Here is a 1153433-nt window from a genome sequence, read left to right as displayed (position 1 = left end):
AGGACGTTGTCGGATAAAATCCAACAAAGGACCATGTGGTCCACAAGGGATCTGATCTGAGTATCGGTACTCAACCAGAAGAAGAAAGAATGCAAGGAGACCGAATTATAGAAACAACTGACTAATTCAAAGCTCAAATGTAAAGGAATTAGGATTTCCAAAATCGAGGGATCAGTAGCAGATGCTCTGATCAAAGACAAGTAAGTTGAATAGACATAGATCGACAATCAATCAAGGTTTGATTTGTCGAACACCAGCTCATGTCCGGGGTGACATCTAAGCCGATGGGAAGAATTCTAATTGTGATTGAGGATTGCATTCACAAACATATCAAATCAAATGTTCAAAATGACAATGGCAAAAGATACTACTGAATATTTCCAGACATATGGAAGGTATCCATAATGCAAGCAAACAAGTATTTGCAGAGCAATAGTGGGAGAGGATCATCGGAAGATCGGTTAGTATTTCAAAGTATCTTGTGAATCACTTGATCAACTAGGAATGAACAAATCCTCGATAAGTGTGAGGAATTATCCATATATGTATTTATGTGGCAAAGAATCGCAAGGCAACGACGCAGGGGATTCTCACAAGTCGGAGAATAATTCAATGTATCTTGTAATAACAAGAGCAACTGGGAATGGTTGTATGAACGACAAGTGTAAGAAGTTATCCGTAAGGATATATCGAGGTAGGGAAGTGCAAAAGCGACGAGCACAAAAGTCTCGGGAAATACTGAAGGGTATCTTCTTCGGAATCTTCGGGTGAAGCAGGCCATCATCTGGAATGAAAGGGCTCTCCGGGAGAAAATATTTATGAGAACCTAGACTTAAAGTTAACAAAATCATTTAACCCGAATAGAAGAGAGGTCAGAGTCCCAGAGTATGGACGAGGAGTAAAAGATCCTAATACCACCCAATGGCAACGTGGGCCCATAATCCACACAACCATGTTAGTAAAATAGTTTTTCATTGACTAGACTCGACTTCGGACAAGGAGTTGGAAAGGGGGTTCCTACAGGCGGTCGGCTCCGATACCAACTTGTGACGCCCCCTATTCGACCGTACACTAATCATACACGCAAATGTGTACGATCAAGATCAGGGACTCACGGGAAGATATCACAACACAACTCTAGACACAAATTAAAATAATACAAGCTTTATATTACAAGCCAGGGGCCTCGAGGGCTCGAATACAAGCTCGATACACAAGCATCAACGGAAGCAACAATATCTGAGTACATACATAAGTTAAACAAGACTGCCTTAAGAAGGCAAGCACAAACATCAACGATCGAAGAGGCAAGTCCTCCTGTCTGGGACCTCCTAACTACTGCTGGTCGTCGGTGGTCTCCAAGTAGTAGCAGACGTCAGCGGTGGCATCTGGCTCCTAGGATCCACCATCTGGTTGCAACAACCGGAAAGAAGGAAGAAGGGGGAAAAGGGGTAGCAATGGAACCGTGAGTACTCATCCAAAGTACTCGCAAGCATCAGATCTATACTAAGTATGCATTGGTATCAAATGGAAGGGTTGTATCTGTGGACTGAACTGCAGAATGCCAGAATAGAGGGGAAGGCCTAGCATATCGAAGACTAGCATCTTCAAGTAGCTCCAAGCATCTTGCAACATGTAGAAGAGTAAAGAATAGCCGTTTATAAATAACAAACATGTTGTAGCATTAATGCCCAGAGATCCTTCCTCGACTCCCTGCGAGAAAACAATCCTGGAGCCACATATCTCAAGTATCCATTTCTAGTTGTAAAATATCAGGATATAAGTCTGAACGTCCGTTACCGCGGACATGGCTATTAATAGATAATCTTCCCTGCAGGGGTGCACCATGTTTTCCAACACGCTTGATTACTCTGGTCGGACACACTTTTCCTGGTCAATGCCCGGCCTCGGAAGATCAACACGCCGTAGCCCTACCTAGGCTCAGCAGATAGGTCCCCGCCGGTCTACATCCTAAGGACTCCGGGGTCTGGGCCCATCGCCCGTTGCACTCCGGGTCGTTGCGAGCGGGGTAGACCAGGCACCACCTCTGGGGTGCCGGCCCAGCTGTGCCGCAATGCTGAACTGGACGTCTGACAAAGCTTCGGCTGATACTACGACGTCGAGGCCCATAACTATTCTCGCGTGGTGGTTAGTGCGTAAAGGCCAGAGGCCAACTCAGAACAAATACCCAAACCATAGTGTATTATTAACTTGCGGAGACGAGAAGAGACTCACGATCGATGTGACCCCGTCGCCCCGTCTCGTGGACTTACGGCAAGGGCCCAGAATGCCCGGCCATGCCATGTAATTATCTTGCGGGTGCTATCCGGACCCGCCCGACTTTCACAAAGGTCACAAGTAAAGTCAAGGTAACCGTGTGTCCAAACATCAAGGGGAAAACCCGAGGAATCACCCTCGATGGATTCCACTTGATGTAATCGTCAAGGTGAATGTAAGAGCAACCACCCTCGAGGTTCACACTCGAGGGGTTGCATGACAGAGTCATGTCGGGAGTGGTAAAGGAGGAATCACCCTCGATGACCATGAAAGAATAGCTACACTGCGTTATGAGGTATCACCCTCGGCACTCGATAGTAGCTCTGCAGAGTCGAGCAACAAAAGGGGTGTGATGTGATATAATGTGTCGTGCTCTGGTCATCGATCACGTTGATCGAGTCATCGATGATGAAGCAGGGGCAACAAGGACAAGGTGGGGGTCATTGATTGATCACTAACCAACCTACACTAAGCAGTTTAGGATAAGCAGGTAAGGTACAACAGCAGGTAAAAAAGCAGGCTATGCATCAGAATAGGAGCAATCAATTACAATAGAAAAATCTAATGCAAGCACGATAGAATGGAATGCGCGACATCGAGATGATCAAAGGGGGGGCTTGCCTGGAAGCTCCGCTGAAAGGGAAGAAGGGTCGTCGTCGATGTAGTCGATCACAATGGTATCAGCAGTGGTCTCAGGGTCTACCAGAGAGAAGAGGGGGAAGAAAGAATAAATACAGAGCAAACAAGTTCAATACTATGCATCACAAGATAATAAGCAGCGTTAGGGGTGTTCTAACGCAGTGCTACACTATACTTGCGAAGGGGGATAACATCCGGGAAAGTTTTCCCGAAGTTTGGCATTTTCGCACAGATGAATCGGATGGGGACGGTTGCATGTTCGCTATGTTAGGGATGTGTGACAGATGAACGGAGGGCGTATCCGGATTCGTCTCGCTTTTTTGAGCAACTTTCATGTATAAAGTATTTTCATCCGAGCTACAGATTTATTTATATGACTTTCTAAAGTTTTAGCAATTTTCAGGATTTATGATTAATTCTAAAACGGAGTTATTGCACCAGCATGACGTCATCATGACGTCAACGGTCAACACTGACCGTTGACTAGTCAAACAAGGTAGTGGGGCACGTCTGTCATTGACCCAGCTTAACTAATTAGGTTTAACTTAACTAACCTAGTTAATTAAGCTAATTAAGTATAGTTAATTAAATTAATTAATTATATATATATATATATATATATATATATATTTATACACATTTTTTTGTTTTAACAGGGCGGCCCCATTTGTCATTGGCCCATAGGCCAAGCGGGGCGGGCGGATAACGGGCGCGGGCACCGGCCTGACCGGGCACTAGCCCAGGCCAGCAGCGGCTGGGCACGGTCAGCGCGGCCGCGGGCGAGCGAAGGCCTGGGGCGGGCGCTCGGGACATGGCCAGGGCGAGGCTAGGGCGACGAGGTGGGCGCGAGGAAGGGGACGGCCAGGGGCGGCGGAGTGGCGAGCGACAGCGAGGCGGGGCCTCATCAGGGTGCCGCGACATGGAGAGCGACGACGCCTGGCAGCGGGGCAGCAGCAGCATGCAACGGCGGAGTGCGGTGGAAGTAGCAGGCAGTGGCCACCGGGTAGCAGAAGCAGCGCAGCAGTATGAGGGAGAGCAGCAGCAGCAGAAGGCCACAGCGGGCGGGCGGCGCGGCGCGGTCGCGGCAACTGCGAGGGCGAGCAAAAGGCAGGGGCCGATGCACGCGGGCGTGGTGACGCGCGTGTGGCGGGTCGGCGAGCGCCGTGCAGGGCGGCGTTGGAGCAGTAGCAGCGCTGGGCGGAGGCGAGCCGGGCTGCAGCGGTGAGCCCTCGCGAAGGCCAGCAGGCGGACGCGGGTCTGCGTAGACGCCGGAGCTGCAGAACACGGTCAGGGCGGAGGGGACGGCCAGCGAGCGTCGGCGTTGCGGGGCAGCGGGGTGCGACGCGGGCGACCGCAACATGGAGGCCTCAGGATCGATCCCAGAGGCTCGTCCGAGTTGAAATGGGGCGTGCACGTGCCACCCTTGCGTCCAGGAGCACGACAACAGGCAACGGGTGCGAGCTAGGCTTCGGTGGCCGCGGCGGCGAAGCAAATGACGGCGACAACTTCAGGCGTGACGGGGACCGAGCAAGAAGGGGCGAGGCAGCTAGCTAACAGAGTGAAAAGAGGTGGAGCTCACCTAGGAGGCACAAGGGGCCCCGGCGAAAGCTTAGTAGTAGTAGGGCAGCCGGGATCGGAGGAGATCGCCGACGGGCAGAGGAAGAAGATGACGATGATGCGCTCGTTGTTGGGGATCCCAACTCAACCTGGTGGGCGTAGACGACATAGCAGACGGTGCCTGTTCTTCTGGACAAGGTCCTAGGGCCTGAGGTCTACGGTGGGCACATCGACGACGGCCATGGTGACGGTGGCGCGGTCGCTGTGGATTTGGAAGAGAGAGAGAGCGACCAGGGAGGAGGAGAGGGGAGAAACTATCTTAGGGAGTAAGGAGGGGCTGGCGAGTCCAAGGGGGCTCGTGTTGGGGAGCGCAGTAATTTCAAAAAAAATTCCTATGCACACACAGGATCATGGTGATGCATAGCAACGAGAGGGGAGAGTGTTGTCCACGTACCCTCGTAGATCGAAAGCGGAAGCGTTAGCACAACGCGGTTGATGTAGTCGTACGTCTTCACGATCCCACCGATCAAGTACCGAACGCACGGCACCTCCGAGTTCAGCACACGTTCAGCCCGATGGCGTCCCTCGAACTCCGATCCAGGCAAGTGTTGAGGGAGAGTTTCGTCAGCACGACGGTGTGGTGACGATGATGATGTTCTACCGACGCAGGGCTTCGCCTAAGCACCGCTACAGTATTATCGAGGTGGACTATGGTGGAGGGGGGCACCGCACACGGCTAAAAGATCAAACGATCAATTGTTGTGTCTCTAGGGTGCTCCCTGCCCCCGTATATAAAGGAGCAAGGGGGGAGGTGCGGCCGGCCAGGAGGGGTGCGCCAGGTGGAGTCCTACTCCCACCGGGAGTAGGACTCCCTCCCTTTTCCTAGTTGGATTAGGAATGGAGGGGAAAGAGGAGGGAGAGAGGAAGGAAAGGGGGGGGGGGGCGCCGCCCCCTCTCCTTGTCCTATTCGGACTAGCGGGGGAGGGGCGCGCGGCCCTGCCCTGCCCGCCTCTCCTCTTCTCCACAAAGGCCCACTATGGCCCATTAAGCCCCCGGGGGGTTCTGGTAACCCCTCGGTACTCCGGTAAAATCCCGATTTCACCCAGAACACTTCCGATATCCAAATATAGGCTTCCAATATATCAATCTTCATGTCTCGACCATTTCAAGACTCCTCATCATGTCCGTCATCACATCCGGGACTCCGAACAACCTTCGATACATCAAAAAATAAACTCATAATATAACTGTCATCAAAACGTTAAGCGTGCGGACCCTACGGGTTTGAGAACTATGTAGACATGACCGAGACATGTCTCCGGTCAATAACCAATAGCGGAACCTGGATGCTCATATTGGCTCCCACATATTCTACGAAGATCTTTATCGGTCAGACCGCATAACAACATATGTTTTTCCCTTTGTCATCGGTATGTTACTTTCCCGAGATTCGATCGTCGGTATCTCAATACCTAGTTCAATCTCGTTACCGACAAGTCTCTTTACTCGTTCCGTAATACATCATCCCACAACTAACTCATTAGTTGCAATGCTTGCAAGGCTTAAGTGATGTGCATTACCGAGAGGGCCCAGAGATACCTCTCCGACAATCGGAGTGACAAATCCTAATCTCGAAATACGCCAACCCAACAAGTACCTTCGGGGACACCTGTAGAGCACCTTTATAATCACCCAGTTACGTTGTGACGTTTGGTAGCACACAAAGTGTTCCTCCGGTAAATGGGAGTTGCATAATCTCATAGTCATAGGAACATGTATAAGTTATGAAGAAAGCAATAGCAACATACTAAACGATCAAGTGCTAAGCTAACGGAATGGGTCAAGTCAATCACATCATTCTCCTAATGATGTGATCCCGTTAATCAAATGACAACTCATGTCTATGGCTAGGAAACATAACCATCTTTGATCAACGAGCTAGTCAAGTAGAGGCATACTAGTGACACTCTGTTTGTCTATGTATTCACACAAGTATTATGTTTCCGGTTAATACAATTCTAGCATGAATAATAAACATTTATCATGAAATAAGGAAATAAATAATAACTTTATTATTGCCTCTAGGGCATATTTCCTTCAGTCTCCCACTTGCACTAGAGTCAATAATCTAGATCACATCGCCATGTGATTTAACATCAATAGTTCACATCACCATGTGATTAACACCCATAGTTCACATCGTCATGTGACCAACACCCAAAGGGTTTACTAGAGTCAATAATCTAGTTCACATCGCTATGTGATTAACACCCAAAGAGTACTAAGGTGTGATCATGTTTTGCTTGTGAGAGAAGTTTAGTCAACGGGTCTGCCATATTCAGATCCGTATGTATTTTGCAAATTTCTATGTCTACAATGCTCTGCACGGAGCTACTTTAGCTAATTGCTCCCACTTTCAATATGTATCCAGATGAAGACTTAGAGTTATCTGGATCAGTGCCAAAACTTGTATCGACGTAACCCTTTTACGACGAACCTGTTGTCACTTCCATAATCGAGAAACATATCCTTATTGCACTAAGGATAATTTTGACCGCTGTCCAGTGACCTACTCCTAGATCACTATTGTACTCCCTTGCCAAAATCAGTGTAGGGTATACAATAGATCTGGTACATAGCATGGCATACTTTATAGAACCTATGGCGAGGCATAGGGAATGACTTTCATTTTCTTTCTATCTTCTGTCGTGGTCGGGCTTTCAGTCTTACTCAATTTCACACCTTGTAACACAGGCAAGAACTCTTTCTTTGACTATTCCATTTTGAACTACTTCAAAATCTTGTCAAGGTATGTACTCATTGAAAAAACTTATCAAGCGTTTTGATCTATCTCTATAGATCTTGATGCTCAATATGTAAGCAGCTTCACCGAGGTATTTCTTTGAAAAACTCCTTTCAAACACTCCTTTATGATTTGCAGAATAATTCTACATTATTTCCGATCAACAATATGTCATTCACATATACTTATCAGAAATGTTGTAGTGCTCCCACTCACTTTCTTGTAAATACAGGCTTCACCGCAAGTTTGTATAAAACTATATGCTTTGATCAACTCGTCAAAGCATATATTCCAACTCCGAGATGCTTGCACCAGTCCATAGATGGATCGCTAGAGCTTGCACATTTTGTTAACACCTTTATGATCGATAAAAACTTCTGGTTGCATCATATACAACTCTTCTTTAATAAATCCATTAAGGAATGCAGTTTTGTTTATCCATTTGCTAGATTTCATAAAATGCGGCAACTGCTAACATGATTCGGACAGACTTAAGCATTGATACGAGTGAGAAACTCTCATCGTAGTCAACACCTTGAACTTGTCGAAAACCTTTTGCGACAATTCTAGCTTTGTAGATAGTAACACTACTATCAGCGTCCGTCTTCCTCTTGAAGATCCATTTAATCTTAATGGCTCGCCTATCATTTGGGCAAGTCAATCAAAGTCCATAATTTGTTCCCATACATGGATCCCATCTCAGATTTCATGGCCTCAAACCATTTCGCGGAATCTGGGCTCATCATCGCTTCCTCATAGTTCGTAGGTTCGTCATGGTCAGGTAACATGACCTCCAGAATATGATTACCGTACCACTCTGGTGCGGATCTCACTCTGGTTGACCTACGAGGTTCGGTAGTAACTTGATCTGAAGTTACATGATCATCATCATTAGCTTCCTCACTAATTGGTGTAGGAGTCACAGGAACAGATTTCTGTGATGAACTACTTTCCAATAAGGGAGCAGGTACAGTTACCTCATCAAGTTCTACTTTCCTCCCACTCACTTCTTTCGAGAAAAACTCCTTCTCTAGAAAGGACCCATTCTCAGCAACGAATATCTTGCCTATGGATTTGTGATAGAAGGTGTACCCAACATTTTCTTTTGGGTATCCTATGAAGACGCACTTCTCCGATTTGGGTTTGAGCTTATCAGGTTGAAACTTTTTCACATAAGCATTGCAACCTCAATCTTTAAGAAATGACAGCTTAGGTTTTTTGCCAAACCATAGTTCTTACGGTGTCGTCTCAACGGATTTAGATGGTGCCGTATTTAACGTGAATGCAGCTGTCTCTAATGCATAACCCCAAATGATAGTGGTAGATTGGTAAGAGACATCATAGATCGCACCATATCTAATAAAGTACGGTTATGACGTTCGGACACACCATTACACTGAGGTGTTCCAGGTGGCGTGAGTAGTGAAACTATTTCACATTGTTTTAACTGAAGGCCAAACTCGTAACTCAAATATTTCATCTCTGCGATCTTATCGTAGAAACTTTTATTTTCTTGTTACGATGATTCTCCACTTCACTCTAAAATTCTTTGAACTTTTCAAATGTTTTAGACTTGTGTTTCATCAAGTAGATATACCCATATCTGCTCAAATCATCTGTGAAGGTCAGAAAATAACGATACTTGCCGCGAGCCTTAACACTCATCGGACCGCATACATCAGTATGTATTATTTCCAATAAGTTAGTTGCTCGCTCCATTGTTCTGGAGAACGGAGTCTTAGTCATCTTGCCCATGAGGCATGGTTCACAAGCATCAAGTGATTCATAATCAAGTGATTCCAAAAGTCCATCAGCATGGAGTTTCTTCATGCGCTTTACACCAATATGACCTAAACGGCAGTGCCACAAATAAGTTGCACTATCATTACTAACTTTGCATCTTTTGGCTTCAATATTATGAAAATTTGTATCACCACGATCGAGATCCAACAAACCATTTTCATTGGGCGTATGACCATAGAAGGTTTTATTCATGTAAACAGAACAACAATTATTCTCCAACATACATGAATAACCGTTTTGCAATAAACATGATCCAATCATATTCATGCTCAACGTAAACACCAAATAACACTTATTTAGGTTCAACACTAATCCTGAAAGTTATATGGATTGTGCGATGATGATCACATCAATCTTGGAACTACTTCCAACACACATCATCACTTCATCCTTAACTAGTCTCTATTCATTTTGCAACTCCTGTTTTAAGTTACTACTCTTAGCAACTAAACCAGTATCAAATACTGAGGGGTTGCTATAAACACTAGTAAAGTACACATCAATAACATGTATATCAAATATGCTTTTGTTCACTTTGCCATCCTTCTTATCCGCCAATTATTTGGGGTAGTTCTGCTTCCAATGACCAGTCCTTTTGCAGTAGAAGCACTCAGTCTCAGGCTTAGGTCCAAACTTGGGCTTCTTCACTTGAGCAGCAACTTGCTTGCTGTTCTACATGAAGTTCCCTTTCTTTCCCTTTGCCCTTTTCTTGAAACTAGTGGTCTTGTTAATCATCAACACTTGATGCTCTTTCTTGATTTCTGATTTCATCATCATGAAAAGCTCGGGAATCGTCTACGTTATCCCTTGCATACTATAGTTCATCACGAAGTTCTACTAACTTGGTGATGGTGACTAGAGAATTCTGTCAATCACTATCTTATCTGGAAGATTAACTCCCACTTGATTCAAGCGATTGTAGTACCCAGACAATCTGAGCACATGCTCACTGCTTGAGCTATTCTCCTCCATTTTTTAGCTATAGAACTTGTTGGAGACTTCATATCTCTCAACTCGGGTATTTGCTTGAAATATTAACTTCAACTCCTGGAACATCTCATATGGTCCATGATGTTCAAAACATCTTTGAAGCCCGATTCTAAGCTGTTAAGCATGGTGCACTAAACTATCAAGTAGTCATGACATTGAGCTAGCCAAACGTTCATAATGTCTGCATCTGCTCCTGCAATAGGTCTGTCACCTAGCGGTGCATCAAGGACATAATTCTTCTGTGTAGCAATGAGGATCAACCTCAGATCACGGATCCAATCCACATCATTGCTACTAACATCTTTCAACTTAGTTTTCTCTAGGAACATATAAAATTTAAACGGGGAGCAACATCGCGAGCTATTGATCTACAACATAGATATGCTAATACTACCATGACTAAGTTCATGATAAATTAAAGTTCAATTAATCATATTACTTAAGAACTCCCACTTAGATAGACATCCCTCTAATCCTCTAAGTGATCACGTGATCCATATCAACTAAACCATGTCCGATCATCACGTGAGATGGAGTAGTTTCAATGGTGAACATCATTTATGTTGATCAAATCTACTATATGATTCACGCTCGACCTTTCGGTCTCAGTGTTCCGAGGCCATATCTGTTATATGCTAGGCTGGTCAAGTTTAACCTCAGTAGTCCGCGTGTGCAACTGTTTTGCACCCGTTGTATTTGAATGTAGAGCCTATCACACCCGATTATCACGCGGTGTCTCAGCACGAAGAACTTTCGCAACGGTGCATACTCAGGGAGAACAGTTATACCTTGAAATTTAGTGAGAGATCATCTTATAAAGCTACCGCCGAACTAAGCAAAATAAGATGTATAAAAGATAAACATCACATGCAATCATAATATGTGACATGATATGGCCATCATCATCTTGTGCCTTTGATCTCCATCTCCAAAGCATGGTCATGATCTCCATCATCTTGATCTATATCAATGTGTCGTCACATGGTCGTCTCGCCAACTATTGCTCTTGCAACTATTGCTATCGCATAGCGATAAAGTAAAGCAATTATTTGGCGCTTGCATCTTATGCAATAAAGAGACAACCATAAAGCTTTTGCCAGTTGCCGATAACTTCAACAAAACATGATCATCTCATACAACAACTTATATCTCATCACGTCCTGACCATATCACATCACAACATGCCCTGCAAAAACAAGTTAGACGTCCTCTACTTTGTTGTTGCAAATTTTACGTGGCTGCTACGGGCTTAGCAAGAACCGTTCTTACCTACACATCAAAACCACAACAATAGTTTGTCAAGTTGGTGTTGTTTTAACCTTCGCAAGGACCGGGCGTAGCCACACTCGGTTCAACTAAAGTTGGAGAAACTGACACCCGCCAGCCACCTGTGTGCAAAGCACGTCGGTAGAACCAGTCTCGCGTAAGCGTACGTGTAGTGTCGGTCCGGGCCGCTTCATCCAACAGTACCGCTGAACCAAAGTATGACATGCTGGTAAGCAGTATGACTTGTATCGCCCACAACTCACTTGTGTTCTACTCGTGCACATAACATCAACGCATAAAACCTGGCTCGGATGCCACTGTTGGGGAACGCAGTAATTTCAAAAAAATTCCTACGCACACGCAGGATCATGGTGATGCATAGCAACGAGAGGGGAGAGTGTTGTCCACGTACCCTCGTAGACTGAAAGCGGAAGCGTTAGCACAACGCGGTTGATGTAGTCGTACGTCTTCACGATCCCACCGATCAAGTACCGAACGCATGACACCTCCTTGTTCAGCACACGTTCAGCCCGATGACGTCCCTCGAACTCCGATCCAGCCGAGTGTTGAGGGAGAGTTTTGTCAGCACGACGGCGTGGTGACGACGATGATGTTCTATCGACGCAGGCCTTCGCCTAAGCACCGCTACAGTATTATCGAGGTGGACTATGGTGGAGGGGGGCACCGCACACGGCTAAAAGATCAAACGATCAATTGTTGTGTCTCTAGGGTGCCCCTGCCCCCGTATATAAAGGATCAAGGGGGAAGGTGCGGCCGGCCAGGAGGGGCGCGCCAGGTGGAGTCCTACTCCCACCGGGAGTAGGACTCCCTCCCTTTTCCTAGTTGGATTAGGAGTGGAGGGGAAAGAGGAGGGAGAGAGGAAGGAAAGGGGGGGGGGCGCCGCCCCCCTCTCCTTGTCCTATTCGGACTAGAGGGGAGGGGCGCGCGGCCCTGCCCTGGCCGCCTCTCCTCTTATCCACAAAGGCCCACTATGGCCCATTAAGCCCCCGGGGGGGTTCCGGTAACTCCTCGGTACTCCGGTAAAATCCCGATTTCACCCGGAACACTTCCGATATCCAAATATAGGCTTCCAATATATCAATCTTCATGTCTCGACCATTTCGAGACTCCTCGTCATGTCCGTGATCACATCCGAGACTACAAACAACCTTCGGTACATCAAAACATATAAACTCATAATATAACTATCATCGAAACGTTACGCGTGCGGACCCTATGGGTTCGAGAACTATGTAGACATGACCGAGACACGTCTCTGGTCAATAACCAATAGCGGAACCTGGATGCTCATATTGGCTCCGACATATTCTACGAAGATCTTTATCGGTCAGACCGCATAACAACATACGTTGTTCCCTTTGTCATCGGTATGTTACTTGCCCGAGATTCGATCGTCGGTATCTCAATACCTAGTTCAATATCGTTACCGGCAAGTCTCTTTACTCGTTCCGTAATACATCATCCCACAACTAACTCATTAGTTGCAATGCTTGCAAGGTTTAAGTGATGTGCATTACTGAGAGGGCCCAGAGATACCTCTCCGACAATCGGAGTGACAAATCCTAATCTCGAAATACGCCAACCCAACAAGTACCTTCGGAGACACCTGTAGAGCATCTTTATAATCACCCAGTTACGTTGTGACGTTTGGTAGCACACAAAGTGTTCCTCCGGTAAACGGGAGTTGCATAATCTCATAGTCATAGGAACATGTATAAGTCATGAAGAAAGCAATAGCAACATACTAAACGATCAAGTGCTAAGCTAACGGAATGGGTCAAGTCAATCACATCATTCTCCTAATGATGTGATCCCGTTAATCAAATGACAACTCATGTCTATGGCTAGGAAACATAACCATCTTTGATCAACGAGCTAGTCAAGTAGAGGCATACTAGTGACACTCTGTTTGTCTATGTATTCACACAAGTATTATGTTTCCGGTTAATACAATTCTAGCACGAATAATAAACATTTATCATGAAATAAGGAAATAAATAATAACTTTATTATTGCCTCTAGGGCATATTTCCTTCAGCTCGTCCTTATCTAGGCACTGCCGCGGTGCGGGAACGGCGTGCCGGTCGGGCGGCAACCACGGGCGCGGGTGCTCGGTCGCCCGCACAGTGAATACAACGCGGGAGGGGGAGCTGAGTTGCTGGGCCGGCTGGGGGAATAAGGCCCAGGGGCAGGGGGCGTGTCTCTTTTCCCCCTTTTCATTTCTTTAGGTTTTTCCTTTTAAAACCTCTGTTTCTTTTACTTTAGCTAGAAAAAATAGTTTTACTAAATATAAAATTGGCTCCACAAATAGAGTTGCAAAATAACCCTCTGTCACAAAAAGTTTAAGGCCGAAAGTAGTTGTCTAACTATTTTTAGAAATTGAAAAGGCCAATTTTAAATGCTGCTCGATCACTAAATAATTTCCAGGGGCACTTTCGGAATCCAAAAGAGGTTGGTTCCAACAGGTAAAATATCCAGGGATTATTGGCCACACTTTGAACATTTTAGTTTTCATGTTTGGCAAATTTGAATTTTTGACTTTAAATTTTGAGTTTGAATTTGAATCATGATTTGGATCAAGTGAGGATTAGCAACAGTAATGTGATCACATGGCACCATTAGCGGGGGATTACTGTAGCTTAATTATCTGGGCGTCACACCAGAGGATCCCGAGGATGATTCTACGAGGAGTTCGGCTTCGAGGAGTACTTAGGAGGTCCCAGGCAGGACGCCGACGCCTCTTTCGATCTATATCCCAGTTTGTGCTAGCCATCTTATGGCACCCTGTTTAACTGAATGTCTGTACTCAGATGTTTTTGCTTCCACTGACTCGTTTATGTTCGAGCACTCGTATTTGAGCCCTCGAGGCCCCTGGCTTGTAATATGAGGCTTGTATGACTTATTTGTTTTTTATAGTTGTGTTGTGATATCTTCCCGTGAGTCCCTGATCTTGATCATACATGTTTGCGTGTATGATTAGTGTATGATCAAATTGGGGGCGTCGCAGGAGCCTTGTTGGCATGTCCACATACTCAACCATCTTATAGTCTTCTATGATTGCTAACACTCACCTAATACACATGAGCAAAAAGTTTCAACCGGACACATAGAAAGACATGGGCATATAGTTTTTGCCACCCAACATACTCACCTCAAGGGTGATGTCAACAATAATAACTCATGCTACCCACATCCAACTGGATATACGTGCCTAGATCTTTCCTCACCACATGATGCTTGCCAAAAGATAAAATAAAAAGGAATAGAGAGAAATACTTTGACTCTTGCATAAAAGTAAATACATGAAAGTAAAAGGTAGGCCCTTCACAGAGGGAAGCAGAGGTTGCCATGCACTTATTTGTTTGTATGCTTAATCTCTTAATGCAAAAGAATGTCATGTTATATTGCCCGTTATGATAGAACCTTTATTATGCAGTCTGTCGCTTTTATTCTTTGCCATCACAAGTTCGTACAACGCTCAATTTTCTCTTAAACTAAATGATCCAACACTTTTAGAAGTAATTTTTATTGCCTTATTGCACCGATGACAATTTACTTGAAGGATCTTACCCAATCCTTAGGTAGGTATGGTGGACTCCCAAAATAAGATTTGGGTTTAAGGGTTTTTGGATGCATAGGTAGTATCTCTACTTAGTGTGGATTTTTGGCTAGCAAAGATAGGGGCAAGCACCACATGTTAAAGGATCTATGCCAATATAACTTCTATGTGAATATGAATAAACATAAATCATTATGTTGTCTTCCTTGTCCAACGTCAACAATTTTGACATATAATAATTTGATGGGACCTCACAATCACAAAAGATGTCCAAGATATTGTATTTGCATGTGAATCTTCTCTTCCCTTATTAATTCTTTCATGAATTGCATCATTGACCAATGCTATGTTTGTAAATCTCGAATAATTTTTTTGTACTTATACTCTTCCTTATGTGATGTCATTACTTACCATAATATTAACATATGATCTTTTTCATTTATTTCCTTTCTTTTTATTGAAACATGAAAGTAAAGAAAGCAAAACTCAAACTAAACTTTATTATATATCTCGCACACGATTAAAAGGATAGATCACTAAACAAACTCTCAAAAAGAAAGGATCGAACTAAACTTTTATTCATCTAAAGCAAAAGATAGTTATGGATCGAAGTAAGATAAGTAAAGGCAAAGGATAGTGGAGGTGATATGATACCGGGGCACCTCCCCCAAGCCAAGGGGAGTGCCCATACCCAATACCGGGGCACCTCGTCGGGCCTCTCCCCCTCGCCCAGGCTCGTTGCCGCGCGCCCCTGCCCTGCACGCCCGCGCCGTCCGCGCCCGTGGCCTCCTTCCCCGCGTCGTGCCTGGACCGCGCACCTCGCCCACCTTCTCCCGCTCCGTCCTGCGCCCTGGCCGTGCGCGCTCACGCACCATCCCCCGCTCACGCCCGGCGCATCCCACGGGCGCCCCGCCCGACGCTCCCTGGCCTCCACGCCCGCCCCTGACCGCGTCCACCCCCTGCTGCTGCTCCTCTGCCGCTCGCGGGCCTGCTCGTCGCCGGCCCCGCACTCCGTCCCCTTGCCCTGCAGCACCTGCACGCCCCGCTCTCCCACCGCCCACCGCTGGGCGCAACTCCGGCCGGCCGGCTCACAGCGCCCGCTGGTTGCAGCCAGATGCGCTCCGCCCCCCGCGCCCCTGGGCGAGCGCCGTGACGAGCGCCCACGCGCCTGCATCCACCGCCCGGTGCCCGCTAAGGCCCCCAGGGCCCTATGACAAACGGGGCCCAGCCCAGAACGGTTTTATAAAAAAAGGTATTTAAAATAAATAAATAATAATAATAAATAAAATAATAGTTAATTAATTAATTAATTAAAGAATTAACTAACTTAATTAATTTTGTATTAGTTTAAACTAATCATTTTAGTTAACTAGTTAAGCCTAAATAATTAAACTAAACCCTGATTAACCTAAACAGTGTATGACAAGTGGGTCCCACTGAACCCACACGTCAGTTTGACCAGTCAACACCTCTGTTGACTGCTGACGTCATGATGATGTCAGCAAACACTATTCTGGGTAATGTTGAATTAAATTAATTAAATAAATTCTTAAATTGATTTAAAACTTTACAAAATCATATAAAATAAACCGTAGCTCGGATGGAAAAACTTTGTACATGAAAGTTGCTCAGAACGACGAGGCGAATCCGGATACACAGCTCGTTCGTCAGCCACGCGTCCCTAGCATAGCGAACCTGCAACATTTCACCTCTGGTTCATCTGTCCGAAAACGCGAAACACCGGGAATACTTTCCCGGATGTTTCCCCCCTTCGCCGGTATCACCTACTACCGCGATTGGGCACACCTAGCATCACGCTTTGTCATGTCATGCATTGTCATGCATTTGTTTGCATTGTATTTATTGTTTCTTCCCCCTCTTCTCCCGTTAGACACCGAGACTGCCGCCGCCGCCGCTGCCCCGTTTGACTACGTTGTTGACGACCCCTCCTTCTCGGCTGAGCTTCCAGGCAAGCCCCCCCTTGATCACCAGAAATCACCTATTCTTCTCTATACTGCTTGCATGAGAGTAGTGTAGCATGTTACTGCTTTCCGTTAATCCTATCCTGATGCATAGCCTGTTCTTGCTATTACCCTTGTTATCCTTACCTGCAATCCTACATGCTTAGTATAGGATGCTAGTATTCCATCTGTGGCCCTACATTCTTGTCCGTCTTCCATGCTATACTATCGGGCCGTGATCACTCGGGAGGTGATCACGGGTATATACTTATATACTATACATGATACATGTGGTGACTAAAGTCGGGTCGGCTTGTAGGAGTACCCGCGAGTGGATCTTTGTGGCGGAGCGACAGGGCAGGTTGAGACCACCTAGGCGAGAGGTGGGCCTGGCCCTGGTCGGCGTTCACGGTTACTTTAAAATAATACGCTTAACGAGTTCTTGGTATTTGATCTGAGTCTGGCCATTTCGTCTATACGCACTAACCAAGTACGTGGGAACAGTTATGGGCACTCAGCGTCGTGGTATCAGCCGAAGCCTTCGTGATATCAGCGACTGAGCGGCGCACGTTGGATTGGACTGGAACGCCTGCTAGGCTAGGTCTGCTTCCGGCCGCGTACGCAACATGCGAGTGAGCAATGGGCGATGGCCCAGACCCCTGCGCGCATAGGATTTAGACCGGCGTGCTGACCTCTCTGTTGTGCCTAGGTGGGGCTGCGACGTGTTGATCCGCGGCCGGGCATGACCCAGAAAAGTGTGTCCGGCCAAATGGGATCGAGCGTGTTGGGTTATGTGGTGCACCCCTGTAGGGAAGTTTATCTATTCGAATAGCCGTGTCCCTCGGTAAAAGGACGACTCGGAGTTGTACCTTGACCTTATGACAACGAGAACCGGATACTTAATAAAACACACCCTTCCAAGTGCGAGATACAACCCGGTGATCGCTCTCTCACAGGTCGACGAGGAGAGGATCGTCAGGTAGGATTATGCTATGCGATGATACTTGGTTAACTTACCATCTACTCTCTTCTACATGCTGCAAGATGGAGGTGGCCAGAAGCGTAGTCTTCGACAGGATTAGCTATCCCCCTCTTATTCTGGCATTCTGCAGTTCAGTCCGCCGATATGGCCCTTTACACATATACCCATGCATATGTAGCGTAGCTCCTTGCTTGCGAGTACTTTGGATGAGTACTCACGGTTGCTTTTCTCCCTCTTTTCCCCCTTTCCCTTCTACCTGGTTGTCGCAACCAGATGCCGGAGCCCAGGAACCAGACGCCACCGTCGACAACGACTCCTACTACACTGGAGGTGCCTACTACTACGTGCAGGCCACTGACGACGACCAGGAGTAGTTTAGGAGGATCCCAGGCAGGAGGCCTGCGCCTCTTTCGATCTGTATCCCAGTTTGTGCTAGCCTTCTTAAAGCAAACTTGTTTCACTTATGTCTGTACTCAGATATTGTTGCTTCCGCTGACTCGTCTATGATTGAGCACTTGTATTCGAGCCCTCGAGGCCCTGGCTTGTATTATGATGCTTGTATGACTTATTTATGTTTTAGAGTTGTGTTGTGATATCTTCCCGTGAGTCCCTGATCTTGATCGTACACGTTTGCGTGCATGATTAGTGTACGATTGAATCGGGGGCGTCACAAGTTGGTATCAGAGCCGACTGCCTGTAGGAATCCCCCTTCCAAACTCCTTGGCCGAAGTTGAGTCTAGACATTGCAAAACTTTTACTAACATGGCTGTGTGTCTTACGGACCCACGTCGCCATTGGGTGGTATTAGGATCTTTTACTCCTCGTCTATACTCTGGGACTCTGATCTCTCTCCTATTCGGGTTAAATGATCTTGCTAACTCTAACTCTAGGTTCTCGTAAATACTTTCTCCCGGAGAGCCTCTCGGTACGAACGATCGCTTGCTGCACCAGAAGATTTCGAAGACACCCTACGATGTTCTCTCGAGACTATGTGCCATCCCTTTTACAATTCCCTACCACCGATGTATCCTTATGGATAACTACCTACATTTGTCATTCATACATTCAACCCCAGTTGATCTTGTTATTACAAGATACACCGAAATTCTCTCTATTGTTCCGAGAATGCTTTGTGCCTACCGCCTTGCAGTTCTTTGCCACCTGAATACCCCTACGAGTAATTTCTCGCACTTATCGAGTATCCACTCATCGCCAGATGATTCATGTATTTCACAAAATTCTTTGAAATACCATTCGGTATTCCGAAAATCCTGAGCAGCCTATTGCTCCTGAAATTCTTGCTTGCTTGCGTTATGGTTAATACCATAAATATCGTAATCTTATTGGCATCCCTCGTCATTTTCATTTTGAGTCTGTTGATTCAATATGTTGCGAATGCTTGCAATCCTCAACCAGATCATAGGATTCATCCTTCCGGCTCAGACGTCATTTTAAACATGAGCTGGATCTCGACCAATCAAATTGTCGTCGATTGTATCCCTAAGCCTACTCAACTTATCCATCCTTAATCAGAGCGTTTGCTTCTGATCCCTTGAATTGGAAATCTTAATTCCTTTGCATTTGAGCTTTGAATTAGTCAATTATTTCTTTAATCCGATGCCCTTTCGTTCCTTCTTCCTCTGATAGAGTTCCGATACTCGCATCAGCTTCGTTGTAGACCACACGACCCCCTTGTTGGATTATTATCCGACTGTGTCCTTCCTATTCAATAACCTTATGAGCCTTTCCATGGGTATATAATGCCTTTGGTAATTTGTATCCTCTGCTTTGATAACCATACTGTACTTTCGAGCATGTACTATTTACTCCGAAGTTTGTGGTATATGTTCCTAAGATGCCCCGATGGGTTGAACCAGCGCCTTCCCTAATCTGTGTGAACCCGAAAGATTTCACGGGTCATACTTATCTGGTATTGCACCAGGTAAAACTTTCAACAACTAATGTCATTTTCTAAATATGAGAGGTGAATGGAAGGTTATGCATTGAGGAAGTGGGAGTCGACCTTGAACCTTTGTGTTCATGTCCATGGACACGATGTAGATCCTAACATGAAAGCTTCTTGTAATAATAACTATTTCCTTGAGATAATATGCTTTGGTATCGGTGAATTGATCCTTTGAAATTGTGCTCCCGACCATATGTTCTTCTTTGATCCCATTTCTCGCGCAAGTTTAAGCACTTGTCTTCTGGGGATCAATACCCCGGTCCAACCTCTACTTTGATCTGTCGTCGAGTATTACCCCCTGGTATCTCGAGATTATTACGAAACTGCATAACTTCTTATGAGTTCTTCATCAAGTACTACATTCTCACTGATTCAATTTTTCACGGGCTCTGAGTTATTAAACACTCAAAGACACCGACAACTGAATCGAGTTCGCGTTGTGATTCAGCAAGTATTAGAACTCTTCATTGCTTACAAATTTAATAATCGATCACATCATTCCTAGCCTAATTGGCTATACCATTATCGTGCCAAATTTTAAATGTGCTACCTGGTCCTTCTTCCCGGAGCACAAATTTTCGACGATGAGCTAAGCTTACGTCGATCTTCCTCGTCATATCAGTTCAACTTGAACAACAAGCTTGATTTCAAGTTTGTGTCCTACCCATGGTTCCAATAACCTTTCGCTTCATCATTCCTTTAACTTGATGTCATCGCCTATCGATTACATTTTCTTGAAATCTCTCGACAAATGTGTCTTGAACCTCATCAGCATTCTAAGCTCTTCCAGAATATCAGTCGAATTCTTGATGAGAAATACCATCCTTGCCCTCGATGATTTGTATTATCATCGACCACTTTATTGCCTTCCCACCAACACAAGCTTGTTCGTGTTTGGTGTTATACCTTGAGTTCCTTGCTATCCAGCAATTGTTCTTCTTTACCTTGGAACATTACCATCTCTTATGTCATCAATGTTGTGGGAATTACACCACCTCTTAAGAATTCGTGATACAGTGATGCTTCTCGCCGTCACCATTCTTTTCTTGGTCCCCGTGTTGAGTGAACTATGTTGTGCAAATTTAATATCTCTAGCAACCCTATTGCTTCAGAGTTATTGGACAATAATTCCAATTTAGTGTGTTGGTTGCTCAATCGCCATTCCGATGTTGGGCGTGCAACCCAGCCCATATTTCGGGTGCACCTTTCAACCCATGTTTAATTGTGTATGTTTTCCTCCAGCATACATCATTAAGTCATTTGATCTGGCTAATGTTATCTCCTTGTTCACATAGTTGTGGAAATCCATCCTTTTTGGAAATGTCAATGGATTGTCGCTGAGTCAATCAGTCACCTCCTCACCTCTCCTTGATTTAATGATGAACTCTTGTTACGGAACTCACTTCCATGGTTTAATCCCCGAGAATCTTACAATGTCGCCTCGACAATTTGTGTTGCGCCTTTCTTCTCAGGCATCCTGAGTCTGAGGTATCCTGACGCCCATCGGATCTGAACCTCGGTCAGATGTGATGGTTTGGACATATTTCCAAGAGTTATAACATTGGTCTTTAACCCGATAAGGTGATGTCATCCTAACACACCTGCCCGGAGGGCCTTTTGTTATAGTTCTTCCTTTTAGCAATGTTAACCATTCTTCCATGAGCAATTGAAAGACTTATTCTATAAGTTGTTCATGATGAATCCATTGAGTATCCAAAGTCCGACCTTTGCTTGAAGAACATGTCAATGCTATCCCGAAGCATGTCTGTGGTACTCTGATTTTCAACATGAACATTTGAAGCCCAATGCTAAATGTTTCTTGCTCAATTATCCAAACACCGTTGTTTGGGTAATGTCATGAACTTCCTCTCCCCTTACCTAAATGATTTTCTACGTTAAATCCTGTCATGGATATCATGCTCTGTTTGTCCTTGGGAAGGATATACCCCAGAAATATGTGTGTATACACATTTTCCTTTCCATTGTTCTGTTTAAACCGGACAATCACTTTTCCTTTCCATTGGTTTGTGTAAACCTTCTTGTGGTCTATGTAATATCAGCAGTAATATTTCCCTGCTTATGTAAACACCTCGTTGTACCACTCTGTCAGTAAGACCCTGTTACTTTTGTTGATGACATTCTGGTAACCACCGATGGACGAGAACTTTGCCTATTGGTCCGCCTCGTTTCAACGAGCAGGAAATGGTTCTCTTTGTCCCTCGCCCTTGGTACCGATGTTGTTGCCGACATAACTGACAGGCTATCCTCTGACTTGCCTTGCTTACATGATCGTGCAAGATGTCAACGCCGTTTCTACCTTTAACCCACATGGTGGGCCCATAACCCACAGTTTCACAGGATCGTAACCTGACTCTTCTGTACATCCCAGTTACCGAAATTATTCCTCGCACTTGGCTTCGTAGGTAATTCACAAGCCACCTTCCTTGACATGATCTATTCTAGTTTTAGCCGCAATACTTATTTCGATGCTCTGAAACCCTTTCACCTTTTGATTAGGCATCGAACGATTGCCTACCCGTTAGAACTTCTCATGGTACCTTCTTATTTTGCTCTCGATATTTTCTTAAGTTTCAAATCGAGAGTTACTTTCCGCCACCTTGCCTGCTGTTATCAACCAGATAAGCAACATTGTAGCGGTCCGTTTTTCCAAAGTTACCCCTTGTCGTACGTACGATGGAGTTTCCGAAGAAAGAATGCCGACTTCACCATGATGACCTGAAGCAGAGAAATAAAGACATCAACGAAAGGGATTAACTTCTTCAAGAAGAGCAGCCAAGACCGAGAAGATCCGTTAGCATTTTGTAACCAGACTTTTCCCCCTTACTCTACCTCTTAAATCTCGGGATGAGATTTCTTGTAGTGGAGGAGAATTGTGACGCCCGGATAGTTAAGCTACAGTAAACCTCTGCTAATGAGGCCACGTCACCACAATTACTGTTGTTAGTTTCACGATGATTCAACCTCGTTCGAATTCGAGGTTTACTGTAGCTTAACTATCCGGGCGTCACAACGACGTAGCAGACAGTGCCTGTTCTTCTGGACAAGGTCCTAGGGCCCGAGGTCTATGGTGGGCACATGAATCGACGACGGCCATGGTGACGGTGGCGCGGTCGCTGTGGATCTGGAAGAGAGAGAGAGCAACCAGGGAGGAGGAGAGGGGAGAAACTATCTTAGGGAGTAAGGAGGGGCTGACGAGTCCAAGGGGGCTCGTCCTTATCTAGGCACTGCCGCGGTGCGGGAACGGCGAGCCGGTCGGGCGGCGACCACGGGCGCGGGTGCTCGATCGCCCGCACAGTGAATACGACGCAGGAGGGGGAGCTGAGTCGCTGGGCCGGCTGGGGGAATAAGGCCCATGGGCAGGGGGGCGTGTCTCTTTTCCCCTTTTTCATTTCTTTAGGTTTTTCCTTTTAAAACCTCTGTTTCTTTTACTTTAGCTAGAAAAAATAGTTTTACTAAATATAAAATTGGCTCCACAAATAGAGTTGCAAAATAACCCTCTGTCACAAAAAGTTTAAGGCCGAAAGTAGTTGTCTAACTATTTTTAGAAATTGAAAAGGCCAATTTTAAATGCTGCTCGATCACTAAATAATTTCCAGGGGCACTTTCGGAATCCAAAAGAGGTTGGTTCCAACAGGTAAAATATCCAGGGATTATTGGCCACACTTTGAACATTTTAGTTTTCATGTTTGGCAAATTTGAATTTTTGACTTTAAATTTTGAGTTTGAATTTGAATCATGATTTGGATCAAGTGAGGATTAGCAAAAGTAATGTGATGACATGGCACCATTAGCGGGGGATTACTGTAGCTTAATTATCTGGGCGTCACACCAGAGGATCCCGAGGATGATTCTACGTGGAGTTCGGCTTCAAGGAGTACTTAGGAGGTCCCAGGCAGGACGCCGACGCCTCTTTTGATCTGTATCCCAGTTTGTGCTAGCCATCTTATGGCACCCTGTTTAACTAAATGTCTGTACTCAGATGTTTTTGCTTCCGCTGACTTGTTTATGTTCGAGCACTCGTATTTGAGCCCTCGAGGCCCCTGGCTTGTAATATGAGGCTTGTATGACTTATTTGTTTTTTATAGTTGTGTTTTGATATCTTCCCGTGAGTCCCTGATCTTGATCGTACATGTTTGCATGTATGATTAGTGTACGATCGAATCGGGGGCGTCGCAGGAGCCTTGTTGGCAAGTCCACATACTCAACCATCTTATAGTCTTCTATGAATGCTAACACTCACCTAATACACATGAGCAAAAAGTTTCAACCGGACACATAGAAAGATAGGGGCTTATAGTTTTTGCCACCCAACATACTCACCTCAAGGGTGATGTCAACAATAATAACTCATGCTACCCACATCCAACTGGATATATGTGCCTAGATCTTTCCTCACCACATGATGCTTGCCAAAAGATAAAATAAAAAGGAATAGAGAGAAATACTTTGACTCTTGCATAAAAGTAAATACATGAGAGTAAAAGGTAGGCCCTTCACATAGGGAAGCAGAGGTTGCCATGCGCTTATTTGTTTGTGTGCTTAATCTCTTAATGCAAAAGAATCTCATGTTATATTGCCCGTTATGGTAGCAACCTTTATTATGCAGTCTGTTGCTTTTATTCTTTGCCATCACAAGTTCGTACAACGCTCAATTTTCTCTTAAACTAAATGATCCAACACTTTTAGAAGTAATTTTTATTTCCTTATTGCACCGATGACAATTTACTTGAAGGATCTTACTCAATCCTTAGGTAGGTATGGTGGACTCTCAAAATAAGATTTGGGTTTAAGGGTTTTTTGATGCACAGGTAGTATCTCTACTTAGTGCGGATTCTTGGATAGCAAAGATAGGGGCAAGCACCACATGTTAAAGGATCTATGACAATATAACTTCTATGTGAATATGAATAAACATAAATCATTATGTTGTCTTCCTTGTCTAACGTCAACAATTTTGGCATATAATAATTTGATGGGACCTCACAATCACAAAAGATGTCCAAGATAGTGTATTTGCATGTGAATCTTCTCTTCCCTTATTAATTCTTTCATGAATTGCATCATTGACCAATGCTATGTTTGTAAATCTCGAATAATTTTTTTGTACTTATACTCTTCCTTATGTGATGTCATTACTTACCATAAGATTAACATATGATCTTTTTCATTTATTTCCTTTCTTTTTATTGAAACATGAAAGTAAAGAAAGCAAAACTCAAACTAAACTTTATTATATATATCGCACACGATTAAAAGGATCGATCACTAAAAAAACTCTCAAAAAGAAAGGATCGAACTAAACTTTTATTCATCTAAAGCAAAAGATAGTTATGGATCAAAGTAAGATAAGTAAAGGCAAAGGATAGTGGAGGTGATATGATACCGGGGCACCTCCCCCAAGCCAAGGGGAGTGCCCATACCCAATACTCAATTTTCCTTTGGTGATGAAGAAGGAGGTGGTGGTGATGAAGTAGCGATCTTATCCTTCATGATCAAAAGGATTCTCCAATCTACGGATAACGCTCTGGAGGGCGATAATATGATCGTGCAATAGAATATTTTCAGGAGTGAGATATTTATTTTGCACGCGAACCAACTCAATGATCCGAAAGGCTTCAATCTCAATAGGGGTAAGATGAGCATAGTAAGGTTTAAGTATATCTTCTTCTTCCTCCTCGGCCGGCAGGGCTTGCTCGACCACCGATGCTTGATCTCCGATGGCCTCCTTGCTCTTGCCCCCTTCGAGATGTTCTTCGAGTTCCTCTCTCTCCATCTCGATCTTCATCAACCAAGCATCCTCTTCTACTTTGTTGGGGGAGGGAGATGACATGATACTTGGCTTAACAGATCTGACCGAAAACAGCAAGAAAATAAAACATAAGATTTCTCCGTGATACGATGGTCAATAGGTTCGGGGGGGGGGGGGGTATATAAATATTTTTTTTATCTTGGGAAACAAGCAAACGGAAGAAAAACGGAGTCCGTAAGGTACCCGAGGTGGGCACAACCCACCTGGGCACGCCTGGCAAGCCTGCCAGGCACGCCCTGGTGTCTTGTGCCCACTAGGGTCACCTTCTGATGTCTACTACTCAACCTTCTTCTTGTAGACGTTGCTGGGCCTCCAAGTGCAGAGGTTTGTAGGACAGTAGCAAATTTCCCTCAAGTGGATGACCTAAGGTTTATCAATCCGTGGGAGGCGTAGGATGAAGATGGTCTCTCTCAAACAACTCTGCAACCAAATAGCAAAGAGTCTCTTGTGTCCCCAACACACCCAATACAATGGTAAATTGTATAGGTGCACTAGTTCGGCGAAGAGATGGTGATACAAGTGATATATGGATGGTAGATATAGGTTTTTGTAATCTGAAAATACAAAAACAGCAAGGTAAAAAGTAATAAAAGTGAGCAGAAACGGTATTGCAATGCGCTGAAACAAGGCCTAGGGTTCATACTTTCACTAGTGAAAGTTCTCTCAACAATAATAACATAATTGGATCATATAACTATCCCTCAATATGCAACAAAGAGTCACTCCAAAGTCACTAATAGCGGAGAACAAGCGAAGAGATTATTCTAGGGTACGAAACCACCTCAAAGTTATCCTTTCTGATCGATCTATTCAAGAGTCCGTAGTAAAATAACATGAAGCTATTCTTTCCGTTCGATCTATCCTAGAGTTCGTACTAGAATAACACCTTAAGACACAAATCAACCAAAACCCTAATGTCACCTAGATACTCCAATGTCACCTCAAGTATCCGTGGGTATGATTATACGATATGCATCACACAATCTCTGATTCATCTATTCAACCAACACAAAGAACTTCAAAGAGTGCCCCAAAGTTTCTACCGGAGAGTCAAGACGAAAACGTGTGCCAACCCCTATGCATAAGTTCACAAGGTCACGGAACTCGCAAGTTGATCACCAAAACATACATCAAGCGGATCACGTGAATATCCCATTGTCACCATAGATAAGCACATGCAAGACATACATCAAGTGTTCTCAAATCCTTAAACACTTAATCCAACAAGATAACTTCAAAGGGAAAACTCAATCCATTACAAGAGAGTAGAGGGGGAGAAACATCATAAGATCCAACTATAATAGCAAAGCTCGCGATACATCAAGATCGTGCCGAATCAAGAACACGAGAGAGAGAGAGAGATCAAACACATAGCTACTGGTATATACCCTCAGCCCCGAGGGTGAACTACTCCCTCCTTGTCATGGAGAGCGCCGGGATGATGAAGATGGCCACCGGTGAGGGATCCCCCCTCCGGCAGGGTGCCGGAGCAGGATCCCGATTGGTTTTTGGTGGCTACAGAGGCTTGCGGCGGCGGAACTCCCGATCTAGGTTATGTTCTGGAAGTTTGGGTATATATAAGAGGTGTTGGCGTCGGGAACAAGTCAGGGGGGGTCCATGAGGCGGCCACGAGGTAGGGGGGCGCACCCAGAGGGTAGGGCGCGTCCCCACCCTCGTGGTGGCCTCGGGACTCTTCTGGTCCATCTCCGGTACTCCGTGGGCTTCTTCTGGTCCAAAAACAATCTCCGTGAAATTTCAGGTCAATTGGACTCCGTTTGGTATCCCTTTTCTGTGATACTCAAAAACAAGGAAAAATAGAAACTGGCACTGGGCTCTGGGTTAATAGGTTAGTCCCAAAAATCATATAAAATAGCATATAAATGCATATAAAACATCCTAGATGGATAATATAATAGCATGGAACAATCAAAAATTATAGATACGTTGGAGACGTATCAAGCATCCCCAAGCTTAATTCATGCTCGTCCTCGAGTAGGTAAATGATAAAAACAGAATTTTTGATGTGGAATGCTACCTAACATAATTTTCAATGTAATTTTCTCTATTGTGGCATGAATATTCAGATCCAAAAGATTCAAGACAAAAGTTTAATATTGACATAAAAATAATAATACTTCAAGCATACTAACCAAGCAATTATGTCTTCTCAAAATAACGTAGTCAAAGAAAGCTCATCCCTACAAAATCATATAGTTTGGCCATGCTTCATTTTCGTCACACAAAATGCTCCCATCCTGCACAACACCGATGACAAGCCAAGCAATTGTTTCATACTTTAGTATTCTCAAACTTTTTCAACTTTCACGCAATATATGAGCGCGAGCCATGGACATAGCACTATGGGTGGAATAGAATATGATGATGGAGGTTGTGTGGAGAAGACAAAAAAGGAGAAAGTCTCACATCAACGCGGCAAATCAACGGGCTATGGAGATGCCCATCAATTGATGTCAATGCGAGGAGTAGGGATTGCGTGTAATCCATGAACTCAACATTAATCCATGCGAGGAGTAGGGATAGCAATGATGGAAGGGTGAGAGTGCGTATAATCCATGGACTCAACATTAATCATAAAGAACTCACATACTTATTGCAAAAATCTACAAGTCATCAAAACCAAGCACTACGCGCATGCTCCTAGGGGGATAGATTGGTAGGAAAAGACCATCGCTTGTCCCCGACCGCCACTCATAAGGAAGGCAATCAAAGAACACCTTATGCTTCAAATTTGTCACACAACGATTACCATACGTGCATGCTACGGGACTTGCAAACCTCAACACAAGTATTTCTCAATTTCACAATTACTCAACTAGCACGACTCTAATATCACCATCTTTATATCTCAAAACAATTATCAAGTATCAAACTTCTCATAGTATTTAATGCACTGTATATGAAAGTTTTTATTATACCCATCTTGGATGCCTATCATATTAGGAATAGTTTCATAACCAAAGCAAATTACCATGATGTTTAGGACTCTCAAAATAATATAAGTAAAGCATGAGAGTTCATCTATTTCTTCAAAATAAAACCACCGCCGTGCTCTAAAAGGATATAAGTGAAGCAATAGAGCAAATGACAAACTACTCCGAAAGATATAAGTGAAGATCAATGAGTAGTTGAATAATTATGTAACTATGTGAAGAATCTCTAACATTTAAGAATTTCAGATCTTTGGATATTATTCAAATAGCAAGCAAAACAAAAGAAAATAAAATGACGCTCCAAGCAAAACACATATCATGTGGTGAATAAAAATGTAGCTCCAAGTAAAGTTACCGATGAACGAAGACGAAAGAGGGGATGCCATCCGGGCATCCCCAAGCTTAGGCTCTTGGTTGTCCTTGAATATTACCTTGGGGTGCCTTGGGAATCCCCAAGCTTAGGCTCTTGCCACTCCTTATTCCATAGTTCATCGAATCTTTACCCAAAACTTGAAAACTTCACAACACAAAACTCAACAGAAAACTCGTAAGCTCCGTTAGTATAAGAAAATAAATCACCACTTAGGTACTGTTGTGAACTCATTCTAAATTCATATTCGTGTAATATCTACTGTATTACAACTTCTCTATGGTTCATACCCTCCGATACTACTCATAGATTCATCAAAATAAGCAAACAATACAATGAGAACAGAATCTGTCAAAAACAGAACAGTCTTAGTAATCTGATTTGTTCGAATACTTCTACATCTCCAAAAATTCTGAAATAAATTGGTAAACGTGAGGAATTTGTATATTAATCATCTGCAAAAAGAATCAACCTAAAATCGCTCTCCAGTCAAAAATGGCAGCTAATCTCGTGAGCGCAAAAGTTCCTGTTTTTTTACAGCAAGGTCGCATAGATTTCACCCAAGTCTTCCCAAAGGTTCTACTTGGCACAAACACTAATTAAAACATAAAACCACATATAAACAGAGGATAGATGAATTGTTTATTAATAAACAGGAGCAAAAAGCAAAGAACAAAAATAAAATTGGGTTGCCTCCCAACAAGCGCTAACGTTTAACGCCCCTAGCTAGGCATGATGATTTCAATGATGCTCACATAAAAGATAAGAATTGTAACATAAAGAGAGCATCATGAAGAATATGAATAGCACATTTAAGTCTAACCCACTTCCTATGCATAGGGATTTTGTGAGCAAACAACTTATGGGAACAATAATCAACTAGCATAGGAAGGCAAAACAAGCATAACTTCAAAACTTTTAACACATAGAGAGGAAACTTGATATTGTTGCAATTCCTACAAGCATATATTCCTCCCTTACAATAATTTTCAGTAGCATCCTGAATAAATTCAACAATATAACCATCACATAAAGCATTCTTTTCATGATCTACAACCATAGAATTTTTATTACTCTCCACATAAGCAAATTTCTTCTCATAAATAGTAGTGGAAGCAAATTCAACAAAATAACTATCAAGTGAGGCATAATCCACTTGAAAATTAAAAGCATGATGACAAGTTTCATAGTTATCATTGTTCTTTATAGCATACATGTCATCACAATAATCATCATAGATAGCAACTTTGTTTTCATAATCAATTGGAACCTCTTCCGAAGTAGTGGATTCATCACTAAATATAGTCATGACCTCTCCAAATCCACTTTCACAATTATCACAATAATATTCAAAATCCTCCAAAATAGTGGGATCATTGCTTCCTAAAATTTACACTCTTCCAAACCCACTTTCATCAATATAATCATCATAAATAGGAGGCATGCTTTCATCATAATAAATTTGATCGTCAAAACTTGGGAGGTTAAACATATCATCTTCGTAAAACATAGCATCCCCAAGCTTGGGACAATCATTAATCGCAGCAAATAAATTCTCAAACTTGTCATTCTCATCAAACATGGCATCCCAAAGCTTGGTCCTTTTCATATCATAATCATAATCACTCTCATCATTAATAGTGTGGATAGCACCAATAGTATAGCAATTATCATCATCACAATGAGTAATAGGAGCAACATCATTTGCGAGGGATACCTTTTTATCTTTGCTTCTCCGTCTTTTCTTTTTCTTCTTCACATCATGTGTGGGTTTAATCCTCTTTTTGGAGCTCCTTATTAATGAGATTGGTTGAATAGAAAGCTCCTCCTCGTTACCTGATTCATCATAAGAAAGAATAGGAGGATATTGGGAAATCTCTTCCCTTTCTTTAGTATTCTCTTCATCTTCTATTTGTTTTCTTGTCTTTATGTAATTGGCAATATAAGGATTTTCAATGCAATTCACCGCACAATACATATAAATTTCCTCTAGATCAAAATCAAGAACTTTATCAAGGACAAATTCTGGCATATCCTTAGTTATACGTTTCATTTCTTCATAACCCATAAGCAAACTAAGTTCATTATGATGTGCAAGGGAAATCAAGTCATCACAATTTTGGGACCAAGAGGCCCCTTGCTGGTTCGACAGGGGGTGACGCGTTGCACAAAGAGCAGACGAGCGTGGGGCAGTGCGACAGGGATCACACAAGCAATTTACCCAGGTTCTGGCCGCCGTGAGGCGTAAAACTCTACTCCTACTTTGGTGGATTGATGGGGGAAACGATGGTGGTGGAGCGTAGTACATGATACGTCTCCAACGTATCTATAATTTTTGATTGTTCCATGATATTATATTATCAATCTTGGATGTTTTATAATAATTTTATAGTCATTTTATATCATTTTTTGGTACTAACCTATTGACATAGTGCCAAGTGCCAGTTGCTGTTTTCTGCATGTTTTTTACATCGCAGGAAATCAATACCAAACGGAGTCCAAATGCAACGAAACTACACGGAGATTTTTTTGGACCAGAAGACACCTAATGGGCCCTGGCTGTGCCTGGGGGTGCTCCGAGGAGAGCACAACCCACCAGGGCGTGCCTGGAGGCCCTGGCGCGCCCTGGTGGGTTGTGCCCACCTCGGGTGCCCCCGGACCGCCACTTTGCTCTATAAATACCCCAATATGCCCAAAACCCTAGGGGAGTCGACGAAATATTCATCCAGCCGCCGCAGAGTCCAGAACCACCAGATCCAATCTAGACACCATCTCGGATGGGGTTCCCCACCTTCATTGGTGCCTCTCCAATGATGCGTGAGTAGTTCTTTGTAGACCTTCGGGTCCGTAGTTAGTAGCTATATGGCTTCCTCTCTCTGTCTCTGAATTCTCAATACAATGGTCTCTTGGAGATCCATATGATGTAACTCTTTTGCGGTGTGTTTGTTGGGATCGATGAACTTTGAGTTTATGATCAGATCTATCTTTTTATATCCATGAAAGTTATTTGAGTTTCTTTTATCTCTTATATGCATGATTTCTTATAGCCTCGTATTTCTTCTCTGATATTTGGGTTTTGTTTGGCCAACTTGATCTATTTATCTTGCAATGGGAAGAGGTGCTTCGTAGTGGGTTCGATCTTACGGTGCTTGATCCCAGTGACAGAAAGGGAGCTGGCACGTATATATCATTCCTACTAAGGATAAAACGATGGGGTCTATCTCTACATAGATAGATCTTGTCTACATCATGTCATTGTTCTTATTGCATTACTCCGTTTCTCCATGAACTTAATACACTAGATGCATGCTGGATAGCGGTTGATGTGTGGAGTAATAGTAGTAGATGCAGGCAGGAGTCGGTCTACTAATCTTGGACGTGATGCTTGTGTAATGATCATTGCCTGTATATCGTCATGATTATTTTATGTTCTATCAATTGCACAATAGTAATTTGTTCACCCACCTTTGCTATTTTTCTCGAGAGAAGCCACTAGTGAAACCTACGACCCCTGGGTCTCTTTCTCATATTATTTGCCTTTGCAATCTATTTTCCTTTGCATTTATTTTCAGATCTATTAAACTAAAAATACCTTGCTGCAATTTATTCTTATTTATTTTATTTGGCGTTCGATCTATCAATCTACTACAATTTATCTCACATTGCATATCTTGAGGCACCGTACCCGGAAGGGATGGACAACCCCTTTAACATGTCGGGTTGCGAGGATTTGTTATCTGTGTGTAGGGGCTGTTTACGTTGTGTTGCTTGGTTCTCCTACTGGTTCGATAACCTTGGTTTCACATCTGAGGGAAATACCTACCGCTGCTGTGCTGCATCATCCCTTCCTCTTTGGGAAAAAACCGACGTAGTTTCAAGCCGCATCAAAAGGAATTTTTGGCGCCGTTGCCGGGGAGGAGCCTCAACATATACCAGGTTCCTAATCACAAATCTCATCTCCTTGCAATTTACATTATTTGTCATTTGCCTCTCGTTTTCCTCTCCCCCACTTCACAAAAAAAATTCATTTTATTCGCCTCTCTTATTCCGTTCGTCGTTTTCTTGTCGGATCTGTTTTTGTGTGCAATTTTGTTTGTCGTTATCATCGTCATGGATAGTTCTTCCTCTATTGCGTGCACTCCCGAGAACGAAGTTCTCAACTTTAAACAAAGGGGAGGAGAAAATTTGAAAGCTGCTTGGTATAGAATTTGCAATGCTCATAATAGATCTATCCAAAAGCAATCTACTGTTGTTCTTCTTCGTTGTTTTTATGTGGGCATCACCACTTGGTATAGATTCGTCCTTGATACGATTACCGGTGGAAATTTCTTGATGTGTCCCTCTCTTGATGCTTTTAATGCTATGGGAAATTTAGTAGGGTCACCACCTCTTATGATTAACGAAACAACTCTGACTCTTGAGCATGTCATGGAAAGATTAAATGCTATTGAAAAGAAATTGCTTACTGAAGAGCATATTGAAAATTTGGATAAAAAGATGCATAATTTTGCCACTAAAATTGGGACAAAAGCGGGGGAAGTTTTTAAGTTGTTAAAAGAAAAGGGAACTATAATTCATGAAAGAATTGAAGAGAGCCCGTCTTGGATTGATAAACTGGAAGAAATCTTTAGTAATTTGAGTACGGCCTTTGCTTCCGCTAAAATTGTTGAGAGAACTCCCGTAAAACTTGGCAAAACTACCCAAAACACTAAGAGCAAGGGTGCAACTTCTAGTAAAGAGGATCTTAAGATGATTAGTATCCACCCGGATTTTGTTGAAGTTATAAAAATCCCTTTGGCAAGAATGAATTCTTTAAATTTGTTCCTAGGAGTATTGTTATTGAAAATCTCTATGCTAAATCTCTAAAGGATTCTAAGTGTTTAATTGAAGAGTTGAACAAAGATGACAAAACTTAGATCCTTGCTTTATGCCTAGCTAAGGGCGTAAAACTATAGCGCTTGTTGGCAGGCAACCCAATGAACAAAATTTATTTTTCCTTTTTGCTTTCTGTTCTTGAGTGTTAGCACAATTATGCTATTGTTATGATTGTGTTTTTGTGTGTTTTAATTAGTGTTTATGCCAAGTAGAACCTATAGGATCTTCTTGGGTGATAGTTGTTTGTTCTTGTTGAAAAACAAAAACTTTTGCGCTCACAAAAACAATTCTCATTTTTTACCAGAGCGTGATAAAATGCCAATTATTTTGTACAAGATTAATATACAAATTTCTCAGGTCGTCCTATTTTTTCAGAAATTTTGGAGTTCCAGAACTTTTCGAAATAGTCAGATTGCTACAGACTGTTCTATTTTGACATATTCTGTTTTCTTTGCGTTGTGTGCTTATTTTGATTGCTCTATGGTTTTCTTTGATGAGCTTTTGCCATAGAAAAGTTGGAATACAGTAGATATAATGCAAAAATAAAATATGGATTGGTTTGCTACAATACTTATAGTAGTGATTTGCTTTCTTTTACTAACGGATCTCACGAAGGTTTTGTTGAGTTTTGTGTGATTGAAGTTTTCAAGTTTTGGGTTATCTTATGATGGATGAAGGAATAAGGAGTAAGAAGATCCTAAGCTTGGGGATTCCCTGGAATCCCAAGCTATTATCCAAAAGAGAACAAGCAACTAAGCTTGGGGATGCCCTGAGTGGCATCCCCTCTTTCTTCTAACGACCATCGGTATTTTACTCGAAGCTATATTTTTATTCGTCACATACTATGTGTTTTGCTTGGAGCGTCTTGTATGATATGAGTCTTTGCTTGTTTTATTTTGTGTTTTAAGTCTTGATTCCTTGCTGGACACACCTATTTGAGAGAGCCAAAATTATGTCATGACTTGTTAGAATTGCTCTCTATGCTTCACTTAAATTTTTATGAGCTATGGACTTGCTCTAGTGCTTCACTTATATCTTTTTGAGCATGGTGTGCTTTAGTATTTTTGAAGAAATGCTCTCTTGCTTCACTTAGATTTATTTGAGAGTTAGTAAAATTTTCAAGAAGTTCTCTCTTGCTTCACTTAAATTAATTTGAGAGAAAGAAAGAAATATTATGCTCATGATCTTCACTTATATTTGTTTAAGCTTATCAAAAGCAACACATAAAAATTAGTCCCAAAGTGATAGATATCCAAGAAGGATATAATAAAAACTTTCATGAAGATCATTGGACAAAATAAACTTGATTCTTAGTAATAGTTTTGAGATATGATGATGTGATATGTGAGTTATGTTGATGAGTAATTATTCTTTAGTAAGAATATTGTTGTTAAGGTTTGTGATTCTCTATGCAAGCAGAAAGGTCAATAATTATGCAATGAAATTATATCCTACTTGTGGTGCATTATTCGGTGTTAATTATGCTTAATGCTCGCTTATGAAATTATCTGTTTCTTGGTTGGTCGCTTCTCAATCTTTTGCTATCCTTCATTTTGCACTAAGTATCACTACAAAAAAATACACTTCCGTGATGATACGTGTTTGTCACAGTAGGTCACGTTTTCTGTCATGCATGTACATCCATGACGATTTAATGACAAAATCAAGATAGTCATACCTGTGCTGTCGTAGAAGTGTTCCATGACATTACCAAAATTATCATCACGGAAGTGTCCACTTCCATGACGATAAATCGCGCATCATAGAAGTGCTTTCGTCAAGGGTGACCGACACGTGGCATCGACCATAACGGGTCACCGTTAAGCTATTGGGTCCGGTTTTGGATCCGATAACCCGTTAACAGCCTGGACCAATCGGGATTTTCCACGTGTAAAATTCTCATTGGCCGGAGGAAACAAGTGTTTGCTCCTCGGTGGGCCAGATGTCGTCCGTCCATTGGAGGAGACATGCCTATGACACGTCGACACGTGGCAGGGCCCAATGGAGGACCATATAGGTTAAAAAGGCAGGCCCAGTCAAAGGCCCGTAGTACTTACTCAGGTACTAGTAGGCCAGCCCAATAACGACCTGTTTAATAAAGGCCCATTTACATCCTGAAGCCAGATCTCGCCCGTTAATTGTTCGCCAAATATTTGGGCCCAATTACGGCCCAGTGACTTTTGGCCTATTAGAGGCCCGATGTAGACATGGGCCCATTTTAGCCCGGTGTGTCTTTCGGCCTGGGAATGGCCCGTGCTGCCCATGGGCCATATATGGTGTGACGCGACATCCGGCCCACTAACGCCCCATGATAAAGGTGGCAACAGTTCAGCCCAACGTGACTTTGGGCTTGTTAAAGGCCTATCGTATAATTCGGCCCATTGATGCCTGTACTAAGCTTTCGGCCTCTTAAAGGCCCATGATATCAGTGGGCCAACTAAGGCCCGAGATATGTTTCGACCTGGTAACGGCCCGTCATATAAGTGGGCCAAAAAAGGCCCGGTCTACATTTCAGCCTGCTAAAGGCCCGTCGACGACTAGTGAAAATTGAGGCCCAACATGAATTTCGGCCTGCTAAAGGCCCATGGTTTCTTCTAGGCCATAACAGACCAGCAGAATTTAGCCTATTAATGGCCCAATGTTACATGGGCCAAACTAAGCGTTGGGTCCACAAAAGGCCCAACTAAAATTTGGGCCGAATATAGGCCGGAGTAAGTTGTGGGCCTGGCGCAAAGTGTGAAGTCCCCAATGGCCATTCGGGCCCAAGAAAGATGCACGCCGACCCGATTGTGGCCCGCTAAAAACCAGGCCCGTTAGAGGCGAATGTTTCGGCCCGGTCGACTACATCAGATTTTTTTCAGATAGCGAATGATGGCAGCAACTAGTAGGAATAAGAACAAACTTAATCTATACAATAAAGAAATTACGACATAGTAACTTAGAATAAACCTACACTATACAATAAAGGATTTATGGTATATTACATCCACCGGGCATCGAAGTTCGCCACCAGTGATCATAAAGCGCAACGAAGAAGCAGATTACAAAAACTGGGCACCATCGTAGCATAACAAAATAATACTGAACCGAGACCACTTCCAAGACAGTTCAAGAAAGGTTAGCCTTGAGCGGGAACTGCTGCACAAGTTGCTGAGCAAGGCTGTGAGACCGGCCTAGTATGTCGGTCATAGCTTCCAGGTGTAGCTGTTTAGCAATGAGGTTCTCATTAGTGTTCTCCGCAATCTTTCTTAGAGATAGGACTTCAAGTCGAAGTTGAGTTGCAGAATGCCTTTCTGCTAAAACATGGCACTGAAGAAGTCGAACTGATTCAGACAGCGAATTCTGTGAGCTTGTCTGACTACTAGTCTCAAGTAACTTGAACACTGCATCAAGACAAGACTTTGGGGTTGTCTCGCTATCTTCAGGATGTTTTGCCTTCTTTGCTGCAATATATGTTTGGTTTGTCTCACAGCCTTCAGTAGACTTGTGCACGCCATCAGGCATATCACCCTGAAATAAGCAGAGAGATGGCAGGTTTTGCACGTGTATAAACAGATATGATAACTGTGCTGATATAATTTCAAATTAGAAAATAAAGAGTAAGTTCAAAATATCAATAGCATGATTTGGCATTGTTCATAATGCGGGGAGCTTCACCACACTACTGGATTACAATGTCAACATAACAAGCATAGATGAAGGGCAAAGACAATCATTTTATCTATTTTGGTTAATGTGCATGGCATGTTGTTCATATCATCAGCCACATCAGTAAGATAAAACAGGAGATGACAAGGTGCAAACGTGGGCTGCTTCACCACAAACTGGATTATGGATCCACAAAAACAACATACATATAGGGAGTATTGAGTAATGTGCATGATATGAATAAGGAATTTGGTTTTACAAGTAAAACTTGGAACTTACGGTTGTTGCGAACATGCATTTTGATAGAAACAACAAACTAAACAGCAGTAAACGATAGGGAGTATGAGCAAATTAAACAGCAGTTGAGGATAAAGGCTTTAGAAGGACTGACTTACATTAACAGTTAACACCGGCTTTATAATTCCCTTCTCCGTGTCAAGGGAAGGATAACTCAAGAATTTCAGCACAGAATCTTCTTCATAAGCATTGCATGTACTCTACATTTTGTAGAGAGTAATTACAGATATGATAATACGGGAAGGGATAGAGGACAATGAAGATAAGATGCATATTGATGCTACATAATCAACTACCAATCCCTAGAAGTACAAGCGTTACAGGACAAAATGTACTGACAAGAGCAATGGGCTACACTTCTACACTGGCATTGTCTATGTATTCAACATTTTGGTAAGATTAAATATAGATATGATATTTTTTAGTAAATGGCGGGTGAGGGAGATAAGATGCAGGATGCTACACAATGAACCAATCCCTCTCTCCATAATACAAGAGTGTTTTGAACACTGGTGTACTGTATAAAACGTTCTTATATTATGGGACGGAGGGAGTAGCTATTAATGTAAGTACAGTCATAGAGGATGTTCAGTCCTTATAGGAGGACTGCAGAGCTAAACCTCTTCAAAAGCATTGGGTTGATTCTAAATTTATCTAAGAGTCCATACGGATCTTATAATGTCCACCAAATGGACGATAACGAGGCTAACATGTTCAGTGATGCTACATAATCAAACAGCTATGAAAGTAAGTATGGTCATACAGGGCAAGAGGTACTCACAAGAGCAATGCAGTGTGCAGTATAGTTGCGAGATTCTGTGGTCCCCTGAGAAATGAATATTCTTCTGCTAATAGTTTTCGTACAAATGAGACGTTAAGGCAAATGCAGAAATGTAGTTCAAATAGTGATGTGATATCATAGACAGTACCTTACGCTGCAGACGAGACCAATGTGTAACAAGATTATCCCAGTCACTGTTTGATAAATGTAGCACCGGACTGTACAGAAACTTCATTTAGAGGCTTGCCATCGAAGTGCGCTTGCCTCAGGTAGGAATGATACTTCATCAACGAGTGCTTGAAAAGTGCAACCAACCCTTGCTCGTCTTGACAATCCAGTTTGGTCCTCGCGTATTTAAAAGAATGAAATCTTGTGTCTTCTGTCAGCAGAAACATATGCAGTAATTACCACGAATAACATTAGTACATTACTTACGCGTAAGTTGCGGAGGAAGACTGGAAAATGTTCTGTTTCTGCTGTATAATCTTTCCATGAAGGAAAGATGCGCACAATTCCTGACAACAATATAAGCTTCATCTTCTAAACTGGGAAGAAATGGAACAGGGGTCCTATTTGCTACAATTGTGGCTCTCTCTGTTTCGGAAAGGGATTTGGCAACTGGATTTGGTGTACTCTTTGCTGGAATGGGGGTTTTGCGTCGTAGAGCTGGTGCTATGTCAATTGGCATCATCATACTATTTGCTGCAGTTGAGGTCTGCTGAGTTGGGGCATCAGAAATGACGAGTGTAGTAGGGCTAGAGTCTACTAGAGTTGGGGTGTTTTGTGGGTCAGGTGATATTGCAACTACACCTAATGGGCTATTTGATTTATAAGGTGTCACTACCTTTTCCAAATACTTTGCTCATGCTCCTCCGTGATCAGCAATCGCCCTCTTCCTTTTGAACGTCTGATACACAAGAACAACATTTGAATGGATAAATATGGTATGATGACAGATGGAATATGTACTGAAAATGGATAGGCAGGGCGTATTCACATACACGATGTGTAAACTAAGCTAATGGCAGTGCAACAAAGTAGAAGCAATGCAAAGCATCAGTTGCAAGATATGTGCGACCAATATAACCTTGGAAAGTTAGAGCAAGCACCTTGATGGGTGAATAAGATAGGGCATCTACCTTTGACTCCTCCACTAGGGAGCTACATTGACTTAGGTCTCCCTCTAGCTCAGAATCACTGTTAGGATCATATTTTGAGCATGAATCTGTAGGTGGAGAGCGTTTGCATTGCATTGCAACCAGACTCAATTTCAGTCCCTTAATGCCAAGTTTGACAGCCATGGCATTGTTCTGCTCTATTCTTTTCATGCACGCAAGCTCATAATCATTATGATGCTGTTCAGGATCTGAGATTCATGAAAACATAAAAAGTAGTCAGATTATCTATGGAATGCATTGCGGATTCAACTAGAAGAGTGTCTCCCTATAAACCCCTGCATATGCAAAGTTCACCCCCAACCATGCTGAACAAACCACACACAGAAATACAAACCTCTTATGTCTCTATAACAGGCAGACACACATTTCAAAACTGAAGTAGGAACATTAGAATCATATCAAATTTGTATTTGAACAATTAAACTAAGGAATTATCAGTGGCATAATGTTTAGCTTCAAGGGTGGAGTGCTGGTACTGCGACACAAAGCAAGTAGGCAGATTGTATTCCATGTAAAAGATCGTAGTCTATGTAAAAGCTAGAATGACACTTTCTTTCTATACAATGCAGTGTTCGTTGCCCACACATGATGGAAGAGATCACACAGAGAAATACTATTCACTCATGTCTACGGTTCTAGTATTTTGAAATAGGGTGGTCGACCCTAAAAGAATATTGACAACAAATATGACAAGGCAAGAATAGATGTAGTGAGTCAATCATTTACTTTTGAGCTTACTAGGACAAGTATGCATAATTGTAACTGCAGTAAGAGACCGTCCAAAATCCGAATCAAGAAGTTCGTCTAGCACTTATTGTTTGCAACTAATCGACATGAATAATTGGGTATCATATCGAATGAGTAAGAAAGACAAGTAAAATTGTCAACAAACCTAGCCTGCAGTAGTAATCTGGGTCAATGTCACTACGACCAACAATCCAAAATGACTAGTGTCTGTTCCTAGGGCCAGAATTTTAAAACCCTGGTACTAAAGATTATTGAAATACATCTGAACCACTAAGTGTAGGTAGCAATCAGCACACAACAAACCCTAATGACAGTCCTGCCTAATGAGTAATCAATCAATTAGAAAATGGGTGATGAGGAGTGGCTGCTGAGCGTTGAGGACGTATCTCAGGATAAATTGGCTTGGCTTAGTGGGTGCTGCACACCTGAGCCCTGAACGGACTGGGAAGGTAGGCACGGCGGCGCGCCCGGGCAGCGGTGACGCTGTTGGGCGAGCGGCTCCTGACCTCCTGTTAGTCCGACGTCTCCTCCTAGAGTCATGCCGTCTGGGGAAGGCAACTCGTCGGCGAGGCAGGCGGCTAGAGGCGAGTAGAGATCAGAAGCGCGCAGCAGAACAGAGGGGAAGCGGGCCTGGGCCGACCCAAAATCCCACGGTGGGTCGTGGCCCACCGTGGGCACCCTGTAGAGATACTCATCCGAGCGGAGAACATGCATTTTCGAAACTAAATTAGGAACATTTAGCTGACCAATTAAATATGTTTTAATAATATATCAGATTCGTATTTGAACAACTAAGCTTGTTTAGCTTGATGGGTGGAGCAGTGCTATTATGACAGGAAGCACGTATGCTGATCGTATAGTGATCATAAAAGGGGGAAACCCTAAGCATTTTTTTGAGCAAAAGAGGGTTTCCCCTCCGATTTCTATTAAAGAAACCACCACGGAACCAACATGATCAATTAAACCCTAAGCATGATCAATTAAACCCTATTATGACTGTGCCATGACAGATTAAAAGCTGCAAACCAGGGAAATGTTAGCATCCATTGTTTGCTTCGAACTAAGAACTAAATTCTAGCTGAAAAGAAAGTATAGTAACCAAGTTACGATCTATTTTCTGGTTGAGATCAAAAAGTTGAGGAGATATGAAGTACCACCTCTCTTGCGGCGACGTGTAGGCATCGGGGGTGCGATGGCTGTCAGTGGCGTTGAAGTAGATCTGCGACGGTAGACGGGTGCATCGGGGGATAAGTCCCGTTGCGGTGGAAGAGAAGGTCGTGTGAGCGGCCCCGGCAAAGAGGACGACGGCGCCGATGAACCGAGAGGACATGATGCAAGGCTCTTGGTCCGTCGCCGTGTATGAGAAACGTCCATCTCTAGCAGTGGACAACACGGTCTTGGTAGGCGCTCTGACATGGTTGAGGACGGTGGCGATGGATGGGGTGGCGGACGGCGGAGGCTGGTGTGGGGATGGTGTTCTAGCGTGGATGGTGTATGAATGGGAAAATAGAGGGAGAGGTACATCGAACCATGTTTTTGGGACGTGCCTGTCTGAAATATGGGAAAGTTATGAACTTAGCCCCCGTTTAAAATTTGGACATCTCGTCGGTTGGGGATAGGACGGTAATCTCGCATCTCGTCAATATTTGCCCAGAGCGATTTCGGGCGAGGAGAGGGTGTTTTGGCGCCCATGGTTGGCGCACACGGTGTATGAACGGGGCTGACAGGTAGGGCGGTTGTGTTACGTCTGAGTGAAGTTACAAACCTGCCCCTATTGAAAATATTTGCCTACATCGATTTCGGCCGAGTCCAATTTGTTTTGCCTCCCACCATGTATGAATGGGGAAATGGAGGGAGAAACAGAGGTCTTTCAGACGAGCTTGAATCAAGTGTGTTTTGCCGCCCATATTTGGTGCCCACCGTGTTGGAATAGACTCAGAGGCGGTCGTGTCACGTCTAATTGAAGTTACTAACCTACCCCTATTGAGAGCAGTGAAATCGGGCCAATGGATTGTCCGTGTAGGGGGTAGACAGTAATTTCCATCTCCCAAACACTGGCTTCGGGCAGCCGACGTGGGAGTGGACATTTTGCCGCTTCTTTCGAATTTTGGGACAATAAGCATCCATGTTTACGCTGGCAACTAAATTCGAATCCATTTTGTATTCCTATACGAATCTTTATAAATCATTCTATGTGTTTTTATATATCTTCAAAAGCACGACAAAGATGTATTCCACTGTCATATATGAATATGATATACAAATGCCGATACTCGAATTCAGAAGCTAGAATCCAGTTTAAGGTGAATTCGAATATTTGAACACTTTATGTCCAACTCAAATGTCACACGCAGCATAATGTGTACTCCCATTTAGATATGTACACAAGCTATGTATCAAGATTCAAATACCGAGTCAATCAACCAATAATGTACAAAACTAACAGACATATAAACACTTATAGAGTATATGGATCAATAATATCAACTAACATACATAAGCCAGGCCGTTGTACTTTTTTTACTAGAAGAGCATCATTTTTTTAGCGAAGCTAGTACAACATCTTGGCCCTTTTCGATGGGTGCCACTTATGGTCCATCTATACTACTATTATTGTTGAATGCACATTCAGCCCGATTGGCATATTTGTAGGTCTGGCACAACAATCAAAATGAAATGTCTCAGGTGCGTGCAAGGTTTGGATCTACGGTCCACTTCGTCCCCAACTCCGGCTCCAAGGAATTCTTCCTTGAAGTTTCCTTCTCCTCGGCCTCTTTTCCCCTCTCGGTGGATTCGGTTGGTTTGGCTCTTCAGTCTTGTATTGGAGGGCTTGGTCAGGGTTTCAATGTTATTCGCTTGGGTGATCGTCATTTCCGGTTCTCTGTGGCATCTAATCGAGTGGGACATTTCATCTTTGGGCTACGGGACCGTATTTGGCCGGACTTTATTTGTCATTTTCATTTGCATCGTGGTATGAACAAGTGCCCAAGGATTCATTCATGGCATACGCATACTGAGTTGACTGGTTTGGCTTCTTCACCTGGTCCGGCGATCAAATCTAAATGGTTATCATCCCAACAAAATATGAATATGGATCCTGCATCTATTCCAGTGTTTCAGAAACTGGGTTTGATCCCGCCGCCGACGGATTTGCATTCCGGCGAGCCCCCGACCGTGCTTTCTTTTGGTAGTTTTCGGGCTCCGGTTTCTCAGGATAATTTTCGGTTTGGATCCATATCCGTACCTATTCCCTCCGATATTCCGGCCAAGTTACCTTCTTTTCGAGGTGAGTGGTTTGTTCGGGGTTTATGGGATTCCATTCTGGATGATATTCTTTATTCCATTTTGGATGGATGGCAGGCAGGTTATGATAATGACAGTGTTCAGCAAATGGTACAAATATCTTCAGTTCCCACCAAAGATTATATATACAAGCGGCTTAAGCTTTGTTCTTTATGTGATCGGCTTGGTCATGTTGCTGATTGTTGCACTGAGTTTTTTTATCAGCCTTGTGGGGATGTTTCTGTGCGTGCTTCCTGTGCTCCTCCACGTAATAAGCCCAACTTTCATATGCCATGCAAGGTGGGCCCGGACCCTCTAGGTCATCCATGCAATGCGTGTTCTGCATTGGATCACATGACTAGCCTTTGTCCTGGGCTTCGTCGCTGCCCGTTCTGCCACCGCTTGGGTCATCTGGCCCGTAAGCCCAGCTATTGCCATGCTTTACCTCATTTGGTTTGGGCACAAAAATCTTTACCAGTAACAAAATCTGAGAGGATCCTGCCTCGGGGTGAGCTGGAAGCGTCTGTGTTTGGTAATTCTATGGTTGTTGGTATGGCCCGTGTGGCGAGGGATATGCGGGCCCGTTGGATTTGGAAACAGAAACAGAAAATCCCACGCTCCTCGGAAGTGGCCACCGCTCAACGCTTGACGATACGTCTCCCTGGTCAAGGTGTTGTCACTTCAGCCTGCCAAAAACCCCAATCGCGACAGCCGGCGTCCTCGAGCTCACCACCCCAGCCTTCATTGCCCCTGCTCCCACCGAGTTCTTGCTGTCCGTCATCGGCGATTCCCCTCTCGGCGGATTCCACACCTCTGACAGCTCCAGCTATGGCGACTTTCCAGTGCGCCCGTTCGCCTTCGCCCCGGTTGGATCGACCTTCGATCGTGGCCCTGCTCATCGCGTTCAGCGCCATGTCATGGTGGTCGATGATCCGCTCCTCAACCATGACAGGTATGCCATTGTTTCCGTCCATCCTCCAGTCCCTGATCATCAAAAGGAGCTCTGGTTGGCCGAGGTCTGTCGCATCATTACTGGGGATCTAGAGTATGATTTGGTGGATGATTTTATTTACCCATTAGGAATTGGCTGTGTGGTTTTTGCGAATATGGAGAGTCGGGATGCTGCAATTAGGGAGGGACCTCACGCTCTGTCTGAGGATTCTACTTTTTCTCTGGTACCTCACGATGAAGGTCTCAATATGCGCATGCCTGCTTTTGAATATGAGGTCTGGGTTATGTTCCTAGCTTTCCCTATGGATTACCAGACTGAGCACTATATCCACAAGGCCGTTTCTAACTTTGGAAAGCTCCTTGTGTGGCCACGTCCGGGTTTCAACAAAGCTCGAGTTCTGGTTAAATGCCATATCAAAGATGTGGCTGAAGTGCCACATAGTTTGTTAGTTACCAGGGTTGGTTTGCTGCCAGGGCTTGCTCGATCCTGGTCTGTACCAGTGTATGTTCTGAATGGCAGGAATACTATTCCTAATTTGGTTGGCAATGAGGATGCTCCTCCGCTTCTGAATGCATTACCCCACCCTTATGAGCTTCCCTACTACACCCTCATGCAGCAAGCACGAATTGATGAGATGGCTGCACAAGAGGCTCTGAATGAAGCAGCATGGCACGCCCCAGAACCGGCCCAGGTGCAACTCCAGGATAATGGTTGGCCTTTGTGGCTCGTGATTCCTCCACCGTACACAGGGTTCAGCTTCAGAACATTCTTCCAGTACCATGGACCGTCTCTGATGGATGGGGTGGATCCCGAAATCAATATCCAGGATAATCTGTCGGATGTTTGGTCTTCTGACTTAGAGTTTCAAGCGGTGGAAGCACTGGCGGATGGTTTTGTGCTCGGGAATCCTACTGCACGCCTTGCGTTTGTCAGAGCTGGAGGAAACTCAGCTAGTTTCTTTGTGACTGTCGACCATGATCTGTTGCTCTGGATGGGAGGGATGCTTAAACGCATATATACGCCAGCTCTAGCCTTTCAGACTTCTGAGGCTGTTATGTTTCCTCTCAATCCTTTCAAGTTTCTGCAGAACCAGTTGAATGTTGCTGTATCTACCTGGCTGGAGGGCATAGTCCCAGAGCATGATGTTCTGACAGAGGTGTTTAGTTCAATCTTTCAGATGGGGGCTGCCATCATCCCGTCGTCTTGGCTGCAGGAGGCCACTGAATGCCGATCTTCAGCGTTTGATTCTGCGTGGGGAAGGGCGGCTTGTTCTCCTGGTCTTAAGGAGATTTCAAGACTTGCCCCCCACGATGCAGCGTTACATCCAGTGATCTTGTCTGTTCAAGAGTCGGCTCTTCAGGTGATTGCTTCTTCTTCTCTTTATAATGCACCTCAGTCCCGCAATGTGCTTGTGCCCCTTGACACTACTACTGTCAGAAGAAGTACTCGTTCTACTAAGTATGATGGTTTCAAGATCAACCAAGTCTCTGACATCAAACGCTCTAAGTCACGGGTGAAACCACGTGAAACTTCTTTTATCACAGCTGTTTCTTTGGCTGCTGCCCCCGTGCAGGTTCGGTCTGATGATTGCCCCCCTCCTATGATGATTGAAGATCTTCCACAGATGGGCAAACGCTGCGGGATGGCGCAGGAGGCTCTTTCCCCCGAGAAGCTGCTGGATGATCAGCGCTCGTCCACGGGTGCCGGAGACTGAACTTCTGCGGGTTCATGAATAAATCTTGGAATGTTTTGTCGTGGAACATCCGGGGCATCAACTCTGATGCTAAAACTCTGGCGCTCCGAAATACTATTGACACTAGTGGTTGCTCTGTGATTTGTATCCAGGAAACAAAGCGTGAATCTTTTGATCTGGCGTTTATTAAAACTTTCTGCCCTAAGCGGTTTGATAAATTTGTGTTTGCTCCATCTGTGGGTGCCTCGGGTGGTCTTATTATTATCTGGAATAGCTCCGTGTTTGTGGGCACCCCTTGGTACGTCGATTCGTTTGCTGTGGGTGTTTCTTTTGTTGCTACACAGTCCAATGACTCGTGGAAATTGATCAATGTCTACGGTCCATGTTCTGGTCAGCGTCGGGTGGATTTTACTAATTGGTTATTTGACCTACACATACCTGATGATGAGAACTGGTTGATCCTCGGGGATTTCAATTTTATTCGTTCCACGAATAACAGAAACAAACCTGGGGGCGACGCTGCGGACATGTTGCTTTTTAATGAAATCATTAGAGCGCAGTCTCTGATGGAGTTACCTATGAAGGGTCGAACATACACCTGGAGTAATATGCAAGACGATCCCTTACTTGAACAGCTTGACTGGTTCTTCTCGTCCTCTTGCTGGACCACTTCGTTTCCAAATACAATGGTCTTGCCACTAGGAAAACCGGTATCAGACCATATTCCCTGTGTGGTTACAATTGAGTCCTCTATTCCCAAGTCCAAACTCTTCCGTTTTGAGAACTTTTGGATTAACCATTCTGGATCTATGGAGGTGGTGGCCGCTTCCTGGTCCAAGGCATGCCATGCACCGAACGCTGCCGCCCGCATTTGTAAAAGGCTGAAAACTCTGAGGTATGATCTCAAGAGATGGAGCCGGGATATCTCAAAGCTGAAAATCATCATTCAAAACTGTAATGAAGCTTTAGTTACGATGGATAATCTCGAGGAGAAAAGACCTCTATTCATGCAGGAATCTAACTTCCGGAGAATTTTGAAATCTCACTTGCAGACATTGTTGCAGTTTCAGAATGAATATTGGAGGAAAAGATGCACGATCAGATTCTTCAGATTTGCGGATGAAAATACCAAACTCTTTCAATCACTGGCCACGGAGAGATACATACATAATTCTATCGCCATGCTTCGTGATGGCGATGTGGAAATACATGACCATGCTGGCAAGGAAGGGGTATTGTTCAGAACCTATAAGGAACGGTTGGGCTCCTCTAAACCCACTCACATGCGCTTTGATCTTTCCAGAATCATCCGTCGGATTGAGGGACTGGAGCACTTGTCGGCACCTTTTTCCAATGAAGAGATTGACACTGTTATTAAGGAAATGCCTAGTGATCGGGCTCCAGGTCCTGATGGTTTTAATGGTTGCTTCCTTAAGAGCTGCTGGTCGATCATCAAGTCAGACTTCTATGAGTTGTGCCATGCATTTCATGCCGGAGGGCTAGATATAACCAGTATTAGTGAGGGGTATATCACATTGATCCCAAAGAACTCCTCTCCAGAAACTGCAAATGATTATAGACCAATTACTTTGTTGAATTGTTGTCTGAAAATCATCACTAAGATATTGGCAAATCGGCTACAAAAAGTCATCCTCAAGATCATTCACAGAAATCAGTACGGTTTTCTCAAAGGGAGGACTATCCAGGATTGCTTAGCGTGGTCGTTTGAATACATACATCAATGCCATACTTCAGCAAGGGAAAACATCCTCCTTAAGCTACACTTTGCCAAGGCGTTTGACACTATTGAGCACGCCCCCATGATGGAAATTATGAAACACATGGGTTTTGATGACAAATGGCTTGGATGGATGAACACGATCTTTGGTTCGGGGGTTTCTTCGGTACTTCTTAATGGAGTCCCTGGTCGAAAATTCAACTGTAAATGTGGAGTGCGCCAGGGGGACCCTCTCTCACCATTGATCTTTGTCCTTGCGGCTGATCTCCTCCAAGCAGCAGTTAATGATGCTTTTGTTCGTGGGCTGCTTGATCTTCCTCTCACTCGTGACAGGGCGGGTGATTTCCCGGTTGTCCAATACGCTGATGACACGATTTTAGTTATGCAGGCATGTCCCGTGCAGGCTGCTCGTATGAAAGCTATCCTAGAAGATTATGCCACTTCCATTGGACTGAAGATCAATTTTCAGAAATCAACTCTCATACCCATTAACATTGATCACCGACATGCTTGTGAACTGGCTGGGGTTTTTGGTTGCTCTGTTGGTTCCATGCCCTTCACATACCTCGGCCTGCCAATGGGCACAACGAGGCCCAGTGTCCTTGATCTTATGCCACTGGTTCATGCAGTTGAACGGAAGACATCCACTGCTCTGTCACTGATGTCATCTGGAGCTAAACTAACCTTGGTCAATTCAGTGGTGACTTCGATGCTGATATACGCAATGTGCACGATCAAGATACACCCAAAGGTGATTGAACATCTGGATAAGCTGCGTAGACATTGCCTCTGGGCTAAAAACTCTGACGACGGGATCAAAAATAACTCTCTTGCGGCCTGGGAGCTGGTCTGCCGCCCAAAACGCTGCGGAGGCCTTGGTGTTATTGATCTTAAAACACAGAATGCAGCCCTCCTCCTAAAGTATCTTTTCAAATTCCATAATCATGAAGATGTTCCCTGGTAGAGCTTGTTTGGGATGCCTACTACAGAAACAAGATACCGCATGCATCTGAGGCGGTTGGTTCTTTCTCGTGGAGAGACGTGATGCAACTCAGTGGGATATTCCGAGGGATCACTAAAGTCACCCCGGGGAATGGCTCTAGTGCTCTGTTCTGGAAAGATGCTTGGTTTGATGGTACTCAAGGCTCCCCGCTAATGGATATATACCCACGAGCCTTTTCATTTTGTTTGAATGAGGACGATTCCATTGCTAAGGTTCTTGTTGCAACTGACCCATCCACGATTTTTAGTCTACCTCTCTCGACCCAGGCGAGAGAAGAAATCAAAGAGATCCAGGAGGGATTGCCGCAAAATCGACTGGCCGTCGATAACAGCGATGTCTGGGAATGCTTGCTCGGGCGTTTTTCATCCAAGAAGTTCTATAATCACTGCTACAAACAGGTGGTGGCAGACGAGGCGTTTGGATGGCTCTGGAAAGCTAAAAGCCCGATCAAATTCAAGATGTTTGGATGGCTACTCCTAGTTGATCGCCTGAATACCAGGAATATGCTCAAACGCAGACACTTTGTTGTGATGGGGGGCAACTATGCATGCATGTTGTGTCAAAACCCTCCAGAGGAAACGGTGGAACATCTGTTCTTCAACTGCCCCTTTAGCCAACGCTGCTGGGATGTGGTTGGAGTGACATGGCCGACAGCTGATAACAGACTGGCTCTTCTGCATGGAGGTAGGGGTAGTTGGAGACAACCCCTCTTCATGGATATCTTTCTCCTGGCTGCTTGGAGTCTTTGGATGGAGAGAAACAATCAACACTTTAGAGGGATTCAGCACTCTCATGGAGCATGGCTAGCTAGATTCAAGCATCTCTTGGAGCTGCTAACACATAACTGCCGGGAGGATCTTCATCCTTTCCTGTCTAATTACATTGTAAACTTGGGCCACTAAGACCGTGGATAGCTAGCATGGCCGGGGGGGCTCAAAACCCTTTTGTAATACATATGTAATTGTTCCTTTGTGAGTAATACAAAGTCAGTGGGAGCCTCTCCCACTGTCGCTCTTCCTCAAAAAAAAAATTAATACAGACTTGTGCTCAAATAAAGTTACAAACCAAAAAACAAAAAACAATTATTACATGATCTCTAAAACAAATGGTTTGATCGACTACATGAACAAACAACACAAAGGTTATTCAACAATGGAAAGAACATTTCACCTATGATTTACCAAGTGGGAATTTAATTTCCTTTTTTCCTTCAGGACCTTAACAATGCAGTCAGTCTCAGCTTGCTTCGTTTTGAAATCCACCAAATATTTAATGGTTGTCTTGAGTACTGCTTGTGATTGTGTTGTTTGCTTCCTCAACATGTCAACTTCATCTCTTAGTGCAGAAGCAGAATCTCTTTCTACCACTAGTTTAGCCTCTAGAGCATCAGCAGTTGGCAATTCATGATGCACGATTGGGCCGGTGCCACTGTTGTGGGATGATACAACGTCCATGGGGACCTCGCTCTTTGATCTTGGGCTAACCTGTTTTGCCATTAAAGTTCCGATTGGATTCCGAAAAGTTGAAGTTAGCAAAACATCTCAACTAGGAGTTATAACATCAAACCAGTTAAACAAACAAGGAATTGTAGAGTTTCAATTGGATGCTGAAAAGTAGTTATTAACATCATTGTAACTGGTTGTTACAGCAGCAAAGCAGTTAAACAAACAAGTTTTACAAAAGGTACCTGTTGTGGCATTGGAGTTTCTCTTGGATCCTAAAAAGTTGAGTAGCCGGTAACGTGATTAGAGCAACCAGTTGCAGCAGCAAAGCAGTTAAACAAACAAGTTTTGCAAAAGGTAACTGTTGTGGCACTGGAGTTTCTCTTGGATCCTGAAAAGTTGAGTAGCCAATAACGTGATTAGAGCAACCGGTTGCAGCAGCAAAGCAGTTAAACAAACAAGCTTTGCAAATGGAACCTGTTGTGGCATTGGAGTTTCTCTTGGATCCTGAAAAGTTGAGTAGTCAGTAACTTGATTAGAGCAACAAGTTACAGCAGCAAAGCTGTTACACAAATATTTTTTGAAAATGTACCTGCTGTGCAATTGGACTTCCAATTGGATCCTGAAAACTTGAAGTTGGTAAGATGATTACAGCAACAAGTTACAGTAGCAAACCAGGTAAACAAGGAAGTTTCTGAAAACATACCTGTTGTGCCATCGGAGTTTCAGTTGGATCCTGCAAACTTGAATGTTAGCAATCAATAAATAAAGTTTTGCAAGAGCCATAAGAAACTAACATCAAACTAGTAAAACTAACCAGTTTTGGCAACGTATTTAAGTACACATGAACTAGTAAAAGTAACAAGTTCTTGGCAACGTATTAAAGTAACAAGTCGGTACCGTTACCAGCAACACAGACATCTATAAATTTCTTTGATGTAAGCAAAATGATTCCAACACATATATAAATCAAAAAGAAGGTGTCCCTCATATAAACCCGACAGTTGCCTATCTATGAACATGCAAACATTACTAGTGCTACAAGTGATAACAACAAACCATTTAAACAAGCAGGGTATCAGAACATAAATTGCACGTGAATTCTGCTGCACCCTAGAAGTACATATGACCAGCTATCTACGTGCTTAAGTAGCTATTTAAGTTCAGGCAATCAGGTAATTCTTAACAGTAAGTACCAAACACATAAATAGGCGCAGTCTATAATAGGATTAATATGCTATGGCATTATGTAATCAGTAGCAAACTAAATTAAGCCAAGCAATGTAATTGAAAATTTTGCAATAAATGGCTAACTAAAATTCCGAGAAGCAGGTAACTGAACTTACGCTAGCTCTTTGTACAGGCACACTGCAACTTCTTTTTTGCTTACAAGGTTCTACGAAGGAGTCCATGGCATCAATTGCTTGGATACGCAGTCCCAATACTTTTTCCCACACTGCATTGGTAAGTCGAATGGTTAATCTGGTAAGATGGTGTGTCCTTGATATGTTATATGAGGACGTGTAGTCAGACTAGTTGTAGCCACACACATCACACTGGCTTTTACTGTATATTTCATGCGATTACATATGGCATATCCAGATCTAAGCAATCTACAATAGGATGAAAAGACTGGCATCCTTCACATTATTGGCGAACTCAGTTCATAGAAACAAGAAATTCAACCATTCTGTCGGTAAATCAAAAGCGCCACTGGAATATTTTTCACTACCCCAATCATACACGCTAAAAGGGGCGACACCACTGTAGGGGCTGGTATGGGCGGCCGCCTCGGGTGGCTGGAATGTGTGCACCTAGTTTGAGTCATCTAGGTTGGCCCAGGCTAGTTTTGTTCGTCCCAACGCACGAGCAGGTGTCAGTGTACAAAAGTAGGGGCACTCCTTTGTACCCCTTTACTTGTGCACGGGCAGTCGGAGCTGCGCGCCACAGCCACACTAGGCAGGGCAGAGGAGGGTAGCCGGAGAGAAGCCAAAGCCCAAGGCAACGCCAAGACCAGAAACACCAAAGAGCAAGAGGGCGAGGTGGACTCCCCCGGCAAGGCCCTTGCCGGGGCGGCCTCCGCGGCCCCGGCAAGAGCCTTGCCGAGGCAACTTGGCCGATGCCAACAGAGCGAGCCACCCTTGTGCCCACGGGTTCCGACCCAACCAACTATGTTGGGACCAGGGCTCGGGAGGCACCTCCGTGGTGGCATGCAGATCTTTGTCAAGATCATAAACATATGAGATCAGATGGGGACCAGAAGACGGCGACCCTCGGCGGGATCCCAGCCGAGGGAATCCGCAAGACCCCCGGCAAGCGCCTTGTCGAGGACGACTGCAACGCCACGGCAAGACCCTTGCCGGGCCCCCGACAAGGCCCTTGTCGAGGGTGTCAGCGGGGCCACAGCCAGGCCCGTGTCGACCAAGACTCCACCGCCGTCCCCAAGCAGCTGCTAGCTCAACCAGCTGGGCAGGCACCTGCGTGGCGATGGGTGGCCTCTACGCCAACTCAGCAAGCACCTGCGTGGTGGCATGCAGATCTTCGTGAAGACCCTACCACCGTGCCACCTCAGCTGCCTGCCTGCCTACATGGCGCCGCATGCATCGCTGGCCTGGGCGCGTGTCGAAGCAAGGCGAGGCGGCAACGGACGGGACGGGCCTTGTTCCCCTCCCCGATAAAGCTAAGGGACACCTAAGCGATGCATTAAATGCGTCTTGTCCTGTAATACGGGCGATAAGCTCGCAGCACTGTAGACCTTTCCACCTCCTGTGTCCACTGTGGCAGCCCCTTTCAACTATAAAAGGAGGCCCATGGCATACTAGAGGGGGATTCGGCTCTTTTGGGCAAGTTACACCCCGTAGCTAGCTCAAGAACACAAGGACACTCAAATACATCCACCAAAGCAGGACTAGGTTATTACGCATCCTCGCGGCCCGAACCTGGGTAAACGATCTGTGTGCTTCCTGTTAGACCTGCTCTTCTCACGACCCCGCGCCCCGCCAACCGTAGTAGGGATTCTTGTGATCCCATAGGTGTTGTTTTCCACCGACAGCAGGCAATGTAAAAAATGAAGAAAAACGTTTCAATTTGGATGGGCCAATAACGTAAGTACAAGGCAGGCCCTATAGCAGGATCGCGGCCCAAACGAGCGCCTCCCATATTGATCGACAGCAGGAAAAATCCCAATTCCTTCGCTCCAGCCTCTAGTCTGGTTCGCTCCTAACCTAGCCGCCGCTGGACAGACCGACACAGCACTTCCTCGCGCCCTTGTTGGAGGGCGGTCGCCGGGCTTCAAGCGAATGGAAGGACAAGAAGATGAAGATCCAACCCTGGGTGTAGCCTGCGTGGGAGGCAGCGGCGGCAGCACGGGCATGGCATCAAGCTTGCGCAAACGAATAGTCGCAGCTTGCAAGAGCAGCATGCGCAACGAGAAGGTACATCACATCCCTGATTATATCTAATTCAACTATTCAATTTCTGGCCAATAGTTAAACCTAACGGTGTTGTAAAACTGCTTGTATGTAGGGAATCTATGAGAAAATGAAATCAATTTCTACTTATTATATAACTCCCCCAATCAATACTGAACTGACTGAATGTGATGTATCTAATCAAGTTTCCGGTGCAAACATACAAGCTCATGTTGTTCTTGAGCCTGAAGTGTCTAATGAACAGACTGCTAATAAAGGATTTGATGCAAACATTTTACATGCTCCTGGTGATGAACATCTAGTGTCTAATGAGGGATCTAATGCAAGCATTTTGCAAGCTCCCATTGAAGGATTTAGTGTCTAATGATGATCTGCTATGTTGAGAGAGACATAGAGATTTGCAGGCATTGATGACAAGCAAACTATAGTACATTTTCATGGCTTGAGGAAACGTCGAGGCCATCTACCAAAAAGTCCCCGTATCATGACAGCCTAGCATAAATACTTTTCTAATCTGTTGTTTGAAACTATTGCATACTTGTGCAGGATAGATATATTGATATGCAGTTTGTGCACTGGTTATAGGTGCAATTACACTTCGATATTTTCAGCCAGAGAACGAATAATTCAAGCAGGTACAGACCATGTTAGTAGTCCTTGTACACCATGTTGCATTTTGTGTTTTTTTGGTGCTTGCATCATTTAGTGTTTTATAATCTGGACTACTTTTGGATCATTAGCTGGTTTTTAAAGTGCATGTAGCTTCACACTTCTCAAGTTATGTTGATTTCTGGAGTGCAAGTGCCTTCGTATTTTTTAAGTTAAATGTTCGCCCCTGGTAACTTGAATTCGTGGATCCGCCACTGCACACAAATCATACACGCAGGCCAGTAAAAATTAAATGAAATGCAGGGACTTACGCTAGCTTGTTGTACAGGCTCACTGCAGCTCTACTTGCGCTTGGGATGTTCCATGTACAAGTCCATGTTACCACTTGCTTGGATGTGCAGGCCTTGTGCTCCTTGCATCCCCCTCTGCATTTTTGACACGGCGAATCGCTGATCAAATAAGAGGAATCGACCTTGCTGTTGTACCGGAGGACAGATACTTACAAGGTTATACGGGTGTGCAGGATGTGTACTAGGTCCCGTAGCGCCGTAATGCTTTGCTAAAAAATGGTTTTGCTTGTTTCAGGTGATATCTCCAGAAGAAACAAGAGCTAAAGTCAGAGTTGCATAGGCATGTAAGCTACGAGAGTAGCGAAAGGATATCCAAACATCGTCGGAACAGTGCACAAGGGAGTGATGTGTGGATACCTAGTTCGGGTCGGCATTTGGGCATGCTCGCCTAGCTAGAGTGCGGGTCACCTCAGAGCCGTTGAGGGTGATGCGCTGGCGTTGGCTGGCCGCGCACGGATGCATATCTTGAGTGGCAGCAGAGCGCTAAGATGCAGTGGACGAGACCGTTGGTGAAGCCCCAACGGCCTCGGGGGCCGGAGGTGCGACGAAGTGCTCGGTGAAGTAGCCCCGGTGAGGTGGGAGACGGCGTCGGTGAAGCGCACCTCGATAACCCACAAGTATAGGGGATCATTTGTAGCCTTCTTCGATAAATAAGAGTGTCGAACCCAACGAGGAGCTAAAGGTAGAACAAATGTTCCCTCAAGTTCTATCGACCACCGATACAACTCTACACACGCTTGGCGTTTGCTTTACCTAGAACAAGTATGAAAGTAGAAGTACTTTGTAGGTGTGATAGGATAAGTTTGCAAGATAATAAAGAGCACGTAAATAAAATCTAGGGGATGTTTAGATAAAGACACAACTAAGTTAGATTTAGTAGAGAGCTTTTGTCAACAAGAAAGTTATTTCTCCCTAGGCAATCGATAACAAGTACCGGTAATCATTCTTGTAATTTTATATGAGGGAGAGGCATGAGCTAACATACTTTCTCTACTTGGATCATATGCACTTATGATTGGAACTCTAGCAAGCATACTCAACTATTAAAGATCATTAAGGTCGTGAATCCCAACCATACCATTAAGTATCAAGTCCTCCTTATTCACATACGTCATACCCCACCTACTCGGGTTTAAGTTTCTGTCACTCTCGCAACCCACCATAAGTGAACGATGAACATATTGCAACAACCTACAGCGGGGGCCCCTCAAGTTTGCACGAGAATGGAGGGCACCATAGGACAACACCATAAATAAAATATACAATCATACCAACCAAGATCACGATTAACCCACAGGACAAAACGGATCTACTCAAACATCATAGGATAACCATAGATCATTGGGAACTAATATATGGCGTTGAGCACCATTTTTAAGTAGATATTAGAGCGGGGGGAAGAGGTGTTACACCGCTTCATAGAGGGGGAGAAAGTTGGTGTGGACGGTAGCAAGATTGTTGATGTAGATCGTTGTCTCGATCGTTGCCCCGGCGCCACTCCGGCGCCACCGGGAGAGAGGGGGAGAGAGCCCCTCCTTCTTCTTCTTCCTTGGCCTCCCCCCTAGATGGGAGGAGAGTTCCCCCTTTGGTTCATGGACTCCATGGCCGGGGAGGGGCGGGAGCCCCTCCGATATTGGATCTCCCTCTCTGTCCTCTTCTGTTTCGCGTCCCCAGATCTGGCCGAAAACCGTTTCTTATATTCCCGGAGATCCGTAACTCCGATTGCGCTGAGATTTTAACACGATTTTTTCCGGGATATAAACTTCCTTGCGCCCGAAGTAGAGCTCCAACCGACGTTCGAGGAGGGCACAACCCACCACCATGCGCTAGGGGCCTCTGGCGCGCCCTGGTGTCTTGTGGGCTGTGTGGGCCTCCGTTTGCGGTGATTCCAACTCCCAAAAATCACATATATTGCAAAATAATTCTCCGTGAAATTTTATTTCATTTGGACTTTGTTTGATATGGATACTCTACGATACAAAAAACATGCAGAAAACAGGAACTGGAACTAGGCACTGGATCAATAGGTTAGTCCAATAAATCATATAAAAAGTTGCCAAAAGTATGTGAAAGTGGTATAATATTGGCATGAAACAATAAAAAATTACAGATACGACGGAGACGTATCAGCATCCCCAAGCTTAATTCCTGCTCGTCCTCGAGCAGGTAAATGATAAAAAAGATAATTTTTGATGTGGAATGCTACCTAACATAAACTTGATCATATATCTAATCATGGCATGAATATTAAGACATAAGTGATCCAAAGCAATAGTCTATAATTTGACATAAAGACATCAATACTCAGGCATCCCAACAAACAATCATGTCTTTCAAAATATCAATGCTAAAGAAAGTTATACCTACAAAATCATATAGTTTTGTCATGCTCTGTCTTCTTAATACAAAGTATTTATCATGCACAACCCCGATGACAAGCCGAGCAATTGGTTCATACTTTTTAACGTGCTTCAGCTTTTTCAACCCTCACGCAATACATGAGCGCAAGCCATGGATATGGCACTACAGGTGGAATAGAGTATGATTATAGGGGTAAACATAAAGAAGACAAAAAGTAAGAAAGTCTCACATCGACACGGCTAACCAACGGGCTATGATGATGCCCATCAATTGATATCAACGTGACGAGTAGGGATGCCATGCAACGAATGCACTAAGAGCTATAAGTGTATGAAAGCTCAATAAGAAAACTAAGTGGGTGTGCATCTAATCCTATAATGAAAAATCCCCACTAGTATATGAAAGTGACAACATAGGAGACTCTTCATATGAAAAACATGGTGCTACTTTGAAGCACAAGTGTGGTAAAGGGTACTAACAATGCCCCATCTCTCTTTGTTTTCTTCTTTTTCTTTCTTTCTTTTTTTTCTTTTCTTTTTTCTTTTTTCTACTTTTTAATTTTTTTAATTTTTATATTTTTCTCTCATTGTCCGGAGTCTCATCCTGACTTGTGGGGGAATCATAGTCTCCATCATCCTTTCCTCACCGGGGGGATCATCACACTTCTATTTACTTATAACTCAAAATAAATAAAAATTACAACTCGATACCTATGACAAAATATGACTCTATATGAATGCCTCTGGCAATGTACCAGGATGTGCAAGGATCAAGCGTAACATGTATGGAAAATGATGAACAGTGGCTGAGCCACAACTACTATGTCAGCTATATGATCATGCAAAGCAATATGACAATGAATGCTCAAGTCATCAAATGGAACCGGTGTCGGCGTTCTGGGAACGGGGGTCCCCAGACTTGCCTGCCTGCGGCCCACGGCGTAGCTAAGCCAGCAGGCCGTTCGGCCCACCTTCATCAACGGGGCATCCAAGACCCTCGCGAGGGTCCAAGCCTCACGAGGCGGACGACGCAAGACCTCCTCAGGAGTGGCCTAGCCAGGCAGGCTCACAAGGAGCGGAGATATCAAGGCGGGGCAAAACCTAACGAGGCTCTCGTGACATGAGCCGTGACGACCGACACCAGGCGGGCGCCAGCGAGCGCAGCGTCCTTGTTTCCTCTTTGGTGCTAAGGAGGCCAGCGCAGGCGAGGAGTACCGAGGCATCAGGCAAAGGTTGCTATATTGGTGCAATGAGACCAAGACCAGGAGGACGGCAAGACGGAGGTCATCGTGGAGCCCAAGATGGCGTCACCACCAGAGCCTTTCGCAGGGGAAGACCACTTTTGTCAGGATAGCTTGTACTAGCTGTCCCCCTTTAAATTTGCCCGCCGTTGTTGGCTCCCTTCCCGCTCAATATATGGGAAGAGGACCAGGGCCTATATAAGTAGAACTAGCCACCACAGTAGGGGCAGCTCATCTTAGCTTGATCCAATCTAATCGAGAGCCTACCCTAGCCACAAGAACACCTCAACCTCAGGAGGCTGTTCTTCCCTTGTACTGTTCATCATCAGCCCTAGAGGCAATCCACCACCACCACACTGGAGTAGGGTATTACACCACAACGGTGGCCCGAACCAGTATAAACCTCGTGTCTCTCTATGTTGTGAGTTCGTCGAGTTCGTCCGCGAGATCTTAGTGAGCTAGGGCGTAGATCGGTAGGAGGGAAAGACTTCGCGCGCACCCCAGTGTTTGAACCTTAAGGGTTTGCCGGAACCCCACATCCGACATTTGGCGCGCCAGGTAGGGGTGCGCCGTAGCTTCCCTTCCATCAGTTCGTCGCTCCGTCGCTCCGTCGTCTCCATGGCAGACGCTCGCCGTGCTCGGGCTGAGCGTCGGGCTGCCCTCATCGCCCGCGTCGCTCAGACGGCTCCTGTCGGCGGGCCACCTCGTCGTTCTCCGTCTACCGCCGCCAACGCTGCCACCGGCCCAGCGGGGAACGAGGAACAGGCATCCTTCGGTGCAGCAGGACGGCCGCACCGCCACTCTGTCACTGACCCCGGCCGGTTCTTCCTCTCACGCGCGCCGCACTCTCATGGAGGCGCGGGCCACGCTCCTTGCGGCGAATGAACTCCTGCGCTACCGCCCCGTCGACGACCTCTACGAGGAATGGCTCGATCGCGTCGCCGAGCTCGTCCGCGCCGCAGGGGGCTCCCCGGCGCTGTCCCTCTCTCTACCTCCCCCACAACCAGCCACGGGCTACGAGGCTCATGGCATGCCTCCACCACCACTGGCTCAAGACGGTGCCTTGGCACCAAGGCGCGCGGCGTGATCCACCACGCCCGGTGCCCACGCGCGAAGAGAGAAGCTGCCAGGAAATCCCTCGGCCGCGAGAAGCTGCACCCACGCTTCCCGCGCTGCCTCGTCAAGACTGCGCGCCGCCCGCAGCGGGGCCGCGCGGACCTCGCCAAGACCAAGCTCCACCTCCGAAGCGGGCCCCAGCAACCACGGCTGGTTGCCGCGCCTTCACCCCCGAGTTGCAAAGCGTCGCCTGGCCAGGCAAGTTCAAGCCGGATCTGCCTCCTCGCTACGACGGCACCGCCGACCCTGCGGAATTCCTGTAGCTCTACAAGCTGAGCATCGAAGCAGCCAACGGCGATGAGAAAGTCATGGCGAGCTGGTTTCCCATGGCTCTCAAGGATGGAGCTCGCTCCTGGCTCCTGAACCTGCAGCACGGCTCGATCTCCTCTTGGGACGAGATGCGCGACCGCTTCGTCGGCAACTTCCAGGGCACTCGCGACCGCCCGCCGGCCGCGGGTGACCTGCGCCACATCAAGCAACAACCAGCAGAGACCCTCCAGAAGTACATCCAGTGCTTCAACAACACCCGCCTCAAGATCCCCAATGTCACAGACGAGGCCATCATCTCCGCATTCTCTGACGGCGTCCGTGACGTCAAGATGAAGGAAGAGCTCGCTATCCATGAGGAGCTCTGCACCTCTCAGGAGCTGTTCGACCTGGCGACCAAGTGCACAAGAGCTGAGGAGGGGCACCTCTCTCTTCTTGAGCCGCCAGCTGCGGGTGCTGAAGAGAAGAAGGCCAAGGCCAAGGACGTGAAGCGCAAGGAGGCAGCTGTGCTCGCCGCAGAGCCCGACACCAAGCAGGGCAGAGATCAGCCCGAGTCTTCCAAGAACAGCCGACCATTCTGCGCCTTCCACAACCTGAACACCCACAACACCAGCGACTCTCAAGAGCTCAGAGCCATACGAGAAGGACGCTTCGGTCGATGCCCCGAGCGGAGCGACCGGGGCTACGGCCGCGGAGGAGGACATGGAGGCAGACGCTGGGACGACCGTGGCCCGCGCCAGGCATGGCGCGACAGGCCTCGCGAGGACCGCTGGCAGGACCAACCTCGCAAGGGTGCCTGGATGGACCCGCCTCGTGAGGATCGCCCCCAAGGCAACGCCGGTCTTCCCCCACTACCACCACCAAGGAGGAACGACGACCACCACCAGGACGAGGGGGCTGGGGGCTTCCAGGAGCCGCGTGCAATCGCGTGCATCTTGGGTGGCGCCCAGGCCCCAGCCTCTCAGCGCATCTTCAAACAGTTCGCTCACGAGGTGAACGCGGTGCTCCCCAAGCTCGAGGCCACACACCCGCTCAAGTGGTCCCAGTGCGCCACTTTCAACCCGGCAGATCAGCTCAAGTGCGCGGCCACCGCCGGTGCCCTCCCGATGTTGTGTTCCCCAGTTATCAGCAATGTGCAGGTTACCAAGACCCTCATCGACGGTGGCGCAGGGCTCAACGTCCTGTCTGTCGACACGTTCGACAACCTCCAAGTGCCATATGAGCAGCTCCAGCCTACCAAGCCCATTCTCAGGAGTGACCGACGGTTCCACCACACCGATAGGGCAGGTCCGCCCACCTGTCACCTTCGGAGAGCGCAAGAACTACCGCACCTAGCTCATCGACTTCGACATCGCGCACATCCGCTTGCCGTACAATGCCATCCTCGGGTATCCAGCCCTGGCCAAGTTCATGGCAGTCACCCATCATGGCTACAACGTCCTCAAGATGCCAGGAAGCGGAGGAATCATCATGGTCCCATGTGAAGAGAGGGATGCGGTGTGCTCCCTCGAGCCCGCCTTCCAAGATGCAGCAATCGACGACCCCGACAGCCGAAGTGAAGGCCCTCCGGAGGCCATCCCAAAGAAGAAGCAGCTGCGCCGCGCAGGACCTCAGGAGGATGGCGTCGCGGCAGGAGCCTCATCAGGATCAGCGTCCGTCCCAGGGGCGCCTACCTCCATCGCATAGGAAGGCGCGCCCGGTGCCCTCCTCAGGCAGGGCTCGGTGGCTCCCTTCTGGAGGGCCTCAGACCTTGCCAACCTCATGAGGGAGGCGCTTGGGCACCACTTGGAAGCGTGCTTCGTGGCACATGTTCCTCAGGAGAGCACGGGGCAAGGAGTGCCCACCACTCAGGAGTTCATCACCAAGGCCACCCAGGAACTGCAAGACGCAAGAGCCATGCGCGGCGACAGCCGCTCACGAGGCGCAGCTCCCCATCCTGGCGAGGATACTGGGCTGCGTGTCTACATCGACGTCCCAGGGCTCAACAGGGCCGCAACTCAGGAGCGCTTCTGGCCTTCACGTGTGGGCCGCTACGAGGGTCCGCCACACAGCTACGTTCGCATGCCCTTCGGCTTGCTGAGCGTGGCGTCAGCCTATCAGCGCAACATGCAGCGTGTCCTGGCGGCTCAGGAGGCCAGGTACCATGCCGTCCTGGAGGAGATGGAGACGGTCTTCAGGGAACCTCCCAAGCCCCCAGAGCATCCCGAGGCTCAGGGCTCTGGTGGCTCATGAGGAGTCATTCTTCAATGCACGCCTTCAGCTGGACCAACTCTACTTCGTCTACAGAACCAGGTGACATCTTCCAAGCTCGTTCAGCTGGGAGCGCCCCTCGAGCTGCATTATTCCCAGGCCGCGCGGGTCCGTCCCTGCGGCATGTATCCCTTTTGCTCATGTCTTTAGCTTACCTCGCTGGGGGCGCCCCTCGGGCTGCATCATCCCCAAGCCGCTCGGGCCGGACCCGGTGGCATGTATCTTCCTGCATTTATCCAAGTTGATCTGCTTTCCATGCTTAACCTGCCTACGGCTATCGCCTGCTCGATCGCCACCCGCCGCGGGTCCATTCACCCCGTGCAATCCGCTTGCGCGTTAAAAGGGGGGCTCCTGAGCATCGCGACTCAGGAGGTCTTACTGGCTCTCCAGCCCTCACCCCCTGGCCTTGACCATGACATCGTGACCTGGCATACCAGCGGCGGCTGAGCTCGCTCGAGGGCCGGGACCTGAGGACGTAGAGTGCTTGCATCTAACCGCCTTACAGGAACACACAGTCACCAAGACTCAAGACCAGGCGCAACCCGCCTTGAGGTAGGGCCTCGTGAGTCCCGCGCTGGCTCACGAGTGCGCAGATACACCTCGCAGCCCTACCGTGCAAGCCACGTGTCAGGGCGGGGCTGTACACGCCCTGGGGGCTCCTCCCGGAGGGGGGACCCCATCCCACGCACAAGTGGAAGCACCATGCTCCGCGCTGGTTGTCGACACTGCCGAGGAGCGGTTATGCCCATGCACAAGCGGAAGCACTATGCTCCGCGCTGGTGATAAACAACTGAGGGCGGCCCCACGGTCATACCAACCTCAGGGAGCCCAGAGCTCAGCGTCCAGCCTCACCGGAGAGCCACGCGAGGGGGCTGGACACGGGGGCTGCGCTCGGGTCACGCCCAAGCGCACGCCACCCAACCAGGTCTCCCGGACCTGGGCGTCGCGCGCCCCTCCTGAGGCCTCGACGAGGGTAGGTATGGAAAGTGTTTGCACGTCAAGGGGGACTCCTCAGCATCGCGACTCAGGAGCCTAACTGGTCACGTAGCCCCTCACTCCTTGGTCCGTCCTGGTCTCCGGTCGGCCCAATGGCAGTTGAGGTATGCGCGGGGCCGGGCTCTGCCGACATAGAACATTAATCTATCCTCGCGAACTCTCCCTATAAGCTGTTTGCGCGTCAAGGGGGACTCCTGAGCATCGCGACTCAGGAGCCTAACTTGTCACGTAGCCCCTCACTCCTTGGTCCGTCCTGGTCTCCGGTCGGCCCAATGGCGGTTGAGGTATGCGCGGGGCCGGGCTCTGCCGACACAGAACGCAAAGCAAATAGGAAGGAAATCGCAAAATCTCAAAGCAAATATTAGAAGCACATTGTCCTCACAATACCAAATGAAAGTCTAAACGCCTCCACGAGGCCTGATACATGTTGCAGGAACGAAACGGGAGGAATAGCCGCAGGTCACCCCTGGACGTCGCCATCGCCTGCGGAAGGAGCTCCCCCGTGGACAACGATGTTCCCACCTTCACCACCAGCCGCAGGATCGGCGGCGTCGCCGGACAGAGGAGCGGAGACAAAGCCGCGGAACTTCTTTAGCAAGGCCTCCACTTGACCTTGTACAGCTGCGGCGGCGGCTTCGAAGTGATCTTCCGCCACAGGCTCCAGTAGCTCGTCAAGACGAGCATTGGGGTCGCGAAGGTGCAGATGGCTAAAAACGCGAGTCAGTGCAGCCGAAGACAGGACGCGAGCTTCCGCCTTCGCCATGAGACCAAGGCCGTCAACGACTTCCTCTAGCGCCTCCACCAAGAGAGGAAGCAGCTGGGCGGGGCCGTCCTCATCAGTGGCCAGCGACTTCTCCAGGCCGTGCTCGTAGAGCGTCTTCAGCGCCCACAAGATCTCTTCTCGAGATCGGCGAAGGCCACGCGGTCTTCGGCCAGGACTCGCGCCTTGGCATCAAGATCGGCCTCCCTCGCCGTCGCCTTCCGCTCCAGTTCTTCCAACCGGTTGCGCTCGGCGGCCTGCGTCCTCCCCAACTCCGCCAGCTCGGCATCACCATTCTTGACGGCGTCCTCCCGGGCGTTCATCTCCTCCTCCTTTGCTTGGCGGCAGCGTGCTTCTTCGGCATGCTTGTCGCGCAGGCTCTGCAACTCGTCCTCCAGCACCTGGCAGCGATCACGGGCGGCCTTGGCGTCTTTCAACGCCGCCTCGCGATCGGCTGCGGCGTTGGTGGCACTCTGCTAATCCTTCTCAGAAGCTGCAGCGGCCTGGCCCAGCGCCGCGTGAACAGCCAAGTCGGAGTGGAGCCAGCCTGAGGCCAGCTCCAAGCGCCCGGCCACAAGGAGTGGGCATGCGCTCAGGAGATCCGCCTGCAGCTGGGTCATCTCCGAAAGAGCACGTTCCAGAGCAGCAGCGGGAGCAGAGGAACCAGGGAGCGGAGGTGCAGTAGTAGGAGGAAGCTACATCGTCACTCGGGCCTGGGAGATCACGGGTTCTAGAGCAGCTGGGACTTCATCAGCCGCGCCAAGCGCCGACACCTCCGGAGCCAGCGGGGCCATGGGGGCTGATTCCACGCGGCGATGCTCCTATTGGCCTCGCGAGGATGACCGGGCTGGGGAGATGCGGGCGTTGCTGCCTCCTTTCTCCGCGGAGGGAGGCAGGCCATCGTATCCTCTTTCCTCTTCTTCGCCGAAGACGTCGGCCTGATCAACCAAGGGCGAGCATCAGGAAATGACAAGAACAAGAGGGGACAAGATGAAACTCAAGGCACTTACCGATCCATCATGACGTATTCCACCTTCCGCTTGGGGAGCTTGAAGCCCGAAAGTTGTGGAGGCCGGGAAATAGGCGCACGGATCCCGGGGGCAGAGGACGGCGCAGTAGGAGGGCTGGAGGTAGCTTCAGGCGGCGTCGAGACGGGGGCAGCATCCCGAGGGACCAGCGACGACCTACCCCTCGTCGGGATGAGGGACTGCTCCCTCTCCCCTTGGCGGGCGTCGGCCTCGGCATCGTTAGGAAGGGCGCGGAGAATCTCGGCCTTGTTCAGAGAAGTCTCCCCCACCTCTTCCAGAGTCTTCTCCGAGTCCACCTCCTCTTCCCCTTCCCCGCAGGACTCGTCGGAGGACACCTCCACTGGTTTCTGTGCCACAGGGGCTCCCGGAAGCGCCGGCGGCACCAGCCCACGCGCGTCAAAGGTTGGCCTGGAGGCGACGAATTCCTCCCGGTCTCGGCGTTGGAACAGGGGAACGAAGGCGCTTGGCGGGTACTCCTGGTTGTCCCCAACTATGAGGCGCAGAACAGCGACCAGTTCATCCTCAGGCAGGGCCCCCGGCCTCAGGCGGGCCTTGTTTCCCTCTTCTTCAAGCTCCCACAGGGGGCATGCGCGCGCCTGGAGCGGGGCGATTCGCAGCGTCAAGAACTCCCTCAGGAGCATGACCCATGTCACCTTGGCCGCCCTCGCATTGCCCGACTTCAAGTCGGTCACCATCTGCCCCAACACTAACGATGCCCGCTCATCGGCAAGCTCTGCCTTGGGCCATTCCCCGTTGGAAGAGGGCGCCGCTGTTGGCAACGCCAGACGCGGATCGGCGCGCTTGGCGTCCATCATGACCCATTTGGATCGAATGTTGTCGGCCCTCTTCCCGGTGCTTGAGATCGAATTGGCCTTGCCGGCTGCGACAAAGTTAGCGCATCCGGAGATGTGACCCTTGCTGACATGAAGGAAGAAGAAATGGCGCAGTAATGCCACGGACGGCATCACGCCCAGGTACGCCTCATAGTAGTAGGCGAAGATGGACAGGAGGAGGACAGAGTTGGGATGGAGATGCAACGCCTGCAGACCGTAGTGGTCAAGGACTTCATAAAAGAAATCAAAGAAGGGAGGAACCAACCCGACGGCAACGCTGCTTGAGAAGAAGGGGAAGAAGGTGCTTCCCTCAGGCTCCGGCACGTCGGAGGCAAGCCGGAGCTCGGTCTCCCCCCACTCATTGCTCTCACCCGCTGTCAGCAGGCGCATGGAGGCGAGGCTCTTCTCCGTGACGGAGGGCGCCTCAAGGGCCGGCTCGTACTAGGCCGGTGCTGGGGAAGTCTTGACCTTGCGCGGCGCCATGGATTGCGGATGCAGAGTGAGATAGGAGCGGACCTGAAGGTGGCGGTGACGAGGAGCAAGAAAGGGGATCTGGAGCGGGGCGATGAAGAAGCAATGAAGGCAAGAACTACCCGCGCCGGCCTTTTGTCAGGTCAAGCAGTTGCCGAGGCAGCATGGGGAAGCGGAGACTCCCACGTCCGATCAACCGCCATGCGTCAACCGAGGCCACAGGCTTTTGGGGCCCGCGGTGCTCCGAACTTGACCCTTGGCTTCGCCGCGAAGCCAAGACCGAGCGCACATTGGGCCCGGGGGCTACTGACGGTGTTCTGGGAACGGGGGTCCCCAGACTTGCCTGCCTACGGCCCACGGCGTGGCTAAGCCAGTAGGCCGTACGGCCCATCTTCATCAACGGGGCATCCAAGACCCTCGCGAGGGTCCAAGCCTCGCGAGGCGGACGACACAAGACCTCCTCAGTTGTGGCCTAGCCAGGCAGGCTCACGAGGAGCAGAGATATCAAGGCGGGGCAAAACCTCACGAGGCTCTCGTGACGTGAGCCGTGACGATCGACACCAGGCGGGCGCCAGCGCGCGCAGCGTCCTTGTTTCTTCTTTGGTGCTAAGGAGGCCAGCGCAGGCGAGGAGTACCGAGGCATCAGGGAAAGGTTGCTATATTGGTGCAACGAGACCAAGACTAGGAGGACGGCAAGACAGAGGTCATCGTGGAGCCCTAGACGGCGTCACCACCAGAGCATTTCGCAGGCGAAGACCACTTTTGTCAGGATAGCTTGTACTAGTTGTCCCCCTTTAAATTTGCCCGCCGTTGTTGGCTCCCTTCCCGCTCAATATTTGGGAAGAGGACCAGGGCCTATATAAGTAGAACTAGCCACCACAGGAGGGGCAGCTCATCTTAGCTTGATCCAATCTGATCGAGAGCCTACCCTAGCCACAAGAACAGCTCAACCTTAGGAGGCTGTTCTTCCCTTGTACTGTTCATCATCAGCCCTAGAGGCAATCCACCACCACCACACTAGAGTAGGGTATTACACCACAACGGTGGCCTGAACCAGTATAAACCTCGTGTCTCTCTGTGTTGTGAGTTCGTCGAGTTCGTCCGCGAGATCTTAGTGAGCTAGGGCGTAGATCGGTAGGAGGGAAAGACTTCGCGCGCACCCCAGTGTTCGAAAATTAAGGTTTTGCCAGAACCCCACATCTGGCAAGCAGTGGAAGTTGCATGGCAATTTATCTCGGAATGGCCATGGAAAAGTCAGAATAGGTAGGTATGGCGGCCGTTTTGAGGAAGATATAATAAGGCTTTTGTGTGATAGAGGGTATCATATCACGGGGTTTGGATGCACCTGCGAAGTTTGCACCGACTCTCGATGTGAGAAAGGGCAATGCACGGTACCGCAGAGGCTAGCAAATTGCGAAAAGGTAAGAGTGCGTATAATCCATGGACTCACATTAGTCATAAAGAACTCATATACTTATTGCAAAAGTTTATTAGCCATCAAAGCAAAGTACTACTACGCATGCCCCTAGGGGGATAGATTGGTAGGAAAAGACCATCACTTGTCCCCGACCGCAACTCATAAGGAAGACAATCAATAATAAATGATGCTCCAACTTCATAGCATAACGAGAGACTATACGTGCATGCTTCTTACTAACCACAACCATTTACTAGTACCTCCCACATATTCCATCTCTATATCGCAAACCTATTGCAAGGAATCAAACATATCATATTCAGTGATCCATAAGTTTTATGTAGGATTTTATGACTAACCATGCAAATGACCAATTCCTTTTGACTCTCTAAATAGATATAAGTGAAGAAAGATAGTTTAATTCTTTCTATAAAAGACCATGCATGCTCTAATAAATATAAGTGAAGCAAAAGAGCATTCTTCAAATAACGGTTTTCTATGTCAAGAGAAACAGGCAATCCAAACTTCAAATGATATAAGTGAAGCACATGAAGCATTCTACAAGGCCATACTCAAAAGATATAAGTGAAGTGCAATGAGCCTTGTATAAATGAACCATGGACTATCTCATACCAGCATGGTGCATAAAAGAAAAAGGGAAAAATAAAAACAAAAGACGCTCCAAGATTTGCACATATCACATGAAGGAAACGAAACCGAAAACATACCGATACTTGTTGAAGAAAGATGGGATGCCTTCCGGGGCATCCCCAAGCTTAGACACTTGAGTCTCCTTGAATATTTACTTGGGGTGCCTTGGGCATCCCCAAGCTTGAGCTCTCGCCTCTCCTCCTTCTCCTTATATCGAGACCTCCTCGATCTTTGATCACTTCATCCACACAAAACTCAACAGAAAGTTCGGTAAGATCCGTTAGTATAATAAAGCAATTCACTACTCTAAGTACTGTTGCAAACTAATTCATATTTAGTTTTTGCATTGTAGCTACTGTAATATAACTTTTTCATGGCTTAATCCACTAATAGAATCAATAGTTTCATCAAAACAAGCAAAACAATGCATCAAAAACAGAATCTGTCTTAAACAGGATAGTCTGTAGTAATCTGAACATTCACCATACTTAAGGTAGTCCAAAAATTCTGAAACAATTAGGAAAAATAAACAGTTTGTATCGAAATACAGTGCAAAAGGTTTCAGAACCGTTTGACATAAAATCGCGCACTACAGCTAAAGTTTCTGTTTTGCACCGCACAAACCAACAAGCAATCTAAACATCCTAAAGGCAAACCTTGGCACATTATTTTTATAATACAATGGAATTGTACAAGGGGATAATTATTTTTGTGAGAATCTTCATTAAAAGCTCTACATTGTTTCCATGAGCATGACCACGAGTGTTCAAGGTCGACCCTCACTTCTCCAATGCATAACTTCCCATCGCTTCTCTTTTGTGAAAAGTTTTAAGTTCCCCTCTATATTTTTTCTGTTTTTAAACTTTATAAAAGCACTCAACAGAAATAAATGACTCTCTAAAACTTCCGGGTTGTCTCCCTGGTAGCACTTTCTTTAAAGACATTAAGCTAGGCATAAAGTGCTCAAGTAATGAATCCACCCGGATCCCAAGGTATATCAAAGCCAATTTTAATTAACAATGATTTAGCATTTAGTAGTGAGCACAAAGCAACATATATCAAGAAATGACGAAGTCTAACTCTCTTCATATGCATCGGCATGTCATACAAGAATAATTCATGAACATCAAGTAAAGGCCAATACATAGCATAAGCAGTTTCTTGCAATTTTTTCTTGTTGGAAACATAAAGAGGCAGAGATATAGTTCCTCTCTCATAATAATTGCAAGTAGGAGCGGCAAGCACATGCATATTACATTCATCAAAATTATCATGTGCAACGGTAAAAGGCAACCCATCAACATAATCCTTAATAAGAGCAAACTTCTCCAATATAGTGTAGTTTGGAGAATTCGAAAAGATAATAGGACTATCATGCGTGGGTGCAATAGCAACAATTTCATTCTTAACATAAGGAACTATATCAAGTTCATCTCCATAAGCATCATTCATATTGGAATCATGGCCACAAGCATAGCAAGCATCATCAAACAAGGATATTTCAAATGAATCAATGGGATCATAGCAATTATCATGGCAATCATCCTTCGGTAAGCACGAAGGGAAATTAAATAATGTATGAGTTGAAGAGTTACTCTCATTAGAAGGTGGGCATGGGTAGCTAATCCGATCTTCCTCCTTTTGTTCTTCGCTCTCCTCATCATCTTTTTCATCCAATGAGCTCACAGTTTCATCAATTACTTCTTCCATAGACTCCTGCAAAATATTAGTCTCTTCTTGGACAGCGGAGACTTTCTCAATAAATACATCAATGTCGGAATTGTATTTATAATTATCATAGCAATATTTAAGGATGGCAAAATTTTCAGGTCTATAAACATCATCATCAAAAGCTTCGTATTTTTCAAACCAAGATTCAATTTCATAAGCACCCTTAAAAGCAACAAATTCTACTATTCATTCCACATCATAATAATCATATATACCATTAGCATAAGAAGCCAAGGTTTCATTATCATTAAATTCACATGAAAAGGGAAGATGTGGAGCATTCATCCTAGAGCAACAAGTAAAATCATATCTCAAGCATAGCTCCCGAGCATACCAATGCAACATATGAATTTGATCCCATAAAAATTTCCCTTTATGAGTCAAGCGATAATCCCTAAAGTATTCACGTTGATCCAATGTTACTCCCATTATATAGTTGAATGGGGTTTTCTCAGGATTATCAAAGTAGTGCATAATATCTTTCACATAACAAGCATCGAGGGTTTTAGGAGGTTCCCCCTCTCCATGAGTAGCAAGTACAACTAAATTTTTTGGTGTTTCGTGTTCCATATCCATAACTAAAGATAGATACTTAGAACAGGAAATAAAAACTACTTAGTGATAAAGCAAACAAGCACACACGAGAATATTCACCCCACACTATTGCTCCCCGGCAACGGCGCCAGAAAAAGGTCTCGATAACCCACAATTATAGGGGATCGTTTGTAGCCTTCTTCGATAAATAAGAGTGTCGAACCCAACGAGGAGCTAAAGGTAGAACAAATATTCCCTCAAGTTCTATCGACCATCGATACAACTCTATGCACGCTTGACGTTTGCTTTACCTAGAACAAGTATGAAACTAGAAGTACTTTGTAGGTGTGATAGGATAAGTTTGCAAGATAATAAAGAGCACGTAAATAAAATCTAGTGGCTGTTTAGATAAAGACAAAACTAAGTTAGTTTTAATAGAGAGCTTTTGTCAACAAGAAAGTTATTTGTCCCTAGGCAATCGATAACAAGTACCGGTAATCATTCTTGTAATTTTATATGAGGGAGAGGCATGAGCTAACATACTTTCTCTACTTGGATCACATGCACTTATGATTGGAACTCTAGCAAGCATCCGCAACTACTAAAGATCATTAAGGTCGTGAAACCCAACTATAGCATTAAGTATCAAGTCCTCTTTATTCCCATACGTCATACCCCACCTACTCGGGTTTAAGTTTCTGTCACTCTCGCAACCCACCATAAGGGAACCACAAACATATTGCAACACCCAACAGCGGGGGCCCCTCACATTTGCGCGAGAACGGAGGGCACCGCAGGAGAGCACCATAAATAAAATATACAATCATACCAACCAAGGTCACGATTAACCCACAGGACAAAACGGATCTACTCAAACATCATAGGATAACCATAGATCATTGGGAAATAATATATGGGGTTGAGTACCATCTTTAAGTAGAGATTGCAGCGGGGGGAAGAGGTGTTATGCCGCTGCATAGAGGGGGAGAAAGTTGGTGTGGACGGTAGCAAGATTGTTGATGTAGATCGCCGTCCTGATCGTTGCCCCGGCGCCACACCGGCGCCACCAGGAGATCGGGGCGGAGAGCCTCCCTCCTTCTTCTTCTTCCTTGGCCTCCCCCCTAGATGGGAGGAGAGTTCCCCCTCTGGTCCATGGCCTCCATGGCCGTGGAGGGACGGGAGCCACTCTGAGATTGGATCTCCCTCTCTGTCCTCTTCTGCTTCGCGTCCCCAGACCTGGCCGAAAACCGTTTCTTATATTCCCGGAGATCCGTAACTCCGATTGCGCTGAGATGTTAACACAATTTTTTTCTGGATATAAGCTTCCTTGCGCCCGAAGTAGAGCTCCAACCAACGGTTGAGGAGGGCACAACCCTCCACCACGCGCCAGGGGCCTCTGGCGCGCCCTGGTGTCTTGTGGGCTGTGTGGGCCTCCATTTGCGGTGATTCCAACTCCCAAAAATCACATATATTCCAAAATAATTCTCCATGAAATTTTATTGCATTTGGACTTCGTTTGGTATGGATACTCTACGATACAAAAAACATGCAGAAAACAGGAACTGGCACTGGGCGCTGGATCAATAGGTTACTCCAATAAATCATATAAAAAGTTGCCAAAAGTATGTGAAAGTGGTATAATATTGGCATGAAACAATAAAAAATTATAGATACGATGGAGACGTATCACACCTGATGCAGTGGAAGTCGGTGTCTGTGAGGCACGTCGGTTGCGGCGGCAGACATTATCGGTGGACCACCCGGTGCGGTGGACGATGGCGTAGATGAGGTAGCTCCGGTGCGGTGGTGAAGCTTGACCGTCGTCTTCGTCGTCGTCGTCTGGCACAGAGGTGGGGAAAGAGACGAGACGAGGGGCGATTTGAAATTTGCTTGGGTTGGCGGCGAATCAGGGATTTGAGCAATCTGGGCACGGAAGGGGGGATGGAGAAGGGAGATTTTGCAGGGCTGGAATTGGGGCCGCCAGATATTTCAATCCGAAACTTGGAAGCGCGAACTTATTTTGTTGTCGTTCTTTTCTTGGGGGGAGGGGGAGGGAGGGGGTGGGTGGCTGGGTGCTAAGCGTCCGTACGACACAAGAGACCACCATGACACGACCCTGGTCTCCCTGGTGCGCCTTGCTACCTCTTCAGCACTGCGTTGGTTTTCCCTTGAAGAGGAAAGGGTGATGCAGCAAAGTAGCGTAAGTATTTCCCTCAATTTTTGAGAACCAAGGTATCAATCCAGTAGGAGGCCACGCACGAGTCTCTCGCATCTACACAAACAAATAAATCCTTGCAACCAACGCAATAAAAGGGGTTGTCAATCCCTTCACGGTCACTTACGAGAGTGAGATCTGATAGATATGATAAGATAATATTTTTGGTATTTTGATGATAAAGATGCAAAGTAGAGAAAACAAAATAAAAACGGCGCCAGAAATAGCTTGTTGTCGGGAGATTAAATATGATGGAAAATAGACCCGGGGGCCATAGGTTTCACTAGAGGCTTCTCTCAGGAGCATAAGTATTACGGTGGGTAAACAAATTATTGTTGAGCAATTGACAGAATTGAGCATAGTTATGAGAATATCTAGGTATGATCATGTATATAGGCATCACGTCCGAGACAAGTAGACCGACTCCTGCCTGCATCTACTACTATTACTCCACACATCGACAGCTATCCAGCATGCATCTAGAGTATTAAGTTCATAAGAACTGAGTAACGCTTTAAGCAAGATGACATGATGTAGAGGGATAAACTCATGCAATATGATATAAAACCTATCTTGTTATCCTCGATGGCAACAATAAAATACGTGCCTTGCTGCCCCTACTGTCACTGGGAAAGGACACTGCAAGATTGAACCCAAAGCTAAGCACTTCTCCTATTGCAAGAAAGATCAATCTAGTAGGCCAAACCAAACTGATAATTCGAAGAGACTTGCAAAGATAACCAATCATACATAAAAGAACTCAGAGAAGATTCAAATATTGTTCATAGATAAACTTGATCAAAAACCCACAATTCATCGGTCTCAACAAACACACCGCAAAAGAAGATTACATCGAATAGGTCTCCACGAGAGAGGGGGAGAACAATGTATTGAGATCCAAAAAGAGAGAAGAAGCCATCTAGCTAATAACTATGGACCCGCAGGTCTAAGGTAATATACTCACACATCATCGGAGAGGCTATGGTGTTGATGTAGAAGCCCTCCATGATCAATGCCCCCTCCGGCAGAGCTCCGGAAAAGGCCCCAAGATGGGATCTCACGGGTACAGAAGGTTGCGGCGGTGGAATTAGGTTTTTGGCTCCGTATCTGGTAGTTTGGGGGTACGTAGGTATATATAGGAGGAAGAAGTACGTCGGTGGAGCAACGTGGGGCCCACGAGGGTGGAGGGCGCGCCCTGGGGGGTAGGCGCGCCCCCTACCTCGTGCCTTCCTGGTAGCTTTCTTGACGTAGGGTCTAAGTCCTCTGGATCACGTTCGTTCCGAAAATCACGTTCCCGAAGGTTTCATTCCGTTTGGACTCCGTTTGATATTCTTTTTCTGCGAAACTCTGAAATAGGCAAAAAACAACAATTCTGGGCTGGGCCTCCGGTTAATAGGTTAGTCCCAAAAATAATATAAAAGTGTATAATAAAGCCCAATTATGTCCAAAACAGAATATAATATAGCATGGAACAATCAAAAAATATAGATACGTTGGAGACGTATCAAGCATCCCCAAGATTAATTCCTGCTCGTCCTCGAGTAGGTAAATGATAAAAACAGAATTTTTGATGTGGAATGCTACTTGGCATAATTTCAATGTAATTCTCCTAATTCTGGTATGAATATTCAGATCCGAAAGACTCAAGATAAAAGTTCAATATTGACATAAAAGTAATAATACTTCAAGCATACTAACTAAGCAATTATGTCCTCTCAAAATAACATGGCCAAAGAAAGTTCATCCCTACAAAATCATATAGTTTAGTCATGCTCCATTTTCGTCACACAAGAATGCTCTCATCATGCACAACCCCGATGACAAGCCAAGCAATTGTTTCATACTTTAGTAATCTCAAACTTTTTCAACCTTCACGCAATACATGAACGTGAGCCATGGATATAGCACTATGGGTGGAATAGAATATAATGATGGGGGTTATGTGGAGAAGACAAAAAAGGAGAAAGTCTCACATCAACGCGGCTAATCAATGAGCTATGGAGATGCCCATCGATTGATGTTAATGCAAGGAGTAGGGATTGCCATGCAACGGATGCACTAGAGCTATAAATGCATGAAAGCTCAACAAAAGAAACTAAGTGGGTGTGCATCCAACTTGCTTGCTCACAAAGACCTAGGGCATTTGAGGAAGCCCATTGTTGGAATATACAAGCCAAGTTCTATAATCAAAAATTCCCACTAGTATATGAAAGTGACAAAACAAGAGACTCTCTATCATGAAGATTATGGTGCTACTTTGAAGCACAAGTGTGGTAAAAAGGATAGTAACATTGTCCCTTCTCTCTTTTTCTCTCATTTTTTTGATCTTTTTTTCCTCACTTGGGACAATGCTCTAGAAAATGATGATCATCACACTTCTATTTATTTACAACTCAATGATTACAACTCGATACTAGAACAAAGTATGACTCTATATGAATGCCTCCGGCGGTGTACCGGGATATGCAATGAATCAAGAGTGACATGTATGAAAGAATTATGAATGGTGGCTTTGCCAAAAATACTATGTCAACTACATGATCATGCAAAGCAATATGACAATGATGAACTTGTCATGATAAACGGAACGGTGGAAAGTTGCATGGCAATATATCTCGGAATGGCTATGGAAATGCCATAATAGGTAGGTATGGTGGTTGTTTTGAGGAACATATAAGGAGTTTTATGTGTGAAAGAGTGTATCATATCACGGGGTTTGGATGCACCGGCGAACTTTGAACCAACTCTCAATGTGAGAAAGGGCAATGCACGGTACCGAAGAGGCTAGCAATGATGGAAAGGTGAGAGTGCGTATAATCCATGGACTCAACATTAGTCATAAAGAACTCACATACTTATTGCAAAAATCTACAATTCATCAAAAACCAAGCACTACGTGCATGCTCCTAGGGGGATAGATTGGTAGGAAAAGACCATCGCTCGTCCCCGACCGCCACTCATAAGGAGGACAATCAAAGAACACCTCATGTTTCAAATTTGTTACATAACGTTTACCATACGTGCATGCTACGGGACTTGCAAACTTCAACACAAGTATTTCTCAAATTCACAACTACTCAACTAGCACAACTTTAATATCACTACCTCCATATCTCAAAACAATCATCAAGCATCAAACTTCTCTTAGTATTCAACACACTCATAAGAAAGTTTTTACTAGTCTTGAATACCTAGCATATTAGGATTATTTAAGAAAATTACCATGCTGTTTAAGACTCTCAAAATAATATAAGTGAAGTGTGAGAGAATAATAGTTTCTATAAAACAAAACCACCACCGTGCTCTAAAAGATATAAGTGAAGCACTAGAGCAAAAACTATATAGCTCAAAAGATATAAACGAAGCGCATAGAGTATTCTAATAAATTCCGAATCATGTGTGTCTCTCTCAAAAGGTGTGTACAGCAAAGATGATTGTGGTAAACTAAAAAGCAAAGACTCAAATCATACAAGACGCTCCAACCAAAACACATATCATGTGGTGAATAAAAATATAGCTCCAAGTAAGTTACCGATGGAAGTAGACAAAAGAGGGGATGCCTTCCGGGGCATCCCCAAGATTTGGCTTTTTGGTGTCCTTAGATTATCTTGGGGTGCCATGGGCATCCCCAAGCTTAGGATCTTTCCACTCCTTGTTCCATAATCCATCAAATCTTTTACCCAAAACTTGAAAACTTCACAACACAAAACATAACAGAAAATCTCGTGAGTTCCGTTAGCGAAAGAAAACAAAACACCACTTCAAGGTACTGTAATGAACTCATTCTTTATTTATATTGGTGTTAAATCTACTGTATTCCAACTTCTCTATGGTTTATAAACTATTTTACTAGCCATAGATTCATCAAAATAAGCAAACAACACACGAAAAACAGAATCTGTCAAAAACAGAACAGTCTGTAGTAATCTGTAACTAACGCAAACTTCTGGAACTCCAAAAATTCAGCCAAAATAGGAAGACCTAGAAAATTTGTTTATTGATCAGCAGGAATTGGAATCAATATTTTATCACGTTCTGGTGATTTTTAACAATTATTTTCATGAACAGAAAGTTTCTGCAATTTTCAGCAAGATCAAATAACTATCATCCAAGAAGATCCTATAGGTTTAACTTGGCACAAACACTAATTAAAACATAAAAACACATCTAACCAGAGGCTATATCAAATATTTATTCCTAAACAGAAGCAAAAAGCAAAAAACTAAAAATAAATTGGGTTGCCTCCCAACAAGCGCTATCGTTTAACGCCCCTAGCTAGGCATAAAAGCAAGGATAGAACTAGGTATTGCCATCTTTGGTAGGCAATCCATAAGTGGCTCTCATGATAGATTCATATGGTAATTTTATTTTCTTTCTAGGAAAATGTTCCATGCCTTTCCTTAACTGAAATTGGAATCTAATATTTCCTTCCTTCATATCAATAATTGCACCAATCATTCTAAGGAAAGGTCTACCAAGAATAATAGGACATGAAGGATTGCAATCTATGTCAAGAACAATAAAATCTACGGGCACATAATTCCTATTTGCAACAATAAGAACATCATTAATTCTTCCCATAGGTTTCTTAATGGTGGAATCCGCAAGGTGCAAGTTTAAAGAGCAATCATCAAAATCACGGAAACCTAGCAAATCCCACAACTTAGCACGCATCCTAGCGGTTCTTTCTTTGCACTCATCAATGGAAATTCTCATGGCTTTGAGAGACTCATTGATATCATGCTTAGGTGGAATAGATCTAAGTTTTAAAGAATCAACATCAAGAGAAATTCTATCAACGTTCCTAGCCAATTCATCAACTTTAAGCAATTTTTCTTAGAGCAAAGCATTGAAATTCTTTTGCGAATTCATAAGCTCCTTAACACTAGTCTCAAATTCAGAAGGCATCTTATCAAAATTTCCATAAGAATTGTTGTAGGAATTACCATAATTATTAGAGGAATTACTAGGGTATGGCCTAGGATTAAAGTTTCCTCTATACGCGTTGTTACCAAAATTATTCCTACCAACAAAATTCACATCCATAGATTCATTATTATTCTCAATCAAAGTTGACAAAGGCATATCATTAGGATCAGAATAAACACTTTTAGTAGCAAATAATTTCATAAGTGCATCCATCTTTCCACTCAAAACATTAATTTCTTCTACCGCATGCAATTTTTTATTAGTAGATCTTTCAGTGTGCCATTGAGAATAATTAACCATAATATTATCTAGGAGTTTAGTAGCTTCTCCTAAACTGATTACCATAAAAGTGCCTCCCGCGGCCGAATCTAAAAGATTTCTAGAAGCAAAATTCAACCCGGCATCAAAATTTTGTATGATCATCCATAAATTCAAACCATGTGTAGGACAATTACGTATCATTAATTTCATCCTCTCCCAAGCTTGTGCAACATGTTCATGATCAAGTTGCTTAAAATTCATAATATCGTTTCTAAGAGAGATGATCTTAGCGGGAGGAAAATACTTAGAGATAAAAGCATCTTTGCACTTATTCCAAGAATCAATACTATTTTAGGCAAAGACGAAAACCGAGCTTTAGCACGATCTCTAAGCGAAAAAGGAAATAGCTTAAATTTAACAATATCATTATCCACATCTTTCTTCTTTTGCATATCGCACAAATCAACGAAGCTATTTAGATGGGTAGCGGCATCTTCACTAGGAAGGCCAACGAATTGATCTTTCATGACAAGATTAAACAAAGCAGCATTGCTTTCACAAGATTCAGTATCGGTAAGAGGAGCAATCGGAGTGCTAAGAAAATCATTGTTGTTGGTATTGGTGAAGTCACACAATTTAGTATTGTCTGGAGCCATAGTGACAAACAAGCAATCCAACACACGAGCAAACAAGAAGCAAGCGAAAAAGAGGCGAACGGAAAAGAGGGGGCGAATAAAACAGCAAGGGTGAAGTGGGGGAGAGGAAAACGAGAGGCAAATGGCGAATAATGTAATGCGGGAGATAAGGGTTTGTGATGGTTACTTGGTATGTTGACTTTTGCGTAGACTCCCCGGCAACGACGCCAGAAATCCTTCTTGCTACGTCTTGAGCACTGCGTTGGTTTTCCCTTGAAGAGGAAAGGGTGATGCAGCAAAGTAGCGTAAGTATTTCCCTCAGTTTTGAGAACCAAGGTATCAATCCAGTAGGAGGCCACGCACGAGTCCCTCGCACCTACACAAACTAATAAATCGTCGCAACCAACACAATAAAGGGGTTGTCAATCCCTTCATGGTCACTTACGAGAGTGAGATCTGATAGATATGATAAAATAATATTTTTGGTATTTTTATGATAACGATGCAAAGTAAAGAAAACAAAATAAAAACGGCGCCAGAAATAGCTTGTTGTAGGGAGATTAAATATGATGGAAAATAGACCCGGGGGCCATAGGTTTCACCAGTGGCTTCTCTCAAGAGCATAAGTATTACGGTGGGTAAACAAATTACTGTTGAGCAATTGACAGAATTGAGCATAGTTATGAGAATATCTTGGTATGATCATGTATATAGGCATCACGTCCGAGACAAGTAGACCGACTCCTGCCTGCATCTACTACTATTACTCCACACATCGACCGCTATCCAGCATGCATCTAGAGTATTAAGTTCATAAGAACATAGTAACGCTTTAAGCAAGATGACATGATGTAGAGGGATAAACTCATGCAATATGATATAAACCCCATCTTGTTATCCTTGATGGCAACAATACAATACGTGCCTTTCTGCCCCTACTGTCACTCGGAAACGACACCGCAAGATTGAACACAAAGCTAAGCACTTCTCCTATTGCAAGAAAGATCAATCTAGTAGGCCAAACCAAACTGATAATTCGAAGAGACTTGTAAAGATAACCAATCATACTTTAAAGAATTCAGAGAAGATTCAAATATTGTTCATAGATAAACTTGATCATAAACCCACAATTCATCGATCTCAACAAACACACCGCAAAAGAAGATTACATCGAATAGATCTCCACGAGAGAGGGGGAGAACATTGTATTGAGATCCAAAAAGAGAGAAGAAGCCATCTAGCTAATAACTATGGACCCGAAGGTCTGAGGTAAACTACTCACACATCATCGGAGAGGCTATGGTGTTGATGTAGAAGCCCTCCGTGATCAATGCCCCCTCCGGCGGAGCTCCGGAAAAGGCCCCAAGATGGGATCTCACGGGTACGGAAGGTTGCGGCGGTGGAATTAGGTTTTTGGCTTCGTATCTGGTAGTTTGGGGGTACGTAGGTATATATAGGAGGAAGAAGTACGTCGGTGGAGCAACGTGGGGCCCACGAGGGTGGAGGGCGCGCCCTGGGGGGTAGGCGTGCCCCCCTACCTCGTGCCTTCCTTGTAGCTTTCTTGACGTAGGGTCCAAGTCCTCTGGATCACGTTCGTTCCGAAAATCACGTTCCCGAAGGTTTCATTCCGTTTGGACTCCATTTGATATTCTTTTTCTGCGAAACTCTGAAATAGACAAAAAACAACAATTCTGGGCTGGGCCTCCGGTTAATAGGTTAGTCCCAAAAATAATATAAAAGTGTATAATAAAGCCCAATAATGTCCAAAACAGAATATAATATAGCATGGAACAATCAAAAATTATAGATACGTTGGAGACGTATCACGCCTACATTTGAGAATGCAAACGAATCTTCTTTCATTTGCAAACGAATCTGTATGTATTACCATGCCCGTGTTTTCCTTGCAAATAATTAGTCATTCGAAACGAGATACTATAAATTAATTAATGAGGACTTATTTGAAAAAAATTTGAAACGGTATCCATGCTAACGTGGATTAGAGTGTGTGTCACATAATTAGTTATTTGAATTAGAGTGTGTGTCACATAGCAATCTCCAATTCTAACGTGGATTTTGCCGGTATCCACGCTACTTTTTTAATACAAATTCATATGTATATGATGAACACCATGGTAGTGAGAAAACTTTGGATGGATTCAAACATATGACCTACAAAATAGCACAAAAAACGAGTCAATGTCAACTTATCCAAACCTAGTATGGCACGAATTTGAAATAATTACCCATATGCATGGTCCTCAGTTCAAACCTTACAGTGTACACCGAATTGAAACATCGATATTAAGTCTCGTACTATCTACATTCAAATGTTATTTTTAGCCCCACCCCCCTCGGCACACACGCTACATACTTCATGTATCGGTCAATCTTCCTCTCCTAACCACCTTAGGAAGCTACCGGTTTCCGACACACGTTCATTCTTTCTCTCCATGTTTCGATCTCTAACTCTCTCAACTACACAACCCCCTTTTTCCACTCTGTTACCAAATGTATTTACCTCACACACCCGCCATTGCACCCCATGACGAGTTCTCTCTCTCCCTCCCACCCTCTCTCGCTAGATACATGCATTGCCTATCTAGCCCCCAACCTCTCGTGCGCATGCACACACATTGTCTATCTAGGTCACTCCCTCGAGACTGTCTCACTCTTTCTTCTGGACGACAGGCCACACTCGCTCAATCTCGCTCTCTTTATCTGAGTCTCGATTAACCTCTTTTTCTTTCACACACAAATGATATATCTCCCTGTTCGGGCCTCGATTGACACACTCTATACTCTCTCATGCAGATTGTCTATCTAGGTCAGTCCATCCAAGCCCCCCACTCTTTCAACCTCATGGCGGGCTACGCTCGCTCAATCTCTCACTCTCTCTCTCTCTCTCTCTCTCTCTCTCTCTCGCTCGCTCTCTCCCTCTCTCTCTCTCGCTCGCTCGCTCTCTCCCTCTCTCTCTCTCTCTGTACGTCTCGATTGACCTCGCTCTTTCTCGGACACAAACGATATATCTCCATGTTTGAGCCCAATTCGACATATTCATATTGTATACTCTCTCATGCACATTGTCTATCTAGATCACTCTCTCCAACCCGTCTCACTCTTTCGATCGCACGACGACTCACACTCGCTCAATCTCTCTCCATTTATATATGTAATCGACTGACCTTGCTTCCTCCCACGCACAAAATATATCTACATGTATGTGACCGGATCATCTTTCAAGCTCTATCTTACAGCCCTCACCCTTCCCAAAAGCTCAATCCGACAATATCTCTCCAGAGCATATATATCTCTTCAATGAATGTCGGACCACACTCACTTTGTCTCTCTATCTATATGTCTCCCGATTGACCTCGCTTTCTCAAGCCATATCTTCCACACATTGAAGCTACCTCTCCATCCCTCGCAAAGCCGGAGCTATTTACATTGCTAGGGGGACTCCAACCTTGGATTAATTTGTGTAGGCATTTATTCCGGTGGGTTTAGATTATATTTCCATAGCATTCGGCCCACAACTACTCCGGAAACCGTTGCAACCCCCTCACCTCCACCAATTGATTTCCCTCTAGCTCGGTCATCGCTCTCTCACATGTCCTTTCTCGCCTTCAACGTCGCACCATGGTATTATTGCAAAAAACTCTATTGTTCTCTTTAATTATTACAAATAAGCTACAAAACTATACACCGATAGTCCACCTGGAATGGAACAAAGTTCGACCCACAAATTAAAGTGCTACAAACTACACACCGAGGGGCCCACCTGTCATAAAACAAATTTGGACCCATATACAAATTAAAAAATAAAGGACGAGGATCGAGCATGCGCCAGGGCCTTCAAGCCGCACGTCAATAGGCAACATACGTAGAACAACAATGTTTGTTGTACCCCCCCTTTGTTGTAATTGTTGGAGATCGTTGCAGAAATTAAAAAAATTCTACGCATCACCAAGAACAATCTATGGAGTCTTTTAGCAACGAGATGGAAAAGAGTGCATCTACATACCCTTGTAGATCATGAGCGGAAGCGTTCAAGTGAACGGGGTTGATGGAGTCGTACTCGTCGTGATCCAGATCACCGAGGACCGAGCGCCGAACGGACGGCACCTCCGCGATCAACACACGTACGGTTGGGGAAAACGTCTCCTCCTTCTTGATCCAGCAAGGGGAGGGAGAGGTTGATGGAGATCCAGCAGCACGACGGCATGGTGGTGGAAGCAGCGGGGATCTCGGCAGGGCTTCGCCAAGCTCAGCGAGAGGGAGAGGTGTCACGGGAGGGAGAGGGAGGCGCCAGGTGCTTGGGGTGCTGCTCCCATGCGCCTCCCCACTATATATTGGGGTGGAGGGGGCTGGTTTCTTGCCCTCCAAGTCCATTGGGGCGTTGGCAAAGGTGGGGGAAAGAAATCCCATCATTTCCCTTCCCCACCGATTGTTATCCCCCTTTTTTAGGGATCTTGATCTTATCCCTTCGGGATATGATCTTATTCCTTCTAAGGTGGGATCTTGGTGCGCCTTGACCAGGGGTGTGGGGCCTTTCCCCCACTACCCACGTTCATGTGGGTCCCCCCATGCAGGTGGGCCCCACTTCGGAACCTTCTAGAACCTTCCCGGTACAATACTGAAAAATCCCGAACATTTTCCGGTGGCCAAAATAGGACTTCCGATATATAAATCTTTACCTCCGGACCATTCCGGAACTCCTCGTGACGTCCGGGATCTCATCCGGGACTCCGAACAACTTTCGGTTAACCGCATACTAATATCTCTACAACTCTAGCGTCACCGAACCTTAAGTGTGTAGACCCTACGGGTTCGGGAGACATGCAGACATGACCGAGACGACTCTCCGGTCAATAACCAACAGCGGGATCTGGATACCCATGTTGGCTCCCACATGTTCCACGATGATCTCATCGGATGAACCACGATGTCGAGGATTCAATCAATCCCGTATACAATTCCCTTTGTCAATCGGTACGTTACTTGCCCGAGATTCGATCGTCGGTATCCCAATACCTTGTTCAATCTCGTTACCGGCAAGTCACTTTACTCGTACCGTAATGCATGATCCCGTGACCAAACACTTGGTCACATTGAGCTCATTATGATGATGCATTACCGAGTGGGCCCAGAGATACCTCTCCGTCATACGGAGTGACAAATCCCAGTCTCGATTCGTGCCAACCCAACAGACACTTTCGGAGATACCCGTAGTGCAACCTCTATAGCCACCCAGTTACGTTGTGACGTTTGGCACACCCAAAGCACTCCTATGGTATCCTGGAGTTGCACAATCTCATGGTCTAAGGAAATGATACTTGACATTTGGAAAAGCTCTAGCAAACGAACTACACGATCTTGTGCTATGCTTTGGATTGGGTCTTGTCCATCACATCATTCTCCTAATGATGTGATCCCGTTATCAATGACATCCAATGTCCATAGTCAGGAAACCATGACTATCTGTTGATCAACGAGCTAGTCAACTAGAGGCTCACTAGGGATGTGTTGTGGTCTATGTATTCACACATGTATTACGATTTCCGGATAACACAATTATAGCATGAACAATAGACAATTATCATGAACAAGGAAATATAATAATAACCATTTTATTATTGCCTCTAGGGCATATTTCCAACAGTCTCCCACTTGCACTAGAGTCAATAATCTAGTTACATTGTGATGAATCGAACACCCATAGAGTTCTGGTGTTGATCATGTTTTGCTCTAGGGAGAGGTTTAGTCAACGGATCTGCTACATTCAGGTCCGTATGTACTTTACAAATATCTATGTCTCCATTTTGAACATTTTCACGAATGGAGTTGAAGCGACGCTTGATATGCCTGGTCTTCCTGTGAAACCTGGGCTCCTTGGCAAGGGCAATAGCTCCAGTGTTGTCACAGAAGAGAGTCATCGGGCCCGACGCATTGGGAATAACTCCTAGGTCGGTAATGAACTCCTTCACCCAGATTGCTTCTTATGCTGCCTCTGAGGCCGCCATGTATTCCGCTTCACATGTAGATCCCGCCACAACGCTTTGCTTGCAACTGCACCAGCTTACTGCCCCACCATTCAAAATATACACGTATCCGGTTTGTGACTTAGAGTCATCCAGATCTGTGTCAAAACTAGCATCGATGTAACCCTTTACGATGAGCTCTTCGTCACCTCCATAAACGAGAAACATATCCTTAGTCCTCTTCAGGTACTTCAGGATATTCTTGACTGCTGTCCAGTGTTCCATGCCGGGATTACTTTGGTACCTTCCTACCAAACTTACGGCAAGGTTTACATCAGGTCTGGTACACAGCATGGCATACATAATAGACCCTATGGCCGAGGCATAGGGGACGACACTCATCTTTTCTCTATCTTCTGCCGTGGTCGGGCGTTGAGCCGTGCTCAATTGCACACCTTGCAATACAGGCAAGAACCCCTTCTTGGACTGATCCATATTGAACTTCTTCAATATCTTGTCAAGGTACGTACTTTGTGAAAGACCAATGAGGCGTCTTGATCTATCTCTATAGATCTTGATGCCTAATATATAAGCAGCTTCTCCAAGGTCCTTCATTGAAAAACACTTGTTCAAGTAGGCCTTTATGCTTCCCAAGAATTCTATATCATTTCCCATCAACAGTATGTCATCCACATATAATATGAGAAATGATATAGAGCTCCCACTCACTTTGTTGTAAACACAGGCTTCTCCATAAGTCTGTGTAAACCCAAACGCTTTGATCATCTCATCAAATCGAATGTTCCAACTCCGAGATGCTTGCACCAGCCCATAGATGGAGCGCTGGAGCTTGCATACCTTGTTAGCCTTCTTAGGATCGACAAAACCTTCCGGCCGCATCATATACAATTCTTCCTTAAGAAAGCCGTTAAGGAATGCCGTTTTGACGTCCATTTGCCATATCTCATAATTATAGTATGCGGCAATTGCTAACATGATTCGGACGGACTTCAGCTTCGCTACGGGTGAGAAAGTCTCATCGTAGTCAACCCCTTGAACTTGTCGATAACCCTTAGCGACAAGTCGAGCTTTATAGATGGTAACATTACCATCCGCGTCTGTCTTCTTCTTAAAGATCCATTTGTTTTCTATCGCTCGCCGATCATCGGGCAAGTCTGTCAAAGTCCACACTTTGTTTTCATACATGGATCCTATCTCGGATTGCATGGCTTCAAGCCATTTGTCAGAATCTGGGCCCGCCATTGCTTCTTCATAGTTCGAAGGTTCACCGTTGTCTAACAACATGATTTCCAAGACAGGGTTGCTGTACCACTCTGGCGCGGAACGTGTCCTTGTGGACCTACGAAGTTCAGTAGGAGCTTGATCCGAAGTACCTTGATCATCATCATCATTAACTTCCTCTCTAGTCGGTGCAGGCACCACATGAACATCTTCCTGAGCTGCGCTACTTTCCGATTCAAGAGGTAGTACTTCATCAAGTTCCACTTTCCTCCCGCTTACTTCTTTCGAGAGAAACTCTTTCTCCAGAAAGGACCCGTTCTTGGCAACAAAGATCTTGCCTTCGGATCTGAGGTAGAAGGTATACCCAATGGTTTCCTTAGGGTATCCTATGAAGACGCATTTTTCCGACTTGGGTTCGAGCTTTTCAGGTTGAAGTTTCTTGACATAAGCATCGCATCCCCAAACTTTTAGAAACGACAGCTTAGGTTTCTTCCCAAACCATAATTCATACGGTGTCGTCTCAACGGATTTCGACGGAGCCCTATTTAAAGTGAATGCGGCAGTCTCTAAAGCATAGCCCCAAAATGAGAGCGGTAGATCGGTAAGAGACATCATAGATCGCACCATATCCAATAGAGTGCGATTACAACGTTCGGACACACCATTTCGCTGAGGTGTTCCAGGCGGCGTGAGTTGTGAAACTATTCCACATTTCCTTAAGTGTGTGCCAAATTCGTGACTCAAATATTCCCCTCCATGATCTGATCGTAAGAACTTTATTTTTCTGTCACGTTGATTCTCAACCTCACTCTGAAATTCCTTGAACTTTTCAAAGGTCTCAGACTTGTGTTTCATTAGGTAGACATACCCATATCTACTCAAGTCATCAGTGAGAGTGAGAACATAACGATAGCCACCGCAAGCCTCAACACTCATTGGACCGCACACATCAGTATGTATGATTTCCAATAAGTTGGTTGCTCGCTCCATTTTTCCGGAGAACGGAGTCTTGGTCATCTTACCCATGAGGCATGGTTCGCACGTGTCAAATGATTCGTAATCAAGAGACTCCAAAAGTCCATCTGCATGGAGCTTCTTCATGCGTTTGACACCAATGTGACCAAGACGGCAGTGCCACAAGTATGTGGGACTATCATTATCAACCTTACATCTTTTGGTATTCACACTATGAATATGTGTAACACTACGTTCGAGATTCATTAAGAATAAACCATTAACCAGCGGGGCATGACCATAAAACATATCTCTCATATAAATAGAACAACCATTATTCTCGGATTTAAATGAGTAGCCATCTCGAATTAAACGAGATCCTGATACAATGTTCATGCTCAAAGCTGGCACTAAATAAAAATTATTGAGGTTTAAAACTAATCCTGTAGGTAAATGTAGAGGTAGCGTGCCGACGGCGATCACATCGACCTTGGAACCATTCCCGACGCGCATCGTCACCTCGTCCTTTGCCAGTCTCCGTTTATTCCGCAGCTCCTGCTTTGAGTTACAAATATGAGCAACCGCACCGGTATCAAATACCCAGGAGCTACTACGAGTGCTGGTAAGGAACACATCAATAACATGTATATCACATATACCTTTGCTGTTGCCGGCCTTCTTGTCCGCCAAGTACTTGGGGCAGTTCCACTTCCAGTGACCACTTCCCTTGCAATAAAAGCACTCAGTCTCAGGCTTGGGTCCATTCTTTGGCTTCTTCCCGGCAACTGGCTTACCGGGCGCGACAACTCCCTTGCCGTCCTTCTTGAAGTTCTTCTTACCCTTGCCTTTCTTGAACTTAGTGGTTTTATTCACCATCAACACTTGATGTTCCTTTTTGATCTCCACCTCCGCTGATTTCAGCATTGAATATACGGGGACAGGCTCACGTATATGATAGTGTCGCTAGCATCCATATGACAGAGAACCCGGGCCGACATGACTAGTCGTGAACCCAAAGTGGCACTAACTTACGGGGACAGGCCTACATGAATCAACATCGAGCATGTCGGTCAGCAGCGTGCGAATCCGGGCTGTAGCACTGGGCTAACAGGACTCCGGATGTCACCGCGTGACATTTCCCCGAAGGGACAGACACAGGAACGAAGTGAATCACATGCCGGCCAGTCAAGTCTTTCGGAGCAGTAGTGCTGGCCTAGCAGGACTCCGGTGAACCGGGCTGTAGCGGACTACTATGGCTCATGGAAGCGCAAGACTACATTTCCCCATAAGAGAGGCTACCAAGGATAAACAACTAGGTTGTCGGATCCCACACATACCAAGCATTTCAATCATACACACAATATGCTCGATATGTGCAAACACAACATGGCATCACAACAAGACTCTACTACTCAGAGTATTTATTCATTAGGCTCCGAGGAGTGAGATATTACAAACATGGGTCTCATGACCCAACATTCAGAGCATAAAAGTCAAAGCACATGCGGAAGCTTAACATGTCTGAGTACAGACATCTACAAATGGAAAAGGCTGAGAAGCCTGACAATCTACAAGACCCTCCCAAGGGTACAAGATCGTAGCTGAGGTAACAAGCTAAACGTCGAAGTCCACGCGGAACTACTAGCGAGACTGAAATCTCTCTGCAAAACATAAAATAAGCAAACGTGAGTACAAATGTACCCAGCAAGACTTACATCAGAACTAACTACATATGCATCGGTATCAACTAAGGGGTGGTGGAGTGTAACTGCAGCAAGCCAGCTTTGACTCAGTGGCTATCCTGAACTACGACTGCCAGTAACTCTTTGAGGTGGCGCACACGAGTCCACATATTCACCATACCAATACACCACTATGGATCCGCTCCCGTCTCCCTACGAGAACGCCATCCATAGCACTCATGCTTATCTTGCGCATTTTAGAGTATCCACTTTCACTTGTCTATGAACTGTACAGGCAACCCAGAAGTCCTTTTCTGCGGACACGGCTATTCGAATAGATGATGTTAACCCTGTAGGGGTGTACTTCTTCACACACGCTCTCACCACTTACCACCATGTACACGTCGTGTACCTCGGCAACCTTCAAGCAGAAGCCTGGCGAGGGAGTCGGCCATGACCTGACTAACCACACAAGTCTCTCGTCCAGGTTTATCGCCTATTCGGGTTCCATCCGCAAGGAGATCCGGCCGGGGTGTCGCTCACGGCCCCAAACGATGTGTGCAGGGTTCCCAAGCCCACCTCGACGGATGGATCTACGCTTGGTACACCGTGCCACGGTGCCTAGTCTGTCCCAAGCCCACCTGTACCGGGTGCCACTTGGTAGACTACTAACACTACCTACAAACACCAGAAACTAGTTGCAACTCCTGGACAGAGATCAAGTTGATTAATAAGTTGAGAGGGGCACTTAAGCATTCCAATGTGTGGTAGTAACTGTTCATGGATCACAAACACAGAACTCAGTTCGTGAGGACGGCTGCAATGAGACAACCCACCTTGTACTCCTACATGGCCTCTCACCGCTACCTTTACCAAATCGTGTTCATCACTTAGCTCTCAACAGTAGGACATGTTCACCACATTCCAATCCATCCCCGATGAATCAGACCTGACACAACTCTAAGCAATAGCAGGCATGACAAACAAGCATGAATGAGTAGGCATAATAGGGCTCAAACAACTCCTACTCATGCTAGTGGGTTTCATCTATTTACTGTGGCAATGACAAGTCATGCAGAGGAAAGGGGTTCAACTACCGCAGCATGTAACATTTGAATCGTTGTTGTCCTAATGCAGTAAAAGAGAGCAGAAGCGAGAGAGTGGGTTTGTATCGGAATGAACAAGGGGGTTTTGCTTGCCTGGCACTTCTGAAGATATTATAGTTCTTCATCGGTGTCATCGAACTCATCGTCGGAATCACGGCTATCAAGAGGGGACAATTACCGGCAACAGAGAGGAAACACAATCAATGCAATGCAACAATATGATGCATGGTCGTGACATGTCAAGAATGTTATGATTTACATTAATGCATCTAACAACAGTTTAAATGAAGTCCATATGAACTAAGGGTTCATATGCAAACTCCACATTTAGCATTTAAAATGTCATTATCATGTTTTCACCTATACAGCAGGTATAACTTAGTTTGACATGCATGAAAGTGATACAGATGGATAGATTGCATTTTTCTGATAATTTTTCATATATAATTTGTTTCATTTGGAGTTATGAGTTAATTTCTATGAATTTTAGAAGTTTTGGGCATTTTCTGGAATTTCCTATACAAGAATAAATCCAGTAAATGCTTTATCGCGTCAGCAGTGCGTCAGGGTGACGTCATCAGGTCAACGGGGGCGGTCCAGGTCAAACCTGACCTGTGGGCCCCGCGTGCCAGTGTCATAACTAACTTAACATAGTTAGTTAGTGTTAGGTTAAGCACTAATCTAGGTTAATTAGCGCTAAACTAACCTAGCTAATAATTAAGAAGGGCGGCCCACACGTCAGTGGGTCAGGGGGAAGTCAAACCCCGGTCAAGCAGAGTCAAACCTGCCGGACTTGGTCCATGGCTCGTCGCCGGTGAAGCCCAAGACGGCGGAGGGGCTCGGAATTTGCCCACGGTCGACCAAATCGACCGTGGTTTGGTCCTGCGCGTAGCTGGGGCTCGCGCGCATCTGGTAGGCCAAGCAGGAGGAGCTGGGGTGGTCTGAGTCGATGGCGGCGAGCATGAATGCGGCGGCCGGAGTTCGGGTCTCGGCGGTTTCGGTGTTGCGAAGCACGGCAGGAGCAGCTGGAGGGGGTTTTGGGCTTCTAGCGTTGCGCTGAGCACGGCTATGTGCTCGGTTGCAGCTCTATGTGACAGTGGCCACGGCGGCGACATGGCCAGCGGAGCCGAGCTCTCGGCCGCGACGGGCAACGGTGTTAGCGGGAGGGAAAAAACCAGGAGAGAGGGGGGGAATCGATGCAGAAGCTCACAGCGGATCGAACAGAGGGTTTGGCGAGCTCGGGAAGAGGCTGGAGCGAGCGGGGCGGCGAGGGAGATCTCCGGCGACTGACGGCAAAGATGAAGATGATGGAGTCGCTTCGGGCGTCCCGCGGGCGTGTGGTTCGTCTTGGAGCTCCGTGGAGTCGGGCGGAGCCTTTGGGCATGGCGGAAGGGTGAGGGGGTGGCTCTGGGCATGGTGGCAGCGAACGGCGGCGGCGGTCGCTCTCGGGTGAGCTCGGGGAAGAGCAGAGGAGGGGGAGGGGGTCCAGGGAGAGAGCAAGGGGGTCGAGAGGGAGTGCGTGGCACTCGGGGCTGGCTCCAAAAGCGGCGGAAGCAGGAGCAGGCGTGGCGAGCTCGGCGGTGTCGCGGTGTCCCTCCTCTGCCTACTGGCAGAGGTAGGCGATGACTGGCACCAGGCCAGTGGGCTGGGCCGTGCTGGGCCAGGCCAGGTAAGCGCCAGGTAAGACTCCTTTTTCATTTCTGTTTTCTGTTTTCTTTTTCTGTTATTTGTTTTGATTTAGTTTTAAGCACTAAACCATTTTGCTTTCTTCTGATAATTTTGCAGGGACTAAAAGGATTATCCCAAAGCCCCTCACAATTTCTCAGAATTATTGGACACATATTCGATATATAGCAAATATAAATCCAATGCAAATAGTTATTGCATTAGCTTCAAATGCCCAAAATAAATATTTATGAGCTCCTAAAAATATTGGTTTGAATTTTAATTCTGGCCAATATTTTCATAGAGAAACATGAACATTTTCTTGGACCTATTTGAAGCAATTTTTATCTTGGTCTTTTTCAGAAATGATTTCTGAGGCTTTTACATGTCCCCATTTCAAATTCATTGAAATTTAAACATGATGCACACATGACTAGCTAGCCTAGAGCAAACCAGAACTAGGGATGTGACAACTCACCCCCACTAAACAAGAATCTCGTCCCGAGATTCAAGCGTAGGGTAAGAGGAAGAGGGGACACAAAAGCTAACACAATCTTCACGATCCAATACCCTCATCGAAGATGTTGGCTCATTGCTTCAAATTGATCTTGTCGTCTTTGCTTTCGGGATCTTCATCCAACATGATGACGACAGAAAAAACTCTATAGGAATCGATCTTCTTAAAGATCGAGCAACTCACGATCAACTCACGGAATGAGATGTTGAACATCTCTCGAGCCAAGACACGGAACCTACATCCAGAGGGAAGAAGTGAAACAGAGAATGAAGATTCAAGTTGATAAGCACAATTCCACGCTGAATAAGACGGTGCATGGTTTCAAAATAACGAGGAGTTGTCTGCCATCATTCCATAACGGGGCACCTTAGGGAGGGTGGCTCATAGAAATATTCCCTTATGTGGCAAAAAGAATTACTTTTGATTCAGAGATCATTGAAACTCTTCATACCAGCGCAAGGCAATTTACAAATGATCGTTTGAAAGAATTCAAAAGAATGGCACACTCAATTTGGAAAGGAAACTATGGTTATAGAACAACTCGGCAAATGGAAGGAACATTCCAGTTGATACCAAGGATATAACCTAGTGACTGAGCGTGCTTTCAAGAACTTGAGCATTTCCATATTCATCAAGGTTTTACCAACATCCGTGCCGAGGATCCTGGCAACACATCATACTACCACGATGAACGGTGATGGAGGATGCAGGTGCAAAGGAGGACAACACTTTCTCAGATTTTTCCTTAGCAATGCCAAAGAAGCAAATCTGGATGATCTACCGAGAGACATTTAGCACTCCGCTTATAATGTTCTCCTTGATGTTCTAGCTACCACGGTTATGCAAAAAAAACATCAACATGGCCATCAAGTAAAGGTTAGACTTCGGAGGCAAAAATATCCATAAGGAACAACTTGTGGGATAAGTCATATGAAATCCTCATGGGAAGTGACCAAACGGCTTAATCAAGATACTACAATAATGGTGCTTCCAGCTAGGTGCGTCCACTTCACTGGAACCTATATCATAGTTCTTGGAAGAAGTTCCAACCATCATATCTGCCTGAGATTCAGATCTGGTTGGTGTCAGGATATTCCAGACTCATCAAGTCCAGAAAGAAAAATGAAAGTTTGCAACACAAATCGACAAGATGACGTTGCGAGATTCTTGGGGAGTGAACTACGATAGCAAGCTCCAAAACATGAGCTGGTTCTGCTACACACCTGCGAACGCGCTGCCCAAGACAAGCATGACCACGTAGTAGTCTTACAACAAAACGCTACCGAGTTCTGGTAGGGAACCATCATTGAGGATAACAAAATCTTGTGCATGAACTAGTATTAGCACAACAAACTCATTTTCCTTGAACAAATCAATCAGTGGCTTGGTGTGCTAGGGAATACATATGGAGTGGAGGTAATTAATCTACCAAACCATAGAATACATTCGCACATGCATAACTGACTTGGGATGGTACCAGAGGAAACAAAAACAATCTTTCTCGAATTCACGGCGGCAACTTGCATCTAATGCACATGAATTAGAGTAAGTCACTTCTTTCATCCAACATATGCTTCATGAACAGAACACGAAGACAATGCTTATAAAGTTTCCAATACTAGCTGGATGTTCAACACGAGTCATGGAGAAGGTAGCAGTGTTGCTGATGGGCTCAACAACAATTCATCCAGGTTTCCATGGAGATGGAATTCCATAATTATGTGAACAAGTGATAGCATTGGTCAGACCCAAAAGATATAATGGTGTATGCTCGAGGGATCAACCACGAGTAAGACAACATTATGAACATCGTTGGTTCTGATTTGATTTGATGATAGCCCATACTCAAATCAAAGTCTTGATACGACAATAGGTCCAACAACTGATCACAGGGACCAATCGATGAAGGTATCATCTATCTTCAACACACGCAAATATATCCCTTGAAATGAACTAAGCTGGCAAGCTTTTATCTTCCAACTCTCCAAGTTGTTGTTTAGCTTGACCAACTAGCTCAGGGGTATCCAACACGGATTCTTGGAGAAGGGGTGGTTTATAAGAAAACCAACTTGATCACGAATTCAACATAGCGGTCAGGTGACAACCTGGTGATACTTCCGAGAAGATATTCGGAAAATCATGTACCACCGATATGTTGCTAAGCTCGAGAACAATCTTGCTTTTCAGGGCAAGACGATATGACCGAATAAGCAAGGACTAACACTATCCTAACTCATTGATCGAAAAGTGCACCGGAAATAAGGACTGGGTAGCACGATCAACCTTAGGATGTGATTCAGTAACCAACACACTAAGGATGAAATTATTGTCCTTTAACTACCAAGCAACGGAGTTGCTAGGAGTATTGATTTCACGCACCACGATTCACTTGTCGGTGTTCCGGTTACAGAACACGGGACCGAGAAATGAATGATGATGGCGAGGAGTATCACTGCGTCAAGAATTCACAAAAGGTGGTGCAATTCCTACGATATTCTCGACATAAAGGGGTAATACTCGAAGGTAGAACAGAACAAAAGCTGGTTAGGCATTTGATCTGCGGAATACAACTACTTTGACCCAATCCCAAAGATGGACGAGGTACTGGAGTTTGTTTCTCCTAGTCATTCCGGATTAGAATGGCTTGACAGACCACAAGAATAATAGGCATCGATAACACAAATGCACAATTACTCCTGACTATCAATTGATAGACGAGGGCCAGCAAATAACTAAAGAGGGACAACCCAAAGGAACATATGTTTTTCTGAGTTGTGGATGCATGGATTAGTATGTCAAACAAATTCAACATATTTCTTCCGGATAACCCATGCAGAGGAGGAAGGACTGGCAGAGTCACAATATGAATGGAGTACTCCTCAAGAGCACTCTAGTTGTGATCTTTCGGTTCCACGAGGAACTTCTTCCATAAGCAGTTCATGATATTTGGAAGAAGGATATACCATGAACCTCGAGGACTATCGCAAAGGTTACTAATATCCTAAGGGAACTAGCAAACACTACCTACACGAATTAAGTAGAGTGAATCTTGGGTCAAGAACCCAGGAGTAGAATACCTACTACTAAATGGCATCACGAGATGCTTTCGAGAATGGTGGCCAGAATCATCACACCGGGAACACAAAACATGGCTAGATTACTAGGTGACTCCCTAAAACACCTAGGGTCATAATAATAGCTCCAACATATATACCGAGGCAATAGAGTGCCTCAACGCACCGGTAGTGTGCTTAATCTGGCCCAAAGGGACGCAAAAACAGAGGGAAAGGATTTTGCAAATGCATCAGATTGTTTAGAAACCTGGGATGACTCGGACAACATAACGGCTGTAAATGCTCAAAAAGATTCGAGACATCCTGCAAAAATGGTGGCATAACCATTCAGAATCACAATATCAAGGTTCCGAGATCAACTGTCAACACATGGAAGTAGTAGAAACTGAACTGAGGCTTCAGACCAACAATCCTACGAGTCTACGGATTAGTAACACGTGATCCTGATAGAAAGATGAGAAGACTAGTTCTTAATCCCCGTAGAAGAGAAGAGGATGACTCAGATCAGAAGGCTATAAGGTAAAGGAGTAGAAAGAGCCTTACGTTCCCTTCCACAATCAATTCCCTTATATAACTAAAGCATTTCTAGATTCAACTTCGACCAGTTTGGCTTGGTAATCCTACAGGCAGTCAGGCTCTGATACCAAAGCTGTCAGGACCCAGATTCCAAGTCACATCAATCTAGCCGGTAACACCTCATATCACTTTGCGGCCTCACGCACGGAATTCCCACGGGTGTCGCCTTACCATGGCCCGGGACCGTTTGCGTCTTTTGGCTCACGTATATGATAGTGTCGCTAGCATCCATATGACAGAGAACCCGGGCCGACATGACTAGTCGTGAACCCAAAGTGGCACTAACTTACGGGGACAGGCATACATGAATCAACATCGAGCATGTCGGTCAGCAGCGTGCGAATCCGGGTTGTAGCACTGGGCTAACAGGACTCCGGATGTCACCGCGTGACATTTCCCCGAAGGGACAGACACAGGAACGAAGTGAATCACATGCCGGCCAGTTAAGTGTTCCGGAGCAGTAGTGCTGGGCTAGCAGGACTCCGGTGAACCGGGCTGTAGCGGACTACTATGGCTCATGGAAGCGCAAGACTACATTTCCCCATAAGAGAGGCTACCAAGGATAAACAACTAGGTTGTCGGATCCAACACATACCAAGCATTTCAATCATACACACAATATGCTCGATATGTGCAAACACAACATGGCGTCACAACAAGACTCTATGACTCAGAGTATTTATTCATTAGGCTCCGAGGAGTGAGATATTACAAACATGGGTCTCATGACCCAACATTCAGAGCATACAAGTCAAAGCACATGCGGAAGCTTAACATGTCTGAGTACAGACATCTACAAATGGAAAAGGCTGAGAAGCTTGACAATCTACAAGACCCTCCCAAGGGTACAAGATCGTAGCTGAGGTAACAAGCTAAACGTCGAAGTCCACGCGGAACTACTAGCGAGACTGAAATCTCTCTGCAAAACATAAAATAAGCAAACGTGAGTACAAATATACCCAGCAAGACTTACATCAGAACTAACTACATATGCATCGGTATCAACTAAGGGGTGGTGGAGTTTAACTGCAGCAAGCCAGCTTTGACTCAGTGGCTATCCTGAACTACGACTGCCAGTAACTCTTTGAGGTGGCGCACACGAGTCCACATATTCACCATACCAATACACCACTATGGATCCGCTCCCGTCTCCCTACGAGAACGCCATCCATAGCACTCACGCTTATCTTGCGCATTTTAGAGTATCCACTTTCACTTGTCTATGAACTGTACAGGCAACCCAGAAGTCCTTTTCCACGGACACGGCTATTCGAATAGATGATGTTAACCCTGCAGGGGTGTACTTCTTCACACATGCTCTCACCACTTACCACCATGTACACGTCGTGTACCTCGGCAACCTTCAAGCGGAAGCCTGGCGAGGGAGTCGGCCACGACCTGACTAACCACACAAGTCTCTCTTCGAGGTTTATTGCCTATTCGGGTTCCATCCGCAAGGAGATCCGGCCGGGGTGTCGCTCACGGCCCCAAACGATGTGTGCAGGGTTCCCAAGCCCACCTCGACGGATGGATCTACGCTTGGTACACCGTGCCACGGTGCCTAGTCTGTTCCAAGCCCACTTGTACCGGGTGCCACTTGGTAGACTACTAACACTACCTACAAACACCAGAAACTAGTTGCAACTCCTGGACAGAGATCAAGTTGATTAATAATCGAGAGGGGCACTTAAGCATTCCAATGTGTGGTAGTAACTGTTCATGGATCACAAACACAGAACTCAGTTCCTGAGGACGGCTGCAATGAGACAACCCACCATGTACTCCTACATGGCCTCTCACCGCTACCTTTACCAAATCGTGTTCATACACTTAGCTCTCAACAGTAGGACATGTTCACCACATTCCAATCCATCCCCGATGAATCAGACCTGACACAACTCTAAGCAATAGCAGGCATGACAAACAAGCATGAATGAGTAGGCACAATAGCGCTCAAACAACTCCTACTCATGCTAGTGGGTTTCATCTATTTACTGTGGCAATGACAGGTCATGCAGAGGAAAGGGGTTCAACTACCGCAGCATGTAACAGTTGAATCGTTGTTGTCCTAATGCAGTAAAAGAGAGCAGAAGCGAGAGAGTGGGTTTGTATCGAAATGAACAAGGGGGTTTTGCTTGCCTGGCACTTCTGAAGATATTATAGTTCTTCATCGGTGTCATCGAACTCATTGTCGGAATCACGGCTATCGAGAGGGGACAATTACCGGCAACAGAGAGGAAACACAATCAATGCAATGCAACAATATGATGCACGGTCGTGACATGTCAAGAATGTTATGATTTACATTAATGCATCTAACAACAGTTTAAATGAAGTCCATATGAACTAAGGGTTCATATGCAAACTCCACATTTAGCATTTAAAATGTCATTATCATGTTTTCACCTATACAGCAGGTATAACTTAGTTTGACATGCATGAAAGTGATACAGATGGATAGATTGCATTTTTCTGATAATTTTTCATATATAATTTGTTTCATTTGGAGTTACGAATTAATTTCCATGAATTTTAGAAGTTTTGGGCATTTTCTGGAATGTCCTATACAAGAATAAATCCAGTAAATGCTTTATCGCGTCAGCAGTGCGTCAGGGTGACGTCATCAGGTCAATGGGGGCGGTCCAGGTCAAACCTGACCTGTGGGCCCCGCGTGTCAGTGTCATAACTAACTTAACAGAGTTACTTAGTGTTAGGTTAAGCACTAATCTAGGTTAATTAGCGCTAAACTAACCTAGCTAATAATTAACAAGGGCGGCCCACACGTCAGTGGGTCAGGGGGGAGTCAAACCCCGGTCAAGCAGGGTCAAACCCGCCGAACTTGGTCCACGGCTCCTCGCCGGTGAAGCCCGAGACGGCGGAGGGGCTCGGAATTTGCCCATGGTCGACCAAATCGACCACGGTTTGGTCCTACGCGTAGCTGGGGCTCGCGCGCATCTGGTAGGCCAAGCGGGAGGAGCTGGGGTGGTCTGAGTCGACGGCGGCGAGCACGAATGCGGCGGTCGGAGTTCGGGTCTCGGCGGTTTCGGTGTTGCGAAGCACGACAGGAGCAGTTGGAGGGGGTTTTGTGCTTCTGGCGTTGCGCTGAGCACGGCTATGTGCTCGGTTGCAGCTGGCACGGCGGCGACATGGCTGGCGGAGCCGAGCTCTCGGCCGGGATGGGCAACGGTGTTAGCGGGAGGGAAAAAACCAGGAGAGAGGGGGGAATCGATGCAGAAGCTCACAGCGGATCGAACGGAGGGGTTGGCGAGCTCAGGAAGAGGCTGGAGCGAGCGGGGCGGCGAGGGAGATCTCCGGCGGCCGAGGGCGAAGATGAAGATGATGGAGTCGCTTCGGGCGTCCCGCGGGCGTGTGGTTCATCTTGGAGCTCCGTGGAGTCGGGGCGGAGCCTTTGGGCATGGCGGAAGGGTGAGGGGGTGGCTGTGGGCACGGTGGCAGCGAACGGCGGCGGCGGTCGCTCTCGGGTGAGCTCGGGGAAGAGCAGAGGAGGGGGAGGGGGTCCAGGGAGAGAGCGAGGGGGTCGAGAGGGAGTGCGTGGCACTCGGGGCTGGCTCCAAAAGCGGCGGAAGCAGGAGGAGGCATGGCGAGCTCGGCGGTGTCGCGGTGTCCCTCCTCTGCCTACTGGCAGAGGTAGGCGATGACTGGCACCAGGCCAGTGGGCTGGGCCGTGCTGGGCCAGGCCAGGTAAGCGCCAGGTAAGACTCCTTTTTCATTTCTGTTTTCTGTTTTCTTTTTCTGTTATTTGTTTTGATTTAGTTTTAAGCACTAAACCATTTTGCTTTCTTCTGATAATTTTGCAGGGACTAAAAGGATTATCCCAAAGCCCCTCACAATTTCTCAGAATTATTGGACACATATTCGATATATAGCAAATATAAATCCAATGCAAATAGTTATTGCATTAGCTTCAAATGCCCAAAATAAATATTTATGAGCTCCTAAAAATATTGGTTTGAATTTTAATTCTGGCCAATATTTTCATAGAGAAACATGAACATTTTCTTGGACCTATTTGAAGCAATTTTTATCTTGGTCTTTTTCAGAAATGATTTCTGAGGCTTTCACATGTCCCCATTTCAAATTCATTGAAATTTAAACATGATGCACACATGACTAGCTAGCCTAGAGCAAACCAGAACTAGGGATGTGACAACCAAATAAGAAGCAAAAGATGATAAACATCACATGCAATCAAATAGTGACATGATATGGCCAGTATCATATTGCTCCTTTGATCTCCATCTTCGGGGCGCCATGATCATCTTCGTCACCGGCATGACACCATGATCTCCATCATCATGATCTCCATCATCGTGTCTTCATGAAGTTGTCACGCAAATGATTACTTCTACTTCTATGGCTAACGTGTTTAGCAATAAAGTAAAGTAATTTACATGGCGTTATTCAATGACACGCAGGTCATACAAAAATAAAGACAACTCCAATGGCTCCTGCCGGTTGTCATACTCATCGACATGCAAGTCGTAATTCCTATTACAAGAACATGATCAATCTCATACATCACATATATTTCATTCATCACATCCTTTTGGCCATATCACATCACAAGGCATATGCTGCAAAAACAAGTTAGACGTCCTCTAATTGTTGTTGCATCTTTTTACGTGGCTTCTATAGGTTTCTAGCAAGAACGTTTCTTACCTACGTAAAACCACAATGTGATATGCCAATTTCTATTTACCCTTCATAAGGACCCTTTTCATCGAATCCCGTGACCAAACACTTGGTCACATTGAGCTCATTATGATGATGCATTACCGAGTGGGCCCAGAGATACCTCTCCGTCATACGGAGTGACAAATCCCAGTCTCGATTCGTGCCAACCCAACAGACACTTTCGGAGATACCCGTAGTGCACCTTTATAGCCACCCAGTTACGTTGTGATGTTTGGCACACCCAAAGCACTCCTATGGTATCCGGGAGTTGCACAATCTCATGGTCTAAGGAAATGATACTTGACATTTGGGAAAGCTCTAGCAAACGAACTACACGATCTTGTGCTATGCTTAGGATTGGGTCTTGTCCATCACATCATTCTCCTAATGATGTGATCCCGTTATCAATGACATCCAATGTCCATAGTCAGGAAACCATGACTATCTGTTGATCAACGAGCTAGTCAACTAGAGGCTCCCTAGGGACATGTTGTGGTCTATGTATTCACACATGTATTACGATTTCCGGATAACACAATTATAGCATGAACAATAGACAATTATCATGAACAAGGAAATATAATAATAACCATTTTATTATTGCCTCTAGGGCATATTTCCAACAGATATAATGTTTTTATATTACCACAATGTATTTAATAGATAATGAAGTAATATTATTTTTAGTACATTAGTGGGACCGGCCACATAGCATGTACTATTCACCTTCACTTACTGGTGGGTTCCATGTGTGCTCTCTCTCTCTCCTCCCCTTCTGCGTTTAGACGCACGGGCAAACACGAAGAACTCGCGGGCGATTTTGCAGTTGACCATATCTGGACGTGTTCACAAGTTACGGCACCAGTTTCACGTACTAGTAGTACTAGTCAATGTGTACGTGCAATGCACGTTAATTTGGAAGTATATTAAGTGCATGCGGATATTAAGTAGGATATTATTTGCGTGTTGTTATGTGATTAGCACTATTTTTGGCATGAAATTAACTGCACACTAAACGTGTTGAGCGCTCAACATTGAAGCAGTCTAGGTCGTTGGATGAGAAGGAATACATGTGGATTGATGATGTTTTATATTTAATTTGATACGGCTCTAGCAGAACATTCAATCGATCAAACCATAGATTTCATTCAGTTTGACTCCGACTTTACATCATACGATGATCGATCTAAAATAAACGGAAATGATAAACGTTTGGATTTTAAGCATGGCAATCCGAACGTTTTTCATGGAAAATTTAGATTATGCGGCAGCGGGGGCGTCTTGCAGTGGGAAGCGACTCCTCTGCCGTCCTCTGTGTGTCGTCGGGCCACTGACCGACGGCGACAGCGGCATCTTGCGTCGTTGTTGGCATACTCCTGGATGTTGGCCCTAGCTTCAAGGAAGGCCACAATGCTCTAGACTTCAGTCTCCAGGAGCAAGTCAACTGGTGGGAGGAGGCGACTGGCGTTGCTGCAAGGAAGCGGTCGACGGCGGCCATCCATGCCGCTGAGGGGGGCACTGGCACCCGCGCAGGGAAAGGCGCTGGCAACGGCGCGGCAGAGACATTCGTGTGCACGGGCACCGGCACGGGCGCGCATGTCAGTGCACGCACGGGCGCATGAGCGGGCAGGTGCACGGGCGTGCGCGTCAGTGCACGCGTAGGCGCATGTGCTGGTAGGTGCACAGGCGCGTGAAAGTCGGTGGGGACCTCGTGGAACCCCGTGGCATCAAGCTCGGTGACAATGTGTGGCTCCCAGCCCATCAATGCCACAGGGATGGGCGCTGGCGCAGTTGGGGCGACGGGAGCCAGAACGGGAGCGGGGACAGGCGCGGCGTCTTCCTGCAAGGCCGGTTCAAGCTCGTCCCAAAGCACCTTATGTTCTTGAGACTTCGGCTGGGTGTCTTCCTCGGGAAACTGGAAGACTAAGGGCAGACCATCTTGGTGCGGCATGGCGTATGGGTAGGTCAGGCTGGTTGGAGGTAGACGACAGGAGAATCGGAGAGGAAGAGAGAAGATTGTAGCGATACCTGGTAATGCGGGGTTGACTTGAACTGCGGCGCTGGCGACATTAAAAGTGGGAGCAGTTAGGACGAAGGTGGGCGGCGGAGCCTGGTCAAAGAACTCGCCTCCCGGTGAGCCTGTGCAGCGGTCTGCTCGCATGCCTCCCAGTCAGCCGGCGCAACGGTCTGCTCGCACGCCTCCCGTTGACTCACACGCTTGCTCGGACAGCACCTGCCGATGAGAAGCAGGACTTGTGGCGGCACGTAAACGCCTTCGGTTTAAATAGTGAAAGCGTACGCCTTAACGTGACAGGTCTTTGTTCCAAAATACCTTGGCTCTTCATTGGTGCAACTTCTCATAAGCAGCTTGTCTCAAATTGAAGAAAAAAATTACCTAGGAATATTTGATGCTCAGTTTCATGAATTTCTGGTCACTTTTGGATTTTCTGAAATTTAAAATCCAGGATTCGAAACAATATCATAACTTGCATCACACAATAAATTTTCAAGCGATACATCTTTCCTGTTGTATTTCTTAAGAAAGGATTTGGTCAAACATTTTGCTTAGTTAGACTTCAGACAAGTTATATATGTAGAGTAAAAGGATAATCCCTCCGTACTAGTGCATTGCCTGATATATTAACTCAAGTAGTAGACACGAACAAACGGGCTCAATTCTGTGCTCATCCTGGTGTAGTACTCCTATAGTACTACTAGGCAATGCAGTTGACGGGTGACCTTGGGTAGCGGCAATCGAGGGAATTGAACCGTGCTGGACATGGTAGGTAACGTTGTTTAGTTACTAAAGCATCCCTCCATTGTTCATCAGTAGTCATTATGGACCGGGGACATGAGGGGAATTTCCTAGGGCTGGAATTCTGGCCGCCAGATATTTCGACTCGAAACGCGGAGGCTTGACTGGTTGGGGTTGGCGACTGTGCGTACCTCACAGCCACCAGAAGGACCCGAGCCGGTTTTTTTTAGGATCAACATGAGCCAAGGTCTGGCTGGTACGCCGTTGGGTCCTACCATTCGAGAATATAGTGATCTCAACATGGTAATTGATTTATGATGAGTTCTTGAATTAGAGTGAGTTTGTGATATTGTGATCTCAACGTGGATTTCACATTTCATTGTATCCCAAGTAAGTTTTTCATTGCAAATTCAAATTGAAAAGATGAATGGTATGGTGGTGAGAAAACTTTGTATGTATCTAGCATATGACCATACACACACACACACACGAACACAACAACAATCCAATAAGTATAGTGCATCTATTTTTCCAAGCCATGCATGTATGACACAAATTCAAAATTACTCCTTCTATTCCTAAATATTAGTCTTTTAGAGATTTCAACAAGTGACTACATACGGAGCAAAATGAGTGAATCTACACTCTAAAATATGTCTATATACATCTGTATGTGGCAGTCCATTTGAAATCTCTAAAAAGACTAATATTTAGGAATGAACGGAGTAAAATGTAAGACATGCATGGTCCTCAATTCAATATTTAAAATGAACAGGAAACTGAAACATGAATATTAAGTCTAGTACTACAGTATATGCAAATGTTGTGTTTAGGCGGAGCTATGTAGATTGTTGGGGGTTAACCCCTCGACCTTAGATAAAATTGTGAAGCTGTGTTTAGGATTGTTTAGATTATATTTGTCCCCACCCTCCCAACACCGATTGGTTCTGCACCCCCTCCTCCCTGGGAGAATCTCATGTGTCCCCACACCTTAGATGCTATATGCTGATACGAGTTGCTTGGAGCTTGTAGATCTGAGATATAGCAGCTCACTGGATGTCTTAATAATTTTACAGGAAACCTTAATGAGTTTGAGAATTGCATACAATTTGTAGAAAAACTACTCAGATGCCCTTGGATCCCATATCCAACGACCTTGAAGTTCGTATCACCGTATCATCTAAGATGAAGGAGGACATCATATTCTCCTGTATGTAAGAATGTAATGTGCTACGAAACCTTAGATGCTTTGGTGATACAAGCTCTTCGGAGCCGTTGGATTTGTGACGCAACAACTCCTCGGTGGTTTGAATGTTCTTTTGCAAAAAAGCCCCCAAAGAGTTCGGCCACTGCTTACAAGCACAAAGACTGCTCAGATGCCATTGGATCTCAGATCAAACGACCTCGAAGCTCGTATCACCGTAGCATCCAAGCGGTGAGAGCACCTGATGTTTTCTCGCACGGGAGAATATGAGGTGCTCCCGCACCGTATATTCTATGGTGATACGAGTTCACGGAGATCTAACGGCTAACAATAGGAGGTCTGAATGTTTTTTGCAATATACGCCTGAGAGAGTTTGGGAATTGCGCAGAAAGTACAAGTACTACGCATGTGGCATATGATCACAGATCATACGACCTAGATGCTCGTATCACCGTAGCGGCTAATTAAGCTACGGGGAGCACCTAATATGAGCAACGGGGAGCTGTTGGATCCAAGATGCAGCGGCACACACAAGGCCTGAATGTTATATTTGCAAAAGAAACCCTTGGAGAGTTTGGAAATTGCGCATAATTACAAAGACTACTCCCAAGCCATTGGATCTCAGTGCCAACGATGTAAAAACTCGTATCACCATAGCATCTAAGCTGCGAGGTGGATGTGATATTCTATGACGTTGTCAATTTTGTTCGTAAACTTGCAAAATATGTGTAACTCGTGTCGTTACTTGTCTAACCGTGCAAAGTGTTTGTTCAAAAAAACCATCCTACACTGAAATATCGGAACAACACACGGGGGTCCCACTTGTCATTGATCAAATTTGGACCTAAAACTAAAAAATCTGAAATACGAGATTCGAACTGGCAACCTGGACTACAAAGCGTAAGTCAATAGCCTGAAACAACAACGGTTGTTGGCTTTGTCCCATAACTTGATTTTATACAGTATTACGTTGAGTAGAGTAGAGGGAGTGGCTCGTCAACACGTGCATAACCGTTGACTGACTTACTGGTGGGTCCCAGGTCTGCGATCTCTCTCTCCTCACCTTTAGACGCACAGACACACACGAAGAGCGGCACTAGCTTCCCGTGGTGTTATTGTAACAAAAAAAAGCTTGGAAAAATAGAAGAATCGCCTAGAACAAGAGACGTTGTGGCTGGTCGAGACGGAGCTAACCACATCTATCCTCTGTGCCACCTTAGCATGATGAAGCTGTGTGGCTAGTGGGGTGTTTTCGACCAACTGGCTAGGTCCCGAGGTCGAACCATAGGTACTACTACGTCTGATATAGTATATTTTTACATGCACATTTTTCCTCTGTGTCGAGATGTGGCACACCCTACCGCGCAGTTTCCGGGTCCTCCCGGGTGGTGCACGCATATATTCTTCCTTGCCAAGACGTGGGATGCCCTACCGTGCATTTTCTGGGTCCTCCTCGGTCGTAGCACCAAAGCAAGTAAATGAGTCGTCAAATCATGAAAGACCACCTTTTCCGCCGAGTACATCAGTGAAGCACGGTGGCTAGCTAGTTGGGCTAGTGCGACCGATTAGCTAGGCCGCCGCCACATTTGTTTTTTCACCCCTTTTTTATCTCCTTGCCGGCAGGTAAATTTAAATATCCACCGCAGCGTTGCTCTGGTGTTTGGGTGTGGCAGGCGCGACAGGATTTTCATTTTTTTGATTGATGGGAGCAGGCGCGGCAGCAATTTAGTCACGATGACTCCGCCTGTAAACCCGCTGCCCACAAATGTGAAAATTCGTCGACTGGTGTTTTCCCATGGTGAAAACCAAAAGATTCACCCCGCTCCTCGGCTGGCTCCCTCCGCCTTCCCGTAGATTGCATTGCCTTTCAGCCGTTTCGCCCCCTTTGCTTCCTCTCCCCATTGTTTCTACCTGGTGCCATGGCAGCACATCAGATCAAGGAGTCTGAGGTGAGGCGCCTGACACAGCAGCTCCAGGCCAAGGATGCAGAGCTCAGGGCCAAGGACGTGGAGCTCTGTGAGCTCAAGGAGGATAGGAGTGCCATGCTCCTCAGTTATGTGTGGGAGTTCATGGAGCTTAAAAAGCGGCACGGGTCCACCACAAAGATGCTCGAGGCGTCGGCGGCGTTGCTACAGAAAGCGGGAGATACGATAGGCCGTCAGGGGAGCCGGCTGGAGCGCGAGTGGGCCGATCGTGATGAGGTCCAGGATAGCCTCAGCCACTTGGTGGACCAAGTTGCCACACATGTGTTGTGGCTGCGCGGTGCCTACCGTCGTGCCAGCGTGACCATGCCGGCCGTCGGGCTAAACCCATTCGACCACCCCGTCGATTTCAACGAGCTGCGGCTTCCTGACCCGGTCTCCTTCACCTATATCTCCGAGGAGCTAAGCCGCCTCCGCGCGATGGTGGGGCCGGAGCTGGACAAGGAGGGGTTGCGGGCTGCCTTCGCCATTGCCGGGCGAATCCTCTCAGGGATCCGTCACCGGAATCCATTCGTGCCATTGGACGCCGTCTTTGACGAGCTGGCTCCTGGAACCGGGAGCGGGCTCTGCGGGCGGTCGCACCCTGCATCACCAACGTCGTGCGCCTCAAGAAGCAGATGGACTTTGGTGGTGTTTAGGCGTCCTCTGCATGGGCATGTCCATGTCTCGTCGCAACATGACCATTCGATCAAACTCAGACGGTGCAAATCGGTCACTGTAGCACAAAGCGTGTGGGTGTGTTTGGTTGCATTCTCATCTCAATATAGTTGTTCCCTCTTCGTGTATTTGTGTTAACCTACTAGTGTGGACTCATGCACCCTTCATGCACTCTGCCAAACACCCAAAAGTGGGTCGAGAAGGGAACTTTTGCTCCCATCCCGTGCACCCTTCATACACCCTGCCTAACACTGATTCGTGCTTCATATGGTTCATGTTTCATGGAGTACTGTAGCACCGTACTCTCCGTGCGCTGTAGACCTAGTTCTGTTAACATTGATCTCACCGTTCATTCTCGACCGGACAGTCGAAAAAGCGGTACTATGTTACATTACTGTTCATATAGTTGACATGCGCACAACATCATTTGTTATAGTCATATCTTACTACACTAGCAACAAGATTATTTAGCACTGACGTATGAACCACTGCACATGCCTAGTAGTAGGAGCACTGTGTATGTTCAAGTGGCTGCCGTGTTTCGCACTTCTCTGTCGTAAGAGTGGAAACGCTTGCTGTAATCATTTTTTTCTTCAGAAAAATAGTGGACACGATCTACCATGCGGATCCTCCTCGACGGTCGTTGGGAACCTTGCTACTCACTTTCGCCGACCTGTGGGACAGCCATCATCGGGGTCCACCAGCCATGCACTAAATTACTCCGTAGTAGAGAGCCCAACTGCACGGTAGACTACCCCGATCGAAGCGCCTCAGTAATGCCCAGTGAGCCGTGAAATCACAAAACCCCCTCCTTTCCAGCAGTAAGTTGGACGAATGAAGCAACCATCATTTCACTCTTCTCTCTCAGCTTCCTCTCTTGAAGAAAACCCCCACTCGCTTCTCCCTCATCTTGTTCCTCATTTCTTTAAGAAAACCCCGACCTGCTTCTGCCATTGTTCTTCTCTCCCAAAGAAGGAAAGGTGAGCGCATCAATGGTGTTGATTATGGCCAAGGCCCAGTCTTGCAACCCCGAGACTGATCCTATAACTCCCTCTTTGTTCTTCTTTTGGGTTTGTGATTATGGTTTCTTTTCTTTTATTTCTATTTGACAGTTTCTTGATGGACGCTGGAGCACCGGCCGAAGTGATGTCTATGGCTCTAGCCAAAACTGTCGAGGCTCATGGTATGAAGAAGCGCAAGCACCCCGCCGAGACTACCGCAGACAAGCTCAAAGCCATCGCCCTGTCCAAGCCCCCTCTCCAGGATCCCTCATTAAGCAAGTCCAGGTAATATCTATTCTTGACATTCTTTTTCTCGATCTTGATCGTGTTTTTTCATCTAACACGCAGTACTAGTACTAGTAGTACAACTTTCTGGGTGATCTTGCATGTGATTTTTGTGTGCCAAATGACGTTTCTAAATTCCTCTTTTGACCAAAACATGCGAGAGGTTGACACTGATTTCTTATAGACCACTTTCAACTACTTTATGAACATCAATGCTACCTTTGAAGACGGTATATTTGCCTCAGTAACTTGTGTTATGGATATTGCATGTAATCCCTCTGCTCTCATGCCTTTGAAGACATGTTCTAGTATCTTTGTTCACTTATTTCTGTGCGTATATGTAGTCATATATGGAGTAAAATATCGAACATCATCTTATATTTCTGAACGGAGGTAGTAATAAAATATCTGGTTTCTGTTCGAATTAGAACCAGGTCCGCGGTGGAGATGAAGTTCTCAAAGTCATGCCGTGTGAACTGGAAGACCTGAGGATGAGTTCTACTGCTAAACTATCCAGCGGTTGTGTCCTTGTCGCCACGTGTCCTGAACTAGTGTTTTCCTGTAGCATTGTTGTCAGGCGTGTTCTCGAGGCTGTACTTGACCACAACAATTTCCTGGCTATGCCTTCGATAACGAAGGATGTGGTTCTAGTAAAGCTTCCCGACAAATCTGATGCGGCATGTCTTCATCGTCATGTTTATGAGTGGAAAGACCACTCTGTTAGGTTCTCCAAGGTTGACGAGATGGTGATGGTGCAGGTAGACATCTCTCATGAAGTCCATGGCCTAGTCAGTTGTGCGGGGTTCATCCCGTAGGTCGGTGGCAAGAAATAGTTTGCAGAGTTTAATTAGTGCAACTTTGCTTGTCTGTAGTAAGTACTATTGTTCAGTACTTGATTTGTGTTTGTGAACCCTGCATAGTTTAGTACTGCCATTTTTGATGTGTGGTGAGTCATGACAATAGTCTATGTTAATGTCTGTCCACTCAATTCAGCCTGTATACTTTGAAGTATCCAGATCTTCTTTTTTGTGAGGACAGTTTATCAATTATGGTTACACTCCAATATCTGTATGCATTGCAGGGTTTATCGCACCCACCAGGATTTCCAGTCCCATGGATGTTCGGTCCATACGATTTGTCATGACCTTTGGACTGTCATGCTTGTGGGAGTAGGCGGGGGCCCTGCATGCACGCGTAGTTGGACGGTCAATCTTCTGTTTAGTTCTTCAACATAGTGATTTCCTGGTAAGGATTCACTCGTGTCACATCAAGTAAATCTTATTGATTTACTGTCTAAATCTTATTGATTTAATGTCATGTTTTCTTTCTTTTGCTGCAATTTTACGATGCAGGTTTTGTCATGTGACATTCCTCACAGAATAAACCATTTGGTTTGCTCTACGATGGCTATTTTTGCAGGTTTCACTTCTTATGTCGTGTCAGTAACGAAGGCACTGTCCATCACTTATATTAATAGAAAAAATTGGATCAGTCTGTTGTCTGAGTACAAGCTGAATTCCTATGATGAACTGCAGTTTGGTTTAACAAACACGCCACAATTAGTCCTTCTCGCATTTAAGAGAAATGAAGAAAAATACTGGATAACGGTCACGGAGCCTAATCAAGTTAGAAAGTTGATCATAGCAGACCAAACACGATCGCCGCTGTCTCGCACATCGGTACCACCTTCAGCAACAGATCGAGCACCGGCAGTTGCTCTAGCACTGACAGCGGCAGCAGCTCAATCTGATCTAGCTGAGGATTGGGCACTGACCGCGTCAGCAGATCAGGCTAATCTACCAGAGGATCGGGCATCAACACCGGCACCAGCTTCACAAGGAGCACCATCTCCGGCAGTAGCAGCGGCACTACCAGTCGCACCGGCACGGGCACCAGCAATGGCCTCGGCACCTGCACCAACACTTGCACTTGTATCTGCTCCGGCCCGTGCAGCGGCAACAAAACTAGCAGTTGCATCGGCAACATACTGGGCTGCCGGTCGCACTTCATATACCAAAGTCCTTAAAAACCGACATGTCCACCTTCTTGGTAAGCATTGGCTGCCCAAGTGCTTCGTTCTTTTTTCTTTCCATGTTGTTTCACATGATTCACTGTGTTGATCTAACTATTTGTGTATGTCTTCTTGTTTGCAAACAGAGAATTCCTAGAGCAATGAGGGAGTTGTTCAACAATCCAGGCGACCGTGGCCAAGTTTCTCTTACCATGCGCAGCCTTGGTGTGAATGCACCTGCTCAATATACCGTAAGTACAAAGGATGGTCACATGATGATTGATGCTAAAGGATGGTCAAGGTTCAAATCAAAATCATAACTTGCGATAGGGGATGATGTCAAAATCGAACTTTCTCGGCAAGGAGAGCTGGTCCAAATCAACTTTGAAATTCTTCAGTAGCAGCACGCAACTACTGAACTGATCTATCCTCTGAGAGATTTTTGATGTAATAATCCGGCATGGTGAAACAAGTGTCCTGTGCGTATAAGTAGTACGACAGTATTATTTATCACATGGTATATAGTTGATAGAATTGCAACTCTGATTGCTGGTTAGGAACGGTCGTTCGATTTCATTCAAACAGGTGCCGTGCTTTATTTAATTTTGTGTATTCGCCTTGCGACAGCATCTAAAACCAGCATCGTGATCGCTTGCAATATGAAAAGCGCTGAGGTAGAACACATGGGCCCCCAAACATGCAGGCCCACCGGCCTGTGGCCCAAAGTCCAGAACCGTGAGGCGGTCTGAGTATTATATTCTCAGCTGAACCCCCATAATGCCCGTGCGTTGCACGTAACATCAAGATGCATTTGTATGAGTATTCTATCTTGTGAGAGAAAAGGATGAACAAGGGAAGGCCTTATTTGCAAATATGGAGAGGTGTGTGGGTACCTTTTTGCAAAATTTCCATAGTTTCATTCCTATCCGTTAGATATAAATCAGACGGCCTATATTGCAGGATGGCAGGCACACCATCATCACCAACTCGTCTATACTGTGTTAAAAAACTCTGTTTTTATAATTATATATGTTATATATATATTCCCCTTGATTTTTCTTATGTATAAAGTTGTGATATAGAAGATTTTTATATTTCTTTACAGAGGGAGTATCTCTCTGTCAAAAATATATTTATGTGTAACTAGTTACTCCTGTCTTTCTACTTCCTTTCGCTGATATGTGGGGCATCTGGCAACAAGGTCCACGTGCCATATGCACCAAATTAGAGTGCACAGCTGCACAGTAGACACACCCCGGTCGTAGCGCCGCAGTAATGCCCAATGATCCGTCAAATCACAAAAAAACCCACCTTTCCAGCTTTAGCAATAAGCTGGACGGACGAAGCGGCAATATTTCACTGGGCCTGAATCCCCTTCTCCCTCGTCTTCTTGTTCAGAGAAAACCCCCGCTCGGCAATTGCATAGGGTTTTCTCATGGAGAACCTGGTACGAATTCTTCATCCATCCCCGATAAATCCAAGTCCCTTGGTCGCGGGTAATCCTAGGATGGCAGCCGCCGCCGTTGATGCATTTTTCTTCCTACTGAATCTAGTGTGTTTCATTTGCAGTGCCCAAAGTGCGAGGACCCTACAGGTTTCTGCGCCCTCGGGGAGACGCCACACTTGTTCCTTCTCATCCTAACACAGGATTTTAATACGCGCACAGTATGTTCATAGAATCCTCTTTCCTATCTGGGAGGGTGGGGTTTTTTGAACATGTTGTCAACTAATTTGGAAATTTGGATTGCTATATATGCATCAAAGGCACTAGTACCATGGTCAACACTGACGTGAAGGAGGAAATTATTTGTAGATTTGGATAGGGAATACATTGCGTTCTCATATTATTTTTCCAGTAGTGCATTCCTTGCTCTACCAGAACACATGTACTCAAGATGATTGGCCTTGCCATAACTGAATACACCAGTTAAATGGTCACAGTGAAGACAAGCCATGGATATAAGTTCCGAGTTGGGTTCATGAACCAAGAAGATCACTGCTTTTTTTATGGCCGAACTTGGATAAACTTTCTCAAGTGTTACAGACTGAAAGTTGGCGCATGAATTTTGATGGAAATAGCAGAACCTGGTCTCATCTTCACTGCGATCTTCCACCCCGACGTCGTTCCAATTGTTAATCCATGTTAGTTTTGTATCTGGTTCTTGCTTGTTGCCTCGATTACTTCTTAATCCACCTATTATGTATAATTAATAACAATTTAACTTTAGAAGTAGCAACGAATCTCTCACGAAGATGCTACTTCTAACTAATATTTTCTTATAATTAGTGGCACGTGTATGTTTTTTCAAGGTTAAGCAGGTAACTCGTTTGTTATTCTGTAAGAACTCGACTGTTACTGATGGCACTGAAGTTGAATGGGATGAAATCCACAAGTTCCTGCACTTTATTGATCGTCTTGAGGTCCTTGTGGGGCGTTTCAATGGTGGAAGGGCACATGGGATATGTGTACCACTGCTGCACTCGTTGAACAGGTCCAACTGTGTCGAGAAACTTATGGTACGAGCTGTTTTCTGTTATATATGTTGTTCATAAACTCTTGCTTATACACAGTTTTACAGCTATGAGCTTCTTGAAACAGAAACTGCCCAGTTCTATTGTTCCTATACAGATGCCTGACCATGGTCGGGTTAGACTTGCGCTTTGTCACGGCATGATGTTTATGTCGACCTACTCCTTCCCCTTGGAGGTGAAAATATACTTATTCATGGGTGGTCTCAAATAATGATGGCCCGTCCATCTTGGAGAATAGGACAGATGATTATGTTCCTGCTTTTCCATGGCTCTAAAGCAAATATACTGTTTATTGACCACATTGCGAGATGAAGCCGCTTTCAGAAGGTTGTGGATGCGCGGGGTGGCGTATGGGCCTTGTCCTGGGGCTTGGCGGCCTCACCCTTGGTTAACTGTAGGCAAAGTAGCACTATTCGAGGCGTGTATTGTACGGTTGAACCTGTATAAGTACTCATACTGCTTTCAGCTATGGTTGTTAAGTGCCCCTACTAGTTTCAGTTAAGGTTGTTAAGTACTCCTGCTGCTTTTACATTCTGTCGTGTTTCTTCTGTCCTGTTTCCGCCTCCCACGGCTGGCTGCGCCTCAGTGCACGCATCGCCGCCCCACCGTCTCCTAAATCGTTAACGCCGATGTCCAATGCCTCACCATCGTCCTCCGCGCACTTTGGTGCGCTCGCCGCGGCGCCGCCCTCTCGCGTTGTCAACATGGTCAACAAACAACAGGAATTGGCAGAGGACTGTACGTGGAGAGGATGACAGTAGGGGCCCACCATGTCCATGGCCGGACGCAAGGAAGTTCCTCATTTTTTTGTTATATATACTCCATTATTAGCGTATGGAAAAAGAAAATGCTTCCTCCTAGTGGTTTCCTGACATCTGGGACCCACGACATTGTCAGCGTATATAGTCAATAGACAAGAGAACAACACAAGATCGGCTGACACCTGGGACGTAGCTGCTCGAGCAGTATTTTTTTGTTATTGTTGAGACGAAGCAGTGTTTCAACTGGGCTGTGGCCCGTCTAGCCCAGGCTTATATTTTATGTTCACCATATGACCAGCCCAACTATTTTTTCTTTGTGAAAATGAGCCCACTTTATTTTTTTTGAAGAATACCCAATCCAGGCCTACTTATTTTTCTACGCCCTGATGGGCTGCAACTCTTTCCACACGCCAACAAATCTTGAAACTAATATGAAATGTGTTGTAAATATAAAAACAGATGACAAATTGGCAATTACTTTATAATTTTTGATTTTTTTTCACATTTTCAGATTCCTATTTCACTGGGCTTTAACCTAATTTAAATCTATCTTCAAAGTACTTTAAATCTGGCTCGACATTTTGGTATTAAAAATAGTTTGGAATGCAAAATTTTGTTTAAATTTTTAACCCTGTCCCTGGCCAACAAAAAAACGGACTACAATAAATTGCATAAGAAGTTGCAATGAGCTATATATAAATTATTAAAAATAGGGAATGGTCTGACTTGTGGGCCTATTAAGTTGACACGTATGCAATTTTTTTACTTATTATATACGTCAACAAACGATTCTAGCAGACGTAACCGTTGGATGTCAATCCAACGGCCATCGTGTTTCTTCAATCTCTGATCTTCTTGCTCCAACCGCCAAATCCAGCGTCGGCGGGACCGCCTGCTCCCGCCTCCCGTGGCCGGCTGTGCTGCCGCGTAGTCCTCACTGCCCCCTACTACTCCCACCGCTGGCCAGGCCATCCCTCTACTCATCCACATCCCTCCACTGTTGTGGCTTCGCCGCCTCCGGGTCATTCCCTTCTTGGGTCTCGCCGTCGTCCATCGCGCTGGTGTTCTCGGCATGGTGTGGTCAACGTTGTCAACAAACGACAACACCGGAAGAGGGATGTACATGGAGAGGCTGACAGTTGGGACCCACATGGTCCATGGCCGCACGCAAGAAAGTACCTCCTTATTACGCCAAAAGAATGAATACTCCCGCTGACAGGTCAGACCCACCAGCTATATCTTCGCACGCAAGGAAGTGCCTCCTTATTACGCACAAAAAATGAATACTCCCCCTGCTAGCTAGGACCCACCATAGTGGGAGGCTGACTTGTGGGCCTACTAAGTTGACGCAAACTGAGGGCTTTGTCAACTTAGTCAACAAACGATTCTATCACCAGTGACCATTGGATTGTTAACATCCAATAGTCGTCCTGCTTCTTCAACCTCTGATTTTCTTGCTCCAGCCGTCCAAACCACCGCGTGCTCTTGCCTCCCGTGGCCGGCTGTGCTACCACGAAGGCCTCACCGCCTCCTAATACTCCCACCGCTGGCCAAGCCGTCCAAACCACCGCGTGCTCTTGCCTCCCGTGGCCGGCTGTGCTACCACGGAGGCCTCACCACCTCCTAATACTCCCACCGCTGGCCAAGCCATCCACTCACCCACACCCCTGTTATTCTGCGACGACGGCAGCCTCACACCGAAGCCGAACCAGTGAACCATCGTACTCCTCTCCGCGTGGGCATCGACTGCCGCGTCTTCCCTGGCTCCGTGTCGTCCCCTTCCTAGGCCTCGCCATCGTCCACCGCCTTGGTGCTCTCAGCGCGGCGTGGTCAATGTGGTCAAGGAACGACTTCCATCGGAACAGTACTATACGTGGAGAGGCTGACAACTGGGTCCATGGCCGCACCAAAGAAGTGCCTCCTCATTACGCGCAAAATAATGATTCCTCCACCTGACAGCAGGCACCCACCGGACGGGCCATCGTATTTCGTGAAAAAATGTTTCCCCCTGACCGTTGGGACCCACCAGCTACATCTTCATACGCAAGGAAGTCTGTCCATATTACGTGCAAAAAAATGATTCGCCCCCTGACTGCTGGGACCCACCAGCTACATCTTCGCACGCAAGGAAGTGCCTGACAGTCAGGACCCACCTGGTCGAAGCGTACGTAGCATTGTCATTCTGGTCATGAACGTGTACGTACATATGATCGGTCTGTCTGCAGGCTGCAGGGATTAACCGTGGCCGTGTAAGGAAGGGCACGTGTCGTAGTAGAGGCGCGCACGTAGCATGTACACGTACGTACAACTAGGGTGCAAGAAAGTAAATACAGCCGCGTACGTACATACAAGTGGGGTCTCGAATGCCTACTCACGCATACGTATGGCCAGGGCTCGTGTACATGGCTGGGTCGGAACGGAGAAACTGCGTCATCGTCGTGTTCATGGGGAGGCAACGGAATGCGTCGTGTTCATCGAGAGGCAACGGAATACGGCGTGTTCATCGGGAGCCAACCGGCTTGGACGGAACAGCCGATCGAAACGAGGCCTGGCGTCCGTAAAATGGAGGAAACGGCCTCGTGTTCAACCGGCCACAGTCGAAACGGGATCCTGTTCATCGGGAGGGGTCTGGTGTACCGCAAACGGAGGAAACAGATTTCTCTTGGACCTCCTACGGTCGAAACGAGGGTCCTGTTGATCAGAAGGGGTGTGGCGTACCGCAAAACAGAGGAAACGAACTTGTGTTGGAGTGATACAGTCGAAACGGGGGTCCTGTTCATCGGGAGGGGTGTGGCGTACCGCAAAACGGGACTCCATGGGATACTATTCATCTCCACCATCGACCTCCTCCAGCCTCCACGTGCTACCCTTCATCCACCGTCGACCTCCTCCGGCCTCCACCTGCGACTGTTCATCCATGGGCTCCTGTTCATCCAGCCTCCACCGCTCCTCCACCGGCTACTGTTCAACCAGCCCTCTCCACGGGGTCCTGTTGAACCACCCCTCCATGGGCTACTGTTCATCCAGCCCTCCACCGGCTACTGTTCAACCAGCCCTCCACCGAATCCTGTTCATCCAGCCCTCCACGGGGTCCTGTTCATCCACCCCCAACCGGCTCGACCGATCGGGCTCCTGTTCATGTAGCGGCAACGGCCTCTACTACCACAGGGTCCTGTTCATCCACCCCCCCACCGGGAACTTTTCATCCAACCCCTCAACAACGCTGACTGTTCATCAAGAGGCAGCAGGTTTGATCGGCTTCAGTTAGCAGCAGTAGCGAAGGAATCGCTCGATCGGGTTCAGTTAATAGCCATCGATCGATCGCTCGGGTTTAGTAACGCGTAGCCTGTAGTGCAATCGCTCGGTTTCAGTAGGCGAACGCCTCGCTCGGGTTCAGTTAGAGCCCAACGCCTCACACCCATGCGCGTACGTGTACGAGAGAAACGCGCAGACCTCCGTGCATCGCTCGGCTCCGACGACCCACCGTAACCGGGAACTCCCTAATATTTTCCTTGCCTCGCTTCTACCATGGTTTTTTCCGTCATGGACGGCCCAAAGAATGTCATGCAGCTGCGTCTCCGGCCCGCCCAGGACGAAAAGCCCATTTTCGGTCATGATTTTTTGTCATAGAAGTAGGAGCCCACCACATCTATGATGATACCGGGTTTTGTCACAATTATCGTCATAGAAGTGTCATCAGCATGACACAATTTTTTTCCGTTCGGCCCAAAATGTCACGGATGTGTCTTTTTTTTTGTATTGTATGATCTCTACTTGTGCATCCAGAAACCTTTAAACCAGTTTTGCCACATGAGTCCACTATATCTACCTATATGCGGTATTCTTTTGCCATTCTTAGCAAATTTGTATGAGCCATCTCTAATTTTCAAAATGAACTTCTCTTTTGTGTGTTCGTTTTGCTCGCGGAGCGGTGATGGGTGGCTAATATTTTCCATGCTAGATGTGTTATTCTCACGATGAGTGTTTATTCACTGGTCTTTGCACAAGAGTAAGGCAAAGGTATTAGGGATGCCCAGTCCCGAGATGAAAAATTAATTTACTTTATGTTGTCAAATAATAAATTCCTTGGAAAGTGTTGGTATGGAGGGCAACCGTGGATACGGCTAGCCATGGAAAGTGAAAGTATGGTTGAAAAAGGAATAAACTTTATTTTCTGTTTGGGAACTGCCTATGATATATCTAGCATGGAAAGTGTTGGGAACTCTAAGTCGTTTTCATTGGTGGGAAGGATACACCTCCCAAAATGTTTTTATCTCTAAATTTTCCGCTTTGAGCTCTGGCACCTCTAAAAATCCCTACTTCCCTCTACGAAGGGCCTTTCTTTTACTTTATGCAATTTTTATTTTTGAATTTGAGTCTCCATCTTCTCTTATAACAGCACCAACTGGGAGGCAATATGATCATACTTGAGTATTGGGTGTAGCTAATATGCGAGTGTGTTTCATGAATGGATCAATGATTGAGCATGATGGGCTAGGGATAACTTATTTTAGCGTTGATATTTTGAAAGACACGGTTGCTTGTTGATATGCTTGAGTATTTAAATTATCATGTCAAAACTAGACTATTGCTTTGAACAATATAAAAGTCCAAATGTCCATGCTATAAAGAAAAGAATTATGATATGACATGATAGGCAGCATTCCACATCAAAAATTCAGTTTTTATCACTTAGCTACTCGAGGTCGAGTAGGAGTTAAGCTTGGGAATGCTGATACATCTCCAATGTATCTATAATTTTTGATTGTTCCATGCTGTTATATTATAAATCTTGGATGTTTTATAATCATTTTATATCATTTTTTGGTACTAACCTATTGACATAGTGCCAAGTGTCAGTTGCTATTTTCTGCATGTTTTTTACATCGCAGGAAATCAATACCAAATGGAGTCCAAATGCAACGAAACTTCACGGAGATTTTTTTGGACCAGAAGACACCTAATGGGCCCTGGCTGCGCCCAGGGGTGCTCCAAGGAAAGCACAACCCACCAGGGCACGCCTGGAGGCCCAGGCGCACCCTGGTGGGTCGTGCCCACCTCGGGTGCCCCCTGGACCGCCTCTTTGCTCTATAAATACCCCAATATTCCCAAAACCCTAGGGGAGTCGATGAAATATTTGTCCAGCCGCCGCAGAGTCTAGAACCACCAGATCCAATCTAGACACCATCTCGGATGGGGTTCACCACCTCCATTAGTGCCTCTCCAATGATGCGTGAGTAGTTCTTTGTAGACCTTCGGGTCCATAGTTAGTATCTAGATGGCTTCCTCTCTCTCTCTCTCTCTGAATTCTCATTACAATGGTCTCTTGGAGATCCATATGATGTAACTCTTTTGCGGTGTGTTTGTTGGGATCGATGAACTTTGAGTTTATGATCAGATCTATCTTTTTATATCCATGAAAGTAATTCGAGTTTCTTTGATCTCTTATATGCATGATTGCTTATAGCCTCGTATTTCTTCTCCGATATTTGGGTTTTGTTTGGCCAACTTGATCTAATTATCTTGCAATGGGAAGAGGTGCTTTGTAGTGGGTTCGATCTTACGGTGCTTGATCCCAGTGACAGAAAGGGAACCGACACGTATGTATCGTTGCTACTATGGATAAAACTATGGGGTCTGTCTCTACATAGATAGATCTTGTCTACATCATGTCATCGTTCTTAATGCATTACTCCGTTTCTACATGAACTTAATACACTAGATGCATGCTTGATAGCGGTCGATGTGTGGAGTAACAGTATTAGATGCAGGCAGGAATCAGTCTACTAATCTTGGACGTGATGCCTATGTAATGATCATTGCTTGGTGTCGGGTGGTTGGTGCGACATATGCCAAGGGATGGCTTATCATTGTGGGAGCCAATAAAACGTCGCCGGTGCCCGGAAACGGGATGAGGCGAAGACATGCACGCCGGCGAATCTTACCCAGGTTCGGGGCTCTCCGTGGAGATAACACCCCTAGTCCTGCTCTGCGGGGTCTCCGCATGATCACTAGATCGATAAAAGGTAGCTACAATCGCTCCTAGAGCTGTTGAGATCAAGGGAGAAGAAGAACAAGGCTAGCTCTTGCTTCTCTCTATCTATGGTGTGTGTGCTATCTTAGAAGGCAACTCTATGTTCAGAGGCCAACTATGCTTAGGTGTGAACCCTTTGCATGGGTGCTCCGGGGGGTTTATATACGCCTACCCCCCGGGGGTACAATGGTAACCCGACTGGGAGCTGGTCCCAGCCATCAGTGTCTACGCTCGCCGGCTTCTCCGCCGGCTGCTGGGTCCCGCCGGCTGCCGGCTGCTTGGTCGACAGGCCGGCCCCACCGCCTAGGGTCTTGTCGGCGGCTGCTTACTGTAGCCTCGCCTGTGATGACGAGGGCTTTGTCGAGGTAAGCGTGGCTACAGTGGGCCGCCTCGGGGGCTATCACTGTAGCCTTACCTCGTCTTGTCTTCTTAATGGGGCTCCCGCTTCGAGGAAGGGAGTAGCCGGCTTCTAGAGGCCGGCTATGCTCTTGGCCGACTGGGAAAGGTCGGGCCGCCTTCACGCCTCTCTCTGGCTAAAGGGGCCCGTAGTCCTTGGGCCGTACGGGAGTTGGTCGTGGTTGACGTCAAGGCTAGCATGGCTACAGTGCCGAGCCGCACGGGAGACGGCCGTCCCGTACGGCCTCCTGTAGCCACGCCCGCCTCGGGCTTCGGGGGTAGTGGGCCGCACTGTGGCCACACCCTGTCATGTCGTCGTTATGTGGGAACAGCTTTGGTGGTTGTGGTCTCGGCCGGCTGCTAGGAGCCGGCGTCCTTCTTGGCCGGCTTCTTGGAGTCGGCCACCCCGTAGTCGTCCTGGGGAGAGGTTGCTCGAGGCTGGGTCGCCTTCCGGGAGTCGGCTTCAGGGGTAACCGGCCAGGGAAGGCGGCCCAAATGCTTGGAATGCTTGAAGGCCCAAAGGCCCGATAATTTTTCTGAAGAACCAGGGGTAGTCGGTTAGGCTACCTGTGGCCATTTACTCCGACAGTAGTCCCCGAAGCTGATGGGGCTTCAAGGTGGAGTAGGGGTTGAGAAGCTCGATCAGCTTGCTATCTTGACAAGCCGGCAGCAGGGAGCCGGCCTTGGTCCGGCGCGCTGCCTGAGTCGAAATCTTCTGGAGTCGGAGGGTGGGAACCCGCAGGCACGTGCACCGGGCCGCGGGCTGGCCACGGGCCGTCGTCGAACCACGTGGCCGGAAAGCCTGCCAGCCCACGCGCGTGACGGGACGTCGCCGCGGGGAGGGGGCCCGCCACGTCCGCGCCCCGGCCCAGGCGCGGATCCTTTGTATCCCGAAACCGCCCGCACGTTCCGTGCGGCAGTTTCGGCTCGCATTTATGCGCAATAATCGCGAGACGTGGGGGGAGTGGGCGCAGTTAATCCCACGTCTCCCCCCCACGTCCGGCCTCTTCGGCCTCGTGAGGCTATAAGTAGGGGGAGGTGGAGGGCGGCAGGCCCTCGCACGCTCCTCCTACTTCCACCGTCTTCTTCCCTCGCTCGTTCTTGCGACAGCGCCTCGCCGCCGCGCTCTTCCACCGCACGCTCCTCCGCCGCCGTGCTAGCTCTCTCCATGCCTCCCCACGTAGAGCAGCTTGGCGGGGATTGGGACGGCTCCATCGTCCATGACGACCATGTCGACTTCCTCCGCGACACGCGGCGGCTGCCCGGCGCGGACAAAGTGGAGTCCGCCTCGCGCCGGCGAAGAAAATCTCGCCGAGGCCGCAGGAGGGCGAGCGGGTGGTCTTCCGCTCGCACTTCTTGCGCGGCTTCGGCCTGCCAGTGAGCGCCTTCTTCCGCTCCTGGCTCGAATTCTATCAGCTCCAGCCGCACCATCTCACCCCCAACGCGGTGGTGCTGCTGTCTGCCTTCGTCACCCTGTGCGAGGGCTATCTCGGCGTCCTCCCCACCCTTGAGCTCTGGGGGGAGCTTTTCCAGTCGAAGCTGGGCACGCGTAGCAAGGGCGTGCCGGCTCATACTGGCGCCTTCATCGCGTCGCGGAGATCGGGCGCCGACAACCCCTTCCCCGTCATTACGCTAATCCAATCGGTGAAGAAGTGGCAGAAGTCGTACTTCTACGTGCGGAACATCGCTCCACGGGGCGACTACATCAACCTGCCGGCTTACGTAGCCGGCCCACCGGCGGGCAGGCTGCCCCAGTGGTCCTTCCGGGCTGTGACGCTGTCGCAGGCAGGAAACGCCGCCATCGCCCGACTGCGGGTGATGGTCCCGTCGGAGGGCCTGATGGGGCCCGACCTCCTGGCCGCGTTCGTCACGCGCCGGGTTCTTCCGCTCCAGAGCCGGCCTCATCTGATCTGTCAGATGAGCGGCCAGCTCGATCCGAGCCGAATGTGCACCAAGGAGATGCCGCGCCATGAGGTCGCCTACATGGTGAACTACCTCTCCAACTGCCAACTCTCTGAAGAGTGGCAATTCGGCAAGGAGCCATATAGCCGTGCCAATCCTCCGCCTACGGTACGCTCCCCTTGTCTCTTTTTCTCTCTCTCTCTCAGCCTTGTTGCCGAGTTCCTCTGGGCCGACTCTAACTTAGTCGGCTTGTTCTTTTGACAGAGTCCTCTGCTTCGGCCGGCCGGCGGGACAGACGTGGAGCGCCGCTTCGTCCCCGACCGGACCGAACACGACCTGGAGGACCCCGACCTGGGGGCGGTCCATATGGACGACGCCATTGAGCCGGCCGGTGGCCAAGCCGGCGGCGAAGCAGGCGGCTCCGGGTTCACTGCTACCTTCGACGACTGGCCGGACGATGATGAAGCCGAAGCCGTCCCGCGCCGCCAGCCGGCATCCGGACTCGGCGCGGGCTCCTTCGGCGCGCAGCCTGCTCGGGGTGGAGGCCAGAAGCGTCGCGCCGCCCAGGGCTAGTTCGGCAGCCGAACGAAGAAGCCTAGGGGCGGGGCGGCAGCCACCAGGCGGGAAGAGGCAGCCGCGAAGGCGGCTCGCTTTCGCAAAGTGGTGAAGCAGCCGCAGACCGTGTCGGCGTAAGTTCTCTTTCTCTATGTGCTCTCTTTCTTTCTTTTCTTTCTTTCTTTCTTTGGTGGTTCTTGAACTCTCGTCCTTTTCTTCGACGATCAGAGCTCCGTTGTCACTTGAGCGGGCGGCTGCCGGCTCCGTCGTCGAGTCGCCAGGGGGCTCTGGGAGCACCACCCGCCGCGTGGACCCCCGCGCCGCCCTCCAGGAGGCGACGGAAAGGAACACGCGGGAGGTGCGGGAGGAGCAGGAGGCACGGGAGGCGGAGGCACGGAAGGCAGCCGCTGCCCAGGCGGCTCGGGAGGAAGAGGCGGCGAAGGCACTCGCCGAGGCCGCAGCCAGGGCCCAGGCTGAGGCTGAGGCCGCGGCGGCGGCAGGGGAGGCTTTGATGGTCACCCCCCTGCGCGCCATGGCGCCTGGGGACATGGAGCCCTCGCCAGGGGGAGCCAGCGGCTCCCCGCCGGGGCCGGGAGGAAGCGGCGACGACGTCGTCATTTTGGAGAAGGGGCCGGAGCCGACCCAGCCAACTGGGGCGGCCCAAGGCGGCCGGCCTGATTCGCCGCATGCACAGTCGGCGGAGGGCGAGCCGGCCGCGGGGGCTGAGGTGGCGGTCCGGGTTCCGCCAAGCCGGCGTGCGGGGAAGGCCGCGTCGGAGCCGCAGAAGGCTGCGTCGGAGCCACAGCCGGCCGTGGGCTCCAGCTCGTCGGCCCGAGACGCGGGGGCGGCCACCGCTACCTCGGGGTTGACGCCAGGCGGAGGGACAGCCGTAGTGAACGTGGCTGCACAAGACGTCCGGACCCGGCTCCAAAGCCAAGCCGCGGCGCTGAGGCAGTTCACCGACGAATTCCTCGCAACGCGGGCAGCCATCCGGGTTAGTATTCCCGTCTTGTTTCTTCTCGAACTTGATTTCTTCCCTTGATCTTGATTTCTTTCATGGGGGCGCGTCAGCGCACCCACTGGGTGTAGTCCCCGAGTTCCGAGTCGGCTGCTGAGCAGGCGGCTTGGAACTTCTTGGAGGATTTGCCTTTGCTGTTTTTGTTCTTACTTTGGTCTTCTGTCCATCTTGCAGGACTACCACAACCTTCGAGCAGCCGCCTTCAACTCCCAGGCTCGGGAGCTGACTCAGAAGACTGCCGACCTTACTGAGAGCCGAGGTACGTGGCTTGATCTTTATCTCATGTGGGGGCGCGTCAGCGCACCCACTGGGTGTAGACCCCGAGATTCGGGCCGACTGCTGAGCAGTCGGCTCGGATCTTCCTTGACGATTTCTTATTGTTCTTCTTCTTCTTCCGTTCCTGCAGCGGCCAACGCCGGTCTGAGGGCACAGCTGGGGGAGTCCCAGACTGCTCTTCGTGCCAAGGATGCCGAGCTCGCCGCCTTGGTGCAGGAGCGCGACCGCCTGGTCAAGAAGCTGGCCGACCAGGAGGATGGCCACAAGGCGGCGCTGAAGGCTGCGCAGGATCGCGAAGCCACCCTCCAGGTCGAGTTCGAGACGGAGGCGGCCGGCTGGGCAGAGGCCAGGCAGACTCTGGTCTCCGGCTATGGCCAGATCGAGGATCTGGTTGACGGTAAGCCGTCTACCTCTTCGTCCTTTCTTGCCATCTGCCACTTTGGCTTCTTTTTCTGATTTTGGTGTTCTTCTCTTCCTTTCTTCTTCGCGCAGAGTATTTCCCTGGCTACTCAACTGCCGCCAACCAGGCCATTGAGGCGCGTCGCCAAGCGAAGAGGCAAGCCGGCTTCGAGATCTCGCCAACCGCCGGCCGCTCGCTGGAGGAACAGCTCCTGGCGATCCAGGCTCGCATCCAGCCGGCTCACCTGCTGCTCCGCCGGCTTCAGCGTGCCGGGTCACAGGTCTTGGCCGCCCTCTAGCCCGGCCAAGTGGTCCCTCGCACCCCCATTCGGACCGCCGACTGGCTGGAGGTCGCAGTCGGCCGCTTCGAGGCTTGGAAGGCGTCGGCGGCTCGCTCCGGTGCCAGGCGGGCGCTGGAGTTCGTCAAGGCCTGGTATCCCGGCCTGAACCTGGACCAGCTGGCTACCTGGCGGCAGCAAGCCGACACGGAGCTGGAGCCGGCGCGGCCGGCCATCATTCGGCGGGCTTCGGCGATCGCCGACTACACCGACACCAACGTCTTCGCCCCCGAGGTGGACGACAATGGAGTCGCCCAGCCGGAAGAGTGGTTCGGGCTGGACCCGGCGCATGGTGAGGACTCGGCGGAGGAGATCGACTCCAGCGATGAGGGCGAAGAGGAGGAGGAGGAGGGTGAAGACGCCGAGCCGGCTGGTGGAGTAGCCGGCCAGCCTCAGCCTGACCGCGCCTCCAGCACTACGTCGCGCGCGAGTGCGTCTCCTGCCGCAGGAGGTGGTCAAGCCGGGACCAGCTAGGCGGCCACTCCTTCAGCCGGCGAGGCCGCCTTCACCGACCAGCTCGGCCTTCATGTCGCGCCCTAGTCTTCTTTCTTTTGTTTTCCTGTCTTGTTACTTTTGAACAATGTTTGGTTAAGTCTGCACAATTCCACCCACTGGGTGTATTCAAATTTAAGTCTGTCGCCAGCCTGTTGGCGGCTTTCATGTATATAACGTATGCAATTGGCCTTTCCTTGTACTTTTGGTTCTTTGTCCTTCTGCTTTTTCCTTTGCCGCCCTCCCTTGGTTGCCGCCTCCCCAGTCAAACAGTTGCTCTGCAATCTGTAGCTGGGGAGTGCCTGGCCGATTGGGGAGGGGGAAGTACTTTAGCTCTGCTGGACTAAAGCTAAGTTTTTTAGGAAGCCGGCCAGCCGGCTGCTTTGACAGCCGGCAGGCATATTTGGAGGCCGTCTCTTTGCTATATAGGTTAGTTGTTCTTTAGCCATTTTTCGTGTGGGCGTCCTTTCTGTCTTCTCTCTTGCTAGTCAGACAGTCAGTTCTTTGAGCTGCGACTTTCAACAAGAGAGGACTTGGGAGCCGGCGCACTACTTTGCTGACTTCAGGAAGAACTTTCAATATAGCTCAAGGCGGCCAGTCCCCGGGCCGACTAGTCGAACCCGGTGCCGGGCAAGAATTCGAAATGTAATAATACATTCATGGATATGACACTCGTCATTCATAGATAAATAAAAGGCAGTCCCCGAGTACTGTTCGGGGGGCCTGTTGGTTTGTACTTAATACAAAAAGGGTAGCGTGATACATACTGCTTTTTAGCTGTAAAATCGTCTTAGGAGGTTTGCGTTCCATGGTTGCTCCGACTCCTTGCCGGAGTCGTCTCTCTTGCGTGCTCTTGGTTTTTGCACGTCGATCAAGTAGTAGGAGTCGTTGCCGAGTGCCTTGCTGACGACGAAAGGGCCTTCCCAAGGGGCCGAGAGCTTGTGCTGGCCGGCTGTTCGCTGGATCAGCCGGAGCACAAGGTCGCCCTCTTGGAAGGATCTTGGCTTGACCTTGCGGTTGTAGTAGCAGCGCAGCCCTTGCTGGTAGATGGCGGACTGGCTGAGGGCTAATAGCCGGCCTTCTTCCAGTAGGTCGACGCCGTCTTCTCTTGCTTCTTTGGCTTCCTCCTCCGTGTACATGGTGATCCGAGGCGAGTCGAACTCGATGTCTGTTGGGATGACAGCCTCGGCACCGTACACAAGGAAGAATGGAGTGAAGCCGGTTGACTTGTTGGGTGTAGTGCGCAGACTCCAGAGGACAGCCGGCAGCTCTTCGAGCCAGCAGCCGGCCGATCGCTCCAGTGGTACAACCAGTCGCGGCTTGATGCCGGAGAGGATGAGTCCATTTGCTCGCTCGACCTGGCCGTTTGACTGCGGGTGGGCAACGGACGCTAAGTCCAGTCGGATGCCCTGCGTCGCGCAGAAACGTGCCAGTGCACCTTTGGCGAAGTTTGTGCCGTGTCCCCGGGCCGGGTGCGACTACGGCAGTCCCCGGGCCAGTCGTCGAAGTCCCCGTGCCGCCTGCGGGATTTCTCGAGTCGGATCCGGCTGTTTCTGGCGCAGGCGGTACAAAGATGGAATCCGACTCTGGAGACGGCTTGATGGACGGCTTGAGGAGGTGCTGGAGGGAGACGCCAGTCGGTATGGCTTGTCGGGTGGAGCCGATCCGTGCTAGGGCATCTGCTTGGTCGTTGTCGGCCCTTGGCACGTGAAGGAACTCGCACCCTTCGAAGTATCCGCTCATCTGTTGGACGAGGAAACGGTAGCTCGCCATGTTCGCGTCCTTGGCATCCCAGTCGCCAGATGATTGCTGAACCACCAAGTCTGAGTCGCCGTAGCACAGGATCCGGCGTATGCCGAGTTCTTTGGCTAGCCGGAGCCCATGTACGAGCGCCTCGTACTCGGCGACATTGTTGGAGGCGGCGAAGTGGATCTGCAGCGTGTACTTGAGCTTGTCTCCTTTTGGGAGAGGTGAGGACGATGCCGGCTCCCAAGCCGGTGCGCATCTTGGACCCGTCAAAGTGCATCCGCCAATGGGTGGAGTCGGGAGCCGGCGGTAAGTACTGGGTCTCGGCCCAGTCGACGAGGAAGTCGGCCAATGCTTGTGACTTGATGGCGGTGCGGGGTTGATAGAAAATCGTGTAGGGCGCCAAGGCAATGGCCCATTTGGCCACCCGGCCGGATGCATCCCGGCTGCCTATGATCTCGGCGAGCGGGGCAGTGCACACGACCGTGATGGGGTGCTCTTGGAAGTAGGGCTTCAATTTCTTGGGAGCGAAGTACACCCCATAGCACATCTTCTGGTAGTGCAGGTAGTTTTGCTTTGAGATGGATAGTACTTCGCTGAGATAGTAGACCGGCCTCTGGACTAGCTGAGCTCGGCCTTCCTCCGGGCGCTGGACCACAACAACAGTGCTGACGACTCGGCTTGTCGCGGCGATGTAGAGGAGCATGGGCTCCTTCTCAGTTGGTGCAGCCAAGACAGGCGGAGTGGTCAACATTTTCTTCAACTCATGGAAGGCTTGGTCGGCTTGACCATTCCACTCAAAGTGAGTGGACTTCTTCATGAGTCGGTATAGGGGGAGAGCCTTCTCTCCTAGTCGGCTGATAAAACGATTCAGTGAGGCTAAGCAGCCAGTGAACTTCTGCACATCTCGCAGCTTGGTGGGAATCTCCATCCTCTCGATGGCCTTGATCTTGACGGGGTTGCACTCAATGCCGCGTTCGGAGAACAGGAAGCCTAGCAGCTGGCCGGCTGGCACTCCAAACACGCACTTCTCGGGGTTGAGCTTGATCTGGAATCGGCGCAAGTTGGCGAATGTTTCTTTCAGGTCTTCCAGCAAGGTACCGCGCTTCTCTGTCTTCACCACAATGTCGTCTACGTAGACGTGGGCATTTCTGCCGAGTTGTTTCAAGAGACATTTCTGCATGCAACGCTGAAAAGTGGCACCGGCATTTCTCAAGCCGAATGTCATTGTCAGGTAGCAGAAAGCTCCAAAGGGTGTGATGAAGGCAGTCTTCAGGCGGTCAGCCGGGTCCAACTTGATCTGGTGATACCCTGAGTATGCATCCAAAAAACTTAACAGCTCGCATCCGGCTGTGGAGTCTATCACTTGGTCAATCCGCGGCAGAGCAGATGGATCCTTTGGGCAGGCCTTGTTCAGACTAGTGTAGTCTATACACATACGCCACTTGTTATTCTTCTTCAGAACCAGAACTGGGTTGGCAAGCCACTCTGGAAAGAACACTTCCATGATAAAGCCGGCGGCAAGGAGCCGGGCTATCTCTTCTCCCACAATTCTTCGCTTCTCTTCTGATAGTCGGCGGAGGGGTTGCTTGACTGGCTTCGCATGTTCTCGGCGAAATCCTTCGGGACACCCGGCATGTCCTTTGGGGACCATGCAAAGATGTCTCGATTCTCACGGAGGAAGTCGACGAGCTCGCCTTCCTATATACTGTCCAAGTTCGCCCCAATCACAGCGAACCTCTCCAGGTTCTCCGGGTCCAGAGGTATCTTCTTCGTCTCTTTGGCAGGCTGGAAGGAGCCCTGCGCATCGCAATCCTTGGGGTTGGGGGACAAGGCTGGCTGCTTGCCGGCCATGGCCACAACCCGCTCCAACATCTTCTTCTCTTCTGCCACCACGAGGGACTCGGCTAGCCGGCTGCTGGCCATGGCACACTCGATGGACTTCTTGTAGTCGCCGGCTACCGTGATGATCCCCTTCGAGCTCGGCATCTTCATCTTCAGGTAGGCGTAGTGGGGCACAGCCATGAACTTGGCCAAAGCAGGTCGGCCAAGCAGTGCATGATAGGGGCTCTCCAAATCCACCACCTCGAACCATATTGCTTCCCGGCGAAAATGATCTTTGTCTCCGAAGAGAACATCCATTTTGATCTTGCCGATTGGAGAGCAAGATAGGCCGGGTATGATACCATGGAAGACGGTGCGGCTTGGCATGAGCTGCTTCGCTTTGATGTTCAGCTTGTCCATGGTATCGCGGTACAGTATGTTGATACTGCTTCCGCCGTCTATCAGGACGCGGGAAAATCTGGCAGCTCGCCTCTCCGTCGCGAGGGTGACGTCCAAGACCATCGCATAGGAGCCAGGCGAAGGCATCACCTCTGGGTGGTCGGCCTGGCTCCAGCTGATTGGCTTTTCCGACCAGTGCATGAACTCGGCGGTGCTAGAGGAGACTGCATTCACTTCTTGGTGCTGTCGGCGTCCGCTGCGCTTGTCGTCGGCTTGACTTGTGAAGACGACGTAGGCGGCGTGCTCTTCGGGGAATTCGTCTTGGATGGTCCCAACCGCCGGCCGAGCCGCCGGCTGCTGGGGAGCTGGAGGCGGCAGTCCGGGAGGCGGAGGCGGCACCATCCCTTCGCCCTTGGTGATGCGGGTGAGCCAGTGGCATTTCCGGGTTGTGTGGTTGGACGGCTTCGCGCCACTGTGGAACTTGCAAGGGGCGTCGAGTGCTTGCTCGTAGGAGAAAGACGGTTGACAGGGCGGCCGGCCACCCTTCTTCTTGGGAGCGGGCCGCTCTTCGGGCTGCTCGTCTTCAACTGTGGCCACCTGCCGACTGGAGGAAGTCGGCATGGGGCCCTTGCGCTTGTGGTCGTTCTGGTAGGGGCGCCGGTTAGGGTCGCCAGCCGGCGTCTTGGGAGCCAGAGCAATTACTTTCCCCGAGGCGTCCACTCGGAGCTCGGTCTTCATGGAGGAGTCGGCAGTGGCGTACTTGTCAGCGATGACCAGTAGCTCGTCGAGGGTAGCCGGCTCGTCGCAGAGGAGTCGGTGCTTGAGGAGGGTGCCCTCTCGGCACCCGACAGTGAAGTACTCGATGGCCTGGACCTCATGCACTCCCTCGCAGGAGTTGCGGAGCTCGGCCCATCGCGTGAGGTAGTCGCGGGTCGACTCATTGGGCCCCTGGACGCAGAGGGAGAGCTGGCGAGGCTTGGGAGGCCGCTTGTAGGTGCTGGTGAAGTTGCGGACGAAAACTTCGGTGAAGTCCAGCCAACTGTTGATGCTGTAGGGCTTGAGGCTGTTGAGCCATGTGCGTGCCGTGCCTTGAAGCATCAGGGGGACGTACTTCACGGCGACGCGCCGATTACCGTTGGCGATGCTGACGGCCGTGGAGTAGTCGATGAGCCAATCTTCCGGCTTCACTGAGCCGTTGTACTTGGGCGTGTCTCTGGGGAGCGAGAACCCTTTGGGGAAGGGCTCGTCGCGGATGCGGGGGCCAAAGCATGGCGGGCCGACATCGTCTTCTTCTTCTAACGCCAAGGATCGAGCAAGGCGGTCGATCCTGTGGTGGGCGTCGTTCTCGCCGACTCCTTCTCGGCGGCCGAGTCGGTCGCCAAGAGTCGGATGTATGACAGGCGGCGGAGTGAGGCGTCTTTCTCTTCGAGGCGGGGGAGGACGCAGGTTTCCTTGGTGCTCCACAGCTCGAGGGCGGCCCTCTGCGTCGCGCTCGATGGTGATGCGAGTCCGGCTGCGGCTGGCAGCCGGCTCCTTGTCTTTCTTCTGGCGAGCGGGACGTCGCGGCGTGTTCCCGGCGCGGGGGATGACTATCAGCACGGCCGCCGGCTTCGTACCGTTCTACAGCCGCATCGATCAGCTGCTGGATCCGTCTTGTCATGTAGGGGAGCTCATCGGCTCCCAGCCCATTGAGCTGCTCTGCAGCCGCCTGAGCGGCTCGCAGATTCTCGAGTGGGGTGGCGTAGACGGGGCGATCTGCGCCCAGCATGCTGGCAACGGCCGCGCCGCGCTTCTGGACGAAGCCGGCTCGGCTTGGGCCGCTAGGCGGCGGCGTGCCGAAGGCGGCGCGGTCGACTTCGCGCTGGTGGGCCTCGGTGAGGCGTCTCATCGAGGCTATCTTTTGGCCCTCCGCGATGAGGGCAAGGCGGTGTGCCTCCAGGGTCTCGGCGTCGGCGTCGGCCGGGATGGGGGCGGAGAGGTTGTGCATCGCCGCTTGCTGAGCGTCGCGGGCGTTCTCGCCCGAGTTGGAGACGTGGCTGATGACCAGCACTTCGGTGACAGCGCTGCTGCCGCTGTCAGCTCGAGGGAGGGGGTCGTCGAAGACCACCACGTCGGAGGGGTAGGCGTCGAGCGACGCGGTTTCGGAGTCGATGAGCATCGGGTCGGTGGAGCCGACCGACTCCACATCTGCAGTAGGCTTGCTGGAGACGTGAAGCTGGTCGAGGTGGCTGACGAGGCGGCTCTCGGGGTAGTCGGTGCCTGCGTCGGACACAGGCTCGTCGGAGAGGCGAGTCTCACCGAGCAGATCGGCGAGGCGGCTCGCTGCGCAGGCGTCGTCGACGCCTTGCAGCGCGTCGAGGCAAACGCCATCGGGCGCAGTAGGCTGGCTGCGCTCGCGGGGGAGGAAGAGGGTTCCCGTCCAGAACAGGTCTCCGGACGACGGTGCACCTGGCCTCACGGTGGGCGCCAAATGTCGGGTGGTTGGTGCGACATATGCCAAGGGATGGCTTATCATTGTGGGAGCCAATAAAACGTCGCCGGTGCCCGGAAATGGGATGAGGCGAAGACATGCACGCCGGCGAATCTTACCCAGGTTCGGGGCTCTCCGTGGAGATAACACCCCTAGTCCTGCTCTGCGGGGTCTCCGCATGATCACTAGATCGATAAAAGGTAGCTACAATCGCTCCTAGAGCTGTTGAGATCAAGGGAGAAGAAGAACAAGGCTAGCTCTTGCTTCTCTCTATCTATGGTGTGTGTGATATCTTAGAAGGCAACTCTATGTTCAAAGGCCAACTATGCTTAGGTGCGAACCCTTTGCATGGGTGCTCCGGGGGGTTTATATAGGCCTACCCCCCGGGGGTACAATGGTAACCCGACTGGGAGCTGGTCCCAGCCGTCAGTGTCTACGCTCGCCGGCTTCTCCGCCGGCTGCTGGGTCCCGCCGGCTGGTGGGTCCCGCCGGCTGCCGGCTGCTTGGTCGACAGGCCGGCCCCACCGCCTAGGGTCTTGTCGGCGGCTGCTTACTGTAGCCTCGCCTGTGATGACGAGGGCTTTGTCGAGGTAAGCGTGGCTACAGTGGGCCGCCTCGGGGGCTATCACTGTAGCCTTACCTCGTCTTGTCTTCTTAATGGGGCTCCCGCTTCGAGGAAGGGAGTAGCCGGCTTCTGGAGGCCGGCTATGCTCTTGGCCGACTGGGAAAGGTCGGGCCGCCTTCACGCCTCTCTCTGGCTGAAGGGGCCCGCAGTCCTTGGGCCGTACGGGAGTTGGTCGTGGATGACGTCAAGGCTAGCATGGCTACAGTGCCGAGCCGCACGGGAGATGGCCGTCCCGTACGGCCTCTTGTAGCCACGCCCGCCTCGGGCTTCGGGGGTAGTGGGCCGCACTGTGGCCACACCCTGTCGTGTCATCGTTATGTGGGAACAGCTTTGGTGGTTGTGGTCTCGGCCGGCTGCTAGGAGCCGGCGTCCTTCTTGGCCGGCTTCTTGGAGTCGGCCACCCCATAGTCGTCCTGGGGAGAGGTTGCTCGAGGCTGGGTCGCCTTCCGGGAGTCGGCTTCAGGGGTAACCGGCCAGGGAAGGCGGCCCAAATGCTTGGAATGCTTGAAGGCCCAAAGGCCCGATAATTTTTCTGAAGAACCAGGGGTAGTCGGTTAGGCTACCTGTGGCCATTTACTCCGACACTTGGATATCGTCATGATTATTTGAAGTTCTATCAATTGCCCAACAATAATTTTTTCACCCACCGTTTGCTATTTTTCTCGAGAGAAGCCACTAGTGAAACCTACGCCCCCCGGGTCTCTTTGTCATATTATTTGCCTTTGCGATCTATTTTCCTTTGCATTTATTTTCAGATCTATTAAACTAAAAATACAAAAATACCTTGCTGCAATTTATTCTTATTTATTTTATTTCACGTTCAATCTATCAATCTACTACAATTTATCTCACGTCCGTTTGCCTATCTTGAGGCGCCGTACCCGGAAGGGATTGACAACCCCTTTAACACGTCAGGTTGCGAGGATTTGTTATCTGTGTGCAGGGGATGTTTACGTTGTGTTGGTTGGTTCTCCTACTGGTTTGATAACCTTGGTTTCACATCTGAGGGAAATACCTACCGATGTTGTGTTGCATCATCCCTTCCTCTTTGGGGAAATACATCTGCCCAGCAGGGGTTACCTTTAGGCAGCAACGACTACGCGCGTATGGGGGTGTGAGATATCCAACCTTCTAACCTATTCTACGGTTGCCATGGGCCTCCTTTTATAGATCAAGGGGTCACCACAATGGCAAAGTAGTCATTATGCACTGATATGATAGCAAACAGTGCTATCATACCTAACTCTGCGGGCTGACAAGGTGCATTAAATGCACCGCTTAGTGTCACATCACTAGTTGCCCGGCAAGGCCTGTCGGGCTATCTTGCCAGCTCCGCGCCTGCTTGCTTAACACGTCGCAGGACGGGTGTATCTGTGGGTTTTTCCTGTAAGGAGAGGCAGCCATGTGGCGAATGACTGCCACTCAGTAACTCTGCGGCTTGACACCGCACTGATCGACGACGTGGGTCGTGATGGAGTGGTTGGTGAGGTGGTTTGGCTTCCGTGAGCCCCGGCAGGCCCTGCCGGGGTGCTTTAGTCGTCTGCTTCTAGGGGTGGCCTTGCCCCTTGCCGGGCTCGCCTGCCCGACAAGGGTGGCCTTTCTCTTGGCGATATCCTGCTTCTCTGGTTCGATCTTGGTCTCTTTGATCTGCATGCTGGTCCTTCGAATCTCATGGCTCCTTGAATTCTGACTTGGGCTGGTGCTTCTATCTTGTTCTCGTGCTTGTGCACAGTCTGGGCAACAGACCCAGGGTGTGTTGCACCGACAGATGCCCCCGGGCCTGCCCCGAGTGCGCTGTCGAGCGTCGTCAGGGTAGGGCCAAATAGGTGCACAGGCAGGGTTGCTGAAGAGGCTAGTCTCTTGAAGTCTTCCTTGCTTCTTCATTAGCCATGATTCCGGGCCAGTTTCTGGTTTTCCCGCGCGTTGCGTAAATCCAATAGTGGTGGGGCCGCTCCAGTAATGGCCCGTGAATAATTTTAACGCATGGGGTAGAAACTGCCAATTCACTCTTCCCACCACGCCCTTATCTTTGGCCACGTATGCTGCATGCATCGCGTGGGGTAGGTAATGGAGGCGCGTGGCGTGGGAGAGCATCAAGGTGAGGGCCCGGTCGTCTTGACTTGGTGGAGGAGGACGGTGGCCGCCCGTTGATGGAGCAGCTGCCCCCCCCTGCCCTGCCTATAAAAGGAGGGGCGGAGGAGAGCGCAGTCATCCAACCTCGCATCCATTCTCCTGTGTTTCCTGCTTCTGTTGGCCATGTTGAAGAGAAGAGCCTGGGGCCAGCCCCCGGGCTCTTGGTCGGGGCCAATGTTGCCACACGCTGGTGCTCACGCTTGGGGAGTGAGCCTGGTCCTTGCTGTGGCGAACTTCTTGGTTCCTTCGAAGCTCGATCGGGAGGCGGGGCTGGAGATCGTTGGTAAACCCAGCACTACCCCTCCCGAAGGTCTTGGGGCTGATGTAGGAGAGAGGCACCCCTTCCTGCCTGCCAAGGAGGGGAGCGGTGCGCCTTGAGCCCCTTGGCCGTTTTGGCCGCTCGCCGTCTTCCCGTGGAGAGCGCCGGACTGGCATCTTGGCCTTTTCCCGGAACGGTGCTGACGGAGACGAAGCCTGGGGAGAAGGAGAAGACGGGAGGCAGGCCGTCCAGTAGGAGCACAACTACATCGGCGCGTTCATGTCATACTGGTGACCCACTGCCCATCTGCCTGGCTCTTCCCCCCTTTTCTCGGCGCCGTCATCACCGTTTCTTCTGGCCGCCGGGAATAGGCTTGTCCCCTGGTGCTCCTACTTCCCTTTGGGGTCTTCTGACTGGGCCCCGGCGTCTTCCTCTGCCGGTGCCTGTGTTGGAGCCCCCCTTCCGGTCCTGGAAGCGGTGACCAGCGAGCCATCGAGGCACTCCGCACATCTTCCTCCTTTGCAGCCTTGCCACTCCCGATCTTGTCAGGCTGGGATTGCCAGTCCCTGACAAGGATTGGGGTGGCGTTTTGCCGGCGCGTTGCCCGTCCTCTTCTCTTGCCACCACAGTACCTGGGATAAGAGGGATATCGAGAGGAGTTTACGGAGCACTTATCTTTTTTCAATCTTAAACCTGTAGGCACTCGTCAAATTTTAATTCAAATAATGTAATCAGTCGAGTCCGTGTTTGTGTTCTGTAATGCTTGTACTTGTATTAGCATATGAATGAAAAAGATGAACTTTGCCGGGAACTCGTTCATGTGTATGTCCATGCAGAGGTGAGATGCCTCTTTAATGTAAATAATCGAGTTTTTCCCGGCAGGCTATCCTGCCGGCGCCCTCTTTATCTGCCAGAGAGTTGCGTCTGCCAGGGAATAGACAGAGGGGCCAGCCCCCCGCCAACTTCTTTTTCCCAAAGGCTACTACGACCACCCTGGCCGAAGCAACGTCTGAGCCATGGATGGGAGCACCTAAGTCTCAAAAGAGTGGCGAGGCTTTCTCATGCTCAAGTTGTAGCTTGTAGAACACTAACGGACAGGAGGTAGAACTTATCTGGTTGGCTTGCCGGGGATCACTATGTCGAGCAATCTTCTCAACTCCTTGTCGAGGCCAAGTTCACGGCAGGAACCTGCAGCTTCATGCAGATGAGAATGAATGCAAGATGCGATCCTATCTATATGCATATGCAAATGCTCATGAAATGCATATGCAGTGATCTTGGTGTGCTCATGCATGCATGAAATCTTAGTTGGGGCCCCCTACAACGCTTCTTTATTTTCTCTTGCATGGTGTCATCGCCCCGGCTTTGTACAAGGGGTTACATGCAACTGAGGCAAGACATGTACAAAAGGGTGTCTGCCGGGCAGGGCCCGACAGCCGCGCCTTACGGGTAGAACTTGCGGAGATGCTCAATATTCCATGAGTTTTGCAACTGAGTGACATCTCTGGTCTCCAGACGGGCTGCGCCAGGTCTAGTGACTCGTACTACCCGGTAAGGGCCTTCCTACTACGGTGACAACTTGTGTGTACCCTTGGCGGACTGAACGCGCCTAAGGACAAGGTCACCTTCCTCAAAACACCAGGTATGAACCCTGCGGCTATGATAGCAATGCAGGGCCTGCTGGTAGCATGCAGCACGCGTAGTAGCCCGGAGACGGTTATCCTCGAGTAGCACAATGTCGTCACGCCGGTGCTGATCTTGCGCTACTTCATCGTAGGAAAGCAATCGAGGCGACCCGTAAATGAGTTTCATGGGGATAACTGCTTTTGCCCCATAGACCAGGGAGAAGGGAGTCTTCCCGGTAGCTCGGTTTGGTGTCGTTCTGAGGGACCAGAGAACTATCGACAGCTCCTCGATCCATTGCCTGTCGTGCTTCTGCAGCGTATCAAAAGTTCTTGTCTTGAGGCCATGCAGCACTTCAGCGTTTGCCCTCTCAGGTTGTCCATTGCTCCGGGGGTGTGCCACAGAGGCCAGTGAGATCTTGCATACAAGGGCATGAACATAATGCATGAAGGCGCGACTCATGATCTGGGTGCCGTTGTCAGTGATGATCCTTACCGGAACTCCAAAACGACACACCAATTCTTTCAACAACTTGATAGCTGACTGAGCAGTCACCTCTCTCACGGCAGTCACTTCCGGCCACTTTGTAAACTTGTCGATGGCAACGAACAGGAATTCAGAGCCCGCGATTGCTCGGGGGAAGGGGCCAAGGATATCGAGCCCCCAAACCAAAAATGGCCATGAGAGAGGGATTGTTTGAAGAGCTTGGGCAGGCAGGTGTGTTTTCTTGGAATGGAACTGGCAGGCTGCACATGTCGTGACTAGCTCGACCGCATCTTGGAGGGCAGTGGGCCAATAGAATCCTTGCCAGAATGCTTTCCCAACTGCCCTTGATCCAATGTGGGAGCCGCACATTCCTCTGTGAATCTCAGCCAGCAGTTCCTTTCCTTCTTCCCGGCAGACACACTTCAATTTCACAGTGTTGAGCCGTCTTCTGTGCCGAGTCTCATCGACAAACTGATACATACTGGCCCTCCAGGCTACTTTTTCAGCTTTATCTTGGTTGCCGGGAAGCTCTCTGGTTTGGAGGAAGTGGACAATGTGCCTTGCCCAAGTTGGAGCCTGGGGCTCGGCAACGAGGACTAGCGGCATCTCCTTTGCTGCGGGAGCACCAGCCTCGTTTGCGGGGTTCATAGACCCGGCTGGAGGGGGTGGTCTGGCTGGCTGTGAGGAGTTGTTTCCAGCAGGGAATCTGCTGGGAGCAGACGGCTCTACCAGGAGAGGCTTACCGTAGTCCAACTTTCTCCTCTTCCGGGTCATTGTTGCGGGGGATACGGAGGGCTGAGGGAGATGGAGAACAAAAGTTCCTGGTTCCACAGGAAGCTTCCATGCATCACACTTTGACAGATGATCAGCTATGTTGTTTTCCGCACGGGGTATGTGCTCTGTTTGCAATCCGTCAAAGTGCTCCTCCAATCTCCTCACTTCCCCGATGTATGCCTCCATCAATGGACTTTGGTCATCCTTGTTGACTTGTCTGACCACAAGTTGTGAATCTCCTCTAATGATCAGCTTCTTGATTCCCAATTCTGCTGCAATCCTGAGCCCGCCAAGGAGTCCTTCATACTTAGTTGTATTGTTGGTTGCCTCTTCCCGGGAAAAATGCATTTGGACGACGTACTTCAAGTGCTCCCCGGAGGGGGCAACAAGAAGCACACCAGCTCCTGCACCTTGTAGGGAAAAGGCACCAACAAAATACATAATCCATTCTTGAGGTGATTCCTTGGCGGGGATGGCTGTCTCTGTCACTTCCTCATCAGGGGTTGGCGTCCATTCTGCAATAAACTCAGCCAATGCCCTGCTCTGAATAGTTGATGTGCTCTAAAACTTCAAACAAAAGCTGGACAACTCCAAAGCACACTCCACTATTCTGCCGGTAGCCTCAGGGTTTCACAGTATCCTTTGCAACGGAAAATGAGTAACAACCGTTATCTCATGGGCTTGGAAGTAGTGGCGAAGTTTCCTTGAGGCCATAACGAGGCCAAAGATCAACAGGGAGCTGACGAAGTAAACTGGGCGCTGCACCACTCTCTTCCTTGCTGCGTCCTTGGGGTTGCTATCGTTGTCGTGCTCATCGCTGTCATGACTCTTCTCTGACTATGCCGACCTCTGCTCACTTTCTGCGTCATCCACTTCCCGCTGCGCTAACAAGGCCGCACTGACCACTTGGTTGGTTGCCGCCAAGTATAGCAACAACGGCCCCTGGGGTTTGGGAGCAACCAAGGAAGGCACAGAAAACAAGTAGGCCTTCAACTCTTGCAAAGCTGCCTATGCTTCTGGGTCCACTTCTTAGGGCCGGCCTTCTTCAAAATCTTGAAGAATGCCAGGGCGCGCTCGACAGACTTGGAGATAAACCTGCTTAGCGCGGCAACACATCCTGTCAGGCGCCTCACATCCTTAACTGTCCTTGGTGCTTGGATCTGCTCTATGGCTTTGATTTTGTCGGGGTTGGCTTTGATCCCATGATTGGATACAAAGAACCCAAGTAACTTGCCAGAGGGAACACCAAATACACACTTCTCCGAGTTGAGCTTCAGATTGATCTTGCGCAGATTATCAAATGTCTCCTTCAAATCCTGAATAAGGGTGGCCTTATCCTTGGTCTTGACCACGATATCATCCATATAAGCCTCTATGTTTCTGTGTAGTTGTGGCTCAAAACCAATCTGGATTGCCCTTGCAAAAGTGTACCCGACACTCTTCAATCCTAATGGCATGCGGACAAAGCAGTACGTACCACATGGAGTGATGAATGACGTCTTCTCCTCATCTTCCTTGGACATTAAGATGTGGTGATACCCGGAGTATGCATCCAGGAAGGAGAGCAAATCACAACCTAAAGTGGAGTCCACAATCTGGTCGATGCGCGGCAACGGAAATGGGTCCTTCGGGCAAGCCTTGTTGAGATCTATGAAATCTATGCAAAGCCTCCATTTCCCATTAGCCTTCCGGACTACCATCGGATTTGCCAACCACGTGGGATGCAGTACTCCTCTGACCAAACCAGCTGCCTCAAGTTTCTTGATCTCTTCTGCAATGAACTGCTGTCTCTCCAAGGCCTGCTTCCGAACTTTCTGCTTGACAGGTCGGGCATGTGGGCAGACAGCAAGGTGGTGCTCAATTACCTCCCTGGGAACACTGGGGATATCAGATGGTTGCCAGGAAAACACATCGATATTCGCCCACTGGAAGGCAACGAGCGCGCTTTCCTATTTGTCATCGAGGGTGGCGCTGATAGTGAAAGTACCATCAACGCCAGCCAGCCCTACCGGGACCTTCTTCACTTGGGGTGCGACAACCTTGGATCTCTTGCTGTTAGAACACTCCGTCATGTCGTCAATGGGTGTTGTGCACTCGGTGGGGGCACGCTTCTCGGATTCTTTGCCGGAGTGCCTACAACCTCTCTTCTTTCCTTTGCTTTCCTTGGCGGGATCTGCCGCTGCCTTTGTCGCGACCGCGTCCCAGTACATCTTGTCCACACAAATAATTGCATTCTTCTCATCTGATGGAATAGTGATGACCCCCAATGGCCCAGGCATCTTCAAGGTGTTGTAGGCATAGTGGGATGCCGCCATGAACTTAGCCAAGGCTGGGCGTCCAAGAATCCCATTGTACGGCAGGGGGAGATCAACCACATCAAACACAATCTTCTCAGTCCGGTAGTTCAATTCTCCCCCAAACGTTACCGGCAATGTGATCTTTCCCTTGGGATGGCTCCTGCCGGGATTAACTCCTTGAAACCTGCCGGTAACCTCTAGCTCATCTTCTCCTATCTGAAGCTTGCTGATGACTGCCGGGGAAATCATATTCAACTCGGCCCCACCGTCCACCAACATCTTTGTGACCTTGAGGTTGCGGATTGTTGGGGAGACCAACAACGGCAAACATCCTACCACAGTAGTACAACTAGGATGGTCTTCCTCATCGAAGATGATGGCCGTACGGGACCATTTGAGCGGCTTCCGGGCCTCTGGCGCTGGTTCCACGGCATTGACCTCTCGTGCCCACTGTTTAAGCTGGCGGTGAGAAGTGTGCAAAGATGCACCTCCGTCAATGCACAGGGCGTCTGTGGCTGTCTGAAACTCTTGCTCACTGGTTTCCTCTTCATCCCCTCCATCACTCTCATCATCACAGGTTTCCTTTCCTCGTCCTTTGGCGGGCTTTCCATGGTTCTGGAAGGGTTTGCCGGGGCGGTTTGCTTCACTACCTTAGCCCTTACCACCAGCGACATTCTGACCTTTCTCCTTATCATGCTTCTCATACTCTGCTTTCTGTTTCTTGACAAGCTGCTCGACTTGATAGCACTCTTGAAGGTTGTGGCCCTTGGTCTGATGAATCTTGCAGTACGGCCCATCACCTTTCCCGGATTTCTCGGTAGCCACAGCCTCACGGCAGTCAGCGCACATGACAACTGCTTTGCCGGGGCCCCCAGCTTTGGCCTTCTTGCCGGTACTAGGCGTACCAGATCCTTTAACAGTCATCACTGCCTTATCTCTTCGCTTCTTACTGCGCTTCTTGCTCTTCTTTTGACTGGTTGATTCATCATCATCTTCTGAATCAACATTGATGCAATCTTCCTCTCCGGGCAACCTCCTTCCCTCCTCCATCCGAGCGCACTTATCCACTAATGTGTAAAGCTCATTCATAGTCTTGGGCAACTGCGCGTTCATCTTGGAACGAATACGGCGGTTGCGCACATTGGACTGGAAGGCAACCATCACGGCTGTAGGATGGATATTGGGGATAGTACTATTAACCTTGCTAAATCTTTGTAAATACTTACGGAGGGTTTCTCCTTCCTTCTGCTAGAGAAGCTGCAAATTGTTGGGCCTGCCGGGTTCCTGATGACCGCGAGTGAAGGCGCCAATGAACTCGTGGCACGGGTTAGCCCACGATGAAATGGAGTTCTCCGGCAGGTGCATCGGGCAAGACCTCACATTGGACTTGACAGCCAAAGGGAAGTAGTTGGCGAACACTTTCTCATATCTTCCCCCGGCAGCCTAAACAGCGATGGTGTAGATGCTCAGGAACTCTGCCGGGTTCAGCCTCCCGTCATACTTCTCAGGTATCTCTAGCTTGATCGTGCGAACGGATGGCCAACGAACTTGCCGCAGCTCTAGCGTAAAGGCAGGGCAGCCAACCTCGAAAGGTAGGCACCCACCAACACCAAGCACAGGTTCGTCGACGTTGAGGCCGTCGCACCTTTCGGTCCGGCGGAGGTCGTCGCGGCGTTGCTCGATGACGACGCGTGCGTCTCCTCTCCGCCCATCCTCCGGGGCTCGACGTTGGCCTGGACATACTTGATGGTCAAAAGAGGCCATCGAGACGTCGTCGTGATCTTGATTTTGTTGCGCTCGCACTGGCTGCCGTGGTGGGGACTGCACCGTGGGGATGGCCCCTTCCATACGGTCAGCGGCACGAGTTGTCGTTGTCGCTTGGGGAGGTTGTGGCGGGCCAGCTTGCCGTGAGCCCCCAGTTTCAGTGAAACCGAGCAGTCTTTGGATGGTGGCACGCCATTCATCCATCTGGTCGGCCGCTGGCGGAAACCTCAGCAGGAGCTGAGCTCGCGCCATGGCCTCTGAGGCTGTACTTGGCATGGATGTCGATGAAGTTGATCGTACCATCGCGCGGCTCCTAATGGTGCCGCCGCCGGCAGGACTGTGCCCCCGCTGTCGCTGCGGGGCGACCATCTGGGTGTGGTGTAGCGAAGGCGCTTGAGGGCCAGTGGCTTCGTCGGGCGCAGCGGCCTGGTCGGCCCGTCCCGGGGGAGGTGCACGCACCATGACCGCACCCGTGGTGGGGGCGGCCGGAGGGCGGCAGTTCGCCCCGGTCAGAGCGCCGTTGCTGTGGTTGTGCTCGCCGGCGGGAGAGAGGGGCGCAGATGGAGTAACCTCCTCGCCCATACCATGGGGAGCGTGGCCGTCAGGGTGTTGCTGATGCTGCTCTCCTCCGGCGGCTCCCACTCCTGCGTCAGCTGCAAGGGAAGTGGTAACGGTGCCACTTGCTCCGACCACATCCCCAGCAGTGTTCGCGTCCCCGCGCGCCTGCGCTCCCCCCGCAGCGTGAGAGTCCGCAGGCGGCGGAGCCTTCGAGGTGGACAGGTGAGCAGGAGGGCCGGGTTTCTTCTTGGGCGCCATGATCGATGGCATCATCGAGGACGAAGATGGTGATGAAGTCGACGCGCTGCGCACGCCTTCAGATTCGCACAAGCGAGCCCCCTACGTGGTGCGCCAATGATGTCGCGGGAAACCATGGCCACCTATGGGACAAAGAGGCCCCTTGCTGGTTCGGCAGGGGGGCGATGCGTTGCTCAAAGAGCAGACGAGCATGGGGCAGCGCGACAGGGATCACACAAACAATTTACCCAGGTTTGGGCCGCCGTGAGGTGTAAAACCCTACTCCTGCTTTGGTGGATTGATGGTGGAAAAGGTGGTGGTGGAGCGTAGTACACCTGCCCGGCAGGGGTTTCCTTTAGGTAGCAGTGACTATGCGTGTATGGGGGTGTGAGTTATCCAACCTTCTAACCTATTCTACGGTTGCCATGGGCCTCCTTTTATAGATCAAGGGGTCACCACAATGGCAAAGTAGTCATTATGCACTGATATGATAGCAAATAGTGCTATCATACCTAACTCTGCAGGCTGACAGGACGCATTAAATGCACCGCTTAGTATCACATCACTGGTTGCCCAGCAAGGCTTGCCCAGCTCCACCCCTGCTTGCTTGACACATCACAGGACGGGTGTCATCTGTGGGTTTTTCCTGTAAGGAGAGGCGGCCATGTGGCGAATGACTGCCACTCAGTAACTTTGCGGCTTAACACCTCACTAATCGACAACGTGGGTCGTGATGGAGTGGTTGGTGAGGTGGTTTGGCTTCCATGAGCCCCGGCAGGCCCTGTCGGGGTGCTTCAGTCGTCTGCTTCTGGGGGTGGCCTTTCCCCTTGCCGGGCTCGCCTGCCCGGTAAGGGCGGCCTTTCTTTTGGCGATATCCTGCTTCTCTAGTTCGATCTTGGTCTCTCTGATCTGCATGTATCTTGTTCTCGTGTCTGTGCACAGTCTGGGCAACAGACCCAGGGTTTGTTGCACCGACACAGAGAGTGGGACTAATGCCCTTTAAATCATCAAGGGTATACCCAATAGCAGCTTGGTGCTTCTTCAGAACTTTTAATAATCTTTCATCTTCATGTTCTGAAAGGTTAGCACTAATAATAACAGGATATATCTTCTTCTCATCAAGATAAGAATATTTGAAAGTGTCTGGCAATTGTTTTAATTCAAACACGGGATCACCTTTAGGTGGAGGAGGACCTCCTAGAGTTTCAATAGGCAAATTGTGTTTAAGCAGAGGACGTTGTTCAAAGAAAATCTTATCTATTTCATTTCTTTTATGCATATGCATATCATTCTCATGGTCTAGCAAATATTGTTCTTGTGGATCAGTAGGAGGCACAACAATAGAAGCAAGACCAATTATTTCATCCTTACTAGGCAATTCTTTCTTATGATGTTTTCTACTAAACTTAGAAAAATTAAATTCATGAGACTCATCACCAAAACTAACACCGACAGTTCGTTTCTCACAATCTATTTTAGCATTAACGGTGTTCAAGAAAGGTCTACCAAAGATAATGGAACAAAAGTCATGTTGTGGGGAACCAAGAACAAGAAAATCAGTAGGGTTTTTATTTTCACACACAAGACTTCAACATCTCTAACAATCCCAAGTGATGTGATGGTGTCTCTATTAGCAAGTTTAATAGTAACATCTATGTCTTCTATTTCTGTGGGTGTTATATCATTCATAATTTCTTGATATAAGGTAAAAGGAATAGCACTCATGCTAGCACCTATGTCACATAAACCATGATAACAGTGATCTCCTATTTTAACTGAGACAACATGCATTGTAACTCCCACGATGCGGCTATATCTCCCACGTGTCGAGGCACGACTTAGAGGCATAACCGCATTGTAGGTATTGTCGCAAGAAGGGTCATCTTCACACAATCCCATGTAATGAACAAGAATGGGATAACGAGAGTTGGCTTACAATCGCCACTTCACACAATACATAAATTAATTCATACATCATCCAAAATCCACACATAGACCGACTACGGTCAAATCAAATGAAAATAAGATAACCCCAAATGCTAGATCCCCGATCGTCCCAACTGGGCTCCACTACTGATCATCAGGAAACGAAACATAGTAACGACCACGTTCCTCGTCGAACTCCCACTTGAGCTCGGTTGCATCATCTGCACTGGTATCGACGGCACCTGCAACTGTTTTGGTAGAATCTGTGAGTCACGAGGACTCAGCAATATCACACCCACGAGATCAAGACTATTTAAGCTTGTAGGAAAGGATGGGGTAATGAGCTGGAGCTGCAGCAAGCACTAAGCATATATGGTGGCTAACATACGCAAATGAGAGCGAGAAGAGAAGCAACGCAACGGTCGCGAAGCTAGAAATGATCAAGAAGTGATCCTGAAACTACTTACGTTCATTCATAACTCAAACCGTGTTCACTTCCCGGACTCCGCCGAAAAGAGACCATCACGGCTACACACACAGTTGATGTATTTTAATTTAAGTCAAGTGTCAAGTTCTCTACAACCGGACATTAACAAATTCCCATCTGCCTCATAACCGCGGGCACGGCTTTTGAAAGATAATACCCTGCAGGGGTGTCCCAACTTAGCCCATTATAAGCTCTCACAATCAACGAAGGATAATCCTTCTCCCGGGAAGACCCGATCAGTCTCGGAATCCCAGTTTACAAGACATCTCGACAATGGTAAAACAAGACCAGCAAAGCCGCCCGATGTGCCGACAAATCCCGATAGGAGCTGCACATATATCGTTCTCAGGGCACACTGGATAAGTCAAGCTACAAGTAAAACCAGCCCTCAAGTTGCCCCGAGGTGGCCCCGCAGGTTGCTTGGTTCGGACCAACACTCGAAGGAGCACTGGCCCGGGAGGGTTAAATAAAGATGACCCTCGGGCTCGCGAAAACCAAAGGGAAAAAGGCTTAGGTAGGCAAATGTAAAACCAAGGTTGGGCCTTGCTGGAAGAGTTTTATTCAGGGCGAACTGTCAAGGGGGTCCCATAAATCACCCAACCGCGTAAGGAACGCAAACTCAAGGAACATAATCCCGGTATGACGGAAACTAGGGCGGCAAGAGTGGAACAAAACACCATGCATAAGGCCGAGCCTTCCACCCTTTACCAAATATATAGATGCATTAATTAAATAAGAGATATTGTGATATTCCAAAATATCCATGTTCCAACATGGAACCAACTTCAACTTCACCTGCAACTAGCAACGCTATAAGAAGGGCTGAGCAAAAGCGGTAACTTAGCCAAACAACGGTTTGCTAGGAAAGGATGGTTAGAGGCTTGACATGGAAATATGGGAGGCATGATATAGCAAGTGGTAGGTAGCGCAGCATAGCAAAAGAGCGAACAACTAGCAAAGCAAAGATAGAAGTGATTTCGAGGGTATGGTCATCTTGCCTGCAAGGTTCTCAGAGTTGTCGAAAGTTTGATCCTCGTAAGCGTACTCAACAGGTTCCTCATTCACGAACTCGTCTCCCGTCTCTACCCACAGCAAGAACACAAGCAATGGAACCACAATCAATCATGGTGCAATGCAGAAGCAACATGATGCAATACATGCATGATATGCGAGATGTGATATGCGATGCATATGCGTGCTCCGGAAGAAAAAGGATGAACAAAGCATCCACTTGGCAAACCAAGTATGCCACTGGAAAGATGAGATGATTTCGATCGAAATCGATATAAAGATCACCGGAAACGGATGCACGGTTTGCAAATGGCGAGCAAAACAAGAATGACACGATTCTGCGATTAACAGCATGATAGCACTTATAATACATCAAGTAGCTAAGCTACAGCACCCCAACATAGCAACAAAGCATATGGCAGTGATCTACAGGAGATTCTTGACAAAAGATGAACACTGAGCTATGGCTAGATCACAATATAACAGGTTCAAACAAGCATGGCAAAAGTGCAAAAGATATCAGCTTCACACACGGTGAAAATACTGAACATGGCTGAAACAGCATCAGGTAGCAATGTTCAGAGCAAGCCAAACACATGCTACATGAACTTATCATAGCAAAACAAGGAATGTAATGAATCTACTAAAAGCATAGAACAAAAGTACCTTACTGACCATGAGCCAAAAAGGCACAGAAGATATGATGGCACCCATGTAAACATAGCAAGTTTCGTTAACAGGTTTCAGACTTAGCAGAAAACAGAGCATGGCATTAACAGAATTATGAAGGCATCTTTGCGAGCATGACAAAACAAGCATACCTACAGCAAGATGGCATGTTTATGAAGCTAACCATGGCAAGAACAAATTCATAGCATGTATGGATCAACTACAACAACCTTGGCGAAATTGAATATCATGTTAACAATCTCCCAGGAATATTTTATAGCAAAAGTAGAGCAAGATTGAGACATGCTAGGGCACTCCATAATTGTAAACAGGGGCATCGATGGATAGAGCACAACTATATCTACAAAACATCCTTACTCAACATACTCAAAATAAGCATAGAACTCACTCTAGCCACATGGATACATGGCAACAAAATAACAACATGTAAAAGACTTGGCAAAATCCTAAGTCCCTGAAAACAGAAACATCACGAAGCCAAGTTTGCATGCTTGTGCTAGTCACCACATAGATCACAAAAATACATGGCATACACCTCTGTAAAGATGGCATGGAATAGATCAAAACACCTGTAGAGCTCATGCCCATAAGATGCACACATCAAATGCAACAAAAATAACAAAACATCAAGTTCTGATAAATAACAGCAGTAAACATCATATAGCACTCTTGCACCAGAGATTTGGGCATCAAGATGAACTCAAACGAGCATGGTACAATGGAACAAAATGAAGAGCATCTCGTGGTGAACATTTCGATATAACATGCACGCAAAAAGGAGCAGTATGCAATGAGATATGTCATGATGAACAGAGCAACATAAAGTGATATTTTCGGGACTTAGAGGATTTCGGGGTCAACCTCGATCTAGGGTTTCGTGGCACGCGAACCAAGGCAGCGGAGGAGAGGAAGACGGCGGACGGAGCTCGGTGCCGGCGAGGTCGGGGGAGGCGGGGTCCGGCGAGGAGGGACCGGACGCCGCCGGCGAGGACGGGCGGCGCGACGCGGGATCCGCGGAGAGGCGCGGCGGCGGCGGTCGCGGGCGACGGGGAGGCAACGACTCGGGCGGCGCGCGGAGGAACGTGGCGGCTCGGCGAGCTGCTCCGGCGGCGGGGAGGCGCGACGGAGGCGGGGCGGTCGCGGGCACGGCGGCGGAGGAGCGCGGGACGGGCGGCGGGGCGCTCTCAGGAGCGGGCGACGGCGTACGGTCCCCGCGGGCCCTGGCGGCGGAGGAGAGAGAGGGGCCGGCGGCGGTGACGTGGCGATGCGGGTTGGCTGGGGCGACGGCGCGGACGTGTCCGGCGGCGGGGTGGACGCGTCCGGCGGGGGAGGAGGAAGAGGCTAGGGTTAGACCGCGAATTTGGAGGAGGGTGCACATATTTATAGGTAGAGGGAGCTAGGAGACTCCAAATGGAGTGCGGTTTTCGCCCTCACGATCGTGACCGAACGACCGAGAGCATGGAGGGGACTTATATGGGTTATTGGGCTGATTTGGAGGGGTGTTTGGCTGCAACACACAAAAGGCCTTTGCGGTTACCCGATTAACCGTTGGAGCATCAAACGACCTCCAAATGGAACGAAACTTGACAGGTGGTCTACCGGTGGTGTACCAAGGCCACTTGGCAAACCTCAGTCCATTCCGAGAACTTTTAACACCCGCTCACGAAAAGAGACAAGAGGGTGCGGCGGTGCGTGTGGGAGTGTCGGATTGCAAAACGGACAACGGGGAAAATACTCGGATGCATGAGACGAACACGTATGCAAATGAGATGCACATGATGAGATGGTATGAGATGCATGACATGAAAAAAATGCAAAACGAAAGACAAAACCCGACCATGAAGGGAATATCATAACACATAGCCGAAAATGGCAAGAGTTGGAGTTACAAATATGGAAAGTTACATCCGGGGTGTTACATGCATGCCAACAACAGGTCTATGTTTATCCTTTATTCGGGACGTGGCTGGATGGAGTTGAGTCAAAAACCATGAAACATATACGTGTAGGAGTATGTGCTTTATTATGGGTTATATGGAACAACAGGAACGATTTGGTTTTTAACAGAACAACACATATTCATTTCTTGCAGGTTATTTTTTGTGCCACTACACTGATCCTTATGTGGTTTCTACTCGCTCCGACGGATGTTAGGGAGCGTATGGTTACCGGTTCTATCCATTGGGAGACGGTAGCACGGGCTATCTTCAACTGGTTTGGATGGCGATCATGTAAAAGGATAGGTGTTTAGTTTCCTATCTATCTTTTTTCCGCCGGTTGTGGCTATCTCGTTTTCATGCTTTTGCTCTTTGTGAGCCTTTTTTTTATTTGAGACTTGGAGACTTTGTTGAACACTTTGCTTATTAATAAGATGGCCGCATGCATCACTCTGATGCAGAGGGCGGGGGATAACCTCCTTTTCAAATAAACAACAGGTCTATGTTTATCCTTTTCATCGGGTTTGGCAATTCTAGCAGCTTCATCACAGAAATAAATAACATGCCCATCTAAATTTTCAACCAGGAGATCTTTAGCCATAGCAACACTAGGTTCTACCTGTTATTTGTTTAGCAGGTTTGGAAGTTCTAATATAACTTTTGTTGACCACAATTGAAACTTTAGCATGTTCCTTTATCCTAACATGGAAAGGTGGTTTTTCAATATAAGCAGTAGGAACAACTAGATCAACATTACAAATAATAGTTCCATCTTTAGCTATTACTGGTTCTTTAATTTCTTCTTTAATAGGTGGGTGATATTTGACCACTTCTCCTTAGGGAGATCAACATGAATAGCAAAAGATTCACAAAAGGAGGCTAATATCTCAGAGTCAAGTCCATATTTAGTGCTTTTTGAAAAGCATCAGTATTCATAAAAGATTTAACACAATTATACTTAATCTTATTACCTGACTCTTTACCTTTGTCGAGTTCCCAATCTTCAGAGTTGCATTTAATTCTTTCTAAAAGATCCCACCAGAAATCCATAGTCTTCTTCATAAAGGAACCAGTACAAGAAGTATCAAGCATGGATCGATCATCATGAGAAAGCCGAGCATAAAAATTCAGAATGATAATTTCTCTTGAGAGCTCATGATTGGGGAATCAATATGACATTGACTTAAGACTCCCCCATGCTAGAGCGATGCTTTCTCCTTCACGAGGCCAAAAATTTATATGTAATTCCGATCACGATGAACTAGATGCATAGGATAATTTTTTGGTGGAACTCCAATTTCCATCGATTCCAATTCCAAGATCCAATATCATCACATAGCCTATACCATGCCAATGCTTTTCCCTTCGAAGATAAAGGGAAAACCTTCTTCTTAGCTTCATCTCCGGGTAAACCTACAAGCTTAAACAATCCACGAATTTATTCCACATATATCAAGTGCATATCAGGATTAGCTAGCAGTTGTTCTATCATACCCAAAGGAATTTCATAACCAATATTTTCAGTAGGTGCAGTAGGTTGAGGGGTGACTAATTGTGGTTCCGGTCGAGGTGAAGATACCCTGAACAAACCCCTCAAAGGATTGTTTTCCATAGTAACAAGTGATAGTATATTTCAACACGTAGTAATAATTTTTCCTTACCAAGAGCGCTTCACTCCCCGGCAACGGTGCCATAATAGAGCGTTGATGACCCACAAGTATAGGGGATCAATCGTAGTCCTTTCAATAAGTAAGAATGTCGAACCCAACGAGGAGCAGAAGGAAATGACAAGTGGTTTTTAGCAAGATAATGTCTGCAAGCACTGAAATTATAAGTAACGAGTAGTTTGATAGCAAGATAATTTGTGACGAGCAAGTAACGATAATAGTAACAAAAGTGAAGCAAGGTAGCCCAATCCTTTTGAGGCAAAGGACAGGCCAACAAGGTCATGTATGGTAAGCAAAGTGTTCTTGAGGGTACACGGGAATTTCATCTAGTCACTATCATCATGTTGGTTTGATTTGTGTTCGCTACTATGATAATTTGATATGTGGTTGGACCGGTGCTTAGGTGCTGTTCTTACTTGAAAAAACCTCCTACTTATGATTAACCCCCTCGCAAGCATCCGCAACTACGATAAAAGTATTAAGAATAAATTCTAACCATAGCATTAAACTTTTGGATCCAAATCAGTCCCATATGAAATAGCGCATAAACTAGGGTTTAAGCTTCGGTCACTCTCGCAACCCATCATGTAATAACTACTCCACAATTCATTCCCTTAGGCCCAAATGTGGTGAAGTGTCATGTAGTCGACGTTCACATGACACCACTAAGGGAATCACAACATACATACCACCAAAATATCGAACACATATAAGATTCAACATGATTACTTGTAACAAGATTTCTACTGTGACCTCAAGAACAAAAGTAACTCCTCACAAATGATAATAATGCTCAAGATCAGAGGGGTATTAAATATCATAATGGATCTGAACATATAATCCTCCACCAAATAAACCATATAGTAATCAACTACAAGATGCAATCAACACTACTAGTCACCCACAAGTACCAATCCATAATTCCGGTACAAAGATTGAACACAAGAGATGAACTAGGGTTTGAGAGGAAATGGTGATGTTGAAGATGTTGATGGAGATTGCCCTCGCCAAGATGGGAGAGTTGTTGGTGATGATGATTTCCCCCTCCGGGAGGGAAGTTCCCCCAGCGGAATCGCTCCGCCGGAGGCAAAAGTGCTCCTGCCCAAGTTCTGCCTCGAGACGGCGGCGCTTCGTCCGGAAAGTCCTCTCCTTATTTTTGCTAGGTCAAAATGACTTATATACCAGAAGAGGGGCACTAGAGGGGGCCGAGGAGGGCACAACCCACCAGGGCGTGCCTGGGCTCCCTGGCGCGCCCAGGTGGGTTGTGCCCACCTGGTGGCCCCCTCTGGTACTTATTGGCTCCAATATTTCTTATGTATTCCATAAAAATTCCCCGTAAAGTTTCAACTCATTTGGAGTTGTGCAGAATAGGTAGCCTGACATAGCTTTTTCAGTTCCACATTTCCAGCTGCCGGAATTCTCCCCCTTTGTGTGTACCTTGCATATTATGAGAGAAAAGTCGTTAGAAATACTCCAAAAAGCAATATTATAAATGAAAACAATCTAAATAATAGTAGGTAAACATAATGCAAAATGGACGTATCAAGCCACCATACCTACCTATTATGGCATTTCCATAGCCATTCTGAGATATATTGCCGTGCAACTTCCACCGTTCCGTTTTATTATGACACACATCAACATTGTCATATTGCTTTTCATGATCATATAGTTGACATAGTATTTGTGGCTTGGCCACCGTTCATATTTTTTATACATGTCCCGTTAGATCATTGCACATCCCGGTACACCGCCGGAGGCATTCATATAGAGTCATATCTTTGTTCTAGTATCGAGTTGTAATTCCTGAGTTGTAAGTAAATAAAAGTGTGATGATCATCATTATTAGAGAATGGTCCCATGTGAGGAAAGGATGATGGAGACTATGATTCCCCCACAAGTAGGGATGAGACTCCGGACGAAAATAAAAAAGAGGCCAAAGAGCCCAAAAAAAGAGGCCAGAGAGCCCAAAACACAAAAAATAGGGAAAACGAAAAAATGAGAGAAAAAGAGAGACATGACATTGTTACTATCCTTTTCCACACTTGTGCTTCAAAGTAGCACCATGTTCTTCATGATAGAGAGTCTCCTATTTTGTCACTTTCATATATTAGTACTGGGAAATTTTCAATATAGAACTTGGCTTGTATATTCCAATGATGGGCTTCCTCAAATGCTCGAGGTCTTCATGAGCAAGCAAGATGGATGCACACCCACTCAGTTTTCTTTTGAGCTTTCATACACTTATAGATCTAGTGCATCCGTTGCATGGCAAACCCAACTCCTTGCATTAACATCAATTGATGGGCATCTCCATAGCCCGTTGATTAGCCTCATCAATGTGAGACTTTCCCATTTTTTGTCTTGTCCACACAACCTCCAACATCATATTCTATTCCACCAATAGTGCTATATCCATGGCTCACGCTCATGTATTGCGTGAGAGTTGAAAAAGCTAAGTGCGTTCAAAAGTATGAATCAATTACTTGTCTTGTCATCAGGGTTGTGCATGATAAACACTTTGTGTCAAGAAGATGGATCATGACAAGACTATATGATTTTGTAGGGATAACTTTCTTTCGCCATTATATTTTGAAAAGACATGATTGCTTTTTAGTATGCTTGAAGTATTATTTTTTTATGTCAAATTAAATTTTGTTTTGAATATTACGGATTTGAGTATTCATGCCACGTAAAGAAAGATTACATGATAAACATGTTAGGTAGCATTCCACATCAAAAATTCTGTTTTTATCATTTACCTACTTGTTGAGGATATAAACCTTAGAGCCACCCGCCTGGAGGGGCCGGGTTACTCATAATGGTCATCGCCTGAAGCCCGGCGCCAAGCTTGAAGACGGCGGGCCAAAGATGGGCTTAAGACCCGGAGATGGCTTAAGGCCCGTAGTTACAAACCGCCATTATGGTAGAACTTGTAGTGTAAGGCAAGAATAGTTGAGAGTCCGAGCCGGACACTCTTATGAGCCGGCCGGGACTCTGAGAGCTGCTGGGTGTCAACCTCCCTATATAAAGGGACAACCCGGCGGCGGTTTAGGGACAAGAAAGATCTCGCCGAGAGCCAGGCATAGCAGTTAAGCTCCCTGGTTATCGAAACCCTAATCAATACCACCTCAACTGGACGTAGGCTTTTACCTTCACCGTAAGGGGCCGAACCAGTATAACCCTCGCGTTCCTTGTCCCGTTTAACCCCTTCAAGCTTCCTAGCTGCGATGGCTCCATGACTAAGTCCTAGCACGAGGACATCTGCCATGACGATTCCACGACAGTTGGCGCCCACCGTGGGGCCAGCGCACGGTGGATTTGAGTTCTTGAAGGGCAGCTTCGAAAAGCTCAAGGGATACGCTGTGGGCCGGATGACCAAGAGTCGTCGCGGCAAGCTCTACATCGATGATGCAAACTGGGGCCCCGACGCCGGCTCAATTGAGTACGGGTACCGGGTTCCCTTCGGCGGAATTCATGTCTTCATTGGCAAGATTGGCGAGCCGGGCCCTGAGTCGGATCTCTGCACCGATCTCATCGAGATGGCTCAGCGTGCACGACCCGCCCGGGCCCTACCTGCCTTGAAGCATGCTTTTGTGAGATGTATCCATGGAGGGCTCTCTGATGGATCTGGATCTGGTGATGAGACGGCCGCCGGCTCTGACGGCGAATCGTCCACAGATGAGTCAGACTCGTTGTATCAAATTCAAGATGGCAGGCTCAGGGATTGTTCCGATGGTGACAGTATTCCGGACCCTTTTGAGCCGCCGAGCCGGGTTGGAATCTTCATGGCCGGTGCACAGCCTGTTCAAAACCCTACTGCCGGGTCAGGAAACCCGGTGCCCTCGCCGGCTCAGGTGCTGATGGATCTCACTGACAAGATGACGGCCCTGTTGACCGCCACGGTTGACCCGGCAGATCAGGCTCAGCATGACGCGGAGGTGGCGCAGTTAAAGTTAGATCTAGTAAAAGCCAAGGAGGATCTGGCGGCGGAAGGGATCAGGATGGCTGCGGAGAGGGCGGCTCTCGACGCCCAGACTCAGTTGATTCAGGCGCAGTCCTTCCGGCTCACGATGGATCAGAACGCGTCCAATGAGGTCATGAGAAGGAGGCATCAAAAGGCCCAATCTCGACTCCCTCCGGTCTACGATCCTCGAAACCTCTTCAACACGCCAGGTGCAGGGTCTAGTAACCCGCCGGGGATCATAGTGCCCGGGTCTGGGACCCCTGTTCAGCCACAAGTGATGGGGCCTTCCCGGGTGAACCCTGCCCCGCCTCAGTATGTGCCAATACCACCGGGTCATTATGCTAACCCGCTGGAGAACATGGTCGCCGCAGCAGCACGGCTGGCGGCTCTCCCAATTGACGGCGACTCTCCAACGGCTATTGAGACCCGCCGGGTCAGAGAACTCCTTCAGACAGCGCTGGCGCAGCAAGAGGCGTACTCTTCCAGCCGGGACAGGATCCACTCAACCCCTCGTCCAGGCCAGAGCCCGAGTTATAGCAGACACATGGTTTCAGCGACCGGCTCAAGTAATCTCCGACGCCATGACCCGCCCCCTGGCCATGGCCCGGCTCATAACGGAGCCTTTCACGCAACAGACCAAGACAGAGCGCGGCAAGAGGCGGAGCAGGTGCCTCAGTTGACGGCTTACCAAACACCCCCGGCTTATCCGACGACTTCTGTCGACGTGGGAATCCCTACGAGGACTGGAGGTGTCCCTTGTTTAGTGCCCGCTCTCCGCAATGAGCGTCTACCCAAGGACTTCAAGGGGCCTAGGAAGGTGCCTAATTACACGGTTGATTTACAACCCGGAGCCTGGATTGAGAGTTATGAGATGGCCATGGAATTGCTGGAGGTCAGCGAAGCGGCAATGGCCAAGTACTTCACCATGATGCTAGATGGGACTGCCCGCACTTGGTTCAAAGGGCTACCACCGAATTCCATCGGGTCTTGGGCTGAGCTGAAAGCCCGTTTCATCCAAAACTTCAAAGATACCTGTAGGCAGTCCATGTCAATTGTGGATTTGACTAACTGTAAACAGCAGGAGGGCGAGTCTACGAAACATTGGGTTCGCCGGGTCAAAGAGATAATACATTCCTCTGATAAGATGGATGCCGGCTCTGCAGTTTTAATGTTGGAACAGAGTTGTCGCTTCCTGCCCCTGAAGATGAAACTCGGGCGGCTCAAGCGTGATTGTAATGATATGGGTACGCTGATGGCGGCTCTCGTCAAGTATGCCGACTTTGATAGTACCAAGGACCCCGCTTCAGATGATGAAAGGACAGGGAAGGGAAAGAAGAACGGCAATGGCAAGGGTCCTCAGCATAACCCGGGGAACCAAGGAGGTGGCAAGCGTAAGGCCGACGGCAGCGTGGAGTTCGTGGCCAACGCCAGCTCACAAGGTAATAACCAGCGACGCAAGGGGAGGCCACCTCCCCGAGCTGGCGGGTCAGGCCCGACGCTGGAGCAGCTGTTGAATGGCCTTGTCCAAGGCATGGTTCTAGGGAGAAGCCAGCTACTCATCTATGGAAGGATTGCGCGATCATGAAATCCTTTAAGAATTCCAATGCCTTTAATGGCAACCATAGCCCGGGCGGCGGCTCAGGCGCTGGCGGTTTTCATGGCCCGGGCGGCGGCTCAAATTCTAATCCTCAGAACGGTCAAGGGGGCTTTAATCAGCAGTCTGGCCAGGGTCATCAACAGCAGCAGGGGGTTATCAGACCAATCTAAAGCAGCTTAACGGTGGACCGTATCACGTATTTACACCAGTCTGTGTAAGCGAGATCAGAAGCTTCATAAGAGAGCTCTGAATGCTATTGAGCCGGCGGTTCCACGCTATTTAAGATGGTCTGAGCAGCCTATTGTGTGGAGTAGGGAGGATCACCCTCCCCGGATTGATAATCCGGGTCACATGGCCTTGGTGGTGGCTCCTCAGGTGGGAGGATATAAGTTCACTAAGGTGCTCATGGATGGAGGCAGCAGTATCAACATCCTCTATTATGAGACTTTCCGTCGTATGGGGTTGATTGATAAGAACCTCAGCCAGTCAAACACTATTTTCCATGGTGTGGTGCCTGGTAAGTCGGCTTATCCAGTTGGCAAGATCGAGTTGGAAGTGGCCTTTGGAGACGAGTACAACTACAGGGTGGAAAAATTGACCTTTGAAGTGGTCAAGATAAGAAGTCCATATCATGCCATATTTGGGCGGCCGGCTTACACCAAGTTGATGGCACGGCCGTGTTACGTGTATTTACAGCTCAAGATGCCGGGTCACAATGGGACCATTACGGTTCATGGCAGCCGGAAGGTGGCCTTGGAGTGTGAGGAAGGTGATGCAGCTTATGCAGAATCTGTTTGTGCAACAGAGGAGTTGAAATTTTACAAGGACAATGTTGACCCAACAGATATGACCTCTCTGAAAAAACCGAATACGGAGCATGAGCCGGCAATGAAATTTAAGTCGGCTGATGAGACTAAACTTGTTGATTTCGTTCCAGGTGATTCATCTCAGCAGTTTAGCATCAGTGCCAATCTGGATCCAAAATAGGAAAGCGCGCTCATCGAGTTCATCCGTGAGAATAGGGACATTTTTGCATGGAAACCTTCTGACATGCCAGGTGTACCTAGAGAACTCGCTGAGCACACTCTCAATGTTGATCCAAAATTTAAGCCGGTCAGGCAGTTCCTTCGGCGGTTTAATGAAGAGAGGCGGAAAGCCATTGGTGAAGAGGTGGCCCGGCTCTTGGCGGCCGGGTTTATTGTTGAAGTCTTTCACCCAGAGAGGTTAGCTAACCCGGTGCTCGTGCTCAAGAAAAACGGCACCTGGCGGATGTGTGTGGACTAGACGGACTTAAACAAGGCATGTCCGGCTGATCCTTTTGCGCTTCCCCGTATTGATCAAATCATTGATGCTACGGCGGGTTGCGAGCGCTTAAGTTTCTTGGATGCTTATTCTGGATATCATAAGATTAAAATGGCAGTTAAGGACCAGGAGAAGACGGCGTTCATCACTCCCTTTGGAGCCTTCTGCTATGTGTCTATGCCTTTTGGACTCAAGAGTGCACAGGCGACTTACCAGCGTTGCGTGCAGAACTGTCTTCATAACCAGATTGGCCGCAATGTTCATGCCTATGTGGATGATATTGTGGTTAAGTCCAGGGAGAAGGAAACCTTGATAGATGATCTGAGGGAAACCTTTGATAATCTCCGGGTCTACAAGATGATGCTTAACCCGGCCAAGTGTGTTTTTGGTGTTCCTGCAGGCAAGCTATTGGGTTTCTTGGTTTCTAACAGAGGCATTGAAGCTAACCCGGAGAAGATCAAGGCAATCACCTCTCTGGCTAAGCCGGTGTGTATAAATGACGCCCAGCGCCTGGCGGGTCGTATCGCTGCTTTAAGCCGGTTTATAAGCCGTTTGGGTGAGAAGGCCATGCCATTATACCAGTTGATGAAGAAAACTGATGACTTTGTCTGGAATGATGCAGCTAATATTGCTTTTGAGGATTTGAAGAGGCAGCTGGCAGAGCCCCCGGTCCTTGCTGCTCCGGTTGACAAGGAGCCTTTATTGCTGTATGTAGCTGCTAACACACGGGCCGTCAGTGTGGCTGTGGTGGTGGAGCGCAAGGAAGAGGGTAAGGAGCACCCGGTTCAGCGGCCGGTTTATTACGTCAACGAACTGCTCATAGAGTCTAAACAGCGGTATCCACATTGGCAGAAGCTTGTTTATGGCGTATTCATGGCAAGCCGGAAGCTAAAGCACTATTTTCAGGGTCACCCTATCATTGTGGTTAGTTTTGCCCCTCTTGGAGACATCATCCAAAACAGAGAAGCTACAGGGAGAGTGGCTAAGTGGGCTATAGAACTTGGGCCTCATGGTCTAAAATACGTGCCACGCACTGCGGTTAAATCTCAAGCTTTGGTGGATTTCATCAACGATTGGACAGAGCTACAAGTGCCCGAGGAAAAGCCGGATAATACGTATTGGACTATTCACTTCGACGGGTCCAGGCAATTGGAGGGCTCGGGGGCTGGAGTTGTATTGGCTTCCCCTAAAGGTGACAAGTTTCATTATGTGCTACGATTGATGTTTCCTTGCACTAACAATGCGGCGGAGTATGAGGCCTTGCTCCATGGTCTTCGGATGGCTAAGGAGATGAGCTTGAGCCGGGTAAGGTGCTTCGGCGACTCAGACTTAGTGGCTCAACAAGTATCAGGCAAGTGGGATTCCAAGGACCCTCTCATGGCTGCTTATCGCCGTGAAGTTGATGCCATTGCTGGGCACTTTCAGGGTTACCAAGTAGAGCACATCGATCGCAGGAAGAACGAGGCGGCTGATGCTTTAAGCCGGCTGGGCTCTCAGCGAAAACCGGTGCCGCCTAATACTTTCCTGGACGTCTTGCATAACCCTTCTGTTAAGTTGCCTACAGAGGAAGACCTGGCTGTCCCTGACCCGGAGGCACAATTGGTGGCGGCTCTCCACATCATCCCGGACTGGACAGTGCCCTATCTGGCTTACATGACCTGGGGAGATTTGCCTGAGGATGAAACTTTGGCCAGACAAATAACCCGGCGGTCTAAGTCAATGGTTGTTATCAGTGGTGAGCAGCATCGCCGTAGTGTTACGGGAGCGTTCCAGCGTTGTGTCTCCCCTGAGGAAGGTCAAGAGATCTTGCGTGAGATTCATGAAGGGGATTGTGGCCATCATGCCGGCTCAAAATCCCTTGTGGCCAAGGCTTTTCGTCATGGTTTTTACTGGCTGACGGCTCATGCTGATGCGGAGGACTTGGTCAGTAAATGTGATGGTTGCCAAAGGTTCTCACGACGGGCTCATGTGCCGGCTCAGGAGCTGAGGATGATACCAATCACTTGGTCGTTTGCGGTCTGGGGGCTTGATATGGTTGGGCCTTTTAAAAGGTCCAAGGACAAGAAGACCCACCTCTTGGTGGCAGTTGACAAATTCACAAAGTGGGTTGAAGCCGAACCAGTTAGCAAGTGTGACGCAGCCACGGTGGTTCAGTTCATGAAAAGGGTGATATTTCGCTTTGGCTTTCCACACAGCATTATAACTGACAATGGTACCAATCTGTCCAAGGGCGCCATGGAGGAGTTTTGTCAACGAGAGCATATTCGACTTGATGTTTCATCAGTGGCTCACCCTCAATCCAATGGTCAAGCTGAGAGAGCCAATCAGGAGATTCTGAAAGGCATCAAGCCCCGGCTTTTGGTCCCTTTGCAACGGACGCCGGGTTGTTGGGTGGAGGAGTTACCCTTCGTGTTATGGAGCATCAATACTACTCCTAACAGGTCTACGGGTTACACGCCTTTCTTCATGGTTTATGGAGCGGAAGCAGTCCTCCCCAGTGACATCCGTCATGACTCGCCTCGAGTGGCGGCTTATGTTGAGGCGGATAATGAACAGGCGCGCCAAGATGCTCTTGACTTGTTGGACGAACAGCGTGATATGGCAGCAGCTCGCTCAGCGATTTACCAACAAGACCTGCGCCGTTATCACAGTCGCCGGGTTAAATCCCGGGTCTTCCAGGAAGGTGATCTGGTGCTCTGGCTCATCCAAGATCAAACAGATGCACACAAACTATCCCCGCCTTGGGAAGGACCCTTTGTGGTCAGCAAGAACTTGCACAACGGGTCATACTACCTTATTGATGTTCGGGAGCATAAAGATTCACGTAAGTCGGAGGAAGAGACCCGTCGGCCGTGGAACATAGCCCAGCTTCGGCCTTATTATACTTGAGCCACCGGCTCTCATAATGTACATATTTCTATAGCCATGTATATATTATGATAAGCAATAAAGCAGGACCTCTGTCCTTTTTTCTCCTCCAAAAGGTAACTGTGTTGTTTCCATTACAAGATCACATGGTAACTTGGAGGTGGATCCGGCTTATGATCGTATTCGAATCTAGCCGTACGCAATAAAGTCACTTGGGGGCTTCCTGTTCAAACATAGGTCGTATTCGAACCAAAGAGAACATAGCTGTCGATACCCATTTGATTGGCAAAGTGCCGAGCTCATTGGGGAGTTTTCTTTGATCATATTTGAATCATAGCTCAACCCCCTTTGGGAACTGACGTGGATCGTATTCGAATCAGCGTCGTTAAACAACTCCTAAGGTCATTTTGGGGCTTCCTGTTCAAACATGGGTCGTATTCGAACCAAAGAGAACATAGCTGTCGGTACCCTCTTGATCGGCATCGCCAAACCCACTGGGGGATATATGATCGCATTCGAATCTTAGCTTAACCCCTTTGGGACGGGTCTCTGGTCGTATTCGAACCGGAAGCCCCTGAGTTTTGATTTTCTGATTTACAACGAGTTCTTCTGATTGTATCAACAGTGTACACGGCGGTTCTTATTCCGCCGGCTTAACTTTGATTCACAGTGCTAGTCGAACCCAATCGGCGTTATCAAGACTGGTAAACTAGAATTGAGGTACCAACCTTATTACCCGGGTAATATAAACCGGAAGTGTACTTGAAGGCCGGTAAGTGTGTTATTACGGTTATATCAAGGACATAATTGAGGACCAGTCTTTTGTGACTTAGATTCATATTCCGGGTTATATGTATGAGACTATGATTCTCAGTGCGGTAAGCCGCCTAGAGACTTGTGATTTTTTTTCTATGCAGGACAGTTAAAGACAGCTATTTGAGCTTAAGGAAAATGAATGACCAGTTATGACCCGGAAAAATATAAGGAGGCAACTTCAATGGAGTTACGCATTCAACACATGCACGATGGCACGACAAAGTTAAAATGTTGGTCCTACTCTATTACAAGACTCTCAGAGTCCAAAAGAATGAAGCATTGTTTAACAAGCCGCGTAAAGAATCAAGATGCTTGCCGGGTCGATGCTTCCGGCTCATCCCTCTCCGCTCCTCCAGCTGTTCCCAAGACCTGGAAGGTTGATGATTTCCAGTCAATGCCGCTCAAAGCTTCAAATTGAGCTTCCTCGTCAATTAACCCGGCTGGGTCAATTTTCGGGGCAAAGGTGTGCTTACGAGTCGGCGGACTAAGCTGATGGCTTCGTAACGCGGAGTGGGGATCCTCTGATTCGCTGCGTCGTAGCCCGGCTGGTACTTGGTCAGACCAGTGTCGTTCCCAATCAGGGTGGCCACCGGGCGCACGATCTTCACACAGGCAGCAAAGTCCTTTTGGTCGAAAGGGGTGCCGTCTTCCTTCAAGCTGGGGTAGCCAAGTGCAATGTCAGCCGGGTCTAGCTCTGGAAGGAAAGCCTTGGCCCGGCTCAGAGCAGCTATGGCTCCGGCTCTTGCAGAGGCCCGTCGCAGCTCTTGGACACGCTGAGGAAGAACGGCCAGCTGGCGAAGTACTTCCGCCAGGTGAGTCAGAACCTCATTGGATAGGGCCACCACGGCCAAAGCGCGCTATGACCCGGTGTAGAGTTGCTCCACCAGAGTGTACACGGCCTTCAACTTGGTCAGCACATTTTGATTGAGGTTGGCGCTTCTTGGACCTGTTTAACAAAGTAAGATAAGCCACTGGCAATGATGGGAGTTATGAGACATAAAGACTGTAAACTTGCTCAAAGCCGGCAGAAGGACTTACTGATGATTGCGGCAACCATTTGTGACACATGGCGTTTTAAGCCGGAGAGTTCGGCGGTTCTCTCCGACAGAGCCTTCTCCGCCTGTTCGACCCGGCTTACAAGAGCAGCCTTCTCTTCGGCCCAAGTCTTCCTTTCAGCTTCAAACTTTTTCTTCAGCGTCTCTTGAGCAGCAATGCTAGATTCAAATTTGGCGTTGGCCTTCCGGGTCTTAGTTTCCTGAGTCTTCAGGCGGCTCTTCAGATCAGAGATATCAGCCTCAAACTTCTTGCAAGTAGTCTGCACAATTTCCGGGTTATAGTATGAACAGTTATCATGCAATTTTAAAGTCCCAAGCACTTTCCAAGCAAAGACACTTGGCACTTGGGGGCTAATGCATGTTGAAAGTTTCTGTCTACAAAATTACCGTTTCATGAGAGTAAGCCGGAAGATAAGTCTACAACATATTCTATCATAAGTAGTAGACTTGGGGGCTAGAGTATGGTAAAGATAACTATGCAGTAAGCAATAGAGTGGTACCTCAGACTTTTGCTGTATCTGATTCACCATGTCGATCTCCAAGTCCCGGCTGTTGTGCACCTGACCGACATAGCCAGAGACGATCTCTCCGATGCTCAAGTTAGGATAGTTGGTGAGGTCCAGCTTGGCCCGGCGGCGCTCTAGCAACTCTTCCTTGGCGGAGCACTTGGCCAGCGCAGTGGGTCTCCCTGGCTCAACAAACTCCGTCCGGGTGATTACCACGTCCGGGTCATCGGCCGGCTGAGCCGGGCTGGAGGTCTCCGGATTAGCAGAAGTTTATGTGATTGGCTCGTCGGTTGGAGCGGTGGCTTTAGGAGCAGAGGCAACTGGCGGCTCTTGAGCTGAAACCTCCGGCTCAGTCACGACCGGCTCTTCGACCGGCTTATTCTTCTTTGCTCTTTTACTGAGCTTTGCTTGAGCGCTGAAAGGACAAAACAGTTAGTACAGAGGTATGAGTAAAGATAAGCACAAACAAGAGATGATCATCATTACCCGGGTATGGTCTTGAAAGCGGGTAGGTTCGATTGCATAGATTCGCCAGAGGAGGGTGAAGTTTCCTGATAATTCGAGTCAGAAGAATTGAGCAGTTGACGTATAACACCCGCCAAAGGATGAAAAGGATATAAGTGGGAGATAACCTCGGTCCGGCGTTTCCTTGATGCCTCAGGTAAGCTGGAGGAGAGGTCAGCATCCTTGTTGGTCTGGGTGTGCCACCGGCTTTCATGAATCTGTTGCTTCAAAAGAAATTGAGGATCTTGATAAGCTAAAGGATGTGAAAATCTTACTTTCCGGGTTACTCTTCGGACTTTCAGCCTTGGCAAGGGCTCCGAGTCGGAGGAAAGTGTCATTACCTCTTCAATCACCGGGTTACTTGCTCCGGTGTCATCCTGCTGCTGAACAGTATTGATAAGGTGGATAGAAATAAACAAGAAATATAACAAGAGCTTACAGGTTCGGGGGTTACCTCTGACTCGGAGCTATCGCTTAGTTGAAGCAGCTCTGAAGTAGTAGGCCTGCTTCCCTTCTTGTGGGGAGCGGCTCTCCTGGCGGGTTTCTTAGCCTTCTTGGCCTTCTTGGCCGCCTCATGGTCATACTTGACCTTCCAGAATTTATCGTCAGCCTGAAAAATACAATGAAGATTTCTTAAGGTTCAGATGAAAAAATATCTAAAGGAGAAAATAAGATGTTCAGATCGGCGGCTTACCGCTGGGGCCGGGTTGGTCTTGCAGAAGGGGCTTAAGCCGGTCCTCCCGCAGTCTGCCAAGCTCTCATTCAAGAGGGCCTTGGTCATATCTTCAACAACGTCTTCAGGAAGATCGTTGCGGCTATGTCGCAGGGGGTCATCTTTCCGGCCCGTGTAATCACACATTAAGCCGGGGCGGCGGCTTAAGGGGATCACCCACCATGAGATCCAAACCCGGACCAGATCAATGCCGTTGAGGCCGTTGCCCAGGAGAGCCTTGATCTTGTTGATGGTGGGGATCAGAGGTTGACGCTCCGCCTGAGATAGTTTGTCGGGCAGAGGGTGGTTTGGTTCCAGACGCGCGGCACGAAAGCCGGGCAGAGGGCTCTCGTCAGCCGGAGACGTGTCCTGGCAGTAAAACCACGTCTGGTTCCAGTCCTTTGGATGGCTGGGCGGCTCAGCGTAAGGAAAGAGGCAGTCTCTCCGGCGTTGGATGGAGATTCCACCAAGTTCCAGGCTTGGTCCGTTGGCGCACTCATTCTGGCGGTTCAAATAGAATAGCTCTCTAAAGAGCAGAAGGCTGGGCTCTTCTCCAAGGTAGACTTCGCAGAACACTTGGAAGTTGCATATATTGGACACAGAGTTGGGTCCTATGTCTTGTGGCCGCAGATCAAAGAGACTCAGCACATCTCTAAAGAACTTTGAGCCGGGCGGTGCGAAGCCCCGGCTCATGTGATCCGCAAATATTACCACCTCCCCGTCCCTTGGCTGTGGTCTCTCCTCTGATGGGTCAGGGGCGCGGTAAGACATGACATCCTTCTTGGGCAGGTAACCCATTTTCACAAAGTCTGCTAGGGTTTCATCAGTGACGTTGGACCTCATCCAGTTGCACGTGATGGGTGCTTTGGGAGGCATGGTGAAAGTCGGAAGCCTATGATAAAAGGAAATGTCCGGTTTAATTATAAGCCGGAGGAAATTTACAGTTTAATGTTTAAAGTGGCGGCTTATGATGGGGCCTAATGACATATAGCTAAGTGCATCGGGTTATCTAAGCCGCTGCAGGTATTGAGAGTAATTCAATTGTCTACAGCTTTATCATAAATGAGCCGGAAAATTTTACGGCGCGTGGCTTCTTTGAGCCGGAAATGTAAGCCGCCATAGCTCAGCAGTTGCAGTTTTTTACTAAGTGTGGTGAAAACAAGTTTCACAGATCGCAGTGAATATTTTGGATCAAAATGGTCGACTAAAAGGAAAAGTTTCTAGACCTCAAACAGAGGCAGAAGAAGTTCATAAGTTTGAACGGACCCTTTATGCAATGAGAAGGGATCTATGTACATTGGAAATGGGCGTGAAACAACTACCGCAACAGTTCTATAGTCCAAATATCAAGAAAGGTGGTAAAAATGAAATCTACCAAGAACTTGCAAGGAATGGCGACGAACACGGGAAGGACAGCAAGAACCCTAACGCGGATCTATTCTACGGAGTAACAAGGACTTACAGGTACTGGAGAGTTGCGGAGGTCGCCGCCGTTTATCTGGTCACGTCAGGTTGATGCAGCGGCCTGAGTCGGTGAAGACAGGAAGACCCGCGGTGGCGGCGGCGCTGGAGCTCGAGCGGAGAACAGTGGCGAGAGGAAGAAGACGAGTGGCTGGAGGCTCATCGGGCCGGGCTATTTATAAGGAGAAGCTCATAAGTGGGCGCGAGAAACGAGGAGGCCACGACGTGGTTATCTCGCCATAAAAACGCCTCGATTTTCGGGACGGCAGTTAAAGATAAGATCCGTTCCGGATATGGTGGAGTAAAAAATGGACTTAATGGAAGATGATGTCACGGCGGGTTACCCGGAATCCGGAAGATGACGTCACGGCGGGTTATAGCCTTTACACAGTTGTAAGCCGGAGATTTTCTATCGAAAGGATTGAAGATTGACATGAGCGGGCTCAAATCAATCTGGGGCCTAATGTTGAGGATATAAACCTTAGAGTCACCCGCCTGGAGGGGCCGGGTTACTCATAATGGTCATCGCCTGAAGCCCGGCGCCAAGCTTGAAGACGGTGGGCCAAAGATGGGCTTAAGACCCGGAGATGGCTTTAGGCCCGTAGTTACAAACCGCCATTATGGTAGAACTTGTAGTGTAAGGCAAGAATCGTTGAGAGTCCGAGCCGGACACTCTTATGAGCCGGCCGGGACTCTGAGAGCTGCTGGGCGTCAACCTCCCTATATAAAGGGACGACCCGGCAGCGGTTTAGGGACAAGAAAGATCTCGCCGAGAGCCAGGCATAGCAGTTAAGCTCCCTGGTTATCGAAACCCTAATCAATACCACCTCAACTGGACGTAGGCTTTTACCTTCACCGTAAGGGGCCGAACCAGTATAACCCTTGCGTTCCTTGTCCCGTTTAACCCCTTCAAGCTTCCTAGCTGCAATGGCTCCACGACTAAGTCCTAGCTCGAGGACATCTGCCGTGACGATTCTACGACACTACTCGAGTACGAGAAGGAATTAAGCCTGGGATGCTTGATGCGTCTCCAACGTATCTATAATTTTTTATTGTTCAATGCTATTATATTATCAATCTTGGATGTTTTATATGCATTCTATGCTATTTTATATCATTTTTTGGGACTAACCTATTAACTTAGTGCCAAGTGCAAGTTGATGTTTTTTCCTTGTTTTTGTCTTTACAGAAAACCAATACCGAACGGAGTCCAAACGGAATGAAACTTTTTGACGATGTTGCTTGGACCACAAGACACCCTAGAAGATTCGGGGGGAGGCCAGATGGGCCATGAGGTAGCGACAAGCTCGGAGGGTGTGCCCTATGGGGGACCCCAATCTTGTGGGCCCTCCATGGCTCCTCTAGCCCTAATTCGTCTTCTATAAATATGTAAATATTCCCCGTAGACTAGAGGGCACACCAAATATACTTTTCCACTGTAGCAAGTTCCAGAACCTCGAGATCCCATGTAGAGGCCTTTTCGGGTACTCTGCCTGAGGGGGATTCAACCATAGAGGGCTTCTACATCAACCTTGCTACCCTTCCGATGATGTGTGAGTAGTTTACCATGGACCTGCGGGTCCATAGCTAGTAGCTAGATGGCTTCTTCTCTCTCTTTGATCTTCAATACAATGTTCTCCTCGATGTTCTTGGAGATCTATTCGATGTAATCTTCTATTGCGATGCGTTTGTTGAGATCCGATGAATTGTGGGTTTATGATCAGATTATCTATGAATATTATATGAGTCTTCTTTGAACTCTTTTATGCATGATTAGGATAGCTTTGTATTTCTCTCCGATCTATTAATTTGATTTGGCCAACTAGATTGATTTTTCTTGCAATGGGAGAGGTGCTTTGTATTGGGTTCAATCTTGCAGTGATCAATCCCAGTGACAGAAAGGGACATGACATGTATCCTCTTGTTGCCATTACGGAGAAAAAGATGGGATTTGTTCATATTGTTTGGATCTATTCCTCTACATCATGTCATCTTGCTTAAGGAGTTACTCCGTTCTTGTTAACTTAATACAGTAGATGCATGTTGGATAGCGGTCGATGTGTGGAGTAATAGTTGTAGATGCAGGAAGGAGTCGGTCTACTTGTCAGGGGTGTGATGCCTATATTCGTGATTTTTGCCTTAGATATCGTCATAATTATTCGCTTTTCTATCAATTGCTCGATAGTAATTTGTTTACCTACCGTATGCTTTCTTTCAAGATAGAAGCCTCTAGTGAAAACTATGGCCCCGGGTCTATTTTTATCATAATATTTTTAGATCTATTAAATAAAAATACAAAAATACCCTGCTGCAATTTATTTATCTTTACTTTATTTTGCACTTTTACTTATGTTTTATATCAATCACTATCAGATCTCATCCTTGCAAGTAACCGTGAAGGGATTGGCAACCCCTTTATCACGTTGGGTGCAAGTATTTGTTTGTTTGTGTAGGTGCAACCATTGGTGACTTGTGTGTTCCTCCTACTGGATTGGTACCTTGATTCTCAACTGAGGGAAATACTTATGCATCACCCTTTCCTCTTCAAGGGAAAAACCAACTCAAGCTCAAGAATTAGCACCCCGCCAGGGCTCGATGCGGTGTTGAAGCTTAGACACTGTCGATCGCAGCTCCGCCACTGTGAGGAGAGAGAGTCACTAATGGTGATCCCGAGATAGGACGTCGGGAAGGTCCCAAGTTGGCAATTAAGCTGATCGGTCATACTCTAGCGCTGAGAGGGGGAGTAACCCATCACCATCACCTCCCTCTTGTCGAAGTTTATCGTGAGACCCGACATCTGCTGGAAGCAGAGTAGCAGGAACTTCACATGAGCAATGTCTGCCTTGTATCCTTCGACCATGATTATGGTGTTGTCGGCGTAATGAAGGAAGGAGACCCCCCTCCCACAAGATGCGGAACAACCCCACATATGTGGCCTGCGGCTTTGGCCCTATCTGGTGTCTTTATTCAAATAATAATAATAATATCTCCAATAGCAGCTCTCTATAATAGAGTGAAAAATCTAAGAGTAAAATTTAGGACATGAAAATGTTGATTTTAAAATGTTCATCTTCAACAACAGTTCTAAAATCGGGTACAATTGATCTAACAATTGCCCAAGTTTAGGATAGCCGTGTCACATTTTCTCTCTCCATGATTTACATACATATTGCAAGAAATAATATTAAACTCATCTGAATTTAAAAGAAATAGTACAAACATAATAACAAATTCATCATCCACAAGATCAAATTCAACAAAAATTGTTCGTCACACATGACATGAAATATAAAGATAAAACAAGTCATCTTGTTGCCCATACCATGCCCACCACTCCTCCATGAGATTTCTTAACACATTCATGCGTATCGGAATCTCTAATGACATGCTACACCTCAAGAAAGTGACTAAATTAGTTTTGCCTTCTAGACGGCCGCACCGGTGATCCCTTGAGATCATGGAAGGTGTAATGTAACAAAGTATCTCTTGTTCCCAAAAGCTAGACGGTCCTCGCACAACAACAAATTGGGCTTGTAAAATCCCAAAAGCACTTTCACATCTTACCTAGTTGTCGCCGTGGGAATCCTGGATTATGGGGTCCTCGGGCGTCCGGGCTATGTAGCATGGGCCGGACTGATGGGCCGTGAAGATACAAGATAGAAGGCCTTCCCTCATATCCGGACGGGGCTCTCCTTTGTGTGGATGGCAAGCTTGACGTCCGGATGTGTAGTTTCCTTTCTGTGTAAACCGACTCTGTACAACCCTAGGCCCCTCCGGTGTCTATATAAACCGGAGGGTTTAGTCCATAGAGGCTATCACAAATCATATAGACTAGACATCTAGGGCTTAGCCATTACGATCTCGAGGTAGATCAACTCTTGTAACCCCTATACTCATCAAAGTCAATCAAGCAGGAAGTAGGGTATTACCTCCATCAAGAGGGCCCGAACCTGGGTAAACATCGTGTCCCCTTTGTCTCCTGTTACCTTCGATCCTCAGACGCACAGTTCGGGACCTCCTACCCGAGATCGGCCAGTTTTGACACCGACAGTAACACCCCAATACTCAAGCTATAATGATCTCTTACTAATGATGTCGTGCCATCATGTTTTACTAAGCCAAATTGCCACTTGATAAAAATCAAAGTCAAATTCAAATCTAAATTGCAAGTCAAATCATTATTTCTTCAAACAGCTAAAAGAAAATGTTTACAATATGTCATAAAATCCCCAAGTATTTGTAAAGATAATATAAACTCCATTTGGATGCCCAAATTGTCCATGGCAATTATTTTATTGGACGAGCAGCATTAAATTGAGCCAATTCATTATAAACAAATAGTTATTCATTTCAAAATAAATTGAAACTGGGTGGGCTAGCTCAAAATGTTGCCTAGTATTTATGCGCAAAGTTTCATGTGTGACAAAATTAATATAGTTTGAAAATAAAGTGTGAAACAAAGACTAAATAAGAAATAAAAAATAAAAAACAGAAAGGCCTAACTAACTACTGTGCACCTGGGCCCTAGTGGCCACAATGCACGGCCGGCACACCTAAACCTTCCCCTACCTCCCGCTACAGGAGCAGGGAGGGCGTGGCAGCCATCTCGCGGCCATGGCCTCTCCCCGACCACGCGCTAGCCATCTGCTGGTCCTGCTGGGTGGATAAGCTCGGCCCTCTCTCCCGCTGCAAACTCTAGCCCCCATCCCCCTCACTCTTGTCGTCCTCGATGTTTTCGTCTTCCTCGAATGCAACAGTCACCACACATTCGTCTTCCTCGTGCTCGAAAGCCACCCGCACCTCAAGGAGATGTCCAGGAGGACCGTCGTGATGGAAATATGCCCTAGAGGCAATAATAAAGTTGTTATTATTATATTTCTTTATTCATGATAAAGGTTTATTATTCATGCTAGAATTGTATTGACCAGAAACTTAAATACATGTGTGAAAACATAAACAAATATCATGTCCCTAGTGAGCCTCTACTAGACTACACTACTGCAGGATGGTCCAAACGCGACACTACGATCAGAGACCCTTCGACGAAACTGTGTGCGATGCATCAATCACAAACGGGGATGTAAAAATGTTAAAAAGATGCAAAACATTTGCGATGGCGGTGACATCAAACACGGTTCAGATTTTAGTTGCATGTGCGAAGCGTGGCAAACAGTTAATCTAGAAGAACTGTTTGCGATTAGACATAACAACAGAAACGGGCAGCCATATCAATGTGTGTGCGATATACGACATAAAGTTCACTTCGATGAACTATTTGCTATTAGGGAATGCAACAGAAACGGTTCAACTGAACAAGATGTGTGTGATACGCGGCAAACAGGTCCGTAATCAAAAATGTGTGTGAAGACCAATAATAACACATACGATTGCTACTAATAAGCCGTGTGATTTGCTCTATCTACAAAATAATAACATATATATATAACTGAAATAAACATCCAATTACATAAGTGACTTTACAGATCATTCGCACACACCTTAAAAAACAATTATATGCATTCTAAACTAGGAGAAACGATCGTCTAGTCATCTACTTGTTGTGACGCTCCCGCCACTGTTCAGTGGCTCGATCCCTCGTCTGGGGCAGAAGAAGACACTCCCTCATGTCAACGATCTGCATGTACATCTCATAGCTTGTATACACATCCTTGGCCGCGTACTTGATGTGTTGTTCATCCAGTCTCTCATGCCAGACACTGTGCTAGGCGTTCTTGTCCTTCTTGCTCTCATCCTTCATCTTCATGTAGTAGGGGTCGATGATGGTGGAGGCGAGGTCAACCAAGGAGTTCTGTTTGTTGCGGTCGCTGCCCCAGACCTTATAGTGGTCCTGGATGTTGACAAGATTCTGGCATTTCAAGCCCGAAACCTTGAGCGCTTTTAGATCGTTGGTGGTGTACACCATAGCGAAACTCTGGTCAGAGCTGTTGATAAACCTGGAGAAACGCTCACAAGGCCTTGTGGCCAGGTGGTAGTGGTAGACGAGGACGTCATGTCGCATGCACAACTGGGCGACGACAACCTTCTGATCGTGCCTACCGCAACCGATGGTGTACTCGAGGTTGAAGCCGACCACTTGGTACTTGTCCTCGGCAAGCAACTGCTCCATAGTTTGGATGGAGCTCTCCACCGAGATCATCTCATTCGTGTACACCACCGAGAGGGCCTTCCCCCTCACATGGGTGTCCACTATGTGATGCATGGTGAACTGCCCGCCGTTGTCGTCATCGGCCACTAGGAGCGTCATTGGAACCGCTGGATGTCCTCTCTGTATGTGTCGTCATGGGTGTGCTTATTGTGTCGTGTGGCGCGAGAGATGAAGGTAAATGGTCGCAGGAATAAATGGGGGCCGGGCAGCCTGGATTCTCGGCACATCCGCATGACAGTTTTTGCAGCGGGTAACTGCATCGTGGCGCCGCGCCCGGCGCAACCGCATGCGCACGAACATGCATGATCGTGCGCCAGCCCCAAACATTGGCAGTGCGCGTGGAGGGATGAGGGCAGAGCGCCCGGAGGGACGCGAGAGCTGCGCACGCGTGGCGGGATGTGAGCAGAGCATGCCACGGCTGCCTCAACCGCCGGCAAACACACGCATAGAGCAGTTGAACACACATGAAATGGTCGTCTACAAGCCGGCTGACAGTTGTGTCACTGCGTAGAGAGCGGTCGTGTGCTACTACCGCCATCTTGGTCTATTAGGCCCCTTTATATTCTATGCCATATTTTGACCTTAAATTTAACCAACAAAATGTTAATGCATGTTACAAAAATTATATAATTGGAAACTATGTTCAAATACAAATCGAACGATATAAACTTTGGCGACATGCATTCGTATTTTATTAGTTAAATCTCTAGTCAAAATTTGGCACAAAAATACATAGACGACTTATAAACCAGGAAGGGGGTAGTAGGTAATTTAATCGCAAACATTTTTATTTTATTAACCGTATGTGTACGTGTCCTTTCCTCCTCCTCTCGCACGTCTTGGCACCCCGCTGTTGTAGACGGCTTAGAGCACAAGCTTGAGCAGCGCACGGGGGCGTTCTTTTGGCCAAACGGTGGTGAGCCCCTTCCCGCGCAAGCTTCCTGCTCGAGTCGGTGAAATCCCCCATAATCCCAATGCTTACCAGCCTACTATAGAAACCCTCACGGCCGGCGAGTCCCGCGTCGCATTTTCCCCTCCCTCCCTATAGCTTATCTTGTCTGCTTCTCCCACAATCGCCAATGGAACCGGTCCGTCGTCATCGCTTATCCACTCCTCGGTCATCAGAGGACAGCTCCAGCTAGGAGGCTACACCGCGGTGGCGGCGCAGTCCCCGCCATAGTGTAGTGCGCGTGGTGTCCCTGTTGGGTGTGCACAGAACACCCACCATACGCTCCGCTTCCGCTGCCCGTCGGCAGCTGTTGCCAGCTGCCATTGCCGCCACCCCACCGTCTGCCGCCGTGGCCGCCACACCAACTTTGAAAGCCAGGGCCATCGCCTGCTCCGCCACCATGGCCCGAAGGCGGGAGGTGGCCGTTGTGGCCGCCACCCCACTACCGGCCACCATGGCCATCACCCGCTCCGCCGCCGCGGCCTGAAGGCGGGAGGTGGTGGCCGTGGCCGTGTGACACCCTGGTTTTTGCCCTTTTTCTTTTTCTGAGTTTTATTGCTTTTTGAATTGAATTTGGGTTTTTGAATCAACTCATTTGGACTTCATCACTTGGGCATTTCTTTGATTTTCACCCAAGTGACTCATCTCACCTCCAAACCCATCCCTTGCTCTCTGCTATACCCAAATATAACATTCAGAATATTTTTCTTAAAATAAAAATATTCATTTTCTCTCTGAAATCACACTTCAGTCACTTTTGCTCCAAAGCAACCCTCATTTTTCTTGCCCACAAAAATCTGAGAAAATTCCTGAATATTCTTTGGTCTTGCCCACAAAAAGCTGAGAAAATTCCTGAATATTCTTTGGACCTTGGCACACCTCCTTGTGCGAAAAAAAATCATTGTTATTTGGAATATTTTTGCTACATAAATCTTTTATATTCTGGTCAGAACATGCATGTTGTGAAGGAAGTGCATTTTCCCTTGATGCAATGAAGCTGAAATTTTTAGGGACTCGTTACCCTCCTAAGTAACCCTTAGATACCAAAGTCAGCTCTTTAATCTCTCTAGATTTTTCTCTATTAAGCTCCAAAGTTTCTGTCCAGGAACTTGCCAAGAAGCTACAGCCTCACCAAGTCGGCCTGGCTTTAACTTGGGTGCTTGGATCGACCTAGCTTTGCGAAGACAACACCCCAAACATGAATTTAATGCTCAGCGCATCGTGTAGCCGGAGTCCACGCGAGGACAAGGCCCCTGGCATGTGTTCGACGCGCTCTACGTCGCGCCAGTGGATCTGTTTCGCTCGTGCCCGCGTCGGAGCTCGCCTCAGCCTGCCGCACCATGCCACCACCCTCGTCTCATCGCCCTTGACCCCTCCTCGCTGCTCGCCGACGCTGGAGTTTGCCGCGGCGAGCACGGGCACGACGAGGCCAAGTGCACAGTGTGCCCGTGCCCCTGTGCTCGTCTCCACCCGCGTCTTGTGCTCGTCCGCGTCCTCCCACAGTGGTCGCGTGAGCTATGGAGTCTTCCCCCCTCCCACTGATGCTCCTCGTCGCGTCCCGGAGACTCCAGAGAGCTCGCCGGAGCCCGCGACCCCACCTCGGCTCCCCTATATATTGAGCCCCTCCCACGCCCCTCTGAGCATCTAACTGCACTCCTCTACATCCACAACTCCTCCTAGATAGGGCTTAAGATTAATTTTCATAAATCAGCACTTGTGCCGATCAACTTGGACCCCGCGACTAGATCGGATATGGCGGGGATTTTTGGTTGTTCAGTTGGGCAGATGTCGTTCACGTATCTAGGGCTGCCTATGGGGACCACCCATCCCACTATGTCCGACCTGATGCCCATGGTCATATCGGTGCAGAGAAGAATGCCAGTTGCAGCCTCCCTGCTGGATTATGGCTCCAAGTTGACGTTACTAAATTCAGTGGTGACCTCGCTGGCTGTGCATGCAATGTGCTCGATCAAGATGAACCCCAAGATCATTGAACACCTTGGTAAGCTCCGCAGATCTTGCCTTTGGGTGAAGAAAACTGACGATGGGCTTAAGGTTAACTCGCTGGCGGAATGGGACCTAGTGTGCAAACCAAAACACAGAGGAGGGTTGCGGATAATAAACCTCAAAATTCAGAACCAGGGGCTCCTCTTGAAACAACTCCACAAATTTTACAATAGGAAGGATATCCATTGGGTGAACCTAGCTTGGAGAACATACTACGATGATCGAATCCCTCATGCAACTGACCCATGTGGCTCATTCCGGCAGAGAGATCTCATGCAATTATCTGACATTTACAGAGGGGTTACAAAAGCCACAGTAACTGTAGGGGACACGTTCCTCTTTTGGAAAGATGATTGGAAGGATACGCTATTTCAAGATAGATTCCCACGTGCCTTCTCTTTTTCCAAAGAACTAGACGTATCTGTTAAGCATTTGTTGTCTTCTGAGAGGCTGGGGGACGTGTTCCACCTGCCCCTCTCAGTAGAAGCTCGTCAGGAAGTGCTTGTCTTGCAGCAGATGACCTCTGATGTTGCCCTTGTTGAAGGAGTGGATGCCTGGAAATGTGTTTGGAACGGGAACGGTTTTCAAACAACCAAATACTATGATCATTGCTTCAGGCAGATGCAGGTGGATGAGGCCTTTGGGTGGATTTGGAAAACTAAGTGCACGATGCAGTGGAAGGTGTTCGTGTGGCTTCTTCTGGCTGATCGGCTAAATACCAGAAACATGTTGAGGAGGAGACACTATGAAATTCAGAATAATGACTACACCTGTCTGCTGCGCTAGAACCTGCCGTAAGAAGATGTCGTGCATCTTTTCTTGAACTGTCCTTTCAGTCAGAGATGTTGGGATGCCGTGGGGATCCATTGGCCAGATGATGATTACAGACTGAGGTTGATACACGCAGGCAGAGACTCGTGGAATCGGCCCATGTTCATGGAGGTTTTCACGGTGCCCGCGTGGGGGATTTGGAAGGAAAGGAATGACAAACACTTTAGAGGGATCCAGCCGGCATTTGAGACTTGGAAGGCTAGGTTCAAGAAGGACTTCTCTATGCTAGTCCATAGGGCTAAACAGATGTTTGCCCCCTACATTCTGTCCTTGGTAGCTAATCTGTAATCTTTGCTTACACCTTTCCCCCCTATAATCTTTAACTCCCCCCTCCTCCTTCACAATGTAGCTTGTGTAATAAGGACTGACCGGACTATTCTGACACGCTAACCTTTTAATATAAAGTCAGTGGGAACCTCTCCCACTGTCATCAGTTCTCAAAACTCCTCCAAGATAGCCACGGCCCGGCAGGGCAGGCCTCTAGCCGCCATTCCCCTCCCGAGCTCGCCGGCGATCCCCTCCCTCGGCCATCCACCTCTCCAGTGCCCCTTGAGCTGACCCACTCTTCTAGAGCCTCCCTAGTAGCCCTTTGGTGCAAGAGAAACCCCCTAGAGCCCTTTGATTCTCTCATCCTCGCTGTCTTCTTCATCTCTGACGAGCCTCGTCCGCAGCCGCCGCTGTAGACGCTCATTTTGGTCAACTCTGTCCACCTCCTGCCTTGGCACGGGTACGAGCATGTGCGCCAGGACCCCCTCTCTCATTCCCTCCCTACCTCGACGGCCGCCGTTCCCTCCTCGCCGGAGAGAGCCCTAGCGACAAGCCTCCATTCCCTGTTTCTCTTCCCCTCTCTCAAAACCCGACGGGAGGGGCCCACTGTCAGCCTCTCCACTCGTGCCAGAAGCGGTACGAGTGGAGGCATATTCGCTAGAACAAGCCTTCGACGTCACCCCCTCTCTGATTTTTTGAAAAATCAAATTTAAATTCAGAAAATTTACTAAACTTTGACCAGCTATTACTCCTATTCTATAAGTCCAAATGACATGATACTTTTTGCATTGGCTTTCTGTTGAAGTTCTCTATCAGCATGCAAAAGATGATATTTTTGCTTGCTGTAATTGTTTTCTGGTGAATTAAACAGTGTTATGTGACATTTTATTTTTGCTATTTAATTCTTTTCAGAAGGAAATTATTGCCTTGAAGATCACCAGAAGGAGTGTGACCCTTCTCTGCACTAAGGCAAGCCATCACAAATATTTGCAAGAATGACATTTCAATAACTATGATTTCACTTGAATATGATTATTTTAAATGCATATAGAAACTCCATATAAAATCATTTGATGCTAGTTGCAAATTCTTGCTATGCTTGCTCTGTTATCAGTAGCATGATATTTGAATAATCAAGTTTATGTAGTAGAGTAAAGTGAAGTTATGCTTGATCTAGTCCATATCGATATTATTATGAAAATGGTGCATTGTTCGTTCATTGCATTTTCATGGCATACTATGACTCGGTGAAATTATTTGCAATTTGAAGCCTGATAAAAACCAACTTGAACATGTTGTGATCGAGTCATGGTGCCACCGAATCGATCTTCCCAGTGCAACCACATTAGCCTTTATGGGGAGGCCCTTTCTCGTTCTATTGTTATGCCTCTCATCGGTGCCTCCAACTAGGGAAGGTTATGCGCTGGCGCTACCCTAGCCCGGTTGGCAGGTATAACCTTGTGTGCCCATAGTTATTTTGGTACCATGTCCCGGTTTGGGACGATTGTTTTGCCACGACGGTGGCCGTTGGATGTTCGGAGTGGCATCGGGGCCACCCATGACTTAGCCCAAAGGGGAGTTGGTCGGAGTGGCCGGGAGAGTGTCATGGCAGTAGATTGGTTCTGCCGGAACGCTGTTGGTCCACCCGAATGGGAGTCCGAGGCCATGGGTTCCGTGGTGTGGTTACAGTGTGCTAACCTGTGCAGAGTGTATTTAATCTATCAATAGTCGCGTCCTCGGTTATGGGCACAAGTTCGTAGTAGGTCAGTGGATCAACAAAAATATTGGTGAAGCTGCTGAGACCATCGAGATGGTTTCGATTGTGATCCGGAGGTGATCACCTTGGTATGATGAGGTTCATGGTTATGAGGTAATCGAGATGGTAAGCGGGTCTGAAAGGCCCTGTTATGAGCACGGTCACTTCATGAGTAGCATGTCAAATCTTGCAATAAACTTGCTTAAATATCATTGTTGTTGTTTGCCATTGTTGCTTTGTTTGTGTGAGCTTGCAAGTACATTCAATCACTACAAAAAATACACTTCCGTGATGATACGTGTTTGTCACAGTAGGTCGCGCTTTTTGTCATGCATGTACATCCATGACAAATTTATGACAGAATCAAGATAGTCATACCTGTGCTGTCGTAGAAGTGTTCCATGACATTACCAAAATTATCATCACGGAAGTGTCCACTTCCATGACGATAAATCGCGCGTCACAGAAGTGCTTTCGTCAAGGGTGACCAACACGTGGCATCCACCGTAACGGAATGCCGTTAAGCTATCGGGTCCGGTTTTGGATCCGATAACCCGTTAACAGCCACGACCAATGGGGATTTTCCACGGGTAAAATCATCATTGGCTGGAGGAAACACGTGTCGGCTCACCGTTGGGACAGATGTCATCCACTCATTGGACCCAAAGCGCCTATGATACGTTGACACGTGGCACGGCCCAACAGAGGCCCATTCCTGTGAAAAGGATGGCCCGTTTGACTTGGTCAAAAGGTGGCGGGCCGGCCCAGGGCAAGCCTGTTAACGGCTTGTTCGTATATAGCCCATTTACAGCCCGCTAGCCGAGGGCCCGTTTACGGCCTAACCGAATTAGGCCCAGTAGCGTCATCTGGGCCGTCCAATATAATTCCAGCCCATTTTAACTTCCAGCCCATGTATGGCCCATGACGTCTTTCGGCCCAGATGAGGCCCTTATTACTCTCGGCCCATTAACGGCCCGTGGTAAAACTGGCCCGTAATGAACAGTGTATCACTTTATACCCATTAACGGACCGTGGTGAAACTGGCCCGTAATGAACAGTGTATCACTTTATACCCATTAACGACCCATTATTCCGTTGGGCCGTTTCCAGCCCATGTTATCTTTCGGCCTTCTCACGGCCCATTTATTCTTGGGCTCATTTCCAGCATTCGGTTACTTACGGCCCGTTACTGTCATTTTCTGCTTGTGGGCCAAATTCAGCCCGTGCTTACAGTCGGCCCGTTTGTGGCCCGTTAATATGTTGGGCCGTTTTCATAGCGTCATCAAATACGGCCGATTAACGATGGCCCATTATGGTCGGCCCATGAACAGATGATTCCAACTCTAGCCCGTTTACGGCCATAAAGCGGTATGTTATTGGCCCATGTTTGGGCAATCGATCATACGGCCCATAGAAGGCCCATTGATAATACGGCTCGTAGAAGGCCCATTGATGATACGGCCCGTAGAAGGCCCATTGTTTCTACGCCCCGTAGAAGGCCCGTTGTTTCTACGGCCCGTAGAAGGCCCAGTGTCACTACAGTAAATATGTAGCCCATGGTTATTGTGGCCTAGTTTAAAAAAAAGGTTATTGCGGCCACTAGCAAACCGGGGAAAAAGAACAGCACTGACTACAAGCAAACAAATAAACAGGACAACAAGGAAATAAATAAGCAAGCAACTTATGCTAGGCTATCACGGCTATTACACATATTACATCTGCTGGGCATCAAAGTTCGCCACCAGTGCAAATATAGGGAACAAAGCAGCATATCATATACACTGGTTGTCAAAGTTGGCGACCAGTGCAAATAAATGCCGTAGCAAAACATGTCCAGAACTGAAACCACTTCGGAAGATCTCAAGAAACAATATCCTGGGTACCCATAATGCTGGCAAGATGCTTAGCAAGCCTATTAACTTTCTCTTGTTTGGCGCTTAAATCCTCCAGCGCTTGCTGTTGCACCAGAAAGTATGCATCTGAATTCTGCAGGGACTTCCTCAGTCCTTCAGCTTCCTGTCGCAACACATCTGATCGATGTCTTTCAACTTGAAGCTGAGACTCAAGAAGACGAACTGATTCACACAGCGACAAAGAGCTTGTGCCAGCAGTAGTGGCCAGTAACTCGAACACTACATCAAGACAGGACTTCTGGGTTCTCTCACTATCATCAATGTAGTTTTTATCAGCTTTCTTGGAGACCAACAGGGATGTCTCACTATCTTGAACCTTATTTGCATTACTTCCTTCACCATTGCATAACGGGGTACTGTTCTCCAATATTTTGTCCGCATTCTAAAAGAGAAACAAGCAGACACATCACAGGTTTACCATGTTGTATATGAAACTCATTTTGGTAAATCAGTTCAGTAGTAAAGTGCACAGGATAACAGCATGAAACAAACATATATCTATGTACCATGGTCACTTTATGGTCTATATCATTCTAGTTTTTGTTGCCAAATCAAGATAGAGACACAGTTCAAATAATATTTGTTCAATACAAAGTAGAATAGACAGAATATAAGTGTGGGAAACTATAGAGACACTTGTAATGTGCATGACATGAGAACATAACTGTTTATTCAATTGAAACTGAAATCAATATAGAGCAAGTTACAACAGCAAACTAGTTAAAGAAACAAGTTTAAAACATACCTGTTGTGCCATTGGAGTTTCAATTCCATCCTTCAAATTTGAAAATAGTTGGTCCGATTAAATACAGTGATGCAAGAGCAAAGGAGTATGAACCATAGCTACAGAACCTGACCTGAGAACAATTCTTCTTCTCATTTAAGCGTTGAGTTGGGATTCAGAGTGGTGGTCCTCATGCTTTGGGCACTGAAGTTCCCTTACTAACTGCTCGTGTTTGGGTGCTCTGTGGTGGAGACGGTACTATCTGCTGGGGTTGGGGTTAGAAGGGGTGTAGCTGGTTCTTTGGCCAACTGGGTAGGGGTACAATCTGCGAGAGTCTGGGTTATGTGTGGTGGGGCTGGTTCTTCGGCAAGTACAACCGTGGTTCTATCTGCATCAACTGGTAGCACTATCTTTTCTAAAGACCGTGTTGTTACTCCCTTAGATACTGCCATCACCCTCTCCAATTCAAATGGCTGATAAACAAGAAAAGTAATTGAATGTACATACATTGTATGATAGACAGGTGCAATGGATAGTGGGGAATAAAAGAGGGCATGAAATAATTCACATTTATGTTGTCTAACCAAACAGGATAGCATGACACAATTTCACATATATGATGGCTAACTAAACAGGATAGCATTATACAGTTTCACATTATGATGGCTAACTAAAAAAGATGGAAAGACATAGTTCAAAATATGATGACTATGTAAACAGGATGACATGATATAACTATATAATGTGTTCACTAAATAGGTTGGCATGCCATAATTCACATACATGCCGCCTATGGAAACATGATAGCATGATATAATTCCTGGATAGAATGACATAATTCAAAATATGATGACTGTAAACACTAAACAGGATGAGATGATATAACTATATGATGTCTTTATTAAATGGGTTGCCATGCCATAATTCAGATAGATGTTGTGTATGTAAACATAATGGCATGATATAATTCAAATATATGATTTATATAGTAAGCAAGTAAGAAGATGGCAATCCATATATGATGTAAAAACTAAGCAATGCAAGACAACATGCATGACATGGGTAATATAACCCTGCCAAGTTTGAGCATAGACCTCAGGGGGAAATAGGACTGGTCATCAGTCTCTAAATCCTCCTCTGAGGAGCTCTGTGTATCCAGCAAGATGTGTGCTTCAGCAGGTAGCATTGTCTGCTCTGAATACCTTGTTTTCACTCCAGATACTTCCATCACCGCTTCAAATGGCTGATGCACAGGAAGAGTAGTTGAATATACAAACGTTGTCGACAAATGGAACACGTAATACAAAAAATGATAGCATGATATAATTCACATACATGATGATTGGCTCAACAGCATGGCATTGCATAATTCACATATATAATGCCTTTGTAACAAGATAGCATTGCATAATTCACATATATAATGTCTTGCAACAAGATGGCAATGCATAATTCACATATATGGTAATTAGACACTAAACAGGTGGCATTCACACAAAGCATATTTAAACTAATCAAATGGCATCGCAATGCAAGACACCATACGCACGATATGAGCAACATAACCCTGCCAAGTTAATTAGAGCATACACCTCGGGGGGGAATAGGACTGGTCATCTGTCTCTGAATCCTCCTCTGAGGAGCTATCCGTAACCAGCGAGATATGCGCTTCGTCAGATAGCATAGTCTGCTCTGAAGACCTTGTTTTCACTCCAGAATTTTCCATCACCGTGTCAAATGGCTGATGCACACGAAGAGTAGTTGAATGTACTAACATTGTTGACAAATGTAATACGTAACAGAAAAAAAGGATGGCCTGATATAATTCACATATAAGATGACTGGCTAAGCAGGATGGCATTGCAAAATTCACATATATGATGCCTGGCTAAACAAGATGGCATTGCATAATTCACATAAACGATGAATAAACTAAACAGATGGCATTCACACAAAGCGTGTCTAAACTAAGCAGTTGACATATTTGATGTATAAAGTAAGCAATGCAAGGCACCATATGCATGATATAACCAACATCAGCATGGCAAGTTAGAGCGAAGACCTCATGGGGTAAATAGGAGTGGTCTTCTACTTCTGAATCCCCCTCAGAACAGTTATCTTCCTCTTGATTACGATCCGAAATGGGTGGAGGGGAGGCTGCCTTTGCGCCCACCATGGAGCGACATCTGCATGAAATTTTATTACCACGCAAGGCTCGTCTCTTTTTCTCTACATGTTCAGTTCCATTGTGTACAATAACTGACATGCATAGGAATAAACATAGTGAGATTATGTAAGGAGTGCATGCACACATCCAGAGTGATGGTAGCAAACTGTGGATAGACCCAAAACCAATGATAGCAGGCAGGTAATAGCTTTAGTTAAAAAATACAGATAATGGCTCCTTTAATGTTTGTTTGCACCCAACATGAAGCTCATAGTAGACACCCGAGATTAACCAGATAGTAGACAGATAGTACTGATTGCTGCCCCAATATGTACCCCCCAACCATTTAAAAACTCAAGTTTCAGCATAAGTTTGGACCTGACTCGGAGTCTAATAGGTGAACGCGACGATAAAGTAGCATGTCATCATATTAAGCGATGCATAACGTAAGCAGACACGGAAGAGTGCGACCTCTCTTGCGGACCCGTGTAGTCCTCAAGGTCATCTGCTCAGTTGATGATGGTAATGCAGTTGTCGTGGCTGCCGGCGGCAGGGAAGAAGATCTGAGGCGGCGAAAGACAGTCTGGAGAGCGGATCCCTGCTGTGGTGAACCCTTCCGTCGTTGGAGTAGCTGAGCTGGGGTGGAACACAGCACCGCAGGAGCAGGACAAACCACACAAGGTTTTCTTTGACACATATCTGTAACAGAAGTAATTGTGTAAGGGCTTGTTTGAATTTGAGGATTCTAAAAATGCAGGGATAGGAAATAGATAGGAATAGGATAGGAATGCACGTGCAAAACAGAGAATTTAAAAACACAGGATTTCTGCCAATCTGGGTGTTTGGTTCACAAGAATTGGAAGATCATAGGATGCAAAGAAGCATGGTGAGATTAAGTCAAACCACAAGAAGTGTACAACCTCTTTGGGGAAGCCATGTCGATCTCAGCGTGATTGGGTTGGCCGGTGAGGATGCTCCGGCTGACTTGGCTGTCGGAGGAGGGGAAGAAGATCTTAGGCGCCTGGAGATGGAGCCCGAGGTACTCCTCCGCTGTGATGGAGGGTTTCGTTGTTGGAGCAGCTCCGGTGAGTTGTATGACGCCGAGGCTGAAGCAGGACAAGAGAGACAACGTTAACCTGAGTGGAATTCTAATAGCATCTCCAATAGATGACGTAAAATACATAACCACAAAGTGCTAGATGTATACATCAGCCGCTCATCTCTGAACTTAACTGTCGAAACTTAATTTAACTGTCGAAACTGAACTTAATTGTCGAAACTAAATTTGGCTGTCGAAACTGAATTTTACTGTCGAAACTGAGCGCACTAGAGGTGAGGCTACACGTCAGTCGACTGACTTTTTCATCTCTGGTCAGTCGATTTTGCAGCCATTGGATACGAAATCAAGGGCCTGCAGTTCATCTTCAACCTCCACCCCCCTGAGCCGCCAGCCACCACCGGCCAAACAGCTGCCCCCGCCGCCCGCAGCCGGCAGTGCGCCACCCCGCCCGCCCCGAAAACACTCCCCACCGCCGGTCCACCGCTGCACCAGCCATCCCTCTAGCCCCCCCCCCCCGTGCCGAGCTTTTTCTCCGGCGATCCCCATGCCACCGCCCCACCACCGCCGGCAACCACCGTCCCCACCCTGAACCCTAAGATAGATAGTGGGATACTTCTCCGGCGACCCCCCCTCCCCGCCGTGGCTGGTTCTTCCTTAACTCCGGCGAGCCCCCGCACCCCCTGAAAATTGACTCACCCAAAAGTCGATTCAGTCGACTGAAGTGTAGCTAAATTGGAGCAGCATCGCAAGTAAGAGCAAGAGCGAGAGCAGCAGCGCGAGCAAGAGCAAGAGCAGACCAGGCAGGGGACCGAGAGCAAGAGCAGAGCAGCAGCGCGAGCGAGAGCTAAAGCAGCAGCAGCTCCTACTGATGGGGACGTCGCCGCCGAGGGAGCGACGCCGTGGAGGAAGTGGCCGGTGACGCCGCGCTGGATGGAGCCGCGCCGTGTCGGCTCGGGACCGAGCGCCGACAGCACCGTGAGATTGAATCAAGAAGAAAATGCGGCGATTAGTGTACAACCTCTTTGGTGGCGCCGATTAGGCCGCAGCTTCATCCGAGGAAACGGTGATGCTAATGCTCTTCCGGTGGTGCAGGTGAAGACGGCGGTGTGGGAATGGAGGTGGCGCGAAAGACGAGGGAAACGTCGGGGCAGCTCCTTGGAGGTGGAGGACGGGGTGGCTGAACCGGCGGGACGACCAGATCGACGACGGATCCTCATCCGGTACGGTGGATGAGGTACGTCGAGGTGTTGCTGTGGATGACGTTGTCGGGGAAGAGGCTCCGGCTAGGTGGCGGACGGAGAAGGGTGTGTGGCTTCGCGGGTTTTCCCGACCTCGGTGTACGAATGGGTGGGCGGATGGGATGGGAGTGGGGAACCATGGCTTAGGGACGCGCTTGTCCGAAATGTGGGGTAAGTTAAGAAAGTACCCCCACCAATTTGAGGCGGTTCTTTCGATTCAGGGGTATCACAGGCATTTCGCGTGTCGGGATTTCACAGGAGGTGGGAGTTTTCGCGCGCGTTGTAATTTTGGAATAGCAAGGCGCGGGTTGAGATGGAGGGAGTTGTCAGAGCACAACGAGACAAAGATATATCTTAAATATTTCGGGCTAACAAGGCGCAGGTTGAAGAGGCGGGAGTTTCGCAGCATGATAGACAAAGACGCTAGCTTGAAATTTCGGCATAACAAGGCGCGACTTGAAATTTCAGGAGATTAAGCTAACGTGTACCCAAAAGAAAAAAAGACAATTTAGACTAGTATGATATACTACGTACAATGTGTTTAACACGCACAACACACACACAGACACCATTTAGACTAGTAAGGTACACGTGCATTGCACGCATGAGATTTGGCAACCAAATTATGAATAAATACCACATTATAGCATGTAAGCTTTGAGTCATATATGCATGATGTAGATGTTCGTTTAATTCTTATAGTTCATTTCATTCAAAATCATCTAGTTTTTATAAGAAAGCTAATCTATTTTAAGATTCATGGAATTGTGCGTTGTAAGGCATAAAGTAAAAACAAATCATGTAGAAAAACATTTGGGCAATTATGATACGGAAGATTCTAGAATAAAGAAGAAGTGCTTGTATTTTGAGGTTTGTGCATTATGCTTAAGTTCAACCATAGAGTCTTCTAGATTGTACATGTGGCAAAATCTGGTGGAATCTAGATGATATCCAACGGCCAGTAGTGCTCAAATTTGCCAGCTCTGCACCATCGGATTGGCCTCATCCAACGACCATCTTTCAAAGTTAAAGTTATCCGCACACTATATAAAAAATATAAAATATATATATATATATGTGGGTATAGATATAGATATGTGATGCGAAAGCCACCCATCATCTCCAATTAGAATAGTGTGTCCATGCACGGATGCAATGTGGCCAAACGATGTCTGCCATCGGTATCTCAAATTCAAACCAGTCTGACCTTGTTCAATGTGTATACATTACAACATGCTCATCTCCAAACCACACTGCGCAGATCTCCGTTATATTCATGCATGCTTGGGTTTCAAACATCATGATCTCTTATTCAAATATTTGAATTCAACTTTACATTGATTATGACCTCACCTAGTCTTTTACACCCACACATTGGTCTTCTCTTTATAATTGTACCACTAACTTTCTCTCGTGCATGCATGCACACACACTACCAGTCGGCATTATCCATCGCACACATGCAATCTTTTTCTTCAGGTCGGTCTCCCATGAAGGTACACACACACACACACATCCCCCTCTCCATCATATCGGGCATTCTTTATCTCTCACGTGCATGCGCAACGATCGATGTTCTATGTGTGTGTGTATATAGCTAGGTCTTTCATAATTTTCCACATAAACCGATCGATCTATATATCTAGTGAGGTCTCACCCTCTTTCCCACGTCCACATCGATCAATCTATACCTCTCTATATAGGATTACATATATAGCTAATACACCCACATTAATTATATATCCAACGCCCCCCTCTCATCATCCATGCCTTCCGCTTCATCTCTCAGACGCGCGCACAATGGCGAAGACAGGGGCAGCAAGGGCCCTGCCCCCCCTAACATCACTATATATCGAGGCTAATATGAATGTGATCATTAGACAATTGCTGGTAAAAATGGTGTAAGTTGATGAATTGGCCCTCCTCGTAAAGGATTAGCAATGCTTGGCCCCCTAGCTCATGGGACATTTTTCATGGCTCCACCACTGCGCGCAACAGCACACGTTCTCACCCTCTCTCTCTAAATATCGATCTCGCAGTCGTGCACTCCTTCATGGTCTCCCTCCACTCGGCCCCTCACACCATCTTCTAGCCCCCCACCGGATTTTGCCACATGTACAATCTAGCAGACTCCATGGTTGAACATAAGCATAATGCACAAATCTCAAAACAACAGAGGTTCTCCTTTGTTCTAGAATCTTCTGTATCATAACTGCCCAAACTTTTTTTCTAGTTGAATTGCCATTATTTGTTTTTACTTTATGCTTTACAACGCAGAATTCCATGAATCATAAAATAGATTAAGGGCTTCTTTGATTCAAAGGATTCTCGAAGGAATTTTGGAGGATTCTAATCCTTAGGAATTTTTCCTATCTTGGGTGTTTGATTCGTAGGATTGTAAACCATAGGAAGTTTTCCATATGGTTCATTTGCACTATATTTCATAGGAAACATCCCATCCACTCAAACCTCTTTGAAAGAATTCTGCGTTTTTTCTATGCACAATCAAACACTCATACCATCCTGTAGGATTCAAGACGAGATTCCACTCTAACCCCATGTTCTTCCTATTCCCGCGTTTTGGAAATCATACGAATCAAAGAGGACCTAGGTTTTTTATAAAAACTAATTGATTTTGAATGAGATGAACTATAAGAATTAAACGAAGGTCTACATCAGGCATATATGACTCAGAGCTTACATGCTACAGTGTGGTATTTATTCATAATTTGGTTGCAAAATCTGACGCGTGCAATGCACGTGTACCTTACTAGTACTTCGAGTATGTGCAAAACACAATGGCACGCTACACAGTGTCTCCCTTACAGTTCATGAAGCCACGTGGCACATGTGGAGGCGTTGTCTGATGACCCACAAGTGTAGGGGATCTATCGTAGTCCTTTCGATAAGTAAGAGTGTCGAACCCAACGAGGAGCAGAAGGAAATGATAAGCGGTTTTCAGCAAGGTATTCTCTACAAGCACTGAAATTATAGGTAATAGATAGTTTTGTGATAAGATAATTTGTAACGAGCAACAAGTAAAAAAAGTAAATAAAGTGCAGCAAGGTGGCCCAATCCTTTGTGTAGCAAAGGAAAAGCCTGGACAATTTCTTTTATAAAGGAAAGCGCTCCCGAGGACACATGGGAATTATCGTCAAGCTAGTTTTCATCACGTTCATATGATTCGCGTTCGGTACTTTGATAATTTGATATGTGGGTGGACCGGTGCTTGGGTGCTGTCCTTACTTGGACAAGCATCCCACTTATGATTAACTCCTATTGCAAGCATCCACAACTACAAAAGAAGTATTAAGGTAAACCTAACCATAGCATGAAACATATGGATCCAAATCAGCCCCTTACGAAGCAACGCATAAACTAGGGTTTAAGCTTCTGTCACTCTAGCAACCCATCATCTACTTATTACTTCCCAATGCCTTCCTCTAGGCCCAAACAATGGTTAAGTGTCATGTAGTCAACGTTCACACAACACCACTAGAGGGGAGACAACATACATCTCATCAAAATATCGAACGAATACCAAATTCACATGACTACTAATAGCAAGACTTCTCCCATGTCCTCAGGAACAAACATAACTACTCACAAAGCATATTCATGTTCATAATCAGAGGAGTATTAATATGCATATAGGATCTGAACATATGATCTTCCACCAAATAAACCAACTAGCATCAACTACAAGGAGTAATCAACACTACTAGCAACCTACAAGTACCAATCCCAGACTTAGAGACAAGAATTGGATACATGAGATGAACTAGGGTTTGAGAGGAGATGGTGCTGGTGAAGATGTTGATGGAGATTGGCCCCCTCCCGATGAGAGGAGCGTTGGTGATGACGATGGCGATGATTTCCCCCTCCCGGAGGGAAGTGTCCCCAGCAGAATAGCTCCGCCGGAGCCCTAGATTGGTTCCGCCAAGGTTCCGCCTCGTGGCGGCGGAGTCTCGTCCCAAAAGCTTGCTTATGATTTTTTCAGACGTAAGACTTCATATAGCAGAAGATGGGCACCGGAGGGCCACCAGGGGGCCCACGATGCAGGGGGGCACGCCCAGGGGGTAGGGCGCGCCCCCCACCCTCGTGGCCAGGGTGTGGGCCCCCTCTGGTATTTTCTTCGCTCAGTATTTTTTATTATTTCCAAAAACAACTTCCGTGGAGTTTTAGGACTTTTGGAGTTGTGCAGAATAGGTCTCTAATATTTGCTCCTTTTCCAGCCCAGAATTCCAGCTGCCGGCATTCTCCCTCCTTATGTAAACCTTGTAAAATTAGAGAGAATAGGCATAAGTATTGTGACATAATGTGTAATAACAGCCCATAATGCAATAAATATCGATATAAAAGCATGATGCAAAATGGACATATCAACTCCCCCAAGCTTAGACATCGCTTGTCCTCAAGCAGAAGCCGATAACGATAAATATGTCCACATGTTTAGAGGTAGAGGTGTCGATAAAATAAAATACGGACATGAGGGCATCATGATCAGTCTTATAACAGCAACATATATGGATATTGTCATATTATTTCTTATGCTCAAGTAATAATCTATTCACAATGTCAAGTATGAATCAGAAACTTCATTGAGAACCAACAAACTATAATCTCAGTCATTGAAGCAATTGCAATTTATCATAACATCAGAAAGAGTCTATGTCAGAGCTTTTCAGCTAGTCCACATACTCAACTATCATTTAGTCTTTCACAATTGCTAACACTCACGCAATACTTGTGGTTATGGAGTTTTAATTGGACACGGAGAAAGATAGGGGCTTATAGTTTCGCCTGCAAACCTTTTACCTCAAGGGTAATGTCAACAATAATAGTTCATGCTAACTTACATCCAATTGGATATATATATCAGGATCTTTCCAACACACTGTGCTTGCCAAAGGATAAAATGTAAAAAGGAAAGGTGAAGATCACCATGACTCTTTCATAAGGTAGAAGATAAAAGTAAAAGATAGGCCCTTCGCAGAGGGAAGCAGAGGTTGTCATGCGCTTTCAAAGTTGGATGCACAAAATCTTAATGCGAAAGAACGTCACTTTATATTGCCACTTGTGATATGGACCTTTATTATGCAGTCCGTCGCTTTTATTTCTTCCACATCACAAGATCGTATAAAGCTTATTTCCTCCACACTAATCAATCATACATATTTAGAGAGCAATTTTTATTGCTTGCACCGATGAAAACTTACTTGAAGGATCTTACTCAATCCATAGGTAGATATGGTGGACTCTCATGGCAAAACTGGGTTTAAGGGTATTTGGAAGCACAAGTAGTATCTCTACTTGGTGCAAATAATTTGGCTAGCATGAGGGGGAAAGGCAAGGTCAACATGTTGGATGATCCATGACAATATACTTTATTTCAGATATAAGAAAACATAACCCATTACGTTGTCTTCCTTGTCCAACATCAACTCTTTAGCATGTCATATTTTAATGAGTGCTCACAATCATAAAAGATGTCCAAGATAGTATATTTATATGTGAAACCTCTCTTTCTTTATTACTTCCTATTAATTGCAACGATGACCAAAACCATGTTTGTCAACTCTCAACAACTTTTAATCATCATACTCTTTCTATGTGAAGTCATTACTCTCCATAAGATCAATATGATCTCTTTTTATTTCTTTTTATTCTTTCTTTTTCTTTTATTCCCTCAAGATCATAGCAAAATAATCAAGCCCTTGACTCAACACTAATCTTTATTATATAGCTCACGGACTCGATTACATAAAGGGATCATAAAGAAAAACTCAAAGCTAGATCATACTAAAACTTTATTCTACTAGATCAAGATATTACTAAAAGGATCGAACTGAGAAAAACGGTAAAGATAGAGATGTGATGGTGATACGATACCGGGGCACCTCCCCCAAGCTTGGCAGTTGCCAAGGGGAGTGCCCCTACCCATGTGATTATGTCCCCTTTGTTGGTGAACAAGATGGAGGTGATGATGGATAGTCACACATCGAGCGTAAGAGGTCCTCCAGCTTGCGGATAATGCCCTTGAGTGCGGTGATATGCTCCTTCAACAAAATATTTTCACGTGTGAGATACTTGTTTTGTATACGAGCTAACTCAATCATCTTGAAAGCTTTGATCTCAGTTGGGGTAAGAAGATTGTGATCAAGTTGAAGGATGCCTTCTGTTGCCGGAGCTTAGTCCTCTGTGGCCTTCTTGATCCCTTCATCTTTATTGATCTCCATGGGTTCTTCCCTCTTCAACTCTATCTTCATTAGCCAAGCATCGTTGTCACCATTGTTGGAGGAGGGGGACGACATGATGCCTGGCCTTGGCAACCCTGACAGAAAACAGCTCGAAACAAGAACAGAGGATAATTGCGTGATACGGTGGTCAAAACCTTCGGGAGATTATATAATGAATTTTTACCGACCAAAATACGTATCATGCAAGAAAACGGAGTCCAGAGAGCGCACGAGGTGCCCACGAGGCAGGGGGCGCGCCCAGGGAGGTAGGGCGCGCCCTCCACCCTCGTGGAGGCCTCGTGTCCTTCCCGGACTGCTTCTTATTTTTCTATTTTTCTAAATATTCCAAAATGGAGAAAAATGCCATTAGAAATATTTTGGAGTTGGTTTACTTACCGTACCACATACCTATTCATTTTCGGAGACTGAAACGTTCTGGAAAGTGTCCCTTATGTATTCCTCTGGGGTTACGGTTTCGATAACATTAGTTTCAACATTTATAGGATTACCTGAGATATAATGTTTAATTCTTTGACCATTCACCACCTTCGGATTTATGCCTTCGAAGTTGTTGATTTTTATGGCACCGGAACGATAGACCTCCTCGATAATGTAAGGACCTTCCCATTTAGAGAGAAGTTTTCCTGCAAAAAAACTTAAACAAGAGTTGTATAACAATACATAATCACCTACATTAAACTCACGCTTTTGTATTCTTTTTTCATGCCATCTTTTAACTTTTTCTTTAAACAATTTGGCATTCTCATTGGCTTGGGTTCTCCATTCATCAAGTGAGCTAATGTCAAATAACCTCTTCTCACCGGCAAGTTTTAAATCATAGTTGAGCTCTTTAATAGCCCAATATGCCTTATGTTCTAGTTCGAGAGGTAAGTGACATGCTTTTCCATAACCATTTTATAAGGAGACATACCCATAGGATTTTTATATGCAGTTCTATCGGCCCATAATGCATCATCAAGTTTCTTGGACCAATTCTTTCTAGATCTATTAACAGTCTTTTGCAAAACTAATTTGAGTTCTCTATTCCTCAATTCTACTTGACCACTAGACTACGGATGATAAGGAGATGCAATTCTATGATTAACATCATATTTAGCAAGCATTTTACGGAAATCACCATGAATAAAATGTGAACCACCATCAGTCATTAAATATCTAGGGACTCCAAACCTCGGAAAAATAACTTCTTTAAGCTTCTTAATAGAGGTGTTATGATCAACACTACTAGGTGGAATAGCTTCTACCCACTTAGCAACGTAATCAACAGCAACTAAAATATGAGTATACCCATTAGAGGCAGGAAACGGTCCCATATAATCAAAGCCCCAAACATCAAATGGTTCAATAACAAGTGAATAATTCATAGGCATTTCCTGACGTCTACTAATATTACCAATTCTTTAACATTCATCACAAGATAAGACAAACTTACGGGCATCCTTGAAGAGAGTAGGCCAATAAAAACCGGATTGCAATACCTTATGTGCAGTACGATCTCCAGCATGCTGTCCTCCATAAGACTCGGAGTGACACTTGCGTAGGATCTGTTCCTATTCATGCTCAGGTACACAACATCTAATGACACCATCTACTCCTTCTTTATAAAGATGTGGGTCATCCCAAAAGTAATGTCTCAAATCATAGAAAAACTTTTTCTTTTGTTGGTATGTGAAACTAGGTGGTATAAACTTAGCAACAATGTAATTAGCATAATCAGCATACCATGGAGTAGTACGAGAAGCATTTATGACATTTAGTTGTTCATCAGGAAAGCTATCATCAATAGGTAGTGGGTCATCAAGAACATTCTCTAACCTAGACAAGTTGCCTGCAACGGGGTTCTCAGCTCCTTTTCCATCAATAAAATGCAAATCAAATTCTTGTAGCAAGAGAACCCATCTAATAAGTCTAGGTTTAGCATCTTTCTTTTCCATAAGATATTTAATAGCAGCGTGATCAGTGTGAATAGTTACTTTAGAATCAATAATATAAGGTCTAAACTTATCACAAGCAAATACAACTGCTAAGAATTCTTTTTCAGTAGTGGCATAATTTCTCTGGGCATTGTCTAGAGTTTTACTGGCATATTGAATAACATTTAATTTCTTATCAACTCTTTGCCCTAGAACAGCACCTACTTCATAATCACTAGCATCACACATGATTTCAAAGGGTAAATTCCAATCAGGTGGCTGAACAATAGGTGCAGAAATCAATGCTTTCTTAAGTATTTCAAATGCTTCTACACAATCATCATCAAAGACAAATTGTATATCTTTTTGTAATAAATTAGTCAGAGGTCGAGAAATTTTTGAGAAGTACTTAATGAACCTCCTATAAAATTCGGCGTGGCCAAGGAAGCTTCTTATACCTTTGATGTCCTTGGGACATGGCATCTTTTCAATAGCATCAACTTTAGCTTTATCAACTTCAATACCTCTTTCAGAAATTTTATGCCCCAAGACAATGCCTTCATTAACCATAAAGTGGCACTTCTCCCAATTCAAGACAAGATTAGTTTCTTCACATCTCTGCAAAACTCGATCAAGGTTGCTCAAGCAATCATCAAAAGAGGATCCATAGATGGAGAAATCGTCCATGAAAACCTCACAAATCTTTTCACAAAAATCAGAGAATATAGCCATCATGCATCTTTGAAAGGTAGCAGGTGCATTACATAAACCAAAAGGCATACGTCTATAAGCAAAAGTACCGAAAGGACAAGTAAATGTGGTCTTAGCTCGATCATCAGCTGACACAGGTATTTGAGAGAAACTAGAATAACCATCTAGAAAGCAAAAATGTGTGTGTTTGGATAATCTTTCTAGCATTTGATCAATGAATGGCAAGGGGTAATGATCTTTTTAGTAGCTTTATTTAATTTGCGGAAATCAATTACCATCCTATAACCTGTAATTATTCTTTGCGGAATCAATTCATCTTTATCATTAGGAATGACAGTAATACCTCCCTTCTTAAGAACACAATGGACAGGACTTACCCACTGACTATCAGCAACGGGATAAATTATACCTGCCTCAAGGAGCTTTAGTATTTCCTTTCTTACCACTTCTTTCATCTTAGGATTCAGGCGTCGTTGGTGATCAATAACTGGTTTGGCATCTTTCTCCAAATTTATTTTATGTTGACATAGAGTGGGACTAATGCCCTTAAGATCATCAAGAGTATATCCAATAGCAGCACGGTGCTTCTTTAGAGTTTTCAATAATTTTTCTTCCTCCTTCTCTGAAAGGTTAGCACTAATAATAACAGGATATATCTTCTTTTCATCAAGATAAGCATATTTAAGAGTATCAGGCACTAGTTTAAGCTCAAACACGGGATCACCCTTAGGTGGAGGAGGATCCCCTAGGATTTCAACAGGCAAATTGTGTTTCAGAATAGGTCCCTGTTTAAAGAACACTTCATCTATTTCCCTTCTTTCATTCATAAACATATCATTTTCATGGTCTAGCAAATATTGTTCTAAAGGATCACTAGGAGGTACGGCAATAGAAGCAAGACCCTTAATTTCAAGGCAATTCCTCTTCACGGTGCTGTCTACGAAATTTAGAAAAGTTGAACTCATGAGACATATCATCCGAACCAACAGTAACAACATCCTTTTTGCAGTCTATCTTAGCATTAACAGTGTTCAAGAAGGGTCTACCAAATATAATGGGACAAAAGCTATCTTGTGGGGAACCAAGAATAAGAAAATCAGCAAGATATTTAGTTTTCCCACACAAGACTTCAACATCTCTAACAATTCCAATTGGTGATATAGTATCTCTATTGGCAAGCTTAATTGTGACATCAGTTTCTTCTAACTCAGCAGGTGCAATATCATGCATAATTTCTTTGTATAAGTCAATAGGTATTGCACTGGCACTGGCACTAGCACCCATGTCACATAAGCCATGATAACAATGATCTCCTATTTTAACAGAAATAACAGGCATGCCTACCACAGGTCTATGTTTATCTTTAGCACAAGGTTTAGCAATTCTAGCAGTTTCATCACAGAAATAAATAACATGCCCATCAATATTATCAGCCAAGAGATCTTTAATAATAGCAATATTAGGTTCAACTTTAACTTGCTTAGGAGGTGTATAAGTTCTAATATTGCTTTTACGAACCACAGTTGAAGCTTTAGCATGATCCTTTATTCTAACAGGGAAGGGTGGTTTCTCAACATAAGCAGTAGGAACAATAGGATCATTATAAGTGATAGTCTTTTCTTCAACTTTAATAGGTGCAACTACTTTTACTTCTATGGGAGGATGATATTTAAACTACTTCTCCTTAGGGAGATCAACGTGAGCAGCAAAAGATTCACAAAAAGAAGCTACTATCTCAGAGTCAAGTCCATATTTAGTGCTGAATTTACGGAAAACATTGGTCTCCATAAAAGATTTAACACAATCAAACTTAGGTGTTATACCTGACTCCTTACCTTCATCGAGGTCCCAATCTTCAGAGTTGCTTTTAATTCTTTCCAATAAATCCCATTTGAATTCAATAGTCTTCATCATAAAAGAGCCAGCACAAGAAGTATCGAGCATGGTGCGATTGTTGTCAGAAAGCCGAGCATAAATTTTTTGAATAATCATTTCTCTTGAGAGGTCATGATTAGGGCATGAATATAACATTGACTTAAGCCTCCCCCAAGCTTGAGCGATGCTTTCTCCTTCGCGAGGCCAAAAATTATATATATATTTACGATCACGATGAACAAGATGCATAGGGTAAAACTTCTGATGAAATTCCAATTTCAATCGTTTGTAGTTCCATGATCCCATATCATCACATAGCCTATACCATGTCAATGCATCTCCCTTCAAAGATAAAGGGAAGACCTTCTTCTTGATAACATCATCCGGCATACCTGCAAGCTTAAATAATCCACAAACTTCATCCACATATATTAGGTGCTCATCAGGATGTAACGTTCCATCTCCTGCAGAAGGATTAGCTAGCAGTTTTTCTATCATACCCGAAGGAATTTCAAAGTAGACATTTTCATTTTCAGTAGGTTCTGTAGGTTGAGGAGCAACTCTTTGCTCTACTGGTCGGGGTGAAGACACCCCGAACAAGCCCCTCAGAGGATTACTTTCCACAGTAACAAGTGACAGTAAATTTCAGCACACTATATAAATTTTTCCTTACCAAATTCCACCTACCAAAGGCGCTTCACTCCCCGGCAACGGCGCCAGAAAAGAGTCTTGATGACCCACAAGTGTAGGGGATCTATCGTAGTCCTTTTGATAAGTAAGAGTGTCAAACCCAGCGAGGAGCAGAAGGAAATGATAAGCGGTTTTCAGCAAGGTATTCTCTGCAAGCACTGAAATTATAGGTAACAGATAGTTTTGTGATAAGATAATTTGTAACGAGCAACAAGTAACAAAAGTAAATAAAGTGCAGCAAGGTGGCACAATCCTTTGTGTAGCAAAGGACAAGCCTGGACAATTTCTTATATAAAGGAAAGCGCTCCTGAGGACACATGGGAATTATCATCAAGCTAGTTTTCATCACGTTCATATGATTCGCGTTCGATACTTTGATAATTTGATATGTGGGTGGACTGGTGCTTGGGTGCTGTCCTTACTTGGACAAGCATCCCACTTATGATTAACTCCTATTGCAAGCATCCGCAACTACAAAAGAAGTATTAAGGTAAACCTAACCATAGCATGAAACATATGGATCCAAATCAGCCCCTTACGAAGCAACGCATAAACTAGGGTTTAAGCTTCTGTCTCTCTAGCAACCCATCATCTACTTATTACTTCCCAATGCCTTCCTCTAGGCCCAAACAATGGTGAAGAGTCATGTAGTCGACGTTCACATAACACCACTAGAGGAGAGACAACATACATCTCATCAAAATATCGAACGAATACCAAATTCACATGACTACTAATAGCAAGACTTCTCCCATGTCCTCAGGAACAAACGTAACTACTCACAAAGCATATTCATGTTCATAATCAGAGGAGTATTAATATGCCTATAGGATCTGAACATATGTCTTCCACCAAATAAACCAACTAGCATCAACTACAAGGAGTACTCAACACTACTAGCAACCTACAAGTACCAATCCCAGACTTAGAGACAAGAATTGGATACAAGAGATGAACTAGGGTTTGAGAGGAGATGGTGCTGGTGAAGATGTTGATGGAGATTGGCCCCCTCCCGATGAGAGGAGCGTTGGTGATGATGATGGTGATGATTTCCCCCTCCCGGAGGGAAGTGTCCCCGGCAGAACAGCTCCGCCGGAGCCCTAGATTGGTTCCGCCAAGGTTCCGCCTCGTGGCAGCGGAGTCTCGTCCTGAAAGCTTGCTTATGATTTTTTTCGGACGAAAGACTTCATATAGCAAAAGATGGGCACCGGAGGGCCACCAGGGGGCCCACGAGGCAGGGCGCGCGCCCAGGGGGTAGGGCACGCCCCCCACCCTCGTGGCCAGGGTGTGGGCCCCCTTTGGTATTTTCTTCGCTCAGTATTTTTTATTATTTCCAAAAACAACTTCCGTGGAGTTTCAGGACTTTTGGAGTTGTGCATAATACGTCTGTAATATTTCCTCCTTTTCCAGCCCAGAATTCCAGCTGTCGACATTCTCCCTCCTTATGTAAACCTTGTAAAATGAGAGAATAGGCATAAGTATTGTGACATAATGTGTAATAACAGCCCATAATGCAATAAATATCGATATAAAAGCATGATGCAAAATGGACGTATCATTGTCGCGACATCCTTGTGTGGATTGATCACAGTGACGTGCTGCTGGTTCCAGAAGAATGTACTCGTCCTCCCTGAGCCGCACTGGTGGTACATGCACGAAGCGAAGATGTGCACGCATGCCACGCACTCACTCATTCCCTCGCACGCACACGCGGGTACACGGGCGGATGCAATTCTGTACAAAAATCCACCCCATGTGATAATTTGACGCGTGTAAAGTCCTTCACTTCATTGATGGTCAATTAATACAACGCATGCAAATTGAGTGGACATGAGGGCGGAAGAAAGACATTACTACTCCACTGCGCATGTGAGTAGTTAAATCATGGGTTGCTAGTAGTACTTCCATTGGTCTCCTTCGTATTTTGTGCCAATTTTTGATAGTAACATAATATTTACGCATCTGAGCAGTGTAGTCTACTTGAAACTTATGTTCCACTAAACTCATCGGGGGCCGTTTCGGGCCTCGAAACCAAAAACCATCAATTAATCTTTACCTTGTTCCCATCACATTCGAAAGTACTAGTGCTACAATTAAGTGCAAGCCTGCTCACACCTACCAGTACGTACCAAACCTGAACATGTTCCCACTATGCAGGTTTTAGTACTAGTGCTAGTACTTAGGTTATAAAAAGAGGAACTACCTAACCGAAAATTACTCTACCTTCCTCCTCATAAGTCCTCCTTCTTCGTCCGTCCTTGCCATGGCCGGTGTGTAGAGCTCTAGGTTGAGAACTACTCGTAACAAGGGAGGGGCAACCAAGGCTGCGAAAAAAAGAGTGGGCTCGTCGCCACGCAGAGACCTCGAGAGATCTCTCACGGGCAGGCAATGGCTCCCATGAGCGCCCTAGACGCGGAGGAGAACATGCCGAGCTGGCGGCACTGGAGTCGTTTTCCCTCGACGGCATGCCCGATCAGCTCAATAAGCACCTCAATAAGTAGAAGGAGTTCATCCACGGCTTGATGGAGCTGCTAAAGGAGAGCCTCGACGACATGCCCGCTGAGCTCAATGAGCAGGGGGAGTTGACCGCCGGCTTGGTGATGCTGCTGAAGAAGAGCATTGCCTCGGAGAAGAAGGCGACCGGCGAAATCCTGCAACTTCAGGAGGACAATGCGAAGCTCTGCCACGAGCTCGACCTGCTGAAGGAGGAGAATGCTGGCTGGAAGAAGCTGCATGAGAATAGTAGTTCCTCGATGAAGATGTTGCAGGCCCTCGTCATGGAACAGAAGGAGGAGTTGGCGAAGCTCCGCATCGAGCACCCGACTGCTGTGAAGGTACGTAATGCAGCCGTGGAACAGATGATGAAGTCTCGCGTCGAGAAATCCCGCGTCATGGACACAGTGATGAAGATGGCGGAGGAGACGCGCAAGGAGATGGAGGTCGTGGAGGCGATGAAGAAGCAGTTATGACTCCGTGGCCAGCAACCCTTCATGTAGTGAGAGCAGCGCCCCAGACTTGTGTGTGCGTCTTCCTTCTTTTTTGGGTGTGATAATCCTCCTTCTTCTTTTGCTCCTGTGTTTCTTATTTTGCTTCGGGTGTTTCGCCGCACGTGTCACCTTCTCTGCGAGGCATGAATAGAACAATGCTAAAAATGAGATGACTAGCAAATTAGATCATTCTTTATCGCCAATAGAACAATGCCTCTTGCTAGTAATATATAATAAGAGTAGAGAGTAGAGGATATGGCACTGGGCTGCCGTGTTTCGTGCTCCTCCGTCGTGCTCTAGTGGAAAACTTGAGTATACCGCACGGTTCTTTGCTCCTCCTCAGGTCGTCGGCACATTTATACGAGCAGTCAAATCACAAGGCCCCGCCTTCCAGCAGTAACGAGTCGTCAAATCACAAAGGACCTCGCCTCTCGTGAAAAGGACCAAGCTAGACTGCCCCGCCCTCTAGCCTTTTAAAAAATGTATACATTTGTACAGTAGTAGTTTCGATGGATTGCGCCATGGAGCAAAACTAACAAGATGTAATTAAAGAAAAAAGGTGGTACATATAGAGAGCGCTCGTCACCAAATTATGCATATACTATATGACACTACCCACTATGAAGGTACTAGTAACATAGACTAGTAACTAGTCTATGCTACTCTCCACTATGACCAGCCAACGTCGAGGCGCGGATACCAACGAGGGCCTGATTGTGTCTATACTTGGACAACTCACCCGACTGCATGCGCACCAGGCAGACGAAGCTCGTGTCGTGTTGGTGCCGTGTGCAGCCCGCACATTAACCAAAACCTCGCGCCTCCATCTTAGCCTCCGCGTTTTAAACTTCTCAATCTCAAGGCCAAGGAGCAACGTGAAACCTATGATAGAGCCAATCGGGTGGTTGAGAAAACTACAATTCGTAGCTACAGATGCGTGTGTGAGAGAGGACGAGTGCGTGCGTGCACCTCTTCTCAGAGTACAAGTGTATGTGGGTGGCATCGACCTAGGGAGCAGTGATGGTGCGTGCGAGAAGTCCCGAGAGATAGGTGTAATGCGTCTGAAAAAAAGACTAGTATATAGCTCGCCACGAGGCTATTCCTATCGAACGCCAAGCGTAAGATATGTATCCGACGGTGCCAGTTTTTGCACGTACACAGCAGTAGAAAAAGAACTAGTACCATGGCATATGCTACACCACGGCCGAGAAAACGTGCCTACATTATGCCATCCAGGAATAGTGCCGCACTTCGAAACTAGAACCGTCAATAAATTTTGAGCGCGTCTCGTCACATTCCAAATTACTACTACTACCACGCTATATTTAATTGCAAACCAGTTCACACCGATCACAACCTAAACGGTTTCCCACTTAGGAGCGTACTAGTAGTACTCGGTTATAAATACTACTATGCTAAGATGACTGCACATTCCTCCTCAACTCCTCATCCACAAAAAACAATCAAGTCAATCAAGCCATGGCCAGCGTGAGTTCTGGATCGAGAGATTTCCACCAGGGAGAGGTGAGCATGGAAGAGGAAGCACGAGAGATGTCCCGGCTCGCCGCGAAAGCAGCCGACATGTCCAGCCGCGCAGCAGTAGCAGCACAGAGGTCCCGCCGCGCCGTCGATGTAGCAGACTGGTCCGACCACCCCGCGGAAGCAGCAGAGATGTCCCGCCGCACCGCTAAAGCAGCATGGAGGTCCAGCCACGCCGCGGCGGCCTGGGAAAATTTCTCGCGGGCAGGCGAGGACTCTTACAGGCGCATGCGTGCGATGGTCCATAGCCAGATGGATCAGATCTCCAGCCGGGCGAGGTTGCAGGACGAGGCTACCGCGTCATCCGGCAACTAGGGGAGGGCAATGCGAAGCTCCGGGGCGAGCGCGACCTGCTGAGGGCGAAGATCGCCGGAAGGGCGAATCAGGCGGAGGAGACCGCTGCTTGTTGCAGACGACGGGCGTCATCGTCAAGAAACTTATGGACGAGATTGCCATGCTCCGCAACGAGCGCAACAGGCTGGTGGAGGAATCCGTGGATGCTGCCAAGCAGCGTATTAAGGACATGAAACTGATGAAAGAGATCATCGCCCGCCGCGAGAACTAGTCTCCGCGACTTGCAGCGCATAAAGAAAGTAGAGATCAGCGAGCCAGATCGTTGTATGCGTCTTCCTTCTTCTTTTGCCCTTGTGTATTTCGGGCGTAGCCGCATGTGGCTTTTTTAATTATCTTCCAAATTATGTAAGACAATTATTATCCACCCTCGTTGTCCTTATATATATTCATCAGTCTTGCTATAAGTCGCAGTAGATGCTATATAGGTCCGTCGGATCTTACATCAAGATCCGTGAAAATTTTTCTTTTCAGATTTTCTTTTTTCTCTCTTAAATCTCAGTCGAGTGAGACATTGCCACGCCATCAAACAGAGGCTCGGGCGCCATTAATGGAGACCTTGGGAGAGAGGTGGACGGCAAATGGAAGTCAAAGGGCTCTCCTCCCGATAAGCACGCGCAGGGGTCTGATCGCACGCCTCCCGTACTCAAATAGCTACCCTGCATGGCGCCTCCTTGCTAATAAAAAAAGGGGACGCGTGGCGGCACGTAAATGGTAAATAGAACGCCCACGGTTTCAATAATACTTGTGTTTCCGATTGTAACGTGACAGCACTTGTTCCAAAATGACTTTGTTGATTGTTAATGTGTGCGCCTTCGCAAATCGGACAGCAAAATTACCACAGCATGTTGGTGCCATGTCATGACACCAAGCCAAGTGTCATGATTTTCATGCGTGTTTCGGATTTACAGGAATTAAAAAACCAAGTTCCAGCCGAGCCATGACGCCCAGATGTTTGAATTTCATTCCCATTTCTGGCATGGGACCTAGAAATTTACCCGAGGACACACATGTGATTTTTCAACCAGCTTTGGTGCACTGGAGCATGTGCTTGTATTTAAATTTTGAATTATGCACACAAACGTGACACGTTCCCTCTCAGAACCACGAGCCTTCTTGAGAGAAGCTCCGGTTTGCAAAAAGCTTATACTAAAACTTGTTCCTATTCTGCAATTTTTTTACCACGGCATGGTAGTACCATGACATGACACCATGCCAAGTTTCATGATTTTCAGGCGTGTTTTGGATTTACAAGAATTTTAAAACCAAGCTTCTCAATGTTCTCGGCTGAACCACGATGCCCAGATGTTTGAATTTCATTCCCATTTCTTGCATGGGACCTAGAAATTCACCCGAGGACACACATGTGATTTTTCAGTCAACTTTGGTGCACGGGAGCATGTGCTTGTAGTTCAAATTTTAATTATGCACATTAAATGACCAGAAACTCAATTAATGTATAAAAAGGCCAAACGAACCCTGAATAATTCCAAACTTTAACAGGGCACTCATATAGTTCTATGTTGCCTCTTTAAAGAAAATCTGGGGGGAGGCAGGGTATATTGTTTCGCACACAAAGGTATAAAGAAATAAAGAAATTAGCATACCTATTTAATTCTTGGGTTCTTATTATTTATGCCACTAGTTGTGTATCACTACTCAGTTTTGCCATTAGAAGTTACAACTACTCAAAAAATGCCATCGATCTGTGAGATGCGTGCTCAAAAATGCAATTAGACATCTAAAAAATGCCATCGTTAAGTTAGATGTTTGCTCAGAAATGCCATTAGACATTGTTATTTTCACGTCAAACCTGTTGACCATGTTACATGACAAAAATAAGACGATTCTCACAATGATAAGTTAATGGTGTCCAGCACAACACACCCATCAAATAAAACTAAGCACCCTAGAATTCTTTGACAAAACTAAGCACCCTGAAATTCTTTGACAACTAAACTGCTGGCTATATGATGTTGGCCATATATATTGTACGTATATAATGTCAAGAAACGAGTGGTAGTACTATACCAACTAAAAGATGAAATGTGCGAAATATAACGAGAACAAACATAACATAGTTCTGCTGGGGGCTCAGCACAACACACCCCTCAAATAAAACTAAGCACACCAGAAATTAAACTAAGCAACTAATCCGGTAGACACTGCATTAGAACCACCATGAGCAACGACACTGCCACCTTACTCGGAGTCCTCGTCCACGTCCTCGACTTCGTCCGTGTCCCTCTTCCTCTTGAGCGATACTTCTTTGCTTGAACCGCACACTTGGCTCTTGCTCTTCATCCAACCCTTGTAGATATGTAAACAAAGGTAGCCATCCATTGTAGCATAGTGGATGTGGTCTATATCTAGTACATTCCAGTGCCATGCATGACGATGAAACGTGTACGGAGGTTTCTCTAGTTTACCGTACGAAGGATGAACCATGGCTGCTGCCAGGGTCAGCATTGAAGGCTGAGAGGAGGACACTAGGCTTGCCTTCTGGAGATCGAAGGGCTGGCCTACAACGAGGCCTATCCGACCCAGGATTTCCTTGTCATTCCTAAAGTCTACAGTAACGAATTTGACTCGGCCGCCCTTGAGGAACTTCTTAAATTCCTCGCACTCAATGTCGGCATGGCATATGTGGTAGACCAAGCATAAGTCATGCACGCAAACCTGGATCACGGCGGGCTTCTTCTTCTCTGCCTCCTTTAGTTTCTTCTCGCTTCCCAGGACTGTGGTGTACTCAACATCTAGCCCAGCGACCCACTCATCATTTGAGTTTCCGAACATGCGTTTGAAGCGAGCAAGGCATTCTTTCACCGTTGCAGAAGAACGGGTGTAGATGACGTCGAACTCATCGCCGGTGATGGTTCTAACCTTGTACTCACCGCCGATCATGGAGATTTGGGACGCCATGGATTTGGGAGGAGGGTTAGGATTAGTGGAACTGCCGTTATGTGAAAGGACGGGATGACTAGGAGTGGTTTATCGATTGTAAAAATGTCGAGTGGGGGGCGCGTGCGAATGGCAGGGTAGTGGCTTGCCTGGTGGATAAATGGATTCATGCACAGTACTATGGGGGCCCAATTAGATGTCATGTCTACTCGACGCCCAATTAAATGGCTTTCGATGGCATGTCAAGCATTGGGAAAATTACAGGTGATACAAAGCTTTCCATTCTCCCATGATACGGGCTTCCGAGAGCCCTTGGATCTGAGATCGAACGGTTGCATGGCGTGATTCTAGACCTATGGGTGAATATCCTATCCTGGAGGGTTATTCTGCAAATTTTCAGCAACTTAGCATGCGACCGTTCGATCTCAGATCCAAGGGCTACCAGCAGCCCGTATCATGGTCGCGCCTACCACGACCGTCGCCTCGCTCGTGCGGTCGCGCCCTTGGAGATTTAACACAGTGCGTTAGGCTATCTGATGTTGGCATGTCATACATAGTCATCACTTAGTCACTCATACAACAAGGTTAGCTATAAGGTTGGCTATAAGAGTATTTTTTTGTTTACTTCTCTCTATCTCTTTCTTCGTAGTATTTATTGTATTTGCCAAGGAGTGACCTCTTCCAATGAAATGCTATGGGCATTAAATGGCTTAGATGAGGTGCTATGGGCATTAAATGGCTTAGCAACTCAAGTCCCCAATGCATAGGTGCTTAGTTTTTTGTTGCTAAGTTTGCTTCATCTAGGTACACGCACTTATCACCGTTTCTTCCTGGGGTCACCAAACTAGTCTCTCTCTTCTTAATTAACTTGCCACATCAGACTTTATGCCTATGTGGCAGGCTTAGCACCTATAGGATCAAGTACCATAGTGGGCTATAAGCCCGCTTTACATGGCATTTTTGCATATGTGGGGTGAAGAGGCAAGGAAAAAGTGGAGGAGTGGGCTCTCAAGCAAGAGCCAGCCTCTACATGGTGGAGCGTCGGAAGAGGCACCTGTATGGAGGTGGTCAGGAATCGGGAGACTCACGCCGGTCGTAGCGCCGCAGTTAAAATGATAATGGCAAGTCAAATCACCGGGCCCCACCTATCTAGAAGTAACTCGCTGTCAAATCACATAGCCCTACGTTTGTAGCAGCCTACTCCCTCATCTTCTCGCGTCTCTGTCCAACCGACTAGGCGGAACTGCCCCGCCTACCGCATGGGAAAAGCCCCGCCCTCGACTTTTAAATAGTACAGTATACTAATTTTGTATCCATGGATTGCGCCATGGAGCAAAGCCTCAAGAAAACGGCGGTACACATGTATGGAGTATACAGCACGCCCGTCGCGTTCGCGTCGCACCCTAGATGGTCGGTCGGTCTGGCACGCCGCTCTCCGAATGGAACGCGCGTCATATTGCGTTTGCACACACATGTGGGACCGCAATTGAGAACCGACCATAGGCACACTCCCCGGCCCCACAATCGGGTGAGTTAATAGAAGAGAGAGATGAGCGATAGTACTACTAGAGAAGTGTTGTAGGGGTACATACGTTGGTATCTGGACGATCCCTGCAAGACACGGAAGATCAGTTCGTCCATGCATGTGACCAGACTCCAGCAGACATGCCTAGATTGGCTATCGTCTACATATCGTGCAGGCTGTGTTGTACAGGGCGGTAGTTCTGGCGAGAAATCTTTAAAAAAGGTTTCTTGTCATCTTGCAAAATTAGGTGTCATGTGCTTCAGATCACTGCGAGGGTTAAACAGCGACAACTGAGTTGGGCTAGTGATTGGGGGCACATGCACGAAGACTACTCGGCTGCCATCTAGGTCAAGCCGGCTATGTTAATTAGGACATCTATCGACGGACCCCTTTTCTATGAGTTTATCTTTAATTTGAGCTTTGATCCTCGTCTAGTTTGTCCGTCGGGATTCATCTTGTCTCCTTTGGGCAGTGAGGTTATGATTTCTTGTCATGTGGCATTTTTTCGTGTTATATGTTATAATCCGGTGCTTCAGATCAAAATGACGACAACTGCGCCTCCGGGGCACATGCATGAAGACTTCTCGACAGTCATTGCCGAGGTCAAGCCGGCTCCGGCCGGTAGACAAAAGAAAACTAGTACTCCACTATATAGGCAGGAGCCTCCGCGCTTGCTTGCTAGTGTTGCTCTCTTCACACTATCTCGTCCTCTCCAGATCTAAACACGACAGCGGTGGCCACACTCTCTCTCTCTACTCATCGCTGGTCACAGATCCAGCCAGATCTTCTCCGCCGGGGAAGATGAGAAGGTGCAACGTTCACGCGGTCGTCCTTGGCGACGGCTCTTACCCACTGCCGGCGCATCCCGATCAGCGTGCCTTGTCGTTCTCTCCCAAGCATCGCTGGCGAGGGAGGGCCTCCCACCCCTTCTTCCTTGCTGCCGTAGTGTGGGCAGATTCGGCCTCCTACCGCCCACCTAACGACATCCCGGTGACCCTCAGGTATAACTTCCTTCGAAACCGGCCTTGCTCTACTTCCCGAGCTCCTGTGCATTTGTATCTTTTACTATTTCTCAGGCCCCCTCGTGTAGATAGGATCGATCGGCTATTCGAAAACCACCTAATTTTTTACTGTTAAGAGGTAAAACTAGTTCATGCACTCGAATCTAGTAGTACTTGGTTCAAACAAGGAAGAAAGGGGGTGGGGTGGGGGAAGATTTGTTACCTGAATCTAGGACTTGGTCGAAAGAGGAAATAATGGGGGCGAAAAGTAGCAGAGACTGGCTATCCAACTGGTCTCTAGGTCTAATAGGGAAATAAAGGGAACGCAGTACAAACTCAATATAAACCCGATCTATTGGTTGAAAAAGGAAAGAAAGTGGGGACTGGGGGACAAGTCAACAGAGTAAGTCCAGCACTATATTTGCTAGCCTCACACAGTATAAGGTGGCTATATACCGAACAAAAATGGGACCAACCCAGATATCCTCTTCTGATGTTTGTTGCCCCGAGCCGCTCTTATGTAATGCCACTGGTAAAATGTAGCATTCGCACTGTTAAAAGTAAGGACACGTTAAACCAATGTTGTTTTCAATGTAATGCCTCCAGTAATATGAATCAATGGCACTTTTTTCATGTCCTGCTAAATTTCCCATTAAGATAAGTTGTTTCTTTTCCTTAGAGATGCAACTGTCCTGGTCCGCCTACTCTCCAGGAGCTTCATGACCAACCTTGATGTTGCTCAATTTATTGCAACTAATGAAGAAGAAGCTTTGTGGGTTTTGTTTTCTGATGGAAATGGAACCGGCGCTGGAGCCCTTTTCTTAAAAGAAGAAGAAGAACCTGCTAGCTCATCGGACATTGCTTTAGTTTAGGTGAACTGCACCAAAAGGTTCCATGAATTGAATCATCCATGTTGGTGACTGGTGTCATCCCTTCTACAATGGCGTTGACTGCAGACATGGTTCCCATCACGAGGTATGTTCCTTTTTGGCCTGACCGTTTGCCAAAGATCCTGCATGTTGATCCTGCTCTTGTGCTACTGTTTTGGCACTGCCATGATAAAGCAGTAATGTTATTATTTTGCACCTTAATCTAGTGGCACTATTAATTTGAGGCAATGTTTTGGCACCGCTAATGCCACTGTTTTTTTATATATCGAAAGAGGGGGTTCCCTCCGATTTCATTAAAGAAACCCAACCATAGAGAACCATTATCCGACAACATCTCAGTGTAAACAGGCAGTTATGCAACTACTACTAGAACGGACTAAGTACTAGCAGGAGAAAAGTTCGCCACATAAGCTAGGCAGGTAGGGGGACGCAACACCAGCTCGACCAAGTTTGGATTACAACCCAAATGCTACCACGGAAACATCAGGGGGAAGATAGGGACTGAAAGAGGCAACTTCAGCATCCCAGTCTAAGCACCCCCGGCCTTCATCCTTGCGACGCACAGTACACCTCGTTTGCCACCTGCTCGACCCTAGTGTCACTGATAAAATGAAGTAATAATACAGTTAAAATAGAGCGAGTGTCCTCTCTATCATTTCATTTCCAATGTAGATAAAGAAAGTGCTTCTCTTTGTTAATGTATGTTTCATCAACTAGTCCCATTATTAATGTTTAAGCGTTTCTGCAAACTGGGGTGCTTAATTTTAGTTGATCTGCACAAAATAGAGATTTGAATGTCTCAAGGCCCCTCCTTGTACTACCGCTGTACACTGATGTTCATCACTGGCAGAAGGTGTATCGGGGAGACTTGGGTCGATTTCCAGTATGATGTAATATTTTCTTCTTTTTATTAGTGTATGTTTCATCAACTAGTGCCTCTATAATGTAATCACACCTTTTCATTATCTGTGCAAACAGGGTTATTCAGCTGCATTTTGGTGGAACTGCACAAATGTACGGATGGAACCGGCATATATGCAGAGTGCGAGGTGCCAAGTAAAAATTACCGACACCAACCCTGCTCCATCTAAGCATTGGCATACACCACCATCAGTGGGATGTGTGGCGCTCACTGTGGACGGATCTTTCTCGGCAGCAAATCCTCTAACTAAATACTAGTAGCTTAGACTTAAAAAATACTAGTAGCTTATATTGGCAGTTTTCTAGGGGTGTACTCTTTTCTGAAAGAAGCACCAATCTATTTTTCTTTATTTGTACACAGTATCACAACTTTGACCCAAAGGTCTAGAGCTATTTTAGGGTGATTGGCGTAGTACTCGGAGACTGATTATAAGCATGATTTTTATTAGTTGTCACACTGATTATAAGCATGAGCAGATGGAAGATTAGGTTAGTGCGAAGCTTACCTTAAACCCTATCGATGTCGTTGAAACAAGGCGAGCGTCGAGGGAACCGTGGAGAACGGCGGGGAAGCGACGTCGCGCCATCCGGCCACCTCTTGTGGTGGGAGAACGAATACTCATGTGGCTCCGGCTGGCTCTGCACCCTCACGAACGGCACACCGTACTCGATTCGTTATCCTTTGGGTGCTCGACCTTCGACCTCTACGCCCACCACCTCCGCCTGACTTTCGCCTCGGGCGAATCTGTCTGCTCCATCGCCTAGAGGAGATACTCGATGAACTCGAAGGACTGCGGCGTGACTGCCGCAAAGGAGTATATCGCCGCCCTCATCGCCGTCGTCTCGCTCTTTCGCATACATTGCCAAATGGCCCTCACCGTCCTCGAAATCTCCCACTCATTGTCAAACCAAGTAAGGATCTCCTTCAACCTGGCTAACTTTGCCTGGTCGCCGTCGGCGATCTGCCTGATTTGCTGCTGCATCCCCTCCATAGATGTCCTTCTGAGTGGTCCGGTGCTAGCTTTGGAAGATGGGAGGAGAGACGGCGGTCTTGCAATAGAGAAGAGGGAGAGGCGAGACGGTGGTTTTGGAATGGAGATGATGGAGAGGAGAGGGGGTGGTTTTGAAATGGAGAAGAGGGAGAGGCGAGACGGTGGTTTTGGAATGGAGATGATGGAGAGGAGAGGTTCCCCTGCCTTTCGGTTGCTGACAGGTGGGCCCCGCGCTTGGTGGGACCATGTGTCAGTGTCTCAATGGCAGGATGGGCTACGTCAGGGGATCCTCGTCCGAGGAGAGAGGAGGTGGTTTTTCAATGGAGAAGAGGGAGAGGCGAGATGGTGGTTTCGGACTGGAGATGATGGAGAGGAGAGGAGGTGGTTTTGCAATGGAGAAGAGGGAGAGGAGCGTGCGGCAACGATTTAGGATTGGACGAGAGGGCCGGCGCGCTATGACTGGATCAAAATCAAAATCAATTTACCCTTCAATTTGAAAGTACATTCAGATACGAACCAAACGTTACAACTTTTGGTGACATGCATTCACATTTTGCTTGTCAAATACAGTACGTGGTCAAACTTTGACCCAAAATACGCAAAACAAAAAAAATACTTCCAAGACCAGCGCTGCTCTTCCGCTCTTCTCCTCTTAAACCACCGCCGCTCCTCTCCTGTTCCAATCTAAATCCAGCGCCGCTCCTCTCCTCTTCCATTTCATCTCCTGTTCCAATCCAAAACCAGTGTCGCTCCTCTCCCGTTCTAAACCAAAACCAGTGCTGCTCCTCTCCTCTTCCATTAAAAATCCACCGCCGGCGAGTGAAGGTGCTGTGGAGAAGTAGATCGATGGAGGAGTACAACCGATACGTGAGGATCGCAGACGGCGACCCTGTGAAGCTAGCTAGGATGTTGGAGATACAGTCTTGGTTTCACAACAAGTACCAACTAGCGGCGACGGCGACATCCATGGCCAAATATCTGCAACAGAGCGAAAAGGCGGCGATACTCCCGGAGGGAGTCACGTGGGAATACATAGAGCTACTCCTCTGGGCCATGGAGCAAACGGATTCACCGAATTCGATCATGAGGGAGCAGTGGTGGGAGTATCGATCCCAGATGGAGCATCCACCAGAGATTGAAGGATCAAGCATCTACAGGGTGCCGTTTGTGAGGGTGTCATGCCAGAGCGAGCCGGTGGAGTCTTCGTCGACCGAACCCAACTGCAAGAGGAGAAAAACAGTTGGCCCGACGACGCATCCCCGCCATCCTCTCCCTCGCCGTTCACATCGTCTCACGGGGCGGCTGTATGCCGCGGAGGAATAGGAGGGATTGCCCCCCCCCCCCAGACCAATAGTCGGGCAGGTTGTGAATTGTCAGGAGGAGCTTAGGGTTGTTAGTATTTGCAGGTTGTGAATTGTGTTTTGTGTTGTGTATTTTGAGAGTACGTTCAGATATGAATGTCTTTTGAATTTCAGATTTGCAGTATTGAGCATATTAAGTATTTTATGAATTCTAGAGATCTATTTTTAGCACTTAAAAAAATGTAGTTTCATAGGAGTATAAAAGTGCAGACAATGTGATTCTCAGAGAAGAAACTGCAAGTTTCAGTTTCAGATAAGAAACTCCAAGTTCAGTTTCAGATAAGAAACTGCAACTTTCAGAGGCAGAGCATTTATATTAACACGGCCTTTTCAAACAGTGTTAACATCATGCTGGAAGTTTTATTCATGGTCGAAACTAGAACTACCAGCCAGTTAACATCATGCTGATCAACATTCATGCATAGCACATCTTCATATGATGCACATTCAAAAAGATATGCTATTTTGAAGATGCCCTCACAATGTCGAGTGTGCGAAAAACAGAGAAAACGAGGGACGCCGCTGTCTGCCGTTGTGAACATGCTGAACAAACGAGAGGAATCTGGAGAGTACTGTACGTGGAGAGGCGGACAGTCGGGACCCACCAGGTCTATGGCCGTACGCAAGCAAGTGCCTCATCGAAAAAATACTTCCTCCTAATGCTATACTGACGTTGGGGCCCACGGGTTTGTCAACATAGTTACAATTTTTTTAGGTGCTTCAACATAGTTACGATAGGAGATAAATTCGCAACGAAGCCGGGGAGCTGGCAGGTATCATTTATTATCACTAGGGCAGCAAGTATCAGCTGGGTTTTGGGCTGCCCCGTCTAGGCTTTCTTTTTTAACATGCGCAGCCCACGACCTCGGATGGGAGGTCCATATGCCTGTTTGTATTTTATTGAGGACCGTCATGTATCGACCGGCCTAGGGACCTCCCATCCGAGGTTTTATTTTTCCGGAAACATCAGCAGCCCAATTTATTTATTTTTTGAAGAAAACGCAGAGGTCTGTTCTATTTTTCTATATAAGAATAGGAACGCCTGGTCCAACTTATGTTTCCCTTCTAACTATATTATATATATTTAAATTATTTTATATGTTATTATATATTATTGTTATTGTCATCATATATTTAACAGATACTTACATATGTAAGAAAACAATATCCCACATCTTATTAACTTATAAAAATAATTTCTTAACAATAAAATCCTGGATTTTTTTTGGCAACGAAAATCCTGGTGATTGTGTACAAAAGCTTGGTAAGATTTAAGGACCAATGTAATAATAAATCACTTATTATTTATATATATATATATCAAAATGCTCAGCCCCTGTTTATTTTTTGATAACATTGTTGCGCCCACCCCAACATTATAATTAGAATAAGCCCAGCAAAATCGTGTATTTTGAGAAAGTGCAAATGGCCTGTAATTTTTTAGGAAAAACATAAATGGGCCGTATGGACGCTACATTATTTGTTCACCCAGCCCAGCTAATGGACTGTAGTTCAAAAAAAGAGATCAAATGGACTGTAAATTCTACCCCGCAAAAAAAGACTGTAAATTCTGAAAAATGGGTTGAATACGTGCCACATTTTTGAAGCCTGAAATGTGGGCCAATAGGTCGAAGCCAATGCAAGTCGTTGTCAACTTAGTCAACAAATGATTTTGACATCGTTAGCCGTTGGATTTACATCCAACGACCGGCATCCAACTTCAATCTCTCGTCTTCTTCCTCCAGCGCTGCCGGGACCACCTGCTCCTGCCTCCTGCTGCTAGCAGCTCTGCTTAGCACGCTTCGCTATGAAGCGCTACTCCACCGTTGGCTAGGCCATCCCTCCACACCTCCTGTTCTTCTCCACCGACTGTCGAACCACACCGCACCAGAACCAGTTAACCCTCGTGCACCTCTCCATCTGCGACTCTACTCCCGCGTCTTCCCATCTCCGGCTCGTTGCTGTCCGGGGCCTCGCCGTCGTCCACCACCTTGGATGCGCTCGGCGCGGCCTGGTCAACATGGTCAACGAACGACACCATCGGAAGTAGACTGTGCGTGGAGAGGCTGACAGCTGGGTCCACAGCCGCACGCAAGGAAATGCCTCCTTATTACGCGCAAAATAATGATTCCTCTACCTGACAGTTGGGACCCACCGAAAGGGCCTCTGTATTTCACGAAAAATGTTCCCACCGCTGACAGGTCGGACCCACCAGCTATATCTTCACACGCAAGGAAGTGCCTCCTTATTACGCACAAAAAAATGAATACCCCCTGCTAGCTGGGACCCACAGTAATGGGAGGCTGACTTGTGGGCCAACTAAGTTGACGGGGACGGAGGGCTTTGTCAACTTAGTCAATATGCACGATTCTAGCTCCAGTGACCGTACGATGTCCATCCAACGGCCGTAGTGCTTCTTCAACCTCTGGTCTTCTTGCTCCAGCCGCCCAAACCAGCGCCGGTCGTGCCTCGTGCTCCTGCCTCCCGTGGCCGGCTGCGATGTGGCGGAGGCCTCACCACCCCCTACTACTCCCACCGCTGGCCAGGCCATCCCTCTACTCACCCACACCCCCTGTTATTCTATGGCGATGGCAGCCTCACACCGCAGTGAACCAATGAACCCTCGTACTCCTCTACACGTGGGCATCCACTGCCGCGTCTTCCCCGGCTCCACGCCGTCTCCTTCCCAGGCCTCGCCGTCGTCCACCGCCCTGGTGCTCTCGGCGTAGCGTGGTTAACGTGGTCAAGGAACGGCTTCCATCGGACGTGGACTGAACGTGGAGAGGCTGACAGCTGGGTCCACGGTCGCAGCAAGGAAGTGCCTCCTTATTACGCGCAAAATAATTATTCCTCCACCTGATAGCGGGGACTCACCAGACGGGCCACCGTATTTCACGAAAAAAACGTTTCCCCCTGACTGCTGGGACCCACCAGCTACATCTTCGCATGCAAGGAAGTGCGTCCGAGCAAAAAAACGATTCGCCACCCTGACTACTGGGACCCACCAGCTACATCTTCGCACGCAAGGAAGTGCATGATAGTCGGGACCCACCTGGTCGAAGCGTACGTAGCGTTGTCATTCTGGTCGCGGACGTGTACGTACATACTGGTCGATGTAGAGGCGCGCACGTGTCATAGTAGAGGCGCGCACGTAGCATGTACACGTACGTACAGCGACCAGTGTGCAAGAAAGAAAATACGGCCACATACGTACATACGGGCAGGGTCTCGAACGCCTACTCGCGCATACGTACGGCCAGGGCTCATGTACATGGCTGGGTCGGAATGGAGAAACAACGTCGTCATCGTGTTCATGGGGAGCCAACCGGCTGGGTCGGAACGGAATGCGTCGTCGTGTTCATCGGGAGGGCTTGGACGGAACAACCGATGGAAACGAGGCCTGGCATACCGCAGAACGGAGGAAACGGCCTTGTGTTCGACCGGCCACGTTCGAAACGGGATCCTGTTCATCGGGAGGGGTCTGGCGTACCGCAAAACGGAGGAAACGGACCTCCTACGGTCGAAACGGGGGTCCTGTTGATCGGGAGGGGTGTGGCGTACCGCAAAACGGAGGAAACGGACTTGTGTTGGAGCGCTACGGTCGAAACGGGGGTCTTGTTCATCGGGAGGGGTGTGGCGTACCACAAAACGGGACTCCACGGGATACTGTTCATCTCCACCGTCGACCCCCTCCAGCCTCCGCGGGCTACTGTTCATCCACCGTCGACCTCCTCCAGCCTCCACCTACGACTGTTCATCCACGGGCTCCTGTTCATCCAGCCTCCACCGCGCGCTACTCCACCGGCTACTGTTCAACCAGCCCTCTCCACGGGCTCCTGTTCAACCACCCCACCACGGGCTACTATTCATCCAGCCCTCCACCGTCTACTGTTCATCCTGCCCTCCACGGGGTGGTCCTGTTCATCCTGCCCTCCACGGGGTCCTGTTCATCCAGCCCCAACCGGCTCGAACGATCAGGGTCCTGTTCATCCAGAGGCAACGCCACGGGGTCCTGTTCATCCATCCCCACCGGGAACTGTTCATCCAAAGCCCCCCAGCAATGCTCACCGTTCATCAAGAGGCAGCATCGATCGGCTTCAGTTAGCAGCAGTAGCGAAGGAATTGCTCGATCGGGTTCAGTTAACAGCCATCGATCGATCACTCAGGTTCAGTAATGCGGTAGCCTGCAGTGCAATCGCTCGGGTTTAGTTAGAGCCCGATGCCTCGCTTGGGTTCAATTAGAGCCCAACGCCTTGCACCCACGCGCGTGCGTGTACGAGAGAAACGCGCATCGCTCGGCCCCGACCACCCACCGTAACCGGGAACACCCTGATATTTTCCTCGCCCTTGCTTCTACCACAGTTTTTTCCGTCATGGACGGCCCAAAGAATGTCATGCAGCTGCGTCTCCGGCCCGCCCAGGACGAAAAGCCCATTTTTTGTCATGATTTTTTGTCATAGAAGTAGGACCCCACCACATCTATGATGATACCGTGTTTTGTCATAATTATTGTCATAGAAGTGTCATAAGTATGACAGAAAAAAATTTCGTTCAGCCCAAAATGTCACGGATGTGTGTTTTTTTGTAGTGAATGTACTGACCTGGCGTGTCATGCCAGTTTCAGGAGAAATCATACCAGAGTTGGAGTTGCATCTCGCAATACAGTCTAGATCGTGTCCACATTAGTGTCCCTGTGAGATGGAGTCCTTCTACGTCGTCGTTCCGCTGCCTCGTAGTCTTATCGTGATGTCGAGGCCCCTGCTCATGTCTACTAAATAATGTACATATGTTCAGTAGCACCGAGTGTGCCGCTTGGCCACGCGACTTGATGTAATATCAAACCCTATGTTCCGCTAGTATCAATAAAGCGGTTGTATTTCTGTACCAATATTTTGTGTGTTGCGAGAAGACTTGATCTCTGGGCTGGTAATGCAAGGCAAACCGGTCGCTCTGAGCCGGGGTGCCACAGGCCGCCACCGCATCGCCGACCGCCGTGGCCGAAGCCCGTCGTCGACCGCCGGGGTCATCGCCCCCTCCGCCATCGCTGCTCGAAGGCGCGAGGCGGAGATGGAGGCCTGCATGTGTGTTAGCGACCTTGCGTGCTACATCAAGTTCTTGCGGGAGGAGGAGGAGGAGCTCGTCGAGCTCGCAAAGAGCCTTACCGCTGCCGTGGCCGCAGCAGACGCTGCTGTAGAGGCGAGGAATCCAGAGATCTACAAGGAGAACCACCTCTTTGAGAGGGGTCGTCTGGAGAGGCAGAGGGCGTATGAGGTGAGCATCGCTGAAGGTGCAGCAGTGGCAGGCACCGTATTGCAGTTGTCCAGCTCGTCGGTAGGCTCCTCCTCCTCTGTCTTTTACTGAGCGTGCTCGGCAGAGGAGAGGCTGCCGGAAGTAGTACAAAGCCCCTCCGTAGTAGTAGTATTAGGGGCTATTTTTTCAGTTCATCTGACTATAGATGTGGTGAAATTGTACAACGTACTTAAAATTAGCTAGTATATATAGTTGAACTAGCTATTTCGGTACGTGGTTGGCAACAGTTGAGGAAAAGTTTGGTCGGTTCAGCTGTCGAGTTGTACTGTTTGTATAAAGAACGACTGCTTAATTTATGAATGAAATTTATGCTTAGTTACTGAATTTTAGTTCAAAAAATTAGATAGTGCTAGTGATTTTTAGGTGCATATTTTTACAAATCGCGGTGTTACAAGGTTGACAAATGGCAATGTTACTACAGCAACAAATGTCAATCTTTCCAGTTTGACAAATGGCAATATACCCAATATGACAGATGCAAATCTCACCAAATTGTCTGTATGTGGTTGCACACGGGTCATCCAAAACAACCGTTTGCGTTGAAGGGATGTACAAATCCTGCTCGGCACATTTTCTCTTGGCTTAGCGCCGAAGTCTGGCTTCACATACCGTATTCCATCTGAACCATTTGCGTTGAAGAGATGCACAAATCCTGCGCTGCAAATTTTCCCTTGACTTACTGGGGAAGACCATAGCTCTCACTTTGCATACGAGTGTTCAATCCAAAACGTTTGCGATCAAGCGCTGCACAAATCCTGCTCGGCACATTTTCCCTTGGATTCCCGGGCAAGCTGTCGGTTTGCATACCAGTGTTCTAACTAAAACGTTTGCGATGAGTGTTTTATATTTAAAAACCATTGACGTTTTTTTTAAGAAAATCGTTTGATAAATCTGTACATTAAGAGAGAAAAATGCATGTTCGTTCAAACCATATCTTTCATTCAGTCACACTGCGAGTTTATATTCATATGGTCGAGATACAGTATTAAACCCAAAAAAACTATTTCCGGCGACGACAGAGGCGGTGTGCCGCGCCGGCGTTGTCATTGCCGTCCTCCGAGATGCCGTTGTTGAAGTCTTCAAGGCAGCACAGAATGATCTTCACTTGGAAATCAAACATCATGTCGTCGCGCGATCGACGGGCGGGGCGCGGCAGGACGGCAACTGGTGGCGCTGTGAGGTAGCGGTTGACAGCGGCGTCCCATGCCGCTGGGGGGCGCACGGGCACGGGCGTAGCGGGTGCAGGAAAACGCATGGGGACCGGCGCCGCGATGGGTGGAGGGGCGCACGGGCACGAGCACGGGCACTGGTGCTGACATATACACGAGCTCGCGCTGGTCCGCGGATACCTTGTTGATGCCCGCGGCTTCCAGCTTTGCGATAGTGCTCGGCGACCAGCCCGTCAATGCTACGGGGACGGTCGCTGGCACGAGCGCGGGGATGGGAGCTGGGACGAGCGCGGGGGCAAGAACCGCCATGGCCAGCTCGTTCAGGGCCATGTCCATGAGGCCCCATTCCTCCTTATTTTCTATCTCCTCCGGCTCGAAGTCGACTTCACCAAACTTGAAGACTAGTGGAAGATGATCATTCTACGCCATGGCGTTGGTGGAGGTCCGTGGGAGGGAGGGGAATGGGAGGCGCACAGCCGCCCGTATTAAACAGCGGCTCGGGCGCCATTAATGGAGAGGATGCGAGCAAGGCGAGCGGCCATGGAAGTCAAAGGGCTCGCTTCCAAGTGAGCCTGCGCAGCGTACAACTCGCACGCTTCCCGGTGAGCCTGTGCATTGGAGGACAGCTTGCACACCTCTCGGTCAGCCTGGGCACCGGACTGCGCTCGCACTCCTCCCGTTCAATCACGATAGTCCCAGTTTCGTTGTTTGCTTCTTTCCGGTTGTGATTCTTCTCGATAGTCTCGGTTTCGTTGCGATTGTGAGGACACGTTTGACTACGCTTGGTTCGTCTTCTTCATGGACTCGTTCTTCTTCCTAGCGGGATTTCAAGCAAGATGACCGTCACCTTGGATCTCACTACTATCTTTGCTATGCGCTCGAAATGCGGTTGTGCCCCAATCATGAGTTCATCACATGATTGGGATAGAATCGCATCTTGGTCGCTACAAGTTGGTATCAGAGCCTTACCGACCTTAGGAGCCCCTTGGATTGATCGAAAAAAAATCTATTTTGAGTGTAGTTATATATTGGTGAGTAGGAATTCTTTTTACTCCTTATCCCATCGTCGCTCTGGTGAGGACTCGTGACATATGTGTTTTGGATCCATCACTCTCCTTTTTCACTCAATTTTTTTAGGATCATGTGGGTATTGTGGAATCGGTCCGATATCATTGTGATGGGAATTCTGTTCTTGGTGACTCCTGACATTTAGGGGTTGTGGCAGTGTCCCGGGGAGTTGAGCTCCAAGGTGTTTTCGTCACAGTGCTTATCGTTTCAGTTCCGGAATACCAGAGGTAACCGACATCGAAAATGCTTCTATACTCTTTGTGGTTAGAGTAGTTTGACGACACCCAGTACTGGGGAGAGCGATCAGATGTATTGCCACAACTAGTATATCGGATGTTTTCGAAGGTCTGACATACACGATTTCCGAGGTTTTCTTGGTTATCTGTTGATGGATGGATACAGTTGGAGTGTAGGATTTGTTAGTTGTGTGAGATACTTGTGCCTCCCTATATCCCCAACACCATATTGCATAACTATAAAGTTTCGGGAGTTAATAGTGGGAATTCAAGTAGTTACCTAGGATTTCTTTTCCACAGATGTATGATTTGAGATTGGGGTCCAACGTCTAGTGGTTCGTTTTTCACGATTGATTTACAGTGGTCGCGAGGCATCTTAAAGAATCCTTGGCTATGCTGATTCGGGGATGTCTCACTTGTCATTCATGATGCCTGCTATACGTCATGCCCATGGGGCCTCATCGCGAACACTTTGGGCGAAATCTCTATCATATGTTTGTTTCCGGCTTATTTCCTAAGCCAATCCTTTGTTTTGTTTTGAGTTGTTGTATTCGAGTTGCTTCAATGTCATGTGTTGATTCCATACCTTCCCTAAGCGTTGTTCTCATATTTCTATGTGGATGCTAATCCTTCTTGTTTATCGAGATTGTCATGTCAGTTCTTTTCCAACCGGTTTGCTTCTCGTCAAGACGATCCTATCATTTTCCCCATTCGCAAGATCAATTCTCAGTTTTCACAATGTTGTTCATTTCACCCGTCCCAAATTGTCTTCTTCTTTTCCCACCACCCACCCTTTTTCTTCATGCACTCAGAGATCTCAAATCAAGTATCCATTTTATTCATGTGAAGTCCTTTCATTGTTTCCCTCTATGTTCTTACCCGCTGATTCTGATGAAGATGCCAAGGAAGCCACAAGTCCATCATTCTTCGTTCTCTTTCTTTTCCGGTGGACTAAATTCAAGCTTTGTTGTTGATCATATCTCTTCCTTTTGTTTCGCATGTTTTCCCCATGTTGGAATTTCTTCTCCAAGGCTCTCTTATTTTTACCTCCATGCTCATATCCGGAGTGTAGAGATATCTCAGAAGATTCGCATTTTCATTTTTAATCCGTTCAAGCTATTTTGAGGTTGTCATCTCATTCGAGTCATTTAATTCAACCGATGCAATCTCTCTTTTAAAATCGTTCAACGGTGTTTTCTTCTGAGTGGGCCCTAACCCACAAGTCTTTTCCTAGGATCTTACCTGACTCTTCTAATTTTTCCGGAGTTCTTCTCAAATTATTTTTCAAAGTTTGACGTAAGAATGAATTATCATCAGTCATATTCCTTCTCCAAGATTGCTTGCAAAACATTTTCATTGTTGGTTCAACATTTCTATTCTTCATTGTTTCTGAGTGTCTCATCAATTGTCATGGTGGTTCTCATCATCATTCTCAACATTTGATGACCGAAGAAGTATTTTTCCTAAATCTTGGTCCGTTCTCTTGAAGATTCGTGGTTCTAGCTTCATGCCATCCTCTCAAATCGTTTCCATTCGTGAGAATTCTTTTCATACCCATCCGAAGCATTTCATGAGTTCTTTCCATTTTATTCCTATGAAGGCCATCATTTCAGATTTATTCGTTCTCAACGTTCAGCTCTCATTCCCCAGTTGTTCCGGTGCATCGTTCAAGTATTCTCTAGTCAGCTCGTGATCTATTTGTTCTCATGTATCTAAATTCCGTCAAGTATCTTTATTCGTTTTCTAATTCGTCCCGGTGAATTGTGCCTTTGCTACGTTCTTTTTCAATTCTTACGATGGTTCTCTCAAGATTTCTCTTCCTTCGTTACCGTACCAATTCATTCGTTGTTTCCAAATCCTACCGGTGGTTCGTTGAAGATTTTCCCAACTTTGCGCTATATCTCTCCTTAATCCTTCTCCACGAGAATAAGTAGTATGCCAAATCCATTGCGTGTCTTCAATTTAAGTTGATGAAGGATAAACATACAGTAAATCTTATTCTTGTTTCCTCGAGGTGATTCAATTCTTCACTTCCGGAGTTCATTCATGATATCAATTTCTCGGTTTTAAGTTGTTCATCTTTTCTTTCCGGAGTTCCAAGCTATCTCGGTTATCTCGTCATGAAGCTCCATCCAAGTCATTTCAAGGCTTCAATCTTATTCTTTTCAAACCTTCACTTCGTTCGCATCCTTTCATTTTCAGAGTTCTTTGAAGAGATTATTCATGGTGATTCCTTAAGGATTTAATTTGTTCTCGAAGTGTTCGTCAAGATCCTTGTTGGAGGACCTCAAGTATTCTTCATCCTGCATTTCAAAGTGCAATTCTTTCTACTTTATCTTTTGAGGTGGTGTTATGTCATTCTTGATAATTTCTCTTCATGTTTCATGATTCCCAAGTTGTCAGGAATGAGATATTTTAAAACCATCATTTTCTCCTCGTTCATGAGATCTTTCAACCCATCAATCTCTTCATTGGAGTTGTCTTGGTATAGATGTCACCTAAGGCCTTCCCTAAGGAATGTTGCTAATTATGGTGCCTATCGATAAAACAAGTTTTCTCCTATCCTCTCGGCAAAAGAAGTGTTCATCTCTTTGTTGATCTCAAGCAAGCAATTGTTCCCGTTAGTGGCAAAATTTCACCTCTAGTTTTGAGGTGTTTTCATAAGCACACAAGGAGTATATCATTTGATTGTTGATTCTTCAGCAACTCCGTTCAATCCTTCTTTTTAAGGATGCTCTCTCGAATTCTTTTGAGGTAGAACATGTTATTTTCTTCTCCGTTCCTTTCATTCCATTCTTTCATTTCTTCCGGAGGCTTTGTGATGGTGCTCACTTTGTCCCATCATCGCGTTTTGCCAAGATCATGTTCTTTTCTTTGCTTATCCATTTAACCGGAGTGTTGTGTCATCTCTTCAATTTCTTTTCATCTTATCAAGTTTTGCTCCTCTTCTCAACCAGAGTGGTTTCAATTCATCCTTGCCCTTGTGTTCTTTTCATGTCTTTGCAACCTTAAGGTTCGTGGTTTCAATCGTTTGTCAAAGAAGCAACTTAGTTTTACCTCTTCTCTTCCTCTTTCGTTTGTCATCCCTAGATCTCGGGGCGAGATCTCTTGTAAGTGGATGAGAGTTGTAACGACCCGAGACCGACGCTCTAGACGACTTCCATGTTTTTCGTTGTTGTCATCTATTTCATTTGCTTGTTGCATTTCATCATCGCATCATGTGCATTGCATCTGCATGTTTTCATAAAGCTGGCATCCGTTCGTAGTTGTCGCGTCCCCCTTGGCTTCGTTGACCGTTCCGAGACCAACCACACTTGCAACCTTGTTCTTTGTTTTCTCTCTTGCATAAACCGGAGTCTCTCAGTGTAACGCCCCAAGACCGATGCTCCGGATGCCTTCCTTGTATTCCGAGATTCGTCGTGTGATTTGTTTTGTTCGTTGCATTCATCTTTGCATCATGTGCATTGCATCATGTCATCATGCAACCCTTAGTAAAACTCAACTAAATAAATTGCATAGATTGTTGATCTATTTAAATCAAGGGAATTCACATGGTGAAATTCTCTTTAAAACATACCAAAGTCTCCTACTATTATTAGGGAGCTATATAAAACATTCCGTTAATTTGGAATTAATCATAACACACGTGCAAAAATAACCCCATGCCTTTTCTGCTTCGAGTTGATCTCCAAACCTTGCCAATAATTCTTTCTCCATTTCTTGAGGCTCCTCCAAAAGTCTCAACATTTTCGGACACTCCTAAAACCTCGTCCTAGTTCAAACCATTTGAATTAAATTCAAATGAGTTTCAATTCAAACTTCACACGTGTGCTCTTTCCTATTTTTCTTGGATCAAGATCATTTTTATGAGTCCGAGCAAAAATACCCTCCTGCTGAAGCTCCACCCCTAACCTCTCTTTCTTTTCTTTCTTATCTCTGTTTTGTTTTTATTTTCTTTAGAGTGAGAGAGAGAGAAGAGAGCCTAGCAGCCAGGCCGGCTTGCTTCCCCGCAGTCCATTTGGCCCGAGGCCCAGCCGCACCTAAAACCCTAACCCTCTCCCCTCGCTCGATCCCCATCTCTCCCTCTCGATCCCGCAGCTCCGCCAGCCACTTGTCCCGATCGGGATCATCCCCGATCCCCTTTGCCTGCTCCTCCGCTCGCCGATCCGCCCGAGCGCTCTGTCCCCGCCGTCGCTCCCTCCCTGCCAGGCCTCACCGGAGCTGCTCGCCGGACTCCGCCGCTCCGCCGCTGTAGGAGCCAGCAGCTGCAGCCGCCGAGGCGCTGCCTCCCCTGCTCGAGTACCCGAGGCCTCGCGAGCCTCCCGCTCGCCCGCATCTGCCTCTCCACCCTGCTCTCCTCGCTCGCCTCCTCGTCTACCCGGCGCCGCCGCCTCGCCAGCTCCGCCGCTGGATCTCGCCTCCGTCAGAGCCGGCAGCAACAACAGCTGCACCCTCCCGAAGGCCTCCTTCCTCTGCCCGCGAGCCTTGCTGACCACTTCGTCCTCCGCCACCTGGCGACCCCCTGCATCCACCTCCAGCAGCTCTCCCTCAAACTCCTCTCCATCTCCGCCTCTACCGACTCCGTCCAGGGAGCTCCGCCGCTCGCCTGACCATGGTATCCACCTCCTGTTCATGCTGCATCGCCTCGCACGCGGGCACTTCTCTGCCACGAGTGCTCTCGACGGAGATCTTTGTGCTGCTACGTTTTGGACACGCCAAGTCCCTCGAAGACCACGGATGCCTAGTACGACTACACGACCGGAACCCAAGTTCCACGACGACCTTGTACCACTGCCGTCACAAGAACCCAAGTACTACGACGTCGACGACCCGCAAGTTCGACTACACGATGATGCGTCAAGTACCTCCACCACGTCTCCGGAATCGCGAAGGACGCCAAGTACCTCGACCCGTGTACAACTACCGTCACCCCCGAAAACATCGGATGCGTCAAGTTCCTTTTCAAAACGTGAACCACTACCATTGTCGTGTACGACTACTTCCCACGATGAGCCGTGAACAACTACATTCTATCGAACCCGAACCATCCCGAATGCACGCTTCAAAGGTATAATGACGAAACGATCGCGCGTGAACAAACGCATGTGTGATGTATGAGATGCTCGTGTTTGCACCGTGTCCGAGTTGCCATTGCTTGGTCCTCCTCGTTTGGCATGCGTCGACTCGTGGGAAACCGGTAATCGGGATCACCCCACCATCTCTAGCATGTTCCGCACACTTGCTTCTTTTGGACCGATATCTCAATGAGTTGTCGGAACCGGAACGTTGTTGTGGCATCGTTTTCGTTATCGTCGCCGTGGCACCCTTTCGTTCTGCCATGGTGACCTAATGCTTCATAACATGCTCATGTCAACATTCTCATAATTTGCATAAAATTTGCGTATGCCATCAGCATCTTGATAACAACATTTCAAATGCTCAAAATTGTTGCTTGCTTTAAAATTGCTAAATGACATATGGGGATTTTTTGGAATTGTTGTTTGTTGTTCCGGCCTCATTTAAACTTGCCTAGATAGATAGTCTTACTATGCTTCACCTCTTGCCATGTTTAACAACATTTAATATTGTTAGGTACATAAACGGGAGAGAACTAAATAATTAAATGTGATGTTTCTTCGATATGCAACTCGTTGCATATTGAGTTTCAATTAATTTGTAGCATTGTTTGTTGCACTTTGCCATGCCATGCCTCATTTAAACCGGACATGCATCATACTTGATAGTGCATCATGCCATGTTTATGTAATGGTTGTTTACTATATTTTTTGCTTCTTTCCGGTTGTCCTTCTTTTTGATAGTTTCTGTTTCGTTGCGATTGTGAGGATCAGTTCGACTACGTTGGCTTCGTCTACTCCGGGATTTCAAGCAAGATGACCGTCACCTTGGATCTCACTACTATCTTTTTTATGCTAGTTTTCTCGATGCTATCGCTATGTCGCGCTACCTACCACTTGTTTATCAAGCCTCCCAAATTGCCATGATAGCCCCTAACCTTTTTACCCTTCCCAGCAAACTGTTGTTTGGCTATGTTACCGCTTTGCTCAGCCCCTCTTATAGCGTTGCTAGTTTCAGGTGCAGTTGCAGGTTGTTCCATGTTGGGACATGGATGTTATGAATATCTTGGGATATCACAATATCTCTTATTTAATTAATGCACATATATACTTGGTAGAGGGTGGAAGGCTCGACCTAATGCCTGGTGTTTTGTTCCACTCTTGCCGCCCTAGTTTTCGTCATACCGGTGTTATGTTCCTTGATTTTTGCGTCCGTAACACGATGAGGGATATGGGACCCTCTCGACGATTCGCTTTGAATAAAACTCTTCCAGCAAGGCCCAACATTGGTTTTAACATTTGCCATAATAATACTTGAACCTAATAATTAATTGGCATAGGGCGTCGCGAACCCGAGGATTTTCTACATACAGGGCGGGGCCAGCGCTAATGGTGTTGGTCTCAAACAGAGCCACTTGCGGTGCCACCCCTTCACCCGGGGTTTTCGGTTGCTGTACGTAGTGCTCATCCGGTCGTGGCCTGAGACGAGATACGCGCGGCTACTATCAGGGTGTCGGCACGCCAGGAGGTCTTGCTAGACTTGTTTTACCATTATCAAAATGTCTTGTGCACCGGGATTCCGAGTCTGATAGGGTGTCCCGCGATGGAGGATTGTCTCTGCGGATCGTGAGCTTGTCATGGGCTAAGTTGGGACACCCCTGCAGGGTTTAAACTTTTGAAAGCCGTGCCCGCGGTTATGTGGCAGATGGGAATTTGTTAATATCCGGTTGTAGGGTACTTGAAGTAAACTCAATTAAAATACACCAACTGCGTTGCGTAACCATGATTGTCTCTTTTCGGGGAAGTTTGAGAGGAGAACACGGTTGTGTTATGTTTGGACGTAAGTAGTTCAGGATCACTTCTTGATCATTACTAGTTGGCCACCGTTTGCGTAGATTCTCATCTTACTCTTGTATTCGTAAGTTAGCCACCATAATTGCTTAGTCGCTGCTGCAACCTCACCACTTATCCTCTCCATACCCATTAAGTTTTGCTAGTTTTGATACCCATGGTAATGGGATTGCTGAGTCCTCGTGGCTCATAGATTACTACACCAACAGTTGCAGGTACAGGTAATGCGATGTCCATGACACGAGAGCGACGTTTATTGTTTTGGAGTTCTTGTTTCGCTTCTTCGTTCGAGGGATAGGTTCCTGGTCGGCAGCCTAGGCTAGCAGGGTGGATGTCGTTTGAGCTTTTGTTTGTGTTTCACCCATAGTCGGATGTTGATCTATGTATGATGTATTGATGTATTCTTGCGGCATTTGTATGCCTTGTATGTATCCCCATCTATTATGTAATGGTTTGATGTAATGATATCCACCTTGCAAAAGCGTGTCAATATGCGGTTCTATCCTTGGTGGGACATTCAAGTCTCTTTAGGATAGTGTCGCATATTGGGCGTGACAAGTTGGTATCAGAGCCTCGACCGACCATAGGAGCCCCCTTGATTGATCGCTGGCGTTGTTGATTGAAGAACAAAACTTTTTGAGTCTTAGGAATATATATATATCGGAGAGTAGGATTTCATTTTACTCCTCAACCCCTTCGTCGCTCTGGTGAGGACTCCTGATGTAGATGTTTTAACATTCCTCTCCCCAATTTTCACTAAAAAATCTTTTAGGATCACGCGGGTATCTTGGAGTCGTTTCGATAATTTTGTGACGAGAACATTGTTCTTTGTGCCTCCTGTCATTTAGGGGTTGTGGCAGTGTCCCGGGGAGTTGAGCTCCGAGGTGTTGTCGTCACAATTTTATTGTTGCAGTTCCGGTATACCTGAGCTTTTGCCGACATCGAAAATCTCTTATATGCAGTTAGTGGTGAGATACCTTGACGTCACCCAGTACTGGGGCGGGAGTTCGGGAGTATTGCCACAACTCGTATATCGGATGCTTTTCGAAGGTCGAGGCACACGATTTCCGGAGTTTTCTTGGTTATGTTTTGACGAATGGATACAGTTGATGTGTAGGGCTTGTTAGTTATGTGATATATATTGTGCCTCCCTGTATCCCCAACACCAGATTGCATAACCAGAAAGTTTTGGGAGTTAATAGGTGGGAATTCAAGTATCACGTAGGATATCTTTCCAACAGACACATGATACGTTATGGGATCTATCATATGTTTGTTTCCGGCTTATTCTGCAAGCCAAATCCTTTGTTTTGTTTTGAGTTGTGGTATTCGAGTTGCTGTGATGTCAAGTGTTGATTCCATACTTGTCCTAAGAGGTGTTCCCATGTTTCTATGGGAATACTAATCCTTTTGATCATGCAGAATGGTCATGCCAATTCTTTTCCAACCGGCGTGATTCTCTTCAAGTTAAGTCGACCCCTTCCACATTTGCAGGATCAATTATCAGTTTTCTCAACGGTGTTCGTTCCATCCATCCAAGTTGTCTTTGTTTTCCCACCCTCCCACCCTTTTTCTTCAAGGACTCAGAGATATCAAATCAACTATCCATTTTATTCATGTGAAGTCTCTTCATTCTTTTCAATCAATGTTCTTACCCGCTGGTTCTCATGAAGATGCTTTACTAGTTCATCATTCTTCGTTCTCATTTTCTTCCCCGGTGGAGTTAATTCAAGATTCGGTGTTGAGCATATTCCTTTCATTTGTCTAATGTTTTCCCAAGTTGGTGCACCTCTCAATCATTCACCACTCGCTATTCATTTGTTCCGGAGTGCTGAAGATATATCAGAAGATTCACGTTTCCGTTGCTAATCCATTCAAGCTATTTCGAGGTTGTTATCTTATTCAAGCCATTTAATTCAACCGGTGCAATCTCCCTTTCAAGTAATCGTCCAACGGTGTTTCTCTTGAGTGGGCCCTAACCCACAGGTCTTTTCCCAGGATCTTACCTGTCGGGAATATACCCCGCGGTATGACCCGGCCGGGTATATGACTTGGCTGGGACTTGGCGTTTCATTGGTAAGCCGCCGGAGGATTGGCGACTCACGAGTCTAGCGGCTCACTAGTCTGACGACTCACGAGCCTGGCGACTCACTAATGGCCCCGACGGCGGGTCAGATAGAGGACTAGGCCCAGAAGGCCGGCTCATGTTATGGTGGGCCGGCTGAGGAAAGGCATAAGGAATATTCTCCTACAAAAGAAGCAAGACTAGGACTCCACTTGTAATAGAGTAATCCTAATCCTACTAGGACTAGTCATGTAAACCGCCCCTTCAACATATATAAGGAGGGGCAGGGCACCCCAAGAGGGACAGAAAATAATCGTTAAGGCTAGACACAACTAAAGGAGAACCGGTTTATGCGGCGTCTCCCTCATGAGCATAATGAGACCTAGCCAAAAACAACATGTAGGGCTATTACTGGATGATGTTTCCCGGGGCCCGAAGCTGTCTAAATCCTTGTCTTGTGTGTTGATCCGCCTCGCGTCTCTCGATTCCGACCAACCCCTTCAAGCTACCATGTAGATGTGTTGGCCTCACAACTAAGTCCTCACACTAGGACATCTGCCATGACAAATCCACGATAGTTGGCGCCTACCGCGGGGCTCGCGCACGGTGGTGATGAGTTCAGAGAGATTTTTTCTCAGGGATCGAGAAGTTCATAATTTTCCGGATGAAGAAAAACTGGCTTAGAAAGATTTGCATCAGCTTTGAGTTTACCAGTCCAAAATAGCAGTCAGATCTAATGCCCGTATGAGGTTTTGAGTACAAGAGAAATTAGGGCTACAATCACCGAGGATCCGATGATCCGTCGAAACTGAAGACGTCAATATTCGCTACGATCGCCGACGTAAGTGACAGGGGAGTCAAACCAATTATGACCCGGCCTCTAAATCGCCGCCAAAAGAGCTGATTACTGTTGAGATTAATTCTGTAAAAGGGAAATCTCCCCTTGCCCAACGGCCAAGCGGTTGCATCGCGCGGACGCCTGTGTCCCGGCAACCGATGCTTCTCTCTGAAACCGACGCCTTCTCTGGATCGTCGTGTCTCTCCAGGAGATATATAAGTGTCCTGTAAACCATCGTGAAGGGATTCGATCATTCTGATTCAAAATACGTTATCACGCACGTAGAACAGCCAGCGAGAGCAAAAGAAACATCAGAGAAAGGAGAAGAGAGGGAGCACTCGCCGCCGTTTTCTACGGGGACAATCCGATGGAAGAGGAATTATGCCTTGTGGACAGTGGTGCCACAAACTCCATACTGAGGGAGATGAAATATTTCCAAACTCTGAAAAAGACGAATGGAGATATTCTAACTATCGCTGGACGCGATACTGTGTTTGTTGGTACTGGACGTGCCATATTCACCCTCCCAAGTGGTACATATGTGACAATTGAGGATGCTTTACTATATCCCGATTCTGCACGTACCCTGATCAGTTATCGAGATATCCGTAAAAATGGTTTTCATATTGAAACCCATGAAGACAACAAAGAGGAGTATCTACTCTTTACTAAAGATGACAGATATGGCAAAAAGGTACATGAGAAAATTCCTTCTCTATCGCCTGGTTTGTACTATACGTACATCAAACCCGTGGAACATGTTGCATCCAAAGTAATTTTTCAGAATGTTAACGCATTCCAAACCTGGCATGATCGCCTAGGCCATCCTGGAATAGGGATGACGAGAAAAATTACTAGCAATTCCATTGGTCATAATTTGCTTGAGTCAAAATTTCCTCAATCTTCTGATTTTGTGTGCACATCTTGTGCCACGGGAAAGCTAATTTTGAGGCCCTCACACCTCAAAATACAAGCTAAACCACTTCAGTTCCTTGAACGTATTCAAGGAGACATTTGTGGTCCCATTCAGCCATTATCTGGACCTTTCCGGTATTTCATGGTTCTGATTAACGCATCTACACGATGGTCACATGTGTGTCTTCTATCCACACGAAACCATGCATTTGCCAAGATAATGAGGCAAGTCATTAAGTTGCAAGCCCATTATCCTGAAAGTCGAATTAAATCAATTCGAATGGACAATGCTGCAGAATTCTCCTCACGTGCTTTCAATGATTATTGCATGGCTTTGGGGATTGAAGTTCAGCACTCTATTCCATATGTCCATACACAAAATGGTTTGGCTGAAGCATTGATTAAGAGGATCAAACTCATTGCAAGACCTTTGTTGACGAATTGCAACTTGCCAACCTCTTGTTGAGGTCACGCTGTTTTACACGCTGCTGACTTGATACAATTGAGGCCAACTGCATATCACAGTTCTTCCCCTCTGGAATTGGTACGTGGAAATCCTCCAAGCATTTCCCATCTGCGTAAGTTCGGATGTGCTGCATACATCCCGATCTCACCACCACAGCGGACATCTATGGGCCCACACAGGAAGTTGGGGATCTATGTGGGGTACAAATCACCGTCGATTATCAAGTACCTGGAACCCCTGACTGGGGATCTGTTCACAGCCCATCACGCTGATTGCATATTTAATGAGGAACATTTTCCGGCATTAGGGGGAGATTTCAAGTACCAGAAAGAATGCCCGGAAATTGATTGGAATGCTCATGCCATTTCATCCTCTGATCCACGTACCCAAGAGACCGAACTTCAAGTTCAGAAGATCATTAATTTGCAACATCTTGCAAATAATCTGCCAGATTCATTTACTGATTTGAAAGGTGTTACAAAATCCTTAAACCCGGCCAGAAACGCGCCAGAAAGAGTGGAGGTACCAATAAAAACCACTCAACTCCCTATTCCTAAAAAGAGGGGGAGTAGTACGGCCTCTGACCCGGAGCATGCTTCTAGCAAGCAGCAAAGGAAATCAAGGAGAAAAACCTCGGAGTTAGTAAATGTAGGTCAACTCAACGTTGACAAACACCTGATGGGTAGTATACACCCAGTGGAAGGGCAACCTCCACAACCCAGTTCCAGTATGCACAAACTGACTGGGAGATCGGAACACTCGATCGTATTGGGAAATCACGAAGAGTCACTAGGGGTGCAGGAAATTTCCATCAACTATGTTGATTCTGGAGAATCATTTGACCGTAAGACTACGACTGTCGACATATATTTTGCTGAAAAGATTGCAGATACCCTTCTCACTGATCATGATCCAAGGTCTATCGTTGAGTGCCAAAAGCGCTCCGACTGGCCTAAATGGAAGGATGCAATCCAAGCAGAAATTGCCTCGCTTAACAAAAGAAAGGTATTCACTGAAGCAATACCTACACCTCCCAGTGTTTTCCCTGTGGGATTCAAATGGGTTTTTCTCCGGAAACGGAATGAGAACAATGAGGTGGTGAGATATAAAGCAAGGCTCATAGCACAAGGTTTCACGCAAAAACCCGGCATTGATTTCACTGAAACATATTCTCCAGTAATGAGTGCAACCACTTTCCGATATCTTATATCATTGGCAGTGCAAAATCGTCTATCTATGCAGTTGATGGACGTCGTGACCGCATACCTTTACGGGTCAGTAGATTCGGACATATATATGAAGGTTCCTGATGGAATCTCTGTCCCGAATAAAAATGCAAAACGCAACATGTATTGTGTAAAGCTGAATAAGTCATTATATGGCTTAAGGCAGTCGGGACGGATGTGGTACAACCGACTCAGTGAGTTCCTTCTTCAGAAAGGTTACTCCAATAGTGTTGATTGCCCATGTGTTTTCATCAAGAAGTCCTCTATAGGATTTTGCATCATTTCTGTGTATGTTGACGATCTCAACATCATCGGCAGCACACCAGACATTGATGAAGCACGCAATCACCTAGATGGAATTTGAGATGAAGGATTTGGGTAAAACCAAATTTTGCTTAGGTATTCAACTTGAGCATCTTCCCTCAGGAATCATGGTACACCAATCTGCCTATATCCAGAAAATATTGGAGAAATTCAATATGGACAAATCCTATCCATCTAAAACTCCCATGGTGGTTCGATCTCTAGACATAGAGAAAGATCCGTTCAGACCAAGGGATGATGGAGAAGAGGTGTTGGGACCTGAAGTTCCATACCTTAGTGTTGTTGGAGCGCTTATGTATCTTGCAAATTGCACAAGACCTGATATTGCATTTGCAGTGAATCTACTTGCTAGACATACCGCAGCTCCCACCAAACGTCATTGGTCTGGAGTGAAGAATATCTTTCGATATCTCCAAGGCACAAAGGATCTTGGCCTATTTTTCCAGTTCCAGAAAAATCAGGACTCTGATATGATTGGATATGCAGATGCCGGTTATTTGTCTAATCCCCATAATGCCAGATCTCAGACCGGCTTCGTGTTCCTACATGGTGGCACTGCTATATCATGGAAGTCTTCGAAACAGACTCTGGTGGCAACATCTACCAATCATTCTGAAATAATTTCATTATTTGAAGCAACATGCGAATGTGTATGGCTTCGCAGAATGATAAACCACATACAACAGTCATGTGGAATGGGTTCGATAAAATCACCTACCATTATCTATGAAGATAATGCGGCCTGTGTTGCGCAGATGCAAACAGGATACATCAAGAGTAATATCACCAAGCATATTTCTCCTAAATGGTTTTTTCCCCATAATCTTCAGAAAAGCGGGGAAATAAGCATTCTGCAAGTCAAATCATGCGACAACCTTGCTGATTTATTTACCAAGTCTCTGCCAAATTCTACATTCCAGAAATGTGTTCATGGAATTGGTATGCGAAGACTTAGGGACTTGCAAGTGTCAGGGGGAGTCTCTTCTTGAGATATCCTCATTTTAATGACATCACATTATGCTATATTTCTTTGTGAGTATATGTTTCAGGATCTCATCACATATTTTATGAAGAACTTTTGAAGGAGAATCTTTTGAGATGATAGAGCTTCCCGGGAAATCGTGAAGATGATTCTACATGGTCAAGCGTAGATTAGGGGGAGTGTTGAGATTAATTCTGTAAAAGGGAAATCTCCCCTTGCCCAACGGCCAAGCGGTTGCATCGCGCGGACGCCTGTGTCCCGGCAACCGACGCTTCTCTCTAAAACCAACGCCTTCTCTGAATCGTCGTGTCTCTCCAAAAGATATATAAGCGTCCTGTAAACCATCGTGAAGGGATTCGATCATTTTGATTCAAAACAATTGAGTCACACGTGGAGATCAAAGGCTACAGCTGGCTCTTCATGACATCAAGACAAAAACAAACAAAAAGAAGGGAAAGAGAAGGTTAGCAACGTAAGTCAAGGAGCGAAGACAAAAAAAATTATTTCCAAGGCTAGCCACGACCCGTGGCTGGCCGGGACTCCACCTCGGCCTCCAACGCTCCAATACGTCTCTGCTGAGACGCCGTCTTCGTCGGGTCTGAGCCGCCCCGGCCGCCGTCGTTTTGGTCTGGTTCCTCCTTGGCGGTGGCTGAGCTATTGCCGACTTACCGCCCCTGCCTCACCAAGCTGCTGTTCTCCGTCCCGGCCAGACGTCCTTGCATCAGCAAATCGCCGCTGCCCCTCCGGCCGGCTCCGGCCTCTGCCACCGCGGCCGCCTCCACGCGTCTGCAAAGCCCGGCGCCTCGTGCCCCCACCGCCATCTCACCCCTATGTTTAGCCGCCAGGACACCGCGGCCTTGAGCTGCCACTTCAAGCCGTCGCGCCCGGCCTCCGTGGTAAGCCGCCCTCGTCGGTGCGGCGCTCGCCTCTACATCACTCGGCGTCTCTGTGCGCCGCGACCTCACGAGCCGCCCGGCCTCGCGACCACCTCGGTTGTGGCCTCGCGCCTCCGCCTCGAGCGCAACCCTGCTGTTCCCCTTGCCGGTGCGCCGAGCTGCTTGTCGCTGAGCCGCCGGCCGCCTCTACCGCTCCGCTCCGAGTCACCCGGGCTCGCCACAGCCATGACCTCCTCCTCCGGCCATGCCTTGAGCCGCCGGCCGCCTCGAGTTGCCTTCGTGAGCTGCCGTCATGAGCTGCCCCTATGGCTTGTTTCCCACTCGCCGCCTTATCCAATCACCGTCGCGCCTCGCGGGAGAGTCGCCGGCCATCCCTGCTCAGCCTCACATTGACCAGCTCCGCGGCCTCAAGTCGCCATCACCGTGAGCTGTTGCTAAAGAGTGTTGAGGCGCCGCCGGAGAGCCGCTGGCCAGCCGCCGCAGGGCCGCCGCCCCGGTCTGCCTTCAAAATCAAACTGTGCCACAACGTCCTCATCTCCGCCTCTAGTGAGCCGCCTGCGCTGCTGTCGTGCTCACCTCCGCCTTGTGGGACACCTCCACTCTAAGCCCCCGTCATGCTCCTACCTCGACCCGCTCAACTTACCACTGCCACGCCTCCAGCCGTTGCGGCCTTGCGACGCCGCCTCCTGCCTGCGAGCCGGAGTCGCTACCTCGCCGCTTCAAGTCGGCCCTGTCCTCGGGCGGCTGTCATCCTGTTGTGTCGTGCCCTCGCCCGTCGTCGCTGCGAGGCGCCTGATTCTTTGCGTGATATGGCTCTCTTTCAGACAAGACACTGACATGGCAGGTGCGATCTTCATGTGCAACACCAGCGCAAAGGAGCAGTTCTTTGGATCGGACGATTTCAGACTTGCTTTTTTTGTTGACAATGTCAAACAAGGGATGCTCCTTTTTCTCTTTGACTACAACGAGCACAAGTTGTACGGGGTGTTTGAGGCCGCCTCTGATGATGGATAGGATATTACTGACATGATTTTAAGCGGGATGTTTCAGAAGCGACCACAACCTCACCCTCGCATCCACGGCTCGCCACGACGGCTTGTCTCTGCGGCCAGGGCTCCACCTTGTCAACTCGCCTCGATGGCTCGCTTCTGCACCGGCTTACCTGCGCAAACCACCCTGGTCTCACCGTCGCGAAGATCCGCTGTCGCCGAATCGTCACCTCCAACCTTGTCAAAATTGCGTCGTTTCCGCGGCCTTGTTTGGAACCAAAAAGGGAAGGCAGAAGCAGATATGAGAGAAGAAGAGAAAACCTACTACGTGCATGGATTATGCGTCTAGAATGCTAATCACATGCATATATTATTCACTTTCCATGCACTCCAGTACCTCACACACGGTTCAATCTATAACTTTATATTATCCAGTGATGCATAGCGTGGTTCCCTAGATAAAACAGAGGAAGCCAGAGGAGACGTACTGATCCAGCATTATCCAGTGCGAGTGTCCGTGTTCGCCCGACAAAAACATCAGGTGTTATTCTTTCTAACTATTTTATCAGTATATATTTTGTTTAAGAACAATTGTTCTGGTTTGTGGTATTCTTTTGCAGGACCATTATTCATCACAAATGTGTCGTAAAGGGGCGTGCTCCAATATTATTTTTGCACTAGCGCGTTCGTGATGCTGGACGGATACGTGCACAAGTCGCCATCCCCGCTACATCAACACACGCGACTGATTCATTATCCGTGCCCACGGCTGACTCGCCCGCGCCTGTGCTGTTTCCAACGCTACGGCCGATTTTCTTATCCGCATCGGCTTACAATGCTGCGGTTAACTCGCTCGTCCGCACCGGCTTACAACGCCGCGACCGACTCATCTGTTTGATCCCACGGCCGACTCGTCCATGGTTGATTTCAGCTTCACCATGGTGATCATCAACTCCGCGGTGGATAACTTTTGGCCTAACATATCAGGGATTGTTATATCACTGAGCTGTTGAATGGCTCATACCGGTTTACATCACGGTCAAATATGGAGAATCTCAAGCCAACTCCTCGAGCCGTCTTAAGACTCGGGGGCTACAATGATATGACTCAGCAAGCCTTGCTAGTTTCAGCAAATTCAAGACTCCAGTACATTGAAGGGGAAGATAACCCGGTCCCGGAGGCTGCTGCCATATTGATGAAAATTTAAAGGCTGTCAGAAAATTTCCGGCTCAAAATGAAGATTCCGGTTTAAAATCCGGCTCAAGAGACATCTCTCTCCCATAAAGCTTTGAAGCTCTCAATATCCGGTTTAACATCCAGTTCAAAAAGAATCCATCTCTCGTGGGTTCGAGTTTTCAGGAAAAATTAAAGGTTGCCAAAGAGAATTTGCTACCATGATGCGCGGTTCAAATATGGGTATCCTGCCTTATTGGCTTGTCACATTGTATAATCACTTCCGCGGCTTAACACCCGGTTTACCGGGACCAAAGAGAGTTTGTTGCACAGCACAACTCAAACATAGGTACCCGACGAGCACAGCTCACAAATAAGTCACTTGGGGGCTTCCTGTTCAAACTAGGTGTATTCACCAAAGAGAACATAGCGTTACTACCCTCTTGACCGAATATGTCACTTGGGGGCTTCCTGTTCGAACATAGGTGTGTTCACCAAAGAGAACATAGCGTTACTACCCTCTTGACAGGGTTATTTTGTTCAAACATAGGTGTATTCACCAAAGAGGACATAACCCTTTCGGGTCATCCTACCTGTATACCAGCTGCTTCTTCATCAGGTAATCCTGATTGACCCACCGTACTCTTAATGATCAATCTTTTAAGGTGTATTCACCAAAGATCCTGAATTTGTTAAGGTTAAAATGCCGGTTTGTCATGTGAGAGCACGGCTTACAGATAGTCAGGATAGACCCAGGCTTATAAGCCGCCTTCCTTGAAACTTGGATAAATCGGCCTATGATGCACGATGCTACTCCGACCCCGCGTACTCCTGATAAGTCTATCTTTTAATAAGACCTGAACTTACCTGGGTTCAAATGTCGATTGGGTCATGTGAGAGCCGGCTCACGAAAAGCGCGTACCTTCAAGTGGCCATCAGGCTAGTTTCATTGAAGAAGAAACTTTGGCTTGGCGGCCTGCAAAAGCCTCGAATTTTTTGATTTTTTATTTTGGCTTTATATCATCCCTTTTTTCTTACCATATGGTTTTTAACAAGTCGGGCCAAACAACCCTGATTATGTCTCATATTTGGGATATTATCCCATACCCTGGTTATGGACTTCTATGGTCACCAGGGGAGTTATACTGGGCATCATGACCCGCCCTGCGGTAAACCGCCAGGGCACTTATGATCTGTTTGTGTGCAGGAACCGGTTTTCAAACCGGGTTATATTATTCAAATCTTTAATAGCCAACATGGCTGGATTTTTATTATGGTTATCAATAACCAATATTATGATTGAGGTTTTCAAAGTCGCTTCAGCGCAATGGCTATTATTTTATCAATGGATATAATTTATTCTACAATGAAAGGAATTGTCCCAAGTCGCTGCGGGCTTACGACCCGGCACTTGGGGGCTACATTATTCAAATTGAAATTACATCAAATATGCATGTCCCATGTCACTGCCAGCATGCACCATGACACTTGGGGGCTAATGCATAGTCATTTTTACCGGCCTTATCGAAGACCCGGCTCATCACATCATAATGAGCCGGCCCTTGGGGGCTACCAGTTGCTCCTGTCAAAAATTTAAGGTACACAAACTTTAATCCATTATATTGAAAGGTTTATTGCTCAGTTGGTAGAGTACAAAGCTCTTAACCTTGTGGACGTGGGTTCGAGCCCCATGGTGGGGGTTACGTCATATGAAGTTATTTTCAATGAAGTATATATATAATGTCCGGGCTCAGTATTATCTTACTGAGCCGGCCCTTGGGGGCTACACGTTGTTGTTCAAGTCTACATGATCATATATACAAAGTCCCTGGTCATTATTGCATAATGACCCGGCCCTTGGGGGCTACACTGGTTGAAGTTTTTATGAGCATAAGGCAATTACAAGTCCCAGGCTGCTGCAAGCATGACAACCCGGCACTTGGGGGCTACATATGTGGAATATTCAGTTTTGACTAGTGATTGAGATGAACAACCTGGATTTTTCAAGGTTGCAACATTTATATTGAAGCAAGTCTTAAGATGTTACTACGCTCCCTTCTTAAGACTTGGGGGCTACAAGTGATATGAATATAAGGGAGAAATATTTTCAAATTCTCAGTTTTGAGCAAACCAGATTGACCTGGTGTCTGCAACAGTTATGACCCGGCGTCGGCAATCATTATGACCCGGTGCTATCAATATTTACAAACCGGATATTTTGGCAATGATAAACCGGCAAGTTCTACATCTTCAAGCCGGCTGAAAATCAGATGAGTATTTCAAGACCAATATTTTTATTAAAGATTGGGAGCTGAATCAAATGAATTGGTTTTCACAATATTTTTCCGTGAGAAACCAATGTCAGTAAATTGATTATGAAGCTGGCCTATTGACCTGGATTTTCTAGAAGAAGGAAATGACAAGGACTTAAGGATGATCAGGTGCCGGCTTACAAGAATATTTAACCCGGAGCACAACCTGTCAAATTTGTTCTTGAGTTATTTTGCAGGATCAGTTTAACATGGATAAATCCAAATTAAACTGGGGGCTAATGTCGGGGATATACCCCGTGGTATGACCCGGCTGGGACTTGGCGTTTCATTGGTAACCCGCCGGAGGATTGGCGACTCACGAGTCTGGCGGCTCACTGGTCTGACGACTCACAAGGCTGGCGACTCACTGATGGCCCCGACGGCGGGTCAGATAGAGGACTAGGCCCAAGGCCCAGAAGGCCGGCTCATGTTATGGTGGGCCGGCTTAAGAGGAAAGGCATAAGGAATATTCTCCTACAAAGGAAGCAAGACTAGGACTCCACTTGTAATAGAGTAATCCTAATCCTACTAGGACTAGTCATGTAAACCGCCCCTTCAACATATATAAGGAGGGGCAGGGCACCCCAAGAGGGACAGAGAATAATCGTTAAGGCTAGACACAACTAGAGGAAAACCGGTTTATGCGGCGTCTCCCTCATGAGCATAATGAGACCTAGCCACAAACAACATGTAGGGCTATTACCGGATGATGTTTCCCGGGGCCCGAAGCTGTCTAAATCCTTGTCTTGTGTGTTGATCCGCCTCGTGTCTCTCGATTCCGATTCCGACCAACCCCTTCAAGCTACCACGTAGATGCGTTGGCCTCACAACTAAGTCCTCACACTAGGACATCTATCGTGACAAATCCACGACATTGCCCGACTCTTCAAATTTATCCGGAGTGATTCCCAATTCTTTTCAAAAGTATGACGTAAGAATGAATTGTCATCAGTCATATGTCTTTCTCCAAGATCTTTCACATTCTTTTCATCGTTGGTTCAACCTTATTATTCTTCATTCCTGAGTACCTCAATAATTCATGGTTGTGGTTCTCGTCATCATTATCACATTTGAAGACCGAAGAAGAGTTTCTCTTAAATCTTGTCCGTTCTCTTGAAGATTCGTGGTTCTAGCTTGATGCCATCTTCATAACTGATCCGACCATGAGAAATTCTTTTCATGCCATCCGGAGCATTTCAGGAGTTGTTTTCATTTCTTGATCATCCAAAGGCCATCATTTCAGAAGATTTCTTCGTTCTAAGTTTCCAGCTTTGTTCTCCAATTATTCTAAATTGATGTCTCGTCATTCATTCTCCATTTCTTCCAGTGCTTCGTGCAAGTATTCTTTACTCAGCTCATGGTCGCTTCATTCTCCTGTATCTAAATTTCCCCAAGTATCTTTGTTCGTTTTCTAATTCTTCCCGGTGAATTGTGCCTTTGCTACGTTCATTTTCAATTCTACGGCGCTTTGTTCAGGATTCCTCTTCCTTCGTTATCATATTAATTAATTCGTTCTTTCCAAATCATACCGGTGATTCGTTGAAGACCTTCCCAAGTTTGCGCTATATCTCTCTTCAATCTTTCCAATGAGAATAAGTAGTATGCCAAATCCATTGCTTGTCATCAATTCAAATTGATGAAGGAAACACATAACATTATTCTTATTCTTGTTTCATCCAAGTGATTTAATCTTTTCTTCCGGAGTTTGTTCATGATGAGTAAATTCTATATTCCAAGTGATCCATCTTTCTTTCCGGAGTTGCAACGCTTCGTGGTTATATTGTCATGGAGCTCCATCTGAATCATTGCAAGGCTTCTACCGGAGTTCTTTTCAACTTTCCTTTTGTTTGATTATTCTTTTATTACCGGAGTTCTCACGAAGGCTCAAAAAGGTGGTTCATCAAGGATTCCTTTCATTCTTCAATTGTTCATCAAGATTTCTCTCAAAGTTAAGATCCGCTAAGCTATACTCTAAAATAAACATGGTGTTCAACACATGTCTTGTTTTGAGGAGTTCAAGTATTCTTCATCTTGCATCCAGAAATGCAATTCTTTCGACCTTATCATTTGCGGTGGTGTTATGCCATTGTTGACAATTTCCCTTCGTGTTTCAAGGTTCACAAGTTGTTAAGAGTGAGATATTTAAAACCATCATTTTCTCTTCATTCAGGAGATCTTTTGCAACCTGTCAATCCCTCCATTGGAGTTATCTTGGTAAAGAATTCACCTAAAGCCTTCCCTAAGGAATGTTGCTAATTATGGTGCTTATTAATAATCCAAGTTTCCTCTTATTCTCGCGGTGAAGGAAGTTTTTCCATCTCTACGTTCATCTCAGCTAATCAATCTTTTGGTAGTGGTTGGTTGTCACCTCATAATTTTGAGATGTCTCCATAAGCCCCAAGGATGATATCCTTTCGTATTGATCTTCCAACAACTCCGTTCAATCCTTTTTTTAAGGTTGTTCTCTTAAATTCATTTCAGGTAGAACATGTTGTTTTCTTCTCCGTTCTTTTGATTCCATTCTTACATTTGTTCCAGAGGCATTGTGATGTTACTCTCTTCGACCCATCATCTCATTTTGTAAACATCATGTTCTTTTCCATGCTTATCCGTTTAGCAGGAGTGTTGTGTCCTCTGCTCAAGTTCTTTTCATCTTATCAAGTCTTGTATCTCTTTTCAACTGCAGTGCTGTTTGAATTTGTTTTTCCTTGTTCCTTGTTTATCTCGTTTCAACTAGAGTGGTTTCAATTGCTTCTTGTCCATTGTGCTCATCATTCATAGCTTTGCAACCTCCAAGGTTCACATGGTGTTCCTTGTTTCTCTTTCTACCGGAGTGCTCTCAGCTTGGTTCAACTCTGTTGTGTTCTTTCTTTCAAGTTTTCAATCTCTCCACGTTTTTTTGGTTTCACTCGTTTGTCAAAGAAGCAACTTGTTTTACCTCTTCCTCTTCCGTTTCTCCCCGGTACCTTCCTTAGATCTCGGGTCGAGATCTCTTGTAAGTGGAGGAGAGTTGTAACACCCCAAGACCGATGCTCCAGATGCCTTCCTTGTATTCCGAGATTCGTCGTGTGATTTTTTTGTTCGTTGCATTCATCTTTGCATCATGTGTATTGCATCATGTCATCATGCAACCCGTTTTAAAACTCAACTAAATAAATTGCATAGATCGTTGATCTATTTAAATCGAGGGAATTCACATGGTGAAATTATCTTTAAAACATACCAAAGTCTCCTACTATTATTAGGGAGCTATATAAAACATTCTGTTAATTTGGAATGAAAAAAGTCCATTTTACTCCCCTGAACAAAGTGGGTGGTTCGCTTTACCCCCTGATCTTTATTTTGACTCCTTCTACACCCCAAACAAAACCAAACCGGACATAAAACCCCCGCGGCTGGTTTGTCTCCATGCGATGCTGATGTGGCACAGTCAAAGGGCGGTTTTGACCGTGGTGGGGCCTACTTGTCAGGTTGACTGTAATAGACCTGCCGTTCCCCGTTGCGTTCTGGATCAGAAATCCCTTTCTTCTTCTCCCCCATGTCGCCGTCGATGGCTCCCTCGGGGCGGCGCTAAACTCCGACCAGCAACGGTGGTCGGAGTGTTGGTGGTGGCGGCGGCGGCGGTGCAACCCGTGAATCTTCCCCGACCTGTTCCTTCTCCCACGACCGCTATCCTCCCCCGTCCTCAAACCCTAAGTCAACGGCTCTGTCGATGCGGCGGCAGCTGCTGTGGTCTGTCTGATTTCACGGCGGCGCAGACGAACTGAGGTGAGTCCCATCCCTCCAATCCCCTTCCCTTGGTGTACTTGCTCTGCTCTAGCTAGCTGCTGTATGTAGGTTCTAATTGAAGATTGGATGTTGTTTTAATCTGTAGGCTAAGCAATGGATAATCTAGATTGGCTAGGCATCCATTTTTTACAATGGCCAATTTGAGAAGTCAAACAAGCAATTGTCATATGTTGGTGGTAATATAGAGCTCACATATGTTGAGAGGTACAATATATCCTTAGCTACTATCAGGGAGCAGTTAGCAGATATAAAGATGGCATACCATGGTGAAGAGCTAACATAAAAGCACAGGCTTTACTGGTTCTTTCCTGGAAAAAATGTTAGAGATGGGCTGAGACGACTGGACACTGATAGAAATGTGTTCTTCATGGATAGGTGTATTACAGATTGTGGGGTTGTGGATGTGTATGTGAATTATGAAGATGATGTTGATGAAGATGGACAGAACAGTGTGTCTGATATTGGAGAGAAAGAGGAAGAGGAAACTAATGCTGCAATTGAAGAAGAGAAGACAGAAGAGAAGAGTGACAGTGATTGGGAAGATGAGCATGACAATTGCTCTGCTGAGGATGACCTGGAGCACAGTTCAGAGGAAGATGGGGATGAGCCTGAGAAGACTGAGTATGCTGTACAGGATGAATTGCAACCTGAAACTGGAAATGTTCCTTCAGTAGATGTTGCACCAGATGAAATAAGTGATGAATGTGAAGATCTTGATTGGTGCCCTAAAGATGAAGACAGTTCAGGTGAAGATGATGAGGCAGAGGAGCCCAGAAAGCATGCTAAGGAAGTGCTCAGAAAGATCAGAATGAAGTTGCCACTTGATGAAGAGAAGGAAGTGAAAGAAAGTACAACACAGTTAATTCCTTTTGATGAAATGGATGAAGGAAATGACACTCCATACATGGATTCCAGTGAGGAATACAGTTATGATGAGGATGAGCATGGAAATTCAGTTAGGATGAAATCTAGATTTCCAAGATTTGATAGCAAGGCTGCAATTCCAATATTTAGTTTGGGCATGACATTTAGGGGAAGAAGTCAGTTCAAGAGGGCACTGGTGAAGTATGGCCTTGCTATGAAGAGGCATATTTGCTTTGTAAAAGATGAAGCTGGTAGGATTAGGGCAAAATGTTCTTGGCCTAAGTGTCCTTGGTTGATTTATGGTGCAAAGAGGAGCTCAAATGATTGGTTTCAAGTCATAACACTTGTTGACAACCACATATGCCCATAGAGGAGAGACAACAGATTGGTTACTGCATCTAGAATTGCAGACAAATATGAGAGAATTATGAAGGCAAATCCAGGATGGAAAGTGAAATGTATTAAGGCCACTGTCAGATTAGAGATGTTTGCAGATGTGCATGTTTCCAAGATAAAGAAAGCAAAAGCAATAGTCAGAAAGAGAGTTAGAGAAGCAATGCATGAAGAAAATGCTAGGGTGTTTGATTATCAGCTAGAAATATTGAGGAGCAATCCAGGAAGCACTGTGGCAGTTGTGCTTAATCCAAAAGAAACTGCACCAGTTTTTCAGAGATTGTATGTGTGCTTTCAGGCTTGCAAGAGAGGTTTCATAGAAGGGTATAGGAAAGTAGTGGGTTTGGATGGCTTCTTCTTTAAGGGGGCTCAAAGTGGAGAGCTACTTTGTGCTCTTAGAAGAGATGCAAATGGGCAAATGTATCCCATTGCTTGGGCAGCAGTTGAGGTGGAAAATAAGGACTCCTGGTTCTGGTTTATGGCATTGTTAAATAAAGACTTGGAGATTTCAAATCAAGGTGAAGGCTGGGTGTTTATATCAGATCAGCAGAAAGATCCAATCAATGCAATTTCAAAGGTTGTACCAAGAGCTGAACACAGAAATTGTGCTAGGCACATTTATGCTAACTGGAAGAAAAAACATAGGGACCAGAAATACCAGAAGAGATTTTGGGCTTGTGCAAAGTCTTCTAACAGAGTTCAGTTCAATTTAATCAGGGCAAAGCTTGCTCAGCTCACACCAGAAGGAGCAAGAGACATGATGCAATCTGGGCCTGAACATTGGTGTAGAGCATGGTTCAAAGAAGGATCATTCTGTGATTCAGTCGACAACAATATGTGTGAAAGTTTTAACAATTGGATAGTGGAATATAGAGGTCTTCCTATCATCAGTATGTTTGAAGCAATCAGAGCAAAGGTGACTGTAAGGATTCAAGTTAATAGAGCTATGCCTGCCAATTGGAATGGAACAATTTGTCCCAAAATCCTCAAAAAGGTGAACAAGTTGATACAACTTACTGAGAAGTGTGAGACAATATGGAATGGAAAAGATGGATATGAGGTAAAGTTAGGACAGCATGGATTCAAAGTTGACTTGCAAGCAGGGACATGTTCTTGTAGATACTGGCAATTGTCAGGAATTCCATGTGTTCATGCTCTAGCAGCTTCACAGTGTGGCCCTGATGACATTGATTCACTTATTGCACCTTGCTACAGAATTGAAGCTTACAATAGGACATATGAACATGTCATGATGCCAATGGAGGGCATGCCTAGCTGGCCAATAGCTGACAGGCCTAGACCTTTAGTTCCAAGCTATGTGCAAATGCCTGGGAGGCCCAGGACAGAGAGAATAAGAGGTGAAGATGAGCCTCCTAAGCATGCACACAAACTCTCCAAGATTGGAACTAAGATCAAGTGTAGTTTATGTGGAAATCCTGGGCACAACATGAGGAAATGCAATACTAACCCCAACAAGGGAAAGTACAAGAATAGGAAGAGGAAAAAAGAAACAAAGGTGTGTAATGATTTTTACATGTGTTTGATTTCTATTCATTTCTATATGTTTTGTACTTGTGAAATTGTAGCAATGTGAAATACCTAACAATTGTTACTTCTGTGTGTTTTGTAGGAAAATCCTCCAAGGACATCTCAAAGAGTAGAAAATGAAACTGCTACAGCCCAGTCTTCACAGCAGGCAGCTCAAGCATCACAGCAAGCTGCAGGAGGGAGAGCCCAGTCTTCACAGCAAGCTACAGGAGGGACAGCACAGCCTAGGAGGGGAAGGCCTCCAAAGCAAGCAAAAATAGCACCTGGTGCTAGTTCTAGTCAGAGAAGGAGGAGATTTACCAGGGTTAGCATGTTTGATGAACTGAGGGGTTAAGAAGGACAATTTATGTTGTTTAGAACCTTCAAAGTGTTAGTAGGTTGCTGGTGACGTGCTACTTGCATGAACTTGTGTTTGATGAACTTGTGTTTGTTACTATTAAGCTGCAGAACTTGTGTTTCATGAACTTGTGTTTGTTACTGTTAAGCTGCATAATTTGTGTTCAGTTGCAAAATGCTACTGTTTACTATGTTCTCTGTTGAAAGAAATTTCCTTTCGATAGAAGCTTGGCAAAATATGTTCTCTTCTGGCACAAACAAAGAAGCTCACGATTGTACCATTTCACAAGACAGCATAGTAGCAGCACATTACACAAATAGAAATTTCACACAAATATTTGGCACAATTTTGGCACAAATTCAGTACACACCAAGCAGTACAGTTGCTTCACCACAACAACCAGCACAAAGTTGAACTGAAGACACAGTACAACACTATAGATTCTTAACACATAGTACAACAAACCAAGTGCCAAAGTGCCAAATAATAGGATACAAACTCAAACTCCTTCAACACCGTCAGTGCCATCGATCTTGCCCAGCACAGTCTTGAAGATATGCTTGCGAGTCAGGTCCTCGCCTTCTGCTGGCAGCCACTCATCAGGCAGTCCTTGAGCAAGCAGAGGACCACGATCGACAACCTCCTTCATGTGGCAAATGACAGGATACAGTAAGCTGTTCTTCTTCCTCGGCGACGACGGTCCGTAGTCACCCAATTCAAATTGCATTGCTTCATGCTCATCCATGGACTCGGGTGGCTTGTTTGTCAGCTTCGACTCAGGTATCTCCACTGTCACCACCTTGCCAACAAACGAAGGGTCACGAAGCCACGCCATTACCTCAAGCTCGCGGCGGCTTGCCGGCGGCAGGATCTCGATCAGCTCGCCACCCAGCTGCTTGAGAACATATTTCACGGACGCCGTCGTCCAGGCCTGGTTAGGGAGGCCTTCAAAGTCGAGCTTGCTCTTGTACTTCAGAGCACCTGGCTGAGCACGAACCATTCTACACCAACGCGAAAACTGAATCCAACGCCGGCAACACTTGATCTTCATTGACGACAAGAGCACCTCAGAGCACTTCTCCTCCGTCGAGAACGTCAGCCACAGGTCGTGTGGTGGGCACGCGACCTCGATGACCACCTCGGACGGCACCACCCCGCAATGCTGCCGCAAGGTCGCCAGCATGGCTGCCGGCGTCACTGCCTGCTTGCCGTCTCCGACCGCAGTTGCCAGAAGCACGTACCGCCCGAAGCGCAGCTCCAACGCATCCATGGCCGAAGTGCCGGAGATCAGGACATGGCTCGCCTCTCGACGGAGCTCTGGCTCTCCCCGCCGCCACACCTCCTGCGGGAACCGCCGTTCTAGCAAGCTACGGCTCGCCGGGGCTGCTGCAACGACCGGGGCCGCGCCTCCACCGTCGGCGGTGCTCACGGCGTCCGGTGACACGGTGCTGGAGCTCACGCTGCCGCCGCCCATGGAGAATAGGGTTAGGGATTTGGACTAGGAAGTGGGGGATTTCTGATCCAGATCGCAACGGGGAACGACAGCTCTATAACAGTCCTACCTGACAAGTAGGCCCCACCGCGGTCAAAACCGCCCTTTGACTATGCCACATCAGCATCGCATGGAGACAAACCAGTCGGGGGTGTGGGGGGGGGGGTTGTCCGGTTTGGTTTTGTTTGGGGTGTAGAAGGAGCCAAAATAAAGATCAGGGGGTAAAGCGAACCACCCACTTTGTTCAGGGGAGTAAAATGGAATTTTTTCTATTTAATATTGTAAAATCAATTACCATTCTGTAACCAATGACAATTCTTTGTGGAATAAGTTCATTTTTATCATTAGGAACAACAGTAATACCTCCCTTCTTAGGGACACAATGAACGGGACTTACCCATCTACTATCAGCTATGAGATAAATTATACCTGCTTCAAGAAGCTTTAATATTTCAGTTCTTACCACTTATTTCATCTTAGGATTCAAATGTCGTTGGTGATCAACAACGGGTTTAGCACCAGGTTCCATATTAATCATGTGCTGACAGAGAGTGGGACTAATGCCTTTAAGATCATTAAGAGTATACTCAATAGCAGCTCGATGCTTCTTCAGAATTTTCAATAATCTTTCTTCTTCATGTTTTGAGAGGTTAGCACTAATAATAACATGATATATCTTTTTCTCATCAAGATAAGCATATTTCAAAGTGTCTGGAAATTGTTTTAATTCAAACACATGATCACCCTTAGGTAGAGGAGGACCTCCTAGAGTTTCAGTAGGTAAATTGTGTTTGAGTAGAGGTCATTGTTCAAAAAAAATTATCTATTTCATTTCTTTCATGCATATGCATACCATTTTCAATGGTCTAGCAAATATTGTTCTAGTGGATTAGTAGGAGGCACGACAATAGAAGCAAGACCAATTATTTCACCCTTACTAGGTAATTCTTTCTTATGAGGTTGTCTACTAAAATTGGAGAAATTAAACTCATGAGACTCATCACCAAAACTAACACCGATAGTTTGTTTCTCACAATCTATTTTAGCATTAATGGTGTTCAAGAAAGGTCTACCAAAAATAATGTGACAAAAATCATCTTGTGGGGAGCTAAGAACTAGAAAATCAGTAGGATATTTTATTTTCCCACACAAGACTTCAACATCTCTAAGAATCCCAATTCGTGTGATGGTGTCTCTGTTAGCAAGTTTAATAGTAACATCTATGTCTTCTATAGCACTCACACTAGCACCCAAGTCACATAAACCATGATAACATGATCTCTTATTTAGACTGAGACAACAGGCATGCCAACAACAGGTCTATGTTTATCTTTTTCATCGGGTTTAGCAATTCTAGCAGTTTTATCATAGAATTAAATAACATGCCCATCAATATTTTCTACTAGGATATCTTTAACATAGCAACACTAGGTTCTACTTTGATTTGTTCTGAAGGTCTAAGTGCTTTGATATTACTTTTGCGAACCACAGTTGAAACCTTAGCATGCTCCTTTATCCTAACAGGGAAAGGTGTTTTTTTCAATATAAGCAGTAGGCACAACTGGATCAACATTGTAAATGATAGTTTCGTCTATGTCCACTACAGGTTCTTTAATTTCTTATTTAATAGGTGGATGATATTTATACCACTTCTTCTTAGGGAGATCAGCATGAGTAGCAAATGATTCACAAAAAGAGGCTACTATGTGAGAGTCAAGTCCATATTTAGTGCTAAACTTGTGAAGGGCATCGGTATTCATAAAAGATTTAACACAATCAAACTTAAGCTTAATTCCTGACTCTTTACCTTCGTCGAGTTCCCAATCTTCAGAGTTGCTTTTAATTCTCTCGAAAATATCCCACCTGAATTCAATAGTCTTCTTCATAAAAGAACCAGCACAAGAAGTATCGAGCATGGATCGGTCCTCATGAGAAAGCCGATCATAAAAATTATGAATGATAATTTCTCTTGAGAGCTCATGATTGGGGAATGAATATAACATTGACTTAAGCCTCCTTTGAGCTAGAGCGATACTTTCTCCTTCACGAGGCCAGAAATTATATATATAATTCCGATCACGATGAAGTAGATGCATAGGATAATTTTTTGGGTGAAATTCCAATTTCAATCGATTTCAATTCCAAGATCCAATATCATCGCATAGCCTATACCATATCAATGCTTTTCCCTTCAAAGATAAAGAGAAAACCTTCTTCTTAGCTTCATCTCCGGGTAAACCCCTGCAAGCTTAAATAATCCACAAATTTCATCCACATATATCAAGTGCATATCAGGATGTTCAGTTCCATCTCCTGCATAAGGATTAGCTAGCAGTTGTTCTATCATACCCGAAGGAATTTCATAACCAATATTTTCAGTAGGTGCAGTAGGTTGAGGGGCAACTAATTGTTGTTTCGGTCGAGGTGAAGATACCCCGAACAAACCCCTCAAAGGATGGTTCTCAATAGTAACAAGTAACAATAAATTTCAGCACATAGTAATATGTTTTCCTTACCAAGAGCACTTCACTCCCCAGGAATGGCGCCAGAAGAGAGTCTTGATGACCCACAAGTATAGAGGATCAATTGTAGTCCTTTCGATAAGTAAGAGTGTCAAACCCAACCAGGAGAAGAAGAAAATGACAAGTGGTTTTCAGCAAGGTATTTTCTGCACGCAATGAAATTGTCGGTAAGGGATATGTTGATAGAAAGATAATTTGTAACGAGCAAGTAACGGTAACCTTTAAATAAAGTGCGGCAACGTAGCCCAATCCTTTTATGGCAAATGACAGGCCAAAATGGTCTCTTATAATAAGCAAAGCGTTCTTGAGGGTAGACGGGAATTTCATCGAGTCACTTTCATCCTGTTGGTTTGATTCGTGTTTGCTACTTTGATAATTTGATATGTGGGTGAACCGGTGCTTAGGTGTTGTTCTTACTTGAACAAGCCTCCTACTTATGATTAACCCCCTCGCAAGCATCCGCAACTACGAGAGAAGTATTAAGATAAAATCTAACCATAGCATAAAATATTTTGATCCAAAGCAGTCCCTTACGAAATAGAGCATAAACTAGGGTTCAAGCTTCTGTCACTCTAGCAACCCATCATCTAATAACTACTCCACAATGCATTCCCTTAGACCTAAATATGGTGAAGTGCCATGTAGTTGACGTTCGCATGACACCACTAAGGTAATCACCACATACATATCATCAAAATATTGAACACATATCAACTTCACATGATTACTTGCAACAAGATTTCTCCCGTGACCTCAAGAACAAAAGTAACTACTCACAAATGACAATCATGCTCAAGATCAGAGGGATATTAAATAGCATAATTGATCTGAACATATAATCTTCCACCAAATAAACCATATAGTAATCAACTACAAGATATAATCAACACTACTAGTCACCCACAGGTACCAATCTGAGGTTCTGGTACAAAGATTGAACACAAGAGATGAACTAGGGTTTGAGAGGAGATGGTGTTGTTGAAGATGTTGATGGAGATTTCCCTCCCAAAGATGAGAGGGTTGTTGGTGATGACGACGGCTTCGATTTCTCCCTCCAGGAGGGAAGTTCCCCCGGCGGAATTGCTCTGCCGGAGGGCAAAAGTGCTCCTGCCCAAGTTCCGCCTCGAGACGCCGGTGCTCCATCCTGGAAGTCCTATCCTTATTATTTATAGGTCAAAGTGACCTATATACCAGAAGATGGGCACTAGAGGTGGGCCATGCTGAGCAAAACCCTCCAGGGCGCGCCTGGGGGCCCAGGCACGCCCTGGTGTCTTGTGCTCACTAGGTGGGACCCCTTCAGTAGTTATTTGCTCTAGTATTTTTTATATATTCCAAAAAAATTCTCCGTAAATTTTCAGCTCATTTGGAGATGCGCGGAATAGGTAACTCTGATGTAGCTTTTTCGGATCCATAATTCCAGCTGCCAGCATTCTCCCTCTTTGTGTAAACCTTGCATATTATGAGAGAAAAGGCATTAGAATTACTCCATAAAGCACTATTATGCATAAAAAGATTATAAATAACAGTACGAAAATATGATGCAAAATGGACGTATCAGGAAGCAGAGATTTGTAGAGGTGCCAAAGCTCATAGCTAAAATTGAGAGCTATAATTATTTTGAGAGGCATGCTTTTGCTGTCAACGAAAACAACCGAGAATTCACAATATCTTCCATGCTAGCCAAATTATAGGCGGTTCCCAAACAGAAAATGATACGTCTCCAACATATCTATAATTTTTGATTGTTCCATGCTATTATATTATCAATCTTAGATGTTTTATATACATTTACTAGCAACTTTATACCATTTTGGGACTAACCTATTGACATAGTGCCCAGTGCAGTTGTTGTTTTGTGCTTGTTTTTTACTTTGCAGAATATCAATACCAAATGAAGTCCAAGCCACGAAACTTTTTGGTGATTTTTTTGGCTAGAAGACACCCAGGAAGCTTCTAGAGGGCACGAGAGGACGCTCATGGGGCCCACTAGGCACCAGGGTGCGCAGGGGCCTCAGGCACGCCTGGTGGGTAGTGGGGCCCACTAGCACCATCTTGACCTACCTCCAACTCTATAAATACTCTAAAATCCCAAAAATACTAAGGGAGTCGACGAAATACTTTTTCCGCCACCGCAAGTTCCTGAACCACGAGATCCAATCTAGAGGCTTTTTCGGACACTCTGTAGGAAGGGACAACGATCACGGAGGGGTTTTCATCATCCTTGTTGCCCCTCCGATGATGTGTGAGTAGTTTACCAGAGACCTACGGGTCCATAGTTACTAGCTAGATGGCTTCTTCTCTCTTTTCGATCTTTAATACAATGTTCTCCTTGATGTTCTTGGAGATCTATTTGATGTAACTCCTTTTTGCGGTGTGTTTGTTGGGATCCGATGAATTGTGAGTTTATGATTAGATCAATCGATGAATATAATTTGAGTCTTCTCTGAACTCTTTTATGCATGATTGGTATGACCTTGTATTTCTTCTCTGATTTATTGGTTTGGTTTTGCCAAGTAGATTTATTTATCTTGCCATGGGAAGAGGTTCTTTGTGATGGGTTCGATCTTGCGGTGCTCAATCTCAGTGACAAAAATAGACATGGCATACATGTATCATTGCTATTAAGGGTAACAAGATGGGGTTTATTCGTACATGAGTTTCTCTTGTCTACATCATGTCATCGTTCTTATTGCATTACTCCATTTTTCTATGAACTTAATACACTAGATGCATGCTAGATATCGGTCGATGTGTGGAGTAATAGTAGTAGATGCAGGCATAAGTCGATCTACTAATCTTGGACATGATGCCTATATACATGATCATTGCCTTGGATATCTTCATAATTATTTTCTTTTCTATCAATTGCCCAACAGTAATTTGTTTACCCACCGTATGCTATTTTCTCCAGAGAAGCCTCTAGTGAAAACTATGGCCCCCGGGTCTATTTCCTATCATATATTAAACTAAAAATACCTTGCTGCAATTTTTCTTTATTTATTTTATTTTGTATTTTTGTCAGTTCTATTTGTCAAAACATGTACAATTTAATCTATCCAAATACCATTGAGGGATTGACAACCCCTTTACCCATTGGGTTGGAAGTATTTGTTGTTTGTGTGCAGGTGCTGTTTACATAGTGTTGCTTGGTTCTCCTACTGGATTGATAACCTTGGTTTCATAACTGAGGGAAATACCTACCTCTTTTGTGCCGCATCATCCTCTCCTCTTTGGGGAAATACCAACGCGGATCACAAGTAGCAGGAAAGAATTTCTGGCACCATTGCCGGGGAGACATAATCAACATCTATCAAGTACCTACGCATAAACTCTCATCTCCTTGCAACTACTTTATTTGCCATTTGCCTCTCATTTTCATCTCCCCCCTTCTAAAACGTTTTTGAAAAAATACAAAAATATTTTTTGTTTGCCTTTTTCGTGTTTGGTCCTTTTTGTTTGCCTTGACATTATGTCTAGTATAACTATCCCTCCTTTGTCACCGGATTTTGATGTTCTATTCTTCAAACAGAAACAAGGAGAAAATTTGAAAGATGCCTGGTATAGATTGATGGAATCTTACCGTGTTTGCAACATAAAAGGGGATAGAACAATTTTGCTTCGTAAGTTTTACGTGGGACTAGCTATGACTCATAGACAACTCTTGGACTTTGCTACAAAAGGGAATTTTATTGATTGTGACGCCAACACTGCCTACAAAATAATACAGGGATTATTGGGGGTTCCACCACCACCAAAAGGATTTTCTTTCACTCAAGAAGGGATCAAATATTAGACAAATTAGGTGATATGCAGAAAAATATGGTTGAGTTTTAGAAGTCTGACGAACCCCTTAGAAATATTTGTGGAAACCTCAACCGCATGAATACTTTGATTACTCTATGTAATAAGCGATTGGATATTTTAGATCTTAAAATGACTTCTTTTCCTGAGAATAATGGGAAGCGTAAAGAACCTCCCGGGTTTGAGAAAACTCTTACAAATATTGCAAAAACCAAAGAAGACAATACTTGAATCTACGCATTATACCTAGCTAGGGGCGTAAAACAATAGCGCTTGTTGGGAGGCAACCCAATAGTTATCTTTTAAATTTTTGTTTCTTTTCTATTTTTAAGAAATACACAATTTTGCTTATGTTATTATTCAGATTTTTATGTTTTAATTAGTGTTTGTGCCAAGTAATGCCTTTAGGATGGCTTGGGTGATAGTTGATTTGATTCGGTTGGAAACCAGTAACTTTTACGTCCAGTAGCAGAATTGTTAAAAATCACTGGAGTGATGAAAAATTCTGATTTTTTTACACAAGATTGATATACAAATTTCCTATGCTGTCCTAATGTTTCAGAATTTTTGGAGTTACATAAGTATGGTTAAAGTACAGATTACTATAGACTGTTCTGTTTTTGACAGATTCTGTTTTCGTTGCATTGTGTGGTTATTTTGATGAATCTATGGATTGTATCGGGGGGTATAAGGCATGGTAAAGTTAGAATATAGTAGGTATAATGCAATAATAAAATATGAATGGGTTTGCAATAGTACTTAAAATGGTGATTTGCTTTATTATACTAACGGATCTCACGAAGGTTTTGTTAAGTTTTGTGTGATTGATGTTCTTAAGTTTTGGGTAAGATCACGATGGATGAAGGAATAAGGAGTGGCAAGAGCCTAAGGTTCGGGATGCCTCTGTAATGCCCGGATAATTAGCTACAGTGAACCCCTGCTAATTATGCCATGTCATCATGATTCACTAAGCCAGAAGGCCACCTGTCCAAAAATCAAGTTTAAATTCAAATTTAAACCATAGTAAAATAAATTATTTCTTCAACCAGTAAAACTAAAATGTTCATGATACTTCAAATAATGCACTGATATTTTTACGAAGAACCCACACTTGAGAGAATTTCTAAAATGCCCCTAACTAATTTTAGAATGCACCAACAACATATAAAGTGGTCCAATTAAATGCAAACATAATTATAAACTTTTCCAGCTGGCCTCAAACTTTTTGAGCAACCTCAGATTTCCAAAGAATTAATGTACCAAGTTTAATATTTAGTAAAAATCATTTGGACACTCATTTAATTAGAAAATAGTGGCTAAATTGAAATAACAGAAAATATATAAACTGAAATGTAAGTGGAAGCTTACCTGTTGAATTGGGCCTTAAGTCAACAGTGCAGGCCCAGCCCAACTTCCACCGGTTGCCTTCAACCACTGTTCACAGAGGGTGCGCTGGCCATCGTGCGCCCGTCCACGCCGCGGATCGGCCACGTGCCGGCCATCCACCACCTCCCCAACGATCTACAAGTACCTCTCGCCCCCTCGGCCGAACCCTAGCTACTCACCCTCTCCCTCGTGTCGTAGCTCTTGCCCCCGCACACGCCCGAGCCCCCGCCGCCACACACGTTGTCGATCTAGTATCCAGCGCTGCGCCAACTTGTCCAAGAGCCTCGCCGTCCACGTCTACTTCGCCTAGTACTCTGAATTGAGTGGGGACGCACCACATCGTCGCCTTCTTCGCCATCTTCTCCGCCACGGCCGTCGCCGTTCGTCGTCGGATTCGCCGCGTTCTGGCCACCCCGCGCTCCCTAACCTCGTCCACGAGCTCTGTGGTGAGCTCCTCTTCTGATTCCCCTCGATCTCGGCTTCGACCCATTACTTTTACGCCGCTGCATGCCATGGTTGGATCTCGCCCGAGCTTCCGCGTACACGTGCGTGTTGTTCCTGCTGCCGCTTGCTCCTGCCGACACCCGCCATTGTGCACCTCCTGCTCCTGCCCTTGCCCGTGCTCGCCTGCCTGCGACGCCCTGGCCCGCTTGCTCCTGTTGCTGATGTGCTGCTGCTAGCTCCCGCGGCTTGCTACTACTGCTATGTTGCCGCTGCTCCTTGCTAGCTGTCGCTGTTGCTGCCTGCTTGATGCGTTGCTGCTGCTGCTACCGCGCACGCCCGCAGCCGCATCCGCCCACTTCCAGCCGCTCCAATTCATGCCGCTGCTGGCCGTAACCACTGCGCGTTGTGCGTGCGTGAGCCAACCATGTACGGCTGGCCGTGCTACTGCCCAGCGTGGCTTGCCATATTGATTAGGATTAGGATAAATTAATTAAGGGGCTAATTTAGTCTAGGCCAAGTGGGGTTCCTGTAATTAGTTAGTTTTTTTAATTGATTAGTTAGCCTATAGCTTATGACATGGGGGACCCACTGCTAAATACCCTTTTAAATATAACATGTGTACTGACATGTGGGTCCCTCCTAGATAAATCAATTTAGTTAAAACAAATAACTGCTAGTCAATGACACCTGGACCCCACCTGCCCTGTTGACTGGGTCAACTCAGTCAACAGGTCCCACATCTCAGCCTCGATAGCCCTGCTGTATACACTTCAGTGTGTACACATAGCATTTTGCTATTATTTTCGATTTAATAAGAAATTCCAGAAAATACCCAAAACTTTGAAAAATCATATAAAATTAACCGTAACTCGGATTAAAATACTTTGTACATGAAAGTTGCTCAAAAAAGCGAGACGAATCCGGATATGCCCTTCGTTCGTCTGTCACACGTCCCTAGTATAGCGAACATGCAACCGTCCCCCTCCGATTCATCTGTCCGAAAATGCCAAACTTCGTGAAAACTTTCCTGGATGATATCCCTCTTCGTCGGTATCGTGTAGCACTACGATAGGTCACCCGTAGCACCGCTTATCGTCATTTCATGCATCTGTGTGCTTTGTATTTACAATTTCCCCCCCCCTCTTCTTCTCAGGTAGACCCCGAGATCGCTGCCGATGCCACTGTGATCGACTACGTCGACGACGACCCCTTCTTCCCTTTCAGCGGAGCTTCCAGGTAAGCCCCCTTTGATCATCCCGATATCGCCCATTCCATTCTTTCATGCTTGAATTAGATTTTGCCACTAAAACTGATTGCTCCTATTCTGATGCCCAGCATGCTTTTGTACCTACTATTGTTACCTACCTGCTTATCCTAAATTGCTTAGTATAGGTCGGTTGGTGATCCATCAGTGGCCCCCACCTTGTCCTTGTCGCCCTTGCTTCTTAATCAACGACTCTATCAGCGTGGCCGACGACTAGAGACCGACACATCACTTCACCCCCTTAGTTGTACGACTCTGCATAGTTACTATCGAGTGCCGAGGGTGATACCTCCTAACACACTCCTGATGATAACTCTGTAGTGTAGCTATTCGGTCATGGTCATTGAGGGTGATTCCTCCTTCACCACTCCCGATATGACTCTATCGTGTAGCCCCTCAAGTGTGAACCTTGAGGGTGATTCCTCCTACGTTCACCTTGATGATTACATCGAGTGGAATCCACCGATGGTGATTCCTCGGGGTTCCCCCCTTGATTCTTGGACACACCGTTACCTTGACTTTACTTGAGGCCTTTTGTTAAAGTCGGGCAGGCCCGGAGAGCACCCGCAAGATGTTATGGTGGCAGCTGGCTATTTAGCAGTATCACCCAAGAGGGGGTGGTAGCTCCGGACTTGTCCTGACAGCCGTCACTTCTTTTAATAATGCACTAATAGGTTTAGGTATTTGTTCTGAGTTGGCCACTGGCCTTTACGCACTAACCATCATGCGGGAATAGTTATGGGCCTTGACGTCGTAGTATCAGCCAAAGCTTTGTCAGACGTCCAGTTCAGCATTGCGGCACGGTCGGCTCGTGCTGGCCATCCGAGGCGGTGCTGGTATCCACCCTGCTCGGAATGACCCGGAGTGCAAGGGACGATGGGCCCAAGACCTCGGAGTGCTTAGGATGTAGACCGGCGGGGACCTCTCTGCTGAGCCTAGGTAGGGCTGCGAGTGTTGATCTTTCGAGGCCGGGCATTGATCCAGAAAAGTGTGTCCGGCCAGAGTAATCAAGCGTGTTGGGTAACATGGTGCACCCCTGCAGGAAAGATTATCTATTCAAATAGCCATGTCCACGGTAACGGACGTTCAGACTTGTATCCTGATCTATTACAACTAGAAACGGATACTTGAGATATGTGATGGATATGTTGGCTCCAGGATTGCTTTCTCTCAAGGAGTCGAGGAAGGATCTCTGGGCGTTAATATTACAACATGTTTGTTAAATATAAACTGCTATTCTATACTCTTTTGAATGTTGTAAGATGCTTGGAGATGCTTGAAGATGCTAGTCTTCGATAGGTTAGGCCTTTCCCTCTATTCTGTCATTTCTGCAGTTCATTTCACAGGTACAACCCTTCCATTTGATACCAATGCATACTTAGTATAGATCTGATGCTTGTGAGTACTTTGGATGAGTACTCACGGCTGCTTTGCTACCCCTTTTCCCCCTTCTTTTCTCTTTCCGGTTGTTGCAACCAGATGGTGGATCCCAAGAGCTAGATGCCACCCCCGACGACTACTACACTACCGGAGGGTGCTTACTACTACGTGGTGTTGGGAAACTTAGCATGCAATTTTAAAAAAATTCCTACTATCCCGCAAGATCTATCTAGGAGATGCATAGCAACGAGACGGGGAGAGTGTGTCCACGTACCCTCGTAGACCGAAAGTGGAAGCGTTAGATTAACGCGGTTGATGTAGTCGAACGTGTTCACGGTCCAACCGATCTAAGTACCGAACGTACGACACCTCTGTGTTCAGCACACGTTCAGCTCGATGACGTCCCTCGAGCTCTTGATCCAGAAGAGGGTCGAGGGAGAGTTCCGTCAGCACGACGGTGTGGCGATGGTGATGTGATCCGTGCAGGGCTGCTCCTAAGCACTACGACGCTATGATCAGAGGAGTAAACTGTGGAGGGGGGCACCACACATGGCTAAGAGAACTCTTGGTGTGACTTTGGGGTTCCCCCTGCCCTCGTCTATAAAGGAGGGGGGAGAAAGGCCGGCAGCCAGGAGGGGCGCGCCATGGGGGGAGTCCTACTTGGACTCCTAGTAAAAGTAGGATTCGCCCCCTCCTTTTCCTTTATACATCGGAGAGAATAGGAAGGAGAGGGAGAGGGAAAGGGAAGGGGGGTGTCGCCCCCTCCCCCTTGTCCTATTCGGACTCCCTAAGAGGGGGGCACGCGGCCACCCCCGTGGGCTTCCCTCTCTCTCCCTTAGGCCCATGTTGGCCCAACACTTCCCCGGGGGTTCCGGTAACCCCTTGGTACTCCGGTAAAATATCCGAATCACTCGGAACCATTCCGATGTCCGAATACAGCCTTCCAATATATGAATCATTACCTGTCGACCATTTTGAGACTCCTCGTCATGTCTGTGATCTCATCTGGTACTCCGAACAAACTTCGGTCACCAAAACACATAAACTCATAATACAAATTGTCATCGAATGTTAAGCGTGCGGACCCTACGGGTTCGAGAACTATGTAGACATGACCGAGACACATCTCTGGTCAATAACCAATAGCGGAATCTGGATGCTCATATTGGCTCCTACATATTCTACGAAGATCTTTATCGGTCAAACCGCATAACAACATACGTCATTCCCATTTTCATCGGTATGTTACTTGCCCGAGATTCGATCGTGGTATCTTCATACCTAGTTCAATCTCATTACCGGCAAGTCCCTTAACTCGTTCTGTAATGCATCATGTCGTAAATAACTCATTAGTCACATTACTTGCAAGGCTTATCGTGATGTGCATTACCGAGAGGGCCCATAGATACCTCTCCGATACACGGAGTGACAAATCATAATCTTGATCTATGCCAACTTAACAAACACCTTTGGAGACACCTGTAGAGAATCTTTATAATTACCTAGTTACGTTGTGACGTTTGATAGCACACAAGGTATTCCTCCGGTATTCGGGAGTTGCATAATCTCATAGTCAAAGGAATATGTATAAGTCATGAAGAAAGCAATAGCAATAAAACTAAACAATCATAATGCTAAGCTAATGGATGGGTCTTGTCCATCACATCATTCTCTAATGATGTGATCCCATTCATCAAATGACAACACATGTCTATGGTCAGGAAACTTAACCATCTTTGATTAACGAGCTAGTCAAGTAGAGGCATACTAGGGACACTCTGTTTTGTCTATGTATTCACACATGTAGTAAGTTTCCGGTTAATACAATTCTAGCATGAATAATAAACATTTATAATGATATTAGGAAATATAAATAACAACTTTATTATTGCCTCTAGGGCATATTTACTTTAGTAAGGTACACATCAATAACATGTATATCAAATATACTTTTCACTTTGCCATCCTTCTTATCCACAAAATACTTGGGGCAGTTCCGCTTCCAATGACCAGTCCCTTTGCAGTAGAAGCACTCAGTCTCAGCCTTAGGTCCAGACTTGGGCTTCTTCACTTGAGCAGCAACTTGCTTGTCATCTCTAAAGCATAACCCCAAAACGATAGCGGTAAATCAGTAAGAGACCTCATAGATCGCACCTTATCTAATAAAGTACGGTTACGACATTCGGAAACACCATTACGCTGTGGTGTTCCAGGTGGCGTGAGTGGCGAAACTATTCCACATTGTTTCAAATGAAGACCAAACTCATAACTTAAATATTCACCTCCACGATCAGATCATAGAAATTTTATTTTCTTGTTACGATGATTTTCCACTTCACTCTGAAATTCTTTGGACTTTTCAAATGTCTCAGATTTATGTTTCATTAAGTAGATATACCCATATCTGCTTAAATCATTTGTGAAGGTCAGAAAATAATGATACCCGCCGCGAGCCTCAACACTTATCGGACCTCATACATTAGTATGTATTATTTCCAATAAGTCAGTTGCTCACTCCATTGTGCCGGAGAACGGAGTCTTAGTCATCCTGCCCACGAGGCATGGTTCGCAAGCATCAAGTGATTCATAATCAAGTGAGTCCAAAAGTCCGCCAGCATGGAGTTTCTTCATGCAGTTTACACCAATATGACCTAAACGACAGTGCCACAAATAAGTTGCACTATCATTATTAACTTTGCATCTTTTGGCTTCAACATTATGAATATGTGTATCACTACAATCGAGATTCAATAAAAATAGACCACTCATCAAGGGTGCATGACCATAAAAGATATTACTCATATGAATAGAACAACCATTATTCTCTGATTTAAATGAATAATAGTCTTGCATCAAACAAGATCCAGATATAATGTTCACGCTCAACGCTAGCATCAAATAACAATTATTCAGGTCTAAACCTAACCCCGAAGGTAGATGTAGAGGTAGCGTGCCGACGGCGATCACATCGACTTTGGAACCATTTCCCATGCGCATCGTCACCTCGTCCTTAGCCAATCTTCGTTTAATCTGTAGCCCCTGTTTCGAGTTGCAAATATGAGCAACAAAGCCAGTATCAAATACCCAGGCGCTACTACGAGCAGTAGTAAGGTAAACATCAATAACATGTATATCAAATATACCTTTCACTTTGCCATCCTTCTTATCCGCCAAATACTTGGGGCAGTTCCACTTTCAGTGACCAGTCCCTTTGCAGTAGAAGCACTCAGTTTCAGGCTTAGGTCTAGACTTGGGCTTCTTCCCTTGAGCAACAACTTGCTTGCTGTTCTTCTTGAAGTTCCCCTTCTTCCCTTTGCCCTTTTTCTTGAAACTAGTGGTCTTGTTAACCATCAACACTTGATGCTCCTTCTTGATTTCTACCTCCGCAGCCTTTAGCATCGCGCAGAGCTCGGGAATTGTCTTTTCCATCCCTTGCATATTATAGTTCATCATGAAGACTTTATAGCTTGGTGGTAGTGATTGAAGAACTCTGTCAATGACACTATTATCAGAAAGATTAACTCCCAGCTGAGTTAAGTGGTTATGGTACCCAGACATTTTGAGTATATGCTCACTGACAGAACTATTCTCCTCCATCTTGGAGCTATAGAACTTGTTGGAGACTTTATATCTCTCAACTCGGGCATTTTCTTGAAATATTAAATTCAACTCCTGGAACATCTCATATGCTCCATGACGTTCAAAACGTCTTTGAAGTCCCGATTCTAAGCTGTAAAGCATGGCACACTGAACTATCGAGTAGTCATCAGCTTTGCTCTGCTAGATGTTCATAACGTCCGGAGTTGCTGCTGCAGCGGGTCTTGCACCTAGCGGTGCTTCCAGGACATAATTCTTCTGTGCCGCAATGAGGATAATCCTCAAGTTATGGACCCAGTCCGTGTAGTTGCTACCATCATCTTTCAACTTAGCTTTCTCTAGGAACGCATTAAAATTCAAGAGAACGGTAGCACAGGCCATTGATCTACAACAACATAGACATGCAAAAACTATCAGGTACTAAGTTCATGATAAATTAAGGTTCACTTAATCATATTACTTAAGAACTCCCACTTAGATAGACATCCCTCTAGTCATCTAAATGCTAGGCTCGTCAAGTTTAACCCGAGTATTCTGCATGTGCAAAACTGGCTTACACCCGTTGTATGTGAACGTAGAGCTTATCACACCCGATCATCACGTGGTGTGTCGGCACAACAAACTGTAGCAACGGTGCATACTCAAGGAGAACACTTATACCTTGAAATTTAGTGAGGGATCATCTTATAATGCTACCACCGTACTAAGCAACATAAGATGCATAAAGGACAAACATCACATGTAATCAAAATATGTGACATGATATGACCATCATCATCTTGTGCCTTTGATCTCCATCTTCAAAGCACCGTCATGATCTCCATCGTCACCGGCTTGACACCTTGATCTCCATCGTAGCGTCGTTGTCGTCTCGCCAACTATTGCTTCCACGACTATCGCTATCGCTTAATGATAAAGTAGAGCAATTACATGGCGATTGCCTTTCCTACAATAAAGTGACAACCATAAGGCTCCTGCCAGTTGCCGATAACTTCTACAAAACATGATCATCTCATACAACAATTTATATCTCATCGCGTCTTGACCATATCACATCACAGCATGCCATGCAAAAACAAGTTAGATGTCCTCTACTTTGTTGTTGCAAGTTTTACGTGGCTGCTACGGGCTTCTAGCAAGAACCGTTCTTACCTACGCATCAAAACCACAACGATTTTTCGTCAAGTGTGCTGTTTTAACCTTCAAGAAGGACCGGCCGTAGTCAAACGCGATTCAACTAAAGTTGGAGAAACAAACACCCGCCAGCCACCTGTGTGCGAAGCACATCGGTAGAACCAGCCTCATGAACGCGGTCATGTAATGTCGGTCCAGGCCGCTTCATCCAACAATACCGCCGAATCAAAGTAAGACGTTGGTGGCAAGCAGTATGACTATTATCGCCCACAACTCTTTGTGTTCTACTCGTGCATATCATCTACGCATAGACCTGGCTCGGATGCCACTGTTGGGAAATGTAGCATGCAAATTCAAAAAAATTCCTACGATCACGCAAGATTTATCTAGGAGATGCATAGCAACGAGACGGGGAGAGTGTGTCCACGTACCCTCGTAGACCGAAAGCGGAAGCGTTAGATTAACGCGGTTGATTTAGTCGAACGTCTTCACGATCCAACCGATCCAAGTACCGAATGTACGGCACCTCCGTGTTCAGCACACGTTCAGCTCAATGACGTCCCTCGAGCTCTTGATCTAGTAGAGGGTCGAGGGAGAGTTCTGTTAGCATGACGGCGTGGCGACGGTGATGGTGATGTGATCCGCGCAGGGCTTTGCCTAAGCACTACGACGCTATGACCGGAGCAGTAAACTGTGGAGAGGGGCACCTCACACGGCTAAGAGAACTCTTGGTGTGCCTTTGGGGTGCCCCCTGCCCACGTATATAAAGGAGGGGAGAGAGGCCGGCGGCCAGGAGGGGCGCGCCATGGGGGGAGTCCTACTTGGACTCCTAGTCCAAGTAGGATTCGCCCCGCCCCCCTTTTCCTTTCTCCACCAGAAGGAATAGGAAGGAGAGGGAGAGGGAAAGGGAAGGGGGGCGTTGCCCCCTCCTCCTCCTCCTATTCGGACTCCCTAGGAGGGGGCGCGTGGCCACCACCCGCGGGCTTCCCTCTCTCTCCCTTAGGCCCGTGTTGGCCCAACACTTCCCCGGGGGGTTCCGGTAACCCCTCGGTACTCTGGTAAAATACCCGAATCACTCGGAACCATTCCGATTGAAGGAAATATGCCCTAGAGGCAATAATAAAGTTGTTATTTGTAGTTCCTTATATCATGATAAATGTTTATTATTCATGCTAGAATTGTATTAACCGGAAACTTAGTACTTGTGTGGATACATGGACAAACAGAGTGTCACTAGTATGCCTCTACTTGACTAGCTCGTTGAATCAAAGATGGTTAAGTTTCCTAACCATAGACATGAGTTGTCATTTGATTAACGGGATCACATCATTAGAGAATGATGTGATTGACTTGACCCATTCCGTTAGCTTAGCACATGATCGTTTAGTATGTTGCTATTGCTTTCTTCATGACTTATACATGTTCCTGTGACTATGAGATTATGAAACTCCCGAATACCGGAGGAACACTTTGTGTGCTACCAAACATCACAACGTAACTGGGTGATTATAAAGGTGCTCTACAGGTGTCTCCGATGGTGTTTGTTGAGTTGGCGTAGATCGAGATTAGGATTTGTCACTCCGATTGTCGGAGAGGTATCTCTGGGCCCTCTCGGTAATGCACATCACTATAAGCCTTGCAAGCAATGTGACTAACGAGTAAAGAGACTTGCCGGTAATGAGATTGAACTAGGTATTGAGATACCGACGACCGAATCTCGGACAAGTAACATACCGATGACAAAGGGAACAATGATGTTGTTATGCGGTTTGACCAATAAAGATCTTCGTAGAATATGTGGGAGCCAACATGAACATCCAGGTCCCGCTATTGGTTATTGACCGGAGATGAGTCTTGGTCATGTCTACATAGTTCTCGAACCCGTAGGGTCCGCACGCTTAACGTTCGGTGACGATCGCTATTATGAGTTTATGTGTTTTGAGGTACCGAAGGTAGTTCAGAGTCCCGGATGTGATCACATACATGACGAGGAGTCTCTAAATGGTCGAGACATAAAGATTGGTATATTGGACGACTATATTCGGACACCGGAAGTGTTCCGGGTGATTTCGGAGAAAACCGGAGTGCCGGAGGGGTTACCGGTAACCCCGGGGGAACTAATGGGCCAACATGGGCCTTGTAAGAGAGAGAGGAGGGGGGCCTTAGGGCTGGCCGCGACCCCCCCCCCCCTCGAGGAGTCCGAATTGGACAAGGAGGGGGTGGCGCCCCCTCTTTCCCTCCCTCTCTCCCTCTCCTTCCTTCCCCCTCCTAGTAGGACTAGGAAAGGAGGAATCCTACTCCTACTAGGAGGAGGATTCCTCCTCCCTTGGCGCGCCCCCTAGGGCCGGCCGGCCTCCTCCTCCCCTCCTTTATATACGGGGGAGGGTGCACCCCATAGACACACAAGTTGATCACTGATCTCTTAGCCGTGTGCGGTGCCCCCTTCCACCATAATCCACCTCGGTCATATCGTTGAAGTGCTTAGGCGAAGCCCTGCGCCGGTAGCTTCATCATCATCGTTATCACACCATCGTGCTGACGAAGCTCTCCCTCGAAACTTAGCTGGATCGAGAGCTCGTGGGACGTCACCGAGCCGAATGTGTGCAGATCACGGAGGTGCCGTACTTTTGGTAATAGGATCGGTCGGATCATGAAGACGTACGACTACATCAACCGCGTTGTCATAACGCTTCCGCTTACGGTCTACGAGGGTACGTGGACTACACTCTTCCCTTGTTGCTATGCATCACGATGATAGATCTTGCGTGTGCGTAAGATTTTTTTGGAAATTACTGCGTTCTCCAACAGTGGTATCAGAGCCAGATCTATGCGTAGATGTTATATGCACGAATAGAACACAAGTGTGTTGTGGGCAATAATAGTCATACTGCTTACCAGCATGTCATACTTTGATTCGGCGGTATTGTTGGATGAAGCGGCCTAGACCGATATTACGCGTATGCTTACACGAGACTGGTTCTACCGACGTACTTTGAAGACAGGTGGCTGGCAGGTGTCAGTTTCTCCAACTTTAGTTGAATCGAGTGTGGCTACGCCGGGTCCTTGTTGAAGTTAAAACAACACATACTTGACAAAAAATCGTGGTGGTTTTGATGCGTAGGTAAGAATGGTTCTTGCTCAGCGAGTAGCAGCCACGTAAAACTTGCAACAACAAAGTAGAGGACGTGTGTCGGATTTTGGGTTCCGGCAAAACCCTTGAGGTTTGAACTCTGGGGTGCGCATGAAGATCTCTCATCCCCCTAGCTCACGCCCTCACCGCGATCTCAAAGCTCAGCGTGTCGAACCCACAGAACAAGAGACACAAGGTTTATACTGGTTCGGGCCACTGATGTGGTGTAATACCCTACTCTAGTGTGGTGTATTGGATTGCCTCTCGGGCTGAGGAAGAACTAGTACAAGGGAAGAGCAGCCTCCTGAGGAGAGGTGTTAGCTCGGTGAGCTTGTGTGGTTGAGGATGATCTGAATGGCCCAAGATCCCTTGCCCCCCTAGTGTGGTGGCTAGTCCTATTTATAGAGGCCCTGGTCCTCTTCCCAAATGTAGGCAGGAAGGGATCCAACAACGGCCAAATTTGAAGGGAGACAACAAGTACATATTATCCTGACTAAAGGTGGTCTTCACCTGCCAAAGGCTCTGATGGTGACGCCGTCTTGGGCTCCATGGTGACCTCCGTCCTGCCGTCCTGCTGGTCTTGGTCTCGTTGCACCGATATGGAAATCTTTGCCTGATGCCTCGGGACTCCTCACCTGCGCTTGCCTCTTTAGCACCAAAGAGGAAACAAGGACACTGCGCACGCTGGCGCCCGCCTGGCCTTGGTCGTCATGGCTTGCATCACAGAAACCTCGCGAGGTGCCCCTCACCTTCATCTCTCCGCCGCTCGCGAGCCAGCCTAGTGAGGCTGCCCCCGAGGAGGTCTTGCGGCATCCGCCTCGCGAGGCTTGGCCCCTCACGAGGGTCTTGAGTGTTTGCTGATGAAGATGGGCCGTACAGGACCGCTGGAGGAGCCACGCCGTGGGCCGTAGGCAGGCAAGTCTAGGGACCCCCATTCTCAGGACGCCGACAGTAGCCCCCGGGCCCAAGGCGCGCTCGGACTTGGCTTCAAGGCGAAGCCAAGGGGTAAGTGTGGAGCACCGCGGGCCCCAACAGCCTGCGGCCTTGGTTGACGCATGGCGATTGATGGGACGTGGGCGTCTCCGGTTCCCCATGCTGCCTCGGCAACTGCCAGGCTGACAAAAGACTGGCGCGAGCTGCATTTGCCTTCATTGATTTCCTTCGTCTTGCTGCAAATCCCCTTTATTGCCCTTCGCTTCCAGATACCCCAGATCTACCCAGGTCCTCCTTCAAGCCTGCCGCCAATGGCGCCCAAGAAGGCTCGGACCACTCCCCCGCCGTCCTAGTACGAGCCCAGGCTCGACGCGCCGTGCGTGTCGGAGAACAACCTTGCCGCCATGCTCCTGATGACGGCGGAGGGTGACCAGAAGAGGAAGACTGCACTCCGGGTCGGTTCCACCGAGCCGGAGGCCTCTGGCAGCACTTTCTACCCCTTCTTCATGAGCAGCATCATCGCCGGGTTGGTTCCTCCCTTCTCCGACTTCTTCTACTCCGTCCTCAGCCACTACAAGATCCACGCTCTCCATCTTCGTTCCAACTCCATCGTCCTCCTGTCGATCTTTGCCTTCTACTGCGAGGCGTATGTTGGAGTGATGCCGTCCGTGGCGCTGCTGCGCCACTTCTTCTTCCTCCGGATCAAGGAGGGCTACCGCTCTGGGTGTGTTGGCTTCGTCGCGGCCAACAAGACCAACGCCATCTCGAAGGCTGGGAAGAAGGCAGAGGGCTTTAGGAGCAAGTGGGCATGTCTTCTGGCGAGTCTCACGAGGAGGAAGAGGTGGAAGAAGAGGAGGAGGAGGAGCGCGACTCGGAGGCGACCCGCGAAGGGGCGGGAGAGACCTCCCCTTTGCACAAGGCCGACATCCTCCGCACCCTGCCTGATGATGATGATGAGGCTAATGTCCCCCTGGAAAGGAGGGAGCTGCACGCGGCAGGTGGCTCCTCGAGGTCCAAGGTTAGTCCCCAGAGGAGGTCGCCGGTTGAGATTCCGACGAGAGGAAGGTCGGCGCTGATCTCCCGAGATGACGCCCCTGCTCTGCCGCTGCCCGGAGCTGCTTCCGGCTTACCTGCTGCCCCCTCTTCTGTGCTTGGAGCCCTCGCGCCCGCGCCCCAGGCTGCGAGGCTCTCAGGTTTCAAGCTCAGGAAGCAGAGGGACTACACCGTGGTGGACTAGTAAGTATTCTTGTCCTGCCTTGTTCTTGCTTCTACTGCTGATTCTTGGCGATTTTCCGTTGCTCAATTAGGCCGATGCCCGCGGTGAAGAAGAGGAAGGAGGAAGCGGTGATACTGCTCGGGGCCAAATCGCCTGCGGCGGCCGCACCCTCCTCCGCAGGGAAGGGCAGTGACAGTGCTCGCGCTTCCCCAACCCGATCGTCCTCACGAGACTTGGGGGAGCGTCCTCTGGAGGAGGCAGCCCCCATAGCCCTGCTGGCTCCAGAGGTGCTGGTGTCCGGCTCGGTTGCCAGGGCCTCCAGAGCTCTGGAGCCCCCAGCCTCCCAGGCCATGGTGACGATGTTGCCTCCTCCTTCTCCTGCCGCGCATCTGACCCCGGATCCTTCCGCCTCCCCTGACATCTTGGAGCGCGCTCTTTCTGCGCTAACCCTGCTGCAGGAGGATCTTCAAGGCGCCGACCGTCGCCTGGTGGCCGGGCGACTGGAGCTGATCTCTGGCTGGCTTCACTCCGATGTGTCCGTCCAGGCGGCATTGAGCCGGGTTGCAGCGGACTCCGAGAGGGACACGCAGGCCATCGCCCAAGCTGCAGCTGCCCGCGAGGTGGCGCTGAAGGATGCCGGGGCCGCCCAGGATCGCTGCCGGTTGCTGGAGGCCGAACTGAAGACCATGCGTAGTGAGGGTGCGGACGAAACTCGGGGCCGCAAGGCGGAGGAGGAGAAGATGAAGGCCTGGGAGGACGCCGTCAGGGGTCGCGACGCCGAGCTAGAGCAGTTGGCGAAGGCACAGGCTTCGGAGCGCAGCCGGTTGGAGAAGCTGGAGCAGAAGGTGGAGGCGGAGAAGGCCGAGCTGGAAGCCAAGGCGAAGGTCTTGGCTGAAGACCGCGCGGCCTTCAAGTCCCTCGAGGAGAGGTCCCGCGTGGCGCTGCGGGCACTCTACGAGAAGGGCTTGGAGGAGCCGCTGGCTACAGACGACGAGGGCCCTACCCAGCTGCTTCCTCATCTGGTCGCGGCGCTTGAGGAAGTCGTGGGCGGTATCGGCCCCTTGGTGGAGGGAGAGGCCCGCACTCTTTCCTCGGCCGCACTGACGCGCATCTTCAGCCACCTCCATCTTCGCGATCCTACCGCCAACCTCGACGAGCTGCTGGAGCCTGTGGACGACGAGCGTTGCGCAGCTGCCGCCGAAGCCATGAAGGATCAGATGGAGGCTTTGCTGAAGAGGTTCCGCGCCTTCGATCCCGCACCCTCGACTGGCGGTGCTGCTGAACCTGCAACTCTGGTGGGCGGTGAAGGTGAGAGCAACGCTGCCGTGGAAGAAGCATCCCTTGCAGGTGACTACGGCGTCCGGGGATGACGAGATGACTTGCTGGCGGCTCCTTTCCTATTTAGCTTCTGCAATATGCACCGTGCCTCGTGGAGGCGTTTAAACTTGCGTTTGGTACTGGGAGAACAATATGTCTTGAAATATTTGTTTGAGATTTTGCGATTTCCTTCCCATTTGCTTCATGTTCTACGTCGGCAGGGCCCGACCCCGCGCATACCTCAGCCGCCGTTGGGTCGTCTGGATCGCCAGGACGAGACCAAGGGGTGAGGGGCTACGTGGCCAGTTAGGCTTCTGAGTCGCGATGCCCAGGAGTCCCCCTTGACGCGCAAATAGCTTACAGAAAGGAGATGCATGAGTAGGCCTAGCGTTCTACGTCGGCAGGGCCCGGCCCCGCGCGTACCTCAGCCGCCATTGGGTCGTCCGGATCGCCAGGACGACACCAAGGGGTGAGGGGCTACGCGGCCAGTTAGGCTCCTGAGTCACGATGCTCAGGATTCCCCCTTGACGCTCAAATGACCTTCATACCTTTTTTCTCGCTGAGGCTCCGCTCGGGAGGGCGCGCGACGACTAGGCCCGAGGGACCTGGAGGGGTGGCGTAAGCTTGGGCGTGACCCGAACGTAGCCCTCATGCCCAACCCCCTTGCGCGACTCTCCCGAGGGGAGGTGTTGCGATGAGGCCAGACACTGAGCTCGGAGGCTCCCTGAGGTTGATACGGCCATGGGGCCGCCCTCAGTTGTTTATCACCAGCGCGGAGCGTAGCGCTTCCGCACTTGCACGGGCATAACCGGTCCTCGGCCGTGTCGACTGCTAGCACGGAGCATGGTGCTTCCACTGGTTCGTGGGTGAGGGCTCCCTCTGAGTGGAGCCCCCAGGGCGTGTACAGCCCCGCCCTGACACGTGCCTTGCATGGCAGGGCTAGACAAGGTGTGTCTGGGCACTCGCGAGCCAGCGCGGGACTCACGAGGCCCTACGTCAAGGCGGGTTGCGCTTGGTCTTGGTTCTTGTTGACTGTGGTGGTCCTGCGAGATGGTCAGGCAACCTGCGCTGAATGAATCTCCTGTGGTTATCACACGAGAAGGCCAAGCACCAACGACCCCAGGAGGTGACGTGAACGGGGCCGGGCCGCCAGACAGAGCTCAGCCGTTGGATTTATCGACGCCGCAGGGACGGACCCGAGCATAGACGCCGTGCCTAGCCTTCTTAAGCGAAAGATCCTGAAGAAAGACGATCGGCGCGCGGCTCCCGTGGTGGGTGACAATCAAGCAGGTGATAACCATAAATAAATCATGCATGGGAAGCGAACTAGCTTAGATAGATGCAAGAACGGTATATGCCACTGGGACGGACCCGAGCGGCTTGGGGATGATGCAGCCCGAGGGGCGCCCCCAGCAGAGTAAGCTAAAGACGTAAAAAGGATACATGCCGCAGGGACCGGCCCGCCCGGCCTGGGAATGATGCAGCCAGGGGGGCGCTCCCAGCTAAATAAACTTGGAAAATGTCACCTGGTTCCATTGTCGAAGGGGTGTCGGGGTAGCTGAAGATGCGCGGCAAAGGGGCCGCCCCTCATGAGCCGCCAGGGCCCTGAGCCTCGGGAGGCTCTAGGGGCTCAGGTGGTTTCTTGAGGACGGTCTCCATCTCCGCTAGGACTGCGTGGTGCCTGGCTTCCTGAGCTGCCAGGACGCTCCGAAGGTTGCGCTGGAAGGCAGCTGCCACGCTCGGCAGGCCGAATGGCATGTGAACATAGCTATCAGGTGGGCCCTCGCAACGCCCAACGTGCGAACGCCAGAAGCTCTCCTGAGATGCGGCCCGGTTGAGCCCTGGGATATCGATGTAGACGTGCAGCCCGCCATCCTTGCCTGGATGGGGAGCTGCGCCAAGTGGGCGGTGGTCGCCACGCATGCATGGCTCTTGCATCCTGCAGCTCCTGAGTGGTCTTGGCGATGAACTCCTGAGCGTCGGGCGCTCCTCGCCCGGTGTCTTCCTGAGGGAAACGTGCCGCAAAGCATGCCTCCACGTGGTGCTCGAGCGCCTTCCTCGTGATGTCGGCTAGGTCTGAGGCCCTCCAGAAGAGAGCCCTGCCCGATGAAGGCGCCGGGCACGCCTTCCTATGCGAGGGAGGGAGGCGCCCCAGGTGCGGCCGCTGATCCTAATGCGGCATCGCTAGAGGCGCCGCTCCCCTGAGGCCTTGTACGGAGTAGCTGCTTCTTCTTCTTGGGGATGGCCTCTGGAGGGTACTGCGCGCCATCGTTGTCGAGGTCTTCGATTGCTGTGGCTTGGAAGGCGCGCTCGAGGGAGCACACCGCATCTCTTTCTTCGCAGGGGACTGTGATGATCCCGCCGCTTCCTGGCATCTTGAGGACGTTGTAGCCGTGGTGGGTCACTGCCATGAACTTGGCCAGGGACGGATACCCGAGGATGGCATTGTACGGTAGACGGATGTGGGCGATGTCGAAGTCGATGAGCTCGGTGCGGTAGTTGTCGCGCTGTCCGAAGGTGACAGGGAGGCGGACATGCCCTATCAAGGTGGTGGAGCTGTCGGTCACTCCTGAGAAGGGCTTGGTGGGCTGTAGCCGGGCGTACGGCACTTGGAGGCTGTCAAATGTCTCGACGGACAGGACGTTAAGCCCTGCGCCGCTGGCGATGAGGGTCTTGGTGACTTGCACGTTGCTGATGATGGGTGAGCAAAGCATCGGGAGGGCGCCAGGAGTAGCCGCGCACTTGAGCTGGTCCGCCGAGCTGAAAGTAATGGCGCACTTCGACACCTGAGCGGGCGCATGGCCTCGAGCCTGGGTGTAACGCCCCGGATCCGATGCGCCAGGTGTCTTCCAGTTATTCGCCGTCATTGTCATGTCAGCTGCTTGCGTGTTGCATTTGGCCATGTCATCATCTGGATTGCATCTTCATGTTTTTCAAAATTTGCATCCGGTCTTTTTCCGCGTTGTCCGTTTCGCGATCCGACACTCTCACACGCGCCCGTTGTGCCTCTCAGATCTCGTTTCGTGAGTGGCATTTAAACGTTCTCGGAATGGGATGAAACTTGGCGTGCAATGTTGTTATAGAGTAGGTAGACCGCCTGTCAATTTTCGTCGCATTCGGAGGTCGTTTGATGTCCCAACGGTTAACCGCGTAGCCCGAAACCCCTCTCTCTTTGCAGCCCAGCACCCCTTCACCACAGCCCATTAGCCCATCCAAACCCCCTCCATGCTCTCGGTCGTTGGATCGTGATCGTGTGGGCGAAAACCGCTCCCCATTTGGACTCTCCTAGCTCTCTCTACCTATAAATGTGCCTCTCCCCCGAAATTCTCACAGTTCAAACCCTAGCCTAGGTCCCTCCGCGCCGCCGGACACGTCCGGGCGCCACCGGACAGATCCTGTCGCCGCGGCCCGCGAGGCCCGAAGCCGGCCCGCCGAGCCCGCGCTCCTCGCCGCCACCGCCCGAGCGAGCCCGCGCCGCTCCGCCTCCAGCGCCGCCGCCTGGTCCTCGCCGCCGACCGACCTCCGCCGCCCGGCGCCTGAGCCACCGCGCGCCGCCCGCAGCTCGCCGACCACCGCTCGCCGCCCCGTCGCCGCCCCTGCCGCGACCGCCGCCGCCTCCTCCCGCCACCGCTCGCCGTCATCTCGCCCGCCGGCGCTGCCCGCAGCAGTCGTGCAGCTGCCCCGCCGCCTGCAATTCGCTGCCGCCTCGTCGCGGATCCGGTCGGGCCGGACCGGATCCGGTCGTCCCCACGCCTCCCTGTCGTCTCCCTGTCGCCGGAGCTTCGCTGGAGATCGTCGGAGCTCGGATCCGGTGGATCGGGACGAGATCCACCGGGATATCATCCAAACGCCACGTCCCCGTCCTGCACCACTCCGTCCCGCTCGACCTCGTCTCGTTGACTTTTCAGAGGGTATATTTTCGTCCAAGTCCCCAGGATTTTATCTCATATGCACCTCTTTGACATGCCATATCTCCATGCATGTAGCTCCGATTCATGCATATAATATATCAAAATGTTCATCATGTGATGCTCTTCATATTTTTGTACTATGACGTGCTTTTCTGAGTTTATCTTTATGCCCTAATCATTGTTGCAAGAATGCTATATGATGTTAACCTGCTGAGACTGTTTTAACTTGCTGTTTTGTCATTTTCTTTGCGTTTTGTGTGTGCATCCTCTGAGCTTGATGTCTACATGTTTTAGGAGCATATTCATGCCATCTTTTTAGTGGTGCAATGCACGTATTTTTTTGTGCCTTGTGGTGAGTGCAACAAGCTTGTGAATTGGGCTACTTGCTGTTACTGCTTTGCTATGCTGAATCTGTCATACCATGTTACTATGTTTGCTTGATGCTACCAATTAATCCATGCATAATATGGAGATTCTTAGTTTACATGTTTTGTTGTCCATGTTATGCTCTATATTTCCATGCCTTTTGATGCCTCATATATATCCTGTAGTATATGGTTTCATTGCCATGAACATGCCTAAATGATGTTCCAGTTTTCTGTTAACTTCATGATGCCATGTTATGAGCTCGATATTGATTAATCTATACCTCTTTTGGAGTTTCTCCAATTACATTATTTTAAGTATGCTATGAGTACTCTGTTCACATGCCATGGTTTTTAATTTTGGATGTCATATGACCTCTGTTCCAAGCTTGTCAACATACTATGCTGATGTTGCTGTTTTTCACTTGCTGAAACTGTTATCATTTGCAATCTTGCCATGCCCTTTTGAGCATGTTCTTGTGGTTTTTAGAGATAGCTCAATGTTCCTTTTTTGTAATTCTTCACCTGTACATCAATTACATGCCATTTGTTTTCATGTTTGGGTGCTGTAGCATATTGTTTTGATGCTTGCATTATACCTAGTTGCTGTTTTGGACAGTTTGTCCTTCAAACTTGTTTTGTGTGTATGTGTTGAACCGTTGCTCCGTTTTGAGTGTGCTCTATATGAAACTTGTTTAGCTTCGCATGTAGTTTCATGTTACCTTCTTGCATCCATGTTTGGAATGTGTTTGCTTGATGTTTGAATGCATTTTGCTTCAATGCCATACTTAACTTGTTTTGTTCATATCTTCTAGGCCGTAGCTCCGAATTAAATGAACTTTATATGTAACTTGACTAGAAAACCATGTAGATCATCTTAATGCATTTTAAATTGATGTTTAACAACTTCAACATTGTGTTCTAATCAGACCTGGACCAATTTCGAAATTTGCATATGAGGACTTACCGGAATTGTTATATGATGTTTCTGACCTCATTTAAACTTGCTTTGATGTGTTGCTCTTGTATGCATCATCTCTTGCCATGAGTAGCTTCATATAGCCTTGTCATGCATCATACTTGGTTGAGCATCATGTCTTGTTATGTGTTGAGTGTTTACCGTGTGTTTGCTTCTTTCCGGTTGTGCTTCTTCTCGATAGTTCCTGTTTCGTTGCGATCGTGAGGATTCGTTCGACTACGCTTGGTTTGTCTTCGTGGCTTCGTCTCCTTCATGGACTCGTTCTTCTTCCTAGCAGGATTTCAGGCAAGATGACCGTCACCTTGGACCTCATTACTATCATTGCTATGCTAGTTGCCTCGATGCTATCGCTATGCCGCGTTACCTACCACTTCCTTATCAAGCCTCCCTAATTGCCATGAACCTCTAACCTTTGTCACCCTTCCTAGCAAACTGTTATTTGGCTATGTTACCGCTTTTGCTCAGCCCCTCTTATAGCGTTGCTAGTTGCAGGTGAAGATGAAGATTGCTCCATGTTGGATTATGTTTATGTTGGGATATCACAATATCTCTTATATTATTAATGCATCTATATACTTGGTAAAGGGTGGAAGGCTCGGCCTTATGCCTGGTGTTTTGTTCGACTCTTGCCGCCCTAGTTTCCGTCATATCGGTATTATGTTCCTTGATTTTGCGTCCCTAACACTGTGAGGGGTATGGGACCCTCTTGACAGTTCGCTTTGAATAAAACTCTTCCAGCAAGGCCCAACATTGGTTTTCCATTTGCCTACCACCTATACCTTTCCCTTGGGTTCTGCAGACTCAAGGGTCATCTTTATTTTAGCCCCCCCCCAGGCCATTGCTCCTCTGAGTGCTGGTCCGAACCGAGTAGACTGCGGGGCCACCTCAGGGAAACTTGAGGGCTGGTTTTACTCGTAGGATGTCTCATCCGGATGTGCCCTGAGAACAAGATATGTGCAGCTCCTATCGGGATTTGTCGGCACGTTCGGGCGGTCTTGCTGGTTTTGTTTTACCATTATCGAAATGTCTTGTGCACTGGGATCCCAAGTTCGATCGGAAATCCCGCGATGGAGGATTGTCTCCGCGGATCGTGAGCTTATAATGGGCTAAGTTGGGACACCCCTGCAGGTTATAAACTTTCGAGAGCCGTGCCTGCGGTTATGTGGCAGATGATAATTTGTTAATATCCGGTTGTAATAAACTTGAAGTAAACCCTTCTAAAATACACCAACCGCGTGCGTAACCGTGATTGTCTCTTTTCGTGGTTGATCGAGAGGAGAACATGGTTTTTGGGTTATGTTTGACGTAAGTAGGAGTTCAGGATCACTTCTTGATCATTTCTAGTTGACGACCGCTTGCTCAGCTCCTCTTCTCGCTCTTGTTTCGTAACTTAGCCACCATACTTTGCTTAGCCGCTGCTGCAACCTCACCACTTTACCCCTTTCTTACCCATAAGCTTTGCTAGTCTTGATACCCATGATAATGGGATTGCTGAGTCCTCCTGGCTCACATTTTACTACAACAATAGTTGCAGGTACATGTTATGCGATGCTCATGACGCGAGAGCGATGTTTGCCTGTGTTGGAGTTCTTCTTCTTCATCGATCTTGGGTTAGGTTCCTGGTCGGCAGCCTGGGATAGCAGGGTGGATGTTGTTTGAGTTTCTGTTTATGTTTCATCCGTAGTCGGATGTTTTTCCCATGTATGATGTTGATGTATTCTTGGGGCGTTTGTGCCTTATGTATGTATCCCCAACTATTATGTAATGGTATGATGTAATGATATCCACCTTGCAAAAGCGTTTCAATATGCGGGTCTATCCTTGGTGGGACCTTCGAGTTCCTCTCGGATAGGGTCGCATATTGGGCGTGACACTGGGAAGGGCCGCGTTCACCTCGCGAGCAAACTGCTTGAAGATACGCTGAGATGTTGGGGCCTGAGCTCCACCCAAGATGCAGGCGATAGCACAAGGTTCCTGGAAGCCCCCAGCCCCCTCATCCTGATGGTGGTCGTCGTTCCTTCTTGGTGGTGGCGCCACATGAGGAAGACCGACATTGCCCTGAGGGCGGTCCTGCGAGGCTGATCCCTCCAAGCGCCCTCACGAGGCTGGTCCTGCCAGCGGTCCTCGCAAGGCCGGTCACGCCACTCCTGGCGGGGGCCTCGACATCCTCCGCCTCGTCCTCCTCCTCGACCGTAGCCCCGGTCGTTGCGCTCGGGGCGTTGACCGAAGCGTCCATCTCGAATGGCTCTGAGCTCTTGACAGTCATTAGTGTTGTGGTTGTGTACGTTGTGGAAGGCGCAGAACGGTCGGCTGCTCTTGGACGACTCGGGATTGTCCCGGCCACGCTTTGTGTCTGGCTCTGCCATGAGCACGGCCACCCCCTTGCACTTCACGTCCTTGGCCTTGTCTTTCTTCTCCTCTAGGTTGGTAGAAAGGAGCTCGAGGAGGGAAAGGCGCCCTTCCTTATCTCTTGCGTACTTGGTCGCCATGTTGAACAGCTCCAGAGCCGTGAAAGGAGGAGCTCGCCATCCACGAGGAGTTAATCATCTTGACGTTGCGGACGCCATCAGCAAATGCCGAAATGATGGCCTCGTCTGTCACCTTGGGGATCTTGAGACGAATGCTGTTGAAGCACCGGATGTACTTCTGCAGGGTCTCTCCTGGCTGTTGCTTGATGCGGCGCAGGTCACCCGCGGCCGGAGGACGGTCACGAGTGCCCTGTAAGTTGGTGATGAAGCGGTCGACATCTCGTCCCACGAGGAGATCAAGCCCGGGGGCAGGTTCGGGAGCCACGAGCGAGCACCATCCTTGAGAGCCATGGGGAACCAGTTCACCATGACTTTCTCGTCGCCGTTGGCCGCCTCAATGCTCAGTTCGTAGAGCTGCAAGAACTCAGCAGGGTCGGGGTGCCGTCGTAGCGAGGAGGCAGGTCTGGCTTGAACTTGCCCGGCCATACGACGCTACGCAGCTCCGGAGTGAAGACGCGGCAACCTGTTGTGGCCACCGGGGCCCTTTGCTGATGTGGAGCCTGCCCCTGATATCCGCGCGCTGCCACTGCAGGCGGCACACAGTCTTGTCGCGGTGGCGCTGGGAGCACAGTAGCATTTTCTTGCGGCCGGGGAACTTCTTGGCAGCTTCCTTCTTCTCGCGCGGGCGCCCGGCGCAGTGGGTCACGCCGGGGGGCCGCGTGCCTTGGCGCCAGAGCGCCATCTTGATGTGGAGGTGGTGGAGGTGCTCTATGAGCTACGTCGCCCGCGGTTGACGGAGGGCGAGGCAGTGAGAGGGACAGTGCGGGAGAGCCCCCAGCAACACTGACGAGCTCGGCGATGCGGTCCAACCAGTCCTCGTAGAGATCGTCGACCGGGCGGAAGCGCAGGAGCTCGCGTGCCATGAGCAGTGCGGCCTGCGCCTCCGTGGGCGCGCGACGAGTGTGAGACGATGAGCCGGCTGGGGTTAGCGACGGAGTGGCGGTGCGGCCGTCCCGCCGCACGGAAGGGTGCAGCGAGGACGCTTGTTGCTCATTTCCCGCCGGGCCGGTGGCGGCGTTGGCAGCGGGCGACAGAGAACGACGGGGAGGTCTGCCGACAGGGGCCGTCTGAGCGACGCGGGCGGCGAGGGCGGCCCGGTGCTCGACGCGCGTCCACCATGGATGCGGTGGGACGGTGGAACGCGGATTAAGCGAAGATTGGCTAAGGACGAGCTGACGATGCGCGTGGGAAATGGTTCCAAAGTCGATGTGATCGCAGTCGGCACGCTACCTCTACATCTACCTTCGGGATTAGTTTTAGACCTGAATAATTGTTATTTGGTGCCAACGTTGAGCATGAACATTATATTTGGATCTTGTTTGATGCGAGACGGTTATTCATTTAAATCTGAGAATAATGGTTGTTCTATTTATATGAGTAATATCTTTTATGGTCATGCACCCTTGAAGAGTGGTCTATTTTTGTTAAATCTCGATAGTAGTGACACACATATTCATAATATTGAAGCCAAAAGATGCAGAGTTGATAATGATAGTGCAACTTATTTGTGGCACTGCCGTTTGGGTCATATTGGTGTAAAGCGCATGAAGAAACTCCATTCTGATGGACTTTTGGAATCACTTGATTATGAATCACTTGGTACTTGGGAACCATGCCTCATGGGCAAGATGACTAAAACGCCATTCTTCAGAACAATAGAGCGAGCAACAGATTTGTTGGAAAATCATACACACTGATGTATGTGGTCTGATGAATATTGAGGCTCGCGGAGGGTATCGTTATTTTCTCACCTTCACAGATGATTTGAGCAGATATGGGTATATCTACTTGATGAAACATAGGTCTGAAACATTTGAAAAGTTCAAAGAATTTCAGAGTGAAGTGGAAAATCATCGTAACAAGAAAATAAAGTTTCTACGATCTGATCATGGAGGAGAATATTTGAGTTACGAGTTTGGTCTTTACTTGAAACAATGTGGAATAGTTTCGCAACTCACGCCACTTGGAACACCACAACATAATGGTGTGTCCAAACGTCGTAGTCGTACTTTACTGGATAGGGTGCGATCTATGATGTCTCTTACTGATTTACTGCTATCGTTTTGGGGTTATGCTTTAGAGACAGTTGCATTCACGTTAAATAGGGGACCATCTAAATCCGTTGAGACGACACCTTATGAACTGTGGTTTGGCAAGAAACCCAAGTTGTTGTTTCTTAAAGTTTGGGGTTGCGATGCTTATGTGAAAAAGCTTCAACCTGTTAAGCTCGAACCCAAATCGGAGAAATGTGTCTTCATAGGATACCCAAATGAGACTGTTGGGTACACCTTCTATCACAGATCCGAAGGCAAGACATTCGTTGCTAAGAATGGATCCTTTCTAGAGAAGGAGTTTCTCTCGAAAGAAGTGAGTGGGAGGAAAGTAGAACTTGATGAGGTAACTGTACCTGCTCCCTTATTGGGAAGTAGTTCATCACAGAAATCTATTCATGTGACTCCTACAGCAATTAGTGAGGAAGCTAATGATGATGATCATGTAACTTCAGATCAATTTACTACCGAACCTCGTAGGTCAACTAGAGTAAGATCCGCACCTGAGTGGTACGGTAATCCAATTCTGGAGGTCATGTTACTTGACCATGACGAACCTACGAACTATGAGGAAGCGATGATGAGCCCATATTCCGGGAAATGGCTTGAGGCCATGAAATCTGAGATGGGATCCATGTATGAGAACAAAGTGGGGACTTTGGTTGACTTGCCCGATGATCGGCAAGCCATCGAGAATAAATGGATCTTCAAGAAGAAGATTGACGCTGACGGTAATGTTACTGTCTACAAAGCCCTGATTGTTGCGAAAGGTTTTCGACAAGTTCAAGGAGTTGACTACGATGAGACATTCTCACCCGTAGCGATGCTTAAGTACGTCAGAATCATGTTAGCAATTGCTGCATTTTATGATTATGAAATTTGGCAAATGGATGTAAAGACTGCATTCCTGAATGGATTTTTGGAAGAAGAGTTCTACATGATGCAACCTGAAGGTTTTATCGATCCAAAGGATGCTAACAAAGTGTGCAAGCTCCAGCGATCCATTTAGGGATTGGTGCAAGAATCTTGGAGTTGGAATAAACGTTTTGATAGTGTGATCAAAGCATATGGTTTTATACATACTTTTGGAGAAGCCTGTATTTACAAGAAAGTGAGTGGGAGCTCTGTAGCATTTCTAATATTATATGTAGATGACATATTGTTGATTGGAACTGATATAGAATTTCTAGATAGCATAAAAGGATACTTGAACAAGAGTTTTTCAATGAAAGACCTCGGTGAAGCTGCTTATATATTGGGCATCAAGATCTATAGAGATAAATCAAGACGCTTGACTGGACTTTCACAAAGCACATACCTTCATAAAGTTTTGAAGAAGTTCAAAATGGACCAAGCTAAGAAAGGGTTCTTGCCTGTGTTACAAGGTGTGAAGTTGAGTCAGACTCAATGCCCGACCATTGCAGAAGATAGAGAGAAAATGGAAGTCAGTCCCTATGCTTCAGCCATAGGTTCTATCATGTATGCAATGCTGTGTACCAGACCTGATGTGTGCCTTGCTATTAGTTTAGCAGGGAGGTACCAAAGTAATCCAATAGTGGATCACTAGACAGCGATCAAGAACATCCTGAAATACCTGAAAAGGACTAAGCATATGTTTCTCGTTTATGGAGGTGACAAAGATCTCATCGTAAATGGTTACGTCGATGCAAGCTTTGACACTGATCCAGATGACTCTAAGTCACAAACCAGATATGTATTTATATTGAACGATGGAGCTGTCAGTTGGTGCAGTTCTAAGCAAAGCGTCGTGGTGGGATCTACCGTTGAAGCGGAGTACATAGCTGCTTCGAAAGCAGCAAATGAAGGAGTCTGGATGAAGGAGTTCATATCTGATCTAGGTGTCATACCTAGTGCATCGGGTCCAATGAAAATCTTTTGTGACAATACTGGTGCAATTGCCTTGGCAAAGGAATCCAGATTTCAAAAGAGAACCAAGCACATCAAGAGACGCTTCAATTCCATCCGCGATCAAGTCAAGGAGGGAGACATAGAGATTTTCAAGATACATACGGATCTGAATGTTGCAGACCCGTTGACTAAGCCTCTCTCACGAGCAAAACATGATCAACACCAAGACTCCATGGGTGTTAGAATCATTACTGTCTAATCTAGATTATTGACTCTAGTGCAAGTGGGAGACTGAAGGAAATATGCCCTAGAGGCAATAATAAAGTTGTTATTTATATTTCCTTGTATCATGATAAATGTTATTATTCATGCTAGAATTGTATTAACTGGAAACTTAGTACATGTGTGGATACATAGACAAACAGAGTGTCCCTAGTATGCCTCTACTTGACTAGCTCGTTGAATCAAAGATGGTTAAGTTTCCTAGCCATAGACATGAGTTGTCATTTGATTAACGGGATCACATCATTAGAGAATGATGTGATTGACTTGACCCATTCCGTTAGCTTAGCACTTGATCGTTTAGTATGTTGCTATTGCTTTCTTCATGACTTATACATGTTCCTATGACTATGAGATTATGCAACTCCGGAATACCGGAGGAACACTTTGTGTGCTACCAAACGTCACAACGTAACTGGATGATTATAAAGGTGCTCTACAGGTGTCTCCGATGGTGTTTGTTGAGTTGGCATAGATCGAGATTAGGATTTGTCGCTCCGATTGTCGGAGAGGTATCTTTGGGCCCTCTCGGTAATGCACATCACTATAAGCCTTGCAAGCACTGTGACTAATGAGTTGCGGGATGATGCATTACTGAACGAGCAAAGAGACTTGCCAGTAACAAGATTGAACTAGGTATTGAGATACCGACGATCGAATCTCGGACAAGTAACATACCGATGACAAAGGGAACAACGTATGTTGTTATGCGGTTTGACCAATAAAGATCTTCGTAGAATATGTGGGAGCCAATATGAACATCCAGGTTCCGCTATTGGTTATTGACCGGAGATGAGTTTCGGTCATGTCTACATAGTTCTCGAACCCGTAGGGTCCGCACGCTTAACGTTCGGTGACGATCGGTATTATGAGTTTATGTGTTTTGATGTACCGAAGGTAGTTCGGAGTCTCGGATGTGATCACAGACATGACGAGGAGTCTCGAAATGGTCGAGACATAAAGATTGATATATTGGATGACTATATTCGGACACCGGAAGTGTTCCGGGTGATTTCGGAGAAAACCGGAGTGGCGGAGGGGTTACCGGAAACCCCGGGGGAACTAATGGGCCAACATGGGCCTCGTGAGAGAGAGGAGGGGGCCTTAGGGCTGCCCCCCCCCCCTTGAGGAGTCCGAATTGGACAAGGAGGGGGGCGGCGCCCCCTCTTTCCCTCCCTCTCTCCCTCTCCTTCCTCCCCCCTCCTAGTAGGACTAGGAAAGGAGGAATCCTACTCCTACTAGGAGGAGGATTCCTCCTCCCTTGGTGCGCCCCCTAGGGCCGGCCGGCCTCCTCCTCCCCTCCTTTATATATGGGGGAGGGGGGCACCCCATAGACACAGAGTTGATCATTGATCTCTTAGCCGTGTGCGGTGCCCCCCTCCACCATAATCCACCTCAGTCATATCGTTGCAGTGCTTAGGCGAAGCCCTGCACCGGTAGCTTCATCATCACCGTCATCACGTCGTTGTGCTAACGAAGCTCTCCCTCGACACTCAGCTGGATCGAGAGCTCGTGGGACGTCACCGAGCCGAACGTGTGCAGATCGCGGAGGTGCCATACTTTTGGTACCAGGATAGGTTGGATCGTGAAGACGTACGACTACATCAACCGTGTTGTCAAAATGCGTCCGCTTACGGTCTACGAGGGTACGTGGACTACACTCTTCCCTCTCATTGCTATGCATCACCATGATAGATCCTGCGTGTGCTTAGGAATTTTTTTCAATTTACTGCGTTCTCCAATACCGATGTCCAATACAACCTTCCAATATATAAATCTTTCTCGACCATTTTAAGACTCCTCGTCATGTCCGTGATCTCATCCGGGACTCCGAATAAACTTCGGTCACCAAAACACATAACTCATAATACAAATTGTCATCAAACGTTAAGCGTGCGGACCCTACGGGTTCGAGAACTATGTAGACATGACCGAGACACATCCCCGGTCAATAACCAATAGCGGAACCTGGATGCTCATATTGGCTCCTAAATATTCTACGAAGATCTTTATCTGTCAAACTGCGTAACAACATACATCATTCCCTTTGTCATCGGTATGTTACTTGCCCGAGATTCAATCATCGGTATCATCATACCTAGTTCATTCTCGTTACCGGCAAGTCTCTTTACTCGTTTCGTAATGCATCATCCCGTAACTAACTCGTTAGTCACATTGCTTGCAAGGCTTATCGTGATGTGCATTACCGAGAGGGACCAAAGATACCTCTCCGATACACGGTGTGACAAATCCTAATCTTGATCTATGCCAACTCAACAAACACCATCAGAGACACGTGTAGAGCATCTTTATAATCACCCAGTTACGTTGTGACGTTTGATAGCACATAAGGTGTTCCTCCGGTATTCGGGAGTTGCATAATCTCATAGTCAGAGGAATATATATAAGTCATGAAGAAAGCAATAGCAATAAAACTAAAGATCATAATGCTAAGCTAACGGATGGGTCTAGTCCATCACATCATTCTCTAATGATGTGATCCCGTTCATCAAATGACAAAACATGTCTATGGTCAGGAAACTTAACCATCTTTGGTTAACGAGCTAGCCAAGTAGAGGCATACTAGGGACACTCTGTTTTGTCTATGTATTCACACATGTACTAAGTTTCTATTTAATACAATTCTAGCATGAATAATAAACATTTATCATGATATAAGGAATTATAAATAACAACTTTATTATTGCCTCTATGGCATATTTCCTTCACGTGGAGACCGCCGACAACCAGGGGTAGTCAGGGGGTCCCAGGCAGGAGGCCTTGCCTCTTCAATCGTTGATATTTGTGCTAGCCTTCTTAAGGCATCCTTGTTAAACTTATGTTTGTACTAAGATATTATTGCTTCCGCTAACTCTTGTGCTTTCGACCTTTGGTATTTGAGCCCTCGACGCCCCTGGCTTGTAATATGAAGCTTGTATTATTTTTTATTTGTGTTTAAAGTTGTGTTGTGATATCTTCCCGTGAGTCCCTGATCTTAATCGTACACGTTTGCGTGTATGATTAGTGTACGATCGAATCGGGGGCTCCACAAGTTGGTATCAGAGTCGACTGCCTATAGGAAGCCCCTTTCCAACTCCTTGGCCGAAGGTGAGTCTAGTCTTTGAAAAAACTGATTTGCTAACATGGCCGTGTGGCTTACGGGCCCACGTCACCATTGGGTGGTATTAGGATCTTTTACTCCTCGTCTATACTCTGGGACTCTGATGTCTCTTCTATTCGGGTTAAATGATTTTGCTAAATCTAACATTAGGATCAAGTGATCACATCCACCTGGCGATTTGTGTTATGCCTTTCTCGAATTGAGGTCCAAGATCTGCTTCACATTGTCCATTGACCGTAGGATCCTCATATCGAGGGCAAATCCCTCGCAGCAGTGTTTTCCCCCGACGCTGATGTAGCCTTTGCTATGTCTCGTTGTGGTATCCCTCCGTCGCGTGCATGCGTGCCGCCTAGTATGGTTAGGGTGTTTCTCTTGTCCGAATTCATACGAACAACATGTAATTGGCCTCACATATGTATCTGTATGTATTCAATGACTACTACTTTGTACATACTGCGCCTTTGCTAATTGTTCAATTTACCTCATGAATGACTCCTTAGACTCGATCCACCCCTTGCTAAACTACCCCTATTGCATTAAGCAGGATGGTTAGACCCGATGGCCGTGACCGCCTGAATACATGGCCGGAATGATACATCAGTTTGATGCTGAATCACCAGTTTATGGTAGGAGTCATGTCTCAGTTCCCTCGTCCCAATATGAATCAGCAACCAACCCCAGTAACTCTGCAAGACTTTGCGCGTCTCAACCTTATCATCTACCGCAGGTCAACTCAGCCCTTTGATGCTGATGATTGGCCCCGTGACTTCACTTTTGAGTTGGAGTCTGCTGATGTAGCCCCTGCCAACTATGTCAACTTCGCGGCTTGTTATCTGAAAGGTCCCGCTGCTCAATGGTGCGACAGCCATAGCGTTCCTTACCTTTTGTAACCGCCATCACTTGGCCGGAATTCCAAGCTGCATTCCGCGGGCCAATGTCGCCATGGTTAGTCACAACGTCCCCGTTAAAATTGAAGGGCTGGAATTCCATGTTTTTTCCATTGTTTTGAAGTCTTCTATACATTGACCTCATTCTGCGCATGGAATGGTTGAAAACACATATCGCTTCTATCATTTGCACCACTAAAACCGTCCATCTACTACATCCTTCAAGTGAGATAGTAATATACCATGCTCATGTTGTTCTAAAGCATGGATTTATTCCTTGAATGCGTTAAATGCTTCTCCTCTTGTGAGAATTGAAAACGCTCCAGTCCTTTGTGAATTCCAAGATGTCTTTCCAGAAGAACTACCCATTCCATGACCTTGAACTTGCTGCAGTTAAGTTTGCACTAAAGTTATGGCGACATTTCCTTCTTGGTAATCGTCGCGAGACCTCCACCAATCATCAAAGTCTGAAGTAATTATTTACTTAGCTAGATCTGGATCTCCGTCAGCAGCGAGGTATGAAAGAAATTGCAGACTATGACTACGTTATTTCTTATACCCCTGGCAAGGCTAATGTTATGGCCGATGCCCTGAGTCGCAAGTGTTAATTGCAACAACCGCATAGCTTGTAAAGCTTGACCCTACAAGATGATCTCACTTTTAGAGAGCATCCAGTCTGCGTTCTTGATCAAGCTGAACGTCGCACCCGTCAGAAGGCTATCAAATTTCTTAAAGTCCAGTGGTCAAATCATTCTGAAGAAGAAGCCAATTGGGAACGCGAGGATCGTCTTCGTGATGAATACCCTGCTTTGTTTCTGTCCACCTTCTAAAATCTCAGGACAAGATTTCTTGTAGTGTAGGAGATTTGTAATGCCCGGATAATTAGCTACAGTGAACCCCTGCTAATTATGCCATGTCATCATGATTCACTAAGCCAAAATGCCACCTGTCCAAAAATCAAGTTCAAATTCAAATTTAAACTATAGTCAAATAAATTATTTCTTCAACCAGTAAAACTAAAATGTCCATAATATTTCAAATAATGCACTGATATTTTTCATCAAGAATCCCCAGTTGAGAGAATTTATAAAATGCCCCTAACTAATTTTAGAATGCACCAACAAGATATAAAGTGGTCCAATTAAATGCAAACATAATTATAAACTTTTCCAGCTGGCCTCAATCTTTTTGAGCAACCTCATAATATTCCAAAGAATTAATGTACCAAGTTTAATATTTAGCAAAAATCATTTGTACACTCATTTAATTAGAAAACAGTGGCTAAAATTGAAATAACAGAAAAAATATAAAAAGAAATGTAAGTGGAAGCTTACCTGTTGAACTGGACTACTAGGGAAAACCTTATACACAGAATCTTAGCAGCAGCGCGGTACAGAAACATGCGCTACTGCTAATTATCAGTAGCGCGGGAGCAAAAGAGGCGCTACTGCTACCAAGTTAGCAGTAGCGCGGGAGCAAAAGAACCACGCTGCTTCTAAAATCCACCGACAGTTCCCGCCACCCTAGGTTTAGCAGTAGTGCTGTCGGATTTCGGGTTCCGGCAAAACCCTTGAGGTTCGAACACTGGGGTGCGCACGAAGATCTCTCTCTCTCCCTAGATCGCTCTCGCTACAATCGCAAGGCCTAGCTCGACGAACCCAAAGGACGAGAGACACAAGAGTTTATACTGGTTCGGGCCACCGATGTGGTGTAATACCCTACTCCAGTGTGGTGTGGTGGATTGCCTCTTGGGCTGAGGATAAACAGTTACAAGGGAAGAACAGCCTCCTGAGGAGAGGTGTTCTTGTGCTTGGTGAGCTTGTGTGGTAAAGGATGATCTGAATGATCCGTCCCCTCCTATGGTGGTGGCTAGTCCTATTTATAGAGGCCCTGGTCCTCTCCTGAAATATTGAGCGAGAAGGGATCCAACAACGGCGAAATTCGAAGGTAGACAACTAGCACAAGTTATCCTGACTAAAGGTGGTCTTCGCCTGTCAAAGGCTCTAGTGGTGACGCCGTCTTTGGCTCCACAGTAACCTCCGTCCTATCGTCCTACTGGTCTTGGTCTCGTTGCACCGATACGGAAACCTTTGCGTGATGCCTCGGGACTCCTCTCCTGCGCTTGCCTCTTTAGCACCAAAGAGGAAATGAGGACACTTGGCGCGCTGGCGCCCGCCTGGCTCCAGTCGTCATGGCTTGCATCACAGGAACCTCGCGAGGTGTCCCTTGCCTTGATCTCTCCGCCCCTCGTGGCCCAGCCTGGTGAGGCCGTCCCGAGGAGGTCTTGTGTCGTCCGCCTCGCGAGGCTTGGCCCCTCGCGAGGGTCTTGAGTGTTTGCTGGTGAAGATGGGCCGTATAGGGCAGCTGGTAGAGCCACGCCATGGGCCGCGGGCAGGCAATTCTAGGGACCCCCGTTCCCAGGACGCCGATAGTAGCCCCTGGGCCCAAGGCGCACTCCGACTTGGCTTCGAGGCGAAGCCAAAGGGCAAGTTCGGAGCGCCGCGGGCCCCCAACAGCCTGCGGCCCCGCTTGATGCGTGGTGATTGATTGGACGTGGGCGTCTCCGCTTCCCCACGCTGCCTCGGCAACTGCCCGACTTGACGAGTCCCTGCTGCATGCAGAGAAACATCATCATTACCTGTGATCATGGGGATCGCCGGTTGGCCTTCTCCCGCTATAAGTGAGGAGGGGGCAGAGCCCCCGTTGCTCATCTCTTCCTGCTTCACTCGCTTCTTCTTCCTTGCTTCATTTCTAGTAGCGACCCCCATGGCGCCTACGAAGAGGTTCTTAGCCGCAGAGAAGGGGAAGGCCCGCCAAGAGGGGAAAGACTCTTCGCCGCCCAAGCGTGGGCACAGCCGTCCCTGTAAGCACACCGCGACCCCCGCCGTGGCCCCTCATGGCCGCGGCGGCGCCTCTTCTCATGGTGGGACTCGCCTAGATCGTGGCAGCCCCGTCGATGAAGGGAGGCGCGCCATGGTCGCACGGCCTCCCCGGCCGTGCTTTCACTTGGCGGAGGTGCTGCCGGAGTTCGTCGTGTGATCGAAGAACCCGGCCGGCACCTGGCTTCAGTTCCCGCGCTTCTTCACCGGCGAGCTAGCGGCCACAGGTCCAGACGGGCTCTGGCTGCAGGCGGACGACTGCTGCAGCAAAGCTTCGTGGGTCGCGGTCGAGGTCTCCGTCACAGGCAACACAGCCCTGGCCCGCGGCTGGCAAATGTTTGCCCGCACGCGCGGCCTGGGCAGGCGGTGCACCCTCCACTTCAAATATGACGGCAACGCGACCCTCTACGTGAGGGCGTTCGGAGAAGACGGCCACCGCGTCGGGTGCTGCCCCGAGGACAGCGACGGCGATGAGGTGCTTGGCCTTGGCGACGGTCGAGACGAGGGTAAGGATGGTCTTTCCTTCGGTGCTGGCCGCTGCTCGCCCAGCTACGACGATTCTCCCTCCGGCGACAGCTCCAGCTGCGGCAGCTACGACCAGCCGCCACGCCGCCGCGCCCGCTTCGAGGGTGGTGGTGGGTCGTCTCGTCGCCGCGCCCCAGTGAAGCGCGAGGAGGGGTCCGGCTGAGCTTAGGAGAGCGCCATGGGTCCATCCTCGCGGGCTACTGCAAGGGCATGCGCCGCTTTTGTTTCGTTCTTCTTTTTCTTCCTGCATTAAGAGAGAGACAAGTATGGGGCCCCGTAGGGGCGTGCAACGAACCATGGTTTCCAAGTTGCTATGCTATGTTTATTGTTCTTGTGTCGCATTGCAGCATTAACGTTTTATGTAGGCGCGTAGAAATAACTTAGCTTGACACGGTCGAACTAGTCTTCGCTTCGTGAAGCGCGCATTTCCCAAAACCTGGCGAGGCCTCCTTGGCCTGGGAGGCGTCTAGGAACTGCAAAAATTTGTTAGGAAACTTTTATTCTTCCGAGCCCTGGTCGCAGGTGCCGCTGGCCACAATCCAGCGCTTCGCATCGCGGTGCCCGAGGGGCACGGATTGAGAGAAGAGCACCAGCTTACGAGCTCGAACGAGGGTGCCTCGCGAAAAACAGGAAAACCCTCACGAGGGCACCTGTCCAGCCCCCTCGCGAGGCATGCGAGAGAGAGTATAGGTCGGAGCAAGGAACCGAAAGCAGAAACGGAGGCAAAAGGCAATGGAACCAAACCGGCAAGGAACATCAGAAAGAAATTTTTCATTAAAGAGGGGCAAGCGAACTATGGAAAGCAAATGAAAAGCCGCGTCGGGAACCTAGTCTAGTCTTCTTGTCTTCTCACCAGCGCGGAGCTAAGTGCTGCCACTAGGACGTGGGAGGGAGCCCCCGAGGCCCGAGGGCGGCACTCCTGAGACTCCGGGGCGTGTACAGCCCCACTCATTATTATGTGAGAGTGTCACGAGTGGAGACCTTCCCAGGCACTGGGCCTTCTTCACGGGCGCCGGGCCTTTCTTCATGGGTAGAACTTCCGGAGGTGCTGGATGTTCCAGGTGTTCTGGATATGTACCCCGTCCTGCGTCTCCAGGCGCGCGGTGCCAGGCCTGGGGACGTGGGCGACCCTAAACGGGCCCTCCCACATGGGCGAGAGCTTGTGCAGCCCTTCGCTGGAAAGCACCCGCCTTAGGACGAGGTCGCCCACCTCGAGCATCCTGGAGCGGACGCTGCGACAGTGATACCACCGCAGCGCCTACTGGTATCTTGCCGCCCGGAGCGTGGCTTCACGGCGGCGTTGCTCCCCCAGCACGAGGTCCATCCCCCGCATGGCGTCCTGTTGTGCCTCATCAAATGCCAGGACCCACGCGGAGCGATGCTTGACCTCGTGAGGGAGAACTGCTTCTGCTCCATAGACGAGGAAGAACGGGGTCTCGCCTGTTGGCTTGGTGGCGGTAGTGCGGATCGACCACAGCACTGACTGGAGCTCATCGTGCTAGCCCCTGCTGCAGGCCTCGAGCTTCTTCTTGAAGGTCCTGGTCTTGAGGCCTCTCAGGACCTCCGCGTTGGCGCGTTCGGCCTAACCATTGCTCCTGGGGTGTGCCACCGAAGCGTAGCAGATCTGCGTTCCAAGGTTAGCACAATATGTCTTGAAGAGATTGCTAGTGAACTGCGAGCAGTTATCGGTGATGATGCGGTTGGGGACCCCAAACCGGCTCACGAGACCGTTGATGAACTTGACCACGGATCCGGCCGGGATGGTGCGAACGGCTTCTACCTCCGCCCACTTGATGAACTTGTCGATGGCGACGTAGAGGTAGCGGTAGCCCCCGGGCGCTCAAGGGAACGGGCCCAAGATATCCAGCCCCCAGACTGTGAATGGCCACGAGAGTGGGATGGTCTGGAGGTCCTGAGCTGGTTGATGGATCTGCTTGGCGTGGAATTGACAGGCCTCACAGGACTTCACTAGCTCAGTCGCGTCGCTGAGCACCGTAGGCCAGTAGAACCCGCTTCGGAACACCTTGCCGATGAGGGTTCGTGACGACGAGTGGTGCCCGTAGTCCCTGCCGTGTATGTCAACTAGCAGCTCTTTCCCCTATTCCCTGGAGATACAACGCAGGGAAACGTCATTCGGCTGCTTCCTGTAAAACTCACCGTCCTGTATGCAGTACGCCGTGGCCTGCCGAGCCACGCGCTCCGCATCCTCCTCCTTCTCCGGCAGCGTCCCTTGTGTCAGGTATTCCTTGAACTCCTTGGTCCAGCACCCATCCTGAGGCTCGAGCGCTAAGAGCAGGCGTGCCCCTGAGGTCGGGCCGCAGGCCGGGGCTCCCGAGGCAGGTGGTTGGGGGAGCTCCTCCCGAGGCAGCGCCGGCCTTGAAAGTGGTGGTGTTGCGGATGGCTTGAAGAGCTGCTCCTCGAAGACGCCAGGCTCTTGGGGGTAGCCGCTTGGATGCTCTCTTGGCGATGTCATCGGCTTCCTTGTTGGTGCCACGGGGCACGCGCTGCAATTCCAGGCCCAAGAACTGCTTTTCCATTTTGCGTATCTCCGCGAGGTATGCCTCCATGTGCTCGTCCCTCGGCTCGTATACCTTGTTGGAGAAGTTGACGAGAAGCTGCAAGTCGCCCTTGATGGTGAGGCGCTTCGCCCCCAGGGCCACCGCAGCCTTAAGGCCAGCTATGAGGCCTTCGTACTCTGCTATGTTGTTGGAGACCTTCTGTAACGCCCACGATGCGGCTATATCTCCCACGTGTCGAGGCACGACTTAGAGGCATAACCGCATTGTGGTTTTATCGCAAGAAGGGTCATCTTCACACAATCCCATGTAATGAACAAGAATGGGATAACGAGAGTTGGTTTATAATCGCCACTTCACACAATACATAAATATAATTCATACATCATCCAAAATCCACACATATAGACCGACTACGGTCAAATCCAAATGAAAATAAGATAACCCCAAATGCTAGATCCCCGTTCATCCCAACTGGGCTCCACTACTGATCATCAGGAAAAGAAACATAGTAACGACCACCTTCCTCATCGAACTCCCACTTGAGCTCGGTTGCGTCATCTGCACTGGCATCGTCGGCACCTGCAACTGTTTAGGTAGAATCTGTGAGTCACGAGGACTCAGCAATCTCACACCCGCGAGATCAAGACTATTTAAGCTTATAGGAAAGGATGGTGTAATGAGGTGGAGCTGCAGCAAGCACTAAGCATATATGATGGCTAACATACGCAAATGAGAGCGAGAAGAGAAGCAGCGGAACGGTCGTCAACTAGTAATGACCAAGAAGTGATCCTGAACTCCTACTTACGTCAAACATAACCCAGAAACCGTGTTCACTTCCCGGACTCCGCCGAGAAGAGACCATCACGGCTACACACGTGGTTGATGTATTTTAATTAAGTCAAGTGACAAGTTCTCTACAACCGACATTAACAAATTCCCATCTGCCTCATAACCGCGGGCACGGCTTTCGAAAGATAATACCCTGCAGGGGTGTCCCAACTTAGCCCATTATAAGCACTCACAGTCAACGAAGGATAAACCTTCTCCTAGGACGACCCGATCAGTCTCGGAATCCCGGTTTACAAGCCATTTCGACAATGGTAAAACAAGACCAGCAAAGCCACCCGAATGTGCCGACAAATCCCGATAGGAGCTGCACATATCTCGTTCTCAGGGCACACCGGATTGTCCAAGCTTCCGATAGGCGAGCCCAGAGTTGCCCCTGGTGGCCACCGGCGACTGACAGGTTGGGCCAATTCTCAGAGGAGCACTGGCCCGGGGGTTTAAATAAAGATGACCCTCGGGCTCGCGAAAACCCAAGGGAAAAGGCTTAGGTGGCAAATGTAAAACCAAAGTTGGGCCTTGCTGGAGGAGTTTTATTCAAGGCGAACTGTCAAGGGGGTCCCATAAATCACCCAACCGCGTAAGGAACGCAAACTCAAGGAACATAATACCGGTATGACGGAAACTAGGACGGCAAGAGTGGAACAAAACACCAGGCATAAGGCCGAGCCTTCCACCCTTTACCAAATATATAGATGCATTAATTAAATAAGAGATATTGTGATATTCCAAAATATCCATGTTCCAACATGGAACCAACTTCAACTTCACCTGCAACTAGCAACGCTATAAGAAGGGCTGAGCAAAAGCGGTAACTTAGCCGAACAACGGTTTGCTAGGAAAGGATGGTTAGAGGCTTGACATGGCAATATGGGAGGCATGATATAGCAAGTGATAGGTAGCGCAGCATGGCAAATAGAGCGAACAACTAGCAAAGCAAAGATAGAAGTGATTTCGAGGGTATGGTCATCTTGCCTGCAAGGTTCTCAGAGTTGTCGAAAGCTCGATCCTCGTAAGCGTACTCAACAGGTTCCTCGTTCACGAACTCGTCTCCCGGCTCTACCTAAGACAAGAACACAAGCAAACGGAACCACAATCAATCACGGGAAATGCACAAGCAACATGATGCAAAACATGCATGATATGCGAGATGTGATATGCGATGCATATGCGTGCTCCGGAAAAAAAATGATGAACAAGACAGTAACTTGGCAAACCAAGCATGCCACTGGAAAGATGAGATGATTTCGGTCGAAATCGATATAAAGATCACCGGAAATGGATGCACGGTTTCCAAATGGCAAGCAAAACAAGAATGACACGAATCTGTGATTAACAGCATGATAGCACTTAGAATGCAACAAGTAACAATGCTACAGCACTCCAACATAGCAACAAATCACATGGCAGTAATCTACAGAAGATGCTTGACAAAAGATGAACACTGAGCTATGGTAGATCACAACATAACAAGCTCAAACAAGCATGGCAAAAGTGCAAAAGATATCAGGTTCACAGACTTGGTGAAATTACTGGACATGCCTGAAACAGCATCAGGTAGCAATGTTCAGAGCACGAAATCAACATGCTACAGGAACTTTACATACCAAAATAATGCATGGAAGTAATCTACTAAATGTATATGACAAAAGTCCCTTACTGACCATAAGCCAAAAAGTACCAGAAGATATGATGGCAACCATGTAAACATAGCAAGTTTCGTTAACAGGTTTCAGACTTAGCAGAAAACAGAGCATGGCAGAAACAGACATGATGAGGGCATCTTTGTGAGCTTGATTCATTCAACACAAAGCAATGCATGACGAAACAAGCATACCTACAGCAAGATGGCATGTGTATGAAGCTATCCATGGCAAGAGCAATTACATAGCATGAAAGGAACAACTACAACAAGCTTGGCAAAATTGAATATCATGTTAACAATCTGCCAGAAATATTTTATAGCCAAAGTAGAGCAAGATTGAGTCATGCTATGGCACTCCATAATTGCAAACAAGGGCATGAATGGATCAAATGCAACAATATTTACAAAAAATCCTTACTGAACATCACCAAAATAAGCATGGATCTCTCTGTAGACATATAGTACATAGCAACAAAATAACAGCAGTCACAGACTTGGTAAAATTACCAAGTCCATGAAAACAGAAACATTACAAAGCCTAGTTTGCATGCTTGTGCTAGTCACCACAGAGATCACAAAAATACATGGTATACACCTCTGTAAAGATGGCATGGCATACATCAAAACACTTGTAGAGCTCATACCCATAAGATGCACAGATTAAATGAAACAAAATTAACAAATCCTAAAGTTCTGATAAGTAACAGCAGTTAACAGCAACTAGCATTCTTGCACCAGATATTTGGGCATCAAGATGGACTCAAATGAACATGTCATCATGGAACAAAATGAAGAGCATCACGAGACGAACATTTTGATATATTACACGCATGAAACGGAGCTATATGCAAAGAGTTATGATGCGATGAACAAGAGCATGTCATGTAAGAATCTGGGACTTGGAGAAATCGGGGGAGGAGAGAAAGTCAACCCTGTGGTCGAACGGATCTGGATCGGGGCTGGAGCACGCCGAGCTGCTCGCCGGAGCTCGGGGCGGAGCCGGCCGGAGGAGCGCCGGGGGACGCCGGGGTCGGCGGGGATGGCGGCGGGAGGAGGCGGCGAGGACGGCGCCGGGGCACGCCGGCGCGCGGGTGCCGGCGGGCGCGGGAGATGCGGCGGCGCGGGCTCGCCGGAGACGACGACGCCGGAGAGGGCGCGGGAGGCCAGCGCGGCTGGAGGGAGGAAGGAGGCGGGGCGCGGGCGGAGCCGGCTCGGGCCGCGGGGGCCGGTTGCGGGCTTCCCGGGCCGCGGCGGCGCGGCGTACGGGGCGCCACGTGTCGCCCTCTGAGTGGCTGGGGCGGCGGCGCCGATGTGTCCGGCCCTGGGCGGACACGTCCGGCGGCGCGGAGAAGCGGGTTAGGGTTTCGGGGATCCGGAATTTTGGAGGGGGGAGGTGTCTATATAGCTAGAGGGAGATAGGAGAGTCCAAATGAGGCACGGTTTTCGCCCACACGATCGTGATCGAACGACCTAGAGCATGTAAGAGACTTAGAGGGGTTTTGGGCTGTTTGGAGGGGGGTTTTGCTACAACACACAAAAGGAACTTGTGGTTACCCGGTTAACCGTTGGAGCACCAAACGACCTCCAAATGGAACGAAACTTGACAGGTGTTCTACCGGTGGTATACCAAGGCCACTTGACAAGACTCGGTCCATTCCGAGAACGTTCAACACCCGCTCACGAAAAGAAAACAAGAGGGGTGCGCCGGAGGAGGTGGGAGTGCCGGATTGCAAAACGGACAACGGGGAAAATGCTCGGATGCAAGAGACGAACACGTATGCAAATGCAATGCACATGATGACATGATATGAGATGCATGACATGAACAAAATGCAAAACGAAAAACAAAACCCGATCACGAAGGGAATATCATAACACATAGCCGAAGATGGCAAGAGTTGGAGTTACAAATATGGAAAGTTACATCCGGGGTGTTACAACACTCCACCACTACGAGAGGATCTCGTCCCGAGATCTAGGACTGAAAGAACTCTGGATATTCGGAACGAAGGTGGTCCTCACATTCCCAGGTGGCTTCTCGGTCGGAATGGTGCGACCACTTCACTTTCAGGAATTTGATTCACTTGTTGCGAGTCTTGCGCTCAGTTTCTTCAAGAATAGCAACGGGGTGCTCATGATAAGACAAATCTTCTTGGAGGTCAATCTCTTCAAAGTTGATGGTGTGCTCAGGAGTCTTGAAGCACTTGCGAAGCTGTGACATGTGGAACACATCGTGCACGTTCGCGAAGTTGGATGGAAGCTCAAGTTGATAGGCGAGGTTGCCTCTTTTGCCAATGATCTTGAAAGGACCCACGTATCTAGGTGCAAGCTTCCCTTTGATACCGAAGCGACGAGTGCCTTTCATTGGAGAGACGCGAAGGTAGACATGGTCTCCGATCTCGAAAGCCAAATCACGATGCTTACTATCATAGTAACTCTTCTGGCGCGATTGCGCGGCTTTGAGATTTTCACGGATGACTTTACACATTTCTTCAGCTTCTGTGATTAAGTCATTGCCAAGAAGTTGGCGTTCACCAGTCTCTGACCAATTGAGAGGAGTACGGCACTTTCTGCCATAGAGAATCTCGAATGGGGCCTTGCCCGAACTCGCTTGGAAACTGTTGTTGTAGGAGAATTCGGCATATGGAAGACAATCTTCCCATTTCATGCCAAAGGAAATGACACAAGCCCTGAGCATATCTTCAAGAATTTGATTGACTCGCTCGACTTGGCCACTAGTTTGAGGATGGAAAGCTGTGCTGAAGTGAATGTTGGTGCCCATGGCCTTCTGGAAGGAGTCCCAGAACTTAGAAGTGAAGATGATTCCATGATCTGAAGAAATCAATTGTGGAATGTCGTGCAATGAGACAATCCTGGAGGTGTATAGCTCTGCCAACTGAGCTGTTGTGATAGATTCTTTGATTGGAAGAAAATGAGCCACTTTAGAAAGCTTGTCAATGACAACGAAGATAGCATCATTTCCACGCTTGGACTTTGGAAATCCAGTCACGAAGTCCATTTCGATATGATCAAACTTACATTCTGGGATAGCAAGAGGTTGGAGGAGACCAGCTGGTCGTTGGTGTTCTGCTTTCACTCTTCGACAGACATCACATTCATTCACGAATTGAGCAATTTCTCGCTTCATTCGAGTCCACCAATACGACTGCTTGAGGTCATGGTACATCTTCGTACATCCAGGATGAATGGAAAGAAGAGAATTGTGCGCCTCGTTCATAATGACTTTCCTTAGATCACCTTTAGGAACCACAATCCGGTCCTCGAAGAATAAAGTGTCTCTGTCATCAATGCGATGCACTTGTATTTGGAAAGACCCTTCTCGATACCACGTTTCACCTTCTTCACCATGGCATCAAGAAGTTGTGCCTCACGAATTTGGTCTTCCAAAGTAGGAGAGACTATGAGGTTGGCAAGAAAGCCTTGAGGAACAACTTGGAGATTCAGCTTGCGGAAAGCTTCACAAAGATCCGGTTGGAATGGCTTGAGAATTAAGCTGTTGCAATAAGCCTTCCTGCCCAAAGCATCTGCAATGACATTGGCTTTGCCTGGAGTATATTCAATACTCGGATTGTACTCTTGAATCATTTCGACCCATCGAGTCTGCCTGAGGTTGAGGTTGGGCTGAGTGAAGATGTACTTGAGACTCTTGTGATCGGTGAATATGTCCACTTGTCTTCCCAACAAGAGATGTCCCCATGTTATTAATGCATGGACAACTGCCGCCAACTCAAGATCGTGAGTGGGGTAGTTCTTTTCGTTGGGCTTCAACTGACGAGAGGTATAGGCCACAACTTTCTTCTCTTGTATTAACACAGCACCGAGACCTTGAAGAGAAGCATCACAGAAAACTTCGAATGGCTTGGATTCGTCAAGAGGAGTTAAGACAGGAGCTGTGATGATTTTCTCTTTGAGAGTGTTGAAAGCAACGTCACGCTCAGGAGACCAGACATACTTCACATGCTTCTGGAGGAGGTTGGAAAGAGGCTTTGCAATCTTAGAGAAATTCTCAACGAATCTTCGGCAATAGCTTGCAAGACCAAGAAAACTGCGGAGCTGCTTGACATTCTGAGGAGGTTCCCAATTCACAATTGCAGACACCTTCTCGGGATTAACAGCGATGCCCTTGGCGGAGATGATATGACCAAGGTAAAGAACTTCATCGAGCCAAAACTCACATTTGGAAAACTTCGCATAAAATTGATACTCTCTGAGCTTGTCGAGCACCAATCGCAAATGTTTGGCATGATCCTTCTTATTCTTGGAGAAGACCAAGATATCATCGAGATACACCAGTACGAATTCATTGGTATAGGTGTTGAAGATGAAATTCATCATTCGAGAGAATGTTGGAGGAGCATTAACAAGGCCGAAAGACATGACAATATATTCATAAGAACCAAAGCTTGTTCTGAATGTTGTCTTGGGAATATCTTCTTCACGAATGCGAATCTGATGATAACCCATACGAAGGTCAAGCTTGGAGAATACTTTAGCACCTTTGAGTTGCTTGAATAGCTCATTGATGTTGGGAAGTGGATACTTGTTCTTGATTGTCTTCTTGTTCAATGGACGGTAGTCGACACAAAGTCGTTCCATGCCATCCTTCCTCTGGACAAAAAGAACACCACAACCCCATGGAGATGAACTCGGTCTGATCAAACCCAGGCGCTCTTGTTCATCGAGCTGTTTCTTCAATTCCTTCAGCTCCTTGGGTCCAAGCTTGTATGGACGCTTGCAAACGGGTTCAGTGCCCGGCTCAAGATCGATAACGAACTCAACTGGCCGGTGAGGAGCCATACCCGGAAGCTCTTCTGGAAAGACATCTTGGTACTCACAAACGACTGGAATTTGAGAGATGGCATTCAACTCGCCCTTCTCATTGAGAGAAAATAACCGAATGGTTTCATCACGAGCGGCATAAATAATCACATCCTCAGAAGAGTGTGTCAATTGAATTTCCCTGGCAGCACAATCAAGTTGAGCCTTGTGCTTAGAAAGCTAGCCCATCCCGAGAATTAGATCAATATCCGAGTCACCAAGAACAATTGGACAAGACAGAAATTTATAGTTCCCCATCTTGATGGAAACATCCAGAACCATGTAGCTTGCGTTCATGCATTTGCCCGGAGAGACAACTACTAACGTTCTAGGCAAATCTTGAAAAACCAACTCATGCTTGGATGCAAATGGTCTTGAGATGAAAGAAAGCGATGCACCAGTATCAAAAAGAACTTTTGCAGGAATATCATTAACTGAGAGATTACCCATTATCACATCAGTAGAATCCTCCGCTTGAGCTGCATTCATCATGTTGACCTTTGCAAACTTTGGATTATGCTTGACCACTGCATTGCTGGAAGATCTCACAGGAGGAGGAGGCGGAAGGCGCCTTTGGTTGAAGCACTTGTTAGCATAGTGACCTTTCTGCTGACACTTGTTGCAAGTCACCTCTGAGAGTGGACGATGATAAGGAGCATTCGACTTTGGAGCTTGATTCTGAGACTTGTTCTGATAGCCAGGGTTGGATAAGTGGGAAGATCCATGGCCACCTTTGTTCTTCTGCTGGTAAGGCTGACAAAACGGAGGAGGAGGAGGCAACCAGAACTTCTGTTGCTTAGCAGCCACTAGTGAGGAAGAAGAAGACTGAACTGCGTCTCTCACTCTCTTCTTAGAAGCCTCACACTTGAGCTGAGCAGCCTCTTGCTTCAGTGCCATGTTATGGAATTGATCAAACTGAGTAGGCTCAACAAGAACGAGAGCTAACTGCAGATCCTCTCTTAGGCCACCTCTGAAGTGATAGATCATGCTCTTTTCATCAGGAACGTCTTGTTTAGCGAAGCGAGTAAGTTTCTGAAACTGGATGTTGTATTGATACACGGACATGTTGCCTTGCTTGAGATTGCGGAACTCCTCACGCTTGCTCTCAACAACACTTTGTGGAATGTGGTGCGCTTTGAAGTCCCGACAGAAGTTAGTCCAAGTGATCACACGACCTCCTTTGGAATCTTTGTATTGTTGATACCAATCAGCAGCTTGGTCCTTGACCTGAAAAGAAGCGAACTTGACATAGTCCTCAGGCCTGACATTGCTACATTCAAAATGCTTGTTGATGTCCACGAGCCAATCATCGGCATCTGTGGCCCGGCACAGTAGCTGAAAGACTTGGGCTGATTTGCGAGAAACAGGTTGAGGGTAGCAAAGTGAGGTTGATTGTTGCCTTGACCTTGATTTCCTTGATTGCCTTGCCCTTGGGTGCGTTCTTGCAAGAGTTGCAGAATCATCTAAGCATTGGCGTTGGTGGCTGCCATGATAGCTTGCCATGCCTCCAGAGGCGGAGGTGGTGGCGGAGGGTTCACCTGACTCCCATCATTGCGTTCCGGATTCTGACGCGTTGGCGGAGCCATCCTGAAGAGGGTGACATCCGTTAGCATCTTGATAGACAAATAGTCAAGTTGAATCAACGAATAGAAATTGCAACATATAGTCTTCACAATAAACATTCGAACGAGGATGAACGAATGAATTCCATAGTAAAACATCACACTTCCATTAAGTTGAGAAGCCACTTAGAAAAAGGTATGGAATCAACATTTTCCTTCGAAGCAACTCGAATACCACAAATCAAAACAAAACAAAGTATTGGCTTGCAGAATAAGCCGGAACAAACATATGATAGAGATTTCGTCCGAAGTTTTCGTGGTGGGGCCCACACAGGCTTGATCGTACAACACCATCATGTACAAGGCAGTGCACATGACATACGAAGCGTCCCCGAGTTGGCATAGCCAAGGACTCTTTAAGACACTACGAGACCACTGTAAAACCAACCGTGGAAAGGCGGACCACTAGACGTCGAACCCCAATCTCATATCATGCGTCTGTCGGAAAGATATCCTAGGAGCTACTTGAATTCCCACTTATAAACTCCCGAAACTTTCTGGTTATGCAATCTGGTGTTGGGGATACAGGGGACACAAAATATATCACCCAAACTAGCAATCCCTAGATCCAGTTGTATCCATCCGTCAACACATAACCAAGAAACCTTCGGAAATCATTTACCTCAACCTTCGAAAAGCATCCGTTATACGAGTTATGGCAATACTCCTGAACTCCCGCCCCAGTACTGGGTGGCGTCGAGGTGATCTCACCAACAACTACATAAAAGAGATTTCTATGTCGGCGAAACTCAGGTATTCCAGAACTGCAACGATAAAATTGTGACGACAACACCTCGGAGCTCAACTCCCCGGGACACTGCCACAACCCCTAAATGTCAGGAGGCAAAACAACAATGTTCTCGTCACAAAACCATCGGAATGATTCCAAGATACCCGCGTGATCCTAAAAAAAATTTAGTGAAATTTGAGAAGAGAAGAGTCAAAACTTCTACGTTAGGAGGCCTCACCAGAGCGACGAAGGGACTGAGGAGTAAAAAGAATCCTACTCTCCGATATATATAATCCTAAGACTCAAAACATTTTTGTTCTAGACTCAACAACGCCAGCAATTCGATCAAGCAGGGGGCTCCTAAGTCGGGGATGGCTCTGATTACCAACTTGTAACGCCCACGATGCGGCTATATCTCCCACGTGTCGAGGCACGACTTAGAGGCATAACCGCATTGTGGTTTTATCGCAAGAAGGGTCATCTTCACACAATCCCATGTAATGAACAAGAATGGGATAACGAGAGTTGGCTTACAATCGCCACTTCACACAACACATAAACATAATTCATACATCATCCAAAATCCACACATATAGACCGACTACAGTCAAATCCAAATGAAAATAAGATAACCCCAAATGCTAGATCCCCGATTGTCCCAACTGGGCTCCACTACTGATCATCAGGAAAAGAAACATAGTAACGACCACGTTCCTCATCAAACTCCCACTTGAGCTCGGTTGCGTCATCTGCACTGGCATCGTCGGCACCTGCAACTGTTTAGGTAGAATCTGTGAGTCACGAGGACTCAGCAATCTCACACCCGCGAGATCAAGACTATTTAAGCTTATAGGAAAGGATGGTGTAATGAGGTGGAGCTGCAGCAAGCACTAAGCATATATGATGGCTAACATACGCAAATGAGAGCGAGAAGAGAAGCAGCGGAACGGTCGTCAACTAGTAATGACCAAGAAGTGATCCTGAACTCCTACTTATGTCAAACATAACCCAGAAACCGTGTTCACTTCCCGGACTCCGCCGAGAAGAGACCATCACGGCTACACACGCGATTGATGTATTTTAATTAAGTCAAGTGACAAGTTCTCTACAACCGGACATTAACAAATTCTCATCTGCCTCATAACCGTGGGCATGGCTTTCGAAAGATAATACCCTGCAGGGGTGTCCCAACTTAGCCCATTATAAGCTCTCACGGTCAACGAAGGATAAACCTTCTCCCAGGACGACCCGATCAGTCTCGGAATCCCGGTTTACAAGACATTTCGATAATGGTAAAACAAGACCAGCAAAGCCACACGAATGTGCCGACAAATCCCGATAGGAGCTGCACATATCTCGTTCTTAGGTCACCGGATTGTCCAAGCTTCCGATAGGCAAGCCCAGAGTTGCCCCTGGTGGCCACCGGCGACTGACAGGTTGGGCCAATACTCAGAGGAGCACTGGCCCGGGGGTTTAAATAAAGATGACCCTCGGGCTCGCGAAAACCCAAGGGAAAAGGCTTAGGTGGCAAATGGTAAAACCAAAGTTGGGCCTTGCTGGAGGAGTTTTATTCAAGGCGAACTGTCAAGGGGGTCCCATAAATCACCCAACCGCGTAAGGAACGCAAACTCAAGGAACATAATACCGGTATGACGGAAACTAGGACGGCAAGAGTGGAACAAAACACCAGGCATAAGGCCGAGCCTTCCACCCTTTACCAAATATATAGATGCATTAATTAAATAAGAGATATTGTGATATTCCAAAATATCCATGTTCCAACATGGAACCAACTTCAACTTCACCTGCAACTAGCAACGCTATAAGAAGGGCTGAGCAAAAGCGGTAACTTAGCCGAACAACGGTTTGCTAGGAAAGGATGGTTAGAGGCTTGACATGGCAATATGGGAGGCATGATATAGCAAGTGATAGGTAGCGCAGCATGGCAAATAGAGCGAACAACTAGCAAAGCAAAGATAGAAGTGATTTCGAGGGTATGGTCATCTTGCCTGCAAGGTTCTCAGAGTTGTCGAAAGCTCGATCCTCGTAAGCGTACTCAACAGGTTCCTCGTTCACGAACTCGTCTCCCGGCTCTACCTAAGACAAGAACACAAGCAAACGGAACCACAATCAATCACGGGAAATGCACAAGCAACATGATGCAAAACATGCATGATATGCGAGATGTGATATGCGATGCATATGCGTGCTCCGGAAAAAAAATGATGAACAAGACAGTAACTTGGCAAACCAAGCATGCCACTGGAAAGATGAGATGATTTCGGTCGAAATCGATATAAAGATCACCGGAAACGGATGCACGGTTTCCAAATGGCAAGCAAAACAAGAATGACACGAATCTGTGATTAACAGCATGATAGCACTTAGAATGCAACAAGTAACAATGCTACAGCACTCCAACATAGCAACAAATCACATGGCAGTAATCTACAGAAGATGCTTGACAAAAGATGAACACTGAGCTACGGTAGATCACAACATAACAAGCTCAAACAAGCATGGCAAAAGTGCAAAAGATATCAGGTTCACAGACTTGGTGAAATTACTGGACATGCCTGAAACAGCATCAGGTAGCAATGTTCAGAGCACGAAATCAACATGCTACAGGAACTTTACATACCAAAATAATGCATGGAAGTAATCTACTAAATGTATATGACAAAAGTCCCTTACTGACCATAAGCCAAAAAGTACCAGAAGATATGATGGCAACCATGTAAACATAACAAGTTTCGTTAACAGGTTTCAGACTTAGCAGAAAACAGAGCATGGCAGAAACAGACATTATTAGGGCATCTTTGTGAGCTTGATTCATTCAACACAAAGCAATGCATGACGAAACGAGCATACCTACCGCAAGATGGCATGTGTATGAAGCTATCCATGGCAAGAGCAATTACATAGCATGAAAGGAACAACTACAACAAGCTTGGCAAAATTGAATATCATGTTAACAATCTGCCAGAAATATTTTATAGCCAAAGTAGAGCAAGATTGAGTCATGCTATGGCACTCCATAATTTCAAACAAGGGCATGAATGGATCAAATGCAACAATATCTACAAAAACTCCTTACTGAACATCACCAAAATAAGCATGGATCTCTCTGTAGACATATAGTACATAGCAACAAAATAACAGCAGTCACAGACTTAGTAAAATTACCAAGTCCCTGAAAACAGAAACATTACAAAGCCTAGTTTGCATGCTTGTGCTAGTCACTACAGAGATCATAAAAATACATGGCATACACCTCTGTAAAGATGGCATGGCATACATCAAAACACTTGTAGAGCTCATGCCCATAAGATGCACAGATTAAATGAAACAAAATTAACAAATCGTCAAGTTCTGATAAGTAACAGCAGTTAACAGCAACTAGCACTCTTGCACCAGAGATTTGGGCATCAAGATGGACTCAAATGAACATGTCATAATGGAACAAAATTAAGAGCATCACGTGACGAACATTTTGACATATTACACGCACGAAACGGAGCTATATGCAAAGAGTTATGATGCAATGAACAAGAGCTTGTCATGTAAGAATCTGGGACTTGGAGAAATCGGGGGAGGAGAGAAAGTCAACCCTGTGGTCGAACGGATCTGGATCGGGGCTGGAGCTCGCTGAGCTGCTCGCCGGAGCTCAGGGCGGAGCCGGCCGGAGGAGCGCCGAGGGACGCCGGGGTCGGCGGGGATGGCGGCGGGAGGAGGCGACGAGGACGGCGCCGGGGCACGCCGGCGCGGGGCGCGCGGGTGCCGGCGGGCGCGGGAGATGCGGCGGCGCGGGCTCGCCGGAGACGACGACGCTGGCGAGGGCGCGGGAGGCCGGCGCGGCTGGAGGGAGGAAGGAGGCGGGGCGCGGGCGGAGCCGGCTCGGGCCGCGGGGGTCGGTTGCGGGCTTCCCGGGCCGCGGCGGCGCGGCGTACGGGGCGCCACGTGTCGCCCTCTGAGTGGCTAGGGGCGGCGGCGCTGATGTGTCCGGCCCCGGGCGGACACGTCCGGCGGCGCGGAGAAGCGGGTTAGGGTTTCGGGGATCCGGAATTTTGGAGGGGGGAGGTGTTTATATGGCTAGAGGGAGCTAGGAGAGTCCAAATGAGGCACGGTTTTCGCCCACACGATCGTGATCGAACGACCTAGAGCATGGAAGAGACTTAGAGGGGTTTTGGGCTGTTTGGAGGGGGTTTTTGCTGCAACACACAAAAGGAACTTGTGGTTACCCGGTTAACCGTTGGAGCACCAAACGACCTCCAAATGGAACGAAACTTGACAGGTGGTATACCAAGGCCACTTGACAAGACTCGGTCCTTTCCGAGAACGTTCAACACCCGCTCACGAAAAGAAAACAAGAGGGGTGCGCCGGAGGAGGTGGGAGTGCCGGATTGCAAAACGGACAACGGGGAAAATGCTCGGATGCAAGAGACGAACACGTATGCAAATGCAATGCACATAATGACATGATATGAGATGCATGACATGAACAAAATGCAAAACGAAAAACAAAACCTGACCACGAAGGGAATATCATAACACATAGCCGAAGATGGCAAGAGTTGGAGTTACAAATATGGAAAGTTACATCCGGGGTGTTACACCTTCTCACCCTGCTGGAAGCAGAGCTGCACAACGTAGTAGAGCTTGTCCTGAGTGAGCGAGATGAGCACTGCTCCAGCCCCTGCGCCCTGGCGCGCAAATGCACCATCAAAATACATCACCCAGCCGTCTGGCGCTTCGCTTCCTGGCGAGAGGGACCGATCCTCGCCTGCCTCAAGCTCCGGGGCATCTGTCCATTCTGCCACGAAGTCGGCGAGCACGGCTCCCTTGATGACCCTGGTTGTGCTGAACTCCAGCTGGAACACCTGCAGCTCAATGTTCCACTCGGTGACTCTTCCAGCAGCATTAGGGCTCCTGAGTACCCTCTCTACAGTGGGTATGCCGAGACGACCTTGATTTGGTGACCTTGAAAGTAGTGTCGTAGCTTACGTGAGGCCAGCAAGAGTGCGAGCAAGAGCTTCTGAGGCATGGGGTATCGTGCCCTTGCATCTCGCAGTACCGTGCTGACGAAGTACACCGGGTGCTTGACGAGGGCGGGCGCGTCAACGGGACCCGCGTATGTCGGAGGTTGTTGCACCTCCTGAGGTGATGGGACCTCCGCAGCTTGGTTGCCCATTGGGGTCTCGGCGGGCCTACGGTCGCCATCCTACTGAGCTGGGTCACCCGTTGGCGTTGCTGCAGCCCCCGCGGTCTCCTTCGGATCTTGCGCCACCCCATCGGGGGGTGCGGTTCGGCGCGACGCGTCCTTGGCCTGACGCTCTTCCCAAACTGCTACCAAAGCTGCACTGGCTGAATAAGGAGTGGCAGCGAGGTGAAGCACCAGGGGCTCGAGAGGACGGGGCGCCACCATCACTAGAGGGCTGGTCAGATATCTCTTGAGATCTTGAAACGCTTGATCAGCCTCCGTAGTCCACTTGAACGGGCCCTTCTTCTTCATCAGCTTGAAGAACGGTAGGGCGCGCTCTCCCTGCTTGGAGATGAAGCGTCCCAGCGAAGTCACGCAGCCAGCAAGCTTCTGCATCTCCTTGAGGGTTTGTGGTGGGCTCATGTCTTCAATCGCCTTGACCTTCTCTGGGTTGGCCTCGATCCCCCTGTGGGACACGAGGAAGCCCAGCAGTTTGCCGGAGGGGACACCAAATACGCACTTTTCTGGGTTGAGCCGCAAGTCCACCTGGCGCAGGCTCGTGAAGGTCTCCTCCAGGTCCTGAATCAAAGTTCTCACCTCCCGAGACTTCACCACAATGTCATCGACGTAGGCTTCAGCGTTCCTCCCGAGCTGCTGGCCCAGGGCGATGTGCATCAGTCGTTGGAAGGTCGCGCCCGCGTTGCGTAGCCCAAACGGCATGCAAGTGTAGCAGTACACCCCGCAAGGGGTCAGGAAGGCCATCTTATCCACATCCTCTTCTGCCATCTTGATATGGTGATAGCCTGAAAACGCATCCAGGAAGCACAGCAAGTCGCACTTGGCGGTGGAGTCAACGATCTGGTCGATGCACGGAAGCGGGAACGGATCTTGGGGACAGGCTTTGTTGAGGTTGGTGAAGTCGACACACATGCGCTCCTTCCCTCCTTTCTTAGGCACAACGATAGGGCTCACCAGCCACTCGGGGTACCAAACCTCGCGAATGACTCCTGCTGCCTCCAGCTTGCGGGTTTCCTGGACGATGAAGGACTGCTTCTCCGTGGACTGTCGCCGTGCCTTCTGCTTCACAGGGCGCACATTGGGGCACACCCTTAAGTGATGCTCGATCACCCCTCTTGGGACCCCTACCAGCTAATTGGGCTCCCAGGCAAATACTTCCTTGTTTGCGCGCAAGAACTTTACCAATGCTTCCTCTTGATCTGAGTCGAGGTTGGCACCTATGGTGAAGGTGGCTCCAGAAGACCCATCTTCCTCGACTGGCACCTGCTTGGTTTCCGCCCGATCTTGAGTGAACAACTACTTCTCCTTGGCCGGCGCGGCCTCCTTAACTCCAGAGGTGGCCTCGTCGGCCAGGCGAGCCGTCATGGCGGCTTTGAGGGCAAGCTTGAGCGCCACCAGAGCCTCCTTGGTATCTCCAACTACGGTCAGGACGCCCTTGCTCCCGGGCATCTTCATGAGGTTGTAGGCCGGATGGGTCGCCGCCATAAACTAAGCCAGAGCTGCGTACCCAAGGATGGCGTTGTACGGAAGGCCGATGCGGGTGATGTCAAAGTCAATCAGCTCCGTGCGGTAGTTGTCACGGGTGCCAAAGGTCACGGGAAGACGGATCTGCCCCAGGGGACTGGATGAGCCGCCGCTGACCCCGGAGAAGGGCTTGCTAGGGCGGAGCCGCTCGAGTGGTACGTGAAGGAGGCTAAAAGCCTCCACAGAGAGCACATTGAAGCCAGCGCCGCCGTTGATGAGGGTCTTGGTAACGGCCACGCTGCAGATGGTGGGTGTGCAAAGCATTGGGAGCAAGCCCGAGCCGACGGTGGTGACGGGGTGATCTCCCGAGTCGAAGGTCAGGTCGGCCTTGGGCGCCACCCAACCTGGGGGAGCCCCCTGCCGCGTGGAGGCGGCGCCGATCTGGCGAAAGAACGGCTTGGCGTGACGGTCTGAGGGCGGCGCTTGTGAGCCGCCGAGGAGGGCCGCGATAGCGCGGGGCGCTGGTACCACGAAGCGCTCAGCGAAGAGGTTGCGCAGCTCCTCCCAAGATGTCACCGTAGATCCTGGGAGGTTGAGCAGCCAGGTGCGTGGTGCCCCAGTGAGGGCCATGGGAAGCCAGTTGGCCATGACCTTGTCGTCGCCCCTGGCCTTCAAGACAGCCCCTTCATATGCCAACAGGAAAGCCGACGGGTCTGTCGCGCCATCGTAGCGCGGCGGCATCTCTAGCTTGAACTTGGGTGGCCACTGCACCCGCCACAAGGCGGGGGCCAAGGCTCGGAGCTCCCTGGCCCTGCCGTGGGCATCTGTCATCGCAGCCGGAAGAGCAGTGCCGGCCATGGGGGCGAAGCGCGGTGATGGTGAAGCACAGATCGATGGAAGGAAAGCTTCGGCGCACCCCTACCTGGCGCGCCAAATGCCGGATTTCGGGTTCCGGCAAAACCCTTGAGGTTCAAACACTTGGGTGTGCACGAATATCTCTCTCTCCCTAGATCGCTCTCGCTACAATCGCAAGGCCTAGCTCGATGAACCCAAAGGACGAGAGACACAAGAGGTTATACTGGTTCGGGCCACCGATGTGGTGTAATACCCTACTCCAGTGTGGTGTGGTGGATTGCCTCTTGGGCTGAGGATAAACAGTTACAAGGGAAGAAGAGCCTCCTGAGGAGAGGTGTTCTTGTGCTTGGTGAGCCTGTGTGGTAGAGGATGATCTGAATGATCCGTCCCCTCCTATGGTGGTGGCTAGTCCTATTTATTGAGGCCCTGGTCCTCTCCCCAAATATTGAGTGGGAAGGGATCCAACAACGGTCAAATTCGAAGGGAGACAACTAGTACAAGTTATCCTGACTAAAGGTAGTCTTCGCGTGTCAAAGGCTCTGGTGGTGACGCCGTCTTGGGCTCCACAGTGACCTCCGTCCTGTCGTCCTGCTGGTCTTGGTCTCGTTGCACCGATATGGAAACCATTGCCTGATGCCACGGGACTCCTCACCTGCGCTTGCCTCTTTAGCACCAAAGAGGAAACGAGGACACTGCGCGCTGGCACCCACCTGGCTCCAGTCGTCATGGCTTGCGTCACAGGAACCTCGCGAGGTGTCCCTTGCCTTGATCTCTCCGCCCCTCGCGAGCCAGCCTGGTGAGGCCGTCCTGTGGAGGTCTTGTGTCGTCCGCCTCGCGAGGGTCTTGAGTGTTTGCTGGTGAAGATGTGCCGTACAGGGCCACTGGTAGAGCCCCATCGTGGGGCGCGGACAGGCAAGTCTGGGGACCCCCGTTCCTAGGACGCCGACAAGTGCGCTCGAGATAACCGCGCTACTGATAAAGTAATAGTAGTAGCGCGCTTTTTTTGGCTGACGGTACCGGTAATTTTGAAACTGGCCACATGGCAGGCCCTGCTTAGCAGTAGCGCGTGTGCCAGAAGCGCGCTGCTGCTATTACTTTAGCAGTAGCGCGGTTTATCACCCGCGCTACTGCTAAGCCGCAACACATACCACCTTTTTCCCTCCCCTCCCCCTCCCTCTCTCCCCCTCCCTCATCCTCTCTTCCTCACTTTCCCCACCTCCCACCTCCTCTCTCCTTCACTTTGCTTCTTCCTCACTACTTCTCCCCCCATTACTCTCCTTCTTCTACCTACCTTTCTCTCCCTTTATTACTCCTAGCTAACTACACCACCTCCATTAATTCATCTCCTTTCTCTTTTTCCTTCCCACTCCACTAGTTGAAGTTGTCTCCTCCCAAATTAGCTAGCTAGGTAGATGTAGCATTTAGTGAAGTGACCTATGTACCCCCTAACTAGATCTAGCTTTGTCAAGAAGAGCTTTGTCCACTTTTGATCTCCCTATTACATCATCATCTCCACCGTGCTCGATCTCGAGATAGGTGATTAAAAATTCATGCTTTTGCAAGAATGGAAATATGTGTATGTGTGCTATATGATAATCGGGCGATATGATGGGAATTGTGTGTGTGGCATTAATTGACGCCGAATTGTGTGCTTGTGAGTTGCCTATGTTTTGCCGAAATGTCGATTTATTTCTGTTTCGGCGAATTCCGGGCAAACTCTAGATCTATATGTCCTATTTTTAGGGAAGGTCATGCTGAATTTTTGTATGACTTTGATGCATGCACACATTTTTATAATCAATTTGTTTATTATTACTGTGTAGGCATTCATGATGGTCAGTGGAATGATGGTGGACAGGTGGTTGTGGTCGGCGGTGCAGGACATGAAAGAAAATAATCTGACAGAGGTTTTATGTCCGTGTCGAAGATGCAAAGGAATTGTTTAGCTCGACCCCTATGACGATGGTGATGTCGAAGCGCGCCTGCTCATGACTGGTTTCATGGATGGCTATACTCGGTGGATAATTGAAGATGAGGATGATGATGTTGAGGACGCCGATGGGGCAGGCAATGATGACACGGGGCAAGACGAAGAGATGATCGATAATGGCGGCGGGGAAGAGGCCGGACATGGCGGCGGAGAAGGGGTCGGACATGGTGGAGGAGAAGGGGCCGGACATGGCGGTGGAGAAGGGGCCGAACATGGCGGCGGAGAGAACATGGACTCCACGCCGCAGAGTTCGTCGGTACTAAGTTCAAGCGTGCGGGACCCTCATGTTCAAGCACTGCTTCGCAAGGAGACGACTACTGAGAGAGCTGCTTCTAGAGAGCAGGCTAAGCTGCAGCAACTGGTGGTAGACTCGAACACTCCATTGTATGATGGTTGCGATCCTGAGGTGACCCGCTTGAGTTTCACGCTCCAACTCCTGAAGACGAAGCCTAAAAACAAATGGACCGACACTAGCCTCGATGAGCATCAGAAGTACCTAAAGGATGTTCTTCCCGCGGGGAATCTATGTCCTACAAGTGTGGATGAGTCCAAGAAGATCGTGTGCCCTCTCGATCTGCCACACGTTAGATACCATGCATGCATCAACGATTGCATAATTTATCGGAAGGAGCACGCGGAAAAAACAAGTTGTCCGGTGTGCAATGCTTCTCGATACAAGAAGGCCGGGAAGAAATGTCCCCAGAAAGTTGTATGGTACTTACCGATCACTCCCCGTCTCCAACGGTATTTCGTAGATCCCAACGAAGCAAAGCTCATGCGCTGGCACGCAGAGGGGAAGAAGCCCGACGATGGTGATGATCCGAAGCTGAGACACGTCAAGGATGGAAGCCAGTGGAGAGCGTTGAACGGCTTCTATCAGTATTTCGAATGTGATGCAAGGAACATCGTGCTCGGCGCGTGTATCGATGGCATGAATCCGTTTGGCAACTAGAACACCAACCATAGCACATGGCCCATGTTTGTATGGATGTACAACCTCCCCCATGGTTGTGCATGAAGTCGAAGTACATTCACATGAGCATGCTGATTCAAGGGCCGAAACAACCAGGAAATAATATTAATCTGTATCTAGGGCTACTTCAAGAGGAGTTAGACACGTTATGGAAAACACCGTCCAAGACATGGGACGCCAGCAAAGGCGAGTATTTCTACATGAGAGCCACATTGATCACGACGGTGCACGACTATCTCGGTTACGGATATGTCGCAGGCCAGGTGTGCCATGGATACTGCGGATGCACGCGGTGCATGGATGATACAATGTCTCAGCAGCTAACGTCAAGGAAAGATGGCGGGTCTGGGAAAATCGTGTACATGGGGCATCGAAGATGGCTCGATGAGGACGACCCGTGGAGAAACCATGGAGATCTATTCAATGGTCACGCTGAGCATCGAGGACCTCCACGTAAGCGGCGCGGTGCCGAAATCGATGAGCTGTTGAAAAACTGGGAACAGTGCCCCGCGCCGGGAAAGACGATGAAAAAGGCGCCGAAGCCGCTGCTGAAGGTATGGAAGACGAGGTCTGTGTTCTGGGAATTGGAGTACTGGCACAAACTCGACACACCTCATTGCCTTGATCAAATGCATATCTGTAAGAATGTCCTTGAGAGCTTGCTCGCGGCACTGATGAACATGCCGGATAAGACCAAGGATGGGCCAAAGGCAAGAAAAGATTTGCAAGATTTGAATATCAGGGAAGATCTGCACATGCCACCCCATAAAAAGTCAAACGAGACAGAGACGGAGATAGAGGCGCGGGAGAAGAAGGGCAAAAAAGTAAAGGAAGAGGATTATTGCCCCCTTCTTGCTTCACCTTAAGTCTGGCTCAGATCGATCAATTCTTTAAGTGCCTTACCGGAGTCAAAGTTAGTTCCGGTTACTGTGGCAAGATAAGCAGATATCTAGACACGCAGAAGAAAAGGTTCAGCGGGATGAAGTCCCATGACTGTCATGTGATGATGACGCGGATACTACCTGTTGCCCTAAGAGGGATAATAAAGAAGCATGTCCATGACACTCTTATTGGTCTCTGCAACTTTTTCGACGTCATCTCTCAAAAGTCGATCAATGTGAAGCAGCTCCGAAGGCTATAGGAAGAGATCATTGTGATACTGAATGAGCTTGAGATGTACTTCCCGCCCACATTCTTTGACGTCATGGTGCATCTGTGTGTCCATATTGCGGATGACATAATAGACCTGGGGTCATCATTCCTGCACAACATGATGCCATTTGAGAGGATGAATGGGTTCATCAAAGGATTCGTTCATAACATGTCCGTCTGGATGGAAGCATCGTCCAGGGCTATCTGACACAAGAGTGCATCTCTTTCTGTGAGAATTTTCTATATGGCGCAGACCAGTCGCCTGGTGTTGGTGTTGGTTTGCTCGTTAAGAAGCACGATGGGAGGCTCGAAGGAGAAGGTCACTCCAACGGTCGCAGGGAACTGCACGTGGCATACTCAGATCGACAGAACGACTTTGATAGAGCAAACTTGGTAGTGCTACAACACCTAGACGAGGTAGATCCTTTCGTGGCACTGCACAAAGAAATTATCGCAAAGAAGCATTGTGACCGGGGGGTATGCAGGACGGACGCCGAAGTTACTAGAGAGCACAACTCCACTTTCCTGCATTGGTTCAAAGAGCATATTATTGCTAATCCCCCGGAAGAGGGCTCTAAGGACGGATTGCTCATATACGCCTTAGCACATGGCCCCTCGTCCAACCTTAACACCTATCAGGCATACGATATCAACGGATACACGTTCTACACGGAGGCCAAAGATATAGACAGTGATGATCAGAACTCTAGGGTGACGATGGAATCCATGACCGGCAGCGAGAACGACGCAACTGAGAGATTTTACGAAAGGGTCGAGGAGATATGGGAGCTTGACTACTCTAGACTGCACCATGTGACGATGTTCCATGTCAGATGGGCTAAGAATGTCAAAAGAGAAAACCAGTATTTCACTACCATGACTATACCCAACGCCAAGAACTCTACCGTGAACGCTATCGCAAAAAACGAGCCATGGGTACATGCTAAGCACGTGACACAATGCTTCTTCATAACCGACCCGTGCAATCCCAGCCGTGTTGTCGTGAGGAGTGGCAAAAGGAACATCATTGGAATGGATGGAGTCGCCAACGAGGAAGACTACGACTAGTACGGCAACCCAATGAGGGAAGATGGCGATGATGATGAAGTATACGTCAAAATAAGAATCAGTATTACATTACCTAAGAAAGATCGTACAACATGGAAAAGGAAATGTCACAATGAGGGGCTCAATTATTCTTCAACGAACAAGAAGGGAAAGAAGCTCCCTCAAAAACAAAAACGGCAACGCTGAGGAACTGTATGTTATCGGTCAAATGATGTAATATATATGTTCCTATTTTGTGTACACACTTAGCCATTATGCATGGGTCAAATGATGTAATATATATGTTCCTATTTTGTATACATACTTAACCGTCAAATGATGCAATATATATCGCCTTAGTTATATACATTGTATCACCTTCCCTTTCTTCACTGCTCTTGGAAAAAAAGGAAAAGAAAAGCGAGAGAAAATAAAGGAAAAGAAAACAGAAGAAACAAACATGAAAACTGCTATAGGTACTGGGTATAGCAGTAGCGCTTTTCGAAAAAAGAGCTACAGCTAGTTGCTACCTCTAGAGCATGCGTTGGTTTTCCCTTGAAGAGGAAAGGGTGATGCAGCAAAGTAGTGTAAGTATTTCCCTTAGTTTTTGAGAACCAAGCTATCAATCCAGTAGGAGACTACACACAAATTGCCTAGTACCCGCACAAACAATCAAGAACCTTGCAACCAATGCGATAAAGGGGTTGTCAATCCCTTCACGGCCACTTGCAAACGTGAGATCTGATAAAGATAATAAGATAAATATTTTTGGTATTTTTGTTGTATAGATTGGAAAGTAAAGATTGCAAAATAAACGGCGACACAAATTGGCAAGTTCACGGGAAACTAATATGATGTAACATAGACCCGAGGGCCATATGTTTCACTAGTGGCTTCTCTCATGATAGCATATATTACGGTGGGTGAACAAATTACTGCCGAGCAATTGATAGAAAAGCGCATAGTTATGAGAATATCTAGGCATGATCATGAACATAGGCATCACGTTCGTGTCAAGTAGACCGAAACGATTCTGCATCTAATACTACTACTCCACACATCGACCGCTATCCAACATGCATCGAGAGTATTTAGTTCATAAGAATAGAGTAACGCATTAGGCAAGATGACATGATGTAGAGGGATAAACTCAAGCAATATCATATAAACCCCATCTTTTTATCCTCGATGGCAACAATACAATGCGTGCCTTGCTGCCCCTGCTGTCACTGGGAAAGGACACTGAAAGATTGAACCCAAAGCTAAGCACCTCTCCCATTGCAAGAAAGATCAATCTAGTAGGCCAAACTAAACCGATAATTCGAACAGACTTGCAAAGATATCAAATCATGCATATAGGAATTCAGAGAAGAACCAAATATTGTTCATAGATAATCTTGATCATAAACCCACAATTCATCGAATCTCGGCAAACACACCACAAAAAGTATTACATCGAATAGATCTCCAAGAACATCGAGGAGAACTTTATATTGAGAACCAAAGAGAGAGAAGAAGCCATCTAGCTAATAACTATGGACCCGAAGGTCTGTGGTAAACTACTCACACATCATCAGAGAGGCTATGGTGTTGATGTAGAAGCCCTCCATGATCGAATCCCCCTCTGGCAGATCGCCGGAAAAGGCCCCAAGATGGGATCTCATGGGTACAGAAGGTTGCGGCGGTGGAAAGTGGTTTCGTGGCTCTCCTGGATGTTTTTAGGGTATAAGAGTATATATAGGCGAAATAAGTAGGTCGGCGGAGCTACGAGGGGCCCACAAGGGTGGGGGCGCGCCTACCCCCTGGGTGCGCCCTCCTGCCTCGTGGCCGCCTCATTGCGTCTCTGACTTCCACTCCAAGTCTCCTGGATTGCGTTTGTTCCAAGAAAGATCCTCGAGAAGGTTTTGTTCCATTTGGATTCCGTTTGATATTCCTTTTCTGCGAAACACTGAAATAGGCAAAAAAATTGCAACTGGCACTGGGCCTCTGGTTAATAGGTTAGTCCCAAAAATAATATAAAAGATCATATTAAAGCCCATTAAACATCCAAAACAGATAATATAATAGCATGGAACGATCAAAAACTATAGATACGTTGGAGACGTATCAGCATCCCCAAGCTTAATTCTTGCTTGTCCTTGAGTAGGTAAATGATAAAAATAGAATTTTTTATGTGGAATGCTACCTAACATAATTTTCAATGTAATTTTCTTTATTGTTGCATGAATGTTCAGATCCGAAAGATTCAAGACAAAAGTTTAATATTGACATAAAAATAATAATACTTTAAGAATAATAACCAAGCAATTATGTCTTCTCAAAATAACATAGCCAAACAAAGCTCATCCCTATAAAATCATATAGTTTGGCCATGCTTCATTTTCGTCACACAAAATGCTCGCGTCATGCACAACCCCGATGACAAGCCAAGCAATTGTTTCATACTTTAGTATTCTCAAACTTTTTCAACTTTCACGCAATATATGAGCGCGAGCCATGGACATAGCACTATGGGTTGAATAGAATATGATGATGGAGGTTGTGTGGAGAAGACAAAAAAGGAGAAATTCCCACAACAACGCGGCTAATCAACGGGCTATGGAGATGCCCATCAATTGATGTCAATGCGAGGAGTAGGGATTGCCATGCAACGGATGCACTAGAGCTATAAATGTATGAAAGCTCAACAAAAGAAACTAATTGGGTGTGCATCCAAATCGCTTGCTCACGAAGACCTAGGGCATTTTGAGGAAGCCCATCATTGGAATATACAAGCCAAGTTCTATAATGAAAAATTCCCACTAGTATATGAAAGTGACAACATAAGAGACTCTCTATCGTGAAGATCATGGTGCTACTTTGAAGCACAAGTGTGGACAAAGGATAGTAACATTGTCCCTTCTCTCTTTTTCTCTCATCATTTTTTGGTGGGCTTCTTTGGCCTCTTTTTTTAGTTGGGCTTCTTTGGCTTCTTTTTTTCGTCCGGAGTCTCATCCCGACTTATGGGGGAATAATAGTCTCCATCATCCTTTCCTCACATGGGACAATGCTCTAATAATGAAGATCATCACACTTTTATTTACTTACAACTCAAGAATTACAACTTGATACTTAGAACAAAATATGACTCTATGTGAATGCCTCCGGCAGTGTAGCGGGATATGCAATGAATAAAGAGTGACATGTATGAAAAATGAATGGTGGCCTTGCCACAAATACGATGTCAACTACATGATCATGCAAGGCAATATGACAATGATGAAGCGTGTCATAATAAATGGAACAGTGGAAAGTTGCATGGCAATATATCTCGGAATGGCTATGGAATTGCCATAATAGGTAGGTATGGTGGCTGTTTTGAGGAAGATATAAGGAGGCTTATGTGTGATAGAGTGTATCATATCACGGGGTTTGGATGCACCGGCAAAGTTTGCACCAACTCTCGAGATGAGAAAGGGCAATGCACGGTACCGAAGAGGCTAGCAATGAAGGAAGGGTGAGAGTGCGTATAATCCATGGACTCAACATTAGTCATAAATAACTCACATACTTATTGCAAAAATCTACAAGTCATCAAACCCAAAGCACTACGTGCATGCTCCTAGGGGGATAGATTGGTAGGAAAAGACCACCGCTCGTCCCCGACCGCCACTCATAAGGAAAGCAATCAAACAACACCTCATGCTTCAAATTTGTCACACAACGGTTACCATACGTGCCTTCTACGGGACTTGCAAACCCCAACACAAGTATTTCTCAATTCCACAATTACCCAACTAGCATGACTATAACATTACCACCTTTATATCTCAAAACAACTATCAAGTATCAAACTTATCATAGTATTTAATGCACTCTATATGAAAGTTTTTATTATACCCATCTTGGATGCCTATCATATTAGGACTAATTTTATAGCCAAAGCAAATTACCATGCTGTTCTAAAAGACTCTCAAAACAATATAAGTGAAGCATGAGAGATCAATAATTTCTATAAAATAAAACCACCACCGTGCTCTAAAAAGATATAAGTGAAGCACATAGAGTATTCTAATAAATTCTGATTCATGTGTGTCTCTCCAAAAGGTGTGTAAAGAAAGGATGATTGTGGTAAGATAAAAAGCAATGACTCAAATCATACAAGACGCTCCAAGCAAAACACATATCATGTGGTGAATAAAAATATAGCCTCAAGTAAAGTTACCGATAGACGAAGACGAAAGAGGGGATGCCTTCCGGGGCATCCCCAAGATTAGGCTTTTGGTTGTCCTTGAATTTTACCTTGTGGTGCCTTGGGCATCCCCAAGATTAGGCTCTTGCCACTCCTTATTCCAAAATCCATCAAATCTTTACCCAAAAACTTGCAAACTTCACAACACAAAACTTAAATAGAAAATCTCATGAGCTCCGTTAGTGTAAGAAAACAAACCACCACTTTAAGGTACTGTAATGAACTCATTATTTATTTATATTGGTGTTAAGCCTACTGTATTCCAACTTATCTATGGTTCATACCCCCCGATACTAGCCATATCTTCATCAAAATAAACAAACAACACACGAAAAACAGAATCTGTCAAAAAACAGAACAGTCTGTAGTAATCTGTATCAAATGAATACTTCTGGAACTCCACAAATTCTGAAATAATTTGGTGGACGTGAGTAATTTATCTATTAATCATCTGCAAAAAGAATCAACCTAAAAGCACTCTCCAGTAAAAAAATGGCAGCTAATCTCGTGAGCGCTAAAGTTTCTGTTTTTTACAGCAAGATCGCAAAGACTTCACCCAAGTCTTACCAAAGGTTCTACTTGGCACAAACACTAATTAAAACATAAAACCACATCTAAACAAAGGATAGATGAATTATTTATTACTAAACAGGAACAAAAAGCAAGGAACAAAAAAATAAAATTGGGTTGCCTCCCAACAAGCGTTATCGTTTAACGCCCCTAGCCAGGCATTGATAATTTCGATGATGCTCACATGAAAGACAAGAATTGAAGCACAAAGAGAGCATCATATAGCATATGAAAAACACATCTAATTATAACATACTTCCTATGCATAAGCATCTTATAGGCAAATAAATTATCAAGGCAAGCAAAAACTAGCATATGCAAGAAAGAAGTGAGAAACAATAACAATCTCAACATAACGAGAGGTAATTTAGTAACATGAAAATTTCTACAACCATATTTTCCTCTCTCATAATAATTACGTGTGGGGTCATATTCAAATTCAACAATATATCTCTCACATAAAATTTTCTCTACATGATCCACATGCATGCAAAGTTGACACTCTTCCAAAATAGTGGGAATATCATTAACTGAAGTCATGACCTCTCCAAACCCACTTTTATCAAAAACTTCATAAGATTGAAAATTATCCAAATATGTGGGATCTAAAGTTGACACTCTTCCAAACCCACTTTCAGTATTATTGCAAACATTATTATCAATCTCATATTCATCATGGGGCTTAAGTAAATTTTCAAGATTGTAAGAAGAATCACCCCAATGATGATCATTGCAACAAGTAGTGGACATAGCAAAACTAGCATCCCCAAGCGTAGGGTTTTGCATATTATTAGCACAATTTACATCAATAGAATTTATAATAAAATCATTGCAATCATGCTTTTTATTCAAATATCTATCGTGAATCGCTTCATAAAGAACTTCATCACAATTTTCAGATTCACGAATTTCAAGCAAAACCTCATAAAGATAATCTAGTGCACTCAACTCACTAGCAATAGGTTCATCATAATTGGATCTCTTAAAGAGATTAGCAAGTGGATGAGGATCCATAAACATTTAGCAAGCGAAGATGCAAGCAAAAAGAAGGTACATGGTAACATAAGATCGAATGGAAGGAGGGCGAAGAAAAGGCAAAGGTTTTCGAAAATCGTTTTAGAAGTGGGGGAGAGGAAAACGAGAGGTGAATGGCAAATAATGTAATGCGAGGGATAAGAGTTTGTGATGGGTACTTGGTATGTCTTGACTTGAGCGTAGATCTCCTTGGCAACGGCGCCAGAAATCCTTCTTGCTACATGTTGAGCATGCGTTGGTTTTCCCTTGAAGAGGAAAGGGTGATGCAGCAAAGTAGTGTAAGTATTTCCCTCGGTTTTTGAGAACCAAGGTATCAATCCAGTAGGAGACTACACGCAAATCGCCTAGTACCTGAATAAACAATCAAGAACCTTGCAACCAACGCGATAAAGGGGTGGTCAATCCCTTCATGACCACTTGCAAAAGTGAGATCTGATAAAGATAATAAGATAAATATTTTTTGTATTTTTGTTGTATAGATTGGAAAGTAAAGATTGCAAAATAAACGGCGACAGAAATTGCCAAGTTGACGGAAAACTAATATGATGTAAAATAGACCCGGGGGCCATAGGTTTCACTAGTGGCTTCTCTCATGATAGCATATATTACGGTGGGTGAAATTACTGCAGAGCAATTGATAGAAAACCGCACAGTTATGAAAATATCTAGGCATGATCATGAACATAGGGATCACGTCCTTGTCAAGTAGACCGAAACGATTCTGCATCTACTACTATTACTCCACACATCGACCGCTATCTAGCATGCATCTGGAGTATTAAGTTCATAAGAACAGAGTAACGCATTAGGCAAGATTACATTATGTAGAGGGATAAACTCAAGCAATATGATATAAACCCCATATTTTTATCCTTGATGGCAACAATACAATACGTGCCTTGCTGCCCGTGCTGTAACTTGGAAAGGACACCGCAAGATTGAACCCAAAGCTAAGCACTTCTCCCATTGCAAGAAAGATCAATCTAGTAAGCCAAACTAAACCGATAATTCGAAGAGACTTGCAAAGATATCAAATCATGCATATAAGAATTCAGAGAAGAACCAAATAATGTTCATACATAATCTTGATCATAAACCCACAATTCATCGGATCTCGGCAAACACACCGCAAAAAGTATTACATTGAATAGATCTCCAAGAACATCGAGGAGAACTTTGTATTGAGAACCGAAGAGAGCGAAGAAGCCATCTAGCTAAAAACTATGGACCCGATGGTCTGTGGTAAACTACTCACACATCATCGGAGAGGCTATGGTGTTGATGTATAAGCCCTCCGTGATCGAATCCCCCTCCGGCAGATCACCGAAAAAGGACCCAAGATGGGATCTCACGGGTACATAAGGTTGTGGTAGTGGAAAAGTGGTTTCGTGGCTCTCCTGGATGTTTTCAGGGTATAAGAGTATATATATGCGAAAGAAGTAGGTCGGTGGAGCTACGAGGGGCCCACGAGGGTGGGGGCGCGCCTACCGCCCTGGGCGCGCCCTCCTGGCTCATGGCCGCCTCGTTGCGTCTCTGACTTCCAGTCCAACTCTCCTGGATTGCGTTTGTTCCCAGAAAGATCCTCGCGAAGGTTTCGTTCCGTTTGGATTCCGTTTGATATTCCTTTTCTGCGAAACACTGAAATAGGAAAAAAAAACAACTGGCACTGGGCCTCCGGTTAATAGGTTAGTCCCAAAAATAATATAAAAGAGCATATTAAATCCCATTAAACATCCAAAACATATAATATAATAGCATGGAACGATAAAAAATTATAGATACATTGGAGACGTATCACTAGTCAAGGTAGTAGTAGCGCTTTCCATATAAAACCGCTATAGCTACCTGTAATAGCAGTAGCGCTGTCTGCGTAAAAGCACTATAGCTAACTTAGCTATGGCACGTTTGTTCTAAACGCGCTACTGCTATGTCGACTTAACCCCCAAAATCCTCACTCTCTCTGCTTCTTCCCTCCTCTTTTCCCCTAAATTCCCACTCTCTCTTCCCCCGTGTCGTCGCCATCGGAGCCCTGCCCCAGGTGCTCGCCCTGACCCCGACGTCGCCCCCGACCCCGGCCCCGACCCCTACGCGCCACGCCTCCCTCCTCTGTTTCCTTCCCTCCCAACCTCGGCAGTCGTCGGGCCTGCCTCCTCGCCCCTGCACCATCTGTAAGCCCCCCACCGCTCCTCCTCTCTCTTTTAGCTAGGGTTCTTCGGTTAATTTACTTAGGTTTTAGTTAGGGCAGTAGGTTAATTAGGTTATCTATTTAGTTATGAATTTAGCTAGGTTTTTATGAACCATAGGTTTCTAAATAGGACAGAAATTTAGGGTTAAGCAAGTGTAGTTAAAAGAAAAGGCAGAATTGATTATATAGGTTTCTTGCATTTTTTAGTTTAAGTAATTGTTGCTATTTAAATTTTATAGTGCTAGTTATTTAATTAGAATTAGTATTAAAAGACATAATTAGTTTAAGCAATTGTCCAAATCAACATCCCTTGTTAAAGCAAATTTAGGTAGGCTGAATTTACTTTCAAATATTGTGAAGAAAAATGACTTCTTGCATTTTTCTTCAAGTTCTATATTTTTCTTGCTTTTATATGCAAATTTGAAGTGGACATGTGATGTTTTGGACATGTCATATTTGGAATTTGGACATGTGATGTTTTGGACATGTCATATTTGGAAAATGATGATTATGTGCATGGTAAATGATCCGAGTGGCCTATGTTACGCCGGAATGTTGATTCATTTCCATTTCGGTGAATTTCAGGCGCTTGATATGTCCATTTTTTTAGCAAAGGCCATGCCGAAATTTTCCGTGAATTTTGGCATGACTTGTGCTAGACAGTAGGCATATCGAGTGCTGGGAGTTGCTGGGAAATGGCATCCCGGCAAACATAGATCTTTTTTATGTTATTTCTCATTTTTTCATAGTTTTAGAATTAAACGAGGAGACTTAATCATAGGAAACATGTCGAACAACGAAGAAACTGGTCCTTCTGACCAAGATGCAGATGAGATGGATTATGAGGCTGAACAAGAGTACCTCGACTTTTTGTCTGCTAAGCAAAGTCAAGGTTTGCAGGTCATCCTCGATGATGGTACTGACGCCGACATCGACACCGACGGCCCCGACACTGATGGCGGCGCCGAGACCGGTGGGGAAGATACCAGCGGGGAAGGTACTGGCACCGATGCCACTACCGAAAAGAAGAAGCAGAAGAAGCAGAGGATACGAAAACCTAACAAACTCGGCATTGGATGACTGGTGATCACAAAGATGGCACCTCGCAAGTTTGAGCCATTAGAGCCGAAAGAACCTTGCAAGTGCTATGGGAACCAAGTAGGATGCATCCTACGGGAATGCGCAAGCATCAATGACGATGACTTAAGGAGTAAAGAACATTTGAGGCAGTTGTTCCTGACGAAGTTGCACAAGAGATTCAAGTTCCCCGACTGGGATGATAACATAGAACAACCGTGGGACGATCCGAAGATGAAAAAGATTAACAATCATGCCATGGGCATGTTCAACAATGATTTGGCCTCCTCGAAAGGCAGGGTGCAACGAGCTATTGAGGTTGAGGAACCCTTGTCCAAGATTCTGGAGGAAATCCGACACTTACGGAAGAGGAGTTCGAAAAGTTCAAGGACACTTGCACTACCGAGGCAGCCAAGGCTAAGGCTGCGAAATTCAAGAGCCTTCAGCAAAGGAACAAGGGGAAGCATCGCCTCAGAACCCGTGGCTACCTCAGTAAAAGGCCTATATGGGATAAGGAGGACACGGAACATAAAGCCGCGGGTCTCCCAGACCCCTTCGCGAAGTTCACCAACCCCTTGGAGCATGACTACATCAGGGCCTGCTACTAAGTGGGACAAGGAAAAGAAGGTTTTTTACACGGACCAGATCACAAGGAGATTGATGAGACTACTGGTAATTATTCTTTTACCACCTTATATTTCGCTCCAGATCAAGTCGAATACACATTCGTAAACGGTTCACATTCCTTCTGCAGGAGAAGCAACACCAGCTTGCAGCCGATGAGGCCCAAGTGGGACACCCCTCTCAACCGGGCCTTGAACGAACTTAAGGGACTCCCTTTGGGACAGCGGCCGCAATATGGATGTGTGCACGGCACCGGAGACGGCGCCACGTGGAAGGTGTTTTACAACGAGGGCCTGGAGGCCAAGAAGCAGAAAAGGAAGTTTAGTCAGGCGGACATCGACGAGAAGGTGAAGCTTGCGTTCAAGAAAAAAGCAGCTGAGGACGCGAAAAAAATAGCCGAGGAGAAAAATGAGTTGCTACAGCAGGCAGTCAATGCAGCTGTAACTGCCTGCAGAAATGATTTTGCTACTAACTTGGTCCCGGCTATCATCAACTGGACGAAGGAAAATCCAGACAAGACGGTACATGATTTCCCGTTGCCCAATTTCGTCACGAGCAACTCCGTGAACAACACCACCGCATCATCACCTGCTCACGCAACCGGGCCTGCTCTCGCACCCGCACCCGCTCATAGCTGCCCGTCCTCAGTCTCTGTCACGCTAGGCGGGCCTTCGTCTTTGGCTGAGCTCGACGCCCTCACGGTAATTACATGTCGCACGAACATATATATATCTAGAATATTCCATTTCCATTGCCTTTTGGATGTTTTACGCCACAGACATGTGTTTGCAGGCCGACGAAACCCCGTGCACCGTACTCTACTTGATCAAAGGCCAGAAGGTGGACATGGGAAAGGGGGTGATAACGAAGCCCTTGGAACTCACGTTCCACAACCAGCCGATGCCCGCTGGGCACTTCAGGGTTACCTTGTCGAGTGTGACATCGGGGCACGAGGATTTGCCTCCTCCAGTACGCCTAGGGGGAGAGGACGACGAGACCCCACCACGGATTGGAAGCTGCAAGGGTTGGTTGCTACTATGGCCCAGGAATCTTCTTTGTCTGGAGCCGGCCGAGAGCACACCAATAACCACACATCAACAAGCATGTATGGAGACCACCACCCCGCCTACGCAATTACCAGCTGTTGTGGTGCCGGGTGAGAGTGGCGGACGATGTGATGAAGGGGGTCCAATAGTACTGGCTGATGTAATCGGTCCCGTAGAACAGAGAATGGATGATGAGATGGAGGAGACGGAGGACCGAATGGGTTTCTGCTGGGGAACGTAGTATTACAAAAAAAATCCTACGATCACGTAAGATCTATCTAGGAGAAGCATAGCAACGAGCGGGGAGAGTGTGTCCACGTACCCTCGTAGACCAAAAGGGGAAGCGTTTAGTAACGTGGTTGATGTAGTCTAACGTCTTCGCGATCCAACCGATCCAAGTACCGAACGCACGTCACCTCCGTGATCTACACACGTTCAGCTCAGTGACGTCCCTCGAACTCTTGATCCAGTTGAGGCCGAGGGAGAGTTTCGTCAGCACGACGGCGTGGTGACGGTGATGATGAAGTTACCGGCGCAGGGCTTCGCCTAAGCACTACAACGATATGACCGAGGTGTAAAACTGTGGAGGGGGGCACCGCAAACGGCTAAAGATCAACTTGTGTGTCTATGGGGTGCCCCCTCCCCCGGATATAAAGGAGGGAGGGAGGAGGTCGGCCAGCCCTAGAGGGCGCGCCCAAGGAGGGGAGTCCTACTAGGACTTCAAGTCCTAGTAGGATTCCACCAAGAGGAGGAAGGAAGGAGAGGGGGAGGGAATAGGAAAGAGGGGCGCCGCCCCCTTCCCTTGTCCTATTCGGACTCGAAGGGCGGGTGCGCGGCCTGGCCTGGCTGCCCTCCTCTCTCTCCAGTAGGGCCCATGGTGGCCCATTAGTTCCCCCGGGGGGTTCCGGTAACCCCTTCGGCACTCCGGTTTTACCCGAAACAATCCAGAACACTTCCAGTGTCCGAATAACATGGTCCAATATATCAATCTTTATGTCTCGACCATTTCGAGACTCCTCGTCATGTCCTTGATCTCATTCGGTACTCCAAACAAACTTCGGTCACCAAAACACATAAACTCATAATACAAATTGTCATCGAACGTTAAGCGTGCGGACCCTACGGGTTCGAGAACTATGTAGACATGAACGAGACACATCTCTGGTCAATAAGCAATAGCGGAACCTGGATGCTCATATTGGCTCCTACATATTCTATGAAGATCTTTATCGGTCAAACCGCATAACAACATACGTTGTTCCCTTTGTCATCGGTATGTTACTTGCCCGAGATTCGATCGTCGGTATCACCATACCTAGTTCAATCTCGTTACCGGCAAGTCTCTTTACTCATTCCGTAATGCATCATCCCGCAACTAACTCATCAGTCACATTGCTTGCAATGCTTATAGTGATGTGCATTACCGAGAGGGCCCAGAGATACCTCTCCGACAATCGGAGTGACAAATCCTAATCTCGATCTATGCCAACTCAACAAACACCATCGGAGACACCTGTAGAGCATCTTTATAATCACCCAGTTACTTGTGACGTTTGATAGCACACTAAGTGTTCCTCCGGTATTCGGGAGTTGCATAATCTCATAGTCATAGGAACATGTATAAGTCATGAGGAAAGCAATGGCAATAAACTAAATGATCATAGTGCTAAGCTAACGGATGGGTATTGTCCATCACATCATTCTCTAATGATGTGATCCCGTTCATCAAATGACAACATATGTCTATGGCTAGGAAACTTAACCATCTTTGATTAACGAGCTAGTCTAGTAGAGGCATACTAGAGACACTCTGTTTGTCTATGTATTCACACATGTACTAAGTTTCCGGTTAATACAATTCTAGCATGAATAATAAACATTTATCATGATATAAGGAAATATAAATAACAACTTTATTATTGCCTCTAGGGCATATTTCCTTCAGTTTCCTCATTACAAGTGCGTACGATGGTGACTTAGATATGATGAGTCAGCCATATGAGGAATCGGGCTATCAGCATGCTGATGAGGATATGGATGATCTGCCTGGGCAGGAACGTCCTAGCGGGTATTGCAAGAAGTCTCTCTTCATGAAATCCTCACAGGACACGCCTGAAGATGCCAACTCAACACAGGCTCAACTAGCCGGGGGTCGTACAGTGCTTAGCTCGGCAACACTGGGGCAGGGGTTAAGGAAGGGTCTAGAAGGTGTGCCCAAGAAAAAGGAGAGGAAGAGACCGGGAAATATAGCTGCCTCCAAACAAGCTAGAGTACATAGCAGCCAGACGGTGGATTTTGAAGAGCATGTACCCGTCAAAGCTGCGGCCATGATCCATGTCACGGGCGATCCGATGCTACCGCCGAAACTGCTAAAGGCACTATTGGGGGATCTCAGGAGACTGCACGACCATGTGCTGCCGACTGAGAAAAGCCTGCTAGCCTCGAAGGATCCAGGATATCCGACATAAGTGGCTCGTCTGCCTGAGGGGAAGTGCTATGTCGACACACGGCCCGCGGAGGTGTTCTTCCTATAGTTTGACCATATCTTCGAGATGTTTCTGACAAGGCGGCTCAATTTTACAATCGTCCGCCTTTTTGCGCTACATATGAGCTCCGTCATGAAGAGAGAAGAAGTCTCGCAAATCTGTATGGCGGATCCGTACTACATGCATGAGTCTTTCTTGAGTCTAGGCAACTTTGAGCGTGAAATTGCTAGGGAGTACCTCCAAAACTTCATGGTACAGAATAAGGACCAGGAAATTGTCCTCCGGCCTTATCATCCAAAGTAAGCCAGTTCCGGACAACCCTTTCGTACATTTCAATCATTCCTTCTCGCTCATATGGAGAATAATTTGAGGTGTCTTTTTCCCCGCAGCAACGGGTGCGCCGTCCTTATCGTTCTTTACCCGCGAGTCTCCCACGCTGTGTATTTCGACCCTACCAGAGACTACGAGAAGAAGGACTACACCCACATAATGAATATTCTAGATGATGCTCTCCAAGGCTTCAGCATTAGGGGTGGCTACCTGCAGATCAGGAAACAAAGGAACAAGAAGTTGGGTTTCTCGCATAAAACTAACTTCTGCTGCATCCATGTCCCAAAACCAAGCAAGAAAGATGGATTCTACCTCCATCTCATGATTGAGTTCAGCATGGATCACCAAAAGCTTCGCATGACAAGCAGAAACGAGGATCATATCCGCAAGTGGGTAGAATCTCATGGAGAAGCGGATTATAAACTTAGAGATGACTTCTTTCGCATCCAAAGGGACATCGCAACGACCATCATGAAAGAAGTCGTCGATGAGAAGGGGATGTTCCACCACGGCCCTATATCGCAAGCTGACGTACGAACTCGCATAGGCATGCAACGTCATGACCTCACGCCGTTCAAGAAGCTAGGGTCCATCCTTGATGATATGGAAGGATGGAACTTCTAGTGATTTACAGTGCCGATGATGATGATATGTGTCGGTTGAACTTGTATACTTACTGTAGCAATGAAACTTTGTGATGTCCACGGTCCCTGCCGAACTTGCGTAACGCTACTTTGTTAGTTTGGGTACGATGACATGCGTACCTCTAGTTAATTAGGTTGCGTACTATATGTTGCATCTAGTTGCATAACCCTTTCTTTTCTTGTTGCTCTAGTGTATTTTGTTGCATATGATCGTACATTCTCATGATGAAGATGCATCTCTAACAGATACCTAGATTCTTGATGGCGAAGAAGGAGTGCTATGTCGTGTACAAAGGGAAGGTTCCGGGAGTGTACGACGAGTGGTCTGAGTGTCAGGCGCAAGTGGACGGGGTCTCGGGCGCCAGCCATAAAGGCTTCAAAAGCAGACAAGAAGCAGAAGCTAGTTACTTGAGGTTCACGCTAGCACGAGAGAGGACTAATAACCGCCGCCTCATGCACTGCATAGTTCCGCTATCACTCATAGTGATAGCACTTCTCGCGTATGTCATTTTTAGATGGATGACGATGTAGTTGCAAGTATTCGAGACTTGCATGTATCGCTATTTTCAAGATGATGACGAGAGAACACTTTGTGTTGGATGACGATTATGATGATGACATGATTTGATGAGACTATTTGTATGTATATAATATGATTACATTTGTCTGTGTATGATATGTTAGAGATTATTGTATAAAGCCCTAAACAAAATTCAGCAGCAGAAAAAAAATCAAAAAATAATAACAGTAGCGCGGGGTATGGCTTTAGCAGTAGCGCTCTTTCTTAAAGGGCGCTACAGCTATTAGCAGCAGCGCGTGTTACATACAGACGCTGCTGCTATACCTAGATAGCAGCAGCGCGAGTTGAACCGCGCTACTGATAAGCATTAGCTGTAGCACCGTATCAGTACGCGGCCACCTGCGCTACTGATACGCATTTAACCCGCGTTACTGCTGGGCTTTTCCCTATTAGTGGGGCTTAAGTCAACGGTGCAGGCCCAGCCCAACTTCCACTGGTTGCCTTCAACCTCTGTTCACAGAGGGCGCGCTGGCCGTCCTGCGCCCGTCCACGCCGTGGATCGGCCACGTGCCGGCCATCCACCACCTCCCCGATGACCTGCAAGTACCTCTCGACCCCCTCGGCCGAACCCTAGCTGCTCCCCCTCTTCCTCGCACCGTAGCTCTTGCCCCCGCACACGCCCCAGCCCCCATCGCCACACACGTTGTCGATCTCATGCTCCGGAGTCGTCCCGCGCCATGCTAAGTTGTCCAAGATCCTTGTCGTCAATGTCTCCTTCGCCTGGTAATCTGAATCGAGTGAGGACGCACTGCATCATAGCCTTCTTCGCCGTCTTCTCTGCCATGACCATCGCCGTTCGTCGTCGGATTCGCCGCCTTCTGGCCACCCCGTGCTCCCTAACCTCGTCCATGATCTCTGTTGTGAGCTCATGTTCCAATTCCCCTCGATCTCGGCTTTGACCTGTTACTTTTGCGCCGTTGTACGCCATGGTTGGATCTCGCCCGAGCTTCTGCGTACACGTGCGTGTTGCTTCTGCTGCTGCTTGCTCCTGCCGACACCCGCCATTGCGCACCTCCTGTTGCTACCCTTGCCCGTGCTAGCCTACCTCTGGCGGCCTGGTCCGCTTGCTCCTGTTGCTGATGTGCTGCAGCTAGCCCCCGCGGGTTTTTTTTTGAAAAGGGGGGACTCCCCAGCCTCTGCATCAGAACGATGCATACGGCCACATAGATAAATAAATAAAGTTGTTCAACAAGGTCATAAAGTCTGAAAGCAAAGTAACGGTGAGCTCACAAAGAGCCACAAATGCCAGAAACACAAGGCCCAAAAGCCACAACCGGCTGGCAAAACAAAGATAGGTAAACTAACTGCCTATCCTATTACATGACCGTCATCCAAACCGGTTGAAGATATCCCGCGCTACCATCTCCCACCGGGCAGATCCAGTAACCAAACGCTCCCTGGCCTCCATCAGAGTGAGTAAGGACCACATACGGATCAACGCAGTAGCTCGGAATACAACCTGCAAAAAATGAATATTCGTTTTCTGTTAAAGGTCAAATCATTTATGCAATTCCAAATTGCCCACAACAAAGCACATACTCCTACATGAATGTGTCTGGCTGTTTCAGACTCTATCCCAACAAGCCACGTTCCAAATAACGTACTGACCGAATTCGGAGGAGTAATGTTAAAGGCAATATGCACCGTGTGCCACAAGACCTTTGCCAAAGGGCAGTCAAAGAAGAGGTGTTTGATGGTTTCGTCCCGGCCACAAAAACTACACCTAGTAGATCCTGTCCAGTTGCGCTTAGCCAAATTATCCTTTGTTAGAATGACTTGTTTATGCACAAACCACATAAACACTTTAATTTTCAAAGGAACTTTGACTTTCCAAACCTCTATGGAACTAGGGATAACACTTGAGTTTATGACATCGATATACATCGACTTGACAGAGAACTCACCAGACCTAGTAAGCTTCCAACACAACTTATCGGGTTGGTGAGATAACTGAACCTCCATCAGTCTACTCACCAAGTGAAGCCATGCTTCCCACCGGTCGCCCACAAGCGCCCTCCTAAACTGAATATTAAGGGGAATGGACTGCAAAATCGTGGCAACAAGAGCATCACGTCGTTGAGTAATACGATACAGGGACGGATACTGAAGCGCCAACGGTGCTTCACCAAGCCAAGTATCCTCCCAGAAGCGAGTGGTACTACCATTACCGACTATAAACTTAGTTCTATTAAAGAAGGCAACTTTGACTCTCATAAGCCCCTTCCAAAACGGCGAGTCTGTGGGTCTCACTGTCACCTGGGACAACGTCTTGGACTGCAGATACTTACTTCGAACAATCTGCGCCCACGTGGCCTCGGTGTCAACTGAAAGTTTATACAGCCACTTGCTGAGAAGACATCTGTTTTTGACTTCAAGATTCTCAATACCAAGGCCCCCCTGGTCCTTTGGTCAACAGATGATATCCCATTTGGCTAGTCGGTATTTTCTCTTGGTTTCATCACTCTGCCAGAAGAACCGGGATCGATAGAAGTCCAGACTTTTCCTAACACCAACTGGGACTTCGAAAAAAGATAAGAGAAACATAGGCATACTCGTGAGCACCGAATTAATAAGTATTAGTCGGCCTCCATAAGACATGAGTTTGCCCTTCCAGCAACTTAGTTTCTTCTCAAACCAGTCTTCGATGCTCTTCCATTCTCTGTTTGTCAGCTTACGATGGTGAATGGGTATACCTAAGTAGGTGAAATGTAACACCCCCAATTCGCATCCAAACAATTGCCTATAAGCCTCTTGTTCCTCATTGGCTCTACCAAAGCAGAACAACTCGCTTTTATGAAAATTGATCTTCAGTCCGGTCAATTGTTCAAATAAGCATAACACCAGCTTCATATTTCTCGCTTTCACCAAGTCGTGCTCCATAAAGATGATTGTATCATCAGCGTACTGCAGGATGGATACACCTCCATCAACTAGATGAGGCACCAATCCACCCACCTGACCAGCCTCCTTGGCCCTTCCTATCAGAATTGCCAACATGTCAACCACAATGTTGAACAGAGTAGGAGACATTGGATCACCTTGTCTCAGGCCCTTGTGTGTCTGGAAATAATCCAATGTCATCATTCACTTTAATTCCAACACTCCCTTTTTGCGTGAAGGATTCTACCTGGCATCGCCAAGCTTCATCAAAACCCTTCATGCGTAAGGCCTGCTGAAGGAAAGGCCATTTGACTTTGTCGTACGCTTTCTCGAAATCCACCTTGAAAATAACTCCGTCTAGCTTTTTCATGTGGATCTCATGGAGCGTTTCATGAAGGACCACAACCCCTTCCAAGATGTTCCTGTCCGGCATGAAAGCAGTTTGGGTAGGCTGCACCACAGCATGCGCGATCTGTGTGAGCCTATTAGTCCCGACCTTGGTGAAAATTTTGAAACTAACATTGAGAAGACAGATTGGCCTGAATTGCTCAATTCTCACAGCCTCTGTTTTCTTAGGAAGAAGGGTTATTGTTCCAAAATTCAGTTGGAAAAGCTGAAGCTGCACAGAGAAGAGATCATTGAACAAGGGCAACAGATCCCCCTTAATGATGTGCCAGCACTTCTTATAGAACTCAGCCGGAAATCCATCAGGGCCGGGAGCCTTATTATTTTTCATTTGCGATATAGCCTCGAAAACTTCTTTCTCAGTGAACGGGGCCGCCAAAATATCGTTCTCCACTGCTGTTAGTTGAGGAACAACCTCAATCCTGGACTCATCCAGAGACACACAGTTATCCTCTGGGGGTCCAAACAGCCGCTTGTAATACTCGGTAATGTATGATTTTAGGTTTTCCTGTCCTAAAATCGTTCCTTCATCTTGTTCAAGCTGGAAGATCCTCTTCTTTCTGTGTTTACCATTAGCGATCATGTGAAAGAATTGAGTGTTCCCATCCCCCTGGACTACTCGCCGGACCTTGGCCCGCAACGCCCACTTCAATTCCTCCTCTCGAAGAAGCTCTTTCAGCCTCATCTCTGCGTCAAGCTTGGCATGAAGCTCCGAGGATGGCAGAACAGTGGTTTCTACTTTTACATCTAAGGACTGAATAAGGTTAAGGAGCCTTTCCTTTTCGACCTTATAGATCCCACTAAGATGCTTAGCCCACCCACGCAGAAAACTTCTCAAATGCCTGATCTTATTCTGCCAGCGCTCAAGCGCAGACTTACCTCCGGAATCCTTAGCCCACTCTCTGGCTACGAGATCAAAGAAGCCGTCTCGCTCAAACCAAGCAAGCTCAAAAGAGAACGTATTCTTATTTCCCACGTGGGTGGCCTCACCAGAGTCAACAAATAACGGCGTGTGGTTAGAAATTCCACGGGAAAGGGCCTGAACAGTTACAAAGGGAAACTTCTGTTCCCATTCAACGCTAGCCAACACGCGATCCAACTTTTCAAACATCGATTTGGCATCGCGTTAGCCCAAGTGAATTTTCTTCTTGAAAGCTCAATCTCTCTCAGATCCAAGCTTTCAATGATAGTATTAAACATGAACGACCATCTGCCGTCAAAGTTGTCATTGTTCTTCTCCTCACGCCTTCTAATGATATTGAAATCACCCCCCCCCCCCACTAGGATAGGGAGCTGCTCAGAGCCACAAATCCTAACCAGATCAGCCAAGAACTCAGGCTTAAGTTCAGGTTGTGCGGCCCCATATACTGCCACCAAAGCCCAATTGAACCCATCGGCCTTTGACCGCACCCGAAACTTGACTGCAAAATCTCCCATAACCACACTTCGAACCTCGAGCAAATCGCATCGAACTCCGAGTAAGATCCCACCCGATCTCCCAAACAGTGCCAGTCAAAATCAATACCTCTCGACAAGGTATTTAGAAATTGTGGCGCAAAATTATCTCTACCAGTTTCCGATAAAGCGATAAAATCTAATCTATGCTCTAGAGACGCCTCCGCCAGAAACCTTCTTTTAGCCAAGTCTTTCAGACCTCTGCTATTCCAAAAGATTCCTTTCATAATTCATCATGGAATTTTTTTTGTCGTACGGATCCTTGCACTCCTACGCACTGCGGACACCGGATAAACCTTCCACTTCCACTTGCGTTTGGTGATATTCTGACTCTGCAACCGGTCCTCACAACCAGTCTCAGCAGGTCTCGCGACATCAATCACCACTGTATCATCCTCCTCCTCCGACTCAGGCATGGGAGGAGTAAGATCCGCACAAAAGTTATCGAACACTCTGACCCCCAACGCATCAAACTCTAAATCACTCATGGGCTTAACCGCTACTAAGTTGCGAATCATCTCTAAAGCCCGCTCAGCCTCTAAATCCAGGAGGCCATTAACAGAATTTGAAATTTCAGTAACATTACTACCTAGTGAAACTCCTAACTGATTTGCATTATCGACAATCTCATCATTAGAAAAATGCAAAATGGAATAAGAGGTATTGACCGACATACCAGTAGTGACCTCAACGTCATGAAGCTTGGCCGCCCTCATAGCGCACCGCTGCTGAATGTCGTCCACCTCTGGATGATTCTAGAAACGGCAGCTCAACCGTCGTCCCTCAGAAATCGGATCCGGAATCCCTCCAAACGCAATGACCTCCTCTCGAGAAATCCTGCTCGAGGTGTGGCCTCCTGCCTCACCCCGAACACAGAGCTGGTCAGCCTCCACGGATGCTCTCGCGTCAATGCCAGGACGCGGAGAGGCCCTCGCCAACGCCAGAGAAGTCGGACGCGCCCCACAGGGCGGAGACGGCAGCGCACCGGGGGAAGGAAGTGCATGGGCCACCTGCCCGAACTCCCCCCCCCAGCACCGGAGGGGCGGCCACCATAGGCGCCCCAAGAGAGTAAGGCCCCGAGGCCTCCTGCCCCGAGCCCCCTCTCGAAGGCGATGCCGCAACCTGCAGAGCAGACCAAGCGGCGGGAGAAGGGGGATCCGAGCCCACCTGCATCGGGCCCCCTCCCAAAGGTGAGACCGCCACCGTCGAGGCCTCGTCTAGCCCTGACGGAAGGGAGGACACGGGGGCCACCTGCCCCGAGTCCCCAACAGAAGGCTGAACCGCCCCCTCCAACACCTGCACCTCGACAGTAGAGGAGAGAATCGAGGCCGCTTGCCCCGGGATTCCTCCTGAAGACAGCGCCTCAAGCACCGGATCTAGTACCTGATGAGAGACACTGTGCTGAGCACGTGAGGTAGTGGCCACTTGCCCACGCACCTCCTCCTCTCCCCTGACCGAGACCGTCGAAGCCCGAGGAACGGGACTCACAGCATCCTCAAAAACCAAAGCAGGTAACGCGAGCTCAACAGCCTCATCCGAATCCACTCGATCACTCCACAACCTCGGTGGTGCACACGCAGTCTCGAAAGCCCCAAATCTCAGAGTCGTCGTAGGCACCGACGATAGTGGAGCCGCCCCATCCTCGAACGTCGTAGACCCGGACCCCGGTCCCTTGGACAACTGTCGTCCCGTATCATCGACCGTAGTCTCCTTAGCTCCCGCGCTGTCATCACCCTCGTGCATATCCACGTCAGTCCCGTTAGCCCCCTCGGCCAACAGGGTCTCGTCCTCAAACTCAATCAGAAGGTCAAAAACCTTTCCACGATAAGTCCACTTGACAACCTCAGGCACATACTCAATATTCAAAATACTAACCAGTATACGAGCAATCCCGTGAGCTCTGGTGAAAGCCATATCCACACGCTCAGGCTTCCCCACCATGATTCCCAAGCTAGCCACGACCCTAGCATCCTGCATCGGCTTGGAAGGGGACCCGGAAAAACGCAACCATGCCTGAGTAAGTGGCTTGCCCTGAGGCTCCACCTGCTTCCACTCATGGAACTCAAGGATGCAATCTGTGCCCGGCACTTTGCACATCCCAAAACTCAGAAGCCTCTGCAGATCCTCCACCGAAGGAAACTCAACCCGAACCATCTTATCAGCGAGACTGACAAGCTCCCACTGAAAGTCCCCAGGGGCCAACTCCCGGAGCCTCTGCACAATCTGAGTCTCGGAGACCTCTCCTTTGGTCACCTTAACAATCCCAGTAGTCATGCTCTGGGCCTCATCAGGAACCTCCCTCTCATTAGGAGATTCAAAGAACGTGAGTTTAGCACAATACACTCCATACATCATGAGAGATGGTGCCTGATCTCGCAGAAGTGGGCAATCCCCCGAATCATGTTCTGGCTTACCACAAGTGTCACATAACATAGCTATACACTCAGCAATAAAATGACCCTTGTCACCACAACGATAACACATCATTTTCTCTTTCTTGCGCGCCCACTTGGACGCCCTATCAGCGTCAGCCCTGTCCGGCATATCCACGGACACATCACCCATAGTCTCATTCTCTGGAACGTGAACACTAGCGAGAGCCGTCACAACCTCCATAGCCTGACCGGTCAACACTGGCTCCTCGGTACTCCCGCCAACGGTCGTCTGCTCGACAACCACGGTGGGCGGAGGTTGTCATGGGCGGTATAGACCACCACGACCGCGATGACCGCCACGATGACCGCGGAAACCACCCCGCTGCCGATGATCCGGGCCAGATGCCCCCTCGACAAAACCACCGGTAGGACCCAAAAAGGCCTCTCTGCAGATCCGTCGCTCCGCCAAGCATAGCCACGACCTCCACCCGTGGACGAAGAACCCCGGCGCTGCCCAGATCCATAGGCATTATAACCGTCATCCCCCCATTGACCCCTGGGCATAGCTGAAGCACCACCAATGGCATTGCTCTGCGGGGGCGGCGCCTGCGACAACACCGGCGCAGCCTGATGAGGCGTCCGAGCAACAAAGTGCGGAGGCGGAGCCGGCCGCGGTTGCAAGCCCGTCGTCGGCGCGGGAGGCCTAGGAGGCGCTACACCGCGGCCCGCAGCAGCCCCACCGGCCACCGGGCGGGGACCGAGGACCGGCCCTCCACGTCCGGCCGAGGGCACGACCACCGGAGATGTCGCCGGCGGCCGGGCAGCGGGCAGACCGCCAGCGCCGCGACTCGCCGCAGCATTAGGCGCTCCACCAGAGACTCCAGCTCCCCGGCCAGCCGTAGTCACGCCGCCACGCCTAGCGCCGACTGCCGGCGATGGCGCAAGGCCCCTGCCGCTACCCGGGCCTGGCGGCGGCGCCCCTCCAGCGCGGCCTACCCCACTCAGTTTTGCCGGCCTCTTCCCCGGCGGCGGAGCACCTCCAGGCCCCGCCATGGCCCCTAGTGGCAAGTTACGGCGAGCCCGGCCACTCCCCGCAGAACGAAGACGCGGCGTTTGTCTAACGAAAGCCCTAGGGCACGGCGCAGGAGACAATGACGACGATCTGGACGTGCATGCCTCGATGCCCTGGGTTACGAGCAAAACCGGTTCCTGCTGGGCCTCATACCCAGTGGACCCCAGCCCACTCAAACCCACCGGCCCAACACCACAACGCAACACGTCTCGGCCCAGGAGCGAATTCAAACGCTCCTGGCGAGCCGCCCCGATCCGGATCGCCATGACCGCCGGCGGTGCAGCTGCGGTCACCTCCGGCGCCGATCGAGGCCCTGCCCGGCGAGCATTCTTTCTCCTCTTCACAGTAGTCCAAGATTCCAGCCGAATCAGATCGAAAACGGTTAAATTCGGTAGAAGTACCTTAGGCAAGGGACCCTTCCACGGCCAGATCGCCGTCGCCGCCGTTCTCCGGTGAACCACCCGGCGCAGCATCTCCTTGGTTTCTCCCGCATGAAGCCCGACCCTAGCCAGATCCTCGAGGGGCAGGACCTTGTCGACGGTGGAAGCGACCTCATCTTCTTCATAACCTGCACCCAAGAACTCACACAACAGGTCGGAGGGCGTCAGAGTAGGCGGAGATGACGGCGCCGCATCCGCTTCCTCATCCCCCTCGTCCTCGTCTGCGTCGGCAAGGGCCCAAAACCGGCTCCCCACCTGCCGCCGCTCGCCGGAGGGAGCAGACCGCGACCCCGCCGGGATCCCGGCGGCCGCACTCCCCGTCTTCGTTGTGTTCGTCAAATCAACAATGTCCGCCACCGGGATCTGATTAACCTGCACACAATGACCAACGACAACATCATAGTTATCCAAGGAAAATCGAAGCCCTACCTCGATTTGATCGCCGTCCAGGAGATGATCGCTGGCCAACACATCGTTTTCCATATCCAACAGAGCCATCCATCGCGACGATGGTGAGAAACGAAGACGCCCCACGATCCAAGTGTCGGGATCCGTCTCATCAGAAAATTGAACCTGCCACTGCCGCAGCCTCGGCAGTTCTCCTGTGATCCCACCATCCGTCCTGACGCCGGGATCCGCTCCCGCTGCTACCGCTCGACCCGCCCCTCCACCCGACGGCGCCGCTGCATGAGTAGTTGAGGGAGAGTGCGCCGACGATGTCAGGATAGAGGGGGGATCCGCCGCGCTAGATTTCCGTGATGAGCCGCAGGCCGCACCGGCGCCGGCCTCGACGGACGACCGCGTTTCGTCTGGCGGCCTCATGACCTGATTTTAATTGCTACCTGCAGAGAACTGATCAGTAGGATGATGGAGCCTATGATGCTGCTGCGCTACATTGCCACTGCTCCTTGCTAGCTGTCACTGTTGCTGCCTGCTTGCTGCATCACTGTTGCTGCCTGCTTGCTGCATCACTGCTGCTGCTGCCTCGCACGCCCGCAGCCGCCTCCGCCCGCTGCCAGCCGCTCCAGTTCACGCCGCTGCTGGCTGTAGCCACCGCGCGTTGCTGCCCAGCGTGGCTTGCCATGTTGATTAGGACTAGGATAAATTAATTAAGGGGCTAATTTAGTCTAGGCCAAGTGGGGTCCCTGTAATTTGTTAGTTTTATTAATTGATTAGCTAGCCTTATGACGTGAGGGACCCACTGCTAAATAGCCCTTTAAATATAACATGTGTACTGACATGTGGGTCCCTCCTACATAAATCAATTTAGTTAAAACAAATAAGTGCTAGTCAATGACACCAGGACCCCACCTGCCCTGTTGATTGGGCCAACTCAGTCAATAGGTCCCACATGTCAGCCTCGGTAGCCCCTGCTGTGTACACTTCAGTGTGTATACATAGCTTTTTGCTATTATTTCTGATTTAATAAGAAATTCTAGAAAATACCAAAAACTTTGAAAAATCATATAAAATTAACCATAATTGAGATTAAAATACTTTGTACATGAAAGTTGCTCAGAAAAGTGAAAGGGATCCGGATATGCCCTCCGTTCGTCTGTCACACGTACCTAGCATAGTGAACATGCAACCGTCCCCGTCCTATTCATCTGTCCAAAAATGCCAAACTTCGGGAGAACTTTCCCGGATGTTATCCCTCTTCGCTGGTATCGTGTAGCACTACGATATGTCACCCCTAGTACCGCTTATCGTCATGCCATGCATCTGTGTGCTTCGTATTTACTATTGCGTCCCCCTCTTCTTCTCCGGTAGACCTCCAGACCACTGCTGATAACGATGTGGACTACGTTGACGACGGCCCCTTCTTCCCTTTCAGCGGAGATTGCAGGCAAGCCCCCCTTTGATCATCCCGATATCGCCCATTCCATTCTCTTATGCTTGCATTAGATTTTGCTACTGTAATTGATTGCTCCTATTCTGATGCATAGCCTGCTTTTGTACCTGCTATTGTTACCTACCTGCTTATCCTAAATTGCTTAGTATAGGTCGGTTGGTGATCCATCAGTGACCCCCACCTTGTCCTTGTTGCCCCTGCTTCATCATCGACGACTCTATCAACGTGATCAACGATAAGAGACCGACACGTCACTTCACCCCCTTAGTTGTACGACTCTGCATAGTTACTATCGAGTGCCGAGGGTGATACCTCATAACGCACTCCTGATGATAACTTTGTAGTGTAGCTATTCGGTCATGGTCATCGAGGTTGATTCCTCCTTCACCACTCCCGACATGACTCAGTTGTGCAGCCCCTCAAGTGTGAACCTCGAGGGTGATTCCTCCTACGTTCACCTTGATGATTACATCAAGTGGAATCCACCGAGGGTGATTCCTCGGGATTTCCCCCTTGATGTGTGGACACACGGTTACCTTGACTTTACTTGAGGCCATTTGTTAAAGTCAGGCAGGCCTGGAGAGCACCCGCAAGATGTTACGGTGGTGGCTGGCTATTTAGCGGTATCACCCAAGAGGGGGTGGTAGCTCCGGACTTGTCCCGACAGCTGTCACTTCTTTTAATAATGCACTAACAGGTTTAGGTATTTGTTCTGAGTTGGCCACTGGCCTTTAACCACTAACCACCACGCGAGAATAGTTATGGGCCTCGACGTCGTAGTATCAGCCGAAGCTTTGTAAGATGTCGAATTCAGCATTACGGCACGGTCGGATCATGCTGGCCATCCGAGGCGGTGCTGGTATCCACCCTGCTCGCAACGACCCAGAGTGCAATGGGCGATGGGCCCAAGACCTCAGAGTGCTTAGGATGTAGACCGGCGGGGACCTCTCTACTGAGCTAGGTAGGGCTGCGACATGTTGATCTTTCGAGGCCGGGCATTGACCCAGAAAAGTGTGTCCGGCCAGAGTAATCAAACGTGTTGGGTAACGTGGTGCATCCCTGCAGGGAAGATTATCTATTTGAATAGCCGTGTCCACGGTAACGGACGTTCAGACTTGTATCCTGATCTATTACAACTAGAAATGGATACTTGAGATACGTGATGGATATGTTGGCTCCGGGATTGCTTTCTCGTAGGGAGTCGAGGAAGGATCTCTGGGCATTAATATTCCAACATGTTTGTTAAATATAAAATGCTATTCTATACTCTTCTGAATGCTGCAAGATGCTTGGAGCTTCTTGAAGATGCTAGTCTTCGATAGGCTAGGCCTTTCCCTCTATTCTGGCATTTCTACAGTTCAGTCCACAAATACAACCCTTTCATTTGATACCAATGCATACTTACTATAGATCTGATGCTTGCGGGTACTTTGGATGAGTACTCGCGGTTTCTTTGCTACCCCTTTTCCCCCTTCTTTCTTCTTTCCGGTTGTTGCAACCAGATGGTGGATCCTAGGAGTCAGATGCCACCCTAGATGACTACTACTACTACCCGGTGGGTGCTTACTACTACGTGGAGACCGCTAACGACCAGGAGTAGTTAGGAGGTCCCAGGCAGGAGGCCTTGCCTCTTTGATCATTGATGTTTGTGCTAGCCTTCTTAAGGCATCCTTGTTTAACTTATGTTTGTACTCTGATATTATTGCTTCCGCTGACTCTTGTGCTCTCGAGCTTTGGTACTCGAGCCCTCGAGGCCCCTGGCTTGTAATATGAAGCTTGTATTATTTTTCATTTGTGTTTAGAGTTGTGTTGTGATATCTTGATCGTACACGTTTGCGTGTCTGATTAGTGTATGATCGAATCGGGGGCGTTACACCTTGCACCCCAAGGAAATATTCAAGGACTCCTAAGAAACTAAGTTAGGTGATGCCCCGGAAGGCATCCCCTCTTTATTGTAACAACCATCGATAATTTTACTTGGAGCTATATTTTTATTCGTCACATACCATGAGTTTTGCTTGGAGCGTCTTGTATTATATGAGTCTTTGCTTGCTTTGCTTTTTAGTTTTTCATAATCATCCTTGCTGCATACACCTATTTGAGAGAGCCATAATGATGCTATGATATGTTAGAATTTCTCTATGTGCTTCACTTAAATTTTCTGAGCTAGGGAATTGCTCTAGTACTTCACTTATATCTTTTTTAGCATGGTGGTGGTTTAATTTTTGAAGAAATGCTCCCATGCTTCACTCAGATTATTTGGAGAGTTATTAAATTTTGAAGAAATGCTCTCATGTTTTACTTAGATTATTTTGAGAGTTGAGAAAAGGAATTATTTTGAAGAAATTTATGCTCTCGTGCTTCACTTAACTTTGTCTGAGAGCTTGTTAGTAGCAATGGTAATATATGAATTTAGTCCCAAAGTGATAGATATTTAAGGGGGGTATAATAAGAACTTTCATGAAGATCATTGGATATTATAAACTTGATTCCTTGTAATAGTTTTGAGATATGGAGATAGTAATATGTGAGTCATGTTGGTGAGTAATTATGTTCTAGTAAGAATATTGGTGTTAAGGTTTGTGATTCCCTATGCAAGCATGAAAGTCATTAGTTATGCAATGAAGTTACACCGTACTTGTGGTGCATTATTCAATGTTAGTTATTTGTAATGCTCGTTTATGCTTGTTTTTGTTTCTTGGTTGGACGCTTCTCAATCTATTTGCTAGCCTTCATTTGTATTAAGGAGGAATACTGCTTGTGCATCCAACTCCTTAAACCCAAAGTTGTGCCAAATGAGTCCACCATACCTACCTATGTATGGTATTTCCATGCCGTTGCAAGTAAATTTGTATGTGCCAACTCAAATTTTCAAAATAAATTTCCTTTTCGTGTGCCCATACCGCTCATGAAGTGGCGAAGGGTGGCCAATATTTTCTATGCTAGCTATGTCATTCTCAAGATGACTGTTTATTCACTTGTCATTGCACGAGAGTGTGGTAGGTAATAGGGATGCCCAGTACCTAAATGAATTTTTTTATTTATATGTTGTCAATAATAAATTCCTTGGAAAGTGTTGGTATGGAAGGCGCCCGTGGATATAGCTAGCCAAGGATTGTGAAAGAATGGTGGAAAAGGAAATAAACTTTATTTTATGTTTGGTAATCGCCTACGATTTATCTAGCATGAAGATATTGGGAATTCTCGGTCGTTTTCGTTGACAGGAAAAGCATGCCTCTCAAAATGATTTTATCTCTCAATTGAAGCTATGAGCACTAGCACCTCTACAAATCTCTGCTCCCCTCTGCGAAGGGCCTATCTATTTACTTTTATGCAATTTTTATTTTTATTGAGTCTCCATCTTCTCTTATAAAGCACCAACTAGGGAACACTATAATCATACTTGTGCATTGCATGTAGCTAATATTTGAGTGTGTTTCATGAATGGATCAATGATTGAGCATGATGGGCTAGGGATAGCTTTCGTTAGCGTTCATATTTTGAAAGACATGGTTGCTTGTTGATATGCTTGAGTATTGATGTCCTCATGTCAAATTAAAGACTATTGCTTTGAATCATCTAAAGTCCTAATTTCCATGATACAAAAGAAAAGAGTATGCGATGAACATGATAGGCAGCATTCAACATCAAAAATTCTACTTTTATCTTTTACCTACAAGAGGACTAGCAAGAATTAAGCTTGGGGATGCTTGCTACGTCTCCAACGTATCTATAATTTTTGACTGTTCCATTCTGTTATATTATCAATCTTGTATGTTTTATATACATTTACTAGCAACGTTATATCATTTTTTGGGACTAACCTATTGATATAGTGCCCAGTGCCAGTTGATGTTTTTTGCTTGTTTTTTACTTTGCAGAATATCAATACCAACCGAAGTCAAAATGCCACAAAACTTTTTGGAGATTTTTTTCTGGCAAGAAGACTCCCAGGAAGCTTTTGGAGGACACGGAAGGACGCTCATGGGGCCCAATAGGCACCAGGGCGCCCAGGAGCCTCATGCGCGCCCTGGTGGGTAGTGGGGCCCACGAGCACCGTCTTGACGTACCTCTGACTCTATAAATATTCTAAAATCCCAAAAACCCTAAAGGAGTCGACGAAATACTTTTTCCACCGCCGCAAGTTCCAGAACCACAAGATCCAATCTACAGGCCTTATCCGACACTCTACCGAAGAGGGCAACGGTCACAGAGGGGTTCTTCATCATCCTTGTTGCCCCTCTGATGATGCGTGAGTAGTTTACCATAGACTTACGAGTCTGTAGTTAGAAGCTAGATGGGTTCTTCTCTCTTTTTGATCTTCAATACAATGTTCTCCTCGATGTACTTGGAGATCTATTGGATGTAACTCTTTTTTGCGGTGTGTTTACTGGGTTCCGATGAATTGTGAGTTTATGATCAGATCTATCCATGAATATTATTTGAGTGTTCTCTGAACTCTTTTATGCATGATTGTTATAGCCTCATATTTCTTCTCCGTTTTATTGGTTTGGTTTGGCTAACTTATCTTGCCATGGGAAGGGGTGCTTTTGTGATGGGTTTGATCTTGCGATGCTCAATCTCAGTGACAGAAAGAGACATGACACACATGTATTATTGCTATTAAGGGTAACAAGATGGGGTTTATTCATACTGAGTTTCTCTTGTCTACATCATGTCACCGTTCTTACTGTATTACTCTGTTTTTCCATGAACTTAATACACTAGATGTATGCTGGATATAGTTCGATGTGTGGAGTAATAGTAGTAGATGCAGGCAGGAGTCGGTCTACTAATGTTGGACGTGAGACCTATATACATGATCATTTCCTTGGATGTCGTCATAATTATGTGCTTTTCTATCAATTTCCCAACATTAGTTTGTTTACCCACCATATGCTCTTTTCTCGAGAGAAGCCTCTAGTGAAAACTATGGCCCCCGGTCTATTTCCTATCATATATTAAACCAAAAATACCTTGCTGCAATTTTTCTTTATTTATTTTATATTGTATTTTTGTCAGATGTGTTTATCAATCTCTATACAATTTAATCTGTCTCAATACCGTTGAGGGATTGACAACCCCTTTACGCGTTGGGTTGCAAGTATTTGTTGTTTGTGTGCAGGTGTTGTTTACATAGTGTTGCTTGGTTCTCCTACTGGATTTATAACGTTGGTTTCATAACTGAGGGAAATACTTACCTCTATTATGCTGCATCATCCTCTCCTCTTCGGGGAAATACGAACGCGGATCACAAGTAGCAAAAAGTAAAGTTTATTTCCTTTCCACCATTCTTTTACAATTCATGGCTAGCCGCATACCAACACTTTCCAAGGAATTTATTATCATATTATTTTTTTTCATTTCGGGACTGGGTATCCCTATTATCTGCCACACTCTCGTGCAATGACAAGTGAATAAACACTCATTGTGAGAATGAAATACCTAGCATGGAAAATATTGGCCACCCCCTGCCGCTTCATGAGCGGTACAGGAGCACAAAACGGGAATTCATTTTGAAAATTAGAGTTGTCACATAGAAATTTACTTGGAATGACATGGAAATACCGCTTATAGGTAGGTATGGTGGACTCATTTGGCCCAACTTTGGGTTGAAGGAGTTGGATGCACAAGCAGTATTCCCGCTTAGTACAAGTGTAGGCTAGCAAATAGATTGAGAAGCAACCAACCAAAAAACGAGAATGTTCATAAACGATCATTGAACATAATTAACACCGAATAATGCACCACAAGTAGGATATAATTTCATTGCATAACTATTAACTTTACATGCATGCATAGGGAATCACAAACCTTAACACCAATATTCTTACTAAAGCATAATTACTCACCAACATGACTCACATATTACTATCTCCATATCGCAAAACTATTGCAAGGAATCAAATTAATAGTATCCGATGATCTTCATGAAAGTTTTTATTATATCCCCCCTTGGATATCCATCACTTTGGGACCAAATTCATATCTCGTGCAAATTACCATTACTATTCTTACCTCCAAAAAAGACCTAAGTGAAGCACGAGAGCATAGATATTTCTTCAAAAAATCAACTCCCAAAATAATATAAGTGAAGCAAGAGAGTTTATTTCTGTAAAATATAACCACCGCCGTGCTCAAAAAGATATAGGTGAAGCACTAGAGCAACTGCCTAGCTCAAAAGATTTAAGTGAAGCACATAGGATATTCTAGCAAATCATGATATGCGTGTGGCTCTCTCAAATAAATGTGTCCAGCAAGGATGATTGTGACAAACTAAAAGGAAAACAAAGCAAAGACTCATATAATACAAGAAGCTGCAAGCAAAACTCATGATACGTGACGAATAAAAATATAGCTCCATGTAAAATTACCGATGGTCGTTAGAAGAAAGAGGGGATGCATTCCGGGGCATCCCCAAGCTTAGTTTCTTGGGGTCCTTGAATATTACTGAGGCACCCCCAAGCTTAGGCTCTTGCCACTCCTTATTCCTTCATCCATCGCGATCTCACAAAAAACTTGAAAACTTCAATCACACAATACTTAACAAAACCTCGTGCGATCCGTTAGTATAATAAAGCAAATCACCACTTTAGGTACTGTTGCAAACCCATTCATATTTTGTTATCGCATTATACCTACTGTATTCTAACTTTACCATGGCTTATACCCCCGATATAATCCATAGATTCATCAAAATAAGCACACAATGCAACGGAAACAGAATCTTTCAAAAACAGAACAATTTGTAGTAATCTGAACTTTGACCATACGTCTATAACCCCAAAAATTCTGAAACATTAGTACAACATGGGAAATTTTTATATCAATCATGTGTAAAAAATTCAGAATTTTTCTTCCAGTGAATTTAAACAATTCCGCTACTAGACGTAATAGTTCCTGTTAATGCATAGAATCAAAGCAACTATCACCCAAGTCATCCCAAAGGCTTTACTTGGCACAATCACTAATTAAAACACTAAAACACAATCATAACAACAACATAATTGTATATTTATTGAAAAACAGAAAGGAAAACAAAAAATTAAAAGATAACTATTTGGTTGCCTCCCAACAAGCACTATTGTTTTATGCCCCTAGCTAGGCGTAATGCATAGTTTCAAGTATTGTCATCTTTGTTCTTCTTTCCATAGATGTGTTTTCATCGAGAGGTTTTTCAAATATAACATTAGCAAGTTGCCCGTCTGCCAATCCCTCAACGGTTATGAGCAAGATTAAAAGATATCGTTTTTGATAGATAGATCTGACAAAAATACAAAACAAAAATAAATAAATGAAAATTGTAGCGAGGTATTTTCGATTTCAATATATGATAGGAAATAGACCCGGGGGCCATAGTTTTCACTAGATGCTTCTCTCGAGAAAATAGCATACGATGGGTAAACAAATTACTGTTGAGCAATTGATAGAAAAGCAAATAATTATGATGATATCCAAGGCAATGATCATACATATGCATCACGTCCAAGATTAGTAGACCAAAATGATTCTACATCTACTACTATTACTCCACACATCGACCGCTATCCACCATGCATCTAGTGTATTAAGTTCATGGAAAAACGGAGTAATGCTTTAAGCAAGATGACATGATGTAGACAAGATAAATTCACGTATGAAATAAATCCCATCTTTCTACCTTAATAGAAATAATACATGCATGTCATGTCTCCTTATGTCACTGAGATTGAGCACCGCAACATCGAACCCATCACAAAGCCCCTCTTCCCATGGCAAGATAAATCAATCTAGTTGGCCAAACCAAACCAATAAATTGGAGAATAAATACGAAGCAATATTAATCATGCATAAAAGAGTAAGAGAAAACGCAAATAATATTCATGGATAGATCTGATCATAAACTCCCAATTCATCGGATCTCAACAAACACACCGCAAAAGAAGAATTACATCGGCTAGAACTCCAAGAGCATTAAGGAGAACATTGTATTGAAGAACATCAAGGGTGAAGAAGCCATCTAGCTACTAACTACGGACCCATAGGTCTATGATAAACTACTCACGCATCAACGGAGTGGCAACAAGGATGATGAAGAACACCTCCGTGATCGTCCCCCCCCCCTCTGGCAGAGTGCCGGAAAAGGCCTCTAGATTGGATCTCATGGTTCTGGAACTTGCGGCGGAGGGAAAAGTTGTTGGAAATATGCCCTAGAGGCAATAATAAATGGTTATTATTATATTTCCTTGTTCATGATAATTGTCTATTGTTCATGCTATAATTGTGTTATCCGGAAATCGTAATACATGTGTGAATACATAGACCACAACGTGTCCCTAGTAAGCCTCTAGTTGACTAGCTCGTTGATCAACAAATAGTCATGCTTTCCTGACTATGGACATTGGATGTCATTGATAACGGGATCACATCATTAGGAGAATGATGTGATGGACAAGACCCAATCCTAAGCGTAGCATAAAAGATCGTGTAGTTCGTTTGCTAGAGCTTTTCCAGTGTCAAGTATCATTTCCTTAGACCATGAGATCGTGCAACTCCCGGATACCGTAGGAGTGCTTTGGGTGTACCAAACGTCACAACGTAACTGGGTGACTATAAAGGTGCACTACGGGTATCTCCGAAAGTGTCTCTTGAGTTGGCACGGGTCGAGACTGGGATTTGTCACTCCGTATGACGGAGAGGTATCTCTTGGGCCCACTCGGTAATGCATCATCATAATGAGCTCAATGTGACTAAGGAGTTAGCCACGGGATCATGCATTACAGTACGAGTAAAGTGACTTGCCGGTAACGAGATTGAACAAGGTATTGGGATACCGACGATCGAATCTCGGGCAAGTAACGTACCGATTGACAAAGGGAATTGTATACGGGATTGATTGAATCCTCGACATCGTGGTTCATCCGATGAGATCATCGTGGAACATGTGGGAACCAACATGGGTATCCAGATTCCGTTGTTGGTTATTGACCGGAGAGGCGTCTCGGTCATGTCTGCATGTCTCCCGAACCCGTAGGGTCTACACACTTAAGGTTCGGTGACGCTAGGGTTGTAGAGATATTAGTATGCGGAAACCAGAAAGTTGTTCGGAGTCCCGGATGAGATCCCGGACGTCACGAGGAGTTCCGGAATGGTCCGGAGGTGAAGAATTATATATAGGAAGTCCAGTTTCGGCCACCGGGAAAGTTTCGGGGGTTATCGGTATTGTACCGGGACCACCGGAAGGGTCCCGGGGGTCCACCGGGTGGGGCCACCTATCCCGGAGGGCCCCATGGGCTGAAGTGGGAAGGGAACCAGCCCTTAGTGGGCTGGGGCGCCCCCCTTGGGCCTCCCCCTGCGCCTAGGGTTGGAAACCCTAGGGGTGGGGGCGCCCCACTTGCCTTGGGGGGCAAGCCACCCCCTTGGCCGCCGCCCCCCCTCAGATGGGATCTCCAGGGTGGCCGGCGCCCCCCCCCCCCCCAGGACCCCTATAAATAGTGGGGGGAGGGAGGGCAGCAACACACCAGCCCCTGGCGCCTCCCTCTCCCCCTGCAACACCTCTCCCTCCCGCTTGCGCTTAGCGAAGCCCTGCCGGGATCCCCGCTACTTCCACCACCACGCCGTCGTGCTGCTGGATCTCCATCAACCTCTCCTTCCCCCTTGCTGGATCAAGAAGGAGGAGACATCGCTGCTCCGTACGTGTGTTGAACGCGGAGGTGCCGTCCGTTCGGCACTCGGTCATCGGTGATTTGGATCACGGCGAGTACGACTCCATCAACTCCGTTCACTTGAACGCTTCTGCTCGCGATCTACAAGGGTATGTAGATGCACTGCTTTCCCCTCGTTGCTAGTATACTCCATAGATGGATCTTGGTGATGCGTAGAAAATTTTAAAATTCTGCTACAATCCCCAAAAAAAGTATTTTGCGGACTCCCCTAAGGGTTTTGGGATTCTAGAGTATTTATATAGGCGGAGGTAGGTCCAAATGATGCTCGTGGGCCCCACTACCGACCAGGGCGCGCAAGAGGCCCCTGGCATGCCCTGGTGCCTAGTGGGCCCCTCTTCAATCTTCTGGTTCCCTGCCGAAGCTTCCAGGGTGTCTTATCGCCAGAAAAAAAATCTCCAAAAAGTGTCGTAGCATTTGGACTTCATTTGGAACTGATATTTTGCAAAGTAAAAACAAGCAAAGACAACAACTGATACTGGGCACCAAGTTAATAGGTTAGTCCCAAAAAATGATATAACGTTGCTTGTAATTGTATATAGAACATCCTAGATTGATAATATAATAGCTTGGAACAATAAAAAAATTATAGATACGTTGGAGACGTATCACACAACAATACAATACCACTAGCAAGATGTCAGGATAAAATAGGACAGTACCCGTGTGTGATCCTTCTTCATGTCCTTCTTCTTATTCTTCTTCTTCCTCTTCTTCTTCTTCTTCTTCCACTTCTCCTTCTTCCTCTTCTTGCTCTGTTTCTCTTTCTCCTCACCAATTTGTGAAACCAAGTACATGATTGGCCTTCAATGTCAGATTTGGTTTTGTTAGTGAGGGAGTAGAAGTCTACTAGTAAACTATAGCATTATTTTCTCATGGCAGTTGCAAAATAGAGGTGAACACATGCATTAAATATCATTCTTACCTAAGGGAAGGTTAGGGCACCAATATGGAGGATGAAGATTGGAACACAGATCTCCATTTGTGCAGTTCCACTGAAATCAACCAATGGTTCCTGTGTGACACTCCAGTTAAACTGCACAAAAATCACTTCTTTCAGTAAGTGTTTTGTGTACTGCACCAAAAGGTCGCAATAGCAACGAGGTGAAATGGATATTCCTGTTTGCACAAAAAGCTACAAAGGAAAAAGTCAAAGTCTCAAACAATAACTGGCAAAAACAATTGGTTGAACTTGTCATGACTTATAACAGAGGCATGGCTTCATTTTACCAGGGGCATTAGATTAAGAACAACCAAATAGTTGCTATAAGGGCATGGGACAGTGGGTGCACCAGTAGTCCAGCACCATGTACCTAACCGGGGCATAAAGTGGTGATTCAGAGTTCGTTGCCCCGAGAAACAAACATCCAAGCAACATATCTAGGTTGGTCTCATTTTTGTTCACTTTAGACACCTATTCATATGGGTGGATAACAAATCTAGTCCTGGTCATACTAGTGTGTTTCGCCTTTATTTCCGTTTTCGACCAAGAGACCGGTTGAATGGCCAGTCTGTACTACTTTCATCCTCTTTCTTTTCTGTTTGTGCCAAGTCCTATGTTCATACTACATCTTTTCCCCTTCCTTTCCTATTTCAACCAAGTACAAGATTCGACTCCATGAAGTAGCTTTACCTCTAACAATAGAAAAAAATTAGGTGGCATTGGACAATCCGATCAAGCCTAGCTACATGGGGGGCTGAGAGTTAGAAAATGATGCACATGCAGTGACATAGCGAGCTGGGGAAGTAGAGCTACGTGTGATGCCCCCGATTCAATCGTACACTAATCATACATGCGAATGTGTACTCTCAAGATCAGGGACTCACGGGAAGATATCACAACACAACTCTAGACAAAAATTAAAGTCATACAAGCTTTATATTACAAGCCATGGGTCTCGAGGGCTCGAATACATATGCTCGATCATAGACGAGTCAGTGGAAGAAACAATATTTGAGTACAGACATAAAGTTAACCAACTTCCCATAAGATGGCTAGCACAAACATGGATGCAGATCGAAGAGGCACATGCCCCCTGCCTGGGATCCTCCTAAACTACTCCTGGCCGTCGATGGCCTGCAGATAGTAGTAAGCACCCTCGGAGTAGTGGTAGTCATCGTTGGTAGCGTCTGACTCCTGGGCTCCAACATCTGGTTGCAGCAGCCGAGAAGAATGGAAAAAGGAGCGAAAAGAGGGAGCAAAGCAACCATGAGTACTCATCCAAAGTACTCGCAAGCAAGGATCAACACTACATATGCAATGGTATCAATGAAAGGGGTAGTATCTATGGACTAAATTGCAGAATGTCAGAATAAAGGGGGAGATGCTTGTCCTACCCAAGACTACGCTTCTGGCAGCATCCATCTTGAAGCATATAGAAGGGACACTACACCACTACACTGATATAAGGACACAAAAACTGCCGGGAGAAGGCACTTATAAGGGCAGACAAACTGCCGGGACAGTGTTTCTCCCGGCAGATAGAACTGCCACGAGAACGGCTGCCGGGGATTACTTGTCCCGGCAGATAAATTTCTCCCGGCAGTTTCTCTGCCTTGGCTCATGCATTTGCCAGCAGTCCATTTCTCCCGGCAGATTGGTTGGGGCACATGAAACTACAATTACCAACAGTTCTATGGCTTGCAAAAGCATGTTCACCTGGCAGTTATTATGCCAGGACTCTGATTTCACTACCAAACTGTTATAGGAAGCCCTAATGCAATACACTTCGTTATGTTCAAGCACTCAGGCAGATCACACAATTTATACATACACTTTAAAGTAACATATAGGCCTCATCGAAAACCTTAAACTTCATTTAATAAACATAACAACCATACATATACAGGTTGTGCCACAAAAGGAGCACATATATGTTTCTAGGTGTGCCTCACAACAAAAATATAAGTGGTGCCTCAAGGAGAGAAGTATATATGTTTCTAGGTGTGTCACCCAACCAAAAAGAGCATATAGTGGCTGCTTATGTGCCAAAACAACCACCAAGATGAGCAGAACCTGCCAATGTCACCAGGTTCAACAAACAAGGCACATTACATAATCACTCCACCAACTTAATTGTAGGTCTTGCAAACATTCAGCAGCTTGTAGGTCATCCAAGCCTTCAGAAGTTTGTAGATCATGCAAATCCTCAGAAGCTTGTAGATCACCCATACCTCCATCAACCAGTGTATCTTTGGTAAACCTGCAGCAGACCGGAAACTCAAAACAGAGCTCTCATAGCACAATAAAGCTATTGTAACATAAACATGCAGCTAGTACTTGAAGGACAAGATAGCCCAATAAAAATGCAATCTTTACATCATACAAGGACAAGTGTTCTAAGACCTTTGTTTGCCTTGCTATTGGGTGTTGGCTGAAGCAGCGCACGCTGTGAACCTATTCAGTACGTGGAGTTTGAATCAAGGCTATTGTTGTACAAAGCTCGTTCATTGGAGATGAAAAGGATTTGAATCAGGCTAGTAACAAAACAGTAAAAAATGATATTTCTGTCGTTCCAAACTTGTTTATAGTAACCTAAAGGTTGAGGTTATGACCTACCCATGAAGAAAAGCACCCAACTTGTTGGGCTTACAAATAAGCCACCAACAATAAAAGCGCTCGTTCAAATAATGTAATTGTAACAGGATAAAATGTTTGCAACGGTCACCTTTGGCAAAATTGCTACTGGATTAAAATGGATGTAGGCTATTTCATTTCTCCTCTGTATTCTCATTTTGCCTAATTTTGTTGTTTACTAAAATGACCTAAAATGGATGCAGACTAAAATGGACTAAAATGGATGCAGACTAAAATGTAAGTAGCTAGCTAACTGGGATGCTTGCTACAAGTACGTACTAATCATCTCCTTTTTTAAGTTATGCATGCAGCCTCATCTTAACAACCATGTACATACTAATCTAGTAGCTCCAGCATGTATGCGCTACTACTAGTACACACATGCTGTTGTTTTAGTGTGTAGCTATTTTTCTTTACACCTCACAGCAAACATCAAATCGTTTTGGTTTCTTTGGGAGTTGCACCTGCAAGTATTCTATACGGCACATGAATACAGGTTCAGGAGACCCAAGGGCTTAACAGAGTACAAGAAGTTCAGGTTGGATATATGCCTTACAAAGTGTACTCTCTGTCTCCATTCAAACTTCTCCTCCGAGCATGTTGTAGCCTTTGCTCAGCTGCTAGTGACTACTTGTCCTGAAATAATACATGAACATATAAGAATCAATGCTTCATGTTATTCTTATGAAATAGTAACTTATATGGAGTAAAAACTAGATTGGAGAGAAGGGAACTGTAGAAAACCAACATATTATACTCCCTCCATCCCATAATGTAAGACGTTTTTTGACACTACTTACATTATGGGACGGAGGGAGTAACATTTAAACTCTAGAAGAGTAGTCCACTTTCAATCTGTCTTTGCAGCAAAATGAAAGGAGGCATAAATAAGTTCTCTAGCTAGTTGTTTTCTTCCACGTAGTAGTATGTGTGTGTGATGACAGTCGAACTAGATGATCAATGGGGATAAACAGCACCAATACAAATACATTTTTGTCCAAAGCTTGCTTGTAGTACTCCTAAAGTGTTTTACTGATTTAGTATTAAGTTGTAGCATCCACTTATTTAGCACCGTCAGGTTATTGAACTTCCTATACTAATAAAACTTACTAGAACGTGTGTGCAGTCATTTAGAAGTATCCACTGCCATTGTGCATAGATCATTTTAGAAGTTTTGACTGACAGAGAACATATCTACAGTCCTTTATGTACAATCTAAACTGAAACTGCAAACATTCCCTACTGCTTCCTACCAAGATGTCTGAAGATTAAAACGATAAAATGTATTGAAGAACTATTCTTGCCATGAGTGTGGCAAATCACGAGCATTATGAATTCCTGGAACAAACCTAACACTGCTAGAACCAGTCCCCAATCCTTTCACTGATAGCGCCTGCATCAATTTGGAAGCAAAATAAAGAGGCAGCAATAAGAAAGACTTGGAGCCCAATAGTAATTCGGTGGAAGGGAGGGAAAATCTGCAGCAAGGAGAAGATAAATCATCAATATCTCGTGAGTTCTCATCGAACAGAAAAGAAGAGTTTCACAACCTTTGTAAGGAAAAGCATACCTGCATCGCGTTTCCACCATGACAGATCTGAGCACCATGATGTATTAGCGTAGTGGGGAGCAGGCACCGCGCTCGCCGTCGGTGTGGTAGGAGACGTGGTGGGGAGCCCGACCACGCTCGTCCGCGTGGAGGGTCGCGGAGAAAAGGAGCGCGATGGCGTGGGCTGGCACGGCGAACTTGAGACAACAGGCCCGGAGTTCGTAGCGGGATCTCGTGCTGGGGATCAAGGCGACGTCGACCTCGACGCACCGGCGCCGTCGACCAGTCCTAGGGCGGTGCCGTGGGCGGTGCCGTGGGGAGCGAGGCGACGTTGACCACGCACACCAGATCCGTGTGGACGGAGTCGAGGTCGATCTCGACGCACCGGCGGCATCGATCTCAGTGGGGGTCGCCACATCGGCGGAGGGGGTCGGCGGTGGAGGGCGTAGTTGAGGACAGAGGGGCTCTCGGCTGCGGCGGCGGTGGAGGAGAGATGGCTCTCGACTCTGGAGGGTTCGATTTGGGGAAGTACTGGGCGGCGGCTATAACTCTTTTTTTTTTGAGCGAAAAAAAATAAGTCTACCGCTTTTTCTCCCGCGCCAGCGCGCGTTTGGGCCCAATTATGTTGGTCTCGCGCCATGGACAGCCCGGCAGACCGTGGGCCGTGATTTAGTTGTGCCGGCAGATTTGATGACCTGAAATGTGGACGACATTTCCGGCAGTGCAAGTGCCCTTGCTACTAAGGATCTCCCGGCAGTTCTTCTACCCTTAAGTACTTCTGCCGGCAGTATCTAGATTCCCGACAGATGGTTTGCCCTTATTCTAGTATTTCTCCCGGCAGTAATTGCCCCCAATCAAGTGTTGTGGTGTAGTGGGAGCAGCTGGTAAGTTAACCAAGTATCATCGCATAGCATATACCTACCCGACGATCCTCTCCTCGTCACCTTGTGAGAGAGCGATCACCGGGTTGTATCTGGAACTTATCTAGGTGTGTTTTATTAAGTATCCGATTTTCTCTGTAAGAGGTCGGAATACAACTCCAAGTCATCCTGTTACCGTGGACACGACTATTCAAATAGATAAACTTCCCTGCAGGGGTGCACCACATTGCCCAACACGCTTGACCCCTCTGGCCGGACACACTTTCCTGGGTGATGTACGACCTCAGAAGATCAACACGTGGCAGCCCTACCTAGGCCCAACAGAGAGGTCAACACGCCGATCTAAATCCTAAGCGCGCAGGGGTCTTGGGCCCATCGCCCGTTGCACTCCTGCACGTTGCAAGGGCGGCCAGGATCAGTCCTGGCAACCTCCATTACAAAGGCGATTGCTTTATGCGGACCACCCGGGCGCGCGCCGGTTAGTCGCTGACGTCTAGAAAGCTTCGGCTGATACAATGACGTCGAGTGCCCATAACTGTCCCCGCGTAGTTGTTTAGTGCGTATAAGCCAAAAGACCAACTCAATTAAAATTCCCAATCTCATCAAGCTTGTTATTTTGAAGTCACTGCGGACAATGACCAGGGACCAAGCCCATCTCTCTCCTGGGTGGTCTCAACCTGCCCTGTCGCTCCGCCATAAAGATCCACTCAGTGGGTCATCGAAAAACATGCCCTTTCAGCCCCCAGTCCGTGAATCACTCGCGGGTACTCTACGAGCCGACCCGAATCTAATCACAACATGTATCATGTATGATATGTATATATGTATATACCCGTGATTAACACCCGACGTTTTCGCGGCCCGATAGTATAGCATGGCAGACAGACAAGAGTGTAGGGGCACTGATGGAATACTAGCATCCTATACTAAGCATTTAAGATTGCAGGTAAGGTATCAACAGTAGTAGCAAAGACAGACTATGCAACAGCATAGGATCAATGCGATGAAATAGTAACACTACTCTAATGCAAGCAGTACAGAGAAATAATAGGTGATATCGTGATGATCAAAGGGGATTTGCATGCTTGGAAGCTTTGCGGAGAAGGATGGTTCGTCGGGAGTGTAGTCGACGTCGGGAGCAGCGGCGTCAGTCTCGAAGTCTATCGGAGAGAATAGGGGGAAGAAACAATGAATACAATGGAAACAGATGCATGAGGATGCCTGACATGCCAATAAGCGGTGCTAGGTATGCCCTAACGCAGTACTAGGCGATACTGGCAAAGGGGGAAAACATCCGGGAAGGTTACCCTGTGTTTGGCATTTTCGGACAGGTGAATCGAAGGGGGACGAGTCCATGTTCTCTATGCTAGGGACGTGTGGTAGACGAACAGAGTGCGTATTCGGAATCGTCACATTTTTGTGAGCAACTTTCATGTACAAAATATTTTCATCCGAGTTACGGTTTATTTTATATTAATTTTAAAAAATTTAATTCATTTTCTAGAATTAACAGATTTAATTTAATCAAAATCCGTTTATTGCAACATCATGATGTCAGCCTACCATCAGTGGTCAACATTGACCGCTCACTGGTCAAACTGACGTGCGGGGCCGGTCTATCATAGTCACACAAACGTAATTAACAAATTAATTAGTTAACTAGTTAATTAGGTTAATTAATTTTAATTAGTTTAAATAAACAGAATTAATTAAGTTAATTAATTCACAAATTAATTAATTAATTTACTTATTATTATTTTTAAATTACTATTTTTCTAGGGGCGAGCCCCATGTGTCATTGGCATAGACGGGCGGGGCCCAGTTGTCAAAGGCCCTAGGGGCCTTACACTACTGCAGGATGCTGCTAACGCGACACTACTGTAACGCCCCGAGATCGACGCTCCAGATGCCTTCCTTGTTTTGCGAGTCAGTTGTGTTTTTTATTTGTTTGTTGCATCTCATCATGGCATCATCCGCATTGCATCGGCACTCGTTGCCGTCATTGTTTTTAAAAACTTGCATCCGCTCATAGTTGCCGCGTCCCCCCTTGCTTTCGTTGACCGTTTCGAGACCAACCACACTTGCAACGTTGCTCCTCGTTTTCTCTCTTGTATTCTCCGGGGCCTTTTGTCAGACACTTTGTCTTTGTCGACCCCTCTCAGACCATCCCTCGCGCGCGTCCGGAAATTGTCCCGAACCCGACCCGGGTTGTTGTTATCAATGGGTCCGGATCATCCCCTAACATCCCTAAAATATCTCCGTTTTCTTTGTTGGACTCCCCAACTTATTTATCTCGACCGTTTGATTTTAATCGAAGGGTCCGATTAGCCCCTAACCTAATCCGTGATGTATATATTCGTCCACCCCTAGTCCATTTTGGCAAACCCTAAATTTTAGGAGGATTGTCCCTCGCCGCCGCCACTTAACCAAATCCTTCTCGGGATCCTTCCCCGACCAACCACCGCAGCCTCCTCCCTCTGCCTCGCGCGTCCGATCTAGAGGAGTGGAGTTCCTCCTCTGCTCGATCTCCCCTGTGACCAAGTCCATCGATCCCCCCTCCAACCTCCTGCCCAAGCACCCAACCAGCAGCTCCTCCTGTGCCCGACGCCCACTATCCCCGCCTCCTGGATCCTCCCGTCCTCGAGCTCCATCCTCTTGATCCATGGCACCTCTGCGTCGAGACGCCCGAGTTCCTCGCCTGCTGTCCGGCGGAACGAGCAGGAGCTCGTCCATGGCTCCTCCTTCTGCTTCCCCTGTCGCAGGGCTACATCGCCCCTACTCATCTTCATCTCGCGCACCGCGTCGCCGCTCCTCCTCCGCAGCCCCGAGCACCCCCGCAAGCAGCAGCACTTCCCGCGTCTCCGGCGAGCAGGTGCCACCTCCAGCAGCAGCCGCGCCCTTCACCTCCTGCCTGCGCCCCGTCAACCGCGCCAAGTCCCTCCTCGTGGCGTCGATCCAGGAGGATTGACCTCGCCAGGCCTCGCTCGCTCACCTTTGCGCCTCTGATGACTGGCCTCGTCGTCGCCGGCAACCCCAGGCAGGCCCGGTCGCGCCCATGCCATCTCCCTCGCCGTCTCTTTCTTCTTCACTTCCCCGTTTTTCTTCTCTGAATTTCCCTCTGTCTTCGTTCTTCAGACTACAGCCGACGTCGTGGACAAGCGCCACTCGCCAGCACGTTGACCAGCGCGCCTCTAGATCCGCGCCAAGGCCCAGCGTCGCCAGCAGCCTCCCAGATCCAGCGCGCTCGGCCAGCCCCGCCGGCCTGCTCCACCGCGCCCTCCCGCGGGCCGCCTTCCCGAACCGGGCCGAAGCCCATAGTGAGGCACCCCCAACGCCTCTTTTTTTTTTACTGTTGGGTCTGCTCCAGTTTCAGTTTCGGCCAGCTCATGTTTATTTCAGCGTCTGCGAATTTGTCTATTTATCCAGAGTATTGCAGTTTTACAGGAAAAAACCCTCAAACATCATGCATATAATAACTCTTTAACAGTGCATCATATGTAAATAATTTATACATGTAAAACGCTTAGAATTTTATCTAGTTTCATGATATGCTGCTTGCACCCATGTTTAAAATGTTTAATATGTTGTTTGTTTTAATTTTGCATAAATGCCATGTTAAAATGATTTATTTCATAACTAATTAACCGTAGATCCGAATTTAATAAATTATATATGTGAATGGGGTAGTAAATGCCTAGATTAACAGGGTGCATTTTATTTTGCTCTTTAACAACATTAAAATTGTGTTTAGGGCAGAACAGTACCAAATCTAAAATATGGATATGAGGATTTTCCGGAATTGTTGTTTCTTGTTTCCGGCCTCACTTAAACTTGCCTAAATAGTTAGTTCAATTATGCTTCACCTCTTGCCATGTTTAATAACATTTAATATTGTTGGGTACATAAACAAGAGCGAACTAAATAACTTGAATGTGGTGTTTCGTCAATATGCAACTCGTTGCATATTGAGCTCCATTTAATTTGTAGTATTGTTTATGCACTTTGCCATGCCATGCCTCATTAAACCGGACATGCATCATACTTGGTTGTGCATCATGCCATGTGTATGTGATGGTTGTTTACTATGTTGTTTGCTTCTTTCCGGTTTGCTTCTCTCGTTAGCTTCGGTTTCGTTCCGGAGTTGTGAGGATTCGTTCGACTACATCCGTTTGTCTTCTTCATGGACTCATTCTTCTTCCTTGCAGGATCTCAGGCAAGATGATCATACCCTCGAAATCACTTCTATCTTTGCTTGCTAGTTGTCCGTTCTATTGCTATGTCGCGCTCCCTACCACTTGCTATATCATGCCTCCCATATTGCCATGTCAAGCCTCTAACCCACCTTTCCTAGCAAACCGTTGTTTGGCTATGTTACCGCTTTTGCTCAGCCCCTCTTATAGCGTTGCTAGTTGCAGGTGAAGATGAAGATTGCTCCATGTTGGTTTTATGTTGGGATATCACAATATCTCTTATTTATTTAATGCATCTATATACTTGGTAAAGGGTGGAAGGCTCGGCCTTATGCCTGGTGTTTCGTTACACTCTTGCCGCCCTAGTTTCCGTCATACCGGTGTTATGTTCCTTGATTTTGCGTCCCTTACGCGGTTGGGTGATTTATGGGACCCCCTTGACAGTTCGCTTTGAATAAAACTCCTCCAGCAAGGCCCAACCTTGGTTTTACATTTGCCTCACCTAGCCTTTTTCCCTTGGGTTTCCGGAGCCCGAGGGTCATCTTTATTTTAGCCCCCCGGGCCAATGCTCCTTCGAGTGCCGGTCCAAACCGAGCGATGTCCGGCGCCCCCTGGGCAACCAGGGTCTATGCCAACCCGACATCTTGCCCATCCGGTGTGCCCTGAGAACGAGATATGTGCAACTCCTATCGGGATTTGTCGGCACATTCGGGTGGCTTTGCTGGTCTTGTTTTACCATTGTCGAAATGTCTTGTAAACCGAGATTCCGAGACTGATCGGGTCGTTCCGGGAGAAGGTTCATCCTTCGTTGACCGTGAGAGCTTATAATGGGCTAAGTTGGGACACCCCTGCAGGGTATTATCTTTCGAAAGCCGTGCCCGCGGTTATGAGGCAGATGGGAATTTGTTAATGTCCGGTTGTAAAGAACTTGTCACTTGACCCAATTAAAATACATCAACCGTGTGAGTAGCCGTGATGGTCTCTTCTCGGCGGAGTCCGGGAAGTGAACACGGTTTGTGTTATGCATGAACGTAAGTAGTTTCAGGATCACTTCTTGATCATTTCTAGCTTCGCGACTGTTCCGCTGCTTCTCTTCTCGCTCTCATTTGCGTATCTTAGCCACCATATATGCTTAGTCGCTGCTGCAACCTCACCACCTTACCCTTTCCTACCCTTAAGCTTAAATAGTCTTGATCTCGCGGGTGTGAGATTGCTGAGTCCTCGTGACTCACAGATACTTCCAAAACAGTTGCAGGTGCCGATGATACCAGTGCAGATGACGCAACCGAGCTCAAGTGGGAGTTCGACGAGGAACTTGGTCGTTACTTTGTTTCTTTTCCTGTTGATCAGTAGCGGAGCCCAGTTGGGACGATCGGGGATCTAGCAGTTGGGTTGTCTTCTTTTCTTTTGGCTTTGACCGTAGTCGGTCTATGTGTGTATCTTGTTTGATGTATGAATTCATTTATGTATTGTGTGAAGTGGCGATTGTAAGCCAACTCTTTATCCCATTCTTGTTCATTACATGGGATTGTGTGAAGATGACCCTTCTTGCGACAAAACCACAATGCGGTTATGCCTCTAAGTCGTGCCTCGACACGTGGGAGATATAGCCGCATCGTGGGCGTTACAAGTTGGTAATCAGAGCCATCCCCGACTTAGGAGCCCCCTGCTTGATCGAATCGCTGGCGTTGTTGAGTCTAGAACAAAAATGTTTTGAGTCTTAGGATTATATATATCGGAGAGTAGGATTCTTTTTACTCCTCAGTCCCTTCGTCGCTCTGGTGAGGTCTCCTGACGTAGAAGTTTAGACTTTTCTCTCCTCAAATTTCATGATTTTTTTTAGGATCACGCGGGTATCTTGGAATTGTTCTGATGGTTTTGTGACGAGAACATTGTTCTTGGTGCCTCCTGACATTTAGGGGTTGTGGCAGTGTCCCGGGGAGTTGAGCTCCGAGGTGTTGTCGTCACAATTTTATCATTGCAGTTCTGGAATACCTGAGTTTCGCCGACATCGAAAATCTCTTTTATGCAGTTGTTGGTGAGATCACCTCAACGCTACCCAGTACTGGGGCGGGAATTCGGGAGTATTGCCATAACTCGTATAACGGATGCTTTTCGAAGGTTGAGGTAAACGATTTCCGAAGATTTCTTCGTTATGTGTTGACGGATGGATACAGCTGGATCTAGGTATTGTTAGTTTGGGTGATATATTTTGTGTCCCCTGTATCCCCAACACCTGATTGCATAACCAGAAAGCTTCGGGAGTTTATAAGTGGGAATTCAAGTAGCTCCTAGGATATCTTTCCGACAGATGCATGTTATGAGATTGGGGTTCGACGTCTAGTGGTCCGCCTTTCCACGGTTGGTTTTACAGTGGTCTCGTGTGTCTTAAAGAGTCCTTGGCTATGCCGACTCGGGGACGCTTCGTATGTCATGTGCACTGCCTTGCACATGATGGTGCTGTACGATCGAGCCCGTGTGGGCCCCACCACGAAAACTTCGGACGAAATCTCTATCATATGTTTGTTCCGGCTTATTCTGCGAGCCAATCCTTTGTTTTGTTTTAATTTGTGGTAGTCGAGTTGCTTCGATGTCAAGTGTTGATTCCATACCTTATCCTAAGCGGTGTTCTCATATTTCTATGTGTATGATAATCCTTCTTGATTATCGAGATTGTCATACCAATTCTTTCCAACCGACGTGCTCTTTTTCAAGTGGATCCGATCATTTCAACATTCGCGAGATCAATTCTCAGTTCTTTGCAACGGTGTTTGCTTCATCCGTCCCAAGTTGTCTTTGTTTTCCCGCCCTCCCACCCTTTTCTTCAAGGAATCAGATTTCTTAATCAAGTATCCATTTTATTCATGTGAAGCCCCTTCATTCTTTTCAATCAATGTTCTTACCCGGTGGTTCTCATGAAGATGTTCTTCAAGTTTATCATTCTTCATTCTTTTTATTCTCCGGTAGACTAAATTCAAGCCTTCAATGTTGGTCACATTCCTTTCCTTGTTTCAAATGCTTTCCCATGCCGGTATATCTCTTAATCATTCCCCGCTTGCTATTCAATTGTTCCGGAGTGCTGAAGATATCTCAGGAGATTCGTGTTTTCATTCAAGATCCGTTCAAGCTAATTCGAGGTTGTTATCTCATTCAAGCCATTTAATTCAACCGGCGCAATCTATTTTTTAAAAAATTGTTCAACGGTTTCTTTTGAGTGGACCCTAACCCACAGGTCTTTTCCCAGGATCTTACCTGACTCTTCTAATTCTTTTCGGAGTTATTCTCAAATTCATTGCAAAGTTTGACGTAAGAATGAATTATCATCAGTCAAATGTCTTTCTCCAAGATCTTTCAAATTCTTTCATCGTTGGTTCAACCTTCTATTCTTCATTCCGGAGTGCCAACAATTCATGGGCGTGTTTCTCATCGTCATTCTCAACATTTGAAGACCGAAGAAGAGTTTCTCTCAAATCTTGCTCCATTCTCTTCAAGATTCATGGTTCTAGCTTGATGCCATCCTCTCATAATTGTTTTTGATTGTGAGAATTCTTTTCACCCATCCGGAGCATTTCAGGAGTCTTTTCAGTTTGATTCTCCGAAGGCCATCATTTCAGAAGATTTCTTCGTTCTAAGTTTTCAGCCTCGTTCTCCAATTATTCTAAATTGATGTCTCTTCGTTCATCTCCATATTCTTCCGGAGCATCGTTCAAATATCCTCTAATCAGTTCATGATCTTTTCGTTCTCATGTGTCTAAATTCTGTCAAGTATCTTTATTCGTTTTCTAATTCTTCCCGATGAATTGCGCCTTTGCTACTTTAATTTCCAATTCTTACGGTGGTTCGTTCAAGATTTCTATTCCTTCGTTATCATATCAATTCATTCGTTGTTTCCAAATCCTACCGGTGGTTCCATCAAGACCTTCCCAAGTTTGCGCCATATCTATCTTAATCCTTTCTACGAGAATAAGTAGTATGCCAAATCCGTTGCTTGTCATCAATTTAATTGGTGAAGGATGAGCATAATGTAATTCTTATTCTTGTTTCCTCCAAGTGATTAATTCCTTCTTCCGGAGTTCGTTCATGATATCAAATTTTCGGTTCCAAGTTGTTCATCTTTTCTTTCCGGAGCTCCAAGTTATTTCAATTATATCATTTCAAAGCTTCATCTAATCATTGCAAGGCTTCTCCCGGAGTTCTTTTCAATTTTCCCTTTCGTTTGATCATTCTTTTATTATCGGAGTTCTTCATGGAGGATCAACATGGTGGCTCATCAAGGATTCGCTTCATTCTTCAATTGTTCTTCAAGATTTCTCTCGAAGTTATGATCCGCCAAGCTATACTTTAAAATAAACATGGTGTTCAACACATGTTTTGTTTTGTGGAGTCCAAGCATTCTTCATCTTGCATTCGGAAGTAGAATTCGTTCTACCTTATCATTTGAGGTGGTGTTATGTCATTCTTGATAGTTTGAGTTCGCGTTTCAGGATTCACATGTTGTCAAGAATGAGATATTTTAAATCCACCAATCTCTTCATTGGATTTATCTTGTGTCATGTTTCACCTAAAGCTTTCCCTATGGATTTTTGCTATTTATGGTGCTCATAAATGACCCAAGTTCTTCATTTATCCTCCCAGCGAAATAAGTTTCTCGTCTCCTTGTTCATATCAATCCAATCTATTGTTTTTCCGTTAGTGGCAGAATTTCACCTCAAGTTTTTGAGATGTTTTCCTTAAGCCCACAACAAGCTTGTTCTTTTCGTTGTTGATTTTTCCAACAACTCCGTTCAATCCTACTTCGTAAGGATGCTCTTTAAAATTCATTTATGGTAGGAGATGTTGGTTTCATTCTTCGTTCTATTCACTCCAACTATCTAACTATCATGAATTGTTCCGGAGGCAATGTGTTGTTAATTTCATCGAGTATCCTCTCATCTTGACAAGATCATGTTAAATTCGTTCCATTTACAGTCGGAGTGCTGTCCAAATTATATCACTCTTATTCCTTCTCTATCTTGCTTTAACCGGAGTGTTGTCGTAATTGATCTTTATCGTTCCTTATACATCTCGTTTCAACCGGAGTGCTTGCATGTACTTCTTGTCCATCGTAACCATTTTTGTTTGTCTTTCAACCTACAAGGTTCTTGTAATGTTCTTTGTTCCTCTTGCCGAACGGAGTGTTTTAAATTTTGTTCACCTCCGTCGTGTCATTTCTACAAGCTTTGCGACCTCTCAAGGTTCTTTGGTTTCACTCGTTTGTCAAGAAGCAATTTGTTTTACCTCTTCCCTTTCCGTTTCTCTCCGGTGCCATCCTAGATCTCGGGACGAGATCCTCTTGTAGTGGTGGAGTGTTGTAACGCCCCGAGACCAACGCTCCAGATGCCTTCCTTGTTTTGTGAGTTAGTTGTGTTTTTTATTTGTTTGTTGCATCTCATCATGGCATCATCCGCATTGCATCGGCACTCGTTGCCGTCGTTGTTTTTAAAATCTTGCATCCGCTCATAGTTGCCGCGTCCCCCCTTGCTTTCGTTGACCGTTTCGAGACCAACCACACTTGCAACGTAGCTCCTCGTTTTCTCTCTTGTATTCTCCGGGCCCTTTTGTCAAACACTTTGTCTTTGTCGACCCCTCTCAGACCATCCCTCGCACGCGTCCGAAAATTGTCCCGAACCCGACCCGGGTTGTTGTTACCGATGGGTCCGGATCATCCCCTAACATCCCTAAAATATCTCCGTTTTCTTTGTTGGACTCCCCAACCTATTTATCTCGACCGTTTGATTTTAATCGAAGGGTCCGATTAGCCCCTAACCTAATCCGTGATGTATATATTCGTCCACCCCTAGTCCATTTTGGCAAACCCTAAATTTTAGGAGGATTGTCCCTCGCCGCCGCCACTTAACCAAATCCTTCTCGGGATCCTTCCCCGACCAACCACCGCAGCCTCCTCCCTCTGCCTCGCGCGTCCGATCTAGAGGAGTGGAGTTCCCCTCTGCTCGATCTCCCCTGTGACCAAGTCCATCGATCCCCCCTCCAACCTCCTACCCAAGCACCCAACCAGCAGCTCCTCCTCTGCCCGACGCCCACTATCCCCGCCTCCTGGATCCTCCCGTCCTCGAGCTCCATCCTCTCGATCCATGGCACCTCTGTGTCGAGACGCCCGAGTTCCTCGCCTGCTGTCCGCCGGAACAAGCAGGAGCTCGTCCATGGCGCCTCCTTCTGCTTCCCCTGTCGCAGGGCTACATCGCCCTGCTCATCTTCATCTCGCGCACCACGTCACCGCTCCTCCTCCGCAGCCCCGAGCACCCCCGCAAGCAGCAGCAGTTCCCCCGTCTCCGGCGAGCAGGTGCCACCTCCAGCAGCAGCCGCGCCGTTCACCTCCTGCCTGCGCCCCGTCAACCGCGCCAAGTCCCTCCTCGCGCTGCGCCCCGTCTTCCTCCTCGTTGCGTCGATCCAGGAGGATCGACCTCGCCAGGCCTCGCTCGCTCGCCTTCGCGCCTCCGATGACTGGCCTCGTCGTCGCCGGCAACCCCAGGCAGGCCCCGTCGCGCCCCTGCCATCTCCCTCGTCGTCTCTTTCTTGTTCACTTCCCCGTTTTTCTTCTCTAAATTTCCCTCTGTCTTCGTTCTTCAGACTACAGCCGACGTCGTGGACAAGCGCCACTCGCCAGCGCGTTGACCAGCGCGCCTCCAGATCCGCGCCAAGGCCCAGCGTTGCCAGCAGCCTCTCAGATCCAGCGCGCCCGGCCAGCCCCGCCTGCCTGCTCTACCGCGCCCTCCCGCGGGCCGCCTTCCCGAACCGGGCCGAAGCCCATAGTGAGGCACCTCCAGCGCCTCTTGTTTTTTACTGTTGGGTCTGCTCCAGTTTTAGTTTCGGCCCGCTCATGTTTTTTTCAGCGTCTTCGAATTTGTCTATTTATCCAGAGTATTGCAGTTTTACAGAAAAAAACCCTCAAACATCATGCATATAATAACTCTTTAACAGTGCATCATATGTAAATAATTTATACATGTAAAATGCTTAGAATTTTATCTAGTTTCATAATATGCTGCTTGCACCCATGTTTAAAATGTTTAAAATGCTGTTTGTTTTAATTTTGCTTAAATGCCATGTTAAAATGATTTATTTTAGAACTAATTAACCGTAGATCCGAATTTAATAAATTATATATGTAAATGGGGTAGAAAAATGCCTAGATTAACAGGGTGCATTTTATTTTGCTCTTTAACAACAATAAAATTGTGTTTAGGGAAGAACAGTACCAAATCTAAAATATGGACATGAGGATTTTCCGGAATTGTTGTTTCTTGTTTCTGGCCTCACTTAAACTTGCCTAAATAGTTAGTTCAATTATGCTTCACCTCTTGCCATGTTTAATAACATTTAATATTGTTGGGTACATAAACAAGAGCAAACTAAATAACTTGAATGTGGTGTTTCATCAATATGCAACTCATTGCATATTGAGCTCCATTTAATTTGTAGTATTGTTTATGCACTTTGCCATGCCATGCCTCATTAAATCGGACATGCATCATACTTGGTTGTGCATCATGCCATGTGTATGTGATGGTTGTTTACTATGTTGTTTGCTTCTTTCCGGTTTGCTTCTCTCGTTAGCTTTGGTTTCGTTCCGGAGTTGTGAGGATTCGTTCGACTACATCCGTTTGTCTTCTTCATGGACTCGTTCTTCTTCCTTGCGGGATCTCAGGCAAGATGATCATACCCTCGAAATCACTTCTATCTTTGCTTGCTAGTTGTCCATTGTATTGCTATGTCGCGCTCCCTACCACTTGCTATATCATGCCTCCCATATTGCCATGTCAAGCCTCTAACCCACCTTTCCTAGCAAACCGTTGTTTGGCTATGTTACCGCTTTTGCTCAGCCCCTCTTATAGCGTTGCTAGTTGCAGGTGAAGATGAAGATTGCTCCATGTTGGTTTTATGTTGGGATATCACAATATCTCTTATTTATTTAATGCATCTATATACTTGGTAAATGGTGGAAGGCTCGGCCTTATGCCTGGTGTTTTGTTCCACTCTTGCCGCCCTAGTTTCCGTGATACCGGTGTTATGTTCCTTGATTTTGCGTCCCTTACGCGGTTGGGTGATTTATGGGACCCCCTTGACAGTTCGCTTTGAATAAAACTCCTCCAGCAAGGCCCAACCTTGGTTTTACATTTGCCTCACCTAGCCTTTTTCCCTTGGGTTTCCGGAGCCCGAGGGTCATCTTTATTTTATCCCCCCGGGCCAATGCTCCTTCGAGTGCCGGTCCAAACCGAGCGATGTCCGGCGCCCCCTGGGCAACCAGGGTCTATGCCAACCCGACATCTTGCCCATCCGGTGTGCCCTGAGAACGAGATATGTGCAACTCCTATCGGGATTTGTCGGCACATTCGGGTGGCTTTGCTGGTCTTGTTTTACCATTGTCGAAATGTCTTGTAAACCGGGATTCCGAGACTGATCGGGTCGTTCCGGGAGAAGGTTCATCCTTCGTTGACCGTGAGAGCTTATAATGGGCTAAGTTGGGACACCCCTGCAGGGTATTATCTTTCGAAAGCCGTGCCCGCGGTTATGAGGCAGATGGGAATTTGTTAATGTCCGGTTGTAAAGAACTTGTCACTTGACCCAATTAAAATACATCAACCGTGTGAGTAGCCGTGATGGTCTCTTCTCGGCGGAGTCCGGGAAGTGAACACGGTTTGTGTTATGCATGAACGTAAGTAGTTTTAGGATCACTTCTTGATCATTTCTAGCGTCGCGACTGTTCCGCTGCTTCTCTTCTCGCTCTCATTTGCGTATCTTAGCCACCATATATGCTTAGTCGCTGCTGCAACCTCACCACCTTACCCTTTCCTACCCTTAAGCTTAAATAGTCTTGATCTCGCGGGTGTGAGATTGCTGAGTCCTCGTGACTCACAGATACTTCCAAAACAGTTGCAGGTGCCGATGATACCAGTGCAGATGACGCAACCGAGCTCAAGTGGGAGTTCGACGAGGAACTTGGTTGTTACTTTGTTTCTTTTCCTGTTGATCAGTAGCGGAGCCCAGTTGGGACGATCGGGGATCTAGCAGTTGGGTTGTCTTCTTTTCTTTTGGCTTTGACCGTAGTCGGTCTATGTGTGTATCTTGTTTGATGTATGAATTCATTGATGTATTGTGTGAAGTGGCGATTGTAAGCCAACTCTTTATCCCATTCTTGTTCATTACATGGGATTGTGTGAAGATGACCCTTCTTGCGACAAAACCACAATGCGGTTATGCCTCTAAGTCGTGCCTCGACACGTGGGTGATATAGCTGCATCATGGGCGTTACAACTACAATCAGAGACCCTTCGACGAAATTGTGTGCGATGCCATAATCGCAAACGGTGGTGTAAAATAACCATCAAAAAAGGTGCAAAACGTTTGCGATGGAGGATGTATCAAACACGGTTCACATATTAGTTGCGTGTGCGAAGCAGGGCATGCGGTTCAGCTCAATTAACTGTTTGCGGTGACGAGGAACAAAAGAAACGGGCAGCCAGATGAAGGTGTGTGCGATGTACATCATACGGTTCACTCGGATGAACTGTTTGTGATTAGGCAACACAAAAGAAGCGGTCAGCCCGATCAAGGTGTGTGCGATGTACAGCATACGGTTCACTTGGATGAACTGTTTGTGATTAGGCAAGAGAACAGAAACGGTTCAATATAACAAGATGTGTGTGATATGCGGCAAACAGGTCTGTAATCAGAAATGTGTGCGAAGACCGATAATAACACAGACGATTGCTTCTAATAAGACGTATGTGATATGCTCTATCTACGCAACATCTATTGGCCGTTGTGGGACGGGCGGTCATCCGGATACGCCATAAGGATGCGAAGAGGGATTCCTATCAGCAAGGACTAGCTGTTCCACCAGTAGCTCCTGTAAGAAAACTATCACGTTAAGTGTGCTCAGGCTAGAGCAGCCATCAGATGGGTAACTGGATGGGAAGTTGTGTTGATGTTAAATTAACTGATAGGATGACCGAAATGACCCATTCCCTCAGCTAATTTAACATCGAGGTCCTTGTTTTTTCTTTTATTTTATTTTTTAACACATGTTAAAGAAGGTCTACTGCATTACTTTTTGACAATGTGCGATACGTGGCATACAGTTGATCCATCCGACCTGTTTGTGATGGAATAGGCTGTGTGTGTTGTGGGTAGACGCTTGCTAGTATTCAACCGTTCGGGATTGATGAATTCATCACCGACGGGTTCCCTAGTGTGGTCCGTGTTCATCTGATCATCATCTACTTCTTGTGCTAGCTCGATGTTCCTTATTCTATGCTAAGTTTCCATTAATTGATGGTGTTATGAACACCCCACAGTTTCCCGCCATTTCCTCACCTGTTTCCCACCACCCTGCTATAATGCGCATAGGGGGCGTGCGACGCACGAAGGCGACAAGCGTAGCCTGTAGCACATCCACCTTTTCCAAGCATGCCAACCCACCAAAGCGCCGCCTCTGCCATCAACCTCGTCGACGAGGAAAACGAGCAGGCGCCACGCCCGTTCGAGGCCGAGGCGCTCCCCGGCAACGCGATGGATGATGCCGTGATGCGCGTCATCGCCAGGGTTGAGCAGACCTTTGGCGGATGGCGCTTGAGCGCCACGGATCAAGATAGGCATGTCAGTGCCGACAGGCTGTAGCTCGCCGCACAACATGATCGATGGCGCGCCGCAGAGCAAGCTAGGCGCATCCGCACCGATAGGCTTCGGCTCGCCGCATGGCAAGACCGTTGGAGCGCCACAGAGCGAGAGGCGCGGCGCGCCGCACAGCAAGAGCGGATCCATCGGCGCTTGCCTGCTGTCGACACGGCGTCGCAGCTGGGTACACGTCCCATCAGTACCCCCATTCCTCGCCAGGAGTGGGCAAAGGCCCTCAGCGCCGTACTTGCACCAGAGGCCGGCCGCGCCGTACTTGCACCGGACGCCCGCCGTGCCGTTCGCATGGTTGCCGCCATTCGCCTTGTCCGCGGCCCGCTGGATGCCAACGCGCTGGTCCATAGGCTCGACCATCTCCTTGGCCCAGGTGTACACCTGGGTGCAGTAGAGGAACATGGCCGTCGCATCCTCGAGCTGGTGATCTCCGATGAAATAGCCAACTTGGAGCTCGAGATCGCGCTCCAGATGTACCGCGAGCGTGTCGACCACTTGGACGAATGGCTGCATGAGTTCAGGCAGAGCCAGGAGCTACCCTAGGCAAGGGCTGCTAGTCATGGTCTCATGGACGCGTTTTATTTTGAAAAGTCGTTTCGACGTGGATAGTGTATTCACAACAATCATAGTATTGCTCTGTTTCAATGTGTGTACTCTGTTTTCCATTCTTATATGTTCTATTTCAATGTGTGTGTATACGCTTTCCATTATGTATATGTGGATGATAACAACTAGATTCAAATTAGTATACAAAAACAGATAGAAAATGGAATTCATAATATATATATATATATTAATTGTTCATTAGATCATCAAAGAATATATATATATAATATCATCACATATACATGATGATACTTATACAATGCATAAAATTGAAATCGAACAATACTAAAACTAATAATCCTTCCTGGGGCCAGTATTCCGGCAGCCCCTCGCCAACACCTCCCTAGTGCGCGGCGTCTTCGCAGTGCGGAGGCAGTACTCCGACTCCTCCGCCTCGCAGCGCTTGACGTACCGATTTGCCTCTTGTTGGCGGATGCGCGCGGCCGATCTTGCCATTTCGTTGGGTGCCCACTGGAGCTCCTCGTCGGTGGCACGCTGGAGCTTATCGGCCCACCTCCACGCAGCGATGAGGCTCCCAGCGCCCATGACCTTCCTCGCGAAGGACCCGTCTTCGTACACCTCCTCGGCACGACGACGCGCCCGCCCCCAAAGCTCCGCCGGCTCCTTTTTCCAGGCAGCATCACGGGCTTCACAGGCCGCCTGGTACATGGCTTCCTCCTCTGCCATCTCCTTCTTGAACGCCACTTGCCTGGCTTTCTCAGGTGGCGGCAGCGACTTCCACACACAAAGATTGTACTGTCCCCAAAACCAATCCAAAGTTGGGGGGTCCGGCACAACCTCGTCAGGCAGCGTGTAGGGGTCCTCGTCGCTGCTAATCGAGTGAGCGTCCTCGGGGTGCGGCGACTCCCTGTCGGCGCATGGGCAGACCGGCGGCGCCATGGTAGAGATTTGAGAGAGAGAGAGAGAGAGGGCAAGAGAGGGGAGGATGTAGATGAGAATGCAGGCGGGACGATGTGAGCAAGGTAGTATCTAGTTCGACGGGGACAGTACACACGCAGGTTGCTGGAATTTACGATTACTGTAGTTTGAATTACACACAATTTCCCGCAGCAAAATCCGTGTGTGAACATAATAGCTAACGGTTTCCAATACAGAACCGTGCCTGATTAATGATCCCCGCCAGTCACCTACCAAACCTCGAGCCGCAAGATAGAGTGCCAATCGTGTGGGGGCCGGTTGTCTTGCTAGATCTTTACATTTTCTTTTTTGAACACCAGATATTTACATCGTCTGATGATTTTTTAACTCGCAAACAAGTACCCAAAAATATGATTTTTCAAACCGTTATGGTTAGGCGTTGCATGTAGATGTAGTTCAAATTTGAATTACGGTCATTAAATGGTTAGAAAATCACTTAAATGTCTTTAAAAGGTCAAATGACCCCTGAAATTTTCCAAATTTTCACATGACAGTTGTATTAGTGCATGTTAAACGTAGGTAAAAATTTGAAGGCCGTAAGAGGAAGCTATCTCCCATTCGTCATCAAACATGCCTTGTTCCCTCTCGGAACCACGAACCTTCTAGCGAGTTGCTCTGGTTTGTGAGGGGTGGGTGTCCAAACGTTCTTCAAACATGCCAACTTCTTTACCACATCATCTTGGTGGCATGACATTAAATCAAGCAAGGTTTCATGTTTTTCTGATCATTTTTTTATTTTTTGGAATTAAAATGCCGTGTCACTCCATGCATACGTATGCATGTGGCCATGCCTTGAGACCAATATGTCTGAAAATCCCTTCTAATTTACTGCACATGGAATTAACTCGCACACAAGTACACAAACATATGATTTTTCTAACCGTTATGGTTAGGCGTTGCATGTAGATGTAGTTGAAATTTGAATTACGGTCATTAAATGGTTAGAAAATCACTTAAATGTCTTTAAAAGGTCAAATGACCCCTAAAATTTTCCAAATTTTCACATGACAGTTGTATTAGTGCACGTTAAATGTAGGAAAAAATTTGAAGGACGTAAGAGGAAGCTATCTCCCGTTCGTCATCAAACATGCATTGTTCCCTCTCGGAACCATGAACCTTCTAGTGCGTTGCTCTGGTTTGTGAGGGGTGTGTGTCCAAACGTTTGTCAAACATGCCAATTTCTTTACCACATCATCTTGGTGGCATGACATTAAATCAAGCAAGGTTTCATGTTTTTCTGATCATTTTTTTTATTTTTTGGAATTAAAATGCCATGTCACTCCATGCATACGTATGCATGTGCCCATGCCTTGAGACCAATATGTTTGAAAATTCCTTCTAATTTACTGCACATGGAATTAACTCGCACACAAGTACACAAACATATGATTATTCAAAGCGTTATGGTTAGGCGTTTCTTGTAGATGTAGTTCAAATTTGAATTACGGTCACTAAATGGTTAGAAAATCACTTAAATGTCTTTAAAAGGTCAAATGACCCCTGAAATTTTCCAAATTTTCACATGACAGTTGTATTAGTGCACGTTAAACGTAGGAAAAAATTTGAAGGACGTAAGAGGAAGCTATCTCCCGTTTGTCATCAAACATGCATTGTTCCCTCTCGGAACCATGAACCTTCTAGCGAGTTGCTCTGGTTTGTGAGGGGTGTGTGTCCAAACGTTTGTCAAACATGCCAATTTCTTTACCACATCATCTTGGTGGCATGACATTAAATCAAGCAAGGTTTCATGTTTTTCTGATCATTTTTTTTATTTTTTGGAATTAAAATGCCATGTCACTCCATGCATACGTATGCATGTGCCCATGCCTTGAGACCAATATGTTTGAAAATTCCTTCTAATTTACTGCACATGGAATTAACACGCACACAAGTACACAAACATATGATTATTCAAAGCGTTATGGTTAGGCGTTTCTTGTAGATGTAGTTCAGATTTGAATTACGGTCACTAAATGGTTAGAAAATCACTTAAATGTCTTTAAAAGGTCAAATGACCCCTGAAATTTTCCAAATTTTCACATGACAATTGTATTAGTGCACGTTAAACGTAGGAAAAAATTTGAAGGACGTAAGAGGAAGCTATCTCCCGTTCGACATCAAACATGCATTGTTCCCTCTCGAAACCACGAACCTTCTAGCGAGTTGCTTCGGTTTGTGAGGGGTGTGTGTCCAAACATTCGTCAAACATGCCAATTTCTTTACCACATCATCTTGCTGGCATGACATTAAATCAAGCAAGGTTTCATGTTTTTCTGATCATTTTTTTATTTTTTTGAATTAAAATGCCATGTCACTCCATGCATACGTATGCATGTGCCCATGCCTTGAGACCAATATGTTTGCAAATTCCGACTAATTTACTGCACATGGAATTAACTCATACACAAGTACACACAAATATGATTTTGCAAACCGTTATGGTTAGGCGTTGCATGTAGATTTAGTTCAAATTTGAATTAGGGTCATTAAATGGTTAGAAAATCACTTAAATGTCTTTAAAAGGTTAAATGACCCCTGAAAAATTCCAAATTTTCACATGACAGTTGTATTAGTGCATGTTAAACATAGAAAAAAATTTGAAGGTCGTAAGAGGAAGCTATCTCCATTCGTCATCAAACATGCATTGTTCCCTCTCGGAACCACGAACCTTCTAGCGAGTTGCTCCGGTTTGTGAGGGGTGTGTGTCCAAACGTTCATCAAACATGTCAATTTCTTTACCACATCATCTTGGTGGCATGACATTAAATCAAGCAAGGTTTCATGTTTTTCTGATCATTTTTTTTAATTTTTTGGAATTAAAATGCCGTGTCACTCCATGCATACGTATGCATGTGCCCATGTCGTGAGACCGATATGTTTGAAAATTCCTTCTAATTTACTGCACATGGAATTAACCCGCACACAAGTACACAGATATGATTTTTCAAACTGTTTTGGTTAGGCGTTGCATGTAGATGTAGTTCAAATTTGAATTACGGTCATTAAATTGTTAGAAAATCACTTAAATATCTTAAAAAGGTCAAATGACCCTTGAAGTTTTCCAAAATTTGACATGCAGTTGTATTAGTACTACAAAATTTCTCGTTCATTTAAAACACCATCTGTTGGCACTTTACTCCAAATTCGTCTTTCACAGCTAATAAAAAATATCTACAACATCACACACAGTTGTTTTCTAGGAACCATTTGCAATGAAAATATCTGGGTCTATTTAAGTCTCCCTCCTTAAGCTTCGCCGGCTCGTCTGCTCTAGTGCCGGCCATCCATGAATCCCGATCCCCATTCCCGCACCCCATTCTTGCAAAGATGACGCCATGGAAACGCTTCGTGAAGGCGCGTACGATGGCCGCGTCCCCCCGGGCGCCGCCGCCTGCGCCGAGAGTGGGGCCGCCTACGCCGAGAGTGCCGCCGCATCCACATTGAGCGCGGCCGCTTCTGCCGAGAGGGCGTCTGCGACAGTCGACAGGGCAGCTGCAGCAGCCGAGACGGCTGCAGCTGCTGCTGCGACGACGGCTGCAAACGCTGAGAGCGCTCGAGCTGCCGTCCGTGCCGCTGATGTCGCCCTGGCCCGGGTCGAGGCCATCCACGCCAAGATCAAGGATGCAGACGCCAAGATATTCTAGGCCACCTCGGACTCCAGCATGAAACCCACGTCTGAAAAGGCGGCGGTGGCCACGGAGCACCAGCTTCCTCATCAGGTCGCCGAGCGCGAGCTGGAGACGCAGGAGGCGCCGGAGATCGAGGAGCGACGGGAGGAGGAGTTGTGCGTGGCTGAGGTCGAGGTAGAGAAGAGTCTGTCCGTCCAGGAATCGGCGGTGGAGTACCAACTGTTGGGGAATGTAGTAATTTCAAAAAAATTCCTACGCACACGCAAGATCATGGTGATGCATAGCAACGAGAGGGGAGAGTGTTGTCCACGTACCCTCGTAGACCGACAGCGGAAGCGTTATCACAACGCGGTTGATGTAGTCGTACGTCTTCACGATCCGACCGATCAAGTACCGAACGTACGGCACCTCCGAGTTCTACACACGTTCAGCTCGATGACGTCCCTCGAACTCCGATCCAGCCGAGTGTTGAGGGAGAGTTTCGTCAGCACGACGGCGTGGTGACGATGATGATGTTCCACCGACGCAGGGCTTCACCTAAGCTCCGCAACGGTATTATCGAGGTGTAATCTGGTGGAGGGGGCACCGCACACGGCTAAGAGATCTCAGGATCAATTGTTGTGTCTCTGGGGTGCCCCCCTGCCCCCGTATATAAAGGAGCAAGGGGGAGGCAGCCGGCCAAGGGGAGAGGCGCGCCATAGGGGGGAGTCCTACTCCCACCGGGAGTAGGACTCCTCCTTTCCTTGTGGGAGTAGGAGAAGGGAAGGGGGAAGGAGAAAGAAGGAAGGGTGCGCCCCCCTTCCCTAGTCCAATTCGGACCAGACCATGGGGAGGGGTGCGGCCACCTTTTGAGGCCTTTCTCTCCTTTCCCGTATGGCCCATTAAGGCCCAATACGAATTCCCGTAACTCTCCGGTACTCCGAAAAATACCCGAATCACTCGGAACCTTTCCGAAGTCCGAATATAGTCATCCAATATATCGATTTTTACGTCTCGACCATTTCGAGACTCCTCGTCATATCCCCAATCTCAATCGGGACTCCGGACTCCTTCGGTACATCAAAACTCAATAAAACTGTCATCGTAACGTTAAGCGTGCGGACCCTACGGGTTCGAGAACTATGTAGACATGACCGAGACACGTCTCCGGTCAATAACCAATAGCGGGACCTGGATGCCCATATTGGCTCCCACATATTCTACGAAGATCTTTATCGGTCAGACCGCATAACAACATACGTTGTTCCCTTTGTCACCGGTATGTTACTTGCCCGAGATTTGATCGTCGGTATCTCGATACCTAGTTCAATCTCGTTACCGGCAAGTCTCTTTACTCGTTCCGTAACACATCATCCCGCAACTAACTCATTAGTCACAATGCTTGCAAGGCTTATAGTGATGTGCATTACCGAGTGGGCCCAGAGATACCTCTCCGACAATTGGAGTGACAAATCCTAATCTTGAAATACGCCAACCCAACAAGTACCTTTGGAGACACCTGTAGAGCACCTTTATAATCACCCATTTACGTTGTGACGTTTGGTAGCACACAAAGTGTTCCTCCGGTAAACGGGAGTTGCATAATCTCATAGTCATAGGAACATGTATAAGTCATGAAGAAAGCAATAGCAACATACTAAACGATCAAGTGCTAAGCTAACGGAATGGGTCAAGTCAATCACGTCATTCTCCTAATGAGGTGATCTCGTTAATCAAATGACAACTTATGTCTATGGCTAGGAAACATAACCATCTTTGATTAACGAGCTAGTCAAGTAGAGGCATACTAGTGACACTCTGTTTGTCTATATATTCACACATGTATTATGTTTCCGGTTAATACAATTCTAGCATGAATAATAAACATTTATCATGATATAAGGAAATAAATAATAACTTTATTATTGCCTCCAGGGCATATTTCCTTCAGTCTCCCACTTGCACTAGAGTCAATAATCTAGTTCACATCGCTATTTGATTTAACATCAATAGTTCACATCACCATGTGATTAACACCCATAGTTCACATCGTCATGTGACGAACACCCAAAGTGTTTACTAGAGTCAGTAATCTAGTTCACATCGCAATGTGATTAACACCCAAAGAGTACTAAGGTGTGATCATGTTTTGCTTGTGAGATAATTTTAGTCAACGGGTCTGTCACATTCAGATCCGTAAGTATATTGCAAATTTCTATGTCTACAATGCTCTGCACGGTGCTACTCTAGCTAATTGCTCCCACTTTCAATATGTATCTAGACCGAGACTTAGAGTCATCTAGATTAGTGTCAAAAACTTGTATCGACGTAACCTTTTACGATGAACCTTTTGTCACTTCCATAATCGAGAAACATCCTTATTCCAGTAAGGATAATTTTGACCGCTGTCCAGTGATCTACTCCTAGATCACTATTGTACTCCCTTGCCAAAATCAGTGTAGGGTATACAATAGATCTGGTACACAGCATGGCATACATTATAGAATCCTATGGCCGAGGCATAGGGAATGACTTTCATTCTTTTCCTATCTTCTGCCGTGGTCGGGCTTTGAGTCTTACTCAATTTCACACCTTGTAACACAGGCAAGAAACTCTTTCTTTGACTGTTCCATTTTGAACCACTTCAAAATCTTGTTAAGGTATGTACTCATTGAAAAAACTTATCAAGCGTCTTGATCTATCTCTATAGATCTTGATGCTCAATATGTAAGCAGCTTCACCGAGGTCTTTCTTTGAAAAACTCCTTTCAAACACTCCTTTATGCTTTGCAGAATAATTCTACATTATTTCCGATCAACAATATGTCATTCACATATACTTATCAGAAATGCTGTAGTGCTCCCACTCACTTTCTTGTAAATACAGGCTTCACCGCAAGTCTGTATAAAACTATATCCTTTGATCAACTTATCAAAGCGTATATTCCAACTCCGAGATGCTTGCACCAGTCCATAGATGGATCGCTGGAGCTTGCATATTTTGTTAGCACCTTTAGGATTGACGAAACCTTCTGGTTGCATCATATACAACTCTTCTTTAATAAATCCATTAAGGAATGTAGTTTTGTTTATCCATTTGTCATATTTCATAAAATGCGGCAATTGCTAACATGATTCAGACAGACTTAAGCATAGATACGAGTGAGAAACTCTCATCGTAGTCAACACCTTGAACTTGTCGAAAAACCTTTTTGCGACAATTCTAGCTTTGTAGATAGTAACACTACTATCATCGTCCGTCTTCCTCTTGGCGATCCATTTATTCTCAATTGCTTGCCGATCATCGAGCAAGTCAACCAAAGTCCACACTTTGTTCTCATACATGGATCTCATCTCAGATTTCATGGCCTCAAGCCATTTTGCGGAATCTGGGCTCACCATCGCTTCTTCATAGTTCGTAGGTTTGTCATGGTTTAGTAACATAACCTCCAGAACAGGATTACCGTACCACTCTGGTGCGGATCTTACTCTGGTTGACCTACAAGGTTTAGTAACAACTTGATCTGAAGTTTCATGATCATCATCATTAACTTCCTCACTAATTGGTGTAGGAGTCACAGGAACAGATTTCTGTGATGAACTACTTTCCAATAAGGGAGCAGGTACAGTTACCTCATCAAGTTCTACTTTCCTCCCACTCACTTCTTTCGAGAGAAACTCCTTCTCTAGAAAGGATCCATACTAAGCAACGAATGTCTTGCCTTCGGATCTGTGATAGAAGGTGTACCCAACTGTCTCCTTTGGGTATCCTATGAAGACACATTTCTCCGATTTGGGTTTGAGCTTATCAGAATGAAACTTTTTCACATAAGCATCGCAACCCCAAACTTTAAGAAACGACAACTTTGGTTTCTTGCCAAACCACAGTTCATAAGGCGTCGTCTCAACGGATTTTGATGGTGCCCTATTTAACGTGAATGTAGCTGTCTCTAATGCATAACCCCAAAACGATAGTGGTAAATTGGTAAGAGACATCACAGATTGCACTATATCCAATAAAGTATGGTTATGACGTTCGGACACACCATTACACTGTGGTGTTCCAGGTGGCGTGAGTAGTGAAACTATTTCACATTGTTTTAACTGAAGGCCAAACTCGTAACTCAAATATTTTACCTCTGCGATCATATCGTAGAAACTTTTATTTTCTTGTTACGATGATTCTCCACTTCACTCTGAAATTCTTTGAACTTTTCAAATGTTTCAGACTTTGTGTTTCATCAAGTAGATATACCCATATCTGCTCAAATCATCTGTGAAGGTCAGAAAATAATGATACCTGCTACGAGCCTCAATATTCATCGGACCACATAGATCTGTATGTATGATTTCCAACAAATCTGTTGCTCTCTCCATAGTTCCGGAGAACGGCGTTTCAGTCATCTTGCCCATGAGGCACGGTTCGCAAGCATCAAGTGATTCATAATCAAGTGATTCCAAAATCCCATCAGTATGGAGTTTCTTCATGCGCTTTACACCAATATGACCTAAACGGCAGTACCACAAATAAGTTGCACTATCATTATTAACTTTGCATCTTTTGGCTTCAATATTATGAATATGTGTATCACTACGATCGAGATCCAACAAACCATTTTTCGTTGGTGTGTATGACCATAAAGGTTTTATTCATGTAAACAGAACAACAATTGTTCTCTAACTTAAATGAATAACCGTATTGCAATAAACATGATCAAATCATATTCATGCTCAACGCAAACACCAAATAACACTTATTTAGTTTCAACACTAATCCCGAAAGTACAGGGAGTGTGCGATGATGATCATATCAATCTTGGAACTACTTCCAACACACATCGTCACCTCGCCTTTTACTAGTCTCTGTTTATTCTGCAACTCCCGTTTTGAGTTACTACTCTTAGCAACTAAACCAGTATCAATTACCGAGGGGTTGCTATAAACACTAGTAAAGTACACATCAATAATCTGTATATCAAATATACCTTTGTTCACTTTTACTAGTCTCTGTTTATTCTGCAACTCCCGTTTCGAGTTACTACTCTTAGCAACTGAACCAGTATCAATTACCGAGGGGTTGCTATAAACACTAGTAAAGTACACATCAATAATCTGTATATCAAATATACCTTTGTTCACTTTGCCATCCTTCTTATCCACCAAATAGTTGGGGTAGTTCCGCTTCCAGTGACCAGTCCCTTTGCAGTAGAAGCACTTAGTCTCAGGCTTAGGACCAGACTTAGGCTTCTTCACTTGAGCAGCAACTTGCTTGCCGTTCTTTTTGAAGTTCCCCTTCTTCCCTTTGCCCTTTTCTTGAAACTAGTGGTCTCATCAACCATCAACACTTGAAGTGGTCTCGTCAACCATCAACACTTGATGTTTTTCTTGATTTCTACCTTCATCGATTTCAGCATCACGAAGAGCTCGGGAATTACTTTCGTCATCCCTTGCATACCATAGTTCATCACGAAGTTCTACTAACTTGGTGATGGTGACTAGAGAATTCTGTCAATCACTATTTTATCTGGAAGATAAACTCCCACTTGATTCAAGCAATTGTAGTACCCAGACAATCTGAGCACATGCTCACTAGTTGAGCGATTCTCCTCCATCTTTTTGCTATAGAACTTGTTGGAGATTTCATATCTCTCAACTTGGGTATTTGCTTGAAATATTAACTTCAACTCCTAGAACATCTCATATGGTCCATGACGTTCAAAACGTCTTTGAAGTCTCGATTCTAAGCCGTTAAGCATGGTGCACTAAACTATCAAGTAGTCATCATATTGAGCTAGCCAAACGTTCATAACGTCTGCATCTGCTCCTGCAATAGGTCTGTCACCTAGCGGTGCATCAAGGACATAATTTTTCTGTGCAACAATGAGGATAATCCTCAGATCACGGATCCAATCCGCATCTTTGCTACTAACATCTTTCAACATAATTTTTCTCTAGGAACATATCAAAAATAAACACAGGGAAGCAACAATGCAAGCTATTGATCTATAACATAATTTGCAAAATACTATTAGGACTAAGTTCATGATAAATTTAAGTTCAATTAATCATATTACTTAAGAACTCCCACTTAGATAGACATCCCTCTAATCTTCTAAGTGATCACGTGATCCATGTCAACTAAACCATGTCCGATCATCACGTGAGATGGAGTAGTTTCAATGGTGAACATCACTATGTTGATCATATCTACTATATGATTCACGCTCGACCTTTCGGTCTCCTTGTTCCGAGGCCATATCTGTTATATGCTAGGCTCGTCAAGTTTGACCTGAGTATTCCGCGTGTGCAACTGTTTTGCACCCGTTGTATTTGAACGTAGAGCCTATCACACCCGATCATCACGTGGTGTCTCAGCACGAAGAACTTTTGCAATGGTGCATACTCAGGGAGAACACTTATACTTTGATAATTTAGTGAAGGATCATCTTATAATGCTACCGTCAAACAAAGCAAGATAAGATGCATAAAGGATTAACATCACATGCAATCAATATAAGTGATATGATATGGCCATCATCATCTTGTGCTTGTGATCTCCATCTCCGAAGCACCGTGCTTGTGATCTCCATCTCCGAAGCACCGTCATGATCACCATCGTCACCGGCGCGACACCTTGATCTCCATCGTAGCATCGTTGTCGTCTCGCCAACTTATTGCTTTTACGACTATCGCTATCGCTTAGTGATAAAGTAAAACTATTACATGGCGATTGCATCTCATACAATAAAGCGACAACCATATGGCTCCTGCCAGTTGCCGATAACTTGGTTACAAAACATGATCATCTCATACAACACATTATATCACATCATGTCTTGACCATATCACATCACAACATGCCCTGCAAAAACAAGTTAGACGTCCTCTACTTTGTTGTTGCATATTTTACGTGGCTGCTACGGGCTTTAGCAAGAACCGTTCTTACCTACGCATCAAAAACCACAACGATAGTTTGTCAAGTTGGTGCTGTTTTAACCTTCGCAAGGACCGGGCGTAGTCACACTCGGTTCAACTAAAGTGAGAGAGACAGACACCCGCCAGTCACCTTTAAGCAACGAGTGCTCCGAACGGTGAAACCAGTCTCGCGTAAGCGTACGCGTAATGTCAGTCCGGGTCGCTTCATCTCACAATACCGCTGAACCAAAGTATGACATGCTGGTAAGCAGTATGACTTATATCGCCCACAACTCACTTGTGTTCTACTCGTGCATAGCATCAACGCATAAAACCAGGCTCGGATGCCACTGTTGGGGAACGTAGTAATTTCAAAAAATTTCCTACGCACACGCAAGATCATGGTGATGCATAGCAACGAGAGGGGAGAGTGTTGTCCACGTACCCTCGTAGACCGACAGCGGAAGCGTTATCACAACGCGGTTGATGTAGTCGTACGTCTTCACGATCCGACCGATCAAGTACCGAACGTACGGCACGTCCGAGTTCTACACACGTTCAGCTCGATGACGTCCCTCGAACTCCGATCCAGCCGAGTGTTGAGGGAGAGTTTCGTCAGCACGACGGCGTGGTGACGATGATGATGTTCCACTGACGCAGGGCTTCGCCTAAGCTCCGCAACGGTATTATCGAAGTGTAATTTGGTGGAGGGGGCACCGCACACGGCTAAGAGATCTCAAGGATCAATTGTTGTGTCTCTGGGGTGCCCCCTGCCCCCGTATATAAAGGAGCAAGGGGGACCATTTCGAGGCGCGCCATAGGGGGGAGTCCTACTCCCACCGGGAGTAGGACTCCTCCTTTCCTTGTGGGAGTAGGAGAAGGGAAGGGGGAAGGAGAAAGAAGGAAGGGTGCGCCCCCCTTCACTAGTCCAATTCGGACCAGACCATGGGGAGGGGTGCGGCCACCTTTTGAGGCCTTTATCTCCTTTCCCGTATGGCCCATTAAGGCCCAATACGAATTCCCGTAACTCTCCGGTACTCCAAAAAATACCTGAATCACTTGGAACCTTTCCGAAGTCCGAATATAGTCGTCCAATATATCGATTTTTACGTCTCGACCATTTCGAGACTCCTCGTCATATCCCCGATCTCATCCGGGACTCCGAACTCCTTCGGTACATCAAAACTCAATAAAACTGTCATCGTAACGTTAAGCGTGTGGACCCTACGGGTTCGAGAACTATGTAGACATGACCGAGACACGTCTCCGGTCAATAACCAATAGCGGGACCTGGATGCCCATATTGGCTCCCACATATTCTACGAAGATCTTTATCGGTCAGACCGCATAACAATATACGTTGTTCCCTTTGTCACCGGTATGTTACTTGCCCGAGATTTGATCGTCGGTATCTCGATACCTAGTTCAATCTCGTTACCGGCAAGTCTCTTTACTCGTTCCGTAACACATCATCCCTCAACTAACTCATTAGTCACAATGCTTGCAAGGCTTATAGTGATGTGCATTACCGAGTGGGCCCAGAGATACCTCTCCGACAATTGGAGTGACAAATCCTAATCTTGAAATACGCCAACCCAACAAGTACCTTTGGAGACACCTGTAGAGCACCTTTATAATCACCCATTTACGTTGTGACGTTTGGTAGCACACAAAGTGTTCCTCCGGTAAACGGGAGTTGCATAATCTCATAGTCATAGGAACATGTATAAGTCATGAAGAAAGCAATAGCAACATACTAAACGATCAAGTGCTAAGCTAACGGAATGGGTCAAGTCAATCACGTCATTCTCCTAATGAGGTGATCTTGTTAATCAAATGACAACTTATGTCTATGGCTAGGAAACATAACCATCTTTGATTAACGAGCTAGTCAAGTAGAGGCATACTAGTGACACTCTGTTTGACTATATATTCACACATGTATTATGTTTCCGGTTAATACAATTCTAGCATGAATAATTAACATTTATCATGATATAAGGAAATAAATAATAACTTTATTATTGCCTCTAGGGCATATTTCCTTCACCAACGCGAGCTCTGACGCAGCCACTACTACGATTACTACAACCTTGAGGGCGGCGCCGTGGACGAGGACAAGGACGAGGACGCGGTCGACTTTAGCAGGGGGGACGCGGAGTCCACCAACGGCGGCATGTCGCCAGGACAAGTCATCGACCTCTCATCTCACACCGGCGATGCTTAGGCCGGCGCGGCGGCAGATTTGTCAAAATTATTCGTACTTAGGCTTTGTTTTTAATGCTGGCCTTTTGTTAGAGAAATGTTTAGGTTAACTGGCTCTGTTTAATTACTAAAATTGCTCGATTCAGTAAGTGTGGTCTGTTTGCTGTACGCTCTTTGTGTGCCCAAATTAGCAAGTGATGTTAAATTATGCAATGACGTACCCGGGGAAATTTCCACCAAAATTTGAATTATCAAACTCATCCCATGCACGTAAAGCAGAAGAATCGTTTGCGATGCACACAATCGTTCAAACTGAATAGTCCGGTGGCACTGCGCACGTTCAAAGTGAATGTGCCCATGCCTTGCGACCAAAATTTGAATTATCAAACTCATCCCATGCGCGTAAAGCAAAAGAATCATTTGCGACACACAGAATCGTTCAAAGTGAATGGTCCGGCGGCACCGCGCGCAAAGTTTCCCTCCACATTTCCAAAATTTTGGCCTACCACCAAAATATCTACCCCCGCCCCCTTCCCCCCTTCCCCACCCCCTTTTCTCCCCGACCACAAGTCACATTTTCCCTGTTTCCTCCTTCCTTCCTTCCTTCCTTGGTAAGCTATAGCTAGCCGCTTCCTCGCTCTCGCCGTCTCGCATCCTACCGCCGGGGGCGCCATGGTCTTCTTCAAAGACCTCTCCAGCGGTTCCTCCTCCGACGACTACTCCTTCACCACCCAGGTATGCCTCTCTTCTCTCTCTCTCGGGCTATGACTTGGAATGAAGGATTTTTACCCGGCGGGCGATTTGAGTCATTTCTTCCTCTTGTAGCTCCCTAGGACCATCAGTGGCAACGAATGGAGCGGGGTGGCTGAAGATCTATCTGCCTGTTGTCACCATCAATCTCCATGCGTGAAGCTAGTTGCGTTTGATTCTGTGCACAGTGGGAGGAAGTTTCTGGCATGTGCAGAGAAGGTTAGACCCTCTTTCGTTGTTACACATCATTTGTTAGATGTGATTGAGACATTGTCACGGTCCCAACCCATTCATACCACACCTTCAACCAAACGCATCCTAAGACAGTGTCACAGTTTGTACCTAGTATCTTAAATTGTTTCCATCTCATCAGCGGTGCCATTAGAAAATTATTTGGCACCGCTTCAGCAGTTTGTGCAGCCAACTTTGGCCCACACATCCGAGCAGCCAAGCAGTAAAATACTAAATCTTTATTGCACAAAGGAACTGGGCATCGGAGCAAGTACGTGCTCCGGAGTCCGGGTCCCTGATATTTTTTTTTGCTGCATCGGCTTGCCAGTGCAGGGCACCGTTCCGAGATGTAGCAACAATTGTCTTTACCCCAGTTTTGGCATACATAGTGGACGACCTTAGTGCTATTAGTTCTATGTTACTAAATTTGTGCATGTCACTGGTGCGCGTCGGTCCTAAACAAACGGCTTTTACCCCTTTCCGCGACGGCATATGGAACCATCTCCAAGTTTGTGTGGGCGATACGGGGGTCCTTCCCACACGACCCAGAAACCGTCGGGGATAGGGAGCCTTGATGCATACAGTTGTCCCTGTATAACCGTTTCCGATGTCTCGAATATCCCAAACGCTTCATCCTTGCTACTCGTTTGTGCTCGCATCGCCATCGCAGTCGGAGTTTTGTGGTTCTGCCTAAAACCAGGCAGATTCCAAGCACGGGAGTTTTCTAGGCAGATTCTAGGCACGGGAGTTTTACGATGTCTGGCACATCACAAACAGTTCATGATTATAAACCGTGTACGATAGGTAGACAATCACACACGTTTAGTTTTCCCGCACCGTATGTGATAGTGTCTGACATCACACACGCTTTGCAAACGGCAACTGTGTGCATGCTTGCACATGTTTCCTCTCTGTGAACCGTCTCGGATTATGGTGTATATCGCAAATGTTTGTGTTTTACCAACCGTGTGTGCCGTAATGACCTGCACAACGTAATTTCGCCATAATTTAATTGCTGCTATTTAAAATTGTACCTAATTTAAACTTGAAAGTAGGCTATAGCTTTATTCATATCCATCAGGTTCAAACAACCAATGCATTATTTGATTCACAGGTACATATGTTTAAGAATTACAGAAGCACAAAATAAAGAATGATGTACCAGGGTTCTATACTTGTACTATTACAGATGGTAAAGAAAGAGGCGACAGACATTCCAGTTGCCGAACAAGGTGAAGCGGAATGGCCCTATTGTGCTCTCCTAGATGCAGAAGGCATGCAGGACTCTAGTCCAACCCCTTGTGATGGCCGGCCGCCAATCATGTAGTTTGAGAGGTAATCTTGAGTAAACTTCTTCAGGATCCATTGCAAAAGAAAAAAAGATTCAGATATTGTCATCTAACACAACTCATTACGGCAGTAAAAAGAAGGCTACAGGGTTCTTACTTACCATCCTACAGTTCATTGTTGTCTTGCATAAAGTGTAAACAAATAGGTCGATTGACATCTTTTGACCCATTTTAGTAACAACCTTTATCAGTTTCCTCACTTGATGCTGGTTCATGAATGTCTCATTGCCCCGTACGCAGAAAGGGTCGAAGTGTGGATCTTTGGCAATGATATATGTACCTAAATGCACCAAGTTAATATTAGAAGCTAAACAACAATTGAAAAATGATGTAGTACAACACTCCATCCATCCCATTATATAAGATTTTATTACATGTATATCTAGACATCATCAGAACATTAAGGTAACACTCTTCCTTGTTGCTATGTAGCCTGGGATTGCATATTTAGTCATTCAGTACAATGCATGTTGCTAAACAACAATTGAAAAACGAAAAGGCATGTTAACTGCAATATCCTTAACAGCAACCAAATATCGCAATTTCGTAGTGGTATTGTTGAAACTATTATTGATGAAATTGAACTGCACGACAAATAGTTGCACATATAGAGCATCACATTGTGAAGAACTGAAAAAACAAGTCATAAGGACATCTCTAGGCGATCTTAAAAAGTTAAAGGAATAAAACCCTTAGTGGATATATATATATATATACACCAACAATTTTTGGCCTTTTCTAGTCGATCCCCTAAACTTAAGGTTGTAAACTTCAATTTGATCAAGTTCAAAGCTGGTTCAACCGAAAGTAGCATGCGTTCAAACATAAACATAGATAGTTTTGCATAACCGAACATAAAACATAACTTTAAACTAAGCTAAACTACTTTCGGTCGAAGTAGAGGTCGAGCCAATCCTTCCTCTTCATGTATGGTGTGCCGCGGGCCGGGTCCGGGCCAATACCGTCGTCGGGGTCGTTGGCGAAGGCACTCCTCCACTCGTCGACGTCGATCTCCTCGTCCTCGGGTCCCACCTCGACGCCCTCTGCGCCGCCATCGCCGCCGCCTTCGACCTTGTCATCAGAGGAGAGCGCGATAACCTTGCCGCCCTCCGCGCCACCGTACTCGCCGCCTTTGACCTAGTCATCGGAGGAGAGCGTGATAACCTCGCTGCCCTCCGCGCCGCCTCCATGAGCTCCGGGTGCTGCCGGTGGAGCTCTTGCATGTAGGCCTCGTCGGCGGCCTCGGCCTCGAGACGCTCCCACGCCTCGCGGTCCTCCCGCGCCATAGCCGAGCTCACCACCCTGGCTCCGGCGGAACAAGGTGGATCGGACGTGTGCCGAAGGGGAAACTGAGCCTAGCCGCCGCGCCGTGGTAGCGGACCTGCCTGCGGTCGTACTCCATGGCCGCGAGCTCGGCCGTGTGGAAGCTACTGAGCCACCGGTGGGTGTGGGTCTCTCGATCTGTAATCTCGATGACCCACGTCCCCCACCGCCGCTGCCGGACCTTGAGGTAGGACTTCGTGGGCTGCCGGGTCCGGGAGAGGACGGGGAAGTCCTCGAACCGGCATAGGGGCGCGGCGGCGGGCAGATCGGGGGACCAGCGACGGCGGATCGGGCCGGCGGAGGACGACGGGGACACCTCGGCGGCCACCTTGCCGGCGTCAGGTGAAAAGGCCGCGATAAACCTCTTTTTGGCCATTGGCTACTCGAGCTCCCCGGCACACAGGCAGAGGTTGAGGATAGAGGCGCCAGCGATGGCGGCGACCTACCAATGGTTTCGAGGGTTGTGTGTGTCTGTGTGAGCGGAGGTTGTGTTTGAGGAAATATTGCGGCAACTGAAAATTTTACTAGGTGGGAGTAACAAGGCGGGGCTACTAAAAATTTGGATCAAGGGCGAGCAGATATTTTTGGGATTGCGAGGGATGCAGAGGCGGGAGTGAAATGTCAGGGCTACTGAAAATTTGAATCAAGGGACTGAAGCAGAGCGGGAGTAACAGACATCCCACACGGTCCGCACATACTAACCGTGTGCTATCAAACATTAAAACCTTCCAGGCGGTAGATATTTTCGAGATTGCGAGGGATGCAGAGGCGGGAGTTTTGGGGGAGCGAGCTAGTGTGCTTGACACACCGGCTGTGGAATTTAGCCGACACACCTTCTCGCGTAAGCCATAGGCGTACTATACACCGACGGTGCTCGAAGATATTTTGTACTACATCTCACACAGTTGGTGAGAATAAACTATGTGGGATCTACTTGATTTGAATTACAAAATGGGGTCACAACGGCAATGGACGGTGTTTGAATTGCCAGACCTTTTATCTGCAGTGAACATGCAACTGTATGTGTGTCGTAAAATAATTGGAATTATTCAGGGTTCGTTTGGACATTTCATACATTAAACTGGTTTTCTAGCCATTTCAGGTGAACAATTGAAAATTAAACTACATGCACATGCTCCGGTGCATACAAATTGGTTGAAAAATCAAATCTGTGTCCTTCAGTGCATGCTTAGGTCCCATGGAAGAAATGGGAATGAATTTTTCGGGGTTCATTTGGCCTTTTTATACATTAACTGGGTTTTCTAGGCATTTTATGTGCATAATTGAAATCTGAACTACAAGCACATGCTCCAATGCACTAAAGTTGGTTGAAAAATCACATGTGTGTCCTTGGGTGAATTTCTAGGTCCCATGCAAGAGATGGGAATGAATTTCAAATAGCAAGGCATTGTTGATTGCCGGCAAAACGTTGAGATACCTGGTTTTTAAATTCTAGTAAATCCAAAACTCGTCTGAAATTCATGAAACTTGGCATGCTATCATGGAACGGCATCAACATGCTGTGGTGAAAATTTTGTCCCATTTGGGGCAGGTTTGGGTATAAGCTTCTCACAACAAGCATGATGATTTCGATAGGGAACGTACCACCTTTGGGGATGGGACGATATCCGTTGCCTCTTATTGCTTTCAAAAAAATTCTAGTGTCACTATAGAACAACAGGAGTGTTGTGTTCAATCTTGGAATTTTTCGGGGTTCGTTTGGCCTTTTTTATACATTAACTGGGTTTTCTAGGCATTTTATGTGCATAATTCAAATTTGAACTACAAGCACATGCTCCAATGCACTAAAGTTGGTTGAAAAATCACATGTGTGTCCTTGGGTGAATTTCTAGGTCCCATGCAAGAGATGGAATGAAATTCAAACACCATGGCACTGTTGATTGCCGGCAAAACATTGAGATGCCTAGTTTTTAGATTCTAGTAAATCCAAAACTCGTCTGAAATTCATGAAACTTGGCATGCTATCATTGAGCGGCATCAACATGTCGTGGTGAAAATTTTGTCCCATTTGGGGCAGGTTCGGGTATAAGCCTCTCACGAACCAGAGCTTCTCACAACAAGCATGATGGTTTCGATAGGGAACATACCACCTTTGGTGACGGGATGATATCCATTGCCTCTTATTGCTTTCAAAAAATTTCTAGTGTCAACACAGAACAATAGGAGTGTTGTGTTCAATCTTGGAATTTTTCAGGGTTCGTTTGGTCTTTTTTATACATTAACTGGGTTTTCTAGGCATTTTATGTGCATAATTCAAATTTGAACTACAAGCACATGCTCCAATGAACTAAAGTTGGTTGAAAATCACATGTGTGTCCTTGGGTGAATTTCTAGGTCCCATGCAAGAGATGGGAATGAAATTCAAACACCAGGGCACTGTTGATTGCCGACAAAACGTTGAGATGCTGGTTTTTAAATTCTTGTAAATCCAAAACTCGTATGAAATTCATGAAACTTGTCATGCTGTCATGGAGCGGCATCAACATGCCGTGGTAAAAAATTTGTCCCATTTGGGGCAGGTTCGGGTATAAGCTTCTCACAAACCAGAGCTTCTCACAATAAGCATGATGGTTTCGATAGGGAACGTCCCACCTTTGGGGACGAAACGATATCCATTGCCTCTTATTGCTTTCAAAAAATTTCTAGTGTCAACATAGAACAACAGGAGTGTTGTGTCAATTTTTGTGATTTTCGGGGTTCGTTTGGACATTTTTATGCATTAACTAGGTTTTCTAGGCATTTTATGTGCATAATTTAAATTTGAACTACAAGAACATGCTCCAATGCACTAAGGTTGGTTGAAAAATCTAATCTATATCCTTGGGTGAATATATAGGTCCCATGCAAGAGATGGGAATGAAATTCAAACACCAGGGCACTGTTGATTGCCGGCAAAATGTTGAGATGCATGGTTTTTAAATTCTAGTAAATCCAAAACTCGTCTGAAATTTATGAAACTTGGCATGCTATCATGGAGCGGCATCAACATGCCGTGTTAAAAAAATTGTCCCATTTGGGGCGGGTTCGGGTATAAGCTTCTCACAAACCAAAGCTTCTCACAACAAGCATGATGGTTTCGATAGGGAACGTACCACCTTTGGTGACGGGATGATATCCGTTGCCTCTTATTGCTTTCCAAAAATTTCTAGTGTCAACAATAGGAGTGTTGTGTTCAATCTTGGAATTTTTCGGGGTTCGTTTGGTCTTTTTTATACATTAACTGGGTTTTCTAGGCATTTTATGTGCATAATTCAAATTTGAACTACAAGCACATGCTCCAATGAACTAAAGTTGGTTGAAAAATCACATGTGTGTCCTTGGGTGAATTTCTAGGTCCCATGCAAGAGATGGGAATGAAATTCAAACACCAAGGCACTGTTGATTGCCGGCAAAACGTTGAGATGCCTGGTTTTTAAATTCTTGTAAATGTATGAAATTCATGAAACTTGGCATGCTGTCATGGAGCGGCATCAACATGCCGTGGTAAAAAATTTGTCCCATTTGGGGCAGGTTCGGGTATAAGCTTCTCACAAACCAGAGCTTCTCACAACAAGCATGATGGTTTCGATAGGGAACGTCCCACCTTTGGGGACGAAATGATATCCATTGCCTCTTATTGCTTTCAAAAAATTTCTAGTGTCAACATAGAACAACAGGAGTGTTGTGTCAATTTTTGTGATTTTTCGGGGTTCGTTTGGACATTTTTATGCATTAACTGGGTTTTCTAGGCATTTTATGTGCAAATTTAAATTTGAACTACAAGCACATGCTCCAATGCACTAAGGTTGGTTGAAAAATCTAATCTGTATCCTTGGGTGAATATATAGGTCCCATGCAAGAGATGGGAATGAAATTCAAACACCAGGGCACTGTTGATTGCCGGAAAAATGTTGAGATGCATGGTTTTTAAATTCTAGTAAATCCAAAACTCGTCTGAAATTCATGAAACTTGGCATGCTATCATGGAGCGGCATCAACATGCCGTGTTAAAAAATTTGTCCCATTTGGGGCGGGTTCGGGTATATGCTTCTCACAAACCAGAGCTTCTCACAACAAGCATGATGGTTTCGGTAGGGAACGTCCCACCTCTGGGGACGAAACGATATCCATTGCCTCTTATTGCTTTAAAAAAAATTCTCGTGTCAACATAGAACAACAGGAGTGTTGTGTCAGTTTTTGGGATTTTTCGGGGTTCGTTTGGACATTTTTATGCATTAACTGAGTTTTCAATGCATTTATTTGCATAATTCAAATTTGAACTACATGGACATGCTCCAGTGCATATAAATTGGTTGAAAAATCAAATATGTGTCATTGGGTGCATGCTTAGGTCCCATGCATGAAATGGGAATGAATTTCAGACACCAGGGCACCGTTGATTGCCGGCAAAACATTGAGATGCCTCGTTTTTAAATTCTAGTAAATCCAAAACTCGTCTGAAATTCATGAAACTTGGCATGATTACATGGAGCGGCATCAACATGCCATGGTAAAAAAAGTTCTCGTTCGGGGCAGGTTTGGGTATATGCTTCTCACAAACCAGAGCTTCTCACAACAAGCATCATGGTTTCGGTAGGGAACGTCCCACCTTTGGGGACGAAACGATATCCACTGCCTCTTATTGCTTCCAAAAAATTTCTCGTGTCAACATAGAACAACAGGAGTGTTGTGTCAATTTTTGTGATTTTTTGGGGTTCTTTTGGACATTTTATGCATTAACTGAGTTTTCAATGCATTTATGTGCATAATTCAAATTTGAACTACATGCACATGCTCCAGTGCATATAAATTGGTTGAAGAATCAAATCTGTGTCCTTGGGTGCATGCTGAGGTCCCATGCAAGAAATGGGAATAAATTTCAAACACCAGGGCACCGTTGATTGCCGACAAAACATTGAGATGCCTGGTTTTTAAATTCTAGTAAATCCAAAACTCGTCGGAAATTCATGAAACTTGGCATGCTATCATGGAATGGCACCCGACATGATGCGGTATTCTTCGTGTCCATTTTGAGAGAAGGCGCACTCGAATAATGACAGCCAACAAAGGCTTTTTGAAAAAATAGCTGCCACATTAATATCTCAAACATTTCTATAATTCAAACCGTGTGCGTTCTGTTAACCATTCATGTGAGGCCACGTGCCTTGGTTTTAATGGATGTAGGAGGTGCCGTGCGGACAGCTGCTTGACCTTGACTGAACGGGAGGTGTGCGAGCGCAGTCTGGTGCGCAGGCTGACCGAGAGGCGTGCAAGCTGTCCTCCAATGCGAAGGCTCACCGGGAAGCGTGCGAGCTGTACGCTGCGTAGGCTCACTGGGAAGCGAGCCCTTTGACTTCCATGGCCGCCCGCCTTCCTCTCCATTAATGGCGCCCGAGCCGCTGTTTAATACGGGTGGCCTTACTGTTCGCCTCCCATTCCCCTCCCCCCCCGCAGACCTCCACCACCATGGCGCAGAATGATCATTTGCCACTAGTCTTCAAGTTTGGTGAAGTCGACTCCGAGCCGGAGGAGATAGAAAATAAGGAGGAATGGGGCCTCATGGACATGCCCTAGAACGAGCTGGCCGCGGCGGTTGCTGCCCCCGCTCCCGTCTCAGCTCCCTTCCCCGCGCCCGCGCCAGCGACCATCCCCGTAGCATTGACGGGCTGGTCGCCAAGCACTATCGAGAGCTAGAAGCCGCAGGCGTCAGCGAGGTCTTCGCGGACCCGCGTGAGCTCATGTACATGCCAGCGCCAGCGCCCGTGCCCGTGCACGCCCCTCCACCCACCGCGGCGCCGGCCCCGTGCGTTTGGCTGCACCTGCCGCGCTCGTGCGCGCCCTTCCACCCACCGCGGCGCCGGTCCCCATGTGCTTGGCTGCACCCGCCGCACCCGTGCCCGTGCTCGTGCGTGCCTCCCCCTCTGCGGCATGGGACGCTGCCGTCGAGCGCTACCTCTCAGCGGCACCAGTTGCCGTCCTCCCGCGCCCCGCCTATCGATCGCACGACGACATGATGTTTGATTTACAAGTGAAGAACATTTTCTGCTGCCTTGAAGACTTCAACAACGGCGTCCTGGAGGACGATAACGACAACGACGTCGCGGCACGCTGCCTCCGCCGCCGCCGGGAATAGTTTTTTTTGGGGTTTAATACTTTATCTCGAATTCTCGGTCATATGAATATAAATTCGCAGTGTGACTGAATGGAAGATATGGTTTGAACGAACTTGCGTTTTTCTCTCTTTATGTACAGACTTATCAAACGATTTTCTTTTGAAAAAATGTCAATGGTTTTTAAATATAAAACACTCATCACAAACGTTTTAGTTAGAACACCCGTATGCAAACCTACAGCTTCCCCAGGAAGCCAAGGGAAAATGTGCCGAGCAGGATTTCTGCATCCCTTCAACGCAAATGGTTGTTTTGCATGACCCGTGTGCAACCACGTACATGCAATTGGGTAAGATTTGCATATCTGTCATTTTGGGTATGTTGCCATTTCTCAAACTGGAAAGATTGACATTTGTTTATCTAGTAACATTGCCATTTGTCAACCTTGTAACACTGCGATTTGTCAAAATACGCAGCTACAAATCACTAGCACTATCTAATTTTTGCAACTAAAATCACTAGCACTGTTCATATGGACACCACTAGCAGGCATGCATTCATGGACGCATATGCAAATGTACCATTGATTACATACAACAAGTCATCAACCCACAACGACAACGAGGATACATGTTGGATTATAGATCATTTCCAACAAAACATTCTAGTAAAGTTTTTCCCACACAACAAATAACAAAGCGATGAAATGAACTTCAGCTCAACCACTCCTCGGCGTTGGAAACGCTTGCTTTGAACCAGAAGTGATTCTCTGGGAAGGGCCAGCTACTGTCCATCTCGAGACCAACGCATGACTGATCATCGAGGCTGAAGCGGCCTATGCCAGGACCCATATTGGGACGGTAGGGAAGCATAGTAATGTCCGAGGTATAGATACAGTTGCTTCTCATAAATGGTAGTAACGTTGTGTCAATAGCAGCTGGATCGCCTTCCACCATCATTGGATAGTTTTGTCCAAGGAAGAGCGAGTTTCCTCCAAGACTTTCAATACTGAACCAGGGAGAAGGTGTTGGCGCTAGTACACTAGTATCCATCCCGAATACCCTGCAACGGATGTTGGAATAGGTCCGAAGAGTGCGGCCATACGAGACAACACCTGCTTCCTTAGTAACATCAGCAGTGCCCCGTATATAGACAAGAAGAGGTGATCCATCAGAATAAGTTGCCAGGCGCCACTGACTATATGGGTCCTGCTCGTCCTCATGCTCGTGAATAAAATTTTCAAGTATAGGTGGTGGAATGTTCACAGGACCTTGGAAACACAAGAAGGTTAATTAGTAAAGGGAAACTAGCTAACCCGCATGCATGTGGATGAAACAATTATAATTATGGTGGAAGACAAACGTACCAAAATCATAAGGATTCCATGCAAAAATAGTGCCACGAGTGGTGGCAGCAAACACAAGACCCTCATATTGAATTGCATCACAGTACTCATCCGTGTATAGAAACTGATTTTTGAGCAATATCCATCGAGTCGAACCATGAACTGTTTGTGATTAGGCATCAACTTACACAAGGCGAGGCTTCCCCCGTCCCCGCGCCAGTCAGCAGGGTCACGGCAAAGAAGATAGGGGAGATCAAACCGCTCCTGGACCCTTGGGTTCCTTGTAATGATGTTATTAGTTGAGTCGAGAATGGTCTTGAACGAACCTGCCATGCTAGCCAAGGTGATGACGTCGCACCGATCAATGAGTTCCTCCACCGCGTCATCATTCAGATCGGGGCAAGAATAACGGGGTCGTTTCTGACTTGTTCCCTCCATGGAGAAGACGATCAAACAATGGCAGAAGGAAGGGTGAAGGCAAATGGAAGAGGGAGGAAGAGCTAGCGTGCGACAGCAGTTCCAAATCGAGAGGGAAAGGCGAAGAGTCGGTGGACGGTTGCCACGGTACACGAAGAGGCGCCTGGGGAGCGAACGATTGCCACACAGGTCACACACTGACGACAAGGACCGAGTGAACCGCATGCAATCCCATCGCACAACACACACGTCTTGTTAAGTTGAACTGTTTCTGTTCTCTTGTGTCAACGCAATGTGATAGTCTGGCTTATTAGGGATGATAGACTACTCATATCAATAAGGAATTCCTTCTTTTTCGGGATCCCATTCGGATAGAACTCCAAAGTTAAGCGTGCTCAGCTTGGAGTAGTTTCAGGATGGGTGACCGACCGGGAAGTTGCTCCCGGGTGCGCATGAGTGAGGACAAAGTGCACAGAAAAGACTAGTATTGATCTGTGGGGCCAGTCTAGATCCTGCTAGGAGTAACGACCACCGGCGGGTGTGTCCGGGGCGTTACAAGTTGGTATCAGAGCCGAACCTCGTGGTTACATGGATGTTTGCGAACAGGTGCGCCGTCATGTTGTGCATGACGTTTGTGACCCGTCGTGGCACACGGCATGGCACATGTGTCGGACTGGAAGCACAGTCGTATGTGCCAAGAGGGAACGTTCCTGTGGCCCGACGAGGACGTCGGTTCCTCTGAGTGGGGGTGTATGTGATAGCCTGGCTTATTAGGGATGATAGACTACTCATATCAATAAGGAATTCCTTCTTTTCCGGGAGCCCATTCGGACAGAACTCCAAAGTTAAGCGTGCTCAGCTTGGAGTAGTTTCAGGATGGGTGACCGACCGGGAAGTTGCTCCCGTGTGCGCATGAGTGAGGACAAAGTGCACAGAAAATACTAGTATTGATCTGTGGGGCCAGTCTAGATCCTGCTAGGAGTAACGACCACCCGCGGGTGTGTCCGGGGCGTTACACGCAAACAGTTCATCTGAGTGAACCGCATGTTGTATATCACACACACCTTGATCTGGCTGGTCGTTTCTTTTGTGTTGCCTAATCACAAACAGTTCATCTGAGTGAACCGTATGCTGTATATCGCACACACCTTCATCTAGCTACCCGTTTCTTTTGTGTTGCCTAATCACAAACAGTTCATCCGAGTGAACAGTATGCTATGTATCGCACACGCCTTCATTTGGCTGCCCATTTCTTTTGTTCCTCCTCATTGCAAACAGTTAATTGAACTAAACTGTATGCCCTTCATCGCACACGCAACTAAAATCTGAACCGTGTTTGATGCATCCTCCATCGCAAACGTTTTCACCTTTTTTGAGGGTTTTCATACACCACCTTTTGCGATTATTGCATCGCACACAGTTTCTCGAAGGGTCTCTGATCGTAGTGTCGCGTTAGCAGCATCCTGCAGTACACACTTGTCAGTATCAATTTGCTGTCATCCAAACACTGTTGCTATGTTGTTGCAGTTATATTTACCTTCCTCATAAAATGTTCAATTTGTTATTTATTGTACATGAGTAAGAACTTGTAGCGTCGTTGTATTTAATTATAGCTTCTGATGTTCCAGAATTTGGTTGTTGTCTCAGTACCAATTATTTCATTTGCACATTGATCTTTTTGAGAAGATATGTCATAATTAACATGTTTCTTCAGTTTTTCATAATAAGCATTGGTGATTTTCTATGTTGCTACAAACCCATTTCGCCTACAATTGTTATTGATCTAGTTTTAAATATTATAGGATGAATGGAAGTGTTCTTACTTGGAGTGGGTTGATCAAGAGTGGCCACAGTCTTTGAGGATGTGCCTAGCGAAGCTCTGGAGCATGTATGAGGAAGAGAACACATGTAGGCTTAGAGAAAGTCTTGTCAACGCTGAAGCATATTTCAAGATGCAGGATAAAATGTTGAAGGTGGAGAATGAGCTCAGATTTGTTAAATCAGACTATGCTAAGATGGTGTTGGTGAAGGAGGAGGCACTTTCCCAGTTGGCCCATGCAAAACGGGTTCTTACTGAACTGAAAGCAGAGGTGGATAAGACAAGCCTGGATGATCTCGATTAGGGAAATGAATATATTGTTCTTATGAAGTTGAACTAGCTATATGTTGTACTGTGATGTTTTCATGTAGCTACCGTACTGTGATGTTATAATATATTTATGTGCCTGATATAAAATTGGCAAACAACTGTTCGATATGAAATGTGAATTTGTGTAATACTGGAATTATTAATTGTAAACTAATAAACCTGCTAAGTGTGTTATGGACCTTTGCAAACGGTTCTAGCAGTAAAAGCGCTTGCGATGGATAGCCCAATGCCACACAGTTTTCTTCATCAAATTGTGTGTGATATAGTTGATAAAAGCAATCAGTTAACCAAGGCAGACCGTGTGTGATAATTACACCTTTCACACACGAGCCTACACATAAAACTGTGTGGGATGTACGTACGAAGGCAAACGTTTTCCCTGGATTGACTGTGTGGGATGTAGATAAGAACGGAAACGTATTCCTTGGATTGACTGTGTGTGATATACATACGAACGGAAATGTTTTTCCGGGATTCACCGTGTGGGATGTACATACCTATGGAAATGATTTTCTCGGATTACCATGTGGGGTGCACATACCTACGGAAATGATTTTGTCGGATTTCCGTGTGGGATGTACATACCTACGGAAATGATTGGGTTTCGATGCCTCGCCCGATCGCACACGGCCCCAGCCTGGGTCCCAGGAGGGCCTATCCCCGACGATTTCTGGGTCATGTGGGAAAGACACCCTATCGCACACACTCACTTGGCGACGGTTCCAAATGCCGTCGCGGAAAGGGGTTAAAAACCGTTTGTTTAGGACCGACGCGCACCAGTGTTAGTGGGCACGGGCTACGGACCCTGGGGTCTCAGACGCCAGAGCGGAGGCCGAGCCCGGACGGAAGCCAGCGAGGGGCTGTGGCGGAGGTGGCCAGCAGGGCCGCGGCGGGCACGGCAGCACGGGGCGGGGTCGGCGGTAGGTAGGCGGAGGCAGAGCGGGAGGGACCCAAACGGCACCGCAGGGCAGCGTTGAGCGACGGGGAGGTTCGGTGGTAGCGGTGGCGGGCTCGATGGGGCATCAGCGCGGGCAGCAGAGGCCAACGGCGACAGAGCAGAGGCGGTCAGCGAGCGTGGTCACCACAGGGTAGGCGAGCAACGGAGGCGCGGCGAGCAGAGGCAGCCGGGAACGCGGGCGCGCACAGTCAACGCACCGGTAACACGGGGCGCTGGCGCAGGTGTTGGTGTGGCCAGGAGAGCGGGGAGGAGTAGGGCCGGCCGGTGCGGGGGCGGGGCTACGGCCAGGGCACGGCCTGCAGTGAACAACAGTGGCAGCGCTGCAACAGCTGCAGTAACACGGGCGAGCGACCAAGCGAGTAGGGGCGCGGGTAGCTGCAAAGGAGTGCGTCCATGTGCGGGCACTCACGAGGTGTGGGCGCGGGGCACGGCGAGTATTGAGCGAGTGCGCCAGGCAGGGCGCATAGGCGCGGCGATGCGTCAACACGGGGAAATCAGAGGAGAAATGAGATCCTCACAACCATTGCCGGTGTATGCCAGTGAGGCTCGGGGGAGGCATTGGGGAGGAGACGGGGAGGCGGTCCTGCGAACGGCGACGATGGGGTCGGTGCGGTGAATGGCGTCGGCGAGGACGAGGCGGCGACGACGATGTCGGCGAGCAGCGCGGCCCAATCCAGATCTAGAACGGTATCGGGGGAGTGGGGGGAATGCGGTTAGGGTTTCTAGGGGGTCCGCCCGTGGGGGGGTTATAGGTGCCGAGGGGGCTGGCCTGGTGGGCGGCCTGGCTGGAGGTGGCTAGCGGGGCCAAGGCCATCGGGAAGGGGAGGCTTTTAGTTTTATTTTGTTTTGTTTTTATCTTATTGTTTTATTATAGTTTCTCTTTTATTTTAGTTTTATAAATTATAATATAATTTCCTAAATTAGTGCTGCAACATAATCCACTGCCACAAAAAGTTTTATCCCAAAATAAATAGTTTGGTATTTTATAAAATACAGAAGGAATTTAACTAATGGTTTTAGCTACTATTTGTCTTTGCTTATTGCATTTAGACATTTTTATAAAAATGTGGTTTCTCCAGCATTATGACCTATGAATTATTTTTCATGTTTAGAACCTTTTAGTTTTAATGTTTGAAAACTTTTATTGTTTGACTTGATTTTAAATTTGAAATTTGAATTGGTTTCAACGTGCCATTAACAATAGTAATTGTGCTGACGTGGAATCATTGGTAGAGGGTTACTGTAGCTTAATATCCGGCGTTACAATTCTCCTCCACTACAAGAAATCTCATCCCGATATTTAAGAGGGGGCGGGGGGTAAGGGGGAAAGGATTTGGTTACGAAATTCTAACGAGTCTTCTTGTTCTTTTCGCTCTCATCGAAGAGGGTGATTCTTCTCGTTGATTTCTTCATCTCTCTACTTCAGGTTATCTTGATGAAGTCGGCATTCTTTCTTCAGGGTCTTCATCGTATTTATGAATAGGTAAGGGGCAGCTTGACAGCGAAAGGATACTATAAGGGTTAATCATCTGGGGGTTATCCCATGAATGAGCACATGATTATCTCTCGAGTTGAACAAATAAAACATGTCGAGAGGATAGTAAGAAGGTACAATAAGAAGTTTCAAATGGATAGACAATCATTCAACGTCTGAAATAAAGTGTGAAATGGTTCTAGAGCAACGAGAATAAGTATTGCGTCTGATACCAGAATAGATCAATAGGAAGGTGGCCCATGAATTACATACGAAATCAAGCGCGAGGAATAACTTTGGCAACAGGGCTGTACAAGAGAGTCGGGTTTTGATCCTATGGAACTGTGGGTTATGGGCCCACCATGTGGGTTAAAAGTAGAAGGAGCGGTGACATCTTGCATGGTCATGATAGCAAGGCATGTTAGAGGGTAGCCTGTTAGTTATGTTGGCAACAACGTCGGTACCAAGGGCGAGGGACGAAGAGAACCATTTTCCTGCTCGTTGAATGAGGCAGACCAATAGGCAAAGTTCTCGTCCATTAGTGGCTACCATAATGTCATCAACAATAGTAACAGGGTCTTACTGACAGAACTGTACACCGAGGTGTTTACATAAGCAGGAGAATATTACTGCTTAGATCATATAGATCACAAGAAAGGTTAAACCATACAATGGAAAGGAAAATATGATTATGAGATTAAACAGAACAATGGAAAGGATAATGTGTTTAAACACATATTTTAGGGGTATATACTTCCCAAGGATAAGCACAGCATGATATCCATGACAGGATAGAAAGTAGAAAACCATTTAGGTAAGGGGAGAGGAATTTCATGACATTACCCAAACAATGGTGTTTGAATAATTGATAAAGACAATTTAGCATTGTACTTCAAATGTTCTCATTGATGATCGGAGTACCACATACATTCTTCGAGATAGCATTGACATGGTCATCAAGTAAAGGTCAGACTTTGGATACACAAAGGATCCATCAGGAACAACTTATAGAATAAGTCTTACAATTTCCACATGGACGAATGGCTAACCTTGCTAAAAGGACACCATAACAATTGGTCCTCCGGCTAGGTGTGCTAGGCATGACATCACCATACTAGGTTATATAAAGACCATTGTTATGACACTTTGAAAATGTTCCAACCATCATATCTGACCGAGATTCAGATGTGTTTGGTGTCAGGATACCTCAAACTTAGGATGCCTGAGAAGAAAAGGTGTGACACAAATTGACGAGATGACATTGTAAGATTCTCGGGTGATGAACTATGGAAACGAGTTCCGAAACAAGAGTTCATCATTAAACCAAGGATAGGATGAGCGGGTGGTTGATGGACTCAGCGACAATCCATCGAGATAGCCAAAAATATGGATTTTCACAATTATGTCAACAAGGAGATAACATTTGTCAGGTTAAATGATATAATGATGTATGCTCGAGGAAAACATCCACAATCAAACATTGGTTGAAAGGTGCACCCGAAATATGGGCTTAGGTAGGATGATCAATGTTAGAATGGTTATTCAATAACCAATAGTGTAAGAATGAACTGTCGACCATAAACTTCGAAGCAATAAGGTTGCTAGAAGTACAGAATCCAAGCAGCACAGTTCACTTGTTGGTATCTCGGTTAGTATCAACATGAGGACCAAGAAAGAATGGTGATGGTGAGAAGTATCATTATAATAAGAATTCTTAAGAGGTGGAGCAATCCTCGCGACATGCTTTACATAAAAGACAATAATAGTTCAAGGTAGAACATAGCATAAGCTGGATAGCAAGGAGCTCCATATCATGAACAAGTTTGTGCTGGAGGGAAGGCAATAAGGTTGTTGATGCTCACACCAATCAGTGAGGGGCAAGGATGGAATTTCTCATCATGAATTCGGTTGATATCATGGAATAGGCAAAATATTGCTAATGATTATGACACCTTTTGTCGTGAGGTTTCATGAAGATGTAATCAATCAACAACGACATCAAGCAGAAGGAATGATGAAGCGAAAGGTTATTGGAACCATGGATAAGACACAAACTTGGAATCAAGCTTGCTATTCAAGGCGAAATGATATGACGAGGAAGATCGACATAAGATTAGCTCACCTTTGAAAATTGTGCTCCGGGAAGAAGGACTAGGTTGCATGGCTACAGTTAGCACGATAATGATGTAGCTGACTAGAGTAGAAATGACATGATCGAGTAGAAACTCGTAAGTAAAGAAGATTACTAAGAGTTGTTGAATCGCAGCGCGAACTTGATTCAGTTATCGGCGTCCTCGAGTGTTTAACAACTCAGAACCCGGGAAAAATTGGAATAAGTGAGAATGTATTACTTGGAGAAGACTCATAATAAGAAACATGGTTTGGTGATATTATCAAGATACTACAGGGTAATACTCAAAAGTAGGACAGAATAAAGATTGGACAGGGGTATTGATCTGCAGAAGACAAGTACTTTAATTTGTCCGAGAAAATGGATCAAAGAAGATCAATATGGTCGGAATCACAATTGCAAAAGACCAGATCCTAGATATAAGATGAACTTATACCAAGGGAATAATTAATATAAGAGAAGCTTCCATGATATGATCTACATCGTGTCCAGGGCATGAACACCAAGTTCAAGGTCGACTCCCACTTCTCCAATGCATAACCATTCGTTCACTGCTCTATTAAAAATGATTTGAGTGTGGAAACCTACCCGGTGAATTACTAGAGTATGACCCGTGAAAACTTTCGTGCTCACAAAGATTAAGGAAGGCATATGTTCAACCCATCGGGGCATCTTAGAAACATATACCACAAGCTTTGAGAGTAAATGTCACCAACTCAAAAGTAGAGCATGGTTGGCCAAATCAGAGAACAGGATTTACGAATGGCGTTATGTATCAGGGAAATAACTTCTCGAGGTTTTTGTCTACGTAGGACACTATCGGATGATAAATCCAATAAAGGATCTGAAAGTCCCTAACGGAGCTGATGTGAGCATCGGCACACAACCAAAGGAAGAAACAGTGCAAAGGCATTGGATTATAGAAACAACTGACTAATTCAAAGCTCAAATGCAAAGGAATTATGATTTCAAAATCAAGGGATTAGAAGCAAACGCTCTGATTAAGGATGGATAAGTTGAGTAGGCTTAGGGGTATAATTGATGGCAATTTGATTGGTCGAGCTCCAGCTCATGTTTAAAATGACGTCTGAGCCGGAAGGATGAATTCTAGGACCTGATTGACGATTGCTAGCATTCGCAACATATTGAATTAAGGGACATTAAATGATAGTGACAGACAATGTCAACGGAGATTACAAGAAATATGGGATTAACCATAATGTAGGAAGGCAAGAAATTCAGGAGCAATAGGCTACTGAGGATTTTCAAAAATTCAAATTGTATTTTGAAGAATTTTGCGAAACAGATGAACAACTAGGAATGAACAAATCCTCGAAAAGTGTGAGGAATTATTCATAGGGGTATTCATGCAACAAAGATCTGTAAGGCAGTGGCACAAGGGATTCTTAAAAGTTGGAGAATAATTCGATGTATCTTGTAATAACAAGAGCAGCTGGGAATAAAAGTAAGAATGACAAGTGTATGTATTTATCCATAGGGATATATAGATGGTAGGGAATTGCAAAAGTAACGGGCACAAAGTCTCGAGAGAAGATCGGAGAGTATCTTCGAAATCTTCCGGTGCACCAAGCAATCATCTGGAGTGAGGGGCTCTCCGGGAGGAAGTAGTTATGAGAACCTAGAGTCAGAGTTAGTAAAATCATTTAACCTGAATAGAAGAGAGATCAGAGTCCCAGAGTATAGGTCGAGGAGTAAAAGATCCTAATACCACCCAATGGCGACGTGGGCCCATAAGCCGCACAGCCATGTTAGTAAAAGTTTTGCAATGACTAGACTCATCAAGCATGTGATTTTGAAATCACCGTGGAAAACAACCTGGGACCAGGCCCACCTCTCTCCTGGGTGGTCTCAACCTGCCCTGTCGCTCCGCCAGAAAGATCCACTCAGAGGGCCGTCGGGAAACATGTCCTTTCAGCCCCCAGCCCATGAATCACTCGTCAGTACTCTATGATCCGACCTGACTTTAATCACAACATGTAACATGTATGATATGTATATATATATACCCATGATCAACACCTGACATGAACACAACCCGATAGTATAGCATGGCAGGCGGACAAGAATGTAATGCCACTGTTGGAATACTACCATCCTATACTAAGCAAATCAACAGTAGTAGCAAAGATAGGCTATGCAGCAGTATATGATTAAACCGATGAAACAGTAACACTACTCTAATGCAAGCAGTAGAGAGAAAGAATAGGTGCTATTGGGATGATCAAAGGGGGTTTGCTTGCCTGTAAGCTCTGCAAAGAAGGACGGTACGTCAGGAGTGTAGTCGACGTCGAGAGTAGCAGCATCAGTCTTGAAGTCTACCGGAGAGAAGAGGGGAAGAAACAATGAATACAATGCAAACAGATGCATGACATGGAAATAAGCGGTGCTAGGCCCTAATGCGGTACATGGAGATACTAGCGAAGGGGGAAAACATCCAGGAAAGTATTCCCGTTGTTTGGCATTTTCGGACAGGTGTAACGGAGGGGGACAGTCCCATGTTCGCTATACTAGGGACGTTTGGTAGACGAACGGAGTCCGTATTCGAAATCGTCACGTTTTTCTGAGCAACTTTCATGTACAAAGTATTTTCGTCTGAGATACAATTTTTTATATATTAATTTTCAATGTTTTAATTCATTTTCTGGAATTAACAGATTTAGTTTAATCAAAATCCATTTATTGCAAAAGCATGACATCAGCAGTCAACATTGACCGTTGACTGGTCAAATTGACGTGCGGGACCGGTCTTTCATAGTCATAGTAACCTAATTAACAAATTAATTAGTTTAACTAGTTAATTAGGTTAATTAAATTTAATTAGTTTAATTAAAGAAATTTAATTTAGTTAATTAATTCACTAATTAATTAATTAGTATTATTTTTAATTATTATTTTTGTTTCCAGGGGCTGGGCCCAGTTGTCAACGGTCCTAGGGACCTTAGTGGGCATGCGGGCGCCCGAGCGGAGGCAGAGCCCGGGAGGCGGCCAGCAAGGGGCGGCGGCGGCGGCGGGTATCAGCGCGGGGCAGGGCCGGCGGCAGGGAGGGAGAGGCCGAGCGGGACAGACCCGAACGACACCGCGACGGGGGGTGGGGGTTCTGTGGCAGCGGTGGCGGGCCCGGCGGGCGTCGGCGCGGGCGGCAAAGGCCATCGGCGGCGGAGCAGAGGCGTTTGATACATCTCCGACGTATCTATAATTTTTGATTGTTCCATGCTATTATATTATCTGTTTTGGATGTTTTATATGCATTAATATGCTATTTTGTATTTTTTGGGACTAACCTATTAACCTAGAGCCCAGTGCCAGTTTATGTTTTTCCTTGTTTTCGAGTTTTACAGAAAAGGAATATCAAACAGAGTCCAAATGGAATAAAACTTTACGATGATTTTTCTTGCACCAGAAGACATCCACGGAGCTTGGAGAGGGGGTCAGAAGATGCCCAAGGAGGCCACAAGCCTGCTAGGCACGCCCTAGGGGGGCGCCATGAGGGCTTGCGGGACCTCAGTACTCCTCCAACCCTAATTCTTGCACTATAAATTCCCAAACCACCGGAAGCGTCCACCAAAATACTTTTCCGCCGCCGCAAGCCTCTATTCCCATGAGATCCCACACTGGTACAACGAGGTGCTATACACACGATTTTTAACCCCTTTCGACGACGGCATTTGGAACCGTCGCTAAGTGAGTGTGGGCGATAGGGGGGTCCTTCCCACATGACACAGAAACCGTCGGGGATATGGAGCCATGATCCAGAGGCCTTGCAAAATGTAATCGTGTGCGATGCAGCACACACTAAATTCTTTCACACATGTGGGATTGGTGATTAAACGTTTCTAATGACACAGTGAAAGCAAACAGTGTGTCGTAATTGACCGTTTGGGAAACAGTATGTAAGGCACACGGGCCAACATATGAACTGTGTGCGATATGTGCCCCATGGCACATGAGTTTTCTCCGGAACCTGTCTGCCATACAAGATTCCATCACACATGTTTCCCAACAATTACCGTGTGCGATAATATTCTATCACAAACGGTTCAGGAGCCCCTTCACACACATACAACTGCTGCAGACCGTTTGTGATTTGTTGTGTATCACCGACGGTAGCGGCAAGAGTGACGTGTGCTTTTCGTTCGGGATCCCACACTGTCGGTGCAACAAACCCTGGTTCTGTTGCCCTAACAGTGTACAGACACGGGATCAAGATTGGAGCACCAACCCAAGTCAGAGTACAAGGAACCAAGAGCTTCGAAGGACCAACATGCAGATCAGAGGGACCAAGATCAAGCCAGAGAAGCAAGACGTCATCAAGAGAAAGGCCTCCTTTGCGGGGCAGGGGAGCCTGGCAAGGGGCGAGGCCACCCCCAGAAGCAGACAACCAAGGAGCCCCGGCATGGCCTACCGGGACTCACGGAGGTAAAACCGCCTCACCAACCACTCCATCACGACCCACGTCGTCGATCAGTGCGGTGTCAAGCCGCAGTGTGACTAAGTGGCAGCCATTCACCACATAGCAGCCTCAACCTACAGGAAAAACCCACAGATGACACCCGTCCTGTGACGTGTCAAGCAAGCAGGCGTGGAGCTGGCAAGTTAGCCCGGCAAGCTTTGCCGGGCAACCAACAATGTGATGTTGAGCGGTGCACTTGATGCGCCCTGTCAGCCCGCAGAGTTAGGTATGATAACACTGTTGCTATCTTATCAGTGTGTAAAGACTCCTTTGCCATTGTGCTAACCCCTTCATCTATAAAAGGAGGCCCATGGCAACCGTATATAGGGTTAGAAGGTTGGCTAACTCACACCCCCGTACGCGCGTAGCCACTGCGGCCCTGAGGCAAGCCTTGCCGGGCAAGTGTACTACGCTCCACCACCACCTTTCCACCATCAGTCCACCAAAGCAGGAGTAGGGTTTTACGCCTCACAGTGGCCCGAACCTGGGTAAAACCGCTCGCGTGATCTCTGCCGTGCTGCCCCACGCTCGTCTGCTCTTTGTGCAACATGACTCCCCCTACCGAACCAGCAAGGGGCTCCTGGCCCCATAGGTGGCAGTGGATTTCCCGTGACATCTTTGGCACGCCAGGTAGGGGGTTCGCTTGCGCGAACCTGAAGGCGTGTGCAGTGCGTCATCTTCATCACCTCTTTGTCTTCGACGATGCCATCGACCATGGCGCCCAAGAAAAAACCCGGTTCTTCGGTTCTGCCGCTCGCGGCCTCTACTGCTGCGGGAGGCGCGGAGACACGCGAGGATGCGGATGCTGCTAGGGATGCGGTCGGAGCAGGCGGCCCCGTCACCACGCCCCCCGTGGCCGACGCCGGAGCAGGAGAAACCGGAGAAGAGCAGCATTAGCAACACCCCAACGGCCATGGTCCCCAAGGTATGGGTGAAGGGGTCACTCCATCTGCGCCCATTTCTCCCACCGAATGGCACAGCTGTAGCAACGGCGCTCGAACCGGGGCGGATCTCCGCCCTCCGGCCATCCCACCACGGGTGCGGCCACAGCGCGTGCACCTCCCCCTGGACGGGTCGACCAAGCCGCTCCTCCCGACGGAGCCGCTGGCCCTCGAGCGCCTTCGCCGCACCACATCCAGGTGGTCGCCCCGCAGCAGCAGCGGGGGCGCAGTGCCGCCGCCGCTGGCACCGTCAGGAGCCGAGCAACGGTGCGATCGACTTCATCCACACCCATGCCAAGTACGGCTTCGGAGGCCATGGTGCGGGCTCAGCTGTTGCTGAGGTTTCCCCCAGCGGCCGAACAGATGGATAAATGGCGTGCCACCATCCAAAGTCTGCTCGGTTTCGCCGAAGCTGGGGGCTCACGGTGAGCTGACCCGCCGCGGCCTCCCCAAGCGACAGCAACGACTCGTGCTGCTGACCATACGGGGGAAGCCGTCCCCACGGTGCAATCCCCGCCACGGCAGCCAGCGCGAGTGCAACAGAATCAAGACCCCGACGACGTCTCGATGGCCTCTTCTAAACCTCGAGCACGTCCAGGCCAACGACGAGCCCTGGAGGATGGGCGAAGGGGAGACACGCGCATCGTTGTTGAGCAATGCCGCGATGACCCCCGCCGGACCGATGGGTACGACGGCCCCGACATCGACGAGCCCGCGCTCGGTATTGGCGGGTGCCTACCTTTCGAGGTTGGCTGCCCCGCCTTTACTCGAGAGCCACGGCAAGTCCGTTGACCGTTCGTTTGCATGTTCAAGCCAGAGATACCTGAGAAGTACGACGGAGGCTGAACCCGGCGGAGTTCCTGATCATCTACACTATCGCTGTTCAGGCTGCCGAGGGAAGAGATGAGAAGGTGTTCGCCAACTACTTTCCTTTGGCCCACAAGTCCAATGTGAGGTCTTGGCTGATGCACCTACCGGAGAACTCCATTTCATCGTGGGCAAACCTGTGCCGTGAGTTCATCATCGCCTTCACCGGTGGCCATCAAGAGCTGGGCCGACCCAGCGACTTGCAGCTTCTCCAACAGAAGGAAGGAGAAACCCTCCGTAAGTATTTACAGAGATTCAGCAAAGTTCATTGAAATATCCCAAATATCCATCCGGCAGCCGTAATAGCCGCCTTCCAGTCCAATGTGCGCAACCGTCGGATCCGTTCCAAAGTGAACGTGTGGTTGCCCAAGACTGTGAAGGAGCTTTACACGTTGGTGGATAAGTGTGCTCGGATGGAGGAGGGAAGGAAGTTGCTCGGAGAGGAAGATTGCACCAATGTTGATTCAGAGTATGAGGAAAAATCAACCAGTCAGAAGAAGAGTAAGAAGCGCAGTAAGAAGCGGAGAGATAAGGCAGTGATGACTATTGAAGGATCTGGTGCGCCTAGTACCGGCAAGAAGGCCAAAGCTGAGGCCCCCAGCAAGGAAGCTGCCGTGTGCACTGACTGCCGGGAAGCCGCTGCTGCTGAGAAAGTCGGGAAAGGTGATGGGCCGTACTGCAAGATTCATCGGACCAAGGGCCATGACCTTCAAGAGTGTTATCAGGTTGAGCAGCTTGTTAAGAGATAGAAAGCAGAGTATGAGAAGTGTGATAAGGAAAAGGGTCAGAATGTTGCTGGCGGTATGGGCCGAGGTGGTGAAGTAAATCGCCCCGGCAAACCCTTTCAGAACCAAGGAAAGCCCGCCAGAGGTCGAGAGAAGGAAACCTATGATGATGAGAGTGATGGAGGAGATGAAGAGGAAACCAGTGAGCAAGAATTTCAGAAGGCCACAGATGCCCTGTGCATTGACGAAGGTGCATCTCTACACACGTCTCACCGCCAGCTCAAGCAGTGGGCACGAGAGGTCAATGTCGTGGAACCAGCGCCAGAGGCCCGGAAGCCGCTCAAATGGCCCCGTACGCCCATCATCTTTGACGAAGAGGATCATCCTAGCCGTACCACTATGGTAGGGTGTTTGCCATTGTTGGTCTCCCCAACAATTTGCAACCTCAAGGTCACAAAGATGCTGGTGGACGGTGGGGCCGGGATGAATCTGATTTCCCCAGCAGTTATCAGCAAGCTTCAGATAGCAGAGGAAGAGCTAGAGGTTACATGCATGTTTCAAGGAGTTAATCCCGGCAGGAGTCATCCTAAGGGAAAGATCACGTTGCCGGTAACGTTTGTGGGAGACCTGAACTGCCGGACTGAGAGGATTGTGTTTGATATGGTTGATCTCCCGTGCCGTAGAATGGGATTGTTGGACACCTGGCTCTGGCTAAATTCATGGCGGCATCCCACTATGCCTACAACACCTTGAAGATGCCTGGGCCACTGGGGGTCCTCACCATCCCATCAGATGAGAAGGATGCCATCATTTGTGTGGACAAGATGTACCGGGACGCAGTCGCGACAGAGGCAGCAGCAGCTCCCTCTAAGGAAGGCAAAGGAAAGAAAAGGGATTCTAGGGCCTCAGGCAATGAGTCTGGGAAGCGTGCCCCTACTGAGTGCACGACACCCGTTGGCGAGGTGCCGGAGTGTTCCAATAGCATGAGATCCAAGATTGCTGCACCCCAAGTGAAGAAGGTCCCGGTAGGGTTGGCTGGCGTTGATGGTACTTTCACTATCAGCGCCACCCTCGATGAGAAATAGGAAAGCGCGCTCATTGCCATCCTGCGGGCGAATATCGATGTGTTTGCCTGTCAACCATCTGATATCCCCGGTGTTCCCAGGGAGGTAATCGAGCACCACCTTGCTGTCTGCCCACATGCCAGACTTGTCAAGCAGATAGTCCGGAAGAAGGCCTTGGAGGGGCAGCCGTTCATTACATAAGAGATCAAGAAACTTGAGGCAGCTGGTTTGCTCAGAGGAGTGCTGCATCCCACATGGTTGGCAAATCCAGTGGTAGTCCGGAAGGCTAACGGTAAGTGGAGGCTTTGCATAGATTTCACAGATCTCAACAAGGCTTGCCCGAAAGACCCGTTTCCCTTGCCACGTATCGATCAGATTGTGGACTCCACTTCAGGTTGTGATTTGCTCTCCTTACTAGATGCATATTCTTGGTATCACCAGATCTTTATGTCCAAGAAAGATGAAGATAAGACGTCGTTCATCAGTCCATGTGGTACGTACTGCTTTGTCCGCATGCCATTCGGATTAAAGAGTGCCGGGTCCACTTTTGCTAGGGCAGTCCAAATTGGTTTTGAGCCATAGCTGCACAGAAACATAGAAGCTTATATGGATGACATGGTTGTCAAGACCAAGGATAGAGCCACCCTTATCCAGGATTTGGAGGAGACATTGGCTAATCTATGCAAGATCAATTTGAAGCTCAACCCGGAGAAGTGTGTATTTGGTGTTCCCTCAGGCAAGTTGCTTGGGTTCTTTGTATCCCATCGCGGGATCGAAGCCAACCCTGACAAGATCAAGGCCATCGAGCGAATCCAAGCGCCAAGGACAGTTAAGGATGTGAGGCGTCTGACAGGATGTGTTGCCGCGCTAAGGAGATTCATCTCCAAGTCTGCCGAGCACGCCCTGTCGTTCTTCAAAATTTTAAAGAAGACAGGGCCTATGAAGTGGACCCCAGAAGCAGATGCGGCTTTACAAGAGTTGAAGGCCTACTTGTCCTCTGTGCCTACCTTGGTTGCTCCCAAACCCGAGGAATCATTGCTGCCGTACTTAGCGGCAACCAACCAAGTGGTCAGTGCAGCCATGGTAGCACAGCGAGAAGTGGATGAGGCAGAGAGTGAGCAGAGACCGTCAGAGTCAGAGAAGGACCAGGACAGCAGTGAGCATGGCAAAAGAGCAACCCCAAGGATGCGGCAAGGAAGAAAGTGGTGCAGCACCCAGTGTACTTCGCCAGCTCCTTGTTACAGGGGCTAGATCGAGGTACTCTGGCGTGCAAAAGTTGATTTTTTGTCTCATCATGGCCTTAAGGAAACTGCGCCACTACTTCCAAGCCCACGAGATCACGATTGTCACTCGTTTCCCGTTGCAAAGGATACTCCGAAACCCTAAGGCTACCGGCAGAATAGTGGAGTGGGCTTTGTAGTTATCCAGCTTTGGTTTGAAGTTGGAGAGCACATCAACTATTCAGAGCAGGGCATTGGCAGAGTTTATTGCAGAATGGACGCCAACCCCTAATGAGGAAGTGACAGAGATAGTTATCCCCGGCAAGGAATCGCCCCGAGAATGGATTATGTATTTTGATGGTGCATTTTCCCTACAAGGTGCAGGACCTGGCGTGCTTCTTATTGCCCCCTCCGGGGAGCACTTGAAGTACGTCGTCCAAATGCATTTTGCCTGGGAAGAAGCAACCAACAATATAGCAGAGTATGAAGGGCTCCTTGCCGGGCTCAGGATTGCAGCTGAATTGGGAATGAAGAGGCCGATCATTCGAGGAGATTCATAGCTTGTGGTGAGACAAGTCAACAAGGATTACCAAAGTCCATTGATGGAGGCATACGTCGAGGAAGTGAGGAGATTGGAGGGACACTTTGACGGATTGCAAACATAGCACGTACCCCATGCAGAAAACAGCATAGCTGATCATCTGTCAAAGTGTGCTGCGCAGAAGCTTCCTGTGGAACCAGGAACTTTTGTTCTCCATCTCACTCAGCCCTCCGTATCCCGAGCAAAAATGGCCCGGAAAAGGAGAAAGTTGGACACCGGTAAGCCTCTCCCGATAGAGTCATCCGCTCCTGGCAGAGACCCTCCCAGAAACAACTCCTCGCAGCCTATTGGATCACACCCTCCAGCAGGGCCCATGGACCCCGCGGACGAGGCATGTGCTCCCGCAGCAGAGGAGGTGCAGCAGAGGTGCTCCAACTTGGGCATGGCACATTGTCCACTTCCTCCAAACCGGAGAGCTTCCCGGCGACCAAGATGAAGCTGAAAAAGTAGCTCTGAGGGCCAGTATGTATCAGTTTGGCGATGGCACTTTGTACAGAAGGAGGTCCAATGGTGTGAAATTGAAGTGTGTCTGCTGGGAAGAAGGAAAGGAACTGCTGACTGAGATTCACAAAGGCATGTGCGGCTCCCACATTGGATCAAGGGCATTAGTTGGGAAAGCATTCCGACAAGGATTCTATTGGCCCACAGCCCTCCAAGATGCAGTCGAGCTAGTCACGAAATGTCAATCCTGCCAGTTCCATTCCAAGAAAACCCACCTGCCTGCCCAAGATCTTCAAACAATTCATCTATCATGGCCATTTTCAGTATGGGGGCTCGATATCCTCGGCCCCTTCCCCCGAGCAATCGAGGGCTTTGAATTCTTGTTCGTTGCTATCGACAAGTTTACAAAGTGGCCGGAAGTGACTGCCATGAGAAAGGTGACTGCTCAGTTGGCTATCAAGTTCTTGAAAGATCTGGTGTGTCGTTTTGGAGTTCTGGCAAGGATCATTACCGATAACGGGACCCAGTTAACGAGCCGCGCCTTCATGCAATATGTTCATGCCCTCGGATGCAAGATCTCATTCGCCTCTATGGCACACCCCTGGAGCAATGGACAAGCTGAGAGGGCGAACACTGAAGTGCTGCGTGGGCTCAAGACAAGAACCTTTGATACGCTGCAGAAGCACGGCAGGCGGTGGATCGAGGAGCTGCCGGTAGTTCTCTCATCCCTTAGAACGACACCAAACCGAGCTCCCGGGCAGACTCCCTTCTCCCTGGTCTACGGGGCAGAAGCAGTTATCCCCACGGAACTCATTTACGGGTCGCCTCAAGTGCTTTCCTATGATGAAGTAGCACAAGATTAGCACCGGCGTGACGACGTTGTGCTACTCGAGGAGAACTGTCTCCGGCCTGCTACACGTGATGCACGCTATCAGCAAGCCCTGCATCGCTACCATAGCCGCAGGGTTCATGCCCGGTGTTTTGAGGAAGGTCATCTTGTCCTTAGGCGCGTTCACTCTGCTAAGGGTACAAACAAGTTGTCACCAGAGTGGGAAGGCCCTTACCGGGTAGTACGAGTCTCCAGACCTGGCGCAGTCTGTCTGGAGACCGGAGATGACACTCAGTTGCAAAACTCATGGAATATTGAGCATCTCCACAAGTTCTACCCGTAAGGCGCGGCTGTCGGGCCCTGCCCGGCAGCCACCCTTTTGTACAGGCCTTGTCGCAGCTACATGTAACCCCTTGTACAAAGTCGGGGCGATGACCCCGTGCAAGATAAAATAAAGAAGCACTGTGGGGGGGCCTCGACCAAGATTGCATGTATGCATAAGCATTTCATGAGCATTTGCACATGCATATAGATAGGACCACATCCTGCATTCATTCTCATCTGCATGAAAGCTGCAGGTTCCAGCCGTGAACTTCGCTTCGACAAGGAGTTGAGAATACTGCCTGGCGCTGCGATCCCCGGCCAGCCAAACTGATAAGTTTTACCTCCTGTCTGTTAGTGTTCTGTAATCTATACTTGTGCATTAGAAAGCCTCGCCACTCTTTTGAGACTTAGGTGCTCCCATCCCTGACTCGAATGTTGCTTCGAACAAGATGGTTGTAGTGACCTTTGGTAGAAAGAAGTTGGCGGGGGGCTGGCCACTTTGTCTGTTCCCCGGCAGATGTGATTCTCTGGCAGACAAAAAGGGTGCCGACAGGATAGCTTGCTGGGAAAACTCGTTTATTTACATTAAAGAGGCATCTCACCTCTGCATGGATATACACATGCATGGGTTCCCGGCAAGGTTCATCATTTTCATTAATATGCTGATACAAGTACAAGCATTACAAAACACAAACAGGGACTTGAGAGATTACATTAATTGAATTAAAATTTGGCAAGTGCCTATAGATTTAAGATTGAAAAAAGATAAGTGCTTCGTAAACTCCTCTCCCTGTCCCTCTTATCCCAGGTAGTACGGTGGGAAGAGAAGAGGACGGGCGACAGGTCGGCACAACATCACCCTGATCCTTGTTAGGAACTGAGAAGTGGAGCCTGACAAGATCGGGAGTGGTGAGGTTGTGAAGGAGGAAGATGTGCGGAGCACCTCGATGGCCCCCTGGTCACTGCTTCCAGGACCAAACGGGGAGCTCCAGCACATGCACCGGCAGAAGAAGACGCCGGGGCCCAGCCAGAAGACTCCTGAGGGAAGCGGAAGCACCAGGGGGACAAGCCTTTTCCCGGCAGCCGAAAGAAATGGTGATGACGGCGCCGGGAAAAGGGTGAAAGGGCGAGACAAATGGGCAGCAGGTCACCAGTATGAGATGAACACGTCGATGCAGTCGTGCTCCTACTAGTCGGCCTGCCTCCCACCTTCTCCTTCTCCCCTAGCTTCGTCTTCCTCAACACCATTCCAGGGGAAGGCCGAGACTCCTGTCCGGCGCCTTCCTCAGGAAGATGGCGAGCGCCTGACACGACCAGGGGCTCGTGGCACGCCGCTCCCCACCTTGGCGGGCAGGAAGGCGCGCCTCTCATCGGCATCAGCCCAAAGATTTCCGGGAGGGGCAGTGCTCGGATTACCAATGATCTCCAGCCCCGCCTCCCGGCCGACCCTTGAAGGAACCAAGAAATTCACCACAGCAAGGACCAGGCTCACTCCCCGAGCGTCTGCACCAGCATGTGGCAACATTAGCCGCAACCTAGAGCCCAGGGGCTGGCCCCAGGCTCTTCTCTTCGACATAACCAGCATAAGCTGAAGACAGAGGAGGAAGAATGCGAAGATGGGTGACTCCGTCCTCCTCCACCCTTCCTTTTATAGGCGAACCAATGAGGGGAGCCGCTCCCTCAACAGGCGGCCACCATCCTCCTCCACCAATTCAAGACGGCCGGGCCCTCTCCTTGATGCTCTCCCATGCCACGCGCCTCCGTTACCTACCCCGCGTGATGCATGCAACATACGTGGCCAGAGATAAGGCCATGGTGGGAAGAGTGAATTGGCAGTTTCTACCCCGTGCGTTAAAATCATTCACGGGCCATTACTGAAGTGGATCCACAACTATTGGCTTTACACGACACGCGGAGAAACCGAGAACTGGCCCGGAATCAAGGCAACTGAAGAAGCAAAGAAGACCTCAAGAGACCAGCTTTTTCAGCAACCCCGCTGTGCACTTTTTAGGCCCTACCCCGACGACACTCAACACCGCGTTCGGGGAAGGCCCGTGGGCTTCTGTCGGTGCAACAAACCCTGGGTCTGTTGCCCTAACTATGCACATGCACGGGATCAAGATTGGAGCACCAACCCAAGTCAGAGTACAAGGAACCAAGAGCATCGAAGGACCAACATGCAGATCAGAGGGACTAAGGTCAAGCTAGAGAAGCAAGATGCCATCAAGAGAAAGGCCTCCTTTTTCGGGAAGGCGAGCCCGGCAAGGGGCAAGGCCACCCCCAGAAGCAGACAACCAAGGCGTCCCGGCAGGGCCTGCCGGGACTCACAGAGGCAAAACCGCCTCACCAAGCACTCCACCACGACCCACATCATCGATCAGTGCGGTGTCAAGCTGCAGATTGACTAAGTGGCAGCCATTCGCCACATGGCAGCCTCTCCCTACAGGAAAAACCCACAGATGACACCCGTCCTGCGACGTGTCAAGCCAACAGGCGTGGAGCTGGCAATATAGCTCGACAAGCCTTGTCGGGCAACCAACGATGTGACATTGAGCGGTGCATTTAATGCGCCCTGTCAGCCCATAGAGTTAGGTATGATATTATTGTTGCTATTTTATCAGTGCATAAAGACTACTTTGCCATTGTGGTAACCCCTTGATCTATAAAAGGAGGCCCATGGCAACCGTAGACAGGGTTAGAAGGTTGGATGACTCACACCCCCGTATGCGCGTAGCCACTGCCACCCTGAGGCAACCCTTGCCGGGCAAGTGTACTACGCTCCACCACCACCTTTCCACCATCAATCCACCAAAGCAGGAGTAGGGTTTTACGCCTCACGGCGGCCCGAACCTGGGTAAAACTGTCCGTGTGTGTAACGCCCCGAGACCGACGCTTCAGAAGACTTCCATATTTTTGTGATCACCATGGGTTTCTTTTGTGCTTGCTCTTTTATTTTTTTGCTTTGCATCATGTCATCATGCCATCACGTCATTAATCTTTGCATCAAAACTCAACTAAATAAATTGCATGGATCTTCGATCTATTTAAATCGAGGGAAGGGTGACTTCTCTTTAGAACATATCCTCCCAATATTAGGGAGCTATATTAAAAATATTCCATTAACTTTGGAATCACCATAACACACTTGCAATTTAATTCTCATGCCTTTTTGCTTCATGTTTGTTCTCCAAACTTTTGCCATAAATTCTTATCTCTTTTATCGAAGCTCCGCCTAAATTCTCAACATTTTTGGGCCTTCCAAACCTCCTCTTCCTATTCACCCATTTGAATTAAATTCAAATGTTTTTGAATCTAAACCTTGCATCCATGCCCACTCCTATTTTCTTGGATTAAACTCATTTTTCTGAGTCTGAGAAAATTATCCGCGTGCCCAACTTCTTCCCCTAACCTCTCTTTCTTTTCTTTTCTTATCGCTGTTTTGTTTTATTTTCTTTAGAGTGTGAGAGAGAAGAGAGTCCAGCAGCCAGCCGCTCCATTTGGCCCAAGGCCCATTTGCACCGAGGCCCAGCCCGCGCTCTCTCTAACCCTAGCCGCCAGAGATCGAGCCCATCTCTCCCTCTCGTCCTCCCACAGCGCCGCCTCCCGATCCCCTCACCCTCTTCCTCTCGTCCTCTCCCTTGCACCGGCCGCCCGCAGCAACCTCCTCCCTCTCGCCGCCTCGCAGCCTTCCGCCGACGCCCTCTCGCCATCACCACAGCACCTCGTCTCCCTCCTCGAGCCAGAGGAGGAGCCCCGCACCCGTTTCCCCAGCGCCGACCTCCTCCTCGCTCCCATGGCGTCGCCGCCCGTCAAGCTCCACCGCCGGCGCCCCGAGTCCTCCGCTCCGCCGTGCCTCCTCCCCTCTGCAGGCCCCACCTCCATGGCCGCCGCGCCTCCCTCTGCAGCACCAGGCCGGAGCCCCATCGGCCTCCTCGCCGCCGTCGCGCCCCTTCCATCTCCAGCCACTCCTCTGCAGCTCCTTCCTCCACCACCGCGTCTTGGCCCTGCCCTCGCCGCGCCCTGCTCCCTTCTGCAGGTGTTGCTCCGCCCTGAGCTGCGGTGCGACTAACTCCGGCGGCCCCGTCGCTTCTGCGGGCGAGCGCCGCGCGCTCAACTTCCTGCTTCGCCTGTCCTCTGCCCCGCCTCCATCGCCGGCGACCACGACCAGCACCCTCTCGTCGGTGAACCTCCGCCGCACGCTTCCCTCCGTCCTGGCCATCACCTCCCCGACGCCCTTGCTGCTGCTGCTAGACCACCGTCGCCTCCTTGCTGCTGGCATCCCGAGGCCTTGTGATGTTTTGTGTTGCTTCGTTTTGGTTGCCCCAAGATTCTCTCCGACAAGTGTACAGCTATCCGGTGATGCGCCAAGTACCCCTTGGATCGTCAAGTTCGACTACACGAAACCGCCAAGTACCACTACGATTGCCATGTACATCTACGAACGCCAAGCCCGGAACAACAAGTACCCCGACAACGTGGGTAACTCTAGCGTCGACCCCGTGGACGTCAAGTACCTCTACCGACGACCCCGAACATTTACGAAAACGTGTACCACTACCGTCGCCGTGTACCACCACTTCCATGATGACCCCGTGAACTACTACTTCCACTTCGAACGCGTTCCGCCCTGAATGCACGCTTCGAAGGGATAACCGCCGAGACGACGCCCGTGAACGAATGTTTGTGATGTATGAGTTGCTCGTGTTCGAACCGTGTCCCAGTTGTCGCTTGCGCGTTCCTCGTTTCCTTGCCACCGTCTTGTGGGACACCCGGTAACCGGGATCACCCCACCATCTTGCATGACACGCTCACGCCACACTTCCTTTTGCACCGGTATCTCCGTGAACTACCGGAACCGATATGTTGCCGTGGCATCATTTTCGGATTCGTTGCCGTGGCACCCTTTTTCGTTCCACCACGGTAACAAATGCTTCATAACATGCTCTTGTCCACGTTTTATAAAATTGCTTAAACTTGCATATGTCTTTCGCATCATGATAACAACATTTAAATGTTTAAAATTGTGTTTGCATTTAAATTGCTAAATGACATGAGGATTTTCCGGAATTATTGTTTGTTGTTCCGGCCTCATTTAAACTTGCCTAAATAGGTAGTTTCCATATGCTTCACCTCTTGCCATGGTTAATAACATTTAATATTGTTGGGTCCATAAACGAGAGAGAACTAAATAATTAAATGTGGTGTTTCTTCAATATGCAACTCGTTGCATATTGAGCTCCACTTAACTTGTAGTATTGTTTGTTGCACTTTGCCATGCCATGCATATTTAAACCGGACATGCATCATACTTGTTTGTGCATCATGCCATGTGTATGTGGTGGTTGTTTACTATGTTGTTTGTTTCTTTTCGGGTTGCTTCTCTCGTTAGCTTCGGTTTCTTTCCGGAGTTGTGAGGATTCGTTCGACTACGTCCGTTTGTCTTCTTCATGGACTCGTTCTTCTTCCTTGCGGGATCTCAGGCAAGATGACCACCCCTCGAAATCACTTCTATCTTTGCTTGCTAGTTGTTCGCTCTATTGCTATGTCGCGCTACCTACCACTTGCTTATCAAGCCTCCCAAATTGCCATGAACCTCTAACCGTTGTCACCCTTCCTGGCAAACCGTTGTTTGGCTATGTTACCGCTTTGCTCAGCCCCTCTTATAGCGTTTCTAGCTGCAGGTGAAGATGAAGATTGCTCCATGTTGGATTATGTTTATGTCGGGATATCACAATATCTCTTATTTAATTAATGCATCTACATATTTGGTAAAGGGTGGAAGGCTCGGCCTTGTGCCTGGTGTTTTGTTCCACTCTTGCCGTCCTAGTTTTCGTCATACCGGTGTTATGTTCCTTGATTTTGCGTTCCTTACGCGGTTGGGTGATTTATGGGACCCCCTTGACAGTTCGCTTTGAATAAAACTCCTCCAGCAAGGCCCAACCTTGGTTTTACCATTCGCCTACCTAAGCCTTTTTCCCTTGGGTTCTGCAGACTCAAGGGTCATCTTTATTTTAAACCCCCGGGCCAGTGCTCCTCTGAGTGTTGGTCCAACCCGTCAGTCGCCGGTGGCCACCAGGGGCAACTCTGGGCTGGCCTACCGGAAGCTTGGACAATCCGGTGTACCCTGAGAACGAGATATGTGCAGCTCCTATCGGGATTTGTCGGCACATTCGGGCGGCTTTGCTGGTCTTGTTTTACCATTGTCTAAATGTCTTGTAACCGGGATTCCGAGACTGATCGGGTCTTCCCGGGAGAAGGAATATCCTTCGTTGATCGTGAGAGCTTATAATGGGCTAAGTTGGGACACCCTTGCAGGGTATTATCTTTCGAAAGCCGTGCCCGCGGTTATGAGGCAGATGGGAAATTTGTTAATATCCGGTTGTAGAGAATTTGACACTTGACCTTAATTAAAATACATCAACCGCGTGTGTAGCCGTGATGGTCTTTTCTCGGCGGAGTCCGGGAAGTGAACACGGTTTCTGGGTTATGTTTGACGTAAGTAGGAGTTCAGGATCACTTCTTGATCATTGCTAGTTCACGTCCGTTCCTCTGCTTCTCTTCTCGCTCTTGTTTGCGTATGTTAGCCACCATATATGCTTAGTCGCTGCTGCAACCTCACCACCTACCCCATTCTTTCCTATAAGCTTAAATAGTCTTGATCTCGCGGGTGTGAGATTGCTGAGTCCTCGTGACTCACAGATACTTCCAAACAGTTGCAGGTGCCGATGAGACCAGTGCAGGTGGCGCAGCTGAGCTCAAGTGGGAGCTCGATGAAGATCTTGTTCATTACTATGTTTCTTTTCATGTTGATCAGTAGTGGTGCCCAGTTGGGACGATCGGGGATCTAGCAGTTGGGTTGTCTTCTTTTCTTTTGGTTCCGTAGTCGGACCTATGTGTGTATCTCTGAATGATGTATGTTTTATTTATGTATTGTGTGAAGTGGCGATTGTAAGCCAACTCTTTATCCCATTCTTGCTCATTACATGGGATTGTGTGAAGATGACCCTTCTTGCGACAAAACCACTATGCGGTTATGCCTCTAAGTCGTGCCTCGACACGTGGGAGATATAGCCGCATCGTGGGCGTTACAGTGTGATCTCTGGCAAGCTGCCCCACACTCGTCTGCTCTTTGTGCAACGCGACTCCCCCCTGCCAAACCAGCAAGGCGCCTCCTGGCCCCATCGGTGGCCGTGGATTTCCCGTGGCACACACGTTTCCTGAAAAATTTACAACAGAGATTGTATTTTACATTGGGCATGGTTTACTCCGAGCTCTCGTGTGCGATAATGTGATATCACAAAGGTTTCTGGAGACCCTACGCACACGTAGTAGCGCTGCAAATCATTTGCGATCTGCTGTGTATCACCGACGGTTCCGCTACAATTGACGTATGCTTTCCAATGTGGATCGCACACACTCATTTAGTTGTACCGTGTGCGGAGCAATTGCCAGGTTAAACCAAAAATATCCCATTTTGAATTGGCATGCAAAAAGCAAATTCGCCACAATATTCAATTGAACAAATAGTGTCCACATGAAGAACATTCACCAGATTTGGCAACAATTGCAATTGAACATATGGTAGCTAAATTCCAATGATTTGTCGACACACATATGCATTATAAAATTAATCACAGTGTATGAAATACGAAGACCTCATCCGATGGAAAACAATGGATCCATGCGCATATGTTTAGCGGCTAACTCTTACTCAATGTTTCAGGAGAACGCATGCTCAAATCTTCATTATCACCAGTGGGATTGATGTAGTGATTCAGGAATAAGTCACTGATATATATCTCAGAACCATCAGCAATTTACCAGCGGGGAGCGGTTCAGGGGTCCCCGGTTCTAAGATAGACTTACTGGTACTAATTTGCGAGGATCTTCACAACTATCAGCAGATTTGCAGATGGAGATCATCTGTCTGCAAACATACTATCCACAAAGGTTGGTCCCTGCTTGTTGCTGAGGACACTGAAATTTTTGTACATAATTAGTCATGTATTTGTCCTGTTAGGAACAACCTAACTGGTGTTAGATGTATTTTTTTCTTTGGACAGAAATAGAAAGAGGTTTATTTAGAAGCTTGAAAATTTGACTAGGGTAGGAAAAGGTATTTGCAGACTATTGGATAAATTTTCCGAAAATAACGGATTTCGGTGTATTATGGAGAAACGATCTCGTGCTGGAGAGGTAGTTCCCTTTTGAACAGGTTCCCCGGTTTAGTTTTCCACAATGCGAGCACACTGCAAATGAAGATGAATTTTGACAACGTCATTATTGAACCAAATATGAATGCAAATTAATTTCAACATCAAAGAATTTAATACCTATCCATGAATTGCTGAAGATGCGTCAGATCCTGAGCATTTGTTGACTCTCTGAAAGAATCCATGTAGTAAACTGTGTTCTTGTTTGAAACAATGAATACCAATATCCAGTGATTGGTACATATTAAGAAAGCCATGAACTTATGAATTATATCGAAATCTGAAAGACAATTAGTGTATGCGTGGTTGTTTACTTGACTTACCGTTCATGATATGGACAGAGAAATGATTCTGCATGGGACGTGTTTTCGAAGATATGGAAGGCCGTGTTAATGATCCATGACATCTAATGTTGTGCCATTTGCTAATGTAGGATCTATGAAATACACACTGTCCCTTTTTATTCTCTACGCGTTCAATCCCCTGAGAGGAATAAAATGCAGTTAGCTATTTATTATTTACAACCTTGTATGGAGAAGTTGATCAGAGTTTGTTAAGTACTTACAAAAGGCATCTAACAAGAGTGGCATCGAGCTCGTTGAAGTTGAAGAAGAGCTGTAAGTCCTCAAAACTCACATTGATGGAACCAGCATCGTGTCGGAAATGATCTCTGTTGTAGTGGACTAGCAGACCATGATGACCTGCTGACATTTGATCCATGCAATATTCATGTAACTCGCGGAAAATGGAGCTGCACTCATCAAAGTATTCACCAACAAGAAATGGCTGGCCATGGACGTAATTGCGTGCTTCAAGTACGTCTGCTTTACTTTTAGCAAGCTGCAAATCTATTTCTTCATCGTCCATGCCGCCAGAAATAATATTACTCCCTGATTCAAACGCATGCTGTTAATTTGGTTCTAGGCGATGAGTGGTTCAAGTAAGAGGCAATCGTTCCCTTTCCTCTTCGCTCTCCCGCCGCGATTCCTCATGGGTGCAGCCTTTTTGTCCGCTTCCTTCTTGGTACTTGAAGCATTTCTGGCAAAACGTCTGGTTGGTTGCAAGGTAGACTGCCGAGCAGACGGTAAAGCTTCGACAGACTGCTTAGCAGATGGTTTGTCTATGCCGGACCGCTGAGCTGGCGGTGTTGCTGTGATGGACTGCTGGGCTGTAGGAGCAGAGGCATCAGACTGCTGACCATGCGTTGAAGCTATGTCGGGTTTCTGTGCAGGTGGTGCCAACTTGTCGGTGTGCTGAGGAGGTCCTGCCAATGCATTGGTTTGCTGAGCAGGAAGTGCTGACACATTGGTATGCTGATCACGCGGCTGCGGACCGACGACTGATGAGCAGTCGGTTCTGGACCTACAGACTGCTTAGCAGGCAGTTCGGAAGCATCAGACTGCTCAGCAGTCCGTTCCACCAGGTTGGTCTGCTGAGCATGTGCTGCAGCTGGGTCTCCCCCGCTGCTTCAGCAGCCGGCATCTGAATTGGTGGTGCTTCTTCAGCAGTTGTAGGCCTTGCCACTGGCTGCTCTGGGCGGAGGATGACATGGCCTGTACGCCACAAAGTCGGGCCAGCTGATCATAGGTTGACGCATCAGCCATCGGATTACGAGTATTAGGTTCTTTGGGGGAAGCACGCGAGAGCTGCTGTTGCAAGAAGAGTGTCACCGGTTGAGGGGCGACATTGGTTGCTCTTGGCGGGGCTTCAGGGATCTCATCGATGAACTCTATTTCCTTTCGTGGCCACTAGATGTGATGTAATAGTGTTTCTCCCATGGTCCTTTGCTCATCAAAGTCTCCTAGGATATTCTCCAGGAAAAATTCATTGAATCCAGGCTTTACTTCAGTCACGTAGCACTTCACACAGCCCGCCTTCAATGGCACATTGTCCAACAACAGGCCCTCTTCCAAGAATGGTGGGAAAACCCAGATTGTTGCACATTTTAATGTACCTTCATAATGTGTAAGCACGCCCTTCAGGCTGTCTTTCATTCAAGATAGATCAGATATAGCATCATCATGAGCAGCTGCAGTCTCAGTGTCGCTGGGGTCAGCTGATGCACAGCTACTCTTGTGCGGTGTTGTCGCGCAATAAGCAGCATCCTCCATGCCCGCCTCCCCTCCCATCTACTGGCTATCTGTCAGTGTTAGAGTCTTCTGCATCATCATTGACTCCTGAATATCCTTTCAAACAGTCGGATATATGTCCTTCCTCAACCTTTCATACAATTCATTCTACTTCATTTCACTCCTAGCCTTTTTCATGTTGAGCCTCTCTTCTTTGCTGAGTGTGAAGCCCTCTTGTGCGGGACATTAACACCTATACCCCTTGCACGGCCAGGGGGATCTCTTGTTTCCAGAGCATCGGACAGAATGTCACATGGCCCTGAGTTCCTGTAGAACCTTCCAGGGATCTTGGAAGCCTTTAACATCACTTGATACAATTCTTCATCACGTGAGTTTTCAAATTAATAAGTTCCATCATCATGCCTCCTTGCATGTGCCCGCAAGTAGTCTCTGGCGCGTTCGCCCCTGATTTCACTAAAGGCTGGTTTCCCACCCGCCTCTACTGCTTCTTTGTCCTCCTTGTCCCATATCGGTTTCATGCCATAGTATCCTGCCACACCCATACGGTGGGGGTGTGTGTTCTTCTTCTGAAGTTCCGATTGCTTGGCACTCCTTTTGAATTCTGCCCAGTCTGCTTTTGTAATTTGGGGGTATGCGGGGATTGGGTCCTTGCCTTCACTCAAGTACTTCTTATACAACATGTGCCTCTAGTTTCTACAAGCATCCCTAGCCTTCTTTAGTGCAGCGTGTTCCACCTGCATTATCCACTGCTCTGGAATGTTGAAGTGATCCATGATCTCCTGGACTATCCTTTTCCATGTTTTTGTGTCAGCCTTCCAAAACCCCGGTAGATTAATGTTGAGCCTTGCCCTACCAACAAATCCACACACACTCATGAACCTCATGCGTTCTTTATCTGGATTAGTCGGAGCCCAAAACTTTGAATCAATTTCAGTTACTTCATATACACCTTAAGGCTGGTGTGTGGGCTTCCTTGGAGCGTTCCTTCGTGTCCTGACCGGAATGGTAATTGTTGTAGCCCTATCCCGTACAAGATTACTTGATCCCTCACCATCTGCTGAAGACCTAGGGTTGTCGGAATCAGATGAAGATACATCGCCTGAAGCATGAGTGTTGTCGCTACTATTCAGCATCTACAGAGAACACATGCGAAACTCAGCAAAGGAGGATAAGCATAAAACTAACAACTTGCTATCAAGCTGTCTAAACATGTCATGTAATAATTTAGAAAATGTACGGCTTATTAGTTAAGTTTGTGTGACTCGGGTGTCGGGGGGAAACGACACCTACGGGATCACGTAGAATCCCTTTTGCTACGGTTGGCGGGCGCAGGCTATGGAAAGAGCGGGATTAGAAGATCGATGCAGGGGGATTATCCAGGCTCGGGCCGCAAGTGATGCGTAATACCCTACTCCTGCTGGTTTATGTTTATCTGTTGTTCTTGGACTAGCTACAAAGCGTGCAGGGTCCAAAAAGTCCGAATCCTCTCTCAGTATGCCGCGGTCCTCCTTTTATAGTCGAAGGGGCTGCCACAGTGGCACACAGGAGGTGGAAAGCTATAAAGTGGTCGAGTCTATCTCCTGGCACCATAGGACAATGCATTTAATGTGCTGCCGATGTGCCCTTCTTGCTTTATCGGGGACGGCGAGGAAGCTCGTCCCAGCTGTCGCCGCCTCGCCTGGCTTCGACGTGCGTCCGAGTTGACAAGGCGTGTAGTGCCATGCTGGCTGGCTGGCTGCTGAGTTGGTGCGGTGGCAGAGTCTTCACGAAGATCTGCATGCCACCACGCAGGTGCTTGCTGAGTTGGCCTGGAGGCCACACGTCGCCACGCAGGTGCTCTCCTAGTTGGTGGGCTGGCAGCTGTGTGGGAACGGCGGTGGAGTCTTGGCGGGTGGGGGCCTGGCTGTGGCCCCGTGGATGTCTTCGGCAAGAGTCTTCCCGGGGCCCCAGCAAGGGTCTTCCCACGGCGTCGTGGGCGTCCCCGGCAAGGGTCTTGCCGGGGGCCGGGGAGTCTCGTGGGTATCCTCGGCAAGGATCTTGCCAAGGATCTTCGTCTTCTGATTCTCATCTAGTCTTGTATGTTCTTGGTCTTCACAAAGATCTGCATGCCACCATGGAGGCGCCTCCTGAGCCTTGGTTCCAGTGTGGGTGATGGCGTCGGAACTCTTAGGCTCAAGGGTGGCGGCTCTGCTGGTGCTGGGCAAGTTGCCCCGGAAAGGTTCTTGCCAGGGCTGTGGAGGCCGCCCCGGCAAGTTGCCCCGGAAAGGGCCTTGCCGGGGGAGTTCACCTCGCCCTTCTGCTCTTCGTGTCTCTAGCTTGGCATTGCTCTTGTTGTCTTGTGTGTTTGCTTCCGTCCTCTGCCCCGCTAAGTGTGGCCGCAGGCGCGGCTCCAACTACCTGTGCACAAGTGAAGTGGTATAAAATAGGACCCCTACTTTTGTACACCGACAGGAGCCCCCGGGCCTGGGCCACACATAAGCGCGATGTGTTGTGGGGCTAGGCCCAAAATGGTGCGCGGGCATGCAGGACCGAGTTTTACTGCAGTAACTCCCTCGCCAGTAGCGCTTCCCCAAGACCCGCGTTGAATGCGCGACATGGGGGTCGTGTGTGACATGGGGGTCATGCATGGGGCGGTTGCTGCCCTCATGCGTCACATCATGGTAAATGGTAAAGAGGCGGCCCGCGCCTTCCCCATAAAAAGGAAAAACCGCAGGCGCGCTGCCCATTTACCCTCTGCGCCTCTTCCAATCTCAGAACCGCCGTTCCCCTCTTCTTCCTCCGGTGAAAGATTCGAAGATCTTGCCTCTGCTTGCTGCCGCTGCGCCCCCATTGCTCTTGATCCTTCGCCCTCTCCTAGCCGCCATGGCACCAAAAACCAGCAAGGGCAAGGGAGCGGCCAAGGATGCCAGGGAGAAGGAGGCGCCGGAGAGCGAGTTGGTGGTGCGGCGGACGCAGCTCGCCTATTTCCCTTCGACGGTCGATGCGGTCCACCTCAAGAACTTATTCTTGCCCCTGTGGGGGAGGAAGACGACGGGGCACCCTGCCACGCGCGTCGTCCCCGCCGATTTCGCTAAGGTCGGCCCACATCGTACCCTTCTTCGTCGATTTCTTCTCTTGCAGGCTCTGCCCCCCTTTCTCTGACTTCTTCAACGGCGTCATGCACACATACGGCTTCCATCATCTGGATCTCACGCTGAATGCCGTGGCGTGCATGGCTCTCTTTGCCCACCTCTGCGAGGGCTTTGCCGGGGTGCTCCCCAGCACGACTCTCTCCCGCCACTACATCTCCCCTCGCCTCTAGCCAGGGGGCGCCATCTCTGGCTGCATTACCTGGATTCCGACGACCCAGGAGAAGGGAACGTATCCGGAGGGAGCCCAGAAGGAGAGGTGGGAGGAGTGGCGGAGCCGCTGGTGCTGGATCGAGGAGAAGGACCCGCATGAGTTCTGCCGGGATCGTTAGAGCCCGCCGACCCGCCGCAGGGACTGGAGCGACTTCGACGCCAACGACGAGAAGCTCACGGTCGCCACCACCAGGATCCATCGCCTCACCATGGCCGGGCTCACCCTCGAGATGATCAGGGCCGACTTCATCCGTCGCCGAATCGCCCGGCTGCACAACAAGGGGAGGCCGGCTTGGGATTTCTGGAACGCGGCCGACATCATGAGGCTCCGACCTGGCCTGAAGCACAACTTCACGATGATGGGGCATGCACATTTCTGTCAAAGGCTCTTCCAGCTCGACGTGGATAGTGACGGCAGGGCTGAGAGGACCGGCAGGGCCGCGAAGGCCGGCAAGGCCGTCAAGGGGCCCCTGTTTGGGTTTCCGGCAGGAGTGGTCCCACTGAGCAACAACTCTCGCCAGTACGCCATCATCACCATGATGCCGGACTTCAACGCGCATGGCCTTGACCCGGCCTGGGCCGAGCCGCCAGCAGAGAAGGTGCAGGAGTTCTTAGACACCTTGTCAAAGAGCTATGTCCGTGATGAGCCGCTGCTCATCCAGGACACCACCAAGGTGGAGTTGGACTACATCGCCGCCAGGGCAGCGAAGGTGGCACTTGCCAGGGAGGCCGGCAGCGTTGGTGCCGTGGAGGACGAGGCCGACGCGGCCGCGGAGGAGACGGAGCTCGCCCAGTGGGCGGAGTCTGCCGGGGAGGCCAGCAGCGCCAATGTCGAGGCCCCCCTTGTTGAAGACGCGGGCGACGAGTCGTCTGAAGAGGAGGTCGAGGTGAACGACCCCCCCAGTCATGGGGAGGCAGCGCGTCCTGCGGCGGGCCAGTTCTGGTGAGCCGGTCCGGCCCGGCAGGACCACGCAGCGGCAGCCGCCCCAGGAGCAGCTCGTGCGCGAGACGAGGGAGATGAAGGCCGCGGCAGTGAAGAAGGCGGCGAAGGCCGCGGTGGCGAAGAGGACGGTGACTGCTTCCTCCTCGTCCAAGCGGCACCGGTCCCCATCCCCTTCCCCTTCAGACAGCACCTTGGAGGCCGAGTTCGACCTTAGATCTTTTAGCCCGGCGAGGAAGAGGAAGCTAGTGGAGGAGAAGGTGGAGGAAGAGTAAGTATTTCGCCCCCCACATCATCTCCTGACTTTACTCCTGTGTTATCCTCCTTTGATTTGATGTTATCTTCACAGGGATGTGGAGACCCTGGCCGAGAGGGTGGCGAAGAGGGCCAAGGCCTCGACGGGCGACAAGCCCTCGGCTGGTACTTCGCGTACGCCATTGCAGGTGGAGAGCAGCCCGGACAGCAGCCCCGGCGCAGCCCCCGCTTCAGCCCCCAGCGTAAGCTCATCACTCACTCCTCCACTGATGAACATTGGGGTGTGAATCCTTGATGCTGACCTTGCCGGGTTCGCAGGAGAAGAACGGAAGCAGGAGGAGCTGCCGAGGGCCACCCCCAACACGGCGCCCCCTCGACTACGCCGCCCCGAGGGTCATCCCCGGCAAGGGCATCCACCATCGAGCCCACGCATATGGAGGAGGAGGAGGCGAACCTGGGTGCCGGGGGTTCTCCCCGGCAATGAATGCTAGCGGGGAGGGCGCCACTTCTTCCCAGCGCGGTGTGGGTAAGTCGTTTGTTTCCCGTCCCTGTTCTTTCTTCTTCTTTTTGAACCTCGACCTTGGCTCCGCCTCATTCCCCTTCTTGGTATCCAGACCCGTCCTCGACGGACTGGGAGGACACTGATACCATCATCGAGGAGGTCGCCAGGGACGCCGAGGCCGAGGCCGACAAGATCACCGCCTAGGAGGTCGCCAAGACCGACGCTAAGGATGCCGCCAAGGGGCCTGCCGGGGAGGCCGGCAAGGCCGCTGCCGAGGAGGCCGACAAGGGGCCTGCCGGAGAGGCCGGCAAGGCCGCTGTCAAGGAGGGGGTGGTTGACGACCAACCTTCCTCCTCTGCTGCCTCTGGCTCGGGCAAGTACTTGAAGGTGGGCGACGACCTGTTCGTCCACCTCCCAGGAACGACAAGCACCAGGGCGCCAACCGAGGGGGAGGTGTTCGACGACGAGGCGCTCGCCTCCGCTGGGCTTCAGGTTGTTGACGAACCGAGCGCCGGCGGTGATGGTTCCGAAGAGGAGCAGCTGCGTCGGGCATGAGTGCCAACTTCTAGAAGCTCCAGGCGCTTCACCGTGCCCGCCTAGACAAGGCAAAATGCAGGATGGCGGCGGTGGACAAGGCGGAGGCGGATCTTGAGGAGCGTGTCGCCGAGACGCAGGCCTGGTTCTGCCAGGCCCACGATGAACTGAAGGTCGCCCATGATTTGCTGGCTGAGCGCAAACATGAGCTTGTCCTGAAATAGGCTGACGTCGAGAAGGCCCAGGAGGCGGCGAAGGAACAGGCCGCCAAGGACGAGGCCGCTCGGCACCAGCACCAGGCCGAGCTAAACTCCCAGGAGGAGGACCTTGCCGCCCGTGAGGAGGCGCTCGCCGCCACACTCCGCGACAAGGATGAGCAGGTCGAGAAGCTCGTCGTGCAGCGGACCCAGGAGTTGGAGCAGAGGCACAAGGGGGCGCTCAATGCTCAAGCCCTGGTCCATGCCGGCAAGGTGAAGGAGCTGGAGGTGGAGCGGGATTGGCTGAAGAAGCAGGTCCTAGAGCTGACGGAGGAGAAGGAAGCGGCCAACAGCGCTTTGGCGAAGGCGCAGGCCACAGTCCTCGGCAAGGCCGAGCTACTCTCCAAGGCCAACGACTCCATCATTGACCTGAAGCTGAAGCTGGAGGGCCTTGAGGGGACGCTTTCGGAGGTCAGGGCTCGGGAAGAGACCCTGACCAAGGACCTAGAGGAGGAGAGGCAGCTGCGGAGGAACGATGCCGCCGAACACAAGGAGTACGCGGAGGGCATAAACCGCTGGGTTAGCCGCCTCGCCGACGTCGCCGGCAGGATCACCACGAAGCTGGCCGCCATGGGGATGCTGAATGTTAGGTACTCCCCGGAGCTGAACGTGAGTCCCAACACCAAACTGACCCTGTTCTTCGAGGGCGTTCTTGGAGCCCTGGAGCAGCTCCGCTCTAACCGGGCAACTTATCTGGCCAACGAGTCCCGGAGGCTCTGCCGGGGCTCCCTGACCAAGGTGCTCACCATGGTGGCCTTCTGGAACCCCACCATCAACTTTGCCAACGCGTTGGAGAGCTTGCCGGAGGAGGCAGACCTTGCGGTGCTCAAGGAGCGTATCAAGGCCATCATCGACTGCGTCGATGGAGTTGAGAGGGTGGAGGGCCAGCGCCGGGACTAGGCACCCCGTTTCTCGTTGCCGCCGCGAGTTCAAGACCAAGACAATTTTATCTTAAGTTAGAACGGCAGCAATTATTTGATGTAATATAACTCTGCAGTACTTCAATATCACGCATGCTATCTTCCCGTTAGATCTTTCCTTGTATGTTTGCACCCTACGCTTGGTGAGATAAGGCTTCCGACGCGTAAACCCATATCGTGGTGCTTTGAGGACGGATCCTTATCACCCTGCCGGGAGGGCGCTCACTGCCGGGCAAACCACCTTCCGTTCTCGGCGCGGCTGCCTGAACTGTCGAGTGGACTCGAGACAGAGACAAGGGCATTGCTAATAGCGGGTAGTCCACCTTGCCGTTCTCAACGCGGCCGCATGAACTGTCGAGCGGACTCAAGACAGAGACAAGGGCGTTGCCAATAGCGGAAGGGTCCCATTGCGTGCAGGTTTCCCATACAAGGAACGAGATCTTTCGAGGAAGACAGACTTATATAAATGAAATTAACCAAAATTTTGCATGACTTAGCTTTTCGGGGCCACATGGATGGCTGTCGAAGCTGCGGACGGCACCAGAGGGCGGCTGATCGACGTCGTCCTCTCCCTTCGAGCCATCCCCACAAAAGATTCGACGCGTTGGCTCCAAAACTAGATTTCCACAACTTGCGCCCCTACCTGGCGTGCCAAAGATGTCAGGGGGAAACGACACCTACGGGATCACGTAGAATCCCTTTTGCTACGGCTGGCGGGCGCGGGGTTGTGGAAAGAGCGGGATTAGAAGATCGACGCAGGGGGATTATCTAGGTTCGGGCCGCAAGTGATGCATAATACCCTACTCCTACTGGTTTATGTTTATCTGTTGTTCTTGGACTAGCTACAAAGCGTGCAGGGTCCAAAAAGTTCGAATCCTCTCTCAGTACGCCACGGGCCTCCTTTTATAGTCAAAGGGGCTGCCACAGTGGCACACAGGAGGTGGAAAGCTATACAGTGGTCCAGTCTATCTCCTGGCACCATAGGACAAACACATTTAATGCACTGCCAACGTGCCCTTCTTGCTCTATCGGGGACGGCGAGGAAGCTCGTCCCGGCTGTTGCCGCCTCGCCTGGCTTCGACGCGCGTCCGAGTTGACGAGGCGTGTAGTGCCACGCTGGATGGCTGGCTGCTGAGTTGGTGCGGTGGCAGAGTCTTCACGAAGATTTGCATGCCACCACGCAGGTGCTTGCTGAGTTGGCTTGGAGGCCGTACGTCGCCACGCAGGTGGTCGCCTAGTTGGTGGGCTGGCAGCTGTGTGGGAATGGCGGTGGAGTCTTGGCGGGTGGGGGCCTGGCTGTGGTCCCGTGGATGTATTCGGCAAGAGTCTTGTCGGGGCCCCAGCAAGGGTCTTGCCGCGGCATTGTGGGCGTCCCCGGCAAGGGTCTTGCCGGGGGGTCTCGTGGGTATCCTCGGCAAGGATCTTGCCGAGGATCTTCATCTTCTGATTCTCATCTAGTCTTGTATGTTCTTGGCCTTCACAAAGATCTGCATGCCATCATGGAGACGCCTCCTGAGCCTTGGATCCAATGTGGGTGATGGCGTCGGAACTCTGAGGCTCAAGGGTGGCGGCTCTGCTGGTGCGGGGCAAGTTGCCCCACCAAGGTTCTTGCCGGGGCTGTGGAGGCCGCCCCGGAAAGGGCCTTGCCAGGGGAGTTCACCTCGCCCTTCTGCTCTTCGTGTCTCTGGCTTGGCGTTGCTCTGATTGTCTTGTTTCTTTGCTTCCTTCCTCTGCCCCACTAAGTGTGGCCGTAGGCGCGGCTCCAACTGCCCGTGCACAGGTGAAGGGGTATAAAATAGGACCCCTAATTTTGTACACCGACATCGGGCACCCGCGATTTGTAAATCGGTAGTAACTTATTGGAACAAATACAACTTATATGTACAAGTTAGGAAGGTAGATAATGAACATATATACGCTCTCCGTTATTTTATAGCCAATTTGGGAACATACATAACGAAATAGGAAGAGGGATTGTGAAGAAATATGCCTCAGCGTGATGTAGTGCGGTAACTAACAGGTTTCTTAATGCAAGCCCGGCCGGACCACAGGAGAGGCGAGGGTTACAGAATTGATATGCTCGAGGCTGGCTGGCGAGCACACGACGATGGCAAGGCTCGGGAAGCCGCGTGTTGGGAACGACAGTGGAGCTAGGCTTGACGCCAAAAAGCGGACACACGGCCGGGGTGAGCACGCCGGTGCCGGAGAGGGTTCTGCGGTGGATCTAGGGGAGGGGGGAGCTGGCGATGGAGATTGGGTGGACTAGTTGAGTTAAACGCGGGCGGGCGGTGGGGGGTGTTGGTGGCCTAGGTGAAAAGGGTGAAAAACGGCACGCAGAAATGCATATGCAAACCGTTGCCTCTAAGCACTCGTGTGCACAAAGAGAATAGTTCGTTTTAAATGAAGACGTACTACTTTTGAAATGGAGACGTGAGTTCATCGTTTCGCCTCTAAATTTTTCCCACGTTAAGCAATAACCATTATACCACGGGTTTGATTTGCATTTCAGGTCTCGTGTGATATATTTAAGACATTTTTTGGCATTTACCATGCATTTGGCATATAAATCAAATCCCTAGCCGGACTGCATTTCCTGTCAAAAGGGATGAGAACTGTCGTTCGATCTGGGAGCGTCCAACGGTGTAGACGTACGATCCATGGGGTTCGGGTTCTGGCCAATCAGAACGCACGACTCAGATCGCACACATAGCAAGGTGGGGGGGGGCATCGGCCATGGTTTGGTAGGCACACGGCTTTCGTGAGTGAACCGTGTGCTATTTGAAAATATTTGCATGAACTAACAACATATTTTTGTTTGAATGAAAACAAGAGTTCATTGTTTCGCCTCCAAATTGTTTTCCATGGTAAGAAATCACCGTTGTGTCATTGTGGCTCGATTTTATCGTGCATTTGAGGTATCGTTTGCTATATTTGAGTCGTTTTCTATAGTCGCAACTACACGTGGGTGCTAGCTAGCAAGATCATTTATGTGTAACTTTGGTGTTTTCATTCATTGTTCGAGAAATGGGAAAAAATTAAAAGAGTTCGGCCGCAGGGTGCGGCCAGAGGCGTAAGCCTTGTCGGTATTCTAATTACAGGAAATGCATATAGAGTCCGGAAATAATGAAAATCGCTGTGTCACCGTGGCGTGATCTCAGGATCACATGGAATTTTTTTGGTAAAGATGGCACAAGTTTTGATGCTCACACTTTCCAAATTGGAGCATCTCACAAGAACGATCATAGTTTCCAAAAGGAGACGTGGCACTTCGGACTCCAATCGTCAGTGACTACATCGATCCGCCTTGAATTGTTTCATGGTAAACAATCACGTATATACCCTAGGTTTGATTTTCTGGCCCATTTCAGGTCTCGTTGCTATATTTAAGTATTGTTGTGCACTTACCTTGCATTTAGTGCATATAATTAAATTCAAAACTGTTCTATGACTACATCTGGGTGTTAGTTAGCAAAGAAGGTGTACAAATCATTTGTGCGTCGCTTTGCGAGTTTTCATCTGTTTGTCCGAGAAGTGGGGAGAAGTTTCAAACATTTCAGCCACGAGGTGCGGCCACTGGCGTAGGCCTAGTTGGTATTTTAATTACAGGAAATTCATGGAGTCTGGACATCATCAAAATCGATGTGTGCCCATGGCATGCTCTCACGACCCCGTGGAAAAAAATTTGGTAAAGTTTGGCACAAGTTTTGATGATCGCTCCTTCCAAACCGGAGCATCTCACATGAAGGATCATGGTTTCCAAAAGGAGACGTGTCAATTCAAACTCCAGTGGCCGATGACTTCATCGTTTGGGCTCTTAAAAATTTCCACGCTACAAAATCAGCATTATACCACGGGTTTGATTTTCTGGCGCATTTCAGGTATCGTTAGCTATATTTAAGACATTTTTTGAGTTTAACGTGCATTTTGTGCATAAAAATAAAATTGCAACCGGGACTGCATGTGCTATCAAAAGGGATGAGGATTGCCATTCAATCTGGGAGCATCCAACAGTGCAAACGTACGTCCGTTGGGTTTGGGATCTGGCCAATCAGAAAGCACGACTCAGATCGCGCGTGGGGTTTGGTCGGCACACGGCTTTCATGAACGAGCCGTGTGCTATTCACAAACCAGATTGCATATTTTTGTTCACACATACTGTAGTGAGATCAATTGAGTGTGCTACCTCTATGATATAATAATAATAATAATAATAATTTCATATTCATTGCCTGAGCTGACAGCATATCAAGGTCAACATATTAACGGTTCTTACATCAATAGAAAACTGGACATAACTCACAAATTCAGTACACGCGACAGTTCTAAATTGAATGAATTAAGTTGCAGGGTAGGCATAAATACTAGTCTTACGGCTTAATTCCCATGTACATGGGGGGACTGGGATCATTACGTTGACCCCGAATGAACTTGGATTTTCTGATGATTTTACGCTTCTCTGTTACACGGGTGCGTGATCCCTTGGCTGGCAACTCAGCAAATTCATCATACTCGTCCTCATCGGCAACATCCTCGACACCCAGTACCCTCCTCTTCCCATGCATCACTACATGTCAGTTCTTACACAAGGGGTCTTCCGCAAAGAAAATCTGGGTGGCATCGCTGGCAAGAAGGAACGAGTCCGCGTGATATGCCATCGTTGTCCTGTTAACACTGGTCTTCCTGTAATCATCGACCTTTACATGACCAAGAGGGATCCATGCACACCTGAATAATGCCACCTTAACTTTCATATAGTCAAGCTCCCAAATCTCTTTGATGGTTCCATAGTATACCCTTTTATCAGCTTCATCTACAGTCATGCATTCTATTCGAGCAGAGCTGTTCTGATATGAGGTCTTCTCATCATGTTCCTTAGTGTAGAACGTGTATCCATTTATGTCATATGTTGCTACATCAACACCGTAGGTGAAAGCTTTTGTGCCAACCACGTAGCAATGTCATCGATGGATCCTTGTGCCAAACGATTCTTCAGCCATTCAACATAGTTCTTAGTGTCTTAACTGACAACAAATAGGTGAAGAACTGTGTTGCTTCTTTTTTACTGAAACTGTAACTCTGGCGAGCTTTGATGAATTTGTCATCATCTTCTGGTTCACTCTTGCATTTTGATTAATCAGCAAGCATATCGAGCCGTGAACCGTTACCATCCTTTGTTTAACCTTTAATCTTGAGCAAAGTACCAAGGATGCTCTCACATACGTTCTTCTCTATGTGCATGATATTGATGCAGTGACGTACACGTAGAATCTCCCAGTAAGGTAATTTCCAGAACACCGATTTGTTCTTAAACACTTGACCCTTGGGTGTTTGTTTCACCGTCAAAGCGTACTTCTTTCCAAGCACAACATTAATTTGTTTAGCCATGTTGTGGACCACCTTCCCATCATAGGGTCTTGGGCCCACATGTACCTCTGCCGTACCATCATATTTAGCTTTCGTCTTTCGGTATGGGTGACTTCTCCGTAAGAACCTAAGATGACGCAAATACACGGTTTTGCGCGTGTTGGGAAGAAATCTGCTAGTTGTCCTATCCATGCATGTGACACATAATACATCTCCCTTTGTTTTGTGCCCTGATGTGTTGCCTAATGCCGGCATATCTTGAATCGTGTGCACCAGCATCTCATGTAGATCGAAAATCTCCTTTCTATAAGCATCATAACATTTTACAGTAGGCGCATATATCCACACTGCCAGCAGTTCTTCTACTAGTAGCTGAAAGTAAATGCCGATGTCATTTCCAGGTTGCTTCAGGCCTTGGATAATCATTGACATCATAATGTATTTTTTCTTCATACACAACCAAGGAGCTAGGTTATATATGCACAGAAGCACCAGCCATGTGTTGTGATTGGTGTTCCTATCGCCAAAAGGATTCATCCCGTCAGTACACTCCCCGAGCCATATACTTCTAGGATCCTTGGCAAAGTCTTGAAACTTGTTGTCGATTAATTCCCATTGAGCCCATCTTTCGGGTGCCTCATATACTTATCCGTAATTCGCTCATCATGATGCCACCACAACCTCTTTGCCTCTCTATGGTTTGCAAACAAACGCCTCAACCTTGGAATTAAAGGCAAGTACCAAACAACCTTGAACGAGATTCTTGTCTTGATCTCGTCGTTCAATTTGTACTTGTCCTTTGCTCTCCTGCGCTTGTATCGTGCGTGCTTCCATGTGGGACATGCACGCAAATCTTTGTACTCACCACGGTACAATATACAATCATTCACACAAGCGTGTATCTTCTGTACTTCTAGTTCCAATGGGCAAACAATTTTCTTTGCTTCATTCGTTCTTCTAGGGAGCACATTATCCTCCGGAAGAATTTCTTTGAAAAGACCTAACATCTCTATGAAGCCCTTGTTTGATAGACCGTTTGCTGCTTTAAATCTGAGAAGCGCCAAGGTGGCACTCAACTTGGAATATTTCTTTTTGCAACCCGGATACAATTCTTTCTTGGAGTCTGCATCAATGGTTGGCAGATCCTAGTACCCAATCATATCCTTTTTTGGGCCCTCGAAATCTGCAATCATAGCAGCAAAATCTGGCATATCGAGATCGTCGTCATCTGCGTCGACGTCTTGGTTTTCCAGTGGGTGTTTCGGCTTTCCGGTGTCCATTGGTAGCTTGACGCCTCTGCCCCGATGTTAGATACAACATCCATGTGACACTGATCGGGGTTTGGTATCTCACAGCCATGTGTATCTTCATCCGTGACCTCCTCTTCATCATGTTTGGTCGAATGTGTATATCCATCAATGAATCCCCGAGAGACTAAGTGCCACTGGAAATCTGCAACTTCACGTGACTTTGTATTGGCACAATCAGTACATGGACACAGGATGTAATCCGCATCACCAATTCTCCTCTTTGTACTTTCAGCAAAATTCATGAACTCTGTCACGCCACTGATAAAATCTGCGGTTCTTCGATTCTTCATCCATCGAGATCGTTCCATCTCCGCCACACGAATGGTAATTAAAAACATAACAACAAGATTAATACACGGATTAACTGCTGCCCAAAGATGCGTGCATAAATCACAAGGTTTTATTTTCATAATTACCGAGGGCCCTCCATAGTGTTATCCAGACGTGCAATGACAAAAATTATTGGCCAATCAATTTACACACAGAGTACTAGTACAATACTACCCTTAGGAATTGAATACCTTAATTAAGCCACTCATGAAAAGAATACCTTAATTAATTAGCGCGTGGCGACCTCCGCCCAGAAGACAGAGAAGCGCGAAGCGGCGGCATGCCTAGATAGCAGGGTCGAGGAGCAACGCTTAGTGCGGCTGGTGCCTGAAGTTCGACCTCCACTATCCCGCCATCGACTGCGATGGATGTGCTCAAATCACGCCGCCACCGACCTCAATGGTTGAGCTCCTCCTATCTCCCGCCGCAAACCGAGGATTGACCTCCTATGACGCCGCCACTGCCCACTGATCCAGGATTGACCTCTTCTTCGGTAGCCGCTGCCTAGCCCGCCGCCGTCATCTCTATATGCGGAGCGGCTGTTTTATTTTTTGATGGATATCCGCAGAGCGGCTATTTACACAGTATCGCTGTAAGTCAATTATATGTATAGGGTAGTACATCACATACGGTTATGCAACGGCAACGGTGTCTCATCTACGTTGTCTTCTCACACAGTTTGGTGCGGAAATTGTGTGTGAAGTTGTAATACCAAACAGAAACAACATGTATAAACAGTGTGTCGTATCAACATATAGTGCCATAAGTAGTTCCTGACGGTTAGCTTATCTCCACGGTTTCCCCATTTCCCCCAAATCCCTAGATAGCCTCCAAATTCCCTTGCGTGGTACTGACATTGGGGGAATGCGGACGAGTGGTGCTGATAGTTTCGGTGCGGCTACTCCTACCCGTATCGCCGCCACGATGGTGGTCGACGCCGAGCATTTGCCTAAGGTCATCAGAAGGCAGGTGTACTACGGATCCGAATCGTCCTGTCAAGTTCCAATCTACCCCGATCTTTTTTAGCATGTCCAAATTATGTAGTTCCTTGCCGAATCTGTCCTGAATGAGCCCCCCCACCAGGAAAGTGACCTACCACCGGATCCGGAGCATGACTCCAGACTCCCGCAACACGAGTTCGACTCCGAGTTTTGCGCCACTGAGAATGTTGGGAAACGTAGCATGCAATTTCAACAAAATTCCTATGCTCACGCAAGATTTATCTAGGAGATGCATAGCAAGGAGAGGGGGATAGTGTGTCCACGTACCCTCATAGACCGAAAGTGGAAGCGTTTGTTATCACAGTTGATGTAGTCGAACTTCTTCTTGTTCCGACCGATCAAGCACCGAACATACGGCACCTCCGAGTTCTGCACACGTTCAGCTCGATGACGTCCCTCGAACTCTTGATCCAGCAAAGTGTCAAGGGAGAGTTCCTTCAGCACGATGGTGTGGTGACGGTGATGGTGAAGTAATCCGTGCAGGGCTTTGCCTAAGCACTACGTGAATATGACCGGAGGCGTAAACTGTGGAGGGGGGCGCCGCACATGGCTAACAATTGTTGGTGTGTGTTCTAGGCGCCCCCTCCCTATGTATATTTGGGTGGGAGGGGGAGGGGAACAGCCCTAGGGTGCCCCAAGTAGGAGGAATCCTACTTGGGGGCCTAGTCCAATTCGGCCCCGCCCCTTACCATGTTTTCCGGAGGGAGAAGGAAGGAGGAGGGGGAGAGAAGGAAGGGGTGGATGAATCCCTCCCCTTCCTTTCTCTCTTCCCCCTTTCCTTCCCCTTCCTATTCGGCCTACATGGGGGCGCAGCAGCCCATGCAGGCTGCTGCCTTTCCCATTTTGGCCCAATAGGCCCATATCTTTGCCGGGGGGTGCCCGAAACCCCTTCCGGTGACCCGATATGTACCCGGTACCCCCGGAACACTTCCGGTGTCCGAATATCATCGTCCTATATATGAATCTTTACCTCTCGACCATTTCGAGAATCCTCGTCATGTCCATGATCTCATCCGGGACTCCGAACAACATTTGGTCACCAAATTACATAACTCATATAATACAAAATCCTCGTCGAACGTTAAGCGTGCGGACCCTACGGGTTTGAGAACTATGTAGACATGACCGAGAAACCTCTCCGGTCAATAACCAACAGCGGAGCCTGGATGCTCATATTTTTTCCTACATATTCTATGAAGATCTTTCTCGGTCGTACCATAATGACAACACACGTTATTCCCTTTGTCATCGGTATGTTACTTGCTCGAGATTCGATCGTTGATATCTCCATACCTAGTTCAATCTCATTACCGGCAAGTCTCTTTACTTGTTCCATAAAAACTCATTAGTCACATTGCTTTCAAGGCTTATTATGATGTACGTTACCGAGAGGGCGGAGAGATACCTCTCCGATACTTGCTGTGACAAATCCTAATCTCGATCTATGCCAACCCAACAAACACCTTCGAAGATACCTGTAGAGCATCTTTATAATCATCCAGTTACGTTGTGACATTTGATAGCACACAAGGTATTCCTCCGGTATCCGGAAGTTGCATAATCTCATAGTCAAAGGAATATGTATATGCCTTGAAGAAAGCAATAGCAATAAAACTTAACGATCATTATGATAAGCTAACGGATGGGTCTTGTCCATCACATCATTCTCCTAATGATGTGATCCCGTTCATCAAATCACAACACATGTCTATGGTTAGGAAACTTAACCATCTTTGATTAACGAGCTACTCTAGTAGAGGCTTATTAGGGACACTTTGTTTTGTCTATGTATCCACACAAGTATCAAGTTTTCGGTTAATACAATTCTAGCATGAATAATAAACATTTATCATGGTATAAGGAAATATAAATAACAACTTTATTATTGCCTCTAGGGCATATTTCTTTCAGAGAAGTACCAAAAGCTGAGTTGTGTGCACGGGCACACTCCTGCTCGACATGTATGCACGGAGGAATTGGACATTGGCAGGCGGTTTCTCGGTTGCCCCTTAGAGCTTAGTGCTAAGTTCATCATTTTACTTGAGTTAATGCCACCGCTCATCCTGAATACTATTTAACATTGACAGGGATATGAGGCGTGTGCCTTTGTTAATTGGCTGGATGAAGAATGGCATGGCAGGGCTCGGAATGTTATCAGCAAGCTCGTAGAAGATAACGTAAAGCTGAAGAAGAAATTGGCTGATCTGGAATGTACAATCAGTACAATGAAGCAAGAAAGAATCAATCACAGGGAACAGATGAAAGCAAGAGACAAGAAGGAACTAGCATGTGTAGTTGTGGTTGTAACATTAACCATGTTCTATGCGCTATTTGCAATGATGATTAGGGGTTTTGTTTGACAGTATTGCTAAAACACATCTAGATGTGCTCTAAGTAATGCACATCTAGGTCCTATGCCATTGATGTTACACAGAGATTCGTGCAGATATTTTCCTTTGTCTTTTTTTTCTTTTCCTTTGTAGTTTGATTATTACTGGCTTTATCAATAAGAAGAGCTCAATGTATTGCTTGCCAACTGTCCTACTCCGTTCGTACCGATACCGGTGCATAATCCCAAAACTCGTTCCTTGTTTTTGTCCTGATAAAAGAAATCAGCCAACAGGAGTCCTGCGCAACCCCGGGCATGCTTGCATGAGGGACATGCACGCAAATCTTTTCACCACGATACAATATACAATCATTCACTCAAGCGTGTATTTTCTGTACTTCTAGTTCCAACGGGCAAACAATTTTCTTTGCTTCATTCGTGCTTCTGGGGAGCACATTATCTTCCGGAAGAATTTCTTTGAAAAGACCTAACATCTTTGTGAAGCCCTTGTTTGATAGATCGTTTGCTGCTTTAAATCTGAGAAGCGCCAGGGTGGCACTCAACTTGGAATATTTCTTTTTGCAACCTAGATACAATTCTTTCTTGGAGTCCGCATCAATGGTTGGCAGATCCTTGTGCCCAATCATATCCTTTTTGGGGCCGTCCAAATCTGCAATCGTAGCAGCAAAATCTGGCATATCAAGATCATTGTCATCTGCGTTGATGTCTTGGTTTTCCAGTGGGCGTTTCGGCTTTCCGGTGTTCCATTGGTAGCTTGATGCCTCTGCCCTGATGTTAGATTCAACATCCATGTGGCACTAATCGGGGTTTGGCATCTCGCAGCCCTGGGTATCTTCACCCAAAGATGTGTGCATAAATCACAAGGTTTTATTTTCATAATTACTGAGGGCGCTCAATATTGTTATCCGGACGTGCAATGACAAAAATTAATGGCCAGTCAATTTACACACAGAGTACTAGTACATCACTACTATTAGGAATTGAATACCTTAATTAAGCCACTCACGAAAAGAATACCTTAATTAATTAGCCGCGCGGCGACCTCCACCCAGCAGAAAGAGAAGCGCGATGCGGCGGCACGCCAAGACAGCAGGGTCGAGGAGCAAAGCTTAGTGCGGCTGCCGCCTGAAGTTCGACCTCCACTATCCCGCCATCGACCGTGATGGATGTGCTCGAATCACGCCGCCACCAACCTCGATGGTTGAGCTCCTCCTACCTCCCACTGCAGACCGAGGATTGACCTCCTATGACGCCGACACCGCCCATCGACCAAGGATTGACCTCTTGTCCGGTAGTCACTGGCTAGGCCGCCTCCGCCATCTCTATATGCAGAGCGGCTGTTTTATTTTTTGATGGATATCCGTAGAGTGGTTGTGTACACGGTATCACTGTAACTCAATTATATGTAGAGGGTAGTACATCACATACGGTTATGTAACGACAACCGTGTCTCACCTACGTTGTCTTCTCACACGGTTTGGTGCGGAAATCGTGTGTGAAGTTGTAATACCTAACACAAATGACATGTATAATCAGTGTGCCGTATACAACATATAGTTCCATAAGTAGTTCCCAACCGTTAGCTTATCCCCACAGTTTCCCCATTTCCCCCAAATCCCTAGATAGCCTCCAAATTCCCTCGCGTGGCGCTGATATTGGGGAATGCGGATCAGTGGTGTTGATGGTTTCGGTGTGGCTGCTCCTGCTCATATCGCCGCCACGACGGCGGTCACCGCCGAACACTTGCCTAAGGTCATCAAAAGGCAGGTGTACTACGGATCCGAATCGTCCTGTCATGTTCCAATCTATCCTGATCTTTTTTAGCATGTCCTAATTAAGTAGCTCCTTGTTGAATCCGTCCTGAATGACCCCCCCACCAGGAAAGCGATCTGCCGCCGGATCCGGAGCATGACTCCAGACTCCCGCAACACGAGTTCGACTCCCAAGTTTTGCACCACCGAGAAGTACCAAAAGCTGAGTTGTGTGCACGGGCACACTCCCACTCTACGTGTATGCACAGAGGGATTCGACATTGGTAGGCGGTTTCTCAGTTGCCCCTTAGAGGTTAGTGCTAAGTTCATCATTGTACTTGAGTTAATGCCACCGCTCATCCTGAATACTATTTAACATTGGCAGGGATATGAGGCTTGTGCCTTTGTTAACTGGCTGGATGAAGAATGGCCTGGCAGGGCTTGGAGTGTTATCACCAAGCTCGCAGAAGATAACGTAAAGCTGAAGAAGAAACTAGCTGATTTGGAATGTACAATCAGTAAGATGAAGCAAGAAAGAATCAATCACAGGCAACAGATGAAAGCCAGAGACAAGAAGGAACTAGCATGTGTAGTTGTGGTTGTCGCATTAGCCATGTTCTATGCGCTGCTTGCAATGATGATTAGGGGTTTTGTTTGACAGTATTGCTAAAGCACATCTAAATGTGCTCTAAGTAATGCACATCTAGATCCTATTCCATTGATGTTACGCAAACATTCGTGCAGATATTTTCCTTTGTCTTGTTTTCTTTTCCTTTGTAGTTTGATTATTACTGGCTTTATCAATAATAGGAGCTCAGTGTATTGCTTGCCAACTGTCCTACCCCGTTCGTACCGGTACCGGTGCATAATCCCAAAACTCGTTCCTTGTTTTTGTCCTAAAAAAAGAAATCAGCCAATAGGAGTCCTGCGCAAACCCGGTAATATGGCGCGACTGGGTACAAATAATTGCGGTTGATTATATCACTGGTTAGATAATACGTCAACCCCCACTTCAATTGGCATTTTATCTTCTATGCATACCCCGCTTAAGTGTCCACCGTCTTCATCGTCCCCGGCAGGCCGTGCTACAGACTTGCACACACTCTGGAATCTCGCTTTCTTGCGGTTTTTATACGACCGTAGCCATGTCGAGCAATAGCGAGGACAACAGTTCGGCCACCAGCCTGGCGCCCGATGATAGGTCAACATCCGAATCATCATGCTCGTCTTCCATGAGTCCAGCGTCGAGCCCAGACCTTGATTATATCTGGATCATGGAAGGGACGCCGCCTCAGAAGTTGTCAGACGACAACCAGACTGACGAGGAGCCATCGGAGGACAAAGAAGAGGACGGCGATGATGATGAGGAGGAATGGTCGAACGAGGAGGAGGACGGAGACGACAGCAATGGCGGCGATGAAAAGCCAACGGTGGAAGCGTCCTCGTGAAGATGATGCCGCGGGGCCATCCAACAACAACAACAAGAAGAAGGACTAAATTAAGCAGACTGTATATATCTCTATTTCCGTTCGCTCATTTTAATTTGTTATCTCTGTTTATCCTGTCAATCTCATCGCAGACGGTTAGTAATACGTATTAGATAGAGATCTTCTATATTATCACCCACAGGTTGGTTTGTTGAACTGTGTGCCCTGACGAGCACACAATTCACAAAAAAAGACTGTATGGGCTGTCTATAATGATCGCACACAATTCTGATTACCGACCTATTTGCCTGGTATCACACACATCTTGTTACCCCGAATCGATTGTGTTCACCTTGATCATCGCAAACAGTTCATCAGAGCGAAATGTATGTCGTATATCGCACACACCTTGATTTGGCTGCCCGTTTCTGTTGTTCTGTCTCATCGCAAAGAGTCCGTATGGATCAACCATATGCCCCGCATCACACACACAACTAAAATCTGAACCATGTTTGATGTATCATTCATCGCAAATGTTTTGCATATTTTTTGACAGTTTTTCGACATCACCATTTGCGATTAATGCATTGCACACAGTTTCGTCAAAGGGTCTCTGATCGTAGTGTCGCATTAGCAGCATCATGCAGTACTGCCATCTTGGGGCCTTTTCCGGGATCCTGCCATAGTGGGATTCGATCATGGAGGGCATCTACATCAAACCTACTGCCCTTCCGATGAAGTGTGAGTAGTTTACCAAAGACTTACCGGTCCATAGCTAGTAGCTAGATGGCTTCTTCTCTCTCTTTGATCTTCAATACAATGTTCTCCTCGATGTTCTTGGAGTTCTATCCGATGCAATATTCTTTTGCGGTGTGTTTGTCGAGATCCGATGCAATATATTTTGAGATCTATAAAACAAAAAACCCAAAAATACCTTGCTGCAATTTATTTATATTTAATTTAGTTTGCCTTTTTATTTATCTTTTATGCCTATCTCTATTAGATCTCACTCTTGTTCGAGACCGTGAAGGGATTGACAACCCCTTTTTCGTGTTGAGTGCAACTGTTTGTTGGTTTGTGCAGGTGCAAAGATTGGAGACTTGCTTGTGCCTCCTACTGGATTGATACCTTGGTTCCTAAATGAGGGAAATACTTATCTCTACTTTGCTGCATCACCCTTTCCACTTCAAGGAAAAAATAAACGCAAGCTCAAGAAGTAGCAGGAAGAATTTCTGGCGCCGTTGCCGGGGAGGTTCTACATCAAGCCTACCAAGTACCCGTCATAAACTCTCATCTCTCCATTACATTATTTTCCATTTGCCTCTCATTTTCCTCTCCGTCACTTCTAATACGTTCTCATAGAAACACAAAAATATTTGCCTTTTTATTCGCCCTTCTTTCATTCATCTTTTCGTTTTCTTTCTATTTGCTTGTGTGCTAGATTGGTTTCTCGCCACCATGTCTGAATCTGGGGAGGTTATCATTGAAAATTTTGGGGATCTTGCTAGCATAAATCTTGAGGAAAAACTTGGGTCTTGTTCTTTAGATCGTGAAACTAAAACTCCCCCAAATTATAAGGCAAAAACTTTTCATGTGGGAGACGGTAATATTATTGGGAATAGTGTTATTCAAGAATTATTTGATTGTCCGGGAGCTATGCCTCTTAATAAGAGATCTATCCTTCTTGATACAAATTGTTATGCGGATGCTATTGCCGTGCTTATTGATAAATTAGAAAGAAAATTCGTGCACATCCACCCCGCTTTGCAAAAGATATTTTATGAACTTCCCAATATTCATCATCCTAAGCCTAAAAAGATTGCCACTATCATTCTTGTGCGGGAATTTGATTTCATAATACAAGAAGCTAGGGAAAATTTTATTTTCTACAATAAAGATATTGAACATCCTCCAATTGAATAAATTCTCCATGATAAAGAAACTTTGCGTAGCTTGGAATCTAGAGATTATCGGTCTTACAGTGACAATCTTAGAAGGAGAGTTCCTTACTCAGAAATTACTCAAGCCCTTTACCTTGATACTTATGATAAATTTGATTGGGTAACTCAAGGAATTTATGTAGTATTTAATGATGATTGGTTGGAAGAGATGACTAAGGAACCCATTAAAAACGAGATACGTATTTTATATGATGATATTTATGGTGATGATCCAAACTATGGGTTTATGAATGTCAAAGTCACTACTCAAAGTGCTTTTCATGAATTAAGTTCACCTACTAGAAGGGAAAGAAAAGAAGGAGTTGCATGACAATACCTAGATCTATGTTTTATGCCTAGCTAGCAGCGTTAAACAATAGCGCTTGCTGGGAGGCAACCCAATTTTATTTTTGTGCTTTTGTTTTTGGTTCTGTTTTTTTAGTAAATACACATTATTACCTCTGTAGTAGTTGTGTTTTGGAGTTTGAACTAGTGTTTGAGCCAAGCAAGACCTTTGGGATGGTCTATGGTGATAGTTGATTTGATCTTGCTGAAAAACAGAAACTTTTGCGCTCATCGCCAGAATTTTAAAAACACACAAAGCATGGTTTTGATCTGGATTTTTGACACAAGATTGATATACAAATTGTCCAGATTGTCCTAATTTTTCAGAATTTTTTGAGTTACAGAAGTATACAAAGTTTTCCGATTGCTACAGACAGTTGTGTTTTTGACAGATTCTATTTTCTATGTGTTGTTTGCTTATTTTGATGAATCTATGATTAGTATTGGGGGGTTTGAACCATGGAGAAGTTGAAATATAGTAGAAATTACACCAATATAAATTTAGAATGAGTTCACAACAGTACCTAAAGTGGTGATTTATTTTATTATACTAACGGATCTCATGAGTTTTCTGTTGAGTTTTGTGTTGTGAAGTTCTCAAGTTTTGGGTAAAGATTTAATGGACTATGGAATAAGGAGTGGCAATAGCCTAAGCTTGGGGATGTCCAAGGCACCCCAAGGTAATATTCAAGGACAACCAAGCATCTAAGCTTGGGGATGCCCCGGATGGCATCCCCTCTTTCGTCCTCGTTCATCGGTAAATTTACTTGTGGCTATATTTTTATTCACCACATGATATGTGTTTTGCTTGGAGTGTCTTGTTATGATATGATGTTTGCTTTTTAGTTTGCCACAATCATCGTTGTTGTACACATCTTTTGAGAGGGACACGCATGAATCGTGAATTTATTAGAATACTCTATGTGCTTCACTTATATTTTTGAGCTAGGCAATTTGCTCTAGTGCTTCACTTATATCTTTTTAGAGCACGGCGGTGGTTTTATTTTATAGAAATTGCTGAACTCTCATGATTCAGTTATATTATTTTGAGAGTCTCTAAACAGCATGGTAGTTTGCTTAGGTTGTGAATTTAGTCCTAATATGATGGGGCATGCAAGAGGGATATAATAAAAACTTTCATATAAAGAGCATTGAATACTATGAGAAGTTTGATTCCTTATAATTGTTTTGAGATATAAATATGGTGATATTAGAGTCATGCTAGGGAGTAATATTGGATTGTTAGAAATACTTGTGTTAAAGTTTGTGATTCCCGTAGCATGCACGTATGGTGAACTGCTATGTGATGAAGTCGGAGCATGATTTATTTTTTTATCGTCTTCCTTATGAGTGGCGGTCGGGGATGAGCAATGGTCTTTTCCTACCAATCTACCCCCTAGGAGCATGTTGTAGTACTTTGTTTTGATAGCTAATAATTTTTTGCAATAAGTATGTGAGTTCTTTATGACTAATGTTGAGTCCATGGATTATACACACTCTTCCACCTTTGCTAGCCTCTCTAGTACCGCGCAACTCTCACCGGTGCATTACACCCACCATATACCTTCCTCAAAGCAGCAACCATACCTACCTATTATGGCATTTCCATAGCCATTCTGAGATATATTGCCATGCAACTTCCACCGTTTTGTTTTATTATGACACAAACCATCATTTTCATATTGCTTTGCATGATCATGTAGTTGGCATAGTATTTGCGGCTAGGCCACCGTTCATATTTTTTATACATGTCACTCTTGATCATTGCACATCCCGGTACACCGCCGGAGGCATTCATATAGAGTCATATTTTGTTCTAGCATCGAGTTATAATTCTTGAGTTGTAAGTACATAAAAGTGTGATGATCATCTTTATTAGAGCATTATCCCATGTGAGGAAGGGATGATGGAAGCTATGATTCCCTCACAAGTTGGGATGAGTCTCCGGACATTATAAAAAATAGAAGAGGCCAAAGAAGCCCATAAAAAATAAAAGAGGCCAAAGAAGACCAAACAAAAAAATGAGAGAAAGAGAGAGAAGGGACAATGCTACTATCCTTTTTCCACACTTGTGCTTCAAAGTAGCACCATGATCTTCATGATAGAGAGTCTCCTATTTTGTCACTTTCATATACTAGTGGGAATTTTTCATTATAAGAACTTGGCTTGTATATTCCAATGATGGGCTTCCTCAAATTGCCCTAGGTCTTCGTGAGCAAGCAAGTTGGATGCACACCCACTTACACTACAAAAAAAGACACATCCATGACATTCTGGGCCGAACGAAAAAAAATTCTGTCATACTTATGACACTTCTATGACGATAATTGTGACAAAATCCGGTATCATCATAGATGTGGTGGGGTCCTACTTCTATGACAAAAAATCATGACAGAAAATGGGCTTTTTGTCCTTGGCAGGCCGAAGACGCAGCTGCATGACATTCTTTTGGCCGTCCATGATAGAAAAACCGTGGTAGAAGCGAGGGGAGGAAAACATCGGGGAGTTCCCGGTTACGATGGGTGGTCGGGGGCCGAGCGATGCGCGTTTCTCTCGTATATGTACGCGCGTGTGTGCGAGGCGTTGGGCTCTAACTGAACCCGAGCGAGGCGTTGGGCTCTAACTGAACCCGAGCGATTGCACTGCAGGCTACGCGTTACTGAACCCGAGCGATCGATCGATCCCTTGATGTTAACTGAACCCGAGTGATTCCTTCGCTACTGCTGTTAACTGAAGCCGATCGAACACTGCTGCCTCCTTCCCTTGATGAGCAGTGAGCGTTGTTGAGGGGGTTTGGATGAACAGTTCCCAGTGGGGGTTGGATGAACAGGACCCCGTGGTAGTAGAGGCCATTGCCGCTGGATGAACAGTACCTCGATTGATCGTGCCGGTGGATGAACAGGACCCCGTGGAGGGCTGGATGAACAGGACCCTGTGGAGGGCTAGTTGAACAGTAGCCGGTGGAGGGCTAGTTGAACAGTAGCCGGTGGAGGGCTGGATGAACAGTAGCTCATGGAGGGGTGGTTGAACAGGACCCTGTGGAGAGGGCTGGCTGAACAGTAGCCGGTGGAAGAGCGGTGGAGGCTGGATGAACAGGAGCCCGTGGAGGCAGTCGACGGTGGATGAACAGTAGCCCATGGAGGCAGTCGACGGTGGAGATGAACAGCATCCCGTGGAGTCCCGTTTTGCGGTACGCCACACCCCTCCCGATGAACAGGAACCCCATTTCGACCGTAGCACTCCAACACAAGTCTGTTTCCTCCGTTTTGCAGTACGCCACACCCCTCCCGAACAACAGGACCCCGTTTCGACCGTAGGAGGTCCGTTTCCTCCTTTTTGTGGTACGCCAGACCCCCTCCCGATGAACAACATCCCGTTTCGACCGTTGCCGGTCTAACACAAGGCCATTTCCTCCATTCTGCGGTATGCCAGGCCTCGTTTCCATCGATTGTTCCGTCCAAGCCGGTTGGCTCCCGATGAACACGACGACGCATTCCGTTCCGACCCAGCCGGTTGCCTCCCCATGAACACGACGATGGCGCAGCTTCTCCGTTCCGACCTAGCCATATACACGAGCCCTGTCCGTACGTATGCGCGAGTAGGCGTTCGAGACCCCGCCCGTATGTACGTACATGGCCGTATTTTCTTTTTTGCACCCTGGCCGTTGTACGTACGTGTACATGCTACGTGCGCGCCTCTACTATGACACGTGCGTGCCTCTACATTAACTACGTACATGTTTGCGACCAGAATGACAATGCTATGTACACTTCGACCAGGTGGGTCCCGACTGTCAGGCACTTCCTTCCGTGCGAAGCTGTAGCTGGTGGGTCCCAGCAGTCAGTGGCAAATATTTTTTTGCCTGTAATATGGACGCACTTCCTTGTGTGCGAAGATATAGCTGGTGGGTCCCAGCAGTCAGGGGGAAATTTTTTTTGCGAAATACGGTGGGCCCGTCCGGTGGGTCCCTGCTGTCAGGTGGAGGAATCATTATTTTCCGCGTAATAAGGAGGCACTTCCTTGCTACGGCCGTGGACCCAGCTGTCAGCCTCTCCACGTACTGTACTCTTCCGATGGAAGTCATTCATTGACCACATTGACCACGCCGCGCCGAGAGCACCAGGGCGACGGATGACGGTGAGGCCTAGGAAGGGGACGACGCGGAGCCGGGGAAGACGCGGCAGTGGATGCCCAAGCGGAGGGGAGTTCGTGGGTTGACTGCTTCAGCTGCTGTGTGAGGCCGTCGTCGCCGGAGAATAACAGGAGGTGTGGGTGAGTATAGAGGGATGGCATGGCTAGCGGTGGAAGCACAGGCGGACACGAGAGGCAGGAGCAGGCGGCACCGCTGACGCTTGTTTAAGTGGCTGGAGCAAGAAGACCAGAGGCCGTTGGATGGACATCGTACGGTCACTGGAGCTAGAATCGTTCATATTGACTAAGTTGACAAAGCCCTCCGTCCCCGTCATCTTAGTAGGCCCACAAGTCAACCTCCCACTATGGTGGGTCCCAGCTAGCAGGGGGCGTATTCATTTTTTGTGCGTAATAATGAGGCACTTCCTTGCGTGCGAAGATATAGCTGGTGGGTCCGACCTGTCAGCGGGGGAACGTTTTTTCGCAAAATATAGAGGCCCTTCCGGTGGGTCCCAGCTGTCAGGTGGAGGAATCATTATTTTGCGCGTAATAAGGAGGCATTTCCTTGCATGCGGCTGTGGACCCAGCTGTCAGCCTCTCCAGGTACAGTCCACTTCCGATGCATGTAATTCGTTGACCACGCCGCACCGAGAGCACAAGGGCAGTGGACGATGGTGAGGCCTAGGAAGGGAAACAACACGGAGCCAGGGAAAACACGGCAGTTGTTTCCAACGCAGAGGGGAGCGCGAGGGTTTACTGGTTCGTCTGCCGTCACCGGAGAATAACAACAGGTGTGGGTGAGTAGAGGGATGGATAGGCCGGCGATGGGAGAACGATGGGGCGGTGAGGCCTGCGTGGCAGCATAGCCGGCCGCGGAAGGAGGGAGCAGGCAGTCCCGCCGACGCTTGTTTGAGCGGCTGGAGCAGGAATAGTAAAGATTGAAGAAGCACGACGACCGTTGGATGGACATCCAATAGTCACTGCTCTTGTGTGTTGACTAAGTTGACACGGCGTTGCGTGTGCGTCAACCGTACTTTTTAGGAAAGCATACGCGCCAACCTGTAGTAGGCGCACAAGTCAGCCTCAAATCTGTGGAAAACAGCATACAACCCATCTGCCATTATTTCTAATAATTTACAGCCCATTTGCCAATTCCTAAGAATTTTTTTGGAGCCCATCTTCTTATTTTTTTTGAGCATATGGAACCCATCTTCTTTTTGTTAGCATTACACCCCATATTGTGGCCACGGTTAAAAATTATATGAAATTTTGCATATTTCGGTGCGGTCAACTGTTTTTAATCCCGAAATATCGAGTCACATTCAAATTATTTTGAAAAATAATTTATATAAATCCAAACAATTGTCCATGCATAAAAATCAATAGAATTTAAAATCTTGTAATTAAGAAAATTGAAACTAATTCCCGGTTTGATGTGTTTTAAAAATGTACAACCCATTTCTGGGCAAACCGAATGAAACTCTCCTCGTCTTGAAAGATTTGCAGCCCAACAGGGCTGATAAAGCAAGTAGGCCTCATTTGGGTATTTCTTAAAAAAAAATAGAACTGGGCTAGCCATTTTCAGCAAGAAAAAAACACAACTGGGCTCATGATGTGGTAAACATAAATAAAACCCTGGCTAGACGGGCCACAGCCCCCGCACAGCCCCGTTGTTACCCCGATCCGGTGCTAAAACTTGTATAAATAACAACTGCTTCTTCCAAAAAAAGTAAATAACAACTGCGCGACCTGCTGGCTCCCTGGTGTCAGCCGCTCATTGTGTAATTCTCTTGTTTATTGACTATGTTGACAATGGCGTGAGCCCCAGATGTCCAACCATTAGGAGGAACCATTTTTTTGGGCTTATAATAACGAGGCACTTTCTTGCGTACTGCCATGACGCTGGTGGGTCCCTACTGTCATCCTCTCCATGTACAGTCATATCCTTGTTCCTTTCGGTTGTTGACGGCATTGACAACGCAAGAGGGCGGCGCACCGCGCACCGCGAGCGAACCAAGGCCGAGGACGACGGTGAGGCCTCAGATGGAACAAACAAGAGCCGTGGATGATGCGCCGGTCCAGTCGCAGGGGGAGGGGAGTACGCGGGTTGACTGGTTCGGGTGCGGGTGCGTGTTGGGGCTGACGTCGCTGGAGAATAACATGACGTGTGGGGGAATAGAGGGAGGGACTGGCCAACGTTGGAGGGTACGGTAGGGCGGAGGAGGCGCAGCCAGCCATGGGAGGCAGGAGCAGGCGGAGCTGACGGGGTGGTTTGTTTTGGGCGGCTGGAGGAAGAAGACTAGAGATAGAAGATACACGACAGATGTTGGACGTCAATCCAACAGCTGGTAGGCAGAATCGTTTGTTGACTAGCAATTAAGTCGACACCACCTTGGATAGGGTATTTCCTCATGGGTCCCAAATGTCAGAATCCAAATCTTTCGTGGTCATGTAGCCTTTCCTATGAAAATTTACAACCCATTTGTTGTGCTAGTTCGAAATAAGTTTGTGGGTGCTGGTGGGGGCTAATCACTTGGCTTGTGTAATGCACAGTGAGCTCAAGCAGCCGGCGAGAGTGATGTTATTTCCCTTGGTTGGGATTTGTTACAATGTTTGACTCTGAATTAAACGAATGGCAAGCCATTTGCCTTGTTTCAAAGAAAATATGACAGTCACAGCCGAGTTGAAAAGGGCAAGAACATCTAACTCCGGCTTACAAACTGTACAAAAGACGAGGGTTAATCGTTCATTAGGTTTAGACAATACCCAGGTTGAAAAGGGCAACAACATCTAACTCCAGCACTGTTTTCGGCAGTCACAGTCAAATGGATCGGTCAGGTCCATAGAATGAACATCCTGGGTCATAAAATTTACTGGATTATGACCACAATATGTTGTAAATAGAAGCCCGACACGTTCAGAAGCTCTTTTTCCCACCTGAAACTCCTTTTCTTGCTCTTCGACATACCCATCCATCAAAACCATGCTGCTGATAAACTTTAGCCTGATGGACAATAGTAACCTCGCATTCAGTAGGAAGAATGTGACAAATCTAGTGTTTGCATGGTTGGCTACATATCGTTCTAGCGTTATTGTCTTCAATCGAATGTCATGAGAAGTGAGAAAATCCTGGTGCTTACAAATCCACTGATTGGTTATAACTTTCTTACCCTGTCCTGTTGCCAAAATAGACATGAAGATTGAAAACAGTTAAGGTCTAAAAAAAGAGTGTGGAAAGAGCAACAGCTGAACGGTTAATTCTAGTACACTATATGCAGGCCTCCAATGTGCGTGAAATTATCACCTTTATCTACAACTTCTCCAGACATGGAAAGCATTGCAGCAAGCCAATAATCTTGTTTAGATCAAAACTATTCATTTGGATATATAAGATCTTCACAGAATCCAGCACCATTGATAGGCTATCCATGGAGAAACTCTTCATTGAGCATAGAACATAATATTAGTACAAAATGTGTACTCCGAGATGATATATAACTTATGCTCAGAAATTTAAATGCAGCTTATGGTTACAAGTGTAGATGATAATATAAAGTACCTGAATAACTGTGGAGCCAAACACCATCTTGAAATGAGCACAAAGACCATGTATTACACCCAAGGTCTCCAGTTTAGGTGCAGAGAGGATGGTTATTTGCGACGGTGAATAACTAGAATCGAGGATCAACCTTTGAAGTGAAGGGGCATCTTGGATGATGAGCTGCCTTCCGTCAAAAGAAATTCCAATTCTTACAAGGTTAGGCGACTTTATTTGGAGACAACCGATTCTAACTGTGAAAACAAGCACCAAGCACTCCAGGGCAGGACAACTGGAGTGGATGATGCTGTGCAATGAGGCCTCCGATATACGAACCCGCACAAGTGAAAGTTTCTTGAGAAATGGGAGTCAAAGGTTTAGTACCAGATTGTCTGGTAGGTCACACAACGCAAAGGTGGCGGTGTGGAGAGAGGAGGAAAACCGTGAGATGGACATCGGTGCTGAGGGCACAAGTAGATGGCTCTGGTAGGTGATTTCTAGGGGAATAGTAGAACTCAAGCAGCTGTAGTTCTGTGAATTCAGGGGATTTCATCCAGGCGTCCATCATGCAGGGCATGGTATGTTTGCTCAGGTAGCATGACGGGATGCAGAGGCTTTGAACGGAGCACTGGTGGGAGGAAATGATGGCTCTGGGGATTTCAAAATCATTGAAGAGAGATAGCTGACGACAGTCGAGATTAAGGGGCACGGCGCACCATAGAGGGCGCCACCGAATTGAGAGGACTTGGGTGCGGCATCAATCCTTGGTGGGGAGAAGCAAAATGATCTCCCCAAGGACGGCGTCCGGGAGATCGCTGATGCGGTCCACCCGAGATTCTACGGGTTCCTGGGATCCGATGGGGACGGGGTCGCCGCTTCTCCCCGCACTGTCGGGTGCGGGATCTACAACAGGCGTCATCGCTGGCGGGAGCCTCATCTTCTTGGCGCTGGGGTCAGCCGACTCCATTTTCCTCGAGGGCGTCGCGTCGCACTCACAGATTTTAGCAGAGTAACAAATGACGAGCCTAGTTGTAGTGCGAGTGAAGAAGAAGGGGAGCTGGGGTTTTTCTGTAGTAGTGAGGATGAAGGGGAGCTGGGGTTTTCTGTAGGAGTGAGGTGAGGAATTTGGGGGTACGAGTGGAGCGAGCTGACATGAAGTGGGTGGGAGTGAGGAAGAAGAGCACCCAGGTTTTTTTCGGGGGCGGTGTGCTGGGTGTGGGTAGCGCATCTCATTAAGTAAATATATGGGCTTTTGAATTGATTTTATTATTTACTAGGGTGGATGGGCTGTTTTGTCTTGGGCCTAGAAAAACAATTAGTACTAGTACAGTGGAGACACTTCTCCCTCTACTGAATGCCATTTTACTTTTGTTCATCGACATGCGGGCCATACCCCGCGCGGGCCCAAATTGCATCCACCAAATTAGAAGGCAGTATGCAGGCGGAGAGTCACCCCATTCGTAGCGCGGTAGTAACAAGCCGTCGTATCACAAAACCCCACCTCCCCGCAGTCTAAGTTTGACGGACGAAGCAACCATCATTTCACTCTTTGCTGAATCCCCTTCTCCCTCACCGTCTTCAAGAAAGCCAACACTCGCATCTGCCACTGTTCTTCTCTCCCAACGAAGGGAAGGTAAGCGGATCCGTGATATTGGTATATTTTCGTTCAGAGAAAAAAGGAACTTTTGCAAAGCAGTAACCGATCTCACTCTTTTTTTTGCTTCATTGTCATTGCGATTGTGTTTTCCTTTCAGTGGTCTCCTAGTATTCCTCAGTTTCATGATGGACCAAGGAGAACCATGCAAAGATCTGCCGATATTGGAGAAAATGCGGGAGGCTGATCCCCATGAGACAGAGAGCTCCAAGAATATGGAGACAGCCACCGAGCCGACCCCAGATACGCTCACGGCCACTACTGAGATGGTCAGCTCCCCGTTTGAGGTTACAGCCCCCGTGGCACTGCAGGAGCAGTTTTTCCCCTTCGAGGATGTGTCCCCCCCGCTAAGCTGCCCAAGGTGATTTTCTTCTTTGCCAATTTCGATTGTGGTTTTTCATCTAAGTATGTGGTGATGAATAATGCAAAATTTTATTAGCTTCGATGTCATGCTATACATAGTGGTTTAAATAACTTGTGTTTCTTATACTAGAAAGTAATTCAGAATTTGTTTCTGTTTCAATTAGAGCCCTGATGCAGACAAAGATTGTGTGGTTGTACATGTCACTCGCTATGAGGCGGATGACCTGAATATACGCACTGGAAAAACAGAGTTCTTAGGCTATTGGATCCTGGAAACCATTTGCGCTTATACCAATGACGAGTTGTATTCCACCCTCACTATTGTCAGGCGTGTTATCCAGGGTGTACTGATGCACAAGAAGTTCAAAGCTACTCCTTCGTTTGTGAGGCATATTGTTCTTGTCAAGCTTACGCAGGAAGATGATGTGGCATGCCTCCACAAACAAGTTAATGAGTGGCAAGGCCACAAGGTTATCTTCATGAAGGTTCACATGATTGAGCTGCTGCGGGACGTCGTCGATGATGTTCATGGCAAGGTTCGTCTTGTGCCCAGCCCAAATTAGACCGAGGCATGAAATAGTTGCCCGAGCTAGTGTTTAATACTAGTTTGGATTGTGTCTACTTATCCGAACCTTGCCTATTATCGAGCCCTCTGGGGATAGTACTCTATTTGAATCCGTCTATGGGAACTGCTGCTACTTTTGTGTGTCCGTGAATCATGTGAGAACCATCGTAATTGTTGCCGAAACAGATGCGTCCTCACTAGTTTATTCATGAATATGGCATGGTAAGACGTAAGTTGTCATGGTTTGTCATACGAGCAATGTGTGTTTGATGAAATAGATTACTCGTTCGAGAAATGTGCGCCAACGTATACATAAGTACTTGTAAACACTGTTGGTGCTACCCCACTTGTAAGCAGTTGTGCAAAACACGGCACATTGGCTCAGCTCGCTTCAACACTAGGCTATCGACCAGCTAACAATCAATAATCTGATGTCTGACATGTAAGCAACTACGTATCTTGTTACAGTGGTTCATGCAGTTAACTGAGGCCAAAATGTAAATTCCAAACGTTCACACGCTAGTCCAGCGTTCATGTGGAACACTCACATTAAACTCGGCTTCATAAAAAACTTGAAAAGCATAAGTTAGGCAAGTTTATACATCTCAATGATTCATAGAACATAACAAACATATAACTAGTTCACAGCAAAAGACAAAGTTGTGAGAAGGTTTACAAATCAGAAAAAATCAAGCAAGGCTTCTCTGAGCAAAGGGCCTCCCTAGGTAGGCTTAAATTTCCTGGAGTTCACCCTGGTTTTTCCTGGAGTTCACTCTAGAATGCTGAACTGAACCCTGTAGTGTACTGACCAGCTGAAATTCTTGTGCATTCCACTAAATTTAAGCACCACTATTTGCAGAAATAAGCAGACCACAATGCCTCTTGTCCGCGCACCTGTCCCAAAAACCTCCGTGCAGCCGTGCCAGCTAGTCCTCGGTCCATGGATGAACCGGAAGAAAGTGCATTCTAGACTAGGATGCAGTTGTTTTCACTCGTCCCTGCACTGCAATCAGGAAGCAAAACGTACGAATCAGCTTCTTTTAGATTGCGTTGGTCATTCTACCTAGTTAGAACCAATGTAGGAATACCTGGAACACTGGTGGTTAGAGGACGGCAGCTAGGAATAGCCATCTCATTTTGTGCAGTTGTACTAAAACTAAGGTGTGTACTTTTGATTGTGCAGATAAAAACGGTATGGAGGCAGACATCCCTGTTTGCGCAAATACGAAATAAGGTTATTTAAACAGTGACAGATATTTGCAGTGGCATATGATTAACAGCAGCATCTATTGTGTTATAATTGGCACTAGACTGACAGTATGAAAGTGCCCTTAAGTAAGTAGCATCACATCACATCAACACTGCCACTAAATTAACATGCAGAACAATAGCATTAGTATTACTGTCATGAGAGTAGCACATGGTCAGTAAATGTGCAATCAAATTTGTGCAGTTCCACTGGGATGAAGCAATGTTAGCGGTGTGAGATTTAAGTGTAACAGCAACAACACAATTCATGGGAAATAAAGCAAGACGGAAGCACTTCATAAAATGGTGGTGGCATTGCTTCAATTTATCGACGACACTAGACCATTACTTATAGTGACATTAGGTGGCATTGCTTAATGCTTCATGTGATTTTACATTAATGGTAGCGATATGGGCATAGGGACATCAGGGGCATAAAGTGGCGAGGCAGATGTGGTTGCCGAGAGCGGCAAACACTCAGGTAGCATGTCTACATTTGTCCCATTTTTTGTCTCCTCGGCGACATTTTCCTATGTGAGCACATGAAATCTAGACCCGCACATTCTCATTTGCGTTGTCCCCCAACACCCCTCACTTTATTTCCTTTTTCAATCAAGAGACGGGTTGTCGGTGTACAAAAGTAGGGGTCCCTTTTTGTACTCCTTTACTTGTGCGCGGGCAGTCGCAGCCACACGACCGTAGCCATGCTTGGCGGGGCAGAGGAAGCAAAGACTACCAGAGCCGTGCTCAAGACCAGAACCATGAAGAGCTGAGGGGCGAGGTGAAACTCCCCCGGCAAGGTCCTCGCCTGGGCGGCCTTCACGGCCCCGGCAAGAGCGTTGCCGGGGCAACTTGCCCAACACCAACGGGGCCGCCAACCTTGAGCCTGAGAGTTCCGACGTCATCAACCACATTGGAACAAAGGCTCGGGAGGCGCCTCCATGGTGGCATGCAGATCTTTGTGAAGACCAAGAACATACAATACTAGATGAGTACCCGAAGACGGAGACCCCTGGCAAGAACCTTGCCGGGGACACCTACGAGCCCTCGGCAAGACCCTTGCCGGGGACATCTGCGGGGCCGCAGCTAGGCCCCCACCTGCCAAGGCTCCACCGCCGTTCCAACACAGCAATCAACCCGCCAACATGGCAAGCGCCTGTGTGGTGACGTCCTGCGTCTAGGCCAACTCAGCAAGCATCTGCGTGGTGGCATGCAGATCTTCGTGAAGACTCTGCCACCGCGCCACCTCGGCAGCCAGCCAGCCAAAGTGGTGCTGCGCGCCTAGTCTGCCTGGACGCGCGTCAGGGTGAGGCGAAGCGGCGACGGATGGGACGGGCTTCGTTACCACCCCCGATAAAGCAAGAGGACACCTTAGTAGCGCATTTAATGCGTTTTGTCCTGTGATGTCAGACGATAAACTAGACTACTGTACAACTTTCCACCTGTGTGCCACTGTGGCAGTCCCGTTTGACTATAAAAGGAGGCCCGCGGCGTACTAAGAGAGGATTCAGACTTTTTGGACCCTGCATGCTTTGTAGCTAGTCCAAGAACACCAGATAAACACAAGCCAGCAGGAGTAGGGTATTACGCATCACCTGCGGCCCGAACCTGGATAAATCTCTCGTGTTAATCTCTTAAACCCGCTCTTTCCACAGCCCCGCGCCCGCCGTCCGTAGAAGGGATTCCCCATGATCCCATAGGTGTCGTTTCCACCGAGATCCTTGGCGCGCCAGGTAGGGGCTGCAAGCTGTGAAAATCCGGTTTTGGAGCAAACCTATCGACTCCTTCGCCGCGGTGGCCTGAGAAGAGAAGGCAGCATCAATCAGCCGCACTCTTGTGCCGTTCGCAGCAACAACGATCACCTGCGTGGCCGCAAAAAGCTAAGTCACGCAAAACCTTGATTAATTCCCTTTTTCTTTTATAAAGCTATTTTCCTCGAAAGATCTTGCTCTTTGTAGGGAAAACCTGCACGCGATGGGACCCTCCTGCTATTGGCAATGCCCTTGTTTTGTTTCGAGTCCGCTCAACAGTTTGAGTGGCCGCGTTGAGATCGGCAGGGTGGCCTTTCCGCTATTGGCAATGCCCTTGTCCTGTTTCGAGTTCGCTCAACAGTTCAAGCGGCCGTGCTGAGAGCGGTAAGGTGGTTTTCCCGGCAGGCCGCTAAGGATCCGTCCTCAAAGCGTTGCGACTTGGGTTTACGCACCGGCAACCCAGTCCAACTAAGCGTAGGGCGTAGATACCAAGAAAGATCAAACAGGAAAATAGCATGCATTGTTTAAAAAAGAACTGCAGAGTTATATTACATCAATTATTGCTACGGTTCTAACTTAGATGAAATTGTCTTGGTCATGAACCCGCAACTACGATGAGAAACGGGGCGCCTAGTCCCGGCGATGGCCCTCCACCCTCTGGACTCCGTCGACGCAGCTGATGATGGGCTCGATACGCTCCTCAAGCGCCGCGAGGTCCACGTCCTCCAGCAAGCTTTCCAGCGCGGCGGCGAAGTTGACGTTGGGGTTCCAGTACGCCACCTTGGTGAGGACCTTGGTCAGGGCGCCCCGGTAGAGCTTCCGGGCCTCGTTGGCCAGAGAGGCCGCTCGGTTGGAACGGAGCTGCTCCAGGGCTCCAAGAACGCCCTCGAAGAACAGAGTTAGCTTGGCATTGGGACTCACATTCGGCTCCTGGGTCTACCTGACATTCGGCATCCCCATGGCGGCCAGCTTCGTGGTGATCTTGCCGGCGACGTCGACAAGGCAGCTGATCGAACGGTTTATACCCTTCGCGTACTCCTCATGTTCGGTGGCAGCATTCCTCCGCAACTGCCTCTCGTCCTACCGGACCTTGTTCAAGGTCTCCTCACGAGCCTCGGCCTCCGAAAGCTTCCCCTCCAGGCCATCCAGCTTCAACTTCAGATCGTTGACGGAGTCGTTGGCCTCAGAGAGCAGCTTGGCCTTGTCGGAGACTGTGGCCTGGGCATCCGCCAAAGAACGGTTGGCTGTGTCCCTCTCCTTCGTCAGCTCCGAGGCCACCTTCTTCAGCTCCTCCTGCTCCAGCTCCAGCTTCTTCACCCTGTCGACGTGGACCAGGGCCTGAGCATTGAGGGCCTCCTTGTGCCTCTGCTCCAGCTCCTGGGTCCACTGCACGACGAGCTTCTCGACCTCCTCATCCTTGCCATGGAGTGTGGCGGCGAGTGCCTCCTCACGGGCGGCAAGGTCCTCCTCCTGGGAGTTCAGTTGAGCCTGGTGCTGGTGCCGAGCGGCCTCGTCCTTGGCGGCCTGTTCCTTCGCCGCCTCCTGGGCCTTCTCAACATCAGCTTGCTTTAGGATGAGCTCCTGTTTGCGCTCAGCTAACAAATCCTGGGCAACCTTCAGTTCTTCGTGGGCCTTGCGGAACCAGGCCTGCGTCTCGGCGACGCGGTCCTCAAGATCCGCCTCCGCCTTATCCGCCTCCACCATCCTGGATTTCGCCTTGTCTAGGAGGGCACGATGGAGCGCTTGGAGCTTCTGGAAGTTGACGCTCATTGTCGGTGTCAAAACCGGCGAATATTGGGTAGGGGGTCCCGAACTGTGCATCTAAGGTCGATGGTGACAGGAGACAGGGGACACGATGTTTACCCAGGTTTGGGCCCTCTCTATGGAGGTAATACCCTACTTCCTGCTTGATTGATCTCGATGAATATGAGTATTACAAGAGTTGATCTACCACAAAATCGTAATGGCTAAAACCCTAAAAATCTGGCAAGTATGATTATGTGTTGCCTCTATGGACTAAACCCTCCGGTTTATATAGACACCGGAGGGGACTAGGGTTGTACAAAGTCGGTTCAGAGAAAGGAATCTTCATATCCGAAGACCAAGCTTCCCATCCACGCCAAGGAGAGTCCCATACGGACACGGGAGAGAGTCTTCTGTCTTGTATCTTCATGGCCCATCAGTCCGGACCATGTCCAACAGGTCGGACGCCCGAGGACCCCTTAATCTAGGACTCCCTCAGTAGCCCCTGAACCAGGCTTCAATGACGAGGTGTCCGGCGCGCAGATTGTCTTCGGCATTGCAAGGTGGGTTCCTCCTCCGATTAATCCAAATCATCCTTCAAACACCGAAAACGTGTCCGGCTCTGCAAAACAAGTACCACACACAACCATAGAGAGTATAGTATTTCACGAGTCCAATCTGCTGACAACTTTCATAGCGTGACATCACGTCCCTGCCTGGTCATTATTTCGAACCATTTTTTAGCCTCCCGCTCCATATGTCGAGATGCGTTTTTATTGGCACGTCTAGTGAAAGTAGAGATCGTGTCCCCTTATTGCGGGATTCTCATCAATACGGGCATGAGTAACCCAACCGTTCTGTTGGCATGATCCCTTGGAAATAGGCAGGCTTTAATGCCTATGAGGAGACGTTTGATATTTATCGCCTTTATAAAGGGGCACAGACCCGTCTTTCTCCTCTACGCCTACCCCTTCCTCAACCTTTCCAACCTCGAGTTCCAGCACCCATGTTTCAACTTAATTGCGCCAAGCCTTCCAGCCATGTCTGGACCCAGCCCTCAAGGCCGGTGGGTGGCCTCCTCTATTACAGAGGAGGATATCGCGAAGGTCCGGGCGGCAAGATACCTGACCCCGGAAATCCTCCATAGGCTCCCTGCTAAAGGGCAGGTTATTCCTACTCCCAGATCCGGCGAGAGGGTCGTATTCATCTCCCACTTCCTCCGGGGGCTAGGGTTCGCTCTCCATCCCTTCGTTCACGGACTCATGTTTTATTACGGGCTAGATTTTCACGATCTAGCTCCAGACTCCTTTCTTCACATCTCAGTGTTCATTGTCATGTGCGAGGTCTTTCTCCGCATTCCCCCACACTTCGGCTTATGGCTCAAGACCTTTAATGTGAAGCCGAAGGTAATCGAGGGGAAGAAAGCGGTGTGCGATGGTGCTACGGTGAGCAAGCTCACCAATACTCCTTGGCCAAAAGGCTCTTTCACGGAAACTTCCAACCTATGGCATCGGGAGTGGTTTTACATCATTGAACCCCATGGTACCAAGTGGGCAGCTACACCTGCATTCTGATCTGGCCCTCCACTACGGCTTGCATCATGGATTAATAAGGGGCTGGACTAGGGATCAATTGATGAAGTGCAGACGCTACAAAGCCGCATCCGGAGCCCCCTCGAAAAGGACATCGGCCTTATCAATGTAACCCAGGTAATGCTAATCCGCTGGGTCCTGCTGTGCCAGCGACGGCCCCTCCGCATGTGGGAGTTCAATCCGGAAGGACCACAGAGCCTTCAGCACTTCTTCGGCACGACGCACAGAGGAATGTCGAAGTTATTCTTTGGGACACGAAAACAGTGGCCGGATACCACCGAAGAAATCGGCCTCGACTGCAACCATCCGGATACCTCGGTAAGCACTCGACTCTCGGACACAACTTAGTTAAATATCCCGTAATAATGTACCGAGAAAAAAATCTTCGAACAGGGCTGGATAAAGAAGGCAGAACGAATTAGGTGTTCAGCCCCTCTTTCCGAAGACTCGGCTGATCCTATGTTAACAAGGATGCTGGATCTGGCGCCACATCAAGTGCCGGCGAAGGCGGACAAGGAGGAGAGCAAGAAGGCCAAAGGTGGCCTCCATTCTAAAGGTACACCAGACGCTATGTTCGGGGAAATTGGAACTCCCTCTTCCGAAGACAAAAGAGAAGGAGAAGCTAACATCCCTTCCCCCCATGGGAAGAAAAGGACCGCCTCCGAAGATTTGGAGGTAAAGGCTCCTAAGCGAGGGAAGATGTCCCTGTCAGGTGGTTCGGGCTCGGAAGACGATGTTGTCGCGCAGTTCCTCCGTAAGGACAAGCCCTTAGCCGAATCGTAAGTGAACAAGGGTGTGCTAAACATATCCCTTTCCTTTCTGGTTACAAGGGTAACCTCTAGAATATATGTTTGCAGTCCGGCATGCAGTCTTCCTCAACAGTCTTCCTCCTCAGGGGATCTTCTTCCGGAGATGATGGAAAGCGAGATGCCCCCACAGACCTTCTCGCCCAATAGGGTGGATGACTTCGAGGTGTCGTCCCGGAGGATCTCTTCCGATCAACAAGTGGTGCGAGGGACAATGAAGACCACGCCCGAAGGTGATACTTCGGTAGTCCAGGGTCCGGGGCGTGCGGCTCCTTCGGGGACCAACAATAAAGGCCCTGGATTATCCGGTTTATAGCCGGAGATGACTCTAGGGTCGAGTTAACATATCCCTTCGAAGGGAGTCTGTACTCCCGCAGCCACTTCCAGGAATCCGGAGGCGCCGGATACATTGATGGACAAGTTGCAACATGCGTCCATCTCACAGGAACAACGTACCTTAATGGGTACGGTAGTCAGGAGGATTCTATCTGCGAGAAGCGGGTTGAATGAAGCCTTCACGGGCCTGCTAAGAGGCTTCGAGGTATGTGATGCAATATCTTCAATTGCATTGTACGTGCAAAATGCACCTGTGTATAGATAGTAGCCCCTGAGACTCTGGTTGGCGTCCAAAGGGAGGCGATCAGAGGATCAAAAAGATATGCCCAGGAAATAATCCAATTAACTGGAACATAGGCTGTTACATCCATGGTGACTGCCCATGCTACAGAGGTTGCAGGTCTGAAGCAGAAACTTTATGTGGCAGATGACGACATCACGTTAATTAATAGGCGGCTCGACGAGGCGCGAGGTATGTTTTGCGGCAGTCAGTATATATATGTATAGTAACATGAGCACGAAGCTGAGAATTATATACTAAGATATGCATATCTGCAGATAGTGTTGCCGCGGTTGAGACCCTTCGGGCTGAGCTCCCCTGGGCCAAGGAGCAAGACAGGATGAGTAGTGCGGCTGCCGAGAAGGCAGCTGCTGAGTTAAAGGCCGAACAGGCTGCTCGGCGCCAGTGCGAGGAGAGAATATCTACCATGGCGCACGAGCTAAAGGATGCCACTGTCCGATGCGAATTCCTCGATAAAGATAACAAAGCCAAAACGGTCGATCTCGACAAGGCCTTACAAGAGGCAAGAGAAGCACGGTCTGTCGGCGTTCTGGGAACGGGGGTCCCCAGATTTGCCTACCTGCGGCCCATGGCGTGGCTCTACGAGCGGGCCCGTACGACCCATCTTCACCAACCAGCTTTCAAGACCCTCGTGAGGGGCCAAGCCTCGCGAGGCGGATGACACAAGACCTCCTCGGGAGTGGCCTCACCAGGCTAGCTCGCGAGGGGCGGAGAGATCAAGGCAAGGCAAACCTCGCGAGGTTCTCGTGACGTGAGCCATGACGATCGAGACCAGGCAGGCGCCAGGCGGGCGCCAGCATGCGCAGTGTCCTTGTTTCCTCTTTGGTGCTAAGGGGCAAGCGCAGGTGAGGATTACCGAGGCGTCAAGCAAAGGTTTCCCTATCGGTGCAACGAGACCAAGACCAGCAGGACGGCAGGACGGAGGTCACCGTGGAGCCCAAGGCGGCGTCACCACCAGAGCCTTTGGCAGGCGAAGACTACTTTTGTCAGGATAAGCTGTACTAGTTGTCCCCTTTCAAATTGGCCATTGTGGGATCCCTTCCCCTCAATATTTGGGAAGAGGACCGGGGCCTCTATAAATAGGACTAGCCACCACAGTAGGAGAGAAAGGAAGAGAGCAATGCCCACACACCCTCAAGTTCATCAAGCACAAGAGCACCTCTCCTCAGGAGGCTGTTCTTCCCATTGTACTGTTCATCCTCAGCCCAAGAGGCAATCCACCACCACCACACTGGAGTAGGGTATTACACCACAACGGTGGCCCGAACCAGTATAAATCTTGTGTCCCTTGTGTTGCAAGTTCGTCGAGCTAGCCTAGAGTTCGCGAAGCGTGTGAGGGCGTAACTTGTGAGGGAGAGATCTTCGCGCGCACCCCAGAGTTCGAACCTTAAGCGTTTTGACGGAACCCGAGATCCGACATTTGGCGCGCCAGGTAGGGGTGCGCCGGAGTTTTCCTTCCGCGATCCGTGTCCTATCGCTTCGTCGCATCAATGGCGGACGCCCGCTGAGCCCGCGCTGAGCACAGGGCCGCCCTTGCCACCCGCGTCGCCCAGATGGCTCCCGTCGGCGGGCCACCTCGTCGTTCTCCGTCATCTGCCGTCAACGCCGCCACCGGCCCGATGGGAAACAAGCAGCAAGCCTCCTCGCTGCACCCCTCGGTGCGGCGGGACGGCCGCACCGCCGCTCCATCGCTGACCCCGGCCGGCTCATCGTGTCATGCCCGTCGCGCTCCCATGGACGCGCAAGCCGCACTGTGCATGGGGCATGAACTCCTACGCTACCTCCCCATCGACGACCTCTACGAGGACTGGCTGGACCGCATCGCCGAGCTTGTCAGCGCCGCAGGGGGCTCCCCCGCACCGTCCCTCTCGCTGCCTCGTCCGCCGCCAGCTACGGGCGACGTAGCTCACGGAGCACCTCCACCACCAGCTACGGGCGACGTAGCTCACGGAGCACCTCCACCACCTCTGCACCAAGACGGCGCCCTGGCGCCAAGGCGCGCGGCTCTGCAGCGCGACCCACCACCGCCCGGCGCCCTTGCGCGAAGAAGGAAGCTACCAAGAAGTCCCTCGCCCGCGAGAGAACGCTCCACCGCTCCCCGCACCACCACGTCAGGATTGCTTGCTGCGACAGGGCCCTGCGCCGCTTGCCGTGGCGGCGCGCGGGTGCCAAGACCAAGCTCCACCTCCAAGACGGGCCCCGATGACCACGGCCTATTGCCGCGCCTTCACCTCCGAGCTGCGTAGCGTCGCCTGGCTGGGCAAGTTCAAGCCAGACCTGCCTCCACGCTACGATGGCACCCCCGACCCCGCGGAGTTCCTGCAGCTCTACGAGCTGAGCATCGAGGCGGCCAACGGCGACGAGAAAGTCATGGCGAACTGGTTCCCCATGGCGCTCAAAGACGGCGCTCGTTCGTGGCTCCTGAACCTCCCTCCAGGCTTGATCTCCTCCTGGGACGAGATGCGCGACCGCTTCGTCGCCAACTTCCAGGGCACTCGTGACCGCCCTCCGGCCGCGGGTGATCTGCGCCGTGTCAAGCAACAACTAGGAGAGACCCTCCATAAGTACATCCAGCGCTTCAACAACATTCGTCTCAAGATCCCCAAGGTGACGGATGAGGCCATCATCTCGGCATTCTCTGACGGCGTCTGCGACATCAAGATGAAGGAGGAGCTCGCCATCCACGAGGAGCTGTGCACATCCCTGGAGCTGTTCAACCTGGCAACCAAGTGTGCAGGGGCTGAGGAAGAGCGCCTTTCCCATCTCGAGCTCCCAGCTACTGACCTGGAGGAGAAGAAAGCCAAGGCCAAGGATGTGAAGCGCAAGGGAGCAGCCGTGCTCGCAGCAGAGCCGGACTCGAAGCGCGGCAGGGACCAGCCCGAGTCATCCAAGAGCAGCCGACCGTTCTGCGCCTTCCACAACGTGCACAGCCACAACACCAACGATTGTCAGGAGCTCAGGGCCATTCGCGATGGACGCTTCGGTCGACGCCCCGAGCGCAATGACCGGGGCTACGACCGAGGAGGAGGACGTGGAAGAGGATGCTGGGACGACTGTGGCCCACGCCAGGAGTGGCGTGACCGGCCTCGTGAGGACCGCTGGCCGGATCAGCCTCGCGAGGGCACCTGGAGGGATCAGCCTCGCGAGGACCGTCCTCAGGGCAATGTTGGGCTTCCTCCGCTGCCGCCACCGCCAAGCAGGAACGACGACCACCATCAAGACGAGGGGGTTGGGGGCTTCCAGGAGCCGCGTGCTATCGCCTGCATCTTGGGCGGGGCTCAAGCCCCAGCCTCACAGCGAATCTTCAAGCAGTTTGCCCGCGAGGTGAACGCAGTCATCCCCAAGCTCGAGGCCACACGCCCGCTCAGGTGGTCCAAGTGCGCCATCACTTTCAGTTCGGCAGATCAGCATAAGTGTGCGGCCACTGCTGGCGTTCTCTCGATGCTTTGTTTGCCATCATCAGCAATGTACAAGTCACCAAGACCCTCATCGACGGCGGCGCAGGGCTCAACGTCTTGTCCGTCGACACGTTCGACAACCTGCAAGTGCCCTACGACCAGCTTCGGCCTACCAAGCCTTTCTCATGAGTGACCGACGGTTCCACCACACCGATAGGGCAGGTCCGCCTCCCTGTCACCTTCGAAGAATGCAACAACTACCGCACGGAGCTCATCGACATAGCGCACATCCGTCTGCCATACAATGCCATCCTCAGGTATCCAGCCCTGGCAAAGTTAATGGCGGTGACGCACCACGGCTACAACGTCCTCAAGATGCCAGGGAGCGGCGGGATCATCAGAGTCCCCTGCGAAGAAAGAGATGCGGTGTGCTCCCTCGAGCGCGCCTTCCAAGCAGCGTCAATCAAAGATCCCGACAACAGCGCAGCTCGATACCCTCCTGAGGCTGTCCCCAAGAAGAAGAAGCAACTACTCCGTGCAGGACCTCAGGAGGGTGGCGTCGCGAAAGGTACCTCGTCAGGATCAGCGCCCGCGCCTGGGGCGCCTCCCTCCCTCGCATAGGAAGGCGCGCCCGGCGCCCTCCTTGGGTAGGGCTCGGGGGCTCTCTTCTGGAGGGTCTCAGACCTTGCCAACGTCACGAGGGAGGCGCTCGGGCACCACTCAGAGGCGTGCTTCGCGGCACGTCTCCCTCAGGAGGACACCAGGCGAGGAGCGCCCACCGCTCAGGAGTTCATTACCAAGACCACTCAGAAACCGCAGGACGCAAGAGCCATGTGCGGCGACCGCCGCTCACCGGGCACAGCTCCCCATCTAGGTGAGGATGTCGGGCTGCGCATCTGCATCGACGTCCCAGGGCTCAACCGGGCCGCGTCTCAGGAGCTCTTCTGGCCTTTGCGCGTGGGACGGTGCGAGGGCCTGCCGCACAACTACGTTCGCATGCCCTTCAGCCTGCCGAGCGTGGCATCCACCTATCAGCGCAACCTGTGGCGTGTCTTGGCGTCCCAGGAGGCCAGGCACCACGCCGTCTTGACGGAGATGGAGGCGGTCCTCAAGGAACCGCCTGGACCCCCAGAGCGTCCCGAGGCTCAGGGCCCCGGCGGCTCGTGAGGAGCAACCCCTTCTCCGCGTACCTTCAGCTGCCTCAACATCCCTTCATCAATAGAACCAGGTGACATTTTCCAAGTTTATTTAGCTGGGAGCGCCCCTCGGGCTGAATCATTCCCAGGCCGCGTGGGTCCGTCCCTGTGGCATGTATCCCTTTTTATGTCTTTAGCTTACCTTGTTGGGGGCGCCCCTCGGGCTGCATCATACCCAAGCCGCTCGGGCCTGACCTAGTGGCATGTATCTTCCCTGCATTTACTTGAGCCAGTTTGTTTCCATGCTTAATCTATCTATGACTATCACATGCTCGATTGTCACCCACCGCGGGAGCCGCGCGCCGGTCGTCTTTCTTCAGGACCCTTCGTGTGAGAGGGTTAGGCACGGCGTCTGTGCTCGGGCCCGTCCTTGCAGCGTCGATAAATCCAATGGCTGAGCTCTATCTAGCGGGCCGGCCCCGTTCACGTCACCTCCTGGGGCCGTTGGTGCTTGGCCTTCTCACAAGATAACCTCAGGAGATTCGTTCGGCGCAGGTTGTCTCACCACCTCGCAGGACCAACACAGCGAACAAGAACCAAGACCAGGCGCAACCCGCCTTGAGGTAGGGCCTCGTGAGTCCCGCGCTGGCTCATGAGTGCCCAGACACACCTCGTCTAGCCCTGCCGTGCAAGCCACGTGTCAGGGCGGGGCTATACACGCCCCGGGGGCTCTCCGCAGTAGGGAGTCCCCTCCCACATACCAGTGGAAGCACCATGCTCCGCGCTGGCCGTCGACACTGCCGAGGAGCGGCTATTCCCGTGCAAGTGCGGAAGCGCTATGCTCCGCGCTGGTGATAAACAACTGAGGGCGGCCCCACGGCCACATCAACCTCAGGGAGCCCCTGAGCTCAGTGCCCGGCCTCACCGCAACACCTCCCCTCGGGAAAGTCGCACGAGGGGGCAGGGCACAGGGGCTGCGCTCGGGTCACACCCAAGCGTACGCCACCCAACCAGGTCCACCGGACCTGGTCGTCGTGCGCCCCTCCCGAGCCGAGCCTCGGCGAGGTCAAAGGTATGAAGGTTGTTTGCACGTCAAGGGGGACTCCTGAGCATTGCGACTCAGGAGCCTAACTGGTCGCGTAGCCCCTCACTCCTTGGGTCCGTCCTGGTCTCTGGTCGGCCCAACGGCGGTTGAGGTATGCGCGGGGCCGGGCTCTGCCGACGTAGTACACTAAACCTATCCTCGCGTCACCTTCCTATAAGCTGTTCGCGCGTCAAGGGGACTCCTGAGCATCGCGACTCAGGAGCCTAACTGGTCACGTAGCCCCTCACTCCTTGGTTCCGTCCTGGTCTCCGGTCGGCCCAACGGCGGTTGACGTATGCGCGGGCCCGGGCTCTGCCGACGTAGAACGTAAAGCAAATAGGAAGAAAATCGCAAAATCTCAAAAAAAAATATTACAAGACATATTGTTCTCCCAAATATCAAGCACAAGTCTAAACGCCTCCACGAGGCATGATGCATGTTGCAGGAATAAAATAGGAAAGTAGTCGCAGGTCATCCCTGGACACCGCCGTCGCCCACAAGAGGTGCTCCTCTGATGTAGGGCGGAACCCTAGGGGCCGATCTTTCACGTTTGGAGAGGATCCCTACGAGGAACACGAAGAACGCGCAGAAGAACGGAGAGAAATCACAAGGGGAAACACTCAAGAACAAGTCCAATCACACATCCACTAGACAATCAAACACACAAGATCCACAAGGTACATGAACAACAAAGAGAAAGATACAAGGTAAGGTTCATCTCCACGAGGAGGTCTTGAAGGGGGCCACCCAAGAGGGGGTCTTGATCGATATAAACCGCAGGATCTTCTCACATGGAGGTCTTGAACTCCATGGGAGTGGTGGTCTCTCTCTCTCAAGAGTAGAGTGGTACAAGGAGCAAAGCTCTCTATCAAATGAGCTATCACTTTGCTAAACCTAAAATGGAGGAGGGGGATGAGTATATATAGTAGTAGCCACGAAGGGGTAAGTGAGGGGCGAATGGGTACATAGGCCTTGGCCCGAGTCTCTGCGCGCAGGCAGGGCCGGAAGTTCCGGGGACGGCCGGAAGGTCCGGGCGCCGGAGGTTCCGGGCGAAGGTCCGGGCAGGGTCCGGGCTATCCAGAGAGTTGGCACACTCTTGGACGGCTTCGGTGCAGCAGGGCCGGAAGCTCTGGAATGGCCGGAGGTTCCGGTGGCCGGAAGTTCCGGGCAGCGGCCGGAAGTTCCTGGCTTTCCAGAAGCTTGTCCATGCTTCTTCTTCCTTCTCTTCCACGCTTCCCTCGCGGATGGTGTAGGTGATCCTTGGCGCTTGCACTCCTCCTCGTCATCCGTGAAGCTCCGACAATACCTATGCATGCACACGAGTGGAGTGTCAAGTAGTATACCATCCTCGAAGTGGTCAAGCGAGCACGCGTAAAGGAGATGATTCACCTTTGTGTATGTGAAGTAGATGTCGCACGTGTCACTTGCCGAATGAACTCTTGACATGGTGATGTCCGTAGGAGGCTCCGCATCATCCCCTCCCCCTTGGGAAAGATCCGACCTCGGATCGAAATCCAAATCACCATGGGAAAGAGATGGCGTCGCCGTGTAGGAGTGGTCGATCACCAAGTTCTCATCATCTTGAAGCTCGAAATGGCCACTCTCCAATGTCGCACCGTCTTGGGATTCCTTCAAAAGGAGCAAAGACAACAAACACTTGGAAAAACAAATGTGGTTAGCGTTAGTGCAAAACCAAGCATTCGAGGGGTGATGCACCAAACAAGTGTCGTCATCATGCAAAGCATATGGTGTGACAAGGGATTGTGTCATGGCATGTAAGCATATGAATTGAGCACAAGCAAAGATATCATGGGGACAAGTTTGCAAATGTGAGGTAGTGATGCAAATGTGTGTGACAAGAGAAAAAGTATCTACCTCATGGTGATAGCAGTCATGGGCAAAGCGCTCAATGAAAGGTCTATGGTTGGCATAGGAATCATTCACAACACCAAATAAAGTGAAGTGTCTAAACACATGGGTCAAGTGCAAGACAATCCAAGCATAACTTGCATAGGGTGTAGTGAACATAGTATGGCACTCAACACAATATAAGGAGCAATTGTTCATCATGTGTGAGGCAATCAAGGCAAGCATGTAGCAATCAATGGGACATGGCATATGTGAAGGAGTGACATTGTTGCAACCAAACATGAGATAGGAACAAGTAATCCAAGAATTGGATGCAACACACAAGGTATATATGTCATGAGGCATGGAAATGTGGAAATGGCAAGTCGAAGCAAGATCTCTAACATGTGCGCAATCAAGTGGTCCAAGATGAACAATAAGTCTCATGGTGCAAGCAACACAAGTAGTATGATCCATAATATCCATGCTCATGGTTTGGGGGTTCTCAAAAGAGAAGGATATCACCTTGAAAGCATGTCCTTGTGCATTCTTCGCAATGCCAAAACACAAGCAAGTGCGATGTAGAATCGTCGTGGTAGAAGGTGGTTCGCTCTCAAGAGCTCGAATTGTCAACTCACGTGAAGTGGAAGTCGACACGAAGTCCAAGTATCCTACACATGCACACAATAAAACAAAGAACGTATGCGCATGGTAGATAAACACATCATCCATCATGATGGTTCTCTTCTCTTGCACATAACCATTAGAAGCACAAGTGCATGAATAATAAGATGCAACAATGGCTATATTCATGACACTAGGTATATGGTGCAAAGAAGGAAGACAAGCATGCTTCACAAGAACTATGTCAAAATCTCCAAATATATGTGAGAATGCTATGGGGGCAAACTCATTATCAAGACTAAAGGCATAGTTGCGCTCAATAAATGGCAAATCATTTAGCATGAGGGAGGCAACATATGGAGAGATATGACAAGAAGCAATAACAATCATGTGCAAAGCATGTAGATGGTTGTCATCAACCACATGAAGTGAGCAAGTATGAATCATCGGTGATGCAACAAGGTAAGAAATCATAGTAATCAAGTCATGCAAACTAGTGGAGCGAAGATGCAACACACTAGAGGAAATCATGGCAATCATGTCATGTGAGCAATTAATGGGCATAGGCAATGCACATGACATATCGCAAGCACGAACACAAAGCAAGATCAAAGCATGATCATAAGCATTGGGCACAAAGTAAACATGGCAAGAACAAGCAATATCTCAAGCTTGAAAATACACATACAAGTACGAGAATCAATCATCATGTGTAATGCAAAGCATGGGTCACAAATGCATGGCAAAGGCATAGTAATGATCATATCATGCAAAGTGAACATGGCAAGATGGGCATAGAATATGTAATTGACAATAACCCATAACCATGTGAGGGTGATGTAGAAGAAATGCTCGAAGTTTTCGCGTGAAGAGAGCGGTGGGAAAGACAATCCATGGTATCCCAAGTCATCATTGCTCTCTAGAGCTCGTTTTGTCAACTCATGGGATTGTGAGGTTGACAAATGTTCATGGGTACCTACACAACAAATGCACAAGCGAAAGAAATTGTGTGTGTGGTAAATGTACACATCATCCATCATGATGTGTATGTGCATGTGTGAGTTAGCACAAGATAAGCATCGCTCAAAGAAATTTGATGCATGGTATAAGAACATGTCATCCATCATGAAAGAATAGTTATTATGCATGACACGATGGGGATGCAAATTGAGCATACAATTATATGGCACATCAATAGCATTTTCATTCATGGGAAACATATTGTGCACACAAGTATTGGGATCATGCAATGGATAGGATGGATCAAAATCTCCTAAAATGTATGAGGAAACTATGGGGGTCTCCTTATGAGAAATACTGGAAACATCATATGGAGAAAATGGACAACATCCAAAACAATGCATATCCGAAGCTAGTTGGTCATGGCATGGCATATGAGATAAATGATGCAAAGGGAGCATATCAATATCATGACAAGAAAAACAAATGCCAATAACCATGGGCTTGTCATCTATGCCATATGTGCAAATTGGGTTTGTTTTAATGGCATATGCATAGTCACTAACATGAGATTGCAAATATGACATATGATTGATCTCATGCAGAGCATATGACAAGTCAAGCGGATTGTCAAACATGATGTGACCTAGAGAATTGTCACAAGAAATCCTATGTAACACGGCATCACAACTAATAGACTCCACATGGTAATCATCAAACTCATCATAAATGGGCAAATCATCACATGGGGAGGTCGCACTAGCATGAGGCATGGTAATAGGTTGATCAACATCATGCAAGCAATCAAAGTCAAGAATGTCCACTAGTGGGACTAGAGCATCACCTTCACCTATGTTACCTTTTTCATTCCACTCATGTAGTGTAGGTGAGGTGGGAAAGACCAAATGGTGGTCATCTTCATCTTGATGGAACCATGTGGGGGTGCATCATATTCCACCATGGTCATCGTCTTGTCCAAAGGAAGGACGTAGTCGTCGCGAATCGGCGCGTCATCATATATGGGACCTAGCACCAAATGAGAAGACACAATAGAGGTAGAGGTTAAGTTGTTAGAAATCGAAATGGTCTCACATGCCCTATCAACTATCACACTCTCTCTATGTGGTGGTTCACTCACTCCCTCAAAATAGGTGCACTCAAAGTCACATATGGTGGAGTCACTCATCTCACTCAAGTGGTGGGGGTTGTGACTCTCCTCACATGGGAATTGGGTCAACTCGTCATATATGGGGATAGTGGTGAGGTCACTCTCACTCTCAATATGGTGGCACAAGTCACTCAAGTCATCATACGTCACCGTGGTCGAAGTGAAATACTCAACCATCTCGTCACCGTCGCCGTGGATGAAGGCCGAAGATGGCACATCATCACTCTCGCCTCCTAAGATGGAAGCATCATCCTTGCTCGCCACCTTGTCGCTCGCCTCCAAAGCTTGGTCCTTGAGGGTCTCCGTAGTCGTACTCGTCGCCGCACCTTCTTGAAAAAGAGTCGAAGTAGACTCGGCACCATCAATGCCACAAAGAGGGATGGCGGTGAAGTCGAACTTGGGATCATCGTCTTGGAGCTCATCGGGCTTGGACATCTTGGTGGTACTAGCCTCATGCTCGTCGTCTAGGAGCTTGGTCTTCGAGAAGTGTTCTTGGGGTGGAGAAGCCTTGGCCTTCATGAGTTCTTGTTCCGCCTTGAGAGCACCAATGTAGTAGTCGTCGAGGTACTTGTATTTCTCGAGGAAGATAGTCTTGGAGATGTCGTTGTTCAATCCCATCATGAAGTGGAACTTCATTGACATGTGGTCGTCCATGCCGGCTCGTCGCAAGGCATGCTTCAACTCCTTGAAGTACTCGTCGATGGACTTGGATCCTTCGATGGTGTTCTCCAATTGGCGTATAAGTTGTTCCGTGTAGGTTGGAGGCACGAACTCTCGCCGCAAAGCTTTCTTCTTCTTGGGCCAACTCATGTCGTAGCTCTCCGAAGGTGTGTGAAGCCACCATGTGTACGCGTAGTCGTGGAAGTTCCTTGTGGCACACTTCACTTGATCTTCGGGACGAATTTGATGTAGCTTGAGGTAGTCGTCCATGAGGTGCTCCCACTCGAGATACTCCTCGGGTTCTTGAGTTCCATAGAAAGGAATCTCGTGGTCGGTGTCGAGGTCATAGTAGCTCGTGGAAGTCACGGACTTGAGCTTGGGGAGCTTCTCTTGAGAATAGTCTTGAGGTGCTTGTTGGCGAAGATGCCGTATGTCCGTAGGCAAAGATGCCTTCAAGTCGCTTGGAGAAGATGCCAAGGGAGATGGTGAAGTCGTTGAGCGGTTGTTGGTGTTGAGATCTTGACCTTCACGTTCTTGTCGGTATTGGTGTCGATGCCGATGTGATCTTGTCGGAGATGGTAGCTCGGAAGCATGTGCACTAGAGCGTCTTCTCAAAGATGAGGAAGATCTCTTGTAGGACTTGATGAGGGCTTTGATCTCCTCCATTTGAGCTTGCATCTTGGCGTCGTTGGAGTTGTTCGTGGCATCAAACTCGTCGTTGTTGTTGTAGACCGAAGGGGAAATGCCTTGCCTATCCATCACAAGACTCGAGTAGAGGTGAGTAGGAAATGAGATAAACAATACCAAGTTACCTTTTCCCAAAGTTGAGGATGTATCCCGTTTCACTCAATGTGGGATGAAAGAATAGTGGAATTGGTACCGGACTTGTTCACTCACACCTATCAATGTAAAGCTTATGGAGTAGCTTGGTGAGGATAGTGGCACAAAAATTTAATGCAAAATGTTAGCAAGAGTCAATAATGTTGAAAGAGATTCACAAATTCGCAAGTGAAGCAAGTAGACTAATAGCAATGAATGGCACACGGAAACGCACACACGGATAGATAAATGGGGCTGTGCAACCAAGCAAAGAGCTCAAAATGTGGAATCCACCAAAACGCTCGTGTTGCACAACTCAAGAGAGACGCTAGCATGATTGCTCAATAGGCGGATATGACACTTGTGCACAACCTATAAGATGCAAAATGGATAAACTTTCTATCCCAAGTATGCTATATATGTATGGTTCCCGGTGTTTGATCCAAGATGATCGGATATGATAATCTTATGCAATGTGGTATGATGCTATGGCTCTTGCTTACAAACTTCTTTGCTTTCTTTGTTTGTGCTTAAAAGCTTATTCTTTTTTTTATATATGCCCACTTTTGCTCAATGCACAAACCAAGATAGCAATTGTATATATGCGGGAACAATCTTGTGACACAAAGGATGATATGATACCAAGATGACACCATATAATGATATGGTATATATGCAATGGAAGGTGTAGATCAAAGATCACTAATGTGCACAAGTAACGTTGCCGGCAATACTCAAATGGCTAGTCTCGATAGGGAAGGGACGCAAAATGGGCTAGGGTTTATCAATGCAATTGCAAGGAGAATGTACAATGATTGGATACCACTATAACAAGATGATATAGAGGTTACCGTCAATGGCGATGATGAGTGGCGGTGTTCTTGTTGTAGACACCAAGATGATGGATACCCGTCCCTAATTAGCCGAAACACCTTAGGAAACGGAAAAACCGCGAACTCAAAATCTCAAATGTCAAATGTCAAAATGGTGGTAGCAGGAATGCGGTGGTGGTTGCGGAAGTATTGGTGGAAACCCGGTCAAAATGGTTAAGGTGGCGGAAGAGTATGATGGGCTATACACGGTGTCGGAGTTGATAGCACGGTCCCTAAGTAGCCGAAACACCTTAGGAGACACAACTCACAACACAAACAAAATTGGGTTAAGTTGGGGTTGCGGAAGTGTATGATGGGCAAGCCTATGCGGAAGTTATGGTGGTGGTTGATGAAGAAGCAACCGTCCTTAAGTAGCCTAAACAGCTTAGGAGACTCAAGTCACTACTCAAACAACCTCAAATGCTAAGGGGAACAAAATTGGTTAGGTTGTGGAAGGCTATGGTGGTCTTGCGGATGATGTGGTAAACTTTCTGCTTAGCCCAAAAGTTCCGGGGTAAGGACGGAAGTTTCGGGGGACGGAAGTTCCGGCGGAGTCCGAAAGTTCCGGGGTCGTGGAATTTCTTCCGGGACGAACCCTAAATTCTAGATCTGAGAACGGGGCGGAAAAACTCGATTTCCAAGGTCAAAATTGGGGAGATTTCGTGGATGGAAAGGGGAAAAAAGATGGGGAAAAGCTAGATCCACTTGAAACACAACGAATCCATGGATCAAAATCAACAAAACATCATCCAAACCAACAAATCACAAAAAAATTTGGGGGCTATTTTTGGTGGGGATTTTTGAATTTAGGACGAAATCAAGCAAAAGAAGGCTACAAAACGGTGGGGGAGGCTCCAAATTCATGATCAACGTGGCTCATGATACCAAGACGATGTGGAGTGGAACTCCATACGGCCGATCTTTCATGAAAGGAGCAAATCCCTCGAAGAACACGATGAACACGGGGAAGACCTATTATGGACACCGACGAAAATCAAGCAAAATATTACAAGACATATTGTTCTCCCAAATATCAAGCACAAGTCTAAACGCCTCCACGAGGCATGATGCATGTTGCAGGAATAAAATAAGAAACTAGCCGCAGGTCATCCCTGGACACCGCCGTCGCCCACAAGAGGTGCTCCTCTGATGTAGGGCGGAACCCTAGGGGCCGATCTTTCACGTTTGGAGAGGATCCCTACGAGGAACACGAAGAATGCACGGAAGAATAGAGAGAAATCGCAAGGGGAAACACTCAAGAACAAGTCCAATCACACATCCACTAGACAATCAAACACACAAGATCCACAAGGTACATGAACAACAAAGGGAAAGATATAAGGTAAGGTTCATCTCCATGAGGAGGTCTTGAAGGGGGCCGCCCAAGAGGGGGTCTTGATCGATATATCCCGCAGGATCTTCTCACATGGAGGTCTTGAACTGCATGGGAGTGGTGCCCTCTCTCTCTCTCAAGAGTAGAGTGGTACAAGGAGCAAAGCTCTCTATCAAATGAGCTATCACTTTTCTAACCCTAAAATGGAGGAGGGGGATGAGTATATATAGTAGTAGCCACGAAGGGGTAAGTGAGGGGCGAATGGGTACATGGGCCTTGGCCCCAGTCTCTGCGCGCAGGTAGGGCCGGAAGTTCCGGGGATGGCCGGAAGGTCCGGGCGCCGGAGGTTCCGGGCGAAGGTCCGGGCAGGGTCCGGGCTATCCAGAGAGTTGGCACACTCTTGCACGGCTTCGGTGCAGCAGGGCCGGAAGCTCCTAAATGGCCGGAGGTTCCGGTGGCCGGAAGTTCCGGGCTTTCCAGAAGCTTGTCCACGCTTCTTCTTCCTTCTCTTCCACGCTTCCCTCGCGGATGGTGTAGGTGATCCTTGGCGCTTGCACTCCTCCTTGTCATCCATGAAGCTCCGACAATACCTATGCATGCACACGAGTGGAGTCTCAAGTAGTATACCATCCTCAAAGGGGGCGAGCACGCGTAAAGGAGATGATTCACCTTTGTGTATGTGAAGTAGATGTCGCACGTGTCACTTGCCGAATGAACTCTTGACATGGTGATGTCTGTAGGATGCTCCACATCATCCTCCCTTGGCGGCGTCGCCTTCACCTGTACCGCCAGTCGGAGCCGCAGGGTTGGTAGCACCGCCGGTCGAAGGCGCGAGAGCGAAGCCGCGAAACTTCTTCAGCAGGGCCTCCACCTGGCCCTTCATGGCTGCGGCAGCGGCCGCACAACGCTCCTCGTCCACAGGCTCCAGCAGCTCGTCAAGACGAGCGCTGGGGTCGCGAAGGTGCAGATGGCTGAAGACACGCGTCAGCGCAGCTGAAGAAAGGACACGAGCCTCTGCCTCTGCCATGGGACCGATGCCGTCCACAACTTCCTCAAGCGCCTTCACCAAGTAGGGAAGCAGCTGGGCGGGGCCGTCCTCATTGGTGGTCAGCAGCCTCTTCAAGCCCTTCTCATAGAGTGACTTCAGGGCCTCGTGAGACCTATCCTCGAGTAGCGCGAAGGCCGCGCGGTCTTCAGCCAGAACCTTCGCCTTCGCGCCAAGTTCGGCTTCCCCCGCCTTCACCTTTCATTCCAGCTCCTCCAGTCAGTAGCGCTCAAGGGGTTGCACCTTTGCTAACTGCTCCAGCTCGGCGTTGAGACCCTTGACGGTGTCCTCCCAGGCCTTCATCTTCTCCTCCTCCGCCTGACGGCCACGAGCTTCCTCTGCGCATTCGCTGTGCAGGGTCTTCAGCTCGGCCTCCAGTGCCTGTCAGCGACTCTTGACGGCCACGACGTCCTTCAGCGCCGCCTCGCGAGTGGCCGCTGCCTGGGCGGCGGCCTGCCTCTCCTTCTCAGAGGTCGCCACGGCCTGGCTTAGCGCCGCTCGAACAGACACGTTGGAGCGGAGCCAGCCAGAAACTAGTTCCAAACACCCGGCCACCAGGAGGGGGTCGGCGCCTTGAAGATCTTCTCGCAGCTGGGCCATCTCCAAAAGGGCGCGCTCTCAAACATCAGGAGAAGATGAAGGACCCGGAAGCACTGACGCAGCAGGAGGAGGCGACGTCGTCACCAGGGCCTGGGAGACCAAGGGCTCCTGAGCCTTCGGGACCTCAGCAGTCGAGCCGGACATCAGCACTTCCGGAGCCAGTGGGGCCTCGGGGGCTGACTCCTCCGGACGATGCCCCTCCAGGCTTCACGAGGACGACCGGGCCGGAGAGGTGTGAGTGTTGTCGCTTCCTTTCTTCGCGGTGGGGGGTGCGGCCACTGCGGATGGTTCAGCCCCACGCGTGGCCACTGCATCCTCCTTCCTCTTCTTCGTCACAGGCGTCGGCCTGATCGCACAGCGAAGAAACATCAAGAATCAGCAGCATAATCAAGAACAAGGCAAAGCACGAGCACTTACTGCTCCACCGCGGCGTAGTCCACCCTCCGCTTGGTGAGCTTGAAGCCCGAGAGCCTCGAGGCTTGAGGCACGGGCGTGCAGGCTCCAGTAGTAGAAGCTGGGGCAGCGGAGGGCCAGAAGCGGCACCAGGCGGCGCCAGAACAGAAGTAGCATCCCGGAAGATCAGCACCGATCAGCCCCTCGTTGGGATTGCCGGCGTCTCTCCCCTCTCCTGGCGGGCATCGGACTCATCGTCGTCAGGAAGGGTGCAGAGGATGTCAGCTTTGCTCAAGGGGGGAGGTATCCCCCGTCCCTTCAGGGGTCACCTCCGAGTCTTCCTCCTCCTCTTCTTCCTCCCCGCGGGACTCATCAGAAGACAGCTCCACCGGCTTTGGCGCCGCAGGGGCCCCGGTAGGCGCCGGCGGCACCAGCCCACACCCGTCAAAAGTCGGCCTGGAAGCCACGACCTGTGCCCCGTCCTCGCGGCGAAACAAGGGGGTGAAGATGCTCGGCGGGTACTCCTGGTCGTCCCCAACCAAGAGGCGAAGAACCACGCCAGATCTTTGTCGGACAAGGCTTTCGGGCTCAAGCGAACCTTGTCCTTTTCATCCCCAAGATCCCACAAGGGGCGCGTGCGAGCCTGAAGCGGGGCTACGCGCAGCATTAGGAATTCCCTTAGAAGCATTGCCCCTGTCACCTTTGTCGCCTTCGCATTGCCCGGCTTCAGGTCGGTCACTGCTCCAGCACCAATGTCGCCCGCTCATCGGTGAGCTTCGTGCAAGACCACCCCTTGTCGGACTGGGGCATCTCCGTCGGCAGCGTCAGGCGTGGGTGGACGCACTTAGCGTCCATCATGCCCACTTGCTCCGGAAGCCGTTGGCTTTCTTCCCCGTCTTCGAGATCGAGTTGGCCTTACCGGCCGCGATGAAGTTGGCACACCCGGAGGTGTGACCCTCGCTGATGCGGAGGAAGAAGAAGTGGCGCAGAAGAGCCACAGACGGCATCACGCCGAGGTACGCCTCGCAGTAGTAGGCAAAGATCGACAAGAGAAGGATGGAGTTGGGATGAAGATCCAGCGCCTACAGCCCATAGTGGCTGAGGACCTCATAGAAGAAGTCAGAGAAGGGGGGAACCAGCCCTGCAACAACGCTGCTCATGTAGAAGGGGAAGAAGGTGCTCCCCTCGGGCTCCGGCACGTCGGATGCAACCCGGAGCTCCGCCTTTCCCCTCTCGTTGCTCTCCCCCGGCGTCAACAAGCGTGTGGCGGCGAGGTTCTTCTCCGAGACGTTGGGCGCGTCGAGAGCTGGCTTGTACCAAGCCGGCAACGAGGTAGACTTGGCCTTGCGAGGCGCCATTGGTCGCCGATGCGGTGGAAGATGGAAGCAGATCTGGAGATTTCAGAAGCAGGGCGCAAGAAAGGGGATCTGAGCGAGGCAAAAGGAAGCAGTGAAGGCAAGCGCTATCTATGCCAGCCTTTTGACAGTCGGGTAGTTGACGAGGCAGCATGGGGAAGCGGAGACGCCCACGTCAAATCAACCGCCACGCATCGACCAAGGCTGCAGGCTATAGGGGCCCGCGACGCTCCGCACTTGCCCTTTGGCTTCGCCTTGAAGCCAAGCCCGAGCGCGCCTTGGGCCCGGGGGCTACTGTCGGCGTTCTGGGAACGGGGGTCCCCAGACTTGCCCGCTTGCGGCCCACGGCGTGGTTCTGTGAGCGGGCCCGTATGGCCCATCTTCATCAACCAGCTTTCAAGACCCTCGTGAGGAGCCAAGCCTCGCGAGGCGGACGACACAAGACCTCCTCGCGAGCGGCCTCACCAGGCTGGCTCGCGAGGGGCGGAGAGATCAAGGCAAGGCAAACCTCGCGAGGTTCTCGTGACGTGAGCCATGGAGATCGAGACCAGGCGGGCGCCAGCACGGGCAGTGTCCTTGTTTCCTCTTTGGTGCTAAGGGGGCAAGCGCAGGCGAGGAGTACCGAGGCGTCAAGCAAAGGTTTCCCTATCGGTGCAACGAGACCAAGACTAGCAGGACGGCAGGACGGAGGTCATCATGGAGCCGAAGGCGGCGTCACCACCAGAGCCTTTGGCAGGCGAAGACTACTTTTGTCAGGACAAGCTGTACTAGCTGTCCCCTTTCAAATTGGCCATTGTGGGATCCCTTCCCACTCAATATTTGGGAAGAGGACCGGGGCCTCTATAAATAGGACTAGCCACCACAGTAGGAGAGAAAGGAAGAGAGAAATCCCCACACACCCTTAAGTTCACCAAGCATAAGAGCACCTCTCCTCAGGAGGCTGTTCTTCCCATTGTACTGTTTATCCTCAGCCCAAGAGGCAATCCACCACCACCACACTAGAGTAGGGTATTACACCACACGGTGGCCCGAACGAGTATAAATCTTGTGTCCCTTGTGTTGCAAGTTCGTCGAGCTAGCCTAGAGATCGCGAAGCGTGTGAGGGCGTAACTTGTGAGGGAGAGATCTAGTTTGAACCTTAAGGGTTTTGACGAAACCCGAGATCCGACAAGGTCCGAGTCTAGAGCGGCTCGTAGGAGATCCGGCAAGCTGGGGAGATAGCAGCTGGTAAGCCCTTCCTATTATAGACTAAATTCGGTGATCCGAAGTATGCCCCACTTAATCAAATGTGGAGTTCTCCAGACGCATTCTTGGATTTGCCAAAGAGTGTCTCTGATGCGGTGCAGTTTTACGAAGCGCAAGAAGGACATGCAACAGAGAAACTTTTTTGGTTGCAATTCAGCATGCCAAAGCGTCCGCTATTGCTGAAAGAACAGATGGCCCAGTGGGCCGAGCTCCACAAGATATCCGGATCTGCCATGAAGGACATCGTGGTCCGGCTGTGGCCGATTGAGCCAATTCTGAATAGTTATTTCAGTTTGGTGCAGCGACTTGTTGATGCGGTGCCGTGTATCGACGCCATTAAGCGGTCAACGTGCATTGAAGGTGCACGGATGGCCCTTGCCCACATTCAAGACATACTGGGCGAAGATGAAGGCCACCAATATTGCAGCAAAGAGCCCACCCAGGGGCAAGGACCATCACACGCCGGAACTTTATTTTGAGGATGTCCTAGAGGGCGCCCGCTTGATAGAGGGCCAGTGCTCGAAGGATATGATATTCGAGTGAATGTTCCGAAATTGTAAAAACAATATTATGATATATTATAGGTTATGCTTTTTTGCCTGAAATTTTTGATTCCTCCTGTGCGGCCTTTTTTTGTATAATCTGAAAGTTTACCAGTCGTCGGCTTCGGTCCCCTCGCGTATAATACGGGGGTGTTCGGAAAAGCATGTGATCACTCTTGACCCAACGTCTTGGTCCATGAATGAGGTGTCAATGCAGCAAACTAGGCAATCGAACTATAGGGCTTTAAAACATTCACTTAGCCATAGGAGTTTGACGGTGGGTCTACGATATAGCCCCTGGTATGTACGCGGTTATCCAAATACGGTGCGTTACATAGGTGACCAGAAGAATGGTCCTTCGTGTAATACGGAAGGAATATCGAAAGATTCTAATAAGTCATCAAGTGGTTGACCAGCTCTCGCCGCATCATGATAGTTAGTTTTTGGCTTTCTCTACTGAGGCACTCGACCAGATGAACCGGAAACGCAATCGTAGTAGTTCTCCCTTTACTACCTTAGACGATTGGACGGAACGTAAGGTAGTAAGCATAGGATCCGGGCAACCCAACTATTGACCAAAGGCATGATTCGGAGCTGATGCATATAAGGCCAAGCTCGTGACGCCGAAGTGTGCTATAAAGCTGTGTCGGACTTGTTAGCAACTCATATGTTGCCATATTGAGCCCCTGGCAATTCGTGCCGAGGTGCGTGCGTGAAACAACCGCAGAAGCAAAATTCAGTTCTTAGAAAAAGCAAATACTGAATACGGACTATGTTCACTAGAATCTGATTGACACGTCAAACGCGATCTTGCAGATTATAACTCCACTACCCGGGCTCTTTAACATGCCAGGGTCAAAGGCTGAGGAAAAAGGCACTTTACAGGTTTGAAATAAAGAGTGCGGTCTACAAAAATCATTTGGACCTCCTGTCGCACGTCTGCGCTGCCTTGCCTCGGTGAAAGGACTCCTTTGCATGTGGGGACCCCGACTCATAAGTCGTGGTCACCGAAGGCACGTGTACAGTGATCCCAGAGGTCAACGCTCACTGAACACACAGAAGTTGTATAACAAGAGTCTTACATCCATTCATACCGTCTTACATAAATTATGACCATTATGGTCAAGTCTTGAGTATCACTTTGCAGCGGAAATCTTTGTGGATAACTTGGAACCATGCCATCTGCCTTAACCCTACAGGCATTCTGACTGGGAAGCGTCCTAGCTCGCATGTTCGTCACCGGAGTATTCTTCATCATATCCTATTCTTTCATGCCTGGCCAATAAAATAACTAGTGGCAAGCCAATGAGTACTTTGAATGTACTCGCAAGTAACCCATGTTTTGGTTCAAGATACAACAATGCATGATATAGGTAAATTTTGCAGAAAGCTAGTTTTGTTGTGCTATGACATGTTCAACAATTGGTAAAACATGCATCATACGAATTCAAGTAACCATAGGGACTGGTTACAGATATCAACATAAATGGAGTGGGCATCAACCCAACTCAATCATGTCAAGTCCTTTGACTTGACCCAAGTAGTTCTTCCCACTTATCCAAACACACACACTGGTTTGTAAACATGTGGACGTAACCCAAGAGCGGTTATCCGACTGTCCTTGACCGTGGACACGGCTATTCGAATAGTTTTACACTCTGCAGAGGTTGCACACTTTACCCACAAGATCCGGGGAACTTCCGTGTCATCCACGACCCACGGTACCTCAAGTACCCGGGGTAAGCACCCGATCACTATCTTTCCCTAGACGACACTAACATAGAGTCCACTCGATTGGTAGTAACCCCCGTGCCCAACATTTCACATACCACAAGCACGGGGTACCAACGGTGTGTCCGGTGCCCTGTGAAAACAGTCATGGCCGCCCTACCTGGCACGCCCCCGTCCCGAGAGAGCGCAACAACGACTCTCCCGTCACTAGTAATGCGGGCTCCAAGCTAGTATCGGCCTAGGTAATCAATAATGCCCTTTCCCATATAAGGGTAGAGTGGTTGCGCATAGAAGGTTGGACTTAAACCAATCCATTTTGAAAACAACACACACACTTGCCTCGGTACACAACTCCGTCATCAAGTGGTTACCCAACTCATTATCTCCCTCTGGCATAAGTGGCACCCGACAGGGTTTTCGAAAAGTCTTTTGAAAGTACTCTGGCCCCTTCACCATGCATATTCCCGTCCCATTTTCATAGCCATGACTATAGCATCCTATCTACTCCCTCCGGCATAACCCTCATAGGAAGGTAGGGTCATGCACAATGCAAGTACCAACAAGGAAGTAACGGAGGCAACCCATCAAAGTGGATACCGCCACATCATGATTTCGTTGCAATAACAATATGGTGCTATATGAGAAGCATAAAAAAAGGGTTTCATAGACATGGTCAAAGGGCTGCTTGCCTGGTTCATCACAGCCTTCAAGTCTTCTGGTCCATCTTCGAGTATTTTGTCTATTTCGTCAACTAACGTCGAAAACAATCATTGTAAGCAACACAACAAGGCAGAAAATAAAAGTGCTCTAAAAATATGAATTTGACTTTTCTATGATACCTTTGGTCATATGAGGAATGACCAAAGTGGTTTCATTGGGATTTGATCAGTGGATATCTCTGAACATTTCAACATGATGGAATCAAGGGATTTGTGGATTTGCAAGGAAGTGCACAGAAATATTATTTTGAAAAATGAGAAAAGGCACCCATTGAACAAAGAATGATTTTAGAAGCATCTAGGAGTTGGTTTCACTGGATTTGGAGTTCAATTGATTTTCCTATGAATTTGCAAAGTTGACAAATATGAAGAAATGGCTCATTATTTTGTGTGGTACAGAAAGTATTAAGAAAAATGTTCATAAACTAAGTTATGAACTTACAAGCATCTAGGAATTTGAATCATGGCATTTGGATCAAATCTGAGCCCTTTGTGATTTTCTAAAGTTTATGACAGAAATGGAAAAGTAGGATTTCATAAACATTTGTGAAGGAAATGTTTCTGGAAAAATGTGCAAATAGCACCATGTGATAGATAATGAATTTATAAACTACTAGAAATTTGAATCACCAAATTTGCAGGTAATATGAATATTTGGGAGATTTTACAAGTTTTTGGAAAAAAGAAAAAGACAAACGAAGGGGGGTTTATACCTATATTGCGCACTGGTGTAGCATAGGGCCGCGGCGCACTGGGCCGGCCCAGTGGCTCGGCTGCACACGCACAAGCGGCCATGTCGAAGGCGGGTTTGCGGTGGTGCGCGTCCGCTCGAGGAAAGCGAGCCCGGCCGAAGCCGTTTCCATTTAAACGGGCGGGGCCCGCCCGGTAGGTCGCTGACCCGCGGGGCCCAGTGCTCAGGCCGTCTCCTTCCTCCCGCTCTAACAGAGCAGAGGCAGGGGAGGCGAGGCCGAGCGGCGCCGGCGCTCTCCCCGATGGCACCGACCACCCTCGGCGGCGCCCAGCATACTAGCAGGCTCAGGAGGTCACTCCGCACCCGCCGAGCTACGCCATGACCGCAGGGGAGGCCGGGCGCGAACGCACCATCGGCCTTGGCGGGTGAGGTCGACAGCAACGGTGGGCACGGCGCTACGGTCACCGGGAGAAGGTCAAGGAGCGTGGGGGGAGGACCGCGGTGATGCTGGAGATGCTCTAGTGGAGTCTAAAGGGAAGGGGAGAGGCCACGGGGCGCGAATTTAGGAGGAGGCCGATGACATGGCTCCGCCCATGGAGATGGTTGGAGGGCACGAGGAGAGGGATAGCTGGGTCTGGGCGACATACGGGAGGGAGAGAGGGCGAAGGGGATCGAGAGGGAGGCCTGGGCGGCCTTATGTGGTGGGGCCACGGCTCACCGCGGACGCGGCCTACGGGCTCCCGCAGAAATGGCCGCGGTGGCCACGGGAGGAGGCTCGGGGCTGTCTGCGGCGCTCGTGGACGTGGTCCAAGTCGGGGGAGAAGGAAAGGGGGAGCGGGGCATGCTTCCGGAGGGTCCCGAGCTCGTGCGCCCATTGGCCGAGCCGGGTGGCATCGGGCACGGCAGCAGGGGGCGAGAGAGAGGGGGAGAGGAGGGGGACAACACGACTGTCGTGGTGTAGACGTCGAGGGCCTCGACTGGCGCGCTGGGGCGGCCCGAGGTGGTGGGGGAGCGCGCCGTCAACGGTCGGGTGCTCTGCCAGGCGCTCCAGAGCGCGCAAGTGGCCGGCATCCGCAGCTTTTCCGCGCGCACTCGCGCGTCCACTTGTGTCTAGTGGCTGCATGGGGGAGTAAACAATGTGGCAAGGGCATTGGATGCCTTGGGGAGCCAGTAGAGGAGGGGAGGGGTGGAGGGAGAGTGAAAATGCTGTTGTCTTGAGAAGAAAAGTGGATCCCTGCCCCCCTTCATCATTGCCTCTCGGGCAGGGAAGCACACCAGAGCTAGAGGGGGACTAGGAGAGGTTGTGGGAAGAGTTTCAGCTCATGGAGATTAGTGGAAGGGGTTGAAACATGGAGTTTTAAATTTTGTCAGAAGGTGTTTGATGGTGGTTGGGCAAGAAAATGCATTCTCCTTGTCATGCAAATCTATTCTCCTTGATGCACCACTTGGTGTAGTGTCATCATTTGAGGATTTGAACATGTCCACAAAAATTCAGATCAAAAGGACACACTTGGCAATGTAGAGTTGTTCAAATTTGGTTCTGGACAGAAAGGGTTTTAGAACACCTTGATCATGATATCCTTCTCTCCAACTTGTGCCATTTGGTCTAGATGCATTATTACTCCATTTGAGCATGTGCACCAAGTTTGAGAGAATGTGGACATGTTTGGCAGTGCAAAGTTGTTCAAACTTGGAAAAGGACAGAAATGGTTTTGGGAGGGTTTGGTGGGTCTATATTGTTCTCCAGGACATGAGACTTTGTAGGATCCTCAAGTAGGTCATTTTGGACATGATGGAATTTTCCTGTATTTAATGGAGAATATTTCCTTTGTAAACATTTCAAAAGCTTGAAATGTCCAGAAAGGGTATTTGAGGGGTTTGACCAATAATTTGAAAATGACCATGTGCTGAAACTCTTATATATGGAAAATATATGTCCACTAAGTTTCCCTGATTTTTCTCAAATATTTTTGAAGCTTTAAGATAATTTTAACCTATTAAAGGCCATTTCTGGCCTTAAGAAAAGCCTTTAAATAAAATAGGAAAAGAACTTTTAAAATAATATTTTTGTGGTTTTCTGGAGTCTTATATCTAATAGGAGTCAAATATAATTTTTGAAAGATTTTTCATGCCCTAAATTAAGTACTTGTAGTTCAAGTTTCAATTCAGGGGTTTTTGGGAAACCTAATTTAGAAAATACTTTTTGGCCAAAATATTTTTGTAAGAAATTATTTTTATGTCCTATACACATGGCATGATCATTGGGCAAGGTTTTGGATCAAGGAGAAGGGGATAAGAGTTGGAGGATTTATTTGATTTTTAGAGCACTTGCAACCAACACACAAAAATCAAATCAAGCAAAGTCCAAAGCACACAAAAGTTTTTGTTAAACCATATTTTATTATGATTATTAGCTTAAGTGTAGTGGCATGAAAATCAGGGTGTGACAGACCTACCCCCCTTACAAGAATCTCGTCCCCGAGATTCCCAAACTAGGCGTGGAAAGGAATATGGAAACTTGGATATGGGGTAGTCTTCACGTCCCCATACTGCTTCTGCTTCTGAATGGTGCTCCATTGAACCTTGAAGTACTCTATGGCGTGGCTTCATGTATAACGTTCTGATTGATCCAGGTTGCTAATGGGTTTCTTGCAGTAGTTAGTTCGGGCTAGAGGTCGATGGCTCGGTGATCGATGTCCTTGTAGAGATCTGGCTAGTTAGGAAGTTGGAAATACTTCCAGAGTTGTGTCGTGTGGAGAAACTTGTGCATAGTGGGTAACTCCGGTGGTAGCTCCAGCTGGTAGCCGTCTACTCTTCGTCTTGCGGTGATCTTGGAGGGGGTCGATAATCTTGGTGTGAGCTTCTCTTGACATAAAAATGCTTGGTTCTCTTGAGAGGAGTGGCTCGTAGATACACATGGTCTTCGATGCAGAAGTTTAGTTCTTGGTGACGGTGGTTGGTATAGTTCTTCCTTCTTGACATGGCGATCTTCCAATGTCTTCTAACTAGCTGAACAACTCTTCTTCCATTTCTGGGTAGACAAGTATGTCGCTAAAGACGATAACCAACTTGTCCAAGTACTCCATGAAGACTTGCCCACAGGGTTCATAAAGTGGGTTAGGGTACAGGTGGTGGTCGTGGTTGTGTGTTGGCCAAGGCCTTCTTGATCTAGAGCCAAAGCCCGTGGTCATGGTCCTACCATGTTGTGGCTTGGTAGGGCTTAAGGATTTCAAGGATTCTAGTGTGCGAGTGAACATTTATCATCTTATCCTTAAGCACGATTTCTGAGAGGCCAATTGTTCTATCTAGTCCTTTAAACAAATAACCTTATACCACCGAAAGCACCAACTCTTGTAGGTCAGCTCCAATCATCACTCATGCTATTATTATTCTCAGGACTTCCGAGAGGAGGTTTAACAGGATCATACATGTCTACGATCCCCAAACTCGTATGTATGTCTACCCCTAAAAATCCATGGGTAGAGCATACAAGCTTCCAAGCTGGAATAAAACACAACAATCCAAGTGCTCATCCTATTCTTCCAAGTTCCATGTTAGTGTATCTCTATCCTAAGGAAACACGTCGTATGCCACTCCAAAATCTTGTTTCCTTCCTATGAATCAACTCCAACAACCCGTTAACTTCCATTAATCACTACATAATCCATTAATTCTACAAATCCAATGTCTATGGTGTTCCACATGATCTCCTAAAGTCCCTATAATCCCCAAATACTTGAAAGGGTTGTCTCTACTATAGTAAGTCCACCAATTTCCATTATCATGGTCAAGTAAACTCCAAGATCAAGATTATATCAGCTCCGACAATTAATTCAATCTCCTAGTTTATTGTCCACCTAGAAACATGGTATCATGATTGAGATCATCAATCTGAATCCAATTTTTCTCCAAACCACGTAGACATACTCAGCATCTATACTCAACTAGGATCACCTACTTAAATCCAAACCTCATGTCCAACGAGAATTCCTACGTGCTTCCCCAAAGTCATTATCGTAATGCCAACTATCTCCTATCAATATCCCCTGGCTAAGTCAAATCCTCATACTTCCAAGAATTCAGCTTGCGTCTTAATTGTCCCACTAAATCCAATTTTATCCAGGGGTAATGAAAGCTATGCTACTCTATAATCATGATCCCACCAAGTTCATCTACCGACATGAAAGCCTTATAATCCACCGAAGAGTCTCAAATAATTCCTCAAGGTCTCTGATATAAACTCATCAAGTCATTTGTCCTCTATTCCTATATCCTCAAATTGGTCTTCCCTATGGCATCGTTAGTTTGGTGCTATCTTAAGATGATAACATGCTCGTTCACTATGTCCACTAGTCCCATAATGAACCCAGTGTTGTGCAGGGTTACGGAGGCTTAACTGGTTCTCTTGCAATTTGGGGCTTTAGCACATGGTCAAGGATTCGAACTGGGGCATCTCGCGAAGTCTCGTAGGGTATAGGGATAGGTTTCTAGTCTTGAGGTTTAAACATACGGAGTTGTACTTGGACGAGGAGGCGGTAGCAAAATTCTTTAGTACTGGTTGGTCGCCGAGGTGGGATCCTTGGTATTTCTTGTCTTGCCGGTCTTCAGTTGAGGAGAGAGAAGAGAGGGAGAAGTATCATAGAGGAGGGGAATGCCTAAAGGGGGTTCTGTAGTGCAAGTGCAAACAAACATGTGCAAAAAGGGCCAAACAAAAGAAACAAGGTAAGGAAGGTGATATAGTCGTGTACTTGTTGCCTAGGGCAAAAGTGCGACTTATATCAAAACACAAACAATAAAAACAAGCAACACACAATCATGGTTCTATTCGAACCATCATACGGACTCGACTGTGCATAGGGGGTACGCGACTCATCCTACCCTAGGGGTTCTCGGACTCAGTAGTCGTGCCTTGTGCCTCGTGCAGTCTTCTGAGTTTTCCTCAGGTGTTTCTACGTCTCTTATTTTGACGAAACGATCTGGGTTGAGCCTAAAGAATCTTCAACAATCTCTCACCTGATGAGCTGATGGGGTGGAGGTGGTTTCTCGTAGTTGGCATTAACTCAGTCTTCTGTTGTCTTCTTAATATTGACGATCCCTTTTGCCTTCTAAGGCGTCGAGGGTACTAGGTAGGTAATCCTTTATGCAACGACATTAACAAGGCATAGTAGAGGTCCAACCTGTCGGTTACGTTGATGACAGCATCGACACCAAGAGCGGGGGATGAAGAGAACCGTTTTCCTGCTCACTATAGCGAGGCGGACCAAGTGGCAAGGTTCTCATCCACCGGTGGTTGCCGATACAACAACGATAAGGACAGGGTTGCTCTATTAGCAATGTATATCATTATTGTGCATATCTTATGCCCTGTTCATCGCAAGACTAGGTTGCATCATCCTGGGGCAGTGTCGAGGGTGTCACCATCTTCTGGGTCTTGATGTCCTCATTCCTCGAGGTATCTTCTGTTGGTATCGTCTTGTCGTGGTGTCGCCAAACTTGTGCTCAGAAGATGTGGGTGAATGTTTTGGCAAGGTATCTTCCTACTAGATTACCCACGAGAATTATAAGCAATCTAGTGGTCGGGGGCATAAGGGTACTAGCAACCATTTTTTAAGGGGAAGAGATCAATAAGGAAAATATACCATTGTTTTTGAAAAACTGAGAAGGGAAGATAAGTATAGATAGTTTTGAAAACTAGTAATAGTTTTGGAAATAGTTTTACCCTAACTAACGACCATGCTAACTAAGGCTTCCTACAGTCAGGATGGCTCTGATACCAGCTCTGTGGGGACCCCGACTCATAAGTCGTGATCACCGAATGCACGTGTACAGTGTTCCCAGAGATCAATGCTCACTGAACACACAGAAGTTGTATAACAAGAGTCTTACATGCATTCATACCGTCTTACATAAATTATGACCATTATGGTCAAGTCTTGAGTATCACTTCGCAGCGGAAATCTTCGTCGATAACTTGGACCCATGCCATCTGCCTTAACCCTACAGGCATTCTGAATGGGAAGCGTCCTAGCTCGCATGTTCGTCACCGGAGTATTCTTCATCATATCCTGTTCTTTCATGCCTGGCCAATAAAGTAACCAGTGGCAAGCCAATGAGTACTTTGAATGTACTCGCAAGCAACCCATGTTTTGGTTCAAGATACAACAATGCATGATATAGGTAAATTTTGCAGAAAGCTAGTTTTTTTGTGCTATGACATATTCAACAATTGGTAAAACATGCATCATACAAATTCAAGTGACCATAGGGACTGGTTACAGATATCAACATAAATGGAGTGGGCATCAACCCAACTCAATCATGTCAAGTCCTTTGACTTGACCCAAGTAGTTCGTCCCACTTATCCAAACACACACACTGGTTTGTAAACATGTGGACGTAGCCCAAGAGCGGTTACCCCACTGTCCTTGACCGTGGACACGGGTATTCGAATAGTTTTACACTTTGCAGAGGTTGCACACTTTACCCACAAGATCCGGGGAACTTCCGTGTCATCCACGACCCGCGGTACCTCAAGTACCCGGGGTAAGAACCCGATCACTATCTTTCCCTAGACGACACTAACATAGAGTCCACTCAATTGGTAGTAACCCCCGTGCCCAACATTTCACATCTTAAAATTGTGGAGCCTCGCTCCCATATTCATCACATACCACAAGCACGGGGTACCAACGGTGTGTCCGGTGCCCTGTGAAAACAGTCATGGCTGCCCTACCTGGCATGACCCCGTCCCAAGAGAGCGCAACAATGACTCTCCCGTCACTAGTAATGCGGGCTCCAAGCTAGTATCGGCCTAGGTAATCAATAATGCCCTTTCCCATATAAGGGCAGAGTGGTTGCGCATGTAAGGTTGGAATAACGGTCGCAACTTAAACCAATCCGTTTTGAAAACAACACACACACTTGCCTCGGTACACCACTCCGTCATCAAGTGGTTACCCAACTCATTATCTCCCTCGGGCATAAGTGGCACCCGACAGGGTTTTCAAAAAGCCTTTTGAAAGTACTCTGGCCCGTTCACCATGCATATTCCTGTCCCATTTGCGTAGCCACGACTATAGCATCCTATCTACTCCCTCCGGCGTAACCCTCATAGGAAGGTAGGGTCATGCACAATGCAGGTATCAACAAGGAAGTAACGAAGGCACCCCTTCAAAGTGGTTACCGCCACATCATGATTCCGTTGCAACAACAATATGGTGCTATATGACATGCATAAAAAAAAGGGTTTCATAGACATGTTCAAAGGGCTGCTTGCCTGGTTCATCAGAGTCTTCAAGTCTTCTGGTCCGTCTCCGAGTATTTCGTCAACTAACGTTGGAAACAATCATTGTAAGCAACACAACAAGGCAGAAAATAAAAGTGCTCTAAAAATATGAATTTGACTTTTCTATGATACCTTTGGTCATATGAGGAATGACCAAAGTGGTTTCATTGGGATTTGATCAATGAACATCTCTGAACATTTCAACATGATGGAATCAAGGGATTTGTGGATTTGCAAGAAGTGCACAGAAATATTATTTTGAAAAATGAGCAAAGGCACCCATTGAACAAAGAATGATTTTAGAAGCAACTAGGAGTTGGTTTCACTGGATTTGGAGTCCAATTGATTTTCCTATGAATTTGCAAAGTTGACAAATATGAAGAAATGGCTCATTATTTTTTGTGGTACAGAAAGTATTAAGAAAAATGTTCATAAACTAAGTTATGAACTTACAAGCATCTAGGATTTTGAATCATGGCATTTGGATCAAATCTGAGCCCTCTGTGATTTTCTAAAGTTTATGACAGAAATGGAAAAGTAGGATTTCATAAACATTTGTGAAGGAAATGTTTCTGGAAAAATGTGCAAATAGCACCATGTGATAGATAATGAATTTATAAACTACTAGAAATTTGAATCACCAATTTTGCAGGTAATATGAATATTTGGGAGATTTTACAAGTTTCTGGAAAAAAGAAAAAGACAAAGGAAGGGGGTTTATACCTATATTGCGCATTGGGTGCAGCATAGGGCCGCGGCGCACGGGCCCGGCCCAGCGGCTCGGCTGCACACGCACAAGCGGCCATGTCGAAGGCGGGTTTGCGGTGGTGCGCGTCCGCTCGAGGAAAGCGAGCCCGGTTGAAGCCGTTTCCACTTAAACGGGCGGGGCCCGCCCGCTAGGTCGCTGACGCGCGAGGCCCAGTGTTCAGGTCGTCTCCTTCCTCCCGCTCTAACAGAGCAGAGGCAGGGGAGGCGAGGCCGAGCGGCGCCGGCGTTCTCCCCGACGGCACCGACCACCCCCGACGGCGACCAGCATACTGGCGGGCTCAGGAAGTCACTCCGCACCCGCCGAGCTACGCCATGACCGCAGGGGAGGCCGGGCGCGAACGCACCATCGACCGTGGCGGGGGAGGTCGACGGCAACGGTGGGCACGACGCTACGGTCACCGGGAGAAGGTCAAGGAGCGCGGGGGAAAGACCGCAGTGATGCTGGAGGTGCTCTAGTGGAGTCTAAAGGGGAGGGGAGAGGCCACGTGGCGTGAATTTAGGAGGAGGCCGACGACATGGCTCCGACCATGGAGGTGGTTGGAGGGCACGAGGAGAGGGATGGCCGGGTCTGGGCGACGTACGGGAGGGAGAGAGGGCGAAGGGGATCTAGAGGGAGGCCTGGGCGGCCTTATGTGGCGGGGCCACGGCTCACCATGGACACGACCTACGAGCACCCGCGGAAATGGCCGCGGTGGCCACGGGAGGAGGCTCGGGGCTGTCTGCGGCGCTCGTGGGCGTGGTCCAAGTCGGGGGAGAAGGAAAGGGGGAGCGGGGCATGCTTCCGGAGGGTCCTGAGCTCGTGCGCCCATTGGCCGAGCCGGGTGGCATCGGGCACGGCAGCAGGGGGCGAGAGAGAGGGGGAGAGGAGGGGGACAGCACGGCTGTCGTGGTGTAGACGTCGAGGGACTCGACTGGCGCGCTGGGGCGGCCCGAGGTGGTGGGGGAGCGCGCCGTCAACGGTCGGGTGCTCTGCCAGGCGCTCCAGAGCGCGCAAGTGGCCGGCATCCGCAGCTTTTCCGCGCGCACTCGCGCGTCCACTTGTGTCTAGTGGCTGCATGGGGGAGTAAACAATGTGGCAAGGGCATTGGATGCCTTGGGGAGCCAGTAGAGGAGGGGAGGGGTGGAGGGAGAGTGAAAATGCTGTTGTCTTGAGAAGAAAAGTGGATCCCTGCCCCCCTTCATCATTGCCTCTCGGGCAGGGAAGCACACCAGAGGTAGAGGGGGACTACGAGAGGTTGTGGGAGAGTTTCAGCTCATGGAGATTAGTGGAAGGGGTTGAAACATGGAGTTTTAAATTTTGTCACAAGGTGTTTGATGGTGGTTTGGGCAAGCAAATGCATTCTCCTTGCCATCATATTTACCAAGAGTGAGTGGCACCACATAATAGTAGTGACCACCAGTTTTGAGGTCAAATGGAGAAAGTGGCCAATGCAACTTTTGTAAACCCTAGAAATCAGCAGAAATGGCTTTACCAAGATTTAGTCATGCAAATATATTCTCCTTGATGCACCACTTGGTGTAGTGTCATCATTTGAGGATTTGAACATGTCCACAAAAATTCAGATCAAAAGGACACACTTGGCAATGTAGAGTTGTTCAAATTTGGTTCTGGACAGAAAGGGTTTTAGAACACCTTGATCATGATATCCTTCTCTCCAACTTGTGCCATTTGGTCTAGATTCATTATTAATCCATTTGAGCATGTGCACCAAGTTTGAGAGAATTTGGACATGTTTGGCTGTGCAAAGTTGTTCAAACTTGGAAAAGGACATAAATGGTTTTGAGAGGGTTTGGTGGGGCTATATTGTTCTCCATGACATGAGACTTTGTAGGATCCTCAAGTAGGTCATTTTGGACATGATAAAGTTTTCCTGTATTTAATGGAGAATATTTCCTTTGTAAACATTTCAAAAGCTTGAAATGTCCAGAAAGGGTATTTGAGGGGTTTGACAAGTAATTTGAACACGACCATGTGTTGAAACTCTTATATATGAAAAATATATGTCCACTGAGTTTCCCTGATTTTTCTCAAATATTTTTGAAGCTTTAAGATAATCTTTGCCTATTAAAGACCATTTCTGGCCTTAAGAAAATGCCTTTAAATAAAATAGGAAAATAACTTTTAAAATAATATTTTTTTGTGGTTTTCGGGAGTCTTATATCTAATAGGAGTCAAATATAATTTTTGAAAGATTTTTCATGCCCTAAATTAAGTACTTGTAGTTCAAGTCTCAATTCAGGGGTTTTTGGAAAACCTAATTTAGAAAATACTTTTTGGCCAAAGTATTTTTGTAAGAAATTATTTTTATGTCCTATACACATGGCATGATCATTGGGCAAGGTTTTGGATCAAGGAGAAGGGGTATAAGAGTTGGAGGATTTATTTGATTTTTAGAGCACTTGCAACCAACACACAAAATCAAATCAAGCAAAGTCCAAAGCACACAAAAGTTTTTGTTAAACCATGTTTTATTATGATTATTAGCTTAAGTGTAGTGGCATGAAAATCAGGGTGTGACATTGCAGGAATAGCCTTTGGTTATCTATACGAAGCCGAACTCAGAAAGAGTCCGCAAGATGACCAGGCTTTGAATCACCTGTGGTAAAAGATAAAAAATAGTTAGAAAAAGGGGAAAAGGCTATGCGAGTGCGGACCGTATTGGAGGCCTGTCCGTATTGTGCTTCCGCCGATGACCAGGGTATTTTAAGTGCATAATTATGTATGCGCGGTACAAACTTCGCGGCTATATGAGGCGAACGACGGAGGCCGAACTGGTAATCCAGCTCTGAGATTGATAAGTCCTGTTTAATAGAGACCGGCGGCTTGATGGCCGATGAGATACGCGGCTTGATGAGGCATCTCTGTGCTTCGGTTGCAGTAGCCGTAGTATGCTCCTCTATACGGAGGGAGCGTTCCGTATTTCCGTTTACCGTGATGACGCCACGTGGACCGGGCATCTTAAGCTTTAGATAGGCGTAGTGTGGGACCGCATTAAAACGAGCAAAATCGGTACGCCCAAGCAGTGCTTGGTAGCTATTGCGGAACGGGACGATATCGAAGGTCAAGCCTTCACTTCAAAAGTTGTTCAGCGAGCCAAAAAAACTTCCAATGTAATTGAGCCCGTGCAGTGAGCTTCTATGCCGGGTACTACTCCCTTGAAGGTAGTTGTGGTGGGCTTGATTCTTGAGGGATGAATGCCATCTTGCGGACAGTGTCTTGGTAGAGTAGATTAAGGCTACTGCTGCCGTCCATAAGGACTTTCGTGAGATGGAACCCATCGATAATTGGGTCGAGGAGAGCTGTCGATCCTTCATGACAGGTACTGGCTGGATGGTCCCTGCGATCAAAAGTGATCGGGCAGGCCGCCCATTGGCTAAATTTTGGGGTGACCGGCTCTATGGCGTAGGCGTCCCGTAGTGCGCGCTTGCGCTCCCCTGTAGGGATGTGCATCACGTATACCATGTTTACTGTTGTTACTTTGGGGGGAAATTGCTTCTGACCCATGGTGTGCAGTTGGCAAGTCTCTTCGTCGTCGCTGTCATTGGGCGGCCCCTTCCCCTTGTGTTCGGCATTAAGCTTGTCGGCTTGTTTAAAGACCCAACAACCTCTGTTGGTATGATTAGCCGGTTTATCAGGGGTGACATGAATCTGGCAGGGCCGATCCAGTATCTTGTCTAAATTGGATGGTCCGTCTTTGTTTGCCTTGAATGGCTTTTTCTGTTGACCGGGTTTGGGGCCACTAAATCCGGCATTGACCGCCGTGTCTTGCGTTCCTTCATTGTTATTTCGACGCTTTTGTTTATTGCGTCGTGGCTTGCCGTTGCCGTCTCGAACTTCGGAAGTGCCCGGATCACTAGTGTTGTTGCTTCTACGAGCGAGCTAGCTGTCTTCTCCCGCGCAAAAGTGGGTCATCAGAGCGGTAAGGGCTGCCATGGATTTTGGTTCTTCTTGACTGAGGTGGTGGGCGAGCCACTCATCTCGGACGCTATGTTTAAAGGCCGCGAGGGCTTCGGCGTCCGGACAATCGACAATTTGGTTCTTTTTAATTAAGAACCTAGTCCAGAGCTTCCTGGCTGACTCTCCGGGCTGTTGGACTATGTGACTTAGGTCATCGGCATCCGGAGGTCGGACGTATGTACCTTGGAAGTTATCGCGGAAGGCGTCTTCCAGGTCCTCCCAGCTGCCAATGGAGCTTTCAGGCAGGCTGTTCAACCAGTGCCAAGCTGGTCCCTTGAGTTTTAGCGGGAGGTATTTGATGGCATGAAGATCATCACCGCGGGCCTATGAATATGGAGAAGAAAATCTTCGATCCATACCGCGGGGTCTGTTGTCCCATCATATGATTCAATGTTCACGGGTTCAAACCCTCTTGGGAATTCGTGCTCCATTACTTCATCAGTGAAGCAAAGGGGGTGTGCGGCGCCTCTATATCGGGCCACGTCGCGACGTAGCTCAGATGGAGTCCGTCAGCGGTTTTCGGCCGGGGCGTGATTATGCTTGTCACATCCGGCTAGATAGCCGTCGTCGCCTGTCGGGGCATGCCCCCGCGATCCATAGATCGATCTGGTTTGTCCTGCTCTACTATCCAGGTCCTGCCGCAGGTCATATGTGTATCCCCGAGCTGTTTTATCTCTGCCTTTACGGCGAGGTAGTACGGGCTGGTGTTCGGCTTGAGTTGCCGCTTTATCCGGCCACGTGGTGGTTGATCAGCCGCATTACGCGCTGACGGTATGGGCTTAAGTGCCTCGTCATCAAATTGAGGTAGCAATTTGCGCTTCGAGTAACTTTTGGTTGGGCGCTCGAGGCCGTATTCCTCGGCTGCGAGGACATTAGTCCATCTATCATTGAGCAGATCTTGATTAGCTTGAAGCTGTTGCTGCTTCTTTTTCAGGCTCCTTGAAGTGGCTATTAGCCGACGCTTAAAGCACTCCTACTTGAGAGGTTCCTCAGGTACGATGAAGTCTTCGTCACCGAGGCTCACCTCATCCTTGGAGAGTGGAAGATAATTACTGTCCTCCGAGTCTTCGTTTATGGCCTGTTCATCAGGGCTAACTTTCCCATCTTCCCGATCGTCCTGTTCGGAAGTTGGCTCTACGGGGTCTTCTCTATCTTCGGCATCATCCGGAGTGTTGTTGTCTCCTGTGCCGGTATTGCTGTCTTTTCCACGGCGTGATTTAGAGCAGCGCCGCTGACGTCGGTGCTTTGGCAGTATCTCAGGAGGTTTATCCTCAACTGGATCTTCCTTACCATCGCTGCTATTCTCTTTGGGTGTATCCACCATGTACACGTCATCCGAAGAGGTGGCCGTGCAGCGTCCGGTAAACGGCGGGTTTTGGGCCTCCTCTTCTCCGGCATCGTCGTCCATACCGTCGATGTCTTCGGAGCCGTAATCGAGCATGTCGGTCAAGTCTTCGACAGTGGCTATAAAGTGGGTGGTGGGTGGGACGTAAAATTCCCTCCTCTCAGCCCCTAGTCCGGGCTGGGCATAGTTCGGACGTTGCTCCTCTGTAATGACAAGGGATCGCATTAAGTCCAGAGCCTTGCTTAAAGGAGAGGTTTGATCAGAGAGAAAAGAGTCTGTGGAGTACGGCGGGAGGGAGGCTCCCTGGCCGAACTCACATGATGCTAGTCCTGAGAATTCAAACCCAGTATCCGGGGAAGAGTCCAGCTTCACGATGGATGCCAGTGACACTACTTCCTCCGGCTCTCCCGTACAGGGGTTAGTGGACGCAGATAGTCCGGCAAGCTCAGGGAGCCCGTCTTCGGACCTGGCGATACACTCCGGATCTAAGGCCAGAACGGAGGTTGGGGGCACGAATCTTTGGAAGATCAAGTCTCCTCGGATATCAGCGACATAGTCCAGATTTCCAAAACCAATCTGGTGGCCTGGGGCGTAGCTGTCGATCTGCTCTAGATGGCCAAGCGAGTTGGCCCGCAGTGTGAAGCCACCGAACACAAAGATCTGGCCGGGGAGGAAAACCTCCCCCAGGGAAGCATTGTTGTAGATGATTGATGAAGCCATCGAACCTTCTGGTGACGATGCGGCGGAGCTCCCAATGAAAGCACCAATGGTCGGTGTCAAAACCGGCGGATCTCGGGTAGGGGGTCCCGAACTGTGCGTCTAAGGTCGATGGTAACAGGAGACAGGGGACACGATGTTTACCCAGGTTCGGGCCCTCTCTATGGAGGTAATACCCTACTTCCTGCTTGATTGATCTCGATGAATATGAGTATTACAAGAGTTGATCTACCACAAGATCGTAATGGCTGAAACCCTAAAAGTCTAGCCAATATGATTATGTGTTGCCTCTACGGACTAAACCCTCCGGTTTATATAGACACCAGAGGGGACTAGGGTTGTACAAAGTCGGTTACAGAGAAAGGAATCTTCATATCCAAACCCCAAGCTTGCCATCCACACCAAGGAGAGTCCCATCCGGACACGGGAGAGAGTCTTCTGTCTTGTATCTTCATGGCCCATCAGTCCGGCCCATGTCCAACAGGTCGGACTCCCGAGGACCCCTTAATCCAGGACTCCCTCACTCATGGCCCGAAGAAGCTGCTCCTGTTGGGAACCACCACCGCCCGCGCTCGGTTCGTCAACAACCTGAAGCCCGGCGGAGGCGAGCGCCTCCTCATCAAACACCCCCCTCGGTTGGCGCCCTGGTGCTCGCCGTTCCTGGGAGGTGGACGAATAGGTCGTCGCCCACCTTCAAGTACTTGCCCGAGCCAGAGGCATCAGAGGAGGAAGGTTGGTCGTCAACCACCCTCTCCTCGGCAGCGGCCTTGCCGGCCTCCTCGGCAGTGGCCTTGCTGGCCTCCCCGGCAGGCCCCTTGGCGGATCCTCAGCGGCAGTCTTGGCGGCCTCCTCGACGGCGATCTTGTCGGCCTCAGCCTCGGCGGCCCTGGTGACCTCCTCGATGACGGTGTCAATGTCCTCCCGGTCCGCCGAGGAAGGGTCTGGATACCAAGAAGGGGAATGAGCCGGGGCCACGGTCAAAGTTCAAAAAGAAGAGAAAAAAACAGGGACGGGAAGCAAACGACTTACCCACACCAGGCTGGAAAGAAGTGGCGACCTCCCCGCCAGTGTTCGTTGCCGGGGCAGAACCACCGGCGCCCAACCTCGCCTCCTCCTCCTCCGTACGCGTGGGCTCAGTGGTGGATGCCCTTGCCGGGGACGCCCCTTTGGGCAGCATAGTCGAGGGGGCGGCGTGTTGGGAGTGGCCCTCAGCGGCTCCTCCTGCTGCCATTCTCCTCCTACAAAACCCGGCAAGTTCAGCATCAAGATTTCACACCCCAATGTTCATCAATGAAGGAGTGAGTGATGAGCTCATGCCGGGGGCTGAAGCGAGGGCTGCGTCGGGGGCTGCTGTCCGGGCTGCTCTCCGCCAATACCGGCGTACACAGAGTACCCGCCGGGGGCTTGTCTCCCATCGAGGCCTTGGCCCTCTTCGCCACCCTCTGGGCCAGCGTCTCCGTGTCCTGTGAAGACCACACCAAATCAAAGGAGGATAACGCAGGCGTAAGGTCAGGAGATGGCGGGGGCGAAATACTTACTCGCTCTCCACTGGCTTCCTCTTCCTCTTCGGGCTAAAAGATCCGAGTTTGAATTCGGCCTCCAGGGTGCTGTCCGAGGGAGAGGGAGAAGGGGATGGGGTCCGGCGCCGCTTGGACGAGGAGGAGGCAGTCACTGTCTTCTACGCTACCGCGGCCTTCACCGCCTTCCTCGCTGCTGCGGCCTTCATCGCCCTCATCTGGCGCACAAGCTGCTCCTGAGCCAGTTGCCGCTGCGCGGTCTTGCTGGGCCGGACCGGCTCGCCGGAGCTGGCCCGCCGTAGGACGCGTTTCTTCCCCACGGACGGAGGGTCATCTGCTTCGGCTTCCTCTTCGGGCGACTCGTCGCCCGCGTCTTCAATAAGGGGGGCCCCGGTGCTGGCGCCGCTGGCCTCCCCGGCAGACTCCGCACACTGGGCAAGCTCCTTCTCCTTCGCGGCCGCGTCGGTCTCGTCCTCCACGGCGCTGGCGCTGCCGGCCTCCTTGGCAAGCGCTGCCTCTGCCGCCCTGGCGGCGATGTAGTCCAGCTCCTCCTTGGTAGTGTCGCGATTGAGCTCCGGCTCGTCGCGGATAGCTCTCTGACAAGTTGTCGAAGAACTCCTACACCTTCTCGGCTGGCGGCTCGACCCAGGCCGGGTCGAGGCCGTGCGCATTGAAGTCCGGCATCATGGCGATGATAGCGGACTGACGAGAGTTGTTGCTCAGCGGGACCACTCCCGCCGGCAACCCAAACAGGGGCCCCTTGACGGCTTTGCTGGACTTCGCGGCCCTACCGGTCCTCTCAGCCCAGCCGTCGTTGCCCACATTAAGCTGGAAGAGCCTCTGGCAAAAATGGGCATGCCCCATCACCGTGAAGTTATGCTTCAGGCCAGGGCGGAGCCTCATGACATCAGCCGCATTCCTGAAGTCCCAGGCCGGCCTCCCTTTGTTGTGCAGTGGGGCGATTCGGCGACGGATGAAATTCGCCCCAATCGTCTCGAGGGTGAGCCCGGACGTGGTGAGGCGATGGATCCTGGTGGTGGCGACCAAGAGCTTCTTGTCGTCGGTGTCGAGGTCGCTCCAGTCCCTGCGGCGGGTCGGCGGGCTCAGACGAACTCGGTAGAACTCCAGCGGATCCTCCTCCTTGATCCAGAGCCACCGACCCCACCACTCGTCCCACCTCTCCTTCTGGGCACCCTCTGGGTACATGCCCTTCTCCTGGGTCCTCGGGGTCCAGGTGACGCACCCGAAAATGGCGTCCCCTTGCGGGATGGGGGGATAGAAGTAGTGGCGGAAGAGCGCCGTGCTGGGGAGTACTTCGGCAAAACCCTCGCAGAGATGGGCGGAGAGGGCCATGCACGCCACGGCATTCGGCGTAAAGTCGAGAAGGTGAAAGCCGTAGGTGTGCATGATGTCATTGAAGAAATCAGAGAAAGGGGGGCAGAGCCCGCAAGAAAAGTAATCGATGAAGGGATACCGATTTGGGCCGGCCTTGGCGAAATCGGCAGGGATGATGTGCGTGGTAAGGTGCCCCGTCATCTCCCTCCCCCACAATGGCTTGAAGTAATCCCTGAGGTGGACCGTGTCCACTATCAACGGGAAGTAAGCGTGCTGCATCCGAAGCACCACCAGCTCGTCCTCCAGCGCCTCCTTTCCCCGGCGTCCTTGGCCGCTCCCTTGCCCTTGTTGGTTTTGGGTGCCATGGCGGGGGGAGAACCAAGAGCAATGGGGGCGGCGCGGCGGCAAGCAGAGGGGAGAGCTTTGAATCTTTTGCCTGAGGAAGAAGAGGGGAATGGCGGTTCCGAGATTGGAAAAGGCACAGAGGGTAAATGAGGAGCGCGCCTACGGTTTTTCCTTTTTATGAGGAAGGCGCAGGCCGCCCATTTACCATTATGTGACGCAGGCGTGCTGCAACCGCCCCATGCATGATCCCCATGTCACGCATTCAACGCGGGTCGTGGGGAAGCGCAACGAGCGAGGGAGTTACTGCAGTAAAAACTCCGCCACACGCGCGCCCGCACACCGTTCTGGGCCTGGCTCAATCACGCCCCGTGCTTATATGTGGCCCAGGCCCGGGGGCTCCTGTCGGTTTACAAAAGTAGGGGTCCCTTTTTGTACCCCTTTACTTGTGCGTGAGGAGTCGCAGCCACACACCCGCAGCCACACTTGGTGGGGCAGAGGAGGCAATGACTACCAGAGCCGTGCTCAAGACCAAAATCATGAAGAGCTGAGGGGCGAGGTGAAACTCCCCCGGCAAGGTCCTTGCCGGGGAGGCTTTCACGGCCCCGGCAAGAGCCTTGCCGGGGCAACTTGCCCAACACCAACGGGGCCGCCACCCTTGAGCCTAAGAGTTCTGACGTCATCAACCACATTGGAACCAAGGCTCGGGAGGCGCCTCCATGGTGGCATGCAGATCTCTGTGAAGACCAAGAACATACAATACTAGATGAGGACCAGAAGACGGAGACCTCCGGCAAGACCCTTGCTAGGGACATCTGCGGGGATGCAGCCAGGCCCCCACCTGCCAAGGTCCACCGCCGTTCCAACACAGCAATCAACCCGCCAACAAGGCAAGCGCCTACGTGGCGACGTGCAGCGTCCGGGCCAACTCAGCAAGCATCTGCGTGGTGGCATGCAGATCTTCGTGAAGATTCTGTCACTGCGCCAACTCAGCAGCCAGCCAGCCAGCATGGCGCTGCGCGCCTAGTCAGCCTGGACGCGCGTCAGGGCGAGGCGAAGCGGCGACGGATGGGACGGGCTTCGTTACCACCCCCGATAAAGCAAGAGGACACCTAAGTAGCGCATTTAATGTGTTTTGTCCTGTGATGTCAGGCGATAAACTCGACTACTGTACAACTTTCCACCTCCTGTGTGCCACTGTGGCAGCCCATTTTGAATTAAAAGGAGGCCCGCAGCGTACTGAGAGAGGATTCAGACTTTTTGGACCCTGCACGCTTTGGAGCTAGTCCAAGAACACCAGATAAACACAAGCCAGCAGGAGTAGGGTATTACGCATCACCAGTTGTAACGCCCACGATGCGGCTATATCTCTCACGTGTCGAGGCACGACTTAGAGGCATAACCGCATTGTAGGTTTTGTCGCAAGAAGGGTCATCTTCACACAATCCCATGTAATGAACAAGAATGGGATAAAGAGAGTTGGCTTAGAATCGCCACTTCACACAATTCATAAATAAATTCATACATCATTCTAGACACACATAGACCGACTACGGTCAAAACCAAATGAAAAGAAGATAACCCCAAATGCTAGATCCCCGATCGTACCAACTGGGCACCACTACTGATCATCAGGAAATGAAACATAGTAATGACCAAGATCCTCGTCGAACTCCCACTTGAGTTCGGTTGCGTCACCTGCACTAGTATCGTCGGCACCTGCAACTGTTTTGGTAGAATCTGTGAGTCACGAGGACTCAGCAATCTCACACCCGCGAGATCAAGACTATTTAAGCTTATGGGTAGGAAAGGGGTAATGAGTTGGAGCTGCAGCAAGCACTAAGCAAATATGGTGGCTACCATACGCAAATAAAAGCGAGAATAGAAACAACGCAACGGTCGTGAAGCTAGAAGTGATCAAGAAGTGATCCTGAAACTACTTACGCACAACCATAACACAAGTACCGTGATCACTTCCCGGACTCCGCCGAGAAGAGACCATCATGGCTACACACGCGGTTGATATATTTTAATTAAGTCAAGTGTCAAGTTCTCTACAACCGGACATTAACAAATTCCCATCTGCCACATAACCACGGGCACGGCTCTCGAAAGTTTATACCCTGCAGGGGTGTCCCAACTTAGCCCATCACAAGCTCTCACGGTCAACGAAGGATATTCCTTCTACCGGGAAGACCCGATCAGGCTCGGAATCCCGGTTACAAGACGTTTCGACAATGGTAAAACAAGACCAGCAAAGCCGCCCGATGTGCCGACAAATCCCGATAGGAGTCGCACATATCTCGTTCTCAGGGCACACTGGATGAGCACTCCGTACAACTAAAACCAGACCTCAAGTTTCCCCGAGGAGGCGCTGCAAAGGACTCTAGTTCGGACCAACACTTAGAGGAGCACTGTCCCGGGGGGTAAATAAAGATGACCCTCGGGCTCGCGAAAACCCAAGGGAAAAGGCTTAGGTAGGCAAATGTAAAACCAAGGTTGGGCCTTGCTGGAGGAGTCTTATTCAAAGCGAACTATCAAGGGGGTCCCATAAATCCCCAACCGCGTAAGGAACGCAAAATCAAGGAACATAACACCGGTATGACGGAAACTAGGGCGGCAAGAGTGGAACAAAACACCAGGCATAAGGCCGAGTCTTCCACCCTTTACCAAGTATATAGATGCATTAATTAAATAAGAGATATTGTGATATCCCAAAATATCCATGTTCCAACATGGAACCAACTTCATCTTCGCCTGCAACTAGCAACGCTATAGGAGGGGCTGAGCAAAAGCGGTAACATAGCCAAACAACGGTTTGCTAGGAGGGTGGGTTAGAGGCTTGAAATGGCAATATGGGAGGCATGATAAACAAGTGGTCAGTAGCGCGACATAGCGATAGAGCGAACAACTAGGAAGCAAAGATAGAAGTGATTTCGAGGGTATGGTCATCTTGCCTGAAATCCCGCTAGGAAGAAGAACGAGTCCATGAAGAAGACAAACGGATGTAGTCGAACGAATCCTCACAATCGCAACATAACCGGAACTATCAAGGAGAAGCGCAACCGGAAAGAAGCAAGCAACATAGTAAACAATCATCACATAAACATGGCATGATGCACAATCAAGTATGGTGCATGTCCGATTTAATGAGCATGGCATGGAAAAGTGCAACAAACAACACTACAAATTAAGTGGAGCTCAATATGCAACGAGTTGCATATTAATGAGACACCACATCAATTATTTAGTTCTCTCTCGGTTATGTACCCAACAATATTAAATGTTATTAAACATGGCAAGGGGTGAAGCATAAGTAAACTAACTATTTAGGCAAGTTTAAATGAGGCCGGAACAACAAACAACAATTCCGGAAAATCCCCATATGCATATTTTGAATTTGCTACTGTTCTGCCCTAAAACATATTTTAATGTTGTTAAACAGCAAAATAAAGTGCACCATGTTAATCTAGGCATTTTTCTACCCCATTAACATATAAAGTTTATTAAATTTGGAGCTACGGTTATTTAGTTATGAAATAAATCATTTAGCATGGCATTTGAGCAAAATAATAGCAAACAACAAGTTATACATTTTAAACATGCATAAAAGTTGAATATTATGAAACTAGACAAAATTCTAAGCATTTTACATATTAAGTTTGTTCAATTTGGATGCGCGGTTGGTGAGATATTAAATGCATGATGTCCAAGGGTTTTTCTGTAAAACTAACAACTCTGGATAATTGATAAAATCGCAGGCAGGGAAAAAAACATGCACTGGGCTGAATCTGGATGGGCCAATAGTGTACAGGAGAGTGGCTGGAGGGGCTGCTCACCCATGGGCTTCGGCCCAGTCGGTGGAAGAGGCGCTGGGCCTTGGCGAGAGGAGGCAGGGCGCGGTCAACGGGCGCTGCTGGAGCTGGGCTTCGCGTGAGGCAGAGGAGGGGTCAACGTGCGGCAGCGCATTTCCTCGTTCGATGCATGGTAGCAGGGCGATGGCGAGGCAGAGGACGCCGGCTGGCGATGCACTGGTGGTGCTGGAGGTGGCCGGAGGAAGCGGATCTGGGCGGCGAGATAGTAGACCGGCGGCGACGGCTGCTGCCGAAGGGGATCAAGGCGGCATGGTCCTCCACTGCTTGATGCAGAGGCTGGCGCGGGACTAGAAGCAGCAGACGAACAAGGGCGCAGCAACGGGACTTGCAGCTGCGGGTCTTGGCGCGGACGACGAGGCACCTGATTCGGCGGGGTTAAAGTCGGCAGGGTCGACGGGGAAGCACGAGTGTCCATGGCCGGAGTTGGACTCCTGTGTGAAGAAAAACACGAGGAAGCGATGGCGCTTAGAGAAAAGGGAAGGAAGAGAAGGGGTGCAGGGAGGAAGGAGGCGGTACGGGCCTGCGGGAGGTGGTCGCCGGCGGCGAGGTTCGCTGGAGCTGCGGGTCACGAGGAGGAGGAGCGCTCGGGCACCGTTGCTTCTTGGGGTGGAGCGCCGGGCATCTCCCGTGCGGTGGTTTGGGCGGAGGAGACAAAGGGGAGCAAGGCCGTGGCATCGATCCAACCTGGATCAAGCGCCGGCTGGCTGCGGGAGAGCTCGAGGTCGGGCATGCGGCTGTGCGCGGGAGGCTGAGAATGGAGCGGCGCGGAGAATAAGCGAGGTGGTCGGAGGCTGCGATTGGTGGGCTGGATCAGGAGGGGATCCTGAGGAAGAAGGGACTGGAGGAGTGGCGGCGGCGCGATGGGATCGATGGGACAAGGCACCAAGGATCTAGGGTTGGACCTATATATATATATAGCAGGGGATTAGGTTAGGGGCTACCTAGTCCCTCCGATCGAAATCAGACGGTCGAGAAAAATAGGCTATGGGCGTCCAACTGAGAGACCGAAGATATTTAGGAATGTTTGGGGATGATCCGGACGCACTGGTCATGACCGCCCGGATCGAGTTCGGGGAAGTTTCGGACGAGCAAGCGAGGGGTTTGAGCACTGAGCAAAGAGATTAAGCGGCTAGACAAGAGGGACTCGAAAAACCCGGTTGGTCTCGGAACGGACAATGGAGAGACGCGGCAACTGCAAACGAACTAAGAGTTTTAAGAAAACATGCAGATGCAATGCGGATGATGCAATGATGAATGCAACAAATAAATAAATCACACGGCGACAACGAAATACATGGAAGTCTTCTGGAGCATCGGTCTCGGGGCGTCACACCAGCGGCCCGAACCTGGATAAATCTCTCGTGTTGATCTCTTAAACCCGCTCTTTCCACAGCCCCGCGCCCGCCAACTGTAGAAGGGATTCCCCGTGATCCCATAGGTGTCCACGTTCCACCGACATAGGTCCACTTCCCCCCACCCTTCGCCATCCACCATGCTTTCATCGCCTTTTCAAACAATAGACCAGTTGGGTAGCCAGTATCTACTACTTTCCCATGTTTCCTCTTAGAACCAAGTCCTAGATTCATGCTACAGCTTTCCCACTTTCTTCCCTGTTTGAACCAACTCTTAGATTCAACTATATGAACTACATTTACCTCTAATAATAGTAAAAGTCTAGGTGGCTTTGGAACAGCCAACGGAAGTAGAAAAAGATCCACACGCAGCCACATGGGGCGCTGGGGCAGTAGAGCAAGGTAGGTTTCGAAGGAATATATACCTGAGGGTCGTCGGCATGTGGCAAACACAGCGACGGGAGGCCGCATCTTGGCCACAATACCGCAGGGAGGAAGAAGGGGTCGGAGGCCCTCCCGAGCCGGCGCTCTGTCAGGGAGAACGGCACGGCCGCCGATCGGGATGCGTGGGCAGCCGTTGGTCTCCTCCCTCACCGCCGACGACAGCGTGAACGATGCACCTACACCCCTGCCACGGTCGAGGTGGTCCGGCCGGATTTGTGACCAGCCATGAGCAAAGAGAGTGTGTGGCCACCTATGTCTTGCTTAGATCTGGAGAGCATGAGAGAGTGAAAGGGAGGAACCCTAGTAAAGCAAGCACTAAGGATCCTGCTTATATATATAGTGGAGTGATTTTGTTGTACCAGCTTCAAAAAAATGCGCTCCTACGTGTACCCGCGAGTGGGTGTGAGAGAACTAGTGCGTGCATGCACTGCTTCTTTTCGTGAGGGTACAATATACTATGCCCAAAGAACGTTTGCCACAAGAGTAATAGTATAAGTGTGTGACGTGTGAGCTAAAATGAAAGGTGCGCGACATCTTTTTTTTTTGAAGTTCTGAGGGTAGGGTGTGATGAGCACATATGTGTGTGACGTCTACCTGCAGATAGATGGTCGGTGCGAGAGGACTCAGGAGAGTCGTGACTCGTGAGGGTGCGTGTGTGTGTGAGAGAGAGGGGGCACGTATCAATGCAATGCATGTGTCGTAAATCATTATCCGACAAACGTTCGCCACAAGCCATTTCCTGACGAACGTCGTAAGAACCATTAGATCGGCATCCGACAGTGTCAGTTTTGCCATGTCATTTAACAGAGCAGTCACTCCTCCTACACACAAATCTTCCACGTGAGTGTTAGCAACTGTCGTATGCTCCTTCCCCCGTTCCAAAATGCAGTGCATATAGCTTTATTGAAAATTCGAACATCGCAAACTTATACCGAGTTTTCATGTACCAAAATGCACATATAGAATACCCAGTATATATAATTTCATTCATCTTTGAGAGGTAACTATAAAGATGGGGGAGGAGTCTACAAAGAAAGACCGTCGTATCACCTGCAGCAATTTCAACCATCCTTTGGTGTGGAGGAATATCATAGGAAATCTATATGATATGATTTTTATAGGATTTTTTCCTTTAGAGCGAATTGGTTCATAGGAATAGATTCATATACTCCACATTTCAAAGGAAATAAACATGATATCATTTTTATAGCTTTAGAGCCACTTTGTTCATATGAATGGATTCCTATACTCCCATAATTTCAAAGGAAAATAAACATTAGCGTATATTCAATAGAAAATTTCCTATGATGTGAACCAAATGACATCTCTTTTCTAATCCCTCCTCATAGGAATTGAGATACATGTCATCTCTAGATTCAATAGAAAAGTTCCTATGATGTGAACCAAATGACATCTCTTTTCCAATCCCTACTCATGGGAATTGAGATACATGTCATCTCTTTCCCTACAACTTCCATGTATACATCTTCTATTCCTAAATAGCTAATACAACCCACTAGTAGCTTTTTTCCTAGACATGCAAGTATGGCACAAGAACACATCATGCATGCAAGTCATAAATCACATTGTTTTTTCTACTCTATGCATGCAAGCACCACATCATCAATTTGTGCATGTTACTCATAAGTTATTTCCTGCATTAAATTTTGCATTCACAATGTATGTGCTGGTCACGTGCACACATATGTAGTTCACATTCACATTTTTGTTAGAAATGTCATTCTTTTAACTGCAATTCATTTTTTCTCTTTGTACTCCCTCCGTCTAGGTGTGTAAGTCATCTTCCGAAAACCAAATAATCCCAAGACGCTTCGGCACGGTACATTAACTCCCTCCTCGTTTCTTGTTTCGTGACATATCAACCAATTAGAGATGTGGGCCGTGCATGCTTTCCCAAAACACAAGCACTTCTCCTTTGTTCTGCCCAAACTTTTTTTTTCTAAATGACTTGCCATTATTTGTTTTTGACTTTATGTTTTACAATGCACAATCCCATGAATCTTAACCTTTTTATAAAACTAATTGATTTTGAATGAGATTAACTATAAGAACTAAATGAACATCTACATCATGCATATATGACTCAAAGCTTTACATGCTATAGTGTGTATTTATTCATAATTTGGTTTCCAAATCTCATGCGTTCAATGCATGTGTACCTTACTAGTTTTAGGTAGAGGAGCAAATTTCACGCGGCCGCGGGTATATCAAAATGCAGGGCCCATGCATCATTGCCTTTCGGTCGAACCTACGTCCACAATTTTTTGTACGTATATCTCCACTGGTCCCCGAACCCAAAATGCTGCCTCGTTAAGGCGTCGACTCGAACTCAATCCCTATCCCGTTTACTTTGACGTGGCCCCGCACGCCGTAGTACTCCTACAAACCCTACAGCCGCACGCATCATCGGTTTTGTTCAAGAGGACGAGGGAGAAGCGGATTTGTAGTGGAGGCGCTTTCAAAAAAATGGATTTGTAGTGGAGGCCCCTACCCTAGGGTGCCCTAGGTAGCTGTCGCACGCATCATTAGTTTGCTCTTTTCTTTATGCTCTTGCACCCTAGAGTGAAATGATGGTTGCTTCGTCCGTCCAGCTTAATGCGGGAAAGGTTGGGCTTTGTGATTTGACCCCTCATCGCTCATTTACTACTACTGCGGCGCTACGACCGGGGTGCCTCCAAGTCCAACCGCTGCTCCGAACTGTAATTTGGTGCATTGCACGTGGAACAAGACGGTGGATGAACCACATGTCGGCCAAAGGGGTCCTGTTAAGTGTGTCACCATTTCGTGTGTGGACTGACCCTGCTTGAGGCCTCATTCGGTTTGGAGGATTTTCGTAGGAATAGCATAGGAACAAGGATTCCGGAGGAAATTTCCTATATATGCATTCGGTTTATAGGAAATGCGTATAGGAATTTCGTAAAAATACTACTCATTTCTTGTGTTTTTGGAGGAAACTACACATCCACTCAAAGCACATTTTGCGCGTAGGAACGAGGCCAGTCAATTCCTTAGGATGGCAAGTGTCATCCTATCAAATTCCTATACTACTCCTAATTCCTACATTCTGATTTCCTCCAAACCGAATGAGCCCTAAGTTGCTATGCCAACACGACAGGAGCAGCCTACCACTTGGTTTTGCTCCTTGGTGAATCCCGACTATATTGATCTAACTAGCAATGTGCCCGTGCGTTACAATGGATCCAAAATAGAATAATACATGTTCACAAACTTGAAAGAAAAACACTATAGTTTGGTGTATATATCACTAAAAGTATAATCGTATTAGGTTTCACTCAAAATATATTACTTGTGGCTGTTTTGATGAGGTGGGGGAGGGATGTGGTTGGTTTCAAGATACTAAGGGGTTTCTGCAAATTGGAGCAGAGGAGTGGGGTCTTGTTGCAAAAATGCCACGACTTACATCATAGTCATTAGATGCAGATCTGATGGTCAGAAATGACGGATGGCAGACACACCATCATCACCAACTGAGTCTTTTATAGGAGTAGAGAAAAGATACGTACTGTACTACCCTCTCCGTCTCGGTTTATAGGGCACGCATGTAGTTCTCGGTCATCCATTTGACTAACTAAATATGAGTTACTATGTCACAAAAAGTATATCATTCGATTCTTAAGCGGATGTAGTTTCTAAACATATACTGTTCATCACATATATAGCCAGTTAAATTCTCAACCTAGAATGACGTGCATGCCCTGTAAGCCGATACTGAGGAAGTAGTAAAAATGAGGTGATTTTACCGAGTGATGGGCGGGGGAGCATGGCTTGTCATGCGGTCCCATGTGTCATGATGTACCAAGGCAATGCGCGTGTCCCTCTTGAGGCAGAACAATGGCAGAAGCAATACGACGTGGTTTTCTTGAAGGAGATGATGGCGAAGCGAAGTGTGAAATAATGGTTGCTTCGTCCGTCTGGGAAGGTGCGGCATTGTGATTTGACGTCTCATTGCTCATTACTACTACTGGGGTGGTACGACTGGGGTGCGTCCCCCTGCTGTTCTGCATTGTTATTTGGTGGATGACACGTCGATCCGGTTGCTATATGTCCCACATGTCGGCGAGACGAAGTACAGAATTCATGAAAGTGAGCATCAACGGAGGAGTACAAGACACGGCTTGGTTTTTGCTGCTTCGCGCGATCCATCGATACAAACCCGGACTAAAAAAAGGCGAGGGCGAGTCTTTTCCCGCGCGGCAGGCAGGGGAGTTTGGCATAGTCTGTTCGAGGCAACGAGGCAGAAAGGGAAACAAGCAAATAAAGGTTGAGCGACTAAGTTTCGGGAAAATCTGATTTTACGGAGTACGTACCCACTATGGAGGTAGTGTACTACTTACTACTCCCTCCTTTCCGGTTTATAGGGCTCGTCTAAAAAAAATTGTTTTTCCATTTTATAAGTCTCAATTCTACTAGTAGTAGTAGTACCATCACATGTTGGATTTCGAGGTGCGTTAAATCACCCGATGCAAGCATTGTCAAGAGAAAACTCACCAATGCATATAGAAGTTCATGGAAATTTTGTGCTATGCATGCATTCGTTCAAATTAATGCCTAGGTAAACATAACTTCTTGATAAAAACAAGCGTACATTACTTGTGCAAACTATGAAATTAATTCCACCACTCACCGCCTACCTTGGTTGGAGAGATTTTGAAATTGAGCCATAAACTGGAAAGGAGATAGTAGTAACATAGCCTAGGGTAGCTTGCTGCACCACGGACTCCAAGGAAATTGTTGTAGTAGTACTACTCCTATTACTACTCCCAGGAAATTGAGCCATAAACTAGAAAGGAGGGAGTACTACTAAAAGACATATATTCCAAACAATATGATAATCTCTCTAACCAAGGTAGGGATGAGGAGTAAACGGAGGGAGTAGTAAAAATTTCTCCTGGTCCTGCGAGCCACTGCGCGCGCGGGCGAGGGAGCGGGCGTAGGCGTAGTAAGCAAGCTTCACCTCGTCCTGCGAGGCACCGCGCCCGTGGGCGGGGGAGACGGCGTAGTAAGCAAGCTTCTCCTTGTTCTGCGAGTTGACGGGACACATCAAAAGTAATACTTGCGCATAGAGCATCTTGAGTATACAGAACCTTGCCTCTAAGGTAGGCCCCATATGACGCGTCAAGTCGCAATTTGTTTGTTCACCCGTGGTAGATGGTCCTCCATCAAGTGGACAACCAGGACACGTGTCAAATTACCATGTGGGCTGCCTTTTCGTACAGAAATGAGCTCCACCGTGTACCCGCGCGGGTGTGGCTGGGAAGGAGACGGGAGTACGTGCGTCGTGCGTGCACCTCTTCTCTTCGTGCACGTCCCCCACCTACGTGGGTGTGTGTGAGGGAGATACAAACCTAGACATAATGCGCTGTCCATCCCCATGCCTCCGCCTAGTCCAACCACCAGTCACCACCACGCCCCACTCCTCCTCACCTTATCTCCATCTTTCTCGAGATATCATTTTTTTGATGAAATTCTCAAGATACCATTTTTCCAATAAAATTCTCAAGATATCATTAGTTTTTACACATGGGATTAGTCCTGCATGGGTCAATCACAACAGGTGTTTTGTAAAAGAATGCATCTTGATGTTATGTGCAATGCACGGGCATCTTGCTAGCCCATGAAAACAACACATGGCAAAATTGCACGGTGAACGAGGGATTTGAATCTGCTGGGAGGGGCTGTTTGGATTTTGCCCGGGGTAGCCAAAATATTGGCGACCCTTTTGTCCACCGGTGCCTTTGCCACCGATGAACGAGGAATGGCTCGGGTGCTCATGCATCCTCCAGTGCGCACGTTGGAGACGAGCTTGCACGAGCTGTGCTTTTTTGTCCCATCATGCCGCCCAAGCCGGCCGCAGACCGACCGGCGACCCGCATATTACACCATCCAACCGTAGCCGCACACATTCTGACAGCAACTCGACCAACCGGACGAAATTCATGCAAACACGGCGATATTTCTCATAAACAATGACAGAATTCATATAAAATACCAGATTTTCATACAAACATGACAGATTTCATTACATTTAAATCAACTAAGCGGTGCTAGTTCTGGACAGCACAGGTATATAATACCTGGCCTAAATGGTCGCCCGCCGATCCATTTGTGTTCCTCATGTCCGGCAGCACGATCACCGGGCTGCCGGGAGCCCCGGAGGTATATGCTTCAGCGCATAGGACGTCTCGCTTCCCTGCTGTCCAACTAATATGGTTGGCTGATGCCCAAGATGATGGTGGAAGGGGGCTTCTCCGCTTCCGTGGAGCCCATGCGGGGTCGATGAAGGTCCTCGCAACAAAAGGATCCGGCAAGACACCTGCTGTGTACACCGACGTCGCCTCCGCGGTGGCCTTCATGGGACCCAAGCGGCGGCGGCCGCCCGTGTTCTACTTCTCCTTGATGATGGCGGCGGATGCGGAGGCGCTGGCCACCGACTCGTCGCTCTCCACGCACCCGGCTTCTGTCTCTGCTTGCATGGCGCGGCCGCCGGCATGGGAGTCTCGGCCACAGAAACGGGAGATGCGGTCGAAGACACGGGAGGCGCGGTATGAGGCGGCAGCGTGGACGGCAACGACAACGCCCGTGCGCCGCTCCTTGTCGAGCTGGCCTAGAGCGGCGAGTTGCTGAACCGCGCACCGGCTTGGGGCGGCAACTGGCTCCGTCGGGCGAGGGGAGGGAGGTGGATCGGCGAGCTGCATAGCTCGTATCCGGCGGGCTCGGCGGGCCACTGAGCCGGCTTGGATGCGCGATAACTACTCTTCGTAAGCCATTGTAAGAGTGGACAAAATGGTGAAGGAGGAGATAGGGGACCGGCGGGTGGTGCGATTCTTGGCTGGCGTTTGGCCTCGTTTAAATAGGAGATTAAATGGACGACGGAAGGGACGAGCTCGGCCAGCGTTGCGTTTAATGCTGGCCCGGTCATGAACGGACGTGTGTCCAAAGTGGGTTTCTCGGCTTCCACACGGGTTTCATGGAGGCATTTGAATGTGGCAAGGAGGCGTGTTCAGCCGGGCGTGCATCGAGTGGCGCCCTCGACTCTAACATATGACACCGCGTCGTTCTTCCACTGACGTGTGGGCTCTTTGGGTACATGGCCTGCATGCTAGTGACCCAACGCAGGAAGCACATGGCAGAGGAACTTTTGGTGGGCCAGGGCGGTTAGAAGCGGGCATTTAACAAACCGATGATTGTTCATTGAGTGTGACGTCATCTATTTCATCTAGATAAGCCTACTATATAATGTAAGAGAATTTTAAAATTTTCATATATACGTTGATAGCCCGTTCGATATGTTGTGATTCATAAAGACCGCTGCAAACATCAATGTTCTGCTTATCATAGATAAGATTGATTAAACCTTGCAAAAAAAGGATTAGCTTGATTAATACCCATAACAATCCATGTCCTTAACAAAGGGTGCATGCACGTATAGGTTGAGCGTGTGTCTTGCGTCGTGTGCAGTGTGCATGCAGGCGTGTGAGTGTTGCGTGCGTGCATGTGTACGTTTCAGTGTTGCATGCATGTGTGCGTACGTGCGTGTCTTCGTGAGTGCATGTGTACGTGTCAGTGTTGCATGCCTACATGCGTGCGTGTGTTTGTTATGTCTACGTGTCAGTGTTGCACGCTTGCAAGCGTGTGTGTGTTCGTGCGAGTGTTGCGTGCGTGCATGTGTACGTGCGGGGTGAGGCTACAGGTCAGTCGATCATCTCCGGTGAGTAGATTTTCCAGTCGTTGGATAAGAAATCAAGGGCCTACAGTTTATTTTCAACCTCCACCCCCTGAGTCGCCAGCCACCGCCGGCCGAACCGACGGCCGCCGCCGCCCGCGGCCGGCCCATGCGGCCACGCCGCCCCGCCCGCCCCGAAACCACTCCCCACCGCCGGTTCGCCGCCGCCTGGGCCATCCCCACGCCACCCCCCCCCCCCCGAGCCGAGCTTTTTCTCCGGCGATCCCCACGCCACCGCCCAATCACCGCGCCCCCACCGCCGGCGACTGCCAACCAGAGGTCTCACGACTTCGAATCCCCACCGACCACTAATTTATTACCATTTTTGTCCTTCATATACGCGCTGATGGGTGGGCCCTATGGTAATGTGCGCTGCTGAATGTGGACCCTTTTGACTGGTCAATTGATCGTGTCATCAACAAATTACGGAGCTGTATGGTGAGCCGATGACCGTATGATCACCCTAAAATGTATTTTATTAACACAGTACAGACTCAAACTACCATTTCTTTCTTTCATATATGCGCTGACAGGTGGGCCCCACGGTTACACGCCCCGATGGTGCAACACTAGTTGTGCCACGTGGAACGTTTGACTGGTCAATTGATTGTGTCATCAACAAAATACGGAGTTGTACGGGTGAGCCAGTGACCGTATAATCATGACATGTTGTCTTTTAACATGGTACAGATGCAAGCGCTCATATATAGGCGCAAGCACTCACCGCTATAAGCGCACACACGCAGACCCTACCCCTATGAGCACCTTCAAGAGAGTGAGCCAGCATATGATCTTGAGATTTTACGAAGTCACCATAGGTGCCTCGTAGTCGAGTGGAACGTCTCCTCCCACTGAACGCACATCGCCGGAAAAATACTGAAATTAACCCAGGATAAATGCGAGCACCAGGACTTTAACCCTGCTGGGCTCGAGAAACCACTGTCCTCCTAGCCATCCAACCACAGGTTGGTTAGCACCACAAAATGTATGTGCTGACCGTGATGAGCATATTCTGAAGTCCAGTGACCATATCGTGCTTTCTCTTCAAATACAATGACCGTAAGTGTCGTCAACAAAATATGGAGCACGCATCAAATACAATGTCTGTCAGTGTCATCAACAAAATACGGAGACTTATCGTGAGCTAGATAGCGTATGATCACCACGAGAATATATACAGTGACCGTAATGAGCATATTCTGAAGTCCACCGGTCGTATAGTGCTTTCGCTTGAAATACAGTGACCGTCACGCGTGAATGTGTCATGGGCATGCATACTGTTAGAGGACCGAGAGATAGTTTGTGTGCGTACGTGAAAGTGGTGTAGAAAGAGGGGGTGTCCGGTGGAGACAAGGAGAGATATGCCCTTCGTTTATCTTTCCCATGACTAATATTTTAGGAGAAAATATAAACATTCACAATGCAGAACAAATATTTTTGGATGCACCATGCAATTAACTTTCATGCATGTATAACATTGTACTATTGTATATGCTTATTTTCTTTGTGGCCGATTGCGTGTGTGGTGTGGTGGGCACATCATTTCTAGTTGGGGTGGGCACATCATTTCTAGTTGTGGTGGGGGAACATGAGGACTCATGGGTCGGTTCCATCCTGCGCCACATAGGTTGGACCGAGACGCATTATACGAAGACCCATGTGGTGGACTCGGCGTACAACACGAAGCTACCAGAGTCGTGGAGGACTCTATCCCCGCTGGTGATAAGCCGACTATATATGATTTGTAACCCTAGGCCCCTAGTATGTTATAGAAGCCTCGGGGCTAGTTCATCGATGTATACACACACGCACAATGCCTGGTATTCACGTGTACTTTGTACACACCCCTATCACTAATATACAGTACCAGGAGTAGGCTTTTTCCTCAACTGCAAGGGTCTGAACCTGGGTAAAACTTTGCCTCGTATTACCATCCAGCCTAACAGTCAGGGATATCCTACCGAATGATCTGATGGAATCATATCTGCCAACTACTAAGAGAGAGGTGTGTCTGGGGGGGGCAATGTGTGCGAGAGAGGCCTAAAGATAATGTGCGTGCGGGAGACACGTAGGCACATATATGTGCATATAGAGGGGTAGTAGAGACCGTGCGTGTGTATATATGCACGTGAGAGAAATAGTGTTTTCCAACTGAGATTAGTGAAAAGAGTGGTACATAGTAGTCAGAGAGAGAGAGAGAGAGAGAGAGAGAGAGAGATAGAGGGAGTGTGTGCGTGAGGCACCCTGCCACCCCGGGAGAGATTGTGAGCATGTGTGAAAGAGAAATGCCGATGTATATAAAGTGTGTGCACTTATGCGGTAGATAGAGAGATATATAGCACTTTTGTGAGAACGGGCCGAGGCATAGTGCATCTACGTGTAAAAGGCGGTTCTACGCATTAAATTAAAATATAAATGGCATTATTATTTTTCGGTGAGATCATAATTTTGCAATTTGCGTATGAACGAAAATCGGTCTATCAGACACCCATACTCTATTGAATTATAACATGTGCATGTGTTTATTTCATATTATCGATCCATAGAGTGAGAGCGGTTTGAAATACAGGCAGTGCATTGCTTTTGCAATTCATATATAAACATTAATTAGTGCACCCCATGTTGTTAGTGTGAAGCACTTTATACATTTGTCACTTACATGGATACATTCAAAATTGCTAACTACGAAATAGAATACATGTTGAATTCAACATAAAGGGGGTTTCGAAGATTCGAATTCATAGGAAGTGCATTCATCTATTTGAACCCGAGATAATGGCATTTTTAAATCAGATCTAAAAGGGGGCATCAATCTTTGTTGTGCGTTTGAACATGTTATATATTCATACGCATGTCTAACTATATTTTTTGCAACCAAGGAGATTATATCTGGAACCATGCATGAACTGAGGTAAGTTGCATATTTTTTAATATATACTAATGTATAATGTATATTCAAATGTACCCCCTCCATTCTAAAATAATCGTAGTTTTAGGATTTTCAAGAGTAAATATTTGTGAAGTTTGACAAATCCTGAAAGTTCAATTCAAGAGAACCGAAAACGTTAATGCTTCTGCTCCCAAATATTGAACGAAGCGCCAAATAAGCCTCTGGTCACCCGAAACCGCGCGAGACTAATGTTTGGTGGTAGGAAATTACTGTCCTGACTCTGGCACGTGTATCCTATCGGCCCAATGTCCAAAGGTCTAAACCGGGGTAGGTTTGTAAATTCACCAAGACGACAGTCTCAACCACCTCAGAGAAGCATTCATACGCCGTGGGCACCTAAACACCAATGCGCTCGGTCGAAATCTATCCCGACTACCATTTGGGACACCTGAGATTACTGTCCTACCCCCAACCCGCAATATGTCCGAAATTTTAGATGGGGGCAAAGTTTGTAACTTTCCCCAAATTTCAAACAAGCGCGTCCCAAACCGAAAAATGTTCACCCTTAGTTCCCCCTCCCTCCGTTTCCCCATTCATACTCCGTGGGCACCAAAACGCCCTCTCCACCAACCGCGAAACCCCAGCCTCCTCTGTCCTCCACCCCATCGCGCCCAATCCACCGCCGCCCTCCTCCATCACGCCGGAGCCGGTACCCCGACGTCGTCGTCCAACGCAACCACAACGCCCTGAAGGACTTAGCAGCTGAAGCCGAGACAGAGCTGCCTCCACGACGCCGACGCCGACGTGCGCCATACCCGAACCACTTTGAGCACGTCGTACTGTGCCTCACCGCTGCCGCTCCACTGTCGCAACCGTCCACGACACCGGAGCTGTTCCCGCTACGCCGTCGTTCGCCGCCTTAGATCTAGTTCCCTGCCGCCGACAGACGGCCACCGCACCACACTCAACAACTTGGCCATGGGTTCTTCCAAGGCTCCACCGTCCTCCACAACTTCTCTTTTCCAGCGAACCACAAGAAGATCATTGGAAAAACAGAAGGAGGACACAGCACTGCCAGCAGAAAGAGGTACTCCTCTTCCCTTATTCATGCAAATCTTACATCTCTGCTCACACCGTATTCATCCCACGAAAGAAACTAGTTGAGTGCTTCGTACTGCATCTTCTTCGTGATACTAAATGCACAAGGTTTCCTCCCATTTACTATTTCACCTTTGCTAGAGGTCAGTAGCCTGCCTGGATTTCAATTCAGGGTCAGTCGAACCGCAATCAAAAGAAGCAGCACCCGCTTAGGCGCGCGGAGAACCTAGTCCGCATGTTCGTCGGGGAAGCGGCGCATCGGTGTCTATCATAGGGGTGTGGGGTGCAGGACCTGCTTGCGCCCGATCTGGAGGTCGGCGGGGCTTGAAAGGATGGCCGGGGGCGGTGCCAAGCACGGTGGCACGGTGAGGTCGAGGGGAGGGCGGAGGCAGGGGACTGGGCTGGTGGTCGCTGGCGTTTCGCGGAAGTTCATAACACTGACTGGCTGGAAGTAGATGAAGGCGATCTGCCCGTTCTTTGTACATCGGACCCTGCAGAAAAAATGGACTGACCTATTTGTTTTCAGTCCACTATTATTTTCATAGGACCACACCTTGTGGTGTGCTGGAGGAGCATCTACATTTCCCAGCCATCCCTGTGCTCATATTTCAAAATCCTAGAATCTAGTAATTTCGTGTGCCATGCATGTTGTAGATCTATCATATGTCTCCTGTCATTTATTTCTCACCGACCTGCTATCTGCTACCTTTACATTGTACTACTTGTGCACACACTTCTCCCATACTCACACTATTGTTTTTTTATGCATGGGTATTTCAGACTCTGACGCAGTGTTGATGAATACAAAAAAGAAAAGACAGAAGTCGTTCTAGTGTAATTCGAAGATAAGCACTAAGCATCCCAGCGCTCTAAAGGGTGCAGTGCCAGCAGATGGAGACAGTAAACGTAGCTGTGCAGTTGATGATCTCAATTGCCACACACAACCATCCCAGGTGCTTGCTTTAACTTCGCGCTGTCAAATGTGGTTTCATGTTGCATATGGTGTCTAGCTTGTATTGCTTCCAATTTGGTTAAATTGTACCAGCTTACTTTACACATTATACCTTTGATAATGGCATGCCTTCCTGTTTTTGATACATACTACATATGTCTATTAACCATGTTCGTACATCTAACTAATGCTCTTTTGTATCCCTGGTCAATCACTTATGACAAGACAGTCACCCAGTGGGTTACTGTGAGACGCGCTACTCGTTTAAAGAGTGCAGTGTCATCCTCCCCACAGGACTCTCAAGAAACGGCAAGGCTAAATGAAGATAGTCAACGTAGCTCTCTAGTTGATGACCGCAATTCCCCCACACCACCATCGCAGGTGCTTGCTCTTACTTGGCAGTGTGATATGTGGTTGCATGTTGCATATGGTGTCTACCTTGTAATGCTTCTAATTAGGGTAAATTGCATCTGCTTAGTTAACACATTATACATGTGAATATGACATGCGTTCCTGTTTTTGGTACATATTACGTCTTTCTATTAACCATGTTCTTAATCAAACTACTTTTCTTGTGTATCCCTCATCAATCACTTCTGACGAGACACCTTCAAGTTGATAGTGTAATATTGGTTGCATCTTGCATATCATTTCAAACATGTATTGCCTCTAATTTGTTGAAGTGCCACTTATAATGAGACACATCTAACTTGGCAGAGTGATTTTGGTTGGATCTTTCATATGGTATCTAGATTGCATTGCTTCCAATTTGTTGAAATTCCTTCTGCTTAGCGTTTTTCGTACATATTCCATCCTCCTACAATGTGGTTGCCATACATAAAAGTTGTGTTCGTCAGTATCATGCATCAACGAAATTGGAAGTGCGAATTTCATTCATTTTTCTTGTGTGTTTACTTGACAAGGCAAAATCTAAAAGGACGAAGGCACAGAATGATGTGGTAATCTGGAGCAACCGAAACAGATGATCTCTGCAGATTCTCCTGCTACTCCTACTGCAGTGCAAGTTCCAAATCTCATCTCCCCTACTCCACAACCCCAGGTGCTTGCTCTAACATGGCAGTGTGATATCTGGTTGCATGTTGCATATGGTGCCTAGCTTGTATTGCTCCTAATTTTTTAAATTGCATCTCCTTAGCTTACACATTATACATGCAGATATAACACGCCTAGAAAAAAATAGGCACATCTAGAATACCAAATGCACATCATTGGATACATAATGAGTTGTATTTTCAGATTGCACATGTTTGGTATTGTAGATGTAGACAGTTTTCTCTATACACTTGGTCAAAGTTCAGAAAGTTTGACTTTCAGAAAAAATCCATAAGCACTACATTGTGGAACGGAGGGAGTATTGCTTCTAATTTGTTCAAATACATTTGTTAGGCCACCCTTTTAATTTGGCAGAGTGATACTGGTTTCATCTTTCATATTTCTAGCTTGCATTGCTTCTAACTCGTTCAAACACCTTGTGCTTAGTTTACACTTTATACGTCATTCATGTCAATATGTCATGACGTCCTGTTTTTCATACATATTCCATCCTCCTATCATGCGTCTGTCTTAGATGAAAGTAGTGCTCGTCAGTATCATGCATCAATGAGTTCTGAAGAGCAAATTTTATTCTTTTTTCTTGTGGGTTTGACTTGACAAGGCAAAATCAAAAAAAGAGGAAGGAAAAGAGTAAGGAAGGTGATGATGGTGGTCCTCTGCAGCAACGTAAATGGAGCATCTGTACGGATTCTCCTTGTACTGCTAGTGCGTTACAAGTTCCAAGTCTCCGCTCCCCTACTCCACCATCCAAGGTGCTTGCTCTAACTTGGCAGTGTGATATTTGGTTGCATGTTGCATATGGTGTCTAGCTTGTATTGCTCCTAATTAGTGTAAAACTACATCTGCTTAGCTTACACATGATACGTGTGAATATGACACGCTTTCCTGTTTTTGGTACATGCTATATCTGTCTATCACACCATGTTCTTACATGAAACTACTCTTCTTGTGTATCACGCGTCAGTCACATATGGTGGGACACCTTTAAGTTGGCAGTGTGATATTGGTTTGCATCTGGAATATGATTTCTAGCATGTAGTGCTTCTAGTTTGATGAACGCCACCTATGACGAGACAGTTTTAACTTGGCAGAGTGATATTGATTGCACCTTCCATATGGTATCTAGCTTGCAGTGCTTCTAATTTGTTGAAGTGCCTTCTGCTTAGTTACCACATCATAGGTGTGAATACGTCAAGCCGTCCAGTTTTTCGTACATATTCCATCCTCGTATCATGACTTTGCCTTTCATCAGAGTAGTGTTCGTTAGTATCATGCATGAATGAGTTCTGAAGAGCGAATTTTATTCCTTTTTCTTGTCGGTTTGACGTCACAATGCAAAATCATTAAAGCGGAAGGAAATTGGTAAGGCATTGGATGATGGTGGTCCTTCCGAGCAACTGAAACGGAGGGTCTCTACAGATTCTACTCCACCATCCTCCCAACAAGATTCGCAAGACAACGCAAGGCTAGACAGTCAACGCAGCTGTGTAGATGATGAGGACATCTCCCCTACTCCACCATCACAGGTGCTTGTTCTAACTTGGCACTATTATATGTGGTTGCATGTTGCGTATGATGTCTAGCTTGTATTGCTTCTAACTTTGTTGAATTGCATCTGCTTACTTTACACATAATGCCTGTGAATATGACATATGTTCCTGTTTCTAGAACATACGTGTAGATGATGAGCATATCTCCCCTACTCCACCATCACAGGTGCTTGCTCTAACTTCGAACTGTTATATGTGGTTGCGTGTTCCATATGATGTCTAGTTTGTATTGCTTCTGATTTTCTTGAATTGCATCTGCGTAGCTTACAACTTATACCTGCAATGATCACTTACCCATAAGACACATTTAACTTGGGAGTGTGATGTAGGCTGCATCTTGCATTGTCTTCTAGCTTGTACTACTTCTAATTTCTTGAAATGGCACTTACGACGAGACACTTTTTACCTGATAGTGATATTGGTTGCATGTTCATATGTTGCCTAGCTTTCATTTATTCTAATTTTGTTGAAATGCCTTCTGCTTACTGTTTTTCATACATATTCCATCCTCCTATCGTACGTCTGAATATGCAATGTTGTCTTTTTTGTATATATTCCATCCTCCTATCCTGCGCTTGCCTTACATCAAAGTAGTGTTCGTCTGTATCATGCATCAACCAGTTATGCAGAGCTAATTTTATTCATCTTCTTTTGGTTTTGACTTCATAAGGCAATATCAGAAAATAGGAAGGAAAAGAGTAAGTTAGGGGATGTTGGTGGTCCTCCGGACCAACGCAAACAGAGACTCTCTAGATTTGCCACTACTACTGCTAATGAAGTTGAAGTCCCAAGTCTACATGATGAGTTCATCTCCCATACTCCACCATCGCAGGTGCTTGCTCCAAGTTGACAGTGTGATAATTGGTTTCATGTTGCATACGTTGTCTAGCCTGTATTTCTTCTATTTTGATTAAATTGCACCTGCTGAGTTTATACATTATACATGTGCATATGACATGGCTTTCTGTGTCTAGAATACACTGCATCTATCAATCATACCATGTTCTACATCAAAGTATTACTGTTGTGTATCCCGCATCAGTCACTCATGATTGGACGCTTTTAACATGGTAGTTTGATAGTGGTTGAATCTTGCATTGATTTCTACGTTGTACTGCTTCTAATTTTTCGAAATGCCACTTATGACAAGACACTTTTAACTAGGCAGAGTGATATTGGTTGCATCTTTCATATGGTTTCTAGCTTGCATTACTTCTATTTTCTTGAAAATCCTTCTGCTTAGTTTACAGATCGTAGTTGTGAATATGTCACGCCGTCCTATTTTTCTTACATATTCCATCGTCATACGGTTGTCTTACATCAAAGTATTGCTTGTCTGTATCATGCATCAATGAGTTCTGAAGAGTGATTTTATTCTTTTGTGTTGTGAGTATGCCTTGACATGGCAAAGTCAAAAAAGAGCAAGAAAAAGAATATAGTAGGGAATGGTGTTACTCGTCGGGTGAAAGGGAAAAGGATCTGCCCTTGAGATTCTGCTGGTACTAAATAGTGCAGTAGAAGGTCCAAGTCCACCGGCTAAATCTACAAACACAGTATCACCTGCTCCACCAGCTACAGCATCTGCTTCAACTGTACCAGCATCTCAACGAGTTACTCGTTCGTTTGCTCCGGAACTGGCCAGTTCCCAAGCTGCATTCACACCTAACACTACTTCTGAAGCACTGCTGACACAATAGGACTTGGCAAGATCAGATGAACCTCATGAGCATAACCACCAAGACGGTACCTGACCGAGTCAAGTTGCAGTTGCATGCTCCTTTATATGTACTCTCATAGTTTGATGTGCACTAACACTTTCCATATTCGTTGTTGAACTAGCAACACGGCGCAAGCGGAAACAGACATCAGGGATAATGCTTGACAGATCAACAAAATCTAAAGGAGGAAGAATGGAGATCCATTTTGAGGCAGGTTTACAAAGGCCACGTGATGCTACAGAGTCAGCCAAGTTAGTATCAGAGGCAGCCATTGCCGTTAGGTGTCATGCATGTATCCTCCCAACGTGGATCCAGTACAGGAATGAGAAAGACAATACCCAGTTTAACACCTTCTTGACCATTTATCCGTAAGTAATGTTATTCATCGCAATTTGTAATATTTTCTTGCTCTGTGCCATACTTTCTAGCTTCCTCCTAATAAGACTCACATTCTTTTTTCAACAGATGAGGTTCAAGTTGGATCTGAAAGATGATGCAACTAAACAAGCATGCACTCATGTTTTTCAGTCTGCTCTGCGACAGTATCAGTACCACCTTAGAAAATCTCACTTTGAAGGCAAGGCTAACAATGAAATCGCCCAAACATCTCCAGTGGAATATATTACAGATGAAGACTGGACAACCCTTGTTAAACACTGGTCTGATCCAAAGTATCAGGTAGGGCATATGTATTTGATCAGACCACATATTGAACTTGTATTTATGTATGTGCCTTACAAGTGTATCTTCTTCTAGGCTAACTGTTTGAAGAACAAGACCAACCGTTCTAAAGTGAAATTCCAACAGACAACAGGATCATGTAGCTATATTGCACACTGTGAGGCTCTTGTAAATAGCTGCTACTTCCTTCTTTTTTCTGTGCCATATTATCGTATCTATATTGACTTGTTCCAAATACAGAGGAAAACCCATGTGGACCAAAAAGAACCTAAACCGAATGCAGTGCAGATCTTCAAGGATTGCCACACCAGCAAGATGAAGGGCATGAGCACACCAGTTCAGGCCGTTGTTGTAAGTCCTTACTCCTCCTACCTTTGAACTGATTGGTACTATGATGTGTTCATTTAACTGCTTCGTTTGCAACCAATGTCAGTTACTCTGTTCACTTTTATACATAGTTGTCTTAACGTATCATTTCACCTTACATGGTTTAAAAGAGATGAAGGATATTCTTTTGGTCTTGATCTGTAATCTAGTTGTGACATTCACATGCGCACACAATGATACAATAGTCTGTTTGTTTTATATCTGTTTTCCCATGATATGAATGATGTCTCTTTATCCTACTTTAAACCATGTTTCTTTATCCTTAGATGTCAACGAATGTGAGCAAATAGACAATACAGTAGGCATGCTACATGGACATATGTTCTGAAAGTGATTTTATTATGTAGTTGGCACTACAATACATGCTAATGTATTACGGTAGTTCACCAAAATAAGTTATGTATAAACATGAAACCTACTTTGTTTGTTTTTGTCTCATTAGTAACTTATCTGGTACACTAATCTACAAGTTCAAACTTTCAGCAAGCTATGGAACAAATGATTGAACAGCGACAACCACCTGAAGGTGACGAGGCTACCACAGGCACAATGTGTCACCTCTTGCTGCAGTGCGTCAGTATGTCTCCACTAACAGTGCAAAAAGCACCTTCCTGCGTAATTATGGGTTGGTTGTCAAGGTAACCTCGTCCAAATCGCCTACTAACCAAAATCTTCCGGCTAGACAGAGTGATATATCTGTGCTCCAAACACAAGTCCAATCCCTAATGGATGTTAACGGGCCAGAAGTGACAATGGGCCGCAATGATGACAAGTTTAGGACGGGCGGTTGACGGGCTGATTTAACACTAGCCGTACGGGCCTTAACTCAGAATGTTGGGCCTTGAGCTGGGCCGGCCCATTATGGTCTGCAAAATCTTGTGGGCCTTTAGCTGGGCCGGCCCATTATGTCCTGCTAAATCTTATGGGCCTTTAGTTGGGCCGGCCCATTTAATCTTTATGGGCCACTTTTGGGCCGGTCCACATGTCAACATATCATAGGCGCATCTCGCCCATTGGATGAGTGACACTTGTGCCAACGCAGAGCTGACACGAGTTTCCTCCGGCCAATGAGAATTTTACACGTGGAAAATCGGCATTGGTCGTTGCTGTTAGCGAGTTATCGGATCCAAAACCAGACCCGATAGCTTAACGGCATCCCGTTACGGTGGATGCCACATGTCGGTCACCCTTGACGAAAGCACTTCTATGACGCGCGATTTATCGTCATGGAAGTGGACACTTCCATGATTATAATTTTGGTAACGTCATGGAACACTTCTATGACAGCACAGGCATGACTATCTTGATTTTGTCATAAAATTGTCATGGATGTACATGCATGACAGAAAACATGACCTACTGTGACAAACACGTATCATCACGGAAGTGTCTTTTTTTTGTAGTGTTAGTTTCTTTTTGAGCTTTCATACACTTATAGCTCTAGTGCATCCGTCGCCTGGCAATCCCTACTCACTCACATTGATATCTATTGATGGGCATCTCCATAGCCCGTTAATACGCCTAGTTGATGTGAGACTTTCTCCTTCTTTTTGTATTCTCCACAACCAATATATTCTATTCCACCTATAGTGCTATATCCATGTCTCACGTTCATGTATTGCGTGAAAGTTGAAAAAGTTTGAGAACACCAGAAGTATGAAACAATTGCTTGGCTTGTCATCAGGGTTGTGCATGAAGAAATACTTTGTGTGATGAAGATGGAGCATGGCCAGACTATATGATTTGGTAGGGATAACTTTCTTTGGCCATGTTATTTTGCGAAGACATGATTGCTTTATCAGTATGCTTGAAGTATTATTGTTTTTATGTCAATATTAAACTTTTGTTTTGAATCTTATGGATCTGAATATTCATGACACAATGAAGAAGATTACATGGATAAATATGTTAGGTAGCATTCCACATCAAAAATTCTATTTTTATCATTTACCTACTCGAGGACGAGCAGGAATTAAGCTTGGGGATGCTTGATACGTCTCCAATGTACCTATAATATTTTATTGTTCCATGCTATTATATTATCTCTTTTGGATGTTTTATATGCATTAATATACTATTTTATATTATTTTTGGGACTAACCTATTAACATAGAGCCCAGTGCCAGTTTCTGTTTTTCCTTTGTTTTTGAGTTTTACAGAAAAGGAATATCAAACGGAGTCCAAACGGAATAAAACTTTACAATGATTTTTCTTGGACCAGAAGACATCCACAGAGCTTGGAGAGGGGGTTAGAAGATGGCCGAGGAGGCCACAAGGCTAGCAGGCACGCCCTTAGGGGGCGCTCAGAGGGCTTGTGGGCCCCTTGGGACTCCTCCAACCCTAATTCTTGCACTATAAATTCCCAAATATTCCCAAACCACTGGAAGCGTCCACCAAAATACTTTTCCGCCACCACAAGCCTCTGTTCCTGTGAGATCCCATCTTGGGGCCTTTTACGGCATCCTGTCGGAGGGGGATTCGATCATGGAGGGCATCTACATTAACCCTATTGGCCTTCCGATGAAGCGTGAGTAGTTTACCACAGACTTACGGGTCCATAGCTAGTATCTTGATGGCTTCTTCTCTCTCTTTGATCTTCAATACAATGTTCTCCTCGATGTACTTGGAGTTCTATCCGATGTAGTATTCTTTTGTAGTGTGTTTGTCGAGATCCGATGAATTGTGGATTTATGATTAGATTATCTATGAATATTATTTGAGTCTTTTCTGAACTGTTCCATGCAGGATTAAATATCTTTGTATTTCTCTTTGAATTATCTGTTTGGTCTGGCCAACTAGATTGGTATTTCTTGCAATGGAAGAGGTGCTTAGTTTTGGGTTCAATCTTGCGGTGTCCTCACCCAGTGACATAGTAGGGGTAGCGAGGCACGTATTGTATTGTTGCCATCAAGGGTAAAAAGATGGGGTTTTCATCATATTGCTTGAGTTTATCCCTCTACATCATGTCATATTACTTAAGGCATTACTTCGTTCTTATGAGCTTAATACTCTAGATACATGCTGGATAGCAGTCGATGTGTGGAGTAATAGTAGTAGATACATGCAGGAGTCGGTCTACTTGACACGGACATGATGCCTATATTCATAATCATTGCCTTGGATATCATCATAACTTTGTGCTTTTCTATCAATTGCTCGACAGTAATTTGTTTACCCACCGTATGTTTTCTTTCAAGAGAGAAGCCTCTAGTGAAACCTATGGGCCCCAGGTCTATTTTCCATCATATATTTTCAGCTCTGTAAACCAAAAACCCCAAAAATACCTTGCTGCAATTTATTTATATTTACTTTAGTTTGCCTTTTTATTTATCTTTTATACCTATCTCTATTATATATCACTCTTTTTCGAGACCGTGAAGGGATTGACAACCCCTTTTTCGCGTTGCGTGCAAGTGTTTGTTAGTTTGTGTAGGTGCATAGATTGGAGACTTGCTTGTGCCTCCTACTGCATTCATACCTTGGTTCTTAACTGAAGGAAATACTTATCTCTACTTTGTTGCATCACCCTTTCCTCTTCAAGGAAAAAATTAACGTAACCTCAAGAAGTAGCAACGGTAGGCGAGCGAGGTCACCGCGGGGCAAGGCGGAGGCGAGCTGGGGAGCGGTGAGAAGCGGCAGCTAGGACCGCGGGCGCGCATGGCGAACACGCCGGTGATGGGGGCATGGGTGCAGGTGTTCGTGAAGACAGGTGAGTGGGGAGGAGAAGGGGCGGCCGGCGCGGGGGCGGGGCTACGGCCCGCGGTGACCAGCAACGGAAGCGCTGCAACAGCCGCAGCAGCACGGGCGAGCGGCCAAGCGAGCAGGGGCGCAGGCAGCTCCAAAGGCGTGTGGCCACGGGCGGGCACACACGATGTGTGGGCGTGGGCCACGGTGAGTAGCGAGCGACCGCGACGGGCGGGGCGTTTAGCCGCGGCAATGCATCAGCACAGGGGAAAATTAGACGGGGTAGGGGGAGAAACGGGGTCCTCACCCCCACTGCCGGTGTACGCCAGCGAGGAGACGGGGAGGCGGTCTGACAAACGGCGACGATGGGGCCGGGTGCGACTACGTCAACGAGCGGGCGCGGCCCGATCCAGATGTAGAACAGAATCGGGGGAGTGGGGGGAATGCAGTTAGGGTTTCGGGGGGATTAGCCCGTGGGGGGTTACAGGTGGGGAGGGGGCCAGCCTGGTGGGCGTCCTAGCTGGCAGTGGCCAGCTAGGCCAAGGCCCATCGGGGAGGGGAGGATTTTATTTTTATTTTGTTTTGTTTTTATCTTATTGTTATATTTTAGTTTCTTTTTTCTAGTTTTATAAATTATAATGTATTTTCCTAAACTAGCGTTGCAACATAACCCACTGCCACAAAAAGTTTTCACCCAAAATAAAATAGTTTAGTATTTTATAAAATACAAAAGGCATTTAACTTTTGGTTTTAGCTACTATTTTAGTTAGCTTAATGCATTTAAACATTTTATAAAAATGTGGTTTCTCCACCGTTATTACCAATCAATTATTTGTCACATTTAGAACCTTTTAGTTTTAATGTTTGAATTTTTTTATTGTTTGACTTGATTTTAAATTTGAATTTTGAATCAGTTTTTGAATCAACACGAGATTGACAATAGTAATCGTGGTGACATGGCATCATTAGTAGAGGGTTACTATAGCTTAATTATCCGGAAGATATACCTGAAGGTCGACGGGGCTTGGCTAGGTGAGGGTGGGAGGCCGGATCCTCCCACACTACAGAAGTGATGAATTGGCCGGAGGACCTCCCACGCCAGCGCTCGACCAGAGATAATGGTGCAGCCAGCAGTGGGTCTCCTCCCTTGCTATCTACGATGGCCTAAATGCTGCCCCACCTCCCCTTCCCCGGCGGAGGGGATGCATCCAGATCTGTAATAAACAGTGTGGATAGAAAGACTGTGTGACCACCACTATCTTGTTTAGATCTGGAGAGGATGAGAGTGTGTGAATAGAGCAACCCTAGCAAGCAAGCGCGGAGGGTCCTACCTATATATATATACATATAGTGGAGTAGTTTTCTTTGTTCACTCCATCAAAACAATAATTTAAAATTGTGTGCACGCCAGGTCGCCAATTTTTTGATTTGTTGATTGTTTTTTGAGGTAGCTACTCGCTTATTCCAAGTGGCGTGCAGGGGTGGATTAACGAGATTCTCAACTTGTTAAGTTCGTGCTCGTTAAGGCTCGGCTCCTTAAGCTCGATAAGATTAACGAGCAAAAAACCCTGTGTCGGTGTCAAAACCGGCAGATCTCGGATAGGGGGTCCCAAACTGTGTGTCATGGATCGATGGGTAATAGGAGACAGGGGACACGATGTTTACCCAGGTTCGGGCCCTCTTAATGGAGGTAATACCCTACTTCGTGCTTGATTGATCTTGATGAATATAGAGATTACAAGAGTTGACCTACCTCGAGATCATATGTTGTGGTCTAAAACCTAAGGGTATGATGAATAATGTCATCCTGATCTATCCTCCTCCTCTCGACTAGCCCGGCCTCGGCTTATATAATGTACTAGAGGCCTAGGATAACAAGAGTTCTAGTCAAATACATTGGTGGAGAGGAGTCCTTGTCTTGATCATCAAGTCTTGTGGAATACTCCTTGTATGCGGCATGTCCTGCCTGAAGTTGCCCATGAGTAAACCGCCATGGGGGTGCTCGGCCCGATCCACCTGATCGGGAGACGACGTGGTGAGTACCCCCTAGTCCAGGACACTGTCACCCTGCTCGGCTCGGTTCGTTTGAAGCTCGTTAAGCCTTCGAGTGCTCGTTAACAATTTTGTCACGTAAGCTGAAATATGTGTTGTGTTGTTCCTAACGAGCTACTCGTGAAACTTGTTAGCTTGTTTGTTAAGCTTGTTAAGATTAACGAGCTGAAATTTATGATTGACTTTGTTCATTAAGAAGCGATCCACGAGCATAACAAGCCGAACTATCGAGCGCTCATTAAGCTCACGAGCTGCGAGCTTTTGGTCCAGCCCTAGCGGTGTGCCAGGTCACACTTTGTATCGTTCACGTCTGGTACTCGACCCTCCATGAAGTAAACAACCACCGCCTCATAAAATTTGTGAACAAGCCCATGGCTCAAATTATCGGAAACATGTTGCACCAACATGCAATATTATTTATATTTTCTATGTGGGGGTATAGTTAATCCTCAGAAAAATGTGGGAGTGCAGTTTTTATGGAGTACTACTATTGCTAGCTCCTGCTTTGTTGTCCAAATTATTTCTATGACTAGCCGCTCTATTACATTGCTTCATTGACATGCAGGACATCATGCTACAGCCGAGACTCACCAGTGACCCCGGTGTGGCTTTCATGACCCGTCATATCACAAAACCCACACCTTTCGTAATAGTGGTAAAGTGTCCTGGTAAGTTGGACGGACGAAGCAATCATCATTTCATTGGAACGCTTGTTGAATCCCTTTCTACCCTATCTTGAAGAAAACCACACTCCAAGATACTCACTTTTGCCATTTTCTTTCTGTATCGATGAAGGAGAGGTGGGCGAATCAGTGATGCTACTCTATTTTAATTCCAAGAATCTTCTTTTTGCAAAGCACCAACCGATTCTCACTGCCTATTCTTTTCCCGTTTTCATTGTGATTGTGGTTTCCTTTCGGTTGCTTTTTGTTTGTCAATTTATTGATGGATCCTGGAGCACTGGGCAAGAGTTGCCTTCGGACAACCCACTTGAGATAGAGATCTCCAGGAAGCAAGCATCACCAACGAGTTGGTGATGTTGGTGGGCCAACCAATGGAGACGAAGAACTCCAAGAAATAAGCACTAGCCAAAGAGTTGATGACATTGGCGGACGAACTCCTGAACATAGAAAGCTGGAAGAACAACAAGGGCCCCACGGTGCCTACCTTAGAAACTCTAATGGCCTCCTATGAGAGGCTAAAGGCTAGGTTTGAGGAGATTGTTTCCGTTGAGAAGCAATATCTCCCTGGCAAGGCGATGGCACCCTTCGAGGAGATGGCCCCTGGAGGGATGGGATCCCCTGGTGAGTTGCACAAGGTAAAAAATGGCTTACCATAGTTGTGGTTTTTGATTATTTGCAATGTGCTTGCTAATATGTTAGGGTTGTGCAGGTGCTGGTGGACGTCCTTGATGATTCCTGTGTCGCGGTTCATCTTGTGGACATTGCCCCAGAGATCGATTCCCATGCCACTGTCCATCTTGTGGACATTGCCCCAGATATCGATGACAAGAAATGGTTGGTCGCGCTAGTCTTTCAACATAGTTTGCACTGTGTTTAATTACCAGAATGATGTGTGTTACCAAACCATCTTAGGGCTAGTGCATTGTCTTGTGTGGGCGGTACTTGCTAGTTTTATTTAATAATGAATCATGCAAACCCTCTCTGAGTTATGGAAACAGATGTATCCTCACCAGCTTTTGATGTAATATAAGGCATGCCTAGACGTAGGTTTGAAATGTTTATCATATAAGTAGGGCTTGTTTGACGATTCTTGGTGTCAAACCTCGACTAATTCCGCGCTGTGTTAGTAGGCTAGCTACTGTGCGAGCTATAGTACTTGCAAACACTCACAGAAGAGAAACGTTGGGGCTGATCAACCTATTGTACGCTTATAGGTCTGGCCATCGATCAACCAATAGTCCAATCCTAAAATTGGTGGCTTAGCGATCGATCATACAATAGTCCATAATTATACATTAATGTACAGACACGATGCGATGCGTTCCAAGTTCAACATTCACATCAAATTCAAAGAGCTGGTACACGGATACATTTACATTAATAGCAAGCATTCGAAACAAAATTAACACATACTTGTAACATGCATGAATGTGTAATTTTTTTTCTGGAAGCGTGAATGTGTAGTTGATGTCGTACTTTCAGAGTTGCTAAAAAGAGTGTCTGTACGTGTGCTAGAGATGGGTTGTGGGATGGAGACAGATCTAGAGAGAGAGAAAGATCCTCCATTTCTTTTTAGTCGTCAATAAAATCATAGTAGTACAGAGCCGTACAAATCGTAGAACATTGGCATACAAAAACTTCCAAACGGTGCATTTTGTAATAAATTTCTATCAAATCAACTCTGTAAGCAGTATAACTATGACTGTATTAAAACATGGCTCACCTCACATTATCACTACATTTTTTTAGTCCTTGCGCGGCGGCCAGCCGATCTCTTCTCCCTCCCTGTCTCTCTCTTCTTAGCCGATGCATCGCGGGCGATTAGATTTTGGATATCATCGGTTTATTAGATTGTAGTCCCACATGTCAGTGAAATTGCAAGACAATGTGTGTCCCCTTTGGTGAGTGGTGTGCCAGACCGACTGTGGGGGGTGCAATGCGAACGCGACAAGCGTGCTTAAGTGTGCCGCCTTTTCCTTTTGAACTTCCAAAGTGTAACATTTTGTACTCTTTTCTTTCACTTGTTTGTCTGATCGATCGATAGAAACCCAGAACAAAATGATGAGGGCAGGGCTTTCCGTGCATTAGGCGGGCTAGTTTGGCCTAGTCGGTTTGAGTGATGACGTGCTACAGTGTCATCTAGTCTTCACGTGTGGTAGCTATTGCTCGTATAGTAGTTTCTTGAAGAAGCGGATTCAATGAAGTGATGATGGTTCCTTCGTCTGAGCAACTTACAGTGGGAAAGGTTGGGCCTGCGATTTGATGGTTCATTAGTCATTATTACTGCAGCGCTATGACCGGGGTGAGTCTCCGCGGCAGTTCTGCGTGATGCACTCTAATTTTGGTGCATGGCAAGTGGACCAGGATGGTTGACGTCCCACATGTCGGCGAATGAAAGTATTCTTTCTGTTATCAAGGACGAGCAAGGAAACCGGGCGGTATAGTATCAATTCTCTTTTATACTATTCATTTTTTATTTTTGATGAGAGCTGTTGTCTCCACTGATACGTCTCCAACATATCTATAAGTTTTTATTGCTCCATGCTATTATATATTCTGTTTTGGATGTTTAATGGGCTTTATGATACACTTTTATATTATTTTTGGGACTAACCTATTAACCCAAGGCCCAGTGCAAATTGCTGTTTTTTTGGCTATTCCAGTGATTCGCACAAAAGGAATATCAACCGGAGTCCAAACGGAATGAAACCTTCGGGAGAGTTATTTTTGGAACAAATGTGATCCAGAGGACTTGGAGTGGACGTCAAGAAATCACCGAGGAGGCCACGAGGAAGGGGGGCGCGCCGTCCACCCTCGTGGGCCCCTCGAGGCTCACCGACCTACTTCTTCCTCCTATATATACCTACGTACCCCGAAACCATCGAGGAGCACCACGAAAACCTAATTCCACCGCCGCAACCTTCTGTACCCATGAGATCCCATCTTGGGGCCTTTTCCGGCGCTCCACCGGAGGGGGCATCGATCATGGAGGGCTTCTACATCAACACCATAGCCTCTCCGATGATGTGTGAGTAGTTTACCTCAGACCTTCGGGTCCATAGTTATTAGCTAGATGGCTTCTTCTCTATCTTTGGATCTCATACAAAGTTCTCCTCGATCTTCTTGGGTATCTATTCGATGTAACTCTTTTTGCGGTGTGTTTGTCGAGATCCGATGAATTGTGGGTTTATGATCAAGATTATCTATGAACAATATTTGAATCTTCTCTGAATTCTTTTATGTATGATTTGTTATCTTTGCAAGTCTCTTTGAATTATCAGTTTGGTTTGGCCTACTAGATTGATCTTTCTTGCAATGGGAGAAGTGCTTAGCTTTGGGTTCAATCATGCGGTGCTCAATCCCAGTGACAGTAGGGGAAACGACATGTATTGTATTGTTTCCATCGAGGATAAAAAGATGGGGTTTATATCATATTGCTTGAGTTTATCCCTCTACATCATGTCATCTTACCTAATGCGTTACTCTGTTCTTATGAACTTAATATTCTAGATGCATGCTGGATAGCGGTCGATGTGTGGAGTAATAGTAGTAGATGCAGGCAGGAGTCGGTCTACTTGTCGCAGACGTGATGCCTATATACATGATCATGCCTAGATATTCTCATAATTATGCACTATTCTATCAATTGCTCGGCAGTAATTTGTTCACCCACCGTAATACTTATGCTATCTTGAGAGAAGCCACTAGTGAAACCTATGGCCCCGGGGTCTATTCTCCATCATATTAATCTCCCGACAACTAGCTATTTCTGGCACCGTTTATTTTGCAATCTTTACTTTTAATCTTTATCATAAAAATACCAAAAATATTATCTTATCATCTCTATCAGATCTCACTTTTGCAAGTGGCCGTGAAGGGATTAACAACCCCTTTATCGCGTTGGTTGCAAGGTTCTTATTTGTTTGTGTAGGTACGAGGGACTTGCGTGTGGCCTCCTACTGGATTGGTACCTTGGTTCTCAAAAACTGAGGGAAATACTTACGCTACTTTGCTGCATCACCCTTTCCTCTTCAAGGGAAAACCAACGCATGCTCAAGAGGTAGCAAGAAGGATTTCTGGCGCCGTTGCCGAGGAGTCCCCACACAAGTCAAGACATACCAAGTACCCATCACAAACTCTTATCCCTCGCATTACATTATTTGCCATTTGCCTCTCGTTTTCCTCTCCCCCACTTCACCCTTGCCGTTTTATTCACCTTCTTCTGTTCGTCTTTTCGTTTGCTTTGATGTCTTACTTGGCTCGTTTGCTCGTTTGGTTGGAATAGTTGTTTATTTATTGCTAAACAGAGAACCTAAGATTTATGGATCCTCATCCGCTTGCTAATATTTTTAAGTGATCCAATTATTATGAACCAATTGCTAGTGAGTTTTGTGCACTAGATTATCTTTATAAGGTTTTGCTTGAAATCCGTGAATCTGAAAATTGTGATGAAGTGCTTTATGAAGTGATTCACAGTAGATCTTTGAATAAAAATCATGATTGCAATGATGTTATTATAAATTCTATTAATTTCAATTGTGTTAATGATATGCAAAACCCTAAGCTTGGGGATGCTAAGTTTCCTATGTCTACTACTTGTTGCAATGATCATGATTTCGGTGATTCTTCTTATGATCTAGAAAATTTATTTAAGCCCCATGATGAATATGAGATTGATAATAATGTTTGAAATAGTATTGAAAGTGGTTTTGGAAGAGTGTCAACTTTAGATCCCACATATTTGGATAATGTTCAATCTTATGAAGTTTTTGATAAAAGTGGGTTTGGAGAGGTCATGACTTTAGTTTATGTTATTCCCACTATTTTGGAAGAGTGTCAACTTTGCATGCATGTGGATCATCTATAGAATATGTTATGTGATAGCTATATTGTTGAATTTGAATATGATCTTACATGTAATTATTATAAGAGAGGAAAATATGGTTGTAGAAGTTTTCATGTTACTAAATTACCTCTCTTCATGTTGAGATTGCTATCGTCACTTTCCTCTTCCTTGCATATGCTAGTTTTTGCTTGCCTTGAAATTTTTTTTGCTTATAATATGCCTATGCATAGGAAGTATGTTAGACTTACATGTTCTTGTCACGTGTTTTATGATGCTCTCTTTGCGCTACAATTCTTGTCTTTCATGTGAGCATCATTAAAATTATCAATGCCTAGCTAAAAGGCTTTAAAGAAAAGCGCTTGTTGGGAGACAACTCAATATTTTTCCTTGCTGTTATTTAATAAATAATCCATCTAGCTTCTGTTTAGATGTGGTTTTATGTTTTAATTAGTGTTTGTGCCAAGTAGAACCTTTGGGAAGACTTGGGGAAAGTCTTTTTGATCTTGCTGTAAAAAACAGAAACTTTGGCGCTCACGAGATTAGCTACAACTGTTTAATGGAGAGCGCTATTTAGTTAATTATTTTTGCAGATGATTAATAGATAAATTCTTCACGTCCAAAAATTTATTTTAGAATTTTTGGAGTTACAGAAGTTTGCGTTAGTCACAGATTACTACAGACTGTTCTGTTTTTGACAGATTCTGTTTTTCGTGTGTTGTTTGCTTACTTTGATGAATCTATGGCTAGTAATGGAGCTTATGAACCATAGAAAATTTGGAATACATTAGTTTTAACACCAATATAAATAAAGAATGAGTTCATTACAGTACCTTGAAGTGGTGTTTTGTTTTCTTTCGCTAACGGAGCTCACGAGATTTTCTGTTAAGTTTTGTGTTGTGAAGTTTTCAAGTTTTGGGTAAAGATTTGATGGATTATGGAACAAGAAGTGGCAAGAGCCTAAGCTTGGGGATACCCAAGGCACCCCAAGGTAAAATCCAAGGACACCAAAAATTCTAAGATTGGGGATGCCCCGGAAGGCATCCCCTCTTCTGTCTTCGTCCATCGGTAACTTTACTTGGAGCTATATTTTTATTCACCACATGATATGTGTTTTGCTTGGAGCGTCTTGTATGATTTGAGTCTTTGATTTTTAGTTCACCACAATCATCCTTGCTGTACACACCTTTTGAGAGAGACACACATTATTTGGAATTTATTAGAATTCTCTATGTGCTTCACTTATATCTTTGGAGCTAAACAATTTTGCTCTAGTGCTTCACTTATATCTTTTAGAGCACGGTGATGGTTATATTTTATAGAAATTATTGATCTCTCATGCTTCACTTATATTATTTTGAGAGTCCTTTAGAACAGCATGGTAATTTGCTTTGGTTATAAAATTAGTCCTAATATGATAGGCATCGAAGATAAAAACTATAAAGTGCGTTGAATACTAAGAGAAGTTTGATACTTGATAATTGTTTTGAGATATGAAGATGGTGATATTAGAGAAAATGCTAGTTGAGTAGTTGTGAATTTGAGAAATACTTGTTCTAAAGTTTGTGATTCCCGTAACATGCACGTATGGTGAACCGTTATGTGATGAAGTCAGAGCATGATTTATTTATTAATTGTCTTCCTTATGAGTGGCGGTCGGGGACGAGCGATGGTCTTTTCCTACCAATCTATCCCCCTAGGAGCATGCGCGTAGTACTTTGTTTCGATAACTAATAGATTTTTGCAATAAGTATGTGAGTTCTTTATGACTAATGTTGAGTCCATGGATTATACGCACTCTCAACCTTCCACCATTGCTAGCCTCTCTAATACCGCGCACCTTTCGCCGGTATCATATACCGACCATATATCTTCCTCAAAACAGCCACCATACCTACCTATTATGGCATTTACATAGCCATACCGAGATATATTGCCATGCAACTTACCACCATTCCATTTATTATGACACGCTTCATCACTGTCATATTGCTTTGCATGATCATGTAGTTGACATCGTATTTGTGGCAAAGCCACCTTTATAATTCTTTCATACATGTCACTCTTGATTCATTGCATATCCCGGTACACCGCCGGAGGCATTCACATAGAGTCATATTTGTTCTAAGTATCGAGTTGTAATTCTTGAGTTGTAAGTAAATAAAAGTGTGATGATCATCATTATTAGAGCATTGTCCCATGTGAGGAAAGGATGATGGAGACTATGATTCCCCCATAAGTCGGGATGAGACTCCGGACGAAAAAAAAGAGAAAAAACAAAGTGGCCATAAAAAAAGGAGAGAAGGCCCAATAAAAAAAGAATGAGAGAAAAAGAGAGAAGGGACAATGTTACTATCCTTTTTCCACACTTGTGCTTCAAAGTAGCACCATGATCTTCATGATAGAGAGTCTCCGATGTTGTCACTTTCATATACTAGTGGAATTTTACATTATAGAACTTGGCTTGTATACTCCAATGATGGGCTTCCTCAAAATGCCCTAGGTCTTCGTGAGCAAGCGAGTTGGATGCACACCCACTTAGTTTCTTTTGTTGAGCTTTCATACACTTGTAGCTCTAGTGCATCCGTTGCATGGCAATCCCTACTGACTCACATTGATATCTATTGATGGGCATCTCCATAGCCCATTGATACGCCTAGTTGATGTGAGACTATCTTCTCCTTTTTATCTTCTCCACAACCACCATTCAATTCCACGTATAGTGCTATGTCCATGGCTCACGCTCATGTATTGCGTGAAAATTGAAAAGGTTTGAGAACATCAAAAGTATGAAACAATTGCTTGGCTTGTCATCGGGGTTGTGCATGATTTAAATACTTTGTGTGGTGAAGATAGAGCATAGCTAGACTATGTGATTTTGTAGGGATAACTTTCTTTGGCCATGTTATTTTGAGAAGACATGATTGCTTTGTTAGTATGCTTGAAGTATTATTATTTTCATCTCAATATTAAACTTTTATTTTGAATCTTTCAGATCTGAACATTCATGCCTCAATAAAGAGAAATTACATTGAAGAATATGCTAAGTAGCATTCCACATCAAAAAATTTGTTTTTATCATTTACCTACTCGAGGACGAGCAGGAATTAAGCTTGGGGATGCTTGATACGTCTCCAACGTATCTATAATTTTTGATTGCTCCATGCTATTATATATTCTGTTTTGGATGTTTAATGGGCTTTATTATACACTTTTATATTATTTTTGGGACTAACCTATTAACCCAAGGCCCAGTGCAAATTGTTGTTTTTTTGCCTATTTCAGTGTTTCGCAGAAAAGGAATATCAAACGGAGTCCAAACAGAATGATACCTTCGGGAGAGTTATTTTTGGAACAAACGTGATCTAGAGGACTTGGAGTGGACGTCAAGAAATCATCAAGGAGGCCACGAGGCAGGGGGCGCGCCTACCCCCCTGGGCGTGCCCTCCACCCTCGTGGGCCCCTCGGGGCTCCACCGACCTACTTCTTCCTCCTATATATACCTACGTACCCCGAAACCATCGAGGAGCACCACGAAAACCTAATTCCACCGCCGCAACCTTCTGTACCCGTGAGATCCCATCTTGGGGCCTTTTCCGGCGCTCCGCCCGAGGGGGCATCGATCACGGAGGGCTTCTACATCAACACCATAGCCTCTCCGATGATGTGTGAGTAGTTTACCTCAGACCTTCGGGTCCATAGTTATTAGCTAGATGGCTTCTTCTCTCTCTTCGGATCTCAATACAAAGTTCTCATCGATCTTCTTGGAGATCTATTCGATGTAACTCTTTTTGCAGTGTGTTTGTCGAGATCCGATGAATTGTGGGTTTATGATCAAGATTATCTATGAACAATATTTGAATCTTCTCTGATTTCATTTATGTATGATTGGTTATCTTTGCAAGTCTCTTTGAATTATCAGTTTGGTTTGGCCTACTAGATTGATCTTTCTTGCAATGGGAGAAGTTCTTAGCTTTGGGTTCAATCATGCGGTGCTCGATCCCAGTGACAGTAGGGGAAACGACACGTATTGTATTGTTGCCATCGAGGATAAAAAGATGGGGTTTATATCATATTGCTTGAGTTTATCCCTCTACATCATGTCATCTTACCTAATGCGTTACTCTATTCTTATGAACTTAATACTCTAGATGCATGCTGGATAGCGGTCGATGTGTGGAGTAATAATAGTAGATGCAGGCAGGAGTCAGTCTACTTGTCGCGGACGTGATGCCTATATACATGATCATGCCTAGATATTCTCATAATTATGCACTATTCTATCAATTGCTCGGCAGTAATTTGTTCACCCACCGTAATACTTATGCTATCATGAGAGAAGCCACTAATGAAACCTATGGCCCCCGGGTCTATTATCCGTCATATTAATCTCCCAACAACTAGCTATTTCTGGCACCGTTTATTTTGCAATCTTTACTTTTAATCTTTATCATTAAAATACCAAAAATATTATCTTATCACCTCTATCAGATCTCACTTTTGCAAGTGGCTGTGAAGGGATTGACAACCCCTTTATCGCGTTGGTTGCAAGGTTCTTATTTGTTTGTGTAGGTACGAGGTACTTACATGTGGCCTCCTACTGGATTGATACCTTGTTTCTCAAAAACTGAGGGAAATACTTACGCTACTTTGCTGCATCACCCTTTCCTCTTCAAGGGAAAACCAACGCATGCTCAAGAGGTAGCATCCACTCTTACCATGGAGGAGAATGAAACACGACAGCCTAGTGAACTTCGCATGTGCACTAGTTCATAGTACTACCTCCGTCCTGGTTTATTGGGCCCGTTAGTATTGTTTGTCAAACTTTGACCATTGATTTGACTAACAAAATGATAATGCATATCACCAAAAATTATATCGTTGGATTCGTATTTGAACATAGTTTCCAATGATATTATTCTTTGTAACATGCATGAATAATTTGTTAGTTAAATGTAAGGTCAAAATTTAACACAAAATGCGAAGGGGACCGATAAACCAGTATGAAGGTAGTACTTGGCTTAGCGATTGATCATAAAATAGTCCACAATTATACATTAATGTATAGACGCGATGCATTCCAAGTTCAACATTCACATCAAACTTAAAGAGCTGCTTCATGGATACATTCACATTAGGGCATCTCTAACGGCAACCCACAAAAATCCTCCCGCATCTGTCCGCGGACACGGATGTGGGAGGCAGCCATCCAATGCTAGCCACATACAGTTTCAAAACAACTCAAACCAACCGGACAAAATTCATGCAAACCTGGCCGAATTTCATGCAAACCAGACTGGATTTCACACAAAACGGACGCAAACAGTTACATTTTGGAAATATTTTAACTAAAAACTTAGAACCATGTGCATGTATGATCGCGCCGAGCTCCACTCCCACGACACTGGTACACTACACTAGGCTTTTGGTTCGAATATGACTCCTTTTCCACTTTCAACGAATAGAGAAATCTCTGCTAGGCTAGCAGTGGGTAACCAACATAGTGCCCCATTCATTCCATGACATGCAATCAATTCTCCTCGGATTCCAATCCAATCTCCCAATCAGTGAGAAATAGACGGTCGGATGAGATCTCGAATATTATCCCTACCTAGCCAGGCTAGGGTGGCCTAAGATAAAGAAGAAACCAGGCACGCCACCAACTGTACAAGCCGGCGACGCACCGGCAGTGGCCTTCCTTGGACCCAAGCGGCGACGGCCTCCCATGTGCTAATTTCCCTCGAAGTAGCCAGCGGATGTGGACGTGGATGCGCTGGCCACCAACTCATCAATCTCCTCCGTGCACCCGACTTCTTTCTCTGTTTGCATGGTGCGGCTACGCGCGCGTCGACGCCGAATGGCGCGGTCATAGGCACTAGAGGGGTGATACGAATCGACGTTGTCCATGCCCATGCCGCCGTGCCCCCATCCGTGCCGGCATGGAGCAACTCTCCACTCCTCAACGAGCTAGCTTGGAGCGGCGAGTTGCTGAACCACGCGCCGGATTGGGGCGGTAACTTGCTCCGTCGGCCTAGGAGAGGGAGGTGGAGCAGCGAGCTGTCTCAGTCATATCCGGCGGGCTCGGCGGGCCATGCAGCCAGCTTTTTTGCCTGAGCCATCTTTAATGTGAAGCGCCGCGCTCTACAACAGCATGAATGCAGGCAACTGGCGCCAACAGGAGCGCACGCCAGAGGGCCGGGTTTTTGGTGGGCCAGGGTGGTCAGAACCGGGCTTGGGAGCTGTCCGGACTCCCGCATGGCCCACCTCACATTATCACCATATTCTTGGAGTCCGTGCATGGCAGGCAGCCGATCTCTTCTCCCTCCCCGTCTCTCTCTTCTTATTCGATGCTTGGCAGGCGATTAGATTTTGTCTATCGTTGGTTTATTCAATTGCAGTCCCACATGTTAGTAAAAATACAAGACAACGTGTGTCCCCTTTGGTGAGCGGCGTGCTAAACCGACTGTGGGGGGTGCGACGCGAACCTGATAGGCGTGCTTAAGTGTGCTGCCTTTTCCTTTTGAACTTGCAAAGTGTAACATTTTCTACTATTTTCTTTCGCTTGTTCATGGGATCGATCGATAGAAATCCAGAACAAAATGACGAGGGCAGGGCTTTCCCGCGCGCTAGGCGGGCTAGTTTGTCCTAGTCGATTTGAATGATATGACGTGCTACAGTGTGGTCCAGTCTTCGCGTGTGGTAGCAGTATTGCTGGTACAATAGTTTTTTGAAGAAACTCATTCAACGAAGTCACGATGGTTCCTCTGTTCGAGCAACTGACAGTGCGAAAGGTCGGGCCTGCGATTTTATGGCTCATTAGCTATTATTACTGCGACGCTACAACCAAGGTGAGTCTCTACTGTAGTTTTGTGTGATGCACTCTAATTTTGCTGCATAGCAAGTGGACCAGGATGGTCGATGTCCCACATGTCGGCGAACGAAAGTATTCTTGCCGATATCGATGGCGAGCAAGGAAAACGGGCAATATAGTGTCACTGCTCTTTTATACTACTACTAGAAAAATGTCATGCATTGCAATGGGATATAATATTCTAGTACGCTAGCTTCTGATTACCTGTCAATAATAATGCAATTGTGTAAATAAATGTTCATCAAGTTCTGTCTGTGAATTACCTTATATTTTGATTAGAAGTTTGGTACGTAAATTAAAGTGGAATTGGTTAAGATGGTAAGTAAATTAAGGTGATTGATTATCATATACATGGAAGGTTGGATGAAGGGTGGTGGGAAGAAAGGTGAAATGGTAACCTTACGTTCTTTTTAAGTCGTAGAGGTAGAGATAAGTAGTAGAGATTCATGTTTTAGCTTTGTTGAAAGCTAGCGTCTCCACTCTTACGGCGGAGGAGTGTGAAACACGGCAGCCCAACGAACTTGGCATGTGCACTAGTTCATACTATTTTTTCTACACTTGATGACTTGAAAAAAAAATTAAGCAAGGTGATGACTCCAAGATTGCTCAACACACCTCCTGCTTGGTGTGAAGTTGTTCATATAGCAGACTTGTCTTAAGACCGCATGTAGCCTAGAAAGCAAGATATGGTGATAAATGGCTGCTTGGCATGTGCTGTATGTCCTAGATGTTAGCTTATTAACGAGAACATGAACAACGTGGTAGAGAGCATCTCCACTTCTTCCATTTCTATGTAAGCAAGCGTCTCCACTCTTACGAGGGGGGCGTGTGAAGCATAGCAACAACGTGATATGACCATCCAATTTTTCTTTAAGGGCAATTTCACTGTGTAGTTCGAGAGTCGGAGACCACACATAGTACTCCCTCCATTGGCAAGCCGTCGGCATCGTGCACGGAAGGAGGCATCGATTTCACTGTGGGTAGTTGTCCCCAATGAAAACTGAGTACTATCCAAGTGTATTCATGTGCACCCAAATAGCATCACGAGGGTCGAACAAGCCGTGTCCATCTGCTGTACCTGGCATCTCAAACCTGGTCACATGATAAGGGTCTGATCATGATAGATCATGGCACCTTGTTGCCCTTTAATTGTACCATGTGTAACGACTTCTAAGATTGTACATCCCAAGTGGGAGTTGTCAGTTACAAGGTTCCACATGAGACTGAATGCCCCATGAACATCCACGATTTGCAATCTAATTTTGATCAAGGGATAACTATTCCCTGCAAAATAATGGACCAATGTTAGGGATTACAGCATGATGGTTAGGGCATCTCCCATGTTGACCCACAAATTTACACCGGCATCTGTCCTCGGACACTTATGCTGGAGGATGCCATCCAATGCTGCCCGCATACCTTTTGACAACTATATGAACTAACCGGATGAAATTTATGAAAAGAAAGCAAATTTCATATAAACTGGATGAAATTCATTACATTTCAAAAAAAATCCTATAAACCGGATGAAATTCATTACATTTTTCACACAAACCGTACTAAAACCTACTCTAAACCTAATTTGAATGATCGCGGGCTATCGACCACCATGTCTGGCCATGAGCCCTGAGAACTGATGCTCCAACTATTGCCTTCACCTCCTACTCATCTGCCTTGGCACTCTCCAGCTTCGCCTCCATAGCCTCCTCCTCTGGAGCACAAGGTTCTGAAGATTTCTGCCTCCACGTCACCGTCAATGGCTAATCGGCCGCCAATGTTGAGCCCACCAGGCTTGGCGTCAACGGAGGGGTCGAGCGGTGGCCTTCCAGGGACCAGAGAAGCACTGACCTACCATGCACTACTTTTTCTCGCTAAAGGCAGCGGCCGGGCAGATGTGTCAGCTTCGTGGTCGTGGCGGTGGACGGTGGCCGTGGGGGAGCCGTCGATGTCCTTCGTCTGCTCCTGCGACAGTACGTCCAAGAGCTTTGGAGCGTGCTCGGGGCGGAGCCGGCGATGTCCTTGGTCTGCTCTGACGATCGTATGTCTCAGAGAGCTTTGGAGCGCGAGGAGGCCATGGTTGGAGTGGTGCTGACTGGAGGAGAATGACTGTGGGTCTGTGGCTATGGCCGGGGCTGAAGTTAATATAGCGAGTGAATGGCAATGAGCCACCGCAGACGGACGGACAGGTGGCGTCGGAGTAGGTTCATTGACAGTCGCGTGTCATTAATGTGGGCGTTGATGGACAGATGGTCGTGGTCTCGTTAGAACACAAAGCAGTCTATTGCACCAGGACAACGCAGGTGGCGCTCTCTTAGCCGTTGCGCTGCTGCAATGCCGGCGCCAGTGAGAGGTCGCGTCGGGCGTGAATGCGGCATTGACGTTCTGGAGCGGCGCTGACCATTGCTACTTGTGAGCTGCGTTGGGATTTCCTCAAAGATGAGAGGACAACGCAGTACAGTAGAGATAAGTATTTTCCTCAGTTAAGAACCAAGGTTATCAATCCAGTAGGAGAACCAAGCAACACCTCGTCAGTAGTACCTACACGCAAAATAACAAATACTTGCACCCAATGCGAACAAGGGGTTGTCAATCCGTTGGTGGTTAATTGCAAGGATCAAATCTCATAGTGATAGATAGATAGATAAAACACAAAAGAAAATAAAGTAAACAAAATTGCAGCAAAGTACTTTGGGATTTTAATTTATGATAAAAGCAAAAATTGGGGGCCATAGTTTTCACTGGAGCCTTCTCTCATGAAAGTAGCATACAGTGGGTAAACAAATTACTGTTGGGAAATTGATAGAAAAGCGAATAATCATGAAAATATCCAAGGCAAGGACCATGTATATAGGCATCACGTCTGTGACACCCCCGATGTCAGTGTCAAAACCGGCGGATCTCGGGTAGGGGGTCCCGAACTTTGCATCTAAGGTCGATGGTAACAGGAGATGGGGGACACGATGTTTACCCAGGTTCGGGCCCTCTTGATGGAGGTAATACCCTACTTCCTGCTTGATTGATCTTGATGAATATGAGGATTACAAGAGTTGATCTACCACGAGATCGTAATGGCTAAACCCTAGATGTCTAGCCTGTATGATTGTGATTGCCTCTACGGACTAAACCCTCCGGTTTATATAGACACCGGAGGGGCCTAGGGTTGTACAGAGTCGGTTTACAGAGGAAGGAATCTTCATATCTGAACGCCAAGCTTGCCTTTCATGCAAAGGAGAGTCCCATATGGACACGGGAGGAAGTGTTCTACCTTGTATCTTCATGGCCCATCAGTCCGGCCCATGTTACACAGGCTGGACGCCCGGAGGACCCATTAATCCAGGACACCCTTAGTAGCCCCCGAACCAGACTTCAATGATGATGTGCCAGCGCGCTGATAGTCTTCGGCATTGCAAGGCGGGTTCTTCCTCCGAATACTTTGAAGCGTCCGATCCAGAGTTATACTGGGCCTTCCATTTAATGTCATACCCATTGGCTTCTGCGCCTCCATTGCTTCGGCTTCCACGTGTTGAGCGAACACGATAGGACAGAGTATTTTTTCATATAACACCTTGGTCATGTAAGAAAGGCGTATATTTAAGCGGATTGGATCTCATATGCCATCTCACACCAGACGGAAAATCCTTAGAGCTTTCTAGGAGAAACCACTCCAGCATGGCTAGCGTTCCCCGTTCTTCTTCCCGCCCCCATGGCTCTGAAAAAGGCGATTGGGAGAAATTTTCAGTATCCCATGACCAGCTGAGTAAGCTTCAAACGTAGGGATTCCTTCCCCCTGCGGATCTAGTCCCCGTCCGGGCAGGATTAACCTCTTTTACAGGCGAAGCCCTGGCGGAAAATTTCCCTAATCCAGCCAGGGGGGAGCGAGTGTGCTTCATATCCTACTTAATAAGAGGCGTCGGGTTTCCAATCCACCCTTTCCTCTGAGGTCTCCTGGAGTACTACGGCCTCCAACTGCACAACCTCACTCCGGCCTCCATCCTGCATATCGCTTGTTTTGTCGCTCTTTGCGAGCTATTCCTGGGCTGCGAGGCCCACTTTGATTTATGGAGAAAACTTTTCTTCCTCGTCCCTTGTACCCAAAAGGGATCCATATTCGAGGTGAGTGGCGCCGAGATATGGTGCATAGCCGGGACCGGATACTTATCCGGCATGCCGAAGAAGGCATCCGAAGAGTGGCCCTCGGAGTGGTTTTATATTGAAGATGTCGCTCTCCCCGACCCAGTCCAAATGGGCCTTCCCGAATTTTCCAGCGCTCCATTGAGGAAACGCCACAGCTGGCGTCCTCGGAGCCTCGAGGAGAAAGACAGCGCAGAAGTCCAACAATTAATGGGCAAGATAAGGACACTTGCCCAGTCCGAATTATCAATAATCGAGGTAATGGCAACTTCCATAGCGCGAGGCGTTCAGCCACTCCAAGTCAGGGGGCTCCTATGTGGCACTACAATGGGGAAGATGACGCCTCACGCTGCGGATGAAAAGGTCTAGATTCCCTCACCGCCCTGACCGCAATATTGACCGATCTGTACAAAGGGGAGAAAGAGGAGTTCACTCGTCTTACGCGCCGAGAGGGATTCTCGATGTACAATCCTCCTAGTTGGGTGAGTTTTAATCCCACCACTTTATTCAATCATCTCCCGAGTCATGTTTAACCGACATTAACCCGTCCGTCAAATAGGAATGGTGGAGGGCCGTCGCGGGGATCCATAGCCCCACTCCACAGCTGGAGGACCATAACCGGGACCTCGATACCGGATTCGAAGAAGATCCGGACATATTCGTAGAGCTCCAGGAAGGTGTCTTCTACCAGGCGAGCTATGATGGCACATAAGTGGCCATCACGGCCAATTATCCCGGCCTCCTTCCTGCCTCATATGTAAGTAATTAGGAGACATCTCCTCCGAAAGAGCTTCCTCAATATGCCTCACCCACCGCACTGTCCCATGCTCCAAAGGGGAGGCGCTCGGCACACCATGCTGCACCAGAGGCGTCTCGTAAGAGAGCAGCGACCACGCCGAGCGGGTCTTCGAAGAGGAAGGAAAACGACAACACGACCAAGCCCTCGTCAAAGAGGTATGGCTTTAAATATGCCCCTTGGCAGTCACATTGAACTGTGACATTGTCCGCTGTGTTTTATCAGGAAGAGTATTCGTCGGACTATGTCCGGGGATCCTGCTGGCCGCGCCTCCACCAGTCAGGTTCTAGACCCTGCCTTTAGGGCAGGGGCTGACACGGGAGTGACGCCGGATTGTCCTCCTTCAGAGGATTCGGAGGATGTATCTGTCACGAACTCTGAAGTGGAGCGCGCCATGAATCATCGGCGCCGGAGGGCCGCTCTTCGCGACCCCGGCACCCCTGCTTTACAAAAGAGGCATTCAATGCCTTCAGCTCGGCTGATGCATACATCCGAGCTGCTCGGGATGTGCTTGCCAGAGCCATGAACCAACATTTGAAAGATATGTGGGTAAGTATGCATCATACAGATCTGGTAATCATATACCAGTAGCCCCCGAGACTTGAAGCAGTTGATACAACTGATTTAAGGATCATTGTATAATCATGTACTCACGGAGAAGAACAACCTGATGTCACAAGAGCTGGAGAAGTGTCGGACCCAGCTAGCTGCGGTTACCGCCGAACTGGAGAAATCCAAGGAGGCACCGCCTGGTAATGTTCCCCTCCATCCAGAAAAATATAATCATATACCAGTAATGTTAATATTGTTGTATTTCCCATGGCAGGATCGTTAGATTAACTAAAAGAGGAACTGGAGGCCGCGCAGGCGGGTAAACAACGGGCCGAAAAGCAACTGGCCGCTGGCGAATGTGTGTTGACATGGACCAGGGATGATAAGAACAAGCTGCAGGATTCCAACACCCTGCTGGGCGAAGAGTTAAAAACGTACGAGCCCAGCTCACTGACGCCGTAAAGGAAAATAGGAGGCTACGAGGCGGTATATTTACTATGCTTTTGAACTTACCTCTATGTAATTCAGCAAAGAAATGAGCTGACAGGTTTATGTCTGAAGGTATGCTAACTGGCTGTCCCGAAGAGGAGATGTCCGGATCTCAAGGCGATCTACTGCAAGAGTTGTCCCAAGTGCACGAGCGAGCTCGGCAAGCAATGCGGAGCGTTGCTAAGGCTTTGTGGCCATCTGCCTCCCCTCGAGGAAGTATGGAGGAGCTTGTGAAGCTATTCAAAGGAGCTTGGCAGCATTTTCGATTATGGAAGATATCGTCCTGCCGAGAAGGTGCGCGAGAAGCCTGGGCCATGGTGAAAACACGGTACACCAAGCTTGATCCGAATCATATGGCCCGGGTCGGACCTCGGGGGTCAGATGGACAAGAAATTCTAGTTAGTTTGGTATATGACCAAGTAAAGATAGCCGCCAAGTTTTCCCAACTGGATTGTAAGCTAGACAGCCTGTTAGACGGCATAGAGGAAGAAGTTTTTGAGTCCAAGTGACTATGTACTTCGATTGAAAAATTTGTCCCTAGCTGGATTGTTAAACGATTGTCATGGCAGCCATTTTCACTTCGACCTCTGGACCCGAGGGTGCGGAGTGTTTTCGAATACCGGAGCGGCAATATAGACCGGGGTATGCGGGAAACCAGGCGTAGGGGTCATAGTTGCTTGAACAGACAAGTTGTATCGGCTAGCTATGTTATATTACTTGTTGATTGTAAGAAACATCTTCCAGGGAGAATAGTTCCGTTAAGGGTTCCTTTCCCTGGGTGAACATGCGTTAGTATGCATGTCTGAACTGTGATTGAAAAATCACAGTATACGTAACATCTGGGGGTTCATAGTGTAATGAGGGTAAAACATCTTTAGTCCGCCGACCGAATATTCCCTTAAGAACGCTAGCTTTCGGCTTCACCCAGTCTGAGGTACAAGTCCGGATGACCCGGCTGTAACAATCGCAGAGGTGCTCCCTTTATGCCCCAGCCGAACAAACGGGAACGTAGGGCATAAGCATAGGAGCCAGGCAACCCAGCTTGGCAAAAACTTAAGTCATAACGATGCATATAATGGTGAAGAAAAGGTACATATGAGGAAAGGACACATATGTGGTGAGCTTGATGCTCGGAAAATAATAATAAGCTTCTGTAAAAGAAGCCTCCAGGTATTATGGGCGTATACATTTAAGGATGTGTACGTCATAGGTGTGCGGTTTGGCCGCACAAGAGCTATAGAGCTAGATAAAAATTAAAGAGAGAAAAAATGGAAACAAAGGGAGAAGAAGACGAACAAAGAGTACGGCTCTAGGCGTAGAATCTTCGGAGTCTGGCGGCATTCCACGGGTTCAGCTCTAAGCGATTGTCCGATCCATCACGCAGGCGGTACGCTCCTCCAGTGAGAACTTCATCGATGATGTAGGGACCCTCCCACTTGGGCTTGAGTTTGTCCTGCCGATCAAGCTCGCCCTCTCTCTCTCTTCATACATGCGCACTCGAGGTGAGTCATGAATGATGTCGCAGGGCAAAACGGCCTCTGCGCCATACACCATGAAGAATGGTGTGTATCCAGTAGTGCGATTGGGCGTGGTCTGCAGCCCCCAGAGTACGGAGTCGAGCTCCTCAACCCAGTGCTTGTTTGCTTCTTTCAAAGACCACACTAGTCTGGGCTTAATACCGCTCATGATAAGACCATTAGCTCGTTCGACTTGACCGTTTGTTTGTGGGTGATAGACGGAGGCGTAATTGAGCTTAACGCCCAGGTTAGCACACCAGGTTTTCACTTCATCGGTTGTAAAATTGGAGCTGTTATCGGTGATGATGTTGTGTGGGACACCATAATGGTGCATGACACCGGATATAAAGTCTATCACTGGTCCGGCTTCGGCCGTTTTAACTGGCTTGGCCTCTATCCACTTGGTGAATTTATCTACCATGACCAGCAGATAGTTTTTCTTATGGCTTCCTCCTTTAAGGGGTCCGACCATATCAAACCCCCAGACCGCAAAAGGCCAAGTAATGTGGATTGTTTGTAGAGCGGTAGGCGGCATATGGCTTTGATTGGCGAAAAGCTGGCATCCGACACAATGTTGGACAAGGTCCTGTGCATCTGCTCGGGCCGTCGGCCAAAAGAAACCTGTATAGAAGGCTTTACTTACAAGGGCCCGAGCCGCGGCGTGGTGACCGCCGAGACCAGCATGGATTTCGGCCAGGAGCTGCCGTCCCTCTTCTTCGGAGATACATCTTTGAAGGACTCCGGTAGCGCTTTTCTTGTAGAGCTCTCCGTCATGGACCTTGTAGGCTTTCGAGCGCCGAACAATGCAGCGAGCCTCATTCTGATCCTCAGGGAGCTCTCGCCTATTAAGGTAGGCCAAGAAGGATTCGGTCCATGGGGCAATTACTGCCATTATTAGATGGGCCGATGATGTTATTTCGGTGGCTGAGCCCCCGGTGATATCAGTATTGTGTTCAGAATCTGGGGGTATAATCGGATCTGGACTGGTGTTGCTGCTCTCACCCTGCCACGCCACGGATGGCTTGAAGAGCCTTTCCAGAAAGATGTTAGGTGGGACGGGGTCACGCTTTGCTCCCATGCGAGCAAGGACATCCACCGCTTGATTACTTTCTTGAGCCACATGATGAAACTTGAGTCCCTCGAACCGAGCTGATATTTTGAGTATGGCGTTACGATAGGCCGCCATCTTCGCATCTTTGGCGTCGAAGTCTCCATTTATTTGGGATATTGCGAGATTTGAATCCCCGCGCACGTCTAGGCGTTGTATGCCCATGGAGGCAGCCATCCGAAGACCGTGCAATAAGGCCTCGTATTCGGCTACATTGTTGGAATCTGTGTGTAATATTTGGAGTACGTACTGGACTGTGTCTCCAGTGGGAGACGTTAAGACAACGCCCGCTCCTAAGCCGGCCAGCATTTTAGAGCCATCTAAGTGCATTACCCAGATGGAATATGTACTGTACTCTTTAGGGAGTTCGGCCTCTGTCCATTCGGCGACGAAGTCGGCCAATACTTGGGGCTCGGCGTGGCTTGTATGTTATGTCGAATGGTAGGAGCTCAATGGCCCACTTGGCAACCAGACGCGTAGCGTCGCGGTTGTTTATTATGTCATTCAGTGGTACTTTGGAAGCCACCATGATCGAGCACTCTTGGAAGTAGTGTCGTAGCTTCCAGGATGCCATGAAGACCGCATATGCTATCTTTTGGTAATGAGGCTACCGGGATTTGCATGGTGTGAGGACAGCGGATACGTAGTATACCGGTTTCTGAAGTGGGAATTTGTGTCCGTCCTCCTCTCGCTCAATGACGAGCACCGCGCTCACCACCTGGTGTGTTGCAGATATGTATAATAACATCGGTTCGCCGACGTTCGGCGCGGCCAGGATTGGGTTGCTCGCTAAAAGAGCCTTTATTTCTTCCAGTCCGGCCGTTGCCACATCCGTCCACTCAAAGTGGTCGGTGCGTCGGAGAAGGCGATAAAGTGGCAATGCTTTTTCTCCTAATCTGGAGATAAAGCGGCTTAAAGATGCCACGCATCTGGCTAGTTTTTGGACCTACTTAAGGTCTGTTGGTGTAGCCAATTGTGACAAAGCTCGGATTTTGGCTGGATTTGCCTTAATTCCTCTATTGGAAACGATGAAGCCCAGTAGTTTTCCAGCGGAAACGCCAAAAACACACTTTTCCGGATTGAGCTTGATGTCATATGTACGGAGGTTGTCGAATGTGAGATGCAGGTCGTCTATTAATGACTCGATGTGCCTAGTCTTGATGACGACGTCATCCACATATGCTTCAACTATCTTGCCGATTTGTTTCTCCAGGCATGTTTGGATCATGCGTTGGTAGGTGGCGCCGGCGTTTTTAAGCCCAAAGGGCATAGTGTTGAAGCAGAAAGGTCCGTATGGGGTAATGAATGCCGTTGCGGCTTGATCGGACTCCTTCATTTTGATTTGATCGTATCCGGAGTATGCGTAGAGGAAACACAGTGAGTTGTGTCCTGTGGTAGCATCAATAATCTGATCGATGCGGGGGAGGGGGAAGGGATCCTTAGGGCAGGCCTTGTTGAGGTCTTTGAAATCGACGCACAAGCGCCAGGATTTATCCTTCTTTGGCACCATCACCAGGTTTGCTAGCCAGTCTGGGTGTTTTATTTCTCTGATGAATCCGGCCTCGATTAACTTGGCTAGCTCCTCCCCCATAGCTTGTCGTTTGGGTTCAGAAAAGCGCCGTAGTGTTTGCTTGACCGGCTTATATCCCTTCAATATATTGAGGCTGTGTTCGGCCAACCTGCGTGGGATTCCTGGCATATCAGAAGGGTGCCAGGTGAATATGTTCCAGTTCTCGCGCAGGAACACTCGTAGTGCGGCATCAACCGTTGGGTCTAGCTGTGCCCCAATGGAAGCTGTCTTCTTGGGGTCCGTCGGGTGGACTTGAAATTTGACTATTTCGTCTGCTGGTTTGAAGGAGGTGGATTTGGGCCGGTTTTCAAGGATTACGCTGTCCCTATCCACCATGGAGCGTAGTGCGGTTAATTCTTCGGCCGCGAGGGCCTCGGACAGTGCCTCGAGGGCCAGGGATGGGGTTTTGTTTTTGGCGCGGAGGGCTATGTCCGGATCAGTGGCGAGAATGGTAATACCGGCCCGGGCATCCTGAGCTTCATATACCCATAATGAGGTATAGATTGAAAGCGTGTGAATGCATCTCGCCCCAACAGGGCGTGATATCCACTGTTGAAAGGGGCCACTTGGAAGGTTATCTCTTCGGACCGATAGTTCTCCGGCGTGCCGAATACTACGTCAAGTGTAATTTTCCCCGCGCATCGCGCCTCCCGGCTGGGAATGATTCCTCGGAAGGTCGTATTACTTTGCTCGATGCGGCTCCTGTCTATTTCCATTTTATTGAGTGTGTCCTTGTAGATGAGGTTTAGCCCGCTGGCGCCGACCATGATCACTTTAGTGAGCCAAAAGCCATCCACAATTGGATTGAGGACCAAGGCAGCTGGTGCCCGGACTGACCGGAATTTTGGTTCGTCACTGGCATTGAAAGTTATGGCCGTGTCGTTCCAGCGGTTTATTGTTGCGACTTGGCAAACTTCGGTGAGGTCATGGAGTGCCCTCTTGCGTCGATTGTTTGAAGCGGAAGTCTCGAAGACCATCAATACTTTGAGTTCGTCGTCTTTCGGGGGGCGTTGCTCTGAGGTGTTTCTAGTGAGGATATCCTCGCCGCTCTTGGCCACTTGCCGGAGTATCCAACATGCTCTAAGGCTGTGGGTTGGTACGGTATCCGGTGTCGTGTGTATTTTGCATGGCCTATCGAGCCATCCTTCCAGAACGATTCCGCGTACCGTAGTGGGCTTAGTTTTCTTCACTATGGGGTCGGGCGCCCCGCGAGGGTGCATCCTTTTTGCTCGCCAGAGGGGTTGAGTGGAGACCGGTGGTTCCCAGCAAGTTGTCTGAGTTTTCCAGGCGCTTTCCATTGCGCAGTACTTCTGTACTATGGTTGCCAAGTCAGCGAAGTGTAATACGTGACGGCGGTTGATGGCGTTGAAGATTCCTTCGTCCGTGCAATTATTGCAGAATACTGAAATTGCGTCCTCATCACGGCAATCTTTAATCTTGTCTTTGACAAAGAGGAATCTAGCCCAAATGTGACGGACTGTTTCCTGAGACTGCTGTCGTACGTACATGAGGTCGCATATATCCGGAGGGCCGGAATTGCTTGGCGAATATTGCTTGTGGTGGGTGGGTGGCTTTAAATCCGATCCCTGGCCCAAATTGGAGTCCGGAGTTTGAAAAACTTACGAGCTTTTTAGTTCGGGCTCCGAGATGTTAAATGATTTTCCAGGCCCAACTCCCGATTCCGGGTTCGGAGGACTAGGAGTGTCGTTCCACAGACAGGTATCCGGCTCTTCGAGATCGGAAATCCGAACATAGCTCGTCTTCAGCATAGAGGAAGAGTTGTTGTTTTTCTCCTCTACGACCGCTATCTGATGGGTGATTGGCGGAGATTTGATTTCTCTATGATCGGGTTTAAGCCCAATCTAATCATAGTCTCTAGCGACCCCCATGGCGGTGATGCCATCCAGAAGTTCATTTAAAGACGACAACTCCGCTGGATCCATCCGTTTGGAGTATTCAGAGTCAACACGGAGGCGATTTTCGATGACCTGAGAAGTTATCATCGGCCTAACGGCAAAACGGGCGGTCATGGTAAAGTCGCCCAGCCGGAGGGTTTGGCCTGAGGCCAGGGCACCTCCGGAGGGGATACTGTCCTTGATAACAAGGTGAGCCATCAATCCTGTCTTCGACGTCACAGCGGAACTCTCAATGAAAGCACCAATGTCGGTGTCAAAACCGGCGGATCTCGGGTAGGGGGTCCCGAACTGTGCGTCTAAGGTCGATGGTAACAGGAGACGGGGGACACGATGTTTACCCAGGTTCGGGCCCTCTTGATGGAGGTAATACCCTACTTCCTGCTTGATTGATCTTGATGAATATGAGGATTACAAGAGTTGATCTACCACGAGATCGTAATGGCTAAACCCTAGATGTCTAGCTTGTATGATTGTGATTGCCTCTACGGACTAAACCCTCCGGTTTATATAGACACCGGAGGGGCCTAGGGTTGTACAGAGTCGGTTTACAGAGGAAGTAACCTTCATATCCGAACGCCAAGCTTGCCTTTCACGCAAAGGAGAGTCCCATCTAGACACGGGAGGAAGTCTTCTACCTTGTATCTTCATGGCCCATCAGTCCGGCCCACATTACACAGGTCGGACGCCCGAGGACCCCTTAATACAGGACTCCCTCACCCGACTCAATCGTACACTAATCATACACGCATACATGTACGATCAAGATCAGGGACTCGCGAGAAGATATCACAACACAACTCTAAACACAAATAAAAGTCATACAAACATCATATTACAAGCCAGGGGCCTCGAGGGCTCGAATACATAAGCTCGATCGTAAACGAGTCAGCAGAAGCAAAAATATCTGAGTACAGATGTAAGTTAAACAAGGTGCCATAAGATGGCTAGCACAAACTGGGATACAGATCAAAGAGGTGCATGCCTCCTACCTGGGATCCTCCTAACTACTCCTGGTCGTCGGCGGCCTGAACGTAGTAGTAGGCACCCTCGGTGTAGTAGGGGTCGTCGAAGGCGGCGTCTGGCTCTGGGGCTCCAACATTTGGTTGTGACATCTGAGAAGAATGGAAAAGGGGGGAAAGAGGGAGAAAAGCAACTGTGAGTACTCATCCAAAGTACTCGCAAAGAAGGATCTACACTATCAAAGAAATGGGTAGTATCTGTGGACAGAACTGCAGAATGCCAAAATAAGAGGGGGATAGCTGGTCCTATCGAAGACTATGCTTCTGGCAGCCTCCATCTTGAAGCATGTAGAAGAGAGTAGCTGGTAAGTTAACCAAGTATCAACATATAGCACAATCCTACCCGGCGATCCACTCCTCATCACCCTATGAGAGAGCGATGACAGGGTTGTATCTGGCACTTGAAAGGGTGTGTTTTGTTAAGTATCATGTTCTAGTTCTCATAAGATCGAAGTACAACTCTGAGAAGTCATGTTACCATCGACATGGCTACTCGAAGAGATGAATCTTCCCTGCAGGGGTGCACCACATTACCCAACACGCTCGATCCCTCTGGTCAGACACACTTTCCTAGGTCATGTCCAGCCTCGGAAGATCAAAACGTCGCAGCCCTACCTAGGCCTAACAGATAAGTCAGCATGCCGGTCTAAATCCTAAGCACGCAGAGGTCTTGGGCCCATCGCCCTTTGCACTCCATCACGTTGCGAGGGCAGCCGGTGAGTAGACCTAGCAACCTCCATTACAAAGGAAGTTGCGCTACGTGGTCCAACCCGGCGCGCGCCGCTCAGTCGCTGACGTCTAGGAGGCTTCGGCTGATACTACGATGTCGAGTGCCCATAACTGTTCCCGCGTGGTGGTTAGTGCGTATAGGCCAGTGGCCAACTCAGATCAAATACCCAATCTCCTTAAGCTTGTTACTTTGAAGTAACTGTGGACGCCGACCAGGACCAGGCCTACCTGTCTCCTAGGTGGTCACAACCTGCCTTGTCGCTGTGCCACAAAGTAACACTCGGGGGACCGTCGGGAACCCAGGCCCACCACTACCTGGATGGAACCACCTGCCCCTTTAGCCCACACATCGGAATCACTTGCGGGAACTCTACGAGCCGACCAAACATTAGTCACATCATGTAACCTGTATAGTATGTATGTATGTATGTATGTATGTATGTATGTATGTATGTATGTATGTATGTATGTATGTTTGTATGTATGTATGTATGTATGTATGTATGTATGTATGTATGTATGTATGTACCCGTGATCACCTCCCGAAGTGACCACGGCCCGATAATATAGCATGGCAGACAGACAAGAATGTAGGGCCACTGATGGAATACTAGCATCCTATACTAAGCATTTAGGATTGTAGGTAAAGGTAACAACAGTAGCAACAATGACAGGCTATCCAACAGAATAGGAGTTATCGAATCAACAACAGTAGCAAAGCTAATGCAAGAATAAGAGAGAAGAGAGTGGGCGATATCTGGTTGATCAAGGGGGGTTTGCTTGCCTGGAAGCTCTGTTGCACCGCAAGAAAGGTCGTGTCGACGCAGTCGATCACAGTGGAACTGGCAGCGGTATTAGTCCTCGTGTCTATCGGAGAGAAGACGGGGGAAGAAACAACAAATATAAAGCAAACATCGCACCACAAAGCATAGCATGGCAATACGCGGTGCTAGAGGTGACCCAATGTGGTAGTAGGTGCTACTGGCGAAGGGGGGAAACATCCGGGAAAGTATCCCCGATTTTTGGCATTTTCGGACAGGGGGCGGTTGCATGTTCACTATGCTAGGGACGTGTGGCCGATGAATGGAATGCGTATCTGTATTCGTCTCGTTTTTCTGAGCAACTTTCATGTATAAAGTATTTTCATCCGAGTTACAGAGTATTTTATATTAATTTTCAAAGTTTAAATCATTTTCTGAATTTATTTTAATTCGAAATTAAATCAGAAAAAGCTAATTGTACCCAAAAGTATACCCAGCCAGAGGCTGGCTGGTGGGGCCAGGGGGCAAGTGGACCCAGTCAACAATTTGACTATTGACTGGTCAGAACTGGCAGACGGGGCCCAGGTGTCATGGACTAACTTTTTAAGTGTCTTTTGTCATCTAGTTGTTTACAAGATGGGACCCGTATGTCATAGTCACAGTTTATCTAAACATAACTAATTAGTCTAATTAGGAGAACAGGTTAATTGAGTTAATTTATTTAAATTAATTAATTAATTTTTTATATTAATGTTAGTTTAATTTTATTTTATTTTATCTGGGGCGGGCCCAGCTGTCAGTGGCCAGAGGCCAAACGGGGCGGGTGGTAGCGAGCGAATGGGCGGAGGGCGCTGCAGGCACCCGACCTGGGCGAGGGCCGGCGGGCATGGATGGGCGCCGGCGCAGTGCCGGCGCCGTGGCCGGAGAAGCACGGGGCCAGCAGAGCGGAGGCGAGGCGCGCGACAGCGCAAGCAACCGTGGGGCCGCGAGCGGCGGCAGCCGCAGCTGCAGGCAGTGCTTGGGCGGCACGGTCGCAGGATGGATGGGAGGAGCACCGAGCGGTGTCGGAGCAGGGCGCGGACTGCGAGCACGCGAAGGGCAGCAACGAGCGGAGGCTAGGCGAGCGGGGCACGGGCGGTAGTTCGCGGCGTGGTCGTGTGCGCGTGGGGGAAGGGCGAGTAGCAGGCCGCGAGTGCGGGTGCAACAAGCAGCAGCAGGCGGGGCCGCGCACAGCAAGGTGCGATGGAGGGCAGGGGCGTCGAACGTAGGTAGGGTTGAGCTTCAGGGGAGGAGCACGCAGGCGACATCAAGCCTGGAGGAGGTGAGGCCAGGGCGGGCGGTAAGATGTCAACAGGGACGGCGTCCGGCGGCGGCTACGGGCGGTGCACAACGACGGGAGCAGGGGAGAAGGGAGGGAAACGGACGGCGGAGCTCACGGGACCCTGTAGGCATGCAATAGTGAGCTCGGGGAGGCGCGACGGCGACGTTTTCCGACAACGGTGGCATCGGGGCGGGGTCGGAGAGGCGATGGTCGACGATGGCCATGCCATCGGTGCGAGGCAGGGCAACGGTGGCGACGCGGTGAGGGGAAGAGAGGAGCGACACGGGGGAGCTAGGGTTTCAGGGGCGAGGGGGTTAACTTGTAGGCATCGGCGACGGCGGGATGGCCGATGCATGGCCGGTGCCATGGTAGATGGCCTCCATAATCCCCTCGCCCTCCTATAGCGAGGAGGCGGATAAGTTAGGTGGGTTGGGCCTGTTTTAGTTCAATTGGCCAAGGTGCCAGTAGGTTTAGGTCTCTTGTTTTCTCTTTATTTTCCCTTTTTCTTTTTCTGTTTACTTATTTCCTACTATTTTATATCAACTTGAGCCAACAAATGATTTTAGTTAAATGTACAATTTAGCACCATAATATTAGGTAAGGTTGTGAGTTATCACTAGTAGTGGCAATTTAGTTTGAAAAGCATTCATATTTATTTTAATTTGAAAGTCTATATAACTACTGCTGGAGTAGTTTTAGAAATGCTTATGGGCCTTTGAACATTTTGTAAAATGTTGTTTCCTACATGACAATTAGTTAGTGAATATCTGTAGCCCAACCTACATTTTAGTTTGGTAGTTTGGAGAAATATTATTTTTGACTTTATTTTAAATTTTGAATTTGAACTCAGTTTGTATCAATGTGAGATTAGCAACGGTAATAGTGGTGACATGGCATCATTAGCAGAGGATTACTATAGCTTAATTATCCGAGCATCACAATTTTCCTCCACTACAAGGAATCTCGTCCCGAGATTTTAAGGGGGTGGAGCAAGGGGGAAAGACTAGGTTGCGAAATTCTAACGATTCTTCTCGGTCTTGGTTGCTCTTCTCGAAGAGGTCGACCCACTACTTTGATGACTTCATTCCTATGTTTCAGGTCCTCATGATGAAGTCGGCATCCTTTCTTTGGGAACTCCGTCGTACTTACGAATAGGAAAGGGGCAGCTCTACAAGGATAGAATGTTATAAGGGAAAATCATCTGGGGTTATCCCAAGAATGAACACATGAGTATCTCTCGAGTTGAACAAATGAAACACATCAAGAGCAAAGTAAGAAGGTACCATAAGAAGTTTCAAGCGGATAGACAATCATCGTTGCCTGAAACAGAGTGTGAAAGGGGTTCAGAGTAATAGGAATAAGTATTGTGTTTAATACCAGATTTGAAGATCACATAGAAGGTGGCTCGTGAATTACAAATGAAGCCAAGCACGAGGAATAACTTTGGAAACAGGGGGTGTACAGGAGAGTCAGGTTTCGATCCTGTGGAACTGTGGGTTATGGGTCGACCATGTGGTTTAAAAAGTAGGAAGGGCGCTACCATCTTGCACAATCATGATAGCAAGGCATGTCAGAGAATAGACCGTCAGTTATGTTGGCAACAACGTTGGTACCAAGGGCGAGGGACGAAGATAACCACAATAGGCAAAGTTCTCGTCCATCGGGTCATCAACAATAGTAACAGGGTCTTACTGATGGAGTGGTACAACGAGGTGCTTACCTAACCAGGGAACTATCACTGCTCAGTTAAGTCAGATTACGAGAAAGGTTAATCAAAATAATGGAAAGGAAAAGTGATTAGTATACTAATCAGAACAATGGAAAGGAAAATGTGGTGATACCCGAATATCAAGGGTATATCTTTCCCATCCATGATAGGGCAGCAAGTAGACGACCAATTAGGTAAAGGGGCAAGGAATTTCATGATGTTACCCATACAACGGTGTTTGGATAACCAATTAAGAAACATTTAGCATTGTGCTTCAAATGTTCTTATTGATGACTGGAGTACCACCAACATGCTTCGAGATAGCATTGACATGGTCTTCAAGCAAAGGTCAGACTTTGGATACACAAAGGATCCATTAGGAACAACTTACAGATTAAGTCTTCCAATTTCAGCAAGGATAAGATGAGAATGTGGCCGATGGGCTCAGCAACAATTCTTTGGGATTTCCATGAACAAGGATTTCATAATTATGTGAACAAGGTGATAGCATTGGGCATCCTAAGGTGTGAAATGGAGTATGTTCGGGGAGAACATCCACAATAGACTCGGTATCATGATCAATGTTAGAATGGCGATTCAAAACCAATAGACTAAGAATGAAATTATCGCCCGTTGGCTCCAAGCAATAGGGTTGCTAAAAGTTTTGAATTTCACACATCATAGTTTATTTGTCGGTATTCCGGTTAGAACAACACAGTGACCAAGAAATGAATGGAGACGGCGATAAGTATTACTATATCAAGAATTATTAAGAGGTGGTGAAAGTCTAACAACATTCTTGACATAACAGATGATAATACTCCAATGTAGAACATAACATAAGTTGGATAGCAAGGAGCTCAAGGTACAACACAAAACAAGAACAAGTTTTGTGTTGGAGGGAAAGCAAGAATGTTCTCGATGGTAACACAATTCCTCGAGGGGCAAGGATGGTATTCCCCATCATGAATTAGATTGATATCATGTAAGAGCACAGAATGTTGATGATGATCACGACACATTTGTCGAGAGGTTTTATGAAGATGTAACAGATCATCGACGACATAAAGCAAAAGGACTGATGCAGCGAAAGATTATTGGAACCACAGATATGACACAAACTCGAAATCAAGTTTGTTGTTCCAGTGAAATGATAAGACGAAGAAATCGACGTAATCTTAGCTCATCGTCGAAAGTTGTGCTCCGGGAAGAAGGACCAGGTAGCATAGTTAAAATTTATCACGATAATGGTATGTAGCCGAACCGGCTAGGAATGACGTGATGGAGTATTAAACTCGTAAGTAACAAAAACTACTTAACAGTTATCAAGTCGACGCGCGGAATTGTTTCACTTATCGGTGTTCTCGAGTGACCAATAACTCAGAACCCGGGGGAAAATTGGAATTGGCGAGAATAGTAGTTGATGAAGGATTCATAAGAAGTTATGTAGTTCCGTGATATCCTCGAGATACCATAGCGTATACTCGAAGGTAGAGCGGCATAGAGGTTGGATAGGTGTATTGTTCTGCAGAAGACAAGTACTTTAACTAGTCCATGAAATAAATTCAAAGAAAATCAATATGGTCGGAACCGTGATTGCAATAGACCAAATCCCAGATATAATATGAACTTACACCAAGGGGATAATTAATATTACCATAAGCTTTCATGATAAGTTCCACATCGGGTCCATGGGCATTAACACAAGTTCAAGGTCGACTCCCCTTTCTCCATAGCACAACCTTACACTCACTTCTTGTTTCAAGAATGGCATTAGTGTTGAAAGTTTTATCTGGTGAAATACCAGATGAGTACAACCCGTGAAATCTTTCGGGTTCACAAAAGATTAGGGAAGGCATAGCTTCAACCCGTTGGGGAATCTTAGGAACATATACCGCAAACTTTTATGAGTAATTGACACAAGCTCGAAAGTAGAGCATGGTTGTCCCAGCAGAGGATACAATTTACCAAAGGCATTATGTATCAGGGAAAGAACTTCTCAAGGTTTTTGCATACGGAGGACACTGTCGGATGATGATTCAACAAAGGATCAGACGATCCATAATGGAGCTGATGTGATCATCGGTGCAGAACTAGAGGAAGAAACAAATGCAAAGGCATTGGATCATAGAAACAACTGACTAATTCAAAGTTCAAATGCAAAGGAATTATGACTTCCAATTCAAGGGATCAGAAGCAAACACTCTGATTAAGGATGGATAAGTTTAGTAGGCTTAGGGGTACAATCGATGGCAATTTACTTGGTCGAGATCCAGCTCATCTTTAAAATGACGTCTGAGCCGGAAGGATGAATTCTAGGACCTGATTGAGGATTGCGAGCATTCGCAAAATAACGAACCAGCGGACTCTAAATGATAATGACAACGGATGTTAATAAGATTACTAGACTTATGGAATTATCCATAATGCAAGCAAGCAAGAATTTATAGAGAAATAGGCTGCTGAGGATTTTCAGAAGATTGAATGGTATTTTGAAGACTTTGTGAAACACATGAACAACTGGGGAGGAGCGGATACTCGGTAAGTGCGAGGAATTATCCGTAGGGGTATTATGTAATAATAAGATCATCGGGGAATGATTGTATGAATCACAAGTGTACGTGGTCATCCATAGGGGTTTTTTGATGGAAGGGAATTGTGAAACCGACAGGCACAAAGTCTCGAGAGAACCTCAGAGAGTATCTTCGGAATCTTCTGGCGCACCAAGCAATTATCTGGAGTGAGGGGCTCTCCGGGAAGAAGTAGTTACGAGAACCTAGAGTCGGAGTGAGTAAAACCATTTAACCCGAGAAGAAGAGAGATTAGAGTCCCAGAGTATAGACAAGGAATAAAAGATCCTAATACCACCCGATTGTGGTGTGGGCCCATAAGCCACCCGGCAATTTTAGTAAAAAAGTTTTCCAAAGGCTAGACTCAACTTCGGCCAAGGAGTTGGAAAGGGGATTCCTACAGGCAGTCGGCTCTGATACCAACTTGTGATGCCCCCGATTCAATCGTACACTAATCATACACGCAAACGTGTACGATCAAGATCAGGGACTCACGGGAAGATATCACAACACAACTCTAAACACAAATGTAAGTCATACAAACTTCATATTACAAGCCAGGGGCCTCGAGGGCTTGAATACATAAGCTCGATCATAAACGAGTCAGCGGAAGCAACAATATCTGAGTACAAACATAAGTTAAACAAGGTGCCATAAGATGGCTAGCACAAACTAAGATACAAATCGAAGAGGCGCAGACCTCCTGCCTGGGATCCTCCTAACTACTGTTGGTCGTCGGCGGCCTGAACATAGTAGTAGGCACCCTCGGTGTAGTAGGGGCCGTCGAAGGAGGCGTCTAGCTCCGGGGCTCCAACATCTGGTTGCTACATCCGAGAAGAATGGAAAAGGGGGAAAAGTGGGAGAAAAGCAACCGTGAGTACTCATCCAAAGTACTCGCAAGCAAGGATCTACACTACATATGCATCGGTATCAATGAAATGGGTAGTATCTATGGACTGAACTGCAGAATGCCAGAATAAGAGGTGGATAGCTAGTCCTATCGATGACTACACTTCTGGCAGCCTCCATCTTGAAGCATGTAGAAGAGAGTAGCTGGTAAGTTAACCAAGTATCAACATATAGCATAATCCTACCCGGCGATCCTCTCCTTGTCCCCCTATGAGAGCGCGATCACAGGGTTGTATCTGGCACTTGAAAGGGTGTGCTTTATTAAGTATCCGGTTCTACTTGTCATAAGGTCGAAGTACAACTCCGAGTTGTCCTGTTACCGTGGACACAACTATTCGAATAGATCAATCTTCCTTGAAGGGGTGCACCACAATACCCAACACGCTCGATCCCTCTGGTCGGACACACTTTCCTGGGTCATGCCCGGCCTCGGAAGATCAACACGTCGCAGCCCTACCTAGGCCTAACAGAAAGGTCAGCACGCCGGTCTAAATCCTAAGCGCGCAGGGGTCTTGGGCCCATCGCCCTTTGCACTCCTGCACGTTGCGAGGGCGGCTGGGGAGCAGACCTAGCAACCTCCATTACAAAGGAAGTTGCGTTACGCGGTCCAACCCGGCGCGCACCGCTCAGTCACTAATGTCTAGGAGGCTTCGGCTGATTACGACGTCGAGTGTCCATCACTGTTCCCGCGTGGTGGTTAGTGCGTATAGGCCAGTGGCCAACTCAGATCAAATACCCAATCTCGCTAAGCGTGTTATTTTGCAGTAACCGCGAACGCCGACCAGGACCAGGCCCACATGTCTCCTAGGTGGTCACAACATGCCTTGTCGCTCCAACACAAAGTACCACTCGGGGGGAAGAAACAATAAATATAAAGCAAACATTGCACCACAAAGCATAACATGGCAATACGCGGTGCTAGAGGTGACCTAACGCGATAGTAGGTGCTACTGGCGAAGGGGGAAACATCCGTATTCGTCTCATTTTTTTGAGCAACTTTCATGTACAAAGTATTTTCATCCGAGTTACGGATTATTTTATATTAATTTTCAAAGCTTAAATCATTTTCTAAATTTATTTTAATTAAAAATTAAATCAGAAAAAGCTAATTGTACCCAAAAGTATAGCCAGCCAGGGCTGGCTGGTGGGGCCAGGGGGCAAGTGGACCCAGTCAACAGTTTGACTATTGACTGGTCAGAACTAGCAAACGGGGCCCAGGTGTCATAGACTAATTGTTTTAAGTGTCTGTTGTCATCTAGTTGTTTACAAGGTGGGACCCGTATGTCATGTCATAGTTTATCTAAACAGAACTAATTAGTCTAATTAGGTAATCAGGTTAATTGAGTTAATTAATTTAATTTATTAATTCACTAATTAATTTTTATATTAATGTTAGTTTAATTTAATTTTTTTGGGGGCGGGCCCAGCAGTGAGTGGCCAGAGGCCAAACGGGGCGGGTGCTAGCGAGCGAATGGGCGAAGGCGCTGCAGGCGCCCGACCCAGGCGAGGGCCGTCGGGCACGGATGGGCGCCGGTGCCGGAGGTGGCCGGAGAAGCACGGGGCCAGCAGAGCGGGGGCGAGGAGCGCGGCAGCGCGAGCAATAGTGGGGCAGCGGTGGGCGACACGGTCGCGGGATGGACAGGAGGAGCGCCGAGCAGCGTCAGAGCGGGGCGTGGACGGCAAGCACGCGGAGGCTAGGCGAGCGGGGCGCTGGCGGTAGTTTGCGGCGCGGTCGTGTGCGCGTGGGAAGGGCGAGCGGCTGGCCGTGGGCGCGGGTGCAACAGGCAGCAGCGGGCGACATCGAGCCTGGCAGAGGTGAGGCCAGGGCGGGCGGTGAGATTTCGACAGGGACAGCGTCCAGCGGCGGCTACGGGTGGTGCACAGCGACGGGGGCATGGGAGAAGGGAGGGAAATGGGCAGCGGAGCTCACCGGGCCCTGTAGGTGTGCAATAGTGAGCTCGGGGAGGTGCGACGGCCACGCTTTCCGGCGATAGTGGCGTCGGGGCGGGGTCGGAGAGGCGGTTGTCGACGATGGCCACCCCGTCGGCGCGAGGCAGGGCAACGGCGGCGAGGCAGTGAGGGGAGGAGAGGAGCGATGTGGGGGGAGCTAGGGTTTCAGGGGCGAGGGGGTCAACTTGTAGGAGTCGGCGACGGCGGGATGGCCGACGCGTGGCCGGTGCCATGGTAGATGGTCTCCACAATCCCCCGCTGCTCCTGTAGCGCGGAGGGGGATGAGTTAGGTGGGTTGGGCCTGTTTTAGTTAAATGGGCCAAGGTGCTAGTAGGTTTAGGTCTCTTGTTTTCTCTTTATTTTTCCTTTTTCTTTTTATGTTTATTTATTTCCTACTGTTTTATATTAACTTGAGCTAACAAATGATTTTAGTTAAATTAATGTACAATTTAGCGCCATAATATTAGGTAAGGTTTTGAGTTAGCACTAGTAGTGGCAATTTAGTTTGAAAAGTATTCATATTTATTTTAATTTGAAAGTCCATATAACTGCTGCTGGAGTAGTTTTAAAAATGCTTAGGGGCTTTTAATATATTTTTAAATGTTGTTTCCTACATGACAATTAGTTAGTGAACTGCAGCCCAACCTACATTTTAGTTTGGTAGTTTGGAGAATTATTATTTTTGACTTTATTTTAAATTTTGAATTTGAACTCAGTTTGAATCAACGTGAGATTAGCAACGGTAACAGTGGTGACATGGCAACATTAGCAGAGGATTATTGTAGCTTAATTATCGAGACGCACAACGTCCGAGAGAAGTAGATCGACTCCAGCATGCATCTACTGCTATTCCTCCACACATGAACCGCTATCCAGCATGCATCTAGAGTATTAAGTTCATAAAGAACGGAGTAACACCTTAAGCAAGATGACATGATGTAGAAAAAGTAAACTGATGCATGAATAAACCTCATCTTTTTATCTTTAATGGCAACAATACAAATACGTGTATTGTCCCTTTCTTCACTGGTATATAGGTCACCGCAAGATTGAACCCATTATAAAGCACCTCTCTCATTGCAAGAAAAATCGATCTAGTTGGCCAAACAAAATCAATAGATCGGAGAGAAATACAAAGCTATAATAATCATTCATAAAGAAGTTAAGAGAAGACTCAAATAATATTCATCGATAATCTGATCATAAAATCACAGTTCATTGGACACCAACAAGCACCCCGCAAAAAGTGATTACATCAAATAAAACTCCAAGAACATCGAGGAGAACATTGTATTGAAGATCAAAGAGAGAGAAGAAGCCATCTAGCTACTAGCTGTGGACCCGTGGGTCTGTGGTAAGCTACTCACACATCATCGAAAGGGAAGCGAGGTTGATGTAGAGCCCCTTCGTGGTGGATTCCCCCTCCGGCATAGTACCGGATAAGGCCTCCAGATGGGATCTCTTGAGAACAGAAGTTTGCGGCGGCGGAAAAAGTATTTTGGGTGGCTCTCTGTTGGTTTCCTGATTTTAGAGAACTTATAGAGGCGGAATTAGCTCAAAAGCATGCTCGTTGGCCTAACAAGCCACCAGGGCGCGCCTACCCCCTAGGCGTGCCCTGATGCCTCGTGGTCCACTCCTTCATCTTCCGGCCCCCTCCCGAAGCTTCCAGGGTCTCCTATATCCCGAAAAAATATCCAAAAAGTTTCGTGGCAATTGGACTTCGTTTGGTACTGATATTCTGGAAAACCAAAAACAGGCAAAAAAACAGCAACTGACACTTGGCACTAAGTTAATAGGTTAGTCCCAAAAAATGATATATAATGACATATAATTGATGCGGCTTGAACTACGTCGGTGTTTCCCCAAAGAGGAAGGGATGATGCAGCACAACTACGGTAGGTATTTCCCTCAGTGATGAGGCCAAGGTTATCGAACCAGTAGGAGAACCACGCAACACTACGTAAACGGTACCTGCACACAAAGAACAAATACTTGCAACCCGACGTAAAAGAGGGGTTATCAATCCCTCACGGGTAAAAAGATAGATAAAATTGTAGTAGATTGGATAAATAGATCTCACGGGAACGTGAGATAAAATAAATAACAATTAATTGCAGCAAGGTATTTCTGGATTTTTGGATTAATAGATCTGAAAATAAAAGCGAATAAAAATAGATCTCGAAGGCAAATATGATAAAGAAGAGACCCGGGGGACGTAGATTTCACTAGTAGCTTCTCTCGAGAAAAATAGCATACGGCTGGTAAACAAATTACTGTTGGGCAATTGATAGAACATCAAATAATCATGACGATATCCAGGCAATGATCATTATATAGGAATCATGTCCAAGATTAGTAGACCGACTCCTGCCTGCATCTACTACTATTACTCCACAGATCGACCGCTATCCAGCATGCATCTAATGTATTAAGTTCATGGAGAAACATAGTAGTGCAATAAGAACGATGATGTGATGTAGACAAGATCTATTCATGTAGGAATAGACCCCATCTTCTTATCCTTAATAGCAACAATACATACGTGTCATTTCCCTTTCTGTCATTGGGATTGAGCACCGTAAGATCGAACCCATCACAAAGCACCTCTTCCCATGGCAAGAAAAATCGATCTGGTCGGCCTAACTAAACCAAAGGTTCGAAGAAGAAATACGAGTCTATAAGTAATCATGCATATAAGAGATCGAAATACTCAAATACTTTCAGGGATAAAAACATAGATCTAATCATAAACTCAAAGTTCATCGGATCCCAACAAGCACACCGCAAAAAGAGTTACATCAAATAGATCTCCAAGAGACCATTGTATTGAGAATCAAAAGAGAGAGAGAGAGGAAGCCATCTAGCTACTAACTACGGACCCGTAGGTTGAAAATGAACTACTCACGCATCATTGGAGAGGCACCAATGAGGATGATGAACCCCTCCGTGATGGTGTCTCGATTGGATCTGTGGTTTCTGGAACTTGCGGCAGCTGGAATTGATTTTCGTCGAATCCCCTAGGGTTTCTGAAATATTAGGCACCAATGAGCAAAGAGGCGGTGCGGGAGGCCACCAAGGTGGGCACAACCCACCAGGGCATTCCTGGGCCCCCAGGCGCACCCAGGTGGGTAGTGCTCCCCTCGGAGCCCGCCTATGGTACTTATTTGGCCCATCCTGTGTCTTCTGGCCCAGAAAAATTCTCCCAAAAGTTTCACTGTGTCTGGACTCCGTTTGCTATTGATTTTGTGCAAAGTAAAAAAACAAGAAAAAACAGCAACTGGCACTGGGCACTATGTCAATTCGTTAGTCCCAAAAAATGATATAAAGTTGCTATAAAATGATTGTAAAACATCCAAGAATGATAATATAACAGCATGGAACAATCAAAAATTATAGATACGTTGGAGATGTATCAGCATCCCCAAGCTTAATTCCTGCTCGTCCTCGAGTAGGTAAAAGATAAAAACATAATTTTTTATGTGGAATGCTGCCTAACATGTTCATCACATATTCTTTTCTTTGTAGCATGGATATTTGGACTTTTTATATGATTCGAAGAAATAGTCTAGTTTTGACATGAAGATTTCAATACTCAAGCATATCAACAAGCAACCATGTCTTTCAAAATATCAACACCACAGTAAGTTATCCCTAGCCCATTATGCTCAATCATTGATCCATTCATGAAACACACTTGTGTATTAGCTACACCCAAAGCTCAAGTACGATCATAGTGCCCCATAGTTGGTGCTTTATAAGAGAAGATGGAGAGGGAAGTTGGGATTTGTAGAGGTGCCAGAGCTCAAAGTGAGAAAGATAGAGATAAAACATTTTGGGTGGCATGCTTTTCCTGTCAACGAAAACGATCGAGTAGTTCCCAATACTTTCCATGCTAGATATATCATAGGCGATTCCCAAACAGAAAATAAATTCTATTCCTTTTTCCACCATACTTCAACATTCCACGGCTAACTGAATCCACAGGTGCCGTCCATACCAACACTTTCCAAGGAATTTATTATTTGACAACATAAAGTAAATTCATTTTTCATTTCGGGACTGGGCATCCCTAATACCTTTATCGTACTCTCATGCAATGACAAGTGAATAAACACTCATCTTGAGAATAACATATCTAGCATGGAAAAATATCAGCCACCCCCTACCGTTTTCTGAGCGGTACGATCTCACAAAAGAGAAATTTATTTTGAAGATTAGAGATGGCACATACAAATTTGCTTAGAACGGCAAAAGAATACCGCATATAGGTGGGTATAGTGGACTCATATGGCAGAACTAGTTTAAGGACTTTGGATGCACAAGTAGTGATCATACTTAGTGCAAATGAAGGCTAGCAAAAGATTGAGAAGGATCCAACCAAGAAACGAAAAATCTCATAAGCGAGCATTAAGCATAACTAACACCGAATAAGGCACCATAAGTAGGATGTAACTTCATTGCATAACTATTGACTTTCGTGCTTGCATAGGGAATCACAAACCTTAACACCAATATTCTTACTAAAGCATAATTACTCATCAACATGACTCACATAATTATATCATCATATCGCAAAACTATTACAAGGAATCAAGTTTATTTTGTCCAATGATCTTCAAGAAAGTTTTTATTATACCCCTCTTGAATATCCATCACTTTGGGACTAATTTCATATGTTGCTTTTGATAGCTCAAACAAATCTAAGTGAAGAACATGAGCATAAAAATTTTCTTCTCTCAAAATAATTTAAGTGAAGCATGAGAGAATTTCTTAAATTTTTTACTAACTCTCAAATAAATCTAAGTTAAGCATAAGAGCATTTCTCCGAAAATACTAAAACACACCATGCTCAAAAAGATATAAGTGAAGCACGAGAGCAATTCCATACCTCATAAAGATTTAAGTGAAGCATAGAGAGCAATTCTAACAAGTCATAGCATAATTTTGGCTCTCTCACATAGGTGTGTCCACCAAAGATACTTCACTAAAAGCAGAACAAGCAAAGACTCATATCATACAAGACGCTCCAAGCAACACTACTAGATATCCCAATATAGCCGAGGGTTGAATCCCCGTTGGATATTGAAGTTCACCCTCGGCTAAGACTATAACTGATGGTAGACCGTCGGCAATCTCCCGTCGGTGATGCTTGGTCGGCCATTACTACCATAGCCGACGTTTGATGTCGCTTGAAGCTACATCGGTATTTCCCCAAAGAGGAAGGGATGATGCAGCATGGCGGCAGTAGGTATTTCCCTCAGATATGAAACCAAGGTTATTGAACAAGTAGGAGAACCAAGCAACACAATGTAAACAGCCCCTGCACACAAATAACAACACCTCGCAACCCGACATGTTAAAGGGATTGTCAATCCCTTTCGGGGTACGGCGCCAGAAATTGCGTGTTGACGGGAGAAAGTTGTAATGGATTGAATAAATAGATCGGAAATAAAATAAAGTGCAGCAAAGTATTTTTGTTTTTTTTTTGGTTTAATAGATCTGAATAAAAAGTGCAAATAAAATAGATCGCAAAGCAAATATATGAGAAAGTAGACCCGGGGGCCGTAGGTTTCACTAGTGGCTTCTCTCGAGAAAGATAGCAAACGGTGGGTAAACGAATTACCGTTGGGAAATTGATAGAACCTCAAATAATTATGACGATATCCAGGCAATGATCATTACATAGGCATCACGTCCAAGATTAGTAGACCGATTCCTGCCTGCATCAACTACTATTACTCCATACATCGACCGCTATCCAGCATGCATTTAGTGTATTAAGTTCATGGAAAAACAGAGTAATCTAATAAGAACGATGACATGATGTAGACAAGATCCGTTTATCTATGGCGGTAGATATAGATCCCGTCTTTTTATCCTTAGTAGCAACGATACATACGTGTCGGTTCCCTTTCTGTCACTGGGATCAAGCACCGTAAGATCGAATCCACTACCGGGCACCTCTTCCCATTGCAAGATAAATAGATCAAGTTGGCCAAACAAAACCCAAATATTGGAGAAGGAATACGAGGCTATAAGAGATCATGCATATAAGATATCAAAGAAACTCAAATAACTTTCATGGATATAAAAAGATATGACTGATCATAAACTCAAAGTTCATCAGATCCCAACAAACACACCGCAAAAAGAGTTACATCATATGGATCTCCAAGAGACCATTGTATTGAGAATTCAGCGAGAGAGAGAAAGCCATCTATGTACTAACTACGGACCCAAAGGTCTACAAAGAACTACTCACGCATCATCGGAGAGGCACCAATGGAGGTGGTGAACCCCATCCGAGATGGTGTCTAGATTGGATCTGGTGGTTCTGGACTCTGCGATGGCTGGATGAATATTTCGTCGACGCTTCTAGGGTTCTGGTATTTTTGGGGTATTTATAGAGCAAAGAGGCGGTCCGGGGGGCACCCGAGGAGGGCACAACCCACCAGGGCGCACCTGGGCCTCCTGGCGCGCCCTGGTGGGTTGTGCCCCCCCTCGGGGCATGCCCCAGGTGCAACCAGGGCCCATTGCCTTCTTCTGGCCCATAAAAAATCATCGTGGAGTTTCGTGGCATTTGGACTTCATCTGATATTGATTTCCTGCGATGTAAAAAACATGGAAAAAACAACAACTGGCACTTGGCACTATGTCAATAGGTTAGTACCAAAAAATGATATAAAATGATTATAAAACATCCAAGATTGATAATAAAACAGCATGGAACAATCAAAAATTATAGATACGTTGGAGACGTATCAGCATCCCCAAGCTTAACTCCTACTCGTCCTCGAGTAGGTAAGTGATAAAAAGAGAATTTTTGATGTGGAGTGTTGTTCATCATGTCATATCATATTATTTTCTTTATAGCATGGACATTTGGACTTTTATGCGATTCAAAGCAATAGTCTAGTTTTGACATAATAATTTAGATACTCAAGCATATCAACAAGCATCCATGTCTTTCAAAATATCAATGCTAAAACAAGTTATCCCTAGCCCATCATGCTCAAACATTGATCCATTCATGAAACACACTCGAATATTAACTACACCCAATACTTAAGTACGATCATATTGCCTTCTAGTTGGTGCTTTTTATGAGAGAAGATGGAGACTCAAATTTCAAAACAAAAATTGCATAAAGTAAAAGAAAGGCCCTTCGCAGAGGGAAGTAGGGATTTGTAGAGGTGCCAGAGCTCAAAGCTAAAAATTTAGAGATAAAAACATTTTGGGAGGTGTATCCATCCCACCAACGACTCAGAGTTCCGAACACTTTCCATGCTAGATATGCCATAGGCGGTTCCCAAATAGAAAATAAAGTTTATTCCTTTTTCCACCATACTTTCACTTTCCATGGCTAACCGTATCCACGGGTGCCCTCCATACCAACACTTTTCAAGGAATTTATTATTTGACAACATAAAGTAAAATCATTTTTGCATTTTGGGACTGGGCATCCCTAAGACCTTTGCCTTACTCTCGTGCAATGACAAGTGAATAAACACTCATCTCGAGAATAACACATCCAGCATGGAAAATACTAGCCACCCGTTATTGTTCTGCGAGCGAAACAAACACACAAAAGAGAAGTTTATTTTGAAAATTAGAGATGGCACATGCAAATTTGCTTAGAACGGCAAAAGAATACCGCATATAGGTAGATATAGTGGACTCATGTGGCAAAACTGCTTTAAAGGATTTTGGATGCACAAGTAGAGATCATACTTGGTGCAAAATGAAGGCTAGCAAAAAGATTGAGAAGCGACCAACCAACAAACGAATAATCTCATAAGCAAGCATTAATCATAATTAACATCAAATAATGCACCACAAGTAGGATATAATTTTCATTGCATGATTATTGACTTTCGTGCATGCATAGGGAATCACAAACCTTAACACCAATATTCTTACTAGAGCACAATTACTCATCAACATAACTCACATAACTCACATATCACATCATCATATCTCAAAACTATTACTAAGAATCAGGTTTATCTTGTCCAATGATCTTCATGACATTTTTTTCTTTATCCTTCGTGGATATCTATCACTTTGGGACTAATTTTCATGTGTTGCTTTTCATAAGCTCAAACAAATATAAGTGAAGATCATGAGCATAACAAATTTTATTTATCTCAAAATAATTTATGTGAAGCAAGAGAGAATTTCTTCAAAAATAACAAAGCACACTGTGCTCCAAAAGATATAAGTGAAGCACTAGAGCAAGTCCTAGCTCATAAAAGATTTAAGTGAAGCATAGAGAGCAAATCTAACAAGTCATGATATAATTTTGGCTCTCTCAAATAGGTGTGTCCAGAAAGGATTGATGACTTAAAACACAAAATAAAACAAGCAAAGACACATATCATACAAGAAGCTCCAAGCAAAACACATATCATGTGACGAATAAAAATATAGCCTCGAGTAAAATACCGATAGTTGTTGGAAGAAAGCGGGGATGCCACTCGGGGTCATCCCCAAGCTTAGTTGGTTGCTCATTCTTGGATAATAGCTTGGGATGCCGGGGCATCCCCAAGCTTAGGCTCTTAAATCGTTCCTTCATCCATCGTAAGATAACCCAAAACTTGAAAACTTCAATCACACAAAACTCAACAAAACCTTCGTGAGATCCGTTAGTAGAAGAAAGCAAACCACTACTATAAGTGTTGTATCAAACCAATTCATTTTTTGTTTTTGTATTATATCTACTGTATACCAACTTTTCTATGGCAAAAACTCATCAAAGAAAACCATAGAGCCATCAAAATAAGCACACAACACAAAGAAAACAGAATCTGTCAAAACAGAACAGTCTGTAGTAATCTGACTTTTGCGAATACTTCTGGAACTCCAAAAATTCTACCAAATTAGGACGACCAGGGTAATTTGTATATTAATCTTCTACAAAATTAATCAGGGCAAAAGCTCTTTTCTGTGATTTATGAAAATTATTTTTGTGAGCACAAAGTTTCTGTCTTTTTCAGCAAGATCAAACCACTATCACCCAAGAAGATCCTAAAGGCTTTGCCTGGCACAAACACTAATTAAAACACAAAGAAAACAATCATAACAGTAGCATAATTGTGCTAACACTCAAAAAAAGAAAGCAAAAAGCAAAAATAAATTTTATTCATTGGGTTGCCTCCCAACAAGCGCTATAGTTTTACACCCTTAGCTAGGCATAAAGCAAGGATCTAAGTTTTGTCATCTTTGATTTGAGATCCATAAGATGCCCTCATGATTGATTCATAAGGTGGCCTAATTTTTGTTCTAGGAAATTTTTCCATACCTTTCCTCAAAGGAAATTGGAAATTAATATTGCCTTCTTTCATATCAATCACGGCACCGATGGTGCGTAAAAACGGTCTACCAAGAATAATTGGACAAGATGGATCGCAGTCAATATCAAGAACAATAAAATCTATGGGAACATAATTCCTATTTGCAAGAATAAGAACATCATTAATTCTTCCCATAGGCTTTTTAATAGTAGAATCTGCCAAGTGCAAATTCAAGGAACATTCTTCAAGATTGGTAAGACCAAGCACATCACATAAAGATTTCGGAACTGTAGAAACACTAGCAAACAAGTCACACAAGGCAAAACACTCATAATTTTTAATCTTGACTTTGATAGTAGTTTCCCATTCATCATGCAATTTTCTAGGAATTGATACTTCTAATTCCAACTTTTCTTCCAAAGCTTTCATCATAGAATCAACAATATGTTTAGTAAAAGCTTTGTTTTGTTCATAAGCATGGGGTGAATTTAGCATGGATTGCAACAAAGAAATACACTCAATCAAAGAGCAACTATCATAATTAAAGTCTTTGTAATCCAAAATAGTGGGTGCATCACTAGCTAAAGTTTTGACCTCACCAAACCCACTTTTATCAATTTTCTCAACAAGATTTCACCGTCCGAAATATTGGGACGCCTTCTACCAAAAGTTGACTCTTCACCAATCCCTTTTTCATCATTCTTAACTTTAATAAACAAGGAGTCAATAGAATAAACACCGATCATTTTAAGATCTTCATCATCTTTGCAAGAATAATCACTAGAAAAAGCTTTCTCTAAAAATTCTCTTTTAGCTCTAAGCATAGCAAATCTTTTCTTACTTTCATCCATAGAAACATAAAGATCTTTAATTGATTCATCTACTTTAGGCACAAAAAATTTCATCTTAAGATTTTCCACATCATGAGCAATTCTATCAACACTTCTAGACAAATCATCTATCTTATTCAACTTTTCTTCTATGGAAGTGTTGAAAACTCTTTGTGTGTTGATAAATTCTTTAATATTATTCTCAAGATCAGAGGTATTCCTATTATTATTGTATGATTGATTTCCATAGGAATTACCATAATTATTAGAGGAATTACGAGGAAAAGGCCTAGGATTAAAATTACCTCTATAAGCATTGTTGTTGAAATTATTTCGAGAGATAAAATTCACATCTATGGCATCACTATTTTGCTCAATCAAAGTAGACAAAGGCGTATCATTAAAATCAATAGGAGCACTTTTACTAGCAACCAATTTCATAAGAGCATCAACTTTTTCACTCAAAGTAGAAATTTCTTCAACCGAATTAACTTTTTTACTAGTAGGAGCTCTTTCGGTATGCCATTGTGAATAATTTGCCATGATATTATCAAGAAATTTGGTGGCTTCACCCAAGTAATTTCCATAAAAGTACCACCCGCGGTGGAATCTAAAAGATTATGAGAAACAAAATTCAACCCCGCATAAAAAATTTGTATGATCATCAAAGATTTAACCCATGAGTTGGGCAATTCCTTAGCATCATTTTCATCCTTTCCCGAGATTGTGCAACATGCTCATGTTCAAGTTGCTTGAAATTCATGATCTGGGTTCAATGGGAAATAATTTTTGCGGGAGGAAAATATTTAGTGATAAAAGCATCTTTGCAATTATTCCAATAATCGATACTATTGTGAGGCAAAGAAGAGAACCAAAATTTTGCAGAATCACGCAAAGAGAACGGAAATAATTTCATCTTGACCACATCATTGTCCACATCTTTTTTTGTTTTGCATATCGCATAATTCCACGAACGTATTAAGATGGTTCGCGGCATCCTCATTAGGAGTACCGGAAAATTGGTCTTTCATAACAAGATTCAACAAAGCAGTACTAATATCACAAGTCTCCGCACTAGTGGCGGGAGGAGCAAATGGAGTGCCAATAAAATCATTGTTGTTGATATTTGACAAATCACATAACTTGGTGTTCTCTTGAGCCATGATGACCACACAACAAGATCGCACTCAAAAACAGATCCGGTAAGAAAACGGCGAACAGAAAAAGAGAGGCGAATAGAACGGCAAATTTTTGTGAAGTGGGGGAGAGGAAAACGAGAGGCAAATGGAAAATAATGTAAATTGCAAGGAGATGAGATTTGTGATTAGGAATCTGGTTATGTTGAAGATCTTCCCCGAAAACGGCGCCAGAAATTCCTTTTGATGTCGCTTGAAGCTACGTTGGTATTTCCCCAAAGAGGAAGGGATCATGCAGCATAGGGGCGGTAGGTATTTCCCTCATATATGAAACCAAGGTTATCGAACCAGTAGGAGAACCAAGCAACACAACATAAACAGCCCCCGCACACAAATAACAACACCTCGCAACCCGACGTGTTAAAGGGGTTGTCAATCCCTTTCGGGGTACGGCGCCAGAAATTGCGTGTTGACGGGAGAAAGTTGTAATGGATTGAATAAATAGATCGCAAATAAAATAAAGTGCAGCAAAGTATTTTTGTTTTTTTGGTTTAATATATCTGAATGAAAAGTGCAATAAAATAGATCCCAAAGCAAATATATGAGAAAGAAGACCCGGGGGCCGTAGGTTTCACTAGTGGCTTCTCTCGAGAAAGATAGCAAACGGTGGGTAAACGAATTACTGTTGGACAATTGATAGAACCTCAAATAATTATGACGATATCCAGGCAATGATCATTACAGAGGCATCACGTCCAAGATTAGTAGACCGACTCCTGCCTGCATCTACTACTATTACTCCACACATCGACCGCTATCCATTATACTTCTAGTGTATTAAGTTCATGGAAAAATGGGGTAATGCAATAAGAATAATGACATGATGTAGACAAGATCCGTTTATCTATGGCGGTAGATATAGATCCCATCTTTTTATCCTTTGTAGCAATGATACTTACGTGTCGGTTCCCTTTCTGTCACTGGGTCAAGCACCGTAAGATCGAACCCACTACCGGGCACCTCTTCCCATTGCAAGACAAGTAGATCAAGTTGGCCAAACAAAACCCAACTATTAGAGAAGAAATACGAGGCTATAAGAGATCATGCATATAAGAGATCAAAGAAACTAAAATAACTTTCATGGATATAAAAAGATATGACTGATCATAAACTCAAAGTTCATCAGATCCCAACAAACACACTGCAAAAAGAGTTACATCATATGGATCTCCAAGAGACCATTGTATTGAGAATTCAGCGAGAGAGAGAAAGCCATCTAGCTACTAACTACGGACCCGAAGGTCTATAAAGAACTACTCACGCATCATCGGAGAGGCACCAATGGAGGTGGTGAACCCCATCCGAGATGGTGTCCAGATTGGATCTGGTAGTTCTGGACTCTGCGGCGGCTGGATAAATATTTTTCGTCGACGCTTCTAGGGTTCTGGTATTTTTGGGGTATTTATAGAGCAAAGAGGCGGTCCGGGGGGCACCCGAGGTGGGCACAACCCACCATGCGTGCCCTGGTGGGTTGTGCCCCCCTCGGGGCACCACCCAGGTGCAAGCAGGGCCCATTGCCTTCCTTCTGGCCCATAATAAATCATCGTGGAGTTTCCTGGCATTTGGACTTCATCTGATATTGATTTCCTGTGATGTAAAAAACATGGAAAAAACAACAACTGGCACTTGGCACTATGTCAATAGGTTAGTACCAAAAAATGATATCAAATGACTATAAAATGATTATAAAACATCCAAGATTGATAATAAAACAGCATGGAACAATAAAAAATTATAGATACGTTGGAGACGTATCAACGGTACTCTCGGTTATCAATATTGCCAACGGTGATAAGCCGACGGTGACCTGTCGACCATGTCTTGGTCAAGGGCCGCCCCACCATTACTCGACAACACTTATAGCCGATCGTTCACCGTCGTCTATGCATTTCTCGACGGCTTTTCTCTCCCGTCGGCTTTAACAATTCCCGACGGTCCATCTGCCCCATCGGATGTAGTCATAGTTGAGAGGGTGCCTATCCCCATTGGAATTAATAATGGGTTGCCGTGTGTATACACCATCGAACATTGTTATGGCCGTGTGATCAACCAAGACTGTCAATTAGTATAATTACCGATAGTTTGACAATCATCGAAGGTTGTCTAATTTAGTCATGCTGGAATTACAAGTCCATATTATAATACTTGCATTTCAAAATTCTTTCACAAGCTGCAAATCTCACAATCACAAGATTACTTCAGAATTGCTTGCATTCGACCCAAATGACAAAAGATGAATTATATTTTGCACAATCTCATAATATATCACAAGCACAGGAAGAGTTGCGTCCAAATCACATTTTAACTCCAATGAGCCTTAAAAAACGAAATAGTAACTATAACAGACAGTATTAAGGAAAAAATAGACAGACACTTACTAATAGCGTGAGTTTATACCCCTTGCTACTGCTACTTACTAGTAGCGCAGGTTTACAACCCCGCTACTACTAAGTTGATAGTAGTAGCGCGGGTTTATAACCCGGGCTACTACTAAGTGATTTTCACCGTGCCCCCTCGGGACCAGTCGTAGTAGTAGCGCGGGTTATAAACCCACGCTACTAGTACTAAATTGATAGTAGTAGCGCGGGTTATAAACCCCACGCTACTACTATTACTATGTAGTCTCTTTGCCGCCGCCTCTCACCCCTCCTCCGCCTTTGTCTCTCTGTTTCTCCTCCACTCCCCACAATTCCCCCAACCAAACACTTCCCTCCTCTCTCCTCAAGTCGCGCTGGCCGCCTCCCTGCCGCTGCCGCCGACGGAGAAAGCAAGCGCCGTCCCCTCCGCCAGCCCCTGCCGCCGGTCGAGAGGCGACAAAATATCGGAGCATGTACTCGCGGCGGAGGCTGCTCTCGCTCCGGCAGCACACTCGCCTCGCCCCGGTAGGTCATCTCGCCCCCGCGCCGCCTTCGAGGAACTTCAGCCTGCCCCGCGCGGCCGTCGGCGCGGCCTCCACCTCAGGTGAGCGCTTCCCCGTGCCTCCACCTCAGGTGAGCCCCTCCCTGTAACATGTTCCGTCCAATTTTTCCCCAGAAGTTTCTCGCAGTATAACTGCAATTGGTCAACGCAGTTAGTAGTCATTATGCCTCCAACTGCAATGCATGTGGCATTTGTGAATCGTGAAATGGTTGCTTTGCTGGCTTGCGATTAGTCTAGTCTATGCAGCAGGTGCACGCTCTGAGCTCGCTAGCAAGGTGTTTGCGACAATGCCTCTAGGAAAGTTGAAATGTCAATTTGTTCAGCCAATGTAGAATTCTACCCCCTCCATTCCTAAATATTTGTCTTTTAGAGATTTCAAATGGACTACCACATTCGGATGTATATAGACATGTTTTAGAGTGTAGATTCACTCATTTTGCTCCGTATATAGTCACTTGTTAAAATCTCTAGAAAGACAAATATTTAGAAACGGAGGGAGTATGTTCCACAGGATACGAAGGAGCCTATGGGCCTTAAAACTTTGCTCATTAAATTGAAAAGAAAACATTATACTATTCGTACACAAACAAAACATCTATGGGTGGGGATGTTGTCATTGCGCGATTAAATTGAAAAGAAAATGCTCTGATCAGATTAGCATATACGGTGTGCTTCATGCATCCAAGAGACCAAGGCGTCTTCTCTTCTCTATGGAGAGAAGCCGATTTGCATTGACGGCTAATGATGATTCTTTGTGTTCCATAGTTTAAAAGGCAACCATTTTGCACTGGATAACCAAGTATTCTGCCAGGGTTAAATTTAATTAAGAATGCTGTTCTGCACTTCTGCTTATTGTACGCTCCTCATTTTGCCCATTTTATTTCCTTAGGCAATGTACTCTGATTCAGCCAGGACATCACACGACCTTGCTCTGTTTCTTCTCAGGTCCAGCCTGATTCGAGCTTCCTGGACAGCCACAAGGCATGCCATGGCTGCCATTGAGCAGAATGCCCCTGGTGGCCGCAGCGGCGACAGAGTGCCGTCTCAGCGGACAAGGGAGTATCAAGCGAGACATCATCATCAACCCGAGCGAAGGTCACAGGTGCCGCGTGCTCCGACATGGCAACCTACTGGCGCGCTACACACTGCAGGCAGTGGGAGGGCCGAGGAGACCCACCCTCCTGCACGAGGATGCTCCAAGGAAATTCAACCAAGCCTCTGAGCTCTTTGATCCCAAGGCCTTCTTCCGAAGCTACTTGGTCTGCCGCGACACCATCCATCAGATGCTCGCGCAGACGCTGTTCCTCAGGCGAGCGCTTCCCCGTGCCTCCACTCTCCACCTCTCAGGGGATCCCCACGCCAGGTCTGTAGAGTTCAGTTTGGCGGTGGAATACCTGTAGCATGGTGGACCTGTTAGATCGTGTGATGCGCTCTGGGTAGCGTTACTGAGTGGATGTAGTGTGAGATTGCGATGATGCTGCCTTCAATTGGTTGTGCGGATGTACTAAGAGATTTGGCCATTTGAATTGAGTTCTGATTTTAAATCTGTCTTGCGGGTATTGTTCCTATTGCAACTAAGGCTGTTACTACTCATGTTTGCTATCATGACCATTAACAAGATGAGTGAAATGAATGATTTTCTCTCACAGATTCTAGTGATGGTCACTTCAGTTTTAAGGGTTCAACATGTGCCGCTATACTGATTGGGCAAGCAGGTCTGCTCTCTGCATATGCAGCCTCCTCCATTTGATTTAATGAAATAAATATCATATTTGGTACCATGGCAATCCTAATTCCAGTCTTGTTACAGCTGTTGTTCTTGGCCTGAGCAGCAACTCTGCATTGGCTCAGGATGATTTGGTTGCTCCAGCAGCTACAAGTGAGCAAGCTGATGTAAATGTTACTGGCCTACGTCGTATAGAAGATGATTTAGTGATCTCAAATGATCACACTATCAAATGGTGAATGTGCACCGATAAAGCATGGGAGTTTTCCCTGCAAGCAAGTATCTCATTATCCTTACCTTCATCTGAACCACACTTTGGCATTATCCTTTTGAGAAAAAACTTACTACATTATAGTTTACTCCTCTTTTCAAACATAATTCTCTTTTTATATGTGTTGCCCGAAAATGACACAAAATTCAACCACAATCATGTTCATGCATCATAACCTAGAAAGAACAACTCTTGCCTTTAGTCCTCTGATGATGATGACATTTTTCTAAAGATTAATGGTCTAAAAACATCAAACACCATCAACATCTTAGCTTGAGAACTTCACTCGGTTGAGTTACTCGTAATATGCTCATCACCATATATATTGCTCCCACCATTGTGGCTACCTCCAGCATTGTGTCACTCTACAAGTCATCAAACTAGTTGTGAGATACATGAACATAGGGATCACAAGGTACGACCAATGAAAATAATCTGAAGGTGATGGCAACACAAGTCACACAAGTATGCAAATGAAAATATATTGTTGTAATAATGACAACAGATAGAAGTACCACCGCCACTCGACTTTGATTTTGACAGAGATTCTCATAGCACAGAAGTTAGGAATGACACCACAACACCAGCAGATTGTAATATGAACGAGATGCACTTAGGTATTTAACAAGTGCAACTTCTCGAGGCAAAATATGTCTCCTAATCTGATATGAAACTGGGACAGGCAAAAACTACATATGAAATTTGTGACATGGAAAGAAGAAAGTACAGTGATCTTTTTATATATATAATGTCCGGACATAATTTCAGGGGACATGTGAAAATAAAAAGAGAGATCGTTGCTTATTTAAATATTGATGTTCTCATTTTGCTCTGAACCACTGGTTTTACTTAACAGACAATCTGCACTACATACAGAAGAATACTAAGGCATAAAAGTGGCAACATATCTTAAGGAAACAAGAATCCTAAACATAGAATAGCACACTGTTTGGTTACCACGATTAAGAAAATCTATTTAGAAAAGGGCAATACCAAGATAAGCAAAAGATGCATACCTTTGCACGTAATGATATCACATTTTTTAAGCCATCTTTTCTGGTCACTCAAGCAAAAATAAAGTAATTGTTGTGTCATCACTAGTATACAAGTGCAGGTTGAATACATACTGTTAAGTGTTAACAAGTGTATGCTCTTTCACGAAAAACAAACAAACAAGTGTATGCTCCCCCCTTTCCCATCTCTTCAATCCTAGTGCTTTGTCATTTACCTCAGCAGCCAGAGGCTTGTCCTGACACAATATTGAACAGATAAGAGTACACTGTTTCATGTTATTATTAAGGGGAACTAAATAAATGTGTAACGACTAAATTAAAGCACGCTATTCACGCAAAACACCTGTGCCAATTCTCATGGTACTAGTCTTAAAGCTGTGTCTTAGTGCATGTCTGAAGTCAAATGCTTGCTAATTTTAGTCGTGGTTTTCATTGTTTGGACCATGACATTGTGTAGTAGTAGAAAGGATCAACACAATGGTCTGTTACATAACACAAGACATCAAGCCGCATATGAAATGGTTCGACATGGCAAACAAACTCCACAAAATGAAAGCAAACACTGAGCACTGCACTTATCATGTCCTTCACTGGGCATGCACAGGAGTCATGAACCGTAGATAGAACAATAACCTGAAGAATAGTTAAGTGGCACAACCATCAGTTAATCTCAGGCAATGGCACCCTTATCTGCATGTATAGTATAAGTGAATACTAATAATCTAGTAATTATTGTAAGGTTACAAGACAATTTGGAAAGCTGCTTTTTGTACAACTGTCTTAGTTCCACAAGGAATTGGAACATTTCCTCTTTGCATAAAGTATGAATTTTGGAATCATGGAACAGAAATCGATGCTTCGTAGTCGAGATAACCAAAATGGATAATCTATAACAGGCAACGCAAGATTGTTTCAACACATCTACATTAGTTCTGCTGAAAAAAAAAAAGAATAATCAAATAAACCATTATCAGGAAATTCGTGGAAGATGCAACCATTCTCTCACGAAATTAGTGCATCATGACATTGACACTTTCAAATGGTCTCCTACTACACCTCGTATTATTTTAGACCAAGTGTATCTCTTAGAAACTCACAAACATGCATTTACACGGAAGTATATTAGAGAGAACACACCCGTAATCTTGATGATATAGATATAGTACCATTGAGGCGATGCTTCTAACCTAAACTCTCCCCCGATTCTGCAATGCAGTGCTCAAGACAGTATACAGAATAGTAGATTTGTTTACAAAATTGGCAACAGAAGTTATAGCTGATATACATCTACCTGTATCAAACGTGGATGGTATCAACTTGCTGCATTTAATGTCAAGAAATTTAGTCCACCTGGTGTTGCTGTACGTTGCAAAAGCAGGGGGCGTTAAGCAGAGTGAGGGCGGCCCAGGTGGGGGATTGTGTCTGGTGCCGCTCTGCTGCAGTGACACGGAGCGCGCCTATCAGCACCAGCGAGGTGTCGAGCAGGGGACGGAACCGCCATGTCTATCTGCTAAAGGAAAAGGAATAGGACGTACATTCCTCATCAGCCTGCTGTGAGATCCTTGCAGCGTATGAGGCGCAGAGTCTCGACGTATACCTCCACGTTGTCCCAGTCGGAGATCTGGTTAATGTGAGACAATGTCCACCGCTGATTGGACCAGCGGTCCGAGAGCTTGGCGGTGAAGAACCCGCTCTGCGCAACGAGTATATTGCGGTGCATGAGAGCATCCATGGAGCTGAGCATGAGACGCATGTCGGAGGAGTCGAGGATAGAGGGTAGTGGCGACGCTTGGATGTGGGATTCAGAGACTTGAATCAGGGTAGGTGTTGCAGGGATCTAAGAGAGGGGGTTCTAGAGCGGTTGGAGGAGAGAGGAGGAAGGCGACGATGATAGGTGAGAGGAGCAGCGGTGTTGTCTCGAGAGGGCGGCAGGTCGAGGCGGAGGTGGAGGCGGAGGTGGATCTGGGAGGCAGTGCTGTCTCATGGAGCAGTTTCGATCTGGGAGAGCTGGTGCCGGGACCGGGAGGGTTGAGGCGGAGGTTTTCTTTTCTTTAGGGACGGTTGGCCAAGGAATATCCCGTGACACTCTTTAAAAAAATATCTTTCTTTTTCACGGGAAGCGACTCAAAAAAATCTATAAGGCCCGCGCGTGATTTGCGAACATTTTCACTTATATTTTATTTTTGCAAATTTCATCGAAAAATGAATAGTATAATCCGGTGAGACACATTCCTTTTTAGTGTTTATTCTATACTCTCTTCATTATAATGAATAAGACGCATATGGATTTCGAAATTCAACTTTGATCTTAGATGAAATCAATACTGTCTATTTTGTGACTTCAAATTATGTCACTGAAAACCTCTTTTGAATATAAATTCCACGGTATATAATTTTTGTCACATATAACACACATTTATGCGTGGTGCCTTATTAAAAGTTCTCGAACTTAGATGACCCTAGCTTAGACTCACTTGTGCCAAAGCGAATGTCGAGCTTACTAAACATGACCATAGATTTATGAAGCAATGTGTTGATAATAAAGAATACATACATAACAACAACACTATTTACTTTCCTGATTAGACATTCTAAACAACAACTCATTATTACAAAGCTTGTGGTGAGGAGTTCATGACACTCTTTACATGTAGAACTTTATTGAGTATATCAAACCATGTCACAAAGTGTTGACTGATATTTTTGTTCCTGTCATGTGGTTTACTCCTTGATTCTTAGGATGATCACCAGAAAAAAGTAATAAACTTTTTGTAAATAATGCTCATGAAATTGAAGTACACCTAAAAAGTAGATTGTACCACGGAAGTCCATCAATGTTGTCAATAGAATTGACAACCTTTGTATGTTGAGATAAGTCTTATCGCAAAATCATCATAAATAGCTTAATGCACATGTTTTAATAATTTATCTAACAGTATTTTATAGGTATCTTAATTCCTTTGACATTATTGGAGTAGCACTCCCTCAACATGACATAAGGGTTTGAACCATAGAAAGGCATAATGTTTTTGCATCGGAATTGCTCTATTGCATACATATCATTATTTTGGAAAAACAGCTCACTTTTATTCTTTTGGGCCATTTGTTCGTTTAGAAAATCTTATTTGTATTATTAGGTTTCTCACATACTTCAATTTTTAATTTTGGAATACAGAATTCATGCTTACTACAATTCAAGATATTAATTAGTATTTTAGAAAAGCATGTAGATCGGTGTCCTTCTAGACCGTGAAGCTGTATTTAATAACAATGTGGAGGTACCAAGTTATAGAAGGAATCATAACTAACAAGTAGCAAATTAGTCCTTGGTTTATACAAAGAGGACCCTATAACAATGATGTTGACCATTGAAATATATAACCGAGAGTAAAAAGTTAACCGTCAGTTATTGCTTTCCCCCGTCGGGTATTTTCTCAAATAACCTAGAGTCACACTAGTACCGTTGGTTATTATCACTCGTAGGTGAGAGTTTTGCTTTCACCGTCGGATATTAAATTTCACTGTCGGGCATGACATGTAATCCCCTTGGGTGTAGAAAAACCGTCGGACATTGAAGTGAACCGTCGGGTATTACATGTAATAGTCGACGGTGTAGCAAGAACTGGCGGGCATTGCATGTAATAGACGACGGTGTAGCAAAAACCGTCATGCATTACAATGAACCGTCGGACATAAAATTGGATACCCGAGGGTGGGATTTTTACCGTCGGGCAATCTATTATCCCGTCGGTTATTAGCAGTAATATTTGTGAGTTGACAATAACCGTCGGCCATTGCCACTACCGTCGGCTATTACCATAATATTCGACGGCCCGTCGGCTATTACATTTCGCCGTCGGAAATATGGGGATTTCATGATATGTGATGAATAAAAATATAGCTCCAAGTAAAATACCGATGGTCATTAGAATGTGGCATCCCCAAGCTTAGTTGCTTGCTTCTCTTTTAGATAATGGCTTGGGATGCCATGGGCATCCCCAAGCTTAGGCTCTTCTTACTCCATATTCCTTCATCCATCGTGATATCACCCAAAAAATGAAAACTTCAATCACACCAAACTGAACAAAAACCTTCCTGAGATCCATTAGTATAACAAAGCAAATCACTACTATATATACTGTTGCAAACCTATTCATATTTTATTTTTGCATTATATCTACTGTGTTCCAACTTTGCTATGGCTCATACCCCTCGATAGAGTCCATAGATTCATCAAAATAAGCACACAACGCAAAGAAAACAGAATCTGTCAAAAACAGAATAGTCTGTAGCAATCTGAAAACTTCGAATACTTCTGTAACTCCAAAAATTCTGAAACATTAGGACAATGTGGGAAATTTGTATACCAATCTTGTGTAAAAAATAAAGAATTTTTCGTCCCTTCTATGATTTTGAAAAATTATCTTACTGGACGCAAAAGTTTGTGTTTTCCAAGCTATTCGGGCCCGCGGCGCACCGCACTTGACCCTTTCCTTCGCCTCGAAGCCAAGTCCGAGCGCGCCTTGGGCCCGGGGGCTACTGTCGGCGTCCTGGGAACGGGGGTACCCAGACTTGCCTGCCCGCGGCCCAGGGCGTGCTCGTCCAGCGGCCTGGTACGGCCCATCTTCATCAACAACCACTCAAGACACTCGCGAGGGGCCAAGCCTCGCGAGGCGGACAATGCAAGACCTCCTCAAGGGCGTCCTCCCTAGGCTGGCTCCCAAGGAGCGGAGATATCTATGCAAGGGGCACCTCGCGAGGCTCGCATGACGTGAGCCATGACGACCAAGGCCAGGCGTGCGCCAGCGGGCGCAGAGTACTCGTTGCCTCTTTGGTGCTAAAGGGGCAAGCGCAGGCGAGGAGTCCCGAGGCATCATGAAAAGGTTTCCATATTGGTGCAACCAGACCAAGACCAGCAGGACGGCAGGACGAAGGTCACCGCGGAGCCCACGACGGCGTCACCACCAGAGCCTTTGGCAGGCGAAGACCACCTTCTGTTAGGATAACTTGTACTAGTTTTCCCCCTTCAAATTGGTCGTTGTGGGATCCCTTCCCGCTAATATTTGGGAAGAGGACCCGGGCCTCTATAAATAGGACTGGCCACCACCATAGGAGGCAACTCATCTTGGACTGGATCCATTCCACCAAGGCCACCACACATGCTCACCAAGCACAAGAACACCTCTCCTTAGGAGGTTGTTCATCCCTTGTACTATTCATCATCAGCCTACAAGGCAATCCACCACACCACACTGGAGTAGGGTATTACACCACAACGGTGGCCCGAACCAGTATAAACCCTCGTGTCTCTTGTTCTTTGGGTTCGTCGAGTTAAGCCTTGAGATCATTGCGAGAGCGAGCTAGAGAGAGAAAGATCTTCGTGCGCACCCCAGTGTTCGAACCTCAAGGGTTTGCCGGAACCCAGAATTCGACAGTAGTTTGCGAAAGTACTCAACTAATGTGGCACTTGAATTTTTTTCTACGATCAACATACACCCTCCAATGTCCGCCGCTGAAGCACTTCCTTCCTATTCTGCCGCGCGGTGGCCTCGGCGTCGATAACCCGCTGCTGAAGAGGGAGCAGCTCGGCGCGGGCGGAAGCTAGTTCAGCCTGCACCGAGGCCAGGGTGGTTGCGGCGGCCTCCTCTCGCTGGTCCGCCTCAGCCAGCTTAGACTTGAGGGCGACAGTCCTGCCCGCAGCCTCGTCTTCGACGCGCTTCAGCTTCAGGTCATACCTACCCTCAAGATCCGCGCGAGCCTCGGCCACCCGGCGATCGACCTCCTCCTGGGCCCTGGCCTCGCGCGCGCCAACAACGTCCTCCACTTGGGTAACCTGACGCTCCCTCGTCTCCAGTCGCTCAAGCTCAAGGCTACGCTCCACAGCTTCCAGCGCCAACGCCTCCTCGCGCTTTCGGATCTCTTCCTCTTCGGCAGGCGTCCCCCTCAACGACACGAGGACGGCTCTGCGTGCCTCCACTTGCTGCTCCAAGGAGGCGCACCAGGCTTGGAGCTCCCACGCACGCTTCTCCGCGGCCTCGCGACGGCGGTCTGCTTCGCGGGCCTCTTCCTGAGCTCGGGAGCAGGACTCTCGCGAGTCTGCGAGGGAAGCCTCGGCCTTCGCGTTATCAAGCTCGCGCTGCTGGCGCCCGAGGTTGATAGCCACCTTCAGCTTATACCGCTCCTCCGCCAACCGAAGATCCTCGGCCATGAGGCGCGCATCCACATTCACAAGCTCTTCACCGAGCCGGTTCATTGCGCCCAACGCCTCCCGAAAGAGCTCGTGGTGGACGACGCTCCCTCCTTGCGCTGACTTGAGCACGCTGCTGAGTCCGTCCTCCGCCACGGGGGCCGCAGAGGAGGCCTGAAGCGGCTCACCCCCTCTCAGCAAGGGGCTGGGGGCTGGCACCCACCTGGTTGCTGGCTAGGCCTCACGAGAGGCCCGAGCAAACGGAGACCTGCCACCTGAAGAGGATCCCAGGACCGAAGCCAACCAGCCGCCGTCAACGATCAGGTAACGGGCCCTTGGCACACTGGTCACACCCCAAACAAGGCCGCCAAGAGAAGGCAGCATAGGCATGAGCTCAAGGCCCCCGGTAGGCGGCCTGGCCGCCCGGGCTGGTCCCGCTCCGGGGGCAGCGTGTGAGCTCGCAACGCTTGAACCTGGCGAAGGAAGCAAAGCGAGAGGAGGTTGCTTCTCAGGAGACTCCGCGGCCTTGGCGGAAGGGATCCTGGGGAACCAACCGTCAAAAAGGGAAGCGGCACGCAAGGGATGATAGAGATAAGGTACTTACTCATCGATGGCGATATACTTCCTTCGCTTCAATGCCCCAAAGACGCCGCTGCTACAGCTTGGGGATCCCTTCCTCTTGCGGAGCTCCTCAAAGTCCACACGAAGCCGGCCGAAGCGTTGTACGTGGTGACCATCCCGAGGCACAACTTGGGAAGCACCCCAGGAGGCCTCAGGAGCGCCAAGCTGGGGAGAACTATCGGGCTCCGCCTCGCGATGACCTGCTGATGCCTCGGGAGCTCCGACCTCAGGAGCAGCGGGCTGCATCGCCCCTTCAGCTGACGGCCCGACGTGGGAATCACAGGTTCCCGAGGATGACGCCTCGGAAGCCTCAGGCAGCATTGACGCATCTGCACCAGTGCCCCCGGCCTCCGACAGTGCTTGCCCCCCAGCGTCCACTCTTGCGGCAAGATCGGGGCTGGTGGCAAGGAGAGGGACCATGATGATGGGGTTCTCACGGGGCCCCACAAGGCCGACTGGGCGCAGTCCCCACTCATCGAAGGAAGGCATGTGCTCCACGAATTGCACCTTGTTCAAGCAGCGGTACAGAAGACAACTCTTCCCTGGCAAGTCGTCAGGCAACGGGACGCCTGTCAGGACCTCGAGCACCGTTCGCCGCGCCTCAAGGGGGAGCCCGGATTCCTAAAGTCTCATGTGGTCGTTGCTGCTGAGCAAGGCCCACATCGGTCGAGAGTGTCGCTGAAGTGGAGCGACTCGGCGCCGGACGAACTCCCGCACCATCATAGGCGCAGTCACACTGCGGTCCTTCGGCCTCTTCAACCTGAGCCGGATGGGGACAAGGCAAGGATCGGCGAGCCTCTGGTGGCACCAACCGGAGTTGGGAATGGCGGGCGCCGACGAAGAAGAGAGCAGGGGGTTGCGCACTCCGACATCAACAAATACCCACCGCGTCCGAAACTCACTCGTGGATGGCGGAAGCTCAAAGTCAATCCCCGCGCCGGCCGTCGCCGCCACGGCCTGGAAGCTCAGGCATCCCGAGGTCTGTCGGGGATCAGTCAGGTGCAACGAGAAGAAGTGGCGGAGAAGTGCCACGGAAGGAGCAATGCCCACCATGGCCTCGCAAACAAAGGCGAAGACGGTGAGAAGGGTCACGGATTGAGGATCGAGGTGCAGCATGTGGATCTGGTAATGGGCAAGCACTGCGTTGAAGAAGGCAGAAAAAGGAGGAACCAGGTCGGCCCAGAGGGCGTCGATGAAGAATGGGACCTCGGTGGCCGTCCTATCGACGCGAGCTCGAGACGCAGGCCAGACCACCGTTTTCCCCCACTCATTGAAGCTGGAGGCGAGCATGGGGCGCACCTTGTCCATGGCTTCTTGGTTGAGCACCAGCGACCTGCCAACGGCGGGCTCAATGGCCGGATGTAGTACAGCAGAGGACAGGGGCTCCTTCCCTTTCTCCATCTGATCCAACGCCATGGCGATGGGAGAGATGAGCTCAGATCGGATTGGAGGGAGGAGGTGAGCTTCGGGGAAGCGGAAGAATTGGGGGAGCGCGTCGAAACAAGGGAAGGAAACCGTGTAGACTGCGGTGGCCGCCTAGCCAGGCAGGTATCAAGGCAGCGTGGGGAAGTGGAGACGCCCACGTCCAATCAGCCGCCACACGTCGACCAAGGCCGCAGGCTGTTGGGGCCCGTGGCGCTCTGCACTTGCCCTTTGGCTTCACCTCGAAGCCAAGTCTGAGCGCGCCTTGGGCCCGGGGGCTACTGTCGGTGTCCTGGGAACGGGGGGCCCCAGACTTGCCTGCCTGTGGCCCACGGCGTGGCTCTGCGAGCGGGCCGTACGACCCATCTTCACCAACAAGCTTTCAAGACCCTCGCGAGGGGCCAAGCCTTGCGAGGCGGACAACACAATACCTCCTCGAGAGTGGCCTCACCAGGCTGGCTCGCGAGGGGCGGAGAGATCAAGGCAAGGCAAACCTCGCGAGGTTCCAGTGACGTGAGCCATGACGAGTGAGACCAGGCGGGTTCCAGGCGGGCGCCAGTGCGCATAGTGTCCTTGTTTCCTCTTTGGTGCTAAGGGGGCAAGCACAGGCGAGGAGTACCGAGGCATCAAGCAAAGGTTTCCCTATCGGTGCAACGAGACCAAAACAAGCAGGACGGCAGGACGGAGGTCACCGTGGAGCCCAAGACGGCGTCACCACCAGAACCTTTGGTAGGCGAAGACTGCTTTTGTCAGGATAAGCTGTACTAGTTGTCCCCTTTCAAACTGGCCGTTGTGGGATCCCTTCCCGCTCAATATTTGGGAAGAGGACTAGGGCCTCTATATATAGGACTAGCCACCACCATAGGAGGCAACTGATTCAGATCGGATCCTCACCCACACAAGTTCACCAAGCACAAGAACACCTCTCTTCAGGAGGCTGTTCTTCCCCTTGTACTGTTCATCCTCAGCCCAAGAGGCAATCCACCACCACACACTGGAGTAGGGTATTACACCACAACGGTGGCCTGAACCAGTATAAATCTTGTGTCCCTTGTGTTGCGAGTTCGTCGAGCTAGCCTAGAGATCGCGAAGCGAGAGAGGGCGTGATCTGCGAGGGGGAGATCTTCGTGCGCACCCCAGAGTTTGAACCTTAAGGGTTTTGCTGGAACCCGAGATCTGACAGGCAAGAACCCTTTATTTGACTGATCCATTTTGAACTTCTTCAAAAGTTTATCAAGGTATGTGCTTTGTGAGTCCAATTAAGCGTCTTGATCTATCTCTATAGATCTTGATGCCTAATATATATAAGCAGCTTCGCCGAGGTCTTTCATTGAAAAACTCTTATTCAAGTATCCTTTTATGCTATCCAGAAATTCTATATCATTTCCAATCAACAATATGTCATCCACTTATAATATTAGAAATGCTACAGAGCTCCCACTCACTTTCTTGTAAATACGGGCTTCTTCGAAAGTCTGTATAAAACTATATGCTTTGATCACCTCATCAAAGCGTATATTCTAACTCCGAGATGCTTGCACCAGCCCATAAATGGATCACTAGAGCTTGCACACTTTGTTAGCACCTTTAGGGTTGACTAAACCTTCTGGTTGCATCATATACCATTCTTCGCTGAGAAATCCATTAAGGAATGCAGTTTTGACGTCCATTTGCCAGATTTCATAATCATAAAATGTGGCAATTGCTAACATGATTCGGAGATACTTAAGCATCGCTACGGGTGAGAAGGTCTCATCGTAGTCAACTCCTTGAACTTGTCGAAAACCTTTCATGACAAGTCGAGCTTTATAGACAGTAACATTACCATCAGCGGCAGTCTTCTTCTTGAAGATCCATTATTCTCTATGGCTTGCCGATCATCGGCCAAGTCAACCAAAGTCCACACTTTGTTCTCATACATGGATCCCATCTCAGATTTCATGGCCTCAATCCATTTTGCAGAATCTGGGCTCATCACCGCTTCCTCATAGTTCGTAGGTTCATCATGGTCTAGTAACATGACTTCCAGAACAGGATTACCATACCACTCTGGTGCGGAGCGTGCTCTGGTTAACCTACAAGGTTCAGTAGTAACTTAATCTGAAGTTTCATGATCATTATCATTAGCTTCCTCTCTAGTTGGTGTAGGCATCACTGGAACTGATTTCTATGATGAGCTACTTTCCAATTCGAGAGAAGGTACAATTACCTCATCAAGTTCTACTTTCCTCCCACTCACTCTTTCGAGAGAAACTCCTTCTCTAGAAAGGATCCATTCTTAGCAACAAAGATCTTGCACGGATTTGTGATAGAAGGTGTACCCAGCAGTTTCTTTTGGGTATCCTATGAAGACGCACTTCTCAGATTTGGGTTTGAGCTTATTAGGCTGAAGCTTTTTCACATAAGCATCACAACCCCAAACTTTAAGAAATGACAGCTTAGGTTTCTTGCCAAACCACAGTTCATACGGTGTCGTCTCAATGGATTTAGATGGTGCCCTATTTAAAGTGAATGCAGCTGTCTCTAATGCATAACCCCAAAATGATAGTGGTAAATCGGTAAGAGACATCATAGATTGCACCATATCTAATAAAGTACGGTTACAACGTTCGGACGCACCATTACGCTGTGGTGTTCCGGGTGGCGTGAGTTGTGAAACTATTCCACATTCTTTTAAATGAAGGCCAAACTCGTAACTCAAATATTTGCCTCCGCAATCAGATCATAGAAACTTTATTTTCTTGTTACGATGATTCTTCACTTCACTCTGAAATTCTTTGAACTTTTCAAATGTTTCAGACTCGTGTTTCATTAAGTAGATATACCTATATCTGCTCAAATCATCTGTGAAGGTCAGAAAATAACGATACCCGCCGCGAGCCTTAACACTCATCGGACCGCATACATCGGTATGTATTATTTCCAATAAGTCAGTAGCTCACTCCATTGTTCCCGAGAATGGAGTTTTAGTCATCTTTCCCATGAGGCATGGTTCGCAAGCATCAAATGATTCATAATCAAGTGATTCCAAAAGTCCATCCGCGTGGAGTTTCTTCATGCGCTTTACACCAATATGACCTAAACGGCAGTGCCACAAATATGTTGCACTATCATTATCAACTTTGCATCTTTTGGCATCAATATTATGAATATGTGTATCACCATGATCGATATTCAACAAAAATAGACCACTCTTCAAGGGTGCACGACCATAAAAGATATTACTCATATAAATAGAACAACCATTATTCTCTGATTTAAATGAATAACCATCTCGCATCAAACAAGATCCAGATATAGTGTTCATGCTCAAGGCTGGCACGAAATAACAATTATTCAGGTCTAAAACTAATCGCGAAGGTATATGTAGAGGTAGCGTGCCGACGGTGATCACATCGACCTTGGAACCATTCCCGACGCGCACCGTCACCTCGTCCTTAGCCAATCTTTGCTTAATCTGTAATCACTGTTTCGAGTTGCAAATATGAGTAATAGAACGAGTATCAAATACCCATGCGCTACTATGAGCATTATTAAGGTACACATGAATATGTATATCAAATATACCTTTGTTCACTTTGCCATCCTTCTTATCCGCCAAATACTTGGGGCAGTTCCGCTTCCAGTGACCAGTCCCTTTGCAGTAGAAGCACTCAGTTTCAGGCTTGGGTCCAGACTTGGGCTTCTTCCCGGGAGTGACAACTTGCTTGCCATTCTTCTTGAAGTTCCCCTTCTTTCCCTTGCCCTTTTTCTTGAAACTAGTGGTCTTGTTAACCATCAACACTTGATGCTCTTTCTTGATTTCTACCTCCGCTACTTTAAGCATAGCGAAGAGCTCGGGAATTATCTTATCCATCCCTTGCATATTATAGTTCATCACAAAGCCTTTGTAACTTGGTGGCAGTGATTGAAGAACTCCGTCAATAACACTATCATCCAGAACATGAACTCCCAGCTGAGTCAAGTGGTTATGACACCCAGACATTCTGAGTATGTGTTCACTGACAGAACTGCTCTCCTCCATCTTGCAGCTATAGAACTTGTTGGAGACCTCATATCTCTCAACTCGGGCATTTGCTTGAAATATTAACTTCAATTCTTGGAACATCTCATATGGTCCATGATGTTCAAAATGTCTTTGAAGTCCCGATTCTAAGCCGTAGAGCATGGCACACTGAACTATAGAGTAGTCATCAGACCGCGTCTGCCAGACGTTCAAAGCGTCTACATTAGCGGGAGGGGGCTTGTCACCTAGCAGTGCATCAAGGACATAATTCTTCTATGCAGCAATGAGGATAGTCCTCAAGTTACGGACCCAGTCCATGTAGTTGCTACCATCTTCTTTCAACTTAGCTTTCTCTTGGAACGCATTAAAATTCAAGAGAAGGGTAGCACGGGCCATTGATCTACAACATAGATATGCAAAAGCTATCAGGACTAACTTCATGATAAATTAAGTTCAATTAATCATATTACTTAAGAACTCCCAGTTAGATAGACATCCCTCGAGTCATCTAAATGATCACGTGATCCATATCAACTAAACCATGTCTGATCATCATGTGAGATGGAGTAGTTTTCAATGGTGAACATCTCTATGTTGATCATATCTACTATATGATTCATGTTCGACCTTTCGGTCTCTGGTGTTCCGAGGCCATATCTGTACATGCTAGGCTCGTCAAGTTTAACCCGAGTATTCCGCATGTGCAAAACTGTCTTGCACCCATTGTATGTGAACGTAGAGCTTATCACACCCGATCATCACGTGGTGTCTCAGCAAGACGAACTGTCGCAACGGTGCATACTCAGGGAGAACACTTATATCTTGAAATTTTAGTAAGGGATCATCTTATAATGCTACCGCCGTACTAAGCAAAATAAGATGCATAAAATATAAACATCACATGCAATCAAAATATGTGACATGATATGGCCATCATCATCTTGTGCCTTTGATCTCCATCTCCAAAGCACCGTCATGATCTCCATCGTCACCGGCTTGACACCTTGATCTCCATCGTAGCGTCGTGGTCGTCGCGCCAATTATTGCTCCTACAACTATTACTAACGCATAGTGATAAAGTAAAGCAATTACATGGCGTTTGCATTTCATACAATAAAGCGACAACCATAAGGCTCCTGCCAGTTGCCGACAACTTTTACAAAACATGATCATCTCATACAATAATGTATATCACATCATGTCTTGACCATATCACATCACAACATGCCCTGCAAAAACAAGTTAGACGTCCTCTACTTTGTTCTTGCAAGTTTTATGTGGCCGCTACTTGTTTCTAGCAAGAACCGTTCTTACCTACGAATCAAAACCACAACGGTGATTTATCAAGTTTGCTGTTTTAACCTTCAACAAGGACCGGCCACAGTCAAATTCGATTCAACTAAAGTTGGAGAAACAGACACCTGCCAAGCACCTTTATGCAAAATTAGTTGCATGTCTGTCGGTGGAACCGGTCTCATGAACGTGGTCATGTAAGGTTGGTCCGGGCCGCTTCATCCAACAATACCGCCGAATCAAAATAAGACATTGATCACCGCCCACAACTCTTTGTGTTCTACTCGTGCATATCATCTACGCATAGACCTGGCTCGGATGCCACTGTTGGGAAACGTAGCATGCAATTTCAAGAAATTTCCTCCGCTCACGCAAGATCTATCTAGGAGATGCATAACAACGAGAGGGGGAGAGTGTGTCCACGTACCCTCGTAGACCGAAAGCAGAAGCGTTTGTTAACGCGGTTGATGTAGTCGAACTTCTTCTCGTTCCGACCGATCAAGCACCGAACGTACAACTCCTCCGAGTTCTGCACACGTTCAGCTCGATGACATCCCTCGAACTCTTAATCCAGCAATGTGTCGAGGCAGAGTTCCGTCAGCAAGACGGCGTGGTGATGGTGATGGTGAAGTAATCTGCATATTAAAGAAACTTTGCGTAGCTTGGAATCTAGAGATTATCGGTCTTACAGTGACAACCTTAGAAGGAGAGTTCCTTACTCAGAAATTACTCAAGCCCTTTACCTTGATAATTATGATAAATTTGGTTGGGTAACTCGGGGAATTTATGTAGTATTTAATGATGATTTGTTGGAAGAGATGACTAAGGAACCCATTAAAAACGAGATACGTATTTTATATGACGATATTTATGGTGATGATCCAGACTATGGGTTTATGAATGTCAAAATCACTACTCAAAGTCATTTTCATGAATTAAGTTCACCTACTAGAAGGGAAAGAAAAGAAAAGAGAGTTTTGCTAAGAAAAGTTTTGGAAGATTTGATTAAGAAGGAGTTGCATGACAATACCCAGATCTATGTTTTATGCCTAGCTAGGGGCGTTAAATAATAGCGCTTGTTGGGAGGCAACCCATTTTTATTTTTGTGCTTTTGTTTTTGGTTCTATTTTTTTTAATAAATACACATTATTACCTCTGTAGTAATTGTGTTTTGTTGTTTAATTACCAGAATGATGCGTGTTATACCTTCGGGATGGTCTATGGTGATAGTTGATTTTATCTTGCTGAAAAACAGAAACTTTTGCCCTCATCGCCAGAATTTTAAAACTCACAAAGCATGATTTTGATCTGGATTTTTTACACAAGATTGATTTACAAATTGTCCAGATTGTCCTAATTTTTCAGAATTTTTTGAGTTAGAGAAGTATACGAAGTTTTCCGATTGGTACAGACAGTTCTGTTTTTTACATATTCTGTTTTCTATGTGTTGTTTGCTTCTTTTGATGAATCTATGAGTAGCATCGGGGGGTATGAACTATGGAGAAGTTGAAATATAGTAGACATTACACCAATATAAATTTAGAATGAGTTCACAACAGTACCCAAAGTGGTGATTTATTTTATTATACTAACAGAACTCATGAGTTTTCTGTTGAGTTTTGTGTTGTGAAGTTCTCAAGTTTTGGGATTTGATGGACTATGGAATAAGGAGTGGCAAGAGCCTAAGCTTGGGGATGTCCAAGGCACCCCAAGGTAATATTCAAGGACAACAAAGCATCTAAGCTTGGGGATGCCCCAGATGGCATCCCCTCTTTCGTCCTTGTTCATCGGTAAATTTACTTGAGGCTATATTTTTATTCAGCACATGATATGTGTTTTGCTTGGAGTGTCTTGTATGATATGATCTTTGCTTTTTAGTTTGCCACAATCATCCTTGCTGTACACACCTTTTGAGAGGGACACGCATGAATCGTGAATTTATTAGAATACTCCATGTGCTTCACTTATATTTTTGAGCTAGGCAATTTGCTCTAGTGCTTCACTTATATCTTTTTAGAGCACGGCGGTGGTTTTATTTTATAGAAATTGCTGAACTCTCATGATTCAGTTATATTATTTTGAGAGTCTCTAAACAGCATGGTAATTTGCTTAGGTTGTGAATTTAGTCCTAATATGATGGGGCATCCAAGAGGGATATAATAAAAAATTCATATAATGAGCATTGAATACTATGAGAAGTTTGATTCCTTATGATTGTTTTGAGATATAAAGATGGTGATATTAGAGTCATGCTAGGGAGTAATTTTGGATTGTTAGAAATACCTGTGTTAAAGTTTGTGATTCCCGTAGCATGCACGTATGGTGAACCGCTATGTGATGAAGTCGGAGCATGATTTATTTTTTGATTGTCTTCCTTATGAGTGGCGGCCGGGGACAAGCGATGGTCTTTTCCTACCAATCTATCCCCCTAGGAGCATGTTGTACTACTTTGTTTCGATAGCTAATAATTTTTTGCAATAAGTATGTGAGTTCTTTATGACTAATGTTGAGTCCATGGATTATACGCACTCTCACCCTTCTACCTTTGCTAGCCTCTCTAGTACCGTGCAACTCTCACCGGTGCAGTACACCCACCATATACCTTCCTCAAAGCAGCAACCATACCTACCTATCATGCCATTTCCATAGCCATTCCGAGATATATTGCCATGCAACTTCCACCGTTTTGTTTTATTATGACAGACACCATTATTGTCATATTGCTTTGCATGATCATGTAGTTGGCATAATATTTGTGGCAAGGCCACCATTCATATTTTTTATACATATCACTCTTGATCATTGCACATCCCGGTACACCGCCGGAGGCATTCATATAGAGTCATATTTTGTTCTAGCATAGAGTTATAATTCTTGAGTTGTAAGTAAATAAAAGTGTAATGATCATCATTATTAGAGCATTGTCCCATGTGAGGAAAGGATGATGGAAGCTATGATTCCCTCACAAGTTGGGATGAGTCTCCAGACTTTATAAAAAATAAAATAGGCCAAAGAAGCCCATAAAAAGTAAAAGAGGTCAAAGAAGCCCAAACAAAAAAAATGAGAGAAAGAGAGAGAAGGAACAATGCTACTATCCTTTTTCCACACTTGTGCTTCAAAGTAGCACCATGATCTTCATGATAGAGAGTATCCTATTTTGTCACTTTCATATACTAGTGGGATTTTTTCATTATAAGAACTTGGCTTGTATATTCCAATGATGGGCTTCCTCAAATTGCCCTAGTTCTTTGTGAGCAAGCAAGTTGGATGCACACCCACTTAGTTTCTTTTTGAGCTTTCATACACTTATAGTTCTAGTGCATCTGTTGCCTGGCAATCCCTACTCACTCACATTGATATCTATTGGTGGGCATCTCCATAGCCCATTAATACGCCTAGTTGATGTGAGACTTTCTCCTTCTTTTTGTCTTCTCCACAACCACTATATTCTGTTCCACCTATAGTGCTATATCCCTGGCTCACGCTCATGTATTGCGTGAAAGTTGAAAAAGTTTGAGAACACCAAAGTATGAAACAATTGCTTGGCTTGTCATCGGGGTTGTGCATGATGAAATACTTTGTGTGATGAAGATGGAGCATAGCCAGACTATAGGATTTTGTAGGGATAAATTTCTTTGGCCATGTTATTTTGCGAAGACATGATTGCTTTATTAGTATGCTTGAAGTATTATTGTTTTTATGTAAATATTAAACTTTTGTTTTGAATCTTATGGATCTGAATATTCATGCCACAATGAAGAATATTACATGGATAAATATGTTAGGTAGCATTCCACATCAAAAAATTCTATTTTTATCATTTACCTACTCGAGGACGAGCAGGAATTAAGCTTGAGGATGCTAGATACGTCTCCAACGTACCTATAATTTTTTATTATTCCAAGCTATTATATTATCTATTTTGGATGTTTTATATGCATTAATATACTATTTTATATTATTTTTGGGCTAACCTGTTAACCTAGAGCCCAGTGTCAGTTTCTGTTTTTTCTTTGTTTTTGAGTTTTACAGAAAAGGAATATCAAACGGTGTCCAAACGGAATAAAACTTTACGATGATTTTTCTTGGACCAGAAGACATCCACAGAGCTTGGAAAGGGGGTCAGAAGATGGTTGAGGAGGCCACAAGGCTAGCAGGCACGCCCTAGGGGGGGCGTTCTGAGGGCTTGTGGGCCTCTTGGGACTCCTCCAACCCTAATTCTTGCACTATAAATTCCCAAATATTCCCAGCCCACCAGAAGTGTCCACCAAAATGCTTTTCCACCGCCGCAAGCCTCTGTTCCCTTGAGATCCCATCTTGGGGCCTTTTTCGGCATCCTGCTGGAGGGGGACTCGATCACAGAGGGCATCTACGTGAACCCTATTGCCCTTCCGATGAAGCGTGAGAAGTTTACCATAGACTTACGGGTCCATAGCTAGTAGCTTGATGGCTTATTCTCTCTCTTTGATCTTCAATACAATGTTCTCCTCGATGTTCTTGGAGTTCTATCTGATGTAATATTCTTTTGAAGTGTGTTTGTCGAGATTCGATGAATTATGGATTTATGATCAGATTATGTATGAATATTATTTGAGTCTTTTCTGAACTCTTCTATGCATGATTAAATATCTTTTTATTTCTCTTCGAATTATCGGTATGGTCTGGCCAACTAGATTGGTATTTCTTGCAATGGAAGAGGTGCTTAGTTTTGGGTTCAATCTTGCGGTGTCCTCACTAGTGACATAGAAGGGGTAGCGAGGCACGTATTGTATTGTTGCCATCAAGGGTAAAAAGATGGGGTTTTCATCATATTTCTTGAGTTTATCCCTATACATCATGTGATATTACTTAAGGCGTTACTTCATTCTTATGAGCTTAATACTCTAGCTACATGCTGGATAGCAGTCGATGTGTGGAGTAATAGTAGTAGATACAGGCAGGAGTCGGTCTACTTGACACAGACGTGATGCCTATATTCATAATCATAGCCTTGGATATCGTCATAACTGTGCACTTTTCTATCAATTGCTCGACAGTAATTTGTTTACCCACCGTATGTTTTCTTTCAAAAGAGAAGCCTCTAGTGAAACCTATGGCCCCGGGTCTATTTTCCATCATATATTTTCATATCTGTAAACCAAAAAACCCAAAAATACCTTGCTGGAATTTATTTATATTTACTTTAGTTTGCCTTTTTATTTATCTTTTATACCTATCTCTATTAGATATCACTCTTGTTCGAGACCGTGAAGGGATTGACAACCCCTTTTTCGCGTTGAGTGCAAGTGTTTGTTAGTTTGTGCAGGTGCATAGATTGGAGACTTGCTTGTGCCTCCTACTGCATTGATACCTTTGTTCTTAACCGAGGGAAATACTTATCTCTACTTTGCTGCATCACCCTTTCCTCTTCAAGGAAAAAATCAACGCGAGCTCAAGAAGTAGCAGCGGTCGGCGAGCGTGGTCGCCGCGGGGCAAGGCGGAGGCGAGCTGGGGAGCGCGGTGAGAAGCGGCAGTCAGGACCGTGGGCGCGCACGGCGAACACGCTGATGGCAGGAGGCACGGGTGCAGGTGTTTGTGAAGACAGGTGAGTGGGGAGGAGTAGGGGCGGCCGGCGCGGGGGCGGGGCTACGACCATGGCACGGCCCGCGACGAGCAGCAGCGGAAGCGCTGCAACAGCGGTAGCAGCACGGGCGAGCGGCCAAGTGAGCAGGGGCGCGAGCAGCTCCAAAGGCGTGTGGCCACGGGCGGGCACACACGAGGTGTGGGCGTGGGCCATGGCGAGTAGCAAGCGACCGCGACGGGCGGGGCGCTTAGGCGCGATGATGCATCAGCACAGGGGGAAATTAGAGTGGGTAGGGGAGAAACGGGGTCCTCACCCCCGTTCTCGGTGTACGCCGGCGAAGAGACGGGGAGGCGGTCTGGCAAACAACGACGATGGGGTCGGGCACGACTACGTCGGCGAGCGGGCGCGTCCTGTTCCTGATCTAGAACGGAATCGGGGGAGTGGGGGAATGCAGTTAGGGTTTCGAGGGGATTTGCCCGTGGGGGGTTATAGGTGGGGAGGGGGCTGGCCTGGTGGGCGTCCTGGGGAGGGGAGGCTTTGTTTTTATTTTGTTTTGTTTTTATCTTATTGTTTTATTTTAGTTTCTTTTTTCTAGTTTTATAAATTATAATGTAATTTCCTAAATTAGCGTTGCAACATACCCACTGCCACAACAAGTTTTCACCAAAAATAAAATAGTTTAGTATTTTATAAAATACAAAAGGCATTTAACTTTTGGTTTTAGCTACTATTTTAGTTAGCTTAATGCATTTAAACATTTTATAAAAATGTGGTTTCTCCACTATTATTACCTATGAATTATTTGACACATTTAGAACCTTATATTTTTAATGTTTGAATCTTTTTTATTGTTTGACTTTGAAAGATCGTGGATGTCGCCTAGAGGGGGGGGGTGAATAGGCGTTTTAAAATAATTACGGTTTAGGCTTGACCAAATGCGGAATAAACCTAGCGGTTAATTTGACAAGCACAAAACCTACAACAACTAGGCTCACCTATGTGCACCAACAACTTATGCTAAGCAAGATGAACAACTAAGTGATGGCAAGATGTATGACAAGAAACAATATGGCTATCACAAAGTAAAGTGCATAAGTAAGGGTTCGGGTAAGAGATAACCGAGGCACGCGGAGACGACGATGTATCCCGAAGTTCACACCCTTGCGGATGCTAATCTCCGTTTGGAGCGGTGTGGAGGCACAATGCTACCCAAGAAGCCACTAGGGCCACCGTAATCTCCTCACGCCCTCGCACAATGCAAGATGCCGTGATTCCACTAAGGGACCCTTGAGGGCGGTCACCGAACCCATACAAATGGCAACCCTTGGGGGCGGTCACCGAACCCGTACACTTTGGCAACCCTTGGGGGCGGTCACCGGTACCCGTCAAATTGCTCGGGGCGATCTCCACAACCTAATTGGAGACCCCGACGCTTGCCCGGAGCTTTACACCACAATGATTGAGCTCCGAACACCGCCAACCGTCTAGGGCGCCCAAGCACCCAAGAGGAACAAGCTCAAGGGCACCAAGCACCCAAGAGTAATAAGCTTCTCAACTTGTAACTTCCACGTATCACCGTGGAGAACTCAAACCGATGCACCAAATGCAATGGCAAGGGCACACGGAGTGCCCAAGTCCTTCTCTCTCAAATCCCACCGAAGCAACTAATGCTAGGGAGGAAAATGAGAGGAAGAACAAGAAGGAGAACACCAAGAACTCCAAGATCTAGATCCAAGGGGTTCCCCTCACATAGAGGAGAAAGTGATTGGTGGAAATGTGGATCTAGATCTCCTCTCTCTTTTCCCTCAAAAACTAGCAAGAATCCATGGAGGGATTGAGAGTTAGCAAGCTCGAAGAAGGTCAACAATGGGGGAAGAACACGAGCTCAAAAGATAAGGTTCATTGGGGAAGAAGACCCCCTTTTATAGAAGGGAAAAAATCCAACCGTTATGTGCTCAGCCCACACACGAGCGGTACTACCGCTCCACGAGCGGTACTACCGCTCTGGCGGAAGAAGCAGGGAAAAGGAGCAACCAAACATGAACCTTGGGGCGGTAGTACCGCTTATAAGCGGTACTACCGCGCACCCCAGCGGTACTACCGCTGGAGGAGCAGAACACGGGACCAAAAATGCAGTAGCGGTACTACCGCCCGACCGGAGCGGTACTACCGCTTACAGGCGGTACTACTGCCCATCGGGGCGGTACTACCGCTTATAGGAGGAACTGCCGTGCAACTACTGCAAAACTCGACACGAAAAATGCAAGACCCAAAATCGAGGCGGTACCAGCGCGGAACCGTAGCCGTACTACCGCTTATGGCCATAGGAGGTACTACCGCTTTGGACAGCGGTACTACCGCTTGGGGCGATAAGCGGTACTGCCGCTCTGGCCGCGGTACTACCGCAGGGAGAAAACCAGAACTGCCATAACTTCTTCATATGAGCTCCGAATTGAGCAAACTCAAGCTTGTTGGATTGAGAAAGACGAGTAGCATCAAAACAGCGGAGTGAAACCTCCAACCGAGAAGAACTGGCATAACCTTCCAACATCGAAAACATCATAGAAAAACTACCGCTTATGGCCATAGGAGGTACTATCGCTCTGGCCCGCGGTACTACTGCTTGGACCAAACAGAACTGCCAAAACTTCTTCATATGAGCTCCGAATTGAGCAAACTCAAACTTGTTGGATACAAGACGACGAGTAGCATCAAAACAGCGACTGGTTATAGTAAGAAGAGGCAGGGGAGGTATGCCAACAAATAGAGGAGTGAAACCTCCAACCGAGAAGAACCGGCATAACCTCCAACATCGAAAACATCATAGAAGATGCGAGTGAACTCCGTTTTCGATGAACTCGAGCTTGTCATCAAGATGACCATAAGCTCCAAAACTCACAAAGAGAAGAACCAAACAAGAACCAACAAAGATGATGCAAGGATGCAATGGGTTGAGCTCTCTATGAACGATACGATCAAGCTACTCATCAAGAGCCCCCCTTGATAGTACGGCAATCGATCCTATAACCCGGTCTCCCAACTACTATCATGAGACCGGTAAAATAGAACACCTATCAAGAGCAAACCTTTGCCTTGCACATTGTCCACTTGAGCTAGATGATGACGATCTTGACTCCCTCAAGTTGGACCACCTTTCTTGGTTGTGTTGGCTCGATGAAGACTAGTTGATTGCTCCCCCATACTCCACTATGGGTGAGCCACTCTTCCGCACATCTTCACAAGTCCATTGTCACCACAATGGATGGCAAGCTTCAAGTATTTGATCTCTTCATGATGCTTCACTTGAACTTGCACACCGCAACATCTTCACAAGTCCATTGTCGCCACAATGGACGGCAAGCTTCAAGCATTTGATCTCTTCATGATGCTTCACTTGAACTTGCACACCGCGACCTAACCCCACAAAGAACTCTCACGAAGATCATGGGTTAGTACACAAAGCGTAATCGACAATGCTTACCACACCATCGGATCGCTTGATCCCTCTCGGTACATCTTGTGCGCTTTGTGTGTTGATCAACTTGATTCACTCTTGACTTAGTCTTGATCAACCTTGACTCTTTTCAACTCTCTTCATTTGGATGATGTCTTGAAAATATACATGAATGATCACACAATCTTCTTCTCCAAGAAATGCCTATGGAAATGCCTATGGACAAATCCTTCAAATATAACTCAAGGCAACCATTAGTCCATAGAGATTGTCATCAATTACCTAAACCAAACATGGGGGCACCGCATGTTCTTTCAGACTTGATTTTAAATTTTAATTTCGAATCAGTTTTTGAATCAACGCGAGATTAACAATTGTAATCATGGTGATGTGGCATCATTAGTAGAGGGTTACTGTAGCTTAATTATGTGGAAGATATACCTGAAGGTCATGGGGGCTTGGCTAGGTGAGGGTGGGACGCCGGATCCGCCCACACTACAGAAGTGACGAATTGATCGGAGGACCTCCCAACAGCGCTCGACCAGAGATAATGGTGCATCCAGCAGTGGGTCTCCTCCCTCGCCGTCTACGACGGCCTAAATACTGCCCCACCTCCCCTTCCCCGGCGAAGGGGATGCATCTGGATCTATAACCAACTGTGAGGATAGAAAGACTGTGTGACCACCGCTATCTTGTTTAGATCTAGAGAGGATGAGAGTGTGTGGATAGAGCAACCCTAGCAAGCAAGCGCGGAGGTTCCTACCTATATATATATACATACAGTGGAGTAGTTTTCTTTTTTCACTCCATCAAAACAATAATTTAAAATTGTGTGCGCGCCAGGTCGCCGTTTTTTGAGTTGTTGATTGTTTTTTGAGGTAGCTACTCAATTATTCCAAGTGGTGTGCAGGGGTGGATTAACGAGCTTCTCAACTTGTTAAGTTCATGCTCGTTAAGGCTCGGGTCGTTAAGCTTGGTAAGATTAGCGAGCAAAAAACCCTGCTCGGCTCAGTTCGTTTGAAGCTTGTTAAGCCTTTGAGTGCTCATTAACAATTTTGTCACGTAAGATGAAATATGTGTTGTGTTGTTCCTAACGAGCTCTCGTGAAACTTGTTAGCTTGTTTGTTAAGCTTGTTAAGCTTAACGAACTGAAAATGATTGACTTTGTTCATTAAGAAGTGATCCACGAGCATAACAAGCCGAACTATGGAGCGCTCATTAAGCTCGCGAGCTGCGACCTTTTGTTCCAGCCCTAGCGGTGTGCCAGGTCGCACTTTGTATCGTTCACGTCTGGTACTCGACCCTCCATTAAGTAAAGAACCACTGCCTCATAAAATTTGTGAACAAGCCCATGGCTCAAATTATCGGAAACGTGTTGCACCAACATGCAATATTATTTATATTTCTATGTGGGAGTATAGTTAATCCTCAAAAAAATGTGGGAGTGCAGTTTTTATGGAGTACTACTATTGAAAGCTCCTCCTTTGTTGTCCAAACTGTTTCTATGACTAGCCGGTCTATTACATTGTTTCATGGTGATGCGGGACATAAGGAATCTGGGCCCGCGTGCCATCCACCAAATCACAACAAAGTGCTACAGTCGAGACTCACCAGTGACCCCGGTGTGGCTGTCATGACCCGTCATATAACAAAACCCACACCTTTACTAAGAGTGGTAAAGTGTCCTGGCAAGTTGGACAGACGAAGCAACCATCATTTCACTGGAACGCTTGTTGAAGCCCTTTCTACCCTATCTTGAAGAAAACCACACTCCAGGATACTCACTTTTGCCATTTTCCTTCTGTACCGATGAAGGATAGGTGGGCGAATCAGTGATGCTACTCTATTTTAATTCCAAGAATCTTCTTTTTGCAAAGCACCAACCGATTCTCACTGCCTATTATTTTCCCGTTTTCATTGTGATTCTCGTTTCCTTTCGATTGCTTTTTGTTTGTCAATTTATTGATGGATCTTGCAGCATAGGGCAAAGAGTTGCCGGTGGACAACCCACTTGAGACAGAGATCTCCAGGAAGCGAGCATCACCAACGAGTTGGTGATGTGGGCGGGCCAACCCATGGAGACGAAGAACTCCAAGAAAAAAGCACTAGCTAAAGAGTTGATGATGTTGGCAGACGAACTCCTGAACATAGAAAGCTGGAAGAACAGCAAGGGCCCCACGGTGCCTACCTTAGAAACTCTAAAGGTCTCCTTTGAGAGGCTCAAGGACGGGTTAGAGGAGATAGTTGCCGTTGAGAAGCAGTATTTCCCCGGCAAGGCGATGACACCCTTCGAACGGTGCATAGTTGTTGCAATGTGCTGCACAAGGTAAAAAATGGCTTACCATAGTTGTGGTTTTTGATTATTTGCAATGTGCTTGCTAATATGTTAGGGTTGTGCAGGTGCTGGTGGACGTCCTTGATGATTCCAATGTCGCGGTTCATCTTGTGGACATTGCCCCAGAGATCGATTCCCATGCCACTGTCCATCCTGTGGACATTGCCCCAGAGATCGATGACAAGAAATGGTTGGTCGCGCTAATCTTTCAACATAGTTTGCACTGTGTTTAATTATGATGCGTGTTATCAAACAATCTTAGGGCTAGCGCATTGTCTTGTGTGGGCGGTACTTGCTAGTTTTGTTTAATAATGAATCATGCAAACCCTCTTCGAGTTATGGAAATAGATGTATCCTCACTAACTTTTGATGTAATATATGGCATGCCTAGACGTAAGTTTGAACTATTTATCATATAAGCAGGGTTTGTTTGATCATTCTTGGTGTGAAACCTCGACTAATTCCGCGCTGTGTTAGTACGCTAGCTACTGTGCAAGCCATAGTACTTGCAAACACTCAAAGAAGAGAAACGTTGGGGCTGATCAACCTATTGTACGCTTATAGGTCTGGCCGTCGATCACCCAATAGACCAATCCTAAAATTGTTGTCTTAGTGATCGATCAAACAATAGTCCACAGTTATACATTAATGTACAGACACGATGCGATGCGCTCCAAGTTCAACATTCACATCAAACTCAAAGAGCTGGTACACGGATACATTTACATTAATAGCTAGCATTCGAAACAAAATTGACATGTACTTGTAACATGCATGAATGTGTATTTTTTTTCTGGAAACGTGAATGTGTAGTTGCTGTTGTACATTCAGAGTTGCTAAAAAGAGAGTGTGTACGTGTGCTAGATATGGGTTGTGGGATGGAGACAGATCTAGAGAGAGAGAAAGACCCTCCATTTATTTTTAGTCGTCAATAAAATCATAGTAGTACAGATACGTACAAGTCGTAGAACATTGGCGTACAAAAACTTTCAAACGGTGCATTTGGTAATACATTTATGTGAAATCAAACTATGACTGTATTAAAACATGGCACACCTCACATTATCACTACATTTTTGAGTCCTTGCGCGGCGGCTAGCCGATCGCTTCTCCCTCCCTATCTCTCTCTTCTTAGCCGACGCTCGGTGGTTGATTAGATTTTGGCTATCATCGGTTTATTAGATTGTACTCCCACATGTCGGTGAAAATGCAAGACAATGCGTGTCCCCTTTGGTGAGTGGTGTGCCAGACCGACTGTGGAGGGTGCAATGCGAACGCGACAGGCGTGCTTAAGTGTGCCGCCTTTTCCTTTTGAACTTGCAAAGTGTAACATTTTGTACTCTTTTCTTTCACATGTTTGTGTGATCGATCGATAGAAACCCAAAACAAAATGACGAGGGCAGGGCTTCCGCGCATTAGGCGGGCTAGTTTGGCCTAGTCGGTTTGAGTGATGACGTGCTACAGTGTCGTCTAGTCTTCACGTGTGGTAGCAGTATTGCTCGTACAGTAGTTTCTTAAAGAAGCGGATTCAATGAAGTGATGATGGTTCCTTTGTTCGAGCAACTTACAATGGGAAAGGTTGGGCCTGCGATTTGACGGTTCATTAGTAATTATTACTGTAGCGCTATGACCTGGGTGAGTCTCCCCTGCAATTCTGCATGATGCGCTCTAATTTTGGTGCATGGCAAGTGGACCAGGATGGTCGACGTCCCACATGTCTGCGAATGAAAGTATTCTTTCCGTTATCAAGGACGAGCAAGGAAATCGGGCGGTATAGTATCAATTCTCTTTTATACTATTCATTTTTTATTTTTGATGAGAGCTGATTTCTCCACTCTTACCATGGAGGGGTATGAAACACGACACCCTAGTGAACTTGGCATGTGCACTAGTTCATAGTACTACCTCCGTCCTGGTTTATTGGGCCCCTTAGTATTTTGTGTCAAACTTTGACCATTGATTTAACTAACAAAATGATAATGCATATCACCAAAAATTATATCGTTGGATTCGTATTTGAACATAGTATCCAATGATATTATTCTTTGTAACATGCATGAATAATTTATTAGTTAAATGTAAGGTCAAAATTTAACACAAAATGCGAAGGGGACCAATAAACCAGTACGGAGGTAGTACTTGGCTTAGCGGTTGATCATAAAATAGTCCACAGTTATACATTAATGTATAGATGCAATGCATTCCAAGTTCAACATTCACATCAAACTTAAAGAGTTGGTTCATGGATACATTCACATTAGGGCATCTCTAACGGCAACCCACAAAAATCCTCCCGCATCTGTCCGCGGACACGGATGCGGGAGGCAGCTAGCCAACGCTAGCCACATACAGTTTCAAAACAACTCGAACCAACCGGACAAAATTGGTGCAAACATGGCCGAATTTCATGCAAACCCGACCGGATTTCATACAAACCGGACGCAAACAGTTACATTTTGGAAATATTTTAACTAAAAAATTAAAACCATGTGCACGTATGATCGCGCGGAGCTCCACTCCCACGACCCGAATACACTACACTAGGCTTTCAGTCCAAATATGACTCCTTTTCCACTTTCAACAAATAGAGAAATCTCCGCTAGGCTAGCAGTGGGTAACCAACATAGTGCCCCATTCATTCCATGACATCCAATCAGTTCTCCTCGGATTCCGACCCAATCAGTGAGAAATAGACGGTCGAATGAGATCTTGAATATTTTCCCTACCTAGCCAGGCTAGGGTGGCCTAAGATAAAGAAGAAACCAAGCACGTCACTAGCTATACAAGCCGGCGACGAGCCAGTAGTGGCCTTCCTTGGACCCAAACGGCGGCGGCCTCCCATGTTCTAATTTCCCTCGAAGTAGCCAGTGGACATGGACGTGGATGCGCTGGCCACCAACTCATCAGTCTCCTCCGTGCACCCGACTTCCTTCTATGTTTGCATGGTGCGGCTACGCGCGCGTCGACGCCGAATGGCGCAGTCGTAGGCACTGGAGGGGTGGTACGAATCGACATCATCCATGCCCATGCAACCGTGCCCCCTCCGTGCCGGCCTGGAGCAACTCTCCACTCCTCAACGAGCTGGCTTGGAGCGGCGAGTTGCTGAACCACGCGTCGGATTGGGGCGGTAACTTGCTCCGTCGGCCTAGGGGAGGGAGGTGGAGCTGCGAGCTGCCTCAGTCATATCCAGCGGGCTCGGCGGGCAATGCAGCCTGTTTTTATGCCTGAGCCATCTTTAATGTGAAGCGGCGTGCTCTACAGCGGCAGAATGCGGGCAGCTGGCACCAGGCGGGAGCGCACGCGGGAGGGGGCGGGTTTTTGGTGGGCCAGGGTGGTCAGAACCGGGCTTGGGAGCGGTCCGGACTCCCGCATGGCCCACCTCACATTATCACCATATTCTTGGAGTCCGTGCGCGGCGGGCAGCTGATCTCTTCTCCCTCCCCGTCTCTCTCTTCTTAGCCGACGCATGGCAGGCGATTATATTTTGCTATCATTGGTTTATTCAATTGCAGTCCCACATGTCAGTGAAAATGCAAGACAACGCATATCCCCCTTTGGTGAGCGGCGTGCTAGACCGACTCTGGGGGTGCGACGTGAACCTGATAGGCGTGCTTAAGTGTGCTGCCTTTTCCTTTTGAACTTGCAAAGTGTAACATCTTCTACTATTTTCTTTGGCTTGTGAAACGCCCACGATGCGGCTATATCTCCCACGTGTCGAGGCACGACTTAGAGGCATAACCGCATTGTGGTTTTGTCGCAAGAAGGGTCATCTTCACACAATCCCATGTAATGAACAAGAATGGGATAAAGAGTTGGCTTACAATCGCCACTTCACACAATACATAAATATAATCCATACATCATCCAAAATACACACATAGACCGTTTACGGTCAAGATCCAAATGAAAATAAGATAACCCCAAATGCTAGATCCCCGATCGTCCCAACTGGGCTTCACTACTGATCATCAGGAAAAGACACATAGTAACGACCACGTTCCTCGTCGAACTCCCACTTGAGATCGACCCCATCATCTGCACTGGCATCGTCGGCACCTGCAACTGTTTTGGTAGAATCTGTGAGTCATGAGGACTCAGCAATCTCACACCCGCGAGATCAAGACTATTTAAGCTTATAGGAAAGGATGGTGTAATGAGGTGGAGCTGCAGCAGGCAATAAGCATATATGGTGGCTAACATACGCAAAAGAGAGCGAGAAGAGAAGCAACGGAACGGTCGTCATCTAGCAATGACCAAGAAGTGATCCTGAACTCCTACTTACGTCATTCATAACTCCAACCGTGTTCACTTCCCGGACTCCGCCGAGAAGAGACCATCACGGCTACACACACGGTTGATGTATTTTAATTGGGTCAAGTGACAAGTTCTCTACAACCGGACATTAACAAATTCCCATCTGCCTCATAACCGCGGGCACGGCTTTCGAAAGGTAATACCCTGCAGGGGTGTCCCAACTTAGCCCATCATAAGTTCTCACGGTCAACGAAGGATAAACCTTCTCCCGGAAAGACCCGATCAGTCTCGGAATCCCGGTTTACAAGACATTTCGACAATGGTAAAACAAGACCAGCAAAGCCATCCGAATGTGCCGACAAATCCCGATAGGAGCTGCACATATCTCGTTCTCAGGGCACACCGAATTGTCCAAGCTTCCGGTAGGCCAGACCAGAGTTGCCCCTGGTGGCCACCGGCGACTGACAGGTTGGACCAATACTCAGAGGAGCACTGGCCCGGGGGTTTAAATAAAGATGACCCTCGGGCTCGCGAAAACCCAGGGGAAAAGGCTTAGGTGGCAAATGGTAAAACCAAAGTTGGGCCTTGCTGGAGGAGTTTTATTCAAGGCGAACTGTCAAGGGGGTCTCATAAATCACCCGACCGCGTAAGGAACGCAAACTCAAGGAACATAACACCGGCATGACAGAAACTAGGGCGGCAAGAGTGGAACAAAACACTAGGCATAAGGCTGAGCCTTCCACCCTTTACCAAAATATATAGATGCATTAATATAATAAGAGATATTGTGATATCCCAACATATCCATGTTCCAACATGGAACAAACTTCAACTTCACCTGCAACTAGCAACGCTATAAGAAGGGCTGAGCAAAAGCGGTAACATAGCCAAACAACGGTTTGCTAGGAAAGGATGGTTAGAGGCTGACATGGCAATATGGGAGGCATGATATAGCAAGTGATAGGTAGCGCAGCATGGCAATAGAACGAACAACTAGCAAAGCAAAGATAGAAGTGATTTCGAGGGGTGGTCATCTTGCCTGCAAGGTTCTCAGAGTTGTCGAAAGCTTGATCCTCGTAAGCGTACTCAACAGGTTCCTCGTTCACGAACTCGTCTCCCGGCTCTACCCAAGACAAGAGCAAAAGCCACGGAACCACAATCAATCACGAGAAATGCACGAGCAACATGATGCAACACATGTATGATATGCAAGATATGATATGCGGTGCGTATGCATGCTCCGGGAGGAAAATGATGAACAAGGCAGTAACTTGGCAAACCAAGCATGCCACTGGAAAGATGAGATGATTTCGGTCGAAATCGATATAAAGATCACCGGAAACGGATGCACGGTTTGCAAATGGCAAGCAAAACAAGAACGACACGAATCTGCGATTAACAGCATGATAGCACTTAAAATGCAACAAACAACAATACTACAACACTCAAACATAGCAACAAAGCATATGGCAGTAATCTACAGGAGATGCTTGACAAAATATGAACAGTGAGCTATGGCTACATCACAACATATCAAGCTCAAACAAGCATGACAAAAGTGCAAACGATAACAGGTTCACAGACTCGGTGAAATTACTGGACATGTCTGAAACAGCATTAGGTAGCAATATTCAGAGCACGAAATCAACATGCTACAGGAACTTAACATGGAAAAACAAGGCATGACAGTATTCTACTAAATGCATATGACAAAAGTCCCTTACTGACCATAAGCCAAAAAGGACCAGAAGATATGATGGCAACCACGTAAACATAGCAAGTTTCGTTAACAGGTTTTAGACTTAGCAGAAAACAGAGCATGGCAGAAACAATAATATGAAGGCATCTTGGTGAGCTTGATGCACTCACCACAAAGCAATAAATGACATAACAAGCATACCTGTAGCAAGATGGCATGTTTATGAAGCTATCCATGACAAGAACAAGAGCATAGCATGTATGGATCAACTACAATAAGCTTGGCAAAAATGAATATCATGTTAAGAATCTGCCAGAAATAGTTTATAGCAAAAGTAGAGCAAGATTGAGTCATGCTATGGCACGCCATAATTGCATACAAGGGCAGGAATGGATCAATTACAACAATATCTACAAAACATCCTTACTTCACATCTCCAAACTATGCATGGATCTCTCTGTAGCATCAAGTTTACATGGCAACAAAATAAAAGCAGACAAGGACTTAGAGAAAACAGTGTCCCTGAAATCAGAAACATTACGGGGCCTAGTTTGCATGCTTGTGCTAGTCACCACAGAGATCACAAAAATACATGGTATACACCACTGTAAAGATGGCATGGCATACAACAAAACACATGTAGAGCTCATGCCCATAAGATGCACAGATTAAAAGATACAAAATAACAAATCTCCAAGTTCTGCTAAGAACCAGAAGATAACAGCAACTAGCACTCTTCCAACAGAGATTTGGGCATCAAGATGGCCTCAAATGAACATGGTGCAATTGAACAAAATGTAGAGCATCACGAGGCGAACAATTTGACATATTACACGCGCGAAATGGAGCTATATGCAGAGAGTTATGCCATGATGAACAGGTGCACATGCTGTAAAATATTGAGGACTTGGAAATATTTTCGGGGTTCGGGGAAAGTCAACGCACTGGAGCTTCGTCCAGATCCGATCGGGGAGCTCGGGGACGCCGGAGTTACTCGCCGGTGAAGGGAAGGAGGAGGGCGCGGCGCACTACAGAGAGAGAGAGATCTGAGAGAGAGACCAGAGGGAGAGGAGAGGAAGGAGGAGAAGGGCGCGACGCACTGCTCACCGGCGTGGAGCGGGCGGCGACGGGCGGCCGGCGGCGGCGACCGCGGCGGAGGGCGAGCGGCGGCGCGGGGCGAGGAGGAGGCGTGGCGGAGGCGCGGGCTCGCGCGGGCGCGTCGGGCCGCGGGGGCCGGCCCCGGGCCTCGGCGGGCCACGGCGTGGCTGCCACGTGGCGGGCGCTGGTTCGCTGCGGTTTCGTCCGGCGGCGGCTGGACGCGTCCGGCCGCGGAGAGAAGTGGGTTAGGGTTTCGTCTGCGAAAGTATACGGGAGGTCTCACATATTTATAGATAGAGGGAGCTAGGAGAGTCCAAATGAGGTGCGGTTTTCGCCCACGCGATCGTGATCGAACGACCTAGAGCATGGAAGAGAGTTTGGTGGGTTTTGGGCTGGTTTTGAGGGGGGTTTTGCTGCAACACACAGAAGGCATCTGCGGTTACCCGGTTAACCGTTGGAGTACCAAACGACCTCCAAATGGAACGAAACTTGACCGGTGGTCTCCCGGTAGTATACCAAGGCCACTTGACATGCCTCGGTCCATTTCGAGAAAGTTTGACACCCGCTCACGAAAGAAAACAAGAGGGGTGCACCGGAGGAGGTGGGAGCGCCGGATTGCAAAACGGACAACGGGGAAAATGCTCGGATGCATGAGACGAACACGTATGCAAATGCAATGCACATGATGACATGATATGAAATGCATGACATGAACAAAATGCAAAATGAAAGACAAAACCCAACCACAGAGGGAATATCATAACACATAGCCGAAAATGGCAAGAGTTGGAGTTACAAATATGGAAAGTTACATCCGGGGTGTTACAGCTTGTTCATGGGATTGATAGATAGAAATCAAGAACAAAATGACGAGGGTGGGGCTTTCCCGCGCCTTAGGTGGGCTAGTTTTTCCTAGTCGATTTGAGTGATATGACATGCTACAGTGTCGTCCAGTCTTCGCGTGTGGTAGTAGTATTGCTGGTACAATAGTTTTTTGAAGAAACTCATTCAATGAAGTCACGATGGTTCCTCTGTCTGAGCAACTTACAGTGCGAAAGGTTGGGCCTGCGATTTTATGGCTCATTAGCCATTATTACTGCCGCGCTACGACCAGGGTGAGTCTCTATTGTAGTTCTGCGTGATGCACTCTAATTTTGCCGCATAGCAAGTGGACCAGGATGGTCGATGTCCCACATGTCGGCGAACGAAAGTATTCTTTCCGATATCGATGGAGAGCAAGGAAACCGGGCAGTATAGTGTCACTGCTCTCTTATACTACTACTAGAACAATGTCATGCATTGCAATGGGATATAATATTCTAGTACGCTAGCTTCTGATTACCTGTCAATAATAATGCAATTGTGTAAATAAATGTTCATCAAGTTCTGACTGTGAATTACCTTATATTTTGATTAGTAGTTTGGTACATAAATTAAAGTGGAATTGGTTAAGAAGGTAAGTAAATTAAGGTGATTGATTATCATATACATGGAAGGTTGGACGAAGGGGTGGTGGGAAGAAAGGTGAAATGGTAACCTTACGTTCTTTTTAAGTAGTAGAGATAGAGATAAGTAGTGGAGATTCATTTTTTAGCTTTGTTGAAAGCTAGGGTCTCCACTCTTACGGCGGAGGAGTGCAAAACACGACAGCCCAATGAATTTGGCATGTACATTGTTTCATACTATTTTTTCTCCACTTGATGACTTGAAGATTTTTTGAAGCAAGGTGATGAGTCGAAGATTTCTCAACACGCCTCCTGCTTGGTGTGAAGTTGTTCATACAGCAGACTTGTCTTAAGACCGCATGTAGCCTAGATATCAAGATATGGCGATAAATTGCTACTTGGCATGTGCTGGATGTCCTAGATGTCAACTTATTAACGAGAACATGAACAACGTGGTAGAGAGCATCTCCACTTCTTCCATTTCTATGTAAGCAAGCGTCTCCACTCTTGAGAGGGGCGTGTGAAGCATAGCAACAACGTGATATGACCATCCAGTTTTTCTTTATGGGCAATTTCACTGTGTAGTTCGATGGTCGGAGACCACACGTAGTACTCCCTCCATGCGTAACGACTTCTAAGATTGTTGCCCTTTAATGGTACCATGCGTAACGACTTCTAAGATTGTACGTCCCAAGTGGGAGTCATCAGTTACAAGGTTCCACGTGAGACTGAATGCCCCATGAACATCCACGATTTGCAATCTGATTTTGATCGAGGGATAACTATTCCCTGCAAAATAATGGAGCAATGTTAGGGATTATAGCATGATGGTTAGGGCATCTCCAATGCTGACCCACAAATTTAGACCGGCATCTGTCCTCGGACACTGATGCTGGACGATGCCATCCAATGTTGCCCGCATACCTTTCGACAACTATGTGAACTAACCGGATGAAATTTATGCAAACAAAGCAAATTTCATATAAACTGGATGAAATTCATTACATTTCGAAAACTTTTCATATAAACTGGATGAAATTCATTACATTTTTCACACAAACTGTACTAAAACCTACTCTAGACCTAATTTGAATGATCGTCGGCGATCGACCACCATGTCCGGCCATGAGCCCTGAGAACTGACGCTCCGACTATTGCCTTCGCCTCCTCCTCATTTCGCCTTGGCGCTCTCTAGCTTCGCCTCCATAGCCTCCTCCTCTCGAGCACAAGGTTCTGAAGATTTCTACCTCCACGTCACCGTCAACAGCTAATCGGCCACCAACATTGAGCCCACCAGGCTTGGCGTCGACGGAGGGGACGAGCGGTGGCCTTCCAGGGACCAGAGCGGCGCTGACCTACCATGCACTACTCTTCCTCGCTGGAGGCGGCGGCTGCGCAGATGTGTCGGCCTCGTGGTCATGGCAGTGGAGGGCGGCCGTGGGGGAGCCGACGATGTCCTTCGTCTGCTCCTGCGACAGTACGTCCAAGAGAGCTTTGGAGTGTGCTCGGGGCGGAGCCGGCAATGTCCTTGGTCTACTCCGACGACCGTATGTCTTAGAGAGCTTTGGAGCGCGAGGAGGCCATGGTTGGAGTGGTGCTGACCGGAGAAAGGGACCGGAGGAGAATGGCTGTGGGTTTGTGGCTATGGCCGGGGCTGAAGTTAATATAGCGAGCGAATGGCAATGAGCCGCGCAGACGGACGGACAGGTGGCGTCGGAGTAGGTTCGTCGATAGTCGCGTGTCATTAATGTGGGCGGCGATGGATGGATGGTCGTGGTGTCGTTAGAACACGAAGCAGTCTCTTGCACCAGGACAACGTGGGTGGCGCTCTCTCAGTCGTTGCGATTCTGCAATGCCGACGCTAGTGAGAGGTCGCGTCGGGCGTGAATGCGGCATTGACGTTCTGGAGCGGCACTGACCATTGCTACTTGTGAGCTGTGTTGGGATTTCCTCAAAGAGGAGAAGACGATGCAGTACAGTAGAGATACGTATATTTCTCAGTTAAGAACCAAGGTTATCAATCCAGTAGGAGAACCAAGCAACACCTCGTTAGCAGTACCTACACACAAAATAACAAATACTTGCACCCAATGCGAACAAGGGGTTGCCAATCCCTTGGTGGTTAATTGCAAGGATCAAATCTCATAGATAGATAGATAGATAGATAGATAGATAAAACACAAAATAAAATAAAGTGAAGAAAATTGTAGCAAAGTACTTTGGGATTTTAGTTTATGATAAAAGCAAGAATTGAGGGCCATAGTTTTCACTAGAGCGTTCTCTCATGAAAATAGCATACGGTGGGTAAACAAATTATTGTTAGGCAATTGATAAAAAAGCAAATAATCAAGAAAATATCGAAGGCAAGGACCATGTATATACGCATCACGTCTGTGACGCCCCCGATTCAATCGTACACTAATCCTACACGCAAACGTGTACGATCAAGATCAGGGACTTTTGGGAAGATATCACAACACAACTCTAAACACAAATAAAAGTCATACAAACTTCATATTACAAGGAAGGGGACTCGAGGGCTTGAATACATAAGCTCGATCATAAACGAGTCAGCGGAAGCAAAAATATCTGAGTACAGACGTAAGTTAAACAAGGTGCCATAAGATGGATAGCACAAACTGGGATACACATCGAAGAGGTGCATGCCTCCTGCCTGGGATCCTCCTAACTACTCCTGGTCGCCGGCGGCCTTAACGTAGTAGTAGGCACCCTCGATGTAGTAGGGGTTGTCGAAGGCAGCGTCTCGCTTCGGGGCTCCAGCATCTGTTGTGACATCCGAGAAGATTGGAAAAGGGGGAAAAGAGGGAGCAAAGAAACCGTGAGTACTCATCCAAAGTACTCGCAAGGAAGGATCTACACTAAATATGCATCGGTATCAATGAAATGGGTAGTATCTGTGGAGGGAACTACAGAATGCCAAAATAAGAGGGGGATAGCTAGTCCTATCGAAGACTACGCTTCTAGCAGCCTCCATCTTGAAGTATGTAGAAGAGTGTAGCTGGTAAGTTAACCAAGTATCAACATAAAGCACAATCCTACCCGTCGATCCTCTCCTCGTCGCCCTATGAGAGACCGATCACAGGGTTGTATCTGGCACTTGAAAGGGTGTCTTTTATTAAGTATCCTGTTGTAGTTGTCATAAGGTCGAAGTACAACTCCAAGTCGTCCTGTTACCGTGGGCACGGCTATTCGAATAGATGAATCTTCCCTGGAGGGGTGCACCACATTACCCAACACGGTCGATCCCTCTGGTCGGACACACTTTCCTGGGTCATGCCCGGCCTCGGAAGATCAACACGTCGCAGCCCTACCTAGGCCTAATAGAGTGGTCAGCATGCCGGTCTAAATCCTAAGCACGCAGAGGTCTTGGGCCCATCGCCCTTTAAACTCCTGAACGTTGCGATGGCGGCCGGTGAGTAGACCTAGCAACCTCCATTACAAAGGAAGTTGCGTTACATGGTCCAACCCGGCGCGCGCCGCTCAGTCGCTGACGCCTAGGAGGCTTCGGCTGACACTACGACGTCGAGTGCCCATAACTGTTCCCGCGTGGTGGTTAGTGCGTATAGGCCAGTGGCCAACTCAGATCAAATACCCAATCTCGTTAAGCTTGTTATTTTGAAGTAACCGCAGATGCCGACCAGGACCAGGCCCACCTGTCTCCCAGGTGGTCACAACCTGCCCTGTCACTCCGCCACAAAGTAACACTCGGGGGACCGTCGGGAACCCAGGCCCACCACTACCTGGATGGAACCACCTGCCCCTTCAGCCCCCACATCGGAATCACTTGCGGGAACTCTACGAGCCGACCCGACTTTAGTCACATCATGTAACCTGTATAGTATGTATGTATATATGTTTGTATATACCCGTGATCACCTCCCGAAGTGACCACGGCCCGATAATATAGCATAGTAGACGGACAAGCATGTAGGGCCACTGATGGAATACTAGCATCCTACACTAAGCATTTAGGATTGTAGGTAAAGGTAACGACAGTAGCAACAATGACAGGCTATCCAACAGAATAGGAGTTATCGAATCAACAACAGTAGCAAACCTAATGCAAGAATAAGAGAGAAGAGAGTGGGCGATCTCTGGTTGATCAAGGGGGGTTTTCTTTCCTGGAAGCCCTATTGCACAGGAAGAAAGGTCATCGTCGACGCAGTCGATCACAGTGGCACCGACAGCGGTATTGGTCCGCATGTCTATCGGAGAGAAGAGGGGGGACGAAACAATAAATATAAAACAAACATCGCACCACAAAGCATAGCATGGCAATACACGGTGCTACAGGTGACCCAACATGGTAGTAGGTGCTACTGGCGAAGGAGGGAAACATCCGGGAAAGTATGCCCGATTTTTGGCATTTTCGGACAGTCAAACCGGAGGGCGCGGTTGCATGTTCGCTATGCTAGGGGCGTGTGGCCTATGAACGGACTGCATATTCATAATCGTCTCGTTTTTCTGAGCAACTTTCGTGTACAAAGTATTTTCATCCGAGTTACGGATTATTTTATATTAAATTTCAAAGTTTAAATCATTTTCTGGATTTATTTTAATTCGAAATTAAATCAGAAAAAGCTAATTGTACCCAAAAGTATACCCAGCCAAAGGCTGGCTGGTGGGGCCAGGGGGCAAGTGGATCCAGTCAACAGTTTGACTATTGACTCGTCAGAACTGGCAGACGGGGCCCAGGTGTCATAGACTAATTTTTAAGTGTCTTTTGTCATCTAGTTGTTTACAAGGTGGGACCCGTATGTCATAGTCACAGTTTATCTAAACAGAACTAATTAGTCTAATTAGGAGATCAGGTTAATTGAGTTAATTAATTTAAATTAATTAATTAATTTTTATATTAATGTTAGTTTAATTTAATTTTATTTTATTTTTTCTGGGGGCGTGCCAAGCAGTCAGTGGCCAGAGGCCAAACGGGGCGGGCGCTAGCGAGCGAATGGGCAAAGGGCGCTGCAGGCGCCCGACCCGGGTGAGTGCCGGCGCGGCGCCGGCACCGTGGCCGGAGAAGCATGGGGCCAGCGGAGCGGAGGCGAGGCGCGCGGCAGCGCAAGCAACAGTGGGGCCGCGAGCGGCAGCAGCCGCAGCTGCAGGCAGCACGTGGGCGACACGGCCGCGGGATGGATGGGGGGAGCGCCGTGCAGTGTCGGAGCGGGACGTAGACGACAAGCACACGAAGGGCAGCAGCTAGCGGGGCACGGGCGGTATATCGCGGCGCGGTCGTGTGCGCGTGGGGTAAGAGCGAGTAGCAGGCCGTGAGCGCGGGTGCAACAGGCTGCAGCGGGCGGGGCCGCGCACAGCAAGGTGCGATGCAGGGTAGGGGCGTTGTCTGTAGGTAGGGGGTGGGCCGCAGGAGAGGAGCATGCGGGCAACACTAAGCCTGGCAGAGGTGAGGCCAGGGCGGGCGGTGAGATGTCGACAGGGACGGCGTCCGGTGGCGGCTACGGGCGGTGCAGAGGGAAACGGACGGCCGACGTACGTTTGCAATAGTGAGCTCGGGGAGGCGCGACGGCGACGTTTTTCGACGACGGTGGCGTCAAGGCGGGGTCGGCGAGGCGATGGTCGACGATGGCCATGCCATCGGTGCGAGGCAGGGCAACGGCTGTGAGGCAGTGAGGGGAAGAGAGGAGCGACGCCGGGGGAGCTACGGTTTCAGGGGCGAGGGGGTTAACTTGTAGGCGTCGACGATGGCGGGATGTCCAACGCATGGCCGGTGCCATGGTAGATGCCCTCCATGATCCCGCCGCCCTCCTGTAGCGAGGAGGGGGATGAGTTAGGTGGGTTGGGCCTGTTTTAGTTCAATGGTCCAAGGTGCCAGTAGGTTTAGGCCTCTTGTTTTCTCTTTATTTTTCCTTTTTCTTTTTCTCTTTATTTATTTCCAACTGTTTTATATTAACTTTAACTAACAAATATTTTAGTTAAATTTACAATTTAGCACCATAATATTAGGTAAGGTTTTGAGTTAGCAGTAGTAGTGGCAATTTAGTTATAAAAGCATTCATATTTATTTTAATTTGAAAGTCCATATAACTGCTACTGGAGTAGTTTTAAAAATGCTTAGGGGCCTTTGAATATAAAATGTTGTTTCCTACATGACAATTAGTTAGTGAATATCTGCAGCCCAATCTACATTTTAGTTTGGTAGTTTGGAGAAATATTATTTTTGACTATTTTAAATTTTGAATTTGAACTCAGTTTGAATCAACGTGAGATTAGCAACGGTAACAGCGGTGACATGGCATCATTAGGAGAGGATTACTGTAGCTTAATTATCCGAGCATCACAACTCTCCTCCACTACTAGAAATCTCGTCTCGAGATTTTAAGGGGCTGGAGCAAGGGGGAAAGACTAGGTTGCGAAATTCTAACGATTCTTCTCGGTCTTGGTTGCTCTTCTCGAAGAGGTCGACACACTACTTTGATGTCTTCATTCCTCTGTTTCAGGTCCTCATGATGAAGTCGGGATCCTTTCTTCAGGAACTCCATCGTACTTACGAATAGGAAGGGGGCAGCTCTACAAGGATAGAATGTTATAAGGGAAAATCATCTGGGGTTATCCCAAGAATGAACACATGAGTATCTCTCGAGTTGAACAAATGAAACACATCGAGAGCAAAGTAAGAAGGTACCTGTCGGCGTTCTGGGAACAGGGCTCCCCAGACTTGCCTGCCTGCGGCCCACGGCGTGGCTCCTCCAGCGGCCTGGTACGGCCCAACTTCACCAGAAAACACTCAAGACCCTCGCGAGGGGCCAAGCCTCGCGAGGCGGACGACACAAGACCTCCTCAGGGGCGGCCTCACTAGGCTGGCTCGCGAGGAGTGGAGAGATCAAGGCGAGGGGCACCTCGTGAGGTTCCCGTGACGTGAGCCGTGATGACCAAGGCCAGGCGAGCGCCAGCGGGTGCAGAGTACACGTTGCCTCTTTGGTGCTAAAGGGGCAAGCGTAGGCGAGGAGTCCCGAGGCATCAGGCAAAGGTTTCCATATCGGTGCAACGAGACCAGGGCCAGCAGGACGGAGGTCATCGCGGAGCCCACGACGGTGTCACCACCAGAGCCTTTAGCAGGCGAAGACCACCTTTTGTCAGGATAGCTTGTACTAGTTGTCCCCCTTCAAATTGGCCGTTGTGGGATCCCTTCCCGCCTAACATTTGGGGAGAGGACCCGGGCCTCTATAAATAGGACTAGCCACCACCACAGGAGGCAACTGATCCGGGACGGATCATTCAGATCACCCTCGACCACACAAGCTCATCGAGTCAAGAACACCTCTCCTTAGGAGGTTGTTCTTCCCTTGTACTTGTTCATCCTCAGCCTACAAGGCAATCCACCACACCACACTGGAGTAGGGTATTACACCACATCGGTGGCCCGAACTAGTATAAACTCTTGTGTCCCTTGTTCTTCGAGTTCGGCGTGCTGAGCTTTGAGATCGTGCTGAGTGAGCGAGCCAGGGGGTGGGAGAGATCTTCGTGCGCAACCAGAGTTCAAACCTTAAGGGTTTTGCCGGAACTCGAAATCCGACAGTACCATAAGAAGTTTCATGCGGATACAAAATCGTCGTTACCTGAAACAGAGTGTGAAAGGGGTTCAGAGCAATGGGAATAAGTATTGTGTTTAATACCAGATTTGAAGATCACACAGAAGGTGGCTCGTGAATTACATACGAAGCCAAGCACGAGGAATAACTTTGGAAACAGGGGGTGTACAGGAGAGTCAGGTTTCGATCCTATGGAACTGTGGGTTATGGGCCGACCATGTGGGTTAAAAAGTAGGAAGGGCACTGCCATCTTGCACAATCATGATAGCAAGGCATGTCAGAGAATAGACCGTCAGTTATGTTGGCAACAACGTTGGTACCAAGGGCGAGGGACGAAGAGAACCACAATAGGCAAAGTTCTCGTCCATCAGTGATTACCGGAATGTCATCAACAATAGTAACAGGGTCTTACTGACAGAGTGGTACAACGAGGTGCTTACGTAAGATGGGAACTATCACTGCTCAGTTAAGTCGGATTATAAGAAAGGTTAATCAAAATAATGGAAAAGAAAAGTGATTAGTATACTAATCAGAATAATGAAAAGGAAAATGTGGTGATAACCGAATATCACGGGTATATCTTTCCCATCCATGATAGGGCAGCAAGTAGACAACCAATTAGGTAAAGGGGCAAGGAATTTCATGATGTTACCCATACAACGGTGTTTGGATAACCAATTAAGAAACAATTAGTATTGTGCTTCAAATGTTCTTATTGATGACCGGAGTACCACCGACATGCTTCGAGATAGCATTGACATGGTCTTCAAGCAAAGGTCAGACTTTGGATACACAAAGGATCCATTAGGAACAACTTATAGATTAAGTCTTACAATTTCAGCAAGGAAAATATGAGAATGTGGCCGATAGGCTCAGCAACAATTCTTTGGGATTTCCATAAACAAGGATTTCATAATTATGTGAACAAGGTGATAGCATTGGGCATCCCAAGGTGTGATATGGAGTATGTTCGGGGAGAACATCCACAATTAAACATTGATCGAAAAGTGCAACTGGAAATATGGACTCAGTAGCATGATCAATGTTAGAATGGCGATTCCAAACCAATAGACTAAGAATGAAACTATCGCCCGTTGGCTCCAAGCAATAGGGTTGCTAGAAGTTTTGAATTTCACACATCATAGTTTATTTGTCGGTATTCCAGTTAGAACAACACGGTGACCAAGAAATGAATGGAGATGGGGATACATATTACTATATTAAGAATTACTAAAAGGTGGTGAAATTCTAACAACATTCTTCACATAACTGATGATAATACTCCAAGGTAGAACATAACATAAGTTGGATAGCAAGGAGCTCAAGGTACAACACAAAACAAGAACAAGTTTTGTGTTGGAGGGAAAGCAAGAATGTTCTCGATGGTAACACAAATCCTCGAGGGGCAAGGATGGTATTTCCCATCATGAATTAGATTGATATCCTGGAAGAGCTCAGAATGTTGATGATGATCACGACACATTTGTCGAGAGGTTTCATGAAGATGTAATCGATCATCGATGACATAAAGCAAAAGGACTGATGCAGCGAAAGATTATTGGAACCACAGATACGACACAAACTCGAAATCAAGTTTGTTGTTCGAGTGAAACGATAAGACGAGGAAATCAACGTAAGCTTAGCTCATCGTCGAAAGTTGTGCTCCGGGAAGAAGGACCAGGTAGCATAGTTAAAATTTATCACGATAATGGTATATAGCCAAACCGGCTAGGAATGACGTGATGGAGTATTAAACACGTAAGTAACAAAAATTACTTAACAGTTATTGAGTCGGAGCGCGGAATTGATTCACTTATCGGTGTTCTCGAGTGAACAATAACTTAGAACCCGGGGGAAAATTGGAATCGGCGAGAATAATAGTTGATGAAGAACTCATAAGAAGTTATGTAGTTCTGTGATATCCTCGAGATACCATAGGGTATACACGAAGGTAGATCGGAATAGAGGTTGGATAGGCGAATTGTTCTGCACAAGACAAGTACTTTAACTAGTCCGAGAAATAAATTCAAAGAAAATCAATATGGTCGAAACCATGATTGCAAAAGACCAAATCCCAGATATAAGACGAACTTACACCAACAGGATAATTAATATTACCAGAAGCTTTCATGATAAGTTCCACATTGGGTCCATGGGCATGAACAAAAGTTCAAGGTCGAATCCCCTTTCTCCAAAGCACAACCTTACATTCACTTCATGTTTCGAGAATGGCATTGGTGTTGAAAGTTTTATCTGGTGAAATACCAGATGAGTACAACCCGTGAAATCTTTCGGGTTCACACAGATTAGGGAAGGCATAGGTTCCACCCATCGGGTAATCTTAGGAACATATACCGCAAACTTTTAGGAGTAATTAACACAAGGTCAAAAGTAGAGCATGGTTGTCAAAGCAGAGGATACAATTTACCAAAGGCATTATGTATCAGGGAAAGAACTTCTCGAGATTTTTGCATACGGAGGACACTGTCGGATGATGATTCAACAAAGGATCAGACGATCCATAATGGAGCTGATGTGATCATCGGTGTAGAACCAGAGGAAGAAACAAATGCAAAGGCATTGGATCATAGAAACAACTGACTAATTCAAAGTTCAAATGCAAAGGAATTATGACTTCCAATTCAAGGGATTAGAAGCACACACTCTGATTAAGGATGAATAAGTTGAGTAGGCTTAGGGGTACAATCGATGGCAATTTGATTGGTCAAGATCTAGCTCATCTTTAAAATGACCTCTGAGCCAGAAGGATGAATTCTAGGACCTGATTGAGGATTGCGAGCATTCGCAACATAACGGACCAGCGGACTCTAAATGAAAATTTCAATGGATTACAATAAGATTACTAGACTTATGGGATTATCCATAATGCAAGCAAGCAAGAATTTCAAGAGCAATAGGCTGCTGAGGATTTTCATAAGATCGAATGGTATTTTGAAGACTTTTGCAAAACACATGAACAACTGGGGATGAGCGGATACTCGGTAAGTGCGAGGAATTATCCGTAGGGGTATTCTGTAATAATAAGATCATCGGGGAATGATTGTATGAATCACAAGTGTACGTGGTCATCCATAGGGGTTTTCGATGGAAGGGAATTGCGAAAGCGACAGGCACAAATTCTCGAGAGAACCTCAAAGAGTATCTTCAGAATCTTCTGCCGCACCAAGCAATCATCTGGAGTGAGGGGCTCTCCGGGAAGAAGTAGTTACAAGAACCTAGAGTCAGAGTGAGTAAAACCATTTAACCCAGGAAGTAGAGAGATGAGAGTCCCAGAGTATAGACAAGGAATAAAAGATCCCAATACCACCCGATTGTGATGTGGGCCCGTATGCCACACGACAATGTTAGTAAAAAGTTTTCCAAAGGCTAGACTCAACTTCGGCCAAGGAGTTGGAAAGGGGATTCCTACAGGCAGTCGGCTCTGATACCAACTTGTGACGCCCCCGATTCAATCATACACTAATCATACCTGCAAACGTGTATGATCAAGATCAGGAACTCACGGGAAGCTATCAACACAACTCTAAACACAAATAAAAGTCATACAAACTTCATATTACAAGCCAGGGGCCTCGAGGGCTCGAATACATAAGCTCGATCATAAATGAGTCAGCGGAAGCAACAATATCTGAGTACAGACATAAGTTAAACAAGTTGCCATAAGATGGCTAGCACAAACTGGGATACGGATTGAAGAGGCGCAGACCTCCTGCCTGGGATCCTCCTAACTACTCCTGGTCATTGGTGGCCTGAATGTGGTAGTAGGCACCCTCGGTGTAGTAGGGGTCGTCGAAGGCGGTGTCTAGCTCCGGGGCTCCAGCATCTAGTTGCGACATCTGAGAAGAATGGAAAAGGGGGAAAAGTGGGAGCAAAGCAACCGTGAGTACTCATCCAAAGTACTTGCAAGCAAGGATCTACACTACATATGCATCGGTATCAATGAAATGGATAGTATCTGTGGACTGAACTGCAGAATGCCAGAATAAGAGGTGGATAGCTAGTCCTATCGAAGACTACACTTCTGGTAGCCTCCATCTTGAAGCATGTAGAAGAGACTAGTTGGTAAGTTAACCAAGTATCAATGTATAGCATAATCCTACCCGGTGATCCTCTCCTCGTCGCCCTGTGAGAGCGCGATCACCGGGTTGTATCTGGCACTTGAAAGGGTGTGCTTTATTAAGTATCCGGTTCTAGTTGTCATAAGATCGAAGTACAACTCCGAGTCGTCTTATTACCGTGGACACAACTATTCAAATAGATCAATCTTCCTTGTAGGGGTGCACTACATTACCCAACATGCTCGATCCCTCTGGACGGACACACTTTCCTGGGTCATGCCCGGCCTCGGAAGATCAACACATCGCAGCCCTACCTAGGCCTAACATAGAGGTCAGCACGCCGATCTAAATCCTAAGCGCGCAGGGATATTGGGCCCATCGCCCTTTGCACTCCTGCACATTGCGAGGGCGGCCGGTGAGCAGACCTAGCAACCTCCATTACAAAGGAAGTTGTGTTACGCAGTCCAACCCGGCGCGCGCCGCTCAATCGCTGACGTCTAGGAGGCTTTGGCTGATTACGACGTCGAGTGCCCATAACTGTTCCCACGAGGTGGTTAGTTCGTATAGGCCAGTGGCCAACTCAGATCAAATACCCAATCTCGTTAACTTTGTTATTTTTAAGTAACCATGGACGCCGACAAGGACCAGGCCCACCTGTCTCCTAGGTGGTCACAACCTGCCCTTTCGCTCCAACACAAAGTAACACTCGGGGGCCGTCGGGAACCTAGGCCCACCACTACCTGGATGGAACCACCTGCCCCTTCTGCCCCCACATCAAAATCACTTGCGGGTACTCTACGAGCCGACCCGACTTTAATCACGTCATGTAACCTGTATAGTATGTATGTATGTATGTATGTATATACCCGTGATCACCTCCCCAAGTGACCATGACCCGATAATATAGCATAGCGGACGGACAAGAATGTAGGGCCATTGATGGAATAATAGCATCCTATACTAAGCATTTAGGATTGCAGGTAAAGGTAACAACAGTAGAAACAATGGCAGGCTATGCAACAGCATAAGAGCTACCGAATGAACAACATTAGCAAACTTAATTCAAGAATGAGAGAGAAGAGAGTGGGCGATATCTGGTTGATCAAGGGGGGTTTCCTTGCCTGGAAGCTCTGTTGCATAGGAAGAAAGGTCGTCGTCGACGAATTCGATCATAGTGGGACCGGCAGCGGTATCGGTCCTGGTGTCTATCAGAGAGAAGAGGGGGGAAGAAAGAATAAATATAAAGCAAACATCGCATCACAAAGCATAACATGGCAATACGCCGTGCTAGAGGTGACCTAACGCGGTATTAGGTGCTACTCGCGAAGGGGGGAAACATCCGGGAAAGTATCCCCGGTTTTTGGCATTTTCGGATAGTGGAACCGGAGGGGGGCGGTTGCATGTTCGATATGCTAGGGACGTGTGGCCGATGATGGACTGCGTATCTGTATTCTTCTCATTTTTCTGAGCAACATTCATGTACAAAGTATTTTCATCCGAGTTACAATTTATTTTATATTAATTTCAAAGCTTAAATCATTTTCTAAATTTTAATTCAAAATTAAATCAGAAAAAGCTAATTGTACCCAAAAGTATACCCAGCCAGAGGCTGGCTGGTGGGGCTAGTGGACCCAGTCAATAGTTTGACTATTGACTGGTCAGAACTAGCAGACGGGGCCCAGGTGTCATAGACTAATTGTTTTAAGTGTCTTTTGTCATCTAGTTGTTTACAAGGTGGGACCCGTATGTCATAGTCACGGTTTATATAAACAGAACTAAGTAGTCTAATTAGGTGATCAGGTTAATTGCGTTAATTAATTCGCTAATTAATTTTTATATTAATGTTAGTTTAATTTTATTTTATTTTTCTGGAGGCGGGCCCAGCAGTCAGTGGCCAAAGGCCAAACGGGGCGGGCGCTAGCGAGCGAATGGGCGAAGGGCGCTGCAGGCGCCCGACCTAGGCGAGGGCCGGCGGGCGCGGATGGGCGCCGGTGCCGGAGGTGGCCGGGGAAGCACGGGGCCAGCGGAGCAGAGACGAGCGCGCGACAGCGCGAGCAACAGTGGGGCAGCAAGCGGTGGTAGGCATAGCTGCAGGCTGCGCGTGGGCGGCACGATCGCGGGAAGGACGGGAGTAGCGCCGAGCGGCGTCGGAGCGGGGCGCGGACGGCAAGCACGCGGAGGGCGGCAGCAGGCGGAGGCTAGGCGAGCAGGGTGCTGGCGGTAGTTTGCGGCATGGTCGTGTGCGCGTGGGGGAAGGGCGAGCGGCTGGCTGCGGGCGCGGGTGCAATAGGCAGCAGCGGGTGGGGCCGCGCACAGCGAGGCGTGATGCAGGGCAGGGCGTCGACCGTAGGCAGGGGGTGGACTGCAGGGGAGGAGCACGCGGGCGACATCAAGCCTGTTAGAGGAGAGGCCAGGGCGAGCCGTAAGATGTCGACAGGGACAGCGTCCGGTGGCGGCTACGGCTGGTGCAGGGGAGAAGGGAGGGAAACGGACGGCGGAGCTCACCGGGCCCTGTAGGTGTGCAATAGTGAGCTCGGGGAGGCACGACGGCGACGTTTTCCGGCGACAGTGGCGTCGCGCGGGGTCGGAGAGGCGGTGGTTGACGATGGCCACCCCGTGAGTGCGAGGCAGGGCAACAGCGGTGAGGCATTGAGGGGAGGAGAGGAGCGACATGGGGGAGCTAGGGTTTCAGGGGCGAGGGGGTCAACTTGTAGGCGTCGGCGACGGCGGGATGGCCGACGCGTGGCCGGTGCCATGGTAGATGGCCTCCACGATCCCCCCGCCGCTCCTGTAGCGAGGAGGGGGATGAGTTAGGTGGGTTGGGCCTGTTTTAGTTAAATGGGCCAAGGTGCCAGTAGGTTTAGGTCTCTTGTTTTCTCTTCAGTTTTCCTTTTTCTTTTTGTGTTTATTTATTTCCTACTATTTTATATTAACTTGAGCTAACAAATGATTTTAGTTAAATGTACAATTTAGCGCCATAATATTAGGTAAGATTTTGAGTTAGCCCTAGTAGTGGCAATTTATTTTGAAAAGCATTCATATTTATTTTAATTTGAAAGTCCATATAACTGCTGTTGGAGTAGTTTTAAAAATGCTTAGGGGCTTTTAATATTTTTTTAAATGTTGTTTCCTACACGACAATTAGTTAGTGAATATCTGCAGCCCAACCTACATTTTAGTTTGGTAGTTTGGAGAAATATTATTTTTGACTTTATTTTAAATTTTGAATTTGAACTCAGTTTGAATCAACGTGAGATTAGCAACAGTAACAGTGGTGACATGGCATCATTAGCAGATGATTATTGTAGCTTAATTATCCAGGCGTCACAACGTCCGAGAGAAGTAGATCGACTCCAGCGTGCATCTACGGCTATTACTCCACACATGGACCGCTATCCAGCATGCTTCTAGAGTATTAAGTTCATAAAAATGGATTAACGCCTTAAGCAAGATGACATGATGTAGACAAAGTAAACTGATGCATGAATAATCCTCATCTTTTTATCCTTAATGGCAACAATACAAATACTTGTATTGTCCCTTTCTGTCACTAGGATATAGGTCACCACAAGATTGAACCCATTATAAAGCACCTCTCTCATTGCAAGAAAAATCAATCTAGTTGGCCAAACAAAATCAATAGATCGGAGAGAAATACAAAGCTATAATAATCATTCATAAAAAAGTTAAGAGAAGACTCAAATAATATTCATGGATAATCTGATCATAAAATCACAGTTCATCGGACACCAACAAACATACCGCAAAAAGTGATTACATCGAATAGAACTCCAAGAACATCGAGGAGAACATTGTATTGAAGATCAAAGAGAGAGAAGAAGCCATCTAGCTACTAGCTGTGGACCCATAGGTCTGTGGTAAACTACTCACACATCATCGAAAGGGCAGCAAGGTTGATGTAGAGCCCCTCGGTGGTGGATTCCCCCTCCGGCAGAGTACCGGATAAGGCCTCCAAATGGGATCTCTCGAGAACAGAAGTTTGCGGCGGTGGAAAAAGTATCTTTGGTGGCTTTCTGTTGGTTTCCTGATTTTAGAGAACTTATAGAGGCGGAATAAGGTCAAACAGATGCTCGTGGGCCTAACAAACCACCAGGGCGGGCGCGCCCTGGTGCCTCGTGGGCCAGTCCTTCATCTTCCGCCCCCCTCCCAAAGCTTCCAGGGTCTCTTATATCCGGAAAAAATCTCCAAGAAGTTTCATGGCAATTGGACTTCGTTTGGTACTGATATTCTGGAAAACCAAAAACAGGCAAAAAAACAGCAACTAACACTTGGCACTAAGTTAATAGGTTAGTCCCATAAAATGATATATAATGACATATAATTGATGCGGCTTGAACTACGTCGGTGTTTCCCCAAAGAGGAAGGGATGATGCAACACAACTATGGTAGGTATTTCCCTCAGTGATGAGACCAAGGTTATCGAACCAGTAGGAGAACCACGCAACACTACGTAAACGGTACTTGCACACAAAGAATAAATACTTGCAACCCGACGTAAAAGAGGGGTTGTCAATCCCTCACGGGTAAAAAGATAGATAAAATTGTAGTAGCTTAGATAAATAGATCTCATGGGAACGCGAGATAAAATAAATAACAATAAATTGCTGCAAGGTATGTTTATATTTCTGGATTAATAGATCTGAAAACAAAAGCGAATAAAAATAGATCTCGAAGGCAATTATGATAAAGAAGAGATCCGAGGGCCGTAGATTTCACTAGTGGCTTCTCTGGAGAAAAAAAGCATACGGCGGGTAAACAAATTACTGTTGGGCAATTGATAGAACTTCAAATAATCATGACGATATCCATGCAATGATCATTATATAGGAATCACGTCCAAGATTAGTAGACCGACTCCTGCCTGCATCTACTACTATTACTCCATAGATCGACCGCTATCTAGCATGCATCTAGTGTATTAAGTTCATGGAGAAACGTAGTAATGCAATAAGAACGATGATGTGATATAGACAAGATCTATTCATGTAAGAATAGACCCCATCTTGTTATCCTTAAGCAACGATACATACGTGTCATTTCCCTTCCTGTCACTGGGATTGAGCACCGTAAGATCGAACCCATCACAAAGCACCTCTTCCCATGGCAAGAAAAATCAATCTGGTCAGCCTAACTAAACCAAAGATTCAAAGAAGAAATACGAGTCTATAAGTAATCATGCATATAAGAGATCAAAATACTCAAATACTTTCATGGATAAAAACATAGATCTGATCATAAACTGAAAGTTCATCGGATCCCAACAAACACACCGCAAAAAGAGTTACATCAAATAGATCTCCAAGAGACCATTGTATTGAGAATCAAAAGAGAGAGAGGAAGCCATCTAGCTACTAACTACGGACCCGTAGGTCAAAAATGAACTACTCACGAATCATTGGAGAGGCACCAATGAGGATGATGACCCCCCCCCCCCCCCCCCGTGATGGTGTCGAGATTGGATCTATGGTTTCTAGAACTTGCGGCTGCTGGAATTGATTTTTGTCAACTCCCCTAGGGTTTCTGGAATATTGGGGTATTTATAGAGCAAAGAGGTGGTGCGGGAGGCCACCAAGGTGGGCACAACCCACTAGGGCGCCTGGGCCCCCAGGCGCGCCCAGGTGGGTTATGCTCCCCTCGGAGCCCCCTTATGGTACTTATTTGGCCCATCCCGTGTCTTCTGGCCCAGAAAAATTCTCCAAAAAGTTTCGCTGTGTCTAGACTCCATTTGCTATTGATTTTGTGCGAAGTAAAAAACAAGCAAAAAATAGCAACTGGCACTGGGCACTATGTCAATTCGTTAGTCTCAAAAAATGATATAAAGTTGCTATAAAATGATTGTAAAACATCCAAGAATGATAATATAAGAGCATGGAACAATCAAAAAATTATAGATACGTTGGAGACGTATGAGCATCCCCAAGCTTAATTTCTGCTCGTCCTCGAGTAGGTAAAAGTAAAAAACAAATTTTTTGATGTGGAATGCTGCCTGACATGTTCATCACATGTTCTTTTCTTTGTAGCATGGACATTTGGACTTTTTTATGATTCAAAGAAATAGTCTAGTTTTGACATGAAGATTTCAATACTCAAGCATATCAACAAGCAAGCATGTCTTTCAAAATATAAACACTAAAGCAAGTTATCCCTAGACCATTATGCTCAATCATTGATCCATTCATGAAACACACTCGCGTATTAGCTACACCCAATGCTCAAGTATGATCATAGTGCCCCTTAGTTTGTGCTTTATAAGAGAAGATGGAGACTCAAAATAAAAATTGCATAAGGTAAATAGAAAGGTACTTTGCAGAGGGAAGTATGGATTTGTAGAGGTGCCAGAGCTCAAAGCGAAAAAGATAGAGATAAAACATTTTAGGTGGCATGATTTTCCTGTCAACAAAAATGATTGAGTAGTTCCCAATACTTTCAATGCTAGATATATCATAGGCAGTTCCCAAATGGAAAATAAAGTTTATTTCTTTTTCCGCCATACTTTCACATTCCACGGCTAACTGAATCCACGGGTGCCGTCCATACCAACACTTTCCAAGGAATTTATTATTAGACAACATAAAGTAAATTCGTTTTTCATTTCGGGACTGGGCATCCCTAATACCATTGCCGTACTCTCATGCAATGACAAGTGAATAAACACTCATCTTGAGAATAACATATCTAGCATGGAAAAATATCAACCACCCCCTAACGTTTCATGAGCGGTACGAGCTCACAAAAGAGAAATTTATTTTGAAAATTAGAGATGGCACATAGAAATTTGCTTAGAATGGCAAAAGAATACCGCATATAGGTAGGTATAGTGGACTCATAAGCAAAACTGGTTTAAGGATTTTGGATGCACAAGTAGTGAGAATACTTAGTGCAAATGAAGGCTAGCAAAAGATTGAGAAGGATCCAACCAAGAAACGAAAAATCTCATAAGCGAGCATTAAGCATAACTAACACTGAATAATGCACCATAAGTAGGATGTAACTTCATTGCATAACTATTGACTTTCGTGCCTGCATAGGGAATCACAAACCTTAACACCAATATTCTTACTAAAGCATAATTACTCATCAACATGACTCACATATTATATCATCATATCACAAAACTATTACAAGGAATCAAGTTTATTTTGTCCAACGATTTTCAAGAAAGCTTTTATTATATCCCTCTTGAATATCTATCACTTTGGGACTAATTTCATATGTAGCTTTTGAGAGCTCAAACAAATCTAAGTGAAGAACATGAGCATAAAAATTTTCTTCTCTCAAAATAATTTAAGTGAAGCATGAGAGAATTTCTTAATTTTTTTACTAACTCTCAAATAAATCTAATTGAAACATAAGAGCATTTCTCCGAAAATACTAAAGCACACCGTGCTCAAAAAGATATAAGTGAAGCACGAGAGCAATTCCATAGCTCATAAAGATTTAAGTGAAGTATAGAGAGCAATTCTAACGAGTCATAGCATAATTTTGGCTCTCGCACATAGGTGTGTCCAGAAAGGATACTTGACTAAAAGCAAAACAAGCAAAGACTCATATCATACAAGACGCTCCAAGCAACACTACTAGATATACCAATGTAGCCGAGGGTTGAATCCCCGTCGGATATTAGAGTTCACCCTCGGTTAAGACTATAACCGACGGTAGACCATCGGCAATCTCCCGTCGGTGATGCTCGGTCGGCCATTACTACGATAGCCGATGGTACTCTCGGTTATCAATATTGCTAACGGTGATAAGCTGACGGTGACCTGTCGACCATGTCTTGGTCAAGGGCCGCCCCACCATTACTCGACGACACTTATAGCCGACCGTTCACCGTCGTCTATGCATTTCTCGACGGATTTTCTCTCCCGTCGGCTTTAGCAATGCCCGACGGTCCATCTGCCCCATCGAATGTAGTCATAGTTGAGAGGGTTCCTATCCCAATCGGAATTAATAATGGGTTACCGTGTGTATACACCATCAAACATTGTTATAGCAGTGTGATCAACCAAGACCATCAATTAGTATAATTACTGATAGTTTGACAATCATTGAAGGTTGTCTAATTTAGTCATGCTAGACTTACAAGTCCATATTATAAAACTTGCATTTCAAAATTCTTTCACAAGCTACATATCTCACAATCACAAGATTACTTCAGAATTGCTTGCATTCGACCCAAATGACAAAAGATGAATTATATTTTGCACAATCTCATAATATATCACAAGCACAAGAAGAGTTGCATCCAAATCACATTTTAACTCCAATGATCCTTAACAAAATGAAATAGTAACTATAACAGAATGTTCTTAACATTTTTCTAAAGAATAATGGTCCAAAAACATCGAACACCATCAACATCTTAGCTTGAGAACATCACCCGGTTCACTACAAAAAAATACACTTCCGTGATGATACGTGTTTGTCATAGTAGGTCACGTTTTCTGTCATGCATGTACATCCATGACGATTTTATGACAGAATCAAGATAGTCATACCTGTGTTGTCGTAGAATTGTTCGATGACATTACCAAAATTATCATCACGGAAATGTCCACTTCCATGACGATAAATCGCGCGTCATAGAAGTGCTTGCGTCAAGGGTGACCGACACGTGGCATCCACCGTAACGGCTCGCCGTTAAGCTATCGGGTCCGGTTTTGGATCCGATAACCCGTTAACAGCCGGGACCAATGGGAAATTTACACATGTAAAATTCTGATTGGCCGGAGGAAACACGTGTCAGCTCGTCAGTGGGTCAGATAGGCGCCTATGATATGTCGACACGTGCGATGGCCCACCACTGGCCCATTTAGCTTACAAAGGCCGGCCCGTTTAACTTGGTCAAAAGTTAGCGGGCTGGCCCATGAAAAGCCTGTTAACGGTCTCTTCTCAAATAGCCCATTTTACAGCCCGATAACTCACGGCCCGTTAGGGCCTACCCGAAATTGGCCCAACAACGTCATGTGGGCCGTCGAATATAACACCAGCCCGTTTCACTTTCGGCCCATGTATGGCCCACGACGTCTTTCGGGCCATATGAGGCCTTCGTATCTTTAGGCCCTTTAGAGGCCCACAGTGACTCTAGGCCATAATGAATAGTAAATTTCTTTGTACCCGTTAATGGCCCATGATTCACATGGGCCGTTTCCAGCCCGTATTAGCTTTCGGCCTACTGACGGCCCATACGTTCTTGGGCTCCTTTCCGGCCCTCGATTACTTCTGGCACGTTACTGGCATGTTCCCCTAATGGGCCAAATTCGTCATGTGGCAAGAGTCGGCCCGTTACTGGCCTGTTAACCCATTGCGCCGTTTCCAGCCCATCCTATATTCTGGCCCATTAACGACCCGTTATGCCTGTGACAGAATTAAGCCTTTGTTGTCCTCCGGCCTGTTAACGGCCTGTTACCGTGCTGAGCCGATTCCAATTGCGCCCGTTTATGGCCCATGTAGACCCATTTATCCGACGGCCCGAGGCCCACCGATTCTAAGGCCCTGTTGGAGGCCCATTTATCGAGCCCGTAGGAGGCCCATGGATCCTACGGCCCGTAGCAGGGTCAAGGTTACCACGGTCCGTATATGGCGCATGGTTGTTGCGGCCCCTAGCAAACCAGGGAAAAAGAAGACTAAGAAATAAATAAGCCTGAAACTAACGCTAGGCTATTAAGGCGATTGCACAGATTACATCCACTGGGCATCAAAGATTGCCACCAGTGCAAATATAGGGAACACCCTACAGTATACAAAAATGGCTTGCTGTTACCTTCAGCCGGTGGCTGCACGTTAAGAACAAATTTTGTATTGCAACTAAACAAATTACAACTATAAAACAAAAGGAAGGTTGGCATAAAAATTAACAGTCTGGCAGATAAATGCACCACCAGAAGTTCAGAAGCTCGGTTCATTTGACCTGACTATTATGTTTTCATGTTGTATTGTCCGATGGAGCACCATAACCTTCGCCTTCATTTCTCCTAGGCTCCTCAACAACATAGCAAATTTCTGATAGTCTGGTTTCAAAACCATGCATATCTTGATGACATCGAACAATGTCTGTCCTTGTTTCACAAAGGGTCTCTGTTAGGGAATGGAGCAGATATAACATTGTTTTGAGCTTGCATATCTTGATCATGAGGTAGTTTGGACGAGATTGCCTTAAGAACCAACCCAGTATTATGCAGGAACGTGCTTTTGGCACTGTTAGCGGACAGGTACTGACCCACTGCATCAAGAGCTGACATTGCGGTTATAGTTGCCTCGCCACCTTCACAAGGTGGCGGTTCCACCATTTTTTCCATAGCTTGCTGAAAAGTTGAGTTTTTACATTAGTAGTACCAGAACTGAAGATATTAAGGAGGCAGCAAAACCAAACCAAATAGCTTTGGTCTATATACAGAACTTATTCTGGTGAACCCATGTAAAATATTAGTTGTATTTTACCGCAAAGTACATAATAAAACCAGGTTCCAAACATATGACCATGTACCATGGCTAATGTATTGTCTATTTCTTCACATTGTATTGACAGCTAAGGACAAAGAGACAAAGTTTATAATACGGTAAGCATAGTATGACATCATTCATATCACAAAACAACTGGGAACAGACAAACAGGCAATTGTAACATTGTGTGGGCAAGTCCAGCACGAAACTAGATTACAGGTCAAGATCAAAGGAACATCACTCCTCTCTTTTAAACCTTGTAATGTGCAATGATATGCTAAGACAATTGTGTATAAAATTGAAAAGAGTAATAGACATTGGCTGCAAACCATGCAGTTCAAGGCACGAGTCAGAGTAAGTAGTAGTTAAAAGTCATGAGGATTAAGGACTTACAACAACGGCTTTGACTGGTGTAGTCATGCCCTTCGTCTTGCTGGTGTGACAGTCCTTGAAGATTTCCACAACATTTGGTTCAGGTACATTTTGGTTCTTGCGGGCTTTCCTCTGCATTTTGAACAAGTCAGTATAGATCGGATAATATGGTACAGCGAAAAGAGTGAAACAACAGCTAATTACAAGAGCCTCACAGTGTGCAATATAGCTACGAGGTCCTATCGTCTGTTGGAATTTCACTTTCGTACGGTTGGCCTTGTTCTTTGAAAAGTTCATCTACAAGAAGATATATTTGTGTGGCACATGCGTAAATAGGACTTCAGCATGTGATTTGATCACATATATATAATGTACCTGATACTTCGGATCAGACCAATGTTTAACGAGGCCTCTCCAGTCTTCATCCGATATATTTTCCACTAGAGATGTTTGGGCAAGTTCACTGTTAGCCTTGCCTTCAAAGTGAGTTTTCCTCAAGTTATACCGATACTGTCGCAGAGCAGACTTGAAAACATGGGTGCAAGCTTGTCTGGTTGCATCATCTGGGCTATCCAACTTGAACCTCATCTATTGAAAATTATGGGAGTCTCATTATCAGAAACCTAGAAAGTATGGGACAGAGCAAGACAATGTTACTAGTTTCCATACATAACCATACTTACAGATAAATTGTCGAGGAAGGTGTTGAACTGGGTTTCATCTTTGTCATTCCTGTACTGAATCCATCTTGGGAGGACACGTACATGACACCTAACGGCAACCGCTGCCTCTGATACTAACTTGGCTGACTCTGTAGCTTCACGTGGCCTTTTTAAACCTGCCTCAAAATGGGTCTCCATTCTTCCTCCTCTAGATTTAGTTAACCTATCGAGCATTATCCCTGATGTTTGTTTCCTCTTGCGCCTAGGTGCTAGTCCAAGAACGAACATAGGAAGTGTTAGTGTATATCAAACTATGAGACTACATATAAAGAAGCATGCAACTGTTACTTGACTCCAGCAACTACCTTCTTCCTGTTGAAGCTCACAAAGTTCATCTGATCTTACCAACTCATGTTGTGTCAAGAGTGCTTCGGAAGTAGTGTCAGGTGGCATGGGAGCTTGGGAACGTGCTGCTAGCTGAATTGACCAACGAGTAAATCGTGCAGCTGGTGGTACTATGGGAGGTTTTGCAACAACTAGGGATGTCTCTGCTTGTTTGGTGGAAGCTATTTGTTTCTGTTTAGCTTGTTCTACAGCTTGTGTAGCACGGGATACCCTGTTTGTACAATTTTCCACTGGACTTTGACCTTCTATTGCACCATCAGCATCAGCAGAATCTGCAGGATTCTTCTGCTTCCCTTTCCCTGTCAATCTGTGTTGCTTCCTCTTTCTCTGTGCCATGTTAAGTCAAGCCGACAAGAAAAAGAATAACAATTTAGTTCTTCAGAACAAATTGATGCGTGATACAGACGAACTGAACTTTGATGTTAGACAACCACATGATAGGAGGATGTAATATGTATGAAAAACAGGACGGCATGAGATAACCAAAACTATGATGTGTAAACTATGCAGAAGACATTTCACTAAATTAGAAGCAATGCAATGGAAGGTAGACACCATATGAAAGATGCTACAAATATCGCTCTACCAAGTTAACAGTGTCTCATCACAAATGGCGTTTAAACAAATGTGAAGTAGTACAAGAAATAAATCATATGCAAGATGCAAACAACATCACACTACCAAGTTAAAGGTCTCTTGTCATTAGTGCAATTGCATATTCACATCATTGCATATTCACAACTTATGATGTGTAAACTAAGGAGAAGGCATTTCAACAAATTAGAAGCAATGAAAGCTAGACACCATATGAAAGATGCAACGAATATCACTCTACCAAGTTAAAACCGTCTCGTCATAAGTGCCATTTCAACAAATTAGAAGTAGTACAAGCTAGAAAAGAATGCGAGATGTAACCTATATCACACTCCCAAGTCAAACGTGTCTCATGATAAGTGATTGTTACACGTTACACAACATTAGTACTTTGATGTAAGAACATGGTGTGATAGACAGATATTGTATGTTCTAGAAACAGGAACACGTGTCTTATTCACAAGTATAATGTGTGAAGTAAGTAGATGGAATTCAACAAAATTAGAAGCAATACAAGCTAGACATCATACATAACATGCAAACCACATATAACAGTGCCAAGTTAGAGGGAGCACCTATGATGGTGCACTAGGGGAGACGTGCTCATCATCAACACAGCTACGTTGAGTGTCTATGCATGTGTTGTCTTGGAAATCATCTTGGGGGGATGGAGGAGTAGAATCTATAGAGGCCCTCGGTTTGGAAGGAGCACCTTCACTACTGGAATCAGCTAATTTGCCATCTGCCACCTCTTTGCTGTCTGCTAGCTGACGCCAAAGAAGCTCTTTGCCATCAGCTACCCAGAAGCTGACGGCAAAGAAGTGGCAGACGGCAAAGAAGCTCTTTGCCATCTGCGGGCTCTTTGCCGTCCGCCAGCGGACGGCAAAGATTCTTTGCCGTCAGCTGGCGGACGGCAAAGAGAGAGGTGGCCCCCACCCCCCGCCCGTTTTGGGGAAAACTTAACGCCCCACCTCTTTGCCGTCTGCCAGCGGACGGCAAAGAGGCAAAAGGGCGGACGGCAAATAGTGGCGGACGGCAAAGAGGAGACTACCTAACGGCCCGTACCCCCCCCCGCCCGTTATTCTCTGTTCTCTCCCTCTCTCTCCTCGCCGACGCGCACTACATCCCACCACACATCCCACCCCACATCCCACCCCACCGCCACCGCCCGCCGCGCGCCGCGCGCCGCCGCCCCCAGCACTCGCCGCCGCCCGGCGCCCCGGCCCCACCGCCCCGGGGCCCCGCCGCCCCGTCGCCACAGGCCGCCCCGCACCTCTCCTCCACCGGCCACCTCCTCCACCGCCCCGCCCCCCTCCTCCACCGGCGACCTCCTCCACCGGCCCTGCCTCAGGTGAGCTCTACCCCTTTTTTCCTTTTTTTCTGTTTTTTTAGTTTTAGGTTTAGTTTTAGTTTAGTTTTAGGGCCGTAAACAACACACTAAAAAAAGTTCGTACATAAAGTAGTTCGTACATAAATAGTAAAAAAACTACTCGGCGTCGCTATCTAGGTCAATCACGGCCGGGCCGTTGCCGCCGTCATCGTCGCTGCTGGACCGGTTCGCGACGTCGTCCCAGTCCACCGGGACGTCGTCCGAATCCTCTTCCTCCTCCGCCGCCGGCGCCTGCTGCCACTCCTGCTGCCACTCCGGCGGCGCCATCACCGCCTGCTGCGCCGCCATCGCCGCCTGCAGCGCCGCCTCCTCCTGGGCCTCCAGCGCCGCCTGCTGCGCCGCCATCGCCGCCTCCTCCTGGGCCTCCAGCGCCGCCGCCGCGGCGGCCTCCTCCGCTGACTGCGCCAGGATCGCGAGGAGCCCGGGCGTGTCCTCCGGGTCGCCGTCCTGCTGGAGCGCCGCCTGCTCCGGCGGGATCACAACCTCGGCCGGGGCTGCTGGGGCGGGGGTGGGAGCGGGTGCCCTGCGCGGCTGGGAGGGCCCAGCTCCACGAGAGAGATCGCCGACAGGGAGCCCTCGGGCGGCGCACTTGAAGGCGCCGATGACGTCGTCGAACCGCTTGCCCTTCCAAAAATGGCGGCGGCCCTTCCGGTTGTAGCGTCCCCCGGGGTGCGCGCGAAGCTCTGCCGGCGTCGCTGGTACGCCCTGCGTCGGGAATCCGTCCGCGGGATCCTCCACGGCCGCGGCAGCTTCGCCGCCGCCGGCACGTAGATGCCGAACCGAGCGAGGTCCTCCGTCTGCCCCAACGTGAGGCTCGACGGCCAGTGGCCGCCCGGTGCCGCGCCGTCGGAGTCCGAGTCGCTGGACGCCATCCCGCGAAGAGAACGCCGGTGTGAAGAGGGAGAGGAGGGGGGCGGGGCGGTGGAGGAGGTGGCCGGTGTGACCAAACTCGCCGCGCAGGGCGGGTTTTATAGCGCCGGGATTTAATGCGGCAGGGAGGCGCCGGGCCGCGGAAGACGACAGGGCGGCGGGCGGAAGACGAGATGGCCGCGCGGAAGACGAGAGGGCGGCGGGCGGAAGACGAGATGGCCGCGCGGAAGACGAGACGGCGGCGCGCGGAAGACGAGAGGGCGGCGCGCGGAAGACGAGATGGCGGCGTTGACCGCGAGGCATCGGGGAACGCGGGGCAGGCGAGGCGGCAGCCGGCAGCGCGGCACCGGGAAGCGGGGGGGGGGGGGGGGCACGCGGGGCAGTCGAGGCGGCAACGGGCAGGGGGGCAGGCGGCAGCGCCTCAGCGAGGGCGACCGACGCGACGCGACGCGGCGGCCGAGGCGGAAGTGGCGCCGCAGGCCGAGGCGGAAGCGGGGGCGGCCGATGCGGCGGGCAAGGCGGAAGCGGACGGCAAAGGCACTAGAAAGTTTGCCGTCCGCGGCGGACGGCAAAGGCCTGCCGTTAGCCACTTAACGGACTGAGAGCACAATTATTGCCGTCTGCTCTCGTTGCCGTCCGCGGCAGACGGCAAAGGTCCTTTGCCGTCAGCCGCCAGGAAGCACACGGCAAAGCAGCTGTTTACCGTAGCCTACTTTGCCGGAGCCTTTTGCCGTCCGCGGCTGACGGCAAAGGCCTTTGCCGTCCGCCGTTCATGCCTTTGCCGTCCGCCGTGGCAGACGGCAAAATAGCTGATTCCTGTAGTCAAGTAAAACCGACAAGAAATAGCTGATTCTGATGACGGCAAAGCTTTATCCGCTGCCTTGCTAACTTCCTTCGGCTTTATTGATTTTGAATTGTCAAGTAAAACCGACAAGAAAAAGCAATAAAATTCACTCTTCAGAACTCATTCATGCATGATACTGACAAATCACTACTTTGATGTAAGGCAAACACATGATAGCAAGATGGAATAATACGAAAAACAGGACGGCATGGCATATTCACAATTGTTTGTGTAAACTAAGCAGAAACCATTTCAACAAATAAGAAGCAATGCAAGCTAGACACCACATGAAAGATGCAACCAATATGGCTTTGCCAAGTTAAAAGCGTCCCATCATAAATGGAATTTCAACAAATTAGAAGCAGTGCATGCTATAAATCATATGAAAGAAGCAACTAATATCACACTGCATATACTAAAGGTGTCTCGTCATATTGATTGATGCGGGATACAAAAAAACAATAGTTTCATGTAAGGACATGCTTAATAGACAGATGTACTATGTACTAAAAACAGGAAGGCATGTCACATTAACAGGTATAATGTATAAACTAAGCAGAATAGCACATGCAATTTAACCAGATTGGAAGAATTACAATCTAGACACCATATGCAACATGCAACCACATATCACGCTGCCAAGTTAGAGCAAGCACCTGCGATGCTAGTGTAGGGGAAATGCGGTAATAAACTATAGAGCTACGTTCACTATCTTCATCTAGCCTTGCTGTTTCTTGAGAATCATGTGGGGAGGATGACGCTGCATTCTTTAAATGAGGATCTTTTCTCACAGTAGTCCACTGACCTGACTGCCTCATCATAAGTGATTGATGAGGGATACACAAGAACATTAGTTTGATGTAAGAACATGGTTAATAGACAGATGTACTAGTATGTAGCAAAAACAAGAAGGCATGTCATATTCAAAGGTATAGGGTGTAAGCTAAGCAGATGCAATTTAACAAAATTGGAAGCAATACAAGCTAGACATCCGGCTGGAGTGGTGAGCATGATCATCTAGGACCTGAGAGCCTAGTGGGAGGCGGGCTGCTTCGCCACCATCTTGGCTTTTTAGTTGGCTTCCAGGTGATGCATGTTTGTGCTGGGCTTGTCACTGGTTCGGCCAGTGCCCTGACTAGCTATTTGACTTCTGGTGCTCCCGGGATGGTGGTTCATGTAAAAATATCTTTCCTTATCTTAATAAAGACCGACTCCGGCCTTTTGAATACAAGCTAGACACCATATGCAACATGCAACCACATATGACACCGCGAAGTTAAAGCATGCACCTGGGATAGTGGTTCATTGGGAGCGAGATTGTCAACTCCAGAGCTACGTTTACCATCTCCATCTGCTGACACTACACCCTTTAAAGTGCTGAAACATGTCTGGCCTACCCGCGTACAAAGCTGGAGCGACTTCTCTCTTTTCTTTTCTGCATCTGTGAAGGCAGAGTTTGAAATACCCTTGCATAAAAACACAATAGTGAGAGTATGGGTGAAGTGTGTGCATAACTAGTGCACTGTAAAAGTAGCAGATAGCAGGTGGCTGAAAAATAAATGACAGGAGACATATGATAGCTCTGAAACATTGCATGGCAAACAAAATTAGATTCTACTCCGTATGATTTTGTAATATATGAGCACAGGAAATGCAGGTACTCCTCCAGCACACCACCACATGTGGTCCTATCAAGATAACAGTCGACTGAAAATAAATAGGCCAGTCGATTTTGTTATGAACCATCCGATCTATAAGGAATGGGCAGATGGCCTTCGTCTACCTCCCGCCAGTCATTGTTGACGATCTTTCTCGAACCGCCAGCGACCACCGGCCCAGACCCCTGCCTCCACTACCCCGCCCTCCCCTCGACCTCACACCACCGCCGTGCTTGGCAATGCCCTCAGGTCGTCCCTTTAAACCCGGCCGACCTCCAGATCAGGTGCCAGCAGCTCTAGGCCCCACACGCCCCTAAGATAAACACTGAGGCGCTGCTTCCCCGACGTAATAGGCGGACTAGCGCCTGTTACGCCGGGGAATGCTTCCGTTAATTGGGAATCAAGTGACTAGGAATTGAAATCCAGGGGGGCGACGGACCTCTAGCTAAGGTGAAATAGTATATGAGGAGAAACCTTGTGCATCGCGAGTTACTAGGAACATCTAGTATCAAGAAGAAGCGGTCAACTAGTGTCTTCTGTGGGATGAATACCGTGCAAGCAGACACGTAAGATTTGCACAAATAAGGGAAGAGGAGTACCATTTCTGGTTGCCAGTGTGGTCGCCTCCATATGTCGCGCCGATCTTCTTCTTTTTTCCGGGGAAACTGATGTTTTGGAGGAGGGTGCAGGCTTGGACGATCCCATGGCCAAATTGTTGACTGTGTTGCTGTGGCCGTAGTCGGCGGAGGGGAAGCAGATCCGAGGCGGCGAAGGACGGCGTAGAAAGAACAGCTCCGGTGCGATGGACGGTGGCGAAGTTGGAGCGGCAGCGGTGAGGCGCACGACAGTGTGGTTGAACTGACTCGGGTACGGGCGGCTCGGCCTCGGCTTCAACTACTAGCCGTGGATGGCGTTGGGGTTGAGGTTGCGGTGGACGATGACGTCGGGGTATCGGCTCCGGCGTGACGGAGGAGGGCGGCGGTTGATGGGTGGGATGGGGTGGCGGACGGAGGACGCCGGGGTTTCGCGGCTCGTGGAGAGGTAGTTTTGGCACCCACAGAGTAGGAATGGGGAATCAGACGGGCGGGGGGCGGGGGGAGCTAAGGGAGAACCATGCTTTGGTCTGGGACGCGCTTGTTTTTGGCTTTTTTGAACAGATGGGACGCGCTTGTTTGAAATTTGGGGAAACTACAAACTTTGCCCCCCTCTTATATTTCGGATCTACTGCGGGTCGGGGGTAGGATGGTAATCCCAGGTGTCCCAAATAGTGGGCGGGAGCGATTTCGGCCGCGCGCTTGTGTGCTTAGGCGGCCATTGTGTATGAATGTTTTTCTGAGGCGGTTGCGTGGCATCTAGATGAAGCTACAAACCTACCCCGGTTTAGACCTTTGGACGTCGGGCCGGTAGGTTTCACGGGTCGGAGTTAGAAAAGTAATTTCTTTCTACTACCAAACATTGGTCTCACGCGGTTTCGGGCGAGTAGAGGCTCTTCTGGTGCTTTGTTCAAAATTTTCAAACAGAAGCATTCACGTTTAGAGTACTCTTGAACTTTGAGGATTGACCTAAATAGACAACGTTAAATTTGACCTTGTATGTTTGAAAACCTCATTAAATTATCTGCTTCTTTTTGAAATTTTGACACTTGAAAATCCTATAACTAGGATTATTTTGGAATGGAGGAGCTAAATTTGAATCTATTTTGTACATGACTATATATGCTATTATGTACAAAATCAGAGCAAAGATTGGTGCCCCGATAATTTAGGTATGATTTACAAATACCATGATATCGAATTCAAATAATTGACTGGACTTCATGTTGAATTTGATTTTTTAAACCACCTTAAGTTGAATTCAAATGTATGCTAGTTCATAGCTAGCTATTTATAATGTTCATTGTGTAACTTTCGTATGTATAATGTGCTTTACACACACGACATGAACTATACTCACATTTATATTCGATTGCTAAAGCGATGCATTGTCTGGAGTTCAAAATACTAACTATGTGGATCAATTATTTCGAATAATTACATAGACATGCTCAAATTCGATAGAATCTAGATGTCTGATGGATCAATGACCATTCCTTACGCAAATTGCAAATATCATGATCCCATCCTAATATTTGGATACAATTTATATCTTTAATCAATGTGTACATCAGTCTTTTACGTGTAGTTTCACTCTCCATCGGTGGTCTCTCACACATGCTCACACACTCTCTCCCGAGGTGTCTTTCTCACAGACATGCTCTTGATATAACCCTCCCTCCCTCTCATAACCATTTACGACTATTTTCACTAACCTTTATCATAAGCTCTTCCTCTCACAAGCATACACGCGCACAATCCCCATCGACCCTTTCTATATACATAGACCTGCCTACGTGTCTCATGTATGCACATTATATCTTTAGGCCCGTCTCTCACGCATTGTCTCACACCTCTCTTCCTAATCGACGAGTATGATTCTAGCAGAGCATTCTGTAGGATGCCCCTTAAAGTTAGTTTGGATGAATAGTAATATCAGAGATAAGGGGTTACCTTAGTCCAAGAACCTAGGGTTACAAATCCTAGCCGGCTTTGTCAGTGGACACAGAGTCCTTCACAATTCTGCTATCTTTGTCTTGTGCGACTAGTCATTCATGGGTCTCCCTAAATGCGTCACGGGCCGACCAATGTGGTGCAAGACGGAACCAAACCAAGGGCCTCACCTCGACCCACCGGACCTCACGCGGTGACACACCCTCTGCCCCCAGGTCTCGTTATCTTCTCACACCCACACATGCCAACACAGGCACCACACAAAAAACAATTCTCCTCGTGCCTCTATCCCCTCCCCCTTGCATATACACAATCAAGGGAATCTCTCGCCGTGACATCATATTCGTCTCTCTCTCTCTAGACCTCTCTCATTTCTCGTGCTATCTCTCCCACGCCCACTCCCCCCGCCGACCCCTCTATCCATGCCTCTCTCGAATACGTAATACACGCACATACCTCTCTAGGCCCTGCCAAATACATCAACTACACATTCAGACATGTTACATCACGTACCCCATTGATCTAAAAAGCCCTCTCTTCACGTTTATTTCGCATACAACATTCCTTTTGAATAAAGTGTGGCTAATTTTTTAGATTTTCTAAATATATACAACATTACAAAGTTAATTTGCATTGCATGGTGCCCACAATAATATTTATTGCGCATTGTGAATTTTTATATTTTTACTATATATGAAGTTAGTCATAATAAAGAGAAACGAATAGCATCTCTCTCTCCATCGCATACACCCCCTCTACGCCCCTTTCATGTACGCACACAAACTATCTCCAGGTCCTCGAAAAGTAAGCCCCCAACACATTCACGCATGTTTCATCTTTCTCTCGCGATATATAAAGTGACGGTCATTGTATTTGAAGCGAAAGCACGATACGTACATTGGACTTCAGAATCCACTCAATATGGTCACCATTTACGTTTTGTGGTTATTATACAGTCACGGGCTCACCGTACAACTCTGTATTTGCTCAAGACATGACTAGTTGACCAGTTAAACGCTCCACGTGGCACCTCTAGTGTTGCAACACATTATCTCACTACCATTGGGCCCACATGTCGGCTTGTATCTACTCTACATCTACATCTACACTTTTATAAAAAACAGAGTTGGTGACGATGGTGTGCCTGCCATCCTGCAATATAGGCTGTCCGATTTATATCTGACGGATAGGAAGGAAACTATGGCAATTTTGGAAAAAGGTACCCACACACCTCTCCACATTTGTAAATAAGGCCTTCCCTCGTTCATCCTTCTCTCTCACAAGATAAACTAGTCATACAAATGCATCTTGATGTTACGTGCAATGCACGGGCATCTTGCTAGTAAGAATGAAAACAAACGACAAAAAAATATTGGATGTTGGTTTGAAGTCATGACCGCGGGCATAGCGGACAAGGTGGCCTTGTATTGGTATGCTGATCCATCTGTTTTAACACACATGAGCTGGTGTGGTGATTATACACACACCCACGCATGCACACGAACTGCATGCACGCAACACTCACACGAACACATGCAGCCACGCACGCACGCAACACTCGCACGTACACACACAGCCACACACGCATGCAACACTCACACGCACACACGCACACATGCATGCATGCACACACCACACGACCAACACACACTCTCACACTCAAGTGCTCAACCTACACGTGCATGCGCACACATCAGGCCCTGACAGACACATACACAACCAGGTGATTCCTGCGCACGGGTTGGAGTCTTGTCGCGCCTGTGTAAATTTGTGTTTATATGACCTTTTTCCTATGCGAACTGACAGCTGGGACCCACAAGGAACGTGGTCAATTTAACTAGTCAACATGGTGCCACACAGACTATTTGGCCGGTCAACAGAGTGCAATTCGATGCTGAACGGTGAGCAAGTGACCGCATAATCACTTCAAAACGTATATAGTGACCTTAATGAGTGTATTCTGAAGTTCGGTAACCGTATTACGCTTTCTCTCTGTAGGCCCTCCAAAACTACATCTCTACACGTTCTCGCATGTTACATCTAACAACTATGCAATACAGCACTACTACTACACTCTAACACAATAAATCATATGTGTTTTTAGTTTCACTAGATATCATATTGTTACTTAATTATTCAGTTTGCATACATTAAAATTGCCTTTGAAATGTATGGCCAGTATCAACTACCGCACGGGAAAAATCCCGCCCTTTCCTGTTTAATCGGGTTTGTATCGATGGATCGTGCGAAACAGCAAAACTATAGTACTATACAGTACAAGTGACAGTTCACTGGGCCGCTGTGTCGTGTACTCCTCCGTCGTAAGAGTGGAGCGCTTGCTTTCATAAATGTTCTAGTCCCTTTCGCCGACATGTGGGACATCAAGCTATCGGGTCCACGTGCCATACCGAAATATAGTGCAGAGCAGCAGGGGTTCAGCTTTGTGAAGCACCCAGTCATGGCGCCGGCGTAGTAATGAGCAATGAGGCATCAAATCACAAAGCTTAACCTTTCCCGCAGTTAAGTTGGAGGGACGAAGTAATAATAATGCTATAAAAAAAGAAGTTGGAGGGACAAAGCAACCATCATTTCACTCGTTGCTGAATCCGCTTCTCCTGTTGTTCTGCCTCATGTGGGACGCGGATCGGCTTGGTAAAGCACTGACACCTGGGACCGTATGTTAACAAACCGCCAGGCCAACGTCCTCTAAAAATAAGAAACCTCCCCCACCACCCGCGCGATACTAATCTTGATTCTATAATTTTTTAGATCAATATAATTGATATTTGTATAGATAGCACACAGGAGCAAGACCAAGTGGTACAGTTAAGGGCATCCACAATGTGTAGCCAAATGTGAAAATAGCTTTTGTCATCGATGGGAACCATTGTGGACGGTGCTGCCAAAGCCAAAAAGATGGAACCGAAGCTCCCTGATTGATTGATTGATTGATTGATTGAAGGAATAGAAAAATGCAACGTCTCTCCTCTTTCTCCTGTGCTTGGACGCATGTACAATATAGAGCACAAAGTCTACTCCCGTGTCCCTTCTATCACAAATCACAAAGCACGGACGAAGCAACCATCATTTCACTCTTCGCTGACTCCGCTTCTCCATCGTCTTCTTCGAGAAACCACCTCACTACACTAAACTGAACGGACGATGCTATAGTGTACTAGTAGTACTTGTACATTTACGCGTCCTTTGGTTCAATGGACTTCCTGGATGCAAATAAGGCGGTTGTCTCGGCTTGCAGGCGACACTTGCGAATGACTTACCGTGGTCTCCCTCAATGGTGTTCTCCGTCGAGCGCACTTCGCCAAACCACAACGTTCGAGATATCGTCGACGTCACCACAATGGGGAAGGAAGTCAAATAGTTACTACCTCCATTTTTTTGTACACAAGGCTAGTATATCAAAATTACAATTTTCAAAAGGCCACTAACACTAATCGAGGCAAAATTGATGGGGTTTGCCTCGTACTAGCAACCAAGGACATTAATATACCCTTGCATGCATGCGGAAGTGAGAAGATTGGTTTGCATGGCGCTGCATTAATCAAGCGATGAGGAGTGAGATGGTTAGCTCTTTGGGCTTTGGAGAAAAAAATACGCATTAATTGACACGTCAAACGAGGATTTGTATCGATTAATCCCGCGAAGGAAAACCCCGCCTTTCTTGTTTAACACTAGTACTCCTAGTACGTACGTACTTATCATGTTTGGGTCTAGGCCTTGCATTGCCATACTTCGCCACACATTTTTGCCAAGCTCGCCTAATGTTTTCAAAATGAAAAGGAGGTACACTTGCGCACGGCTATAGCGGTAGCACCGCACCCTCACACGGTCGCTCTTGCACGTCGTGGTCGCACCGCACCCTCACACAGTCGCTCCTGCACGCCGCAAACCCAACCAAGGGAACGCACCTTCACTGACATGTGCTACCACTGACAGATAATTTTTGTTCATACATTATGTTTATCCAAACGCATGTTGGGGAGGATTCGTACGGCCCGTGCCGTGGTCTGTTGGGGATGAAGAAGAGGTGAGGAAGAAGGGTTAGGAGACGTAGGATATTCATCCAACCGCCTGAAATGGTAGACCGACCCAAATGATGAAAGTCAGGCGACGTGCATAACAATATATGTTTTTACACAGCAAAAGATCCCTAAAAACAACAACATAAAGAAAAACTATCACTGCTCATGGAACGAGACAACCTCGTCGTCTTTGGCTGCCGGCGCGAACCAGCCGTAGCTGCCGACGTGTGTCTCCGCACCGTGGCTGTCCTCGGCCTCCAGCTACTCGTTCACGCGGAGCGTGCGGGCACTCTGCACGGACGAGAGCACCACCCGATTCAAGTCGAGGACGTCGGTTCCGCCTGCAGGAGGGCCTCGATGGCAGCGGCATTCGCGCGCTCCGCGTTGAGTTGAGCCTCCGCCGCCCGGTTCAAGTCGAGGATGTCCGGTTCCGCCTGTAGGAGGGCTTCGATGGCAGCGGCATCCGCGCATTCCGCATCGAGTTGAGCCTCCGCCACCTGGTTCAAGTCCAGGACGTCCAGTTCCGCCTTCAGGAGGGCCTCGATGGCAGCGGCATTCGCGCGCTCCGCGTCGAGTTGAGCCTCCGCCGCCCGGTTCACATCCACGACATCCAGTTCCGCCTGCAGGAGCGCCTCGATGGAAGCGGCATGCACGCGCTCCGCGTCGAGTTGAGCCTCTGCCTCCCGGTCCTCCTTTAGTATCGCCAAGTTGAACCGCTGGTCCGCCTGCACCATGGGGGGCCCGGACGCTGACACGAAGTCGACGTCCATCATCTCGTACCCATCGGGGGCCTTCTGCGCCGCGACCTCCACCATGAACATTGGATCGGCTTCCTCCTCCTCGTAGCTTGGCTGCAGAGAACTCGGGGATTGGCCCGCTGCAAAGCGGACTTGGGAAAAGAGGTCTGTGGCACCGACCGCCGCCGCGATTTCTGCGCGGTGCTCCAGCGTCAGCATCTTGTAGTACGTGATCTTGCGGCGCACCTTGGCCTTCCGGCGAACTAGGGGACGCTTGATGAGGGCTAGAGGATAGAAAGGTGGGGGAATGGGCTGGAGAGGAGGTGTGGTTTTGGGGCAGTGGCTGGCATAGGCCGAGCAGCGAAGGTTCTGGTGTGAATAGTGGTTCCGGTGACAACCGGTCAATCGGTTTTGACTTTACATTGCCCTTGTCGCGTTCGCGTTGCACCCCAGCACGCTGGACCCTCCACGTCATTCACCGAATGGAGCGCGCTTTGTCTTGCATTTTCGATCACTTGTGGGACCGCAGTTGAGAGCAAACTGACATCCCTCCACCGCCCGCGTCATCTAAACTACCACTCCCTCCGTTTTATGCGGAGTAAAAAAACAGAGGGAGTATACTACGGATGAGGATCCCCTGACGTGGCCGAACCCATTGAGTAACTGACATGCGGGGCCTAGCAAGCATGGGGTCCGCCAGTAAGTGACCGAAAGGGAGGGTAAGGAAGGGATACCTATGTCAAAGGATCCACTTCCACTACTACTTCCTTCTTCCATCTACAGGGCCTAATGCATTTTTCGAGGCTAACTTTGACCAAATGTTAGAGTAATAATATATGACATGCAACTTACACAAAGCATACAGTCAAATTCGTATGTGAAAGGAGCTTCCAATGATATAATTTTCACATTATACATCTCATGTACTATTAATCTTGTCAATACTCAAAGGCGGTTTTGAAGAACGCATTAGAGCATGGTTAATAATATAGCCAGCCGATGGCTATAATGAACTGCCATGTCATCTATAGCCATCATCTATATGCACTCATACAATAGTGTGGGCTATAAGGTTGGCTATTTCCCGCAAAAAAATAATATATAAGGTTGGCTATTGTATTATTACTTTTTCGCATCTCCTCTCTATCTCTTTCTTCATATTTATTGTATTTACCTAGGAATGCGTATATAGCTAGGCTCTTGCATGAGAGCTCACTCCCCTTACTTTTTCACATATCTCTCCATCACATAGGCAAAAGTGCCATGTAAGTTGGCTCTTAGAATGGCTATTAGGTTGGCTCTAAGCATTTAATATTTGCATGAGCATGGTATATGATGGGAAGAGAGTTGCATTATACTATTTTTCTTGATCTATGTGTTATAGCCGGGCTGTAGAATATAAGAGCCCGCTTCACTCTCTCTCCTCTCTTCTCACTCCTCCAAGTAGGATTTTAATGGCATGACAAGTTTTATAGCCTGCAGACTAGGCCTTATTAGACTTGTTCTTAGGCCCTATATAAATGGATGCAGGGAGTACTATGAGCATTGCATACTCTACTGCAGATGTTGTCAGTACTCCACTAGTACTATTGGACAGGGAGCTTAAAAAAAGTTACTATTGGACTGGCTATACGTGGCGAAATCCTAGTAGGAAGAGCATGCGCGAGAACAAGCACATTCGCGTGGTTGAAAACAAATTGGAAACCATCTCTTTTTGAATACAAATCTAGGAGTACGTACAAATCTAACAATATTGATTGGGAGTTGTTGAATGTTGATACTTTTTTCTGTAAGTTTGATCAAAGTAAAGATACTTTGACTACACATAAAACTTATATGTAAACTAGAAAGGATCGGAGGGAGTATATTGTCCGTTCAAAAGCGAAACGAACATTGAATACCCTTTATATATGATTTGCGGATGCTATGATCACCGGTTCAAAATTTTGAATCCGCCTTAGGTATCACACATGCACCCACTTGTTTTCTCTCGATTTCATCTCGGGGTCTGGAGATCGATTGAAAGAGGACTAGGGTGGGTACAATACGTTCGTTTCGCTTATGAACGTACAATATACCCCCTCTGATCCCCACAGACCCCCCTGCGCGGGTCATTTCTATCATAGAAACAGACCAAACCTTTATCTCCTTGCACGACACACAATTGATCTCTCAACATCAATCGATCTCGTCAAGATGTGTCGGGGCATGAACCGAATGGGATGTCAAAACTAAGACGGGAAGTGACACGTAGTGGAGGCAAAGTGAAACTAAACGAACCGTTTGTTTGTATGCATGTCGGACAAATTACAACATTGGAAATACAAGCATGGTCTAGGCCCACATGCGAATGATACTCGGCGGAATGTTCAAATGACGCATGCGGGAGGATGGACTCGACCGGAGGGTGGCATGATTGATGGAGAAGAGGGTTGGAGAGGAATGAGAAATAAGCAATGCCGCATGATTATACTTGAACGACTCAAATAAACAATAAGTTGTCTCGTTTTCCCTTCCGTCTTGGTCACGGAGTAAGATACTCCCTCTGTTTTTATTTACACTGCATATTAGGTTTGACTGAAGTCAAACTTCATAAAATTTGACCAAGTTTATAGAAAACTAGCAAGATGCCCATGCCTTGCACGGAACATCAAGATCTTTTGGGAGAAAAGGATGAACGAGGGAAGGCCTTATCTGCAAATGTGGAGAGGAGTACGGGTAAATTGTCATAGTTTCCTTCCTATCCGTTAGATCTAAATCGGACGGCCTATATTGCAGGATGGCAGGCACACCATCATCACCAACTCTGCTTTTTTATGTACACTAGCAAGATGCTCGTGCGTTGCACGGAACATCAAGATGCATTTGTATGAGCAGTTTATCTTATGGGAGAAAAGGATGAATGAGGGAAGGCCTTATTTGCAAATGTGGAGAGGGGTGTGGGTATCTTTTTGCAAAATTGCCATAGTTTCCTTCCTATCCGTCAGATATAAATCAGACGGAATCTTATAAAAAACAGAGTTGGTGATTATGGTCTGCCTGCCATCCTATAATATAGGCCGTCCGATTTATATCTGATGGATAGGAAGGAAACTATGGCAATTTTGCAAAAAGGTACCCACACACCTCTCCACAATTGCAAATAAGGCCTTCCCTCGTTTATCCTTTTCTCTCACAAGATAAACTAGTCATACAAATGCATCTTGATGTTACGTGCAACGCACGGGCATCTTGCTAGTAAGAGTAGAAATATGAACATTTACAATAGCAAATATATATGATGTGAAAGTATATTCAATAATGAATCTAATGGTATTTATTTGTTATTGTATATGTTATTATTTTTGTGTATGAACTTTGTCAAAGTATACAATGTTTGACTTTGAGCAAAGCTAAAATGCGGAGTAAATAAAAATAGAGGGAGCACGAAGGGACTAGTATAGTTACTACTGCCGGAACATGGTAAGTTGGACCCCTAAATTCGGGCATGGACTGGGCACACCTCAATTATTCTTTCAAACAGTCGGACACCTACATTTTGCACACCATCCGGCTACTTAATGAAGTGTTACGCTTCACTACTTGAAAAGCAAAAGGGTGGTACCGTACCCAAAACCACCACACTTGGGGCTAGGGTAACAACTTGGTACTGTACCACATTTGAACCAGGGCACAAAAACCATCTGTTCTGCGCCTAATGCGCAACGCGGAGCACTGACGCTCGAATATGGCCGGGAAAACAGGGAAACCGACATGTGGGGCACTCCTGTCAGGACGACGTGGTGCAAAGTAGTCCAATGGAAGACCTGGCCCACGACCTCCTCGCCACCGGCAACCGTTCATGTGGGTCATGGGGGCTAGCAACGTGGCGCAGCTCCAGCACCGCCTCTAGACAGGGCGACCGCGGTGAGCGACATGCTCATTATCGCTGGACATGGTCGGTTTCAGTGCGCCGAGGGTGGCGTTAGCGCTGTGGCACGACCAGCAGATCAACACCCGGCTCGTCGAGGATGCACGGGTCGACGAAGTGCGCGCGGGCCGCGACGCGTCCGCGGAGTGGTGTAGCGCCGCCAACTGCATCCCCAGGACCTGAGACCATGCTGGGTCGTCTTGCTTTTTCAATGACATGTGGGGTCGCATGTGAGCAAAGGGCATCTCCAACGTTGCCACGACCGCAACTGACTACCCTGGGACACCAAAAACCGTCGTCCCTCGCGCGGCCGCGTGGTGCGTTCCTAGCTGGAGCCAGCTGCCCGCAATCATGCCGTCTGTGCGTATGCCGTCGTTAAGAGGCTCGGTGCCCGAGGAACAAACTCCGACGACTTAATGACGCACCTGGACGCTTTGGCCTCACTGGAATGCACTACTTAAAGCGGCAATGCCCAGCTAACCTCCACACCTTAGCGCATCGTCCTGCTACCTGGCACGACATCTGCCATGACCGCGAGCGCGAACGCTCTGCGGGAGAGCTTTGTCTTCGGGGATGAAGCTCGAGGTCGCCGCCCTCGCTCAAGTCGCCACTCGCGACGCAATAGAGGAGTAGCCGGACGCGTACGCACAAGTGGTGGCCACGATGGCGGTCAACGACGGGAGCACCGTCAGCCATGCGTCCTACTTGCCGCCGTCCAACGTCCGGCACCGCCGAGGTCGAGGACTCCTCCGAGGATGAGTTGAGCATGGGAGGCGGCAGAGCATGGTGTGCCAACTAGACGGTCCATCTCCCGTGTTCTACTCTTCCTCGCCGGAGACCGCACCTTCGTCTTGAACCCTGCCCCCATACAAGGAGATCGCAGATGGAGGACGTCGGTCACCGCTGTAGAATAGGTTTAGGGTCGGGTTTCTTTTATTTTTCTGTCCTATAAAAGTTCGAAATGTAATGAAAATCTGCCGTGTTTGCATTAATCTCGGCCGGTGTATATGAACTTTCACAATTATATAGTACATTGTAGGAGTACTAGCAAGATGCCCATGCGTTGCACAGAACATCAAGATCTTCTGGGAGGAAAGGATGAACGAGGGAAGGCCTTATCTACAAATGTGGAGAGGAGTGCGGGTAAATTGTCATAGTTTCCTTCCAATCTGTTAGATATAGATCGGACGGCCTATATTGCAGGATGGCAGGCACACCATCATCACCGAGTCTGCTTTTTATTGAACCGAGACAAAGCTAACATGCGAAGTAAATAATCACATAGGGTCTACATACACAATTTATCTTAGGCACTCCAATAGTAAGTCCACTACACATTCATGCATTTCACATCTTTCTACATCTAAGGGAACCTATGAAAGGGTTAACGTAAATTGCCTCTCTCTCTCTCCTCCCTGATTTTCATGGTGGTGGGCCCCTCCCTCCCCCCAATCTACAATCAACAGCTCACACGTTTCACATTAAGTTAATTATGTAACTGGGATTACGTAGGTGTAGCATTACTCATAAAAAAACCAACTAAGCCAACCTCCCAGCATATCGCGCGGGAAAAGACCCGGCCGCGTCATTTTAGTCGGGATTACCGGATTACTAGTAGTAGTATCGATGGATCGCGTGAAGCACCGAGTTTTTTTTGAGGGGGCGAAGCACCTAGTTTAAAAGGAAAAAAGGCAGTACACTCACAGTACCCCTGTCGCAGTCGCATTGCACCCCACACATGTTCGGTCCTGCACACGGCTCACGCAAACGGAACGCGCTTCGGCTTGCCTCTTCACTGTCATGTGGGACTGCACTTAGAGAAACCGACCATGCACCAAACTCCCCCCGCCCACCGCGCAAAATCCCCCCCCCCCCAAAATTCCCCCCAAATCCCAAATTCAACCGCCCTTCGGCCAACTAGCCAATAATATTCCCCAAACCCCCTCCCCCCATGCCCCTCCACTCCATTCGCTTCGCCAAAGCTGCCCTCCCCGCCGCGCCGATACGTCGGCGCCGCGGTTCGTCGAGGGGACGCACGACGATCCTCTCGCTCCCACAGTACGCTCTCGTAGACTGCCGTCCTCAAGTCACGCCGCCACCGCTGGTGACGTTCTTGTGGAGGCGCACGGCGGTCAGCGCCGCCTCCACTGGTGACGTTCGTGTGGAGACGCACGGCGGTCAACTTCTCCCACGGTACGCGTATTCTAGACTGAGGCCCCGTGCATGTCGGTGTAGCGCTGAATGTTAGCAGATAGGCGTTCTTCATCTCACTGTTTGTCGAAGTAGTTTACAGTCAATATGCTCTGCTTAAGAAGCTTCCTTGCCCTGTTCTGCACTCAATTTGCTTAGCTGAGATGGCATGCCAAGCCCGATTAGTTGCTAAAATATCCTGCCATATATTTATTGTGACGTAGATTGCCATGGTCTAGTAGCCAATCTGTTAGGTGAAATAGCTCTACACCATTTTATACTTAAGCTTTGTTGCTGTGATGGCCTTCGATAGTTTGATGGTTGTTTGCTTGACTTCATTGACTGCAGAAACAGCCTGCCATAATTTAGCACTCAAATCTGTTTGCTGAATTAGCAGTAAATATATTTTGTTACTTAGATCTGCTCGTCCAAATATCTTGCCATAGCTTTAGACATCGTCCTAGGTATTTTTTTTGGACTTCATAAAAAAGCATATATGTTTTTCCGGTAATATCTAGTAGAAGAACTAATTTGTATGTCTAACAGATGGACAGGACTTGGTTAACTTATGCTCGAAGATTCTACGTTGCATATGTCGAGGGGGTTGAAAACTTCATGAACTTTATCAGAGCTGAGTATGGTGGTCCGAAATCAGATGTGCTCTGCCCGTGTAGCAGTTGTATGAATTCAGTTACAAGACCCCAGTCAACCGTGCAAAATCATCTACACTTGTATGGGCTGTCCGTCACATATACTAGGTGGGTCCATCATGGTGAAGCTGTGAACGTCAATGTTACTGACTACGTGGAAGCAGCAGATCACCATCTTGATCTGCCTGATGCTCAGGCGGAAGAGGAGGAGGTGGTGGTGGTGGCGGAGCCAGTGAGTTTGACCAACATTGAAACAATGCTATGAAATGCTCGTGCATTTCGTGAACTTTCACCTGCAGAAGAAAAACGATGGGCCCGCATGTTGGAACAATGCAACGTGGCTGTCACCCCAGGAAATAAGTTGTCAGTATTCTCAGCTATGGTCACCTTTCTTTAGGTGAAGACATCTGAGCGGATGACCAACAAATCATTCGATGTGATGTTGGTTGCTTTCCGCAAAGCTTTCCCAGATGCGTCTAAGCTGCCACACACCAACAGTAAAATGAAGAATTTCCTTCGTGCAGTTGGAATTGGATATGATATGATCCATGTTTGTAAGAATAATTGTGTTCTGTTCCGGAAGGATCCCGAAATACAAATCATCAAGATGGAAAGATGGCGATGCTATGAAGAGGATTCCTCATAATGTTCTGAGACATTTTCCAATTACACCAAGATTGCAGAGGTTGTTTCATGATGCTGAAACAAGAGAGGATGTACTGTAGCATTCTAGGAACCAGGAGTACAGAGATCAGAATGTAATGATCCATGCATCACATGGTAGTGAGTGGAAAGGCTTCAATCAGAAACCCAAAAAGTTTGCTGCTGACCTGAGAAATATTAGACTTGGCTTAGCTTCAGATGGATTTAACCCATTTGACCACCAGAGCGCCACATATAGCATGTGGCCAGTGCTTGTTATCCCTTACAACATGCCTCCAAATGTCTGCACCAAATAATCAAACTACATGATGGCCTTGCTCATCCCAGGTCCAAAAAGTCCTGGAAAGGATTTTGATTTATTCATGGAGCCTCTTGTGGAGGAACTTTAACAGCTATGGAGGGGCGTTCAAACTCAAGACCTATATAGCAGGCCACTAGCTGATTTCTTTCTACGTGATGTTATAATTTGGTGCATCCATGATTATCTGGCTTTGGGCACTATGTCAGGGCGAACGACACATGGTTACCATGCATGTGTTCGCTGTGATAGGAATCCCCTATCATACGCAATACTTAGCAAGATCTGTTACATTGGACACCATCGTTTCCTTGCCAAGGACAAGCCGCGTCCTACCAAATACCGAAGATATGTGTCAATGCAAAGCATGAAAACCGTGATGCACCAAAGAGGCTCACCGCCGATGAGTTGCAAGTGGAATTAGAGAAGGTCAGGCATATTACACCAGGAAACCATCCTGGTAATGGTAGCGGGAAAAGGAAGCATGGCAGGGCAGAAGAGAGATTATTGTTTACCCGCAGGTCCACTTTGTGGGAATTGGAGTACTGGAAAGATTTTGTGTCTGCGGCATAATCTTGATGTGATGAACATTGAGAAAAATATATGTGACAGCATTATCGGCACACTTCATAATATTGAAGGCAAAACGAAAGATACCTTAAAATCTAGGATTGATTTGACACACCTCGGTATCAGAAAGGATTTGCAGGTGGAAGATGAAGGTAAACCACGGGATATGGCACCAGCCGTGTACGTCTTGGACAAGGTAAAAAGAAAAGAATTATGCGAGGTCCTGTCATGTGTGAGATTCCCACATGGATTTGCTTCCAACCCTGAAAGGAGAGTCAGTGCAGATGGAAACAAGGTACAAGGGTTGAAAACTCATGATTGCCACGTCCTACTTCAAAGGGTTTTACCTGTTATCCTTAGAGGATTGGGCCGCCCTGACTTATACAGAGCAATTGCAGAGTTGGGACAATTCTTCAGGAACTCTGCAGTAGAAATATCAGGGTAGATGCTTTGGAGCATCTTAGAGACATTATACCAACTATCCTATGCGACCTTGAGAAGATACATCCTCCAGCCTTCTTTGATGTGATGGTGCATTTGGCTGTTCATCTACCTGATGAGGCACTACTTAGAGGTCCAGTACAGTATGGCTGGATGTACCCTATTGAAAGGCAGCTAGGCACTTTCAAGGGCTATGTTAGGAACAGAGCTAGACCCGAGGGTTCCATTGCAGAGGCCTACATTGCTACAGAAGCGTTGACATTCTGCTCAAAATACATTGAAACAGCTGATCAGCTTAGCAAAGAGGTGGGTGAAGACAATCCAGGGCTCAATGTTTTTGATTATTCTATTCCAGTTACAGGGAAGAGTCGAAAAGAGGACAAACCTAAAGATTTGGACAAAATGGTTTGGTATGTGTTGAATAATTGTCCTGAGATACTACCTTATATCAAGTAAGTGCTAAGTACTACAGCTTATAGATCGTAATCTACTAAACTTGTAGTACATTCTTATATATTTAGATGTTTGATGCGATCACTATGTTGTGCAGCATATACAAAAAGGAGTTACTGCCGCAAAATCCAAGAAACATTGACAAACTAGTTATGGCAGGATTGGCGAAATGGTTCAAGAGCCATGTAAGCTTTTGAATTGCGCTGTCTATTTTTTTAATATATTGAGTACATAAGATGATCAGCTTGTCTATTTTCTAACCATAGGTTAAGAAGATGCGAGAGGATGGGCAGGCAGTTGATGATGCCCTTTACGCACTAGCAATGGGTCCTGATACTCGGGTAAGACATTATGAATCTTGCGTTATTGGAGATGTGCGCTACAACACCCTTGCACGCGACGAAGGCAGGAAGACACAAAACAGTGCCATCATGAGAACGGATACGTATGACAGAGAGACAACTGAAATATATGCTAACATAACAGACATTGTTCAGTTGCAGTATATCTCCAGTTTCGAGGATCATCGGTGTGTGGTTCTGTTGTGCTGTCGTTGGTATAACCTGTTTTCCAGGATCGCAAAACCTAGAGTTGATGATTATTTCAAATCCATCAATGTCAAGGCGGCGTACCAGACCAACGAGCCTTTTATTTTGGCAAATCAAGCAACACATATATTTTTCTTGGAAGACACATTTGCACATAGCAATGACTGGAGAGTATTGCAAAGGTTTGAGCAAAGGAATTCGTTTAATGAAGTTGCACAACAAGATGATGCTTACACTGCTCCTGATGTACAAGATTCCACAGATGTTCCTAATATCTTTGAGAACCATCACGTCAATGAAGTTGGCGAAAAGATTGCCTGTCATGATGTGGACATACAAGAGTTGATCAAGAAGAAGCCAACGTTCGAGGACATTGAGGATGAAGAAGAAGATGACACTCTGGGGAATTACGATTCAGACTGATACACATGGCGAAGATGTTGACGCTGCTACTACGGATGATGATTAGATTTCTTTCATCGTATTTGCCTGTCAGAAGACGTTTTTTTATCTACTATGTGAAATTGTGTTTGCTATGACAACTGAAACCTAATGAATGTGTTGTTTATTATTTTGCTATGAGAACATCACTTGTTGTGTATGTTCATTTCTGTTTGGTGATTGTATGACGACTAAAACATGATGACATTGTTGTTTACTTGTACTCATATTTGGCTGTGAAACTTGAATTTGATGACATAGTTTGTTGTTGGACTGCAATTTGCTCGACGTCTTCGAATGGGAACAAAGCTGACCCGACAGGGCCTCTCCTAATTTATTTATTTATTACCAAAAGGGCCTAGGTATTTATTTATTTATGAGCAAAAGGGGATACCCCCGATTTCTGTTAATAGAAATCATTAGATGTTCACAACACTACGCGCAGCCTGCTACACAGGTTTCATTCATTACTAGTTTCAGCAAAGTGCTCATGTCATAGCCACTGAATACATCACGAGTGCTACATACACTACAAATAAAGACACAATCATCCTACAGAGCACATCGATTTTGCCCATTATCTTCACAAGCTCTTTCATCTCCTCATTGTTGTCAAGGCCGTTCACTAGCTGTTGCTTGGCCATGATCAAAGGAACGACATCTTTAACCTTCTGCTCTGCATCTTCCTCTTCCGTCGTTCCTTCAGTTACTTGTCCAACACCCTGCTGGTATTGGGATTCCTCGGCTAATCAAATAATCAGCGTATTTGCGTTCCCCCACATCAGCAACTTCCCAGAAATACAAATCACGCTAATCTTCCCTTTTCTGCACGAATCAAATTGGAAGATCATCAACCAAACTATTAAAAAAATCAGCAACTGAAAGCAGTAGAACAACACTTAAACATATTATTTCCCCATGATTCGGGCATTTGTAGAAGACTCGGCCAGGGTTGAGGATTGTGGTTGAGACGCGACGAATGACTCTGCATGATTTGCAGCAGTGGCACCACACCAACGGCAGCGGGTTGCGATGAGCAACCGGCTGCGGTGCGTGTGCCGGCAGGGGTGTGATGAGACCCACAGGCGATGGTACGGGTGGTGACATGGCGCATATCTGGTTGTTGCCTACTGAAGAGCAGGTGGACAAGCAGCCAGCGGACATGGTTTCTGCGGCCAGAGCTTCTGATGCTAGGCAGAGTAAGTAGAGAAGAGGAGAAGTGAACGTTGGATACGTCAGTTTCATTACTTGCAGAGTAGCATAGCACCATATATAACATAGTCTTTGTTTGGATTCGAACCAGCTACAGGAGCACGTCTCTCTTTTTTCTAAAACTCAGCAACGTCTCTCTACTGGTACACTAGATTGTTCTGTAGGCCTTCTCAAGTCTTTGATTTTCTTTCTTTTATTTTGTGAGGAAGGAAGGAGGACAAAATTGAGAGTTCCTGGGACTTGAACCCAAGACCTCTCGGTTGAAAACCAAGGGTGCTAGTCACTTATGTGGCGAACGTTCCCTGGGAGGAGGACGGCACACGAACGCATTTTCCTCGCAGTTTTAGTTGTGATGCAAGATCGAATGGTCGCAGTTTCGGTAATGTTATCAGGCGAACAAGCTCAGTTTTTCTTTTCTTCCTATATATACAAAAGTATGCTACTTGGTGTCAGCTTAGTCAACAAACGATTGTGCCAACCTTGACCGTTGGGTTGACATTCAACGTCTGTCGTGTTTCTTCAACCTCTTCTTCCTCCAGCCACCAAAGCCAAACCAGCGCCGGCGGGACCGCCTGCTCCTGCCTCCCACAGCTAGCTGTGCTGCCGCGCACGCATCGGGGCGACATCGCACCCTAAAACTCTGCGCATCTTCCCTGGCTCCTGTTCATTCCCGTCCGAGGCCTCACCATCATCCTCTGCCTTGGTTCGCTCGCCGCGGTGCCGCCCTCCAGTGCTGTCAACATGGTCAACAACCGAGAGGAATAAGGAGATGACTGTACATGGTGAGGATGACAGTAGGGACCCAGCAGCGTGCGCAGTAATTTTGTTTTTTCGGGACGGAGAAGGGTATCAACTGGGTTGTTCGGGAGTTGTGGCCCGTCTAGCACATGACCAGCCCAGTTTGTTTTTCCTTTCTGAAAATGGCTAGCCTAGCTATCAGAGTAACCAATGTAGGCCTACTTGCTTTTCTACGCCCTGCTTGGCCGGAAATCTTTCAAGACCAGGAGGGATGCATTTTGCCCAGAAAATGGGCTATAAGTAATAAGAAATGGGCTATAAAATGAAAAAATATAGCAAACAGGCAATTAGTTCCAAAATACTTTTTTATTTCCGATTTTAATATTTTAAATTTCATTGTTTTTGTGCGGGTAAAATTTCATTGGATTTAAATTAAGTTATGTTTAGTTTTTAAATTAATTTGAATCTGGCTAGAAATTTCGGGCTGTATGATGTTTGGGACAAATTTGGAGGCTGACTTGTGGGTCTACTAGGTTGACGTGTACGAAAGGCTTTGTCAACTTAGTCCACAAATGATTCTAGCAGCAGTGACTGTTGGATGTTAATCCAACGGCCGTGCTGCTTCTTCAATATCTGATCTTCTTGCTCCAGGCGCCCAAACCAGCAGCGGTGGGACTGCCTGCTCCCGCTCCCGTGGCTGGCTGTGCTGCCGCACAGGCCGCACCGCCCCACCCTACTCCATTGCTGGCCAGGCCATTCCTCTACTCACCCACACCTCCTGTTATTTTCCGGTGACGGCAGCCGGACCAGTAAACCCTCGTACTCCCCACCGCCTAGGCAACCACTGCCGAGTCTTCCCCGGCTCCGTGTCGTTCCCTTCCTAGGCCTCGCCGTCGTCAATCGCCCTGGTGCTCTCTGCGCGCCATGGTCAACGTGGTCAATGAACGGCATCCATCGGCGTGGACTATGCGTGGAGAGGCTGACAGATGGGTCCATGGCCCCACACAAGGAAATGCCTCCTTATTACGTGCAAAATAATGATTCCTCCATCTGACAGCTGGGACCCACCGGAAGGGCCTCTGTATTTTGCGAAAAAAACATTCCCCCCGCAGACAGGTCGGACCCACCAGCTATATCTTCCCACGCAAGGAAGTGCCTCCTTATTACGCACAAAAAATGAATACTCCCCCTGCTAGCTGGGACCCAGCATAGTGGGAGGCTGACATGTGGGCCTACTAAGTTGACGGGGATTGAGGGCTTTGTCAACTTAGTCAATATGAACGATTCTAGCTCAAGTGACCGTACGATGTCCATCCAATGGCCGTAGTGCTTCTTCAACCTTTGGTCTTCTTGCTCCAGCCGCCCAAAGCAGCGCCGGTTGTGCCGCCTGCTCCTGCCTCTCGTGGACGGCTGTGCTGCCGCAGAGGCCTCACCTCCCCCTAGTACTCCCACCGCTGGCCAGGCCCTGCAGCGAGGGCAGCCTCACACCGCAGCCGAACCAGTGAACCCTCGTACTCCTCTCCGCATGGGCATCCACTGCCACGTCTTTCCTGAATCCGCGTCGTCCCCTTCCTAGGCCTCGCTGTCGTCAACCGCCTTGGTGCTCTTGGTGCGGCGTGGTCAATCTGGTCAACGACCGACTTCCATCGGAAGAGTACTGTACGTGGAGAGTCTAACAGCTGGGTCCATGGCCGCACACAAGGAAATGCCTCCTTATTACGCACAAAATAATGATTCCTCCACCTGACAGCAGGGACCCACCGGATGGGCCACCGTATTTCGTGAAAAAATGTTTCCCCCCTGACTGCTGGGACCCACCAGCTACATCTTCGCACACCAGGAAGTGCGTCCATATTACGGGCAAAAAAATGATTCGCCCCCTGACTGCTGGGACCCACCAGCTACATCTTCGCACGCAAGGAAGTGCCTGACAGTCGGGACCCACCTAGTCAAAGCGTGCATAGCGTTGTCATTCTGGTCCCGAACGTGTACGTACATATGATCGGTCTGTCTGCAGGCTGCATCTATGAACCGTGGCCATGTAAGGAAGGGCACGTGTCGTAGTAGAGGCGCGCACGTAGCATGTACACGCACGTGCAACGGCCAGGGTGCAAGAAAGTAAATACGACCACGTACGTACATACGGGTAGGGTCTCGAACGCCTACTTGCGCATACGTATGGCCAGGTCTCGTGTACATGGCTGGGTCGGAATGGAGAAACTACATCGCCCTCGTGTTCATGAGGAGGCAACGGAATGCGTCGTGTTCATCGGGAGGCAACGGAACGCATATTGTTCATCGGGGGCCAACCGGCTTGGACGGAACAGCCAATGGAAACGAGGCCTGGCGTACCGCAGAACAGAGGAAACGGCCTTGTGTTCGACCGGCCACGGCCGAAATGGGATCCTTTTCATCGGAAGGGGTAGGCGTACCGCAAAATGGAGGAAACAGACCCCCTACAGTTGAAACGGGGTCCTGATGATCCGGAAGGGTCTGGAGTACCGCAAAACGGAGGAAACAGACTTCTGTTGGAGCGCTACGATCGAAACGGGGGTCCTATTTATCGGGAGGGGTGTGGCGTACCGCAAAACGGGACTCTGTGGGATACTGTTCATCTCCACCGTTGACTGCCTCCACGGGCTACTGTTCATCCATCGTCGACCTCCTCCAGCCTCCACCTGCGACTGTTCATCCACGGGCTCCTGTTCATCCAGCCTCTACCGCGCACTCCTCCACCGACTACTGCTCAACCAGCTCTCTCCACGGGGTCCTGTTCAACCACCCCTCCACAGGCTACTGTTCATCCAGCCCTCCACCGGCTACTGTTCAACCAGCCCTCCACGGGGTCCTGTTCATCCAGCCCTCCACAGGGTCCTGTTCATCCACCCCCAATCGGCTCGATCGATCGGGGTCCTGTTCATCCAGCGGCAACGGCCTCTACTACCACGGGGTCCTGTTCATCCAACCCCCCACCGGGAACTGTTCATCCAAACCCCCCAACAACGCTCACTGTTCATCTAGAGACAGCATCGATCGGCTTCAGTTAGGAGTAGTAGCGAAGGAATCACTCAGGTTCAGTTAACAGCAAGGGATCGATCGATCGCTCGGGTTCAGTAACACGTAGCCTGCAGTGCAATCGCTCGGGTTTAGTGAGAGCCCAATGCCTCACTCGGGTTCAGTTAGAGCGCAACGCCTCGCACACACGTGCGTACGTACGAGAGAAACGCGCATCGCTCAGCCCCCGACCACCCACCATAACCGGGAACTCCCCCGATATTTTCCTCGCCCTTGCTTCTACCACGGTTTTTTCCATCACGGACGGCCCAAAGAATGTCATGCAGCTGCGTCTTCGGCCCGCCCAGGACGAAAAGCCCATTTTCTATCATGATTTTTTGTCATACAAGTAGGAGCCCACCACATCTATGATGATACCTGGTTTTGTCACAATTATCGTCATAGAAGTGTCATAAGCATGACATAAATTTTTTTCGTTCGGCCCAAAATGTCACGGATATGTCTTATTTTGTAGTGGTTGAGTCACTCGTATTATACTCATCACCATAGATATCGCTCCAACCATTGTGGCGACCTCCAGCATTGCGTCACTCTCTACAATTCATCAAACCAGTTGTGAGATACATGAAAACAGGGATCACAAGGTACGACCAATGAAAATAATCTGATGGTGATGGCAACACAAGTGACACAAGTATGCAAATGAGAATATATCGTTGTAATAAGGACAATAGATAGAAGTACCACCGCCACTCGACTTTGATTTTGACAGAGATTCACACAGCACAGAAGTTGGGAATGACACCACAACACCAACAGATTATAATATGAACAAGATGCACTTAAGTATTTAACAAGTGCAACTTCTCGAGGCAAAATATGTCCCCTAATCTGATATGAAACTGGGACAGGAAAAAACCGCATATGAAATTTGTGACATGGAAAGAAGAAAGTACAGTGATCTTTATATATATATATAATGTCCGGACATAATTTCAGGGGCGTGTGAAACTAAAAAGAGATATCATTGCTTATTTAAATTTTGATGTTCTCATGTTGTTCTGAACCCCTGGTTTTACTTAACAGATAATCTGCACTACACAGAGAAGAATACTAAGGCATAAAAAGTGGCAACATATCTTAAGGAAACAAGAATCCTAAACATAGAATAGCACACTGTTTGGTTACCACGATTAAGAAAATCTATTTACAAAAGGGCAATACCAAGATAAGCAAAAGATGCGTACCTCTGCACGTAATGATATCACATTTTTAAGCCATCTTTTCTTGTCACTAGAGCAAAAATAAAGTAATTGTTGTATCATCACCAGTATACAAGTTCAGGTTGAATACATACTGTTACGTGTTAACACTGTATGCTCTTTCACAAAAACCAAACAAACAAGTGTATGCTCCCCCCTTTCCCATCACTTCAATCCTAGTGCTTTGTAATTTACCTCAGCAGCCAGAGGATTGTCCTGACACAATATTGAACAGATAAGAGTACACTATTTCATGTTATTATTAATGGGTGCTAAATAAATGTGTAACGACTAAATTAAAGCACGCGAAACAGCAGTGCCAATTCTCATGGTACTAGTCTTAAAGTTGTGTCCTAGTGCATGTCTGAAGTCAAATGCTTGCTAATTTCAGTCATGGTTTTCATTGTTTGGACCATGACATTGTGTACTAGAAAGGACCAAGACAATGGTCCATTACTGTAACACCCATTATGCGGCTATATCTCCCACGTGTCGAGGCACGACTTGGAGGCATAACCGCATGGTGGTTTTGTCGCAAGAAGGGTCATCTTCACACAATCCCATGTAATGAACAAGAATGGGATAAAGAGAGGGTTGGCATACAATCGCCACTTCACACAATGATCAGTTAATTCATACATCAATCAGAGTACACACATAGTCCGACTACGGACAAATACAAATGAAAAGGAAGACAACCCCAAATGCTAGATCCCCGATCGTCCCAACTGGGCACCACTACTGATCATCAGGAAACGAAACATAGTAACGACCAAGGTCCTCGACGAACTCCCACTTGAGCTCGGTTGCGTCACCTGCACTGGTATCATCGGCACCTGCAACTGTTTTGGTAGTATTTGTGAGCCACGAGGACTCAACAATCTCAAAACGCGCGAGTTCAAGACTATTTAAGCTTATGGTTAGGATGGGGTAATGAGGTGGAGCTGCAGCAAGCACTAAGCAAATATGGTGGCTAACATACACAAATAAGAGCGAGAAGAGAAGCGAAGCAACGGTCGAGAAGCTAGAAGTGATCAAGAAGTGATCCTGAAACTACTTACATTCATACATAAGCCAAATCGTGTTAACTTCCCGGACTCCCCCGAAAAGAGACCATCATGGCTACACACGCGGTTGATGCATTTTAATTAAGTCAAGTGTCAAGTTCTCTACAACCGGACATTAACAAATTCCCATCTGCCACATAACCACGGGCACGGCTTTCGAAAGTTTATACCCTGCACGGGTGTCCCAACTTAGCCCATCACAAGCTCTCACGGTCAACAAAGGATATTCCTTCTCCCGGGAAGACCGGATCAGACTCGAAATCCCGGTTACAAGACATTTCGGCAATGGTAAAACAGGACCAGCAAGACCACCCGAATGTGCCGACAAATCTAGATAGGAGCTGCACATATCTCGTTCTCAGGGCAAACTGGATGAGCGAAGCATACACGTATAACCAGCCCTCGAGTTTCCCCAAGGTGGCCCCTCATGGTGCTCTAGTTTGGACCAACACTCAGAGGAGCACTGGCCCCGGGGGGCTAAAATAAAGATGACCCTCGGGCTCCGGAAACCCAAGGGAAAAAGGCTTATGTGAGGCAAATGTAAAACCAAGGTTGGGCCTTGCTGGAGGAGTTTTATTCAAAGCGAACTGTTAAGGGGTCCCATCACCCCAACCGCGTATGGAATGCAAAATCAAGGAACATAACACCGGTATGACGGAAACTAGGGCGGCAAGAGTGGAACAAAACACCAGGCATAAGGCCGAGCCTTCCACCCTTTACCAAGTATATAGATGCATTAATTAAATAAGAGATATTGTGATATCCCAAAATCATCATGTTCCAACATGGAGCAATCTTCAACTTCACCTGCAACTAACAACGCTATAAGAGGGGCTGAGCAAAGCGGTAACATAGCCAAACAACGGTTTGCTAGGAAGGTGGGTTAGAGGCTTGACATGGCAATATGGGAGGCATGATAAACAAGTGGCACATAGCGCGACATAGCGATAGAACGAACAACTAGCAAGCAAAGATAGAAGTGATATCGAGGGTAATGATTATCTTGCCTGAAATCCCACTAGGAAGAAGAAGGAGTCCATGAAGAAGACAAACGGACGTAGTCAAACGAATCCTCACAACCCCAGAACGAAACCGAAGCTAACGAGAGAAGCAAATAGGAAAGAAGCAAACAACAGGGTAAACACACAAGCATAAACATGGCATGATGCACAACCAAGGATGATGCATGTCCGGTTTAAATATGCATGTCATGGCAAAGTGCAACAAACAACACTACAAATTAAGTGGAGCTCAATATGCAACGAGTTGCATATTGACGAAACACCACATTCGAGTTATTTAGTTCGCTCTCGTTTAGGTACACAACAATATTAAATGTTGTTCAACATGGCAAGAGCTAAAACATAAGTAAACTAACTATTTAGGCAAGTTTAAATGAGGCCGGAAACAACAATCCGGAAAATCCTCATGTCCATATTTTGAATTTGCTATTGTTCTGCCCTAAACCATATTTTAATGTTGTTAAACAGTAAAACAAAGTGCACCAAGTTAATCTATGCATTTTTCTAGACAAATTACATATATAAATTATTTACATATGATGCATGATTAATTAGTTATTAGATGCATGAACACTAGGGGTTTTTCTGCAAAATTGCACTCTCTGGATAAATAGCTAAAACGTCCAGAACGAAAAAAGAAACGATGCGGGCCGAATCTGGAGCACTGCTGGGCTGAATCTGGAACAGGGCAGCGGCTGGGAGGCTCACCATGGGCTCTTGGCCCGGTCGGTGGCGGTGGCCCAATAGGGGCTGGCTGGCTTGAGGCCAAGGGCGCGGTCAACGCTCGACCAAAACGGTTGCGCTTGATCCCGAACTGATGCTTAAAGCAGGGGAAGAAGGGGCCGACAACGAGGGACTTGGACGACGGCGGTGGACTTGGCGCGATCCCGGCGACGCGGACGAGATGAGGAGCGGAGGCGGTCTGCACTGGGCCTTGGCGACGCGCGGGTGAAGGAGGCAGGAGATCGAGCGGGCGAGGTCAGCGCTCATCCTCCTCCTCGCGACGTGATGCAGAGGCAGGGCGATGCGATCAACGGGCGTGACCGGATCGAGCACTCCTCGATGCACAGGCGGGAAGCAGAGGAATCGCCGGCGGCGGCGGCTTCGTCTCTCTCGGAAGCGGAGCTGCATGGACGGGCGGCCATGGCTGCATTTGAAGAGAGGGAGGGACATGTGTGAGGACAGAGAGACAGAGAAAGAAAGGGAAGGGTCAGCGGCGTGGATCTCACCGGAGGGCGCACGGGCGGAGAGGTGGAGACCCGGCGAAGTGGCTGTGGAGGTCGAGGCAGGGGCGAGGTCGAACTCAAAGCAGAGGAGGTCGTAGGCGGGCGACGCAGCAGAGGGGCTTGACGCGGGGTCTTGGGGCTCCGGCGAGGTGGCGAGGTTCAGAAATGACGGGGATGACCGGCTGAGTTGCTGCTCCGGTTGGCGTGGCAGCGAGGCAAGGGAGCTCATGCTCCTGGGCGACGGGAGGCTCGGGGCATAAGCAGGGGAGGCTGGGCTTGGAGGCGAAGCGCTCGATCCACTCGGGATCGAGATGCTCGGGTGGCTGCGCGGAAAACCAGGGATCTATTCGGAGGCTGCAGGCTTCGGTGGTGGGCTCGGCGAGGCGATCGAGGGAGATCAGGCGAGGGGATCCCGAGGAAGAGGGTGGCGGCGGAAGGGAATAGGTGGATGGGACAGGTTAGGACTAGGGTCAGGCTGTTTATATAGCAGGTGGGATTAGGTTAGGGGGTATTCGGTCCGTCCGATCATAATCGGGCGGTCGAGAATAAATAGGCTAGGGAGTCCAAATAAGAAAACGGAGATGTTTTATAGATGTTTGGGGATGATCCGGATCCAATGGTCACGACTGAGCGGTTCGGGTTCGGGACAGCTTGACGCGCACACAAGGGGGTTAGGCGATCACGGTCAAGAGGGAAGCGAAAACCCGAGGGACTCGGAACCGTCAATGAAGGCAGGGGGACACGGCAACTACGAATGGATGCAAGCTTTATGAAAACATACAAATGCAATGCGCATGATGCTATGAGATGAGATGCAACAAACAAATAAATAACACAGCTGACTCGCAAAACTAGGGAGGCATCTGGAGCGTCGGTCTCAGGGCGTTACAACACTCCACCACTACAAGAGGATCTCGTCCCGAGATCTAGGATGGCACCGGGGAGAAATGGAAGAGGAATAGGTAAAATAAAGTTGCTTCTTTGACCGACGAGTGAAACCAAAGAACCTTGAGAGGTTGAACAAACTGAAAGAGAGAATACAAAGGGAGATGAACGAGATTGAAAACACTCTGTTAGACACGAGGAACAAGCAACATTATGAGAACCTTGTAGGCTGAAAGACATAAGAAAAGGGTTACAATGGACAAGAAGTACATGCAAGCACTCCGGTTGAAAAGAGATGCAAGACTTTATAAGATGAAAAGAACTTGAGCAGAGGACACAACACTCATGCTAAACGGATAAGCAAGGAAAAGAACATGATATTTACAAAATGAGATGATGGGTCGAAGTGAGTAACATCACAAAGCCTCCGGAAGAAATAAATAATAGAAGATAGATCCTTGGAATAAAAGAATGGAGAAGAAAATGACAACTTCTGCCACAAATGAGCTTGGAAAGCACCCTTCCAAGAAGGTTATAATGGGGTTGTTGGAAAACCAACAACGAAACGAATAAGCTTGTAGTGGACTTATGGAAAACAACTCAAAATTATGAGATGAAGACCAGCCACTAACGGAATCAATTAATTGCTTGAGAGCAACACGGAGATGAAAACTCTTTCACCGAGAAGAGAAGGAGAAACTTGGATCATTGATGAGCACCACATATAGCAACATTCCCAATGGAAGGCTTTAGGTGAAATCTAACCCAAGATAAGTCCAAGGAAGAAAATGATGGGTTTAAATATCTCATTCTTGAGAACTTGTGAATCATGAAACATGAAAGGAAATTGTGAAGAATGACATATCACAATTTCAAAACATAAGGTAGAAAGAATTGCACTTCGGAATGCAAGATGAAGAATGCTAGAACTCCTCAAAACAAAACATGTGTTGAGCACCATGTTTATCTTTGAGTATAGCTTGGCGGATCATAACTTCGAGAGAAATATTGAAGAACAATTGAAGAATGAAAAGAATCCTTGACGAACCAGCGTGTAGAGCCTCCATGAAGAACTCCGGTAATAAAAGGATGATAAAAAGAAAGAGAAGTTGAAAACACAAAGTGAAGCCTTGCGATGATTTAGATGGAGCTTTGTGACGAGATAAAGCGGAAAACTTGAAACTCCGGAAAAGAAAAGGATGAAGCACCTCGAACTGAGAAATGTGACATGATGAACAACTCTGGAAAGAAGAAACTAGAACACTTGGACATAATAAGAATTACATTATGCATATCCTTCACCAATTTAACTTGATGACAAGCAACGGATTTGGCATACTACTTATTCTCGTAGAAAGGATTAAGAGAGATACAATGTAAACTTGAGAAGGTCTTCAACGATCCGCCGGTAGGATTGGAAAGAACGAATGAATTGATATGATAACCAAGGAAGAGAACTCTTGAACGAACCATCGTAAGAATTGAAAAAGAACGAAGAAAAGATAAAGAAACACCGGGAAGAATTATAAAAAGAACAAAGATACTTGAGAGAATTTAGATACAAGTGAACTAAGACATCACGAGCTGATTAGAGAATACTTGAATGATGCACCGGTAAGATGTCGGTGTGGAATGACACCTATGGGGTCACAACAATCCCTACTACGGTTGTCGGGGCGCGGGGTTGCGAGAAGAGCAGGGCTAGTAGACAGCACAAGGATCGTTTACCCAGGTTCGGGCCGCGAGGATGCGTAAAACCCTAGTCCTGCTTTGGTGGGTGTATTTCAGAGAGTTCTCGAGCTCTCGAACTAGCTGTGGTCAGTGCGTGGTTCGAAAGAGCTGAATCCTTCTCCAGTATGCCATGGGCCTCCTTTTATAGTCGAAAGGGGCTGCCACAGTGGCACACAAGAGGTGGAAAGGCATACGGCGCCCTGATCTTATCGCTCGTATTACAGGACAAGACGCATTTAATGCATAGCTTAGGTGTCCCCTTGCTTTATTGGGGACGGGGGCGAGGCCCGTCCCGTCCGTCGCCGCTCCTCCTCGCTTTGACACGCGCCCTGGCCAGTGAGGCACGTGGTGCCATGTAGGCAGGAAGGCAGCTGAGGTGGCGCAGTGGCGGAGCCTTCACAAAGATCTGGATGCGGCCACGCAGGCGCTCGATGAGTTGGCCTGGGAGCTGCATGTTGCCACGCAGGTGCCCGCCCAGCTGGTTGGGCTGGCAGCTGCATGTGAACAGCGGTGGAAGCTTGGTTGGCGTGGGCCTGGCGGTGGCCCTACTGGCATCCTTGGTGAGGGCCTTGCCGGGTGGCCCGGCAAGGGTCTTGCTGTGTGGCCCGGCAAGGGTCTTGCCGTGGCGCGCTGTCGTCCCCGACAAGGGCCTTGCCGGGGGTCTGGTGGCCTTCCTCGGCAAGGATCTTGCCGAGGATCGTCGTCTTCTAATCCTCATCTGATCTTGAATATGTCTTCACAAAGATCTGCATGCCATCACGGAGGTGGCCCCCGAGCCCTGGCCCCATGTGGATGATGGCATTGGGGACCGTGGGCTCAAGGGTGGCTCGCTCTATTGGTGTGGGGCGAGCTGCCCCGGCAAGGGTCTTGCGGGGGCTGCTGAGGCTGCCCCGGCAAGGGTCTTTCCGGGGGAACCTGCTTCGTCCCTCTGCTCTTTGTGGTCTTGGCCTTGGCGTTGCTCTGATTGTCTTGGGCTTCGGTCTTACCTTGGCTCACCTCCCCTGTTCTGCTTGGTGTGACCGCGGGCGCGGCTCCGACTGCCCGTGCACAGGTAAAGGGGTACAAAAACGCACCCCTCTTTTTGTACACCGACAGGAGCCCCCGGGCCTAGGCCACACATAAGCGCGACATGTTGTTGGGCCAGGCCCAAAAAACGGTGCGTGGGCAGGCGGGGCGGTTTTTACCGCGGTAAAACTTTTCACGCGCTGCGCTTCCCACGACCCGCGCGCGCGGCACGGCATGGAGGGGTGTGCGTGACGTGGGCGGCATGCGTGGGGCGGTTTCTGCACGCATGCGTCACATCGCAGTAAAGAGGCGACTCGCGCCTTCCCCGTAAGAAGAGGGAGGCGTGGAGGCGCGGCTCATTTACTGAATGGGGCCGGGTCGCGGTCTTCAAGGCGTCCACACCCCACAATCACGGGGTGGGGAGAGGTCGCTTCGCCCGTCCCCTCGGTTCTGCACACCCGCCACGCGTCCTTCATGCACCTGGGGTGGCAAGCGGTGGAGGCGGGAAACCGGGCCATCGCTGGTTGGGGCAGCGGGTCGGTCCCGTTTCTTTGCGCCTCCTGTGGCTGGATTGGTCGAGCGGGGCGGCCGAGCCCCGACCACGCCCCTTTATAAGGGGGGGAAGGGGGATGGCATCCCGCACTCTCCTATCTTCTATCTCCTCTCGCTTCTGCTTCTTCCTTTCACTCATCATCGAAAAAGGGAATCCTGGTCCCTCGACGGTGGCGGCGAGGGTCGCCACTCGACAGCGTGTCCCCCCTCCTCCTGAGCCCGCGGTGGTAGAGCCGGCCGCGAGGGGAAGGGGGAGGGGGCGAGGTCGGGGCAGAGGTCGTAGTGCTCGGGGAAGAGGAGGACCGGGCGGCGCGCCGGCCTCGCCCCCCGCCAATGATGCCTTTTCCGATAGAAGGCCATGTTGGAGACCAGCCCCGTGAATTCTTCATCAGGCTGCGCCGGCCTCCGCGTCGCTGTCTTCGTCTTCCCGCCCCGTTCGCTCGGGAGATGGAGCGTGACCCGCCACAATCCCTCAGACTGCACATGAGGGGTTGTGGGAATGGGGGAACGCGGGTCAACGTCGACTTCCCGGCTCCTCAGGTGATGTACCTCCGCCGCGGATGGAAGACGTTCGCCCGCATCCACAGCCTGACGGGGGGGCTTGTCCTCCACTTCAAATTAATGGAGGACGGCCTGCTCTCCGTCAAGGTCTTCGGAGACTTCGGGACTCGCCTGAAGTACTGCGTGGAGAGCTCCTCGGACGGAGATTCTGATGATGGAAGCTCTTCCTCGAGCGAAAGTGATGAGGAGGACAGCGAGGCAGATGACGGGGACGAGTCCGACTAGGCGTCGGACGCCCCGCGCCTGGGCGGGTGCGGCAACAGCAGCATCTACACCTGGCCGCTCCTCCGGCAGAGTTTTGTCGGGGGTGGGGCCAGCTCCTTGAACTTCTCGGGGCCGTCTCCTTGGGCGGCTGGCGTCAGGAGGATGCGGAAGTGGAAGAGGGCAGGCGTCAAGGTCGTCAACTCGGAGTACGCGGGCACCGACGCCTTCATCGCGTATTGCCGGTCCTGCCGCCTCGTCTTCTAGCTCCTTTCCCGGCACCGTCATCACCGGCCCACCCGTGGGCGGCCGCCGAGGTGTTCTCTTGGTGCTTTCTGCTGCTTGTAGCTCGCCTAGGCGCCCCTTTTGCCCTCTCGCCTCCTTGACCTGCCTCCTGAGGAGAGGGACAAGAAAAGGATTACGGGCATCTTATCTCTTTTTTAGTTTGTAAGCCTGCGGGCCTTTGTTAAATTTAGAACTTGTAATCCCCTTGCTCATGTTTTTCATTCCGTACGATCTGTACCTGTATGGGATGTTTTTAATGAAAAGGGATGCTTGCCGGGTTTTTCGTTTGTGGGTAAATCCCGCGACAAGGAGCGAATCCTTGTTATTGTTTAAGATAAACGTTTTTCGCCCGGCAACAGGCCTTGCCGTCCCCCCACTCCACTCGACCGTTCTCACGCTCTTGGCGGAGGCAGGGATGAAGTGGGCTTTAGGCTCCTCGTTCTACCTCCTTGCCGCCGTGGCTACAACCAAATCCGGACCCAGGAAATAATCCTTAGGTATAGGAAAAAGGGGAGCACGACAGCCTAGAGATAAAAACGAGGTTTCACATGCCCCAGTCCGGTTCCGAAATGCATGACAGAGGATAAAAGACTTATCTGGATCTGCAGCCCCCGGCAATCTCGTCTTGCCGCGGTTGGATCCTTGTGCTTGCAGCCCCCGGCAACTCTGGTTTGCCGGGGTCGGGACGCCGGTCCGTTTTCTTTCTTCCAAGTAGCTCGGCAGAAGTGCTCATGTGCCCTGCGAACCAAAGGAGGACAGAAGAGAAACAGATAGACGCGCACTCGACCTCTAAGCTAGGGGTTAGTCGCTTCTGAGCACTATCAACCCTAACCAAGGAAGAGACTCGACCTAGCATGCATGCTATGACTTAGGGCGCCAGCGCTTCATTTATTTATGCTCAGGGTCTGCGCCTGGCTTTGTACGAAGGGTTACATGCCTTGCCGGCAAAGCTTGTACAAAAGGTGGCTTGCCGGGAGGCCCGGCAAGCCGCGCCTTATGGGTAAAACTTGCGAAGATGCTCGATGTTCCAGGAGTTGCTCACTGGGACGGCATCTTCGGTCTCCAGGCGGACTGCGCTGGGCCTGGTGACTCGTATTACCCGATAAGGGCATTCCCACTTCGGTGTCAACTTGTTGGCATTCTTGGCCGACTAAACACGCCGAAGAACAAGGTCGCCTTCCTCAAGGCTTCGGGCATGAACCTTGCGGCTATGGTAGTGGCACAATGCTTGCTGGTAGCGCGCTGCTCTCACAGCCGCCCGAAGACGATCTTCCTCAAGGAGCATCGCGTCATCTTGGCGCAACTGCTCTTGCTCAAGCTCATCATAAGCGAGCACTCGAGGTGACCCGTATATGAGCTTCGTGGGGAGAACTGCTTCTGCCCCGTAGACCAGGGCAAAAGGTGTCTGGCTGGTGGCTTGATTTGGCGTCGTCCTGATCGACCAAAGAACCGCCAGCAATTCATCAATCCAGCGCCTTCCGCTCTTGCGCAGCTTGTCAAAAGTCTTTGTCCTTAGGCCTCACAACACTTCAGCATTCGCCCTCTCCGCTTGGCCATTGCTCCGTGGGTGTGCCACGGAAGCAAAACAGACCTTGCTGCCGAGGTCTTGAATGTATTGCATGAAGGTGTGGCTCGTGAACTGCGTGCCGTTGTCGGTGATGACTCTATTTGGCACACCAAAACGGCAGAGCAGTCCTTTGAAAAACATGACAGCTGACTGAGCAGTCACCTTTCTCACTGCTTCCACCTCCGGCCACTTTGTGAACTTGTCGATTGCAACATACAAGTACTCAAAGCCCCCGAAAACGCGGGGGAAAGGGCCCAGTATGTCGAGCCCCCAGACCGAGATTGGCCAGGAGAGAGGGATTGTTTGAAGGGCTTGGGCTGGTTGATGAAGCTTCTTTGAATGGAACTGACACGCTTCACACTTGGTTACTAGTGCCGTCGCATCCTGGTGGGCGGTGGGCCAAAAAAACCTTGTCGGAACGCCTTCCCGGCAAGGGCCCTTGACCCTATGTGGGAGCCACATATGCCTCCATGTATCTCCGCCTACAGCTCCAGTCCTTCCTCCTGGGGGATGCACTTCAATTTCACGTCGTTCGGTCTTCTTCTGTAAAGGACGTCATCGACGAACTGGTACAGGGCGGACCGACGAGCTACTTTCTCCGCTTCTTCCTGCTCCTCAGGAAGCTCCCCTGTTTGGAGGAATCGGACGGTATGCTGCGCCCATGCCGGAGCCCGGGGCTCGGCGGCAAGGACCAAAGGCATTTCTTCCGCCGTGGGAGCGGCTGTCTCTACGGCTAGGGCTTGACGCCCTGCCGGAGGTAGCTGCTCTTGGGCAGGCTCAGCGTCTGCGGCGGCACCCTTGCCGGCAGCCCCAGAGGGCTCGGTAGGAAAGTACTTGCCGGGACCCGACTTCCTTCACTTGTTCTGCCCCGTTGATGGTCTGACGGATGGTTGACTTAGCCGGAGCAAGAAGGTTCCCGGTTCCACAGGTAGCTTGAATGCGGCATGCTTTGACAGGTAATCGGCGGTGTCGTTCTCCATTCGGGGGACGTGCTCCGCTTGGATACCGTCAAAGTGCTCCTCCAGCTTCCTCACTTCATCTACGTAGGCTTCCATCAATGGTCTTTGGTAATCCTTATTGACCTGCCTGACAACAAGCTACGAGTCACCCCTGACGATGAGCTTCTTAACCCCGAGGTCCGCCGCGATCCTGAGACCGGCAAGCAATCCCTCGTACTCAGCAGTGTTGTTGGTGGACATCTCTCGGGGAAAGTGCATCTGGATCACGTACTTGAGGTGCTCCCAGGTAGGTGCGACGAGCAGCACACTGGCACCGGCGCCTTGCAGCGAGAAAGCCCCATCAAAGTACATGATCTAGTCGCGATCTTCCTCCTTGCCGGGGAGAGTGGTCTCCTGGATTTCTTCGTCAGGCGTTGAGGTCCATTCTGCAATGAACTCCGCCAAGACTCTACTCTGAATTGTCGAGGTACTTTCAAACTTCAAACCGAAACTTGACAACTCCAAGGCCCACTCCACAATCCTCCCGGTTGCATCTGGGTTATCCAGTATCCATTGCAAAGGGAGGCGGGTTACGACTGTGATCTCGTGGGCTTGGAAGTAATGACGCAGCTTCCTCGAGGCCATAAGGAGGCCGAAGAGCAATTTCTGCACACCGGAGTACCTCGATCTAGCTCCCTGCAAGAGGGAGGTGACAAAGTAAACCGGGTGCTGCATCATCTTCTTCTTCTACACCACCTCACTTGACTGCGCGGGCACTGCCTCGGTGGCATCAGACTCTGCCGGGGGCCTCGCCTTGCCAGCACCAGGCCCTGCCGGGGGAATCTTGGGCTTGCCATCCACTGGTTCTGCCGCCGTCACTGCCTCCTTGTTGACCTCCCTCTGTGCCACTAGCGCGGTGCTGACCACTTGATTCGTCGCCGCCAGATACAGCAGCAACGGCTCTTGTGGTTTGGCGCAACCAGTATTGGTGTGGAGGAAAGGTATTTCTTCAGATCATGCAATGCTGCCTCGGCTTCTGGGGTCCATTCCATTGGGCCTGCCTTCTTCAAGATTTTGAAGAAAGGAAGGGCACGCTCGGCGGACTTGGAGATGAATTGGCTCATGGCGGCAACGCAGCCGGTGAGCCGACGCACATCCTTGATCCGCTTGGGCGCCTCAATCTGCTCAATAGCCTTGATTTTGTCTGGGTTTGCCTCGATTCCGCGCTGCGACACAAAGAACCCGAGAAGCTTGCCGGATGGAACGCTGAAGACACACTTCGCAGGTTTCAGCTTGAGGTTGATCTTGCGAAGGTTGGCAAATGTCTCTTCCAGATCTTGCACAAGAGTTGGCCCGTCCTTGGTTTTGACCACTATGTCATCCATGTAGGCCTCCATATTTCTATGGAGCCGAGGTTCAAAACCAATTTGGACTGCTCTTGGAAATGTTGAGCTAGCGCTCTTCAACCCGAAAGGCATCCGTAAAAAGCAATACGTACCACATGGGGTGATGAATGATGTCTTTTCTTCATCCTCTCTTGTCATGAAGATCTGGTGGTAGCCCGAGTAGGCGTCGAGGAATGACAACAGGTCACACCCGGCCGTGGAGTCAACAATCTGGTCGATGCGCGGCAACGGGAAGGGGTCCTTAGGACAAGCCTTATTGATATCTGTGTAATCAATACACAGCCTCCACTTCCCATTCGCTTGCGCACCACCACCGGATTGGCCAACCACGTCGGGTGGAGCACTCCCCTCACCAAACCTGCCGCTTCCAACTTCCTGATCTCCTCCGTGATGAACTCCTGCCTCTCCAGAGCCTGGTTTCTGACCTTCTGCTGGACGGGCCGCGCATGGGGGCAGACAGCTAGGTGGTGCTTAATTACCTCCCTGGGAACACCGGGGATGTCGGATGCTTGCCATGCAAACACGTCGATATTCGCCCGCAGGAAGGTGACGAGCGTGCCTTCCTATTTGCTGCCGAGGGTGGAGCCTGTGGTGAAGGCCCCTCTCGTGCCATCCTCCCTGGCGGACACCTTCTTGGTTTGCGGTGGCTCGACTCTGGATCTCTTGCTCTTGTCGGTAGAGCTCTCTGGCACGTCCTCGACGGCAGCACAACACTCCGAAGAGGTGCGCTTGCCGGAGTGGGTGCGAGAGGTCTTGCCGGGCTTCTTCCTCCCTCCCGGGGCTTCAGCGGCAGGAGCAGGTGCCTTGGCGGCAGCTGCTGCAACTGCCTACCGGTAGAGTTGGTCGGCGCAAATCAGCGCGTCCTTCTTGTCGGAGGGGACGAAGATGATGGTCAACGGCCCGGGCATCTTTAGCATGTTGTAGGCGTAGTGTGACGCCGCCATGAACTTGGCTAGTGCCGGGCGGCCGAGGATCCCGTTGTAGGGCAAGGGGATCTCGGCCACGTCGAAGACGATCCTCTCCGTCCTAGAGGCAATAATAAAATGGTTATTATTGTATTTCCTTGTTCATGATAATTGTCTGTTTTTCATGCTATAATTGTATTAACTGGAAACCGTAATACATGTGTGAATACATAGACCACAACATGTCCCTAGTAAGCCTCTAGTTGACTAGCTCGTTGATCAATAGATGGTTATGGTTTCCTGACCATGGACATTGGATGTCATTGATAACAGGATAACATCATTAGGAGAATGATGTGATGGACAAGACCCAATCCTAAGCATAGCACAAGATCGTGTAGTTTGTTTGCTAGAGCTTTTCTAATGTCAAGTATCATTTCCTTAGACCATGAGATTGTGCAACTCCCGGATACCGTAGGAATGCTTTGGGTGTACCAAACGTCACAACATAACTGGGTGGCTATAAAGGTGCACTACAGGTATCTCCGAAAGTGTCTGTTGGGTTGGCACGAATCGAGACTGGGATTTGTCACTCCGTATGACGGAGAGGTATCTCTGGGCCCACTCAGTAATGCATCATCATAATGAGCTCAATGTGACCAAGTGTTTGGTCATGGGATCATGCATTACGGTACGAGTAAAGTGACTTGCCGGTAACGAGATTGAACAAGGTATTGGGATACCGACGATCGAATCTCGGGCAAGTAACGTACCGATTGACAAAGGGAATTGTATACGGGATTGATTGAATCCTCGACATCGTGGTTCATCCGATGAGATCATCGTGGAACATGTGGGAGCCAACATGGGTATCCAGATCCCGCTGTTGGTTATTGACCGGAGAGTCGTCTCGGTCATGTCTGCATGTCTCCCGAACCCGTAGGGTCTACACACTTAAGGTTCGGTGACGCTAGGGTTGTAGAGATATTAGTATGCGGAGATCCGAAAGTCGTTCGGAGTCCTAGGTGAGATCCCGGACGTCACGAGGAGTTCCAAAATGGTCCGGAGGTAAAGATTTATATATGGGAAGTCCTATTTTGGCCACCGGAAAATGTTCGGGATTTTTCGGTATTGTACCGGGAAGGTTCTAGAAGGTTCCGAAGTGGGGCCCACCTGCATGGGGGGACCCACATGAACGTGGGTAGTGGGGGCAAGGCCCCACACCCCTGGTCAAGGCGCACCAAGATCCCACCTTAGAAGGAATAAGATCATATCCCGAAGGGATAAGATCAAGATCCCTAAAAAAGGGGGATAACAATCGGTGGGGAAGGGAAATGATGGGATTTCTTTCCCCCACCTTTTCCAACGCCCCAATGGACTTGGAGGGCAAGAAACCAGCCCCCTCCACCCCTATATATAGTGGGGAGGCGCATGGGAGCAGCACCCCAAGCCCTGGCGCCTCCCTCCCTCCCGTGACACCTCTTCCTCCCCGCTTGCGCTTGGCGAAGCCCTGGCGGGATCCCGCTACTTCCACCACCACGCCGTTGTGCTGCTGGATCTCCATCAACTTCTCCTCCCCCCCTAGCTGGATCAAGAAGGAGGAGACGTCCCCGCTCCGTACGTGTGTTGAACACGGAGGTGCCGTCCGTTCGGCGCTAGGATCATCGGTGATTTGGATCACGACGAGTACGACTCCATCAACCCCGTTCTCTTGAACGCTTCCGCTCGCGATCTACAAGGGTATGTAGATGCACTCCTCCCCTCTCATTTCTAGCATCTCCTAGATTGATCTTGGTGACACGTAGGAAAATTTTGAATTTCTGCTACGTTCCCCAACAGTGGCATCATGAGCCAGGTCTATGCGTAGATTCTATGCACGAGTAGAACACAAAGTAGTTGTGGGCGATGATTTGTTCAATTTGCTTGCCGTTACTAGTCTTATCTTGATTCAGCGGCATTGTGGGATGAAGCGGCCCGGACCGACCTTACACGTACTCTTACGTGAGACAGGTTCCACCGACTGACATGCACTTGATGCATAAGGTGGCTAGCGGGTGTCTATCTCTCCCACTTTAGTTGGATCAGATTCGATGAAAAGGGTCCTTATGAAGGGTAAATAGCAATTGGCATATCACCGTTGTGGCTTTTGCGTAGGTAAGAAACGTTCTTGCTAGAAACCCATAGCAGCCACGTAAAACATGCAACAACAATTAGAAGACGTCTAACTTGTTTTTGCAGGGTATGATATGTGATGTGATATGGCCAAAAGGATGTGATGAATTATATATGTGATGTATGAGATTGATCATGTTCTTGTAATAGGAATCACGACTTGCATGGCGATGAGTATGATAACCGGCAGGAGCCATAGGAGTTGTCTTAATTTATTGTATGACCTGCGTGTCAATGAAAACACCATGTAATTACTTTACTTTATTGCTAACCGTTAGCCATAGTAGTAGAGGTAATAGTTGGCGAGACAACTTCATGAAGACACGATGATGGAGATCATGATGATGGAGATCATGGTGTCATGCCGGTGACGAAGGTGATCATGCCGTGCCTCGAAGATGGAGATCAAAGGTGCAAGATGATATTGGCCATATCATGTCACTTTATGATTTGCATGTGATGTTTGTCATGTTTACATCTTATTTGCTTAGAACGACGGTAGCATAAATAAGATGATCCCTCACTAAAATTTCAAGAGATGTGTTCCCCCTAACTGTGCACCGTTGCGAAGGTTCGTTGTTTCGAAGCACCACGTGATGATCGGGTGTGATAGATTCTAACGTTCGCATACAACGGGTGTTGACGAGCCTAGCATGTATAGACATGGCCTCGGAACACAAGCAAAACACTTAGGTTGACTTGACGAGCCTAGCATGTACAAACATGGCCTCGGAACACAAGAGACCGAAAGGTCGAACATGAGTCGTATAGTAGATACGATCAACATGGAGATGTTCACCGATGATGACTAGTCCGTCTCACGTGATGATCGGACACGGCCTAGTCGATTCGGATCATGCATCACTTAGATGACTAGAGGGATGTCTATCTAAGTGGGAGTTCATTAAATAATCAAATGAACTTAATTATCATGAACATAGTCAAAAGGTCTCTGCAAATAATGTCGTAGCTTACGCTTTAGTTCTACTAAGATATGTTCCTAGAGAAAATTTAGTTGAAAGTTGATAGTAGCAATTATGCGGACTGGGTCCGTAAACTGAGGATTGTCCTCACTGCTGCACAGAAGGCTTATGTCCTTAATGCACCGCTCGGTGTGCTGAACCTCGAGCGTCGTTTGTGGATGTTGCGAACATCTGACATACACATTTTGATGACTACGTGATAGTTCAGTGCGTAATGTTGAACGGTTTAAAATTGTGGCACCAAAGACGGTTTTGAAACGTCGCAGAACATATGAGATGTTCCAAAGACTGAAATTGGGATTTCAGACTAGTGCCCATGTCAAGAGGTATGAGACCTCTGACAAGTTTCTTAAGCCTGCAAACTAAGGGAAAAAAGCTCAATCGTTGAGCATGTGCTCAGATTGTCTGAGTACTACAATCACTTGAATCGAGTGGGAATTAATCTTCTAGATGAGATAGTGATGGTTCTCCATAGTCACTGCCACCAAGCTATTAGAGCTTCGTGATGAACTATAACATATCAGGGATAGACATGATGATCCTTGAGCAACTCGCGATGTTTGACACCGCGAAAGTAGAAATCAAGTAGGAGCATCAATTGTTGATGGTTAGTAAAACCACTAGTTTCTAGAAGGGCAAGGGCAAGAAGGGATACTTCATGAAACGGCAAATCAGTTGCTGCTCTAATGAAGAAACCCAAGGTTGAACCCAAACCCGAGACTAAGTGCTTCTGAAATGAGGGGAACGGTCACTGAAGCAGAACTACCCTAGATACTTCGTAGATGAGAAGGCTGGCAAGGTCGACAGAAGATATTGGATATACATTATATTAATGTGTACTTTACTAGTACTCCTAGTAGCACCAGGGTATTAGATACCGGTTCGGTTGCTAAGTGTTAGTAACTCGAAATAAAAGCTGCGGAATAAACGGAGACTAGCTAAAGGTGAGATGACGATATGTGTTGGAAGTGTTTCCAAGGTTGATGTGATCAAGCATCGCATGCTCCCTCTACCATCGAGATTGGGGTTAAACCTGAATAATTGTTATTTGGTGTTTGCGTTGAGCATAGACATGATTGGATTATGTTTATCGCAATACGGATATTCATTAAAGGAGAATAATGGTTACTCTGTCTATTTGAATAATACCTTCAATGGTCTTGCACCTAAAATGAATGGTTTATTGAATCTCGATCATAGTGATACACATGTTCATGCCAAAAGATATAAGATAGTAATGATAGTACCACATACTTGTGGCACTGCCACTTGAGTCATATTGGTATAAAACGCATGAAGAAGCTCCATGTTGATGGATCTTTGGACTCACTCGTTTTTGAAAAGATTGAGACATGCGAACCATGTCTATTAGTATATATGCATGAAGAAAGTCCATACAGATGGATCATTTGGACTCACTTGATTTTGAATCACTTGAGACATGCAAATCATACCACATGGGCAAGATGACTGAAAGGCCTCGTTTTCAGTAAGATGGAACAAGAGAGCAACTTGTTGGAAGTAATACATTTGATGTGTGCAGTCCAATGAGTGCTGAGGCATGCAGTGGATATCGTTATGTTCTTACTTCACAGATGATTTGAGTAGATGCTGAGAATATTTACTTGATGAAACACAAGTCTGAATTATTGAAAGGTTCAAGTAATTTCAGAGTGAAGTTGAAGATCGTCGTGACAAGAGGATAAAATGTTTGTGATATGATCATAGAGATGAATATCTGAGTTACGAGTTTGGCACACAATTAAGAAATTGTGGAAATTGTTTCACGACTAATACCGCCTGGAACACCATATTGTGATGGTGTGTCCGAACATCATAACTGCACCCTATTGGATATGGTGCATACCATGATGTCTCTTATCGAATTACAACTATCGTTTATGGGTTAGGCATTAGAGACAACCGCATTCACTTTAAATAGGGCACCACGCAATTCCGTTGAGACAACACCGTATGAACTATGGTTTAGAGAAACCTAAGTTGTCGTCTCTTAAAAGTTTGGGGCTGCGACGCTTATGTGAAAAAGTTTCAGGCTGATAAGCTCAAACCCAAAGCGGATAAATGCATCTTCATAGAATACCCAAAACAGTTGGGTATACCTCCTATTTTAGATCTGGAAGCAAAAGTGATTGTTTCTAGAAACGGGACCTTTCTCGAGGAAAAGTTTCTCTCGAAAGAATTGAGTGGGAGGATGGTGGAGACTTGATGAGGTCATTGAACCGTCACTTCAACTAATGTGTAGCAGGGCACAGGAAGTTGTTCCTATGGCACCTACACCAATTGAAGTGGAAGCTTATGATAGTGATCATGAAACTTCAGATCAAGTCACTACCAAACCTCATAGGACGACAAGGATGCGTACTACTTCAGAGTGGTACGTAATCCTATCTTGGAAGTCATGTTGCTAGACAACAATGAACCTACGAGCTATGGAGAAGCGATGGTGGGCCCAGATTCTGACGAATGGCTTGAGGCCATAAAATCCGAGAGGATCCATGTATGAAAATAAAGTATAGACTTTGAAAGAACTACTTGATGGTCGTAAGGCTGTTGGGTACAGATGGATTTTAAAGGGAAGACAGACAATGATGGTAAGTGTCACCATTAAGAAAGCTCGACTTGTCGTTAAGATGTTTTCCGGCAAGTTCAAGGAGTTGACTGCGATGAGACTTTCTCACTCGTAGCGATGCTAAGAGTCTGTTAGAATTATATTAGCAGTTACTGCATTATTTATGAAATCTTGCAGATAGGATGTCAAAACATTGTTTCCTCGACGATTTTATTGAGGAAAGGTTGTATGTGATACAACCAGAAGGTTTTGTCAATCCTGAAAGATGCTAACAAGTATGCAAAGCTCCAGCAATCCTTCTAAGGATTGGAGTAAGCATCTCGGAGTTGGAATGAACGCTTTGATGAGATGATCAAAGATTTTGGGTTTATACAAGGTTCATGAGAAACTTGTATTTCCAAAGAAGTGAGTGGGAGCACTATAGAATTTTTGATGAGTATATGTTGTTAACATATTGTTGATCAGAAATGATGTAGAATTTATGGAAAGCATCCAGGGTTATTTGAAAAGTGTTTTTAATGGAAAACCTGGATTAAGCTACTTGAACATTGAGCATCAAGATCTATAAGGATAGATCAAAAACGCTTAATAGTACTTTCAAATGAATACATACCGTGACAAGATTTTGAAGGAGTTCAAAATAGATCAGCAAAGAAGGAGTTCTTGGCTGTGTTACAAGGTGTGAGTATTGAGTAAGACTCAAGACCTGACCACGGCAGAAGAGAGAGAAAGGACGAAGGTCGTCCCCTATGCTTTAGACGTAGGCTCTACAGTATGCTATGCTGTGTACCGCACCTGAAGTGTGCCTTGCCATGAGTTAGTCAAGGGGTACAATAGTGATCCGGGAATGGATCACATGACAGCGGTCGAACTTATCCTTAGTATCTAGTGGACTAAGGAATTTTCTCGATTATGGAGGTGGTAAAACAGTTCATCGTAAAGGGTTACGTCGATGCAAACTTTGACACTAATCCGGATGACTCTGAGTAGTAAACCGGATTCGTATAGTAGAGCAGTTATTTGGAATAGCTCCAAATAGCGCATGGTAGCTACATCTACAAGATAACATAGAGATTTGTAAAGCACACACGGATCTGAATGTTGCAGACCCGTTGACTAAAACCTCTCTCGTAAGCATAACATGATCAAACCCTAGAACTCATTGAGTGTTAATCACATGGTGATGTGGACTAGATTATTGACTCTAGTGAACTTTGAGTGTTAATCACATGGTGATGTGAACTAGATTATTGACTCTAGTGCAAGTGGGAAACTGTTGGAAATATGCCCTAGAGGCAATAATAAAATGGTTATTATTGTATTTCCTTGTTCATGATAATTGTCTGTTGTTCATGCTATAATTGTATTAACTGGAAACCGTAATACATGTGTGAATACATAGACCACAACATGTCCCTAGTAAGCCTCTAGTTGACTAGCTCGTTGATCAATAGATGGTAATGGTTTCCTGACCATGGACATTGGATGTCATTGATAACGGGATCACATCATTAGGAGAATGATGTGATGGACAAGACCCAATCCTAAGCATAGCACAAGATCGTGTAGTTCGTTTGCTAGAGCTTTTCTAATGTCAAGTATCATTTCCTTAGACCATGAGATTGTGCAACTCCCGGATACCGTAGGAATGCTTTGGGTGTACCAAACGTCACAACGTAACTGGGTGGCTATAAAGGTGCACTACAGGTATCTCCGAAAGTGTCTGTTGGGTTGGCACGAATCGAGACTGGGATTTGTCACTCCGTATGACGGAGAGGTATCTCTGGGCCTACTCGGTAATGCATCATCATAATGAGCTCAATGTGACCAAGTGTTTGGTCACGGGATCATGCATTACGGTACGAGTAAACTGACTTGCCGGTAACGAGATTGAACAAGGTATTGGGATACTGACGATCGAATCTCGGGCAAGTAACGTACCGATTGACAAAGGGAATTGTATACGGGATTGATTGAATCCTCGACATCGTGGTTCATCCGATGAGATCATCGTGGAACATGTGGGAGCCAACATGGGTATCCAGATCCTGCTGTTGGTTATTGACCGGAGAGTCGTCTCGGTCATGTCTGCATGTCTCCCGAACCCGTAGGGTCTACACACTTAAGGTTCGGTGATGCTAGGCTTGTAGAGATATTAGTATGCGGAAATCCGAAAGTCGTTCGGAGTCCCGGATGAGATCCCGGACGTCATGAGGAGTTCCAGAATGGTTCGGAGGTAAAGATTTATATATGGGAAGTCCTATTTTGGCCATCGGAAAATGTTCGGGATTTTTCGGTATTGTACCGGGAAGGTTCTAGAAGGTTCCGAAGTGGGGCCCACCTGCATGGGGGGACCCACATGAACGTGGGTAGTGGGGGCAAGGCCCCACACCCCTGGTCAAGGCGCACCAAGATCCCACCTTAGAAGGAATAAGATCATATCCCGAAGGGATAAGATCAAGATCCCTAAAAAAGGGGGATAACAATCGGTGGGGAAGGGAAATGATGGGATTTCTTTCCCCCACCTTTGCCAACGCCCCAATGGACTTGGAGGGCAAGAAACCAGCCCCCTCCACCCCTATATATAGTGGGGAGGCGCATGGGAGCAGCACCCCAAGCCCTGGCGCCTCCCTCCCTCCCGTGACACCTCTTCCTCCCCGCTTGCGCTTGGCGAAGCCCTGACGGGATCCCGCTACTTCCACCACCACGCCGTCGTGCTGCTGGATCTCCATCAACTTCTCCTCCCCCCTTGCTGGATCAAGAAGGAGGAGACGTCCCCGCTCCGTACGTGTGTAGAACACAGAGGTGCCGTCCGTTCGGCGCTAGGATCATCGGTTATTTGGATCACGACGAGTACGACTCCATCAACCCTGTTCTCTTGAACGCTTCCGCTCGCGGTCTACAAGGGTATGTAGATGCACTCCTCCCCTCTCATTGCTAGCATCTCCTAGATTGATCTTGGTGACACGTAGGAAAATTTTGAATTTCTGCTACGTTCCCCAACACTGGACGACCCAACAGCGGCTGAGGTATGCGCGGGGTCGGGCCCTGCCGACGTAGAACCCTAATGCCTATTTTTGCATTTCCTTCCCGCAGGCCGTTTGCACGTCAAGGGGTACTCCTGAGCATCGCGACTCAGGAGCCTAACTGGCCATGTAGCCCCTCACCCCTTAGTCCCGTCCTGGTGATCCGGACGGCCCAACAACGGCTGAGGTATGCGCGGGGTCGAGCCCTGCCGACGTAGAACATCAAGCAAACGGGAAGGAAATCACGGAACCTAAATAAATTATTACACAGCATATTGTCCCCCAAACATCAAGCAGAGTTTTAACGCCTCCACGAGGCACGTCTCATCTCACAGGGAAGTTCACAGGAAAATAAAACAAGAAGGAGTGCCATTCTTCACCAGCAAGCCCTTTTCTTCAGCCTTGGGCGCCGTCGTCGGGGAGCGCCTTCCCATCGGCAACATCACCGTCGGCCGCTTCACTGGCCTTGGTCGCGGGATTGGTGGCGCCATCGGTTGGAGGTGCAGGCTCGACGGTGAGGAACTTCTTCAGCAGGTGTCATTGGAAACGACACCTATGGGATCACGGGGAATCCCTTCTTCGGTTGGCGGGCGCGGGGCTGTAGAAAGAGCGGGTTTAGAAGATCAACACGGGGAATTTATCTAGGTTCGGGCCGCAAGTGATGCGTAATACCCTACTCCTGCTGGTTTGTGTTTATCTGGTGTTCTTGGACTAGCTACAAAGCGTGCCGGGTCCAAAAAGTCCGAATCCCCCTCCAGTATGCCTCGCGCCTCCTTTTATAGCCAAAGGGGGTCGCCACAGTGGCACGCAGGAGGTGGAAAGTTTGTACTGTATACAAGTCTATCCCCTGGCATCGTAGGACAAATGCATTTAATGCACTGCCGACGTGCCCTCTCACTTTTTCGGGGACGGCAAGGAAGCTCGACTCGTCCGTCGCCGCCTCGTCTAGCTCTGACGCGCATCCAAGCTAACTAGGCGTGCAACACCACGCTGGCTGGCTGGCTGCTGAGTTGGTGCGGTGGCAGAGTCTTCACGGAGATCTGCCCGCCACCACGCAGGTGCTTGCTGAGTTGGCCTGGAAGCTACACGTCGCCACGCAGGTGCCTGCCTTGTTGGCGGGTTGACTACTGTATTGGAACGACGGTGGAGCCTTGGCAGGTGGGGGCCTGGCTGCAGCCCCGCAGATGTCCACGGCAACGGCCTTGCGGGGCCTCGGCAAGGGCTTTGTCGGGGTCTCGCAGGTGTCCCCGGCAAGGGTCTTGCCGGCGGTCTCCGTCTTCTGGTTCTCATCTAGTATTGTATGTTCTTGCTCTTCACAAAGATCTGCATGCCACCATGCAGGCGCCTCCGGAGCCTTGGTTCCAACATCGTCGACGGTGTCGGAACTCTTAGGCTCAAGGGTGGCGGCTCCGCTGGTGTTGGGCAAGTTGCCCCGGCAAGGCTCTTGCCGGTGCTATGTAAGCTGCCCCCGGCAAGGCTCTTGCCAGGGAGAGCCCACCTTGCCCCTTCGCTCCTCGCGCCTCTGTCTTGGCGCTGCTCTGGTAGTCTTGTGTCTTTGCTTCCTCTTGTGTCCCGCCAAGCGCTGCCGCAGGCGTGTGGCTGCGACTGCCCACGCATAAGTAAAGGGGTACAAAAAGGACCCCTACTTTTGTACACCGACAGGAGCCCACGGGCCTGGGCCACATATAAGCGCGGAGCGTTATTGGGCTAGGCCCAGAATGGTGTGCGGGTACGCGTGGCAGAGTTTTACCGCAGTAACTCCCTCGCTAGTTGTGCTTCCCCACGACCTGCATTGAATGCGTGACATGGGGGTCGTGCGTGGGGCGGTTGCTGCACGCTTGCATCACATCATGGTAAATGGTAAAGAGGCGGCCCGCGCCTTCCCCATAAAAAAGGAAAAACCGCAGGCGCGCTTCTCATTTACCCCCCCCCCCCCCCCCCCCCGCGCATCATCCCCAATCTCGAAACCATCGCTCCCTTCTTCTTCCTCAAGCTCTTGCCTTTGCTCGCCGCGCCCTCACTGCCCTTAATCCCCCATCCCCTCTTGGTCGCCATGGGCCCAAGACAGGCAAAGGCAAGGGGCGGCCAAGGATGTCGGGGAGAAGGAGGCGTCGGAGAGCGAGTTGGCGGTGCTGCGGACGCAGCACGCCTACTTCCCCTCGACGGTTGATGTGTTCCATCTCAGGGACTACTTCAGGCCCCTGTGGGGGAGGGAGATGACGGGGCACCCCGCCACGTGCATCGTCCCTGCTGATTTCGCCAAGGCCGGCCCAAATCGGTACCCCTTCTTCGTTGACTACTTATCTTGCGGGCTCTGCCCCCCTTTCTCTGATTTCTTCAACGATGTCATGCACACCTATGGCTTTTGTCTTCTGGATCTTACGCCGAATGCCGTGTTGTGCATGGCCTTCTTCGCCCATCTCTGCGAGGGCTTCGCCGGAGTGCTCCCCAGCACGGCGCTCTTCCGCCACTACTTCTACCCTCGCATCCAGGCAGGGGGCGTCATCTCCGGCTGCATCACCGGGATCCCGAGGTCTCAGGAGAAGGGCACGTACCCGGAGGGCGCCTAGAAGGAGAGGTGGGATGAGTGGCAGAGCCGGTGGTGCTGGATCGAGGAGGAGGATCCACGGGAGTTCTGCCGGGTCCGCCGGTCCGCCGCAAGGACTGGAGCGACCTCGATGCCAACAACAAGAAGCTCTCGGTCGCCACCACTAGGATCAACCGCCTCACCGTGGCCGGGCTAACCCTCGAAATGATTGGGGCTGATTTCATCCACCGCCGGATTGCCCCACTGCATAACAAGGGGAGGCCGGCTTGGGACTATAGGAATGCGGCCGACGTCATGAGGCTCCGCCCTGGCATGAAGCACAACTTCACGGTGATGGGGCATGCTCACTTTTGATAGAGGCTCTTCCAGCTCAACGTGAGTGACGACATCAGGGCTAAGAGGACCGGCAGAGCAGAGAAGTCCGGCAAGGCCGTCAAGGCGTCTCTGTTTGGGTTGCCGGCGGGTGTGGTCCCATTGAGCAACAACTCTCGCCAGACCGCCATCATTGCCATGATGCCGGATTTCAACGCACACGGCCTGGATCTGCTCTGGGTCGAGCTAGAAGCAGAGGAGGTCTCGGCGTTCTTCGACAACTTGTCAGAGAATTATGTCCGCGATGAGCCGCTGCTCATCCGCGACACCACCAAGGAGGAGCTGGACTACATCGCCGCCAGGGCAGCAGATGCGGCGCTCGCCAAGGAGGCTGGGAGCGCCGACACAGTGGAGGATGAGGCCGACGCGGCCGCAGAGGAGGAAGAGCTCGCCGGATGGGCGGAGTCTGCTGGGGAGGAGTCTGCTAGGGAGGCCAGCAGCGTCAGCGTCGGGGCCCCCCTCTTGGAAGACGTGGTCGAGGAGTCGGCCGAAGAAGAGGCCGAAGCTGTTGACCCCTCGGCCATAGGGAAGAGGCGCGTCCTATGGCGGGCCAGCTCCGGTGAGCCGGTCCGGCCCGGCAGGACCATGCAGTGGCAACAGGTCCAGGAGCAGTCCATGCGCCAGATGAGAGCCGTAGCAACGAAGGCCACGGCAGTGAACAAGGCGGGGAAAACCGCGGTAGCGAAGAAAAAGGCGGCCGCTTCCTCCTCATCCAAGTGGCACCGGACTCCGCCCCCTTCTCCCCCCCCCTCCGGATGGCACCTCGGAGGTTAATTTTGACCTCGGGTCCTTCAGCCCGAAGAGGAAGAGGAGGCTAGTGGAAGAAGAGGCGGAGGATGAGTAAGCACTTCGCCCTCCATCATCTACTGACCCCACGCCTATGCTATCCTCCTCTAACTTGATATTATCCCAACAGGGACACAGAGACATTGGCCGAGAGGGTGGCGAAGAGGGCCAGGGCCTCGACGGGCGACAAGCCCTCGGCGAGCACTCCGCGCACGCCGGAGTTGGTGGTGATCAGCCCGGACGACAGCCCCGGACGCAGCCCCCGCTTTAGCCCCGAGTGTGAGTTCACTACTCACTTCCCGTCGGTGTGTGTTGGGGCACAATTTCTTGGCGCTGATCTTACCGGGTTCGCAGGAGGAGAGTGGCAGCAGGAGGAGCCACTGAGGGCCACCCCCAACACACCACCCCCGTCAACCACGCCGCCCAGAGGGGCGTCCCCGACAAGGGCGCCAAGCACTGATCTCACACGCACGGAGGAGGAGGTGGACTTGGGTGGCAGTGGCTCCATCCCGGCAACGAACGTTGGCGGCGAGGGAACCAGTTCTTCCCAGCTGGGCGCGAGTACGTGGCCTGCCTCCTGACCCTGTCTTTTCTTCTTCTTCTTCTTGAACCTTGATTTTGGCCCCGTCTCATTCTCCTTCTTGGTATCCAGACCCTCCCTCGGCGAATCAGGAGGATATTGATACCATCATCGAGGAGGTCGCCAAGGACGCCGAGGCTGAGCCTGACAAGATTGCTGCCAAGGAGGCCGCCAAGACTGCCACTGAGGAGGCCGCCAAGGGGCCTGCCGGGGAGGGGGTGGCTGACGACCAACCTTCCTCCCCTATAGCCCCTGGCACAGGCAAGTACCTGAAGGTGGGCGACGACCTGTTCGTCCATCTCCCAGGGATGGCGAGCACCAAGGCGCCAACCGAGGGGGAGGTGTTCGACAATGAGGCGCTCGCCACCGCCGGGCTTCAGGTTGTTGACGAACCAAGCGCCGGAGGTGGCGGTTCCCAAGAGGAGCAGCTTCTCCGGTCCATGAGTGTCAACTTCCAGAAGCTCCAGGTGCTCCATCGTGCCCTCTCACTTTATCGGGGACGGCAAGGAAGCTCGTCTCGTCCGTCGCCGCCTCGTCTCACTCTGACGTGCGTCCAAGTTGGCTAGGCGCGCAGCGCCACACTGGCTGGCTGGCTACTGAGTTGGTGTGGTGGCAGAGTCTTCACGAAGATCTACATGCCACCACGCAGGTGCTTGCTGAGTTTGCCTGGAAGCTGCACGTCGCCACGCATGTGCCTGCCTTGTTGGCCGGTTGACTGCTGTATTGGAATGGCGGTGGAGCCTTTGCAGGTGGGGCCTGGCTGCGGCCCCGCAGATGTCCCTAGCAAGGGCCTTGCCGGGGTCTCGCAGGTGTCCCCGGCAAGGGTCTTGCCGGGGGGTCTCCGTCTTCTGGTTCTCATATAGTATTGTATGTTCTTGGTCTTCACAAAGACCTACATGCCACCATGCAGGCGCCTCTCGAGCCTTGGTTCCAACATCGCGGATGGCGTCGGAACTCTTAGGCTCAAGGGTGGCGGCTCCGCTGGTGTTGGGCAAGTTACCCCGGCAAGGCTCTTGCCGAGGCTATGTAAGCTGCCCCCGGCAAGGCTCTTACCGGGGAGAGCCCACCTTGCCCCTTTGCTCCTCGCGCATCTGTCTTGGCGCTGCTCTGGTAGTCTTGTGTCTTTGCTTCCTCTTCTGTCCCGCCAAGCGCGGCCGCAGGCGTTTGGTTGCGATTGCCCGCGCAGAAGTAAAGGGGTACAAAAAGGACCCCTACTTTTGTACACCGACAGCAAGGCCTCCACCTGGCCCTTCATGGCTGCGGCAGCAGCTGTGCAGCGCTCCTCCTCCACGGGCTCGAGCAGCTCACTGAGGTTAGCGCTGGGGTTGCGAAGATGTAGATGGCTGAAGACGCGCGTCAAAGCTGAAGAAGAAAGCGCGCGGGCTTCCCCCTCCACCATGGGTCCGATCCCGTCAATGACACCCTCCAGCACCACGACAAGGTAAGGAAGTAGCTGAGCGGGGCCTTCGTCGTCTGTCACCAGTGGCTTCTCCAAGCCCTTCTCGTAGAGTGCCCCCAGCGCCTCGCGGGATCTCTCCTCAAGGGACTTCAAGGCCGCGTGATCCTCAGCCAGAACCTTCGCCTTGGCTTCCAGCTGGGTTTTCTCTGCCTCCACCTCCCGCTCGAGCTTCTCCAGATGGCTGCGCTCTGCGGCCTGCGCCCTCGCCAACTGCTCCAACTCAGCGTCACGACAGGTGATGGCGTCCTCTCGGGCCTTCATCTTCTCCTCCTCCACCTTACGACTGCGAGCCTCGGTCGCGCGCTCGTTGCGCATGGTCTCCAGCTCGGCCTCCATTGACCGGTAGCGCTCCTTGGCGGCTTCGGCATCCTTTAGTGCCATCTCGCGGGCGGCCGTGGCTTGGTCGGCGGCTCACTTGTCCTCCTCGGAAGCTGCCACGGCCTTGCCCAACGCCGCCCTGACAGATGCGTCGGATTGCAGCCAACACGAGATCAGCTCCAGGCGCCCTACCACCAGGCGACTGTCGACACCTTGAAGGTCGCCCCGAAGCCGCGTCAGCGTGGAAAGGGCCTCCTCTAGGGCGTCGGGCGAAGCGGAAGGATCGCGAGCCAGCGGTGCGACCGGAAGAGGAGGCTGCATCGTGGCCAAGGCCTGCGAGCTGATGACGGCAGGAAGAGAAACAGGGAGCTTCTAAGCCTCGACAACATCCGCGGGCGAGATGGAGATGGGCACCTCCGGAGCCGGCTTGGCCGAGGGGGTCGCCTTCTTCTGAGGGTGGTCAACTGGGCCTCGCGGGGACGATCGAGCAGGACAAGTAGGGGTGCTTTCACCGCCTTTCTGCGCCGGAGGGGGTGCGACCAGGCCAGGCTGCTGGGCCTTCGAGGATGCGGCCGCCCCCTCTCTCTTCTTCTTTGCCAATAGAGTCGGCCTGACAGGGCAAGAAGAGAACATTAGGAAGCAGTAGCAGAAGTAGGAGCAAGAACAGAGTCAGGGTGAGGTGCTTACTGGTCCACGGCGGCATAGTCCCGCGGCCTTTTCAGGAGTGCGGCGCCCAAGGGCCTCGCGGCATGGGGCACCGGCGCGCGAGCTCCCGGAGCAAATGAGGCCGCGACAGCCGGCCCGGTGGCAGCGCCGATCAGCGCCAGGGCAGGAGCATCGTCGTGGGAGACCAGTGCCGACCTGCTCTTTGTCGGGACCACGGCCGGCGACCTCTTCGAGGGAGTGACCTTGGACCTCATGGTGACCCCAGCAGGGGGCAGGACCTCCCTCACCGGGTGGTCGCTGGTGTCGTTGTCGTCAGGAAGGGTGCGGAGGAGATCGGCCTTGCGCGGGGGGGAGGTCTCCACGGTCCCCTCCGGGGTCGCCTCCGAGTCCTGCTCCTCCTCCCCATCAGAGTCGTTGGAGGACACCACCACTGGAGCCGCCACCATTGGGGCCTCGGAGGGCGCTGGCGGCACGAGCCCGCACCCGTCAAAGGTAGGCATGGAGGCGGCTATCTTCGCCCCAACCAGGCGGCCATACAGGGGAACGTGAGTGTCCGGCGGATACCCCTGGTCATCCCCGACCAAAAGGCGAAGAGCTGCGCCCAGCTCCTCGTCCGACAAGGAACTGGGGCACAGAAGGAGGTCGTCCTCCTCGTCCCCGAGCTTCAACAAGGGGCGCGAGCACACCTGAAGTGGAGCTACGTGCTACGCCAAGAACTCCTTCACGACCATGGCCCCCTTCAGCTTCGCCGCCTTCAGGTCGTCAGGCTTCAGTCGGCAGTCATCTTCTCCAGCACATGTGCCACCCGGGGGTCGGTAAGCTTCGCGCTGAGCGACTCGTCGCGAGGCGCGGGCATCTCAGTCGGCTGCACCATCCGAGGGTGGGAGCACTTGGCGTCCATGAGGACCCACTTGCTCCTGAAGATCTCGGCCTTCTTCCCGGCCTTCGAGATTGCATTGGTTCCGTTGTCCGTGACAAAGTTGGCACACCCCGAGCAATGGCCGCCCTTGTTCCGGAGGAAGAAGAAGTGGTGAAGCAGAGCCACGGACGGCATCACCCCCAAGTATGCCTCACAATAGAAGGTGAAGATCGACAGGAGGAGGACGGAGTTGGGATGGAGATGAAGAGCATGCAGCTTATAGTGGCTGAGGACGGCGTAGAAGAAATCGGAGAAGGGGGGAACCAGCCCTGCGACGACACTGCTCATGAAGAAGGGATAGAAGGTGCTCCCTGCATCCTCCAGCTCAGCGGAGGCGGCCCGGAGCGCGATCTTCCCCTTCTCATTGCTACCCTCTGCCGTCATCAGGAGCACGGCGGCGAGGTTCTTCTTCGAAACGCTGGGCGCGCTTAGGGCTACCTCGTACCAGGCGGGCGGAGAGGCGGCCTGTGCCTTGCCGGACGCCATCGATTGCAGGCTTGAAGGGGGGTTGGAGCGGACCTAGAGGCTTTGGGAGAGAGGAGCAAGAAAGGGGATCTCGAGCAAGATGAAAGCAAGCAATAAGGGCACTGCAATAAGGGCACTGCGACGCAGCAGCGTGGGGAAGCGGAGACACCCACGTCTTGTCAACCGCCACACGTCAATCAAGGCCGCAAGCTATTGGGGCCCACGGTGCACCACACTTGTGAAGGAAATATGCCCTAGAGGCAATAATAAAGTTATTATTTATTTCCTTATATCATGATAAATGTTTATTATTCATGCTAGCATTGTATTAACCGGAAACATAATACATGTGTGAATACATAGAGAAACAGAGTGTCACTAGTATGCCTCTACTTGACTAGCTCGTTGATCAAAGATGGTTATGTTTCCTAGCCATAGCCATGAGTTTTCATTTGATTAACGGGATCACATCATTAGGAGAATGATGTGATTGACTTGACCCATTCCGTTAGCTTAGCACTCGATCGTTTAGTATGTTGCTATTGCTTTCTTCATGACTTATACATGTTCCTATGACTATGAGATTATGCAACTCCCGTTTACCAGAGGAACAATTTGTGTGCTACCAAACGTCACAACGTAACTGGGTGATTATAAAGGTGCTCTACAGGTGTCTCCAAAGGTACTTGTTGGGTTGGCGTATTTCGAGATTAGGATTTGTCACTCCGATTGTCGGAGAGGTATCTCTGGGCCCACTCAGTAATACACATCACTATAAGCCTTGCAAGCATTGGGACTAATGAGTTAGTTGCGGGATGATGTATTACGGAACGAGTAAAGAGACTTGCCGGTAACGAGATTGAACTAGGTATCGAGATACCGACGATCGAATCTCGGGCAAGTAACATACCGATGACAAAGGGAACAACGTATGTTGTTATGCGGTCTGACCGATAAAGGTCTTCATAGAATATGTGGGAACCAATATGAGCATCCAGGTTCCGTTATTGGTTATTGACCGGAGAGGAGTCTCGGTCATGTCTACATAGTTCTCGAACCCGTAGGGTCCGCACGCTTAACGTTACAATGACAGTTATATTATGAGTTTATATGTTTTGATGTACTGAAGGTTGTTCGGAGTCCCGGATGTGATCACGGACATGAAGAGGAGTCTCGAAATGGTCGAGACATAAAGATTGATATATTGGAAGCCTATGTTTGGACATCGGAAGTGTTCTGGGTGAAATCGGGATTTTTCCGGAGTACCGGGAGGTTACCGGAACCCCCCGGTAACTTAATGGGCCTTAGTGGGCCTAGGTGGAAGAGACGAGAGGAGGCCAGGGCAGGGCCGCACGCCCCTCCCCCCAATCCGAATAGGACAAGGAGAGGGGGGCGGCGCCCCCCCTTTCCTTCCTCCCCTCCACCTCTTCCCCCTCTCCCTCCTAGTCCAACATGGAAAAGGGGGGAGTCCTACTCCCGGTAGGAGTAGGACTCCTCCTGGCGCGCCTCTCCCCTTGGCCGGCCGAACCCCCCCTTGCTCCTTTATATACGGGGGCAGGAGGCACCTCTAGACACACAATTGATCATTGATCTCTTAGCCGTGTGCGGTGCCCCCCTCCACCATATTACACCTCAATAATATCGTAGCGGTGCTTAGGCGAAGCCCTGCATCGGTAGTATATCAACATTGTCACCACGCCGTCGTGCTGACGAAACTCTCCCTCAACACTCGGCTAGATCGGAGTTCGAGGGACATCATCGAGCTGAACGTGTGCTGAACTTGGAGGTGCCGTGCGTTCGGTACTTGATCGGTCGGATCGTAAAGACGTACGACTACATCAACTGCGTTGTGTTAACGCTTCCGCTTTTGGTCTACGAGGGTACGTGGACAAAACTCTCCCCTCTCGTTGCTATGCATCACCATGATCTTGAGTGTGCGTAGAAGTTTTTTGAAATTACTACGTTCCCCAACAGTGGTATCAGAGCCTGGTTTTATGCGTTGATGTTATATGCACGAGTAGAACACAAGTGAGTTGTGGGCGATATAAGTCATACTGCTTACCAGCATGTCATATTTTGGTTCAGCGGTATTGTGAGATGAAGCGGCCCGGACCGACATTACGCGTACGCTTATGCGAGACTGGTTTCACCGTTGCGAGCACTCGTTGCGAGCACTCGTTGCTTAAAGGTGACTGGCGGGTGTCTATCTCTCTCACTTTAGTTGAACCGAGTGTGGCTATGCCCGGTCCTTGCGAAGGTTAAAACAGCACCAACTTGACAAACTATCGTTGTGGTTTTGATGCGTAGGTAAGAACGGTTCTTGCTAAGCCCGTAGCAGCCACGTAAAACTTGCAACAACAAAGTAGAGGACGTCTAACTTGTATTTGCAGGGCATGTTGTGATGTGATATGGTCAAGACATGATGCTATATTTTATTGTATGAGATGATCATGTTTTGTAACCGAGTTATCGGCAACTGGCAGGAGCCATATGGTTGTCGCTTTATTGTATGCAATGCAATCGCCATGTAATTGTTTTACTTTATCACTAAGCGGTAGCGATAGTCGTAAAAGCAATAGTTGGCGAGACGACAACGATGCTACGATGGAGATCAAGGTGTCGCGCCGGTGACGATGGTGATCATGACGGTGCTTCGGAGATGGAGATCACAAGCACAAGATGATGATGGCCATATCATATCACTTATATTGATTGCATGTGATGTTTATCTTTTATGCATCTTATCTTGCTTTGATTGACGGTAGCATTATAAGATGATCTCTCACTAAAATTTCAAGATAAAAGTGTTCTCCCTGAGTATGCACCGTTTCCAAAGTTCGTCGTGCCCAGACACCACGTGATGATCGGGTGTGATAAGCTCTACGTCCATCTACAACGGGTGCAAGCCAGTTTTGCACACGCAGAATACTCAGGTTAAACTTGACGAGCCTAGCATATGCAGATATGGCCTCGGAACACTGAGACCGAAAGGTCGAGCGTGAATCATATAGTAGATATGATCAACATAGTGATGTTCACCATTGAAAACTACCCCATTTCACGTGATGATCGGTTATGGTTTAGTTGATTTGGATCACGTAATCACTTAGATGATTAGAGGGATGTCTATCTAAGTGGGAGTTCTTAAGTAATATGATTAATAGAACTTAAATTTATCATGAACTTAGTACCTGATAGTATCTTGCTTGTCTATGTTAATTGTAGATAGATGGCCCGTGCTGTTGTTCCGTTGAATTTTAATGCGTTCCTTGAGAAAACAAAGTTGAAAGATGATGGTAGCGATTACACGGACTGGGTCCGTAACTTGAGGATTATCCTCATTGCTGCATAGAAGAATTACGTCCTGGAAGCACCGCTGGGTGCCAGGCCTGCTGCAAGAGCAACACCAGAAATTATGAACGTCTGGCAGAGCAAAGCTGATGACTACTCGATAGTTCAGTGTGCCATGCTTTACGGCTTAGAATCGGGTCTTCAACGACGTTTTGAACGTCATGGAGCATATGAGATGTTCCAGGAGTTGAAGTTAATATTTCAAGCAAATGCCCTGATTGAGAGATATGAAGTCTCCAATAAGTTCTACAGCTGCAAGATGGAAGAGAATAGTTCTGTCAGTGAGCATATACTCAAAATGTCTGGGTATAATAATCACTTGATTCAACTGGGAGTTAATCTTCCGGATGATAGCGTCATTGACAGAATTCTTCAATCACTGCCACCAAGCTACAAGAGCTTTGTGATGAACTATAACATGCAAGGGATGAATAAGACAATTCCCGAGCTCTTCGCAATGCTAAAGGCAGCGGAGGTAGAAATCAAAAAGGAGCATCAAGTGTTGATGGTCAATAAGACCACTAGTTTCAAGAAAAAGGGCAAAGGGAAGAAGAAGGGGAACTTCAAGAAGAACAGCAAGCAAGTTGCTGTTCAGGAGAAGAAACCCAAATCTGGACCTAAGCCTGAGACTGAGTGCTTCTACTGCAAGCAGACTGGTCACTGGAAGCGGAACTGCCCCAATTATTTGGCGGATAAGAAGGATGGCAAGGTGAACAAAGGTATATGTGATATACTTGTTATTGATGTGTACCTTACCAGAGCTCGCAGTAGCACCTGGGTATTTGATACTGGTTCTGTTGCTAATATTTGCAACTCGAAACAGGGACTACGGATTAAGCGAACACTGGCCAAGGACGAGGTGACGATGCGCGTGGGAAACGGTTCCAAAGTCGACGTGATCGCCGTCGGCACGCTACCTCTACATCTACCTTAGGGATTAGTATTAGACCTAAATAATTGTTATTTGGTGCCAGCGTTGAGCATGAACATTATATCTGGATCTTGTTTGATGCGAGACGGTTATTCATTTAAATCATAGAATAATGGTTATTCTATTTATATGAGTAATATCTTTTATGGTCATGCACCCTTGAAGAGTGGTCTATTTTTAATGAATCTCGGTAGTAGTGACACACATATTCATAATGTCGAAGCCAAAAGATGCAGAGTTGATAATGATAGTGCAACTTATTTGTGGCACTGCCGTTTAGGTCATATCGGTGTAAAGCGCATGAAGAAACTACATAATGATGGACTTTTGGAATCACTTGATTATGAATCACTTGGTACTTGCGAACCGTGTCTCATGGGCAAGATGACTAAAACACCGTTCTCCGGAACTATGGAGAAAGCAACTGATTTATTGGAAATCATACATACAGATGTATGTGGTCCGATGAATATTGAGGCTCGTAGCGGATATCGTTATTTTCTCACCTTCACAGATGATTTGAGCAGATATGGGTATATCTACTTAATGAAACATAAGTCTGAAACATTTGAAAAGTTCAAAGAATTTCAGAGCGAAGTTGAAAATCATCGTAACAAGAAAATAAAGTTTCTACGATTAGATCGTGGAGGAGAATATTTGAGTTACGAGTTTGGCCTACATTTGAAACAATGCGGAATAGTTTCGCAACTCACGCCACCCGGAACACCACAGCGTAATGGTGTGTCCGAACGTCGAATCGTACTTTACTAGATATGGTGCGATCTATGATGTCTCTTACTAATTTACCGCTATCGTTTTGGGGTTATGCTTTAGAGACGGCTGCATTCACTCTAAATAGGGCACCATCAAAATCCGTTGAGACGACGCCTTATGAACTATAGTTTGGCAAGAAACCAAAGTTGTCGTTTCTTAAAGTTTGGGGTTGCGATGCTTATGTGAAGAAACTTCAACCTGATAAGCTCGAACCTAAATCGGAGAAATGTGTATTCATAGGATACCCAAAGGAGACTGTTGGGTACACCTTCTATCACAGATCCGAAGGCAAGACATTCGTCGCTAAGAATGGATCCTTTCTAGAGAAGGAGTTTCTCTTGAAAGAAGTGAGTCGGAGGAAAGTAGAACTTGATGAGGTAACTGTACCTGCTCCCTTATTGGAAAGTAGATCATCACAGAAACCAGTTTCTGCGACACCTACACCAATTAGTGAGGAAGTTAATGATAATGATCATGAAACTTCAGATCAAGTTATTACTGAACCTCGTAGGTCAACCAGATTAAGATCCGCACCAGAGTGGTATGGTAATCCTGTTCTGGAGGTTATGTTACTAGACCATGACGAACCTACGAACTATGAAGAAGCGATGGTGAGCCCAGATTCCGCAAAATGGCTTGAGGCCATGAAATCCGAGATGGGATCCATGTATGAGAACAAAGTATGGACTTTGGTTGACTTGCCCGATGATCGGCAAGCTATTGAAAATAAATGGATCTTCAAGAAGAAGACTGACGCTGACGGTAATGTTACTGTCTATAAAGCTCGACTTGTTGCGAAAGGTTTTCGACAAGTTCAAGGGATTGACTATGATGAGACCTTCTCACCTGTAGCGATGCTCAAGTCTGTCTGAATCATGTTAGCAATTGCCGCATTTTATGATTATGAAATTTGGCAAATGGATGTCAAAACTGCATTCCTGAATGGATTTCTGGAAGAAGAGTTGTATATGATGCAACCGGAAGGTTTTGTCGATCCAAAGGGAGCTAACAAAGTGTGCAAGCTCCAGTGATCCATTTATGGACTGGTGCAAGCCTCTCGGAGTTGGAATAAACGCTTTGATAGTGTGATCAAAGCATTTGGTTTTATACAGACTTTTGGAGAAGCCTGTATTTACAAGAAAGTGAGTGGGAGCTCAGTAGCATTTCTGATATTATATGTGGATGACATATTGCTAATTGGAAATGATATAGAATTTCTGGATGGCATAAAGGGATACTTGAATAAGTGTTTTTCAATGAAAGACCTCGGTGAAGCTGCATATATATTAGGCATCAAGATCTATAGAGATAGATCAAGACGCTTAATTGGACTTTCACAAAGCACATACCTTGACAAAGTTTTGAAGAAGTTCAAAATGGATCAAGCAAAGAAAGGGTTCTTGCCTGTACTACAAGGTGTGAGATTGAGTAAGACTCAATGCCCGACCACTGCAGAAGATAGAGAGAAGATGAAAGATGTTCCCTATGCTTCAGCCATAGGCTCTATCATGTATGCAATGCTGTGTACCAGACCTGATGTGTGCCTTGCTATAAGTTTAGCAGGGAGGTACCAAAGTAATCCAGGAGTGGATCACTGGACAGCGGTCAAGAACATCCTGAAATACCTGAAAAGGACTAAGGATATGTTTCTCGTTTATGGAGGTGACAAAGAGCTCATCGTAAATGGTTATGTTGATGCAAGCTTTGACACTGATCCGGACGATTCTAAATCGCAAACCGGATACGTGTTTACATTGAACGGTGGAGCTGTCAGTTGGTGCAGTTCTAAGCAAAGTGTCGTGGCGGGATCTACGTGTGAAGCGGAGTACATAGCTGCTTCGGAAGCAGCAAATGAAGGAGTTCATATCCGATCTAGGTGTCATACCTAGTGCATCGGGACCAATGAAAATGTTTTGTGACAATACTGGTGCAATTGCCTTAGCAAAGGAATCCAGATTTCACAAGAGAACCAAGCACATCAAAAGACGCTACAATTCCATCCAGGATTTAGTCCAGGTGGGAGACATAGAAATTTGCAAGATACATACGGATCTGCATGTTGCAGACCCGTTGACTAAGCCTCTTCCACGAGCAAAACATGATCAGCACCAAGACTCCATGGGTGTAAGAATCATTACTGTGTAATCTAGATTATTGACTCTAGTGCAAGTGGGAGACTGAAGGAAATATGCCCTAGAGGCAATAATAAAGTTATTATTTATTTCCTTATATCATGATAAATGTTTATTATTCATGCTAGAATTGTATTAACCGGAAACATAATACATGTGTGAATACATAGACAAACAGAGTGTCACTAGTATGCCTCTACTTGACTAGCTCGTTGATCAAAGATGGTTATGTTTCCTAGCCATAGACATGAGTTGTCATTTGATTAACGGGATCACATCATTAGGATAATGATGTGATTGACTTGACCCATTCCGTTAGCTTAGCACTCGATCGTTTAGTATGTTGCTATTGCTTTCTTCATGACTTATACATGTTCCTATGACTATGAGATTATGCAACTCCCATTTACCGGAGGAACACTTTGTGTGCTACCAAACGTCACAACGTAACTGGGTGATTATAAAGGTGCTCTACAGGTGTCTCCAAAGGTACTTGTTGGGTTGGCGTATTTCGAGATTAGGATTTGTCACTCCGATTGTCGGAGAGGTATCTCTGGGCCCACTCAATAATACACATCACTATAAGCCTTGCAAGCATTGTGACTAATGAGTTAGTTGCGGGATGATGTATTACGGAACGAGTAAAGAGACTTGCCGGTAACGAGATTGAACTAGGTATCGAGATACCGACGATCGAATCTCGGGCAAGTAACATACCGATGATAAAGGGAACAACGTATGTTGTTATGCAGTCTGACCGATAAAGATCTTCGTAGAATATGTGGGAACCAATATGAGCATCCAGGTTCCGCTATTGGTTATTGACCGGAGAGGTGTCTCGGTCATGTCTACATAGTTCTCGAACCCGTAGGGTCCGCACGCTTAACGTTACGATGACAGTTATATTATGAGTTTATATGTTTTGATGTACCGAAGGTTTTTCGGAGTCCCGGATGTGATCACGGACATGACGAGGTGTCTCGAAATGGTCGAGACATAAAGATTGATATATTGGAAGCCTATGTTTGGACATCGGAAGTGTTCCGGGTGAAATCGGGATTTTTCCGGAGTACCGGGAGGTTACCGGAACCCCCCCGGTAACTTAATGGGCCTTAGTGGGCCTAGGTGGAAGAGACGAGAGGAGGCCAGGGCAGGGCCGCACGCCCCTCCCCCCAATCCGAATAGGACAAGGAGAGGGGGGCGGCGCCCCCCCTTTCCTTCCTCCCCTCCACCTCTTCCCCCTCTCCCTCCTAGTCCAACATGGAAAAGGGGGGAGTCCTACTCCCGGTAGGAGTAGGACTCCTCCTGGCGCGCCTCTCCCCTTGGCCGGCCGAACCCCCCTTGCTCCTTTATATACGGGGGCAGGGGGGCACCTCTAGACACACAATTGATCATTGATATCTTAGCCGTGTGCGGTGCCCCCCTCCACCATATTACACCTCGATAATATCGTAGCGGTGCTTAGGCGAAGCCCTGCATCAGTAGAACATCAACATTGCCACCACGCCATCGTGCTGACGAAACTCTCCCTCAACACTCGGCTGGATCGGAGTTCGAGGGACGTCATCGAGCTGAATGTGTGCTGAACTCAGAGGTGCCGTGCGTTCGGTACTTGATCGGTCGGATTGTGAAGACGTACGACTACATCAACTGCGTTGTGTTAACGCTTCCGCTTTCGGTCTACGAGGGTACGTGGACAACACTCTCCCCTCTCATTGCTATGCATCACCATGATCTTGAGTGTGCGTAGATTTTTTTTGAAATTACTACGTTCCCCAACAACTTGACCCTTGCCTTGCCTCGAAGCCAAGTCCGAGCGCGCCTTGGGCCCGGGGGCTACTGTCGGCGTCCTGGGAACGGGGGTACCCTGACTTGCCTACATGCGGCCCAGGGCGTGGCTCGTCCAGCGGCCTGGTATGGCCCATCTTCATCAACAACCACTCAAGACACTCGCGAGGGGCCAAGCCTCGCGAGGCGGAAAACGCAAGACCTCCTCAAGGGCGTCCTCCCTAGGCTGGCTCTCGAGGAGCGGAGATATCTATGCAAGGGGCACCTCGCGAGGTTCGCATGACGTGAGCCATGACGACCAAGGCCAGGCGGGCGCCAGCGGGCGCAGAGTACTCGTTGCCTCTTTGGTGCTAAAGGGGCAAGCGCAGGCGAGGAGTCCCGAGGCATCATGCAAAGGTTTCCATATTAGTGCAACGAGACCAAGACCAGCAGGACGGCAGGACGGAGGTCACCGCGGAGCCCACGACGGCGTCACCACCAGAGCCTTTGGCAGGCGAAGACCACCTTTTGTTAGGATAACTTGTACTAGTTTCCCCCCTTCAAATTGGCCGTTGTGGGATCCCTTCCCGCCTAATATTTGGGAAGAGGACCCGGGCCTCTATAAATAGGACTGGCCACCACCATAGGAGGCAACTCATCTTGGACTGGATCCATTCCACCAAGGCCACCACACAAGCTCACCAAGCACAAGAACACCTCTCCTCAGGAGGTTGTTCGTCCCTTGTACTATCCATCATTAGCCTACAAGGCAATCCACCACACCACACTGGAGTAGGGTATTATACCACAACGGTGGCCCGAACCAGTATAAACCCTCGTGTCTCTTGTTCTTTGGGTTCGTCGAGTTAAGCCTTGAGATCGTTGCGAGAGCGAGCTAGAGAGAGAAAGATCTTTGTGCGCACACTAGTGTTCGAACCTCAAGGGTTTGCCGCAACCCAGAATCCGATATTTGGCGCGCCAGGTAGGGGGCGGTGAAGCCTTTATTCTGTCGATTCGCGCTCTGCTGCTCCACCGGATCCATGGCAGACGCTCGCCGAGCCCGTGGCAAGCGCCGTGCCGCCCTCGCCGCTCACGTCGCCCAGACGGCGCCCGTCGGCGGACCCCCCCGCCGTTCTCCATCACCCGCTGCCAACCCCGCCACCGGCCCGGCGGGGAACAAGCAGCAAGCTTCGTCGCTGCACCCTTCCGTGCGGTGGGACGGGCGCACCACCACCCCGTCGCTGGCTCCGGCCGGTTCGTCGTCCCACGCTCGTCGCGCACCCACGAACGCGCAGGCTGCGCTGATCATGGCACATGAGCTCCCGCGTTACCATCCAGTCGACGACCTCTATGACGTCTGGCTCGACCGCATCGCCAAGCTCGTCAGCGCCGCTGGGGGCAAGATGGAGGTCACCGTGGAGCCCACGACGGCGTCACCACCCGAGCCTTTCACAGGCGAAGACCACCTTTTGTCAGGATAACTTGTACTAGTTGTCCCCCTTCAAATTGGCCGTTGTGGGATCCCTTCCCGCCTAATATTTGGGAAGAGGACCCGGGCCTCTATAAATAGGACTGGCCACCACCACTGGAGGCAACTCATCTTGGACTGGATCCATTCCACCAAGGCCACCACACAAGCTCACCAAGCACAAGAACACCTCTCCTCAGGAGGTTGTTCATCCCTTGTACTATTCATCATCAGCCTACAAGGCAATCCACCACACCACACTGGAGTAGGGTATTACACCACAACGGTGGCCCGAACTAGTATAAACCCTCGTGTCTCTTGTTCTTTGGGTTCGTCGAGTTAAGCCTTGAGATCATTGCGAGAGCGAGCTAGAGAGAGAAAGATCTTCGTGCGCACCCCAGTGTTCGAACCTCAAGGGTTTGCCAGAACCCAGAATCCGACAGTAGTTTGCGAAAGTACTCAATTAATGTGGCACTTGACTTTTTTTCTATGATCAACATACACCCTACAAAGCACCGTGTTCAAATTTGGCACTTTTCCGGGTTCATTTACCATATTTAGGCGATTATGTGCATTTTGTGAACATTTACTACCACCATCCTCATTTATTGGTCCCCTTAGTATTTTGTGCCAAACTTCGACCATAGATTAAACTAAGAAAATAATAATGCATGCCACCAAAAATTATACCGTTGGATTCGTATTTAAACATAGTTTATAGTGATATTATTTGTGATTACATGCAATAACATTTTGTTAGTCAAATCTAAATTCAAAATTTAGCACAAAATGTGAAGAGGACCAATAAACCAGGATGGAGGTAGTAGCGCAGAAACATCAAATCCCAACTATAACTACACGGGAGGGACGTTGAATGTCATTCGATCCTGGTGCACGCGCGTGATCCGCATGGCTGGGGTTGCAGCCAATCAGAAAGAAACACACAATAGGGTCAGCGCACATAGTTTCCAGAGGCTACGAAAATTAACCATGTGCGATAATAAATCACCAGGATTGAAGGGGAATCCAAATTTCCTTCGTAGTTTGTCCTTGAGCTCTTGATAAACCAATGCACTATACGGTTATCCGACCAGTCCACCCCAGAGCTCTCTCCAAGCATCGTTCATGCCACCGTGTCGCACACTAACCGGTAAGGAAGCAATGGCATCCTGCTGCGCTGAGTTGCTCACCGCCCACGACCACACACTAAATGGTAAGGAAGCGATGGCATCCCGTCGTGCCGAGTTCATCGCTGCTCCCGACCTCACACCTATGTGGGCGGACTTTGAAGCCACCAAGGCCGAATGGGCGGTAGAGCAAGAGGCAGCCAAAGCCACATAGAAGGAGCGGAAAAGGCAAAAAGCACTCGAGTAAAGAGATTCCCACTGCCGCAAGAAAAAGAGGACGCATGCGCTGCTGAGGAGAGGTTGGCGGAGATCCAAGCACAGTGGGGTGACACCGACAAGGCCGGGAAGTAGAACGATGACATCTGGCCAGCATGCCCTGATGCCTCCACCTGCCAGGATCACAGCGGTAGCTACCACGACACTGAGGAGTGATGGGCAGAGACCCAAGCAGGTAGGGTGCCGCCGACAAGGACAACAAAGAGAACGATTGCATCTGGCCAGCATGTGAGAAGTAGTACTAGTACTAATTAGTGTGTGTGTCGCCCGTGTATTTGTTTAATTAATTACGACAATTTACCAGTACTACTAGTTACTAGTACTACCCCCGTCCTGGTTTATTGGTCCCCATTGTATTTAATGCCAAATTGTGACCAAAGATTTAACTAATAAAATGTTAATGCATGTCACCAAAAATTGCATAATTGGATTTGTGTTTGCACACCATTTCCGATGATATTATTTTTGGTCATGTGCATTAACATTTTGTTAGTTAAATATAAGGTCAAAATTTAGCACAAAATGCGAAGGGAACCAATAATCTAGGAGTACGAAAATAATAATGCATGTCGCCCGTAGTATCATTAAGTCTAGCCATAGTGGAGAGTAAGATACACATATGCCTACACTATGTTACTATCTTCATAGTGGGTAGTACTAACATAAGTGTGGTGTCATGCAAAGCTTCATTTATTAGGTTATAGACTCATATTGTATTGGTATGTATGATGTTATTCACAATGTGAGTAACTAGCTAAGTTACTCAAACTATCTCTCCCCTCATTAACTCATTGCCACATAGGCAAATTTGTTGAGTTCGATTCGATGTTACTTCTGAAGTTACTCCCACTATAGTTAGTCTAACGTACAATGTCGATAAGTGACATACTTTGGGCATTTGAGCGTTGCTTTGTGTTCATTGAAGTTTTAGAGCCGGACCCTGGCCCTAGATCCTCTCTGCAACGTCTGCCTGGTCAAACAAGTTGACCCAACCGGGTCAGAGCGGCACGCCCGCAGCCACCCGAGTGCCCCTCAATGTTGGCATCTCAAGGGGCATCAACTTGCAACTACGCCCACGCCGCGCTTGAGAGACTGACACGTCTCCAACGTATCTATAATTTATGAAGTATTCATGCCATGTTTACAACAATAATATAGTTTTGGTATGATCTGAATGGAACTAACCTAGACTGACGATGTTTCAGCAGAACTACCGTGGTGTTGTTTTTTGTGCAGAAATAAAAGTTATCCAAATTCAATGAAACTTTTTGACGATTTTTTCTGGAAGGAAAGAGACACTAGAAGCTTTGTGGGAGGGCTAGAATAGGAACAAGGGCCCCACAAGCCACCTAGGCACCTCCAGCGGTGGTCTCGCCCTGGTGGCTTGTGGGCCCCCTACGCCAAAAAATCCTATAAATATAGAAACCCCCAGAAATAACCCTAGAACACTGACTCCACCGCCGCAAGCCTCTATGCCTTTGAAACACCATCTGGAGCCCTGTTCTAGCACCCTGCCAGAGGGAAAAAAATCATAACCGAAGGCCATCTTCATCATCCCGGTGGTTTCCAGGACTAGGAGGGAGTAGTTCACCCTCGCGGCTAGGGGTATGTATAAGTAGCTATGTATCTCTCTCTCTCTCATGTTCTTGATTTAACACGATCTTGATGTACCATGAGCTTTGTTAATATAGTCGGATCATATGGAGTTTCTCCATCTCTATCTTGTTGTGATAAATTTAGTTTTTACCTTTGAGGTTTCGCTATTACTGGATTGAATACTTCTATGGATTTGATAACACTTGATGTATGTCTTGCATATGGACACCCAATGGTGACAATGGGGTGTTCTAGTGGTTTGCATGAAGTATGTTTTGGAACTCTACTCGCGGATTCCCGAGGTGACATTGGGGTAATCTATGCATAGGGGTTGATGCACGTTTTCGTCCTACTTTTTCTCTGGTAGAAATTTTGGGGCACTCTTTGAAGTTCTTTGTGTTGGATTGAATATTATGAATCTGAAGTTGTTTGATGCATATCATATAATCAACTCATGGATACGTGTGGTGACATTGGAGTATCTAGGTGTCATTAGATTTGGTTGATGTGTATCATATTGTGTTATTTTAGAATGAACTCTAGAGCTGTTTTTGAAACTTATAGGAGAGGATAACTTTGAGGTGGTTTCATACCCTACAGCAATTTCATCGTATGTTCTCAGCCAGATAAGAACTTTGGACTGACTCTTCGTCGCACGTTCAGGGATTGTTATATGATTCAATTATGTTAGCACTATTGAGAGATTGCACTAGTGAAAGTATGAACCCCATGCCTAGTTTTCACGCATTGCAATACCATTTGTTCTTTGTTTTATCACTTGCTACCTTGCTATTTTTATATTTTCATATTACAGAACCTATATCTTGCATCCATACTACACTTGTATCACCATCTCTTCGCTGACCTAGTGCCCCTATACAATTTTCCATTGTATTGGGTGTGTTGGGGACACAAGAGATTTCTTGTATTTGTTTGCAGGGTTGATTGAGAGAGACCATCTTCATCCTATGCCTCCCATGGATTAATAAACCTTAGGTCATCCACTTAAGGGAAAATTGCTACTGTCCTACAAAACTCTGCGCTTGGAGGCCCACCACGACTCCACAAGAATAAGTCGTGTAGTAGACATCAAGCCCTTTTCTGGCGCCGTTGCCGGGGAGGTGAGTGCTTGAAGGTATATCTTTAGATCTTGCAATTGAATATTTTAGTTTCTTGTTTTATCACTAGTTTGGTTTATAAAATAAAACTACAAAAAATGGAATTTAGGTTGCCTCATATTATTCATCTTTATAGTGTCTTTGTTGAAAATGATGGATCGGAAAACTATGCTCAATTGATAGAAGAAGAATTTAATAAGATGTTTGGCATAAAATCTTTGAGTGATGAGCATGATTGCAATGTTGCTAGTATGAATTCTTTGAATATCTATGATGTTAATGATATGCAAAGCCATAAGCTTGGGGATGCTATGTTTGATGAAGATCATATTTTTAGACCCTCAAGATTTGATGTGCAAATTTGATATAATGATTGCATGCCTCCTATTTATGATGATTATATTGATGAAAGTGGGTTTGGAAGAGTGTCAACTCTAGGTGATAATGCTCCCACTATTTTGGAGGGTGTTGAATCTTATTATAATGATAAAAGTGGATTTGGTGAGGTCATGACTTTATTTAGTGATGATCCAACTATTTTGGAAGAGGTTTCAATTGACTATGATAAAAAAGATGCTATATATGATGATTATTGCGAAGACATGTATGCTATAAAGAATAATGACAACCATGAATTTCGTCATCATGATTTTTGTGCTCAAAGAGAGTATGTAAATCAAGTGTCATGTGATAGTTATTTTGTTGAGTTTGCTTCCACTATTATGAATGAGAAGAAATTTGCGTATGCGGAGAGTAATAAAATTTCTATGCTTGTAGATCATGCAAAGAATGCTTTATGTGATAGCTATATTGTTGAATTCATTCATGATGCTGCTGAAAATTATAATAAGAGAGGAATATATGCTTCTACATATCTCAATAATATCAAGTTTTTCTAGCCCGTGGGACTGGGCACTACTAGGGAAAACCCTAGTAGTAGCGCTTGTTTTATAGCTAGTAGTAGCGCTGGTACCAGCGCTACCACTAAGGCGCTACAGCTAACTAGTAGCAGTAGCACTGGAAATGGAGCGCTACTGCTATACGTTGTTAGCAGTAGCGCTTCCCTTTGGACAACGCTACTACTACTAGTAAGTAGCAGTAGCGCTTGTTCTGAAAAGCGCTGCTGCTAACTTTTCCTGTATTTTAAAAAATACAGCTTATTTTGTTGTGTGGTTTTATATACAGTACTTTCATCATATGATTTTATGACCATGATTACTTATTATATATAACGGTGGGTGAAATGAACGTGGAGTAGATTCAAGTGGAGGCAACATGTGGTGCATGTCGAAAGTACTACTCTAATCCAAACTTGATCTAGTTTGGATTAGTAGTACTTTCGATGTGCAACACATGTTGGCTCCACTTGAATCTAATCCATGTTCATTTCACCTACTGATATATATAATAACTCATCATGCTCATATAACAACTTAGCATCATTGATCATAATAATAAATAACTCATCATTGGTATCATAATAACAAGTCATACTCATCATCATCGATCATACAACTTCTACTCGATACCACATCATCATCATAGTCATCTAACCAATCCTACTTAGTTGTTCTTAGCACATGATCATGAGTACTATTAACTAGGACCTACTACCTTCTCTTAGGTAAAATAGCATAAAACAAGATTGGCCCTGACTCGCCATTCTAGGGAATGGAGATTATCCTGTCTCCAATTCTTTCCTTTCGCACAATGTTGCTTCCAAGTACCTCCTTACGACTGTCCATACATTTTTTCCATTCTTTGATTTTCATGTCTACACTTGTTTTAGAAATCCGATATGGACAGGTGAGATTCGTAGGATGACCTGGCCGTATGTTCAAAACATCAAGGCGACCATTCTAATACATCAGATGAGGCACACAATCCTTCGGGATTTTCTGTTGAAAAACATAGTAATAACTTCGTAGTTAGCAATGTAGATAAGTTTTAAAAGAATTTATGCAAAAGATGCACGGATGTCGTAATAGTAAAAAATCTTACCATGGCATCTCGATGGATGTTACCTTAGTTCAACACGTGCACTAGTGGCATGTATTGACCATAATGTGGAGGAGTTTTATAATACAGATTGCAATTCTCAAGATCAGTACAAAATGCGACCAGATGATTTTTCTCCCGATAAGTTAACTCAGAGCCATCGGTGTAGTAGGTTCTGTCTACCATGTTCCGCACATTGTTTGAAGAATGAAAATAAGTTGTCAATGGAAATAAGCTGTCAACTATTTTGAAATGAACAATATAAATTAGTTAATAACTATGTTTGAGAAACTCACATAGCGGTAGAATTGGAAGCGTATCAGCAAGGACCCAAATGTCCATATTGTCTTGGTCGATGCCAGGATCACCAAGATCCATGGTGACAAGCATACCCTCATAAAAACCATACATCTTGCAAAGTGCTTCCCAATTTTTGCAACCAAAATGGGTTACGCTCTCAGAATTATATAGATTTACTTCAAAATCCATACCGTGATGGGTCCTTAGGTGAATTTTCTTTGTTTCAAAATTTTCATGGTCTTCAAAATCCATCCTCTCCAAGACATAGCGTCTTGCATGGCATGGGATAACCTACTCAAGTTGTAAAAGATGAAAATTACACATTGAAATAGTTGAAGTCATGCTTAATTACGAAAAAACACTTGTCGTCGTTTGAAAGCACAAGTGCTCCCTGGGTGGTTTTGGTAATTAATGTCAACATATCTCTTGTTGGACTAATGTTTTCATCTAGTATATTTTAGACAAGTTCAACAGATGGAGTGGCGTGGACAAGATGATATGGAACCCCTTCAAGTTGCTAAGGATAAAGGATTGGCTCAAGCTCAAAAGCTCAAGACTCTACATTTTACTTTTAGTGATCCAAGATCACATTGAGTCCATAGGAAAGCCAATAGTATTAAAAGGGGATGAGGTGTTGCTTAATGGCTTGCTTGCTCAAAGTGCTTAGTGATATGTTCCAAAACCCTCAACCACTTTCTCATATCCACATATGTCCCAAACCAAAAGTCAAACTCGGCCCCACCGAAACTTTCTATCCGGCGCCACCGAGTTAACTTGACATAGCCACTGCCACAAACGCTAGTCAATTCGATCTCACCGATGGGATCCCGGTCTCACGCTTCCAAACTCTCTGGATCCTATTGCATTAAATTCGGTCTTACCGAGTTTTGTAATTGGTCCCACCGAGTTTGCCTAACCAACTCTCTGGTTATCCTATTACCAAAATCGGTCCCACCGAGTTTGTGTAATAAGTCAATCCAAGATGAGGTTTTACCCTAACCCTAGCACATCGGTCCCACCGAATTGATCATATCGGTCCCACCAAAATGCCTAACAGTCACATTATGAACTGAATCGGTCCGACCGAGTTTTCTGATTCGGTCCCACTGAGTTTGGTGATTTGTGTAACGGTTAGATTTTGTGTGGAGGTTATATATACCCCTCCACCCACTCTTCATTCGTGAGGAGAGCCATCGGAACATGCCTACACTTCGAGCATACATTTTCTGACAGAGAACTGCCTACTCATGTGTTGAGGTCAAGATATTCCATTCCAACCACATACATCTTGATCTCAAGCCTTCTCCAACTTGCTTTCCACTCAAATTATCTTTCCACCAAATCCAAATCTGTGAGAGAGAGTTGAGTGTTGGGGAGACTATCATTTGAAGCACAAGAGCAAGGAGTTCATCATCAACACACCATCTATTACCTATTGGAGAGTGGTGTCTCCTAGATTGGTTAGGTGTCACTTGGGAGCCTCCGTCATGATTGTGGAGTTGAACCAAGGAGTTTGTCCGGGCAAGGAGATCGCCTACTTCGTGAAGATCTACCCTAGTCAGTCAAGTCCTTCGTGGGCGATGGCCATGGTGGGATAGACAAGGTTGCTTCTTCGTGTACACCCTCCGTGGACTCGCGCAACCGTTACCCTTCGTGGGTTGAAGTCTCCATCAACGTGGATGTACGATAGAACCACCTATCAGAACCATGCCAAAAATCTCCATGTCTCCAATTGCGTATGCACACTCAAATCCCATCCCTTTACATTCTTGCAAATTGCATGCTTTACTTTCCGCTGCTCATATACTCTTGTCTTGCTTGCTTGATATGTATTGTGAATGTTTAAACTTGTGCTAAAACTCCACCTTAACTTGAAGAAAATAAAAACTGCAACTTTTTCTTGTTAAGAGTCTATTCACCCCCCACTAGACACCTCTTCTCGATCCTTTCAATTGGTATCAGAGCTTTTGTCTCCATTGCCTTGGTTTAAACACCTTTGGAGGAAGATGGATGTGTCTACGTTGGGGAGTGTTAGACATAGAGTGCCTATTCTTGATGGAGAGTATTTTCATGAGTGGAAAAATGAGATGCTTGAGATTTTCAATGAATATCACTTGAACAAGTACATTACTAGTCCTTGCATTCCGCCTAGTGATCATTTGCATCCCACTCCCGATGAGGATCTTGACATGATTCGCAATCTTAGAAATAGCAATCTTATTGTTAGAGGATTGCCCAACAACTTGATTGCTAGCTTACCTGCTCTTGATTGTGCTTACACCATATGGAGATTTCTAGAGGAAAGATTCCCAAATTATTCCTTGAAAAACCTATATGACATTCTCCATAAGTCTATTGCCTTGAATAGGATGAATACTGGTGATCCTAAGTTTGATGGTTGCCTATTTGAGCTTCGTGACCTCATGCGTGCCAAAGGAGATGTTGGAATTATTAGTAATATCATTTCCGAAGGCATTAGAATCCATAGAGATGAACATTGTTATGGTCGTACTTCTAATGGATCACCTTCTCTAGGGAATGATCCATCACAAGACGATGTTGAACATGGATACTATGATGAGGATGATGATAGTGACTTTGATCTCGATGAGTCTATGAGACACTTTGGTCTTATGGCTAAGCTTTGCGGCTACATGGCTGGAGGGAAGGAATGGGTCCTTGATAGTGGAGGTACTGATCATATGACCGGAGATAAGGATATGTTCGTGAGCTTGCTGAAAACGACGGCCCTCGGAAATATGTCACTTTTGGTGATAACTCAAAGGGTAAGGTGGTTGGCCTTGGTAAGGTGGCCATCTCACATGATTGCTCCATACAAAATGTTATGCTCATTGAATCTCTTGGCTACAATTTACCTTCCGTATCTAGACTTGCTGACTTTGGTTTCAATGTCCTATTCAGTGAATTAGATTGCCAAGTGTTTCGTAGAGATAATCATAAAATGGTCTTTACCGGTATACGTAGAGGTGATCTTTACATTGTTGACTTCACTAAAAAGGCTCAACCTAGAACCTGTTTAATTGCTAAATCTACAAAATGTTGGTTGTGGCATAGAAGGTTAGGTCATGTGGGCATGTGAAATCTTGATAAGCTTATTAAAGGTGATCATATCCTTGGAGTAAAAGATGTTATATTTGACAAGGATAGATTGTGCAGTGCTTGTCAAGCAGGAAAACAAGTAGGAGGAAGTCACCCCGTGAAGAACATCGTGACCACGAGAAGACCGCTTGAGCTACTTCATATGGATCTTTTTGGTCCTAGTGCCTACAAAAGTCTCAGTGGTAACTCATTTGGTCTAGTTATAGTTGATGATTTTTCAAGATTTACGTGGGTGTTCTTTCTTGATGATAAATCATAGGTCCAAAAGATCTTCAAGAACTTCGCTAGGAAGGCCCAAAATCAATTTGAAGTGAATATCAAGAAGGTTCGCAGCGACAACGGAACGGAGTTCAAGAACGCAAATGTGGATACCTTTCTAGACGAAGAAGGGATTTCACACAAGTTCTCGGCTACGTACACGCCTCAATAAAATGGAGTTGTTGAGAGGAAGAACCGAACTCTTATCGAAATGGCGAGAACGATGCTTGATGAGTACAAGACGCCAAAACACTTTTGGGCGGAAGCGGTTGAGACGGCTTGTCATGCAACAAATCGCTTGTATCTTCACAAGCTACTCGGCAAGACGGCATACGAGCTCCTCACCGGTAACAAAGCCCAAGTTGGATACTTTCGAGTATTTGGCTCAAAGTGTTACATTCTTGATAAGCATCGTCATTCTAAATTTGCTCCTAAGTCTCATGATGGTTTCCTACTTGGTTATGGCTCAAACTCTCACACTTACCGTGTCTACAACAATTTCACCCGAAAGGTTGAAGAAACGGTAGATGTGAAGTTTGATGAATCTAGTGGCTCGCAAGTTGAGCAATTGCCAATTGATGTAGGAGACAAAGACCCTTCGGAAGCAATCCAAGACTTGTCTATTGGCAAGATTCATCCAGCGGAGGTGAAGGAGAGTACCTCGTCCGTCCAAGTGGAAGCTTTTACCTCACGACAAGGTGAACTATGAGTTGACACGGAAGCATCCACAAGTGGGACACATCAAGATGAAGAAAACGAGGAAGTACACCAAGATGAACCTCATCAACCTCCTTCTCCACCACGACGAGAGAACGACAACGTCAACAATGAAGAAGGCCAAGAAGAAGGACAAGATGATGAACAAGATGTTCCACCCCGACCCAAGCAAAAGCTCTCACGAGTTCGAGCAAGAGTCTCAAGAGACCATCCCGTCGAACAAATCTTCAATGATATCCAAACCAGGAGAATCACTCGCTCTAAAACTCATTTGGCTAATTTTTTTGAACATTATTCATTCATCTCTAGCATTGAACCTATGAAGGTTGAAGAAGCATTGGAAGATCCGGATTGGATAAATGCTATGCATGAAGAGCTAAACAACTTTGAGAGAAATTAAGTGTGGACATTGGTCGAGAAGCCCGACAACAACCACAACATCACCGGTACCAAATGGGTGTTTCGCAACAAGCAACGCGAAGATGGTCAAGTCGTCCGCAATAAAGCATGTCTCGTCGCCCAAGGCTACACTCAAGTCGAAGGTATGGACTACGGTGAGACATATGCCCCCGTTGCTAGACTTGAGTCCATCCGCATCTTACTTGCCTATGCTAATCACCATGATATCACCTTGTACCAAATGGATATTAAAAGTGCTTTTTCTAAATGGTGAAATTGAGGAGGAAGTTTATGTTAAACAACCTCCCGGCTTTGTCAATCCTAAGAAACCAGATCATGTTTACAAACTTCACAAAGCTCTTTATGGTCTTAAACAAGTTCCTAGAGCATGGTATAAATGCTTGACCAAGTTCCTTATTGAGAAAGGCTTTGAGATTGGAAAAATAGATTCGAATCTTTTTACTAAAAGGGTTAATGGTGAATTATTTGTGTGCCAAATTTATGTTGATGATATCATATTTGGTTCGACACCCTCTTTTTAGTGAAAAGTTTGGAAAGCTAATGTCAAAGAAGTTTGAGATGTCTATGATGAGTGAACTCAAGTTCTTTCTTGGTTTGCAAATCAAGCAAACTAAGGAAGGCACCTTTGTTTCCCAAACAAAGTACACCATGGACTTATTCAAGAAGTTCAACATGCAAGAAAGCAAAGGTATGAAAACTCCCATGCCTACTAGTAGACATCTTGACTTGACCAACTATGGCAAATCTGTTGACCAAAAGGTTTACCATCTATGATTGGTTCATTGTTATATCTATGTGCCTCCCGTCCCAACATTATGCTAAGTGTGTGCATGTGTGCACGATATCAAGCGCCCCCAAAGAAAGTCATCTTAAGGCCGTGAAAAGGATAGTAAGATAATTAATACATACTCCAAATTTTGGCATTTGGTATCCTAAGAGCTCTTCTTTCGATCTTGTTGGCTATTCCGACTCGGACTATGCCAGAGACAAGGTTGATAGAAAATCCACTTCGGGTACTTGTCAATTTCTTGGTAGATCTCTTGTATCTTGGTCCTCTAAGAAACAAAACTCGGTATCCTTATCCACCGCCAAAGCGGAATACATTGCCGCCGGTTCATGTTGTGCTCAATCACTTTGGATGACCCAAACTCTTAAGGATTATGGGATCTATGTGAAACATGTTCCATTGCTTTTTGACAATGAGAGTGCTATTAAGATTGCTCACAAATCCCGTGCAACATTCTCGAACTAAGCATATTGAAGTTCGTCATCATTTCATTCGAGATCATGTTACTAAAGGGGACATTGATCTTAAGCATGTTCGTACTGATAAGCAATTGGCGGATATATTCACCAAACCGCTTGATGAGAAAGTATTTTGCCGTTTGAGAGGTGAATTGAACATCATTGATGCTTCAAACTTGGAGTAGGAACTCCTTTGTGGATACATGCAAGGCATGAGCCTACGACTAATCCTTGGCTTTTTCTCTTATGATGATAATCATATGTCTTGGATACATTTGTACCCTTACATGCTATCTAACCCTTGTAGATACTTGGATGAATCTAAATCCATGGGATTGTAACTCACTCACATCTTGAGCAATCTCTACATCACTAAGTCTCTACACCATGGTGGTTGAAGACAAGGAAGCATGAAACCCTTCAACATATCCTTTGACAAATCCTATATATCAAATTTCATTTGGTATCAAATTTCATGATTGTCATGTTGGATACACAAGTGCTCTTCCTTGCAAGACTAACCCATGTAGGTAGATGAACTCAAACTATAAGTGGTGCTCTCAACCATTGATACGCTACATCAACCTTGAGCACTCCACGCAAGTTCAACTACATGATCAAGTTAAACACCACCACCCAAGGTATGTTATTCCATCTTAGAGAAGCTTTACTCCAAGTCATGGGTCAAAGCAGCTCAACAAGATGTGAATACATCAAAAGCTTATACGAAAAATGGTAACCCCATTTTGAGCTTAAACGATGAGTATGACTTATGATCAAGTGTTCTCACTTGACTCCTTAGTCAATATACTCTAACATAGGTACTTTGTCACCGCCCAATTCTAGATGAAGTTCTCTAGTGTTTCTCTGAGTTCTTGCATTTGTTCCTTGCATTTTTGTTCCCCTTCCCTTTAAAAAAACTTCATCTAGATTTTCTTTTCTCTGATTTTGTTCTGCATTTCTTTGCATCCAATTCATTGCAAATCCTTCAGTTAATTCCCTGCAAATCTTTGTGAGATCTTATTTGTCTAGTGAGCTGAGGTGACTATTGCTCTTTCTCTGTGTTGAACTCGGTCACCCCGGTTTGCTACTTTCAGTCCAACCGAATCCTTTTGGTGCAACCGAAGAACACAACTTGGTGCCACCGATTTCACTGCAAAGAAGACAATTTGCCACTTGTTCCTGCATTTTTTTGCTCCAGCTCCACTCATTGATTCTTGTCCTCTACCAGCATCACATTTTATATGCTGCTTTGCTCTGTGACTCAAGGACCAAACCTATTTTTACTCACACTCTAGAAGATCCCTTCTTGGAAATTGATGTCAAAGGGGGATATAGTGTTCACATCAAAGCTTAACCCTTCAAAAGGGGGAGAGAATGCTTCAAACAGGGGGAGAGAGGAATCACATGCCCCAGATGCTTGGTGTTCAAGAGGAGAGAAGTCACATGTCTTTAAGAGGGGAAAGACATGTCTATGTTATGTTTCTGTGATCTGATGTGTTTTTGCTCTGATTTTGTTTCCCTACTTTCTCCCATTATCCAATATAAGATTCAGGGGGAGAAAAGACTGCCAGGGAAGGAAATCTTTGAATTCATTGCATATCTTTTACCTTTGGGGACATGTCTATATCCAATAGAGTACCCAGTACTCACTCTCTACTTGTTATCCCAATCTTAGTACTCTTGTGGCTCTTTTGTTTGCATTGTCTAGTAGATGTATCTGTGTTATCTAACCTTGTTTACTCAGGTTCATCCCTTCCTAAGCCAGCTCAAGACCACAAGATAAGTATATGCATCACACTCATGTGCATGAAGATTTCTTGCTAATGTACATATTGATTGCAAGAAGGAATCATGAACATGAGGCTACACTTCATATATTCATATCATTTGCTCTGATGCATATAGCCAAGATACATGTAACACATGACCTGCTCTGTCCTGATTATGCATTCACATGCTCTTATATTCCATATTGACATGATTGCATACATGTAGGGGGAGCCTATGCATGTTACATGTCCTTCCAAAGCTTTACTTGCTTCTCTTTATCTTTACCTAAAGCTTTGATGTATGTTATCATCAATTACCAAAAAGGGGGAGATTGAAAGAACAAGTGCTCCCTGGGTGGTTTTGGTAATTAATGTCTACATATCTCTTGTTGGACTAATGTTTTCATCTAGTATATTTCAGACAAGTTCAACAGATGGAGTGGCGTGGACAAGAGGATATGGAACCCCTTCAAGTTGCTATGGATAAAGGATTGGCTCAAGCTCAAAAGCTCAAGACCCTACATTTTACTTTTAGTGATCCAAGATCACAATGAGTCCATAGGAAAGCCAATACTATTAAAAGGTGATGAGGTGTTGCTTAATGGCTTGCTTGCTCAAAGTGCTTAGTGATATGTTCCAAAACCCTCAACCACTTTCTCATATCCACATATGTCCCAAACCAAAAGTCAAAATCGACCCATCGAAACTTTCTATCCGGCGCCACCGAGTTAACTTGACATAGCCACTGCCACAAACCCTAGTCAATTTGGTCTCACCAATAGGATCCCGGTCTCACCGAGATGGGCTTGCAAACTCTCTAGATCCTGTTGCATTAAATTCGGTCTTACCGAGTTTTGTAATCGGTCCCACCGAGTTTTCCTGACCAACTCTCTGGTTAGCCATTACCAAAATCGGTCCCACCGAGTTTGTGTAATCGGTCAAACCAAGATGAGGTTTTACCCTAACCCTAGCACATCGGTCCTACCGAGTTGATCATATCGGTCCCACTGAAATGCCTAACGGTCACATTATGAACTGAATCGGTCCGACCGAGCTTTCTGATTCGGTCCCACGGAGTTTGGTGATTTGTGTGTAATGGTTAGATTTTGTGTGGAGGCTATATATACCCCTCCACCCACTCTTCATTCGTGAGGAGAGCCATCAGAACATGCCTACACTTCCAGCATACATTTTCTGAGAGAGAACCGCCTACGCATGTGTTGAGGTCAAGATATTCCATTCCAACCACATAAATCTTGATCTCTAGCCTTCTCCAACTTGCTTTCCACTCAAATCATCTTTCCACCAAATCCAAATCTATGAGAGAGAGTTGAGTGTTGGGGAGACTATCATTTGAAGCACAAGAGCAAGGAGTTTATCATCAACACACCATCTATTACCTTTTGGAGAGTGATGTCTCCTAGATTGGTTAGGTGTCACTTGGGAGCCTCCGTCAAGATTGTGGAGTTGAACCAAGGAGTTTGTACGGGCAAGGAGATCGCCTACTTCGTGAAGATCTACCCTAGTGAGGCAAGTCCTTCGTGGGCGATGGCCATGGTGGGATAGACAAGGTTGCTTCTTCGTGGACCCTTCGTGGGTGGAGCCCTCCGTGGACTCGCGCAACCGTTACACTTCGTGGGTTGAAGTCTCCATCAACGTGGATGTACGATAGCACCACCTATCGGAACCATGCCAAAAATCTCCGTGTATCCAATTGCGTTTGCACACTCAAATCCCATCCCTTTACATTCTTGCAAATTGCATGCTTTACTTTCCGCTGCTCATATACTCTTGTCATGCTTGCTTGATATGTATTGTCAATGTTTAAACTTGTGCTAAAACTCCACCTTAACTTAAAGAAAATAAAAACTGGAACTTTTTCTTGTTAAGAGTCTATTCACCCCTCCTCTAGACACCTCTTCTCGATCCTTTCATCATTGCATACCATTTCAACATCAAAGGTCTCCTGGAGCTTAATGCTGAAGCGCCGATCTTCGTCTAGGTGAGGCCTGTCGCACAGACCTCGGTCATCGTTGCACTAGCTGCACTCCCCCGGGAGACTTTCGTCGTCCGATGATGACATTTCCTACGTTCATAATTCAAAGATTAAACTTGTACAATTCAATATATGTACTACTAAAATTAAACTAGATCATTATTATTCATCACGGGTTGACTATCGGTTTGTCGAGTCATTTTGTTGAAAACCCTTAGCTCGCGTGGTGCATACATTCGACCGTTGGTGATGTGATACGTCTCCAACGTATCTATAATTTTTTATTGTTCCATGCTATATTATATTCTGTTTTGGATGTTCAATGGGCTTTATTATACGCTTTTATATTATTTTTGGGACTAACCTATTAACCGGAGGCCCAGCCCAAATTGCTGTATTTTTGCCTATTTCAGTGTTTCGCAGAAAAGGAATATCAAACGGAGTCCAAACGGAATGAAACCTTTGGGAACGTGATTTTCAGAACAAACGTGATCCAGAGGACTTAGAGTCTACATAAAGCAATCAACAAGGAAGGCACGAGGCAGGGGGGCGCGCCTACGCCCCCCCAGGCACGCCCTCCACCCTCGTGGGCCCCTCGTTGCTCCACCGACGTACTTCTTCCTCCTATATATACCCATGTACCCTGGAAACATCATATACAGAGCCAAAACCCTATTTCCACCGCCGCAACCTTCTGTACCCGTGAGATCCCATCTTGGGGCCTTTTCCGGCGCTCCACCGGAGGGGGCATTGATCACGGAGGGTTTCTACATCAACACCATGGCCTCTCCGATGATGTGTGAGTAGTTTACCTCAGACCTTCGGGTCCATAGTTATTAGCTAGATGGCTTCTTCTCTCTCTTTGGATCTCAATACAAAGTTCTCCTTGATCTTCTTGGAGATCTATTCGATGTAATCTTCTTTTGCGGTGTGTTTGTCGAGATCCAATGAATTGTGGGTTTATGATCAAGTTTATCTATGAACAATATTTGAATCTCCTCTGAATTCTTTTATGTATGATTTGTTATCTTTGCAAGTCTCTTCGAATTATCAGCTTGGTTTGGCCTACTAGATTGATCTTTCTTCCAATGGGAGAAATGCTTAGCTTTGGGTTCAATCTTGTAGTGTCCTTTCCCAGTGACAGCAGGGGCAGCAAGGCACCTATTGTATTGTTGCCATCGAGGATAAAAAGATGGGGTTTATATCATATTGCATGAGTTTATCCCTCTAGATCATGTCATCTTACTTAAAGCATTACTCTGTTCTTATGAACTTAATACTCTAGATGCATGCTGGATAGCGGTCGATGTGTGGAGTAATAGTAGTAGATGCAGAATCGTTTTGGTCTACTTGTCGCGGACGTGATGCCTATATACATGATCATACCTAGATATTCTCATAACTATGCTCAATTCTATCAATTGCTCGACAGTAATTCGTTTATCCACTGTAATAATTATGCTATCTTGAGAGAAGCCACTAGTGAGACCTATGGCCCCCGGGTCTATTTTCCATCATATTAATCTTCCAACACTTAGCTATTTTTATTGCCATTTATTTTACTTAGCATCTTTATTTCTCTTTATCATAAAAATACCAAAAATATTATCTTATCATATCTACCAGATCTCACTCTCGTATGTGATCGTGAAGGAATTGACAACCCCTTTATCGCGTTGGTTGCGAGGTTCCTATTTGTTTGTGTAGGTGCGTGGGACTTGAGCGTGATCTCCTACTGGATTGATACCTTGGTTCTCAAAAACTGAGGGAAATACTTATGCTACTTTACTGCATCACCCTTTCCTCTTCAAGGGAAAACCAACGCAGTGCTCAAGAGGTAGCATGATGGTCGCTCCTCCTTTCGTTCCCGAGTGCATTACACCAAAATGTCTAGCATACGGGAACGAAGGAGAAGCGACTCCCACGACAACAGTCGGGATTTTTCGTCCTCTCATATGTGGTGGAGACTCTCCCTCACTGATTCCTCTCTGACATTTGCGACCGTCGGTGATGGTCGTTACTCCTCTTTCCCCTAGTGCATAACAAAGGTCTAGCACCCGGAGAAGAAGGAGAAACGACCCCCACGACAACAGTCGGGCTTCTTCGTCCTCTCTCATATATGGTGGATACACTCCCTCACTGCTTTTTCAACCTTTGGTGATGGAGCCTCGACAGACTTAAAGTCAACCCAAAATGTCGTTTTAATTATTTTTCTAGAAAATCCAGGCCACTCAATATTTCCTACATATTCTAGCACAAGTCATGCCAGAATTCACGAAAAATCCGGCATGACCTTTGCATTCCTACTAACTCAGAAAAATTCAAATAACATATCAAAATGTTCAGAAAAGCATCACCTATATGTGCATGTCATTTGCATTCATGAAAAAAGTGTTGGCCAGTCCCCATCTCAGTTTTAGCTCATATGATCTTAGCATGAACAGTAAAATCTAAAAAATTCTAAAAATTCTAAATTTTCTTGGTGGAAAACTTTGACCAATGTTTTGAGTGCTTGCCAAGTTTCATAAGGGAATGTCATTTGTGGAAGTCGTGGTAAAAAATGAAATTTTGGTGCATTGATTTTTGTTTTTTTCCACGACTTCCATGAATGTCATTCCATTATGAAACTTGGCAAGCACTCAAAACATTGGTTAAAGTTTGCCACCAATTGTTTTTAGAATTTTTGGATTTTTTAGATCTTATTGTTCATGCTAAGATCATATGAGCTAAAACCGAGATGGGGACTGGCCAACACTTTTTTCATGAACGCAAATGGCATGCACATATAGGTGATGCTTTTCTGAACATTTTGATATCTTATTTGAGTTTTTCTGAGTTGGTATAAATTTTTTATGAAGTTTTCAAAGTGATGGTCAAACGGTCAAAGGGCAGAAGCATAAGAGGAGCAAAGTGGTTTGGGCAGGAACAAGTGTTTTCGGAAACTAGGGGTAAACCTGCCGAGTGTGACCCAACTAGGGGCATAAAATCAATTATCCCTTGCTAAAAAATGACATATCGAGCGCCTGAAATTTACCGGAACGGAAATTAATCAACACTCCGGCAAAACTTAGGACACTATAGGAGGTGTAACCTGCAAACATGGCCGGCCACTTCGGCAAGCACATATCCTATTTGAGCAACACAACATATACATGTTTATATCTACATCATATGAGCATTCAAACTTGATGGAGTAGTTTTCCAATTTGAGCATTCAATAAGCAAAACCAAATCGTAAAATAAATTAGTATTCAAATTAGCATTCATTCAATAAGCAAAACTAAATCATCTCTTTCGTCCGTACATCATCGAATATTATCACTAATATATCTGGAATAGTATCATACATATAACATCACTAATACAGCTAAAACCGTAGCGAACGACGGGTATCGGCGCGGGCGGTGGACACCCAAAGAGAAGGAACCATCACAGGATCATAGCTCAAGTGAGATCCGTGAAGAACCTCCCAGGTATTGGAGAACCTGCCCTCCAACGCAACCATGTAGTGACGGACATGCTCGTCCTCCTCGCTGACACGGTGACGTACCACCTCCGCGGGGTCCTCAAGTCTCCGCACCGTCACTGGCCCACGCGACCGTCACCAAAGAAGGTTCGGATCAGCGACGGGCTGGCTCCTCACCAAGTTGCACCCCCCGGAAGGTAGCACCTCCCAGTACCAGCCCGGCGGAGCCCAGTCCCAGACATGACTCCTCACCAAGCCCAGGCCTCCTCCGTCGAGTCGACGACGAGGATGCGGGATAGGCATCGCCGACGTCGATGCGTGAATAATTGCTTTAACTAAAAAATTAACAACAAATGTGACACATAAAACACCTAAATTCTATTAACTACACCTAATTAAAAACCTACATTTTGAACATGATTCGATCATAACTAGGGTTCATACTACATTGTTCTAAGATTAAACACCTAAAATACCTATATTAAATTAACAACATGGGGTGGCTTCTCTCACCTCGATCGAGCTCGGAGGGGGTCGGTGACGGGGACGACAGCGGGGATGATGCAGGGGCTCCTTGATTTCTGCAAAAAACAAAATATAAACAAAAACATTATTATCGTCATCTTAGGACTTAGTGAAACTCCATAAGCTACATTAAATTATTCTATTCAAATTTACTTACTCAAAATTTCTAAAAAATTCCTATTCTATTCAAAAGACCTACATTTACTTATTTTTTCAATTTCATATTTTATTCTATTCAAATTTACTTATTCAAAATTTCTAAAAATTTCCTATTCTATTCAAAAGACCTACATTTACTTATTCTTTTCAAATTATTTATTCAAAGTTTCTAAAAACAAAATATACTAAAACCTACATTTACTAAAAACAAAATCCTATTTACAGAAAGGGGGAGGAGGAGGTGGGAGGAGGCCAGGAGGAGGAGGGAGGAGGAGGGGAAGGAGGAGGGAGGAGGAGGAGAGAGCAGGAGAGGGAGGAGGGAGGAGGAGGAGGGGGCCGCCAGAGAGGGAGGAGGAGGAGGCGGCCGCCGGCGCCGGAGAGGGAGGAGGAGGAGGAGGAGGAGGAGGGGGAGGGGGAGGACAAGGAGGGAGGGATCGACCTTGGGGTGGAGGAGGAGGACGGCGGCGAGGGCGACGACGGAGGCGACAGAGACGATCGATGAGAGTGCGAGGGGGAGAGTGAGAGGACGCGCGCGGGACGGTTTGGATAAGGGCTTTTAGTGGTAGCGGTGGTCCGTAAAAAGCGTTGTTGCTAAAATAAGAAGTAGTAGAGCTTTCTTCCAATGAGCACCACTAGTACCCCTAGCATACCCTGGAACGGCTGTCAATTTTAGTACTAGCGCGTTTTACAGCTTCAGCACTACTGCTATGCTGATATTAGCAGCGCTTGTACAGCCCAAGCGCTACTGCTAAGTAGCAACAGCGCTTTGTCTGTAAAAGCGCTACTCGTAAGCTCCTGTGTATAAGCATTTCCCTAGTAGTGGGGGGGTACCTAGGCCCGTCTTCATGCGGCCCAATGCGCAACACATGTCCTGGGCCCAGCGGCTGGCCCGTTGCCAGGTTTCCCGAGAAAGACCTTCGCGAGGCCCCCGCCTCGTGAGGCGCACGTCAGCAAGCGCCGCCAGGAGCCTCGCAAGGCCTTCTCATGAGGCTGTTTCCTGAGGCTGCCTCCTGAGGCCCCTCGTGGAGGCATATGAGCCACGGGCAGTTCAGCAGAGTTGCGCGGCCCTGAGTCTTCACGTGGGTGACGCGCGTGGTGACGAGCGTTGTCAGAGGCCGTGCCAGTAGGCGTGGATATGGAGGCTTTCCTCTTTTGTGCTAAGGGAGCAAGGCCATCCGCCAATTCCCAAGCCAATTCCCAAATGTTGTCGGTTCGGTGCAAGAGGATCAAGATGGCAGGCACGCTAGGATGGAGGTCATCACCGAGCCCACCAGCGCGTCACGGATGGTGGCTTTGAAGACGAAGACCACTTTTTTCATGATAGACTGCGCCCTTGTCCCCCTTCAAACTGCCCATTGTGGCAACCCTTCCCGCCAAGTGTTTTCGGGGGAAGACAACCAAGGCATGTATATAAGAGGGCATGGTGCCGCTGTAGAGAGGGGCGACCCTTGGGTCCGCACACCATTGTATTCTCATTCTCCCTTGCGAGAGCAATCCATCCACAAGCAGGAGTAGGGTCTTACACCGCAAGGTGGCCCGAACCTGGGTAACAGCTATGTCCACTATTCTTCCTCTCTTTCTCGAGCCCAGCGGAGCGTCCCCGTGAGGTTGTGGGGTCGCGAGATAGAGATGAGTGGTAGTAGCAAGCGCACCCTAGAGTTCGAACCTCTTGGGTCCCCAGAGCCCCGATACCAACATTTGGCGTGCCAGGTAGGGATGCGCAGCAGCTCTTCTGCTCCGCTCCGATGTCTGCTCCACCAACTACATGGCTGACGCTTGCCGTGAAAGCGCCGAGCACTGGGCCACTCGCGTCGCCCATACGGAACCCGCGGCCCGTGGCAACCACCGCCACTCTGCCGGGAGAATGGCCATCGCTGCCACGGGCCCTGCAGCCCGCGAGCGGAGAGACTCTCCCCCCCCGGTCCAGGCTAGTGGGAATCCGCGGTGTGGCCGTCTCCCTCTCCGACTCTTTAGTCGCGGCCCGAGGCTCACCGGGCGGTGGCGGTCGATGTGGGGCTCCATGAGCAGGCGCCGCTTCCTTGAGCACCATGGGTTGTCGAGCCTTCACGGGAGAGTTGCGCTGGGTGAATTGACTGGCAAGATTCAAGCCGGAGTTGCCCCGCGCTACAGCAGCGGCTCGGGCCCTACAGGCTTCCTCTGGCTCTACACTAAGAGAATTTTGAAGGCGGGTGGCGATGACAAGTCCTTGGCGAACTGGTTCCCCATGGCCCTCACGGGTGTCCCGTGCTCGTGGCTCCTCAGCCTCCCGGAAGCTTCAGTCTCCTCCTGGGCGAGCTCCGTGACTGGTTCGTCGTGCACTTCGCACTCCCCGATGCCGACATCGGAGGCCTCCAGGGGCCCCACGCGGTCGCGCGCATCCTTGGCGGGTTTCAGGCCCCCGCGTTTGGCCATCACTCCAAGCAGCTGTTTCGCAGGGTGAAAGCGGCGCAGCCTAGGTTGGAGGCCTCGCGGACCCACTCGTGGTCTTAGTACGCCATCTCCTTTGATTCCAGAGACCATTCCAAGCCCGCAGCCACCATCGGTGCACTTACCATGTCGTGCACCCCCACCATCAGCAATGTTGCGGTCACCAAGACCCTCATCGACGGAGAAGCGGGTCTCAACGTGGTCTCCATCGAGACCTTTGGGAAGCTCCAAGTGCCCTATGATCAGCTGGCGCCGACCTGACCCTTTTCCGGGGTGACGGAAGGGTCTACCTTCCCCCTGGGGCAAGGGCGGCTCCCTATCACCTTCGGCACCCGCAACAACTACCACACTGAACTCACTGACTTCGATGTGGCCCACATCGGCCTCTTGTACAATGCCATCCTGGGATACCCGGCGCTCGCTAAGTTCATGGCAGCGACCCACCCAGGCTAAAACGTTGTCAAGATGCCTGGTAGCCGTGGCGTTATCACAGTCGTCGGCAAAAAGGAGGATGCGGTCCGTGCCCTCAAGCGCGCCTACAGGGCCGCGGCAGCTGCATGCCCAGGTGCCGAGGACAGTGCCGAGTCTCCGGAGGCCGCCCGACTAGGAAGAAGCAATTATTCTCTCACGATGGCGCGGAAATGAAGAAAGTGTTGGTTGACGGCAGCAGCTCTGGCCCTACCTTCACCATCGGTGTTGGCCTCCCTCCTGATTAGGAAAGTGCGCTCATCACTTCTCTTCTGGCAAACTCGGACGTCTTCGCTTGGAAGGCATCAGACCTCTTCGGGGTTCCAAGGGAGGTGATCGAGCACCACCTGATGGTGTGTCCAGACGCTTGCCCCGTCAAGCAGAAGTCGCAGCGCCAAGCACCAGAGAAGCAGGCGTTCATCGTCCAAGAGGTGCACAAGCTGCAGGAAGCTGGGGTCATTTGAGAGGTGTGTCATCCCGAGTGGCTCGCCAACCCGGTCGTTGTCCCCAAGAAAGGAGGGAAGGAGTGCATGTGTGTTGACTTCACAAGCCTGAACAAAGCCTGCCCCCAGGATCCCTTCCTGCGGCTATGCATCGACCAAATTGTGGACTCCATCGCCGAGTGTGACCTGCTGTGTTTCCTGGACGCCTTCTTGGGATACCACCAGATCTAGATGGCGTCGGAAGATGTGGAAAGGATGGCCTTCATCTCCCCGTGTGGTGTGTTCTACTACACCTGGATGCCCTTCGTCTTGAGGAGTGTTGGCACTACTTTGTAGCGGTTTATCCGCATCATGTTGGGGCCTCAGCTGTCGCATTCTGCGAACGGAGGTACCCAGACTTTCCTGCCTGCGGCCCACGGCATGGCTCCATCGACGGCCCGGTACGGCCCACCTTCAGCGACAACAACTCAAGACCCTCGCGAGGGGCCAAGCGTCGCGAGGCGGACGAAACCAAGACCCCCACGAGGAGCCGCCTCCTCAGGCTGGCTCCTGAGGAGCGGAGATCTCTATGCAAGCCTCACCTTGCGAGGTTCAGATGACGTGAGCCATGATGACCAAGGCCAGGCGGGCGTCAGCAGGCGCAGTGTACCAGTTTCCACTTCGGTGCTAAGGAGGGAAGTGCAGGCGCGGAGTCCCGAGGAATCAGCCAAAGGTTTCCATTCTCGTGCAACAAGACCAAGACCGCCAGGACGGCATGACAGAGGTCATCGCCGAGCCCACCACGGTGTCACGACCATAGGCTTTTGCAGGCGAAGACTACTTTTGTCAGGATAGCATGTACTAGTTGTCTCCCTTCGAATTTGGTCGTTGTGGGATCCCTTCCTGCCTTCATTTGGGAAGAGGACCAAGGCCTCTATAAATAGGACCTAGCCACCACCATAGAGGAGAGAGATCGATTCCACCCACACACCCACCAGCTCACTCGAGCCCAAGAACACCTCTCCTCTTGAGGCTGTTTGCCACTGTACTAGTTCATCCTCAGCCCCTCGAGGCCAATCCACCACAAAGCAGGAGTACGGTTTTACACCGCAAGGTGGCCCAATCCTGGGTAAACTGTTGTGTTCCTTTTCCTTACAGTTCGTCGAGCAAGGCCATCAGATTAGCGAGTAGGAAGACTGGGGAGGACGACTTCTTTGCACGCACCCTAGAGTTTAAACCTCTCAAGGGTTTGTGGAACCCGAAATCCGACATTTGGCGCACCAGGTAGGGTGCATCGGAGCCTCTCTTCTTCCAGCCGATTCGCCACCACGCCGCATTTCTCATGGCTGACGCTCCGAGGGTTCGCATTGAGCACTGGGTTGTTCGGCCTGCCGGAGCAGTGCCGTCCGCCCAAGAGGATCTCCACTCCGTGCTGCTCGTGGCCCGCACGCCGCCCGCCCTCGCACCACGCCGTAACCGCGCCACCACGCGATCTTCGAGCTATGCCACAACAACGGCGCCACACACTCGCAGGGAGCAGGTGAACATGCGAGCCGCACTCATCGTGGCGCGGGAGCTACTGCGATGCAGGTTGGCGGAAGGCGGCCATGACGCCCTACTGGAGCGGGTCGCCGAGCTGCTTGATGCCGCCTGCAGGGGCGCGGCGCCTTTCTTCACCCTGCCTACATCGCAAATTATGGTGGGCCGCGTGCCGGCCGAGGCCCCGCCCGCGCGCCCCACCCCAGAGCACCTGAGTGACCCAACGGCACCAACCCATCCCGCGGCACCGCTCGTCCTACCCCGACTATGCCACCTCCGGGCAAAGCAAGCTCGGGCGGTCCCTCCTAGGGCCACGCTGGGACGCTACCCTACAACCATCGGAACCTAGCGCCGAGCATGGCGGCCAACGACGTGGGGCGCCCGGACGACGGCCCCGACGCGGCGACTTTAGATGCCTACGTACCTCCCGTGATGGACTTACTGCACGCGTCAACTGAAGGCCCCTGCCTGTTACCCACACCCGGTTGGGTATCGGTGGCACGGGAAGCCGAGGCTCTTCGTGGGCCGCTCCAGAGCTTCACCAACGCCTACAACGACAACATCCACTTGGTACAGCCGCTATCTCAGGAGCACGATTTTGCTAACCGTGGACCGCAGGTGAATCAAGCCGCAGCAGTAGCCAGAGACCCCAGGGCGGTAGCCCCACTGCAGGCGGGCGAAGTGCACTGGGGGCTGCACAGGGGGAGCCCGGAGCCAAGGCCTCCCCCGCGCCACATGGAGCAAGGCACTGCATGGAGGTAGGTCCTCTGCCGGGGAAGGCACCGGCGAGCCCTTCCCCCCGGCGGAGGGCCTGCGCTCGCCGAGGGCACCTCCAGCGTCCCCCTTGCCCCTTGGTCTCGTCCTGGTTTCCGAACGCCCCAACGGTGGTCGGGGGAGGCGCAAGGCGGGGCCCTCGTCAGGTGCCATGAAGCAAGGCCCCGTGCCTGTGAACGCCTCGGAGTATTGAGTGGGGCTGTACACGCCACAGAGTCTCCTGAGTGCCGCCCTCGGGCCTCACGGGGGCTCCCACCCACGTCCAAGTGGAAGCACCATGCTCCGTGCTGGCCGTCGACACTGTCCCCCAATGACTATGCCCACGCCCAGTGGAAGCACTTAGCTCCGCACTAGTGAGAAGACAAGAAGACTAGCTAGGTGCCGGACGCGGCTATTTGCACCTTTCTTTTTGTAGCTCGTCTTGCCGTCTTTTGGAATGAGATTTGGAATTTCGTGTGTTTATCAAAAGAAAACATGGGGGGGGGGGGTTCTTGTCTCGTGGCGATTTCTTGCTTTCTGGCTTCGTGTTTTGAGAGTAAGGCTCGCACCTGCTGCCCCCGTGAGCGGGGGCTGGGTGTGGTATGCGCGCGTCAAGGCATGCCCGGGCTGGCTCCAGAGATGCCAAGGCCCCCCCAGGGGGCTGGAGTGCAACCACCGCAGGACCGTCGCGCGTACACCTTGCCGTGATGCGATAATAGGCTCCTCGCGAGGCCCTCTTAAGCGGGCCAGTAGGCTCCCCGGAAGATTTAAAACCTTGCGAGCCCCGAAGGGCTAGCCTCGGGAGGAAGGCGCGTCCGCAACCTCAGGACTCGCTCAAGACCTACAGAACCAAGATAAGTTGCAACAACTACCCCGCTCGGGTGCCCGCGGGCTCGCGACGGCACATCCCAAGTCTTACCTCAAAAAAACATGTCTTTATTTCATACATACAAGGGCCCCCCCTTCAAAAATGCTCTCTCGCCCCTCGGGGCTCTGTTTGAAGGTTGTTTACATACAGGTCAGATCAAGAAGGGAAATGCAGGCCTAGCTGGATGCGCTGCCGCTGACGTCGTCCTCATCATCACCTGCACCACCAACGTTGCTACCAGCGTCGTTCTCATCGTCCCTGTCATCATTGCTCGCGTCGCCTCCGTCGACCGCAATCTCGGCCGCGTCTTCCTCGGGAGGAAACAACGCGACCAGGTCGTCCACCCATCCTGCCAGGTTGCTCTGGATGACCCCGGGCATCGGGGCTAGCACAACATCAAAGTAAAAGTGGGGGTCAAGGTTGAGAAGGTGGCTGAAGATGCGTGAGATCGCGCTCCCGAGGAGGCCACGACTTCTCTCTTCAACAAGCTCATGAGCCCAGCAGCCCGGTCCTCCAGACGGGTCACGATCTCGGTGAAGAAGCGGAGGTGGCTGGCGTCGTCAGCCTCGTGCGGGTGAGAAATGCTCTGCTCGCAGACGGTATCCAAGGCTCGGTTGTGTCAGGACCCGGATCCTAAGTCACACCGATCTAGCATCTAACACATCATATCACTTTGTGGCCTCACGCACGGTATTCCCACGGGTGCCACCTTACCTGGCCCGGGACCATTTGCGCCTTTTGGCTCACGTATATGATAGTGTCGCTAGCATCCATATGACAGAGAACCCGGGCCGACATGACTAGTCGTGAACCCAAAGTGGCGCTAACTTACGGGGACACGCATACATGAACCAACATCGAACGTGTCGGTCATCAGCGTGTGAATCCGGGCTGTAGCAACTGGGCTAACAGGACTCCGGGAACCCGGGCTATAGCAGGCTAGCAGGACTCCAGAAGTCACCGCATGACATTTCCCCGAAGGGACAGACACATGAATGAGGTGGATCACATGCCGGCCAGTCTAAGTGTTCTGGAGCAGTAGTAACTGGGCTAGCAGGACTCCGGTAAACCGGGCTGTAGCAGACTACCATGGCTCCATGGAAGCACTAGACTACATTTCCCCATAAGAGTGGCTACCAAGGATAAACAACTAGGTTGTCGGATCCCACACATACCAAGCATTTCAATCATACACACAATATGCCCGATATGTATAAATACAACATGGCATCACAACAAAACTCTACAACTCAAAGTATTTATTCATTAGGCTCTGAAGAGACAGATATTACAAGCATGGGTCTGATGACCCAGCATTCAAGTCATACAAGCAACAAGCACATGCGCAAGCTTATCTTGTCTGAGTACAGACAACTACAAATGAAAAAGGCTAAGAAGTCTGACTGTCTACAAGACCCTGTCGAGGGCACAAGATCGTAGCTGAGGTAACAAGCTAAACGTCGAAGTCCACGCGGAACTACTAGTGAGACTGAAGTCTCTCTGCAAAAACATAAATTAAGCAAACGTGAGTACAAATGTACCCAGCAAGACTTACATCAGAACTAGCTACATATGCATCAGTATCAACAAAGGGGGTGGTAGAGTTTAACTGCAGCAAGCCAGCTTTGACTCGGTGGCTATCCTGAACTACGACTACAAGTAACTCTTTTGAGGTGGCGCACACGAGTCCACATATTCACCATATCAATACACCACTATGGATCCGCTCCCGTCACCCTACGAGAAGGCCATCCATAGCACTCATTCTTATCTTGCGCATTTTAGAGTATCCACTTTCACTTGTCTATGAACTGTTATAGGCAACCCAGAAGTCCTTTACCGCGGACTCGGCTATTCGAATAGATGATGTTAACCCTGCAGGGGTGTACTTCTTCACACACGCTCTCACCACTTACCGTCGTTTACACGGCATGTACTTGGCAACCTTCAAGCGGAAGCCCAACAAGGGCGTCGGCCACGGCCTACCTAAACACTCAAGTCTCTAGTCCAGGTTTATCGCCTATTCAGGTTCCATCCGCAGGGAGTCCGGCCGAGGTTTCCACATACGGCCCCGAACGATGTGTACAGGGTTCCGCGACACCAAACGGGCGCCCGGCATACCTGGCCACGTGCCTACCGCATCACGGCCCACCCCTCAGGTCAGCGCTGCGCACACAAACACCAGAAAACTACTTGCAACTCCTGGACAGAGGACAAGGGTGGTTAAGAAGCCGAGAGGGGTCGAGTTACCGGAACCCAATGTGTGGTAGTAACTGTTCATGGATCACAAACACAGAACTCAGTTCCTGAGGACGGTTTCAATGAGACAACCCACCATGTACTCCTACATGGCCTCTCACCGCTACCTTTACCAAATCGTGTTCACACACTTAGCTCACACGCAGCAGGACATGTTCACAACATTCCAATTCATCCCTGATGAATCAGACCTGACTCAACTCTAAGCAGTAGCAGGCATGACAAACAAGCATGAATGAGTAGGCACATCAGGGCTCAAACAACTGTAACACCCCAAAATTTTGACCTTGTTTTATTAATTAAAATTTTGCCAGGAAATTAAATTTTTATTTTTCTGGGTTTCTCCTTTGATTTCAGAACCCCTCTTCTCTTCAAAATTGTGGGTTTTTACCTCTAATGGAAACTTTCCAAATGTATTATTGGACTTGTATGCCCTCTTTATAAAAACAATTCTATATCAGTGGATTTATTTGCATAATTAATTTTCATGAGCTTTATTCTTTTAAAATGATCTTTCATAAATTTGCAGCCCCTTTTTGCACTGCAACCTTTTGATAAATGCATTTAAAATTTTCACCAAAATTTGGGGATGTCATGTGAGGTTTCCACATCACTTTTATGCAAAAATATCTTTTGGTTATTGGAGATTTTGAGCTCTACATCAATTTTTCAAATCTGGTCCAGTAGGTATTTTTGCACTACAACCTATTTAAATATTCTTCTAAAAATTCTTCCAAGTGTTTGGAGATGTCAGTTGATGCTCATAACTCAGCTTCATGCAAAAACCCAGTGGTGTTCTATGAAAATTTTGAGTGAATCAACCTCATCTTCATTCTGGTCCAGTTTGGTGATTTGTACTGCAACCCCATTTTATTTTGCTCTAGTGCCCTTGAGCTTTTTCCTACTTATAGTCCTCCCTACCAAACCCTTAAGTCCAGAAGATTGGACCCATTGGAGTATTTTTAGTGCATGCAATGATAGCCTATAGTTTCTGCCCAAAACTGGTTTTCTCAAAAACTTGCACTAACAAATTCCTGTTTTTGCCAAACTAACCTTACCACTTTCTTGAGCTCCTAAAGAGACTAGGATCTGGGGAGTTTTGCCACCCCAAGAGTTGCCTAGATGGCCATGACATTCTGTCGAACACCCTGTGTGCAGGGATAGTTTTGGCATGATTTCTAGTTTGCATTTTGAGCGTGAGCCCCTGACCCATCCAGCATGTCCACTAACCTCCTAGCTATCCCTAACCCTGGCCTGTTAGCTACCAGCCTCACCCAAGCTCTCTAGAGCGCACTGGCTTTTCGTCGAACACCTGGTGTGCGTGCTCTAGGCGCGGCCAGAGCGCGCGTTTTGCACGTGCGTGCGCTCGGGTCGACGCGTCCCGTCACTGGCCCCAGCTCACCTGCAGAGCCGCACCATGCACTCGCCCACTCACCGAAAACCTCCAAGCCGCACTGGCGCCCTACAGCGCCGCCGGCAGAGCTCCCTTGGCGGCACGCCGGCGTCGGCAGCGGGCTCTGCCGTGGACAAGGCCGCCCAAGCCACCCGCGCGCGCCAGCTGCCCCCTTGGAACAGCCCGAGCTTATCCGCAAGCCGTCGGCACGCGCTCGTCGCCACCACGTAGCCCTGCAACCACAGTACAGCGGTCACCGGCGATCTTATCCTCGGCCGCCACGGGACCAACCTGGAGCGCCTATGTAAGGGGATCCCAAGCTCAACCTAGCACTCAAGCAGCCTCATTCCAACCTCGTAGTACTCCCGCAGCCACCAATCGACTGGGAGGGGCCTTCTTCCTCGTCTCCGGCCAGTTCGGCCGCCGCCAAGCTCCGGTGCAATACGTTGCAGCCAAGCCCTCCCCCGCCCATCCAACGCCACCAAACGTCTCCCCATAGCCTTGCGGAGCTGCCTAGCGCCTCAGCCACGACCAAGGACCACCGGAGCCCAAAACCCACTTTGCTCCCGAACCACCGTCCGCCGCGGAGCTCGCCGCCGGTGACTTCCTCCGTCCCCTCCTGCCTAGCACCCACCGGGAGGACCGCCTCGGTCTGGCGGAACCATCCCTGCCCTCGGGGCCCCGTGGGGAGCTGCCGTTCGTCGACGGCGATCGCCGGAGCCCCGCCCCGTTCGGCAGAGAGAAAGGAGGGAGAGATAGACCAGTCAAACCTGACTAGTGGGCCCGCTGGACCCACTGTCAGTGACCCGCGCGCCCGTCCTCTCTGGTTAAGTGATAGCGCGAAATCCCGAGTACGTATCCTCCGCTTCGAAAGCGTATTCTTCCCCGAAACGTTTTTTTTTCTGGTTTTATTTAAAAACAGAACTTTGACTAATCTTTGACTGGCTATAACTTTTAAAATAAAACTCCAAATGAGTTGATTCTTTTTCCTACCTCTCTCAAATTTCATCTAGTTTATTTTAAGATTTATTTCAAAAATATTTGGGACAACTTTTTTACTGTTTTTGAAATGTGTGTTATTTGATTATTTCTCAAAATAGGATTTTGGAGAATAAGGCAACCTTCAAAAAGTGCACCCCCACATGCATACACTTGAAGGCAAGCATCCTGAACCCTGGCTTAATATTTTTGGATGTTGTTGATACGGTTACAACATCACCTTGACTTGGGGCATACGCTATTTTATGTGACGATATAAATCATATGCATGAGTGCATAGTGGGGTTTTTCTTTGCTGAGATAAATGGATATGCTGGTGATAGTGATCATCCTCGTAAGCTTCTCATGCATGCCGGAAGGAAGTCGGGAAAGTCGCGGTCTTGGGTAGACGCGAGCTAGTTCCTAGTTCCTCGTTGAGACGAGAATGTCCGGTATGGCATGGTGAGGCTTGATGAGCGTTGAGCTTACCTGTTAATGGAAATATTTTTGTTATGCTATTCATGCAGAGAATACTTGAACCTCCTGAGTCGGCCGTAGATCGAGTCTTGTCCAGTAACCCCCATACTTGCTTCGTACTACCACTTGTCCCTGCCATAGGTAGGGTACGGTTCAGTAAGTTGTCAACCCCTTTCTAGCACACACCGTACAGAGAGGCCGTGATGAGGGTCCCATGGCCATGGATTAAAGCCAGTCATCCGGTCCGGGGGCATGGGTGTTTCCGGTTGGGACCGAGAGGGGGCACCCCTTAGAGCGCGCATATATAAATTGGATCCCATGCTACGTCGAGGTTGTAGCCTCCCCACTTAGAGTTTGGCTTGACAGGTGTTGTGGGTGATTCCAGACACCGGTAAGTTAGGCTGGTGTGTGCAGGTCAGGCGTGTTTTCAATTAAAAGGCCGTAGGCGGAATTAGTCCTGATGGACTAAAGAAATCCGTTACCCGTGGGTAAAGAGTACACCCTCTGCAGAGATTATACATCTATTCGAATAGCCGTGTCCATGGTTAAGGACTACAGTCTGGGATGGGTCAAGTGTCGGTCTTAGTGTCGGTCTTCGGAGGAAAAACTGCTAAACCAGAACATTGATTATGAACTGTGACACATGTGGATTATGATTATTATTATTGTGGACTAACCATTTACTTTATTTAAATTGTTGAGTATCCCTGGGACGGTTCTACCTCCTGGATATTCACTGAGATTATTCTTATATAAGCCCTTTATGTGGTGTCGCTCAGACGCCCGACTGCGGCATGCTTGTTGTTTAATTATTCCTTATAAGCCCTTTATGTGGTGTCGCTCAGACGCCCGACTGCAGCATGCTTGTTACTTAATTGTTCTTTATAAGCCCTTTATGTGGTGTCGCTCAGACGCCCGACTGCGGCATTGTTAATTTATTTGCACCCTTTCGAGGAGTCATTCCAGACACTCGATCAGTGCATTCCATTTCTATTCCCGTATTGCATATTCATATTTCTCCCCGCATGCGTACATCTTGGACTTCGTTCATTTCGTGACAGACGTCATGAGCATAGAATATTTCGGAGCATGTTTTGATATATTATACCCGTGTTCCTGATGTTTCCGAGTACATTCAAACGTACTCACTGGCTTGTCCCTGGCTATTGTCTTGGCCAGATTTTCTTGTGTGGAGAAGAGCGTTACGACGACAGCCCCGGAACCTACGCAGTGTTGACAGCAGCCTCGCGAAGATAGGAGTTATCCTGGTCAGCTGTTACTGTGGGAAATGGAGTCCCATAGACGCAGGTGCACCACAACCGCTTCCGCCATCAACCACTAGAAACCAAATGTTGTACTCCTAGGCCACAATGGTCTTGTACTACATATTTTGTACTTTGCTTGGAATTCTTGTATGAAGTTGGTGTCTCATCAGCTAACAGTAATCCTGGGGCTGGTGAGCATAAGGGCCATTTTCTGGAGAATTAATATCCCGAAAATCCGGTCCTGACAGACTTGGTATCAGATCCAGGCTGACCATTGGCTAATCCTATCTTAGCCAGGTCAATAAACCTAGGTTAACCAACCCACCAGACCTTAACCCAACCGCGGCCAAGCTTCTCGTGTAAGATAGCCACACAGTGACGCCGACGCTTTTGGCAGTCGGTGCCCAACCTATAAGCTTAGCCTGTCGATCACGCGCCAGTGACCGACACCTAACTTGTCTCATTCGCAAGCGTGCGAAGGAAGACTCCGCCCCTTTTTCTATAAAAAGGGCACGCTAGCCTCAACCCAGCACAGCCTCTTTCCCAAACCAAGTCACGATGCCTGGCCCCATTGTCCACAATGAGACCACAGCAACCAACCTTGGAGGTTTTGTGACCATGCTCGCGAACCTCACTCGCCGTGCCTATGCATTAGAAGAGCCCCCAGAATATGTTGTGTACCAAGAGCTCATGAACGGTGAGAGCCGTCAGTACTGGGCCACTGTACACATTTATGGTAGGGGTCTATCGCCAGAACGCCCCTATAGGTTCACTGGAAGGACCACTCCCTTTGAGCCACAAGCCATCCAACTGGCAGCTCGAGAAGCTATAGTTCAGCTCTGGCACTTGTTGCCCAGAGTTAACTGTCGCTCGTTCTACTACTACCCCAGTCGTAACGGGTATGGTAGGCCGCCCCAGGTTGCCAACGGGGATCACGAGGCGGATCCTGCACTATTGCATCTGGTGCGCTATGTAAGTGCACTAGAGGAACTATTCGATCAAATCACCCTTGATCTGATCGCAGCTCGTGGAGAACTGTTTCGCCGAGCCCCGGCGAGAGGAGAAGGGGAGCCCGACGCCGACAACCCAGTCGTGATGTTCGGACACTCGATCGAGCCCTTGAGGTCTGCGCCAGCCATCGGCCAAAATACTTTGATGTCCCCAGAAGTGCTTCGCCGCCTTTTGGGAACACACTCCAACGGGATTGTGGCCAGCAACCCCCGCGATGGTCATCACCACTACCCCGACCCTGCAGCCCCTCAACCTCATCTGGCTAATCCCGACGGTGAAACCCGTATGGAAGATTCGACGTCCTCTAGACAAGCCCGCTTAGATATTAACGGAGTAGACTAAGTCACTCGAGTAGTATCGAGCCTTATTATTTCTAAGCCTTGTAATTGTGTGAGTTTATATCACCATTGTTAAAGGATGTCTGCTTGTGCGCCCCAGTACCAGAGACGTTTTCTCAGGACCCTGTTCTTTTGCCGTTTTCATTATAAACGTCATAGCTATGTTTATTTGTCTGTTGCAGCTTATGTTTGTACCCTAAATTCGTGCTATGCGCAAACTATTGGTTTCAACTAATGGTAGCATTATTTTTAATACAACCCTTAGCAAATCTCGAGGACGAGATTTTTCTTAAGGGGGGTAGTGTTGTAACACCCCAAAAATTTGACCTTGTTTTATTAATTAAAATTTTGCCAGGAAATTAAATTTTTATTTTTCTGGGTTTCTCCTTTGATTTCAGAACCCCTCTTCTCTTCAAAATTGTGGGTTTTTACCTCTAATGGAAACTTTCCAAATGTATTATTGGACTTGTATGCCCTCTTTATAAAAACAATTCTATATCAGTGGATTTATTTGCATAATTAATTTTCATGAGCTTTATTCTTTTAAAATGATCTTTCATAAATTTGCAGCCCCTTTTTGCACTGCAACCTTTTGATAAATGCATTTAAAATTTTCACCAAAATTTGGGTATGTCATGTGAGGTTTCCACATCACTTTTATGCAAAAATATCTTTTGGTTATTGGAGATTTTGAGCTCTACATCAATTTTTCAAATCTGGTCCAATAGGTATTTTTGCACTACAACCTATTTAAATATTCTTCTAAAAATTCTTCCAAGTGTTTGGAGATGTCAGTTGATGCTCATAACTCAGCTTCATGCAAAAACCCAGTGGTTTTCTATGAAAATTTTGAGTGAATCAACCTCATCTTCATTCTGGTCCAGTTTGGTGATTTGTACTGCAACCCCATTTTATTTTGCTCTAGTGCCCTTGAGCTTTTTCCTACTTATAGTCCTCCCTACCAAACCCTTAAGTCCAGAAGATTGGACCCATTGGAGTATTTTTGGTGCATGCAATGATAGCCTATAGTTTCTGCCCAAAACTGGTTTTCTCAAAAACTTGCACTAACAAATTCCTTTTTTTTGCCAAACTAACCTTACCACTTTCTTGAGCTCCTAAAGAGACTAGGATCTGGGGAGTTTTGCCACCCCAAGAGTTGCCTAGATGCCCATGGCATTCTGTCGAACACCCTGTGTGCAGGGACAGTTTTGGCATGATTTCTAGTTTGCATTTTGAGCGTGAGCCCCTGACCCATCCAGCATGTCCACTAACCTCCTAGCTATCCCTAACCCTGGCCTGTTAGCTACTAGCCTCACCCAAGCACTCTAGAGCGCACTGGCTTTTTGTCGAACACCTGGTGTGCGTGCTCTAGGCGCGGCCAGAGCGCGCGTTTTGCACGTGCGTGCGCTCGGGTCGACGCGTCACGTCACTGGCCCCAGCTCGCCTGCAGAGCCGCGCCATGCACTCGCCCACTCACCGAAAACCTCCAAGCCGCACTGGCGCCCTACAGCGCCGCCGGCAGAGCTCCCTTGGCGGCACGCCGGCGTCGGCAGCGGGCTCTGCCGTGGACGGCGCCGCCCAAGCCACCCGCGCGCGCCAGCTGCCCCCTTGGAACAGCCCGAGCTTATCCGCAAGCCGTCGGCACGCGCTCGTCGCCACCACGTAGCCCTGCAACCACAGTACAGCGGTCACCGGCGATCTTATCCTCGACCGCCACGGGACCAACCTCGAGCGCCTATATAAGGGGATCCCGAGCTCAACCTAGCACTCAAGCAGCCTCATTCCAACCTCCTAGTACTCTTGCAGCCAGCAATCGACGGGGAGGGGCCTTCTTCCTCATCTCCGGCCAGTTCGGCCGCCGCCAAGCTCCGGTGCAATACGTCGCAGCCAAGCCCTCCCCAGCTCATCCAACGCCACCAAACGTCTCCCCATAGCCTTGCGGAGCTGCCTAGCGCCTCATCCAAGACCAAGGACCACCGGAGCCCAAAACCCACTTTGCTCCCGAACCACCGTCCGCCGCGGAGCTCGCCGCCGGTGACTTCCTCCGTCCCCTCCTGCCTAGCACCCACCGGGAGGACCGCCTCGGTCTGGCGGAACCATCCCTGCCCTCGGGGCCCCGTGGGGAGCTGCCGTTCGTCGACGGCGATCGCCGGAGCCCCGCCCCATTCGGCAGAGAGAAAGGAGGGAGAGATAGACCAGTCAAACCTGACTAGTGGGCCCGCTGGACCCACTGTCAGTGACCCGCGCGCCCGTCCTCTCTGGTTAAGTGATAGCGCAAAATCCTGAGTACGTCTCCTCCGCTTCGAAAGCGTATTCTTCCCCGAAACGTTTTTTTTTTCTGGTTTTATTTAAAAACAGAACTTTGACTAATCTTTGACTGGCTATAACTTTTAAAATAAAACTCCAAATGAGTTGATTCTTTTTCCTACCTCTCTCAAATTTCATCTAGTTTATTTTAAGATTTATTTCAAAAATATTTGGGACAACTTTTTTACTGTTTTTGAAATGTGTGTTATTTGATTATTTCTCAAAATAGGATTTTGGAGAATAAGGCAACCTTCAAAAAGTGCACCCCCACATGCATACACTTGAAGGCAAGCATCCTGAACCCTGGCTTAATATTTTTGGATGTTGTTGATACGGTTACAACATCACCTTGACTTGGAGCATACGCTACTTTATGTGACGATATAAATCATATGCATGAGTGCATAGTGGGGTTTTTCTTTGCTGAGATAAATGGATATGCTGGTGATAGTGATCATCCTCGTAAGCTTCTCATGCATGCCGGAAGGAAGTCGGGAAAGTCGCGGCCTTGGGTAGAGGCGAGCTAGTTCCTAGTTCCTCGTTGAGACGAGAATGTCCGGTATGGCATGGTGAGGCTTGATGAGCGGTGAGCTTACCTGTTAATGGAAATATTTTTGTTATGCTATTCATGCAGAGAATACTTGAACCTCCTGAGTCGGCCGTAGATCGAGTCTTGTCCAGTAACCCCCATACTTGCTTCGTACTACCACTTGTCCCTGCCATAGGTAGGGTACGGTTCAGTAAGTTGTCAACCCATTTCTAGCACACACCGTACAGAGAGGCCGTGATGAGGGTCCCATGGCCATGGATTAAAGCCAGTCATCCGGTCCGGGGGCATGTGTGTTTCCGGTTGGGACCGAGAGGGGGGCACCCCTTAGAGCGCGCATATATAAATTTGATCCCATGCTACGTCGAGGTTGTAGCCTCCCCACTTAGAGTTTGGCTTGACAGGTGTTGTGGGTGATTCCAGACACCGGTAAGTTAGGCTGGTGTGTGCAGGTCAGGCGTGTTTTCAATTAAAAGGCCATAGGCGGAATTAGTCCCGATGGACTAAAGAAATCCGTTACCCGTGGGTAAAGAGTACACCCTCTGCAGAGATTATACATCTATTCGAATAGCCGTGTCCATGGTTAAGGACTACAGTCTGGGATGGGTCAAGTGTCGGTCTTAGTGTCGGTCTTCGGAGGAAAAACTGCTAAACCAGAACATTGATTATGAACTGTGACACATGTGGATTATGATTATTATTATTGTGGACTAACCATTTACTTTATTTAAATTGTTGAGTATCCCTGGGACGGTTCTACCTCCTGGATATTCACTGAGATTATTCTTATATAAGCCCTTTATGTGGTGTCGCTCAGACGCCCGACTGCGGCATGCTTGTTGTTTAATTATTCCTTATAAGCCCTTTATGTGGTGTCGCTCAGACGCCCGACTGCGGCATGCTTGTTACTTAATTGTTCTTTATAAGCCCTTTATGTGGTGTCGCTCAGACGCCCGACTGCGGCATTGTTAATTTATTTGCACCCTTTCGAGGAGTCATTCTAGACACTCGATCAGTGCATTCCATTTCTATTCCCGTATTGCATATTCATATTTCTCCCCGCATGCGTACATCTTGGACTTCGTTCATTTCGTGACAGACGTCATGAGCATAGAATATTTCGGAGCATGTTTTGATATATTATACCCGTGTTCCTGATGTTTGCGAGTACATTCAAACGTACTCACTGGCTTGTCCCTGGCTATTGTCTTGGCCAGATTTTCTTGTGTGGAGAAGAGCGTTACGATGACAGCCCCGGAACCTACGCAGTGTTGACAGCAGCCTCGCGAAGATAGGAGTTATCATGGTCAGCTGTTACTGTGGGAAATGGAGTCCCATAGACGCAGGTGCACCACAAACCGCTTCCGCCATCAACCACTAGAAACCAAATGTTGTACTCCTAGGCCACAATGGTCTTGTACTACATATTTTGTACTTTGCTTGGAATTCTTGTATGAAGTTGGTGTCTCATCAGCTAACAGTAATCCTGGGGCTGGTGAGCATAAGGGCCATTTTCTGGAGAATTAATATCCCGAAAATCCGGTCCTGACAGACTTGGTATCAGATCCAGGCTGACCATTGGCTAATCCTATCTTAGCCAGGTCAATAAACCTAGGTTAACCAACCCACCAGACCTTAACCCAACCGCGGCCAAGCTTCTCGTGTAAGATAGCCACACAGTGACGCCGACGCTTTTGGCAGTCGGTGCCCAACCTATAAGCTTAGCCTGTCGATCACGCGCCAGTGACCGACACCTAACTTGTCTCATTCGCAAGCGTGCGAAGGAAGACTCCGCCCCTTTTTCTATAAAAAGGGCACGCTAGCCTCAACCCAGCACAGCCTCTTTCCCAAACCAAGTCACGATGCCTGGCCCCATTGTCCACAATGAGACCACAGCAACCAACCTTGGAGGTTTTGTGACCATGCTCGCGAACCTCACTCGCCGTGCCTATGCATTAGAAGAGCCCCCAGAATATGTTGTGTACCAAGAGCTCATGAACGGTGAGAGCCGTCAGTACTGGGCCACTGTACACATTTATGGTAGGGGTCTATCGCCAGAACGCCCCTATAGGTTCACTGGAAGGACCACTCCCTTTGAGCCACAAGCCATCCAACTGGCAGCTCGAGAAGCTATAGTTCAGCTCTGGCACTTGTTGCCCAGAGTTAACTGTCGCTCGTTCTACTACTACCCCAGTCGTAACGGGTATGGTAGGCCGCCCCAGGTTGCCAACGGGGATCACGAGGCGGATCCTGCACTATTGCATCTGGTGCGCTATGTAAGTGCACTAGAGGAACTATTCGATCAAATCACCCTTGATCTGATCGCAGCTCGTGGAGAACTGTTTCGCCGAGCCCCGGCGAGAGGAGAAGGGGAGCCCGACGCCGACAACCCAGTCGTGATGTTCGGACACTCGATCGAGCCCTTGAGGTCTGCGCCAGCCATCGGCCAAAATACTTTGATGTCCCCAGAAGTGCTTCGCCGCCTTTTGGGAACACACTCCAACGGGATTGTGGCCAGCAACCCCCGCGATGGTCATCACCACTACCCCGACCCTGCAGCCCCTCAACCTCATCTGGCTAATCCCGACGGTGAAACCCGTATGGAAGATTCGACGTCCTCTAGACAAGCCCGCTTAGATATTAACGGAGTAGACTAAGTCACTCGAGTAGTATCGAGCCTTATTATTTCTAAGCCTTGTAATTGTGTGAGTTTATATCACCATTGTTAAAGGATGTCTGCTTGTGCGCCCCAGTACCAGAGACGTTTTCTCAGGACCCTGTTCTTTTGCCGTTTTCATTATAAACGTCATAGCTATGTTTATTTGTCTGTTGCAGCTTATGTTTGTACCCTAAATTCGTGCTATGCGCAAACTATTGGTTTCAACTAATGGTAGCATTATTTTTAATACAACCCTTAGCAAATCTCGAGGACGAGATTTTTCTTAAGGGGGGTAGTGTTGTAACACCCCAAAAATTTGACCTTGTTTTATTAATTAAAATTTTGCCAGGAAATTAAATTTTTATTTTTCTGGGTTTCTCCTTTGATTTCAGAACCCCTCTTCTCTTCAAAATTGTGGGTTTTTACCTCTAATGGAAACTTTCCAAATGTATTATTGGACTTGTATGCCCTCTTTATAAAAACAATTCTATATCAGTGGATTTATTTGCATAATTAATTTTCATGAGCTTTATTCTTTTAAAATGATCTTTCATAAATTTGCAGCCCCTTTTTGCACTGCAACCTTTTGATAAATGCATTTAAAATTTTCACCAAAATTTGGGTATGTCATGTGAGGTTTCCACATCACTTTTATGCAAAAATATCTTTTGGTTATTGGAGATTTTGAGCTCTACATCAATTTTTCAAATCTGGTCCAATAGGTATTTTTGCACTACAACCTATTTAAATATTCTTCTAAAAATTCTTCCAAGTGTTTGGAGATGTCAGTTGATGCTCATAACTCAGCTTCATGCAAAAACCCAGTGGTTTTCTATGAAAATTTTGAGTGAATCAACCTCATCTTCATTCTGGTCCAGTTTGGTGATTTGTACTGCAACCCCATTTTATTTTGCTCTAGTGCCCTTGAGCTTTTTCCTACTTATAGTCCTCCCTACCAAACCCTTAAGTCCAGAAGATTGGACCCATTGGAGTATTTTTGGTGCATGCAATGATAGCCTATAGTTTCTGCCCAAAACTGGTTTTCTCAAAAACTTGCACTAACAAATTCCTTTTTTTTGCCAAACTAACCTTACCACTTTCTTGAGCTCCTAAAGAGACTAGGATCTGGGGAGTTTTGCCACCCCAAGAGTTGCCTAGATGCCCATGGCATTCTGTCGAACACCCTGTGTGCAGGGACAGTTTTGGCATGATTTCTAGTTTGCATTTTGAGCGTGAGCCCCTGACCCATCCAGCATGTCCACTAACCTCCTAGCTATCCCTAACCCTGGCCTGTTAGCTACTAGCCTCACCCAAGCACTCTAGAGCGCACTGGCTTTTTGTCGAACACCTGGTGTGCGTGCTCTAGGCGCGGCCAGAGCGCGCGTTTTGCACGTGCGTGCGCTCGGGTCGACGCGTCACGTCACTGGCCCCAGCTCGCCTGCAGAGCCGCGCCATGCACTCGCCCACTCACCGAAAACCTCCAAGCCGCACTGGCGCCCTACAGCGCCGCCGGCAGAGCTCCCTTGGCGGCACGCCGGCGTCGGCAGCGGGCTCTGCCGTGGACGGCGCCGCCCAAGCCACCCGCGCGCGCCAGCTGCCCCCTTGGAACAGCCCGAGCTTATCCGCAAGCCGTCGGCACGCGCTCGTCGCCACCACGTAGCCCTGCAACCACAGTACAGCGGTCACCGGCGATCTTATCCTCGACCGCCACGGGACCAACCTCGAGCGCCTATATAAGGGGATCCCGAGCTCAACCTAGCACTCAAGCAGCCTCATTCCAACCTCCTAGTACTCTTGCAGCCAGCAATCGACGGGGAGGGGCCTTCTTCCTCATCTCCGGCCAGTTCGGCCGCCGCCAAGCTCCGGTGCAATACGTCGCAGCCAAGCCCTCCCCAGCTCATCCAACGCCACCAAACGTCTCCCCATAGCCTTGCGGAGCTGCCTAGCGCCTCATCCAAGACCAAGGACCACCGGAGCCCAAAACCCACTTTGCTCCCGAACCACCGTCCGCCGCGGAGCTCGCCGCCGGTGACTTCCTCCGTCCCCTCCTGCCTAGCACCCACCGGGAGGACCGCCTCGGTCTGGCGGAACCATCCCTGCCCTCGGGGCCCCGTGGGGAGCTGCCGTTCGTCGACGGCGATCGCCGGAGCCCCGCCCCATTCGGCAGAGAGAAAGGAGGGAGAGATAGACCAGTCAAACCTGACTAGTGGGCCCGCTGGACCCACTGTCAGTGACCCGCGCGCCCGTCCTCTCTGGTTAAGTGATAGCGCAAAATCCTGAGTACGTCTCCTCCGCTTCGAAAGCGTATTCTTCCCCGAAACGTTTTTTTTTTCTGGTTTTATTTAAAAACAGAACTTTGACTAATCTTTGACTGGCTATAACTTTTAAAATAAAACTCCAAATGAGTTGATTCTTTTTCCTACCTCTCTCAAATTTCATCTAGTTTATTTTAAGATTTATTTCAAAAATATTTGGGACAACTTTTTTACTGTTTTTGAAATGTGTGTTATTTGATTATTTCTCAAAATAGGATTTTGGAGAATAAGGCAACCTTCAAAAAGTGCACCCCCACATGCATACACTTGAAGGCAAGCATCCTGAACCCTGGCTTAATATTTTTGGATGTTGTTGATACGGTTACAACATCACCTTGACTTGGAGCATACGCTACTTTATGTGACGATATAAATCATATGCATGAGTGCATAGTGGGGTTTTTCTTTGCTGAGATAAATGGATATGCTGGTGATAGTGATCATCCTCGTAAGCTTCTCATGCATGCCGGAAGGAAGTCGGGAAAGTCGCGGCCTTGGGTAGAGGCGAGCTAGTTCCTAGTTCCTCGTTGAGACGAGAATGTCCGGTATGGCATGGTGAGGCTTGATGAGCGGTGAGCTTACCTGTTAATGGAAATATTTTTGTTATGCTATTCATGCAGAGAATACTTGAACCTCCTGAGTCGGCCGTAGATCGAGTCTTGTCCAGTAACCCCCATACTTGCTTCGTACTACCACTTGTCCCTGCCATAGGTAGGGTACGGTTCAGTAAGTTGTCAACCCATTTCTAGCACACACCGTACAGAGAGGCCGTGATGAGGGTCCCATGGCCATGGATTAAAGCCAGTCATCCGGTCCGGGGGCATGTGTGTTTCCGGTTGGGACCGAGAGGGGGGCACCCCTTAGAGCGCGCATATATAAATTTGATCCCATGCTACGTCGAGGTTGTAGCCTCCCCACTTAGAGTTTGGCTTGACAGGTGTTGTGGGTGATTCCAGACACCGGTAAGTTAGGCTGGTGTGTGCAGGTCAGGCGTGTTTTCAATTAAAAGGCCATAGGCGGAATTAGTCCCGATGGACTAAAGAAATCCGTTACCCGTGGGTAAAGAGTACACCCTCTGCAGAGATTATACATCTATTCGAATAGCCGTGTCCATGGTTAAGGACTACAGTCTGGGATGGGTCAAGTGTCGGTCTTAGTGTCGGTCTTCGGAGGAAAAACTGCTAAACCAGAACATTGATTATGAACTGTGACACATGTGGATTATGATTATTATTATTGTGGACTAACCATTTACTTTATTTAAATTGTTGAGTATCCCTGGGACGGTTCTACCTCCTGGATATTCACTGAGATTATTCTTATATAAGCCCTTTATGTGGTGTCGCTCAGACGCCCGACTGCGGCATGCTTGTTGTTTAATTATTCCTTATAAGCCCTTTATGTGGTGTCGCTCAGACGCCCGACTGCGGCATGCTTGTTACTTAATTGTTCTTTATAAGCCCTTTATGTGGTGTCGCTCAGACGCCCGACTGCGGCATTGTTAATTTATTTGCACCCTTTCGAGGAGTCATTCTAGACACTCGATCAGTGCATTCCATTTCTATTCCCGTATTGCATATTCATATTTCTCCCCGCATGCGTACATCTTGGACTTCGTTCATTTCGTGACAGACGTCATGAGCATAGAATATTTCGGAGCATGTTTTGATATATTATACCCGTGTTCCTGATGTTTGCGAGTACATTCAAACGTACTCACTGGCTTGTCCCTGGCTATTGTCTTGGCCAGATTTTCTTGTGTGGAGAAGAGCGTTACGATGACAGCCCCGGAACCTACGCAGTGTTGACAGCAGCCTCGCGAAGATAGGAGTTATCATGGTCAGCTGTTACTGTGGGAAATGGAGTCCCATAGACGCAGGTGCACCACAAACCGCTTCCGCCATCAACCACTAGAAACCAAATGTTGTACTCCTAGGCCACAATGGTCTTGTACTACATATTTTGTACTTTGCTTGGAATTCTTGTATGAAGTTGGTGTCTCATCAGCTAACAGTAATCCTGGGGCTGGTGAGCATAAGGGCCATTTTCTGGAGAATTAATATCCCGAAAATCCGGTCCTGACAGACTTGGTATCAGATCCAGGCTGACCATTGGCTAATCCTATCTTAGCCAGGTCAATAAACCTAGGTTAACCAACCCACCAGACCTTAACCCAACCGCGGCCAAGCTTCTCGTGTAAGATAGCCACACAGTGACGCCGACGCTTTTGGCAGTCGGTGCCCAACCTATAAGCTTAGCCTGTCGATCACGCGCCAGTGACCGACACCTAACTTGTCTCATTCGCAAGCGTGCGAAGGAAGACTCCGCCCCTTTTTCTATAAAAAGGGCACGCTAGCCTCAACCCAGCACAGCCTCTTTCCCAAACCAAGTCACGATGCCTGGCCCCATTGTCCACAATGAGACCACAGCAACCAACCTTGGAGGTTTTGTGACCATGCTCGCGAACCTCACTCGCCGTGCCTATGCATTAGAAGAGCCCCCAGAATATGTTGTGTACCAAGAGCTCATGAACGGTGAGAGCCGTCAGTACTGGGCCACTGTACACATTTATGGTAGGGGTCTATCGCCAGAACGCCCCTATAGGTTCACTGGAAGGACCACTCCCTTTGAGCCACAAGCCATCCAACTGGCAGCTCGAGAAGCTATAGTTCAGCTCTGGCACTTGTTGCCCAGAGTTAACTGTCGCTCGTTCTACTACTACCCCAGTCGTAACGGGTATGGTAGGCCGCCCCAGGTTGCCAACGGGGATCACGAGGCGGATCCTGCACTATTGCATCTGGTGCGCTATGTAAGTGCACTAGAGGAACTATTCGATCAAATCACCCTTGATCTGATCGCAGCTCGTGGAGAACTGTTTCGCCGAGCCCCGGCGAGAGGAGAAGGGGAGCCCGACGCCGACAACCCAGTCGTGATGTTCGGACACTCGATCGAGCCCTTGAGGTCTGCGCCAGCCATCGGCCAAAATACTTTGATGTCCCCAGAAGTGCTTCGCCGCCTTTTGGGAACACACTCCAACGGGATTGTGGCCAGCAACCCCCGCGATGGTCATCACCACTACCCCGACCCTGCAGCCCCTCAACCTCATCTGGCTAATCCCGACGGTGAAACCCGTATGGAAGATTCGACGTCCTCTAGACAAGCCCGCTTAGATATTAACGGAGTAGACTAAGTCACTCGAGTAGTATCGAGCCTTATTATTTCTAAGCCTTGTAATTGTGTGAGTTTATATCACCATTGTTAAAGGATGTCTGCTTGTGCGCCCCAGTACCAGAGACGTTTTCTCAGGACCCTGTTCTTTTGCCGTTTTCATTATAAACGTCATAGCTATGTTTATTTGTCTGTTGCAGCTTATGTTTGTACCCTAAATTCGTGCTATGCGCAAACTATTGGTTTCAACTAATGGTAGCATTATTTTTAATACAACCCTTAGCAAATCTCGAGGACGAGATTTTTCTTAAGGGGGGTAGTGTTGTAACACCCCAAAAATTTGACCTTGTTTTATTAATTAAAATTTTGCCAGGAAATTAAATTTTTATTTTTCTGGGTTTCTCCTTTGATTTCAGAACCCCTCTTCTCTTCAAAATTGTGGGTTTTTACCTCTAATGGAAACTTTCCAAATGTATTATTGGACTTGTATGCCCTCTTTATAAAAACAATTCTATATCAGTGGATTTATTTGCATAATTAATTTTCATGAGCTTTATTCTTTTAAAATGATCTTTCATAAATTTGCAGCCCCTTTTTGCACTGCAACCTTTTGATAAATGCATTTAAAATTTTCACCAAAATTTGGGGATGTCATGTGAGGTTTCCACATCACTTTTATGTAAAAATATCTTTTGGTTATTGGAGATTTTGAGCTCTACATCAATTTTTCAAATCTGGTCCAGTAGGTATTTTTGCACTACAACCTATTTAAATATTCTTCTAAAAATTCTTCCAAGTGTTTGGAGATGTCAGTTGATGCTCATAACTCAGCTTCATGCAAAAACCCAGTGGTGTTCTATGAAAATTTTGAGTGAATCAACCTCATCTTCATTCTGGTCCAGTTTGGTGATTTGTACTGCAACCCCATTTTATTTTGCTCTAGTGCCCTTGAGCTTTTTCCTACTTATAGTCCTCCCTACCAAACCCTTAAGTCCAGAAGATTGGACCCATTGGAGTATTTTTGGTGCATGCAATGATAGCCTATAGTTTCTGCCCAAAACTGGTTTTCTCAAAAACTTGCACTAACAAATTCCTGTTTTTGCCAAACTAACCTTACCACTTTCTTGAGCTCCTAAAGAGACTAGGATCTGGGGAGTTTTGCCACCCCAAGAGTTGCCTAGATGGCCATGACATTCTGTCGAACACCCTGTGTGCAGGGACAGTTTTGGCATGATTTCTAGTTTGCATTTTGAGCGTGAGCCCTTGACCCATCCAGCATGTCCACTAACCTCCTAGCTATCCCTAACCCTGGCCTGTTAGCTACCAGCCTTACCCAAGCTCTCTAGAGCGCACAGGCTTTTCGTCGAACACCTGGTGTGCGTGCTCTGGGCGCGGCCAGAGCGCGCGTTTTGCACGTGCGTGCGCTCGGGTCGACGCGTCCCGTCACTGGCCCCAGCTCGCTTGCAGAGCCGCGCCATGCACTCGTCCACTCACCGAAAACCTCCAAGCCGCACTGGCGCCCTACAGCGCCGCCGGCAGAGCTCCCTTGGCGGCACGCCGGCGTCGGCAGCAGGCTCTGTCGTGGACGGCGCCACCCAAGCCACCCGCGCGCGCCAGCTGCCCCCTTGGAACAGCCCGAGCTTATCCGCAAGCCGTCGGCACGCGCTCGTCGCCACCACGTAGCCCTGCAACCACAGTACAGCGGTCACCGGCGATCTTATCCTCGGCCGCCACGGGACCAACCTCGAGCGCCTATATAAAGGGATCCCGAGCTCAACCTAGCACTCAAGAATCCTCATTCCAACCTCCTAGTACTCCCGCAGCCAGCAATCGACGGGGAGGGGCCTTCTTCCTCGTCTCCGGCCAGTTCGGGCGCCGGCAAGCTCCGGTGCAATACGTCGTAGCCAAGCCCTCCCCCGCCCATCCAACGCCACCAAACGTCTCCCCATAGCCTTCCGGAGCTGCCTAGCGCCTCAGCCACGACCAAGGACCACAGGAGCCCAAAACCCACTTTGCTCCCGAACCACCGTCCGCCGCGGAGCTCGCCGCCGGTGACTTCCTCCGTCCCCTCCTGCCTAGCACCCACCGGGAGGACCGCCTCGGTCTGGCGGAACAATCCGTGCCCTCGGGGCCCCGTGGGGAGCTACCGTTCGTCGACGGCGATCGCCGGAGCCCCGCCCCGTTCGGGCAGAGAGAAAGGAGGGAGAGATAGACCAGTCAAACCTGACCAGTGGGCCCGCTGGACCCACTGTCAGTGACCCGCACGCCCGTCCTCTCTGGTTAAGTGATAGCGCAAAATCCCGAGTACGTCTCCTCCGCTTCAAAAGCGTATTCTTCCCCGAAACGTTTTTTTTCTGGTTTTATTTAAAAACAGAACTTTGACTGGCTATAACTTTTAAAATAAAACTCCAAATGAGTTGATTCTTTTTCCTACCTCTCTCAAATTTCATCTAGTTTATTTTAAGATTTATTTCAAAAATATTTGGGACAAATTTTTGTACTGTTTTTGAAATGTGTGTTATTTGATTATTTCTCAAAATAGGATTTTGGAGAATAAGGTAACCTTCAAAAAGTGCACCCCCACATGCATACACTTGAAGGCAAGCATCCTGAACCCTGGCTTAATATTTTTGGATGTTGTTGATACGGTTACAACATCACCTTGACTTGGAGCATACGCTATTTTATGTGACGATATAAATCATATGCATGAGTGCATAGTGGGGTTTTTCTTTGCTGAGATAAATGGATATGCTGGTGATAGTGATCATCCTCGTAAGCTTCTCATGCATGCCGGAAGGAAGTCGGGAAAGTCGCGGGCTTGGGTAGACGCGAGCTAGTTCCTAGTTCCTCGTTGAGACGAGAATGTCCGGTATGGCATGGTGAGGCTTGATGAGCGGTGAGCTTACCTGTTAATGGAAATATTTTTGTTATGCTATTCATGCAGAGAATACTTGAACCTCCTGAGTCGGCCGTAGATCGAGTCTTGTCCAGTAACCCCCATACTTGCTTCGTACTACCACTTGTCCCTGCCATAGGTAGGGTACGGTTCAGTAAGTTGTCAACCCCTTTCTAGCACACACCGTACAGAGAGGCCGTGATGAGGGTCCCATGGCCATGGATTAAAGCCAGTAATCCGGTCCGGGGGCATGGGTGTTTCCTGTTGGGACCGAGAGGGGGCACCCCTTATAGCGCGCATATATAAATTTGATCCCATGCTACGTCGAGGTTGTAGCCTCCCCACTTAGAGTTTGGCTTGACAGGTGTTGTGGGTGATTCCAGACACCGGTAAGTTAGGCTGGTGTGTGCAGGTCAGGCGTGTTTTCAATTAAAAGGCCGTAGGCGGAATTAGTCCCGATGGACTAAAGAAATCCGTTACCCGTGGGTAAAGAGTACACCCTCTGCAGAGATTATACATCTATTCGAATAGCCGTGTCCATGGTTAAGGACTACAGTCTGGGATGGGTCAAGTGTCGGTCTTAGTGTCGGTCTTCGGAGGAAAAACTGCTAAACCAGAACATTGATTATGAACTGTGACACATGTGGATTATGATTATTATTATTGTGGACTAACCATTTACTTTATTTAAATTGTTGAGTATCCCTGGGACGGTTCTACCTCCTGGATATTCACTGAGATTATTCTTATATAAGCCCTTTATGTGGTGTCGCTCAGACGCCCGACTGCGGCATGCTTGTTGTTTAATTATTCCTTATAAGCCCTTTATGTGGTGTCGCTCAGACGCCCGACTGCGGCATGCTTGTTACTTAATTGTTCTTTATAAGCCCTTTATGTGGTGTCGCTCAGACGCCCGACTGCGGCATTGTTAATTTATTTGCACCCTTTCGAGGAGTCATTCTAGACACTCGATCAGTGCATTCCATTTCTATTCCCGTATTGCATATTCATATTTCTCCCCGCATGCGTACATCTTGGACTTCGTTCATTTCGTGACAGACGTCATGAGCATAGAATATTTCGGAGCATGTTTTGATATATTATACCCGTGTTCCTGATGTTTGCTAGTACATTCAAACATACTCACTGGCTTGTCCCTGGCTATTGTCTTGGCCAGATTTTCTTGTGTGGAGAAGAGCTTTACGACGACAGCCCCGGAACCTATGCAGTGTTGACAACAGCCTCGCGAAGATAGGAGTTATCCTGGTCAGCTGTTCCTGTGGGAAATGGAGTCCCATAGACGCAGATGCACCACAAACCGCTTCCGCCATCAACCACTAGAAACCAAATGTTGTACTCCTAGGCCACAATGGTCTTGTACTACATATTTTGTACTTTCCTTGGAATTCTTGTATCAAGTTGGTGTCTCATCAGCTAACAGTAATCCTGGGGCTGGTGAGCATAAGGGCCATTTTCTGGAGAATTAATATCCCGAAAATCCGGTCCTGACAACAACTCCTACTCATGCTAGTGGGTTTCATCTATTTACTGTGGCAATGACAGGTCATGCAGAGGATTAGGGGTTCAACTACCGCAGCAGGTAACAGTTGAATCATTGTTCTCCTAATGCAGCAAAAGAGAGCAGGAGCGAGAGAGTGGGATTGTATCGGAATGAACAAGGGGGTTTTGCTTGCCTGGCACTTCTGAAGATGATATAGCTCTTCATCGGTGTCATCGAACTCATCGTCGGAACATACGTCTACCGAGGGGAACAACCACCGGCAAACACAGAAAGAACACAATCAATGCAATGCACAATATGATGCATGATCATGACATGTCAATATGTTGTGATTTCAGCTATTGCAGCTAAGAACAGAAGGGTTTGAGTTGATTTGAACCAAAGGTTCAAATTCAAATTCAAACTAAGAACTTATAAAGTGCATTATCATGTTTTGATCTAAACAGCAAGGTTAATTTGTTTAAACATGCATGAAACTAGTAAAGATGGATAGATTGGATTTTTCGGATCATTTTTCATATATAAATTATTTCATTCTGAGCTATAGATTATTTTCTATGATTTTTTGAAGTTTTGGGCATTTTCTCGAAATAATAAATCATTTCTGATTTATTAAAATCCTAGAAAAGCTTTACTGCATCAGCATTGCACAAGGCTGATGTCAGCAGGTCAACTAGGCCAGCTAGGTCAAACCTGTCAGTGACTCAGAGCTGGGTTGGGTGGATGACAGGTGGGACCGGTCAGCGCTGACTTGGTCAAAGTCAAAGCTGACACATGGGGTCCGCAAGATTAGCACTAATCTAAACAGAAATTAAAATAACCTAAACAGGCATAGGGGCCCACATGGCAGTGGCTCTGGGGGGTCATTAGTGGGGTGTTTTGGACCTAATGGCCGGTTACGCGGTGTTTAGCCAACGGCGACCAACCAGAGCGGTGGCGGCTCGCTGGAGTGGCGCTAGGGGCAGCAGTTGGGTGCGCTGAGGGCACCAGGAGGTAGCCTGTGCTCCCGCGCATCCAGCGGAGGCAGCAGCAGGTCATGGGGAGCCTAGAGTCAACGACGGTGAGCACTTTGGCGGCAGCCGGAGCTCGGCCTTGCTTGGGCACGGCTATGCGGCTTGCGTGCGAGCAAAGTGGACAGCTAGGCAGCGTCTACGGACCTCCACGAGCACACCGGTGTGCTCTATTTGGTCCAAATCATGTGCTAGCCGTGGCGGCGAGACGTGCGGTGGCGGCAAGCTCACGGGACGGCCGGGAAGCTAGCTAGGCTACGCGCGCGACGATGGGGTAAGGGGGGAAACGAGCGGGAGCTCACATCGTATCCGTAGGGCGGGTCAGTAGGCTCGAGGACGCGTCGGAGACGGCGAATCGACGGCGGTGAGCTTCGGACCCTGAGGAGGAAGACGATGGTGGTGACAGTGTTGCAGGGCGTCCGACGATGCGTGGTTCGACGAAGAGGAAGAATAGGTCACGGCGGAGCTTCTGGTCACATCAGCGAGGCGAGGGGAGCACGGTGGGCATGGCTATGGCGAGCGGCGGTGATGAACCCGTTTGGGTGGGTGAGAGAGAGAGGTCCAGGGGAGGGGGGAACGCTCGAGAGCGAGAGAGGGAGAGCCGAATGGCTCTGGGGGGGTCATGTGGCGTCCTCAGGGGTGGCCGGGGCTAGCAGGCAGGGAAGAGCTGGCCAGGGCGCGTGCCCGCGCGCGACGATCACACGCCCCTGTCCTTCTGTCCAGGGAGGAAGATGACAGGGGGGTTGCGGTGGTGGGCTGGGCCACCTGATGGGCTGGCTTAGTTAAGCCAGGTAAAACCTTTTCCTTCTGTTTTCCTATTTTTCCTATTTGTTTTGATGTAGTTCAAAGACGAAACCATTTTTTTAGCTTCTGAAAATTATCATGTGGCTAGATATAATATACTCAAAGCCACTCACCATTTTTTAGAATTATTGGATTCATATAATAGTTATTATGAATATAAATCCAATTCAAATATTATAGGATTTAACTGAAAGGCCCAAGATAAATACTTTTGAACCTCCAAATATATTGGTTTGAATTTTATTCTTGCCAATATTTTTCAAAGCTAAAAGTGAACATTTCCTTGGGAACATTTGAAGAGATTTTTAACTTGATCAATTCAGACAATGATTTCTAAGGGTTTCAGCTAACCTCATTTCAACTTTCATGAATTAAAAAAGATGATGACATGATGGAATGCAATGGCAAGCAAGGCTAATGCTAGGGCTGTGACAGGTTGGCCCTGACCCTAAAGTCCTTGTACATAGAGGCACGTTCATGCTGCATCATCCGATGGTGATTTTCTTCGTTCGCGGTCTTCTCCGCGAGCGATGTAATGCTTGCAACCTGCTGCCGAAGAGAAGACAGGTCGGCACGGGCGGAGGCCAGGTCGGCCTGGGCGGAAGCCTGGGCCTCCTTGGCAGCCTTCTCGCACTGCTCTGCTGTGTCTAGCTTCGTCCTGAGGGCGGTGATCCTGCCCCCAAGCTCGGCCCCCTGATGCTCAAACTTTAGACGGGACTCATCGGCAAGAGCCGTGCGGGCCTCCGCCACCCTCTGGTCGACCTCCTGCTGGATTCTGGCCTCCCGAGCCGCGACAGCATCCTCAGCCATGGCAACCTGGCGCTCCCTCAACTCCAACCGCTCGAGCTCCAAGCTGTGCTCCAAGAACTCCAGCGCCAGCGCCTCCTCGCGGTACGGGACCTCCTTCTCATCGGAGGGGGCCTCGCTCAGTGATGCTTCTAGGGAAGCTTTGCGCACTTGAATCTGTCGCTCAAGGGCGGCGTTCGAAGCCCGAAGCTCCCACTCTCGCTCCTCGGCCGCCTCATGATGGCAGTCAGCGACCCTGGCTTCCTCCAGAGCGCGGGCACGAGCCTCACGAGAAGCTGCATGGGATACCGCGGCACTTGCGTTGGGCGCTCATGCTGAAGATGCCCGAGGTTGATAGCGACCTTCAACTGGTGCCACTCGCGCGCCAACCGGAGGTCCTCCGCCTCGAGGCAGGCATCGACATCAGCAACCTCTCCTCCAAGTCGACTCAGCATGCCCGTCGCCTCCTGAAAAAGCTCATGGCAGACAGTGCTGCGCCCACACACGAGCTCTAGCACACGGCCAAGCCCACCCTCTGCGGCGGGGGTTGTCGGAGAGGCGTGGAGGTGCTCGCCTGCCTCCGGCAAGGAGCTGGACGCTGGTGCCTTCCCGGCCGCTCTCTGGGCCTCGGCGAAGGCGCTGGGCGGCAAGGTCTCGTAGCTCGAGGATGAAGCCTACGCTGGGAGTGCCTAGCCACCAGTGATGACCAATGGAGGAGCCCTCGACACGCCTCCTGCATTCCAGGCCAGACCTCGAAGGAAGGATGTCGGAAGCTCAGGATCACGGCCCCCCAGCGGCGCATCCGTTGCTCGGACTGGCCCCGGCCTCGCGCGGGAGTCGGGCGCGAGGGGCTCGGAATCAGGAGCAGGCCAAGAACTTCGGAAGATCCCTTCCCAAGAGGTTTCGCCGCCACAGCCAAAGGGGTCCTGAGGAGCCATGGTCAAGAAAGGATGCAACACGTGGGAAATCACCAGGATAAGGTACTTACTCATCTATGGCTATGTACTTCCTCTGCTTCAGCGGCCGGCAGTCGTCACCACTCCAGCTCGGAGGCCCCTTCCTCTTGCGGAGTGCTTCAAAATTCGGGTGAAGCTAGCCGAGCCTCGGGGGATGATCCTCGGCAGCAGGGGCACTCGGCGGGGCCTCTGGGGCAGCAACCTCAGGAGCACCAGGCCACACATGCCCACCAGCCGCCACCTCAGGACCATTTGCCCGAGCTTCGGGGGCAGCCGCCTCAGGAGCGTCGGTTCGTACCAGCTGTCAAGTGGCTTCCTCAGGAGCACTCGCCAGAACTTCAGGAGTGGCTATCTCGGGAACACTTGGCGACTCCCGCTCCCCAGCAGTCGCCCCAGTGGTGCCCGGTGGCATCCGCCCCCCTTCGTCCATATCCGGGGCGTGCGCCGCGGGGTCGACGAGCACCGGAGCCATGAAGAAAGGATTCTTGCGAGGCCCTCCAAGGCCGTCCGGGCGCATCCCCCACTCGTCAAAAAGGGGCATCTACCTCACAAAGTCCTCCTTGTTCGAGCATTGGTACAGGAGGCAGCCCACCTCGGGAAGCGCGGCTGGTGCTGGATCGCCCGTCAGGAGCTCGAGCATCGCGCACAGCGTCTTGGAAGGAAGCACTAGCATTTGGAGCCTCATGGGGTCCTTGCTGCCAGTAAAGGCCCACAATGGGCGTGAATGGCGCTGGAGCGGGGCGATGCGCCACAGGATGAACTCCTTCACAACCATCGGTGCCGTCACCCCGACCTTCTTCAACCTGGCCAGCCTGGACCAGACATGAGCAAGCCGACGGTCGCCAAGCTTCACGTGCCCCCAGCCGGAGCTGGGAGCCGCCGACGCTCGCGGGAGTATGAGTAGGGGGTTGAGCGTACTACATCTATGAACACCCAGTGCTTCCGGAATCCCTTCACATCTAGGAAGAGCGTGAAGTCGATGCCCAAGCCAGCCATCGCTGCCACGGCTTGGAAGGCCGTGCACTCCGAGTGCTTGCGGGCGTCGACCAAGCAGAGCGAGAAGAAGTGGCAAAATAAGGCAATGAAGGAAGCAATGCCCACCATAGCCTAGCACAAGAAGGTGAAGACGGCGAGGAGGATAATGGATTGGGGGTCCAGGTGCAGTGCCTGGATCTGATAATGCGAGATGACGACGTTGAAGAAATCAGATAAAGGGGGAACCAAGCCGGCCAAGAGAGCATGAAGATGGATGGGGATCTCGGTGGCCTCCCTGTTGATCGCGGCCCGGGAGGCGGACCAAGCCTTCATCGCCTTCCACTTGTTGGAGTCGGCGGCGAGAGCCAACCAGACCTTGGCCATCCCCTCCTGATTGATCACTGTCGACCGCTTAAGAGCAGGCTGAAAGACTGGCCGGGATTCAGGTGGAGTGCGGGCCTTTCCCTTCTTCTTCAACTACGGGGCCACGGCGGAAAGGAAGGGTTGGCACTGGCACTGGATATGGAAGAGAAGCTGCAAGCTCGAGGGAAGAGGTGGAGCCAAGGGCGAGCACGACAAGCAATGAAGGCAGAGCCGCGCTAGCAACGGGCGGCCGCCAAGCATACCGGATATCAAGGCTGCGTAGGGAAGTGGGGGCGCCCACGTCTCATCAATCTCCAGGCATCTCCCAAGGCTGCGGGTGGATAGGGCCCGCGGCGCTTCGCACTTGCCCTTTGGCTTCGCCTCGAAGCCAAGTTCATGCCCGCCTTGGGCCCAGGGGCTACTGTCGGTGTTCTGGGAACGGGGGTACCTAGACATGCCTGCTTGCGGCCCATGGCGTGGCTCCATCGACGACCTAGTATGGCCCAGCTTCAACGACAACAACTCAAGACCCTCGCGAGGGGCCAAGGCTCGCGAGGCGGACGACACCAAGACCCCCACGAGGAGCCGCCTCCTCAGGCTGGCTCCTGAGGAGTGGAGATCTCTATGCAAGCCTCACCTCGTGAGGTTCGGATGACGTGAGCCATGACGACCAAGGCCAGGCTGGCGCCAGCAGGTGCAGTGTACCAGTTTCCTCTTTGGTGCTAAGGAGGCAAGCGTAGGCGCGGAGTCCCGAGGAATCAGCCAAAGGTTTCCATTCCTATGCAACAAGACCAAGACCGGCAGGATGGCAGGACTGTCGGATCGTGGGTTCCGGCAAATCCTTGAGGTTCGAACACTGGGGTGCACACAAAGAACTCTCTCTCTCCCTAGCTCGCTCGCACAACGATCTCAAGACCTAGCTCGATGAACCCAAAGAACAAGAGACTCGAGAGTTTATACTGGTTCGGGCCACCGTTGTGGTGTAATACCCTACTCCAGTGTGGTGTGGTGGATTGCCTCATAGGCTGAGGATGAACAAGTATAAGGTAAGAACAACCTCCTGGGGAGAGGTGTTCTTGGCACGGTAAGCTGGTGGGATGGCCTTGGTGGAAATGGATCCGATCCAAGATGAGTTGCCTCCTATGATGGTGGCTAGTCCTATTTATAGAGGTCTTGGTCCTCTTCCCAAATGTTAGGCGGGAAGGGATCCCACATGTTTTTAAGGGATATTTCTAGTATAAGCTATCCTGACAAAAGGTGGTCTTCGCCTACCAAAGGCTCTGGTGGTGACGCCGCCGTGGGCTACGCGGTGACCTCCTTCCTGCCGTCCTGCTGGTCTTGGTCTCGTTGCACCGATATGGAAACCTTTGCCTGACGCCTCGGGACTCCTCGCCTGCGCCTGCCTCTTTAGCACCAACGAGGAAACTGGCACTCTGCACCCGCAGGCGCCCGCCTGGCCTTGATCGTCATGGCTCATGTCACGCGAACCTCGCGAGGTGCCCCTTGCATAGATATCTCCGCTCCTCGGGAGCCGGCCTAGCAAGGCTGCGCCTGAGGAGGTCTTGGTGCCGGCCGCCTCGCGAGGCTTGGCCCCTCGCGAGGGTCTTGATTGGTTGCTGCTGAAGATGGGCCGTACCAGGCCGTTGGTGGAGACGCGTCGTGGGCCGCAGGCAGGCAGGTCTGGGTATCCCTGTTCCCAGGACGCCAATAGTAGCCCCGGGCCCAAGGCGCGCTCGGACTTGGCTTCGAGGCGAAGCCAAAAGGCAAGTTCGGAGCACCGCAGGCCCCAACAGCCTGCGGCCTTGATTGACGCGTGGCGACTGACGAGACGTGGGCGTCTCCGCTTCCCCATGCTGCCTCGGCAACCGCCCTCACCTGACAAAAGGCTGGCGCGCGCTGCAGAGCCTTCATTACCTTCCATCGTCTTGCTCCAGATCCCCCTTCTCTTTCTTGCCCCGAGAGACTCCAGATCCGCATGAACCCCTCTCTGAGCCTGCAACCAATGGCGTCCGACAAGGCGAAGGCCGCGCACTCGCCTTCCTAGTACGAGCCGGCCTTGAGCGCGCCTAATGTCTCGGAGAAGAATCTCGCCGCCACGCTCCTGATGACGGCAGACAGCAGCAATGAAGGGGGAAGACCATGCTCCGGGCTGGCTCTGCCGAGCCGGAGCCCTCAGGCAGTACCTTCTATCCCTTCTTCATGAATAGCGTCGTCACAGGGCTGGTCCCCCCTTTCTCGGACTTCTTCTATGCCGTCCTCGGCCACTACAAGCTGCATGCCCTTCATCTTCATCCCAACTCCGTCCTCCTCCTATCGATCTTCGCCTTCTATTGCGAGGCATTTGTGGGAGTGATGTCGTCTGTGGCGTTGCTTCACCACTTCTTGTACCTCTGGCTCAAGGAGGGGCATTGCTTGGGGTGTGCCAACTTCGTCACGGCTAACGGGACCAACGCAATCTCGAAGGCTGGGAAGAAGGCCGAGGGCTTCAGGAGCAAGTGGGTCCTCATGGACGCCAAGTGCGCCCATCCTCTGTTGGTGCTGCCGACGGAGATGCCCTCGCCACACGACATGTGGCTCCACGTGAAGCTCACCGACCCCCGGGCGGAGCAGGTGCAGGAGCAGATGACCGCCGACTTGCAGCCTGAGGACCCGAGGGCAGAGAAGCTGATGGGTGCCATGCTCGTGAAGGAGTTCCTGGCGCAGCGCGTAGCCCCGCTCCAGGCACGCTCGCGCCCCTTGTGGAAGCTTGGGGACGACCTCCGTCTGCGCCCAGGTGCCCTCTTAGACAAGGAGCTAGGCGCGACTCTTCTTTTCCTGGTCGTGGACGATCAGGGGTATCCGCCGGACACACATCTCCCCTTGTACTGCCGCCCAGATGGGGCAAAGGTGGCCGCCGCCATGCCTGTCTTTGATGGGCGCAGGCTCGTGCCGCCAGCGCCTTCCGAGGCCCCGGATGTGGTGGCCCCAGTACTAGTGTCTTCTGGCGGTTCCAGCGAGGAGGAGAGGCCTGACTCGAAGGCGACCCGGGAGGGGAAGGGAGAGACTGCCCCTCTTGCGGTGGATCTCCTCCGTGCCCTTCCCGACGATGACGCGGCTGGCGGCCATGCGTTGAGGGAGTCCCAGGCCCCTGCTGGGGTCACTACGAGGTCCAGGGGCACCCCCCGAAGAATTCATTGGCTGGGGTCCCGACGAAGAGTAGATCGGCGTTGGTCTCCCGAGGTGGCGCCCCTATTCTGACATCGATCGGTGCTGCCGCAGGGCCGGCTGCCGCGGCCTCATCCGCTCTTGGGACTCGCAAGCCGGCGCCCCAGGCCGTGAAGCCTCCGGGCTCCGTGCTTCTGAAGAGGTCGAGGGACTACGCCGCCGTGGACCAGTAAGCACCTTGTCCTGATTTTGTTCCTGCTCCTACTTCTGTTGCTACTTCTTGACGTTCTTCTTTAATACCGTCAGGCCGACCCTGGCGGCGAAGAAGAAGAGAGAGGGAGCGGCCGCACCCTCGGGGACCCAGCAGCCTGTCCTAGCCGCACCTCCTCCGGCGCGGAGGGGCGGCAACAGCCCTTGCGCCTCTCCGGCCCGGTCATCCTCGCGAGGCCCGGAGGACCGACCCCAGGAGAAGGCGACCTCCACAGCCAAGCTGGCTCCAGAGGCGCCAGCTCTCAGCTCACGAGCCGAGGTCCCACAGGCTCAAGAGCCCCCGGCTTCTTTTTCTGCCGCCACCAACTCGCAGATCCTTGGCGACGATGTTGCCTCCTCGTCCTCCTGCCACGCCACTGGCTCGTGATACTTCTGCTTCGCCCGACGCTCTGGAGGAGGCTCTTTCTGCGCTGACCCAGCTTCGGGATGACCTTCAAGATGCTGACCGTTGCCTGGTGGCAGGGCACTTGGAGCTGATCTCAGCATGGCTGCGCTCCGACGCGTCTATCAGGGCGGCACTGGGCCAGGCCGTGGTAGCTTCCGAGGAGGGTAAGCGCGCCGCCGGCCAGGCTGCGGCCTCCCTTGAGGCGGTGTTGAAGGACGCCGAAGCCGCCAAGGAGCACTTCCGGGTGGCGGAGGTCGAGCTGGAGAATCTGCACAAGGAACGCGCTGCCGCGGCTCGCCAGCATGAGGCACGGGAGGAGAAGCTGAGGGCTCGAGAAGAAGCGGTCACCGGTCGTGATGCTGACCTGGAGCAGCTAGCGCGGGTGCAGGCCGCGGAATGCGATCACCTGGAGAAGCTGGAGAAGGAGGTGGAAGCGGAGAAGGCCCAGCTGGAAGCCAAGGCGAAGGTTCTGGCTGAGGATCATGTGGCCTTCAAATCTCTTGAGGAGAGGTCCCACGAGGTGCTGCGGGAGCTTTACGAGAAGGGTTTGGAGAAGCCGCTGGTGACTGGTGATGAGGGCCCCGCCTAGCTACTCCCTCAGCTCGTCGCGGTGCTCGAGGATGTCGCCAACGGGACCGGCCCCATGGTAGAGGGGGAAGCGCGCACGCTCTCCTCGTCGACCTTGACGCGCGTCCTCAGCCACCTTCATCTTCGAGATCCCACTACCGACCTTGGTGTCCTGCTCGAGCCTGTGGATGAGGAGCGCTGTGCAGCTGCTGCCAAGGCCGTGAAGGGCCAGGTGGAGGCCTTGCTGAAGAAGTTCCTCGCCATCGGCCCTGCGCCTCTAGCCAAAAGTGCCGCAGATCCTGCGACCAAGGCCGACGACACGGGCGACGGCGACGCTACCGACGGGAGGGTGCTTCCTGATGACGGTGACCGAGGCTGAAGAAGAGGCTTCCTGGTGAATGATGGTGCTCCTGCCCATTTTTATTTTCCTGCGAACTTGCATGCGATACGCAACGTGCCTCATGGAGGCATCAAAACTTCTATTTGGTGTTTGAAGAACAATATGTCTTGTAAGATTTATTAAGATTCCGCAATTTCCTTCCCATTTGCTTGATGTTCTACATCGGCAGGGCCCGACCCCGCGCATACCTCAGCCGCTGTTGCGCCGTCCGGATCACCAGGACGGGACCAAGGGGTGAGGGGCTATGTGGCCAGTTAGGCTCCTGAGTCGTGATGCTCAGGAGTCCCCCTTGAAGCGCAAACGGCCTGTGGGAAGGAGATGTGAAAGTAGGCCTTAGTGTTCTACGTCGGCAGGGCCCGACCCCGCACATACAACAGCCGTCGTTGGGCCGTCTGAATCGCCAGGATGGGACCAAGGGGTGAGGGGCTATGTGGTCAGTTAGGCTCCTGAGTCATGATGCTCAGGAGTCCCCCTTGAAAGCTCAAACAGACCTTCATACATGTCCTTGCCGAGGTCCCGCTCGGGATGGGCGCGCGACGACCAGGTCCGAGGGACCTGGCAGGGCGGCGTATGCTAGGCGTGACCTGAGCGCAGCCCGCATGCCCAGCCCCCTCGCGTGACTCTCACGAGGTGAAAGCGTTGCAGCGAGGCTGGACACTGAGCCAGGTGGCTCCCTGAGGTTGATGCGGCCATGGGGCCGCCCTTAGTTGTTTATCACCAGCGTAGAGCATAGCACTTCCGCACTTGCACGGGCATAGCCGCTCCTGGACCGTGTCGACTGCCAGTGCGGAGCATGGTGCTTCCACTGGTGCGTAGGTGAGGGCTCCTTCTGAGTGGAGCCCCCAGGGCATGTACAGCCCCGCCCTGACACGTGACTCGAACGGCAGGGCTAGATGAGGTGTGTCTGGGCACTCGTGATCCAGCATGGGACTCATGAGGCCCTACCTCAAGCCGGGTTGCGCCTGGTCTTGATTCTTGATAGTTGTGCGGTCCTGCGAGATGGTTAGGTAACCTGCGCCGGATGAATCTCTTGAGGTGATTACATGAGGAGGCCAAACACCAACGACGCCAGAAGGTGATGTGAACGGGGCCAGCCCGCCAGACAGAGCTCAGTCGTTGGGTTTATCGACGCTGCAGGGACGGACCTGAGCACAGACGCCGTGCCTAGCCTTCTCATGCAAGGAATCCTAAAGAAAGACAACCGGCGCGCGGCTCCCGCGGTGGCGATGGTGGTCGTGGGTGGGCTTGCAAGGGCGCTCGATATTCATGGTATCAAAGTACCGGACAGGCAGGTGACAATCATAAGGTAAATCATGCAGGAGGGAAGCTAGTTCAGATAGATGCAAGAACAATACATGCCACTGGGACAGACCCGAGCGGCCTGGGGATAATGCAGCCCGAGGGGCACCCCCAACAGAGTAAGCTAAAGATGTGAAAAGGATACGCGTTGCAGGGACAGGCCCGTGCGACTTGGGGATGATGATGCCCGAGGGGCACCCCAACTGAGAGAACCGGAAAGAGTCACCTGATACCGTTGCTGGGGTGGTGTTGGAGTAGCTAAAGATGCGTGCTGGAGAAGTTGCTCCTCACGAGTCGCCAGGGTCCTGAGCCTTGGGATGCTCTGGGGGCCGGGCGGCTCATGAAGAACCGTCGCCCTCTCTATCAGGACTGCGTGATGCCTGGCCTCCTGAGCCACCAGATTGCTCCGCAAGTGGCGCTGGAAGGTGACAGCCGCGTTTGCCAAGCTAAATGGCATGCAAACTTAGCTGTGAGGTGGACCCTCGCACCGTCCAACGCGCGAAGGCCAGGAACGCCCCTGATATGCGGCCCTGTTGAGCCCTGGAATGTCGACGCAGACGCGCAGCCCGCCGTCCTCGCCAGGATGGGGAGCTGCGCCGGGTGGTGGGCGGCGGTCGCCGCGCATGGTCCTTGCCTCTTGAAGATCCTCGCTCGCCTTGGTGATGAACTCTAGAGCACTAGGCGCTCCACGCCTTGTGCCCTCTTGAGGGAAACGTGCAGCAAAGCACGCCTCCACGTGGTGCCCGAGCACCTCCCTCATGACGTTGGCTAAGTCTGAGGCCCTCAAAAAGAGAGCCCCCAAGCCTAGCCTGAGGAAGGCGCCGGGCGCACCTTCCTATGCGAGGGAGGGAGGCGCCCCGTCCGTGGGCGCAAGTCCTGAGGTGGTGCCACTTGAAACGCTGCTCTCCTGAGGCCCTTGGTGGAGTAGCTGCTTCTTCTTCTTGGGGATGGCCTCAGGAGGGTACAGGGCACCTTTGCTGTCTGGGTCTTCGACTACTGCCGCCTGGTAAGCGCGCTCAAGAGAGCACACGGCGTCCCTTTCCTCACAGGCGACCATGATGATGCTTCCGCTCGCTGGCATCTTGAGGACGTTGCAGCCGTGATGGGTCACCGCCATAAACTTGGCCAGGGCCGGGTACCCAAGGATGGCATTATACGGCAGGCGGATGTGGGCGATGTCGAAGTCAATGAGCTCGGTGCGGTAATTGTCGCGCTGGCCGAAAGTGACGGGGAGGCGGACTTGCCCAATTGGGGTGGTGGAGCCGTCGGTCACTCCTGAGAAGGGCTTGGTAGGATGCAGCTGATCGTATGGCACTTGGAGGCAGTCGAACGTCTCAACGGACAGAACATTGTGCCCTGCACCGCCATCGATGAGGGTCTTGGTGACTTGGACATTGCTGATGATGGGCGAGCAAAGCACCGGGAGGGCGCCGGCAGTTGCCGCACACTTCAGCTGGTCTGCCGAGCTGAAGGTAATGGCGCACTTGGACCACCTGAGCGGCGCGTGGGCTCGAGCCTGGGAAGGGCCGCGTTCACCTCACGAGCAAACTGCTTGAAGATACGTTGAGAGGCTGGGACCTGAGCGCCGCCCAAGATGCAGGCGATGGTCGTCGTTCCTTCTTGGTGGAGGTGGCAACGGAGGGAGGCCAGCGTTGCCCTGGGGGCGGTCCTCACGAGGCTGGTCTCTCCAGGTACCCTCGCGAGGCTGGTACTGCCAGCGGTCCTCACGAGGTCGGTCGCGCCACTCCCCACGGGAGCCGCGGTCGTCCCAGCGTCCTCCACTTTGTCCTCCTCCTCGGCCATAGCCCCGGTCATTGCACTCGGGGCGCTGACCGAAGCGCCCATCGCAAATGGCCCTGAGCTCCTAACAGTCATTAGTGTTGTGGCTGTGAACATTGTGGAAGGCGCAGAACGGGCGGTTGGCCTTGGATGACTCGGGGTGGTCACGGCCGCGCTTCATCTCTGGTTCCACCGCGAGCACGGTAGCCCCCTTGCGATTCACATCCTTGATCTTGGCCTTCTTGTCCTCCTGGTCGGTAGCTGGGAGCTCGAGGAGAGAAAGGTGCCCCTCCTCAGCCCTCGCACACTTGGTTGCCATGTTGAACATCTCCAGGGCCGTGCATAGGTCTTTGTTGATGGCGAGCTCCTCCTTCATCTTGACGTCGCGGACGCCATCGGAGAACGCGGAGATGATGGCCTCGTCTGTCACCTTGGGAATCTTGAGGCGGACGCTGTTGAAGCGCTGGATGTACTTCTGCAGGGTCTCCCCCGGCTGCTGCTTGATGCGTTGCAGGTCACTTGCAGCCGGCGGGTGGTCACAAGTGCCCTGGAAGTTGGCGACGAAATGCTCGCGCATCTCGCCCTAGGAGGAGATCGTTCCCGCGGGCAGGTTCAGGAGCCATGAGCGCGCGCCGTCCTTAAGAGCCATGGGAAACCAGTTCGCCATAACCTTCTCATCGCCGTTGGCCACCTCAATGCTCAGCTCGTAGAGCTGCAAGAACTCAGCAGGGTCGGGGGTGCCGTCTTAGCGCGGCGGCAGGTCGGGCTTGAACTTGCCGGGCCAGACGACGCTTCGCAGCTAGGGAGTAAAGGCACGTCAGCCTGCTGTGGTCACTAGAGCCAGTCGCGGAGGCGGAGCCTGGTCCTGGTATCCACGCGCCGCTGCTGCAGGCGGTACGCGGTCATGACGCGGTGGTGCTGGGAGCGCAGGAGCGCTTTCTTGCGGCCGAGGGACTTCTTGGCAGCTTCCTTCTTCGTGCGCGGGTGCCCTGTGCGGTGGGTCGCGCCACGGGGCCGCGCGTCTTTGTGCGAGGGCGGCGTCTTGATGCGGAGGTGGTGGACGCCCTTCGTGGGCCACGACACCCGCAAATAGAGCTAGGCGAGGTAGCGAGAGGGACGGGGCAGGAGAGCCTCCAGCGGCGCTGACGAGCTCGGTGATGCGGTGTAGCCAATCTTCATAGAGGTCGTCAACCAGGCGATAACGCGGGAGCTCACGTGCAATGAGCAGCGCGGCCTACGCATCCGTGGGCGCGCGATGAGCATGGGACGACGAGCCGGCCGGAGTCAGCGACGAGGTGGCGGTGCGTCCGTCCCGCCGCACAGAGGGGTGCAGTGATGAGGCTTGCTGCTCGTTTCCGGCCAAGTCGGTGGCAGCATTGGCAGCGGGTGATGGAGAACGGCGGGGAGATCCGCCAACGGGTGTCGTCTGAGCGACGCAAGCGGCAAGGGCGGCCCAAGCTCCGGTGCACCCCTACCTGGCGCGCCAAATGTCGGATCGTGGGTTTCGGCAAATCCTTGAGGTTCGAACACTGGGGTGCGCACGAAGAACTCTCTCTCTCTAGCTTACTCGCACAACAATCTCAAGGCCTAGCTCGATGAAACCAAAGAATAAGAGACTCGAGAGTTTATACTGGTTCGGGCCATTGTTGCGGTATAATACCCTACTCTAGTGTGGTGTGGTGGATTGCCTCGTAGGCTGAGGATGAACAAGTACAAGGTAAGAACAACCTCCTGAGGAGAGGTGTTCTTGGCACGGTAAGCTTGTGGGATGGCCTTGGTGGAAATCGATACGATCCAAGATGAGTTGCCTCCTATGATGGTGGCTAGTCCTATTTATAGAGGCCTTTGTCCTCTTCCCATATGTTAGGCGGGAAGGGATCCCACAATGGCCAATTTTGAAGGGAGACAACTAGTACAAGCTATCCTGACAAAAGGTGGTCTTTGCCTGCCAAAGGCTCTGGTGGTGACGCCGCTGTAGGCTCCGCGGTGACCTCCGTCCTGCTGGTCTTGGTCTCGTTGCACCGATATGGAAACCTTTGCCTGACGCCTCGGGACTCCTCGCATGCGCCTACCTCTTTAGCACCAAAGAGGAAACTGGCACTCTGCGCCTGCTAGCGCCCGCCTGGCCTTGATCGTCATGGCTCACGTCACGCGAACCTCGCGAGGTGCCCCTTGCATAGATATCTCCGCTCCTCGGGAGCGAGGCTGGCCCTGAGGAGGTCTTGGTGTCGTCCGCCTCGCGAGGCTTGGCCCCTCGCGAGGGTCTTGAGTGGTTGCTGCTGAAGATGGGCCGTACCAGGCCATTGGTGGAGCCGCGTCGTGGGCCGCAGGCAGGTAGGTCTGGGTACCCCCGCTCCCAGGACGCCGACAAGGACGGAGGTCATCACCGGGCCACCATGGCGTCATGGCGATAGACTTTTGCAGGCGAAGACTACTTTTGTCAGGATAACATGTACTAGTTGTTTCCCTTCGAATTTGGCCCTTGTGGGATCCCTTCCCACCTTCATTTGGGAAGAGGACCAAGGCCACTATAAATAGGACCTAGCCACCACCATGGAGGAGAGAGATCGATTCCACCCACACACCCACTAGCTCACTCGAGCCCAAGAACACCTCTCCTCCTGAGGTTGTTCGCCACTGTACTAGTTCATCCTTAGCCCCTTGAGGCCAATCCACCACAAAGCAGGAGTAGGGTTTTACACTGCAAGGTGGCCCGAACCTGGGTAAACTGTTGTGTCCCTTTTCCTTACAGTTCATCGAGCTAGGCCGTGAGATTAGCGAGTAGGCAGACTGGGGAGGACGAGTTCTTCGCACGCACCCCAGAGTTCAAACCTCCCAAGGGTTTGCGGAACCCAAAATCCGACATCTGCTATGGAGGGACGTGGAGGCCTACGTCAATGACATTGTGGTCAAGTCACGCAAGGCCAGAATGCTTATCGAGGACTTTGAGGACACATTCACCAACCTACACATGGTCAGCCTGAAGCTCCACCCTGACAAGTGGATCTTTGGAGTCCCGTCTGGCAAACTTCTCGGCTTCCTCGTCTCCCACTGGGGGATCAAGGCCAACCCCGAAAAGATCAAGGCCATCGAGAAGATGCGCCCCTCGAACACTCAAGGAAATGCAACAGCTGGCAGGGTTCATGGCTTCCTTGGGGCGCTTCATCTCCAAGTTTGGCGAGCGTGCCTTGCTATTCTTCAAGATCATGGAGAGAAATGGCCTATTCGAGTGGACCCCGAAAGCGGACGCAGGCTTTGAAGACCTCAAGAGATACCTCACAAGCCTGCCCATTATGGTGGCAGCACGCTTCCGCGAGCCCTTGGTCCTCTACTTGGAAGCTACCCCGCAGACGGCCAGTGTCGTGCTCGTGGCAGTTCAGGAGGAGCACGTCAATGCCAAAGGCAAGCTCTCCGAGACTCGCAAGCCCCCCGAGCTCCCCGGGCCTTCCGGGCCTCGCGAGCCGTCAAAGTCCCGCGAGCCCCCCGCGCCTTGCAAGCCCCCCATGTTCCAGGCCGGCTTCTCCGTCTCTCCGCGCTTCCTACACCTCGGGAGGCTGCTGAGCCCCGCGCGCCTCTCGCGAAGCAGACCATCGCCGCGGCCACGCGCCTCGTTGAGGACCCCGAGTACTTCGTCACAACAGTGCTGAGGGACGCGCGCGCAAGGTACCCTATGCAGCAGAAGATCCTTCTCGGGCTTCTAGTTGCCTCCAGAAAGCTGCGCCAATACTTCCAAGGCGACCCCATCAAGGTCATCCCCGTGTAAACCGTGGAAAAAGTGTTGCGCAACCCCAATTCCGTTGGCCGAGTCGTCGAGTGGAACATTGAGCTGCAGGCCTTCAGCTGGAGTTTTGTACCACCAGCGTTATCAAGGGTGCACCCCTCACAAATTTCATGGTAGAGTGGACAGATACTTACGAGGAAGAGCCTCGCGAGAACAAGTCCCTCCTGCCTAGAGATGAGGCTCCTGCCGGTTGGATCATGCACTTTGATGGTGCCTTCTCCAGGCAGGGCGCGGGGGCCGGGGTCATGCTCGTCTCTCCAGCTGGAGACAATCTTTACTACGCCGTCTAACTCTGTTTCTAGCACGATGAAAAGGTTTCTAATAACATCGTGGAGTATGAGGGCCTGATCACTGGCCTCAAGGCCGCGTCTGCCTTGGGGATCAAGCGCCTCACCATCAAGGGTGATTCTTAGCTCCTCGTCAACTTCTCCAACAAAGAGTATAAGTCAAAGGACGAGCATATGATGGCCTACCTTGAGGATGTGTGTAAGATTGAGTAGTGCTTCCTAGGCTTGGAGCTGCAGCACATCCCGCTCGGCATCAACAAGGAAGCTGACGACATTGCCAACGAGCGTCTCGACGTGCACCCCAGAGCCCTGGTGTCTTCGAAGATAGACTCTTCAAGCCATCAGCGATGCCCCCACCATTGGCACAACGCTACTCCGTGAGGAGCTTCCCCCCATGCCGCCCACAGGCACACCAGATTATGGCCCAACTTCGGGAGCCCGTCTATTGCTGGCGCTAGAGCCCCAGGCAGACAGCTGGGTCACGGAGTTCAAGGCTTACTTGCTCGAGGGCACCCTCCTAGATGAGGATTAGGAAGCAGAGCGCATGGCCCGGCAAGCCACTACTTACTTCTTGCGAGATGGTGAGTTGTACCATAGGCGCCCTAATGGCGTCTCGCTGCGGTGCATTTGAGAACAACAAGACCGCGAGTTGCTCATCAACATCCAAGGAGGAGACTGCGGGCACCACTCCTCTTATCGCACCCTCGACGGTAACGTGTTTCGTAGCGGTTTCTATTGGCCCGCTGTGGTCCGCTCCACCGCTAAGCTGGTCCAATCCTGTGAAGCCTGCCAGTTCCACGCCAAGCAAATCCACCATCCTGTGTAGGGGCTTCAGACAGTCCCGCTATCACGGCCCTTTGCGGTGTGGGGGATGGACATACTGGGCCCTTTCCCGCATACGGCTAGCTGCTACTGCTACCTTTACGTCGCCGTCGACAAATTCACCAAGTGGGCGGAGGTCGAGTCGGTGCGCACCATCCCGGCAGGCTCAGTCGTCAAGTTCATCAAGGGCCTTGTGAGCCGATTCGGCATCCCCAACTGTATCATCACCGACAACGGCTCTCAGTTCACAAGTGCCCTCTTCATATCATAATGTTCTAACCTTGGTACGCAGATATGCTACGCCTCTATGGCGCACCCGCGGAGCAACGGCCAGGCTGAGCATGCCAACGCCGAGGTCCTCAAGGGCCTCAAAACCAAGAGCTTCAAGAAGAAGCTCGAGGCTTGTGGCAAGGGTTGGCTGGTGTCGGCGTTCTGGGAACCAGGGTACACAGACTTGCCTACTGCGGCCCATGGTGTGGCTCCATCACTGTCCTGGTACGGCCCATCTACAACACCTTCAAGACAAGACCCTCGCAAGGTGGACAACATCAAGACCTCTGAAGGGAGCGGCCTCCTCGGGCTGCCTCCTGAGGAGTGGAGATTTCTATGCAGGTGCCCACCTCATGAGGTTGAGGTGACGCAAGCCATGACAACCAAGGCCAGGCAGGCGCCAGTGGGAGTAGAGGAGCAGGTTTCCTCTTTGGTGCTAAGGAGGCAAGCGCAGACACAGGATCCCGAGGAATCAGCCAAAGGTTTCCCTTTCCGTGCAATGAGACCAATACCTCCTGGATGGCAGCACGGATGTCATCTTCGAGCCTACCATAGCGTCACGAGCAGACGCTTTGTAGGCGAAGACCACCTTTCGTCAGGATAAGATGTACTATTTGTCCCCTTTCAAATTAGCCACTATGGGATCCCTTCCCGCCTATGTTTTGGGGGAAGAGGACCGAGGCCACTATAAATATAGCTTAGCCACCACCATAGGAGGGAGAGAGATCTCTAGATGAAATCCACACCTCATCAGCTCACACCCACACCAGAGCAGACCTCGTGAGGTTGTTCTTCCCTTGTACTAGTTCATACTCAGCCCCTCGTGGGGCTAGTCCAACCCAAAGCAGGAGTAGGGTCTTACACTACAAGGTGGCCCGAACCTGGTGAAAGGATCGATATAGTTGACTAGAGGGGGGGGTGAATAGGCAACTAACAATTTTTAGCTTTTCTTTACCAAATTAAACTTTGCATCAAAATAGGTTGTCTATATATGCAACTTAAGTGAGCAACCTATATGATGCAATGACAACAAGCATGCAAGCAAATAAGAGATATAACACGAGTAAACTTGCGAAAGTAAAGGGACGAGATAACCAAGAGTGGAGCCGGTGAAGACGAGGATGTGTTACCGAAGTTCCTTCCTTTTGAGGGGAAGTACGTCTCCGTTGGAGCGGTGTGGAGGCACAATACTCCCCAAGAAGCCACTAGGGCCACCGTATTCTCCTCACGCCCTCACACAATGCGAGATGCTGTGATTCCACTATTGGTGCCCTTGAAGGCGGCGACCGGACCTTTACAAACAAGGTTGGGGCAATCTCCACAACTTGATTGGAGGCTCCCAACGACACCACAAAGCTTCACCACAATGGACTATGGCTCCATGGTGACCTCAACCGTCTAGGGTGCTCAAACACCCAAGAGTAACAAGATCCGCTAGGGATAAGTGGGGGGAATCAAATTTCTCTTGGTGGAAGTGTAGATCAGGGCCTTCTCAACCAATCCCGAGCAAATCAACAAGTTTGATTGGCTAGGGAGAGAGATCGGGCGAAAATGGAGCTTGGAGCAACAATGGAGCTTTTGGGGGAAGAGGTAGGTCAACTTTGGGGAAGAAGACCTCCTTATATAGTGGAGGGAACAATCCAACCGTTACCCCCCACACCAGCCCCGCAGAGAGCGATACTACCGCTTGGCCAGCGGTACTACCGCTCCCCCTCGCGGTACTGCCGCTGGGCCCAGAGCGGTACTACCGCTCCCCCTCGCGGTACTGCCGCTGGGCCCAGAGCGGTACTACCGCGGTGGTCAGGGCGGTACTACCGCATACGAGCGGTACTACGGCCCCCACTGCCGCGGCTAGTACCGTAAAACCCGACATGAAAAAAGACCCCTCGAATCGAGGCGGTACTAGCACGAGACCGCAACGGTACTACGGCTGGGGGCTACCAGCGGTACTACCGCTCTAGAGCGGTACTACCGCTTGTAGCACCCGAGCGGTACTACCGCTCCGGCCCGCGGTACTACCGTTGGGACCAGAGAGGCCACACTGAGAAGGGGAACGAGCCCATCATAGAAGCGGAAAGGCTCGGAGGGGGGCAAAGGAAGTGTACGTGATGATTCCGCCCTAGCCTTTCCAAAGCGGACCCCCTCTTGATAGTACGGTGAACCCTATGAAACTAGTCCACCAAACTAATTCGAAAGGACTACACCGTCTTCGCTTCAAGCTCCGAGGGGAGGGAATCGTCTCGTGCCAAAAGGATGAATCTTTGAAAACACTCAATGCACACGATTAGTCCGCAAAAGCATTGTCATCAATCACCAAAACATCTTAGGGATAAATATGCCCTTACAATCTCCCCCTTTTTGGCGGATTGATGACAATACGGGATTTGCACAAACGGGAAAAGACAAAGGACATAAGCAAACCCCAAATCTCTAAAATATAGACGGGCTCCCCCTAGATGTGTGCCATCAAGATAAGTGCTTTGGACTGCACGACACACATACTAGGATCAACACTCCCCCTGTATTTTAGAGACCAACAACCTAAGCGAGATACAAGAGAGCAGGATATATAACATAATAAGCATGCAGCTCATGAGATACCAAATGACTAGAGACATAGATAAAGATATGATAAGGATAAGGTAGCATATGTCTCACATCATATGACTGGAACTAAGGTCTCACTGAACACAAAACTAAACAAAGTACAAGGTAGCAGACACAACGAAAGCACAAAGACAAAGACACACTCGCAACACAACGACGCAAATCCCTAAACTCTCTCCCCCTTTGGCATCGAGACACCAAAAGGGGCAAAGAGCTAACCTACGGCTCCAGGTGAGAGCATGCCGAGGATCTCGAACATCAGGACTCTGCGTGATCATCTGCACCGCCATCCTTGGCCGGAAACTGCTCGGCATCTGAATTGGTCCACGGACAGTACTGCTAGATCCACTCATCCTCCTCAGTGATCTGACCCTCAGAGCCGCTGGTGACTGTCGCACCCAACTGACGCATAAGCTCCTTGTGATGTCCCCTTGCCTTCTTCTCGGCCACATGAGTCATGTACTGACCGTGAGACTCCATGCAGAACAGCTTCTTCATCTTGTGTTTGAGCTTCTTTGCCCAAGAGGGCTCTGCCGCAGAAGGCTCTGTCCCAGAAGGCACGTAATCTTCATCGTCATCATCGGCATCAGTCTTGCCCTCGGTCTCCATGGCAGCAGCAGAAGATGGAACTCCAGATCTAGGAATGCCCCAATTATCCTTTTTCCTCAGATGCTTGATCTCATGAGAAACCAACTCTCCAGTTTCCAGCTGCTCCTCAGGATAGGTACGTCTCCAGGCCTTCTCAATGAGCAAGATAATGAGCGGACCATAAATCGGGCACTTGCGCTCAGAAATAGCAGCAAGAAGTTCAGACCACATAACATGAGCGATGTCCAGGGACTCGCCAGTGTTTGCTTCCTTCTCACGCTGGCAGAAGAGAAGCATGTCCACGAGATAAGAGCGTACCATGTCCAGATTCCCGATACGAGGGAAGAGAGTCTCGCGAAAGATACGGTGAAGGATGTCCAGATAGGCAGACAACTCATAGGTTTCCTTCCTAGTCTCAGGGTTGACCTTTCGAGTACAGTAGGGCCAGAGGGCTTGCTTGTGAGTGGAGGTGACATTGTGGTGAGGACGAAATCCGACTGGAGTCTCGAGCCCTTGATCTTCCACCTCAAGCAACCCCATGAAGGCCTTCCACTTGACAGCTAGCAACTTCCCATTAGTCATCCATGTCAGAGTCCTGTCTTCATCAGTTCCTAGGTGGACAGTGGCAAAGAACTGAGCCAGCAAATCTGCATCAAAGTCCTTGTTGAACTGCATGATCCTGAGAATGTTCAACTGAGAGCACATCTGAAGGGCATCACCAAAGTACTCAGGGTCCTTCTCCATAGCATCCGTGTTGATGGAATGAACATTGACAAAGAGGTTCTTCTTAGCCTTGATCACATCAAAGTAGGTGGCATACTGAAACCGGATCCAGAACGAGCGATTGACAAGGTTGGATTCTTGGTCTTCCTCATATGGGTTGCGGCGACGCCTGTCCCAGAATTCCTTGCTAGTCATCTCAGTCACCTTCTTGCCACTTGGCTTCGGCTTGTTGGCAGTCTTCTTCTTGAGAGAAGGATTAGCACTTGAGGAAGCACCCACTGGCGGCGGTGGAGCACTGGAAGAACCACCTGCAGCCTCAGATGAGCGGTACCGCTTTGACGTTGAACGCCCGGGGTTGACACGGCGGACTTGCTGCTTAGGATGTTCATCACCTGGAACCAAACACACGGACACACGAAACAACCAGAAGGAACGATCAAAACCAAATAAACACAACAAATATGGATCAACATGTGGTAGGAAACAATGGAACTGGGCATCCGGCGGTAGTACCGTGCCTGCACAGTGGCAGTCCGCACCAGCGGTAGTACCGTGCCTCCACAGCGGCAGTACCGCTCCAGCGGTAGTACCGCGCCAGATGGGTGGTAGTACCGCCCGAGACGGGGCACGGAGGATACCTACTGCCATGGTCAGATCCGGCACTACCGGAGATGCCAAATTCAAAAGTAAACCTACCAAACATCAATCCAAAGAGTCTAGTTGCCTTATCAAACCTAATCAAGCCTAGATTTGGCCAAAAATCTAGAGATGCAACCACTATTGCCCCTAAAATGTGAGATCTGAAAACTAGACAAGAAGAGAAGAGGAACGGGGGCAATACCGGCATCCATGGCAAGAGGACGAGGTGGGGATCGACTCCACCGAAGGAAATGGAGAGGAACGGTCCGGAGACGGAGGGCCGCCGGAGCCCTCCCACGGCGAGATGGCGCTGGAGAGAGAGGAAGAGGAACGAGGGGACGAAGCAAATGGGTATGGGGGGAGGAAACCACCCCTGTCCACGACTTAACCCCCTGGCCCCGCCCCTCAGCGGTAGTACTGTGGTGATGGGCGGTAGTACCGCTCCAGCGGTAGTACCGCGCCTTCACAACGGTAGTACCGCTCAGCGCAACTCAAAACAAGACTCAACACCTATGGCACAAAAAGAAAACAAGGGAAACGACGGCAAGAAGAGAAAACCAACACAAAGCAACAAGAGCACCAGCAAGAGAACAAGAACCACACACCTCTACACGAGAGGGCGGTGGCCGAGGCCACCTATGTTTGAGTCAATTGGTATGGCACCGCGAAGAATTATCCTTGGGCCCATGACCAAAACTCGTCTTTGAAGCACAAGTACCATCAAAAATGGCTAATGTGAAAGAGTGAGATTAGTTTATGCATTATGGGGGGAGGAAGAGTTCATTGAGAGAAAAACACTCCCCCTAAGTCCATGCCTACACCTAGACAAGAATGCATGATGAATGTGAGGGGTGTGCAAAGGTTCAAACCACATTGCTCGAATCAATGATATTTAGCTCATGCCTTAACTCGCGAAATCTTGCTTCAACCAATGGCTTCGTGAAAATATCTGCAAGGTTATCATGAGTGTTGACATAGTTGAGCTCGATCTCCCCTCGCCTAAGATGATCCCGGATGAAGTGATACCGAATCTCAATATGCTTCGTCTTGAAGTGTTGCACCGGGTTGAGAGAAATCTTGATGGCACTTTCATTGTCACACCAAAGAGGCACTTTGTCACAAATGACACCGTAATCCTTTAAAGTTTGCCTCATCCATAAGAGTTGTGCACAACAACTCCCGGCCGCCACATACTCCACTTCGGTGGACGAGAGAGACACACAACTTTGCTTTTTAGAAGACCAACTTACCAAAGAGCAACCAAGAAATTGGCACCCTCCGGAAGTGGACTTCCTATCCACTTTGTCTCCCGCCCAATCGGAGTCCGAATAACCTACCAGCTTGAAGTTTGCTCCTCTTGGGTACCATAAGCCAAAGTTTGGGGTATGAGCCAAATATCGAAAGATTCGCTTGACCGCCACAAAGTGGCTTTCCTTAGGTGCGGCTTGAAACTGTGCACAAATTCCCACACTCAACATGATATCCAGTCTAGATGCACAAAGGTAAAGCAAGGATCCAATCATGGAGCGATATACCTTTTGATCCACCGCTTTACCATTGGGATCAATGTCAAGTTGGCACTTGGTGGGCATTGGAGTGGAAGCCGGCTTGACATCACTTAGCTTGAATCTCTTTAGCATGTCTTGAGTGTATTTGGCTTGGTTGATGAAGGTTCCTTCTCTTCTTTGTTTGATTTCGAATCCGAGAAAGAACTTCAACTCTCCCATCATAGACATCTTGAACTTTGAGGTCATGAGAGCGGCAAATTCTTCATTGAAGGCTTTGTTAGGGGAACCAAAAATAATATCATCAACATATAGTTGGCACACAAACAACTCCCCTTTGACCTTTTTAGTAAAAAGAGTGGGGTCGATTTTCCCGATTTCGAATCCACGATCTTGTAACAACTCCGTAAGATGCTCATACCACGCACGTGGGGCTTGTTTAAGGCCATAGAGTGCCTTGTGGAGTTGATACACATGATCGGGGAAATACGGATCTTCGAACCCGGGGGGTTGTTTGACATACACCAACTCATTTATGGGACCATTAAGAAAAGCACTCTTCACATCCATTTGTTGCAACGTGAAATTATGATGAAAAGCATAAGCAATCAACAAACGAATAGATTCAAGGCGAGCGGCGGGGGCAAAGGTTTCATCGTAGTCGATACCCTCGACTTGGGAGTAGCCTTGTGCCACCAAACGAGCCTTGTTGCGAACAACGATCCCATGAGCATCTTGTTTGTTCTTGAATATCCACTTGGTTCCAATGACATTATGGTTCCCGGTTGGCCTTGGCACTAATTTCCACACTTGGTTATGTTCGAAGTTGTTGAGTTCTTCATGCATGGCATTGAGCCAATCCGAGTCCTCGAGCGCTTCATAAACCTTTTGGGGTTCGACACAAGAAACAAACGCATGATGTTCACAATAGTTTGCTAATTGTCTACGAGTGCTTACCCCCTTTCTTAGGCTTCCAACCACATTCTCCATGAGATGACGTTTGGTGGTGAGCTTGGAAGCGATCTTAGCGGCACGACGCTCCAATTCCTCCTCGGAAGTGAAACGAGGAGGGGTTACTTGATCATCTTGAGCGTCGTCTTGAGCTTGTTCTTGATCTTGAACTTGCTCGAGGGGGAGAACTTGACCTTGGGCATCATTTGGTGGATCACCACCATCTTGAAGTTGATCTTGCCCTTGATCTTGTTCATGAGGTTGAGGGCCTTCACTTTGTTCTTCGGAAGCGTGTGGGTCTTGGGTTGGTGATGGCTCCACTTGAGTGGAGCATTGTCCTTCTCCTTCGGCCACAAGGGGTTCCTCAATGGGTAGGATATAACCAACACCCATTCTTCTTACGGCTTGGGGAGGAATTTCATCACCTACATCACAAGTACCACTTTGCTCCACTTGGGAGCCGTTATTCTCATCAAATTCCACATTACACGTCTCCTCAATAAGTCCCGTGGACTTATTGAGAACACGGTAAGCATGGGAGTTTGTAGCATAACCAACAAATATGCCCTCATGAGCTCTAGTCTCAAATTTAGACAAATAAACACCTTTCTTGAGAATGAAACACTTACACCCGAACACCCGAAAGTACTTGAGGTTGGGCTTGTTACCAGTGAGTGTCTCATATGGAGTCTTGTTCAAGCCTTTGCGGAGATAGAGCCGATTTGAAGCATGACACGCGGTGTTGATGGCTTCGGCCCAAAAGTTGTATGGAGACTTGAACTCCGCCATCATGGTCCTTGTCGCATCCATCAACGTCCGGTTCTTCCTCTCCGCAACACCATTTTGTTGAGGGGTGTAAGGTGCGGAATATTGATGCTTGATCCCCTCATCACTAAGAAACTCATCCAAGGTGTAGTTTTTGAACTCGGTGCCGTTGTCACTTCTTATTGTCAATATCTTTGCATTGCGTTGACGTTGGGCTTCATTTGCAAAGTCAATGACGGTTTGTTGGGTCTCACTCTTCCTCTTGAAGAAATACACCCAAGTGTATCTTGAATAGTCATCCACAATTACCAAGCAATACTTTCTACTCCCAAGACTATCAAAGGATGGAGGCCCAAAGAGATCCAAATGAAGGAGCTCCAAAGGTCTCTTCGAGTAAATGAGAGTCGTGGGAGGGTGAGCCTTCTCATGAAGCTTTCCTTCGATACAAGCACTGCAAGCACGATCTTTAGCAAAACTAACGTTCGTTAGTCCACGGACATGGTCCCCCTTGAGAAGACTTTGCAAATATCTCATATTGACATGGGCTAAACGGCGATGCCAAAGCCATCCCACGTCAACTTTAGCCATTAGGCATGTCGCGGTCTTAGTGGGTCGCTCCGAAAAGTTAATCACATAGAGACCGTTCTCGACATGCCCAACAAAGGCTACTTTAAGAGTCTTGCTCCACAAGAGGGCCACGGTATCAATATCAAAGAAAGTGGCAAAGCCCATGGTAGCAAGTTGATGAACGGAAAGTAAATTGTATGCAAGGGACTCAACTAGCATGACCTTCTCGATCGTGAGATCATGAGAAATGACAACTTTGCCGAGTCCCAATACCTTAGAAGACGAGGCATCACCCCACTCGACATTGGTGGGCATAGATGGAATCTTGTGCATGTCCACCACCAAGTCCTTGCTTGCGGTCATATGATTTGTAGCTCCACTATCGAGCAACCATGATCCCCCACCGGAAGCAAACACCTACAAGAGATCAATGCTTGGTTTTAGGTACCCATTTTGTAATGGGTCCTTTGATGTTAGTAACAAGGGTCTTAGGAACCCAAATGGACCATTCAATATACTCATGAGGAGAACCAACAAATTTGGCATAAACATGCCCATCACTTGCACGACATAACACATAAGAAGGATTAAAGTCGCCGGCTTTGTTGGATGGGGTGGTATTGCCCTTCTTGACACCGTTACCCTTCGCATTGTTCTTCTTCTCCTTGGAAGCACCCTTTCCCTCCTTCACAAAAGTTTGCTTGAGAGGAGGAGGTCATTTGGTCTTGTCATTCTTCTTCTTGTTCTTGGGCTTGGGTGCGAACCAAATCCCCTCCTTGGCCACAACTTCCTTTTGGTTTCTCAAAAGGTCGTTGAGGTTCTTCTCACCTTGTATGCATGACACAAGGCCTTTCTCAAGTTGCTCCTTCAACTTAGCATTCTCCTCAACAAGATGCACATGCTCACAACAAGGGTTAGTAGCATTTGCATTATCAATTAACACCATATGAGGAAAGGTGGCTTTCTCCTTAGTTAGCTTTACTTGGAGTTGATCATGAGACTCCTTGAGGCTAGCATGAACGCCCTTCAAGACTTTGTGAGCCTTGTCGAGAATGTCAAACCTCTTTAAGTCTAGCAAGATCAACCCCAAGTTTTGCCTTCTCGGAGTTTAGCACACGAGACACAACAAGAGCATGATCAAGATCTTTCTTTAACTTAGCATGATCATCGTTGTATGACTCCTCAAGAGCCAAACGAAGACCACGCTCTTCTTCAAGAGCATTGGAAAGATCCGAAATCTCATCGGCATAGTCACGACTATGCCCCTCCATCTTAGAGATGGTATCTTCGTGAGCCTCGATCATGTCATTGGCTTCACCAAGTTGTTCCAAGAGAGCAACGAAGTGCTTCTTGGATTTACCCTTGAGTTTACCCATAAAGGTCTCAAACTCATTTTCCTCCACATTTGTCCCCTCATGTTCATCAATGCTATCCGTCGAAGAAGGATGATTAATGATGGTAGTTTTGATGTTGGAGGTTACCTTATTGGTGGCTTTAGCCATGAGGCACTTGGCGGTGATGTTCTCATTGGGTGAGTCGAAGAGAGACATCCGTGGAGTCTTCGCAATGGCAACGGAGGCCATGGCAACTGACTCACCATCTTCATCATCGTCATCATCCTCGTTGTACTCTTCTTGTACCACCAATGCCTTGGGAGGAGTCTTCTTGGTGAAGTTGCTCTTGTTGGGGAACGACTTGGCCTTGTCCTTTCTAATGAGCTTGCCACCATTGTCTTCCCTCTTCTCGTAAGGGCACTCCACAACAAAGTGGCTCACATTGCCACAATTGAAGCAAGTCCTTACTCGTTGCTTGCCCTTTGCGCCACTTGAATTGCTCTTGTTGAAGTTTGGCCTTGTGTTCTTCTTGCTCCAAAATTGCCTTGAAGCAAGAGCCATGTGTTCATGATAGGCATACTTTGTATCTTCGAGGTTGCCCTCCTCTTCTTCGTCTTCATCCTCTTCCTCCATACTAACCTTGGACTTTAGAGCAAGGTTGGGCTTCTTTACTCTTTGAGAGCGAAGAACCGCATTGTCGGCGGTCTTGTCCAAGATGCTCATAGCAACAAACTCATCCAACACTTCACTTGATGACAAGGTGTGGAAGTCCGGCCTTTGAAGAATTACAGAGGACATGGCTTCGTGGTAGGGCATCATTGCCTTGAGGAATTTGCGCTTGATCCAATTGTCATCCGTGTCCTTACTTCCATGATCTCGGAGAGAGACCGCGAGTTTGGTTACTCTTCGAAAAAGCTCACGAGGTTCTTCATCTTCTTTCATTGCAAACTCGTCGACTTCATCTTGGACCACTTCATAGTTGGAGCGTTGAATGCTTGCGCTTCCCCGATAGAGGGAAACAACTTGGAGCCAAGCATCTCTGGCCACGGTGTAAGGCCGGAGATGAGGAAGATCTTCGGGTGGGATTGCTTCTTGGATGATGAAGAGAGCATTCTCATTGAATTGATGATCCACAACTTCTCTAGGAGTGAAGTTCCTTCAGTCATGCGGATAGAAACCTTCTTCAATGATTCTCCAAAGGTTAGTGTTCACATGATTTAAGTGACGCTTAAAACGATAGACCCAAGAATCAAAATCTACATTCTTCTCAATCTTAGGAGCCGGGCCGGCATGATTTAAATGAGTGGAAGGGAGCGGTCCACCAAAGACAGGTGGAGGTTCCACATGGGCAAATATGCCGGTGCCCTTTTTACCACTAGAAGAAGGAGCTTTCTCGCTAGTAGCTTCCCATTTGTCGGAGGTAGCATCCGTCACCTTGTTGGCGGGATCACCCACTTTCAACGGTGCGGTGGAAAGCTTAAGCCCTTCTAAGTATTTATTAAACATGCTTTCGACCTCGGTAGTCATGGAGGTTTTCAATGTGTCCAACGCCACATTTAATTCCTCACGAGAGACCGCGGTTCCCCCATCTCCCGTAGACGAGACCGGATTCACACCGGAGTGCTCCTCCACACCGTCTACGACGTCAACCATACTCTTCGGATGGTAAAGTCCTTAAAAAGAGACGAGGCTCTGATACCAATTGAAAGGATCGATATAGTTGACTAGAGGGGGGGGTGAATAGGCAACTAACAATTTTTAGCTTTTCTTTACCAAATTAAACTTTGCATCAAAATAGGTTGTCTATATATGCAACTAAGTGAGCAACCTATATGATGCAATGACAACAAGCATGCAAGCAAATAAGAGATATAACACGAGTAAACTTGCGAAAGTAAAGGGACGAGATAACCAAGAGTGGAGCCGGTGAAGACGAGGATGTGTTACCGAAGTTCCTTCCTTTTGAGGGGAAGTACGTCTCCGTTGGAGCGGTGTGGAGGCACAATGCTCCCCAAGAAGCCACTAGGGCCACCGTATTCTCCTCACGCCCTCACACAATGCGAGATCCGTGATTCCACTATTGGTGCCCTTGAAGGCGGCGACCGGGCCTTTACAAAGAAGGTTGGGGCAATCTCCACAACTTGATTGGAGGCTCCCAACGACACCACAAAGCTTCACCACAATGGACTATGGCTCCGCGGTGACCTCAACCGTCTAGGGTGCTCAAACACCCAAGAGTAACAAGATTCGCTAGGGATAAGTGGGAGGAATCAAATTTCTCTTGGTTAAAGTATAGATCGGGGCCTTCTCAACCAATCCCGAGCAAATCAACAAGTTTGATTGGCTAGGTAGAGAGATCGGGCGAAAATGGAGCTTGGAGCAACAATGGAGCTTTTGGGGGAAGAGGTAGGTCAACTTTGGGGAAGAAGACCTCCTTATATAGTGGAGGGAACAATCCAACCGTTACCCCCCACACCAGCCCCGCAGAGAGAGGTACTACCGCTTGGCCAGCGGTACTACTGCTCCCCCTCGCGGTACTGCCGCTGGGCCCAGAGCGGTACTACCGCGGTGGTCAGGGCGGTACTACCGCATACGAGCGGTACTACGGCCCCCACTTCCGCGGCTAGTACCGTAAAACCTGACACGAAAAAAGACCCCTCGAATCGAGGCGGTACTAGCACGAGACCGCATCGGTACTACGGCTGGGGGGCTACCAGCGGTACTTCCGCTCTAGAGCGGTACTACCGCTTGTAGCACCCAAGCGGTACTACCACTCCGGCCTGCAGTACTACCGCTGGGACCAGAGAGGGCACACTGAGAAGGGGAACGAGCCCATCATAGAAGCGGAAAGGCTCGGAGGGGGCAAAGGAAGTGTACGTGATGATTCCGCCCTAGCCTTTCCAAAGCGCACCCCCTCTTGATAGTACGGTGAACCCTATGAAACTAGTCCACCAAACTAATTCGAAAGGACTACACCGTCTTCGCTTCAAGCTCCGAGGGGAGGGAATCGTCTCGTGCCAAAAGGATGAATCTCTGAAAACACTCAATGCACACGATTAGTCCGCAAAAGCATTGTCATCAATCACCAAAACATCTTAGGGATAAATATGCCCTTACACCTGGGTAAACTGTCGTGTCCATCTTCTTCCTTGTTCCTCGAGCTAGGCCGTGGGGGTGATGAACTGGTTAGCGGAAGAGGTTGGGTTCTTTGCACACGCCCCAGAGTTCGAATCTTTCTTGGTTCTGCAGAGCCCTGAATCTGACATTTGGCGCGCCAGGTAGGGGCATGTCGAAACCTCTCTTCCGTAGTTCGCTCAACCACCGTTCCGTTGTTTCCCATAGCTGACGCTCGATGTGTCACTGCCGAGCGCCGGGCCACTCGTGTCGCTTTGACGGCACCTGTGGGCAATGTCGCGCCTCGCCGCTCTGCCTCCCCAGTGGCCAACGCCGCCACCGACCCTGCTACCCGCGAATAGCAGGACTCGTCGCTGCCACCATCCGTGCAGCGCGACGGCCGCACCGCGACTCCATCACCCACTCCGGTCAGGGCAATGTCAGTGTCAAAACCGGCGGATCTCGGGTAGGGGGTCCCGAACTGTGCGTCTAAGGTCGATGGTAACAGGAGACAAGAGACACGATGTTTACCCAGGTTCGGGCCCTCTCTATGGAGGTAATACCCTACTTCCTGCTTGATTGATCTTGATGAATATGAGTATTACAAGAGTTGATCTACCACGAGATCGTAATGGCTAAACCCTAGAAGTCTAGCCTGTATGACTATGGTAATGAATATCTCTCCTTTTCGGACTAAGTCCTCTGGTTTATATAGACACCGGGGAGATCTAGGGTTACACAAGGTCGGTTACAGAGAAAGGAATCTACACATCCAGTCGCCAAGCTTGCCTTCCACACCAAGGAGAGTCCTATCCGGACACGGGTGCAGTCTTCGGTCTTCGTATCTTCACGGCCCACTAGTCCGGCCCATGGCTAACAGGCCGGACGCCCGAGGACCCCTTAGTCCAGGACTCCCTCGGTAGCCCCTGAACCTGGCTTCAATGACGAGGAGTCCGGAGCGCAGATTTGTCTTCGGCATTGCAAGGCGGGTTCCCTTCTTTACGAACTCCAAGATAGTCTCCGGACGTGATGATTATATCCGGACCTGTAACACACACCACACACAACCGCAGAGAGAATATAATATTTCACGGGTCCAATCCGCTGACGACTTTTTACAACGTGACACCATGCCTGTCCGGTCATAATTTTGGACCGTTTTGTTCTGCCGTTCCATGTTTCGAGACGCGGTTGCCATTGGCACGCCTTGTCTGTCACACCATGATTTTCATGCCACAACACTTAAGCTAATAAATCATCATAAAGTGTGGTTTGACAAAAACTTTTGCATTATTTGGCTTTTTATTTGAGTTGGTTTTCTCTCTGTGATTTTTCAAGTGCTCTTTAAAGTCAACACAACTCCACCTTCTATACTTCATCTCCTTGCCTCAAACTTCTACCCAATGATCATGCCATGTGTATAGAGCAATATAGTATTTTCTTACAAAAATAATTTGGCCAAATAGTATTTTCTAAAATTAGTTTTTCCAAAAACCCCTGAATTGAGGTTTGCACTACAAGTACTTGATTTGGGGTGTGAAAAATCTTTAAAAGGGTATATTTGAAATCTATTAGATATAGGACTCCCATAAACCACAAAAATATAATTTTAAAAGTTATTTTACTATTTTATTTAAAGGATTTTTCTTTAGGCCAGAAATGGTCTTTAATAGGTTAAAATTATTTAAAAGCTTCAAAAATATTTGAGAAACTTTAGGGAGACTCAAAGGACATATATTGTCCATATATATTAGTTTCAACACATGGTCATGTTCAAAATATTGGACAAAACCTCCCAAAACCATTTCTGCCCATTTCAAGGATTTGAAATATTTCTACAGGAAATATTTTCATAAAAATCCAAGGAAAATACAGCAAGTCACAATTGCATATTTTGATCACCTTGCAAAGCCTCATCTCAATTAAGGTCATTTTGGTTCACCAAAATGCCTCAAAACCCTCTCTGACCAGAATCAAATTTGAACAACTTTGTACTACCAACTTTCTCTCCTTGACCCCAACTTTTGTGATCACGTTCACATGGCCAAATGAGGCTACTACACCAAGTGCTGCATCAAGGGGAAGTGATTTGCGCAACTAGATCTACACAAGTTCATTTCTGCTAATTTCTAGGGTTTACAAAAGTTGCATTGGCAACTTTGCCCAAATGAGCTCAAAATTGGTGGAAGGCCCTAATTATATGTGACATTTCACCCTGTGGAGTCTCATGAAAAATGGAGATCATCTAATTGCCCAAACCAATATCAAACACCATCTGCCACATTTCCAAAAACACCATTCTGACCCCTTACACTAAGCTTCATGGGCTCAAAGTTTTACCACAACCCCTCCTATTCGGGGGGGGGGGGGTAAAACCACCTCTTTCTCTCTCTGTTCACCCATGGCAGCACCTCTCTCTCTCCCATTTCTATATGCCAGCACCCCACCTAGCATCTCTCCACCCCAGGGCATCCAAGGCAACCCCAAGGCACAAGGGGACATGCCCTGGCACTTTGAAAATGGCCATGCCAGCCATTTGCATGCTCCAGAGCGTGCTACAGTGCGCTCTGGCACTGTAGCCGCCCCCTGCCAACCACCTCCGGCCACCTCGGGCCTCCCCAGCGCGCCCGACAATGCGCCTCGACGTCCATGACACGCAATGCTATCGGGCCCCTCCTCCCTTGCCCTCGTTCTCCCTCCTCGAGCTCACCCGAGCGCGGCCTGGACCGCGCCCATGGTGCACCGGTGCCCCCCTATATAGAGCCTCCCCCCGAGCACTCCCTCGACTCTTCTGGATCCCTCTCTCTCCCGTGCACCTCCCAGACAACATCCCTCTCCCCCCTAGTGCTCTCCTGCCCTCTCCATGGCCGGAGTGCCGCCGCCGACCGCCGCTCGGATCCGGGCACCACGGCCCCTCTCTCTACTCCCTACCCACTCCAGTATTCCCTCACCACCACCACGAAGCCCCCCAATGCCTCCATTCTTCCCCGGGACGCCCCTGCGCTCGAAGCCGGCAATGGCCGATGCCATCCTCCGCCGCGGGCGAAGGCCCGCTCCCCTCCGAGGAAGCTGGCGCCGGTAGTGTGGCCTCCCGGATGCGGCACGTTTCCCCGAGCACGCCGGTGGCTGGATCACCGGAAACGGTGGCCGGTAGCGCCGGCAGTCGCCGTCGACGTCTCCCCTGCCTCGCCTCCTCTGCTTCGGGCGGGAGGTTGAGGACGATGCCGTGACGCCCAGCGGGCCCCGCCTATCAACGGCTTGGCGCATGACCTGAGCCACTGACGGGTGGGCCTGCCACGTTTAAGTGGACACGGGTCCAGCTTGGAGCCACCTCCCATGCGGGTAGGCGTAGTCTCCGAGTACGCCTTCGACGTCGCCTCCTACTCTCGCGTGGCCGAGCCAATGGGCCGGCCCAGTGCACAGAGGCACTATATTGCGCTACGCGCGCGCTTTAGGTATAACCTAATTTATTTTCTTTTCTTTTTCTGGTAGGATTGTAAAATCCATAAACAATTCAAATCAAATCCAAATTTGATGATTCAAATTTCTACTAGTTTATAAATTCATGCCCTACCTCATGGTGCTATTTTCACATTTTTCAGGAAATATTTCTTTCACAAATAATTATCAAATACCATTTTTCCGTTTCTGTCATAAACTTTAGAAAATCACAAAGGGCTCAAATTTGATTCAAATTCCATGAATCAAATTCCTAGATTCTTATAAGTTCATAAGTTAGTTTATGAAAAAAAATTCTTAATACTTTCTGTGCAACACAAAATAATGGGCCATTTCTTCATACTTGTCAACTTTGCCAATTCATAGGGAATTCATTTGAACTCGAAATCCAGTGAAACCAACTCCTAGATGCTTCTAAAATCATGATTTGTTAAATGGGTGCCTTTTCTGATTTTTCAAAAATATATTTCTGTACACTTCTTGCAAACCATAAACTCCTTGATTCCATCATATCAAAATGTTTAGAAATATCCACTGACCCAATTCCAATGAAACCACTCTGGTTAATTTTCATATAACCAGAGATGTCCTAGAAAAGTCAAATTAATATTTTTAGAGCACTTTTATTTTCTGCCTTGTTGTGTTGCTTATTGTGATTGCTTTCGACGATAGTTGACGAAGTAGACGAAGTACTTGGAGATGGACCAGAGGAGTCAAAGACTTTGCTGAGCCAGGCAAGCAGCCCTTTGACCATGTCTATGAAACCCTTTTTATGCATGTCATATAACACTTTTATTGCTTGCATCGGCGTCATGATGATGAGGTGACCACTTGGGGTGGTTTGCCTCCGTTATTTCCTCGTTGATACTTGCATTGTGCATGACCCTAACTTCTTATGAGGGTTATGCCGGTGGGAGTAGGTAGGATGCTAAAGTAGATGCTACGCAGAAAGGGACGGGAATATGCATGGTGATGGAGACAAAGTATTTTCAAAGGACTTTTCGAAAACCCCGTCGGGTGCCACTTATGCCCGAAGGAGATAATGAGATGGGTAACCGCTTGATGACGAAGTGGTGTACCGAGGCAAGTGTGTGTGTTGCTTTCAAAAACGGATTGGTTTAAGTTGCGACCGTTATTCCAACCTTACATGCGCAACCACTCTACCCTTATATGGGAAAGGGCATTATTGATTACCTAGGCCGATACTAGTTTGGAGCCCGCATTACTAGTGACGGGGGAGAGTTGGTGCTCTCTCTCGGGACGGGGTCGTGCCAGGTAGGGCAGCCAAGAACATTTTTATGGGGCACCGGACACACCGTTGGTACCTCGTGCCAGTGGTATGTGATGAATATGGGAGCGAGGCTCCACAATTTTAAGATGTGAAATGTTGGGCATGGGGGTTACTACCAATCGAGTGGACTCTATGTTAGTGTCGTCTAGGGAAAGATAGTGATCGGGTGCTTACCCCGGGTACTTGAGGTACCGCGGGTCGTGGATGACACGGAAGTTCCCCGGATCTTGTGTGTAAAGTGTGCAACCTCTGCAGAGTGTAAAACTATTCGAATAGCCGTGTCCATGGTCAAGGGCAGTTGGGTAACCGCTCTTGGGCTACGTCCACATGTTTACAAATAGTGTGTGTGTTTGGATAAGTGGGAAGAACTACTTGGGTCAAGTCAAAGGACTTGACATGGTTGAGTTGGGTTGATGCCCACTCCATTTATGTTCATAGCTATAACCAGTCCCTATGGTTACTTCAATTCATATGATGCATGTTTTACCAGTTGTTGAACATGTCATAGCACAATAAATTAGCTTTCTGCAAAATTTACCTATATCATGCATTGTTGTATCTTGAACCAAAACATGGGTTGCTTGCGAGTACATTCAAAGTACTCATTGGCTTGCCACTGGTTATTTTATTGGCCAGGCACGAAAGAACAGGATATAATGAAGAGTACCTTGGTGACGAACATGCGAGCTAGGACGCTTCCCAGCCAGAATGCCCGTAGGGTTAAGGCAGATGGCATGGGTCCAAGTTATCGACGAAGATTTCCGCTGCGAAGTTATACTCAAGACTTGACCATAATGGTCATAATTTATGTACGACGGTATGTATGGATGTAAGACTCTTGTTATTCAGCTTCTGTGTGTTCAGTGAGCATTGATCTCTGGGATCACTGTACATGTGCATTCGGTGATCACGACTTATGAGTCGGGGTCCCCACATTGTCGAAGCAGAGATCGTGTCCCCTTATTACGGGATTTTCATCAATACGGGTGTGGGTAACCCAACCGTGCCGTTTACACAGCCCTCGGGAATAGGCAAGTTTTAGGGCGAGTGGGGAGGCGTTTGACATTCGCGGCCTTTATAAGGGGATGATGATTCACTCTCGTTCACCCACGCCTTCTTCTTCCTCTGCCCATCCATTCTCGAGCTCTAGCGCCCAAGCTCTAGCCTTCCCCACCTGAGAAAGCGCTCCAACCATGTCCGGATCCGGAGCTGGAGGCAAGTGGATGGCCTCCTCCGTCAAGAAGAGAGATATCAAGGAACTCCGAGAGGCCGGATACCTGGCCAAGGAGATCGTTCATCGACTCCCGGCCAAAGGGCAGATCGTCCCCACCCCCGAGCCTCATGAGAGGGTGGTGTTCCTCGCGCATTTCGTCCGCGGGCTGGGATTCCCTCTCCACCTGTTTGTCCGTGGGCTGATGTTTTACTATGGGCTAGACTTCCATGATCTAGCCCCCAACTTTATCCTCAACATCTCGGCATTTATAGTCGTGTGCGAGGCCTTCCTCCGCATCCCACCTCACTTCGGCCTGTGGCTGAAGACCTTCAATGTGAAGCCGAAGGTGGTGAGTGGTCAACAAGCAGAGTGCGGAGGTGCCATGGTGGGCAAGATGCCCAATGTCACTTGGCTCGAAGGCTCCTTTGTGGAGACGGTGAAGGGGTGGCAGTCGGGGTGGTTCTACATCACTGAGCCGTGCGACACCAACTGGGCGGCGGCCCCCGAATTCCGATCTGGGGTTCCGATGCGGCTCACCTCCTGCCGAGAGAAGGGCCTAACCTGGGGTTCCGCGAACGAGCTAACTGGGCTCCAGACGTGCATCCCGTACATGATAACTAAGAAGATCAAACTTGTCAACGTGATTCAGGTCATGCTCATTCGCCGGATCCTTCCGTGCCAACGCTGGAGCTGCTATTTGTGGGAGTTCGACCCGGGCAAGCACCAGATGCTGCTAGAGCTCTTCGGCACGATGCACGAAGACATCTGGAAAGTGCTCTTCAAAGCCGGCGAGACACCACCACCTACGACCGAGGATCGTGGGCTTAGCTTAAAGCGCTAGGCTAATTCGGTAAGTTCTCACATGTTTTCAAGCTATAACCTTTACGGACATATCTTGAGGAAGGAGTCTAAGCCTCCCTATCAATTTTTTTAGGCCTAGACCGACGTAGCGGGGCGGATTAATTGTCCAGCTCCGCTACCCTAAGATGAAGAAACCCCACTCCTGACGAAGATGCTGTTTCCGGCGCCTTATGATGTGCCGGAGAAGAAGGCCAAGAAGACGGCCAAAGGGACCAGGAGTGGCCTTCGCCGAAAGGGCGCTTCGGACATGTCGTCCGCAGACGAGACGGACTCTTCGGCCGCCGAAGACGACGGTGAGGAGGAGGAAGAAAGTAGCTCCCCCCGTGAGGGGGGGAAGGAAGAAAAGGGGGGCTGCCGCAAATTTGGAGGCGAAGGCACCCAAGAAGAGGAAGGACCCCCTTGCGGATAACTCCGCGTGGGATGTCGATAGCAGTACGGAGCGAATGCCCCGGACCAAGCCTCGGGCTGCCTCGTAAGTACCACCAAATCTTATGCACATCAGATGCTCAGCCCTTCCGCTTTGTAATATTAATATGTTTAATCCGTGCCATTGTAGTCCGGCCCGTGATAGCTCCCCGCTATCCTCAACAGAGGGTTCGCTAGACTCAAATGAGATTGCTAGCATGTCACCGCTGCCCGCTCACTCTGTCTCGCCCAAGGGTGATGACGAGGTGGTGTCCCAAAGGATCGTCCCAGGCCGGGGGGAGGTTCCGCAGATCGTTAGGGTGGCGCCCAAGGATGACTCCTCGGCCGCTGGACACATGTGGGAAAAAGCCCCCTGGGGACTGGTGATGGGGGCCAAGTTCCATTTGGCCCTCAGCCGGATACCATTCTGGAGACCTACACGGTTCCGGAGTTTAGCGAAAGGCCTTCCCCGAAAGGAGGAGGTGTGCCTGTTCCGCCGGTGACCTCTGTCCAACCAGAGGCACCGGATAATCTGCTGGAAGCATTGCGAGGCGCCTCCATTGTGGATGAACACCGTGCCCTTATGGGTACGGTGATCGAAAAGGTCCAGTCCGCCAAAAGCGGACTGACCGAAGCCTGCGCTAGTCTTTTAACAGGCTTTGAGGTAATAATCGTAGAAAGAATATCACAGTGTAGACAGTAGCCCCTGATGCTCTGTTCGGTGTTCAGAAAGAAAAAGCCGAACAGAGGATCAAAACAATTTTTGCAGGAGTCTAACATAATATGTCTATGAAATAAGCAGGCGTCGCTGCTGGCTGCTACCGCTCATACTGCAGAGGTCTCCGGCCTGAAGCAGAGCCTGGAGCGGGCCAATGGAGAGCTCGGCCTCGTGAAGAAGCAGCTTGAGGACAGCCAAGGTATGCAGTAACCTGCGCGCATATTTTAGGAAGAATGAATGTTTCATGCGGACTGAAGCGTCGTGAACTTTGTTAGGGGCCACGACCGAGGTGGCGGCCCTCAAGAAGGCGTTAGCCGAGGCCGAGGACAAAGCGGCCCGGGAGCGCACCGCACACGAGAAGCACGAGGCCCGGGTCGGCGAGGTCCAGCAAGAGCTCCAGGATGCCGTCAAAAAGTACGAGTCATTGGAGCGTGATTCTAAGATGCAAGCGTCCGAACTTGCGAAGGCCCGCCATAGCGCACAAGATGCCCGAGCCGAAGCCCAGAGCGCCCTCCAGGAAATCCAGGCGGCCAAGGATATCACGGCGGGTAAGGCTTTCATTATGAAAGCAAGTCTGTTAAGGAAACGTTCCTTTACTTACCCGAATTTGGAGCTCTCCACGGGTGTTCACGGATTTACCGTGCAGCATATCGGATGTTGCCGAGTTTTAAAGAGCCGAAGAAGGGAGCTCTTTGGAGAAACTGTTCTGGTCCCAATACTTCGGACCAGAACATCCGGTGCCCTTCAGCGACCAGTTGAAACGGCTGACCGAGCTGCACAAGGCGGCCGAGCTAGCCATGAAGGACCTAATAGTCCGGCTGTGGCCTGCCGAGCCCATGCCCAGCAGCTACTTCGGACTTGTGAAGCGGCATGTTAGTGCCTGCCCGCGGCTTGAAGTCATAAAGCGGTCGGTCTGCATTGAAGGTGCACGGATGGCCTTCGCCCGCGTCAAGATGCACTGGGTGAAGATGGATGCCAAGAAGCTGATGACCGAAGGACCGCCTGAGGGCAAGGAGCATCGCCGACCCGAGCTATATTTTGATGGTGTCCTGGAGGGATCCCGCCTTGTGGCAGAGCAATGTGCGAAGGATGTTATATTCCCATGAAAACATTCATGTTATCCGGTCTTGTAACCATGAAACAAGGTTGTTATAATGCTTGTGACTCTTAAAATGTATCTCATGTGCGGCCGTTTATGTAATCTGAGGGTTAACCAGTCGTCGGCTTCTGCCCCCACGTACATACTACGGGGGTGTTCGGGATAAATCTAAACACTCTTTACTCCACATTCTGGTCCTTAAAGGAGGTGTTTAGCACAACGAACAATGCAACTAGACTATATGGCTTTTATCGCCCTCACGTAGCCATAGGGGTTTGATAATAAGAATCTTGGTGAAGCCCCTGGTATTCAGAAGACCGAGCTAGGGGCGCTATATGCCTGATCGGATAAAAACCGATTCCTCGCATGAAGCGGAAAAAATCTCTAAGGATTTGAAACCTCTCGAATAGCTGACCAGCTCTCGCTACATCATGACAGTCAGTTTTCGGCTTTCTCTACTGAGGTACTCGTCCGAAAGAACCGGGACACAATCGCAGTAGTTCTCCCTTTACTACCCTAGCCGATATAGCGGAACGTAAGGTAGTAAGCACAGGAGCCGGGCAACCCAACTATTGACCAAAGACATGATTTGGAGCCGATGCATATAATGCTATGAGTTCGGGTGCCGAACAACACTGAAAAAGGTGTTCGGACTTTATTGCCGTACTGCGGGGCGAAAAAGCCCCTGGTGAAGTAAAATGTACCAGAGTGTATGTGTGCAATGAGTAATAGATACAAAGGTAAGGAAGAAAGGTGAATTAAGTAATAAGCTGACGCTACCATTTGTTTTTACCATTTGTAATGTGAATAATACGTCGAGGCGTACTTGTACGAGTGATGCGATAAGCAAGTAAAGCAATGTAACATGCCAAGACCAAGAGCGAGCTGCGTGCGGGTATGTAAAACAGGTATAGCAATCAGAGACCACCTGGGGGTTCCCTTGTACGCCAAAGCTCCTTGCCTCCTTGGTGTGTCCCACGAACGGGTTGTCAGAAGAAACCTTGAAAAGAGAAAAACCCGAAATGAAAAAGGAAAACGTAAAGATGTGAGAATCCTAGGGTCGGCCGAGCCGCACTGTGGATTCGCGAGCTAGCTCCGCCTCCGTCGATACCCATGGGATTTTGAGTGCGTAGTTATGTACGCGCGGTGCGAATGCCACTACCTGATCGGGGCTGGGACGGAGGCGAAATTGCTACTCAAGCTCTTGATGAGCCACGCCATCCTGGTGCAGCGTAGTCCGGACCCTCTTTATGATGTCCAGGGGCTCGGCAGCTAGATTACGGTTCTGCTTGAGAAGGCCGCTCTGTACTTCTGCTGCTAGGGCGGCGGCGTGTTCCTCCATACGGAGGGAGCGTTCGATGTTTCCGTCGACCGTTATGACGCCGCGTGGACCGGACATCTTGAGCTTGAGATAAGCATAGTGCGGCACCACGTTGAACCAAGCAAATGAAGTCCGTCCGAGCAGTGCGTGATAACCACTGCGGAATGGGACGATGTCGAAGATTAACTCCTCGCTTCGGAAGTTGTCGGGGGACCCGAAGACAACCTCTAGTGTGATTGAGCCCGTACAGCAGGCCTCTACGCCTGGTATGACTCCTTTAAAGGTAGTCTTTGTTGGCTTGATCCTTGATGGGTTAATGCCCATTTTGCGCATTGTGTCTTGGTAGAGCAGATTGAGGCTGCTACCACCGTCCATAAGGACGCGCGTCATGTGAAATCCATCGATGATTGGGTCGAGGACTAGTGCGGCTGAGCCGCCATGATGGATACTAGTCGGGTGGCCTCGACGATCAAAGGTGACCGGAAATGACGACCAAGATTGAATTTTGGGGCGATTGGCTCTATCACATAGACGTCCCTTAGTGCGCGTTTGCGCTCCCTTTTTGGGATGTGTGTAATATATATCATGTTTACTATTTTCACTTGAGGGGGAAACTTTTTTTGTCCCCTTGTGTTCGGTTGCAGAGGCTCCTCGTCATCGTCCTCACTCTGCGATCCCTTTTCCTTATGCTCGGTGTTTGACTTGCCGGCTTGCTTAAAAACCCAGCAATCTCTGTTGGTACGATTGGCTGGTTTGTGCTGGGTGCCATGGATTTGTCACGGACGGTCAAGTATGCGGTCCATGCTAGATGGTCCTTGATTGTTTCTTTGATACGGCTTTTTCCGCTTACCAGACTTGGAGCCGCTGAACCCGACGTTTACAGCAGTTTCAACGGTGTTATCGCCATTGCTTCGGCATTTGTTTCTGCTGCGTCGGAGCTTGTTGTTGCTATTTTTGGCCTCGGAGGGGCCTGCCTCGTTGGCCATGTTTTTACTACGAGCCAGCCAGCTGTCCTCGCCCGCACAAAAGCTGGTCATGAGGGCCGTGAGGGCGGCCATGGACTTCAGCTTTTCTTGGCCGAGGTGGCGGACGAGCGATGTGTCACGAATGCTATGTTTAAAGGAAGCTAGGGCTTCTGCGCCCGGACAGTCGACTATCTGGTTCTTTTTAGTTAGGAACCTAGTCCAGAATTTCCTGGCTGACTCCCCTGGCTGCTGAACTATGTGGCTTAAGTCATCGGCGTCCGGCGGCCGAACATATGTACCTTGGAAGTTGTCGAGAAAGGCTTCTTCCAAGTCCTCCCAGCCGCCGATGGAATTTTCAGGCAGGCTGTTTAACCAGTGCCGAGCTGGCCCTTTGAGTTTTAGTGGGAGGTATTTGATAGCATGGAGGTCATCTCCGCGGGCCATGTGAATGTGAAGAATAAAATCCTCGATCCATACCGCAGGATCGGTTGTTCCGTCGTATGATTCAATATTGACGGGCATTAACCCCTCGAGGAATTCATGGTCCATTACTTCATCAGTGAAGCAAAGAGGGTGTGCGGCGCCTCTATATCGGGCCGCGTCGCGACGTAGCTCTGATGGAGTTCGTCTATGGTTATCGGCTCGAGCGTGACTAGGTTTGTCCCATCCAAATAAGTAGCTGCCATCGCATGTCGAGGCACGTCCTCGCGGTCTGTAGATCGATCTTGTATGTCTTGCTCTGCTGCGCAGGGTTTGCCGGAGGTCATATGTATGACCCCGAACTGTTTTGTCTCTATTTTTCCGTGGCAGCGAGGCGGGCTGTTCGGCTTGAATTTCCACTCTATCCCGACCACGAGGTGGTCGATCCGCCACACTATCCTGACCGCGTAGTGTTCGGTCGGCCGTGTTATGCGAGGGAGGTATAGGCTCCATCGCCTCTCCGTCGAACTGAGGTAGCAACCTTCGCTTTGGGTAACTCTTGGCTGGGCGTCGGAGGCCGTTTTCTTCGGCTGCCAGGACATCGGTGAAGGAAATATGCCCTAGAGGCAATAATAAAGTTATTATTTATTTCCTTATATCATGATAAATGTTTATTATTCATGCTAGAATTGTATTAACCGGAAACTTAGTACATGTGTGAATACATAGACAAACAAAGTGTCACTAGTATGCCTCTACTTGACTAGCTCGTTGATCAAAGATGGTTATGTTTCCTAGCCACTGACATGAGTTGTCATTTGATTAACGGGATCACATCATTAGGAGAATGATGTGATTGACTTGACCCATTCTGTTAGCTTAGCACACGATCGTTTAGTATTCTGCTATTGCTTTCTTCATGACTTATATATGTTCATATGACTATGAGATTATGCAACTCCCGTTTACTGGAGGAACACTTTGTGTGCTACCAAACGTCACAACGTAACTGGGTGATTATAAAGGTGCTCTACAGGTGTCTCCAAAGGTACTTGTTGGGTTGGCGTTTTTCAAGATTAGGATTTGTCACTCCGATTGTCGGAGAGGTATCTCTGGGCCCACTCGGTAATGCACATCACTTAAGCCTTGCAAGCATTGCAACTAATGAGTTAGTTGCGGGATGATGTATTACGGAACGAGTAAATAGACTTGCCGGTAACAAGATTGAACTAGGTATTGAGATACCGATGATTGAATCTCGGGCAAGTAACATACCGATGACAAAGGGAACAACGTATGTTGTTATGCGGTTTGACCGATAAAGATCTTCATAGAATATGTGGGAGCCAATATGAGCATCCAGGTTCCGCTATTAGTTATTGACCAGAGACGTGTCTCGGTCATGTCTACATAGTTCTCGAACCCGTAGGGTCCGCACGCTTAAAGTTCGATGACGATTGTATTATGAGTTTATGTGATTTGATGTACCGAAGGTAGTTCGGAGTCCCAGATGAGATCGGGGACATGACAAGGAGTCTCAAAATGGTTGAGATGTAAAGATTGATATATTGGACGACTATATTCGGACATCGGAAAGGTTTCGAGTGATTCGGGTATTTTCGGGGGTACCGAGGAGTTACGGGAATACGAGGAAGAAGAAATGGGCCTCATGGGCCAAGTGGTGGAAGAGAGGAGGCAGGGCGCGCCCCCTAGCCCAAACCGAATTGGACTAGGGGGCCGGCCCCTCTTTCCTCCTTTTCCTCCCTCTCCTTCCTTCTCCTTCTCCTTCCCTTCCTTCCCCTCTCCTACTTGGACTAGGAAAGAGGGGGAATCCTACTTGGAGTAGGATTGCCCCCCTTGGGCGTGCCTCCTCCCCTTGGCCGGTCCGCTCCTCCTCCCCCCTTTACATACGGAGGAGGGGGCACCCCAAAGACACAACAATCGATCCCTTGGATCTCTTAGCCTTGTGCGGTGCCCCCTCCACCATAATCCACCTCGATAATATCGTAGCGGTGCTTAGGCGAAGCTCTGCGTCGGTAGAACATCAACATCGTCACCACGCCGTCGTGCTGACGAAACTCTCCCTCAACACTCAGCTGGATCGGAGTTCGAGGGATGTCATCGAGCTGAACGTGTGCTGAACTCGGAGGTGCCGTGCGTTCGGTACTTGGATCGGTCGAATCGTGAAGACGTACGACTACATCAACCGCGTTGTCATAACGCTTCCGCTTTCGGTCTACGAGGGTACGTGGACAACACTCTCCCCTCTCGTTGCTATGCATCACCATGATCTTGCGTGTGCGTAGGATTTTTTTTGAAATTACTACGTTCCCCAACAGTGGCATCCGAGCCTGGTTTTATGCGTTGATGTTATATGCACGAGTAGAACACAACTGAGTTGTGGGCGATACAAGTCATACTGCTTACCAGCATGTGATACTTTGGTTCGGCGGTATTGTTGGATGAAGCGGCCCAGACCGACATTACGCGTACGCTTATGCGAGACTGGTTTTACCGCCGTGCTATGCACACATGTGACTAGCGGGTGTCAGTTTTTCCAACTTTAGTTGAACCGAGTGTGGCTACGCCTGGTCCTTGAGAAGGTTAAAACAACACTAACCTGACGAACTATCGTTGTGGTTTTGATGCATAGGTAAGAACGGTTCTTGCTCAGCCCGTAGCAGCCACGTAAAACTTGCAACAACAAAGTAGAGGACGTCTAACTTGTTTTTGTAGGGCATGTTGTGATGTGATATGGTCAAGACGTGATGAGATATAAGTTGTTGTATGAGATGATCATGTTTTGTTGAAGTTATCGGCAACTGGGAAAAGCCTTATGGTTGTCTCTCTATTGCATAAGATGCAAGCGCCAAATAATTGCTTTACTTTATCGCTATGCGATAGCAATAGTTGCAAGAGCAATAGTTGGCGAGACGACCATGTGACGACACATTGATATAGATCAAGATGATGGAGATCATGGTGTCATGCTGGTGACGATGGAGATCATGACGATGCTTTGGAGATGGAGATCAAAGGCACAAGATGATGATGGCCATATCATGTCACATATTTCGATTGCATGTGATGTTTATCTTTTATACATCTTATTTTGCTTAGTTCGACAATAGCTTTATAAGATGATATCGCACTAAATTTCAAGATAAAAGCGTCCTCCCTGAGTATGCACTGTTGCCAAAGTTCGTCGTGCCCAGACACCACGTGATGATCGGGTGTGATAAGCTCTACGTCCATCTACAACGGGTGCAAGCCAGTTTTGCACACGCAGAATACTCAGGTTAAACTTGACGAGCCTAGCATATGCAGATATGGCCTCGGAACACTGAGACCGAAAGGTCGAGCGTGAATCATATAGTAGATATGATCAACATAGTGATGTTCACCATTGAAAACTACTCCATTTCACGTGATGATCGGTTATGGTTTAGTTGATTTCGATCACGTGATCACTTAGATGATTAGAGGGATGTCTATCTAAGTGGGAGTTCTTAAGTAATATGATTAATTGAACTTTAATTTATCATGAACTTAGTCCTGGTAGTATTAGCATATCTATGTTGTAGATCAATTGCTCGCGTTTAGCTCCCCTGTTTTATTTTTGATATGTTCCTAGAGAAAACTAAGTTGAAAGATGTTAGTAGCAATGATGCGGATTGTATCTGTGATCTGAGGTTTATCCTCATTGCTGCACAGAAGAATTATGTCCTTGATGCACCACTAGGTGACAGACCTATTGCAAGGGCAGATGCAAACGTTATGAACGTTTGGCTAGCTCAATATGATGACTACTTGATAGTTTAGTGCACCATGCTAAACGGCTTAGAATCGGGACTTCAAAGACGTTTTGAACGTCATGGACCATATGAGATGTTCCAGGAGTTGAAGTTAATATTTCAAGCAAAACCCGAGTTGAGAGATATGAAGTCTCCAACAAGTTCTATAGCTAAAAGATGGAGGAGAATAGCTCAAGCAGTGAGCATGTGCTCAGCTTGTCTGAGTACTACAATCACTTGAATCAAGTGGGAGTTAATCTTCTAGATAAGATAGTGATTGACAGAGTTCTCTAGTCACAATCACCAAGTTGCTAGAACTTCATGATGAACTATAATATGCAAGGGATAACAGAAACGATTCCCAAGTCCTTCGTGATGCTGAAATCGACGAAGGTAGAAACCAAGAAAAGCATCAAGTGTTGATGGTTAACAAGACCAGTAGTTTCAAGAAAAGGGCCAAGGGAAGAAGGGGAACTTCAAAAAGAACGGCAAGCAAGTTGCTGCTCAAGTGAAGAAGCCCAAGTCTGGACCTAAGCCTGAGACTAAGTGCTTCTACTGCAAAGGTACTAGTCACTGGAAGCGGAACTACCCCAAGTATTTGGCGGATAAGAAGGATGGCAAAGTGAACAAAGGTATATTTGATATACATGTTATTGATGTGTACTTTACTAGTGTTTATAGCAACCCCGCAGTATTTGATACTAGTTCAGTTGCTAAGAGTAGTAACTCGAAACGGGAGTTGCAGAATGAACAGAGACTAGTTAAGGGTGAAGTGACGATGTGTGTTGGAAGTGGTTCCAAGATTGATATGATCATCATCGCACACTCCCTATACTTTCGGGAGTAGTGTTGAAATAAGTGTTATTTGGTGTTTGCGTTGAGCATGAATATGATTTGATCATGTTTATTGTAATACGGTTATCCATTTAAGTTAGAGAATAATTGTTGTTCTATTTACATGAATAAAACCTTCTACGGTCATACACCCAATGAAAATGATTTGTTGGATCTCGATCGTAGTGATACACATATTCATAATATTGAAGCCAAAAGATGCAAAGTTAATAATGATAGTGCAACTTATTTGTGGCACTGCCGTTTAGGTTATATTGGTGTAAAGCGCATGAAGAAACTCCATGCTGATGGGTTTTTGGAAACACTTGATTATGAATCACTTGATGCTTGCGAACCATGCCTCATGGGCAAGATGACTAAGACTCCGTTCTCCGGAACAATGGAGCGAGCAACTGACTTATTGGAAATAATACATACTGATGTATGCGGTTCGATGAGTGTTGAGGCTCGTGGCGGGTATCTTTATTTTCTGACCTTCGCAGATGATTTGAGCAGATATGGGTATATCTACTTGATGAAACATAAGTCTGAAACATTTGAAAAGTTCATATAATTTCAGAGTGAAGTGAAAAATCATCGTAACAAGAAAATAAAGTTTCTGCGATCTGATCGTGGAGGAGAATATTTGAGTTGCAAGTTTGGTCCTCATTTGAAACAATGCAGAATAGTTTCGCAACTCACGCCACCTGGAACACCACAGCATAATGGTGTGTCCGAACATCATAACCGTACTTTATTAGATATGGTGCAATCTATGATGTCTCTTACTGATTTACCACTATCGTTTTGAGGTTATGCATTAGAGACAGCTGCATTCACGTCAAATAGGGCACCATCTAAATCCGTTGAGATGACACCTTATGAACTTTGGTTTGGAAAGAAACCAAAAGTTGTCGTTTCTTAAAATTTGGGGTTGCGATGCTTATGTGAAAAAGTTTCATCCTGATAAGCTCGAACCCAAATCGGAGAAATGTGTCTTCATAGGATACCCAAAGGAAACTGTTGGGTACACCTTCTATCACAGATCTGAAGGCAAGGCTTTTGTTCCTAATTTGGATCCTTTCTAGAGAAGGAGTTTCTCTCGAAAGAAGTGAGTGTGAGGAAAGTAGAACTTGATGAGGTAGCTGTACCTGATCCCTTATTGGAAAGAAGTTCATCACAGAAATTTGTTCCTGTGACTCCTACACCAATTAGTGAGGAAGCTAATGATGATGATCATGTAACTTCAGATCAAGTTACTACAGAACCTCGTAGGTCATCCAGAGTGAGATCCGCACCAGAGTGGTACGGTAATCCTATTCTGGAGGTCATGTTACTTGACCATGACAAACCCACGAACTATGAGGAAGCGATGATGAGCCCAGATTCCGTAAAATGGCTTGAGGCCATGAAATCTGAGATGAGATCCATGTATGAGAACAAAGTATGGACTTTGATTGACTTGCCCAATGATCGGCGAGCCATTGAGATTTAAATGAATCTTCAAGAGGAAGATGGACGCTGATAGTAGTGTTACTATCTACAAAGCTAGAATTGTCGCAAAAGGTTTTCGACAAGTTCAAGGTGTTGACTACGATGAGAGTTTCTCACTCGTATCTATGCTTAAGTCTGTCCGAATCATGTTAGCAATTGCCGCATTTTATGAAATCTGGAAAAATGGATAAACAAAACTGCATTCCTTAATGGATTTATTAAAGAAGAGTTGTATATGATGCAACCAGAAGGTTTTGTCAATCCTAAAAGTGTAACAAAATATGCAAGCTCCAGCGATCCATCTATGGACTGGTGCAAGCATCTCGGAGTTGGAATATACGCTTTGATAAGTTGATCAAAGCATATAGTTTTATACAGACTTGCGGTGAAGCCTGTATTTACAAGAAAGTGAGTGGGAGCACTACAGCATTTCTGATAAGTATATGTGAATGACATATTGTTGATCGGAAATAATGTAGAATTATTCTGCAAAGCATAAATGAGTGTTTGAAAGGAGTTTTTCAAAGAAAGACCTCGGTGAAGCTGCTTACATATTGAGCATCAAGATCTAGAAGAGATAGATCAAGACGCTTGATATGTTTTTTCAATGAGTACATACCTTGACAAGATTTTGAAGTAGTTCAAAATGGAACAGTCAAAGAAAGAGTTCTTGCCTGTGTTACAAGGTGTGAAATTGAGTAAGACTCAAAGCCCGACCACGGCAGAAGATAGAAAGAGAATGAAAGTCATTCCCTATGCCTTAGCCATAGGTTCTATAAAGTATGCCATGCTGTGTACCAGATCTATTGTATACCCTACACTGATTTTGGCAAGGGAGTACAATAGTGATCTAGGAGTAGACCACCGGACATCGGTCAAAGTTATCCTTAGTGGAATAAGGATATGTTTCTCAATTATGGAGGTGACAAAAAGGTTCGTCGTAAAGGGTTAAGTCGACGCAAGTTTTGACACTGATCCAGATGTCTCTAAGTCTCAATCTGGATACATATTGAAAGTGGGAGCAATTAGCTAGAGTAGCTCCGTGCAGAGCATTGTTGACATAGAAATTTGCAAAATACATACGGATCTGAATGTGGCAGACCCGTTGACTAAACTTCTCTCACAAGCAAAACATGATCACACCTTAGTACTCTTTGGGTGTTAATCACATAGCGATGTGAACTAGATTATTGACTCTAGTAAACCCTTTGGGTGTTGGTCACATGACGATGTGAACTATGGGTGTTAATCACATGGTGATGTGAACTATTGGTGTTAAATCACATGGTGATGTGAACTAGATTATTGACTCTAGTGCAAGTGGGAGACTGAAGGAAATATGACCTAGAGGCAATAATAAAGTTATTATTTATTTCCTTATATCATGATAAATGTTTATTATTCATGCTAGAATTGTATTAACCGGAAACTTAGTACATGTGTGAATACATAGACAAACAAAGTGTCACTAGTATGCCTCTACTTGACTAGCTCGTTGATCAAAGATGGTTATGTTTCCTAGCCATTGACATGAGTTGTCATTTGATTAACGGGATCACATCATTAGGAGAATGATGTGATTGACTTGACCCATTCCGTTAGCTTAGCACACGATCGTTTAGTATTCTGCTATTGCTTTCTTCATGACTTATATATGTTCCTATGACTATGAGATTATGCAACTCCTGTTTACCGGAGGAACACTTTGTGTGCTACCAAACGTCACAACGTAACTGGGTGATTATAAAGGTGCTCTACAGGTGTCTCCAAAGGTACTTGTTGGGTTGGCGTATTTCAAGATTAGGATTTGTCACTCCGATTGTCAAAGAGGTATCTCTGGGCCCACTCGGTAATGCACATCACTTAAGCCTTGCAAGTATTGCAACTAATGAGTTAGTTGCGGGATGATGTATTACGCAACGAGTAAATAGACTTGCCGGTAACGAGATTGAACTAGGTATTGAGATACCGACGATCGAATCTCGGGCAAGTAATATACCGATGACAAAGGGAACAACGTATGTTGTTATGCGGTTTGACCGATAAAGATCTTCGTAGAATATGTGGGAGCCAATATGAGCATCCAGGTTCCGCTATTGGTTATTGACCGGAGACGTGTCTTGGTCATGTCTACATAGTTCTCGAACCCGTAGGGTCCGCACGCTTAAAGTTCGATGACGATTATATTATGAGTTTATGTGATTTGATGTACCGAAGGTAGCTCAGAGTCCCAGATGAGATCGGGGACATGACGAGGAGTCTCGAAATGGTTGAGACGTAAAGATTGATATATTGGATGACTATATTCGGACATCGGAAAGGTTCCGAGTGATTCGGGTATTTTCGGGGGTACCAGGGAGTTACGGGAATACGAGGAAGAAGCAATGGGCCTCATGGGCCAAGTGGTTGAAGAGAGGAGGCAGCGCGCGCGGCCCCCTAGCCCAAGCCGAATTGGACTAGGGGGCCGGCCCCCTTTCCTCCTTTTCCTCCCTCTCCTTCCTTCTCCTTCTCCTTCCCTTCCTTCACCTCTCCTACTTGGACTAGGAAAGAGGGGGAAATCCAACTTGGAGTAGGATTGCCCCCCTTGGGCGCGCCTCCTCCCCTTGGCCGGCCCTCTCCTCCTCCCCCCCTTTATATACGGAGGAGAGGGGCACCCCATAGACACAACAAATGATCCCTTGTATCTCTTAGACGTGTGCGGTGCCCCCCTCCACCATAATCCACCTCGATAATATCGTAGCGGTGCTTAGGCGAAGCTCTGCATTGGTAGAACATCAACATCGTCACGATGCCGTCGTGCTGACGAAACTCTCCCTCAACACTCGGCTGGATCGGAGTTCGAGGGACGTGATCGAGCTGAACGTGTGCTGAACTCGGAGGTGCCGTGCGTTCGGTACTTGGATCGGTCGAATCGTGAAGACGTACGACTACATCAAATGTGTTGTCATAATGCTTCCGCTTTCGGTCTACGAGGGTACGTGGACAACACTCTCCCGTCTCGTTGCTATGCATCACCATGATCTTGCGTCTGCGTAGGAATTGTTTTGAAATTACTACGTTCCCCAACAATCAGCCCATCTGTCGACGAGCAGATCTTGGTCAGCTTGAAGCTGCTGCTGTTTCTTTTTCAGGCTCCTTGCGGTGGCTATTAGCTGGCGCTTAAAGCGCTCCTGCTCGAGAGGCTCCTCTGGCACGATGAAGTCATCGTCGCCGAGGCTTGCCTCCTCCTTGGAGGGCGGATGGTAACTACCATCCTCCGAATCTTCTTCCATTGCCTGTTTGTCAGGGCTGACTTGCCCATCTTCCTGATGGTCTTGTTCGGCAGTATGTTCATCAGGTTCTTCTGTGTCTTCGGCATCATCCGGAGTGTTGTCGTCTCCTGTGCTGGTGTTGCTATCCCTGCTGTGGCGGGATTTAGAGCGGCGCCGCTGACGCTGGCGCTTTGGCTGTGTTTTAGGAGGGTCCTCCTTTGCTGGGTTCTCCTTGTCATCACCGCTATTATTTTTCGGCGTATCTACCATGTAGACATCGTATGAGGAAGTGGCCGTCCATCGTCGGCATACCATCCATACCGTCGATGTCTTCGGATTCATAGTCAAGCGTGTTGGTTTAGTCCTCGACAGTGGCTGTGAAGTGGGTGGTGGGTGGGAGGCAAAATTCCCCCCCATGATCAGCCTCTAGCTTGAACCGGACATAATTTGGCTGTGAGTCCCCTGCCAAGGACAGATTCCTTAACGAATTTAGTACATCGCCCAAGGGCGAATGCTGGAAGATGTCTGCGGCGCTAAACTCAAAGATCGATAAGCGATCTAGTTCGGTGTCCGCGGATGCACATGGCTCAGAATTTATGACCAGAGACGAGTCCGGAGTTCCGGTGACAAAGACGCCACATGACTTTAGGTCTATGTTCGGCTCCAACGCCGTGGAATCTGCGGCCTTCGCGGTGGGGTTGAGCCTCCCATCCTCGGATGGCGCAATATGCTCCGGACCTACAGCCGGAGCAGTTACAGGAGCAATCTCTTGGATGCGGCCCGACGACAGATTTGGGTCATGTTCATCGGGGTGACTAGGAGCGGTTGCCGCGGTCTCGAATCCGGCAAAGATTAAATCTCCACGGATGTCCGCGACGTAATTCGAGCTCCCAAATCTGACCTGATGGCCAGGGGCATAGAAGTCGATCTGCTCCATGTGGCCAAGCGAGTTGGCCCGTAGCACGAAGCCGCCGAACACAAAGATCTGTCCGAGGAGGAAGGTTTCCCCTCCGACAGCAGTGTTGTTGACGATTGAAGGAGCCATCAAACCTTTTGGGGACGGCACAGTGGAACTCTTAATGAAAGCACCAATGTCGGTGTCAAAACCAGTGGATCTCAGGTAGGGGGTCCCGGACTGTGTGTGTAAGGTCGATGGTAACAGGAGACAAGGGCCACGATGTTTACCCAGGTTTGGACCCTCTCTATGGAGGTAATACCCTACTTCCTGCTTGATTAATCTTGATGAATATGAGTATTAGAAGAGTTGATCTACCACGAGATCGTAATGGCTAAACCCTAGAAGTCTAGCCTGACTATGGTAATGAATATCTCTCCTTTCCGGACTAAGTCCTCCGGTTTATATAGACACCGGGGAGATCTAGGGTTACACAAGGTCGGTTACAGAGAAAGGAATCTACATATCCAGTCGCCAAGCTTGCCTTCATGCCAAGGAGAGTCCTATCCGGACACGGGTGCAGTCTTCGGTCTTCGTATCTTCACAGCCCACCAGTCCGGCCCATGGCTCACAGGCCGGACGCCCGAGGACCCCTTAGTACAGGACTCCCTCAGTCGTCCTCTCACGCTTGTCGCAGGCCGGCGAACGTGCAGGCTGTGTTGGTCAGGGCGTGCCAGCTTCTGCACTATCGCTCAGCCAACTACCTCTATGACGACTGGCTCCCCCGTGTCGCTGATCTCGTCAACGCCACTGGCGAGGCCCAGCACCATCCCGCTCGCCCCATCCTCCACCGTCTTTGGAGGGCGACGTAGCTCACGTCGCGCCTCCTCCTCCTCTGCACGGCGTGGACCCCGAGCCGAGGCGTGAGGCAACCCAGCACAATCCGCCATGCAGTGTGCCAACGCATGATGAAGAAAGCTGCCAGGTGGTGCAGTGGCACCAAGGTGAAGCAGGCGCGCTTCCAGCACCGCCTCGTCAATATCAGGCTCCTCCTCAGCGGGTGGCTCCTGTGTGCACGGCAGGCTGCCGTGCATTCACCCTGGAGCAGCACCGCGTCGTCTGGCCCAGCAAGTTCAAGCCGGATGTGCCTTCGCGCTATGACGGCACCCCCGACCCCCCCCCCTGAGTTCCTCCAGCTCTACAAGCTGAGTATCGAGGTGGCGAACGGCAACGACAAAGTCATGGCAAGCTAGTTTCCCATGGCCCTCAAGGATGGCACATGCTCGTGGCTCCTGAACCTTCGGGTGGGGTCGATCTCATCGTGGGACGACCTGCGCGAGCGCTTCATCGCCAACTTCCAGGGCACTCGCGACCGCGCCCCTGTTGTAGGCGACCTGCGGCGCATCAAGCAGCTGCCAGGGGAAACATTGCAGAAGTACATCCAGCGCTTCACTGACATTCGACTCAAGATCCCAAAGGTGTCAGACGAGGCCATCATTTCGGCGTTCACTGATGGCGTTCGGGACGTCAAGATGAAGGAAGAGCTCGCCATACACGAACACCTGTGTTCGGCTCTAGAGATGTTCAACATGGCAACTAGGTGCGCAAAGGCAGAGGAAGCTCGCCTCTCCCTCCTGGAGCTCCCAAAGATCGATCCTGAAGACAAGAAGGCCAAGGCTAAGGACGTGAAGCACAAGGGCCCTGCTGTGCTCCCGGCCGAACCTGAGATGAAGCGCAGCTGCGACCATGCTGAATCCTCCAAGGGCAGCCGCCCATTCTACGTCTTTCAACATGTCGACAGCCACAACACCAACGGATGCCAGGAGCTTAGGGGAATCCGCGACGGGCGCCTTGGCTGCTCCCCAAGCGCATTGACCATGGCTACAGCCGCGGAGGAGGCCACGATGGAGGCCGCTGGGACAACCGCGACCCCCGCCAGGACTGGCGCGATCAGCCCCGTGAGGACCGCTAGTAGAGCCAGCCTCGCGATGGCCCGTGGAGAGACCAGCCTCGTGAGGACCGTCCTCAGGGAAACGCTAGCCTCCCTTCGTTGCCGCCGCCAAGGAGGAACGATGACCACCGCCAAGAAGATGGGGCTGGGGCTTCCAGGAGCCTCGCGCCATTGCCTCCATCCTGTGTGGCCCTCAGTCCCCCGCCTCTCATAGTGTCTTCAAGTAGTCCGCTCGTGAGGTGAACGCGGCCCTTCCCAAAATCGGGGCGTCGCGCCCTTCAGGTGGTCCAAGTACACCGTCACCTTCGACTCTACAGACTAGCTCAAGTGCTCGGCCGCCGCCGGCGCGCTCCCAATGCTCTGCTCACCAACCATCAACAACGTCCTCATTACCAAGACACTCATCGACGGTCACGTGGGGCTCAACGTCCACTTTGTCGATATGTTCGAGACACTTCAGGTGCCCTACGACCATCTCCTCCCCACCAAGCCCTTCTCGGGAGTGACCGATGGCTCCACCATTCCCCTGGGACAGATTCACCTCCCTGTCACCTTCGGCAAGCGCGACAACTACCGCACCGAGCTTATTGACTTCGACGTCGCCTACATTCGCCTCCCATACAACGCCATTCTCGGGTATCCGGTGCTCGCCAAGTTTTTGGCGGTGACTCACCATGGCTACAATGTCCTCAAGATGCCAGGAAATGGCGGCATCAACACGGTCGCTTGTGACGAGAAGGATGCGGTGTGCTCCGTCGAGCACGCCTACCAGGCCGCAGCGGTCGAGAAATCAGATGACGAGGGTGCCAACCGTCCTCCTGAGGCTGTCCCCAAGAAAAAGAAGCAGCTCCTCCTCAAGGGCTGTCAGGAGCCTAGGGCATTCGATGATCGTGCCTCAGGCCCCGCGCCCACTGCTGGGACGCCTTTCTCTCATGCATAGGAAGGCGCGCCTGGCTTGCCTCTCAGGACGGGCTCAGGGGCTTTCGTCTGGAGGGCCTCTGACTAGACAAGCGTCACGAGGGAGGCATTCGGGTACCTTGTGGAGACGTGCTTTGATGCGCGCTTCCGGGAGCAGGACGCAGGGCGCGAGGCGCCAGGCGCTCAGGAGTTCATCACCAATGCAGTCGAAGAACTTCAGGAGGCGTGAGCCATGCGTGGCGAGCGCCGCCCTGCACCACTCAGCGCAGGTGCCGCCCCTGACATGGGTGGCGAGTAGCGCGTCTTCGTCAACATCCCAGGCCTCAAAAGGGCCACTTTTCAGGAGCTCTTCTAGCTGACCCGCATCGACCGCAGTGGGGGCTAACCCTGGAGCTATGTTCGCATGCCGTTCGGCCTGCTGAACGCGGCTACCTCGCACCAGTGCTACATGCAGGGCGTCCTAGCGGCGCATGAGGCCAGGCGCCAGGCAATCGTGATGGAGGAAGTGCTAGACCCTCGCGAGCCTCTTGGACCTCCTGAGCCCCCAAGGACTCAGGAGCCAACCGACTCGTGAGGAACAACCTCTGCTGCGCGCATCTTTAGCTACCCCGGGGTCCCCTTTGGCGCGCAAGCGGCTCCCGAAGGACTGAAAGGGAAACGTCCTTGCCTGAGCGAGATTGCTAGAGACAAAGCGCTGATCATAAGGTTCACGCCTGCATGTGTGAGGTGACTTATCTTTGCAAGCCTGCGGCGATTCTTTCACTGCGAGGACGAGCTTCTTGTGCGACGTTAGGCTATGTCCTTCTCCTGATGGCTCCCGCGGGCAGGACTCGTGCCGACCCCATCTTTCTCACTCGTCTGGATGCTCTACGTCCTTGGGTCCCGACCCTCGAGCAAGGCTCAGTCGCCGTTGGTATGCCAGGTCGTGATGCCGTAGTCAAGGCCAGGGGTTGAGGGCTCGAGAGCCAGTAGGAGCTCCTGACGCGCGGGGCTCAAGGCCCCCCTTTAACGTGCAAGCGACTTGCGCGAGAAAAGAGTGGTTGGCTTCGAGAGGGTACCTAGGAGGCGCCCCGAGGTGCTGGCGAGGCCGCTCGTGGTCCCGGCTCCGGAGGTTCCTGCGAGTTAGCCGAAGAAAGAAAACATAGCACACAGCCACGCTTGCCATCATGCCGGTGATCTTTCGGCAAGAAGACGAAGGCACTAAGGACCTGGTGAGGTACGTGCGCGGGGCCGGCCACGAGCCAGAGCTTGGTCACTTAGGTTTATGAGCGCTGCAAGGACGGACCCAAGCACATGAAGGCTCTCACTGGACGTCGGGCCGCTCACCTCCTGGCCTTGACCACGGCATCACGACCTGGCATACCAGCGACGACAGAAGCTTGCTTGCGGATTGGGTCCTGCCGGCGTAGAGCACTAAGCTACCGCGAGAATGAAAGGGGGAACCATGCCAAAGCAAGAAGCGCAAACACGACATTGATTCGAAATAGTAACATTAAGACAAAAGCATCACAGCCTTTACATACTCTTGCGGGGCCCTTCATGGTTTTTCACAGGAACGAAGCAAAATGAAAAAGGTCTCCTGTGGACCGCGGCCCAAGCAACGTCGCCCGCGGTTTCAGGCTGGCACCTTGCCTCCACTAGACCCGGCTACGGCGGCGCGCCGGCTCGTAGCTGTCGTTGTCCCTCGACCCAGGGCCGAAGGATGCGATGCTGCTATCAGAAGAGTCGCGGGCAAGGCCAAGGGCAAGTTCACCGCGAGGGGCTTTGCCGCCTCGTCGGCCCGCCGGAGAACGGCTGCCATGATCTCCTCCCATGGGGCAGCACTCCAGGTGTCGGACATCCTCTCCGAATACCTTGAAGAAGAGCGTCGACACCCCGTTGTACTCGAAGTGGATGGCATGACCTCTCTCGTGGCGGCAGACATGGGAGATCGTGCCCCATCCTCGAGTCATGAATACATCGCCAGAGTCAACGACCTTGACTTCCGCTTGTGAAGCCTGGCTGCAGCAACCGTCGTACTGCAGCCACAGCTCGACGGGCCCCCTTAGCGGTATCTCCCTTGCCAGGGACCGCGGGAGCTGGATCCACGTGTGTGGCAGCATTTCCGCCCACACCACAAACTCGCGGGCCGTGCCTTCAGCATGGGACAGCGGGTGGGGTGGACGTGTGGTAGTCGTTTGTTCTCCTCCACAACTCCGTCCCTCGCAGCTTCCGTGGCCGCTCTCGTGGACAGGGCTGCGCGCGTGAGCATACGCGCGGATCGGGAAGCCCGGCGGAGCGCGTTCATGCCAGGTCCGCATTGCCATGGGCGCCGCGGTAGCATTGCGAGGGAAACTTCGCCTTTTCTTCGGCGGGAGCAGCTCAGGTTCCACTTGAGGGGTTTTCCCCTTCTCTGCGACAGAGAACCTCCTCACTGGTGCCATGGACGCTCTGACAAGACGGTGGGACGAAGAAGAAGGAGCGAGTGGCGAGAAGATGAAGATGGGCTGGGGGTTCTGCCCCGCCCCATTTATAGCCGAAGGAAGGCCACCCGCCGGAAACTCACGCTCCGAGCCATGATGGCCTTTCTGGATGCGTCAGGCAGTTGCCGAGGCGGAGTGGTGAAGTGGAGACGCCCACATCCCATCCTATGCCATGCGTCGACTCGGACCGCAGGCGATTTGGGCCCGCGGCGCTTCGCCCTTCCCCTTTGGCTTCGCCTCGAAGCCAAGTCCGAGCGCGCCTTGGGCCCGAGGGCTACAATCGGCATTCTGGGAACCAGGGTACCCAGACTTGCCTACCTTCGGCCCATGGCGTGGGTCCATCAACGGCCTGGTACGGCCCATCTACAACACCTTCAAGACAAGATCCTCGCAAGGCGGATGACATCAAGAACTCCGGAGGGAGTGGCCTCCCCGGGCTGCCTCCTGAGGAACGAAGATTTCTATGCAGGTGCCAACCTCATGAGGTTGAGTGATGCAAGCCATGACGACCAAGGCTAGGCGGGTGCCAGCAGGCGCAGAGGAGTAGGTTTCCTCTTTAGTGCTAAGGAGGCAAGCGCAGGCGCAGAGGCTTAGGTTTCCTCTTTAGTGCTAAGGAGGCAAGCGCAGGCGCAGGGTCCCGAGGAATTAGCCAAAGGTTTCCCTTCCCGTGCAACGAGACCAAGACCGCCAGGATGGCAGGACAGATGTCATCTCCAAGCCCATCGTAGCGTCACGACCAGAAGCTTTGCAGGCGAAGACCACCTTTCGTCAGGATAAGATGTACTACTTGTCCCCATTCAAATTAGCCACTGTGGGATGCCTTCCCGCCTACATTTCGGGGGAAGAGGACCGAGGCCAGTATAAATATAGCTTAGCCACCACCATAGGAGGGAGAGAGCTCTCTAGATCAAATCCACACCTCATCAGCTCACACCCACACCAGAGCAGACCTCGTGAGGTTGTTCTTCCCTTGTACTAGTTCATACTCAGCCCCTCGTTAGGCTAATCCACCCCAAAGCAGGAGTAGGGTCTTACATCGCAAGGTGGCTCGAACCTGGGCGAACTGTCGTGTCCATCTTCTTCCTTGTTCATCAACCTAGGTCGTGGGGGTGATGAATTGGTTGGCTGAAGAGGTAGGGTTCTTCGCACATGCCCCAGAGTTCGAACCTTTCTTGGGTCTGCGGAGCCCTGAATCCGACAGCTAGATGAGCTGCAGTCTATGTCGTGGTCCATTCGCACCACGACGACTAAACCCACTAGCAAGACCTCCTTCTTCCTTGTCCATAGGGCTGAGGCGGTCCTCCCCTCGGAGCTTAAGCATGGTTCCCTGCGAGTCTTGGCGTTTGACGAGGCACGCTAGGACAGTTCACTGGAGGCTGACCTTTTGCTCCTTGAGGAGGCCCACCGTCAGGCCACCCTTCGCGCCGTGAGGTACTAGCAGGCCTTGCAGCGCTACCATAGCCGTAACATCCGCCCTCGCACCCTCCAAGCCGAGGGCTCATGCTACGACAGATCCTCTCTAGGGAGGTCCTCCACAAGCTCTCGCCCATGTGGGAAGGCCTTTTCAGGGTCGCCCGCGTCGCGAAATCAGGCACCGGCGGCCTGGAGACGGAAGGCGGAGTCCCTGTGCCTAATGCGTGGAACATCCAACACCTCTGCAAGTTTTAGCCGTGACACTCTCACGTAAGAATGAGGTGGGGCTGTACATGCCCCGGAGCCTCCCGACGTGCCGCCAAGCGGCACCTTGTGAGAACTCTGCCCATGCCCAAGTGGAAGCGCCATGCTCCGGGCTGGCGGAACAGTCAAACCGTGATCATGGCCACGCCCAAGTGGATGCCCCATGCTCCCCGCTAGAGGAACGATTGAACTATGATCATGCCCACGCCCAAGTGGAAGCCCCATGCTTCGCGCTAGTGGAAAAAAAATCAAATGACGGCGCCCCATGGGCTGCACCGACCTAAGGCTGCCCTGTGCTGGACACAGTAGCCACATCTCTTTCTGGCTTGTGAAAATGAATTTGTCATCTTCATTAGTAAAGCTTTGGTTTTTGAGTCATGATGCGTTTTGTTGATTTTTTTCATGAGCCGTGCGTGCTCGTAATCTCCCCCTTGAGCCTGACGCGAGCGGGGGCTAGACACGGTGCTTATGCTCGGATCAGTCCCAACAGCATTGAAAAACCCAAGTAGCTGGGTGTGGGCCTGCCCCCGCGCACGCCACTCCACCAAGGTCCTTGGTGTCTAATATCCTCGCATGATGCCCATGAGTGAGCCGACGAGCGTGCATCGCTCCCCCGAGGCGGAACCCCTTATGTGTGGTCCATACGCTTCTCTGTGCGCGAGCTGCTTACATATAAAAGGGCGGCGTCCCAAGCATTTCGCCTCAGGAGCCCTCACTAGCCCCTGACGCCCCTCACCTCCTGGCCTTGCCCATGCATCACCACCTGGCTTACCAGCGACGGCTGAGTCCTGCGTAGGGGTTGTGTCGTAATGACATAGAATGCAAAAGCAAGCGTAAAGGAAAAACAAGCCTCGGCGGAAGCCCCACGAGATCACAAGCGCTCATTACAGCAGTAAGGGGTTTAAACAAGGGTCGCTAACTTCACGCCCCTGCGGGGCCACGGTTAAGTATCAACAGGTAAATAAAGAGGCAGCCTTGGGAGACGGGTCGCTACCACCGCCGTCGTCGCCCTCATTTTCTCCGGCTCCGCCCTCGCTCTCGCTGCTGTCATGGGCGAAGTGCGCGTCCAGCACGTCCACATGGTCTTCTGCCGCTTCCCCAAGGGTGCACGGATCACCTCAAGAATGGGGGCTATCACGACCTCAAAATCGAAGAAGTGGTCAGCGTGAAGGAGATGGCTGAAGACGCGTGTCGACGCCTGGGTAAGAAGTTCGCGACATTCCTCCTCGATGATTTTGCCCACCTTCTTGGCATCCCCGTCGAGCCGCTCCACGACCTTGGTAAAAAAGTTGAGGTAGCCGACGTCATTGGGCATGAGGGGGCTAGAGACATCCTCCTTACTGATGGAACCTAGAGCACGGTGAGCCCGCAGCTCGAGGTCGCGTGTGCTGCCGCCCCCGAGCCCGGTTCATTTCGTCCCTCGCCCGCTCTACAAGGGATGTGATGCTTCTCACTTGCTCCTAGAGCGATGCCAACTTGGCCTCGGTGATGGCTTTGGCTTCCAGCGCGGCCTTTTGCTGCCCTTCCGCTTTAGTCAGCACTTCCTTGAGGCCCTCTATCTCGTGCTTTAACTCTTCGCATCGAGCGCGGAAACGGTTGTCCCGCAGCTTTAGCTTTTTGTTGTTCTCCGCGACGAGTACTCGGTGGGCTCTCACAATTTTCTCGTTGTCGTCTACCTGGATCTTCGCTTCCTTGGTTGCCAGGGAGGCGTTGGCCTTTTCCACGTGCTGGGCAAGGGAAGCTTCAGCGGCAGCCACCTGGCGGTCTAGCACCTCCAATCGTTCCCGCTCCAGACTCTACTCAGACGATGTCCATGCGAGTTCCTGCTCGAGGGCCTTGAGGTCCGCCTCGTGCATCGCCAATCCTTCATCGCAGGGAGAGAGGGTGTCCCTTCGTGCCTGGATTTGCCGCTCCAGAACAACGTTCGAGGCCAGGAGCTCCCGCTCGCGGGCCTCTAATGCTTCGTGCAGCTAGTCTGCTGCCTCAGTCACTTGAAAGCGCTCTCATGGGCCTCCTTCGCCTCGGCGACGGATTTCTCGCCCCCGAGGGGCGGCCTTGTGCTGGAGACGGCTTAGGTTGATGGTGATTTCAAGTTGACGCCACCGGCGCGCCAGGTGCAGCCGCTCCTCAGCGAGAAATGCTAAAACGTCCTGGGGCTCTGCCCCGAACTGGTTCAGCATGCCCACTGCATTCTGCAAGAGGATGTGTCGGGTCGTGGTCTGGCAGTTCACAAGCCGCAAGGCCGAGTCTGGATTGAGCCCTTCACCCTCGTCCGCCGTCCAGGCCCGGGAAGCCCTGGCCTCACCCGTCGGGGGGCAGGGGGCTGGCCGACACCCCTTCCGCGCCTCGTGTGCGAGGCGATGCACCCCGCCACCTTGGGGCTCTGTCAGAGGCGGCTAGGCTCTCAGGGCCGCCCCCGACATTGGCACGAAAGGGCGCGGCGGACGATGATTCCGCTTTCGCCGGCTCGGCGTCCGCCATGACTGTAGGTACTCTCTAGGCCGGGGAGTGGTCTCCTGAGGGCGCCTCCGGAGAATTCATGGCACTCTTCCGCACGCGGCCCATCTTCGGTAGCCGAGGAATGTTCGATTACTCCGCGCCCCACGCCCCCAATGGGCGATGGCGAAGATGCCCTTCGCCTGGGCACGTCATCAGCAGCTCAACGGTGCACGTCCTTCCTGCATTCCACGGCACCGGCAAGCGGCGAGGGAACGTTCGCTGGGCCCTGGGGCTCCTTGATTTTTTTGCTCAAAGAGGATCTGCGTAGAGCGAAGGATCAGGTACCCCAGTCGTGTTGAAACAAGTAGGGCGAGAGAAAAGTACTTATTCATCCCTGGCGACCCACTTCCTTTCCTTCAATGCCCTTGGCAGTGCACTGGTGCTACTCTCCGACCAAGGCTTCCTCTCGTGGCCGGTTCCGAGAAATGGTCGCGCAGCCTCGGCATCAGGTCCCGTCTCCCTCGGGAGGGGAACGTGGGGGTCGCCCTTAGCGCCTCCCTCGGGGGCGTACGGCCCAGTAACCGTCTTTCTGGGGCTCCTCATGCCCCACATCGCATCGGGCGTGGTGGCCGTGGCCTCGGGCGGCGCGGTGCTGCTAGCGCCCCCGGGTGCGGGGATGAGTTGCTGATTGGCCTGTCGGGGCAGGCGCCACCGCCTTCCATTGCTTCAGCCGGGGGCTCGCCGCCCCCACGGCCCTCTGGATTTGGGACGGCCATGAAGGGATTGTCCCGAGGCCCATCATGGCCCTCTGGAAGCAGCCCCCATTGATAGAAGCGGGGCATTGCTCCGGTGAATGCCTCCTTGTTCTGATAGTTGTACAGGGGGAGCCCCTTCCCGGAGAGCTCACCTGCTTCCTCACCGACCAGGATGCAGAGCACTTCACCAAACACATCGGGCAGCATGCGACCCGTGCAGTGCCGCATTGTATCCTTCGGCCAGTGAAATCCTATGTCGGGCAAGAGTGGCGCTGAAGGGGGCAATTCACCGATGGAGGAACTCCCTCACCACCATGGCCATGGTGACCCCCGCTACTTTTAGGTCGGCTAGTCTCTTTCACACATGTGTCAACCTCGGATCATTGAGCCTTTTATGCCCCAATCCAGAGCTCGGCACAGCCGGGGCTCTCGGAGTTAGCAACAGAGGGCTAAACTCGGCCACGTCCACATATACCCATTGCCGCCTGAAGCACTCCAGTTCGTGATTAATCTCCATGTTGATTCCCTCGTCCGCCGTCGCATCCACGACACATAGCGACACGCACCCGGAGGGTGGTTGGCTGGGGTTAGCCGGACACAGAAGAAATGTCGGAGTAGCGCGACCACGCCCAAGAAGGCCTCGCACAGAAAGGAAAAGGTCGAGAGAGAAGGACAGACTTCGGCTCAAAGTGCAACACGTGAACCTAGTAGTGCGAGAGCACGACATTGAAGAAATCTAAGAACAGTGGCAGTACACCGGAAAAAGAGTGCAGGAAGGTGGACGACGATAGTGGTGGCGTCCAACTCGGCAAGGGGTCGCAAGGCTGGCCTAATTTTGGTCCTTCCCCACTCATTGGAATCGGCCCAGTCATCGGGATGAACTTATCGAGTCCCTCGATGTTGAGCACGTGATGCTGCCCAAGGCAGGCTCCATCGCCGTTTGCCTATCCGTCGCCGCCACTACCGTGCTCCTCCTGCTCGGGGGCTCCATGGCGATGCAAGAAAACCAAGGGTGGCAGAGGTCCTGCGACGGAAGGGCAGTCTTGCGTGGGAAGGAAGGCGTCGAAAGACGGGCGTGTGCAGGAAGGCAATGATGGCCGCGTAACCTTCGCGGGCCAGCTTTATGTCAGCCCAGGCGGTTACCGAGGCGCCGTGGGAGAAGTGGGGGGACCCCACATTGCGTCATGCGCCACGCGTCGGCCTGGCCTATGATTGCTTGTATCTGCGTTGTATTTCCCCGAAGAGGAGAGGATGATGCAGCACAACAACGGTAAGTATTTCTCTCAGTTATAAAACCAAGGTTATCAATCCAATAGGAGAACCAAGCAACACTATGTAAACGGTACCTCACACAAAGAATAGACACTTGCAACGCAACACATAAGAGGGGTTGTCAATCCCTCCTCGGTACTAAGATAGATAAAATTGTATGAGATTGGATAAATAGATCTAGCAAAAACACAAAATAAAATAAAGAAAAAAAAGTACAGCAAGGTATTTTTGGATTTTTAGAATAATAGACCTGAAAACAATATGATAGAAAATAGACCCGGGGGCCGTAGATTTCACTAGTGGCTTGTCTCGAGAAAATAACATTGGTGGGTAAATGAATTACTGTTGGGTAATTGATAGAAGAGCAAATAATTATGATGATATCCAAGGCAATGATCATGTATATAGGCATCACGTCCAAGATTAGTAGACCGACTGCTGCCTGCATCTACTACTATTACTCCACACATCGACCGCTATCCATCATGGATCTAGTGTATTAAGTTCATGGAGAAACGGAGTAATGCAATAAGAATGATGACATGATATAGACAAGATCTATTCATGTAGTAGACCCCATCTTTTACCTTAATAGCAACGGTACATGTCTGCCTCGATAACCCTTCTGTCACTGGGTTAGGACACCGCAAGATCAATCCCATCACAAAGCACCTCTTCCCATTGCAAGAAAAATCAATCTAGTTGGCCGAACCAAACCAATGTTTTGGAGAACAAATACGAGGCTATAATAATCATGCATATAAGAGATCAAAGAAGACTAAAGTAATATTCATAGATAGAAATGATCATAAACTCGCAATTCATCGGATCCCAACAAACATAATGCAAAAAGTCATTACATCAAATAGATATCCAAGAACATCGATGAGAACATTTTATTGAGAATCAAAAAGAGACAACAAGCCATCTAGCTACTGTCTACGAACCCATAGGTCTGTGGTAAACTACTCACGCATCACCGGAGGAGCACCAATGAGGATAATGAACGCCTCCGTGTTCGTGTTCCCCTCCGGCAAGGTGCCGGAAAGGTCCTCTAGATTGGATCTCGTGGTTCTGGAACTTCCGGCGGCTGGAATTGTGTTTCATCGACTCTCCTAGGGTTTCTGGAATATTTCGGAATTTATAGAGCTGTGAGGCAGTGAAAAGGACCTCCGTGGGCCCCACCACCCATCAGGGCGCCAGGGGCCTCTACCGCGCCCAGGTTGGTGGTGGGCCCCATGGGCCTTCCCTCGTGCAATTCCTTGGCTCTCAAGTTTTCTTCTGGGCAGAAAAAAATCTCCAGAAGGTTTCACTATGTTTGGACTCCATTTGATATGGATATTCTGCAAAGTAAAAAACAAGAAAAAAAACAACAACAGGCACTAGGCACCATGTCAATAGGTCAGTCCCAAAAACTGATTTAAAGTTGCTATAAAATGAATATAAACCAACCAAGAATGATAATATGATAGCATGGAACAATACAAAATTATAGATACATTGGACACGTATCAACATCCCCAAGCTTAACTCATGCTCATCCTCGAGTAGGTAAATGATAAAAACAGATTTTTTGATGTGGAATGCTGCCTAACATGCCCATCACATATTCTTTTCTTTTGTAGCATGGACATTTGGAATTTTAGATGGTTCAAAGCAATAGTCTATATTTGACATGAAGATTTCAATACTCAAGCATATCAACAAGCAACCATGTCTTTCAAAATATCAACACTAAAGAAACTTATCCCTAGCCCATCATGCTCAATCATTGATCCATTCACGAGACACACTCGAATATTCCAATGCACAGTATGACCATAGTGCTCCCTAGTTGGTGGTTTATAAGAGAAGATGGAGACTCAAATAAAAATAAAAATTGCATAAAGTAAATAGATAGGCCCTTGGTAGAGGGAAGCAGAGATTTGTAGAGGTGCCAGAGCTCAAAGCTTAAATTGAGAGATAAATTATTTTGAGAGGCATGCTTTTCCCGTCAACGAAAACGACCGAGGATTCCCAATACTTTCCATGCTAGATACATCATAGGCAGTTCCCAAACATGAAATAAAGTTTACTCCTTTTTCCACCATTCTTTCACAATTCATGGCTAGCCGTATCCATAGGTGCCTTCCATACCAACACTTTCCAAGGAATTTATTATTTGACAACATAAAGTAAATTTCTTTTTCATTTCAGGACTGGGCATCCCTATTACCGCCACACATTCGTGCAATGACAAGTGAATAAACACACAAAAAGGAAATTCATTTTGAAAATTAGAGTTGGCACATACAAATTTACTTGGAACGACATAGAAATACCGCATATAGGTAGGTATGGTGGACTCATTTGACACAACTTGGTTTAAGGATTTTGGATGCACAAGTAGTATTCCCACTTAGTACAAGGAAAGGCTAGCAAATAGATTGAGACACAACCAACCAAAAAACGAAATTCACATAAACGAGCATTGGACATAACTAACACCAAATAATGCAACACAAGTAGGATGTAATTTCATTGCAAAACTATTGACTTTCGTGCTTGCATAGGGAATCACAAACCTTAACACCAATGTTTTTACTAAAGCATAATTACTCACCAACATAACTCACATATTACTATCATCATATTTCAAAACTACTACAAAGAATCAAGTTTATTTTGTCCAACGGTCTTCATGAAAGTTTTTATTATATCCCTCTTGAATATCTACCACTTTGGCACTAGATTAATGTATTACCGTTGCTTATGACAAGCTCTCAAATAAGTTTAAGTGAAAAACAGGAGCATAAAAAAATTTGTTTCTCAAAATAATATAAGTTAAGCATGAGAGAATTTCTTCAAAAATTTACAAACCCTCAAATTAATCTAATTGAAGCATGAGAGTATTTCTTCAAAAATTAAAGCACCACCGTGCTCAAAAAGATATAAGTGAAGCACTAGAGCAATTCAGTAGATCAAAAAAATTAAGTGAAGCACATAGAGCAATTGTAACAAATCATAGCATCATTATGGCTTTCTCAAATAGGTGTGTCCAGCAAGGATGATTGCGAGAAACTAAATAGAAAAACAAGCAAAGACTCATATAATACAATACGCTCCAAGCAAAACTCATGATATATATGTGACGAATAAAAATATAGCTCCAAGTAAAATTACCGATGGTTGTTAGAAGAAAGAGGAGATGCCTTCAGGGGCCTCCCCAAGCTTAGTTGCTTGTTTCTCCTTGAATATTACCTCGGGGTGCCATGGGTATCCCCAAGCTTAAGGTCTTTTCACTCTTTATTCCTTCATCCATCGAAATCTGACCCAAAACTTGAAAACTTCAATGACACAAAACTTAACAAAACCTTCGTGACATCCGTTAGTATAAGAAAACCAATCTTTGCTTTAGGTACTATTCTAAACCCATTCATATTTTATTATTGCATTATAACTACTGTATTCTAACATTACCATGGCTTATACCCCCCGATACAATCCGTAGATTCATTAGCATAAGAACACAATGCAACGAAAACAAAATCTGTCAAAAACAGAACGGTTTGTAAAGACTCAAATTTTACTCATACTTCTGTAAATCCAAAGATTCTGAAACATTAGGAAAGAAGAGGCAATTCGTATGTATATCCTTTATCAAAAAATGAGAATTTTTCATCGCTTCTATGAGTTTTAGCAATTCAGCTACTGGACGTAAAAGTTTCTATTTTTCAACAGGATCAAATCAATTATCACTCAAAGCTATCCTAAAGGCTTTACTTGGCAAAAACACTGATTAAAATATAAAAACACAATCAACAGTAGCATAATTGTGTGAACACGCAAAAATAAAAAGAAAAAGAGAAAATTAATTATTTTATTCATTGGGTTCCCTCCCAACAAGCGCTGTCGTTTCACGCCCTTATCTAGGCATAATGCATAGATTCAAGTATTGTTGTCTTTAGTTTTTGTCCCATAGGTTACCCTCATGATTGATTCATATGGTGGCCTAATACTTGTTCTAGGGAAGTGTTCCATACCCTTTCTTAGTGGAAATTGGAATTTAATATTCCCTTATTTCATATCAATCACAACACATATAGTGCGTAAAAATGGTGTACCAAGTATGATGGGAGAAGATGGATTGCAATCAATATCAAGAACAATAAAATCTATGGGCACATAGTTCCTATTTTTAAGACTAAGAACATCATTTATCCTTTCCAAAGGTTTTCTAATAGTGGAATCTGCCAAGTGCAAATTAAGGGAACATTCTTTCGACTTGGTAAAACCTAGCACATCACATAGAGATTTCGGAATTGTGGAAACGCTAGCACCCAAATTACATAAAGCAAAACACTCATAATTTTTTATCTTGACTTTAATGGTAGGTTCCCATTCATCATATAATTTTCTAGGAATTGAAATCTCTAATTCCAACTTTTCTTATAAAGCTTTCATCATCGCTTCTACAATATGTTTAGTAAAAACTTTATTTTGTTCATCGGCATTGGGTGAATTTATCATGGATTGCATTAAATAAGTACATTCAATCGAAGAGAAACTATGATAATTAAAATATTTGTAACCCAAAAGAGTGGGCACATCACTAGTTAAAGTTTTGACCTCTCCAAACCCACTTTCATGAATTTTTTTCAACAAGATTTTCACCCTCCAAATTATGGGGACACCCTCTAGATAAAGTTGAATCTTCTTCAGTTACTTTATCATAAAGTTTAATATTACTAAACAAGGAATCAATAGAAGAAAAGCCAATCATTTTAAGATCCTCATCATTTATGAAAGCAATCGATAGAAAATGCTCTTTCTAAAAATTCTCTTTTAGCTCTAAGCATAGTGATTCTTTTCTTACTTTCATCCATAGAAACATATAATGCTTTAATTTACTCATTCACATCAACCTTGGGTGGAAATATTTTAATCTTGAGGTTTTCTACATCATACAAAATTTTATCAATGCTTCTAGACATGTCATCAATCTTATTCAACTTTTCTACTATCGTAGTGTTGAAAACTTTTTGAGCATTGATAAATTCTTTAATATTACTCTCAAGATCAGAGGGGTCCCTATTATTATAAGAATAATTACCATAGGAATTGCCATAATTAATATGAGAATTTCCAGGAAAAGGCCTAGGATTAAAATTACCTCTATAAGCATTGTTATTAAAGTTGTTTCGCGAGACAAAATGCACATCTATGGGATCACTATTTTTCTCAATCAAAGTAGACAAAGGCACATCAATAATATCAATAGGAGAATTTTTACTAGCAACCAATTTCATAAGAGCATCAACTTTTTCATTCAAAGTACTAATTTCTTCAACCGAATTAACTTTTTAACTAGTAGGTGCTCTTTCAGTATGCCATTGTGAATAATTTGCCATGATATTATCTCACAATTTAGTAGCTTCAACCCAAGTAATATCCATAAAAGTACTACCCGTGGCGGAATCTAAAAGATTTCTACAAACAAAATTCAATCTCACATAAATTTTTTGTATAATCATCCAAAATTTAAACCATGAGTAGGACAATTTCTTAGCATCAATTTCATTCTTTCCCAAGATTGTGCAACATGTTCATGATCAAGTTGATTAAAATTCAATATTTGATTTCTAAGGGAAATAATTGTCGCGAGCGGAAAATAATTAGTAATAAAAGCATTGATCAAACTTATGCACCATGCTAGCATTCACGCTTCATAAATTATTTCTTTTATCATGTACCTACTCGAGGACGAGCAGGAATTAAGCTCGGGTATGCTGATACGTCTCCAATGTATCTATAATTTATGAAATATTAATGCCATGTTTACAACAATTCTATATGGTTTTGATATGATTTGAATGGAACTAACCCGGAGTGACGTAGTTTCCAGTAGAACTACCGTGTGTTGCTCTTGTGCAGAAATAAAAGTTGTCCAAATTCAATGAAACATTTGATGGTTTTTCTGGAAGGAAAGAGACACTAGAAGGTTCTTTGGAGGGCCAGAAGAGCCACGAGGGCCCCAAAAGCCGCCTGGGCGTGCCCTGGGGGGTGACTGCGCCCTGGTGGGTTGTGGGCCGCCTGAGGCACCTCCCGACGTGAGACCTACGCCAAAAAATATATAAATACAGAAACCCCCTGTAATAACCCTAGAACTTTGATTATGCCGCCGCAAGCCTCTGTACCATTGAAATAAGGTCTGGAACCCTGTTCTGGCACCCTATCGGAGGGCAAAATCATCACCGAAGGCCATCTTCATCATCCCGGGGTCTCTGCCAGAATCGGGGCTCCGGGGACCCAAGAAAGGTTCGAACTATGAGGTGTGCTCACAGAACATCACTAAGCTCCAGCTCGCTGCCCACTACCTCATTGCGATGCTCCGGCGTGCTCGAGCGAGAGGAATTAAGAACACCGACACGACAGTTTACCCAGGTTCGGGCCACCTTGCGGTGTAAGACCCTACTCCTACTTTGTGTGGATTTCCTCGCAAGGGAGGCTGAGTATGTGTGTACAAGGAACAGTCGGAAGCCTCGGGAGGACTAAGGATCCCATCTCTCTCCCCTCTCTATGGTGGTGACTAGCCTATACTTACACCGGCCTCGGTCCTTTCCCCCCCAAAACACTAGGCGGGAAGGGTTGCCACAATGACCAATTTCGAAGGGGAACATGAATATAGCTTATCTTGACTAAAGGTGGTCTCCGCCTACTAAAGCTTCCTGCCATGACGCGCTGGTGGACTCGGCGACGACTTCCGTACTAGCAAGCCCACTGACATGGTCAGCTTGCACCAAAGCGGCAACCTTTGGGGATTGCTTTCAGAACCGCCACATCGTCCACGCCCTCTTAGAACGAAAGAGGAAAGCCTCCTTATCCGCGCCTGCTGGCACCCTTCTGGCTCCGCTTGTCACCACACACGTCACCATGTGGAGACGGAGGGCCACGTGACTCCTTTAGCTGATACCTGGGTTGCACGCCTGCGCGAGGGGCCTCGGGAGGCAACCTTCGTGAAAGTGCGTTAAGTCGACTAGAGGGGGGTGAATAGGCGATTTTTATGAATTCTTCACTAAGGAATTTCAGAGTGAGGAAATTCCTAAGAGAAGAACTACTTGCAGCGGAGTAAGTAGTCAGATGCAAACATAACATAACATAAGCATGGTCATCATGATGAAATGAAAACACACACAGAGTACAGAAAGCGTAAACACAGGATAAGCAGGATGAATACAAATAGACTAAAGAAATTGAACTGAGGAAATTGAGAAAGTCTTCAGTCAAAGTCTTCAAACAGATATGAACAAGCACACAACAAAGTAATGAGGAAATGAAAGAGATGAGGAAATAGAACCAGTTGGCTTGGTGAAGACAAAGATTTGGTAGACCAGTTCCAACTACTGTTACAGTTGTACGTCTGGTTGGAGCGGCTAGGTATTTAAACCTGAGGACACACAGTCCTCACCGTATTCTCCTTGAGCTAAGGTCACACAGACTTCGCCCAATCACTCGTGGTAAGTCTTCAGGTGACTTCCAAACCTTCACAAACTCGGTGCGATCCAGAATTTCCTCTTGGATGCTCTAGACCATGACGCCTAACCGTCTGGAAGATGTACAGTCTTCAAAGGTAACAAGCGTCGGATCCACGCAGGATCAATCTCTTCAGTGGTGCTCAATCACTTTGGGTTTGTAGGTGTTTTTGGGGTTTTCCTCACTCGATGATTTTCGCTCAAAGTCCTTGGAGGATGGGATGCTCTCAAATAACAAGTGTAAGTTTCTTTCGGAGCAGCCAACCAGCTAGTGGTTGTAGGGGGTGGCTATTTATAGCCTAGGGAGCAGCCCGACATAATAAGACATAAATGCCCTTCAATGATATGACCGTTAGGTGGGTAGATATTTTGGGACAGCTGGCGCGTAGCACAACAACGGTCAGAAATTTGACTATCAAATTCCTCAGGGCTATCATGTTCCTCACTTGTAGGCAATCTGCACTGGCAAATTTCTAACTCCTCAGTCAGAACAAATTCCTCAGAGACCAGATGAACTTCGTCTCTGTCATTGAAAAATTTACTGAACTGCATGAGATTTCCCATGGCTTCACTCGAAAGGATTGGTAGGAGTAGGATTTTGAGTTGAGCATCACTTGGAAAATTTTCCTTAGTATTTCCTTGACCCCCTTTAACAGTACGGTGTTTCCTATGACTCAAGAAAATGAAAATGAAACTAAGAAAACCAAAGTCTTCACGCTTCATGTTCCTCGCATGAAATCAAAGTCTTCAGGGTCACACCAATTTCTTCAGTTTCAAAGTCTTCAGAAAGTCTTCAGAAATCCAAAGTCTTTAGTCGAAGAACTTCATTTTTAGGGGTTGACTTTCTCTGTAAATATCAAACTCCTCATAGACTTATAGACCTGTGTACACTCACAAATGCATCTGTCCCTTAACCTATAAGTCTTCAGTACACCAAAATCACTAAGGGGCACTAGATGCACTTACAATCTCCCCCTTTTTGGTGATTGATGACAATATATGTTAAGTTTTCAATGGGGATAAAACATATGAAGTGTAAATATTGATATTGAGGAATTTGATTGCAAGATATAGAAGAACTCCCCCTGAAGATTTGCATAGTGAGGAATTTGCTTTTGAAGCAATGCACACTTGAAGAGTAGAATCATGGAGATCTCCCCCTATATCTTGTAATTCATACACGCATTTAACATATGATACGAAGAATTTGAAATGCATGATGAAATATGGTGGCTGATGTAGTTCAGTATGCGTGCATTGACATATATGAGGAAAAAGCATGCAGAAGAACACAACAAAAGAATCGGACCACCATCTGGTTTAAGTTTACAACTCGATCCAGCAAAGTTTTCAAAAGAACGAGAGTTGTAACTTTGCAAAAAAAGCCCATGAATAGAACCGCTTGAAGACTAACTCAAATTTCTCCCCCTTTGTCATCGAATGACCAAAAGGGTCAAAAAATAAGGACTAACGCCCCTGAAGAATATCATGTTGAGGGAGGAGCGCCAACGTTGTTGGGGTCGGTTGTTGTAGTAGGGCCTGCCGCAGTGTGGTCCAAATCTTCATGCTCATCCGTGTCGCGCGATGAAGAATATGATCTGGCCACCAAGGAGGGAACTTTGACTTTCTTGAATTTCTTTGCTGGTGGCTGAGACCAGCCAAAGTCCTGCTTGAGACCCATTTGCTTCAGATCTTCTTCACCATAGAGATGAGACAGAACAACCCAGGTGTGACCGAAGACTTCATGGAGGTAGTAGTGGTTCTTCTCCACTGCATTGTGTGTAGCAGTCATGTTGTGAAGAATTGAACCAAACTGATGCTTAACCCATTTGTGGTTGCGATTGACCTTCTGGTGAAGACTGAGGAGAAGCTCATGATCAGTCAGCACCCTTGGAGTTGTGCCTTGAGGATTTTGCTTTGAGGCATTGGCGGCAGAGTCGTGAGTGGCAGAGTCATCATTGGTGGAGTAAGATGCAACTTTGCGGAACTGACCATCCAATGGACGAATGCCTTCATCAATAACAGCAGTGGCCTTGCCCTTTTCATCAGCTGAGGAAAATGTCCGTTTGAGGACTTCAATGGGGGGCAAGTAGCTGAGATGATTTTGAAAGTTAGCCTTGTAGTTGGGTAAAGACCTTGTTCTGAGGAATCTCATAATCCAAGGAGCGTAAGGCTTCAACTCAAATGGAGATAATGCAACATTGGCCAGAGTCCTCATGAAGAAATCATGGTAGTTGACAGGAACGCCATGAATGATGTTGAAAAGCATATTCTTCATGATGCCAACGACTTCTTCATCATTCTAGTCGTGGCCTTTGATTGGACTCAATGTCTTTGACAGAATGCGATAGACAGTCCGAGGCACATACAACAATTTTTCATGACGAATTTGGTCCTTGGGGCTTGACCGGGGTTTTCCAGCTTCATCAACACTTGCATCTAGTGATCTGTGAGCTCAGGTTCATGATATATACAACGAGCACCTTCAAGGGGAGGATTGACATGCAGGGCATGAAGAAATTCAGAGGCTGGTGCTTTGAAGTGAGTATTTTCTGTCATCTAGTCCAATACCCAAGAGTTCACATCTGTAGCATCTCCTGTGATGTGCAGCATTACATAGAACTGAAGAATTAGCTCTTCATTCCAATCAACAATATCAATGCAGAAGTTGAGCAGTCCAGCGTCATGAAGAACACCGAGGACTGGCATGAAGCAAGGCAGTGATTCCATGTCCACGTGAGGAATATGCTGATGGTCGAAGACTTTGTCTTTGTTGAAAAGCAGTGAAGAATAGAAGTTGGCTTGGCTGGCAGTCCAAAAACGCTTCCTTCTAAGACGAGTAGAGTCATATGGGTTGTAATCCGTGAAGAACACATGCTCGTGGAAGAAGTCATCGGCCTTGAATTTCTGCTTCTTTGAGAAAGGATCCTTTGGCTTAGGCTGAGTAGTGTCAGTCAATTGCATCACAACCTCAGGAATCGCAATCTCAGGATCCACAGGCTGAGGGATTTCAGTTCCTTCTTTAGTGGCAGCCTGGGTCATCAATTCTTCAGCAGCAATTTCATCGGCACTAGTGGCTGGAATCTCTTCATGAATAGACGGAGTGGTGCGAGGTTCTTCAGAGCCCATTTGAACTTCAGTATGTACTAGGGACTGAGGAATTTGTTGCAGAGGAGTGAACAAAGGAGAATTGAGGTGCTGACTTTCCCAAAAATCATCATTCATCACAGGTGTTGTGCATCCAATGTCCACGTCCTCATCTTCTTCACTCATTTCTTCAACGCCGGCCTCTTCAGCTGTGAACTGAGGCATGGGCGATGAGACAACTGGGGTTGAAGGGATATCATCCACTTCAATTTCTTCATCCAACTACTCTGAAGAAGCAGCAGAAGGAATATCTTCATCAGATCCGCTTGGGATCGCATAATCTTCACCAAAGGGAATGTGTTCCTTTGATGGCATGCATGAGACAGGAACAACATCAATTGGATTCTCAAGAGAGCTTGTCAATTTCTTCATCTTCTTCAGAGCTGAAGATTCTGATGAAGTTGATGCTTTCCTTTTATTCACAGCTGCACGCTCCGTAGCCTTGGTATTCTTAGCTTCTGATGCAGAAGGAAGAATGGGACTTGGTGTAGGTGCAGGAGGAGCAGAGGAAATTGGTTCAGTTTCTTCAGGCACAACTGATGCAGTTGCCCTTGCATGGTGAGTTTCTTCAGGCACAGCGGTTGAAGCTTCAGCTGGCCTGTCTTGACCTTCAGGCCCAACACTAGTGGTTGCCCTGGCAGATTTATTAGCGGCTGGAATGCAGTCATCAGCCCTGGTACTAGCAGTTTCATCAGCAGCCTGATTTTCATCAGTGGTGCTGGCATGTTCTTCTATAGGCTGAGCACATGCCTCAGCCTGAGGAATTTCTTGTTGCATTGGGGCTGCAACATTGGTAGTGAATTTCTCAGTTAACGTCACAAATCTGACCTTGGCTCCAAGCCAGTCAGCATAGTAGCGATCAAATTCATCACTTAGACTCTTGATCTCTAATTGCAGAGCTACAAGTTCTTCAGGTGAAAGTTTCAAGATGTTTTGCTTCAGAAAGCGCTCTTTCTTGTACTGCGCTTTCTTCACCTTCCTCCCGTCTTCATATTTCCATTTCTCTTCATCAATGAAAGCAGTCAACACATGACTTTGACCAGGAGTGAGGTTCATCTCAGGTAGAGGTGTGTTGGGGTCCTTGTGCCACAAGTCGATGAAGTCGAGGATCAACTTTGGATCCAGCATCAATGGCACATTATTGCCTTTGGCTCTAGCGGCCCAGTGCTGCCTGTCTCTGATGATTTCAGCAAGTTCTTTCATCATCAGCTTCGTCGTCATCAGACGGTACTTGGAAAGCGACCTGCTTCTTGTGAGGACTTGGTCGAGAACCTCGTCCAGCAGTGGCCTTAGTCTTCAGCAGAGTGGGGCCAGTTGAAGAATGCGGAGGAGCTGAAGAACTTGCAGAGGCTCCTGAGGCAATAGAGATGCATGTTGTCCTTTGGCACGAGGCGAGATGCGCAGGTGCTGAGGATTTGGAAGGAGGAGCTGAGGACTTTGGAGGAGCTGGAGCAGCTTGAGCAATTTGTCGAGAGGGCTTTGCAGAAACTGGGCCGTGAGGGCATTGCTGAGGAGCATGGCCGTGAGGGCATAGAATTTGAAGCACTGGGCTTGTCAGCAGGCTTCTTGGGCATAGCCTTTTTAGGCTTGCTAGCAGAGGCCTCAGAAGTGGCAGAAACAGAATCTTCATTGAATTTCTTCACTGCCTCTTTAGCCATTTTGGCCAGTTTAGCTTGACGCTTGGCCCATTCCTTGGGAAATTCCTCACCTCTTCTGATGCTAGAGGGATCATCAACTTGGCCAGGTGCCAATGGAGGTCTTGGGCATGGAGGGTGTACAGCAAATTTCTTCATGTACTTGGGAGTAACATAGCGATATTCCCTCCATTCTCTGGCCCATCTCCTCTCTATCCTCTGAATGCGCACTTTGCGCTTATTCTTCGTTTCATGAGGAGGAGTGCAGTATCCCGCATAGATGTCATCAGGAATCTCAAATGCATTGTTGACTTCCATCTTCTTTCTTCCCTTCCGAGGTTTCTTGCTATCAGCCATTTTCTTCAGCTAAGGCTTTTGCACTATTGAGTTCTCTGACGAGGTATGTAACTTTTCTTTGAGGAACGCTGCAAATGAGTTAAGTTGATGAGAAGCTAGAGATTCAGTAGCGGACATGTGTACCTGTGAACAGAGTATAGTTGCAAAGAATTTGGAGAGGTCATATGCGTTCTCAGAAGTTTTTGCAAAAAGAACAAGTTTGAGGAATTTGACCAGATGTGTCTTGAGGAATTTCACTAAGCGTTCTTTGACTCAGGTTGCAGAATTGTACAGATTGAAAATCCAGACAATTGAGGAATCTTGAAGAAAAATGTTGCTTAGGGAAACAGATCAAGAACAGATGTTATGTGAGGTGTTTAGTGTGTGAAGATTTGAAGAATAAACACCTTTTGAAGATTTTGTAGAAAACATTAGAATCAACGAGGGCAGTAAAAGTAACTTTTAATTACCCTCGACGAAGAACACGATGAACTGTGAAGTGTAGATTTAGAAGCTCGTCAGTTCGGATCGTCCACGCCCTAACTTGGCAGAGGAAGACAGCTACGGCGGCGGCGGAGTGAAGAAATCCGCGGCCGGCGCGAGTACGACGGCGACGAGGTCGAGGAAGTGAAGCTCTTCCTCACTGATGACGATGGAAGTAGCGGCGGCGCTAGGGTTTGAGAGCTCCAGCGAGGGAGTGAGGTCGAGCGGAGTAAAAACAAAGTGAGGAAGGGAGGGGGGTATTTATAGCCGTGGTGAAAAACTGCTCACCCGAAGAAATTGGACGAACGTGCCCCTGACCCTTCTCATTCGCGTGACATGTGTCACCCACGTACTGAGAGGTGGCGATCGTGCGAGATCGTGGGGGAATAGATTAATCCCATCATGGAATGTGGAACGGTTTGAGCGGCAAAAACCAAAAATTCAGATATGATAATTTTAATGTTTCGTTCGCAAAATTCTTCAGCTGACAAGGACATAGTGAAGATTTTGAACGAGTTTCAAATAGAACACATATGAAGAATTTGTGAACAGACTGGGTTGAGTTTAGCATAGAGGGGGAAGGGTCCGATCACATTCACTTAGCAGAAAAGGCAACATGAAGAATTAGCAATAAGTGAATGTTGTAGAGGACATAAACTCATATATATATAGCCAATGAAGAACAACAACGGAAAGAGCGAAGACATTGAAAAGTTGAAGAAATTTGAACAATTGAGGAATTTCAAAAATGAAGAAAACTCAAATTGAAGATTTTCAACTTTTGTTGGTGGCGTGACCCACCGTATAAGAATGATGATTTCAGACACCGCGTACAATTGTCGTAGGGCTCTGAGAATCAAATTCTTTGTTAATTTCTTGACACTTAGAGCGTTAGTCTTCATTGATTGAAGAAAAACATTTCTTTGTGTGTTGCACATCTAAGTCATTAATTTTGCATAAGTGTTAGGATGTGTGTCCTTTTCAAAGGACATTCGAAGATTCTAGGATATTTAGCTCACACCGCAACTTGCTAAATCTTTTCTCACCCAAGGGATTTGTGAAGATATCGGCTAGCTGTTCTTCAGTCTTCACATGCTCAATAGAGATGTCGCCCTTCAACACATGATCACGAAGAAAACGATGACTAATCTGAATGTGCTTTGTCTTCGAGTGCTGAACTGGGTTATGAGCAATCTTGATAGCACTCTCATTGTCACAGTAGAGAGGCACATTCTTCATGTTGATGCCGTAGTCCTTAAGGGTTTGCTTCATCCATAGCAATTGAGCATAGCAAGAACCAGCAGCATTGTACTCAGCTTGAGCAGTAGAAATTGATACACAGTTCTGTTTCTTCGAGGACCAACAGACCATGGATCGTCCAAGGAAATGGGATGTGCCTAATATTGACTTGCGGTCCACACGACACCAGCATAGTCAGAATCTGAATATCCAATGAGATCAAAAGTCGAGCCCTTAGGATACCATAACCCAAGTGTTGGTGTGTAAGCTAGATGTCGAAGAATATGCTTCACAGCCTTATGGTGTGATTCCTTTGGTGTATCTTGAAATTGGGCACACATGCAAACACTAAGCATAATATCTGGCCTAGATGCACATAAATACAATAAAGAACCAATCATGGAGCGGTATACCTTTTGATCGAAGTCAATACCATTTTCATCAGTGCATAGATGGCCATTTGTGGGCATAGGCATTTTGACGCCTTTGCAGTCTTGCATGCCAAATTTCCTCAGTACATCCTTGAGGTATTTCTCCTGAAATATGAATATGCCATTGCGCTGTTGACGAATTTGAAGACCTAAGAAGAATTTCAATTCTCCCATCATAGACATTTGATATTCTTCACTCATCATATAGGCAAATTCATCACTGTAACGTTGGTCAGTACAACCAAAGATGATATCATCAACATATATTTGGCACACAAACAATTCACCATCATAAGAATTAGTGAAAAGAGTTGGGTCAAGTGAACCGGGTTTGAAGCCTTTTTTCATGAGGAATTCCTTCAAAGTATCATACCATGCCAGAGGGGCCTTCTTGTAACACCCCGCATGTAACTTTCCATATTTGCAACTCCGACTCTTGCCATTTTCGGCTATGTGTTATGATATTCCCTCCGTGGTCGGGTTTTTGTCTTTCGTTTTGTATTTTGTTCATTTCATGCATTTCATATCATGTCATCATGTGCATTGCATTTGCATACGTGTTCGTCTCATGCATCCGAGCATTTTCCCCGTTGTCCGTTTTGCAATCCGGCGCTCCCATCTCCCCCGGTGCACCCCTTTTGTTTCCTTTCGTGAGCGGGTGTCAAACGTTCTCGGAATGGACCGAGGCTTGTCAAGTGGCCTTGGTATACCACCGGTAGACCACCGGTCAAGTTTCGTTCCATTTGGAGGTCGTTTGGTACTCCAACGGTTAACCGGGTAACCGCAAAGTCCATTTGTGTGTTGCAGCAAAACCCCCCTCAAAACCAGCCCCAAACCCACCAAACTCTCTTCCATGCTGTAGGTCGTTCGATCACGATCGTGTGGGCGAAAACCGCACCTCATTTGGACTCTCCTAACTCCCTCTAGCTATATAAGTGCATCCCCTCCCGAAAACAATCGCAGACGAAACCCTAACCTCGCCCTCCGACGCCGCCGGACATTTCAGCCACCGACGGACACGTCCGTCTTCCACCGCCGCCGCCACGTGTCGCCTCCGGATTCGCCGCCGCCCGTGCCCGTACGCCGCGGCCCGCCAGGCCCGACGCCGGCCCACGAGCCCGCGCGCCCGAGGCCGCCGTCCTTCCCCGCCGCGCCGCCGTTCCTCGCCCGCGCCGCCGCGGCCTCTCCGCCGGCCGGCGCCGCCGTTCGCCGCCCGCGGCCTCGCCTCCATCTCCGCCGCCCTCCGCCGCCATCTCCGCCGCCCTCCGCCGCCATCGTCGCTGCGCCGCCGCGCCGGCGAGCTCGCCCCCCCTCCGGCCGGCGCCGCCTCCCTGTATCTCCCTCCGGCCGAGCCCAGCTGCCCCGCAACTCCGACGAGTCGCGCCACCGTCGGGAGCCCCGAACTACTCCGATCCAGATCCACTGTACGCGAGGTTGACTTTTTCCCGAGACCTCCCCCCGAAATTTCTAAGTCTTTGCATTTTCACATGATATGCCTCTGTTCATCATTGCATAACTCTATGCATATAGCTCCGTTTCACGTGTGTAATATGTCAAATTGTTCGCCTTGTGATTCTCTTCATTTTATTAAATTGCACCATGTTCATTAGAGGCCATCTTGATGCCCAAATCTCTGGTGCAAGAGTGCTACTTGCTGTTATCTGCTGGTTCTTAGCAGAACTTGGAGTTTTGTTATTTTTGTATCATTTAATCTGTGCATCTTATGGGCATGAGCTCTACATGTGTTTTGTTGTATGCCATGCCATCTTCCATTGGTGTATACCATGTATTTTTGTGATCTCTGTGGTGACTAGAACAAGCATGCAAACTAGACCCCGTAATGTTTCTAATTTCAGGGACGGTGAATTCTCTCAGTCTTTGTCTGCTGTTATTTTGTTTCCATGTAAAATTGATGCTACAGAGAGATCCATGCATATTTTCGAGATGTTCAGTAAGGATGTTTTGTGGATATTGTTGTAATTGATCCATTACCGCCCTTGTTTGCAATTATGGAGGGACATAGCATGACTCAAAATTGCTCTGCTTTTGCTATAAAATTTTCTGGCAGATTCTTAACATGATATTCATTTTTGCCAAGCTTGTTGTAGTTGATCCATACATGTTATACTTTTGTTCTTGCCATGGTTAGCTTCATAAACATGCCATCTTGCTGTAGGTATGCTTGTTTCGTAATGCATTGCTTCGTGGTGAGTGCATCAAGCTCACCAAGATGCCCTCATATTATTGTTTCTGCCATGCTCTGTTTTCTGCCAAGTCTGAAACCTGTTAACGAAACTTGCTATGTTTACATGCTTGCCATCATATCTTCTGTTCCTTTTTGGCTTATGGTCAGTAAGGGACTTTTGTCATATGAATTTAGTAGAATACTGCCATGCCTTGTTTTTCCATGTTAACTTCCTGTAGCATGTTGTTTTCGTGCTCTGAACACTGCTACCTGATGCTGTTTTCTGCCATGTCCAGTAATTTCACCAAGTCTGTGAACCTGTTATCTTTTGCACTTTTGCCATGCTTGTTTGAGCTTGTTATGTTGTGAACTAGCCATAGCTCATTGTTCATCTTTTGTCAAGCATCTCCTGTAGATTGCTTCCATATGCTTTGTTGCTATGTTGGAGTGCTGTAGCATTGTTGCTTGTTACATTCTAAGTGCTATCATGCTGTTAATCGCAGATTCGTGTCATTCTTGTTTTGCTTGCCATTTGCAAACCGTGCATCCGTTTCCGGTGATCTTTATATCGATTTCGACCGAAATCATCTCATCTTTCCAGTGGCATGCTTGGTTTGCCAAGTTACTGCCTTGTTCATCATTTTCCTTCCGGAGCACGCATATGCATCGCATATCATATCTTGCATATCATACATGTTTTGCATCATGTTGCTTGTGCATTTCTCGTGGTTGATTGTGGTTCCGTTTGTTTGTTTTCTTGTCTTGGGTAGAGCCGGGAGACGAGTTCGTGAACGAGGAACCTGTTGAGTACGCTTACGAGGATCAAGCTTTCGACAACTCTGAGAACCTTGCAGGCAAGATGACCACCCCTCGAAATCACTTCTATCTTTGCTTTGCTAGTTGTTCGTTCTATTGCCATGATGCACTACCTATCACTTGCTTTATCATGCCTCCCATATTGCCATGTCAGCCTCTAACCACCCTTTCCTAGCAAACCGTTGTTTGGCTAAGTTACCGCTTTTGCTCAGCCCTTCTTATAGCGTTGCTAGTTGCAGGTGAAGTTGAAGTTGGTTCCATGTTGGAACATGGATATGTTGGGATATCACAATATCTCTTATTTAATTAATGCATCTATATATTTGGTAAAGGGTGGAAGGCTCGGCCTTATGCCTGGTGTTTTGTTCCACTCTTGCCGCCCTAGTTTCTGTCTTACCGGTATTATGTTCCTTGAGTTTGCGTTCCTTACGCGGTCGGGTGATTTATGGGACCCCCTTGATAGTTCGCCTTGAATAAAACTCCTCCAGCAAGGCCCAACCTTGGTTTTACCATTTGCCACCTAAGCCTTTTTCCCCCGGGTTTTCTAGAGCCCGAGGGTCATCTTTATTTTAAACCCCCGGGCCAGTGTTCCTCTGAGTGCTGGTCCAAACTAGGGCCACTTGCAGCGCCACCTTGGGGAAACTCGAGGATTGCTTTTAGCTGTACGTAGTGTTCATCCGGTGTGCCCTGAGAACGAGATATGTGCAGCTCCTATCGGGATTTGTCGGCACATTCGGGGGGCTTTGCTGGTCTTGTTTTACCATTGTCGGAATGTCTTGTAAACCGGGATTCCGAGACTGATCGGGTCTTTCCGGGAGAAGGTTTATCCTTCGTTGACCGTGAGAGCTTATGATGGGCTAAGTTGGGACACCCCTGCAGGGTATTATCTTTCGAAAGCCGTGCCCGCGGTTATGAGGCAGATGGGAATTTGTTAATGTCCGGTTGTAGAGAACCTATCACTTGACCCAATTAAAATACATCAACTGCGTGTGTAGCCGTGATGGTCTCTTCTCGGCGGAGTCCGGGAAGTGAACACGGTTTGGGTTATGAATGACGTAAGTAGGAGTTCAGGATCACTTCTTGGTCATTTCTAGATGACGACCGTTCCGTTGCTTCTCTTCTCGCTCTCTTTTGCGTATGTTAGCCACCATATATGCTTATTGCCGCTGCAGCTCCACCTCTTTGCACCATCCTTCCCTATAAGCTTAAATAGTTTTGATCTCGCGGGTGTGAGATTGCTGAGTCCTCGTGACTCACAGATTCTACCAAAACAGTTGCAGGTGCCGACGATGCCAGTGCAGATGATGGGATCGATCTCAAGTGGGAGTTCGATGAGGAACGTGGTCGTTACTATGTGTCTTTTCCTGATGATCAGTAGTGGAGCCCAGTTGGGACGATCGGGGATCTAGCATTTGGGGTTATCTTATTTTCATTTGGATCTTGACCGTAGTCGGTCTATTTTTGTATTTTGGATGATGTATGTATTATATTTATGTATGGTGTGAAGTGGCGATTGTAAGCCAACTCTTTATCCCATTCTTGTTCATTACATGGGATTGTGTGAAGATGACCCTTCTTGCGACAAAACCACTATGCGGTTATGCCTCTAAGTCGTGCCTCGACACATGGGAGATATAGCCGCATCGTGGGCGTTACAAGTTGGTAATCAGAGCCATCCCCGACTTAGGATCCCCCTGCTTGATCAAATCGCTGGCGTTGTTGAGTCTAGAACAAAAAATGTTTTGAGTCTTAGGATTATATATATCGGAGAGTAGGATTCTTTTTACTCCTCAGTCCCTTCGTCGCTCTGGTGAGGTCTTTTGACGTAAAAGTTTTGACTTTTCTCTCCTCAAATTTCACTAAATTTTTTTTAGGATCACGCGGGTATCTTGGAATCGTTTCGATGGTTTTGTGACGAGAACATTGTTCTTGGTGCCTCCTGACATTTAGGGGTTGTGGCAGTGTCCTGGGGAGTTGAGCTCCGAGGTGTTGTCGTCACAATTTTATCGTTGCAGTTCCGAAATACCTGAGTTTCGCCGACATCGAAATCTCTTTTATGCAGTTGTTGGTGAGATCACCTCGACGCCACCCAGTACTGGGGTGGGAGTTCGGGAGTATTGCCATAACTCGTATAACGGATGTTTTTCGAAGGTTGAGGTAAACGATTTCCGAAGGTTTCTTGGTTATGTGTTGACGGATGGATACAGCTGGATCTAGGTATTGTTAGTTTGGGTGATATATTTTGTGTCCCCTGTATCCCCAACACCAGATTGCATAACCAGAAAGTTTCGGGAGTTTATAAGTGGGAATTCAAGTAGCCTTAGGATATCTTTCCGACAGACGCATGATATGAGATTGGGGTTCGACGTCTAGTGGTCCGCCTGTACACGGTTGGTTTTACAGTGGTCTCGTAGTGTCTTGAAGAGTCCTTGGCTATGCCGACTCGGGGACGCTTCGTATGTCATGTGCACAGCCTTGTACATGATGGTGCTGTACGATCGAGCCCGTGTGGGCCCCACCACGAAAACTTCGGACGGAATCTCTATCATATGTTTGTTCCGGCTTATTCTGCAAGCCAATACTTTGTTTTGTTTTGAATTGTGGTATTCGAGTTGCTTCGAAGTCATATGTCGATTCCATATCTTTTTCTAAGTGGCTTCTCAACTTATGGAAGTGTGATGATTTACTATGGAATTCATTCGTTCATCTTCGTTCGAATGTTTATTGTGAAGACTATATGTTGCAATTTCTATCCGTTGATTCTACTTGTCTATTTGTCTATCAAGATGCTAACGGATGTCACCCTCTTCAGGATGGCTCCCCCAACGCGTCAGAATCCGGATCGCAATGAAGGGAGTCAAGCGAACCCTCCGCCACCACCTCCGCCTCCGGAGGCATGGCAAGCTATCATGTCAGCCACCAACGCCAATGCTCAGATGATTCTGCAACTCTTGCAAGAACGCACCCAAGGCAAGGCAATCAAGGGAATCAAGGTCAAGGCAACAATCGGCCTCACTTCGCTACCCTCAACCAGTTTCTCGCAAATCAGCCCAATTCTTTCAGCTACTGTGCCGAAGCCACGGATGCCGATGATTGGCTCGTGGACATCAACAAGCATTTTGAATGTAGCAATGTCAGGCCTGAAGACTATGTCAAGTTCGCTTCTTTTCAGCTCAAGGACCAAGCTGCTGATTGGTATCAACAATACAAAGATTCCAGAGGAGGTCGTGTGATCACTTGGACTGACTTCTGTCGGGACTTCAAAGTGCACCACATTCCACAAAGTGTTGTTGAGAGCAAGCGTGAGGAGTTCCGCAATCTCAAGCAAGGCAACATGTCCGTGTATCAATACAATATCCAGTTTCAGAAACTTGCTCGCTTCGCTAAACAAGACGTTCCTGATGAAAAGAGCATGATTTATCACTTCAGAGGTGGCCTTAGAGAGGATCTGCAGTTAGCTCTCGTTCTTGTTGAGCCTACTCAGTTTGATCAATTCTACAATATGGCACTGAAGCAAGAGGCTGCTCAGCTCAAGTGTGAGGCTTCTAAGAAGAGAGTCAGAGACGCAGTTCAGTCTTCTTCTTCCTCACTTGTGGCAGCTAAGCAACAAAAGTTCTGGTTGCCTCCTCCTCCTCCGTTTTGTCAGCCTTACCAGCAGAAGAACAAAGGTGGCCATGGTTCTTCCAACTCTGGCTATCAGAACAAGTCTCAGAATCAAGCTCCAAAGTCCAATGCTCCTTATCATCGTCCACTCTCAGAGGTGACTTGCAACAAGTGTCAGCAGAAAGGTCACGATGCTAACAAATGCTTCAACCAAAGATGTCTTCCTCCTCCTCCTCCTGTCAGATCTTCCAGCAATGCAGTGGTCAAGCATAATCCAAAGTCTGCTAAGGTGAACATGATGAATGCAGCTCAAGTGGAGGAATCTACTGATGTGATAATGGGTAATCTTCCTGTTAATGATATTCCTGCAAAAGTTCTTTTTGATACTGGTGCATCGCTTTCTTTCATTTCAAGACCTTTTGTTGCCAAGCATGAGTTTGTGACGGAAAAGATTCCTATCCCGTTGAAGGTTGTGCCTCCGGGTAAACAAATGACATCTAATAATTGAGTCCCGGATGTTTCCATCAAGATGGGAAACTTTAAATTTCTTTCTAAACCAGTTGTTCTTGGTGACTCGGATATTGATCTTATTCTCGGGATGGACTGGCTTTCTAAGCACAAAGCTCAACTTGATTGTGCTGCCAGGGAAATTCAATTGACACACTCTTCTGAGGATGTTATCATTTATGCCGCTCGTGATGAAACCATTCAGTTTTTTTCTCTCAATGAGAAGGGCGAATTGAATGCCATCTCTCAGATTCCAGTCGTTTGTGAGTATCAAGATGTCTTTCCAGAAGAGCTTCCGGGTATGCCTCCTCACCGGCAAGTTGAGTTCGTTATCGATCTTGAGCCGGGCACTGAACCTGTTTGCAAGCGTCCATAAAAGCTTGGACCCAACGAGCTGAAGGAATTGAAGAAACAGCTCGATGAACAAGAGCGTCTGGGTTTGATCAGACCGAGTTCATCTCCATGGGGTTGTGGTGTTCTTTTTGTTAAGAAGAAGGATGGCACGGACCAACTTTGTGTCGACTACCGTCCATTGAACAAGAAGACAATCAAGAACAAGTATCCACTTCCCAACATCAATGAGCTATTCGAGCAACTCAAAGGTGCTAAAGTATTCTCCAAGCTTGACCTCCGTATGGGTTATCATCAGATTCGCATTCGTGAAGAAGATATTCCCAAGACAGCATTCAGAACAAGTTTTGGTTCTTATGAATATACTGTCGTGTCTTTCGGCCTTGTCAATGCTCCTCCAGTATTCTCTCGGATGATGAATTTCATCTTCAACCCCTATACCAATGAATTCGTCCTGGTGTATCTCGATGATATCTTGGTCTTCTCCAAGAATAAAAAGGACCATGCCAAACATTTGCGATTGGTGCTCGACAAGCTCAGAGAGTATCAATTCTATGCGAAGTTCTCTAAATGTGAGTTTTGGCTTGATGAAGTTCTTTTCCTTGGTCACATCATCTCTGCCAAGGGCATCGCTGTTAATCCCGAGAAGGTGTCCGCAATTGTGAATTGGGAACCTCCTTAGAATGTCAAGCAGCTCCGCAGTTTTCTTGGTCTTGCAAGCTATTGCCGAAGATTCGTTGAGAATTTCTCCAAGATTGCAAAGCCTCTTTCCAACCTCCTCCAGAAGCATGTGAAGTATGTCTGGTCTCCTGAGTGTGACGTTGCTTTCAACACTCTCAAAGAGAAACTTGTCACAGCTCCTGTCTTAACTCCTCCTGATGAATCCAAGCCATTTGAAGTTTTCTGTGATGCTTCTCTTCAAGGTCTCGGTGCTGTGTTAATGCAAGAGAAGAAAGTTGTGGCCTATACCTCTCGTCAGTTGAAGCCAAATGAGAAGAACTACCCCACTCACGATCTTAAGTTGGCGGCAGTTGTCCATGCATTAATAACATGGAGACATCTCTTGCTGGGAAGACAACTGGACATTTTCACCGATCAGAAGGGTCTCAAGTACATCTTCACTCAGCCCAACCTCAACCTCAGGCAGACTCGATGGGTCGAAATGATTCAAGAGTACAATCCGAGTATTGAATATACTCCAGGCAAGGCCAATGTCATTGCAGATGCTTTAAGCAGGAAGGCTTATTGCAACAGCTTAATCCTCAAGCCATTCCAACCGGATCTTTGTGAAGCTTTCCGTAAGCTGAATCTCCAAGTTGTTCCTCAAGGCTTTCTTGCCAACCTCATAGTCTCTCCTACTTTGGAAGATCAAATTCGTGAGGCACAACTTCTTGATGCCATGGTGAAGAAGGTGAAACGTGGTATCGACAAGGGTCTTTCCAAATACAAGTGCTATCGCATTGATGACAGAGACACTTTATTCTTCGAGGACCGGATTGTGGTTCCTAAAGGTGATCTAAGGAAAGTCATAATGAACGAGGCACACAATTCTCTTCTTTCCATTCATCCTGGAAGTACGAAGATGTACCATGACCTCAAGCAGTCGTATTGGTGGACTCGAATGAAGCGAGAAATTGCTCAGTTCGTGAATGAATGTGATGTCTGCCGAAGAGTGAAAGCAGAACACCAATGACCAGCTGGTCTCCTCCAACCTCTTGCTATCCCAGAATGGAAGTTTGATCATATCGAAATGGACTTCGTGACTGGTTTTCCAAAGTCCAAGCGTGGAAATGATGCTATCTTCGTTGTCATCGACAAGCTTTCTACAGTGGCTCATTTCCTTCCAATCAAAGAATCTATCACAGCAGCTCAGTTGGCAGAGCTATACACCTCCAGAATTGTCTCTTTGCATGGCATTCCACAATTGATTTCTTCAGATCGTGGAAGCATCTTCACCTCTAAGTTCTGGGACTCCTTCCAGAAGGCCATGGGCACAAACATTCGCTTCAGCACAGCTTTCCATCCTCAAACTAGTGGCCAAGTTGAGCGAGTCAATCAAATTCTTGAAGATATGCTCAGGGCTTGTGTCATTTCCTTTGGCATGAAATGGGAAGATTGTCTTCCATATGCCGAATTCTCCTACAACAACAGCTTCCAAGCGAGTTCGGGCAAGGCCCCATTCGAGATTCTCTATGGCAGAAAGTGCCGTACTCCTCTCAATTGGTCAGAGACTGGTGAATGCCAACTTCTTGGCAATGACTTAATCACTGAAGCTGAAGAAATGTGTAAAGTCATCCGTGATAATCTCAAAGCCGCGCAATCGCGCCAGAAGAGTTACTATGATAGTAAGCACCGTGATGTGGCTTTCGAGATCGGAGACCATGCCTACCTCCGCGTCTCTCCAATGAAAGGCACTTGTCGCTTCGGTATCAAAGGGAAGCTTGCCCCTAGATACGTGGGTCCTTTCAAGATCATTGGCAAAAGAGGCGACCTCGCTTATCAACTTGAGCTTCCTTCCAACTTCGCGAACGTGCACGATGTGTTCCACGTGCCACAGCTCCGCAAGTGCTTCAAGACTCCTGAGCGCACTATCAGCTTTGAAGAGATTGACCTCCAAGAAGATTTGTCTTATCATGAGCACCCCGTTGCTATTCTTGAAGAAACTGAGCGCAAGACTCGCAACAAGCCAATCAAATTCCTGAAAGTGAAGTGGTCGCACCATTCCGACCGGGAAGCCACCTGGGAACGTGAGGACCATCTCCGTTCCGAATATCCGGAGTTCTTTCAGTCCTAGATCTCGGGACGAGATCCTCTCGTAGTGGTGGAGTGTTGTAACACCCCGCATGTAACTTTCCATATTTGTAACTCCGACTCTTGCCATTTTCGGCTATGTGTTATGATATTCCCTCCGTGGTCGGGTTTTTTTCTTTCGTTTTGTATTTTGTTCATGTCATGCATTTCATATCATGTCATCATGTGCATTGCATTTGCATACGTGTTCGTCTCATGCATCCGAGCATTTTCCCCGTTGTCCGTTTTGCAATCCGGCGCTCCCATCTCCCCCGGTGCACCCCTTTTGTTTCCTTTCGTGAGCGGGTGTCAAACGTTCTCGGAATGGACCGAGGCTTGTCAAGTGGCCTTGGTATACCACCGGTAGACCACCGGTCAAGTTTCGTTCCATTTGGAGGTCGTTTGGTACTCCAACGGTTAACCGGGTAACCGCAAAGTCCATTTGTGTGTTGCAGCAAAACCCCCTTAAAACCAGCCCAAAGCCACCAAACTCACTTCCATGCTGTAGGTCGTTCGATCACGATCGTGTGGGCGAAAACCGCACCTCATTTGGACTCTCCTAACTCCCTCTAGCTATATAAGTGCATCCCCTCCCGAAAACAATCGCAGACGAAACCCTAACCTCGCCCTCCGGCGCCGCCGGACATTTCAGCCACCGATGGACACGTCTGTCTTCCACCGCCGCCGCCACGTGTCGCCTTCGGATTCGCCGCCGCCCGCGCCCGTACGCCGCGGCCCGCGAGCCCGCGCGCCCGAGGCCGCCGTCCTTCCCCGCCGCGCCGCCGTTCCTCGCCCGCGCCGCCGCGGCCTCTCCGTCGGCCGGCGCCGCCGTTCGCCGCCCGCGGCCTCGCCGCCATCTTCGCCGCCCTCCGCCGCCATCGTCGCCGCGCCGCCGCGCCGGCGAGCTCGGCCCCCTTCCGGCCGGTGCCGCCTCCCTGTCTCTCCCTCCGGCCGAGCCCGGCTGCCCGCAACTCCGGCGAGCCGCGCCACCGTCGGGAGCCCCGAACTACCCCGATCCAGATCCACTGTACGCGAGGTTGACTTTTTCCCGAGACCCCCCCGAAATTTCTAAGTCTTTGCATTTTCACATGATATGCCCCTGTTCATCATTGCATAACTCTCTGCATATAGCTCCATTTCGCCTGCTGATGCTCTTCATTTTGTTCAATTGCACCATGTTCATTAGAGGCCATCTTGATGCCCAAATCTCTGGTGCAAGAGTGCTAGTTGCTGTTATCTGCTGGTTCTTAGCAGAACTTGGAGTTTTGTTATTTTTGTATCGTTTAATCTGTGCATCTTTTGGGCATGAGCTCTACATGTGTTTTGTTGTATGCCATGACATCTTTCCAGTGGTGTATGCCATATATTTTTGTGATCTCTGTGGTGACTAGCACAAGCATGCAAACTAGACGCCGTAATGTGTCTGATTTCAGGGACTTAGTGAATTCTCCAAGTCTTTGTCTGCTGTTATTTTGTTGCAATGTAAACTTGATGGTACAGAGAGATCCATGCATATTTTGGAGATGTTCAGTAAGGATGTTTCGTAGATATTGTTCTAATTGATCCATTAGTGCCCTTGTTTGCAATTATGGAGGGCCATAGCATGACTCAAAATTGCTCTACTTTTGCTATAAAATATTTCTGGCAGATTCTTAACATGATATTCATTTTTGCCAAGCTTGTTGTAGTTGATCCGTACATGTTATGCTTTTGTTCTTGCCATGGTTAGCTTCATAAACATGCCATCTTGCTGTAGGTATGCTTGTTTTGTCATGCATTGCTTTGTGGTGAGTGCATCAAGCTCACCAAGATGCCCTCATATTATTGTTTCTGCCATGCTCTGTTTTCTGCTGTCTGAAACCTGTTAATGAAACTTGCTATGTTTAAATGCTTGCCATCATATCTTCTGTTCCTTTTTGGCTTATGGTCAGTAAGGGAATTTTGTCATATGCATTTAGTAGAATACTTCAATGCCTTGTTTTTCCATGTTAACTTCCTGTAGCATGTTGTTTTCGTGCTCTGAACACTGCTACCTGATGCTGTTTTCTGCCATGTCCAGTAATTTCACCAAGTCTGTGAACCTGTTATCTTTTGCACTTTTGCCATGCTTGTTTGAGCTTGTTATGTTGTGAACTAGCCGTAGCTCATTATTCATCTTTTGTCAAGCATCTCCGGTGATCTTTATACCGATTTCGACCGAAATCATCTCATCTTTCCAGTGGCATGCTTGGTTTGCCAAGTTACTGCCTTGTTCATCATTTTCCTTCCGGAGCACGCATATGCATCGCATATCATATCTTGCATATCATACATGTTTTGCATCATGTTGCTTGTGCATTTCTCGTGGTTGATTGTGGTTCCGTTTGTTTGTTTTCTTGTCTTGGGTAGAGCCGGGAGACGAGTTCGTGAATGAGGAACCTGTTGAGTACGCTTACGAGGATCAAGCTTTCGACAACTCTGAGAACCTTGCAGGCAAGATGACCACCCCTCGAAATCACTTCTATCTTTGCTTTGCTAGTTGTTCGTTCTATTGCCATGTTGCGCTACCTATCACTTGCTTTATCATGCCTCCCATATTGCCATGTCAGCCTCTAACCACCCTTTCCTAGCAAACCGTTGTTTGGCTAAGTTACCGCTTTTGCTCAACCCTTCTTATAGCGTTGCTAGTTGCAGGTGAAGTTGAAGTTGGTTCCATGTTGGAACATGGATATGTTGGGATATCACAATATCTCTTACTTAATTAAAGCATCAATATATTTGGTAAAGGGTGGAAGGCTCGGCCTTATGCCTGGTGTTTTGTTCTACTCTTGCCGCCCTAGTTTCTGTCTTAGCGGTATTATGTTCCTTGAGTTTGCGTTCCTTACGCGGTCGGGTGATTTATGGGACCCCCTTGACAGTTCGCCTTGAATAAAACTCCTCCAGCAAGGCCCAACCTTGGTTTTACCATTTGCCACCTAAGCCTTTTTCCCCCGGGTTTTCTAGAGCCCGAGGGTCATCTTTATTTTAAACCCCCGGGCCAGTGTTCCTCTGAGTGCTGGTCCAAACTAGAGCCACTTGCAGCGCCACCTTGGGGAAACTCGAGGATTGGTTTTAGCTATATGTAGTGTTCATCCGGTGTGCCCTGAGAACGAGATATGTGCAGCTCCTATCGGGATTTGTCGGCACATTCGGGCGGCTTTGCTGGTCTTGTTTTACCATTGTCGGAATGTCTTGTAAACCGGGATTCCGAGACTGATCGGGTCTTCCCGGGAGATGGTTTATCCTTCGTTGACCGTGAGAGCTTATGATGGGCTAAGTTGGGACACCCCTGCAGGGTATTATCTTTCGAAAGCCGTGCCCGCGGTTATGAGGCAGATGGGAATTTGTTAATGTCCGGTTGTAGAGAACCTGTCACTTGACCCAATTAAAATACATCAACTGCGTGTGTAGCCGTGATGGTCTCTTCCTGGTGGAGTCCGGGAAGTGAACACGGTTTGGGTTATGAATGACGTAAGTAGGAGTTTAGGATCACTTCTTGGTCATTTCTAGATGACGACCGTTCCGTTGCTTCTCTTCTCGCTCTCTTTTGCGTATGTTAGCCACCATATATGCTTATTGCCGCTGCAGCTCCACCTCTTTGCACCATCCTTCCCTATAAGCTTAAATAGTTTTGATCTCGCGGGTGTGAGATTGCTGAGTCCTCGTGACTCACAGATTCTACCAAAACAGTTGCAGGTGCCGACGATGCCAGTGCAGATGATGGGATCGATCTCAAGTGGGAGTTCGATGAGGAACGTGGTCGTTACTATGTGTCTTTTCCTGATGATCAGTAGTGGAGCCCAATTGGGACGATCGGGGATCTAGCATTTGGGGTTATCTTATTTTCATTTGGATCTTGACCGTAGTCGGTCTATGTGTGTATTTTGGATGATGTATGTATTATATTTATGTATGGTGTGAAGTGGCGATTGTAAGCCAACTCTTTATCCCATTCTTGTTCATTACATGGGATTGTGTGAAGATGACCCTTCTTGCCACAAAACCACTATGCGGTTATGCCTCTAAGTCGTGCCTCGACACGTGGGAGACATAGCCGCATCGTGGGCGTTACACTGCTTGAGGCCATAAAGGGCCTTATTGAGTCTGTAGACGTTGTTGAGCTCGAATTGATGTAATTCCTCTTGCATAGCCTGAATCCACTCAGGCTCCAGAAATGCTTCATCTACCTTAGTGGGCTCTGTGATAGAGACAAAAGCAAAGTGCCCACAAAAGTTAGACAAATGTGAAGCTTTTGAGCGTGTGAGAGGACCTGGTGCGTTGATGACGCTGATGATTTTCTCAATCTGCACTTCACTTGCAACGCGAGGATGAGCGGGTTGTCGTCGAGGAATTGGATCAACATTTTCTTCAGCACCATTTTCCTCAGGTGCATCATCATGATGTTCTTCACGTTCTGGAATGACTTCTTCAGTAGATTCTTCAGTAGGAATGACATCCTCAATAGCCTTGAACTTGATGGTTTCCTCAGGTGACTGTTCATCTAGCACAGGAGGTAGGTGCTCTCTTTGCGAGCCATTAGTTTCATTGAACCGCACATCTACAGTTTCAACAACTTTGGGGCGGACGTTGTTGAAGACTCTATAGGTGTGCGAGTCCTTTCCGTAACCAAGTATAAAACCTTCATGTGCTTTCGGTGCAAATTTAGAATTGTGATGAGGATCTCCTAATCCAACATTTAGCACCGAAGACTTTGAAATAACTCACATTGGGTTTCTTGTCACTGAGGAGTTCATATGCAGTCTTTTTGAAGAATTTGTGAAGATATACCCTGTTGATGATGTGGCACGCAGTATCAATTGCCTCAATCCAGAAGTGACGAGGCGTCTTGTATTCATCAAGCATTGTGCGAGCCATCTCAACAAGAGTCCTAATTTTGCGCTCCACGATGCCATTCTGCTGAGGAGTATAAGGAGCAGATAACTCATGAGTAATACCAAGTTCATCAAGATAGTCATCAAGACCAGTATTCTTGAACTCAGTTCCATTGTCACTTCTGATGTGTTTGATCTTCACACCAAAGTTGGTTCAAGCCCTCGAGGAAAATCGTTTGAAGACTTCCTGCGCTTCACGTTTGTAAGTGACAATATGCACCCATGTGTAACGAGAGTAATCATCAACAATAACAAAGCCATATAAAGATGCTTCATTAGTGAATGCAGAGTAATGGTTAGGACAAAAGAGATCCATGTGAAGCAATTCAAATGGTCGAGTGGCAGTCACGATAGTCTTCGCTGGATGCTTGGCCTTGGTCATCTTTCTAGCTTCACAGGCTCTGCACAAGTGATCCATGAGGAATTTGACATTCTCAATGCCAATGACATGCTTCTTCTTCGCGAGCGTGTGCAATTTCCTCATGCCAGCATGACCTAGTCGTCGATGCCATAACCAGCCTTCTTAAGCTTTTGCAAGTAGACATATAGCTGGTTGTGGTCCTCTAGAGAAATCAACAATATACAGATCTCCCCTTCTAAAGCCTTCGAAGACCTTGGAATTGTTAGCTTCCATGATCACAAAACAATGATACTTGCCAAAGATAACAACCATATCAAGATCACAAAGCATTGAGACTGACATGAGGTTGAATCCTAAGGACTCGACAAGCATGACTTTGTCCATGTGTCGATCCTTTGAGATTGCAACATTACCTAGACCAATACCTTGCTTTTTCCTTTGTCAGCATAGGTGATACGCTTCAGATGCAATGGAGATAAGGGAGCATCCATCAATAGATTCTTGTCACCAGTCATGTGATTCGTACATCCACTATCGAGGATCCACTCAGTGGCTTTGGGTAGATCATCCTGCAGATGAATTAGTGCAACTTACGAACTCATATACTTCATCTGTGAAGAATATGACATCAATTTCATCAGATCGATTTCATCAAATCAATAGAACAGATAAAGCAGTATGAGGACATGAGAAATGAGGATTCATTTCTTCATGATTAGCATGCGTCCTTTCAGTCATATTCAGGTCTCCAGCAAATTCTTCAGACATTTAAGTTCGTCTGGAGACCTGACCCTGCATAAGAGATTAGTTCTTTTTCTTCACCACCCACATCTGAAGGGGTGGCAAAGAGTTCATCATTCTGCGAGCTCCATAAGAGAACGGTGGCATAGAAACTAGACCACTTTGTTTCACATAAGAGGAGTTAGGATAAGGAGAGAAATTCTTCGAGGACTTATGAACATAATGGTTAGAAGAATAATGCACATATTCATAGCCCTTAGATCTTCCCTGCGAAACAGAAGGGTTAGCACGATGACAATCATATGAGGATTTTGATCCTTTTGAGGAATTTGATCCACGTGAGGAATTCGGTCCGTATGAGGACTTGGATCCATATGAAGAATTTGGTCCATATGAAGAATTTGGTCCATATGAAGAATTTGATCTGGGGTTCCTATTCTTCATAGGTGGTGTCATGATGACATTCACCTGAAGACTTTCAAGGCACCTTTTGGGAACCCAGATTTTCTTCATAGGAGAACCATTCCTGCAGTTAGTGCCAACATATCTAGCAAATACTTCACCATTCTGATTTTTGAACAATTTATAGTTGGAGTCAAATGACTCATCAGAAGAATGAGGAGATTCACATGTAAAGCCTGATAAGGTAGATGGATCTACTTGAGGTCCCTTTGCAGCAACCCATGAGGTTTTGCGATATTGCTCAGGCTTCCAGTAAGTCCCATCAGCATTGAGTTTCCTCTCAAAGGCAATACCCTCTTTCCTAGGGTTCCTGTTGAGGATCTGTTTTTAAGCACATCACAAAGAGCCCGATGCCCTTTGAGGCTTTTGTACATGCCTGTCATATATAATTCCTTCAGCCCTGCATTGTCATTTATACTAGCAATATCCTCAGATGAGGAATTAGTGATAGTAGAGACAGGTGAAGAATTTGTAGCAATAGAAGCATTTGAACATTCAGGTGAAGAATTAGCAGATTCACGTTCAAGGCACTTCAAAAATGGAGGAATGAATTCTTCCTGAGCAGCGCTGATTTGTTGAGCAAGTAATGAATCACGCTCCTTCTGAAGATCTTCATAACTCACCCTTAGCTTTTCAAGATCTTGCTTTCTTTGAAGAAATTCATAAGAAACCTTCTCATGATCAGATAAGAGGGTGTTATGATGACTTTGGAGATTATCAAACTTAGTCTGAAGTCCCTGAAGACTTTTAGCCAAAGCTTTCGACTGATCCATTTCTTCATCCAACATATCATCACTCTTATCCAGCATGTATTGAAATTTTTCCAAAGCTCTTTGTTGTTTAGTGGCAAGGGAATCAAGTTTGGTATAGCTGGGTCCAAATTCATCATCACTGGACTTAGATAGGTAGCATTTATTTACCTTGTCACCTTTTGCCATAAGGCATGGTTCAGAGGATGATGAATCTGGCTCAAAAGTCAAAGCCTTGCGCGATACAATGAAATCCTCAAACCAGGGATCACGTTCAGATCTATGACCTTCATAGACGTCAGAGAGTCGGTCCCAGATGAGTTTTGCATGGCTGAGATGCATAATGTTGCTGAATTAATTTTGAGACAGACAGGAGCAGATGATGTCCTTCGCCATGAGGTTGAGAAGAGTGTACTTGCGAATGTCATCAGCTTCCGCCATCTTGCACAGATCGGTAAGACCAATCTCAGTGATGGTCAACAGCTCGCTGTTCATCGACATGAGTCGCTTCTTCATCATGGCCTTCCACTTGGGATAATCATGACCGTCAAAGATGGGGCACGACACAGTCTTCATTCCTGCGGTCGACATAACTAAAACTCCAGGCGGTTAAACCAAAATCACACAGAACAAGGGAGTACCTTTCTCTGATACCAATTGAAAGTGCGTTAAGTCGACTAGAGGGGGGTGAATAGGCGATTTTTATGAATTCTTCGCTGAGGAATTTCAGAGTGAGGAAATTCCTAAGAGAAGACCTACTTGCAGCGGAATAAGTACTCAGATGCAAACATAACATAACATAAGCATGGTCATCATGATGAAATGAAAACACGCACAGAGTACAGAAAGCATAAACACAGGATAAGCAGGATGAAGACAAACAGACTGAAGAAATTGAACTGAGGAAATTGAGGAAGTCTTTAGTCAAAGTCTTCAAAAGATATGTCGGTGGGAAACGACACCTATGGAATCACAAGAATCCCTACTACGGTTGCCGGGAGCGGGGTTGTGAGAAAAGCAGGATTAGCAGTCAACACAAGGATCGTTTACCCAGGTTCGGGCCGCGAGGATAAGTAATACCCTAGTCCTGCTTGGGCGTGTATTTGAGAGAGTTCTTGAGCTCTCGAACTAGCTATGGTGGCTGCGTAGTTCAAAAGAGCCGAATCCCTCTAGTATGCCAAGGGCCTCCTTTTATAGTCGGAAGGGGCTGCCACAGTGGCACACAGGAGGTGGAAAGGCCTACAGTGTTGCGAGCTTATCGCTCGTGTTACGGGACAAGACGCCTTTAATGCGTAGCTTAGGTGTCCCTTAGCTTTATTGGGGACGGGAATGAGGCTTGTCCCGTCCGTTGCCGCCTCGCTTTGCTTCGACACGCGCCCAGGCCAGCGGTGCATGCGGTGCCATGTAGGCAGGCAGGCAGCTGAGGTGGCGCGGTGGTAGGGTCTTCACGAAGATCTGCATGCCACCACGCAGGTGCTTGCTGAGTTGGCGTAGAGGCCGCCCGTCGCCACGCAGGTGCTTGCCCAGCTAGTTGAGCTAGCAGCTGCTTGGGGACGGTGGTCGAGTCTTGGTCGACGCGGGCCTGGCTGTGGCCCCGCTGACGCCATCGGCAAGGGCCTTGCCGGGGGCCCGGCAAGGGTCTTGCCGTGGCGTTGCAGTCGTCCCCAGCAAGGCGCTTGCTGGGGGTCTTGTGGATCTCCTCGGCAAGGATCCCACCGAGGGTCGCCGTCTTCTGGTTTTCATCTGATCTCATATCTCTATGGTCTTGACAAAGATTTGCATGCTACCACGAAGGTGCCTCCCGAGCCCTAGTTCCAATGTGGTTGCTTGAGTTGGAACCCGTGGGCTCAAGGGTGGCTCGCTCTGTTAGCATCGGGCAAGTTGCCCCGGCAAGGCTCTTGCCGGGGCCGCGGAGGCTGCCCGGGCAAGGGCCTTGCCGGGGGAGTCCACCTCGCCCTCTCGCTCTTTGGTATCTTTGGTCTTGGCGTTGCCTTGGCCATCTTGTGCTTCGGCTTCTCTCCGGCTCCCCTCCTCTGCCCTGGTTAGTGTGGCCGTGGCGCGCGGCTCCGACTACCCGTGCACAAGTAAAGGGGTACAAAGGAGTGCCCCTACTTTTGTACACCGACAGGAGCCCCCGGGCCTGGGCCACACATAAGTGCGACAAGTTGTTGGGCCAGGCCCAGGACGGTGCGCGGGCAGGCGGGGCGGATTTTCACCGCAGTAACTCTTCGTCCGCTGCGCTTCCCCACGACCCGCGTTGAACGCGCGTCGTCGAGGATCGTGCATGACGTAGGGGGCATGCATGGGGAGGTTCTCGCACGCATGCATCACATTGCAGTTAATGGGAAAGGAGGCGGCCCGCGCCTTCCCCGTAAAAAGGAATAACCGCGGGCATGCTGCTCACTTTACCCCCTTCCCTGCATCTTCTCCAATCTCAGAGCCGCCGCCCCCTTTCTTCCTCCTTCTCGAGTTCTTGCCTTCGCTCGCCGCCGCTGCATCTCCGCCGTCTTCTGTCTCTTGCTCCCCCCAGCCGCCATGGCGCCCAAATCCACCAAGGGCAAGGGAGTGGCCAAGGACACCGGAGTGACGGAGCCGCCGGAGAGTGCGTTGGCGGCGCAGCGGATGCAGCTCGCCTACTTCCCCTCGACGGTCAACGTGTTCGAGCTCCGGGAGGCCTTCAAACCCCTATGGGGGTGCAAGATGGGGGGAGAGACGACGGGGCATCCAGCCACGCGCGTCATCCCCGCCAATTGCGCCGAGGCCGCCCCAAATCGGTACCCTTTCTTTGTCGACTACTTCTCCTGCGGGCTCTGTCCCCCTTCTCTGATTTCTTCAATGACGTCATGCACACCTACGGCTTCCACCTTTTGGATTTTACTCTGAATGCCGTGGCGTGCATGGCTCTTTTCGCGCACCTCTATGAGGGCTTCGCCGGGGTGCATCCCAACACGGCGCTCTTCCGCCACTACTTCTTCCCTCGGATCCAACCAGGGGGCGCCATTTCTGGTTGTGTCGCCTGGATCCCACGGGCCAAGGGGGCATACCTGGAGGGCGCCATGAAGGAGAGGTGGGAAGAATGGCGGGGCCGGTGGTGCTGGATTGAAGAAAAGGACCCGCCGAACTTTTGCCGGGTCCGCGACGTGCCGCCGGTTCGCCGGGGCGACTGGAGCAACGTCGACGCCGACGACGCGAAGCTCACAGTCGCCACCACCAGGATCCGTCTCCTTACCTAGGTCGGGCTCACCCTTGAGATGATCGGGGCGGATTTCATCCGCCGCCGAATCGCTCTGCTGCATAACAAGGGGAGGCCGGCCTGGCTCTTTACGAATGCCGCCGACATGATGAGGCTTCGCCCCGGCCTTGACAACAACTTCACGGTGATGGGGCACGCCCACTTCTGCTAGCGACTCTTCCAGCTCAACAAGGCCGCGAGGGCCGCCGCGAAAGCCGGCAAGGTTGCCAAGGGGCCCTTGTTCAAGTTGCCGGCAGGAGTGGTTCCGATGAGCAACAACTCACGCCGGATTTCAGCGCGCACGGCCTTGACCCGAGCTGGGTCGAGCCGGAGGAAATTCAAGTGCAGGAGTTCTTCGACACCTTGCACGAGGGGTACGTCACCGCCGAGCTGCGGCTCGTCCAGGACACCACCCAGGCAGAGCTGGACTACATCGCTGCCAGGGCGATGGAGGCGAAGCTTGCCGAGGAGGCCGGCAGCGCCGGTGGCATGGAGGACAAGGCCGCAGCAGAGGCGGAGGAGAAGGAGCTCGCCCAATGGGCATAGGCCGCTAGGGAGGTCAGCAGCGCCGGCACCGGGGCTCCTCTCGTCGAGGAGGTGGTCGACGAGCCGTCGGAGGAGGAGGCTGAAGCTGTTGACCCTCCGGTCATGGGGAGAGGGCGAGTCCTGCGGCGGGCCACTTCCGGCGAGCCGGTACGGCCCGTCAAGGCCGCGAGGCGGCCAAAGTCTCCAGAGGAGTCCGCGCGGCGGCCAAAGTCTCCAGAGGAGTCCGCGCGTCAGACGAGGGTCGCGGTGGCGAAGAAGGTCGTCAAGGCCGCGGTGGCGAAGAAGAAAGCATCTGCCTCCTCTTCATCCAAGCGCGTGCAGACTCCGCCCTCCTCCCCTCCTCCGGCAGACGTCGACGCGGGGGTCACCTTTGACTTCGGGTCCCTCAGCCCAAGGAGGAAGAGGAAAGCAACAGAGGAAGAGGTGGATGACGAGTAAGTATCTTGCTCTTTTCTGTCATCTCTGTCTCCTCAATCTGTACCACTTGTGTTGACTTGTTTTCATCTTTGCAGGGATGCGGATACGTTGGCCCAGAGGGTGAAGAGGGCTAAAGCCTCGGCAGGCGACCAGCCCCTGGCGGGTACTTCGAGGGCACCACTGGTGGTGCTGAGCAGCCCGGACAGCAGCCCCTGGCACAGCCCCCAGCATAAGTTCATCATTCACCCCTCGTCAACATGTGTTGGGGGGGGGCACGATCTCCTAGTGCTAACCTTGCCGTAGTCACAGGAGGAGGACAGCGGCAGGAGGAGCCACAGAGGGCTACCCCTAACACGCCGCCCCCATCGACCACGCGGCCCCGAGGGGCGTCCCCGACAAGGGCGCCAAGCACTGAGCCCATGCACACGGAGGGGGGAGGAGAACTCGGGCGCTGGTGGCTTTGCCTCGGTGCCAAATGTTGGTGGGGAGGGGACCTCTGCTCCCCAGCCCGGCACTGGTAAGCCGCTCGCCTTTCGTCCCCGTTCTTTTTTCTTTTCTTGCTGATTCTTGGTCTTGGCTTTGTCTCATTCCCTTCTTGGTGTCCAGATCGTCCATCGGCAGACCAGGAGGACATAGACGCCATCATCGAGGACGTCGCCAAGGACGCCGCGGCAGAGGCCGAGAAGGTCGTTGCCGAGGAGTCCGCCAAGGGTGCTGCCGAAGACGCCGCCAAGGGGCCTGCCGGGGAGCCCAGCAAGGGGCCTGCCGGAGAGGCCGGCAAGGCCGCCACCAAGGAGGAGGTAGTCGGTGACCAGCCTTCCTCCTCTGCTGCCTCTGGCTCCGGCAGGTATCTGAGGGTGACCGTCGACCTCTTCGTCCACCTCCCAGGGGCGTCCAGCTCCAGGGCGCCCATCGAGGGAGAGGTGTTCGACGAAGAGGTGCTTGCCGCCGCCGGGCTCAAGGTCGTCGACGAGCCGAGCACCGGTGGCGATGGCTCTCAGGAGGAGCGGCTTCTCCAGGCCATGGGCGCCAATTTCCGGAAGCTCCAGGCGCTCCACCGCGCCCGCCTGGACAAGGCCAAGTCCATGATGGCAACGGTGGACAAGGCGGAGGCGGACCTAAAGGTGCGCGTCGCCGAGGCGCAGACTTGGTTCCGCCAAGCTAGTGAAGAGCTGAAGGCCGCCCAGGGCGAGCTGGCCGAGCGCGATGTGGAGCTCACCATGAAGCTGGCCGACATCGAGAAGGCCCAGGAGATGGCGGAGGGCTTGGCCGCTGTAGCCGAGGCCGCTCGGACTCAGCATCAGGCCGCGCTGAACTCCCAAGAGGAGGACCTCGCCAAACGCGAGGCGGGCCTCGACGCCAAACTCCGCGCCAAGGACGATGCGGTGGAGAAGCTTGTCGCGCAGCGGACCCAAGAGCTGGAGCAGAGGCACAGGGAGACGCTCGATGCCCAGGCTCTGGTTCACGCCGGCAAGCTGAAGGAGCTGGAGGTGGAGCGGGACGGGCTGAAGGAGCAGGCCCTGAAGCTGTCCCAGGAGAAGGACACGGTCAACGGCGCCCTGACGGAGGCGCAGGGCGCGGCCGTCAGCAGGGCCGGGGAGCTCTCCGAGGCCAACAACTCCATCAAAGACCTCAAGCTGAAGCTGGAGGGCCTTGAGGAGATGCTCTCAGAGGCCAAGGCTCGGGAGGAGACCCTGGCCAAGGATCTGGAGGCCGAGAAGCTGCAGCGGAGGAACGAAGCCGCCAGCCACAAGGATTTCGTGGAGGGCGAGAATCGCTGGATCAGCCGCCTTGAGGACGTCGCCGGCAGGATCACCACGCAGCTGGCTACCATGGGGATGCCAAATGTGAGGTATGCCCCAAAGCGCAGCGGGACTACCAACGCCAAGCTGACCCTGTTCTTTGAGGGTGTTCTCGGGGCCCTGGAGAAGTTCCACTCCAACAGGGCGGCTTTGCTGGCCGACGAGAACCGAAGGCTTTGCCGGGGTGCCATGACCAAGGTCCTCACAGAGGTGGCATACTAGAACCCCACCCTTGACTTCGACGCCGCGTTGGAGAGCTTGCCGGAGGGCACTGACCTCGCGCCGCTCAAGGAGTGTATCGTGCCCATCATCAGCCTGATCGTCGGAATTCAAAGGGTGGAGGGCCAGCGCCGGGATTAGGCACCCCGTTTCTTATCACCGCTGCAGGTTCATGACCAAGACAATTTCTATCTTTAGTTAGAACCGCGGCAACAATTTGATGTAATATAACTCTGCAGTACTCTGGATACAAAGCATGTTATTTTCCTGTTCGATTTCCCTTTGTATGTCCACCCTACGTTAACCGGGTGGGCTTGCGGGCGCGTAAACCCAGGGCGGCGTCTTGAGAACGGATCCCCATTGGCCTGCCGGGTGCGCTTGCTGCCGGGCAAACCACCCCACCGCCCTTAACGCGGCCGCTTGACCTGTCGAGCTTGACTCGAGTCAGAATCGAGAGCGTTGCCTAGTGAGGAAGGCTACCCTGCCACTCTCGACGCGGCCGCTTGAGTTGTTGAGCAGACTCGAAACAGAACAAGGGCGTTGCAATTGCGGGAGGGCCCCTTTACGTGCGGGTTTTTCCATACATAGGCAGGATCTCCGAGGACAATAAACTCATGTATAAAAGGAAATTGCACAAGGCTCTGGATGACTTAGCTTTTTTGTTGCCGCGCTGGCGTCCTTCGCGCTTGCAGGCGGCATAGTTTTCTCCTGGTCGTCTTCTTCTTTAGAGGCCATGGCGATGAAGAACTGCTAGGCTAACTATTAGACTAGATTCTCACAATTGCGCCCCCTACCTGGCGCGCCAAAGATGTCGGTTGGAAACGACACCTATGGGATCACAAGAATCCCTACTACGGTTGCCGGGGCACGGGGTTGTGAGAAGAGCAGGATTAGCAGTCAACACAAGGATCGTTACCCAGGTTCGGGCCGCGAGGATGTGTAATACCCTAGTCCTGCTTTGGTGTGTATTTGAGAGAGTTCTTGAGCTCTCGAACTAGCTATGGTGGCTGCGTAGTTCAAAAGAGCCGAATCCCTCTCCAGTATGCCAAGGGCCTCCTTTTATAGTCGGAAGGGGCTGCCACAGTGGCACACAGGAGGTGGAAAGGCCTACAGTGCTGCGAGCTTATCGCTCGTGTTACAAGACAAGACGCATTTAATGCATAGCTTAGGTGTCCCTTAGCTTTATTGGGGACGGGAACGAGGACAATCCCGTCTGTTGCTGCCTCGCTTTGCTTCGACACGCGCCCAGGCCAGCGGTGCATGCGGCGCCATGTAGGCAGGCAGGCAGCTGAGGTGGCGCGGTGGTAGGGTCTTCAGGAAGATCTGCATGCCACCACGCAGGTGCTTGCTGAGTTGGCGTAGAGGCTGCCCGTCGCCACGCAGGTGCCTGCCCAGCTGGTTGAGCTAGCAGCTGCTTGGGGACGGCGGTGGAGTCTTGGTCGACGCGGGCCTGGCTGTGGCCCCGCTGACGACCTCGGCAAGGGCCTTGCCGGGGGCCCGGCAAGGGTCTTGCCGTGGTGTTGCAGTCGTCCCCGGCAAGGCGCTTGCCGGGGTCTTGTGGATCTCCTCGGCAAGGATCCCACCGAGGGTCGCCGTCTTCTGGTTCTCATCTGATCTCATATCTCTATGGTCTTGACAAAGATTTGCATGCTACCACGGAGGTGCCTCCAGAGCCCTAGTACCAATATGGTTTGTCGTGGTATTCTCATGGGGGGGTGCGAGGCGACAGATGCCACAAGGGCTTAGTGTGAGGGTAAGACTGCTGCTGATAGGACCGGGAGCGGGTATGCGAGTAGCACGCGCTAATTTACCCAGGTTCGGGGCTCTCCGGAGAGATAATACCCCTAGTCCTGCATGTCTGAGTATATGTGGTATATCTGTAGTACAGAGTGCTCCTGGAGCTGTATCTGAGCTCAGTGCCATAGGCATCTGGCTTTTATATGTCTCATATATGTGTATGAGCTAGCTAGCAAGTGGGCATGAGAGAGCTCCACCGTGAGTGGGCATGGATGCATGCGTGTGTGTGTGTGGGAGTGTGAGTCCATCCTGGATGGATGGATGGATGCTCATATATATAGGCTTGAGGAGTAGCTTAGGATGTAAGCTAGGTAGGTATGGTAGCTAGGCATGGTGGGGTGTCACACTTGTCCCCTGGGTCACTTCATAAATAGTGCCCAGGGACAAGTGACACTGTACATGATGGCGTCGCGGTACAACTGTCTCGTCCGCGGTATGGCCGTCTCGTCGAGGTCTTGTCGGTGTCGGGTCGGGCTGCAGTCGGCAGCCGGCTGGTTGGTGCAGTCGGCAGCCGACAGTCGGCCGGGCAGAGCAGTCGGACGGGACCCGGCAGGAGCAGCCGGGCAGTCGGACTGAGGGACTTTGCTAGCCCCGATGTCTTGAATTATTGTCTCGCCGTCTTCGGGGTATCCGTGGCCAATTACTCCGACAGTAGCCCCCAAGCCTCCAGGCAACTTGGCAAAGTTGGGCGGAGGTTTTTTGGTGGGTGTTCATGGAATGATCATGCAAAAAGACAAAGTTAGTCCACGCAGATATATCAAATGATTGCTTTTATCATTGCAAGTTTTATGCGGAGGGTGCCGACTCGGTTTCGTCCGAGCCCCCTTCAATCTTTTTCTTGTTCCCTCCGCTCTTTGGCTTGTGCTCTCGCTTGCCGGGCAGCCGCTCTGCGGTCTGTGCCTGAGAGTGGGCCGCGGAGTTGAGTGTACAATACTCAGATTCTGGGAGCGAATTCAACCGAGTAGATACTTGTAAAGGAAACGGCCGGGTTGCCCGAACCGTTTTTCTTCCCGGATGTTTTTCGCGTGGGTGGCCTCCAGCGTTCACTCTTGCTAGCCGGACAGTCGCTCTGCGGTCTGTGACTAAGAGTGGGCCTTTGGTACCGCGCACGCTACTAAGCCGTCTGCGGGAACTAACGTCTCAGGCCAAGCGGTCAGCCCCCGGGCCAACTCTGGCTGGCACCGGGGCGAACAGTGATGCAACTGTAATAAAATGCGGAGATAGCCCCCGAGCATCGCTCGGGGTAATCCGTGCTCTCGCGGTGAAAAAATATGCGGGTTAGGAGCTCACATTGATTTTCGTGTAGCCGAGGCAGAGGTCGTCGAAGACAGCCGGCGCGGCTCGGCACTCGCGGAGCGCGTCGGCGCACCCGCTGGGTGTAGCCCTCGAGCCTCTAGGCGCTCGAGGAGGGTCCAGCCGGTCGGGCCTGACCGGCCAGGCGGCAAGCAAAACGCAGCCAAGCCGGCCTGGCACAGCTGGCCAGGTGGCGAGGCGTCTGGCAGCGCCCTCTTTCTTCTTTCTTTTCTTGTTTTTGTTTCTTGCAATCTTCCGTGGGGGCGCGCCAGCGCACCCACTGGGTGTAGCCCTCGAGATTCGGGCCGACTGCTGAGCAGTCGGGTCGGATCTCCCGGCAACTACTTTGTCTTCTTCCTCGCGGGGGCGCGTCAGCGCACCCGCTGGGTGTAGCCCCCGAGATTCGGGCCGGCTGCTGAGCAGTCGGGCCGGATCTCCCGACGACTATTTTGTCTTCTTTGTTGAGGTTGATTCTTTTTTCTTCTTTTCTTTGTCCGGCTGTGGGCAGCCGGACGGACATTTCTTTTTCATCCGGTTGGATAGTCAGCACCATCTTCACAGCAGGTGGTCAGACGCACATCTGGCAGTCAGACGGAATTTTCAGCCTGGTGCGGGCAGTCGGACGCGCATCTGGCAGTTGGACGCAAATTCCAGTCGGCTGCGTGCAGTCGAACGCACATCTCTTTCTCCTTTTTGGCAGCAGGCAGTCGGCCTTTTTCTTTCTTTTTTTTCTTTGTCCGACTGCATGCGAGCAGCCAGACGCCACCACCCGGCCCCTTTCTTTCTTTGTCTTTGTCCGGCTGCATGCGAGCAGCCGAACGGCACCACCCGGCCACTTTCTTTCTTTCTTTCTCTCGGCTGCCCGAACAACACCGACACGCTGCGGCAGCAAACAGCGGGAGCCGGCTGAGGCGCACCCGGGCGCCCGGAGGTGAGGCAGCGGGCGGGCCAGCGGGGGAGCCAGATGGCGAGCCGAGCACCCGGAGCCGGGTGGCGACCAGGGCGGAGCGGAGGGGCGCGACGACCCGGCCGCCAGGCGCTGGCGAAGCCGGTCGCGCGAATAGAGCCGGGCGGCGCGGGAGGGAGACGGCGGCCGGCTGCGTAGCAGGCGGCTGCGGGCGCACCCGGCGGAGGCGAAGCCGGCGCGGCGCTCGGGGCCAGACGGCGGTGAAGCCGGCTGCTGGAGAGGCCGGGCAAGCGCGACGCAGCCGGAGCCGGGCGCGACGGAGGGGGCCCGGTGTGCGCGCGAGACGGAGGCGGCCAGGCGCGGCCGGGGGCCAGCAGGCGGACGGCGATGTGGGAGGCGCGCTCAGCAGGCGGACGGGACGCGGCAGCCATGCAGCGAGGGAGCGGGGGAGCTGGCCAGTGCGCGTGGAGGCGGACCCGGCCAGTGGCGAACGGCGGGGCCGACGCGCGAGAGGGGGAGCACCCGGCGCGGGCGCGGCAGGGCGGAGTCGGCGGGGGTGGTGAACCCGGCCACGCGCGGGCGCAAACGGCGCGGACGAGCGGCGCACACGGCCCGCGTCGGAGCCGGCGGAGGCCAGGCGAGGCCGGATGCGGCGCTCAGGAGCACCCGATGTAGAGGACGGCGGAGGGATGCAGCACCGGCCGGAGGTGGCCGAGCGCGGCGCGGAACGAAGCCGGCGTGGCCGAGCGAAGCAGCAGGCCCGGGCTGAGCGGGCACTGGGGGAAAAGGAGGGCGCAGCGTTGGCCTGAGCTCGCCTACCGAAGGACAGCGCAGCAACGCGGCCATGGCAGAGCAGCGATGGAGCAGGAGGCCAGCGCGGTGGAGCTTAGCAGCTATAGCGGCGGAGAGCGGCTGGCGCAGGACGACGAGCAACGACCGCGAGTGGAGCCGAGGTCGAGCTTGGTGTATGGCCACTATCTGGCCATTGTCTGGATATTATCTGATCAATGTACGGACTCCACCCAACTAGTATCTGGCTAATGTATAACCATTGTCTGGGTAGTGTATGATAGTGTTTGACCATGGTTTGACTTGCATCTAGCTAGCTTGTATAGACAAAATATGGAGGAGCGAAAGCGCGTTCCGGCCAGAGCAAGGCGCAGCGCGGAGAGGAGCAGACGCAAGCGGCGCGTGGATGGACACGGCCGACCGAAGTGAGGCCCCGCGCGCGACACGCGCGTGGACGGATGGCCAGCGTCGCAACGGTGGTGACGAAGAGGCTGACGGCGAGGACGCGCCGCCCCTAGCAGCCGTTCCGGGGTCGCGTCGATGTCGAGCCCCCGAGCGCCACCGGAGAGACGACGGCGACGCCGCGGTGACGACGAAGATGGCGAAGCCGACGGCGAGGGCGTGCCGCCCCTCGCGGCCACTCCGGGGGCATGTCGACGTTGAGCCCCCGACCGCTATCAGAGAGACGGCGCGACGCCGTGGCGGTGAAGACGAAAATGGTCCCGCCCGGACAGCGAAACCAGCAGCAGTGTGGTAGCATAGTAGTAGTACCACACCATGGTGGGCGCCAACTGTCGTGGTATTCTCACGGGGAGGGTGCGAGGCGACAGATGCCACAAGGGCTTAGTGTGAGGGTAAGACTGCTGCTGATAGGACCGGGAGCGGGTATGCGAGTAGCACGCGCTAGTTTACCCAGGTTTGGGGCTCTCCAGAGAGATAATACCCCTACTCCTGCATGTCTGAGTATATGTGGTATATCTGTAGTACAGAGTGCTCCTGGAGCTGTATCTGAGCTCAGTGCCATAGGCATCTGGCTTTGTATATGTCTCATATATGTGTATGAGCTAGCTAGCAAGTGGGCATGAGAGAGCTCCACCGTGAGTGGGCATGGATGCATGCGTGTGTGTGTGGGAGTGTGAGTCCATCCTGGATGGACGGATGGATGCTCATATATATAGGCTTGAGGGGTAGCTTAGGATCTAAGAAAGGTAGGTATGGTAGCTAGGCATGGTGGGGTGTCACACTTGTCCCCTGGGTCACTTCATAAATAGTGCCCAGGGACAAGTGACACTGTACATGATGGCGTCGCGGTACAGCTGTCTCGTCCGCGGTATGGCCGTCTCGTCGGGGTCTTGTCGGTGTCGGGTCGGGCTGCAGTCGACAGCCGGCTGGTTGGTGCAGTCGGCAGTCAACAGCCGGCCGGGCAGAGCAGTCGGACAGGGAGCTGGCAGGAGTAGCCGGGCAGTCGGACTGAGGGGCTTTGCTAGCCCCGATGTCTTGAATTATTGTCTCGCCGTCTTCAGGGTATCCGTGGCCAATTACTCCAACATGGTTAGTTGAGTTGGAACCCGTGGGCTCAAGGGTGGCTCGCTCTGTTAGCATCGGGCAAGTTTCCCAGGCAAGGCTCTTGCCGGGGCCGCGGAGGCTGCCCCGGCAAGGGCCTTGCCGGGGGAGTCCACCTCGCCCTCTCGCTCTTTGGTATCTTTGGTCTTGGCGTTGCCTTGGCCATCTTGTGCTTCGGCTTCTCTCCGGCTCCCCTCCTCTGCCCTGCTTAGTGTGGCCGTGGCGCGCGGCTCCGACTGCTTGTGCACAAGTAAAGGGGTACAAAGGTGTGCCCCTACTTTTGTCCACCGACAAGATATGAACCAACACACAACACAGTAATGAGGAAGTGAAAGAGATGAGGAAATAGAACCAGTTGGCTTGGTGAAGACAAAGATTTGGTAGACCAGTTCCAATTGCTGTGACAGTTGTACGTCTAGTTGGAGCGGCTAGGTATTTAAACCTGAGGACACACAGTCCCGGACACACAGTCCTCACTGTATTCTCCTTGAGCTAAGGTCACACAGACCTCGCCCAATCACTCGTGGTAAGTCTTCAGGTGACTTCCAAACCTTCACAAACTCGGTCACTTGGTGATCCACAATTTCCTCTTGGATGCTCTAGGCTATGACGCCTAACCGTCTGGAAGATGCATAGTCTTCAAAGGTAACAAGCGTCGGATCCACGCAGGGTCAATCTCTTTAGTGATGCTCAATCACTTTGGGTTTGTAGGTGTTTGGGTTTGGGTTTTCCTCACTCGATGATTTTCGCTCAAAGTCCTCGGAGGATGGGATGCTCTCAAATGACAAGTGTCAGTTTCTCTCGGAGCAGCCAACCAGCTAGTGGTTGTAGCAGGCGGCTATTTATAGCCTAGGGAGCAGCCCGACATGATAAGACATAAATGCCCTTCAATGATATGACCGTTAGGTGGGTAGATATTTTGGGACAGCTGGCGCGTAGCACAGCAACGGTCAGAAATTTGACTATCAAATTCCTCAGGGCTATCATGTTCCTCACTTGTAGGCATTCTTCACTGGAGAACTTCTAACTCCTTAGTCAGAACAAATTCCTCAGAGACCAGAAGAACTTCGTCTCTATCGCTGATGAAATTGACTGAACTGCATGAAATTTCCAATGGCTTCACTCGAAAGGATTGGTAGGAGTAGGATTTTGAGTTGAGCATCACTTGGAAATTTTTCCTTAGTATTTCCTCGACCCCCTTTAACAGTACGGTGTTTCCTATGACTCAAGAAAGAGAAAATGAAACTACGAAATCAAAAGTCTTCACGCTTCATGTTCCTCGCATGAAATCCAAGTCTTCAGGGTCACACCAATTTCTTCATTTTCAAAGTCTTCAAAAAGACTACAGAACTCGAAAGTCTTCAGTCGAAGAACTTCATTTTTAGGGGTCAACTTTCTCTGTAAATATCAAACTCCTCATAGACTTATAGACCTGTGTACACTGACAAACGCATCAGTCCCTTAACCTATAAGTCTTCAATACACCAAAATCACTAAGGGGCACTAGATGCACTTACACTCGGGAAGTCGCCTCATGAGAGAGCCTCGTGAGGCTCCTGCTGACATGCGCCCCGTGATTGCGGCCTCGCGAGGGCCTGGCTCGTGAGGTCTGATGGTGGGTCTCCTTGGGCCCCTCGGTAGTGCCGCACACTGGGCCGCAGGTAGACGGGCCTGGGTACCCCCAGTTCCATGGGCCTGACAGTAGCCCCTAGGCCCGCGACGTGCACGATTCCGCGTGCGAAGAAGGAAGGTGGTGAAACGGCGCGGGGCCCAACCGCCTGCGGGCCTGGCCTGACGCATGGCGCACGATGGGGCGCGGGGCGCACTCACTTCCTCCACGACGCCTCAGCAACTGCCCGGGCTGACATAATACCTGATGGGCACAGCGCGGGGCCATCATTGCTCTTCTCCCATCTTGTACCTGCCTCATTGCGCCCCCTTTCTATGCGCGAGGGGCTTCTCGATCCAATATCGAGCGCGGGAAGGGATATAGAGGGGTATCCAGAAGGAGATTGTTAAGTGTGAGTGTGTGTTTTAGAGAAGAGACCCATCCAGACGGAAGCCATGTGCACACAAGAACATAAAGATTCGATGTGGGGTGGGGGCTGGAGGTAATTAACTAGGTATGGAGAGAGATGAGACCTTGAACGTGCATGTGCGAGACATATACATATATATGTGGAGGTGTGTGTGTGCACACGCGCATGATCGAGATGAAAAGACAGGAGACATAAGTCATAAGATCAACAACATGGGAGAGATGGATCGATATGACAATGTGCATCTATGTGAGACTTGAGGGAAGAAGGCCCGATGATGGGGCGTGTGTTTTTGTCTTTAAGAGAGAATGGCGTGGGGTGGAGCATGCATATATGGTGAGCAGAGAGAGCGAGACACAATGTGTGTGCAAAAGAGATCGACCAATAGATGCATGTAGACAGAAACAGATATAGTGTGCGTGATAAGAAGCAAGAGTGCGTCCGAGAAATAAGGTTGATGGAGAGAAATAGAGAGATAGAGATGCTAGCTAGAGGGAGATCGACTAGTGTGGGTGTTAGAGATAAGAGTCGAATGAATTAGAAGGGTGAGTTATGTGTGCGTGAGAGAGATAGAGAGTGAGGGTGCATGCAGAGAGAAAAAGATATATATACACGTGATAGGAAGCAAGAGTGCGGCCGAGAAAGAAGGTTGATGGAGAAACACAAAAATAGAGAGATATATATGCTAGCTAGAGGGAGATCGGTTAGTGTGTTTGTTAGAGATAATAGTCAAGTGGATCAGAAGAGTGAGTTGTGTGTGTGTGTGTGTGATAGAGAGAGAGAGGGTGCATGTGAGTGACATACAAATTAATATTAGAGAGAAATGAGACCCCGAGAGACAAAGTTCGTGTTTGAGAGAGAGAGATTTCATAGGGAGAGTCGTAGCTAGAGAGACATAGGGAACACAATATATCCCTAGGGAGAGAGGGTGTGTGTGAGCGGCATATAGGGGAATGGTGGAGAGAAATGAGACCCTGGGAGAGGGAGTTTGTGTTTGAGTGCGAGAGATAGATATTTAAGAGGGAGAGTCGTACCTATTGAGACATAGGGAGCGCAAGACATCTCTAGAGTGAGAGGGTGTGTGTGAGCGGCATACAGAGGAATAGCAAAGAGAAATGAGACCCTGGGAGATGAAGTTTGTGTTTGTGTGAGAGAAAGAGATTTCACAGGAAGAATTTTTGTTAGAGAGACATAGCAGGGAGTGAGATATACTCAGAGAGAGATAGAGTGAAGGTCAAGGGAGAGCGTACTGTTAGAGTGTTATGAAGAAAAAAGACTGTTACTCAACATACAAGTAGCACAAGACACACCCGAGATATGGTGAAGGCGTACGGGTCTAGATAGATATATAAGGGCGTGACTGATAGCTATATGAGACGAAATATCTGGATTAAAGGGGATTCAAATATTTAAATTAGAGATCAGGACATCAATAATATCATAACGAAAATTGGGCTTTCAAACATGCATATTCATTTGAATTCGGGGATATATGCAATGTTATTTAGTTTATCAATATTAGTGATCCATAGATTTTTTTAATTAAAGACAATGCATGGCTTATGCAATTCATGTATAAATGGGACTACACTATATTGTGCATGTGTCAAACACATTATACATGTTTGAGAAGTTAAAAAATCTGCATGAAACACATATTAATAGGATCTGGTTAGCGAGGAATGCATACACTAGATTTCAACATAAAGTGGTTCAAATATTTGAATTCAAATTAAGATGGATTCAGCCTTATGAATATGAGATCATGGCATTTGTAAACCGTATTTATGTATAAAGGGTGTTGGCTTTTGAAAGTATATATACGTATGAATGATGTATATAGATTTGTATTCGAATACAAAATGAATCCTGCCCAAAAAAAGAATACAAAATGGATTCGAATTGAGTTGTCACGGTAAACCTGCAAGCTTTTTCTCCAACATTTCGAACGAAGTGGAAAAACACGCTGTCCCTGCTCGGCCACCCGAAACCAAATTTTGGGAGATGAAAATTACTGCCTATCACTGACACGCAGAACCTATTGGCTCGATTTGTATAGGTGTAGATAGGGGCAGGTTTCTATTTTCACTCAAACATGACATAACCGCCTCTCACCCAGATTCATACACGGTGGGCGCCAAAACACAGTGTCTCCTCGGCCAAAATCACCTCTCACCCCAATTCATACACGGTGGGCGCCAAAACAAACTCTCCTCGGCAAATATTTGGTGTATGCGAGATTACCGCCCTATCCCCAACCGACCAATATTGCTATGATGTCTGAAATTTAAATGGGGGCTAAGTTTGTAACTTTCCATGCATTTGAGACAAGCACGTCCCAAAGACATGGTTCCCCCTACCTATCTCCCTCAATTTCCCAATTCGTACTTCGTGGGTGCCAAAACACCTCTCCACCCCAGCACTACCGTCCTCCTCCACCATGCCGCAGATGATGCCCTGACGCATTAGTCCATTACAAGAGATCGACCTCTCTCATTCACGGCTTTGAACCAGGATCCTTGCATCGTGTGCTCTCACTTCATCCGCGCCATCGTCCACCTTGCCGGGGCCGCTCCTATGACCGTCTCATCCATCGCGCCTAGATATTTCCACCACCGCCACCTTCTGCCCTCCTAGATCTGCTTCCACGCCATCGACAACCATCTATACTGCAGCACCCTCAACATCTCAGCAGATGCTTACACGACGCCGCACCAGAGGCAGTACTCTTTCATATCTACTCAAGTTATTTATCTCAGTAACAAAATAGATCGCCACTGCTTTACTGTGATTTCTTTTCCATCACTTACAATCTTACTTGTTAGTTAAGCATACATTCGTTGCTAAGTTGCCTTTGTCTGATTTGCACCTTCAGATCCGCCATGGCACGCTCAACACTATGCTCGCAATGCTTATGGTTTTCCTATTTTATATTCCACATTAGCTAAATGACAGTCGACTAAATTTCAATTTGGTGTCAGTGGATTTTTGAGAGTTCGTCGGAGTTCACCGGAGGGAAGGAAGGGGCTCGCCGGAGGGCTGACCCATTATCTATCTTAGGGTGTCAGGTGGGGATGCTGGTTGTGGGAAGCGGCCGTCGGGCAGTGGCGGGGCCTCGCTAGAGGAAAAACTGGACGCGGGTGTGGGGAGGGGGGCTAGAGGGATGGTCGGGGGTGGCGGAAAACCGGCGGTGGCGGGCGTTTCAGGGGAGGGCGGGGGCGGGGGCGGAGGCTGGTGGTTCAGTCGGCACCCCATGCGGTGGTCTGTAGGGGAGGCATAAGAGGCGACGAAGAAGAAGGGTTAGGAGACGTAGGATCTTCATCCAACTGCCTAAAATGGTCGACTGATCCAAATGACGAAAGTCGGGCTACCTGCATGTGGACATTCCCTTTATATTCAGTACCATCATCCTAGGTGCTTCAAGGTGACCTAGCACTGCTCCTCAACCCATCGAGCCAAACAACATGCCACTCATAATTCCAAAATTTGTTGCTCAAATACGAATCTGATATGATGTTGATATTACTAAAACAGAGAACATTTAATTGGTGTGCTAAAGTTCCTACTTTACTTTTGAAAAGTACATGCGCCACATATAGAGAGACAGCGGGGAGTTGCATTCTTTATGCGCTCTGGTTCATCATGTGTGGGCAATGAAGATTTTTTTATCGAAAATCTGCTTGCTCTTCTTTAGCATGTTCCTCTTCTATCTTCTTTAATAAGTACTCTCTATGTTCCTAAATATAAGTCTTTGTAGAGATTCCTCCATGGACTACCACTAGAAAAAAACACTTCTGTGATGATACGTGTTTGTCACAGTAGGCACATTTTCTGTCATGCATGTACATCCATGACGTTTTTATGACAGAATCAAGATAGTCATGCATGTGCTGTCGTAGAAGTGTTCCATGATAATACCAAAATTATCATCATGGAAGTGTCCACTACCATGACGACAAATGGCGCGTCATAGAAGTGTTTTCGTCAAGGGTAACCAACACGTGGCATCCACCATAATGGGTCATCGTTAAGCTATCGGGTTCCATTTTGGATCCGATAACCCGTTAATACCCCGAACAATGGGGATTTTCCACGTGTAAAATTCTCATTCGCAGGAGGATCCACGTGTCGGCTCAGCGTTGGGACAGATGTCATCCACTCATTGTACGGGAGCTGCCTATGATATGTTGCCACGTGGCAAGGCCCAACAGTGGCCCATTTAGGTGAAAGAGGTCAGCCAGTCAAAATTAGCAGGCTGGCCCATATAGGGCCTACTTGTGTCTGATCCATTTAGGCCCACGGCCCATACGAGATGTGCCAATTCCGTCCATCAACAGCCTGTTAACTATTTGACACCGTAGCAACCCATTGTCAGTTCAAGCCCGTTAACACCCCGCTATATATTTGGGCTCAATATCGGCCCAACATAGTTTTGGCCTATTAACAGCCCATTCAAGGGATGGGCCAATTTTTAGGATGTATGTCTTTCGGCCTTTTAGCGACCCATTTAAGTGTTGAGCCAATTTCTAGCCCGGTATGTCTTTCAGCCTGTTAACGGCCCATAAAGGAGTTGGGCCATTTGCAGTCTGACCTGAGTTTTGGTCTCTTAATGACCCATGCTCTTCATGGTCCAATACCAGCCTAGTTTCTCTTTCGGCTTGCTAAAGGCCCACAACACAGTTGGGCCATATATAGTCCGACCTGACTTTCGGCCTCTTGGCGGCCCCTGCTCTTGATGGTCCAATACGAGCCCGCTGTCTCTTTCAGCCTGCTAAAGGCCCACAATACAATTAGGCCATATATAGCCCGACCTTAGTATCGGCCTGTTAATGGCCCATGAAATTGAATGGGCCCACTTATTGCCCGCTTCGATTTCGGCCTGTTAACGACCCGAGAGGTAACTGGGGCAAGCATTAACTGTTGGCTCATTCCAATATAGCGGCCCAATAGAGCTTTCAGCCTGGTTACGACCCATCAACTTAATGGGCCCACTAAAGTTTGAACATATCTGTAGGCCCAATTAGACAAAGTCGAGCATTTATGGACAGGACCAAAACCGATCAATCAAAGGCCTAAAAGAATTTTGGCCCCTGCGAGCCCATTAAGGGCAGTGCGCCGCTATCCTTCATATAGGGCCCACGATGGTTCGTGCGAGATATTAATTTCACTACTTTTTTGGCTTCCTAGCAACCAGTTAGCTGGAATGCGAGGCGCGCTAAGCAAATGTACGGCATTCAGGAAAAAATGTAGCACATCTAGCATACATTACAGGAAATTACATCCACTGGGCAATGAAAGATTATGCCAGTGCAAATAAATGAACAGAACTTAACAATCTACAACCTCATAATCTGCAACCTCAGTGCGGATGACACCCTTAAGCATGTGAGTAAGTTCTTCCTTCTTTACTACACTGTCTTTGGAAACATTGATCGGTTGTTGTTGCACAAGAATGCGCACCTCTGATTCCTCCATGATTCCATCATTGCTTTAGCCAGTAATTGTTTCACAAACATACATTTTTCTGTTGGATTCAAGACAAAGGAAACTGAACAGATTCAGATGGCGATTTTGGCAGGCTTGTATTATTGATAGTAGAGAGTGTCTCTACCACTACATCATAACACAAATTAGGAGGGGAACCGAACAAATTAATCAAGAGTTATTGCCATATTGCCTGCCCTAGATTTATTGAAAAGAAACAATGGGTTGCCTTGCTATTTTCAGAGTTTGTCTTCTTATCTTCAGCAGCCTGCACCAAATTAACACACTAGCATTGCTATCATTGGCCAGGTCAAATAATAGGAAAGCAACATTGACACAATGAACATTTGGGCAACTAGACCAAACCAGCCTGCACCAAATTAACTCAATATGGCACAGCTATCATCAGCCAGGTAAGGTAATAGGAAAGCAACATTGACACAATGAATGATTGGGCAACCAAACCACAACACTACAATTTAGTAATGTGTATGATATGAGATAGTACACTCATGCAGCTCAGTATGCAAAACTACCTTGCAGTTTTCCTTACTAAGATCAACATTGTCGCCTTTAATTATACATTTTGATAGAAGTAAATGTTGATCAGATAAAGGTTGGATTCACGTCGATTAATAAAATACAAGCTGATGTAAAAATATAGTGATATACAATAGGTACTTACATCAGCATTGGAGCATAGAGAATTCCCGCAAGATACTTTCCTCGAACACAATCACAGTTTAGAAAGTCTTCTATCCATTAAGCTTATTTTCTAAAAGAGAGATGGGTAAGAAACATGTAGAAAATATGATCGGAATGCTATAAAATTTCATGATGCGAGGATACGCATACACTACTTAGAAAGGAGTTGACATATTTTTGCTGGACTGGAGCGGACTAGTTCTTTGGCCACTGAAATCTGCTTATTATTAGGAGCAGTTGGGTTTCTCTGTGCTGGAGCAGTATCTATGAACACTGGAGTTGGTTTACTGTCTCCTAGCGTTTGGATCTTTTGCAAAGACCTTGTTTGTAGCCCTTCAGATTCTAACATAGCCTTCTTCCCCTTGCATGCCTTATATAGAAGAATGGTGCTTCAATTATAAAACATGCTATCACAGAGAGTGTTGGGGAACGTAGTAATTTCAAAAAAATTCCTACGCACACGCAAGATCATGGTGATGCATAGCAACGAGAGGGGAGAGTGTTGTCCACGTACCCTCGTAGACCGAAAGCGGAAGCGTTAACACAACGCGGTTGATGTAGTCGTACGTCTTCACGATCCGACCGATCAAGTACCAAACGCACGGCACCTCTGAGTTCAGCACACGTTCAGCTCGATGACGTCCCTTGAACTCCGATCCAGCCGAGTGTTGAGGGAGAGTTTCGTCAGCACGACGGCGTGGTGACGATGATGATGTTCTACCGACGCAGGGCTTCTCCTAAGCACCGCAACGATATTATCGAGGTGTAATATGGTGGAGGGGGCACCGCCCATGGCTAAAAGATCATTGATCAATTGTGTGTCTAGAGGTGCCCCCTGCCCCCGTATATAAAGGAGCAAGGGGGAGGCCATCGGCCAAGGAGGTGAGGCACGCCAGGAGGAGTCCTACTCCTACCGGGAGTAGGAATCCCCCCTTTCCATGTTGTACTAGGAGAGGAAGGGGGGAAGAGGTGGAGGGGAGGAAGGAAGGGGGGGGGGTTTACGTGATCCAAATCAACTAAACCATGTCCGATCAAATGACAACTCATGTCTATGGCTAGGAAACATAACCATCTTTGATCAAGGCCTAGTCAAGTAGAGGCATACTAGTGACACTCTGTTTGTCTATGTATTCACACATGTATTATGTTTCCGGTTAATACAATTCTAGCATGAATAATAAACATTTATCATGATATAAGGAAATAAATAATGACTTTATTATTGCCTCTAGGGCATATTTCCTTCAGTCTCCACTTGCACTCGAGTCAATAATCTAGATTACACAGTAATGATTCTTACACCCATGGAGTCTTGGTGCTGATCATGTTTTGCTAGTGGAAGAGGCTTAGTCAACGGGTATGCAACATTCAGATCCGTATGTATCTTGCAAATTTCTATGTCTCCCACCTGGACTAAATCTCGGATGGAATTGAAGCGTCTTTTGATGTGCTTGGTTCTCTTGTGAAATCTGGATTCCTTTGCTAAGGCAATTGCACCAGTATTGTCACAAAAGATTTTCATTGGTCCCGATGCACTAGGTATGACACCTAGATCGGATATGAACTCCTTCATCCAGACTCCTTCATTTGCTGCTTCCGAAGCAGCTATGTACTCCGCTTCACACGTAGATCCCGCCACGACACTTTGCTTAGAACTGCACCAACTGACAGCTCCACCGTTCAATGTAAATACGTATCCGGTTTGCGATTTAGAATCGTCCGGATCAGTGTCAAAGCTTGCATCAACGTAACCATTTACGATGAGCTCTTTGTCACCTCCATAAACGAGAAACATATCCTTAGTCCTTTTCAGGTATTTCAGGATGTTCTTGACCGCTGTCCAGTGATCCACTCCTGGATTACTTTGGTACCTCCCTGCTAAACTTATAGCAAGGCACACATCAGGTCTGGTACACAACATTGCATACATGATAGAGCCTATGGCTGAAGCATAGGGAACATCTTTCATCTTCTCTCTATCTTCTGCAGTGGTCGGGCATTGAGTCTTACTCAATCTCACACCTTGTAGTACAGGCAAGAACCCTTTCTTTGCTTGATCCATTTTGAACTTCTTCAAAACTTTGTCAAGGTATGTGCTTTGTGAACCAATTAAGCGTCTTGATCTATCTCTATAGATCTTGATGCCTAATATATATGCAGCTTCATCGAGGTCTTTCATTGAAAAACTCTTATTCAAGTATCCCTTTATGCTATCCAGAAATTCTATATCATTTCCAATCAGCAATATGTCATCCACATATAATATTAGAAATGCTACTGAGCTCCCACTCACTTTCTTGTAAATACAGGCTTCTCCAAAAGTCTGTATAAAACCAAATGCTTTGATCACACTATCAAAGCGTTTATTCCAACTCCGAGAGGCTTGCACCAGTCCATAAATGGATCGCTGGAGCTTGCACACTTTGTTAGCTCCCTTTTGATCGACAAAACCTTCCGGTTGCATCATATACAACTCTTCTTCCAGAAATCCATTCAGGAATGCAGTTTTGACATCCATTTGCCAAATTTCATAATCATAAAATGCGGCAATTGCTAACATGATTCGGACAGACTTGAGCATCGCTACGGGTGAGAAAGTCTCATCGTAGTCAATCCCTTGAACTTGTCGAAAACCTTTTGCAACAAGTCGAGCTTTATAGACAGTAACATTACCGTCAGCGTCAGTCTTCTTCTTGAAGATCCATTTATTTTCAATGGCTTGCCAATCATCGGGCAAGTCAACCAAAGTCCACACTTTGTTCTCATACATGGATCCCATCTCAGATTTCATGGCTTCAAGCCATTTTTCGGAATCTGGGCTCACCATCGCTTCTTCATAGTTCGTAGGTTCGTCATGGTCTAGTAACATAACTTTCAGAACAGGATTACCGTACCACTCTGGTGCGGATCTTAATCTGGTTGACCTACGAGGTTCAGTAATAACTTGATCTGAAGTTTCATGATCATTATCATTAACTTCCCCACTAATTGGTGTAGGTGTCACAGAAACTGGTTTCTGTGATGATCTACTTTCCAATAAGGGAGCAGGTACAGTTACCTCATCAAGTTCTACTTTCCTCCCACTCACTTCTTTCGAGAGAAACTCCTTCTCTAGAAAGGATCCATTCTTAGCAAGAATGTCTTGCCTTCGGATCTGTGATAGAAGGTGTACCCAACAGTTTCCTTTGGGTATCCTATGAAGACACATTTCTCCGATTTAGGTTCGAGCTGATCAGGTTGAAGTTTCTTCACATAAGCATCGCAACCCCAAACTTTAAGATACGACAACTTTGGTTTCGTGCCAAACCATAGTTCATAAGCTGTCGTTTCAACGGATTTTGATGGTGCCCTATTTAGAGTGAATGCAGCCATCTCTAAAGCATAATCCCAAAACGATAGCGGTAAATCAGTAAGAGACATCATAGATCGCACCATATCTAGTAAAGTACGATTACGACGTTTGGACACACCATTACGCTGTGGTGTTCCGGGTGGCGTGAGTTGCGAAACTATTCCGCATTGTTTCAAATGTAGGCCAAACTCGTAACTCAAATATTCTCCTCCACGATCTGATCATAGAAACTTTATTTTGCTGTTACGATGATTTTCAACTTTGCTCTGAAATTCTTTGAACTTTTCAAATGTTTCAGACTTATGTTTCATTAAGTAGATATACCCATATCTGCTCAAATCATCTGTGAAGGTGAGAAAATAACGATATCCGCCACGAGCCTCAATATTCATCAGACCACATACATCTATATGTATGATTTCCACTAAATCTGTTGCTCTCTCCATAGTTCCGGAGAACGGTGTTTTAGTCATCTTGCCCATGAGGCACGGTTCGCAAGTACCAAGTGATTCATAATCAAGTGATTCCAAAAGTCCATCATTATGGAGTTTCTTCATGCGCTTTACATCGGATATGACCTAAACGACAGTGCCACAAATAAGTTGCACTATGATTATCAACTCTGCATCTTTTGGCTTCGACATTATGAATATGTGTGTCACTACTATCGAGATTCATTAAAAATAGACCACTCTTCAAGGGTGCATGACCATAAAAGATATTATTCATATAAATAGAACAACCATTATTCTCTGATTTAAATGAATAACCGTCTCGCATTAAACAAGATCCAGATATAAAGTTCATGCTTAACGCTGGCACCAAATAACAATTATTTAGGTCTAAAACTAATCCCGAAGGTAGATGTAGAGGTAGCGTGCCGACCGCGATCACATCGACTTTGGAACCATTTCCCACGCGCATCGTCACCTCGTCCTTAGCCAATCTTCGCTTAATCCGTAGCCCCTGTTTCGAGTTGCAAATATTAGCAACAGAACCAGTATCAAATACCCAGGTGCTACTGCGAGCATTAGTAAGGTACACATCAATAACATGTATATCACATATACCTTTGTTAACCTTGCCATCCTTCTTATCCGCCAAATACGTGGGGCAGTTCCGCTTCCAGTGACCAGTCTGCTTGCAGTAGAAGCACTTAGTTTCAGGCTTAGGTCTAGACTTGGGTTTCTTCTCCTGAACAGCAACTTGCTTGCTGTTCTTCTTGAAGTTCCCCTCCTTCTTCCCTTTGCCCTTTTTCTTGAAACTAGTGGTCTTATTGACCATCAACACTTGATGCTCCTTTTTGATTTCTACCTCCGCTGCCTTTAGCATTGCGAAGAGCTCGGGAATTGTCTTATTCATCCCTTGCATGTTATAGTTCATCACGAAGCTCTTGTAGCTTGGTGGCAGTGATTGAAGAATTCTGTCAATGACGCTATCATCTGGAAGATTAACTCCCAGTTGAATCAAGTGATTATTATACCCAGACATTTTGAGTATATGCTCACTGACAGAACTATTCTCTTCCATCTTGCAGCTGTAGAACTTATTGGAGACTTCATATCTCTCAATCCGGGAATTTGCTTGAAATATTAACTTCAACTCCTGGAACATCTCATATGCTCCATGACATTCAAAACGTCGTTGAAGACCCGGTTGTAAGCCGTAAAGCATGGCCCACTGAACTATCGAGTAGTCATCAGCTTTGCTCTGCCAGATGTTCATAACTTCTGGTGTTGCTGTTGCAGCAGGCCTGGCACCCAGTGGTGCTTCCAGGACGTAATTCTTCTGTGCAGCAATGAGGATAATCCTCAAGTTACGGACCCAGTCCGTGTAATTGCTACCATCATCTTTCAACTTTGCTTTCTCAAGGAACGCATTAAAATTCAACGGAACAACAACACGGGCCATCTATCTACAATTAACATAGACAAGCAAGATACTATCAGGTACTAAGTTCATGATAAATTCAAGTTCAATTAATCATATTACTTAAGAACTCCCACTTAGATAGACATCCCTCTAATCATCTAAGTGATTACGTGATCCAAATTTTAGTGAGAGATCATCTTATAATGCTACCGTCAATCAAAGCAAGATAAGATGCATAAAAGATAAACATCACATGCAATCAATATAAGTGATATGATATGGCCATCATCATCTTGTGCTTGTGATCTCCATCTCTGAAGCACCGTCATGATCACCATCGTCACCGGCGCGACACCTTGATCTCCATCGTAGTATCGTTGTTGTCTCGCCAACTATTGCTTTTACGACTATCGCTACCGCTTAGTGATAAAGTAAAACAATTACATGGCGATTGCATTGCATACAATAAAGCGACAACCATATGGCTCCTGCCAGTTGCCGATAACTCGGTTACAAAACATGATCATCTCATACAATAAAATATAGCATCATGTCTTGACCATATCACATCACAACATGCCCTGCAAAAACAAGTTAGACGTCCTCTACTTTGTTGTTGCAAGTTTTACATGGCTGCTACGGGCTTAGCAAGAACTGTTCTTACCTACGCATCAAAACCACAACGATAGTTTGTCAAGTTGGTGCTGTTTTAACCTTCGCAAGGACCGGGCGAAGCCACACTCGGTTCAACTAAAGTGAGAGAGACAGACACCCGCCGGTCACCTTTAAGCAACGAGTGCTCGCAACGGTGAAACCAGTCTCGCGTAAGCGTACGCGTAATGTCGGTCTGGGCCGCTTCATCTCACAATACCGCCGAACCAAAGTATGACATGCTGGTAAGGAGTATGACTTATATCGCCCACAACTCACTTGTGTTCTACTCGTGCATAACATCAACGCATAAAACCAGGCTCGGATGCCACTGTTGGGGAACGTAGTAATTTCAAAAAAATTCCTACGCACACGCAAGATCATGGTGATGCATAGCAACGAGAGGGGAGAGTGTTGTCCACGTACCCTCGTAGACCGAAAGCGGAAGCATTAACACAACGCGGTTGATGTAGTCGTACGTCTTCACGATCCGACCGATCAAGTACCGAACGCACGACACCTCCGAGTTCAGCACACGTTCAGCTCGATGACGTCCCTCGAACTCCGATCCAGCCGAGTGTTGAGGGAGAGTTTCGTCAGCACGACGGCGTGGTGACGATGATGATGTTCTACCGACGCAGGGCTTCGCCTAAGCACCGCAACGATATTATCGAGGTGTAATATGGTGGAGGGGGGCACCGCACACGGATAAAAGATCATTGATCAATTGTGTGTCTAGAGGTGCCCCCCTGCCCCCGTATATAAAGGAGCAAGGGGGAGGCCGCCGGCCAAGGAGGTGAGGCGCGCCAGGAGGAGTCCTACTCCTACCGGGAGTAGGACTCCCCCCTTTCCATGTTGGACTAGGAGAGGAAGGGGGAAGAGGTGGAGGGGAGGAAGGAAGGGGGGCGCCGCCCCCCTCTCCTTGTCCTATTCGGACTGGGGGGGGAAGAGGCGCGCGGCCCTGCCCTGGCCTCCTCTCCTCTCTTCCACCTAGGCCCACTAAGGCCCATTAAGTTACCGGGGGGTTCCGGTAACCTCCCGGTACTCCGGAAAAATCCCGATTTCACCCGGAACACTTCCGATGTCCAAACATAGGCTTCCAATATATCTATCTTTATGTCTCGACCATTTCGAGAGTCTCGTCATGTCCGTGATCACATCCGGGACTCCGAACAACCTTCGGAACATCAAAACATATAAACTCATAATATAACTGTCATCGTAACGTTAAGCGTGCGGACCCTACGGGTTCGAGAACTATGTAGACATGACCGAGACACCTCTCCGGTCAATAACCAATAGCGGAACCTAGATGCTCATATTGGTTCCTACATATTCTACGAAGATCTTTATCGGTCAGACCGCATAACAACATACGTTGTCCCCTTTGTCATCGGTATGTTACTTGCCCGAGATTCGATCGTCGGTATCTCGATACCTAGTTCAATCTCGTTACCGGCAAGTCTCTTTACTCGTTCCGTAATACATCATCCCGCAACTAACTCATTAGTCACAATGCTTGCAAAGCTTATAGTGATGTGTATTACTGAGTGGGCCCAGAGATACCTCTCCGACAATCGGAGTGACAAATCCTAATCTCAAAATACGCCAACCCAACATGTACCTTTGGAGACACCTGTAGAGCACCTTTATAATCACCCAGTTACGTTGTGATGTTTGGTAGCGCACAAAGTGTTCCTCCGGTAAACGGGAGTTGCATAATCTCATAGTCATAGGAACATGTATAAGTCATGAAGAAAGCAATAGCAACATACTAAACGATCGAGTGCTAAGCTAACGGAATGGGTCAAGTCAATCACATCATTCTCCTAATGATGTGATCCCGTTAATCAAATGACAACTCATGTCTGTGGCTAGGCAACATAATCATCTTTGATCAACGAGCTAGTCAAGTAGAGGCATACTAGTGACACTCTATTTGTCTATGTATTCACACATGTATTATGTTTCCGGTTAATACAATTCTAGCATGAATAATAAACATTTATCATGAAATAAGGAAATAAATAATAACTTTATTATTGCCTCTAGGGCATAATCGTCAAGTTACGGACCCAGTCCGTGTAATTGCTACCATCATCTTTCAACTTTGCTTTCTCAAGGAACGCATTAAAATTCAACGGAACAACAACACGGGCCATCTATCTACAATTAACATAGACAAGCAAGATACTATCAGGTACTAAGTTCATGATAAATTCAAGTTCAATTAATCATATTACTTAAGAACTCCCACTTAGATAGACATCCCTCTAATCATCTAAGTGATTACGTGATCCAAATCAACTAAACCATGTCCGATCATCACGTGAGATGGAGTAGTTTCAATGGTGAACATCACTATGTTGATCATATCTACTATATGATTCATGCTCGACCTTTCGGTCTCCGTGTTCCGAGGCCATATCTGCATATGCTAGGCTCGTCAAGTTTAACCTGAGTATTCCGCGTGTGCAACTATTTTGCACCCGTTGTATTTGAACGTAGAGCCTATCACACCCGATCATCACGTGGTGTCTCAGCACGAAGAACTTTCGCAACGGTGCATACTCAGGGAGAACACTTTTATCTTGAAATTTTAGTGAGAGATCATCTTATAATGCTACCGTCAATCAAAGCAAGATAAGATGCATAAAAGATAAACATCACATGCAATCAATATAAGTGATATGATATGGCCATCATCATCTTGTGCTTGTGATCTCCATCTCCGAAGCACCGTCATGATCACCATCGTCACCGGCGCGACACCTTGATCTCCATCGTAGTATCGTTGTCGTCTCGCCAACTATTGCTTTTACGACTATCGCTACCGCTTAGTGATAAAGTAAAACAATTACATGGCGATTGCATTGCATACAATAAAGCGACAACCATATGGCTCCTGCCAGTTGCCGATAACTCGGTTACAAAACATGATCATCTCATACAATAAAATATAGCATCATGTCTTGACCATATCACATCACAACATGCCCTGCAAAAACAAGTTAGACGTCCTATACTTTGTTGTTGCAAGTTTTACATGGCTGCTACAGGCTTAGCAAGAACCGTTCTTACCTACGCATCAAAACCACAACGATAGTTTGTCAAGTTGGTGCTGTTTTATCCTTTGCAAGGACCGGGCGTAGCCACACTCGGTTCAACTAAAGTGAGAGAGACAGACACCCGCCGGTCACCTTTAAGCAACGAGTGCTCGCAACGGTGAAACCAGTCTCGCGTAAGCGTACGCGTAATGTCGGTCCGGGCCGCTTCATCTCACAATACCGCCGAACCAAAGTATGACATGCTGGTAAGCAGTATGACTTATATCGCCCACAACTCACTTGTGTTCTACTCGTGCATAACATCAACGCATAAAACCAGGCTCGGATGCCACTGTTGGGGAACGTAGTAATTTCAAAAAAATTCCTACGCACACGCAAGATCATGGTGATGCATAGCAACGAGAGGGGAGAGTGTTGTCCACGTACCCTCATAGACCGAAAGCGGAAGCGTTAACACAACGTGGTTGATGTAGTCGTACGTCTTCACGATCCGATCGATCAAGTACCGAACGCACGACACCTCCGAGTTCAGCACACGTTCAGCTCGATGACGTCCCTCGAACTCCGATCCAGCCGAGTGTTGAGGGAGAGTTTCGTTAGCACGACGGCATGGTGACGATGATGATGTTCTACCGACGCAGGGCTTCGCCTAAGCACCACAACGATATTATCGAGGTGTAATATGGTGGAGGGGGGCACCGCACACGGATAAAAGATCGTTGATCAATTGTGTGTCTAGAGGTGCCCCCCTGCCCCCGTATATAAAGGAGCAAGGGGGAGGCCGCCGGCCAAGGAGGTGAGGCGCGCCAGGAGGAGTCCTACTCCTACCGGGAGTAGGACTCCCCCCTTTCCATGTTGGACTAGGAGAGGAAGGGGGAAGAGGTGGAGGGGAGGAAGGAAGGGGGGCGCCGCCCCCCTCTCCTTGTCCTATTCGGACTGGGGGGGGGGAAGAGGCGCGCGGCCCTGCCCTGGCCTCCTCTCCTCCCTACCACCTAGGCGCACTAAGGCCCATTAAGTTACCGGGGGGTTCCGGTAACCTCCCGGTACTCCGAAAAAATCCCGATTTCACCCGGAACACTTCCGATGTCCAAACATAGGCTTCCAATATATCAATCTTTATGTCTCGACCATTTCGAGACTCCTCGTCATGTCCATGATCACATCTGGGACTCCGAACAACCTTCGGTACATCAAAACATATAAACTCATAATATAACTGTCATCGTAACGTTAAGCGTGCGGACCCGACGGGTTCGAGAACTATGTAGACATGATCGAGACAGCTCTCCGGTCAATAACCAATAGCGGAACCTGGATGCTCATATTGGTTCCTACATATTCTACGAAGATCTTTATCGGTCAGACCGCATAACAACATACGTTGTCCCCTTTGTCATCGGTATGTTACTTGCCCGAGATTCGATCGTCGGTATCTCGATACCTAGTTCAATCTCGTTACCGGCAAGTCTCTTTACTCGTTCCGTTATACATCATCCCGCAACTAACTCATTAGTCACAATGCTTGCAAGGCTTATAGTGATGTGTATTACTGAGTGGGCCCAAAGATACCTCTCCGACAATCGGAGTGACAAATCCTAATCTCGAAATACGCCAACCCAACATGTACCTTTGGAGACACCTGTAGAGCACCTTTATAATCACCCAGTTACGTTGTGACGTTTGGTAGCGCACAAAGTGTTCCTCCGGTAAACGGGAGTTGCATAATCTCATAGTCATAGGAACATGTATAAGTCATGAAGAAAGCAATAGCAACATACTAAACGATCGAGTGCTAAGCTAACGGAATGGGTCAAGTCAATCACATCATTCTCCTAATGATGTGATCCCGTTAATCAAATGACAACTCATGTCTATGGCTAGGAAACATAACCATCTTTGATCAACGAGCTAGTCAAGTAGAGGCATACTAGTGACACTCTGTTTGTCTATGTATTCACACATGTATTATGTTTCCGGTTAATACAATTCTAGCATGAATAATAAACATTTATCATGATATAAGGAAATACTTTATTATTGCCTCTAGGGCATATTTCCTTCAGAGAGATGGAATAGGTCCTGAAGAATACAAAGGCATGACATATTGACATGTATTCCCTCCATCCAAAAATAAATGGATGTGTTTAGCCGTAGTTCAGTTCTAGATATATCCATTTTTATCCATTTCTACGACATGTAATCCAGATGGAGGGAGTATGATGTAAGAGCCGGGGATACAACAGGACAACAAAGTAAAAAAACACTAGTTGAATGTAAAACTGTATGATAGCGGAATAGGTATAGAAAAATACGAAGGTGACATATGCGTGTATGATTGGGAAACTAAGATGGCATTGCAACAGACCAGTAGAACAACACTTCAATGTAAAAAACTGGTATGGTAGACGGATGGAGTACATACTGATGAATAACAATGCATAAGATATTCAGAAGCATGATGTCCAAACTAAGTAGATGGCATTGTGACGGAATAGAATGACAGTACTAGAATTTGAAAACATGTTATCATGAATGGAATAGGTACTGAAAAATAGGAGGGCAGGACATATTTACATGTATGAGCAGCAGGCTAAGCACATGGCATTGCAACAGAGTAGATGCACTCCAGGACATTATATGCATGATGTACCCATATCACCGGCCAAGTTGGAGCAAGGACCTTGTGGGGTGAACAGGATTCATCATCTTTCTGCAAGTCTTCTGAACAACTGCCTTTATCTGTTCCATCATATTGGGTTTCATTGACGTCAAGTTTGTTGGTCGTTACATTGCTCCGCAAGGTTCATGTGGATATATCAGTGTGTTCAATTATATTTGACATGCATGGAAGACAACTAGTAGTTATATTATGTAATGAGTGCCTGTAGGAGACGACATAAATAGTAGGACTGCACTTAAATAGTAGCAACGGGTCTCAAAAACTAAAGGGAGAACACAGATGAAAGCTACAGAATATGTATTGTTTGTACTCGAGATTAACTAGATGGCAAACAAAAATATTAAAGAACAACAACATAGGTAATACTAGAAGTGGTATAATCACCAGCCTCTGGGATAGCATTGGTTGATCAATGATAACTATGGAGCAAAGTTAACTCCTGAACAAGTATATTATCTGAACTATGGAACATCGTTAACTCCTGAACAATAGTCTGAAGAGATCAGCATGAATATACAATGACATGTGATAATCTATTTTCTATGCATAGATGAATAACAAATCCATAAATGTTGCACACATGTAAGATGAGGGTACAACCTATATGGCCGCCATCCATAGAAGTGAGCATCATCTGCTGACTGTCGATCGCCCTGCGGTTGTCGTGGCTGTCCTTGTCAGGAACGCACTTTGAGGTAGGGTACTGTTGAGTGGGGACTATAGATCCCTTCTGGTGTATGCTTCCCTTGTTGGAGCAGCTGCGGTGAGAAGGAAGACGGTGTAGCTGAAGATGCAGAAAACACATAATGTTAAGAACGACACATATCTCTAATCTGAAGAAATACCCTAAGAGATCAACACTAAGGTACGAGACTGGTCACACGTCTGTTGATTGAAAACTAAATTGGGGTCACACTATTTTATTTTATTTTATTTTTGTACTGTCTGATCTACACCGGATGGCTGGACGGCCATCTTGTGCCTCCCGGCTGACAATGTTCAGAATCTTCCCCTAAGAGCCAGTGACCACCAGCAGAGCGACCTGCCTCCGCCGTCCCTGGCCGCGAGGGCTGCGACCAAAACCCCGCCCTGCCCCACCAGACTGGCATGGTTGTGCCGCCCCTGGCCAAACCACAAAGACTCGTCGTCATCCAGATCAGGCGGCGGTAGTACCTTCAACCCACGCAACTCTAAGATAGACACCTAAGTGCTGCTTCCGCAGCGAACTTGCACCCCCGCACCCCTATGATAGACACCGATGCACTGTTGCCCCAGCCAACCGGCAGCCTAGGAGCCCCACCGCCTCGAGGGGTGTTGCTTCCCATTGGGAATCGACTGGCCTAGAATAAAATTTCAGGCGACTGACGCCTAAATAAAGTGATTTAAGATGAGTGTACGACCTATATTGCGGCCCGGTGAAGTAGGCAGCTCCAGCTGCTGAGTCGGTGAGGCTAGCGCGGTTGTGCTGGCTCTCGGTGGCAGGAAAGCAGATATGTCACGATGGTGGACGCCTACGGGGAAGCAGCACCGGGGCCCTGCACGCGTCCGGAGTTGGAGATGCTCCGGCACCGTGCACAACGACATGGGTGAATCGGCTCCAGTATGGTTCACGCGATCATTGTCGAGGCAGCTTTGGCAGCACGGATTAAGAGGCACACGGCCCAGTGCATGACGGCAAACAGACAGTGGCTCCGGCATTATGGAGGAGGGCGGCAGTGAATTTGGTGCGATGGGGGCGCCATGGATGAGGGGCTGAGTTTTCGCGGGTGTGGAGAAGGTGATTTGGCGCCCATGCTGTATGAATGGGAAATTGGGAGGGGGAACCATGTCTTAAGGACGCATTTGTCTGAAATGTGGGGGAAGCTACAGTTCTACCCCTGCCTTTCGGCTTCTGGGCTTGGGTCTATGTCTTGAGGGTTAGGGATAGTAGGGTAACTTTGCTTCTCCCAAATAGTGTGAGCCAGTGATTTCGGGCGAGGAGAGCATGTTTTGAAATAGTCGGCGCGAGCGATTTCGGCCGAGGAGAGGGTGTTTTGCGGCCCATGGTTTATGAATTATTCGGCGCCTGCCATTTCGGCCGAGGGGAGGGTGTTTTGCCACCCATTGTTTATGAATTAATCGGCACCTGTCAGTTTGGCCGAGGAGAGGGCGTGCTTGGATGAAGTTACAAACCTATCCACGATGTACAACGGGCCAATTGATCCATGTCCCACATAGGCCGATAATTTCGCATCTCCCATTTATTTGCTCAGGCGAATTCCACCGAGCAGAGGGTGTTGAGCAGTTCGTTCAATATCTGGGAGAACGAGCATCCACGTCTACCTTACCAAGTCGATTCGAATCAAATTTTGAAATATTATCTTGCCACTTCTTTTTTAGATGGTGAGATGATGCTCGGGACTAATGTGTTTTTACATGGTCATTGCTAACAATTTACTATATGATAAATAGTTGACCCACTCAAAAAACGGGAATTAAACCCAAAATGAAATATCACGATTCAATGAAATAGCTCCTTCACTCGGTCAAAATAGTGGACTAAATCCAAAATGGAACACCTCAATTGAGTAGCATGTTGTATTATAGTACTCTATGAACATGTTGAAAGTCAAATGAATGAACTTGTTTGATACGCATATCTCCGTTCATGTGTGGATTGCAGACACCATGTTCTCCAATTCAAATATTTGAATGTAAATTTATATCGCAACATGGTATATATCAGTCTTCGATGCATAAACATGACCTCCCCCTCCCATGGACTCCTGTTTTCTATCTAGCCGACAATCTTCATTTCTATCAAACACATACAAACACAAACCTTGTCGGTCCCTCTCCCTCCCTCTCTCTCTCTCTCTCTGTCTCTCTCACTCTCTGTCGGTCTTTCTAGTTCACATGCACACTCCATGTGTAGGTCTCTCTGGCACACAATGTATGATTCTCTATCCAAGCTAAATATCTATGGTGCACGACTCTGCCGTCTTGGGGCTCTTCCCTCTCTCTCTCAAACTCTCCATCTCCCTAGGTCACACATACACATGCATATCTCACTCGCACTAGATAGACCCATCTAAAACTCTCTCTCTCTCCCTCATTCTCTCTCCATCTCACATGCGCGCGCACACACACACACACACAATCTTACGCCTAGCTAAGTATGACTGTCTCTCACTCCATTGTAGGCACACACAGTCCCCCCTATGTATATGACTATTTCTCAGTCTCCATCACAAACGTACGCATTGTCTCTTTCCCTCACTTGGTCTATCTCGATTTCTCTCGGGGCATCTTTCTATTGCACAAACACCTCGTCCTCGATCTCCCACCCATATAGTCCCCTCGCGATCTTGAGGGGATCTCTCTATCATAAACACACCCTCTCTCCCTCCCCATGGGTCCATCTTCTCCATACATCCCTCTCGACCTCTGTCCCTTGTTGGCTAGACCTCTATTGGACAGGTGCTATAGGGGGTCTCTCTCCGTTGCAAACAACTGACCACTAGCTATCTCGGTGTATCTCCTCTCCTCGCTTTCTATCTTGGAGATGCATGCGTGTTATGTTTGCATAGGACACACACACTCTCTCTATTTAATCATTTGTTGTCATTTCTCTTTCACACACGCACTCTTTTTGCACAGTCACTCTTTCTCCTTCACGCGCACTTGATCTCTCTGGACTTAGGCACTCTCTTCGGTCCACAGCATATAGATTTGTTGAAAAGTCAAATTTCACAAGTTTGCTGCAATTCGAACTAAATTTGAATTAGTTTGTCTATTTGAATAAGAATCTACAATCATGATTGTTGCCAACTTAAACCATCATTCGTGTATTACCTTAACAACACACCACATGATTACTATAGAGATAGATATGAACTATGTGTACTATATGAACTCGATTCAAATTTTTGAATACACTTGATGTTGATTCCAAATAATAGTACATTTGATGTACTAACTAGATATTCATAATCTAAACCATGTTCCATACCTACACCGTGTTTATCACACAAAGTATAGTGCCCCGCCCCCTACATTATGACAAGTATTTAGCCCTAAGCTGCAAAAGCCACACATTATCCCAAATTATAATCAATGTTCTATATATTATATGTAGTATAACATGTTCATAACCATACCATGCGTATCACCATTATATTCATGCATGTGACGGTTTAAAACACTATGATATCTTCTTCAAATATCCGAATCCACTTTTTTATAATGAATTATTATCTATGTTCGTCTTTTACACCTTCACAATCCTCTTCTCTTTGTAGCTAGCTGGCGCTAACTTTCTATCGTGCATGCACACACCCGCCCCCCCTTTCACAATCCCCCAGCGTCCCCTCCATCGCGCACATTCGTTATTTCTCTTTAGGTCGTTCACCGACGGTGTGTTTAGGCCCCCCGGCTCCTTCTTTCCGGCACACACCAGTCGATATACCTCTCTAGCCAAGTGTGCCTACCACAAACACACACTTCCCCTCTTCTCTTCTCACCGTCCATGCCCCCTATGTCCAATACGGTTCCACGCAGTTGCACACTCTCGCCCCTCTTTTCATCAATCTCATACTCGCACACTCCTCCCGCCTCGACATAGTAGGCCTCTCGCACCACCTCCTCGCCGCACCCCTCTCCCCTTGTCCGTCTCTCTGGACCTTATTTGCTTCTAACACATGCATGCATGTATACGTACCGATCTCCCTACATATAGCTAGGTCGACTATAATTCTTTTTCCCCACGCACCTATCAACTTACCTCACTAGTTATGTCTCTCCCTTTCTCGGACACTCGACGATTGATCTTCCTATGTAGTTACGTCTGCTTACCACAACCATATCGCCCCCTCATCATCCTTGCATACTTCCTGACCCGTCTCTCACACGCACGTGCATAGACAGGCAGACATCCCCTCTCTTATTGATATTGCACTTGTACCCTCCGTTTGTCTAGCGGGCCTCTCCCACCATTTGTGTGAAGCAACTCCACCACCAGCCCTCCGACACTCTACCTTTGTCTTTCTCCCAACCTTATTCCTCTGCTACACATATGCATGGATGCCGATCGATCTCCCTCAATACATAGCTAGGTCTCTCTCCTTCTCCAGACATATACTAGTCGATCTACCTCTCTATAGTTAGGTCTCTGCCCCTCCCCCCCCCTCACACATACACACCGATAGTCGAACGTTGTAGGTAGGTATCCATGCCACAGAGAAAAACTGCACCTCTGCCCTCTCACATTCTAGTAGGCAAGACGCCCTGTATCTTTGACGTGGGCAAACACAAAATCGACGGCACTCTTTATCGATCGTGTACCCACATAGTTCATCCCTGTTTTTGATTCTATCGATATCTCACGCCGATGATACCTCCACTCTCTTCTCGTGGATCGCTCCCTCTATATATGATATATCCATGACTCTATTTCACACACATTGCGTATGTTACATTTTTTGTTTGAGATATCATCAACACATTGTCTCTGTTTCGCACAAACCATCTCTCTCACACCCACCCATGTATGGACCAGCACCTAAAGAAGAGGTGCACGCACGATGCACTTACTCACGTCTCGTTCCCGGCCACACCCGCACGGGTACACGATGGAGTTCATTTCTGTACGAAAAGGCAGCCCATGTGATAATTTGATGCGTGTAGTGGTTGTTTACCCGAAGTAGGGTCGTGTACCACGCATAGACGGAACAAAGTTCGACTTTATGCGTTAGTATTAAATAAAGTTATATTCCTCAATGGCACGTACACAATATAAAATGATTGTCGTCAGGAAAAAAGAAAAATCCGCTCCACTATATACAATGGAGCCTGCCTGCCGGGGTTTGTCTCTCGTCACACTATCTCACACAAGGTGGCGGTGGCCTCTCTACCGTTGGTCACTGATCCGGCCGCATCCCGTCCACCGGCGGAAAGGAGGATGTGCATCGTTTCTCCGTTCGACGGCATTGAGGCAACACGTCCCGATCTGCGGTACCCGCCGTTCTCTCTGACCAAGCTCCCGCGCGGTAGGGCCTTCGCCACTTGCTCTCTGCCGCAGTATGGGCAGATCCCGGCTGCCGGCGTCCTCCTAGTTACATCTTGATGACCCTCAGGTATAGCTTCCTTTGGCCTTGCTCCACTGCCCATCTTCCCACGTTGCGGCATGTGGAAAATCCTCCATGTAGATCTTTTTAGTTGTTTGCTTAAAACGTATCTCGGCCGGCGTACTTTCCATCTCGCAATCTCGTCCTCAAACCGTTTTTGATAAACCACCATGCTACTATCTTTCCCTCATTTACATGGAATATGCTTCTTTTTTTCGGCGTATGTGTCTTCAACTCGTGTTATTGGGCAGTAATGGTTTCCTTTCTACCACCTTTTGCAAACAGGGCTATCAATTTCACCTCGTTGCTATTGCGACCTTTTGGTGAACTACACAAATCACTTTTTTTCTTTAGAGTGCTTTGTGCAGTTCCACCAAAATGTCACACGGGCAACATTTTTACATTTCTATGGGACTGCAGAAAGGGAGATTAGTTTTGCTATCCAACTCCGTGCCTAATCTTGTCCAACAAGTAGTTAGTCGTAAAGAGAGATCACAGAGGTGATCGGCTTCTATTTGTGTGTGTTATGTTTCATCATCTAGTTCCACTATTATTGTAATCACACTCACTGAATATCTTTTCAAACAGGGATGATCAACTCGATTTTAGTGGAGCTGCAGAAAATGATCGGATTGTGATGTCCTCCATACACCTCTTTTTTTGCTACAGAGCTAGGTGAAACTAGCTGTCAACCAATGAACACGGTGCCCAGGAAATGGAGCCATGCCTATGAACAACATCGATCAATTATATATTTTTCTTTATTTTAACACCTTCTCACAACTTTATCTTAAGTTGTGCTGTGAATATTGGCGCTGATCTGCAACCCATTGAGATGCATTAGCAGCCATGGCAGTTTCATTTGTATTTGATGGAATGTTGTAACGAGACAATCTTGAGGCAAGAGGAGACATGAATCGTAAGCTGAAACCTTTTTTTCCTGCGGGAACCAAAGTTGAAACCTTCATAGCATCACAGTACAATTTCATTATGCTGGAAAATTATGCGTGCATATAAACAAATCCTGGAGGATTGATAGCAATTCCAGAAACAATTCAACTTTGTTTCACCAACATGTGGGACATCCTTCATCCGGCTCCACCTGCCATGCAGTAATATTGAGTGCGCAACTACAGGGATTATTCACCCCAGTCATTGTGCCGCAGTAATAATGACTAGTGAGCAGTCAAATCACAGAGCCCCAACTTCGCCACAGTAAGTTGCTTGGATGAAGCAACCATCATTTCTCTCTTCGTTGAATCCGCTGGTACTCCAATATTCCCAGAGTAATAAGTTGCTCGGGAGAAGCAACCATCACTTGACCTTTCCCATAGTAAGTACTACCTCCTTTATTTATTCTAGAAACAATCACACGTGAATATTGGACGGTAGCAGCACAGCAACTGAATCAAAAATCGAAACCAACCAACGAACTACTACTAATGGTGTCAGGGAAAAATGACACCTATTGGATCCCGAAGACCCCTACGACGGTCGGCAGGGGCAAAGGGCTGCGCAAAGAGCAGGTCTAGCGATCAAGGGGATTTTTACCCAGGTTCGGGCCGTGAATGATGCGTAAAACCCTAGTCCTGCTTGTCTGTGTTTATCTTGTGTTCGTCAGTTCTTGGACTAGCTACTATGCGTGCCCAGGCCAAAAAGTCCGAATCCTTCCACAGCATGCCTCGGGCCTCCTCTTATATGGCAAAGGGGTCACCAGAGTGGCACACAGGAGGTGGAAAGTATCTATAGTGTACAAGTTTATCACCTGACACCGTAGGACAAACGCATTTAATGCGCTGCCTACGTGCCCTCTTGCTTTATTAGGAACGGCAACAGAGCTCGTCCCGTCCATCGCTGCCTCGCCTTGCTTCTACGCGCGTCCAAGCTGATGAGGCATGCAGCGCCACGCTGGCTGGCTGCTGTGCTGGTGCGGTGACAGGGCCTTCACGAAGATCTGCATACCACCACGCAGGTGCTTGACTAGTTGGCCCAGAAGCTGCATGCTGCCACGCAGGCGCTTGCCTAGTTAGCGGGCTGGTTGCCACGTCGGAACGGCCGCGGGGCGGCGAAACCTTGGCAGGTGCTGGCCTGGCCGCGACCCCGCAGATGCCCCCGGCAAGGGTCTTGCCAGGGCCTCGCGGCCGTCCCCGGCAAGGATCTTGCCGGGGGTCTTCGTCTTCTGGTTCTTATGTAGACTCGCAGGCCTTTAGTCTTCACAAAGATCTGCATGGCACCACGTAGGTGCCCCTGAGTCTTTGTCTCGACGTTGTCGATGGTGTCAGAACTCTCAGGCTCAAGGGTGGCCGCCTTGCTGGTGTTGGGCATGTCGCCCCGGCAAGGCCCTTGGCGGGGCTATGTAGGCCGCCCCGGCAAGGGTGTTGCCAGGGGAAGTCCATCTTGCCCCTTTGCTCTTCATGCCTCTGGCTTGAGTGCTGCATGGCAGTCTTGTACCTTTCCTTCCTTTGCCCTGCCAAGCATGGCCGCAGGTGTGGCTACGACTGCCCGTGCACAAGTAAAGGGGTACAGAAAGGCCCCTACTTTTGTACACCCATAGGAGCCCCCGGGCATGGGCCACATATAAGCATGAAGCGTTGTTGGGCCAGGCCCAGAACGGTGCACGGGCATGCGTGGCAGAGTTTTAACCGCGATAATTTCTTTGCTAGTTGCGCTTCCCCATGATTTGCATCAAGTGCGTGACGCGGGGGTCATGCGTGGAACGGTCGCAGCACGCTTGTGTCACCTCGCGGTGAATAGTAAAGACAGCAGCCCGCGTCTTCCCCATAAAAAAGAGGAAACCGCAGGGGCGCTGCTCCTTTACCCTCCGCGCCTTTTCCAATCTTGGAACCGCCGTTCCCCTCTTCTTCTTCAAGCGCAAATCGGAGTTTTCGCCTCTGCTCGCCGCTGCCACGCCCCCATTGCCCTTGATCCCTCACCCCCTCTCAGCCGCCATGGCGCCCAAGGCAAGCAAGGGCAAGGGAGCGGCCAAGGACGCCGGGGGGAAGGAGGTGCCGGAGAGCGAGTTGGTGGAGCTGCGGACGCAGTACGCCCTCTTCACCCCGACGGTCGACATGCTCACCCTCAAGGAGAAGTTCACGCCCCTGTAGGGGAGGGAGGCGTCGGGGCATCCCGCCACGCGCATCGTCCCTGCCTCCTTTGCCAAGCCCGGTCCTAATCGATATCCTTTCTTTGTCGACTACTTCTCATGCGGGCTCTGCCCCCCTTTCTCAGATTGCTTCAATGATATCATGCACACCGACAGCTTCCACCTTCTGGATCTTACGCCGAACGCCATGGCGTGCATGGCCTTCTTTGCTCACCTTTGTGAGGGCTTCGCCGGAGTGTACCCCAGCACGGCGCTCTTCCGCCATTACTTCACCCCTCGCATCCAGCCAGGGGGTGCCATATCTGGCTGCATCACTTGGATCCCGAGGACCCAAAGCAGGGGCACGTACCCGGAGGGTGCCCAAAAGGAGAGGTGGGACGAGTGGCGGGGCCGGTGGTGCTGGATCAAGGAGACTGATCCGCAGGAGTTATGTCGAGTCCATCGGAGGCGGTCGGTCCGCAGCAAGGACTGGGGCGACCTCGACGCCGATGACCGGAAGCTCACGGTTGCCATCACCAGGATCCATCGCCTCACCTCAGCCGAGCTCACTCTCAAAATGATCGGGGCCGACTTCATCCGCCTCCGGATTGCCCCACTGCACAATAAGGGGAGCCGGCCTGGGACTTCAGGAATGCGGCCGACATCATGAGGCTCCGCCCCGCCCTGAACCACAACTTCACGGCGCTACAACATGCTCATCTTTGTTAGAGGCTTTTCCAGCTCAAGGTTGACGAGGTCGGCAGGGTCGAGAGGACCGGCAAGGCCGAGAAGACCGGCAAGGCCGCCAAGGACGGCAAATCTGATAGCCTGTTCGGGTTGCCAGCGGGGGTGGTCCCATTGAGCAACAACTCTTGCCTGACCGCCATTATTGCCATGATGTCGGTTTTCAGCGCGCACGGCCTCGATTCGACCTGGGCCGAGCCAAAAGCGGAGCTGGTGCAGACATTCTTTGACAACTTGTCGGAGAGGTATGTTCATGACGAGCCACAGCTCATCCGCGCCACCACTGAGGAAGAGTTGGTGTACATTGCCGCCAGGGCGGAGGAGGCAGCACTTGCCGAGGAGGCCGGCGGCCTCAACACTATGGAGGACGAGGCCGACGTGGCTGCAGAAAAGAAGGAGTTTGCCGAGTGCACGGGGTCTGTCGGCGAACCCAGCAGTGCCGGCGCTGGGGTTCCCCTTGTTGAAGGAGCGGTCGAGGAGTCGTCCGAGGAGGAGACCGATGCGGATAACTCCTCGGCCCCAGGGAAGAAACACGTCCTGCGGTGGGCTGGCTCAGGCGAGCCAGTCCGGTCTGGCAAGACCGCGTGGCAGCAATTGGCCCAGACGCAGCTCGTGCGCGAGACGAGGCGTGCGGCTGCAGCAGCGAAAGCAGCGGCAACGCAGGGGGCTGCGGCCGCCACCTCCTCCTCGTCCAAGCGGCCCCGGACTCTATCCCCTTCTCCTCCCCTCGCAGACGCGTCCTCGGAGGCCGATTTCGATCTTGGGTCCTTTAGCCCGAAGAGGAACAGGAGGCCAGAGGAGGAGGACAAGTCAGCACCTTGCCCCTCATCATCTCCTGACCCTCCCCCTGCGCTATCTTTCCTGGACTTGATCTTATCTTCACAGTGAAATGGAGACGCTGGCCTAGAGGGCGGCTAAGAGAGCCAAAGCTTCGACAGGCGGCAACCCTCAGCACAGCCCCCGCTCCAGCCCCTAGCGTGAGTCCGTTATTCACTCCCCATCGACGGGAGTTGGGGTGTGTATCCTTGGCGCTGACCTTGCCAGGTTCGCAAGAGGAGAGCGGCAACAGGAGGAGCCGCTGAGGGCCGCCCCTGACACGCCGTCCCTGTCGACCACACCACCTAGAGGGGTGTCACCGGCAAGGGCGCCTACCGCCGAGCCCACGCGCATGGAGGAAGAGGGGGCAAGCATGGGCGCTGGTGGCTTCGTCCCGGCAACGAACGTTGGCGGGGAGGGAACCACTCCCCCTCAACTTGGCACGGGTAAGCTGCCTGCCTCCCGTCCCTTGCTATCTCTGCCACGCGACGTTCTTTTTTCTTTGTTCTGAACTTTGATTTTGGCCTCGCTTCATTCTCCTTTCTGGTTTCCAGACCCTCCCTCGACGGACTAGCTGGACGTCGATGCTATCATCAAGGAGGTCCCCAAGGATGCCGAAGCTGAGGCCACCAAGATCGCTGTCGGGAAGGCCGCCAAGGCCGCCGCTGAGGAGGCCGCCAAGGGGCCTGCCGGGGAGGCCAGCAAGGCTGGTGCTGAGAAGGCCCCCATGGAGCCCGCCGGGGAGGAGGTGGCCGAAGACCAACCTTCCTCCCCTATAGCCCCCGCCCCGGGCAAGTACTTGAAGGTGGGCGACGATCTGTTCGTCTACCTCCCAGGGACGGCAAGCACCAGAGCGCTAGCCGAACGGGAGGTTTTCGACGATGAGGCCCTCGCCGCCACCGGGTTCCAGGTTGTCAACAAACCAAGCGCCAGCAGTGGTGGTTCCCAAGAGGAGCAGCTCCTCCGGGCCATGAGCGCCAATTTCCAGAAACTTCTGGCTCTCCACCATGCCCGCCAGGATAAGGTGAACTCCAGGACGGCGGCCGTGGACAAGGCAAAAGCAGACTTTCACGAGCGCGTTGCTCAGATGCAAGTCTGGTTCGCCGAGGCCCGGCAGGACCTGAGGGCCACCCAGGATCAGCTGGACGAGCGCAAGCGAGAGCTCCTCCTGAAGCAGGCCGACATCAAGAAGGCCCAAGAGGCGGCGAAGGAACAGGCCGCCAAGGACGAAGCTGACCAGAGGCAGCGGAAGCTCTGCTGGACACCCAAGAGGAAGACCTCATTGCTCGTGAACAGGTGCTTGCCTCCATGCTCTGCGTCAAGGACGAGGAGATCGAGAAGCTCTTCGTGTAGCGGACCCAGGAGTTGGAGTAGAAGCACAAAGATGCACTTGATGCTCTGGCCCTGGACCAAGCTGGCAAGGTGGAGAAGCTGGAGCTAGAGCGGGAGGAGCTGAAGGAGGAGATCTCAAAGCTGACGAAGGACAAGGACGTGGCTAACCGCACTCTAGCGGATTTGCAGGTCACCATCCCGACAAGACCAAGCTGCTCTCTGAGGCCAATGATTCCATCGATGATCTGAAGCTGAAGCTGGACACCTTGGAAGGGACGCTTTTGGAGGTCAGGGCCCGTGACAAGACCCTGAACAAGGCCCTTGAGGGCGAGAGGTAGCTGCTGCAGAATGCCGTTGGGGATGGTGACCTGCAAATCCTCCAGAGTGCGGTTAGCCACGTCCTTGTCCTTCGTCAGCTTTGAGATCTCCTCCTTCAGCTCCTCCAGCTCCAGCTCCAGCTTCTCCACCTTGCCGGCTTGGTCCAGGGCCAGAGCATCAAGTGCATCTTTGTGCTTCTACTCCAGCTCCTGGGTCCGCTACATGATGAGCTTCTCGATCTCCTCGTCCTTGTCGCAGAGCATGGCGGCAAGCGCCTGTTCACGAGCAACGAGGTCTTCCTCTTGGGTGTCCAACAGAGCTTGCCGCTGCCTCTGGTAAGCTTCGTCCTTGGCGGCATGTTCCTTCGCCGCCTCTTGGGCCTTCTTGATGTCGGCCTGCTTCAGGAGGAGCTCCCACTTGCGCTCGTCCAGCTGATCCTGGGTGGCCCACAGGTCCTGTCGGGCCTCGGTGAACCAGACTTGCATCTGAGCGATGCGCTCCTGAAAGTCTGCTTCTGCCTTGTCCACGGCCGCCGTCCTGGAGTTCACCTTATCCTGGCGGGCACGGTGGAGCACCTGAAGTATCTGGAAATTGGCGCTCATGGCCCGAAGGAGCTGCTCCTCTTGGGAACCACCGCTGCTGGTGCTTGGTTCATTGACAACCTGGAGCCCGGCGGCGGCGAGGGCCTCATCGTCGAAAACCTCCCCTTCGGCTAGCGCTCTCGTGCTTGCCGTCCCTGGGAGGTAGACGAACAGATCGTCGCCCACCTTCAAGTACTTGCCCGGGGCGGGGGCTATAGGGGAGGAAGGTTGGTCTTAGGCCACCTCCTCCCCGGCGGACTCCATGGCGGCCTCCTCAGCACCAGCCTTGCCGGCCTCCTCGGTAGCAGCCTTGCTGGCCTCCCCGGCAGGCCCCTTGGTGGCCTCCTCGGCGGCGACTTTGGCGGTCTCCCCGGCAGCGATCTTGGTGGCCTTAGCTTCGACATCCTTGGCGACCTCCTCGATAACAACATCGACGTCCACCTGATCCGTCGAGGGAGGGTCTAGAAACCAGAAAGGAGAATGAACCGAGGCCAAAATCAAAGTTCGGAACAAAGAAAAAAAGAACATCCTGTGGCAGAGGTAGCAAGGGACGGGAGGCAGGCAGCTTACCCGTGCCAAGTGGAGGGGGAGTGGTTCCATCCCCGCCAACGTTCGTTGCCGGGAAGGAACTACCAGCGCCCATGCTTGCCCCCTCTTCCTCCATACGCGTGGGCTCAGCGGTAGGCGCCCTTGCAGGTGACACCCCTCTGCGCAGCATGGTCGACAGGGGCGGCGTGTCAGGGGCGGCCCTCGGCGGCTCCTCCTGTTGCTGCTCTCCTCTTGCGAACCCGGCAAGATCAGCGCAAAGGATAAACACCCCAGCACCCGTCGATGGGGAGTGAATAACAGACTCATGCTAGGGGCCAGAGCGGGGGCTGCGCAAAGAGCAGGTCTAGTGATAAAGTGGATTTTTACCCAGGTTCGGGCCGCGAATGATGCATAAAACCCTAGTCCTGCTTGTCTGTGTTTATCTTGTGTTCTTCAGTTCTTGGACTCGCTACTATGCGTGCCCAGTCCAAAAAGTCTGAATCCTTCCACAGTATGCCTCGGGCCTCCTTTTATATGGCAAAGGGGTCGCCACAATGGCACACAGGTGGTGGAAAGTATCTACAATGTACAAGTTTATCGCCTGACACCGTAGGACAAATGCATTTAATGCGCTGCCTACGTGCCCTCTTGCTTTATCGGGAACGGCAACAGAGCTCATCGCCTCCGTCGCCGCCTCGCCTTGCTTCGATGCGCGTCCAAGCTGACGAGGCATGCAGCGCCACGCTGGCTGGCTGGCTGCTGTGCTGGTGCGGTGACAGGGCCTTCACAAATATCTGCATGCCACCACGCAGGTGCTTGACTAGTTGGCCTAGAAGCTGCATGATGCCACGCAGGCGCTTGCCTAGTTGGCGGGCTGGTTGCCGCGTCGGAACGGCCGCGGGGCGACGAAACCTTGGCAGGTGCAGGCCAGGCCGTGGCCCCACAGATGCCCCATGCAAGGATCTTACCGGGGCCTCGCGGCTGTCCCCGGCAAGGATCTTGTCGGGGGTCTTCGTCTTCTGGTTCTTATGTAGACTCGCAGGCCTTTGGTCTTCACAAAGATCTGCATGCCACCACGCAGGCGACCCTGAGTCTTGGTCTCGATGTAGTCGATGGTGTCAGAACTCTCAGGCTCAAGGGTGGCGGCCTTGCTGGTGTTGGTCAAGTTGCTCCGGCAAGGCCCTTGCCGGGGCTATGTAGGCCGCCCCGACAAGGGTGTTGCTGGGGGAAGTCCATCTTGCCCCTTTGCTCTCCATGCCTCTGGCTTGAGTGCTGCTTTGGCAGTCTCATACCTTTCCTTCGTTTGCCCCGCCCAGCATGGCCGCAGGTGTGGCTACGACTGCCCATGGACAAGTAAAGGGGTACAGAAAGGCCCCTACTTTTGTACACCGACAAATGGTGAGCGTTTGCTAGTATCATGTACTCCGTCTGTCCATGTATATAGGGCTTAATGCGTTTTCCGAGACTAACTAAGTTAGAGTATCCAAACACGAGCAGTATAGGACATGCAAGTTGCTTAAAGCATACAGTCAAATTCGTACGTGAAAGGATCTTTTTTTTGAAACGGAACGTGAAAGGATCTTCGAATGATATAATTTTCAAATTATATAAAATCTTATCAATAGTCAAAGGCAACCTCAAAGAATACATTAGGCCCTATATAAAATCTTATCAATAGTCAAAACCAAGTGTTACTACTACACCAAACAAGATCAAAACGAGAAACTGGACCCACTCACGCCACGGCACGCCTATCTCGTTTGGTCCATCGGTCAAAGCGCTTCCTCTTCTTGGCATAACAATAGAGTACAGTAAATTTTTTTAGAATGCTCTTGGCATGTCGCTAATATGTGATAATTTAACCAACCTCAATAGACGGCAAAATCGCCAGCCCGCCGCACTTTGAGAGAGATTAGGAGCGAGAAGCGATACGGGCTAGTGGATTACTAGAGCTAGGTGTCGCACGGAGGCCAAGAAATATGGTGATAGCGTGGGCTGGCCATGTATGATGTAAGTACACTAGGCTGTCGTGTTTCGGACTCTTCCGGTCTACTTTGGAGAAGATTGGGTAGATTTTATATCGCCGAATAAAAATATTAAAGAGTCCAGACGCTCCACCGTGCGGTTTCTTGCTCCTTCTCGGTCGTCAGAAAGCGTTCTTCTAAGTTTTGCCGACACGTGGGACATCCAGCATCCAGGTCCACGTGTCATGCATGAAAATGGAGTCAAGTATAGTAGGAGAGACTCACCAACGTTCACGAACATAGGTGGAGTACGTGCACGAATCACCCGGAAAAAAAGGAATACGAGCACGAAGAGAAGAGGTGCAGTCACCGACACAGGTACGCTTTGCCTCTTTCCCTAATACTGACGCGTGGGTACACGGTGAGCTCATTTCTTTACGAAGAGGTAGCTCACCAGATAATTTGGCGAGTGTAGTAGTTGTTCATGGGAAGCACAAGTGGACGAATCAAAGTTCGATCATGACGCGGTGGCACATTTTTTATGAATTAAGTTATTCTATTCGATGGCACGTACGCAACATTATTTTCTCAATGGAATGTGAATCGTGCACGCACTGAATGACAGAGCACGGGATGGTAGCCATGAACATGGTCAGCCCTTTTTGGAGACTAATACACTACTTTTGATGTGTCCCGTCAACTCGCAAACGAGGAGAAGCTTTGCTTACTATGACAAGCCATAGTGGAGAGTAACATACACTAGTAACATACACATATTCCTAGACTATGTTACTCCCTTCATAGTGGGTAGTAACATAAGTGTGGTGTCATGCAAAGCTGCACTTATTAGGTTATAGACTCATATTGCATTGGGACATGTGATGTTACAGTAACTATCTAAGTTACTGAAACTACCTCTCTCCTCATTAACTCACTGCCACATAAGCAAATTTGCTGAGTTGGACTCGATGTTACTGTTGAAGTTACTCCCACTATGGCTAGTCTACTAGTACAACCTCTCCATCGCTCATGCGAGCGCATGGTGGCTTGCAGGACGAGGAGAAGCTTTTGCTTTACGATAGTGCGCTTAATGAAGGCGGTGGATGAGCAGCAGTTCATTCGGTGTCAGATTGCTAGAAGTATCTATACTGTAGTACCATCATCATTGTTTGACTTCCGGAGAGGCGAAGAGCCAAGTGCATGGTCACCTACTCACAGTATAACTGGCCATGTTTGCATGAATTTTTTAACGTAGTGCAATATGAGTGGATTGCTCCAGTGGTCATCACATGTGAGCCAATCGATTCGCACCCTTTCGCGCTCCATTTTGTCTAGCGTTCCTTCCTGCGTCCAGCACGCTGACAAGTGGGCCCCATGCTCATGTATGCCAATGTGGTAGTCAATTATTTTTCCAGAGTCACCTATCACACCCTTTCGATGCCACATCAATATACTCACTAAAAACAAGTTAGACCTGTTCGCTTCAACCGCCTCCCTAGGTGTTTGGAGAGGAATTGGCCGTCGCGAGGCGGTTCTATAGGTGGGCAGGAGGCAAAAAACAGGGGAAAACACGCGAACCAGCTAGATGAGAGATTTGGTTGATTTTATATCGCTGAATAATATAAAATATTATGAGTGTAGACGCTCCAACGCAAGGTTCCTTGCTCCTTCTCGGTCGTCGGGAATCTATGTTCTTCCACTCTTTTTTTGACGTGAGCTTTGTTCATCCTTTTGCCAACATGTGGGGCATCTAGCATCAAGGTGCACATGTCATGCAAGAAAATGGAGATAAGAAGTGCGTAAGTGAATCGTGCTCTTCGATGGCACCTAATACTATGCAATATTTTTTCTCCTCGATGGCATGTGAATAGTGCACGTACTCAATGACGGAGCACGGGATGGTAGCCATGGACATGGTCGGCCCTTTTTGGAGAGAGTACTAAATAACTTTGATGTGTCCCGTCAACTCGCAGAATGACGAGAAGCTTGCTTACTATGCCTTCTCCCTCGCCAACGCATGGGCGGTGGCTCGCAGCATGAGGAGAAACTTTTGCTTACAAGCGGTGGACGTGGAGCAGTTCATTTGGTGTCAGATTGCCAGAAGTACTACTGTAGTACCATCATTATTGTTCGACTTTCGGAAGAGGAGAATAGCCAAGCGCAAGGTCACCTACTAACCAGTAGTATACTATAGCCAAAGCTGGTCCACCGTTTTAGAGCACTCTTAATTAACATAGGCGGCTCTTGCAGCGGCACATCATTTAGAGAAAGTACTCTCTTCGTAGGAACTTAAAACACAGGAATAGGAAAAATAAAGGATTGGAGTGGCATGTCCACTTGAATCCCATAGCATTAACAAAGTGTTTCCCTAAAAAACAGAGTGTTTGACACAGGAAAAACAAAGGAAGTGAAAAAAAAAGTTGGAGTGGATGCTAGATTTCCAATTAACACATGATTACATAGGAAAAAAATCCTATAGCATTCTATCCTATGAATCAAACGACCAATGTAGGAAAACAGTGAGGGGGGTCTCTCCAACAGTGTTCCTCGGCTCGCACCTAGCATCACGGTGGTCGAACTTGGAGTCATTCATCTGGTACACGTTGCATCTCAGATCTGGACACAACGTGACGTACACCGTGAAGGATAATGTTGTCCGCAAAGCCGGACGTACATGGTCAAGGTCCATGGTCAAGGGGGTAAGGACGGACACGACCTCCCACCGCGTCCGCCATTTGAAGCGGCGCGCCTGCCGAGGACGCCGCCCACTGCAATCCTAGCTATACCCACCTCCTCGCCGCATTCAAAAACCTACACTTACTAGCAAGATGCCCATGCATTGCATGGAACATCAAGATGCATTTGTATGAGTAGTTTATCTTGTGGGAGAAAAGGATGAACGAGGGAAGGCCTCATTTGCAAATGTGGAGAGCGGTGTGGGTATCTTTTTGCAAAATTGCCATAGTTTCCTTCCTATCCATCAGATATAAATCGGACGACCTATATTGCAGGATGGCAGGCACACCATCATCACCAACTCTGTTTTTGTAAGAGTAGAGATAGAGAAACCCGCGTGGAATGTGAGAAACCCACTCCGGCCACACATGTCTGTTCAGGAGCAAGACGCCGACCAAGCTCCTCCTTCCACCATTTTCTCTACTCTTTCGGCGGTATCCGACGAGTAGGAAGACTCTCCGACATAAAAGTCGGCTAGGTGGTCCGCGGAGCCCGGCAGTTACGAGCGAGGCAGCTCGCTGCTCCACCTACCTCGCCTAGCCCATCGGAGGCAGTTGCCGCACTAAGCCAGCATGTGGTTCCGCAGCTGTCCGCTCCAATACAGCTCGAGGAAGAGTGCCGACTTGCTCCACACCGGCTTGTCGGTGAGCATGGCGGCACGGGCATCGTTGCTGCCCTCGATGCCGCCGCGTCATACAGCTCCTCCAGTGCCTATGACTGTGCCATCCGTCGTCGACGCGCGCGTAGCCGCGCCATTTAGGTAGAGAAAGAAGCCGTCGCGGATGTCGATGAGGTGACGCGGCTACACGGATGTCGACGAGGTAACGACCAGCATGTCCCCACCCCCGCCATCATCGAGGAGAAGTAGAACACGGGAGGCCGCCGCCGATTGTATCCCATGAAGGCCACCGCCGTGGCGATGCCGGCGAAAACAGCCGGTGTCTTGCACGATTATTCTTCAGCAGGATGCTGTAGGAGGACAAAGAGATTGGGTGGCGACCATTTAGATTAGGTATATTAATTCTACCAGGCTTGTTGTAATGGGGGTATCATCAGTAGTATCATGCATGCCAACTAGGAAAATTTGATGAGGTGGCATAGAATTAAATGAAGAAAGAGAGGGTTGAGTATCATATTATGATATCGTATTGAATTAAGTTACTCCCACTGCGGTTAGTCTTAGGCCTTGTTCGGTTCAACCTCCTCCCAAGGGGTTTGGAGAGGAATGGAGGGGAATTTGGCTTGTACATGATTTAATCCCCCACAATCCCTCTTAATCTATGTATACTATGGGCATGTTATTTGACCCCTGATTTTGCCGCGCTACGACCAGTGTGAGTGTCTGCATGCAGTACACCATCCTCTAATTTGGCGCATGCCAAGCCGGCCGAAAAAGGAGCTATAACTTTTTTTCAAGTTGAAAAATGTTACCGATGAGGAGCCATAATTAAGCTGGAGGCGTCTCTTATTTTCTTTCGAATGGGCAATAAGCTGGAGAGCTGGAGAGTGTCTCTAATGGGCTGCCTCTAGTGTTAAGGCCCTCTAGTACAATACACGGGCAGCCGACTGGGCCGATACAAAAGCCTATCCATCTCAAAGCACATTTGTTTTTGTTTTTTTGCGAGGAGAAGCCCATATTTCTTGAAGTGGGGGCGATCCCAGAAAAACCCTCCTTCCTCCTAGCTTCCACTTATATTGCAGCTCGCTAGAAGCTCCTGCTTCCATTGCCCCACAATTCCTCCCGCTCCCCATCTTCCTGACTCGTACAGAAAACCCCCGCTCACCTTCTTCCTCACTCGTACGAAAAATGCCTGCTCCTCTTCTTCCACTCCTACAAAAAAACCTAGCCATCCTTCTTCCCCAATGGCACTGCCACTAGGCTCATCTCTGGCTACTCCGCTCAAACTCATGAGCTCGGCGCAATGCCCGCACGGAAAATGGAATCGGCTGGCCCCAACGCGAAGAAGATGAGGCTCCCGCCAGCGGCGACGCTGGTTGTAGATCCCGCACATGACAGCACGGGAGAAGCGGCGAACCCCCCACCCACCCGGATCTGAGGAACCCGTAGAATCTCCGGTGGACCGCATCAGCGATCTCCCGGATGACATCCTTGGGGAGATCATCTCGCTTCTCCCCACCAAGGATTGCTGCCACACATAAGACTTCTCAACTTTGTGGCGCCCTCTATGATGCACCGCGCCCCTCAATCTCGACTGTCGTCAGATATCTGTCCTTCCTGAATTTGATCTCCTCAGAGTCGTCGTCTCCTCTCACCAGCAGGGCCCCGTTCATCGCCTCTACATCCCGAAAAGCTACCGGGTGTCCATACCCTGCACGGTGGATGCTTGGCTGACATCCCCTGAATTCGAAAAACTCTAGCAGTTTGAGTTCTGCCATTACCACGAAAGTTTCATACCACGAACTGAACAACAAGAATTTGTGCCCACACCACCGTTGTCCATCTCGTGGTTTTCTGCCTCTCTCCACACCGCCACCTTCGCCTGGTGCCATCTACCAGACGATATGGTACAAATGTTTCGACTCCCACTTCTAAAAAAACTTTTGCTTGTGGTGGTTTATCTGTTGCAGGCCTCACTGCACAACATCTTCCACTCCAGTTGCCCTGTCTAGAGCGCTTGCTAATTGTTTTGGGAATAGAAATCCCTATCAGTTGTCTCCAAACAAAGTCGCCTCGCCTTAAAAGCATTGAATTTGTTTTGAAGGACATCAGCTCATCATCGAAGATGCCGCTTCACTTCAAAGGTTGCTCCTTCATTATTGTTATAAACCTTCGCAAATAAATGTCGTCTCTGCGCCCAAACTAGAGACCATGGGTGTAATTAGTGATCTGTTTAATGATCACAACAAGTTGGTGTTTGGCTCCTAACTTTTTCAGGTACCGTATATTATCATCTACACTTTTGTAATCATAAGCTGCATTTTTCATTTGTGTGCTTAAGTTTTATATCATCTTGGAGTACACTTTGGGTACTAATATTATGTTATATGCTCAATGAAGAGTTCGTCCATGGATAGCCTATCAATGCTGCTCGAATCTATCAAGATCTTATATATCGGAATGTTTAGTTTTGATTTGAACACAACTATTGGCTTGTTGCGATGCTTTCGATCTCTAGAGAATTTATATATAAAGGTGATGATTTCATGCACATTGAAAGCCCGTATATATTGTACTAGAATTAACCGTTCAGTTGTCGCTCTTTCGACATACTCTTTTTTCAGACATTAACTGTTTTCAATCTTCATGTCTACTTAGGCACTAACACATCGAGAAAAACAAATAACCAATCGGTGGTGTAATAAGCACCAGGATTTTCTCAGTTCTCATGATATTCGTTTGAGGACAATAACGATGGAAGGATATGCATCCAACCAAGCAAATAGAAGCTTTGTCACATTCTTCCTGTTGAATGTGAGGTTACTATTGTCCTTGAGGCTTAAGTTTTCCAACAAGAGATTTCTCATGGACGGACAAGTTGAATAGCAAAAAAAGAAGCTTCAGGTGGACAAATGGGCTTCTGAACATGCTCGGCTTCTATTTACAACAACTTCTAGTCATCCTCCAATAAATTTTTTGCACAGGATGTTGATTTTATAGATCAGACCGATCCATTTGATTGTGACTGCGAAAAAGAGTGGTTCGGTTAGATGTTATTGCCATGTTCAATCTGGGTTTTGTCTAAATTTGATGAACAATTAATCCTTGGGCTTTTTGTACCGTTTGTAAGCTTGAGTTACAAGTTGTTGCCCTCGTACTCCCCTTCGCCTGCCACTACACTGCCGCATCTTCCACGGCTCCTGTTCGTTCCCGTCCGAGGCCTAGCCATCGTTCTCCGCCTTGGTTCGCTCACTGCGCCCGCCGCCGTCTAGCGTTGTCAACATGGTCAAGTAGCGAGAGGAATCAGGAGATGACTGTACATGGAGAGGCTGACAGTAGGGACCCACCAGGGTCATTGCATTACACAAGCAGGTGCCTCGTTATTACAAGCCAAAAAAACTTCCTCCTAATTGTTTGACAACTAGGTCCCACGCCATTGTCAATGTAGTCAATAAACGAGAAAATTACACAATGAGCGGATAACACCAGGGACCCAGCAGCTTGCCTAGTTGGTTTTTAGTTTTAGAGACGGAGCTCAGCTGCGCGTTGTGCGGGGGTTGTGGCCCGTCTAGCCCATGCTTACTATTTTATTTAAGCACATGACGAGCCCAATAGATATATTTTCTCTTTCTGAAAATGGCTACCCCAGTATTTTTTTAGAATACCCAACCGAGGCCTACTTGCTTTTCTCAGCCCTGTTGGGCTACAAATCATTCAAGACGAGGAGGGATGTAAGTAGTATGAAATGGGCTTCCCCAGAAAATGGGCTATAAGTTGTAAGAAATGAGCTGTAAATTTTTAAACCAAAGCCAACCGGCAATTACATTCAAATATTTTTTTTCTGGATTTCTCTACTCTTATAAAAAGCAGAGTTGGTGATGATGGTGTGCCTGCTGATGTCTACTACACAACCTTCTTCTTGCAGACGTTGTTGGGCCTCCAAGTGCAGAGGTTTGTAGGACAGTAGCAAATTTCCCTCAAGTGGATGACCTAAGGTTTATCAATCCTTGGGAGGCGTAGGATGAAGATCTCTCTCAAACAACCCTGCAACCAAATAACAAAGAGTCTCTTGTGTCCCCAACACACCCAATACAATGGTAAATTGTATAGGTGCACTAGTTCGGTGAAGAGATGGTGATACAAGTGCAATATGGATGGTAGATATAGGTTTTTGTAATCTGAAAATATAAAAACAGCAAGGTAGCAAGTGGTAAAAGTGAGTGTAAACGGTATTGCAATGCTAGGAAACAAGGCCTAGGGTTCATACTTTCACTAGTGCAAGTTCTCTCAACAATAATAACATAATTGGATCACATAACTATCCCTCAACATGCAACAAAGAGTCACTCCAAAGTCACTAATAGCGGAGAACAAACGAAGAGATTATGGTAGGGTACAAAACCACCTCAAAGTTATTCTTTCCGATCAATCCATTGGGCTATTCCTATAAGTGTCAGAAACAGCCCTAGAGTTCGTAGTAAAATAACACCTTAAGACACACATCAACCAAAACCCTAATGTCACCTAGATACTCCAATGTCACCTCAAGTATCTGTGGGAATGATTATACGATATGCATCACACAATCTCAGATTCATCTATTCAACCAACACATAGAACCTCAAACAGTGCCCCAAAGTTTCAACCGGAGAATCAAGACGAAAACGTGTGCCAACCCCTATGCATAGGTTCATGGGCGGAACCCGCAAGTTGATCACCAAAACATACATCAAGTGGATCAATAGAATACCCCATTGTCACCACGGGTATCCCACGCAAGACATACATCAAGTGTTCTCAAATCATTAAAAGGCTCAATCTGATAAGATAACTTCAAAGGGGAAACTCAATCCATTACAAGAGAGTAGAGGGGGAGAAACATCATAAGATCCAACTATAGTAGCAAAGCTCGCGATACATCAAGATCGTATCACCTCAAGAACACGAGAGAGAGAGAGAGAGAGAGAGAGAGAGAGATCAAACACATAGCTACTGGTACATACCCTCAGCCCCGAGGGTGAACTACTCCCTCCTCGTCATGGAGAGCGCCGAGATGATGAAGATGACCACCGGTGAGGGTTCCCCCCTCCGGCAGGGTGCCGGAACAGGGTCCCGATTGGTTTTTGGTGGCTACAGAGACTTGCGGTGGTGGAACTCCCGATCTATTCTGTTCCCCGAAGGTTTTAGGGTATATTGGTATATATAGGTGAAAGAAGTATGTCAGGGGAGCCACGAGGGGCCCACGAGGGTGGAGGGCGCGCCCAGGGGGGTGGGCGTGCCCCCTGGCTCGTGCCTCCCTCGTTTCTTTCCTGACGTGCACTCCAAGTCTCCCGGGTTGCTTTCCTTCCAAAAATAACTTCTCCAGAAGGTTTCATTCCGTTCCGACTCCGTTTGATATTCCTTTTCTTCGAAACACTGAAACAAGGGAAAAAACAGGAACTGGCACTGGGCTCTGGGTTAATAGGTTAGTCCCAAAAGTAATATAAAAGTGTTTAATAAAGCCTATAAACATCCAAAACAGATAATATAATGTAACGCCCACGATGCGGCTATATCTCCCACGTCTCGAGGCACGACTTAGAGGCATAACCGCATTGTGGTTTTGTCGCAAGAAGGGTCATCTTCACACAATCCCATGTAATGAACAAGAATGGGATAACGAGAGTTGGCTTACAATCGCCACTTCATACAATACATAAATATAATTCATACATCATCCAAAATACACACATAGACCGACTACGATCAAGATCCAAATGAAAATAAGATAACCCCAAATGCTAGATCCCCGATCGTCCCATATGGGCTCCACTACTGATCATCAGGAAAAGACACAAAGTAACGACCACGTTCCTCATAGAACTCCCACTTGAGGTCGATCCCATCATCTGCACTGGCATCGTCGGCACCTGCAACTGTTTTGGTAGAATCTGTGAGTCACGAGGACTCAGCAATCTCACACCCGCGAGATCAAGACTATTTAAGCTTATAGGAAAGGATGGTGTAATGAGGTGGAGCTGCAGCAGGCACTAAGCATATATGGTGGCTAACATACGCGAAAGAGAGCGAGAAGAGAAGCAACGGAACGGTCGTCATCTAGTAATGACCAAGAAGTGATCCTGAACTCCTACTTACGTCATTCATAACTCAAACCGTGTTCACTTCCCAGACTCCGCCGAGAAGAGACCATCACGGTTACTCACACGGTTGATGTATTTTAATTAAGTCAAGTGACAAGTTCTCTACAACCGGACATTAACAAATTCCCATCTGCCTCATAACCGCGGGCACGGCTTTCGAAAGATAATACCCTGCAGGGGTGTCCCAACTTAGCCCATTATAAGCTCTCACGGTCAACGAAGGATAAACCTTCTCCCGGAAAAACCCGATCAGTCTCGAAATCCCGGTTTACAAGACATTTCGACAATGGTAAAACAAGACCAGCAAAGCCACCCGAATGTGCCGACAAATCCTGATAGGAGCTGCACATATCTCATTCTCAGGGCGCAACGGATGGGCAAGACGTCGGGTTGGCATAGACCCTGGTTGCCCAGGGGTCGCCGGACATCGCCCAGTTTGGGCCAGCACTCGAAGGAGCACTGGTCCGGGGGTTTAAAATAAAGATGACCCTCGGGCTCGCGAAAACCCGGGGGAAAAGGCTTAGGTGGCAAATGGTAAAACCAAGGTTGGGCCTTGCTGGAGGAGTTTTATTCAAGGCGAACTGTCAAGGGGGTCCCATAAATCACCCAACCGCATAAGGGACGCAAACTCAAGGAACATAATACCGGTATGACAGAAACTAGGGCGGCAAGAGTGGAACAAAACACCAGGCATAAGGCCGAGCCTTCCACCCTTTACCAAATATATAGATGCATTAATATAATAAGAGATATAGTGATATTCCAAAATATCCATGTTCCAACATGGAACAAACTTCAACTTCACCTGCAACTAGCAACGCTATAAGAAGGGCTGAGCAAAGCGGTAACTTAGCCAAACAATGGTTTGCTAGGAAAGGATGGTTAGAGGCTGACATGGCAATATGGGAGGCATGATATGGCAAGTGATAGGTAGCGCAGCATGGCAATAGAACGAACAACTAGCAAAGCAAAGATAGAAGTGATTTTGAGGGTATGGTCATCTTGCCTGCAAGGTTCTCAGAGTTGTCGAAAGCTTGATCCTCATAAGCGTACTCAACAGGTTCCTCGTTCACGAACTCGTCTCCCGGCTCTACCCAAAACAAGAGCACAAGCAATGGAACCACAATCAATCACGGGAAAAGCACAAGCAACAAGATGCAAAACATGTATGATATGCGAGATATGATATGCGATGCATATGCATGCTCCAGAAGGAAAATGATGAACAAGGTAGTAACTTGGCAAACCAAGCATGCCACTGGAAAGATGAGATGATTTCGGTCGAAATCGATATAAAGATCACCGAAAATGGATGCACGGTTTGCAAATGGCAAGCAAAACAAGAATGACACGAATCTGCAATTAACAGCATGATAGCACTTAGAATGCAACTAGTAACAATGCTACAGCACTCCAACATAGCAACAAAGCGTATGGCATCAATCTACAGGAGATACTTGACAAAAGATGAACACTGAGCTACAGCTAGATCACAACATAACAGGCTCAAACAAGCATGGCAAAAGTTCAAAAGATATCAGGTTCACAGACGATGAAATAACTGGATATGCCTGAAACAGCATCAGGTAGCAATGTTCAGAGCACGCAATCAACATGCTACAGAAACTTAACATGGCAAACCAAGGCATGGCAGTATTCTACTAAATGCATATGACAAAAGTCCCTTACTGGCCATAAGCCAAAAAGGACCAGAAGATATGATGGCAACCATGTAAACATAGCAAGTTTCGTTAACAGGTCTCCGAAACAGTAATATGAAGGCATCTTGGTGAGCCTGATGCACTCACCACAAAGCAATGCATGACAAAAGAAGCATACCTACAGCGAGATGGCATGTTTATGAAGCTATCCATGGCAAGAGCAAGTACATAGCATGTATGGATCAACTACAAGAATCTTGGCAAAATTGAATATCATGTTAACAATCTGCCAGAAATATTTTATAGCAAAAGTAGAGCAAGATTGAGTCATGCTATGGCACTCCATAATGGCAAACAAGGGCAGGAATGGATCAATTACAACAATAGCTACAAAACATCCTTACTGAACATCCCCAAAATATGCATGGATCTCTCTGTAGTCACATGGATACATAGCAACAAAATAACAGCACACAGACAGTAAATTTACTCTCTGAAATCAGAAACATTACGGGGCCTAGTTTGCATGCTTGTGCTAGTCACCACAGAGATCAGAAAAATACATGGAATACACCTCTGGAAAGATGGAATGGCATAGAACAAAACACATGTAGAGCTCATTCCCATAAGATGCACAGATTAAAAGCAACAAAAATAACAAATCTCCAAGTTCTGCTAAGTAACAACAGATAACAGCAACTAGCACTATTGCACCAGAGATTTGGGCATCAAGATGGACACAAATGAACATGGTGCAATTGAAAAAAATGTAGAGCATGACGAGGCGAACATTTCGATATATTAAACGCATGAAACGGAGCTATATGCGGAGAGTTATGATGCGTTGAACAGGTGCACATACTGTAAAATAAAATGACTTGGAAATATTTCGGAGAGGAGATGAAAAAGTCAACCCGTGGATCGATTGGATCTGGCCGGAGGAGTTCGAGCTCGGGCCGCCGGAGTGCTCGCCGGCGAAGGGGAAGGAGGAGGGCGCGGCGACCGGCGCACTGCAGAGAGAGAGAGATCTGAGAGAGAGGGAGGCAAGAGGGAGAGGGAGAGGAAGGAGGAGAGGAGGCGCGGCGGCGCCCTGCTCACCGGCGGCGGGGTTCGGCGCGGCAGCGCGGAGGGCTGGAGACGGCGCCGGAACAAGGCGCGGGGCGGCGCACGGTCGGGCCGAGCCGCGGGCGGAGGAGGGTTTGCCCGGTTAACCGTTGGGGTTTTTGCTGCACACACAAATGGACTTTGCGGTTGCCCGGTTAACCGTTGGAGTACCAAACAACCTCCAAATGGAACGAAACTTGACTGGTGGTCTACCGGTGGTATACCAAGGCCACTTGACAAGCCTCGGTCCATTCCGAGAATGCTCAACACCCGCTCACAAAAAGAAACAAGAGGGGTGCGCCGGAGGAGGTGGGAGCGCCGGATTGCAAAACGGACAACGGGGAAAATGCTCGGATGCCTGAGACGAACACGTATGCAAAAGCAATGCACATGATGACATGGTATGAGATGCATGACAAGAACAAAATGCAAAACGAAAGACAAAACCCGACCACGAAGGGAATATCATAACACATAGCCGAAAATGGCAAGAGTTGGAGTTACAAATATGGAAAGTTACATCCGGGGTGTTACAACACTCCACCACTACGAGAGGATCTCGTCCCGAGATCTAGGACTGGAAAAACTGCGGATATTCGGAACGGAGCTAGTCCTCGCGTTCCCAGGTGGCTTCCTGGTCGGAATGGTGCGACCACTTCACTTTCAGGAATTTGATTGACTTGTTGCGAGTCTTGCGTTCAGTTTCTTCAAGAATAGCAACGGGGTGCTCATGATAAGACAGATCTTCTTGAATGTCAATCTCTTCGAAGTTGATGGTGCGCTCAGGCATCTTGAAGCACTTGCGAAGCTGTGACACGTGGAACACATCGGGCACGTTCGCGAAGTTAGATGGAAGCTCAAGTTGATAGGCGAGGTCGCCTCTTTTTCCAATGATCTTGAAAGGACCCACGTATCTAGGGGCAAGCTTCCCTTTGATACCGAAGCGACGAGTGCCTTTCATTGGAGAGACGCCGAGGTAGACATGGTCTCCGATCTCGAAAACCAAATCACGGTGCTTACTGTCATAGTAACTCTTCTGGCGCGATTGCGCGGCTTTGAGATTTTGACGGATGACTTTACACATTTCTTCAGCCTCTATGATTAAGTCATTGCCAAGAAGTTGGCGTTCACCAGTCTCTGACTAATTGAGAGGAGTACGGCACTTTCTGCCATAGAGAATCTCGAATGGGGCCTTGCCCGAACTCGCTTGGAAGCTGTTGTTGTAGGAGAATTCGGCATATGGAAGACAATCTTGCTATTTCATGCCAAAGGAAATGACACAAGCCCTGAGCATATCTTCAAGAATTTGATTGACTCGCTCGACTTGGCCACTAGTTTGAGGATGGAAAGCTGTGCTGAAGCAAATGTTGGTGCCCATGGCCTTCTGAAAGGAGTCCCAGAACTTAGAGGTGAAGATGCTTCCATGATATGAAGAAATCAATTGTGGAATGCCGTGCAAGGAGACAATTCTGGAGGTGTATAGCTCTGCCAACTGAGCTGCTGTGATAGATTCTTTGATTGGAAGGAAATGAGCCACTTTAGAAAGCTTGTCGATGACAACGAAGATAGCATCATTTCCATGCTTTGACTTGGGAAATCCAGTCACGAAGTCCATTTCGATATGATCAAACTTCCACTCTGGGATAGCAAGAGGTTGGAGGAGACCAGCTGGTCGTTGGTGTTCTTCTTTCACTCTTCGACAGACATCACATTCATTCACGAATTGAGCAATTTCTCGCTTCATTCGAGTCCACCAATACGACTGCTTGAGGTCATGGTACATCTTCGTACTTCCAGGATGAATGGAAAGAAGAGAATTGTGCACCTCGTTCATAATGACTTTCCTTAGATCACCTTTAGGAACCACAATCCGGTCCTCGAAGAATAAAGTGTCTCTGTCATCAATGCGATAGCACTTGTATTTGGAAAGACCCTTGTCGATACCACGTTTCACCTTCTTCACCATGGTATCCAGGAGTTGTGCCTCACGAATTTGATCTTCCAAAGTAGGAGAGACTATGAGGTTGGCAAGAAAGCCTTGAGGAACAACTTGGAGATTCAGCTTGCGGAAAGCTTCACAAAGATCCGGTTGGAATGGCTTGAGAATTAAGCTGTTGCAATAAGCCTTCCTGCTCAAAGCATCTGCAATGACATTGGCCTTGCCTGGAGTATATTCAATACTCGGATTATACTCTTGAATCATTTCGACCCATCGAGTTTTCCTGAGGTTGAGGTTGGGCTGAGTGAAGATGTACTTGAGACTCTTGTGATCGGTGAAAATGTCCACTTGTCTTCCCAACAAGAGATGTCTCCACGTTATTAATGCATGGACAACTGCCGCCAACCCAAGATCGTGAGTGGGGTAGTTCTTCTCATTGGGCTTCAACTGACGAGAGGTATAGGCCACAACTTTCTTCTCTTGCATTAACACGGCACCGAGCCCTTGAAGAGAAGCATCACAGAAAACTTCAAATGGCTTGGATTCATCAGGAGGAGTTAAGACAGGAGCTGTGACTAGTTTCCCTTTGAGAGTGTTGAAAGCAACATCACACTCAGGAGACCAGACATACTTCACATGCTTCTGGAGGAGGTTGGAAAGAGGCTTTGCAATCTTAGAGAAATTCTAAACGAATCTTCGGCAATAGCTTGCAAGACCAAGAAAACTGCGAAGCTGCTTGACATTCTGAGGAGGTTCCCAATTCACAATTGCGGACACCTTCTCGGGATTAACAGCGATGCCCTTGGCAAAGATGATGTGACCAAGGTAAAGAACTTCATCAAGCCAATACTCACATTTTGAGAACTTTGCATAGAATTGATACTCTCGGAGCTTGTCGAGCACCAATCGCAAATGTTTGGCATGGTCCTTCTTATTCTTGGAGAAGACCAAGATATCATCGAGATACACCAGGACGAATTCATTGGTATAGGGGTTGAAGATGAAATTCATCATCCGAGAGAATGTTGGAGGAGCATTGACAAGGCCGAAAGACATGACAGTATATTCATAAGAACCAAAGCTTGTTTTGAATGCTGTCTTGGGAATATCTTCTTCACGAATGCGAATCTGATGATAACCCATACGAAGGTCAAGCTTCGAGAACACTTTAGCACCTTTGAGTTGCTCGAATAGCTCATTGATGTTGGGAAGTGGATACTTGTTCTTGATTGTCTTCTTGTTCAATGGAAGGTAGTCAACACAAAGTCGTTCCGTGCCATCCTTCTTCTGGACAAAAAGAACACCACAACCCCATGGAGAAGAACTCGGTCTGATCAGACCCAGATGCTCTTGTTCATCGAGTTGTTTCTTCAATTCCTTCAGCCCCTTGGGCCCAAGCTTGTATGGACGCTTGCAAACGGGTTCAGTGCCCGGCTCAAGATCAATAACGAACTCAATTGGCCGGTGAGGAGGCATGCCCGGAAGCTCTTCTGGAAAGACATCTTGGTACTCACAAACGACTGGAATTTGAGAGATGGCATTCAATTCGCCCTTCTCGTTGAGAGAAAATAACCGAATGGTTTCATCACGAGCGGCATAAATAATCACATCCTCAGAAGAGTGTGTCAATTGAATTTCCCTGGCAGCACAATCAAGTTGAGCCTTGTGCTTGGAAAGCCAGTCCATCCCGAGAATAAGATCAATATCCGAGTCACCAAGAACCATTGGAGAAGACAGAAATTTATAGTTGCCCATCTTGATAGAAACATCCGGAGCCATCATTTTGGTATTCATGAATAATCCCGGAGAGGAAACCGCTATCGGCTTAGGCAGATCAAAAGTATGCAAATTGTTCATGGATGCAAAAGGTCTTGATATGAAAGAAATAGATGCACCATATCAAACAAGACTTTTGCAGGAATATCATTAATAGGAAGATTACCCATTATCACATCAGTAGATTCCTCCGCTTGAGTTGCATTCATCATGTTCACCTTTGCAGACTTGGGATTATGCTTGACCACTGCATTGCTGGAAGATCTGACAGGAGGAGGAGGCGGAAGGCGCCTTTGGTTGAAGCATTTGTTAGCATAGTGACCTTTCTGCTGACACTTGTTGCAAGTCACCTCTGAGAGTGGACGATGATAAGGAGCATTCGACTTTGGAGCTTGATTCTGAGACTTGTTCTGATAGCCAGAGTTGGAAGAGTGGGAAGATCCATGGCCACCTTTGTTCTTCTGCTGGTAAGGCTGACGAAACGGAGGAGGAGGAGGCAACCAGAACTTCTGTTGCTTAGCAGCCACTAGTGAGGAAGAAGAAGACTGAACTGCATCCCTGACTCTCTTCTTAGAAGCCTCACACTTGAGCTGAGCAGCCTCTTGCTTCAGTGCCATGTTATAGAATTGATCAAACTGAGTAGGCTCAACAAGAATGAGAGCTAACTGCAGATCCTCTCTAAGGCCACCTCTGAAGTGATAGATCATGCTCTTTTCATCAGGAACGTCTTGTTTAGCGAAGCGAGCAAGTTTCTAAAACTGGATGTTGAATTGATACACAGACATGTTGCCTTGCTTGAGATTGCGGAACTCCTCGCGCTTGCTCTCAACAACAGTTTGTGGAATGTGGTGCGCTTTGAAGTCCCGACAGAAGTCAGTCCAAGTGATCACACGACCTCCTCTGGAATCTTTGTATTGTTGATACCAATCAGCAGCTTGGTCCTTGAGCTGAAAAGAAGCGAACTTGACATAGTCTTCAGGCCTGACATTGCTACATTCAAAATGCTTGTTGATGTCCACGAGCCAATCATCGGCATCCGTGGCCCCGGCACAGTAGCTGAAAGACTTGGGCTGATTTGTGAGAAACTGGTTGAGGGTAGCGAAGTGAGGCTGATTGTTGCCTTGACCTTGATTTCCTTGATTGCCTTGCCCTTGGGTGCGTTCTTGCAAGAGTTGCAGAATCATCTGAGCATTGGCGTTGGTGGCTGCCATGATAGCTTGCCATGCCTCCGGAGGCGGAGGTGGTGGTGGAGGGTTCGCCTGACTCCCTTCATTGCGATCCGGATTCTGACGCGTTGGCGGAGCCATCCTGAAGAGGGTGACATCCGTTAGCATCTTGATAGACAAATAGGCAAGTAGAATCAACGGATAGAAATTGCAACATATAGTCTTCACAATAAACATTCGAACGAGGATGAACGAATGAATTCCATAGTAAATCATCACACTTCCGTTAAGTTGAGAAGCCACTTAGAAAAAGGTATGGAAACAACATTTGATTTCGAAGCAACTCGAATACCACAATTGAAAACAAAACAAAGTATCGGCTTGCAGAATAAGCCGGAACAAACATATGATAGATATTTCATCCGAAGTTTTCGTGGTGGGGCCCACACGGGCTCGATCGTATAGCACCATCATGTACAAGGCTGTGCACATGACATACGAAGCGTCCCCGAGTCGGCATAGCCAAGGACTCTTTAAGACACTACGAGACCACTGTAAACCAACCGTGGAAAGGCGGACCACTAGACGTCGAACCCCAATCTCATATCATGCGTCTGTCGGAAAGATGTCCTAGGAGCTACTTGAATTCCCACTTATAAACTCCCGAAACTTTCTGGTTATGCAATCTGGTGTCGGGGATACAGGGGACACAAAATATATCACCCAAACTAGCAATCCCTAGATCCAGCTGTATCCATCCGTCAACACATAACCAAGAAACCTTCGGAAATCGTGTACCTCAACCTTCGAAAAACATCCGTTATACGAGTTATGGCAATACTCCCGAACTCCCACCCCAGTACTGGGTGGCGTCGAGGTGATCTCACCAACAACTGCATAAAAGAGATTTCGATGTCGGCGAAACTCAGGTATTCCAGAACTGCAACGATAAAATTGTGACGACAACACCTCGGAGCTCAACTCCCCGGGACACTACCACAACCCCTAAATGTCAGGAGGCACCAAGAACAATGTTCTTGTCACAAAACCATCGGAACGATTCTAAGATACCCGCGTGATCCTAAAAAAAATTAGTGAAATTTGAGGAGAGAAGAGTCAAAACTTCTACGTCAGGAGACCTCACCAGAGCGACGAAGGGACTGTGGAGTAAAAAGAATCCTACTCTCCGATATATATAATCCTAAGACTCAAAACATTTTTGCTCTAGACTCAACAACGCCAGCGATTCGATCAAGCAGGGGGCTCCTAAGTCGGGGATGGCTCTGATTACCAACTTGTAACGCCCACGATGCGGCTATATCTCCCACGTGTCGAGGCACGACTTAGAGGCATAACCGCATTGTGGTTTTGTTGCAAGAAGGGTCATCTTCAGACAATCCCATGTAATGAACAAGAATGGGATAACGAGAGTTGGCTTACAATCGCCACTTCATACAATACATAAATATAATTCATACATCATCCTACTTACATCATTCATAACTCAAACCGTGTTCACTTCCCAGACTCCGCCGAGAAGAGACCATCACGGTTACTCACACGGTTGATGTATTTTAATTAAGTCAAGTGACAAGTTCTCTACAACCGGACATTAACAAATTCCCATCCGCCTCATAACCGCGGGCACGGCTTTCGACAGATAATACCCTGCAGGGGTGTCCCAACTTAGCCCATTATAAGCTCTCACGGTCAACGAAGGATAAACCTTCTCCCGGAAAAACCCGATCAGTCTCGGAATCCCGGTTTACAAGACATTTAGACAATGGTAAAACAAGACCAGCAAAGCCACCCGAATGTGCCGACAAATCCTGATAGGAGCTGCACATATCTCGTTCTCAGGGCACAACGAATGGGCAAGACGTCGGGTTGGCATAGACCCTGGTTGCCCAGGGGGCGCCGGACATCGCCCAGTTTGGGCCAGCACTCGAAGGAGCACTGGTCCGGGGGTTTAAAATAAAGATGACCCTCGGGATCGCGAAAACCCGGGGGAAAAGGCTTAGGTGGCAAATGGTAAAACCAAGGTTGGGCCTTGCTGGAGGAGTTTTATTCAAGGCGAACTGTCAAGGGGGTCTGTTGAGGATATAACCATTAGAGTCACCCGCCCAGGAGGGGCCGGGTTACATCGAAATGGTCATCACACGAAGCCCAGTACCAAGCTTGAAGACGGCGGGTTATATAATGGGCTTAAGACCCGGAGGAGGCTTAAGGCCCGTAGTGATAAACCGCCGTATGGAAAGACTTGTAGTGTAAGGCAAGAATAGTTGAGAGTCCGAGCCGAACACTCTTATGAGCCGGCCGGGACTCTGAGAGCCGCTGGGCGTCAACCTCTCTATATAAAGGGACGACCCGGCGGCGGTTTAGGGACAAGTAAGATCTCGTCGAGAGCCAGGCATAGCAATCAAGCTCCCTGGTTATCAAAACCATAATCAATACCACCTCAACTGGACATAGGCTTTTACCTTCACCGTAAGGGGCCGAACCAGTATAATCCCCGTGTTCCTTGTCCCGTTTAACCCCTTTAAGCTTCCTAGCTGCGATGGCTCCATGACTAAGTCCTAGCTCGAGGACATCTGCCGTGACAATTCCACGACAGTTGGCGCCCACCATGGGGCCAGCGCACGGTGGATTTGAGTTCTTGAAGGGGAGCTTCGAAGGGCTCAAGGGATACGCTGTGGGCCGGATGACCAAGAGTCATCGCGGCAAGCTCTACATCGACGATGCAAACTGGGGCCCCGACGCCGGCTCAATTGAGTACGGGTACCGGGTCCCTTCGGCGGAATTCATGTCTTCATTGGCAAGATTGGTGAGCCGGGCCCTGAGCCGGATCACTGCGCCGATCTCATCGAGACGGCTCAGCGCGCACGACCCGCCCGGGCCCTACCTGCCTTGAAGCATGCTTTTGTGGGATGTGTTCATGGAGGACTCTCTGATGGATCTGGATCTGGTGATGAGACGGCCGTCGGCTCTGATGGCGAGTCGTCTACGGATGAGTCAAACTCGTTGTATCAACTTCAAGATGGCAGGCTCAGGGGTTGTTCTGATGGCGACAGCATTCCGGACCCCTTTGAACCGCCGAGCCGGGTTGGAATCTTCATGGCCGACGCGCAACCTGTTCAAAACCCCGCCTCCGGGTCAGGAAGCCCGGTGCCTTCGCCGGCTCAGGTGCTGATGGATCTTACAGATAAGATGACGGTCATGTTGACCGCTACGGTAGCTCCGGTGGATCAAGTTCAACATGATGCGGAGGTGGCACAGTTAAAGTTGGATCTAGCAAAGGCCAAGGAGGATCTGGCGGCGGAGGGGATCAGGATGGTTGCAAAGAGGGCGGCTCTCGACGCCCAGACTCAGCTGGTTCAGGCACAGTCCTTCCGGCTCACGATGGATCAAAACGCATCCAATGAGGTCATGAGAAGGAGGCATCAAAAGGCCCAATCTCGACTCCCTCCGGTTTACGATCCTCGAAACCTCTTCAACACGCCAGGTGCAGGGTCTAGTAACCCGCCGGAGATCATAGTGCCCGGGGCTGGGACACCAATTCAGCCCCAAGTAATGGGACCGCCCCGGGTGAACCCTGCCCCGCCTCAGTATGTGCCAATACCACCGGGTCATTATGCCAACCCGTTGGAAAACATGGTCGCCGCGGCGGCATGGCTGGTGGCTCTCCCAATTGATGGCGACTCTCCGACAGCGGTCGAAACCCGCCGGGTCAGGGAGCTCCTTCAGACAGCTCTGGCGCAGCAAGAGGCGTACTCTTATAGCCGGGACAGGATCCATTCAACCCCTCGTCCAGGCCGGAGCCCGAGTTATAGCAGACACATGGTCTCAGCGACTGGCTCAAGTAATGTCCGACGCCGTGACTTGCCACCTGGCCACAGCCCGGCTCATAACAGAGCCTTTCACGCAGCAGACCAAGACAGAGCACGGCAAGAGGCGGAGCAGGTGCCTCAGTTGACGGCTTACCAGACACCCCCGGCTTATCCGACGGCTTCTGTCGACGTGGGTATCCCTACGAGGACTGGAGGTGTCCCTTGTTTAGTGCCGGCTCTCCGCAATGAACGTCTACCCAAGGACTTCAAAGGGCCTAGGAAGGTGCCTAATTACACGGCTGATTTGCAACCCGGAGCCTGGATCGAGAGTTACGAGATGGCCATGGAATTGCTGGAGGTCAGCGAAGCGGCGATGGCCAAGTACTTCACCATGATGTTAGATGGGACTGCCCGCACTTGGTTGAAAGGGCTGCCGCCGAATTCTATCGGGTCTTGGGCTGAGCTGAAAGCCCGGTTTATACAAAACTTCAAGGATACCTGTAGGCAGTCTATGTCAATTGTGGATTTGACTAACTGTAAACAGCAGGAGGGTGAGTCTACGACACATTGGGTTCGCCGGGTCAAAGAGATAATACATTCATCTGATAAGATGGATGCCGGCTCTGCAGTCTTAATGTTGGAGCAGAATTGTCGCTTCTTGCCCCTGAAGATGAAACTCGGGCGGCTCAAACGCGAATGCAATGATATGGGTACGCTGATGGCGGCTCTCGTCAAGTACGCCGACTCTGATAGTACCAAGGACCCCGCTTCAGATGATGAAAGGACAGGGAAGGGAAGGAAGAACGGCAATGGCAAGGGTCCTCAGCATAACCCGGCAAACCAAGGAGGTAACAAGCATAAGGCTGATGGCAGCATAGAGTTTGTGGCCAATGCCAACTCACAGGGTAACCACCCAGCGACGTAAAGGGAGGCCACCTCCCCGAGCTGGCGGGTCAGGCCCGACGCTCGAGCAGTTGTTGAACGAGCCTTGTCCGAGGCATGGCTCTAGGGAGAAGCCAGCTACTCATCTATGGAAAGATTGCACAATCATGAAGGCCTTTAAGAATTCCAATGCCTTTAATGGCAACAATGGCCCGGGTGGCGGCTCAGGCGCTGGCGGTTTTCATGGCCCGGGCGGCGGCTCAAATCTTAATCCTCAGAATGGTCAAGGGGGCTTTAATCAGCAGTCCGGCCAGGGTCATCAACAGCAGCAGGGGGGTTACCAGACCAATCCAAAGCAGTTTAACGGTGGACAATATCACGTGTTTACCACCAGTCTGTGTAAGCGAGATCAGAAGCTTCATAAGAGGGCTGTGAATGCTGTTGAGTCGGCGGTTCCACGCTATTTAAGATGGTCTGAGCAGCCTATTGTGTGGAGTTGGGAGGAACACCCTCCCCGGGTTGATAATCCGGGTCACTTGGCCCTGGTGGTGGCTCCTCAGGTGGGAGGATATAAGTTCACTAAGGTGCTCATGGATGGAGGCAGCAGCATCAACATCCTCTATTATGAGACCTTCCGTCGTATGGGGTTGATTGATAAGAACCTCAGCCAGTCCAATACTATTTTCCATGGCGTGGTGCCTGGTAAGTCGGCTTATCCAGTTGGTAAGATCGAATTGGAAGTGGCCTTTGGAGATGAGTACAACTACAGGGTGGAAAAATTGACCTTTGAGGTGGTCAAGATAAGAAGTCCATATCATGCCATATTTGGGCGGCCGGCTTACGCCAAGTTCATGGCACGGCCGTGTTACATATACCTACAGCTCAAGATGTCGGGTCACAATGGGACCATTACGGTTCATGGTAGCCGAAAGGTAGCCTTGGAATGTGAGGAAGGTGACGCGGCTTATGCAGAATCTGTTTGTGCAACAGAGGAGCTGAAGTTTTACAAGGATAATGTTGACCCAACAGATATGACATCTCTAAAAAAGCCGACCACGGAGCATGAGCCGGCAATGAAATTTAAGTCAGCTGATGAGACTAAACTTGTTGATTTCGTTCCAGGTGACTCATCTCAGCAGTTTAGCATCAGTGCCAATTTGGATCCAAAATAGGAAAGCGCGCTCATCGAGTTCATCCGTGAGAACAGGGACATCTTCGCATGGAAACCTTCTGACATGCCAGGTGTACCTAGAGAACTCGCTGAGCACACTCTCAATATTGATCTGAAGTTTAAGCCGGTCAGGCAATTCCTTCGGCGGTTTAATGAAGAGAGGCGGAAAGCCATTGGTGAGGAGGTGGTCCGGCTCTTGGTGGCCGGGTTTATTGTTGAAGTATTTCATCCAGAATGGTTAGCTAACCCGGTGCTCGTGCTCGAGAAGAATGGCACCTGGCGGATGTGTGTGGACTACACGGACTTAAACAAGGCATGTCCGGCGGATCCTTTTGCCCTCCCCCGTATTGATCAAATCATTGATGCCACGGCGGATTGTGAGCGTTTAAGTTTCTTGGATGCATATTCTGGATGCCATCAGATTAAAATGGCAGTTAAGGACCAGGAGAAGACGGTGTTCATCACTCCCTTTGGAGCCTTCTGTTATGTGTCTATGCCTTTTGGACTCAAGAGTGCACAGGCGACTTACCAGCGTTGTGTGCAGAATTGTCTTCATAACCAAATTGGGCGCAATGTTCACACCTATGTGGATGATATCGTGGTTAAGTCCAGGGAGAAGGAGACCCTGGTATATGACCTTAGAGAAACCTTTGATAATCTCCGGGTTTACAAGATGATGCTTAACCCGGCCAAGTGTGTTTTTGGTGTTCCTGCAGGCAAGCTCTTGGGTTTCTTGGTTTCTAACAGAGGCATTGAAGCTAACCCGGAAAAAATCAAGGCAATCACCTCTCTGGCTAAGCCGGCGTGTATAAACGACGTCCAGCGCCTGGCGGGTCGTATCGCTGCTTTAAGCCGGTTTATAAGCCGTTTGGGTGAGAAGGCCATGCCGCTATACCAGTTGATGAAGAAAACTGATGACTTTATCTGGAATGATGCTGCTAATGCTGCTTTTGAGGATTTGAAGAGACAGCTGGCCGAGCCCCCAGTCCTCGCTGCTCCGGTTGACAAGGAGCGCTTATTACTGTATGTAGCTGCTAACACACGAGCCGTCAGTGTGGCTGTGGTGGTGGAGCGCAAGGAAGAGGGTAAGGAATATCCGGTTCAGCGGCCGGTTTATTACGTTAGTGAAGTGCTCATCGAGTCCAAACAGCGGTATCCACATTGGCAGAAGCTTGTTTATGGTGTATTCATGGCAAGCCGGAAGCTTAAGCACTATTTTCAGGGTCACCCCATCACTGTGGTTAGTTCTGCTCCCCTTGGAGATATCATCCAAAACAGAGAAGCCACAGGGAGAGTGGCTAAGTGGGCTATAGAACTTGGGCCTCATGGTCTGAAATGCGTGCCATGCACTGCTGTTAAATTTCAAGCTTTGGTGGATTTCATCAACGATTGGACAGAGCTACAGGTGCCTGAAGAAAAGCCGGATAATACATATTGGACTATTCACTTTGATGGGTCTTGGCAATTGGAGGGCTCGGGGGCTGGAGTTGTATTGGCTTCCCCTAAAGGTGACAAGTTTCATTATGTGCTACGGTTGATGTTTCCTTGTACTAACAATGCGGCTGAGTACGAGGCCTTGCTCCATGGTCTTCGGATGGCTAAGGAGATGAGCTTGAGCCGGGTAAGATGCTTCAGTGACTCAGACTTAGTGGCTCAAAATCCCTTGTGGCCAAGGCTTTTCATCATGGTTTTTATTGGCTGACAGCTCATGCTGATGCGGAGAACTTGGTCAGTAAATGTGATGGTTGCCAGAGGTTCTCGCGACGGGCTCATGTGCCGGCTCAGGAGCTGAGGATGATACCAATCACCTGGCCATTTGGGTCTGGGGGCTTGATATGGTTGGGCCTTTTAAAAGGTCCAAGGATAAGAAGACTCACCTTTTGGTGGCAGTTGACAAGTTCACAAAGTGGGTTGAGGCAGAGCCCGTTAGCAAGTGTGACGCAGCCACGGCGGTTCAGTTCATGAAAAGGGTGATTTTTCGCTTTGGTTTTCCGCACAGCATTATAACTGACAATGGGACTAATCTGTCTAAAGGCGCCATGGAGGAGTTTTGTCAACGTGAGCATATTCGACTTGACGTTTCCTCAGTGGCTCACCCTCAATCCAATGGTCAAGCTGAGAGGGCTAATCAGGAGATCTTGAAGGGTATCAGGCCCCGACTTTTGGTCCCTTTGCAACGGACGCCGGGTTGTTGGGTGGAGGAGTTACCCTCCGTGTTATGGAGCATCAATACTACTCCTAACAGGTTTACGGGTTACACGCCTTTCTTCATGGTTTATGGAGCGAAAGCAGTCCTCCCCAGTGACATCCGTCATGACTCGCCTCGAGTGGCGGCTAATGTTGAGGCGGATAATGAACAGGCGCGCCAAGATGCTCTTGACTTGTTGGACGAACAGCGTGACGTGGCAGCAGCTCGCTCAGCGATTTACCAACAAGACCTGCGCCGTTATCATAGTCGTCGGGTTAGGTCCCGGGTCTTCCAGGAAGGTGATCTGGTGCTCCGGCTCATCCAAGATCAAACAGATGCACACAAGCTATCCCTGCCTTGGGAAGGGCCCTTGGTGGTTAGCAAGAACTTGCACAACGGGTCATACTACCTTATTGACGTTCGGGAGCATAAAGATTCACGCAAGTCGGAGGAAGAGACCCGTCGGCCGTGGAACGTAGCTCAGCTTCGGCCTTATTACACTTGAGCCACCGGCTCTCATAATGTACATATTTCTATAGCCATGTATATATTATGTTAAATAATAAAGCAGGACCTCTGTCCTTTTCCTCCAAAGGTAAAAGTGTTATTTCCATTACACCATCACATGGTCACTTGGAGGTGGATCCGGCTTATGATCGTATTCAAATCTAGCCGTACGCAATATAATCACCTGGGGGCTTCCTGTTCAAACATAGGTCGTATTCGAACCAAAGAGAACATAGCTGTCGATACCCACTTGATTGGCAAAGTGCCGAGCTCATTGGGGATTTTTCTTTGATCATATTTGAATCATAGCTCAACCCCCTTTTGGGAACCGACATGGATCGTATTCGAATCAGCGTCGTTAAACAACTCTTAAGGTCATTTGGGGGCTTCCTGTTCAAACATGGGTCGTATTCGAACCAAAGAGAACATAGTTGTCGGTACCCTCTTGATTGGCATCGCCAAAGCCACTGGGGGCTATATGATCGCATTCGAATCTTAGCTTAACCCCTTTGGGACGGTTCTCTGGTCGTATTCGAACCGGAAGCCCCTAAAGTTTTTGATCTTCTGACTTACAACAAGTTCTGTTGGTCACATCAACAGTGTGCAAGGGCGGCTTTTCCTTTGCCGACTTAATTTTGATTCACAATGTTGATAACATATGGTAAGTATTCTTGACGCTGGTGAACCGGAGTTGAGATCTTCACCTCATTATTCGGGTTACATAAGCCGGAACTATACTCGAAGGCTCGTAAGTATGCCATTATGGTTACATCAAAGATGTAATTAAGGGCCAGTCTTCGGTGATTTTTAATGCATATTCCAGGTTATATATATATAAGGTCTATGGTTCTCAGTGCGGTAAGCCGCCTAGAGACTTGTGACTTGTTTTTCTATGCAGGATGGTTAAGAACAACAAGTGATCAATTATGACCCGGAGGAATATAAGGAAGCAACCTTAACGGAGCTAAGCATTCAACATGTGCACGATGGCACAACAAGATTAACATGTTTGTCCTACTCTATTACAAGACTCCCCGAGTCCAAAAGATGAGGCATTGTTTTAAAGGTATAACCATGGGCCGCCTAAGAGTCAAGATGCTTGCTGGGTCGAAGCTTCCGGCTCATCCCTCTCCGCTCCTCCGGCTGTTCCCATGACCTGGAAGGTTGACGATTTCCAGTCAATGCCGCTCAAAGCTTCAAATTGAGCCTCCTCGTCAATTAACCCGGCCGGGTCAACTTCTGGGGCGAAGGTATGCTTATGAGTCGGCGGGATCCAGTTGATTGCTTCGTAGCGTGGAGTGGGGATCCTCTGATTCTCCGAGTCATAGCCCGGTTGATACTTTGTCAGGTCGGTGTCATTCCCAATCGAGGTAGTCACCGGGCGCACACTCTTCACGCAGGCTGCAAAGTCTTTTTGATCGAAGGGAGTACCGTCTTCCTTCAGACTGGGGTATCCAAGCGCGATCTCCGCCGGGTCTAGCTCCGGGAGGAAAGCCTTGGCCCGGCTCAGAGCAGCTATGGCTCCGGCTCTTGCAGAGGCCCGTCGCAGCTCTTCGAAACGCTGAGGAAGAACGACAAGCCGCCGCAGTACGTCCGCCAGGTGAGTCAGAACCTCATTGGACAGGGCCACAACGGCCAAGGCGCGATGTGACCCGGTGTAGAGTTGCTCCACCAGAGTGTACACGGCCTTCAGTTTGGTCAGCACATTTTGATTGAGGTTGGCGCTTCTGGGACCTGTTTTACAGCGTCAGGTAAGCCGCTAGCAATAATGGGACTTATGAGACATAAAGAAGGTACACTTGTTGAAAGCTCGCAGAATGACTTACCGAAGATTGCGGCGACCATCTGTGACACATGGCGTTTTAAGCCGGAGAGTTCGGCGGTTCTCTCCGTCAGAGCCGCCTCCGCCTGTTCGGCCCGGCTGACCAGAGCAGCCTTCTCTTCGGCACAAGTCTTCCTTTCGGTTTCAAACTTCTTCTTCAGCTTCTCTTGTGCAGCAACACTGGACTCAAATTTAGCATTGGCCTTCCGGGTCTCAGTTTCTTGAGTCTTCGGGCGGTTTTTCAGCTCAGAGATATCAGCCTCAAATTTCTTGCAAGCAGCCTGTACAATTTCCGGGTTATAGTATGAATAATTATTATACAACTTTAAAGTCCCAAGCACTTTCCAAGCAAAGACACTTGGCACTTGGGGGCTAATGCATGCTGAAAGGTTCTATCTACAAATTGTCGGTTCATGAAAGTAAGCCAGAAGTTAAGTCTACAACATATTCTATCATAAGTAGTAGACTTGGGGGCTAGTATGGTAAAGATGACTATGCAGTAAGCAAGAGAGTGGTACCTCAGATTTCTGCTGAATCTGCTTCACCATGTCAATCTCCAGATCCCGGCTGCTGTGCACCTGATTGACATAGCCGGAGATGATATCTCCAATGCTCAAGTTAGCATAGTTGGTGATGTCCAGCTTGGCCCTGCGGCGCTCTAGCAACTCTTCCTTGGCAGAGCACTTAGCCAGTGCAGTGGGTCTCCCCGGCTCGACAAACTCCGTCCGGGTGATTACCACATCCGGGTCATCGGCCGGCTGAGCTGGGCTGGAGATCTCCGGGTTAGCAGAAATCTCTATGATTGGCTCGTCGGTTGGAGCGGTGGCTTCAGGAGGTAAAGCAGCTGGCGGCTCTTGAGCAGAGGCCTCCGGTTCAGTCAGGACCGGCTCTTCGACCGGTTTATTCTTCTTCGCCCTCTTACTGAGCTTTGCTTGAGCACTGACAGGACAAAAGGTTAGTACAAAAGCATGAGTAAAGATAGGCACAACAAGAGATGATCATCATTACCCGGGTGCGGTCTTGAAAGCCGGCAGGTTCGATTGCATAGAGTCACCAGAGGAAGGTGAAGTTTCCTGATAATTTGAATCAGAAGAATTGAGCGGTTGACGTGTAACGCCCGCCAAAGGATGAAAAGGATATAAGTTGGAGATAACCTCGGTCCGGCGCTTCCTTGACGCTTCAGGTAAGCAGGAGGAGAGGTCTGCATCCTTGTTGGTCCGGGTGCGCCGCCGGCTCTTATGAATCTGTTGCTTCAAAAGAAATTGAGGATCTTGATAAGCTAAAGGATGTGAAAATCTTACTTTCCGGGTTACTCTTCGGACTTTCAGCCTTGGCAAGGGCTCCGAGTCGGAGGGAAGTGTCGTTACCTCTTCAGTCACCGGGTTACTTGCTCCGGTGTCATCCTGCTGATGATCAGTATCGATAAGGTGGATAGGAATAAACAAGAAACAAAACAAGAGCCTACAGATTCAGGAGTTATCTCTGACTCGGAGCTGTCACTTAGCTGAAGCAGCTCTGAGGCAGTAGGCCTGCTTCCTTTCTTGCGGGGGGCGGCTCTCCTGGCGGCTTTCTTAGCCTTCCTGGCTTTTTTGGCCGCCTCATGGTCATATTTGACCTTCCAGAACCTGTCATTAGCCTGAAACATACAACAAAGATTTCTTAAAGTTCAGATGGAAACTATTAAAAGGAAACCCAAGGTGTTCAGATCAGTGGCTTACCGCCGGAGCCGGGTTAGCTTGGCAGAAGGGGTTTAAGCCGGTTCTCCCACAGTCAGCTAAGCTCTCATTCAGGAGAGACTTGGTCATGTCGTGCACAACGTCCTCAGGGAGATCGTTGGGGCTGTGCCGCAGAGGGTCATCTTTCCGGCTCGTGTAATCGCACATTAAGCCGGGGCGGCGGCTCAAGGGGATCACCCGCCAAGAGATCCAGACCCGGACCAGATCAATGTCGTTGAGGCCGTTTCCCAGGAGAGCCTTGATCTTGTTGATGATGGGGATCAGAGGTTGACGCTCCGCTTGAGATAGTTTGTCTGGCAGAGGGTGATTTGGCTCCAGACGCAGGGCACGAAAGCCGGGTAGGGGGCTCTCGTCAGCCGGAGAGGTGTCCTGGCAGTAGAACCACGTCTAGTTCCAGTCCTTTGGATGGCTCGGCGGTTCAGCGTAAGGGAAAAGGCAGTCTCTCCGTCGTTGAATGGAGATTCCGCCAAGTTCCAAGCTAGGCCCGTTGGCACACTCATTCTGGCGGTTCAGATAGAACAACTCCCTAAAGAGCAGTAGGCTGGGCTCTTCTCCAAGATAGACTTCGCAGAATACTTGGAAGTTGCATATATTTGACACGGAATTGGGTCCTATGTCTTGCGGCCGCAGATCAAGGAAGTTTAGAACCTCTCTAAAGAATTTTGAGCCGGGCGGTGCGAAGCCCCGGCTCATGTGATCAGCAAAATATCACCACCTCACCATCTCTAGGTTGAGGTCTCTCCTTCGACGGGTCAGGGGCACGATAAGACATGATTTCCTTCTTGGGCAAGTAACCCGTCTTCACAAAATCAGCTAAAGTGTCGTCGGTGACATTGGATCTCATCCAGTTGCACGTGATGGGTGCCTTGGGAGCTTTGGGTGGCATTGTGAAAGATGAAGCCTATGTTCGGTTCAATTATAAGCCGGCAGACGTCTACAGTTCAATACTTAATTGGCGGCTTATGAAGGGGCCTAATGACATATGGCTAAGTGCATCGAGTTATCTAAGCCACTGAGGGCATCGTGAGTGATTCAAATTGTCTACAGCTTTATCATAAATGAGCCGGAAGTTTTACAGTGCGTGGCTTCTTTTAAGCCGGAAATGTGAGCCACCATAGTTAAACAGATGCAATTTTTTACTAAGTATGGTGAAAACAAGTTTCATAGATTGCAGTAATTATTTTGGATCAAACGGTTGGCTAAAAGGAAAATTTTCTAGACCTAGAACTGGCGCAGAAGAAGTTCATGGATTTAGAACGAGATCTTATTGCAGACAAAGGGGATCTACTAGCATAAAAATGGATGCGCAACAACTACCGCAGGAGCTCTGTACTACTCTTGAATCAAACATGACTATAGTGGAAGAACTACCGGAAACCCGAGAAGAACAGCGAGGAACAGAGGAAGAACAGTGGAACCCTAATGTGGATCTACGGTGGAGAGGTGCAGGGACTTACAGATGCGGAGTTACTGCGGAGGTTCGTCGCGTTTTCTCTGGTCACGTCAGGTTGATGCAGCGGCCTGAGTTGGTGAAGACGAGGGAACCCGCGGCGGCGGCGGCGGAGCTTGGGCGGCAGCACAGTGGCGAGAGGATAAAGAAGATGGAGGCGACGAGTAACTGGAGGCTCATGGGCCAGGCTATTTATAAGGTGAGGCTCATAAGTGAGCGCGAGAAACGAGGAGGCCACAGCGTGATTATCTCGCCACGAAAGCGCCTCGATTTTCGGGATAGCCATTAAAGATAAGATCCGTTGTAGTATAACAGAATAAAAAAATGGAGTTAATAGAAGATGACGTCATGGCGGGTTACCAGGAATCCGGAAGATGACATCACAGCGGGTTATAACCTTCGCCCGACCATAAGCCGGAAGATTTTTTCTCTCAAAAGGAATTGAAGATTGACATGAACCAGTCCAAATCAATCTGGGGCCTAACGTTGAGGATATAACCATTAGAGTCACCCGCCCAGGAGGGGCCGGATTACGTCGAAATGGTCATCACGCGAAGCCCAGTACCAAGCTTGAAGACGGCGGGTCAGATAATGGGCTTAAGACCCGGAGGAGGCTTAAGGCCCGTAGTGATAAACCGCCGTATGGCAAGACTTGTAGTGTAAGGCAAGAATAGTTGAGAGTCCGAGCCGGACACTCTTATGAGCCGGCCGGGACTCTGAGAGCCGCTGGGCGTCAACCTCTCTATATAAAGGGACGACCCGGCGGCGGTTTAGGGACAAGTAAGATCTCATCGAGAGCCAGGCATAGCAATCAAGCTCCCTGGTCATTAAAACCATAATCAATACCACCTCAACTGGATGTAGGCTTTTACCTTCACCGTAAGGGGCCGAACCAGTATAATCCCCGTGTTCCTTGTCCCGTTTAACCCCTTTAAGGTTCCTAGATGCGATGGCTCCACGACTAAGTCCTAGCTCGATGACATCTGCCGTGACAATTCCACGACAAGGTCCCATAAATCACCCTACCGCGTAAGGGACGCAAACTCAAGGAACATAATACCGGTATGACAGAAACTAGGGCGGCAAGAGTGGAACAAAACACCAGGCATAAGGCCGAGCCTTCCACCCTTTACCAAATATATAGATGCATTAATATAATAAGAGATATAGTGATATTCCAAAATATCCATGTTCCAACATGGAACAAACTTCAACTTCACCTGCAACTAGCAACGCTATAAGAAGGGCTGAGCAAAGCGGTAACTTAGCCAAACAACGGTTTGCTAGGAAATGATGGTTAGAGGCTGACATGGCAATATGGGAGTCATGATATGGCAAGTGATAGGTAGCGCAGCATGGCAATAGAACGAACAACTAGCAAAGCAAAGATAGAAGTGATTTCGAGGGTATGGTCATCTTGCCTGCAAGGTTCTCAGAGTTGTCGAAAGCTTGATCCTCGTAAGCGTACTCAACAGGTTCCTCGTTCACGAACTCATCTCCCGGCTCTACCCAAAACAAGAGCACAAGCAACGGAACCACAATCAATCACGGGAAAAGCACAAGCAATAAGATGGAAAACATGTATGATATGCGAGATATGATATGCGATGCATATGCATGCTCCGGAAGGAAAATGATGAACAAGGCAGTAACTTGGCAAACCAAGCATGCCACTAGAAAGATGAGATGATTTCGGTCGAAATCGATCTAAAGATCACCGGAAACGGATGCACGTTTTGCAAATGGCAAGCAAAACAAGAATGACACGAATCTGCAATTAACAGCATGATAGCACTTAGAATGCAACTAGTAACAATGCTACAGCACTCCAACATAGCAACAAAGCATATGGCAGCAATCTACAGGAGATACTTGACAAAAGATGAACACTGAGCTACGGCTAGATCACAACATAACAGGCTCAAACAAGCATGGCAAAAGTGCAAAAGATATCAGGTTCACAGACGGTGAAATTACTGGATATGCCTGAAACAGCATCAGGTAGCAATGTTCAGAGCACGAAATCAACATGCTACAGGAACTTAACATGGCAAAACAAGGCATGGCAGTATTGTACTAAATGCATATGACAAAAGTCCCTTACTGACCATAAGCCAAAAAGGACCAGAAGATATGATGGCAACCATGTAAACATAGCAAGTTTCGTTAACATGTCTCAGACTTAGCACAAAACAGAGCATGGCAGAAACAGTAATATGAAGGCATCTTGGTGAGCTTGATGCACTCACCACAAAGCAATGCATGACAAAACAAGCATACCTACAGCAAGATGGCATGTTTATGAAGCTATCCATGTGATAGAGGCAAAGGTGTCCCGTCTTTCGATGAGATGATGGATATCACTTTGGTGGAAGTCGACATTGATGATCCGACTACGAACGTGCGATGACGTCGCGCCTTAGCAATCGCTAAACCAACTCCGAGAGGTTATTGACCACGCCGGAGCACGATCAACCTGACCACGAGGGTCTGTTTCCTGCGAGCAAACGAACAACAAGCAAGAAACTGAGATTGCAATCTGGATATTGCGAATATAAGATGAAAGCTTTATTGATCAAGGTGGGGTTCTGTGACGCCTTTGTCTGGTCGTTGAACACAAACGAAGTACGCGAAGTTGCAGCTATGGCGAACTTTTAATCTAAACAAAACCCAAAGTCTAAACGACGCCCTAAGGGCTGTATATATGGAGGAAGAGGGGGGAAATTTCATGGCCCTTGGGGAAGGGGTCCGAAACCAACCCTATCTCTTGTTTCCCCACACATACGGACTCTAAAAACAGCCTATACTCAAGTATTTCGAAATTACATGGGCCTGGCCCAATAATAAGGTGATGCAGCACCTAGAATAGCCTCTGGACGAAAGTTATGAAGTAGCATCTTGTATATTTCGTCCAAGGCTTCATGCACGCATTATGGTGGCTTCAACGTCCTGAAATCATCACTTGTAACTCCGTTCTTGTTCCCCATGCGCATGCCATCATCTCCATGCTTGTTCTTGCTCCAATGTTCATCCTTCTCAAAGCTAGGCCCTTCATTTGTAAGCAAAACAAATGTATCCAATTTAGGCAGCATCATATTCTCATGAACATTAGAATCATTACCAAGAAACGAAAGTACGTGGTAATTTAATTGGCGTGCGCGAGCTCTAGTAATTGGTCCAGTATGTATAGCAGTAGGGGCTGTGGGTGTAACAATGGTATTGATGTCCTCATCATCCTCCCCTTCTTGAAATGAAGTCGTCCTCGACGGAAGCTCATCTCCCTCACCGAAATAAGGCTTCAAATCTGCAATGTTAAAAGTGGGACTAACCCCAAAATCTGCAGGCAGCTCAAGTTTATATGCATTATCATTTATTTTCTCTAACATCTTAAAAGGACCATCAGCACGTGGCATTAGCTTTGATTTGCGCAAATCAGGAAATCTATCCTTACGCAAATGTAACCAAACAAGATCTCCAGGTGCAAACACAACATGTTTTCTACCCTTATCTCCAGCAAGTTTATATTTAGCATTCATACGCTCAATGTTTTCCTTAGTTAACTCATGCATTTTTAAGATCAATTCAGCATGTTGTTTAGCATCAAAATTAACCTTCTCCGAAGATGGAAGAGGCAACAAATCAATAGGTGCACGAGGTAGGAAACCATACACAATTTCAAAAGGGCACATCTTAGTAGTAGAATGCAATGAACGATTATAAGCAAACTCAATATGAGGCAAGCATTCTTCCCACATTTTCTTATTATTCTTCAAAACAGCCCTAAGCATAGTAGACAATGTTCTATTGACTACTTCAGTTTGTCCATCAGTTTGGGGGTGACAAGTAGTACTAAAAAGCAGTTTAGTCCCCAACTTAGCCCATAAACATCTCCAAAAGTGGCTAAGAAATTTAGTATCACGATCTGAAACAATAGTATTTGGCACACCATGCAAACGAATAATTTCACGGAAGAACAAATCAGCAACATTAACAGCATCATCGCTTTTATGACATGGTATAAAGTGTGCCATTTTTGAGAATCTATCCACGACAACAAATATGCTATCCCTCCCCTTCTTTGTTCGAGGTAAACCTAAAACAAAGTCCATAGATATATCCTCCCAAGGAACACTAGGTACAGGCAAAGGCATATATAAACCATGAGGATTGAGTCGTGACTTAGCTTTTTGACATGTAGTGCAGCGAGCAACAAAACGCTCAACATCCCGTCTCATCTTTGGCCAAAAGAAATGTCTAGCAAGTACGTCCTCCGTCTTCTTCACGCCAAAGTGTCCCATTAATCCTCCTCCATGCGCCTCCTGCAACAACAAAAGATGAAGAGACCTAGCTGGAATGCATAGCTTGTTAGCACGGAACACAAATCCATCATTAACGACAAACTTGTTCCAGGTTCTTCCTTCTTTACAATTCTGCAAAACATCTTTAAAATCAGCATCATGCACATATTGATCTTTGATGGTCTCCAAACCAAATATTTTGAAGTCAAGTTGTGACAGCATAGTATAGCGACGAGACAATGCATCAGCAATAACATTTTATTTACCCTTCTTGTGTTTAATGACATAAGGGAAAGTTTCAATGAATTCAACCCATTTAGCATTTCTACGATTCAGTTTAGCTTGACTTTTAATATGTTTCAAAGATTCATGATCAGAATGTATAAAAAAAAATTGGGCCATAAATAATGTTGCCATGTTTCTAAAGTCCGAACAAGAGCATATAGTTCTTTATCATAAGTAGAATAATTCAGACTAGGCCCACTCAATTTTTTAGAAAAGTATGCAACAGGTTTACCATCTTGTAATAACACACCTCCTAATCCAATTCCACTAGCATCACATTCAAGCTCAAAAGTCTTATTAAAATCAGGAAGTTGGATTAAAGGAGCATGTGTCAACTTATCTTTCAATACCGTGAAGGTTTCTTCCTGTGCGGTACCCCAAACAAAAGGCACATCCTTCTTTGTAAGCTCGTTGAGAGGTGCAGCAATGGTGCTGAAATCTCTCACAAAACGCCTATAGAAACCAACGAGGCCAAGGAAACTCCTCACTTGTGTGACCGTTTTGGGCTGCGGCCAACTCTCAATAGCTTCAATCTTGGCTTTATCAACTTCAATTCCCTGTGGAGTAACAACATAGCCAAGAAAAGATACTCGGTCGGTGCAAGAGGTGCACTTCCCAAGGTTACCAAACAAACGTGCATCACGTAGAGCAATAAAAACAGCACGTAAATGTTCCAAATGTTCTTCCAAATATTTGCTATAAATCAGTATATCATCAAAATAGACTACCACAAATCGTCCAATAAAAGCATGTAAAACTTCGTTCATTAATCTCATGAAAGTACTAGGTGCACTCGTTAACCCAAAAGGCATGACTAACCACTCATATAAACCAAACTTAGTTTTAAATGCTGTTTTCCATTCATCTCCCAGTTTCATACGAATTTGATGGTATCCACTACGCAAATCAACTTTGGAAAATATTGTAGAGCCACTCAATTCATCAAGCATATCATCTAGCCTAGGAATAGGATGACGGTAACGAATAGTAATGTTATTAATGCCTCTACAATCAACACACATACGCGATGTACCATCCTTTTTAGGCACAAGTATAATAGGAACATCACAAGGACTAAGAGATTCGCGTATATAACCTTTGTCGAGTAGCTCCTGTACTTGACGCATAATCCCCTTCGTCTCCTCTGGATTGGTACGGTATGGTGCACGGTTGGGTAGCGATGCACCGGGAATTAAGTCAATTTGATGCTCAATCCCTCGAATAGGTGGTAATCCCGGTGGCACGTCTTGTGGAAAGACGTCAGCGAACTCCTGCAAAATGTTAGTGACAGCAGGGGGCAAAGAGGAAGGCACGTCCTCGAATGAAAATAATGCCTCTTTGCACACAAAAGCATAGCAAACAGATTTGTTGAAATCTAGCTCATCAATATCAGATTTTGTGGCAAGTAAACATGCACTTTTCAATTTAATTTCAGAAACAACACTAGATGGTTTATTATTAGGTTTCATTTGTTGCTCAAATTCTTTTGCCACAATCTGATTTTCACTCTTATTTTTCTCCTGTTTTGCTTTATTAGCTCTATTAATGTCATCTTTCAAAATGGAATCAGGAGTCATAGGAAGCAAAGTAATATTTTTATCCTTATGAACAAGAGTATACTGATTGTTTCTACCATGGTGTACAGAATTTTTATCAAATTGCCATGGTCTACCAAGTAATAAGGAACATGCTTGCATGGGTACCACATCACAATCAACATAATTAGCATATGTAGAGATACTAAAATGCACACGAACAGTACGTGTTACCTTAACCTTGCCGCTGTTGTTGAACCATTGGATGTAGTAAGGATGTGGATGTGGTCTTGTGGTGAGAGATAGTTTCTCCACCATCTCCATGCTAGCCAAGTTGTTACAGCTCCCTCCATCTATGATGACGCGAACAGAACGTTCCTTCACAACTCCCTTTGTATGGAACAAATTATGCCTCTGATTTTGCTCTGCTTGTGTGACCTGCACACTCAAAACACGTTGAGCAACTAAACATTCATACTTGTCAGCGTCTTCAGGAGCCATGTATTGCGTCTCATTTTCAGAATCATCTCCACCATGTACTTCACGTGTAATAAGAGCCAAAGTCTCCTCATCATAGTCACTAGCGGACTCATACCCACCATCCTCAGTAGCAATCATTACACGCTGAGATTTGCATTCTCGCGCATAATGTCCTCTTCCCTTACAACGACGACAAATAATATCACTTGTGTGCCCTGTTGATGCCATGGAAGAAGAAGAGCTCTGTGCAGGCCCGGCAGGTGCGCTCTTGGCAGATAGTGGTGGTTGTGCCTGCTTTCTTGTATCACGGCTGGAGGTGGAACCTGATGGAGGTGCTGGTGCAGTGGAAGTAGAAGATGCACGCGGTGTCCATGATGAAGGTCGACCTGCAGATAAGTTAGTTCGCGCCAATGCTTGTCGATCCTGCACTTCACGTTCAGCTTTACAAGCAAGATGGAATAAACGAGTGATATTAGTATAATCCTTATACTCTAGAATGGTCTGAATCTCTCTATTTAAACCACCCATAAAACATGAAAGCATAGCTTCATTCTCCTCAACAATACCACATCTAATCATGCCAGTTTGTAAATCCTGATAATATTCTTCTACAGAATTTTTCCCTTGTCGTAAACGCTGCAGTTTTTGAAGCAATTCACGTTGATAATATGGTGGAACCCAACGAGTACGCATAGCAGTTTTCAAAGCAGCCCAAGTAGCTGGAATAGGATATAATCTATAATGTTCAGACCACCATACACATGCAAAACTAGTGAAAGCACAAACAGCAGCAGCAACCCGTCTCTCCTCGGGATATTGTAAACATGTAAAACGTTGTTCAGTTTCTAACTCCCAAGTAAGATATACATCAGGAATGTATCTACCCTCAAACGGTGGAATATTCAATTTCAGTTTAGGAACATGGTCATGATCTCGTACCTGAGGTGGTGGTGCAGGCCTACCATTGCGAATATATACCTAAGGTCGATCTGCTGGAGGTGGTGCTGGTGGCTGCACGTAGTTCTGATTTTGATCAACCTCGCCCGCATAATCGTCATCCTCCTCAGCCGCCGCAGTAGCAGGAGCCAAAGAAGCATCAACAGTAGGTGCAGCGGCACCCGAATTTTGACCAGTCTCAATTGGAACGCGCTGTGCTCGTCCCACTTGATTTGGAAGGCGACGTTGGAGATGTGGTTGTTGTTGTTGTAGAGGTGCGACAGGTGCAGCCGGTGGTGGTTGGGGAAGACGCTTGAGAAATTCATTAAACCTGTTATCCAGCTTTGTCTCAAACGACTTCTCCACGGCATCTATCTTCTCCATAGCCTCTTCAAATCTGTTTAGCACATCTCCCACCTGGCCACTCATCATTTGCTGAAATTTATCATGCAACCCTTTGTTCGTCATGTTCTCCCAATGAGTCTCATCGGCTTGTGATCCTGCCATGGTTAGCAGCAATAGAAACACAAAAGAATATGATCCTACAGATTACTAGGAAGTGGTGGTGATGGTGGTGTGTCACAAATCCTTCAAGCGAATCTCAAATTCTTACCAGTTCTTACCCAGCAGCAGGTGGTGATCGGCAACCGTTGTAGTCAAAACTCTTAAAGCTTGGATAGAGCGATTACCAGGGAGAGTCAAACGCACGACGTAGATGTATGTGGAGCTGGGAAGGCTTATAATATGGTAGCAAAAAGGGTCAGCAATAATCAATTCAGATATGCAAAGTTGAATAAACGCTCAACGACGGTACTGTGCTGGTCCTAGGCTAGACCGTCCTAGAGACGCGAGCCTGGAACACTAACAAAATCACGGCGCTGCACGTAAACAAGGGAGGAGCACACTCTGAATTATTATTAGCTCCGCAACAATTTTTTTTCGAAAAAGTCTACAAATGGTCTAAAAACTGCCTAGCCAGAATTTTCCAGACTTTGTTTTTTTAAACTGGAACTATTTTTCTACTGCGGGTAACACAAAAGTTTGGGAGTCCTTCTCTGTCACGACTCGGAGTATGGCGTGATCTAGAAATCCAAAACAGAGTAACAAAATACTGGACTTGGACTAGGACTGGTGGCGGAGATGAATCTGGTGGAACTCGGACTGGTGGCGGAGATGAATCTGGTGGAACTCGGACTGGTGGCGGAGATGAATCTGGTGGAACTCGGACTGGTGGCGGATATATGTTGCAGGTGTACTCGGATTGGTGTGATGGCGGCGGATATGTGGTGGCGTATATGGACTCGGATTGGCGGTGAATATGTGGTGGTGGTATATGGCAGCGGCGATGAAGTTGGTGCGGTGGTGGTATATGGCAGCAGCGATGTTGATGATGCGGTGGTGATATATGGCAGCGGCGACGCGACAACCTGTGAACAGAACTCGAAACTCTAAAGGACTAGACGCTAAGACCAGCAACTTGACACGACGATGCAACCGCAAATTCAACAAAGCAAACACAGAAAAGATTATGCAAAGGCTCAAATGGGTTCGGATACGATGAACTAACCCTAATTTTTTTTTGGCCTTTTCGTGGACTATAGGTATCAAGAACAAACTCGATCTAAACTATGAAAAACTGTAAAATCTAACCGAGCAACCTGGAAATCTGATACCACTTGATAGAGGCAAAGGTGTCCCGTCTTTCGATGAGATGATGGATATCGCTTTGGTGGAAGTCGACTTTGACGATCCGATTACGAACGTGCGATGACGTCGCGCCTTAGCAATCGCTAAACCAATTCCGAGAGGTTATTGACCACACCGGAGCACGATCAACCTGACCACGAGGGTCTGTTTCCTGCGAGCAAACAAAGAACAAGCAAGAAACTGAGATTGCAATCTGGATGTTGCGAATATAAGATGAAAGCTTTATTGATCAAGGTGGGGTTCTGTGACGCCTTTGTCTGGTCGTTGAACACAAACGAAGTACGCGAAGTTGCAGCTATGGCGAACTTTTAATCTAAACAAAACCCGAAGTCTAAACGATGCCCTAAGGGTTGTATATATGGAGGAAGAGGGGGGAATTTCGTGGCCCTTGGGGAAGGGGTCCGAAACCAACCCTATCTCTTGTTTCCCCACACATACGGACTCTAAAAACAGCCTATACTCAAGTATTTCGAAATTACATGGGCCTGGCCCAATAATAAGGTGACGCAGCACCTAGAATAGCCTCTGGACGAAAGTTATGAAGTAGCATCTTGTATATTTCGTCCAAGGCTTCATGCACGCATTATGGTGGCTTCAACGTCCTGAAATCATCACTTGTAACTCCGTTCTTGTTCCCCATGCGCATGCCATCATCTCCATGCTTGTTCTTGCTCCAATGTTCATCCTTCTCAAAGCTAGGCCCTTCATTTGTAAGCAAAACAAATGTATCCAATTTATGCAGCATCATATTCTCATGAACATTAGAATCATTACCAAGAAACGGAAGTACGTGGTAATTTAATTGGCGTGCGCGAGCACTAGTAATTGGTCCAGTATGTATAGCAGCAGGGGCTGTGGGTGTAACTATGGTATTTATGTCCTCATCCCCATGGCAAGAGCAAGTACATAGCATGTATGGATCAACTACAAGAAGCTTGGCAAAATTGAATATCATGTTAACAATCTGCCAGAAATATTTTATAGCAAAAGTAGAGCAAGATTGAGTCATGCTATGGCACTCCATAATTGCAAACAAGGGAAATAATGGATCAATTACAACAATAGCTGCAAAACATCCTTACTGAACATCCCCAAAATATGCATGGATCTCTCTGTAGCCACATGGATACATAGCAACAAAATAACAGCAGACAAAGACTTAGTAAATTTACCAAGTCTCTGAAATCAGAAACATTACGGGGCCTAGTTTGCATGCTTGTGAGAGTCACCATAGATATCACAAAAATACATGGAATACACCTCTCGAAATATGGCATGGCATACAACAAAACACATGTAGAGTTCATGCCCATAAGATGCACAGATTAAAAGCAACAAAAATAACAAATCTCCAAGTTCTGCTAAGTAACAGCAGATAACAGCAACTAGCACTCTTGCACCAGAGATTTGGGCATCAAGATGGACTCAAATGAACATGGTGCAATTGAACAAAATGTAGAGCATCACGAGACGAACATTTAGATATATTAAACGCACGAAATGGAGCTATATGCAGAGAGTTATGATGCGTTGAACAGGTGCACATACTGTAAAATAAAATGACTTAGAAATATTTCGGAGAGGAGATGAAAAAGTCAACCCGTGGATCAATTGGATCTGGCCGGAGGAGTTCGAGCTCGGGCCGCCGGGGTGCTCGCCGGCGAAGGGGAAGGAGGAGGGCGCGGCGACCGGCGCACTACAGAGAGAGAGAGATCTGAGAGAGAGGGAGGCAAGAGGGAGAGGGAGAGGAAGGAGGAGAAGAGGCGCGGCGGCGCCCTGCTCACCGGCGGCGGGGTTTGGCGCGGCGGCGCGGAGGGCTGGAAGCGGTGACGAGGGAGCCGGCGGGCGGCGCCGGAACGAGGCGCGGGGCGGCGCACGGTCGGGCCGAGCCGCGGGCGGCTGGCGGCGGCGAACGGGCCCCACGGGCCCGCGCTGGGCTCGGCGGGCCTCGGCGACCGCGGGTGCGAAGGGGGAAGGCGGCTTGGCGACGTGGCGGCGGATGGTTGGCTGAGGCGACGGGGAAGGCGACATGGCAGCGCCCTATTGGCCGAGGTGAGGTGGCGGGTGGACGTGTCTGGCGGCGGCGGGTTTGTCCGGGCGAGAGGTGGAAGAAGGGTAGGGTTTGATCTTCGAAATGTTTCGGGAGGGGAGGTGTATATATAGGTCGAGGGAGCTAGGATAGTCCAAATGGAGCACGGTTTCCGCCCACACGATCGTGATCGAACGACCTAGAGCATGGAAGAGACTTAGACGAGTTTTGGGTTGTTTAGAGAGGGGTTTTTGCTGCCCAATTCCTCCTGCTCCCCATCTTCCTGACTCGTACAGAAAACCCCCGCTCACCTTCTTCCTCACTCGTACGGAAAACGCCTGCTCCTCTTCTTCCACTCCTACAAAAAAACCTAGCCATCCTTCTTCCCCAATCGCACTGCCACTAGGCTCATCTCTGGCTACTCCGCTCAAACTCATGAGCTCGGCGCAATGCCCGCACGGAAAATGGAATCGGCTGGCCCCAACGCAAAGAAGATGAGGCTCCCGCCAGTGGCGACGCTGGTTGTAGATCCCGCACATGACAGCACGGGGAGAAGCGGCGAGCCCCCCACCCACCCGGATCTGAGGAACCCGTAGAATCTCCGGTGGACTGCAGCAGCGATCTCCCGGATGACATCCTTGGGGAGATCATCTCGCTTCTCCCCACCAAGGATTGCTGCCACACATAAGTCTTCTCAACTTTGTGGCGCCCTCTATGACGCACTGCGCCCCTCAATCTCGACTGTCGTCAGATATCTGTCCTTCCTGAATTTGATCTCCTCAGAGCCGTCGTCTCCTCCCACCAGCAGGGCCCCGTTCATCGCCTCTACATCCCAAAAAGCTACCGGGTGTCCATACCCTGCACGGTGGATGCTTGGCTGACATCCCCTGAATTCGAAAAACTCCAGCAGTTTGAGTTCTACCGTTACCACGAAAGTTTCATACCACGAACCGAACACCAAGAATTTGTGCCCACACCACCGTTGTCCATCTCGTGGTTTTCTGCCTCTCTCCACACCGCCACCTTCGCCTGGTGCCATCTACCAGACGATATGGTACAAATGTTTCGACTCCCACTTCTAAAAAAACTTTTGCTTGTGGTGGTTTATCTGTTGGAGGCCTCACTGCACAGCATCTTCCACTCCAGTTGCCCTATCTGGAGCGCTTGCTAATTGTTTTGGGAATAGAAATCCCTATCAGTTGTCTCCAAACAAAGTCGCCTCACCTTAAAAGCATTGAATTTGTTTTGAAGGACAACAGCTCATCATCGAAGATGCTGCTTCACTTCAAAGGTTGCTCCTTCATTATTGTTATAAACCTTCGCAAATAATTGTCGTCTCTGCGCCCAAACTGGAGACCTTGGGTGTAATTAGTGATCCGTTTAATGATCACAACAAGTTGGTGTTTGGCTCCTAACTTTTTCAGGTACCGTATATTATCATGTACACATTTGTAATCATAAGCTGCATTTTTCATTTGTGTTCTTAAGTTTTATATCATCTTGGAGTACACTTTGGGTACTAATATTATGTTATATGCTCAATGAAGAGTTCGTCCATGGATAGCCTATCAATGTTGCTCGAATCTGTCAAGATCTTATATATCGGAATGTTTAGTTTTGATTTGAACACAACTATTGGCTTGTTGCGATGCTTTCGATCTCTAGAGAATTTATATATAAAGGTGATGATTTCATGCACATTGAAAGCCCGTATATATTGTACTAGAATTAACCGTTCAGTTGTCGCTCTTTCGACATACTCTTTTTTCAGACATTAACTGTTTCCAATCTTCATGTCTACTTAGGCACTAACACATGGAGAAAAACAAATAACCAATCGGTGGTGTAATAAGCACTAGGATTTTCTCAGTTCTCATGATATTCGTTTGAGGACAATAACGATGGAAGGATATGCATCCAACCAAGCAAATAGAAGCTTTGTCACATTCTTCCTATTGAATGTGAGGTTACTATTGTCCTTGAGGCTTAAGTTTTCCAACAAGAGATCTCACGGACGGACATGTTGAATAGCAAAAAAAAGAAGCTTCAGGTGGACAAATGGGCTTCTGAACGTGTTCGGCTTCTATTTACAACAACTTCTAGTCATCCTCCAATAATTTTTTTGCACAGGATGTTGATTTTATAGATCAGACCGATCCATTTGATTGTGACTGCGAAAAAGAGTGGTTCGGTTAGATGTTATTGCCATGTTCAATCTGGGTTTTGTCTAAATTTGATGAAGAATTAATCCTTGGGCTTTTTGTACCGTTTGTAAGCTTGAGTTACAAATTGTTGCCCTCGTACTCCCCTCCGCCTGCCACTACACTGCCGCATCTTCCACGGCTCCTATTCGTTCCCGTCCGAGGCCTAGCCGTCGTTCTCCGCCTTGGTTCGCTCACTGCGCCTGCCGCCGTCTGGCGTTGTCAACATGGTCAACTAGCGAGAGGAATCAGGAGATGACTGTACGTGGAGAGGCTGACAGTAGGGACCCACCAGGGTCATTGCATTACACAAGCAGGTGCCTCGTTATTACAAGCAAAAAAAACTTCCTCCTAATTGTTTGACAACTAGGTCCCACGCCATTGTCAATGTAGTCAATAAACGAGAAAATTACACAATGAGCGGATAACACCAGGGACCCAGCAGCTCGCCCAGTTGTTTTTTAGTTTTAGAGACGGAGCTCAGCTACGCGTTGTGCGGGGGTTGTGGCCCGTCTAGCCCATGCTTACTCTTTTATTTAAGCACATGACGAGCCCAATAGATATATTTTCTCTTTCTGAAAATGGCTAGCCCAGTATTTTTTTAGAATACCCAACCGAGGCCTACTTGCTTTTCTCAGCCCTGTTGGGCTACAAATCATTCAAGACGAGGAGGGATGTAAGTAGTAAGAAATGGGCTTCCCCAGAAAATGGGCTATAAGTTGTAAGAAATGAGCTGTAAATTTTTAAACCAAAGCCAACCGGCAATTACATTCAAATATTTTTTTTCTGGATTTCTCTACTCTTATAAAAAGCAGAGTTGGTGATGATGGTGTGCCTGCTGATGTCTACTACACAACCTTCTTCTTGTAGACGTTGTTGGGCTTCCAAGTGCAGAGGTTTGTAGGACAGTAGCAAATTTCCCTCAAGTGGATGACCTAAGGTTTATCAATCCGTGGGAGGCGTAGGATGAAGATGATCTCTCTCAAACAACCCTGCAACCAAATAACAAAGAGTCTCTTGTGTCCCCAACACACCCAATACAATGGTAAATTGTATAGGTGCACTAGTTCGGCGAAGAGATGGTGATACAAGTGCAATATGGATGGTAGATATAGGTTTTTGTAATCTGAAAATATAAAAACAGCAAGGTAGCAAGCGGTAAAAGTGAGCGTAAACGGTATTGCAATGCTAGGAAACAAGGCCTAGGGTTCATACTTTCACTAGTGCAAGTTCTCTCAACAATAATAACATAATTGGATCACATAACTATCCCTCAACATGCAACAAAGAGTCACTCCAAAGTCACTAATAGCGGAGAACAAACGAAGAGATTATGGTAGGGTACAAAACCACCTCAAAGTTATTCTTTCCGATCAATCCATTGGGCTATTCCTATAAGTGTCACAAACAGCCCTAGAGTTCATAGTAAAATAACACCTTAAGACACACATCAACCAAAACCCTAATGTCACCTAGATACTCCAATGTCACATCAAGTATCCGTGGGAATGATTATACGTATGCATCACACAATCTCAGATTCATCTATTCAACCAACACATAGAACCTCAAAGAGTGCCCCAAAGTTTCTACCGGAGAATCAAGACGAAAAGGTGTGCCAACCCCTATGCATAGGTTCATGGGCGAACCCGCAAGTTGATCACCAAAACATACATCAAGTGGATCAATAGAATACCCCATTGTCACCATGGGTATCCCACGCAAGACATACATCAAGTGTTCTCAAATCATTAAAAGACTCAATCCGATAAGATAACTTCAAAGGGGAAACTCAATCCATTACAAGAGAGTAGAGGGGGAGAAACATCATAAGATCCAACTATAGTAGCAAAGCACGCGATACATCAAGATCGTATCACCTCAAGAACATGAGAGAGAGAGAGATCAAACACATAGCTACTGGTACATACCCTCAGCCCCGAGGGTGAACTACTCCCTCCTCGTCATGGAGAGCGCCGGGATGATGAAGATGGCCACCGGTGAGGGTTCCCCCCTCCGGCAGGGTGCCGGAACAGGGTCCCGATTGGTTTTTGGTGGCTACAGAGGCTTGCGGCGGCAGAACTCCCGATCTATTCTGTTCCCCGAAGGTTTTAGGGTATATTGGTATATATAGGTGAAATAAGTACGTCAGGGGAGCCACGACGGGCCCACGAGGGTGGAGGGCGCGCCCCCTGCCTCGTGCCTCCCTCATTGCTTTCCTGACGTGCACTCCAAGTCTCCCGGGTTGCTTTCCTTCCAAAAATAACTTCTCCAGAAGGTTTCATTCCGTTCCGACTCCGTTTGATATTCCTTTTCTTCGAAACACTGAAACAAGGGGAAAAACAGGAACTGGCACTGGGCTCTGGGTTAATAGGTTAGTCCCAAAAGTAATATAAAAGTGTTTAATAAAGCCCATAAACATCCAAAACAGATAATATAATAGCATGGAACAATCAAAAATTATAGATACATTGGAGACGTATCACTTGCCATCCTGCAATATAGGTCGTTTGATCTATATCTAACGGATAGGAAGGAAAATATGACAATTTACCCGCACTCCTCTCCACATTTGCAGATACGGCCTTCCCTTGTCCATCCTTTTCTCCCATAAGATAAACTATTTATACAAATGCATCTTGATGTTCCGTGCAACGCACGGGCATCTTGCTAGTTAAGATTTTAAATTTCATTAATTTTTTGCGGATAATTTTTTGAATTTTATTTTGATATAATTTTTTAAAAATTATTTTTAACGTGACTTTTTCGTGATTAAAAGAGTTCGGACCCCACCAAAATATGCACAATTTTGTTGAATTTTTTAGCAGTGCCTATAATATGGTCTGTAATGCTAATAAAAATAATATGGGTTGTGAATTACTGAAAATAATGGCTAATGGGCTGTATGCTATTTCCATAGATTTGGAGGCTGACTTCTAGGCCTACTAGGTTGACAATGACGTTGTCCTAAAAAAATTGACGCGTACGCAAGGCTTTGTCAACACAGAGCAGTGACTCCTGGATGTCCGTCCAACGGCAGTCGTGCTTCTTCAATCTCTGATCTTCCTGCTCCAGCAGCCCAAACCAGCGCCAGCGAGACTGCCTGCTCCCTCCTCCTGTGGCCGGTTGTGCTGCCGCCGAGCCATCCCTCTACCCACCCGCACATCATGTTATTTTTCGGTGACCTCAGCCTGACCCCCGTAGCCGACTAGTCAGCGCTTGTACTCCCCTCGGCGTGGGCATCCACTACTATGGCTTCGCCCGCTCCGGGTCATTCCCTTCCTGGGCCTCGCCCTCGTCCACCGTGTTTGTGCTCTTGGTGCGGTATGGTCAACATGGTCAACAAACAACAGCCATCAGAAGAGCGATGCAAGTGGAGAGGCTGACAGTAGGGACCCACACAAGCAAGTGCCTCCTTATTACACGCAAAATAATGATTCCTCCACCTGACAGCTAGGACCCACTGGAAGGGCCTCTGTATTTCGCGAAACAAACATTCCTCCCGCTGACAGCTCGGACCCACCAGTTATATCTTCGCACGCAAGGAAGTGCCTCCTTATTACGCACAAAAAAAGCATACTCCCTCAGCTAGCTGGGACCCACCATAGTGGGAGGCTGACTTGTGGGCCTACTAAGTTGACGCGGACGGAGGGCTTTGTCAGCTTGGTCAATATGAACGATTCTAGCTCCAATGACCATACGATGTCCATCCAACGGCCGTAGTGCTTCTTCAACCTTTAGTCTTCTTGCTCCAGCCGCCCAAACCAGCGCCGGTCGTGCCGCCTACTCTTGCCTCTCGTGGCCGGCTCTGCTGTTGCGCAGGCCTCACCGCCCCACTCTACTCCAACCTCTGGGCAGGCCATCCCTCTACTCACCCACAACCCCTGTTATACTGCGGCGACGGCAGCCTCACACCGCAGCCGAACCAGTCAACCCTCGTACTCCTCTCCACATGGGCATCCACTGTCGCGTCTTCCCCGGCTCCGCGTCATCCCCTTCCTAGGCATCGTCTTTATCCACCACCTTGGTGCTCTAGGCGCGCCATGGTCAACGTGGTCAAGGAACGACTTCCATCGGGAGGGGACTGTACGTGGAGAGGCTGACAGCTGGGTCCACGGCCCTAGCAAGGAAGTGCCTCCTTATTACGCGCAAAATATTGATTCCTCCACCTGATAGTAGGGACCCACCGAACGGGCCACCATATTTTGCAAACAAAAACATTTTCCCCTTGACTGCTAGGACCCACCAGCTACATCTTCGCACGCAAGGAAGTGCGTCCATATTATGGGCAAAAAATATGATTCTCCCCCTGATATCTAGGACCCACCAGCTATATCTTCGCAGGCAAGGAAGTGCCTCCTTACCTCCCTGACAGCTAGGACCCACCCGGTCGAACCATATGTAGGGTTGTTTGTCTGGTCGCAAACGTGTACATACATACTGGTCGATCGGTCTGTCTGCAGGCTGCAGCGATGAACCGTGGCCGCGTATGGAAGGGCACGTGTCGTAGTAGAGGCGTGGACATAGCATGTCACGCAGTCCCGTCTATATCGTGTATACGTACATACAGCTTGGGTGCAAGATAGTAAATACGGCCACGTACATACATACGGGCGGGGTCTCGAACGCCTACTCGCTCATACGTATGGCCAGGGCTCGTGTACATGGAGAGGCAGCAGAGAGCAACGACGGCGTCCTATTCATCGGTAGCCAACCGGCTGGGTCGGAACGCAGAAACTGCATCGTGTTCATGGGAGGCAGCGGAATGCGTCCTATTCATCGAGAGCCAACCGGCTTGGACGGAACAGCTGAAACGAGGCTTGGCGTACCGCAGAACGGAGGAAACGGCCTTTTCTTAGACCGCCTACGGTCGAAACGGGATCATGTTCACCGAGAGAGGTCAGGCATACCGCAAAACAGAGGAAACCGACTTCTCTTCGACCTCCTATGGTCAAAAAGGGTTCCTGTTGATCGGGAGGGGTGTGGCGTTTCGCAAAATGGAGGAAACGGACTTCTCTTTGACCTCCTACGGTCGAAACGGGGGTCCTGTTCATCGGGTGGGGTGTGGCATACCGCAAAACAGGACTCCATGGGCTACTATTCATCCACCGTCTACTGCCTCGCTCCAGCCTCCACGGGCTACTGATCATCCACCGTCGACCTCCTCCACCCTCCACCTGCGACTGTTCATCCACGAGGTCTCCCTCCTGCCTCCACCAGCTACTGTTCATCCACGGGATCCTGCTCATCCAGCCTCCACCGGCTACTGTTCAACCAGTCCTCCACGGGCTACTATTCATCCAACCCTTCACCGACTACTGTTCAACCGGCCCTCCACGGGGTCTTGTTCATCCAGCGGCAACGGCCTCTAGCTACTACCACGGGGTCCTGTTCATCCAACCCCCCACCGGGAACTGTTCATCCAACCCCCAACAATGCTCACTGTTCATCAAGAGGCAGCAGGTTTGATCGGCTTCAGTTAGCAGCAGTAGCGAAGGAATCGCTCGATCGAGTTTGGTTAACAGCCAGGGATCGATCGATCGCTTTGGTTTAGTAATGCGTAGCCAGTGCAAGCGCTTGGGTTCAGCAGGAGAACGCCTCGCTCAAGTTCAGTAAGAGCCCAATGCCTTGCAACCACGCACGTACGTGTACGAGGCAAACGCATAATCCCTTTGTGCATTGCTCAGCCCCGACCACCCATCGTAACCGGGAACTCCCTGATATTTCCTCGCCCTCGCTTCTACCATGGGTTTTTCCGTCATGGACGGCCCAAAGAATGTCATGCAACGGCGTCTCTGGCCCGCCCAGGACTAAAAGCCCATTTTTTGTCATGATTTTTTGTCATAGAAGTAGGAGCCCACCACATCTATGATGATACCGGGTTTTGTCACAATTATCATCATAGAAGTGTCATAAGCATGATAGAAAAAAATCGTTCGGCCCAAAATGTCACGGATGTGTCTTTTTTTGTAGTGACCTCACATGTTGGCGGAGCTACAAACTTCATTATCCACCAAGAACCAACAGCTCACTAAAGCCAGTGATGCCATTGCAGACCTCAAGTTAAAGCTCAAAACTTTGGAGAAGGATCTTGAGGACGGCAAAGCTAGGGAGAAGAAGTTGTTGGTAAATTTGCAGAACAAGAAAGCTTCACTATCCAGCACCAAGGGAACTTTCAATTATCTGAAGAATAGCATGGAGCTCTGGACCACACGCCTTGTCGACATTGCAGAATGTCTCACTTCGCAATTGAACTTCACGAAAATGGGTAGCTACATCTTCACCAATAATGAGCATGAAGTTCCAAGCGTCAGGCTCACCATTTTCTTTGAAATCTCATGAAGGCATCAGAGAAGCATCATCAAGATCGGGCTACAGTTCTAATCAAAGATGAATTTGTCTTTTACATGAACCACTTGCGCCAAGATGGAAATGAAGGAGTTAGTTCTTGAGGTGGCCTTCAGACCGAGGGATTTCGCGAACTTTATAGGCAATTGGCGTGACAATTTCTTCGGCCTCCTTGGTGTCAGCACACTTCGGCAAGCTTTTGGACACCTTCGACAGGCCTACTCCATGGTTGTGGTAGACACCTTGCTTCACTACAATGAAGAATTTCCTTCAAAGTTTTTCAACTTAACTATCTCTTTGTTGTACTTCTTGTCGTAAAATGATAACTTAAACGCCATTTGGGTATCCACCGTCACTACCCCAGGAAACTTGCACACGATGAAACTTTCTCTCCTTTGAGAAAACGAAAGAAGAGAAAAGAGGAGGCTGGAGACCGTGACGGCTCGTTAAGCATTTCATACAAGGAAAAACGTAACATAACATCACATGCAACATACACAAATAAATATGTACTTTGACAAAGAGTTGTGAAACACTTAGCTTTATTTTACTATGCACAGGGTCTGCACCTGGCTTTGTACAAAGGATTACACATCTTGCCGATAGAATTGTGCAAAAGTGGTTGCCAGGCAGCCTGGCAACCGCGCCTCATGGAAAGAACTTGCGAAGATGCTAAATATTCCATGAGTTCTGCATTGGAGTGCCATCTTCGGTCTCCAGATGGACTGCGCCAGGTCTGGTGACTCGCACTACCCGATAAGGGCCTTCCCACTTCAGCATCAACTTGTTTGATCCCTTCACGGACTAGATCCAATGAAGAACAAGGCCTCCTTCCTCAAGGCTTCGGGTGTGTACTTTGCAATTATGGTAGCGGCGCAAAGCTTGCTGGTAGCATACAGAACGCGCAACAGCCCAAAGACAATCTTCCTCAAGGAGCATGGCATCATCTTGCGGCAACTGCTCTTGCTCAGCTTCATCATAAGTGAGCACTCAAGGTGACCCGTATGTGAGTATCATGGGGAGCACTGCGTCTGCACCATAGACTAGGGAGAAAGGTGTCTCGCCGGTAGATCAATTTGGTATTGTCCTGAGTGACCAAAGAACTGTCGGTAGCTCATCAATCCAGCGCCTTCCGCACTTTTGTAGCATGTCAAAAGTCTTTGTCTTGAGCCCGTGCAACACATCAACATTTGCTCTCTCTGCTTGGCCATTGCTTCTCGAGTGAGCAATAGACAAAACGCAAATCTTGCTTCCAAGATCTTGGCAGTACTGTATGAAGGTGCGGCTCGTGAATTGTGAGTTGTTGTCGGTGATGATCCTGTTAGGCACTCCAAAATGGCAAACAAGTCCTTTGAAGAACTTGACGATTGACTGTGTTGTCACCTTCCTCACTGGCTCTACCTCAGTCCGCTTTGTGAATTTGTCGATTGCTACATACAAGAACTCAAAGCCCCCGGTAGCACGGGGAAACGGGCCCAAGATGTCGAGCCCCCAAACCGAGAATGGCCAGGAGAGAGGGATTGTTGGCTGATGTGTATTCTTGGAATGGAACTGGCATGCTTCACATGTAGTTACTAGTGCTGTCACATCCTGGAGAGCAGTGGGCCAATAGAAGCCTTGCTGAAAAGCTTTGCCGACAAGGGCTCTTGATCCTATGTGAGAGCCACATATGCCTCCATGTATCTCCGCCAACAACTTCTGTCCATCTTCCTAACAAATACACTTCAATTTCACCCCCATTTGGTCTCTTCTGTGCAGAATGTTGTCAACAAACTAGTACATAAGAACCAGTATGGATTTATAAAGTCTAGGACCACTCAGGATTGCATTGGATGGACCCTGGAATACTTGCATCAATGTCATCAGTCTAAAAGTCCCATCTTAATTCTCAAACTTGATTTTGAGGAAGCTTTTGCTTCCATTTAACATTCTGCCATAATGAAGCATAAATGTTTTAACACCAAATGGATTAACTTGGTTAAGGAACTATTGACTACTTGGACATCCTCCGTCCTTCTCAATGGGGTGCCTGGAAAACAATTTTTATGCAAAAAGGGGTTAGGCAGGGTGATCCTACATCCCCCTTCTTTTTGTTCTAGCTATTGATCTATTGCAGTATGTGGTTAATGACATGCACTAGAAAGGGGAATTGCAATTGCCTATTGCATGCCATGACAGGGATTACCCAATTGTGCAGTATGCAGATGATACTCTTATCATTGTTCCGGTAGATGAACATCAGTTATTGTCTTGAAGAGAATGCGTTTGGTGTTTTCTCGGTCCACTGGTTTGGATGTTAATTATCATAAATCCTCAATGGTGCCGATTAATTTTACTCGGGAGGAAACTGAGAGGCTAGCTTCTGTTTTTTGATGTCAAGTGGGCAAGATGCCATTTACATATTTGGGTCTTCCTGTTGGTACTACAAGAGCAATAATAAATGATCTCATGCCCCAAGTGGATTGCATCCAGAGGAGAATGACTACCATCTCTTCTTTCCTTACCCAAGGTGGAAGGCTGCAATATTTGAATTCTTATTTATCATCTCTGCCAATTTTCTTCCTCTGTAGTCTATTCATACCTCCTGGCATTCTCAAGCAGCTTCAAAGAATTCAGAGGCAGTGTCTTTGGAGGAAAAACAAGCAGGAGCCTACTCCATCATTGGCTGCCTGGGAGTTAATTTGTAGACCAAAAAGCAAAGGTGGATTGGGCACCCTAAATCTTGGGATTCAGAATGTTTCTTTGATGATGAAGCATGTTAACAAATTTCTTAACAGGTCATATGTTCCTTGGGTGCAGCTGATTTGGAATTCCTATTATCATGGACATGTACCTAAGGGAACAGCTTCCTGTGGATCTTTCTAGTGGAAGGACATTCTGAAGTTATTTGATCAGTTCAGAGAGGTTTCCTGGGTGGAAATTAACCATGGGGTTACTGCTCTATTCTGGCTAGAAAAATGGAAGGTTGGGGATTTAGTTTTGCCTTTGCGAAATACATTCCCAAGATTGTTCTCATATGCAAAGGAAACACTGGTTTCTATCAAATATGGCCTTGAGTGTCAGAATATTCTGGCTACGTTTAATTTGCCTCTATCTAGCCAAGCCTATCAGGAGCTTCAGTCTTTGCAAGCTTTACTTCAGTCTCATGATAGATAGCCCGGTTTGAAGGATGTTTGGTTCTGGCATGGCATTTGCAAACCATACATTCCCAAAACTTTTTATACATTCATAAACTCAAACCTTACTTTCAATCCATTACTTACATGGGTTTGGAAGAGTTGCTGCACTATGAAAATAAAGGTTTTTTGCTTGGATGCTCATCATGGACAAATTAAACACCAAGGATATGGTGGAAAGGAGGCACTGGCATATTAATGATGGAGTGAATTGTGTGATGTGTCCCACATAGTCCAGGGAGGATAGAGATCATCTGTTCTTCAACTGCAACTTTAGCCAGAGGGTTTGGAATTATCTGCAGATTGATTGGTCTGCAGTCAATGAAATGGGAGAAATTTCCTATAATGCTAGAAGGGAATTTTGCAAACCTTTTTTTGCCAAGGTAGTCTTCACTGCGCGCTAGAATATTTGGCTGATCAGGAATGCAAAAGTCTTTAGACATGAAAGACCTAATTTTAATCACTCGGGAGGTGCTTTTATACATGACATGTATGTTCTCTCTCATATAACTAAGTCTAGGCATAAAGAGGAGCTTGTTAGATGGGTCATTTTCCTTCCTCCATGAGTTCTTCATGTATCCCTAGATTGTATTAGGTAAGCTTTTTCTCTTTTTTCCTTGTACGTTACTTTTGGTAACCTTTGTATATAGCGTACAAGTTTTGAATAGATTGAAATGGCTGTGGGGGGTTTCCCTACAGTGCCCAGTCAAAAAAACTAGTACATACTTGATTGTTGGGCTACTTTCTCAGCTTCTTCTTGCTCTTTGGGAAGTTCTCATGTCTGAAGGAAATGGACGATCTGTTGTACCCATGCCGGAGCCTATGGCTTGACGACAAGGATTAAAGGCATTTCTTCTGTTGTGGAAGCGCTTGTCTCAACGGCAAGGACCGTATGCCAGAGCCTGCTGCTCACCGACAAGCATTGTCTTGTCTCCGGCAACTTCCTTCCCGGTGACAACTGGGAGCGTGCCAGAAAGTACTCGCCGGTGTTCAACTTTCTTCTTTTGCTTGGCCTTATCGATGGTGTAACAAATGGCTAAGTCAAATGGAGCACAAAAGTCCCTGGTTCCACAGGTAGCTTCTGGGCGGCACGTTTTGACAAATCATCAGCAATGCTGTTTTCCGCACGAGGAATGTGCTCTGTTTGTAATCCATCAAATTGCTCTTCCAATTTCCCCAGTTCATCCACATAAGTTTCCATCAACGGGCTACGGTAGTCTTTGTTGACCTGCTCTACAACAAGCTGTGAGTCACCTCTAATGATCAACTTTCTGATCCCAAGGTCTACTCCAATCCTGAGACCGGCAAGCAGTCCTTCATACTCAGGAGTGTTGTTTGTAACTTTCTCTCTAGATAAGTGCATCTGCACCACATACTTGAGGTGCTCTCTAGTGGGTGCGACAAGCAGCATGCCACTATCAGCGCCTTGCAGCGAAAAGGCACCGTCAAAGTACATAATCCAGTCTTGCGTTGTTCCCTTGTCGGGGAGAGAAGTCTCTTGCATCTCTTCGTCTTGCGTTGACGTCCATTTGTACAATGAAATCCGCCAAGGCACTACTCTATATTGTGGATGTGCTTTCAAACTTGAGACCAAAACTTGACAGCTCCAACGCCCACTCCACTATCCCGCCGGGGGCATCTGGATTTCTCAAAATGTGTCACAAAGGAAAGCGAGTGACGAAGGTGATCTAATGTGCTTGGAAGTAATGGCGCAACTTCCTTGAGACCATGATAAGACCAATGAGCAAATTTTGTACACCAGAATACCTTGACCTTGCCCCCTCTGGAAGGGAAGTGACAAAGTAAGTTGGGCGTTGCACTATCTTCTTCTTTGGCACTACTTGTTGATATGCTTCATTTGTCTATGCTGAATCTGAGTTGTCGGCACCAGACCTTGCCGGAGAAGATTCTCGCTTGTCAATTGGCGGCTCTGCAGCTACTACTTCTTCACCATTAGCTTCTCTCTCTGCCACTAATGCAACACTAACCACTTGATTTGTTGCTGCCAAATATAGCAAAAACGGCTCTTGTGTCCTAGGCGCAACTAGTGTTGGCGGAGAGGAGATGTGCTTCTTAAAATCTTGCAGCATGGCCTCCGCTTCCGGAGTCCATTTCATTGGACCTGCCTTTTTCGGAATTTTGAAAAACAGCAGGGCGTGCTCAGTAGACTTGGAGATGAACCTACTTAGTGCAGCAACACAGCCAGCGAGACGTCACACATCCTTGACGCGCTTGGATGCTTCAATCTACTCAATGGATTTGATCTTGTCGGGATTGGCTTCAATTCCGCGTTGAGATACAAAGAACCCGAGAAGCTTACCAGATGGAACGCCAAACACACACTTCTCGGGGTTGAGCTTCAAGTTGATCTTGTGCAGATTTGCAAATGTTTCTTCTAAGTCTTCAATCAATGTTGATTTGTCGGTTTTGATCACTATATCATCCATATAGGCTTCCATATTTCTGTGCAGCTGAGGCTGAAAACCAATCTGGACTGCTCTCTCAAATGTTGAACCAACACTCTTCAATCCGAAAGACATACGTATGGTTTTCTCCTCATCTTCCTTGGCCAAAAGATCTGATGATAACCGGAGGAGGCGTCAAGAAAAGAGAGTAAATCAGCGCCGGCAGTGGAGTTCACAATCTAGTCGATGCGAGGCAAAGTAAAAGGGTCGTTTGGACAATCTTTATTGATATTAGTATGGTCAATACAAAGCCTGTATTTTCCATTTACATTGCGCACTACAACCAGATTGGCCAACCATTTGGGTGTAACACTCCTCTGACCAGGCTTGTTGTTTCTAACTTCTTGATCTCTTAAGCTATGAATTCTTCCGCTCCAAGGTTTGGTTCCTGACCTTCTACTTGATGGGTCTTGCATGAGGACAGACGGCAAGGTGGTGCTCAATTAACTCCCTAGGAACACCGGGGATGTCAGATGGTTGCCATGCAAACACATCGACATTCGCACAACGGGAAGGCAACGAGCGCTCTTTCCTATTTGCTGTCAAGTGTGGCACTTACGGTGAAAGTGCCTCCTGTCTCGTCCTCCTTTGCAGACACCTTCTTGGTTGCTGATGGAGCTACCTTGGACTTCGTGCTCTTGCCGGCAGAGCTCTCCGGCGCGTACTCAACGGGTGCGAACACTTTGAAGAGGTGCGCTTCCTGGAGTCCTTGTCAGAGGTCTTGTCATTCTTCTTGTTTTTCTTCTTCCCCGCGGGAGCAAGTGCCTTGTTGGTAGATGTTGCCACTGCTTCCCGGTAGAGCTTGTCCGCGCAGATGACTGTGTCTTTCTTGTCGGAGTGAATGGTGATGACGCTCATCGGCCCTGGCATCTTGAGCATGTTATAGGCGTAGTGGGCCGCCGCCATGAACTTGGCTAGAGCTGGGCAACCCAAGATTCCATTATACGGCAAAGGTATCTTGATGACATCAAAGGAGATCTTTTGTGTCCTATAGTTTAATTCACTGCCAAACGTCATTGGCAAGGTGATCTTTCCCTTTTGTTGGCTCCTTCCTGGATTGATCCCTTGAAACATCCTTGTTTCCTAGAGATCTTCCTTTGGAATCTGCATCCTCTTGATCACATTAGGCGAGATCAAGTTTAAGCCGACCCCAACATCAACCAACATCTTCGACACCTTAAGGTTTGTGAATTTTTGGTGAAACCAACACGGCAAGCACCCGACCGCGGTGGTGCGATCAGGGTGGTCCTCGGTGTCAAAGATATGGGCGTGTTGGACCACTTGAGTGGCTTCTGCGCCTTCATTTCCGGTTCTGCTGCATTTATCTCACGTGTCCACTGCTTGAGCTGATGGTGGGAGGAGTGCAAAGATGTGCCTCCATCAATGCACATGGCCTCCATGCCTTCTGGACTTGTTTTTCGCTGAACTCCTCTTCGTCCTCGTCATCATCTTGATCTTCCTCTTTTTTTGCTACGGCCCCGAGCATGCTTCTCTTTCTGCTGCTTGGCCTCACTGTGGCGACCTCCGCGGTCACCATGGCCTTCTTGCCAGACCCGCCAGCACCATCTTGGCCCTTCTCGTTGTCGCACTTCCCGTATTCATCTTTCTGCTTCTCGGCAAGTTGGTCAACTTGCCGGCACTCCTAGAGATCATGGCCCTTGGTGCGGTGGATCTTGAAGTATGGCTTGCTAGGGCTCTCCGTCATGTCGCCAGCTGCAACCTCATGACCACAAGCGCATCCAGCAACTTCTTTGCCGGAGCTCTCGGTCTTGGGTTTCTTCTCGGTGTTGGCATTGCCGAAGCCCTCAACTGCCATAACTACTTTGCCTATGCACTTCCTGTTGTGCTTCCGACTTTCTTCTCTGGGGTTGATGCATCGCCGTCTTCAGTGTCGACCACTACACCAGCATCTTCCTCGGGAAGTCGCCTCCCTCTTCAGCCCATGCACAGTTGTCGGCCAGAGCGTATAGCTCATTGATGGACTTGACCCTCTGGATGTTCATCTCCTCTCGCATCCTGCGATTGTGCACATTCGTGTGGAATGCGGCAATAACAACACTGGGTGTACATCGGGGATGTTATGGTGCACACGGTTGGACCTCTGTATATACTTCCGAAGGGACTCCCTATCCCTCTGTGGCAGCACATGGAGATTGTTGGGCTGAGCGGGAACCTTATGACGTCCAATATAAGCGCCAACGAACTCATGGCACAAATCCGACAAGGAAGAAATGGAATTTTCTGGCAAGTTCATCAGCCATGATCTCACATTGGGCTTGAGCACCAACGAGAAATAATTGGCGAGAATCTTGTCATCTCGTCCTCCGGTAGCCTGCACTGCAACAGTGTAGATGCCCAAAAACTCGGATGGATTGATCTTGCCGTTGTACATCTCTGGCAGCTCGGGCTTGAAGGTGTGTGAGGACGGCCACTGGACTTGTCGCGGCTCACGGGTGAACCTGGGCAGCCTACCTTGTAAGGCAAGCACCCAGGGTACCCTAGCGCAGGCTTGTCAACAATGGGTCTCGCGTGCGCGTCAGATTGACGACGCGCTTCCCATTGCCGCTCGATGGTGGCTCGAGTGTCCTCAACACGTCGGTCTTGAATGACTTGGTGTTCGTCTTGACGGCCCTGTGAATCAAAAAATGACATGGACACGTCGTCATGGGCGTCGACCCGCTGGCTCTGCTGTTGCTATCATAGCGGTGATTGCACTGTAGGTGCGCCACCTCCGGTAGCTAGTCAGTTGCACATGTTGGCGTTGTCGGCTGTTGGCGCGAGGGCCCGCCTACTGCGGCTTGTCGCTGTTGGCGAAGCTGAGGAGGCTCTGAATAGTACCTCTCCAGTCCTCCATCTTCTCTGCCGCAAGAGGGAAATCCAGCAGGAACTGCGCTCGTGCCAGGGCCTCTGGCGGCGTGTTTGGATGGCGTGTGTCGGCGTCCTGGGAACGGGGATCCCCAGACTTTCCTGCCTGTGGCCCACGGCGTGGCTCCAATAGCGGCCCTATACGGCCCATCTTCACCAGCAAACACTCAAGACCCTCGCGCGGGGCCAAGCCTCGCGAGGCGGACGGCACAAGACCTTCTCGGGGGCTATCTCACTAGGCCGGCTCGCGAGGGGCGAAGAGATCAAGGCAAGGGACACCTCGCAAGGTTCACGTGACGCAAGCCATGATGACTGGGGCCAGGCGGGCGCCAGTGCGCGCAGTGTCCTTGCTTCCTCTTTGGTGCTAAAGGGGCAAGCACAGGAGAGGAGTCCCGAGGCATCAGGCAAAGGTTTTCATATCAGTGCAACGAGACCAAGACCAGAAGGACGGCAGGACGGAGGTCACCGTGGAGCCCAAGACGGCATCAGCACCAGAGCCTTTGGCAGGCGAAGACCACCTTTAGTCAGGATAACTTGTACTACTTGTCTCCCTTCGAATTTGGCCGTTGTTGGATCCCTTCCCGCTCAATATTTGGGGAGAGGACCAGGGCCTCTAGCCACCACCATAGGCGGCATCTTGATCTGATCTTGGATCAGAGCCATTCCACCCATAGCCACACACAAGCTCACCAAGCAGAAGAACACCTCTCCTCAGGAGGCTGTTCTTCCCTTGTAACTGTTCATCCTCAGCCCAAGAGGCAATCCACCACACCACACTAGAGTAGGGTATTACACCACATCGGTGGCCCGAACCAGTATAAACTCTTGTGTCTCTCTTTCTGTGGGTTCGACGCGCTAAGCTTTGAGATCGCAGTGAGAGTGAGGGCGTGATTAGGTAGGGAGAGATCTTCGTGCGCACCCCAGTGTTCGAACCTCAAGGGTTTTCCGGAACCCGAAATCTGACATTTGGCGCGCCAGGTAGGGGTGCGCCGAAGCTTTCTTTCCACCAATCCGCATCCCGTCGCTTCGTCGCATCCATGGCGGACGCTCGTCGAGCCCGCGCTGAGCGTCGGGCTGCCCTCGCCGCCCGCGTCGCTCAGACCTCTCCTGTCGGCGGGCCTCCCCGTTGCTCCCCGTCACCCGCCGCCAACGCCGCCACCGGCCCGGCGGGAAACGAGCAGCAAGTGTCCTCACTGCACCCCTCGGTACGAAGGGACGGCCGCACCGCCACTCCGTCGCTGACCCCAGCCGGCTCGTCGTCTCACGCTCGTCGCACTCCCACGGACGTGCAGGCCGCGCTGCTCATGGCACGCAAGCTCCTGCGCTACCGCCCCATCGACGACCGCTACGAGGATTGGCTGGACCATATTGCCGAGCTCGTCAGCGTCGCAGGGGGCTCCCCTGCACCATCCCTCTCACTACCTCGCCCTCCGCCAGCTGCGGGCGATGTGGCTCACGGAGCGCCTCCACCACCTCTGCACCAAGACGGCGTTCTGGCGCCAAGGTGCGCGGCCCCCCGGCGTGACCCACCGCGTCGGGCGCCCGCGCGAGAAGAAGGAAGCTGCCAAGAAGTTCCCCGGCCGCAAGAGAATGCGCCTGCGCTCCCAGCACCACTGCGACAAGACCGCGTGCCGCCTGCGGTGACGATGCGCGGTCACCAAGGGCAGGCTCCGCATCAGCAAAGGGCCCCGGTGGCCACAGCAGGCTGCCGCGCCTTCACTCCCGAGCTGCGCAGTGTCGCCTCGCTGGGCAAGTTCAAGCCAGACCTCCCTCCTCGCTACGACGGCACCCCGACCCTGCGGAGTTCTTGTAGCTCTACGAGCTGAGCATCAAGGCGGCCAATGGTGACGAAAAAGTCATGGCAAACTGGTTCCCCATGGCTCTCAAGGATGGCGCTCGCTCGTGGCTCCTGAACCTGTCCCGGGGCTCGATCTCCTCCTGGGGCGAGATGCGCGACCGCTTCGTCGCCAACTTCCACGGCACTCGCGACCGCCCTCCGACCGCGGATGACCTACGCCGCATCAAGCAGCAGCCAGGAGAGACCCTGCAAAAGTACATCCAGCGCTTCAACGACGTTCGTCTCAAGATCCCCAAGGTAACGGACGAGGCCATCATCTCCGCGTTTTCTGATGGCGTCCGCGACGTCAAGATGAAGGAGGAGCTCGCCATCCACGAGGTCACGCCGGGGCGCGTAACACCCAGTCTCTGGGTCAGCGTTGTGCCGAGGAGGAGAAGGAGGCGCGCTGTGAGCCACGTCGCCCACCTGGGATGGTGGGAGAGGCAGCGAGCGGGATGGCGCAGGAGCCTCATCGGCGGCCTTGACGAGCTCAGCGATATGGCCGAGCCAATCGTTGTAGAGGTCGTTGGCGGGGCGGTAACGTAGGAGCTCGCGCGCCATGAGTAGTGCAGTCTGCGTGTTTGCCGGCCCATGGCGAGCATGGGAGGACGATGCCATGATCGGAGTGGGCGATGGAGTCGCGGTGCGGCCATCGCGCCATAGCGAAGGTGGCAGCAACGAATCATGTTGCTCGCGAGTAGTGGGGTCAGTGGCGGTGTTAGCTACGGGGGAGGCAGAGCGGCGAGGAGCGGTGTTGCCCGCAGGTGCCGTCTAGGCGACACGAGCGGCCGGCGCTCGGCGCGGACACTGCGAGTGTCGGCCATGGGAGTGACAGAACAGAGGGGAAACGAACGGTGGAAGAAGGACTTCGACACGCCCTACCTGGCGTGCTAAATGTCGGATTCAGGGCTCCGCAGACCCAAGAAAGGTTTGAACTCTGGGGCGTGTGCAAAGAACCCAACCTATCCAGCCTACCAGCTCGTCGCCCCACGGCCTAGCTTGATTCGCATGGACAAGGAAGAAGATGAACACGGTAGTTTACCCAGGTTAGGGCCACCTTCCGGTGTAAGACCCTACTCCTGCTTTGTTGTGGATTGGCCTCACGAGGGGCTGGGGATGAACTAGTACAAGGTATGAACAACCTCGCAAGGTTCAGGGGTGAAGGAATGAGTGGCCTCGGTCCTCTTCCCCAAAAACGTAGGCGGGAAAGGATCCCATAGTGGCCAATTTGAAAGGGATGATACGTCCATTTTGCACCATGTTTTCCTACTGTTATTTGTAATGTTTGTATCCATAATAATGCTTTCTGGAGTAATTCTAATGCCTTTTCTCTCATAGTTTGCAAGGTACACACCAAGAGGGAGAATTCCGACAGCTGGAAATTTGGACCTCGAAAAGCTACGTCAGGCCACCTATTCTGCACAACTCCAAACAAGCTGAAACTTCACGGGGATTTTTGATGGAATATTTAAGAACTATTGGAGCAAATAACTTGTAGCAACCCAACCTCAGACGGTCAAGTCTCTGTGTATCTGTGCCATCCCTGGATCAGTATGCTTACATCAATGTATATATCAAAGTGCAATCACATGTATAAATAACGTAAAACTGATATATACCTCCTAAGTCTCAGCGGAAACAAACAATCGGGTGTGGAGTCCCATCAACGCCATCGGCAGGTTGAGTGTAGATCATACCACAATCAATGAAACTCACTCGTCGTAGAAATAATCCTGCAACATGATACGTTGCAGCCGTGTAGGTCAGTACATTGAATGTACAGGCAAGATCACTAATAAAAACAGATGATAAACAATAGTATATGCAATATGGCTTTGTGGCTCTGTATCTGAGTTTTGTTTGCGTAAAAGCTGGTTTTATTTTCCTATAACAAAGGAACATGAGGAGTTTGTACTACGGAGTTTTCTATCATGACATGGTTCCGCCAACCGATGTCTCATAGCCCAAAATCATCATAACTTGCCCACAATTAAGTTATCAGTCCAGTGTTGAGAGTTCCGAGATAGATCCAAGTCCAGAGGCTCAAACTGTCCGTAACCGGGGACACGGCTAATCGATTAGGTTTTAACCCTCTGCAGAGGTTTGTACACTTTACCTGCAAGATTCGATCCCTCTTTTACGTTCTCGCACTTCAGGGTGTTTGAGAACAAGACGACCGAAACATGGTCTTCCGAAGAGTTTCCCTGACCACTGTCCGGTGCTCATCCAATCCTACCGTAGTTCTACATCTGCTAGCACCGTCCTAGCCAGAGTCACAACTAAGGTCAACCAAGCCAGAGCCCATAGTGACTTGCGGTTGCACAGGTAAGCTTCCGGGCATGAAGTATTCTTCCGTCTCTTTGAGTCTGGGTGAAGCTTTCCACAAGATGTCATGGCGCTTCTCCATGCATCCCGGCCATCCACTGGTTTCTCCAGGGTGCCCGTCAACCGTCCTTCACCCAGTAGTGTGTATTGAATTCTTATCTCGAGTCTCGAAATCTTGAGGTCTTGGAGTCCTGAAGATGCAGTCCTTGCCGATGCCATCATGAAGTTGTCGCCATTGACGTAGAGTTCTCCTTCTTCACACCACTCTCGTGCACTCATACCAAACCCGTCTACTATAGCGTAGCATTAAAACTATATAACGTCCCGGGCTTGGTAATCGGGGAGATGGGTTCCTACCTCATGCATTCTACTCAACTACAAGATTCAATAACACTACTGGAGGGATTGTTGAAAGGGTGCTACTACATGCAAATAAAACATAGGTATGAAAAACATGGTCAAAGTGAACTTGCCTGGTATTACTTGATGAAGATAACAACGCTCTCAGAAATAACTTGATAGGACTACGCAACTCTCCGATGAAATCTAATAATAACAAACATGACATTCACATAAGCAAGAATTCTAGCAAGCAAATCTAACAATAAAAAAACTCAATAAGAAAACCCAATACAAAACAAATAACACATCGAAAGAACTAATAGGGGAAAACTATAAAGAACCTACTAGGAAAACCTTTTGCCTTAACTACAAAAGTAGTTTTATCCTAAGTAAAACTTAACAAAGAAAATACTAAATTAATAATTTTAACAAAAAAATAAAATTTAAATCAACTAAGTTAACAGAAAGCATTTTTCATAAAATTTTATTTGCAAAAAGAAACAAATAAAAAGCTTTTAAGAAACACTAACTATGACCTAAACAAGTTTTCATACGAAAACTAAATAAAATAAAATTTTAAAATAATATAAATTTTTATTTTGTTGACCAATAGAATAAAACTAAGAGTTTGTTAAAAGTGACAAAAATAAAAAAAAATAAAACTATAAAGAAAAGACTAAAACAAAACTATAACTAAAACCGTACTGTTTTGATAAAAACCTAATTTTAAAGTAAACTAAAAATAAAATACTCAACACTACTGGAGAGTTAAAGGTCCTAGTGACCAGGAGCAAAAAGAATCAATCAAAAATATTTTATAAAACTCAAGATACGGCCAAATTAGTGATTTGAACAAATTTCATCAAACTCAAGTTTAAACTACTCAAATTTGAAACCTAATGGCACAAACAGAAACTTCAACAAATTTGTGACAAAATGCAAAAAGAATCACTCAATTTGGATCTAAACCATAAAAGTTATTAACAATCTAAGACAGAAACTATTTTTGTTTTTAAAACAGAAACTAAAATAAACTAAAAAAACAAATCGGACAAATGCTACGCGTCGGGGTGCTACTGGGCTAGAGGATGTGCGATCCGACTCTAAATTGCGCTCGGCCGATTCCTAAGTAAAACACGTACGGGCGATCAAATAAACTAAACCGATCGGCCGATTAGATCTAAACTGAAGAAAAACCGCGACTAAAACCCGATCTAACAAAATAAACCTAACTGTTCGCGGGATCTAATCTACACCGTTAGATTAAGATCGGACAGGGAGGAGAGAAGGAGGGCTCACAGCGGGCGGCGGTGGAACTCCAGCGATGGCGGTGGTGGCTGTGGTTGATGATGGCGATGCTCCCATGGTCGTCGGCGTCGGGGAAGAGCACCAGACGACGAGGCGCTCGATGGCGAGCTCGGCGGTGGTCGGTAGTGGCCTTGGAGACGACGGAGTCGAACGGCAGTGAGGTCGAGGCGGAGATGACGTCGGGTGGTCGATGTTGGTGGTGCTCCTGTGGGTTTCGGTCGAGGGCGAGGGCACGGGGTGGTGCGGGCGAGCGAGGGGGGTTTGGTGGTGGGTTCGGACGACGATGAGGTGGTCGTAGTGGAGAGCTAGCAGCAGCAATGGCGGGCGGCGGAGCTCTCGCTCCGACGAGAAATGGCAGCGAGCGGAGAGGGGTTCGGGGGTCGGGAAGGGGCGGAACGGGGTGAGGGGAGGGGTATATATAAGGGGGAGTCGACTTGGAGGAGGGGGCGGATAAAGGAGAAGATCCCGAAGAATCCGGGATACGGCGGCGGTTGCACGAGCTCGGGTGCGGCCGTGGCTTGGCGTGAGGAGGAAGAAGATGGCGGGCCCCGCTGTCAGCGACAGAGGTGAGTGAGGAGAGGAGCGGGCGTCCGGACCGAAGGGGATTCGGTGCGGGCGAGGCTGGGCAGGCCGGCTCGCCGGTTTGGTGGGCTGCGGGGCAGGCCGCCTGGCTGCTAGCTGGGCCTGGTCGGCCTGGCTAGCGCAAGGAGTTCTTTTTAACAGACAAACAAAAGTAAAAAGAACCAAAATAATAAAAACTATATATAGGCATAATATATATAAAAATGTTCAGAAAAACATTTCCTAAAACATGAACTATTTATATAGTTCAAATAAAATCCACAAAAAATCAAATAATGCAAACAATGCTACTGTTGCATTAAAATCCAACAAAAATCATTTTTAAAATACCAAAATTATTTCAAAATTATTTTCTCCTAATTTTCCATTGAAGGGAATCATTTTACCCTTATTTCCATTTATTTATTTTTAGGAGAAAAATAATTTGAATAAAATCCAAATAATTCCAAATTTGAAAGGGAGTTTCAAAAATACTTTCAAATGACTTTCAATTTGATTCTTTTTAACTTCCAACTCATATTTCATATAATTGAAGAAGTCATTTTATCTTCCCTCCTGAAAATCATTGAGTTGCATAAAGTTTTGAATTTGAAATATTTTTCAGATGGAATTCAAATCTTTTCAAAACCCTTTTGATTTATTCATATGGAAGAAGTCATATCATCTTCACTCTAGGGTTTTGTGATAAAAATGGATTTGAATCCATGGAGATCAAAATGCAAAGATGAAAGTTTTAGGAAAGTCCTTTTATTCCCTCTCATTCAGCTTTCAAAAAGTTTCAAATTCCACCTAATTTCACCCAATCAGTCACACAACAATCAAACAAACAATCATAAATATTTATTTAATATAACATTCCAAAATTTAGAATTTTGGGATGTTACAAACCTACCACACTTAAAATGAATCTCGTCCTCGAGATTCGAAGAGGCTAGCAAGAATGGTTAGGGTTTGGGGGTCTTCTAGCAATTCCATTGATCGAAATGGTCTAGTGTGCTACCACACTTAAAAGTGGGGTTACGATTCCGACAAAATTCATGTACTCCATACTTTGGGTTGATGGTGTCGGTCTTTTCATATTCTCCGGAATAACTCTTTCACTGGTGCTCTTCCGGTCGGGGCATAACCTATTCCTCGAACACATGTCCTTTCATCCTGGTGAGGTTCTTCCGAGACTGGGTCTTCATATCTAACAGGTATGTCGCCAATACTAAATAACTAACGAAACCTCCTGGTGGTCAACAATCTATGGTTTGTCCTGCAGGAAAACGGGTCTGGGCTGAATCTCACCGTATAACCTACGATTGGCAACGGTTGCCTGTACATGGATCAATCATCCTACCATTCTAAGGTTTAAACAAAGTTTTGACATTGTCGTCTCTCTACTATGGTTAAGTCACTCAGATTTACCATTCCGAATAGCAAGAGCGAATGTCCAGAGTAAGTCGGTATGGTGATCAATCCATTCCGCACCCGAATCATTACCTTGTATAAGGTTTAGCGAATCTCGCATTTCTAACACTCGGGCATTCTTACAAGCATTGCAGAATTTCTCTTGTCGACGAACTTAGTTCGGATAATTCCATTGATTCTGCAAGCTGAATGAAACATCTATCGTTACTTCACAATCTCGGGGTTTCGTAACCTCCTACGGAACGTCTGCTCATCAAATCACATCTTCTTCCAAAATTTCTTCTTGCAGGGAGTACTTGATCCTTATTAATTCCTGGGCATGTGGGTTGTGGGCCCACTTCAATACTTGCATAGCTTTAACTCATCATTGGAGCTACAATTGTTCCATATTTCAACATTACATCTTATTTAAATCCAATATTACTTCATTCCTTCATACTCCTGAGGTAACCAAAATATTAGAATACAACTCATACTTATTTTTTTTCAAACTCCAATCTTTGGGACACATTTCCCTTTCCATAAATTAGGTGTTCTCACAAGGTACTGCCACCCTTAAAATGTACAAGTTCTTCCATGGACCATATTTCTCATATCCTCGAAAATGGTCAAAATCTTTGTTCATAGGGTAACAACTCATAAAATTTAACGTATGAAATCATGACACATTAACTTTAATGACTTCATGAATTCATTACAATATCTGAGCACCCATTACATGAATCTTCCCATTGTACTCATGGAAATAAATTTGCTTCCTACTACACTTATTACCCATATCAAAATCTCAACTACTCAGCTCCAGCCTTCATCTGATCTGAACATTCCCTAGCCAAATGTCCCGGTTCCTTGCAGCAAAAACAAATGACTTCTGACATGTCTCGGGGCTTCTTTGTGATTATGTAGGCTCCTTGGATTCTAGGCTTCTTTTCTGGACATTTACTAGTGTAATGGCCTAAATCCTTGCACCTGTAACAAGTGATATGACTCAGGTCCTTCTTTGCAAAAGTTGGGTTGTTCTGGGGTTGCCTTCGCTTTCTCTTCCTGGATTTCTCTGTAATGATCAGAGCTTCTATTTCCTGAGGGTCAAACTTCACTTCTATTGTCGGTAAGTCTCTGAGATACTCTTGGCTTTCCTTTGTGCAATACTCTGGAAAATGTCCTTCTTCTCCACATGAGTAGCAGGCTTGGGCGAAAAATCTGTTTAGGCCTTCACCATCAGGATCTTCAATAACTTCCTCCATCACGGGTTCTTCTAAACTTTCCCTGAGGGCTTCTTTCATGGCTTCCTTATGTTGCTTGGTAATTTCTTGTACCTTGGGGTAAATCTGACATTGAGCAGGGTAGTGTGTAGTTCCTTCACACAGGAAACAAGTAACCTGCCCAGTTAGGCATTCTTCAGCTGGGTGATTTCCGTCACAATGAGGGCATCCATCCTTGTGTTCTTCATTGGTGTGTCCTATTTCTCCGCAAATCTTGCAAGCACAAGGTTTCTTCCTCGGGTTAGCCCAGTGCTTCCGGATGAGACGGGATCTTAACAGAGTCTTCTTGAATTCCTCCCAAGTTCTTGCTCCGTTGCATCCTTGTATGGCTTGATGCATTTTCCACCAGGTTGCAGCACTTTTTGTAAAGTACCGAAGAGCGTATTGAACCTCATACTTGCTTCCAATCAAGTTGTTCCGGAAGTGATCCTCCATATTCTGAATCCATAGTTCTACCTCCCGTTGAGTCATCGGTCCAGAGAATACTAGTCCTTCTTCATTCACCATCTATTGGATCCAAGGGTTTTGGATGATATATGGGAGGTAGAGAGATACACACAATACAAACAATAATTTTGAAAATGGATTTTATTTGTGGCTGTCGAGAAACATCACACAACTGACAGCTCACAAATCGTCGCATCTAATGTAAGTATATAACAGGGATTTGGTCTTCTAAAGGTCAAATAATTCTTCAGATTCTCCAAATTCTTCAAGTCTTCGCAGTCTTCAACTGTTGTAGCTTCTTTCTTCGAAATGTATCGTGAAATCTTCTTTACTCTGAAGAGGTCATCGGTTGTCCGATATCTTGTCTTTCTTGGAGCGGCTTCAGTTGATCCTCCGTCTGGTCAAAAGGGAAAGGGTATATTCTAAATATTTGAGGTAAGAGAGGATATTTGATAAAATCAGAAAAGATGAGAAGTAATGGATTCTTTTGAAAATAAAATTTTAGAGATTTCCTATCCTAGGGGCTTTCCGATTTTTAGGGTCACATCCTACAGTCAACCTAGCTCTGATACCATATCTGTAGCGACCCGACCTCAGACGGTCAAGTCTCTGTGTATCTGTGCCATCCCTGGATCAGTATGCTGGCACACACAGTACATCAATGTATATATCAAAGTGCAATCACATGTATAAATAACGTAAAACTGATATATACCTCATAAGTCTCAGCGGAAACAAACAATCGGGTGTGGAGTCCCATCAACGCCATCGGCAGGTTGAGTGTAGACCGTACCCCAATCAATGAAACTCACTCGTCGTAGAAATAATCCTGCAACATGATACGTTGCAGCCGTGTAGGTCAGTACATTGAATGTACCGGCAAGATCACTGTAATAAAAACAGATGATAAACTATACTATATGCAATATGGCTTTGTGGCTCTGTATCTGAGTTTTGTTTGCATAAAAGTTGGTTTTATTTTCCTATAACAAAGGAACATCAGGAGTCTGTACTATGGAGTTTTCTATCATGACATGGTTCCGCCAACCGATGTCTCATAGCCCAAAATCATCATAACTTGCCCACAATTAAGTTATCAGTCCAGTGTTGAGAGTTCCGAGATAGATCCAAGTCCAGAGGCTCAAATTGTCCGTAACCGAGGACACGGCTAATCGATTAGGTTTTAACCCTCTGCAGAGGTTTGTACACTTTACCCGCAAGATTTGATCCCTCTTTTACGTTCTCGCACTTCAGGGTGTTTGAGAACAAGACGACCGAAACATGGTCTTCCGAAGAGTTTCCCTGACCACTGTCCGGTGCTCATCCAATCCTACCGTAGTTCTACATCTGCTAGCACCGTCCTAGCCAGAGTCACAACTAAGGTCAACCAAGCCAGAGCCCATAGTGACTTGCGGTTGCACAGGTAAGCTTCCGGGCATGAAGTATTCTTCCGTCTCTTTGAGTCTGGGTGAAGCTTTCCACAAGATGTCATGGCGCTTCTCCATGCATCCCGGCCATCCACTGGTTTCTCCAGGGTGCCCGTCAACCGTCCTTCACCCAGTAGTGTGTATTGAATTCTTATCTCGAGTCTCGAAATCTTGAGGTCTTGGAGTCCTGAAGATGCAGTCCTTGCCGATGCCATCATGAAGTTGTCGCCATTGACGTAGAGTTCTCCTTCTTCACACCACTCTCGTGCACTCATACCAAACCCGTCTACTATAGCGTAGCATTAAAACTATATAACGTCCCGGGCTTGGTAATCGGGGAGATGGGTTCCTACCTCATGCATTCTACTCAACTACAAGATTCAATAACACTACTGGAGGGATTGTTGAAAGGGTGCTACTACATGCAAATAAAACATAGGTATGAAAAACATGGTCAAAGTGAACTTGCCTGGTATTACTTGATGAAGATAACAACGCTCTCAGAAATAACTTGATAGGACTACGCAACTCTCCGATGAAATCTAATAATAACAAACATGACATTCACATAAGCAAGAATTCTAGCAAGCAAATCTAACAATAAAAAAACTCAATAAGAAAACCCAATACAAAACAAATAACACATCGAAAGAACTAATAGGGGAAAACTATAAAGAACCTACTAGGAAAACCTTTTGCCTTAACTACAAAAGTAGTTTTATCCTAAGTAAAACTTAAAAAAGAAAATACTAAATTAATAATTTTAACAAAAAAATAAAATTTAAATCAACTAAGTTAACAGAAAGCATTTTTCATAAACTTTTATTTGCAAAAAGAAACAAATAAAAAGCTTTTAAGAAACACTAACTATGACCTAAACAAGTTTTCATACGAAAACTAAATAAAATAAAATTTTAAAATATTTTTATTTTGTTGACCAATAGAATAAAACTAAGAGTTTGTCAAAAGTGACAAAAAAAACTATAAAGAAAAGACTAAAACAAAACTATAACTAAAACCGTACTGTTTTGATAAAAACCTAATTTTAAAGTAAACTAAAAATAAAATACTCAAAACTACTGGATAGTTAAAGGTCCTAGTGACCAGGAGCAAAAAGAATCAATCAAAAATATTTTATAAAACTCAAGATACGGCCAAATTAGTGATTTGAACAAATTTCATCAAACTCAAGTTTAAACTACTCAAATTTGAAACCTAATGGCACAAACATAAACTTCAACAAATTTGTGACAAAATGCAAAAAAGAATCACTCAATTTGGATCTAAAACATAAAAGTTATTAACAATCTAAGATAGAAACTATTTCTGTTTTTAAAACAGAAACTAAAATAAACTAAAAAAACAAATCGAACAAATGCTACGCGTCGGGCTGCTACTGGGCTAGAGGATGTGCGATCCGACGCTAAACTGCGCTCGGCCGATTCCTAAGTAAAACACGGACGGGCGATCAAATAAACTAAACCGATCGGCCGGTTAGATCTAAACCGAAGAAAAACCGCGACTAAAACCCGATCTAACAAAATAAACCTAACTGTTCGCGGGATCTAATCTACACCGTTAGATTAAGATCGGATAGGGAGGAGAGAAGGAGAGCTCACAGCGGGCGGCGGTGGAACTCCGGCGATGGCGGTGGTGGCTGTGGTCGACGATGGCGATGCTCCCATGGTCGTCGGCGTCGGGGAAGAGCACCAGACGACGAGGCGCTCGATAGCGAGCTCGGCGGTGGTCGGTAGTGGCCTTGGAGACGACGGAGTCGAACGGCGGTGAGGTCGAGGCGGAGATGACGTCGGGTGGTCGACGTTCGTGGTGCTCCTGTGGGTTTCGGGCGAGGGCGAGGGCACGGGGAGGTGCGGGCGAGCGAGGGGGGTTTGGTGGTGGGTTCGGACGACGATGAGGTGGTCGTAGTGGAGAGCTAGCAGCAGCAATGGCGGGCGGTGGAGCTCTGGCTCCGGCGAGAAATGGCAGCGAGCGGAGAGGGGTTCGGGGGTCGGGAAGGGGTGGAACGGGGTGAGGGGAGGGGTATATATAAGGGGGAGAGTCGACTTGGAGGAGGGGGCGGATCAAGGAGAAGATCCCGAAGAATCCGGGATATGGCGGCGGTTGCGCGAGCTCGGGTGCGGCCGTGGCTTGGCGTGAGGAGGAAGAAGATGGCGGGCCCCGCTGTCAGCGACAGAGGTGAGTGAGGGGAGGAGCGGGCGTCCGGACCGAAGGGGATTCGGTGCGGGCGAGGCTGGGCAGGCCGGCTCGCCGGTTTGGTGGGCTACGGGGCAGGCCGCCTGGCTGCTAGCTGGGCCTGGTCGGCCTGGCTGGCGCAAGGAGTTTTTTTTTTTTCTAACAGACAAACAAAAGTAAAAAAGAACCAAAATAATAAAAACTATATATAGGCATAATATATATAAAAATGTTCAGAAAAACATTTCCTAAAACATGAACTATTTTTATAGTTCAAATAAAATCCACAAAAAATCAAATAATGCAAACAATGCTACTGTTGCATTAAAATCCAACAAAAATCATTTTTAAAATACCAAAATTATTTCAAAATTATTTCTCCTAATTTTCCATTGAAGGGAATCATTTTACCCTTATTTCCATTTATTTATTTTTAGGAGAAAAATAATTTGAATGAAATCCAAATAATTCCAAATTTGAAAGGGAGTTTCAAAAATACTTTCAAATGACTTTCATTTTGATTCTTTTTAACTTCCAACTCATATTTCATATAATTGAAGAAGTCATTTTATCTTCTCTCCTAAAAATCATTGAGTTGCATAAAGTTTTGAATTTGAAATATTTTTCAGATGGAATTCAAATCTTTTCAAAACCCTTTTCATTTATTCATATGGAAGAAGTCATATCATCTTCACTCTAGGGTTTTGTGATAAAAATGGATTTGAATCCATGGAGATCAAAATGCAAAGATGAAAGTTTTAGGAAAGTCCTTTTATTCCCTCTCATTCAGCTTTCAAAAAGTTTCAAATTCCACCCAATTTCACCCAATCAGTCACACAACAATCAAACAAGCAATCATAAATATTTATTTAATATAACATTCCAAAATTTAGAATTTTGGGATGTTACATAACTACCAGAGGGGGGCCACCAGGTGGGCACAACCTACCTGGGTGCGCCATGGCCCCCAGGCGCGCCCTGGTGGGTTGTGGCCTCCTCGGCCCACCTCCGGTGCCCATCTTCTGGTATATAGGTCATTTTGACCTAGAAAAAAGGAGGAGAAGACTTTCGGGACGGAGCGCCACCGTGTCGAGGCGGAACTTGGGCAGGAGCACTTTTGCCCTCCGGCGGAGTGATTCCGCTGGGGGAACATCCCTCCCTGAGGGGGAAATCATCGTCATCATCATCACCAATAACTCTCCCATCTTGGGGAGGGCAATCTCCATCAACATCTTCAACAACACCATCTCATCTCAAACTCTAGTTCATCTCTTGTGTTCAATCTTGTTACCGGAACTATAGATTGGTGCTTGTGGGTGACTAGTAGTGTTGATTACATCTTGTAGTTGATTACTATATGGTTTATTTGGTGGAAGATTATATGTTCAGATCCAATATGCTATTTAATACCCCTCTGATCATGAACATGTTTATCATTTGTGAGTTGTAACTTTTGTTCTCGAGGTCACGGGAGAAATCATGTTGCAAGTAATCATGTGAACTTGATATGTGTTCAATATTTTGATAGTATGTATGTTGTGATTCCCTTAGTGGTGTCATGTGAACGTCGACTACATGACACTTCACCATATTTGGGCCTAAGGTAATGCATTATGGAGTAGCAATTAGATGGTGGGTTGCGAGAGTGACAGAAACTTAAACCCTAGTTTATGCGCTATTTCGTAAGGGACTGATTGGATCCAAAAGTTTAATGCTATGGTTAGAATTTATTCTTAATACTTTTCTCGTAGTTGCGGATGCTTGCTGGAGGGTTAATCATAAGTAGGAGGTTTTGTTCAAGTAAGAACAGCACCTAAGCACCGGTCCACCCACATATCAAATTATCAAAGTAGCGAACACAAACCAAACCAACATGATCCGTGTACCCTCAAGAACGCTTTGCTTATCATAAGAGACCGTTTTGGCTTGTCCTTTGTCTCAAAAGGATTGGGCTACCTTGCTGCATATTTGTTACTACTATCGTTACTTGCTCGTTACAAATTATCTTGCTATCAAACTACTCCGCTACTTACAATTTCAGCACTTGCAGACATTACCTTACTGAAAACTACTTGTCATTTCCTTCTGCTCCCCGTTGGGTTTGACACTGTTACTTATCGAAAAGAGCTACAATTGACCCCTATACTTGTGGGTCATCAGGGGATAAGTAATGCATCTTATCCTGATGAAAGGTGGTCTTCGCCTGCAAAGCTTCTAGTCGTGACGCAGCGGTGGGCTCGGCGATCACATCTGTCCTACCGTGCTGGCGGTATTGGTCTTGTTGCACTGGAATGGAAACCTTTGCCAGATTCCTCGGGAACCCACGCTTGTCCTTGCCTCCTTACCACCAAAGAGTAAACTGCCTCCTCTACACCTATTGGTGCCCGCCTGCCTTGGTCGTCATGGCTTGCGTCATGGTAACCTCACGAGGTTTGGTACCTGCATAGAAATCTTCGCTCCTCGGGAGGCCGCCTGGGGAGGCTGCTCCTTCGGGAAGTCATGGCATCATCCGCCTCGTGAGGCTTGGCCCCTCGCGAGGGTCTTGTCTTGGTGGTCTTGAAGATGGGCCATACCAGGCCGTCAAGTGAGCCACACCATGGGTCGTAGACAAGCAAGTCTGGGTACCCTGGTTCCCAGAACGCTGACACCATTGGTCCTAGCATCTTCAAAGTGTTGTAGGCATAGTGGGATGCCGCCATCAACAGGAGCTCGACCACGTCGAACACAATCTACTCAGTCCGGTAGTTCAATTCCCCTCCAAATGTCACCGGCAACGTGATCTTCCCCTTTGGATGACTCCTGCCAGGGTTGATCCCTTGAAAGGTGCCAGTAACCTTGAGCTCTTCTTCTGTTATCTGTAGCTTGCTGATGACCTTGGGGGAAATCAAATTCAACCAGGCCTCGTCGTCAACCAACATCTTTATGACTTTGAGGTTGCAGATCATTGATGAAACTAACAACGGCAAGCACCCTACTGCGGTGGTGCGGTCGGGGTGATCCTCTTATCAAAGATGATGGTTGTGCGAGACCACTTGAGTGGTTTCCGAGAATCTGCCACTGGCTCCACAGCATTGACCTCAAGTGCCCACTATTTAAGCTGGCAGTGAGAGGAGTGCAAAGATGCACCTCCGTCGATGCACAGGGCGTCAGTAGCCTTCTAAAACTCCTGCTCGTTGGTTTCCTCTTCATCCACTCCACCGCTCTCTTCATCGCATTCCTTCTTCTCATGACCTCTAGCAGGTTTCCCTTGATGCTGAGGGACCTTGTCGGGGCGGCCTCCTCTGCCGCCTAGGCCCTTCCCGCCAACGCCATCTTGGTCTTTCTCCTTGTCACGCTTCTCGTACTCAGCTTTTTGTTTCTTGATGAGTCGCTCAACATGATGACACTCTTGGAGATCATGGCCCTTGGTCTGATGGATCTTGCAGTATGGCCCATCAGCCTTCCAAGCCTTCTCGGCCGCCGCAGTTTTTTTACTAAAAACAGTAGGGTAAACACCCCACTACAATTTTTATAAATAGCAAAGAGCAAAGTCCAAAGTAGCATAGGTACAAGGAATAGCAAGGGCTTGAGAGAATCCCCCTAAATAAACCTAGAAAAAACTAAAGAAAACAAGAAAACTATAAAAGGCTAAGCCTAAAAAAGAAAGGAAAGAGCTAAACAGCTAAGAAATACCAAAGGAGGTAGGAGAGCTGCCTCAAAAACTATCCTTGGAGATTCAGCCATGAGAAGAACTGATCAGCCGCCGCAGCTTCCCGGCAGTCAGTGCACGTGGCAACTTCCTTGACGGGAGCTTCGGTCTTGGCCTTCTTGCCGGTACTAGGAACGCCGGATCCCTCGACAGCCAGTACTGTTTTCTCCTTGTGCTTCTTGTTGCGTTTCTTGTTCTTCTTTTTCTGATTGGTGGCATCGTCGTCATCTTCTGAGTCAACATTGATGCCATCTTCTTCTCCGGGGAGTCACCTCCCCTCCTCTGTAGGGGCACACTTATCTGCCAAGGTGTACAACTCATTCACAGTCTTGGGCAATCGGACGTTCATCTTGGAACGTATCCTGCGGTTGCGTACGTTGGACTGGAACACGGCAATCATGGCTGCCGGTTGGATGTCTGGAATGTTCCTATGCACCTGGCTGAATCTCTGCATATACTTCCGCAAACTCTCTCCTTCCTTTTGTGGGAGGAGCTGCAAGCTGCTGGTTCGCCCTGGTTCTTGATGGTCGCCTGTAGAGCCGCCAACAAACTCATTGCACAAGTCAGCTCAGGTTGAGATGGAGTTCTCCCGCAAGTGCATCAGCCACGACCTCACGTTTGGCTTGAGTGCCAAAGGGAAGTAGTTGGCGAATACCTTTTCATCTGTTCCTCCGGCGGCTTGAACAGCGATGGTGTAGATGCTCAAGAACTCTGCCGGTTTCTATCTTCCATCATACTTTTCTGGTATCTCTGGCTTGAACATATGGGCAGATGGCCAACGGACTTGCCGTAGCTCACGAGTGAAGGCGGGACACCCAAACTCAAAAGGCAGGTATCCGTCTCCATGGGGCACGGGCTCGTCGACATCGGGGCCATTGCGTAAAATGCTTTCCATAAAATGGAGTCCCTAGATATTTAATGACTGATGGTGGTTCACATTTTATTCATGGTGCTTTCCGTAAAATGCTTGCTAAGTATGATGTTAATCATAGAATTGCATCTCCTTATCATCCTCAGTCTAGTGGTCAAGTACAATTGAGCAATGGAGAGATTAAATTAATTTTGCAAAAGACTATTAATAGATCTAGGAAAAATTGGTCTAAGAAACTTGATGATGCTTTGTGGGCTTATAGAACTGCTTATAAAAATCCTATGGGTATGTCTCCGTATAAAATGGTTTATGGAAAAGCATGCCATTTACCTATTGAACTAGAACATAAGGCATTAGCTCACTTGATGAATGGAGAACCCAAGCCTATGAGAATGCCAAGTTGTTTAAAGAAAAAGTTAAAAGATGGCATGACAAAAGGATATAAAAGCGTGAGTTTAATGTAGGTGATCATGTTTTGCTATACAACTCTTGTTTAAGATTTTTTGCAGGAAAGCTTCTCTCTAAATGGGAAGTTCCTTACATCATCGAGGAGGTCTATCGTTCCGGTGCAATAAAAATCAACAATGCCGAAGGTAAAAATCTGAAGGTAGTAAACGGTCAAAGACTCAAACATTATTTCTCAGGTACTCCCATAAATGTTGAGACCAATATAATTGATACCGTAACCCCAGAGGAGTACATAAGGGACACTTTCCAGAATGATTCAGACTCCGAAAAGGAATAGGTATGTGGTATGGTAAGTAAACCGACTGCAAAACGTTTCCAATGATAAATTTTCTCTGTTTTGGAATATTTAAAAAATTAGGAAAATTAAAGTAGTCCAAAAGAGACACGAGGCCACCACAAGGGTGGAGGGCGTGCCCTACCCCCCTGGGCGCGCCCCCCGACCTTGTGGCCACCTCGTGTGCCCTCTGGACTCTGTTTTCTTGCAGAATACTTCTTATGGTCGGTAAAAATTCATTATATAATCTCCCGAAGGTTTTGACCACCGTACCACGGCAATACCTCCTATTTTTGTTTCAAGTTGTTTTCTGCCAGAGTGTTCAAGGCCAGGCACCATGCCGGCTCTCTCCTCCAACAACGCGGGCGACAATGCTTATCTAATGAATAAGATCAAGAAGGCCGCAGGAGATCAAGTTCCGGCAGCAGAAGAAGAAGACATCCTCCAACCTTATTATAATCATCATACTCCTACTGAAATTGAAGCTTTCAAGATGATTGAGATAGTTCGGGTGCAGAACAAGTATCTAACTCGTGAAAATATTCTGTTACAAGAGCATATCACCGCACTAAAGGGCATCATTCGTAAATTGGAGCACCTCCTCGGTCGGTGTCGGAAGACAAGCCTCCTTCATCAACAACTCCATCATCACCACCTCCGAAGAAAGATATCTAAATACATGGGTATGGGCACTCCCCTTGGCAACTGCCAAGCTTGGGGGAGGTGCCCCCGTATCGTATCACCATCACATCTTTATCTTTATCGTTTTTCTTAGTTCGATCCTTTTGGTTATATCTTGATCTAGTAGAATAAAGTTTTTAGTATGATCTAGCTTTGAGTTTTCCTTTATGTTCCCTCTATGTAATCGAGTCCATGAGATATATAATAAAGAGTAGTTTTGAGTAAAGGGCTTTGCTTTCTTGCTATGATCTTGAGGGAATTAAATTAAAGAAAGAATTAAAGAAAATAAAAAGATCATATATTGATCTTATGGAGAGTAATGACTTCACATATAAAGAGTATGATGAATAAAAGTTGTTGAGAGTTGAGAAACTCAGTTTTGGTCATTGTTGCAATTAATAGGAAGTAATAGAGAAAGAGAGGCTTCACATATAAATATACTATCTTGGACATCTTTTATGATTGTGAGCACTCATTAAAATATGACACGCTAAAAGGTTGATGTTGGACAAGGAAGACAACATAATAGGTTATGTTTGCTTATATCCAAATAGAAGTTATATTGTCATGGACCATCCAACATGTTGAGCTTGCCTTTCCCTCTCATGCTAGCCAAATTCTTTGCACCAAGTAGAGATACTACTCGTGCTTCCAAACATCCCTAAACCTAGTTTTTCCATGAGAGTCCACCATACCTACCTATGGATTGGGTAAGATCCTTCAAGTAAGTTGTCATCGGTGCAAGCAATAAAAATTGCTCCTCTAAATATGCACGATCTATTAGTGTGAAGAAAATAAGCTTTATACGAACTAGTGATATGGAAGAAATAAAAGCGACGGACTGCATAATAAAGGTCTTTATCACAAGTGGCAATATAAAGTGACGTTCTTTTGCATTAAGATTTTGTGCATCCAACCATAAAAGCGCATGACAACCTCCGCTTCCCTCTGCGAAGGGCCTATCCTTTATTTTTATCTCCTACCCTTATAAAGAGTCATGGTGATCATCACCTATCCTTTTTACACTTTTTCCTTTGGCAAGCTCTATATGTTGGAGAGATCCGGATATATATATATATATATATATATATATATATATATATATATATATATATATATCCACTCGGATGTACGTTTTCATAAAGTATTATTGTTGAGATTACCCTTGAGGTAAGAAGTTGGGAGGCGAAACTATAAGCCCCTATCTTTCTCTGTGTCCGATTGAAACTTTGTACCCATAAGTATCACGTGAGTGTTAGCAATTGTGAAAGATTAAATGATAGTTGAGTATGTGAACTTGCTGAAAAGCTCTTATTTGACTCTTTCCGATGTTATGATAAATTGCAATTGCTTCAATGACTGAGATAATAGTTTGTTAGTTTTCAATGAAGTTTCAGATTCATCCTTTACCTTATGAATGAATTGTTACTTTATCATAAGAAATTATATGGCATTATACGTTGTTGTCCTAAAGATGATCATGATGCCCTCATGTCCGTATTTTATTTTATCGACACCTCTATCTCTAAACATGTGGACATATTTATTGATATCGGCTTTCGCTTGAGGACAAGCGAGGTCTAAGCTTCGGGGAGTTGATACGTCCATTTTGCATCATGCTTTTATGTTGATATTTATTGCATTATGGGTTGTTATTACACATTATATCACAATACTTATGGCTATTCTCTCTTATTTTACAAGTTTTACATGAAGAAGGAGAATGCCGGCAGCTGGAATTATGGACTGGAAAAGGAGCAAATATTAGAGACCTATTCTGCACAACTCCAAAAGTCCTGAAACTTCACGGAGCTTAATTTTGGAATATATAAAAATTATTGGGTGAAGAAAGAACCAGAGGGGAGCCACCAGCCAGCCACAAGGGTGGAGAGCGCGCCCTACCCCCCAGGGCGTGCCCCCAACCTTGTGGGCCTCCTAGCAGGCCTCCGGTGTCCATATTCTGCTATATGGTGTCTTTTACCCTCGAAAAAAATCATAGAGAAGCTTTCGGGACGAAGCGCCGCTGTCTCGAGGCGGAACCTGGGCAAAACAAATCTAGGGCTCCGGCGGAGCTGTTCTGCCGGGGAAACATCCCTCCGGGAGGGGGAAATCGTCGCCATCGTCATCACCATCGATTCTCTCATCGAGGGAGGGTCAATCTCCATCAACATCCTCACCAGCACCATCTCCTCTCAAACTCTAGTTCATCTCTTGTATTCGATCTTGGTCCCAAAACCTCAGATTGGTACCTGTGGGTTGCTAGTAGTGTTGATTACTCCTTGTAGTTGATGCTAGTTGGTTTATTCGGTGGAAGATCATATGTTCAGATGCTTAAAGATAATTAATACTCCTATGATTATGATTATGAATATGCTTTGTGAGTAGTTACGTTTGTTCCTGAGGACATGGGAGAAGTCTTGTTATAAGTAATCATGTGAATTTGGTATTCTTTCGATATTTTGATGAGATGTATGTAGTCTTTCCTCTAGTGGTGTTATGTGAACGTCGATTACATGACACTTCACCATTATTTGGGCCTAGGGGAAGGCATTGGGAAGTAATAAGTAGATGATGGGTTGCTAGAGTGACAGAAGCTTAAACCCTAGTTTATGCGTTGCTTCGTAAGGGGCCGACTTGGATCCATATGTTTCATGCTATGGTAAGGTTTACCTTAATTCTTCTTTCGTAGTTGCGGATGCTTGCGGGAGGGGTTAATCATAAGTGGGAGGCTTGTCCAAGGAAGGGCAGCACCCAAGCACGGGTCCACCCACATATCAAATTATCAAAGTAACGAACGCAAATCATATGAGCATGATGAAAACTAACTTGACGATAATTCCAATGTGTCCTCGGGAGCACTTTGCTTTATATAAGAGTTCGTCCAGGCTTGTCCTTTGCTACAAAAAGGATTGGGCCACCTTTCTGCACCTTGTCTACTTTTATTACTTGTTACCCGTTACGATTTATCTTATCACAAAACTATCTGTTACCGATAATTTGAGTGCTTGCAGAGAATACCTTGCTGAAAACCACTTGTCATTTCCTTCTGCTCCGCGTTGGGTTCGACACTCTTACTTATCGAAAGGACTATGACAGATTCCCTATACTTGTGGGTCATCAAGACTCTTTTCTTGCGCTGTTGCCGGGGAATGAAGCGCCTTTGGTAAGTGGAATTTGGTAAGGAAACATTGATATAGTGTGCTGAAATTTACTGTCACTGGCTATTATGGAAAAATAATCCTTTGAGGGGTTTGTTCGGAGTATCTTCACCTCAACCGGAACCACAATTAGTTGCTCCTCACCCTACTGCACCTACTGAAAATATTTATTACGAAATTCCTTCGGGTATGATAGAGAAACTGCTAGCTAATCCTCATGCAGGAGATGGAACATTACATCCCGATATGCACCTAATCTATGTGGATGAAGTTTGTGGATTATTTAAGCTTGCAGGTGTCGGGGGAAATCGACACCTATGGAATCACTGGTATCCCTTCTACGGTTGGCGGGCGCGGGGTTGTGCAAAGAGTGGGTCTGACAGAAAGCACGCAGATCGTTTACCCAGGTTCGGGCCGCGAGGATGCGTAAAACCCTAGTCCTGCTTTGGTGTATGTATTTGAGTGTTCTTGAGTTCTTGAGCTAGCTACGGTGCGTTCGTAGCTCAAAAGATCCGAATCCTTCTCCTGGTCGCCTCGGGCCTCCTTTTATAGACAAAAGGGGTCGCCACAGTGGCACATAGGAGGTGGAAAGGTCTACAGTACAGAAGCTTATCCTCTGGCACCGTCGGACAAATGCATTTAGTGCGCTGCCGATGTGCCCCTCTCGCTTTATCGGGGACGGCAAGGAAGCTCATCCCAGCTGTAGCCGCCTCGCCTGGCTTCGACATGCATCCGAGCTGACGAGGCGTCGTAGCGCCATGTTAGCTCGCTGCTTGGCTGGCGCGGTGGTGGATCCTTCACGAAGATCTGCATTTCACCACGCAGGTGCTTGCTGAGTCGGTCGTGGAAGCCGCTCGTCACCACGCAGGTGCCTGCCCAGCTGGTTGAGCTGGCAGCTGCATGGGGACGGCGGTGGAGCCTTGGCAGACGCGGGCCCTGCTGCTGCCCTGTAGGTGTGTCCGGCAAGGGTCTTGTCGTGGCATCGTGGTCTTCCCCGGCAAGCGTCTCGCCGGGGGTCTCGTGGATTTCCTCGGCTAGGATCCCGCTGAGGATCGTCGTCTTCTGGTCCTCATCTGATCTCGTATGTTTATGATCTTGACAAAGATCTGCATGCCACCACGGAGGTGCCTCCCAAGCCTTGGTCCCAATGTGGTTGATGGCGTTGGAACCCTCGGGCTCAAGGGAGGCGCGCTCCGTTGGTGTCAGGCAAGTTGCCCCAGCAAGGCTCTTGCCAGGGCTGCGGAGGCCACCCCGGCAAGGGTCCTGCCGGGGGAGTCTGCTACCTCTTGAGCACTGCGTTGGTTTTCCCTTGAAGACGAAAGGGTGATGCAGTAAAGTAGCGTAAGTATTTCCCTCAGTTTTTGAGAACCAAGGTATCAATCCAATAGGAGATCACGCTCAAGTCCCACGCACCTACACAAACAAATAAGAACCTCGCAACCAACGCGATAAAGGGGTTGTCAATCCCTTCACGGTCACTTACGAGAGTGAGATCTGATAGATATGATAAGATAATATTTTTGGTATTTTTATGATAAAGAGAAATAAAGATGCTAAGTAAAATAAACGGCAATAAAACTAGCTAAGTGTTGGAAGATTAATATGATGGAAAATAGACCCGGGGGCCATAGGTTTCACTAGTGGCTTCTCTCAAGAGCATAAGTATTACGGTGGGTGAACGAATTACCGTCGAGCAATTGATAGATATGAGCATAGTTATGATATTATCTAGGTATGATCATGTATATAGGCATCACGTCCGCGACAAGTAGACCGAAACGATTCTGCATCTACTACTATTACTCCACACATCGACCGCTATCCAGCATGCATCTAGAGTATTAAGTTCATAAGAACAGAGTAATGCTTTAAGTAAGATGACATGATGTAGAGGGATAGACTCATGCAATATGATATAAACCCCATCTTTTTATCCTCGATGGAAACAATACAATACGTGCCTTGCTGCCCCTGCTGTCACTGGGAAAGGACACCGCAAGATTGAACCCAAAGCTAAGCACTTCTCCCATTGCAAGAAAGATCAATCTAGTAGGCCAAACCAAACTGATAATTCGAAGAGACTTGCAAAGATAACCAATCATACATAAAAGAATTCAAAGGAGATTCAAATATTTTTCATAGATAAACTTGATCATAAACCCACAATTCATCGGATCTCGACAAACACACCGCAAAAGAAGATTACATCGAATAGATCTCCAAGAAGATCAAGGAGAAATTTGTATTGAGATCCAAAGAGAGAGAAGAAGCCATCTAGCTAATAACTATCGACCCGAAGGTCTGCGGTAAACTACTCACACATCATCGGAGAGGCTATGGTGTTGGTGTAGAAGCCCTCCATGATCAATGCCCCCTCTGGCGGAGCGCCGGAAAAGGCCCCAAGATGGGATCTCACGGGTACAGAAGGTTGCGGTGGTGGAAATAGGGCTTTTGCTCCGTCTCTTATGGTTTGGGGGTACGTGGATATATATAGGAGGAAGAAGTACGTCGGTGGAGCAACGAGGGGCCCACGAGAGTGGAGGGCGCGCCCAGGGGGGTAGGCGCGCCCCTGCCTCGTGCTCTTCTCGTTTATTTCTTTATGTAGACTACAAGTCCTCTGGATCACGATTGTTCTGAAAATCATGTTCCCGAAGGTTTCATTCCGTTTGGACTCCGTTTGATATTCTTTTCCTTCGAAACACTGAAATAGGCAAAAATAACAGCAATTTGGGCTGGGCCTCCGGTTAATAGGTTAGTCCCAAAAATAACATAAAAGTGTATAATAAAGCCCATTAAACATCCAAAACAGAATATAATATAGCATGGAACAATCAAAAATTATAGATACGTTGGAGACGTATCAAGCATCCCCAAGCTTAATTCCTGCTCATCCTCGAGTAGGTAAAAGGTAAAAACAGAATTTTTGATGTGGAATGCTACTTGGCATAATTTTCAATGTAATTCTCTTATTTGTGGTATGAATATTCAGATCCGAAAGATTCAAGACAAAAGTTTAATATTGACATAAAAATAATAATACTTCAAGCATACTAACTAAGCAATTATGTGTTCTCAAAATAACATGGCCAAAGAAAGTTATCCCTACAAAATCATATAGTCTGGCTATGCTCTATCTTCATCACACAAAGTATTTAATCATGCACAACCCCGATGACAAGCCAAGCAATTGTTTCATACTTTTGGTGTTCTCAAACTTTTTCAATCTTCACGCAATACATGAGCGTGAGCCATGGACATAGCACTTTATGTGGAATAGAATGGTGGTTGTGGAGAAGACAAAAGGGAGAAGATAGTCTCACATCAACTAGGCGTATCAACGGGCTATGGAGATGCCCATCAATAGATATCAATGTGAGTGAGTAGGGATTGCCATGCAACGGATGCACTAGAGCTATAAGTATATGAAAGCTCAACAAAAGAAACTAAGTGGGTGTGCATCCAACTCGCTTGCTTACGAAGTCCTAGGGCATTTGGAGGAAGCCCATCATTGGAATATACAAGCCAAGTTCTATAATGAAAAATTCCCACTAGTATATGAAAGTGATATCATGGAAGACTCTCTATCATGAAGATCATGGTGTTACTTTGAAGCACAAGTGTGGTAAAAGGATAGTAGCATTGTCCCTTCTCTCTTTTTCTCTCATTTTTTTTCTTTGGGCCTTTTCTCCTTTTTTATGGCCTCTTTTTTTCGTCCGGAGTCTCATCCCGACTTGTGGGGGAATCATAGTCTCCATCATCCTTTCCTCACTTGGGACAATGCTCTAATAATGATGATCATCACACTTTTATTTACTTTACAACTCAAGAATTACAACTCAAAACTTAGAACATAATATGACTCTATGTGAATGCCTCCGGCGGTGTACCGGGATATGCAATGAATCAAGAGTGACATGTATGAAAGAATTATGAACGGTGGCTTTCCCACAAATACGATGTCAACTACATGATCATGCAAAGCAATATGACAATGATGGAGCGTGTCATAGTAAACGGAACGGTGGTAAGTGGCATGGCAATATATCTCGGAATGGCTATGGAAATGCCATGATAGGTAGGTATGGTGGCTGTTTTGAGGAAGTTATATGGGGGGTGTATCATACCGGCGAAAAGTGCGCGGTATTAGAGAAGCTAGCAATGGTGGAAGGAAGAGAGTGCGTATAATCCATGGACTCAACATTAGTCATAAAGAACTCATATACTTGTTGCAAAAATCTACAAGTTATCAAAGCAAAGTATTACGCACATGCTCCTAGGGGGGATAGATTGGTAGGAAAAGACCATCGCTCGTCCCCGACCGCCACTCATAAGGAAGACAATCAATAAATAAATCATGCTCCGACTTCAGCACATAACGGTTCATCATACGTGCATGCTACGGGAATCACAAACTTTAATACAAGTATTTCTCAAATTCACAACTACTCAACTAGCATGACTCTAATATCACCATTTCATCTCTCAAAACAATTATCAAGCATCAAACTTCTCATAGTATTCAACACACTCATAAGAAAAAAAAACTAATCTTGGATGCCTACCATAATTAAAGCAAATTACAATGCTGTTTTGTAGGACTCTCAAAATAATATAAGTGAAGCATGAGAGAACAATAGTTTCTATAAAACAAATCCACCACCGTGCTCTAAAAGATATAAGTGAAGCACTAGAGCAAAAACTATATAGCTCAAAAGATATAAGTGAAGCACATAGAGTATTCTAATAAATTTCGAATCATGTGTGTCTCTCTCAAAAGGTGTGTACAGAAAGGATGATTGTGGTAAACTAAAAAGAAAAGACTCAAATCATACAAGACGCTCCAAGCAAAACACATATCATGTGGTGAATAAAAATATAGCTCCAAGTAAAGTTACCGATGGATGAAGACGAAAGAGGGGATGCCTTCCGGGGCATCCCCAAGCTTTGGCTTTTTGGTGTCCTTAGATTATCTTGGGGTGCCACGGGCATCCCCAATCTTAGGCTCTTGCCACTCCTTGTTCCATAATCCGTCAAATCTTTTACCCAAAACTTGAAAACTTCACAACACAGAACTTAACAGAAAATCTCGTGAGCTCCTTTAGCAAAAGAAAACAAAACACCACTTCAAGGTACTGTAATGAACTCATTATTTATTTATATTGGTGTTAAACCTACTGTATTCCAACTTCTCTATGGTTTATAAACTCTTTTACTAGCCATAGATTCATCAAAATAAGCAAACAACACATGAAAAACAGAATCTGTCAAAAACAGAACAGTCTGTAGTAATCTGTAACTAACGCAAACTTCTGGAACTCAGAAAAATCTACCAAAATAGGAAGACCTAGACAATTTGTTTATTGATCTACTGCAATTGGAATCAGTATTTTATCACGTTCTGATGATTTTTAACAATTGTTTTTGTGAACAGAAAGTTTCTGGAATTTTCAGCAAGATCAAATAACTATCATCCAAGAAGATCCTATAGGTTTAACTTGGCACAAACACTAATTAAAACATAAAAACAAATCTAACCAGAGGCTAGATCAAAAATTTATTACTAAACAGAAGCAAAAAGCAAAAAACTAAAATAAAATTGGGTTGCCTCCCAACAAGCGCTATCGTTTAACGCCCCTAGCTAGGCATAAAAACAAGGATAGATCTAGGTATTGCCGTCTTTGGTTTTAGGGAAGAAAAGAGCAAACTTATTATCTATGGAATTAATCTTTAAATTTTGATAAAGCACGTGGCTATTAATGGTAGAAGAAAGATTAAGCATGTTACGGAAATTTGCATCTAAGCTAGCCTTCATCTCTTTGATAGATTCGTTTTGGTAGGGGAGCAAAAGAGATGTAGATTCAACTTTCTCATTCATGGGGTGCCAAATATGGTCTTCATCTTTTCATAAGTATCTACGGCATCCCCTTCAAGAAAACCTTCTTCAAATATAGAATCTAAGACATGTTTAAACGAAGAAGGTAGGGCAACATAAAAGCTCTTTAAGTACATTTCAATTTGGTATTGGGGCACATAGCTAGCCCGGATCCTTAATAGTCTATCCCAAGCATCTTTTAAAGATTCATCGAGTAAATAACGAAAAATTCCGGAATCATCTTCATCAAAATTATTAAGACTTTCATTGATAACTCCGGCAGGTTTTTCCATAGCATCATTATTTATGAGTTTAGATAGAATAGAAGGATTGTCCAAAGTACTAAAACTCGGGAGAGAAACCCCAACCCTTTTTGATTCCGACATGGCGAAAGAAAGGCGAGCGGAAAAGAGAGGGCGAATAAAACGGCAAGGGTGGAGTGGGGGAGAGGAAACGAGAGGCAAATGGCAAATAATGTAACGCGAGGGATAAGAGTTTGTGATGGGTACTTGGTATGTCTTGACTTGACTTGGCGCGAATCTCCCCGGTAATGGCGCCAGAAATCCTTCTTGCTACCTCTTGAGCACGGCGTTGGTTTTCCCTTGAAGAGGAAAGGGTGATGCAGTAAAGTAGCGTAAGTATTTCCCTCAGTTTTTGAGAACCAAGGTATCAATCCAATAGGAGATCACGCTCAAGTCCCACGCACCTACACAAACAAATAAGAACCTCGCAACCAACGCGATAAAGGGGTTGTCAATCCCTTCATGGTCACTTACGAGAGTGAGATCTGATAGATATGATAAGATAATATTTTTGGTATTTTTATGATAAAGAGAAATAAAGATGCTAAGTAAAATAAACGGCAATAAAAATAGCTAAGTGTTGGAAGATTAATATGATGGAAAATAGACCCGGGGGCCATAGGTTTCTAGTGGCTTCTCTCAAGAGCATAAGTATTACGGTGGGTGAACGAATTACTGTCGAGCAATTGATAGAATTGAGCATAGTTATGAGAATATATAGGTATGATCATGTATATAGGCATCACGTCCGCGACAAGTAGACCGAAATGATTCTGCATCTACTACTATTACTCCACACATCGACCGCTATCCAACATGCATCTAGAGTATTAAGTTCATAAGAACAGAGTAATGCTTTAAGTAAGATGACATGATGTAGAGGGATAAACTCATGCAATATGATATAAACCCCATCTTTTTATCCTCGATGGCAACAATACAATACGTGCCTTGCTGCCCCTGCTGTCACTGGGAAAGGACACCGCAAGATTGAACCCAAAGCTAAGCACTTCTCCCATTGCAAGAAAGATCAATCTAGTAGGCCAAACCAAACTAATAATTCAAAGAGACTTGCAAAGATAACCAATCATACATAAAAGAATTCAGAGGAGATTCAAATATTGTTCATAGATAAACTTGATCATAAACCCACAATTCATCGGATCTCGACAAACACACCGCAAAAGAAGATTACATCGAATAGATCTCCAAGAAGATCAAGGAGAACTTTGTATTGAGATCCAAAGAGAGAGAAGAAGCCATCTAGCTAATAACTATCGACCCGAAGGTCTGAGTTAAACTACTCACACATCATCGGAGAGGCTATGGTGTTGATGTAGAAGCCCTCCGTGATCAATGCCCCCACCGGTGGAGCGCCCGAAAAGGCCCCAAGATGGGATCTCACGGGTACAGAAGGTTGCGGCGGTGGAAATAGGGTTTTTGCTCCATCTCTGTTGGTTTGGGGGTACGTGGATATATATATGAGGAAGAAGTACGTCGGTGGAGCAACGAGGGGCCCACGAGGGTGGAGGGCGCGCCCAGGGGGTAGGCACGCCCCCCTGCCTCGTGCTCTCCTCGTTGATTGCTTTACGTAGACTCCAAGTCCTCTGGATCACGTTTGTTCCGAAAATCATGTTCCTGAAGGTTTCATTCCGTTTGGACTCCATTTGATATTCTTTTCCTTCGAAACACTGAAATAGGCAAAAAACAGCAATTTGGGCTAGGCCTCCGGTTAATAGGTTAGTCCCAAAAAAATATAAAAGTGTATAATAAAGCCCATTAAACATCCAAAACAGAATATAATATAGCATGGAACAATCAAAAATTATAGATACGTTGGAGACGTATCAGAGTCCACCTCGCCCTCTTGTCCTTTGTGTCTCTGGTCTTGGCGTTGCCTTGGCTGTCTTGTGCTTTGGCTTCCCTCCTCTACCCTGCTTAGTGTGGCCGTGGGCGCGGCTCCGACTGCCCGTGCACAAGTAAAGGGGTAAAAAGGAGAGCCCCTACTTTTGTACACCGACAGCAGGTATGCCCGAGGATGTTGTCAAGAAGAAGGTCTTCCCTTTATCTTTGAAGGGAAAGGCATTGACATGGTATAGGCTATTGGATGATATCTGATCATGGAACTACAACCGATTGAAATTGGAATTTCATCAGAAGTTTTACCCTATGCATCTGCTTCATCGTCATCGGAATTATATATATAAATTTTGGTCTCGTGAAGGAGAAAGTATCACTCAAGCTTGGGGGAGGCTTAAGTCAATGTTATATTCACGCCCCAAGCATGAGCTCTCAAGAGAAGGTATTATTCAAAAAAATTATGCTCGGCTTTCTCATAATGATTGATCCATGCTCGATACTTCTTGTACTGGTTCCTATATGAAGAAGGATATTGGATTCAAATGGGATTTATTGGAAAGAATTAAGCGTAACTCTGAAGATTGGTATCTAGACGAAGGTAAAGAGTCAGGTGTAAACCTTAAGTTTGATTGTGTTAAATATTTTATGGATACCAATGCTTTTCGTGATTTTAGGACTAAATATGGACTTGACTCTGAGATAGTAGCTTCTTTCTGCGAATCATTTGCTACTCATGTTGATCTCCCTAAGGAGAAGTGGTTTAAATATCATCCTCCCATTGAAGTTAAAGTAGTAGAACCTATTAAAGTTGAAGAACAAACTATTATTTATAGTGTTGATCCTATTGTTCCCACTGCTTATATTGAGAAACCGCCATTCCTTGTTAGAATAAAGGATCATGCTAAAGCTTCAACTATGGTTCGTAAGAGTTATACTAAAACACCTACACCTTCTTAACAAATTAAAGTTGAACCTAGTATTGCAATGTTTAAAGATCACTTGGTAGATAATATTTATGGGCATGTTATTTATTTCTGTGATGAAGCTGCTAGAATTGCTAAACTCGATACTAAAGATAAACGTAGACTTGTTGTTGGCATGCCTCTTGTTTTTGTTAAAATAGGATATCATTGTTATCATGGCTTATGTGATGTGGGTGCTAGTGTGAGTGCAATTCCTTATACCTTGTATAAAGAAATTATGAATGATATTGCACCTGCTGAGATAGAATATATTGATGTTACTATTAAGCTTGCCAATAGAGATACTATATCACCAATTGGGATTGATAGAGATGTTGAAGTCTTGTGTGGGAAGATAAAATATCCTACCGATTTTCTTGTTCTTGCTTCCCCACGACGACTTAAGCGCAACTCTGAAGATTGGGATCTCGACGAAGGTAAAGAGTCACGTATAAACCTTAAGTTTGATTGTGTTAAATCTTTCATGGATACCGATGCTTTTCGTGATTTTAGCACTAAATATGGACTTGACTCTGAGATAGTAGCTTCGTTCTATGAATCATTGCTACTCATGGTGATCTCCCTAAGGTGAAGTGGTTTAAATATCATCCTCCCATTAAAGTTAAAGTAGTAGAACATATTAAAGTTGAAGAAGAAACTATTATTTATAATGTTGATCCTATTGTTCACACTGCTTACGTTGAGAAACCGTCATTCCTAGTTAGAATAAAGGATCATGCTAAAGCTTCAACTGTGGTCCGTAAGAGTTATACTAAAACACCTACACCTTCTGATCAAATTAAAGTTTAACCTAGTATTGCTATGTTTAAATATCTCTTGGTTGATAATATTGATGGGCATGTTATTTATTTATGTGATGAAGCTGCTAGAATTGCTAAACTCGGTACTAAAGATAAACATAACATGTTATTGGCATGCCTGTTGTTTCTGTTAAAATAGGAGATCATTGTTATCATGCCTTATGTGATGTGGGTGCTAGTGTGAGTGCAATTCCTTATACCTTGTATAAAGAAATTATGAATGATATTGCACCTGCTGAGATAGAAGATATTGATGTTACTATTAAGCTTGCCAATAGAGATACTATATCACCAATTGGGATTGTGAGAGATGTTGAAGTCTTGTGTGGGAAGATAAAATATCCTACGGATTTTCTTGTTCTTGCTTCCCCACAAGATAATTTTTGTCCCATTATATTTGGTAGACCCTTCTTGAATACTGTTAATGCTAAGATAGACTGTAAGAAAGATATTGTTACTGTTGGTTTAGGGGATATGTCTCATGACTTTAATTTCTCTAAATTCCGTAGACAACCTCATGATAAAGAATTGCCTAGTAAAGATGAAATTATTGGTCTTGCTTTTATTGTCGTGCCTCCTAATGATCCCTTAGAACAATATTTGCTAGACCATGAAAATGATATTTTATGAATGAAAGAAGGGAAATAGATGAAGTGTTATTTAATGAGGGCCCTATTTTGAAACATAATTTTCCTGTTGAAATCCTTCGGGATCCTCCTCCACCTAAGGGTGATCCCGTGTTTGAGCTTAAACAATTACCTGATACTCTGAAAGATGCTTATCTTGATGAAAAGAAGATATATCCTGTTATTATTAGTGCTAACCTTTCAGAGCATGAAGAAAAGAAATTATTGAAAACTCTGAAGAAGCACCATGGCGCTATTGGATATACTCTTGATGATCTTGAGGGCATTAATCCCACTCTATGTCAGCACAAAATAAAATTGGAGAAAGATGCTAAACCAGTTGTTGATCATCAACGATGGTTAAACCCCAAGATGAAAGAAGTGGTAAGGAATGAAATACTTAAGCTTCTGGAGGCAGGTATAATTTATCCTATTGCTGATAGTCAGTGGGTAAGTCGTGTTCATTGTTTCCCTAAGAAGGGAGGTATTAGTGTTGTTCCTAATGATAAGAATGAATTGATTCCACAAAGAATTGCTACATGTTATAGAATGGTAATTGATTTTCGCAAATTGAATAAAGCTACCAGAAAAGATCATTACCCTCTACCTTTTATCGATCAAATGCTAGAGAGATTATCGAAACATACTCACTTTTGCTTTCTAGATGGTTATTCTGGTTTCTCTCAAATATCTGTGTCAAAAGAAGATCAAGAGTAAACCACCTTTACTTGCCCTTTCGGTACCTTTGCTTATAGACGTATGCCTTTTGGTTTATGCAATGCACCTGCTACCTTTCAAAGATGTATGACTGCTATATTCTCTGATTTTTGTGAAAAGATTGTTGAGGTTTTCATGGATGATTTCTCATTTTATGGAACTTCTTTTGATGATTGCTTAAGGAACCTTGATTGAGTTGTCCAGAGATGTGAAGAAACTAATCTTGTCTTGAATTGGGAGAAGTGCCACTTGGTTAATGAAGGTATTGTCTTGGGGCATAAAGTTTTTGAAAGAGGTATTGAAGTTGATAAAGCCAAAGTAGATGCTATTGAAAAGATGCCTTGTCCTAAAGAGGTATAAGAAGTTTCCTAGGTCATGCTGGTTTCTATAGGAGGTTTATTAAAGACTTCTCTAAAATTTCTAGGCCTCTCACTAATCTCTTACAAAAATAGATTCCTTTTGTTTTTTATGATGATTGTGTACAAGCATTTGAAATACTTAAGAAAGCCTTGATTTCTGCACCCATAGTTCAGCCACCTGATTGGAACCTACCCTTTGAAATTATGTGTGATGCTAGTGATTATGTTGTTGGTGCTGTTCTAGGACAAAGAGTTTATAAGAAATTAAATGTTATTCAGTATGGTAGTAAAACTCTAGAGAGTGCCCAGAGAAATTATGCTACTACTGAAAAAGAATTTTTAGCAGTTGTTTTTGCTTGTGATAAGTTCAGACCTTATATTGTTGATCCCAAAGTAACTGTTCACACTGATCATGCTGCTATTAAATATCTTATGGTAAAGAGAGATGCTAAGCCTAGACTTATTAGATGGGTTCTCTTTCTACAAGACTTTGATTTACATATTATTGACAGAAAGGGAGCTGAGAATCCCGTTGCAGACAACTTATCTAGGTTAGAAAATGTTCTTGATGACCCACTACCTATTGATGACAGCTTTCCTGATGAACAACTAACTGTCATAAATGCTTCTCATAATGCTCCATGGTATGCTAATTATGCTACTTATATTGTTGTTAAATGTATACCACCTAGTTTCACATACCAACAAAAGAAAAAGTTTTTCTATGATTTAAGACATTACTTTTGGGATGACCCACACCTTTATAAAGAAGGAGCAGATGGTGTTATTAGACATTGTGTACCTGAGCATGAACAGGAACAGATCCTACGCAAGTGCCACTCCGAGTCTTACAGAGGACACCACGCTGGAGATAGAACTGCACATAAGGTATTGCAATCCGGTTTTTATTAGCCTACTCTCTTCAAGGATGCACGTAAGTTTGTCTTGTCTTGTGATGAATGCCAAAGGATTGGTAATATTAGTAGACGTCAGCAAATACCTATGAACTATTCACTTGTCATTGAACCATTTGATGTTTGGGGATTTGATTATATGGGACCTTTTCCTTCCTCCAATGGGTATACACATATTTTAGTTGATGTTGATTACGTTACTGAGTGGGTAGAAGCTATTCCAACTAGTAGTGCGGATCATAAAATTTCTATTAAGATGCTTAAAGAAGTTATTTTTCCGAGGTTTGGAGTCCCTAGATATTTAATGACTGATGGTGGTTCACATTTTATTCATGGTGCTTTCCATAAAATGCTTGCTAAGTATGATGTTAATCATAGAATTGCATCTCCTTATCATCCTCAGTCTAGTGGTCAAGTAGAATTGAGCAATAGAGAGATTAAATTAATTTTGCAAAAGACTGTTAATAGATCTAGGAAAAATTGGTCTAAGAAACTTGATGATGCTTTGTGGGCTTATAGAACAGCTTATAAAAATCCTATGGGTATGTCTCTGTATAAAATGGTTTATGGAAAACCATGCCATTTACCTCTTGAACTAGAACATAAGGCATATTGGGCTATTAAATAGCTCAACTATGGTTTCAAACTTGCCGGTGAGAAGAGGTTATTTGACATTAGCTCACTTGATGAATGGAGAACCCAAGCATATGAAAATGCCAAATTGTTTAAAGAAAAAGTTAAAAGATGGCATGACAAAAGGATACAAAAGTGTGAGTTTAATGTAGGTGATCATGTTTGGCTATACAACTCTCGTTTAAGATTTTTTGCAGGAAAGCTTCTCTCTAAATGGGAAGGTCCTTACATCATCGAGGAGGTCTATCGTTCCAGTGCCATAAAAATCAACAATGCCGAAGGTAAAAATCCGAAGGTAGTAAACGGTCAAAGACTCAAACATTATATCTTAGGTACTCCCATAAATGTTGATACCAATATAATTGATACCGTAACCCCAGAGGAGTACATAAGGGACACTTTCCAGAATATTTCCGACTCCGAAAAGGAATAGGTATGTGGTACGGTAAGTAATCGACTCCAAAATGTTTCCAATGGTATTTTTTCCATTTTGGAATATTTAAAAAATTAAGAAAATTAAAAGTAGTCCGAAAGAGACAAGAGGCCACCACAAGGGTGGAGGGCACGCCCCCCGACCTTGTGGCCACCTCGTGTGCCCTCCGGACTCCGATTTCTTGCAGAATACTTCTTATGATTGGTAAAAATTCATTATATAATGTCCCAAAGGTTTTGACCACCGTACCACGACAATACCTCATGTTTTTGTTTCAAGATGTTTTCTGCCAGAGTTTTCAAGGCCAGGCACCATGTCATCTCTCTCCTCCAACAACGCGGGTGACGATGCTTGGCTAATGAAGATAGAGATGAAGAAAGAAGAACTTGGGGAGATCAAAAAGGGTGATAAGATCAAGAAGGCCGCGAGAGATCAAGTTCCGGCAGCAGAAGAAGAAGACATCCTCCAACCTTATTATAATCATCGTACTCCTACTGAAATTGAAGCTTTCAAGATGATTGAGATAGTTCGGGTGCAGAACAAGTATCTAACTCGTGAAAATATTCTGTTACAAGAGCATATCTCCGCACTCAAGGGCATCATTCATAAATTGGAGCACCTCCTGCGTCCGATGTTGGAAGACAAGCCTGCTTCATCAACAAGTCCATCATCACCACCTCCGAAGAAAGAGATCTAAATACATGGGTATGGGCACTCAACTTGGCAACTGCCAAGCTTGGGGGAGGTTCCCCGGTATTGTATCACCATCACATCTTTAACTTTATCAATTTTCTTAGTTCGATCCTTTTGGTTATATCTTGATCTAGTAGAATAAAGTTTTTAGTATGATCTAGCTTTGAGTTTTGCTTTATGTTCCCTCTATGTAATCGAGTCCGTGAGATATATAATAAAGAGTAGTTTTGAGTAAAGGGCTTTGCTTTCTTGGTATGATCTTGAGGGAATTAAAATAAAGAAAGAATTAAAGAAAATAAAAAGATCATATATTGATATTATGGAGAGTAATGACTTCACATATAAAGAGTATGATGAATAAAAGTTGTTGAGAGTTGACAAACTCAGTTTTGGTCATTGTTGCAATTAATAGGAAGTAATAGAGAAAGAGAGGCTTCACATATAAATATACTATCTTGGACATCTTTTATGATTGTGAGCACTCATTAAAATATGACATGCTAAAAGGTTGATGTTGGACAAGGAAGACAACATAATAGGTTATGTTTGCTTATATCCAAATAGAAGTTATATTGTCATGGACCATCCAACATGTTGAGCTTGCCTTTCCCTCTCATGCTAGCCAAATTCTTTGCACCAAGTAGAGATACTACTCGTGCTTCCAAACATCCCTAAACCTAGTTTTTCCATGAGAGTCCACCATACCTAGCTATGGATTGAGTAAGATCCTTCAAGTAAGTTGTCATCGATGCAAGCAATAAAAATTGCTCCTCTAAATATGCACGATCTATTAGTGTGAAGAAAATAAGCTTTATACAAACTTGTGATATGGAAGAAATAAAAGCAACGGACTGCATAATAAAGGTCTTTATCACAAGTGGCAATATAAAGTGACGTTCTTTTGCATTAAGATTTTGTGCATCCAACCATAAAAGCGCATGACAACCTCTGCTTCCCTCTGCGAAGGGCCTATCCTTTATTTTTATCCCCTACCCTTATACAAGAGTCATGGTGATCGCCACCTCTCCTTTTTACACTTTTTCCTTTGGCAAGCTCTATATGTTGGAGAGATCCGGATATATATATATCCACTCGGATGTAGGTTTTCATAAAGTATTATTTTTGACATTACCCTTGAGGTAAGAAGTTGGGAGGCGAAACTATAAGCCCCTATCTTTCTCTGTGTCCGATTGAAACTTTGTACCCATAAATATCGTGTGAGTGTTAGCAATTGTGAAAGATTAAATGATAGTTGAGTATGTGGACTTGCTGAAAAGCTCTTATTTGACTCTTTCTGGTGTTATGGTAAATTGCAATTGCTTCAATGACTGAGATCAATAGTTTGTTAGTTTTCAATGAAGTTTCTAATTCATACTTTACCTTGTGAATGAATTGTTACTTTATCATAAGAAATTATATGACATTATATGTTGTTGTTCTAAAGATGATCATAATGCCCTCATGTCCGTATTTTATTTTATCGACGCCTCTATCTCTAAACATGTGGACATATTTATTGATATCGGCTTTCGCTTGAGGACAAGCGAGGTCTAAGCTTGGGGGAGTTGATACGTCCATTTTGCATCATGCTTTTATGTTGATATTTATTGCATTATGGGTTGTTATTACACATTATATCACAATACTTATGGCTATTCTCTCTTATTTTATAAGGTTTACATGAAAGGAGAATGCCGACAGCTGGAATTCTGGACTGGAAAAGGAGCAAATATTAGAGACCTGTTCTGCACAAATCCAAAAGTCCTGAAACCACGGAGCTTATTTTTTGAATGTATAAAAGTATTGGGCGAAGAATGAACCAGAGGGGGGCCACCAGCCAGCCACAAGGATGGAGGGCGCACCCTACCCCCCGGGCGTGCCCCCGACCATTTGGTCCCCCTGGCAGGCCTCCGATGTCCATCTTCTGCTATGTGGTGTCTTTTACCTTGGAAAAATCATAGAGAAGCTTTCGGGACGAAGCGCCGCTATCTCGAGGCGAAACATGGGCAGAACCAATCTAGGGCTCCGGCAGAGCTGTTCTGCCGGGGAAACATCCCTCCGGGAGGGGGAAATCATCGCCATCGTCATCACCATCGATTCTCTCATCGAGGGAGGGTCAATCTCCGTCAACATCTTCACCAGCACCATCTCCTCTCAAATCCTAGTTCATGTCTTGTATTCGATCTTGGTCCCAAAACCTCATATTGGTACGCGTGGGTTGCTAGTAGTGTTGATTACTTGTTGTAGTAGATGCTAGTTGGTTTATTCGGTGGAAGATCATATGTTCAGATCCTTAATTATAATTAATACTCCTTTGATTATGATTATGAATATCCTTTGTGAGTAGTTACGTTTGTTTCTGAGGACATGGGACAAGTCTTGTTATAAGTAATCATGTGAATTTGGTATTCGTTCGATATTTTGATGAGATGTATGTTGTCTTTCCTCTAGTGGTGTTATGTGAACATCGACTACATGACACTTCACCATTATTTGGGCCTAGGGGAAGGCATTGGGAAGTAATAAGTAGATGATGGGTTGCTAGGGTGACAGAAGCTTAAACCCTAGTTTATGCGTTGCTTCGTAAGGGGCTGATTTGGATGCATATGTTTCATGCTATGGTTAGGTTTACCATAATTCTTCTTTCATAGTTGTGGATGCTTGCAGGAGGGGTTAATCATAAGTAGGAGGCTTGTCCAAGGAAGGGCGGCACCCAAGCACCGGTCCACCCACATATCGAATTATCAAAGTAACGAACGCAAATGATATGAGCATGATGCAAACTAACTTGACAATAATTCCCATGTGTCCTTGGGAGCGCTTTGCTTTATATAAGAGTTTGTCCAGGTTTGTACTTTGCTACAAAAAGGATTGGGCCACCATGCTGAACCTTGTCTAGTTTGTTTACTTGTTACCCGTTATGATTTATCTTATCACAAAACTATCTGTTACCGATAATTTCAGTGCTTGCAGAGAATACCTTGCTGAAAACCACTTGTGATTTCCTTCTGCTCCTCGTTGGGTTCGACACTCTTACTTATCGAAAGGACTATGATAGATCCCCTATACTTGTGGGTCATCATGGACGACGACGCAGATCGTGAGGTCGCCCGACTTCTGACGATACCGGCAATGGCGGCGTCGTGTTCTCGTCGCCGTGAGCCGGTCGCCAGGGTGGTGTGGCGATGAGATGGATGCACTTGGGGGTTGACGACCCCGTTCGGCGCTTTGTCTTGGTTAACTTGCCCTGGGGAAGGCGTGTGCCCCGTAGCTGCGCCCGCAGCAGGGGCAGCTAGAGGGTTACGGTTCGCACCAGAGCGAGCGCCATCACTGCGGCTGCGTCCTTCAGTGAGGTGGACAGGCGGAGATTGGATATTCTCCCCACCCGCATCTTGTGGAGCATGGCCGCTATTGTGTTGTCGATGTTGTCCTCCTTTGGCGCCTCCTTCTCCCGCTTCGGCCGCAGGGGGAACAGTGACGGCGCCGCCTGCGCCGGTCACGTTCCCTGCGGCTTCAACGTCCCCATGCGCCACCGTAGCCCCCATGGTATCAGTGGCTGCATGCAAGGGGGCCTTCAAGATGGACGGGTGAGCTGTACTGCCGGACTTTTTCTTGGGCGCCATGGATAATGAAGCCATCGATGAAGAAGATGATGATGAAGATTGGTGTGCAGCTTACAACCTCGGGTTCATGCAAGCGCCTCCCCCTACCTGGTGCGCCAAATATGTCATGGCAGAACACGATCACCTATGGGGCCATTGGCCCCTTGTGGTTCGGCAAGGGGGATGGGCATGTTGCACAAAGAGCGGAGACCATAGGGAAGCATGGCAATGGTGACGCCGTGGTTTTTACCCAGGTTCAGGCTGCTGCGAAGCGTAAAACCCTACTCCTGCTTTTCGGTGGATTGGATGGAGGACCATGACGAACATGCAGCGCTCAAGCCCGGCAAGGTTGCCTCGGGGAGATCAGCTACGCGCTTAAGAGTGTACAAGGGTCCAAATCATATTCTAGGTCGCCATGGCCCCCCTTTTATAGGCTATGGGGTTACCACAATGGCAAATCAGTCATTACCCAGCAATTAGATAGCAAACAGTGCTATCATACCTAACTCTGCAGATAGGACAAGGTGCATTAAATGCATCGCTTAGTGTCACATCGTAAGTGTAGCCCGGCAAGCCTTTCCACGCCACTTTAGCCGTTTCTCGCCATGTTTGCCTGACAAGCCTCTGGATGGGTGTCATGCAGGGTGAATCTTCTCCCCAAATGGCTGCCACGTGCCAAATGACAGCCAATTAATCACTTGGGGGCTCGACACCGCACTGATAAGTAACTTGGGTCGCTCTGCGGCGGAGCGATAGTACCTTGGCGGGGTAATCCATCCTAGGCGCCCCCGGCAAGCCTGCCAGGGAAATCTTGAGACTTGTCTTCGATGTAGCCTCGACCTGACCAGGCTCGCCTACCCGGCAAGGGAGGTTTTTCCTTGTCTTGGTCTTCTTGATCCGCCCTTTGATTCCTCAAAGAGCTATCTCTTTAGCTTGGTCTTTTCTTGCTGCTGCATTCTTGCCCTTGCGCTTATGTACAGTTCGGGCAACATACACCAAGGTTTTTTGCACCGACAATAAGAGAAATATCAAGGATTAGTCATAAAAGGCTCATGTCTTGCATGTATCCAAATGGAGATTCTACTCCAAGTTTGAGGCATCAATGATATTCAATTCACCTCTCAAATAGCAAATTCTCATCAAGCGGTTTAGTGAATATATCCGCCAATTGCTTATCGGTATGAACATGCTTGAGATTGATGTCTCCTTTAGCAACATGATCTCGAATGAAATGATGACGAACTTCAATATGCTTAGTCGAGAATGTTGCACGGGATTATGAGCAATCTTAATAGAACTTTCATTATCACAAAGCAATGGAACATGTTTCACATGTATCCCATAATCCTTAGGGGTTTGGGTCATCCAAAGTAACTGAGCACAACATGATCCGGCGGCAATGTATTCCGCTTTGGCAGTACATAAGGATACCGAGTTCTGTTTCTTTGAGGACCGAGACACAACGGATCTACCAAGAAATTGACAAGTACCCGAAGTGGACTTTCTATCAACCTTGTCACCGGCATAGTCTGAATCGGAGTAGCCAACAAGATCAAAAGATGACCTCTTAGGGTACCAAATGCCAAAGTTTGGTGTATGAATTAAGTATCTCACTATCCTTTTCACGGCCTTAAGATGACATTCTTTAGGGGCCGCTTGATATCGTGCACACATGGACACACTTGGCATAATATCGGGAGTGGAGGCACATAGATATAACAGTGAACCAATCATAGAGCGGTAAACCTTTTGATCAACCGGTTTTGCCATCCTTAGCCAAGTCAAGATGTCCACTAGTATGCATGGGTGTTTTCATAACTTTGCTTTCTTGCATGTTGAACTTCTTGAAAAGATCCTTGGTATACTTTGTTTGAGAAACAAAGGTACCTTCCTTAGTTTGCTTGATTTGCAAACCAAGGAAAAATTGAGTTCACTCGTCATAGACATCTCAAACTTCTTCGACATTAGCCTTACAAACTTTTCACTAAAATGGGGGTTAGTAGAACCAAATATTATATCATCCACATAAATTTGGCACACAAATAATTCACCATTAACCCTTTTAGTCAAAAGTGTAGAATCAATCTTCCCAATTTCAAAGTCCTTTTCAATAAGGAACTTGGTCAAGAATTTTACCATGCTCTAGGAGCTTGTTTAAGGCCATAAAGAGCTTTGTGAAGTTTGTAGACATGATTAGGTTTCTTGGGATTGACAAATCTGGGAGGTTGTTTAACATACACTTCCTCCTCAATTTCTCCATTAAGAAAAGCACTTTTGATGTCCATTTGGTATAAGGTGATGTCATGGTGATTGGCATAAGCAAGTAAGATGCGTATGGACTCAAGTCTAGCAACAGGGGCATATGTCTCACCGTAGTCCATAACTTCGACTTGAGTGTAGCCTTGGGCGACGAGATGGGCCTTGTTGCGTACAACTTGTGGATCTTCATCTTGCTTATTCCGAAACACCCATTTGGTTTCAATGACATTGTGGTTGTCATCGGGCTTTTCAACCAATGTCCACACTTGATTTCTCTTGAAGTTGTGTAGTTCATGCATAGCATTCACCCAATCCGGATCCTCAAGAGCTTCTTCAATCTTCATAGGTTCAATACTAGAAATGAATGAGTAGTGTTCACAAAAGTTAGCCAAACGAGCTTTGGAGCGAGTAATTCTCCCAGTTTGAATATCATCAAAGATTTGTTCGACGGGATGGTCTCTTGTGACTCTTGCTCTAACTCGTGAGAGCTTTTGTTTGGGTTGGGGTGGAACATCCTCTTCATTGTCTTCTTCTTCTTCTTGTCCTCCTTCATTGTTGTTGGCGTTGTCGTTCTCTTGTGGAGGCGGAGAGGGAGGTCGATGTGGTTCATCTTGTTGTACTTCCTCATTTTCTCCGTCTTGACATGTTCCACTTGTGGATGCCTCCAAATCAACTTGTGGTTCACCTTGATGTGAAGTTGAGGCTTCCACTTGAACGGATGAGGTACTCTCCTTCACCTCCTTTGGGTGAATCTTGCCAATGGACAAATCCTGGATTGCTTCCGAAGGATCTTTGTCTCCTACATCAATTGGCAATTGCTCTACTTGTGAGCCGTTAGATTCGTCAAACTTCACATCTACTGTCTCTTCAACCTTTCGGGTGAAATTGTTGTGGACACGGTAAGTGTGAGAGTTTGAGCCATAACCGAGTTGGAAACCTTCAGGAGATTTAGGAGCAAATTTCAAGCGACGATGCTTATCAAGAATGTAACACTTTGAGCCAAATATTCGAAAGTATCCAACTTGGGGTTTGTTACCAGTGAGAAGCTCGTATGCCATCTTGCCAAGAAGCTAGTGAAGATATGGTCGATTCATAGCATGACAAGCTGTCTCAACCGCTTCCACCCAAAAATTTCTTGGTGTCTTGTATTCATCAAACATCGTTCTTGCCATCTCAATAAGTGTTCAGTTCTTCCTCTCAACAACTCCATTTTGTTGTGGTGTGTACGTAGCCTAGAACTCATGTGAATCCCTTCTTCGTCCAGAAAGGTATCCACATTGGCGTTCTTGAACTCCGTTCCATTGTCGCTTCAAACCTTCTTGATCTTTACTTCAAATTGGTTTTGGGCCTTCCGAGTGAAGTTCCTGAAGATCTTTTGGACCTGCAATTTGTCATCAAGAAAGAACACCCACGTAAATCTTGAAAATTCGTCAACAATGACCAAACTAAACGAGTTACCACCGAGACTCTTGTAGGCGTTGGGACCGAAAAGATCCATATGAAGTAGCTCAAGCGGTCTTCTCGTGGTCATGATGTTCTTCACGGGATGACTTCCTCCAACCTATTTTCCTGCTTGACAAGCGGTCTTCTCGTGGTCATGATGTTCTTCACGGGATCGAGAAGAGAGGTCTAGAGGGGGGTGATTTAGACCCTCTACAAGTAAAAGTGGCAGTTTTTAAGTTCTTCAAGTTAAGGTGGAGTTTAAGCACAAGTTTAAGAATTCACAATACATTTCAAGCAACCATGACAAGAGTATGAGTAGAGGAAAGAGTATAGCATGCTAATTGCAAGAAAGTAAAGGGATGGGATTGGAGTGTGCAAATGCAATGAAGACACGGAGATTTTTGACGTGGTTCTGATAGGTGGTGCTATTGTACATCCACGTTGATGGAGACTTCAACCCACGAACGGTAACGGTTGCGCGAGTCCACGGAGGGCTCCACCCACGAAGGGTCCACAAAGAAGCAACATTGTCTATCCCACCATGGCCATCACCCACGAAGGACTTGCCTCACTCAGGTAGATCTTCACAAAGTAGGCGATCTCCTTGCCCTTACAAACTTCTTGGTTCAAATCCACAATCTTGTCAGAGGCTCCCAAGCGACACCTAACCAATCTATGAGACACCACTCTCCAAAAGTTAATAGATGTTGTGTTGATGATGAACTGCTTGCTCTTGTGCTTCAGATGATAGCCTCCCCAACACTCAACTCTCTCTCGCAGATTTGGATATGGTGGAAAGATGATTTGAGTGGAAAGCAACTTGTGGAAGGCTAGAAATCAAGATTCTTGTGGTAGGATTGGTATATCTTGATCTCAACACATGAGTAGGTGGTTCTCTCTCAGAAAATGTAAGCTGGAAGTGTAGGCACGTTCTGATGCTCTCTCAGATATGGAGAAGGGGGTGGAGGGGTATTTATAGCCTCCGCACAAAATCCAAGCATTAAACACATTTGACCCAACTCGGTTAGACCGAATAGAAGAACTCGGTGAGACCGATTCTGTTCAAAATGTGAACGTTAGGAATCTCGGTGGGACCGACTAGAACAACTCGGCGGGACCGATGTGCTAGGGCTTAGGGCAAACATCAACTCAGTGGCACCGATTGCATCAACCCGATGAGACCAAAGTGAAGCAATAAGGCAACAGAGAAGATGTCAAGCCAACTCGATGTGACCAATCACAATTTCGGTGAGACCAAAATAATTGCAACAGGCAAGAGAGAGTTTGCAAGGCCATCTTGGTGAGACCGAGATCCGTATCGGTGTGACCGGACTGTTAGGGTTTCTGGCAGTGGCTATGTCAAATGAACTTAGTGGCACCGGATAGGAATTATTGGTGGGGCTGAGTTTGACTTTGGGTTTAGGACATATTTGGAATGAGAAAGTGGTTGAGGGCTTTGGAGTAATATCACTAAGCATTTTGAGCAAGTAGACCACTAAGCAACACGTCATCCCTTTTAATAGTATTGGTTTCCTATGGACTCAATGTGATCTTAGATCACTAAAATATAAATGAAAAGTCTTGAGCTTTTGCCTATATGTGTCCTAGACACTTTGAAGGGGTTCCACATCCTCTTGTCCTTTCCACGCAATTGTTGAACTTGTCTAAAGTAGACTAGATAAAAGTATTAGTCCAACAAAAGATATGTTGACATTAATTACCAAAATCACCCAGGGAGCACTTGTGATTTCAATCTCCCCCTTTTTGGTAATTGATGATAACATACATCAAAGCTTTAGGTAAATGATATGAAGAGAACAGGTAAAGCTTGGGAGAAACATGTAACATGCATAAGCTCCCCCTACATATATGCAATCATGTGAAGATAGAATATAAGAACATGTGAATACATAATTATGACAGAGCAAGCAAGGAGTTACATGTATCTTGGCTATATGCATCAGAGCAAATGATGTGGTTAAGAAGTGTACCTCCATATTTATGAATCCTTCTTGCAAACAATATGTACATCATCAAGAGATCATCATGCACATGAGTGTGATGCATATACTTACCTTGTAGTCTTGAGCTGGCTTTGGAAAGAGTGGACTTGAGAAAACAGGGTCAGATAACATAAGAACACTCCTAAGTAAAGCAGTTTCAGAAAACCACAAAAGTACCAAGGCTGGGATGACATGTAATGGGTGAGTACTGAGTACTTCATTAAGATATAGACATGTCCCGAAAGATTTAAAGATGTGCAAAGAATTCCAAAGAGTTTTCTCCCCTTAGACATGAACTCTTTCTCCCCCTGAATCTGATATTCGATAATGGGAGAAGATAGGGTAGGGTGAGATAGAATCAGAGCACAAAATAGAGTAATGTCAACTAAAGTCAGAGGAACAAGGATTTTCAATAGCAATAGCTAAGATCAAACATGTTGATATGTCTTTCCCCTCTTAAAAACATGTGACTTCTCTCCTCTTTGTTGACAAGCATCTGTAGAAGAGCTTAGATGTGCTCATATGATAAGCTTTGATGTTCTCTCTTTCTCCCCCTTTGACATCAATTTCCAAGAAGGATACTTCTAGAGCATGAGTCAAGTAGGTGTGGTCCTTGAGAGTCACTACATGGCAGTAGGTGTTTTTTATGCTTAGAGAGAAGAACCATTGAGTGGAGCTGAGAAGAAATAGGTAGTTAAGAGGTGGCAAAACATTTTCTCAGAGTTGAAGTCGGTGACGCCGATTCGTTTTCCATCGGTGACGTCGAGATGATAGAGTCAAAGATGGTCCCGATCGGGGAGGCCGAGTCAGTCCATGTCGGTTGTACCGATGAGCTGTTTACAAGGAGACCTTGTGTTTCGGTCGAGCCGATGGGTTTGGATCGGAGGGACCGAGTTCAACACAGAGCAAAAAAATTGGCAACTCAGCTCACTTAGCAAATGAAATCTCACAAGGATTTGCAAGGAATTAACAAAAAAGTTTTGCAATGAATTAAACACAGAGTAAAATCAGAAGAGAAATCTAGATGAAGTTTTTGTGTGTGTTTGTTTGGAGAGAGACAAAGTAGCAAAGAAAGTATGCAAATAGAAAGAGCAAATGGGCAAAAGAACACTAGAGAACTTCATCTAGAGAGGGGTCAGTGACTAAGTCACCTATGTTAGAGTATATTTACTTAGGAGTCAAGTGAGATCACTTGATCATAGGTCATATTCATCGTTTTAGCTCAAAAAATGGGGTCACCATTTTTTGTTGAAGCATTTTGATGTGTTCACACCTTGTTGAGTTGCTTTGTCTCATGACTTGGAGCAAAGCTTCTCTAAGATGGAATGAAATACCTTGGGTTGTGGTGTTGATCTTGCTCATGTAGTCGAACTTGTGTTGCATGCTCAAGGTTGATCTAGTTCATCAAGAGTTGGGAACACCACTTGGAGTTTGAGTTCATCTTCCTACATGGGTTAGTCTTGCAAGGAATAGCACTTGTGTATCCAAAATGACAAACATGAAACATGATACAAAGTGAAACTTGATATATTTAAATTGTCAAAGGATATGTTGAGTGAGTTCATGCTTCGTTGTATTCAACAACCATATAGTAGGGACTTGGTGATGTAGAAATTGCTCAAAATGTGAGTGACTTGCAATCTCATAGATTTGGGTTCATCCAAGTACCTACAAGGGTTAGTTAACATGCAAGGGTACAAGTATAGATCCAAGACATATGATCATCATCATAAGAGAAATATCAAGGATTGGGCATAAAAGGCTCATGCCTTGCATGTATCCAAATGGAGCTTCTACTCCAAGTTTGAGGCATCAATGATATTCAATTCACCTCTCAAACGGCAAAATATTTTCTCATCAAGCGGTGTAGTGAATATATCCGCCAATTGCTTATCGGTACGAACAGGCTTAAGATTGATGTCTCCTTTAGCAACATGATCTCGAATGAAATGATGACGAACTTCAATATGCTTAGTCCGAGAATGTTGCACGGGATTGTGAGCAATATTAATAGCACTTTCATTATCACAAAGCAATGGAACATGTTTCACATGTATCCCATAATCCTTAAGGGTTTAGGTCATCCAAAGTAATTGAGCACAACATGATCTGGTGGCAATGTATTCCGCGTCGTTAGTAGATAAGGATACCGAGTTTTGTTTCTTGGAGGACCAAGACAGAAGGGATCTACCAAGAAATTGACAAGTACCCGAAGTGGACTTTCTATCAACCTTGTCACCGGCATAGTCCGAATCGGAGTAGCCAACAAGATCAAAATATGACCTATTAGGGTACCAAATGTCATAGCTTGGTGTATGAATTACCAAAATATGTTGACATTAATTACCAAAATCACCCAGGGAGCACTTGTGCTTTCAATGGGGAGTTCGAACGACTGTCCCTGGCAACATGGCCCCACCCTTCGCAAACGTGGCACTTACTTTGTTTTGATACCATGAATAGTTGATCCACAAGGTCAATTGCGTGTGGGCCACGAGTGGCTTCCTCCTTGGCCCAAAGCATCAAGAAGCCAAGAAACGGGAACGCAGCCTCCGGCAACGACCGCACTTCATTAGCATCGAAGGCACCTTGACCAGCATGTTCCTTACGTGGCGCGATGGCTTTGCCTCATCCGGGTCAGCACGACACCTTGTGAGCATGCCACTTGGGAAGTGGGTGCTCATCATTCACCGGGGGTGATTCACCAGCCTACCTGCCACCAAGGTGTCACTTGCTCCACCGCATGGTGTCGCCAGGCTGGGGTGCCACCTTGGGCGGCAGTGACAAGACGGGTGTGTGTGTTCCCCGAAGATAGAAGGTGACGACACCTCCCCGCGGATTTAATGCGCGTACCAACACTCTCGGCTCTGGGTAGTTCCTTAGAAACTTCGCCAATGTGGTACCCCTTGTGCAATAAAAGGAGGACCAGGCGACGGATAGGAAAGATTGGACACTTTTTAGAAGAACAATATGACGACACAACCCTTCCCTGTTCCAGGGAAGGACTTGTAGCTCACAAATCCACCATATAAACAAACAAAAAGCAGGAGTAGGGTATGATAACACACAAGTATAGGGGATCAATTCTAGATTTTTTGATAAATAAGAGTGTCGAACCCAATGAGGAGCTGTCAGGGCCAAATTTCCGAGACATAAATCCCAGTAAATGACCCTTGTGTCATCACCAGCCGCAGGATTACTGTCCGCTGGTGGACACTTCCTTGATACATAATTCCAAGCAATTACAAGAAATTGGATACAAGACCACAAAGGTCCAATAAATATAACAAGGATCTCTAGTGGTGGATGATGGAAGCGACTCGTGGATCTCCAACGTTGATGGGACTCCATTCCCACAGGAATAGCTGACCAGGATAATTCCTATCTTGCACGGCTGCTATCTTCGAATCCTAGGTTGCGGGGTATCGTCGCAGTACTCCTCTCTGAATCATGATCTGGCCAAGACAATAGACAGGGACAAGCCAGTGAATACGTTCGAATGTACTCGCAGACATGATGAACAAAATATACACCGAGTGGATACGTTCATGATGAATTAAGCTATATGCATGTGTAGACTGAAAATTAAAGCATGGCATGACCAATATTCATACGGTGTAGAAGGAATAAATGAATCACGTTAGTAGTAAATCAAGGAAATGAAATGGAACATCAGGCGTTGGACCACCCAAAGAATTCCAAGAAAAATGCCAAGAGGGTGTCTAAAAGAGAATTAGGCGAGACAGGACCGCCCGAGAACTCAAGCGACACCACGTGAGGTCTTGAAAAGAAATGCCAAACGGGTGTCTAAAAGCAACGCCTCGAGAGGTCTTGATAATAAATGCCACAGTCGGGTGTCTGAGCGACGCCTCATAAAGGGCTTATAAGAAAATAATCATACGAGTATCCAGGTGGACTAGCCATCCCAAGTGATACCCAGAAACAAAAATGAAAATGAGTATCCCGGGTAGTCTAGCCAACCCAAGAGATACTCACAGTTGCACATAAGAGGAAGGGGTTAGTCCACAACAATATTCATGTCAACAATAATATTCATAGTGGCACTAGTAGTGACAATCATTATCCTATAGAATGAACCATGATTAATTTAATTATTTCCTCTGAAGGCTGACACTAAGACCGACACTTGACCAACCCAGACTATAGCCCTTAACCATGGACACGGCTATCCGAATAGATATAACTCTGCAGAGGGTGTACTCTTTACCCACATGTATAGGATTTCTTTAGCCAACACCGAGACGCTGACTAATTCCCATCAATGCCTTTGGGTTGGAAACACACCTGACGAGCACACACCAGATTAACTTTCCGGATGCCAGGAATCACCCGAAGCATCGTTCAAGGAAAACTCTAAGGTGGGGAGACCATCGTCTCGAGTAGCATGGGATCACTATTAACATGCGCGGATTACAATGGGTGCCCCCCTCTCAGCCCAGTCGGATACACCCATGCCCCCTGACCCGATGACTGGCATTGCAACTGGTACTTGTAAACCTTATTCGTGGCCTCTCTGTACGGTGTGTGCAGGGAAAGGGTTAACAACTTACTGAACCATACCCTACCTGTGGCAGGGACATGTGCTAGCACGATTCAAGTATGGGGGTTACCGGGACAAGACTCGGTCTATGGTCAACTCAGGAGGTTTAAGTTTTCCTGTAGTGGTTAGGACAATATAATTGCTTGGCAGTACCCAATAGGGTCACCACCTGGTATGCCTCGACATACCCTCACTGATTATTCTCGTCACAATGAGATTTCAATCTCACAGTCACTTTTCTTGTGACTGATTCTTTCCTGCAGATTCGCCTGGACCAACACAGGCATATATGGCACGTGAAAATAACCATACTCACATATACCTCATGTTTAAATGAAAATAAAATACCATCCAGGGGGATCATGCATGTATGACCAATACTATGCAAATTTCATATGAGTTGAATATATTCATAATTCAATTCTACATGCACACAAACACTATGCATTCCCCATATCATGTGTTCAAGATGCTTGCCTTGAGCATGCAAAAGTGTTGGGTGCACCCCAAATGTTTGTAAAAATAATCTTCCCTCCATTTTCCTATTTTTGAGATAATGACATTACCACATAATTCCACAAAAGTACATAAAAGTTGCTTGGAAATTTTTGAAATAAATACTAAAATAAACTAGATGAAACTTGAGAAATAACAGAAAAAGAATCAAGTCATTTGGAGTTGTGGTTTAAAAACTAGAGCAGTCAAAGTTAGGGTCAAATCTGGATTTTAAATTAAAACAGAAAAGAAAATGGTTCGAGCGAGAATACGCTTTCAGAATAAGGAAAACGTACTTCAGGGATTATGCTTTCATTGAACACGCTTTCTAGAGGAGGAGACGCACTTTGAGGAATATGCCTCCACTTAAAACGAGTTGGCACAACGTTGGGTCACTGACAGTGGGCCCGCCTGGCCCACTAGTCAGGTTTGACTGGTCCACGCGCGCGCCTCCTTCTCTAATCGAACTAAGGCGGAGCTCTGGCGAACGGCGGCTCCGTGCAGAAAACCGAGGCCACCTACAAGCTCAAGAGGTCGAGGCGGTCCCTCCAGTGGTCGCCATGGTCCCTGGGGTGGACGAAGTCGCCGGCGGCGAGCTCACCCGAGGAGCTCCGGCGGAGACGAATTGGGCGTTTCGCCTACGGTGGCTGCCTGGCAAAATTGAGTGTGGGGTTGGATCAGTAGGTGCTCAAGGAGGTTGTTGGTGAAGAAATTTCAGAGAGGGAGGGCCGGACGGTGTCGGAACCATCCGAATAGTGGCGGCAGCAGTAGTTGCCGGAGAGGAAGAAGACGACCATCTCCGGTAGTTTGGCTACCCGAGGTGGCTTGCAGAGGATGGAGAGGTGGTGTTGAGGGTAGGAGCGAGCTCGGGGTGAGCTTTTATAGCGCGAGGGGGTCGGTTTCACGGTGTCAAGAGGATAAGCACGGCGGCAGCGATCATTACGGCGACAGGTCAGGTTGTTGAGGTCGGCGGGGTGGTCGGTGAGATGGTGGTGGCCTGAGTTAATTGTGGAGCGTGCTGGCGGGCTCGGGGGATCTCCAGGTGGCCCGGACGATGTTGTCCCCTAGCGCACTACGGCGGCGGCCATTGTTGGCAGACGGGGTGGTGGCGAGGACATGGCGTGGCCAGTGTGTCTCTTATGCGGTCGGTGAGCTACAAATGAGCTCAAGCCATTGGCATTCAAGCGAGAGGGTCATGGACAGAGACGTGGCGAAATGGGACTCGTCGGGCGGCGCTCCTGGTCGTCGTGGACGGCGGTGGCCGGCGCTAGAGGCCAAGTGAGGGTGTCGGCAAGGTCCTGGGCGGTCGGGCTGATCCATAGAAAGATCAGTACGAGAGGGGGAGGCAGCAGAGACACGGCAGTAGCTCGATGCCGACGCGTGCAAAATACACGCTTTGGCCGCGCCCGGTGCATGCACATTAGGTGTTTGTCAAATTGCCAGTGGCATCTACAAGGACCCAAATGAGCTAAAAAGTAACACGATGCTGTTACTGGGTATGAGAGGAGTGATGGACATGCTGGTTTGGCCAAATGACCAAGTGTCCAGTGTGGGTTAGAGAGTTGCCAATTTTCTGTCATGCCCCTGAGGTGCTCGATAGAATGCTAGAGCTATCTAGGAACATTTGTTGGCCATGAGATTCACCAAGATGATGCTTCACTGGATGGAGAGAAGTGTTGTAGGTTTTGTTTGGCAAAATGATAAACTTGCTAGTGCAAGTTTTACCAGAATTCAGGTCTGGACAGAAACTTGAGAGGAATATTTGGTGTACTTAAAAGATGCAAATGGAGCTGATCTCCTAGACTTAAGGTTTTGGTTGGAAGGACTACAAGATGGCAAAGTTTCCGAATTATTGGAGATAGGAAAAAGAGGGTTGCAGTTGTAACTCAAGAATGGGCCAGAATTGAAAAGAGAGTGTTTCACTCAAAATTTTCAAAGGACCTAGTTAGGTTTTTGCACAATGGTGACATGTAGGCATCACATGGCCTCTCACAATATTTGTATGATTTTAAAACAATTATTTAAAATGATTGTAGTGCAACAGAAGCATTTCATGGATTGAAAATGCTAGTTAAAGAATTATTTGTGGAAAATTTTATTATGAAAATATTTCCTACTATTATTTATGATGAAATGATTTACAAAATAACCAAGGACCACAACATTCTACAAAATAATATTCTATGGAGGGAAGAATTTTGTAAAACAGAAAATAGAAGAGGCTGTGAGATTAATAAATGACCTAGTATAATTCAAAATTTTATTTCTGGCCAAATTTACTTAATAAAATTATGGTTGAATTTTTGGGGTGTTACAGGAGCTAAGGTAGAATTATATTCTCTTCAAGTTTTGTCGACCACCGATACAACTCTACACACACTTAACGTTCACTTTACCTAGAACAAGTATGAAACTATGTTGTGGGGATAAAACCAGAACTACTTTTCAAGAATAAAACTAGGAGTACTTTGCGAGAATAAAATATGAGTAATTTGCAAGATAATAAAAGTTAGTTGTTTAGTAGAAAGATTTTTGTAACACAAGAGAAGGATTTGTCCATAGTCAATTGATAACAAGACCAGTAATCATTATTTCAATTTTATATGAGGGAGAGGAATGAGCTAACATACTTTACGTACTGGGACCATATGCACTTATGATTGGAACTCTAGCAAGCATCCTCAACTACTAAATATCATTAAGGTAAAACCCAACCATAGCATTAAGTAACAAGTCCTCTTTACTCCCATACGCAACAACCCCCTTACTCGGGTACAAGCTTCTGTCACTCTCGCCACCCACTATAAGCGAATTATGAACGTATTACAACACCCTACAGCGGCTATCCCACATGCTTGCGTGACACGGAAGGCACCATAGGACAGCACCAAAATAAAACATACAACTCAAACCAATCACGATCATCAATCAACCCATATGACAAAACGAATACACTCAAACATCATATGATGGCCATACATCATTGGATAATAATTTATAGCATTAAGCACCATGTTTCAGTAGAGATTACAGCAATGAGAAGAGATGTTACACCACTGCATAGAGGGGGAGAGAGTTGGTGATGACGACATCGAAGTTGTTGGTGTAGATCACTGTCACGATGGTTGCCCCGTTGGCGTTTCGGCGCCACTGGGTGAGAGGAGGAGAGAGCCCCCCTCCTTCTTAGTCTTGCTTGGTCTTCCCCTAGATGGAAGGAGAGTTTCCCCTCTGGTCCTTAGTCTTCATGGCTCATGGAGGGCAGGAGCCCCTCCGAGATTGGATCTCTCTCTCTCTGTTCTCTTCTGTTTTGCGTTCCTGTTTTCTGGCTCTTCACCGTTTCTTAAATTCCCGGAGATCCGTAACTCCAATTGGGCTGAAATTTTGAGGGGATTTTTATCCATAAATTATCTTTCTTGCAGCAAAAGAAGGGCTGCAACCGCCTTACGAGGGAGTTAGAAGGCAACACAGCGCAACCACCCCCCCCCCCCCCGGTCACGCCATGTTGCCTTGTGGCCACTTTGGGCACCGTATTGCATTGATTCTTATTCCCAAAAATCAAATAGATTCCAAAATAAATCTCCATAAATTTTTATAACGTTTGCCCTTTGTTTGATATTGATATTCTGTGAAACAAAAAACATGGAAAAAAATAGGAACTGGCACTGGACACCGGATCAATATGTTAGTCCCAAAAATAATATAAAATGTTGCAGAAAGTATATGAAAGTTGTAGAATATTGGCATGAAACAATAAAAAATTGTAGATACGATGGAGACGTATCAACATCGGCAAGCTTAATTCCTGCTCGTCCTCGAGTAGGTAAATGTTAAAAGGGATAATTTTTTATGTGGACTGCTACCTAGAATAATCTTGATCATATAATCTAATAATGGCATGAATATTAAGATGCGAGTGATTCAAAGCAATCGTCTATCATTTGACATAAAGACATCAATACTCAGGCACAGAAACAAACAATCATGCCTTTCAGAACAAAAATGCTAAAGAACGCTATCCCTACAAAATCATATAGCCTTGTCATGCTCCATCTTCTCAACACAAAATATAAATCATGTACAACCCCGATGTCAGCCGAGAAATTGGTTCATACTTTTTAGTGCACTTCAGCTTTTTCAACCCCCACGCAATACATGAGCATGAGCCATGGGCATAGCACTATGAGTGAAATAGAATGCGGTGGTAGGGATTAATAAGGAGAAGACAAAAAGGAAGATAGTCCCACATTGACGCAGCTAATCAACGGGCTATGGAGATGCCCATCAATTGATGTCAATGCAAGGAGTAGGGATTGCCATGCAACGGATGCACTAAGAGCTATAAGTGTATGAAAGCTCAAACTGAAAACTAAGTGCACTACAAAAAAATACACTTCTGTGATGATACGTGTTTGTCACAGTAGGTCGCATTTTTTGTCATGCATGTACATCCATGACGATTTTATGACAGAATCAAGATAGGCATACCTGTGCCGTCATAGAAGTGTTCCATGACATTACCAAAATTATCATCACGGAAGTGTCCACTTCCATGACGATAAATCGCACGTCACAGAAGTGCTTTCGTCAAGGGTGACTAACACGTGGCATCCATCGTAACGGAACGCCGTTAAGCTATCGGGTCCGGTTTTGGATCCGATAACCCATTAATAGCCCGAACCAATGGGGATTTTCCACGTGTAAAATCATCATTGGCTGGAGGAAACATGTGTTGCCTCACCGTTGGGACACATGTCATCCACTAATTGGACAGGAGGCGCCTATGATAGGTCGACACGTGGCACGGCCCAACAGTGGCCCATTCCGGTGAAAAAGGCCGGCCCAGTAAAAAATAGCAGGCCGGCCCATATAAGGCCTACTTGTGTTAGATCCATTTAAGCCCATGGCCCATACGAGATGTGCCAATTCGGCCCGTCAATGGCCCGTTAAAGATTGGACACCATTGCAGCCCATCGTCAGTTCGAGCCCGTTAACAGCCCGCTATATATTTGGGCTCAATATCGGCCCGATGAGATTTCGGCCTGTTAACGGCCCATTCAGTGGATGGGCCCATTTTCACGATGTACATCTTTCGGCCTTTTAGCGACCCATTTAAATGTTGGGCTAATTTCTGGCCCGGTGTGTCTTTCAGCCTGTTGACGGCCCATAAATCAATTGGGCCATTTGTAGTCGGACCTGAGTTTCGGCCTTTTAGCGACCCATTTAAGTGTTGGGCCAATTTCCGGCCCGGTGTGTCTTTCAGCCTGGTGACGGCCCATATATCTGTTGGGCCATTTGCAGTCGGACCTGAGTTTTGGCCTTTTAGTGACCCATTTAAGTGTTGGGCCAATTCCCGGCCCTGTGTGCCTTTCAGCCTGTTAACGGACCATAAATGAGTTGGGCCATTTGTAGTCGGACCTGAGTTTTGTCCTTTTAACGGCTCATGCCCTTCATGGTCCAATACCAGCCCGGTTTCTCTTTCGGCCTGCTAAAGGCCCACAACACAGTTGGGCCATTTACAATACGACCTGACTTTCGGCCTCTTAGCGGCCCATGCTCTTCATGGTCCAGTACAAGCCCGCTGTCTCTTTCGGCCTGCTAAAGGCCCACAGTATAGTTGGGCCATATGTAGCCCAAACTTAGTAACGGCCTGTTAACGGCCCGTGAAATCAATTGGGCCCACCTGTTACCCGCTTTGATGTCAGCCTGTTAACGACCCGGGAGTTAAGAGGGCCGACAATTAACTTTCGACCTAGTAATGGCCCATTAACTTAATGGGCCCACTAAAGTTCGTACATGTCTTTAGACCAAATTAGATAATTTGAGCCCATTACGACGAGCAATTATGCACAGGACCAAAACCGATCAAGCAAAGGTACGGCATACAGGGAAAAACGTTGCACATCCAGCATATATTACAGGAAATTACATCCACTGGGCAATCAAAGATTGATGCCAGTGCAAATAAATGAACAGAACCTAACGATCTACAACGTCGCAATCTGCAACCTCAGCACGGATGACGCCCATAAGCATGTGGGCAAGTTCTTGCTGCTTTGCTACACTGTCTCTGAAAACATTGATCAGTTGTTGTGTCGCACGACTCTGCACCTCTGATTCCTCCACCATTTCCATCATTCCTTCAGCCATTAATTGGTTCACAAACATACATTTTTTCCGTTGCATTCGAGGCAGAGGATACTGAACAGATTCAGATGGCGATTTTGGCAGGCTTGTATTATTGATAGTGGAGAGTGTCTCGACCGCTGCATCATAACACAAATTAGGAGGGGAACCAATCAGATTAATCATGAGTTATTGGCATATTACCTGGCCTAGATTTATTGGAAAGAAACAATGGGGTTGCCTTGCTGTTTTTAGAGTTTGTCTTCTTATCTTCAGCAGCCCGCACCAAATTAAGAAACTAGCATTGCTATCATTGGCCAAGTCAGATAATAGGAAAGCAACATTGGCACAACGAACATTTGGGCAACTAGCCAGCACCAAATTAACACAATATGGCACAGCTATCATCAGCCAGGTAAGGTAATACGAAAGCAACATTGACACAATGAATGAATGGGCAACTAGAGCAGCACTACAATTCAGTAATGTGCATGATATGAGATAGTACACTCATGCAGCTCAGTATGCAAAACTACCAGGCAGTTTTATTTACAAAAATCAACATTGGCGCCTTTAACATTTTGCTACAACTAATTTTAGATCAGATAAAGGTTGGATTCACACTGATTAACAAAATACATGCTGATGTAAAAATATAGTGATATACAACAGGTACTTACATCAGCATTGGAGCACAGAGAATTCCCGCAAGATATTTTCCTCGAATACAATCCCAATGAAGGAAGTCTTCTATCATTTAACCTTATTTTCTAAAAGAGAGATGGGTAAGAAACATGTAGAAAATATGATCAGAATGCTATAAAACTTCATGATGCGAGGATACGCACACGCTTCTTAGAATGGAGTTGACATTCTTTTGCTGGACTGGAGCGGACTAGTTCTTTGGCCACTGGAATCTGCTTATTATCAGTGGGAGTTGGGTTTCTCTGTGCTGGAGCAGTATACATGAAAAATGGAGTTGGTTTATTATCTCCTGGCATTTGGATCTTTTGCAAAGACCTGGTTTGTAACCCTTCAAATTCTAACATAGCCGTCTTCCCCTTGCATGCCTTATATAGAAAAATGGTGCTTCAATTATAAAACATGCTACAGAAGAGATGGAATAGGTACTGAAGAATAGAAAGGCATGACATATTGACATGTATTCCCTCCATCCGGAAATAAATGGATGGGTCTAGGCGTATTTCAGTTCTAGATACATCCAGTTTTATCCATTTCTGTGACATGTAATCCGGACGGAGGGAGTATGATGTAAGAGCTAGGGATACGACAGGACAACACAGTAAAAAAACACTGAAAACCCACTGCAGAACCAAAGTAATCAAACCCACTGATATGAGATAGTACACTCATGCAGCTCAGGATGCAAAACTACCAGGCAGTTTTCCTTACAAAAATCAACATTGTGGCCTTTAATCATACATTTTGCTACAACTAAATTTAGATCAGATAAAGGTTGGATTCACGCCGATTAACAAAATACATGCTGATGTAAAAATATAGTGATATACAACATGTACTTACATCTGCATTGGAGTACAGAGAATTCCTGCAAGAATCTTTCCTCACAGACGATACCAGTGCAGAAATTCTTCTATCTGTTAAGATTATTTTCTAAAAGAGAGATGGGTAAGAAACATGTAGAAAATATGATCAGCATGCTATAAAATTTCATGATGCAAGGATACGCCCACGCTTCTTAGAATGGAGTTGACATATTTTTGCTGGACTGGAGCGGACTAGTTCTTTGGCCACTGGAATCTGCTTATTATCAGTAGGAGTTGGGTTTCTCTGTGCTGGAGCAGTATCTATAAAAACTGGAGTTGGTTTATTATCTCCTGGCATTTGGATCTTTTGCAAAGACCTGGTTTGTAACCCTTCAGATTCTAACATAGTCGTCTTCCCCTTGCATGCCTTGTATAGAAGAATGGTGCTTCAATTATAAAACATGCTACAGCAGAGAGATGGAATAGGTACTGAAGAATAGAAAGGCATGACATATTGACATGTATTCCCTCCATCCGGAAAAAAAATGGATGGGTCTAGGCGTATTTCAGTTCTAGATACATCCTTTTTTATCCATTTCGGCAACATGTAATCCGGACGGAGGGAGTATGGTGTAAGAGCTAGGGATACGACGGGACAACATAGTAAAAAAACACTAGTTGAATGTAAAACTGTATGCTAGCGGAATACGTACAGAAAAAACTAAGGCAACATACGCGTGTATGATTGGGAAACTAAGATGGCATTGCAACAGAGCACTAGAACAGCACTTTAATGTAAAAAAACATGGTATGGTAGACAGATGAAGTACATACTGATGAATAACAATGCATAAGATATTCAGAAGCATGATGTCCAAATTAAGCAGATGGCATTGCGATAGAGTAGAATGACAGTACTTGAATTTGAAAACATGTTATCATGAATGGAATAGGTACTGAAAAACAGGAAGGCATGACATATTTACATGCATGATCGGCATACTAAGCACATGGCACTGCAACAGAGTAGATACACTCCAGGACATTATATGCATGTTGTACCCATATCACGGGCCAAGGTAGAGCAAGGACCTTGTGGGGTGAAGAGGATTCAACATCTTTCTGCAAGTCTTCTGAAGAACTGCCTTTACATGTTCCATCATATTGGGTATCATTGACATCAAGTTTATTGGCCTTTACATTGCTCCATGAGGTTCTTGTGGATATATCAGTGTATGCAATTATATCTGACATGCATGGAAGACAACTAGTAGTTAGATTTATGTAATGAGTGCCTGTAGGAGACGACATAAATAGTAGTACTGGGGTTAACTAGCAGCAACAGGTCTCAAAAACTAAAGGGAGAACACAGATGAAAGCTACAGAATATGTATCGTTTGTACTCGAGATTAACTAGATGGCACACAAAAGTATTAAAGAACAACATAGGTAATACTAGAAGTGGTATAATACTATAATCACCAGCCTGTGGGATAGCATTGGCTGATGGATGATAACTATGGAACATCGTTACCTAAAGAACAAGTATCTTAGCTGAACTATGGAACAGCGTTAACTCCTGAACAAGACCCGTAAGAGACCAGCATGATATACAGTGAAATGTGATAATCTATTTTCCGTGCTTAGATGAATAACAAATCCATAAATGTTGCACACAAGTAAGATGAGGGTACAACCTATCTGGCCGCCATCCATAGGAGTGAGCATCATGTGTTGACTTGTCGATGGCCCTGCAGTTGTTGTGGCTGTCCATGTCAGGCACGCGCATTCGATGCAGGGAACTGTTGAGTGGGGACTATAGCTCCCTTCTGGTGTATGCTTCCCTTGTTGGAGCAGTTGCGGTGAGTCGGAAGACGGTGTGGCTGAAGATGCAGATAACGCATAATGTTAAGAATGACACATCTCTTTGATCTGAAGAAATACACTAAGAGATCAACAGCAAGGTACGAGAGTGGTCACACGTATGTTGACTGAAGACTAAATTGGGGTCACAAGATTTTATTTTATTTTGGTATTGTCCGATCTACGCCGGAAGGCTTGATGGCCGTCTTGTGCCTCCCGGCTGACACTGTTAGGAATCTTCCCCGAAGAGCCAGCGACCAACGGCAGAGCAGCTTGCCTCCGCCGTCCGTGGCCCCGACCAAAACCCCGCTCCCCGCCCCACCGCACTGCCGTGGTTGCACCGCCCCCAGGCCAATCCACAAAGACTCCCCGTCATCCAGATCCGGCGGCGGCAGTACCTTCAACCCACGCAACTCTAAGATAGCCATCTAAGCGATGCTTCCACGGCGAACTTGCGGCCCCGCACCCTTACGTTAGACACCAGCCAACCGGCAGCCTAGGAGCTCCGCCGCCTCGAGGGGTGCTGCTTCCCATTGAGAATCGATTGGCCCAAAATAAAAATTCAGACAACTGACGCCAAAATAAAGTGATTTGAGATGAGGGTGCGACCTATCTGGGGCATGGTGAAGTAGGCAGGTCCAGCTGCCGAGTCGGTGAGGCCGGCGCGGTTGCAGTGGCCACCGGCGGCAGGGAAATAGCGATGTCGCGACGGTCGATGGCTACGGGGAAGCAGCGCCGGGACTCTGGACGGATCCGAAGTTGGAGCCGCTCCGGCGCCGTGAACAACGGCGGGGGTGAATCGGCTCTGGTACGGTTCACGCGGCCGTCGTCGAGGCAGCTCCAGCAGCACGGAGTAAGAGGCACACAGCCCAGTGCACGACGGCAAATGGACAGCGTCTCCGGCATTAGGGAGGAGGGCGGCTGTGAAATTGGTGCGGTGGGGGTGCCATGGAGGAGGGGCTGAGGTTTCGCGGCTCGGGAGAAGGGAGCTTCCGGGGAGAAGGTGATTTGGCGCCCACGAGGTATGAATGGGGGGGGGGGGAATTGGGAGGGGAGTGGAACCATGTTTTACAGACGCATTTGTCTGAAATGTTAGGGGGAGTTACAGTTCTACCCCTGCCTTTAGGCTTCTCGGCTTGGGTCTGTGTACTGAGGGTCGGGGATAGTAGAGTAACTTTGCTTCTCCCCAAATAGTGGGCGGGAGCGATTTCGGGCGAGGAGGGCGTGTTTTGAAATATAGTGGGCGCGAGCAATTTCGGGCGAGGAGAACGTGTTTTGAAATAGTGGGCGCGAGCTATTTCGGACGAGGAGAGCGTGTTTTGCCGACCATGGTTTATGAATTATTTGGCACATGTCATTTCGGCCGAGGAGAAGGCGCGCCTGGATGAAGTTACGAACCTACCCTCGATGTACAACGGGCCAATTAATGCGTCTCCCACATAGGACGGTAATTTCGCATCTCCCATTTATTTGCTCGGGCGAATTCCACCGAGCAGAGGATGTTTAATGGTTCGTTCAAAATTTGGGAGAACAAGCATCCACGTCTACCTTACCAAGTCGATTCGAATCAAATTTTGAAATATTAGCTTGCCACTTCTTTTTTAGATGGAGAGATGATGCTCGGGAGTAATGTGTTTTTACATGCTCGTTGCTAGCGATTTACTATATGACAAATAGTTGACCCACTCAAAAGCGGGAATCATACCCAAAATGAAATATCTCGATTCAATGAAATAGCTCGTTCACCAGGTCAAAATAGTGAACTAAATCCAAAATTGAACACCTCAATCGAATAGCATGTTGTACAGTATTATAGTACTCCATGAACATGTTGAAAGTCAAATTAATGAACTTGTTTGATATATGCATATATCCGTTCATGTGTGGATTGCAGACAACATGTTCTCCAACTTAAATATTTGAATGCAAGTTTATATCAAAACATGGTTTATATCAGTCTTTGATGCATAAAACGCGATCTCCCCCTCTCCCGGACTCCTGCTCTCTCTCTCTCTCTCTCGCCGACAATCTTCAATTCTGTCGCACGCATCCAACACACAAACCTTGTTGGTCCCTCTCGCTTTCTCTCCATCTCTCTCTCTCTTTGTGTGTGTGTGGGGGGGGGGGTCTTTCTAGTTCGCATGCATATATACTCCATCTATAGGTCTCTCTCGCACACTATGTATGATTCTCTAGTCCAAGCTAGATATCTTGGGTGCACTCATCGTACGCACACAAATTCCTTGGCTCGTTGCGCGTAACTCTCTCACGCACCACTCTATCATCTCGGAGCTCTTCCCCCCTCTCTCAAACTCTCCATCTACCTGGGTCACACATACACATGCATATCTCACTCGCACTCGATAGGCCCATCTAAAACTCTATCTCTCTCCCTTGTTCTCTCTCCATCTCACACGCGCACACACACAATCTCATGCCTAGCTAGCCAAGTATGATGGTCTCTCACTCAATTGTAGGCACACGCAGTCCCCCCTATATGTATATGACTAGCTAATCTTAGTCTCCATCACAAAGATGTGCATGGTCTATCTCAATTTCTCTCGGGGCATCTTTCTATCGCGCACGCACCTCCCTCGATCTCCCACCCATATAGTCCCCTCATGATCTCGAGGGGGTCTCTCTATCACAAACACACCCTCTCGCCCTCCCCATGCGTCCATGTTCTCCATGTGTCCCTCTCGACCTTTGTTCCTTGTTGGCCAGACCTCTATTGGACATGTGCTATAGGGGTGTCTCTCTCCGTTGCAAACAATCACACACTAGCTATCTTCGTGTATCTCCTCGCCTCGCTTTTCTATCTCGGAGATGCATGTGTGATATGTTCACCTAAGAAATGAAAAAACACACACTCTCTCTAATTTATCGTTTGTTGTCACTTTCTCTTTCACACACATACTCTTTTTGCACACTTACTCATTCTCCTTCACACGCACTTGATCCCTCTCGACTTAGGCACTCTCCTCGGTCCATAGCATATTGATTTATTGAAAAGTCAAACATCACAAAGTTTGACCATGTACGTGGAGAAAAACAATTACATCTAGAACGGCAAACATATACCATTAGATTCACCATGAGATGTAGTTTCGTATGATGTATCTTTGGTATTGAAGATATAAATAACATTTGTGTAAACCTGATCAAAGTTTCCAAAGTTTGACTTCTAAAAAAATTACATGCACTGCATTATCGAGTGGATGGAATATCTCTTTCCCCCTCTCAGCTATCTGAAGCACCACTCGGCCTTATCAGGGCTCCTCAATCTCTCTCAAACTTTATATCTCCCTGGTTCACACATACACATGTCTCGCTCGTGCTATACATATAGACCCATCCAACACACTCCGCCCTTGTTCTCTCTCTATGTGACACACACCCCCCTAATAAGTACCATAATCCCTCACTCCATCATAGGCGCAAGCACTCCCCCCCCCCCCCCCCCCGCCCCTAAGTATGATTATCTCTCACTAGCCATCAGGAACACACGTATTGTCTCCTTCCATCCATACATCTATCTCGATATCTCTCGGGGTATCTTCTATCGCGCACACACCTTGTCACTCGATCTCCCACCCATGTAGTCCCATCACGATCTCCAGGGGATCTCTCTATGACAAACATACACTTCTCCTCCCCATGTCTGCATTTTCTCCGTACGTCTCTCTCGACCTCTCTCCCTTGTTTGTCAGACCCCTCTTGGCCACGTGCTAGGGGTCTTTCTCTCTCGGTTGCAAACAACCACACACTATCTCCTCGCCTTGCTTCCGTTCTCGAGATGCATGTGTGATATGTTTGCATAAGACACACACGTTTTTTCTCGACTTTTATCGAGTGTTGTCCATGTCTCTTTCAGACAGGCACACACACTTTTTTCACTCACTCTTTCTATTTCACTCTCTCTCTCTCTAGTTAGGGACTCTCTCACGTCCATAAGCATATGGATGTTTTGAAAAGTCAAACCTTAGAAAAGTTTGACCAGGTATATGTGGAGAAAAACATTTACATCTGGAAAGATCATTAGATTCATCACAACATGTACTTACTTCATACTATCATTTATCTTTGGTATTGTAGATATAAGTAATTTCTTTATAAACTTGGTCAAAGTTTCAAAAGTTTGACTTTTAAAAAAATGTTGGAACTACATTATCGAACGGAGGGAGTAGCTCTTTCTCTCTCTCTCTCTGCTATCTCTCACGGGCCTCCCCTCTCACACGAACACTCTATACCGACGGATTATACGCTCACTGTGTCAGCGTATAGCTTCGTATATTGTTTAGTTGACCGGTCAACCAGTCCACATGCTGCCTTGTCAGCTCGTGTTCTGTATCTTCGTGTGCTGGCCCATGTGGCAGTGGGTGAAAATAAGTAAACTAGAGGCCCATCTGACACGCGGTGAAGTAAACAAAGTTGAAACCACTCAGGGTAGCACCCCGCACACTAGTAAATTGAGGGTGCATTGAGGACACACTTCTTCCACGTGGAGGACGCACTCGCGCACAATTCACCACTGCGCGACGTCATGCACAGAAGGACGCACTCGCGCACACCCAGCACACAACACACACCAGCACATGTGTACACCAGCGTCGCCGCCGGTTGAGATGGATGGCGAGGCAGCCAACAAGCAGAGGTGGCTCGAGCCAAAACCGCATCCGGCAAGCCTGGACTTCATCAGCAGCCTCCGCGACGACATGCTGCTCATCATCATCGGCCTCCTCCCCACCAAATCTGCCGTGCGGACCGCCCTGCTCTCTCGGCGGTGGCGCCCCCTCTGGCGCCGTGTCCCCCTCAACCTCGCCATCGACAGCTACCTCTGCGACGGGGATTGCAAACGCATGGCCGCAGTCTCCATGATCCTTTCATCACACCCTGGGCCAGTCAGACGCCTTGACATCCGCATGTTCAGTACCAACTGCAAGGTCCAACCCAAGTTCAACGAGTGGTTCTTATCCCCCGCCCTATATCACCTCGAGGAGCTCAGCTTTGAAGCTAGACGATGTCGCTCTCTGCCACCGTCCGCGCTCCGCCTCGCGCCAACGCTGCACCGCGCCAGCTTCAGCTCCTGCTATCTTCCCCAGATTAATGCCGCGCCCGCCCTTCTTCTCCCTCAACTCAAGCAGCTCGACCTCTTCGATGTTGTCATCTCGAAGAAGGCTATGGAGCACCTGGTCCGCAGCTGTACTGCGTTCGAGTACCTTCGTCTTGAGCAGATCCACGGGTTCATTAGCCTCCACACCGCCTCGATGAATCTCCGATGGATTTATGTGTCTTGCTGGCCCCGCAACAAGACATCAATTGGGAAGAGATCACTCCAGCTGTTCCACGTTATGGTCATTGAGAATGCGCCTTTCCTTGAGAGATTGCTTGTATCGGATCTAGAAGGTCCAACAAAAATCAGGGTCATTGACGCGCCGAAATTGACAGCGTTGGTGCACTCGTCTGCCAAATTCTCTAAACTCTTTATTGGATCCGTAATCGTTCGGGTACAGCACTCATCTTCTTCTTCGTCTTCTTGAAATTCACATTTTTAAATTTCTTCTTGATGTATTTACGACCGTCTTCCAGAAAATGATTCCCACAAGCTTGACCCAGTCTATGCGCACAGTGAAGATCTTGGCAATAAAATCTATCGGCCCCAATCTGGATCAAGTTGTTGGATTCCTTACATGCTTTCCGTGCACGGAGAAGCTACTCATCGAGGTGAAACTTCTTTCCTATTAGTAAACGGTAATCACAACGTAGCTCAAATTTTTCGTAATTTTCCCAAATTACGATGACAAGTGTAGTGTTCAAAACTGCATCTACGCACTGCACCGAAAGAAATGTTTTTAGTATTTTTTTCTCACGTGATCACCTGCATCGTTTTTTTGTTGTACTACTATAGTAGCCTAGGCTAGTCATAGTGGAAAGTAACTTAGACTACTCCAGTAACTCTATGGTTACCCTAAGAGAAAGTACTACCTCCGTCCTGGTTTACTCTTCCTATTTTGTAGTATCAAAATTTGACCATAGATTTAACTGACAAAATGTTAATGCATGTCACTAAGAACTATATCGTTGGATTCGTATTTGAACATAATTTCAAATGGTGTAATTTTTAGTGACATGCATTGGCATTTTCTTACATAAATATATGGTCAAAATTTTATACTAAATAAGAGGTAGTACAAAAGTGGGCTATAACGGCCCTCCACTATGTAGGCCAAAACACGTGCCAAATTCACTTGTGATGCATTTGGCATCGATGCCCCTCCATTTCTCACCTGGTGCCCCAATCTGGATCACCTACTTTGCTCTGGTGCCAAATTAACTCACGCAATGAAAAAACACTTGCGTGGGGGAGAGAGAGGACTGAGGCAATAAAAAACACTTGTTTGGGAGAGTGAGAGGCTGGTGTAGTTGGTTTGATTGATTTGTTTATACATGTGGGTCTGTGTGCATAGCGGTGCCAACTCTCTCACATAGCGAGAGCGGTGCCAAAATCTTTTGATTTGACATTGATGCGTATTATGTGGCATACTTTTGCGAAATATGGCATCGGCCACATAGTGGAAGGCAACAAATGCCCAAGCTCTTCACGTACTCCTAGGTAAATGAGAGGAAAGAGAAAGAGAGAGAGAGAGAGAGAGAGAGAGAGAGAGAGAGAGAGAGAGAGAGTTAAAAAATATCACTAGCCAGCCAACCCTATCGTATGATCGAATGATATTGGTACCTCTTGATGACACGGCAATCTTATACAGCCAGCTGCTCTAATATGTCCTCTTCTTTTGCAGATAAAAAAAGACCCGAAAGTGAAAAATGTGTTGCACTATAACAATCTCATCGAATGCCTTGATCTCCATCTTACAGAAATTGATTTGATCGACTACCGAGGCAGCACATCTGAGATTAAATTGGCCAGGTTCTTTGTTCTGGAGGCAAGTGTGCTCAAGGTAATGAGGTTTGACGTTCTCTGGCACAACTATGAATGGCGTGCTGATCACCGCAAGCGTCTAAGCCTAAATGACAAAGTCTCCGCAGAAGCTGAATTTGTTTTTGAAACAAGTGGCCAGAGACTCGAAAACTTGTTTGCCCATTAGTGACTTGTCAGGGCGGTGGATTTTAGTTTGTACGATAATGCTGCATCCACCTAAAGTAATGAAAGTTCTTACGTAAACTTCCTAGTAATTCCCTCTTCGTAGGTGCAGCATTACTCCTAACATTTGTAATATCAGTTTGAAACTTGTAATATTGTCGTGTCCTATTCCTGCGTTTTCAAAATCCTGTGAATCAAACAGGTCCTGAGTTGGTGATGATGTTGTGCCTGCCATCTTTCACCAATAGCCGTCGGATCTAGATCTGACGCATACAAACGAAACTTCTCCAGTTTTGCAAAAAGATGCCCGCACTTGTTCCCTATTTACAAACAACTCCTTGTCTCTCACAATCAGCCTTATCTCCTCCCCACCACATCTAGAAGGCCATGAAAAAATCTGGCGCGATGGCCGCTACCGGCGCCGTCCACCCCCCAATCTTGGTGTTCTGTGCAATGCACGGGCATCTACGCACGGGAAATTATGTCGAACATGGCTAGTTGTAAGCAGGCTAGGTCTACAACCATGATGATAGCGGCTGCAAACGGTGAAGCTGACTATGGTATGCCGAACACGGCGCCTATACTCAGGTGTCATCTCCGGCGTAGGGTCTTGTCACTTCACTGTGAGTAGCAGCACGTAATAATTTGACCAACGGGTAGTACAGTGCTACTACATTGGTAGTACCACTACTACTAGTACTAGCACCACCGTCTAGATTTAGTAGTACTACCACGTCCATCTGGATTTTGTATTTGACTAGCAATATCTAGTAATGCATGTCACAAAAAATGTACTACTCCCTCTGTAAATAAATACATGGTGTATTGTTTTATTCCTATCGGCGAGATATCTTAATATCTTTTTGCTACTTAATAGGATTACATGCAATGAACTAACCACTGCATGTGATGTTTGGTAGTCTCAAGTCATTGGAAGCATGCACGGGCACGGAGGGGGACACAGCTTCATCTCCTTGTTCGACAAGGTCCTCGTCGGCTTCCTCGACAAGTTCACCGTTGTCAAGAAGCTAACGGACGACCTTGACGTACGCCTCTAACCCACGCGCCCAGGCTCTGTGATGCCTGCCACCCTCAACGGCCTCTATGGTGACAACCTCTTCGACGCACTGGTGGCCCTGCGACTGCCCGCCGTCGCGCCGGAGAATGTCCACCTCGAGGTCGCGCTCGCCGCGCAGCGCCTGGCGCAGCAAGACACCATCGACATAATCACCCACGTCTACGCGCAAATCATCCACAAGGACTACTACATGCAAGAGGAGGACGATAGGACGCTGGCCTTCTTGGACCGCAGGGCATCCTTGGACGACATTGTTCAGAAGCACGTTGAGCTTGCCGCCAACGCCGCTGCTCCTCACACATCGGTTGGTGACCCGGTGCACTAGGGCGTGAGGATGTCGCTGATGGATCCGTATGTATCTTTATCTTTCCGTCAAATCCATGTAGTAGTATATGGTACTACTAGTAATTATCTTACCTTTCGCATCAACTTCATAATTTTCCTACGTACTCCATGCATGAACCGCGCCAGAACCAAACTTCTCATTATTCTAGGGAAAATCGTTATTTCTATCTATCGGTCGCGCCATGGAGCAGAACCAAATTTTACAAGTTACAAGTTCAAAAGGAAAAGCCTGCCGTGTTCGCGTCGCACCCCCACACGGTTGGTCCGGCATGCCGCTCAAGGGGGAATGCGTGTTGTGTTGCATTTTCACTTACAAGTGGGACCGCAGTTGAGCAAACCGACTATCGGCAAACCCCCACCCCGCCCACCGCGCGATGGCTGAGAAAACAGGAGGGAGAAGAGATGGTTGTAGCACGGACTCCAAGAAAATTGGTGTCGGATGGGACTCGTGTGGGTGGCGTGTGCCGTACTGCTAGACATGAATGCTAGTTATGGCTCATGCCACCCCACTATATCGAGGTGCTGGTTACGTAGAACAAATTTCCTGGAGTCCGTGCTCAGCCCTCCTCTATCTCTCTTCTCAGCCAGGCAGCAGACGCGCGGAGCCCATCGTCTGTTTGCTCATATGCGATCCCACATGTCAGTGAAAACGCAAGAGGACCCACTGAACCTGCACATCTTTCACCTCGACGTGCTGGTGATGAAAAACAAATCCAATAAAGATCTTCAGTGGCCGCTTTTGGAGTTACTCAAGAGTAGTAAGATTCTATTTACAGTTTAATACAAGATGCACATCATGTGGCTTCAACTACCACTCTATTTTCTTGCATCACACGACCTGAATGTTGGATGTCCCACGTGTCGACAAAAGGAGGAAGGAGTCGACCAAATCTTCGGTTGTGCTCTCGGATTAGGCTAGTTGTGCTAACTTAAAATTTTATTGTGTAGAATGGATGCAAGTTTTGGTATTGGGAAGAAGAGTACAACGATATATTGATAGAGCGCAATTTAGTAGATGTTCTAGCACTTTTAGCTAGCATAGAGGCTAGATATGAGACTAGTGCACTTGTTGATAGAATAGAGGCTAGACACGTCTACTTCTTTACACTCGAAGAAGAAAGAAGCATGCAAGATCAAGCCTCCGCAGATCAACAATGAATGCATCGAGAAGGCACTAATCCAACTTACAGGGGCAGTTATGGAAGTTGGATATCTTCTAAAATGTATTCTTGTAGTTCTTGTTTTCTTTGGTCTTGCTTTTCTAGTCGCAATTTTGGTGATGTATTTCCATGTACCAAAAAATCAATTATGAAAAAAAGATATGTGTTTGCAAAGAAAAATGTACGCGGCCAGGATGCGTCCGCGCGTTCGGCGCACGGCCACCGCATCCGAGAAATGGCCCGGACACGACCCCATTGCCCTACCAAAAAGGACAGAATCCGGGCAAAACGGAGGTCCGTTTGGGGTCATGCGTTGGAGTTGGCCTTACAAGTGGGACCGCAGTTGAGGAAACCGACTATCGGCAAACCCCCACCTCGCCCGCCGCGTGATGGCTGAGTTAGAGAAACGACGAGGTTGAAGATATTGTTGTAGCACGGACTCCAAGAAATATGGTGTCAGATGGAAGTCGTGCTGGTGGTGTGTGTCGTACTCCTGGATGTGAATGCTTGTTCTGGCCCATGCCACCCTACTACTCCTACTACTTATAGTAGTACTATCGAGGATTCGAGGTGCTGGTTACGTACTCCTGTGCTGGCTAGTACAGCGAACACATTAACATATGGCCCACCTCACACTGTGGCCAAATTTCCTGGAGTCTGTACTAGGTTAAAAAGTGTTCTTTGTGAAGATGGGTGGCTGGTCTCAAGTTTAAAACTTGTTGTATTACATACGTAGACGTAGAGATAGTGCAGCATGTGAAGCTAGAACAAATAGTGTACTACTGTTGATTCGCCTCATCCGATAACCTGTTGCAATGCACGTACAATTATGTATTCGGAAAATATTTTTTTGCCTCATCACAGCACCCACTCAGAGAAGCAACTCGAAAGCCATTCATAAATTTAGTAAGTTTATCACGGGCATATCATTTTATTACATACAACAGGTCATCAACCCACAACGACAACGAGGATACATTATAAATACTAAAGTTTTCATCACACAACAAATAACAAGCAATGAAATGAACTTCAACTCAACCAATCCTCGGCGTTGGAAACGATTGCTTTGAACCACAAGCGACTCTCTGGGAAGAGCCAGCTACTATCAATCTCGAGACCAATGCAGGACTGATCATCTAGGCTGAAGTGGCCTATTATATCACGACCAGGGTAGGGAACCACCGCAATGTCCGACGTATAGGTACAGTTGCTTCTCATAAATGGTAGTAACGTTGTGTCAACAGCAGTTGGATCGCCTTTCACCATCATTGGATAGTTTTGTCCATGGAAGAGCGAGTTTGCTCCAAGACTATCAATACTGTACCAGGGAGAAGGTGTTGGCGCTAGCACACTAGTATCCATCCCGAATACCATGCAACGGGTGTTGGAATAGGTCTGGAGAGTGCAACCATGGGAGACAACACCTGTTCCCTCAGTAGTAACATCAGCAGTGGGCTGTATACAGACAAGAAGTGGTGATCCATTGGAATTAGTTGCCAGCCGCCAGTGAGCACATGGGCCCTGCTCGTCCTCATGTTCGTGATCATCACCATTGTCATCTCCCCCTTGGTTATAAAAAATTTCAAGTATAGGTGGTGGAATTTTCACAGGACCTTGGAAACACAAGAAGAAGGTTAATTAGTAGAGAAGGGAAACTTACTAACTCGCATGCATGTGGATGAAACAATTATAATTACGGTGGAAGGCAAACATACCGAAACTACGAGGATCCCATGCAGAAACAGTGCCACGAGTGGTGGCAGCAAACACAAGACCCTCGTATTCAATTGCATCACAGTACACATCCATGTATAGAAACTGATTTTTGAGCAATATCCATCCAGTCGAACCACGAAGGACGGCAACAAGCTTGTCAAAGATAGCAACAACTTGATAGTTCTTGTAATTCCAAGAGCGGTTGGGAACTCAAGAAATTGCTATCTTCCGTAGACGACAGTCACCATGATCATATTTGAATGTACGTAGATCATCTGTGTGCTCAACCTCAGGGCACTCGAAGATTTTTGGAATTGGAATCCGCTGACGAGTGTACACATTCACAAGTTCCCACTCGCAATTGTACCCAATATAAACAGCCCAATCTCCATTTGCGCCAGCCCAGGCCTTACCCTGAAGCGATGGCATCTTGACATCACATGTATCGTTATCAAGCGGCATCAACTTGCACAAGGCGAGGCCTCCGTCGTCCGCGCCCATGCGAACAGGCTTATAGCGAAGAAGATAAGGGAGATCAAACCGCTCCTAGACCCTTGGGTTCCTTGTAATGATGTTATTAGTTGAGTTGAGAATGGTCTTGAACGAACCTGCCATGCTAGCCGAGGTGATGACGTCGCACCGATCAATGAGTTCCCCCACCACGTCATCTTTCAGATCGGGGCAAGAATAACGGGGCCGTTTCCGATTTGTTCCCTCCATGGAGAAGACGATCGAACAATGGCAGAAGGAAGGGTGAAGGCAAATGGAGGAGGGAGGAAGAGAGTGCGACAGCAGTTCCAAATCAAGAGGGAAAGGCGAAGAGTCGGTGGACGGTTGCCAGTTTGCCACGGTACACGAAGAGGCGCCCCGGCTTACACGTCCTTTCAGAAATTGTACAAAAGGACTCGCCGTCGTCTCACTGACATGTTGGAACGGGACCACATGTCAATGAAATATGGTGTGTAATTTCTCGTGCAAAATGCGATCTGGCCGCGTTGGCCCGAGGTGCCGCATTAGTTATCGACCTTTATTTTTTTAACATACAATCTGAGTGGATAGCTCCTGTGGTCATCACACGTGAGCGGATATATAGGTGGGCTAGGTGGGCAGGCGGCAACTATCTAAGTGCTAAAAGAGTTGATCTCGAAAAAAGAGTTGATCCAATGCTTGGTTTTGTTTGGACTTTTCAACTATGACCATTGGATAGAGTGAATCAATGGCTTACGTTCAAAGTTATTCTCATACTATAGAATGGTATAGGAACGTGGAGATATTTGCTTGATTTTATATCGCTGAATAATATAAAATATTATGAGTGCAGACGCTCCACCCCGGGGTTTGTAGCTCCTTCTCGGTCGTCGGGAATCTATGTTCTTCCACTCTTTCGTTTAAGACATGAGCTTTGTTCATCCTGTTGCCGACACGCGGGACATCTATATGCCTCCATTTTACAAAATCATACTATATGCCTCCATGACACGTGGGACATCTAGCATCAAGGTGGCATGTCATGCAAGAAAATGGAGATATGCAGTGCGTAAGTGAGTCGTGCACTTCGATGGCACCTAGTACTACGCAATATTTTTTTCTCCTTGATGGCACGTAAATAGTGCAAGTACTCAATGACAGAGCACGGGATGGTAGCCATGGACATGGCCGACCCTTTTTGAAGAGAGTACTAATAAATACGTAACTTTGATGTGTCCCGTCAACTCACAGAACGATGAGAAGCTTGCTTACTACGCCTTCTCCCTCGCCAACGCGCGTGCGGTGGCTCGCAGCATGAGAAGAAACTTTTGCTTACAAACGGTGGACGTGCAGCAGTTCATTTGGTGTCAGATTGCCAGAAGTAGTACTGTACCATCATTATTGTTCGACTTTCAGAGAGGAGAAGAGCCAAGCGCAAGGTCACCTACTAACCTAGTACAGTACTACTACAGCCAAAGCTAGTCCACCTTTTTAGAGCATGGTTAATTAATATAGGCGGCTCTTGCAGCAGCACATCATTTAGAGCAAGTACTCTCTTCGTAGGATCAAAGGAAGTGAAACAAAAGTTGGAGTGGATGCTAGATTGCCAATTAAAACATGATTACATAGGAAAAAAATCCTATAGAATTCTATCCTATGAATCAAACGACCAATGTAGGAAAATTATGAGGGGGGTCTCTCCAACAGTGTTCCTCGGCTCGCACCTAGCATCACGGTGGTCGAACTTGGAGTCATTCATCTGGTACACGTGGCATCTCAGATCTGGTACTCCAATTTTAGGTTGGCTCTATGTGATGTGGCAACTTCATATACTAACCGCATGCTGGCTATACTACTACGGTACTCACACTCCAAGAAGTGACTCAAAAACCATTCATCAATTTAGTCTATGACACGCATTTGCAAATGTACCATTCATTACATACAACGAGTCATTAACACACAACGACAACGATGATACATGTTGGATTATAGATTATTTCCGACAAACATTCCAGTAAATACTGAAGTTTCCATCACACAACAAATAACAAGCAATGAAATGAACTTCAACTCAACCAATCCTCGGCGTTGGAAACGCTTGCTTTGAACCACAAGCGACTCTCTGGGAAGAGCTAGCTACTATCAATCTCGAGACCAACGCAGGACTGTTCATCCAGGCTGAACCAGCCTACTATATCACGACCAGGGTAGGGAACCACCGCAATGTCCGACGTATAGATACAGTTGCTTCTCATAAATTGTAGTAACGTTGTGTCAATAGCAGTTGGATCGCCTTTCACCATCATTGGATAGTTTTGTCCAAGGAAGAGCGAGTTTGCTCCAAGACTATCAATACTGTACCAGGGAGAAGGTGTTGGCGCTAGCACACTAGTATCCATCCCCAATACCATGCAACGGGTGTTGGAATAGGTCCAGAGAGTGCGACCATGGGAGACAACACCTGCTCCCTCAGTAGTAACATCAGCAGTGGGCTGTATACAGACAAGAAGTGGTGATCCATTCGAATTAGTTGCCAGCCGCCAGTGAGCATATGGGCCCTGCTCGTCCTCATGCTCGTGATCATCACCATTGTCATCTCCCCCTTGGTTATAAAAATTTTCAAGTATAGGTGGTGGAATGTTCACAGGATCTTGGATACACAAGAAGAAGGTTAATTAGTAAAGGGAAACTTGCTAACCCGCATGCATGTGGCTGAAACAATTATAATTATGGTGGAAGACAAACGTACCGAAACTACGAGGATCCCATGCAAAAACAGTGCCATGAGTGGTGGCAGCAAACACAAGATCCTCGTATTCAATTGCATCACAGTACTCATCCGTGTACAGAAACTGATTTTTGAGCAATATCCATGGACGAACCGTGGAATCAGTAAAGACGGCAACAAGATTGTCGAAGATAGCAACAACTTGATAGTTCTCGTAATTCCAAGAGCGGTTGGGAATTCAAGAAATTGCTATCTTCCGTAGACGACAGTCACCATGATTGTATTTGAACATACGTAGATCATCTGTGTGCTCGACCTCAGGGCACTCGGAGATTTTTGGAAGTGGAATCCGCTGACAAGTGTACACATTCACAAGTTCCCACTTGCAATTGTACCCAATATAAACAGCCCAATCTCCATTTGCGCCAGCCCAGGCCTTACCCTGAAGCGATGGCATCTTGACATCACATGTATCGTTATCAAGCGGCATCAACTTGCACAAGGCGAGGCCTCCGTCGTCCGCGCCCATGCGAACAGGCTTATAGCAAAGAAGATAAGGGAGATCAAACCGCTCCTGGACCCTTGGGTTCCTTGTAATGATGTTATTAGTTGAGTCGAGAATGGTCTTGAACGAACCTGCCATGCTAGCCGAGGTGATGATGTCTCACCTATCAATGAGTTCCCCCACCACGTCATCTTTCAGATCGGGGCAAGAATAACGGGGTCGTTTCCGGCTTGTTCCCTCCATGGAGAAGATGATCGAACAATGGCAGAAGGAAGGGTGAAGGCAAATGGAGGAGGGAGGAAGAGTGTGCGACAGTAGTTCCAAATCAAGAGGGAAAGACGAAGAGTCGGTGGACGGTTGCCAGTTTGCCACGGTACACGAAGAGGCGCCCCGGCCTACACGTCCTTTCGGAAATTGTACAAAACGACTCGCCGTCGTCTCACTGACATGTTGGAACGGGACCACATGTCAATGAAACATGGTGTGTAATTTCTCGTGCAAAATGCGATCTGGCCGCGTTGGCCCGAGGGGTGGTCCTGTTCATCCAGCCCTCCACGGGGTCCATGGGGTGGTCCTGGTCATCCAGCCCTCCACGGGGTCCTGTTCATCCAGCCCCAACCGGCTCGATCGATCGGGGTCCTGTTCATCCAGAGGCAACACCACGGGGTCCTCTTCATCCACTCCCATCGGGAACTGTTCATCCAAACCCCCCCCCCAGCAACGCTCACTGTTCATCCAGAGGCAGCATCGATCGGCTTCAGTTAGCAGCAATAGCGAAGGAATCACTCGATCGGGTTCAGTTAACAGCCATCGACCGATCGCTCGGGTTCAGTAACGCGTAGCCTGCAGTGAAATCGCTCGGGTTCAGTTAGAGCCCAACGCCTCGCTCGGGTTCAGTTAGAGCCCAACGCGCCGCACCCACGCGCGTGCGTGTACGAGAGAAACGCGCATCGCTCGGCCCCGACCACCCACCGTAACCGGGAACACCCCGATATTTTCCTCGCCCTCGCTTCTACCACGGTTTTTTCCGTCATGGACGGCCCAAAGAATGTCATGCAGCTGCGTCTCCGGCCCGCCCAGGACGAAAAGCCCATTTTCTGTCATGATTTTTTGTCATAGAAGTAGGACCCCACCACATCTATGATGATACCGGGTTTTGTCACAATTATCGTCATAGAAGTGTCATAACTGTCACAACCAAAATGTCACGGATGTGTCTTTTTTTGTAGTGGTGGTTGTGCATCCAACTTGCTTGCTCACGAAGACCTCGGGCATTTGAGGAAGCCCATCATCGGAATATACAAGCCAAGTTCTATAAAAAATCCCAATAGTATATGAAATAGACAACATAGAAGACTCTCTATATGAAAAACAAGGAGCTACTTTGAAGCACAAGTGTGGAAAACGATAGTAACATTGCCCCTTCTCTCTTTTTCTCTCATTTTTTCTTTTTTCTTTTTTTTGTTGGGTTCTTTTTGGCCTCTCTTTTTTCCTTTTTCGTCTAGAGTCCTATAACGACTTGTGGGGAAATCATAGTCTCCATCATCCTTTCTTCACTGGGACAATGCTCCAATAATGGTGATCATCACACTTTTATTTACTTACAACTCAATATTACAACTCGATGATGTGTCCATTTTGCATCATGTTTTTCTACTGTTGTTTATAGTGTTTTTATGCTTTATAACACTTTGTGGATTAATTATAATGCCTTTTCTCTCAAAATATGCAAGGTTTACACGAAGAGGGAGAATACCGGTAGCTGGAATTCTGGACGTGAAAAAGCTAAGTCGGAGATACCTATTCTGCACATCTCCAAATGGGCTAAAATTTTACAGAGAATTATTTTGGAATATATAATAAATATTGGAGAAAAGAATAACCGGAGGGGGGCTGTCAGGTGGCCACAAGGCACCAGGGCGCACCAAACACCCCTAGCACGCCCTGGTGGGTAGTAGGCCCCTCGGCCCAACTCCGATGCCCATCTTCTGGTATATAAGGTCTTTTGACCTAGAGAAAATAAAGAGAGGACTTTCGGGATGGAGCGCTGCCATCTCGAGGCGGAACTTGGGCAGGAGCACTTTTTCCCTCCGGCGAAGCGATTCTGCTGGAGGAACCTCCTCTCGGAGGGGGAAATTGAAGCCATCGTTATCACCAACAACCCTCTCATCTTTGGGAGGCCAATCTTCATCAACACCGTCTGAAAGAACATGCGGTGCCCCCATTTTTGGTTTGGGTAATTGATGACAATCTCTATGGACTAATGGTTGCCTTGAGTTATATCTGAAGGATTTGTCCATAGGCATTTCTTGAAGTTCATGTGTTGGTTTCAAGGAGTTTATGTGGTGACCAAGGTGTTATTAAGGAATTATCCAAAGATTGGTCATGTGAGAGTTGAGCTTATTGCAAGCATATCTTGGAGAAGAAGATTGTGTGATCATTCATGTATATCTTCAAGACATCATCCAAATGAAGAGAGTTGAAAAGATTCAAGGTTGATCAAGACTAAGTCAAGAGTGAATCAACTTGATCAACTCACAAAGCGTAGAAGATGTACCGAGAGGGATCAAGCGATCCCATGGTGTGGTAAGCATTGTCAATTACGCTTTGTGTACTAACCCATGATCTTCGTGAGAGTTCTTTGTGGGGTTAGGTTGCGGTGTGCAAGTTCAAGTGAAGCATCATGAAGAGATCAAATGCTTGAAGCTTGCCGTCCATTGTGGTGACAATGGACTTGTGAAGATGTTGCGGTGTGCAAGTTCAAGTGAAGCATCATGAAGAGATCAAATGCTTGAAGCTTGCCGTCCATTGTGGTGACAATGGACTTGTGAAGATGTGCGGAAGAGTGGCTCACCCATAGTGGAGTATGGGGGAGCAATCAACTAGTCTTCATCGAGCCAACGCAACCAAGAAAGGTGGTCCAACTTGAGGGAGTCAAGATCGTCATCATCTAGCTCAAGTGGACCATGTGCAAGGCAAAGGTTTGCCCTTGATAGGTTTTCTATTTTACCGGTCTCATGATGGTAGTTGGGAGAACGGGTTATAGGATCGATTGTCGTACTATCAAGGGGGGCTCTCGATGAGTAGCTTGATCGTATCATTCGTAGAGAGCTCAAACCATTGCATCCTTGCATCATCTTTCTTGGTTCTTGTTTGGTTTTTCTCTTTGTGAGTTTTGGAGCTTATGGTCATCTTGATGACAAGCTCGAGTTCATCGAAAGCGGAGTTCACTCGCATCTTCTATGATGTTTTTGATGTTGGAAGGTTATGCCGGTTCTTCTCGGTTGGAGGTTTCACTCCGCTGTTTTGATGCTACTCGTCGTCTAGTATCCAACAAGCTTGAGTTTGCTCAATTCGGAGCTCATATGCAGAAGTTATGGCAGTTTTGGTTTCCCGTGGAGTATACTTGTTTTCGTGGAAGTGGCTTTAGGATGGTCCCAGCGGTAGTACCGCGGTACCCAGCGGTAGGCTTAGGGGTCACAAGTGGCAGTACCGCGGTAGTACCGCTGGTGGGTCCTCAGCAGTAGTACCGCTACGGTACCAGGCCCCTACCGCGTCGACTCGAGGGGTCATTTTTCCTGTCGGATAGTGCGGTACTTCGCAGCGGCAGTACCGCTCACGAGCGGTAGTACCGCCCAACCACCGCGGCAGTACCGCTCGGGTCTGTCACTCTCCTGCCCTCGAGACTCCACGGTAGTACCGCCCGGGGGAGCGGTAGTACCGCCGTGATCAGCGGTAGTACCGCTGCCTCCTGCGGTAGTACCGCCCTCTGCGGGGCTGTTTTGGGGGTAACGGTTGGATTGTTCCCCCCACTATATAAGGGGGTCTTCTTCCCCATTCTACCTTATCTCTTGAGCTCGTGTTCTTCCCCCATTGTTGACCTTCTTCAAGCTTGCTAACTCTCAATCCCTCCATGGATTCTTGCTAGTGTTTGAGGGAAAAGAGAGAGGAGATCTAGATCCACATTTCCACCAATCACTTTCTCCTCTATGTGAGGGGAACCCCTTGGATCTAGATCTTGGAGTTCTTGGTGTTCTCCTTCTTGTTCTTCCTCTCTTTTTCCTCCCTAGCATTAGTTGCTTCGGTGGGATTTGAGAGAGAAGGACTTGGGCACTCCGTGTGCCCTTGCCATTGCATTTGGTGCATCGGTTTGAGTTCTCCACGGTGATACGTGGAAGTTACAAGTTGAGAAGCTTATTACTCTTGGGTGCTTGGTGCCCTTGAGCTTGTTCCTCTTGGGTGCTTGGGCGCCCTAGACGGTTGGTGGTGTTCGGAGCTCAATCATTGTGGTCTAAAGCTCCGGGCAAGCGTCGGGGTCTCCAATTAGATTGTGGAGATCGCCCCGAGCAATTTGACGGGTACCGGTGACCGCCCCCAAGGGTTGCCAAAGTGTACGGGTTCGGTGACCGCCCTCAAGGGTCCCTTAGTGGAATCACGGCATCTTGCATTGTGCGAGGGCGCGAGGAGATTACGGTGGCCCTAGTGGTTTCTTGGGGAGCATTGTGCCTCCACATCGCTCCAAACGGAGATTAGCATCCGCAAGGGTGTGAACTTCGGGATACATCGTCGTCTCCGCGTGCCTCGGTTATCTCTTACCCGAACCCTTTACTTATGCACTTTACTTTGTGATAGCCATATTGTTTATTGTCATATATCTTGCTATCACTTAGTTGTTTATCTTTCTTAGCATAAGTTGTTGGTGCACATAGGTGAGCCTAGTTGTTGTAGGTTTTGTGCTTGTCAAATTAACCGCTAGGTTTATTCCGCATTTGTTCAAGCCTAAACCGTAATTATTTTAAAGCGCCTATTCACCCCCCCCCCTTCGGCGACATCCACGATCTTTCACCATCTCATCTCAAAACCCTAGTTCATCTCTTGTGTTCAATCTTTGTACCGGAACCTCAGATTGGTACTTGTGGGTGACTAGTAGTGTTGATTACATCTTGTAGTTGATGCTATATGGTTTATTTGGTGGAAGATTATATGTTCAGATCCATTATGTTATTTAATATCCCTCTAATCTTAAGCATGAATATTATTTGTGAGTAGTTGCCCTTGTTCTTGAGGCCACGGGAGAAGTCATGTTGCAAGTAATCATGTGAATTTGATGTTCGTTCGATATTTTGATGATATGTATGTTGTGATTCCCTTAGTGGTGTTATGTGAACGTCGACTACATGACACTTCACCATGTTTGGGCCCAATGGAATGCATTGTGGAGTATTTATTAGATGATGGGTTGCTAGAGTGACAGAAGCTTAAACCCTAGTTTATGCGCTATCCCGTAAGGGGCTGATTTGGATCCATATGTGTAATGCTATGGTTAGATTGTTATCTTAATTATTCTTTCGTAGTTGTGGATGCTTGCGAGGGGATTAATCATAAGTGGGAGGCTTATTCAAGTAAGAACAGCACCCAAGCACCGGTCCACCCACATATCAAATTATCAAAGTAGCGAACGCGAATCAAACCAACATGATGAAAGTAACTAGATGAAATTCCCGAGTGACCTCAAGAATGCTTTACTTATTATCTGAGACCATTTCGGCCTGTCCTTTGACATCAAAAGGATTGGTCTACCTTGCTTCACTTATTGTTACTATTGTTACTTGTTACTCGTTACAAATTATCTTGCTATCAAACTACTTGTTACCAACAATTTCTGTGCTTGCAGAAATTACCTTGTTGAAAACCTGTCATTTCCTTCTGCTCCTTGTTGGGTTCGACACTATTACTTGTCAAAAGGACTAAGATTGATCTCCTATACTTGTGGGTCATCAAGACTCTTTTATGGTGCCGTTGCCGGGGAGTGAAGCGCTCTTGGTAAGTGGAAATCGGTGAGGAAAAAATTACATTACGGGCTGAAATTTATTATCACTTGTTACTATGGAAAACAATCCTTTGAGAGGTTTGTTCAGGGTATCTTCACCTCGGCCGGAAACACAAAGAGTTGCCCCTCAACCTACTACACCTAATGAAAATAATAGTTATGAAATTCCTTCGGGTATGATAGAGCAAATGCTAGCTAATCCTTATGCAGGAGACGGAGTGAAGCATCCCGATATGCATTTGATACATGTGGATGAAATTTGTGGATTGTTTAAGCTTGCAGGTTTACTCAGAGATGAAGTTAATAAGAAGGGTTTCCCTTTATCTTTGGGGGAAAAGCATTGACATGGTGTAGGCTATACGGTGATATTGGATCTTGGAATAGGAATCGACTGAAATTGGAATTTCACCAAAAATTTGATCCTATACATCTAGTTCATCGTGATCGGAATTATATATATATATATATATATATATATATATATATATTGGCCTCGTGAAGGAGAAAGTATCACTCTAGCTTGGGGTAGGCTTAAGTCAATGTTATATTTATGCCCCAATCATGAGCTCTAAAGAGAAATTATCAGTCAGAATTTTTATGCTCGGCTTTCTCGTAATGATCAATCCATGCTCGATACTTCTTGTGATGGTTCTTTTATAAAGAAGACTACTGAATTCAGGTGGGATCTTTTAGAAAGAATTAAACGCAACTCTAAATATTGGGAACTCGACAAAGGTAAAGAGTCAGGTATTAAGCTTGAGTTTGGTTGTGTTAAATCTTTTATGAACACTGACGCTTTTCACAACTTTAGCACTAAATATGGTCTTGACTCTGAGATAGTAGCCTATTTTTGTGAATCATTTGCTACTCATGTTGATCTCCCTAAGCGAGGTGATGGCGAGGTGCGTGGTGCTTAGCTGAGCGGCGGCGAGGGCAGGAGAGAGGCTAATTGGATAGAGGAGAGGCCGGGGTAGGGTCTGGACAAGTTTTATAATGGCTAGGGCGCCGGACGGCCATAAAATTACAGCTCATTTGGAGATGCGCAGAATAGGTATCTCTGATACAACTTTTTCAGGTCCAGAATTCCAGCTGCCGGTATTCTGCCTCTTTGGATAAACCTTGCATATTATGAGAGAAAAGGCATTAGACTTACTCCACAAAGTTTTATATTTAATAAAAACACTATGAATAACAGTAGGAAAACATGATGCAAAATGGACGTATCAAGTACGTGCTCACTAACGGTGTTGTTCTCCTCCATCTTACAGCTAATGACTTGTCAGAGGTTTCATACCTCTCAACCCGGGCATGAGTCTGAAATACCAATTTCAGCTCCTGGAATATCTCAGATGCTCCGCGGTTCTCAAAACGTCTTTGGAGCCCCGCTTCGAAGCTGTAAAGCATGGCGCACTGAACTATCATGTAGTCATTAATATTCTTGTCTGACAGACGTTCATAGCATCTAGGTTTGCGGGAGTAGGTGGCACACTACAAAAAAAGACACATCCATGACATTTTGGCCCGAACGTTTTTTCTGTCATGGTTCTAACACTCCTATGACGATAATTGTGACAAAAACACGTATCATCATAGATGTGGTGGGCTCCTACTTTTATGACAAAAAATCATGACAGAAAATGGGCTTCTCGTCCTGGGTGAGCTGGGGACGCACCTGCATGACATTCTTTGGGCCGTCCATGATGGAAAAAGTCATGGTAGAAGCGAGGGTGAGGGAAATTTCGGGGAGTTCCCGGTTACGGTAGGTGGTCGGGGCCGAGCGATGCATGGAGGTTTGCGTGTTTCTCTCATATACGTGTGCGTGTGTGTGAGGCATTGGGATCTAACTGAAATCGGGCGAGGCGTTCGCTTACTGAACCCGAGCGATTGCACTAGCTACATTACTGAACCCGAGCGATTGATCCCTTGGCTGTTAACTGAATCTGAGCGATTCCTTCATTGCTGACTAAACCCGAGCGATTCCTTCGCTACTGCTGATAACTAAAGTCGGTCAATCCTGCCACTTGATGAACAGTGACTGTTGTTGGGGGTTGGATGAATAGTTCTCGGTGGGGGTTGGATGAACAGGACCCCATGGTAGTAGGGCGTTGCCGCTGGATGAACAGGACCTTGAGGAGGCCGCCACACCTGAGCCTGTTGGGGGTGGCTGAACAAGACCCCGTGGAGGGCTGGTTGAATAGTAGTCGGTGGAGGCTGGATGAACAGTAACCCATGGATGAACAATAGCTGGCGGAGGTAGGAGGAAGACGCGGTGGATGAACAGTAGCAGGTGGAGGCTCGAGGAAGTCGACGGTGGATGAACAGTAGACCGTGGAGTCCCGTTTTGCGGTATGCCACACCCCTCCCGATGAGGAACCCGTTTTGATCGTAGGTGCTCTAGCAGAAGTATGTTTCCTCCGTCTTGCAGTAAGTCACACCCCTCCCGATCAACAGGACCCCGTTTCGACCTTAGGCGCTCGAATAGAAGTCCATTTCCTCCGTTTTGCGGTATGCCAGACCACTCCTGATGAACAGGATCCTGTTTCAACCGTAGGCGGTCGAACAGAAGGTCGTTTCCTCCATTTTGCGGTACGCCAGGCCCCGTTTCGGCTGTTTCATCCAAGCCGCATGGCTCCCGATGAACACAAAGCATTTCGTTGCCTCCCGATGAACACTACGCTGTTTCTCCATTCCGACCAACCGGTTGGCTGCCGATGAACAGGACGCTGCCGATGAACAGGATGAGCTGCTGGAATGCGTCGTCGAGCTGCTGGACGCAGCGGCCACGAGAGCACCGCCCTTCTGCTATCAGCTCACGCCTCACGCGGCGGTCGGGTCCCACGACGGGCCTCGCCGCGCCCGCGTCTTCCCGGGCGCACCCGAGGGCCTCGTCGACATCAACATGACCCACGGTGGAGGGCGCCCTGCCGCGCCCGCACCACCCCAGATGGGTGCGGGCACAAGTGTTGCCGCGTACGGCCCCATCGGAGCACCGCCCTGCCATCCTCAGGACAGCATGACAGGCCGGGCAACATGGAGCGTGGGGCACTTCGGCGAGGTCTTCGAGGCAGCGGCCTCGGAGGCCTATGTGCCCCGCATGATGGACCAGGAGTACACGCCGGAGGACGACCCTAGCTCGTTCCTCGGGCCAGGTTGGGAGGAGGAGGCGTTAGGAGCTGAAGCCTTCCAGGAGCCGCCGGAGAGCCTCACCAGCCGCGCCGTCGACAAAAAATATAGGGTACCACTAATCCCTCAGGAGCAAGCTTACACTAACCATGAGTCGTAGGGGGATCAGGTCACCACAGCAACTGGCGGCCCCAGCTTGGGGACCTCCCTTCCGCCAGGGGGATCACGCTGGGGGCTGCAGGAGAGGGGTCGGCAGCCAGATCCCTCCCCGCGTCGCACGGAGCAAGGCGCCCCCCGGAGGTAGGCTCTCTGCTGGGGAGGTGCTGAAAAGCCTACCCCCGGCAGAGGACCCGTGGTCGTCGAGGGTGCCGCTGGCGTCCCCTTTGCCCCTTTGGTGGCGTCCTGGTTTCCGGTCACCCCCAACGGTGGCTGAGGGAGGCGCAAGGCGATGCCCTCGTCTGGTGATATGAAGTAAGGCTCATGCCTGTGAAGATCGCTGCCCGTGACACTCTCACATAATAATGAGTGGGGCTGTACACGCCCCAGAGTCTCTTGAGAGCCGCCCTCGGGCCTCGGGGGCTCCCTCCCACGTCCTAGTGGCAGCACTTAGCTCCGCGCTGGTGAGAAGACTCGAAGACCAGAAGACTAGACTAGGTGCTGGACGCAGCCATTTGCTTTGGATCCCTTTTCTGTAGCCTTGCCTTCTGGATTTGGATTTAAGCTGAAGTTGAATTTTTATCGATGCGCACGGGGGGTGCCTTTTCTCATTCAAGCGATTTCTTGCTATCTGGTTCTTGCCTTACTTTGAAGCTCGTGCTCGCTGCCTCCCCCTTGCGGGCCCCTCGCGAGCGAGGTTGGGCGCGGCACACGCACCACGCGCGCCGGTCGGCGCTAGATCCACGTGAAGCCCTCTCGGGCGAGCCAGCAGACTCTTCAGGAGTTCCTCAGGAGCCCACGATCTCATGATCCAGCACGGGGGCTTACCCAACTAAGGTAAGCCGCAACGGCAGACTTGCCGCAGGACCCACGGATTCTTGAAGGTGCATACTCGGCTTGACATAAAGGAATAAGGACAGCGGTTTGTTTACACGAGGGGCTCCCCCTCTCAAAATGCTCTTACAATCTTTAGGGGTCGCGCCTGAGTTTTTGCATACAAGATAAAACAGAAGGGGAACATGGGATCAGCCGGATATGTCACTCGCCGCATCGCCTTCGGACGCGTCGCTCGCGTCGTCGTCACCTTCGCCGACATCGTCGTCGCCTTCGACGGCGCCTCCATCACCGTCGTTGACCACGTCGCCTTCGTCTACCGCGACCACCACCGCGTCGTCTTCGAAAGCGAAGGCCCTGACCAGTGCATCCACGTTGTCCTCCACCCACCGCGCCAGGTCGCCCGGATGGCCTGCGGTACGGGGGCAATGGCGGCGTCGAAGTCGGGGAAGGTGTTCCGAAGATGGCTGAAGACACGAGAGAAAGCGCGCCCGAGCAGGCCCCGGCTCCTCTCTTCCATGAGCTGACAAGCTCTATCAGACCGGGCTTCCAGGCGCGTCACCACGTCGGCGAAGAAGCGCAGGTGACTGGCGTAGTCATCCGAGTGGGGATGCGGTGCATTCTAGTCACAGACGTGGCCCAGCGTTGTAACATCCCAAATTTCCAATTTGGAATGTTATACATAGGTCATTCATGCATATCATATTTTATTGCATTTCTTTTTGCAATCCTCGAAATTCTAAGCAACTCAAGGGCCCATGGAGAGAGTTGGGGATTTCACCGTTTTCATATTTGAGTTATTATCAAATATCGAAACAAGGATCAGTTTGGTTTTAATTATTTTTCTCTCTGAAAATATTTCATATTAAAAATATATGAGAGGAGATAATATGACTTCTCCAAAATAAATGAAATATTGGAGGAAAATACCAAAATCAAATAATATATTTTATTTGGATTTTGTTGCTATTTTATTTGAATTAGAAAAAATATGCATTTTTCAAAATTGCATTTTAGGCCAAGAAAATGTTCACCCTGTTCTAAATATTTTATTTAGACGGGGAAAAATTTTTTTGGTATTTTTAGACTTTTTTTATTTTTCTAGGATTTATTTTCGGCGGAATTTATTTAAAAAAAAGTTTCCCTCCCGAACCGAACTGGGCCGAGGCCCAGTTGGCCCAGCCACCCCGCGCCGCCATCTCCCTCGCGGAGACCGCGAGCCGCACGCTGCCGCCCGTCGTGGCCGACGCGACCACGCCTCCCCCGCCCCCTACCGCAAGCCGCCTCCCCTCCCCTCCTTAAAATCCGACCCGGGGCCCCCTGGAGCCCCAAGTCGCCAGCCGCCGCCGCCCGCAAGCCGCCGCCCCGCCGCCGCTGCCCCGCTGTTGCCGCCGCCGCCGCACGCTGCCGCACTGCCCCGCCTCGCCCTCCGCCGCCCCGCACTGCCCCGCCTCGCCGCGCCGCCGCAGAAGCCGCCGGAGCCGCCGCCGCCGATCCGATCCAAAGCCGTTCGGTTTTTTTTGGCTTTTACGTAAAATCCTGGTTTTTTTAACCCAAGTTTTGTTTTTTTAGATCGGTTCATTCGGTTTTTCTCGGTTCGGTTAAATAGAGGACGTTCGTCCGTACGTTCGTTTTAACGAACGTTCGTTCGTTAGCCTGTTTGTCAGTTTTTCTTTTCCCAGGGTTTTTCCGCGATTATTTTCGATCGCGATTCCAACCTAATCTTCGATTTGGTATATCTTTTCGCTCGTTTATCCAAATCAGGTGATACAAGCGTCTAGATCTTCGTCTCGAAGCCCTCTCTCTGTTTAACCAACTTGAACAAGATTTTGGTACTGTAAAATTTGACTTTAGTCCTGATTAGTAAACGGATCTTGTTTCTTTCGCAGTTTGAGTTTCGTTGCTCTGTTTGATTTGATTCTTTTTGCAAACCGGAGTTCTTCAGTTGAACTTTCTGGTTAGATCTTCTTATTTGAGTTTTACCCGTGCATCTATGATTGATTGCTTATGTATGCTATTGTTTGTTTGCGATAGAATTCCCGGAGTGCGAAGCGTGCTACTACGAGTCTCTAGGTTTTGCAGATCGTCAGCAAGGCAAGTAACACATTGATCATACTCTTTTCATACCCAGTTTTTATGCATTAGTATCAATCCCCAAACATTGCATGATTAGGATGTGGTTAACTTGTGGGTATTGGGAAGTAGTTGTTGAGGTAGAACCTATTGCCCTGTTTATTATCAAACCCTTGGGAGTTACTTCTACGTTATGCTTATATTGCTATGCTATGCTCATAGACGTGGTTTGGGTGAGTGAACCCATGACAGATGTGAGCTTGTTAATTAATGGTTAACTTAAGGTGGCAACTTTAATACACATCTGGGTGGATTGCTTGTGGGCACCTAGAGAATCCAGTGTTGTCCTAGGATATCCCGGAGTACCCGTGTGATCATCCTACGGTCCGCCACCCAGGCTCAAAGGGATCATAAGGTTATTCATGCTAGAAACTTCCGTGTGCAGCCACAAGCTATTATGGGCTCTAGCACAGTTGAGTATGTTGCATGACCTCTTCAGTGGTAGGCTAGCATATGTAGGGGATGTAGGTTGGTACTGTCTACCCAAGGTTAGAGTTAATGCTTCTGAAAGACTGTGTCTCGGTCATCCGTTTCACAAACATCATGTAGTGCGAGAAATTCAACGGAGGAGAACGAGTCTTGTGGGGAAAAGTGCGCAAACCTCTGCAGAGTGTACAAACTAATCATGGTTAGCCATGTCCCGGGTTATGGACATCTTGAGTATCTGGTTCTTGGATTATCATATGGATCTCATCACTCTAAATATAATTTTGTTGGGTTGATAATTACTTTTAATTGGGATTTGAGTTGGAGGAACCTTCTCAAATGTTGTTCAACTACCATGATAGTTAAATAAAATATATTCCTTTGTTGTAGGGAAAAATTGGCTTTTCGCAAAAACATATTAACCATACAGCCTCCACCAGCCATATATGCATGTACTGATAGAAATTATTTGTTCATTACTTTACTATGTTACTATGCCAGCATATTCCATGTGCTGACCCGTTTTCGGGATGCAACGTATCATGTTGCAGACTTTTCAGACGAAGAGTAAGGTACGCTAGGTCGTTGTCGTGCACTCAGCTATGCCGTTGGAGTTGATGGACTCACTTTATCTTCCAAGCCTTCTGCTGTTATCTTATTTAGATGGCCTTAGGCCATATTTATTGTAATAAGTTCTCTTTGGAGACTATCGATGTAATAAGTGTGTGATTGCTACTCTGTTATAAATCCTTCGAGTACTGTGTGTGTCAGCATTACCGATCCAGGGATGACACATGCACAGAGACTTGACCGTCTGTGGTCGGGTCGCTACAAGATGGTATCAGAGCACACGCTAAATGTAGGACACGACCACTAAGATGAGCCATAGGTCACTCTTCTCTACTCATTTCTGACTCCTCTCCATTTTCTACTCTTTAGGTTGGTGGACTCAAGGAACAAGTTTGCACAACCAGATGAAGACACACCTTTTGGACGACACTTGAAGGAAGTCACTAGGTACATGAACATCGGAATACCAAGCTTCACCGGGACCTACACCACCACCTTACCAGAAGAGGAGCGCTGGATGATTCGAGTTCAAGTTCCAGGAAGGACTTTCACGCCAGTCACTGAGCCCATAGAGTTTTCCTTTGATGCACCAACATGGAGTCTAGGCAAGAGCATGGCAGCCCACATTGCTATGGGAAGAATTGGAGAAGTCTACAAACAGGAGCTGAAGGACACTATCTACTAGATATGTGGGTGCCGAGATGAGCAATGGGAGATGATCAGTACCAGGAAGGACAGGTCCATTGCAGCTTTCATCCAGGAGTTAAACCAGCACATCCGACGCCAGGAGAACCAGATGTGCGCTAGCATGATAGATTTGAAGAAGGCTATGACCAGGAACATGGAGCTAGAGGAGGAACTCAAGTCTACACACGACGGATACGAGGAGGAAATCGCAATTCTGTTGCAGAAGAATGATGACCTGATAAAGAAGCTCGGAGTATTCCTAGGAGACCCCGCACCAGGAGGAGATGACGACGAACCCAAGGAGATTCATTCTGAAGACTACATCATCATCAACGACACCGACTCCGATCCCGACGGTAATGATGATGACTGTGAAGACGAAGCTGGAGCTGATATCATGGACTCTTCCACCGATCAAAACTTCTAGTAGACCACCATATGATCAAGTAGTATTTCCCCCATGTATATAGTATAGTCTGAGCACTGTAATGATAGTTAGATCGATTGTATGCCCTTGCTTGATTGATTGAGTGATATGATATGGTTGTGTTTCTCTTATGTGCATATGGGTAGTACTTTTCCCACTACACCTCATTCTATTCTAATCTCTTCCCTCTAAATCCATCAGATGCCTCCGGGACGTGATACCGGATTTGTCTTCCCACCGAAGCTCACTCAGTTGATCCAGCAGCAGAATGCCTTGATGCAGTTGTTAGTTTAGAACCAAGGCAACAACAACAACCCACCGCCACCACCTCCAGTTGACAACTTAGCCTGTTTTCTGAGGTTGCAACCGCCGGTGTTTTCCAGTAGCACCGAGCCGATAGTTGCTGATGATTGGCTATGCAGGATTGGAAGGGAGTTGACCACCGCAGGTTGCACAGATGCTGAGAAGGTGCGCTTTGCCGCACATCAATTGGATGGACTAGCAGCCTCATGGTGGGAGAATTACACAGCCACATTCCCTATATCCAATGTCACTTGGGAGCAGTTTCAGCAGGCATTCCGCACAGCCCATGTCTCAACTGGAGCTATGAGCATGAAGAAGCGTGAGTTTCGCAACTTACGCCAAGGGAATCGTACTATGGGGCAGTACATGGATGAGTTTAGCAAGTTATCTCGCTATGCCCCAGATGATGTGGCCACAGATGCCGTGAAGCAGGAGAAGTTTATGGAAGGGCTGAACGATGAGATGAGTATGCAGTTGATGGTGGCAACATTTAACAACTACCAGGAGTTGGTAGATAAAGCTCTCATGATTGAAGGGAAGCATCAGCAAATAGAGAGCCGCAAGAGGAAGTATGGACCAGGGAAGTACAATTCAGGAGCTCAGCAGAAGCCTCGTTTTACCCCGAACTCGGGAGGATTTACCCATAACCATGGAGGCCACACTCACAATGGAGGAAGTTCTCATAATCATAATGGCCCCAAGAATGGGAATGGGAATGGAGCAAGCAACAATCAGAACCGCTCCAATCCAGCCACACCCGCCAAGAGGGACCTAAGTCACATTACTTGTTTCAAGTGCGGGAAGACTGGACACTATGCCACTGAGTGCCCTGAAACGAAGAACGGAAATGGTAATGGGAGCTCTGGGAAGAAGCTCAATCCATTTAACAAAGGACAAGTGAACCACGTGAGCGTGGAGGAGGTTGAAGAGAAGCCAGACGCAGTTATCGGTAAGTTTTTGGTTAAGTCTCTTACCGCTCTCGTTCTTTTTGATACTGGTGCATCACATTCATACATATCAAGGGGATTTGTGGACAAGTTTAAGTTGCCATCCCTAGCCCTTAGGACACCCATGCTAGTGAGCTCACCAGGTGCAGAGTACATGGCCAGCCGATGGTGCGATTGGATACCCTTAACCATCGGGAGCCATGTTTACCCCTCAGACCTAATAATTTTGGAGTCGCAAGGATTGGACATCATATTAGGCATGGATTGGTTACCGAAGTATGGAGGAAACATTGACTGCGCTAGCAAGTCAATTCTGCTCACCACCCCGGAGGGAAAAAGGATCAAGTATGTATCCAGGCATTCGCCAAGGAGGACTCAAGCAAATTCCCTCTCAGGAGTTGTTTAGGAGGAAGTGCCTGTTGTGAAGGATTACCCGGATGTGTTTCCAGAAGAGTTACCAGGCATGCCACTAGATCGAGACATTGAGTTCTTGATAGAATTGTTGCCAGGCACCGCACCTATATCAAAGAGACCCTACCGGATGCCCGCAAATGATCTAGAGGAGATCAAGAAGCAGATTAAGGAGTTATTGGAGAAAGGTTACATCCGACAAAGTTCATCACCGTGGGGAGCCCCAGTGCTCTTGGTTGAGAAGAAGGATGGATCTTTAAGGATGGTTGTTGATTATCGAGCATTGAATGAAGTGACGATCAAGAACAAGTACCCACTGCCGATGATCAATGACTTGTTTGATCAGTTGCAAGGAGCTAAAGTATTTTCAAAGATCGATCTGCGATCAGGATACCACCAGCTGAAGATTCATGAGAAGGATATACCTAAGACAGCTTTCACCACCAGGTACGGGCTGTATGAGTATACGGTTATGTCATTTGGATTGACTAACGCCCTGCCTACTTCATGAGTATGATAAATAAGGTGTTTACGGAGTTTTTGGATAAGTTCGTTGTGGTGTTCATTGATGATATCTTGGTATACTCAAAGAATGAAGAGGAGCACAAGGAGCATTTGCGTTTAGTGCTCGAGAAGCTCAGGGAACATCAGTTGTATGCCAAGTTCAGCAAATGCGAGTTTTGGTTGAAGGAAGTTGGATTCCTTAGACATGTTATATCAGGAGAAGGTATAGCAGTAGACCCCACCAAGGTTAAGTCAGTCACAGATTGGATATCCCCCGTCACAGTTGGAGAAATCCGCAATTTTCTTGGACTTGCGGGATACTATCGGAGATTTATTGAGAATTTCTCTAAAATTGCGAAGCCCGTGACGGAGTTGTTGAAGAAGGACACTAAGTTCAAATGGACAGAAGAATGTGAGGCCAGTTTTCAGGAGTTGAAGAAACGTCTGACTACGGCCCCAGTGCTAATTCTGCCGGATATGCGCAAGGATTTCCAAGTGTATTGCGACGCATCTCGCTTAGGACTTGGAGGAGTGCTTATGCAGGACGGAAGAGTTGTTTCATATGCCTCACGTCAACTTCGACCGCATGAGTTGAATTATGCCACTCATGATTTGGAGCTAGCAGCCGTAGTGCATGCACTCAAGACTTGGAGACACTTTCTTATTGGAAACCGTTGTGATGTGTACACAAATCATAAGAGTTTGAAGTACATATTCACCCAGAAGGAGCTGAACCTCAGGCAGAGGAGATGGTTGGAACTTATAAAGGATTATGACATGAAGCTGCATTATCATCCAGGAAAGGCCAATGTCGTAGCAGACGCTTTGAGCCGGAAGAGTTATGTCAATACCCTCGTAAGCGGAGGATTGCCAAAGGAGTTAGCAAAAGATCTTAGGGAGTTGTGTTTGGAGATAGTCCCTAGAGGTTTTGTTGCAGCATTGGAGGTTCAGTCAACATTATTGGGAAAGATTCGAGAAGCTCAGAAGGATGACAAAGAAATTGCCGAGATAAAGGAGAAGATGAGCAAAGGAAAATCCAAAGGTTTTCGTGAGGATGAGCACGACACCTTGTGGTTTGAGGACCGTGTATATGTGCCCAATAATGCAGAGATCGGGAAGTTGATACTTCAGGAAGCTCATGACTCACCATACTTGATACACCCCGGAAACACCAAGATGTATTTGGATTTGAAGGAGCGTTTTTGGTGGACTGGTATGAAGAAGGATATTGCTGATTATGTAGCGGTATGTGATGTATGTCAGAGAGTGAAGGCAGAACATCAGAAGCCAGCAGGATTACTGCAGCCTATGCCGATACCCGAATGGAAGTGGGATAAGCTTGGCATGGATTTTATCACCGGATTGCCCAGGACCCGATCAGGATATGATTCTATCTGGGTAGTAGTTGATTGCTTGACCAAAGTGGCTCACTTTATCCCAGTGAAAAACACGTATACAAGTGCGAAGTTGGCCAAGATATACATGACCAGGATCGTATGTCTGCATGGAGTTCCGAGGACCATCGTATCAGATAGAGGAACATAGTTTACTTCAAAGTTTTGGAATCAGTTACACCAGACTTTGGGTATCAGGCTAGAATTCAGCACAGCCTTTCACCTGCAGACAGATGGCCAGACTGAGAGAGTCAATCAGATTCTGGAAGACATGTTGAGAGCTTGTGCGCTGGATTATGGATCTAGTTGGGATGATAATTTTCCATACGCGGAGTTTTCATACAACAATAGCTACCAGGCCAGTTTGAAGATGGCACCGTTCGAAGCCCTGTATGGAAGAAGGTGCAGAACACCGTTGATGTGGGATGAAGTTGGAGACCGCCAGTTCTTTGGACCAGATTTGATCAAAGAGTCAGAAGAGAAGGTTAAGCTGATTCGGGATAGACTGAAGGTAGCTCAGTCCAGGCAGAAGAGTTATGCAGATTCAAAACGCAAGGAGGTAGTCTATGAGATCGGAGATCGAGCATATCTTCGTGTGTCACCTCTGTGGGGAGTTAAACGTTTTGGAGTTAAGGGAAAGTTAGCCCCAAGATTTGTAGGACCATACCAAGTTTTGGAACGTATGGGAGAGGTTGCCTACAAGTTGGAATTACCCGAAGGATTGTCAGGAGTTCATGATGTGTTCATGTCTCTCAGTTGAAGAAGTGACATGTTGAGATGGCCGATATACCTTTGAGAGATACAGTTCCCGTAGAAGCGATTCAGTTGGACAGTGATTTGACCTATGAGGAGAAACCTGTCAAGATTCTCGAGTTTGCCAGCCGAGTTACTCGCAGCAAGGTATCAAGTTTTGCAAAGTTCAGTGGAGCCACCATACCGAGGATGAAGCCACCTGGGAACGAGAGGATGATCTACGGAAGGACCACCCACACCTATTTTCTAGCCAACCCGAATCTCGAGAGCGAGATTCATCTTAAGGCGGGTAGGTTTGTAACATCCCAAATTTCCAATATGGAATGTTATACATAGGTCATTCATGCATATCATATTTTATTGCATTTCTTTTTTGCGATCCTCGAAATTCTAAGCAACTCAAGGACGCATGGAGAGAGTTGGGGATTTCACCGTTTTCATATTTGGATTTTTATCAAATATCGAAACAAGGATCACTTTGGTTTTAATTATTTTTCTCTCCAAAAATATTTCATATTAAAAATATATGAGAGGAGATAATATGACTTCTCCAAAATAAATGAAATATTGGGGAAAAAAACCAAAATCAAATAATATATTTTATTTGGATTTTATTGCTATTTTATTTGAATTGGAAAAAATATGCATTTTTCAAAATTGCATTTTAGGCCAAGAAAATGTTCACCCTGTTCTAAAGATTTTATTTAGACGGTGAAATTTTGTTTTGGTATTTTTAGATTTTTTTTATTTTTCTAGGATTTATTTTCGGCGGAATTTATTTAATAAAAGTTTTCCCGCCGGACCGAACTCGGCCGAGGCCCAGTTGGCCCAGCCACCCCGCGCCGCCGTCTCCCTCGCGGAGACCGCGAGCCGCACGCCGCCGCCCGCCGTAGCCGACTCGGCCCCGCATCCCCCGCCCCCTGCCGCAAGCCGCCTCCCCTCCCCTCCTTAAAAACCGACCCAGGGCCCCCCGGAGCCCCAAGTCACCAGCCGCCGCCGCCCGCAAGCCACCGCCCCGCCGCCTTGCCCCGCTGCTGCCGCCGCCGCCTGCTGTTGTGCTGCTGCCGCGCTGCCCAGCCTCGCCGCGCCGCCGCAGAAGTCGCCGGAGCCGCCGCCGCCGATCCGATCCGGAGCCGTTCGGTTTTTTTGGTTTTTAGGTAAAATCCCGGTTTTTAAAAAAAACCTAGTTTTGTTTTTTTAGATCGGTTCGTTCGGTTTTTCTCGGTTCAATTAAATAGCGGACGTTCGTTCGTACGTTCGTTTTAACGAACGCTATTCGTCTGTTAGCCGCAGGCAGCGAACGTTCGTTCGTTAGCCTGTTCGTCAGTTTTTCTTTTCCCAGGTTTTTCCACGATTATTTTTGATCGTGATTCCAGCCCTAATCTTCGATTTGGTATATCTTTTCGCTCGTTTATCCAAATCAGGTGAAACAAGCGTCTAGATCTTCGTCTCGAAGCCCTCTCTCTGTTTAACCAACTTGAACAAGATTTTGGTACTGTAAAATTTGACTTTAGTCCAGATTAGTAAAAGGATCTTGTTTCTTTTGCAGTTTGAGTTTCGTTGCTCTGTTTGATTTGATTCTTTTTGCAAACCGTAGTTCTTCAGTTGAACTTTCTGGTTAGATCTTCTTATTTGAGTTTTACCTGTGCATCTATGATTTATTGCTTATGTATTCTATTGTTTGTTCGTGATAGAATTCCCGGAGTGCGAAGCGTGCTACTACGAGTCTCTAGGTTTTGCAGATCGTCAGCAAGGCAAGTAACACATTGATCATACTCTTTTCATACCCAGTTTTTATGCATTAGTATCAATCCCCAAACATTGCATGATTAGGATGTGGTTAACTTGTGCGTATTGGGAAGTAGTTGTTGAGGTAGAACCTATTGCCATGTTTATTATCAAACCCTTGGGAGTTACTTCTACGTTATGCTTATATTGCTATGCTATGCTCATAGACGTGGTTTGGGTGAGTGAACCCATGACAGATGTGAGCTTGTTAATTAATGGTTAACTTAAGGTGGCAACTTTAATACACATCTGGGTGGATTGCTTGTGGGCACCTGGAGAATCCAGTGTTGTCCTAGGATATCCCGGAGTACCCGTGTGATCATCCTACGGTCCGCCACCCAGGCTCAAAGGGATCATAAGGTTATTCATGCTAGAAACTTCCGTGTGCAGCCACAAGCTATTATGGGCTCTAGCACAGTTGAGTATGTTGCATGACCTCTTCCAGTGGTAGGCTAGCATATTAATGGTTAACTTAAGGTGGCAACTTTAATGGGCCATGTTTATTATCAAACCCTTGGGAGTTACTTCTATTATGGGCCATGTTTATTATCAAACCCTTGGGAGTTACTTCTACGTTATGCTTATATTTCTATGCTCGTAGACGTGGTTTGGGTGAGTGAATCCATGACAGATGTGAGCTTGTTAATTAATGGTTAACTTAAGGTGGCAACTTTAATGTACATTTGGGTGGATTGCTTGTGGGCACCTGGAGAATCCAGTGTTGGCCTAGGATATCCAGGAGTACCCGTGTGATCATCCTACGGTCCGCCACCCAGGCTCAAAGGGATCATAAGGTTATTCATCCTAGAAACTTCCGTGTGCAGCCACAAGCTATTATGGGCTCTAGCATAGTTGAGTATGTTGCATGACCTCTTCCAGTGGTAGGCTAGCAGATGTAGGGGATGTAGGTTGGTATTGTCTACCCAGGGTTAGAGTTAATGCTTCTGAAAGACTGTGTCTCGGTCATCCGTTTCTCAAACATCATGTAGTGCGAGAAATGCAACGGAGGAGAACGAGTCTTGTGGGGAAAAGTGCGCAAACCTCTGCAGAGTGTACAAACTAATCATGGTTAGCCGTGTCCCCGGTTATGGACATCTTGAGTATGTGGTTCTTGGATTATCATATGGATCTCATCACTCTAAATATAATTTTGTTGGGTTGATAATTACTTTTAATTGGGATTTGAGTTGGAGGAACCTTCTCAAATGTTGTTCAACTACCATGATAGTTAAATAACATATATTCCTTTGTTGTAGGGAAAAATTGGCTTTTCGCAAAAACATATTAACCATACAGCCTCCACCAGCCATATATGCATGTAGTGATAGCAATTATTTGTTCATTACTTTACTGTGTTACTATGCCAGCATATTCCATGTGCTGACCCGTTTTCGGGCTGCAACGTATCATGTTGCAGACTTTTCAGACAAAGAGTAAGGTACGCTAGGCCGTTGTCGTGCACTCAGCTATGCTGTTGGAGATGATGGAGTCACTTTATCTTCCAAGCCTTCCGCTGTTATCTTATTTAGATGGCCTTAGGCCATATTTATTGTTATAAGTTCTATTTGGAGACTATCGATGTAATAAGTGTGTGATTGCTACTCTATTATAAATCCTTCGAGTATTGTGTGTGTCAGCATTACTGATCCAGGGATGACAGTTATGCACAGAGACTTGACCGTCTGAGGTCGAGTCGCTACAAGCGCCGCGTTGGCCCTGACCCTGAGGTCCTGGAGCATGGGGGCGTGCTCGCGCTCCAATGTCCGCCGCTGAAGCACTTCCTCCCTGTTTTGCCGCACGACCGCCTCGGCGTCATCAACCCATTTCTGAAGAGAGGGCAGCTCGGCGCGGGAGGAAGCCAACTCCGCCTACGCCGTAACCAGGGCGGCCGCTGTGGCCTCCTCGTGCTTCTCTACCTCAGCCAGCCGGGGCCTAAGGGCAGCGGCCCTACCTGCAGCCTTCGTCTCCGCGGGCTGCGACATCAAATCATGCCAACCCTCGAGACCCGCACAAACCTCAGCCACCCGGCGATCGACCTCCTCCTGAGCCTTGGCCTCGCGTGCGCCAATGGCATCTTCCGCTTGGGCAACTTGATGCTCCCTCATCTCCAGCCACTCAAGCTCGAGGCTACGCTCCACGGCTTCCAGAGCCAATGCCTCCTCGCGCCTCCGGACCTCTTCTTCCTCGGCGGGCATCCCCCTCAGCAACGCAAGGGCAGCTTTGCGTGCCTCCACCTGCTGCTCCAGGGACGCGCTCCAAGCCTGGAGCTCCCACGCGCGCTTCTCCGCAGCCTCGCGACGGCGGTCGGCCTCGCGAGCTTCCTCCAAAGCTCTGGATCAAGCCTCACGAGAGACCTTAAGGGACGCCTCGGCCTTCGCATTGTCAAGATCACGCTGACGATGGCCAAGGTTGATAGCCACCTTCAACTTGTGCCACTCCTCCGCCAACCGAAGACCCTCGGCCTCAAGGCGCGCGTCGACACCCGCGAGTTCTTCACCGAGTCGATTCATCGCGCCCATCGCCTCCTGGAAGAGCTCATGACGAACAACGCTCCGCCCGTGCTCGAACTCAAAATCACGGCCCATCTCGTCCTCCGCCGCGGGGGCTGTGGGCGAGGCCTGGAGCGGTGCGCCCCCTCTCAGCAGGGGGCTGGGGGCTGGCGCTGCCCTAGGCGCCAGCCGGACCTCGCGAGGGGCCCGAACTAGACGGGGCCCGCTGCCTGAAGAGGAGCGGAAGACCAAAGCCAACCAGCCGCTGTCCATGACCAGAGGAGGGGCCCTAGGCACGCCCGCCAAGCTCCAAGCCAGGCCATGGAGGAAGGACGACGAGACCGCAGATTCAAAGCACCGTGGAGGCAAGCGCGCCTCTCCAACCGACCCTACTCCAGGGATAGCATGCAGGCTCGGGGCGCTCAAGGCCAGCGGGGGAGTCGAGGAAAGAGGAGGCTGCTCCTCAGGAGATGCAACGGCCAGAAGGGACCCTGAAAGACCACCGTCAGGAAGGAAAGCAGCACTCAAGAAATCACTAAGGTACAATACTTACTCGTCGACGGCGATGTACTTCCTTCGCTTCAACGGCCCGAAGATACCGCTGCTGCTCGGGGATCCTTTCCTCTTGCGGAGCTCCTCAAAGTCCACACAAAGCCGGCCGAAGCGCTGGACGTGGCGGCCGGCACGGGGTGCGATCAGGGAAGCGCTCGAAGGGACAGCTCAGGGGTGTCGGGCTGCGGAGAGCAGACGGGCACCGTCTCACCGCGACCTCCCGAGACCTTCGGAGCTTCGGCCTCGGGAGCCGCGTGCTGCATTGTCTCAGCGACCGACACCGCACGGGAAGGATCGTGAGTTCCTGAGGACGACGCCCCAGGAGCACCAGACGACATCTGCACCTCAGCACTCGGGCCGCCAGCCTCCGGCGGTGCTCGCCCCCTGCATCTACCCTCAGGGCGAGCTTGGTGCCAGCGACGGAGAAGGGAACTACGTCGACGGGGTTCTCGCGGGGCCCCACCAGGCCGTCCGGGCGCAGCCCCCACTCATCAAAGGAAGGCATGCTATCTACAAATTCAGCCTTGTTCAGTGTTGGAAATATGCCCTAGAGGTAATAATAAAATGGTTATTATTGTATTTCCTTGTTCATGATAATTGTCTATTGTTCATGCTATAATTGTATTAACTGGAAACGTAATACATGTCTGAATAAATAGACCACAACATGTCCCTAGTAAGCCTCTAGTTGACTAGCTCGTTGATCAATAGATGGTTATGGTTTCCTGACCATGGACATTGGATGTCATTGATAACGGGATCACATCATTAGGAGAATGATGTGATGGACAAGACCCAATCCTAAGCATAGCACAAGATCGTGTAGTTTGTTTGCTAAGAGCTTTTCTAATGTCAAGTATCAGTTCCTTAGACCATGAGATTGTGCAACTCCTGGATACCGTAGGAATGCTTTGGGTGTACCAAACGTCACAACGTAACTGGGTGGCTATAAAGGTACACTACAGGTATCTCCGAAAGTGTCTGTTGGGTTGGTACGAATCGAGACTGTGATTTGTCACTCCGTATGATGGAGAGGTATCTCTGGGCCCACTCGGTAATGCATCATCATAATGAGCTCGATGTGACTAAGGAGTTAGCCACGGGATCATGCGTTACGGAACGAGTAAAGAGACTTGCCGGTAACAAGATTGAATGAGGTATTGGGATACCGACGATCGAATCTCGGGCAAGCAACATGCCGATTGACAAAGGGAATTGTATACAGGATTGATTGAATCCCCGACATCGTGGTTCATCCGATGAGATCATCGTGGAACATGTGGGAGCCAATATGGGTATCCAGATCCCGCTATTGGTTATTGGCCGGAGAGATGTCTCGGTCATGTCTGCATGGTTCCCGAACCCGTAGGGTCTACACACTTAAGGTTCGGTGACGCTAGAGTTGTTATGGGAAATAGTATGTGGTTACCGAAGGTTGTTCGGAGTCACGGATAGGATCCCGGACGTCACGAGGAGTTCCGGAATAGTCCGGAGGTAAAGATTTATATATGGGAAGTCATCATACGGTCACCGGAAGTATTCGGGGGTATGCCGGTATTGTACCGGGGCCACCGAAGGGGTTCCGGAGGTCCACCGGGAGGGTCCACCTGCCCCGGAGGGCCTTATGGGCTGTAGGTGGAAGGGAACCAGCCCCTAAGTGGGCTGGGCACCAACCTCCCCCTAGGGCCCATGCGCCTAGGGTTGGGGGAAACCCTGGAGGGGGCACCCCCCTTGACTTGGGGGGCAAGCCACCCTCCCTGGCCGCCGCCCCTCCCACCAGATGGGATCTAAGGGGCCGGCCCCCCTCTCCCTTGCCCCTATATATAGTGGAGGGGTGGGAGGGCAGCCGCACCCCTGGCCTGGTGCAGCCCTCTCCTCCTCCAACTCCTCCTCTTCCTCCGTAGTGCTTAGCGAAGCTCTGCTGGAGAACCACGAGCTCCATTGCCACCACGCCATCGTGCTGCTAGAGTTCTCCCTCAACTTCTCCTCTCCCCTTGCTGGATCAAGAAGGAGGAGACGTCCCCGGGCTGTACGTGTGTTGAACGCGGAGGCGTTGTCCGTTCGACGCTAGATCGGATCTTCCGCGATTTGAATCGCTGCGAGTACGACTCCATCAACCGCGTTCTTGTAACGCTTCCGCTTAGCGATCTTCAAGGGTATGAAGATGCACTCCCTCTCTCTCGTTGCTAGCATCTCCTAGATTGATCTTGGTGACACGTAGGAAAATTTTGAATATTACTACGTCCCCGAACAGTGGCATCATGAGCTAGGTCTATGCGTAGATTCTATGCATGAGTAGAACACAAAGTAGTTGTGGGCGATGATTTGTTCAATTTGCTTACCGTTACTAGTCTTATCTTGATTCGGCGGCATTGTGGGATGAAGCAGCCCGGACTGACCTTACACGTACTCTTACGTGAGACAGGTTCCACCGACTGACATGCACTTGATGCATAAGGTGGCTAGCGGGTGTCTGTCTCTCCCACTTTAGTCGGATCGGATTCGATGAAGAGGGTCCTTACGAAGGGTAAATAGAAATTGGCATATCACCGTTGTGGCTTTTGCGTAGGTAAGAAACGTTCTTGCTAGAAACCCATAGCAGCCACGTAAAACATGCAACAACAATTAGAGGACGTCTAACTTGTTTTTGCAGGGTATGCTATGTGATGTGATATGGCCAAAAGGATGTGATGAATTATATATATGTGATGTATGAGATTGATCATGTTCTTGTAATAGGAATCACGACTTGCATGTCGATGAGTATGACAACCGGCAGGAGCCATAGGAGTTGTCTTAATTTATTGTATGACCTGCGTGTCAATGAAAAACGCCATGTAATTACTTTACTTTATTGCTAACTGTTAGCCATAGTAGTAGAAGTAATAGTTGGTGAGACAACTTCATGAAGACACGATGATGGAGATCATGGTGTCATGCCGGTGACGAAGGTGATCATGCCGCTCCTCGAAGATGGAGATCAAAAGGCGCAAGATGATATTGGCCATATCATGTCACTTTATGATTTGCATGTGATGTCTGTCATGTTTACATCTTATTTGCTTAGAACGATGGTAGCATAAATAAGATGATCCCTCACTAAAATTTCAAGAGATGTGTTCCCCCTAACTATGCATCGTTGCGAAGGTTCGTTGTTTCGAAGCACCACGTGATGATCGGGTGTGATAGATTCTAACGTTCGCATACAACGGGTGTAAGCCAGATTTACACATGCGAAACACTTAGGTTGACTTGACGAGCCTAGCATGTACAGACATGGCCTCGGAACACAAGAGACCGAAAGGTCGAACACGAGTCGTATAGTAGATACGATCAACATGGAGATGTTCACCGATGATGACTAGTCCGTCTCACGTGATGATCGGACACGGCCTAGTTGACTCGGATCATGTATCACTTAGATGACTAGAGGGATGTCTATCTGAGTGGGAGTTCATTAAATAATTTGATTAGATGAACTTAATTATCATGAACATAGTCAAAAGGTCTTTGCAAATTATGTCGTAGCTTACGCTTTAGTTCTACTAAGATATGTTCCTAGAGAAAATTTAGTTGAAAGTTGATAGTAGCAATTATGCGGACTGGGTCCGTAAACTGAGGATTGTCCTCATTGCTGCACAGAAAGCTTATGTCCTTAATGCGCCGCTCGGTGTGATGAACCTCGAGCGTCGTTTGTGGATGTTGCGAACATCTGACATACACGTTTGATGACTACGTGATAGTTCAGTGCGTAATGTTAAAACGGTATAGAATTGAGGCACCAAAGACGTTTTTGAAACGTCGCAGAACATATGAGATGTTCCAAAGACTAAAATTGGGATTTCAGACTAGTGCCCATGTCAAGAGGTATGAGACCTCTGACAAGTTTCTTAAGCCTGCAAACTAAGGGAGAAAAGCTCAATCATTGAGCATGTGCTCAGATTGTCTAAGTACTACAATCGCTTGAATCGAGTGGGAGTTAATCTTCCAGATGAGATAGTGATGGTTCTCCATAGTCACTGCCACCAAGCTATTAGAGCTTCGTGATGAACTATAACATATCAGGGATAGACATGATGATCCTTGAGCAACTCGCGATGTTTGACACCGCGAAAGTAGAAATCAAGTAGGAGCATCAATTGTTGATGGTTAGTAAAACCACTAGTTTCAAGAAGGGCACGGGCAACAAGGGATACTTCATGAAACGGCAAATCAGTTGCAGCTCTAGTGAAGAAAGCCAAGGTTGAACCCAAACCCGAGACTAAGTGCTTCTGAGATGAGGGGAACGGTCACTGAAGCAGAACTACCCTAGATACTTCGTAGATGAGAAGGCTGGTAAGGTCGACAGAAGTATATTGGATATACATTATATTAATGTGTAATTTACTAGTACTCCTAGTAGCACCAGGGTATTAGATACCGGTTCGGTTGCAAAGTGTTGGTAACTCGAAATAAAAGGCTACGGAATAAACGGAGACTAGCTAAAGGTGAGATGACGATATGTGTTGGAAGTGTTTCCAAGGTTGATGTGATCAAGCATCGCATGCTCCTTCTACCATCGAGATTGGTGTTAAACCTAAATAATTGTTATTTGGTGTTTGCGTTGAGCATAGACATGATTGGATTATGTTTATCACAATACGGTTATTCATTTAAGGAGAATAATGGTTACTCTGTCTATTTGAATAATACCTTCAATGGTCTTGCACCTAAAATGAATGGTTTATTGAATCTCGATCGTAGTGATACACATGTTCATGCCAAAAGATATAAGATAGTAATGATAGTACCACATACTTGTGGCACTGCCACTTGAGTCATATTGGTATAAAACGCATGAAGAAGCTCCATGTTGATGGATCTTTGGACTCACTCGTTTTTGTAAAGATTGAGACATGCGAACCATGTCTATTAGTATGAAGAAAGTCCATACAAATGGATCGTTTGGACTCACTTGATTTTGAATCACTTGAGACATGCAAATCATACCACATGGACAAGATGACTGAAAGGCCTCGTTTTCAGTAAGATGGAACAAGAAAGCAACTTGTTGGAAGTAATACATTTTGTTGTGCGCAGTCCAATGAGTGCTGAGGCATGCAGTGGATATCGTTATGTTCTTACTTCACAGATGATTTGAGTAGATGCTGAGTGTATTTACTTGATGAAACACAAGTCTGAATTATTGAAAGATTCAAGTAATTTTAGAGTGAAATTGTAGATCGTCGTGACAAGAGGATAAAATGTCCGTGATATGTTCACAGAGATGAATATCTGAGTTACGAGTTTGGCACACAATTAAGAAATTGTGGAAGAAAATTCACGACTAATACCGCCTGGAACACTATAGTGTGATGGTGTGTCCGAACATCATAACTGCACCCTATTGGATATAGTGCATACCATGATGTCTCTTATCGAATTACACTATCGTTTATGGGTTAGGCATTAGAGACAACCGCATTCACTTTAAATAGAGCACCACGCAATTCCGTTGAGACGACACCGTATGAACTATGGTTTAGAGAAACCTAAGCTCTCGTTTCTTAAAAGTTTGGGGCTGCGACGCTTATGTGGAAAAGTTTCAGGCTGATAAGTTCGAACCCAAAGCGGATAAACGCATCTTCATAGAATACCCAAAACAGTTGGGTATACCTCCTATTTCAGATCTGGAAGCAAAAGTGATTGTTTCTAGAAACGGGTCCTTTCTCGAGGAAAAGTTTCTCTCGAAAGAATTGAGTGGGAGGATGGTGGAGACTTGATGAGGTCATTGAACCGTCACTTCAACTAATGTGTAGCAGGGCACAGGAAGTTGTTCCTGTGGCACCTACACCAATTGAAGTGGAAGCTTATGCTAGTGATCATGAAACTTCAGATCAAGTCACTACCAAACCTCATAGGACGACAAGGATGCGTACTACTTCAGAGTGGTACGTAATCCTGTCTTGGAAGTCATGTTGTTGGACAACGATGAACCTATGAGCTATGGAGAAGCGATGGTGGGCCCGGATTCCGACGAATGGCTCGAGGCCATAAAATCCGAGAGAGGATCCATGTATAAAAACAAAGTGTAGACTTTGGAAGAACTACTTGATGGTCGTAAGGCTGTTGGGTGCAGATGGATTTTAAAAGGAAGACAGACAATGATGGTAAGTGTCACCATTAAGAAAGCTCGACTTATCGTTAAGATGTTTTCCGGCAAGTTCAAGGAGTTGACTGCGATGAGACTTTCTCACTCGTAGCGATGCTAAGAGTCTGTTGGAATTATATTAGCAGTTACTGCATTATTTATGAAATCTTGCAGATAGGATGTCAAAACATTGTTTTCTCGACGATTTTCTTGTGGAAAGGTTGTATGTGATACAACCAGAAGGTTTTGTCAATCCTGAAAGATGCTAACAAGCATGCAAAGCTCCAGCAATCCTTCTAAGGACTGGAGTAAGCATCTCGGAGTTGGAATGTACGCTTTGATGAGATGATCAAAGATTTTGGGTTTATACAAAGTTTATGAGAAACTTGTATTTCCAAAGAAGTGAGTGGGAGCACTATAGAATTTTTGATGAGTATATGTTGTTAACATATTGTTGATCAGAAATGATGTAGAATTTCTGGAAAGCATACAGGGTTATTTGAAAAGTGTTTTTCAATGGAAAACCTGGATTAAGCTACTTGAACATTGAGCATCAAGATCTATAAGGATAGATCAAAAACGCTTAATAGTACTTTCAAATGAATACATACTGTGACAAGATTTTGAAGGAGTTCAAAATAGATCAGCAAAGAAGGAGTTCCTGGCTGTGTTACAAGGTGTGAGTATTGAGTAAGACTCAAGACCTGACCACGGCAGAAGAGAGAGAAAGGATGAAGGTCGTCCCCTATGCTTTAGACGTAGGCTCTACAGTATGCTATGCTGTGTACCGCACCTGAAGTGTGCCTTGCCATGAGTTAGTCAAGGGGTACAATAGTGATCCAGGAATGGATCACATGACAGCGGTCGAACTTATCCTTAGTAACTAGTGGACTAAGGAATTTTCTCGATTATGGAGGTGGTAAAAGAGTTCGTCATAAAGGGTTACGTCGATGCAAACTTTGACACTAATCCGGATGACTCTGAGTAGTAAACCGGATTCGTATAGTAGAGCAGTTATTTGGAATAGCTCCAAGTAGCGCGTGGTAGCTGCATCTACAAGATGACATAGAGATTTGTAAAGCACACACGGATCTAAATGTTGCAGACCCGTTGACTAATAACCTCTCTCACAAGCGAGATATGAACAAACCCCATGGGTGTTGGATTCATTACAATCACATAGTGATGTGAACTAGATTATTGACTCTAGTGCAAGTGGGAGACTGTTGGAAATATGCCCTAGAGGTAATAATAAAATGGTTATTATTGTATTTCCTTGTTCATGATAATTGTCTATTGTTCATGCTATAATTGTATTAACTGGAAACCGTAATACATGTGTGAATAAATAGACCACAACATGTCCCTAGTAAGCCTCTAGTTGACTAGCTCGTTGATCAATAGATGGTTATGGTTTCCTGACCATGGACATTGGATGTCATTGATAACGGTATCACATCATTAGGAGAATGATGTGATGGACAAGACCCAATCCTAAGCATAGCACAAGATCGTGTAGTTCGTTTGCTAAGAGCTTTTCTAATGTCAAGTATCATTTCCTTAGACCATAAGATTGTGCAACTCCCGGATACCGTAGGAATGCTTTGGGTGTACCAAACGTCACAACGTAACTGGGTGGCTATAAAGGTACACTACAGGTATCTCCGAAAGTGTCTGTTGGGTTGGTACGAATCGAGACTGGGAATTGTCACTCTGTATGACGGAGAGGTATCTCTGGGCCCACTCGGTAATGCATCATCATAATGAGCTCAATGTGACTAAGGAGTTAGCCACGGGATCATGCGTTACAGAACGAGTAAAGAGACTTGCCGGTAACAAGATTGAACGAGGTATTGGGATACCGACGATCGAATCTCGGGCAAGCAACATGCCGATTGACAAAGGGAATTGTATACGGGATTGATTGAATCCCCGACATCGTGGTTCATCCAATGAGATCATCGTGGAACATGTGGGAGCCAATATGGGTATCCAGATCCCACTATTGGTTATTGGCCGGAGAGATGTCTCGGTCATGTCTGCATGGTTCCCGAACCCGTAGGGTCTACACACTTAAGGTTCGGTGACGCTAGAGTTGTTATGGGAAATAGTATGTGGTTACTGAAGGTTGTTCGGAGTCCCGGATAGGATCCCGGACGTCACGAGGAGTTCCGGAATAGTCCGGAGGTAAAGATTTATATATGGGAAGTCATCATACGGTCACCGGAAGTATTCGGGGGTATGCCGGTATTGTACCGAGGCCATCGAAGGGGTTCCGGAGGTCCACCGGGAGGGTCCACCTGCCCCGGAGGGCCTTATGGGCTGTAGGTGGAAGGGAACCAGCCCCTAAGTGGGCTGGGCACCAACCTCCCCCTAGGGCCCATGCGCCTAGGGTTGGGGGAAACCCTGGAGGGGGCGCCCCCCTTGACTTGGGGGGCAAGCCACCCTCCCTGGCCGCCGCCCCTCCCACCAGATGGGATCTAAGGGGCCGGCCCCCCTCTCCCTTGCCCCTATATATAGTGGAGGGGTGGGAGGGCAGCCGCACCCCTGGCCTGGCACAGCCCTCTCCTCCTCCAACTCCTCCTCTTCCTCCGTAGTGCTTAGCGAAGCTCTGCCGGAGAACCACGAGCTCCATTGCCACCACGCCGTCGTGCTGCTGGAGTTCTCCCTCAACTTCTCCTCTCCCCTTGCTGGATCAACAAGGAGGAGACGTCCCCGGTCTGTACGTGTGTTGAATGCGGAGGCGCCGTCCGTTCGGCGCTAGATCGGATCTTCCGCGATTTGAATCGCTGCGAGTACGACTCCATCAACCGCGTTCTTGTAACGCTTCCGCTTAGCGATCTTCAAGGGTATGAAGATGCACTCCCTCTCTCTCGTTGCTAGCATCTCCTAGATTGATCTTGGTGACACGTAGGAAAATTTTGAATTATTACTACGTTCCCCAACAGTCAGGACCTCGAGCACTGTTTGCCGCGTCTCAAGAGGGAGCCCGGACTCCTGAAGCCTCATATGGTCCTGACTGCTGAGCAAAGCCCACATCGGGCGAGAATGGCGCTGAAGCGGAGCCACTCGGCGCCTGACGAACTCCTTCACCACCATAGGCGTAGTCACACCGCGGTCCTTCAACCTCCTCAGCCTGAGCCAGACGGGGACAAGACGGGAGCTCGCGAGCCTCTCGTGGCCCCAACCGGAGTTGGGAACTGCAGGTGCTGACGGAGAATGGAGCAGAGGGCTGAGCACCCTGGCGTCGACAAATACCCACCGTGTCCGAAACTCGCTCGTGGATAGAGGAAGCTCGAAGTCGATCCCCGCGCCTACCGTCGCAGCCACCGCCTGGAAGCTCACGCACCCCGAGCTTTGCCGAGGATCCATCAGATGCAATGAGAAGAAATGACGGAGAAGGGCCACGGAAGGGGCAATGCCCACCATGGCCTCACACACAAAGGCAAAGACGGCGAGGAGAGTCACGGATTGGGGGTCGAGATGCAGCATGTGGATCTGGTAATGTTCAAGCACCGCCTTGAAGAAGGCGGAGAAAGGGGGAATCAGGCCGGCCCAAAGGGCATCGATGAAGATTGGGACCTCGGTGGTTGCCCGGTCAATGCGAGTGCGGGACGCAGGCCAAGCCACCGTCCTTCCCCACTCGTTGAAGCTGGTGGCGAGCATGGGACGCACCTTGCCCATGGCCTCATCGTTGAGCACCGGCGACCGGCCAACTGTGGGCTCGACGGCCGGAGGCACACTTGTCGAAGACAGAGGCTTCTTCCCCTTGTCCGCTTGTTTCGGCGCCATGGCGATGAAGTGAGCAGAGCTCGGGTCAAATCGGAAGGAAGAGCAGAGTCTCGGGGAGACAGAGGAATTGGGGAAGTATGGCGTGGGCGATGGAAGAATAACTGTGTAGGGTGCGGTGGCCGCCTAGCCAGGCAGGTATCAAGGCAGCGTGGGGAAGCGGAGACGCCCACGTCTAATCAACTGCCACGCGTCGACCAAGGCCGCAGGCTTTTGGGGCCCGCGGCGCTCCGCACTTAACCTTTGGCTTCGCCTCGAAGCCAAGCCCGAGCGCGCCTTGGGCCCGGGGGCTACTGTCGGCGTTCTAGGAACGGGGGTCCCCAGACTTGCCTGCCTGCGGCCCACGGCGTGGCTGTGCTAGCAGGCATGTACGGCCCATCTTCATCAACAAGGCATCCAAGACCCTCGCGAGGGGCCAAGCCTCGCGAGGCGTACGACACAAGACCACCTCAGGAGCGGCCTCACCAGGTTGGCTCGCGAGGGGTGGAGAGATCAAGGCAAGGCAAACCTCGCGAGGTTCTCGTGACGTGAGCCATGACGATCGAGACCAGGCGGGCGCCAGCGCGAGCAGTGTCCTTGTTTCCCCTTTGGTGCTAAGGAAGCAGGCGCATGCGCAGAGTACCGAGGCGTCAAGCAAAGGTTTCCATATCGGTGCAACAAGACCAAGACCAGCAGGACGGCAAGACGGAGGTCACCATGGAGCCCAAGGCGGCGTCACCACCAGAGCCTTTTGCAGGCGAAGACCGCTTTTGTCAGGATAAGTTGTACTAGTTGTCCCCTTTCAAATTGGCCGTTGTTGGCTCCCTTCCCGCTCAATATTTGGGAAGAGGACCAGGGCCTATATAAGTAGAACCAGCCACCACCGTAGGGGACACCAAGTTTGGAGCTCACAAGCAAGCCTGAGCTGAGTGAATCCACACACACAAGTTCGCCAAGCACAAGAGCACCTCAACCTCAGGAGGCTGTTCTTCCCCTTGTACTGTTCATCATCAGCCCAAGAGGCAATCCACCACCACCACACTAGAGTAGGGTATTACACCACAACGGTGCCCAAACCACTATAAATCTTGTGTCTCTTGTGTTGTGAGTTCGTTGAGTTCGTCTTCGAGATCTTAGCAAGCTAGGGAGTGGATCGGTAGGGGGGAAAGAACTTCGCACGCACCCCAGAGTTCGAACCTTAAGGGTTTTGCCAGAACCCGTGATCCGACAATCGCTACCACTTTCTTAATGTCAAATACAAATTCCTTCAACCATGAGATCATGCAACTCCCGGATACCAGAGGAATACCTTGTGTGCTATCAAATGTCACAATGTAATTGGGTGATCATAAAGATGCTCTACAGGTATCTCCGAAGGTGTCTGTTGAGTTGGCATGAATCAAGATTGGGATTTGTCACTCCGTATATCGGAGAGGTATCTCTGGGCCCTCTAGGTAATACAACATCACGAGAATCTTGTAAGCAAATTGACTAAGGAGTTAGTTACGACATGATCTATTACAGAATGAGTAAAGTGACTTGCCAGTAACGAGATTCAACTAGGTATGAAGATACCGACGATCGAATCTCGGGCAAGTAACATACCGACAGACAAAGAGAATTACGTATGTTGTCATAAGGTTCGACCGATAAAGATCTTCGCGGAATATGTAGGAATCAATATGGGCATACATGTCCTGCTATTGGTTATTGACCGGAGAGGTGTCTCGGTCATGACTACATAATTCCCGAACCCGCAGGGTTGCACGCTTATGGTTGTCGCTTTATTGTATGAAATGCAATCGCCATGTAATTGCTTTACTTTATCACTAAGCGGTAGCGACAGTCGTAGAAGCAATAGTTGGAGAGACGACAACGATGCTACGATGGAGATCAAGGTGTCAAGCCGGTGACGATGGGGATCATGACGGTGCTTTGGAGATGGAGATCAAAGGCACAAGATGATGATGGCCATATCATGTCACATATTTTGATTGCATGTGATGTTTATCCTTTATACATCTTATTTTGCTTAGTACGACAGTAGCATTATAAGATGATCCCTCACTAAATTTCAAGGTATAAGTGTTCTCCCTGAGTATGCACCGTTGCTACAGTTCATCATGCTGAGACACCATGTGATGATCGGGTGTGATAAGCTCTACGTTCACATACAACGGGTGCAAGCCAGTTTTGCACATGCAAAATACTCAGGTTAAACTTGACGAGCCTAGCATATGCAGATATGGCCTCGGAACACTAAGACCTAAAGGTCGAGCGTGAATCATATAGTAGATATGATCAACATAGTGATGTTCACCATTGAAAACTACTCCATCTCACGTGATGATCGGACATGGTTTAGTTGATCTGGATCACGTGATCATTTAGATGACTAGAGGGATGTCTATCTAAGTGGGAGTTCTTAAGTAATATGATTAATTGAACTTTAATTTATCATGAACTTAGTCCTGATAGTTTTCCATATCTATGTTGTAGATCAATAGCTCGCGTATAGCTCCCCTGTTTTATTTTTGATATGTTCCTAGGGAAAAATAAGTTGAAAGATGATAGTAGAAATGATGTGGACTGGGTCCGTGAGCTGAGGATTATCCTCATTGCTGCACAGAAGAATTATGTCCTTGATGCACCGCTAGGTAACAGACCTATTGCAGGAGCAGATGCAGACATTATGAACGTTTGACAAGCTCGGTATGATGACTACTTGATAGTTTAGTGCACCATGCTTTACGGCTTAGAACCGGGACTTCAAAAACGTTTTGAACGACAAGGAGCATATAAGATGTTCCAAGAGTTGAAATTGGTATTTTAGACTCATGCCTGAGTCAAGAGGTATGCGACCTCTGACAAGTACTTTGCCTACAAGATGGAGGAGAATAGCTCAACCAGTGAGCATGTGCTTAGATTGTCTGAGTACTACAATCGCTTGAATCAAGTGGGAGTTAATCTTCCAGATAAAATAGTGATTGACAGAGTTCTCTAGTCACTATCACCAAGTTACTGGAACTTCGTGATGAACTATATGCAATGGATGACGAAAACGATTCCCGAGCTCTTCGTGATGCTGAAATCGACGAAGGTAGAAATCAAGAAAAGCATCAAATGTTGATGGTTGACAAGACCACTAGTTTCAAGTAAAAGGGCAAGGGAAAGAAAGGGAACTTCAAGAAGAATGGCAAGCAAGTTGCCACTCCCATGAAGAAGCCCAAAGCTAGACCCAAGCCTGAAACTAAGTGCTTCTACTGCGAAGGAAATGGTCACTGGAAGCGGAACTACCCCAAATACTTGGCGGATAAGAAGGATGGAAAAGTGAACAAAGGTATATTTGATATACACGTTATTGATGTGTTGCTTACTAATGCTCGTAGTAGCGCCTGGGTATTTGATACTGGTTCGGTTGCTCATATTTGTAACTCGAAACAGGAGCCGCAAAATAAACGAAGATTGGCTAAGGGCGAGGTGACGATGTGTGTTGGAAGTGTTTCCAAGATTAATATGATCACCATCGCACGCTCCCTCTACCTTCGGGATTAATGTTGAGCCTAATAAATGTTATTTGGTGTGTGCGTTGAGCATGAACATGATTAGATCGTGTTTATCGCAAATACGGTTATTCATTTAAGTCAGAGAATAATTGTTGTTTTGTTTACATGAATAAAACTTTATATGGTCATACACCCAATGTAAATGGTTTATTGAATCTCGATCGTAGTGATACACATATTCATAATATTGATGCCAAAAGATGCAAAGTTGATAATGGTAGTGCAACATACTTGTGGCACTGCCGTTTAGGTCATATTGTTGTAAAGCGCATGAAGAAACTCCATGCGGATGGACTTTTGGAAGCACTTGATTAGGAATCATTTGATACTTGCGAACCATGCCTCATGGGTAAGATGACTAAAACTCTGTTCTCCTGGACAATGGGGTGAGCTAATGACTTATTGGAAATAATACATACCGATGTATGCGTTCGATGAGTGTTGAAGCACGCGGCGGGCATCATTATTTTCTGGCCGTCACAGATGATTTAAGCAGGTATGGATATATCTACTTGATGAAACTCAAGTCTAAAACATTTGAAAAGTTCAAGGAATTTTAGAGTGAAGTGGAGAATCATTGTAACAAGAAAATAAAGTTTCTACGATCTGATCACGGAGGCGAATATTTGAGTTACAAATTTGGCCTTCATTTAAAACAATGTGGAATTGTTTCACAGCTCACTCCACCTAGAACACCACAGCATAATGGTGTGTTTGAACGTCGTAACTGTACTTCATTAGATATGGTGTGTTCTATAATGTCTCTTATCGATTTGCCTTTATCATTTTGGGGTTATGCATTAGAGACAGCTGCATTCATGTTAAATAGGGCACCGTCTAAATCCGTTGAGGCGACACCATATGAACTTTGGTTTGGCAAGAAACTAAGATGTGGTTTCTTAAAGTTTGGGGATGTGACACTTATGTCAAAAGGCTTCAGCCTGATAAGCTCGAACCCAAATCGGAGAAGTGTGTCTTCATAGGATACCCTAAAGAAACTATTGGGTACACCTTCTACCACAGAACTGAAGGCAGTATCTTTGTTGCTAAGAATGGGTCCTTTCTAGAGAAGGAGTTTCTCTCGAAAGAAGTGAGTGGGAGGAAAGTAGAACTTGATGAGGTAATTGTACCTTCTCTCGAATTGGAAAGTAGAACATCAGAGAAAACCATTCCCGTGATGCCTACACCAACTAGAGAGGAAGCTAATGATAATGATCATGAAACTTTAGATCAAGTTACTATTGAACTTCGTAGGTCAACCAGAACACGTTCCGCACGAGAGTGGTACGGTGATCCTGTCCTTGAAGTCATGTTGTTAGACAACGGCGAACCTACGAACTATGAAGAAGCTATGATGAGCCCAAATTCTGACAAATGCCTTGAGGCCGTGAAATCTGAGATAGGATCCATGTATGAAAACAAAGTATGGACTTTGGTGGACTTGCCGATGATCGACAAGCCATTAAGAATAAATGGATCTTCGAGAGGAAGACGGACGTTGATGGTAATATCACTGTCTGCAAAGCTCGACTTGTCGCAAAAGGTTTTTGACAAGTTCAAGGGGTTGACTACGATGAGACTTTCTCACCCGTAGAGATGCTTAAGTCTGTCCGAATCATGTTAGCAATTGCCGCATTTTATGATTATGAAATCTAGCAAATGGACGTCAAAACTGCATTCCTTAATGGGTTCCTTAAAGAAGAGTTGTATATGATGCAACCAGAAGGTTTTGTCGATCCTAATGGTGCTAACAAAGTATGCAAGCTCCAGCGATCCATTTATGGACAGGTGCAGGCATCTCGGAGTTGGAATATACGCTTTGATGAGATGATCATAGCATATGGTTTTATACAGACTTATGATGAAGCCTGTATTTATAAGAAAGTGAGTGGGAGCTCTGTAGCATTTCTGATATTATATGTGGATGACATATTGTTGATTGGAAATGATATAGAATTTTTGGATAGCATAAAAGGATACTTGAATAAGAATTTTTCAATGAAAGACCTCGGTGAAGCTACTTACATATTGAGCACCAAGATCTATAGGGATAGATCGAGACACTTAATAGGACTTTCACAAAGTACATACCTTGGCAAAGTTTTTGAAGAAGTTCAAAATAGATTAGTCAAAGAAAGGGTTCTTGCCTGTGTTGCAAGGTGTGAAGTTGAGTAAGACTCAAACCCGACCACGGCAGAAGATAGAAAGAGAATGAAAGTCATTCCCTATGCCTCAGCCATAGGTTCTATAAAGTATGCCATGCTGTGTACCAGACCTATTGTATGCCTTGCCATGAGTTTGGCAAGGGGGTACAATAGTGATCCAAGAGTGGATCACTGGACAACGGTCAAAATTATCCTTAGTTACCTAAGAGGACTAAGGAAATGTTTCTCGGTTATGGAGGTGATAAAGCGTTCATCGTAAAGGGTTACATCGATGCAAACATTGATACCGATTCGGATGACTCTGAGTCTCAATATGAATATGTATTGAAAGTGGGAGCAATTAGCTAGAGTAGCTCCATGCAGAGCATTGAAGACATAGAAATTTGAAAAATACATATGGATCTGATATGGCAGATCGTTGACTAAACCTCTCTCACAAACAAAACATGATCACACCTTAGTACTCTTTGGGTATTAATCACATGTCGATGTGAACAAGATTATTGACTCTAGTAAAGTCTTTAAGTGTTAGTCACATGGAGATGTGAATTATAGGTGTTAATCACATGGCGATGTGAACTAGATTATTGACTCTAGTGCAAGTGGGAGACTGATGGAAATATGCCCTAGAGGAAATAATAAAGTTGTTATTATTATATTTCCTTATTCATGATAAAGGTTTATTATTCATGCTAGAATTGTATTGACCAGAAACTTAAATACATGTGTGAATACATAAACAAATATCGTGTCCCTAGTGAGCCTCTAGACTAGATCGTTGATCAAGAGATGATTAAGGTTTCCTAACCATAGACATGTGTTGTCACTTGATAACGGGATCACATCATTAGGAGAATGATGTGATGGACAAGACCCATCCGTTAGCATAGCATATGATCGTTCAGTTTATTGCTACCACTTTCTTAATGTCAAATACATATTCCTTCGACCATGAGATCATGCAACTCCCGGATACCGGAGGAATACCTTGTGTGCTATCAAACGTCACAAAGTAATCGGGTGATCATAAAGACGCTCTACAGGTATCTCCGAAGGTGTCTGTTGAGTTCGCATGACTCAAGATTGGGATTTGTCACTCTGTATATCGGAGAGGTATCCTTGGGCCCTCTCGATAATACAACATCACAAGAAGCTTGCAAGCAAAGTGACTAAGGAGTTAGTTACGAGATGATGTATTACATAACGAGTAAAGAGACTTGCTAGTAACGAGATTGAACTAGGTATGAAGATACCGATGATCGAATTTCAGGCAAGTAACATACCGACAGACAAAGCGAATTACGTATGTTGTCATAAGGTTCGACCGATAAAGATCTTCATGGAATATGTAGGAATCAATATGGTCATCCAGGTCCCACTATTGGTTATTGACCGAAGAGGAGTTTCGATCATGACTACATAATTCCCGAACCCGGAGGGTCGCACGCTTAACGTTCGTTGACGCTAGAGTAGTATTGGGATATTTGATGAGTGGTAACCAATTTTTGTTCGGAGTCCCGGATGAGATCCCAGACATCACGAGGAGTCTGGGAATGGTTGAGAGGTAAAGATTTATATATGGGAAGTCATATTTTGGGTTCCGAAAAAAGGTGCAGTTTTTTCGGTATTGTACTAGGAAGCTTGCAGAAGGTTCCGGAGGATTCCGGAGGGGTCCAGAAGTCCACAAGTGGTTCCACTCCGACCCAATGGCTAGCATGGCTGCAGGGAAGTGCCCTGGCCTTATTGGGCTAGACGCACCTAGTCCTCAAAAGCCCATGTGGCTAGGGAAGGCAAAAAAGGAAGGAGTCCTAGTAGGAATAGGATTGGACTTGGAGTCCAAGTCCTCTCCCCCTTAGCTGCGCCCTAGGGCTTGGAGAGGCTGTTTCCCATGCACCTTCACCTATATATAGAGGAGAGAGGGCACCCCAAGAGGCCACACCAAGCCCTTGGCGCCCCTCTCTCTCCCATTACTCCATAGTTCCACCGCCTCGTCCAAGCGACGCTTAGCGAAGCGCTGTCGCTGCTCCACCACCACCATCACCACCACGCCGTCGTGTTGGTTGTGATCCCATCTACTTCTCTTCTCCTGCTCGCTGGATCAAGAAGGAGGAGACGTCATCGAGTCGCACGTGTGCTAAACTCGGAGGTGCCATCCGTTCGGCACTAGATCGGTTGGATCATGATCGGATCGCAAAGAGTACGACTACATCAACCGCGTGATAAACTCTTTCGCTTAGCGATCTATAAGCGTATGTAGATGCTCTCCCCATCTCGTAGCTATGCATCTCCATGGATAGATATTGCGTGTACATAGAATTGTTTTTGTTTTCCATGCAACGTTCCCCAACAGAACCGTTTGTTGCCTAACTCGAGACCACCTTGGATAGGCTTTTTCCTCGTGGGTCCCAAATGTCAGAATCCAAATCTGTCATGGCCATGCAGCCTTTGTTATGAAAATTTACAACCCATTTGGTGTGCTAGTCCAAAATAAGTTTGTGGGTGCTGATGGGGGCTAATCACTTGGGTTCTGTAATGCACAGTGAGCTCAAGCAGCCGGCGAGAGTGATGTTTATTTCCCTTGGTTGGGATTTGTTACAATATTTCTCCCTTAATTAAACAAATGGCAAGCCATTTGCCTTGTTTCAAAGAAAATATGACAGTCACAGCCGAGTTGAAAAGGGCAACAACATCTAACTCCAGCTTACAAACTGTACAAAGCACGACGGTTAATTGTTCATCAGGTTTAGACAAAACACAGATTGAAAAGTGCAACAACATCTAACTCTAGCACTTTTTTCGGCAGTCACAATCAAATGGGTCGGTTAGGTCCATAGAATGAACATCCTGATCGTAAAATTTACTAGATTATGACCACAAGATGTTGTAAATAGAAGTCTGGCACGTTCAGAAGCCCTTTTGTCCACCTGAAACTCCTTTTTTTGCTCTTCTACATACCCATCCGTCAAAACCATGTTGCTGATAAACTTAAGCATGATGGACAATAGTAACCTCGCTCAGCAGGAAGAATGTGACAAATCTAGTGTTTGCATGGTTGGCTACATATCGTTCCAACGTTATTGTCCTCAATCGAATGTCATGAGAACTCGGAAAATCCCCGTTCTTACGAAACCACTGATTGGTTAGAACTTTCTTACCCCGTCCTATTGCCTAAATAGACATGAAGATTGAAAACAGTTAAGGTCTAAAAAAAGAGTGTCGAAAGTGCAATAGTTGAACGGTTATTTCTAGTACACTATATGCGGGCTTCCAATGTGCGTGAAATTATCACCTTTATATACAACTTCTCCGGACATGGAAAGCATTGCAGCAAGCCAATAATCTTGTTCAGATCAAAACTATTCATATGGATATATAAGATCTTGACAGAATCCAGCACCATTGATAGGCTATCCATGGACAAACTCTTCATTGAGCATAGAACATAATATTAGTACAAAAAGTGTACTCCAAGATGATATAGAACTTATGCGCGGAAATTTAAAATGTAGCTTATGATTACAAGTGAGGATGATAATATACAGTACCTGAAGAACTGTGGAGCCAAACACCATCTTGAAATGAGCATAGAGATCATGTATTACACCCAAGGTCTCCAGTTTAGGTGCAGAGACTACAGTTATTTCCGACGGTGAATAACGAGAATCAAGGATCAACCTTTGAAGTGAAGGGGCATCTTCGATGATGAGCTGCCTTCTGTCAAAAGAAATACCAATTCTTACAAGGTTAGGCGACTTTATTTGGAGACAACAGATTCTAACTGCCAAAACAAGCACCAAGCACTCCAGGGCAAGGCAACTGGAGTGGATGATGTTGTGCAATGAGGCCTCCGACATACAAACCCGCACAAGTGAAAGTTTGTTGAGAAGTGGGAGTCGAAGCTTTTGTACCAAATTTTCTGGTAGGATGAACAGCGCAAAGGTGGCGGTGTGGAGAAAGGAGGAAAACCCCGAGATGGACATCGCCGCTGCTCCCTAAACCCAAGAAATTCTGCCTCGTTCCCGTGAAACCAAGCGGCCCACCCGTATTAAGGCATCGACTCGAACTCAATCCCTCTCCCGTTTACTACGACATGGACCCCGCACGCCGTAGTACTCCTCAAAACCCTACCCGCCGCATGCATCATCGGTTTTCTTAAAGAGGACGAGGGAGAAGCGGATTTATAGTGGAGGCTCCTACCCTAGGGCGCCCTAAGTAGCTGCCGCACGCATCATTGGTCTTCTTTTTTTCTTTATGCTCTTGCGCCTTAGAGTGAAATGATGGTTGCTTCGTCTGTCCGGCTTAATGCGGGAAAGGTGGGGCTTTGTGATTTGACCCCTCATCGCTCATTTACTACTACTGCGGCGCTACGACCGGGCTACCTCCAAGTCCAAGCGCTGCTCCGGACTATAATTTGGTGCATCGCACATGGAACAAGACAGTGGATAACCCACATGTCGGCCAAAGGGGTCTTGTAAGTGTGTCGCCATTTCCTGTGCGGACTGACCCTACTAAGTTGCTACGCCAACGCGACAGGAGCAGCCTGCCACTTGGTTTTGCTCATTGGTGAATCCTGACTATATTGATCTAAAAAGATAGTATATAGATTAGCAAAAATGAGGTGATTTTACCCAGCGGTGGGCGGGGGAGCATGGCCTGTCATGCGGTCCCACATGTCATGATGTACCAAGTCGATGCACATCCTCTTGAGGCAAAACAATGGCAGAAGCAATACATGGTTTTCTTGTAGGAGATGACGGAGAAGTGGATTCAGCGAAGTGTGAAATAATGGTTGCTACGTCCGTCTGCGGGAAAGGTGCGGCTTTGTGATTTGACGTATCATTGCTCATTACTACTACTGGGGCGCTACGACTGGGGTGCGTCCCCCGTGTTGTTCTGCACTATTATTTAGTGCATGACATGTCGACCCGATTCCTATATGTCCCACATGTCGGCGAGAGGAAGTACAACATTCATGAAAGCGAGCGTCTCCACTCTTAGGACGATAGAGGAGTACAAGACATGGCTTGGTTTTTGCTGCTTCGCGCGATCCATCGATACAAACCCAGACTAAAAAAGGCGAGGGCGGGTCTTTTCGTGCGCGGTAGGAAGGGGAGTTTGGCATAGTCTGTTCAACAGACGATAGAAAGATGTGATGAAATGCTTGAATGTGTATTGGGCCCTTTTTCTTTATTTTTTTTCCAAGTGGACCCTTTCAGATCACTACAACTACTAGCGTCCACGGTGTTGATTACTGGTTTATTGGTCCCCTTTGTAATTTGTGCTAAAGTTTGGCCAAAGATTTAATTGATAAAATGTTAGTGCATGTCAACATAAATCATATCATTGGATTCGTATTTGAACATAATTTTCAATGATATAATTTTTTATGACATGCATTAACATTTTGTTAGTTAAATATATGGTCAAAATTGGCACAAAATATGATGTGGAACGACAAATCAGGATGGAGGTACCCCCACACGGTCGATCCAGCGCGCTGTAGTAGTACCTTCCTTTTTTCTGCTCGGATTGCCCAATGAGCACCAAGCAAAAAGTGCATGCATTGGCCTAGACACATGTAGCCATCAACACGAGTAATCAATTCCTATTCACATGACCTTGTTTTTCTGGCTGCATGGGGAAGAACAACGAGGCAGGAAGGGAAACAAGCAAATAAGGTTGAGCGACTTAGTTTTGGGAAAATCTGATTTTACGGAGTACGTACCCACTATGGAGGTAGTACTACTTACTACTCACTCCTTTTCGGTTTATAAGGCTCATCAAAAAATAGTTTTCCTGTTTTATAAGTCTCAATTCTACTACTTACCATCACATGTTTGGATTTCGAGGTGCATTAAATCACCCGATGCAAGTACTATCAAGAGAAAACTCACCAATGCATGTAGAAGTTCATGGAAATTTAGTGGTCATGCATGCATGCATTGTAATTAATGCATCGGTAAACATAGATTTTTGAGAAAAATGAGCGTACTAATTAAGTCCTTGTGCAAACTACGAAATTTATTCCACCACTCACCGTCTACCTTCATTGGAGAGATTTTGAAACTGAGCCTTCTAAACCAAAAAGGAGGGACTAGTAACATAGACTAGGGTAGCTTGATGTAGCACGGACTCCAAGGAAATTGTTGTAGTACTACTCCTCCACTTGAGGTCATCCACTTGAGGGAAAATTGCTACTGTCCTATAAAACTCTGCGCTTGGAGGGCCAACACGTGTCTACAAGAATAAAGTTGCGTAGCAGACATCAGCACGTGTCAACCGTTTCCTGCAAAATTCTGAGTAACTGAACAGAATGCGAAGGGTTTGAGGGAGGGCAACCGCCAAAACAGGTGAAGCAATTGAGGAAGATTTTATTCGCGACCAAGGACGTCGGAAGGAAATCTCCTTCAGATCAAGTGCATGCTTATGACACGAAGATCAGAGAGAAAAACGGAATAGGAATTGAAACGAAAACACAAAAGAAAAACAACTGAAAAAGAGAGCAAGAACACTACGAACAAAAACAAGAAAGCAGAAGCACCAACAATGATTGCACTCGGGGCATAGGATGAGAGTGTGATATCCCTGAGAGTGTTTCCTGCAAGAAATGATTAGTTCTTCTTCACAACCCACACCTGTGTGGGAGGTGATGACCTCATTTGCTTCACCTGGCTTAGGATATTTCTTCGACGTGACACCTGAGTACTATGATAATAATCATATGAATATGCATTGAAGTTGCTTCCTGATGCATTAGTGTAATGATTAGATGATATGCGCAAGTACTCCTTCTGATGCAAGTGAGGGTGATGATCATTCGAGAATGATGATTGATTCGGCTGCGAATTGTAGCCATTTCCTCGTCAAGGATTATCCTGCACAATCAGATTAGCAGTAACACATAGATTTTCAATGATATTTTTCTTCACCCAAATTTGCTTCTTGGGAGAGCTTGGCCTGCAGTTAGTTCCAACATATTGAGCGAAAACCTTACCATTCTATTGCTTGAAAAGTTTGTAATTTGAGTCGGTTTCAATAGAAATGGGCGAAAGATAACCAGATAGAATTTCAGGTTCAAGGGTTTAACTATTTGCTCGAATCCAAGTTGTACGAGGATATTGTTCGGGAGTCCAGTACGAACCATCCACATTAAGTTTCTTTTCGAAACCTAATCCTTCCTTCTGAGGATTTTTGTGAAGAATTGACTTCTTGAGCACATCACATAGGGTTTGATGCCCTTTCAAGCTCCTTAGCATTCCAGTCTCAAGTAAGCCTCTTAACCTGCAATTTTCTTCAGTAAGAGCAGCAAAATCCTCGGAAGAGGGGTTAGTGGTGCCATTAGAAGTAGTGGTGTTCTCTTTCACAGCATTGGAAGTTTCAGCATGAGAATCTGCATTGCTACGTTCTAGGCAAGTTAAGCATGGGGTACAAAACCATCAGGAAGTTGAACAGATTGCCCGGCGAAGAGAGAAGCTTTTTCTAAAGCCATTTCGTTATGAGACTCTTTCAGTGACACGAGTTCTTGATTCCTGCTGAGGAGTTCATTTGATAAACTCTCGTAGTCAACTGCAAGTGAGTCATATCAAATGGTAAGATTATCAATAGTTGATGAAAAAGCATCTTGCTCTTCAATCAACTTTTGATTCTTCTCCATCTCTTCGACCAGTAATCCTTCAGTTTTTTCTGAGATTTCTTTCAAGCATTTCAAGTTCATCGTGTTGATATTTAGCAATTTTGACCAGCTTGGCATAAGATATGTACTCAGGAGAGCATTCATCAATGGTCCTTAGGTGTTTGGCAGATACCTGATCCTTTGAGGATTTTGCCATGAGGCAAAAGGCGATTGGTTCATCATTGCTTGATTCATGATCACTTGAATCATCATCAGTGTCTGAGTTGGTGACTTTCTTTGATGATTCAATAGCAACGTAGGCATTACTTCTCCCAATCATCTTGTAGAATTCTTCTTATTTGGAATCAGTATCCGTGGCTTCTTCTTCAGATTCTACTGTCAAGTCTGCATATGCTCTGTTCAGCCGTGATATCCTCTTCATATTTGATTCGATGGCTGCTATGGCCTTAGTGTCAATGATTGGTCTCTTCAAAGATACAGGCAAGAAAGAATGAAGTGTGCAAGACAAAAGATATGGTTGCTCATAGTTAGTGGACGGCTTTTGTCGTTTGAGAGCAACACACCTCCGAAGCCTTTGAGAGAGAATCCTTGTGAGGACAAAACCCAAAACACCCAGAGCCCAAAGAGTGTTTGGCATCACTGAAGTCTTTCTGTCCGCGTGATCTAAAGACTTATTACACTTGAAGACTGTGATCTTCCAGTCGGTTAGGCGTCGCGTTCTGAGGATCCAAGAGTCATTGTGGATCGCCGGTGAACGAAGTCTGTGAAGGTTTGGAAGTCTACCTTGAAGACTTACCTGAGTGATTGGGCGAGGACTAAGTGACCTTAGCTCAAGGGGAATAAGGTGAAGACACGGTCTTCTGAGTTAAATCTCAGCCTCCCTAACCAGACGTACAGTTGTCACGGTAACTGGAACTGGTCTACCAAATCATTGTCTTCATCAAGCAACTGGTTCTATCAGTTTTGCTTCGTGAAGTCATTGTTTGCCTGCTCCGATTGACTTCTTTGTGTGAAGACATTCACTCTGATTGCATGGTTGGCTTCATACTATCTTCCAGTTCTGATCTATTCTACCTGGCCGCTATTTGTCTTCGTGTTTAATCTGTTCTGTCTCTTTGACTTTGGCTAGGCTAGTGTAGTTTATCTTCCGCTGCATACTGTGTAGGTGTTATTTGCTTGTTTGTCTTCGGAGACTTCCATAAAAATGTCCTATTCAACCCCCCCCCCCCCTAGTCGATAACTAGCACTTTCACTTTGTGATATTGGGATTACCACATTGCAAGTTTTTTGTTGTCGTTTGGAAGTTGCAAGACATGCTCCTTTATTCATATCTTTTGTCTTGCACACTTCATTCTTTCTTGCATGTATGTTTATCTTATTACATATTGCAAGATTTCTATCCTCGTCGATATAGTTTTCATGTGTTGATCTATTAGTAGATGTTATGCTGCTATCTAACCTTTTTAGCACGGAATTATCTCCTACAAATAGGTGTGCATGCTAACTATATTCTTGTGATTGCATCACATACTTAACACCTTTACTACCTATTGTTGTCAATATTCCTTTTCATTTAGGATGTACATTCGCTCTGATGCATTCCACCAAGTTTCATGTGCTATAGAAGAGTATCGCGTAAACCTAATCGATTGTGCATTTGCATTGAAACACAATTTTTTAATAATATAGTATAAATTTAGAAGAGGGGGCTCTTGTATATCACATGCTTCTCAAAGCATCATTTTTAAGCTTTGATCTATGTTGTCATCGATTATCAAAGAAAAGGATATTGTAAGTGCATCTAATCCTTAAGATGGATTTTAGTAATTCATGTCGTCCATGACGAAAGAAAGGAGTAAAAAACAACAAGCATTGTTACCAACAACATCCGAAGCTAGGGTTCATCGGAATTCTTGTTGTCATCTTTGATATTAGGGTCTCTTCCATGTGGCCGATCACCCTTCCCACTCCAGGACAGCGATATTTTTCGTAGACGGAGTTGGGAGTAAGTTACTCGAACATAGTGCCTCTGGTCTTAGCTGAGGGTGCCTTCTCTCGTTCTTGCTTTGCTCCCGATAGATAGAATATGCTTTCTTTTTCTTACAATCAATACCAATGATATATTTATATATTTATAGTACCAAATTGTACATGATAAAGATACTTGAGCTGACTACAGCGATAACAAAATGAAGTCTAAAAGAAACGAGCAAATCTTCTAGATCTTCAAACTCTTTCTTCTTCCATGACACAATCATAGGAAATATACTTTTCTAAGGCAACCACAGAAAAATAACAAAGGTATCAAACCATAAGCTAGGGTTCTCCCATAGTTTTAATTTGAGCCGCAATACCAAAGTTGCGATGCACACACGCAGCCATTAAAATAATCAACCAACATCACAGAATGTGCTAGTAACGTGTTGAAAGCAAATGAGAACCAATTACAAGAGAACCGAACGGATGTGTAAAGAAAACAATGGTCTTTTCATAGATTGAATGATTGGTATTTACCCTTGCACATAGCAAGTACATTGGTAGAGGCCATTGACACATGTGGCAACCGGCCAATCAGGGAAGGACACTTAGGCAACATGTGTTGAATAAATCACAGCAAGTAGGCGAAGCTTAGAAGTACCCGGAACAGTTAACGTTGTCCTACCACGTGCCCATATACGCCTCCAGTATCATCACGAATATATGAACAATCACTTCGTAAAATAAAGGATCCCCAACTAATCACGTTGGGGTCGACTTCAGATGTCAAAACCAAAAGCCTCGGGATATCACAGGTTAAAAATCAACCGCACACCAATCACCCTTAAATAGCTGAACCAAGCCATAGTTACACCAAATGATTTAACAGCCCAAGAAAACCTCACTTTCCACAAAGAACCACAAGCTATTGCCAAGCAACATTACCTACATCATTTTCTGTAATAATAACATCAAAACTATATAGAAAGCATACATAGTTCTTGGGGCAAGTATCCATGTGCTGCGATATCTGAGGGTTAGCCACACCACCTATAGCACCTCTATACAAGGCCAATCAGCAGGCGTCTTCATGATACCATGGAGGCAGGCGATAGCTGCTCATACTTACTCGGATGGCAGCACATATTCACACTGTACCACTACAAGCCCCATTTGCCTTCTATACAGGTGAAGGGATGTGGGTGTAACATCGACACCCTTTCGCTTAATGCGCAAGTGACGACCTGTTGTTGTTGTCAAGCCCCATTGCAAAATTGCCACGGTAAGTAAGGAGATACATCTCAGTCCTTGTGCTCCTTAGCAACGGTGTCCAGCGATAGCCATAGCCAATCTTGTACAAGCCTGACCCAATAAACATCCAATGTGTCAAAATATGCTTGTCCTCTTTGCTTGCAACCGATGTCTAGCCCAAACACTTCTGCGTAATACTGTAGCAAGGCATAACCAAGATGCCACAGGCCAAGGGGATGTGATTCATGAAACTTCCAAAACTTAATGCAGCTTCAGCCTTATGTGACAAGCTTTCTTGATCACTGCGGTGGAGGCTGAAGAGACTGAGGTTGAGTGTTATAGTGAGCATATGACTGAGAGTACATAGGATTCATCATGCTCTGCAAACCATTATGTTAGCTCCAGTTACAACAAATTTTCATCAAGTCAAAGAAAACATTAAACACATGAAAATAGATAGATAAACCACCTGTGACTGAAGATGGCCAGGAGCACCCATTCCATAATGCATCTGAGAAGATTCATCTTGTGATGGGTCGTTGTATCCCGCTTGCGTAAACATTCCATGTGAACCATGGGCCATGTGATCCTGGATCATACAAAACAGGCTTAGCGCAGAGAGGATTAACATGTGCAGGGAATGGAATCAAGAGAAAATTTAGTAGATGTAATGTAATGGTTACCAAAAGCAAACCACAGACCTGAGATACAATGTCATTTGTTGCACCCATATGGGGGTATCCTGGATGTGCACTTTGGTTCAAATAATTCCCAGGATATCCAGATTGGGGCCCTTGTGTATATTCAACAGCATAACCTCCTTGAGAAGCCTGTGTATGACAGTTATTTTACTTTTAGAAGTCCCTTCCTAAACTAATAATGAACTACTACTCCATCCAGAAATGTAAGCAGTATTTTCCTTGGTTAAGAAAAGGCTTTGACTAACAATTACTCAAGTAATATTTTGCCTACATGATACGAAATCACAACCACAGATAAGTACTCTAATTTATATACTACTGCCAATTATTCCATGTCATGTACTCCCTCCGTCCGAAAAAGCTCGTCCCAAGCTTGTCTCTCAAATGGATGTATCTAGCACCAAGTTGGTCAAGCCCTTGTCTTAACTAAACAAAATATGCCTTATATATTTGGGTGGGTGGAGTAATACTGTTAACAAAATACAACGCTAGGTCTGTTTATACAAATTACAGAGCTATCTGAGAATAATATTGATCCAAAAACAGCAGAAAAGTGAGCAGACAAATGGGATTACCTGAGTAGAAAATTCTGCAATGTTGTATGCTACGTGAGATCCTTGGCTCTTGAAATCATCTCCAAAGAAGTCCTAGCAGCCAACAAAAGAAAACTCAGTCAAAGGGGAGAACGGTAAGATAGTGGTGCACGCGCCTTTTATTGTTTGTACCTGAGACATCCCACCAACAGGAAACCCATCACGGAATGTTTGACTAAGACCTTGGACAGGCATCTATTTCAGAAATGAAAATGTTAATGTAGAAGTACTGTTACTCTGTGCAATAGTATAAAGAAAAAATGAACAAACCTGTGCCATCAGTCCAGATTGGGACATCAGGCCTCCACCAGAAGGCTGACTGCTCGGATCACCAGCAAAGTTATAAGTTGGCCCCACACTTCCCATAGCTTGCTGAGAGTTCTGCTGATGGGCAGCAAGGTGACCCCCAATAGGGCCACCGGTATTTGCACGAGGAGCCCCAAAGTTCCTATTAACAGGTTGAGGCACCGCCGGAACAGCTCCAATGGGTCCATGCAGGGATCCCCGGGTTGGAATTGCGTAGGGTTGAGAATGTGGAGACCCAGGAAATGGAGGAAAAGGCATGCGAGCTAAAGGATAGCCTGATGGGTGCACACCAGGTTTGTGAGCCCCATTTGGTGGCCCAAATGGAACAAATGGGTGTCCTGATTTGGTGAAAAGAAGGATGTATTAAGGGTGATAATAAAGAACCATTGTCAACAAAAATGGAAATACAGGTCATTAAATTATAACTGCACAGACCTTTTCCCCTACCACTTCTCTTATCTACTGAGCCTACAGTGCCAAAGGCAGATCCCTGTATAACACCTTGACCACCACCCAGGAACAGTCTCCGATCATTGTAGATCTACTCATAAAAATAAAAGTGAGAAACTAGTAAAAGGAAAATAACAAAGAGAATGCTTTTCCAATAGGTATCTGGAAGAGGCAATGCACGTATTCACCTTTTTTGGTTTTTGAAATTGCACCATGCTCTGCTTCAAATTGTTCAAAGGTCCTTCTACCAAGCACTCATGCTCCTAAACACATAGAAGTTATAAATTATAAATAAAATAATTCAAACCACAATAGTTAGTAATCCGTAGGGAGCTTGACTGGATATAAAGGAGGGGCCAACATTACGTAATGTACAGATTTATATGTATAAAAGCTACTCCCTCCGTAAAGAAATGTAAGAGCACAGTAGTGATCCAAATGCTCTTATATTTATTTACAGAGGGGGCACAAGTTTGACCACATATTTGACTAGCAAAATGTTTATGCATGTCACCAAAAATTATGTTGTTGGAATCGTATGAATGTAGATTCCAATTATATATATTTTGCTACGTATAACTTATATTTTACTCCCTCTGTAAACTAATATAAGAGCGTTTAGATCACTCTAAACGCTCTTATATTAGTTTACGGAGGGAGAATTAGTTAAAATCATGGTCAAAATATGACCCAAAATACAAGGGGGGCTAGTAAACCAGGACAGAGGCAGTAGTAATTCTTAATTTGAGAATTACGATAATATGAATTCTGATTTGTCCTCACATAGCTCCGCCACTGTTAGTAATGCTCCTCGTTTTACTTGCAGCCAGATTATGCATATTACATTTCCTTTGATATTTATCTTCCAGCACAAATTCATATCACAGAAACTACTATGCCACACACAGGCACACAATACACCTCCTAGGAATTTTAATATAAAACTAGTAAATGCGCACATGCAACGCACGTTAATATTTAGGCAATATATTAATTGCACGCGTTGCACATTAATATTTAGGCAATATATTAATTGCACGCGGATATTAGGTATGCTATTATTTGTGTGTTAATTCTGTGATTAGTGCAATATTTGGTATGATATTAATTACACGTTGAACGCTCGCCATTGGAGCAGTCTAGATCGTTGGATTGACTTAGTTTGATGGCCGAGATCAGTTGGATCTGCCCCTTTGGATCTTTTTATATTGGTATATAGATATAGATGAAAGATAACCCAACCAAACTACAAAGTTTTATAGAGTTTTGATGTGTAAAAGTCTCACCAGAAGGGCAGACACAAACTAATAAAATACTAATCATTTGCAGCTTAAAGTAAGCATTGGTATGTATCAAGGGAAAGGTGTACCTTGTAATGTGTCAACAAACTATTCCAAAGAGGCTGCTTGCTTAGAACTTTAGGATTCCCAAGAACGACTATACCATACCTAGCACGAGTTAATGCAACATTTAACCTGCGTGGATCATTAAGAAAGCCGATACCCTGAAAAAAAAAAGTCAAAAGCAGCATGCATCGTCAGTTAAACGATTCGGTGTGCAACAGTTGCTCGTCAAGCACTAACAGCCAAGGAACACAACAATAATTCACAAAGAATCATGGTTCAGTTTATATCAAAAAATGCAATATATGAAGAAACATAAATGCATAGATGTTTTATATTCAAAAAGATATATAACTTAACTACACACAAAGCAAATGCCAATTTACAATTGATATGGCCAGATAACAATTAAATAATCCACCACTAAAAACATATTGTATCACACACAAAATATCTATGGCGATAAACTCCAGATTGCATGTACCAATCTACAAATTGATATGACCAGATAACAATTAAATAATCCAGCACTAAAAACATTTTGTATCACACACAAAATATCTATAGCGATAAACTCTAGATTGCATGTACCATATGCTGTGCATATAAATATAAATTACTACTGTATAATGCAAGAAACACACAGCCAACGAAATGATGGGGCCAATATGATAAAAAAAACACACACACCTGGTGTTCATTGCTTCTAACACAAGACAGAATAATGTAATCTTTCTCTCTTCCCTGGAAGGAGTCGACACTTGCCACCTGAATAACATTATGCATATTATAGCACAAATATTTCTGGAAAGGTAAGGTTAATTCTGTTTGCTAAAGACAAAGCTTTGACCAACAACTAAGGCCCAGTTCTTTTCACTCGATTCTGGACAATCTGGGTCTGAATAATCAAAAGCTTAAAAGAACTCGATTTGATTATCTAAAATCATCTGAGAATCACTAAAATCGGTAGTGCAATCCAAAATCGTCTGGAGACCTCGCTTCTGGCGATTATGAGCGCTCGCACAAAACAAAACGGTTCGATTTAAGATAGTATCCCTGTTTGAGAGGCAAATAACAAGAGGAGAACTGCCACTGGTGGCCAGCCGCGCCCAGGAAAACGAGTCGCACTCGCACGACTCTTCCCTCTCCTTCGCTTGATCCCCCACCTCCCCACTCGCGATAGGGTTACAAGGCCGCCGCCGCCGCACCGCCCGACAGCCCGCCCCGGCTGCTCACCCCTCCAGGCCCACAGCCGCTGCTCCACCCAACGCCAGATCCGCCTCCGCCCGACGCGGCCACGCTGGAGTTCGGTCGGGCCATCGCCTCAGGTGAGTTCTCCTCTCCTCTCTGTCTTCTCTGTTACTAGTTCGCACAGAAATTGATGGATGGGTGACTGGAGGAATGGATGGATGGACTGGTGAATGGATGTGTTCGTCTCTATAGAATTTGTCATGCCGTTCAATCTCTGTACATAGAAAAAACAATGGATCGATAGATGGATGTATTTGTCTGTACAGAGAACGATCGATCGATAGATGGATCGTATGTGCAACCCCCATTGCCATTTACAGGCGCCAACGCACTAGATGGTACCATGGCCGCAACACGTGAGGCTATCGCTATCAGTCTTGTACCATGAAATTAGTCAATCTATTTGTAGTGGAACTTCTTTTGTGGCAAAGGAAACGTGGAAACCATCTTTATTGTAATATTTATCAATCTAAGATATTCATAAATCGTATTCATGCTCATATTTGATAATAAATTGTATGAAACTTCTAAGTTTAGCAATTCAACACAAAGTTCCTGTTCAGGGGCATTATAGACATTTCAACATACAACTCGTTCCACAATCTCAGACCACAATCTCAGAAAAGAACTCGGCGGCCGATTCCGGGGGAAATTTCCCAAAAGCTGATTCTGGAGAATCAAAAGCTAAAAAGAACTGGGCCTAATAATCTACTAATATTTGATTTGTGAGACAAAACATCATGAACATAAAAGTACTTTAAAATTGAAATATATTAACATTTCATCTGAGGCCATGCATATTATATATCAATATTACCAACCGATGACTGAAGCCTCATCTTAACAAAACAAAATACACCTTATATTTCCGAGTATAGTTTTACAGTTTTATGGTTTACCTCAATTTCCTTGTAAAGCTGTTGGCGAAGAGAGCCATTCCTTGACATATAATTTACTATATACGCCCTCTGCCCTTCATAAGGTGTGATAACTCCGATCTGCATATTAAAGATCCATGAGGTACAAATCCAGTTTCAAAATAATTAGTGATGTCTTCTCATACAGAAGGGGCTAGTGCAGAACTTCTAAATGACCATAAGAATAAAGTTCAGGAGATTCATGGAGTCTGACTCTACCCATTGATGTCTGTTAGATCATGTATTGGAACATGTGCCGTTCATAGTTTTCTTCTTTTTATGTGTAATCTGTTATGGTTATCCTTTGTCATGCAGGCATCATTGCAAGCATGTATACACAAATTGGGCCCAACAAAATGCATGGGCATATACGTATCACGTGCTGCATGTCTGTGAAGCTATAGCTAGGAGCCTAAGATCCACTCTGGAATAAAGGAAACAAACAACAAAAGGAAATAGGCTGCTTTCTTTTCAACTGGTTTTTGCTCTTCTACTCCAACTCAACCTGACACTCATCTAAATCCACTGGGCCAGCGATAGCAGATTTCATAGGCTGCCGCCAAAAAATCATATCCATACTAGCTGGTTGCTTTACACCCTGTTTTCCCCTTCTATCAAGCACTCTAATGTTCTAATTTCTAAGATCCAGGTCTGCTTCTCAATGAGAACGCTGGAAGATGCATGAACGACTTCGAAGGGAGAGAGCAGCAGCAGCTTGTCCAGTTCGTCCCATTTGAAAACAACGAGCAAGGGTGCTAGCCTTATGGCAGGAGGCATGTCAACCGAAGCACGGTGCAGGTCCAGGAATTAGAGAAAATTGTACCGCATGCTATGGCATACTCCTTAACAGGTTAATTCCCTGCAAACCTCACACATTGGCACATGTCCCGGTGCCATCGGCTTTGAAATCGACACCATCCATGAGTGGAGCAGTGGCTCCCTGGTTTTGAAAGAACGTCCTTATGATAGTAATCATTTTTACTCGGTACATACCTGGCTTGGCACAACACCACTTCTTAAGAATGTAGTTACAATTTTCTCTACATTTGCAGCTTCAGTCCTATTGAGGTAAGATGTCCCACTAGCACTTATCTCTTCTACTCCCATCTATAGAAAATCAGTTCAAATCAGTATATATAGACCTTTTCCATAAATAGAAGTGCAATCAATTTTCCAAAAAAGTACCTGCACATAGAAGAACATCGGTCGATTTGGAACAGGCCAAGGAAAGTCAATTCCAGATGACTGTCTCTCATTTACGGTTACCCCATTTTGCAGTGTGCCTTCATAAAAACAGTTGGATGGAAATTCTGAAAGACAAGGGTGCATTCTATATTGGACCTGTAAAATCAGGGTTATCAAGTTAATAGTACTAGCTTTAAACTAACATAAGTATAGTTTTAAACGAAATATTTCAGCTTTTGACTGCAAAGTAGTAGTAACTGTATTAGCTTTCAACTGAAATAAGTCCACTATCTCGAGAACAAATTATTGTCAAAGAATAGTAACAGTTAATCATTGCGATATCATGATTTAGAACTCAGATATCGCTTGGTTGATTTATTAGCTTATATCCTGCGGCGAAATATGTACAGTTGTACAGACTTCTGTTCATCATAGAACTTATTTCTACTCAATTTGATGTCCAAAATAACAAAAGGGGTGGTAGGGAAAATCTGTGTGAAGTTCAAGGAAATAAGGATGGATACGTCGACACTGATGACTTCCTCATTAAGATAGGACTGCATCAGGGGTCAGCTTTGAGCCCTTATCTTTTTGCCTTGGTAATGGATGAGGTCACAAGGGATATACAAGGAGATATCCCATGGCGTATGCTCTTTGCGGATGATGTGGTGCTAGTTGACGATAGTCGGACGGGGGTAAATAGGAAGTTAGAGTTATGGAGACAAACCTTGGAATTGAAAGGGTTTAAGCTTAGTAGAACTAAAACAGAGTACATGATGTGCGGTTTCAGTACTACTAGGTGTGAGGAGGAGGAGGCTAGCCTTGATGTGTGGTTTCAGTACTACTAGGTGTGAGGAGGAGGAGGCTAGCCTTGATGGGCAGGTGGTGCCTCAGAAGGGCACCTTTCGATATTTGGGGTCAATGCTGCAGGAGGATGGGGGTATTGATGAAGATGTGAACCATCAAATCAAAGCCGGATGGATGAAGTGGCGCCAAGCTTCTGGCATTCTCTATGATAAGAGAGTGCCACAAAAGCTAAAAGGCAAGTTCTACAGGACAGCAGTTCGACCATCAATGTTGTATGGCGCTGAGTGTTGGCCGACTAAAAGGTGACATGTTCAACAGTTAGGTGTGGCAGAGATGCGTATGTTGAGATGGATGTGTGGCCACACGAGGAAGGATCGAGTCTAGAATGATGATATACAAGATAGAGTTGGGGTAGCGCCAATTGAAGAGAAGCTTGTCCAACATCGTCTGAGATGGTTTGGGCATATTCAACGCAGGCCTCCAGAAGCCTTTCCCTACATTTCTGCAAGAAGCTGCTTCCAGGACTTGAACACGTGACCTCAAGTCAGAAGGCTAAACGAGTAAAAAATGTCATTAGAAAAGAAACATACCGTGAGAAGTACCAACATAGTTATAATATTATTAATCTGAAAACTTACACAGTTCTGATAATCAATCTAGAATGAACTGGCAAGTTACGGAAAGCGTAGTAGTAACAACATGATGATACTACTAGACACGGAAAGGCAACCGTTACCTGTAGCCTGAATGGCTTGACTCCAAGGATAACAAGGCGCTCAAAGAGAGATTGTGCTAATCCTGCTCGTGCTGCCTTTTTGCACATGATGACTGGACCCAGTTGGCAATGATCTCCAACAAGAACAACCTGAATAGCTCAAAAGCATAAATAAATATAATCAAGTTAACCTAAATGAGATCATGATTACATCTTCACCTGCTTAACACCAAGAACCAATGGAATAAGACATTCTGGCTCTGTCGCCTGTGTAGACTCATCGATAAGAACCTGTCAATAACAATTTCCATTGCTTCAGGATACAATATAGAAAAAATATGAACACTGCTAACCTAAAGACTAGAGGGTAGAAATCATTACCTGGCGAAAACGGAAGTTTGACAAACGAGGGTCTCCAGCACCAACACAGGTGCAGCAAATCACATCAGCACTTTGTAATATCTCTCTTTCAGTGGCTCGTTTTAGTGCCTTGTACTTTTTCTCATCACTGCTCGACAATTCTCCTGTAGAAATATAACACAGCACATCAGTTCCCAGCCAACCAATTGAGTCATACCGAGTCTCTTCAAAGAAAATGTTCAATGAAAGCATCACGCTTGGTGAGAGACTGAGAGTGGATAAAACACCTTGCTCGTCTTTTAGTTGCTGTAGCTTATGCATTTCGCTCTTCTCGGAATTATCGAGATGTCGAACCTGCATGATTGCAAAAACCCATGATTAGCGTTCACACAAAAATGGTTATTTTGGATGCAAGAGACTAGATAGGAGTCAAAAGTGTACCTGATAATGAAGTGTAAGATGCTCAACAGGTGAAGAAACTGCTTCTCTAGATTTCGCACAAAGTCGAACAACCTGCAGTAAGTAGAGTATTCAACTAAGGTTACTCGTTGAAAGGATAAACCACAAATAATGACTCATTAATTGCAGTGTGTAGTTCATTACGAAAAAAAAAAGTATCTCGTCAATTCTTGCAATCAGTCGAAGCATATGAGAGCTAACTAAACAGTAACAGTTGCAGTACACGGCAGATGCCATGCTCAATTGATCGCTGACGAGTTGAAAAGGTACAGTTGGAAAACGGTAGATAATCAACATAAACAGTAAATTCATCATTCACCTTGAGACCTGTTGAGCTTATCTTCTCTGCCAACTGATCAACAGCAACATTACTTGGTGCACATACAAGGACCTAAGATTTCAAACCAGAGAGAAGGGGTCAAAACAATACTTCCAAGCTATAACAACACATCAAGTGTACACCATGCAGTTCTATACCTGCCCTTGGCCTTGTTTTGCCATGTGGTACACAATTGCAGCTGAGGTAACAGTTTTCCCAGTGCCAGGTGGACCTTGAATCAAACTAACGGGCTTCTGGAGAACACTTTTAACTGCCAAGACCTGAATACATACAGCACCAGATCAACACCAAAACAAATATAGTAGTTTAAATCATTTGACCATTATTGTGTGTGTAATATGGAAGTGAGATAATATAAAGAATTGCTGTAGAACAGTTTTCATAAAAAATCTATGTACTTAACCAATCAAAATAGTTTTCTATTACTTAGTGGTCAAGATAGAAAAGTTTGTTCGCACACTTTCTTAGAATAGCTTCTATTTTGGGACAGAGGAAGAACATATTGTTCAACTAAAAATTACTTGGTATGAACACACTAACACATCATGGTACCTGGGAAGCATTTAATTCTGGAAGTCCTGGCGCACCGAAGCGTCTCGGTAGTGTATTGCGTATTATCTGATGCTCAACTTCATGGCCCAAAAGATGATGATATATGTACCTGTGTTGAGTGAACACCAAAAGTTGAGAATTCACTGAAGGTGACGATCATATGACTAAGACATGCTTTATGAAGAATCTAATTAATTGAAGTTCTAGGTTTGCACGAAGTCAAACTTCTTTAAGTTTGACTAAGCCTATAGGAAAATGTGGTAGGACAAAACTAGTGTTGTAGCTATATATAGTATAAAGAAAGAATCTGATAAATCTAATTTAGTGTTGTAGATATTGATACTTTTTTCTCTAGACTTGATCAAGCTTAAATAAGCTTGACTTAGGACAAAACTAGAACTCAATTACTTTGGAATGGAAGGAGTATGCTGAAAATTATTATGAATAAACAAAGAATACAAATACACAGCTTACAGAAGAAAACATTCTAAAGACTAAATCCCCTCCCTTCAACCACATATCCAAATAAGAAGAGGTAAGTAGTAAGTATTAATTAAAACGAAGAATCAATGGATTCATAATTACCTCCTACTTGTACTCTTTTACAATGTTGGTTAAATGAGGGATCAAATGTGTTGACTTTATTTTCCGGAAGGTTCGCCTTGAGGATTAGAAATATGGCTATTGCTTTATAATACCTATTTTGCATTAACAGCAACTCCCTAATAATTATGAATTAACTTCGAGAGCAACTGAAGTACTTGTGGGTTTCATATTGCTTCCCCTTCAACTCATAATCACAACAGAAAACAGACACAAATAAGCATGCCTGCGCGCCCAAGACGCAAAAATATATTAGTAATCCATAGAACTTACCCACTGACACTTGTCTCATCTACAGCAAAAGTCTTCATTGCCCCTTGCATCCTATCAAAGCTAGTACTCTTCCAAACAAAATCCACACTAAATCCATGGTTCAGTTCAACAGGCACTCCCTGAAATGCAGAAAGGTTGAGGGTGGAAACTATACAATAGTGAGGGTATGTTTTAAGGAAACAAGAATAAACTGGTTCCTTATACCTGACTAGCACGAAGCTCAAGTGCTACCTCCTCTTGTGCAGTGAGTTTAATCTGTAGGGAGAATGTGCTTAGCATGAGTGCCAGCATAGAAGCGACACACTGAGGTTACCAATACGGCTAACAATCAGCATTTTTAGTACACATACCACGTGCCCCACAGATTGCCATGCAGGGTGTGAAGTACCACCAGAATATCTCAGCCGTAGCTCATCTCCAGGGACAAGTCTCAATTCATTATCTTCCTATAAAATGAGAAATTGATTACCTAAGATTAACTAGTATTGTGAGGTAAACAAGTGCAGTAAAAATTTGACACTGAGAAGAAGAAAAAACTATGAGAAGATGATCATAGAGATCACATATTCACATATCATATGTATTTTAGTTCCCAAACTAACCTTTGGAAAGACAAAATAGGCAACGCGCTTCTTGTTCAGTCCAATGTCCCACCTCACAGTTACACTGTCCTTGCTCTGTGACTCTTTCATCATCTACAGCAAAACAACAAGAGGAAACAAATAAAATAAATCAATTCCCTCAGCAATGTGTGGCAGGGTTCCTCTCAATCCCAAATAAAAAACAGGCACTTTCAAAAATAGTCAAAATACAATACCTTGTCGTAATCAGCCTCAAGCTTTATCAGCGGAGCAAAAACATTTTGATACTGGCACAAACAATAAAGGCATTCTAGTTACAGTGCTAGTTAACACAAGAAGATTTAACATATAACTGAACACACTATGATATAGCTGAAATAAGTTCAAGGAACAAATGCCCGCAGACAATTTCAAAACCTGGTAAGCATCTTCATACTTCAAAACCACCGGCTGGGGTTCATCATCTACACCAGGTTTTTCAAGATCTTCAAGAGAGGCATCAGGATTTGTTTTCCAGAGCTCTTCCACTTTGTTAATTTGCTGGGCACTAATTTGGCGTGCTCTCAACTGCTCCTGTTCTGAAGGAACCTGGAAGACATAAAATTGTTCACTGTTCAGTCATTAAGAAGAGAAAATAAGGGTATTTAAACGTGCACCCACCACAAAATAACATAAAAAGGAGAGAAAAATCTTACCTTGACAAGCCACGATAAGAAACACCTGTCATCAATAAGAGGTGTCCACTGACTGAGATCCCAATTCATATCCTTCAACGCATTAACATTCAAGCAGGGCTCTCTACACAGAAGAACAACAACATTCTCTGCCTTTGCTGAGATAAAACCAAGCAGAAATACATTCCGGCAGCCACAATTGTAGCATTCAAGAATCGTTTCTCCCAGAGGGCTATCCTTGTGAAGGCAGACTTCCTTATGTTTTGCTCTGACCTGCGAAAAAAAGAACCACATGCCTCCAGGTATAATTAATAATTGTAGTCAGTTAGCCAAAATGGCCAACAGTTTCCTTAATAAATATAAATATAAGTAGAAGCAGGAATGGTCTTGCGAAAAGGAGTTGTCTGCCTATGACCGCCAAATGTTGTTTACCCTGAAGATGTTTATTTAGTGGATGAAGCAAGGGTAATCGATACGATTAGCATAACTATGAACAAAACACAACTGAATCAGAGCTGACTTATGGTAATTAACTAATTATCCAGAGATATGACAGGAGAAAGATATAACATAAATAAGGAATAATGCATCAAACATGCTTGGTATCTTATGTGCTCTATACAGACAAAAAGGTATATATGAAGAGACCATAAGAAACAATGGCAGCTAAGCATAAAGGAAGATAGTGAAATTTCATGCCATTCTCAAAATCACTTGGTGGCAACTGATAGGTGTTGTGGCACAAGTTGTTAAGAAAACACAGTTCAGTCAGTATGCACTTCCCCTGCTTATCAGATGTATAAATTGAAATTATAGCACTAAACATTGTTAAATAATATTTCAGGTATCCTAAAGACAATCTAAACAAAGTATAATGATATTATGAACCACTTGCAAAATAGAACTACACTGCTAGCATGATTGGGAAAAATATTTTTTGTTTGATTACTCAAATGATTTCTAGGAGTTAGATGAGACTTTGTTATTTCTCATCTAGATGAGATTTAGCAAATCCGATTATTTAGCATAATATTCATACCATCTTATACAACGTAATAACAAAAGTGAACCCAATAAAGACTCTCGACCTAATTTGGCAACATCATGAAAAACATTAACAAAATACAACTATAAATGCTGTTAACTTACAGGCCGGGTCAGTTTTCTACACTAAAAGAATGACATGATGGAAAGGTAACTCACTTTAAACAAATTATCGAGGAGAAACTTCACATGTCCACATGCTACCAAAACTGCTGACACATTCACACCAAACTAATCAAACTAGCGAACTAGCCATAACAGAAGACACCGATGACCGGTCAAGTTCACATATATCGCCTACTCAGCAACTTCCGCTATCTAATCAAGTAAGGTTGCATATCCTGGCCTAGACTCTGTCTGGTATCAGTATCATCCTCTTAGCACCATCAACCAATCCAACACTAAAAACGGTACCTAGCAAGATAATCTTTATGACCCAATGTAACTAATTTCTCAGTAATTTTGTACTTCACAGTTCACTAGCTTAGAATTCGAAACAACCAAATAAAGGGAAGGAGCCGCACCAAGTGGTTAACGATGTGGGAGCCAGAGGTGTTCCCTCGCGAGTTGCAAAACCACTTGCGGCAGGATGGCACGTTGCAGCGCGCAACACACGCAGGGTTGTGGATCCCGCAGTACCGGCAGGCATGCTCCACGAAGTCGCCCTTGCCATAGTCGTACCCGTCATCCCCCGTTCCGGCGCCAGGAGGCTCCTCGAAACTAAGGGCCGCGACCCCCGCGGCGAGCCCGTCCGCGACCGCCGCCGCCGCCCTTGCCTTCGACGCCGACGACCGCGGCGACGGCGAGGATGAAGAGGCCGGCGGGGTCGAGTCCTGCGGCGCGAGATCGGCGTCCGGCAAAGCGTCGGGCGGCAGGGGCGGAGCCGGCCAGGAAGAAGAGGCTGAGGAGGTGACGGGGGCCGGGGGCGGCGGCGCGGATCGCGCGGGCTGGGAGAGCTCCGGGAAGTCGGGGTACTCGAAGTCGTCGCCCTGCGTGTTGAACTCCAGGAAGGTGTATGCGTCCCCGGCGGCGGAGGGGTCGGGCTGCGAGGCCGTCTCGTAGAGGTCGGCGGCCGCAGCCGAGGAAGGCGGCTGCGTCGCCATCAGCAGCTAGGGTTAGGGTTTTGCCGCGGGATGGGGAGGCAGGGAGGGAGACGAGGCGAATCGAGAGGGGAGCGAGGAGAGAGATGTTGAGGTAGTGGTGGGTTTGATTTGATTTTAACCGTCCGGGGTGGACTCTGATTTTGGGACCGCAGGGGTGCACGAGGTGGGATTGACAGAATTGAATCAAGTATATACTGTAACAAAAAGCTTTATGGGCGTGTTTGGTTAGTTTCTCCGCTGGATCTGGCGAGGAGAGCAAAAACGAGACAGGCTGAGCAGGGTGGGTAAGGAAAAACAGGGCAAAAAACATAGATGGCCACTTGATTGGTTGCCTGCATTAGGTCTTGTCATCGAGATGCAATTTTCACCCGGCGTTTAGTTGAATACATGCATATGATTAGGAGTTAACAACAAAGCTTAACAGTTCGTAAATTGTCGTGTTCTGTCCCCTACGTCCTTGGCGACTAGGGTTCTCTAGTCCTCCGACGGCGCCGCCAGTCGTGAGTTTCCGGCAAACTGCCGCTTACTTGTAACCCTTCCCTCGCTTGTTCCTCTCTCCTTCTCGGGCTGATCCAGGGGACACCGCAGCGTGTCTTCCCGGTCTTGGTTGTGAGTCGAGGGTGGATAGGGTTTAGGGTTGTGATCGTTTTTAGGCGCGATCAGGATGGAATCGCAGGAAAGAACTGGTGGTCGGGATCAGGCTTCAGAGGAAACAAGTAGGCTCTTGGAGAGGATGACCTTGCAGGATGAAGAAGAGGACAACCTGGTATGGGAAGAAGAACTCGATACAGAGAATATAAGGCCAAAGTGGTTGGCTCTTGGGCGTCTGCTCACAGGTAAAAGCTTCAGTCAGAGCGCGCTGATAGCAGACATGAGGGCCGCGTGGAATCCTGCCCAAGCTGTTGTCAATCCGAATCTTTTCTCCATCCAATTTAATTGTCTAGGGGATTGGAACAAAGCAGTGCATCAAGGCCCATGGGACTTTCACGGCATGGCTCTCATCTTGGCGGAATATGATGGGTTCTCAAACCCAGAAAAAGTCAAGCTGGACAAGGTGGAGACATGGTGTCAAATACATAAGCTTTCTGATGGAGCCCTGAAAAGTAAAACGTTTCTGGAGAACATGGCAACACGCATTGAGGAGGTGCGGGAGGTTCAGGTGACCCTACCAAATGGCTTTGTGGGGGAGTTCATCAGAGCGAGAGTTAAACTTGATGTAAACAAAAAGTTGACTAGGGCTGTTGGCATAACGAAAGGTAGGGAAACAGAGAAATACCTCATGAAATTTGAGAAGCTACCGATTTTTTGTAATGCGTGTGGCTTTATGGGTCATTGGCACGAAGAATGTGGCACGGGGGAGCATGATGCAAGCGAGTTTGAATGGGGGCCATTTATCCTGGCATCTAGGAGAGGCAGAGGAGGTGGCCGTGGTGGCCGCTCTAATGGCGGAGGTCGAGGTTCCGGGGATGACAGTGATCCTTCGGGGAGAGGTAGGAGCTGTCCTCGTGGATGGGGGAATAACCAGGCAGCCCCACCGGGTACTAGTTATGATGGTAATCTAGCACATACTAGCTAGAGGTACAATTACGTATATGAGAGTGGTGGAACAGAGAAAGATAAAGAGAATACTGGGACAGTGGATGGAAATAAAGGGACTGATAGTCAGGATGTAAGGATGACTGATGGAAATGAAAATATCCTTGGCAAGCGTACGGTGGATGATAGCTTGACAAAAGGAACAGTGGAGGCTACTGATCCGGCTGCGGTGGGTAATGTCCTGAGCACAACTTTAATTCCTTTTGCTAATCAGACAATGGATATTGCTCTGGCTAAAACGAAAGTGGCTGAGAAAGTGAATATATTTGAGGGCGATGGTGACGCAGTGGATAGCAATACAGAACTTGCCAATACACCTCAGAAGAATGCAAACAAGAAGAAGTTGAGAGGCAGTGATGGAGCTGCAATTGCAACTAATTCAGTCTCGGGATCGGCGGCCTCCGGTGCGGAGGACCGCCAGAAGCAATGAAACTCATAAGTTGGAACTGTTAGGGCATCCTCGGGGCCCCGACAGTTCGCTCGCTTCTGGACATCTAGAGGCGACACAAAACGGATGCGTTTTTTCTGTCTGAGACGCATCTCGATGATACAAAGGGAGAAGAACTGATGAAAAAACTGGGTATGGATCACATGATTGTTGCTCCTAGTTTAAATGGAAGAAGGGGTGGGCTACTACTTGTCTGGAAGAAGGAGGTTAGGATCTACTCCCGGACAACCAGTCTGGACTTCATTGATGTGTTGGTGGATGAACCTGGAGGGAACACTTGGAGGCTGGTTGGCATTTATGGTGAACCTAGTTGGGAAAACAAAGATCGCACATATAGAATTTTGCGTGACCTTCATGTCCAATCAAACCTGCGATGGACGGTAATAGGTGATTTCAATAAAATTCTCTTCGCGTCAAAAAAGGAAGGAGGAGCTCCTCATTATCGCTCACGACTTCAAGCGTTTCAAGATACACTATCGGACTGCATGCTTGAAGACATTGGATATGAAGGGGATAGATTCACTTGGTTTCGTGGTGGTCTCCACGAAAGACTAGACCGTGCAGTCGCAAATGCAGGATGGGTGCAGCTACATCCTCATGCCGATCTGTGTAACTTGGAGATGGGTAAGTCAGACCATAGATCGATTTGTTTGGACACTGAACACCTAGCAGGGGTGGCGGATAGCAGTCCGATTTATAAGATGAAATTCGAGGCAAGATGGTTGTCAGAGGAAACAGTAGAGGAGGTTGTCAAAACTGCCTGGCAGAAGGCAGTGCAGCGTGGCCTTTGCCCGTCAGCTACTGAGAAGCTGACTTCGGTCCACAAGGACCTGCACACGTGGGACAGAAAGGTATTGAAGGGCCCCCGAGCTCGTCTTAGAAAGGCGCAACAGGAGTTAGAAACTTTGACAAGGCTTTCCTTTTCCAACTGATGTGAGCATGAAACAAAAAGAGCTTGCTGTGTTCATAGAAAACCTCCTCGAACAAGATGAAATAGATTGGGCGCAGCGAGGAAGGGTGAGTTGGCTGAGGCGAGGTGGTCGTAACACGACCTATTTCTAGCATTTTGCTTCAGCCAGGAGGAAAAGGAACCTAATCAAACGCTTGAAAAATGACAATGGCGATTGGTTGGAGGGTAATGATAATTTGAAACCACTGATTGGTGATTATTTTGTAGCTCTTTTCAATTCCGATGCAGGAGATGCGGCTCCAGAACTTTTGGCATCGGTCAAACCATTAGTCTCTGGTCCTATGAATGATTTATTAACATCACCATACACACGAGAGGAAGTCCGCAAAGCTCTATTTCAGATAGGAGATATGAAGGCTCCAGGCCCGGATGGCCTTCATGCGGTGTTCTTTAAAAGATTTTGGCATATTCTGGGTGAAGAATTAACGGATGAAGTACTTGCTACAGTCCAGAACAAGAAAATTCCTACAGGTTGGAACTCGTTGAGAGCCCTGAGATGATAACACAGTATAGGCCTATCAGCCTTTGCAATGTAGTCTATAAGATTGTCTAAAAAATGTTAGCGAATAGACTTAAAAAAATCTTACCTGAGATAATATCCCCAACACAAAGTGCCTTTGTTCCTGGTAGGCTCATCACCGATAATGTGTTGGTGGCATATGAATGCTTTCATGCAATAAAGAAGAAAACACATGGTTCTCATGGTTACTGTGATGTTAAACCGGGTATGAATAAGGTTATGACAGGGTTGAGTGGGGCTTCTTGAAGCAAATGATGCTGAAAATGGGATTCTGTGAACAGTGGGTTGATTTAATCATGGAATGTGTATCATCAGTCAGTTACAGGGTTCGCTTTAATGACACTGAGACTAATGAATTCATACCCACTAGAGGGCTAAGACAGGGAGACCTGTTATCTCCATACCTCTTTTTGATTTGCTCTAAGGGTAGGAGGAAGTGGGACGACTTGAAGGTATTCGTGTCTGCAGAAATGCCCCCTCTATCTCCCATTTATTATTTGCGGATGATTCGTTGATCTTGATGAAGGCAAATGTGCATAATGCAAGTACTCTAAAGAGGGTTCTAGACACATATTGTAGTAGCTCGGGACAACTAGTGAGTAATGCAAAGTCTAGCATCTTTTTTAGACCGAATACTAATGTTGGTGTTAGAGAGAATCTGTGCAGAGAACTAAACATTATTACAGAAGCATTGTCTGATACTTATCTGGGATTGCCTACTATGGTAGGAGTGGACAGAAGCGACTGCTTTCAACATCTTGTTGATAGAGTCTGTCAGCGATTAAAAGGGTGGAAAGAAAAAACGTTGTCAATGCAAGGAAAAGAAGTGTTGATTAAATCTGTTGCCCAAGCAATTCCATCCTATGCTATGTCTGTATTTCAATTGCCAAAAGGAATTTGCAAGTCAATCACTGACAAAATTGTTGGATTTTGGTGGGGTGATGTTGGGGAATGTAGTAATTTCAAAAAAAATCCTACGCACACGCAAGATCATGGTGATGCATAGCAACGAGAGGGGAGAGCGTAGTCCACGTACCCTCGTAGACCGTAAGCGGAAGCGTTATGACAACGCGGTTGATGTAGTCGTACGTCTTCACGATCGACCGATCCTAGCACCGAAAGTACGGCACCTTCGCGATCTGCACACGTTCGGCTCGGTGACGTCCCACGAACTCACGATCCAGCAGAGTGTCGAGGGAGAGCTTCGTCAACACGACGGCTTGATGACGGTGATGATGAAGCTACCGGTGCAGGGCTTCGCCTAAGCACTGCAACGATATGACCGAGATGGATTATGGTGGAGGGGGCGCCGCACACGGCTAAGAGATCAATGATCAACTTGTGTGTTCTAGGGTGCCCCCTGCCCCCGTATATAAAGGAGCAAGGCGGGAGGCCGTCCGGCCCTTGGGGCGCGCCAAGGAGGGGAGGAGTCCTCCTCCTAGTAGGAGTAGGACTCCCCCTTTCCTAGTCCAACTAGGAGGAGGAAGGGGGAAGGAAGGAGAGGGGCGGAGGGAGGGAAAGAGGGGGCGCCCCCCCTCCTTGTCCAGTTCAGACTCCCAAGGGGGGGCGGCCAGCCCTATGGCCCCTCCTCTCTCTCACGCAAGGCCCATGTTGGCCCATTAGTTCCCCCGGGGGTTCCGATAACCCCCCGGCACTCCGATAATTATCCGGTGACCCCCAGAACTCATCCGATGTCCAAATATAGGCTTCCAATATATCAATCTTTATGTCCCGACCATTTCGAGACTCCTCGTCATGTCCGTGATCATATCCGGGACTCCGAACTTCCTTCGGTACATCAAACCACATAAACTCATATTACCGATCGTCACCGAATGTTAAGCGTGCGGACCCTACGGGTTCGAGAACTATGTAGACATGACCGAGACTCGTTTTCAGTCAATAACCAATAGCGGAACCTGGTTGCTCATATTGGCTCCTACATATTCTACGAAGATCTTTATCGGTCAAACCGCATAACAACATACGTTGTTCCCTTTGTCATCGGTATGTTACTTGTCCGAGATTCGATCGTCGGTATCTCAATACCTAGTTCAATCTCGTTACCGGCAAGTCTCTTTACTCGTTCCGTAATACATCATCCCGCTACTAACTCATTAGTTGCATTGCTTGCAAGGCTTATAGTGATGTGCATTACCAAGAGGGCCCAGAGATACCTCTCCGACAATCGGAGTGACAAATCCTAATCTCGATCTATGCCAACCCAACAAGTACCTTCGGAGACACCTGTAGAGCACCTTTATAATCACCCAGTTACGTTGTGACATTTGGTAGCACACAAAGTGTTCCTCCGGTATTCGGGAGTTGCATAATCTCATAGTAATAGGAACATGTATAAGTCATGAAGAAAGCAATAGCAATATACTAAATGATCAAATGCTACGCTAACGGAATGGGTCAAGTCAATCACATCATTCTCTAATGATGTGATCCCGTTAATCAAATGACAACTCATGTCTATGGCTAGGAAACTTAACCATCATTGATTCAACGAGCTACTCAAGTAGAGGCATACTAGTGACACTTAGTTTGTCTATATATTCACACATGTACTAAGTTTCCGGTTAATACAATTCTAGCATGAATAATAAACATTTATCATGATATAAGGAAATATAAATAACAACTTTATTATTGCCTCTAGGGCATATTTCCTTTAGTCTCCCACTTGAACTAGAGTCAATAATCTAGATTACACAGTAATGATTCTAACACCCATGGAGTCTTGGTGCTGATCATGTTTTGCTTGTGAGAGAGGCTTAGTCAATGGGCCTGCAATATTCAGATCTGTATGTATCTTGCAAATCTCTATGTCTCCCTCCTTGACTTGGTCGCGGATGGAATTGAAGCGTCTCTTCATGTGCTTGGTTCTCTTGTGAAATCTGGATTCCTTTGCAAGGCAATTGCACCAGTATTGTCACAAAAGATTTTCATTGGACCCAATGCACTAGGTTTGACACCTAGATCGGATATGAACTCGTTCATCCAGACTCCTTCATTTGCTGCTTCCGAAGCAGCTATGTACTCCGCTTCACACGTAGATCCCGCCGGGACGCTTTGTTTAGAACTGCACCAACTGACAGCTCCACCGTTCAATATAAATACATATCCGGTTTGTGACTTAGAGTCATCCGGATCAGTGTCAAAGCTTGCATCGACGTAACCATTTACGACGAGCTCTTTGTCACCTCCATAAACGAGAAACATATCCTTAGTCCTTTTCAAGTATTTCGGGATGTTCTTGACCGCTGTCCAGTGATCCACTCCTGGATTACTTTGGTACCTCCCTGCTAAACTGATAGCAAGGCACACATCAGGTCTGGTACACGGCATTGCATACATGATAGAGCCTATGGCTGAAGCATAGGGAACATCTTTCATTTTCTCTCTATCTTCTGTAGTGGTTGGGCATTGAGACTGACTCAACTTCACACCTTGTAACACAGGCAAGAACCCTTTCTTTGCTTGATCCATTTTGAACTTCTTCAAGACTTTATCAAGGTATGTGCTTTGTCAAAGTCCAATTAAGCGTCTTGATCTATCTCTATAGATCTTGATGCCCAATATATAAGCAGCTTCACCGAGGTATTTCATTGAAAAACTCTTATTCAAGTAGCCTTTTATGCTATCCAGAAATTCTATATCATTCCCAATCAACAATATGTCATCCACATATAATATTAGAAATGCTACACATCTCCCACTCATTTTCTTGTAAATACAGGCTTCTCCAAAAGTCCGTATAAAACCATATGCTTTTATCACACTATCAAAACGTTTATTCCAACTCCGAGATGCTTGCACCAGTCCATAGATGGATCGCTGGAGCTTGCACACTTTGTTAGAATCCTTTGGATCGATAAAACCTTCAGGTTGCATCATATACAACTCTTCTTTCAGGAATACAGTCTTTACATCCATTTGCCAAATTTCATAATCATAAAATGCGGCAATTGCTAACATGATTCGAGCGGACCTAAGCATCGCTACGGGTGAGAAAGTCCCATCGTAGTCAACTCCTTGAACTTGTCGAAAACCTTTCGCAACAAGTCGAGCTTTGTAGACAGTAACATTACCGTCAGCCCCAGTCTTCTTCCTGAAGATCCATTTATTCTCGATGGCTTGCCGATCATCGGGCAAGTCAACCAAAGTCCACACTTTGTTCTCATACATGGATCCTATCTCAGATTTCATGGCCTCAAGCCATTTTGCGGAATCTGGGCTCATCATCGCTTCCTCATAGTTCGTAGGTTCGTCATGGTCTAGTAACATGACCTCCAGAACAGGATTACCGTACCACTCTGGTGCGGATCTTACTCTGGTTGACCTACGAGGTTCAGTAGTAACTTGATCTGAAGTTACATGATCATCATCATTAGCTTCCTCACTAATTGGTGTAGAAGTCACAGGAACAGATTTCTGTGGTGAACTACTTTCCAATAAGGGGGTAGGTACAGTTACCTCATCAAGTTCTACTTTCCTCCCACTCACTTCTTTCGAGAGAAACTCCTTCTCTAGAAAGGATCTATTCTTAGCAATGAATGTCTTGCCTTCGGATCTGTGATAGAAGGTGTACCCAACTGTCTCCTTTGGGTATCCTATGAAGACACATTTCTCCGATTTGGGTTCGAGCTTATCAGGTTTAAGCTTTTTCACATAAGCATCGCAGCCCCATACTTTAAGAAACGACAACTTTGGTTTCTTGCCAAACCACAGTTCATAAGGCGTCATCTCAACAGATTTAGATGGTGCCCTATTTAACGTGAATGCAGCCGTCTCTAAAGCATAACCCCAAAACGATAGCGGTAAATCAGTAAGAGACATCATAGATCACACCATATCTAGTAAAGTGCGATTACGACGTTCGGACACACCATTACGTTGTGGTGTTCCGGGTGGCGTGAGTTGTGAAATTATTCTGCATTGTTTCAAATGAAGACCAAACTCGTAACTCAAATATTCTCCTCCACGATCAGATCGTAGAAACTTTATTTTCTTGTTACGATGATTTTCCACTTCACTCTGAAATTCTTTGAACTTTTTAAATGTTTCAGACTTATGTTTCATCAAGTAGATATACCCATGTCTGCTCAAATCATCTGTGAAGGTGAGAAAATAACGACACCCGCCGCGAGCCTCAACATTCATCGGACCACATACATCAGTATGTATGATTTCCAACAAATCTGTTGCTCGCTCCATAGTTCCGGAGAACGGCGTTTTAGTCATCCTGCCCATGAGGCATGGTTCGCAAGTACCAAGTGATTCATAATCAAGTGATTCCAAAAGTGCATCAGAATGGAGTTTCTTCATGCGCTTTACACCAATATGACCTAAACGGCAGTGCCACAAATAAGTTGCACTATCATTATCAACTCTGCATCTTTTAGCTCCAATATTATGAATATGTGTATCACTACTACCGAGATTCATCAAAAATAGATCACTCTTCAAGGGTGCATGACCATAAAAGATATTACTCATATAAATAGAACAACCATTATTCTCATATTTAAATGAATAACCGTCTCGCATCAAACAAGATCCAGATATAATGTTCATGCTCAACGCTGGCACCAAATAACAATTATTCAGGTCTAAAACTAATCCCGAAGGTAGATGTAGAGGTAGCGTGCCGACCGGGATCACATCGACTTTGGAACCATTTCCCACGCGCATTGTCACCTCGTCCTTAGCCAATCTTCGCTTAATCCGTAGTCCCTGTTTCGAGTTGCAAATATTAGCAACAGAACCAGTATCAAATACCCAGGTGCTACTGCGAGCATTAGTAAGGTACACATCAATAACACGTATATCACCTATACCTTTGTTCACCTTGCCATCCTTCTTATCCGCCAAATACTTGGGGCAGTTCCGCTTTCAGTGACCAGTCCCTTTGTAGTAGAAGCACTCAGTCTCAGGCTTAGGTCCGGACTTGGGCTTCTTCACTTGAGCATCAACTTGCTTGCCGTTCTTCTTGAAGTTCCCCTTCCTTCCTTTACCCTTTTTCTTGAAACTGGTGGTCTTGTTGACCATCAACACTTGATGCTCCTTCTTGATTTCTACCTCCGCAGCCTTTAGCATCGCGAAGAGCTCAGGAATTGTCTTATCCATCCCTTGCATATTATAGTTCATCACGAAGCTCTTGTAGCTTGGTGGCAGTGATTGAAGAATTCTGTCAATGACACTATCATCCGGAAGATTAACTCCCAGCTGAATCAAGGCATTGTAGTACCCAAACATTCTGAGTATATGTTCACTGACAGAACTATTCTCCTCCATTTTGCAGCTGTAGAACTTATTGGAGACTTCATATCTACCAATCCGGCATTTGATTGAAATATTAACTTCAACTCCTGGAACATCTCATATGCTCCATGATGTTCAAAACATCGTTGAAGTCCCGGTTCTAAGACGTAAAGCATGGCACACTGAACTATCGAGTAGTCATCAACACACGACTGCCAGGCATTCACAATGTCTGCAGTTGCCGGCGCGGGTGGTACACCTAGCGGTGCTTCCAGGACGTAATTCTTCTATGCAGCAATGAGGATAATCCTCAAGTTACGGACCCAGTCTGTGTAATTGCTACCATCATCTTTCAACTTTGCTTTCTCAAGGAACACATTAAAATTCAACGAAACAACAACACGGGCCATCTATCTACAACAACATAGACATGCAAAATACTATCATGTACTAAGTTCATGATAAATTAAAGTTCAATTAATCAATTTACTTAAGAACTCCCACTTAGACAGACATCCCTCTAATCATCTAAGTGATCACGTGATCCATATCAACTAAACCATGTCCGATCATCACGTGAGATGGAGTAGTTTTCAATGGTGAACATCACTATGTTGATCATATCTACTATATGATTCATGCTCGACCTTTCGGTCTCAGTGTTCCGAGGCCATATCTGCATATGCTAGGCTCGTCAAGTTTAACCCGAGTATTCTGCGTGTGCAAAACTGGCTTGCACCCGTTGTATGTAAACGTAGAGCTTATCACACCCGATCATCACGTGGTGTCTCGGCACGACGAACTTTCGCAACGGTGCATACTCAGGGAGAGCACTTATACCTTGAAATTTAGTGAGAGATCATCTTATAATGCTACTGTCGATCTAAGCAAAATAAGATGCATAAAAGATAAACATCACATGCAATCAATATAAGTGATATGATATGGCCATCATCATCTTGTGCCTTTGATCTCCATCTCCAAATCACTGTCATGATCACCATCGTCACCGGCGCGACACCTTGATCTTCATCGTAGCATCGTTGTCGTCTCGCCAACTATTGCTTCTACGACTATCGCTACCGCTTAGTGATAAAGTAAAGCAATTACATGGCAATTGCATTTCATACAATAAAGCGACAACCATATGGCTCCTGCCAGTTGCCGATAACTCGGTTACAAAACATGATCATCTCATACAATAAAATTTAGCATCATGTCTTGACCGTAACACATCACAACAGGCCCTGCAAAAACAAGTTAGACGTCCTCTACTTTGTTGTTGCAAGTTTTACGTGGTTGCTATGGGCTGAGCAAGAACCGTTCTTACCTACGCATCAAAACCACAACGATATTTCGTCAAGTATGTGCTGTTTTAACCTTCACAAGGACCGGGCGTAGCCACACTCGATTCAACTAAAGTTGGAGAAATTGACACCCGCCAGCCACGTGTGTGCAAAGCACGTCGGTAGAACCTGTCTCGCGTAAGCGTATGCGTAATGTCGGTCCGGGCCGCTTCATCCAACAATACCGCCGAATCAAAGTATGACATGCTGGTAAGCAGTATGACTTGTATCGCCCACAACTCACTTGTGTTCTACTCGTGCATATAACATCTACGCATAAACCAGGCTCGGATGCCACTGTTGGGGAACGTAGTAATTTCAAAAAAATTCCTACGCACACGCAAGATCATGGTGATGCATAGCAACGAGAGGGGAGAGCGTAGTCCACGTACCCTCGTAGACCGTAAGCGGAAGCGTTATGAGAATGCGGTTGATGTAGTCGTACGTCTTCACGATCCGACCGATCCAAGCACCGAACACACGGCACCTTCGAGTTCAGCACACGTTCAGCTCGATGACGTCCCATGAACTCCGATCCAGAAGAGCTTCGCGGGAGAGTCCCGTCAGCACGACGGCGTGATGACGGTGATGATGTTGCTACCGACGCAGGGCTTCGCCTAAGCACCACTATGATATGATCGAGGTGGATTATGGTGGAGGGGGCACCGCACACGGCTTGGAACAATCAACTTGTGTGTCTTTGGGTGCCCCCCCGCCCCCGTATATAAAGGAGCAAGGGGGGAGGCCGGCCGGCCCTTGCAGGGTGTGCCAAGAGGAGGAGTCCTCCTCCTAGTGGGAGTAGGACTCCCCTTTCCTAGTCCCACTAGGAGGGGGAAGGAAGATGGGGGAGAGGGGAAGGCAAGGGGGGCGCGGCCTGCCCTGGCCGGCCCCTCTCTCCACTAGGGCCCAACAAGGCCCATTAACCCCCGGGGGGTTCCGGTAACCCCCCCCGGCACTCCGATAAAAACCCGATTTCACCCGGAACTATTCCGATGTCCAAATATAGGCTTCCAATATATCAATCTTTATGTCTCGACCATTTTGAGACTCCTCGTCATGTTCGTCATCATATCCGGGACTCTGAACTTCCTTCGGTACATCAAAAAACATAAACTCATATTACCGATCATCACCGAATGTTAAGCGTGCGGACCCTACGGGTTCGAGAACTATGTAGACATGACCGAGACTCGTTTCCGGTCAATAACCAATAGCGGAACCTGGATGCTCATATTGGCTCCTACATATTCAACGAAGATCTTTATCGGTCAAACCGCATAACAACATACGTTGTTCCCTTTGTCATCGGTATGTTACTTGCCCGAGATTCAATCGCTGGTATCTCAATACCTAGTTCAATCTCGTTACCGGCAAGTCTCTTTACTCGTTCCGTAATACATCATCCCGCTACTAACTCATTACTTGCATTGCTTGCAAGGCTTATAGTGATGTGCATTACCGAGAGGGCCCAGAGATACCTCTCCGACAATCGGAGTGACAAATCCCAATCTCGATCTATGCCAACCCAACAAGTACCTCCGGAGACACCTGTAGAGCACCTTTATAATCACCCAGTTACGTTGTGACGTTTGGTAGCATACAAAGTGTTCCTCCGGTATTCGGGAGTTGCATAATCTCATAGTAATAGGAACATGTATAAGTCATGAAGAAAGCAATAGCAATATACTAAATGATCAAATGCTACGCTAACGGAATGGGTCAAGTCAATCACATCATTCTCTAATGATGTGATCCCGTTAATCAAATGACAACTCATGTCTATGGCTAGGAAACTTAACCATCATTGATTCAACGAGCTACTCAAGTAGAGGCATACTAGTGACACTTAGTTTGTCTATATATTCACACATGTACTAAGTTTCCGGTTAATACAATTCTAGCATGAATAATAAACATTTATCATGATATAAGGAAATATAAATAACAACTTTATTATTTCCTCTAGGGCATATTTCCTTCATATACAAGCCAAGTTCTATAATGAAAATTCCCACTAGTATATGAAAGTGACAAAATAAGAGACTCTCTATCATGAAGATCATGGTGCTACTTTGAAGCACAAGTGTGGAAAAAGGATAGTAACATTGTCCCTTCTCACTTTTTATCTCATTTTTTAGGGCCTTTCTTTTTTTGGCCTTTTTTGGCCTTTCTCTTTTTTTCCTCACACAGGACAATGCTCTAATAATGATGATCATCACACTTCTATTTATTTACAACTCAAGGATTACATCTCGATACTAGAACAAAATATGACTATATATGAGTACCTCCGGCGGTGTACCAGGATGTGCAATGGCTCATGAGTGACATGTATGAAAGAATTATGAACGGTGGCTTTGCCACAAATACGATGTCAACTACATGATCATGCAAAACAATATGACAATGACGGAACGTGTCATAATAAACGGAACGGTGGAAAGTTGGATGGCAATGTATCTCGGAATGGCTATGGAAATGCCATAATAGGTAGGTATGGTGGCTGTTTTGAGGAAGATATAAGGAGACTTATGTGTGATAGAGCGTATCATATCACGGGGTTTGGATGCACCGGCGAAGTTTGCACCAACTCTCGAGGTGAGAAAAGGCAATGCACGGTACCGAAGAGGCTAGCAATGATGGAAGGGTGAGAGTGCGTATAATCCATGGACTCAACATTAGTCATAAAGAATCACATACTTATTGCAAAAATCTACAAGTCATCAAAACCAAGCACTACGTGCATGCTCCTAGGGGGATAGATTGGTAGGAAAAGACCACCGCTCGTCCCCGACCGCCACTCATAAGGAAGGCAATCAAAGAACACCTCATGCTTCAAATTTGTCACACAACGGTTACCATACGTGCATGCTACGGGACTTGCAAACCTCAACACAAGTATTTCTCAATTTCACAATTACTGAACTAGCACGACTCTAATATGACCATCTTTATATCTCAAAACAATTATCAAGTATCAAACTTCTCATAGTATTCAATGCACTTTGTATGAAAGTTTTTAGTATACCCATCTTGGATGCCGATCATATTAGGACTAATTTTATAACCAAAGCAAATTACCATGCTGTTCTAAAAGACTCTCAAAATAATATAAGTGAAGCATGAGAGATCAACAATTTCTTCAAAATAAAACTACCGCCATGCTCTAGGAAGATACAAGTGAAGCACTAGAGCAAATGACAATCTACTCCACGGGATATAAGTGAAGATCAATGAGTAGTTGAATAATTATGTAACTATGTGAAGACTCTCTAACATTTAAGAATTTCAGATATTGGGATATTATTCAAACATCAAGCAAAAATAAATAAAATAAAATGATGATCCAAGCAAAACACATATCATGTGGTGAATAAAAATATAGCTCCAAGTAAAGTTACCGATGAACGAAGAAGACAGAGGGGATGCCATCCGGGGCATCCCCAAGCTTAGGCTCTTGGTTGTCCTTAAATATTACCTTGGGGTGCCTAGGGCATCCCCAAGCTTAGGCTCTTGCCACTCCTTATTCCATAGTCCATTGAATCTTTACCCAAAACTTGAAAACTTCACAACACAAAACTCAACAGAAAACTTGTAAGCTCCGTTAGTATAAGAAAATAAATCACCACTTAGGTGCTGTTGTGAACTCATTCTAAATTCATATTGGTGTAATATCTACTGTATTTCAACTTCTCTATGGTTCATACCCTCCGATACTACTCATAGATTCATCAAAATAAGCAAACAACACAATGAAAACAGAATCTATCAAAAACAGAACAGTCTGTAGTAATCTGTATCATTCTCATACTTCTGTAACTCCAAAAATTCTGAAATAACTTGGTGGACCTGAGGAATTTGTCTATTAATCATATGCAAAAAGAATCAACCTAAAAGCACTCTCCAGTAAAAAATGGCAGCTAATCTCGTGAGCGCAAAAGTTTCTGTTTTTTACAGCAAGATCGCATAGACTTCACCCAAGTCTTCCCAAAGGTTCTACTTGGCACAAACACTAAGTAAAACATAAAACCACATATAAACAGAGTCTAGATGAATTATTTATTACTAAACAGGAGCAAAAGCAAAGTACAAAAATAAAATTGGGTTGCCGCCCAACAAGCGCTATTGTTTAACGCCCCTAGCTAGGCATGATGATTTCAATGATGCTCACATAAAAGATAAGAATTGAAACATAAAGAGAGCATCATGAAGAATATGACTAGCACATTTAAGTCTAACCCACTTCCTATGCATAGGGATTTTTTGAGCTAACAACTTATGGGAACAATAATCAACTAGCATAGGAAGGCAAAACAAGCATAACTTCAAAACTTTAAGCACATAGAGAGGAAACTTGATATTATTGCAATTCCTACAAGCATATGTTCCTCCCTCATAATAATTTTCAGTAGCATCATGAATGAATTCAACAATATAACCATCACATAAAGCATTCTTTTCATGATCTATAAGCATAGAAAATTTACTACTCTCCACATAAGCAAAATTCTTCTCATTCGGAATAGTGGGAGTATCATAAGAAACTCGAATACTATAAATTGTTTCCACATTAAAAGAGTAATGTTTAGAAAAAATGGTAATCATAATCATGACAAGTTTTAATATAATCATCACTACTTTTTATAGCATAAGTGTCATCACAATAATCATCATAAGTAGCAACTTTGTTCTCATCATAATCAATTGAAACCTCTTCCAAGATAGTGGAATCATTACTAAATAAAGTCACGATCTCTCCAAATCCACTTTCATAATTGTCATAATAAGATTCAACACCCTCCAAAATAGTGGGATCATTACTTCCTAAAGTTGACACTCTTCCAAACCCACTTTCATCAATATAACCATCATAAATAGGAGGCATGCTATCATCATAATAAATTTGCATATCAAAACTTGGGAGGTTAAACATATCATCTTCACAAAACATAGCATCCCGAAGCTTGGGACAATCATTAATTGTAGCAAATAAATTCTCAAACTTGTCATTCTCATCAAACATGGCATCCCCAAGCTTGGGCCTTTTCATATCATAAGCATAATCACTCTCATCATTAATAGTGTGGATAGCACCAATAGTATAGCAATTATCATCATCACAATGAGTAATAGGAGCAACATCATTTGGGAGGGATACCTTTTTACCTTTGCTTCTCCGTCTTTTCTTTTTCTTCTTCACATCATGTGTGGGTTTAATCCTCTTTTTGGAGCTCCTTATTAATGAGATTGGTTGAATAGAAAGCTCCTCCTCGGTACCTTATTCATCATAAGAAAGAATAGGAGGATATTGGGAAATCTCTTCCCTTTCATTAGTATTCTCTTCATCTTCTATTTGTTTTATTGTCTTTATTAATTGACAATATAAGGATTTTCAATGCAATTCACTGCACAATACATATAAATTTCCTCTAGATCAAAATCAAGAACTTCATCAAGGACAAATTATGGCGTATCCTTAGTTATACGTTTCATTTCTTCATAACCCACAAGCAAACTAAGTTCATTATGATGCACAAGGGAAATCAAGTCATCACAATTATTGGACACGATACGATCATGAAACAATTTGCATTGGATATTTAAATGACCATGTTCATTGCAAAGTTCACAAGGATGGCTAAGAAAATTTAAATTTTCAGCACAAACATCTAGTCTTTCTTGCAACCATTTAGTTTCTAAATACTTATGCCTCTTGCAAAATCTATCTTCCCTATTTGGTGTGTACTTGCAAACTCTATGCACTCCACAAAAATTGACATGCTTATAAGAGACATTTTCATCATGACTAGTGCAATCATCATTAGTACTATGGATATTCAAAGAGTTCGTGCTAACAACATTGCAATCATGCTCATCATTCAAAGATTTAGTGCCAAACATTTTAATGCATTCTCTAGCATTTTGGCACAATTATCGGAATCCTTATTTTCACGAAAGATATTAAAAAGATGAAGCATATGAGGCCCCCTCAATTCCATTTTTTGTAGTTTTCTTTTATAAACTAAACTAGTGATAAAACAAGAAACTAAAAGATTCGATTGCAAGACCTAAAGATATACCTTCAAGCACTCACCTCCCGGGCAACGGCGCCAGAAATTGCTTGATGTCTACTACACAACCTTCTTGTAGACGTTGTTGGGCCTCCAAGTGCAGAGGTTTGTAGGACAGTAGCAAATTTCCCTCAAGTGGATGACCTAAGGTTTATCAATCCATGGGAGGCGTAGGATGAAGATGGTCTCTCTCAAACAACCCTGCAACCAAATAACAAAGAGTCTCTTGTGTCCCCAGCACATCCAATACAATGGTAAATTGTATAGGTGCACTAGTTTGCGAAGAGATGGTGATACAAGTGCAATATGGATGGTAGATATAGGTTTTTGTAATCTGAAAATATAAAAATAGCAAGGTAACTAATGATAAAAGTGAGTGTAAACGGTATTGCAATTCTTCGAAACAAGGCCTAAGGTTCATACTTTCACTAGTGCAAGTTCTCTCAACAATAATAACATAATTGGATCATATAACTATCCCTCAACATGCAACAAAGAGTCACTCCAAAGTCACTAATAGCAGGGAACAAACGAAGAGATTATTGTAGGGTACGAAACCACCTCAAAGTTATCCTTTCTGATCAATCTATTCAATAGTCCGTAGTAAAATAACACGAAGCTATTCTTTCCGTTCGATCTATCCTAGAGTTCGTACTAGAATAACACCTTAAGACACAAATCAACCAAAACCCTAATGTCACCCAGATACTCCAATGTCACCACAAGTATCCGCGGGTATGATTATATGATATGCATCACACAATCTCAGATTCATCTATTCAACCAACACAAAGAACTTCAAAGAGTGCCCCAAAGTTTCTACCGTAGAGTCAAGACGAAAACGTGTGCCAACCCCTATGCATAAGTTCACAAGGTCACTGAACCTGCAAGTTGATCACCAAAACATACATCAAGTAGACCACGTGAATATCCCATTGTCACCGTAGATAAGCACATGCAAGACATATATCAAGTGTTCTCAAATCCTTAAAGACTCAATCCGATAAGATAACTTCAAAGGGAAAACTCAATCCATTACAAGAGATAGATGGGGAGAAACATCATAAGATCCAACTACAATAGCAAAGCTCGTGATACGTCAAGATCGTGCCAAATCAAGAACACGAGAGAGAGAGAGATCAAACACATAGCTACTGGTACATACCCTCAGCCCCAAGGGTGAACTACTCCCTCCTCGTCATGGAGAGCGCCGAGATGATGGAGATGGCCACCGGCGATGGATCCCCCCTCTGGCAGGGTGCCGGAACAGGGTTTCGATTGGTTTTTGGTGGCTACACAGGCTTGCGGCGGCGGAACTCCCGATCTAGGTTATGTTCTAGAAGTTTGGGTATATATAAGAGGTGTTGGCGTCAGGAACAAGTCAGGGGGGTCCACAAGGCGGCCATGAGGTAGGGGGCGCGCCCAGGGGTAGGGCACGCCCCCCACCCTCGTGGTGGCCTCGGGACCCTTCTGGTCCATCTCCTGTACTCTGTGGGCTTCTTCTGGTCCAAAAACAACCTCCATGAAATTTCAGGTCAATTGGACTCCGTTTGGTATTCCTTTTATGCGATACTCAAAAACAAGGAAAAAACAGAAAACTGGCACTGGGCTCTGGGTTAATAGGTTAGTCCCAAAAATCATATAAAATAGCATATAAATGCATATAAAACATCCTAGATGGATAATATAATAGCATGGAACAATCAAAAATTATAGATACGTTGGAGACGTATCAGGTGCCAGGGTGGTCTTCCCGGCGCGGAGCGTCAAGGTGGCCGAGGACATGCCCGCGCGCATCCTGGTCGAGTGCCCCGGCTTCTTGGACCGGAGCGCCACGATTTGCGGCGAGCCTGGGCCCGTGGGAAGCCTGGGGACACCGGCGGTCGACGGGCACACCGACGGAGAAGTGGCCGGCCCCACTGCTGGAAGAAGGCGCTTCTTGATCGACAGCGTCGGCGACTCCGCGGGCGGGGGCGGCGCCGCGGCCGACGGGATCGACGGGAGCAGAGGGAGAGAGAGAGGGGATTGAGGATTAGGGAGAGAGAGGGATTAACTCGAGACAGACGTCTCCAGAGAGCCACCCACGTGCGCCTCAAAGCATCGCTCGGGCCTGGCTCTTGGGAAACTGCCGATTCGGCCGTTCCCAACAGGTTAGGCCTAGGGGTGCTTTAAGAACCGTGCTATGCGGGTTGAACAGTGTATGCGGGGAACCAAACAATCGAGGTCCGAAAAGATGCTGCACCGCGCGGCCCTGGTTGGCCTCGATGCAGGCAACCAAACTCGCCATATATGTTCAGGAAGTACATAATAGTGCGTGTGCGCTCCCAACTGGTCTTGAGCGGCCGACGTGGCACCGTTCGATCCTCTCGCAACGTATGGTCGCACGTGCTAGTGTCCCCTGGTCGGTTTTCGCCACCGTCGGCATCTCCCGCACACCTGGCCTGGTCAAGCCAGGCGCGCGGCGCGCATAACCCCGATAGGCCCGCCATGTCATAGACTGTGTAGGTGTGGCCGTTCGTGAGCGTAGACAAGTAGTGGGGGTGGGTAGTTTTGAATTTCGTGCCACTTCCCTTTCCCCTCCAAGCCGCTCGTTTCCTCGCCTCATTTTCCTCTCCCCTCCCGATTCGCCGGGCTCGCCACCGCATCCGCCATTGAAGCTTGCGCATGAGGCGGAGGCGTAGCGGAGGAGGCATCAGCTACTCATCGTCGGCTCAGGTACGGTCGCCGGTCACTGTCTCTAAGCGCTCACCCCCCTCTGCACCTGTACCGTTCTCGCCGCGGCCGTAGCGGCGAGGCATCCACTCCTCGCCGGTGGCTCAGGTACGGTCGCCGGTTGCCGTCTCAAGCCGCCCGCCCTGCTCGCTCGTTCTCCTCGCGCTCGTACTGTTCCCACCGCGCCCGTAGTGGGGAGGCCGCGACCGTAGGGGAGGCCGTGCCCGTAGTTCTCTTGAGGCGCCCGTAGCGGGGGAGGCCGCGCTGTAGTGCTCTCACTGCGCCCGTAGTGTTCTCGCCACGCCCGTAGTGGCGAGGCTGCACCCGAAGTTGTCGCAGTGATTTTTGGGGGACACACACCCCCGGTGATGTCCCGATGTGATTTAGATTTCATTAGATCTGGTGTAGTCCAAATCATGCGCGTATGTCCTAATGTTGTTTTTGCCACAGCCTAGGCTAGCATGCGAGGGGTCCCCCTCGAAACCCTAGGTATAGTTGCAATTTAGTTGGTAGATAATTCACCATCGTCATCGAATCCCTTTGATTTTTTGTCTGTTTTTTTATTTTTTTCATGCCCACTTGCGCAATGAGTTGTTTGCAGTTGGCAATTGCACAAGTAAGAGTTGCATAGGGAAAGTTATGTTGTTGTCTCACCTGTTTTTTGTGTAAGTGAGCAGTATGATTTGTTCTTATGCAACTGCATGTGTGTGCAACCTGCACATGTTTTGTGTGCAACTCTTTTTTACGCATTTTGTTGCTGCTATTTTAGTGGTAGAAAAATCCATAGAGTTCATCTAGGTTATTCTGTGGATGAACATCACAATCCATAAACTTGAATAAACATTATAAATTGCCCAGCCCCTAGCTTCTGCAGATCCAGGTGCATAGTTGCACACCACTGGGATGTGTGTATGTGCATTTTTTTACTTGACATTTGTCCAGTTCCCAGTTGGCAGTTCCAGGTGCATTAGTGAAAAGGATCGAGAAGAGGGGTGTAGAGGGGGGGGTGATTAGACCCTTGACAAGCAAAAGTAGCCTTTTTTTATTCTTCAAGTTAAGGTTGAGATTTAGCACAAGTTTAAGCATTCCAATACATTTCAAGCAAGCATGACACGAGTATATGCAGCGGAAAAAGTAAAGCATGCTAATTGCAAGAAAGTAAAGGGATGGGATTGGAGTGATCAAACGCAATGAAGACATGGAGATTTTTGACGTGGTTCCGATAGGTGGTGCTATTGTACATCCACGTTGATGGAGACTTTGACCCACAAAGGGTAACGGTTGCGCGAGTCCACGGAGGGCTCCACCCACGAAGGGTCCGCGAAGAAGCAACCTTGTCTGTCCCACCATGGCCATCGCCCACGAAGGACTTGCCTCACTCAGGTCGAAGTAGGCGATATCCTTGCCCTTACAGACTTATTGGTTCAACTCCACAACTTGACGGGGGCTCCCAAGCGACAACTGACCAATCTAGGAGACACCACTCTCTAAAAGGTAATAGATGATATGTTGATGATGAACTCCTTGCTCTTGTGCTTCAAATGATGGTCTCCCTAACAATCAACTCTCTCTCATGGATTTGGCTATGGTGAAAAGATGATTTGAGTGGAAATCAACTTGGGGGAGGCTAGAAATCAAGATTCTTGTGGTTGGATTGGAATATCCTGATCTCGACACATGAGTAGGTGGTTCTCTCTCAGAAAATGTATGGTGGAAGTGTAGGCACGTTCTTATGGCTCTCTCACATATGGAGAACAGGGTGGAGGGGTACATATAGCCTCCACACAAAATCCAACTGTTACACACATTTGACCAATCTCGGTGAGACCGAATAGCTAAACTCGGTGGGACCGATTAGTTCAAAATGTGAACATTAGGAATCTCGGTGGGACCGACTGGAACAACTCCGTGGGACCGATGTGCTAGGGCTTAGGGCAAACCTCATCTCGGCGGCGCCGATTGCATCAACTCGGTGAGACCAAAGTGAAGTAATAGGGCAACAGAGAATTGGTCAAGCCATCTCGGTGATAAGCTTTGATGTGCTCATTTGATAAGATTTGGTGTGCTCTCTCTCCCCCTTTGACATCAATTTCCAAGAAGGGTGCTTCTGGAGCATGAGGCGAGTAGGTGTGGTCCTTAAGAGTCACTACAAAGCAGCAGGTAGCTTAGGATGCTGATAGAGGGAAGAATCATTGAGTGAAGCTGAGGAAAATAGGCAGTAAGAATTGGCAAAACATTTTCTCAGAGTTGAAATCGATGACACCGATACGGTTCCATCGGTGACTCCGAGATGACAGTCACAGAAGGTTCTTATCGGTGAAACAAAGCTAGTCTGTGCCAGCTGTACCGATGAACTATATACAAGGAACCCTTGTATTTCGGTCGAGCCGATAGATTTGGATCGAAGAGACCGAGTTCAACGCAGAGTAAAGATTTTGTCAACTCAGCTCACTTGGCAAGTAAAATCTCACAAGGATTTGCAAGGAATTTTTGAAAGGTTTGCAATGAATTTGCAACTGAATCACAAATGAAAAGCAGAAGATATCTAGATGAAGGGAGACACAAAGGCAAGAAGAACATACAAATGGAAAAATCAACTAAGCAAAAGAGCACTAGAGAACTTCATCTAGAAAAGGTTGGCGATAAAGTCACCTTTGTTAGAGTATATTGTCTGAGGAGTCAAGTGATAGCACTTGATCATAGGTCATACTCGTCGTTTAAGCTCAAAATGGGGTTACCATTTTTCATTTAAGCATTTTGATGTATTCACATTTTGTTGAGTTGCTTTATCTCATATCTTGGAGTAAAGATTATCTAAGATGGAATGACATACCTTGGGGTGTGGTGTTGATCTTGATCATGTAGTCGAACTTGTCTTGGATGCTCAAGGTTGATGTTGTTAATCAAGAGTTGGGAGCACCACTTGTAGTTTGAGTTCATCTTCCGACATGGGTTTGTCTTGCAAGGAAGAGCACTTGTGCATCCAAATTTACAACCATGAAATTTTACATATGGAGATAGTCAAAGGATATGTTGAGTGAGTTCATGCTTCCTTGAGATCAACATCTAAACTATAGGAACTTGGTGACGTAGAATTGCTTGGGATATGAGTGACTTGCAATTTCCTAGATTAAAGCTCATCCAAGTAGCTACATGGGCTAGATAACATGTAAGGGTACAAGTATGGATCCAAGACATATGATCATCATCATAAGAGAAATATCAAGGATTAATCACAAAAGGCTCATGCCTTGCATGTATCCAAATGAAACTATTATTCCAAGTTTTAGGCATAAACGTTATTCAATTCATCTCTCAAATAGAAAAATACTTTATCATCAAGCGGTTTGGTGAATATATCCGCCAATTGCTTATCTGTACGAACATGCTTAAGATTGATGTCTCCTTTAGCAACATGATCCCGAATGAAGTGATGACGAACTTCAATGTGCTTAGTTCGAGAGTGTTGCACGGGATTGTGAGCAATCTTAATCGCGCTTTCATTGTCACAAAGCAATGGAACATGTTTCACATGTATCCCATAATCCTTAATAGTTTGGGTCATCCAAAGTAATTGAGCACAACATGATCCAGCGGCAATGTATTCCGCTTAGGCAGTGGATAAGGATACCGAGTTTTGTTTCTTGGAGGACCAAGACATAAGGGATCTACTAAGAAATTGACAAGCACCTGAAGAGGACTTCCTATCAACCTTGTCACCGGCATAGTCTGAATCGGAGTAGCCAACAAGATCAAAAGATGACCTCTTAGGATACCAAATGCCAAAGTTTGGTGTATGAATTAAGTATCTCACTATCCTTTTCATGGACTTAAGATGACACTCTTTAGGGGCCACTTGATATCGTGCACACATGCACACACTTAGCATAATATCAGGACGGGAGGCACATAGATATAACAATGAACCAAATCATAGAGCGATAAACCTTTTGGTCAACCGGTTTGCCATCCTTAGTCAAGTCAAGATGTCCACTAGTAGGCATGGGTGTTTTCATACCTTTGCTTTCTTGCATGTTGAACTTCTTGAAAAGATCCTTGGTATACTTTGTTTGAGAGACAAAGGTACCTTCCTTAGTTTGCTTGATTTGCAAACCAAGAAAAAATTTGAGTTCACTCATCATAGACATCTCAAACTGCTCCAACATTAGCCTTCCAAACTTTTCACTAAAATGGGGGTTAGTAGAGCCAAATATGATATCATCCACATACATTTGGCACACAAATAATTCACCAGTATCCCTTTTAGTAAAAAGTGTAGAATCAATCTTCCCAATTTCAAAGCCTTTTTCAATAAGAAACTTGTTCAAGCATTTATACCATGCTCTAGAGGCTTGTTTAAGACCATAAAGAGCTTTATGAAGTTTCTAGACGTGATTAGGTTTCTTGGGATTAACAAAGCTGAGAGGTTGTTTAACATAAACTTCCTCCTCAATTTCTCCATTTAGAAAAGCACTTTTAGTGCCCATTTAGTATAAAGTGATATCATGGTGATTGGCATAAGCAAGTAAGATGCGTATGGACTCAAGTCTAGCAACGGGGGCATATGTCTCGCCATAGTCCATACCTTCGACTTAAGTGTAGCCTTGGGCGACGAGACGGGCCTCGTTGCGTACAACTTTCTCCATCTTCATCTTGCTTATTCCGAAACACCCATTTGGTTCCAATGACATTGTGATCGTCGTTTGGCTTTTCAACCAATGTGCATAACATTTACCCCATCCGAATCCTTAAGAGCTTCTTCTACCTTCATAGGTTCAACACTAGAAATGAATGAGTAGTGTTCACAAAAGTTAGTTAAACGGGTTTTAGAGCGAGTGATTCTACCAGTTTGAATGTCATCAAAGATTTGTTCAACGGGATGGTCTCTTGTGACTCTTGCTCTAACTCGTGAGAGCTTTTGTTTGGGTTGGGGTGGAACATCCTCTTCATTGTCTTCTTCTTCTCCTCCTTCATTATTGTTGGTGTTGTCGTTCTCTTGTGGAGGTGGAGAGGGAGGTTGAGGCGGTTCATCTTGTTGTACTTCTTCATTTCCTCCGTCTTGATGTGTTCCACTTGTGGATGTCTCTAAGTCAACTCGTGGTTCACCTTGATGTGAAGTTGAGGCTTCCACTTGAATAGACAAAGTACTCTCCTTCACCTCCGTTGGGCGAATCTTGCCAATGGACAAATCTTGGAGTGCTTCCCGAGGATCTTTGTCTCCTACATCAATTGGCAATTGCTCTACTTGTGAGCCGTTAGATTCATGAAACTTCACATCTACCGTCTCTTCAACCTTTCGGGTGAAATTGTTGTAGACACGGTAAGTGTGAGAGTTCGAGTCATAACCGAGTAGGAAACCTTCATGAGATTTAGTAGCAAATTTTGAGCGACGATGCTTGTCGAGAATGTAACACTTTGAGCCAAATACTCGAAAGTATCCAACTTGGGGTTTGTTACCGGTGAGAAGCTCGTATGCTGTCTTGCCGGGAAGCTTGTGAAGATATAGTCAGTTCGTAGCATGACAAGTTGTCTCAACCACTTCCGCCCAAAAGTGTCTTGGCGTCTTGTATTCATCAAGCATCGTTCTTGCCATCTCGATAAGTGTCCGGTTCTTCCTCTCAACAACTCTGTTTTGTTGAGGCGTGTATGTAGCCGAGAACTCATGTGAGACCCCTTCTTCGTCAAGAAAGGTATCCACATTGGCGTTTTTTAACTCCGTTCAATTGTCGCTTCAAACCTTCTTGATCTTCACTTCAAATGGTTTTGGGCCTTCCTAGCAAAGTTCTTGAAGATCTTTTGGACCTGCGATTTATCATCAAGAAAGAACACCCACGTAAATATTGAAAAGTCGTTAACAATGACCAAACCGAACGAGTTACCACCGAGGCTCTTGTAGGCGTTGGGGCCGAAAAGATCCATATGAAGTAGCTCAAGCGGTCTTCTCGTGGTCATGATGTTCTTCACGGGATGACTTCCTCCAACCTGTTTTCCTGCTTGACAAGCACTACAAAGTCTATCCTTGTCAAATATGACATCTTTAACACCAAGGATATGATCACCTTTAATAAGCTTATCAAGATTTCGCATGCCTACATGACCTAACCTTCTATGACATAACCGACCTTTAGAAGATTTAGCAATTAAGCAAGTACGAGGTTGGGCTCTCTAGTGAAATCAACAATGTATAGATCACCTCTATGAATACCGGTAAAGACCATATTATGATTATCTGTATGGAACACTTGGCAATCTACTTCAGTAAATAGAACAATGAAACCAAAGTCGGATAGTCTTGTTGGTGCAATATCTACCTACCTTGAGTTTTGGAGATTGTTGACAGAAACAGGTATGGACTAATGTGTTTGCTAGTGCACACAGAGAGAAAAGTCCATACACAACCAAAGAGAATGTTGTCTCCGGTGCTGAGTCCAAGGAACTTCACCGAAGCATATCTGCGCTGGAGAGAAGAATGAGCTACATCGGATGAAGAGATAGAGTCAAGAAGATTAATGTGAAGAAATCGACCCCTCGAAAGATTTGCTGAGATAGCAAAGCTTTCTGCCTCGATACCATCGTCCGAAGAAATTGACTGCTGCGATTGAAGTCAATGACAAAATGAAGACGTAGCATTCGTTGAGTTCTTCTTCTTTAAGTCTTTTGAGTCATAGGACTTCCGTACTATTAAGAGGGGTACAGGTTCTCGTCGCTTAGATCAACTGTGATGCTTAGCTACAACCTATGAAAGATGCGAGAGCAATCTCTTTGTGCTCCGAGTAAATACTTGCGATCAAGAGACCGTGTTCTTCTTCGCTACGGGAGATTTGCCTCGGACCGAGGAGTTAGCATTTCTTGCTCAGCAAGGAATGTTACCGTTGAGCTCAAATACAACCGTTGGAATCATGTCGCTTGGCTATTGGCTGAGGCCGGTGTCCAATTTGGTCATTTCCCATCTGGGAAGGCTGCGGCTATAATTAGCCACCCTGCTCCAACGTTATCCGTTGGTTGATCCGCTTGAGATTTCTGAGAAGATTGATTTGAGCAACCCCTCTCTGAGTGATTTTAGTTTAAGATCCACCGAGAGAAAACCAAGAGCCCAAACTTAGATAGTGGTTTAGCATCACAACAGTTCTGAGTGTGAGTTCTTGTACATGTTATTCTTGAGAGCTGCACACTCTCTAGACGGATAGGTTTGGCTTTGAGTGATGAAGAGTCGTTGTCTTCACCGAGCCTGATCTTCAGCAACCAAGAGTGATTGTGGTTTGCGAAGGTCGACCGAAGGTTTGGAGATCGCCGACAAGCATGTACCATGAATGAAATCAACCTGAGTCTGATCAGCTCTGTGTTGAAGGAGAATATTCAGCCTGGGCGTTCAGGTAATACGGTTCGGTTAGTTGGGTTTACGGGTAATACGGTTAGTAGATAATGAAAACCGAAGTCTGCCAAAAAAATGTACTCAAATTACCCGAAAATTTCAGTTCGAGTAATTCGGGTACCCATAACCCGAAATATTCAGACCAACATACTGTAGAAAATTCAGAGTTTGAAAATGCAGTGCAATATAGCTAACATCTCTGCTAGTAACATTACAATATAGTGCAAATGTAGCATCGCAATCACAGCAGCAAAAAATCAGATATAACAAAAGCACAAATTCAGTCTCAGGTGATATGCAAGTGCATAGCAGAAATGCACAGTGCAAGCACAAATTCAATTATGCAAGTGGACAACACAAGCACAGATTCATGCATTCAGCAACATGACATCAAATTTGACAATAATAAACTCACATCACAGTCTCATACTCTCATAGGTGATAGCTCCCAACACACCAGTGCATAACACCAGTGCACAACACAAGTCGTCCAAACGCACAATAAACATGGTTCAAGCTGAATAGGTCCAAACAGTCACAAACACACACATGACACAAGTAATAGGTCCAAGCTGAGATAACCATAGATAATATTCTAAGGGCTTAACAAGTTTCCTTGAGGGAGAAGCTGAGAAAACCATAGAAGATAGAACACAAGAAAAGAGGCTGAGAGGGTTCCTTAGGTTGGCGGCACACTTGATGTTCTTCTGGTATTCCTTGCAAAAGTGAAAGGAAAATGACTTGAATATAGTGCAAGTGCAAAACAAATTAAAACAAAAATCTTGCATAACATTAAGGTGATATGTATATGAGATCATGCATATCATTTCCACTTTCCCACCATAGTTTCCAAAATATCAAGTTGAAAACAACATGGAAGTTACAGGGGAAATCTTGCAAGAATTTTACTCACCAAGACTTATGATTCGGTGTCATTGATGTCTACTACACAATCTTCTTCTTGTAGATGTTGTTGGGCCTCCAAGTGCAGAGGTTTGTAGGACAGTAGCAAATTTCCATCAAGTGGATGACCTAAGGTTTATCAATCCGTGGGAGGCGTAGGATGAAGATGGTCTCTCTCAAGCAACCCTGCAACCAAATAACAAAGAGTCTCTTGTGTCCCCAACACACCCAATACAATCGTAAATTGTATAGGTGCACTAGTTTGGCGAAGAGATGGTGATACAAGTGCAATATGGATGGTAGATATAGGTTTTTGTAATATGAAAATATAAAAACAGCAAGGTAACTAATGATAAAAGTGAGCAGAAACGGTATTGCAATGCCTTGAAACAAGGCCTAGGGTTCATACTTTCACTAGTGCAAGTTCTCTCAACAATAATAACATAATTGGATCATATAACTATCCCTCAACATGCAACAAAGAGTCACACCAAAGTCACTAATAGCGGAGAACAAACGAAGAGATTATTGTAGGGTGCGAAACCACCTCAAAGTTATCCTTTCTGATCGATCTATTCAAGAGTCCGTAGTAAAATAACACGAAGCTATTCTTTCCGTTCGAACTATCCTAGAGTTCATACTAGAATAACACCTTAAGACACAAATCAACCAAAACCCTAATGTCACCTAGATACTCCAATGTCACCTCAAGTATCCGTGTGTATGATTATACGATATGCATCACACAATCTCATATTCATCTATTCAACCAACACAAAGAACTTCAAAGAATGCCCCAAAGTTTCTACCGGAGTGTCAAGACGAAAACGTGTGCCAACCCCTATGCATAAGTTCACAAGGTCACTGAACCCGCAAGTTGATCACCAAAACATACATCAAGTAAATCACGTGAATATCCCATTGTCACCACAGATAAGCACATGCAAGACATACATCAAGTGTTCTCAAATCCTTAAAGACTCAATCCGATAAGATAACTTCAAAGGGAAAACTCAATCCATTACAAGAGAGTAGAGGGGGAGAAACATCATAAGATCCAACTATAATAGCAAAGCTCGCGATACATCAAGATCGTGCCATGTGAAGAACACGAGAGAGAGAGAGATCAAACACATAGCTACTGGTACATACCCTCAGCCCCGAGGGTGAACTACTCCCTCCTCGTCATGGAGAGCGCCGGGATGATGAATATGGCCACCGGTGAGGGATCCCCCCTCCGGCAGGGTGCCGGAACAGGGCCCCGATTGGTTTTTGGTGGCTACAGAGGCTTGCGGCCTCGAAACTCCGGATCTAGGTTATGTTCTAGAAGTTTGGGGATATATAAGAGGTGTTGGCGTCGGGAACAAGTTAGGGGGGTCCACGAGGCGGCCACGAGGTAGGGGGCGCGCCCAGGGGGTAGGGCGCGCCCCCCACCCTCGTGGTGGCCTCGGGACTCTTCTGGTTCATCTCCGATACTCTGTGGGCTTCTTCTGGTCCAAAAACAATCTTCGTGAATTTTTAGGTCAATTGGACTCCGTTTGGTATTCCTTTTCTGCAATACTCAAAAACAAGAAAAAACATAAACTGGCACTGGGCCCTAGGTTAATAGGTTAGTCCCAAAAATCATATAAAATAGCATATAAATGCATCTAAAACATCCTAGATGGATAATATAATAGCATGGAACAATAAAAAATTATAGATGCGTTGGAGATGTATCAAGCATCCCCAAGCTTAATTCCTGCTCGTCCTCGAGTAGGTAAATGATAAAAACAGATTTTTTGATGTGGAATGCTACCTAGCACATTTATCAATGCAATTTTCTTTATTGTGGCATGAATGTTCAGATCTAAAAGATTCAAGACAAAAGTTTAATATTGACATGAAAATAATAATACTTCAAGCATACTAACCAAACAATTATGTCTTCTCAAAATAACATAGCCAAAGAAAGCTCATCCCTACAAAATCATATAGTCTGGCCATGCTTCATTTTCGTCACACAAAATGCTCTCATCATGCACAACCCCGATGGCAAGCCAAGCAATTGTTTCATACTTTAGTATTCTCAAACCTTTTCAACTTTCACGCAATATATGAGCGCGAGCCATGGACATGGCACTATGAGTGGAATAGAATATGATGATGGAGGTTGTGTGGAGATGACAAAAAGGAGAAAGTCTCACATCGACGGAGCTAATCAGTGGGTTATGGAGATGCCCATCAATTGATGTCAATGCGAGGAGTAGGGATTGTCATGCAACGGATGCACTAGAGCTATAAGTGTATGAAAGCTCAACAAAAGAAACTAAGTGGGTGTGCATCCAACTCGCTTGCTCACGAAGACCTAGGGCATTTTGAGGAAGCCCATCATTGGAATATACAAGCCAAGTTCTATGATGAAAAATTCCCACTAGTATATGAAAGTGACAACACAAGAGACTCTCTATCATGAAGATCATGGTGCTACTTTGAAGCACAAGTGTGGAAAAAGGATAGTAACATTGCCCCTTCTCTCTTTTTCTCTCATTTTTTTTTGTTTTTTTTGTTTGGGCCTTCTCTTTTTTTTATGGCCTCTTTTTTTCCGTCCGGAGTCTCATCCCGACTTGTGGGGGAATCATAGTCTCCATCATCCTTTCCTCACATGGGAGAATGCTCTAATAATGAAGATCATCACACTTTTATTTACTTACAACTCAAGAATTACAACTCCATACTTAGAACAAAATATGACTCTATGTAGATGCCTCCGGCGGTGTACCGGGATGTGCAATGAATCAAGAGTGGCATGTATGAAAAATTATGAATGGTGGCCATGCCACAAGTATGATGTCCACTACATGATCATGCAAGGCAATATGACAATGAAGAAGCATGTCATAATAAACGGAACGGTGGAAAGTGGCATGGCAATATATCTCGGAATGGCTATGGAAATGACATAATAGGTAGGTATGGTGGCTGTTTTGAGGAAGATATAAGGAGGCTTATGTGTGATAGAGCGTATCATATCACGGGGTTTGGATGCACCGGCAAAGTTTGCACCAACTCTTGAGGTGAGAAAGGGCAATGCACGGTACCGAAGAGGCTAGCAATGATGGAAGGGTGAGAGTGCGTATAATCCATGGACTCAACATTAGTCATAAAGAACTCACATACTTATTGCAAAAATCTACAAGTCATCAAAACCAAGCACTACGTGCATGCTCCTAGGGGTATAGATTGGTAGGAAAAGACCATCGCTCATCCCCGACCGCCACTCATAAGGAAAGCAATCAAAGAACACCTCATGCTTCAAAAATGTCACACAACGGTTACCATACGTGCATGCCACGGGACTTGCAAACCTCAACACAAGTATTTCTCAATTTCACAATTACTCAACTAGCACGACTCTAATATCACCATCTTTATATCTCAAAACAATTATCAAGTATCAAACTTCTCATAGTTTTTAATGCACTCTATATGAAAGTTTTTATTATACCCATCTTGGATGCCCATCATATTAGAACTAATTTTATAACCAATGCAAATTACCATGCTGTTCTAAAAGACTCTCAAAATAATATAAGTGAAGCATGAGAGATCAACAATTTCTTCAAAATAAAACCACCGCCGTGCTCTAAAAAGATATAAGTGAAGCACTAGAGCAAAATTATCTAGCTCAAAAGATATAAGTGAAGCGCATAGAGTATTCTAATAAATTCTGATTCATGTGTGTCTCTCCCAAAAGGTGTGTACATTAAGGATGATTGTGGCAAACTAAAAATCAAAGACTCAAATCATACAAGATGCTCCAAGCAAAACACATATCATGTGGTGAATAAAAATATAGCCTCAAGTAAAGTTACGGATAGACAAAGACGAAAGCGGGGATGCCTTCCGGGGCATCCCCAAGCTTAGGCTTTTGGTTGTCCTTGAATTTTACCTTGGGGTTCCTTGGGAATCCCCAAGCTTAGGCTCTTGCCACTCCTTATTCCATAGTCCATCGAATCTTTACCCAAAACTTGAAAACTTCACAACACAAAACTTAACAGAAAACTCGTAAGCTCCATTATTATAAGAAAATAAATCAACACTTAGGTACTGTTGTGAACTCATTCTAAATTCATATTGGTATAATATCTACTGTATTCCAACTTCTCTATGGTTCATACCCTCCGATACTACTCATAGATTCATCAAAATAAGCAAACAACACATAGAAAACAGAATATGTCAGAAACAGAACAGTCTGTAGTAATCTGTATCATTCGAATACTTCTGTAACTCCAAAAAATTCTGAAATAACTTGGTGGATCTGAGGAATTTGTATATTAATCATCTTCAAGAAGAATCAACCCAAAAGCACTCCCGTAAAATATGGCAGCTAATGTCGTGAGTGCAAAAGTTTTCTGGAATTATCTATTTATCGGGACAGATAATACCCCATTCTAGGAAGGGTTGAGTTGAGTATTATTAATTTAGACGAGGATAAGATGTCAGAAATCTTGGTATCCAAAGAAAGTTCCCTAAGGGGCATTCTTTTTTTTTCAATCTAAGATTCAAGAAGGGACTCCACGAAAGAATATCAAGACTTACTAATTATTATACATTTTTTTATCGTACATGTTTTTACAACAAGATCACAAAGACTTTACCCAAGTCTTCCCAAAGGTTCTACTTGGCACAAACACTAATTAAAACAATAAAACCACATATAAACAGAGGCTAGATGAATTGTTTATTACTAAACAGGAGCAAAAGGCAAAGAACAAAAATAAAATTGGGTTGCCTCCCAACAAGCGCTAACGTTTAACGCCCCTAGCTAGGCATGATGATTTCAATGATGCTCACATAGAAGATAAGAATTGAAACATAAAGAGAGCATCATGAAGAATATGACTAGCACATTTAAGTCTAACCCACTTCCTATGCATAGGGATTTTGTGAGCAAACAACTTATGGGAACAATAATCAACTAGCATAGGAAGGCAAAACAAGCATAACTTCAAAACTTTTAACACATGGAGAGGAAACTTGATATTATTGCAATATGTAGAAGCATATGATCCTCTCATAATAATTTTCAGTAGCATCATGAATGAATTCAACCATATAACCAGCACATAAAGCATTCTTTTCATGATCTACAAGCATAGAATTTCTATTACTCTCCACATAAGCAAATTTCTTCTCATGAATAGAAGTGGGAGCAAACTCAACAAAATAACTATCATGTGAGGCATAATCCAATTGAAAATTAAAATCATGCTGACAAGTTTCATGGTTATCATTATTCTTTATAGCATATATGTCATCACAATAATCATCATAGATAGCCACTTTGTTCTCATAATCAATTGGAACCTCTTCTGAAATAGTGGATTCATCACTAAATAAAGTCATGACCTCTCCAAATCCACTTTCATCAATATAATCATCATAAATAGGAGGCATACTTTCATCATAATAAATTTGCTAATCAAAACTTGGGGGACAAAACATATCATCTTCATCAAACACAACATCCCCAAGCTTGTGGCTTTGCATATCATTACCATCATGGATATTCAAAGAATTAATACTAACAACATTGCAATCATGCTCATCATTCACATATTTTATGCCAAGCATTCTTTGTAATTCTTCTTCTAGTACTTGAGCACAATTTTCCTTCCCATCATTTTCAAGAAAGACATTAAAAAGATGAAGCATATGAGGCACCCTTAATTCCATTTTTTTAGTTTTCTTTTATAGACTAAACTAGTGATAAAACAAGAAACTAAAAGATTTGATTGCAAGATATAAAGATATACCTTCAAGCACTCACCTCCCCGGCAACGGCGCCAGAAATTGCTTGATGTCTACTACACAACCTTCTTCTTGTAGACATCGTTGGGCCTCCAAGTGCAGAGGTTTGTAGGACAGTAGCAAATTTTCCTCAAGTGGATGACCTAAGGTTTATCAATCCGTGGGAGGCGTAGGATGAAGATGGTCTCTCTCAAGCAACCCTGCAACCAAATAACAAAGAGTCTCTTGTGTCGCCAACACACCCAATACAATGGTAAATTGTATAGGTGCACTAGTTCGGCGAAGAGATGGTGATACAAGTGCAATATGGATGGTAGATATAGGTTTTTGTAATCTAAAAATATAAAAACAGCAAGGTAACTAATGATAAAAGTGAGCACAAATGGTATTGCAATGCTTTGAAACAAGGCCTAGGGTTCATACTTTCACTAGTGCAAGTTCTCCCAACAATTATAACATAATTGGCTCATATAACTATCCCTCAACATGCAACAAAGAGTCACTCCAAAGTCACTAATAGCGGAGAACAAACGAAGAGATTATTGTAGGGTACGAAACCACCTCAAGTTATCCTTTCTGATCGATCTATTCAAGAGTCCATAGTAAAATAACACGAAGCTATTCTTTCCGTTCGATCTATCCTAGAGTTCGTACTAGAATAACACCTTAAGACACAAATCAACCAAAACCCTAATGTCACATAGATACTCCAATGTCACCTCAAGTATCCATGGGTATGATAATACGATATGCGTCACACAATCTCAGATCCATCTATTCAACCAACACAAAGAACTTCAAAGAGTGCCCCCAAGTTTCTACCGGAGAGTCAAGACGAAAATGTGTGCCAACCCCTATGCATAAGTTCACAAGGCCACTGAACCCGCAAGTTGATCACCAAAACATACATCAAGTAAATCACGTGAATATCCCATTGTCACCACAGATAAGCACATGCAAGACATACATCAAGTGTTCTCAAATCCTTAAAGACTCAATCCGATAAGATAACTTCAAAGGGAAAACTCAATACATTAAAAGAGATTAGAGGGGGAGAAACATCATAAGATCCAACTATAATAGCAAAGCTCGCGATACATCAAGATCATGCCATATGGAGAACGCGCGCGAGAGAGATCAAACACATAGCTACTGGTACATACCCTCAGCCCCGAGGGTGAACTACTCCCTCCTCATCATCGAGAGCGCCGGGATGATGAAGATGGCCACCGGTGAGGGATCCCCCCTCCGGCAGGGTGCCAGAACAGGGTCCCGATTAGTTTTTGGTGGCTACAGAGGTTTGCGGCGGCGAAACTCCCGATCTAGGTTATGTTATGAAAGTTTGGGGATATATAAGAGGTGTTGGCGTCGGGAACAAGTCAGGGGGGTCCACGAGGCGGCCACGAGGTAGGGGGGCGCGCCCAGGGGGTAGGGCGCGCCCCCCATCCTCGTGGTGGCCTTGGGACTCTTCTGGTCCATCTCCGGTACTCCGTGGGCTTCTTCTGGTCCAAGAACAATCTCCGTGAATTTTCAGGTCAATTGGACTCCGTTTGGTGTTCCCTTTCTGCAATACTTAAAAACAAGGAAAAAATAGAAACTGGCACTGGGCTCTAGGTTAATAGGTTAGTTCCAAAAATCATATAAAATAGCATATAAATGCATATAAAACATCCTAGATGGATAATATAATAACATGGAACAATAAAAAAATTATAGATATGTTGGAGACATATCAGTCACCAATGGTGATGCGGACACCAGCACTTGTACTGGACTTTGCATTAGTAACGCTCAGATCAGACAATTCTTGAAGTACCGCTGAAATAAATGGAGTAAGTGCGAGAATGTTAGTATGAACAAAACGGAAGGCACATATCTAAGAGTAACTTGTTTGCATAATTACCTTCCTCTAGGTTGGCCAGTAGCTCTTTATTCTCTTCATTGTTAACATGAATTTCTCTTTGCAACCAATCCTGAGTGCAAATTAGTGCCTGCACCATGAATGGAGTGAGCGAGCTTCGGAATTCATCAAGAATGCGTCCACCGGTGCTAAAAGCTGACTCCGATGCAACTGTAGATATCGGGAAAGCTAGGACATCACGAGCTAAACGTGATAGCACAGGGAATCTAGATGAGTTGACCTTCCACCACTCAAGAATGTTGAATTTGCTATTGTTTGCTTCATTATCCTCCGCAAGATACTTTTCAAGTTCAGACTTCGAAGGGGTGATGCTGATTCCACAGTCATTCATTCTCATTCTCTTTGCAATCAAGGAACTCATAAAGCTTTCGCTGCTGTCCTCTTCAAAGCTAGGTGCATCATCAGGCTGCACTTCTTGCTCAGTTGGACCATATAACTTAACATACTCTTGGAACAGATTTGTAAGAGTTGTATTCATTTTTGTCCACACCTCCTCTCCCTTGATATCCCCAAACATTTCAAAAGTTGCAATCTTGATGTAATTTGACAACTTGTATCTTGGATCAAGAGCAACAGCCACAAAGATCAAGATGTTGAAGCTCTTGTGATCTGCCCAATACTTGTTGTACTTGTCCATCATCCTTTCTCCCATCTCTCTCCGCAAAGGGTCTCCACTTCCACACCAAGCCCTCAACAAGACAATGATATCAGCAATTTGATGGAAGAAGATGTGAGATGTGCAATGATTTGAGGCTGAAACATGAAGGGTAAGCTTATAGAAATGCTCAAGAAACTCTGCCATCTTTGAAGCATTATCCCAATCTTCTGGTTCAGGCACTCCTGGCATTTTGTCGCCATTTAGCTCAATTGCAAAGTATGGGTCCTCTTCTTCATACCTCACGAACACCTTCTCATATGTGGCTGCAGCTTTCAACATTAAGAATGTGGAGTTCCATCTAGTGCATACATCAAGTGACAAGAAACCTTTGTTTGCCAACTTCTCTAATTCAGCACACTTCTTGAACTTAGTAATTCTAGCTGGAGAATTCTTAACAAACTTGACTGCAGCACGGACTCGCTTCATCGAGATATCAAACTCTTTTAGCCCATCGGTAACTATCAAGTTTAGAATATGAGCAGCACATCTCATGTGCATATATTCTCCTCTCCCTATGCTTGCATTGGCACTGTTCATGATCCTTTTATGTAGCTTACTGCTCCATCATTAGGTGAGGCATTGTCAATTGTTACTGAAAACACCTTATATATGCCCCACTCAACCAAGCACTTCTCCAGGTCCTTCCCAATGTCTTCCCCCTTATGACCCCTCACCAAGAAAAACCCAATGATCCACTTATGCAGAATCCAGTCATTGTCAATAAAATGGGCTGTCACACACATAAAATTCTGCTTTTGGGAAGATGTCCATGTGTTGGTAGTTACACAAACTCTTCCACAAGATTCTTTGAAGAATTTCTTTAGCTTGACTTTCTCCCTATAATGAATGCGGACACAATCTCTAGTAACCGTCCTCCTGGATGGGACATTGAAACGAGGACAAGCCTTTGCCACAAACCTTCTAAATCCTGGCTTCTCAACAAATGCAAACGGAAGCTCATCCACAATTACCATTTCAGCCAAAGCATCTCTAAGCTTATCCTGTTCGAATCTCCAGGTAGTGAGTGAACACTTACTAGCATCCCCCTGATTCGGAGTAGCTTGTAGAGTTGGCCGCTTGTCATCCTTGACCCTATGAGGATTGCTCTTGCAGGTCGTCAAATGCTTCAACAAGGATGATGTACCATTCCTTTTAGAAACACAAGCAAGCTCACTTTTGCAATAGTTGCATGTTGCTATCTTGGCATTTACTTCCTTGCTAAAATGATTCCAAACTTCCGACCGTGGAGCCATTTCCTTCCTTTTCTTGGCATTTGTTGTATTCTTCCCAGCCTCGGTCATCTCCTTCTGCTGCTGGTTGGGGAGCTGCTGCCCATCATGACTGTCCTTCTCCGATTTCAAACCGTTGTAAGGGGAGGTGCCTGACAGCGACATACGAGAACTTTGGTCTGCCATCTACAAACAACAAATGACACAACTAGTTAGCCTAACATATCAGCAATGAGAAGAGACAATTTGTTACAGAAAATATAACAATATAAGTAAGATGAAATAGTATGTTTAACAGTACAGTAGATAACATCACTCATAGTTACAGGAAATAGTACATTTAACAATAGAATTTAGCCTGATAGTACACTTTATCTGCAACTAGTGAACTAACAAGTCTGTTGTCTGCAACTCTGCATACACATACATCAATTTTGCTGTATGCATAAGGTGTCAAAAAAATCTGTTGTCTACATACACATACTAGTAATTACAGTACTTGAGCATCTGAATCGAGACTCAAACTCACTATCTATATAAAATTTTAGCTACAGCCGATACACCAACAAGTCAACGAACACTTGAATACTTGAGCAGTTGAGCAACTGAATCGGGACAAAGTGAAACTTGGGGAGTGACAAAGTCAAGGGACTTACCACTCACGTTGATCACTTGTTGTTGCTGCCGTCGACCGTGCTCAGTGCGTTGACTCCGGCCGGCGGCTCGCGCGTCTGCGTCTCCACTAAATCCAGCAACTGCAGCTCCTTCGGCGCGTTGCTACAACATCCTGCATCACGACCTGCCCGCGTGCCTCACGCCATCACGCGCCGACGCGCCGTCCTGCCTCCCGCGTCACCGCCACCGCCGCCGCTGGGGACTAGGGTCAGGACGAGAGGGAGGAGGGGTCGAGGGTTTGGGAGTCTGCGTGACTGTGTGAGAGTGGGAGGCTTTATACGAGCGGTGGGGAGAGGTGAGTTGGGCCTGGGCCGCGCAGGCTCATGTGTGACCCAGTGACCGTGTGAGACATTGGTTATATAAACGTCGGTTAATATGGTTTTTTTTGGGTTTTCGAGACTGGTAACCGAACCCTTACCCGAAGACCGAAAAGTCTGAAAATAAGAACCGTACCGAAGACCGATACCCGAATTAACCGACATTTCGGGTATTACGGTTCGGTTCGGGTTCGGGTAACGGGTTCGAGTACCCGAATGCCCAGGGTGAGAGAATATGGTGAAGAGAGTTTATCTTCCATGTTAAGTCACAACCCCTCCAACCAGACGTAGCCATTTGGCAGAAGGGTGAACTGGTCTACCAAATCTCTTGTCGCCATCGAGCACCACTGGTTATATCTACTCTACTGCAATTCATTCAGTAGCTTTTCATTCGTGCTTAGTGCCACTAGATTCTCTGATCATTGTTCTTCCGTATTATCCATCGTGTGTTGTAGTATCAAATCATCTCATTATCTTCATCCATATTCCTACATTTTAAGTCTGTATCCTTGTTATATTGTGTACTCTGATCTCGCATTTCCTTCAGTATTCGTAATGTTTTGTTTCATTCTGTTACACTTGTTTGCTTGTTGCATAACTCTCATCGTAGTTAAACCTATTATCAATCAAGCTCGCTCTGTTGTAAATGCATTTCTCGATGAATATGCTTCTGACGAAGAAATCTGATTCAATGCTTTTCTCTCCATACTCTATTCCGCTAAGGTGTGTGGATTAAGTCTCAAAGCTTTCGAAAGAAAATTTGAATCTCCCGTTCACCCCCTCTGGTCGATATACTCTCGGTACTAACAATTGGTATCAGAGCGGGTACTCCATGTATCTATTTATTAAAGCTCTAACGTCCTTGGAGTTTTGAGTATGTCGCTTGCAGGTAGATCCATGCATTCTGAAAGGTTTCCCATCTTTGATGGAAATGACTATCTGTACTGGAAAGAACGAATGAGAATCAGAATTCAAGCTGTCAACTATGATCTGTGGCAGATTGTGGAAGAAGGATACACCATTCAGCAACAAGACAACCTGTCCATCAATGACAAGGAAAATCTGCAGTTGGATGCTCAAGCAAAAGATATCATATGTGGCAGCCTATCAAAAGACATTTTCCTTCGATTCCACAGGCTCAACACCGCGAAGAAAATGTGGGATGCTCTTAACAGTGCTCATGTAGATCTCGTTGCCCAATCTGATCCTCACATCAAAATTCTTCGGGCCATGTTCACTGGGCTTAGAAGCCTGCGCAAGGAAAGTGTTATGGAACTCACTGATCGATTGTCAACCAATGTTGAAAGACTACATCAGCTAGGGGTAACTGATATCACTAATAAAGATGTAGTCAACAAGCTTCTAAGTGCTCTTGACGAATCCTTTGATCTCGTTGTGTCTGAAATCAAACAAAGAACTGACTATGAAGAACTACACCATGTTGAGATCATGACGCTGCTGTCAATCCATGAAGAAAAGATGGAGCTGGAAACGGCAAATCAAGAATCCTCTTCAGAAGGTAAAGGAGAAATTCTCTCACATTACGGCAGTTCTGAAGCAGAAGAAGATGTTGAAAATCAACACTCCATCACTCGAGAACTTGAAATGCTCACACAATGACTGAGTGATCTTAAGAGACACAACCTTTATCTCGTTAATGATGAAGTCACCAGAATCATCAAGAAGACGCTTGCCTGCGAAAGATATGAAGTGCTTCAAATGCAAACTATACGGCCATGCCATCGCTGATTTCCCTAGTTGGGAAAGAAAACCTAGCAGCAGATGGAAATATCTTCACTACAGTGGTTTCACATCATTATCTTCGACGTGAATGTCTTCACGAACCACCATTGTCTTCAATGTCTTCATACATTTTTAGGTGTCATAAACCGAATCAATAAGGACTTCTACCTGTGTTCTCCTGTGAATCTCACAAACACATTAGTCCCTCAACCACGTTTGTTGGCAATACTCCGAAACCAACTAGGGGTGGCACTAGATGCACTTAAAATCTCCCCATTTTTTGGTGATTGATGACAAACTGGTTGAAGTTTTCAATAGGGATACAAATATGTGAAAGTTAAAAGAACATGGTCATTGGCTTCATGAAGTTGAAGGGGCTCCCCGTGAAGATGTGCATATAAGTAATTTGCTTTTGAATGCAAATGCACATTCCAGGTTTTGCTTTGTGGAGATCTGCCTCTGTTCATGAAGTCAAATCGTAGTGCATACAAGAATGTATTGAAGATAATGATATGCACAATGATAAATGGGCGTCTGCAGAATGATTTCATGCCCATACGATAGAAATTCAACCACGCAATCAAAACAGCAGAAAATGTAGTAGACGTCCCATCTGGACTTAAGTGTTACAACTCAAAAGCCAACTGTTCACGAACGAGAGTTGCAAGACTTAACAAAAATATAACACCAAACCCAATAAACCCACTTGAAGACTATCAACCTATATGTTCTTCCCCTTTTTTCATCGAATGACCAAATAGGAATGAAGACATAGGGTGTCTAAGCGTTCCCCGGAGGCATTGGTGAAGATGTTGGGGGCAGCCGGGTTGACAGTGGAGTTGGGCGGTGCAGAGGGGCCTGATGCAGCGTCTTGGTGCAGTGAAGCCATAGCGGGTGAAGTAGCGGCCTCCTCCTCATCAATGACGCGCTCAACGACAGTTGGAGCAGATGTCGAGTAGTCAGAATCTTCAATTGAAGGTGCATGACGCCACTTAGCTGATTCTGGGGGCTTGGAGCCGAACTTGAATCTTTCTGTGAAGCCATATGCAATAAGATCATCTTCAGAACAGAGCATTGTGAGGCTCTTCCAAGCACGCCTGCAGGCTTCATGAGCAACAAAATAGTTGCTGGGCAGACTAAGGCATAGCCTAGTGGTGGGGAGGGGTTGATGCCTTCCCACCCACCCAGGTTCAAGGCATGGTACTTGCAATTTGGGTTTGTTGCACCAATTATACTGTAGGGGGTTCCCTTACAGTCTTTCTATCAAAAAAACAAAACAAAAGAGTTCCTGGTGGAGAGGTTGCGAATCTGATTGACATCCACAAGAAGACTTTGCATCTGACGCTTCATCCAATCATGATGCCTATCATGCTTCTAATGAAGAGAAACTAGAAGTTCTCTATCATTGAGTAGTCGAGCACGCTTCTGAGCCCTCTGAGGAGCTGTGCTGGTGGTCGCATTAGTGTGAGCACGATGCGGCAGACAAAGCTGACCGACAAGTGGACCACCAGCAGCAGGATTGGGAATATGAGTGGCTTCAAGAGGAGCAGAGAAGCTTTGAAAGGCAGCGTTGTCTTTACGTAGTGGTTCCTTGGCAGGATGAGGATAGATGGCTTCATGTGACATATCCACTTCATGCAAGAAGACAACATGATTGCACGTTGAAGCTTGATAATTGATGGTGGAGCGAAGCTTAATCAGCCGCATAATCCATGGAGTATAAAATTTCTGGCCAAAGAGATCAATGCGGGAAGCTGCCAACTACCTGATGAAGAAATCATGCGTATTGAAGCAGATGCCATTGGGGATACAGAAAACAAAGTCTTCATGGTGCCTTCAAGCTTCGTAGAAGATGAGTGCCCTTTTATTGGCCATAGAGTATGCCTTACAATATGGTAGATAGTGCGGGGCAAATACTCAAGGTCATTGACAAAGAAGTGAGTGGGGTACCCAGCATCTGCAGGCAATGGCTTCAGTATTGACAGCATCTGGCTCATATTGGGTTCTGGCTTATGGAAGATGCTTTCTAACTCCTTTCGATGGGCTTCACAACCTGGCTCATATAGATCACCACGAGTGTGCAGGGATGTGAGCTCGAGGATATCCTAAGCTTTAGCTTCATGATGAACGTCACTTGTCATCCACTCAAGGACCCATGTCTTCTGATCCCTGTTGTAGCCAGATATGTGCAATGTTGCATATAATTGGAGCAGTAGTTCTTCATTCCATTGCTCCTTGTCAACAACAAACGGGAGCAAACCAACATCCCAGAAGCAAACAAGGGCTTCTTCTAAGCAGGGCAGGCCAACCATAGCATCACAACAGGGGCGCTTGTGAGGAAAAATCCTATACTGGTTGTAAAGGATGCATGAGTACTAGTTTCATTGCAAATGGCTCCAAAATCTGTCAAAAGACATCTTTGGATTCTTGTATGGGTTCTTGGCCTTGTCAAAGAATGTGGTGTGCTCTCTAAAGCTTAACACACTGAAGGAGCTTTCAGTGGTGACACGCTGGGAAGCCATGGCATTCTTGGCATTGGTTTCTGCGTTTGAGGCCTTTGCTCAACATGATAGTCATACAGCGGCCCATGTACTTCAGGCGGTGTAAGGATAGGCCATCTGATGCTAATCAGCTCTCCTTCATGATTGAATGCCCTTGCCATTGTGTGCGGAACAGGTGCAGAAGTAGCAACATCTGAGGTGGATGGCTGACTGTCTTCAGTGGTGGCATGGGCTTCAAGGAGCAGATTGGCTTTAGGCTGGGGAGTGGCTTCAGCCATGATCACATCACTGACTTCAGTATGGGTGGCAACAACATCACTGGCTTCAATGATAGAGGAGTCAGACAAACAGACTTCTGGAATCACAACATTGTCAGCAGCAGGAATCACAACTTGTTATTCTTCTTGGTGGTCATCGGCTGATGCACCCGGAATATCTTCAGCCTCTTTGGCTTCAAACTCTTGAGCAGTATGTGAAGGGATGGCTTCAGGAAACACTTGACGTGCGACTGAGCTAGTGTGTTGCACATCCTCTTCAGGGATACTGGACATGGATACAGCGGGCCTTGGGCCTCTGCGAAGCCTTCAGAATGAGGGCGATGCATGAGGTGATGGCGTGGTCTTCTCCACGTCTTCAGGTGTTGCTTGGGGAGTTCCAAGCACTGGAGTTGTGACTTGAGTTGGTGGCGTACGAGGAATAACTTCATGTAGGGGGGAGTTGAGGTGGTGCTCTTTCCAGGACTCATCTTGAGCGATTGGCTTCGTGGGATCGCCAATGCTTATGGGCTCACTGTGCGAAGGCACATGCGATGATACCGGGTTCTAGGTCAACTGAGGAAGGACTTCATCATCTTCTCTTTCTACATTGTCTTTGCGACCAATGTCTTCATCTGCGGTGGTGTCAACAACTCGAGTCTCGATAGTGACATGGGCCTCTATGGGAGCAGGCTCATGCATTACCATTCTTCTTTCTCCGTGGAGGAGGCAGGCAAGTCAACTAATATGAGCTCAACAAGCAATGGCTCCTGAGGAGGAGATGAAGATGTTGGTGCTTGTGCCCTTCGCGAAGCCTTTGAAGACTTTGTCTTCTGCCTTTTTGGTGAGGAAAGGGCATCAGAAGCTTCATCGTTCTTGCACTTCTTGGCTTCGGCTTCAGCTTGCTTTGTCTTCTTCCCTTCGGAAGCAACATACAGTGTAGATGGCCTTGAAGCAGTGAAGCTGGGAGGGAAGATAATCTTTGGCATGTCTTGGTGAGAAGCCTCAGCCCGGGGTACGACAACCTTCTTTTTCTTCTTGACAAGCTTGGGCTCGTGCCTGGACGCCCAAGTGCATTTCTCTTCAAGGCTTCATTGTGAGCCTGAACACATTTCTTAGCATTGAACTTGAGGCGCTCTTGTGAGCCCTTGGCTTCATCATGACGCTTCCGAAATTCTGCCTTCAGATCAGCCAGGATCGACTTGAGCTTCTGAACATCTGAAACACTGAGCTTTGCCATGTGCCTCTTGTAGACAACCTTCTCATAGTCAATCTTGTTCTTCTGCTAATTGACCTTCTGAGCAATAGCAAGTTCTTTGACAATGCAACCCTGGAAGGTGACACTGATGCCAATGGGCAGCTGTGGATCATCAATAGTGAGAGAGGTGTCTTCAAACCATTCATCAATGAAATTATTTAAGATGTCAGCATCAAACAGAGGCAAGTCCTTGAAGATTTCAGCCTCCTGCTTGCTCTTGATCAACAGCTCCAGTGCATCATTAGCGAGATCTTCATCACTGGACAAATTTGTAATGTCATCATCATTTCACAAAATGCTTGCTGGTGTCAGGCCTTGCCCTGAGATTTTCTTTGTCTTTGGAGAAGTCCGAGACAAGTCTTCAGAATGCACACTGCATTCAGGAGGTGCAATTTTCAGAGGCTTCACTCTTGAAACTTTTGGTGCAGAAGCAGCTTTGGAAGCCTTTGACTTCTTGACTGGCCTCGGGGATTCAGGAGTAACAGATGGTTGGGCTCCTTCTTGAGTTGCCTTAGCATGAGCTCTTCGTTCAGCCAAGTCTGCAAGATATGCAGCAAGATCATCAATGGGGCCAATTAGATTGGCTTCTACCTCATGAGAGCCATCTGGCCAGGGTTCCGCAAGGCCTAGATTGAAGTCAAACAATCCCATAGTCCTTCATGTTTTGGGTGGCAGATCCCCTGGCAAGTTGATAATTTGCTTCAAAGAGATCATCATCTTGCACCATAGTATGCTTGATGGATCTGGGTTGTTTGGCATAGGCCGCCTCACCATGCAAGGATACAAGCCTTGCTGAATGGCTTCAGCCTTGGTCTTGGGGTGAAGCTTATTGTAGACAATATCTGTCTGTCGGCGTTCTCAGATCAGGGGTACCTAGACTTGCCTGCCTGCGGCCCAGCATGTGGCCCCGTCGACGGCCCGATACGGCCCAGCTACAAGACCCTGCAAGCAAGACCCTCACGAGGGCCCCCCAGCCTCACGAGGCGGACGACACCAAGACCTCCCGAGGGGCAGCTCCCCAAGCCTGCCTCCCGAGGAGCGGAGATCTCTATGCAAGCCACCGCCTCACGAGGCACGCGGGGATGTGAGCCATGACGACCAAGGCTAGGCGGGCACCAGTAGGCGCAGAGGAGGACGGTTTCCTCTTTGGTGCTAAGGAGGCAAGGACGTACGCGGGTTCCCAAGGAATTCCCCAAAGGTTTCCATTTCGGTTCAACGAGACCAAGACAACAAGCTCGGCAGGATGGATTTCATCGCTGAGCCCACCACTGCATCATGGACAAGAGCTTTGCAGGCGAAGGCCACCTTTCGTCAGGATAAGATGTACCTCTTGTCCCCTTTCAAATTGGCCTTTGTGGAATCCCTTGCCGCCTAAGCTATAAGGGAAGAGGACCAAGGCCACTCTAAAGATAGGCTAGTCTCCACCGAAGAGGGGGGTCGATTCATTCTCTCCCTCCGAGCCCTCGCGAGGCAGCTCACCCACTGTACTAGTTCATCCTCATCCTCCTCGCGAGGCAATCCACCACAAAGCAGGAGTAGGGTTTTACACCGTGAGGTGGCCCGAAGCTGGGTAAACTGTTGTGTCCCTCTTTTCCCCGCTCGCACAAACTCGACGAGGCCAAGGCATGAGGTGATGAGCTTGAGGTTGAAGCTAGATTAGATCTTCGCACACGACCCAGAGTTCGAACCTTGTTTGGGTCCGCAGAGCCCCGATTCCGACATTTGGCGCGCTAGGTAGGGGCATTTTCGAAATCCTTCTTCCGGCTTCGCTTCGTCTCTCCTTCGTCGCTCCCATGGCCGACGCCCGCCGAGTACGCGCCGAGCACCGGGCCGCTCGCATCGCCCAGACGGCGTCCGTGGGCTGCAGTGTTCCACGCCCCTTCGCTTCTCCCGTAGCTAACGCTACCACCAAACCTGCTGCTCATGAGCAGCAGGACTCATTGCTGCCACCCTCCGTGCAGCACGACAGCCACACCGCCTCGCCTTCCTTCACCCTCGCCATGACGTCGTCCTCCCATGATCGTCGCGGGCCGGAGGACGTGCAAGCTGCATTCCTCATGGCGCATGAGTTGTTGCGCTACCGTCGTGCCAACGATGACTACGGTGCCTGGCTCGACCATATCGCCGAGCTTCTCAACGCCGCTTGCGGGGGCATGGAGGCCTTGCGCTTTCCGCCTGTGTCGTGGCCCTCGCCACGGCTCTGTGCTTGCCCCTGTCGCGTCTGCTCATCCTTCCGAGGCAGACCTGGAAGGCTCCGGTCAGGGTAAGCCAGGGTAACCCCTCACGGAAGCTGCCGCAGCGGGCCGCCTCTTGGCCGTCATAGTGTAGCTGGGGTGGCGACGGTCAGTAAGACGATGGATCCGGGGCTGATCTCAGGCGTCGGCCCGCGACCACCACTCCAAACGGCTCCTCGTCGACTTCTCCAACAAGGAGTACAAGCCGAAGGACAAGCACATGGCAGCATACCTAGAGGAGGTACGTAAAATCGAAAGGCAATTCTCGGGCTTGAATTGCAGTACACCCCGAGGGGCGTGAACAAGGAAGTAGACGATATCGCCAAGCGGGCATCGCACAGCGAGCCCCAAAGCCCTGGTGTCTTCTGAAGAAAGGCTCTTCAGGCCAACAGCCACGCCCCCAACATTAGGAACTATGCTACCTCAAGAGGAGTCGCCTCCCGCGCCGCCCGCAGGCGCCCTGGCCTGTGGCCTGACTTCAGGAGCCCGCCTACTCCTGGCATTGACGCCTCAGGAGGGCCGTTGGGCTCAGGAGTTCCAGGCATGCCTGCTCCACGGCACCCTGCCTAAGAAGGAGGAGGACGCAGAGTGTGGCCCGCCAGGCCACCACTTACTGCTTGCGGGATGGCAAGCAGTGCCGCGGGCGCCCCGACAACGTCTCGCTAAGGTGCATTTCAGAAGACCAAGGACGCGAGCTGCTGGCGGATACCATGGGGGAGGTTGCAGGCACCATTCTTCGTCACGCGCTCTCGTGGGTAGGATGTCCCGCAGAGGGTTCTACTGGCCCACGACACCGCACGACGCCGCCGAATTGGTTCGGCCTGCCAGTTCCACGCCAAGCAGATTCACCAACTAGTGCAGGGGCCCCAGACGATCCCGCCCCCGTCGCCATTTGTGGTCTGGGGGCTAGACATACTGAGGCCTTTTCCTCAGGCGGCCGACGGCTACCGTTACCTCTATGTAGCTGTCGATGAATTCACCAAGTGGGCGGAGGTGGAACCCGTACGCACCATCCCAGCGGGCTCGATGGTCGAGTCCATCAAGGGCCTCGCGAGCCGGTTTGGCGTCCCTAACCGCATCATCACCAACAACGGTTCCCAGTTTACAAGCAACCTCTTCCGGTCATATTATGCTAACCTTGGAACGCATATATACTATGCTCCGGTGGTGCACCCACAAATCTACGGCCAGGCCGAGCGCGCCAATGCGGAGGTCCTCAGGTGCCTCAAGGCTAGAAACTTTAAGAGGAGGCTTGACGCTCGCGGCAGGAGTTGGCTGACGGGCTACAGTCCGTGTTGTGGTCCGTCCGCACCACCGCGACTAAGCCACTAGCGAGACCTCGTTATTCCTTGTCTACGGGGCCAAAGCGGCCCTCCCACTTGAGATCAAGTATGGCTCCCGGTGGGTCTTGGCATTCGACGAGGCGCGCCAGCATGCCGCGCGGGGAACCAACCTCGTGATGACCAAAGGGAGCCCGACGCCAAGCCTCCCTCCGCGCCGTGAGGTACCAGCAGGCCTTGCAGTGCTACCATAGCCGCAGCACCCGCTCTCGGACCCTTGGAGTCAGAGACCTCATCCTAAGGCGGGTCCTCCCCAAAGAGGGCCTTCACAAGCTCTCGCCCATGTGGAAGGGCCCGTTCAGGGTTGTTCGCATCTCCAGGCCTGGCGCCGCGCGCCTGGAGTTAGCGGACGGGGTCCCCGTGCAGAATGCTTGGAACGTCCAGTACCTCTGCAAGTTCTACCTGTGACACTCTCACGTAATAATGAGTGGGGCTTTATGATACGTCTCCAACGTATCTATAATTTTTGATTGTTCCATGCTATTATATTATCTGTTTTGGATGTTTAATGGGATTTAATATACCTTTTTATATTATTTTTGGGACTAACCTATTAACCGAAGGCCCAGTGCAAATTGCTGTTTTTCGCCTATATCAGTGTTTCCCAGAAAAGGAATATCAAACGGAATGAAACCTTCGCGAGGATCTTTTTTGGAACAAACGCAATCCAAGAGACTTGGAGTGGAGGTCAAGGAAGCCACGAGGCGGCCACGAGGTAGGAGGGCGCGCCTAGGGGGGTAGGCATGCCCCCATCCTCGTGGGCCCCTCGTAGCTCCACCGACCTATTTCTTTCGCCTATATATACTCTTATACCCTGAAAACATCGGGGAGAGCCACGAAACCACTTTTCCACCGCCGCAACCTTCTGTACCCGTGAGATCCCATCTTGGGCCTTTTTCGGCGATCTGCCAGAGGGGGATTCGATCATGGAGGGCTTCTACATCAACACCATAGCCTCTCCGATGATGTGTGAGTAGTTTACCACAGACCTTCGGGTCCATAGTTATTAGCTAGATGACTTCTTCTCTCTCTTTGGATCTCAATACAAAGTTCTCCTCGATCTTCTTGGAGATCTACTCGATGTAATACTTTTTGTGGTGTGTTTGCCGAGATCCGATGAATTGTGGGTTTATGAACTTGATTATCTATGAATATTATTTGATTCTTCTCTGAATTCTTATATGCATGATTTGATATCTTTGCAAGTCTCTTCGAATTATTGGTTTAGTTTGGCCTACTAGATTTATATTTCTTGCAATGGGAGAAGTGCTTAGCTTTGGGTTCAATCTTGTGGTGTCCTTTCCCAGTGACAGCAGGGCAGCATGGCACGTATTGTGTTGTTGCCATCGAGGATAAAAAGATGGGGTTTATATCATATTGCTCTAGATGCATGCTGGATAGCCTAATGCGTTACTCCGTTCTTAAGAACTTAATACTCTAGATGCATGCTAGATAGCGGTCGATGTGTGGAGTAACAGTAGTAGATGCATAATCGTTTCGGTCTACTTGACACGGACATGATGCCTATATTCATGATCATTGCCTTAGATATCATCATAACTATGCGCTTTTCTATCAATTGCTCGGCAGTAATTTGTTCACCCACCGTAATACATGCTATCTTGAGAGAAGCCACTAGTGAAACCTATGGCCCCCGGTCTACTTTACATCATATAAGTTTCCAATCTACAATTCTAGTTTACTATTTATTTTGCAATCTTTATTTTCCAATCTATACATCAAAAATACCAAAAATATTTATCTTATTATCTTTATCAGATCTCACTTTTGCAAGTTGCCTTGAAGGGATTGACAACCCCTTTATCGCGTTGGTTGCAAGGTTCCTGATTGTTTGTGCAGGTACTAGGCGATTTGCGTGTAGTCTCCTACTGGATTGATACCTTGGTTCTCAAAAACTGAGGGAAATACTTACGCTACTTTGCTGCATCACCCTTTACTCTTCAATGTAAAACCAACGCATGCTCAAGAGGTAGCAAGAAGGATTTCTGGCGCCGTTGCCGGGGAGATCAATGCACAAGTCAAGACATACCAAGTACCCATCACAAACTCTTATCCCTCGCATTACATTATTTGCCATTTGCCTCATGTTTTCCTCTCCCCCACTTCACCTTTGTCTTTTCTTCGCCTTCTCCCCGTATGTCTTTTTGTTTGTGTTTCCATGTGCCTTCTATTTGCTTGCATCTTTGCTTGCTAAAAATCTATTGATATGGATCCACTTAAGGTGTTCTACTTGGATCATCTTCGATCTATATGTGCTCGTGCTGAAACCCCAACTAGTTTAGTTGAGGGAAAATCTTTAGATGAGCATGCTCATTTTGTGCGTCATCATTTGTCTGAAAAGGGGAAGCTCTTAT

At 47.4% G+C, this 1153433-nt stretch overlaps 2 protein-coding genes, 3 long non-coding RNA genes and 1 pseudogene across 7 annotated transcripts; 2 read left to right on the top strand and 4 right to left on the bottom strand.

Annotated features, from left to right (window-relative positions):
- The first annotated feature begins 240533 nt into the window (after positions 1–240533).
- Positions 240534–243305, top strand: LOC141040943 (uncharacterized; annotated as a pseudogene).
- Positions 243306–349002: 105697 nt separating this feature from the next.
- Positions 349003–351878, bottom strand: LOC109763126 (uncharacterized). Of its 2 annotated transcripts, none has more exons than XR_012202496.1 (4): positions 351354–351878; positions 351133–351261; positions 350335–350419; positions 349003–349409 (listed from the first exon to the last, which is right to left on the bottom strand). It is a non-coding gene; the product is annotated as an uncharacterized lncRNA (long non-coding RNA). The 2 variants fall into 2 exon arrangements; XR_002232833.4 differs by having other exon boundaries at positions 350340–350419.
- Positions 351879–580749: 228871 nt separating this feature from the next.
- On the top strand, positions 580750–585682 carry LOC141041646 (uncharacterized). Its single transcript, XR_012202495.1, has 2 exons — positions 580750–582387; positions 582483–585682. It is a non-coding gene; the product is annotated as an uncharacterized lncRNA (long non-coding RNA).
- Positions 582662–585707, bottom strand: LOC120973251 (uncharacterized). 2 transcript variants are annotated; one of them, XR_005767755.3, is made up of 2 exons: positions 585280–585707; positions 582662–585189 (listed from the first exon to the last, which is right to left on the bottom strand). It is a non-coding gene; the product is annotated as an uncharacterized lncRNA (long non-coding RNA). The 2 variants fall into 2 exon arrangements; XR_005767754.3 differs by having other exon boundaries at positions 582662–585192; positions 585280–585557.
- A 502525-nt stretch (positions 585708–1088232) lies between these two features.
- Positions 1088233–1103079, bottom strand: LOC109763115 (regulator of nonsense transcripts 1 homolog). Its single transcript, XM_073508487.1, has 29 exons — positions 1102346–1103079; positions 1100799–1101050; positions 1100521–1100691; positions 1100340–1100390; positions 1100125–1100217; positions 1099873–1099968; positions 1099727–1099777; positions 1099523–1099641; positions 1098647–1098755; positions 1098232–1098354; positions 1098074–1098145; positions 1097737–1097808; positions 1097583–1097649; positions 1097317–1097459; positions 1097155–1097226; positions 1096957–1097085; positions 1095414–1095569; positions 1095222–1095335; positions 1094211–1094309; positions 1092751–1092828; positions 1092087–1092221; positions 1090906–1090980; positions 1090703–1090808; positions 1090232–1090605; positions 1090094–1090156; positions 1089944–1090015; positions 1089369–1089497; positions 1089137–1089256; positions 1088233–1089047 (listed from the first exon to the last, which is right to left on the bottom strand). Exons 1-29 carry the CDS (start codon positions 1102922–1102924, stop codon positions 1088967–1088969), a joined length of 3801 nt encoding a protein of 1266 aa, XP_073364588.1. The 5' UTR covers positions 1102925–1103079; the 3' UTR covers positions 1088233–1088966.
- Positions 1103080–1138660: 35581 nt separating this feature from the next.
- Positions 1138661–1139933, bottom strand: LOC109763118 (zinc finger BED domain-containing protein RICESLEEPER 2-like). The gene is made up of 2 exons (XM_020321976.1): positions 1138832–1139933; positions 1138661–1138746 (listed from the first exon to the last, which is right to left on the bottom strand). The coding sequence occupies exons 1-2, from the start codon at positions 1139931–1139933 to the stop codon at positions 1138661–1138663; spliced, it is 1188 nt and encodes a 395-aa protein (XP_020177565.1).
- Positions 1139934–1153433: the final 13500 nt, after the last annotated feature.

Source organism: Aegilops tauschii, chromosome 2 (genome assembly GCF_002575655.3).
Source record: "Aegilops tauschii subsp. strangulata cultivar AL8/78 chromosome 2, Aet v6.0, whole genome shotgun sequence".
Classification (NCBI taxonomy): Eukaryota; Viridiplantae; Streptophyta; class Magnoliopsida; order Poales; family Poaceae; genus Aegilops; species Aegilops tauschii.
Note: the sequence above shows the minus strand (reverse complement) of the source record. Positions and strands in the feature narration are given on the sequence as shown.

Coding starts and splice junctions, on each gene's coding strand:
- LOC109763118 (XM_020321976.1), bottom strand. CDS start 1,139,933: ATGAAGCGAGTCCGTGCTGCAGTCAAGTTTGTTAAGAATTCTCCAGCT. Junction 1,138,747..1,138,831: donor ACTGGCCAACCTAGAGGAAG/GTAATTATGCAA, acceptor CATTTATTTCAG/CGGTACTTCAAGAATTGTCT.
- LOC109763115 (XM_073508487.1), bottom strand. CDS start 1,102,924: ATGGCGACGCAGCCGCCTTCCTCGGCTGCGGCCGCCGACCTCTACGAG. Junction 1,095,570..1,096,956: donor TCAAGCCATTCAGGCTACAG/GTAACGGTTGCC, acceptor CTGATTTTACAG/GTCCAATATAGAATGCACCC. Junction 1,089,257..1,089,368: donor CAAATGACATTGTATCTCAG/GTCTGTGGTTTG, acceptor TGTATGATCCAG/GATCACATGGCCCATGGTTC.